The 896,200-nt window shown below is 49.2% G+C and overlaps 326 protein-coding genes, 23 non-coding genes and 3 pseudogenes across 349 annotated transcripts, besides 2 other annotated features; 185 read left to right on the forward strand and 167 right to left on the reverse strand.

Annotated features, from left to right (window-relative positions):
* Positions 1 to 469: 469 nt before the first annotated feature.
* Positions 470 to 937, reverse strand: YALI1_B08374g (uncharacterized protein; the record flags this gene model as incomplete). The annotated part of the gene is made up of 2 exons (XM_068282005.1): positions 470 to 833; positions 879 to 937. 2 exons carry the CDS (start codon positions 935 to 937, stop codon positions 470 to 472), a joined length of 423 nt encoding a protein of 140 aa, XP_068138106.1.
* A 2,643-nt stretch (positions 938 to 3,580) lies between these two features.
* YALI1_B08401g (uncharacterized protein) lies at positions 3,581 to 5,143 on the forward strand (the record flags this gene model as incomplete). The annotated part of the gene is made up of 1 exon (XM_500564.3): positions 3,581 to 5,143. One exon carries the CDS (start codon positions 3,581 to 3,583, stop codon positions 5,141 to 5,143), a length of 1,563 nt encoding a protein of 520 aa, XP_500564.3.
* A 124-nt stretch (positions 5,144 to 5,267) lies between these two features.
* Positions 5,268 to 7,256, reverse strand: YALI1_B08438g (uncharacterized protein; the record flags this gene model as incomplete). The annotated part of the gene is made up of 1 exon (XM_500565.3): positions 5,268 to 7,256. The coding sequence occupies one exon, from the start codon at positions 7,254 to 7,256 to the stop codon at positions 5,268 to 5,270; it is 1,989 nt and encodes a 662-aa protein (XP_500565.3).
* Positions 7,257 to 7,904: 648 nt separating this feature from the next.
* On the reverse strand, positions 7,905 to 9,542 carry YALI1_B08461g (uncharacterized protein; the record flags this gene model as incomplete). The annotated part of the gene is made up of 1 exon (XM_500566.2): positions 7,905 to 9,542. The coding sequence occupies one exon, from the start codon at positions 9,540 to 9,542 to the stop codon at positions 7,905 to 7,907; it is 1,638 nt and encodes a 545-aa protein (XP_500566.2).
* Positions 9,543 to 12,795: 3,253 nt separating this feature from the next.
* YALI1_B08493g (uncharacterized protein) lies at positions 12,796 to 13,941 on the forward strand (the record flags this gene model as incomplete). The annotated part of the gene is made up of 1 exon (XM_500567.4): positions 12,796 to 13,941. One exon carries the CDS (start codon positions 12,796 to 12,798, stop codon positions 13,939 to 13,941), a length of 1,146 nt encoding a protein of 381 aa, XP_500567.4.
* Positions 13,942 to 14,694: 753 nt separating this feature from the next.
* YALI1_B08531g (uncharacterized protein) lies at positions 14,695 to 16,524 on the reverse strand (the record flags this gene model as incomplete). The annotated part of the gene is made up of 1 exon (XM_500569.3): positions 14,695 to 16,524. The coding sequence occupies one exon, from the start codon at positions 16,522 to 16,524 to the stop codon at positions 14,695 to 14,697; it is 1,830 nt and encodes a 609-aa protein (XP_500569.2).
* Positions 16,525 to 17,490: 966 nt separating this feature from the next.
* YALI1_B08540g (uncharacterized protein) lies at positions 17,491 to 20,652 on the forward strand (the record flags this gene model as incomplete). Its single annotated transcript, XM_500570.3, has 1 exon — positions 17,491 to 20,652. The coding sequence occupies one exon, from the start codon at positions 17,491 to 17,493 to the stop codon at positions 20,650 to 20,652; it is 3,162 nt and encodes a 1,053-aa protein (XP_500570.3).
* Positions 20,653 to 20,743: 91 nt separating this feature from the next.
* Positions 20,744 to 21,080, reverse strand: YALI1_B08575g (uncharacterized protein; the record flags this gene model as incomplete). Its single annotated transcript, XM_068282006.1, has 2 exons — positions 20,744 to 20,935; positions 20,979 to 21,080. 2 exons carry the CDS (start codon positions 21,078 to 21,080, stop codon positions 20,744 to 20,746), a joined length of 294 nt encoding a protein of 97 aa, XP_068138107.1.
* A 63-nt stretch (positions 21,081 to 21,143) lies between these two features.
* On the reverse strand, positions 21,144 to 21,437 carry YALI1_B08580g (uncharacterized protein; the record flags this gene model as incomplete). Its single annotated transcript, XM_500571.3, has 1 exon — positions 21,144 to 21,437. One exon carries the CDS (start codon positions 21,435 to 21,437, stop codon positions 21,144 to 21,146), a length of 294 nt encoding a protein of 97 aa, XP_500571.1.
* Positions 21,438 to 22,284: 847 nt separating this feature from the next.
* On the forward strand, positions 22,285 to 22,760 carry YALI1_B08588g (uncharacterized protein; the record flags this gene model as incomplete). Its single annotated transcript, XM_068282007.1, has 2 exons — positions 22,285 to 22,374; positions 22,425 to 22,760. 2 exons carry the CDS (start codon positions 22,285 to 22,287, stop codon positions 22,758 to 22,760), a joined length of 426 nt encoding a protein of 141 aa, XP_068138108.1.
* Positions 22,761 to 24,580: 1,820 nt separating this feature from the next.
* YALI1_B08616g (uncharacterized protein) lies at positions 24,581 to 25,072 on the reverse strand (the record flags this gene model as incomplete). Its single annotated transcript, XM_500572.3, has 1 exon — positions 24,581 to 25,072. One exon carries the CDS (start codon positions 25,070 to 25,072, stop codon positions 24,581 to 24,583), a length of 492 nt encoding a protein of 163 aa, XP_500572.3.
* Positions 25,073 to 26,133: 1,061 nt separating this feature from the next.
* YALI1_B08627g (mitochondrial 37S ribosomal protein uS13m) lies at positions 26,134 to 27,244 on the forward strand (the record flags this gene model as incomplete). Its single annotated transcript, XM_500573.3, has 2 exons — positions 26,134 to 26,184; positions 26,825 to 27,244. 2 exons carry the CDS (start codon positions 26,134 to 26,136, stop codon positions 27,242 to 27,244), a joined length of 471 nt encoding a protein of 156 aa, XP_500573.3.
* A 1,175-nt stretch (positions 27,245 to 28,419) lies between these two features.
* YALI1_B08650g (uncharacterized protein) lies at positions 28,420 to 31,185 on the forward strand (the record flags this gene model as incomplete). The annotated part of the gene is made up of 1 exon (XM_500574.3): positions 28,420 to 31,185. The coding sequence occupies one exon, from the start codon at positions 28,420 to 28,422 to the stop codon at positions 31,183 to 31,185; it is 2,766 nt and encodes a 921-aa protein (XP_500574.1).
* Positions 31,186 to 31,361: 176 nt separating this feature from the next.
* On the reverse strand, positions 31,362 to 31,450 carry YALI1_B08680r. The gene has a single exon. It is a non-coding gene; the product is annotated as a tRNA-Arg (tRNA).
* A 702-nt stretch (positions 31,451 to 32,152) lies between these two features.
* YALI1_B08699g (uncharacterized protein) lies at positions 32,153 to 33,355 on the reverse strand (the record flags this gene model as incomplete). Its single annotated transcript, XM_500575.3, has 1 exon — positions 32,153 to 33,355. One exon carries the CDS (start codon positions 33,353 to 33,355, stop codon positions 32,153 to 32,155), a length of 1,203 nt encoding a protein of 400 aa, XP_500575.3.
* A 1,475-nt stretch (positions 33,356 to 34,830) lies between these two features.
* Positions 34,831 to 35,610, reverse strand: YALI1_B08721g (uncharacterized protein; the record flags this gene model as incomplete). The annotated part of the gene is made up of 1 exon (XM_500576.3): positions 34,831 to 35,610. One exon carries the CDS (start codon positions 35,608 to 35,610, stop codon positions 34,831 to 34,833), a length of 780 nt encoding a protein of 259 aa, XP_500576.1.
* Positions 35,611 to 37,557: 1,947 nt separating this feature from the next.
* On the reverse strand, positions 37,558 to 39,246 carry YALI1_B08758g (uncharacterized protein; the record flags this gene model as incomplete). The annotated part of the gene is made up of 1 exon (XM_500577.3): positions 37,558 to 39,246. One exon carries the CDS (start codon positions 39,244 to 39,246, stop codon positions 37,558 to 37,560), a length of 1,689 nt encoding a protein of 562 aa, XP_500577.1.
* Positions 39,247 to 41,793: 2,547 nt separating this feature from the next.
* YALI1_B08783g (uncharacterized protein) lies at positions 41,794 to 42,948 on the forward strand (the record flags this gene model as incomplete). The annotated part of the gene is made up of 1 exon (XM_500578.1): positions 41,794 to 42,948. The coding sequence occupies one exon, from the start codon at positions 41,794 to 41,796 to the stop codon at positions 42,946 to 42,948; it is 1,155 nt and encodes a 384-aa protein (XP_500578.1).
* Positions 42,949 to 43,608: 660 nt separating this feature from the next.
* Positions 43,609 to 44,802, forward strand: YALI1_B08801g (uncharacterized protein; the record flags this gene model as incomplete). The annotated part of the gene is made up of 1 exon (XM_500579.3): positions 43,609 to 44,802. One exon carries the CDS (start codon positions 43,609 to 43,611, stop codon positions 44,800 to 44,802), a length of 1,194 nt encoding a protein of 397 aa, XP_500579.3.
* A 399-nt stretch (positions 44,803 to 45,201) lies between these two features.
* On the forward strand, positions 45,202 to 46,500 carry YALI1_B08817g (uncharacterized protein; the record flags this gene model as incomplete). Its single annotated transcript, XM_500580.3, has 1 exon — positions 45,202 to 46,500. The coding sequence occupies one exon, from the start codon at positions 45,202 to 45,204 to the stop codon at positions 46,498 to 46,500; it is 1,299 nt and encodes a 432-aa protein (XP_500580.3).
* A 23-nt stretch (positions 46,501 to 46,523) lies between these two features.
* YALI1_B08831g (uncharacterized protein) lies at positions 46,524 to 47,123 on the forward strand (the record flags this gene model as incomplete). The annotated part of the gene is made up of 1 exon (XM_068282008.1): positions 46,524 to 47,123. The coding sequence occupies one exon, from the start codon at positions 46,524 to 46,526 to the stop codon at positions 47,121 to 47,123; it is 600 nt and encodes a 199-aa protein (XP_068138109.1).
* Positions 47,124 to 47,283: 160 nt separating this feature from the next.
* YALI1_B08851g (uncharacterized protein) lies at positions 47,284 to 48,543 on the reverse strand (the record flags this gene model as incomplete). The annotated part of the gene is made up of 1 exon (XM_500582.3): positions 47,284 to 48,543. One exon carries the CDS (start codon positions 48,541 to 48,543, stop codon positions 47,284 to 47,286), a length of 1,260 nt encoding a protein of 419 aa, XP_500582.3.
* Positions 48,544 to 49,878: 1,335 nt separating this feature from the next.
* YALI1_B08868g (uncharacterized protein) lies at positions 49,879 to 50,383 on the reverse strand (the record flags this gene model as incomplete). The annotated part of the gene is made up of 2 exons (XM_068282009.1): positions 49,879 to 50,278; positions 50,361 to 50,383. The coding sequence occupies 2 exons, from the start codon at positions 50,381 to 50,383 to the stop codon at positions 49,879 to 49,881; spliced, it is 423 nt and encodes a 140-aa protein (XP_068138110.1).
* A 1,058-nt stretch (positions 50,384 to 51,441) lies between these two features.
* Positions 51,442 to 52,611, reverse strand: YALI1_B08885g (uncharacterized protein; the record flags this gene model as incomplete). The annotated part of the gene is made up of 2 exons (XM_500583.3): positions 51,442 to 51,954; positions 52,594 to 52,611. 2 exons carry the CDS (start codon positions 52,609 to 52,611, stop codon positions 51,442 to 51,444), a joined length of 531 nt encoding a protein of 176 aa, XP_500583.1.
* Positions 52,612 to 53,250: 639 nt separating this feature from the next.
* On the forward strand, positions 53,251 to 55,590 carry YALI1_B08898g (uncharacterized protein; the record flags this gene model as incomplete). Its single annotated transcript, XM_500584.3, has 1 exon — positions 53,251 to 55,590. One exon carries the CDS (start codon positions 53,251 to 53,253, stop codon positions 55,588 to 55,590), a length of 2,340 nt encoding a protein of 779 aa, XP_500584.3.
* Positions 55,591 to 56,265: 675 nt separating this feature from the next.
* On the reverse strand, positions 56,266 to 61,146 carry YALI1_B08975g (uncharacterized protein; the record flags this gene model as incomplete). Its single annotated transcript, XM_500585.3, has 2 exons — positions 56,266 to 60,921; positions 60,979 to 61,146. The coding sequence occupies 2 exons, from the start codon at positions 61,144 to 61,146 to the stop codon at positions 56,266 to 56,268; spliced, it is 4,824 nt and encodes a 1,607-aa protein (XP_500585.3).
* A 168-nt stretch (positions 61,147 to 61,314) lies between these two features.
* On the forward strand, positions 61,315 to 63,264 carry YALI1_B08978g (uncharacterized protein; the record flags this gene model as incomplete). Its single annotated transcript, XM_500586.3, has 1 exon — positions 61,315 to 63,264. One exon carries the CDS (start codon positions 61,315 to 61,317, stop codon positions 63,262 to 63,264), a length of 1,950 nt encoding a protein of 649 aa, XP_500586.3.
* A 425-nt stretch (positions 63,265 to 63,689) lies between these two features.
* YALI1_B09002g (uncharacterized protein) lies at positions 63,690 to 65,078 on the forward strand (the record flags this gene model as incomplete). The annotated part of the gene is made up of 1 exon (XM_068282010.1): positions 63,690 to 65,078. The coding sequence occupies one exon, from the start codon at positions 63,690 to 63,692 to the stop codon at positions 65,076 to 65,078; it is 1,389 nt and encodes a 462-aa protein (XP_068138111.1).
* Positions 65,079 to 65,203: 125 nt separating this feature from the next.
* Positions 65,204 to 65,935, reverse strand: YALI1_B09025g (uncharacterized protein; the record flags this gene model as incomplete). The annotated part of the gene is made up of 1 exon (XM_500588.3): positions 65,204 to 65,935. One exon carries the CDS (start codon positions 65,933 to 65,935, stop codon positions 65,204 to 65,206), a length of 732 nt encoding a protein of 243 aa, XP_500588.1.
* A 1,957-nt stretch (positions 65,936 to 67,892) lies between these two features.
* YALI1_B09044g (uncharacterized protein) lies at positions 67,893 to 69,332 on the forward strand (the record flags this gene model as incomplete). The annotated part of the gene is made up of 1 exon (XM_500589.3): positions 67,893 to 69,332. One exon carries the CDS (start codon positions 67,893 to 67,895, stop codon positions 69,330 to 69,332), a length of 1,440 nt encoding a protein of 479 aa, XP_500589.3.
* Positions 69,333 to 69,749: 417 nt separating this feature from the next.
* YALI1_B09072g (uncharacterized protein) lies at positions 69,750 to 70,688 on the reverse strand (the record flags this gene model as incomplete). The annotated part of the gene is made up of 1 exon (XM_068282011.1): positions 69,750 to 70,688. One exon carries the CDS (start codon positions 70,686 to 70,688, stop codon positions 69,750 to 69,752), a length of 939 nt encoding a protein of 312 aa, XP_068138112.1.
* Positions 70,689 to 72,495: 1,807 nt separating this feature from the next.
* YALI1_B09090g (uncharacterized protein) lies at positions 72,496 to 73,107 on the forward strand (the record flags this gene model as incomplete). The annotated part of the gene is made up of 1 exon (XM_500591.3): positions 72,496 to 73,107. The coding sequence occupies one exon, from the start codon at positions 72,496 to 72,498 to the stop codon at positions 73,105 to 73,107; it is 612 nt and encodes a 203-aa protein (XP_500591.1).
* A 2,056-nt stretch (positions 73,108 to 75,163) lies between these two features.
* On the forward strand, positions 75,164 to 75,775 carry YALI1_B09117g (uncharacterized protein; the record flags this gene model as incomplete). The annotated part of the gene is made up of 1 exon (XM_500592.1): positions 75,164 to 75,775. One exon carries the CDS (start codon positions 75,164 to 75,166, stop codon positions 75,773 to 75,775), a length of 612 nt encoding a protein of 203 aa, XP_500592.1.
* Positions 75,776 to 76,650: 875 nt separating this feature from the next.
* Positions 76,651 to 77,175, forward strand: YALI1_B09132g (uncharacterized protein; the record flags this gene model as incomplete). The annotated part of the gene is made up of 1 exon (XM_500593.3): positions 76,651 to 77,175. One exon carries the CDS (start codon positions 76,651 to 76,653, stop codon positions 77,173 to 77,175), a length of 525 nt encoding a protein of 174 aa, XP_500593.1.
* Positions 77,176 to 77,891: 716 nt separating this feature from the next.
* Positions 77,892 to 78,584, forward strand: YALI1_B09144g (uncharacterized protein; the record flags this gene model as incomplete). Its single annotated transcript, XM_068282012.1, has 1 exon — positions 77,892 to 78,584. One exon carries the CDS (start codon positions 77,892 to 77,894, stop codon positions 78,582 to 78,584), a length of 693 nt encoding a protein of 230 aa, XP_068138113.1.
* Positions 78,585 to 79,601: 1,017 nt separating this feature from the next.
* YALI1_B09161g (uncharacterized protein) lies at positions 79,602 to 80,843 on the forward strand (the record flags this gene model as incomplete). Its single annotated transcript, XM_002142972.3, has 1 exon — positions 79,602 to 80,843. The coding sequence occupies one exon, from the start codon at positions 79,602 to 79,604 to the stop codon at positions 80,841 to 80,843; it is 1,242 nt and encodes a 413-aa protein (XP_002143008.3).
* A 300-nt stretch (positions 80,844 to 81,143) lies between these two features.
* On the reverse strand, positions 81,144 to 81,605 carry YALI1_B09181g (uncharacterized protein; the record flags this gene model as incomplete). Its single annotated transcript, XM_068282013.1, has 1 exon — positions 81,144 to 81,605. One exon carries the CDS (start codon positions 81,603 to 81,605, stop codon positions 81,144 to 81,146), a length of 462 nt encoding a protein of 153 aa, XP_068138114.1.
* Positions 81,606 to 84,588: 2,983 nt separating this feature from the next.
* YALI1_B09211g (uncharacterized protein) lies at positions 84,589 to 85,602 on the forward strand (the record flags this gene model as incomplete). Its single annotated transcript, XM_500595.3, has 1 exon — positions 84,589 to 85,602. The coding sequence occupies one exon, from the start codon at positions 84,589 to 84,591 to the stop codon at positions 85,600 to 85,602; it is 1,014 nt and encodes a 337-aa protein (XP_500595.3).
* A 1,517-nt stretch (positions 85,603 to 87,119) lies between these two features.
* On the reverse strand, positions 87,120 to 87,238 carry YALI1_B09238r. Its single transcript, XR_002432072.3, has one exon. It is a non-coding gene; the product is annotated as a 5S ribosomal RNA (ribosomal RNA).
* A 7-nt stretch (positions 87,239 to 87,245) lies between these two features.
* On the reverse strand, positions 87,246 to 87,317 carry YALI1_B09239r. The gene has a single exon. It is a non-coding gene; the product is annotated as a tRNA-Thr (tRNA).
* Positions 87,318 to 88,329: 1,012 nt separating this feature from the next.
* Positions 88,330 to 89,247, reverse strand: YALI1_B09258g (uncharacterized protein; the record flags this gene model as incomplete). Its single annotated transcript, XM_500596.3, has 1 exon — positions 88,330 to 89,247. One exon carries the CDS (start codon positions 89,245 to 89,247, stop codon positions 88,330 to 88,332), a length of 918 nt encoding a protein of 305 aa, XP_500596.3.
* An 858-nt stretch (positions 89,248 to 90,105) lies between these two features.
* On the forward strand, positions 90,106 to 90,553 carry YALI1_B09266g (uncharacterized protein; the record flags this gene model as incomplete). Its single annotated transcript, XM_002142973.3, has 2 exons — positions 90,106 to 90,118; positions 90,186 to 90,553. The coding sequence occupies 2 exons, from the start codon at positions 90,106 to 90,108 to the stop codon at positions 90,551 to 90,553; spliced, it is 381 nt and encodes a 126-aa protein (XP_002143009.1).
* Positions 90,554 to 91,110: 557 nt separating this feature from the next.
* On the reverse strand, positions 91,111 to 92,113 carry YALI1_B09279g (uncharacterized protein; the record flags this gene model as incomplete). Its single annotated transcript, XM_500597.4, has 4 exons — positions 91,111 to 91,413; positions 91,672 to 91,736; positions 91,992 to 92,018; positions 92,095 to 92,113. 4 exons carry the CDS (start codon positions 92,111 to 92,113, stop codon positions 91,111 to 91,113), a joined length of 414 nt encoding a protein of 137 aa, XP_500597.2.
* A 1,260-nt stretch (positions 92,114 to 93,373) lies between these two features.
* Positions 93,374 to 94,126, forward strand: YALI1_B09299g (uncharacterized protein; the record flags this gene model as incomplete). Its single annotated transcript, XM_500598.3, has 1 exon — positions 93,374 to 94,126. One exon carries the CDS (start codon positions 93,374 to 93,376, stop codon positions 94,124 to 94,126), a length of 753 nt encoding a protein of 250 aa, XP_500598.3.
* A 309-nt stretch (positions 94,127 to 94,435) lies between these two features.
* YALI1_B09310g (uncharacterized protein) lies at positions 94,436 to 94,926 on the forward strand (the record flags this gene model as incomplete). The annotated part of the gene is made up of 2 exons (XM_500599.3): positions 94,436 to 94,565; positions 94,691 to 94,926. The coding sequence occupies 2 exons, from the start codon at positions 94,436 to 94,438 to the stop codon at positions 94,924 to 94,926; spliced, it is 366 nt and encodes a 121-aa protein (XP_500599.1).
* Positions 94,927 to 94,979: 53 nt separating this feature from the next.
* YALI1_B09316g (uncharacterized protein) lies at positions 94,980 to 95,266 on the reverse strand (the record flags this gene model as incomplete). The annotated part of the gene is made up of 2 exons (XM_068282014.1): positions 94,980 to 95,068; positions 95,116 to 95,266. The coding sequence occupies 2 exons, from the start codon at positions 95,264 to 95,266 to the stop codon at positions 94,980 to 94,982; spliced, it is 240 nt and encodes a 79-aa protein (XP_068138115.1).
* Positions 95,267 to 95,273: 7 nt separating this feature from the next.
* YALI1_B09320g (uncharacterized protein) lies at positions 95,274 to 95,734 on the reverse strand (the record flags this gene model as incomplete). Its single annotated transcript, XM_068282015.1, has 2 exons — positions 95,274 to 95,440; positions 95,503 to 95,734. The coding sequence occupies 2 exons, from the start codon at positions 95,732 to 95,734 to the stop codon at positions 95,274 to 95,276; spliced, it is 399 nt and encodes a 132-aa protein (XP_068138116.1).
* A 54-nt stretch (positions 95,735 to 95,788) lies between these two features.
* YALI1_B09333g (uncharacterized protein) lies at positions 95,789 to 96,817 on the reverse strand (the record flags this gene model as incomplete). The annotated part of the gene is made up of 1 exon (XM_500601.3): positions 95,789 to 96,817. The coding sequence occupies one exon, from the start codon at positions 96,815 to 96,817 to the stop codon at positions 95,789 to 95,791; it is 1,029 nt and encodes a 342-aa protein (XP_500601.3).
* A 613-nt stretch (positions 96,818 to 97,430) lies between these two features.
* YALI1_B09340r lies at positions 97,431 to 97,518 on the reverse strand. Its single transcript has one exon. It is a non-coding gene; the product is annotated as a tRNA-Gln (tRNA).
* A 1,833-nt stretch (positions 97,519 to 99,351) lies between these two features.
* YALI1_B09367g (uncharacterized protein) lies at positions 99,352 to 100,212 on the reverse strand (the record flags this gene model as incomplete). Its single annotated transcript, XM_500602.3, has 1 exon — positions 99,352 to 100,212. The coding sequence occupies one exon, from the start codon at positions 100,210 to 100,212 to the stop codon at positions 99,352 to 99,354; it is 861 nt and encodes a 286-aa protein (XP_500602.1).
* Positions 100,213 to 106,070: 5,858 nt separating this feature from the next.
* On the forward strand, positions 106,071 to 106,622 carry YALI1_B09426g (uncharacterized protein; the record flags this gene model as incomplete). Its single annotated transcript, XM_068282016.1, has 1 exon — positions 106,071 to 106,622. The coding sequence occupies one exon, from the start codon at positions 106,071 to 106,073 to the stop codon at positions 106,620 to 106,622; it is 552 nt and encodes a 183-aa protein (XP_068138117.1).
* A 324-nt stretch (positions 106,623 to 106,946) lies between these two features.
* YALI1_B09448g (uncharacterized protein) lies at positions 106,947 to 108,311 on the reverse strand (the record flags this gene model as incomplete). The annotated part of the gene is made up of 1 exon (XM_500603.3): positions 106,947 to 108,311. The coding sequence occupies one exon, from the start codon at positions 108,309 to 108,311 to the stop codon at positions 106,947 to 106,949; it is 1,365 nt and encodes a 454-aa protein (XP_500603.1).
* A 2,450-nt stretch (positions 108,312 to 110,761) lies between these two features.
* Positions 110,762 to 111,295, reverse strand: YALI1_B09476g (uncharacterized protein; the record flags this gene model as incomplete). The annotated part of the gene is made up of 2 exons (XM_068282017.1): positions 110,762 to 111,027; positions 111,070 to 111,295. 2 exons carry the CDS (start codon positions 111,293 to 111,295, stop codon positions 110,762 to 110,764), a joined length of 492 nt encoding a protein of 163 aa, XP_068138118.1.
* Positions 111,296 to 113,168: 1,873 nt separating this feature from the next.
* YALI1_B09497g (uncharacterized protein) lies at positions 113,169 to 114,311 on the forward strand (the record flags this gene model as incomplete). The annotated part of the gene is made up of 1 exon (XM_500604.3): positions 113,169 to 114,311. One exon carries the CDS (start codon positions 113,169 to 113,171, stop codon positions 114,309 to 114,311), a length of 1,143 nt encoding a protein of 380 aa, XP_500604.2.
* A 397-nt stretch (positions 114,312 to 114,708) lies between these two features.
* On the reverse strand, positions 114,709 to 115,266 carry YALI1_B09518g (uncharacterized protein; the record flags this gene model as incomplete). Its single annotated transcript, XM_068282018.1, has 1 exon — positions 114,709 to 115,266. One exon carries the CDS (start codon positions 115,264 to 115,266, stop codon positions 114,709 to 114,711), a length of 558 nt encoding a protein of 185 aa, XP_068138119.1.
* Positions 115,267 to 119,654: 4,388 nt separating this feature from the next.
* YALI1_B09568g (uncharacterized protein) lies at positions 119,655 to 120,224 on the reverse strand (the record flags this gene model as incomplete). The annotated part of the gene is made up of 1 exon (XM_500605.3): positions 119,655 to 120,224. The coding sequence occupies one exon, from the start codon at positions 120,222 to 120,224 to the stop codon at positions 119,655 to 119,657; it is 570 nt and encodes a 189-aa protein (XP_500605.1).
* Positions 120,225 to 121,235: 1,011 nt separating this feature from the next.
* YALI1_B09580g (uncharacterized protein) lies at positions 121,236 to 121,567 on the reverse strand (the record flags this gene model as incomplete). The annotated part of the gene is made up of 2 exons (XM_068282019.1): positions 121,236 to 121,421; positions 121,466 to 121,567. 2 exons carry the CDS (start codon positions 121,565 to 121,567, stop codon positions 121,236 to 121,238), a joined length of 288 nt encoding a protein of 95 aa, XP_068138120.1.
* Positions 121,568 to 122,088: 521 nt separating this feature from the next.
* On the reverse strand, positions 122,089 to 122,556 carry YALI1_B09591g (uncharacterized protein; the record flags this gene model as incomplete). The annotated part of the gene is made up of 1 exon (XM_068282020.1): positions 122,089 to 122,556. One exon carries the CDS (start codon positions 122,554 to 122,556, stop codon positions 122,089 to 122,091), a length of 468 nt encoding a protein of 155 aa, XP_068138121.1.
* A 102-nt stretch (positions 122,557 to 122,658) lies between these two features.
* YALI1_B09592g (uncharacterized protein) lies at positions 122,659 to 124,470 on the forward strand (the record flags this gene model as incomplete). The annotated part of the gene is made up of 1 exon (XM_500606.3): positions 122,659 to 124,470. One exon carries the CDS (start codon positions 122,659 to 122,661, stop codon positions 124,468 to 124,470), a length of 1,812 nt encoding a protein of 603 aa, XP_500606.2.
* A 6,163-nt stretch (positions 124,471 to 130,633) lies between these two features.
* Positions 130,634 to 130,727, forward strand: YALI1_B09672r. The gene has a single exon. It is a non-coding gene; the product is annotated as a tRNA-His (tRNA).
* Positions 130,728 to 131,893: 1,166 nt separating this feature from the next.
* YALI1_B09708g (uncharacterized protein) lies at positions 131,894 to 134,317 on the reverse strand (the record flags this gene model as incomplete). The annotated part of the gene is made up of 1 exon (XM_500607.3): positions 131,894 to 134,317. One exon carries the CDS (start codon positions 134,315 to 134,317, stop codon positions 131,894 to 131,896), a length of 2,424 nt encoding a protein of 807 aa, XP_500607.3.
* A 2,292-nt stretch (positions 134,318 to 136,609) lies between these two features.
* On the reverse strand, positions 136,610 to 145,188 carry YALI1_B09807g (uncharacterized protein; the record flags this gene model as incomplete). Its single annotated transcript, XM_066094208.2, has 3 exons — positions 136,610 to 144,208; positions 144,409 to 144,558; positions 145,141 to 145,188. The coding sequence occupies 3 exons, from the start codon at positions 145,186 to 145,188 to the stop codon at positions 136,610 to 136,612; spliced, it is 7,797 nt and encodes a 2,598-aa protein (XP_065950280.1).
* Positions 145,189 to 147,190: 2,002 nt separating this feature from the next.
* Positions 147,191 to 150,078, forward strand: YALI1_B09837g (uncharacterized protein; the record flags this gene model as incomplete). Its single annotated transcript, XM_066094165.2, has 2 exons — positions 147,191 to 147,437; positions 147,980 to 150,078. The coding sequence occupies 2 exons, from the start codon at positions 147,191 to 147,193 to the stop codon at positions 150,076 to 150,078; spliced, it is 2,346 nt and encodes a 781-aa protein (XP_065950237.2).
* Positions 150,079 to 150,601: 523 nt separating this feature from the next.
* Positions 150,602 to 151,099, forward strand: YALI1_B09871g (uncharacterized protein; the record flags this gene model as incomplete). The annotated part of the gene is made up of 1 exon (XM_068282021.1): positions 150,602 to 151,099. One exon carries the CDS (start codon positions 150,602 to 150,604, stop codon positions 151,097 to 151,099), a length of 498 nt encoding a protein of 165 aa, XP_068138122.1.
* Positions 151,100 to 152,867: 1,768 nt separating this feature from the next.
* Positions 152,868 to 155,525, forward strand: YALI1_B09894g (uncharacterized protein; the record flags this gene model as incomplete). Its single annotated transcript, XM_500610.3, has 1 exon — positions 152,868 to 155,525. One exon carries the CDS (start codon positions 152,868 to 152,870, stop codon positions 155,523 to 155,525), a length of 2,658 nt encoding a protein of 885 aa, XP_500610.3.
* A 630-nt stretch (positions 155,526 to 156,155) lies between these two features.
* YALI1_B09929g (uncharacterized protein) lies at positions 156,156 to 156,453 on the reverse strand (the record flags this gene model as incomplete). Its single annotated transcript, XM_068282022.1, has 2 exons — positions 156,156 to 156,344; positions 156,388 to 156,453. The coding sequence occupies 2 exons, from the start codon at positions 156,451 to 156,453 to the stop codon at positions 156,156 to 156,158; spliced, it is 255 nt and encodes an 84-aa protein (XP_068138123.1).
* An 87-nt stretch (positions 156,454 to 156,540) lies between these two features.
* Positions 156,541 to 156,849, forward strand: YALI1_B09931g (uncharacterized protein; the record flags this gene model as incomplete). The annotated part of the gene is made up of 2 exons (XM_068282023.1): positions 156,541 to 156,550; positions 156,599 to 156,849. The coding sequence occupies 2 exons, from the start codon at positions 156,541 to 156,543 to the stop codon at positions 156,847 to 156,849; spliced, it is 261 nt and encodes an 86-aa protein (XP_068138124.1).
* A 2,346-nt stretch (positions 156,850 to 159,195) lies between these two features.
* Positions 159,196 to 159,549, forward strand: YALI1_B09957g (uncharacterized protein; the record flags this gene model as incomplete). Its single annotated transcript, XM_068282024.1, has 2 exons — positions 159,196 to 159,347; positions 159,396 to 159,549. The coding sequence occupies 2 exons, from the start codon at positions 159,196 to 159,198 to the stop codon at positions 159,547 to 159,549; spliced, it is 306 nt and encodes a 101-aa protein (XP_068138125.1).
* Positions 159,550 to 161,912: 2,363 nt separating this feature from the next.
* On the reverse strand, positions 161,913 to 162,800 carry YALI1_B09993g (uncharacterized protein; the record flags this gene model as incomplete). The annotated part of the gene is made up of 1 exon (XM_500611.3): positions 161,913 to 162,800. One exon carries the CDS (start codon positions 162,798 to 162,800, stop codon positions 161,913 to 161,915), a length of 888 nt encoding a protein of 295 aa, XP_500611.2.
* Positions 162,801 to 162,817: 17 nt separating this feature from the next.
* On the forward strand, positions 162,818 to 163,069 carry YALI1_B09994g (uncharacterized protein; the record flags this gene model as incomplete). Its single annotated transcript, XM_068282025.1, has 2 exons — positions 162,818 to 162,965; positions 163,011 to 163,069. 2 exons carry the CDS (start codon positions 162,818 to 162,820, stop codon positions 163,067 to 163,069), a joined length of 207 nt encoding a protein of 68 aa, XP_068138126.1.
* A 3,599-nt stretch (positions 163,070 to 166,668) lies between these two features.
* On the forward strand, positions 166,669 to 170,241 carry YALI1_B10032g (uncharacterized protein; the record flags this gene model as incomplete). The annotated part of the gene is made up of 1 exon (XM_500612.3): positions 166,669 to 170,241. One exon carries the CDS (start codon positions 166,669 to 166,671, stop codon positions 170,239 to 170,241), a length of 3,573 nt encoding a protein of 1,190 aa, XP_500612.3.
* Positions 170,242 to 172,889: 2,648 nt separating this feature from the next.
* YALI1_B10094g (uncharacterized protein) lies at positions 172,890 to 174,053 on the forward strand (the record flags this gene model as incomplete). The annotated part of the gene is made up of 1 exon (XM_500613.4): positions 172,890 to 174,053. One exon carries the CDS (start codon positions 172,890 to 172,892, stop codon positions 174,051 to 174,053), a length of 1,164 nt encoding a protein of 387 aa, XP_500613.3.
* A 1,284-nt stretch (positions 174,054 to 175,337) lies between these two features.
* Positions 175,338 to 175,832, forward strand: YALI1_B10119g (uncharacterized protein; the record flags this gene model as incomplete). The annotated part of the gene is made up of 1 exon (XM_068282026.1): positions 175,338 to 175,832. The coding sequence occupies one exon, from the start codon at positions 175,338 to 175,340 to the stop codon at positions 175,830 to 175,832; it is 495 nt and encodes a 164-aa protein (XP_068138127.1).
* Positions 175,833 to 176,514: 682 nt separating this feature from the next.
* On the forward strand, positions 176,515 to 177,717 carry YALI1_B10130g (uncharacterized protein; the record flags this gene model as incomplete). Its single annotated transcript, XM_500614.3, has 1 exon — positions 176,515 to 177,717. The coding sequence occupies one exon, from the start codon at positions 176,515 to 176,517 to the stop codon at positions 177,715 to 177,717; it is 1,203 nt and encodes a 400-aa protein (XP_500614.1).
* Positions 177,718 to 177,923: 206 nt separating this feature from the next.
* On the forward strand, positions 177,924 to 180,356 carry YALI1_B10145g (uncharacterized protein; the record flags this gene model as incomplete). The annotated part of the gene is made up of 1 exon (XM_500615.3): positions 177,924 to 180,356. One exon carries the CDS (start codon positions 177,924 to 177,926, stop codon positions 180,354 to 180,356), a length of 2,433 nt encoding a protein of 810 aa, XP_500615.3.
* Positions 180,357 to 180,428: 72 nt separating this feature from the next.
* YALI1_B10170g (uncharacterized protein) lies at positions 180,429 to 180,701 on the forward strand (the record flags this gene model as incomplete). Its single annotated transcript, XM_068282027.1, has 2 exons — positions 180,429 to 180,579; positions 180,625 to 180,701. 2 exons carry the CDS (start codon positions 180,429 to 180,431, stop codon positions 180,699 to 180,701), a joined length of 228 nt encoding a protein of 75 aa, XP_068138128.1.
* Positions 180,702 to 180,915: 214 nt separating this feature from the next.
* YALI1_B10182g (uncharacterized protein) lies at positions 180,916 to 181,656 on the reverse strand (the record flags this gene model as incomplete). The annotated part of the gene is made up of 1 exon (XM_500616.3): positions 180,916 to 181,656. One exon carries the CDS (start codon positions 181,654 to 181,656, stop codon positions 180,916 to 180,918), a length of 741 nt encoding a protein of 246 aa, XP_500616.3.
* A 306-nt stretch (positions 181,657 to 181,962) lies between these two features.
* Positions 181,963 to 182,792, forward strand: YALI1_B10185g (uncharacterized protein; the record flags this gene model as incomplete). The annotated part of the gene is made up of 2 exons (XM_068282028.1): positions 181,963 to 181,986; positions 182,265 to 182,792. 2 exons carry the CDS (start codon positions 181,963 to 181,965, stop codon positions 182,790 to 182,792), a joined length of 552 nt encoding a protein of 183 aa, XP_068138129.1.
* A 1,323-nt stretch (positions 182,793 to 184,115) lies between these two features.
* Positions 184,116 to 184,274, reverse strand: YALI1_B10208g (Compare to YALI0B07733g, Misc non-coding, no similarity; annotated as a pseudogene).
* Positions 184,275 to 186,596: 2,322 nt separating this feature from the next.
* YALI1_B10231g (uncharacterized protein) lies at positions 186,597 to 188,393 on the forward strand (the record flags this gene model as incomplete). Its single annotated transcript, XM_500618.3, has 1 exon — positions 186,597 to 188,393. One exon carries the CDS (start codon positions 186,597 to 186,599, stop codon positions 188,391 to 188,393), a length of 1,797 nt encoding a protein of 598 aa, XP_500618.3.
* Positions 188,394 to 189,437: 1,044 nt separating this feature from the next.
* On the reverse strand, positions 189,438 to 191,782 carry YALI1_B10263g (uncharacterized protein; the record flags this gene model as incomplete). The annotated part of the gene is made up of 6 exons (XM_068282029.1): positions 189,438 to 189,739; positions 189,963 to 190,220; positions 190,361 to 190,466; positions 190,810 to 190,916; positions 191,024 to 191,589; positions 191,700 to 191,782. 6 exons carry the CDS (start codon positions 191,780 to 191,782, stop codon positions 189,438 to 189,440), a joined length of 1,422 nt encoding a protein of 473 aa, XP_068138130.1.
* A 454-nt stretch (positions 191,783 to 192,236) lies between these two features.
* Positions 192,237 to 194,960, forward strand: YALI1_B10288g (uncharacterized protein; the record flags this gene model as incomplete). Its single annotated transcript, XM_068282030.1, has 6 exons — positions 192,237 to 192,394; positions 192,744 to 192,896; positions 192,997 to 193,302; positions 193,389 to 193,963; positions 194,029 to 194,302; positions 194,804 to 194,960. 6 exons carry the CDS (start codon positions 192,237 to 192,239, stop codon positions 194,958 to 194,960), a joined length of 1,623 nt encoding a protein of 540 aa, XP_068138131.1.
* Positions 194,961 to 199,348: 4,388 nt separating this feature from the next.
* On the forward strand, positions 199,349 to 202,231 carry YALI1_B10359g (uncharacterized protein; the record flags this gene model as incomplete). The annotated part of the gene is made up of 1 exon (XM_500621.3): positions 199,349 to 202,231. The coding sequence occupies one exon, from the start codon at positions 199,349 to 199,351 to the stop codon at positions 202,229 to 202,231; it is 2,883 nt and encodes a 960-aa protein (XP_500621.3).
* Positions 202,232 to 204,575: 2,344 nt separating this feature from the next.
* YALI1_B10411g (Compare to YALI0B07920g, Misc non-coding, some similarities with NCU00472.1 Neurospora crassa NCU00472.1 hypothetical protein) lies at positions 204,576 to 204,761 on the forward strand (annotated as a pseudogene).
* A 1,152-nt stretch (positions 204,762 to 205,913) lies between these two features.
* Positions 205,914 to 207,083, forward strand: YALI1_B10424g (uncharacterized protein; the record flags this gene model as incomplete). Its single annotated transcript, XM_068282031.1, has 3 exons — positions 205,914 to 206,173; positions 206,237 to 206,535; positions 206,683 to 207,083. The coding sequence occupies 3 exons, from the start codon at positions 205,914 to 205,916 to the stop codon at positions 207,081 to 207,083; spliced, it is 960 nt and encodes a 319-aa protein (XP_068138132.1).
* Positions 207,084 to 207,160: 77 nt separating this feature from the next.
* On the forward strand, positions 207,161 to 207,926 carry YALI1_B10437g (uncharacterized protein; the record flags this gene model as incomplete). Its single annotated transcript, XM_068282032.1, has 2 exons — positions 207,161 to 207,313; positions 207,366 to 207,926. The coding sequence occupies 2 exons, from the start codon at positions 207,161 to 207,163 to the stop codon at positions 207,924 to 207,926; spliced, it is 714 nt and encodes a 237-aa protein (XP_068138133.1).
* Positions 207,927 to 208,383: 457 nt separating this feature from the next.
* Positions 208,384 to 208,926, forward strand: YALI1_B10449g (uncharacterized protein; the record flags this gene model as incomplete). The annotated part of the gene is made up of 1 exon (XM_500623.3): positions 208,384 to 208,926. The coding sequence occupies one exon, from the start codon at positions 208,384 to 208,386 to the stop codon at positions 208,924 to 208,926; it is 543 nt and encodes a 180-aa protein (XP_500623.3).
* Positions 208,927 to 209,797: 871 nt separating this feature from the next.
* On the forward strand, positions 209,798 to 211,423 carry YALI1_B10463g (uncharacterized protein; the record flags this gene model as incomplete). Its single annotated transcript, XM_068282033.1, has 1 exon — positions 209,798 to 211,423. The coding sequence occupies one exon, from the start codon at positions 209,798 to 209,800 to the stop codon at positions 211,421 to 211,423; it is 1,626 nt and encodes a 541-aa protein (XP_068138134.1).
* A 3,495-nt stretch (positions 211,424 to 214,918) lies between these two features.
* Positions 214,919 to 215,959, reverse strand: YALI1_B10525g (uncharacterized protein; the record flags this gene model as incomplete). The annotated part of the gene is made up of 1 exon (XM_500625.3): positions 214,919 to 215,959. The coding sequence occupies one exon, from the start codon at positions 215,957 to 215,959 to the stop codon at positions 214,919 to 214,921; it is 1,041 nt and encodes a 346-aa protein (XP_500625.3).
* Positions 215,960 to 217,588: 1,629 nt separating this feature from the next.
* Positions 217,589 to 218,698, reverse strand: YALI1_B10552g (mitochondrial 54S ribosomal protein bL28m; the record flags this gene model as incomplete). The annotated part of the gene is made up of 1 exon (XM_500626.3): positions 217,589 to 218,698. The coding sequence occupies one exon, from the start codon at positions 218,696 to 218,698 to the stop codon at positions 217,589 to 217,591; it is 1,110 nt and encodes a 369-aa protein (XP_500626.3).
* A 360-nt stretch (positions 218,699 to 219,058) lies between these two features.
* Positions 219,059 to 221,698, reverse strand: YALI1_B10582g (uncharacterized protein; the record flags this gene model as incomplete). The annotated part of the gene is made up of 1 exon (XM_500627.3): positions 219,059 to 221,698. One exon carries the CDS (start codon positions 221,696 to 221,698, stop codon positions 219,059 to 219,061), a length of 2,640 nt encoding a protein of 879 aa, XP_500627.3.
* A 1,726-nt stretch (positions 221,699 to 223,424) lies between these two features.
* YALI1_B10607g (uncharacterized protein) lies at positions 223,425 to 224,147 on the reverse strand (the record flags this gene model as incomplete). The annotated part of the gene is made up of 1 exon (XM_500628.3): positions 223,425 to 224,147. The coding sequence occupies one exon, from the start codon at positions 224,145 to 224,147 to the stop codon at positions 223,425 to 223,427; it is 723 nt and encodes a 240-aa protein (XP_500628.1).
* A 2,775-nt stretch (positions 224,148 to 226,922) lies between these two features.
* Positions 226,923 to 227,690, forward strand: YALI1_B10635g (uncharacterized protein; the record flags this gene model as incomplete). The annotated part of the gene is made up of 1 exon (XM_500629.3): positions 226,923 to 227,690. One exon carries the CDS (start codon positions 226,923 to 226,925, stop codon positions 227,688 to 227,690), a length of 768 nt encoding a protein of 255 aa, XP_500629.1.
* Positions 227,691 to 237,836: 10,146 nt separating this feature from the next.
* On the reverse strand, positions 237,837 to 238,730 carry YALI1_B10751g (uncharacterized protein; the record flags this gene model as incomplete). The annotated part of the gene is made up of 2 exons (XM_068282034.1): positions 237,837 to 238,547; positions 238,641 to 238,730. The coding sequence occupies 2 exons, from the start codon at positions 238,728 to 238,730 to the stop codon at positions 237,837 to 237,839; spliced, it is 801 nt and encodes a 266-aa protein (XP_068138135.1).
* Positions 238,731 to 239,169: 439 nt separating this feature from the next.
* On the forward strand, positions 239,170 to 239,496 carry YALI1_B10757g (uncharacterized protein; the record flags this gene model as incomplete). Its single annotated transcript, XM_068282035.1, has 2 exons — positions 239,170 to 239,253; positions 239,317 to 239,496. 2 exons carry the CDS (start codon positions 239,170 to 239,172, stop codon positions 239,494 to 239,496), a joined length of 264 nt encoding a protein of 87 aa, XP_068138136.1.
* A 193-nt stretch (positions 239,497 to 239,689) lies between these two features.
* Positions 239,690 to 240,033, forward strand: YALI1_B10762g (uncharacterized protein; the record flags this gene model as incomplete). The annotated part of the gene is made up of 2 exons (XM_068282036.1): positions 239,690 to 239,841; positions 239,913 to 240,033. 2 exons carry the CDS (start codon positions 239,690 to 239,692, stop codon positions 240,031 to 240,033), a joined length of 273 nt encoding a protein of 90 aa, XP_068138137.1.
* Positions 240,034 to 240,056: 23 nt separating this feature from the next.
* Positions 240,057 to 240,885, reverse strand: YALI1_B10773g (uncharacterized protein; the record flags this gene model as incomplete). The annotated part of the gene is made up of 2 exons (XM_068282037.1): positions 240,057 to 240,783; positions 240,830 to 240,885. The coding sequence occupies 2 exons, from the start codon at positions 240,883 to 240,885 to the stop codon at positions 240,057 to 240,059; spliced, it is 783 nt and encodes a 260-aa protein (XP_068138138.1).
* A 91-nt stretch (positions 240,886 to 240,976) lies between these two features.
* YALI1_B10780g (uncharacterized protein) lies at positions 240,977 to 241,432 on the reverse strand (the record flags this gene model as incomplete). Its single annotated transcript, XM_068282038.1, has 1 exon — positions 240,977 to 241,432. The coding sequence occupies one exon, from the start codon at positions 241,430 to 241,432 to the stop codon at positions 240,977 to 240,979; it is 456 nt and encodes a 151-aa protein (XP_068138139.1).
* Positions 241,433 to 241,475: 43 nt separating this feature from the next.
* On the reverse strand, positions 241,476 to 242,083 carry YALI1_B10782g (uncharacterized protein; the record flags this gene model as incomplete). Its single annotated transcript, XM_068282039.1, has 2 exons — positions 241,476 to 241,659; positions 241,713 to 242,083. The coding sequence occupies 2 exons, from the start codon at positions 242,081 to 242,083 to the stop codon at positions 241,476 to 241,478; spliced, it is 555 nt and encodes a 184-aa protein (XP_068138140.1).
* Positions 242,084 to 243,030: 947 nt separating this feature from the next.
* Positions 243,031 to 244,749, reverse strand: YALI1_B10813g (uncharacterized protein; the record flags this gene model as incomplete). Its single annotated transcript, XM_500630.3, has 1 exon — positions 243,031 to 244,749. One exon carries the CDS (start codon positions 244,747 to 244,749, stop codon positions 243,031 to 243,033), a length of 1,719 nt encoding a protein of 572 aa, XP_500630.1.
* A 7,828-nt stretch (positions 244,750 to 252,577) lies between these two features.
* Positions 252,578 to 253,813, forward strand: YALI1_B10891g (uncharacterized protein; the record flags this gene model as incomplete). The annotated part of the gene is made up of 1 exon (XM_500631.1): positions 252,578 to 253,813. One exon carries the CDS (start codon positions 252,578 to 252,580, stop codon positions 253,811 to 253,813), a length of 1,236 nt encoding a protein of 411 aa, XP_500631.1.
* A 2,705-nt stretch (positions 253,814 to 256,518) lies between these two features.
* Positions 256,519 to 257,081, reverse strand: YALI1_B10933g (uncharacterized protein; the record flags this gene model as incomplete). The annotated part of the gene is made up of 3 exons (XM_068282040.1): positions 256,519 to 256,794; positions 256,841 to 256,993; positions 257,037 to 257,081. 3 exons carry the CDS (start codon positions 257,079 to 257,081, stop codon positions 256,519 to 256,521), a joined length of 474 nt encoding a protein of 157 aa, XP_068138141.1.
* A 693-nt stretch (positions 257,082 to 257,774) lies between these two features.
* Positions 257,775 to 258,039, forward strand: YALI1_B10943g (uncharacterized protein; the record flags this gene model as incomplete). Its single annotated transcript, XM_068282041.1, has 2 exons — positions 257,775 to 257,848; positions 257,895 to 258,039. The coding sequence occupies 2 exons, from the start codon at positions 257,775 to 257,777 to the stop codon at positions 258,037 to 258,039; spliced, it is 219 nt and encodes a 72-aa protein (XP_068138142.1).
* A 2,658-nt stretch (positions 258,040 to 260,697) lies between these two features.
* YALI1_B10990g (uncharacterized protein) lies at positions 260,698 to 262,485 on the reverse strand (the record flags this gene model as incomplete). The annotated part of the gene is made up of 1 exon (XM_500632.3): positions 260,698 to 262,485. The coding sequence occupies one exon, from the start codon at positions 262,483 to 262,485 to the stop codon at positions 260,698 to 260,700; it is 1,788 nt and encodes a 595-aa protein (XP_500632.1).
* Positions 262,486 to 266,913: 4,428 nt separating this feature from the next.
* On the forward strand, positions 266,914 to 267,201 carry YALI1_B11034g (uncharacterized protein; the record flags this gene model as incomplete). Its single annotated transcript, XM_068282042.1, has 2 exons — positions 266,914 to 266,952; positions 267,010 to 267,201. The coding sequence occupies 2 exons, from the start codon at positions 266,914 to 266,916 to the stop codon at positions 267,199 to 267,201; spliced, it is 231 nt and encodes a 76-aa protein (XP_068138143.1).
* A 4,595-nt stretch (positions 267,202 to 271,796) lies between these two features.
* On the forward strand, positions 271,797 to 273,983 carry YALI1_B11083g (uncharacterized protein; the record flags this gene model as incomplete). Its single annotated transcript, XM_500633.3, has 1 exon — positions 271,797 to 273,983. The coding sequence occupies one exon, from the start codon at positions 271,797 to 271,799 to the stop codon at positions 273,981 to 273,983; it is 2,187 nt and encodes a 728-aa protein (XP_500633.3).
* Positions 273,984 to 274,535: 552 nt separating this feature from the next.
* YALI1_B11111g (uncharacterized protein) lies at positions 274,536 to 275,128 on the forward strand (the record flags this gene model as incomplete). Its single annotated transcript, XM_068282043.1, has 3 exons — positions 274,536 to 274,645; positions 274,699 to 274,918; positions 274,979 to 275,128. The coding sequence occupies 3 exons, from the start codon at positions 274,536 to 274,538 to the stop codon at positions 275,126 to 275,128; spliced, it is 480 nt and encodes a 159-aa protein (XP_068138144.1).
* Positions 275,129 to 275,496: 368 nt separating this feature from the next.
* YALI1_B11120g (uncharacterized protein) lies at positions 275,497 to 275,944 on the forward strand (the record flags this gene model as incomplete). Its single annotated transcript, XM_068282044.1, has 2 exons — positions 275,497 to 275,499; positions 275,555 to 275,944. 2 exons carry the CDS (start codon positions 275,497 to 275,499, stop codon positions 275,942 to 275,944), a joined length of 393 nt encoding a protein of 130 aa, XP_068138145.1.
* A 629-nt stretch (positions 275,945 to 276,573) lies between these two features.
* On the forward strand, positions 276,574 to 279,174 carry YALI1_B11131g (uncharacterized protein; the record flags this gene model as incomplete). Its single annotated transcript, XM_500634.4, has 1 exon — positions 276,574 to 279,174. One exon carries the CDS (start codon positions 276,574 to 276,576, stop codon positions 279,172 to 279,174), a length of 2,601 nt encoding a protein of 866 aa, XP_500634.4.
* A 477-nt stretch (positions 279,175 to 279,651) lies between these two features.
* On the reverse strand, positions 279,652 to 280,212 carry YALI1_B11167g (uncharacterized protein; the record flags this gene model as incomplete). Its single annotated transcript, XM_500635.3, has 1 exon — positions 279,652 to 280,212. The coding sequence occupies one exon, from the start codon at positions 280,210 to 280,212 to the stop codon at positions 279,652 to 279,654; it is 561 nt and encodes a 186-aa protein (XP_500635.3).
* A 1,600-nt stretch (positions 280,213 to 281,812) lies between these two features.
* YALI1_B11183g (uncharacterized protein) lies at positions 281,813 to 282,256 on the forward strand (the record flags this gene model as incomplete). Its single annotated transcript, XM_500636.3, has 1 exon — positions 281,813 to 282,256. One exon carries the CDS (start codon positions 281,813 to 281,815, stop codon positions 282,254 to 282,256), a length of 444 nt encoding a protein of 147 aa, XP_500636.2.
* Positions 282,257 to 283,493: 1,237 nt separating this feature from the next.
* On the forward strand, positions 283,494 to 297,710 carry YALI1_B11200g (uncharacterized protein; the record flags this gene model as incomplete). The annotated part of the gene is made up of 1 exon (XM_500637.3): positions 283,494 to 297,710. One exon carries the CDS (start codon positions 283,494 to 283,496, stop codon positions 297,708 to 297,710), a length of 14,217 nt encoding a protein of 4,738 aa, XP_500637.3.
* A 1,648-nt stretch (positions 297,711 to 299,358) lies between these two features.
* On the forward strand, positions 299,359 to 299,477 carry YALI1_B11359r. Its single transcript, XR_002432073.3, has one exon. It is a non-coding gene; the product is annotated as a 5S ribosomal RNA (ribosomal RNA).
* Positions 299,478 to 301,083: 1,606 nt separating this feature from the next.
* Positions 301,084 to 302,223, reverse strand: YALI1_B11388g (uncharacterized protein; the record flags this gene model as incomplete). Its single annotated transcript, XM_500638.3, has 1 exon — positions 301,084 to 302,223. The coding sequence occupies one exon, from the start codon at positions 302,221 to 302,223 to the stop codon at positions 301,084 to 301,086; it is 1,140 nt and encodes a 379-aa protein (XP_500638.3).
* A 487-nt stretch (positions 302,224 to 302,710) lies between these two features.
* YALI1_B11398g (uncharacterized protein) lies at positions 302,711 to 303,226 on the reverse strand (the record flags this gene model as incomplete). The annotated part of the gene is made up of 1 exon (XM_500639.3): positions 302,711 to 303,226. The coding sequence occupies one exon, from the start codon at positions 303,224 to 303,226 to the stop codon at positions 302,711 to 302,713; it is 516 nt and encodes a 171-aa protein (XP_500639.3).
* A 448-nt stretch (positions 303,227 to 303,674) lies between these two features.
* On the forward strand, positions 303,675 to 304,784 carry YALI1_B11402g (uncharacterized protein; the record flags this gene model as incomplete). Its single annotated transcript, XM_500640.3, has 1 exon — positions 303,675 to 304,784. The coding sequence occupies one exon, from the start codon at positions 303,675 to 303,677 to the stop codon at positions 304,782 to 304,784; it is 1,110 nt and encodes a 369-aa protein (XP_500640.3).
* A 229-nt stretch (positions 304,785 to 305,013) lies between these two features.
* Positions 305,014 to 305,568, forward strand: YALI1_B11415g (uncharacterized protein; the record flags this gene model as incomplete). The annotated part of the gene is made up of 1 exon (XM_068282045.1): positions 305,014 to 305,568. The coding sequence occupies one exon, from the start codon at positions 305,014 to 305,016 to the stop codon at positions 305,566 to 305,568; it is 555 nt and encodes a 184-aa protein (XP_068138146.1).
* A 1,068-nt stretch (positions 305,569 to 306,636) lies between these two features.
* YALI1_B11448g (uncharacterized protein) lies at positions 306,637 to 308,280 on the reverse strand (the record flags this gene model as incomplete). Its single annotated transcript, XM_500642.3, has 1 exon — positions 306,637 to 308,280. One exon carries the CDS (start codon positions 308,278 to 308,280, stop codon positions 306,637 to 306,639), a length of 1,644 nt encoding a protein of 547 aa, XP_500642.3.
* A 1,915-nt stretch (positions 308,281 to 310,195) lies between these two features.
* On the reverse strand, positions 310,196 to 311,827 carry YALI1_B11484g (uncharacterized protein; the record flags this gene model as incomplete). Its single annotated transcript, XM_500643.3, has 1 exon — positions 310,196 to 311,827. The coding sequence occupies one exon, from the start codon at positions 311,825 to 311,827 to the stop codon at positions 310,196 to 310,198; it is 1,632 nt and encodes a 543-aa protein (XP_500643.1).
* A 1,113-nt stretch (positions 311,828 to 312,940) lies between these two features.
* Positions 312,941 to 313,801, forward strand: YALI1_B11495g (uncharacterized protein; the record flags this gene model as incomplete). Its single annotated transcript, XM_500644.3, has 1 exon — positions 312,941 to 313,801. One exon carries the CDS (start codon positions 312,941 to 312,943, stop codon positions 313,799 to 313,801), a length of 861 nt encoding a protein of 286 aa, XP_500644.3.
* A 710-nt stretch (positions 313,802 to 314,511) lies between these two features.
* YALI1_B11519g (uncharacterized protein) lies at positions 314,512 to 315,411 on the reverse strand (the record flags this gene model as incomplete). Its single annotated transcript, XM_500645.3, has 1 exon — positions 314,512 to 315,411. One exon carries the CDS (start codon positions 315,409 to 315,411, stop codon positions 314,512 to 314,514), a length of 900 nt encoding a protein of 299 aa, XP_500645.3.
* A 1,224-nt stretch (positions 315,412 to 316,635) lies between these two features.
* On the forward strand, positions 316,636 to 318,236 carry YALI1_B11532g (uncharacterized protein; the record flags this gene model as incomplete). Its single annotated transcript, XM_500646.3, has 2 exons — positions 316,636 to 316,741; positions 317,164 to 318,236. 2 exons carry the CDS (start codon positions 316,636 to 316,638, stop codon positions 318,234 to 318,236), a joined length of 1,179 nt encoding a protein of 392 aa, XP_500646.1.
* Positions 318,237 to 321,020: 2,784 nt separating this feature from the next.
* On the reverse strand, positions 321,021 to 321,291 carry YALI1_B11577g (uncharacterized protein; the record flags this gene model as incomplete). Its single annotated transcript, XM_068282046.1, has 2 exons — positions 321,021 to 321,196; positions 321,240 to 321,291. 2 exons carry the CDS (start codon positions 321,289 to 321,291, stop codon positions 321,021 to 321,023), a joined length of 228 nt encoding a protein of 75 aa, XP_068138147.1.
* An 841-nt stretch (positions 321,292 to 322,132) lies between these two features.
* On the reverse strand, positions 322,133 to 322,504 carry YALI1_B11588g (uncharacterized protein; the record flags this gene model as incomplete). Its single annotated transcript, XM_068282047.1, has 2 exons — positions 322,133 to 322,312; positions 322,370 to 322,504. The coding sequence occupies 2 exons, from the start codon at positions 322,502 to 322,504 to the stop codon at positions 322,133 to 322,135; spliced, it is 315 nt and encodes a 104-aa protein (XP_068138148.1).
* A 42-nt stretch (positions 322,505 to 322,546) lies between these two features.
* YALI1_B11593g (uncharacterized protein) lies at positions 322,547 to 322,814 on the reverse strand (the record flags this gene model as incomplete). Its single annotated transcript, XM_068282048.1, has 2 exons — positions 322,547 to 322,742; positions 322,807 to 322,814. The coding sequence occupies 2 exons, from the start codon at positions 322,812 to 322,814 to the stop codon at positions 322,547 to 322,549; spliced, it is 204 nt and encodes a 67-aa protein (XP_068138149.1).
* Positions 322,815 to 324,168: 1,354 nt separating this feature from the next.
* YALI1_B11607g (uncharacterized protein) lies at positions 324,169 to 325,491 on the forward strand (the record flags this gene model as incomplete). Its single annotated transcript, XM_500647.3, has 1 exon — positions 324,169 to 325,491. The coding sequence occupies one exon, from the start codon at positions 324,169 to 324,171 to the stop codon at positions 325,489 to 325,491; it is 1,323 nt and encodes a 440-aa protein (XP_500647.2).
* Positions 325,492 to 325,963: 472 nt separating this feature from the next.
* YALI1_B11625g (uncharacterized protein) lies at positions 325,964 to 326,584 on the forward strand (the record flags this gene model as incomplete). The annotated part of the gene is made up of 1 exon (XM_068282049.1): positions 325,964 to 326,584. One exon carries the CDS (start codon positions 325,964 to 325,966, stop codon positions 326,582 to 326,584), a length of 621 nt encoding a protein of 206 aa, XP_068138150.1.
* A 713-nt stretch (positions 326,585 to 327,297) lies between these two features.
* On the reverse strand, positions 327,298 to 327,393 carry YALI1_B11639r. Its single transcript has one exon. It is a non-coding gene; the product is annotated as a tRNA-Ser (tRNA).
* Positions 327,394 to 328,313: 920 nt separating this feature from the next.
* Positions 328,314 to 329,786, forward strand: YALI1_B11648g (uncharacterized protein; the record flags this gene model as incomplete). The annotated part of the gene is made up of 1 exon (XM_500648.3): positions 328,314 to 329,786. The coding sequence occupies one exon, from the start codon at positions 328,314 to 328,316 to the stop codon at positions 329,784 to 329,786; it is 1,473 nt and encodes a 490-aa protein (XP_500648.3).
* Positions 329,787 to 330,061: 275 nt separating this feature from the next.
* On the forward strand, positions 330,062 to 330,142 carry YALI1_B11666r. Its single transcript has one exon. It is a non-coding gene; the product is annotated as a tRNA-Glu (tRNA).
* Positions 330,143 to 330,665: 523 nt separating this feature from the next.
* YALI1_B11681g (uncharacterized protein) lies at positions 330,666 to 331,535 on the reverse strand (the record flags this gene model as incomplete). The annotated part of the gene is made up of 1 exon (XM_500649.1): positions 330,666 to 331,535. The coding sequence occupies one exon, from the start codon at positions 331,533 to 331,535 to the stop codon at positions 330,666 to 330,668; it is 870 nt and encodes a 289-aa protein (XP_500649.1).
* Positions 331,536 to 333,890: 2,355 nt separating this feature from the next.
* On the reverse strand, positions 333,891 to 334,940 carry YALI1_B11715g (uncharacterized protein; the record flags this gene model as incomplete). The annotated part of the gene is made up of 1 exon (XM_500650.3): positions 333,891 to 334,940. The coding sequence occupies one exon, from the start codon at positions 334,938 to 334,940 to the stop codon at positions 333,891 to 333,893; it is 1,050 nt and encodes a 349-aa protein (XP_500650.1).
* Positions 334,941 to 335,376: 436 nt separating this feature from the next.
* Positions 335,377 to 335,666, forward strand: YALI1_B11719g (uncharacterized protein; the record flags this gene model as incomplete). Its single annotated transcript, XM_068282050.1, has 2 exons — positions 335,377 to 335,505; positions 335,550 to 335,666. The coding sequence occupies 2 exons, from the start codon at positions 335,377 to 335,379 to the stop codon at positions 335,664 to 335,666; spliced, it is 246 nt and encodes an 81-aa protein (XP_068138151.1).
* Positions 335,667 to 336,216: 550 nt separating this feature from the next.
* On the reverse strand, positions 336,217 to 336,618 carry YALI1_B11729g (uncharacterized protein; the record flags this gene model as incomplete). Its single annotated transcript, XM_068282051.1, has 2 exons — positions 336,217 to 336,388; positions 336,431 to 336,618. 2 exons carry the CDS (start codon positions 336,616 to 336,618, stop codon positions 336,217 to 336,219), a joined length of 360 nt encoding a protein of 119 aa, XP_068138152.1.
* A 2,658-nt stretch (positions 336,619 to 339,276) lies between these two features.
* On the reverse strand, positions 339,277 to 340,650 carry YALI1_B11759g (uncharacterized protein; the record flags this gene model as incomplete). Its single annotated transcript, XM_500651.3, has 2 exons — positions 339,277 to 339,418; positions 339,464 to 340,650. 2 exons carry the CDS (start codon positions 340,648 to 340,650, stop codon positions 339,277 to 339,279), a joined length of 1,329 nt encoding a protein of 442 aa, XP_500651.3.
* Positions 340,651 to 341,616: 966 nt separating this feature from the next.
* YALI1_B11781g (uncharacterized protein) lies at positions 341,617 to 342,096 on the forward strand (the record flags this gene model as incomplete). Its single annotated transcript, XM_068282052.1, has 1 exon — positions 341,617 to 342,096. The coding sequence occupies one exon, from the start codon at positions 341,617 to 341,619 to the stop codon at positions 342,094 to 342,096; it is 480 nt and encodes a 159-aa protein (XP_068138153.1).
* An 18-nt stretch (positions 342,097 to 342,114) lies between these two features.
* YALI1_B11788g (Compare to YALI0B08748g, Misc non-coding, similar to Saccharomyces cerevisiae RPS29B (YDL061C) and RPS29A (YLR388W); ancestral locus Anc_4.245, highly similar to uniprot|P41057 Saccharomyces cerevisiae YLR388w YS29A ribosomal protein S29) lies at positions 342,115 to 342,285 on the reverse strand (annotated as a pseudogene).
* Positions 342,286 to 342,917: 632 nt separating this feature from the next.
* YALI1_B11794g (uncharacterized protein) lies at positions 342,918 to 345,062 on the forward strand (the record flags this gene model as incomplete). Its single annotated transcript, XM_500653.3, has 1 exon — positions 342,918 to 345,062. One exon carries the CDS (start codon positions 342,918 to 342,920, stop codon positions 345,060 to 345,062), a length of 2,145 nt encoding a protein of 714 aa, XP_500653.3.
* A 656-nt stretch (positions 345,063 to 345,718) lies between these two features.
* Positions 345,719 to 348,742, reverse strand: YALI1_B11853g (uncharacterized protein; the record flags this gene model as incomplete). The annotated part of the gene is made up of 1 exon (XM_500654.3): positions 345,719 to 348,742. One exon carries the CDS (start codon positions 348,740 to 348,742, stop codon positions 345,719 to 345,721), a length of 3,024 nt encoding a protein of 1,007 aa, XP_500654.1.
* A 2,489-nt stretch (positions 348,743 to 351,231) lies between these two features.
* Positions 351,232 to 352,902, forward strand: YALI1_B11878g (uncharacterized protein; the record flags this gene model as incomplete). Its single annotated transcript, XM_068282053.1, has 2 exons — positions 351,232 to 351,423; positions 351,745 to 352,902. The coding sequence occupies 2 exons, from the start codon at positions 351,232 to 351,234 to the stop codon at positions 352,900 to 352,902; spliced, it is 1,350 nt and encodes a 449-aa protein (XP_068138154.1).
* A 1,564-nt stretch (positions 352,903 to 354,466) lies between these two features.
* Positions 354,467 to 355,033, reverse strand: YALI1_B11916g (uncharacterized protein; the record flags this gene model as incomplete). The annotated part of the gene is made up of 1 exon (XM_500657.3): positions 354,467 to 355,033. The coding sequence occupies one exon, from the start codon at positions 355,031 to 355,033 to the stop codon at positions 354,467 to 354,469; it is 567 nt and encodes a 188-aa protein (XP_500657.1).
* A 1,826-nt stretch (positions 355,034 to 356,859) lies between these two features.
* On the forward strand, positions 356,860 to 357,719 carry YALI1_B11934g (60S ribosomal protein eL18; the record flags this gene model as incomplete). The annotated part of the gene is made up of 2 exons (XM_500658.3): positions 356,860 to 356,971; positions 357,271 to 357,719. 2 exons carry the CDS (start codon positions 356,860 to 356,862, stop codon positions 357,717 to 357,719), a joined length of 561 nt encoding a protein of 186 aa, XP_500658.1.
* Positions 357,720 to 358,940: 1,221 nt separating this feature from the next.
* YALI1_B11960g (uncharacterized protein) lies at positions 358,941 to 359,453 on the reverse strand (the record flags this gene model as incomplete). Its single annotated transcript, XM_500660.3, has 1 exon — positions 358,941 to 359,453. The coding sequence occupies one exon, from the start codon at positions 359,451 to 359,453 to the stop codon at positions 358,941 to 358,943; it is 513 nt and encodes a 170-aa protein (XP_500660.1).
* A 1,770-nt stretch (positions 359,454 to 361,223) lies between these two features.
* YALI1_B11978g (uncharacterized protein) lies at positions 361,224 to 361,666 on the reverse strand (the record flags this gene model as incomplete). Its single annotated transcript, XM_068282054.1, has 2 exons — positions 361,224 to 361,234; positions 361,414 to 361,666. 2 exons carry the CDS (start codon positions 361,664 to 361,666, stop codon positions 361,224 to 361,226), a joined length of 264 nt encoding a protein of 87 aa, XP_068138155.1.
* Positions 361,667 to 361,724: 58 nt separating this feature from the next.
* Positions 361,725 to 362,591, forward strand: YALI1_B11983g (uncharacterized protein; the record flags this gene model as incomplete). The annotated part of the gene is made up of 1 exon (XM_500661.3): positions 361,725 to 362,591. The coding sequence occupies one exon, from the start codon at positions 361,725 to 361,727 to the stop codon at positions 362,589 to 362,591; it is 867 nt and encodes a 288-aa protein (XP_500661.3).
* A 1,911-nt stretch (positions 362,592 to 364,502) lies between these two features.
* Positions 364,503 to 365,876, forward strand: YALI1_B12010g (uncharacterized protein; the record flags this gene model as incomplete). The annotated part of the gene is made up of 1 exon (XM_500662.3): positions 364,503 to 365,876. The coding sequence occupies one exon, from the start codon at positions 364,503 to 364,505 to the stop codon at positions 365,874 to 365,876; it is 1,374 nt and encodes a 457-aa protein (XP_500662.3).
* Positions 365,877 to 367,076: 1,200 nt separating this feature from the next.
* YALI1_B12042g (uncharacterized protein) lies at positions 367,077 to 367,749 on the reverse strand (the record flags this gene model as incomplete). Its single annotated transcript, XM_500663.3, has 2 exons — positions 367,077 to 367,648; positions 367,707 to 367,749. The coding sequence occupies 2 exons, from the start codon at positions 367,747 to 367,749 to the stop codon at positions 367,077 to 367,079; spliced, it is 615 nt and encodes a 204-aa protein (XP_500663.1).
* A 1,412-nt stretch (positions 367,750 to 369,161) lies between these two features.
* YALI1_B12057g (uncharacterized protein) lies at positions 369,162 to 369,791 on the forward strand (the record flags this gene model as incomplete). The annotated part of the gene is made up of 1 exon (XM_500664.3): positions 369,162 to 369,791. One exon carries the CDS (start codon positions 369,162 to 369,164, stop codon positions 369,789 to 369,791), a length of 630 nt encoding a protein of 209 aa, XP_500664.1.
* Positions 369,792 to 373,582: 3,791 nt separating this feature from the next.
* On the forward strand, positions 373,583 to 376,906 carry YALI1_B12101g (uncharacterized protein; the record flags this gene model as incomplete). The annotated part of the gene is made up of 1 exon (XM_500665.3): positions 373,583 to 376,906. One exon carries the CDS (start codon positions 373,583 to 373,585, stop codon positions 376,904 to 376,906), a length of 3,324 nt encoding a protein of 1,107 aa, XP_500665.3.
* A 1,609-nt stretch (positions 376,907 to 378,515) lies between these two features.
* Positions 378,516 to 378,830, forward strand: YALI1_B12150g (uncharacterized protein; the record flags this gene model as incomplete). The annotated part of the gene is made up of 3 exons (XM_068282055.1): positions 378,516 to 378,522; positions 378,565 to 378,631; positions 378,674 to 378,830. The coding sequence occupies 3 exons, from the start codon at positions 378,516 to 378,518 to the stop codon at positions 378,828 to 378,830; spliced, it is 231 nt and encodes a 76-aa protein (XP_068138156.1).
* Positions 378,831 to 378,894: 64 nt separating this feature from the next.
* Positions 378,895 to 379,527, forward strand: YALI1_B12154g (uncharacterized protein; the record flags this gene model as incomplete). Its single annotated transcript, XM_500666.3, has 1 exon — positions 378,895 to 379,527. One exon carries the CDS (start codon positions 378,895 to 378,897, stop codon positions 379,525 to 379,527), a length of 633 nt encoding a protein of 210 aa, XP_500666.1.
* Positions 379,528 to 379,763: 236 nt separating this feature from the next.
* On the reverse strand, positions 379,764 to 382,997 carry YALI1_B12195g (uncharacterized protein; the record flags this gene model as incomplete). The annotated part of the gene is made up of 1 exon (XM_500667.3): positions 379,764 to 382,997. The coding sequence occupies one exon, from the start codon at positions 382,995 to 382,997 to the stop codon at positions 379,764 to 379,766; it is 3,234 nt and encodes a 1,077-aa protein (XP_500667.1).
* A 903-nt stretch (positions 382,998 to 383,900) lies between these two features.
* YALI1_B12204g (mitochondrial 54S ribosomal protein mL58) lies at positions 383,901 to 384,437 on the forward strand (the record flags this gene model as incomplete). The annotated part of the gene is made up of 1 exon (XM_500668.3): positions 383,901 to 384,437. One exon carries the CDS (start codon positions 383,901 to 383,903, stop codon positions 384,435 to 384,437), a length of 537 nt encoding a protein of 178 aa, XP_500668.1.
* Positions 384,438 to 385,586: 1,149 nt separating this feature from the next.
* Positions 385,587 to 385,658, forward strand: YALI1_B12221r. Its single transcript has one exon. It is a non-coding gene; the product is annotated as a tRNA-Thr (tRNA).
* A 553-nt stretch (positions 385,659 to 386,211) lies between these two features.
* Positions 386,212 to 386,331, forward strand: YALI1_B12227r. The gene has a single exon (XR_002432074.3). It is a non-coding gene; the product is annotated as a 5S ribosomal RNA (ribosomal RNA).
* A 171-nt stretch (positions 386,332 to 386,502) lies between these two features.
* YALI1_B12243g (uncharacterized protein) lies at positions 386,503 to 387,801 on the reverse strand (the record flags this gene model as incomplete). Its single annotated transcript, XM_500669.3, has 1 exon — positions 386,503 to 387,801. One exon carries the CDS (start codon positions 387,799 to 387,801, stop codon positions 386,503 to 386,505), a length of 1,299 nt encoding a protein of 432 aa, XP_500669.2.
* A 631-nt stretch (positions 387,802 to 388,432) lies between these two features.
* On the reverse strand, positions 388,433 to 390,160 carry YALI1_B12267g (uncharacterized protein; the record flags this gene model as incomplete). Its single annotated transcript, XM_500670.3, has 1 exon — positions 388,433 to 390,160. The coding sequence occupies one exon, from the start codon at positions 390,158 to 390,160 to the stop codon at positions 388,433 to 388,435; it is 1,728 nt and encodes a 575-aa protein (XP_500670.3).
* A 1,412-nt stretch (positions 390,161 to 391,572) lies between these two features.
* YALI1_B12295g (uncharacterized protein) lies at positions 391,573 to 392,952 on the reverse strand (the record flags this gene model as incomplete). Its single annotated transcript, XM_500671.4, has 1 exon — positions 391,573 to 392,952. The coding sequence occupies one exon, from the start codon at positions 392,950 to 392,952 to the stop codon at positions 391,573 to 391,575; it is 1,380 nt and encodes a 459-aa protein (XP_500671.2).
* A 1,840-nt stretch (positions 392,953 to 394,792) lies between these two features.
* Positions 394,793 to 396,278, forward strand: YALI1_B12313g (uncharacterized protein; the record flags this gene model as incomplete). The annotated part of the gene is made up of 2 exons (XM_068282056.1): positions 394,793 to 394,988; positions 396,196 to 396,278. 2 exons carry the CDS (start codon positions 394,793 to 394,795, stop codon positions 396,276 to 396,278), a joined length of 279 nt encoding a protein of 92 aa, XP_068138157.1.
* YALI1_B12320r lies at positions 395,354 to 395,440 on the reverse strand. Its single transcript has one exon. It is a non-coding gene; the product is annotated as a tRNA-Asp (tRNA).
* A 30-nt stretch (positions 396,279 to 396,308) lies between the features above and the next one.
* On the reverse strand, positions 396,309 to 397,214 carry YALI1_B12337g (uncharacterized protein; the record flags this gene model as incomplete). Its single annotated transcript, XM_500672.3, has 1 exon — positions 396,309 to 397,214. The coding sequence occupies one exon, from the start codon at positions 397,212 to 397,214 to the stop codon at positions 396,309 to 396,311; it is 906 nt and encodes a 301-aa protein (XP_500672.1).
* Positions 397,215 to 399,558: 2,344 nt separating this feature from the next.
* YALI1_B12375g (uncharacterized protein) lies at positions 399,559 to 400,980 on the reverse strand (the record flags this gene model as incomplete). The annotated part of the gene is made up of 1 exon (XM_500673.3): positions 399,559 to 400,980. One exon carries the CDS (start codon positions 400,978 to 400,980, stop codon positions 399,559 to 399,561), a length of 1,422 nt encoding a protein of 473 aa, XP_500673.3.
* A 930-nt stretch (positions 400,981 to 401,910) lies between these two features.
* Positions 401,911 to 402,210, forward strand: YALI1_B12384g (uncharacterized protein; the record flags this gene model as incomplete). The annotated part of the gene is made up of 2 exons (XM_068282057.1): positions 401,911 to 401,919; positions 401,965 to 402,210. The coding sequence occupies 2 exons, from the start codon at positions 401,911 to 401,913 to the stop codon at positions 402,208 to 402,210; spliced, it is 255 nt and encodes an 84-aa protein (XP_068138158.1).
* A 2,122-nt stretch (positions 402,211 to 404,332) lies between these two features.
* YALI1_B12409g (uncharacterized protein) lies at positions 404,333 to 405,535 on the forward strand (the record flags this gene model as incomplete). The annotated part of the gene is made up of 1 exon (XM_500674.4): positions 404,333 to 405,535. One exon carries the CDS (start codon positions 404,333 to 404,335, stop codon positions 405,533 to 405,535), a length of 1,203 nt encoding a protein of 400 aa, XP_500674.2.
* A 636-nt stretch (positions 405,536 to 406,171) lies between these two features.
* YALI1_B12427g (uncharacterized protein) lies at positions 406,172 to 407,047 on the forward strand (the record flags this gene model as incomplete). Its single annotated transcript, XM_002142974.3, has 1 exon — positions 406,172 to 407,047. One exon carries the CDS (start codon positions 406,172 to 406,174, stop codon positions 407,045 to 407,047), a length of 876 nt encoding a protein of 291 aa, XP_002143010.1.
* Positions 407,048 to 407,391: 344 nt separating this feature from the next.
* On the reverse strand, positions 407,392 to 407,942 carry YALI1_B12443g (uncharacterized protein; the record flags this gene model as incomplete). Its single annotated transcript, XM_500675.3, has 2 exons — positions 407,392 to 407,781; positions 407,853 to 407,942. 2 exons carry the CDS (start codon positions 407,940 to 407,942, stop codon positions 407,392 to 407,394), a joined length of 480 nt encoding a protein of 159 aa, XP_500675.1.
* A 587-nt stretch (positions 407,943 to 408,529) lies between these two features.
* YALI1_B12451g (uncharacterized protein) lies at positions 408,530 to 409,614 on the forward strand (the record flags this gene model as incomplete). Its single annotated transcript, XM_500676.3, has 2 exons — positions 408,530 to 408,954; positions 409,194 to 409,614. The coding sequence occupies 2 exons, from the start codon at positions 408,530 to 408,532 to the stop codon at positions 409,612 to 409,614; spliced, it is 846 nt and encodes a 281-aa protein (XP_500676.1).
* A 2,738-nt stretch (positions 409,615 to 412,352) lies between these two features.
* Positions 412,353 to 413,468, forward strand: YALI1_B12489g (uncharacterized protein; the record flags this gene model as incomplete). The annotated part of the gene is made up of 1 exon (XM_500677.3): positions 412,353 to 413,468. The coding sequence occupies one exon, from the start codon at positions 412,353 to 412,355 to the stop codon at positions 413,466 to 413,468; it is 1,116 nt and encodes a 371-aa protein (XP_500677.3).
* Positions 413,469 to 416,364: 2,896 nt separating this feature from the next.
* YALI1_B12529g (uncharacterized protein) lies at positions 416,365 to 426,018 on the forward strand (the record flags this gene model as incomplete). Its single annotated transcript, XM_500678.3, has 1 exon — positions 416,365 to 426,018. The coding sequence occupies one exon, from the start codon at positions 416,365 to 416,367 to the stop codon at positions 426,016 to 426,018; it is 9,654 nt and encodes a 3,217-aa protein (XP_500678.3).
* A 332-nt stretch (positions 426,019 to 426,350) lies between these two features.
* YALI1_B12630r lies at positions 426,351 to 426,422 on the reverse strand. The gene has a single exon. It is a non-coding gene; the product is annotated as a tRNA-Glu (tRNA).
* A 343-nt stretch (positions 426,423 to 426,765) lies between these two features.
* YALI1_B12633g (uncharacterized protein) lies at positions 426,766 to 428,967 on the forward strand (the record flags this gene model as incomplete). The annotated part of the gene is made up of 1 exon (XM_500679.3): positions 426,766 to 428,967. One exon carries the CDS (start codon positions 426,766 to 426,768, stop codon positions 428,965 to 428,967), a length of 2,202 nt encoding a protein of 733 aa, XP_500679.2.
* A 128-nt stretch (positions 428,968 to 429,095) lies between these two features.
* Positions 429,096 to 431,204, reverse strand: YALI1_B12677g (uncharacterized protein; the record flags this gene model as incomplete). The annotated part of the gene is made up of 1 exon (XM_500680.3): positions 429,096 to 431,204. One exon carries the CDS (start codon positions 431,202 to 431,204, stop codon positions 429,096 to 429,098), a length of 2,109 nt encoding a protein of 702 aa, XP_500680.3.
* Positions 431,205 to 432,548: 1,344 nt separating this feature from the next.
* YALI1_B12691g (uncharacterized protein) lies at positions 432,549 to 433,544 on the forward strand (the record flags this gene model as incomplete). The annotated part of the gene is made up of 1 exon (XM_500681.3): positions 432,549 to 433,544. One exon carries the CDS (start codon positions 432,549 to 432,551, stop codon positions 433,542 to 433,544), a length of 996 nt encoding a protein of 331 aa, XP_500681.1.
* A 1,356-nt stretch (positions 433,545 to 434,900) lies between these two features.
* YALI1_B12714g (uncharacterized protein) lies at positions 434,901 to 436,012 on the forward strand (the record flags this gene model as incomplete). Its single annotated transcript, XM_068282058.1, has 3 exons — positions 434,901 to 434,957; positions 435,018 to 435,131; positions 435,152 to 436,012. The coding sequence occupies 3 exons, from the start codon at positions 434,901 to 434,903 to the stop codon at positions 436,010 to 436,012; spliced, it is 1,032 nt and encodes a 343-aa protein (XP_068138159.1).
* A 305-nt stretch (positions 436,013 to 436,317) lies between these two features.
* Positions 436,318 to 437,709, reverse strand: YALI1_B12742g (uncharacterized protein; the record flags this gene model as incomplete). The annotated part of the gene is made up of 1 exon (XM_500682.3): positions 436,318 to 437,709. One exon carries the CDS (start codon positions 437,707 to 437,709, stop codon positions 436,318 to 436,320), a length of 1,392 nt encoding a protein of 463 aa, XP_500682.3.
* Positions 437,710 to 439,894: 2,185 nt separating this feature from the next.
* On the reverse strand, positions 439,895 to 441,583 carry YALI1_B12781g (uncharacterized protein; the record flags this gene model as incomplete). The annotated part of the gene is made up of 1 exon (XM_500683.3): positions 439,895 to 441,583. The coding sequence occupies one exon, from the start codon at positions 441,581 to 441,583 to the stop codon at positions 439,895 to 439,897; it is 1,689 nt and encodes a 562-aa protein (XP_500683.1).
* Positions 441,584 to 446,051: 4,468 nt separating this feature from the next.
* YALI1_B12847g (uncharacterized protein) lies at positions 446,052 to 448,154 on the reverse strand (the record flags this gene model as incomplete). Its single annotated transcript, XM_500684.3, has 1 exon — positions 446,052 to 448,154. One exon carries the CDS (start codon positions 448,152 to 448,154, stop codon positions 446,052 to 446,054), a length of 2,103 nt encoding a protein of 700 aa, XP_500684.1.
* A 2,113-nt stretch (positions 448,155 to 450,267) lies between these two features.
* On the reverse strand, positions 450,268 to 450,843 carry YALI1_B12874g (uncharacterized protein; the record flags this gene model as incomplete). Its single annotated transcript, XM_068282059.1, has 1 exon — positions 450,268 to 450,843. One exon carries the CDS (start codon positions 450,841 to 450,843, stop codon positions 450,268 to 450,270), a length of 576 nt encoding a protein of 191 aa, XP_068138160.1.
* Positions 450,844 to 455,170: 4,327 nt separating this feature from the next.
* YALI1_B12917g (uncharacterized protein) lies at positions 455,171 to 457,171 on the forward strand (the record flags this gene model as incomplete). Its single annotated transcript, XM_500686.3, has 1 exon — positions 455,171 to 457,171. The coding sequence occupies one exon, from the start codon at positions 455,171 to 455,173 to the stop codon at positions 457,169 to 457,171; it is 2,001 nt and encodes a 666-aa protein (XP_500686.3).
* Positions 457,172 to 458,539: 1,368 nt separating this feature from the next.
* YALI1_B12966g (uncharacterized protein) lies at positions 458,540 to 460,048 on the reverse strand (the record flags this gene model as incomplete). The annotated part of the gene is made up of 1 exon (XM_500687.3): positions 458,540 to 460,048. One exon carries the CDS (start codon positions 460,046 to 460,048, stop codon positions 458,540 to 458,542), a length of 1,509 nt encoding a protein of 502 aa, XP_500687.1.
* Positions 460,049 to 460,505: 457 nt separating this feature from the next.
* On the forward strand, positions 460,506 to 461,243 carry YALI1_B12970g (uncharacterized protein; the record flags this gene model as incomplete). The annotated part of the gene is made up of 1 exon (XM_068282060.1): positions 460,506 to 461,243. One exon carries the CDS (start codon positions 460,506 to 460,508, stop codon positions 461,241 to 461,243), a length of 738 nt encoding a protein of 245 aa, XP_068138161.1.
* Positions 461,244 to 462,760: 1,517 nt separating this feature from the next.
* On the forward strand, positions 462,761 to 464,479 carry YALI1_B12993g (uncharacterized protein; the record flags this gene model as incomplete). The annotated part of the gene is made up of 1 exon (XM_500688.1): positions 462,761 to 464,479. One exon carries the CDS (start codon positions 462,761 to 462,763, stop codon positions 464,477 to 464,479), a length of 1,719 nt encoding a protein of 572 aa, XP_500688.1.
* A 1,449-nt stretch (positions 464,480 to 465,928) lies between these two features.
* Positions 465,929 to 467,596, reverse strand: YALI1_B13041g (uncharacterized protein; the record flags this gene model as incomplete). The annotated part of the gene is made up of 1 exon (XM_500689.3): positions 465,929 to 467,596. The coding sequence occupies one exon, from the start codon at positions 467,594 to 467,596 to the stop codon at positions 465,929 to 465,931; it is 1,668 nt and encodes a 555-aa protein (XP_500689.3).
* A 1,324-nt stretch (positions 467,597 to 468,920) lies between these two features.
* Positions 468,921 to 469,193: a sequence feature (Compare to YALI0B09691t, LTRyl1; YALI1_B13057t).
* A 1,197-nt stretch (positions 469,194 to 470,390) lies between these two features.
* On the forward strand, positions 470,391 to 472,649 carry YALI1_B13069g (uncharacterized protein; the record flags this gene model as incomplete). The annotated part of the gene is made up of 1 exon (XM_500690.3): positions 470,391 to 472,649. One exon carries the CDS (start codon positions 470,391 to 470,393, stop codon positions 472,647 to 472,649), a length of 2,259 nt encoding a protein of 752 aa, XP_500690.3.
* Positions 472,650 to 472,890: 241 nt separating this feature from the next.
* YALI1_B13112g (uncharacterized protein) lies at positions 472,891 to 474,699 on the reverse strand (the record flags this gene model as incomplete). Its single annotated transcript, XM_500691.3, has 1 exon — positions 472,891 to 474,699. The coding sequence occupies one exon, from the start codon at positions 474,697 to 474,699 to the stop codon at positions 472,891 to 472,893; it is 1,809 nt and encodes a 602-aa protein (XP_500691.3).
* Positions 474,700 to 475,217: 518 nt separating this feature from the next.
* On the reverse strand, positions 475,218 to 475,688 carry YALI1_B13122g (uncharacterized protein; the record flags this gene model as incomplete). The annotated part of the gene is made up of 1 exon (XM_500692.2): positions 475,218 to 475,688. The coding sequence occupies one exon, from the start codon at positions 475,686 to 475,688 to the stop codon at positions 475,218 to 475,220; it is 471 nt and encodes a 156-aa protein (XP_500692.2).
* An 868-nt stretch (positions 475,689 to 476,556) lies between these two features.
* YALI1_B13137g (ribosome biogenesis protein RLP24) lies at positions 476,557 to 477,123 on the reverse strand (the record flags this gene model as incomplete). The annotated part of the gene is made up of 1 exon (XM_500693.3): positions 476,557 to 477,123. The coding sequence occupies one exon, from the start codon at positions 477,121 to 477,123 to the stop codon at positions 476,557 to 476,559; it is 567 nt and encodes a 188-aa protein (XP_500693.1).
* A 1,172-nt stretch (positions 477,124 to 478,295) lies between these two features.
* On the forward strand, positions 478,296 to 478,381 carry YALI1_B13148r. Its single transcript has one exon. It is a non-coding gene; the product is annotated as a tRNA-Asp (tRNA).
* A 103-nt stretch (positions 478,382 to 478,484) lies between these two features.
* Positions 478,485 to 479,708, forward strand: YALI1_B13150g (uncharacterized protein; the record flags this gene model as incomplete). The annotated part of the gene is made up of 1 exon (XM_500694.3): positions 478,485 to 479,708. One exon carries the CDS (start codon positions 478,485 to 478,487, stop codon positions 479,706 to 479,708), a length of 1,224 nt encoding a protein of 407 aa, XP_500694.1.
* A 367-nt stretch (positions 479,709 to 480,075) lies between these two features.
* Positions 480,076 to 481,371, reverse strand: YALI1_B13179g (uncharacterized protein; the record flags this gene model as incomplete). Its single annotated transcript, XM_500695.2, has 1 exon — positions 480,076 to 481,371. One exon carries the CDS (start codon positions 481,369 to 481,371, stop codon positions 480,076 to 480,078), a length of 1,296 nt encoding a protein of 431 aa, XP_500695.2.
* An 8,030-nt stretch (positions 481,372 to 489,401) lies between these two features.
* Positions 489,402 to 492,212, forward strand: YALI1_B13259g (uncharacterized protein; the record flags this gene model as incomplete). Its single annotated transcript, XM_068282061.1, has 1 exon — positions 489,402 to 492,212. The coding sequence occupies one exon, from the start codon at positions 489,402 to 489,404 to the stop codon at positions 492,210 to 492,212; it is 2,811 nt and encodes a 936-aa protein (XP_068138162.1).
* Positions 492,213 to 492,503: 291 nt separating this feature from the next.
* On the forward strand, positions 492,504 to 494,000 carry YALI1_B13290g (uncharacterized protein; the record flags this gene model as incomplete). Its single annotated transcript, XM_500697.1, has 1 exon — positions 492,504 to 494,000. The coding sequence occupies one exon, from the start codon at positions 492,504 to 492,506 to the stop codon at positions 493,998 to 494,000; it is 1,497 nt and encodes a 498-aa protein (XP_500697.1).
* Positions 494,001 to 494,087: 87 nt separating this feature from the next.
* Positions 494,088 to 494,173, reverse strand: YALI1_B13307r. The gene has a single exon. It is a non-coding gene; the product is annotated as a tRNA-Pro (tRNA).
* A 467-nt stretch (positions 494,174 to 494,640) lies between these two features.
* YALI1_B13328g (uncharacterized protein) lies at positions 494,641 to 496,290 on the reverse strand (the record flags this gene model as incomplete). Its single annotated transcript, XM_500698.3, has 1 exon — positions 494,641 to 496,290. The coding sequence occupies one exon, from the start codon at positions 496,288 to 496,290 to the stop codon at positions 494,641 to 494,643; it is 1,650 nt and encodes a 549-aa protein (XP_500698.3).
* Positions 496,291 to 498,992: 2,702 nt separating this feature from the next.
* Positions 498,993 to 501,365, forward strand: YALI1_B13355g (uncharacterized protein; the record flags this gene model as incomplete). Its single annotated transcript, XM_068282062.1, has 2 exons — positions 498,993 to 499,025; positions 499,224 to 501,365. The coding sequence occupies 2 exons, from the start codon at positions 498,993 to 498,995 to the stop codon at positions 501,363 to 501,365; spliced, it is 2,175 nt and encodes a 724-aa protein (XP_068138163.1).
* Positions 501,366 to 502,307: 942 nt separating this feature from the next.
* YALI1_B13388r lies at positions 502,308 to 502,429 on the forward strand. Its single transcript, XR_002432075.3, has one exon. It is a non-coding gene; the product is annotated as a 5S ribosomal RNA (ribosomal RNA).
* A 1,167-nt stretch (positions 502,430 to 503,596) lies between these two features.
* On the forward strand, positions 503,597 to 504,081 carry YALI1_B13401g (uncharacterized protein; the record flags this gene model as incomplete). Its single annotated transcript, XM_068282063.1, has 2 exons — positions 503,597 to 503,781; positions 503,850 to 504,081. 2 exons carry the CDS (start codon positions 503,597 to 503,599, stop codon positions 504,079 to 504,081), a joined length of 417 nt encoding a protein of 138 aa, XP_068138164.1.
* Positions 504,082 to 504,317: 236 nt separating this feature from the next.
* On the reverse strand, positions 504,318 to 504,730 carry YALI1_B13411g (uncharacterized protein; the record flags this gene model as incomplete). The annotated part of the gene is made up of 2 exons (XM_068282064.1): positions 504,318 to 504,581; positions 504,641 to 504,730. 2 exons carry the CDS (start codon positions 504,728 to 504,730, stop codon positions 504,318 to 504,320), a joined length of 354 nt encoding a protein of 117 aa, XP_068138165.1.
* Positions 504,731 to 507,323: 2,593 nt separating this feature from the next.
* On the forward strand, positions 507,324 to 511,164 carry YALI1_B13439g (uncharacterized protein; the record flags this gene model as incomplete). The annotated part of the gene is made up of 2 exons (XM_500699.3): positions 507,324 to 507,849; positions 508,301 to 511,164. 2 exons carry the CDS (start codon positions 507,324 to 507,326, stop codon positions 511,162 to 511,164), a joined length of 3,390 nt encoding a protein of 1,129 aa, XP_500699.3.
* Positions 511,165 to 511,738: 574 nt separating this feature from the next.
* Positions 511,739 to 512,773, forward strand: YALI1_B13483g (uncharacterized protein; the record flags this gene model as incomplete). The annotated part of the gene is made up of 1 exon (XM_500700.1): positions 511,739 to 512,773. One exon carries the CDS (start codon positions 511,739 to 511,741, stop codon positions 512,771 to 512,773), a length of 1,035 nt encoding a protein of 344 aa, XP_500700.1.
* Positions 512,774 to 517,077: 4,304 nt separating this feature from the next.
* Positions 517,078 to 518,772, forward strand: YALI1_B13536g (uncharacterized protein; the record flags this gene model as incomplete). The annotated part of the gene is made up of 1 exon (XM_500701.3): positions 517,078 to 518,772. One exon carries the CDS (start codon positions 517,078 to 517,080, stop codon positions 518,770 to 518,772), a length of 1,695 nt encoding a protein of 564 aa, XP_500701.1.
* Positions 518,773 to 519,108: 336 nt separating this feature from the next.
* Positions 519,109 to 521,727, forward strand: YALI1_B13556g (uncharacterized protein; the record flags this gene model as incomplete). The annotated part of the gene is made up of 1 exon (XM_500702.3): positions 519,109 to 521,727. One exon carries the CDS (start codon positions 519,109 to 519,111, stop codon positions 521,725 to 521,727), a length of 2,619 nt encoding a protein of 872 aa, XP_500702.3.
* A 340-nt stretch (positions 521,728 to 522,067) lies between these two features.
* Positions 522,068 to 523,993, forward strand: YALI1_B13586g (uncharacterized protein; the record flags this gene model as incomplete). Its single annotated transcript, XM_500703.1, has 1 exon — positions 522,068 to 523,993. The coding sequence occupies one exon, from the start codon at positions 522,068 to 522,070 to the stop codon at positions 523,991 to 523,993; it is 1,926 nt and encodes a 641-aa protein (XP_500703.1).
* Positions 523,994 to 524,825: 832 nt separating this feature from the next.
* Positions 524,826 to 526,163, forward strand: YALI1_B13614g (uncharacterized protein; the record flags this gene model as incomplete). Its single annotated transcript, XM_500704.3, has 1 exon — positions 524,826 to 526,163. The coding sequence occupies one exon, from the start codon at positions 524,826 to 524,828 to the stop codon at positions 526,161 to 526,163; it is 1,338 nt and encodes a 445-aa protein (XP_500704.3).
* Positions 526,164 to 527,525: 1,362 nt separating this feature from the next.
* YALI1_B13641g (uncharacterized protein) lies at positions 527,526 to 528,428 on the forward strand (the record flags this gene model as incomplete). Its single annotated transcript, XM_500705.3, has 1 exon — positions 527,526 to 528,428. The coding sequence occupies one exon, from the start codon at positions 527,526 to 527,528 to the stop codon at positions 528,426 to 528,428; it is 903 nt and encodes a 300-aa protein (XP_500705.3).
* A 1,242-nt stretch (positions 528,429 to 529,670) lies between these two features.
* YALI1_B13662g (uncharacterized protein) lies at positions 529,671 to 530,327 on the forward strand (the record flags this gene model as incomplete). Its single annotated transcript, XM_500706.3, has 1 exon — positions 529,671 to 530,327. The coding sequence occupies one exon, from the start codon at positions 529,671 to 529,673 to the stop codon at positions 530,325 to 530,327; it is 657 nt and encodes a 218-aa protein (XP_500706.1).
* A 1,744-nt stretch (positions 530,328 to 532,071) lies between these two features.
* On the reverse strand, positions 532,072 to 533,331 carry YALI1_B13699g (uncharacterized protein; the record flags this gene model as incomplete). Its single annotated transcript, XM_500707.3, has 1 exon — positions 532,072 to 533,331. One exon carries the CDS (start codon positions 533,329 to 533,331, stop codon positions 532,072 to 532,074), a length of 1,260 nt encoding a protein of 419 aa, XP_500707.1.
* A 2,409-nt stretch (positions 533,332 to 535,740) lies between these two features.
* YALI1_B13723g (uncharacterized protein) lies at positions 535,741 to 536,769 on the forward strand (the record flags this gene model as incomplete). Its single annotated transcript, XM_500708.3, has 1 exon — positions 535,741 to 536,769. One exon carries the CDS (start codon positions 535,741 to 535,743, stop codon positions 536,767 to 536,769), a length of 1,029 nt encoding a protein of 342 aa, XP_500708.3.
* A 398-nt stretch (positions 536,770 to 537,167) lies between these two features.
* YALI1_B13737g (uncharacterized protein) lies at positions 537,168 to 540,092 on the forward strand (the record flags this gene model as incomplete). Its single annotated transcript, XM_500709.3, has 1 exon — positions 537,168 to 540,092. One exon carries the CDS (start codon positions 537,168 to 537,170, stop codon positions 540,090 to 540,092), a length of 2,925 nt encoding a protein of 974 aa, XP_500709.3.
* A 1,171-nt stretch (positions 540,093 to 541,263) lies between these two features.
* Positions 541,264 to 543,435, reverse strand: YALI1_B13800g (uncharacterized protein; the record flags this gene model as incomplete). Its single annotated transcript, XM_500710.3, has 1 exon — positions 541,264 to 543,435. One exon carries the CDS (start codon positions 543,433 to 543,435, stop codon positions 541,264 to 541,266), a length of 2,172 nt encoding a protein of 723 aa, XP_500710.3.
* A 2,800-nt stretch (positions 543,436 to 546,235) lies between these two features.
* YALI1_B13828g (uncharacterized protein) lies at positions 546,236 to 550,448 on the forward strand (the record flags this gene model as incomplete). Its single annotated transcript, XM_500711.3, has 3 exons — positions 546,236 to 546,313; positions 546,367 to 546,421; positions 546,478 to 550,448. The coding sequence occupies 3 exons, from the start codon at positions 546,236 to 546,238 to the stop codon at positions 550,446 to 550,448; spliced, it is 4,104 nt and encodes a 1,367-aa protein (XP_500711.1).
* A 376-nt stretch (positions 550,449 to 550,824) lies between these two features.
* On the reverse strand, positions 550,825 to 552,099 carry YALI1_B13886g (uncharacterized protein; the record flags this gene model as incomplete). Its single annotated transcript, XM_500712.3, has 1 exon — positions 550,825 to 552,099. One exon carries the CDS (start codon positions 552,097 to 552,099, stop codon positions 550,825 to 550,827), a length of 1,275 nt encoding a protein of 424 aa, XP_500712.3.
* Positions 552,100 to 552,275: 176 nt separating this feature from the next.
* Positions 552,276 to 552,770, forward strand: YALI1_B13888g (uncharacterized protein; the record flags this gene model as incomplete). Its single annotated transcript, XM_068282065.1, has 1 exon — positions 552,276 to 552,770. One exon carries the CDS (start codon positions 552,276 to 552,278, stop codon positions 552,768 to 552,770), a length of 495 nt encoding a protein of 164 aa, XP_068138166.1.
* Positions 552,771 to 553,062: 292 nt separating this feature from the next.
* On the reverse strand, positions 553,063 to 554,937 carry YALI1_B13915g (uncharacterized protein; the record flags this gene model as incomplete). Its single annotated transcript, XM_500714.3, has 1 exon — positions 553,063 to 554,937. One exon carries the CDS (start codon positions 554,935 to 554,937, stop codon positions 553,063 to 553,065), a length of 1,875 nt encoding a protein of 624 aa, XP_500714.3.
* Positions 554,938 to 555,124: 187 nt separating this feature from the next.
* Positions 555,125 to 555,757, forward strand: YALI1_B13917g (uncharacterized protein; the record flags this gene model as incomplete). The annotated part of the gene is made up of 2 exons (XM_500715.4): positions 555,125 to 555,158; positions 555,222 to 555,757. The coding sequence occupies 2 exons, from the start codon at positions 555,125 to 555,127 to the stop codon at positions 555,755 to 555,757; spliced, it is 570 nt and encodes a 189-aa protein (XP_500715.2).
* A 593-nt stretch (positions 555,758 to 556,350) lies between these two features.
* On the reverse strand, positions 556,351 to 558,234 carry YALI1_B13948g (uncharacterized protein; the record flags this gene model as incomplete). Its single annotated transcript, XM_500716.2, has 1 exon — positions 556,351 to 558,234. One exon carries the CDS (start codon positions 558,232 to 558,234, stop codon positions 556,351 to 556,353), a length of 1,884 nt encoding a protein of 627 aa, XP_500716.2.
* Positions 558,235 to 560,743: 2,509 nt separating this feature from the next.
* Positions 560,744 to 562,594, forward strand: YALI1_B13973g (uncharacterized protein; the record flags this gene model as incomplete). The annotated part of the gene is made up of 1 exon (XM_500717.3): positions 560,744 to 562,594. One exon carries the CDS (start codon positions 560,744 to 560,746, stop codon positions 562,592 to 562,594), a length of 1,851 nt encoding a protein of 616 aa, XP_500717.1.
* A 350-nt stretch (positions 562,595 to 562,944) lies between these two features.
* On the reverse strand, positions 562,945 to 564,738 carry YALI1_B14013g (uncharacterized protein; the record flags this gene model as incomplete). Its single annotated transcript, XM_500718.3, has 1 exon — positions 562,945 to 564,738. One exon carries the CDS (start codon positions 564,736 to 564,738, stop codon positions 562,945 to 562,947), a length of 1,794 nt encoding a protein of 597 aa, XP_500718.3.
* Positions 564,739 to 567,826: 3,088 nt separating this feature from the next.
* Positions 567,827 to 569,202, forward strand: YALI1_B14044g (uncharacterized protein; the record flags this gene model as incomplete). The annotated part of the gene is made up of 2 exons (XM_500719.3): positions 567,827 to 567,907; positions 568,243 to 569,202. The coding sequence occupies 2 exons, from the start codon at positions 567,827 to 567,829 to the stop codon at positions 569,200 to 569,202; spliced, it is 1,041 nt and encodes a 346-aa protein (XP_500719.3).
* A 694-nt stretch (positions 569,203 to 569,896) lies between these two features.
* Positions 569,897 to 573,775, forward strand: YALI1_B14064g (uncharacterized protein; the record flags this gene model as incomplete). The annotated part of the gene is made up of 1 exon (XM_500720.3): positions 569,897 to 573,775. One exon carries the CDS (start codon positions 569,897 to 569,899, stop codon positions 573,773 to 573,775), a length of 3,879 nt encoding a protein of 1,292 aa, XP_500720.3.
* A 1,796-nt stretch (positions 573,776 to 575,571) lies between these two features.
* YALI1_B14121g (uncharacterized protein) lies at positions 575,572 to 576,144 on the forward strand (the record flags this gene model as incomplete). Its single annotated transcript, XM_500721.3, has 1 exon — positions 575,572 to 576,144. One exon carries the CDS (start codon positions 575,572 to 575,574, stop codon positions 576,142 to 576,144), a length of 573 nt encoding a protein of 190 aa, XP_500721.3.
* Positions 576,145 to 577,086: 942 nt separating this feature from the next.
* Positions 577,087 to 578,181, reverse strand: YALI1_B14147g (uncharacterized protein; the record flags this gene model as incomplete). Its single annotated transcript, XM_500722.2, has 1 exon — positions 577,087 to 578,181. One exon carries the CDS (start codon positions 578,179 to 578,181, stop codon positions 577,087 to 577,089), a length of 1,095 nt encoding a protein of 364 aa, XP_500722.2.
* Positions 578,182 to 578,483: 302 nt separating this feature from the next.
* Positions 578,484 to 580,199, forward strand: YALI1_B14150g (mitochondrial 37S ribosomal protein uS4m; the record flags this gene model as incomplete). Its single annotated transcript, XM_500723.3, has 1 exon — positions 578,484 to 580,199. The coding sequence occupies one exon, from the start codon at positions 578,484 to 578,486 to the stop codon at positions 580,197 to 580,199; it is 1,716 nt and encodes a 571-aa protein (XP_500723.1).
* A 360-nt stretch (positions 580,200 to 580,559) lies between these two features.
* YALI1_B14187g (uncharacterized protein) lies at positions 580,560 to 582,225 on the reverse strand (the record flags this gene model as incomplete). The annotated part of the gene is made up of 2 exons (XM_500724.3): positions 580,560 to 582,120; positions 582,170 to 582,225. 2 exons carry the CDS (start codon positions 582,223 to 582,225, stop codon positions 580,560 to 580,562), a joined length of 1,617 nt encoding a protein of 538 aa, XP_500724.3.
* A 637-nt stretch (positions 582,226 to 582,862) lies between these two features.
* Positions 582,863 to 585,037, forward strand: YALI1_B14194g (uncharacterized protein; the record flags this gene model as incomplete). The annotated part of the gene is made up of 1 exon (XM_500725.1): positions 582,863 to 585,037. One exon carries the CDS (start codon positions 582,863 to 582,865, stop codon positions 585,035 to 585,037), a length of 2,175 nt encoding a protein of 724 aa, XP_500725.1.
* Positions 585,038 to 585,213: 176 nt separating this feature from the next.
* YALI1_B14236g (uncharacterized protein) lies at positions 585,214 to 587,043 on the reverse strand (the record flags this gene model as incomplete). Its single annotated transcript, XM_500726.3, has 1 exon — positions 585,214 to 587,043. The coding sequence occupies one exon, from the start codon at positions 587,041 to 587,043 to the stop codon at positions 585,214 to 585,216; it is 1,830 nt and encodes a 609-aa protein (XP_500726.1).
* Positions 587,044 to 587,219: 176 nt separating this feature from the next.
* On the forward strand, positions 587,220 to 588,695 carry YALI1_B14238g (uncharacterized protein; the record flags this gene model as incomplete). Its single annotated transcript, XM_500727.3, has 1 exon — positions 587,220 to 588,695. The coding sequence occupies one exon, from the start codon at positions 587,220 to 587,222 to the stop codon at positions 588,693 to 588,695; it is 1,476 nt and encodes a 491-aa protein (XP_500727.2).
* A 52-nt stretch (positions 588,696 to 588,747) lies between these two features.
* On the reverse strand, positions 588,748 to 590,250 carry YALI1_B14268g (uncharacterized protein; the record flags this gene model as incomplete). The annotated part of the gene is made up of 1 exon (XM_500728.3): positions 588,748 to 590,250. The coding sequence occupies one exon, from the start codon at positions 590,248 to 590,250 to the stop codon at positions 588,748 to 588,750; it is 1,503 nt and encodes a 500-aa protein (XP_500728.3).
* A 515-nt stretch (positions 590,251 to 590,765) lies between these two features.
* YALI1_B14292g (uncharacterized protein) lies at positions 590,766 to 592,700 on the reverse strand (the record flags this gene model as incomplete). The annotated part of the gene is made up of 1 exon (XM_500729.3): positions 590,766 to 592,700. The coding sequence occupies one exon, from the start codon at positions 592,698 to 592,700 to the stop codon at positions 590,766 to 590,768; it is 1,935 nt and encodes a 644-aa protein (XP_500729.3).
* Positions 592,701 to 594,266: 1,566 nt separating this feature from the next.
* On the forward strand, positions 594,267 to 595,202 carry YALI1_B14308g (uncharacterized protein; the record flags this gene model as incomplete). Its single annotated transcript, XM_068282066.1, has 1 exon — positions 594,267 to 595,202. The coding sequence occupies one exon, from the start codon at positions 594,267 to 594,269 to the stop codon at positions 595,200 to 595,202; it is 936 nt and encodes a 311-aa protein (XP_068138167.1).
* Positions 595,203 to 595,740: 538 nt separating this feature from the next.
* YALI1_B14324r lies at positions 595,741 to 595,821 on the reverse strand. Its single transcript has one exon. It is a non-coding gene; the product is annotated as a tRNA-Gly (tRNA).
* A 123-nt stretch (positions 595,822 to 595,944) lies between these two features.
* On the forward strand, positions 595,945 to 598,002 carry YALI1_B14325g (uncharacterized protein; the record flags this gene model as incomplete). Its single annotated transcript, XM_500730.4, has 1 exon — positions 595,945 to 598,002. The coding sequence occupies one exon, from the start codon at positions 595,945 to 595,947 to the stop codon at positions 598,000 to 598,002; it is 2,058 nt and encodes a 685-aa protein (XP_500730.4).
* A 1,012-nt stretch (positions 598,003 to 599,014) lies between these two features.
* YALI1_B14355g (uncharacterized protein) lies at positions 599,015 to 600,577 on the forward strand (the record flags this gene model as incomplete). The annotated part of the gene is made up of 1 exon (XM_500731.2): positions 599,015 to 600,577. One exon carries the CDS (start codon positions 599,015 to 599,017, stop codon positions 600,575 to 600,577), a length of 1,563 nt encoding a protein of 520 aa, XP_500731.2.
* A 255-nt stretch (positions 600,578 to 600,832) lies between these two features.
* YALI1_B14382g (uncharacterized protein) lies at positions 600,833 to 602,393 on the reverse strand (the record flags this gene model as incomplete). The annotated part of the gene is made up of 3 exons (XM_500732.3): positions 600,833 to 601,639; positions 601,936 to 601,972; positions 602,302 to 602,393. The coding sequence occupies 3 exons, from the start codon at positions 602,391 to 602,393 to the stop codon at positions 600,833 to 600,835; spliced, it is 936 nt and encodes a 311-aa protein (XP_500732.1).
* A 1,938-nt stretch (positions 602,394 to 604,331) lies between these two features.
* YALI1_B14418g (uncharacterized protein) lies at positions 604,332 to 605,677 on the reverse strand (the record flags this gene model as incomplete). Its single annotated transcript, XM_500733.3, has 2 exons — positions 604,332 to 605,236; positions 605,632 to 605,677. 2 exons carry the CDS (start codon positions 605,675 to 605,677, stop codon positions 604,332 to 604,334), a joined length of 951 nt encoding a protein of 316 aa, XP_500733.1.
* A 958-nt stretch (positions 605,678 to 606,635) lies between these two features.
* YALI1_B14441g (uncharacterized protein) lies at positions 606,636 to 607,939 on the reverse strand (the record flags this gene model as incomplete). The annotated part of the gene is made up of 2 exons (XM_500734.3): positions 606,636 to 607,587; positions 607,917 to 607,939. The coding sequence occupies 2 exons, from the start codon at positions 607,937 to 607,939 to the stop codon at positions 606,636 to 606,638; spliced, it is 975 nt and encodes a 324-aa protein (XP_500734.1).
* A 1,735-nt stretch (positions 607,940 to 609,674) lies between these two features.
* Positions 609,675 to 612,710, reverse strand: YALI1_B14492g (uncharacterized protein; the record flags this gene model as incomplete). Its single annotated transcript, XM_500735.1, has 1 exon — positions 609,675 to 612,710. The coding sequence occupies one exon, from the start codon at positions 612,708 to 612,710 to the stop codon at positions 609,675 to 609,677; it is 3,036 nt and encodes a 1,011-aa protein (XP_500735.1).
* A 1,571-nt stretch (positions 612,711 to 614,281) lies between these two features.
* On the reverse strand, positions 614,282 to 614,572 carry YALI1_B14510g (uncharacterized protein; the record flags this gene model as incomplete). The annotated part of the gene is made up of 2 exons (XM_068282067.1): positions 614,282 to 614,512; positions 614,561 to 614,572. The coding sequence occupies 2 exons, from the start codon at positions 614,570 to 614,572 to the stop codon at positions 614,282 to 614,284; spliced, it is 243 nt and encodes an 80-aa protein (XP_068138168.1).
* A 42-nt stretch (positions 614,573 to 614,614) lies between these two features.
* Positions 614,615 to 615,169, reverse strand: YALI1_B14517g (uncharacterized protein; the record flags this gene model as incomplete). Its single annotated transcript, XM_002142976.1, has 1 exon — positions 614,615 to 615,169. One exon carries the CDS (start codon positions 615,167 to 615,169, stop codon positions 614,615 to 614,617), a length of 555 nt encoding a protein of 184 aa, XP_002143012.1.
* Positions 615,170 to 617,825: 2,656 nt separating this feature from the next.
* Positions 617,826 to 619,943, forward strand: YALI1_B14544g (uncharacterized protein; the record flags this gene model as incomplete). The annotated part of the gene is made up of 1 exon (XM_500736.3): positions 617,826 to 619,943. The coding sequence occupies one exon, from the start codon at positions 617,826 to 617,828 to the stop codon at positions 619,941 to 619,943; it is 2,118 nt and encodes a 705-aa protein (XP_500736.1).
* A 457-nt stretch (positions 619,944 to 620,400) lies between these two features.
* On the forward strand, positions 620,401 to 620,474 carry YALI1_B14569r. The gene has a single exon. It is a non-coding gene; the product is annotated as a tRNA-Val (tRNA).
* A 317-nt stretch (positions 620,475 to 620,791) lies between these two features.
* Positions 620,792 to 623,221, forward strand: YALI1_B14573g (uncharacterized protein; the record flags this gene model as incomplete). Its single annotated transcript, XM_500737.3, has 1 exon — positions 620,792 to 623,221. The coding sequence occupies one exon, from the start codon at positions 620,792 to 620,794 to the stop codon at positions 623,219 to 623,221; it is 2,430 nt and encodes an 809-aa protein (XP_500737.3).
* A 210-nt stretch (positions 623,222 to 623,431) lies between these two features.
* YALI1_B14600g (uncharacterized protein) lies at positions 623,432 to 624,318 on the forward strand (the record flags this gene model as incomplete). Its single annotated transcript, XM_066094177.2, has 2 exons — positions 623,432 to 623,464; positions 623,542 to 624,318. The coding sequence occupies 2 exons, from the start codon at positions 623,432 to 623,434 to the stop codon at positions 624,316 to 624,318; spliced, it is 810 nt and encodes a 269-aa protein (XP_065950249.1).
* Positions 624,319 to 624,979: 661 nt separating this feature from the next.
* Positions 624,980 to 626,374, forward strand: YALI1_B14615g (uncharacterized protein; the record flags this gene model as incomplete). The annotated part of the gene is made up of 1 exon (XM_500739.3): positions 624,980 to 626,374. The coding sequence occupies one exon, from the start codon at positions 624,980 to 624,982 to the stop codon at positions 626,372 to 626,374; it is 1,395 nt and encodes a 464-aa protein (XP_500739.1).
* A 195-nt stretch (positions 626,375 to 626,569) lies between these two features.
* YALI1_B14645g (uncharacterized protein) lies at positions 626,570 to 627,970 on the reverse strand (the record flags this gene model as incomplete). Its single annotated transcript, XM_500740.3, has 1 exon — positions 626,570 to 627,970. One exon carries the CDS (start codon positions 627,968 to 627,970, stop codon positions 626,570 to 626,572), a length of 1,401 nt encoding a protein of 466 aa, XP_500740.3.
* A 1,285-nt stretch (positions 627,971 to 629,255) lies between these two features.
* Positions 629,256 to 629,984, forward strand: YALI1_B14658g (uncharacterized protein; the record flags this gene model as incomplete). The annotated part of the gene is made up of 1 exon (XM_500741.2): positions 629,256 to 629,984. The coding sequence occupies one exon, from the start codon at positions 629,256 to 629,258 to the stop codon at positions 629,982 to 629,984; it is 729 nt and encodes a 242-aa protein (XP_500741.2).
* Positions 629,985 to 630,418: 434 nt separating this feature from the next.
* Positions 630,419 to 631,441, reverse strand: YALI1_B14680g (mitochondrial 54S ribosomal protein uL29m; the record flags this gene model as incomplete). The annotated part of the gene is made up of 1 exon (XM_500742.3): positions 630,419 to 631,441. One exon carries the CDS (start codon positions 631,439 to 631,441, stop codon positions 630,419 to 630,421), a length of 1,023 nt encoding a protein of 340 aa, XP_500742.3.
* Positions 631,442 to 632,044: 603 nt separating this feature from the next.
* On the forward strand, positions 632,045 to 632,483 carry YALI1_B14686g (uncharacterized protein; the record flags this gene model as incomplete). Its single annotated transcript, XM_500743.3, has 2 exons — positions 632,045 to 632,161; positions 632,316 to 632,483. 2 exons carry the CDS (start codon positions 632,045 to 632,047, stop codon positions 632,481 to 632,483), a joined length of 285 nt encoding a protein of 94 aa, XP_500743.1.
* Positions 632,484 to 632,834: 351 nt separating this feature from the next.
* On the reverse strand, positions 632,835 to 637,225 carry YALI1_B14733g (uncharacterized protein; the record flags this gene model as incomplete). Its single annotated transcript, XM_500744.1, has 2 exons — positions 632,835 to 636,813; positions 636,921 to 637,225. The coding sequence occupies 2 exons, from the start codon at positions 637,223 to 637,225 to the stop codon at positions 632,835 to 632,837; spliced, it is 4,284 nt and encodes a 1,427-aa protein (XP_500744.1).
* A 1,396-nt stretch (positions 637,226 to 638,621) lies between these two features.
* On the forward strand, positions 638,622 to 640,877 carry YALI1_B14752g (uncharacterized protein; the record flags this gene model as incomplete). The annotated part of the gene is made up of 1 exon (XM_500745.3): positions 638,622 to 640,877. One exon carries the CDS (start codon positions 638,622 to 638,624, stop codon positions 640,875 to 640,877), a length of 2,256 nt encoding a protein of 751 aa, XP_500745.3.
* A 131-nt stretch (positions 640,878 to 641,008) lies between these two features.
* Positions 641,009 to 642,802, reverse strand: YALI1_B14793g (uncharacterized protein; the record flags this gene model as incomplete). The annotated part of the gene is made up of 1 exon (XM_500746.3): positions 641,009 to 642,802. One exon carries the CDS (start codon positions 642,800 to 642,802, stop codon positions 641,009 to 641,011), a length of 1,794 nt encoding a protein of 597 aa, XP_500746.3.
* Positions 642,803 to 643,490: 688 nt separating this feature from the next.
* YALI1_B14801r lies at positions 643,491 to 643,563 on the reverse strand. Its single transcript has one exon. It is a non-coding gene; the product is annotated as a tRNA-Arg (tRNA).
* A 271-nt stretch (positions 643,564 to 643,834) lies between these two features.
* Positions 643,835 to 644,296, forward strand: YALI1_B14804g (uncharacterized protein; the record flags this gene model as incomplete). Its single annotated transcript, XM_500747.4, has 1 exon — positions 643,835 to 644,296. The coding sequence occupies one exon, from the start codon at positions 643,835 to 643,837 to the stop codon at positions 644,294 to 644,296; it is 462 nt and encodes a 153-aa protein (XP_500747.2).
* A 1,802-nt stretch (positions 644,297 to 646,098) lies between these two features.
* YALI1_B14826g (uncharacterized protein) lies at positions 646,099 to 647,684 on the forward strand (the record flags this gene model as incomplete). Its single annotated transcript, XM_002142977.3, has 3 exons — positions 646,099 to 646,162; positions 646,236 to 646,277; positions 646,357 to 647,684. The coding sequence occupies 3 exons, from the start codon at positions 646,099 to 646,101 to the stop codon at positions 647,682 to 647,684; spliced, it is 1,434 nt and encodes a 477-aa protein (XP_002143013.1).
* Positions 647,685 to 647,835: 151 nt separating this feature from the next.
* YALI1_B14844g (uncharacterized protein) lies at positions 647,836 to 648,675 on the forward strand (the record flags this gene model as incomplete). Its single annotated transcript, XM_500748.3, has 1 exon — positions 647,836 to 648,675. The coding sequence occupies one exon, from the start codon at positions 647,836 to 647,838 to the stop codon at positions 648,673 to 648,675; it is 840 nt and encodes a 279-aa protein (XP_500748.3).
* Positions 648,676 to 648,762: 87 nt separating this feature from the next.
* YALI1_B14882g (uncharacterized protein) lies at positions 648,763 to 652,680 on the reverse strand (the record flags this gene model as incomplete). The annotated part of the gene is made up of 2 exons (XM_500749.3): positions 648,763 to 651,652; positions 651,737 to 652,680. 2 exons carry the CDS (start codon positions 652,678 to 652,680, stop codon positions 648,763 to 648,765), a joined length of 3,834 nt encoding a protein of 1,277 aa, XP_500749.3.
* Positions 652,681 to 655,847: 3,167 nt separating this feature from the next.
* Positions 655,848 to 657,266, forward strand: YALI1_B14924g (uncharacterized protein; the record flags this gene model as incomplete). Its single annotated transcript, XM_500751.3, has 1 exon — positions 655,848 to 657,266. The coding sequence occupies one exon, from the start codon at positions 655,848 to 655,850 to the stop codon at positions 657,264 to 657,266; it is 1,419 nt and encodes a 472-aa protein (XP_500751.3).
* A 1,050-nt stretch (positions 657,267 to 658,316) lies between these two features.
* Positions 658,317 to 658,895, forward strand: YALI1_B14948g (uncharacterized protein; the record flags this gene model as incomplete). The annotated part of the gene is made up of 1 exon (XM_500752.3): positions 658,317 to 658,895. One exon carries the CDS (start codon positions 658,317 to 658,319, stop codon positions 658,893 to 658,895), a length of 579 nt encoding a protein of 192 aa, XP_500752.2.
* Positions 658,896 to 659,315: 420 nt separating this feature from the next.
* On the reverse strand, positions 659,316 to 659,852 carry YALI1_B14959g (uncharacterized protein; the record flags this gene model as incomplete). Its single annotated transcript, XM_066094205.2, has 2 exons — positions 659,316 to 659,396; positions 659,619 to 659,852. 2 exons carry the CDS (start codon positions 659,850 to 659,852, stop codon positions 659,316 to 659,318), a joined length of 315 nt encoding a protein of 104 aa, XP_065950277.1.
* Positions 659,853 to 661,256: 1,404 nt separating this feature from the next.
* YALI1_B14978g (uncharacterized protein) lies at positions 661,257 to 662,333 on the forward strand (the record flags this gene model as incomplete). The annotated part of the gene is made up of 1 exon (XM_500753.1): positions 661,257 to 662,333. One exon carries the CDS (start codon positions 661,257 to 661,259, stop codon positions 662,331 to 662,333), a length of 1,077 nt encoding a protein of 358 aa, XP_500753.1.
* Positions 662,334 to 662,744: 411 nt separating this feature from the next.
* On the forward strand, positions 662,745 to 663,009 carry YALI1_B14993g (60S ribosomal protein eL38; the record flags this gene model as incomplete). The annotated part of the gene is made up of 2 exons (XM_500754.4): positions 662,745 to 662,750; positions 662,800 to 663,009. The coding sequence occupies 2 exons, from the start codon at positions 662,745 to 662,747 to the stop codon at positions 663,007 to 663,009; spliced, it is 216 nt and encodes a 71-aa protein (XP_500754.2).
* Positions 663,010 to 663,577: 568 nt separating this feature from the next.
* YALI1_B15015g (uncharacterized protein) lies at positions 663,578 to 664,927 on the reverse strand (the record flags this gene model as incomplete). Its single annotated transcript, XM_500755.3, has 1 exon — positions 663,578 to 664,927. One exon carries the CDS (start codon positions 664,925 to 664,927, stop codon positions 663,578 to 663,580), a length of 1,350 nt encoding a protein of 449 aa, XP_500755.1.
* A 1,966-nt stretch (positions 664,928 to 666,893) lies between these two features.
* YALI1_B15036g (uncharacterized protein) lies at positions 666,894 to 667,229 on the reverse strand (the record flags this gene model as incomplete). The annotated part of the gene is made up of 2 exons (XM_068282068.1): positions 666,894 to 667,110; positions 667,153 to 667,229. 2 exons carry the CDS (start codon positions 667,227 to 667,229, stop codon positions 666,894 to 666,896), a joined length of 294 nt encoding a protein of 97 aa, XP_068138169.1.
* Positions 667,230 to 667,328: 99 nt separating this feature from the next.
* On the reverse strand, positions 667,329 to 670,664 carry YALI1_B15072g (uncharacterized protein; the record flags this gene model as incomplete). The annotated part of the gene is made up of 1 exon (XM_500756.3): positions 667,329 to 670,664. The coding sequence occupies one exon, from the start codon at positions 670,662 to 670,664 to the stop codon at positions 667,329 to 667,331; it is 3,336 nt and encodes a 1,111-aa protein (XP_500756.1).
* Positions 670,665 to 671,961: 1,297 nt separating this feature from the next.
* On the reverse strand, positions 671,962 to 672,621 carry YALI1_B15092g (uncharacterized protein; the record flags this gene model as incomplete). Its single annotated transcript, XM_500757.3, has 1 exon — positions 671,962 to 672,621. One exon carries the CDS (start codon positions 672,619 to 672,621, stop codon positions 671,962 to 671,964), a length of 660 nt encoding a protein of 219 aa, XP_500757.1.
* Positions 672,622 to 674,392: 1,771 nt separating this feature from the next.
* On the forward strand, positions 674,393 to 675,832 carry YALI1_B15109g (uncharacterized protein; the record flags this gene model as incomplete). The annotated part of the gene is made up of 1 exon (XM_500758.3): positions 674,393 to 675,832. The coding sequence occupies one exon, from the start codon at positions 674,393 to 674,395 to the stop codon at positions 675,830 to 675,832; it is 1,440 nt and encodes a 479-aa protein (XP_500758.2).
* A 282-nt stretch (positions 675,833 to 676,114) lies between these two features.
* YALI1_B15151g (uncharacterized protein) lies at positions 676,115 to 678,535 on the reverse strand (the record flags this gene model as incomplete). The annotated part of the gene is made up of 1 exon (XM_500759.4): positions 676,115 to 678,535. One exon carries the CDS (start codon positions 678,533 to 678,535, stop codon positions 676,115 to 676,117), a length of 2,421 nt encoding a protein of 806 aa, XP_500759.2.
* A 2,259-nt stretch (positions 678,536 to 680,794) lies between these two features.
* Positions 680,795 to 681,445, reverse strand: YALI1_B15180g (uncharacterized protein; the record flags this gene model as incomplete). The annotated part of the gene is made up of 1 exon (XM_500760.3): positions 680,795 to 681,445. The coding sequence occupies one exon, from the start codon at positions 681,443 to 681,445 to the stop codon at positions 680,795 to 680,797; it is 651 nt and encodes a 216-aa protein (XP_500760.3).
* Positions 681,446 to 682,670: 1,225 nt separating this feature from the next.
* Positions 682,671 to 686,921, forward strand: YALI1_B15192g (uncharacterized protein; the record flags this gene model as incomplete). The annotated part of the gene is made up of 1 exon (XM_500761.3): positions 682,671 to 686,921. One exon carries the CDS (start codon positions 682,671 to 682,673, stop codon positions 686,919 to 686,921), a length of 4,251 nt encoding a protein of 1,416 aa, XP_500761.3.
* Positions 686,922 to 687,186: 265 nt separating this feature from the next.
* On the forward strand, positions 687,187 to 688,692 carry YALI1_B15237g (uncharacterized protein; the record flags this gene model as incomplete). Its single annotated transcript, XM_500762.3, has 1 exon — positions 687,187 to 688,692. One exon carries the CDS (start codon positions 687,187 to 687,189, stop codon positions 688,690 to 688,692), a length of 1,506 nt encoding a protein of 501 aa, XP_500762.3.
* A 2,290-nt stretch (positions 688,693 to 690,982) lies between these two features.
* On the forward strand, positions 690,983 to 692,758 carry YALI1_B15275g (uncharacterized protein; the record flags this gene model as incomplete). Its single annotated transcript, XM_500763.3, has 1 exon — positions 690,983 to 692,758. One exon carries the CDS (start codon positions 690,983 to 690,985, stop codon positions 692,756 to 692,758), a length of 1,776 nt encoding a protein of 591 aa, XP_500763.3.
* A 716-nt stretch (positions 692,759 to 693,474) lies between these two features.
* YALI1_B15301g (uncharacterized protein) lies at positions 693,475 to 693,740 on the reverse strand (the record flags this gene model as incomplete). Its single annotated transcript, XM_068282069.1, has 2 exons — positions 693,475 to 693,534; positions 693,582 to 693,740. The coding sequence occupies 2 exons, from the start codon at positions 693,738 to 693,740 to the stop codon at positions 693,475 to 693,477; spliced, it is 219 nt and encodes a 72-aa protein (XP_068138170.1).
* A 134-nt stretch (positions 693,741 to 693,874) lies between these two features.
* Positions 693,875 to 694,216, reverse strand: YALI1_B15307g (uncharacterized protein; the record flags this gene model as incomplete). The annotated part of the gene is made up of 1 exon (XM_500764.2): positions 693,875 to 694,216. The coding sequence occupies one exon, from the start codon at positions 694,214 to 694,216 to the stop codon at positions 693,875 to 693,877; it is 342 nt and encodes a 113-aa protein (XP_500764.2).
* Positions 694,217 to 694,495: 279 nt separating this feature from the next.
* On the forward strand, positions 694,496 to 697,537 carry YALI1_B15310g (uncharacterized protein; the record flags this gene model as incomplete). The annotated part of the gene is made up of 1 exon (XM_500765.3): positions 694,496 to 697,537. One exon carries the CDS (start codon positions 694,496 to 694,498, stop codon positions 697,535 to 697,537), a length of 3,042 nt encoding a protein of 1,013 aa, XP_500765.3.
* A 502-nt stretch (positions 697,538 to 698,039) lies between these two features.
* On the forward strand, positions 698,040 to 699,388 carry YALI1_B15346g (uncharacterized protein; the record flags this gene model as incomplete). Its single annotated transcript, XM_500766.3, has 2 exons — positions 698,040 to 698,833; positions 699,076 to 699,388. 2 exons carry the CDS (start codon positions 698,040 to 698,042, stop codon positions 699,386 to 699,388), a joined length of 1,107 nt encoding a protein of 368 aa, XP_500766.2.
* A 2,086-nt stretch (positions 699,389 to 701,474) lies between these two features.
* YALI1_B15380g (uncharacterized protein) lies at positions 701,475 to 704,183 on the forward strand (the record flags this gene model as incomplete). The annotated part of the gene is made up of 1 exon (XM_500767.3): positions 701,475 to 704,183. The coding sequence occupies one exon, from the start codon at positions 701,475 to 701,477 to the stop codon at positions 704,181 to 704,183; it is 2,709 nt and encodes a 902-aa protein (XP_500767.3).
* A 653-nt stretch (positions 704,184 to 704,836) lies between these two features.
* On the reverse strand, positions 704,837 to 705,478 carry YALI1_B15420g (uncharacterized protein; the record flags this gene model as incomplete). Its single annotated transcript, XM_068282070.1, has 1 exon — positions 704,837 to 705,478. The coding sequence occupies one exon, from the start codon at positions 705,476 to 705,478 to the stop codon at positions 704,837 to 704,839; it is 642 nt and encodes a 213-aa protein (XP_068138171.1).
* A 233-nt stretch (positions 705,479 to 705,711) lies between these two features.
* YALI1_B15440g (uncharacterized protein) lies at positions 705,712 to 707,436 on the reverse strand (the record flags this gene model as incomplete). Its single annotated transcript, XM_066094204.2, has 1 exon — positions 705,712 to 707,436. The coding sequence occupies one exon, from the start codon at positions 707,434 to 707,436 to the stop codon at positions 705,712 to 705,714; it is 1,725 nt and encodes a 574-aa protein (XP_065950276.2).
* Positions 707,437 to 708,994: 1,558 nt separating this feature from the next.
* On the reverse strand, positions 708,995 to 709,474 carry YALI1_B15460g (uncharacterized protein; the record flags this gene model as incomplete). The annotated part of the gene is made up of 1 exon (XM_068282071.1): positions 708,995 to 709,474. One exon carries the CDS (start codon positions 709,472 to 709,474, stop codon positions 708,995 to 708,997), a length of 480 nt encoding a protein of 159 aa, XP_068138172.1.
* A 940-nt stretch (positions 709,475 to 710,414) lies between these two features.
* On the reverse strand, positions 710,415 to 710,951 carry YALI1_B15475g (uncharacterized protein; the record flags this gene model as incomplete). The annotated part of the gene is made up of 1 exon (XM_500768.4): positions 710,415 to 710,951. The coding sequence occupies one exon, from the start codon at positions 710,949 to 710,951 to the stop codon at positions 710,415 to 710,417; it is 537 nt and encodes a 178-aa protein (XP_500768.4).
* Positions 710,952 to 711,685: 734 nt separating this feature from the next.
* Positions 711,686 to 713,038, forward strand: YALI1_B15482g (uncharacterized protein; the record flags this gene model as incomplete). Its single annotated transcript, XM_500769.1, has 1 exon — positions 711,686 to 713,038. One exon carries the CDS (start codon positions 711,686 to 711,688, stop codon positions 713,036 to 713,038), a length of 1,353 nt encoding a protein of 450 aa, XP_500769.1.
* A 454-nt stretch (positions 713,039 to 713,492) lies between these two features.
* Positions 713,493 to 714,353, reverse strand: YALI1_B15509g (uncharacterized protein; the record flags this gene model as incomplete). Its single annotated transcript, XM_500770.3, has 1 exon — positions 713,493 to 714,353. The coding sequence occupies one exon, from the start codon at positions 714,351 to 714,353 to the stop codon at positions 713,493 to 713,495; it is 861 nt and encodes a 286-aa protein (XP_500770.1).
* Positions 714,354 to 715,541: 1,188 nt separating this feature from the next.
* On the forward strand, positions 715,542 to 718,025 carry YALI1_B15521g (uncharacterized protein; the record flags this gene model as incomplete). Its single annotated transcript, XM_500771.3, has 1 exon — positions 715,542 to 718,025. The coding sequence occupies one exon, from the start codon at positions 715,542 to 715,544 to the stop codon at positions 718,023 to 718,025; it is 2,484 nt and encodes an 827-aa protein (XP_500771.1).
* A 661-nt stretch (positions 718,026 to 718,686) lies between these two features.
* YALI1_B15560g (uncharacterized protein) lies at positions 718,687 to 719,421 on the reverse strand (the record flags this gene model as incomplete). The annotated part of the gene is made up of 1 exon (XM_500772.3): positions 718,687 to 719,421. One exon carries the CDS (start codon positions 719,419 to 719,421, stop codon positions 718,687 to 718,689), a length of 735 nt encoding a protein of 244 aa, XP_500772.1.
* A 1,302-nt stretch (positions 719,422 to 720,723) lies between these two features.
* On the reverse strand, positions 720,724 to 722,175 carry YALI1_B15587g (uncharacterized protein; the record flags this gene model as incomplete). The annotated part of the gene is made up of 1 exon (XM_500773.1): positions 720,724 to 722,175. The coding sequence occupies one exon, from the start codon at positions 722,173 to 722,175 to the stop codon at positions 720,724 to 720,726; it is 1,452 nt and encodes a 483-aa protein (XP_500773.1).
* A 541-nt stretch (positions 722,176 to 722,716) lies between these two features.
* YALI1_B15592g (uncharacterized protein) lies at positions 722,717 to 723,754 on the forward strand (the record flags this gene model as incomplete). Its single annotated transcript, XM_500774.1, has 1 exon — positions 722,717 to 723,754. The coding sequence occupies one exon, from the start codon at positions 722,717 to 722,719 to the stop codon at positions 723,752 to 723,754; it is 1,038 nt and encodes a 345-aa protein (XP_500774.1).
* A 210-nt stretch (positions 723,755 to 723,964) lies between these two features.
* Positions 723,965 to 725,860, reverse strand: YALI1_B15624g (uncharacterized protein; the record flags this gene model as incomplete). The annotated part of the gene is made up of 1 exon (XM_500775.2): positions 723,965 to 725,860. The coding sequence occupies one exon, from the start codon at positions 725,858 to 725,860 to the stop codon at positions 723,965 to 723,967; it is 1,896 nt and encodes a 631-aa protein (XP_500775.2).
* Positions 725,861 to 726,036: 176 nt separating this feature from the next.
* On the forward strand, positions 726,037 to 726,120 carry YALI1_B15626r. Its single transcript has one exon. It is a non-coding gene; the product is annotated as a tRNA-Tyr (tRNA).
* Positions 726,121 to 726,564: 444 nt separating this feature from the next.
* Positions 726,565 to 728,994, reverse strand: YALI1_B15655g (uncharacterized protein; the record flags this gene model as incomplete). Its single annotated transcript, XM_500776.3, has 1 exon — positions 726,565 to 728,994. The coding sequence occupies one exon, from the start codon at positions 728,992 to 728,994 to the stop codon at positions 726,565 to 726,567; it is 2,430 nt and encodes an 809-aa protein (XP_500776.3).
* Positions 728,995 to 730,491: 1,497 nt separating this feature from the next.
* YALI1_B15670g (uncharacterized protein) lies at positions 730,492 to 731,541 on the forward strand (the record flags this gene model as incomplete). Its single annotated transcript, XM_500777.3, has 1 exon — positions 730,492 to 731,541. One exon carries the CDS (start codon positions 730,492 to 730,494, stop codon positions 731,539 to 731,541), a length of 1,050 nt encoding a protein of 349 aa, XP_500777.1.
* A 1,134-nt stretch (positions 731,542 to 732,675) lies between these two features.
* Positions 732,676 to 733,536, forward strand: YALI1_B15692g (ribosome biogenesis protein BRX1; the record flags this gene model as incomplete). Its single annotated transcript, XM_500778.3, has 1 exon — positions 732,676 to 733,536. One exon carries the CDS (start codon positions 732,676 to 732,678, stop codon positions 733,534 to 733,536), a length of 861 nt encoding a protein of 286 aa, XP_500778.1.
* An 8-nt stretch (positions 733,537 to 733,544) lies between these two features.
* On the reverse strand, positions 733,545 to 733,901 carry YALI1_B15703g (uncharacterized protein; the record flags this gene model as incomplete). The annotated part of the gene is made up of 2 exons (XM_068282072.1): positions 733,545 to 733,777; positions 733,820 to 733,901. 2 exons carry the CDS (start codon positions 733,899 to 733,901, stop codon positions 733,545 to 733,547), a joined length of 315 nt encoding a protein of 104 aa, XP_068138173.1.
* A 176-nt stretch (positions 733,902 to 734,077) lies between these two features.
* On the forward strand, positions 734,078 to 736,414 carry YALI1_B15706g (uncharacterized protein; the record flags this gene model as incomplete). Its single annotated transcript, XM_068282073.1, has 1 exon — positions 734,078 to 736,414. The coding sequence occupies one exon, from the start codon at positions 734,078 to 734,080 to the stop codon at positions 736,412 to 736,414; it is 2,337 nt and encodes a 778-aa protein (XP_068138174.1).
* Positions 736,415 to 736,612: 198 nt separating this feature from the next.
* Positions 736,613 to 737,350, reverse strand: YALI1_B15733g (uncharacterized protein; the record flags this gene model as incomplete). The annotated part of the gene is made up of 2 exons (XM_002142978.3): positions 736,613 to 736,777; positions 737,303 to 737,350. 2 exons carry the CDS (start codon positions 737,348 to 737,350, stop codon positions 736,613 to 736,615), a joined length of 213 nt encoding a protein of 70 aa, XP_002143014.1.
* Positions 737,351 to 737,686: 336 nt separating this feature from the next.
* Positions 737,687 to 740,104, forward strand: YALI1_B15742g (uncharacterized protein; the record flags this gene model as incomplete). Its single annotated transcript, XM_500780.3, has 1 exon — positions 737,687 to 740,104. One exon carries the CDS (start codon positions 737,687 to 737,689, stop codon positions 740,102 to 740,104), a length of 2,418 nt encoding a protein of 805 aa, XP_500780.3.
* An 811-nt stretch (positions 740,105 to 740,915) lies between these two features.
* YALI1_B15792g (uncharacterized protein) lies at positions 740,916 to 742,709 on the reverse strand (the record flags this gene model as incomplete). The annotated part of the gene is made up of 1 exon (XM_500781.3): positions 740,916 to 742,709. The coding sequence occupies one exon, from the start codon at positions 742,707 to 742,709 to the stop codon at positions 740,916 to 740,918; it is 1,794 nt and encodes a 597-aa protein (XP_500781.1).
* Positions 742,710 to 745,996: 3,287 nt separating this feature from the next.
* Positions 745,997 to 748,693, reverse strand: YALI1_B15852g (uncharacterized protein; the record flags this gene model as incomplete). Its single annotated transcript, XM_500782.1, has 1 exon — positions 745,997 to 748,693. One exon carries the CDS (start codon positions 748,691 to 748,693, stop codon positions 745,997 to 745,999), a length of 2,697 nt encoding a protein of 898 aa, XP_500782.1.
* Positions 748,694 to 749,225: 532 nt separating this feature from the next.
* Positions 749,226 to 749,313, reverse strand: YALI1_B15858r. The gene has a single exon. It is a non-coding gene; the product is annotated as a tRNA-Asp (tRNA).
* A 1,609-nt stretch (positions 749,314 to 750,922) lies between these two features.
* On the reverse strand, positions 750,923 to 752,131 carry YALI1_B15887g (uncharacterized protein; the record flags this gene model as incomplete). Its single annotated transcript, XM_500783.3, has 1 exon — positions 750,923 to 752,131. One exon carries the CDS (start codon positions 752,129 to 752,131, stop codon positions 750,923 to 750,925), a length of 1,209 nt encoding a protein of 402 aa, XP_500783.3.
* Positions 752,132 to 752,584: 453 nt separating this feature from the next.
* On the reverse strand, positions 752,585 to 754,009 carry YALI1_B15905g (uncharacterized protein; the record flags this gene model as incomplete). Its single annotated transcript, XM_500784.3, has 1 exon — positions 752,585 to 754,009. One exon carries the CDS (start codon positions 754,007 to 754,009, stop codon positions 752,585 to 752,587), a length of 1,425 nt encoding a protein of 474 aa, XP_500784.1.
* A 1,238-nt stretch (positions 754,010 to 755,247) lies between these two features.
* YALI1_B15928g (uncharacterized protein) lies at positions 755,248 to 756,225 on the reverse strand (the record flags this gene model as incomplete). The annotated part of the gene is made up of 1 exon (XM_500785.3): positions 755,248 to 756,225. The coding sequence occupies one exon, from the start codon at positions 756,223 to 756,225 to the stop codon at positions 755,248 to 755,250; it is 978 nt and encodes a 325-aa protein (XP_500785.1).
* A 1,552-nt stretch (positions 756,226 to 757,777) lies between these two features.
* YALI1_B15943g (uncharacterized protein) lies at positions 757,778 to 759,322 on the forward strand (the record flags this gene model as incomplete). The annotated part of the gene is made up of 1 exon (XM_500786.3): positions 757,778 to 759,322. The coding sequence occupies one exon, from the start codon at positions 757,778 to 757,780 to the stop codon at positions 759,320 to 759,322; it is 1,545 nt and encodes a 514-aa protein (XP_500786.2).
* Positions 759,323 to 759,536: 214 nt separating this feature from the next.
* Positions 759,537 to 759,961, reverse strand: YALI1_B15964g (uncharacterized protein; the record flags this gene model as incomplete). The annotated part of the gene is made up of 2 exons (XM_002142979.3): positions 759,537 to 759,860; positions 759,920 to 759,961. The coding sequence occupies 2 exons, from the start codon at positions 759,959 to 759,961 to the stop codon at positions 759,537 to 759,539; spliced, it is 366 nt and encodes a 121-aa protein (XP_002143015.3).
* A 482-nt stretch (positions 759,962 to 760,443) lies between these two features.
* On the reverse strand, positions 760,444 to 762,270 carry YALI1_B15988g (uncharacterized protein; the record flags this gene model as incomplete). Its single annotated transcript, XM_500787.3, has 1 exon — positions 760,444 to 762,270. One exon carries the CDS (start codon positions 762,268 to 762,270, stop codon positions 760,444 to 760,446), a length of 1,827 nt encoding a protein of 608 aa, XP_500787.3.
* A 785-nt stretch (positions 762,271 to 763,055) lies between these two features.
* YALI1_B15996g (uncharacterized protein) lies at positions 763,056 to 763,514 on the forward strand (the record flags this gene model as incomplete). Its single annotated transcript, XM_500788.3, has 1 exon — positions 763,056 to 763,514. One exon carries the CDS (start codon positions 763,056 to 763,058, stop codon positions 763,512 to 763,514), a length of 459 nt encoding a protein of 152 aa, XP_500788.1.
* A 2,116-nt stretch (positions 763,515 to 765,630) lies between these two features.
* Positions 765,631 to 769,545, forward strand: YALI1_B16022g (uncharacterized protein; the record flags this gene model as incomplete). The annotated part of the gene is made up of 1 exon (XM_500789.3): positions 765,631 to 769,545. One exon carries the CDS (start codon positions 765,631 to 765,633, stop codon positions 769,543 to 769,545), a length of 3,915 nt encoding a protein of 1,304 aa, XP_500789.1.
* Positions 769,546 to 770,257: 712 nt separating this feature from the next.
* Positions 770,258 to 771,418, forward strand: YALI1_B16068g (uncharacterized protein; the record flags this gene model as incomplete). The annotated part of the gene is made up of 1 exon (XM_500790.1): positions 770,258 to 771,418. One exon carries the CDS (start codon positions 770,258 to 770,260, stop codon positions 771,416 to 771,418), a length of 1,161 nt encoding a protein of 386 aa, XP_500790.1.
* Positions 771,419 to 771,562: 144 nt separating this feature from the next.
* Positions 771,563 to 772,357, reverse strand: YALI1_B16087g (uncharacterized protein; the record flags this gene model as incomplete). The annotated part of the gene is made up of 2 exons (XM_068282074.1): positions 771,563 to 772,209; positions 772,333 to 772,357. The coding sequence occupies 2 exons, from the start codon at positions 772,355 to 772,357 to the stop codon at positions 771,563 to 771,565; spliced, it is 672 nt and encodes a 223-aa protein (XP_068138175.1).
* Positions 772,358 to 774,506: 2,149 nt separating this feature from the next.
* Positions 774,507 to 776,993, forward strand: YALI1_B16110g (uncharacterized protein; the record flags this gene model as incomplete). The annotated part of the gene is made up of 1 exon (XM_500793.3): positions 774,507 to 776,993. The coding sequence occupies one exon, from the start codon at positions 774,507 to 774,509 to the stop codon at positions 776,991 to 776,993; it is 2,487 nt and encodes an 828-aa protein (XP_500793.1).
* Positions 776,994 to 777,363: 370 nt separating this feature from the next.
* YALI1_B16158g (uncharacterized protein) lies at positions 777,364 to 779,316 on the reverse strand (the record flags this gene model as incomplete). The annotated part of the gene is made up of 1 exon (XM_500794.4): positions 777,364 to 779,316. The coding sequence occupies one exon, from the start codon at positions 779,314 to 779,316 to the stop codon at positions 777,364 to 777,366; it is 1,953 nt and encodes a 650-aa protein (XP_500794.4).
* Positions 779,317 to 781,283: 1,967 nt separating this feature from the next.
* On the reverse strand, positions 781,284 to 782,819 carry YALI1_B16194g (uncharacterized protein; the record flags this gene model as incomplete). The annotated part of the gene is made up of 1 exon (XM_500795.3): positions 781,284 to 782,819. One exon carries the CDS (start codon positions 782,817 to 782,819, stop codon positions 781,284 to 781,286), a length of 1,536 nt encoding a protein of 511 aa, XP_500795.1.
* A 771-nt stretch (positions 782,820 to 783,590) lies between these two features.
* YALI1_B16239g (uncharacterized protein) lies at positions 783,591 to 787,400 on the reverse strand (the record flags this gene model as incomplete). Its single annotated transcript, XM_500796.3, has 1 exon — positions 783,591 to 787,400. The coding sequence occupies one exon, from the start codon at positions 787,398 to 787,400 to the stop codon at positions 783,591 to 783,593; it is 3,810 nt and encodes a 1,269-aa protein (XP_500796.1).
* Positions 787,401 to 788,540: 1,140 nt separating this feature from the next.
* YALI1_B16255g (uncharacterized protein) lies at positions 788,541 to 788,993 on the reverse strand (the record flags this gene model as incomplete). Its single annotated transcript, XM_068282075.1, has 1 exon — positions 788,541 to 788,993. One exon carries the CDS (start codon positions 788,991 to 788,993, stop codon positions 788,541 to 788,543), a length of 453 nt encoding a protein of 150 aa, XP_068138176.1.
* A 2,130-nt stretch (positions 788,994 to 791,123) lies between these two features.
* YALI1_B16277g (uncharacterized protein) lies at positions 791,124 to 792,340 on the forward strand (the record flags this gene model as incomplete). Its single annotated transcript, XM_500797.1, has 2 exons — positions 791,124 to 791,200; positions 791,671 to 792,340. The coding sequence occupies 2 exons, from the start codon at positions 791,124 to 791,126 to the stop codon at positions 792,338 to 792,340; spliced, it is 747 nt and encodes a 248-aa protein (XP_500797.1).
* A 1,043-nt stretch (positions 792,341 to 793,383) lies between these two features.
* Positions 793,384 to 794,397, reverse strand: YALI1_B16309g (uncharacterized protein; the record flags this gene model as incomplete). Its single annotated transcript, XM_500798.3, has 1 exon — positions 793,384 to 794,397. One exon carries the CDS (start codon positions 794,395 to 794,397, stop codon positions 793,384 to 793,386), a length of 1,014 nt encoding a protein of 337 aa, XP_500798.1.
* Positions 794,398 to 795,295: 898 nt separating this feature from the next.
* Positions 795,296 to 798,043, forward strand: YALI1_B16318g (uncharacterized protein; the record flags this gene model as incomplete). Its single annotated transcript, XM_500799.3, has 1 exon — positions 795,296 to 798,043. One exon carries the CDS (start codon positions 795,296 to 795,298, stop codon positions 798,041 to 798,043), a length of 2,748 nt encoding a protein of 915 aa, XP_500799.3.
* A 1,854-nt stretch (positions 798,044 to 799,897) lies between these two features.
* On the reverse strand, positions 799,898 to 800,998 carry YALI1_B16375g (uncharacterized protein; the record flags this gene model as incomplete). The annotated part of the gene is made up of 1 exon (XM_500800.1): positions 799,898 to 800,998. The coding sequence occupies one exon, from the start codon at positions 800,996 to 800,998 to the stop codon at positions 799,898 to 799,900; it is 1,101 nt and encodes a 366-aa protein (XP_500800.1).
* A 1,812-nt stretch (positions 800,999 to 802,810) lies between these two features.
* YALI1_B16410g (uncharacterized protein) lies at positions 802,811 to 804,502 on the reverse strand (the record flags this gene model as incomplete). Its single annotated transcript, XM_500801.2, has 1 exon — positions 802,811 to 804,502. One exon carries the CDS (start codon positions 804,500 to 804,502, stop codon positions 802,811 to 802,813), a length of 1,692 nt encoding a protein of 563 aa, XP_500801.2.
* An 829-nt stretch (positions 804,503 to 805,331) lies between these two features.
* On the forward strand, positions 805,332 to 806,942 carry YALI1_B16419g (uncharacterized protein; the record flags this gene model as incomplete). Its single annotated transcript, XM_500802.3, has 1 exon — positions 805,332 to 806,942. One exon carries the CDS (start codon positions 805,332 to 805,334, stop codon positions 806,940 to 806,942), a length of 1,611 nt encoding a protein of 536 aa, XP_500802.1.
* A 1,134-nt stretch (positions 806,943 to 808,076) lies between these two features.
* YALI1_B16446g (uncharacterized protein) lies at positions 808,077 to 809,471 on the forward strand (the record flags this gene model as incomplete). Its single annotated transcript, XM_500803.3, has 1 exon — positions 808,077 to 809,471. One exon carries the CDS (start codon positions 808,077 to 808,079, stop codon positions 809,469 to 809,471), a length of 1,395 nt encoding a protein of 464 aa, XP_500803.3.
* Positions 809,472 to 811,138: 1,667 nt separating this feature from the next.
* On the forward strand, positions 811,139 to 812,152 carry YALI1_B16477g (uncharacterized protein; the record flags this gene model as incomplete). Its single annotated transcript, XM_500804.3, has 1 exon — positions 811,139 to 812,152. The coding sequence occupies one exon, from the start codon at positions 811,139 to 811,141 to the stop codon at positions 812,150 to 812,152; it is 1,014 nt and encodes a 337-aa protein (XP_500804.1).
* Positions 812,153 to 813,851: 1,699 nt separating this feature from the next.
* YALI1_B16504g (uncharacterized protein) lies at positions 813,852 to 815,480 on the forward strand (the record flags this gene model as incomplete). Its single annotated transcript, XM_500805.1, has 2 exons — positions 813,852 to 813,909; positions 814,372 to 815,480. 2 exons carry the CDS (start codon positions 813,852 to 813,854, stop codon positions 815,478 to 815,480), a joined length of 1,167 nt encoding a protein of 388 aa, XP_500805.1.
* A 1,364-nt stretch (positions 815,481 to 816,844) lies between these two features.
* YALI1_B16544g (elongation factor 1 gamma domain-containing protein) lies at positions 816,845 to 818,343 on the reverse strand (the record flags this gene model as incomplete). Its single annotated transcript, XM_500806.3, has 3 exons — positions 816,845 to 817,851; positions 818,019 to 818,187; positions 818,314 to 818,343. 3 exons carry the CDS (start codon positions 818,341 to 818,343, stop codon positions 816,845 to 816,847), a joined length of 1,206 nt encoding a protein of 401 aa, XP_500806.1.
* A 1,563-nt stretch (positions 818,344 to 819,906) lies between these two features.
* On the reverse strand, positions 819,907 to 820,264 carry YALI1_B16566g (uncharacterized protein; the record flags this gene model as incomplete). The annotated part of the gene is made up of 2 exons (XM_068282076.1): positions 819,907 to 820,096; positions 820,143 to 820,264. The coding sequence occupies 2 exons, from the start codon at positions 820,262 to 820,264 to the stop codon at positions 819,907 to 819,909; spliced, it is 312 nt and encodes a 103-aa protein (XP_068138177.1).
* Positions 820,265 to 820,356: 92 nt separating this feature from the next.
* On the reverse strand, positions 820,357 to 820,786 carry YALI1_B16572g (uncharacterized protein; the record flags this gene model as incomplete). Its single annotated transcript, XM_068282077.1, has 2 exons — positions 820,357 to 820,691; positions 820,744 to 820,786. 2 exons carry the CDS (start codon positions 820,784 to 820,786, stop codon positions 820,357 to 820,359), a joined length of 378 nt encoding a protein of 125 aa, XP_068138178.1.
* A 117-nt stretch (positions 820,787 to 820,903) lies between these two features.
* On the reverse strand, positions 820,904 to 821,776 carry YALI1_B16578g (uncharacterized protein; the record flags this gene model as incomplete). The annotated part of the gene is made up of 3 exons (XM_068282078.1): positions 820,904 to 821,304; positions 821,351 to 821,612; positions 821,681 to 821,776. 3 exons carry the CDS (start codon positions 821,774 to 821,776, stop codon positions 820,904 to 820,906), a joined length of 759 nt encoding a protein of 252 aa, XP_068138179.1.
* A 57-nt stretch (positions 821,777 to 821,833) lies between these two features.
* YALI1_B16584g (uncharacterized protein) lies at positions 821,834 to 824,353 on the forward strand (the record flags this gene model as incomplete). Its single annotated transcript, XM_500807.3, has 1 exon — positions 821,834 to 824,353. One exon carries the CDS (start codon positions 821,834 to 821,836, stop codon positions 824,351 to 824,353), a length of 2,520 nt encoding a protein of 839 aa, XP_500807.3.
* A 3,648-nt stretch (positions 824,354 to 828,001) lies between these two features.
* YALI1_B16645g (uncharacterized protein) lies at positions 828,002 to 829,531 on the forward strand (the record flags this gene model as incomplete). The annotated part of the gene is made up of 1 exon (XM_500808.3): positions 828,002 to 829,531. One exon carries the CDS (start codon positions 828,002 to 828,004, stop codon positions 829,529 to 829,531), a length of 1,530 nt encoding a protein of 509 aa, XP_500808.3.
* A 990-nt stretch (positions 829,532 to 830,521) lies between these two features.
* On the reverse strand, positions 830,522 to 832,183 carry YALI1_B16687g (uncharacterized protein; the record flags this gene model as incomplete). Its single annotated transcript, XM_500809.3, has 1 exon — positions 830,522 to 832,183. One exon carries the CDS (start codon positions 832,181 to 832,183, stop codon positions 830,522 to 830,524), a length of 1,662 nt encoding a protein of 553 aa, XP_500809.1.
* Positions 832,184 to 833,017: 834 nt separating this feature from the next.
* On the reverse strand, positions 833,018 to 833,122 carry YALI1_B16697r. Its single transcript has one exon. It is a non-coding gene; the product is annotated as a tRNA-Leu (tRNA).
* Positions 833,123 to 833,990: 868 nt separating this feature from the next.
* YALI1_B16705g (uncharacterized protein) lies at positions 833,991 to 837,056 on the forward strand (the record flags this gene model as incomplete). Its single annotated transcript, XM_068282079.1, has 1 exon — positions 833,991 to 837,056. One exon carries the CDS (start codon positions 833,991 to 833,993, stop codon positions 837,054 to 837,056), a length of 3,066 nt encoding a protein of 1,021 aa, XP_068138180.1.
* Positions 836,941 to 840,363, forward strand: YALI1_B16735g (uncharacterized protein; the record flags this gene model as incomplete). The annotated part of the gene is made up of 1 exon (XM_066094179.2): positions 836,941 to 840,363. The coding sequence occupies one exon, from the start codon at positions 836,941 to 836,943 to the stop codon at positions 840,361 to 840,363; it is 3,423 nt and encodes a 1,140-aa protein (XP_065950251.2).
* A 2,969-nt stretch (positions 840,364 to 843,332) lies between these two features.
* Positions 843,333 to 844,232, reverse strand: YALI1_B16808g (uncharacterized protein; the record flags this gene model as incomplete). The annotated part of the gene is made up of 1 exon (XM_068282080.1): positions 843,333 to 844,232. One exon carries the CDS (start codon positions 844,230 to 844,232, stop codon positions 843,333 to 843,335), a length of 900 nt encoding a protein of 299 aa, XP_068138181.1.
* Positions 844,233 to 849,769: 5,537 nt separating this feature from the next.
* YALI1_B16863g (uncharacterized protein) lies at positions 849,770 to 852,757 on the forward strand (the record flags this gene model as incomplete). Its single annotated transcript, XM_500812.3, has 1 exon — positions 849,770 to 852,757. The coding sequence occupies one exon, from the start codon at positions 849,770 to 849,772 to the stop codon at positions 852,755 to 852,757; it is 2,988 nt and encodes a 995-aa protein (XP_500812.3).
* Positions 852,758 to 855,642: 2,885 nt separating this feature from the next.
* Positions 855,643 to 856,326, forward strand: YALI1_B16922g (uncharacterized protein; the record flags this gene model as incomplete). The annotated part of the gene is made up of 1 exon (XM_500813.3): positions 855,643 to 856,326. One exon carries the CDS (start codon positions 855,643 to 855,645, stop codon positions 856,324 to 856,326), a length of 684 nt encoding a protein of 227 aa, XP_500813.3.
* A 1,506-nt stretch (positions 856,327 to 857,832) lies between these two features.
* Positions 857,833 to 859,326, forward strand: YALI1_B16944g (uncharacterized protein; the record flags this gene model as incomplete). Its single annotated transcript, XM_500814.3, has 1 exon — positions 857,833 to 859,326. One exon carries the CDS (start codon positions 857,833 to 857,835, stop codon positions 859,324 to 859,326), a length of 1,494 nt encoding a protein of 497 aa, XP_500814.3.
* A 928-nt stretch (positions 859,327 to 860,254) lies between these two features.
* Positions 860,255 to 860,968, forward strand: YALI1_B16968g (ribosomal protein P1; the record flags this gene model as incomplete). The annotated part of the gene is made up of 2 exons (XM_500815.3): positions 860,255 to 860,371; positions 860,747 to 860,968. The coding sequence occupies 2 exons, from the start codon at positions 860,255 to 860,257 to the stop codon at positions 860,966 to 860,968; spliced, it is 339 nt and encodes a 112-aa protein (XP_500815.2).
* Positions 860,969 to 862,466: 1,498 nt separating this feature from the next.
* On the reverse strand, positions 862,467 to 863,411 carry YALI1_B16996g (60S ribosomal protein eL13; the record flags this gene model as incomplete). Its single annotated transcript, XM_500816.4, has 2 exons — positions 862,467 to 863,086; positions 863,408 to 863,411. The coding sequence occupies 2 exons, from the start codon at positions 863,409 to 863,411 to the stop codon at positions 862,467 to 862,469; spliced, it is 624 nt and encodes a 207-aa protein (XP_500816.2).
* Positions 863,412 to 864,243: 832 nt separating this feature from the next.
* YALI1_B17008g (40S ribosomal protein uS9) lies at positions 864,244 to 865,181 on the forward strand (the record flags this gene model as incomplete). Its single annotated transcript, XM_500817.4, has 2 exons — positions 864,244 to 864,261; positions 864,774 to 865,181. 2 exons carry the CDS (start codon positions 864,244 to 864,246, stop codon positions 865,179 to 865,181), a joined length of 426 nt encoding a protein of 141 aa, XP_500817.2.
* A 972-nt stretch (positions 865,182 to 866,153) lies between these two features.
* YALI1_B17039g (uncharacterized protein) lies at positions 866,154 to 867,365 on the reverse strand (the record flags this gene model as incomplete). Its single annotated transcript, XM_500818.3, has 1 exon — positions 866,154 to 867,365. One exon carries the CDS (start codon positions 867,363 to 867,365, stop codon positions 866,154 to 866,156), a length of 1,212 nt encoding a protein of 403 aa, XP_500818.3.
* Positions 867,366 to 868,516: 1,151 nt separating this feature from the next.
* YALI1_B17050g (uncharacterized protein) lies at positions 868,517 to 871,858 on the forward strand (the record flags this gene model as incomplete). Its single annotated transcript, XM_500819.3, has 1 exon — positions 868,517 to 871,858. The coding sequence occupies one exon, from the start codon at positions 868,517 to 868,519 to the stop codon at positions 871,856 to 871,858; it is 3,342 nt and encodes a 1,113-aa protein (XP_500819.3).
* A 186-nt stretch (positions 871,859 to 872,044) lies between these two features.
* On the reverse strand, positions 872,045 to 874,003 carry YALI1_B17105g (uncharacterized protein; the record flags this gene model as incomplete). The annotated part of the gene is made up of 1 exon (XM_500820.3): positions 872,045 to 874,003. The coding sequence occupies one exon, from the start codon at positions 874,001 to 874,003 to the stop codon at positions 872,045 to 872,047; it is 1,959 nt and encodes a 652-aa protein (XP_500820.3).
* A 628-nt stretch (positions 874,004 to 874,631) lies between these two features.
* On the forward strand, positions 874,632 to 875,747 carry YALI1_B17112g (uncharacterized protein; the record flags this gene model as incomplete). Its single annotated transcript, XM_500821.3, has 1 exon — positions 874,632 to 875,747. The coding sequence occupies one exon, from the start codon at positions 874,632 to 874,634 to the stop codon at positions 875,745 to 875,747; it is 1,116 nt and encodes a 371-aa protein (XP_500821.3).
* A 471-nt stretch (positions 875,748 to 876,218) lies between these two features.
* Positions 876,219 to 876,665, reverse strand: YALI1_B17132g (uncharacterized protein; the record flags this gene model as incomplete). Its single annotated transcript, XM_500822.3, has 1 exon — positions 876,219 to 876,665. One exon carries the CDS (start codon positions 876,663 to 876,665, stop codon positions 876,219 to 876,221), a length of 447 nt encoding a protein of 148 aa, XP_500822.1.
* A 2,352-nt stretch (positions 876,666 to 879,017) lies between these two features.
* YALI1_B17155g (uncharacterized protein) lies at positions 879,018 to 883,518 on the forward strand (the record flags this gene model as incomplete). Its single annotated transcript, XM_500823.3, has 2 exons — positions 879,018 to 879,606; positions 879,689 to 883,518. 2 exons carry the CDS (start codon positions 879,018 to 879,020, stop codon positions 883,516 to 883,518), a joined length of 4,419 nt encoding a protein of 1,472 aa, XP_500823.3.
* A 1,059-nt stretch (positions 883,519 to 884,577) lies between these two features.
* Positions 884,578 to 884,850: a sequence feature (Compare to YALI0B13002t, LTRyl1; YALI1_B17214t).
* Positions 884,851 to 884,902: 52 nt separating this feature from the next.
* YALI1_B17214g (uncharacterized protein) lies at positions 884,903 to 885,385 on the forward strand (the record flags this gene model as incomplete). The annotated part of the gene is made up of 1 exon (XM_068282081.1): positions 884,903 to 885,385. One exon carries the CDS (start codon positions 884,903 to 884,905, stop codon positions 885,383 to 885,385), a length of 483 nt encoding a protein of 160 aa, XP_068138182.1.
* A 910-nt stretch (positions 885,386 to 886,295) lies between these two features.
* Positions 886,296 to 886,367, forward strand: YALI1_B17228r. The gene has a single exon. It is a non-coding gene; the product is annotated as a tRNA-Gly (tRNA).
* Positions 886,368 to 886,372: 5 nt separating this feature from the next.
* On the forward strand, positions 886,373 to 886,497 carry YALI1_B17229r. Its single transcript, XR_002432076.3, has one exon. It is a non-coding gene; the product is annotated as a 5S ribosomal RNA (ribosomal RNA).
* A 946-nt stretch (positions 886,498 to 887,443) lies between these two features.
* On the reverse strand, positions 887,444 to 889,603 carry YALI1_B17261g (uncharacterized protein; the record flags this gene model as incomplete). Its single annotated transcript, XM_500824.3, has 1 exon — positions 887,444 to 889,603. The coding sequence occupies one exon, from the start codon at positions 889,601 to 889,603 to the stop codon at positions 887,444 to 887,446; it is 2,160 nt and encodes a 719-aa protein (XP_500824.1).
* A 2,338-nt stretch (positions 889,604 to 891,941) lies between these two features.
* On the forward strand, positions 891,942 to 892,294 carry YALI1_B17285g (uncharacterized protein; the record flags this gene model as incomplete). The annotated part of the gene is made up of 2 exons (XM_068282082.1): positions 891,942 to 891,974; positions 892,022 to 892,294. 2 exons carry the CDS (start codon positions 891,942 to 891,944, stop codon positions 892,292 to 892,294), a joined length of 306 nt encoding a protein of 101 aa, XP_068138183.1.
* A 244-nt stretch (positions 892,295 to 892,538) lies between these two features.
* Positions 892,539 to 892,932, reverse strand: YALI1_B17292g (uncharacterized protein; the record flags this gene model as incomplete). The annotated part of the gene is made up of 2 exons (XM_068282083.1): positions 892,539 to 892,631; positions 892,711 to 892,932. 2 exons carry the CDS (start codon positions 892,930 to 892,932, stop codon positions 892,539 to 892,541), a joined length of 315 nt encoding a protein of 104 aa, XP_068138184.1.
* Positions 892,933 to 893,400: 468 nt separating this feature from the next.
* Positions 893,401 to 893,901, forward strand: YALI1_B17299t (uncharacterized protein; the record flags this gene model as incomplete). Its single annotated transcript, XM_068282084.1, has 1 exon — positions 893,401 to 893,901. One exon carries the CDS (start codon positions 893,401 to 893,403, stop codon positions 893,899 to 893,901), a length of 501 nt encoding a protein of 166 aa, XP_068138185.1.
* Positions 893,902 to 896,200: the final 2,299 nt, after the last annotated feature.

Consider the following 896,200-nt stretch of genomic DNA (forward strand, 5'->3'; position numbering starts at 1 on the left):
GGGCGGGTACTGAGTTTGCGTCTAAGTGGGACGCTTATTTGCGGTTACAGGGACATTAACAGTAGTTTTAGAGACCAATTAAGTGAGAAATCCGACTGAAATTTACACAGTGGGTACATGATGATGTCGAGACTCTTCACATCAATTTTCAACCCGATATTTCGCCTATTCGAATCACTACCTCCACCCCAGTTGGGTACTCCACCTGAAAATAGCGTTAAACCCAGTTCGCCCGTTTGAGAAGGTGTTGATTTCTCATACTCCACAGATACCCCACAAAATCCGCAATTTTGGTCGAAATGGAAAAAAAAGTTGATATTATGAACCGTCTTGCTCCGGTGATTCCAATGGTATTAATAACAGCCAGACTTTCAGTACAAACATGACCAGATACTCGTCGCCAAACTCTACCTATTTATAGCCCGTGCCGTACAGTACATCCTGTCTCGTCCCTGCAACATCTATGAGCTCACCAATATGGACATGTCTCAGCTCTAGCATCATTTAAGACGCGTGGAATCCTCAGAGTCTGCTCTCTTGCAGATATGCTCAAATGCGTTGGACAGAACAACACGACAGGGTAGCCCAGGTACACGTTCGCACCCATTATTCGTCCAGTACAGACGAACAGATGGTTGACTACATGGTGGGACTGTATCCGGAGCTGGATCGCGAGACCGTGAGAATGCATGTTCGATTCTGGGTCGTTTACTACCGTCAAAAGGCGTGATCTATCATCATTGGGGGAAGTTGAGGGAGGAGGCATTCGTGGGCCACTGCTGGAACGAGATCTGAGTCCGGTCAAAAGGACGAGACCGAACAAATCATCATCTCTGGGGTAGAAAGAAGAGCTATTCCAAGCATATTCTGAAGTTCACTGAGCTGAAATTGCCCTAACAGTGGACGTGAGAGGGGAGGAGCAGGAGCAGGAGGACATTGGCTGATTGATTAGGTCAGAAGAACTCAAATTCGGACATATTCTGTGAATGTATATATGAAAACTTGATGCACGTTTTTGTTTTTGTATTTCTACCAACTGTACTTGTACAGTTAAGCCCGTTGAAGTGTTCGTCTTGGTTCAAGATCTGGGGTTTACAACTTTTCAGAGACCGAAAAACCCAGCAGAAACCTGGTCGTAACGGGTAATAAACGTCATCTAGGCGAAACCATACACATCTCCCGTGCCTGATACAAACGTTGCCTTGGTTTGTTCTTCTTCTCAAGAGAGAGGAGCCATGGCAGAAGCCCTGGAGTAGCAGCAAAGACTTTGCTGTACGTACAGTACCGCTCGTTTCTGGACTGCCTCAACCAACACAACAGAGAAACGTGCCAATAAAGTTGCTGGTAAATTGCTACAGTACCCAGCATCCTCGTTGCTTTTTCTACGTCTAAGTTAATCATCTAGTCTAATTATAACACGAATACGTGGGGAGCCGTTTATGGCAGTTCGTTTACCTTTCTGGAGATTAGAGATAGGAGGTATAAGTGGGGACTTATGGGAGTTGCCCATACTAGAAGGATGCACCTGGAATGCGTATTAGTTGGACCGCCCTTGTGTCTCCCGTTCTTTCCTCTTTGTTTTGGACATAACTCTGAGTTCCGATGTCGGAGATTGGCCAGGTGGAGTGAATTCAAATGTGTCGCCAGCAAAATTCCACGAACGCGGGACTGATATACAATGGTGTTCGACGATTGCTTCCATCCCCTGCTTTGAGCAATGTTACATGAACCTCTAGAAGCCAGCCGTTGAGTTGTCGGGTGATATGGCGCTATGTAGTTGCGTACAGTGTGTACATACAGTTGAGAAATACGAACTCCTCCCCGAAGAGGTGTTTCCCGAAGAGGAGTTTCCCGAAGAGGAGTTTCCCGAAGAGGTGTTTGATCAGTTAGTTGACCTTGGTGTGCAAACAAGGGATTCTTAGTCATGTCTTAGGCAATGTCCAATTACCGGTACTCTGACAGTATCTGCTACGCCAATCAATCGGTAGGGTCCCTTGAGACATTCCACGTTTGCATTCCACACACTGACTGTTCCAAAAATACATTGCAGAGAAAACTTTTCAATGTGAAAGATGTAGAATAAGTGTTAAGAATAGAATACAGAGGCATCTGGAGAATTACACGAATCCCTAGTAGTCATGTGTCGGTACTCACTCGCTGTAGCTACTGTCGACGGAACTAATCGATTTTTGAGCCATGTAGAACACGACAAAGTTACCATTCTTAGTGTTTCCGTCTTCGCCATCATTTTCAAGCTAAATAAAAGTACTACAATGTGTTTGCGTGGTTTTTTTCTGGGTTCTCTGGGAGCGCTGTACCGTGTGCTGTAGTCGAAAATAGAACACTTGATGACCTGAGAAGATGTTATAATTAGAAGGCGACTTGTTAATGGAGTATTTATAGCGTCAAAGAGTGTTAAATTTGTTTTTGGACGTATGATGACGCCTCTGAGTACATCGACTTTCTCGAAACGCTGGTGTGACAGATACAGTTCTAACTCACAAGTTCAACAGAACGCCAGAGAATGAGAGAGTACCCAGGGTGCCCAGAAGAGTTGACTAAAATGAGAAATATGAGTTTCAGTGAGTGTTTTTGAAGTCTTTAGGGGAGTCAGAGCGACGTGCTACGAGTCATGGCTATGGGTTGGGTTGGTTGAGAACAAGAATGGGTATTGCGGAAGTCAGAGGTGTGTTGGGGACATATGGAGTTGATTGAATGTTGTATTTTGGTGCTGGAAATGTTTTCAGTGACTCAGCATCTTCCTTTCGCCTCTCAAAGACTCCAGAGACCGACATATATACGGCGCCTAAATGACGGCTTGTTTCTGAGCAACTAAGAACTACTGGGAGATGCTGAGAGAGGTGGAAACTTCAGCTTCGGTTTCTGAAGCCCCAATTAAATATCCAACACCACTCACTGGTTGCTTTCAGCCTGTCTTCCCTCGTTTCATTTCTCCCTCCTCCACTTGACAATTTCAATCACGTCCGTCAACTATCTCTCCAAGTAACGCTATTTGTTAGTTAAGCCAAACAACCCAACCACAGACGTTTCTGTCTCTTGAAGAACGGCCTAAATCGTGCATATGTTGCGACCAGGGCGTAGCCCCGGTCGCAGCCCTTCCACTTAACTCTTCCACCAAGTGTCTAATTGCCACCAGTGTGCCATTTGCACCCTACGACATTATCTGTTGGAACCTAAAACGATGCGGATAAAAAAGTGTGACCGAGACGAATACATGTCCTGTAGTTCCGCGTAGAATGTCCTAAACGAGCGAACCGAGGGATATATAGCACAGATACCTGCGCTACTCGGGCCTCTTTCATTGTCGAAATCTAGACTTTCACTAACCCCATACAGCTCGGAACCAGTTTGTTGATGCACGTTCCTGCACCCCATTGTTATCACCACTATCAGAATTATGACAACACACCAAGAGAGTTGACAACAACATAACATAAACACAGACAGGTGCTGTGGACAAGAAACGGCACTAACTACATATACACACAAAACAACCCCGAGCGATCCATCTACCATAAGCCCGACTCGTCTCTTTGCATCTCACACATATCACATCTTAATGAACGGCTCACCATTAGCGAATCCCCCCACGACGACAACAGGTCGAACTACGAGTCCAGTGGTTCAGCCACAGACACGGACCCAAATAACGACACAGACACAATTGCCCAGCCAATCCACTCATCACTACCCCTCATTGGGCTATTTCAAACGACCAGGGGTGACGATTCTTGTCACTTCGCTGTTCTTTTTCTACCTCGGCTACGGTGTGTTGCAGCTGACAGGACCTGATGCATTTCTCATTGCTGTGTGTCGACGCACCCTTAACGATGGCAGTCTCACGGAATACGCCTCTGCGTGCCAAACGGACGCAATCCACACCAAAGTTGCGACCATGGGAGGACGACTACGAACTGCAGGATCCTTGGTAGGGTTGCTGGTCAAAATTCACATCTACAAGCTCTCAGACCGCTACGGACGCAAGCCGGTCATCGTCATGTCAATGGTGGCAGTTCTGTTCGCCTACTTGCTCCAATGGGGGTTCGTCACTTACGCTCTGTCGGTGCCTCTGTTCCTATGGATCATCCCCAACATTGTCTTCTGCACCCACTTTCTCATGGATTTCTTTCTCATCTACCTTGCTGACGCAGCCTCTGCCAGTAAAGGGAAGCGCAACCTGCAGGAGCTGGCTACCGATGTCTCCTTCTTCTACGCCTTCATTCTGTTTCTGGGCGCACTGATTGGCCCCATGCTAGCCAACACCGTGGTTGCAACCAACGCCGCCGGATCGTCGTTTGCTGAAATGAGCAAGCTGGGACTAATGCTTGTCTTTGCTGGTGTGTGCTGTGTCGTTGTGATCCTTCCTGAATCAACGACGCTCGAATCACGGGACAGAGCTACTGTGAAGTGGGATGCGGAGTGGAGCGTCTTGAAATGGGACGAGCGACTCATCTACGTGTTCAATTTTGTGGCACCAATCTCGAAAGTGCTTCGTCTGGCTCCTTCTCCACAGGATAAACGGAAGAACTCCTTCCTGCTGGCCTACCTGGCTCTCTTTGGTCTGTATGGAACATCTCAGTACACTGGTTTTCTGTTCTACAAACGCCAATGGAACTGGGGCATGCAGGAGATTACCATTCTCAACGTGGAAGTTACAATCATTCTAATTGTGTCCCAAATCTTCCTAGGACCTCTGTTTGTCAACACGGCGGAAAAATTGCTGAATAACACCACTTCTTCCACTCCTGTGGCTATCCTTGGATGCAAGCTTCAGGCAGTTCTGACTTTTGTGGTTGGCTTTTTTCAGCTGTTGTTTGCATCTCAGACCATCGGAACACTGGCTGCCATTCTCTCAGGTCTTTCGGGTACCTTCATCTCGTCCACCATTGCTCTTCAGATGGGTCTTGGACCGCCCGAGAACATGTCTGTTATCATGGGAGGTATTGGTGTAGCGCGGAGTCTGGTGGCTGTTCCCAGTGAGATGATTTTGGCGGTACTGTTTGTGACCACTATCTCCGCACCCAGAATTTACCAGGCTGCCCTTATGGCTGTCGATGCTGTCAGTTTGGTTCTGCTTGGTGCTGCGTCCAGAGAAAATACCGGCAGTATTATGTTGCCATAGAGTAGAGGCAACAATGTATATAGTCATAGAGGGTCGCATCTATACAAGCAAGCGTTACTTTCTACTAAATAATGCTTCTATTAATGTATCCTATGTAAGTATTTGTTGTACATGACCGTTGTTTTTAGACCACAGTCAACCGCTCCAAAAACCGCGTCAAGTCGTTCTTATCCACCTCAATCACCGCCATTTCAAACATGTCCATCTTGTATCTCGTATGCACATCTTCTGCGGCCTTCGCAAACCGCTGAGTAAACTGGTTGAATACAAATCGGTCATCCTCCAGGTCCTCTTCCATGACAAAATGGTAATCTCGGGCCTGTCGAGGGTTCATGCCCAACACCATGTAGTTTCCAGTACTCTTGTCCAAAGAGGCCAGCACCAGTGGAGGAGAATACTTCTTTTTGTGGGCCTCGGCCTTTGTCTGGGCAATCCAGATACCCAGTCGACACAATGCCAGGGGGTTTCTGAACAGGGCCAGATCGGGTCCCTCCTTCACCACAGCCACCAAGTAGTCCGACACGGGCCGAATCTGGCCCTTTTCAATCAATGCAGTAGTAGTTCGAGCCACAGCTTGTTGTAGCAGCTTGGCCTTGCTGATTCCAAGCAACAGTGTATCCACATCTTCCAACGAGTCCCAGGCGCTCCAAAAGTTGGCTATCCAGAACTGGTCTCGTTGCGATTCGTCACGATAGTCTTGGTCGACTGTGAGCAGAATGCCCTCCTTAATATGATCCAATCCCGCGGGTGATTTGTCCATTCCTAGCTGCAAAATAACACCAGCAGCATCCACACAATCTCCAGCTGTCAGAGAGCCCTTGTATCCAAACTTTCGCACCACTCCGGGTCGCAGAAGATCCTCCAGATCGGCCACCTTGGCCGCCTTTTCGATTCGTTTGTTGAGACCCTGCTTGACGCTCACCTTCAAATGGATCCAGCCCTCTCGAGCCTCTGTCAATGAAACACCCATGATGGCCAGCATCTTCTGAAAGTTCTGACGGCCCTTTTCCGTCCACAGTTTCATCTTGGCCCAAATGTAATCCGTGTGGAACATGGAGTCGTAAATGTTCCAATGTCGAAGCACAAACAGCGAGTAGTCGGTTTCGAGTTTGAGAGACGTGACCAGCTCCTTTTCTGACACGGGGGCCTCAGAGTTTGCATTCTGGGCCATCTGGGCGGCTGCTTCTTCGTTGCCGACTCGATTTACTTCATCTGCAAGCATGGGAAACGAGTCCTGGAATACTTGCGGGTATTGACTGTCCAGAGAAGATGTTCCCACGACAGCTAACCATAAGCGAGTGATTGACGTTTCACCAATAAGCGACATGAGAGTGTAGAGCATGCAAGAGGCTGGGGAGGACTGAGAGGTGCCTTGCTGGTAGTAGGCTCTGATCTTGTCTTCAAAGTCGTCTTTTTGTTTCTTCGCCGACAGAAGTTGGGAATGCAGTTTCTTGGCGTCAGGCAGGTCTTCAGAGTTGGACCGTTTCGAAGGAAGTAGAGTGTCCACTAGATCACCACCATCGGAGTCAGAATCATTGTCGTCGACAGTATTGGTGTGGTGACCATTTCTCTTATGAATTTGCTGGTCGTCATCGTCGTCGTCATCGTCACCCTCATCTTCCAGATCACTCAGAGCGTCCAGCTCTTCGGCACTCATGTCGTTCAGCCAGTTGTATGCCACCAACAATTCCCCTCGCTCTTCCAAATTGCCCCGTCCGTCGTCAAAGCACACAATCTTGGAATCCAAAATGTTATCCAAGTGCCAGGGCCGGTTTCCGTCCACAATGTAAATCTTTTTGAGCTCCATCTCCTCGTCGTCCCCCCTCAACAGTTCCCCCACATCCTGAGTGGCACCGAACCCAATGAAGAAAACGTTGAGAATCTCGGGGTCCAGAGCCCGGTACTTGCGAATCATCTCCTCGTAGCCCGTCACCGGCACCGTCTTGTGGGGGATCAACTGGGCTCGCAGCAGATCAGAAAACATTCGAGCTCCACACAGAGCGTCCACATTGAGACACGACACAAACACCACCAGCTTGCACGTCATGTGAGCAATACTGGTCTTGCACAGCGCCCGATACGTCTCTTCAAACTGGTCTGGTTGGATGATCATGGTGTGTCGTTGTCAGTCGTCACTCACTTTGATTCGGTGTGGTGGAAAGACGCGTCAAGGTAAAGTTACGCGTGTGCAGACCGGTAATTAGAGGTTAGGGTACTGCAAAGAAAGTGCAGTCGGTGTGGTCACGTGAGGGTGTATATCTATGTGTGTGTATGTGTGTGTGTCCTGGTCACGTGATCGAAAAGGCGAGGGCGGAAACTGGCCCATAACGTGTCTCACAATCACTACAAGTAGATCAGGGGTGGAAACAAGTATGGATTTTAGTAGAGTTGGTGAAAAAAAATTGGTTTGTATGTAGGTATGTTTGTAGAGGTGTTTGTAGAGGGGTTGTAAGAAATATAAAAAGTGGATGTTGTAGAGAACGTGTTGGGGATTATTTCAATGATTTCTCCTTTGTAATTTGAGGTTCCTAAGTATCCACTATAGGCGTATGTATACTTTTACCTGTTACCGTACATTCTCTGGTTTGATGATAAGGTTTGTTAAATAAATGCCTTTAGTATTTGTTAAATCAATGGGATAAACTGTTGACACTAAACTAAGTCCCAACTAAATATTGTGGAGTACAATACAACACATTATTCAACAATTCAGACCAGTGCTCGTGTCGCTGACACCTGGTTACATTATTAATTACTGCTATTACAATTGAGGGGGAGGGGCGTCGACGTTAGCACTGGCTATCTTGGGCTCCTCTTCATTGGATTCGACGGCCTCGACCATCTCCTCCGAGTGTTTCTCGTCTTCGGGAAGGGCGCCAGGAACGTGGTCAGGCACCCAGTTTGCGGTTCTCCAGGCAGGAACTCGGGCGGCCCACATCATATCAATCTCTTCGAGGGTCTTGCCCTTGGTTTCGGGGAAGAGGACAAAGACGTGGATGGTCATGACGATACAGAAGACTCCAAAGATGATGTAGGTCTTCCAGTTGATGTTCTTGAAGGCCGAGGGCACGAATAGAGCGAGAGCAAAGTTGAAGATCCAGTTGGCAGAGGCGGTTACACCGGCAGCCACAGCTCGCTGCTTCAGAGGGAACAGCTCGGAGCAGTACAGCCAGATACCGGGGCCCCAGGTAGGCGCAAAGGTGGCCACAAACAGGTACGAGCACGCAATGACTCCCTTTTGGGCAGGCTTGTGAGTGGGCTCAATGACAATGGTTGTGAATGCGTCTCCGTCGAGTCCACCGGGGATCTGAGTTCCGTACACTGCAAGGATACCAGCGACGGCAAACAGCCAGATCATCATGACGATTGATCCGAACAGCAGCAGGGGTCGTCGTCCCACTCGGTCAATGAACAGAAGAGCGGGGATGGTCATGATCATGTTGATGACGTACTGGATAGACGAGGCCACCAGGTTGGCGTTTCCAGTGTATCCAGCCATGGTGAAAATCAGCACAATGTAATACATCATGACGTTCATGCCGGTGAGCTGCTGCCAGATCTGGGCCCAGATACCCACCATTGTTCGGTTGATGGAGTCCTTTTGGAACAGGTGCCAGAATCGCAGGTTTTTGGTCTCATGCTCGATTCGGACTGCTTCTCGGATCTCTTCAATCTCTAACAAAATGTCTTCTTCGGTGCCGTAGCCTCCCTGGTGGATGGCTCGAAGCACTCGCACGGACTCGTCCCAGTTGTCCTGCTTGGCTAGCCATCGCGGAGACTCTTCCAGGAACAAACAACCGAGAGACATGAGCAGACCGGGGATGATCTGCAGACCCCAGGCGACTCTGAATCCGGCGACTCCGTGGATGTTACTGAGACCGAAGGAAATGTAGAACATGATGAGGATACCCCAGGTAACGGCCCATTGGAAGAGACCGACAAGCCGACCTCGAATCTTCTTGGGAGACAGCTCGGAGATGTAGACGGGGATAACCGAGGAGCCCAGACCGATACCAAGGCCGGAAATGAGTCGACCGGCGATCAATTGGCCCTTGTTTTGGGCTGAGGACTGGATGGCAGCTCCAACCACCCACCAAAAGGAAGCAAAGTGGATGGCGAAACGTCGACCAAGTCGGTCGGAAATCCAGCCGGCCACCAGAGACGACAGGAAGGATCCACCGGCCATTGAGGCAGTGATACCGCCCTGCTGGATGGAGGTGGGGTACCCAAAGTACTCCTTGTAGGGTTTGGTGTCGACAAAGGCAGAAACAGACGAGATATCAAAGCCGAAAAGCAGACCACCCATGGTGGCCACGGCCGCAGTTAAGTAAGGATTGTGGAGTTTGGGGAACCGGTGCTGTAAGGCTCCCACCTGGTTAATTTGAGCGTTTCCAATCATTTTTTGGGGGGTGGGGGTGGACCGTGAGTCCGTTGACTTGTTATTTATACTGTTTCATTTAGCGCGTGAGACAAGCTATCTGCAGAGCGAAGGGGGTCTTTTAGACGGGTTATAGTCACTTGTAGGGTACTTATAGGGTACAGTACTTGTACTTGTAGTATGGGTCGAAACTACCAGGTGGTCTTGGGTGGGTGGTCCAGGACGGTCCAGGACGGTCCTGATGGTCATGGGAGGTATCCCATTTGCCGAATCGCCAGGTTGCACAATTGACACCGAAAGTTGCCAGATACACCTCTGTCTTCGGCCCCGACAAGCGGCTGAACACCTGATACATGTCACGGCACTACCGACTCTTTTGTCTTCCCCGCAGAGTTCTAGTCTACTACTTGTAGGAGGAGCCAAGATGCCAAGCATGTCAGAAAAATACGAGATTTCGGGGCGTTCGCAGGCTGTGGATATGGCATATCACATGAATGAATGTCTGCTGCGATAGCAATTGGTCCCTGTTGGTGTTTCCGCGGGCTGGTATTCTCAATCACGGTGTTGACAAGGTCGCACGGCAACTACTTGTTTGGATTTGGTTTGCATTAAACGTACCCGGTCTCCAAGTTTCACGCCATTGGGGGAGACTGTTGGTCGAAAACAAAAAGAAATGGCTAGATTCACCTCATCTGGGGGAACCAAATCATAGCTTTAAAATTTGAATCTGTTGGCAGTTTCCACGGGTACTACTGCCTCCCCCAAAATCGAAAACTAGCGTTAGGCTATGTGGGGCTACGATACCTTGTTAGGAGCTTGAAATGGGCTAAAAAGGAGCGTGGAAAACATAAAAAAACGAGCTTTGAATGGGAAAAGAGTCAGGGGGGTGGCTGTTAACAAAAGCGTGACATTTCCCGAGCCTTGGTCACGTGTAGAGTTGGATTTTCCACGCTATTTTTGGGTCCATGTTACCTACAGGTTCAACCCTTGGCCTTCTCAACACGGTCTCAGATGACCTATACGTATGTACGTGTATTGTACCGACGAGCTAGTGCGAGACTGAGGGGCTACATTCTTCTCCACTTTTTGGCCCGTTTGTTTTTCCGGGTTTGTCCAGACGTGATTTGGGCGCTTCACGGGGGAAGTGGGTCTGAATGTGCTCTGCGATTGTGGGTATGGGCCTGATAAGAATACAAAGACGGTTCTCGAGCAGTTCACAAAGTAGTAAACTGCGTGCGTGCATCAGTAGCCGTGTCGCTTCCGGGGTATGGGGTCTAGACGGGGTCGACTATATGAAGCCGCTAGAAGTGCGTCATACGGCACTATTTTTCCGGGGTAGGAGAGTGAGACAGAGGATTGAGTGTGAGAAGTGAGATGGAGGTGGGATTGTGACCGAGTTTCAAGGTCTTTTTTGGTCGAGACGTTGCTGTTATTGGATTTATCAAAGTGCTAAAAGGTGCCGAATTTCCGGCTACAACGAACCAGGTGGAGTGGTTCTGGTCTGGTGCCCAAAAGACTGGTTCATTCGTGTGGTCTGATATATGGCTCCACGTTGAGTAAATCGTCGAGTAGCCGAACTGCTTCTGTCCTCAAAAGCCATAGACGCGGCTCTATCCATTGACACAACCAAGTCTCACATCCAGGCATGTCTCAGGCCTAACTCAGTAGAAGCAGACTCAGTGACTTTTCTGAGACTTGCAAATAATATGGGGGAGGACGTTCTCTCTCCATATTCCACATTCTGGAGCCTAGTTCCCCGAGTCGGCCTGGAGACTAGCTGGAAAAACTACCGAGGAACACTAGTTGGTCTCCAGCGGGTTTAGCACCGCGGAAAGCAGTTTTTCCCAGCTGCCAAGTCTGAGACATGCCCTAGCTACTGTACTGTAGATCGATGGTTCCGACAAAAATGCCGTTTGAACGTTGAGCATGTGGAAATTTGGGACATCTCCGACTTGATTGCAACGAGGTGAAGCACTGGAATCTTACAAGTAGATCTACAGTACCAGCACGCATTCAAAACAAGATACGGAACCAATAAAAACCCTTGGACTTGTACAAGTACAAGTAGGATAAACTCCCCAGCAGTATCCCCGCTTCTGTGCCTGCTATTGACCCCTCCATTTTGGTCACGTCACCTTTTACTGTCCGACATGACACCAACATCGTCTGGTTGGTTTGCACGATCTAAATGAGACATGTATGGAAACGACGACAGACCTGAAATTGTTGAAAAGAATTCAAAAGACTCTTACAGTACTTACACAAGTATACGACACCCCAGACTCATAGTTGGTGAAATATTCAAGTCGACTTACCTTGTATAGCTATCAGAGCATCTCCCTGTATATGTCTCCCTATGTACAACGTTCTATCCCCGCCACCCCCTCAAACCACCAATAATGGTCTGACAACCAAACAAAGTAGACCGGAATAATCACCTTTTCTAGAGCTTCAAAATGATTCCATGCTAGCGTCGGAAAATACTCCCAGAAACGTGGGCATGTGCCAATCGCGCACTCTACCAATATGTACAGAATGTATGTACTGTACTCATTGCTCGGTCCATCTCGGAATCTCCCAGCCGGTGATTTCTAAGCTTGCTCGGGTGCACCTCCCGGATCAACCGGTCCGGCTAGGTTTTGCAATGGGACCGATTCTGGTCATGTGACTACGGATTACGTAAGCCCTAGAGGTGGCCGCCGCAGTACAGTATGTACGGTAGCTACAAGAACACAACTTTTTGCCTGTCAACGTTCCACAACATTCCATCCTTCTGATGCACACGTGACCCACCCAGAGACCGACAGGCGTCACCGTCACCATCACGTCATCACGTGACTCTGACAAACCCAGGCAAACTCTACGGGAGTATGTCCGTCGCCTCACTTTGTTATGTCCGTTTTGGTGCATGATTTGTAAGGTTGGAGAGCAAGCAGTATCAGTTGATTTTTAGTGATAGTTACTAAAATAAGGTTTAAATTGTACTCTTCGAAATGCACCATTGAGGTGAATACAATCATGTCTTTTTTTGTGTCAATAAGTCCGTTTTTCGAGGCGTCAGTAGCAAGTGCGATCCAACGGCTTCTGCAGCCGAAACTTTATTTATAGGAACGAATTTGTAAACCTGCTTTGAGGTGCATATTTAATGCATCTTTGACGCAAGCTTGGGCATCAGGCGTTATGAAGATGGTGATATATAACTTGGTTGATTGTCGATGGAGAAGAGACAGACAATAGAGACAACTTCCTCAGACACTCAAAGACACACAGCCATATGTCAACTGTCAACCTTTTCAAGCCCATCAAGATCGGAGCCACCCAGCTCCAGAACCGAGTTGTTATGGCTCCTTTGACTCGAACTCGAGCTCAAAAGAACATTCCTTCCGATCTTGCTGTCGAGTACTACAAGCAGCGAGGATCATCTCCCGGAACTCTTCTGATTTCCGAGGCCACTTACATCCATCCTTCTTCTGGCGGAGGAGGATTCGGTGCGGAGACAGTTCCCGGTATCTGGAACGATTCTGCCATTGTTGCTGGATGGAAGAAGGTGATTGATGGTGTCCATTCTGAAGGCTCCAAGATGTACATTCAGCTGTGGGACATTGGCCGAGTTGCCGACTACGAAATTCTGTCCAAGAACGGCTACGATCTCACCGGTCCTTCTGCCATTGCCCAGGCCGGTGATGAGGAGGGCGCCAAGCATGTTCGAGCTCTGACCATCCCCGAGATCAAGCAGAAGGTCCAGCGATACGTCGATGCTGCAAAGGCTGCTCTGGAGGCCGGTGCCGATGGTGTTGAGGTCCACTCTGCCAACGGTTACCTGCCCGATCAGTTCATCCACTGGAACTCCAACCACCGAACCGACGAGTACGGAGGATCCATTGAGAACCGAGCTCGATTCACTCTCGAGATTATTGACGCTGTTTCTGCCGCCATTGGCGCTGACCGAGTTGGCGTTCGATTTTCTCCCTGGACCACTTTCCAGGACATGGAGGTGAGCGAGGAGAAGACTCTTCCCCAGTTCAAGTACCTGTTTGAGCAGCTGGAGAAGCGAGGAGTCGAGGACGCGTCCAAGCGACTTTCCTACATCCACGTCATCGAGCCCCGAGCCAACGGTATCTTCGACATGACTCCCGAGCCCTGGCAATCCAACGAGCCCTTCCGAAAGATCTGGACCGGCAACCTCATTCGAGTTTTCAACCGACAGCTTGCTATTGACACCGCCCAGGAGGACGACAAGACTCTGATTGCCTTTGGCCGACGGTTCATTGCCAACCCCGATCTTGTCTACCGACTCGAGAAGGATCTTCCTCTCACCAAATGGGACCGAGACACCTTCTACGTCCCTGGACCCAAGGGATACACTGACTACCCCTTCTATAAGGACCAGCAGGAGCAGGATCAGGAGCTGAAGCAGTAAATTAGATTCACAGAGACTGTGATTATATAGATTTAAAGCATTATAGAGCCAATAGGAATGTCGAGCGGTTATACGTTTGACCATCAATAATGTCAGTGAAAAGAGAATTAAGCAGAAAATACTATAGCATCAATGGCAATAATTTTGTCACTTGATGCCACACCAACTTGTCTACTGTACAGTACTGTACTGTACTCCTACAAGTAGTTTCGCAAACCATTCCATTCATGTAGTTATCTAACACAATCAACTAAAAGTTCAACTAAATCTATCTAAGTAATCTTGGGTTAGTTGAGAAAAGCTTTGATTTCGTCTCTTGTCGCTAAATCAGAAATTTCGTGTCTCTGCAATAATTGACATTAAGAAATGTAGATAAAGGATATTGAAAAAAGCTCATCAGATGATTCTATCTCCAACGCAAATAATACTCACGGTTGATGCTGCTGTTGCCAGAAATAAAATTTGCGTCGGAAACAGAATTTTTATAGTGACGTGAAAAGTTACCCTGTCAAGCCATGTAAGTTTCAGTACGACGGGGAGAGTGCTGTGATGGCGGATTACTAATGGTACGACTCGGTATTGGATCCGGCGTTGTTTCTCTGAGCAGATCATCGCCATTCTGACAAGTTTCTTTGGGCCCCCAGTTTTTCCCATTTTTGGCTTTCATTTAATCTAAGCGAGTATTTGGGCCTACTTTGAGAGAGACAAGTTGGTTTTCAAAGCTCAGACTGAAGGTATTGTATATCGCGGGAACTAGTCCTCATGGTCGTCCTCCACACCGTTCTCAGCCAGAATTCTCTCTCTGGTTAGATGGGAATCTTTGTGATGCATGCACCAGGCCTGAAACTGACCCTGGTTGAAGCCCACAAAACACAGGGCTTGATCGGGCTTACCATAATGACGAGAGACAGCTGTAACGGTGCCTTCAACTAGATCCACAACGTCCAGACCTCTGGCCGTCATTCCAACGAGAAATTGGGCCGCATCCCGTGACTTGGAGCCCTGTGAGCATCTGTTTTCCATCAGCTCAGTGTCTGTGATGATTCGGTCTGCTCTATAATACACCTTACCAGGCGTGCTTAGATCGATGAAGGTAGGAACGAGGCACTTCATCTCTCGTAGATTCAGCCAGACAATTCCATTGTAGCAAGCCACTGGAGCCGCCGACGTGGAGCTTGTGTACTTGACCAGGCTTTGGTTCGCAATGTTAGCCAAGTGGTACCCATCCGTCTGTTTTGAAACAGACACATCTCCAGCGTCGTATGCCGAATACGGCTCCAAGATGGTGAGCGCATGGCCATAATGCGGCTTATCACGGGACATGATGAGACACCCCCCACCATGAAGATGAACATAGACAGTAGAACGACCCAGGTGGAATGATATATCCAAAATGATTCGTTGTCTGAACACAAACGAGGGGATGGTGATTTCCACACCCTGGAGCTTGATCACGGTTTCCTCAGAGTTCTGCGAAACAAATTCATATTCTTCTGGGTGTTGTCGAGACTGCAAGGTCCAGGGGTCCATGAGGAATTCGTCTCCTGCCGGTCCAGAAAGAATGTGCATGTGCTCGCACACCAAGCTCTCACATGCTGAACTGTCGGTCATGGAGGTAAATGTGGGAGGCAGCTTCTTGCCAAACTTAAGCTTCTTACCGACCACAGTCTTCTTGGGCCGACCATTTGATGTTGCCTCCACGTTGTCGATTCTGTCATTTTCAACCCACTTTTCACTTTCCAAGCGTCTAACGAATACCAAAGCCACATCCTGCCATGTCTTGAGATCCCCATCTCCAGGGACCATCCAGGGGTTTCTATTGTTCATCTTGGACTTCAAGAAAGAGTCGAGATGCTGGAAAATTGAATACCACTGCGTGTTGACCTCTCTCAGAGCGACGCACGTTTCAACGTCCGCAAACGAGTAAATGAACGATACAATCTCCGATGGGATGTGACGCTTCAGAGGCGGTCTAGACACAGCCGGATCCAACTGAACCCCGAGGTTCGTCTTATGAGTCACTTTGATATGCTCTCCATATGTGCTGAGGACCGTATCATACCACCACTCCTTTAGCTCCTCCTCCTGACCCGCCATCATCTCGTGTAGACAAGTCTGCACAAAAGACCCGTTGATGTCGTCCCAGATCCTAGTGAGCTGCTCCTGCTTCTTTGCTAATATGTTCATACGCTCAAACATGGCGTCAATGATTATACTGAGATCTCGGCTGACAGCGCCATACGCCTTGGTGGCATAATCTATGCGGACTTGCAAGGAGAACTCTTCAATGTCGTCATGGTATCGTTCAAGGCTCCTGTACATGTTGTCTTTTGTGGGCTGGATGAATTCGAGAGCTTCAAGGAACGTGCCTTGCAACATCTCCATTGCCAGAAGACAATCTTGTCTGTACGCTGGGACTGGCAACTTGGGTTTCATAGTCTTCAACAACTTCTTCAGCGTTTTGCAATAGAACTTGTAGTCTTCGAGAAAGGCGTTGCATGCGAAGAACAAGACCTTCCAGTCCTCTCCAACCTGATTGAGCAGCTCCGGGTCTTTGATATCTCTGGCTCTAGTGGTATCCATGGTGATGAAACAAGTTGATAGAAGTGTGATCGGGAACTTTTGAGTTTCACCTCCTCCACGAGATCCAGTCGTGGCAAGTACAATCAGTGGTGAATGATTAAAGATGGCAAAATGGTTTGCGCGAGTGTCGCACCCAGGGCAGTTACTTTACGAATACTCTTGGTGACGAGGATGGGAATTCCGATTGAGGTCAGCGGCGGCACTACAACGTTAAGAACAGAACACTCAATAAAAACATCAAAACACAAAGAAAAACACCACAAAATTAATATCAGAAGAGAGAGGAGAAGAATACAAGCATTTATATACCATGAAAGTGCCATTTAATGGAAACAATGAGCCATTACTGAACAGATACTCCAAACGACTAAGAAAAACTGAGAATTAAGGTTGTCCAAATTTCGAAATTTCGAATTTCAAAATTTCAAATTTCAAGTTACCCCTAAAACGATTTTGGAATCTCTCAAAAAAAGAGAACACACCATCATCAGTATCCAAATCACGTGATATATATATATATATATATATTATATATATAATATATATATATATATATATATATTATTATTATTCAGTCCGGCATATCCAAAAGTCACGTGAGCTGCACCTCCTCCTGCTATCCTCGTATCATGCGACAAGGTTTCGGTCACGAATCCCATTTACGCTCAACTCTATTCGCGTCGCGTCCAAAACTTGTTTATTACCATCTTTCAGCGTCGACACAACATTCGAAGCACGATTCGGGCGACTTTTCAGCAAAACAAAGGGCGCCATCGGACTCGTCATTCTGCGGAGATTACAACAGCTGCGGAGATCACGACATCTGCGGAGATTACGACCACTGCGGAGACTACGACAGTGCCATTTGTTTCACGTTAGCACCAAGAGTAACACGACAATAATCACAAACCAATAGTCACAAACACGACAGTGGCGCGCTAACTCTCACTACTACTACATTCGACCATGGAAGAAGTAGATCGACTCGTCACCGCGAGTATTACATCGATTGTGTCTGCTCTTGGAGGTTGCGATTTGGCCTCCGAAGACGCATCATACGTGCTGGGAGAAGAGGCCCTGGCCTGTCTCAAGGACGTCAAGCAGTGGTTGCGGGCGTTCGACGAGAAGTTGGGCCGATCCGACGTGGCCAAATGCATTGCCAGCACCACTCTTGTGGTCAGCGACATCCCCTCGATTCTGTCCACTTGGAACACACAAAGCGAAGCTGGCCAGGCGTCCACAAAGATGGACAGAGTGGCTCTGGCGTGTCTGGAGATTCTCGTTCCTCTTCTTTGGCCCATAGAGATAAATGACGAGACACCGGACAACGTGGTTGCATCAGCTGATCTGCTCAGACAGGCCCAGATCAGATACAAGCGCGCTCTTCTTGGCCACCCCAGCAAGAGCATTTTGAAGGCGGTCGTTCGACTTTGTATCCCTTCAGTGGCCAAATCCAAGGCGGACCGAGACCAAAGAGACATTGGAATCATGAAGCTGGTTGTGTTCTTCATTCGAAACATGCTGGCCATTGATCCCATGGAAGCAAACGGAAAGACCGACGATATCAACCGATCTGCTACCCTGGAGGCATTTGAGAACCAGGGAGTACTCGATCTCATGCTAACCTTAGGATCCTGCACCGGCTACGACATTGTTGGAGTCGATCTGCCTCTGCTGGACTCCCTTTACCAGATGGTCAAGGGGTTGGATGTTGTCGAAATCTTTGAAACCTCGCCCAATGAGCCCGACAACCAGCTCAAGAACCTTCTGGACACCGAGAGACGCAACAAGCCGGTGGGCTCATCCCGACATTCACGATTCGCATCTACCATGACAGTCCTGCACAACGGTTCGAAAATCAGCGTGACAGGACCTACAGCGTCCATTGAGAAGAGTTTGGAGAAGTTTGACAAGTCCAAGCAGCCCGGAAGACGGCTCACAAAACCCACTACAGGTGTCTGGGAAGTGCCTGTGTTTGTCGGCCATTCTGCTAAGCGCTACATTCGTGTTTTCTCCGAGCTATTCAACGACTCTGCATTCAACCCTCTCATGCAGACCGTGCGAAAGGCTTTGGAGCAGGAAGACGATATTGGCCCTGCTTTTAAGCATTATCTGGTTGTGCTCAAGTGGTTCCTGGGAGTCGAAATGCACAGAAAGACGCCAGATTTCGGTCTCATTGCCTCTGTCGTGAACCAGGAAGCATTCATTATTATCATGCGGTCCATTCGTCAGGGAGTCCAGGCCAAAAACTGGACCATGGTGAAAACTGCCATGGATTCATTCAAAACCACGCTGGTTGTGGTAAACCTGATGTCTGACGAGGAGGTGGCGTCAAACATCAAGGCCAGGCTGTTCTACGAAGAGGAGTATTTAACAATGCTGGCCGATCTTACCAGACGGTGGGCGCTGCCGTTGACCTTCCTACAATCGGCAGTGGACATGACGCATACCCTGATCAAGACTCTGGAGAGCTTCACCAAGGCCAATACCACTCTCTATGTTCGCCGACGGCGTCTCAGGGCACAAAAGAAGGCAGATGACACTGGCAACGTGGAGGATTTGGAGAGCCTACCTGGGGAGGAGCACGAGTCTGCGATTGAGTCTCGGGAACGAAAGTTCAACTTCTCGAGTTTTGAGAGCCGGTACTTCCACGAGGATACATTCACAACATACCGAATGGTCTTGTCCTCGTTCCAGCAGCTGGACAACTGCTATCTTGGCTGGTGTCTCAAGTTTCTGGACCGGGCCTTCAACAAGCGCAAATGCCGAGTCATGTTGTTTCGACTGGACTATTTGCAGTTGTTTCGAACCATGGTGAAGGAGCTGAACAGCAGTAACCCCTGGCGCAAGCCGTTCGAGCACTTTTTCAAAAAGTACATGCGTCAAATGATCCCCATGATGAAAGAGCGTCCATGTCTGATGGTGGAGGTAATCTTTGCCAAGATCCCGGGAACTCTCCATTACCTCGAGAGCGGTGAAGAAAAGCCTGTTAGGGAGTTGAAGGAAAGAACCTCCAAGTTTGTCTACGAGTTCACCGAGGGAGATGACATTCCTGAAGAGCGCAAGGTGTGCATTCTTGTGGCCTCACTACTGGATGAGGAAAAGAAGCAGCTGGTGGAGTGGTTCATTGATGAGCTGGATTCTCTGCTGAGGGCGCGAACGGGTGATACTCAGGTTCTGAATCCTCCCAAGGCCACTGACGAGCTCAATGTTCCCAAGAGCATTGATGAGGACGACAAGTTCCGACTGTTGATGGAGCTTGTGGGATTCACTCTGAGCCGGATTCCCAAGTCTTCTGTTGGTTGCAAAACTCTCTGTTCTCTTCCTGGGGAGGTCTCCCGGGCTGACATCGAGCGTGCTACTGGTTGGTTAAAGCAGTGGTACTCTACTCCTGTAGACTTTGAGCCCTTTAACATGATCAAGCGAGTGAGACGAGATGATAAGGAGAGAAGAGGTGCTGGAGGGGACAAGGAGGGTAGTCAGGATGCCGAGGAAGATGACGAGCTGCCACTGTTCCTCGCGTCTGACTCTGAGGACGACATTGAGAACATCAACGACGAGATGTTTGCTCCTGTCCCCAAAGAGAAGCAGCAGAAGACTAAACAGAAGCTCAAGAGAAAGGGCACCTCCAAATCTACCCGGGAACGCGAGAAGCAAAGGGATTACACTGCGAAGACTACCATTGACATCCCAATGTCGTACAAGTCTGCTGATTTCATCGGTGCTTCGGACGATGACTCAGACGACGAGCGAGACCGCAAGTTCTTTGAGAAGGAAAACGAGCTGCGAGAAGAGCTTCGAAAGGCAGAACCGACAATCAATCTTGAAGAGAAGGTCGATAAGGCGTTCAAGCGACAGTACGCTTATGTGTCTGATGGAGAGGAGGAGCCTCTGTCTGAAACGGAGTCCCACAAGCAGTATAGGGAGAAGGTGGACGAGGATAGGGATGATCTAAGTCATATGGCTGAGAGGGAGAACCGGCAGTATGACTTTGGTGACGAGGGCCATGACTCCGACAATCTGGAGATCATTGACGATGACAGCAAGAGTCCTGTGGCTGCTGAGGGAACCACTTCTTCTCAACCAATTAGAAAGAGAAGAATCGTGGATGATTCGGACGATGAGTAGAGGAAATATATTGTATTTAATTGTATTTGCATATACCACAACTACCACGGTCTAGAAATCCAGCATGTACTCTTTAGAAATGCATATAAATTTACAGTCCTCCTGGATCATCAATCCAACACCCTTTCCCTTTTGAAGTGGTCCCTAGTGACTGGTAGTCTGACAGAAGTCTTGGTTCAAGCGGCCGCGTTATTTTGTGTGGTTCGTTTGTTGATGACGATCCAGATGGCTCGACTCCCAGGTGACAACGGGTCTCCAAATTCATGCTCAATCCAACAGGGCACTCCATCAGTCATTCTGGGCACTCAGAGAATCACACATCAGACAAGTTGATTGTACAGCAAGGCGTCACTTTGATGAGATCCTCCCTCCTTATAGGGGTGTCTTGATGTGACCCTACCTCCTTCTAATTGTACATCTGAGCCCATGAGAAGACCAATTATCCTTGCCAGTACTCCAATATCATGTCGTCTCTCTCTTCATGTCCTCCACTACCGATTGCCTCTCGTATCGCCCAACTCCTCACCTCTGACCTCACCCCATTGTATCGAGCCGTCTAGCTCCAGATCCGTCTCTCCTACACATGCTATACAGTCGCCTCGCAGCATGTATAGACCCAAATCCACCACTTCGGTCGGCTCATCTGGAGTGATGACTCTCTCTCGAGTGTTGGACAAGATGACGTTGGTAGCCTGGTCGTAGCCCTGCAGGATTCCCAAAATCAGCCGGCCGTCCGTCGTGATCACCGTCACGGGCTTGTTGATGTATCCACTCAGAGCTGACATGGATGGAGTGGTAAGTACTTGTGCAGACAAGTTGTGTGATGGTGAACAAACTCTGGTGGAGTGCGTCGGTCATGTGCTGACTAAGCGGAGGTAATAAAACAAGCCGATATGAGGCGACCAAAGGGTGGATGGGGGAACAGTCTGTCTGTTGTTTGTTTAGGTAGTGGTAAAACGTATTGACAGAGATTTCGTTGCAGCAGATTAGGCATTTAGGGTTGTTGATAATAGTTGATATATTAACTAATTACTCAAGCCTGCTACTTGAGGTTCTATAGTAATCGTTTAAATTAGTGTTGCGATAGTTAAGAATGATGAGGGTTTTTTGTTAGACCTTCAGTATTAAGAGGAGCTTGAATGAGAACATTTGTGAACTTTGGTGGTGTCTGTATCACCGTGCTAAATGAACAGAGAAATGAATATCTTTGATGATTTTCTCTGTTGTCACGGAAAACATCACCAGACTCGATCTCATCAGAACACATTCTCTGTACTATACTGGATAGTTGTGGTAAAAAGTCATGTTGGTTGTCGAGAATCTGTCAGACAATCCAGAAGCGATATATATTGGTCCTTCCAATTCGCGGAGTAGTACAGTACATTGTAGACCACTTTAATGTAGACCATTCTATCACCTAGGGGTTTATGATAGGGACCAAGGTCTTCATAGTCTGACTTGGAGCTGAGAAGTTGGAAAACAAGACATACTCCTCAATTCAGTACTGATCAATGGTTCATCCACATTTGACAAGCGCACAAGATTTGATCAATACCCTTCTCTCTTAGCTGTGAGTTCAGACTAATGCTGTTAAGACGGCTCCCTTGTTTTAGTCTGACGAATTAGTCAATAATGTTTGGAAACCTCGGGTTCCATGTCATTTGGGGAGCACCAATTGTTGTTGCAAATGAAGTTAATGATGTATTCACACCTGTAGTGGACGTTATCGATGTGAAGATCCACACATATGATTCTACCAATTGACAGGATAGAGTGGCTGGTTTGGTGGTCGTTCGGAAAAACAGCTTTATGAAGCTTCGATAGGAGAGGCCGCCCTGCTTCCTTTGGAGCCGGCTGCTATCAGTTCTTCTTCCCTGGACGCGCCTTTCCCTCAGCTCCAGAGTATGTTATTGATCACTAGGGAGCTGGTTCCAGTGAGGGACCTTCAGCACCTTCTGCACCAGGACAATTCATTGCTGGCGTGGTTGCCACATCTTCCGACAAGCATGATATCGAGCTGCTTCGTCTCCAGGGACTTTCTTCCCACCCGTACGTGGATGAGGATCACGTCCCGCAATACAAGGAGGGGAAAGCTCCTGAGGAGGTAGTTGTCATGCAACTGAATGAGCTCGCCAGTGTTCCTCTTATTGAAGGCGAGATTGAGGAAGTGGATGAAGGGGGCTTCTTTGATGCGTCTAGTGAGTTCTCAGGGTCCTGAACCACGTCGTCTGCTATGGGACCCCTTAAAACTTTCCAATAGTTGTTGTCAGACGACTGTCATCCGAACAACCAGAGAATTATGACCGTGTCCACTTTCACCACTTTTCATAGAGGGTTTGACTGTTGAGTGGGGTTGTTGGCGGTCAACGAGAGCTTAGTACATTTAGTCTAGGGTGTTGTTCTCGTTCAGATGCCATACTCATTACAGTTGAAGTACAAGTGTCCGTCAACTGTCTGCCAAGTGTCCGTCAAGTGTCCGTCAAATGCCCGTCAAATGCCCGTTCGTATCAGTACGAGTTCAGTACGAGTTCTGTACAGTAATGTACTCAGAGTATTGGTCAAAGCGATTCTGAACGTATGCGGAAGACGATACATACGTCCAGATGGTAGAATTCAAAGGTTTTCGCCATGGTATGAAAAAAAAGGGGATATCCTGTTCGAAATATCTCTTTGGTGAAGTGTGAGTGGTGAAAAGACGGGAAAAAACTGAAATGAAATTTTGGTTATCGCGACATATCGCCAACTCTAAATATACGATAACGGTGAATGGCCAAATGCTGGGATTGTTGGCTATTGAAGGGTTAAACGCAAGGGATACAGTCGAAAGCTTTGGTGTTTCAACGAAATGTGTCACATGACAAACTTGCTGTTCTTTTTGAACCAGTTTGCGCAGTTTTCCATCTCATGGCGGATTATTCAGCAATTTCCGCTACATGACAACCTCACCCTACCATAACTCCTAGCAGGGATAGTGTAGAGATGAAAGCCTAGCAGAAGAATCCCGTGAATATCGTGTATAGCATCGCTGCTATGTCCTTGTAGACCTTAGGCCAGACCTTTACTGCCATTGCTACAGTAAGTGCAGTATGTACAGTACATACAATACATCCGGTTCAACTACTCTTGTCCTGATGACGTCCCATCTCCACAAGGCCAGTAAACACTGTTGAGTCCCTGTTGAAGGACCTCTTTTCTTAATCATCTTGTCAATAATCCCACAAATTGTCGTTGGATTCAACAAGACCAAAGTTCAACCTGAGTACTGCTCATCTATACATATTCTCGGATCCTGAAGTCTTTCCTAGTTAGTGCCGGCGACTGTCACCCTTCTATCATACGGCATCACTCTCATCGCCATCTACTGGTATTCTATACTGATCCAGCTGTTGAAAAGTTCCTGGCTCAGATAATAGCTAGCTTCAGTCATGACTCGGACCAAGATACCTCAACATCCGCCATTTGATGGTTGACTGTCTGGGGATTTGGTTCTTCTGGATCAGGGGCGATGAACGACAGTCTGGTCATCATCAGATGCCTCCACCACAGCCTAGGATTCCATATCGTCAACCTGAACGGAGACTCCAAGTGTCTGACTTCCGCTTTTTCTTCTCTCGAAGACAATGTTTCATTCCATGACCTCAGTGTCATCTCTACATCGACCTACTGGAGCCGAATGTTGCGTGCGTGCTTTCCATTGCTCCGGCACTGCCTCGTAGACTTGCACGTTCACCTCTTCAAGTCCCTTCCACTCAACGATGGCTACAAGTAGCTGGTCTATCTATAACTCATATATTACCATCACGTGAGTGGGCTGTAGCGTTCTGTACATATTTTAGCACGGAGCATTGTGATCATCAGTGCTTTACGTGAGCGTAACATGTGACCCACTTTCTGTGAAAAAAATGATTTGTCACACTCACGGTCCATCTCACCGTTTTTTCTGGCTCAACACGGCGCCCAGAACAGCAGCTCCCACCGCAATGACTCCTCCCACAATAGCAATTCCAATCATGCCCTCCTTGGCCAGCTTGTCCTCGATGATCTGACGCAGCTTGGCGCTCTGGGGGTCATCGGGCTCGATCTGCAGCAACAGGTCGCAGTATTTCCGAGCATCTGTGTATTCGCCAAGCTTGTAGGAGCCGATGGCAAGGTAGTAGAGGCACTCTCGACGTCGAGAGGGCGTGTCCTTGTACACCTGGGCCAGGATCTGCACTCCCAGCTGCTGGTCCTCGACCTTTCGAGACTTGATCAGACCCCAGGCATAGTTGAAGCGGGTCTGCACCGAGACAAAGTCGCCCTCGTTGTTGTACTGTTGAGAAAGAACGTAGAGCTCTTCGTCCGAGAGCGGAGACTCGATATCGACGAGGTCTGTGTTAGAACGGAAGTGGCTGCAGTCCGGGGAGTTGGGGGTAGGTGTCATGTGACAGGGTTGTTGGAGGTAGATCCAACGGAGTAGAGCAAGCAGGTAAGGAGTTCTAAAAACTGGTATCAATGAGATGTAGAAAGTGCAGTAACGTATCGACGGTCTCAGTTGCGTCTTTGGCCATGGTTTGTAGAGGACCACTGTAGGCAGCGCCGATTCAACCAGCACCAATGTAAAGTCAACACTGATTGAATCAACACCGAATACTATATGAACCTCCGCCACGCCGCCTCCACTGCCTCAGAGAATATCCTTGAAAACAACTAAATTGACCACTCAAAATTTGGAACCAACACGTCATAGACAAGTCCAACCAACCGCTCCACTCCATCACTTTCACCCACCAATCGGCGCAAACATGGGTATCTCAGGACTCATCTCAGCTGTCGTTTCAGCTGTCGTCTCAGTTGTCGTTCCAAATCGCTTGTCACCCTAACCCCTCAAACACCCTCCCCTCGCCTCAATTCCCTAACCCGGCTCTCCATCAATACTCACTGGGCAAATAGTCCTCCTTCTTCATGGTTGTGTATGGCGGATAGTACATGTGTGCGGGATCGAATATGTAGGGTTGCTGCAGTGGCGAGTCACGTGAGCGAACTTTAACGAAAATTAAACGGAGTCACAAAACCGGCACACAAAGAGCCTTCAGAATGTTTGATAACTCGGTCGCAGGTCGATATCACTAGACTAGGGACCAGGCATTATCCGCCCCCGTGGCGCTAACGAGCTTAGTCATCACGGAGTTAGCATAAAACCTTATTTCGATATGTGCAACCTTATCGTTGTTGGCCAATGAGAGTGCTGTTTTTTAAAAACCGCAATACCGCTTCCCGGCAGAGTGACCAGAGAGCACGTGTGTTGAGCGTTCTGATGAACACAAAAACCGCGTTCAAACGGCGGTATTTCCCTCCCCACTTCCTACATCTCAGGGTTAGGGTAGGGTTAGGGCGGATGCAGAACCTGTACTATATCAAAAGTCTGGGATAGGGTTTGTTCTTGTGGGAGGTCCTGACTAAGCGCAAATTTCACACACATCACCAAACACACATACAGCAAAAATGGTGGTTCATATTATGGGAAAGCGGTTCCAGAACACCTGGAAGGTTTCTGTGAGTATTTCACGGGTGACATGGAGCGGGTGATGACTTGTTCGGAAAAGATGGAGCCACAAATGACCGAGAACGCGATGGATCAAACTGTGAGATTTTGTCATGTGGACATGTTGAGCTGATAAGAGCTTAGGCGGATGGGAGAAGGACGGGAGAGTGACTAATGATGGGGTTTCGGCGGCGACAAGTGATTTACCGACTTTCAGCTTTCGCAAGTAGGTGAGAGAGAAGAACTGGTGTGATGATATGAACGTCACACATCCGACATGTACGTGACACGGGCTTGTGCAAACGGCAGTATTGACAATTGAGGACGGTTTACAAGGTGTTCCGAGACTCAAACTGTCGTTTAGTCTTGTTTTCGAGACTTTTGGCCCAAAAGAGAGTGATACCATCAACCAACAAATAACGTGTACCCAGGATACGTACATGGACGAAAAAGAGTGGATAGACGGCCTATCTACATCTAAGATCTGGTATTCAGCGCAGGTTAAGACCGATGAACACTGATTTTTCCAACCAAAAGCATCAGATCTTACACCTTACATGTCGACACCCACCATCCTTCCCGAGTGGCGGATTCCACCTGCTTTCTTCAGTTTTGCTCTATTCTCCCCTGCCTCGTGACATACTAACTCAGTACGGACTGTCTCAGCAAGTGTTCGGCGTGGGTCCGTTCCAGGCCAAGCGGCTATGTGCCAAGATTGGCCTGTATCCTGGCATGCGAATGGGCGAGCTCACCCAGGGCGACATCATGGCAATTGTCAAGGAGCTGTCAACCAATGTGACCATCGAGTCCGACCTGGCCAAGAAGATCAACGCCGACATTGAGCGAAAGCGAAAGACCGGCTCGTACGTCGGTCGACGACACGTCATGGGTATGCCCGTCAAGGGCCAGAAGACTCGAACCAACGGAAAGAACGCCCGACGGTTCAACCGAGTGCCCCGACGACACTTTGGCTCCGTTTCCGAAGCTCTCGGCTCACTGGCCAACGAGTACAAGGCTGCCCCTGGAGCCGAGGCCAAGGGCATCATGGGATTCCTATCCAAGTTTTGGTAATGTATATAGTCTGACCGAGGTTAAAAAATGAAATGTTTGAACGCAAGCGACAAAGTTCCACACTGGTGGCACCGTCAGATAGTCGTCTACGAGGCGATGTCAAGTTACAGGTTTGTCGTATGTCAATCCAACAAAAGTGTAAACTACTGTAGACTCCCAACTAAAATGTTAACTAGACTCAAGTACTAAATCTCCAAATGTCAAGTAATTAAACATAAGTTTGTCGCAACTAACAAACAAGGGTGTAACACCAATAAAAAATCATACGACGTGTTTTTGAAACCACCTGCCTCGCTTTTCTCTACTAGTCCAACCACAGTTTGTGTTTTTCCACGATTCTTGTCATCGCCTTGCTTTTTTTTTGCTGTTTTTTGCTTTTTTTTTTTTTTTTTTTTTTTTTGTGCGGCTCTGAAAAAATTAAGCTCCGTCGTAACGTCAGACTAAAACGACCTTTGATCCACCCACCCCACAAGACAACGCAGCTTTCGGCTAAGCCATTACAACAGCATACAACTTGCCCTAGAAGAGTCCGATTTGTCTGGAAAATTTTAAAAAACATTTGTGAAGCCCACATGACTACTCAGTTCAATTTTCAAACCGAAAATCCCCAAACCGCGTCTTCTAGATCACGATGGTTCTTTTCGTCAGATCCAACCTAATCAAAACATAGTCCCCAAGTACAACGAAAACCAAAGAAAAAACACGGTAGTTCGAACACGACATGAGGAAAAAGCATAGGGGAAGTCACGTGATCACGTCTCTGGTCTGGTTTATTACTAAGCAGATCTTTCACTCCGCGCACTCTTTTGCATTTCTCTTTTCACCAAGCACCATTTGCATGCACATCATCGTCAACTGTCAACCTCCCTGCATGAACCTTGAGAGTGTGCAAGCAAGTAGCTACCCCCTTCTTGCCAGTATGGTCACGTGAAACGGTCAGTTTGAAAGCAATTGAGAAAACGACAAGAGTTTTGGGGGTGGTCACGTGATGTGTCCATTCGCTGTCCCCGTTTCGGTGCTCTTTTTCTTCTTCTCGCACTCCGTTTATTGCCGCTGCTACATCTCCAACCCCTACCCAGATCTACACGTAGCAACTTTATTAGTTAACACGTCTAAAAAGACAATTGTTGTGCCAGTTGGTTACTTGACAAGCTCACCAGTTCTCCCCACACACGATGAAAACGACGTTAGTAGCGCTGCTGTTGCTGGCTCTGTTTGTGGCCAGCTGCGAGGCGGTGACGCGAGGAGCGTTCAAGACGTGCGACCAAAACTCGTTCTGCAAGCGAAACCGACACTATGCCGACCAGGTGGCCCATCTCCAGAGCTTCTCCAACCCCTACGAGGTCACCAAGGTGTCAATTGGCAAGGGCGAGGCGTCTGTGTCGATCGTCAAGTCCGTGCCCAAGGCCAAGTCCGTGCCCCTGTCTCTCAAGCTGTCTGTGCTGGCGTCTGGAGGCGTGCGAGTGACTCTGGATGAGCCCAACCGGGCCAAGATCAACAACGTGGTCTCCAGCAAACGATACGACGCCTCCCACTGGGCCTTCAATGGCGAGCCCGCCATCGACACCAGCGCCCAGATTACCGACTACGAACACACCATCGAGGCTATCTACGGCGACAAGACCAAGGCCGTGCTCAACAAAAAGACCCTGCAGCTGGATGTCTACAGAAACGACAAACTGGAGGTGTCTGTCAACAAGCGACATTTGCTAAACATGGAACATCTTCGATCCGAGTCCGACAACGACAAGCATCTCAGCTCGTATGAAATCGCCGACGGCATGTTTAAGGAGGAGTTTGGAGGCCATCCCGACTCCAAACCCAAGGGACCCGAGTCTGTGGCCCTTGATTTCGAGTTCCCCGGCTACAACCACGTGTACGGAATCCCCGAGCATGCCGACCGGCTGTCTCTGCGGTCTACTCGAGGCCGGAGCGAGGGTGACCATACCGAGCCCTACCGACTCTACAATGTTGATATTCTAGAATACGAGACCGACTCACCCATGCCCATGTACGGAGCTATTCCTTTTCTGCAGGCCCGGAAACCGGGCTCTTCCGCTGGTGTTTTTTGGGTCAATGCTGCTGACACATACATTGACATTCAGAAGGAGGCTTCTCACACAGACACCCACTGGATCTCCGAGTCCGGCACTCTTGATTTTATTGTGTTTGTTGGCAAGACCCCCGAAGACATTGTTACTCAGTACGGCAGCATCACTGGCTTCACCACCCTTCCCCCCATTTCTGCTACTGCCTACCACCAGTGCCGATGGAACTACAACACCCAGGACGACGTTCTGGAGGTGCACGCCAACTTTGACAAGTACGACATTCCCTACGACACCATTTGGCTAGATGTGGAGTACACCCAGGCCAAAAAGTACTTCACCTGGAACAGAGATGTGTTCCCCGACCCTGGATACATGCTTGGCCAGCTTGACAAGACCTGTCGAAAGTTGACTGTCATCATTGACCCCCACATCAAGCTCGAGGAGGGTTACAAGGTCTACGACGCACTCAAACAGAAGGGTTTGTACGTGAAATCCAACTCTGGAGACGCCTATGAGGGAGACTGCTGGCCCGGCAAGTCTGTGTGGATCGACACTACGAACCCCGCTGCTGCCGAGTTCTGGAAGTCGATGCACGCCAAGGAGCCCCAGGGAATTGCTGCCGAGGCCGACAATATGTTCTTCTGGAACGATATGAACGAGCCCTCAGTTTTCAACGGTCCTGAGACCTCCATTCTGCGAGATACTGTCCATTACGGTGGCTACGAGAACCGAGACGTGCACAACGCCTTTGGTATGTCAATGATCAACGCCACCTTCGCTGCTCTGACTGCTCGAAACCCCGCCGTTCGGCCTTTCATTCTCACCCGGTCTTTCTTCTCTGGAACCCAGCGAACTGCCGCTATGTGGACTGGTGACAACGAGGCTTCGTGGGAATACCTTCAGATTGCCACCCCCATGGTTCTCACGCAAAACGTAGCTGGTATGCCTTTTGCTGGAGCTGATGTTGGTGGTTTCTTTGGTAACCCTGCTCCTGAGCTTCTTACTCGATGGTACCAAGCCGGACTCTTCTACCCCTTTTTCCGAGCCCATGCCCACATTGATACCAAGCGGCGAGAGCCCTGGCTGGCAGAAGAGGAGCACATTGATTATCTTCGAAACGCCATCCGTCTGCGGTATCAGTTGCTGCCCTCTATCTACACTGCGTTCCGACAAGCGTCCGTTTCTGGAGCTCCCATTCTCAAGCCTCTCTTCTACGTGGCCCCTAACAACCCCGACGCCTATGCCCGTGACGACTCTTTCTTTGTTGGAAACACTGGTCTTCTTGTGCACCCTGTTGTTCATGAGGGCGCTACTTCTGTCAACATGTTCATTCCCGATGAGGAGGTGTACTACGACTTCCACTCGTCTCAGCTAGTACATAAGAAGAATGACAAGGGTTTCGAGCTCGAGTACAAGGCCAACATTGACACTATTCCAATTCTGCAGCGAGGAGGCCACATTTACGCTCGACGAGACCGAATCCGACGGTCTTCCGAGCTCATGCTCATGGATCCCGTGACATTGGTGGTGAACGCCAACTCAATGTGGGATGCTGAGGGAGAGCTGTACCTCGATGATGGAAAGGGATACGGCTACAAGAACGGCGACTTCATCCACATGAAGTTCAACTTTGACGGCCAGGTGCTAAAGGCCTCGTCTCTCAACCCCGACCCCAAGTCCTTTGATTTTGTGCACAAGGCCATTGATATCCCCATTGAGAAGATCATTGTCAACTCGCCGGAGATGCTCACGGTTGGATGCACCGTACGACAGGCAGGGCGGGACTGGAACCCCAAGTACGAGACCAAGCAGATTGGTGCTACTCACCAGACCATTATTCATAACCCAGGTCTGGCTGTTGGTCTCCCTTGGGCCATGTCCTTCTCTTAAACGAGGGAGGTAAAACGAACCATTTGAACAAAGCGAAAATGCGTATATAGGAATAGAAATTGGTGTATTGATTTGTTCGGAGTACAAAATTAGATCATTGGGGTTGTTTTTTTGAACCAAAAAGTGAAGTTTTTTCAAAAAATTGAAAATTTTACTCATTAAATAAATGTTAAAAAAGAGGACGACAGGACTCGAACCCGCAGCCTTTGGAGGACGTCGTTCAGAAGAACCGAAATCCAATGCGCTACCATTACGCCACGTCCTCGTGCGATGGTTACTCAAAAATTCGTTAAAACAATATAATCCCGAGAATGTTAAAAACCGGCCATTTTTACTCTATTCACGTAATTGATTATACCAAGATATTTTTCAAACGTATATTTATCCTTTTGATTCATTTTCATTTCGACATATCCAAAACTCTGTCTGCAGGCGGTTCCAAAAGTTGCTTTTTTACAAGGCAGGCATGTCTCAAGTGCGACAACATACTGATATGGGAGAATGAATCGTATCAGAGAGGTATGGTGTAATCTTGGTTCACTATAAATCAACTTCTTCACCAATTCAGTCTTCTTACCTTCCTGCTGACTCAGTGCGAGCGCGCCGTAGTGGGCATAGCTGTGGGCATCGTCATCGTTGTGGACATTGTCTTTTTCTCCATAGCTGTTATGACTCTGTTGTTATTATATTCGGCTTGAAACCAACGAAAGAAAGAACAAGGAGCAAGAGGTCGAAAATGACGCCGCTCTCTTCTCTCACCTCTTTCAAACAGGACGTTGAGCCACTTGGACATCCTCCACCCGTTCACATGAGTGATATCTCTCCGCCTGAATATACTGTTTCAGGATAATTTGAATGAGGTAATTGATCATGTACCTAGAGAAATTGTTATTACTGGCTTGGAATCTTGTAACATGTAACTCGTTTTTATATTTATATTGCTGTATGGGGGTGGGATTTGTTTGGCTCACCTTTTGGGCTTGAACAGCCGTGACACTTTGGTGAGAAACTTGCGATCTTGTTCAGTGGTTTGGAAAGAGCCTCCTTCTGATTTCCTTGTTGTTATATTTCTGACAAAGATCTCCATTTCGGAGATTTCAGAAGGGCCACCATTATCGGGATCATACGGAGTGACGGCGGAGCAGATGTTGAGGTCAGAGGACGAGGCTAAAAAGCCATTGGTTGACATGTTTCCGTTGCTGGCATCCTGCATGGAGATATCGGAGGCGGTCTTGTCTTCTTTGTTGGGCACCCGGGGTGGAGTTCTGGGGTTGGAGAAAAGAGCATTGGAGATGTTTGAGTCACGAGGTCGGCAGGCCGAGTTGCTTGGTGAAGAAATGGGATCTTCAAATCTGTGTGGAGATTCCAATGAAGTGAATGAATGGATGGGGTCATCTTGTTCAGAAGGGTAGTGTCGAAATGTCCCTCCCGAGGCGCCAGAGGCGTCACTGAAACGAGACCGGTAGGTCAGGTCGGGATTCTGAGGCACTACCGGAGTGTCTATACCGTCAAGTTGTTGAAGGAAGCAACCCAGGTTGTTCTGGATCAACTCCAGGAGCTGTTGCTGGTACATTTTCATTTCCATGACCAGTTCTCCTCGCAGAATTTGTGTTTCAGAAGCCACGGTTTGCACTGAATTCATGATTTGCGAGAGCATTGGAGCGGGCGTGGATTCACCTGATTGTATATTTTCATTGTTGCAAGAGGAGTACAATGTCTGTTGTTCTCCTAGTGCCTGCTGTTGTTCTTTCAGCAGAGCTGCTCCAAACGAGTTCAGTTGGTCGTGAAAGACGCGATCCAGTCGGGCCTGCTGTTTTTCAAACTGAGTCTCGACTGCGGACTCCACCATATGCACCAATTTCTGTTCGAAATTGGCTCTCTCGGTCTCTTGCTGTTCGCGATACGAAACCATGAGCTCCGTCTGTTTCTCGAGATACATCATGTTGGACGATAGGGCCGAGACTGCCACCATATTGTCGCCCTTGAGGGAGTTCAGGCCGCTGATAAGTTGGTCCAAGCGGCCATTCAGAGCTTCGATCTGAGTCTCGACCGTTCCGCTTGTGCCTCCACATTGCACTTTGAGCGTGACGGTGTTTGTGTGTAGGGCGTCATCGTAAAACTCCGAGGTCGCTGCTGTCGAGGGAGAATTGTTGGACATGACAGAAGACATGTTGAGATATCAGCGGGTTTTTGTGATGGAGCAAAGTAATGTAGCTGGTGGGAAGATGTGTGATATTGTAGATGTTTACGCTATTGTCTTCTTTTCTTCACACTGTTATGTTGCGTGCGAGCTCTCGTCTTGACGGGTCGTGTAAACAACCGGTGGCCAATTGGACTCTGAAGAGAAGAAGGGAGTTGATAAGTCGTATACAGAGGCTGCATTGACATGTTTTTTGGAGGAATATGACGCGTATTTGGCTGCTGTTGGTGGTGTGGGTCCTAGTGTCGATCTCAAGTAGCCTTCAACAAATTATCTCCTTTAAAGCTAACAAACTTAGTGGGTTAATAATGGGGATTTGGGAGTGAGTAGAAATTGATAGAATCGAACATATATAGAGAATGGAGGGTTATTATTTGAATTTGTGACCTTTTAAAAGAAAAATTGAAGAGATTATCATCATCTTGGACTTCTGAGCATCTCCAAACAAGTCGATGAAGGCACACCCAGTACATACTGTACCTACAGACTCCATTGAAACTCCACTTGAGACATTCGCCAGCAATTACAGTAGATAATGGCTCTTTTTTGATGCGTGGATCACGGATGACGACAACACGAGCTCAGTTCATACATCATTGGTTTCTCCGGAGTGTCCAATCCCGAATACCAGGGGGTAATGCGTCGTGTGGTCGCCTAAACTGGGAAATAGTTGCTCAATTGTAGTTTCTGTTGGCCACAGATGGGACCATTCCATTTCGACTATCATTTTGGACACTTTTATCGACTTTCTGAGACCCACAAGATCCTGGTCGACTTTCAGCAGCAGGAATCAGGAATGATCTGTCCGTACACACCAACACTGGCGAACTCGACAAGGATTCCCCTTAAGTACACTTTCCAGAAGTAAATCCCAAGTTTCTCTTGCCAGCTGCTCCCTACTCGGTACAGATTTACCCTCAATTAGCGACCGCATTGGTTTTTTTTTTTTCTGGATTGTTTTTTCTTTTCTTAATCACCCTTTTTTCATTGTAGTGTCTCAAAGCGGCTCATTTCATCGCTAAAGCTCTAGTTTTTGAACTGTGGCATCTTAGGCCCCGCAATTACCAACAGGACAATTCTTTTCTTCTCAAAAACGGAGTTCTATGGATGTTTACCTCCTCTTTTTCCGGAGCATATAAACTTTTTCGCCCACGTGAAGATAGAACCCTGTGTGCATATTTCATGCTGATTTGAAACACGAACCATCTTGATGAAACACAACACAACACAACACAACACACAACGTGACCAATACACTGCCCAAATATGGCTATTCAAAATGCTTTATTAAAGATGTTGGCGTCCTTGTTCTTCTCTCTATCTCTGCTTATCTCTCTGTCTCATCGTTGGCCAATAAATAGTTAGTATCGTTCGTTCGCTCGTTCGCTCGTTCGCCCGTTCACCCGTTCGCCCGTTCACTCGTTCGTTCGCTCGTTCAGTCCTTTCTAGACAGTCTCTCTCAGACTGACTCCAAACGCCACGTCCTTGAGACAATTGTGCAGCGCCTCGATCTGGATGAAATGCGAGACTCCGGCGTCTTCCATGACGCGTTGGCGCTTGTCAAGCGCGATTTTGAGCGCGTCACGGGCCGCGTCGGACCACTCCAGCGGTGCGTATCGCTCCATGACCGTTTCTGAGGGCGACAACATGGGTGTTTTCAGGTGGCCCCTGGGGCCGCGTTTGTGGGTGGTGGTGGGGTGGTTTGGGACGGGCTTGGTCGGCAGAACGGGCTTGAGCGCCTGGACGGTGAACTCAGACGACTGGGACTTGGGACTGTCGAGAATGGGAAGACCGGCGTACTTTGGTAGACACTGACAGCCCTCCACATCAGTGTCGGAGTCACATATGCTGTTGTTGGTCTCGTAGTCGCTTTCGCTGTCGTCTGAGTCGGACCAGGCCGACATGGGGTTGCCCGTGGGCGTTTTGGAGGGCCGAATGGCGGACTTGTTGACTCTCAGGGGCTGGACCTTCATGGACGACGGCATGAGTCGGAATCGACGCTGGGAATTGTTGGCCGCCGCAGTATTGAAACTGTCGGAGCACTGGAGTGGCTTGAAAGTGAAGTCGAAGAGCTCCGCAGTGTCCACCAGTCCCCGGTACTCCCGCCCCGGTTCGTTCTGGAGATTAACGCTGCCGGACTGCGAACTTCGCCACGAGTCTCTCCAAGAGTCCCTCGAGCTGGACGAGTCAAAGCTGGCCTGGGGTTCAAATGGAGAGGCCAACATGACCGGAGATGTTTGGTTGGTGGTTCCAAGCCCATGCTAGGGGACGGGAGCACCTGGCTATATATGCAAAGCTCCCGGACACGTGAACAGTGCAAGGCTGAGATGCTACTCTGGAACGTTCAACTTGCGTCCCCCATGCAATCTAGCAACAAGGGGGTGACGATCGGAAGCGGTATAACTTGTGTTGATCCTAGTTTGAGGCGTCGGATCGTCACCAGAGGGCGCTGTGGAGGCCACAGCAGATGCAGACTGGGCGTGTTCCAGCTCTTTGCGATCATCTGGCTATCACATTGTCATTCAAAAGTGCCTTCAGACTCGCTAATCATCAGCTAATCATAGTGAAAGGAGATTGAACACTACCACTGCCCTAATTTTCCGCACCCGAAAGTGCCCCTGAATCCCCCTGTCTGTTTTTCCACAACTTGCAACACCACCTCAGCACGCTTTCGACCGCCCCTGCGTAGCTACTACCGGTAAACCGCTCGTATCGACCCTCGAAAAAACACGGGAGTCTCCCTCCTGTCAACTCTGTTGCTCTTTGGCGTTTGGTTTGTCAGGTGCCCGAGAGTCATACCTATAGCTTTCTGGTCCCTCAAAACACGCTAAGATGGATGATCGCGGAGATCGGAAAAACGCGACATGGGCGCCTTGGGGTATTTGTCAGCTGGTGAATTGCTGCGGCGAGCCTCTGCCAAATCACCTCCCACAAAAAAAAAAGCCCTTATTGCGCCTTTCCGCTGGCTCTTGCCCTCGTGAAATGACACATGAACAATGCATCCCCCCCTTGCTACTGCGGAAGCGAAAAGTATCGGTTTCAAACAAAAAAATGAGACATGCAAAAAATATATAAAATATATACAGTCAAGACACGTGCAAGAATGTGTTGAGAAATAGTATGTACTGGAAATATTATTTAGCCGTCTTTCAGCGCCGTGACATTATGAAAGGTGCGCCAAGTTGTTAACGCCGAAACGCCAACCGCCAACCGCATGGATACCGTACGAGAACTGTACTACTTGCGCAGTACAATACGGGATTGGTATGGTATGATAGTCCCGTGGCCAATACTCCACGCCACGGCGGTACAAGTACAATACAATATACCTCTTTTACACTCTCAAGACCTTGGACTAAAAAGGAATGGCTTCCAGAGATCATCATTGAAATGCCGGACGCAGACCCCCCTACAGAAACCACGCGTGCACATGTGAATAATGCATGTGTCCAGACGTGGAGAATGACGACAGCATGGCAAAAGGAGTTTATGTGTGCGAATGTCCTGAACGGGTTTTCCATGTTCTTTCGGATCATTTCAGCGGTCCTCCAAGGGGCACTATCAAGAATCGAACTCCGACTCGAGACTTCATACTAAGAATAGATTTTAAAACAAAAACAGAAAAATTGAAGAAAAATTTTTAAAAAAAAAAAATTAAAAAAAAAATAGATGGCCAATTTATCACTGCTACAAAACAGCTACGTGAAATCAAAGCATATTTCGGGGCTCCTCGCGTCCGTGGCTATCACGTGACTTTTTCGCCGCCCAAAAGGAACCCATCTCCGCCTGTCAATCCCCACCACTGAAGGAACAATCCCCGACTGCAAGGTTCGCTTAGCAAACCTTATTTTGTGTTTTTTTTTATTTTTTATTTTTTATTTTTTATTTTTTTATTTTTTTATTTTTTTATTTTCATCTTTGCTTTCAAACATCTTGAAAACCCCGTCATGACAGAAATTGTTGATGAAACCGTCGCTGGGAGCTCTTGAGAGTCTTTTCAATGCTCCTTCAACTTATAAACTTGCTGACATCTCTGTGGCATCATTTACCCGCGCTATTTTAGTTCAACTACAATGTAACTAATATCCCAACTAACACACTCGGAAAAACCAATTATTCCAGTAATAATGATTAATAAATAATGTACAAATAAATACCCGAAACAATGCGAATCAGGGCTCGACAAGAGCAGGATTAAAATGTCGTGTGGGAGGATCCTCATTGGGACTCACGTGATTATGGCGGGGGTCGTTAGTAGTGTCGTCGTTCGGAGGAGTGTTGACCGGAGTGCCCAAGGCAGGGTACTGAAAAGTGCGTTCCGGCGACCGAACAGCCAGATACGCGGTATCTCCAGACACTCCGGACGAGCCGGTGTTTGGTCGGTTGAATTGCAGTTGGGGAGGAAGAAACCGCATGATTGTAGCTCTCACCTTGTCTTCTTCATAGACATAGGCGTTGGGATTGTAGGTCACAGGGTGTGAGTTTGTCTGGGACACTGGATGAGAGGCAGCTTGATGCAGTGTGTTTTCGGTGCTTGTTGAACTCTCAGACACTGCTTTACCTCCTCCGGTGACGTATCCGAGTCCGTTGAAGGTCTGGTTCTCTTCGGGGAACACTCGTCGGCCTAGAATCGCTCCTTCTTCTTCCTCGGTCGCCTGCTCGTCGATACGGTCCATCCACATCCACAAGAGTACCACACAGGCGGACTCGGCAGCCACCCGAACATACCACATCCACCGGGTGTCGTCTGGAAGAGCCAGATCGGTAATGAAGGCAGCAAACGGGACCAGAGAAAGAGCATGCACAAGAATGCCGAGTGGAAGAGTCACGGACGAATAGGCCGTGGTCACGTGACCAACACCAAAGGCGAAGAGCGCGCATGCGAACAGCACCGACACTGCGGTTTCCAGGAGATAGGCTGCCACCGTCACCGACGTCAGGGCCTCGTTATCCTGCACGCTGTCCACGGGAACAAACACGTAGATGGCCCATAGGGTTTTTGCTCCCACTGCAAGACCGGTTCCTCCCCACATGGCGACTCTTCGTTCGTTGATTCTGTCGGAGAATGCTCTCAGCAGACATTCCAATTCTGCGGCGTAGATGATCACTCCAGACATGTAATGCACGATTGCCACGGCCATGGAGCCTCTACCAATGATGTCGTCGCTTCCGGTGATTCCTGACAGGGCGTCGACCACTCCTCCGGCGTCCAGTATTCCTCGGTAGAAGTCTTTTCTTGTTGCTGAGACCATAATGCCAAACGCCACTGTCAGGGTTGCTGCGGCTGCTGTGATTGAAATGAGCATGATCCACGATCGCACGTGCATTTGAGACCAGGCCACGAGTGTCAGAATCCACACCACTGCCACACAGCTGGCTGCTACCAGGGAGATGATCACCACGCTCTGTTCAAACGGTTCTTGCCACGGCGCGGGGCCTTGGTGGGTGATCCATTTGGGCATTTGGGTGCTTGGGTCGATGCTCTGCAGCGCGTCAGTGTCTCCATCTTCTCCTTCCTCCGATTCGAACCGGTGATTGGGGTCTGGGCCCGGGTTTCGGTCTGCCAGCACTCTGGCGTCGAGAAACAAAGCAAAAATGTATGGTGCTCGTTGTTTGCGAAACTGCGTGAGATCCAGTATTGGCGCCCCGTCCTCGCACCGAGGTGTGTACAGCATCAGTCCCGAGACGTGCTCTTCGCCCGTATCCAAGCTCAGCGGGAACTCGCCCTGCAAAATGTGCCCTTCGATAAGCCACGGTCGACACTCGGGAAAATGCACCTGTGGCGGGGCTGCTCGAAAGTGTTTGTTTGCGTCTGCTCCCGATAGGCAGAGGAGCAGAGCCGCAATGGGCCAGAATATCATGTTGACCTAGCCGCGTCGGATGTGTGTGCTGGGGTTGTGTGTGGTGCAACTGGGAGTGAGATGATGTGGGAGTGCCAAGACGCCAAGAAACGGGCCAAATTATGCTTACCCTTTCTGCCCTAACCCACTGCGGCAATAGGTCGTGGCAGAGGGGTGTGGGTGTGATGCGGGTACTGGTGTGGCTATTGGCTGCCGTTGGTCGATTTCCGGCCTTTGCCGTGTTTTTTCCGCCATTTTCGCCCGTTTTATCGCCCTTCGCGACCCCTTCACATTTACTCGCGCAATGCACAAAGTACCTTTCAGATGCACCCAGGCGAAATGTGGAGAGAAAGACAGCACTTGTGGTTCGTTTTCAGCCCAATCTCCGACTAGGTCCAGCGAGGCTGAAATGAGACAGAGACGAGGTCGCCTGCAACGTCGCCTCCCTCCTATCATGGCTCCTGGTCGCCGTTGCTACATGCTACGTTGTGCTGTGGGTCCCCGTTTGTTTTTTGAAGCCAAACATGGGGGGGACCACACAAGGAGCCGGAAAAAAAAAACACGAGCCAAAAATGCGTGGAAGAAGGGCACAGGCAGGGCAAAAAGTGAATTTTGGGCAAAGAGAAAAAAGGCGGACAACTAAGGATTGAGGGTCGAGTTTCTGGAAAAGGAAAATACGACGGGAAAAAATAATTAATAAATAAAAAATGAAAAAATAACCAAATGAACGGCGAATCTCGTCAACGGGACAATACAATACAATACAGTATGTACAGCACTAGTGCAGCCTCATGTCTGGGCATTGCATGTCATTACAGACAAAGCAATCGACAGAGAGCTGGAAATAGGATGTAAAAATGGGCTAAAAATGGGCTAAAAATGGGCTAAAATGGATTAAATGGGTTAAATGGGCTAAAAATTGCGTTAGTATAGGTTCGTTGGGTGTGATACTGTAGGGTAACTGAGTTGGATGAAGAAAAATAAATGAATGAAAAACATGAATAAAAAAGTGAATTAAAAAAATGAATTAAAAAAGTTAAATAAAAAGTAATAAAGTTGAATAAAAAAGTGAATAAAAAAGTAAAAAAAAAAAAGTAAATAAAAAGTGAAATAAAAAAGTGAATAAAAAACATGAATAAAAGAAAAAGGTGTATAAAAAATGAATAAAAAACATTGTTAACGTACAACTCTACAACGATGACACTGGTACAGAGAGAAGTTGCTCAATTTTTTGTGGAATATCACCTGTAAAGACCAGATCTGGAACAATTCCGTAGAGGAATGTTCTCTGAGGTTTCATGTCGACTCCTTTTTTCAAGTATATTACTTATCTTGGCGGTACATTACTTAGATTATGGCAGCACAAACACTGTATTAGAACAGCAGCTATTGTAGCAGCTATTATTGCACTAATATCAATCTGATACTAACATCAATCTGATAAAACTCGAGGTGCGTCACGTGACTCTTCTAGCTCTGATGACGCCATGTTCCTCCGTCCACCCTCCGTACGTATGTACTCCTCCTTGGCATGTTTTGCAGCATTTTGACTGCTCGCCAAAGAATGATGAATAATCAACTGCTACAGAACAGAGACGACGGATGGAGGGGAAAAAATTGAACAAAAGAAAGGGGAAAAAAAGGGAAAAAAAAGAAAAAAGACGCACGCAGGGTTATTTGAGTGTCACGTGATAGTAATCAAAACGTATTAATAATCAAACGAACTCATTGTCCATAATCCAACCTTGCTTGCTAATCAATCTCTGGACCTTCCTCCCCAGCCATGTTCATCTCCATGTGGCTGTTTTTCCATGTTGGTTCACGCCACGTACGTATTTTGCTTGTTTCTATTTAATAGAGTTTCGAGGGCAGTTTCGGGTGAAATTCGTCTGATTTGACATGTTATGGTGGATATATCGTCTTCAAATTTATATCATGAGATAATCTGGGTTGTTCAAATTGCCAGACCGAAAATCACGTCTTTTGGAACACTTTTAAATCTCCAAAATGGCTTCATTAATTCGAATCGGTCCAACTTTATTTTCCAAAACTGGAACCGGTTGAAATTTGATTGATCTGGGGTAGCAGAAGGAGTGGAGATAACTACTGTACTAATATCGCATAAATAGAAGATGCAATTGATTTTATTTCATTTGTGTTATTCATCTACCTCTTATTAATCACAATCACATGACCTACCCACGTGACAATCGAGACCCTGTCATGCTGCTGCTGAAGTTGTAGGAAGTTGTAGGAAGAGGCAGTGCATACGCGACAGTTTTTTGTACCTGCAATTTTAGTTATTTTAGCGGGGTGTGGGATATATCACGTGTACCATTTTGACGCCAGCGTAATGTGGTGGAGTGACACATAACTTGTCGTGCCTGGAATCGCGTCTCGTGAATATATAAACCCGCGCTCTCCCTAATCTCTTTTCACCGCCCTCCCAGACCCACTCCTCACCACTCTCTCTGTCTCTGTCAGACGCAATAAAGTTGAGCTCGAGTGACGTGGGATGCACCTCTTGGTCTCAACTCCATCTACTGACACAGAACCCTACAGCACGCCATGGTAGACGATAAATACATTGGACTGGCGCTGGCCATCTCGTCGTCGCTGGCCATTGGCACGTCGTTCATCATCACCAAGAAGGGTCTCATGGATGCCTCCTCCCGACACTCGGCCGACGCCGGCGACTCGTTTGCCTATCTGAAAAACCCCATCTGGTGGGCCGGCATGATCACCATGGCGGTCGGCGAGATAGCCAACTTCGCGGCCTACACGTTTGCGCCGGCGATTCTTGTCACGCCGCTGGGCGCGCTTTCCGTCATCATTGGAGCTGTTCTGGCGTCGTTTTTCCTCAAGGAAAAACTCGGCATTCTGGGCTCTCTGGGCTGCGCCATCTGCCTGATCGGCTCGGTCATCATCGTGCTCCATGCGCCAGCCGACAAGGACGTTCAGACCGTCGACGAGATTCTCAACTACGCCGTGCAGCCCGGGTTTCTCATGTATATTTGCGCCGTGGCCGCGTTCGCCGGATTCATGATCTACAAGGTGGCCCCACGACTGGGACGAGTCAACCCCATGATCTACATTTCCATCTGCTCATCGGTGGGCTCCATCTCGGTCATGAGTATAAAGGCGTTTGGAATCGCCCTCAAGCTGTCGCTGGGCGGCAACAACCAGTTCACCCACCCATCCACCTACGTGTTCCTCATCGTCGTGGCGGTGTGCATCGTCACCCAGATGAACTACTTCAACAAGGCCCTCGACCAATTTGACACCAACATTGTCAACCCTCTGTACTACGTCACTTTCACCACCTGCACTCTGGCGGCTTCGTTCATTCTGTTCCAGGGGTTCAACACCAGCTCCGCCGTCGACGTGATTTCGCTCATTTGTGGCTTTCTCATCATCTTCACCGGAGTCTATTTGTTGAATATCTCCAAGACGGACCCCGATGGATCCAACCTCATGCCCGGCCGGGCTCTGGATGGCATTCCCATGGACAATGGCGTGGCGTCGCTGCAGACCCGACGGTCGGCCCAGTTTGCCCGAAACTCGCTGCATCGACGGTCCGATTCGCTCAGACAGCATGAGGTGCGGCTCGTCAACGACTACGACGAGGAGCAGTCGCTGGGCATGACGCGGCTGGATGATCTGGACGACGAGGACGACGGCTTTGATATTTCCGACGAGAGGGAGTTGTTGAGACGGCACTAGTCAGGCGCCGTGGACAACAACGTGGTGGTAGTCAGCCCGCCAGCCAGCCGGGCACAAACGCACATACTCTTGTGTTCTGGCGACGGGGCATAAAAACGGATTCTTTCCCCCATTTATTCATATAACATTAGGATCTCGGGCTGAAACAAATTTGGATCTCGGCTGGAACAATTTGGACCCAGGACCAAGGACCCAGGACCCAGGACCTCATTGGGCTGAACGCCCTCATTTATATATATATTTACCTGCACAGCGTAGGAGTAAGCCCTACCCTGTTTTCTCGACAGAGTTGAAATTCATGCTGTAGTATCGTAGGTATGGTACATACTCTACAGGTGACTATCATTGGTGGGGTTTTGATGGTGGTGATATCTCGAGATATCTCGTTCCGAAGACCCCCAAGTGCCACTTTTTGGTGCTTCTTTTCTAGAATATTCTCCTTTTGTTTCTTCTTGAAAATCTTACCAATTTCTGATTACCAATACTTCCACTCCTAATCTGAGTTTATGCACCCTCCTGCAACCGCCACTCATTATCGTGTTGATCTGACACAAAACGGAGCCCACACAACCGTCTAACACTTATAAAGCTCCCCACACGCCCACCGTCTCTGTCACTCACTCATTTGCCACCCCGCCACCCATTTACCGCCCATTTAACATGCAAATCTTTGTGACAACGCCATCTGAAAACGTGTTTGGACTAGAGGTCGCCGCAGATATGGCCTACGAGGACCTGCTGGCTTTTGTAGAGATGGAGGCGTCCGTGCCGTCCAAGGACATCATTCTGAGTCTCAACGGCAACCCCATTGTCGACACAGACCCCAAGGCGACGATTGGGTCTCTTGGAGTCACCGACAACTCCATGCTTCTTCTCACCACCAAACGAGTGGCTCCCAATCCCTCCACGTCCGCCCAGCCCGCCATTCCCACACTGGACTTCTCGTCAATCCAGATTCCCGGACTGCCCGCGGCTCAGCGGGTTGATCCCCGCGCCGAGCAGATCCGAACGCAGATTCTGGAGCGAGCAGACTCGCTGGATCAGCTGAAACTCAGCAACCCCGAGCTTGCCGAGCACGTGCACGACTCACAAAAGTTCTCCGACGCCTTCACCAAGCTGCAGAACGAGCTGCGGGCCAAGGAAGTCGAGCGCAAGAAGGAGCTGCAGCGGCTCTACGCCGACCCCGACAATGAAGACAACCAGAAACGAATCATGGAGATCATTCGACAGGAAAACGTGGAGGAGTCGTACCAGAACGCCATGGAACACCACCCGGAGATGTTTATTCGAACAGACATGCTGTACATCAATTGCCGTATCAACGGACACGATGTCAAGGCGTTTGTGGACACCGGAGCCCAGATGACGATTCTGTCGGAGGAGTTTTGCGAAAAGGTCGGCCTGTCGCACATGCTGGATGTCAAGTTTGCCGGTGTGGCGCGAGGAGTGGGTTCGGGCAAGATTCTGGGCCGCGTACACTCTGTGCCTCTTCAGATCGGTTCCTCGTTCTTCCCCGCCTCCGTTTCGGTCATTGAAGGCGACCAGCTCCAATTCATTCTGGGGCTCGACATGCTCAAGCGATTCAAGGCCAACGTCAACTTGCGGACCAACCAGCTGGAGATTGGGGAGGAAAAGGCCACCTTCTTGGGCGAGAAGGATCTTCCCGACGAGTTTGGCAAGCTGGGCCAGGAGAAGGAAAAGAAACAGGACCATGGGTCTGCCGGAGACGCGTTCAAGGATGAAGATATTGTCAATCTCATGTCTCTGGGTTATTCCAGGGAAAAGGTTGTGGTTGCTCTCAAGCAGACTGACGGCGATGTGGAGTTGGCTGCTTCTTTGTTGTTTTCTCAGTGAGCTCTAGGGAGCTTGTGAATGAGAGTACATATGTGGATGTATTATATTGTATTCGTATGGATTGTAAAAAATAAAAAATAAAAAAATCACCGAAAAGAGGAAAACAGAAAAAATCTAGTAAACAATAGTTAGGCTTCACTAAGCGAGATGCACGTCATTAGTTAGACTTTCATCAAGGCATACTGTATGTATATTTATTTTTACTTTCTCACTTTTTTTTTTCGTACATTTGTCATCAATAACATACCACCACCTTCAATATTATCGCTACCGACCCACAAATTAGTCAGCATAAAGAGCACATTTGAAGGAGTCCGCAACCTGAAAATCTCGTGATTTCACCTACCAATGCACCAGATCTAAAGCAAAAACAAAAATCCAAACTTTGCCTGTCCTACCATGCGGCCGACGTTAGTGAGACCTGATCTGGGGGAGATCCACGACCGATTCGAGCTGGGAATTGAAGGAGCATCCAGTTGCCCGGGCGAGCGACCGTGTCCACGACGAATGCGTGTTTTGAAACGTCTGGTATTGACGACTTATGAGCAGTTGATGGACATGAGTGACGACAACGTGACCCATTCCGACTGGGCCTGGAGCATGCGGATGGTGGTTGAGACGTGTTTACGGGAGATTATGCAACTGGGTCTGATGCGTACCATCTACGACCTGGTGTTTTCGCTCCATTGTGGCTGTATGGGGGCTCCCGTGACGCGAGGGCGCCTTGACAAGTACTCGACCAAGTATGGCAGCTACCAGACCACGTTCAAGGATGCCTATGAGATCACGTGCGACTATTTCCGGCTGTATCGACTTGATGAGAAGAAACTGAAGGCGTTTTGTGCCCAGCATGATCAGGATACCGCTCTGGAGATTGTGTTGGCAGCCATTGGGGGGGAGAAACCGCCAATGGTCGATGAGGAGGCTCGCGAGACCGTGAGGGAGATTCGAAACAGCATCTGGAAGAGCGCGAGAGAGACGTATTTCAAGCTCAAGAACGACGGGCGCGAAACGTATGATTTGGACGTTGTTTTCGACAATGAAGAGCCGCCGTTTCCAAACCACGTTTTCATGAGTTTGGCGAGCCATTTTTTCGCGGACCATGGTTGGTTGCCTGTTGGTGACAATGTGGGCATATTCAAGGACCAGAATATGACTCTTAAGGCTCGCCGAACCGCGTCTCCGGACCTGTTGGATCGTTTGGGGGTCATGTTTAACCACCATGGCATTGTTCTGCCGGCTTGGCTGTCATCTTGGACGGGTCTGCCTGAGTCTGCTCGGCGGGCCCTTCCCGAAACCATGTGGATGTCTGATTCGGGGCGATTCAGCATGGCTGTTTACAAGCCTGCGTTCGAACGGGAGAAGCTGTTGATCGACATGTTTCCTGCCGCCCGGAATCTGCCCGCTTCTGTTCTTTTGCGGGTGTCGTTGTTTATGCACCAGACCAACGCGCTCAACTCCAACGTGCTGCTTCATATGGAGGACTACTTCCGGACTCGGACGGAGGGGCGGTATCAGGGTATGCCGGAAAAGGACCCCCGTGGAGGCAATATCCGAGTCGATCTAGACACATGTTTCAGAGAAATGGTGGCCTGTAACTTTGGCTTCGACAAAGTCATCAAAGACGGCCAAATGCCGGGATTCGAGAGCTTTCAAAAAACAGGGAAAATCACCGGACTTCCGTTTTCCAGTCGCTGATTGACCAGTTCCACGACGCCAGCATGTTTTGTTTCCTGAGAGAGCTCCTCACCACCTACAACCCCGAGCACGTCAACAAGGGACCCTTTTTGCAGGCGTGTGTGGATTATGCCAACAAACACGACCCGGAGATCTGGCATGATGGAGATGATGATTGGACCTTGTGGCTGGTCACCAACATGATCCATCCGTTGATCGTATGCGAAAAGCCACTGTTTGCGAGTTTTGGCCAACTGGATAAGACCGAAATCTGTGTGGAAGGAAAGACTTTCAAAGTGACTGCCAAGGGCTCCGTTTGTTACGCCTATAACCGTTGCGGAAAGGGCATGTACGCTGTGGGTTACCTATGTGAGGCTGGGGCGGTGAATCTGATGAGCCATGACACGTTTCTACGTCTTCGAGGAGCCTCCGTGAGGCGAGATCACGACCATTCGTTGCTGGAAATGCCGCTGTTGAAAACTGAAATCTCCATGGGAGGAGAAGAAAAGGTGTTTTGGAAGGGTCAAGAGATTGGCCGAGTCGATCTGCGTTATTGGCATGAACGACTGGGTCATATCAGTGGGGCTACAATGAAGAACTACCAAAAGGTGATCAAGGGTCTCCCTCCGTATTTTTGGTGGTAATTACGACGATTTGTATTATTATTGTTATTTATTTATTTATTTATTCTGCACTATTACCAAACCGCAGCCTTTGTGAGAGAAAAAAAGATAGTTTTATCCATTTTATTCATTTTTATTCATTTTTATTCATTTTTACACAGTTATTGCTCACTACACATACTCAAAATGTCGTCATTCTCTTATCAAGATAAATATTAGTTAGAATACAATGCCTCAAAAACGAGGGTGGTAGAAATGCAAACATCGAGCAAGACCAACAACGGGTGTTCTGTAGACAATCTCCGATTCGCCGCGTTACATGTTGGTGTTGAAAAACATGGAAATGTCGTTCATCGGCTGCTGCTGCTGCTGCTGCGGCTGCTGTTGCTGCGGCTGTTGCTGGGGTTGTTGCTGGGGTTGTTGCTGGGGGTGAGGCTGTCCCCCCATCATGTTCATTCCTCCCACAGACGGCATCCGGAAACCCGCTGTTGCCTGCTGCTGCCTGCTGCTGCTGCTGCTGCTGCTGCTGGTTGGACATCATCATCGGATTCATGCCCATATCCGGTCCCTGACCGCCCTGGTTCTGCTGGCCGCCCTGGTTCTGCTGACCCTGACCGAGCATCTGGTTCATCATCGGAGGTGAATGCTGGGGCATCGACTGCTGCTGGGGACCCTGGCCCTGACCCGGGGGTTGCTGTCGCACCTGGGGCTGTCCTGGACCCATTCCCTGCTGGCCCTGGACTTGGGCCATGGGTTTCTGGTCGGGAAACATCTGTTTGAGTCGCTGGTACAACTGGCCCAGAAACGGCGCGCAGTCGGGAGGAGTCAGAATCGACGGCGCTGAAAGAGCCATGTCGATATTGAGCGCCGGCGTCTTGCCCAGCCGCTCCGCCGACGACGCCATGTACAACAGGTTGCACTGCAGACGCTGTAGCACCGAACGGTAGGCCTCGGGATCCGGATTGGGCTGTTGGCCCTGGGCGATGGGCGGATGAAACGACGACGTTCCAATGGCACACTTGATCAGCTCCTTGTTGATTTCTGTCATGATATTGAACCGCTGACGCGCCACCTGGTGCATTCGAGCCATTTGCTGGGGGTTGAGAGTGGTGGGAGGTCCCTGGCTCTGTTGGGTCTGTTGGGTCTGTTGGGATCGAGGAAGACCGCCCATTTGTTGTCCTTGCTGGCCCTGTTGGCCCTGTTGACCCATGTGGAAGTTCATTTGCGGAGACATGCCCATACCTTGTTGCCCCATTCCCTGTTGCTGTTGAGGCTGTTGAGGCTGCTGCTGCGGCTGGCCGGGATTCATCATCTGCCCCTGCCCGTAGCCCTGGCTCTGGTTGCCGGGCTGATAGCCAATGTTCATGTTCATGGCGTTGAGGTCAATGCCGGAACTCATCAAGAGTTGTGATGGAGAAGACTCAAAGTCTAAGAGGTCCATTTTTGCAAACAGGCACGTGTGCGGGTGAGGGGGGTCACGTGATATAACTGCCAACGGGGGGACGCGGATGTGTGCGGGAACCGGGCAAACCGTACACAGATGGGTGAGGCAACTAGTTGGGCTTTCATTAGTCTCATTTATTAGTTTCCGCTCATAATCTGTGTGTCAGTTGGAGGCAATTAGGGGATCTGGAATGAGGAATCAGGAATCAGGAGTGAGGGAAGTCTGAGGAATCTGGGGAAAGTAGATATGAGTGAAAAAAATGGGGATATATACATGTATTAGTCGTTGTTTTTACCTTGAAGCAATTTGATTCATTGTTTTTTTTTATTTTATTATTTTATTTTTTTATTTTTTTTTTGATTATATATTTATTAATTTATTTTTCAGTTGTCATTCCATGGCGCACATTTTCGGAATCCGCATTGGGTGGGTGTAAAAAAATTAAAATTAAAATTAAAATCAAAAAAATTAACCACTATGGGGCGTGAGTTTGATTCTCGCGGGTGTCAAATTTGGGGATAATTCCTAATGGTGGCAACTGGAGTACGGAATACCGGGAATATCGCCAGGAATACCGAAATATCGGAGAGTTTGAATTATATCTAATATTTCTTAATGTCTGAAAAGTGTGGTTTTGTTGTTGTTTGTTGTTTTGTTGTTGGTTGTTTGTAGTTGTTAGTTGTACTTGTCGTTGTTTCTTTATTTTATTTTTATTTTTATTTTATTTTCTGACGAAATTCAAGCCCACACTTCAAAACTACGTAGGTCCACAACGAGTTAACATATAGATCCAATTGTTGCTCGCAATCAAATGGTTCTGAGTCTTTTCAACAGCGGTTGGTTTTCCTTCATTTTAATGGCTCAAAAATGGCTACTTGTATTGTATGGGGTGTACAAGTATTGTACTTGGAGACAAATTTACAGGATCTAAATCACGTTCCTATGTTAGTCAAACTCGGTCTGAACTCGAAACGATCCGAAAAAAAAACCAAATGAGTTACAAGTACAAGCACAAAGGGTCCCGAAGAGTGGAATAATCAAGAAAATTGACTGCTACCACCCCATTAACTGGTGAGGGACTCCAGTCTCCACCTTTCTTCAACCAGATCAAGGGACATCTCTGGCGCTCTGGAATCGCCTACAGCAAAAAGACCACAACACCATCATAATCATGCTCCATGAGGTCGGTGAGATGTTCAGCAAGCTCAGAAACCTCTTCTAACTCTGTCTGAACCACTTGCACTTGGTCCAACAGACTGTCGAGCTGAACTGAGTATGTGCTTTGAGTGCTGGAAGGATTGACGACTTGGAGGCTTCCGCGTCTCCAGACATTTACTTGTTGTTGGTAGCAGGCAAGGCCGTTTCCTGTGCCGCATCGTTCTCTGGAGACACAGCTGGAGATTGTCCTTTCTGTGAGTCGATCGCGGATGTCATTGAGTCGATACCTGAGTGCCGAGAGTATATATGAGGAGCGAGTGGATTGAAAAGTCGGTTATTTGATAGAGACCAGACCTGGACCGTTATTGCTTGACAGCATGGCCACAAAGTCGTATCACCGGGCTCGGTCGACCAATTGAGACCAAATTCTGGTATCAAATCGGACCTGAAACCACTAAAGAGACCACGGACCTGAGACCAACCTGAACCGAAGGAGTCATTCCTCCGATGATCACAGAGCCCCAGTGTGAGAATTGTGGTCAGTATTGACACAATAACGTGGTACCAGATTGGTCTTTAGATCTTGGTGAGAAAGGGATCAGATTTGGAGTTGTATGGTGGTTGCTCGACCGATATCTGTAGAATAAACACGGCACCTTTGAACACCCATGAACGACATGTGTAGTTCAACAAGAGTTGTACCGTAGTCGGTGCTAAAAATCTCTGATACAATTCTTGTATCCGAGCTCACATGTGCGGCGGACTTGTACCGTATTATCCCCAGCACTGATGTTCAGCTATTTTTCAAACTAATTTTTCGACTAATTTCAATCGATACCAAAAAAAAATAAAAATAAAAATAAAAATAAAAATAAAAATAAAAATAAAAATAAAAAAAAAAAAAAAAAATAAAAATAAAAATAAAAATAAAAATAAAAATTCAAACAAAAATGGCTATGAGGGCTATAGGGACAAAAATGGTTTGGAAACATCCCGGCTGGTCTAATACTGGACTCGTACAGTTCTTTTTCCGCATTTCCGACCAGATCTCCAAATCCAACCAGGGCACAGATCGGAAGAGCGGTTCAGCATATATATTAATTATATATATATATTTGAGTTAATTGATCCATATTGAGGAATCCACTTTCTAACACCCGAAACGCTCATCTCGATCGGTATCAAACCACGAGAATGATTTTGTTGCTGCCAAACACACACGTGACCAAGAGTATCATTTTGGCACAGTACTGTACTGTACCATGTTTGCGACCATCACATTTTCATCCAACCTCCTGCTGATGGCACTAACCCCGAATTACTTGTGCCCCTGTTTTTCACACTCTACATAAAAAATAAAAAATAAAATAAAAAACAATTAAAACAAATAAAAAACCGCTATCCCATCTACTGAGTTCCGAATACCTCCATTGCGGTTACAATCGTTGAAATGTTCTCCGAGATCCAATTGCAGCCACCAAAATCACTCAGTTGACGGATCTGGACTACTCCAACATTATACAACCCCACTCCTACAAACGGCGTTCCAGACACTCGAATCGACGTTTCCGCTAGTCTATAGCTCTAACGCCGAACGCGCCAGCCACACTCATCAGATATGAGACCGCTGGCTCGCTACGCTCATCAGCTCGCTCACTACGCTCATCAGCTCGCTCACTACGCTCATCAGCTCGCTCACTCGCTCGCTTCGTATATTCATGATATTCGTCAAACGTCTTACATAAGAACGACAGAGCCAAACTTCTCGTTGTAGCCGGGAACGGACCATCGGCCCTTCTTGACCATCTCCTCGATCTTCTTCTCGAGATCGGGTCGGGCCTTGAACACGTCGTCAACAGAGAGCTGGTCGAAGGGTCGAGCAGACTCAATGTTCTCCAGGGTCTTCTGCAGATCGCCAATCTCCTGGTTGACCTTGCCCTCGGTGGCCTTGGCATCCTCAATGGCCTTGGCCTCAAAGGCGTCGATGGTCTTGAGCTGCTTGGACACGTCGTAGGTCACGGGCTTGAACGACTTGAAGTGCTGCTCAATCTCGTCCACAACCTTCTGGTTCTTAAGCACCTTTCGGTAGTGGGCAAAGTCCACGGTAGTGGGCTGGTTCTGCAGCTCGTAGGCGTTCTTCTTGGCCTCCTCGTGTCGCTTTCGGAAAGCCTGGAGGGAAGACACGGTGGCGCCGGTCAGGCCCAGGGAAGAGACAATCTTTCCCCAGTCAACCTTGACGGCAGAGGATCGCTGAGTTAGCACGGGAGCGGGAGAGTTCTATACCATTGCCAGATCATTGATCATTGGTCATTGGTCATTGGTTGACCACGAGGCATGGACAATGTACCACGGTCAATGTGATATCGGTCGAAAATCGGAGCAAAAGCAAGAGCTTTGAAGCAAAAAGCGGAGCAAATAGAGCTGTTATGTTGATGTCGCAGGTCGTCTGTTTTGTGTCCATTTTGTCGACTGTTTTGTGTCCATTTTGTGACTGGTTTTGTGTTCCAATCTGTGTCTGTGTCTGTTTTTGTGTCTATCGCAACTCGTTGTATCCACCTCTCTTAACCCCATCACCATTACATCTCTATCCCCACACTGACACGTCATCATCGACACAGACTGGTGAAAACGTCAACAATCGCTCAATGCCAATTGGCAACTCAATCCATCCCACTTCTCATTGCCGATTGTCCTCTTGTCGACAACTCCGCTGTTGTTGTGTTGTTCTTGTAGTGTTTGTGTCCACACATTTTACTCTTGCTCCGAGATTTTGGGCTCATCACACTGACCAAGTCATATTTTCCCGGGTCTCGTTTTTTTCTGGAGCCCCCAATTCGGCCCATCATGACAACCTCATCCTTCTTCATCTCCCTTTTCGTCGGTACTCACGGCAGCAGCAACAGACATGGTGATTGTAGTTGTGTGTTGTGTGTATCACGTAGTGAGAGAATTGAAAGTGGATTTTTCTGAAACGTGGTGGTGGGCCAATCAGAGACCCGCGCCGATTGGGAAGTTAGGGTATGGGTTGGGGCTAGGGTTTAGAAAACCCGAGGGTTGGGGTATTGGGGGGAGATTGGAATTTAGGGTTAGGGGAATACTCTAAGCGGGAAAAGGGCTGTCAGGGTTAGGGCGGGGCCGAAAATCTGATCCAGGGTTAGGGAATGTGTAAACTGGCATTCAAGACACCATATGTACACACAGGTTAGGGTTATGCTACCATGCGGCACGACATGTGGAGATAGAAGTCGGGTAGAATTGGCGATTCCCAAATTGGAAAGGTTGTTTTTGTCAGGATTGACGTAAATCAGTGCAATATTGTTTGATTGCATTTTTATTTTAGCCAGATTTTATTTATATTATTTATATTATTTATATAATTTTTATTATCATTTTATTATCTATAATTATTTACATTTCTCTAATTTAAATTGAATTAATTGAATTATTTCCCTTGTCTCAAAGTTTAGTGAAAATAGCTGTGATATGTAAAAGTGATTTTAGTGATTTTTTTGGGCTGATTCCACACGACATTCACGCCCCGATTTGATGAGTGCAAAAGCGTCGAAAGCCGCAGACAAGGACAAACGAGCGTCGTCGGCGTGCGAGCGGTGTCGCAAGCGGCATGCCCGGTGTTCCGGCGGCGACCCTTGTGTCACCTGTGCCAAGTTGAAGGCTCCCTGTGTCTATCCTGAGGCGGAGAAGAAGATTGTTGTTTCGTTGAAGTATTGGAAAAAGTTGCAGGATGAGATTCAGCAGTTGAAGGAGGACAAGCGGGCGGCAGAGCGAGGAGTGTCGGAGGGGTTTGTGGACGGAGTGGTGGACGGAGCAGTGGAATCTGCTGGGGGGACTCGAGGGGAGACTCCAGGAGTAGTTTTGGGCGTTTCAGGACTTGCAGGGCTTTCGGGAGGTTCGGGTATTTCAGGTATTTCAGGTATTTCGGGTACTTCAGGACTTTCAGCGCTGTCAGGAGGACTTGAAACACCAGGAACTCCTTTGGGGGGTCTAGACCCTCGAGCTAAACGAGCCAGAATCAACAGTCCGGGTGGCTCTATGGAGTCTCCGAGCGCCGGAGGTGCATCTCCAATCAACAAGGTGACGGTTTCGTCTCTTTGTTCCGAAGGAGATCATCTAATCAACCCGATTCGCGACCAGAAAAGCGAGCTGACCAGCACCCGAAACGGCCAGCAGCTCTTTTCAGGCTCTTCGTCAACGTCGCGGTTTGGACAGGAGGTGGCATGTATGCTCAGAGACACCAAAACCGGCGCCAACGAGTCTTTGGATATGGGTCTGTTCACATATCGGGGAATTCGGCTGACTAAAACGGGTCCTTTGACTCTGATGCTCAAGTGCACGGAATGCAACAACAGCGACTATCGCGACGACATTGTCATCACGATGCCGGCCCGCGACGACGCTCTTCGATTTTTGGTGCAATTTCAGACCCATTTGGGCCACTGTTACTACTTTTGCAACGAGTTGTGGACCCGGAACAAAATCCACGAAATTTACGCGTTTCTGGACACCCTTCAGAACCACCAGACCACCACTCTCTCGCGCCATGAGGCGTCCTGGTATTGCCAGATTCTGCTCATTTCCGCCATTGGTGAAATGTACGGAGCTCCTCGAGAAGAGCGGCAAAATATGGCCGATGATCCTCCGGGAGGCGAAAACTTTCGAAATGGAGCCAACGCCCTGTCGCTACTGTATGGAAAGGAACTCATGGGTGATTCGTGCACTAAGCTGATCGAACTGCTGCTCTGTTACTCGTTTTATCTGCAGGTTTTGGACTTTTCGACCTCCTCAGCCGTTTATATCGGCATGGCGATGAGAACAGCGGTATTGTGTGGTCTTCATGTCGATGCCAGCAAAGATTCCCTGTCCCGTGAAGAGCTGGAGCATCGACGACGACTGTGGTGGACCACGTACATTCTCGAGTTGTACTCGTGTTCCAAACAGGGCATTCCTCCGTCGTTAAATCTGGAATCGGTCGCGACGGGTCTTCCGGAGTCGCTGCCCGAGTTTTACGACGCTCTGTACATCAATTCGTTCATCGAGGTGGCCCGTCTGGGCTGCTTGGTGCTCGATTCGCTGTACCATCACCACAATGACAACAAGAACATTCTACCGGCACTGAACGCGGTGATTGAAAAGCTGTTTGAATGGCGAAACAACATTCCCGACCGGCTCAAGGTGGACTATTCGCAGTCTCCGCTCATTGTCTCCCGACCGGTCGTCAACATTCACTCGGAGTATTTTCAATGCATCAACCTGTCGGTTCGACCCCTGCTGATTCATTTTGTTCAACGACGAATCGCCTCCTTGTCTTCTGAGGGAAAACTCATTGAACTGTCTCTGTCGAAATTCTCTCCCTCCATTCGACGATTGCTAAACGCGTCGTTCCAGGCCTCCGTCTGCTCCATTTCAGCAATCAGCTCGCTACTGGACACCGGGTTTCTGGCAGTCCAAGGATACATGGACCGGGAGTACGTTTTTGTGTCTGCTGCGACCCTGGTTCTGTTCGGAGCCGCGTTCGGGTCCCATGACTCCATCGACTCGCACATTGAGACAGCTATTCGCATCATGACTGCCATGCATCATGCCGGGAACAAGCCCGCTTCTCTGCGGCTCGAGCAATTGGTTTCTCTGCGTGACGCCATGCGACTGGAATGCCGAACGCCCCAGAACCTCACTCCGCAGTCTGCTCCTGCCGCCCCACCTCACCATCACCAGGACGACTTTGCCCAGTACTCCAGCTCCATGTATGACAACAATCTGTTTACGCAGTCGGACATTCCGGAGCTGTCGGCCGACAATGCTCTGGATCGCGAGCTGTTTGACGATCTCAGTCAGCATCCCGTTTGGATGGGAGAGTGGGTTATGAGTTAGGCTGGGGACGACTAGGTCATCATTATTTATTCACAAATTAATCAAATGAACCATTTGCCATGATTTGTCACTGGCAAGGTCAACAATGTGCGAGTCGGCGGGGTTGCAAATCAGCTGGAGTGCCAGTTAGAGATACCCGTGACGGTCTCCGGACTCTCTCATGATGCCAAAGACGCATCTGAGCTTTCGACTCTGCCACCTCATGTCCTCAACTACGAGACCAACACTTACTCAAACAAGATGCAACTGGAACATCGAGTATCCTGAGAGTCCAGTTTGCATTCGTTGGAATGGGGTCATGAAGACCATGGTGTGCGGTGACTCAATCGCAAACAGCACCCCAGCAAGCAGTACGTGGTCTTTCTGAAACCAAATGGTACTGATCAAGCTGTCTTGTAGATCAGTACTCATTCGGAATTCTATCCCTCGACTGGACGCATTGCTACAGGCACTTGTAGGAGGTTCCATTTCAGTGTAAAACAGTCACTGTTCACCGAACACCTACTCGCTAACCGGGAAAATGGATTTCATATAATCAAATCAATACATAGCCACTCGACCTCTACCTGTCCCCACTGGTGTATAAGTGGGGCATCTACACCGACTTGGATCTATCCACAGAAGTGATTGTAACATTACCAGCTATCAAGACATATCCGTCTATCTATTACAAACCTATACCACCTCCTTCTGTCGCGCCAAATAACGGGGGAAATCCTGGTTGGTCCAGGCCAGCAGCTTCTGCCGGTCCTTGAACGTGACGCCGTATCGCGCGGCGGTGGCCTGGCTCCATTTAGCCATCTCTCCGTCCAACACCTCGTTCCATGCAAGTCCTCCGTGTCGCAACACCAGCATCATGGAGCCCTCTCCGGTCTTCTGAATGGACCAAACCAGCTTCATGACACTCTCCTTGATGTGTCTGGACACGGTGGGAGACGCACAGGCACTCATGAGCTGCTCCAGAAAGTTGCTCTTTAGCAGCAGACGCACATCTTCCGTGGTCTTGACTCCGTTGATGAACGTCACCAGACCCCACGACAGCTTTCGGAAAAAGTCCTTGTTGGTGTCTGTGAAGAGCCGCGTGGCAATGGGGATCATGCCGGCAAAAATCTTGGGACCAGCAAGAATGATGCCCACAATGTTGTCGTACATGACGCTACCTGCTGCTGCCACTCCTCGAATAATGTACGCCATCTGGATGGCCACAATGCACGGCAGTCGCTCAAACGACTCCTCCGCCATGAGATAAAGGCATTTTCGCACCATAATCTTCACCAGACCCTTGAAGGGAGCCTTGTTTTCGGGGAGATCGCAGCAGTACGAAATCGCCTCAAGCAGAGACTTGCAGTAGATCAGAGTGGAGACCGAGTACGAGCTCATGGAGGCAATCACGAACCCAAGATAGTGATTCTCTACCAGAGCCCGAATGTCTAGTTGGCCGTCCTTTCTGATTCGCTGAGCAATCACACCCATCAGGAAAGACGAGTCGTAGACCGCGTCAGTCTTTTCAACACGGTAGTCGTGCTGTTGCCGGGCACTCAGCTTGTTCCACTGGTCAACATTGTGCTGGAAGTTCTTTTCGCCGGGGTTGAAGTTGTTAATGGAGGCCAGAATCGTGGGCGCAGCCAGAGTCACCTCAATATCGTTGCCGATGATGTTGAATACCCGCATGTCTCGAACATCTCCAATGGTGGCCCACGAGAAGACAAACTGTGTCCAGTTGTAAGTTCCGGAAGACTCCATGCTCTGCAAAACAGACAGCAGAATTTGGTCGGGCAGAGTGTTGAGAGCCTCGTAGAGACGCAGAACACCGTTGACGACCGAGGTGTTGGAGTTCTTGCGATCAAACAGGTACAGCTGTTGCACAATGGTGGCAGTAAGGACTTGAGAAGTAAAATCTCCAGCAGTTCTGTTCAGCAGCAGAACATTCCCGTCGCTGTTAAGAACCATCTGAAGCAGTTTGGAGTACTCAATTTGCTTGGTGGCACAACTGACGAGCGAATGAACCAGTCGAATGCAAACGGGGTCGTGAAACCATCGAGAAACAAGAGCTTCGAGCAAAGCATTGATGGATTTCGCCGACACCTGGGTCCAAAAATCAATCTCCTTGGAAACAGCAATCTCGTCCAGACACTTCGCCACCTCCAGAGCACTGGCATAAATCACAGGTTCCGTGGTCTCCATCAGATGCTTGGTCAGATTGATGATACCCTTGGACAGGTACTTGGTGAGCTGTTCTCCAGGACCCAGCTTGGCCACGAGCTTTCCAACATTTTGGGTGTATCCGTGGGTCTTGGGAGCAGACGTCAGAGCTGTAACAATGGCAACTGCCTCGTCAGAAAACACGGTTGACGAACACAGAACAAGAACCCGGGCAAAAATGTCCACATTGTCCAGATTCTTGGAAGTGGTGAGATACTTGGTCATCGTCTTGGACACATAATCAACCTCCTCTTCGTCCTCAGGAACACCGACCAAAAGAACCAGGCGAGCGAGATGCTCAGGCTCAAACTTCCTGAGACCCTTCGACACGTACTTGGCCAGAGTCTTCTGGGCTTGGGGCATCTTTGCCAGAGCGGTGACCACAGGCAGCAGCTCGTGCACCTTGTAGCATGACTTGAGAATGCTTTCAATCTTGTCGTGGTCCAGCTTTTCCAACGCTGACGAGTTATCCAACAAAATTTTCTCCAGGGTATTGGAATTTTGGGGACACTGTTTTCGTACGTACTTTTCGAGCTCCACCAGCTCATCGGTGGATAGGAAGCCGCCAGAAACTCCAGCCAGCACCTCCAGACCGCCGGAAATGTCCTTCTTTTTCTTCATGAGAAGCTTGACGTACTCCAGAGCCTGGCCAGCGGTAAAAGTCCATGCCAGATGCTGCAGAAAGACATTCTTGTAGGCCGAGTCCTGTTTGAGCAGGTCGGAGATGTATCCAGAAAACGCCGTCTGGAAATCGGGCTTGATATCGGGCACTTCTTCGTAGACACTCTTGATCAGATGCGAGTAAAAGGGAATCAGAGAGTCATCGAAATTGTCGGTGAAAAACTCGGGCGATGCAAGATAGTTTCGAAGAGTGGGAGTCACCATGGCCGCCATCTTCAGTTTGATTCCGTAGCTTGCCACGTCGCTCTTTTTGAAGCTCTTGGACCGATAAGTCAACGCAGCCACGTCCAGGGGGGTCTCGGGTAAAGCGGAAGACTCGGCAAGCACTTGTTTATCTTCCAAAGCGAGAGCCAGGTCAAAATACGTTAGATTTCGCTTCTCGAGCTCTTTGGGAGACTCATTGTTCCAAAAGAGCTTGTTCGACTTTTCGGTGAGCGGCTTAGAGGCACTGAGAAGGGAGGAATCCAGCTCAAACTGTTCACACAGTCCCGCCATGACCTTCCACGACTCTCCCGCAATGCAGGCGTCTCGGAAAATCTTCTGGAGCCACGTTTTAGCCAAATGCCGCTTATCCTCGGGCACAAACTTGACCTGCTCGGCAAGAACCGTGATGAACGGCGAGATTACGACCGAGTTGGGGTCAAGCTGTTGCTTCTTGCATACCTCGGATATGAGATCGAGATACTTGAAGGGCTGGGTCATGAATCGTCCCACGCAGTTGTCAATGAGATCTAGAACCGCGTCCACATTGGCCGGGTCGTCTCGAACCAGGTCCATCGAGTTGACCAGCACATCCAGCGTCGAAATGGAAAGCTGGTTCTGAAACAACATGGTGGGGAGAGTGGTTTCAGTCAGAGAAGCAGCCACGGATTGTCGAACAGTTTTCACGTCGGTGGTACATAGCTTGAGAAGCGTGGAAAAAAGTGAATGTCCCGAAGCCGTCTTCTTCCACCACAGACCCGTCATTGACAGCTTTCCCTCGAGATTCATGGTGTGCTGGAACTCTGCAATCGACAGTCCAGAAGCAGTAATGTTTTCCAAAAGACTCGCGGGCAGAGTAGCCTTAGGCAGTACCTCGGGGAACAAGTCTCCAAACTGCGAGCACAGGAAAACGAGGTTGTATCGCAGCAGGCCGGCTTCCTTCTCGGTATTCAGAGCTGTAAAAATCGTCTGAACGTTCACAAACCGAGTCAGAAACTCCTCTCGGAACTGTGACGCACCAGTTTCCCACCCAGGCTGCTCGTTGAGAAACTGCTGCACCTGCTGGTACTTTTTGAGCACGAGATTGAGGATCTGGGCCGTAAATTGGCGAATCAGAGGTGTTTCTGAAGCCAGACCCTTGGTGAGATTGTTGGTAGCAAGAGCAGTGGGGAGCACGCTCTCCATGATTGTGTTGACAGGAGGACAATCTCGGTCTTTGGCTCTTCTCTCGACAATGGAAGGGATAGGCAACTGAAGGAACTTCGAAAAGAAGGCCACCAGACCCACCCAGTTGGTGGTCAACTTGGGGTCGAACGACAGCCAGTGCTCGTTCTTCATCACCTGCTCCACAATCTCCGGAGCGTTCTCCAGGAACCGCAGCGCAATTCTCTGGCAAGGCATATTTTCCCAGGGCTTAATGTTGGCTTTGAGCACCATCAGTAGAGCACTGTTTCGGTAGTCCAGCACGTTGACCTTGAATTTTCGCATGTCTTCTTCGGAAATGTGCAGACCGGCCTTGGACACATTTTCTCGAAGACCGTGTTTTTCTTCTCGAAGCACATCCACCCACCAAGCGTCACAGGGATAGAGAATACCCTTTTCTGCGTCGGATCCGAGTTGCAGAAGGAACTCTTCAGCCACCGTGGCAGAACCGTCTGCTCGATAGAGTCTCTGGGAAATGAGACCCATGGACCATTCGTTGAAGAGCATTCGCTTGGAGGTCTTGGAGACGCCCTCGTCGTTCAAAATGTGTTCCCTCAACATATCCAGCTGGTAGGACAGAAACTTGCATGAGTCTGTGTTCATGTGTCGGAACCACTGGACTCTCAGACGTCGGCGGTTCACCATGATGTCCGTTTTGGTCAGCGAAGACGCGTTGGAGATCCACGTGCACAGAAACTTGATCATGGCTTCTCGAATGGAGCGGTTCTTGGCGTCTTTACCCCGTGGCGGCTCCAGGGCCGGATACTTGTGAGGTTCGGCTGAGGGGAACTCACTCAGTAGATCGGTCGAAAAGTAGCCTCTCTGGAAACCCACAATGGCCGTGAGCATCTTGATCATTCCCATTGCCACGGCCTTGTCATGTGACGACGACGCCTTGACCACGTAGCTGATGTGGTTGTCCATAATCATCTTGACGAACTCCAATCCCTTGACGGCAAACACAGGGTTGTCCAGCGCCTCGATCAGATCGGCAATAGCCGCCGACGCGGCCGCAAACTTGGGTCGTTCTTCCCGCACGCCAATCTGTGTTAGTTGATGGTCCTAATCGTGTCTAAAATGCCTGCCTCTTGTCGTACTCACCACATTGGCCCAATAGTGCAGCACCTGGTTGTGGAATCCCTTGCGCACAAACTCCTCCAGAGAAGACGAGTCGCTTGTCTCCAGGTAGTTGTCGAGCACCGTTGTCAGAATGTCGACCAGGTTATTGTCACGTCCGCCATCTTCTTTCACCGTTGGTCGTTTGCTCATGGTCGTGGTGGGGTGGTTGTGTGTTAGGTAGATGATATCTGCACTATTTTTTTTTGGTTTGGATTTTTTTGAAATTACCTTTTGAAGAAGGTTTATGCATGTTAGTTAAACCTCCATCACCAACTCCACATTGCCCAGACACTCCTTAACCCGATACAAGAACACGAAATGGACCGATTGAGCCACCTATATACGTGTCTGGAGGCCGAAAAGGCAGCAGATGTGGCGAGTATGAGCTCGCTGACCTCGTCTTTGACGCCCAAACAGCTGGCATCCAGAGGTCTGGCGATCGTCAATCTGACTCTGGCGTCGCTACGAACGGGCTTTGGTGGCAAACTGGTGGCCACGTTGGAACCGGACGTGTCGATTTCGCCGGAAATTACAGGCGGAAACGATATTCGAACCGGAGATCTCATCAAAATCATCAAGAACAAGACTAGCAAGGACGACAAGGCCGTGGAGGCGGTGGTACTCAAATCGACAAAGGCCAAGATCGAGGTGGCTCTCGATGAGAACTTCGACGCTACAGATAGTCTGGATGGAGTACGACTACATGTGGTGAAACTGGCCAACAATGCCACCTACCGACGAATGGAGTTTGCCCTCAAGGACATGTTGAGGATGAAGGAACAGGAAATGTCCGACCTCATGCGTGTTTGTGTTGATAAGGAGACGATTTCCGACCACAAGGACGACCCCAACCTCCAGTTGTACAACACAGCTCTCAACCCTTCGCAGGTGGAGGCCGTCCAGCACAGCGTTGGATCAGCACAGGTGACGGTGGTCCATGGCCCTCCTGGAACCGGAAAGACGCATACTTTGGTGGAGATCATCCGGCAGCTGGTTCAGAAAAAGGGCCAACGAGTTCTGGTTTGTGGTCCCTCCAACATCTCGGTAGACACTTTACTTGAGCGTTTGCATCCTCATTTCAACGGCAACCAATTGCTTCGAATCGGTCACCCTGCCCGTCTTCTGGAAGCCAATCTGCAACACTCCTTGGATATTGTTTCAAAAACCTGCGACAGTGGGCAGATTGTGAAGGACGTGCAGGTGAATATTGACCAGCAGCTCCGAAAGATTTCAAAGACGAAATCGGGCCGCGAAAAGTATGCGATGTACAAGGAGATTGGCATGCTGCGAAAGGAGTTCAAGGAGCGGCAGAAGAAAGTGGTCGCTGATCTTCTGCTTCAAGCCAAAGTTGTCTGCGCCACTCTACATGGTACCGGAGACTCTTGTCTTAAGGACGTGCAGTTTGATACGATCATCATTGACGAGATTTCGCAGTCTCTAGAGCCTCAATGTTGGATTCCCATTTCTCGCTACCCTTCGGCTCAGAAGCTCATTATCGCCGGAGACAACCAGCAGCTTCCTCCCACGGTCAAGTGTGAGCAGTCCAAGATCAAGAAACAGCTGGAGTTGACCTTGTTTGACCATTTGGTGGGCAACTACGACAATATCAGGCGGTTGCTAAAGGTACAGTATCGAATGCATGACGCCATTATGCAGTTTCCGTCACAAGAACTGTACGGAGGACAACTTGTGGCCCATTCTTCGGTGGCACGGCACACTCTGGCAGATCTACCACATGTTACAGAGGACTATGAGACCACCACGCCAGTTGTGTGGATTGATACACAAGGAGACGACTTTTACGAGCAGGAGGATGAGTCGGGAAAGCTGAATCCTTCTCGGTTGAACGACTCGGAGGCGTATCTGGTTCGTCGACACGTTGGAAAGCTGCTTGATCTGGGTGTTTTGGAGTCTGAAATCGGTGTGATTACTCCCTATTCTGCCCAGGCATCTCTCATTCGGTCTTTGATTCATCCCACCAACCCTGCGGTTGAGGTCGCTACGGTTGACTCGTTCCAGGGGCGAGAGAAGGAGGCGGTCATTCTGTCTCTAGTGCGGTCCAACGAGAACCACGAGATTGGCTTCTTAGGCGAGTATAGACGTCTGAACGTTGCCATGACCCGGCCTCGAAGACATCTCTGTGTGGTGGGCAACATGGAGACTCTGGCTCGAGGAAGTGACTTTACCCAGGCCTGGGCCAAGCATGGAGAGGACAATGATGATATCGAGTTCCCCAGTCTCGACGAGGTGATTGAGCTTCAGCAGTAGATGGGATTGGTTGCATGTGTATAGACTGAAGCTCGTACGGACTGTACAATACTGGGCTGTTCTTGAACACTTGGACTACTTGGACTCCAGTGTGTACATACTCGAACTTTACTTGGACTGTCCAGTACATACTTGAACAATACTTGGACTGTCCAGTAAATACTCAACTGTACTTGAACTACTTAAACTAGAATCACCAGTGCATGGATAAGGTGAAGGGTATGCCCCAAATGAAACATGCAGCATTATCTCCAGATGGTAACATTCCGTCTTTACGAAAAATAGGTACATATAATTGGGTCATGTGGGTGAGTAGGACGAGGCAATATATATATATATATATATATATTACATGAGAGGGTGGCCGCACAAGAGGTGACATAGACACACACGATTACCAACACAAACACACACCGACACAAACCATGGCCAGAGAAACTCGAAACCATCTTCTGGAATCGACCAACGGGCCCAAGAGTTGCGACACAAGAACAGACACCGAGAATGATGACGATTGTGGCATGAAATCCGGTGACTCGAACTCTGACACGAATCGTGATGGCACCAGATCTGGCGACAGCAGTGGCAGTCGTGAGGATGGTGAGTTGTTTTGCCGTTATGGTTCTACAAGTGCACATCCTACTAACACAGTCTCAAATGAGTGTGCTGAGGTTGAGGTTGAATCTCGGGTTGATGAAATTACCGTTGATGATATTGAAGCTCATGTGGCTGATGGTGTCGCTGGAACTATCACCTCTGGTGTTTCAGCTACAGATGGCGTCGTCTACGTGACATCTGATCCCGATGACAAAGATGTCATTCGGATCGAAGTTAACTCTGGTGACTCAGTCGTGTCGACAGAGGCTCGGATTGATGAGTCTTCTGGGCCCGCGGTGGTCGAGTCTTCTGAACCCCAGATCGAGTCTCCTGAGCGTCAGGTGGCCGAGTTTTCTGAACCCCAGGTTGAGTCTTCTGAGCGTCAGGTTGAGTCTTCTAGACTCCAGGTCGAGTCTTCTGAACCCCAGGTCGAAACTTCTAAACCCCAGATCGAGTTTTCTGAACCCCAGGTCGAGTCTGACGAGCCCTCTACCTCAGCTAAAGCTCTAACACCCAAGACCCCCTCTGACTCGCCTGAGCCTGCGACTGCTTCTGGGTCATCTGCGGAGTCAGTAGACGCTTTTGGTTCCGTTGCTGTTTCGAAGTCGGCTTCAGACACTGCTGAGTCGGAGACTGCTGCGGTGGAGACTGTTGACCCTACTGAGTTGGTCGCTGAAGCATCCAACGCGGCTCCGTCTAAGCATTCTGATCCGGCTGGCCCGGCTGGCCCGGCTTGCCCAGCAAAGCCCACTACCCCTGTCAATGAAGCCGAGTCACCTGCTGTCAAAACTGAAGCCCTGAAGTTTGATGACAAGGCCGACTCAGATGACGACCATGGATCACCTCAAGGCACCACGACCTCTGTGGAGTGTGGCAACTCTGCGATTGACGAGTCGGCCGCATCTTCAGACTCATCTGATAATGAATCGTTCCATGATGCGTCTGACGAGCAGGACTCATACGACCGGCCGCTCGAGGAGGCCGAGGAGATCAGCATCAAGCTTGAGTCTGAGTACGACACTCCCATGACCACTCCTGAGGACGGGTATGAGTATGTTAAGCCGCCGTATGCCCTCAAACGGTCTGCTAGTGTGCCTACACGTGGAAAGTTGGACAGAAAAAAGCGGGCTGTGGCTTTCTCTAGCGACGATGGTCGTCTCCCCACCAGACTGCTCATTATTGCCATGCATGGGAAGATGGTTCGGAGACGCAACTGAGAAAAAAAATGAGTTGCTGCTAAGTGCTGAATAATTTGAATAAAAAGATGGTGTTGAACAGCGGGGGTGTCCATAGAATGTGGAATGTGTGTACGAAATCTTGTCTATCAATTGCTATGTTTCAGTTACTTGGTAATGGTGGAGATGGTTCCGTCGGCGTTTCCAAAGTACGCTACGTCCGCGTTAGTGAAGAGGCCGGTCTCAACGACGCCCAACAGCAGCTTGATCTTGATGTGCAGGTCCTTGACGGCGTCGGGTTGGATCTCGCCAAAGTAGGCGTCGACAATGAAGTTGCCATTGTCGGTGATGATGGGGCCCGCCTTTCCGGGAGAGCCGGGTCGCAGCACCGCGGACTGGGCGCCCATCTTCTTGAGATCAGCAATTACCTTGTTGTAGGCGTCGGGCACCACCTCAATGGGGATACCCTGGATCCACACGGTGCCCAGAGCCTTGGACTGTTTTCGGTAGTCGGCCACCACGACAAACTTGCGGGCACACTCGGCGACAATCTTTTCCTGGAAGAGGCATGCTCCTCCGCCCTTGATGCAGTTGAGCTGAGGGTCGGTCTCGTCGGCGCCGTCAAACGCCACGTCCAGATCTCCGTTGGAGTACTGGTCGATGCATCCCAGTCGCAACCCGGCGTTCTGGATCAGCTGCTTGCTCTGGAAACCCGTAGAAATGAACACGGTGTCCTTGGTGAGCTCCTTGGGCAACGACGCAATCTTCTCGGCAACGTAGACCACGGTGGATCCTGAGCCAATGCCCACGACCTTGGCGTCCTTGGGGTAGTGTTGCTCCACGGCCTGGTGGGCGGCGATTCGCTTGGCCTGCTCAAGAGGAGGCAGTTCGGAGGACATTGTGTGTATGTTGGCGCTTCGTAGAGCTGGGGGCGTGAAGTGGAGTCGGTGGAACGGTCGCAAAAGAAGCCGGGAAAACACTTTGAAAGGTTGGTTGGAGATAGTGGGCAGTATATGCAGGTTGACAGTTACTGTGCATTTTTAAGGTTGGCTTGCAGGGTGCATGTTCATAGAGGGTGCGAGAGACGGGGGGGTTAGTAATCAGATCAGTAGAGTTGAGGCGATTGAATTTGCGCAACGGCGTGTGGCTTTTCAATTATATCTCTCAGTTGCTGGATGACTAAGACGACACAACGGGTGATTACTAAGATACGGGGCGGAAAGTAGTCCATTCGCCAAAGGCATGGCTGCGGCGGGAAAAACAGGAGCAATATGCATGACAAATTTTCGGATACTCTCGGAAATGAAAAAATGATGAAAATGGGAAAAATGGAAGGAGGATAGGTGCTGAGTTGACTGAGAGGTTGACATGATTGAGAGGTTGACATCGTGGTCATCGTAGAAGCTCTTCTGCTGACCTAATACAAGTGTTTGGGAGACCTTAGATGCTTAGTTTCTTTGTTTTCTGTACAATAACCGCTAATTAGTTGTACCTACTATAATTATCCATGGCCATCGGTTATTGGCCGAAATATCCAAGTTGTGTGAAAAATAAACACACCATTAGAGAGCTCTCAGCCAGACAAATCCAATGGTGTAATTTTTTCAGCGATAGTCGTACTTATAGTCAACTTAGAGTCGTATTCGTACTATCTCATATAACAAATAGCCTGAGCATCCAGATCCACATCTTCAAACCATTCAAATCACGGATATTCCAATGGATTCTGGGTAAAAACTTACTCCGCTGAGTACCAATTGCCCCACTGGGCAATTTTTCAATCATTCGACATATTTTTGCGCCTCCCTTGCCTGTCTCTCTTGTCTCAGTCAACAATGCTCAATATCTCGCTAAGCGTTCGGTTGAGTCTAATGTGGGGTTGCACCATACCGTCAGAGTCGGGAAGCCGTGAGTGAGCTGCATGGGCGCGGGGCGCGGGGCCATCAGGATCTGTCACGTGACCGAGGTCCGTCACGTGACCGAAATTTCGGCTGATGGTGGGTCACGTGGCCACATCTTCTGCTTGGAACAAGCCCTGGGTCTGGAAAACTGTATCAGGCCTCCTGCCTCTATCAGCACATGGGTCGCCTTCTGTCAAATCTATCCGATTTGTGAGGGGCTGGAAGTGCATTGGTTGTGCTCGTTTTTGTGGTATTGTTTCTGTCTCCAGTAGACCGCAGTTCAGAAAGAGAATGTTTCCATGTTTCCATGTTTCCAGGTTTCCATGTTTCCAGGTTTCCATGTTTCCATGTTTCCATGTTTCCATGTTTCCATGTTTCAATGTTTCCATTTTTCAATGTTTCCATTTTTCAATGTTTCAGGACAATATTGTATGGCGAATTTAAATATGTTAAGGTTCCGTGTACCTCAGTAAATTTTTTGTATGTTTTTTTATGTTTTTTTACCAAGTGCTCAAGTGTACGGGGAAAGTATTTGATGGTTTGGGGTGAATATCAGCTATTTATCTCAATCGTCTGCGCTTCCGTCCAAAAAATCGAAACCGGGGCATCAAAACTGGCTATTCTACAGACCTTTCTTTCCCCATTAGCTTTACTTCATCAGTTCAACTAACGTCCCAAGTAGAGTGGAGTTTTGATCTCCATCTGATAAGCGACAAGGGTCCTGTAGAAGCGGTTGCAAAGGCGATATTGGACTTGGAAACACCTCCAGAATCTTTGTAGAGTCGATTTTTGTCCCTTTCTGATTTCAAACCTCCGTTTACGTCCCCGCAAAGTGCGGTCGGATCGGCCTCTGTTTACGTGCTGGAACAAATAAAGTTGAGTGGAAAATCAAAGACACCAACATTCGCGATTCAGCTCCCCCACAGTCCACCACCAGTGCCCGCCCCGCCCCGAAATGTCCGCGGAAGATCTCAAGAACCAAGGCAACAAAGCCCTGCTTTCGGGCCACTACAACGACGCCGTGGATCTGTACACGCAGGCCATCGAGCTGAACCCCCAGTCTGCCGTCTACTATGCCAACCGGGCCCAGGCCCACATCAAGAACGAGGCGTACGGTGTGGCTATCGAGGACTCGTCCAAGGCCATCGAACTGGATCCTACCTACATCAAGGCTTATTTTCGTCGGGCTGTGTCCAACACCGCCATCATCAAGCACAAGGACGCCCTGGTGGACTTCAAGAAGGTTGTTCAGCTGGCTCCGGGCGATAATGCGGCCAAACAGCGACTCAACGAGTGCCAGAAGCTCGTTCGAAAGGCCGCGTTTGCGCTGGCCATCGCTGTGGAGGAGGGCCCGGCTCTGTCCGAGCAGATCGACCTGGACGTGGTCAAGATCGACAACAATTACGACGGAGTTAAAATCGACGACGGATACGACGAAAATGACAAGCCCGTCTTCACGGTGACGCAAAAGTTCATCGACGATCTGGTCGAGCGGTTCAAAAACGGCAAACTGCTGCATCTCAGATACGTCTACGCCATTGTGGTCGGCGCCATCAAGCTGTTCAAGGAGGAGCCCACCATGGTCGAGACTCCCGTTCCCGAGGGAACCACCACCACCGTGTGCGGAGACACCCACGGGCAGTTCTTTGATCTGCTGGAAATTTTCAAGCTCAACGGCTGGCCTTCCGCCACCCACAGATATGTGTTCAACGGCGACTTTGTGGACCGAGGGTCGTGGTCGGCAGAAATTGCCATTCTGCTGTACGCTCTCAAGCTGCTGAACCCGTCGTTCATCTACCTGAACCGGGGCAACCACGAGACTGACGACATGAACGCCGTCTACGGCTTTGAGGGCGAAATCAAGCATAAATACAACGAACGGACCTTCAAGCTCTTTTCAGAGTCCTTTTCGGCTCTGCCTCTGGCCCATCTCATTGGAGGCGCCTACTTTGTTGTTCATGGCGGTCTCTTCTCCAAGGACGGCGTCACTCTGGACGACATTCGAGCATACTCACGATTTTCGCGAAAACAGCCTGGCAACTCCGGTCTTATGATGGAGATGCTGTGGACCGACCCGCAGCCCGAAAACGGCCGGTCGCCGTCCCAGAGAGGAGTGGGTATCCGTTTCGGACCCGACGTGACCGAGGCCTTCTGCAAGGAGAACGGGCTGAAGGGAGTTCTGCGATCCCACGAGGTGCGAATGGGAGGCTACGAGGTGGAGCATAACGGCAAGCTGGTGACGGTCTTCTCGGCCCCCAACTACTGCGATTCCCAGGGCAACAAGGGCGCCTACATCAACATTGGACATGATCTGGAGATGCAGTTTAACGTCTTTGATGCCCAACCTCATCCCGATGTCAAGCCCATGGCTTACAGCAACCGGCTCATGGGTTAACGGATTTGGAAACTAGTGGCCGAAGGTCACGAGTGGACAACAAGCCGTTCGAAAGTTGACGTTTGAAACTAGACGTTTGAAGCTACAAGTAGAGGTTTGAACTAGACGTTCGAAAGTAGACGTTTGACGTTCGACGCTCGACGCTCGACGCTCGACGCTCGCGTGGCATTCTCGTGAAATAAAATATATGTATTTGTAGACTCATTACTTAGGATCATCTAATGGTCCATCAGATCATCTCATACTTGTTCTTTGATAATTCTTGCACCAACATATCGCCGTGACTTTCTGATTCATCTGGCATCGCCCATAACTTGCCGCCCAACCACCTTTACTACTACTGCCTCTAAAAATTACCCAATCCGTTACTATAAATAGGTGTTTCACACGTTTCTACTAGACCATGTTCCACGTTTGTTAATATCGAGGCGACCTGGATCTGTGGTTGTTCTCGCGAGACCTGTCCCGACTGCGCCTACTCTCTGAGGACCTCCTCTCTGAGGACCTCCTCTCTGAGTACCCCCTTTCTCTAGACCTCTCCCTGCTCCTCCCTGGCCGGGTGTCGTCCTCTCTGTCTCCATCCGCCCCATCACTTTCGTCTCGGTTCACGTCAGCCCGTCTCCTTTTCTTCCTTCGCTTGGTCACAGACTGCTTATCGTAGTCCTCATCCTCGTCGTATCCCGTTCCCACCTGTTCGGCTCCAGAAAGCCCGGAAATCGACAACCCTGCCGCCGCCTGGTCGTGGCCCTGGTTGTAGATTGACGTGAGGGCGTAGATCTTGTTGCGGGCTTCCGCCTGGTCCTTGTGGTGGCGCACAATCTTGTCCACCACCGAAGAAAACTTGACATTGTGTGTGGAAGAGGTGCTGGGCTGGATCTCCTTCAACTTTTCCGGAGGCGGTCGCATATCGAAACGAGTCACCCGACCGGTCCGTGAGCCCGTGCTCGACACACTTCCGTCCCTGGAACCTGTGTATCTGTCTCGGTAGTCCCGGTCTCTGTAGTCTCTATCTCTGTAGTCTCTATCTCTGTAGTCTCTATCTCTGTAGTCTCTGTCTCTGTAGTCTCTATCTCTGTGATCTCTGTCGCATGTGTGCCTGTTCTCATCACGCTCCAACTCCTCTTTGATGAACCGGTCGAGGATCTCAAACTTCCTGGTGGCTCGCTCGCGCTCCTGACGCTTCAAATGGCCGTTGTGCGAGTCCACGCCGGCCACGACCCGCGTCAGAAAGTGCCGGTTGGGTCGGTTTCTGGGGCCACTGTCGCGGGAGCCCCGGGTGAGTGAATGTCCATGGCTCAGCCGGCTGGCCGGGTTGGCTTCTCTCAAGAGAGCCTGTCGAATCTCTTGGTCGCTCATGTGTTTTTGTGTAACCGGGATATCTAGACATCAAGTCCTGGTGGCGGGAAAATATACGACAACGGCGTCGGGCCGGTGTGCAAAATGGTGGCAGAGATACCAACCCTATCTGAGTGGGGCCTTGAGTGAAAAATGCAGATATATGCGGAAAAATGCGGAAAAATGCGGAAAAAAGGGGGGAAATGAGGGGGAAAAAAACAACAATAAAATATACATGGATGATAACTTGTCCTGAGTTGCCTCCTGTGGGAAAATCAGCCCCCAAAGAGCCCCAAAGTTGTCCATCTGATGTCGCCCCAAAGTCCCTAAACTCAGCCCATAACTCAAACCAAAACCAAAACCAAAACCAAAAAAAAATCCCCCATAATTCATAATTCAACTACAGTAGCTACAAGTAGTATGGCAGATGTATAAAAGCCAGTGAAAGTCCATGTCATTACTAAGACTTATCCACACATCTTGTAGCCACCAATGACCAGCTTCAACGCCTTCGTCGTCTACATTCTCGTCTTTTACTCCGTTTTACTGACGATAATTTATCGGACTTGTGAGCGAGAAACGGTCCGAAGACAGGGATATCCTCGCTCTAAGGCCCATTGGTTAGATGCAAGTAGTTGGGGTGGTTGGACTCAATGTGCTGATTAATCACTGACGATACGCCGTCTTCAAGTATCGTGTGTACTTTACTTGACTGTTCTTGACTGTTCTTGACTGTTCTTGACTGTTCTTGACTGTTCTTGACTGTTCTTGACTTTACTTGACTTTACTTGACTTTACTTGACTTTACTTGACTTTACTTGACTTTACTTGACTTTACTTGACTTTACTTGACTGTACTTGACTGTACTTGACTGCATTTCCACCAACTAATTTATTAGTGTATTTATCACCAGTCCTACTTGTACCGTATGTACAGTAGTTAAGTATACCGTGCCTATTTGGTGTATTATTAATGATAATAAAATATATAACTAGAGCCAACCCATACCTATCCCATACAGGTTATGACTAAATATTCTGCCATCTCGCAGCGCTGTCATCTACTGTATATACTTGTACTCGTACTCGACTCTATGCAACTCTACTCAACTCGACGCGACGACTCGACTCTACCACACTATATGACTAAGCAGGTTGAGAGCAAATGAGACACGTGATATTAGGGTATGCCAAATCGGGACAGATGCGGCAAGCGTCTGCATTAATCGCATTAATGTTGCCATTTATGATACAGGGCCATCGAGGTTGTTCAGAGCGATTGAGGGCTTATTAAGCCGATCTAGGGTGCTAAGCGGGGATCACGTGCAAGATCGAGACGCCTGTCAAACGGCGGATACGAGATTTAGCCCCGTTTTCGTGTGTCAACAGTGACAAACCGGGGTTATGGGTTTCTTGGTGTCGACTAATCTGTTTGTAATGAAGTTTAAATTAGCGAGGAAGCCGTTGGAAGGCGAATGTTGAGGGGGCTCAATGGGGCCCAAATACTTATATTTCGGGCGCAAAAAAGCCGTTATAGGGCCAATTGAGGTATTTTGATGACATTTCCGTTGTCAAAATCCCCTTGGATCGGTCCTAACCCGCCTTTGGCCTATCCCCCCGCGGCTGGCCCCCGCCTTCGTCACTCAGCTCTGACTCCGCAGCTCACATGTATGCTAATCCTTGACACTGCACTCTGGTACAACCATCGAGTTTAACCCACCGTCGCTGCCAGAGACTATATAAGAGCCCGCTGCCCACTCCGGTTTGCACCCCACACACCACACTAACTCCACAACCACTAAACACAAACACCAACACAAAAGACAAAATGGCCGGACCCCGAATCGCAATCGTCTACTACTCCATGTACGGTCACATCCGACAGCTGGCAGTTGCTATGCAGAAGGCCATTGTCGAGGCCGGAGGACACGCCGACCTGTTCCAGGTCCCCGAGACTCTCCCCGAGGAGGTGCTCGCCAAGATGGGCGCTCCCCCCAAGTCCGAGGACCCCGTTGCCTCCACCGCCACCCTGGAGGAGTACGACGCCTTCCTGTTTGGCATCCCCACCCGATTCGGAAACTTCCCCGCCCAGTGGAAGGCCTTCTGGGACCGAACCGGAGGCCTCTGGGCCAAGGGCTCGCTCCAGGGCAAGTACGCCGGCGTCTTTGTCTCCACCGGAACCCCCGGCGGAGGACAGGAGGTCACCGCCCTCAACTCTCTCTCCACCCTCGCCCACCACGGAATCATCTACGTGCCTCTGGGCTACAAGAACACCTTTGCCCAGGTGACCAACCTCGAGGAGGTCCACGGAGGCTCTCCCTGGGGAGCCGGCACCTTTGCTGGTCCTGACGGCTCCCGACAGCCCACTCCCCTGGAGCTCGAGGTTGCCCAGATCCAGGGCCGAGAGTTCTATCTCACTGTCAAGAAGGCCTTCAACTAGGATACGAGTATGTTGTAATGATTTATTGCCTGGCGACTATGCGTAGCATAGTTTGTCATGCGCTGAAATGACACACGTGTATATTGTAGTGTATGTTGTGCTGTAGATGGAGTGACTGAGTAGAAGATTCATGGTCAAAACCGCACTACAGTAGGTATTATGAGTAGTAGCAACAATTAACTACCCTGAGACAGAGTCTGAGACGAGAGTTCAGAGTCTCGTAGCAATTCATTCATCTGGACACATCTCGTGTTATTGTGGTATATTGAAGGAGATATGGGTACGATATCGGTGATCAATGTCTTCCCCTTCTTCATCTTCAGGGTGTTCAACGGGCAGGAATGTCGACGACTCGACTCTCTCAAAGTAGATGGGTTTAGTAGTCATGTCTTCTCGTTGATGCTGTGTTCATCTGGGCTCATTATAGTCACTAGGGCTAACTTCTCTTCCGCTGCTTAGGACTCTTTAGAATCGGCAAATTTCAGCTGAGGGATCTGAAAATAGGCCAGAACATTGATTCTGCATGGGAGAATCCGATTCTGAACTCCTTTTCTCAGGGTTTCCTCTCTATCAGAAGTTGTATGATAAGTACTGTATTACAGATGCTCGTCTGGCAAAAGAGCATTGGTCGAAAGTCATGTCCAATTTAGTGCCGAGTAGTTTCCACAAAAGTCTTTGTTGGAGACCTAAGTGTTTCCGATTCGATCAGCTTCGTCATTCGACCTTTCTCTGGAGTCATGAGGAGTTCCTATTGAGTGGATAGTACACTCTGTGATTCTGTTAGTTGAAGATTGTGCTATAATAGTGTACACAGCCGTAGTTCCACACACAAGCGGAACTGTACCAATGATGGAGGGCCGGTTGTTTGTGGGGGATGACTACTTGGCATCACCAGGTGCCACGCACGGCCTTTGCTGTTTGACAGAAAAGATGACCAAGCACTCCAACGCCATGCTTACCAAGCCCTTCATCTCAGCGGAGAATCGAACGGCGTTAGCGTAAAGAAGGGTCTCCGCAGGGGTATGGAACGGCGTTAGCTTCGATTGTGCCTGTAATCTGTGTCGAACCATAGCAGACCTGCTTTAGACTGAGTTTGTCTATACTTCCAGGCAGCCGTCGAACTATGAGCTGCTTCATCGGTGTATGTTGGAGTCGATCTCGTCCATTGATTGAACCTGGAAATCCCTCACGATGGATTCTTCGATGAGCATCTATGAAAACTTCCACCAAACGCCCATCAAACGTCCATCAAACGTCCACCACACTCCCACCAAACGCCATAAAACGCCCATAAAACGCCCATCAAACGCCAAACGTCTTGGGAAGGCCTCCAAGCTCGGGCGCAGCATCTATTATTACCAATCATACAGAAGGTTCAATACAAAAGAAGGAAGAAATAAGATGTGACACTACTTTGCAGCCCGAGATGGAACTTTCCTGTAGCTTTCTTGCTGCAGTTTCCCATTCACCATGCTTGCGCAATCATCGTACAGTATCATCGTATAGTACAGCTGGTCCATTAACTTCATAGATGGTGGACCTATTGATTTATTGATGTCCTGGTTGGAGGACCCTTGTTGTTGAGTCACATGTTACAGCTCAGTTGCTACGACGTTTCCTATGGAACGAGTACGAGTACTGTACGCATATGAGTATGTACAGTCGCTACCAGTACATTCTCCTCCTGTCAATAAAATCACAAAAAAATAAATCAGCCCTTTTAAACCCCCTCTTTGAGATTCCGCCGTCAAAATGGCGGAATAATCGCCGCAACACACACGTACTGGGCCCCTTTTGGTTCTCTAATTAAGCCCTCGCGTAATTAGTAATTAATCTTTTTCGACAAGCGAATACGGAGCATCTCAACTCCCCAAGCCGGACTTAATGCACGATGAGATTAGAAATGAAGAGGCTGCCACTACTGCTTTGGGGAATGGGAACGGGGAGAGAAGCACAATACGTGGTTTCTGCTTCGTAAAAGAAATTATATAAGACGATTGGACCCCACGAGGTATTGCCATTCCACTCTCAACCCACCCTAGACACTTTGCACTAAATGACCGGACCCCGAATCGCAATCATCTACTACTCCCTGTACGGTCATATCCGACAGCTGGCTGTGGCCATGCAAAAGGCCATTGTCGAGGCTGGAGGACAAGCCGACCTCTTCCAGGTCCCCGAGACTCTCACTGAAGAGGTTCTGACCAAGATGGGAGCTCCCCCCAAATCCGGCGATCCCATTGCGACCAACCAAGTCCTACAAGAATACGATGCCTTCCTGTTTGGCATCCCTACCCGATTTGGAACCTTTCCTACCCAATGGAGAGCCTTCTGGGACTATACTATGGGTCTTTGGGCCCAGAGAGCCCTTCATGGCAAGTACGCTGGCCTGTTTGTCTCCACCGGAACCCCCGGCGGAGGACAGGAAGTCACCGCCCTTAACGCCATGTCCACCCTGGCCCATCATGGCATCATCTACGTGCCCCTGGGTTACAAACATACCTTTACCCAAGTGACCAATCTCGATGAGGTCCACGGAGGCTCTCCCTGGGGAGCAGGTACTTTTGCGGGTCCCGATGCTTCGCGTCAACCCTCTGCTCTGGAGCTCGATGTTGCTCAGATCCAGGGCCGGGAGTTCTATCTCACAGTTAAGAAGGCTTTCAATTAGGATAGTTGATTATAAGTAATGTTTATTGCCGACAGGCGCTGGAGAGAAGGTGAGCCTGTATCGAGTTAACTACTTCTAGTGTAGATGTTATCAGGGTTAAATCATATGTAACACACATTATTTACTTGCATCTCACATTCTAGGGGTTATTCTGATTCCTTGGGGAAGTTGACTCTTGGAGGAGTATCGGCTCAGCAGCCTTGGAGTATTCGTGGAGCCATCTGAACGCGACAGTGTAGGGTTCAAATTCGGTAGACTTGACTGAGATACTACAGCTACGCACTGGAAGGAGTCCTCAAAAACCCTGAACTGTCTCTGATGATCCTGTCCAGTACTTAATCGACGCAATGACAGGCATGATTGGGAACCGATTGAGTGCTGCTGCGTCGGCATGACTGGAAACCGACTGGAAATGAAAAGACGTTAGATGTAGAACGATCTTAGCGGTTCTTATACTATATCTGATGATACTACACGACCCGCAAAAAAAGACGCTGCCACTTGCCACATTCCGTCACCCTTGGTAAAAAGACGCTAGATTGTCACCTGTGTGCACTGCATTTTTTATCTCGTATTCGCTAGCGATTTTCTCGGACTAGCGAATACGAGCACACGTTATACATACATACATACAGTGCACAAGAGAACAAACAAAAGGAGCCGGGAAGTTCAAGAACACGTATATAACGGTTGGTCATGTGACCCTCTTCGACTACCACCAAACTTCCATCCTATGCCTTACCACATGACTCCCCCTCCCCCCCTCTTTCGTGTAAGATTTCCGTCCAAATCTTGCTGGCTGGTTTGGGAAGAAGCCAAACATCGCCAAGTTGCAACTCCTGTGCTAGTGACGGCGTAACAACAAGAAATTTACAATGTCGATTGCATGTTACGTTTTTGCGGTACTGGCGCCCGTGTTTGTGCTGCTCAACGGCTTCTCACTCCATGAAGCCATCAAACACCCGACTTTTGGCGTCTACTCTGCCACCACCCCTCTGCTACTTTCGGCTGCGTTATTTGCTACGCTTCCAGAACTCACACGATCCGCCCGACCAACCTCGGCTCCGGTATCGTCGATACTGCTGCCACTCTGCTACCTCGGACTGGCTCTCAATCTCGCCGCGACCCTCACCTGGACCTACAGACACTACCAGCTGCGACAGATCATAGTCCGAAACCACTATGATGCCCACTACGACAAGGTGATTGAAAGATGCGGGAAGAGCGCCGGCCAGGTGGCGTTTGTACACAGCTGCGAAGATGGCATTGCCAAAATCAGATCGCCCCGGCTGTCGGTGCTCGGATGGCCCCACGTGACCCTCGTGGGCTATCTAGTCCTGGCCGTCTTTTTCCTGTGCCCCTCCCATATCACCAAGTCTAGCACCACTGGTTTGGAGTAGAAGGGAAGGCGAAAGTGGATGTTGGTCACTTGATACCCAGCTAGTTGACACGAGCATCATCATCATCATCATCCTTCAGTCATTTATATATACCGTGTGAAGACCCACGGTGCCAGACCTACAGTAGAGTCGTCTGGAGTGGCCTACAAGTGGTCACGTGACAAGTAACGTGACCAGCGAGAGAGAAAGAAAGAAAGAAGATATAAACCACGTGACCTAGTAACGTCAAATAACAAATGCATACGCTAACAGATTTCATTTTTGAGCTACACTGTCCAGCCAAGCAACCATGCCAACACTACACCGCTACCATACACTAATACATTAACTACTTTGATAATTGTTCGGCAATTCGGCATTTCGGCAGCCCGTCTATCATCCATTAAATAAATCATGCTCTGTTATGCAAAACCGGTGCTTGTGACGGGGCTGGTTGTTGTCGTATCAGGTTGTCGTATTATGCCCATTGTGTCGATATCCTGTCGTTATCCTGTCGTTATCCTGTCGGTATCCTGTCGTTATCCTGTCGTTATCCTGTTGTTATCCTGTCGTTATCCCGTCGTTATCCAGTCGTTATCCAGTCGTTATCCTGTCGTTATCCTGTCGATATCCTGTGTCGACATCCTATCTCGATAACCTAGCTATGAGATTTAGAGCATGGCTGTATTGGTATTGTAGTTGAATAGCCAAGCAAGTTCAATAAGCGCGGGATAGCCATGGAACATGGAGAGCGCAGCCACGGATACTCTCAATCAGTACTCTCAGTCAAGCTCCCCTCAACTGCCTTTACTCACAACGACCTTGTAAGGGAACGGACTAGTCTCAACCGTGGTGATGGGCGGAATATGATCCTTGTTGGCGTTCACGTCAGCTGCCATGGCCATGAGAATGCTCTGCAGCTGTTGCTGGACCAGACCCCGCATCTTTTCCGTCTCCACATCACTGCGACAGGTCACGGCCTGGATGCGCACTCTCCATTGCTCCCACAGCTTGTCGTCGTTTTTGCCAAACCAGGTGCTTTTTTTTGTCCGTTTTTCGAAAAACTGCACCGTCATGTCCGTCTCTCCAACCACCACCCCCGGTACCGAGCCCACCGGTGCCACCTCAGTCTGTTTGGCTTGGGGCAGCTCTGCTGGGCACGTGGGAAGCTCCAGGTCGGCGCGCTCGCCGTTCTCCAGCGACCTGGACAGCAACGATGCGTTTTCGTCCAGCAACTGCGCCAGCTCCTGGTTCTCCTTGGCCGTGCCCAGCAACGGGTGCGGATATGTGATGTTGAGCAGCTCGCGCGAGTCTGGAGTCACCGACCCGAACAACCGATGGAAAAGAATCGAAGAAAGAAGCGCTGTGTTAGTAGGTGGCGCTTTGTCAGACAGTCACACGTGATCACTCACCCTCGGCCAGCGGCTTGAGCAGCTTTTTGTCCGCCACTATCGAGTACTGGAATTCCATTCTGTGTAGAGTGTGGCGTGGATGGACAGATGCATGTAGCATGCACGCAGCTAATATGAACTGTGTGTGTGATGAAGAGGATGAACCGCAGTCGACTGGTGAAGGGAAGAAGCAAAGAGACGACCGTGGATGGGAGGTCACGTGCCCACGTCATTCTGGTCCAATGACTCATCTCGGGAGCGCAGCGCTGCGGCGGTTCTGGATCACGTGACACGTCATTTGATTAGTCACTCCACTCAACATTCTGTCCACAATCTAGCCCTAGTAGTAGCTATTATTAGCGTTGTTGTGCGTAAATTAAATGTATTGAAAATATAAAAAAGTAGATTAATTTGACAATTTGGGATGTAAAATGAAGAAGAAAAATTGTGTAGAAATCACAGACAAGTGAGCACATGAAGACAGTAAAGGGAATAATAATGGTGGTGCCCCGGGGGGTTCCAGTCACGTGACCTAGCCCATTTGCGGACGGCGCGGACCGTCTCCATGACCGCCATGTGTTTTACTTTGCGGGAGGCTTCATTAGCCTGTCTTAATGGTCTAATGAGATGGAGATGATGTCTAGTGCGAGAGGGGGAGGGCGTCACGTGATCAGCTCCAGACAGACGTTTTTCCATGAACGACAAACCTGAGAAGGTTGGAATTGGGCTTTGGTTTTTATTGGTACGGGTACAGGTCATACGAGCTGACTAATGTCGATTGGTTCTTGTCAACTAACTGTCAAGTAAAAGTCAAGTAATATTTAGTGTATCTCAAAAACGTCAATATGGGGTATTTTTGAGCGGGAAAAAAGCATAAATCTATATTTCACATCTTTTTAATTCATTTTACGTCGTCAATTTCACCTCTATTCCTCTCAGGACACTGACAACTCCCCCATCTCCATTTTTCACCTCGGAACTCTATTTTTCCCACCTTTGCAATCGCACTACTCCATCGACATTTTGTTTTCCAACACAGAGCAGCACAGTGTGGACATGAGCGAGAAAAAAGGCCGACGAGTGATTGTTGATTCCGATGAGGAGGAGGACGTGGGAGTGCCCCAGGCGTCGACTCTCGAGGACGACGTTTTTGGCGATGACGACAATACAAACGACAAGAGTGGAGCCAAGGAGGACAACGAAGACGGTGAAAAGAACGATGATGGTGAAGAAGACGAGGACGATGAGGACGACAAGCCATCGAAAACGGTGGCTGCCGACGACTCCGAGTCGGATCTGTCGGACATCGAGAACGACAATCTGTTTGGAGACGCTCCTGACACCCGATCTACAGCTGAGCGTCTGGCGGACGAAAACGAGGACGAGTTCGAGGAGATTGAGCAGCAGGAGCTGGAGATTGCGCTGCCGCGGTTTCCGCCGGCCATCAAGCCCAACGAGAAGCTGTTTCTGAGCCGAGTTCCGGCGTTTCTGCAGATTGATCCGCATCCGTTCGACTCGTCGGAGTTCCTGAAATCCGCCGAGGAGGGAAACAAGGATGCAGACACGTCCAAGTCGCTGCGACTCAAGACGCAGGCCGAAAACACTCTGCGGTGGAAGTACGGCAAGGGAGGAGACGGGTCCACGGTCACCAAGGAGTCTAACGCGCGGTTTGTCAAGTGGAGCGACGGGTCTCTGTCTTTGCAGCTTGGCGAAGAGTTATTTGACGTGATTCGAAAGCCCGTGGAGGACACGTCGCTGGCGCTGTCACACCCCGAGCAGGAGGTTCTGCAGACGTCTGGAGTTCTGTCCGAGAACTTCTCCTACGTTCCTACTTCCACCAAGTCGCTCACCCACAAGCGGCTTACAGAGGCGCTGGCCAAGCGAACGCTCAAGTCCGCAGCGGTGTCGTCGTGGGACACCACCGATGACCCCGACAAGGTACAGCGAGAGGCCGAGAAGGCCGAGAACATGGCCAACGCTGCGCGCCGAAAGCTGGAGAGCAAACGACGGCAGGCCGAGGAGGATTTCGGCAAGACGGCGGCCGATGCCATGGCGGAGGACGAGGAGATGGAGCACAACTACGAGTCGCGAAACGCCTACGAGGAGGATGACTTTGTGGTGGACGACGACGAGGAGGAGGACGATGAGGAGGAGGAGAGAGCTAAGCGACTGCAGAAACTCAAGTCGGACGGCGCAAAGCTGTACAAGAACCGAAGGGATCTGGATGAGGATGATGAGGATGAAGAGGAGGTGGGAGTGAAGAAGCGGCGGGTTATTGATAGTGATGATGATGAGTAGGAGGGAGATGGAGGGAGATAGAGGAACAGATTCAAGCTGGACCGCGTTTTCCAGATGGACTGGTTGGATCAGTCATTCGTCTACTGAGATCAGTCACGTGGTCAGAGTCAAAGACCGGCTCCTCTACGACAGACTCCTTTACGGCAGACTCCTTTACGACAGACTCCTTTACGACAGACTCCTCTACGACAGACTCCTCTACGACAGACTCCTCTACGATAAACGGCACGCCCTATGGATGGGTGGATGGATGTAAATTAATGATATTGTATGTATATTAGTACTGCTGGCATCCGGGACTTATGCTGATATACTGTAGACTGGAGGATTAGGCTGAAGGTACCGGTACTGGTAGGGTGGGTTATTAGCCAGGTTCATAATGAATAATACCGAATACGGGAACCCACAGCCAGTCGATGGGTGATATCGGTACGAGAACAAGAACAGAGCTGTACAATTCGTAATATTCAATGACAGCGCAACTGGGCGACAGAGACAGGATGCGAGGACGCTCGTACTCGTATTGTATATATTATTCGACCTGCTTTTGCCTCGGTAATCACCAATAGTTGTACAAGTACTCCTGGTAATACCGTACATACAGTACATACTGGCGGATATCCGAAAATATCCGGAAATATTGCGAATGTGGCTGGACAGGGTGTGTTGGTCTCGTATAGCAGTTGGATTAATCACTTGATTAGTTGATTCATTGACTTTTGGAGGGTGTACGAGTGTCCGTCTTTCTCCGAAGATCTTCATGGCGCCCACTCTCCGTCTTCATAACAGATAGTTATAGGCCGTGACCAATGCCCACTGTTGTTCATTGTGGCCCACTCTGACAAGAGCTGTACAAAGGTTACACGGTAGGAGGTGTAGATATTTGGATACGGCCGCTAAGTGAGACATGATGTGGCCGGATGGTGGTGGGTGGTGGGTGAACGGGGATGAGTGACGTCATGGCTGAACATGGGTGCGGGTTCCACCAGTACAGTGCAGTACAAGTATAGCCTAGACCATGTCTTGTATTGGTATTCGTACTACAAGTACAGTACATACAGTAGTGAAGAACAGTCCATCATACAACTCCACTCCATCATTCAATGCCATCATCTAATGTCATCATCCACTCCGATACCGTCTGTTTCATCTGCACTGTCTTCATTCCTCTGACCTGAAACATTGGGTCGGGTCCTTGCACCGAGTTCAGGCAAGGCCTCTTTGGTAGCCGTCTTTGGTAGCCGTCGTTGGACTCTATACTACATTGATCAACGGCGCACTGCCCAACTCTGGCTGGCCAATGGCTCCGCCTCCAATCTGGGTCCACTTCTCCTGGATTATCGCACCTTATCCAACACTTTATCCAACGGTCTGGCATCGCCCACCTTTGACCCTCTTACAGAGTTGACGGGTGGAGTGGAGGATCTGGCCGTTGGCGGGCGATACGAGATAAGGTGGTCCAGTGAGAGGCAGGGAGGAGGAGGAGATGAAGGAGAGATGGAAGGAGATGGAAGGAGATGGAAGAAGATGGAAGGAGATGGAAGAAGATGGAAGGAGATGGAAGGAGATGGACTGGTTGATGGGAGCCAGGTGACATTGCGTCATTTGCGATTGTCATCTACAAGGCGATTGTCCGGAACCTCCAGAACTTGGAACCCTCAGAGCATCCAAAAGCTTCGAAAACTCATAACTCGAACTCCAAACAACTCCAAACTTCGAAAAAACGCCTCTGATGCTTGCAGCAATTGCTCAGACTTGATTTTGGTTGGATTTCGGCCTGGATTTCGGCCTGGATTTCGGCCTTGATTTGGTTTATTTGGTTTATGTGGTTTGGTTTAGTTTAGTTTGCTTTCGGTTGCTGTTTGGTTCGCCAGTGAACCCTCACGGAGTAGAATCGAAGCCGGTCGCAACACTTGCGCACATCCACTGGCTGTCTCGCAGCTTCGCCGGGCCACTTTGGCCACTGGAGCGTGGAGCTGGGTTCAGGACCCTTTTTCCGGGCCAGAGATGAAAGATAAGGGTAAACATTATAGCGCTGGGAACGTAATCAACAGGGACATACGGAAAGGGAGCCAACAAGTGGGCGTGGTGGATGACAAGTGCTAGTGCAAGTACGAACACGAGTACAGTACGGGTACGAGTATAATCGCCACCACTTTCACAAGCCAAAGGTCTCACATCTGGTCTCACAATGTGTTTGAATATCTCGTTGAGACCTTGCCAAGGGTGCGGGCGTTTTTGGCGCGTTTTTTTTTTATTTTATTTTTCCCATCCATATTGTGAGACACTGCTCATTCCGCATTTGGTCCGTGTTGTAACCCAAGACAGACAACATAACGAGACAACAGCTTGCAGAGCCACTCTCTCTCTTTCTCTCTTTCTCTCTTTCTCTCTTTCTTTCTCTCTCTCTTTCTCTCTTTCTCTCTTTCTTTTTCCCTGTTTTTTCCTCTTTTTCTTTCTTTTTCTTGTTCTTTTTTTTCTTGTTCTTTATTTTCTTGTTCTTTTTTATCTGCAGGGACTGTTTCTGCAAGGGGTGGATGAGACATAATAACGGTTGGCTGAGTGGAGGGGTAATGGAGGGGTATAGTGGGGGCGGATTTATGGCGGCAGATCAACTGGATGAGAAAATATTGTCGATTTTCGCCTCAATTATCCGCCCACGGTGGCTTTTTGCCCCCGGTTTATTGACCTCCTTACAGCAAATAGCTCCCTTTACACTCCCGCACAAACCATGCGTCTTTGGCTATTATTCCCAACATGTTTTTATACATTTGTTATAGCATTATATACGCATTCACTTTTTAACGCCGCCACTTTATACGCATTTTTTATACGCATTTTTTATACGCAATTTTATTCGCATTTTTATACGCATTCACTTGTGACGTCACCAACTGCTCCCTTTCACGGCCGTGTACTACTTGTAAGAAGTCGCACAAATGCAAGTCGCACAAGTGGCGTATATGATGTGAGATAGCAGACGATACACCCACTGGTGCGGTCCTCGTACCAAATGTGAACGCCATGGAGGCCAAAAGTGGCACACAACCAGAAACAAGGACACAAACGTGGTGAAAGAAGCCAATTGGCCTGATCCCGGGGCGCAATCCGATCCCCGACACCGATCCACGCGGTGTAGGTTAGCAACACTGGCTCCATGGCAGCAGCTCGCCTACCCAACCCTGGTCGTTCACTTTTGGCCCTTGTCACCATGTGTGCTTACATTTGCTAAAGGTAAACCGTATGATTCGGCTATCAGATAACACCAGCAGACGAAGGGGTGGGAGAGCGGGCCCAAGCGTGGCGTTGCCACGGGAATAGGAGAGAGAGCGGCAAAAAGAGCGGCCACCAAAGAGTCTTTTTCAAACACTGGTCCGGTGCCCACTTTTGGCATTGATACGGAGAACCAACAAGTGTGCGTCAGAAGGAGATTGTTGCCAAAAAAAACGCCCCGGAAACCAATCTGACTCAAGCGGTAGCTACACCTCATCGCCAACCGGCCTAGTCTCACCTAGACGATTGCTACTGGTCGGGAAAAAGCACACACAGTCCGATATGGTTGAGGGACATAAATGACCACCAGGGCCCTGTCGGACAAAAATGAACGCCGTCCGTCTCCCAAAACTCTCCAAACTCTGTCGCTCTACCTCCAATATGCCTCCAATGCTGCATTCTCAAACACTATACACCCTGACCAGATGGGAATCATGACGTCACAAACCGTAGTCCGAATCCGAGCAAGACCATGTTCCGGTCAGTATATAAACGGGGGCGAATCCTGTCCAAAATCCCCATCAAACAACACATCCAGATCACCCACAAACACACAATGACTTCTCTCGACTTTACTCTCAACAACGGCAAGACCATCCCTGCCATCGGTCTTGGAACCTGGAAGTCCACCACCGAGGAGGTGGCTGGCGCCGTCGAGTGCGCCCTCACCGAGGGAGGCTACCGACACATTGACACCGCCTTCAACTACCGAAACGAAGACGCCGTCGGACTCGGAATCAAGCGAGCCATGGAGAAGGGTGTCAAGCGAGAAGACATCTTCGTCACCACCAAGATCTGGGTCACCTACCACGACCGAGTCGAGGAGAACCTCGACATGTCTCTGGAGCGACTGGGTCTTGACTACGTCGACATGCTCCTCATCCACTGGCCCGTTCCCCTCAACCCTAACGGTAACGACCCCGTCTACCCCCTGCGACCCGATGGCTCTCGAGACATTGACGAGTCCGGCTCCCAGCCCAAGACCTGGAAGCAGATGGAGGCTGTTCTGAAGACCGGCAAGACCAAGTCTATCGGTGTCTCCAACTTCTCCATCCCTTACCTCGAGGAGCTGCTCAAGGAGGCCGAGGTTGTCCCCGCCGTCAACCAGGTCGAGCTCCACCCTCTGCTGCCCCAGCTCGAGCTCATGGAATTCTGCAAGAAGAACAACATTGTCATGACCGCCTTCTCTCCCTTTGGCTCTGTCGGTGGCCCTCTGCTCAAGAACGAGCTCGTCGTCTCTCTGGCCGACAAGTACAACACCTCTCCCGGAGGAATCCTCACCTCCTACCACATTGGTAACGGCACCGTGGTCATCCCCAAGTCTGTCACCAACTCTCGAATCGTCGAGAACGGAAAGTCCGCCGTCACCCTGTCCCAGGAGGACCTCAAGGCTCTGAACGACCTCCACAAGACCGAGGGTATCCACCGAACCTCCAAGCCCAAGTGGGGTGTTGACCTCGGATTCCCCGACTTTGACTTCTGCTAAACAGCTTGGTGAACCATATTTATAGACATAGACATAGAAGAGATTGATTGATTGATGAGACCAGTGAAAGTATGAGTAAGAGTACAGTGGCCGTAGCGGTAGATGTGTAACTCTGAGTACAAAGCTCGTAGCAGTAGATTGTAACTCCGGAGAAATTTGCCATCATTTTGATATCAAAAAGGACCTTCGGAGATAGCTGTCAAAAATATAATGAAAAATTAAAAAATTAAAAAACAAAAACAAAACAAAGAATTTTTTCCACCCTACAGCTTATCTCTTTGTTGATAAGGATTAAGGTTTTGGATATATTATTTTTAGTGGCGCTAAATCGGACCATGCAACAGACTGAAGTACAAAATACTGTAGAACGTTAGAGAAAAGCGCAGTGGCTGTACAAGTAGCGGTACGGGTACATAAATTTCATTTATTTAGTATATTTAAACGTTTTTGCTAGTAACTGTTAGTCAGCAACAGACTTGCCGACGCCGCTGTGTCGGGTCGCTGGTTCGAAGAGAGCTTGTATCGGTACAGCTCTTTAACGTTTTTATCCGTTACATAATCACTTTGGGGCACGTGATCCATGTTCTTAACCAACGAAGGTGCGATGGAGCAATGAATGGAAGGCCGGTAAGCCCACAATGTCGAATAACGGCCGACACTGTTGAATGAGCAGCTCTTGCAGATATAATTGCTCAGAGCGTACCAAGGGACTCCTAGTCAAGACTGTAGGAGAGCTCAGAGTAGCCTCCGTAGCCAAGGCATCGAGAGTACTGTACCTTTAGAAGGACACTGAGGTTCACCATGGGGGTGAGAAGAGATGGCCTTGGGAATATTAGAGTCGGACACGGTAATGGGTTATCTATGTCTCTCTTACTGTTTATCTCTGACTGTTCTGCATACAGTACTCTCATAGTCATAGATCCATCTCCATTCATTCCATATCTAACAGCTGAGACGGAAGGGGTTCGTAGAGGTTCGGTAGAGGTTCGGTAGAGGTTTGTTAGAGGTTCGTTGGATCATTTTGAAGTTGTCCAGTGACAATGCCAGCCGAGGCATTGACCAGGATTTACTCGTCTGGAGCCTCGGTTCGGCATGTTCCGCGAACCACGTTCCAAGACTACTTGTAGTCAGATGGCAGAAACAGAAGTTCCGGGACAATTGCGTGTTTCTTGTGGTATATGGGTTTCGCTACGCGTCATGAGAGGACTTGGTAGGGTTTGGTTATGAACTGGGGAAGACCGAGGAGTTCAGGAAGCGGAAGATGGATGTAGTTTGGACCGGTTTCTACTGTTTGCCGTCTCATTGCGCACCATTTAGTAAGGGCGAGGGTAGACCTGCTAAGTTGGCACAAGGCACGAAACATATGGCCAAGAACAAAAATTGAAATTATAAAAATATAAAAATATAAAAATATAAACAAAATATTAAAAAAATATTAAAAAAGAACACATGGCAAAAAACACATGGGCAAAAACACATGGCAAAAACAGCCCGATAACTACGCTCGTGGGCAAAAAGATTGCAGCACCTAGGATTCTCGTATGGTCTCCCACTACAATACTAACTAGGCTCTCTGGTGCTTGACTATGGCTGATCGAACGGGAAGCCGTATTTTCACCAGGATATGGCCGCAACCGAAGGAGTGCCTTCGACCAGATTTGAACTGATGATCTCAGCATTACTAGTGCTGCGCCTTACCACTTGGCCACGAAGGCAATTCGCTGGAAAGAAGGAAAACGTGGGTACTGCAATGTGAAATGTGGGAGAGAAAACCCGCGAAAACCCGCAAAAAACCACGTATCTTCGCTGTTTTGGCCTAGATCTGGGTCATACTGATCGGGTTTCACATATCAAAGTGTCCAATCCGGTCCTGGAGCGTCGCTACACTGTTTGGACAACACTAGATGCTGTCAGATCACGTGTATCGGTCCCCGAAGACGCGTTTGGCCGTAAAAAACAACTGCAGAGGTGTATCAAAGACGCGTCTGAAATGCACGTTGTTTGAGTTTGTCAAAAAATTAAACGAGAAGAAAGGGAGACATATGTAAATCATTTACCAGGTGTAAAGGTGGTTGATTGAAGAATGGGTAGTTATGAGTACCACTACAAGAATCTGGGTTACCTAACATACCACACGGCAGGATACACTAGTTCTTCACCGTATACTTGTATACCGCACTTCCAGTGACACACTGTCACTATACTTATACTGCACTTAGACTCGGGGGATCTGGTCAACTAACACCTACACGTAATAGTGAACGATTGAAATGTCTGACGTAATGTATTAACAAATTGATGCTCTTTCATAATACCTTAACAAATTGACCCTCTTCCAACTAAATACAACAATATCGTGTACAAATGCACCTGAACGACAGACGCAAGGAGAGGCGGCACCAGTACTAGTACAGCGCCTGTACCGCCATGCCAGAGATATAGAATTCAATATGAAATGGAAATCGAGTCCTGCTGAAGACCCTAACAAGCCATGAGAGACACACTCGACTCTGTCTAGCACAGTACAGTCTACCAATAAAACAATCATGTCCCCATACCACATCCAAGCAGGGATAACACGTTGCCTACGCACACAAACAAACACTCTCTCGATGAGATACGGTCTCCTCCTACCTGCATATCCACACCTTTGCCAGACTATCTAACCAACACCCCTACCCTCCACGCGGTATATAATGAAACATGTTAGAAATCTATATCCATATCCTACTCGGACTCGTCATCCTGGTCCTCTGAGTTCTCCTCAGACTCGGGCTTTCCCTCAGACTCGGCCTCAGACTCGTCGACAAACTCCTCGGAGTCAGACTCCTCCTCCTTTGTCTGCTTCTCGTCAGCAGTTCTCTTAATCTCCATCTGGGGCTCCCCAGAGTCATCAGAGTCATCGTCGTCGCTGTCGTCGTCGTCGTCGTCGTCTTCTTCATCTTCTTCATCATCATCACTCTCCTCCTCCTCAACCTTGGCCTTCTTGGGGGCCTTTTCCAAAAACTCGTCGTCCTCGTCGTCCCCCTTGACCTCCTCATCGGCGCCAGCCTCACGCTTCTTCTTGCTCTTCTTGGTGGTGGCAACCTGCTCGGCCCGCTCGAGATCCACGTCCAGCTCGCCGTTTTTGATCTGCTCGGCAAACTCCGCCCGCATCTTCTCACGCTGCTTGGACGACTCGGCAGTCTCATCCACAGCACCATTGGGATACAGAGAAATGTACTTGATGTCGTTGGGGAAATGGATCGTGTAGGCCAGGTCGGCCATGTACTTGACCACCAGAGCCTCGGCGTCCTTCTTCTTGGCATCCGAATCGGCCTGCTCCACCAGCTTGCGAGCCTGCTTGACCTTTCGCGACGCCTTTTGCCGCTCAAAGAACCTAATCATCCGGTACTTTTCAACGTTCTTCTTGTTCTTTCGGTCGCCAATAATGTCCTCGGCCTGCACCTTGTACGCCGCCACCGCCCGCTCCAGCTCGATTCGCTTCTGCTCGTCCATAGGAACCGGCCGCTTGAGCACCCGCTCCAGGTCTCTGATTCGCTTCATGATACGCGTCAGACCGTCGCCTGTCTTGGCTCCGCCCACCTCTCGCGGTCCTCGTCGCTTTCGGTTGTTTGTGTATCGTCTTTGTGTCGGAGGGGCCATGTTGTGCGCGGAACTCTGGTGCAACTTCAGTGCCCTACAAAAATATCCTTGTACAGTTCCCAGTGCATGCAAATATTTTAAGGTTTGGGACCAATGGAGATAACGGAGTTAGCCCTTCATATCCGGACATTCCATGCAGACACACGCCTGTCCGGTGGCCAGGGGAACTCGAAAATGCAATACTATTATAGAAAAGCCTCGAAGACTCAGGGGTGCATCAACGAGGCGGCAGATGAGATGTTTGATCGGGGCGAATCCGCCATCTTGCCAACCATGGAGATATCTACCTCCTTATTAGCCATACTACGACTCAGCAATTTTGCAAGTTTCACTCAGGCTAATTACTACTACAAGTAGTAGGTACAAGTACATAGTTCACCGCACCCGCACTGAACTGTTAGGATTCCAGCTCTCCCACTCGTGGTAATTAGTTCCAATCCCACGGCCGCCAAACTGACTCAGACTCGAACTCAGACGCCACTAGACGTGGAATTAGACCGGGTCTAGAGGATAGAGCAGAGACATGGTTGGAGCAAGGAGGAAGACCCGTACATGTCAAAACAGAGTAGCAACCAGAACGAAAGACGGAGGGAGGAGGGTCCACGTGGGGGGGGGGGCGCGGGCGCGGCGCGGGGGGAAGACGTCACGTCTCGTCACGTGTCTACGACCCCCCCCTCCTCCAATTAATCACACCACAAACCCAAACCAATCCATCTTGTCTCCTTACTTGTTCACTCCCCCCCCAAGGTTACCCTACCGCCAGATCACGCACGTCCAAGTGTACATATCTGTAGCTGCTCCTAACACGACATCTCATCTTATACTCACTACCAAACAACACACACAACACACGAAAACATGTCTTGGCAAGGTGAGCAGCTAACGGCACGCTGAGCGGGCGCAATTCGCTTCCCCCCCCCACAGCAACACTAACACAGCTTACGTTGACAACCTGGTTGGATCTGGCAAGGTCGATAAGGCCGCCATTTTCTCCCGAGCCGGTGACTCCGTCTGGTGCACCACCTCGGGCTTCTCCGTGGCCCCCGCCGAGGTCTTGGAGCTGGCCAAGGGCTTCGACGACCCCTCTCCTCTGCAGGCTGGCGGTCTGCACATTGCTGGCCAGAAGTACTTCCTTCTGCGAGCCGACGACCGATCCATCTACGGAAAGCACGAGCAGTCCGGCATTATCGCCGTGCGAACCGGCCAGGCCATCATTGTGGGCCACTACCCCGAGGGCGTGCAGCCCGGAGAGGCCACCAAGGTCGTTGAGGCTCTGGGAGATTATCTCATCAATGCTAACTATTAGTGAATGATATTGAATGATTGGAAGTGACGACTGACGACATGTGGAGGGTGGGACATGCGAGCGGGAGGACAGGCGACAGTTGCAATTGAACCTGCAGAAATGATCCAGACTCCATACAGTTGACATCTGGTCCCGCTTGTCCTCTTCACGTCACGTGTCCTTTGTAGGAGAGGTGACGTTGTAGTCACTGTATTACAGTACATACAGTGCAATACAGGTACAATTGTACTGGTACTTGTAACTAACAGTACCGTGTAATGTAATTGCTGGTCGTAGCACACCGGCCCCCTTCACGTGACCATCTCCGTTTCCAATGCTCTTCCCCATCCGCGTAGTGCTCGATTGCCACTGCGCAAGGTAGTAATTAACTCAATTGGCGATGACGAGATCAGCAACGGAATTTGGAGAGGGTAATATGGAGATAATATCTACGTCATAATAAGAGATCCAAGGCAAACGACACCGGCCTCTACGAACAAGCACCATATCTATACATCTATGCAACTACTTGACCTGGATCCACCCAATACCCCGTATACCGAGTCCGGTATGGCAACTTAGACGGGGAGAATTCGGACTCCAGCAAGTCGGTCAATGACGGGAGCCACGGCGGGGTGGCGGAGAATAGGCCCAATGACGGGCATGGACCGTAGAAACGCGACAATGACGGCGAAAAAGTCGCCAAATAGCGCCAGAATGCCCACCAGCTCGATAGCAAAGCCAATGAAGGGCCGTTTGATGAGAATGAGGAAAATTCCCAGCCCAAACGCTATCGATCCTCGCAGCTTCTGGCGTCTCGCAAAGAACGCCAGCGTTTTCTGGGGTCCGATCAGCAGGGTGATTCCGATCAGAAAGAGAATCTGGGTTAGTCATGGGTGTAGAGGATGGGGGAGCTTGTCTCTACAGTAGCGCATGGTAACTGGAGATCCAGAGATGGGATCCAGAGTGTGAGAGCCAGATCCAGCTTGAGAGTGTCAAGAGTATTTGGAGATCAAGAGCTAGAGACTACCTGGATCCACAGAGCTGGAGATCCAGAACTTGTCTCAAGATGACCCGGTCCATAGCTTGAATCGGCACTCTCAGCATGGATCACTGTAACCAAAATCCACTATACTTACGTTTCCAAACGCCATAAGAGCGGAATCGAAGAAGGTCATGATTCCCAGAAAGATGAAGAAGATGCCTTTGTTAGTGTATTCAAAACGGTGTGGAGATCACGTTGTATATCGACTGACGAATGTGTCGTAGATCGAGTGAGTCGTAGATCGAGTGTCCCAACATAGGTCGAGTGCTTCAGTCGTAGATTGTGTGTCTGTGTGCGTGTTATGGTTCCATCCCTTTTCCAGTCTCATATCTCGTATCTCGCCCGCGTCACACGTTTCTGTCGTTTCACTGCACCGCGTAACGCGTCTCATCACCTCATCACCTCATCACTCACCTCCAGCCGTGAAGGCCGCGCCATATTCTGTGTTAATTCCTGTTCGAGTCGCCTCGATGCACCACCGGCACCGTCCATCCTCCCCGTCCTTCGGCATACTCACTTTGCATGTCGCTGAACATTGTGTTGGTGGTATTTTTTTCTGGTGCCAAAATGTGTGAGATAAGATCACAAGTCCAAAATTCAAAAAGTCGGGTGGGATGACAGTGCGCACCAGCGTCAGGCGATGATGGTTCCCGGTGACACAATGCACGTGGTAATGGGCAAATAAAGGAGAAGATGTGGGAGAAGAAGGTGGCAGAAGGTCACAGGAGATATATATGACGTGTCACAAGCACAGCTACAGCTACAGTACCAACTACAGTATGTACGTATCGTGCAAGCATCGTATAACGATCATCATACTCTCCCACAGTGTATAAATAGCACGACTCTTGCACAGCCTTACCCCCATCAATTATCATTACAAGCTACTGTGAGGTCCACCTGCCAGACGTTGTTCAAGCTTAAAAGCCGTCTGTCAAGTGGATCATTGCGAGCGCGAATGTGAGAGAGTGGGCGGATGTGTACCGTGTTTCGAGCTTTTTTAGTCGCGAAGGACCCGGAAGGGAATGAGAGAGGAAGGGAATGAGAGGGGGAGGGATGGGAAACACACACAAATGGATTTAATTGGTATATTTTGGTTGGATTGGGTGGATTTGGGTGGGTGTGTGACAACCTGTGATGGTCAGACCATGCCTGAGCTGTTGATAGGGGATGGCATGTAGAGTGAAAAATGAAAAATGAAAATGAAAAATGAAAATGAAAAATGAAAATGAAAAATGAAAATGAAAAATGAAAATGAAAAATGAAAAATGAAAAATGAAAAATGAAAAAAAAAATTGAAAAAAAAATAATAAAAAAAGAAAGAAAAAGTGAGAGATATATATATAATGAAAAAAACACCAACGTCAAGATGGAGAAGTGTTGAACCACCGGTACTGTACTTTACTGTACTTGTTGGATAGACACCTCGCATCACACCCAATCCAGAAAGACCCTCAAGAGTCTGAAGTCTGCTGTTTCTGTTCATCTCTTTTCCTGAATGGCTGACCGTAGATCCTACACATACTTAACAATATTACTTAACAGTAGCATTAGTATCCCAACTAATTATTAATAACTTCAACACGCTGAATATATCGGCGATAAAATAGCCGAAAGGGCCGATTTGCCCGCAAAACATCACAAAAACCATCTCAGGCGGCCATTACTCTCTTTGTCTCTTGATTTTCCTACCATTATACACCCACAAGCATTGTACGATACCGTACTCGTACTGCAGTTAGTGCCCATCCATTGCGCATCATGTCTTTTCCATCACACTCATTCAACCAACCATAATGACTCCACCCATGAATCCGGATATGGACAAGATTCTCCTGTTTGGAGACTCAATTACGCAGTACTCAAGCGACCAGGATCTCACCTTTGCACTCGCCCCGGCCCTTCAACATCTGTACCAGCGCAAAATGGACATTCTCGTCAGAGGATACTCGGGCTACAACACGGACCAGGCGGTCCAGTTTTTCCACCACATTTTGGAGCATGAAAAGGGAATCAAGCTGGTGGTGATTTTCTTCGGGTCCAACGACAGCGCCACCAACGAACAACATGTTCCTCTCGACCGATACAAGGCCAATCTGGAGAAGCTGGCTCAGCAGGCGGTGGACCGCGGTATCAAGGTGATCCTCACGGGTCCCGCGCCCCACGACGAACTGGCTCGAAGAGAAATGTTCAAGGACGAGCCGGGCGTGAACCCGCGGTCGTCACAGCTGCAAAAGAGGTACTCCGAAGCCGCCTGTGAGGTGGCTCTCAAGATGGGTCTTCCTAGCACTAATCTGTGGCACGCTTTTGCTACCGACGCTGGATGGGAGCCCGGAATGCCGTTTCCCAGCACCGTTGAAGGGGAGGGTAACGAGCACGAAACCTCAGTGACCAAGTATCTCAAGGACGGCCTGCATTTTGCCGGACCTGGATACAAGGTGTGGTACGATGAGTTGGTCAAGGTGATTGGGGAGCGGTACCCGGGGCTGAGCGCGGAGAATCTACCCATGGTGATGCCTTTGTGGAGGGAGTTTTACGGCACTAGTTGAACAACTTGGTTCGAACAAGCGATATTTATACTGGATAGACGTTGACAGTGGCACCACAAAGGTATACTGAATATAGATGTTAACGACGGTAGACAGAAGACCTTGATGATAGAACTGATGATGTGGGATGGTCAATTAGATGTCGAGAATATCGAAAATCGGTTTTTTTCGCCCTTTTGACATTTATCGGAATATTCCAAAAATACTCCAAAAATCAACTTAAATTCCTCCGTGATTGGGTTCGAGATGCACTACAAGTAGTGAAATACTGACGTGTCTCTACACCACCACCCGGTACCACACTCCAACATGCGACCAACAGTGATTTTGACATGTGCGGCGGCCGCGCACGCCCAGATTTTCGGCAACTTTTTCAACCAGATGCTCAAGAAGGAGTTTGCCGTCGAGGAGTCCTGGCACAACCAGGAGTATCACAAGGGTGAGTAGCTGAATGGAGTGAGAGTGGAGTGACCGCTGGGAAGAGCCAGGTTACCTATCAGATGGCCGTACAAACATAACCCAGACATGGCGGCTTGGTAATCAATCCATCATCTACTAACCCAGTCTCGTGTGATAACGGCCACGTATGCCCCGATACCCTCACATGCGTCAACTCGCCACTGGAGTGCCCGTGCCAGTTCCCCGCGTCGGAAATCAAGTGCGTGTATCCCGACAAGTCCGGCTACGTGTGCATCTCCAAGCCTGGCGACGGCTACGACGGATCTGACGCCTCCTCCAAGGCCGAGGACGGCAAGAGAGATTGTGCGTGGGTCAACAAGGCCTTTCGAGGAGAGCTCTAGTGTATTATAGAATAGAATGTATTTATAGAGAGATTGTGGGAGCGATTGTAAGTCTAGGAGGTAGTATGAATACGATACTGCGATGTCTTGGACGTTTCACCTACATTGATATGGACTGACAAATGTACAGCAGGAGTTATGACTTCAGCTCACAAATCGATGCCAACTATTCTCTACACGCCGTAATACATGTCCTGAAACCATCCCCAACAAGTGATATGTACATGAATAAATATTCGCCTGTAAACCACAGTCTAGATCGAGATCGATAAATCCGTTCTAGAGGGGTGGATGTAAGAGATCTCCGTGGATAAGGAACTATTGAGCTGAAGAAGTCCATACATATGTCAACGGTGACGATATACTGGAGGAAAAGAGATGATATGACGAAGGAACTGTTGCTTCTGGTTGAAACTAATGGTTACTTGTTCGATCTCCGTGGATTCCAATTCAGGATCTCTGGCTCCATCTTCTAAAGTACAGACTTGAAATTGGTGGCGCTTGTGGGTCTTTGCTGATTGGCGTCACGCCTGCGAGATTCAATGGGCAGTGACCAAGACCTTGGGTCTGTTCAACGGCATTGTTGCTGGTGGGGACAAGCACGGTTCTGGTGTGAATGTTGCTGGTGGAGTTTCTGGTGAAGAATGTTGCTGGTGAAGTTGCTGGTGAAGTTGCTGGTGAAGTTTCTGGTGAAGTTTCTGGTGAGGTTTCTGGTGAAGTTTCTGGTGAAGTTTCTGGTGAAGTTTCTGGTGAAGTTTCTGGTGAGGTTTCTGGTGAAGTTTCTGGTGAAGTCTCTGGTGAAGAACATTCTGAGAGTTCCGGCATATCCGTTCAAATCTCACTCTGTCACCCGCCACCGCCGCTAGTCCCGATTCCTCGAGGGAATCCACCGCCTATACACCACCTCTCGCACCTTGAACTGCTTCAACACCTCCACCAGCTTGGCATCATCGACAACGCCCTCGACCTTTGGCACATCCACAAAACAAAAGACAGTGGTCTTCTTGACTCCGCCAATGACTCGACACAGGTTCGACTGCCACCAAAAGTCGGGCATGGGCTCGTCCTTAGGCATCACCTTGATGCAGAACTCGGCATGGGTGAACGGAGGACCCTTCTTGTACAGCAGAAAGTCGGCTCCAAACTTGATGCCCGACCGAACGCACCAACCTAGCGATCGGTAGTGGTGGTAGACGGCGTAATAGGTCAGAAACCGAGGGTCCTTGCGGGTGAACTCGTCAACCATGGCCTTCACATCCATGTCGCCGACCTTGAGTCCAAACGCCATGTGAAGAAACAGCGCCTCCACGTCCATGAGCTGTAGAAACTCGATATCCACGAGGTTGCCCAGCGAATCCACCACCTCGTCGTCTTCCGTTCGTTTCTCCATTTCGTAAGACTTGGCGAGAAACGCGTCCCGATCAAACTCCGGACGAACAGGCTTGTCGTCTTCATTCTTGTCAGCCACCGCCAGACCCCGATCAATGTCCTGGCGTCTCTTGAGCTCCTCCTCCTCGGCCTTGGCTCGCTCGGCTTTGAAATGCTGCCGCTGCTCTCGTCGGAACTGAGTCACCTCTTCAGGGGCATACACCCCCTCCTCCACATGGAGACCCAGACGTCTCTTGGTTCGAATGTCCCACGAGGGCTCGGACCGAGACAAGATGCCCTTGCCAAAGAAGCCCATCTTCCACAGACCCTCGCGAGCGTCTCCAACGGCCCGAACTACACCATCAACATACTCGGCGGTATACTCTGGGCTTGTATTGCCGGCAAAGATCCATCTACAGAGAAAATACAACACCGAGATGGGATTGTGTATCACCGGTGGCACGACATCCACCACATACGGGTATGGATGGGGGTATAACGCGTTCAAGTTTTGTTTTTTCATTACACAAATTGGCGCTGTGCGAGCTCAACGACGGCGGACTTTGGTTAGTAAGGCGGAAAAAAAGGCAACAAGGGCAGAATCACAAAAATCAGATACCGTTGTAGTCTATAAGAAATCACTCTCAGGAGTTCAAGAAAGGTTTTCGATATCATCATGTCAAGAGGAAGAGCATTGTGCGCGCGACTGTGTGCTGTGCGCTGTGCGCTGTGCGCTCTCCCTGTTTGTGTCGGTTGGTACTCACCAATGGGCTCTGTGGTTATGACGACAAGGGGTGGATTTTTTCTGCTTTATAACTACCCACCGCGGTTACCCGGGGGTTGGGAGTTCTGAAATATGTGTGTAAGACTGGTGTTTACTATGGGGTAGGGAGGGGGTGTATAGGGCACGATAGGGTGGGCATTTTTGGAATTTTGAAATTGGAGACGGTAGCAAACGGCAAGGAGAACTTGGGTTTCAAAAATCACGTCTTGAGCTTCACAGGATCATGTTTTTCAGATGGGGTGTTAGTTGGCACTCTATAGTCTTAGCTCATAACCTATAACAAGTATGTATGATTGACATACAAGACGCCTGGAGCTCTCGAACGGGCCAAAAAAGAAGCCGACAAAAAGATAGGTCGTACCCGGACTCGAACCGGGGTTACTGGAAGTTAGCTGAGCTTTCGTCAGAATCCAAGGTGATAACCACTACACTATACAACCGAAAGTTGGGGCAAGGTTCGATAGGGGAGTTTTTGAGAAGGAAGGGAGAAAATTAAATCATATTTAGAATAAAAAAATCATAAAAAAGAATAAAAAAACATCCCATTTTAGGGAAGATTAGGAGGCGAAGGAGGAATACCGGAGTTTCAGCTTGATTTTTGACGGCGAGTAGTGCTAGATAAGACTTTATCTGGTCAGATTTGAACGTCTCTGATGTGTATTGATATGGGTCCATGGACTTGAATTAATTACTTGAGCATCAGTAAATAGACTCAATTGAGATGTGTCAGTCAAGTAAAGGCAACAAAAGTGTTTTCTAGTAATATGTATCTAGAATGATATTATTTTGTATAAAACTACAATTAATTTCTTAAATAAGTATATAGAGTGGATTTAGAGAGTTTTAACCTGATTATTAATGTATTAAACTACTAAAAAGAGTACTTTTACAAGTACGTATTCGGATTTTTTCAATTTCTTAACTAAACTTAAGTAGTATATTGATATCTTCAACTCGCCTAATAAACAACTCATACAAAGTCTTGAAGTTTCTGGGAAGTCATAATGATTCCAAAAATCTATTGGGACGTTATATAACCCCTCAACCTCCCGTTATAGACATTCTAATGCAACCCTGTTGGTCTAAATATGCCTGTATGTCGGCATCTAACCCCGAAGGCACCGATGGGATCTTGGGAGCCCGCTAATAGTGGTAATATTGCTCAATTGTCGCCACAAACCAGTTCAATTGACTCCAAATAGCCTGTGTGATTTGATTTCAGGTCGAAAAACACAAGATAGTTACCAGAATATCGAAGTAGCGAGCGCCTTCCAAGTTCTCCAATATGGCGAGCAACGAAACTTGACACGAGGAGCCCGGGCTCTGATACAGCTAGTTGGTCTATCAAAACACATGCTTGAGAACATGTGTGGGCAGCGCTGAAGAAGCTGGAGTCCTTGAACCTGACAGAGGAGATCCATACTCGGATCAGACGAGCGATACTTGGATCAGACAGACGATAGTCGGGTCAGACGGACGAGATCCATACTGGAATCCAACAAGAGAAAGCCACAATCCCAGAGTCCACTTGGGCAGCTTCTTGAAGTGTAGTCTTACTGGGCTGATAGCACCGACTCCAGATTATGGCAACGAATCCAGGTTGAAACCAGATTCAGAAAGCGATATTCAGACTAAGAGATTCTAGTCAAGAAACTCCGAGAAGATGAAAACTGATGGAGACAATCCGCGGTCTGTTTGGAATGTGCCAGGAAGAGTTGATGATGGCCATATTTCAGCTCGAAAATGCACATAGAATATAGAATCACTCTATCCATGGCAATGACCAGAAAGAGTGACTGAAGCCACGGGATTTTTAGTTGAGAAGATCTTGTATCGCAGACAGTCGATTGATTCTAGACAGTCGATTGTCAACTTCCACGAGTGCACGGGTCATGACTCAACTGTAGTACATACTATATTCAAACAGTAGTACAACATCAGAAGCCCTCTTCCAAGACATGAACTCGTATCTGATTTGTGAACTCGTTAATTGTTCAGAAGTTGTCTTCAGAAACCACTCCTAATTGCACATCAATTATATCAAAGCAGACTTCTTGCGTCTTCATAACTACAAGAGAAGTCGTACGTAGTCCACAACTACAAGAGAGTCGTACGTAGTCCCGGAGCATCTCATCTCATCAGATTCATTCATTCATCACATAGCAGCAAGTGTATATTTTAATTCCAGCTAGTTTGAATTGCACAGCGTCGCTCATAAGCATGAGCTGTGTTCAACCATGGCTCCGCTAATTCTGTCGATACTCGCAACGCCGTTAAACAGCACTCACCTTGGCGGTCTTGCTCACATCATCGTAGGCATCGAACCGTCGCTGAGTACCAACAGGGATGTTCTGTCGAGCTGCCGCCAACTCTTCAGGCTCAAGCTCAGCGTAAACCACGGTCTCGTCGACGTCGGCCTCGGCAATAATCTTGCCCAGAGGATCGGACACAAGCGAGTGGCCAAAGGCGTGGTAGCCCGAGTTGAGGTCCTGGGCGGGGGAGCACGCAATGACGTACAGCTGGTTGTCGACGGCTCGGGCTCGGGCAAGCAGATGCCAGTGCAGCGGGCCGGTGGTGGTATTGAAAGCGCCGGGGTAGATCATGGCAAAGGCGCCCTTTCGAGCGGCGGTGGCCGCCACCTCGGGGAACCGGATATCGTAGCAGATGCCCAGGCCGATCTTGCCGTAGCCCTCCATATCGAACAGGGTGATTTTGTCGCCACCGGTCAGGGTCTCGCTTTCCTTGAAGGTGATTTTTCCGGGCACGTCAATGTCGAACAGGTGCAGTTTTCGGTGCTTGCTGATAATGTCGCCGGAGGGAGAGAAGGCCACCGACGTGTTGTAGACCTTGCCAGCGTCGGACTCCGGGTATGAGCCTCCTACCAGGAATAGGTTGTGTTTCTTGGCCAGATCCGACAGAGCCGAGGTGGTTTCGCCATCCGGGATCTTCTCGGCGTATTTGGGGAAGGCCGACACGGCGTAGGGCGAGTTGAAGCATTCGGGGAGGACCACCAGCTTGGCTCCGTTTTTCGCCGCCTCCGCCACCTTGGTGGTCACCTTGGCAATGTTAGCCGCCTTGTCGGCTCCGGCGGCAAACTGGATCAGTGCGACTTTCAGAGACTGCTTGAGAGACATGTTTACAGAGGTTGTAGTAGTTGGTGAAGAAGAGAGAGAGAGTGCGGTGGAGATGTAAGATAAGGTGTGGGGTGGTGTGGTTAGGGTTGGACGGAACGGGGGTCAATTGGCTTGTGAGCGGCTGAAAGACGGCGCAAAAGGTGTTGTAGGGTTAGTAATAGACGGTTTAAACGCTTGGTTTCCCAATTGACCGTTTTTACGGCCCGAAAAGCTGGTTGAACCCTTCCTCGCGCGGCTCTTGTCTGGGTATAGACGGCTCTTGAACTCAGTTGTGGCTTGCAGAAGGGGGTGATTAAGGGCAAAGGGCGCAGAGTGGGGGCGAGTGGGGGCGAGAGTGGGGGCGAAGCCGATAGTCGGAGATTCATTGCAAAATTCATTACTTAGAAGATGGTTGATGTTGGAGTCGATTTGGGAGAATGAGGGGCAGTTCTGAAGTGCTACTGTGTGTTCAATATAAGTAGTTCCTTAACAGAAATTTGTACTGTAGTTAAAAAGTGAATAAGAAGGATGAAAACTCCCAACAGTATATCGACTATACTTGGGACGCTTAACAAATAAGCCAACTGGGGGGGAGGGGAGTTTATGTCCACCCACAATATGGCAATGACAGGTGGATATCAATGTAATTCCATAGTTATTGGTGTATTTGTAATTCACGAGTCGGGGGGAATTCATTGGTATTACCAACATTCCAATATGATATATATTAGTACTTTTTAGTGAATGGATCCTTGGGAATGCTGTTCAGACTTACCATTCTCAACTTGAACGGAGAATGAATCTCCAGAACCTCACCAAGTACAGTACCAAAACAGGACCATTGTAAAGACTTTAGCAATGTATAGTTTCAAAACGCGCATTGTACGAGCCTTGCGTCGCCTTCTACGGTTTATTTCGAGGGATTTATAAGTTTTTCTCGAAATCGCGGCTGATATGAGAGACGTCGACAATGCAGTAGTATTCCGGTTCAACGAGATATAGAAAAGTAGCCGGGACAAAAAGTGACTTCCACAGTACTGTAAAGTACTTTTTCCATCCTGGTTTCTCTGGTTTTTCAACTCCTCTTGGCCAATTGAGCTCTTCTCAGCTGTAAGAAGCTGCATTCTCTTTTCACCACAAGATAGACTGGTCCCCGGAGACCTAGACAGGGCAGAATTGGAGGAACAAGTGACCATTTTCGTAAGAAAATTCTGACAATGGAGCTAAACTCTCTCCGACCAAGAGTATTTCGAAGTCCCGGTGTCTCTACTACGTACGAAAAGTGGAGTGCACTGAGCAGAACGGGTAGGAACTCCTGCAGATTCTCGGACTACGACCTAGAACCCATCATAAACATCCAAGGAACTTCTGAAACCCATTATAAACATCCCAGGAGCTTCTGAAACCCATCATAAACATCCAAGGAACTTCTGAAACCCATCCTAAACATCCAAGGAACTTCTTAGGGCTCTAGAATGTTCAATTTCCCGATGATTAGACAGGTTTGTCGATATCATTGAAGAGAATCAGGGTCTGGAGCGAAGGGTCCCACTTCTCAAGGAAAAGGCGAAAACTGATAAGAAAAACTACTTTGAACAGGGGAACAAGATGGAAAAGTCAACTGAAGCCATCGTTAGAGCTGGTGCCAGGACCTCCAGTCTCATGGTCGCCAAGAACCAATTTTCGGAGAACTTTTTGGAGAGCTGGAGCCCACCGGCGGCGCTAGTGGAGTTTTCCATTGGTAGAGTACCCAAAAGGGAGAGTTTCCGAACCCCGCTAATGTAGTCAGCGCCATGGACAGATCTGCCACCGAGGGAGTCAGTAGGTCGCCTGAAACACCGATCAGGACAAGTGATTCACCTGCAACTCGGTCTGACTCGGCCCTATTCGTGTCGCAAGATGGGTCTTTGTGCTCTTCAGCAAGCCTCTTTTCGGAGTCTGTTTTGTTTGGAGCAGAGGTCGGGTCTGTTTACGACTATCAGTCTTCTTGCGAGGCTACTGGACTCTCAGACTAAAACACTGAAGAGCACAAGAACAAGTTAATTGAGCCCCACTCCCTCACGGGACCTGGTTCGTGTTCCTGTCCTTCATGAAACACGCGTTCAAAGACTCGACAAGAACCTTCGTTAGACCTCTCCAGACTCGTTTCTCGTCACCTCCAAGACAGACAACACCTACAGTACAGTACAGTACATACAGTACTGTACACTGTACTTGGATGCTCTCAAGATAATGGCCCCTCCAAAGAGAACATTGTAGCTAACAGAAGATCAACTAGTTGTACGATGGAATAAGAAGACCTGGAGAGCACTATTCGGGAGCTGCTTGATATTGACAGTGGTCAAGTCCGAAGTCATCTCATTTGAGCCAATGAAGAGCTGGAACTGGAGGCTGCGACCCAGGAACTTGTGTTATCGAAGAAGAGGTTCTTCGGCCCGAGTCTGGACACGTTATTGGCGGTATTCCAGGCTGAAAAGGGTGTGTCTTGAGCTCCAGAAGAAGCTCAACAAAAGTCAGAAGTCTCTGAGAGAGAGGAATACGAACTGAAAAGACGAACTGCAGACGAACTGCAGACTCGCTTCCCAGCAACAAGAGAGTGGTTCCAGAGCGGAGACTTCATAAGAAGCAGGCCATTGTATTGAAACCACAACAAGATCCTGAACAATGGATTTGTCAGAAGTGACTCGGTCCAAGCTGACCTTTGCAATCTCGGTGCTGAAATCTACACCTCTCGATTCGATAAAACAGTGGCTGCGGCGGCCATCTCGACTATCATCAACCAGATGAGCTGTCCCACAGGGTTTATCAATGAAGAAGTTCAAGTCCATTCTGACAAGCAACAGTTGATAGTTGGAGAGTATGGCAATCACGTTGATCGAATGAGTCCAGTACAGTACAGTACATACAGTACATACAGTACATACAGTAGCTGGTTCTGAAAGCTCATAGAGCAGCAAGAGTACACGAGCAGTTGATTAATACACTCAGTTGACATTGAAGAACATTCAAGTTTCAGAGAAACACTTTTTTCGTGTTTCATTGCCTCATTTGAAGCTTTTTTGTGGTTCAGAAAATAGGCAAACTGCGATTTGGAGCGTAAAAACAAAACCCAACTAAATAGTCATTCATTTTAAACAAATATCCCAACAATTTGAAAGAGTTTACTTGATTAAAGGGCACCTCAATAGATCTGGTTTTTTTTTTTTTTTGAGGAAAAAATGAGTCAAAAAGAATACGAGCTTTACAAAAACACAAAAAATGAAGAGTACAAGTAATGATACTTCTTTTATTTATGTCATTTCCAACTCCCTTTCCTCATTTTGTGAGACTGACTGCGGGATAGCTCAGAAATCTCCCCAGAAATAAAACCGAGTGTTTTTGAAGCAGTAACGAAAAGATCCAAAGAGAAGAAGTTGATTTATTGCAAGTGATATTCATATTAAAACTTTCTGATAAGAGGAGATTCATGAATGAAAGGACTCTCAACCTCCTTTCTGAGTTATTGGTTGCCAGTGGAAGCCCCGAACCAGAGCTCTCACTCAGAATCGAAAATGAATAAGGAGGATGATGACGATAATGGGGATACCGAGCAGCAAATGAGCAGATACTAATGAAATGGGCAGATAGTAAAGATTTCCAAGTATTTATTTGCCGACAAACCCTCCCTTCTTTGAGTGTCTTTCTTTAGCTCTATGTTGGCATGTGTATGAGAGCCATGGCCCACCAACGTGAGTCGACAAGGAAGACATTAGCAGACTCCGGTAGTTGAAAAAACTGTACAAAGACTTCTCAAATAAATGGGTGAGTGGAAAAACTTCTGCCTGCAACCGATTTCGTGAATCTCTGCGGCCCAGAACTAACTTGTACTGCACTTGCTGTACTGTGTGTGCTAGTCGTTGACTCCCTTGAAGAAGTTTGAAAACAGCAGAGCAATCTCTAGAGGACAATCGTGAAGCGCAATCATGTTATATAGACCCTGGTCGAATGAACATGACAGTCACCCCTGGTCCGATGCCCGCCAAGCCAGAAAGAAGACCCAGGCTGGCTAGCTGCCAGTCAGATTGTCAACCTATCCAAACATGAACTCTTCAGGGTGAACCTCCGAGTCATTCGTTGTACAAGTAACCCAGTATAGCTGTAGTTTTCGAGTTTGGGCATGGTTATGGGTAGGCAGTAATGTTCCAAGACCGTCATATATGGTGTACTCATATAGTTTTTCCGTGGCAGAGGAGTTCACAAAGAGATTCGATAATGGAGCTGTCCAGCTCTAAGGGTACTCTTCAGTTTCTGCTCTTCTCCACGGATCGTCATTGACTCTCGCGCAATCATATGCTGAGTGCAGGTACATTCCTGAACTGTTCAGAGCGGTGAGAGCCGTGAGGACCACGAATAGTAGACAACTGAGGTCTTAACAGTTCACCAACAGTTCCAAGTTCTATTCAAGAACAAGTCCTCAGCTAACATCAACTGCGTATACTCCAGTACATACTACATAATGCCAATCACTTGACATTCCGAAAGCAGCAATGGAAGTGAAATCAGTGGTTCTGAAGCGGATTTCACAGTTGATCTTTTTCAAAGAAGAAGCCCAGTCAACGACATTCAAATGGGAACAGAAGAAGACGACGTCTAGACAGCCAGTTCATGACTCTGAACTCAACAGCAGTCGTTCCTGCACATTCAACCCGCACAAGAACTCCGTTTGGAGAAAGGACTTATCGGGGTCTCGAGACGCTTCGTGGGGGACCTGGGGTGTCTATTCTCAAAGACCGTTTCGAATACAATTATTCGGTTCAAGTGAGTGAATCTGACGGTGATGGATTCCTGTGGAAGGCCAAAAGGAACCACATCTTTTTTGTTGACAGAGAGAAGGTTGATCGCAGCTCCAGAAAGTGGAACTTGACACCCTACGTTTTCACCGTCGTCAACGTCGTCAACTGGACTGGCAGGGGCGACTTTTTCAGAGCCGTGGAGTCTTGTCAAATGCGAGATTCTCGGAAAGATCAAGAGCTTTCTCAACTGGCCCATGTCTCTCAGCAATTGAATAAGTCAGGGCAGTGATGGAGACAGCTAAACAGCTTTTCGAGCGTCGGAAAGATATTTGAAGAACTTTCAAGGCCGTCAACCTGGCCAGAAACTGAGTCAGACAAGCAAAGACAACCACCAAGGCGGTATTCGGCAGGGAAACTGAACGAGACGATGAAGGGGGAAGCGTGTCTTTCCGCGGAAGTGGCTGCTTCGTGGCTTCTTTAGGGACAGAAGAACGAGTACTTGCGAGGCAGAAAAAGGGATTTCGAGCAGAAATCAGCCACTACACCACTACAACCACCAAGATGAAGGTCCTTCTCGTTCTCTACTCTGAAGTCCGTCCCCAAATAATCCCAAATTGCCACTTTTTGTCGCATATTTGTAGAATCACTTGTTTGACATACGAACAGCCCCTTCTGAAACTACGGGCATGGAACCAGGGTCGAACGACTCCATGTCTAGCCTCTCCGGTTCCCCAAGGATCAGAACGAAACCCCATGTCTCTGAATTACTACCTCAGGTGCTGGAAGGTCGCTTGAGCCAGGAAGACGCAGGTCTCGTGAACTGGAGAGTACGGTACGCACCCTTGGAGTCTGCCCACACCCACAGACATTTCGGGACCCACATATGTGGCATGCGACATCTCGGCCAAGTTCTGGCTAGCTAGCACCAAAGAGTAGCGATTTCAAAAACATCTCATCCCTCGACTACACGACCATCCTCATCACCGATCTCACTGCCTCTATCACCAGTAGTAGCACCAGTGGTGAGAAGTGAAAGGTGTTTTGGAGACAAAAGAGGGCTTTTGAGAAGCACTGGTAGAGAAACAGAACTCCACAGACGACTTGACTATGGCAAATCCAAGCTCGCTTTTCTGTCCTGGGCCGTCCAAAACTGCAAAACAAGCGGAGGTTCTCGAATCTCGAATCATGGGCAAGAAGACTCGAGAACAGGTTGAGAACTTGAGCATTGAACTTGCACAGCTCCCAAAGACCAGAAAGGCACCTCAACAAAACAGAGAGAGCATCTTCTGTTGGAAGAGTCTCGACGGAATGACCAGACAAAACCTGAGTGACCGATTGACAAGATTGGAGAAGGAAAAGAACAACCTCGGGACCTGGAAAACATACAAAGACTCCATGCCGTTCCAAGAGACCGACTGTGGGTTTCTGTTACTCAAGGGGATCCGAATCCATCCGGAGGGACCTTTCGGAATCGTAGTGGCAAAGAGAGCAATGGTGGAGATCGTTAGAGGAATGATGGAGATTTTCAGAGCAATGATGAAAATCTTCAGAACAATGATGGAGATTGTCAGAGCAATGGAGAGCCCTGTGGTACTCGTTGATGACGATTTCCCAGACATGGAAGACAGGCAGATCATGATATGTAGTGAAGGTAACTAGTTGGAGTCAGTTGAATGAAATAATAGTCACAAAAAAGGTGTTTGTACCGATAGTTGACCAGATATAGATCGTACTTGAATTCTGTGCAACTGCGTCATTCATTGGGATCAAATTCAGACGAGTTCAGTTTTTTTTCTTCTCTATCAGAAGCTCAACAAAAACTACAAACAAACCCAATAATTATCCCAACTATTACTTAAAATAAACAACTCCTAACTACCCCCGGTTAGAAACCCAGCCTTCTACTCATATTAATCACTGTCGGAGGTGATATCATGAAAATCATTTTATTCCTAACCACATTTTACCAATGCCACTGTCCATTTACTCCCCCAAAGGCTCCAACGCCTTGTATTCCTCAACGACACCATTGACCACCTCGCGGGCCTCGTCAAACTCGCCAAGTCCATCGCTGAACATTTCCTCCTTTCTATACTGATCCAAGAACGCGTGTCTTCGATACAACTTGTCAAACTGGTCCATGGTTCGCTTGAACACAGATGTGATAGATGTGTGGTTAGCCAGAGACAGACCCGAAACACGCGACTTGGACGTGGGAATGTATGGAGACCGTCTGGTAAGAGAAATCTGCAGAGAGGCAGGAGTGGAGGGAATGAACGGCGCGAGGTTTCGTTCTCGGATTCGTAACAGAGCCTTGTGGACATCTGTAGGGTCAATATCTTCGCCCTGAATGATATTAAGCAGAGCAACGTATCGAGACTGTCTAGAAACAGAGCCAGATACCATTCTGTTCTTGGGCTGTAGTAGTCGTCTCATGATATCAAGGACTGTGGTCTTTCGGACAGCAAAAGACCCTCCAGAAGGATTGGCGTCCAAAACGTCGGCTGAAAACGGAGTGTAGGCCGTAGACAGGAAATGCAGTCGAGGAAAGGGCACCAGAGACGCCAAAATACACGCCAGATCATTGTGCATGTATCCTGGGTATCTCAATGTGCTTGTAGAGGCGCTCATGACGCTTGCCACCAGCTGGTTCGTCTGATCAAAGGTCGGCGATTGCACTCTCAGAGCCTCCGCCGTAATGTTTCCCAGCGCTCCATTGTCCAAAACCACCACCGAGTCTGCATACTCAGCCAGTCGTCTCAGAGTCAGCATACTGTTATAGGGCTGCACAACCACGTCGGAGACCTGGGACGAGCTCGGGAACACGCTATACGTCTGAATCAGTTTTTTGGGGTACCGGTCGTGGATCTGTTCCAGCAGAAACGAGCCCATTCCGCTACCTGTTCCTCCTGCGATACTGTGGAGCAGCATGAACCCTTCCAACGAGTCCGATCCGTCTGCTTCTCGATCCAGCATGTCTAACAATGTGTCTGCCATCTTGGCTGCCGCCGAATAGCCACAGGCGAAAATGTTGCCTGCTCCAGAGCCGTCGGCGCTCATGTACACGTTTTCGGGGTTGTAGATTCGCGCATAAGGGGACTCCAGAGCGGTGGAGTTGATGACACGTGGCTCCAAGTCCAGTAGCAGCGTTCGAGGAACATAGCGAGTGTCATCAGCTTGGTAGAAGAAGACCTCTTTGCGGTCTACCACGTTAGTGGAGGTGTTGGTAGTCGGAGAAAACGTGCCGTCCGGCGAAATGCCGTGCTCGCGGCACAATTGCTCCCAAAAACGCGCGCCAATCTGGTTGCCGCACTGGCCTGCCTGGATGGTAATGATTTCCCGTGGCATCTGAGTGTCTGAGACGAGTTTGGGGCCGTGATGTGAAGTGATAAGACAAGTGGTGCGTGTACTTTTAAACTTTACGCTGATACAACTTTATGGGGAAATATAGGAGAGAAGTAGGGGGCATTGTGAAGAGTGATGAGAGACGTTTACGAGAAAAGTGACTAGTTTGAGATCATATTTCGGGTGTATTATACATTCTGTAAAAATCCCCCAAGCTCTAGCTATAAAACTGACCATTCTAGAGAAGGATATGTTTGTTGACTAAAGTGAAGTAAATATAGGTTATTTTGTTGGATGGTTAGTTTGGATTGGAGAAATTATGTCAACTTTACAAATACTACTCGGACCGGGACAAAAATTGTACTGTGAGTAAACCAGACCCTTTTGAATCTAATAAAACACTTTTCTTTTTATGTCGAACCTCTCCTTGTCGTTATCCTGACTTCATCACGCGATGGCGATGTTTGCATCATCCTAAGGTGGAGTAGTCACCAACTTCATCAGTAATGGTCTTGAGAGGTTGATTTTTGTACCACGAGAATCAGTGCATCTTTCTGATTCAAACGGTATCATTATTTTTGTCACACGCTGGATATCAAGCCTTTCGTGTGTGTGTTCCGGCACTACTTACCTACTACGGTTACAACACCACAGTCTAGCGAACTAGGTATAAACCTCACGCGATAAGTGTTCGATGAGTGCTTGTGCCTATTAATGTCCTGTTCCCCTGCGTCAATTTTCCCCTTGACGATTTGCCCAACTTTTTCCCTCTGCAAAACACATACAACCCTGGATTAGACAGTATAATCAAGTCTCACAATCGCGAAACCACTTTGACCCCGTTTAGGAGTGGCACGTGACCTTGACACAAGTGTACGTGATCTACACGAGTGTGTCTGTTTCCGGTATCTCTTCTTTTGGACGTCTTTTGCACTGATTTGCACCCTTTGGCAAGGAGTCTATTCTACATGCGAGGGATCTTCCGAATGTTCAGAGAGGTGACGTAATTGGGCAAGTAGAGAGGATTGGAGGGTAGTAGAGTAGAGAGTATTGGTTGGTAATGTGGGGGATAGAGGTAGCGAGGTGTATTACTACTATCTTTGAGCACCAAGGAGGTACCCTGTCGCCAGACACAGTTTTGCCTGTACTGTACTGATGTGCTTGTACAAAGTGTTTTGTCTCGGGTGTATGCCGACCAAGATAGATCTACAGGTGCAGACGAGGATCTACGCACAAGCCTGAAGAACCTCTCTTCACCCCTTGGCTCGATCGTGGGCGAGGCCGGAAGTTAGGTTGCTGGGGAGGTGCGTGAGAGCAGCAGCTCATGACGTCATGAAAACAGAGGATATGAAAGTTTCTGCGGTAGACATGAAGTCTGAGGGTTGTAGTTCTGAGGGGGCAGTGGATTAGCGAGGGAGTGCCGAAGAGTGGGTGGCTGATGACGTCGTTTTTTGGCCCTTTTTAGCATCATTTATTGCTGCTCTTCAACGGGGACCAAAATCCGAACCCAGAACCACGAATATTGCAGCTACAAAACCAAAATGCAGGCCAATCAATGCAGCAGATGCACTTTGATCGGATTACGGACTCGGCCTTCTCTTCAGGTCTTCCAAACACGCACGTATACGGGGACTTTTACATGCACCGGTTACGAGCATGTACCCGAACCTCCCACGCAAACCTACAGGGTCCGTACGTTCACTTTCTTGCCCTACATGTTGGCACCGGTGCGAGTGTGTTTTGGCAGTGCAGTTACTTGTATCTGGAGAGAGCTGGGTTGCGTCGTGGCTGCGAGGCTGCGAGGCTGCGCTAAGGAGCCTCCGACTCAGAACCCGGCACACCTTTCAGGCAACCGTGGGTGTGTAGGATCCGTACTTTTCGGGAAGACGCATAAGTGGTCGGCATCTGTCATCTATTACTGCTCGCATCTTGCTATAGAGATCGAAGTAGGGTTGACTAAGGTTCGTTTTCCTACTGCAGTAGCAACATCGGAGTCCTTCCGATCGCGCACATCGTATTGTTCATACGGCGGTTTGAACAAATCGAGTTGCCCGTGTGCATTCCAGCACCGGAGTTTTTCCGGCGGCGGTTCGTATTGTCTTCAATGAAATGCTTTTCCCAACTCGTCATCATCCACAAAGGTGGAGTGAAGATGCGTGCGATCGGTACGCTTGAAACATGGGGACGCGACGTCGCGGCGTGGGATTTGGAGGCCTTGGAGGGATGTTTGTGGGCGGAAATGGACTGAAAAAATCAGATATCAAGACTGTCCAGACGCTGTAGAACTCGTCTTGACCCTCTAGACCATCTATAACATTGCTATAGGTGCTCATCTAGGGCTCGGTTGCTCGACAACGTTTGGCACTAGCGCCAAGGTTTAATACCAGTTATTAGGGCTCGCGGGAACTTGTACAGCCACATGTGGATCAGTGTTGGGGGGCGTGGACTGGTATCTAGAAGATAGTGGGAGTCAGGGTCTGCAAGGGAGGGACAAGGGCTTGTTTAGGGCTTCGATCGGGCAGATTTGGGGTGCAACAAGGGTCGGGGATCAATCTGGGGGTGTGTAGACCTCCAATTGAGGTCTCTCTGGAGGTATAGAGAGCTGTAGAGAGCTGTAGAAGTGACGGAAGGGTCAGGAGAAGGGCTGAGAGCACCGATTTCAAGTCTGACGGCTCCAGCGAGGGCTCAGCGGAGTTCTTCCGGCCATCACTGTCCCTTGCTAAATCATAAATATCTTATACAAACTAGGGCTGGGGATAACAACGGCGGTATGAAGGTCGTTGATTATTTGAGACAGGACCCAGGCCGCCGTTTCCACACTTAGGGCAACGGATCGGGGCGTGTGGTGGTTTTGTTCCACGTATTGGTCCACACAATGATCTTCTTCGATTCCAGATACTGCATGTAGGGTATCGGAAGTTGTCAGAGTTCACACTAACGACGATACAAGTTGGATACTGTAGTGAAGACTTGATTGTTTCGTACATCAGGGAGTCCCACACCTGTTTTCTCTCCTGGGTAAAGTACGACGGGTCCCATACTTGTCTTCTCTCCGCAACGGTGAAACTAATGACTTCAACACACGTGCGTTCGTTAGCTGTCACTTCACAGCATCAATTTTTCATCTCCCGCAGACTGTCATCACAGCATCAAGTTTTCATCTCCCACAGTGCTACTTTTGGTGCGCTTTCCAAGGCTGATAGCGTGGGGGTGTGGGGGTCATAGAAGAAGGAGGACAGTAGATACAGAGATAGAGAGTGAGAGACGGGGAGGAGGACAAAGAGTGAAACACGTGCAAGAGGAACACTTGTTGTTGGAAATTTCAAAGTACCATTCTCTGTTTGAACTCTGTCGGTGGCACTCCAGGGCTCGGTAGACCAACCCTATAGCTGCAGGGTTTCGCAACCACCTCCATGGGCGATGGTGAGCAAGCGAAAACTGGCTTTTTGTTGCACATGCAAGTGGACGCCATTTGAGATGCAAACAGATGGAGATGATCATAGAAGCTAGACTCTAGGGTTGCGCTAGGTCGATTCCGGTCCCTGATTGCGCTATCGGTTTGTCCGTCTCATCTGCTCTGATTCGGTTGCAGTTCTATAGCGTCGTTTGTCATTCTTCCTACGGTATAGCGTCCCTGTACCGCTCACATGTGTTCTGTGCAGAGTCGAAGCAGGAGCCAAGTGCTTGTCGCAGCAGATTCGCCCTCCAGAGAGTTGAACCATTCTCACAAACCCGTCCAGGGTCACGAACCCGTCCAGCCCGTCCCAAAGACCACGTGCAGGCCCCACTCGAGACCACAAAGAGGTTCGGCTAGTGCAACCGCCTGGCTGCGGCTCCGAATAGATTATTCAGCAGCGGTCGCAGCCAGTAGTAGCTCGGAAGGCACGTATTTCGGGGTGCGGCGCGCAAATGTTTGGGTTTGGGTGTCTGGAGGTGATAAGAGAGCTGGGGACGCGGTTGGTGGACGGACCATTCCCGCAAACGGGACGTTCGATATACTGTTCGACGGGAAAACAAGTCCTGGCGATAGTGGTTTTTTCAGATTTCCGATACCGGCTCTCCTTCACCGAATACCCTACCCCCTCCTGCCGCCCTAAAAGCCGCACTACTCTCTCCACACTTCCGCCGCCTGGGAGAAGAATATCCTCAGCCGCAAGGTCGAGAAGCGAGTGGAGACGGTCACAGGTCGCAGTCACGCCAGCAGCTCTCTGCTTCGATACAGCTTCCGCGCGGCTATCCGGGGCGACAATACGGCGTTCTCGTACAAGTACCTGAGGCATGTGCACCTCCTCCTCCACTCAATCGTACCGTCCTTGTACTGTTCTCATGCCACTTTCCCTGTCCCGTCGCCGATGGCGTGTTGTCTGAAGACCAAACCCAGACACCATCGATCGGGCCCTGCCTGCGACTACTCGTACAACCATCAGCCTGAACTGTGTGAGAAGTGACAAGTGAGACTGGGCGGTAGGGAGGCGGTACGAGGGTGGAGATTTGGACCACTTGAAGCGGGTTGTACATATCTCCATATCTCCATATCTCCAATCCCGTTCTATTTTCCTCGTGCGTTTCTCCTCAGTTGCTACAGTAATTCCGTGCCTGAATAATGATTTGTCGGCATTTTCCAATTTTTTAATTTTCCAATTTTCAATTTTCTAATTTTCTAATTTTCTAATTTTCTAATTTTCATTTTCTAATTTTCATTTTCTAATTTTCATTCTCTAATTTTCATTTTCTAATTTTCTAATTTTTTTCCCTCTTCTCAACTCCGGTTTCCGACAGAGCACATATCTACAGCACCAGCACAAAGTTGGAGTTAACTCCGGCCGCCGGCAATGATTGGAGGATAGCGGCGATGCATGGATGCGTCTGGAAATGAACTTGGCATCTGTCAGCAGCAACATTCAGGCACATTGCCGGAAGTCCGGATTTGAGGTGATGACGAACATGAGAAGGAAGCAGAATCAGAACCAAGTTGACCTTGAGACCCATAACATAACACACCACCAGAACCAAGTTGACGCCCATAGCGCACCACCGACAAACTCTCTCAACCCTCTCAACCCTCTGAACCCTCCACCTGATCGAAGTTTACAAATTGCGTTCGACAGCCACTTTTCGTTTTGTGCTATTGACCAAAAAACACAAAACCAACAGCGCAAACCACTAGAGTTTGGTGCGACTAGCTCCTGCTCCTCTAGCTCTTGCTCAAACCCAACTCCCGTCCGCTTTGCGTTTTTTAGCCCTCTGCGTGTGCAAACTAGCTCTGGCTCCTCTCGGCTTTACCCACTTATATATCGAGGGTCCCCTCCCCCAAATGGCTTCTCGATATCAACCTCCATCATCATTCTCCACAACCATTCTTCCACGCCTCACAAGATGAACTCCTCCATCGCCTCCGCCTCCATGGCCGAAACCTACTTCCTTGCCTCCAAGGCCCGACATAAGCTGACCAAGGAGGCCTCTCGACCCGATCTCCACCTGCGCCAGCTGGTGTCGCACGCCAACCTGGTGGATCTTCTCATGGACGAACTGGCCGAGCGACGGGCCAAGGGCAAGGTCAACCACTCCGCCCCTCAGAACAAGAACATTGTCTCCTCCGACGAGTTGACCCAGGCCATCAACATGTCTTCCTCCACCCCATCGCACATTATGGAGGAGGACGAGAGCGACAACGAGTACGAGCAGGTCTCGACTCCCAACTACACCTACCAGGCATACGAAAGCATCGAGGAGGTCGATGATGACGAAGACGACGAGGATGAGGAGGTCGAGACCGACTCCGAGTCTGCCTCCACCACCACCTGTTTCTACAACACCACCAACTCTAGTGTTGACGACCTCCAGGCCCCACAACTCTACTACTCCTCTTCCAGCGACGAGGAGGACGATCTTGAGCATCACAACACTGTCGCCGAGTCCGACTCCCAGACCCTGCACAAGTCGGGGCCTTTTCAGGTTTCCGAACTTCCCCTTGCATCCGAGTCTCCCATCATTGTCGCATAACTTTTCGTCGCATTATTTATTTATAGATTAATTTTTACCATGGTATCACTGAGAGTGTAGAGTGAGTAGAGTAGACATTTGAGCACCACCAGAACAGCAAGCGTTAGCACCGGACTTCAAGGACTTCAAGGACTTCCAGAACTACCAGAACTGCCACCAACACCTCCATCGTCTCCATCGCCTCCATCACCCCCCACATTCACTTCATACAGTGTGTTTCACGTTATGTTTATTAATATACGGGGAAAAGAAAAAGTCAAGAGACTGAGTCTTGAGACTGAGCCCGACTGAGCCGGACTGGGTCTTGAGGGTCCAGACCGTCAACCGCGCGTCGTACCTCATTCAGACTTGTACTCGTCAACCGCGCGCCAGACGCATTTATGCCATCTCGGGGATATTAATGGCCCCTTGCTGGGACGTGTTTTATGCGCCAAGTGGTGGTGTTTTTGACTTCCGAGATATTGAGATATTGGCACTTGTGGGGTTGGGGATGGCAAGGGATGGAGATGGAAGGGATGGGGATGGGTTTTTTTGGGCTTTTCAGCGTCTGGAAATGAGAGGGGTAAATGACAACTCTTTGCTGACTTTTTCTGGGCTGACAAATCAGTGAGTGGTTGTTCTGTAACCCGTAGTCAGTCGTAGTAGTGCGGTAAGATGCTGGTACAGGAGGTCTATAGCCATACACAATTCGCTGTACTACTATTATTATTGTATATTGGTGTAAAATTGCAAAATTACAAGAAAAATAGCTAGAATCAACCAAGAAATTGAATACCACTGCTCTTGTACTCATATTTGTACTCCGACACTTGTCCATACTCGAAATGAATTTTGGCAATATTATCAATCTGGCCAAACTTCCACTATCGTCGAATCCAAACACAACGCGACCGGACAAGGAGACCATGAGCAGGACCATGAGCAGGACCATGAGCAGGACCATGAGCAGGACCATCGAGCTGGTCTAGAGTCGTCATTGTCTTTATGTCAGCGTCTGTATTGCTACTAGTACCGCCAACATCTTAGTCATCCCAACTAATGCACTCAGTCCAAGGACTGAAAAAACTGCAGTCACGCCGTGGACTGGAAAACTGCAGTCACCCTGGGCTGAAAAACTGCAGTCACGCCCTGCCATCTGTCTCACAGCCGCGAAGTGTTAGGTTTCCTTTACCTAGGGCTTCGGCTACAGAGTTGGCGATAGCCTTTGGGTGAGGCCATGGGCGGTACATAATACAGTACGAGTTATACGGTGCAAAAAAAAACACCCCCCATACACACGGTGAGAAGAGCTTTGGGAGAAGAGTGCTCTAGAGTGCTCTGGGGCGCCCAAGAGCACTAGTGGACACTAACGCAGACTATCACACGACCGTTTTTTCCTTGGGCCGGGTTTATGGTCCGTTAACGACTCCACGATGCGATGCATACGTGTGCCAGCGGTTGACCCACGTTTTCAGGCCGTCAGGTTACGCCACAGCCCACCTCGCTTATATTAGTTGTTGAAGAGAATAAGAGACTAAGTGGTTGCGTCGGTCAAAGCATAACTGGGGTGTTTTTTTCTTCCGTTTCCTGGGTGTCGGCAAGGTGAAAAAGCCGCGCCTAAGAGAGTTTGGACTAGCGAGGGTGGGATTTTGGGCGGCGTGGAAAACGGCGTTGCGGAAGAGATTTCAAAGAACTGACTAATGCGTTCGATGGAGAAGACGTGGGAGATTCGATTGACGGACTACTGGTCCAAAAGTTGCCGTTTTGCTACTGTTTGTGGGCTGTTTTGCCGACTTCTTCTTATCATTCCATCCCACAAACGCAAACCTTGCCCGGATGATACCTAATCCATCCCTAGGTGGTGGTGGTAATTGTTTTTTTTGGGGGCGAAGAATGGCCCTGGGGCCACGGTCGATGGCCGCTTGTCGACTGTCGATTGAGTGCGTCAACAGAGACAGCAGAAACCAAAGATAGGGCTCAATACGGGTCTCGGAGACGGCTGCAGACGGTCTACAACGCTGTTACATTGGAATCTCGATTGCAAAAAGACGCTAATGCACCTCCTGGCACCTCTTAGTGTCCCGTTGTCGTTATGTGTCAACCCAAAAAAGGACAATAAGACGGCACAACAACCATGGGCTGTTTGTCAGAGTTGGGGTGGTCAAATGGCGGTCCAACTATCGCCTGTTCGTCAGAAAATGGCACTCCAACTATCGCGCATCTACTTGTAGTTGTAGGCAGCCAAATGCACATCATGTCAAAGCCGACAAAGGAATAACTGCCGTTCCTGGAGACCCCTCACTCTTCCCCTCACCATTGGTTTTTTCCACCTTTCTTTTGCGCATTTGTTTTTCCACTTTTTTTCTTTCAACGTACCCTCAACTTCAACCATCTCCCAAGTAATACCCTAAGTTAGTTGACAATTTAATGAAACTTTGTCATTTCGCAACCTTAACATTGGAGGCAAGGCGCAAGCAAAAGAAAGCTCTGAGGGATAATCCATACAGAGAATGCAAAAAGAAATGTCCGCCATATACGTGTCGGATCGAATCCTGTACCTGGAGCCCAATGGTTAATGTCATTGCTTAATTATACGACGTCTGGAGGCCTGCAAACACAAGATGGTCCCACTGGCACGAGAAGGGCACACCATATCGAGTGACACTGATGATTGAACCCCTTCTCCCGGTCACGTGGACTCCCGGAACAGTTCCGAAATGAGTCAACAAGTCTCTCGCTTGCTTCAGGACCAGCAGCCGAACTGTAGCCGTGCCTGGTAGAAGTGAAAGTTGCAGCTCACACGCAACGAACAAATACATTGCCAAAGCGTCAAAAATCATAGATGCTGTGCCAAGGAATATTTGGTTGGCGATTGCATCGGGTATTTCTAGACGCTGTCTATCGACTGCTCAACTCCGTGGAATTGGGGGACGGAGATGGTACAGTAGGAGGTTGTTGTTGCTGCCATCACATTTTACTGATTCAATGAAATTAGCGCTACTGAGTACGTGTGGTTGTAATAATGACGTCGTTATGGTCTTTGACATCACTAAACTCACTCCAGCTTCCCATGTGAAATATTTGTTTTTTTTTTTTTTAATTTAATTTTTTTTAATTTTTTTTTTAATTTTTAATTTGTTTTAATTTTTAATTTAATTTTCTTCATTTTATCGCTCCCCTTGAATCTTGAATATTTTCACGGAAAATAAGCAGGGGTTTCATATATACCGATGAATTAATGCAGTCGGTATTTCGACTTATCTGATTAATCCGATCAATTCGATTTAATCCGAATAATCCGAATAATCCGAATAATCCGAAAAAAATCGATTTAATTCAAATAATACAAATAATCCACATAATCCTTCCTCTCGTCCCCATTTCCCCCCTCAACCCCCAACTTCCAAATTCAAGTTGCTTCTTGCTCACGTATTTCACGGCCTAGGGTTGCGGAACACCACCGAATTAAATTTGTAGATCATTCCCGGATTCACCTCCGACACTTCAGATCGAACATCCCCCAAATAAAACATCCCCTAACCCCAAAACTTTATGCTTTTATGAAAACGTTAATACTCTATGAAACCTTAACCCAAAGTTTAGCGAAATCTAGCGTGCTTGGCATGCTGGCAAATCCGGTTGTCTATGTCACGTGACAACAAAAAGCAAATTATCTTGGCATTTTCGCGCGCATTTTCCGGACTTTTAATTTATTTTAATGTTTTTTAATGTTTTAATTTCTTAATGTTTTTTTTGGGGACCTACAATAATGGCTGTCTTTGCTTCAAACGTCTCGGGGATGATGAGTCTTTGCAATAATTTGACAGTGTCTTTGGATGCTACAGATTTGGAGATTTCTGGAGGAAAAAAACAAGCTGAAAACGCTACGGAAACGCAACGAAATCAATTGAACGGGATAATTCCGGAGCAATATTCGGAATTAAGCAATGCACGATCCCCAGAGCAGATTTCCAACGGTCGCGTATGCAGAGCAATGTCTCACGGGTAGCTACCTGGACTAAGTCCGGAGTTAAGACATGAGGGAGAGTTTTCGAGATTGTGGGGTGAACAGGGATTTTAGCAAGAAGTTTACGAGACACGAGCAGAGTGAATGGAGAATAGAATTCGTCCACGATGGGCCGGTAGCAGAATCGTACGTTGCCATCGGAGTGCAGCTGGGATCGAGCAAGATGGGTTTTCCGTGGATCTGAGCGTTTCTCGGAGATATCCTTTTGCTTCTCCTAGACAAGCCATCTTACAAGCACCATACCCCATGTTTTAGTCCAGTCTCAGTTGGTACAAGTGGAGTTTTAACCCTCCTAGCCGTATGGAGATAGCTGGAGTTAGCCACGGAGCAGTACATACAGTAAGGGGAGGAGAGAGGGAGACAGGGAGAGTGTGAGATGCAGGGTCCACAACGTCGGAGAGAGGTCAAAAGGGAGAGCATTTGGGCGGCATTGGTCGAGTTTACATCACATGAACAACTTCCAATACAAATCGAGTGAGTGTGTCTGGTTTCACGAGACCGTAATCAGCAGACATGGAGTCGGATTTGGGTCGGATTTGGGTCGCAAATTGTGTCAGAATAGAGGACGAAATTGGTGCCGGATATAAGATAGTGTCGTACTAGAACCATTAGCCGCTTGGAGGGGACTTATGGAGACTTGATCAATCTACTTTTCGGAAACAGATTGTCAAACAGCTTCATACTTGTCTTGTGAAGTATAGATTCACTCCAAGGAAAACAAGTTGTTAGTAACATAGATATGAGTAAGCAGAATGGCTTTAGTAGATCCAATCTAACGGCAGAAGACTCGATTTGAACTCCATACACCCATCGAGCCGTTCATTTATACTCCAATCTACAACTAGTTAGTCTGGCTAATTGACAATGGTTAAGACATATTTTCTAGACATAACTAGTACCAATCTGAAGCCCCAGGCGCGTAGATTCTGAATCTTGCATCCTTCTACCGGTAGCGTGGTCACCGAGAAAATGGTGGCGGTTCTCGTGTTTCAGCCTAAGATCAGTAAACAAACAAATTAGAACACCGTCAATAAAGAAGATACCACTTGGATGCTTTTACAAGACACTTCTGGCACAGTTGTTCTCTACAAGATGAAATCTCAATCCATACGGAGCACCATGCCGTGGAGTTGAGAGTCAACCCGATCAACATGTACAAATATGTGACTGTGTTGTGTTTAAACCACAAGTCACCTAGTCTACCTCATCACCAATCCATCCTTTCCTTACATACTTGCTTGCTGTATCCTTTTGCGTTAGCAGTCCGAGCAGAAGCTCTGGTACTGTGTCATGTGACACCTTGACGTCGGTCAAGTGTGGTCACGCCTTGGTTGCACCTATTTGTAGGTCTTCTTACCAATATCAAATGGCAGGTATCTGTACTTAATCATGTGCTGGATCTGCTTCTTCATGGTCAGCGAAAAGAGAATGAAGAAGTAGATGAGCAGAATGGGCCAGAAGACGGGAATGTCAAACGCCGGAATGAAGGAGCACACGAGCGAAATGACAGTGGCCCGGGTCGCAGAGTGCCAGAACTTGAACTCGGGCAACCGTCGAATGAAGGGCTTGAACTCTTCCGACGACGACGAGGCCTCAGGCTCCTCGGTTGGTAATTGGCCCTCCTCAGCGTCCTCCATCTCCAGATCGCTTTTCAGAGAAGGATCAAACTTGGGCTGCAAAAAGGCCAGAAACAGATTGAGCAGGTAGATGCCCAGCGTGTAGCAGACCACGTACCAGCCCTGTGCCATGATGATCCGCACCATGAACAGCGTTAGCAACACGCCAAACGCCACCCATCGGTTCATTTTGTGAGGCACACACTTGTCGACGTAGTGCTGGTACACCTGCAGCGCGCGTCGGAAACGCACCGAGACAATGTCTAGTGGCGAGGAGCTTGGTTCGTCCATTTTTTGTGTGACTGTAGATGTGGTGTGGAGATGGGCTATCTCTGTACAGATAAAATAACTTTGACGTGTCGTGATCTAGGTTTGGGTGGCATGTTGTGGGCGCGTGTGTTCGATTCCGGAGGGTGTCCATTTTGTGACTTTTGCGAAAGTGGGTGAAATTGCAATTTGGCGGTATCAAAATGTTTGTCTGAGCGTGAAAAACACAAATATCACATTACGAGAAGGCAAAAATAGACCACTCACATCTTACACGGACCCCCACAACCCCCCAATCTGGCTGCAACGTGGCGGATAAATAGGTTAATAGTGTTGGAGCTCAAACGGCTGGAGAAAATGTCCGCTTTTGGAGGGTAGGGTTAGGGCAGAGCGACCGGGGGTTGCCCGGGAAATATCCTGTGAAATGGCACACGACGGTAATGTTTCAATTTTTCTGTGTCGATGTTCCACCAGCGCCTGTTTGTGTGATGGGAAGCGGTGTGGTGGTATCTGAAACAAGGTTTTCGGTTAACTTGGTGACGGAAAAAAAATGGGTGGTTGTTTGTGGGTGTTTTGGGGGGTGAATTGTACAAGAATTTGGACAATATAATATTGTCATGATAATGTAGCGTTTCTTAAGAATGTAGCGTTTTTCAGCTATTCAATTGAAGCATTTTTGAGTGAGATGGGGGAGATGGGGGAGATGGGGAGATGTGATGTTTCTGTTCCGATTGTCCCAACTAAGACGTACACTTTTAGTTAGGTTTTACTTGACAGACAGACAGAACAACTACGACACACAGCAACGACACACAGCAACGACACACAGCAACGACACACAGCAACGACACACAGCAACGACACACAGCAACGACACACATTTTCGCCACCCGAATTGAAAAACTGGAATTTGAAGCCAGAACCGGCCCAAGCAGTCTATCGTCTAGTCTCTCGGCCTTGGTGTGCAATTGGCCGACATTCTGTCTCCATCACGTGTTTCAAACAAGGTTTCGGGGTTGCTCCAGACGTTGAAAATTACAGTTGGTGACTCAGTATCGTACATTGTGGAAATGTGGAGTATCGTACGAGTGCGGTTTCCAAAGGCGTGAGTGAGTGGCGAACGGCGATTACAAAGCAATTGTCCACGAGAAGTGGTGGTCTCCTTGCTCTCAAACCTGGGCCTTCAAGCCGGCAAGGCCGCGTCACGGAGTTCGACTTGCTCTCTAGTCCAATTTTGAAGTAATTTCATGTTCCGAACTTGCGACTGCGACTTGGAGGAACTTTCGGCGGGTTTTCGGAGGAACGGAAAAAGCCCAGCCTCGAATAGTCCACTGGACCCGCTTCTCTGGCCAATGGGAAGACAGCATTTGACATGACTCACAATTTGAACGCTTAGTCTGTGTTCGGAACCAAAGTCGGAATCTTCCGTGAATACCAAATACCTGCCACACAAATGGCAGAGTCATACGCAGGCATGTGGCTGTTTTTCCGAGCCAGCAGAAGCTCAGTCGATAGCCGGCAGCCAGCAATCGGATTCTGTCTATCACTCTCGTCGTCTCTCCGGCTATTGGTCTGCAGGAACATGTTTTCTGCCGGAGACTTGCAGTCCTGAATCGCTGCGATGTCGGAACCGAGGGCCATGATGGTGGTTGGACGCAGTAGCTGGGGGGTTTTCTGGACAGAGATATCGCAAAAGCGGCCCCAGATCCGAGTTCCTCGCCCAAATCTAGCCCCCGGGGGTCTTTTTCCGGCCGAAAACAGCCCTGTTGTCGACCCGGAGTGAGTCAAGGTCTGGGGTTTTATATATATATATATATATATATTTTATTATTTTATATTTCTATATATTATATTCTATATTTTATGTTATATATTTTTATTTTATGTATTAATTTTTTTGAGAGAGCCAACGTGCGGCTGTTTTTACCCCAGAAATAGACCGAGGAGAACAACCCACAGCGGAAGCCAGACCGGCGAAAAACGGCCGGCGGCAGGAAAAAACACAAAAAAACATAAAAAACAAAAAAAACATAAAAACCAAACGGTCACGTGACACAGAGCCTTTCCTCTCCCCCGCGCTGGGGTTTGTGGAGGTGTTCAGGCCGCGATTCGGCCGACTTTTGGCCTCGGTTTGCCACTGGTTCAACATCACATGATTTCCCCAAGTGTGGAAAAGCCTGGAAGTCCGGACTCGACCCGAGTTTATTTTTTTCACTGCAAAACCCTGAGAGAGGACGGAGCACACACATGCTGGACGAAAAAGACAGACAGAAAAACAACAGACACAAACAGCAGCGACACAAAAACAAGAGCCCCGTATAAATAAAAAGGCGGGCTTCCGCCACATCCGCCACATCCGCCACCTCCGCAGCTCATTCTCCTTCCGCCGATACCGCACTCTGCACAGTCGACTGCACTAACCACGCCTTGCTCATGTACCGGGACAATAGAGTTTGCGATGACACATTTTCATATATATATACCACAGTCTTTTCTGGCACCTGTCGTGACCGACCCCCGAAAGACAACCGCACATCACACTATGCCCTACCTGGCCGATCCCTCCACCAAATACAAGCCGTTCCCCCCGATCAATCTGCCCAACCGGCAGTGGCCGTCGAAAACGCTGCAGAAGCCCCCGCGGTGGCTGTCGACGGACCTGCGGGACGGCAACCAGTCGCTGCCGGATCCCATGACCATGGCGGAGAAGAAGGAGTACTTCCAGAAGATTGTCGACATTGGCTACAAGGAGATCGAGGTGGCGTTCCCGTCCGCCTCGCAGGTGGACTTTGACTTCACCCGCTTTGCCTGCGACACCGCCCCCGAAGACGTGTGGATCCAGGTGCTGGCTCCGTGCCGAGAGGATCTCATCACCCGAACCGTCGAGTCCGTCAAGGGCGCCAACAAGGCCATCATCCACATCTACCTCGCCACCTCCAAGTGCTTCCGGGACATTGTCTTCAACCATTCGCGAGAAGAGGCCCTGGCCAAGGCCGTGGCATGCGCCAAGCACGTGCGAGCCCTGACCAAGGACTCGGACGACCCCGAGTGCAAAAAGACCACCTGGGGTTTTGAGTTCTCCCCCGAGACCTTCTCCGACACCGACGTGGACTACGCCATTGAGGTCTGTGAGGCCGTGAAGGCCGCCTGGGGCCCCTCCGAGGAGAACCCCATCATTTTCAACCTCCCCGCCACCGTCGAAATGGCCACCCCCAACATCTACGCCGACCAGATTGAGTACTTTGCCACCAACATTTCCGAGCGGGAGAAGATTTGCATTTCTCTGCACCCCCACAACGACCGAGGTTGTGCCGTGGCTGCTGCCGAGCTGGGCCAGATGGCCGGAGCCGACCGAGTCGAGGGCTGTCTGTTTGGCAACGGCGAGCGAACCGGAAACGTCGACCTCGTCACTCTGGGTCTGAATTTGTACACCCAGGGCGTGCATCCCAAGATTGACTTCTCCGACATCACCTCGATCATCGACATTGTGGAGCGATGCAACAAGATCCCCGTGCACCCCCGAGCTCCCTACGGCGGCCAGCTGGTGGTGTGTGCCTTCTCCGGCTCTCACCAGGACGCCATCAAGAAGGGCTTTGCTCGAATCGAAGACGTCAAGGATGAGGTGGCCGAGGGCAAGCGACAGTGGCAGATCCCCTACCTGCCTCTTGACCCCAAGGACATTGGCCGAACCTACGAGGCAGTCATTCGAGTCAATTCGCAGTCCGGCAAGGGAGGAGCCGCCTGGATCATTCTGCGATCTCTGGAGCTCGATCTGCCCCGAGGCCTGCAGGTTGCCTTCTCCAAGGTGGTCCAGAAGGAGGCCGAGGTGGTTGGACAGGAGCTGTCTGCCCAGCAGTTGGTGGATCTCTTTGAGCGAGAGTACGGCGTGTTTGAGGAGCAGCAGGGCAAGTACCAGCTGGACGACTTTGAGGTGACCAACAAGTCCAAGGAGGAGCGAGAGCTGACCGGAGCTCTGACCGTCGAGGGCAAGCGAGTCGAGCTCAAGGGTACCGGTAACGGTCCCATTTCGTCCTTCCTGGATGCCATCAAGAACGCCTTTGGCTACAACCTCGAGGTTCTCAACTACCACGAGCACTCCATTGGTAAGGGTTCCAAGACCAAGGCTGCTACTTACATTGAGCTGGCCTATGAGGAGGACGGCAAGACTTCCAAGCGATGGGGTGTTGGTATTGACGAGGATGTTTCCCAGGCTTCTATTCATGCTATTCTGTCTGCCATGAACGCCATTAGCGAGTCCTACAAGAAATAAGCTGGAAGCGATTTGGCTTTGACATGAACCGTTGTCGATTCCCAGTCTGAGTCTGGGCGGATCGCAACTCCACCTCGAAAGCGAGTAGAAAAATTATTTAATGTAGCATAATTGATTATTGAGATGACAAGGAGCTGGAACCTGGATAATTGAAGGGGATCACGTGGTAACAAGAGTTGCTTTATTCAGATTTTTCTTTATTCAGGTTTTTTTTTCAATCTGGTGAATCAGAAAGCACCGTATGACTTACTAATTTCTACTTGAATTTACTTGGGTTTAGTTAAGCAGAAAACCATGAAGACTTGTTAGTCATCAACGAGTGGGATTTTCTGGACTATTATTTCCAAGAGTAATAAGACAGTCACGGGGTCTTCGATAAACCACGTCTCACCACTACAGCTCTAGTTCTACCGCCTCATACAGTCTCTTAACTCTCGCCCCATCTATCAGCCAGTCTAACCCTCTTGGAAGTGTCCGTGGGGGAGTTCCAAGGCAACAACCTTGATATAGAAGCCCCTCAGGTGGATATTTAGACGTACAGTAGATTTTCAGAGCGTGTCTCTCGTCTTTGTTGCACTTTTAACTGTGTCATATCTTTTCAAAAAAAAAGTGGGGTGCAGCTCATACGACATCTCAGACTTTGATCTGAGTCAAACTGAGGGAGTACCAGTTGATTACAGTATACAAAATGGCTGGGAAGTGTTGGAAATACAAGTGCTAACGTTCTGTGTGTTGATTCCAAACTGTCCAAGTATTGTCCACTTCACGGATGGACTGAATTGAACACAACGGTTCCAGACGATGAATAATCTCGCCAGGTGACCTGCGTAACCTTGAGCTCAGTGTGACTACAGCCCTGTATGGCTGATCTGGTGAGCTTGCGTGTCTCAGTCATCTCATGATCACTGTCTACGTAGCTCAAAGTTGACTTTGTTCCCCAGGTTTTAGACTGTAGATGTCTTACCGGGAAATGTCGGTTGAGAAATGCTACAGAAAAGGTGGGAACCCGGGGACTTGAGAAACGGATTCTACTGGCCGAGAGCATCATTTTCATATAGATATTATTGCAACACCTTCAAACCTGACAATTCCGTATTCGTTTGATGATGCTCAGGCACAGGCTGAATTGCTACCGATCCAACACTGACCCAGACTCAAATCTTGACCCTATACAGCCACCTCGAGACTCAGAGCTGTTGGACTACCTTTTTGGGCTCCCGTAAAGCGGGGTTAGTGTCACCTGGAGTAGTCCCACTATGTAAAGACTAGACAGCCTAGTGTGCGACTACTGTAGACAATGGTGGAGTAGCTCGAGCCGTGCAAGTATGGGGAAGAAAAGAAGTGTGATGGTGACTCCGAAAGGCCTGGTAGATATTCCCGGAAAAGGCACCCAATGCACGCTGGCCAGAAACATCAACGCTTCTCCGACATGGTGCAGTTATTTTTTTCGATACTGCATACATGTCATCCAACTGCACCAACAACTCCTTGTTCAACACGCAAACCCTCGAGAAACGCGTGAGACCGCCTGAAACCTCCCTCCGGGGCTTCTCCATTTGACACAGTCGACTCAAGTCCGAGAAACCCTCTCTTTGTGTGGTTATCACGGTCTAGGTTAACCGTAGCTGCATACGCGAGACTAGTTGTAGCGTGGACCCAGAAGGAGTCACAAGGGAGATATCAACACCGGGAGTTGACCAAATTGTCGAAGATACACACATCGTTATACAAACCAAATTCTAGCTCCACAGCTGTACCGGTTCCGCTGTAAAAACACCTTTTCTCCAACCTCAAAGTTTCATCCCACCTATATCCGACAATGTCTTACTCCACACACATAGTCAAGTAAGGGGCACACGAGTGCTTGTCCCATACGAGCTGCCACGCGGGGGAGCCAGGGAGATGCCATTTTTCCGGTCGTAGCAGCGGCTCAGATAATACCTTGTTCTATTTCTCATCAAGTCACCGTCGAGCTCATCAAAGTTCCATTTGGGGAAAAGAGAAAAATGACGACATGTACCAACCTGAGACGGATCGTCTACTTATATGGGCCCATATAATGAGCGGAAGAAACGGATCGATATAAGCAGTCACGTGACATGAACCTTTCCCCGGCGGCGTGGATTCGGGTACCGCTATGTGAGATCTCTTGGTTCTGATTATCTGTTGCTAACTCCGGTAATTCACAAGTGCTAAATAATACCACGGGAGTCGTAAACCTGCACTTCTCAGAGGCACCCCTCAACGTCCTTTCTGCATCGTCCCATTTGCATCGTAAGATGATAGTCCTCTACTAAACCCTCGAAATCGTATTCTTAATCGAAAGGAATCGTCTGAGCAAAAGAATGTGAGACAGGTTGAATATGGGACCATGTTTTGGAGATGGGGTAGTGTCCACCAGTATGTTTGATTTCAGCACATGTCCCGAGGTTCAGGGACTACAATACATACATATCGGAGTTAACAGTTTCTGTTTACGATCAGGCACAAGATGTATATTGACTAGCCCCTTACTACTACACAGACAATACCTCGTTGGAGTGAACTTTCGCATAAGTTTACAGTACGAGTATCACGAGTGAGAGTACAAGCGCGAGTAGCCGTAATTCTACAGTGTTTGTAGGGCTTCTCTCACGAGAGGCTGAATGACAAGTGTACTTGTACTTTAGCGATACCGGTAGAGGAGCTATTAATCTGGATTTGACCCTGGAGTTGGTCGGGATCTTGGCTCTTGGTATAAATATATAATCATTGTTCCTGTCTATACCCCAAATCTGACATTCTATACATGACAATATCTCAACAATATAGCATAGTCCCGTCTATTAGACCCTCTGGTGAGTCGGAGGGGGACCGGAGACTGCACAATCTGCCCAATCTGCACCAACGGGGCTGTATGGTTTGTGAAAGGTTCGATCCACGCGGTCGGCTCCCGTGCGAAAAAACTTTTCCTCTTCGCGCTTCACAGCGCCCCTTGCAAAAGTTGCAAAAAAAAGTTGCAAAAAAAAGTTGCAAAAAAAAGTTGCAAAAAAAAGTTGCATGTCCTCCAATGAGCGGGTCGATGCGTCTAATCTGGCACGTGGCTGCATGTCCATGCACATGTATGCACGTTTCTGCATACATGATATTGTTCTACCTCCATTGTTATGCACTCGGAGCTTAGATTATGGTCTGGGAATTTTCGGGCACGGATTTTTGGGGAGGTGTAGAAAATGCGGAAGGGGAGCTGAGAGCGCGAAAAGTGGGGATAATATTGGTGAGATTCAGATAAACATTTTGAAATTTCCCTCGTGAGAATCTGACGATCCAGTAAAAAGATATAAAATGTTTGCTACTTTCCAGATTGAGCGCATAAACACCAACTCTGTCGCTTTGGTCAGCTCATGACGAGCTATTGTCTGGATGATTACTGTTTAGATTCAATTTAAACGACTATTGTTCGGTGTGTTAAGCGTAGGTTTTGTTCCTGGTCATCAGTTGGACGGGCAGTGGTGACAGAAAACCCCAATTAATTCGGAAAAAAGACAGAAACAGGACTAGTCCCTTCGGACAACCAATCGCAACAAGTTGGTACCCGAAAACCGCCCCCAAACCCCCCCAAAAGCCTCTGTAGCTCGGCTCAATGCACTGCCTCCGATCGACAATCTACAGACCCACCAATAAGTATAATAGACACAACTTTCGGCACAGTCAGATGCACCGTAATGCTCCCAGATAGCCCACTAGCATTGCCCCACCCGGGTCTCGGAGATGTAGGTTTCAAGAGACGAATCAGGCGCAAGTTTCTCGCTATAAGATCTACATGAATGGTAGGGCATCGCGAAGGCATGTGATAAGGAGTACAAAGTTCCGCTAGTGCGTGGTGAAGCTTCTAGAATGGGCTGTTTGACGACGATAACCACGGGAGATCTGTTCCATGGCCGAGGAGAGGTAGTTGGAGAGCAAAAGACGTGTGATTAGTAAAATATTTGAGCGAAAAACATTTGTTAATCTACCACCGGGGGACTCTGGAATCAATAGTGACCCCCACAATACCAAAAGTGGGGGTCATCGTCAACCATCACTGCACTGCTTGTTTTAGACATACAAAGAACACGTGTACTGGTCTAGAACATTGGAGTTGTTGTCTTTTTTGTGTCATTGTCGTCCATTGTTTGTCCATTGTCGTCCGTTGTTCATCCATTGTTCATCCGTTGTGAATTGTTCATGCATTGTTGTCCATTGTTCATCCCACAAAGATACCTATTTGGACCAGATAGAGCTAAATGAGTTAGACAACTGACCCTTTAGGCCTATTAAAGTCTATCGGGGACTCTACGAGTCCAACAAGAGTTTTTTGGGGTTTTTTTTGATGCTTTTTGACACTGTACTTTGATGGGTTCTCACCATGATTTGTTGATGCACCCTTGACTCTCCAAAATGAGCTGTTGAAGAACGGCAGTCGTCGAGATTCTTCCGATACAATCCAATTTTCCACTCCCCATCCCCCAAATCTCCTCCCAACCCCCACCCTTGCAAGGCTGCTTCATAAATCGTCGCTATCATAACCTCGTTCCTATTACCCACCGTCCCTGAGAGTAGACGTGACGGAAGAAGCCCGTGATAAAAGGAGCTGTGCGGAAGATGAATCCATTGTCCCGAGCGGAACTTTGTCCAACAAAATGGACTAGGTTGACCTCCCATTGTTGAAAGTACGGACAAAACACGAGCTCGCTATGAATGTTCTCGAAACGCAACTTACCGACACGAACAAGCCGTTGACAAACAAACAAAGACCATTGAAATAATGGAGCCACACATACTATTGAATCTATCAACTTTCGGGACGTGTGAATCCTTCCAAACGCGTCTTAGAGATGCTTCACAAAGCACTTCACCTTGGGCAAACAACAAGTGTGGAAACTGAACGCAAGTCTGGTGCAAATATGAATTAGTTGGAATAGAAATGACGAGAAATTCACGAAAAATCCAACGACACAAGTATCAAGCATGCAGCGTAGATATTGGCTCGATTACAAGTAAAATTCTACTTTAGCAAATGTAAAGCCAGGTCAGTACAAAAGGAGTAATATACGGGGAATATGAAAATCATAACCCCTCTCGTTGATCCCCGGATTCCTCTAAATGTCAGTGAGATCGGCCATTCTTCTGTTTTCGTCACTTTTCCGCAGCTAAGACACAATCTCGCTTACCTACAGAACCCGGGTGGGAATGTAATAGCAGGAGGGAGAGGGGAGGAAGGGCAGCAGTCGTATTGTAGCCGAAGTGGAAGCCACATTGTGTTTGCTTTTTTTAGCCAGCCACTCTAGTTTTGTCAAAAAGCAAACTCCTAATTGAATGTTTCCGATGTTGGTATAGGTACATAGTTGACGGACACTTTCCAGGATCGTTTAGAACTGTAGTAGCTATTGGAGAGACTTGATAAACGGATACAGACACGGGTGGAGAGTATTTCTGGACAATCACAACATGTTGAAACTCCCTAGTTGTTGAGTAGCTTGAGATATAGTGACAAATGCTGTCATTTGGCGTAAAATGTCGCCAGAATACGAAAGAGAGATCTGGGGGGTTTAAAAAAGAATTAGAGTGTTTCAGAAGCATCAATAAATGGGGTATTATCTACATTTAGAAACTTTGGAGTATTTCTACAGCCCATTAAAGGTATACATACGGCTCAATGTGAACGTGGCTAACTCGAGATTGAGAAACGATGGATAAATGGAGAGTTGAAAACCTCACAATGATTAGTTTCATATTATAATTGTGGAAATATATCTTTTGAAATCACGTGATTTGTAAAAGTTGTGCACGTTAATGAACATTGACGGAAAACTATAGAAAATGTGTCTAGAATGACGATTATTTGTTCAGTTGAAATGGAGGAGTTTGTAGAAAGATGTAAATGACTGGCGAGTGTTATTTTAATAATTAAATTTCAAAATCGGGCTGTTTTTCAACCATTTAGCTCTGGTTTATTATCTGCCAGAGTTCATATAGTAAATGCCAATGTCCGAACGCAAAGGGGAGCTGTGAGGATACATAAAGTGGGGAATGAATAAATAACGGAACATCTCATCAGATATGAATATTTTTTTGTAAGTTTTTCTGGTGAAGAATCTCTCTTTCACCCTCTTATATACTATCTCACCCTCTGACGTCTACAGCCATCATAGTATAGTGGTTAGTACACCACGTTGTGGAGATTGTGTCATCACAACAAGACCGTGGAAACCTCAGTTCGATTCTGGGTGATGGCAGAACCCCGAGTTCTCTTTTTTGTTTTCGTCTGTCGTCTCTCTCTCCGTCTGGTTGGTATCAATGCGTTTATGTTACTAAGATAACGGCAAATATTCTGTTGAATCTGAAGAGAAGTTGAAAAGATATACGACAGACATTTTATAAGAGTCGCAAGGAACACAACACCGTTTCAATGTTTCCAATAACTTGGATATTCCTTCTTTTGTATACATTTCTGGCGAACAGGGAGTGTGAAATTGTGGACGATTGCGGGAGAGTTGGGGAGGAACTTGGAAGGAATGATCCGTGGAGCTGGGTACTTATGATCAATTTCCTTGAGTATCTTCGAATCTGTCATGTGCTGACTTGAAGAGGTTCAAACTAATCTCATTTGAACATCGGTATACGACAGTACTGAAATGTACCGTATGGTATATATTAGTCCTCATTACTGGCGACAGAACCGCTATCACTCAAGAAATGATGACTAAAGCAGGTTAAATATCTTTTTATGAAAGAATCTCTTTGATCAGATATATATTGACTGAACTAGTGGCGTTTTGTTCCGTGCTCTGGGTATCTACATCGGATCACCAGTTGGGGAGGATATCGACATTGCAAAACCAACCGATTGATTTTACTAACTTGATTTACTAACTTGATGACGCTTACTAAGTCGATTTGAGAAGAGATCAACATGGTCTGAGCAATATTGATGGAGTTGGATACAGAATCAGAATCCGAAACATCTCTGGTGATAAATAGTGATATAGAGACCACGCTTCACGAGAACCACACTAGAGCTTTGTAGAGAGATTGTTCGTACCCAGCGACTTGAAACACTTCACAATGATTATTCATAACGGTATCTATTCTAATATATATGATATGCTTCAGTTCTCCCTGGTTACAGTACCGGTTGCAATACTTCACGAGTATTTACGTACCAACAGACCCACCATCCTCACCCCCTCCTTCAAAAACAGTACTATTGTTGAGGTGTGATATTCTTCTTGTCATAGGAGAGCCTTGACGACTCAACTACTACAGCTTGTCCATGTCTCCCAGGACGTGCACGGTAACATGCTCGTGCTTCGAACAACCTCGAATTCACATTCGCGAACCCACGCTCGCGCACGTTTCTCTCACTCGCGCCAGTAACTCGTGCCCATCTCCTTCGCGCACGCTAGTGAGAAATGTATTGGAACACAAAACTCACCTCGTCAAACTCCTCCTCCTGCCGCAGCAACAGATCCTCAATCTTCCCCATGGTTCCCTTGTAGTAATGGTTCCACGTGGTGGCGTCTCCATACAGCATGGCAGGAGCCCTCTGGTACTGCTTCCCTCCACGGCATCGTTTACACTCATACATATCGTGGGTGTTGCAAGGGGTGGCGTCATCGTACGAAAACAGCTCCCGCAAGTTGGACATGGAATAGTGCCGCTCCACGTCCTGCACCTCGTCAACCACACAGGTCGACAGGGACTGCTTCATGGACTGCCGCTGGAAAATCTTCTCCTCAATCGTGCCAGTAGCAATCAGACGGTAGACGAAACAGTCCTTCTTCTGGCCATCTCTCCATACTCGAGCGAGAGCCTGCTGATCTGCGGCAGGGTTCCAATCTGGATCCATCAAAATCAGACGGTTAGCTCCAATTAGATTCAAACCGCAACCTCCGGCCTTGGAAGAGAGCAGGAAAATGAACTCTTGGCCCTCGGGGTCGTTGAATTGAGTCACCAACTTGGCTCGTTTGTTGATGTTCATGGTTCCATCAAGACGAAGACACCCATACCGTCTCTGACGACACATTTTTTCAATCAAATCGAGAGTGGCCGTGTAATTTGAAATGATGACAATCTTGTCGTTGGTTTCAGCATTGATTGACCGCAACATCCGCTCGAGAATGAGAAACTTGGCGGAGAAATGCGGATAAATGTCGCGATCACGCGACCCTCGTTCGTCTGGCGGCGCATAATCGTCTGGAAACACCTTTCTGCATCCCTCAATTTCGTCCGGCAGCTTCAGCAGATCTGGATGATTGCACAGCTTTTTGAGGATACCAATGGCATTCAAAGTGGTGGTTCCTTCACTGCTCTTTTCACCCTTCAACAAAGATCTGGCCTCCTTGGACGTTCGAAATTGCACATAGAGCGACTTTTGGAACGGTGCGAGATTGCAGAAGACAACATGTTCGTATTTGACTGGCAGATACTTGCTCAGAATGTCGTTGGTACGTCTGATGATAAGAGGAGAGACAATAGAGGCCATTTCCAGCAGTTTCGCCTCGGCCTTCTCCACATCTTTATCCGTACCATCGGCATCTCTGCCCTTGAGAATGGGAATCTCGTAGTTCTTTCGAAACTCGCCTTTGGTGCCTAGCAGGCCAGGATTGGAAAAGTTCAGCAGCGAAAAGTACTCCAAAAGATCGTTCTGGATCGGAGTACCTGAGAGAATGACTCGACGCTTCACATTGAGCTGATTGAGCGCGGTAAATGTCTGAGAATCGCCATTTTTCAGTTTATGACCCTCGTCAGCAAGTAAAAGACCCACCTCAGAGTCGGCAATGGCACCCACCTGGCGTCGTAGTGTATCATATGAGATGATGAGCACCGGTCGTGTGACTTTGCGGCCCTCAGCCTCGGCCCACTGTCTCAGACCAGCCGTCAACTCAGCCGGTTTCTGAGACCCATCCACGGCATAAGGAACAACGACTCCCTCCCCGAGCCACTTGACAAACTCGGCGGCCCAGTTTCGCACCAGAGAACTGGGGCAAACTACAATGGCCTTGGAAATCGTGCCCTTGCCCTGGGGACTCTGTTTCAGCAACGTCCACAACAGCGCAATGCACTGAAGAGTCTTGCCCAGACCCATTTCGTCAGCCATGATGCACCCATGGGCCTTGGGGTTGATGAGGCCGGTGGTGGCGCGGTACAGAAATTTGACTCCTTCGACCTGGTGTGGTCTGAGGATTTTGGCGAGCTTGGGATCAATTACAACTGGCACTTCCGGATACTCTTTGGGCTTTTGTTTATCTCTGGGGGAGATTCCGAGGATTTCTGCGAGCGTGAGTTTCTTGGGTATTGTTCTCATCTCCTCCACCGTCTCCACATCTGTCTCCGACTGCGACAGGGTCATTTCGGTGGCGGTCTGGATATCCTCTTCGGTGACGGCATCTTTTACTCCGTCGACGGTAGGGTCGTACAGAACAATAGCAAACTCTCCCGCGGGGTCGTGCAGCGGTCGGGGCACAAAATCCACCGGTTTGCGCATCCCCAGCGCCGGAAAAGATTCCACAAAGTCGTCATTTCGGTTTTTGAACGGCACTCGGAAGTTTTGGTTCAGGACCGCCAATGGATCACGGCGAACGACAGCACCTCCGCCACGTTTCTCGGGGTCGTCAGATCGGTACACTGGCGCATCCGGATCGCCTTCCGTGTAGTTGACGGCCGTTCTGGCGCGTCTGGACGGCTGCCAGTTGGAGTTGTAGCTGGAGCCAGACGACGGCGCCGGGCGCTTGAACGGCTTATGTAATACATCCATGGGGTCCCTGGGGCGTTCTGCCGGCAATCCGTGCTCGCGAATCTGACTGGGAGCCTTGTTTCGTCTCATTTTGTAGTTGGGTGGCAACGGTGGAGAAGTAGAGAGTGTTGTGTGGATCAGGATACATATTTGACGCGCAAGGTTTGGGTAAATTAACAGACGCGTGGGACGCGGGGGACGCGACGGACGCGACGGACGCGATTTTGCGTGATTACTGTGATGTTAGCGATGAAAACGGACTGTGAACGTGATTCAACAAAACTTGGTTGTACAAGGATTTACGTAAGTCGTCAAATAGTAGTTTTTAAACGGCACGAAACCGTGACCCCTAAACCCAAGCAAAACACCTTACAAAAACGCTCCAAAAACACCAATATCGGTCACATTAGAAATATAAAAGAGTCAATGACTTCTCCAACGGGCTCAAAACAGGTTATTCCATACAAAATTCTTGGTATCTTGCCTCCATCGTCCTCATTTTCATTCCATCAGAACGTACAGTTGTGTCTGTATGTACGTATGGGCACTGAACTGAAATTGAGCCTCATTTGGAACAGAAAATTGTCACAGATTTGTGTGTAAAACGTCATCCAGTTATGAGAAGTATTTTGAACTTTTCCGATTCCTCTCAGATTTCCTCTCCGATGTATACAACATGATTTGTGGTGCAGTTTGCCATGTTAATTGATATTCCACCTTTGCCACACTCACCAACTAATTCTAAGTAAATGAGGTTGATATTAGAACGACATTACATGACCCCTAAACTATCCTTAACTATATCTAAGTAAATCTAGCACCTTGGAGAGATGGAATAATTCAAACCTGAGCATTGTAGTACAGTGAGTCAACATTCTATTTGGATTCATTTATATCTACAACGCATTCTAGCGGATTTCCTCAACTAATCTCCCGTATTCAGTTGTCTTGTAGATAGGCAGAAACCAATGAATAAAAAGGGTGATTCTGGTTGAGTACATCAAAACATAGAATTCTACGAGTAGGACCCGTATCCTATGTTTCTTTCATCAAAACATAGAATCCTACAAGTAGGAACCGTATCCTACTTGTTTTTCAACTGGAAAATGTCCAAGCAGTCAGTAGACAATCACGTCTCTGTTTGGGGTCTGGCAAGGGAAAGTCATCTAGTCTGGGTATAGGAAGATGGGACGATAGGAAGAAGCAAACGGCGAAGTTTCTTGGCCAATTGAGACAAGCAGAATCAGGTTTACGGAGTTGAAATAGTGAAATATAACGACTCAATGACGCACTTGTATCTGAGACTGTTACGGATATGCGGTACTCGTACTTAAACAAGTGACGGAATGATGAATATACTTATTAATATCCCCTTTTGACTGTTCAGCGAATCCTTTATAGCATGGTCTATTTATCTTGGTTCAAACTGTTTGATATAAGATATGATCTTCTCATAATGATCTGTCGTAGATGATGGTTGCACACTGAGAGGTCTGTTGACTGAGGAAAGGTCTTGAGCAGACATCTGACGGACGCTCAGCATAACCCAAGACATTGTTTTCCTCGACAGCGTTTTCCTCGACAGCGTTTTCCTCGACAGCGTTTCCCTCGACAGCGTTCCTCCTCACATCTTGACAAGCACCCCGTTGTCTACATCCGAAATGCCAAAGTCGTGCATGTGTGTTGCATCTGCGAGCACGTTAAATGTACAAGCATGTACGTATCATGCAGCAACATCTAACTGCAAGTACTGTAGCTACTTGAAGAATGACTTGATTTTGTGCCACCTTCTTCTTCTCTTACACAAACCACCAAAATCAAAGAAAACAGAAGAAAAAAACACAATACACGACCACTAACACACAGATAAACCTACACCACAAACAGGTGGACACACGCGGCGCACCGCACACCCGGATCACGACCGTGCCGGCTACACTTTGCATTTTACACAAAACGGAAGCAGGATACCACGACGAGGGCTCTGTACGGACTCTGACTCAAGTGTCGATGTGGAAGGGAGAACCGCACTGGCGGAGTCGACGTGTACCATGCGAAGCTGTATTAGTCATCACGAGCCGCAAGACTGTGGGTGGTGTGGTGTTGCATTGTGCCACCGAAATGGTTCTGTCTATCTGTCGCGCCATTTGTGGCTGTCAACAATCAGCCTCTCCGTAGCTCCACCATATTGACTATAAAATGACACTTCGTTTCATCGACAACCTCAATTCCCCCTCCATCACAGTGAGTATGCACTCATGATAACCACCACGACTCCTCTCACGACACATATCGTCATTCGAGTTCATATACTAACCCCAGTCTATCACCTACATCCACACACGCTACGTCCAGCTCAGCTACCATAAAAATACAATTCCATCAATAATACTTGTGGGGTTGCAGCGATTTGACGCTCTTTGCCGCCACGTGACGGAAAGTGCGGTAATCCTTGTCCTTGGGATTGAACTCCGCACATGCCGTGACGCAATCCAGCTCGGCCTCCCGGAGGCCCGCCTCCAACGTCTCGCGTCCTCGCGCCACCTGCTCGGAAATGTCAGGAATCGAAAACACCTTGCACACCACCTCCGTTACCACCGTCAACAGCGCCACGTTGAGCGTGGCCGAGCAGTGCGACGCCAGCTTTGGTCGCACGTCTGAGTACACCTGGATGAACTTCGTGGGCGCATCTGAGGCGGCGGTACTCAACACACCAAGGTACCGCATCTCCATCACCTCGTCGTCCTCACAGGTCTTGAACAACTGAGCTCCAAGAGCCAGAACGAATACTGTGGACGGGTGTGGGGACCGAATGTACGTCCACAGCGCATCGGGGCATTTGTACGACGTCATGGTCGGTTCAGTGTCGCTGTATCCAGCCAACCAGTAGTACGACCGCAACTTGGATCGAGATCGCGAACACAGATGCAAGAAGAAGAGGTAGCACAAGTGCGGCGGCGTAGTGGCCATGTAATCGTCGTCCTGGAAGTCAAACTCGGACCGCGGCGTCTTGGCGTACGTTTTGGCAGACACCTCGAGTAGAGTCTCGAGCACTGTCAGCGTTCTCGGCCGTGTCACACTCTTCTGCATGCCTCGCAGAATCGTGGCACACACGGCGGTCTCAAAGAACTCGCGGCTCATCTTGATGCCACATAGCGCGTCAAACTCGGCCCACGAGGTGTCATTCTCGATCGCCGGCATGAGCAGATCAGCCAGAGAGCCGTTCAGAAAGTCACCATATTTGTCCAAGCTCTTGACAACAGCATCCAACAGACCCATGGCAGCGTTGAACACCTCAGTGGTCTCGCTGGATCGCACACAGGCAATGGCGATCCAGAAGAGCCGGTCCACATAGATGGATGAGCGAGGGTCGAGGCCGCTGACCATCTTGGTGAGACACGAGATGGCACACACGGCCATGTCTCTGGCCAGCTCTGGATCCTCGATGGTCATCTGCTTTACCAACAGCTCCACCACTCGTCTCACCATGTCGTCCTCAACCTCCGTCTTGGCCAGACATCCCAGCAAAACCAGGGCCCGGCCCTGGACAGCCGGCGAGTCGTTGAAGGCTGCACGGGCGACAAAGGTTATCCACCGCGTTCGCCACATATTCGCCTGGTCCTTGTCGCCAACCGTATCCAACAGATCGAGCAGAATCGAGCAGCATGACTCGAGATAGTCGACGTTGGCAACGATAGAGTTATCCATGTCCGTGGATGACGACGCCGAGTAGTTGTCGGCGTGCAGGCCAAACAGCAGACGCGTCTTGGGCTCGTTGATCTGACTCAGCAGCGCCTGCAGCTTGGGGCTCTCACCGAACGAGTGCGCCGTGTTCACCATGAGATGGTACAGTGACTGGCGGAATTGCAGCGAGCCTGAGTCAACGAAGATGGAAACGATGAAACACACGTCGGCCAGATACTCAGTGGCAAGCATGGGAGCGTTAAAGAAAATTTCCCGGCACACTCGCAGAAGAATACCCAGCTCGTCCCAGTTGGGATGCTTGGACAGCTTCTTATGTGATGCTGACAGAGCCACCTCGGCAATGGCACGTGTGGCCACGACAATCCTGCCACACAGCGAGATTGACGGGAACGTGGTCAATAGTGAAACCATGTTTTCAATCTTGCTCTTGTCAGCCGAGTGGCCCTGGCCCTGCCAAAAGGTAACACGAGACACAATCTCGCTAACGAGCACTCCAGCCAGCTCGTCCTCTGAGCACAGCACCTTCCAGACCTGGTGCACAAAACAATGGTAGTTGGACGGGTTGCGGTATGTGATGTCGCAGAACTGGCCAATGAGACGCGCCGTCTTCTCGTAGCCATTGTGCTCGGTCAGAAACACGTACTCGTAGATATTTCTGATCCAGGGGCTCGCGTACGCAATCACCTCCTGGCGCTTTGAGTCGGACACGGACTCAAACGCCGTGAAAAAGTCGCTCAGAAAGTCATACGTCATTTCCGGACGGGTGATGGAGATTTCCTCGGATAAGAACGCTGCCAGTTGCAGCGAGAGATGAGGAACTCCAAGACCTTCGCATGGCATGAGATTCTGACCAAAATCGAGGGCAAACGACGATTGAAGGAGACACAGAAGACGGTAGGCCGTTGTTCGAATGCTGTTGTCGTCAGACACCAGCGATCGCAGACCAATGTTCAGCAGAGCTGGGATGACATCCTCCGGTCGGACAATCAACTTGTTGAAGTCTGTTTCAGGCTCTGCGGCAACATGTTCTCTAGCGCGGACTTCGTTGATAGTTCTCACGATCTCGCTCTTTCGAGGAGATAGGAACCGCAGCTCGCCACCGCTGTATACGACGACGAAGCCTTCCTCGGTCTCAATGACGACGGACACTGTAGAGATCAGAATACTGTCCACCGTTCTCAAGGGGGCATCGGGGAAAGGGTACGCAAGGTCGGCAGCCATAATCCGGATGAAATCCTCGCCGACCTTGAAATCAACGTTGCGGAATGGGGGCTGGCCAGGCACAGTCACCACTAGCTGGCTCTCGGCGCCCTCCATGCCTGCAGGCATCACTTGCCGCACACGGTATTCGTACCCTCCCTCCTTGAGCTGCGCTACGGTGTACGGCAACAGCGACAAGGAGGTAATGTCGAACGTGTCCTCAATGTTGCTGGGGTCTAGGAACCTCCAGGGGATCTTGTCGGGGTTGAGAAACTCCACTGCTCGAAACACCTCCTTGGTGTGTCTGAATCTGTCTCCAAAGCCTACAGAGCAGTTGAGAAAGTACAGAGCAATGCAGTTGCTGAGCATCTTGGCAGGCGCCATCTTGGCAATTGACCGGAACACGGTGTGGTCAAAGTAGTTCTTGTCGGTATAAAACGTGGCGTCCACAACCACAGCAAACTTTTGCTCCCACAGCTTGAGCGCCACTTGATAGAATCGATAAAGCAGGTACTCCGTGTCCATGGTGTTGGGGTCATGCATGCGGCAGTTGACCACAATCACAGGAATACCGTCCTTCCGCACAGCCATGTGCACCACCTGGGACTTTTGGGTGGCCACAGAGACGTCTCTGTGCATGTTCTTATGGATGAACTGCCGGATAGGAGCCTCATCATCAGAGGCTGCAGTCACCGAGTAGAATGCCTTGGGTTTCTTCATGGTGCTGAGCAGGATAGTCAGGTTCTTACTCTTCTGGGCTACACTGTCGTCGTCAGTCACGTGATCGGTTTGCAGATGAGACCGGAGCAGCTTCTTGTAACGCTTGTCCAACGCAATCCGGTGGTAAATGTCTTCCCAGTGGTTGTACAGAAACTTGTGCAGCCCGAGCTGGGAGGTGTACAGGTCGGCTGAGACAACGGGGTCAGGGGTCTCGTCGCGGGCGAGAATGACACCCGGTGACGATGAAATGTCACGCAGAAAGCCGCTCACAATGCCCGTCTGGGAATCCAGGAAGTCACGTGAAATACCGTCCATCTGCACACGGGCACACGTGCCGTTCGCCATGTTTTGGAGCAGCTTGGCGAGCTGCAGACATTCCTTCCGAGTCTCACCAGTGAGCTTGGCAGTGACTAAACCTTCACTTTCTGGTGATACAATTGCAGGGCAAAAGAATCGGAGAAAGATGAAGGCACCAACTGCACTGGTAGGAGAAGATTTGAACCTGGCCTCAAAAACCGTCCAGATAGTGTGACAGATAGACTTCAGTTGAGGGGGGACGAGAGAGAGAGTTTTGGGAAATGAAGACACAAGCAGAGAAATGGCCTGCCCGAACGAGGTACTCATGTCACGTGCAGAGTCGACGGACCCTCGAGGCGAGAAGTTATCATCAGGAACACGTGATCCAGCTGACAAACGAGAGCCCACAGAGCCCATAGATGCCACACTCGCCGAGTCAGTCACAGACATGCCACTCACGTCACGAGAGAGGTCAGAGACGTCACGTGACAACACTCCTCGCAGAGTCTCGCGCAGGTAACCCTCTCCCACCCTTTTGGCGTACTTGCTGAGCATTCTCGTCGCCACACAGTTCCGTCTCAGCACCTCTGGGGCACTAGGGGCAGCCTGAATCTCGCGAGAAATCACCTGCTGCACCAGCTCCAGACTTCTGGGACCTGCCAAGTCCAGTAGAAGCTCACTAAGATTATCAGTCTCTGTGCCCGGACATCCCTCACAAATGAGATACGTAATGTCCATGTTAGTCATGACAAAAGCCACCAATTTTTCATACTGCTGCTCGTCAGACAGCACCTCCGGAACCTGGATCTTGCTGCCCACCATCTTGGTGAACACCTCCAGGAATGCCAGCCGAAGACGTGTGTCCTTGTGCAAGCCCAGAGGCAATGCAAACTTGAGTCCCACGTCAGCGTTGGAAGAAATCAAGTTGGACAGGGCCAGAATTGTCTTCTCGCGAATCGCACTCACCTTGTCCTTGGAAAAGGCTACTCCAGGGCTCATGTAGACTGTATGGTCGGGCGAGAACTTGTCGATCGTCTTGAGCAGCATGTTGAAGTGCATCGCAAAGGCTGCAATCTTAGACGATACGCCCCCGTCGGCTTCTACGGACTCTTCAGATGTTTCCAACTCGAGAGAATCCAGAGAAAGAGCCATGGCGGTGATGGAAGCGACCGCAAGGTCAATCTTCTGACGATGGAGATGGGTGGTGGGCGTCTTGATGTGCTCTGAAGACGGCTCTACAGTTTCCAGAGCCACCGACCGGAACCATTGCGACAGAATTGTCACCATGGAGGTTCGATAGACGGCATTGTGTCGAATATTCAAGCCCTCCTGCAGCTTGGCAATTGTCTGGGCTAACATGGACACCCGCAGCTTCAGTTTGATCACGTGACTGTCAGAGTCCGAGTAAGACTCGAGGTGTTTGGCGATACGAAGCGTCAGTGCTCCAAGATCAACGTTGATATAAAATTCCTCGGCATTGACTCGGGAGAGCACCGACTTCACAAAGGCTGCAACCTGCTCGGGCAGCAGCAGATTGTCGGATTTGCGCGTCACGTGGTCGTTGATGAGATGGTCGAGCTCGGAGAACACGTGATGGTAGGCGAGGGGCGACGCATCAATCGCCAGTACTTCACACGCAGTCTCTCTGATCAAGGCGCTCGGTGACACCATGAATCCCACCATGGTCTGCAGAAACTCGTACACATGGTCTCGGATGATTTGCACGGCAGGGTTGTCTGCAAACTGGGAGCTTGTGGATCGCACAAAACAGCCCGACAGCGATGCCAGAAAGCCCGAGTAGTTTCTCCATTGGTTGATGAGTCCATCTCGGGTGATTTCTGCGTCGGAAAGATGGCCAAAAATGGTGTTCAGCCGGCTCCACCGCTTTTCAATCTCTTTCCAAACCGACGTAATCGACTCAGAAGGGTAGTCGATTCGCTGGAGGTACTTTCTGAGCCGTTTCTGGAGTGCAGCAGGGCCAGTGAGCGCGTAAATCTGCTGGCAGAGGTCAGAGTAGACGGTGAAGTTCTTGGCAATGGTGAAACTCGTCGCGTCCGGGTTTGCCAGGAAAAAGTTGACGTTTTCGGTCAGAGACGTCTCCTTGACAACGATGCATAGACACCGTAGCGCCATTACATTGAGCTTCATGTCTGGAGACGCCAGTGCCATGAGAATGACCACCTCTGCGGCTCGAGAGGTTGCCAATCGAGACTCAGGCGACTCGATCGTGATGCCTTCCGAGTTCTCGCTCTTGAGATACTCGTACTGCTCGGCCATGTAGCATCGAGCGTCGAGGTAGCCCTCCAGCTTAGAGAAGAGAATGCGCCGCTTGATGAGAGTCAGCGACTCGACCCGTACGTTCGGGTTTACAATCTTCTCACATAGTACCCGGATCATCATACCAATAGAGCGGTACATTTTGACCACGTCGTCCGACTGCGTAGACTCGAGGTTCCGAGGGTCCAGCAGTTTGGATGCAAAGGCGGATGCGTCACGTGACAGCGTCAGGTCCTCGCTCAACATGGCATTCACAATCGGAAGAATAATGTTGGAGCCTTGCTGGAAGAGGTACGACTGCTGGAGGCCTGGATCGTGCGACTCAAACGACTGGTCAAAAAAGGTGAACGAGTCACGAAGAATAGACGCCAGGCTGAGCCGCTCACGCTCCTGGTCAGGCGTAGGAGTTGGTGAAGTCTCCAGAACAGCATGTCGGATACTCTTTTGGGTCACCATCTGAACGAGCTGCTCGTAAGCATCCTGGAAAGCAGGAGTGTCGAGTGGCGATCCATGGACTCCAGAACAAGACTTGGAAATACCATGGACGACATTTTGAAGGTACCGAGGGTGCGCATTCTTGGCGGTGATCATGGGGAGCACGTCACGAGAGATGGCGCCCTGGTTCAAATGCAGGTACGACGCCACAAACCCGCTCTGCACATCGTCGAAGTCTTGCACAAACGAAATCTTATGCCCGCTGGAAAACAGCACATTGTAAAGGTCCGGGTACACCTTTTGTGCAAAGGAAATCACTGGCGACTCTCGATTGTACTGCCAGATGAGCTGGGCACACGACACAATCTCGGACACACACGTGACGGCTATCGAGAAGGCCTTCCCAGTTGAGTTGAGGCTATTTTTGAGATGCCGCAGGAACGCCATCTCAGTGGTCCCGCTATCCAACCCCTTTTTGTAGTTATAGGATTGGAACGACGAGGGCACCAGTAGTATCAAGGTGGTCAGAAACTTGTAAGTCGAGGGCCGCATGTTGCCTTGGTTCTGCTGGTTGCTAAGCGTGTAGATGTAATTGAAGAAGCCCTGGGCCTCGATGGACGCGAGGTGGTCAATCTCGTCGATCCGAGCCAAGTCACGTGCATGTGTCACCATCCAGTGTTTGATGGACTTGCGCAAAAAGCCGAGGGCCAGTTGCTGGCACTTGGGGCGCCGGATGTGTGGGATCAAACTCCAAAAGTCCTTGAGAACGGGCAGTAGCGTGTCGCGGTCGAGAAAAAGCAGCGAGGCCAGCTCGGTGAGCTCGTAGTCTGTATTGTCGTCCTCTCCTGGCAGTTTGAGAAGTGCCAGTTTCGAACGTGTCAGAGCATACACCTCGTCCCAGTTTGTGGCACAGAGGAACCGAATTGCCCGGTTACAGTTGTACTCGATTTCGGTTAGCAACGACGGGTTTCGAATGTTTTTCGCGCTAATCAACTCGTCAATGTTCTGGATCTTGGGCTTGATGGTGATGATGAGCCCCAGCGTGCGCTTGACGAGGTTGGGGTTGATTTTGGGAGGGCGTGTGGAAAAGTACCGCTCCTTGTCCGATGGGGTGTAGCCGCCAGACTGGTCAGCCGACTCGGCGTAGAGACTCGCGTTGGTTTCGTCGTCGTCGGTGGTTGTGAACGGCTCGGCCGCGGGGGCGACGCCGACCTGTTTCATCTCGGAGACGCCATATTCCACAGCTTCCCAATGAGCGTCGATAAAGTCGGTCAGGAGACGGAGAATGACGACAAGGGAGCGGAGCTGGGCCGGTGAACGGGCCTCGACCGGCGTATTTCGGTCGTTCTGAGTTAGTACGGGGCCAGGCAGTGGGTTGTGCAGATCATAGGTCTGAGTGGATGCAACGGACGGTAACTAGAGGTGTTTGCCAAAGACTCACACTGCAGTCAGGATAAGTCGGTGGCATCGGATATGACATGAGAAAAGTCGAGGTGATGACCAATTGCTTCATTCGTACCTCCTGGTTCCTGATTCCTGATACTCACACAAATGACTCCATCCAGGAGCTGTAAAAAGCCAAAGAGATTTTCGCTGAAGGGGCCGTAGCGGCAGGCAGACATCATGGTTTTGCGGATGCATTGGAAGACGTCGTTGGATTCGGTTTCGATGATGGTCGCGTTGGTTGTGTGGGGGAGCTGTGTTAGTAACGAAGGTGGAAACGCAGGCCATGGGTCTGGGCGTCAACGGGGAAGGCTGTCTGAGCCGACAACCATAAAACTGTCGACGGAGATGAGCTGATAACAGATGGGGTTGGATGGGAGAGTGGGCAGCTGACGGAGTATTGCAACAGGAGCAGTGTGGACGTTATGAACATTGGATCTGTCTGCACAGACGTGGGAACCGCCATTGAGAACTCTTCACCGAGCACCTCACTGAGCACCCCACCGAGCACCCCACCGAGCACTTCACCGAGCACCTCGCCGAGCACCTCAACGCAGGTCCTGATGGCGATTTACAAACGGCACCGACAAAACGGAAACGGTGAAATTGTGACGCCACAACACCCCCCAAAAGCCATGAAAAAGACGCAATTGAGCTGTAAGCTGTTCGATGTATCCGTGTCGACCCATCTGCCACACATGTCGACCACCCCACACGAGACAACCCAATAGTGCAATAGTGCTCTAGTGCAATAGTGGTTCCCCCCGGTCCCGCCCATCATGTCATCATTTCCTCGACGACCATGCTCGGGCTCGTTTCGCTCTCTCTATACTCACCACGTGGCTCAATCTGGCCAGAACCGTCGGCACCAACGAATACGACATGGTGTTGTTGTGTGTGGAGGTTGTCTAAACTAGTCCGAGTGAGTCGCTTGGCTGTGTTTGCGTCGGTGTAACTGAGTCTGTCTTTGTGTAACAAGTGTCTGTGTACCAAGTGTCTGCGTAACAAGTGTTTGTGACGGATGTTTGCCAGTGTTAGCGGGGTTCGACGTCTGTGTCCCACAAATATGTGTGATAACAAAGGTCAAGATGTGGACCCCCAGAATCATGCAATGTGGTGAACCGAGATGGCTCCCAACGAAGTTTATATTTGAGTTGAGATATGAAGGGTGGGGGGGGTCAAAAAAACGAGACGCAGATAAAAGTAGAAAGGAGAGAAAATTGCTTGGATCTGAAAACACCGGGAGAATCGGACGAGTCACATGATCAGATTACCCTTGTCGGTGTCTCTTTACGGCCCGAATTGGCCGTTTTAACCTCCCCCCAAATCCTCCCCCTTCCCCTAACTCGTCCCACACAATTAGCTCGTCTATATATTAGCGCCCAGAAATGTGACGTTGAAAGACGTTGGACGGTTGAAACGTTGAACCACATGATGGGTCGACATGACGTGACGTGAAAGGAGGCGGGGAGAGAGAGCCAGCTCTACGCAGAAAGAGATGTACAAGTCTGGACAAGGCGGTATGAAGGCGGTATGAAGGCCGTGGCTAAGTTTTAGCCACTTCTACACCCGGCGGGAATGGCGGGTTGGGTGAATCCGATTCGACCAGAACAGCCCCAATATTGCAGATATAGACGATCCGACAGTGCCATTAGACTCGTCTCGCCCAGAGCTACATTTTGATACCGGTTTCATCCCCTCTTCTCCACCTTCTCCACCCCAATTTCAGCCTTATTGGGCAAATGCGGCTAACAGGAAAAAAGGCGAGACTCTGGGGTAATTTTTTTGACAATGGAAATTAAATTTTTGTCATGTGACCGGACGGAGCAGTTTGACAGAGGGAGGCTCCAGAAAGTGCAAGGTTGACGGGAAAGAAAATCGGAAAACGGGAGTGGCTTTGTTGGACGTGTTGTACCGCCAGTACTAAATTTCCGGACTATTTGTCTCTTTTCTGTCATTTTAAACCGTATTGATCGCCACCGTTTTTTTGTTCATCATCTTCAAGTAACCTTGTTTGTAGTCCAAGTATCGAACCCCAGAATTCGAGTTAGTTGGAGAGATGGAGGTTTGAGGATGATTTAATGCTTGTAGCGGTGCTTGGCGACTACGGAAATACTTTCGAGAACTTTTTCCGCTCAATTATGACTTTTACAACTCGAGTTAGAAGTCGTCCAACTTGCAATTCTCCAATTTAGTGTACATATCTACACTTAAAACAGCAATTACAATATATCAAACTAAACCTCCTGATGAGCTCTATCTCCTGGACGTATTTATAGTGATATATCTTTAAAATTGGTGTGGATTAGTCAGGGTCATTTAATCGAAAATATCGATTGAAGACGTACTACTGGAACTGCCCTGAACCGACTGGTTGAGTAAGTATAACACTATCGTTATTTTTCATTTTTTTCTCTTTGCTATATTTGTTTTTTTCTGTTTGTTTTTTTTATTTTTTTATTTTTTATTTTTTATTTTTATTTTTTATTTTTTATATTTATATTTATATATTTTATATATTTTATATATTTTATTCTATTTTTTAAATTATATTTATATTTATTTATATTTATTTTATATTTATAATTAATTTTAGTTCCTTGCTGCCTTGGATCATGTTTAATCCACCAACCACGAAAACCGACCCAAAATGGACCAGGAACAAAATATCAAAAAGGAGAAAGAAGGAAACATATCACGTGACTGGGATGATTCCAACGATATCATAATCATTCCCATATCTCCTCTCCATCATCCCCCAGCTCCCGCCGATGCCCTCGATTTAAACTTTCAGGTGCATCTTACCATTTGATTTGATTTACTTGTCACCTTCCTTTTGCCATACTACCATCACCACAACGAGAAGTACCCCAAACGTCCCTAAAAATGGTACACTACGACGATGATATGGATATAGGATCTGACATGGATCCCGAAGAGGAGGAGAAGCTGGACGACGCGCTCAAGGAGGTGCTGCAGTCGGTGCCGGGGTGTTCGGTCGACAAGCAGACCATCAAGGACATGTTGTGGGACTCGTACTATGACGTGGACGCTGCCATTGCCTACTGTGTTGATAAGACTGCCAAGGCGCAGAAGGTGGAACAGATGAAGAAGGAGCAGATTGACAAGAAGAGTGAGTATGGGCTATCTACGGACTTTTTGAGAGTGCCAGAAACTGCAGATGTGTTGCCACTAGGCGTGACTACCAACATTGGATGACATGTGTTATATATGGGAGGACAGGGATTTGGTGAATGGGCTGGTTTATTACTGGTCACTGGATCTATCAATCTGCTCGTCAGTTCAGAAGTGGGTGTGATGTCTAATGTTCTGTCGTCTATCGGCCATGGCATGTTGGGGGGAAGGGGTCGTTGGGGAGTGTGATCAGCGTATCCAAGCTGTGACGTGGCCTGATGGTGATCTTGTGGTGACATGTGGAGGTTGCAGTTTTGCTTAACTACACTGATCATGTTACTTGGCACATCACCCTACTATGAGACCACACAGACAGCAACGATTCAAATGACTTTATCCTTGAAGTCAGCTTCTATGACAGTAGGTCTATAGTCTTCCCACCGCCACCCCACCAGCGACGACTACAACTGGATCTCCGACCCGGCCTATCCGTCTGTCTGTCTTAGTTGTAGTCTGCTTCCAGAACCCAAACTAAGACAGATGAAGATGCGATTGCCGCAGAGAGACCGACCGGAGCGGCCAAGGGCGCCGGCAAATTGTCAGCCCTCAGAGGCTCGTCCAAACTGGCTTCTTTGAGAGGGAACAAGTCGTCTTCTTTGGATTCTCTGAAGAAAAGCGTGTCACCAGAACCCGAATCCCCCGGATCTGCGGAGTCCACTGCCTCCCCACCGCTCTCCAAACTCGCCAAACTCCGCCAGTCTCGTCTCAACAACCTCAAGAGTGGCTCGTCGTCCGAGTCTTCTGCTCTGGAGGCCCTGAAGAGCCGAGATCGAGGAGCTAGTAAGCTGGCAAGGATGGGTAGACGAACTGAGGCGGCATCAGTCGCAGCTTTAGAGAACGCAGGAGCGGCGGCAACCACCAAGGACTCGGCGGATCACGTGAAGGAACGAGTGAACAACACGACCCCCAAACCCGCCCCGCTGGTCGATTACACCTTTCCTAGCCGTGCTGCCGTGGCGACCCCCTTTGGCAATCTTCTCACATCCCCCATTCCCTTCACGCACCGCCCCGCTAACCCCACAGTGCGCGCCAAGGCCGCCGAGAGCGCCAAAGCCAGCGCAAAGAGCTTTGCGGGCCCGTCACCCGATGACATTGTTCTAGCTAAACAGCAGCAGGCCAAAATCGGTGCCCTGACATCGAATCTCGGCAATCTTAACATTGCCCAGACTCCCGCCGCCAAGACAGACTTTTCCAAATGGAAGCCCAAGATTCAGCCCCAGGACTCCGCCGTGACGGCAATCACCCCATCTCTCAACGCCGTGGCGGTTGGTCACGTGGATGCCGGCAAGTCCACGCTTCTCGGCCGTCTACTGCACGACACGGGCGTTGTTTCGAGCCACCAGGTTGAAAAGCTGGCGAAATCCGCGTCTGAAATCGGCAAAAAGTCCTTTTCGTACGCGTGGCTCATGGACCAGACCGACGAGGAGCGAGAAAACGGAGTCACGGTGGATATTTCTGTTCGGGAGTTTTCCTACGAGTCTCGTGAATACTTTATTCTGGACGCGCCAGGCCATTACAACTTTGTTCCCAACATGATTGCTGGCGCGTCTCAGGCCGACGTCGCCATCGTGGTGCTGGACTCCCTGGCCGACGCGTTTGAACGTGGGTTTTTCGCCGACGGTCAGACCAAGGAGCATGCTCTCTTGTGCAGGGCCATGGGCGTTAATCATGTGATTATTGCTGTGAACAAGATGGACCAGCTTAAATTTGATCAGACGCGATTCGACGAGATTTCCGATCAGATGGGCTTGTTTCTGTCAAAGATTGGGTACTCGGATGTCCAGTTTGTTCCTTGCTCTGGATTTACCGGTGCCAACATTGTAAAAAAACAGGACATTTCCTGGTATCATGATAAGACGATCATGGCGACGCTTCAGGGCATCCCCAGTGCTGTCAGCAGTGACGAAAATGCCCTGAAACTGGACATTTTCAACGTCAAGTCGTCGTTTGGAGGAGTGACGGTGTCGGGACGACTTTTTGCTGGCATGGTTCAGATTGACCAGCCAGTGGTTATTTCTCCCGGAAACCAGGTTGCGATTGTGCGTAATATCGGCGTGGATCTGGGCTCTAGAAACTTCGCCAAGGCTGGTGAAAATGTGAATCTTTCGCTGGAAGCTGTTGACGGCTGTGATTTGGAGCTGATCAAAGCGGGCGACATTTTGGCACAGTATTCCGACCCTGTGAGGCGTGGAAACAAGTTCCGAGCACGGGTGACTCTGTTTGACGTGGACCTTCCTGTTCTGAAGGGTACTCAGTGCGATTTCTACCGGTCTCGAGTCTCTTCTGTGGCTGTGTTTTCCAAGCTGTATTCCTTATTGGATAAGCAGGGTAACACCATCAAGGAGAAACCTCGGTTTGTGGACAAGGGCCAGACGGCGTTTGTGGAGCTCATCTTGTCGGACAATATTGCTCTGGAGCTCGAAAAGGAGAACAAGCATCTGTCGCGGTTTGTTTTGCGACGAGATGGAAAGACAATTGGATTTGGCAGTGTGGTCAAGGTGGCGAGGAACCCGGTGGACACTAGTCAGGTGGAGAAGATTCAGATTGGAGAGGATTTGGATGAGGATGAGGAGGATTAGATTAGCGGGACAAGTTAGCAAGGCGCCAGTCTTGTTGAGCAGGTCTACCAAGTCCGATATTGGGTCATGCCAGGAGTGTCATATTCCATGCGTGTTGTATCAAGTCTGGTTCTCTTCACCTACTAAGTCTAGTTCTCCTGGAGTTTGCAGCATTGGGCAGAACAGACTGATCTGCCTCATTTGATACACTACAACTAATCCGATCAAGTCCGATTCAGTCCGATCCAGTCCGATCCACTTGAGACTCCAGCAAGATACAATATATAGATAATTGAATGATTCACCTAGCAGCATCTGTAGGGCAGTGAATGTCGAAGATGCTGTACAGTATGTACGGGAGTACTGAGTGCGAACGACAGGCCGAGTCAAATACACGAGAGTGAGTATTTCTGGGGAGATGAGGCCGAAGTAAGGAGGTGGAGGTGCGGAGGTGGAGGTGCGGAGGTGGAGAGAGCGGAGGTGGAAAGAGCGGAGGTGGAGAGAGCGGAGGTGGAGATGAAGAGCAGCAGTCTTTGTTGGGATCATGTCTACAAGTAGTGATTGTCGACTTACCCAGTCACCCACTATGAGGCCATCTGAGCCAGACTCTTTTTCAGGGACTCGTCAGAACGGCAGGCTGACCAATTCATGCCTCGAGGCAACGGCAGATTCCAATTTTCTGACAGAGCGGAATTGGATCCATTGGTTCAATCTCGGAGCGTTTCAAAACACAACTGGTGTGGCTAATATAAGTCATAGACCATACTCGCGCCGTGCCAACCTTTGTACAGCCCGAATGAGTCGTCTGAATGAACCGCCAGCCCCTCCAGACCTTCACATTGAGCCTGTTACTCTAAAGTTTGGCATTTCTAACACGGGAGAGATGCGAGTGGAGCAGACTTTGACTGCTATGATCTTCGTGGTGCTCTCAGGTCGTCGTGGAGTCTTTCTGGGAGGTTTCAATTCATTATTGAGTGATCTAACTTGTTCTGGAGCATTTGGCACTCCTTCTGGGTTGTTCAAAATGATGCAAGTCTCCTGAAGTCGTCATTGGACATTCTGCAGTTGTCTAGACCCGTTCTAGAGTCTCCGGGTGGCCCGGGACTGGCCCTGCTCTAACTCTACAAGTAGTAGTCACTCTGGTCTCTCACCGACTCTAAACGTGGTGAAAAACTTGAGGTGCACAATGGAGAGCTGGGACAGTCGCTGACAGAATAGAGCCTGAGTGGATCTTCCCTCAGCCAAAGTTCCGTGGAGTGCGGCGCCAGACCCTACTGCAAATAGGGCTCAGAGCAGCCATGTCTGATGACTCAGACCACATTATCCAAATGCCAGAGACGGCCCAAGATATCCCGACCCCAGTCTTTCAATTAACCCTTCTTATTCCACCCGTATTCGTGCGGCCGAATTTCCCTCCAACTGGCCACGATTTCCATTTCTTATGTGCGAGGGTTTTCTTCCATATTTTTATTATTATTATTATTATTTATTATTATTATTATTCTATATTTAAATATTACTTCAAATAAGTATTATCAATATTATTTTATTATTATTTTATTCCTTTTCCCATTTTTTCATTTTCTATTTTAATAAAAATTTTTATTTATTTATTTATTTAAAAAAATCACACCCGACGACACTACAATAAATATCACCGACAACCCAACAGTAAAAACATTTCACCATTAAATACAGGAAATTAAGCCATCCATTCTCTATCAACACATCATCTGCTCCATCTTTTATCCCTTTTTCAAGCAACAACACCTCCACACCGCCGTTCACCAGATTAACTCGTACCCAGTTCACCATTATGCACGTGGGTGGATACGACGCGCCGCACATGAGTAATGGGGCAATACGCCACGTAAGCGCAAAATAAGATTGCCTAGTTACCCGGGGGGCCGTTGCAGTGGAAATAAAAATTGAGTTTGACCACCAGGGCAGGGGCAGGACGATAGTTGCGTAGAGGGTAATAAGATAAGACCAATGTGGCTGGTCACGTGACCCAACTCGAGCGGAATAAAATTATCGGGCCAGGGGTCGTTAGGATAAGTGTTATGTATTACATAATCTTCACTATCCTACTCATTTCCCACAACCCTAACCCTCCCAGGCACACCCTGTTTTCCCCGTTCCCCCAACTCAAATAAGGTTTTTCCGAGCCCGAAGTCTAAAAAGCCTCAACCACCACCCCCCCCGACCGACCAATCCAAAACCTAGCCCTAACCCTAATTCTAACCCTACTCCACCTCCTCCCTGCCCTGCTGCATTCAAACATCACCACTTGTTTTGGGCGACTTTTTACGACATCCCAATTCTGCCCGAACCCTTTGTTGGTGCGAAAGTGATTGTTTTGACGGTAAATTGCTGCTAGCTGCCGCCTTAGCGCCACCCCCGATTTTTCCGGCTCTCGATTCGACCTCGTGACACAGACAGCGAACAACGGACATAAAAGCCTGCGACACAAACGGCGCAAGAGACACAAAAACACAAGGCATTTTTTCGGACGCCGAATTCAAACGACCGCCACAAACGAGACACACACACACGCACACACGTGATTTTCGAGTCTGGATATCGCTCGCCTCTGTCACGTGATTGGTTGATTTTGGTGATTTTTTGGCTGACCGATTTTCGACAATTTTTGGTTGACGACTTGTTACTACTTTTGACGACTTCGACAAGGGCTTACTTTTTGGCAAGGACATTTCTCGTTGACGATTGATATTGACGAGATTGTTGATTGTGATTGCTGACTACTATTACGGTATTGCTGACTACTCCGACTACTCATTACTCTGACCATGACCCAACTACAAAAACTACAAACGGCGTCGATCGACACCTGGCTGGCGGTGGGCTCGCTGGCAGAGCTGCTCAACGAGTCGGAACGCGCCATCAACGCCTACGAGGCAGCGCTCTCCTACAACCCCTGCTCCATTCCCGCTCTGACCGCCATCGCCAACCTGTACCGGTCGATGGAACACTTCCCCAAGGCGGTGGAGTACTACCAGAACATCATCTCGCTGAGCTCGGACTCGGGCGAGACCCACGGCTCGCTGGGCCACTGTTATCTGATGATGGACGACCTGCACAAGGCCTACTCCGCCTACCAGCAGGCCCTGTACCATCTGCGGGACCCCAAGGACCCCAAGCTGTGGTACGGCATCGGCATTCTGTACGACCGGTACGGCTCGCTGGAGTACGCCGAAGAGGCGTTTTCGCAGGTGATGGAAATGGACCCGCACTTTGAGAAGGCCAACGAAATCTACTTCCGGCTTGGCATCATCTACAAGCAGCAGGCCAAGTACTCGCAGAGCCTCGACTGCTTCCGGTACATTCTGCACAACCCGCCTCGACCGCTGACCGAAATCGACATTTGGTTCCAGATTGGCCATGTCCATGAGCAGCAGAAGGACTTCCAGTTGGCGCGAGAAGCTTACGACCGCGTGCTGGTGGAAAACCCCAACCACGCTAAGGTTCTACAGCAACTCGGCTGGCTCCACCACCAGCAATCGTCCACCTTTGCCAACCAGGATGTGGCTATCAACTATCTGCTCAAGTCGCTGGACGCAGATCCCCTGGAGGCCCAGTCGTGGTATCTACTGGGCCGGTGCTACATGGCGCAGCAAAAGTACAACAAGGCGTACGAGGCCTATCAACGGGCCGTTTACCGCGACGGGCGCAACCCCACCTTTTGGTGCTCCATTGGCGTGCTCTATTACCAGATCAACCAGTACCGCGACGCTCTGGACGCCTACTCCCGCGCCATCCGCCTCAATCCCTACATTTCCGAGGTTTGGTACGATCTCGGCACGCTCTACGAGAGCTGCAACAACCAAGTCAACGACGCCATCGACGCCTATCAGAAGGCCGCCGAGCTGGACCCCCACAATCCCCACATCCAAGAGCGGTTGTTGCAGTTGCGATCGGGCCAGGGCCACAATGGCGCCGCCCCCGCCGGTCCTCCTCGACCCCAGGACGTCAATCCCCAGAGCTACAGCCATCACGGTCCTCCTGGCTGGGACGATGCCGCTGGAGGAGCCGCTGGAGCCAACGCTGCTGCCGGAGGAGCTGCCGGAGGAGCTGCCGGAACTCCTCAGGCTCCTCCTGGACTTGGACCTCCAGGACTGGCTCCCGGCGGGCCTCCCGGCGGGCTTTCCAACGCCTCTGGTCTTGGATCTGGGGCTCCTCCTCCTCTGGCAGCCTCTTCTGCGCCGCTGCCTCCTCCTAACGGTCTTCCGGCTGCTCAGACTGCGCCCAACACCGCCCAGACCGCCGCTCCCACGCCTCCGCAACCCGCTGCCGCTCTCCCACAGCTCGCCGGAATCTCCGAGATCCAGCAGCGCGTCTTGCCACAGATTGACTACGCCGAAAACGGCCACGGTCACCAGGGAGGCGAGAAGCGACCCGGCGAATGGGAGGACGAGCGCCGTTTCAAGCGCGTGGATGTTAATGGCGCCGCCACGCCCGCCAGCGGCAATAACACCCCCAATCTTGCTCCGGGTGGCCAGGCTAATGCCGTTGAGCGTGATATCGGCTCTTCGGGCGCTGGTTCGGGTGTTCCTGGAGCTCCCGGTGCTCCCGGTGCGCCTCCGGCCGCTCCTCCGGCTGTTGCCAACGCCGCCAATGCCGCTGGAACCACGCCTCTGCCTCCGCCCCCACCCACGGTGCCGCCGCCCGCGCCCCAGCACGTGCCGACGACCCAAGAGCTGCCACCAGTGCAGGACACGCCGACTCCCGCAGCGGTTGAGCCCAAGAAGGAGGAGCCGGACGTGCCCGTTGCGGTGCCTATTTCCGCGCCTGTTTCTGCGCCCGTTGCGGCGCCCACTGCCGCCGCCGCTGCCGCCGTGCCTCCTGCCGCGCCTCCTAGTGCACTTGCGCAGGCTCAGGAGCCAGAGAAGCCCGACGTTCAATCTGACGTTAAGTCTGACGCGAACGAGGTTAGCGACGTGAAGCCGGTTCAACCAGTGACGGCTCCTGTTTCGGCCGCATCTACGCCCAGCATTGCTCCTGCTCCTGGCCCAGCCGTTGCGAGTAGTGGCAATAGCGCTGGTAGCACCGGAAGCAATGCTAACAATGCTAACGTTGCTAACAGTGGCGCCACTGCCAACAACGGTGCTCCCGGTTCTGGTTCTGCTCCTGGTTCTGGTGCCCCCGCTGCCCCCGCTGCCTCCGCTGCTCCAGCACCTGCTCCTGCTCCTACTCCTGCTCCCGCCCCCTCCTCTCCTCCGCCGGAAGCGCCCCTGCGAAAGGTGGTAGAGGAGGAGGACTACGACGATGACGACGACGAGCCTAAAAAGGAGGACGCCAAGGTCGAGACCGCTACTGAGTCCGCCGCTCCCGCTGCTGCTGCTGCTGCTGCTCCGGCTCCGTCTGCTGCTGCTGCTCCGGCTCCAGCTGAGTCCAAGGATGACGACAAGAAGAATGAGGCCAAGGAGGAAAAATCCGAGGACAAGTAACTGTATTAGTAATGTAGATTAAGTGTATGATAGTTAAGAGCGGACTCGATCCATCTTGGTATATTCTGATGTGCTTGTGCTGAATGGAAATGACATGTTGATGGCGTTATGTCAGAAGAGTGTCCTGTGTAGCCATGTTGTAGCCATACTTGTCAAACGGGTCAAGAGGGGTCAAGAGCGGCCTCTTTGGAGTAGATATGTGAGCAAACAACCAACTGGAACCATCATCTTGAACGTTTTATAAGTGTTGTATCGGTTACTTATCCTTCTGGCGGTGAATGGGTGTTTGGTTAACATCGGACTGAGTGGATCTTTATTTGGCTGAGTGTCCGTTTTTCAGTGTACACAAGCACCAGAGCTGAATGGGTATGATATGTTGATTACGTTACTATCCTGTACAAGTTCTTGTTGTCTTCCTTGATTCTCTCACACTTGTCTCTGAGTCGCTGAGATGTGAGTCGGAGTAGGCAATAGATGTAGCAAAGTGGGTGTGAACTTCAACATGTCTCTACATCTACATCTCTACATCTACACAGTACCCGTCTTACAAAACCTGTGACAGCAGGTCTCGGTCTGCTCTTGATCATACAAGAATCATATATCCATGTAGGAGGCGTCTCGTGAACATTTTTATACAAAAATTGTCAACAAGTGCGGTGTTGTTTCGTCGTCATTCATGAATTGTTTCGCACAAGACTTTGTCCTAATCGGAGGGATGGGTTCAGTGAAGCACTCCGTTTGTTCACGTTGTACTTTGGAATTCTCCTGTTCTGTGGAGTCTGATTCTGTTTGCACAAGTTTAGTTGAAGGAAAACACCACTGGAGTGCCAATTCGGGTTTCCAGAAATGGTAGATGGAAGACAAGTAGATCAAGTGGAGTGGAAAGGAGCCTGTTGGACAATTGAGTGACTAGAATGTGCCATTTCATATCATGATTTGAAGTAATCGAGGTTTTTCTCAGATTTGTAATGACACATTTACTTAGGTTTTAGTTGGACTGCAAGATCTCCTGACGATGAAATCTTGTCCAGTTAAAGAGTTGCTTCTGGAGCCCATTGAGCAAGTCCGTTAAGTCAGTCCATTCGTCCAGGTCTACGAGAAAGGTTCATCTAGTGCGACACTTCCGTTATCAAACACAGCAATATTTCTCCCCTTTTCTGACGATTTTCACCCAAAAAAGGGGAGAAATCATGAGGAAGCAGATACCGAGACCGAGTTCTCAACCAGACCGAGTTCCGACACAGACATGGAGCTCTCGATCAGTATTGACTGCCTAGATGTCATTCGGAAACTCATCTTGTTCAGCAGTCGGATTCACCGGTGATACCTGAAAGGACAGAGGAAGGACGACTCCGCGACTCCGTAAACACGTTTCGGTGACAACATGGTTTCAACTCGCCTGGAACGTCATGGGGGGGGAGGGTCCTGGTAGTGTCACGTGATTCAATTCATTTCCCTCATGTGAGGAATGGTTCCACTGAGTCATATTGCGGCTCAGGATTTTTCGCGGACTTTCCAAGACTTTGCCGACTTTCAGATCTGAAAAGTCGCTGGAAATCGCTGTGGATCTAGTGACTTGTAACCGCTTCTCAGCCCGTGGATATCGGAATAAGGGACCCTCGCGCATGTCCTTCTGGTCGTCAATTTTGGGCTCAAGAAATGACATCTCAAGAGAGCCGTCTATGCCATGACAAGTGCCTGGGGCAGCAGGTTGAAGACTGTTCCTTCATACGAAGAGCTCTCCATCTCCAAATGATAACTGTCGGAGTCAGTCAGTCACCGATCTGCAGTATCAACCTAGCTGTGAGTTGACACCGACGACAGTTGAACCAATTCAATCTGGTCATTTAGCAAAAGTCAAGTGGAACTGATGGAACCGAACTGATGGCTGTCTCCGACTTCACATCCAAATGTTACGAGATTCGAAATCTCGCAACTGTTGTCGTTCAATTTTTTAGAAAGTTGCAATGGTGTACCTTGCTGTTAGCTAACGGCAATATCCACCAACTTGTACGATCCTCAGAATTCACCTCCAAATAAGCCCCAGAGATGCGAGTTTGAAACTGTGCTTTCAAACCCTGATTAGCGACAACACTAAGCACCCAAATCTCAGATCATCACTGGCACTTTTACCAGCAAAACACCCAACAACTGTCACCAGAGCTATTGAAGAAGCGTCTGGGTTCGATTCCACTTCGAGAGTTATTTGTGTCCCTGATTTTGCTCAGCGTGTCCGAACGTGATCAGAACGTGATCAGAACGGGACCAGAACGGGACCAGAACGGGACCAGAATCGCCACCAGAATCGCCACCAGAATCGCCACCAGAAGTCACCGACTGACTCCGTTGTCATCGTTCTTCACCCAAGTTAGACCATCAACTCACTTATCACCATCTCGCTCTGTGGTAACTGACTAGTTTTCGGTTTGGTTAATTGCAGGTTGTTGAGTAATCGCCAGCTCATTCTCACCCATGCCCTCACGAAACTATCATCTCGCTCACCTATCGTTATGCTCGGTCGATACTATTGCACTCTGTGCAAGACACGGATTCCAGACAAAGACATGCGCACGCACTACTACCAATGCGCGGGCTACTTGACCCAGTACACCGGCCAGGGCCGCCGGAGATTCATTGACTGGTTGCTGACCCAAAAACAAGACTGGGACGATTATGGATGTGATGATAGGGGGTATTATCTCAAGGTTGATGTGGGGCGGAAGGCAGAGGTGGAGAAGAAGTCAAGTGGAGGTCGATGAGATGGACCTCCATGAACGCCATAAACTCTCCACATGGTGACATGTTCATCGCAGTACTGAATATGTCCAGTGATCATGTCAATTCAGTCATGTGACTTCTGTTTCTTCACCACTGATTGTCGCTTGATCAAACACATTCTGATCAGATGCCTCATCTTTTGTGGCTACATTTTTTCCACCGTTTGAGGCTGTTTTCGGAAAAAACATATAAACACCCGGCCACCCCTCCCATTACAGACGATAACATGCCAACCCTCGTCTACTTTTGCGTGCACTGCAAAACCAAAGTGCCGCAACACCGCCTCCAGAGACACGTGGACGAGTGTATGGCACGCCTGCAACTGCCACGAACCCACAGACCGCCCCAGGCAGACACCCACGTGAAAGATCTCCCGCCAATGTTCCGCAAGCTCACGTATCGGTTGAATTCCCTCTTTCAGAATAGTCGGTTGAAGAGATGATGTGATATAAGTTGAAGAGAAGCCATGAACTTGTTTAACCATCTCCACGGCATGAGGTGCTCTCACCGCCTTTGAAACAGTATAGAGTGCTCGAACCACCTCGAAACGGCACCAACATAGTTGTGAGGTTTTTGACGAGTCCGATGGTGGTGTCAAAACTGCTGTACACACAGCTTTCCGACAGCTTTCCGAATATGCGTGTGTCAGAACAGGATCTCTTCGAAATTAGAGATGGAGCCGGAAACAAAGAGCCTAGGGACAGAGAGGATTCAATGTGTAATAGACGATGGGCCATTACTCGTAATATGCCCTGTTTGAAGGCATCCTCGAAGCTCTGATAGGGCTGGTGTTGGTGACATCAGTGCAGTCTGATATTTTGACTCGTTATCCAGAGTTTAAATATCAGATAACACTCCATACACAACACCATCTTCTCACAACTACAGTAAGATGACATGCGGCTCATTCCAGACTGTCACATTGCGCGCGCGAGTTGGGTGTGGCAAGACTGAATTGACGTTGTCGATCGGTGAAGTTGGCTGGACATTTGCTGGGCGATTTGTGACCCAAAGATCAGCACGGCCTAAAGATCGGACACAGACGTACGAGCACACCGACTGGTTGGGGTCACGTTCGTACTGACTGGCGAGGCAGCTGAGCTATGGCTGTGTGCCTGGATCTGTGGCTCTGGCTCTGATATGGGACACGGTGGCTTTGTGGTATTCTCTACTGCGCATTGTGCTCTCTTTTGTTGCTCTCTATTTTCAGTCAATTGGTCATGTGATTCCGAAGCCTCCGATTTAGAGACGGAATTTGGACATTGGGTGGGGCAAAAAAAGACTATAAATACAATCAATGCCGCGCTTCATTGTCCATAGACAAGCAAAACCTGTGTGCGGACGACCCAAGCTTGATGATTGGTTGATGGAGCTCGATGGGGCTCGTCTTTGCCAGAAAAAGACCTCGCGACCGCCGCATTGGTGCCTACACACCAATATAGCCTCTGGTGAGAGGGCCTCTGATGAGAGGATTGCAATGCGAGTAAGAGTATTTAACAACCGGCAAAGAACGTTGCGAACAACACTCTACCGTCCTTACCTCAATTTTATCTCACAATGACAGAAACAGAATGGAAGTGCGACCAGTGCAAAACCGTCTTTTTCGCGTCTGAACATCTGGTTCACAGAGTGGTCTGCAACGGCATTCCCTATGTGCTGAAACCTCCAAACAAAGACAAGGACCAAGAGCCCGAGATGATTCTGATCTCCCAGCGAAGACGCAGAAGCAGTCTGTTCAAGATCATGAATGATCCCTAGCCAGAACTTGAACATGCGTCTTTCCCCGATACCATAGGTAGGATAACAGATCATACTCACATGCATGACTTAATGCAATCGGAACTCAAGGAAGGAGTTCTTAGACAGGGTCCGTACAAGAACAGTATGTACGATAGGTGTACAGTATGTACGCTACGCATATGATAAGTCCCATATCACTGTACAAGTATGATCGATTTATCATATAAATAGCCCGATTCCGCCTTTGAGCCCAGCCCGGCAAGGCGCTTAACACAACCGTCTTTCTAAGCTGTAATCGTTTCTAGCGTGGATATGAGACAAGTTGGGTGCAACATTTCAGGGGCAGTAATTTAAAGCGATGAGACTATTAAACCTTGAAGTGGACATTTTTGGCAGAATCACACGTAATGACAACGAAGACGATAGCAAAGTATTCTCGTGGCTTTTGTCAGTGTTTTGACATCTATAAAGTGGTATTTTCTGAGTGGTAGATCGATATGTGATTTCTATAACATCATAGACCAGCCTCAAATCTCTGCACCACAAATGCACCTGTATGCGCCTGTATGCACCTGTATACACCTTCATGCGTATTGGTACTTGTTCATCTATGCCTCAAATATAATTCCATCATGAGCCCCAGGAGACATAAATACGTGGAAACAAGTCCGTAAAGTGTCAAAAATGTCACATACAGACCCTAAAACGCTCTATTACTGCACAGACTGCAAAGAGTACATTTTCAAGGATTTCCTGGCCTTCCATGAGGGCTACTGTGGAGGCTCCATGATCATTTACAAAGATGGGACCATGTTCAACAAGTGATTTGGTAGGCGACGAGTAAGGCAAGAGCGGATACCTGATCTCGACAACGTTTGCGGGCTTGGAGTAGATCGTCACCTGGTCTGGAGAGTAATTCAGCCGGTCTGGAGCTAATCCAGGCGGTCTCGTACGGGGAATCAACTCGGCCGATGTACAACAATGATATAAGATAATGATATGAGGATATGTCCAAGAGAGACTGACGTTTGTAGAATAAAAGAATACAGAATCTTTGTCGTCCTTCACTGTCTAAATCTCTTCACTGCCTGTATCTAAGGCTTCTCAGAACGAGGTTGGTTATAAAGCTGCAAATATCACCTGAAGGCTTGAGGAAGCACTGGATATATCAACGACTATTAGTTGAACAAGGATGATGGTTCGCGTACAGTAGCTGTGAAAGCTGCATATGTCGGTGTAATGGGCTTGCATAAATCAATGTACAATGTACATGTACATTTTCCATCTCTATGCACATGCAACCATGTGTCAAATGTGCATCATTTGTCTTTATGCGTGGTGTGCATATATAAGACCTGGATTATGCATTCCCGAACATTAATCATACTATCTCGCGATGGGCAACAATAGCAGATAACACAGATAGTGGTTAATAGTAGCGCAAGAAGGACGTGAAGTAGTCAAATTAATAGTTGAATTCAAAACGAGTGTTTTTGTGTTAGTCGTTTTAACTCGGCTTCAAATATGGCTTGATTCGGAATGAGTTTCCCGGAATCCCGTGTTAGTGTTTTAGAGACTCCTCCTTCATACACACTTAGAATTGGCTAGTTGAACTGTTTAATTATTTTTGTTGAGGTTTTGTTGGAAATCTCCACTAGTGAGTAACGCTCCACTGACAAATATCTACTACTTCCACCATCTGAATCAAACGAGTGAATAAATAACCTATATAACCTTTATGGCATTTCCAGAATGCCGAGAATGTTGAATGAGATATTGTACAGGGTACACTAAAGTGTACAAACGATCTGAATGTTCAGTTCGTTACCGCAGCTTGTGCAGTGTACAGCTGGATAGGACCCAGCGTCCTTAGATTCTATGTCCCTCCTGATGACCATGGGGCTGGTAAGGATCAGGAACATAGCCGATGAACGGCTGCTTCTCTTCGGTCACAACCTTGACTCGGTCTGTGTTTCCGCAGCAAATGGCAAAGAACCAGCCGAAACACGCCCAGGCAGCGGCCACAGCCGCGCCCCACGTGATGCCGTACATTTTCGTGTTGAGCGAGCCCCGGATGCCAAACTCGCTCAGGTTGTTGTTGAACGCGTCTCGCACAATCATGTACGTTCCGGTGGATATACCCGAAGACACCAGCAGCAGCAGAAACGTCAGGAGAGCCAAAGTGGCGACGCAGCAGGTGGTACCTCGGGAATAGAAGGTGAACCAGCCCAGCACAAACGTCAGGAAGGCGAAAATCGTGCCGACGAGGTAGCACACAAACATGGCCTTGGAGGCGCCGGCCAGAATGTCCAGATACTTCTTCACGTCCTCGGGCATGACGGCAGAGAGCTCGCTGGTCAGCGAAGGGCCCTGGGACAGACTTTCGCTTAGAATCTCCTCCGGGTTGAACCAGTACATGGCTTTGGGCTTGTCACAGAAGGTGTAGTTCATGAGGTTTTCGTTGTTGGGGTCGGGCTTCTTGGCGGTGCAGTAGTTCCACAGGCCCGAGGTGTAAAAGTCGGAGATGCCGACCTCGTGGGCGATGGAGTTGACGGTGGACGACACGTCGACGCCGTTAATGTCCGGAACCACTGACGACACAGACAGGTTTGTCGTGTCGATTCTCAGAAAGTAGAGGTCGTTGATGGGGGCGGAATTGGATGTGGAGCCTACCATGACAAAGATGGCCAGTACCAGTGCCGCCAGCGACCCCAGCATTGGGATAGCCATGATGCAGCATGTTCTTCCTGCTCCCATTGTGTGAGTGTGTGTTGATGTTGGTGTTGGTGTTGATTGGGGTTGGTGTCACGATTTGTGGAAACGTGGTTTCGATCACAAAAAGAACTGGCGTTAATGTGCGGCTCGTGTCTCGATCACTGGTTTATGTCAAACAGAGCGGGCTCGCGTTGATTTGGGTAGGTTGTTGATGTAGCTGTTTTGTGTAGTCGGTCTGTGTCACTACTAAAGTCGGTTTGTGTCTGCTGTTTGCGTTTGTGTCACTTGTCTGGGCAGAAATATCCGTTTGAGTAACTGTCAGAGTCGATGATGTCTGGAGTAGTTTTATTACAGACAGCCAGCCAGCTATATAACTCTACAGTCGAAATTTTAAGCTTTTCCACCAGACCTATTTTTGGAACATCAAATTAGGAAACAAAGAAACAATGCCGTACAACGGATATAGGATGCTCTAAACAACAGATATTGATATGATGAAATGCACTAAAATAATCCCTGCCGTTTCAAAAATATACTCATACCTTTAGATTTTCAATCGCCCCACTAGATCAAAAGTTGAAGACATTTTTCCATACTTCACACCAGTTGCAGTGAGTTTTGGTGTATCTGGTCTCAAATGTGTTCGAAAAACGCCGAAAATTGGCTACTTTCAAAATGTTGAAACATTAAACGACTCTCCTGACTGTATTGTTTCTTCATATCCCCTCATAATCCCCCCCAAAAACCTCTCCCCCTTCCACAATCTCACATCTCGCTCCCCCCAAATTTCTCCCACGCGAAACCTTATCTACATGCATGACGCGCATACAATACGCACAATGCGGTAACATGCAGTAACTGGGGGCGATGCGGGTGGCAGTGTCTGGGGCTGAGACCAACGCCGCTCAGATGACCGGGAAAATACCACCGGGTCACGTGGTAGGGCGTCTGGAAACACGTGCTAGAGTCATTGTGCCACGTGACAATCCGTTTATCTTGCAACTGATCCGTCTTTCTTTGGGTTCTCTTTCAAACTGAACTGTGGCTTTATCTCAAATTCGTATCTCTCAAATTCCGAGTTAAAAAAGTTTCACCAAATTCGAGAAGGAAAAAAGCCAGAGAAAAACGGGGTAAAAAGGAACCCAGCGAAAGGATATACATGACACGTGACTCTCAGATCTGTCTCTCCCTCTTGGATGGCCATAATCTCTCTTCATATCATCTACATTACCTCCAATCACCTCCAATTATGCTATGTCTTACTCACCAATCCAATATAGTCCCATTAAAATATGCTGTAATGCGCTAACGTGTTGTGTGGCGTCGTTGATGTGTATATCTCCGTGAAATATTTCTTTTGGAGACTCAGATTGTGTAAGGAACAATATGTGAGTGTTAAAACTAATGATTTACTACTTTCCGAAGTGTTCTGATTTAATCTATATTTCTGGAGTAATTTCTCGCTCCAGATATAGGGTAATACGGTTAAACACGAGTAATTGATAAACATCTATAAGTATTGATTTTATAGAGGGTTAAATGGTATAATTATGAAGCCCAGATTTTAAGCTCTTTAATGGTGTTTTTAAAAGGAGTGTGATTCTTTATTTCACATTTTCTTGACCACTTTTTTGCATGTTGTTGTTGTTTTATTTTATTTTATTTTTTCCACATTCCAACCAAATTCAACCAAACGGCTGCTTAAGACAAAACAAAGCATACACCAGATGAAACACCAGGAGCCACGCCCATGTGTGTCTGTTTATTAGTCAGCCTCGCAATTTTTGTGTATTTTTCATGTATCACGTGACTATAAAACATTTTGCACAGCGATTTCTGTCACTGTCACTCCTCTTCCTTCATAACCTGTCGGCAGTCCCTTGTCTCAGTTTATTTATGGAACAATGTAAGGTCTCATCGTTAGCCTCCCTCTCAGCCACCCAGCCACTCAGCCTCGCATTTCTATTTCGGGAAGGGGGCGTGGAAGATGAGATTGCGCATGGAATGTCTGTGTTCCGCCTTGTTGGTAGTATTTGGAGTTTTTGGGCGCATTTGAATTATTTTGAAATTAATTTTGGAAATTTTGGGAATTATTCTGGAAAATCGGAAAATTGGAAAAAATCGGAACAAATTGGTGAGCAGTAATAGGAAGTCAGAAGAAGAGGATTGAGTGACCAATGAAATTAGAGAACATGGCTCAATCGTTATTCATAGTTCCTAAACCCTTCTGCAACCTCGTATCTCTCAGTTAGTCTCCTAGATTAGCTACGACATTGGCTGAGACCTGAAACTCGTGATATGCACTAAAAAAGTGGCTGAGTAGACCACTAATGTCTACAAGTTGGATTTGTGAGTGTTTTGGGGCTATGTTAAGGCTCATTCGAGGCTTAGATGAGTGTACGAGGACTCTGATATGAACAATGGTTGGAATCAGTTCAGTCTGCCACACAGGAAAAGCAAATTCCGTCTAAAACAGGATGGTGAAAGAATCAAGAGCTATAATTGACCAATGGGAGGGGTGTATGTTGACCATGTGCCTTTGAGGGTCAAATCGAGTCATAATCTGTGTTCCTAGAGAAGCTGGTTTGGGTGGTTCCATATACGTTGACGGATTAGACGATGTAAATGGAGTCAGGTTGAGATTGGAAAATTCACGTGACAGAGACTCAAGTTGCGAAAAGAGGTGAAGCCCGGACCGTTCATATATCTATCACCATTTCTGTCTGTGTTCTATTGACAGTTGGTTCATATCCTAAGATGGGTTACTAATCAGTATCTAAAATACGCAGGAGAAATACTATGTGAACATGGACTTTACCATTCGATAAATCCTACGGGGAAAATTAATTTGACACCAATAAATAGCCATTTCAACCACTTTTCTCAATCCCACCCCTACTATTTTTATTAACAAAAAAGCCAACTAATTTCCCATAACTTCACTAATTCCAACTAAGTTGCTCCCTGTCATACCCAACCTGTCAACTCGCCTAGCGACGTTCAACGGCCCATCGCGCACGCATGCACTCTGCTATCATCAGAAACAAGCCCCAAGTGTTCTAGAACAAGTGATATCATCTCCCTATTGTGTTCCACAAACGTTGCACATCTCACCCAACAGTACGACTCAACAATACCATTAGTGGAGGTCCCCAAAACGACCCTGGCAGTCGACGCGTCCCAAATAGACACTAAAACCGCGGTCCAAACCAAAGAAACCATCTCATACGACTTTTGCAGCCCCTGCGATCGCAGTTGGACCTATAAGTAGGAGGTGACGGATTCGGACTGACTGTATATGGAGACTTTTGTTGCGCGGAAAAACAACATCCACAATAGATTATGTAAGCATAAACATGTACTTGTACGAGCGATACATTAGTCGGTCGGAATCTTCGAATTCGCCTCTGCTCTCATGGAAGTTGTTTTTTTTATCAGTCAAAAAGTGTTTTTTTCTTTGTTTTTTTTTCTTTGGTTTTTTTTTTTTTTTTTTTTTTTCTACTTTTTTTCTACTTTTTTTTTCGTGTCTTATTTTTTTTGGTGCCTTTATTTTATTGCTACTATGCTGTACAGTATCGCGGCTGGTGTAGAAAGTTAGTGTGAAATTAGATTTGTCGCCTTTTCATAACATTCGAGTTCCTGGACGCAATTTCCACCCAAATTACGAAATACTCGGGGAAGAAGGATATCACGTGACCAAAAACATTTGTGTTTTTCCCGATTGCAAATCGGGCGACTTTTGCGCATTCTGGGGTTGGTCCGGTCAGTTCCCATCCGCGTCTGCACGCTATACAGTGTCTTTGTTGGGGCTTTTCCCGTTTCGGCAAAGTCATCATTTTACGTCCTTTTAGTGCTACAGATATGTATACTTGTATCTGGGCTTTTGCAGCGTCTTCTTCTCCACACACAGATGCACAGACACACTGCCAGCCAGGATTCGGCCTATCATATCCGCACCAACCCGCTGAATATCGTCATGGGCGACGGCCGTGATTTGGTCATGCCTCGGAAGCATTTGTACGAGTCTTTTGACAGTTACACCAACGGAGTAGCGGATAGACAGGAGCAGGATCGGAAACAGACACAGAAGCAGGAGCGGAAGCCGGAGCTGAAGCAGACACAGAAGCAGGAGCGGAAGCCGGAGCTGAAGCAGAAGCAGACACAGAAGCAACCGAGTGGTCACAGCAACAGCAACAGCAACAACCACGACCACAACAATAACAATAACAAGTCCTCACACATCACCACCCACGACTTGTCAGACATCTTGTCCATGCCTCACAACGAGCACAACAACCACAACAATCTCAATGACTCAGACTCCGTGTCGGACGCCGGGTCGGACTCGGCAGACTCGTCGTTCACCTTCGACTCGTCGTACTCGAAACGCACCCGCCCCTTTTCCGCCATCTGCGTCTCGAAATCAGTCACGTCCGCACTCACCACAAGCAACGTGCCGGCGCCCGAAAAGGCCGAGTTCGTGGCCGAAACGCCCGACGTGCCCACCCGGTCTGTGCTACGCCCCAAGTCAGAGGTCCTCGACGCCGCAGAAGCCAACTCGCTGGTGTCCAAGTTCTCGCAGTTTTCCGAAAATCGACACTTCGGAGAACCCTGCGGTGGAGACACAAAGCCGGCCGTGTCGGCTACGCAGTTCGAAAAACGTCTGCTAGCCCAGGAAGCGCACATGATGGAGTCCCATGGATCGCTCGAGTCGTCTCGAGAACCGTCGCCAGAGGGAACTGGAGCTGCCCGAGACATGGCCGCTGAAATCGCCTCCTTGTCCATTTCCAACGGAACTTGCAAGGTTCTGCCCAAGGTTGCGTCCAACACCTCGCTTGAATCACGCGACCTCTCCGTCAACCCCTTCTCTGATCTCACCAAACGCGTTTACCATCTCAAGCCTGTAGGCCGTACTCTCGACCCGAACTCCCCCACCAGAGAGGCCTTCTTTGATGACGAGGAAGTGGAGGAGGGGAAGACCTTGGATGGTGCCGGAGTGGAGGGTGACACGCCACAGACCTCAGGCAGTGACTTTGAGGGAAGTGTCGAAGATGAATGTGAGGAGGAGGGTGTCGACTCGGATGACACAACTACCAGGAGTGTTACAGTCGAGGTAGTCGACAAGAACAACTTTGCTGACGACTCTGTTATCGGCAATGAATCGGTCGCGGACTCCCTGCATCTCCCTCTCGAGCTCGACTCCAATCCCCTAGACTTTTCCGGATTCGGACTTTCCCGGAAGAACACAATCACGTCTTCCGGCGGCTCGTTGTCATCGTGTCGGCCCAGCGAGTCGTCTGGCGCGTTCAAGAAGCTCAAGAACGCCCGCAGCAAGTTTGGGTCGATGAAAAAGAGCGACCTCGAGCAGCAGAAGCGACTAGCCGAGCAGAAGGAGTGTGAGTGGAGGGCTCAGGAGGAGCAAAGGGTGCAGCAGGCTTGGGAGCGACAGCAGAGACGTCTTGCGCAGACCACTATGCCTGTGTCTGTATTCGAGAGCGACAGTTCTGTTGGCGGAACTCCTGCCCTTGACTCTGCTTCAGACGCTGCTTCCGTCACCAGTGGCAACTCAGAAGCCACCTCTTTCCATTCGGCTGCTACGGGTTCGCTGAACTCGACACATACACTCGACCCCAACGCCCGAGCAGCTGTGCTGTCGCCTCCTACTCCCCCTTCTCCCATCGAAGAGTCCTTCGACATGCACATTATGCAACAACTTACTCAGATGCCCACCCCTGAGTTCAACCGCATGATGGAGTCTCCCACGTTAAGTGGAAATGTGGCCAGTGAGTCGACCACCGCTAGAGTGGCTCCAGTGGCAGCAGTTGCTCCTGTGGTTCCCGCTGTAGTTGAGCGACCCATTTCTCGAGACTCTGCTTCCACAGCTGTTTCCACGCACTCTGCGGCAGCACCAACTACCTCCACAGCTGTTTCCAGCGCCTCAAAGACGTCTGCTACTTCTGGAGCTTCCAAGACGTCTGCAACGGAGGCTAGCGCCTCAGCGGCTCCAGTAGTAGCTCCCATCGACAGACACGATAGAGGCCGCCTGTTCATGGCTATTCGTGGTATCAAGGACATCCGTCTTCCCATCGATCACACTCGGCACCCCAAGTTCTCTCTTACCCTCGACAACGGCATCCAATGTGTCACCACCGAGCCCATGGACCTCCGTTCGTCGGCCAAGATTGAGCAGGAGTTTGAGCTTATTGTCGGCGACGATTTGGAGTTGGTGTTCACGCTCAAGGCAGGTATGGATCCGATTGTGCGGTCCATGCTGGAGGTGGACGAAAACGAGACTAACGAGGGTGATTCACGCGAGGAGAGCAAGGAGCGCAAGTCACGCGATAAGCAGGACAAGAGCAAGCCTCTCAAGAGCGCACTCAAGTCTCGTGACTCGTCGCCGGTGAAGCAGCAAGAAACTGTTTCTCCCACCCGAGGCATGTCTTCCTCTGCTACAACTGCTCCGTCAACTCCCACCAAAAAGCTGTCCAAGGGCAAGTCGTTCAAGGCCCTGTTTTCTCCCCGGAAACGAAAGCAGCAGCCAGCCGTGGAGGTGGTGGCTGAAGAGCCAGAAGAGACTGTTGCCGAGCCGGTGAAGAAGCATGTGACTCACGCTCCTGAGCCGAAGAAGCGGGATACGAAGTCGACAAAGGGGTCGTCCAAGGACGGTCCTACGCACATTCGCCACCCAGATCTCTGGGACCACATTGTCTCCTCCACTGGCTCGTTTGCGCGCTGCTACATTGTGGAGTCGCAGTACGAATCCGAGATTTTTGGCCGGTCCAGAACGTACTCGATTCCACTGTACAACGAGTGGGGCCAGGAGAAGGTCGAGAGCCGCGACTCACGTGACCGCAAGACCCACACATGGAAGCGTCAGGAGCCATACCGAATCGGGTGTCTTGAGATCACTCTGATGTACATTCCCCGGGTGTCTCGGTATGACAGGCTCCCCAGCAGCATGCAGGCGTGCCATGACGAGCTTGCCGCAGCGAAAAAGTGCCAGGAGATGCACATGGAGGGTTTCCTGAGCCAGGAGGGCGGCGATTGTGCGTACTGGCGACGACGATGGTTCCGGCTGGACGGTCACGTGCTCCGGGGTTTCCATGAGGATACCCTGAAGGAGCGGTGCGTGTTTGATCTGAGCCACGTGACTGACATTGTTGAGCTCGGCAATCCCAAGTCACGTGCGTCCAAATCCAGTCACGTGCACTCTGGGCTGGTCGGGGGCTATGTTCTTGTTGAGGGTGCGTTTAGAGTCACTTTTGCCGACAACACCTTTGTGAACTTTTATGCTGAAAACGATGCCGAGAAGGCCAAGTGGGTCAGTATTCTGTCTGTGGCCATGCAGCACGTGCCCGGCAAGAATATTACGTGGACGGATCTTGTTTTCCAGCAGCATAAGATGGAGGCCGAGAACTCGGCCAAGATTGCCCAGGGGTGGAATGTTGAGAGGAGTGGCTTCAGTGAGGGAAGTGGGCTCTGAAAGAGTTGACGAGATTGTGGGCGAGCAGTACCGGTACGCGGAGAGACGCGACTTATGGGCCCATGAGCCAGGAGTTTTGTATTTTATTCTAATGTATGTTATTTATGTACCCGAGATTGACTATAGATGGTGATTTGTGGCGATTGTATATTAAGTGGTGTGTTTCCTTTGAATTATTCAAGTACTAAGAAAATTATGAATAATTAATAATAAAATAAATGAAAATAAAAAAAAAAATAAAAATAAATGAAAATAAATTGAAAATAAATGAAAATAAATGAAAATAGATAAAATAAAAATAAATCAAAATAAATCAAAAATAAATCAAAAATACATACATGCCAAATATTGTGGGGAAACGTAGATTCAACATACCGGAAAAAGTCCTCTGGTGATTACGATTTGGACGGTATACTTTTTGCCTCGATTTTTGCCAGTGATATCGTCGTTAAATAGTTCTGCCATGGTGAACTCAGAAGATGTCCCTAATCGACGTTGATTCTATGGAGAATGACATTAAAACTACATTTATCTCTCCTAGGATATCTTCTGATTATGTCCTGCTTTTGTACCCCAATGAACACTACATTTCCCCAAATTATGGACATCTGTTTGTTCTACAAGTAGGTCCAGCGCTATTCATGAGATGTGATAATCTCAGAATTTTGGATTAGAAGAGAGAAACAAGTTCTGGAAGAGGAACTACAATGTAGTGAAGGAGTTAATACCAAGCGATATGATGAGATGTTTTGGTTACTTTTCAAGACCGTGAAAGGGGTTTTATGATGAGAGGTTTTGGTTACTTTTCAAGACCGTGAAAGGAGTTTGTAGACTGCTTATCAAGTATCTGAGAAGTGATCCTATCTCCATGTTTTGTGCGAATAGAGGTAGGAAAATAGCACCAATGGAATTTTATCAGAATTGGAACCGATCTGTGTATCTTAGATCCTCTCTTGCTATCACCATAAGTCATTGTAGACTCAATTCCAGCTGTGTGTCTTGGTTCGGGTTCCAGGACAAGCATGATATCTCAGGGTTTATTTTACAAATAGGAGGGATTATAATATCAATGGACTCATTTATCTGTTCATTCAATAGTATACATTGTGAATACGTCAATTGGCCCGTTATTGTTGAATAAAATGAACTTTTTATGTTCTCCAACAACCGCTTTGCACTACAACATATCTATATTCGGGGATTCTGTATTGCAAAAAGTTACAGAGACATTCTAATCCGAGTAAGTCAGCAATTTCAAACACAAGGGTGAAGTATCTGTCATCATGCGCTTCAGAAAAAGTCCATTTATAGCCGTGTATCCATATGGGGTGGCTTTCAGATAGTTGCTATAATGGAGTGTACTATTCCAAAGACGGAGATCCCCGCATTCCACACCAAGAGGCTAAGAATAGACACGCTAATGTGAGAGAATGCATGCCACGCGTTGCCGAGATGGTTTTACCCCGGAACCCCAGGATGTTGTGCTCATATCAGCTGTGAACACCTCCACGAGTAGATGTCGATGTTTCTGGACATCGGGAACGCCGAACGCCTCCGGGACTTTGATTTGGCGGTAATATCAGTTGCAGAAATATATTAATAGAAACCCCGAGTATCCTTTCCCCACCCTTGCACACTAGCGACTACTAGTACATGTTGGGGGTGCAGTAGATACTGGCAAGAAACGCAATACGAGGTTTGACGTATTATACGGGACAAATACGAGCGGTAGAGTTCAAATATCGGTTTAATCAGTCCATTATTTCATTCTGCCACATCTGTCTTACCTCGTGTGTTCTTCGTCTCCGCTCACCGTCAATACACCTGTCCATCTGCGCGCAGGGACTATAAATAAGTGGGAACTAAGGTGGATAGCGTGTACTCGCCAATAATGGCCCAATAATAGCCCAATAGTTGCCCTATAGCGGTCCAATAAACACCTACTAAGAAGCCTCATGGCTGTGTAGGGTCGACTAAACGCTTGGATAGAAAATATGGACTAAAAAAGGCTGCTAGACGAAACTAATGTAAACACACTACTCTGAAAAGTTCACGAATGAGGTCAATTCAAACCCGCCCCTTTTATTATGATAAAGATACCTAAGCAGTTGTCATTCAGGATATATATATCTACTGTACAGTACCGGTTCAGTCGACTCATATCCAGCTGTTGTACTTCTTTCTCCTCCGGCTACTGCAGCATACTACTCACCAGCCGGGGATTGAAAGCCGGCCAAAAAAAGAGACTAGTAGTCTAAGTCGGTGTTTATACATTTCTTCAACAGATTGAAATGTGAGAGATTTACGCCGAATAACGCAAGTAACCGATTGGCGTCATCCTCATATCGACATCCGATAGAGCTACCCGGAGCACCGCGTGATTATACAGTACTCGTACATAACTCAGTACAGCATGTACAGTGTAGCAATACCAAACGGAACTTCTTCTCCATCAACTCACCTCCATCAACTGGTAGTTTCCACAAAACTTGTCGCGGAACCTCTGGCCCCGTGCCGATACCCCTCCTACCGTTTCCCAAAGTCCACGTCCTTGTCTGTCCGATCTAGAAACCACTAGCCAAACACCCCCAGGCAACCACCCTTGTTTCAAGACTAGGCTGGGAATGTAGGGTCCTATATAACCCCATATGGCCCTACTCTCTCCCCTCCTCAACTCCAACTCTCGACACTCGCTCACCATGAAACTCTCCAACATCTTGCTACTCACCCAGCTGTCTGGCGCCTACGCTTACGAGCTGCGAAATGCCGCCGTCATCAACATTCTCAAGACCGCCATCTCCAATGGTGTGGTTGAGGCTCGAAGCTCCGGCATTGGTAAGGACCAGGCCTCCGCCGAAATCGCCTCCTTCGTGCCCCTGCTGATGGACGACATTCTGCTGCCCATCTTCGACGAGGCTGTTGACCACGTGCTCGGCGAGGCCTTCACCGCCGAGAACTTCCCCCCCTTCATCTCCCACGTGGAGCAAGCTCTTGCAGATTACGAAAAGTCGCCCGCTTTCTCGTCAGCCACCTCTCTGCTCTCGCTCGTCCGAACCCATTACGACTACCACAAGGCTGTCCAACTCGCCTCGGCCTCCATGGACGGTTATTACAACCTGCTCAAGGGCGCCATTCTGCCCATCACTGGCGAGCCTGGCCCCTCCAAGGCCATTGTCGAGGGTCTTTTTGCCGTCACCCGGCTCATTTGCCAGCTGCAGCTCACTGACGGCTCCGTCTGCGACCCCTATGCTTCCGAGCAGATCCAGACCTCTGCTGCTGAGACCCCCGTAGAGTCCTCTTCCGAGGCCTCCGCCACTTCCGCAGCTGAGCCTGTCAGCACCGAGGCTGCTGCCGAGTCTTCCGCCGCTCCAGTCTCTTCCGGTGCCGCCCCCGTCTCTTCCGGTGCCGCCCCCGTCTCTTCCGGCGCTGCCCCCGTGTCGTCTGCTCCCGCTCCCGTCTCTTCCGGCGCTGCCCCCGTGTCGTCTGCTCCCGCCCCCATCTCTTCTGGTGCCGCCCCCGTGTCGTCTGGCTCTGTTTCCGTCGCTGGCAACGCCACTTCGGTCGCCTTCACCAACTCCACCGCTCCCTACGTGACCTCCACCGTCACTCAGACCGCCACCAACTGTATCAACGGCGACTGCATCACTGCCACTATCACCGTCACCACTTGCGTCCCCGAGAACGCCAAGTCGACCGTCATCAAGACTGTCTGCCCCAAGTGCGAGGGCCGAACCGTCACCATCACCGTCCCCTGTGAAGATGAAGAGACCCCCGCCCCCAAGCCTGCTTCCCGCGCCTTGCCCCAAGCCTGACGAAGAAGCCCTCTCCCAAGCTTGCCCCGCTCCCGCCCCCAAGCCCGATGAGAAGCCCGCTCCCAAGTCCGAGAAGCCCGCTGCTTCCCCTGCTCCCAAGTCCGAGAAGCCTGCTGTTTCCCCTGCTCCCAAGGCTGCTTCCCCCTCCGCCAAGCCCGCTCCCGCCCCTGCTCCCAAGTCCGAGAAGCCCGCTGCTTCTCCCGCTCCCAAGGCCGCTGCTTCTCCCGCTCCCAAGGCCGCTCCTGCTCCTGCTGTTGCTCCCAAGCCTGCTCAGTCCAAGCCTGCCCAGGCTTCTCCTACCCCCGCTCAGGCCAACGGAGGCAACACTTGGGCCGTTTCCACTGCCGCTGGAATCGCCGCCATTGCTGCCCTTCTCGTGTAGAGCCTCCTGTATTAGTAACAAGTAATAATTCTCAATCTTTGACGTGACCAAACACTGTCTACAATGCTCCCTCAAACGTATCATCACTGTATCAATCCTGGTAGGACGTACTCACACGTAGCTATCACACCCAAGTCATCAGGTGTGCTTTTTCCGTATCACATGGTGTCAAATGTATCTCCAGGTGGGTATCTTATAGCCCCACACACTGAATTAGGGCACTGGAAGAAACAAGTTGAATGTATCAGTGGGTATCTCGGTCACGTCAGTGGGATATCAGTGGGGTATCTCTGCTATAGCTCTCGTAGCAGTGTCTTCTCGTCTATGTTTTGCTCGTCTTGTCATTGATGCTGTGCTGTGGGAAGAGTGAGTGGTAATAGGATGAGTTCTTGCAGACAACACAGAACAGAATACAACAGAGTAGCCTGAGAAGAAGAGAGACACAACGGCGAGACCGCTGGACTTTGTATATCCATTAACCCGATCAACACACCTGTTGTGTAACGCAACACAGGCGCACGTCCGCCAGACGGCAGAACCACCATGAATCACCGTCACCATCAGCAGCAAAAAGCAAAGACCCCAGAAACCAGATCCATCCAACCAGCAACGTTGGTCCATCTGATAACATTGAAACTAAAACCGAATCAAACACAGACGTTCATTTCTGATCAACGTAAATCCCCTGGAAAACCTACGTGCAAAAACCCGTGCGGATCGACAGAGCCCAATGGTAGAAAGAAGAGCTGTCGATATGGGTATGCACAGTACCAAAAGGATTGCAATCAACAGACGGACACAATCATATAGGTCAAGACGCTCCCCAGTTGCTCTGGTGCCTGTTTCCACATTCTTTACTTAAGCAGTGGAATAAGGAGTGGCAATAAAGTCTCAGACTGTTAATGTATCGTCAAATGTCCACGGGCATAAGCTGTTTTTCAGTTTACCACACCTCTTGTTCTGGTCGAGGTTCATGTCTCGGAAGCATGTTAGTAGATTTACGACGATTAACGAGCTGCCAAGAGGTCGACATCGCCGTGGATTCTGGGGGAGCTGGAGGGATGAAAGTTGAATGGCTGGGCTCGCTCATTCCAGCGGTTGTTCCGGAGTCCCGATTGGAGCCATTTCGCGTCAATTATCTGAAATGCAGAGTTTCCTGTGCTGCTGAATTTCAACCGAAATTTCACGAAAATTTCACGGAAAAAAAAAACAGAAAACAAAAGCAAGAAAAAAACCATGAGCGCCCCCACACACAACAAGACCAGGATAAAACCATCTCCAGACCCGCAATGAGGTCCGAAAACAGGAAAAAATCAACTCACATAGGCAGACTCGTCAATCACGTGACCAAAAAATCCACCTCAATGGCCCGTTTTCGCCCCAAAAACCAGCGCTGACCCAAGCCAAGCACACAAGCACACAACTCACACAACTCACACAAGCACACCAACAGACAATCGTACACCCGCACAAGACGTTTCTTTTTTTGTGTCTCAGAGCTAATTTTGTTTCATCTGATGAGCCTATTCTGCGAGTGTCGTGGCCGTCCCCATCCATGACCGAGGAGGAGGATGCCACGTGACCGGATATTTTCTTCCTGTTTCAGGGAAAACGGGGGTTCTGTTCCAAAGGGTCTCCTTAATGGTATGGTAGCTCCTGGCACCCCGCCATGTGGGTGTACAGCCCACCTTGTTTTGGTGTGGTAATGAAACCTTGTTTTATCCACACAAGGATCTCGCAGTTGCAGCAGACACAGACACACCCAAAAGTGACCGAGCTGCACCACACAGGAAAAAAAGCGATACAAATCAGGGCAAGCACCGGTATTTATATTGCGGCAGTTACACAGACGGAGTAGTTGCATAATACGACACAGACACAGACACACACAGAACAAAAAAGCTGTTGTGGCACAAACACAAGTGACACAAAACCAACGACACAGACACGGACACAGACACGGACACAGACACGGACCGACACGGACAGTCACAGACAGTGCACAAACACATACCGAGACAGAAACAAAAAGTCTTCATTTCGTCAACTCAACTCGACTCAACTCTCGCCACTGTCATCATGGACTTTCTCTACTCTTCGACATGTCTACATCCCGTGGGAGAGTTCAAGGGCCAACTCAACGGACTAATGGTGCCCAAGTACACTGAAGCGGACGCCGAGGAGTGGTACCGGTGGATCATGGCCAACAAGGACGCCCAGGCCCTCATCTACACAGACTCGTCGATTGGCGTGGAGCAGGGTCGACTGGTGCGGGATCTGTACCGGCAGTTTGACCCGCGACCCATGATCATCCGACGACTGGATCAGGACGCCATCGAGGTGGCCCAAATACAAAAGTCTCGCGTCATGGGATGCGACGGGTTGGTATTTCCACACTCTGCAAATATCTCCGACCTGGCCGACGAGGTCCGAGACTCGGGTCTCCATATTCTCAGAGACGGGTTCTCCTACGAAGGCGAGAAGGTAAGTGTCAACCTGGTAACGGACAAAAACACCGGCCACTCCGAAAAGACAAGCCCGACTCCGGAGACGTGCCCCAACCCTAGCACGTGTCCCACCCATAGCAGTCCCACGGCCCCTGTGGCTCCGCCGGCGCATCCTACTAACGCCAATATCGCCAGTCCCGAGACTGCCGGCCCCGTCGTTAAGATCTGCGGCCTGCGCACCCTTGAGGCTGCTGTCGTGGCCATGGAAAGCGGTGCCGACATGTTGGGTATGATTCTCGTTCCTGGACGAGCCCGGACAGTCAATTTTGACGTTGCACGGGAGATTGCCGCTGTGGTGCGTTCAGGCAAGTATAGAAACGCACATAGTGGTAAGCGGCCGTTATTGGTCGGCGTATTCCGCAACCAGCCGTTACCATACATTCTGTCATGTGTTGCGGACCTCAATCTCGACATTGTGCAGCTGCATGGCGACGAGCCGCTCGACTGGTGCAGACAGATTCCTGTGTCTGTAATCAAGCGTGTGTCTCCTGGAAAGCGGGACTTCCGACAGTCGCTGGTGGCCGGATACCAGTCGTTTTCGCTTCTGGACAGCGAGGTGGGTGGAGAAGGACAGCTGGTGGACTGGACCAGTGCGGAAAAGTGGTACGACAACCACGTGCGGTTTATTTTGGCCGGCGGGCTGACTCCGGAAAATGTGGCGCAGGCCGTCCAGGTCAAGGGTGTCATTGGAGTGGACGTCTCTGGAGGCGTGGAGACCGACGGGGAAAAGGATCTCGACAAAATCAGGCTGTTTGTCAAAAACGCCAGGGGGTAAACAGCGGCGGATGTGGCGCTACCCGGATGGTAGGATCCGGATGTAATCTAATGTAAATAGCCATGTATATATTGTGTATCGGGGACGGTTTGAAGATGGGAGACACTCCGTTTGCAGTCTGGGGGAAAGTCTAGCGCGTATTTTGAAGTTTAATTATGATCCTTAAGAAGAGCAGTGGATGACGGGTGGTAGTGGAGCCAGAGAAGATGAGGACAGTTCCAGATGACTTTGCAGATACTCTACTTGTAGAGACTCGATTACTGTCTTTCTTTCATTTTGTCTCTTTTTTTTTGGAACGAAAAATTGCCACATTTGTGGATGTACTTTTTTTCGGCTACACTGTACAAGCACGATTAAGTTCCAACATGCAGTTCTCGGGAGAGGGTCTTTTTTTCCACTCGCCGTTTAATTCGCCCAAAAAACACATGTTTTCATCGAGCAAAGGGCTGTTTAGGGGCCACCCATGTCCGTCGATAGCCGCAGGCCAGTTTTGTCGTCTTTTGTGCTGTCCATTTGACCATCCGGAGCGTGTCAAGAGGGAGTCCGAAAATGGCTCTGATTCGGCCGAGATGGTGAAGAGAAGGAAGCTAGAAGTCGGCCAAGGGGTGGCTCGGGTGGCTGGAGATTCGAGCGGTGGAAAGCTGGAGCTTCCAGGAGCCCGGCAAGCTTTGAACCAGCGAGATCGGCCCGAAATTGAGGGAGTTGGAGCGAGTCCAAAAACTGAGGGAGGCCGAGCAGAAGGAGCTGAGAAGAAGGAGTTTGCTTCATCGCAGTCAAGTCAAAAGGAACAACAAGAGACACCTCACGCCAGTGCTACACCTCAAGCCAGTGTTTCACCCCAAACCTCAGCTCCACCTCAACATGTTTCGTCATCAGTATCCGAGGATGTTCTGAAACAGGGGAAGAACGGAATTACATCAAAGTCGGAAAAAAGCTCGGTGAAACAGCCCGGATCACGCGACATATATCAACCGTCTTCATCACGTGAGCCCCCTGTATCGTCAATTGACACACGTACGTCGTCCAGCCCAAAAAGTGCTCTGGAGGCGGTCATGACTACATCTGCATCTCCCTCTCAGTCGCGGGATGGATCTAGGAACACATCTGCATCTCCGTCCTCGTCCCGTGACGCCGAGCATCTCATGCCCACCACCATCTTCCCCTGTCCTGCCACGGTTCCTCAGCGAATTGCGTATCTCAAGGCGATTCATTCTGCTCTTACAGACAAGCGAAAACTCAAGTTTCCGAAACGAGCTGCGATATTGGAGGAGTTGGCTGCGGCTAAACGCAGCGCAGGCAACTATATGGTCTATACCAACGAGTGCCGTGTGCTGGTGAAGAGCATCAAAGACGGCTCTTGGAGGGGCGGAAAAGCAGGTGGTACAAAGACGGACAGTAAGACTTCAGGCCACATTACCAGTTCGATCAGCAATCAACTGGACATGCTTGCTTCCAAAACAAAACCTCTGTTGGCTCAAAATGGATATCCCGTGAATCCTGACCCCCTGAAATCAGGTCTGCCTTCCAACATTGGTATCCAGCACTGTGACCGGTGCGACAAGGCGTTCGATGTGCCCAAAGTAGACAACTATGGCAGTTGCAAGTATCATTGGGCACGTGCGCGCATGGGAGGCAACTCAACCATGCCTGAAAAGTTTTACCCTTGCTGTAATCAGCCGGTGGGGATGTCTGAGGGTTGCGAGGAGGCTCCTCGACATGTTTACAAACTTCATGATTTGAATGATTTGGCCTTTGTGATTCCCTTCAGAACGGTGTCTACCAGCGAGTCATTAGATACATCTACATCTACATCCACATCTACCTCTGCAACTACCTCAGCTCCTTCTGCTAAAAGCACGAAAACAGCATCGAGACCCGCTAGCACCCCAACCAAAAGTCTCACATCGTCGCTAGACCTGGAAAAGTCTAGACAACCCTTCAATAAGGCCCGTCGACCAAGAACCATCTTCAACGGCCCTGCTGTAAATCAACGAGAGCCAGACATTACTCTGGAGACCATGAAGAGAGGGATCGGCGAGTCCCGTGGCCAAGCTGATTCTCAGGAACGTTCTTCTGAGCCACGTGAGCGCTCTGCTAGGGTACGTGAGCAGCCTTCTGGGTCATGTGACCAAGCCGGCTCTCTGCAGACCTCTGTCGTGGCTGTCGACTGCGAAATGCTGTATACTTCTCTTGGAATGGAGCTTTGTCGGGTCACGTGCATCGACTACCATGGCAAGAAGACACTTGACCGAGTAGTTAGACCGACAGGACGCATTCTTGACTACAACACGCGATTTTCCGGTATTTCCGATATCAACGAACCTATCATCACGGAAAGCGGCGAGAAAGGAGACAGTATTTCGTTTGAAGAGGCGCATAGACTGATTCTCAAGCTGATCAATAAGCAGACGATTCTGGTTGGTCACGGATTGGAAAATGATCTAATTGCCATGCGTCTTATTCACGACAGAATTATCGATACATCTATTCTTTACCCTGATTTCAATCCCAGGTATAAGACCGCCCTGAAGACGTTGGCTCTGAAATATCTCAAGAGAACCATTCAGACCGGCGAGCATGACTCCATGGAGGACGCTCTAGCTGCTCTGGATGTGGTCAAGTGTCACTTGAAGGGCTGACCAGGAGTTGACTTGCCGGACGGGTAGAGCCGAGAGAGAGAGAGAGAGAGAGAGAGAGAGAGAGAGAGAGCGATGGAATGTGCCCAGTACAGCCATCTAACCCACTCCTCACAGCTCTTCTCTTGCAAATGTTGTGTTCCTCCAGTGGCACCAAACAAACATGAACGCAGAATCTCAATGATGCTATCGATAACAGTCCTACAGCTATCTGATCGAGAAACTGGTCTGACCGAGAAACTTCAATAGCCGTGCTCATAATTCCCTAGAGTGTTTAGTCGCCATCTATCTCAAACGGAAGCGCGAGACCATCAAAAGTCTTCAATTACTCATAAAATAGAGATATGATCATATGAGTATTAGCCCGATATTAGCCATAACCTATTTCGGAGTGCTCATCTAATTGAGCAATGTCACATGATAAGTCACGTGATGGCCACACGCGGCCGAATCACCTATAACAACACACAACCCACTTCTCTAGTCATAATAAATACATTCTTCTCATTACACAGACCTGCCATGTGAGGTATCCAATGCTCTCAGTCCACTTGGGTTCTGGCTATCTGCAAAGCCTCAGAATCTCGTCCATCTTGCTCTCGATCCTTAGAAGACGACTTTCAACTCGGTCCATTCTGTCCAACTTTTCTTCAAGTCGCTCAAACTGACTCAACTTTTCTTCCATACGCTGATTCTGTAACAGCAACTGTTGAATCATGTGAGAAGGCCCATCCTCACGAGAATCTTCCTCCCACGTGACATTCTTGGCCTTGGCAGCGCCACTTCCAACGTGACTCGTCACCCTCCGTCGCTTAGTAATCGTATCGTCCTCCTCGTACCCCCCTCCGTCCCTGTATCCTCCCATGGGCATATCCAGCGGCATCCCCGAGCGGAACTTGAAGGCGCTGGAGGGGGCGTCACGACACGTCAACGTCGAGGCTGTGGACGGGTCACGTGACAGGGCCGAGTCGCGTGTGGTGTCACGTGTACTGTAGGCTGTTCTTCCGCCGTCTCTGGCCATGATCTCATGCAGTGTGTTCATCTGACTGTTGACTCTTTGGGCGCTGGTGCTGGTTGAGGGCGTGAATCCCGCTGCACCACGTGTTCGGCGGTTGCTTCCCAGTCTGTTGACACTGATGGCCGCTCTTGGAGTCGCTGGGGGTGGTTGGACTACTCTGGTGGCTGATCTGGAGGGAGATTGTCGTTGTGGAGAGCCCAGGCCCTTCGGTTCGAGTCTATGGGGCGTTCCGAGCGTCGCATGGCGCCCCAATTGTGGGTAATATGGTCGCGACGGGGTTGCCATGGGGTTGTGGAAGTGTCAGAAATGATTGAGAAGTGTGGAACGGAGCTGTAGTGATTTAATTAAATCAGATTGGGTATTACCCGATACGGACAGAGTAAACATGTTATCAAGGTTAAGGTTGGTATTGGGGGTTCGATTCCAGGCTGGGTAGGAATTCGCCGTGGAGGACTGAAGAGTGGCAGTCTGGATCAGTGTAGGGAGGGAGAGGAGGAATCCCCTGTTGAAAATTTGGTGTTTTAGTTAAGAGATGTTCTTTTACTGGGATTTTACTTGGATTATTGTTGAAACTGATTTTGTCTCCATAAGATGATTATTTCAGTTGACAAATTAGTTGACAGGTACTTGAACTGTAGTTGTAGTCAACATCCAAACCCCTCCAGTTGCACTCACACCTTCCGGTTGCACTCATACAAATAATCGCCATATGTAAACTTGGATTATCGCCCATCTGATGAATCCAGGTGCATTTGGTGCGAAAAAAACCCCGCTCCGGACTCGTCTTCTGCGTCCCCCTTGTCGTCTTCTGCGTCCCCCTTGTCGTCTCCTGGCTCCCCCATCTGACCTTCAGGTAGCATGACAAGGTCGGAATCCGTCTATCTGAGCCCCAGTCCTTGAGTGCTGCCGTTAACAGCATCCAAGTGAACATCACATCACTTGAGGAGCCATCTTGTCTCGTCCCCACGCCTACTTCTCAGTCTCAACAAGACGAGCCTCACAATACAAACACATGGGGGTTAACAGGTTCCCAAAGACGAGACGGACTTGGAGTCGAACCACGTCTGGATTTCGTCGATCATCTCGTGGTGGTTTGTGTCCATCTGCTGACACTTGGTGGAGTTGAGTACAAGGGCAACTCTTCCTTTACCATTGGCCACGGGACCCAGCTGCCCGGTGCAGAGGGTCCCAGATTCCGTTGCCGACCCGTGTCACCGAAACTCGTCGCCCGACATATTCCACGAACCTTCTGTTTCTGCTGGAAAGAGCCACGCAGGAAAGAGCCACGAGACAGAGCTTCTCAAGCCGCTGATCCGGTACCTATTTTCTCTGTTGACCATGACTCAGAAAATGAGGAGTATCTTGACATGGAGAAGCCTTCTACCAGTGATGAGAACGATTTTACTGGCTTTCCGGCTTGATCTCAAACAATACATTCAACTCAATTGCCGCAAACTATCACACTAACACTAACAATGACGCTAATCAAGTGTACTTAAACGGGGCCACATCCACTCGTCTCGCCACCTCTAGGGGTGGATCGGATAGTCATGTTCTTTTCTCCCTCGAGGTCCCTGCACAGAGCTCTGCGAGTCCTCGGCTATCGCAGTCTCTGTACAGCGCTTTTCTTTACTACGGGCTGTGTCAGCAGCCGCAGTATCTCTACCTAACGTGACTACGAGTTGGAACAAGCGAGTTGGAGTGAATGAGTTGGAGAAAATGAGTTGGAGCGAACGAGTTGGCGCTCGAGTTGGAACAAACGAGTCGGCGCTCGAGTTGGAGCGAACGAGTTGGCGCTCGAGTTGGAACAAACGAGTTGAAACAAACGAGTTGAAACAAGAACGAATTGGCTGTCCTGAAGAGACGAAATGCGACTAGGTCGAAACACTCCGGGGTGTAGGCAGCCACTAGTCGTGACTTTGAGTACTAATGGATTGCGAATGAGACATTAGCGGTACGAGAATGTACTGTAGCTACCAGGTATGCTAATACGAGTCTCTTAACTATCAGATTGACGAGTAATACTCTCAATCATCAGATGGCTAACCATACCTTGGACTAGGTCGAGCCATGAGCCTGTTTTTGAGCTCCAGAGCTGTGATAGTAGGTTGGCGGAGACTTTGATGACTGGAGATACTCCGATATATAACTGTGGAAGATGTGTCTGGACGTTTGTTTGGTTGGTTGGGTTTACTTGAACTCTACTAAACTAATTAGTTTAGACATTTTTAGTCAAAGCACAGTAAGAAAAAACAATATGTACTATTCAGTATGTACGAATGTACGGACCTCCTCCATGTGGAGAGACACCTGATTACAGACAGAACTCAGTCATCTGTACTATCAAGTATTAACCATCTCCTAATCTTGTCGAGTAAAGGATTTATCAAGGATGATGGTAAGTGATGGCCAATGTTGGCAAGACGTAAGAGTCCTGCAAATGATTCCAACAGTCGGTACCCGGACCGTAGTTTTGAATATATAAATATCATTAATATAGTTGTACAGATACTGTAGCAGAGTCCATCCCCCATCATCGTCCTCTACCCTCTTCCTACTTCTTACGCTTGTTCAAGGCATTCAGAACAAGAGAGTCCCACCTGGATTTCATTTTAATATTTGAATGTTGAGTTTTTCGTTCTCAGCCCGCAACTGGGCGTTTTCAGCTCCCAGATTTCTCGTCGTCGCCTCGTTATGCTCCGTTAACTCCGTTCGTAGCTTAGTACCGAGACTCTGCGACGACGCTAGAACGCATCTGGGCATTCCGTTCCAGTGTCTTGAGGTGCACTTTCTGCCGCAATACCGTCTGTTGCAAGTCCTCCGTCTCCGACATGTGGCATGCCGAATTCAAACTCCTCCAGCGCCTGTTGCAGTTGCAATAGCTGTGTTGATGTCTGGGGCATCGTCGGGTCATTTTGTACCAAATTGCTCCACTGCTCCAGTCCTCCTGGTTGATTACCGTCGGATCATCGAGCTTCGAGGCCACAAAGGTCTCATATCTGAGTTTTACCAGGCAACTACACTACCTCCTAGGCTCGGCATGTACTTTTCAGAAGTCGTTGGTCGCATCTCTCTGGACTTTTTCTACTCAACCCCCTTTGTCGTCGCTACCTGTAACCAAGCTCCTTCTAAATGACGACGGCGTTGGTGGTTGTGACAGCAAATGCGGGTCCACTCTGGGCGAGAGAGGTGATTTCTAATGCCCAGACAGCGCTGGTATGCAGCAGGTCTCCTGTAAATCCTCATACAGAGCTCTCTATAAACACCAACCCCGACCTGAACTTGCCCCCTAGCTGTCCTGATGAGACGACCCCGAGACAAGCGTCGGAACACTGCTAACTGTAGTGTAGACAGCCACTGGTTCGAAACATATCCCCGATATGATGTAGTGCAGGAGGATGCATACGCGAGGCACGATTATGCGCCAAGTAGGAGGGTGTATATAGAATGGCAATATCGATTGTAGGCGCTGAAAAATGACTATATCGGTTCAGTCTCACCGTCAAGCTCGACCTTCACTGTATCACTCAAATATACTGGAGTTATCCGTGATATAAGTTTTCTTGGTCATGTCTTCTTGATCATCAATAGTCATACTGGACTCATGAACAGTCGTCGCAGCAGGTTGCGAAGATCCTTGTACTTGTACCAGCAGTATCAATCGGGCGGGTCTATCACCCATCGACACCAACACCCATACTTCGACACCAACACCCATACTCCGACGACAACCCCCCACGCAACTACTCATGATACTTATTTACCCGCTTTAACGACACCCTGACGAACACTGAACCAAGCTCGAGTTTGGATATGATTGATTAATTTACTTCTCGGTCACTTTACTAATAATCGATCCACGACCGCGACAAGAGCAAGATGACGCGAACCGGGCTTACTGCTTGTAGGTATATATCTGGAATGAAAGAGGACAAAGAATAACGCTGACTAACGCTGACTAAGAGAATTTTCCAATCTGGAATTTGGTGACATTTTCTGTTCATTGGCATATCCGAGGAAGAAAAACCCACTGAATTGTGCAAGGGGTTTTTATAACCGTTGTAAAATGGTGAAAAATATATAAAAAAAATTAAAAAAATTACAAAAAAAATATAAAAAATACAAATAAAATATAAAAATACAAATAAAATATAAAAAAATACACTTTCATGAACATCTGTCACAACATGTAGACGTGATTCCCTTCCCTTCCAATTCGCCGGTTGTAGTTTTTTTCACGTGACCTGCTTGCTCTTGAACCCCCCAAGTTCCTCTTGTTCCGCCTCTTCCGTGTGGCTTATTTTCACGTGAGATGAGATTATGTGAGTCACTGTTTTTTTTTGTTTTTTTTTTGCTGACTGAAAACCGGGGTAAGCTGCGATAAGCAAAGTCTATTTAGCTAAGCTACAGTGACTGGTTGGCGCAAAAAAAAAAAAAAAAGGAAAAACAAAGAACAAAAACAAGAAGAAAAAAAACCTTGGAACCGTCGATAGGTGCTTAGTAACCGTCAAATCCTGGGAACCGTCGAATCTTGGGAACCGTTGAAAATCCGTCAGTCTTTCAAACCTCACTCCGTCGATCTCTCACTCACTCTTCACTCTCACTCTTCATCTTACTCAGATCTACGTTTTACTTGAAGTACAACTTTTGGTGCCGACGAGCTGTGGGTTTCATTTTTGGACCAGACGACTCGGAATCGGCTGGAGATCCCGATTACACGTTTGCAATGTGTTTCTGGGCCGTTTTAGCACCGATAACTGGCCGATAGTTGCCAGACATGTGCAAGTTGAAGAACCTTTTTTCAGCAACTCAAAATACAGTTCAACCGTCGTCCCTAAGTAATTAGTGGAGGGTAGTTTAAATCATTTTCCGGGGGTACGAGCAGCGAAAATACGCTAAAAAGTGGCGAAACATGGAGGGGGGTTCATGTTTTTTGCGGGGAAAAAAAAAACAGCCAAGAATTACAAACGTCCCCCCCCGACGTGCAAAAACCACCAAGACGCCCATTGTCGGCAAGCTGGTGGCTGACTCGGTTCTGCACGCCATATGCACCGTCCATGACGTGCTAGAGTGTGAATTGAAGGGATGGAGATAGCCAAAAAAAAGGGGAGTATCGTTTATATCTATATATAATTTGATGGTCCCAATATAGTGTAGTAGACACACAGTAAACATCTCACTTTCACTCACTCTCTCTCTCTCTCTCTCTCCCTCCCCCGCACACCATGTCAATCATTCACAAATCGCCGGTGCCGGACGTGCAACTGTTCTACGGCTCGTGGCCGGATCTGATGCGAACGTCGCCACACGCCCACAACGACTCCAAACCGGTGGTGTTCGACTTTGACACCAAGCAGCAGCTGACGTGGAAACAGGTGTGGCAGCTGAGTGCGCGGCTCCGGGCCCAGCTGTACCACAAGTACGGCATCGGTAAGCCCGGCGCTCTGGCCCCGTTCCACAACGACCCCTCTCTCGGCGACGTGGTCATCTTCTACACGCCCAACACTTACAGCTCGTTGCCCTACCACCTGGCTCTTCACGATCTGGGCGCCACCATTTCGCCCGCCAGCACCTCGTACGACGTGAAGGACATATGCCACCAGATTGTCACCACCGACGCGGTCGTGGTGGTGGCTGCGGCCGAAAAAAGCGAAATTGCCCGCGAGGCGGTCCAGCTATCGGGCAGAGACGTGAGGGTCGTGGTCATGGAAGACCTCATCAACAATGCGCCCACCGTTGCGCAAAACGACATTGACTCAGCCCCGCACGTGTCCCTGTCCCGGGACCAGGCGCGGGCCAAAATCGCCTACCTGGGAATGTCTTCAGGCACGTCCGGCGGACTGCCCAAGGCGGTCCGTCTGACCCACTTCAACGTCACCTCCAACTGTCTCCAGGTCTCCGCCGCCGCCCCCAACCTCGCCCAGAACGTGGTCGCCAGCGCCGTCATCCCCACCACCCACATCTACGGCCTCACCATGTTTCTGTCGGTGCTTCCCTACAACGGCTCGGTGGTGATCCATCACAAGCAATTCAACTTGAGAGATCTGCTGGAGGCGCAAAAAACATACAAGGTGAGCCTGTGGATTCTGGTGCCGCCCGTCATCGTCCAGCTCGCCAAAAACCCCATGGTTGACGAGTACCTGGACTCTATTAGAGCCCATGTGCGGTGCATTGTGTCTGGAGCCGCTCCTCTGGGTGGAAATGTCGTGGATCAGGTCTCTGTTCGTCTTACAGGCAACAAGGAAGGCATTCTGCCCAACGGAGACAAGCTGGTCATTCACCAGGCCTATGGCTTGACCGAGTCGTCCCCGATCGTCGGCATGCTCGACCCCCTGTCTGACCACATTGATGTCATGACCGTGGGCTGTCTCATGCCCAACACTGAGGCCCGAATCGTGGACGAAGAAGGAAATGATCAGCCCGCGGTCCACGTGACCGACACCCGAGGTATTGGCGCCGCTGTGAAGCGGGGCGAAAAGATTCCCTCCGGAGAACTATGGATTCGAGGTCCCCAGATCATGGACGGATACCACAAGAACCCCGAGTCGTCACGTGAGTCGCTGGAGCCCAGCACCGAGACGTACGGTCTGCAGCACTTCCAGGACCGGTGGCTGCGGACTGGAGACGTGGCTGTCATTGACACCTTTGGCCGTGTCATGGTTGTGGATCGAACCAAGGAGCTCATCAAGTCCATGTCTCGACAGGTGGCTCCGGCTGAGCTCGAGGCTCTTCTTCTGAACCATCCTTCGGTGAACGATGTGGCTGTGGTTGGCGTTCACAACGACGATAATGGCACAGAGTCTGCGCGGGCGTTTGTAGTGCTTCAACCGGGCGACGCATGTGATCCCACCACCATAAAGCACTGGATGGACCAGCAGGTGCCGAGTTACAAGCGGCTGTATGGCGGCATTGTGGTCATTGATACTGTGCCCAAGAATGCCAGTGGCAAGATTTTGCGAAGATTGTTGAGACAGCGGAGAGATGATAGGGTGTGGGGGTTGGCCAAGGTGGCGAAGCTGTAACCTACGAGTGGTTGAGTTGGACACTAGCCATGTATTGAGTGACGCTTGTGGTATATAACCTCAGGCTCACAACCTCATGACCTACTTCTGCTGGCCAGAATTACATAGATATAGATAAAAGTTTTGATTGAACCGAGTGATGAGTGAGTCGTTCAGCGTATCTAAAATATGCTATCGTAGTGGTACTATACTGAAGAGAACAGTTTGATATCAGTGTCACGTGTGTGGGAATATCACGTGACTTTATGGATTCGGGAGATCTGAGAGATCCTTTTGGTGCCATCAAAGATAGATGGATTTTTGGTTGAGTATCCGCCATTTTCAAGTAAAGTTCAAGTAAAATGAGAAGTAAAAAGAGAGATAATAGTTGATAGGGCATAACAGAGGAGCTGGACAATGAAATCACATAGAAATAACTGTCTGGAGGCCAGGGGAGCATCATAGGCATCACGTGACCTCAATTAAAAAGTCCACACAGACTTTATACCACTGCCAAGTCAACTTTGTGTCGATTTTACAAGGTCTTGCTGATCAGGAGTTAGCTCCTTGGGGTTGGGCAAGGTTGCGACAGGGAGTGGTTGGAGATGGTTTGGAGGTTATCTGGAGCGCCGTGAGAAGTTGCTTTTTTTGGTTTCTTGTTTTAGGAGGGTTTGGATGACTCAATTGAGTCGATTGACTCCATCCGGCGATGTTTGGAGTTGATGTTCGGTAAGTTTTCTTGCAGCTGGTTATACCGTTGTCTCCTTTCTCCGTGGAACTTTTTGTCCAGGCTCGTATTTGGTCCAATGTCTCAGTCCGCCCACCAGTAGCGTCTTCAAATGACTCAAATGATTCAAATGACTCGTGGTCCAGTGACGATCGACACGGATACGGACATTCAGGTTTGCCGAGAGTCATCCAAGACGAGGCATCCAGCCGCTGATGTCGGAGGTATAGTTAGGGTCGGGGACGAAGAAAGCACTAACGACAAGTATGACAGAATCAACTAAGGATTAGTTTGGTGACCGGGGTAGCACCTGGGTGGTTACAGTAGAGCAAGTTCAATCATCTAACCATCTGACAGAGACTGAGATTGGACAGAATGTTCATTAGGAGCAGTTCAACTCTGTTGACGAAACGGTAAGGGTGTGCGCCTTTCAGTTCACGGGTCCGCTCGGAGCTATCCCGCTGAATCTGAATGAGAGCAGCGCCGAGACCTTCGAAGGAGGCATCAATGTAGAGGATGGTCTCGAGATCAGGGTCAAAGGCCGCCAGAGACAGATTAGCCTTGATAGCGTCCTTGAGAGCGCGGAAAGCTTTCTCGCAGGCGTCGGAACAGACAAAGGGCACGTCCTTCTTGGTATGTTCTTTGATGGAAGCACAAGTGGCCGCATAATTGGGAATATGGGCACTAAGATAGTTGGTGAGGCCAAGGAACCGACGACAGTCGGAATCACACTTGGGTGTGGGTACGTTTCGACCCAGGAGGGGTCGAACTCGATACCGCGAGGGGTTTTATGGAATCTCAGAATACGAGGCTCCTCACGGGCAACGTTGGCCTTGGACCTTTTGCCTGGAGGCCGTACTCACGTAGCTTGGACAGGACACGACGAATATGGTCCATGTGTTCTTCCCAAGTATTGGAGTATACGATGATGTCATCGAGATAGACCATGACGAATTCATCAAGATACTCTTCAAGAACAGAGTCCATGCATTTCTGGAGGTGAGCAGGGGCCTGGGCGATGCCCTGGGGCATGCAGTTCCAGGCGTGGTTGGAAAAGTGAGTGGTAATGGGGTGGTAGACCACCAGTAGGCGCCGCCCAGTAGGGTCCAGCGGTTTGGTCGCTGAGAAGGCTCGGGAAGTCTCAATGATGGTAGTAGGCTCAAGGAGACCGTCCTCAACAAGAGAGTCGACAAGAGCCTTCTCCGTCGCCGGGCCACGCCTTCTAAATGGTAACCACGAACCTTTTTCAAGTGCTCTGCACCATCGAGTGGCACAAGATCAAAGGGGGGCTGCTTCACGGGCTTAGGGTACTTGCGTCCGCCAAGCATGAAAACGTCAGAGAACTCATTGAGTAGGTTCTGGACGTCCTGTTCGGCGCTAGGGGGCGCACCGGACCTTCCTGAATATCCACGACATGGATATCAGTAGACAAGAGGGCGATACAAATGCCCTTACTGGTGGTAGCCTCAATTCCGAGAAACACATGATTCGTGGACTCGCGGACCACATTAAATTCCCAGTCCTGAAGGACCTGGCGACCGACAGTGACCGAGAGGCCGACAGAGCCGACAACTGTGAGAGAGCCGGACTGATCTGCAGTACCAATGGTTTCGGAGCGTGTCTTCATAAGATGGGAGAGACCATTTAAACGAATGGAAAGTAGTGGAGCGGGAAGAGGGTCGACTACGAGGGTCGACTACGAGGGTCGACTACGAGGGCACCGAGGTAGTTGCCAGAGGCGGAAGCACTCTGGTTATCTGTTAAAATATGTGCGTCAGCACCTTTAAGCGGGGGCTTGTCCTTACCAGACTTTTTCGCTGCGGTATTGCCAGCATTGTTGTTACTGGAACTTCCCCGAAGAGGTTTTCTTGGGCCGCTCGACATCATAAGAGCCCGACAGGAGCCTCTCATTAAAAAAGGTGACGATGGTGGACATTAGAGGTGACGGGCGCGGGGACAAGAAACGACAGATCAGCGACAGGGGCCGCAGCACCAGTGTCAGCCAGGGCGAAGGTGTCACGGATTGGAGCATCGAGAGTGTACAGGGCCGAGGAGGTTAACGACAGATTGGGGAAGGTCCGATGGATACGGGCGAGGGCGACACGGAAGCTTGACTCGTAGACGGGGCCTGCAGCCGACTCGATGTCGAGAAGCAGGATTCGATACACGTCCTTGAGGTTAGCTGAATCATAGGGGGGAGGGCTCCACGAGAAGAAGTAACGGGAAATCTCCTCGTGATCCACGTGAACAAAGAGGAGGGCACGAGCAAGATTATAGAACTCGGTGCGCAACTCGTTCCAGGAGTTGGGGCGCAGGCTACCCAGGGCGGGACGCATGACAGGTGGGACCAGCTTACAGAGTGTAGAGACGGAGTAGCGGGCCTGATTGGTTTCGTCCTCATTACCAAGTTCGCGGGTAGCCAGGTGCTTGAACCGACCGAAAAACACGCTAGCGGGCATGAGTACGGCGTCGGGCTTGGAGGGGAGGGTCCTCGAGTAGGGTCTTGTTGAGGGCCTTCGTGATAGTCGGTGGGACGGTCGGTGGAACAACAGGGGTGACGGCAGGAGCGGAAACCACGCCGGTGCTCACATTGAACTGACGGAATGACATCAGTGAGGGTCACGGTCGAGTCACGCTCGGGTACAGCCGTATGAAACGCATTGAAACGTTCCACGTCATCCATAGTTGAAGAGGGTTGAGAGTGGGTGGCAGTAGAGACAGGGGGGAGATACGGAAGCTGGCGAGCGTCGCGTACGGCGCGAGTGGTCTCGAGGGGGTTAGCGTTAGTCAAAAGGGCTTACATGTCACCATGTAAGAGTGTGCGGAGTACACGGTGAGTATATGTTTGGATCAAGTTCATCAGTCGACATAATGTATATATAAGAAGGTTACTAGGATAACACGTATATGGCTGGTATTCCGCCGAGCTCAAGGGGCACTCTCACAAAACCTTGGACCCTTTCTCGAGGTGATATTGACCCCAATGAGTCGTCCACAAGTAGGTTACACTCTCGGGTCGACTCAATTGTCCATGAGAGTTTGCAGTATCGACAAATGGTGGTTGTAGTTGGTCGTCGAAATGAACCAGAAACGGAGATAAAGAGAGGGAGATGAGCAGTATTCTCGCTACCATCAACATGTCCACAACTTCAGAGTCAGATAGTGTTGAAGTTGACCCCAAAAATGACCCTAATGACCCCAAAAATGCCCCTAATGGCCCCAAAAATGACCTCAAAATTGATGCCCAACTTGATGCCCATCTCGATGCCCAACTAGACCGCACACACGACGGCAAGTGACACTGACGATGACTTTGTCGAGATCTCTGACGCCAGTGGGCTCGATCCGGAGATTCTTTTCAAGGACTCAGACGGCGAAGTTTTGAAGGTTTTGTCGGGCTGTTATGGGGCATCCGATAATGCATCTACCCTCTCTGATAATGCATCTCCCACCCCCGATAATGCATGTACCACATCAGATTATGCATATACCTCCGATAACGCATCTACCACCTCGGATATCGCACCCCCAGACTTGTGAGACACAAAAAGCTCCCTTAACCCGACTGGTGGCCCGAATCTTGACCCCACCCACCAAAACTCACTCCTACTCCGATATGGGGCAACAATCTTCCACTGGTGGAGCCCCTACCCCGATGTTCGAGCGGTGACAGACCCCTATGACGACGACACCAAATTGTGTCTAACGTGGCGAGTGTGGGTCCTGGGCACGATATGGGTCGGTCTGGGGGCGTTTGTGACCCAGTTCTTCGAGCTGCCATCGTTCTGGGAGCCCCAGTGTGCCAACTGCTCATGTACTCCTCAGGACGTCTAGTACAGTACTGTCTGCCGGATTGGGGATTCAGCTTTCGAGGACACAGATACACGTTGAATCCAGGCGAATGGTCGACCAAGAACAACTGCTGGCCACCATCATGCTCAATTGCGCCGGCGGAACGCCCTACGTGGCCCAAAACATCCTCGTCCAGTACATGCCCATGTTTTACAACCAGAGGTGGGCTGGGGGCTTTGGATACGGGTTTCTGGTGATTCTGGTGACCCAATTCATGGGATTTGGCTTCTCGGGACTGCTTCGGCGCGTCGGAGCGTATCCTGTGACTGCCATGTGGCCCACTGTTCTCCCTACTCTTGCCGTCAACAAGGTGCTTCTAGCTCCTGGCAGAAAGGGCGAAAACATCAACGGGTGGACCATTTCGAGATAAAATTTCTATTTCGTCGTTTTCCTAGCCTCTTTTGTCTACTTTTCGATTCCCAATTACCTGTGGACAGCGACCTCGACGTGGAATTGGCTCACGTGGGTAGCCCCCCAAAACGCCCATTTGGCCTAGTCACGGGCTCAATCTCTGGAATGGGATTCAACCCGGTGCCGACATTTGACTGGAACGTGATCACTGGCATTATCGAGCCGATTTTGATCTCGTTCCACTCCGCGCTTAACCAGTATCTGGGAATGTTTCTCTCCGGGCTGGTCACCCTAGCCGTCTACGACTGCAACTCCAAATGGACCCGATGGATCCCCATCAACGACAACTCGCTGTTCGACAACACCGGCAGACCATTTGACGTGAAGCTCATCCTCACCAACTACCAGTTTGACGATACAAAATACAGACAGTACTCTCCGCCGTACTTCTCCGCCGCCAGTCTGGTCCTCTACGGCGCCAACTTTGCCCTCTACCCCATGGCCTTCGTCTACTCAATTCTATGCCACTGGCGGGAAATGGGGACCGCAATTGGAGAAACCTGGGACACATTTCGACCCCCGCATCCATCCAACTACGAGGGGCTGGACGATCCGTTCTGTCGAATCCAGAAAAAACACCCCGACGTGCCAGACTGGTGGGGTATTACTCCATTCTGCTCATCATAATTGACCTCTCAATCGCTCTGGTTGAACACTGGCCCACAGACACGCCGGTGTGGATCATTTTTCTGTGCCTGGGCATGTGCTGCGCGTTTCTACTGCTCTTTTGCATCTTCTACTCCATGTCTGGAGTCATGCTGAATCTCAACGTGCTAGGCGAGCTCTTCGTGGGCTACGCTCTGCCGGGCAAGCTCCAGGCCCTCAGCACAGCCAAGGCGCTGATGATGACGATTGCCGAACAGGCTATGAACTTCGCCCAGGACCAGAAGCAGACCCACTACGCCCATCTGCCCCCTCGAAGCATCTTCGGGATCCAACTGTGGGGGCCACTCTGGTCAACGTACTGGTCTGTCTGGGGGTCCTTCAGTTCCAGATGCACCACACTCGCGATATCTGCACAAAAGAGAACCCCATGAAGTTCTCCTGTCCAAATGAGACCTCGCTGTTCTCCGCCTCGGTCATCTGAGGAGTCATAGGCCCCCCACAAATCTTCAACCACCAATATCCGGTACTCAAATGGATGTTTCTGCTCGGAGCTGGGCGGGCAGTGGTCTTCTGGACTCTACAGTTTGGAATTCCGACATACCTGCTCAAAAAACACCCCCAAAATGCCAAACAAATCCTCAAATAACAACGAATCGCTACTCAAGCAAACCCCCTGACTTTCTGCTCGGGAATGCTCTTCAGGTCCCCCAGAAACCTCTCCTACTTCATGGGGATGGTATACATTGCCGCCATATTCAATTAGTACTTGCTGACCCGATTCCAGACCTGGTGGAGAAAATACAACGGCATGAATGGACACCGGAGTCGCTCTCAGCGGCATCGTCATATTCTTTACGGTCCAATACAACGACCACGCGCTCAATTGGTGGGGCAACTCCGTGTCGTACGCCGGAATGGACGGTCAGGGAGTCTCAACTCCACAGTTGCCCGAGAATGGCTATTTTGGTCCTGGTCCTGGTCAGTTTCCATAGCCAATAGTGAACTTTTGTACAAGGTAATATTTGTCCGAGTACAGTACAGTAAGTGGAGTAATGTCCTGAGTCACGTGATAAAACAAGAGTGTTCGTCAACATCTCATCATATGATCAACGTCAAGAGTTCAAGCACATCACGTGATCAACCTATCTGCCTGCCACCCAACTGAATACTCTTTTCCGGTCCATCGATCCCAGTTTCATATTCGCTCGAGTATATGTAGACTGCAATACGCAAGTCACGTGGTTTAATGATATTACACAACAAGTCACGTGGTCAAATGATATCATACAACTAATCACGTGACCAAGTGACTTTATAGAACTAATCACATGACCTGGTTTAGTCCCACCAACGACCCGACCTGGGTTTTTGACAGATACGGAAAAATACTTCTCCACTGGGGGCTGAAACAACAGAGACTTTCAAAGAGTTGACCAAAACAATATGTTCGTTTAGTTCATGAAAAGTAGCAACTCTCCAAAGTCCAAAGCTATCTTGAGTGCTCTGGTATTGACATCTTCATGCTCCTTTAAGTACTCGCTCGTAGTAAACAGTCAAGTTCAGTGAGTTTCAAATGGTGCCCAATAAGTTGGAATCAACTGAAAAAGTATTTTAAACCCTTTCTTATACATTCCAGACTACTTGTGTCTCAAATTTGCGTGTTTTTTGTTTTGTTTTATTTGTTTTGTATTCTTTCGAATCTTCTCAGAATGACTTCAACTTTTGCAGTAATGACAGGATTGGAATGATTCAAACTGGTAACAGATATTACAATATCTATAAATAATACCATGAACTGATTCCCGTCGTTAGATGCCTCCAATATTCTCAAATTGACACCCTTCTGCCCCACGCCCTTCTGCCCTCAGGACACCAACCTAACTCCGCCAATAATGGTCTAATCACAATCGACTCTTTTGATTCCGCTATTAAAACTCCTACAAACAACTTTTATCATACTAGCCACCCTTCATTTCTTCGGCAATAGAGTAATTCGGATCCTTGAAACTTGTAATCTACATCAAAGTGCTCTCGAACACTACTGTGGTCGTCGTGTGATGATCTTCTTCGAGTCACGTAATTCACTCACGCGAAACGAGTCCATGAGATGTATCTTACTTGTGGTAAAAGTACTAGACTCACGTGACCTTCACATATCTCGGCTGTTCAGTGGGTTGTTCTTGTACATACTGGAGTAGGGATGTCCTTAGAGAAGCGTCTTCAGAATTGTGTATAAAGTGGTAAAATAGCAATGAAGGCTGAATCGGACACGCCCAAGCGATAACGACAATTCAGTGGTAATCACCTCCAGCTGATCCGACAGTGACCATCACCACTCACTGACTACACCGCCCTGCACTTCAGCTACGCGGCCTTAGTACCTCGTAAATCAGCGCTGACAATGGTCCATAAAACTGTCGTGAATGTCATGATAACTTCATGGACAAGTTCCAGAGACGCGGGAGATACTTTTAACCAACCTCCATGGTGCTACTGGATCATTTTTTGTCAAGTATTTTTCTCACAAATATATTCAAATTTCAACAAACTTCAACAAAGTATGTGGTACAATCAAAGCATCACAATTCGGTCAAAAAAGATTATATTTAAAATAAAAAGGCATGATCCTACTTCTCCAGTCCATTTCAATGGGTTTTCACTTTTTTTTCTAGAAAATCTTCCTTCTTGCTCCATTTGAAGACCCCCCAAAACACCACCCCCAGCCGTGCGGCTCGGAAATGATTTAGAGTTTTCGGTGTTACTTTTTTTTTTTTTTTTTTTTTTTTTTCTTTTCCGATATATAGGAACACTGACAACCTGCAAAGTGAGGGCAAGGCTTCAGTCTCGGTGATGACGTAGTAAACGACACAAAAAACTTATACAATACTTGTATTACCCTATACTATTGTACTTGAATTACCCAATAGTACCGCACTTGATCATTAGTTGGTATGTTGACAAAAATCTAACTGCAAGCATCATTCGACTCGACCGCCATTACTACCCCAGGGAGAAGTGAAAAGGAAAACTAATTGCATAGGTTTTCTTCACACAGCTTGCTTTATCAATTCTCAAGTACATTTTTTCTTTTATATTCTTCAATGGTTGCATGAGTGAAGTTCAGTGGTACAGTACTCCAAAGCCAGCTACATACTGTGCATCACTGGTACACTGGTGGTACGTGATACTTGTAGCCCACTTTCAGTTAAATAATCAGCAATCAAATCTTTTCAAGTACATGTTTGGTAGATTCACGCTTAGGTAGAGTCACGTGACTGGATTTTGGTCTCCCTTCAAGTGATGATAAGTAACCTGATAAACGAACTGACAAACGTCCTCAACATGCTTACTGGGGATACTCCAATCAACCTGAGTAACAGAAACAAGAACAATGGTCTTGTAGCACACAGATGGACCTCGTTTCGAGTCCATTCACGTGAAATCTTACAACTGTGAACAGTGTCTTGAGCATGTCAGTCTCTAGAAATCCACCTGTAATTTGCCTGAAACACCCACCCACTGGCGCGGTTGTTGAGCTACTCGTAGCAGAAACCACGTGACAGGCCCCCCTTCACGTGAGTATATTCGAAGTCAACTTTCTCGAAATCGGCTATCCCGGTCCGATTCCGTCTGCGTCTCGAAACTGACGTGGATGGACCCATTCTTGAGATTTGGGGTATGTCGATGACTAAGCCATTCGAACAGGTGTATAAGTCACGTGTGGATTTGTCATAGAATTGGTAGTGTTTCGGATCATCTGTCAGTTTTATTTGGCCGTTTTTGTCACAAAAGCCATCATCAAGCTGTAGAATTCCGTTGCAGAGAGTATTAGGGAACAGTACAAGAGTCACTAGGCCGTGGAATGTCGTGGAATGTCGTAGAGTGTCATGGAATGTCATGTGGAAGTGTGGATTCTTGTTTTCATCGACTGGATGGACTTGACTTGTTAGCCAACAGCGCCGTTTGCGGGGAGTGCGAGTGAGTATGGAATAACAGGACCATGGTGTTGAAGTAGGCGGACAAGGGGACCGTCTCTGCTATATTAGACATTACGATTTTAATGGGAGTCACTCTACATAAAGCCCAGGGACACTGACGAAGTCCAGATTCTGCTGGAAACATGGACATGGACGGGCTGCGGACTCGTTCACTTGATTCCTCAGTCAGATACACATCTCTGACGTAAAATTGGGAGTTCCAGACAACCCCAGACTAGTTGTACTTCTAAGCTGGAGAATTTGGAGCTCTAGAGTCGTCATTTTCAGCTCTAGAGTCGTCATTTTCTGCTCTAGAGTCGTCATTTTCAGCTCTAGAGTCGTCATTTTCAGCTCTAGAGTCGTCATTGTCAGCTCTTGTCGTCATTGTCAGCTCTTGTCGTCATTATCAGCTCTAGAGTCGTCAGTAGTTTGGAGCTGCTCTGTACAACATGTGGTCAGATCGATAGCTCACCCCTCAACACTCGTAATCTCCCACTGCGTCACTATCTTCCCTCTAACAGCCCACTTGGTCAGCCGCGCGCCAGCCCTTGCTCCTATCTCTGCTATCTGGTGCCGTGTATGGCTGCTAAATAGTTTGCTAGGCTATTGCGGGTGAGTAATGGTATAGTACTGAAGTGAATAGTATTGACTACGACCGCCCTTTTTAACCACTGAACAGCCACACAAGTCGACCATCTCCACAAGACGACTCGCTACACCCCATAGAACTCCCCCATCGCCTTCCAGAACACACCACAAAACGGCCACCACCACCCACAGGCAACTAGCGGATTAACCCAAATACCCCACAAGAGATGGGCCCAAAGATAACGCTTAGATAAGAGAAAAGTCTGTTATGTCCATGGTACTGTACGTGCAGTCTCTTCGTCTCTTCGTCTCTTCTGTCCAACAAACATGTCCAATCAACATGTCTGACATAACGTCACCTCAATGTACGGTTTTCATATCCCCCAACCGTCTCCTTTGTACCATCTGCCCACAAACTCCAGAACTGACCAGAGTTATTCGTGTATTGACTTTGATGTGATTGTGTAGGCCATCTATGGAGGGCGGAATAGACAAATGGATCTGTATTGACCAACATCGTACTACTACCTTTGTACGAGTGCTCGTATTTTCCTATCGGTACGGCACCAAAGCCAGATGGTATCTGTAAGCGTTCACAAAGGTCCAAAGGTCAACGCAAAAACACAACAAAAAAAAAAAAAAGGTTTAGCGAGAAAAACGGTTGATGGGCTTGGCACTTGGCGTTCTTGGCGATTTGGACTGGTGGGGGAGGTGGAACGATAGATACAAAATGAGGAACGTCAACCGTATGTACAAAGGACTTCTTTCCCCATCCCGCACTCCCTCAAGTCGACTTATCTGTGAACTTTCAAACGATGGCGATAAGCAAAGTGAAAGGGGGTGTGGGTTTCATGATAGTGTTTCTCGGAGCGTTTTCAGCATGCATGAGTGGAGAGGTTGATATTGGTCTTTATCTGGCTGATTCTTCGTCTGATTTGGGCTTCTTCGTGTGTATATATATATCCATTTCTCCGGTTGACTGCACTCATTCATCACACCCCCCTACCATGCTCCGATTAAAACTGTTTGGAAAAGAAAAATCGTCCGAGGAGGAGGTGGAGACGGAGATTGGTGAGGTTTTGGACGTCTCGGACGTGCCGGAGATCTCTGAAATCCCCCCCGATGTAACTGAGTACGTTGCTCAGCAGCTGGGTACTCCTCCAAACGACGTGGACGGCTCATATCCCGCAGACGTTCTGTTTATGGCGGAGAAATTTCTGCTCATGTCCGAGAATGAGGCGATTGAAATTTGCACCCGCAACCTCAAGTATCATGAGTTTGACCCCAACTTCCGCGACTCGCATAAGGACTTGTTGGCGGAGTTGTTGAAGTCGTTCAACGGTTCCGGCGATCCCGATGAGGCCGCCTCAGACGAGAAAGACGAGAAAGACGAGAAAGACGACCTGGACCCGATTCAAAAATCCATGTTGCTTCGTTTCTGGGCTACTTTGTTCCACTGGTGGTCTCCGTACCCCGAAGTTCGCGCGGTGACAGACCCGTTTGACGACGACAGCCAGACGTGTTTGACCTGGCGGGTGTTGCTGCTGGGCACCATCTGGGTCGGAGTTGGCGCGTTTGTCAACCAGTTTTTCGATCCCCGACTGCCTGCAATCACCCTATCGGCTTCCGTTTGCCAACTACTGCTCTATCCCTCCGGACGATTGTTGCAATACTGTCTGCCGGACTGGGGGTTTTCCATTCGGGGCCACAGGTTCACACTGAACCCTGGCGAATGGTCGCAAAAGGAGCAACTTCTGGCCACGGTAATGGTCAATTGCGCCAACGGAACCCCCTACGTTGCTGAAAACATCTTCATTCAATACATGCCCATGTTCTACAACCAGAAATGGGCTGGAGGGTTCGGCTACGGCTTTTTGCTCATGCTGGTGACCCAGTTCATGGGATTTGGACTCGCTGGACTGCTCAGAAGAGTGGGAGTGTACCCGGTGATGGCAATGTGGCCCAGCATTCTGCCGACTCTGGCGGTCAACAAGGCTTTACTGGCCCCCAATCGAAAAGAATCAATCAACGGATGGACCATCACCCGATACCATTTCTTCTTTCTCGTTTTTCTAGCCTCCTTCCTTTACTTTTGGATCCCCAACTACCTGTGGACCGCCATTTCCACCTGGAACTGGATGACCTGGATCGCGCCCAATAACGCCGATCTGGCCATCGTCACGGGCTCCATCAGCGGAATGGGATACAACCCAATCCCCACCTTTGACTGGAATATGATGAACATGCTCATTTCGCCCATTCTCACCCCGCTCTACTCCTCCATGAACCAGTATGTGGGCATGTTCGTGTCCGGACTCTTCATTCTGGCGGTGTTCTACACCAACAACAACTACACCAAATGGCTGCCCATCAACGATAACACCCTGTACGACAACACGGGAAACCCGTTCGACGTGACCAAGATTCTGACCAACTTCATTTTCGATGAATCCAAGTACAAAAAATACTCTCCGCCGTACTACTCGGCGGCTAACCTGGTGCTTTACGGCGCCTTCTTCGCCCTCTACCCCATGGCGTTTGTCTACTCGGTTCTGTGCTACTGGAAACAGATGGGCATCGCTCTGAGAGACACGTGGCTGTCGCTGCGGTACATCCACCGGTCCAACTATGAGGGTTTGGACGACGCCTTTTCGCGGATCCAGAAAAAACACAAGGAAGTGCCCGATTGGTGGTTCTATGCCATTCTGCTCATCATGTTTGGACTGTCCATTGCACTGGTCGAACATTGGCCCACAGACACGCCGGTGTGGGTCATTGTGCTGTGTCTGGGAATGTGTCTTGTTTTCCTGCTGCCCTTCACGATTTTCTACTCCATTTCCGGAGTTCTTCTGACCCTCAACGTGCTGGGTGAACTGATCATCGGCTATGCTCTGCCGGGCAAGTTTCAGGCCCTCAATACCACCAAGGCCCTCATGGTCCAGATTGCCGACCAGGCCATGAACTACACCACCGACCAGAAAACGACCCATTACGCCCACCTGCCTCCCCGCAGCATCTTTATGATCCAGCTGTGGGCCACTCTGGTCAACGGACTGGTCTGCCTGGGGGTTTTGCAGTTCCAAATGTTCAGCGTCAAGGAGATTTGCACCAAACACAACTCCATGAAGTTCTCCTGCCCTAACGAAAACACCCTGTTCTCCGCCTCGGTCATCTGGGGAGTCATTGGCCCCAAGCGAATCTTCGACCACCAGTATCCGGTGCTCAAATGGATGTTTCTGCTGGGGGCAGGAGTCGGGCTGCTTTTCTGGGCCTTCCAGTACGGTCTTCCCATGGTGTTGGTCAAGAGATACCCCGCCAGCATCAAAAAGATCCTCCGGTATCAGCGAATCGTCTCCAAGGCCCATCCGCTCATTCTGTGCAGCGCCATGCTCAGCTGGGCCCCTTACAACCTCAGTTATATGACTGGAGGCTTCTATCTCGCCATTCTCTTCAACTGGTACCTGAAAACCCGCTACCTGGAGTGGTGGAGAAAGTACGCCTATGTTTTCTCGTCGGGAATGGACACCGGAGTGGCTCTCAGCGCCATCGTCATCTTTTTTGCCGTGGAGTACAACGACTATGGTCTGAGTTGGTGGGGCAACAATGTCTCCAGTGCCGGAGTCGATGGCCAGGGTATTCCCATTCCTCCACTGCCGGATGTTGGCTATTTTGGTCCTGGTCCGGATCATTATCCGTGAGACATTCTGTGTTTATCTAGTTATTGTATTTCTTCTTAGTATGTACCGTACTGTATAGACAGCTATTATCAGTACATGACTTCAATATCAGCAGTAGCAATGACTCCTACATCTACAAGTTGACCAACTGGAGCCTCTAGAAATCAAGCCTCGACTTGGTGATTCATACGTGATAAATATGTGAACATGATGACTCCTGAACTCGTGAATTGATTTCTGAATCACTCTGACCTCCGACACACGAAACTACCGGGCAAATGGAATTCCCTGACCTCTCATACACACCAAAATGACCCACTGCTACCATAGCTCATTCAAAGACTCTAAAATGCTCAATAACTGCTGTAACCAGCTCAATTGTGTACTCTGCTCTTCATGAGACGAGCATGTATCTATCGTAACTCCATCAAGTAACGGAGTCCCGTAGCAGAGTCCTGAATACGGGTCTTGTCGTTCCGGGGGCCGCGGAACCTCCAAGTCGTACCACTTGCAACATTTCGTCATTTCGCTTCTCTCCCGTAAATGTATCGACTGTAGACAGGTACAGCATAGGCAGGTAGAACCCGTTGCTGACGCAGGAGTCGTCCAAGATTGAGATCTGAACTTGCAGGTCATGTTCTTCTGAAGATGGCGGACTACAGTATGTACTTGTAGCTACTCACATGGCTATCCAATCAGTTCAGCTGACACACTCTCAAACGCATGCTGGGGAGAGTAAGTGCAAGTTTGTATGCCGCGACACCGATAAACCAGACTCTTCTTTATCAGAGAGACTCATCAGAGGAGTCTCCGCACCCTGGACCGACTTCAGCTGAGTAGTTTTTGGGCCTCAGAATGGAAACTAGTGGTTTGTCACTCTCGTCGAGGTTTTTCCAGTCAACAGTTACTCACTAGTCCAATGGCTCTTTGATCTCAGCGGAAGACAACCAGATGGCCAATTCACTACAAATAAATACAAAAACTTCATCAATTGTCTCCATTATTATCAAGGATTCCACTGATTATTATATTGTTTTATTAATCACCTCGTATCATACAAAAACACCCAGATGTTTCTATCTTGTTTGGACATGGTGTGACTGGATCCATTCAGTTTAGAACTATTATACAGTGAAAAATACTATAAGAAGTACACCAATCTACTCCCTATATCGTCTTTATTCCATCTATATACTAATATTTACCACATGTCATAACAATATGCTGATATATTTGCACTGAGCTCTCGCATCAGGCGGTATCGGTCTCGTAGGTGGATTTACCATCACAAACGGAACCAAGTCTCCGTTCAGCGAGGATTAATCTGTCTAAATATAACTAAATTCTTTAAACACCAAAGTCTTTGGATATTTTTGTGTTTAATGACTTTGATCGACTTGACTGCAATCGATCCGGTTCTTTTTTTTTTTCGGTTCTAGTTAGTCTTACTTGAGCCGCTTTACCTGTATTACTGTAGCTTTAAGTATTAGACCAACTAATTAGAATGACGGATTGCGACTAATATGCAGATAATCAGATATAATTGCAAGTTATATAAAAGAATTGTGAACAGGCCATATATCAGTTAGTTTTGGTGTCTTCCCCCTTTCGCATCATAGATATTGAACCCTCAGCAGACTTTTTTTTCAACAAGTTCCAACAAACATCTCAACTAAAAAAGTGGACAGGCACAATACTTGGCAGTACAACGAGTGGTCAGTTTGAAGTGCTCTAGGCACTATTTGGGCACTATTTTTGGCAAAATCAGACCATTTCAAGAACAAATATCTACTGACGACTTTCTATCTCCCTGGTATGTCTTCGTGGACCCAAGTGGTGTTAAAACCTGAAATTTACCAGAGTCCTCTGGGGCCAAAGTGGAAAATGTGAAGATAGGTAGTCGATCTAGCACTACCGACAAAGCCAACAAAGAGCGCCAACATGCTTCAAATGAAACAACTCTTTCTCTAGCGAACATTCACATCTCTACAGAGACCTTGATCGGCCTACATACGGGGATGAGTTATCATTCAATGTAAACTGCTCATGGTATTATTTGCAACGTCTCAGAATAGCTGTCTAACTGCTGTCTCTTTGGGACAAACTCACCCGCCATCTTTTAATTCCCTGTCATCCATATAATGGCATTGATACGTTATCTCCAAAGCCAACTTGGAGTTTGGAAAACGCAAGCGGTTTGAAGATGTGGGGGATATTTTCAGATAAAAAAGATAAAAAAGCGACCAGAAGAGTCCTAGAGCAGATACGGTGTCACTTTAACTCTTTTAGGGTCACATGAACCCTCATACGAGTCGACTCGGTGATGGATAATCCCCACCATCAGATGGACGACTGGATGGATAAAATGGAGATGATCCAAGGCGAAATCCAGGACAGAGTGGTGGAATTGCAGCGGTTACAAGAATCCAGGGTCAACAAACACAGCAGCAAAGTCAAAGTGAAGAAGGGACACCTGGTAGTATCCCATCGTAAGACTTACTGCAACAAGGGCGAAGATTCCAAGACGTGTATTTCGGACCCTACCGGCTAGAAGAACAAGTCGGAGACAAGGCATTCAAGACTGCGCGCTTCTTCCCGAGTTGAGACGCCATCTAACAATCAATGTGGAATTCTTGCGAACGGGACGTGCATCTTATCGACCCACCAGTACACGAGGTTCGACAACTAGCCAACCAGGACTCTATTAAGAGGTTTGTGGGGTTCGACGATGAACGTGACGAAGCACCATGTACATGGGAAGGCTACCATTCCCAACTAGCGACACTGGTTCCCAAACACGTGTTGTAAAATATGGACAAAAACCGATTCGTACAACTGATGGAGGACTGGGGATGATGGTAAGCATTTCACAAGCACGTCAAACTGGAAGAGAGACAGCAGAAGTAGTAACATTCAAATAGACGCCTTTCCCAATCACATGTCTTTTCTATCATTTGGTAACAGCAATTGTTAGCCTTGAAGCAATATTTGCACGGAGGTGAAAGTAATACCAGGCGATTCGGGGCTCTTCGCTCCAGTAACCTTTCCCTTCTCTCTCCACGACACCATCTACAGAATGTCTACAAGAACAAATATGACAAACATATACAAGATGTTTTAAAGTAGCTTACCTGCGAGAGAGAGCGACAATTGTATACCGTCTCATTAACGATCCATGTTAGCCACAATTTCGAAATCTCATCAATAGAATATGTACAGTACATACTGTAGGTACATGTAGCTCCATGTTTGAGCACGGCACCAGGCAAGAGCGCTCCGATATGCATTATCGAGTTCTTCATTCCTGAGGAACGGCACGCAAGGTTCCTAGTCCGAGCAGCCCATGATACTAAGTCGCTAAATCGCCAAAGTCGCTAAATCGGTGATCGACAAACTCGTTTTTTCGAAATTGATGATTTAGAATCGTCCAAGAACACCCTATACTTATCTGTGATTCGCAAATTAACCAGGAAACGCGAAAGTCCTTCCTAAACAACATGGTCTCGAGCCGTGCCAACTCTCATCGATTTTAGCGGGGCCGTACTCGCATATCACATGCGTACTATGCTTTAGCGATGTGCATGGAACATGCCATGTGCATGTAGATTAACTTTAATTTGTTTATCTCCAAATATGCAGAAGGGATACGGGCTCCCCAGGGCGCCGTGAGAATGACCATCATAGAGATTGTCATCACATATATATGGGGGTTGTATTTGCCTCCATTCGATTACCATTCGATTATCGCACCGGAAATGTCTACAGAGACGCTCCCTTTGAAAAGAAGCAGCCGGAGTTTGGAGCGGTTGGAGCCGAAACCGAGATCGGAGAGGTTACCGATGCTACAAGTAGCGACACTGAGGCAACTGCTGAGGAGTTCGACTACGTTGCCAAGGAACACGGGACTCCTCCAAACATCATTGATGGTACGTACTCGGCCGAAGTTGTGTTTATGGCCGACAAGTTCGCCCAGATGACCCAAGAAGAGGCCGTTATCATTTGCACCAGAGGAGTTTAGTACCACAGCCACGACCCCAAATTCAACGCCTGTTTCATGGACACGCTCAAGGGGCTCTTGGACTCTGGTGAAGAGAGCGAGAAGAATGACGAAGAAAACGAAGAAGACTTGGGGGCGGATCCTGCCCAACGGTCGAAGCAATTGCGATATTGGGCCACTCTGTTGCACTGGTGGTCTCCGTACCCCGAGGTTCGTGCTGTGACCGATCCTTTTGACGACGAAAACCAGTGTGCACTTACCTGGCGAGCCGTTCTTCTGGGAATCATCTGGGTCGGGGTGACTTCGTTTGTCAACATGTTTTTTCGACGTCCGATACCCGGGTATCACTCTGACTCCCTCCGTGTGTCAGGTATTGCTATATTACGCTGGACTACTGTTGCAATACTGTCTGCCGGACTGGGGATTCTCCATTACAGGCCACAGGTTCACACTGAACTCCGGAAAATGGTCCCAGAAAGAACAACTGCTGGCCACCGTCATGGTCAATTGCGCCAATTGAGGCCCTATATTCCGCTGAGAACATTTTTTAATGCAACATTTCATTTGTCTCTTTTCTACAACCCGAAATGGTCGGGAGGGTTCGGCTACGGCTTTTTGCTCATGCTGGTGACCCAATTCATGGGGTTTGGACTGGGGGGAATTCTCCGTCGAGTTGCAGTCTACCCGGTCATGTCAATGTGCCCAACCATTCTGCCGACTCTGGCGGTGTTCTACACCAACAACTACACCACGTGGCTGCCCATCAACGATAACAGACTGTATGACAACTCGGGAAACGTCTACGACGTGACCAAAATCCTCACCAACTATCTGTTTGACGAGCAGAAATACCAAAACTACTCCCCTCCTGAATAGACCGCCGCCAACCTCCTTCTTTACGGAGCACTTCCCCAGCTACCCCATGGTGTTTGTTTACACCTGCCGGGAAAACCATGTGGACGGCACTTAAAGACACGGCGCTGGCCCTGAGATATCTCCACCGGTCCAACCATGAGGGCCTGGGAGGTCCCTTCTCTCGAATGCAAAAGAAACACAAGGAGGTGCCCGACTGGTGGTTCTACTGCATTCTACTCGCCACCTTTGGGGTTTCCATGGCTGTGGTCGAGCATTGGATACGCTCTTCCAGGCTCATTCCAGGCCCTCGGCGCCACCAAGGCTCTGGTTGTTCAGGTGGCAGACCAGGCCATGATCTACACCACCGACCAGAAAACCACCCACTACGCGCACATCCTGCCTCCCCGGAGCATTTGTCTGATCCAACTGTGGGCCACGCTGGTCAATGGGCTGGTTTGTCTCGGAGTCATGCAATTCCAGTTCTCCATCAACGACATTTGCACCAAACACAACGCCATGAAGTTCTCCTGTCCCAACGAAACCACTCTGTTCTCCGCCTCCATCATTTGGGGGCTGGTTGGACCCAAGCGAATCTTTGACCACCAATACCCGGTTCTCAAGTGGATGTTTCTGCGGGGAGCTGGGGTCGGGTTTGTCTTTTGGGCAGTCCAATTTGCAATTCCGCAACTGCTGCTGCTGAACAGGTACCCCCACAAGACGAAGCAGATTCTCAGGTACCAGCGAATCGTGACCAAGGCCCATCCTCTGATCATCGTCAACGGGTTTTTGGGCTGGACTCCCTACAACCTGACCAAATGGTCATCACGGTATACGTGGCCCTGGGGTTCAACTGGTTCATCATGAAGCGGTTCCTGGCTTGGTGAGAAAGTACGCCTACGTTTTCTCCGCAGGCATGGACACAGGAGTCGCTCTCAGCGCCATCATCATCTTTTTTGCAGTCCAGTACCACGACAGACCCCTCAGCTGGTGGGCAACAACGTTTCCACCGCCGGAAGGGACGGCTCCACCATTCCTCCACCTCCTCTTCCGGATGTCGGGTACTTCGGTCCTGGTCCTGGTAATTATTCTTAGTAATCACAATGTGTTATTGTAATCAACTCCAAGTAGCCTGTACAGAGATGGACACACCCAAATCACCATACTTCAAGCACCCGCAAGAGTCAACTAAACCCAACTATCAGGAAGTGGGATCCAACTAAACCTAACTATGACCTAGTTATATCTAACTAAACCCAGCCACTGACCATTTAAGTTCAGAGGACCCCGCAATTCAGATCCAGACTCCACAGCATCACCTCACATGCTCCGACTCAACTCTGTCGCCCGACAACTCCGTCCCTTCTCCACCTCCTCGCCCGCCATGCAATTCTTTCTCGTCCAGGTCGCCGACAAGCCCGGTATGCTCGAAAAGCGAATGTCTCTGCGACCCGCCCATCTGGAGGCTCTGCAGAACAAGTCTGCCGGCAACAACTTCATCATTTGCGGCGGAGGCGTTGCCGACAAGCATCCTGGCGCCGGCGAAACCCCCCAGGTGACTGGGTCCACGCTGATTGTGCAGACTGACGACCGTGACAGCATTGTGGAGAAGCTCAAGGGAGACGTGTACGCCAAGGAGGGCGTTTGGGATTTGACCAATGTCAAGATTCAGGCCGTGAGTATGAGCGTTCAGCAAGGGGACTGTCGAGGTAGTCTGACAGTCCTATGGCCAAGTGGCGCAGCTGCTGGGACTGCTACGTCGGTGGTGATGGTGATGGTGATGTTCAGCGATGTGCTGTCACTTGCGGCGTGGCTAGTGCGGATCTGGCACTGTGCGGTAGATCCTGGTCGAACGTTGGGCTGGTGACCACACTCTGTCATCTCTTGATAGCAATTGACTGGTTGTGATTGGTTGGTTGATTGACTTGATTGACCCAGATACCAGACACCCAGATTGAAACTGAGATGGAATCTTGAAAGATCAAAAAGATCCTCGTGGACCATTACCCTTCACCACCGCCTACAACCATTACCCTTCCACCACCACCCACCGTACTCAAGCAACCTCCCCCCCTGACTATACTAACCCAGATGTTCATGCCCCCCTTCTACTTTAACCGACTGCTGGACTAGCCTAGCCGTCTGACATAGTGAATCTATCTCTAGAACTGCGCAGTAAATCAGAGCCGCCGGTATACATGTGACCTAGATCCTGGACTCGGCATGCTAAAACTGCTCATATGGTCATTTGAAAAACACCATGGGAAAACTGCCGTCAAGCCGACCACAACCATGTATTGTATATCCCGATCAGCTGGTCCTGATGCTCAACAAGTCGCCCAACCACCTCCAGCAACTACATTGCGCTGCAGTACGTACAGTAGAGAATGGGAGATATTCGATAAGATCAACAAAACACTCATTTACAAATCTATCTATCTTCGCGGCTCGGCCTGTCCTCCAACATCAACCGAATCACTTGAACGCACATCAACATCTACCATCTCATCCCCTGGCTCACATTCACTAAGCCCGATTTCATCAATGGCAATTTCATAGTGATACGTGTCCAGATATTCATCCGCGATTCATAGGCGCGAAAGCGCATTGGACAAACGCCCAACCTGGCCAAAGTCCATCTTGGACAGCGCCTCGTACCGCTCGACGGGTCGGACCTTGTTCAACTCACTCAGCGGCAGCTGCTGGTAGCCGCCGTTTCTGTACACTCCAAAGTTTCGATGGTCCCAGGGCTCCAGGCCATACGCCAGCCGCAAAAAGTGGCTCTGGAACAGCCGAGACAGCTTGTCGCCGTGCTCGTTGAACTTGGTCGAGTTGAACATGTACAGCACGTCGACGGCGTGGTGGGCCCGCTGGTCGGGGTTGTGGGGGTTGGGCTCATCGACGGCCAGACGGTAAACTCGAGAAGTGGAGCCGTTGTTTCGGGCCTCCTCCATCTTCTTGAACAGCAGATGGTTAAAGTAATTGAAGGTGGCGTCAGTCTTGAGATCGAGACACGCAGACTTGATATCGCCACCCTCCTTGATGCCGTAAAGCTCGGAAATCTCCTTACCCACGGGCGACTTGGCCACCTTTGCCAACAGCTCCTCGTCGTCCTGCGCGTTGACTGGCAGGAAATACAGCATGCCCTCGTCCTTGCAATCGGAGATGATGAGCTTGTCGAGCCAGTCAGGAGTCAGATGCTGCTTCCATCCGGGCTCGAAAAAGTCGCCGTCGTCGCAAGTCATGCACACAGCCACATTGAGCTTGATCTGGGCGTCGAGCAGCTCCTTATCGGACAGAGAAGCAAGGTCGGCCACTTCCTTGCCAGTGACCTTGGCCACCTTCTCCTCCAAACGAGCATGCCACTTGGGAGGCTGAGGAGTGATGGTCTCGAGAGTGCCACTCATCATGACGGCATTTCGGAACAACTTTCGGCCGTTCATGGAGTCCTTGATGAGCATGTTATGGACTGCTACAGAGCCGGCAGACTCACCGGTCAATGTCACGTTCAAAGGATCGCCTCCAAAGTCCTGAATGTGGCGGTTGACCCACTGGCAGCCCGTGTACTGATCCCACGTGCCCCAGTTGCCCTTGCCGTTCTTGGTGAGGAAGCCCGCGAGACCCAGTCGGTACTCGATACACACGTGCACAATCGGCTTGCCTACTCGCACCGACTCTGCCACCAGGAACTGGGGCTCATAGATGAGGTTGTAGATACTGCCCTCAATATTGGAGCCGCCGTGGATCCACACAACAGTGGGCAGCCGGGCGTTGGCAGACACGCCCTTCGGTCGCGTCACAATCAGGTTGTCGCACAGCAGACCGTCCTGGTACGTGTCCACATTGACTTTCTCCCAGAGGTCGTCTGGCACGGAGAAGAAGTTGAATGGGGTGCGGGGTTGGGGGCACACGGGACCGACCTTGGTGGCGTCGATCTCCGCGCCGTTCCAATCGTTCTTGAGCACGGGCTTCTCAAACTTGCCAGGAATGTCGGCGTATCGGATGTTGAGAAACTGCTCAACAGCGCCGTTCTGAACGGTGTTGCCGACAATCGAGGCGTTGAGCGAGGGGAGTTCGAGAGGCATGGCGACTGGGGAAAGACCGTCTATTGGGGTAGTGTCGTTTGGTGTGGTGTCGATTGGTGTGTCTATTGGTTTGCGTCTGTGAGACTCGCTGGGCGGATTGCAAGTCGATTCGAGTTGTTTCTGGGCCGTTTTCGCGCGCGTGGTATTTGTTTAACTCGTCACAAAAAATGGAGAGGAAGTCAACTTCTTTCTCTATCTTTTATTTCGGTGCGTTTTTCGGTTTATGCAGCTGCATGCATGCATGCGTGTGGGGTGCATGTGGAATCGGGGGTGAAATAGATGCTCCATTTTGAAGGGTTTTGGGGGGAAATGTAGGAGATGAGAGAGGTTCAGTGGACTCCTTGGAACTAGGAGAATTGAATCCCACTTTAATATCCGCTATAGGACCGTTTTTCGGCAACTTGCGTCCGTCTGACCGCAATCTCTCGGCTAATCATTAAAGTTGGAGATTTCATGGAGAAAAATGAGATCCGATTCAGATGACGTAAATGAGAGACATTCTGGGGTTTGAAGTTGATCAGATATGTCTCCACAACGGCAGCAATTATAGCTAACGTTTTTTTCACAGTTTTCAGCGTCAAAAATGACGATTCTGAAGTACTTAGACTCTTAAAACCCCTGTTCTGTTTCCAACATGTAAATCTCCTCTCATGGAATAAAGAATACTCAAAAGTGCCCGTTATTGGTCTCAATCCAATTTTCTCGTAGTATAATGTGTCATTGGACCTATTTCCAGTCTTTATCGTCTTCCTATCAAGCGATAGCAAAGACCACAAGACATGCGTCGAAAATCGCATATCGGCAATCACCCCAATTCCCATCGGATTTTGATGAATTTACTTCAGTAGAAATATACCACCCCAATTAACACATTCCAAGTTCCAGCGAGGCTCTTCAACCTCTGTAACTTCTTCCATACTACAATTACTCCAACCATAGACCTCAACCACATCCTACTCCCTGTAACTCGTCCAATAATGATCAGATTACGTCGGGGAGTTCTTGCTCGTTTTCATATTGACTTTTTTCGCCGATTTTCTTGTATATATCAACTACAACTCACTCATAATGACGCCATTTATGTATATTTCTATAACCGATATATTTAATGTTTGTTAGTAATCAAAATTAGAAACAAATGTGAAAAATACAGACTCGATCTCTGCTGGAACAACGGAGACTTGTGGAGACCAATTTTTTTCCTCATATCAACCCCAACCCCTTTGCCCACTCCATTTACTTGCCTAACCCTGAAATACTTGATCCTAAACCGCAATTCACAACCTCGGCTCATCCTTACCCCACACAAATAAAGTCGGCCGAAAAACCGTTAAAACCGATGCATCTGAACAGGGTTAGGGTACTAGAGGCAGGTTCCGGAGACATTTCGGAGGGGTGAAAGCGATATGTCATGTGACCAAAACGACGATCTAAATGGCTGCTGGTCATGTGATTTCGTTTCATGGGTCATGTGATTTCGTTTGGTCCGTAACGTGACTTTTTGGGCGATAGTCAGAATATGAATTCAAAGAACTGAAACATGCTAGAGAGCGATTGCTTGAGTCCCGTGATATCTTATTCGGGGACTGGGGGTGGAATTTGTCAAAGTTTTGTGGGCAGAATGGAGTCATTTGCCGGGGGTATCGATAACATTGTGTAGACCACTCCGGAGTTCTCTGGGAGATCAGACGCGGGAATGTGAGTCGGACTGAAGCCTTGCCGTCGCAGGTGCATCTACCGCTGAGTGTGGAAATGCGACTCTCGAAGCCATGTATCGCAGACGAAGACGGGAGTCTGTTTCAGTGTCGCCATGGCAGATGAGAGTGGGTGTATGTCTCCAAGTCGCCACGATCAGAGACGAGGACACAGTCGTGAGAACAACAGATATATGCACTGATTTGCTACTAGCAGAGACAAAGACACAATCATGAGAAGGACTCAGAGTCTGTCTTCGCGTAAACACCAACACCTACAGCTCACGCCCACCAATGTAGTCACACAAGAGACCTGACCGTTGTCGTGTCTGTATCCCGCTCTGTGCCTGTGTTTGAAACGATAGCACCAGAGAACAACATCTGTGTTAGTTGGGTCTTCAAACGACATCTGAATCAATCTGGTGCCCCAAGAACTGCATTTGAGAGCCAGCACAGTACCCTTGATATCAAGTGACCATGTTGCACTACCAGCACCTCCTCGGAAAGACTTCGGCGGCATCCTGTCACCGTTGTATGATATATCAGTGCAACTTCCGGTATGAGTTATGCATTGTAACGCTGCCGAGTGTTGCATTCCCGCGAACCGGGCGGTTGTCGGCGATTAGATCTTGCTATGAGGGACAATGTTGCATTGAGATCTTGTTGCAACACGTGTTAATGCACGGACGTTTACGGTACCAACACTAGTACTGTACTACAGTAGTGACTATTGATACCGCCATTTGATACTGCGTATGTACTGGATACATGCAATTGGTTTCTACTCCTTACACCGTCACCGATCTTAGCCTGGTCAGATGGGCAACTACTATAGCCCGAAGCACGCCTTATATTATTCGTGGGCAGCTATTGTCAGGCCAGGTAACAAGGACTCGTTTTATTTGTTCTATTTGTTCTATTTGTTCTATTTGTTTTATCTATTTTATTTTATTTGTTTTATTTGTTTTATTTGTTTCTTTATGTTTTATTAATTTTTCTTCACTTATCGAGGCCTCTTGTGCATGTGCATATGGTCAGGCCTGGAACAAAGCCGCTATGATAGTTCGCCGAATGTCTTAACTCCATTGGGTCTCCGGAATAATACAGTGAAAACTAGTGAAATAAATAATAAAATAGGTCACCAAGATGCGTGGACTTGCATGGAGGTGCTTGAAAGGTGTAGGCGCAGCGAACAATGCCGATGCAGTAAGGACGGAGCCGAAAAGAGACCTACAGGTGGAGGACATGGGACATGGGACATGGGTGTTGCTTGTTGAAAATAGGAGCTAGTACGGATAAGAATACGGTGCTTATCGGTCGGTCTTTGTTGCTGTTATCCGGTCATTTCTTTGTCTATCCTGTTGTCCTACTTCAAAATGTATAATATAGGATATGTGAGTTGAATAGGGAGAGGATGTGGAAAGCATTTTTTTGTTTTTTGGCAAAAAAAACAATCAAACCAAACATCGAATTCCACAATAACGGAAGAACCTTGCTGGTCAAAGGACGGAGGTTCGCCTGTTTCTGAAGAGTGTTTGTTTTCTGTGATTTTTCTAGACATTTCGGTTGTACCTGCGCTGGAAAATAACTGGCCGGCAAGAAGGAGGAGTTTGCATTCAGAGAAAGGTGTTATCGCCCCAACTTGGCGATTTTTGAAGGCTTTCCAACATAGCACCTGCGCTTGTCTGGTCTGATCTGTCTCGTTCTCGAATAGCAAATAATTACAAGGGTAAACGAATGCGACGGTTAGCGAACACGAGAGCTTCAGTAAACGAATACGAGACCCCATTTAAGCGAATACGAGCACGCCTTTCAAACTCTGCTTGCGAAGCGAATACGACAACTCCATTGAATCGACCACGTGGATTTCAGAACAAACAAACAAACACGTGGAACTCGTCTAGGCAATTCTGCAAAATGGTCTTTAAAACAAATGAATCCTGATAAGTGGATATCTTTCAAGAAACGTGACAAACTACCGCTAGAACTTACAACTATTCATAAGGCTATCAAGAATTGGCACAGATGACAGCTCCATTTAGCCTCATTCAATCCCTTTCATTCAGCTCCAAACACTTCTTCAATCAGCTCGTGATTCCGATTTCGCAGCCTCGTACTGCTTGGTAAAGTCCACAATCGACTGCTCGAGCCCAATCCACTGCAAATCCAGCAACTGGCGGGTATTGGAGTTGTCGTAGTTAAAGTACTGGGCGGCGACTCGGGGTCCGTTCCCGGGAGTACCTTCCGCAATTGTGCCTCGAATGTCGGAAAAGTTCTTGTTGAGAATATCAACCAAGTCCTGGGCCGCAAACTTGCCGTTGCACAGGAGCAGCCGCTTGTCGTCGAGCTTGGAGTCGATAGCCAACGTATGGGCCCGGGCCACGTTTCGCACGTCAACCCACAAAAACGCAAAGTCTCCCGGCGTGTCTCCAGGCTTGGTGTCCAGAGCCAGGCTGTTGATGACGTCGCTGGACGTGTTGAGCGCCTTGGGGTCGATTTTGGTCGCATGGGGTCCAAACACCGCCGCAGGGTTGACTGTAGTCAGCGAAAAGCGCGGCTTGGTGCTCTCGACGAACTTCCACGCCTCCTGCTCGGCAAATGTCTTGGAGGCTACGTAGGCCAGTTCGGCGTTGTTTGACTCAGCAGCCTGGTCCCACGTGACGGGGTTCCATGTAGCCTCCGTTGCCACGTAGCTGGGGTCCTTGTTTCTGAACGGGTCGAGCATGGAGGCCACCGAGGATGTCAGCACCACCTTGTGCACGTTGTGGCCGGCGTCTTGGGTTACCTGGAGCACCGAACGGGTGCCCTCGAGCGCCGGCTCCAGCAGGTCTTTGACCACGTCCTCGGAGTTGTAGAAAAACGGCGATGCCGTGTGCATCACAACCGCAATTTCGGGGTGTGAGGCAAAAATCGCCTTGAGCTCGTCCTGGCTTCGAACATCGGAAAGCGTGGCAAAAGTCAGCTTGCCGGACTTGTGGGCTTCAGGAAACGCCTCCTGGAGCTTGGAGGCCTTGCTGAGCTGGCGCACGGTGCCCAAGACCTTGTGCCCGTGATTCAGGAGATCTGCAATGACCTGACCAGCAATAAACCCGGTGGCTCCGGTGACGAGAATGGTTGACATGATGGCGACTACGACGGGGAGGTGTCCATGGCGCGGCTTTTATACTTGCAGAGTTTCCTGAAGCAGATGTCTCAAAAGTGGTGGTGAAAAGGTTATGTTAATTTTGGGGAAGAAAGGCTCCTTGTACGATCTTTTTGGGGTCAACGACGCAAGAAGTGATTAGTGGCATTTCCGGGAGAGGTGATTTGGTCCAGACAATAGAACGAAACCTGCCACTTTTAATTGAGTCTGTAGAGACAATTGGGAGCGTTTCTGGAGTCATCAAACACTAGTGCACTCTCATATTAGATCCATCTCCACCATACCAGGCGGCTGAAAGGGAGTCTAAACTCTAAGCGGGTGGAGAAAAGGGTGAGACACTGGCTGCTCGAGAACGGTGAACTTTGAGAGAAAGTACTCTGTGGCTGTGTATACGTTACCGCCTCCTCCTACCTTTTTCCGCTTTTTCCGCCCTTACAATTGACTTTAACGTCACAAATCATCGTATTGGTCTGCAGATGGTGTGCATATCGGTGCATGTAACGTGCAGGTGCATAAGTGACACAGACACAGACATCCAGACGGAGTATATATAAAAAAAAGACTCGTTCTTGTGACCCTTACTCATACATAAACGAGACACCGACACCCGACACCGAACCCCGACACCGACACCGACACCGACACCCGACACCCAACACCCGACACACATACCACCCGTACGACATCTCATCCATGACAACTCCCCTTCCCTGATTTTCTATGTCGTCTTCACAGTCACAAAAAAATTCATAAACCCCAACTGTACGTACTCGATTAAATGCCATTACATTACTAACTGAAGCCTTACACGAGTTCTGTAGTCACCCTCACCAGACACAGACACAAGCACCACTCAGACCCTGGTCTAACTTAATGGTGTTACACTGGCTGCGATGGCTGTGAAGCTGGCCCTGATGTTGTCGTGAGAGTGGCTACCATGAGTTGTAGAGTCGCGCCACGGCTGCTATTGACTATCAATTACCAGCCGTTCTACGATCGGACACTCGAACTACGTCTTTGTGTTCCGCATCGCGCATGCCTCGCATCCCTCATACCTCTACTCAGTCACACGGATCCGAAACACAACCCCATGTCGTGGGTTCCGTACGATCCCCAACTCACAGCGTCGAACGTGAAAGAGAAAGGCTCCCAGGGTGGCAGCTGGTTTGTCATCAGTGTCAGAAGAGTCCATTAGGTCACGTGATCCCCTTATCTAGCAGGTGAGATTAGCTCGCTGGACCAAGCGCTACTTCAGCTCCTGCTCTACGTTTGTGCTGTAAATCACTGTCCCATTGCAATAATTGCGGTGTTGTAAGACCTACTCTCTCCTTTACGCGAACTTGCCTTGGAGGCGGGTCCAAATTGACCTTGGAAAAGGGCGCGGGTCTACCTGGTCTTAGCTGCCAGTGGCCACGTCCTTTCTGACGGTTACACATGGGCACTACTAATCATTACAGCCAATAGTATCATCTGTTGCAATTGGCCATCTCTGGCTGGTCTTTCTTATTTCACGGATTCCCATTTTGGTATGTGGCTAGCTGCTTGGTTCAGTTTCAGCTGCTTACAGGTCATTCGCGTGGCTCATGACCCATGCGCCCTATGTACATCTTACTTTGACAGAGTCTGGCCGGTCTGTCGGGCCTGCTTGAACATGTCAACGGCCGAGTTTTTGTTTCGCAGCACGCCGCCAAACAGCACGTACTCGGAAACGTCCACCTTAGCGTCTCTGAGGGAGTTGAAAAACTTGACAGCACTCCATCCGGCAGTCTTCTGGTTGAAGAAGCCCCGGGCCATGGGCTGGTGGCCCTCCTTCATCTGCTGGTAGCATTGCACAGCGTACAGGTGATCAGCGAGAGTGGCCTTTTTGGCAATGAGGTCGCCCTGCTTGCCGTCCAGCTTCACCATACCCCACGAGTGCTTCCATACGCCCTGGGGGGTCTGCACGGGCTGGAACTCCTTGTCCTGGTAGTAGTTTCTGGCGGAGAGAATCTTGTGTCGCAGGTTCCAGCCAAACACGCCAATCTCCTTGATTCGCAGAGGAGTGTCCTTGGTGAGGTATGCATCGAGACCGCCCTCGCGTCGGATGGTGGAGAGGACTCGGGGCACGGTTGTGATACGCACATTCTTGCCGAGCGCCTCGCTGGGCAGCGTCGTCTTCTGGGCGTTGGGCTTCCACTTTCGGAGCGTCTTGTTTCGGAACTCGGACGACCGGTAGCCGTTACCGAGTGTTCGGCCGCCAAACAGCGCCCGGTCACCTCGCTTGAATACGAAAGACACGCCGTAAGGGTAAGGAGGGTACTTGGACTTTCTGTTGGGGATAACGACCTTGAAGTCGCTCTTCTTGTCGCCGACAGCAGGCTGGTTTCGGGGGTTCAGGTACAGGTCCTGGTTGAAGGCCTTTCGTCGGGTCACATGTTTGAACGATCGGGTGGCGCACGCCGAGGTGGTAGAGAACGCCCGCGAGCCAGACACGCTGAGCTGGGCCAGGTGGTTTGTCAGAGACAGCATGGTGTGTGGTGATGGAGAGATCTGTGGTGAGTTTGTGAGTTGTGATTTGAAAATTTCAAATGTGCAGCGGTTGTGAGTTCGATTCGGGTGGGGGTAGAAGAAAAGTAAGTGGATTTGAAGGATAACGTTTGGGAAGTTGGAGATCCGGTGTTCGATTCCGGGTGGCACGGCGGTTCGATTCCAGATGGGGTGGAATTCTGACTGGACCATTTCCTGGCCACCTGAAAGTTCATTGTCCCAACCAGAGTCCAAAACAGTTTGGTGTGACACATCCCGTGCGTTACAATCAACTAACAATAGTATTAACTCCGTCTATATCCTTAATTATGTGTTTTCGAGTGATGCGAACTGTTCCAAATGACTTGAGCGCAGAGGAGTTGCTCGTCACTCCAGACCCAGCACAGACACAACTATAGCTGTGTCGCAACAATTGCAAGTCTGTACGACGTCGTTTACGGAGGTTGCAATACGGAGCCCGTGGTATGGTGCTGATGATCAATCATTAGCCTCACCTAACTGAGCTCGCAATCTCTCTCTTCGCTCGTGATCACGCCCTCACTGCGCTCGTGATCAATGCTGCGGCCCAATCTTCAAACCCCGGCCATTTTTCCTCGGCTGGTTGACACTCATTGGGGCAGTGGCGTACGTCTTGCCAGAGCCGCCCGCTAACAAGGGAGTGTTCACCCCTGCCTCCTGTCGGAGCACATCAGTCCTGCTCTTTGGTTTCGGCTTGGTGACCACGACGGGAGTGCTGGCGGCGCGCTCCTCGTCGGGCTCTCGAGACTTGCCAAGAAACACCCACAGCAAACAACTGAGAATGGCAAAAAACGCCACGAGCCCGATAATGATTCCGATGAAAATCGCCACGGGGGTCCTCAGATGGTCGTGTGACGGGAACCACGGGTTGTCGGGAATGATCCACGACGGCGATAGCGGCCGGTCGATGGCGAAGACAGTGGCATTGTTAGACGCAATGCCGCGGTTCAGGATTCGGGCCTCTCGGTCAATGCCCTGGAAAATCGACACCATGAGCAGCTTCTCGGAAAATTTTTTCGCGACCAGAGAAACGCCATTCTTGAGCGTCGAGGCACTGCCTCCTGATGACAGTGTGTTGTTCTGGATCACGTGCAGTTTCATGTAGTCGCTCAAGTCCGGAGAGTGGACAGAAATGTTCTCGGCAGCCATGGAGTCCTCTGACGGAACCAAAAACGAGTACCCCAAGGCGGGATCCAGGGTGTAGGACAGGTTGGAGACTTGCAGGAGCTCCAAAAAGTCCGAGTTGGTGGTCTCAATGAGATTCGAAACGGTCACGTCCAACGCCGAGGGGATAAAGACATTCTCGACTGTGTGCACGACGCCAGAATTGAACAGAACGTCGTACTCGAGGGTGTTGACGCGGTAGAGATCGCCGCCGACGGACACAAAATCGTTCTTGCCGTCATGGACCCACGACAAGGACACATTCTGTGACTTGTCGTAAGTCGGGAGCTTGGTCTGGGGCGAATCGGAATAAAACGGGTTGTGGAAAATCAGCGAGTCAAAAAGCAGCGTCAGGGCCGTCTTGTTGCTGGACAGATACTCCGTCGTGATGCCCAGATCGTCCCACGCCGTGGTTGTTGGCAGAATCACTGTCCAGCCGGCGTAGTTGAGCGGCAACTTCAACCGCCCAAGCTCGTTCAGATAAAAGAGCGACCGCGAAGTGTGGAAAATGGGCGCCACCGACGATGCCAACCCGCTGGGAGGTTCCATCTCCTCGTCAATCAGGTAGATGGACGAGTTGCCGACGACAAAGAGATTAGTGTCGTACTTTGGCGATGATACGATCCGCCGATCGTTGATGACATACTCGTCGGCAACCTCGTCGTACGACAGCTTGATCCGCTGCGACCGGTAGCCAATCTTCTTGGACTTCATTTTCGTGTCAACCAGAAGATGTGCCTTGTGCTTAAACAGATCACGTGAGAGGATGAGTTCCGACTGGGTAAAGTGGTAGGCGCCACCTTCGGAGTAGAGTCCGCTGGACGAGGGTCGCAGATCAGATTCGAGGGAGGCGAGAAGGGAGGGCACCAAGGCGGTTTGTTCGTCGCGGGAGAGGGATGCTTGGTGGTGAGAGAGGAGGTAGGAGAGATCGCGTGACCGGGACCGGGAGTCGGAGTCACGGGGGAACTCACGTGATTCACCCATCGCGCTCGGCTTCTCCATCGGAGCAAACACCGTCTGCTCGCCCCCCTTGCCCTCTATCAACTCCCCCAGCCCTGCCAGCCGTAACAACGCCACAAACCGGTCCAGCCCCAGCCCCTGGAGCGCCATGCGGGGTGTGAACACCAGCAGCTCGTCGCGTGACAGCAAGCTGTCGTAAACATGGATGAGACCGTTCTGGCACGGAATATTGCTTTGAAGCGGCGCCCATGTGCTGTTGACGGTGAGCAGATCAGAAAACGAGTACACCGTGCCGTCACGTGCGGTGTACTCGCGGCTCGGGAGTGGGATGGGTTTGCCATCACGTGACCCGTAGACGAGCTCGTCGACGATAAAGTGGTTCACGATATGCTCGAGGTCCTTTCTACCGTCGGTGCACGTGAGATACGCGTCCATGAGCGGCGTAAACATGCGCATGGCGGCATTTGATGGCGCTAACAATGTCATGTTGCTGAGATCGCCGAGTCGGGCCTTGTTGGCGAGCTTGGCAAAGTGCGACAGTCGGGGGATTTTGCCAATCTCCTTCTGCCAAGTGGAGGGCAGCTCCAGCACGCTATCGAGCACCTGGACTATGCCACGCTGGCGCCCTGCGAGGAGATCCGTTTCAACGACGGCGACGCCGTTGACGGCCATGGTCTCCTTCTTGTGGGAGACGACTACGTCTACGGGCACGTGGTCCAGGGCAGTGAGGTAGACGTGGGAGCCGTCAGTGGAGTTTTCGAACGTGGCGGAGCCGTTCAAAATGTGGTAGAGCAGCAGCTCGCGTGTGACCTGGCCACCAAACTGGGCAAAGGCGCCATTGTCGGGCGCCACTAGGGTGATGTTTCGCTGGGTGTTGAGAAACGGAATCAGTTGGTGGCGCTGGAGGTGACGCAGGAGGATGGAGAACTGGCCCGTCTCCGCCAGCACATCGACGATGGTGCGGCTTTCGGGGGGGATTTGGCCGAGCGCGAGGGTGAGGAGCGACAGCAGTGGCAGCAGCATGCTGAGTGGGGATGATATGAGTAGCATGTTGTGGTTGTATGTGACAAAAATGAAGTGGTTGGTATAACAGAGTGAAGTTGCGGGTTACAATGGCAATGTCGAGGTCGGCAAATATATCACTGCTTATCCTCTTGTTGTGTGCTTATCACTAGCTACGTTAGTATGACCGAATCAAAGTACTCCAACCCAGGGACGGCGAAAGTACCAAACTCCTCGATCTGTCTACAACACCAATGGTACTGTACTCACCAGATCAACGTGTTGTCGATGTCCTTTATCGATTGTCGATTGTCGAGTCGTCGTATTGCCGAGCCGTCAAATTGTCAAATTGTCGAATTGTCGAATGTCGAATCGTCGTATTTACTTGCTTTTGTGGCCCAGTGAGTCTGTTTGTGTCACGAGCTTTGGTGGCCGAAAAACACAAACACGAAGAAAAGGGGCGGACGAGGGCGAGGGCGAGGGTGTGGCGACGACGGCGGGTGAGTCAGCAGCGTCAAGGGTGAATCACGTGACTAGCTCGCTCTGTAATTTCGGAGTTGCTTTTTATTTTTTATTTTTGGCGGGCGGCTCGTAATATGTGCGTTTTGCAGCAAAGGAGTTGTTGCAGAAGATGTCGATAATGTCCCTGGTCAAGTCGGAGACGCAAGAGGGACGACGCAGATGCACGTTGTGAAGTTTACTATTTAGAGTTTGTGGTTAAAAGGTTATTTGGGAGATTATGCAGATGAAAATTTGAGAAAATGGATTAATAAAAATAAAAAAAATGGACGATAAAATAAAGGGCAAAAATCCGTAAGCAGGTCAATTGGAAACAGCTTGGGGGAAGATATAATTCGACTTTTATTAGTATGAGAGCAAGTCGCTGAATATGTCCAATATCCGTTAGCGCTTTTTTTTTTTAGTAATTATTATAATAAAATACAACTAGAACAAAAAATATGGGTTGGGATTTCTGTTGAATCAGAAAAGATGGAAAATGGACAAAAATGGGGCAATAAATAATAAATCTTGATTGAAACAAAAGTTGATGCAATTAATAATACCATTGAAGCCTTCAATTTCTTACAAACAATAGAGAAAACCCGGAATCGAACCCGCGACTTTAAATGCACCACCTGGCACCGAGGGGAGGCTGAGCTTGAAATAATTTAATTAATGGAATCAAACCGGTCCATGAGGTCACGTGAACCCTACCCTAACCCCACAATTGCACACACCCAATCTCACATCCCCCGTGTACCTCGCTAATGCCTATGCAAAGACCGTACAACTCTACAGTGTCGGGGACTTGGGGAAAAAGGTCCTGACTAATCAATGTTACTGGTCGCTTACTAAAATTTCAACAATAAATTCACACAATGTACTTGACGGAACCGGGAGTAGCATAAGCTAGGCGGAGAGTTACAGGGTAACGAATCGGTTCATTATAAATATTTCACCGTGCCGTGATCAGAGGGGGAGGGGCAGATCACGTGGGTGCGCACGCTGACAATCGAGAAGAAGTCAAACACAGGGGAAAAATCACGTGACTGACGATATTGGCCACGTGAGTAACACACACAAGGAAAAACGACGGGCGGAAAGTTGGTTTGTGGGGGATTGGGGGAAAAACATAACATATGAAAAGGGCGGGTCACGTGAGAAGTCATGTGACACGGAGTTGATTGGCGGAAACTGGGTAGAGAGAAGGGAGGTGACAAATCTGAGTAATTTGATTAATCTGACTAATCTGACGGATTAAGAAATCACGTGACTACTCCACCTTTCCCTCGAGTCCCAGAAACCACCAGAAACCGACAGCGCCGACAATGCCACCCAAAACAAGCTTGTCGTTGGTGGAAAAGTCGTGGTCACCAGTCTCGGACGAGTGGTCGCCGGCAAACGACCGGACCACGTGACCGGACGCGTAGTGGATCTCCTGGGGCTGCTTACTGTGCAGCTCGTCCTCGGCCACTGACTCAGCAACCTTTCGGTCATTAGTAATCGCGTGGGATCCGTATCGGGCCACCTCGCCGTAAGCATCGGGCGAAGTAGGAATCTTGATTCGGGGCGCATCGGCGGGCATACCGGTGTGAGGCAGCTTGCAAAAGTCGATGGTGGAGGTATCTCCCTGGGCCAGGGTAGGGGCCGAAGATGTAATCAGCCGGACACGGGTTAGGGTAGCTGTGGCGCCGGCAGCGGTTGCGGTCTGGGCGGGGGCAGCGACGGGGTTAGGAGTCGAGACAACGGCCCGCTTACTAACAGTGGAAAAGTCATGTGACGCGAGTCGTTCGATTAGGTCAGCCTTTCGGCCACCCAATCGCAGTCCCCGTCGTCGGCACTCGTCCTTGAGAGAAGCAACTTTCATGGACGAATACTGGGTAGGGGTTGAGGACAGCAGAGGGCTAGGGTTGGTTTTGGGGGTCGATTGGTGGATGCCCCGGGCCAGGGGAGAGGCCAGGGGACTCCGGTTAAGGGTTCGGGCGATTCGTAGCATTGTGGTGATGAGGGTTGTGGGTTGTGATAGGAAGTTGGTTGGAACTCCAGGTAGGGTTGGATGAATCAGGGCAAGGGTTGCAATCAGTTCGGGCTCGGGTTAGGGCAGGTCGATAATATCGCGCAATGGTTATTATTTGTTGTTACCGTGCAATTGTCGTGGGAAGAAAAGTCGGTTCAGTCATTTGTTTATATTGCATGTTGGAAGGGAGCAATAAAGTTACCCTATTTGTTGTGATTGGCCCTGGAATGTGAAACCCTTATCCATTATTAGGATGAAGAAACTAACCCTAGTCCTAATGGATATATTGAGATCCCTACCCTAATCCTATCATGTCCCTTGAGCTTCAACGTGGCATAATCGCGACCTAACCTTGCTCCCGAGCAACAATCTGACGCCGGGTTGTCCTCGACTAATCACGTGACCACTCGGATAGGCGGATACACGCAATTACACGCGTCACGTGCTGTAGTATGGGGATACAGTGTAATTAATGGGGGTTTTGAAATAAAGTTTGTCAAGGAAACACTCGGAAATAGTCGTCAGCGAAGGAGAGGAGATGGGTGGGAGTATTCAGAAGGGTTAGGGAATTGTGGTGGTTTTATTTGGTCTTCGTTAGGGCTAGGTTTGAACTCCTTCGATATTTTTTTTTGTAATTTTCTCGATGACTAATTGTCTGAGAGTCATGTGGTCTAGTCAATTGAGTCCGTCACGTGAGGCGCTACAGATTGGTATATAATATTGTCAAGTTATTCCGGCCGGAGACGGATCAGGGGGATATTAATGGGGTGATTATCATGCAGGGGAATATGGGGTGATATTGATAGAAGGCGCGGGTCATGGAAAAGAGGCCACGTGATATGTCATGTGACAGGGGGTAGTGTGGATGTCGGGTGTGTGGCATGGCAACCGTGATGTATGTACATAACGAAGTGTGTTGTTCCACAGCATGAACTGTTGCTACAACATCTGTCACCACGACTTCAACTGAATCGGCTGAACTGTTGAGATGACGCTGCAATTTTGGATCTATAAACCGGAGTCAGGGAGTCGATTGGTAGTATCCTTGTCTCGACTAAATGTTCACTTCGTTCTTAATAGTCGACTTAGTCGACTTTTCAATCTGATCTCTTCCTGACAACTAAACTGTCAAGTATAATTGGAGAGATGGTTGAATTTGGGGTTGATATTACTTGATGTGAATGTGGATGAATACCAGCGAAGGGTGCGATTTCTACAGGATTTGATCTCTGCATCACATTTAGAGCCTTCGATTTACTCACCAGTTGACATCTGGAGGTGTTTGGAGGTGTTTGGAGGTGTTTGGAAGTGTTTGGAAGTGTTTGGAAGTGTTTGGAAGTGTTTGGAAGTGTTTGGAAGTGTTTGGAAATGTTTAGGGATTTCACAATAGGATTCATCTATATTATGTTTGGGCAGTTTTCGACTGATTAATGTTGTCCGGAGTTTTTCCCCAAAGTTGGATGACTAATCTCCAACTTCTTTCGAGTCTGCATGTCTAATGATGATTCCAAAGACTCTGATCATCTCCTCTGTTTAGTTGACATTACTTGGACGTTCAGAGTTTAGATAGACATCCACTTGACCATTCAGCTCCCCAACAGTATCTCCAAGTTGGTCAATATCAAGCCAGAAACCTCTTTTGAACTTTTATCTTCTCCATTTCTATTTCCTGCACTCACGTGACCCACCCCTTATGACCCGATAATATTCCCCCTTTCCATATACACAACCGCAAATCGAACCCCGTGACCCCACCATTAGCTCAACACAAATTGCCTCGACTTTCTTATTTCACGAAAATGAGACAGAACGAAATACTTCCATGAGATTCCTCAAAATTGACGGTAAAAATCAGATAAAATCACCGCAAATTCCAACTCACGTGACTATTTTCTGCGACCCTTTCCCCAATATTTAGAAAAAAATTATGCCTCCCAAAAAATCCTTGTCAAAAAGAATTACGCCATCGACGCCACAAAATCGTAATCGAAATTAACCTCACCAGTCTCGACTATTGTTCAAGCATGTGTTTAATTGAACTTTGTTGCGGGGGAGGGGGGCTCGCCACTTAACGCGGTCACGTGTTTTTAATAAGGGAAAAATACGCATAAATCTGGGTCACGTGAGCAGAATTTGTAGCGATTTCCCCCTGATTTCTCCTGATTTTTCCCGTGCATTTATTCCCGAACAGCTGTCAATTTTTTATGTTTTTTTATTTTTTTTTCCAAACGTCCCAAAACCGCCGTCACGTGAAATGATTCAAATCGCCGGGTGGGTTGCGAAATATATTTCAAATAAAGTTGACCCGGGTTCGAGCCCGGATTATGGTGACTTTAGCGGACCCCTCGAGGGCTGTCATGTGATCACCGAAGATATCCACGTGACCTGCAGGTTCACGCGGTTCTGGCGATATATTTTTTGTCTCCTTTAGGCCACTTTTGGCTCCTCAAAATTGGCTTTGAAAACCTCCGATAAACTCGGTTCTGGGATTTTAGACCGGTTTTTTGAGTGGCATTTTTCTCGGCGGATTTTAATACCACCGGAAAATAGACTACATCAATGGACTCGGAATCTCCCAACGAGTTGATTGACATATCATAAAGCCTATTTGCACCCATATTTGCGCCACCATGACCAATCTTGCACCTTCCTCCAGATTGCGAATTTGTAAGCCACAAAAAGAGGTATAAGTAGTGCGGAGGGCGCCCCCCGGGAGTTCCAGCAACCAACCAACCATCTGCCAGGCCATTAGTCATGTCTATCTCTGTGTCGACGTCGCAACTGGACCACTACAACGCGCTGCTGAGTCAGCTGGAGCCGCAACAGATCATTCAATGGGCGGTGCTCACCTTCCCCAACTTGTTCCAGACCACGGCGTTTGGACTCACGGGATTAGTCAGCACTGACATGATCAGCAAGCTGGAGCAGTCACGTGGCGGCCACGCTGTCGATCTTATTTTTCTCGACACCCTGTACCATTTCGACGAAACGCTGCAGCTGGTCGACCGGGTCCAGGCCAAGTACCCATCGGCGAAAATCCACAGATTCCGACCCGAGGGCTTCGAGTCGCGTGCGGAGTTTGAAAAGGTGTATGGCGATTCCCTTTTCGACACAAACGACGATCTCTATGATTATCTGGTCAAGGTAGAGCCTTCTCAGCGGGCCTACAAGGAGCTGGATGTTGTTGCTGTTCTGACCGGGCGTCGCAAGTCCCAGGGAGACGCACGTGACTCTCTAAAGATTGTGGAGATTGAAGCCGAGACCAATCTCATCAAAATCAACCCTCTTGCCAACTGGTCGTTTGCCCAGGTCAAGAATTATATCGATTCCAACGACGTGCCTTACAACTCCTTGTTGGATAAGGGGTACCGATCTGTGGGCGATTTTCACTCAACTGTGCCGGTCAAGGAGGGCGAAAATGAGCGAGCCGGACGATGGAAGGGTAAACAGAAGACTGAGTGTGGCATTCATCAGCAGAAACGATTTGCTCAGTTCTCGGGGGTCAATGTTCGGGCTATTTAATTTATTGCATTTTTAACAAACTGAATGAGTAACGAAGATGTAGTCTGCGAGTGAACTTGTCGGCGCGACAAGGACGTAGTCCGAGCTGCGAATGGACTTATTGAGTACGTTGTCCGAGATATGTAGTACGAGCTGAGAATGGACTTCCGAGTACGTCGTCTGAGACCTCGGACAGCAAGCGTAGTATTAGTTGTATAATGCTTTACTATGTACCACTATACTACCAATATTTAGTCTAGTACAACAACGAAAATGACACCGGAAAAGCAGAGATATTAGAAGAATCCTGGGGACTCTACGAAGGCAATGATCAACTCTGTGAGTTCACACGGCCCTTTCCGGGGGAGTTGAGGCGTCTCGTATCACGAAGTTTAGTTTGGGAAAATATTGTGGGGTTGTATCGAAAGGAGATATAGATATGTACAATAATTATATGAGCAGAATTCTTGTAGATGGGGGAACAATTTGGCGAACTCCAGGATTTGATAAAGTCATTTCCGGGAGATTTATGAGGAGTTGACAAACGAGTCCACTGTAAAAAAAGTAGTGCGCTAATCTCATGGAGAAAAGACAGAGATATCATCAATACCAGAAGACATAGAGATACAATTTATACCACAAGAATCCTTGTACTCAGAGGAGCAATTTGGTAAATCGCAGAGGTTCACAGGATTATTTCTGGAGGAGTCACCTCAGCTATGTGTGTGCTGTGTGGGAGGGGATGCTGAATGATTACTAAGGAAGCTGAACGAACATGTAGATACAGATTAATGTCTGAATTGAGTGAGCTGAATTGAGTCTACAATATGTCTGTGCGTTTTGAAAAACAGTGGTGAAGTAGGGAAGCTGACAGGTTCATTTTTGAAACCTCCAGACCAATTCTATGTCCCGAGTTTTACAGAAAAAAGACCACGACAATGAATGGCATCAAATATTACTCTCCGCGTCCAAAAAACTGCCTGGAGAACTCTTATTGCTCCTGAGAACATTTCCGAAGTCATGGTCAGACCGCCGACTGACAATAAATGATGGAACAGCAAAAGGAAGAGGAAGATAAATAGTGTATGGTTCCTCCCACTCTAACAACTTTTTAGTGAACTCTGGAATTCCATTGGATCACTTCTGAAAAAGTTATGACGATACTTGTGTTTCCCTGTCTCCAGCATGTGCGTATTGCTGATTCTGTAGGGAGGAGATAGGAAGATGAACTGTATACCGAAATATATACAGAAAAAATCCATCATTTTAATGTCCATCTGGTCAGCTCATAAGATCGTCTCCGCGAGAGTTGGGGGTCATCTTGGCAGTACTGAGTCTTCACTTTCAGTGGTAGGTGAAAAATCGTTGACTGGAGATGAAGCTAGAACAAGTCCATTCAGTGCCCCTGTGGTCCGACAAATGTAATGTTCAACTCTTGATTTTTTTTTTGGATCTTTCTAGACCGAGGAGAGTAACTTCTTGCATCTTGGCATGCACCGCGCAGAGATGGTTCAACCTCAAACTCGATATCAATGCCAATATCCCCTGACAGGTGTGAATTTGATAAATCGCACCTAACACTTTCATTATGCGGTACCTACTTATACAAGTAGGTCCATACTGTTCTCAATTGCATGGAATGAATCAAAACTGGATATAATCCGTAGCTGTACTAGTGGAACAAACAATGAGTCTGTTTGCGAAGCTCCAGAGTGAGAATTTCAATATAGTGTAAAAAGTTCCAATAGACCAATTCCGCTAACGTCGACAATGCGTACACCGCTGTAATCGTCCTGTTTCAAAAAGACCTCCCAAGTGTCCATGAACTGTACGTCAGAGTGTTTCAAAAAAACCGTTGAGACAACATGCCAGAGTGTTTCAGGAGAAAGTGCCAGTGGGTGGCAATCGTACCAATCACAAGTAGAGATACCGTAGTGTGACTGTGAGTGTGCGATAATGAGGGTAAGGATTTGGGAAGCGCATCTCTGCTTGAGCGAGAATGTGGGTGTGCTGATTACTTAGTCTTTTTAGTCTGAGTCGTTATAAATCTGTCTTGAGTATCTGAGAGTCGTTTTCCACGTCCCCCACCACTCAACCACCTTCCACAGACAACTCCGGGCTCTGGGCCATCGTACGGAGACCATTGGCTGGACGACTGGAGAGGAAGGTTGAATGAGGAAGTTATCAAAGTGAACATCCTTCAACAACGGACATATAACCTGGCAAAAGCAGAATCGACCCAAGCGACTAGACTTGGTTACGGCGAGCAGACAATGCCAGAGCAAGACGGCCCATGTGACATGTCCCGGCGAATAATTCCATCTTCGGCCTTACCAGCGGTGCAACTCGACGGAAAATGATTGGGCCTTTTGAGGCGATGGTGTCTGTGTCGTTTGGGAGAACTGGGCGCGGCTGGTAGGTGTGGTGCCGAGAAGCGAGGTGCAACGAGTGGCTTTATCGGGGTGTGTGACGGAGTTGTTGTCAAGATCTATAGTGGGAAGGGCTTCACTGGATATGTGTCTCACTGGGTATGGGTATCACACCGGTTATGTATATCACACGAAATCTGTGTTAGTGGGCATTGGGGTATCTGTGTTTGTGTTACGCAAAGGCAAGAGAGTGGGGCATGCGCAGGGTGAGTGAGAAGCTCCTGAGACGTTCTGAGACGAATCTTGTAACAGGGAATCTTGTGTCAGAGATGTAACAGGGCAACAGTTGTGTCAGCCATTAGCTACGTCACCGGCACTGCCACGGTCGGCGTGGAGTATTTGATGGTGAAACACTCGAACAACGTGCTCGTATCTGTGAAAGTATCCTGTGAAAGTGTCGTGTAAGAGAAAGAGATGAAGAGGAGCGAAAAAGGTCTATCAGCAGCTCCTTCGAGGAATGTGCGTTTTCCGTCTCAACCACTTGGGTCACGTGAGCTCGTTGGAAACGTGTCTAGAGATGAGACAGGCGTCGTTAACCCTTGTAAATGTGGTGTTTCTATTTGTTTTTGTTTTGTTTTTTATTTTTTTACTCTTTTATCACTCTTTTCTTTTTTTTTAATTTTTTTTAATTCTCCTGTTTATCTCTTATTTATCTCTTAGTTAAACTCTCTTCCAATTACTTGGAATTAGTTAGAACAAAACGCCCACTGAACAACTCAACAAGTGATCTAGAGCTGCCAGAAATTTAAAAAGTATATTGAACTGTTCATCACGAAAAAAACATTTGAAACCAGATAACTTCTGGCTATTCATTTTACACAATGTCCACAGCTATTTACGTTCTCCGAATTCCGACTTCTCAAATCTGCTTAGACTTTGTTGAGTATTACAAAACAATACCACTTTAAGTGGCCTCCGTCTTCACAAAAGTTCAACTAACTTTCAAATAATTTAATAAACATATATTTGATTGGTCTAATAAAAAAAGTATTGTTATTATAAAAATATATAGAAAAACGTATTATGTTATTATAAAAATATAAGAAAAAAAAAAAAAAAGGAACCTCCAACGGCTAATCCTATTGGTCACGTGACCCGACTCCCCGTTGAAGTCCTGCCTTGTCAATCCACGCTGAGCAAGACGAGTATGTACGTAGTGATTCGACCCGACCAGAACAGCAAGGAGTGCTGTGTTCAGTTCTGTCACGTGATCTAATTATTTGTGGAACAAGCTCTGTGGAGTGGACATTTGTACTAATTTTTTATCACGTGATATTGCCAAACAATGCCCGAACGGCACCATGTCCCGCACTGCTCCCCCTCGTCACAGTCATAACCTGTACTGACTTTGCGCCTCAGCTCCCCCTCACGTGATCAACTCTACTGACACAATGTAGTTTTATTTCTGTCTCTGACCTTCTCGGCTAGACGCTCCTCGTTTCTTCACAACCGTCTCATTCCCCACGGTCATGGTCGTTTCTTTTTGCTGGAGTCGAATGGAAAAAGTTCCACGGAGTTTCCGGAACTCTAGGAGGTCATGTGATTGTTGGAATGAGTCGGACGGACTTTCTAGTGACTACTACAAGTAGGGTGATTTGTGTGACCACTAGAATCCTGAGAAAGTGCGAGTTCGTACTATGCGACTACTGTACTCGTCGATGAGTAAAGGAGTTAGTATGGACTGTCACTGGACCAACCACGTGACTAGTCATGTGACTGTCAACACTGACATCTTCATGACACGTTTTAAACGACAAAAAGCAACTCCAACCAACTCAACTCACCTCAACCCAGCCAACTCCTGCCTTTGGGGTGAGTCGTATTGAGTCGCGCGCAACTCAGCTGGAAAACACAAAGAGTGGACAGCGGCGGAGGAGTGAAAAAAGAAATGGTAAATTCTATGAAAATACAATCGTCACAAGAGACAAAGACGGATTATTCCGGTCATTATCGTTCATAGTCGTTCATTGTCCGTCATAGTCGTTCATTGTCTGTCATTGTCCAAACTCTACCATCTGGGGTGATAAGCCCGTCGGAGGGGTCGCAGGAACTGGCATGAACTAACATGAACAATAATGCCATCTATAGGACCCATTTATGGGCTATTTAGACTGATAGCCAGGTACAGGCTGGTTTTTGGGTCGGTGGAAGCTCCTAGAGAAGGGACCGCATGGAGACGAAATAGAATTGTCCTCAACTTTACGAGTAGAGTGGATGGAGAAAAACGGACTTGACTAGGAGATGTGAGGCATCTGCTTCTTCTGCCTGGTATTTTTTTTAAAATAATATTCCTTCGTGTTTCCAAAACTCGAAGTACTTTTTTATGCTTTCATTTTCCCACCAACCAGTTAACAAAGTTTCCCAACTTAGTTGATATTTAGTTAAGCCTCTGGTCCTACCCAGCGTCACATAGCGCGCTTTACAGCGGTTGGACAGCCGATCGGACGCCAACACATGCTTTTCTGGGTCGATATTACCGTTTAGACCGCTTGCCGCTCTTTTTTCCATCAGCCGACCTTATTTTGAGACGGACAACATCCATTTGCAACTAGCGTGTCACCGGCCTCCAAACCGGTCTAAACTTCAACCTACAAGCTGCATTGGAATCTCCGACCACGGTTTATTCACAGTCCAAAGTTTGGAGTCGTTTTGGCCATTTTTGAATTTCACCTTTTAATCGTTTATTCATACATGGCGGCGGGACGCGGCGGGAGATACCGGGAAGCGGTTCCAGGAGGGACACCAATAGTTCCACGGAATTCCTCTTGGCCAAAAGCACCTAAAACTAGCACCGATATCACTTTTATCAAGTTACTCGCCGTTGGAAGGCTGAGTTATATTCCAAATACACCTTGGAATGGCACTAGTGGGACTCTGAGTTCAATAGGAGCTTAGTTATGAACCGTGTGGCGCATTAGGTGGGTCACCAAGGGTCACGGCGTGGATTGGTGGGCATTCCCCTCTTTCGCAGTGCCATCTTTGTTGTTTTGCGGACCCGAAATATGCCAGTATTGTGCGAACTCGTCTTCCACCACAATAAACGGAAATGGAGCCCCACAAAGCTATAAATCATAGCAATATATTGCACCAGTTGTTGCGCATGCATTTCTCAAGTTCCTGCCCACTTTTGGAACCCCCTTAGATGGTCTATATCTGCAGGACCCCGTGCCCTTATCAGGTCCGATAGCCGTGCCAATAATAATGTCTGGCTGGAACCAAGACCCAAAAAGAAACCGCTGGGGACGCAAATGACGTGTTTACAGCGTCTCAATTTCCCTGAGACACTCTAAGATGGTTTATCCGGCGATCTGGAAAAGAAATGTTGGCCATTGGGCCGTCCGGAACGGGCTAGGCTGGCGATGAGAGTTCTAACAGAAGTTAACCCGGTCTAAGACGGTCTAAGACGGATTAGACCTGTTCTTAAATGTGGTAGAGATACTTGGATTAGAGCTGAAGTTGCTATGTTAAACGGGATGTATGATATGCTCGGATTTTTTATTGCGTCAAGATGCAGTAAACGAGGATGATATTGGTATCTCTGAGTTGACAATGTTGTTTCTGGGCAGGTTTACTTGTGTTTGATACTTGTCAAGTGCGAATTGACCGACTTTTGGGGGAGATGGACTGACATTCTTGTATTCTGAGAATGAACACGGGGTAGTTCCTAGAGTCGGATAAAAGAGGTCTAGGAGTATCATAAGCGCTTAAGGGGGATGACGGAGACGTCACAAATTGTAATTTCAGAGTCTCAGAGTCATTTGAACACTATTCAGGAAAATATGGGGTATTTTTCTGAACATGAGATATATCAATTTCGGAATGATCCTATAATCTCAGAGACAAGAGGAGTTGACCATTGTGTTTCTGGACGTTGTTTTACCCTAAAAATGGTCTCTATCAATCCCACATGGCCCCTCTTCATCCATTCTTACTCTACCCCTTTCATCTCAGATACAATTTAATATGCATCGTATTCTGGGAGCTAGAGACTTGCTTTTTTTGCCAGGCCTTTTCTCCAGTCTTGGTCTTCATCTCATGAAACATAAGCGAAGTTTGCAACTGATTTACATGTCACCGGCAGCTGTGATGGTATGGGCAGGAACCTTGGAATAGGTAGAGTGCTATACGAAGACTTGATGGCAAATCAAAGGTAACAAGGAAGACAGATATTGAACAAGAGCAGATTTTAAGAGCTGTATATCTCGTGAATGATTGATTTGAGGTCATTATTCGAGTTCCAACTGGCTCGTTTACCGCTTTGTTAGAGGCAATAGCTAACGCGGGAGTACCATGATATCATCTCCCAGATTACCTCCATCTCGTTCTTCGGGCAATTATATCGCTTGAAATCAATGTCGGAGGTTTTTTCGGAGGTTCTAAATCCCCAATTTGACTCCCGCTTCGTTTCCCACTCCCGTATATCGTATGATAGTCGGTATATACACCCACATAGGTTTCATGTTAAAATCCACACTATTGAGACTCCAACCTGTCCCAGGCAAGGCTGACAAACCCCAGATATAAGCATGAGTCACTTAGTGTATGAAGATGATCATCGTATGACTTTCATCCCCGCAGCATGTTCAAGGAACTTTTTGTTATTGGTCGTGGTATGTTGGAGACTTCGGGGTATTACCAAGTGGTGGATATCGTACGATTCTAACGGAGATAGTTGTCCAGGTGACAGGAGAGTCGAAGATACGACAATTCCAAAAGAATCGGCATGTATCAACGTCGGGAAACGGTTACATACAACCAGGAATATGATCTTAACCTGATCAGAACCTGGTCAGAATCTGGTCAGAACCCACCGCCAGGTCAGAAACGTATTCAATTCGAATGCTGATTTATCCAGAATACTTGACTGACTCCCACAATCATATTCCTGTTTATGGGATCAAATTCCGACCAAATTCCGTTACTTTCATGCGCTTGACTCTGAGATGGAACATTTCCTTGACTTCCGTTTCAATCATGGAAACAAAATGAATATACCACTGCATTTTAATTGTTCAGACGACCTTTCTGAATCCAAAAACAATCGGTTTTGGTTACTTTTAAGCCATTCCAGTTCTATGGCTTGCCCTTCTCACCCAGTTCCGAACCTCTTATAGTACACTGTACAGTACCTAGCTTTAGATTGTAATCGACCGATGTCATCAAAGTGTGCATCATCGTTCCCCATTCACATGATTAATCATGTGATCTTTCCGTTTCTTCCAGGGCACGTGATTTACCACCCCTCCTCCCTCGCTCCCTCGCTCCCAGGGAGCCCTCTAACTAGGATCTGATTTCATAAACTGGATCTATGACTTCTGAAAGCCGCCAATAAAACCCCGCCAAGGGCCATCAAGTCTATCAATGAAAAATCTGAACCATTTCCGTTAACTCCGAGACTCATCCAAAGTCCATCTGGAGGCATAGATAAACACCAAGGTGTCTTCTGTCTTGGTATTGAAAACTTGTTTATCTTGGCACTTTGAAGTTTGCCAAGAGCCAGAAAATGGCATTGAACGAGTATTAGACTGACAGGGGGCCGCCCTGCATTTTATTGAAGGTTCTTGGATGTATTATTGGAGGAACCCGTGGGACCCAACTTCTCTGTTATAGACATGGAAAAAAGAGAGGAGAAGAGACGTGAGGAGAAGGCGGGGAGTAGGTTTTAGTGATCATTAACTGTCTTAGATTGATTGTGCAAAATTTCAGAACTCAATGCCTCTTCTGAGATATACTGGATCGATGAATATGTTGAGTGCACTGTTATTGTGATAAATGTGTATCCAACAAAAGAGATATAGATTCGATACACAATCAAAATACTTTTAATAACGGCCAGATACGTTATTATCAATTGGTGTTAATTTATTTCCTTCTGCGGATTCTACAAGTGGATCTCTTCTTTGTTCAATCTCTGAGAATCCACCTCTTTTCAAACAGAAGCGTGGGAATATTAATGAAAACAGTTGATTGTTCAATTTAACACCATTCCAGTAATTGTTTACGTTATTTTCAACTCCTCGACGATTCTATATTGACCTCAAATGACAATCTCCAACCCATACCCTTCAATACATAGTCAGAGGCAACTCCCGAAGACGACTATTGAGAGGTATTCAAATGCCAAAATCAACGTGCTAGACTTCCATCTATCTACCTGCCCAAGTCGTAGCTTCTCTGACTAGCCCCCTCTTCTGCCGGACTCCACTTCATAATTCTCCAGTTGGCGTAAAACTGTGTCTCCAAATTGGTCAATAATTCATTTGTGATCATTTCAGCAGTTATAATAGCATTTGAAGAGCCATACTATTCCCCCAAAACAACCATTTGCTCTTTAGGACTTTCTATTCTCCTTGCATTCTGGTTACTCTTGGCTGAATGAAAAATACTCCTCCAACTCCATCAATTGAGATCGGATTTTGAACCGGGAACTTTTGACGTCATTCGAGCGATGTCTACTGTTCCAATCTCAGAATTTACAACTCCACCTTCCTCTATCCCCTAGATATATTGTATTCTCTTCCCCTCTTCACTCTCCTCGCTCACTGGACATAGTTCGGTCAATTCTATAGATAGAGATAAACAGATTTTTTTCGCATGGCTCGTTCAATTCTATATAAATAGATAAACAGATACTTTTCGGGGCATCTTTAGACCATTTAAATTCATTGTCCAACTTCCTGTCTCTTTCTCCTCACATTTATTTTCCATATTTAAACCGTATTATTATTGGTGTGATTGCCTGTTGTGTCTGCCGCCTTTGATGAATTTCATGGAGGTCCCGTTTATGATATGATCTCTCTGATGTCATAGAATCTTTCTGACGTATTCTCTTCTTTTTTTTGTTTTTATTTTTTTAAAATTTTAAATATTTTAATTTAATTTAATTTTAATTTAAATTAATTTAATTCCATTTAATTTAATTTAATTCCTTTAATTCAATTTTAATTCCATTATTTCACCTACTGCACGCCCGTATTCCGTGCGTCCATCGGTGCATTTCTTTGTCCTTGATTTCAAATTCAGAATCAAATTCAGTCTCAGGAAAACATGGCTGGGCCGTCGGATTACCCGAAATGAAGGAAGAAAAAACGGTAAATTAGAATAAAAAATTCAAATAAAATCAAATAAAATCAAATAAAATCAAATAAAATCAAATAAAATCAAATAAAATCAGATAAAATCACCACACTCTTCAAAAAAACTAACCCAATCCAATCCTAACCACAATAAATTGCCTTGTCACAATCATGCACACTTTTTGCGGCTCCAATGTCTCTGCTCGCCTCTACTTCCCACAGCCGTGTGCGGATAAGTAATTATTTTAAATTTTTTATTAATTTTCAAGCGAGAAGTTAAAAAATAGACTCACTAGACCCTAACCGAACCTAAAAACAAAAACAAAAACAAAAATAGAAATAGAATAAAGTATAATGGATTTGTCGAAACGAAACGCCGAAAAAGATTTCGGTAATCCAATAACCAACTCTGGTTCAGAGCCCGGAAAATTCAGAAATCATAGAACCCGTCGTATTCGTCACATGATCCCCGCTCCTCCCCGCTCCTCCCCACCCCCACTGAGTCTCTTTCACAAGCTCCTGCAATTTGCTCTCTGCTGGCGCCATATCGAGCATGCGCCAGGTATGCACGCCAAGCCTTGGCACTGCCGTAAAAAACAGCAACTTTGACTCGAGCCCAGTCGCTATCACTTCAGCTCTATCTATCTATCGCAGTTGCTAGCTTACAACTTGATGTACTGCTCAACCTCCTTCTTAGAGCAAACGTACAGGGTCTCACAATCGCTGTTGAAACCGTTGAAGGTGGTGGAGGCTGCCACGGTGTAGGCACCAAAGGAAGTGAAGTACATCCAGTCACCGACATCGAGAAGAACAGGTAGCTGGCACGACTTAGAAATGCAGTCGATACCGTCGCAGGTGGGGCCCCACACAGAAACGTCTTGCGAGGACTTCTGCTTCTGGTATCGCTCACCGTACATGAACTTGCCCTGGTAGGTCAGAACCTTGGGCACGGGCTCCTGGTGGTCAAACAGAATGCAGTTCATGTTTCCGTAGACACCGTCGTTGAGGTAGAGCATGGCCTTGTTCTGGTTCTCAATGATTCGTCGAGCAATCACATGAGAGGCAATGGTGAAGGCCTCGGACACAAAGAACCGGCCGGGCTCAGCCATGAGGTTAACTCCGCTCTCCTCTGGGAAGTACTTGTCAAGAGCGTCCCCCAGAACGGCAGCAGAGGACTCAAAGGAATCGTCCGAGAAGCCTCCGCCGACATCCAGAGTGTTGAGGTGCATGCCAATGGCAGCTCCCTGGTCAAACACCCGCTTAGCGTTTCGCACAGCGTCCAGGAAGGCGTTGGGGTCTCCAGCGCCGGATCCCACATGGAAAGACACACCGGCCACGTTCAGACCGAGATCCTTAGCAAGCTGGAGCAGCGACTGGGTGTTCTCCAGAGCAGCTTATCAGTGTGTCACAATCGGTCAGGTTGAGTCAGGGTGTGGAGCAGAGTGAGGAGAGGTGTGAAAAATGACCGGAAAAGACCTTTCCAGAACCCGAACATTGGCAATGGGGTATTCAATCGAAAGCTCTACATGTCTAGAATGCGATTTCAAAGTCCCCATTCTGTTCCGATCACCTTTAAGCCCTCTCAATCAGTTCGCTTCGTCCTTCACCAAATAACCCACCACCACTCTGCTCTGCACTGCAATGCACTGTTTGTCAAGAATACCCTCTTGTTTGTCGAACATAGGCCGGCCCTTGTATAGTGATACATTGATAGTCGCCTTGTCTGCGCATCTTGTTTGTGCATGCACAATACTCCAAAGCCTGTATCTATCAATGTCCTGGACACTATAGAGACTCGCACCATGTCCATCACCGGATTGGGATTCGATCCATTGCGTCGTCGATGCGTCTCGCAAGGCGTCACGTCATGTGACTGGGCGGGGAGAGACTTGTAGCAGGACTGTTTTGTGACTGGAGCAGAGATTGTCATGTGACTGGAGCATAGTGTCATGTGACTGGAGTAGAGATTGTCATGAGACTGGAGCAGATACTGTCATGTGCGGACCAGATACTGTCATGTGCGGACCAGATACTGCTGTGCGGACCAGAGACTGTCATGTGCGGACCAGAGACTGTCATGTGACTGGATCAGAGACTTGACTAGGACTAGGGACTCGACCGTACCTCGATGACTAATACGAGATCAATGACTCCCGTATAGAACTCTTACCTGCATCCACTCCACCCCATACCCCCAATCCGTCTGGCTGCTTACTGATCTTGTCTCACTTTGATGCCCCACATTCTAACTTTGCAGAAGGTCAGGGGGTAATTGGCACCGTTAGAAAGCCCTGGGTTAGGCAGTTACTATTCTGTCGTTAGCGAGCTTTTTGCGCCTCCACCCGATCCTCCGGGTCCATGTGAAAAACTTCTTGTCTCGAGGTCACTGGGGTAATAGTTGAACCTTATTTTCGTTCCGCCATTCAGTATTGCGGGATATTTCTACCACGGAAATGGACTTGTTTGGCGGTAGATAATCGGACTATTGGAGTGAGATATTCGTCGAAAGAAAACAATGGAAACATCGAATCATCGACTCATCGAAATTACCAATGATCGAAAGCTTCAGACACTCCAAACCATCTTCTCAGCTTGTTTCGACCCCCAACCAACTCTCCAACTAATTAAAGCCACTACTTCACCAATACTTATCATAAGATCGGCTAGGTTCAACTGAACTGTTACTGCAACCTCCGACTACAGTAGAGTCGGTCGGACCCAGCCTCGTCTGGGTCGAGTGTTCTAGAGCCGCATTTGAAACCCCGAGAGTCAAATGAGTCGGATACGGCTTCTGAAGTTTGGCTGCTTCAAGCGATTGATAGGCGCGCTGTAGACACACCTTTTCCGAAACCAGAGTGAGTGGGGATTCACCGGGCAGCCATTTATGACGGTGTTATCAATAGCTGGGGGGACAGGGACAAACAATGTGGATCATGTGAATCTCCTGGATCCGGGCTCTTTGGCGCCGTGATACTTTGTCGTAAACGACACCCCACAGCTCCGGGCGTATACTGGAATCTTGTTCGACGGACTGTTGGCGCTGAGAGAAGAATTTCCTGTTGAATTTCACATCGGAAGCATCGTCGGCTTTGACTCCACAAGATGAAAAGAAAATATTCGCCAGTCGTCGCCCACAAGTTGTTGTTGTGGGCGTTTTTGGGTTTGAGATATCGTCTCACCAAAGTGTTCACAAATGTCCGATCGCCAGGACACGGAGGAGGGGAATGGGCCGTTTCCAAGTGAGCTGATGGGGTCTGCAGTATACGGCACCTCCGGAGGAACATGTTGAGTTGCTTGAATAGTAGGAAGCAGTCACGTGCCGGGGAATCTGGGACCACCACCGAGTTCGCCGTGGCCAATATAGTCAGATGATGGAGTTCACCGGTGGTAAATTCTGCGCTCATGGCGCGCTGTTTCTTTGTTCCTGACCTGGCATTCAAAACCGCTGAAACGCGGAAACGCGGAATACATATATCCCGGGGCTTATGGTGAATAAAGCGGTTTAGCATGGTTTCAGACACCGACACACCCAACAGACCAACAGACCCTCGACCAACCGTCGGGCCACTCACGTGACCAAGCTTGACCGCCGTATGTCCATTCCAGAGTCTAGAATTCACGGAGGCCGTCGAAGCCACGTATAAAGGTGCGGCACGACTGTCTCAGCTCATCGTACTCATTACTTTTGCCAGCGGAGCCTGGAGACGCCATCCAGGGCTCCTAACCTAAACGTTTCCGGTCCATGTCGACGAGGAGGTGGTCGTAGGGAGTTGCAGAAATGGACTTGGAGTTTCCACGAGTGTCAGGAGTGATTCTGTGCCTTCCTAAATCGTCGCTTTTGGGGCATTTGCCACCGTTGGTCCTCAAACATCCTGGAAATGGCCTTGAAATGCCCATTAAGGTGAAAAATAAAAAAGCAGTGATGCTCGGGCACTGTCACGCGCGGTCTCTTGCAGTGATCGCCGTCACCCCCCCCTTTTTTTCCTGTGGCTGCCCAAACCTCGCTAAGAACATTTCGCATATACATGTCGGCAGCGGCGTTTGCTTTTTGTCTCTGTACGGAGCACCAGCGGCAACCTAATCGATCTGTCTTGGTGATGCCGCACGTCGTAGACGCGCCCAACGCCGTTCCTCGCTGAGCTATACGTGGTCTGGAGGAGATGAGAGTTTGGGGTCGTAGTGACGGAGAGAAACGCCCAGGGTATCGAGCAGTGGCTCCGGAAATATCTTTGTTGGCTCGTTGCATTCCCCAGACCATTCTGCGTCGAATGGTGAGCTCAGCAGCGCGATCCAACAACTATTCACCCCGACCTAGGTGACCCCCACGAACCGGGGCGACTCCACCTACCAGAACGATCAAACATGCAGAGAATGAAAGCCAATCGTCTGTCGAGCATGCAAGAGGGCGAAACAGGTATCAAAGTCTCACCCGCAGAGCCAAATACGCTCCTCGGAACCCGTTTGTGTAACCCTGAAAAGTGGTTTCTGTGGCAACGGGGCCAAGCGGGTTAGGGGGAACTCACAGAGTGCTGGGGGACATGGGAGAGGTATCGCTGCGATTGGCTCGATAGGGGGAATGTGGAGGTGGCATTTGTTTTGTGATAGACGGAACATTGTGAAAGTTGTGTTGATTCTTGTTCGTGGCAACCAGTAGCGGAAGGACAACTAGTGTGGTGTAATAAAAGGACAAAAGAACCATGCGAGGAAGGCTGCAGGGTAATGTTGGTTCGGAGAATATGTCGGTGGCTTCGGATTTGTTGTTTGTGAAAGATGTGTTTCCGTTGAGTGAGAATCTGTCGGGTTGTAGAAGAAGAATAGGTGGCATATAAAGAGTGGTGTTATAAATTGGAAAAGTTGATGAAATCGACATTGACGATTTCGGGTGAGATGATGAGAGCCGATGAGACATTGAAAAACCACATTGTTCGGCTACGACTTGATTTATCGGTGTTTTCGAAGGAGTTCTGATTTCATTTTGTTTACCGTGCCAACTAGCTGAGAGAAGTTAGTTGGCGAAGGTCAAGTAATTGAATATGTCTGTAGGGGCGGCAATTATGAACATATTGAAGTGAAAATTGAACCAGAAACAGTTAAAAGGTGAAAGAATAAAATGTAGCAGTTCAAACCAATAGAAACCCCCCCCAAAGACGTCCTAGAGGTCTCCCCAATTGTCATCATGGGGGAGGGGAGGGATTGGTCCTGCATTGAGTTGGGATCACCAAACTGAGGAGACGCAGATAACCGGCGATACATAAACGCTAGATTGGATCTGAAAACGTCAAGTTATTCTCCGTACTCACATTACCGTGTATGCGAAGTTTGGGGTCATTTCAGTGTGTTTAGACCGTTTTTTAGGCACCATTCCCCCTACCTCTAGCGTCGTGCTAAAAGTGATGACCCCAGCACAGCAATAATGACGCTAGAAATGACGCTAGAGAGATGAAACTCGAGCAGAGTCTCAAAAGAACCGTGAGAAGTGAATAAAACCAACTTGGTTCATTTCTGACCCCGTACTTCCCTTTGAGAGAGTGTCAAGAAAAGTTCCAAAAAGTGATGAAAAATAAGAAACTCTAATTAATATATATTTTCGTCATTTTATCGGGATTGAAAGATGAGGTTGGGCGACGATAGAGAAATATTAGAGAGAACACAGGAGTGTCATTCGATTCAGAATGGCCAGTTTACCAAGTGTGCCGATTGGAATCCGTAAATTCCTACAAGCAGCTCCACAAGGTGCAATTTAGATGCCGGAGGAGAGTTGCAACACCATTCGATACAACGGGCTGGATTCATCATCAAGAATATATTTATATCCGTCTGTCTAACAGACCTTTTATGTATTGGTTGTGGTTACGTTTAGTTGCCGAAGAAGCCCTGGGACTCCAGCAGGAGAATGATCTGGTGAACAATGGTTCGGACCTGTGTCTGGGAAGCATCCACGACCAGATCAGCATTGCTGGGCACCTCGTACTCGTCATCGACACCGGTGAAGCCCTTGATCTCACCCCGCTTGGCGGCAGCAAACCGACCCTTTCGGTCGGTAGCCTCGCAGTACTCCAGAGGAGTGTTGACATGGACCAGGAAGAAGTTGCCGCCCTGCTCAACAGTCTCTCGGGCCTCCTTTCGGCCAGCCTCATGGGGAGCAATGGGAGCGGCAATGACGGCGGATCCGGCTCGGGTGAGCTCGGCAGCCACAAAGGCAATTCGCTGCACGTTCTTGTGTCGGTCTTCTCGCGAGAATCCGAGCTCAGCAGACAGCTCAGATCGCACCGTCTCGCCAAGAAGCAGGGTGGTGGTTCGGCCGGCCTGCTGGTTCAGAGACACCTGCAGCGCTCGGGCAATGGCGTCCTTGCCGGAGTTGTAGTGGCCAGTGAGGAAAATGGTGAAGCCCTGCTTGGCTCGAGGAGGATGGGACTCTCGCAGCACCTTGACAACCTCGGGGTAGGAGAACCACTCGGGGATGGGCAGACCAAACTTGAGTCGCTTTCGCAGCTCGGTTCCGGAAATGTCCAGGGTCTTGGTTCCCTCGGGAACTTCATCCTTGGGCATGTACTCGTCCGAGTCGGGCAGGTAGGTCATCATCTGGAAAGGCACCACCTCGATTCCCAGCTCGTCCTTGTACTTCTCCACGAGCTTCTGGGCATCGTAAGGGCCGTAGAACTCCTCGCCCTTGGAGTTTTTGCCGGGACCAGCATGGTCTCGGCCCACAATGAAGTGAGTGGCTCCGTAGTTCTTTCGGATAATGGCGTGCCACATGGCCTCTCGGTCACCTCCCATTCGCATGGCCAGGGGCAGCAGACCCAGCAGAGCCATTCCGTTGGGGTACCGGGGCAGCAGGGCCTGGTAGACTCGCACTCGGGTAAAGTGGTCAATGTCTCCGGGCTTGGTGAGACCAACCACGGGGTGGATCAGCACGTTGGCCTGTCGCGATCGAGCAGCCCGCACCGTCAGCTCTCGGTGGGCTCGATGCATGGGGTTACGGGTCTGGAAAGCCACCACCTTGTTCCAGCCCAGCTTGCCAAACTCCTGACGCAGCTCTGCGGGAGTGTACCGCAGACCGACGTAGTCGTAGTGGTTAAGCTTGTTGATAGCCTGGATCTTACCGCCCACGTAGAACTCCTTGGCGGTGTTGTACAGGTACTTGACGGCAGGGTGCTCGGGGTCGCCTCGGAAGACTTTCTTGGCCTCCACAGCCTTGTCGGGACGGTAGATGTCGTCGACAGTGATGATTGCAAGAGGAGAGTCGTCTCGGAAGTCCCGCAGAGTGTATCGGCCCCCAGCCTTGAGCTTGAGCTCGTCAATGTCCTCCTGGGACACATCCAGAGTGATGGGCATGGAGAACAGAGCGCCGTCGGCCAGACGCAGATCGTTGACAACGCCATTGTAATCCTTCTCGTTCATGAAGCCCTCCAGAGGAGAGAAGCCGCCGGAGAGAATCAGCTCCAGATCACAGAGCTGACGCTCCGACAGCAGAATGGAGGCAAGAGTCTCCGACTCCTTGAGAAGCTCGCCCCGAATGGGCTGATCTCGAGATAAAAGGTCCTTGAGGACACCGCCATGAGGAGTGTTTGCCATTGTCGAAAAATATCAAAAAAAAAATTTCCCCGTCTTGATTAGCTTTGAAAAAAGGGTGGTTGGTTCTTTATAACTGGTTCAAAAGCCACAGAACTTAAAAGACCCTGACGTAATTGACATGTACGTGTTGCTTGTGGCGTGGAGAAGACCAACCACAGTGAAGACAAGCTTGCTGTGGCGTTGAAACTGATCAAGTTGTCTCGTTTTTTTCTTCTTGTGTTCTGGGCCAAGCATTCGACCAGTTTAAACACCACGTTTTAGGGATAACGTGACCAACGACAAAATGTACATACTCCGTCTTCTGCCAGATTCCAGCCGTCACGTGAGATAAAGCACATGAAGACAGCGATTGCGCCACCACGGGGGTTAGAGTTCCCGGGTTAGGGCGCAGAACCATGTCAGGGACCGTCTGATTGGCCCGACGACCCCCTGTGGCTTGTTCCAGCCACTACGGCAGTGAAACGCACATTGGCCACCATTGCGGCATCGTAGAAACCGCAGAAAAACATAGAGATGGAATTGAACACGTCACAAACGGATTTCCGGGGCGGTTTTTGCGGTCACGTGACCGCATCCATGTCGTCTGGGTGTTTTTTTGCGTCTCGACTTGGGTCTTTTGGGAGGGTCATCGATATATTATTGAAACTCAAAATGTGAATTATTTTTCAAATTTCAAATTTCAAATTTCACTCCTGTGGCGGTGCCAAGAGTTCGATTCCCGGCCGCGACGCCGTGTATTCGTCATTTTGGCAAGGGTGTGGCACATTTGTTCGGGGGTCTCGAGAACTGCGGGGCTGGAAATACCATCAGAAATGCCGGCACAGTCGACAGTGACGCCAGGGGCTCCTCACAGATGTGACTCAGGGATTTATAGAGTTGGGCTGGGGTGGAAAAACTAAGACGGGGGTTTTTGGGGGTTCCCGGAGGCAGAATGCGATAGGGAGAATTGGAGACGACAGAGGGGAACAACAGGAGTTGATTAAACGTTCAATAATGAAAATCTGACAAAAATTGACCCTGTTGGAGCGACTTCTGTGGGGAAATTAGGTCCATTCGGAAATGAAATTTTGACTTTCTGGGGAAAGGCAGATTCGTGGCTTGGGAGGTGTAGAAGACATAAAAGAGGGTCTAGAATGGCGAGAAGGAGAGAATTCTGACTAAAATTGTGGCTGGCTCGAGAATGGAAGGTGGAGAAGAGCTTTTTTTCGGTTCGGCTGTGTAATGGGATTGCTGATATTCGAGAAGACGTCGCAGAAACAAACTACAAGTACGAGAGTGTTCGGGAGGGCGCGCGAGGTGGTTCTTTTGGTACTGTACCCCACAAGACTTATAAAGGGCCTTCGAGTTTGGTATATGTTCGCTGGTATGTCTGTGGCTCTGGTGTAAGTAGAGCTGGTTGTACCTCGGTTCATATGCAGGGAAGGGTCCCTTATCTCGGCCAATACTGATTTTGTAGACATGGGAGTTGGTTGGGGATGATAATGGTGATCAGAAGATGTTATAACAAGTCTTCTTTCTGAATTTCAGTCCAATTGAGTGCGTATTTATGGCCCTGTATCTTCTACTTCTACTTGACTTTACTTGGAATTACAAAGTATAGCTGAACTAAGTAGTTAGGAAGTACCATGGAATGAAAATCGATGTAGACACATTCAGGATTCAAAAAAACTATATATGGGAACTCAGAATGTGCTGGGGACTCAATTTATTAGCTCCATTTTAATCCACAGCACGTCCTCTATCTCTATACCTCTAGATGTCATTCTATCTCAATCAGTCTGCCAGGATCTATACCGCTCTATAGAGCTCCAGAGATATCTCAAGATTCTGCGGAGTTGACAAGTGTGTTCTACAGGGTCGTTGATGCGGTTTTGTCAACTTTATGGTTCTTCCAGCTCTTCTGAGAGTTCAATAAAGAGGTACTGCAACCGCAGTAGGTCCACATTGATATTTTGTAGAAGTGGGTAGACGTACCAGAGGAGAAGAGCAGTACGTGTTGTAACCAACTTGCTGAAGGGATAATATGGGTAACTTCCGATCTCTCTGTCGATTCTGCCGTCGTAGTAAACATGTTTTTTGAATCTCAACGTTTGAGACATATACATCGAAAAAAGTTCGGATCTCGAGTCTGAGTGAAAGGAGTAGTTGATTCCTGATGAGAAGAGATGTTAGTTCAAGTCAATTAACCCCTTGGAACCACCAGTGTGCAAGTACTGAATATGAAAGAAGATGGTAAGGAATGGACCGTCTTGGCTGCTTGCAAAGAGAAGGAAAAAGCAGCTAGATCTCACACAGTTTTGATATGATGCATGGTTCGGCCGAAAGCCAGTATGTAGGGATCCGGCCGTCATAAATACTGACTCTCGGCTCAGAACGAGAACCCCAAGCCAACAGGAAACAGGACCTGCAGTTGCTGTTGGCTGTGGGTGTTTTGGTGCCGTGTCCACATTGGCTGGAGTGATTCAGAACTTGATTCCTAGCACGAGAGGGATACTTGAAGCTCGAGGAACCACAGGAAGATGCTTTGATGACTCGTCTGGCGAACGGGAAACACTCTTGAGACTCTGGAGCATTTCCTGTCGTGAAGGGGAGGCTTTAACGACAGAACCTGAACCTCCGATGGTTCCGGAAAGATCGGAGGAGGAGTCCAAGGGCTCGAGGAGGGACAAAAAGCCCTCGCATTCGAAGTTCCGAGCCCGAAGGAGTAAGGATCCGACAACGCCAGTCTGATTGGACCATTACCGAGAACAATAAATCGCTGGCAGAGCAACAGATGGTCGTTGGCGGTACCCAATGTCCTGAGAGTCGAATCAACTTGACCAAGAAACGCCGATATCGCCAGTCAGCAGTCAATTGCGTCGATCCGAGTCCTTGACGGTGGCAGGAGTTGAAAAGTCTGACAAAGTTCCGTCTAGAGTCAGGAATCCCCTCAGAGTCAGGAATCCCGTCAAGAGTCAGGAATCCCGTCAAGAGTCAGAAATCCCGTCAAGAGTCAGAAATCCCGTCAAGAGTCAAGTCTCCAACGGCCAAAGTCTGAAAATCGACTCCAACCGTCAGTCAGACAATCAAAGCGGAAACATCGGGCTGTAAACAGCTTCAGCTCGGTGTATGGGAAGAGCTGAACAAACCGAAACCCCGTCTAGACTCAGCAAGACGATACAGTCGCTCCAGTACTCCTTCAATGCGTACTATCGACCTCATATCTTGGTTAGTTCGAAATCTGACAGAATCATCAGACTCACATTCACTAGATACAGAAGTTGGCCGGCACCAGCCGAAGGTGGCTCCAAACGACTCTCTGAAACTTCAATGATAACGCATACAGAATCCATTTCTTTTCGGACAGTCCATTTCTTTTCGGACAGTCCACTTCTTTTCGGACAGTCCACTTCTGAGCTGGTGGTGTCGGAATCGGGGTGGCAGATCGGATGGTGTCTCGGTGATATCCAGCTTTTGCTACAGATATGCCACAGACTCCAAGTGTAGACTGCCGGAGTCGCACGGCCTCGGGGTTTCCAACGGCGCTGTTTTCGAGTCGTTTGCTCCAATATTGAGGAACTAGGTATGGATGTTGAGACACTTGGTGTCGAGGGATATCACCAGATGTTAGTAGAAAGCCCCTCCAAGAATGCACATTCCAAAAACACTGAGAGGGAACAATGCATACTGTTTTCGAGAGCATGGCTAAAAGAGTCGGAAGTCGATATCATTAAACGGGTTCAACCATCTCGATCATACCGTCAATCTCTGTTACCCCGGGGTAGCGTCGTATCAGTGGTAGTGATACCACTACTGTGCTCTGATGGACAACGTTCTCCAGCCAGTCCCTCTCACTGAGTGTCAGAGTGTCTTGTTCAGGTGAATCCTGCAAGATGATCTACATGTAGCCATGGACACTGATCCAGGCGTCCTAGGACCGTTCGTCATGAACAGCTCGGTCGTCTAATGACCTGTATCTGTCTCCATGTCTCAGAGGCGACGGAATTGGAGATGCATTGTCTTCTGACTAGATGAACGCGACATCATCGTCAAGATCCGTCAAAGTCGACCAAATGTTCGCTACGCCCTTCCCCGAGCTACTCGACAAGATCAATGAAGTATGACCCTTCTGAACTGCGTCCTAGGCCTTTCTGCATCGAGCCTGCTCCAATATCGTGGGAAATTTGATTCGACAGCAGCTTCTGGAGTGCTTGTTTCATTTCAAAGGAAGTCTCTGCTCAGACCTATGGACATCTGACTACGAACGAAGCAGCTTCTGGGTCGAGACAGTTTGATCTACAAGTAGTTGCACTGAGCCCAGTCGTTTGAACACACCTCCAACTGCCAATCTCACAACCACGTGAGCAAGGTCCAAGATCAAGAGTGGAAGACCCACGTCCACAGCAAGAGCAACCTCGCCTGATATTCGCTCGTTTTAAAGCCCAAGCCAACCTCGAGACGACCCTAACCCACAACATGTCCAACCCATCTACGCACGCCCAAGAGATAGTCACTTATGTCTGAATCTTACTTTCCGAGGGTCTGCACGAGAGACGAGATGGGCAAAAGGAAGCAGATGGGCAAACCTAACCCTGGCAAACAGAAACCGTATCATAATCTGTGCGTCGTGACTGCCTATTGCGTCTCATATCCCAACCCTACCGCCCAGAGTGGCAATTCCCATATTTCGAGCAAGCCACAGTATGCAGTTTTGTGATTTTCAAACAGACTTTTTCAGGGTGGGGGTGGTTAACCGGATTTGTTTGGGAAGTTGATACCATTTTTTTGGATTAATTAAATTCGAATAATTGATAATTGGATTAATTAAATTCGAATAATTGGTAATTGGATTAATTAAATTCGAATAAATGATAATTCGACAATTGATAATTCGATAATTCACTAATAATAATTCAATAATTAATAAATCGATTATTATTTCAACAAACCGCTCTCCACCGCCCACACCGTTTCAGATTGACAACTGACAACAACCACCTCGAGAGCAACCCCTCTGCACGATGGATCACACAGGATTGCTTATTTGAATTTCATATCAGTACAAGGACCAGTGTCGTACTATTGTGATTAAATGTCTGGGATCGGTGCCAAGAGTTGTGCCATACTTTTCGTTGCGGATTCGTCTTTGGATTTTCATTTCATCGTTTTAGGTACCAGCACCGTGCACCACCTTTCCATGACGGTATTAAATCTTTTCTTTTGTCGTATTGCAGCCGAGCAGGTACGATAAGGAGATCGGGGGAAGGCCCAGCGACCGCCGGCAGGGGCAGTGCTGCAGTTTTGGGGCGGTTTGGTTCAGTCTCTCTCGAGACATTGGTTTTTACGCCGCGTGGGAGCAGCCACTTGGAGTCTCTCGGGTCATGCTGTAGACGTACACTCAGACCCCGTTTCCGCACACCACCCGAACAACCCTAAGACGGCTTTTGCTCTTGAAGTTTAGAGAGGGGTGATGAGACGGACCGTTCGACGACGATAAGTAAACATTGCCAATGGTGAATAAGGTGGGTTTTATTGGAATTTAGAGGGTGAAGAAAAGAGGGTGAAAACAAACAAAAGGGGACCAAATCCCAGTAGTGGAGTTGAAATAAACGCCGATTGCTCGTCCTACATGAGGCCCTTGTTTGTCTCCATCAGACGCTTGCTCAACCCCAAATGAAACGCTTGTTCATCATCCCTCCACGCCGTCGCCTATCATCTTTGTGTATTATCAGATTTCTTTTTGAAGGCTCGCTTATCGTATAAGCTCTCGGCTGTCTTTTCCACGCGTCGAAACAATGAAATGGATGGACGTCTCTCACCGTCAACGTGAGCTCGCAGACGTGGTCGTGCTCTCCCGCCTCCAACAGCCCCCGCCAAGAGACCGTGTGTAGAGCTTGGGTGGCCAGACGCTCCGTAGCGTGCGATTCGGGGGTTTAGCGCCGGACACGATACGGCTGTGGGGGTCACAAGAGTAAAGAGCGATAGACTTGGAGGACGAGAGCGAGACGACAAGTCCGAAAGCGAAGAGGCGTTGGTTGGGCCACAGTTTTGTGGTTTTGTGGTTTTGTGGTTTTGTGGTTTTGTTGTTTTTGGTTTTTGGTTTTTGATTTTCCATTTATTTGATTTTCCTACTATTTTCCTACTATTTTTGATTTATTTTTGATTTTCATTTTCTTTCTTTATTTCCCCTTCTTTAACATTTGCGCTCTCCATTTTTCGTCGTCACTCTCCTATCTCCAAGCTCTGACACACACGTATTCTAGATGGTACGGCTTTGCATAAGCGAGAACCTACGTGGGAGAAAAATACCACCCAGTTCTAAGCGGGGGGTTAGGGCAAGTTGTGGGAGCGAGACACCCGCCGAAAAAAAATCGGGGCGAATACGGCCATCGATTATGTTTGAAATGTCCTGTAGAGACGCATCTGAGCCGTTATTCGAGGGGTCTAAGTAGCTGACATTTCGATCCCGTGCAGGATGCATTCTCTAGGGTCGGATTTTTTTTATTTTTTTATTTTTTATTTTTTTATTTTTATTTTACTTTTATCTTTGTTTTTGTTTTTATTTTTGTTTTTGTTTTTATTTTTATTTAATTATTTTTTATTTTCTGCTTGTTATACTGTGATTTCTATTTCTATTTTGATTTCTGATTTTTCAATTTTATATTCCGGAGATACGGAGTTATCGGACCCTGACAGATTGCTTCGGTGCATGGACTGTATGCACGTTGTGGTGTCTAGACAGTGGCAGTAATTAATTAATACAAAGTCGAGGGGATGGGAGAGTGGTCGGGAGGTCGGGAGGTCGAGTTCTGGACTTTGTGTGAAAAGGTGGAAAGCGGAAGTAGGACATGATTGGAGGTGATTGGAGATGATGGGATGTGAAATTAGGAGAAAAAGGGAGAAAAAAACAATAAAAAGGAGAAAAAGACAATAAAAAGGAGAAAAAGACAATAAAAAGGAGAAAAAAGACCATAAAGACAGCAAAAAACAGTAAATAACGACAACTACGGAGAATCACAAAGGATGTGGTCATCAAGTGAGATGGTGAGTGCGAATATAAATGTGAGTGTCTATGGTACGAGTTGGTGCCAGTTACTGTCTGAATTCAAGGCACTGGCAAAAAACCCATTCACCCGCTCATCCTCTGACGAAACGCCATTCACCAACTTCATTCACCACTCCAAAACCTCAACGTTAACTCCGAGCTCGCTTTGCTCGCTCTTAGGTTGAAAACTTTTGTTGGATTCTTTTTGCACTTTTCGTTTTGCCCATTTTTCGTTTTGCACTTTTCCAAAGCCTATATAAATGGTTGGACTCGCCCTAAGGTTAGAGTGGGAGTGCAGGCTCCCTTTTTCATTTCGAGCTTATGTGCATTTGGCCTTTGTGTCAAGTTCAGAAGCATTCGTTCCCAACTTAGCCCGCTCACCCAGTATATATACCTGCGCCAGCGAACCACACCGTCAACGATCAGTCAGTACGTCATTGAGTGCACCCAGCAGCAGCGTCAGACCAGCAGCAGTGTCAGCCAACAGCCCAGACCACCAGCAACAACATTGACAGTGACATTGACAGTGACAGTTTCAGTTACAGTGACAGCTACAGTGATACAGACAGTTACACCATCGCTCCATTGACACTACTGTTTGAATAGTTCACCATCAACTTCTCCAAAGGCATAGCTTCGATTTGCCACCGATTGCGACATTCTGATTACATTGTTTGTGACAAGTGGACAACCAGACACCCATCGCAGCACTCCACTAACACCTCCGCCACAACCACCACAACCACCACAACCACCACAACAAGACTCTTCGTCTCAACTCGTCTTCGACTAATCTTACTCACAATGGTAGTCATCGAAGGAATCAAATACGCATGCGAACGATGCATCCGCGGCCACCGAGTGTCGTCGTGCACACACACCCAACAGCCGTTGATCCGGATCAAGCCCAAGGGACGACCCGCTACCCAGTGTCTGCATTGTCGAGAGGCCCGCAAAAACAAGGCACTCCACGTCAAGTGCAAATGTGGCTCCTCGTCCAGTAAACACGCCGCCACCTGCCCCTGCTACTCGGGCGGAGGCTGCATCTGCACCAACAAACACCCCCAGGTGCTGCCTCCCAACTCCACCACCACTGGCGCCAACGGCTGCATCGTTATCAACAAGGCCGTCCTCGACGAGGGCTCCCAGCAGCAGGCCCAGCAGGCTCAGCAGCAGTCGCAGTCTCAGCAGGCCCAGCAGCAGCAGCAGCAGCCCCAGCCCCAGGCTTCTCCCATCCTGCAACAGCCCCAGATGCCCACACCCGTGCACACTACTAACGTGACCACACCTCCCGTGGCCACGCCGACACACTCGCACCGGGCCCTGTCGACCACACCATCGTTATCTCCTCAACCACAATCGCCCCACTCACCGGAGAGCGCCCTCAAGTCGGTCAACTTCTTGGGCCGAACAAACTCGTCGTCATCCCTGTCGTCGTTGCACTCGGGCCGAAACAAGAACCGGATCGAAAAGGTGCGACCTTCGCATAACTCGCTGAGTGCCGCCTCCCAGCTGGCCAACTCGCCGTCATCGCCGTTCTACGCCGTGACGCCACCCGCCTGGGTCGACTCCCCCACCCTGGTGCCTACCGGTGCCCTCGACGCCTCGTACCTCCAGATCCTCAACGATGACCTTTCGTCGCCGCTGCTGGACTCGGACGTGTTCTCGTCGCTTGACATGGAGCCCGTGGCGCATTCCAACAACAACCACGGAGGCATCCCTACCGGCGGCTCTCGTGCCCTCGCATCTACAGACATTAACTTTGACCGGTTCGAGTCCACCTCGCCGTCGTCGATTCTGTCGTCGTGGAACCTTTGGGGTGGTGTCGGTGGCAGTGATGCGCCCGAGATGAGCGTGGCTGCCAACCCGTCGGCATCGGCATCGGCCTCCAGCATCCAGACCCCTCCCAGCAGCAACGCCACGCCGGAGTGGGTCCAGGGCCAGCAACAGCCTTGCTCGGTGTCCCCGGCAGACGTCATGCTGCCTTTCAAGAGGGATGATCAGGAGAGCGTGTTTTTGACGGAGCCGTTGTATCTTTAGAACAACTAGAGAGATACCAACCGCCAATTTCGCCACTAACACCTGCACCCGCACTCACCCAGCTCTCCTGTCTAGCTAGCTTCTGCATTATTTATACATACATTCAATGATTTGTTTTTAACCCCACCTCATTTTTGTTCTTGTCACGTTTCCGTGATCTAGAATCTGATGCTTGATTTCTTTGAAAGACGGTATTTGGATTACAGATGTCGGTTTCTCTTTTTTTTTTTTTTTTTTTTTTTTTTTTTTTTTTCTCATTATTCATAATTTAGTTTTCTTTTGGTTTTCCCCTTTTTTATTCTCTTTTTTCTTTTTTTTTGTGCATATTTCATTTTACTCGGTTCATCATCTCAGCATCTTCTACTGTACTGTTTGTCTTATTTATTTTTGCATCTGTGATTCCACCACCGTCGTCTGCTCTGTAGTGTACAATGGCTTACGTAATTGTGACCCCGAGACGTTCGATTTCGGGTCTTTTCTTCTCTTCTATATAGGTCCAACAAAAGCGGCGATAATTTTGTGCCAATAAACGACTTTCAAATCAGAATCATTTTCTTTTTTAATTTTTTTAATTTTTTAATTTTTTTAATTTTTTTTTCTATCAAAAAAATCCGATTCCTTTAATCATACTTTTTTTTTATTTTTTTAAAATTTTTAAATGGAAAAAATTATGCAGGTTGCAGACCCGCCTGAGTATGTACAAGTATGTGGGTATGTGCCGAGACACGGAGCGTCTGTCTACACAAAGAAGGAGTGCATGGAGACACACGGTAGCAGATTGCTCCGTTACAGGCGGCAGCAGTGGGATTTGTCATCGTTTGTTTGGAGCAAAAAACTTGTCCATCAAGTGTCATGTTTGGTTGGATCTTACCCCAACTCTGGATCGCGAGCTCCAAATCAGACACCGGTTTGACGACTGCGCTCGTGATGCTTGTGCGAATCTTGCGGTGCCGATTTTAACGGTCTAGCGCCGCCCCCACGTCCTACAAGTCCCACCTCGGCATGTCTGCCTTGTCAATGTAACCGTTGCACCATCTGAGACTACTGTATCGGCACTGTAGAGAGATACATAGCAAGAGATTCAACGGTCGATGTGACCCTGGGCTGGGCCGAGGCTGGCTGGGTTGGTGGTGGTTCTCTAGCCGTATTACCACTCCAGCGACGGCTGGCCGGAGGAACTACGGACATCATGTCCGATCACTCTCACCCTCACTACCACCGCCTACTCAGCGGATATAGCTTAATTTTCCGCCAGCGACGGAAGGAATCGTCTGGATCACGTGATCCAGCCCCTCTCCACACGATCCGATGTCACCGATGGATCCGCCGTGTCCGGATTTCTTGCGGGTGCGTTTTTCAGCGTCCGGTCGGCTCTACAGCTCTCTACAGCTGTCCACGTGCTTGGTGCAGCGAGAGGAGACAGTAGGGTCAGACAAACGAGGCCCTCAGAGGTCGAAACATGACGCTCATTTGGGCTGTAGAGGTTAGATTTTCGAGCGGAGAAGGTCAATCTGAAGCCTGGCACGCCATGAGTTCAAAGGTGGTCTTATTTTCCCATCAAACCGACCACATCTTCCTCTAACGGCCGCTATGTCCGGTCCCCCAAATAACCCCAATTTTATTTTGTTTTTTCTGTCATTCAGCAAAATCTGTACCCTGACGTAGCCGTGGAGCTCACACACGGACGTTAGATACAGCTGTGCATGGTGACCAGTGGTAGTCCGTCTTTGTGACCCACTGGTACGCCCGACTCCACACTGTTTGGGTTTGGCACTAGGTTCCAGCGGATACGGATCGGAGAATATAATCCGAGGGGGGCCAGGGGGCGGCAGGGGCGGCTGGGGGCGCGGCAGGAAGCAGGTCTCCGATTTCGGATTTTGAAAGATTGGGGGGTATCACGTGATTGCGAGGAGCATTTCTGCGGTGTCGGATTTCCAATCTGACGTTTAGTCAGCGAGTTGGGTCCTGTGACAGTGGCAGTAGGCGCGCCGCACAACCACCATCTTTCTGTTCCGATGCGGGTGTCGATTTTGGGTCAAGCGTCAGTCCATGCACGATTTTTTCGGGTTTACGGGATTTTGTTTTGGGGCTCCTGGGGGCGATTTTGTGGGTGGAAACGGACTGCGAAAGCGCCAGGCTGTTCTCCGAGGCCTGCGGCGCATTTTCCGAGTCTTCCGCGCGCGATCGGACCGCTATTCGTCCAGTTGGCGACAACATTAGACAAAAACTCATATCCCTTATTAGCCCAACCGTTGGCGGACAAAGCAAACCCAAAGGCCAAAATGCAGTCCAAGATACATGATCCAGTTGTGTCAGGACAAAGCACAAAAAAACAAAAGAGAGAGGCAATCGGAGAAGATGATGACGGACGGCTGTGGAGCATGGTCGCTCGTACACTGTCGGAGAGTATCCGCTGAGAGACTACCTGCTCGGAGACTTATTTTGTGTTTCCAGCACAGTCAGAGCCGGTCACCGTGCGTCATGCCTGCAGGAGTCGAAGGGATGGGGAGGGGATGAGATTCGGGCTGAGATTGGGGTTGATTTATCGGTTGAACGTGTTTGGTTATCTCCGTGTTCCGCTATCTCCAATTGGTGCTGTGTTAGTTGGTTACTAATCGCTACCTACTGTTTAGTGCACTTAGTTGCCTTGTCGGAGAGAGTCAAACTTCCGGCTGTTGACATACTACCGGCTCTGTCTATCGAATTCAATTGCGGTTTGGCCTGCACAGAGTCAGACAAGCCACTGCCGCCAGGAGTGTCATGAGCCCCTTGCAGGACTGGAGGTAGAGATCGGAGGTCAGAGGTCGGTCGGACCAAAGTCTGAGCCAGAAGTCTGAGTCAGAGTCAGAGTCAGAGTCAGAGTCAGAGTCAGTGTCAGAGATCTCGTCTCGGTCTGGACTGTTGGGCTGTTGGAGCGGTGGACTGTTGGAGTGGTGACTGTTGGAGCGCTGGGCTGTTCTGTGGTGACTGTTGGAGTGATACTCTTACTCACTCTCTCACCCACTCTCACCCTCACTCACATTAAACCCCACCTACTCTAGTATTTCTAGCCGCTGAGCCGCTTGGTTCACCTGCCGATTCACCGCTTGGTTCACCTGCTGATTCACCGCTTGGTTCACCTGTCGAACTCGCCGCTTGGTTCACACTCCGCGCTTCACACTCCGCGCTTGGTTCACTGGTCTAGCTTCGAGCTTCGCTACTCTTACTCATGCACTTGCCTCACTCTCACTCTTACTCTTCGAGCCGTCTGACTTGACAATAAAAACATGGTTCAGCTCTGCCAGCTGATGGCGCACTCTCTACAGCGCTGGCCGGCTTTTACAACCGCACGGCTTGTACTGAAATGGCACTAGCTACTTGTAGTCTGGTGCGACTCGAATAGTACCAAAAGCTGGCTCCATCTCCACCAACTGAGTCATGGAAAGACCTCCGAGCGCACGTGACTAGTCATGTGACCAACACCACCCCGACCGGACCCCCCAACCGCCCGACTGCCCGAAACTCCGACACTGACCCGTATTCAAATAACCGTACACCACGTACTGTACAAGGGATCGTCTGAAACAGGCAAATTCTGGCCCGGCTAGACTCGAGGCGCGCCGTTTGGCCCTTAGGGCCGATCACGTGACCCGGAACATGGCCGACAAGCAAGATTTAACAGCCGATGCGATGATTGAAGATGTCTTGTTTTTGTTATCGACAGCAGACCAAACTGTACAACCAACCAGTGGATGTGAACTTTTTATCGCTGCATCAGAGACAGTGAGAGCTGCGATAGGCGGCCTGGCCAGCGGTCAAAGAGGCATCTGGCCATTTTTCAGTGTCTTTTCCAAGTCCGTGAAACGAGCTGGGGCTCTCCCTGATATTCCGTGTGCCTGGTAGACGCATAGGGGACAGAAGGGTTTCTAGAATCTCCAATACGTCCCGTAATTAACAAGAGATCAAGTTTGGGGGTCTGTGAATGGTTGACCTTGCTGTTTCTAAACGGGTGGGTTCAATACCGTCGTTTTGGTTCTTTTGCCGACCCTTGTACAAGTACTGCACTGGTATCAGACCAGTAATCTGAACAAGACACCATCAGAAGTACCCCCTCAGCTATACGAACTTCTCCACGGGGTTCTAAAGGTCACGTGACACACACACACACACACACACACACGGACACACCACCTGTCCCCCCTTCCTCCTCCACTAAAACTCAGCCCATTATCTTCCCCTCTGGCTGACACTCTAAGCCCGATATACTGTGTCTGCACAGCTCAAATAAACGAGAAACTAAAGACCAGCAATCTTTGGCGCCTCGTGCGGGTCGTGTGGGCTCGTTTTGCACTCTATTTTCTGTTTACTCATTGTGCTAGTAGCGGCGCGGAGGACGATCCCGGGGATGTTGGAGTTTTGGTGTTCCACGAAAGCCCAACTCGAGTCCCTCAGGGGGGGGAGGGAAGGGTGTTTGGGTCACGTGTCCCATACAAAAGGGGCGACAAGAGGCCCGTATTTGAATTTCCCGGGTCTAGGACTTGTTGGTCCATTTCTGGGCATTTGGAAGATTTTTTATTTTATTTTTGACCCCCCAAAAAAGGACAAGCTCCAGGGTTCAACTGGTTTGTCGTTTATTTACCAAGTTTGAAAAAGTGGGGGAAAATACACAGATGGCGGAGGAGAATTTTGTAAAATCTGGAAAAACCACGGAAAACATCCAGTTACGTGACTGGAATTGTTCCGCATTTTCCCGGAGTTTGCAAAAATTCATTGCCCTTTTCTCCGTCTCTCTCTCAGTAACTCACAGCATGCAGTAGTGTGTGTGTATGATTTGCCCGATGTGCATGGAGATGCATTAAGGGATGGAAGTAATTATTATTGTGTTTGGATTGTGTTCGCCAGTGTCAACTGATGACATTAGAATTGGTGCTAGTGAGATGGGCATTGGCCAACGGGGTTAGGTCACGTGACGGGGATCAGTGGGGAGTGTGTGTGGAGTTTTTGGGGTGAATTAATCGAGTCTGGAGGTAGTTTGGTGGTTCTTGGTAGTTTGGTGGTTCTTGGTAGTTTGGTGGTTCTTGATAGTTTGGTGGTACTTGGTACTTTAGTTGGATGTTACCTTTTTTTGTATTTTTTATAATAACATTGTCAAGTAATTCTGCCTGTTTCAAGTATAGCCAAGTATCTATGGTCAACGAAATCAAAGTACGTCAGAAGAGTTTTATGGCTATATACACTAATTTCGAGTTTATAATCGGATTATACCGACGACGGCGAGTACTCCAACGTTTCCCACTTGTCAACGGCTCTCTCCATACGTCTGTTGATGTCTCTGTTGGTCTGCTGATGTGCAACCTCCATAGTTGCCATTTCAGGCGTGTACGAACACATTCCAACCACCTGGTGTTGATCAAAACACTTTAATGGACCTTCCCCCCTGATTTTCCAACCTTCAATGGTTCTTCTCATCACTAATACTATGAATTCTGGACCTGTTTCCATTTATAACCTCCAAGCGCGCAGTCAATACAGCACTACGGTAGCCGAGGTGTTATGATGATGGTCATAAAATCCATAAATGACGTTCAAATATACCGTTGCTCGCTACAGTTTGCCTACATTACCGCCACACAAGCTCGGACAGCCTCGCTAAGGCAATCTGTTGCTAGACTGAAGGTTGCGAGACACACCCAATCGGCGGTCCATTGGCGGTTTACAGGGGATCTTTTGTCCGTTATTATCGATGTCTGCTCCTAGATCTTGCTACTTGCCCTCGAAGAGCTACAGACCGAGTCAGACCTGCGAGAGTCAACTTCCAAAGCGCAATGGAGTTGTAGAGCGACTCTGACGGAGATAGAGAGACACCAGGCTGGGCCGCAGATGCCTCTCTGACCCGGAAGAGGTAATGAATGTCTCTGTTTGACTAGAGAGCCGTCTGGTGAGTTTCCATTGACCGAGACACATCTCACCGCCAAACCAGAGCCCTGCTTGTATCAGCCTCGCCCAGATACGATACTGGATCCTGTTATGAGACCTTTCTCCTAAGCTAAGCCCAAGCAGACTTCAAGAATGAACATGAACTTGAGCCAGGGAGGGCCAAAGAGAAAGATATGCCGACACTCTTCCAATTTCGATAATATGCAGCCCAAAAACCAGGGTCTGGGCTGACATCTCGGTCCAACTTCTGATACAGAAGCGCAATGAAGACGAAATTACCACCAATGATAGCAGCCAAACGCTCCAAACCCATTCGTGTACTCCACATTCCAATAGCTCCTCTACAACTCTCTACAACTCTCTAAAAGTAGTGCTGTCATCCATCTGAGCAACCAACGTCAACGAGTCAACGAACAGACGCACCAGAAACATCGGTGACTCTCAGTCAATGTCTACACACACCCCTCACTCCCCCTGATCAACACTCCACCGAAATTCAACCCTTATCTCTGCTCGCTTTAATCACTCTAAAACCTCACATGCATTGAAGCCCTACAACTGAAACATCTCTGGACCCGTAACCTCCGCACCTGTGGACCCATCAAGCTGAATATTGAACCTGTCATTTTGAGCCACTATAGTGTCCACCACACCAACTTACACCCGCCCCACCTCCTCTAGCCACCATTCTATCGTCATATCCTCCCCGCAAGCTAAAGTAATAACGCAACACTAATCAGCCGTACAGTGTACTTGTACCTGAACCATACTGGAGACTGTTGTAGACACTTACAGTAGCAAAAAAGACTTAATCTCATACACTTAATACTATGTACGAGTTCCTGAACTCCTCGATATAGTCGAGTTCCTCAGTATGCCCAAGATGCCTCAGTAATCCACAGGAACACAACATTGAGGTCCTGTGTACCCGTAGACCATCCATCGACTCATCCACGAGAATAGCCAACTTACTGCCTCTTCAACGGACTCGGTCGCATGACCCGATCCACCTCCCATGCACTCTTGGTATTCGGCGTGTGGAACGACGAAAACTGATTGTTCCTCATGGGAGTCTGAGGAGCAGCAGAAGACGAGGGCCGCGAAACCGAGGCTGACACGTGACCAAAAGACGGCCCGGGACCAGTCAGATGACCCTGACCAACATTGTGATGCAGCACGTGACCTCGGCCTATACTGCTAGACACAGGGACCCCAACCCGTCCGCCTCTCCTACCGCCAAGAACCACAGGAGTATCGGGCGCTATGGGTCTGGACATTGTACGCTGAGACTCCACCGCCGGGACAGACTGCTCATAATCTGAAGCACGTGACTCGTCTCGGAGATACAGATTAAGACGCTCATCTGTGATTTCAAGGGCGGACTTTTGGTCATTGGACTGGAGAGCCAGAAGACGAATGAGATACTCCAGCAGAGAAATGGAGACCCGTGACTCTGAGTCGATGGACAAGCCGTCCAGCTGCTGCGAGAGCGACGTCACGTGGTGGTGGTCACGTGCGCCCTCGTACTTGGAAAAGTCGCGCGACCGCAGAAAGTCTCGAGGATTGTCATAGTCACGTGGCGGACCACCGCCCTCCCGTTTCACAGGCGACTCAAATACACGTGACTTGCCGGGGGTGTCCTCGGTGACGCTCATATCAAACGAGTTGTCAACATCATACTCCTCAAACTCCTCGGACTCCTCCTCTTCCTCCACGTCACGTGACCAGCTCTCGATTGCCAGCCACGTGACTTTTTCCTCCGGGTCTTCCTCATCCTTGTGCCCATCTTCCTCTTCTTCCTTTTCCAAATCGGCCTCGTTAATTTTGACTACCAGGACTGGACTTTTGGAGTCTTCGATTTCCAACAGCTTTCCAGAGGCTGAGAAAAACAAACGGGTGATTTTGGACACATCAATGGTGCTGACTCGCGGCTGGTCATCGTGGTAACGGCCGTCGTTGAAGTTTTCCTCTAGTTTCAGGTAGTAGGAGTACTTTTTGTTGGTCTGGAAGAGCGACAGTGTTGCTCTGGCCATGTCTTCTTTCCATGCTATTTGTGTCGACGAGGAGAAGGTTGTGTATGTGGTAATTGAGAAGGTGGGTCCTATTTGGATGTCGTGGTGAGACAGGTCTGCGGTATTTGAGCGACCGGTCTGGGCTGGTTCAGTGTTATTTAAATCCGGTTTCAAAGTAGGAATGGATCCCAGGGCGCTGGAATTTGCGGCACGTGATACATCTCTCCGGGTGTCCCATTCTCTTTCGGCTTGTCTGACGTAATCCATTGCCTGCAATAGTCTCGCTGGAGACACGTTACTGGGCAGGTCTGAGCTCAGACAGGCGCCGGAGGTGGTCAAGGCGAGCTGAATCAGCGGAATTGCCTCTTCGACCCGTTTCAGCAGCAGATCCATCGCTTCCGTGACCCTCGCCACCGACACAGAAGCGTCCTCCATGCTCTGGTCCATGTCTTGTTGGAACTCCACAATGTCGTTCTTGAGCTCGCGGGTCAGCGCCACCGTAGTGCTCAACGAGGTATTTCCTCGGGCTGAGATCAGCTGGATCAGATCAATTGCCGGCGAGATGATGAGAATCTTGGTTTCCAGCCGCTGTCGTGTCTTTTCCAGTCCCTTGCGGTCCTCTGGCGGAACTTTTTCCATAAACTTTTTGACCGTCTTCACGGCGTAATGGGTGGCCAGCGAGTAGCCGCCACGGGTGGCAAACGAGACTGCCGTGGCGCCCGCCTGAGCAAGTAGCCATTCCATGTTGTGAATGAAAATCGCAGGTGGCGGAACAAGTACCAAACGAACAGTACTGGGAGAGGTTCTGTGTGTTTTTGGTGTGAGGCAAAGTAATATTAGGTTGTTATCAGGGGAATAGGGGAAGATGGAAGGGTACGATAATGGGTGTTTTGGGCGGTGCAATTGGGATTTGGAGAAATAAAAATGCTCTCCAGAAGTCAAGAATCGCAGTAGTGTTTTCCCCTTGTTTTTTCAAGCATTATAACGCGCTCTAAAATGTACCGTGTTTACGCGAGCCTTTGGTGTTCTGAAGTACCAGTTGAAATACTTAGTTGACGTTTGTTCAATGTTGTTGGGAGGAGTATTAATGTTTATATAAAATAAAAAAGTTATAAAAAAAATATATATTAAAATATATATAAAAAAGTATAAAAAAGTATAAAGAAAAAATATTGAAAAAAAAATAGATTTATTAAAAAAAAATTGAAAAAATCATAAAAAAGGGCGCGTCTGGACATGGTTTTTGTGTAAGAAAGTCGCAGTTTTTTTCAACGACAACAATTGAGTTGATTAAAATCGTCCACTGTCGGTTTTCCGGTAATTTGAGGTCCATTAGGACGTCCTGTTTTGCTACTCGTCGTGCTAAAAACCAAATACCAAGGTTCATGGTATCGCCGAAAATTCGAAATATGAAGTTTAGAGTTTTTGAAATGTTTGGTGCAGATTCTGGTGCTGATTTTGGCCCCCATAATGGAGGTTGTCAGTACTTTTATGTGTTGAAAAGATATCGCAAGCTATAATAACTCCTCTGGTAAACTCATTGGAGTTTTCAGAATTGTTTTAGCTGTTCTATTAATCGAGATAATCGAGTTTTCGAGAGGAGATGTGCATTGTAGCCTGGAATGACTCGGGATATTCATATCAGAATATCAGCTCTAGTCACAAAAGAGTATTTTGATTCCCACGTTTCTATATCTACTCCAGAAAGTATTTCTTCTTGTCAAACATCCATATGAGTTGACTTGACCTACTTGTAGCTTCGAATCCAAACGTTGGTCTCTTCATGTTTAGTTGGTTTTTAGTAACATTCCCAAGTATCGTCATTTGGATTTTAACAAAAGTTGGAAAGGTTTTTAGAGACGTGGCCATGTGCTTGAGTATGCTCCCATCAGAACATAAACGACTCTCACCGGGTTTGAACGAATGAGGTTTCTGAGTCTGAGAGCCGCTGAGTTGGTGAGTTGTTGGTGAGTTCCTGTCAATGGTCATTTGGCCTGAATTTTCTCTTCTCTTCTATCACATCCACTTATCTGGGATCCTCTATCACGTCCAAGACTTACACTTGCTGACTACTCCAGATAGTGCCAATTGAAGTGCTTGGTTTGCTCCATGTCTCTGACAGAACAACTAAACCTCCAACCGCCTGAAACTATCAACAGGTTTCAGCTTGTTGTTCATAGAGATGGCGCCGTGTTCATTGCTCGGCACCAGAGAACAAAGTCCACAGACAGAGTCCAGCTGCCGGCTTGTTTGACTCTTGGCCACGGCTTGGGCTTCCTTGGCACGCAATCAAACATCAAACAGCAAGATTTACACGAGCTCTATGTTCAATACACCTGGTGAACATTCCTTTTTTCAACCGGTTCAGCCAAGCACGACCAAGACCCGGATAATAGCAGCAGACAAAGAAATAGATGGGCCACCTACCTGTGGAGACAAGAGAAAAGAATCAGGCAATAGTCTTATCCGACTCAAGCTAGGTATGCAGTCATATCGGCGGTCCTCTGCAGTCTTATCTGCAGTAATATCTTAACCGTTGGATTGTGAGACAGGAGGAGTCTTGAGTGCATGGACGAGCATGGAGCAGATCAATGCGGTATCTTGGACAAGTGCAAGTTGGAGCTCTCTCAAAGCTGCTGCTCTCTGAGCTGCTCCATCTTTTCCCCCACCCGTTGCTCCACTTGGACCTACACTGTCTGCAATCAACTACAACAACTTGTCTCAACGTTGGCCCCACATGTATCATAACAACCCGGCTACGACAGTAACGGCGTATAAGTTGACTTTACGAGCATCCCGTTAAACCCTGCATAGCAACCGAACCGAAAACGACGATTCCAGCAATAGATTACACGCCAGCCAAGCGGGATAGTCTCCGAACCAAAAGCTGGATACAATTCCTGGCCGGTACAAAAAATTCATCTTGGCTATTCTAAGTTGCCACGGTTATGTACCAGCTTTTCCGTGCATGTCAAAGTTTTCTGGAACGAGCATGTATAGATGGGGGACTGACTGCCAAGGGCCAGACCACCACCACCATGTCCGGGAAAAGGGCAAAGGACAAGGCGAAAAGCCCCCTGGTTTCTGTATTATTCTAACACTTGTTCTCCCTGCCTTCAGGAACCCCCTGGACCTGTCAAAAGTGACATATGTGTCACACTAATGGCCCTACCGGGAGCACTCTACTGGGGATAAACGTTCATGTGCATGTGAGACAGGGAGTTGTCAAGACCGCGCTAGAGCACGTCCGGGAAAATATTCTGATGCCAGAGCTGGCTTAATCGAAAGCCCACTTTGCCACGATTCCGCCGGTACCATAAACGCCGCCATTTGGCGCTCCCCGACCACCGCTAGAGCCGACATGTTAGTCGCCCCACTGGCAGTAAAATTCAATCTCCGAGCAATGTCGATGCCAAGTCTCCACTAAAACTCTATTGTCCTAGCAATGTCTTGGCTAAGTTTGGAGGCAACAACTTGTGGGCAGGAACAAACATCGGTGGAGTGGAAAAAGGGCTAAATGGGGTACAGTGCCTTTTTTTGTGCCCGTGCCAGACGCGCAACTGCGCAACCCCCAGTGCAACAATTGATCGCCAGATCGATCTACAGCGAAAACTGGCACGTCAGACATGATCCAATCGAGTCTGGGACCAGCACGGATCATCTACTGCGCGTGTGGGATCCTAGCAATGTTCCCTGTCTGGGATTTCCCGTGTGGACACCAATTCTGTACAGTGTACTTGCACTTGAGACAGCCAAGAGAGGCGCAAAAGATGAACCCTGGATTTGGACTTACCCTTGCACTTCCTACCATGATAGAGGAAGTCTGGCGTTCAGTTTTTGTCGCAAAAACAGTTGGAAAACAAGAAACTAACACCACTTGCTCTTTTGCTATTATTGCTATAGACACTTGGCGGTCTCAGCACTATACAAGTCATCTATAGTGTCCACCTGTTGGTCGGCCCGAATCGAAGCATTTTCATAAGACACGAGCGGGAGTCGTGGAATCTCCTCAACTCAACTCTACTTGGATCAAACTTGACAATACGAGTTTTAGGAGGGGTTTGGATGACTAATTGGCTCTCGTTGGTGGCGATAGTCTTAGTCAGCTGTTCGTACTGTGATGTATGGACGTTCTGGCGTCCTGGGAACGTCCTGAGAACGTTAGGATCGGTGGGTCTGGACAGATTCTGGCTGTTGTTTACGCCTACAACACTTTTACATTATTCTCAGCCTAATTACTCCTGCCGACAACAGCCCCGAAGCCTGTACCGGTTCAGGAACGACTCTCGTGCTGGATAAAAGGACTCGAAGTACTTCCCCCACTCGCTCTGAGCATTTATCGTGCCCTGGCATCTCCTACTACTCCGTATATCAGCTGTTGGGGCAAATGACAGAAGATAAATCTCGCTCAAATCACCACTTCTCTGTATTATTCCACCGCTCGTACCCTACTCCTACTGTACCACGTCTCCACTGGTGCGCCATTTCTTTTTCCTGTCCCAAACCCCCGCTGATTGTCACACTATTGACTAAACCACATGATAATTGTCACCAAAGTGATGATAAAATCATTCCAAACTCGGCTGTTTTACTCGCAATCACGTGGCACGGGTATGACACGAGTTAACTCTCTGTTTTCTGATTACGTACTCTTAAGGTCGGGTCCGTGGGAAGTGCAGAAATCATCTGAATGGAATAAAAATGGTACTGATGAGGTCCTCTGACATGGGGCTTTCGAATGGTGTAGTCCCCGTCTCCATATCTTGTCGCTACACCAATCTCGTACCACATGAGCCGCGGAAAAGCAACCCGAGCTTCAGAGTAGCTTTCCAGAATGCAAGAGTATCAGTTAATTGCACCACTTGCCCCGAATTGCTCTATATTTGCAAAAAAAGAGACATCAACGTCCTCGTGAGATACAATGACCCGTTGTATTCAAGTCGGAGCGCTCATATATGACCCCTGGTAACGTATCGGGGCCGTGCAAGTAGATGGACTTTCAGATCAACTGAGCCTATGCTGGACGACCCAATTGGGTCTATCAACTCCGATCTTGTCTTGCTCACGTGCACAAGGGTAGCGAGCAACTGTCGTTCACCTTCATACCGCCTGACTATGCGGTTATACGGTTAGGCGTGATGGTTAATACGACGGTACGGCTTGAGAGGTAGTATGATAGTGGTACGATATGAGTGGGGTAATGTAAGTGTGGTGAGTGGCAGTTGATACGGTTGATTGGGGTTAATTGGGGTTAATTGGGGTTAATAGGGGTTCACATGGCGGAACAGGGCCCTACTGCTGAACAAGATCTCTAACGACCCCAAGTTCGCGGAACAGCGATCTACTAGTGCTGTACCCACCTCACCCCACAACGAACTCCACTGTGTGGATAGCCTTCTACCACTACACACAAGCGAGGTTGCTGGTTGTACGACGATTCCAATAGCCTTGGTATACTAGTGCGATCGGACTTGTTCCTTGTAAGTGGTAATCATGTCCAGTGGCAGCGTCTTGTGTGTGCGTCTTGTGTCTGTCTGTATGCGTGTCTCCGTTTCATTAAAAATCTTATCAAGATATTTGTCATTCTTTGTTCAGACATAATACGTGATTGCAAGGTTAATGGCGGCACGTTTTTGGTGATCAGATCATGTTCTGACAAGTGTATGACGGGGAGACGGTTCTGGGGACCACGGTATGGTCAACTGTAGGGGTGGTCGGTTCGGAGCGGCGAAAAAGTGGCAAATGAGCCCGGAAAAACGCCTCTAATCAGCCCAGACAGCCCTGCCAGGGCTCCCCGGCATCCTCTCACCCTCCCACCAAGCTCAGACACATCATTCAACCTACTGTACGACTGGACCGGAACTCTGACCAAACGTCAGTAGACAAAAGCCAGTTAATTAGACTTGCACCAACTATATTTTAGCGAAACGCTAACCTTGACTAAACTGCCAAGTAAACCATAAGTATACAGAAAGCCTATTCCCGATATCTCCGAACCACGGAGACAGTAGTGGCAGAGCCGTACACAGGGTGAGGAACCAGACGGTTAGGGTTGGAGCGGGCGCCGATCACGGTATCGTCACACGTCCCATACTGTGCGACGGCGGAGGAAGCCAAGCCCCCGGGCCTCTTGGCAGAACCCGTGGTTTAAATGGCTACAAGCCGTCCTGAGAGATGAGTGTGGGGCTTGGCGGCGGATCCGTCAGTCCACTGGGTTGCTCGGAGATAGCTAGTGGGAAGATCGGATATTGGTTTGGCTGATGTTTCGGTGGTGGATTTGCTTCTTCCGACTGCAAAAAGGAATTGCACTGTACCCAGCATGCCAATATGGGACAAGAACAATACCAAGAACTCTGACGGCGTGTGACAATGAAAAAAATGTTAGGTTGACAAAGTCGCCTGTTGGCTGAGCCACCATCCCACGTCGGATCTCTACTGCGAGCAACTCTATCGTGTGTGTTTCTTGTATACACCTTTTCTCAAACACCCCCAAACGCTACTCCATCTATGGTGTCTCCCCTGCCAACTCTATAAGCGAGGTTGGACACGGTTCTACGGCAGAGTTTGGCGCTCCAGATCGGGAATAATACGCCAGCTCCCGCATTGCCCCCAAACATTGGCCATTTTGCCCAGTCTTGCTTTTTGATACGGTCTTTTGTGAGTACTCTATGTAGTGTACTGGATGCCGAGGGGAACTTGTAGGAACTTGGACCTTAGGAGGGACTGTGGACATTAGACGACGCCAAATCTCTAGCTATTGCAGGTGCTAATGAAGCAAACTGGGCTTGTGTGCTCTTTGGTCAAGTCCGTGGTCTATAGCTGTGTCTCGATCAAGATCGTCATAGGTCTCATTATGAAGCGAGGTGGGCTAGGTACTTGGGCGATATCTGTAGTACTTAGCCGATGCAACATATCGAGACTGAAACAAGCCCAGAATGAAGGAGTTGGTTTTGGACAGTGGCGGCCCCAGCGGTTCCTGGACAATGTATACTCCTCCGTCCACCCTCGGGGGGACACACACACAACCAAGAAAGTGAATTCAAACAGAAACAGAGATTCATTTCGCACTAGACCGAAAATGGAGTGTTTCTTTGGCATAATGGGAGTGGTGGATCCTGTATTATCTCTAGTCCGTGGTTATTTTCACTAGAACGACACAGCCACATGATGGACAAACATTATCACGAAGCATGGCCAATCTTCTCCGGGAAGTGATGTCATAACACAGGGCTACATTGGTGGCGTCGGAGATTGAGGACTAGTCCGCGAGGATGGTGGGAGGAGGGCAAATGTGCCCGTGGTGTTTTGGTTCCTTCTACAGTGCTTTGTTAATGGCTTCAGAATGGTCGCGTTTTTTCTCAACTATTTACTCGGCATATATCAACTATTAGTTGGCACTTTAGTTAAGACAGGGAAGGTTGCGGGTTCGAATCCCGGTAGTGCGTCAATAAAGAATGTTGCTGTTTTCTTGGAACAGCTTCCGAAGAGTCGATGTGTGTTTTAAAGTGAATTTTCCTGTTAAAGGGTCTTGATAGAGCTGAGAATGAATCTCAAATTGCTCTGGTCGTGTCTAACTATCGACTGACAATGGAGACCATAGGTCTCAGCGGAGCCATGAGCTCTGTGGAGCCAGAGGATTCTTCAAGACGTCCACAACCGTCCACCAACGTCTACAACCGTCCACCACCGTCTACAACCGTCTACAACTGTCCAAAATCCGTCTAATAGTATACGATTCACGACAGACATTGAGAGCTATTCGGGAGTAGTTTTGTCTCGTCTGTCCAGTGACTAATGGAACCGACAAAACGCTGAATGACAGAAAAGGAGCCGGAAGGAGACGTTTGGACTTTAGAAACAACAGCTACAACTCGTTTATTAGCCCCGTTTCCTACTTTTCTTAGTAATGAGACAGTTGCGACCACACAAGTCCACTCTAGTATGCTAAACACTCGAACTTCAAGCAAAGCCAAGAGTACAGCTCGACGAGTTTTCAAACTGACACAGATGTGTATATCAGAGGCTGGTTTGTGGATTGTCCACAATTCAGTTCTCTGACCCTTCTACCAAGGGTATTCCTACTCCGGAACCAACAATACAGCAATACCAGTAGAACCAGTAGTACCAGAGGATGGGGAACAAGTAATGGCATTGTATCAGCAAAGGTGGACTCAAGAGAATAGTGAGAATTGATAATTTCACTCTACTCGTTAATATCGACAAGTCTCGGCCTGAGCTGGACGTGAATCATTCCGAACTGGAGGAGTAGAGGTCCAGGACATGGTTTCCGTACAATGAGGGTCTCCCACGGTCCATATTCTGGAGTAATTGCAAGTTTAGGCCAAATCGGATCCATTAAAACCCTGGCAAAAGTGATGGGTGTACTCTGAACTCCATCTTATGCGTTTCAGCCTACTACTGTGGATCAGGCGAGGTTCATGTATCGAAAAGTCGGGATTTAATAGATATATAAAGTCACCGAGTTGATAGATATCTGAAATAAAACCTTTCAAGCTGTTTCTGCCATTACTTGGGTGAAAAAATTGTACCCAACTCCCTTCCACTTCACGTAAGTATTCCCCAACTAAAAACTAACAGGAAGTCCCCGCGTTGTCTGATTCAGATCATATAAAACAGGATAGTAGTTATTGGTTGCACATATTTCTTATGGTCCAGGCTATCCCCTTCACTTTCAAGCCATATTATATAATTTCTTCAGTGATATCTCCACTGATCCTTTCAGAATATATTACTTTACAATTCAACAAAGTTTGAACAAGGTCTAACAAATGCCCAACTAAACAATCACAATGCACAAGATCCAATCCAACTGCACAATTACTACACCCATATGTGCAAATGTGTTACATCTATGATCTAAATTCACTTCTTATTCACGAGTGCTCACTCCCCTATCGTTCACGTGATCCCACTCCTCATTTCTGTAAAACATGGAACGTAGACAATAATATGAAATGTCCATCTTTTTAACCGGAAAAGATATGGGAATTCAGAAACTTCCAATCAATTCCCCGTCAGTCATTTGATCTATCTTTCAACTCCCCAACCCTCCAGCTTTTCTCTGTCATAAATTATAAGTTGCCAAAAATTCACCCCAGTACAGAAATCAGACCACATCTTCCCCAGCTCGCTCAAAATCCAATCTATATTGAAACCGAGACCTTGAATCGATTCTTACTTCGTCATTCACTCACAATACCAGCTCTCATAATCCCCCTTGGGGTATGTAAATGAGTTCCATTACAATACTCAGAGGGATAAACAACATACATGTCTCTATCACCCACCAGAGATACCCAGAGAGTATCCAAACAGTACCATTCGAGTCTCAGGGCCTCATTCTCTCAACTGCTATCTTTTTATTCCATAGAATCTCTCAAATCACTCCAAATCACCCCAAATCCAACCCTCCTCAAAAATGACTACAAAACCACCCTAGCTTCTCCTGTGGATGACCCTTGACAAATCTGGAACAATAACTCGAATCCCTATACTAAAATTACTCATTTATTCAACTTGCCAGTCCCCTATCATTTCTCAAAAGCCCACAAATCGCTGACTCATCGCCATCATCATTCAAAACAAAACATCTTCCCGACTTTTCCTGTAAAAATCCCACAACAAATCGCAAAACAGAACTGAATTTGTCATACAATTCTCGCCCATCTTCACCCTGGTTCCTCACTCAAAACCAACATATATCTCCCTTTGAAAACACACCAAATCAGTGTGTCCAGGTAGCACAGCTACAGCACAGCACAGCACAGCACAGTACACACGGCAGTTACTTACGTAATGCACCCAAAAGGACACCACGAATGTCACACCGTGTCAATTGTCACGTGTCAACGGACCCGACCCAAAAAAACAAACCGCGTCCGCTTCCCCATCGACCCTCCACCTACCTCCATCTTCTCCCCCACACTCCCCAGGGCTAGGGTTAAAATTTTCACCCTGAGTTAAGGTTTGCACTTTGAAAAACCACCCAGCATAATTTTGAGAATCACCACGCAACACTCACCACGACACACACAATGAGTGATCAATTCAACCAGGACTTTGCCAACAAGGCCAACATCAACGAGGGCCAGGGCCAGGGTCAGGGCCAGGGCCAGGGCTACGCTCCTCAGCAGTTTGTGCCCGGTCAGTCGTTTGTGCCCGGCCAGGCGTTTGTTCCCGGCCAGTCTTTTGCTCCCCAGGGCGGCTACGACCAGTACGGCGGCCAGCAGGGCGGCTACCAGGGCGGCTACCAGGGTGGCTACCAGGGCAACAACTACAACCAGGGCTACCAGGGCTACCAGGGCCGAGGCGGCTATTCCGGTCGAGGTCGGGGCGGCTACCGAGGAGGATACCAGGGTGGCTACAACAACTACAACCAGTACGACAATCAGTACGGCAACTACGGCGGCTACGACAACCAGTACGGAGGGGGCTATGACCAGCCTGAGGAGCCCCAGGAGAAGACTCTCACGCTGGAGGAGTACCAGAAGCAGAAACAGGAGGCTCTCAACAAGCTCAAGAAGCCCGCTGCCAAGTCTGGCGGAGCCCTCAAGATTGGAGGCGACAAACCCAAGTCTTCCGGAGGAGCCCTCAAGATTGGAGGAGACAAGCCCAAGACTTCGGGCGGCGCTCTCAAGATTGGAGGAGACAAGCCCGCCGAGAAGAAGACCGGAGGAGTTCTCAAGATTGGCGGAGACAAGGACAAGAAGGAAGAGTCCCCTGCCCCTGCTGCCGAGAAGAAGGAGTCCACTCCTGTTGCCGAGAAGAAGGAGGCTACCCCCGCTCCTGCCTCTAAGGAGTCTACTCCGGCCCCTGAGAAGAAGGAGTCCACTCCCGCTAAGGACGACTCTGCCGCCAACGCTGCCTCTGCTGACGCCCTGATCGCCGCCCAGAACGCCGAGATCGACCAGGAAACCATCAAGGAAATGTTTGGCGAGACCAAGGACCACATGTCCATCATTTTCATGGGCCACGTCGATGTCGGCAAATCCACTCTGGGAGGCCAGATCCTCTACCTCACCGGCACCGTCAACAAGCGAACTATTGAGAAGATGGAGAAGGAGGCTGCCGACGCCGGACGACCCGGCTGGTACCTGTCTTGGGTTATGGACATCAACAAGGAGGAGCGAGCCGAGGGAAAGACCGTCGAGGTGGGCCGGTCGTACTTTGAGACCGACAAGCGACGATACACTCTGCTCGACGCCCCCGGCCACAAGATGTACGTGCCCTCCATGATTGGAGGAGCCGCTCAGGCCGATGCCGGTATTCTCGTCATCTCTGCCCGAAAGGGAGAGTACGAGACCGGCTTCGAGCGAGACGGTCAGACCCGAGAGCACGCCATGCTGGCCAAGACCCAGGGTATCAACAAGCTGGTGATTGCCATTAACAAGATGGACGACTCGACCGTCAACTGGTCCAAGGAGCGATACGACGAGTGTATCAGCAAGCTGAAGCTCTACCTCAAGGGTCTGGGCTACTCGGACAAGACGGAGATCACCTTTATGCCCGTGTCCGGTTTCACCGGCGCTAACGTCAAGGAGCGAGTCTCCAAGGAGGTGTGCCCCTGGTACGACGGCCCCTCTCTGCTGGAGCTGCTTGACTCGTTTGAGCTCGAGCGGAACCTCACCGGCCCCTTCATGCTCCCCATTTCCAACAAGGAGAAGAACCTGGGTACCATTGTGGAGGGTAAGATCGAGGTTGGCACCGTCAAGAAGGGCGACAACCTGGTCGTCATGCCCTCTAAGGTCCCCGTCGAGGTCACCACCCTTTACAAGGAGACCGAGCAGGAGGTTGGCGGCGCGTCTGTTGGAGAGCAGATCCGACTCAAGGTCAAGGGCATTGAAGAGGAGGAGGTTCAGATTGGACAGGTTCTCTGTTCTGCCGCCCAACCCGTTGCTGCCGTCACCGTCTTTGAGGCCCAGATTGCCATCACCGAGCTCAAATCGATTCTGTCGACCGGTTTCTCTTGTGTGATGCACATCCATACCGCTGCTGAGGAGGTCACCTTTACTGCTCTGCTGCACAAGCTGGAGAAGGGTACCAACCGAAAGTCCAAGAAGCCCCCGGCTTTTGCCAAGAAGGGCATGAAGATCATTGCCCGGCTCGAGACCCAGAACCCCGTCTGTATGGACGAGTTTAGCAAGACTCCCCAGCTGGGTCGGTTCACTCTGCGAGACCAGGGTCAGAGTATCGCCATTGGTCGAGTTACCAAGCTGTTGTAAGCAGCTCATCTGCGAGCGTGACGAGCCGCCGCTGCCCGTAGGTTTTTCGTGCCAGCGGTCCAATAAGGAAGAATGTAAAAATTGTGTTAGTAATGAATGTTACTGTTTTAGGAGGTTACTGTTATCAGATGGATCTGTGTAGAGTAGAATAGGCCATGGCTGGAGGCATCCAGGGTCACGTTCAGCAGTTTCAGACAAGTAAGGTGCTGTACTTCTTGATGACCCTTCATGTCCCAGGCCAACATGAATTCGGGTCATAGCGGGAGCTTTTGTACCACAAAACGTTGAATTAATGACACCAATGGAATCAGGAGGCGATTCTGAACACATTGATATGTTATTTTTATCTGGAAAGCGTCTCTCCTTGGTTGTACGTTCCTTCTGTTTCCATTGACAAATGCACCTATAGGTGGGAATTTTGTGTGGTGAGAGGGTGCGATAATGGTATAAAAGGAATCAGGGCAAGATTCTGAACAGATGGGTCAACTGTTTGCTATCTCTTACAATACTATTATTGAACTATTTCGTTAAAACTGTCCATTATACCTAGACATGCGACAGTTTTTACCTAGTGGAGTCCGCGAGTCGCTCAAACCCCCAGAAGACTTACAGTACCATGTTTCTGGATTCCAGGCCGTGGTTGTATTCAACTACTCCACTCTGTCACCCACTTGACTGGCGTTTCAATCTATTGATGAGACAGTCCCCACTGCAGACAACTGACGGACATTTTTGGAACAGTATGTCAACAGATGTGGGTCCAACTTGAAGTCACGTTGTTTACTCCGAGTCCCGGGACCAACTACAGCCATTCTAACATCAACCAAGGGTTCCCTTGTGCTCCTATACAGCAACACAACCGACCGACTCTGGACCAAGCCACTGTTTCACTTATAGCTCTGTCTGCTACAAGTTCAATATGTCAGGTTGGCCAAGTTGCGATCAAAAAGATACATTTCAGACGCCCAAGAAGCCGCTAACGCGCTTTAAGACAGGCCCAAATACCCGACTATCGTTTCCCCGAGAAATGTTTTAGCAGTTTAAGGGTCGTGAGACACGAGCTTGGCTATGGAACAAACACACGGGCTACAAGGAGACATGTAGGCTCTGTAGTGTGCATTATAGCCACTTGGAATGAGCGATAGCCACTTGGTTGTCTCTAGTGCGAGCTATAGCGAGCTATAGCGATTTGGTGTGGGTCTACACTCGCTACCAGCGCCGCAGTAGTTTGTTCTTAGCGGATTAGTGTGGATCCAATGCGTCAAACAGAGTCAAACAAGACCACTTTGGAGCACCATGGAGCAGCGTCAATATAACTCCTGGTGGTCTTCCTTGTACCCCAGAGTTTAGCAAGACCCCAGGTCCAATAGTGTAGTTGGTGGGGTGCAGTAGTTGTGTAGTAGGACTCGGGTTTAGCAGTGTTGGCCTTGGGCTTGACATCTGTAAGGGAAAGTGCGCCATCTGGGCTGGCTTGCGGATGCAGTACTCAACTCGTGCTGCTAGTGTCAGTCAGATGGTCAGAGCTCACCAGATGACAGGGTGCTCTAGATACTTGATTGGGCAGTTTGGAGCAGTCTGAACAGGTCTGGCGGTCTGGAGAAGCCCAGAATCGCACCTGGGATTCAGCATACCGTGCAAGTTCTGGATGCACCAATACGAGACCTCAGGCGTCATTCCAGCGTTCCTTCTTGAGTCAGTCCCTTGCTGAGACTTGTTTCACAGCCCTATCTCGAGTCTCGAAAGTGTCTCGTCCCGGAAGTGTCTCGTCTCGAAGGTATCTCGTCTCGAAAAGACCTCAGTCTTATCATCATCTCCAGTCTTTCACCGTCGAAAACGCCATTTCACACCCTCCACCCATCCTTCATCCATCCTTCACTCATCACATGACCGACGATCAGCTCCAAAACGGCAACTCGGTTGCCTCTTTTGCCCACCAAATGTGCTGTAGACAGCAACTGTAGATAGGCCGTCAAGGTTGCTCTTGCGTCATCACTGAAAGGTCACTCAGACTTCATGCGTAATTCTCCACCACTCTTTTTTTTAAAGAGACAACAGAACCTCCCCCCTTCAACCCACCGTGCCACCACCCACAAGGGCACGTGACTAGACCGAAAATTGGCGGCGTTTCTTCTTCCGTAACACCTCCTCCCCCCTCCACCCTCTCTCCCAGCACGTGACTTGACGACCAGACCCCAGCTCGCTCCTTAGTCATCCTCCCCTCCAGTCCCCATATCGCAGTGCAGGATGCATGCATGTTGCGATATATATAACTTAAAGTGCAGTGAGCTTGTAAACAGCGCCTGTCAGAGCTCCCCGGAGCCTCCAACAATCAGGGGGAAAAGACCGCGTATTTATACACGAGTGGTGAGGTGACACAAACAGCGCCGTTGCGCGGTCCCCCACACACAACCCCTGACTTACCCTATCGTCACTCACACACAAACAAACAAAGGCGCATTTCTTTTCCCGTCTCCCAAACAGCAACCAAACCTATTTGGTGTCAAACTTGGCTCACATCTCTCTCTCACCCCACATTGCACACCACAGGCACACATCGGCTCCCGGCGTATATATATATCAATATATAACCATGAGCGGCTTCCGTCAAAAGTTCTTCAAACGCAAGAGCGAGCTTCCCACCGCACAGCCCGCCACCCCCACTGCCACATCCCCTATACCAGCTCCCACGCCCGCCGCCGCAGTCGACGACGTTCCCGCTCTTCCATCGCAGGCCCCCCAATTGAACGTTCCCGAGCCCATTTCGCCGTCCGTGTCTCCCGGCGCCACCAACACCATGTCCCAGACCGTTGGCGACATCCACCGCGACTTTGCGCCCGCCCAGAGAGGCAACAACCTCGAGGGCGCCACTCTCACTTCGTCGTCCCAGCAGCCCGACTTTAAGGGCGACGAGTACATTTACTCCGATGGCGGGCCGTCCGCCGTGCCAAGCTCTTCCACTGGAGCTGGCGCTGGAGCTGGAGCTGGAGCTGGAGCTGGCGCTGGAGCCGGTCCCTCTGGCTTGGCTGGCTCCTCTGGACCCACCGCAGGAGGTCTGTCTTCTGGAGCTGGAGCCGGCGCTGGAGCAGGCGCTGCCGCCGGCGCGGGTTCTCGATCGGCTCAGCCCACTCATGCTCTGGACGCCCCCACAGACCCCACTCAGCTCCTCATCGCCCGTCTCGACAACTGGAGAGCCACCGTGGCATTCTTGATCGAGTACATTAACATTGCCTCGTCGCAGCAGAAGCACCAGGTCGGCTACCTCGAGAAGACCCGCAAGGCCCTTTCTGAGGTGCCCCGCTTCGACGGCGGAGTCTCCTCCGAGCCTGGAACCCCCTCGACCCCTACCCAGCAGCACGGCTTCCAGCAGTCGCTCCGAGGCGGCCTCCCCAACCGAAGCAACGCCCAGACCGCCAAAAACAATCCCACCCCCACCGGCGTGCACCAGGCCAATCCCGAGGCCATTGGCGTGACTCCCGCGCTATCCAACATAGCCACCCGACTGGACACCCTCATTAACCTCGCCACACAGTCTGAGCAGAACCTCAAGACTTCCGTGCTGCCGTCGTTGGAGGAGCTCGAGGACGAGATTGAGAAGCACATCAAGACTCTCAAGCACTCGACCCTCAAGCAGTCACAAGAGGTCGAAAAGGTGCGAAGCAAGACCCACCGTTCCATCGAGACCTTGGGTCAGTCGACCGCCGGCTTCACAGGCCTGCAGCAGTCGGCCAAGCACGACCCTTACGTGCTCAAGCGAGCCACTCTGGCCCAGGTCGGTGACCAGCTCAACCGTGAGAACGCTCTGTCCGACTCGCTGCTGTCTGTGCAGAACAACATCAAGTCGTTCGAGCGACACATTGTGCAGGTGATCCAGCGTGCCGTCCAGCTGTCGTCGGAGATCCTCTCTGGCTACTTTGCCAACGCCCACGACTCATACGTGTCCTTTTCCGAGCGGTTTGCCGCTATTCCCGAGGACTTTGAGTGGGACGAGTTTGCCCAGCGGGAGAAGCACCAGCTGGTCGACCCCCAGAAGGCCAAGCGGTCGTTGGACTCGGTCACTTTCCCCAACTCGGACAACCCCGCCGCCCAACCTCTGGTGTCTGGTATCTTGCAGCGAAAGGAGGGCCACATTGTCAAGAACTACACCTCGGGCTTCTACGTGCTTACCCGATCGGGTTTCCTGCACGGCTATGCCTCTGAGGATCCTCTGATTGAGCCTAACCCCAACTTCTCGCTCTACGTTCCTGACTCTACCATTGGTCCTCTTCCTCCTCGAGGAGGAGACCTCAAGCTCAAAATCAAGGGCAAGGACACGTCTTCCACCATTCCCACCAAGAAGACCATTACTCTCAAGGCTGCCACCTACCAGGAGCTGCAGCTGTGGTACGACGCCTTCCTCAAGGTCAGCGGAGGAAAGACCAACTTTTCCTCTGCCGACTTTGAGGACGAGCCTGAGGAGCACGCTGCTGGTCTCGGAGCTGCTGGCGCTGCAGGTGCCGCAGGTGCCGGGGCTGGCGCTGGGGCTGGAGCCGCTGGAGCTGCCGGTCAATACGCTGAACAGCCCGGTGCTTCTGCCGCTCAGTACGCTGAGCCTGCTACCGGTGCTGCTGGTGCCGTTCCTGCTTCCGCTGCCCAATACGCTGAGCCCGCTACCTCTGCTGCTCCTGCTGCTCAGCAGTATGAGCCCACTCAGCAGTTTGAGCCCTCTCAGCAGTCATATGAGCCTCAGTACGAGCCCACCGCTGGCTCTTCCGTGCCCGGTGGTGCTGCTGCTGCCGGTGCCGCCTCTGGCGGTGCTGCTGCTGCTGGTATTGCCCCTGTGTCTTCTGGAGTGCACACCATTCCCGAGGAGGAGGATGCCGGAGCCGGATTCGACGGCACCCACCGGGCTGAGTACACGCCTGAGCCCGTTGATCCCGGCTTCAACGCCCCCGCTGGCGGCTCTGCGCAGCTCCAGGATGGCCAGGTGACTGACCATGGAGCTCTGCAGGGCAAATACGGCGACGTTGAGGACGTCACCCAGGGTCTGCAGCATTCTTCATTGGACCCCGGCCGTGCTCCTCTGGCTCCCGGAGCTTCTGCTCCTCTTGAGGGTGGCTCGCATCTGGATCCCGGTCGAGTTGGTTCTCCTGCTCTTTCCACCGACGCTGTCCAGGGTTCGCTTCCTGGCACTCCTGGCCCTGGCCAGTTTTAATTGCACAAAGCAAGGAAATCGAAACGGATCTTGCAATAGTGCCTCCATGTTACCATCACGTTGGGACACTCACTAAGAATCTCCCGAGGGAGAGTTGTATTTTGTTTAATCATGTTACGTAGTCATTAATAGCCTTTCGGGCGGTATTTCTGGTGATAGATTTCTAGTGGTAGTAGTTGCTGTAAAGGGTTGGACTTGCTGGAGACTACGAATGTAGTGTTCCTTCGTAAGCTCATTGCGAGTCTTTCAATGTAGTTCATTATTGTTACATTATCTATATGGCAAAGTGCGAGAGAAGTACAGGTATCTCATTCTAGTGAACGACAGCAGTTAGTCGTGGGAGTGGTTTGGGAGCTTGTAGGTGTGTAGAACTCTCGTGAGTGGCTGGATCCTAGCACAAGTTCGATGGTACTGTGGTTGGTTGGCTTCCAGGGGTCAGGCCGTAATACAGGTACTCAGTTTGCCCTTGGGTTCTTCTCACAGTCCACTCTTCAATCTCTCATTGTAGCCTTTGATGGCTCTTTTGAACTCGCTCCAGTTGACACCGTAGCTCTCGTCGACCAGGTTGAACATGACCCCCAGGCTTCTCTCCACGTCTTTATTCCGTCGTTCGTCGTCGAAAAAGATCATCTTGTTGAAATCCACCTTGGTTTTCTTGTTGAGCTTTTTGAAATGGTTGATTTTCGTTCCCTGGCCCCATTCCAGTGCGTCAAAGTAGTTGAGCACCGGCTCTCCGTCGATTTTGATCGTCTTGAGAATGCTCTTGGCCACGTCGGGGGTGGCCGTTCGCGACGCAGCCAGAATCTTGACATTCTTCTCGCGCAGATGTTTCAGAATCTCGGGCACGTCTCTGTACAGACTCAGCACGTAACCGCTGCGATCTTCCACCTGAAGGTCGCTGGTTCCCCGTTTGATGGGAGGACTGAGATGCGTGTCGCACCAGCAGGGCCACAGCGTGTAGTCCAGGTCGAACACCACCGCGTCGGGGTACTCCAGCGACTCAAGATCGATGGAGGAGGTGTCAGTGGCGTTTCTCATGGGTCTGGGGTTGCAGCTGTACAAGAGTGAGATGAGTGTTGCTACTACCAGTAGTGGATACAAGTAGAGATTGCGAATTGCGAAATCGTCAGTTGATGGTCTAGAACTGTCAGTGGCGACAAAGGGACAACGGTGCAAGTTCTTGTAGAAAGTTCGATCCAAAATGCCGAAGTAGATGTCAAAAAAGTCGATCAACAAGATCCACCTGCATGTGCGATGCGATCGATGAGCAAGGGAGATGGCGGAATAGGGCGAGTTGAGCGCTGAGTAAGGAGGGGAGTGGAGGTGTGGATGGTGTTTGAGGGTGGATTTGATGCTTTTGATGGGGGTTTTTTTTGTCGTTCTCGGACAATTCTGGATGGTGCTAAAGATGGTGTGAGTGCAAGTTCAAGTTCAAGTTCAAGTTCAAGTTCAAGTACCTTGTACTGTAGGTCATGTGCACTCAGATTGGCCTGTATAAGAAATGAGGAATCAGTTTATTTTGGTCAAATGATACCCGATTTGGACAAGAGTTGTATTTAATGATTCAGAGCGATCCGCTGACGACCTTCATGTGGCTTTTACTTGCACAAGAACGACATTTCACCCCGTTTGAGAGACCTTTTGCCGATGGTTACTTTCTCACCCAAAGTTTCAGTTTCCATGGCTTCCGGTCGTTTCACCCAGATTTTACGATACAGAATGGACCCCGAAGTTGGCGGAGTCCATATTGATCATATTTTGTTTATTGTAATTTTGTTCAATAGAAGAAGCCGGTAGTGATCCCGAAAGAGGCTCAAAAGAAATTCTTCTATTTTACCCGTGTTTTAATAATTCATTTTCGATTTTCATTCACCCAAGCTCAACCTGCATACACGTACAGCACGCACATCGTGGACAGTACAACACCAAAGGACTCTACAAGATACAATGGCTCAGGTGAAACTGGTGTCGATAATCAGCAGGGAGGTAAGTGTGTGGAGAGGAGGAGGGAGGAGGAGGAGGAGGAGGAGGGGACGAGGGGCGGCTCGACGGTAGGGTAATGCCTCCCGCAAACAGAATGTTCTGAAAGAGAGACAACAGAACAACCAACGACAGCGACACAGTATGAGATGATCCACGGGTAAGGGACGGTCCCGGGTATTACATGGTTTGTGAAGTGACTGGATTGGTTTGAAATGCGCCGGATTATTGGCAATTTACGCTGGAGAATGTCAAACCATCCACATGACTACAATTTATGTGGCAACTGAGGATAGGATAAGAAGACTGAGGGGCGGGAAGCTCAAGTGGTGCCACATAGGTCGGTGTGTGTTGAGATTGCCTGAATGCATCACTGGAGTCATCCCATTATAGTCCTACGGCTAGACAGAGATGGTTCGTTGGACTCACTACCTGTGTTCCTTTCCTTCCGGCGCGTCCTTGACTCTTCTTTCAATTTCAATTTGGAATCTATCATAGCTGCTACACACCCTATCGTGAATTTGGACTGGCTGTCACACACCCTCGCGTGAATTCTGGAGAAACAGCGTGGTTCGTGTATCAAGCAAGCTGCTATCTCATTCAACGTCTGTCGCTGAAAGAGCATTGTCTGACGTCGAAGAGACAAGGTGTCCAAGTCATGTTTGGTGATGGACTGTCGCGATGCTGTCGTACAAGCTCCTTTCTTCTTCTAACACAGAACACCCCTCTGTTCATCGGAATCTATCCCGGTGAAGGCGAAACCACCACACAGCTCGAGTACGACTACTCGTCACTAGCATACATGGCTCTGGACTATCTGGGCCAGCAGCAGAACGAAAACGCCGGCACCGTGTCTCTTCTATACGTGCACAAGCTGGCGGTGTACGGTATGCTCACCAACACGGCCAATAAGATTGTGATTGGCTGCGAGGCCCAGGAGGGCTCCGAGAGCATTGAGCAGTTTGCCAAGCAGGTGCTCAAGGTGCTGGTGGCGTACAAGAGCAATCCATTCTACGATGAGACCGAGACTAGCATTGATAGTCAGGGGTTTAGAAAGGAGATGGCCAAGGTGGTGGACAAGTGGAATAAGGGAGAGGCATAGAAAGCGAAGAGTAGCCCAGCAGCTCTTCTGAGCAGACACCAGCGAGAAAAAGCTATCGACATGCTGCTTGGCACGGACCTACAGGTGCTTTCATCTTAACACGTCTTCACTTTTTTTTCTGACGTCCACAGTTGGGTTGAATAAGGTAATGAATTAGTTGAAACCCCAAGTAAATGGTGAGTAAACGCGCAGTAAAAGAAGCTGCATCTAAGGCGTGTCAAGACGTTGATCCGGTGGCAAATAGGCACGTTTTTTGCTTAGTAAGCGATGATCAGGGGATAGTCTCGAGAAACAGATGGTTCAAGGGGGTTATCGAGTGTCAGCACTTGTAGATGAAGTGAGTCACGGAAATTGAATGTGCAGTACTTACTGTAGCTATAAGTAATATCCACAATTACTCTCCCTATAGTTGGACATTCTTGAAGTGTGGTAAAGTCGATCAATATGGCTGTTTTTTTTTTGTCAGCAGAAAACAATAAATATCACCAGGCCAATTGGTGCCAAAGACACCGTTACTACTGTTTCTACACCCTCAAATCTGTTGTATTTTTTCTCCAGATTTTGAAATAAAAAATAAAAAATAAAAAATAAAAAATAAAAAATAAAAAATAAGCTCGGGGTGCATTGCGATGGAAAAAAATATTGGTGCATGAACTTATATTTTTTTGCAGACCAGTGCTTGATCGTGTAACGACTTTTCAGCAGATCTTGATATTGTTGATTTTGGAGCTTTTGGAATTGTGAGTGGGGCGAGACGTCGAGAGCAGCGACTGGAGATTATCCGGCGGACAAAACTAACCCAGAATCTGACACATACATACAGACCCGCCAGCTTCATTCGATTTACCTGTCTTGCAAGACGGAGACCTAGCAGCGACATTACGCTTCAAGTGAGTATGGTGGCGAGCGGGATCTTGGATCTTGGATATTTGAGATTGGAGATTGGAGATTAGATATTGGAGCGATTCTAACACAGATTGCGATTACGACATTGCCCTACGACTACAGGTTCATACATACGATAAACGATACAAAATGGTTGCATCCGGTGACAAGAGTGAGTATCGAGAGAGAGGAGGAGCAAGTAGGGAGAGGAAGGGAGAAAGAGGCAAACACAACTTACAAACAACTGAATAAATGCAAACGACACCAGGTTGTCAGTTGGCCGTGTTACTATGTTGTGTTGTGACGGTGAGCATGGACCATGTCAGCCATGTTTCAAGTGTGACACTTGGAGATGGATGAAAGGTCATTTGAAGCATTGAGTATTGATTTACTTGTCCAAACTGGTGCCATCGTGTCTGTCAACAACATGTGCCACTTGATCCCGGCGGAGGTGACTCTCCTGTTGCCCGATCCCCACTACCGTTGCGTTACTAACCCAGTCACCACATCAATCCCTACTGATTACCAAAACCACACCCTCACGCAATTATCCACCACCGCTTTAACCACACCAATTCTGCCCTCATGCCCCCAAATCGCCCCCGATCTGGTGGCGCGGTGGATCACAAGCGCCAGTAGTGGCGATGACGCCGTTCTCGTGCTCACTGCTCTCGCGCGTGATGTTGCTGTGTGCCCGGGTATCCAGACCCTCTGCTCTCATTTCGTCTCAAAGATGGGCTTCATGGAGATGCTCAAGGTGCCCCAGAGTGAGACACAGACAGAGGCCATTCTGCTCGCCTTCTACCGCCTCGTCTCGTTTGATAGAGAGACGTACGGCGGTCTGGTGGACAAGGAGGTGGTGAGCGGACTAATGTCCTTTGACATGGCCAAGCAGCTGCTGTACAAGGTGTTTGAAATGACCAAATGCGACGCAGAGCTCGAGTACAGAGAGAGCGAGCGCGTGCTGGCTCTGGCACGTGACCTGCTGCCTACCACACACATTCACATCCCCGTTTCGGAGCTCAACTCTCTCAACACTCCTATTGGTTCTTCTTTGATTCCTCGACTTGGAGGACCCTCTCCCGTGGCTTCTGACTACGTGGAGACCGACACGAGTGTTGAAATCATGAATGAGCTGGGCCAGGCGCTCTCCACCAGTGCGCCCATTCTTCTGAGCGGCCCCTCGGGCTCGGGAAAGACCTTCTATGTGAACGAGATTGCCCGCAACCTGTCCAAGCTGGACAACATGGTGCGAATCCATCTCGGCGATCAGACAGACTCCAAGCTGCTGATTGGAGCGTACACCACCGGCTCCAAACCGGGGTCTTTCGAGTGGAGAGACGGTGTACTGACTACAGCCATCAAGGAAGGACGATGGGTACTTGTGGAGGACATTGACCGAGCCCCCACCGATGTGGTTTCGGTTCTATTGTCTCTACTGGAGAAGCGAGAACTCGTCATTCCCTCGAGAGACGAGGTGATCAAGGCCCACGCTGGCTTCCGACTGGTGGGAACCATGCGAAAGAAGATCGGGGCTCACACAAACGAGATTATCGGCTTGCGACTATGGCAGCAGGTGGAGCTCCCGGAGCTGCAGCCCGAGGAGATTGTCACCATCATCAAGGAGCGATACCACGTGATTTCCGCCATGGCCGAGTCCTTCCAAGACACGTTTGCGGCCATTGTCGCTCTGTACGGCTCATCCAGTTTTGTTTCTCTGACGAAATCTGCCGTTTCTCGAGTGGTTTCCCTGAACGACCTAATCAAACTGTGCAACCGAGTGAGTGCCATGATCTTGAGACTCGGATACACGTCTCCAAATGACCCTCTGCCCAACCACGTGTACGAGTTCATCTTTCTGGAGGCTCTGGATTGCTTTGCCGGCTTTCTGAGCAACTCGGACGCCCGAAACAAGGCTGCCCATGTGATTGGAGAGTGTCTGGGCATGTCTGCTCCCAAGGTAGATGTTCTCCTTGGCCGAGTTCCTGCCTACCAGGATAGCAGCGACAGCCTGGAGGTGGGACGAAGCCTGCTGACTAAACAAGTCACTGGCCAGAAGAAGAAGAGCAACAGTCTGTTTGCCAACACCAACCACGCGTCCAAGCTGATGGAGCAGATTTGCGTGGCCATTTCTTCCACCGAGCCGCTTCTTTTGGTTGGAGAAACTGGTACCGGTAAGACCACTGTGGTTCAGAACGTGGCTTCTCTGATGAACAAGAAACTCACCGTTGTCAACGTGTCTCAGCAGACTGAGGCCGGCGATCTTCTGGGTGGATTTAAGCCCGTCGACGTGTCTATGATTGCGGTTCCGTTGATGGATGAGTTCCAGGAGGTGTTTTCGGCCACCTTTTCTGCAAAGAAGAACGTGGAGTTCATGAAGCTGTTGACCCGGGCCTTTAACATCCGCCACTGGAAGAACTGCATTCGGCTGTGGAAGGAGGCGGTCAAGCTGTCTGCTGGACGGCTGAAGGAATCCGAGAGCGGTAAGCGGCGCAAGCTGACCGACAAGGAAACCGTGTCACTGCAGGCTCAGTGGGACCAGTTCCAGAGCAATCTCCTGGCGTTCGAGATCCAGTACAAGCAGATCCAGTCGTCGTTTGTGTTCCAGTTCATCGAGGGATCCATTGTCCAGGCCGTGCGAAAGGGCGAGTGGGTGTTGCTCGATGAGATCAACCTGGCGTCTCCCGACACTCTGGAGGCCATTTCTGATCTTCTGTCCGAGCCCCGAACACTTCTCTTGTCCGAAAAGGGAGACGCAGAGACCATTGTGGCTCATCCAGACTTCAGAATGTTTGCATGCATGAATCCGGCTACCGATGTCGGTAAACGAGACCTGCCTCTGGGTCTCCGGTCGCGGTTCACAGAGCTCTACGTGTCTTCTCCCGACGAGAACTTTGATGACTTGCTCAAGATCATCGACCGGTACATTGGCCACTTATGTGTGTCGGACTCCACTATTGGCATCCACAACGACGTGGCGGACTTGTACTTAACAGCCAAGAAACTGTCTGCCGAGAACAAGATTGTGGACGGAGCGGGCCAGAAGCCCCATTTCTCCATTCGAACGCTGTCCAGAACACTGGTCTACGTGTCGCAGATTGCGCATCTGTTTGGACCCCGAGGGTTGCGTCGGTCGCTGTACGAGGGCTTCTGCATGTCTTTCCTGACTCTGCTGGATGCCGACTCCGAGGCTACTCTCCATGAAGTCATCAAGAAGTACACTGTCAACAAGCTCAAGGACCAAAAGTCGATCATGACACAGAAAACCAAGGCCCCCAGCGACAAACATGTTGCTTTCGAGCATTACTGGCTGGAGCCGGGACCGCTGACTCCCTACGACGACGAGAAGTACGTTATGACGCCGTTTGTGACCAAGAACCTGCTCAATCTGGTCCGAGCCACGTCCGGAAAGTCCTCTGTGCTTATCCAGGGTCCCACTTCTGCTGGAAAAACGTCCATGATCCGGTACCTTGCTCAGAAAACCGGTCACGAGTTTGTGCGTATCAACAACCACGAACACACGGACTTGCAGGAATACCTGGGCACATACGTGGCTGATTCCGAGGGCAAGCTCAAGTTCAAGGAGGGAGTTCTGGTGCAGGCTCTGCGACGAGGAGCTTGGATTGTTCTTGACGAGCTGAATTTGGCGCCCACCGACGTGCTGGAGGCCCTCAACCGACTTCTGGACGACAACCGGGAGCTTCTCATTCCCGAGACTCAGGAGGTGGTCCGTCCCCATCCCCAGTTTCGGCTGTTTGCTACCCAGAACCCTCCCGGACTGTATGGTGGTCGAAAACAGTTGTCTCGAGCTTTCCGAAACCGTTTCTTGGAGCTTCATTTCGGCGATATTCCCGAGACCGAGCTGGAGCACATTCTGCATAAACGAGCGCTCATTGCTCCGTCCCAGGCTGCCAAGATTGTCAACGTTTACCGGGAGCTTTCGCTGGTGCGACAGGCTTCGCGAGTCTTTGAACAGAATGCGTTTGCGACTCTTCGAGACCTGTTCCGATGGGCTGGCCGAAACTGCGACAACAACGAGGAGCTGGCCATGAACGGATTCTTGCTACTTGGTGAACGAGTGCGAAACCCAGAGGAGAGAGAGGTGGTCAAACGGGCCATCGAAAAGGTCATGAAGGTGAAACTCGACGAGCGACAGCTGTACGACCACGTGACTGTTCCTGGAGTGGACGCCAATTCTTCTGTGGTGATGACCAATGGTCTGCGACGGCTGGTCTATCTTGTCCAGGAAGCTATCAAGCACAAGGAGCCCATTCTTCTGGTGGGTGAGACTGGATGTGGTAAGACCACCGTTTGTCAGCTGCTTGCCGAGGCACGTGACAAGGAGCTGCACATTGTCAACGCTCATCAGAACATGGAGACTGGCGACATTATTGGTTCTTTCCGACCTGTTCGAAATCGGTCTGATCTGGAGAGCCGTTTCAGAGATGCCTTGTTGGAGGCTCTGGGAGACGAAGACACCGCGGGTCTTTCTAACTCCGAACTTGACGTCAAGTATCTCAGTTTACTCAAGAAGGATCCCGAATCTTTCCCCGAGGAGATCAAGCAGGCTGTCGTCACTTCGCGGGCGGCCCAAAAGACGCTCTTCACGTGGTCGGACGGTTCTCTTATTCAGGCTCTCAAGCAGGGCGACTTCTTCCTTCTCGATGAGATTTCTCTGGCCGACGACTCGGTTCTGGAACGTCTCAACTCAGTCCTTGAGCCTGAGCGAACCCTACTGCTTGCTGAAAAGGGCTCCGACGCGTCTGAGGCGTCCGTCACTGCGCTCCCCGATTTCCAATTCTTCGCTACCATGAACCCTGGTGGAGACTACGGTAAGAAGGAGCTGTCTCTGGCTCTGCGAAACCGATTCACAGAGATCTGGGTACCCTCTATGGAGGACTTTTCCGACGTGGAGACGATTGTCGGCTCGAGACTCGGCGACGACAAAAAGTATCTGTCCAAGGTGGTCACCGAGTTCTCCAAGTGGTTTGCCATCAAATACAGCGGCTCCACAACCTCGGGAATCATCTCTCTGCGAAACCTGCTTGCTTGGACCGAGTTCATCAACAAGTTTGAAGGTTCCCATGAAGTGGCTCTGCTGCATGGAGCTCTTATGGTCTTCGTCGATGCTCTTGGTACTGGTCAGACTTCGTATTTGACCAATTTGGAGGCCGAGAAGAGAGAGTGTATTGGAAAGCTGCAGTCGTTGATCTCTATAAAAAAGAAGCCTCAACTCCTGGCCATCTACGACCAGGTTCCTGAGATTGAGGACACTTGTGACGAGTTGAAGATTGGCCATTTTGGCGTGGAGAAGGAGTCTGACGGCTCCTCCACCGCTGTTGAGAAGGCAACGTTCAACTTGAGTGCCCCTACTACTCGGCTGAACGCAATGAGAGTCCTTCGTTCTCTACAAGTCCCCAAGCCCATCCTTCTGGAGGGCTCGCCTGGTGTTGGAAAGACCTCTCTCATCACGTCCATCGCTCAGTTACTTGGAAAGCCGCTCACTCGAATCAATTTGTCTGAACAGACCGATTTGATCGATCTGTTCGGCTCTGACGCGCCTGCGGAGGACTCCGAAGCCGGCACCTTTGTCTGGAGAGACGCCCCGTTCCTGCGAGCCATGCAGGCCGGAGAATGGGTGCTGCTGGACGAAATGAATCTGGCATCCCAGTCGGTTTTGGAAGGTCTCAACGCCTGTCTAGATCACCGAGGACAGACTTACATTCCCGAGCTGGACAAGTTCTTCACCTGTGCTCCGGGATTCACCGTGTTCGCGGCTCAGAACCCCCAGCACCAGGGCGGAGGACGAAAGGGTCTGCCAAAGTCGTTCCTCAACCGATTCACCGTCGTCTATGTGGACGCGCTGGACAAAGAAGACTTGTTCCAGATTGCCCAATACCTCTACCCCAAGGTAAACGACTCGGAACGCATGATCCAGTTCATTAGTCAGCTGGACAAGGACGTGCAGTCGGGTAAATTCGGAGCCAAGGGAGCACCCTGGGAATTCAACATGAGAGACACGATGCGGTGGATGTCTCTTGTGTCACGTGACCAAAACGCCAACCCTGGCGCGTTTCTGAATCTCATTGCTGGAGATCGATTCAGAACCGTGACTGACAGACAGCAGCTGGAGGAGCTGTACAAGACCGTGTTTGATGGCCGAGACTCGCAGGCACGTGACTACTGCGTGACTGTGCAGTCTTCGTCTGAAATCCGTTGCGGACGTGCCTCTCTCGCCCGTGACCAACTCATTCAGCCGTCGTACTCCTCTTCTCCGCTGTCCTTCTTGCACTGCAACTCGTCCCCCTCAGAGACTCTGATTCGGGCCATCAACCATTCGTGGCCCGTGATTCTGGCGGGACCTTCTTGTTCCGGAAAGACCTCGTTGATCCGGCTCATGGCCTGTGTTGCCGGAGCTACTCTTGATGAGATTGCTCTCAACGCCGACGTGGACTCTGTCGACTTGGTGGGAGGCTACGAGCAGGTGGACAACCGGCAGAAGCGCGAACAGATTGACAAGAAGATAGGTCACGTGTTTGCCGAGTGGGCCCGACGGGAGCTGTCGCGTGACAACGAGGAGGGCCTGACCAAGGCTCTGGCCCAAAAGGCCGATACTTCCATGGACCAGGATCTCCAGACTCAGATTAGTCATCTTTATGACGAGCTTGACGCCCTGAGCAAGTCCAAGAGCGCCTCTGACGCCGTGTCGTTCCAGTGGATCGATGGTATTCTTGTCAATGCTGTGGCTCGGGGTCATTGGCTGGTGCTGGACAACGCAAACCTGTGTTCAGCCTCAGTTCTGGACCGACTCAACTCGCTGCTGGAGCCCAATGGAACCCTTATTCTCAACGAGAGCGCGCTAGAAGACGGTTCCCCTCGAGTCATCACTCCTCACAAGAACTTCCGAATCTTCCTGACCGTGAACCCCAAGTATGGAGAACTGTCTCGAGCGATGCGAAACCGAGCGGTGGAAATCTTTGTCGACGAGCTGGACGTGAGAATGTCCGAATTCGACCGCGTGCGAATCGCAGAGACGGCCGATGGAGCCCCCGTGCAGCAGTCCCATGTCCTGACATGGAGACAGGCCGTGAGCGGCGTGGTTGGCAACAACGTGACCGAACCCGAAGATTACGTGGTCGCCGCGACGGCTCTCAAGTACCTGTCGTGGCCACTGGCCTTGTCTGACTTTGCCGGGTTGGTTTCGTCGTCGGATGCGCCCGCTAAGGCCAAGCAAGTCGCCAGTCACGTGATGAGCCTCTGCGCTGAAATCGGAGTCGATCGATTCGTGTCTCTACTCAAGCAGACGCCCGACTACGATCACGTGACCCCCGTGGACGCCTTCCTGGACCCTTGTTTGGATCCTGATCTTGTCAAGCTTGGTGAGTTGTCGCCCATTTTGGCTCTCATGGTCCGGTTTTCGAACACAACCAACAAGCTGTCTACTGCCTCTTCCAACGGCGAAAACAACAAGGCCAGCTCGCTGACCTATCTTGAAAAGTCCGCGGCTGCTGTTGCTGGACGGCGTATGAAGGACGCTGCTGCTCCTGGTCTGTACCAGTTGCTTGTTGGAGCGGTGGAAGTTGTCGAGAAGGTGCTGGAGGGTGTTTTGGCAGGAGCCAACGTTGAGGATGGCGTTTTCACCCACCTTTTGTCTCTCCTCACTCTCACCGACCAAATCTACATCAACACCAGTGTGCAGTCTCCCGTGGAGTCGCAGTTCCACGTGTATGCCGACTGGTTTGAGGAGTGGATTCGGGAGTCGCGTGGAATCGAACTGACGCCCCTCACAAGGGCCCTGGCTCTGTTTGATTCGCAAATCTCTCTTTCTCGAGGACTGGTCATGCGGCACATTTGGGAAATTCTATGTCCTTCTGTTCCCTCCACTCTGCCTGGATGGTTGAAGTTCGAGAAGGTGGCTGCTCTGTGCGAGCGGTTCGACCGCATTTGTGCTCAGATGCCTGTGTCCTCGCTGGAGACGGTTCTCACGGTCAAGTCTCAGTTTGCGGGCTTCTTGGCTGCCGTTGGAGACGACGATATCACCGAAGAGTTCTTCGACACTCTGGTGAAGACTGTGGACTCCATGGATGCGACTGAGGTAAAGGCTGAGGGAGAAGACGAGGTGGAGCAGGTTACCAAGACCCGGAACCATGCCTACATTGCTCTTTTCTCCGATCTGGCGACCGCTTTCGAGCTGTCCGGCATTTCCCACGCCAACATTTCGTTCTACGCCTGTCTCCCCACCCAGGAAGAGTCTCTGCTCGAAAAACTCACCAAGCACGGCAATGGCTACGAGCTCACTTCTCCTGACCATCTTGCTGGAGAGTACATTTCTGCCGCCCAGAGCTTTGGAAACACCAAGAACGGCGCGGTGGAGCAGTCTAGAACGGACTACGCCTACGTCGGCAAGCTCCTGGCAGCAGACAACACTGCCATTCTGGCTGAAAAGCTGCCGAACTTTGTTTCTGTGCTCACTGCAACTCTCAGCGACTTAGAGGAGGTAGGTAACGCCGTATCTGGAGTTGCCGAGGGTGCTCTGGAACAGTGTATGAGTGGGATGAAGCACGTGCCGGCCTTGCTATCCGAGAGAACCGTCTCCTCTGTCGGAACTGCCTACATTGCCGTCTTCAAGGCCGCTCTGGACATGTACGTGCCCAACCTGCCTTATGATCCTGCTATCAAGGAGTACGTGGACTACGATATGCAAACCCGAGTCGATAACCTGCACCGAGCCAGCCACAATGTCGACCAGAAGATGAAGCAGATCTTCTTTGGCACCGATGTCGAAGAATATTCCTCCGAAACAGCCTTGTTCAAGCCCCGGGTCTACAGAGACTCGTCCACCTCGATCGACCTCATGATCAGAGAGTGGAACCAGTTCATGGTGGTGCTGGACCAGACGGTGGAAAAGGTGAGCCATGCGACGGCAGAGTCACGTGACACCTTGCTCCAGGAGCTGGATCTGTTCCAGAAGAACACCCAGCAGTTTCTGGTTCGTCTCAAGGCGTCTTATCCCCGGTACACCGACCTATGCTCCATTCTGGACCGCTTTGTTTCCGGTTTCAGACTCGGAGTGTACATGATGCAGAGTGCTCTGGACTCGGACCCTGTTGCCGAGTGGACTACCGATGCTCTGACTCTCTCTTCCTCCGTGGCTCTCTCCTCCACCCTCGACAATCTCGTCAAGTACTGCAAGGACAAGTCTGTGGAGGATTTGAGCGTGGAGAAGACGCTGTCGTTTGTCATGGACGTGGTCTCCAAGCAGGGCAACAGCGACACCGCCCTTGTGGCCTACTGTTGTACCACAGTCTTTGCTAGATGGACTCTCAGACGGCTGCGAATGGAGGAACAGGCGGCCATTGAATCGTCTGGTTTCTCGACCAACCTGGACGAAACAGCCGAGGAGGAGTTTGCCAAGCTGTTCCCCGACTACGAGATCAAGCTCGACGACGCCGGCAACGTGATCAAACCCAAGGTGACTAAGCAGGACGTGGATTATTCGCACTGGCTCAAGTCGTACGAGCGGGTGTTTGGCGGCGTCGAGGAGCCCATGTCCCATGTTATTCTCAAGGGTGCCGCCCTCGCTACGCACGGTAAGGTCGGTCACGTGATGCCTTCGCTGCTGCAGGCGCACGTGACTGTTCTGGAGACGGACTGCATCGATGTTGCAGAGGCTTCCCCCAGTTTCGACTTTTACCGACAACATTCGGCTGCGGAGACGCAAAAGTGCGTCAATGTCGCCACCAAACTGCTCAAGTTCGTCAACGGCCTGCTGGCCAAGTGGCCCGAGCATGACACTCTCCAGCAGATTGCTTTCCAATGCAACGAACTGCTGTCGTTCTCGGTGGTGACTCCCGTGGCCCGGCTATTGGCCAAGGTTGAGCAGATCTACACGTTTTTGCACGAGTGGGAGAAGCTGGCGTCACGTGACGTGTCTGTGCGCGAGTACATTGACATTTTCACCACTCTGATTGTCTCTTGGCGACGTTTGGAGCTTGCCATGTGGCCCAAGCTGTTTGACTTTGAGGAGGAGGCTCAGAAGGACGGACTTGGACAGTGGTGGTTCAATGTCTACGAGGCCGTGGTTGTTGTGTGCAGAGACAACTCTGAGTTATCACGTGACGATATCACTCAGCTGGTCCAGACTCTGAATCTGTTCCTGTCTCAGTCCACCATTGGGCAGTACAGTTTCCGACTGGAGCTTCTGGACGCTGTTCTGAAGCACATTGGCTCCATGGAGCCCTCCACGTCTGTCAACCAGGTAACGGTCGCTCTCAAGGCCTTCCTGGTGTACTACAAGATGTTTGTTCCGTCCATTACTGCCCATGTTGCTGCCCGAAAGAAGAGTCTGCAGAAGGACATCCAAGAGGTGATTTTGCTGGCCTCCTGGAAGGACACCAACGTGCATGCTCTCAAGGAGAGTGCCCGAAAGTCGCACAGAAAGCTGTTCAAGGTGGTCAAGAAGTACCGAACTCTTCTTTGCGAGCCTGTCAAGTCTGTTCTTGAGGGCGGTATGCAGGATGACGGTGTGACCAGCTCTGTTGTGGCTGTTTCTGCTCCTTCTGTAGCGGACTTGTCTCATCTTCTGGGTCTGTACACGCCTACATTTGTCCCTGACGTTCAGAAGACTCTGTCTATTCTGTCCAAGCGAATCTCCAACCTGGACCAGATTGAGTCTGTGAGTCTCATGGACATTGTGTCTGACATTCTGGACGAATCCGCTCGACTCAAGAAGGCCACACCCAATCACGTGACCGAGGACAACAAGAAAGAGATTGGTGCGTTGCGGGTGGAGAAGCAGCGTTTCCTGTCTGAAACTCTCAAGGAGCTTCGAGCCCATGGCTTCAAGGGCCGAATCACACAGGAGACCCTGGAGTCTCAGGCGTCGCTTTCTTCGGTGCTTGGAAACCTTGTGGTGAGCTCCAAGCGTGACCAGTCGTACTTTATGCGACTGATTGACTCCTTTTCCAAGCTCCGGTCCGCCTGTGCCAACCCCTCGGGAGATGTGCCTCTGCAGGACATTTTTGTGGGAGCTGCCATGGCCGAGAACATTTTGCGAATGTGCATTAAGGAGAACAATGTGATTGGCGAAGTGGAAAACAATGCCAAGGACATGTCTGACGTTGGCAAGCAGCTGAAGACAGTTTCTTCGGACGTTTCTCTGTCGTTTGTTGACGGTGACTCGGTGGTGAGATTCCTGACCAATCTCAAGTCGGTCATCAATGTCATCATCGACTCTGCTAGCAACATGCTCCGTCTCGACTCCAAGCTCGGCTCTGGAGTTGCTCAGATCACCACTCTGTGCAATGACTTTGAGGCCAAGTTTGTGACTCTACTGCACTCTTTCAACGCCGTCAAGCACTTGATGGACTGGAAGAAGCCCACCAGCGAGACTACGAAGCTGGTCGAGGAGATGCATAACACTGTGCAGGTGTTCCAGAGCAAGTTGGAGAAGGTGACTGGCGTGAACGGCTGTTTCCAATTTGCCTCCACGCTGGTCAGGTCGTTTGTCAACCTTGAGTATGTGACTGGAGACCAACTCACTGCCGATGACTCGGAATCCTTTGCTGCCGTCGACCGACTGTGCAAAACCATTCTGGTCTCTGTCCAGGGAGTCATCAAGCGGGTTGCTGAAGATGTGGGCGAAGATGACGAGTCTGAAGTCATTTCGTTCGCGCGTGACTACCAGCTGCTTATGAATCTGGCCCAGTTGCTGCATTCTGACCGAATTCTCTCTCAGACGCGTGACACGATTGCCTCTGTGTCCCACACGGCGGCTGGATCCGCTGCTCTCGGCGTGCTGCGAGCGTATATTCAGCAGTACGTGTACATGTGCGAGCTTGTGTGTTCCAAGGCCTCTGCTCAGTTTGCCGATCTGACCAAGGGAGGCTTTTTGCTGTGCAAGGCTCTGTACAACCTGGCCACCAACGGCTTCTGCTCTCCCGAAGAGGAGCAGGATCAGGAGCAGGACAGCAACGCTACGGCTTCTGGCACTGGTCTTGGAGACGGTTCTGGCGCCCAGGATCATTCCGGCGATGTGGGTGAAGACGAGAACCTGGATGATTACATGGAGCAGGAGAACGAGGACCAGGAGGACAAGGATGACGATGAGGACGACGATGCCGTGTCTGTTGAGGGTGACATGGCTGGCAAGAGTGAGAATGCCAAGGATGAGGAAGAGGGAGAGGACAAGGATGGCGAGGAGGAGGAGGAGGAGGAGGAGATTGACGATGAGACCGGCAACTTGGACGATTTAGATCCGAACGCCATGGACGATAAGATGTGGAACGACGACGAGGAGGTTCAAGATGAGAAGGAGAAGGATGGAGACGTGGATGGTGACGATAAGGATGATGGAGGAGAAGAGGGCAAGCAAGATGACGGAAAGCAGCAAGGCGAAGAGGGAGAGGCTGAGACCAAGGAGGGTGAGGGTGAAGATGAGGGAGAGCAGGAGGAGAATGAAGGCGATGGAGATGAGGGAGAGCAGGAGAAGGAGGAGGACGACTCTGATGGTGAGTCTGTGGATGCGCAGGAGGACGACGTCCGAAACAAGCAAGAAGGCGACGAATTGGACCCTCATCTGGACGAGTCGGAAGTGCTTGAGTTGCCCGAGGACATGAATCTGGACGGCATGGATGAAGACAAGGAGGAGGGAGAAGATGAGTTTGACGATGGTCTTGACAAGGACATGTCTGATGAGGAGGGTGATGGTGACGAGGACGTTGAGATGGAGGATGAAGACCTGAATGCTGGTGAGGAGGAGCCCGAGGAAGGCGCCGACGAGGAGGAAGTTGATGAAGGCGCTGGAGAGGTCAATGAGGACGTGGAGGACGCCGACGAGAAGAATCCCGAGGAGATGGACAATGTCAAGGAGGACGCCATGGAGGAGGAGAAGATGGATGTGGACCAGGATGACAACGAGACTGGTAAACAAAACGAGGATGCTCCTGAGCTTGAGATGGAGGGTCTCCATGGCCAAGATGACGCTGGAGACCAGGAGGAGAACGACGAGAGTGCTGTGAAGCAAGAGACTGGCGAGAAGGGGTCCGGTCAGGATGCCGACTCCAAGGAGGAGGAGGAGGATGTTGGAGGGGGTGGAGAGGCTGGAGCCAAGGAGGAGGACCAGGACGAGGACCAGGACGAGGACCAGGACGACAAGACCAAAGAAGGCCAGGAGGACGACGCTGAAGACAGCCGAGTTGACCAAATGAAGCAACTTGGCGACGCGCTCAAGGAGTTTCACAAGAAGAAGGAGGAGATCAAAAACTCTAACAACGACTCCGCCCAGGATGATGTGGATTCGGCCAACGTGGATCCTCAGGAGTTTGAGCATGTCGACGGCCCCGACTCCAAGCACGACACGCAGGCCATGGGTGCTGCTGACCGAGACGTCAAGCAGGACATTGACGACGACATGGCCATGGAAGATGAGCAGGAGGAGGTCAAGCCTGAGAGAAGAAATGAGGTGAAACAGGAGGAGGGAGAGGAGCCTGAGGAGGACGCTGAGGAGGCTGATGAGGATGGAGGTGCGCCCGAGGGAGCTGCTAGCAAGACAGCAGTTGAAGGCGAGGCTGAATCCGACGATGAGGAGGCCGAGAGCAAGGTTCAGGGCGAGATGATGGAGGTTGACTCTGATGAGGAGGAGCTGGAGGAAGTGGAGGAGGATATTGAGGACCTGTCGATTGACGAGAGTGCCATGTCTCTCTCTGAGTCTCGTGACAAGTGGAAGACGTACCAGTCGTCCGTTGCGGACTTGGCCACCACTCTCTGTGAGCAGCTGCGTCTGATTCTTGAGCCTACTCTCGCTACCAAGATGCGGGGTGATTTCAAGACCGGAAAGCGGCTCAACATGAAGCGGATCATCCCGTACATTGCTTCGTCGTTCAAGAAGGACAAGATTTGGATGCGTCGAACCAAGCCCTCCAAGCGTCAGTACCAGATTATGATTTCGGTCGACGACTCCAAGTCCATGAACGAGTCGCCCCAGTGTGTGGAGCTGGCTTTCCAGTCGATTGCACTCATCTCCAAGGCGCTGACCCAGCTCGAGTCGGGCCAGTTGGCGGTGATGAAGTTTGGCCAGGACGCCCAGCTCGTGCATCCGTTTGAAAAGACCTTTTCCGACGAGTCTGGCGGCGAGCTGGTGAGCAAGTTTTCCTTTGCCCAGGACCAGACCAACGTGCAGAAACTGGTGCAGAATTCGATCGATATCTTCCAGCAGCAGAAGCTGGGAGGTGCCGAGCTGTGGCAGCTGCAGATTATCATTTCCGATGGTATCTGCGAGAACCACGAGGTGCTGCGGCAGCTGGTGCGCCACGCCCGAGAACTCAAGATCATGCTTGTGTTTGTGGTGATTGACGCGCTGGCGGCAGCCTCGGGATCTTCGTCCATCACTGACATCAAACAGGCCAAGTACATTTCTCAAGATGACGGCCAAATGGTGCTCAAGATGGAGAAGTACCTCGACACGTTCCCTTTCGAGTTCTACGTCATTGTCAGAGACATTAAGGAGTTGCCTTCAGTGCTGTCTTCTGTTCTCAGACAGTTTTACTCGGAGGTTGCGGAGATGAGTTAACCGAAGAGCGAGGACCATAGGAGGAGCATAGAGGAGGATTTATGAGAAGGATGTTAATTGTGTATGAATTAATTATTAATTATGTCAATTTAATAGTGTGTGGTTGTAGAGAATTATGGTGGTTGGTGCTAGTGGAGATTTTGTTGAAGTCTAACACGGCATTTACCGCTAGTTAGAATCGAGAGACTCCTAGTTGATCTTCTGCACAACAAGTAGTAAAAGAAATGAGATACGTACTTGGCATTCATATTACACATCACATACAACTCTTTTGGTCTGGAGAAATCTCCCTCGAGTCCCCGAAAGATTTTGGAAGTTATTCTGTCATATTCTGGACCATTACTGATCGTGTTTATAAACGCATGAAATTGAATAAGTATTCACAGTATATTTAGTTAAGATATCAAGTACTAGGAGAAAAGTTTCCACAACTCCATTAATAGTAGGTTTTTCGAAAATAAAACTTGATATTCCTGTTCCAAATGACAATCTAAAAAGACTGGTGAAAAAAAGAGACGAAAATACATCAAATATCCCCATTTGAAGACCCCCCAAAACTGAACCCCCAGCGGTGCGGCTCGGAAATAGATTAGAGTTTGGTCACGTGATGAGTTTTTGTTTTTTGTTTTTTTGTTTTTTTTTGTTTTTGTTTTTTTCCAAGGCTTGGAAGTTTGTCAAGTAAAGTCAAGTAATTGATATCACTATGTTTTGACGATAATCGTGATATGTTGAGATTTTGTGAGAGAGGTAGGGATTTTTGACATATTGATTTACTTATTTAGCTGTCCTCTACAGCTTGGTATATAGCATTTTATTACAGCATGTCAGTAACATCCAGTTAGAACCCCCAGCTGGCTTTTCTCTTCAACTAATCCCAAGTAATGATTCGCAGCACTGTAAAATGTTATAGTCAGGTCGAATGTATTGAGAAAAAGAAGGGAGAAGAAGCAAACAAATTCACATGATATAACGTCCAGATACGCTGACTACATAGGACGAATATTTATAGGAAATTGATACTTTTTACTTCTTTTTGTCTCTTTATAATGTCCTCAAACACGGTTGAACCTCCAGTTGGGCTCACTTTTTTCAGCTAGTGACGGGATTGACAGCTACTTGGAGAACGCAGTATATCCCAGGTACTTTGGAGCACCAATTTCTTGTTGGTTAATTCGACGCGACACACCATTGTCTTAATTGGAGCAATAACAGACGGCTGTTTCACTATACAATGATTTGGTTGTATGTATGTAGTTGATTGTCCAAATAGTGATACTGGTGAGACAATAATACCCTCAATCACACCCTCAAGAAATCAGAGACTTGATATCAAAGTCCTCCATCACAATCTCCTGGTATCTCTGATCTTCCTGGGTCAGTAATCCCATATTAATCTGCTGAATACCACCCAATACACTTCACACTAACTCTTACAAATGCTCTCGCTACAACACTATCAATACACCCCATTGAAGACTTCCCACAAATAGACACAGTTCATCATCGCATTCTAGTCCATTTATTTCTCCCTTCTTCTCTCTTTCCCACCAAAAAATCCCTCTCTGTCGCCTCTGGGGAACTCGATTAAACATTTCTTCACATGACATTTTTGGTCCGATATAACGGTCCAACACAACCCCAGCCCAACGGTTGCGGCCATATCCTGGTGAAAATACGGCTTCCCGTCCGATCAGCCATAGTCAAGCACCAGAGAGCCCAGTTAGTATTGTAGTGGGAGACCATACGAGAATCCTGGGTGCCGCAATCTTTTTGCTCCACTCGTAGGCGTAAGAAGTGTCGAGAGCCGTGCTCTTTTGTGACCTGGTACGCCATTGTGCGTAATTTCGTTACACCATTCTTCTCCAAGTATCGTTACACCATTCTTCTCTATATTTTTGTTCTTTTCTCAGTCTAGTTGAAGGTATCTGTTAGGTCCATCGTTCATGGTGATAATATGGACAACCGAATCTCATAAAAAACTGGCTTTGGGCAGAAAGAAAGCTCTGTTGTCTGAATATGTCGTCACCAAGAATCACATGAGCTCACTTTTGTTGAAATTTCATATCTGTAGCGGACGTACCGTTCAGATAGACATTTGCTTATATTTGTTAAATTCTCTTAGTTTTAGTTACACTTTTGTTGACGATTTCGCGGTAAAACTAGATTCTGCATTGTCCCTCCTAACCCCCTTCCAATGACACTATAAAGATTCCAAGACTTGCAATAGACTCCCCTCATCCGCTCTACATTACAAATCTGCCGTTACTTTTCCTTTTACCTCCATTTATGGTCTAGTTTGGCATCGTAAGATGTACCTATAAACAAAGGGCTACTTTGCGGTACAATTGATCTTCTAAAAGTCTCATAACCCTGAACAACAGTTGTGAACAGCTTTAATGTCTTGCTACAATCACCTTACACTCCTTCTCCAATCCCCAAGTTGGTCATAACTGCCCATAACGAGTCTTTGTCTCCATCACTCTCCACGGACTACGAGCTGTATTTGTAGGGAAGATTTGTGAACAATGGAGTCAATGTTCCAACTCTAGGTGTTTTATTCGTCCTGTCGTTTAGTTTTGTCACTTAATCGCACCAGGCTAGTGCCTCTGGAGCGAGTGTACCCGTGGAGCGAATAGCAGTACGGTCAAGTCATAAATAGACATGTGTAGAAGTACCATTCTTGTCAATATCGGCAGTGGGACTTGATCCGAGCATTCCAAAGACACAGATTAATCACCCGCTCGACTTTCTCACTGTCAAATATCCACTGTCAATGCCTCAGGACCGTATCCCTAGCACCGTATTGGCTTCTAAGACGACGCTTCCACGGGTCTAAAACGATCCCCACCCCTGTATAATTTCTCCGACACATGAAGAGCACTTCTGACAGGGTTCCAGGGGTATTTGGCGAAGATAAAGCTGCATTTTGGCTAGAGATATGTCCTGTTGGTATCTTGAACGTGGGTTTGAAGTCTTCCAGAACCAACACAAGGGTATATACTGGCCCGAAAAGAAACCAGTGGTTCTCATTTCTCTTTCAAGTCCAACAAACTCTCCGATCATGTGCAAGATAACAGCAAATAGCGCTAACAGACGCCACTAGTGCGGTTGACTTATGCACCCCCTCTTAGCCGCACCTTGGGGGAGCTGTGGATTGAAATGGGTACCAACGACCGAGTTCATTCGAGTCGGCGTCTTGTGTATACCGTTTAAAAACACAATTTGAACGTCCTGGCTATCTCTCCACCCATCTCCTTCATCAGCAGTCTCATCAGCTACATAACATCTGTCCATATCTCTTGTCTCATCTTTGCATCACGAGTTTAGTTTCTGTCTTCGATAATATTTCAATTACAATGCATCTGATCGCTATTTACACCCTTCTCCTATGGTTTCTAGTGTTGGTCCTTACACCTCTCCTTTGGTTGAACACACTTCGCCTCGTATAAATGCTCAACTTCCTCAGCTTGCCGGTGAGAAACTCGTCGACTCCGTAGTCGAACCGTCGGACCATCTGCAACGGCCATTCGGCGTATTTTTTCAACTCCTCCGGCAAATAGTCCACAATCTCGTATACCGTATCCACAGTTCGATCTGCCCACCAAAACATCTGGTGGAACAGATGCGTGTAGGCGCAGTAGTAGGAGATGAGTAAAAGTGCATAGGGGTTCAATTCACGTCTCAATTGGAGAAATCCGTCGCGCCAGTAGCTGCACCACGCCCCCGTATGGCCCACAGAGTGCAGTTTTGTGTCAAGATGGAACAGATGCAAAAGCGAGTAGATTTCGCAGGAGAGCGTGAACTTGAGGGTGCGCTTGTCGAATTCAGAGTACGCGGTCGACTGGTCCACGAGCTTGACTATCCCCCACAGGTCTTCTTCTCGGGGCAGCAAAATTCTCCCCGCATCGGACGGAGGAAAGAAGGGGGCCTGTACTGGCTGTACAATCCCCAGAATGGGGTCTGCGGAGATTGCCATCATGTTTCTGGTCACTTGGAAGAGGTCTGCACCGCCGTCAAAATTCACCAGCGGCATCAGAGGTCCCATACTGATGGCTATAATGTATATTATGACTGAGGTGGTCAGAACACCGGGGTAGGTGGGAGGCGAGAGGTTCAGGAGCTCCTTTTTGTGCTGTATAAGCAGCAAGATGAACTCCGACAGCAATTGGGTCATGGCGCGGTCTGACAGCATGTTTGGCTTGGGCTTGTGGACAGTACTGTTTGTCGAAATGTAGTCTGTGGATTTGCGCACGTGACGGAGATGTACACTGGCAAAGACCAGGCATGCCTGTTTGAGTGCCGGGCTCTGAGAGATGAGTCCGGGTGTGTTTTTCAGCCACTGGCTCACGTCTTTTCCACTGGCTTCACACAGAACAGGAACGCTTTCCAAGTAGTAGAAGCGGAGCAATTCGAGCTGTGTGAAGTCGAGGCCGAGCAACAGCGCCATGCTGGTGTTGGTTATGGCCATACTCTGGGGCGTTTCGTTGTCGTTTTCGTCGTCACTGGAAAACATGTTGATAGAGACAAGCTAGGAGAGAGTTGGCGTGATATCACGAGGTGGGCTGGAAGAGCAGAGTCTAGCTTGTCTAAGAGATAACCGGTAGTCATGTCCTGTTCTACGGTATACAAAACGGGGGTACCAACACCTACACTTCAGGGTGTGTACTTCAGGTCTGAAATGTATTCCTAGACACGACTGCTGCTGTCCGTCAATCGTCAATCTCCAGCTTGCAAACATGTTCAACTAGTGAGCTACTGTAGTGCTTGGGCTAGCTTGAGGGCACAGTAGAGGAGCGAGTGTTTCGGTGGCCAGAGGGAGAATTGAGATAAAAGAAAAGTCGAGAGATCAGACAACAGATCTGCAGCCACAGCTTCAGTCATGTCACAATTTCGCTTATCTTACCTGACTCCGTCGTAATTCCGTCGTGATTCTGTCGTATGATTTGGTTCCTTGTTCGAGGGTCGGATATAAAGGGCCGATATTATCAACTAAGACTGCTCTACTCAACCTCATCCACCAACACTAGGGCCGGAAAGTCGTCCAGCTTCTGACACGGCACAAAAATATCCTGGGCAATGCCTCCAGTGGCATTGAGAGGCACGCCCCGAACCACAAACCACACAAACATGTCTTCGGAGAACCCTGTCTTCTGCATGCGGGCGTCGTTTTCGGGGTCGAACTTCGCCGTGGGCATAAACACCGCCAGCTCCTTGGCGAAGTTCTCCGCCACCAGTTTCCAGTCCTCCATATCGGCGTAGGTTTCAGAAATGCAATTGCCATACACCAGCGTGGACTTGTCAAAGTGCACTAGCGAGTTGTCCTCGAGGAACTTTTTGGTGACTTTGCGCGCATCCTTGAGCTCGGGCTGGCTGGGGTCGTCGTGTCGCTCGGCAGACACGTAGGAGTCGAAATTGAGAGGCATTGGAGAGTCGGGCGCGAAGGAGAGGAAAAAAAAGGGGGAAAAATGGAAAAAAAAATTGTCAGTGCAAATGTAATGTTCAAACATGCACGACATGCATGCATGTGCATCTGATCTGCACTGGCGGTGGGTAGCGAGGCCGAAGAGAGACCAGATAATGCCATATGGAGGTCCGTTTGTAGCAAATTGGGACCGGATTGGGGTACTTGGGGTTGGATTTGGTTTACTTTGTCGAAATGCTCTAAGCTATGATGAAAGCGGGTTCGGAGGGTTGGTCTAGTCAAGCAACTGTTCGGGATCGTTTCTAGACACGCAACTGTTCGGGATCGTTTCTAGAACGTTCCAAAAGGGATATAGACAAACGGTGTAGACGGATTGTCTATATTCTTGTTGGCAGCTTCAAAACGAATCTATCACCATCGCTTCTCCATCTCTGTAGCGTTTTCTGTACAGACCCTTTCGTCCCTCCCACAATCTTTCACAACAAATTTAGTTACAGTAAATAAATAACCCTACACAATGGTGCCTGACAACTTACATCACCATGACTCTGACGGCAGCTACAGACAAAGAAACGGGCCCGGCGGTGGTCGTTCAGGACGGCCGGCTGTTGCTCTCGGATGTCACCACCGCGATTACGGCTCCCTCAGACATTCTGGTCAAGGTGGATCACTCGGCTCAGAACCCGGTTGACGTGAAACTGTTCGATTCCGGAGCTCTGCCTGGAGGAGCACAAACAGGCATCGACTTCACCGGCATCGTTTACGAGATTGGCGACAGCGTCCGGGATCGCGAGCTGGTTGGCAAACGAATAGCAGGAGTGGTGAAGAAGGGTCATGGCAGCTTTTCGGACTGGACTATTGCTGTTGACGGGTACTATTTCGACATTCCGGCCAACGTGCGACCCGACGAGGCGTCCACGTTGGGCGTGGGGTGCATCACCGCGGTTCTGGGCTTGTTCTTGAAGCTCAACCTCGTGTTTCGGGACTCGGGACCGAACGACACTGACAACTTGTCTTCTAAGCGCTCAGGAGCATGTAGAGGAAAGGCGCCGATTGTGCTCGTGTGGGGCGGGAACACGTCTGTGGGAAGATATACTATCCAACTGGCTACTCTGGCTGGCTACGATGTCATCACAACCTCTTCCATGAGCCCAGCAAAGGAGCTGCGAAGTCTGGGGGCCAAACGGACGTACTTTTATCAGGAGACCGACGTCATCAACCAGATTCGCGACGAAAATGGCGAATTGGAGCTCATTTTCGACTGCATTGGGTCCAAGGAGACGGAGCAACAGTGCATTGAAGCTGCTGGAGACGGCCAGACGCAATATACGACCGTCAGGGCCAGTTGCACTGGCGAGGGGTTCCCCAAGAACATGTCTGTGTCTTCCATTAATGCCTTTGACATCTACAAGCCCGGTTCTCCAGACTTGGAGGTTTGCCAGGAGTATGCTCCAAAGGTAGGAGAGTGGCTGAGGGAGGGAAAGTTGGTTCCCAATGTGACTCTGATTCTCGGAGGTCTCGATCAGGTGGCTGAGGGTTTTCAGCTGTACAGAGACGGAATTCTGGCTGGTCAGAAGCTCGTTTACGAGAACGAGCGGACCCGAAAGTCCCAGATTGGCAAGATTCTTGGTGGGGACGTTGTTGAGTTGTAAGTTACGATGGCGACGAGGAAACAATGGAAACTCGGCGATGGAAACTCGGCGATGGAAACTCGGCGATGGAAACTCGACGAAGAGCAGATGTCTATTGATTCATTTATATAGCTTCTAGTCGTCAGCTAGACTTGTTGTGGGCGTTATCACATCTCTTTCAACGTCCATAACTCCAACTATCGTATTTAATCAATTACCTCGTCAAGTCTTAATCCCTCCGCTTGTCCACATGCCTGAGCTTTTTCGTGATGAACGCTACCAAAAACACCGCGATTACCAACATGGCGCCGTAGCTCAAGTAGGGGAACTGCTGGCTGGGCACCTCAAAGTCCGTGTCTCCAACTCGGGGGTAGTTCCGAGAGTCCGGCGAGATTATGGGCTCATTATCCAGTCGTTGGTCCTTGGCGTGGATAATGCCTCCCGGGGTACCCTCAGACTCGTAGAACCGCAACGTCTCGGTTCCGTCCAGATGCACCGAGATTCCAAAAAGGTGCTTGTTGGGATAACTCTCCAAGTTGACTTTTCTCAGGGCCTTCTCCTGGGCGGCCGAAATGAACTTGAACCGGTACACGAGCTGCTGGAAGAGCTCGAGGTCATGTTGGGTTTTCTGGAGCTCGCCGAGCTGGTAGAAGTACCAGCGGCCCACCCGCATGAGCATGCTCTTGGCGTCGATATCCTTGTACTTTCGGAGCTCCGAAATGTTGATTACCAGAGGTTCTGTCATTTGCAGAGAGGTGTGTCGGGGTGCCCGTTGTCTGCACCTTGTGCGCCGTATAGCATTTAGAGTGCAGCATAGACGCACTTTATTTCGTATTGGCGCATTGTGATGTCATCAAAAAAATACATCGGGATCTTCCATGAGGAATGTGCTGTTCAGTTGGGCTGAAACAAGCGGGCTGCAGTAGTTTTTGTATACGGTAGTCAAAATCTACTGTTCGTGGTGCCTCTTAGAGCTCCAAAGTGTTATTGATATACCTCAATAGGCACTACTTTTAGGTGACTACAGTAGCTACAGCTACAGTAGGTACCGAGATATCACCATTGGGGCAAGCCATAATTGACAATTAAAACCCATCTCCATGTAACTTGCTCCTTATGGCAGCGATTGGCCCTCTGTATATCAATGATAGAAGGCTGCAGATGTCTTTTGTGGGCGGGTAATGATGGACCTGTTGTATCACATAGACTTCATTAAGACAGAATGTCAAGACTTCTTTCAGGACACACCAAGTGGATATCAACGTTCGTTGTTTTGTAACGAATCGCGGTCTTGGCAATGTTGTCCATATGGCTCACTATCAGAGTCTCGAAACCTCCAAAGTAGCCAAATCAGAGCTAGAAGAACCACAGTAACGGGTGTATACCCGTCAAGAGTCCCTCTCACTTAGTTCAGGCAATCAGAGACTCAAACTTAGGGGAAAAGGCCGTTGGTCGGGTCAGACGTGTCACTGACCTCCTATTCACGGCTGTGGTGGTACATCCAGGACTCGGTTCGCTCCCCTGCTACTGACACCGGCAGAAACACCTTTTTTCGATACTCGTTGTACTTGACACTGTTGAACTGACACACGGTAGGAGGTCGAGAGTTCACTGACGGTTTGACCACCCAGATGAACGGGTACAGATCGTATTTCGTTATGAGCAACTCCTTGAGTTTGTGAGAGTATCAATGGTGAGCGTGTTGGGCCTCCAGGTATTGATGAGGATGAGGTCCCTGTTAAGTATATGGAAAGGATTGTTAGCATATTACTTGGCCTAATGTTTGGATAAACGACAGGGGGACACTGGTCTCACTCATACCATTCCGTACTAACTAATAATACAATAAATACACAAGAATCTATCCTTCTCCCTAATGACTCGCTCCGTTGTCGATGCTCTCCTGCACAAACCTCCAGTAGATCTTCTTGGAGGAGTTTCGCATCTGTTTGCCCCACTTGATGAAAATGAACATGGTGACACAGCAGCCAAAGGAGACTCCAGCGGCCTCTCCGAAACACTTTTTGAGACCCTCGTTCATGAACCACGGCGTGATTCCGTACGACAGACCGAAACTCATGAGGTTTCGGATGAGAATGACCACCACCATGGAATCGGAGGCAATCTCTCGATAACTGTCCACGGCATAGTTGAGGGCGCAAATGGAGGTGAGAGTTCCCAGACCTTTGACTAGCCCCATTCCTAGCACAATGGGGAACCAGTGGATACCTTCTGCCGCTCCAATTCCCCACAGAATGAGAGCTGGAGGACACAGAATGAGGTAGGCCAACAGCACCCACAGTCGATGTTCGGGTTCGGAAATACCGCCGTTTCGCTTGGCGAGTTTCATTCGCAGCAGATCAGACATGTATCCTCCGTAAAAGGAGGCCAGAAACACAATCACACACGGCGAAATGTAACATAGGCCGACCATGGACGCCTTGAAGTTGTAGGGAGGGTTGGAGAGCACATACGAGGTGGTAGCGTTGCAAATGTTGAAGCAAATGAGACCTGTTCCGCAGAGAAACCCAGAGTAGACGATGACGGGGAATCGCACAAAAATAATGAACGGTCGTTTGATCATGGTCCATAGCATCATGGGTTTCGGTTCGTCCAAAAGCGCCAGTTTCTGCACAAAGGTTTTCTTTTCATACACAATTCCGGAAGGAGCTGTGTTTTCCAGATCCATGTCACGTGGTTTGTCGGAGTCCCGTGGCATAGATGAATGTGAATCATTCTCAAAGGTGGGCTCGTTCTCGTCGTCGTAAGCTGGGGACTTTTCAGTAAAGGAGGCTTGCTCGGTTTCAGATGTCTCCTCCACACTAGGCATGTACTTTGCTCTGGGGAAGTTGGTCTCTTCAAAGAAGAAGAAGAGGAAAACAAATGCCACGCCGTCAAAAATAACTCCCCAGTACAGCACCCATTTCCAGTTCATTCCCTGGGTGATGAAACCTGCCACTACAGGAGCAATATTTGATGCAAACATGAGGGCAAAGCCATAGACGCCCATCCAGCGGCCTCGCTCGTGTTCAAACCACACGTCAGCCACCGTGACTTCACCCAGCGACTCGACAGAGGCTCCCAAAAACCCCTGGACGATTTTGGAGCCGATCCACTGGCCTGAAGAAGTCACATTGGGAGCCCACAGCTGAATGAGAGCGGTTCCTAGCACTGAAACCAGGTATACGGGTCGTTTGCCAAACTGCTGAGAAAGAGGTTGCGAGATAATACAACCAAGGCCAAAGAACAAAAACATGTAGCCTGTTCCCTGGTTGAGAGTCGCCAGAGGGAGGCCTGTGCTATGAGAGATGGGGGTGAGAACCGAGTAGATGGAGGCAGAGGGGACAGCCACAGCAACGGTATACGTGACCATGCAGAACATGCTGAGTAGTTTACGTCTGTAGGACCAGTTGAGAGGATCATCGGGGTGACATGAGGGAGTAGGGTGGAGAACAATGTCAGATTGCGAGCTGTCCACGAGAGGAATGGTGCCTGGAATGGCTTCGTAGTCGAGCATTGCGATAAGTAGCGGACAAAGAGTTACTTGTAGTTGAAAAGTTTCAGTCTGCTGAAGAACCAAGTTGGTCTGTTGATCGCTGTTGGAGGCGTGTAGAGCTCTTGATTAGCCGTTTGAAGTCGGTTCTCAGCCGCTGATGCTGTTCTAGATGGGATCCAGTATCTCCAGTTGACCGTGACTCTCCCCTTCCAGTGCAAGAGCTTCTTTATATACCGATACGGACGTCCTACGTGAGACAAGGATAAAGACGATCCCAAAGACTATCCAGACAATCTTTTCATCCGGCTCGCTCTGAGAGAACGACGATTAGGTTTAATGGCGAAGAGATAGCGACGAGGAAGGCAGGGAGATAGGGGATCCGACACACGGTATTTTGGGGGCAAATATCACATATTTCTTCGCGGGAAGTTCACAAAAGGAATTATAAAGCTCCCAAGAACCCGTGTGACTTGCAAAATCCCCATTAGCAACCAACACGAGCCTCTTTTTTGGGAATCCGGCCGCATGCATATAGTTAAAGTGCGGCTGCATGATAAGAGACCATGGTGGGGTCGACGATGGTATGAAAGGCAGTAAATCGGACATAATTTGGCGCTGTAAAGACAGAAATCAGATTAAATGGGTGATATGTTCGAATTTTTCAAGTCGACACTCCTCTCAGAACCATCCTTCCGCCAGTTTAGTCCGCTCAAAATCAGCCCCCAAAACCATATCCCCCAACCCTACCCAATGAGGAAGGTGTTTCCTAAGCGACCCCCAAACAATCGACTTTGCCAATGTATCCTAATGTAATGTAAGATAGACACCCGGCGAAATGAATCGCCCTTGTACGGAGATAGGCCTGCATGACAAGGGGTGCTCTGAACGCCACATCCACAAGTACGTGTCCGTCGTAACTACGGTACAAGTAGCATGATTCTTCGCGGAATCCGAAACCCTATGTTCTTCGATTGTGGATGAGACAAGTCCTCTCAGTAGCCGTGTCCTGGTTGTTTTCAAGTGTTGTTACCCCCCTTCGGAGCCGATTCAGCCTTACATCGACGTGACCCTCCGCTGTACAACCAGCTCTCGATGATTGCTAGATACATCCCTTTCTGTTATTCCCTCACGGCCACCCACCGTGCACTGTGGCTTGTAACTGAGCGCTACGCCCGCTACGCCCACTTACGCCTCAGGCTGTAAGAGAAAGCGACCACGGCATCTGCTGCTTAAAAACTCTTCATGGCGCTACAACCAAGCCACAGTTCGGAGAGTGAGTCCATAGTGAGAACAAGTGGGCGTAGCTGGAACCGGCAATTGGCGAAATGGCGCCGGCAGTATTCACAGTAATCCATCTAGATATCAAGCAGACTCGAAAAAGACATTATCAAACAGTTTACAGACTCATCGTGAACATCTACAGCCACCGCCACCACCTATACACTCTTTAGCCTCCGCCCACCAGGAGCCACGGAGCCACTGAGCAGATTGGGTGCAGAATAGAGTGGCTGAGAGAGACGGCCATATGTATGGAATGTCTCAATTGGATACTTGTAGAGCAAAGTGGTTCGAGCACGAGTACTTGCTGTGCCGAAGAAGTTTGCATGGTCTGAGTACTGGCAGCTCATGAGCACTATATATACGTCTCAGTGCACAGTACATACGACAGTATCATCCGAGTACAGTAGTACAAGTAGTAGCTACCTCTCACTAGAGTATCATCTCGCTCTATAATGTAGATTGCGTTAGCTCTTGAGACATAGGGTAGAGCAGATATTGTTCATACTTGACTGGGTACTGTACTGACTAATCAGACCCTGGTGGATACAATCCCTACGATTGTCTCCGTCATAATTACTAGTTATACAATTCATTAAATAAATAGGTGCAGTCAAGCAGAGTCAGTACTGTAGCATTCTAAGCCGTCGCCATCCATCTAAGCGGCAATCTCCGTGTTGGTCTCGCTCCACATGTCATCAAACAGATTGTCCTTGGCCGACACGGAAAAGTCGGCATAGGGCTGCGGCTGGTTGATGGAAATGGTGTCCTTGGTAGCAAGAACCAGAACCTCGAAAAAGCTCTGCACCGCAGCCTTTCGGCCCTTGCCGGCAATCATCTCCGAGAATTGCACCTTGTCATTGTCGCCGGACATTTGTCGCCGCAGAGTCTGCGCGGTGGCAATTGTGCTCTTGGCAATACCGTCCACGGTACCAGTCACAAGCAGATCCTCCTCTTCGTCAGCAGCAGCTGCCGCAATCTCATCCACAGTCTCGGTGTTGTCCATGACAATATCGTCGGGAATATCAAAATCCATGGGTAGATCGGCATGCTGGTCAGCAACCTCCTGCTCCACTTCCTCAAAGCCTCGCTTTCCATTGGGAGAAGCGGCGGGAGTCATGACCTGCTCCTCGTCGTCGCCGTCTCGCACCTCTCGGCTAGAGAGAGTCTTTCGGATAGTCTCGGGGTCCACCAGGGCCATAATGTCGGCGCTCAGGTCGTTGAACAAGTTGACTTCCTTCTCAAACGCCTCAAGTTGGGGGTGCTCGTAGATGATACCGTCCCGGTTTCGACGCTGCTGCTGCACAAAGTCCTGATCAAGCTGGGTCTCGTCGTCAAACTTGGCTCGCTTGCCTCGGGCGGCCCGTCGCTTTCGAGGGGCAGGCACAGAGGGCTCGGGAATGTTGCCGGCCAGCGCATCAGCCATGTTAATAGTAGGCTCCTCTAGAGTGAGGCCGTCCTCCTCTTCGAGCAGCACGTCGTCAGCGGGTTCGATCGGCGACATGGGCAAATCGAGCTGCTCGGATGCCTGCTGCGCCGCCAGCTCCTCCTCCAGGTTATCGGCGCCGAGGTCCAGACCCAGGTCCAGGCCGTCATCGAGGTTGGCAAGTTCATCGTCGTCACCTCGAGGAATCTCGATCGACTGGTTGGCAGCCTCCTCGCCAGCGGGCTCGTCCAGGTTCAGCTCGCCGTCCAGGTCGAGTCCCAGATCGAGGTCCAGGTCGTCACCCAGATCGGCCAGTTCATCCTCCTCGTCGGCTCGACCGATTTCGATCGACATGTCATGCTGCGGTAGAGTAATATCGGTGGCGTTTGACACGAGGTTGGCGTTACTGACGGGCATAAACTCGTCGAGGCCGAGGTTCAATCCGGGGAGATTGAGGCCAGGGATAACAGGTGCAGGGGGCAGCGCGAGATCCAGGTCGGTGATAGCATTACCGAGAGTGAGCGCCGCGGAGGCCTTGGAGGTGTTTTTGCCACCGCTAGAGACGGTGGGCAAATCGACGTTGCCTGGCTTGAAGGTCATTTTGATCTTGGTGACGGTGTGGGAACAGTCGTCAAGAAGGTATCCAGTCTGTCGGCCGTAGATTCGAACGACTCCCAGAAGAAGCTGGCCTGACAGCCGCAGCGCCATGGGCACCTTTTTTTCGCTGTCGACAATAGCCTTGACAGACTTGGGGATGTCTGTGTTGAGCAGGTCGCTTCGCTTCAGCTTCTTTTCGAGGTTGGCAGCAAGCCAGACCTGGGCCAGGGGACCTCTATCGGTGAGCAATTGTTCGGAAAAGAACATTGTGTATAGATGTGTGTGTCGTGGGGTTTTTGCGCTTGTGCGACGTGTGAGTGTTTGTGTAACTTGAGGGTCCAAGCGAGTGCAAACTTGTAGGCGCGTTTCGTGTCGCGTGTAGTGTGTGCGTCTAGGATGTCACGGAGAGCGTGTGTCTTGGTTGCGCTGTATAAATACCGGTGGCGAATCCTGTTTTCGGTCAGTCTGTGTTGGCGGCTGGCGGTGAGTCTGCGTCGGTGTCGAAGGACGAGATAGGGACTAATGGTGATGAGGACAAGAGGTGGTTGTGTGGTTAGTCTGGCAGAAGAAAGAGGCGGGTAATTTTGGGGGGGCTGGTTGTAAGACTACATTCCAACCGGAAAGTTTATTTATTTGTTTGGACGGCAATTTCGGTAGGGTAACTGACGGAGGAAAGTAAGCCAAAGGTGGTATAGGAGGTGATTTTCGGCGATTTTGAAGAGACAGAAGTGTTTTAAATCGCCATTTGGGCCCTAAGACGACTTTTTAGTGTTTAAATCCCTTAATTATTGCCATTTTGATACCCCATCCTTCATCACCCAAACATGTTCCTTATTAATTTGCGTGTGGAAATTTAATAAATGAGGGCTGGTAGGACATGCACTTTGGGCAGCTGAGATTGACAGAAAAACTAACGGTGAAGCAGCCTTGTGGGCAGAGTTGAGCATGCGGCTGGAGTTGTACCGAGTGTGAGGTTTTGGGCCTTTTGGAGAGAGCATGGGCTACTGTAAGACAAGTATGTCAGTTCCAGTGAAGACAGTTATTAGTTATAAATACTTGGAATTACTTTGGATTACTTCAAGATTCATGAGAATTACTTGGGAAAATGAACGTTTTAGTTGGCGTTCTTGCTTTGTTTAGTTTAGTTTGTTAAGATATTGACTATTATACTTGACCCTTTGTTGGTAACACTCTACCCTGTCATACACCCTTGCACCTCTCGGGAACCCAAAAACCACTTTTCTCGCTTCAAATTATCCCCCTAATCACCAGAAACATACTCAATCATCCCCTAGATGCTCTTATGGCATTCTTGCAAAAAATCCACCACCATGCATTAAGTTCATTATCGCGAAGTCGCGTCTCTCATAATTACAACACATGGGAAGAGGAATCGAACGCAAAGATTTCGCTATCGACTGGATTCTGGAACACTACTGCGAGCGGTACTTGATTCGTCCCGATGAAAAGTCGCTGCGGGGCCTCAGACCACTGGTGGAACAACACCTAAGATCGATAGGGGGGTACCACAAGGCCGGGATCAATGTGCTTCGATTCTGTCTTATCACGCGCAATTTGTTAAGTGCGGACCGCAGTACGAGGTTTCAAGGCTACATTAACGACATTGATGCAATTCTCAAGGGTATGGCGCTACAGCTGGAGTATTGGTTGGACGCAGCTCCTCACCTGGCAGTCTCTGATCCAGACAAGATCATGGCCACTGTAAGAGCCGAGAGCCGCTCAATCATGGTTTTGGTAGCACGAGAGTGTTTCTTTGTGACCGTGGATCGAGACGCCTTTTCAACGGACGATTTGGAGCAACTGAAGGCTCAGTACAAGGAACACCGGCAGTGGTATGATGAAGACGATACAAAACATTTCGGAATGTACCTGGATCTGCTTTCCGAGAGCAGCAACGAGAGTGCCCATCAGCTGGTCAGAACCGCCAACGTCATCTCCCACAGTCTCCAGGAAGCAGCTCAGAATGATCGACCTGTATGGAGAAGATTGTCTGAGTTCACAGACTATCTCACGGGCCATATTAGAGCGATACGATGCTCGTTCACTGTTTATAGGCAACATGCAGCCGAAGGAATGAAACCTGGAATGTCTGCGCTCGCGATAGCAAGTAGACTGTCTGTTCTAAAGGAGGAGAGGAGGAGAGAGAGGAAGCTGGAGAAGTTGGAGAAGATGAAGGAGAAGAAGAGCAATGGTAACGGTAACGGTAAGAAAAAGCTCTAGGAGTGGAGGACGATATTTATAATATTTATTCAAAGAAAAACGAGGCAATGAAGTCACAAGTATTACTGTACTGTAGTAGGCCTTCTCACCATCGTTCAAGAGGTGGTTATACCGTCAATAGAGCAGATAATGGCATGAACGAGCTACCAACCGAGTCGCTGAGCTTTTATTGTACTTTTTACTGTGTACAAAAGAGTATTTGTCAGGCAAACTCTTACTACAACACATTGTAGGTGCTATGATGTTATATCTACACACTCCCTGCCACTCGAAACGGTCTCGACCTCTCTCTTCCACCTTTCACTGGGACTCTGCAAGGAGCATGTTCCTATACCTTTGGCCACTCGAACTGGTGCTTGTACCCATAGCACTTAACACTCGCTAGTAGCACCTATTCTTCAATTACATCTTCGCGCTTCACACCGTCTACCGTAAATATCCATAATGCATCTATCTATACGTTACCTATTAGAAGTTATCTTTTAGATGAGGATGTCGTTCTAGCACAAGTAGAGCAGACCAGCAGGGGGAGTAACCTTTGCTAGCTCCTATCCTTGTTATCATTGTCAGCACTCTGTCAGGAATGCTCTCTGTGAGGGTGTGTATCCAATATGAAGGCGCTGGTTCTCAGATCCAAAACCAGATCCAAAACCATGATTGGTACAGGGAATGATCACTTCACTGTGCTCTTGGACTCTTGGGCTCTTAGATTACTTCTCGTATCGGTCGTTCTCAGCACTCAACAAGGCCTTCCAATTTCCCTTGTTTCGCATCTCCTCGTCCTCCTTCAGCGCCTTGTCAATCATCTCAGTCACCTTGAGCGCCTCCTGGAATGCCTTTTCACACAGCTCGACTATTCGGTAGCCCTCGATCGACACTCCACTGGGTTTGCTAATCTGGCAAATGTCTCTGTTTTTGTTGATTGTGATTGTGATTTCGGCATTCTGAACCTGTCTCTCGATGGCAGTGCAGTCCAAAACACACTCCACCTTTTCAACTTCGTTGGTCTCGTCGTTCTTGAGCTCAAACAGGCCGTAGGTTACAGAAACAGGTAGATGAAGCACACTCAGAGCCACGGGATGGCGTTCCTCCATGTCACACACGGTCACAGCTCCGCCATCCACATCCACGTCGGGCTTCTTGAAATGGTACAGACCTGCCATAACAGCGGCACAAGTGGCGTCTACAAGTCCGCCATCAAAGTCCAGGTAGTGCACGTCCGCCCGAATCTCCCAGCACTTCTTGCCTGCCACAATACACAGGGACTCGAGATCCAGAGCTCCGCTTCGACGCACAGCCTTCTCCACCACCTGCGAAATCATGATCTCCTGCTCGCTCTGGTGGTTGTTTTCGAATATCGGGGATGCCATCGACCCGATATCCGTGTGCACGACAAAGATGCCCTCGAAGGGCCGTCGCTCGTTCGGCTTTGTGATTTCTGCCGAGATACGAACCACCACCTTGGTTTTTCCCATGGTGAGTTCCACATGGCCAAACTGCGACCCGAATGTCACCTCCATGGGGCGCTGCTCCTCCATGCTGCGTCCGTCGAGTCGCTTGCTGACCTTGAGCGCCTCCGTCAGGAATTTTCTGTCGTTGATTGAAATCATGGTGTGTGAGGATCGGAGTGAACAAAAATATTTGGGTTTATGCGGGCAGCAAGAAAGTCGGCAGTTCGTTTGGTTTCTGGTGTTTATCACGATTTTATTTATACCAAGATAATACCATCTGAGGGTCGATTTCGGCTCATTCGATTTATAATGATTTTTCTCGATTAAAAACGGCCTTTCCAAAAAAAGAAGGATAAATAAAAAATAAAAAATAAAAATAAAAAAAAGAATTTCACTCCCAGGACTCGCCTCCAACTTTTCATGATCTCGAGCTTAAGCAATGAAGGAGCCTCTGAGACGGAGTGAACGACCAGACTATAAGTAGGTATCGTTGAAGGAGACAGGTCAGAGTACGATATCATGGGTCTTTCTATGCTTAGTGAGACTCTTAGCAAGCACAAAAACATTAGAAAAGAGCGATTCTAGAGTGGTTGTAGACATGAATATAGTACGAGACCGTACAAGGTACTCTCACTCATACTTGTATCACACTCACTCTCACGCTCACACCTTTCGGGTTCATCATGTACAATTACTGTACAGTGTCTCATGCTCGCTCCGTTCGTTCAAATCGCATTCACACTCGTCATCGCACCTCAACAGCTGTCCATCAAATGTCCATGCAAGTAATTCTATTACCAATCGATGTTACCCTGTAGAGGGTAGTTGAGAGTTCCAAGGATGTACAGGTACGGCCGCCTACCTGATTATTCCGTTTGTTGACGAATTTTCTCCTGGTTATTCCGTCTACTTGGCAGTGTTTCCTTGATTCTTCTGTTTTTTCGTAATTGTTCCGCTTTTTTCTCTCATTGATCCATGATCCGACATTTATTCCACCAACAAACAAAAAAAAAAAAAACAGCCAAACACTATTGGTACACGTCGCCGTCGCTGAGGCTGGTCGCTCCTCGCTTTCTCCGGGTAGCTCGTTCCCATCGGCTCAAACTTTAACGAGATCGCATCATTCTGCTGGAGCTGTTGGGGAGGCAGTGTGCTTTGTGCTGTGATGATGTAGGCTTAATTCAGAGGAGGAGCGGGGGAGGGTACGTCTATATATACCTGGACTCTGTCTCTTTTGTGTCTTTATCCCACCACAGCTTCACCCACCACAAAGCCGATCATCGTCGTGTTCCCTCTCTCTCACTCACGTCACACACCACGAATACTTATACCGTTAAACTCACTTTGCACACGCATCCTCTTCACCAACACAACACCAACAAGATGGAGCCCGTCTACATTGTTTCTACTGCTCGAACCCCCATTGGTTCTTTTCTGAGCTCGCTGAGCGGCCAGACCTACGTGGATCTGGGAGCCCATGCCGTGAAGGGTGAGTACCACAGGATGCACATGATGAAACACGACTCTGAACAGTGACTCCGAACGAGTGACACAGGAACGGCACCGAACGAGCAGTACAAACACAGCGCGACGAACAACTGTTGCTCAACTTGCTTCACGATACTGTGACTTCACCGAAACGGCTGATGGCTGTGATAAGATGACAGATGTGCTACTTGGCACAATCGCGACCAAGACCACTGGTGATGTCGTTGGTCGACTGATCCCAATGGCCATGTTGCGGCTGTCGTTGTAGTGTATTTGTATCGACCGATCGCGAATTCGCTAGTGTTGATGATTCATCGCGGCATAGGCAGTCACTCCCCATCTGCTAGCCAATGTGATCAAGTCGTCCGCTCGTGACACCCGTGCCTTGGACACTTGCGTCCCTCGCTCCCATTACTAACCCAGCCGCACTCGCCAAGACCGACATCAAGCCCGACCAGGTCGACGAGATCATCTTCGGTAACGTTCTCTCCGCCGGCGTCGGACAGGCCCCTGCTCGACAGGTTGCCCTCAAGGCTGGTCTCCCTGACACCATTGTCGCTACCACCGTCAACAAGGTCTGTGCCTCCGGTATGAAGGCCATCATCCAGGGTGCCCAGGCCATCATGACCGGATCTGCCGACATTGTCATTGCTGGCGGTGCCGAGTCCATGTCCAACGTGCCCCACTACGTGCAGGCCCGTGTCGCTAACAAGTACGGCAACGGCTCTCTGGTCGACGGTATCCAGCGAGACGGTCTGTTTGACGCCTACGATGGCCAGGCCATGGGTGTGGCCGCTGAGGTCTGTGCTGACACCCACTCCATCTCCCGAGAGGAGCAGGACGAGTTTGCCATTGGCTCTTACAAGAAGACCCAGGCTGCCTATGCCGCCGGCAAGTTTAAGGACGAGATTGCCCCCATTGAGCTGCCCGGCTTCCGAGGCAAGCCTGGTGTCGTTGTCTCCGAGGACGAGGAGTACAAGAACCTCAACGAGGACAAGCTCAAGTCTGCCCGAACTGTTTTTAAGAAGGACGGTACCGTGACTGCCCCCAACGCCTCCCCTATCAACGACGGTGGAGCTGCCGTCATTCTGGCCTCTGCTGCCAAGGTCAAGGAGCTTGGTCTTAAGCCCCTGCTCAAGATTGTCTCTTGGGGCGAGGCTGCCAACGAGCCCGTCAAGTTCACCACTGCTCCCGCTCTGGCCGTCCCCGTTGCCCTCAAGCGAGCTGGTCTCGAGGCCAAGGACATTGACTTTTACGAGTTCAACGAGGCCTTCTCTGTTGTTGGTATCGCCAACACCAAGCTGCTTGGTCTGGACTCCAGCAAGGTCAACGTCTACGGAGGTGCTGTTGCCATTGGTCACCCTCTGGGCTGCTCTGGTGCCCGAGTCATTGTCACTCTCAACTCTGTTCTGCACCAGGAAGGCGGCAAGTACGGATGTGCTGCCATCTGCAACGGTGGTGGTGGCGCTTCCTCTATCATTGTTGAGAAGTGTTAGGACGTGGGGAAGCAGGTTGAGAAGCCTATGCTTTGATTAGGATAGTGCAAGAGGAAAAATGATGGTTTTGCTGACAGATGCAGACGTCTTTCATAATGGCTTCGTCGAAGTGCTCCATTGTACACCTGTGGACCCATGTATATAGTTTGATCGATCATGTGAAATGGGGGTGAGGGAGTGGTGGAGTGTGGGTGTAGATGAAGGGAGCGGGCGTATCCTTAGTGGAGGCGAATGTGACAGCTTTCTTTCAGGTAGAGTCTAGTCTGATTACTCATCGCCTTGCAGTATCGTCTTGTATGCAGTCACCATGTGTTCTACCTTGGGCATGTACACTGCGGGCCATGTTGGAGCGAGAGCCAGTATTTTTACAGCGCGAGGCCATGTACAGTGTCAGTAGGGATATTGTATATGTAAGGGGTTGTCTCTGTCTCCATTGTATGTCTACAGTGTCTGCGAGGCCCGTTTTTCGTTAGACCAGGGCTGACAGGGTCGACAGGGTCGGGTAGCCCTAGGGATGGTCGTAAGTTTCACCTATAGTCATCGTCATAGAGGATCTTGTACTGTCACATGTCGAGATTATGATCAACGGTCTTGATCGGCTTCTATGGCCATCTGCCGTTTGTATTTGGGCTGGTACGATGTGGTTGTGTACATCTACAGTGGAAGTGAGTGTACTGTAGCTCCAATACGAGCAGTTTGAGATGGGCCAACAGAGGGTACAATAGTCCGCACATCATGGTTCTAGGATATGTGGTGATGTGCCGCTCTAATTCTCGTCATTTATTTCAGTCTGCCGCATCCGTTGGCCCCTACATGGTGCCCCTGTTCCCCTTACTTGACGACAATGTGGTTCTACGTGAGGCATGTGCTGGAGATAATATATGCCCGATTCGGGAGCCAGCCTTGGTGATCCTACGTTGGAGACGCACACTCACGGCGGGTTTAGCTCTCTCGTATATTATTCGATTGGCTCGAGAGTCGTATTCGTCACGGCCTGCAGACGGGGCTGTGGGAGGCTGGTAGAGTCAGGAGTTAGGAGTGGTAAGGGGGTAGATGCATCGATGGTTGGCTGTATGTACGTACGGCTTCAGCCGTGTTCTGTCTGTGGGACAGACCTCGGAGTTGGGCTCTTACCACTGCTGCTGCTGGTTGGTACTCACTGCTATCGTTGCTTCTTCCACTGACACATTCTCTGCAGCCAGCGCCTCTATTTTCTGGAGCTCATTATTATTATTTCCAGCTCCATATTCCACCACCCCTCCAAGTCGAAGCCAATCGATCTACTGCTGGATCGACACGATCGGCACAGGGCTAAATGATCGTCATTCCACCTGCTCGACAGAGTAGATAGCGTGTTTCAGAGCCGTTTGATGTCGCCGCAGACTTGCACCATGTGAAAGGTGTGAACCTGCTGCTTTGGGAAACAGCTTCTTGTGCGGCACGGATGACCCCTGTTCCTAGACCGTTTGCCCAGGGCCAAAACATAGATGGTACCTATGAGCATTTGTTTTGATGACCCGTTTTAACCTGAGACATGCGACATGCTCCTGCTAAAACGCTGTATGACGCTTCTCAAGATTTACCCCTGTCTGTACGCACCTAAGAGACGTGTTGTGAGAGCATCGAGATGCAAACATCGGCCTAACGGTGCATAGCAGCAAGTATTCACACCCAGTCTGGAGCTCTACTCGTACAGAGTAAATTCAACCTCCTGGACCACTAGCCAACAGCCCAGCTTTACCAAATGTTTTTAGCACGACTAAGCAGGATTTAGCTGTTCTGCCCAACTTTCAACAGCTTTGGCCAAGACTTTTAGCAGCTTCATCAAGGATTTAGCAGCTCTGTGCAGGATATAGCAGCTCCGTCCAGGATTTAGCAGCTCCGTCCAGTTTTTAGCAGCTTTACCCAGGTTTTAGCCCTCTTTTAGACCCCTATTTTTGGTCCAATTATTTTCCTCGCCCCTTAAACTTTTCAGGTCCTTGTTTGGCCATCGAGTCATACCCGTATGTCCACAAGTGCCCTAGGCCCGCTTTCTTTGTTTGCTCTTTGTCTCCAGCTGTGACTAACCCCAACCCCGAGACGATAGCCGATGCTATACAGATTCACTCCTGGGAATCTGAGAGTCTATCTGGAGATATGTTTTTTTTTGTTTTTTGGGGGGGGTTTTCGAGAGTATCTTTATGTTGCGTACGTGCTTCCTGGGAGGGCACAAATGACGCCATATCTGGGCCCTGAAAACGGAGATATTACATCATCGCGGGCCTGCGGGAGCCCGGGCCGACCGCACCAATAATTATAATTATTTCTGAGAGCCGTCAACTCTCAGAAACAAGACCTTTTATCCCTGTCCTGCAACGATGGTTTCTCATGTGGATGGCCGTGCATGCATCACTGTATAGTCTGAACCTTGGATGGGGGGTTGTTGGTTGATTAGAAACAAATTATATCAACAGGAAATTGGCCAAAAATTATATATTGGCATTTTTTGTGATCTTAGTTTGATTAATCAGTTGGTCTGTCTGTGGGGGTCGGCATACTGATACTGACTTGGCTGATGAATCAGTCTTTGTTCAAAGTGTAGATGTTGATTGATTTACCACTAGTTTTATTGGTTCAACTTGTCCAAGTCGGTATTCGCACATCCACTGTCTCCTACCCTACAGTACGTACTCGTACCGCGCTGCCAATAATTACCTCCTACAACTTTACCATGCACCACACCATGAATACATGCTGAGGTTCACCCTGGCATGGCCGATAATATATTATGACAGTGGTCACAGGCTATTGTCCCGTACATTCTTCCGTCGAATACTGTACAGTGCCGGCTACTCGTATTGGCGGTACAGCAGCAGCGGAATAATACTTTTGACGAGATAGACAACAGAGAGACTCAATCAGTGTTTGATTAGATAGCCGGAGGCATGTGTGATTCTGGGCTGATCGCGGGAAGAATCCAGCTTCTATCTGCTCATATCCATCGTCATACTGTACTTGTGTTACAGCTGTCAGTGTCAGGGTTGTTCAGTAGCGGGAGCCCTTCTGTCAGTGTCATTCGAATAGTCTCCGCCAAATAGGCAGGGTCTGTTGTGCTACAGAACTTGTAGGTGTTACTTTGTCCGCGAGAGACATTCAAGGGTGGTTAGCGCGACGTGGACAGGCGCGCTAAGCTGCGATAGTGTGTTGGGTGCTTTGCCGGACCATCACCGCGCCTCCCAGCTGCTGGTTGATCGCCAATATGGCTTGTAACTTCTTCAAAGGTGGAGTGCATGCAGGACTGAAATTAATTGGAAAATACGGCGGAAAATACTCCAGAAAAATACGCTGGCGGGCCAGAAAAACGATCCCTTGCTTGAACGGGCAATAATATCGACAATACGCGTCGAAAATCGACTGATTACTCTTCCCCTTCTGTCTCATGACCTGTTTTCCGGATTTTATGGCTCCACTGTGACGTCACCGCTTGCACTGGCACGTCGGTACATACAATGACCCCCCAGATTGCACCAAGCAAACGACTTTATTCTACACCATAGACCCTGGAACCCCCGCCAACGCCCCGTGACGGCTGGGTCATGTGGCATGTGCTAGTTCCATCTCTGTCACCTTGGGCTGGCCCGCTTCGCGGGGATGCATGGATCAGCGGTCGCATCTACATGGGCCGTGGTCGCAAAAAGAAACGACTTGAGCCAGGTGGAGGATGAAAAGAGGGTACGACGAGAGTTTGAATGAGGGTTAGTGGACCATGGCTGTCTCTTGGCTGTTTTTTGTGGCAGGCATCATGGGCTGGCTGATTATATAAGATCGTCGTGCTGTCTGATAACACCGCCGGGCAGTTGTCTAATTACAGTAATTAGGTGCATGGCACACGATCCACAGTTGATGATTAGGAGCTACTACATTGTAGTGGCCACGATCATAGCCCACCATCTATAGATGGCACTATTACTCCTTTTGGAAGGTGGATGATGGGTAGACGTTGAGCTGTCGATAAATGACTCGTCGCAAAAGATCAGCTTGTAATAGCAGGTTGTAGGACAATTGCCACGCAACGGCAACAACCCAATACGCCTTATCTAGCACGCCTGAAGCCTGCATTCAAGCCGTTCAGTGCTTTAGCTAGAGTACGATACTGAAGGTTGCACTGGGCCTCCCAAGTTGGGGCTGCAAACCGTAGTTACAGTACATACAATAGATGTAATGGATTCCACCTCTATTATAGTGATAGGATTGAGACAGGGCATGTCGTCAAGAACACAATGTGACATTAACAAGGCGCCGGTCACACCCAAACGGCCAACGGCCTACTATCACATGTTTGTTGAGCACTGTTGAGCGTCTCCCCGCTCCTCCCCCGCTCTACGCAAGTAGCGTGCAAGTGCAAGCGCAAGCACAAGTATATGCATCTCGCGGACGTGTGATAAAGTGACTGAATGACCGAAGCTTTGTGTGTCATGTGTCTGTCGAGTCTGTGACAGGCAGGTAGGGCTGAAGGAGATGACGTGCCTAAGGGCTGTGATTCGCCCGAGCGAGCAGCTGCATTCTGGGTCTCGTATCCGCTGGGAGAAACGCTCGCATTCCGACGCCGCCGATGAGCTCTACAGACTCACATTCTCAAGCTCAAACGCTCGGGGGAACACTCAAAAGTGAGACCTTGATCCAGTGACTGAGACTGTATGTAGGTGAGAAGAGAGACTGCGGGACTGATGGGCGTGTGTACGGTGCCAGTTAGGTTGGGCACTTTAAAGTAGGTTTGCCAAATTAGGCTCTCTCAATTTTTCGGTTTCCCGCTTTTTCTTTTCCCTCTGGCCCGTAACCCCCTTTAATTACATGTGCATTTTAGGGGGCTTGTCGCTGCACTCTCCCAGATAATATTATTACGGAATGCGAAAATCGCATGATGTTGGATAAGTGAGCATCGGGAAGCAGCAAATCTCCAGTTGGCGGACGACCTGTACGAGCCGTCGTGTACCAGCTCAGGTACAGTTCTTTGCGGTGGCGTTGTTTGGGCATATATACATATATACAGTGTGCTTTCAGGTACCTGGGTGAGGCACACGAGAGGGGCTAATGGCTTATAGTGTGGCAAAATGTCAGATTCAAGACCGACTATCAACGTGGATGTGCATGGCTCAAAACCCTCGTTACGGCACATTTCCCCCGGGGTAAAGAGACCGCCAAAACACGATGCAGCCACAAGGCGAATCTCGCTGCGCGGGATACGTGCTCCAGGCCGTCCCGGTGCATTGTTTTGGTCCTTGTGGTGCTGGGTGTTTGCCTATTTTTGCCCATATTCGTCTCTTTTTGCGTATTTTGGTATTTTGTACATTCACCGGTGAAATATTTTTTATTTTTTTCTTACTCGAGCCTCAGGGAGCCGATATTATTTGGCCATGACGATCTGCAGAGTGCTGCCGTCAGTGTTAAATTGACGGTGGGAGATTGGCAAAAAAGGAAAAAGACAAGCGGGCGAACAAAAGGCCCTGAAATTGCCAAAAAAAAAAAAAAAATTGAGCCAAAAAAAAAAAAAGGGGGAGAAGGCCCGTCGATACGCACAAGGAAATGACAATATCAACGGGGGGAGGGCTCTTGTACATAGACGAGAGACCGACAAAAAACGGCAGGAAACAGGCGGAATCAATTCGGGGACACTCGAACCCCCTTGGTGATCTCCCGTGGTCCCGTTTCCCCGGGCCCCTAGCCCTTCCACACCCGGCCTAAAGGTCTAGCGTGCTGCTCAAGACCGGTTTCACATCCCAACGGTCGTCTCTCCATGTACCATGCACTCTGGTCCACTGTACACGGGGAATCTGAGTTAGACTTCTCGCTTTTTTGAAAGGCCCTTGTCATACCCCCTAGACTTAGCGCCGATTAGCGTTTTCGGGTGCAAGACCCATGGGGGGCGACTACCACCTTCTTTTTGGTCATATATATGGAGACGACCGGTCGGAAGAGTGCGTGCAACAGATACCTCGACCCGAATCGACACAGACCCTCTCTCAGCATGCACAAACTCAACGCCCGACTCGGAAACCTCCGGCTGGAAGAGGTGATCGGAACTGGAGCCTATGGCACCGTCTACAGAGCCACTGACATTTACTCGAGCAAACGATACGCAGTCAAGGTGGTTGGCAAGCGCTCGCAACTGAACGACTGCCGCGGCCAGGTCATCAACGCCCACAAGCTGTCTCTCCAACAGGTTTCTCTGGCGGCCCTCAACCACAACGCATCCCACATCTACCGAGAAATCGCCCTCCATAACCATGTCCAGGTCCACCCCTACATTCTGTCGCTGTACGCCGTCTACGAGGCCAGCGACTGTCTCTACATTGTTCTGGAGCACTGCGAGGACGACCTCTTCACCGCTATTGTCGACCGGGGCATGTTCCAGACCTACGCCCCCAGTGCCAAGATCATCCTGCTCCAACTGCTCGAGGCCGTCCTCTACACCCACAACAAGGGCGTCTTCCACTGCGATCTTAAGCCAGAAAATATTCTCGTGGCCGAGGGAGGCACTTGCATTCGGCTGGCAGACTTTGGCCTGGCCTCACGATCCGGACAACAGGTGTCCCAGTGCGGTTCGTCCTTCTACATGTCTCCCGAGCGACAGACCAAGCGCCACAGCTCCTTGTCCGTGCAGCAGATCAATGCCGGAAACGCTGCCGCCGATATCTGGAGCCTGGGAGTTATTGCCATCAATCTCTTTTGTGGCAGAAACCCCTGGAAACGGGCCCACGTCTCGGACGAGGCCTACCGCCAGTACCTCAAGGACCCGTCGTTCCTGCAGCAGATCCTGCCTGTTAGCGATGAGTTTGCCGGCATTCTCAACCGCATCTTCACCGCCGATGTCAAGTCGAGAATCAGCCTCACCCAGCTCCGAGAACAGATCAAGAACTGCGACATGTTTGTACTTGGACAGGACACTGAGGAGAGGCCTGCAACCTCTGCCATTCCTACATACACCAAGGCGCCTATTCCTCCCACGTCTCCCGTGTCTCTGCTCCCTGCTCCTTCTCTCAAATCAAACCTGTCACCTCTCAGTCACACCTCCAGTGTATCGCCTCTCAGCCACACGTCGTCCATCTTCTCGACGCCCTACACTCCCGACGTATCCCCAACGGCCGTGTCGGATCGAGGCGTCAAGCGTCGACGCAGCGAGGAGAACGAGCCGTTCCACTTTTCGCTCAACCATACCAGCGACGTGGACCGGTTCGACTTTGGCATGAGCGACCCCCGAGCCCGACTGTTCGCCTAAACCAACGGACCAACTAATTGCATATCCCCCCACCCAAAATGCTCTACTAACAAATCAGCTAATGTACATATTTATAGATAATGATAATGACTAACCGTATGAACGAGGCAGTAGCGGACGATATCTGTACTTGAACGATAGTAGGAGTCCATCTCGGCTCATGGCTTGCTACTCTTTACGAGCCGTTAGCTCCATCGATCGGTGGAATAGTGGGCCTCGTCCAACAAGAGACTTCCACACCTTGTCGTATCGTATTAAGGAGACCGATATATGCCGATCTTATCGAACAAGAACCGGTACGTACATACTGTACAGCAGTACAAGCACTCTAGAGTCTCGGATCCTGGTCAAAATAAAGAGACACACGGTGAGAAATTAATTCCCGAATATCCCGGAATACGCAATACGACCACAATCGACGACTCTGGCAATATTAAATCGTCTTTAGGACTCATTCCGAACGCCGTATCGCATGTCCCAAGATGGGATATACTCGGAACCGTACGGGAGACTCTACTCGTGGTTGGCCAAAGTCATTTCTCGTCTACCTTTGGCTAGTGGGAAAAATTTGCAACTCCGGGGAGACGAGGGTGTGCGATGGAGTGGAGGGGTATCAAACGGCTCTCTTATTGGTGTCTTGGGTCGTCTCTGTCTTGTTCGGTACGTGATGCGCTATGATCATACCGGTAGGGCCGGTAGGGTACGCACAGTACTCGTACTGTTACCGAAGACCGTTATTCATGCATTGTGCAAGTATCAATCTCGAGTACAAGCACGTTTTTCCCAACAATGCTACGCTCTTCCCTCCTATCCACCTACTTGTACCTCCTCCCTGTCCATCGTCCATCTCCCTCCTCATGTCATGCCTCCATCTCCCGCACGCCGAGACGTGAGTCGCGCCGACTCTGAAACATGTCCCGTAGCTCGTCGTATGGATGCCCATCCATATGTTCCACATGGCCCTGTTACAAGTCATGGTGGCACGCTGTACGGATCCCATGATGTCACAGCTTCACATGTCCACGCTGTAAGCTCGCCAATCCCCCGCTTCTCTTCGGGGTGTGAAAAAAGTGGCCTGTTGCCGGGGAAATAATCTAAACGAGAAGGATGCAACCACAGTGAGACAAGTGAGACAAATGAGTGTCAGTGGCCGGTCCCGAGAGTTAGACTTGAGACATGAACGGTGCAAACGTAGTCAGCGTCCCCGAGGTGGCATCTGACAGGGGTAGCCCGGTCTCTGTGCTCCAAACAAACACAATCACACTTAGGCAGGGACACTGAGACAGCTGTATAGTGGGCGGCTGTCGTGTAGCGGGACCGGAGCTGTCTTGTATCAGATTCACGAGCTACTTGTTTCACGTTCACCCCAGACCAGAGACATGGCAGCTACTGCAGTTACGTCACACCTGGGCGTCATTGGGAGCAGCACCATCACAGCTACTTTACTAACTGCGGACACTAAGCCTGTGGCTAATACCCGTACTTGTACCCAAAATGCGCCCGCACACACGCGAACGCCGAGCACTTCCATGACTGTATCTGTGTCCCTATCTAGACATTTCGTCTTACTAATGGTGCTTGTTATGGTGGCTGTTCAGGTCACTGGTTCGAGACTCCCGTGCCCCTCACTCGTGCAGGGGCAGATCTAACTGTAATTTCAACCTTCTTTCTGTTGGGAGTCACCTCCTAAACCCAATCCCACATGTCAACATGCTGTGCATACCACCGGAATGTCGACCTGTTTTGGTTGTCCGAGACATTTGGAACTGGTGAGCTTTCGGAGCGGCAAAAAGCTCAAAAATAAACCGTCACAGACAGGATTCGAACCTGCGCGGGCAAAACCCACTGCCTGACAGCTATTAGAATAGCAGGGCAACGCCTTAACCACTCGGCCACTGGGACAGGTGTGCCTAGGGCAAAGAGATGGATAGAGATTGGGCAGATGGTTTAGTAAGCTTCGTCCTGAAAATGAATCATTAGAATAAAAAAAACAAAAAAATATCCTCGGTCTGATCCTCGATCTACTTACGGTGTACCACAGTACTTGTACTGTACCGGTATGTCCTAGATCCATCTACTACTCTATCAACTGTTTTCGACACATGTATTCCGGGATAGGTGTTAGGCTAATGAGATCCCACTCTTGTAAATAGATGTACATCTTGGTACATACCATTCCCATGCCACAAGAACGGTACATACTGTACTGTATGTACTCGTACTCGTACTTTAACGCATCTCCGATGTTGGAGCGTGATTCAGGTTGTGTGACATCGATGAGGAGGAGATAATTTGAACAGAGGGTGGTTCAGACTGGACTCGCATTGAAAAATACCGATATTATCACTTGAATGGTCACCTTAGTCTGTCATGAAGAGTGTTGCTATATGAGATCTCAGACTAATTTGTCAACATCAAGAAGACCTAGTTAGGGTGTACGTAAGACTATACTGAAGAGATATGTACCAACAAAATGATATTGGGGGTATTCAAAAGTAATATATTTACACCAACACCCATATACAATCTTACATCCACCCTCCTATATCTCCTCTGATCTTCCAAGTAGGATCAAAGTGAGTCGATCCATTCCATCAACACGAAAACCGGTTGCAAAAGATCGGGGACTTTGAATCTGCATTTCAATTGCATTCTGTAATCAATCAAACAAGTCCTCTCCTTCTTACCACCTCTATTCGGCTCATTCCATGGACCTTTCATTTTCGTCGTCCGCAGATAAGCTTCAGATGCATGTGTCATGTATACAGAATTTTTATCAGTGATTTTTTTTCAGATCAACCGATCATCACAACGCACCAAAAATGAGCGACGAGGCTTCGAAATCGCTGCTGAAATTCTTTGACGACAACGAGTGCTGGATCCACCCCGAGGTCGAGATTCGCACCTCCAAGCTTGGAGGCACAGGAGTGTTTGCCAAGAAGGATCTCGACGCCGGCGACATTGTTCTCAAGGTGCCCAAGAGCGCCTGCCTGTCTCCTCGAACCTGTGGCATTGCCAATCTTTTGGACGAGCACGATCTGGATAATATTGCCGGTCTTCTTGTGGCTTTCCTCTACGAGCGGTCTCTAGGTGACCAGAGTCCATGGCACGAGTTCTTTGAGTCTCTCAAGCCCGTGATTGCCGATGTGCCTGAGATCCCCAAGTTCTGGTCCAACGACGAGGACCGGGCTCTTCTGAGCGGCACGGAGGTTGAGGAGATTGGCGGCCTGGAGACCGGGGAAGACGAGGAGGTGTACCAGGAGTTGATTGTGCCTTTCTTTGAAGACAATGGTAAGCTCATCAACTTGGAGTGCCCCTCGTTTGACGAGTTCAAGAAGCTCGTGGTGGTTATTGCATCGCGGGCCTTTGAGGTTGACCAGTTCCGCGAGCTGTGTCTGGTGCCTGGCGCCTGTCTCTTCAACCACTCGGACGACCCCGATCTGCATTTCCAGACCGACTTTGGCGTCTGTCCTGTTTGTGGAGATGTCTACTGCGACCACGACGTTGAAGAGCAAGAGCATGAGCACAGCGGAAGCTGCTGTTCCGGCGGAGACCACCATCATGGGCATGACGACGAGGAAGACGATTGGTCTGACGAGTCGGTAGATGGAGATGACGACGAGGAGAGAGAAGAGGAGATGGAAGAGGTTGAAAGTGGTGATGAAGACGAGGAGATGGAGGACGGCGAAACCGAGGAGGATGAGGAGGAAGGAGACGAGCATGATGAAGATGAGGAGGAGGAAGACTCTGAAATCTGTGACATGCAGCTGCAGAATGATATCAAGGCCGGAAAGGAAATCTTCAACACGTATGGAGACCTGCCAAACTCCATGTTGCTGGCCCGGTACGGTTTTGCCATCTGGAACAACTCGCAGGAAGTCATTTCTCTGTGGAAAGAAGCCATGGCCTACGCCAAGAAGGCTGGACGAATGGACCGGCTCAAGATGCTGCGGAAACGGGACCCCGAGCTGTCGGAAAAGGTGTTTGTGGCCTACTCGGACGGCGATGTGAACAAAATTGAGTGGGGACCTTGTGTCAACGCCATGCTCACTCTGCTGCTCATGACCGACCAGGAGTACAAGAAGAAGGTGTGTTCTCGACGTCTGGACAAGGATATCAACAAGGCCAAGAAGCTGTTGTTAAATGCTCGACTCAAAAGGTACGAGGATGGAGGTATGACTTCGGAGGAGTACAAAAAGGTGCTGCCCAAGGTAGAGGGAACCAAGAAGGCTGCCATTGTCATTCGAGGTACTGAGAAGAAGGTCATTGAGACCGCTCTCAAGACGCTGAAGTAGTTTGGATGGGTATTATAGGGGATGCATTGGTCTGAATGATACAGACGAGTTGATAATAATGAAAAGTGCATGGTACAGTAAACAGTAGATGAAAAGGCAAATCGATACTTGTACCAGAACAAGTCTGGAAAGTAATAGAAGGGCAACACAGGTATAAAACATGCAAGAATCGTATCAAAGGTGCCAGAACGATACCTTTCTAGCCTGGTTACTCCGGTCTTTTGTCAGCACCTTTCTAAACCAGTAGTCCCTGTCAAAATCGGAACTTCATCCAATCCGATATAGTGTAGGGGCTATCACATCACGCTCTCAAGTTGAGAACCGTGGAGACCGGGGTTCGATTCCCCGTATCGGAGTGTATAGTGTCGTCTAGACGTATTCTTTTTGCTGTGTTGCTAACCACATATCTTCAAAAGTTGTGATGATTTATGTAATCGGAACTTTGAGAACTGTTCTTAATTTTCGGATATGGAGGTTTGAGAAGATGGCAGCAGTTGTCAGAGGTATGTTCTTGTTATCGTGCGACTTTCAGAGTCGTTATAAGAGTATTCGTGACTCTGTGGTGTAAGTAATGAGGGTAGTGCTAGAAGAGGACATAGTACATAGGCAAAGTCGGTGAAGACTTGTAATATTGACTTGAAATTTGATATTTATACCAATCGACCCTCTTCAGATCTATTTGTACTTTTCAGAATTGAGATCTGATCATTATTGGTCATGTTAGGATGCCCTACTCCAAGCCAACAGGCAAAGATGAATCCACTAGAGACTATTAAATCTACAAACATTCGGCTAATCATGACATAAATATATTGTTAAATGGTGCTAAACAGTGTGAGTGAGTTAATGAGAGAACTTTCAATGGTTAGAGGTGAGTCTTTAGTTGCGGAACAGCGACAGTCGTCGTCCTAACTTCTTCAAGTTACCCTGGCTCTGTCTGGTCTTGACTCTCGAGAACTGGCCGTATCCGTCCTCGTCAAAGGCGTCGTATCGGTCCGTGACGCCCTCCGTGTTATATCTTCCCCGGTCTTCTTCTCGCGAGTGGTATGTGGTCAGGTTGTCTGTGTCGTCGGCCAAAGGATTGTCACCGTAGCTGTGGTGATGGGACACTGGGGGGGGAGGAGGAGCCTTCTTGGTGGCCAAAAAGTCCAGGTAGTTGGGGTCGAAGAGCTCCTGTTGGCTCATGTGTTCCGAGTGGCTGGTTTCGGGCTTTTCTTCAGGTAGCGAGTCGGCCCAGGGGTTATTGGAGTTTCTGGACGCGTTGGTGCCCGATCTGTGGCGGGTGGAAGGCGTGAAGTTGAAGGAGCCGGTGCTATGGGATCTGGTTTTGGGGGGGTCGTAAGCGGGAGCGCTATTATTGATGGAGTAGACGGAGGAACTTCTGGAGTTGTCGTAGTGAGACGAGCTGTAGGTATCTGCTCTCTTCATGGCCGGCTTGGAAGCCTTGGAAGCCTTGGAAGCGGTTCGTCCGTTGCCTTCCCGTGCTCGATCAAAGCCTGGCTCGTATTCCAGAAAGTACGAGGTGGAAGGCGGCTTAAGAGGTGATCTCTTGGGACTGGAGGGGGACTTGGAGGGGGACTTGGGTGTAGTGGTTCGGTCGTGGTAGCCATAGTCGTCATCCAGAGAGGTGGCCGAGTGGTTGTATTCGTCGTTATGGAGCTTGACGGCGGAGGGGCGTCGCTTGATGTACTTGGAGGTGACCTTTCGGTACTCCAGCTGGTTCTGGATCTTGCCCAGGATTGAGGTCATAGTGAGTGAGTGAGTGGGGGGGGGGCAATGGTGAACGAAGTTGACCTACTTGTAGTATGAACGACAGACGCTGAGGTTCGAAAAAGAAGACAACTGCAGACGCTGCGCTTTAGTACTAGTCGCCCTCAAGGCTAACCCGCTATACCTCGGAGGCGAAGACGGCCCATTACAGTTAGGGTGCGAGACAGGATGCAGATGCTGTATTTTTATTTTTTTTCTTGGGAAGCTCAGAGTGAGGTATATTGAGTGGATATCAGAGACATGGATGGCCGAAAGAAGGACAGAATCCGGTGAAATCAACTGGTGGAATGAAGTTCTTGCTGATGAGGTGGTTACCCCGCTCCTCGCAACCCCACAGGGGCTACGACCAACCTCTGTTGGCCAGGGTAAACTTTTCCGAGAAATGATACTAAGCTCTGCCAAGATTAGTCTCGGAGCCAAACCGAGGAGGCCCAGAGGAGACCAGCACTTTACGGGCCTTGGCCATGCACCAAAAAGTGTGCCAGTGTGCGGTACAGAGGCACAGCTCACGCTCACATACCAGCCAAGACCGGGAGCTATACGCGACGGGCCTTTTCGGACTATTTGACGGGCTTCATAGCACCGATTCCGACTCTGTAGATGCATGAGCGGTGAATGGAGCTTCGACATTCACTTATAGTACATTCCAAGTAGCCCCTTTGAGTCTCTTGCTACGCTACAGTCAGTCTTCCTACAGGCTCCCCACCGAGCCTCATCTGTGACGAAATCTGGCCGACATCAACAGCGAGAGTTTGGAGAGTTTGTCGCTGCCAACCTTTAACGGCTCGGAAATAATACCCGGAATCCGGGCAAAGAATCTCGAAAGTCGGAAATGAAAGCCGTTGGTGGATCACATGATTGCCGAAAGACGGTATACACGATGTACACTGACGGCCTTGTACAGTGACTAACGGTCTCCAGGAGTAATACCGTAGCACCACAGCTACTGCACCCCCACACTAACACTGAGCTTCACTCGGTGGATGGAATCGCGTGGCACTCAGCCGTGGTCTTACTCCCGTTCTCAAGCTCATTCTCAACACTGTAAATACATTACACCCCGACTTGTACACAGCCTTGTAGCCCGACCAAAACCAGCCCGAAGATTAATTAGGTTGTGGGGTGATCATGAGATCAGAACATGAGGGTGTTTACGAGTGATGTAGAGGTTGTCGATGGTGTCTGATGGTTGATGGTTGATGGTTATCTGGGTGTCCTGTCTGATAATTTCAACTGCAATGCCCTTCTGGGCCTACGCCTCCAAAACACGGTTAAAACACCCTTTTCGGTCCTAGAAACGCGGTATTTGGATATGGTACTCGTAGACGCCATATCTACCTCCCTGCAAACCCCCAACTCCCCATCTCTATTACTCGTGGTATTTCAGGTCATCGTTTAAATATAGAACCGCAAGGCACAGTGAACCTTCAGTCGAAAGTATAGTATAGAAACTGCCAGACTGATAATTACAAATACAAGTGCAGAAACACAAGACAGGACGCCCATTCCAAGACCTGGCGCTTGAGATGGTCCAAACCATGTCTTCATGGTATCGTTTTGATCGCTGCGAGCTCCAGAGTACTATTATATATTCGAACCCCCATAAAATCCACACCATCTTCAACCATGCCCACTGGTAAAAACCATCCACACACTACAAATGCTATTTCTATTCCTGCTCCCCATTCTCCAATCTCAACGTTACACCTCTCTGAGTTATTTACGTCACTTGCGATCAGGCACTACAAGTAGTACATACACTTGTAGCTGTGAGTAGATGAGACTGTGATTCCCTTTCTATAAAGCAAGCCGGCGGTTGCTTGCATTTAGTTGTATTTCACACCATGTCTGTAGTCTGACAGAAGACTATGAAAAGATAACCGCTCAGGCGGTTGTCGCCGGAACCAGCGAACAACAATCAATCAAATCTATTCGCTGTATATATGCAAAGAATATGTATAACCATGTTTGCGCGCCAAATGTGCCACTGGTCGACCGTTTCTAGAATAGAGTGCGTAAGACAGCCAAGGTGGAGGTGGTGCTGGAACAGGTACAAATAAAGAAGAATGCCAAGTCGTCATTAGAAGAAATGTGAATACGATGATGCGAGCAAGCGACAGGGGGCGTCTGACTCAGATGGAGAGGCTGCATTAGAGTGAGAACATCATCTCGTTTATCTCTCTTCCGTGCGTGTCACTCTATCTGGCCCACCCAAAAGCTCAAATGCTATGATTGGCGGCGCGTAGGTTCGTGTTAGGCTGGGTATATGTACGCCGGAACCGTGCCTTTCCTCTTAAGAAGGTCGTTTTTTCCTCCTTTTCCTTCTTCCTACTTTTACGCCTGCGATCTGTTGGCCTCCTTGACGGGGAGCGCAGATTCGGCGCCAGAGTTGTCGCTCTTTCGGTCGAGCTCCAGCTTGGCGTACCAGGCTCCTCCCAGCAGCGTCACAAGAATGCCCATCATGTTGAGCGGGGTGACGGTGAGGTTGAAGAAAAAGATGGCCAGCACAATGGTGAGGATCTGCTTCACGTTGGCGGCCACGGTCATGGTCAGCGCGCCCGTCTTCTTGTTGGTGGTGAAGGAGACAATGTTCAGGCCAAACGCAATGATGCCGTTGAGCAGCAGATGCAGCATCAGCTTCTGGCTGTACTCAAACTCAATCTCCGTGTAGTCGATGCCTCCGAGGAACGACAGCGGGCCCGAGGTGGCAGAGGCAGTGGCACCAACCACGTCCTCGGGGCTCGAGAGCCGAAGACCCAGCACGTCCAGCTCGCCGGCCAGGTAGGCGTAGACGAGGGTCTGGACAAATGCAAGAGGTGACATACGGTAGAGCAGCTCGAGAGGGGAGAGTCTGAACCGGCCGGTCTGGATACGGTTAGTGACCACGGTCTTGACGGCCGCGAGAACGGCGCCCAGAATGGTGAGAATGAAGCCCATGGCGGTGAAGTAGTAATCTCCTGCAGTGGCGAATCCGACGCCGGCACACACGAGAACCAGAGACAGGTAGGTGAGTACCGTGTACGAGTGTCGCAGGAAGACCACGTTGATGAGCATGGCGAAGAAGGGGGTGGTTGCCCGGACCACCTGGTGGAAGGGCACGGTGACCATCTGCAGCGACACGTTGGAGATGGCAATGTTGATGGTGTAGAGGATGGAGAAGAGAATGAGGGTGGTGTTCTCCTGATCGGATAGCCGGGTCAGTTTAAAGACGCCTCTCCAGTGTAAGAGCGCGCAACCCAGAGTGCCACACAGGGTGTGGATGCCGGTGAGGGTGTACGGGAAGGGGAAGGATCCGAGGACCGCCTTGTTGAAGAGCGTGAGGGCCAGGTTGAAGAAAAAGTAGAGCCCCAGCCAGGTGCATTGTGTTCGCAGTGTTTCTGTCATGGTTGGGTGTCCTTGTGTGGTGATGGGTTATGTCGTCAGGATTGTCGTCACGGTTGTCGTCACGGTTGTCGTCAGGGGTGTCCGCAATGTTTCTGGTGTTGTGTCGTGTAAGATGACGTGTTGGACTGGTGTGATATCCTTCAGGTTAACGAATGACTTGTTGACTGGTGATGCTGTCCTTGTATGATACTTGCACTTGGTTGCGTGACTGATAAGACAAGATTGGTGCTAGTGATAAGCCGGGGAAGTTGGAGGTGGGTGTGATGTCGGTGGAGCGCTGCCAGACGGGAGATGTGCTAGGAGCGAGAAGCGTGAGGGAGAGAGAAAGAGGGAGGGCGAAAGTGGTTGTGTTTGGTGATGTTGAGAAAAGGGCACTTGGCGCTGCAGCTGCCATGCTTTCTTGTGGTGAAACAGTCGGAGGGATAGTTTAGGCTATATGCTGGTGGAGCTTAATGCCATCACGCGAGAAATGAAAATTGAAGGAGGTTTTGGGCAGGTGAGTTGGGCAAGTTTTGGGCAGGTTTTGGGCAGGTTTTGGGCAGGTTTTGGGCAGGTTTTGGCGGTGGTGATTCGAGCTGTTTCAAACCTGCGAAAATAGATCGATTGTAGATATTTGTCTGCCCCATTGCCTGTCTAGATGTCCAACTGTCCAACTGCTGCACGGCAGATTTTGCACACTCACAAGAAACAAAAAAAAAAAAAAAAAACCAGACTTGTGGTGCGTGAATGCATTTGAGGTGACAACAAGGGAGCGGTAGAAAGACGTCAAAAATAGCCCAGACAAGGCACCAAAAGGGGGGTGGAGACTTTTATCTGCGGCTACAATAGTACGCGCGCATCCAGGGGCTACGCGTTGGTGGTGGTCGATATGGGTGTCACAACCAGATGGACAATGTGTATCACCAATATCAAAAATGGCAAGCTATATTTACTCCATTTCCCCATTTGGCTCCACCCGGCTGAGTCGCTCCGAACTCTAGTTGCCCCAGATGTGCGGTTTTACGTAGGCTTTTTGGGTCACCACTTTTGCCGGCTCTGCAATAGGCAAGCTCAAAATAATAGTCTCTTTAGGTTGAGGGTGGAGAGGGATGACAGCGGTCGAAAACTGCAGCGGGTAGCGCGTAGCGGGGGGCTTGGGTTGGAAGGGGGCAACTTGCACTCAACTGGCGGGGGCCTGGCGAGTATCTCCGTCTGTCTAAATCTGCGTCCGGTCCTCTCCATCGGGCCCCGGTCCTCCCCATCGGGCCCCGGTCCTCCCTAACGGCCAACTCTACGGTCAATAAACACGGGGCAATGTTAACGTTGCAAGCAAGGGATGGTGTAGAGCTACTGCGGCCGTTAGTGGGCTACTTGGACTAGTTTGGTTACTAACTGGGTGAGCCCGGTCCCCGATAATACGCCAACGACAACGGTGACGACGACAACGACGATAACGAAGACTCTCTTCCCTCTCCGCCTCTCAGATACACTCCAACGACGATCAGCAGCACGTTTGTCGTGTGCTGCCAAGCCTCCAGACGCTAGAAAGAGTGGAGATTATTGGATGTTTTTGATAAGCCGACTTTGGTGGTTTGGTGGTTTGGCGGTTTGGAGGTTTGGCGGTTTGGAGGTTTGGCGGTTTGGGGCGTGGATTTTGGGGAAATGCCAAAGATGCGACCGCAGAAGCCTGCCTGGGCATGTCGTACCTAGAATCGTATTCCCGTGCCTGAAAGATGTGTTGTATTGTAGTGTCGTGTCGTAGTGTCTATTGTGCAAATGTTTGTCTAGCATTCCACACAAGGTTCGGATATCCATTGTCCCATGCACAGCATTATGTTATAAAAAAAGCACTAATTTTATTTTTTTCCAACGTTCACTGGAAGTGACCAGACAGGCAAGGAGATAGTGGAAAAGTGACAAAAGACAGTGACAGCCAAGTACAGCAAAGCACAGCAAAGTGACATCATGAGCAACTGCGAGGCGACATGGAGCAACTGTTGGCAACGCACTGTTGGCAACGCACTGTTGGCAACGCATTGTGGCTACGCATTGTGGCTACGCATTGTTGGCAACTGTGGCCACTGTTGGGAGCAACTGTAGGCAACGCAACCTCTACACCAACTGCTTGTACAATACCAGTACGCCAAGATCAATCGCCATGGGCTGACTCCGGCCTTGCCCACCGTGGTGCAGAAGGCATCGACATTGGTCCGCTGTCATACGTCATTGCGCGGCTGTTCCGAACGGCCTGCCCTGAGAGCGATACAGTAGTACGACTGCCGTCAAATAGCCGAGACCTGGCACCTGGTTAGCCCAGCTCAGTCCGCACACCGCACACTCCATTTACGCCGCTTCCTCTGGCCACAAGTAACTTATCCAAAATAACTCATCCAAAATAACTCTCCTTGTTGCTCTCCCTCCCCTCCCTGTCTCATTCGCTTGGGTTTCCATGCTCTCGTATAAAGCGTATTCTGTCTCTCTCGGTGGGTCTAATTTAGGAGACTTCACCAACCGAGTCCACTGACTAAGATGCCACCGAGCCACAATGCCACCGAGCCACCAAGCCCCAATGCCAGAATGCCACCCGAGGTACAGATGCGTTGCAGACACGTTTCTTCGTCTCCGCCAATGTGTGCGGAATGTGCCGTACATATCTCCTCTGCGCCATTGTCATCATTGTTAGAATTGTCATCATTGTTAGACCGGCAGAATTGTACCTACAATATGGTAGGGTTCACGGCAATTACTGCAGTGACCACCCCAAGGTTGCCATTGTGGAGCAGGTGGAGCCGGCAGGGTAAGCTCCAGCGTCGCTTTCAGAGCCGATCTAGCCCATTTTGAACATGTTACGGCCGTCCAAGACCCACAAGGAGCTGTCCAAGCCACTCAAACTCCCTCTCCCATCCACCCAACTTGTACTCGTACGGTGCTTCTCCCACTTTACTTCTCACTCAACATTCCCAAAAGAAAGAAAAAAAAAAATTTGGAATGCATAGCATACTCCGTCGGAAAGTCTGATGTCGGCTCCCGCCCCCTTTCCGGCCGGTCAGCGAGTCGGCCTCCGAGATACAAAAGAATGACAACTGACAGATCACGTGTCTTGTCGCGGTTCTGGTTTGTCGCGGTTCTGGTTTGTCGCGGTTCTGGTTTGTCCTGATCTGGTCTTGTCGCAGAAGCAATAGCTGCTATACTACACCCTTCTTTTAACGTCATCCCTCGTATCTCATCCAACACTACCTCCTCCAACGTTACACTGCCGAGTCTTGCACCTACTCTCAAGGACCCACCGCGTATCACCACCGCCGATCAGGGGGCAGCCGATAAGACGTTGGGGACACCGTCTGCCGGCATAGCCCAGGCCGTATCGATGAGGTGGATCTGAGACGGGGGTATTCAATGTTTCGTATGTCGATGCAGTACGAGACCGATATTGGTAAACCGTGGATGGTGTATTCGTACAGTACCGGCCATCTTTCAAGTACAGTACATACTTGTACTGTGCTCGTGCCCATACAGCACTTCATCGCACTGTATCGTACAGTATGAATGTCGGATCGGAACCCGATCCACCTCATCGCCCCGAACTGGAATAATTAAACCCTCGCACCCCCGCTGAGACAGAAAAAGAAATTCGTGCTGCCGAAATTGGTCCACCATACGAGGTTGCTACAACACAATAAGCGAGCCAGTGAGCGCTATTTCGGGAGAACCGCGGGGTTGCACCAGGTCATGTGATCTCATCTTCCATGATTCGGTACCGTCACGTGAGTTTTGGCGAAACTCAACTCCCCAATATGGCGTCTATATGGACATGCTAAATGGAGGAGAGATAGGAAGAATACCACATATGGTGCATTACTTGTAGTAGGTAAAGAAAGCTCAAGTAAAGACGGACGCCACCATACAGCACACGGGGGTCAAGAGGCGTCACATACCCCAACAATAAGACACCAGCCGGTCCAAGACCTCCCACGTTCCCCTTGTTAAATCTTTAACAAAATCAAACTATAATGTCAAGTAAATTACAAGATATGCACCACGTCACCCCATTCGATCTTTGAAGATTCCACAGATTCCACTGACATCAGAACACAAGCAGTAGGTCTATTTTCAATGAGATTGGCAATAACACAATTATTGTACCGTACCGTCGCCACTAGTCCCGAGTGGCCACCTTCCATGAGATACCCCATTGTCTTCAAAGAGATCACCTTCAGATGTATCGTCACAACATCACAGGTAACTGAAACAACGCTCAACCGCCTCACACACATACAAATACCCGGCGGTCGCTCCCATATCGGACTCATTACGCCACTACGTCCCACTGTTCGTTCTGTCATCAATAAAAATGCTATTACAATGCTATAAGGTCATCAAGACGTCTATGCCAATCCCTCGCAAACTGTGCGAACCGTTGCAAACGGCTGCAACCAACACCATGAAAGACTCGTACATACTCTGTATGTATCCTATGCTCCAGCTCGAACTCGTAAGCACTCGCTTCGCGCGTACTCTGCGGCTCGTTCGCTTACTGCAGCAACTCGTCTCGGTAATGCTTCTGGAAGTTGTTTCGTCGCAACTCCCATGCATCCTTCCTGTTGGCAACCCGCTTCTCCTCCTTCCAAATCTTCTTCTGCTCTCTGAAAGCAGCAGGGTCTCTGACATCGGGCCGTCGAATGTCCACAGCATTGACAGTGGCTTGGCCGTCTCGAGGCTCGGGCTTGAGAGACTGTTTGTAGTACCGGGCCATGGATCTGTGTCCGATTCGTGCACCGGAGGGCAGAGCCAGCTGGGTGCCGGTCTCGTCGGTATAGAGCATTCCGTCGTCGTACTCGTCGTCGGAGTTGATCTCCTCATCGTCATCCTCCCAGTCCTCATCGTCGTTGGCCACGGCATCAGAAACAGGCAACTTCTTATCATAGGACGAGGTGAAGTCGTAAAAATCTCCCAGCTCGAGCTTCTCGTCCTCAGACTCATAGGGAATTCGCACGTGGCCCTTCATGAGCATGTGCTGTCTCACAGACTCGAGCGATCGGCCCACAAAAGAGCACGACAGACACTCAAAGCCGAGACCGACCTTCTGGCCCAGGTAGGACATGAGCCCGGCGAGATCGGTAAGATACTTCTGCTCGGGAATGTACAGAGAGTACTTTTTGGTCATGTGCTCAACGTTGGCTTCCACGGAGTCGTTATGCACGCCGCACACCACACAGTCCGTGTTGGGGATGGCTCGTCGCAGTGCCAGCTTGTTGATGGTATCTGTGTCGAGATGCTTGACGCTCTGCAGGGTCTCTTCATCGAGATTAAGGTGCTTGAGCTTTGTGTTGAGGTCTTCAGATAGGGAAGAAGACACATCCGAAGACTCGTCTCCGTTTGTGGCAGTCTCGTGGATGGCATCGCCCTCAGTGGGAGTATCAACGCCCGAGCCGTAGCCCAGAGAAAACTCAGACGCCTGGGACTCGGTGGGGGATGAGGGTCGCACGACTCGTCGGGCCATCCGCTCCTGGTACTTCATCTCCTTCTTTGTGATCTGCTTCTGTCGTCGCTCGGGAACAGCCTCGGACTGCTGGAGCACCTTGGACGCAAACACGTTGGCAGCGATGGGCAGCAGACCGGCCACCTTTCGCTTGAGATTGTATCTGTGCCAGTCCGTCTTCATGTGTTCACGCTGCGTTTCCGAGTTGGGAAACTGCTGAACACACGTGTTGCATGTGTATGTTGTTGACATGGTCGTTGAAGTATTTCTGTCTTGTCGTAAAAAAATTGTGTTGGTGGAACACTGCTAAGTCATGAGAAGATAGCCAAGTCTATATAAGAGATACCATGCAAAAAATTCAGAGTATCTAAACCTAGTTGCAAACCTTATGCAAGTATGATCGCAAGTGTGATTCTGGAGCAACCAAGATATGAGGGGGATAGCGCGGACTTGTCAACACAAGAGTGATACCAGAGTGACCGTCTCGCCTCTCCGAGTCGATCGGTGGTTTCAGATTGTTCTTAGCTTCCCCACACACCGAAATGTACCTGAGCCACTCTCTCCGCCTTGATCTACGTCTCACCCATCTTCTAGATGATTCCTAACAGCATAGAAACTGCAAGTGTGACTAGAAAAGAGCATCGGAGACGGCTGAAGTCCATGGTGAGTTCCGAATGGACTCTATGGGATCGATAGAGTTGTTGATACTAGTATTTCAAACGGAGTGTGGCTGAAACATCCCATATGCACGGCTGGAAGGTGGGATACAGTGGAGGGAGGGAGGGGGAGCGAGGTGTTGGCTATCTGAGCGTTTACTCCTGCTACTGTCCACTCTGAAGATCTACAGCCAGATGCTACAGTATAAAGGCTGTATGTAGTTTCGCTGTCTGCTTTTTGTATGCGCAAATACCGATATGTACTTGTAGAAAACATTCTAGCCCGAATCCAAGTCCGTGATATCAACGGAAATCAAAAGATTTCAAGCGATAATGACCCTTTGACCTATCAGGCAACCGCCAAATCATTTACAGTGTCTACCGGTATTCTGTTCTACAGTTTCTATCCTCTCCATTGCTTCTCTATCCACTACTTGTAGATCCCTCCACCACTACTCGGACGAACAGAGCTTCCAGATGGAACAAGAAGGAAACACGGACTTTTTACCAAGAATGAAGCACTCTATTCAAGAAAGAAACACTCCGTTTAAAGGTCTTGGAGATGCTAAAGCTCCTATGTACGGAGTATGTACTTGTACGCTTCTTCACGCCAGTCTTAAGTCGAGATAATACTTGTACCAGTCCGCCCAGCCAAAATCCCGCCTCAAGCACCGGCTACAAATGTGCAAGTAGTCTGACAACTGCCCGGTATGATGTCCGTCTCTCCATCATCTCCGTCACCGTCAAACCCCCAGCACTTCCCCAGTGGTCCTGCCGCTTCGAAAGAAGTACTAGTAATGTACGTACAGCAGGAGATCCCGTGATGCAGACTAGGATACGAATACGAGTATGTACATCTCTTGTACTGGGCTTGTATATACACAGAAAGGTACAAGTACAAGTAGCATCAAGTTGCCACATGAAGCACCTTTCTACAGTCGGTCTACAGTCTACAGTCATCGTCGGCTACGCTCAGGATTCGCTCAGTGACATAGATCTACTACGCTCGTCGACTAGTCGAAGAATAATTCATTTTTATTGATAAATACTCATGAGAGACTTATCGGAACTTGGTGAAACCAATGTCAGCAGCCTTCTCTCGGAAGGACTGTCGGCAGAGGTTGAGGCCGTACTTTCGGATAACAGCGTTCTGGTTGTTGGTGATTCGACACTTTCGACCGCCCTTACCGTAGTGTCGGGGGTGGGAGAACCAAATGTTTTCGTGAGCCATCTTAGTTAGTAAATGTGTGTGTTTGAATCTGGTGTTTTACGATGAAGCCAGCGGATCGGAAATCAACCACCTTCATATAGAGAAGGAACCGGCAGATTTTTGCAGTCAGAGTTCCGGTGGCAAATGGTGGCAAATGCGGGACTCAGACATTGGTGGGGGACACACACACGAATCATGTCATGATGCTGTTCACGACCAACGACAAAATTCACACAATCCCACCAGCCATGCCCGTGTTGACCTCGTCGTTCCGGCAGCAAATTCCCGAACGCTCGTTCATCGTCGTTTCGTCGGTTTTCACCTCGCGTTCCCTCAATCCCTATCGCTTTCAGTACCCACCTTGAATATCTGTCGTGGTTTTGGTGTCAAAGAGAAGTTTCAGAAAATCGATAAATGCTCCCAGCAGGACTGCAAACTCTGCGTTGGGAAATTCACGTGACTAGGGTTTAAAAAAGTAGGGTTAATTGAGAAGTTGTGGGTTCGATTCCCAACGGTGGCCATTGTCGTCAGTTCGATTCCAGGCACCGTCAAAACTGCCATAAAATAAACTTCTAAAGCTTAAAAATATTCGTGCATGTGCAGCCAAAATTTCGACCCTCTATTCTTCACATACGACGACATTGGATAACGAAATGCACTCACATCGATCCAGTAAAAAGTCGCAGAAGCCATTCAAGTCCAAGCATGCGTCCAAGGGCTCGATCAAGGCGTTGAACAAGGGCAAGATCGAAAAGGCGTCTGCCGGAAACAAGGCAGTCAAGACTATGGGCAAATGGGACCGGCGGAATCAGAAGGACCAGATTCGGGCTGCCAAAATGGTCGAACTGGCAACGGACCGTAAGCTGTTTGACGGCAAGAGCGGTGCCCCCAAGATTGTCACTGTTGTGGGCATGAGCGAGGACGTTGACGTGAATGGGCTGGTGTGCAAGATGATGGGTCTTGAATCTCTGCAGTCCAAAATCAGCACACACGAAGTCGAGCGATTCAAGCAGAAGTTCACGGTGATCACCCCGTCGTTGGACAACTTTCTGGAGGTTTTGGACGCTGCCCGAATCGCCGATTTTGTCATCCTGGCCTTCTCTCCTGTCGCTGCCTTTAACGACTCGGAGTACATTCTCAAGTGTGTTGCTGAGCAGGGAGTGAGTAATGTCATCTCTGTAGTCACAGAGACCGGAATGCTCACCGACAAGAAGCGCGTCGAGCGAATCGACGAGATCAAGACCTTTTCCGACTACTTTTTCCCCCAGGACAAGATTTTCGATATTGAGAACGCCACCGACTGTGCCAACCTGGTGCGAAACATTGCGCAGAAATTCCCCAAGGGTGTCAACTGGCGTGATCAGCGTGCTTTTGTGCTGGCTGATAACGTCCAGGAGGTTGACGGCCAGGTGTGCGTTTCAGGCGTTGTTCGAGGCAAGGGTTTCAATCTTCTGAGAACTGTTCATCTTCCCGGATACGGCGATTTCAAGATCGCCAAAGCTGAGGTGTTGAAGCATGGACAGGCCGAGTTGGTCATTCCCGGTGAGGACGTTTTGGCCAAGAATGACGGTGACGATGAAGATATGGACATGGAGGAGGATGACGTCATGGAAGAAGAAGAAGAAATCCAAGACCAGCAACTGGGCGTAAAAGTCGACGGGCATCATTACTTCCCTGACACGGCGCGAGAAGCCATGCAGGAAAAGTACGCCAAGCGCCGAGTCCCCAAGGGCACGTCTGAGCAGCAGGCCAAGTGGCTCATTGACGAGACTCTCATCAACTCTGACGACGAGTTTGAGGATGAGCAGATGGAGGAAGATGAAGTTGATATGGATGCTGAAGATGGCGCTCACGTTGAATTTGACATGGACGAGGAAACACGTCAGTTGGAGGAATACAAGAGCCTCCGAGAAGAGCTCGATTTCCCTGATGAAGTCGAACTCAAGCCTGGCGAGTCAGCCAAGGAGAGATTCGCAAAGTACCGAGGAATGAAGTCGCTTCGAAACTGGGATGCCTCTCAGGATGACTACCCCGAGGAGTACAAGAATTGCGTCACCTTCAACTACAACGCCATGAAGAACCGGGTTCTCAAGGACTCCACAGACCTGCAGCCAGGACAATACGTCAAGCTTTACATTGAGGCTCCCGTCAGCATTGTGTCCGAGGCCCAGGAACACGCAGACTCGCCGTTTGTTGTCTACGGACTGCACAAGTACGAGTCGGACCAGGCCGTGTGTCATGTGACTATGAACCCCTGTTTTGACCAGGAAGAGACAGCTCCCATCAAGTCTAAGGACGAGCTCATTTTGCAGCTTGGACCTCGACGACTGGTTGTAAACCCTCTCTACGGAACCGAGTCTACCATTGCCAAGTTTGACCGGTTCTTGACCCGGCCCTGTATGGCCACATACATTGGACCTGCCACCTTTGGCAATGTTCCTGCCCTGTGGTTCCGAAAGTCGGAAAACGGCGCGATGGAGCTAGTTGGAACCGGCTCGTTCGATTCCACCGACCCCCGCAAGATGCTCATCAAACGGGCCGTGCTCACCGGCCATCCCTTCAAGATCCACAAGAAGCTCGTCACCATCAGATACATGTTTTTCAACCCCGAAGACATCAACTGGTTCAAGGCCGTGCCGCTCTTTACCAAGATGGGCCGATCGGGCTTTATCAAAATGTCTCTAGGTACTCATGGATACATGAAGGCTACTTTCGACCAGCATCTTAACGGAATGGACACCGTCGCTATGGCTCTATACAAGAGAGTGTGGCCAAAGGTTGCCAGAGAGTTGGAGTAGACAATTATTAAATGCATTAACAGTTCAATTAGCAGTCCAGTTGCTCGTAGAGAGTTGAACGGCCACTACTGCACACTCAGCACTGTAGCATTCAGGTACATGCCCTGGTAGAGGGATAGAGATAGGATGAAGGGTAGTTTTCATGGGGTGATTTATGGAGTTTTTCAAGATGAGCACAACCATCTTTACACCCAGTCAGTACTCTGAAAGCTGGATTGTTCAAGTACAATCACCCAAGTAAAAAACCATGGTTGGGTTTTCAGAAAATGTCAAAAAAATGTCACATTTGGCCATGTTCTCGACTCAAGAAAGGGATTCAGGACACAAAAAGTAATCTAGTACTGATTTTATACCCACCAGTGTTCTTCTCATGTCTCTGGCATGCCTGGAAGTTGTGGATTGAGCCCCAGTACAACTTCTGGCATAACTAATTTCCAACTAAATTTAATGAAGGTTGATTGCAAATTACCAGTAGTAAAAAAAAAACAAACCAAAAAACAAACAAACAACAGTATGAATACCCAATACACATTCGAGAGAAACAGCGCTCCACTCACGCCTGTCGGAGCAATTGTTTTTCACGTACTCGCTACCAGTAGTTATACCTTTGTTCAATTGCAGTTATTATCTATACATTTTCATCCAAACATCTTTCTCTACAACTCATCATGCTCAGCCTTCTTGTCCTCAACCGACGCAGTCTTGGGGGCCTGCTGCTTGAGGTTGTAGATGCTGATGTCAATGGTCTTCTCGGCGTTCTTGAGCATGTTCTCCAGCGCAGCAATCTGCCGCTTCTGGTTTCGCTCAGCCACCTCGGCCACCTTGGCAATCCGCTCCTGTCGCTCGGCAATGTTGGCCCTCATCTTCTCAAGGGCGGCAGGATCGGGAGACTCGTCCTGGGCCAGAACCTGCTGCAGGAAACCAATAGAGTCCATCAGCTGGTCGGCAGGAGAAGCCTGGTCCTCAAACGCCTCCTCGGAGAACTTGTGGAAGGTCTGGGGGTCGATGCCAAGCATTCGGAACATGTCGTCCTCATCCTTGGGAGGAGTTCCGAGCTCGGTCAGCTTGTCGGACAGCCGCTGGATGGTTCGGGTGATTCCGGCAATCGCAGTAACGTCCAGACCGGGAGCAGAGGGAGCCTCGCCGCCGTTAAGCTCGTTGAGCATGTCCTGCAGGCCCATGAGGGTCTCGAGGTGGCCGGAAAGATCAGCAGAGTCGGAAGAGTCGCCGCCTTCAGCAGCTCGCTTCATCTCCCGCTCAATATCCTCCTCACTGGGCACATCGTTGCCACTCTCCCGGGCGAGCTGGGCAATGTTCTTGATAAGATCGTTGGCATCCTTAAGCTGATCAAGCACGTCCTCCTCGGCCTGGCTAGCAGCCTTGCCGGCAGCCTTCTTGGCCTTCTTGGCCTTCTTGCCAGCAGCATCAGCAGCTCCCTTGGCAGCATCTGCGGCCTCGCCGGCCTTGACACCGGCAGCAGCAGCAGCCTGGTCCACAAACTCGCCGGCAGCAGAAGCAGCAGCAGTAGCCTTATCGGCAATAGCCTCACCGGCAGTCTTGAAAAAGTCCTCCAGGGGCTGCACCACAGAGAGCTTCTCAGTGAGCTCCTGGATGCCTGCAGTGAGACCGTCTTCCTCGAACCACGCAGCAGCGTCCTCAATCTTCTTCTTGATGTCGGCAACCTTGTCCTGGTCAACGGCGTCCTCAATCAGATGCTTGATGTGATAAATGGTGGACTCAAGCTTGTTGGCGGCGTCGGAGGTAGCGAGTCGCTCGGCGTCCTTTCGAGCGAGCGATCGCAGGTGTCCGGAAATCTTGAGCTTAGCAGCAGAGGTTAGAGGCTTGGTGCCGACGAACCGAGTCTTGTGGGGGACGTACCGGGAGGTATCGACCTTCTTGGAGGCCTTCTTGGAGTCCTTGGAGTCCTTGGAGTCCTTGGCAGCCTTAGCGTCGCCCTCAACTGTCTCACCCTCGACAACCTCCTCTTCAACAACGACATCCTCCACGGGGTCATCCACGGTGACCTCAGCATCAGCCTCGGCATCGCCGCCCTTGCACACAACCTTGGCCTTACCGACCTTGATGGTGCCAGAAAGAGTCAGGTCAAAGGGCACGTGCAACTCAGCGGACTTCTCGCAATTGAGCTCCTTCTTGATGGCGTCCATATCCCGCACATCAAGTCGCACAAACGAATCACCGTCCTCAAGCAGGTACAGGTTGGCGTTGCCAATCTCGGAGATGTCGAGCTTGGACACCACACTCTCGCCCTGGGCAGCGCCCTTGGAGAAGACGTTGGCCTTTTCGGACCGCAGAATCTCGTCCTTGGCGCCAAGAACGTCGAGCCGCAGATCAAACTCGTGGGGGGTTCTGTCAATCACCTTGATGTCTCGCGACTTGAAGATGGAGGAGATACCGACACCTCGAAGCAGAGAACCGAGCACAATGGACTCATCAGTGTTGACATTCTTGGAAATGGGTACGTCGCCAAGCAGCTCCTTGAGCTTCTCCTGGATGACGGGGGTTCTGGTGACACCACCGGTCAGGATCACAGACTTCACGTCCTTGAGAGCCACGGGGGAGTCGGCAAAGCCAGCGAGCGCCTTCTCGAGGGGTCCGTTGAGTCGGGTCGAAATCTTCTCAATGCTCCTGACATAGTCATCTCGGGTGACAGTGGTCTTGAAGTCAATACCGTTGTGCACGGCCTCAATGGACACAGACACCTCCTGGTTGGCCGACAGAATGGCCTTGGCCCGCTCGGCCTCCTTCCACAGCTTGGCAGCGGCCTTGACGTCTCGAATGAAGGTCTGCAACTGCACCTTGTCCTTGTTCTGTTCCATGAAAGAGGCGGCGAGAATCTTGACCATCATGTTGGTCATGTCTTGGCCGGCGAGAGCCTCGTCGTATCCCACACCCTCAATGTCGATGACGGGGGTTCCGTTAACGTCCTGGACGGAGAAGAGGGTGGCGGAGGCGGAGCCAGCACCCATGTCGTAGACCACGTGGTACTCCTTTTCGTCGGTGAATTTTCGGGTGGACACGTAGTTGACGGCGGTGGCGGTTCCATCAGAGACGAGAGCAATGAGCTTGAGGCCGGCGAGATCGACGGCATCAGCAAGGGCGAGACGCTGGGAGTGGGTGAAATGGGGAGGAACGGTCATGACCACGTCCTTGACGGTGTCAGTGTTGGACTTGGATTGGGTCTTGAGCATGTCGTCAGCTCGAGACTTGATATCACTGATCTGCATGGCCAGCAGCTCCTCTGCGGACCACTCTGAGTCCTTGACCTGGAACGCAATGGCCGACCGCGACGAGTTGGATGGAACGGCCATGCACGCGGGTCGCATCTGTGTGTACTCCTTGTAGTTGGGGTTGTCGAGCTTGGGCCGTCCGCCCAGCAGTCGCTTGTGGTAGAGAACCACGTCGCTAGGGAACCGGGGCTCCATCAGCACCGCGGGCGAGCCGTAGACCCGCTCGAGTCCAAACTTGGAGTCGGCCTTGCCCTTGAAGCCGATCGCAGAGGGCTGCTTTCGTTTCGAGTCCTGGGTCAGCACAATCTCAAAGTTGATTCCGGGCGACAGCAGGGCTGCTTTTGTGTACTCCTGGCCGTAGTCGATGGCCAGCACCGCCGCGAGGGCCGTGGCGACCATGGCCGCCAGCTGGATGATGTGGGCGACTTTCATTGTTTGTCGTGATGGTGAGGAGGAAGAGTGTGATGTGTGAAGAGGTGCGCAAAGTACGCCCGCGACACGTAGCCTATCTTTAGAGTTGGGGGAGGGTGTGGGTGCGAGAGGCGGGGTGGTTTGTAGCAGGGGCAGCGGATATCGCAGAGACTAGCGGGTTGCACAGAAATGATCTCTTTCCCGAGATGTATCCAAAGGTCTATCGCGAATCGTGACAATTCTCGCAATGGACACTCTGGATCAACCCACCCTCCGATCACCACCACACCTCACTACTGCTAAACCACAACCTAATTACCTATCGGTCTCTACCGAAGGTGGGTCAAGAGGTGGCAAGTGCAGTGGCAAAAGGTGGCGAGAAATCCATACACTACACGTAGAGACTCCGAGCCGAATCAACGGACACGTGTCGACAAGTGACACTGATTCAAACCACTGAGCCAGACGGAGCGTACCCTCGTCATTCCGACCCTGTCTTACCAGGACATGGTGTGCCAGCTACCTGATCCATACTGTAACTACAAGTAGCTACTACGAGACTTGTACTCGCGCCGTAGCCATGGTCACACTAAAGCCTCGGCTACTGTAACAAGGGTGTGGGGTCTGGACAGAGACGCGTGTTATGGATTTTTTCAGTCGATTCGTGCCAGCAGATGCGTTCCCATTGTCTCCCACAACCGTTCTCAACCGTTTTCAACCGTTTTCCAGGGTTTGCTGTCAGCTATACCCCGACTACAGTCTCTGACAGTATGATGACAGTGCAGAAGCTTAGCCCGAGGAGTGGTTATGGGTTGACTTCAGTTAGCGTGTGTAAGTACATACTGTAGCGCACAATGGCTATACAGGGGTAGTTTGGTTTTCCGAAACTTGATTGGCTCATTGGAAGATCAGTTTCTGGTGCTCTTGCTACCAGTACGAGTAGGTGCGACTGGGGGCGAGTAGATACGACCAAGGTACGAGCAGAGATACTCTTTCTTGCTGTCCATGCTCCTAAAACTGACAGTCAGTAGAGCGTAATGGCAATGGAGTTTCCCGGTCTAGGGTCGATGAAGGGCGATAAAAAACATACCACGCGATTCAGAATTCTCGTCTGATTCTGATGATGCTGTGAAGGACGCTTCATGGTGTTTTTTTTTGTCCAATTGTCCGCAAAGCGGAGTTTCTCCAAAGCCTGGACTCCGAAAGCCTGGACTCCAAAAGCCTTTTTTCCAAGCCTGATTTGGCGGAGATGGGGGCTTGGTTCCTTAACGATTCAATACGCTCTACTAACGATGCGAGATGGAGTAGTACCGGTACTGTACTCGTAATTTACTGATATGTACTCCTACTTGTCGACCCGGAGCTTCAAACTGCAGTTTCCAAATGGAGTTAGCAGATCAGGAGGGAAGGCAGAACATGTGAATACTGTTCGTACTGTAGCTGTAGTACATAAAGTACAGTAGCAATTCTTCCCTACGTATCGTGGAACATACAGTACCCTCGAACTCGATTGCTACACTGCCACAGACTCAGATCGCGGAAAGTCCAATAAATGGTGCTCTATTACAGGCGATATCTTGCTACAAGGACCGGTGGATCGGCGCAGTTGCCTCCCACAGGCGCAAAACGTGCTGCCAGAACGGGACCAATCTGGGCCGAAAGGGAAGCTGTCAAGGGGTAATTCAAAAGTGAATCTATAGCATTGCGCAATGACAAGGCAATAAAGGGCCAAAACGAAAATAATAAAAAAACAAAACAAGTAGATAGCACCTCTTCAGACTACCAACCATCTTACTATGTAGCTACAGTACTTGTACAAGGACTTGTAGACAGGAGATACACGGAAACGTGCAATTGTTGATCGACGCAAACCATTGATTGCGGCCAAATCACTCCAGTAATGAGACCGGCTACTTGTAGATCAGATACCAATTAATTACCGTACAAGTATCGTTAGGTACATACTGTATTCGTAGTAATCATGTCAATGTCATACACTCACTGTCATGCACCTGCACCTTCACCTGCATCAGGAACAGGCGAGATGGGATACATGGAGATACATATATTTGCATGAGCGGCCAGGACCGCGGAGAGAGAGCTTGCTAAGAAGCAATTCGAACGGAGTTGGCAACAATCAAACGAGGCCAATTCTGTTAAAAAAACAAACAAACCACCCACGCCCCCCTTGGGACCCTCCTCACGTGACTCGCCACTAACGTCCGACCAAGCCTCCTGTCCACTCGCGCATCACGCGCTGAGACAATATATCCACTTTGGGTAAGTGCAAAGCTGTTTTTTTTTGAGGGGAGGTGAGGAAACTAGGGCGTTCAGATGTCGACAGTGCAACATTAAATCAATAGCCCTGTTAACGAGCACGAAGACAATCAAATCCGTTAGTCCACACCACACGCCCACATACATACCGTTTGGGGGTGCCTGCAACGTCCACAATAGGACGATTGTATACCTTTTTGGTATTTGCATTTGTGTCACCTCCAGTGAAGAAAATGGAGGGCGTGGGAGTGTGGAGAGAGGGCCCCGGGTTGTGCTACACAAAGACGACGTTTGGAAGCAGTGTCCGGAGAATATATAAGGGTGACGTTTCGCACATTAGGTGTGGTGGCGGTACAGTAGTGGTGTGTGTGTGTGTGTGTGTGTGTCGTTGCCTCAGTCACTCGCCCACTTGCTCACCTGTACTTGTCAGTAGCTTGTTGGTTGGTTTCGCGCTTGCGCCCTTTGATCGCGTACCCAATAAGGCTCACCTGCATTTGCGCCAATTCTAAACTGTGGAGGCAAAAAGGCTAACCTTCGGCATGACACTACAGGAATCTGCAACAGGCTAGATATCGGGACAAGACCAGATACGTCTTTGACCTCGTTTCCCCGTCAAAAATTGCATGTCCGACAACGAGAAGCTGGCCGCGGCGATGCGCACGCGCCTCAACTTCGCCATGGTCAAGGTCCAGAAGGGCTGGGAGGACCGGTCCATTGACCAGATAGAGGAGGCGACTAACCACCAGGACCAGGCCAAGGACAAGATACACACACACACAGACAAGAAGGGCGCACAGATACAGACACAGTCACAGACACAGTCACAGACGCAGTCACAGACACAGACAGACAAGAAGGGCGCACACACACAACCCCCCCGCAAGACCCACGCACGCAGCGACATCTCCGCCGCAGCAATAGGTCGCACGGTGGGGGGCACAAGTCCGGTCAAGGAGCAGGCGGCTTCATCTTCTGCTGGAGTGCGTTCGGCAGACTCGTCTCCAAGGGTCTCACAGGCCTCATTTGCAGTGCCGCAGACGGCCAGTACCGGCCTGGGACTGTCAATACCGACCTCTCCGACGCCACGAAGGCGGCCCTCCAAGCGGGGACACCGACGCTCGACCTCGGACATTCTACACAACTCCACTGGTGGAGTGTCCGGCGTCTTCAAGGTCGACAAGCCCCAGGAGAGGGCGTGGGGCACTCCGGCGCAGCCAAAGCAGTCACCCCAGAAGTACCACGCCCAGATTCAGCACAGCTACCCGCCCAACTCTTACCCGCCAAACACCTACCCTCAGAACACTTACTACCCCCCTCCTCCCCCACCACAACAGCATAGTGGTATCCACTACCCTCCACAGCACTACCCTCCTCCTCCTCCGCCGCCTCCCCCGCCACAAGATCACGGATCTCCTACAGTCACACCTTCAGGCATGGTGCACCACTCCCCACCGCACGCCTTGGGCCAGGCCTTCCAACCCCAGCCTCCACAGCCGTCCCCCCAACATCAAAGACAGTACAATTACACCCACGCCCCGCCCTACGGATCGCCACCTCAATACAGTCACCAGTCGCACTCGCCAACACGCCCGTCACCGCTGCATGGACCGCCACAGACGCCTCCGACGTCCAATCCCACGTCAGCATCGGGAACCAGACCCACGCTGGCGCCTCTACACGTGTCGCTGCCGCCGATATCCACGTCCATCAACTCGCCAACGTCTGCGCCTGACAGAGTCACCCTGCCGCCCATGCGTGCTATCTACGAGCCGGTGATGCCGTATGGGGACGTTACGAGTCCCCGAGCGCATCTTCCCTCTCCCGCGCCTCATTCACCGGGCCAGAGAGAGGTCGATGACGATGCTGCAGAGTCGTTGATGTATTTCAGCTCTCCGAGAAGGTAACCGATCTGGTTAGGTGGTTGGGCGGTATTTGCCATCAGTCATCATGATTACGTTTTGATTACGATTACTAACAAGCTAACCGGACTAGGTGCTGACTCGAGACTGAGACATACTATAAGCGTCTATAAGCGTGGTTCTCTAGCGTGGCCTAAGAGCATCATGATCCATAAGCATTATATTTATACTTTAGATGTAGAAGACGGCAGTCTTATGATGAGCTTTTTGTGCTGTAATCAAGAAATGGTGGCAACATGTTCTTTTGTCCCCGTCTCTCGTCGCTTCTTCTTCATGCTGGTGGCAGTATCTCCCATGTGCTGCCTGTACAGATGTGAAACAGAGGCCCACTTTCAGAACAAAGACTGAAACAGATTTGCCTCTTATGGAAAGACCCTTTATTATCGCTTGTCGAAATTAATATCTCTTTTTATTATCGCTAACGTTTGCTTCTTAATTCTAGAAGGTCTCCTGAGCGTTTGAGATTACTAATCAGATGTAGTTGGGCAGATATGGATGAGCTCATTACAGCTGACCACCGAGTAGAGTAATAGGAAGCTGGCCTACTCGCAATTGCACTCGTACTTGTGTGCAAGATCTAGGCCTCACCCCTTAGAATGTCGAGTAATATGTCAACTATTGAGAGTTAAATTTGGTAGATTTTGTTCCTGTGTTTGGCTTATCACGACAACAGGTTACCAGAGGCTGATTGAGCTGAGAAATGAACCAAGTATTCAGAAGGAGAACAAAATAACCGGTTCCCAATTTTTGGAGCAATTGGAGCCTTTCTGGGGACGATCTGATGTGGTATGTTGTAGGCTATAGATCAAGTGTTAGTTGGGAACTAGTTGGGGGTTAGTTTAGAACAGGCAAAACTAGCAGTTTCTCCAACTCTCCTTTTTTTCCTCACAAAGGTCGGGGGTTTTCTCCACATTATATCCAGCAGACAGACAAGGTGGATGGTATCGTTTTTACGGTGCGCCCACATCTTTCTGAAGAGCAGGTGATACGTTGTTCTCTTCGATTTTGCTGAGGAGTTCGGGCATGTATACATGGAAGAGAAGACTACATGTTCCTGAGATGTACAGAAGCTTCAAGACAAGTAATAATCGACCTATGAAAGACACAAGAATTGCTATCATTAACGATTGATCTCAATTGATCCAGAAGAGTTCTCAGGCCTTCACTTCTTTAGCTGTACGCGGAGCTATAGACAATCTACAGGAACTGTCATGACAAGTTACAATTGGAAAACAAGTAGATCCATCGGCTCAGAATCAAACAGAGATCCCAATTGCGGTTTCAAACCAGCTTTGATGATACACGTACAATCTTTGGAGATATCTACTCTTGAGTACATACAAGTAGCACCCTATCAGGTTATACAAACGTGGAAGTCAGAGACAAGTGTACCTACAACACAAGTCGATGATTTCTTGTCCAAAACAAAAACGGATGCCGCAGTGATATTCGCCCCAGCCCAGACATTCCGCTGATATCTTCCGATTTTGTTCACCCCCCAAAAAAATTCCACCCATTCTCAAGATTGACATTCATTTCATACCATCACCTACTTGTTTTCCGCTCGCTCCGCCTCCTCACGCTCCTTCTTACGTCGGTTTACGTCCCAGTTGTGCACACGGGCAATGTTCACCTCAACGGTGGTGATGTTTTCTCTCAGAAACAGCACATCTTCCTCGGCGGTGTCGTAGCCTCTCTTGGCACCCTCCAACCGCTCACTCAGCAGCTGCTTGGCCTCGGCAACATCGTACTCCAGCATCACGTTGGCGCCCAGCCACAGATAGACAGACTGAATGCCGCTCGCCTCGATCTTGGCTTCTGTGTACAGCGTGTCGTTGAGCTCGTAGTTGGTCACCACGTCTTCGCCGGCCGAACCCTTGAGCTGCAGAAACTCCACCATCTCCAGCGACTTTTGGATGTCCGGAATCTTCTCCTTGAGCCCGGCCTGCCGCTGTAAAGTCGTCATTTCCATATACTTGTACTTTTGCAGCATTTCCTGGAATTTGTCGAGCGATTCCTTGACGCCCGACTTGCTCACAAACTCGGCCACATTGTCGACGAAGGGGGCCCGGGGAATGCCGCGGGGGTTTGTGTCAGGTTCAGAGGACGCAGACATTGTGTGTGAGTGATTGTGTAACTGGAGTGATCTGTAGTGTGCGATCTGTGATGTGGTGATCTGCAGGCGGAAGTTTAGGGAGTTGGTGCAGTCAGTTTGAAGAGTAGTTCCACAAGTCACAATTTTGTATGAAAATGGGCTATGATTATTACACCATTGGAATAGCTGCAAATTTACTGATGGAAAGATACATGTTCCACAACATTTTTCTTGCGAAAACAACCATAGAGGACAACAAAGCACCGCCCTAACTCATGTACTAAGTGTGTATACCTTTACTTGAACTTAGTTAAGATACTTAGTTAGACGTTACGACGACATTACCCACATCCTCAAGCGTTCTATGGTGACTGGAAAATACCAAAAGATCAAAGAAAACCAGAAAAGAAAACTGTTTTTCATTGACCTGAAAAAAATCCAATCAAGTAATGTGAGAATTTCAATCTCTTCTGTTCTGCACCAGTACAATAAATCAAACCGTCAAAACCTGTCCAACTGAGAAGATAACTGAATCAGAAACAGTTAATTTACTCATATAATTGCAACCTATAAAAAAATCTGTGATTAATATCCATGCACTCCCCCAATATTGCGATATTTGGATCCGCTCGTTCCTCAGTGCAGACGCGCTGAGTGTTGAAAAGACACCAAAGAAGACACCAAAGAAGACACCAAAGAAGGACTTTGCCAGAAACCCGTTGAGATTGCTCAGTTAACAAATTGTTGGTGAGTTCATTTACTATCGGATCAACATTGGTTGTTTTTTTGATAAAGAACCACGAGGACTTCATGGAGTAAACATCATTTGCTGACTAAAGTATACATTCAAGTTAGATGGAGTCCTCCAGCAAAATAGATTGTAAGGAGACATTTGTTAGTTGCCACGTGACGGATGGAATGGTTATTATTCAAAATCTCTGATCGGGTGATTACCCGTGGTGATAGAAGTGGTGTGTGTAGTTGTCACTTCAAAGTGAAAACTCCAAGATAGAATCCGAAATTGGGCTCGGAAAGAGGAAGAGAAATCCCTGGATGAACTCAGCAGAGGGTTTTAACCGCAATTATCTTCTTTCACTTCTCTCCACCGTGTCTCTTCAGCCACTTGTAGACATGTCTCCATTCCAACTACACCTCAACCAATATCCTAACGATCTCAATCTTTTTGTTAATCAGAATCATTCCAGCCACCCCAACAAATTACTTGACCTGACAACCAAATCCGAAACGGAGAAAATAAATCCTCAAATCACAAAATCATATAACACAAAACCACCAAAAACCCCATTGCTTTTCCTAATCCGTCTTTTACCCCTTGCTACCTCTTCGAGATGACTTTGGAGCTTGCCCAATTTTTTTTTATGTTAGTCTAAACCCTAAAAATAAACACCTTGCCAAATTGGGATTTCCGAATAGCCGTCAGTTTAGCCAAAGTGAGTGCAGCAAATAGATGCACCACTTCGAATCGAACCGACGGTGATTAACAAACTCAAATAAGGTTTTGATTATTAATTTTGTCATTTTTTTTAGGGTAAAAAGGAACAATGACAGTAAACGATATTATGGCATATCGAGACCCAGAGTGATATAACCAATTTCTCTGCGATATTCCTAGACCCTCAAATAACCCACAACATCCCCTCTACGCCCATTCTCACATGACTTTCACAACATGTTGGAGGAGGGTCCCAATTTCGCCAATCTGGTTAAGGTTTGTCCCAATTTGTAATTCACGTGACGTGACTGCTCTTTCAAATTTTCAGTTGGGACTCCTCCCAAGTATCTTAATTTCTCTCTGCAGTCTCTTCATCTTCGACAAATCATTCACCATGGGAAAAGACTCTTTCACCAAGAAGCACCAGAAGCATTCTAACCGAACTGCTCCCAAGTCCGAGAACGTCTACCTGACCCTCCTGGTCAAGCTGTACCGATTCCTGGCCCGTGAGTGCGAGTGAGGACGTGTTATTAATGACATTGTCCAAGCACAGAAATGTGCGGAGCGTGAGCACTACGGAGAGGTTGAGAGTGGGTCTATGCATGTGCTGTGCGGTGGCATCTACCGTACTATTACAAGTATGGTACTTGTGTATGGCACAGTTGCGTTGCCCGAACTCCCTCGACATGCCACGTAGAGTGGTGCCAGAATCAAGACCCATCTTGTTTTGGGATTCTATTGATACGGCATCACAGTCGAATTTTGACATTCGGCCTTTTATTTCGTTTTCTTTTTACTAACTCAGGACGAACTGACTCCAAGTTCAACAAGCGGGTTCTCAAGGGTCTTTTCCTCTCCAAGGTCAACCGACCCCCCGTCTCCACTGGCAAGATTGTCGAGAACCTCAAGGTCAAGGGCAATGCTGACAAGATCGTTGTTGTTGTCGGCACCGTGACTGACGATCCCCGACTCGTCGAGTTCCCCAAGACCACCGTCGCTGCCCTCCGATTCACCGGCACTGCCCGAGCTCGAATCGTCAAGGCTGGCGGTGAGGCCCTCACTCTTGATCAGCTTGCTGTCCGAGCCCCTACCGGCGAGAACACTCTGATGCTGCGAGGCTCCCGAAACGCCCGACAGGCTGTTCGACACTTTGGCTTCGGTCCCCACAAGAACAAGGCTCCCCGAGTTCTGTCCAAGGGCCGAAAGTTCGAGCGAGCTCGAGGTCGAAGACGATCTCGAGGTTTCAAGGTCTAAGCAATTGGACTTTGAACAAGATCAACATAAAAAATGTATATTTAAGCATACCATATTTGAAATAGCGAGTCCAATGGCGTAGGAAGAATGTACAGACTTGCAGAGAGTGCTGACACCAAGTACAAGTACATTAGACCTCTAGTGCTGGTTTCCAGTATGGTCGGAACTCTTGAGCTGTCTACGCCTGTGGTGGATGTGCCAGTAGATCCACATCAAATAGAAAACTCGATTCACATTTGTCTATAGTTCTTGGCTGAAGTCGTAGTACAGTGCAAGTACCTGTACACGTACGAGTATCATTGGATCCCCTACAAGTACTTGTATGTACCGTACCGCTCGTAAACTACAGTACTTGCAAATCTGACCAGAATCAAAGGTTTTCTTTTGATTCTGCCTCGCTTCATCTCCATATTTTCATCTCCATATCTTTATTTCCATCTCTTCATCTAGTGCCTCCAGTTATGTTCCATGAATAGAGCATGTATACGACGTTATAAAAAGCACCGAAAAAGCCACAAAAGTGTCAGAATCAAATGGGGAGTTGAAATATTCCACATTTGGAGGTATTATATTATAATCGACAAGTCTACGAGGTCTCAATGGCACTATACAACGTTTCAGTCCCACTACTTGTACAGTAGGTAGTGCATTGGGTCTTGTAATTATCATAAACGAAGCCCTTCAAGTAAAAGGTGAGAAACGACAGTCCCACTTTTAGACGGGGATTGTTTCACCATTCGAAAGAAACGAAAATTCTGTCCAGTTTGATCCCACCACAACTTGTCTAAGTGGAGTTTGGTTTTGATTCACTCTGTCATGGTATTTGCTCAAGTGTCGTCATGGAGAGTAGTCCATATCTCCAGATGTTTGTACTACAAGTGGTGGATATTTATGTGGTGGATATAAAATATGTCGACGGACTTAGGCAAAGACGGCGGATACGGAACTGCTTTTCCCATTTTTATCGCTGGTCACACAGCAGGGAGATAGTATAAAACTCGGACGATGTAGACAGAGCACACCAAGAGGTCAGTCAAATGGCACCTGTGACCAGTACTTACCGTGCCGAGCCGTCTACAGTCAACCACTCAGTCATTCAGTGGTGTTTATTCAGAGGGTTATATACGTTATGGTTGGGAAGAAGTCGTTCGGTGGCAGTCACTCGGGGAAACAGCGTTCGGTCGAAGTCATTCGGGAAGAGCGTTAGGTAGACTACTGCATTCACTTGGGAATGGTCTTGAGCAGCCCTCCGGTAAGAGTAGCTCCGTAAAAGGTCATGGCTCCGAAAGCGATCAGGTTGACCAGCACCGAGGCTCCATGGACCTTGGCAAACTCCTTGTTGATGGCCTTGAGCTCGGCCGACGCCTTGGGGTCCTTGTGGTGGGACAACCCCTCCTTGTCGAGCTGGGCCTTTCGCTGGGCCATGACCCGTCGGTTAGCGGGGCCCAGAATCAGCGTGTTGAGCAGACCGCCCACCAGACAGATGCCCAGCGGCCAGTAGAAGGCGGGGCCAGCCACAAATGGTGGCGTCAATAGCAGAATGCCTGAGGCCAGCGCCTGGAACGCAAAGTAGCCCGGGAACAACTTGGCCTGGAGATTGGAAAAGTGCTCATGGGGCAGAGCTCGGTAGGCCATTATGCCATTGTAGAAGGACTGGTAGGCCGTGGCTCCGAAGAGCAGCGAGTAGGTCCAGAGATGGTAAGGTGCGACTGTGGCGAGAATTGATGCGACCATGACGGCGGAATAATGCGTGTGAGTGTGGGTGAGTACAGAGACAAGAAGTGAGAATATGGTACCACGATTATGTTGACTCAAACTCTGTTGCGGAGGCGGGGGCTTGAAAGAAATGGTGGAGGAAAAAAGGGAAATAAAATTGATATAAAGGCGAAAATTGTGTTAGTGACTCAATTGAGACGAGAGAAAAAAACGATTTTTTTTCTAGTCTTCATAAAAGATACTGGCGGAACAACAGTGGTTCTGGGTCCAGTGGCAAAAAATAAGTTGTACGAATACTGGTACCCGACGTGCATGTGAACAAAGAGAATCGAATTATCTGATTGTGCTTAGTCATATTTGCACAGGTGGAGCTGAGATAGTGGACCGAAGGGTTGAGGGTATTTTTGGAGTTTCATGTTCAAGTACGAGTGCAGTACAGTACAGCATATTTGAGCTGGGCGGGGATAATAAAGTGATAAAGATATAGTACTTGCAGAGAGAGACTCAACCAACTACAAAAAGTGTAGAGTAGCTCCGAGAATAAGTGAGATTGGCCACGAGTATTGATTTCGTATCAAAACGAAGTTATTAATACCCTTTCTCTAACCGTACAGGAACCCACGTTCGGATTCTCAGATTACTTAGTCCCTTAACAAACTTCAAACTAATGTGGTTTGGTGGAGCTCATAAATGCGAGTGGAGCAACAACAAAACGTCATTTCTTCTTCAACACTCCGAGTCGAATTACAGTAACATCAGCTATATTTTACGTACAAGAATTATATGAACTCAACTCTCTTAAAAGTCGAACTAACAAACAGACCCAACATCTTACAGTAATAGTAGAGGTTGACATGAGTTCATCCTTGGATCAGAATTTACGAACATGTTATTTAGTTTTTTAAAGGAGAACAGACCATTGGATTCAGAATTCTCGGCATATCGTTGATCGACAAGTCTGCTTCTCAAAGTTGATTTTCAATATTCCTACTGACTACCCTACGGGCGATGAGAGTGATTGTGTGAATGGTCTTTTTTTTTTTTTTTTTTTTTTTTTTTTCTCTTCTCCGAGCAACGGGTCAGTTTTTATACCTTCCGTATTTAGTTCATTAATTCAATTTCTGACTGCAATCACGGGAAGTTGGATCGGACCAAATTAGGCCAAACCAGAGCAACTGAATCGTTTTAGGCGATTGGGTTGAATTGAAATCAGTCGAAGCACTCTCATGAACCCGATATATGTCCTACTATTCCGCCTCAGACACAGGCATCAGCAATCATAAGTGGAAGTTATAGGGTGGGACAGCGGTGGGTGGACGTGGCTGTTAGAACAGTCAAGTACATTGAAATGAAGACATGTGGCTCAATTGGTGTGAACAGAGACGACATTTGGCCCATTGAAATTGGTTTTAGGACCGTAGTCCATACTCACTCGCATCTCCGGCCACATTTCGTATCGTCTCTTCTGCCTTGATCATGCATCTTTGAGACATTGAGGTGAGATCGGATGAGCAATGCGGGATTGTAAGAGGATGGATTTGGAAGGGGAGGGATTTCCAAGGGGAAGGAAAAGGGGGTTTGACAAGATTGAGCTCCAAAGGGAGGGAAATTTGGAAGAAAAACCAATAAAACCGTGTCACCTGATTCGGTCAGTCTGAATCGTGCGCTCCAGGTCTAAATTTTCATACAAGCCACATTTTTGGGTAGTTATTTGTCACAGTGATGACATTAGCAACTGGTGTCGCAGAGATTTTAGCGATCACCGGTGGTCACCTTGACGTTTCTATTTCAGGCCACATCTGTGTTCTTAGCAATGGCTGTGTTTGGATGATATTTTATCGTATTTTTTTTTTCTTTCTTTTTTTTCTCTTTCTTTTTCTTCTTTCTCAATAGTAATAACTGTTGGCTCTGCAATTATTAATTACTAATTGCTCGTGCATACCGTCTACCGCACTAAGCACCACCAGCTTCTACCCACTCGAATTAGACAGCAATTGTTTCCTTCGGATTCGCCACAAATCCACATCGTCCGCAAACTCGAAATACGCCTTGACATGACCCAAGCACGATAGCGACAGAGTTCCTTTGCTGTCGAGCTTAGCCGCCGGACCTCTGCTGCCGAACTTGAGCCTCTTGTCGACAGTCTTCGGAGCAAGTGTAATTGGGTTTGCACGTTTCTGGGAGTGGCGGGGACAGGAGAACGAGCCCAGCTTGCGCAATTGACGAGACATGGAAACGGCGAAAGTTGCAATCAACAAGAAATAACGAGACCATAACGTAAGTGCCTTTATGTTGCCCAATATCTCCACCCAAACACGCCCCAGAGCCTGCCCTTCTCCTGCCCTCTTCTATCCCCCACACTCAAACTCAATTGGCTGGGAGTTTATAAGAAGCAAGCCACTGCTCCCCGTTCGCCAGACTCAGACTCACATTTGTACCGACATTTGTATTCACCTCTCACACACAATGCTCGCCCGAAACACTCTTCGACAGACCATTCGAAAGGCCCAGCCCATGGCCGGCCGAACCCTGACCACCGCCGTTCTGCCCAAGCTGGACTACGACTTTGGCGCCCTGGAGCCCTTTGTGGCCGGCCAGATCAACGAGATCCACTACACCAAGCACCACCAGACCTACGTCAACTCGTTCAACGCCGCCTCCGAGCAGCTGGCCTCCGCCGAGAAGGACGGAGACCTCAAGAAGATTGTCGAGCTGCAGAACCTGATCAACTTCCACGGCGGAGGACACATCAACCACTCTCTGTGGTGGAAGAACCTGGCTCCCAAGGGCCAGGGTGGAGGCGAGCTGCCTTCTCCCGACTCGCCTCTCGGCAAGGCCATCAAGGAGCAGTGGGGAGACGCCAACAAGCTGATCGAAACCACCAACGCTGCTCTCGCCGGTGTCCAGGGCTCCGGATGGGCCTGGATCGTCAAGAACAAGCTCACCGGTGACATCGAGGTCATCACCAAGCAGAACCAGGACCCCGTGGCCGGCAACCACATCCCTCTCGTCGGTATCGACGCCTGGGAGCACGCCTACTACCTCCAGTACAAGAACGTCAAGGCTGACTACTTCAAGGCCATCTGGAACGTCATCAACTGGCAGGAGGCTGAGAAGCGATTCCTCGGTGAGGCCAAGTTTGTCAACGGCCAGTAAATTCAATGATATTTACAGACGACCCTCTAAGATGGTCGTCGCTTGAACAGATATACGAGTGATTGAGCTCCGTAGGTCTTCTTTCGTGTCCGAAACGAGTAACAAGGCTTGTAATTGTAGATTGTAGCACTGTAACTACTTAACTGACTCAATTGAGTAAGTACGACATTTCTTTTTGTCATAGAGTCATTTATAATGTCTCATTTGGCTCGGCAAGATTTCGGAACGACACAGTAGATGATGTTGCTTAGTAATAGAAACTGGCTGTGGTTGAGTTGAGTGAGTGCGGCGTAGACTTGGTTCACGTGTTACGGACTGGGAGAAGTATTACGGAGAGGTCTACTGAAGTTCTGGCGCTGTTACACATGATGTTATAGATACTAACGCCAACCCAAGTAAAGTTAAGTAATATTTACTGTAGTAGTAACTCATAAGAATGACACCAACAGGGGATTTGTGTATATTATTATAGAAAAAGTGTATGGTGAGATATATTATTTAACACAGAATTGTATTCTCCTGATATAAATCGGTATGTTTTTGGTATTTATGTACTGTTTGATTTCGTGTTTCTAGATGAAACTTCTTTCAACAAAATTTCAACTAATGGTGAGATATTGGAGGTTGGCGTCGTGACAACCAATAACATGAGGAGATATTATATTCTTTCAAGTACTTGGATGAGTAGATGAAGGGCTATAATTAACCAGTGTGACTAAATAAATCCACGTCTTAATGTCCCTTTGGTTCTTAGTTTGACTGCTTAGCTCTTCTACTCTTCAGCTATCCTCGTGATGCTGCAATCTGGCACAATACATACATTATAGAATAGTAGAATAGTAGATTAGATATACTGTCAAGGAATTAAAGAAAACATTCCTTCAGCTGTTGATCTAGGTCCATGTTCAAGGAAACAACCGTTAAAGAAAAGGGTGGGTGAGATGTACAGCATTTCACCCACAATATATACAATGAGTGCTACAACGCACAACGTCAACAATGAGTCAGACAGAGGTTGAAAGTTAACAGATGATTCAGAGTCTGGAATAATTACTGATATCTGATAATTTGGGTGACTCAGGGATCTCGGTATGGTTCTGAGTACTTTGATTCTGGGTGCGTTATGCCCACTACTCCGTTCTCAAGGCCTGGATTGTCCCCGTACAAATGCTCAGAGTGACCAAATCAAGACGGACACTTGAAAAAAGCCTTCCATTAGACATATACTAACCCGTGATATTTGCCATTAGTCTGCCCGAGTCCCCTCAATCGAAATGTGCTAATAGGGACTAGTTTCGCGGACTAGTTTCGGCAGCTAGTCGGAGATGGGACGTCATTTGGAGATGGGAATGATTTGGAGTATTTCGTATGATTTGGGAGTGGGTTGATGACGATTTACGAGCTTTATTCAATCCCGTTGGCTCAGAATGAGAATCTGATAGACTCTTTGACTCGCTGATCATGGTTCAGTATTAGTCATAGGGTTGTTAGTTTTTAGTTGGAAGATTAGTTTAGATCTTGACACACTATGAACACTTTGACGGCACTTTGATGGCGCTATAGCGGGCCGATCATGTCACCAGGGCGTTACTTGGAGCTGGAATTCAGTCTGAGTGGTGTTTGAGACCCATAGTAGTGACATTTTTTACCTCCAAATCATCTCCATCAACATTTTTTCCAGATCAATATGTCGTACAAGGTGGGGTTTGCGTGCATCCTACAATATGAGCCCTTTGTCTTGCGATAACGGACCTGTTTTCGTCATGGACAAATGACACATAAGGAGTCACATGGCTACTTATCTCCACCCCCTCTTTATTCCATACTTGGAGTGGAGTCATTGCCGACTGACTCATACTGTTCAGCCGATCTCCACTCTCGCACCGCACTAAGTTCAGGTGCATAAAGTTGATGATATCTGAAAAAGTGCACGTTACACCACAACCACAAGTACGATACAGTGCAAGCATGTCTGACCCCGTTGAAAACGTTGCTGAACAGCTCCAGGACACTTCCATCGCCCCCTCCGCCGCCTCCAAGGCCGTGGAGCAGAACATCACTCCCTGGGACGTGGAAGGAGCCGTGGACGAGTCGGGCAAACAGCAGGCCATCGACTACGACAAGTTGATCCAGCAGTTTGGCACGCGCAAGATCACCGAAGAGACTCTGGCTCGGTTCAAGGAGGTGACGGGCCACGAACCCCATATTTTTCTCAAGCGAGGCGTGTTTTTCTCCGAGCGAGATCTCACCAAGATTCTGGACCGATACGAGCAGGGCAAGCCCTTCTTTCTGTACACGGGCCGAGGCCCCTCGTCGGACAGTATGCATTTGGGCCACATGACCCCGTTCGTCTTCACCAAGTGGCTGCAGGACGTGTTTGATGTGCCCCTGGTGATTGAGCTGACGGACGACGAAAAGTTTCTGTTCAAGCCCAAACTCAAGATTGAGGACGTCAAGAAGTTTGCCGTTGAGAACGCCAAGGACATTATCGCCTGCGGGTTCGACATGAACAAGACCTTCATCTTCTCGGATCTGCAGTACATGGGAGGTCCCTTCTACGAGAATGTCGTGCGGGTGTCTCGTCAGATCACCACATCCACCGCCAAGGCCGTGTTCGGCTTCCAGGACTCGGATTGCATCGGAAAGGTGCATTTCGCCTCCATCCAGATTGCCACGGCTTTCTCCAACTCCTTCCCCACGATTTTTGGTGACAAAAAGGACATCCCCTGTCTGATCCCCTGTGCCATCGACCAGGATCCTTACTTCCGAGTATGTCGAGATGTGGCGTCCAAGCTCAAGTACCCCAAGCCATCGCTGATCCACGCCAAGTTCTTCCCAGCTCTGCAGGGATCCACCACCAAGATGTCGGCCTCCGACGACACATCGGCCATCTTCATGACCGACACGGCCAACCAGATCAAGAAGAAGATCAACAAGTACGCATTTTCCGGCGGTCGAACCACCCTGGCCGAGCAGCAGGAGTTTGGAGGCGACCCCGACGTGGATGTTGCCTACCAGTACCTCACCTTCTTCCTGGAGGACGACTCCGAGCTCGAGAAGCTGTATGCCGACTACAAGAGCGGAGCTCTGATGACTGGCGATCTTAAGAAGCGGTGCATTGAAGTGCTGCAGGGCTTTGTGGCCGAGTTCCAGGCCAACCGGGCCAAGGCTACCGACGAGGTTGTCAAGGAGTTCATGAACCCCAACCGGGAGTTCAAGTGGGGCGAGGTGGAGCGACGGGTGCCTGTGAAGGAGGTTGTTAAGGAGAAGAAGGAGACCAAATAATGCGAGTGTTGATCAAGCGCACGATGAGTAGATGTTGCTGCACCTACGATTTGCTTGCGTTTTTTGGCATTTTGATAGTATAATAATATGGATTGAATAATGTGTAGAAAGGGCGATATTGTGTGGATTCGTGCAAGTTTGAGTCAGTGTAAGACTGTGTAGAAGAGTACTCGTACTCGCACCCGTACTCAATGGGGTCGTCTGGAGAGTTGACGACTTTTTATTCTACGCGAAAGTGTGAGAGAAAAAAACCAATACTGTCAGTGGAACCCGTTTGAAAACATATTTATGGATAAAAGAGACTGGCTGGAATCAGCGCAACCAGGACTTTCACACGATACCCACAACGATGGATTTGATCCTTTGAGACTCGGAAAAGGTGATGCGAAAAGGTGTAAAACAAAGAAGGGACCATTCACCGAACGAAAAGGAGATGGCCACCGATGAGTCCACTTCGACACAGCCGAAAACAACATCTACACGGAGATTGGTTCTGTCAGTGAGATGTTCGGTGGTACAGTCAGACCCAAGTTATACCACTTATCGACTCTTCAAGCCTCCCAAGAACGACACTTGAGGGAATCAGTTATTTTGAAAGGGGGCAGCTGAGACAATAGAAGTGTATCTGTTCACCGACTCAAGAGTAGTTCGCCGACTCGTTCACCAACTTAACAACAGTCCAGATCAGTCGTCTGACACCATGATCTCCCCAACCACTTACCATGTCTAGAATATACAACCTGTATACTAGTCAAGTTACGGCTCAGACAATCAACCAAGGTATCCACTCTAGATAGTCACCTCTGAGACTGTCTTCATATCCCCCTCTCTCTGTATGAAGAGGTACCTGCACTGATAGACTGCCTTCGTACACTGCTCCACGTTAGATCAGGGAGAAAGGCAACCTCATGCTCGCACTATTGTCAGATCAAGATCATGATAAGTACTGGTTACTCACCGAGACCGGCGCTGTTACACTTCAGCTCCATCATAGAGTAACACACAGCCACCTCACACCAACTGCCTAACAGTCGATCCAAATCATTAATCATGCATTTTTTAAATGTACATTCTCCCGTTCAGGGCCTCCCCGTCTCCAAACCGTCATACTAGGAGACTGTAACACGCTCAGACAAACTCAGACAAGAGGTGATCGTCGTCTTGGTATTTCTCACATCTAAACACTCGGAATCCTCGAGTTTACTGCTGCTCGATGTACTTCACCAGAGCATCAATAGTGATTGCCTTAATTCCATGAGTCTTTGCAAACTCCAAACAATCATCGGTTCGAGCCATGAGCCCGTCCTCGTCCCGGACAATCTCACAAATCACTCCGGCGGCAGGCTGGCCGGTCAACTTGCACAGATCAACCGCAGCCTCGGTGTGTCCTCGTCGGGCAAGAACTCCTCCGTCCACGGCTCTCAGAGGAACCACATGACCAGGTCGCATGAATGAGGCGGCAGTTGTGTTCTTGTCGGCAAGACATCGAGCGGTCAGAGCCCGGTCATGGGCACTGATTCCGGTCGTGGTGCCCTCAATAGCGTCACAGGTGACCGTGTAGGCAGTTCCATGTCGATCTGTCCGGTTCTCCACCATGTAGGGGAGCTCGTACTTGTTTGCGAGCTCGTTGGACAGAGGCACGCACACAAAGCCGGACGAGTGGCGGATCAGAAACGCCATCTTCTCAGTCGTGGTCTGGGCAGCGGCAATAATCAGATCACCTTCGTTTTCTCGGGACTCATCGTCCATCACAACGAGGAATTCGCCGTTTTCTGTGTCAGCGCCAGCTCACATGAGCAACAAATCTTCTCGTCCTCGCTCAATACTCACTAAACGCCTCGAGGGCTTCGGGAATGGCGGAAAACTGGCTCATTGTGGTGTGTGTGTGTGTGTGTGTGGAGGTGGTGTCGAGCTGTCGAGCTGCAGCAGGAGATCGTGATTCAGATATTCTGGGAGTGAATGAATGTATGCACTTTTCAGAATTAGGTTTGTGGTGGAAACGGCGATATCTGCTGTTTGTGAGCGTTTGAACCGGTAGCTGGCTTCTGTGTCAGGAGTACAAGTCGATGTTTGTACGTTTCAACTTTTTGGACGGTCGGATTTGCCCGGAAGCTCATCCTCTTATATACCTCAGATCAGGTTCCCATGTGCCATTTCACCACCCAAACCTTGTTTATAATCCCCGTACTTGGAGCGGAGGGGTGGAGGAGGGCCCCAAAGCAGAACTGCGAAAGAGGATAGGACGGTGAATGTTACTCGAACGCAATCGCCAGAGAAATATGGGTATTCTCCAGGTTTTTTTGTCCGAAAATCCCTATTTTCCATCCTGTTAGACTCTTGTCACGGCGGATAAATTGACACCCCGAAAGACGTTGTGAAAGAGAGTTTTTAGTCGCCGCTTATGAGTGAGTCAAGTTGGAGGATCAGGGAAATTGAATGTGGCTCTGTCTCAAGCCATAGTCACGATAGACGAGGTGAACTATTTACCAAAATGCCAACCCCCCATTGAGGCCCATTCTATCATCAATTCGTCGGGTGTTGTGGCCATTTTCTCGGAATTTTGGCCAAATTTCCCCCTTGTAATTCCAGCATATTCCACTCCACTCCGCATAATCACGGATCGCTCGCTCTGGACTGGCACTCATGGTAAGCAGTGACTAACGGTTACCGAAAGTTAGTCGCCCTCGTGACTAAGAAGACCCCAGAGGAGTAGAAAAAGATGACTGAAAGGAAACGAGCGAAGTGAGAGAGGACGATCACGTGAGATGAGACCAATGGTCACGTGACCAAGAGCAGCGCTGTTGTTCGTCTGCTGCCTCGGCCCCTTTCCTTCTGAAACGGGTACACTCTACAACCACTGTGTGAGTACAACTACATACTGTAATTAGCTACAAAAAAATATGCCCCTTACACATGACGGCTCTCAGAACTGCGGTTGAGGAAGTCACGTGACCCAACCCCGGACTAATCACATGATCACATTGGGGTGAATCATCAGACCACACTTGCATGGCTGCTTTGGTGCCCCCTTGTCTATGTACATCCGTTCCATGTTCGGATCATGTAGGTCGGTAATCGAACCATGTTATCCCGAGTGTGGAGCGGAAGATGGGAAAAAGACGGGAGCAGTGGTTCGAAGGTAACCCACCTTTTTCTGGCCGTGCCAAATTATATCCGTCTCTATAGTTTGGTCATAACCTGAATTAAGTTGCCACTGATTATGCACCCCCAACTTCAACAAACAGGTTCGATACATCGCAGACTTGATCACACAACTTTTCGAGCATGAACAGACTATTTGGAGGCGGCAGCAAGGCACCCAAGCCCACTCTCAACGACGCCGTGGACTCGATCGACGGCCGGATGGCGTCGCTGGACGTGTCTCTGTCCAAGCTCAACTCGGAGCTGTCGGCCTACCAACAGAAAATGTCCAAAATGCGAGACGGCCCCGGAAAGAACGCCATGAAGCAAAAGGCGCTCAAGGTGCTCAAACAGCGCAAGCAGATCGAGGCGCAGAAGGACCAGTTGCAGTCACAAAGCTGGAACATGCAGCAGGCGCAGATGACGACCGAGAACCTCAAGAACGTCATGGTTACCGTGGATGTCATGAAACAGACCAACAAGGATCTAAAGAAGCAGTACGGCAAGATCAACATTGACAAGATTGAAGATCTGCAGGATGAAATGGCGGACTTGTTGGACATTTCTTCCGAGATCCAGGAGACCATGTCCAGGAATTATAATGTTCCGGATGACGTGTCTGAGAGTGAGCTGGACGCGGAGCTGGAGGCTCTGGGCGAGGAGCTCGAGTTTGAGGCCAACGAGGGCGAGTCTGTGCCTAGTTATTTAGAGGAACAGGTACCTCAGTTTGTGGATGAGCCTGTGGAGGAGAGTCATAAGGTAGCGGCTAGCTGAACGAACAAACAGTCCAAACTTTGGACAAACGAGCAGAGCGAGTTTTCACAACGTGAGTGAGGGGGTGGACAATGGGGAATGAACTAGTGTGAAGTATCGGTGAATCAGTTTGTGAGGAAAGATTTCAAGTGATTGGACCAGAGTTGAGGAGGGTAGTGGGATACGGAAGCCAAATCATGAACACCAATTCTGATCATCATCATTTCAGTGTCTGTTCTCAGTCTCTTGGACTTTCTCAGTGTCAGTGTCAGTCTCCTCTCAGACTCTTCTCAGTCCCGATCTCTCTACAAATGCTGACAAGAGGTATATAGCATAATATTATGATACGGATTAATGGGAACGGTGCGATGAGTTGGTCTGAGAAGTCAGATGGGTGAGGGCTGAGTTGGTGCAATGTGTTTAACAATGAGATCAAGCAGAATGAATATGGCTATCCAGACCAGCCCAAAATTCCATGGTTGAACGCTATGAAGTTAACTAGAGATCACGATGTTCGGTCACTAATCAGATCAGAAGACAATGAAAGCTGAACTCATAAGGGGCGACGTGCGACAGACATGGATCACGCGGACTGACACGGGTCAGGTGCGATTGACACATGGATCACGTGCGTCCACAATCGTTGGTGTACTCCGCCGACCCTGCACAGCACAGATGAACAACCAGCATCGAGCGAGCTACTTGTAGATAGGGAATACGGCCGGTGCCCGTGACATAATATGACTATGTTTGGTCAGTTAATCAACTGTAGCCGGTATTATATCGCGTACAAGGGCCACAGCCAGCAATTTCCAGTCTAGTATCATTCTAAGACACGAGGGCTGTGAAACAGTTACTTCTAGGGTAGCAGGCTGGGCGGCATTACTGCCAACACACAAGTTCCAAGACACAGGTGAGGCAGAGCGAGCATTGTGCATCAATGGGCTTTGTTCAGGAGAAACAGTGGCTTGTTGAGACAGCCCTAGGCTTCCTGTATGTACAGGACGGTATGTTCATGAGCTGTTGCGGAGGGAGACTCCATCTACACTCGCTCATGACTAAGCACGTATCGGTAGTGTATGTGCCTGAACTCGCTCACCGACGCCTGGCAGGCGAGGAGCAGGTACATACGGCCCATCTTTCGCGCTTTCGCTGCATCTTTCCTTCTGAGACAGTCCGAGTTTGAGTCTGTCGAGACGAGGGTTGGCGTGTGAGTTTGTCCAGTGAGTTTTTGCCGGAGACTCAATCCGATAGAGTATGTACTGTACTGAAGACGTGTTGAACAGCTAAGGTGATGTTTGTACCGATTGGGCGGGGTTTTCGCCGACCGATTGCCTGGTTGCCTGGTAGTCTGGCTGCTGGTCATTCATTCACTACGTGTAGATCAGCTCCACCATTGTGGCAGCCGCAGATCCGAGCTTTTGGTCGGAAAAAAGAAACGGTGGATGGGAATGTTAGCTATCTGATAATTCAAGTAGATGACAGGGTTTCTTTTTTGCGGGTCTCCGTTTCTTTTTCGTTTCGTTGGAGATAAGCGAGGTGGGGAGCATCAGAGCAAGCGTGTCCGATACGAGACGATACTGTAGACGGACGGGTCCGAATTGTGTCGGCTGAAACTGGGTTTGTCGGCTGAAACTGATCTACGGTGCGTACGAAAAGAGAAGATGCAGCGAGAATTGAGTGAGAGGGGAGAGCGGCTGCTGGTTGGACCTAAAGTAGCTCTGGTTGTAGCTCGTTTTTAGCCCTTTTATAGCTCTCACTAACGCTAGCTGTTTCACCAGTGGCCGTGTACCTTGGACAATCAGCCCACAAAACGTGTACCCTTGCCGTCCACGGACTCTTACTACCCAGTTTGTCCTCCAGACTCAACCTACTATAGTCCGTTGAGCATGTCGTCGAGCAAGTATATAGAGTTGGTCTAGAAAACTCTTGCTAACCATAACCGACGGTTCCAGCCAGCCAGCCATGATGCGACAGTCTTGGTTTGAAGGTATTAATGCGAGCGGAGGCTATCATACGTGTCATTCCACGTCCACGTGTGTCAATGTGCAAGGGTGGTGTGGTAGTTGAGCGCGAGTTGGCAAACACTAGTAGGTGTCGCGGTCAATATCAGACCTGGTGCGATGGCGGTCTTACTCTGTCTCCTGCAGGACCACATGTCACGGTGCATGACGACTTGCCAGGAAGATGAGCTGCGAGTCTTAGACCGAAGTCGGCGATTTGTACTGGCACTCGTAGCAGACTAAGAGCCGATCTTGTTACGAATAGCAGGTGCCTGATTGTGCGATCCAACTACTTGTAGATTGATGTTAAAGTAGTGGAAAGACTCAGACTACAGTATCGTACCGTGCCAGACTGACGGACGATGTGACCGTTGTTCTGACGACATGATGAAACCCTCATTCTTGGTCGCAGCATGCGTCGCAGGTGGACACTTTTGCGCTCACACTCTGAACTCATCTTTGCCTTCTCTAGTCAGTCACTCACTCGCACGGCTCACCTAACCCAGAACAGACTAGCTCGAAAAAGAAAGGACAAGCACACTAGCCCAGGAGTTCCGTGGCGCGTGAATTGGTGGGAAATTGCGTGGGGAGATTGCGGGAGAAGGCGATTATCGGCCACGCCAACCCGCTCCCAATCCTGCACGCCCGTGATAGCCGTCTTTCGGCCTCCTGCAACCCCCAACGCTCCCCCAATAAGCTCTCTGCTCAGCCGCCGCCAGAGCGCTTGACCCAACTTGGAGGGGAGGCTTAGAGTTGCCGCGAGCGTGAAAATTTAGCGAGCCGGAGCCCAAAACGCCAAGGGCCATTTTTTCAGGGCCGAAGGGCGTCTTGGTCTAACGCCTGGTACACGTCCAAACCCGAGACATGGCCCAAGATGCGGCCAATCACACGGTGTGGACACGTGCCAGGCCATCTGCTTGCGTCGCCGAACACCAGTGCTCAGTGTCTCAGTTGCAGGAGCTCCCCCCAGCCTTTCAGATCAGCATGGCTGGAGCGATCTGCGAAACGAAAAACGAAGGTTTTTTTTTTTTTTTTTTTTTTTTTTCGACCGTAAATGCTGGAAAAACCAGGGCTTCCCGCAAAATAGGGGGATCGACTGAATAGTACTACAGTAGTGGGACAGTAGCACACACTCCACGCTCCCGACACCTCCATATTACCGTGGCTCTTACTTATGTCCCGCACTTAGCCCCTATTATTTTAACCCCTGAATCAAAACATGCCGCCGTGCCAGTATAGGAATGGATGGAGATGGACGGGGAGGAGAGGACAAATGACCTTGCCACATACATAGTGTGTACACACGCACGCAAGTGGCATAAACGACAGCAAAAAAAACACATCCGGCCTGCCCGACATGTTGTCGCTACCCATAATATCCTCCTTATTATCGCCCTGGTCCACACTAACCGCCAAATATTGCCTTCTGCATCTCGTCCATTGGACCAGCCCTTAATGGCAAGTCGAAGTTTAGGTTTTGGGCTGGGGGCAGATATAACGACGACGAGTGGAGATATCCAAAAACAGAAAGCGGGGATCAACTCTCCACATGTTCACAAACAAATCGCCGTCTTCAAATCCGCGCCTGGTCCGTTCAAACACCTTCAATCTGACATGATACTCCATCTCAGGAACGTTGGAACCTAAGACCAAACTTTGACTCTAAACTCTAGCCGGCCTGCCAAAACCTACTATGACCATACATGCAACAGTCCAAAGTGTAATAGTGAAAAAAGACCTGACAGGGCCTTGTGGTAGTAGTAAAACAGTTGGGATACAAGACAGTCTCTCTACCTCATACACCACACTATGACGACACAGCGGCTCTGGATGGCGCTACTCACGCTGCTGGCGTGCGTGTGCTCGTTCGTCCAGGCAGACGACAATCTCCATTCCACAGGAGCCTACCCCTGCTCCGATCAAGACAGCCCGCTCAGTGTCTCCAACTTCTCATTCATCTTCGACCGTAACAGCGGCAACGTGACCTACAACGTGTCGGGCCATTCCAACATAGAGGTCTCGCTGGAGGCACACATCACCGTGGTGGCATACGGCCAGCAGGTTCTGGACCAGTCGGTCAACCTGTGCGAGGAGGGAGTGACCGAACTGTGTCCTATCCGACCAGGACCGGTCCAGGCCTCAGCCATGTATGCCGTGCCCGAAAAATACACGCGAGGAATCGCCACCATTGCATACAAAATCCCCGATCTGGAGGGACTCATTACCATCCAGCTGTATAACGCCGACACGGGCGAGAACCTGGGCTGTTTCCGGACTGAAATCTCAAACGGAAACAGTACGCAAACAGATTCAGTCAAATACGTGACCATGGGAATCATTGCCGCAGCTTTGGCAGCCGCAGCAGCATCTTCTGCCCGGAGGGAGGAGGAGGGAGCTGGAGGAGCCGGTTCTGGAGGGCGGAGGAAGCGGGGAGGAGGAACCGGCGCTGCCGCAGGTGCACACGGAGCTGCCCCGGCCGCCGCACAGGGCCCTGCAGGTGGATTCCACGCGCCAGGGTTCGTGGAACTGTTCAATTCCGTCCAGGGAATCGCCACGGCGGGAATGATGTCTGTGAACTACCCGTCCGTGTACTCGTCCTTCTCGCAAAACGTCGGATGGAGCGTGGGCATCATTTCGTGGGACGGACTGCAACACCAGATTGACGAGTTCCGAAATAGTACAGGTGGAAACCTCAAAAAGAGCTCGCTAACTCAGCTCAAACAGGCTACGCTCATCCGACAGAACCAGACCAATGGAGCCATGTATGGAGGCAGTCTGATGAACAACGAGACCATCACCGAACGAATGGTGCAGCTGTTCACCCGAGAGGACACTAACGGCACAGATACAAACGGCACCGCAACTTTTTCCATGGGCATGGGAGGAGGAGGACACACGCCAACATCTAATGGAGAACCTCAAAAAACTGGCGTTTCTCTGGTTCAGGGCTTGAAGGCATACGTCGAGGAGTTGTCCATTCCGTCCACAAACACCTTCATGACAGTTCTCGTCTGGTTCTGCATCATTATGGCTGCCGCTATCACGCTCATTATGACCGTCAAGCTGGCTCTGGAAGTCTACTGTCGATGGTACAAGCCATTGGGCAAGGATCTCGAAAACTTCCGACGACGGTACTGGATTCATCTGGGCTCAACCATTGTGCGAGTCGTGCTTGTTTTGTACGGCCTGGGAGTGCTCTATTGTTGCTTCCAGTTCAAACAGAACGATTCTTGGGCTGCTACTGTTCTTGCTGCCATCACTCTAGCACTCATGACCCTCACTTTGCTTGCGTTAACAGCGCGTATCTTCTTCCTGGCACTTTACGCGTCACGTGAAAAGGGTGGACTTGAGTACTTGTTCTCACACAAGCCCTGGATCAGAAAATACGGTCTCTTTTACGACCAGTTTCAAGTCAAGTACTGGTGGTGTTTTGTGGTATTTATTGCCGCCAGTTTTGGCAGAAACGCCTTCCTGGCTCTTGGATACGGCCACGGCATGGTGCAGGTGGTCGGCCAGCTGGTGATTGACTGTATCGTCTTTATCTTTGTGTGCTGGGTGAAACCGTTCAATACCAAGATGGGCAACTGGATCAACATTGCCATTGCCGTGATTCGAATCATCTCCATGGTTCTCATTCTGACGTTTACCGTGGAGTTGAATCTGACAAAAATATCTACCACCGGCACAGGACTCGCGCTGATTATTGTTCAGGCAATTCTTTTCTGTTCCCTCACGATTCTCATCTTTGCCAACTTTATCTACGGCTTTGTCATCACCAGAAAGCTGAAGAAGAAGAAAAAGCTGGAGATGGCTGCGGCTCTGGAGCGAGAGCGAGGCGCCAACGAGATTGATCTGGGTCTGGACCATTCCCTGCACGGTTCTGGAACAGACAGTCTTTCTGGCACGCGACAGGTGGACGAGAAGCATCCCTACGACGCCTACGATACGAGTGTGTCCAACGAGGACGAGCGGCTGTACCATCGGGATATTGAGTCGTCGTACGAAGACGGCACCAATTTTGAGATTGTACAGCCTGGTAGCCGAGACTCGCAGCAGCGAGAGAGCTACAACAGTAACGGCAACGTTGAGAGACACTCTACTACGCTGTCCCGTCTGTCCAGACTGTCACAGCTTTCTTCTGCTCATGGGGAGACTGAGTTCTACAAGGACAGAAGCACTACTCCTTCCAATGCCCTGGATCACCACCAACAGATGACTGGAGTTGCTGGAACTGGAGCTGGAGTGTTTGGAGGAGACGCGATTGCCGACTCGTACAACGTTCATCGAGGTCCTCTGTTTGCTGACCCTCGATACTCAAATTCCCAGACGTCTTTCAGTTCCTCAGGTTCTCAGCACGTGTCTCGATTCACAGAGGCACTTAACGACAGTGACGATAGCGACGAAGGACGGGGACTGGGCCGGTATGTGGCACCTCTGACTACCAAGAACCAGTTTGTCTCGCGGGGTGCTTCCACAGGTGCTCCTCTGACCCCCGACACCCCCGAAAACGCCCAGTTTGGCGGTTATGCTGGCGCCACTCCTCGAGCCCCTTCTTCTGGCTACTCTGGCGTTTCTGATCGACCCAAGTCACGCCTATCGACGCTCTCTGGCTTTTCAGGAGTGTCTAGAGTCGACGGCACTCCCGTGGGCCCTCCTCCTGGACATTCTCGAGGCAAGTCTTCCATGTCGGACAACTTTTTTGATACTCACGACGACTTCCAAGACTACTCTCTGCCGTCCAACAAGCGGTACTCGGATTTGAGGTTCTCAACAACCACCTCCGACTACCGCAACTCTGGTCGGTCGTCCGACGTGCCCTCTGACCTGGGCTCTCAGGCTGGCTCGCACCACTCGCGACTTCTGGACGACCCTGCGGTCTTTGGACGGCCTCTCAGCGGTGAAGACTCGGAGTTGGATCCCGCAGCAGACATTACTATCACTCCCGGATCTGCAGGACGCTTTACCACGGCTCCACCCGCCGTTCCCGTGCCCCATGCTCCTCATCATGGACATCACGATACCTCGCTGGTCGACGACTTTTCGTTCCTTGAAGACAGACAGGACGACGAGGGCTTTTCGTGGGAACAAGACATTAACCGAGGCTCGGTCACTCACGAGCGACAGTTTATGTGACCTTTGTATTTATAGCATTAATTATTTATCATTAGAAAAGACATGAGAGGGTGTGAAGCAGTCTTAGAAGGAAACTGGAATTGCAGAAGGGAAGTGGAATGTAGAAGGAATATGGAACTCTAGAAGGAACTGTGAATTGCAAGGTGGACACTGATTTATGACGTCACAGCACAATCACGCCCGCCTCACATTATGCCTAAGACGATTACTCATAGACGGAGAGTGAGTGTCGTTCTGGTGGATACTGCAGTGGGTAGAATGTATTCAAGTCGGTGGTAGCACACAACAATATGTCATCTCTTCTCATATCATATATTTTTACCTGTTTGATTAGTTTTTTTCTCTTGCTCTACGGTGTCGGATTTACTTGTATGTTACTGAGTAGCTACTTGCTTGTCACTGAGTCTCTCCGTCGTCGTGCGCACCAATGTCGATCAGATTGATGGTCATGCAGTACACTAAAACTTTTGTGACTGCTCATCTCCTTCGGCCCGGTGACAGGACGTTGGTGAAGCGAATTTCCATGTCTTTGATTATTATTCCATTGAGACACTCGGAGTACGGTACAAGCTCGTTATAACTGTGTTGCCGGGGTTACACATTACTCCCAGGACTCAGGAATACACAACAGACCGCCATGAACCATACTGCAGGGTGTAGATAATAGGGGTAGATAAAGCCGCCAACGTCGATAATAATGGGTCAGACGTGACAGTATCCAAGTCTACCGAAGCGTTTTTCTTTGAAGTGTCAATGTGGAATCACCAGACATTCCACAAGTACCGGTTCAACTACGGTACAGTATTGTAGGTACAATATGTAGTTGTAGTTGTCCTCGCCATCCCACTTTCATGTCTCACCATGACGTTTATCCGTCCTCAACAAGAGCCCCCTGTCAGTGTCAGGGTACAGTACAGTAATTGACGGATGGAGCTAATCGTACACTTTGACGTTGACACAATGGTGCAACTACGATACCGGTACGAGCACCGGAAGAGGACTGCACAAGTACTTGTACGAGAATGGTATCGATAGCATCACGCAAGAGGTCGAATGGAGCTGTGAGCAACGAATATCAGATTATGAGCATTATGACATCTGCTGATGACACATGTCCGTAGATGAAAACCTATCGTCTCCTCTATACCAGTATTTAGCAGGTACTGTGCAGTACATATTCGTCCCACCTTGCTCTGTCGTATACCGATTTACCCAATCCATGTGCTGTGCCTACCCGAAGCTAAAAGCCCCACAAGGAATGCAGAGATTTGCTTTTTGAAAGTGGACCGCTTCTGGCGGGGCTACTTCTGGCAAGTGTGATGCGCGCTGGATTTGCAGACCGCGTCAGTTCTGCATTCCAATGCGAACAATGGGAGCGGATTCGTGCGGCTTTTGGCAGCTATTTGGTGCTCGTGGGGCAATGGAGTCATCTAGTCACCTGGATCAGGTTTCCGACCCCCACTTCCCCTCTACTCCCCCACCTCCCCGCTCGCTAAACCCATGTCTCACCCGCAGACTGTTATTATACTCTCACTTAGAGTCTGCGTTAAGTTTACAGGGAGTATGGAGATGTGTGTTGATGGTGAGACTGGCTCCAGCTTAAGAGAGCATGCACAGTTTCTTCCTTCTTCACAGACTTCAACAGACATAACAACGAGACTCGTCCGCTTGTTGGCCTGACCTCTTGTCAATACCGCCTCTCAACATCGTCTCTTACAACCTTGGGTCAGCAGATCTAGTCAGACCACCCAGCTGATCACAACACAGGCAGTTCTACCACCGCAAGCAGCCGGTCAAACGACCTTGTACAAGTCATTCACCAACCCTGTCGCACAACTGCAAACAACCCACAGCTATATCGTATACTGCAGTTCCCAAACCGACGTTCCAGACACCTTGGTTTCCCTATTCTTCCCGCTGTTGAATTGGTCCAACTATTCTTTCACTGCAAAACCGGTTCAACTATCTTGTAAACTGTCGTCGCCCCAATGCTCCCCCCAGTCGACCTCTTCTCTCTTACACCAACCATATCCAGCATATGGAAACTCGAACCCGACTACTCTCGGTTCCAACACCTGCGACTGCCGCTCTTCGTCAAGAAAACGGACCCCATCCAGGTTAAATACGCCCGCGCAGCCGAGTGGTCCTATGCGGTCGACCTGGCCCTCAGTCCGTACCAACCCACATGCGCAGAAGCAGTGGCCGACTTCATCATCAAGGTCATAGGCATGGAGTACTCGTTTTCTGTGCTAAAAAAATGGGCCCAGTTCCGCGAGGAGACGCTCCGAGAACGGGCGGACTATGCGCCTGTCTCAAAACAAGCAGTATTCACGGAATCGGACGGAGAATCGCTCGATCTCAAGGAGTACGGAAACGTTCCCTATAACATTGTGATGGAATTGGTGTTTGGAGACGACTGGCGATCAGCAGCCCAATACCACGTGTTCCGGGTGTCGCCCGACGAGTTTAGTAACGACCAGGAGTGGGCCAATTGTGTCACCAAGCTTGGTCGAATGGTGGATCAGACATTCGACATTGATTCCCTGTTGCTGGGCTGGAAACAGCCATGGACAGACTCTTGGACTTGTCACGTGACCCAAAACACGTGTTTCCTCGCGTGACCATCGTTTTTGCACTCGCTCATACTAACATTCTTTTACATAATATCTGCATTTTTTTATACCTACGAGTGGTGCGAGAGTATATGATGTACTTCAATGAGAGCCGAATTTTCTTTGACATGTTTAAATATGGATGCAGTTGCTACTGTATACATGAAGCGGTGTGTAGATTCGTTTAGGGCTTGTCAGTGTAGAAAAAAAGTCCAAAAATCAAAGCACCGCAGCAACTGTTGCACTCAGAACCCCTTCCGCTTCCTAAACATCCCTGGTCCCTTCTTCTCCTCCTTTTTCACCTCCTTTTTCACCTCCTTCTCTTCCTGTCTCTTACTATCCACCTCCAGTAGTCTCTCCAGTCCCGCTCTCTTTCTCGAAAAGTCCACCTTTCCAGTTCGGTCTTTAAGCACGTAAAAGCACGATCCAAACTCGGCCAACCACGCCGGATCCACAGACGTCACGCACGACATGTACTCTTTGGATGTGAGAATCAGCTCGTGGTAGACGACAAACGCAGGCAAGTAGCCCAGGCCGTACAGCGCCGAAGTAGGATGCAACTGGGTGCTAACGAGCGTTCGTAAGTTACGGTAACTGCCTAGTCCGTGCACTCTGGCAGCCTGGTGGAAGAACCCTGCGCAGATGCACTTCCTGAGTAGATCCCAATCGGTGCCACAGCTGTCAATGTGCATCTTGTTGGTGGTCATGATCTGTTCCAACTGTTCCCGTACCTCGTGAGCCTTCTCGAGCGCTTTAGCGTGTAAAAAGTGCTTGGCACACCACACGGGGCTTTTCTTGTTGTGCAGCCACTGTGTGTAGACGTGAAGAAGCGTCAGGTGGTCCGATTCAGGCACAAAAAACTTTTCACGGGCAGAATCAGCCTCCTGTTGACGCTCGGGAGGGCGGTAGAAGACTGTGGGAACACACAGCATGGCCACAACTGAGAGCATCTCTTTGGAACAGCCGTAGTCGACAGACTTGATGAGAATCTTTCCCAGACAAGGGTCCATGGGGAATTGGGACATCTTCATACCGAGCTGGGTGATGTTTCCAAGGTTGTCGACTGCTCCCAGCGACCACAGCTCGTAAAGAGACGCCATGATTGTATCCTTTGGAGGAGGGTCCATGAAGGCAAACTTCATGAGATCGGTAACACCCACAGACTTGAGAAGTAGCAGAGTGTTGGCGAGATTAGTTCTTTGGATCTCGGGGATTGCCGTGGGATACATTTCCTCCCTCTCGGCGTGCTCCGTGTATAATCTGTAAGCGGTTCCCTTGGCTGTTCGGCCTGCTCGTCCACTTCTCTGCACGGCTTGAGCTACAGAGATGGGAGCGACTTGCAGCGAGTCCATGCCAGTTTTGGGTGAGTACACCTTGAGTTTCGAGTATCCTGCATCCACCACAAACGTGATTCCATCGACTGTGAGGGATGTTTCGGCAATATTCGTAGCAACAATGCACTTCCTCACGCCTGGAGGAGCCTTGTTGAAGATTTTGTTTTGCAAGTCCGCAGGCATTTGAGAGAAGATAGGCAGAATCATGAGAGGGGCAGGGTTATCGAGATCCTTTTGAAGTCGCTCCTCCAGAACCTCGCAGGTCACAGTGATATCCTCCTGACCGGTCATGAAGACAAGAATGTCGCCTGTAGATACTTCTGAAGACACATGGATAGAGAGCACCTTTTTGACTGCGGCAGCCACATAGTCATCCACAGGAGCTCGCTCGTGGTGAACAGACACTGGATAAGTTCGTCCGGGAATGGTGAAGGTAGGAGCGCCTCCAAAGAAGTCGGAAAAGCGTTTCGAGTTCATGGTAGCCGAGGTGACAATCAACTTGAGATCTCTTCTTTTGGCCAGAATGGTTCGAAACAGACCCAGAAGAATATCCGTGTTCAGAGCACGTTCGTGGGCTTCATCCATAATGACACACGAGTAGTTATCCAACGTAGGATCAGTTAGAGTCTCTCTTAGCAGAATACCATCCGTCAAATACTTGATCTTTGTAGCTGGAGACGTGTGGTCTTCGAAACGAATGGCGTATCCGACTTCCTGGCCCACTCGCACCTCCATTTCTTGACTCACACGCTGAGCCACACTCATTGCAGCAACTCGACGCGGTTGTGTACATCCGATCATGCCTCGTTCGGCGTACCCGGCTTCGTAGAGGTACTGGGTGAGCTGGGTTGTTTTTCCGGAGCCCGTTTCTCCAATGACGATAGTTACCTGGTTTGATTGGATGACCTGGAGGAGGGGGTCTCGCACTGCAAATGCTGGTAGCAGGGTTCGAGCTTCCTTGGGTGTCAGGGGTTTGCTTTCAACCTCAGGGTCTTCTTTGACTTCAGTTTTTACTTCAATCAACTTTTCTTTCTTCACCTCAGCTTTCGTCTCCTCCGCCTTCTTCTCATCCACCAAACCCAACACCGTTCCTTGCGTAGACGACGCGTCTTTGACCTGTTTGGCTCGTTCTCTCAACTGTCTCCTGTCCTTCACCAGCTGGCTACCTCGTTTCGCAAGAATAGCCAGATCAGATTGCACATCTCTGACTGCAGAAACGGGATCTTTCTGGCGCGTAAACACTTGCTGGCCATCCAGAAACGGCGGGATCAGATTGTTAACACTGATGTGGATAGCATTGTCAACTTCATCCATCGCATCATACTGCTGAGCTTCTCCAGACATGACACCTCCTCCAGACATCTGATTTTGTTCCCACAAGTCGTTCTCGCGCATCTTGTTACCCTTGCGCGAAAGCACGCTCTTGAGTTTCGATTCTGTACGTTCTTCGAGGGCAACTTGGTCGTTCCAGTCATCCTCCTGATGTCCCATTTCGTCATTCATGTACCATTCTCGGTCAAGTTCGATTTCTTCTTGGGATTGGTAGCGGCGACCAGAATCGCCCTTTGCGCCTCTTGAGTCTCCTCCTCTGGTATCTCTCCGCTTGATATCTTTTGGTGTTATATCACTCTCCCGCAAGGAACCATCCACATTGTAAATCGACTGAGACACCTCAGGTTTCGTGTCCACGCGCTTCTCGCGCTCCACAACAACCTCGTCGTTGCCGTCTTCCAGTCGACTCCGTTTAAAGACTTCTTTATCTCCCTTTTGCCTCCTTCTGGCCCTGATCTCATCCAGCTTCTTCTGGGCAGCACTGGAGATCTTCTTAGACTTGGTGGACCCCAATTTCTCATCTTCCTCCACCTCCAGCTCGATTCGAGCCCGCTTGACAGGCTGCGGAGCTGTGACGGGGGCCGCTGAAGGCACAGGTATGCTGGTCGGACGCTTCTTCAGCTCCTCCACCTCAGACCAGATTTTGACGAGGAACTCGGGCCGAAACTTGCCAAAGGCGGAGCACGAAGACACAAAGGCATCCTGCGATTGCGTCTCTGCCAGTTTGAAGACGATATTTGTCATTTTTTCGTTGGCAGACTTGCCCAGCTCATCCGACAGACGAAGAGACAGTGTGCTCTTGTACGTGTCCATTGGTGCGGTCTGGGAATTGAATTTGGAGTGAGTGGTAGATGGTTGCGGTTAGATGTCGAGACTTGATCGTTTTTCACAGTTTTCACACCGCCTGCCCTCCTCCTCAAGTGATGAGTAGCTGTAGGATAGTACCTTGAACTATGTCTGGAATATTTCCACACTGCATGAATCCTGTACCTTGTATTAAGTTAGTAAGCGACGGGAAGAGGTGAATGATGGAACGAAGAGATTGTCATAGTCATGAGTAGTGACGACAAGAGGAAGGATTTCGCGGCATCAACCAAACAAACAAATAGTAATTGATTTCACTTTTCAGAAATTAATTATATCCAAAATTGCGGAAACTCGTGACAACATCGTATCAACAAGACACACGGTTCATGCTGCACCAACAGAACACCATTGATACACATGCTGAGAGCGAGATTTTTCAGTCATGTGACCTTCCAGGAGATATTTGTCCGTTTATCACACGAGTTACCCCCACCCCCCCAAAAAAAACCACCTCAAACACTTACTCAACATCATCTATAGTGGTCTCATATACATGTACGAGTACAGTACTCAAAACTTTATTCACACTTTTGTTAGGTATATAGACACACGACTGAAGCACGTGACGAGACAGCGGGAGGTGTCAAAAAGAGGTGCTTGGAGTGATATCAGAGACAAGAAAAAAGAGATAATTATCACCACTGACCTGGAATAATTGATTCTGATCCTCGCTTCTCCTCTTGCTCCCCACAGTCCACACATAATCAGGTCCCTTCTCTCTCTCCACCCTAACCCCATTGCCTCATTGAGACCTCCCAATGGACTCTTGTATGGTGAAAATTTCAGTCTCATGCAAAAGGTGAAAATACAACTCACTCGTTCAACATACCACCACACCACATACACAAAATGATCCGACATTTCTCCACCTCGGCTCGACGACTGGCGGCCAAGACCCCCCGGCCAATCACTCCCTTCCCCACAAAATACTCTTCGCCCGCTTCGGCCTACAAGAACCCCTACATTATCCCTCCCGGAGTCCACCATCACCCCGCTCCAGCCGCCCCTTCGGCCATCCACACTCCCTATGTGTTTCTGCCCGATTCGGACCCCCGAAAGGCCCTGCTGGCCAAATCTGCATCAGTCGATACCACCAACATGCCGACCTTCCGCAAGGGCAAGGCCCAGTACCACATCACCGAGGCCGACATCAAGGAGATGCGACGACTGCACGAGAGCGATCCCGAGGTGTGGACCCGAGCTGCTCTCATGGAGAAGTTTGGCGTGAGCGGCTACTTTGCCGGATCGATTGTGCAGGCCTCGGCTCAGCGAGTCAAGTCCATGAACAACGAGCTGGCCAAGATCAAGACTAACTGGAGCCAGCGACGAGCAGACGCTCGACTGGAGAGAGAGAAGCGAAAGGCGTATTGGTACAACGACGCTTAGAGAAGGAGAAAAAAAAACCCCTGTACATAGAGGAGTGTATATAGTAGCGCCAGGCGCAATTTATGATCATTTAACGAAGGCACGAGGGAACGAACGAAATGTGCAAAGTAGTGTACGCGCTGCTTAGTGACGAGTCACGCGACAGAGTGTAAGAGAGGATCGTTGTATTTGATGATGATAAAGTACTGTAGATGTACACTGAATTGACTGTGGTTGTTCTGTCGATCCAGTGCGACTGGGTACACATACCATTCTAGACTTGTTAGATTGCCCTGTTGAAGCTGTTATACAGCCTGTGCTGTACAAGTGCGAGCGAGCTATTCATTAGAGAGATAAGTGAGTCTGAATTTTCATAAAACTGATTAGATAGCCAGTTACTGGAACAAAAGAGCTAATCCGCTTCGAATATGATTGAGTAGTCCTATGAAAGGTGGAAGTATTGTAGTCCTCAGGCGGCTGAGTAACAAAGAGAAATACAACTCGGGTGATAATTGATAGGATGTTGCAGATCTGATGGTGCAGTTACACTCTTGAAGCTGCTACGTTAAGTTAATCCATCCACTTCACTTGTAGTATCTCCCCCTCCTTATGCACTTGTACTTTACAGAAAAGTAACATACCGTCATAAGAATATCTTGCAAATGTTTTCTGCTGTTTCCGACAGTGTCAAAGGACGATAATCTTTGAGTACTGTACCTACTATATTGTACGTTACAAGAGTCAGTCTGCTGTCTTGTGACAGTCTCTTGAGACAGTTACAGCTCAAGTCATTCACAGTCGATACTAAACAATGAATCAATCTGGCAAATGTATCAAGAGCCTCTTAAAGATATTGTCCAGTCGTAAGCGAACAAACATGGGAATGTCTTCGTTGTTTCTTGCCCAATAATAACCCCTTCTCACTGAATGAAATACTAGGTGTCTAAACGTCATAATGATGGGAATTTGCTGTTAAATCTGTGTGTAACAATACCGAAGCTGGATCCCTCCTCTTTTTTTTCAGCAGTGTCCATCAGTGACCATCGCAGTGATCCAACACAACGATCCCACTACCGCTCGGCACTTCTACAGCTAATATTGGCGTTCAACATCTATTAGTCATCATATATCACCTTTGCCAGTCCACTTTTTCTTTCTTCCAAAAAACCTGCCTTCGTGGCCAAGTGGTAAGGCGCAGCACTAGTAATGCTGAGATCATCAGTTCAAATCTGGTCGAAGGCAAATTTTTTTTCTATCCCGCCACGATGGACAGTATTACACAGGAACACTCTTCCAGCTTGCCCTCGTGGAAGATACAGCATTGCCTTAGTCTGAACCGGCTTCCTCGGGACATTCATAATTTTTCTATCATTACTTGTAGCTCTTTTTTTGCTTGGACGTGGTTGTTGAATAGTTCGCGGGCACTTAAAGACCTGAAGGTATGGATACATCTGGGGTTGTCATTAAAACAACGGAGAATCATGAGAACTCGTACATACTCTTTTTACCAAGTCTCTACTGTACAATTCCCCAGCCCTCATCTCATCTCCAAGACTACTGTAAATTGTCAACAGACTCAGGCTAAAGCCGGACTACGTACATACTAGACTCAGTGAACACCATCAAGACTACATATCCGCAAATATCTCTTTCCAAACTTCCCACAAACAAACTGACTTCACCATTGTGTTATACACGCTCAATTGAACGCATTTATCTTTTATCTGTCCTAAAATACCCATCTATTGCTTTCAAAAACATATGGCCAGTTGTAGTAGCTCAACGCACCCCCGAACTCAACGGCCATATCCTGGTGAAAATACGGCTTCCCGTCCGATTCAGCCATAGTCAAGCACCAGAGAGCCCAGTTAGTATTGTAGTGGGAGACCATACGAGAATCCTGGGTGCTGCAATCTTTTTGTCCGCGAACGTACGTACGTTGGCTGTAGTTTTTTCCGCGATGTAAGGAGGATGTTTACTCTGTCTTTCCTCAACGCTACAACTTGGATGTGCTCTAGACTTCTGTCTGCTAGACCCTGCAAGTACCAGTCTGTCTTCTAAAATACATCTATCTATACTAATCTACCTACTCCTTATGCTCCTTTTCCCACTGAACACCGACAAACTCCTCGGCGTATCCCACATTGTTCTTGTCCAACTCGGGCAGATTGTCTTCAGGATCCACACACACCATGATGGTTCCCCACTCCATACCGTTGATAATGTCGTCGGAGACCTGGGAAATGGCGTTGGGCATGACCTGGAACTCAAATGCCTTCTTGTCAGACTTGATGAGCTCTGTCACCTCCTTGGACACCTCGTCGTCGGCGTAGTACAGGGGCTGGCCCTTGAATTCGTACCGCACCACCTGCTCGGGGTTGTGTTCCACAATGTCCGAGAACCGGTGGAAGTGCTTGTCCACGTTGACAAGCTTCTCGTATTCCTTGTCGATGACGGCCTCGGCGGTTTCGTCAGTGGTTTCGCCGTCGTCAGCCTCCGTTTCAATCTTGATGCCCTGGGGCAGCTCTCGTTGCGACTCGGGAGTCAGGTACTCCTGTTCGGTGTATAAATAGTGTCCGTGCTGGAACTTGGGGCAACTCACGTCCCGCTTGTAGTCAAATTCCGCCAGTTGTGTCTTTTGTAGCGAAGAAATGAGTTCGTCGGTGGGAGAAGGGGGAGATGGGGATACCTCCTGGGCTTCTTCAGATAGCTTCTGAACCTCTTCAGCACCAGTAACCGCCTGGTTCTCCGCCTTCTTGGCAAAGGGATTGTCGGCCTTTGCAAAGGGATTGTCACCCTTGGCGGCAAAAGGGTTTGCACTGGCAAATGGATTGCTGCCCTTTTCGCCAACCAGATTGCTGCCGATATTGCTCATGGCCTCCTTCTTTTTGGCCCGCGCCTCGTCCTTCTCCTTCTGCTGTTGCTCCTCGATTTTCTTGAGCTCCGCGTCCCGTTTCTTCTCTCGAACCTCCCGCTCAGGGTCCCGTCGAATGGACCGCAGAGCACGCACCGATCCGGGCTTTCTTCGACATCCAGGCTCGGGGCAGCTGAACACGTACATGACACGGTCGTAGTACTTGTCTTCCAGAGTTGAGTACGCCTGCAGTAGCATGGGCATTTGTTTGTGGCAGCTGAGACACTTCATGAGCTCCTGAGGAGCGGGCGATTCGGGATGCAACCAGATGGGTTGACCACCGAGCCGGGTGTCCAGAGGAGACGCGGGGATGTCGTCCGAGTCGGGCTCGTCCACGAACCCCAGATATGTGCTTGTTTCGTAATCGCTGTCGAATTCAAAGTCGCTATCGCTGTCCATGGTGTGCTGTGGATGTATAACTAGACCTTGGGAAATGCAATGCTGAAATATTTTTATAAGCTCCGCGTGCATGCAGTGGCGGCGAGTGAGATGGGGAAATATAGATGGCGTAGTTGGTGACTGACGCGACTGGATTTTTGCGCGCAAACTTATCCACTCGTTTTATTTGTACGGGTGAAAAAATATGTCCCAAAATTCCCAGGATGACTTCCCTATCCACAGTTTCTCGTGCTGATAAGACATCTCATTAAACGCTTGTTAGACTCTGATAGCTGTATAGAGCTGTGAGCATGATACAGTGCCAGACGAACAGGAGAAAAAACAAAACACTTGTCTGTATTTATGGGGAAAGGAATCATTTCAGACTTGTTTCAAAGCTGCCATTGGTTTGGCTGCACTCTTTTTCGAAGGTTTTTCTAAAAAATCGTCTCCACAGTTCGTCTATACACATCCCGTTCATCTTGTCCATGTACAAGTATGTACAACAGAGGTTGATGTCCTCGTATCATACTTGTACTTGTACTTGTACAGTAAGCACCTGTGTCTGTGCTGTACTGGCGTAAACTCCCCTCGTTCCTATCCTGTACACACACCAAACATCCTACAAGTACCACCCCACGACCACCTTTACCACTCTATCTTCATACGATATTACTATAAATAATGCAATAAATAATCCTTCTGGTAATTCCCTCTTCGGGCTCTACTGAAACCTCACAGCTAAGCGAAACCGCACGCGTCTATCACTGCCGGCGCTCTGAGACCGGCTTCGTCGCATACTACTCTCGGGCTCGGACTGCGAGCCCACCGATTGTCGCCGAGAAGAGAACGGCAGCGAATTGGACCGTCGATGTGCGATTTCACCCGACTGAGGGAACATAGCCACGTCAGGTTCGGGGTCAGAAACATAAGCAGCTCTATCAGCAGCAGCTCGTCCCCCACGTGACCGTCCACGCCTTCCCCCCTCCTCTAGACATTCAAGAGAGCGGCTTCTTCGCCGGTTGTAGTCCCGTCGCTCGTAGTCGATGGACGAGGCTGGTGACACGGGATACTCGTAGGGAGACGGCGACCGCGTGAACGGAATCACAAGCGTGTCTTCGATCGGCAGCACCTGGGGCGACTCAGGCGACTCTCCCGGCTCGGAGGAAGATTGAGAGTCGACAGTGTCGGCTGCAAACGATACTGATCCGAAACTCACGTGACCAGAGGGTGATTCCTCCGATGGCAACGAACGGTTCGAGTCGCTGTCTATTGAAGCGCTGCTGTGGAACTCAGTGGCTCGTTCTTCTGCAGCTGCAACACTAGGAGTTGCATCGTCTGGGAACTCAAAGTGGACAGTTTGTCGGGTTGCGGTGTCAGCCAGTTGTTGACTAAGTAAAGGAACGGTCTCTGGCATCAGGGCAGGTACCTGTTGTTCGCTTATAGTCACTCTTGGCGATGTGAGATCCCCCAAGTGGGCGTCTGGAGGATGGTCGAGAAACGAAGGGGTGGGGAGTGTGCTTGAAACAGGTCCATAATGCGAATCTTGAGCGTCAAAGTCGCGCATTCGGCGTTCAGTTTCGAGACGCTCAAAGTCGGCTTCCAAACGGGCCAGCCGTGAGCTGCTGCTAAGGTTGGCAGGGTCTTCGAGTGTATCCAAAGGAGTGCTGCTTCTGAGCGGAGTGGTAGCTCGTGAGTCGCTAACGTGAGTCAGATGGCCCTGTTCGCTCAAGTGATCGCTCACCTGCTGCTCCTCGCTGCCTGACCGGCTCAGGTAAGCGGCTTCCTGCGCGCTCACCATGCCCTGCCTGTACATGTCCGCCACCTCGGCCGAGAGAGTCCCTCCAGGCACAAACTCGGACAGTTCTGACATGAGGTGTGTTTCAGAGATTTGTGGCAGCGGCGGCGGCGACCTGTGTGAGCTCACGTTGATGCGTCTGAGCAGCTCAGCCGCCGTCGATCTGTTATTGTCGATTTCCGAGTCCAGTTCTCGGGACGACGACGTCGAGGACACTCTGAAGGCGTTTCTGCGCCGCAGCGGCAGAGTCAGCAGTGTTCGTCGTCGCGGCCGCGGCATCTGCTGCGAGTATTGTTGTTGGTCGTCTTCGTCTTCCTCATTGTCCCACATTCTCCATGGTTGAAGTACGGAAGATGGTGTAAACAGGTTATCGCCCGAAGATTCGTCCAGACGAGGAAGGGCGCGTGTAAACGACTGCAGAGAAGCTGCAAACGGTCGCACGTCGTCCTCCTCGCTCGTCTCGCTATCGCTGCTCATGTCTGTGGCCCACAAGGCAAGTCTGGGGGCTGAGGGCACTGGGGGAGCCGCGGACGAGGACGCCACATCGTCCTTGAACGCCATGTCGTCCGTGTCGGACATCTCCAGGTCTGTTTCGCCGTCCAGCCGCCGTCGTTTGCGCTCGGGACCGTCTAGGGCACATATAGGGAGACCCATGCTGTGTGTCGAGAGTCGAGAGTGTCAAGAGATGTTGGGATGTTATGTGTGAGACAGGTGCAGTAGAGTGATGCAAGACTACTTGTAGGTTAGTTAGGAGCGATATAGAGGGGCAGAGTAGGGGCCGTTCTGGCGTGTTGGAGAATTTCTGAAGAGACAGAAATGTTTGGTTTGCAACGGAGATTCGGTTACAACTTGTTCTACTTGTTTCAGACCACTACATGTCGTCTTGGACCCTTCCCAGTCACTCTTTTTAAGCTCCTCCAAAATGGCAAAAATACTGCTGGCGTCAAAAGTGCATTATTACTGTACAGTACTGTAGGCAAGATTATGGGATATGGGGTGGCTGGGGTGAAAGGACAAGAAAATAACCAAGGGGACCCTTGATTTTGGAGCACGGGGTGATTTTTGGACTACGAAAAAAGGCATGTTTTTCTTCGGGTCAAGGGTCTACATCTCGCCAGCAACACTCCGCTCCCCATCTTCGATTCTTCCCTGCTCCGATCTACAGGCCGCTTTCAGACTTTTCCCCGTTGTCAGAAGCAGAATACGATGGGCCATGTGCAGATAGATCTGCAAGAATGTTATGTGGGGGAGTGTAAGACGTAAACGGGAAGAGCTGTAGACCCTTGAAAGTACCGGATAAACAGGGAAAATTGGGGCGTGGTCAATATAGAGATGCAATATAAGTTTTTGGTGTAAAATGGAATAAAAAAATGCTATCAAATTACTACAGCCTGTGTACAGTGAGTACGAGTAAGTGATGTAGGGGAGTGTAGGTTGAAGGTCTAGACCCATGAACAATAAGGGAAGTATATGGGGGCTATGTGAGATAATAGCGCGCGATAGAGAAAATGAAAAACACAATACTGCTCCATGGACTAAAGTATTGTAGGTTTTTAGTCCAGGGTATGTTTGTGTGTGATCTTGGTGATGTACTGGCGGAGTTCAAGTGTTTATCATGCTGGAAGGTGTTGCCTAAGATGTAAACCAGAATACTTACAATAGGTATAGACGTGCGTAATATAGACAAGTGGGTGTTCAAATGGATGCTATTTTTGGATCCACTAATCTCCAAGAATCAAGAATATGTAAAAATATCGAGACTCTGTCATACAAAAAGATCCATTATGGTCCTTCTAGGTTGGGCCATACTAGATCTCCAGGGAAGTCATAGAGCATCTGAACATACAACATAGGTGCCCTTTTTCGTTAAAAATTGATATTTCTCCGATCCAGTATAAGTAATTCACCTTACGACGAACCCACTAACTACCGTACTGAATCAATATACACAACTACAGTTACATCCGATAAGTTTCTAATCAATATGTTAAACAAACGACGGGAGTCGTAGCAGTTAGTCGCATCTTTATAAGTAGAGCATGTCTTCAAGAAATGACGCAGTCCGATTAGATGAAGAGAGCCACAGCTCCGACAACAGCAGCTCCCAGAGAAACACCAGCGGCAGCGGCACCGTTGGCCTGGCCAGAGGAGACAGTGGCGGAGGCGGAAGGAGCAGCAGAGCCAGTAATGGAGGGGGAGACAACAGTGCTGTTACCACCGGTGGAGTTGTTGTTGGCAGCTCGGTTGAAGAAAGTAGCAGCAGAGCCGGTTCCGTTCACGTCGGAAGCATCGGCAAAGACCTCGAGCAGAGCAGGCAGAATTCGGGCACCACCAGCACCAGTAGCATTGAGCTGGGGTCGGCCAACACCAAGAGACTTGTCGGAGAAGAAGCCAGGGGCAGAGAAGTTGTTGTACTGGTTGGTGGTGTCGAACTCGGCGACGGGGATGTTGAGGTCATCGGCAATGAACTTGAAGACGTTAGCGTCGACATCTCCTCGGCCGAGATGGGGAAGCTCCCAGTTGGCCTCGCAGGTGGCAATGTTGGAGTAGTGGTTGTAGTAGGTGTGGTCGGTGGTGCCCTTGAGGTGCTCGGGGATGGCGCCTCCAAGAAGAATGGCCAGAATGGTGTTCTTCTTGGAGTAGGTGTCGTTCTCGTCAAAGGTAAGGATGATGAGGTTGTTCTTCATGAACTCCTCGTTGTTGAGGAGGGGCTCGAGCCAGCCTCGGGCCCACTTGCCGGCAAACTCGATATCAGTATCATGGGCATCGTTGGTCATGTTAGGAGTGATGAAGGCCCACTGGGGAAGGGCGTTAGCAGCCACGTCCTTGTCGAACTCGGTGAAGTTCTTGATGTTGGCCAGACGGTTGGGGTAGTTGGTGACGGTCTCGTAGAAGACCAGGGGATTGTGCTTTCGCACGTAGGCGTCAGCGTAGTCGGACTGTCGCGAGAAGTTGTAGCCGGTGAAGCCGGTGTAAGGCTGGTCCTCCTGGTATTCACCCCAGGAGATGTCCTTGGTCTCCAGCAGATCGGCCACGGTGGGGACAGACTCGGGGAGGAGTCGGTAGGAGTTGTCGTAGGATCCAAAGTAAGAACCACCGACAGCAGCCACGTAGTTGGGGGATGAGGGATGGGTCTGGGCCCAGTAGTTGGTCAGAGTGATGCCCTGGGTCATGAACCACTGCATGTCAGCCTGCTCAGAGGCCTTGTCGTAGTCGGTGTTCTCCAGCCAGATCTGGTAGAACTTGTCAAAGGCCTTGCCGGGAACCACCTGCTTGCCAGCAAAGGAGTTGGTGGGGGCCTTTGCGGCATCAGCAACGATGGTCGCAAGAGGAGGGTCGTACTTGGACCAGGTGGGTCGGTTTCCGTACAGGGCCTGGGTATCCAGGGAGGGAGACTGGGCGGTGACCAGGGAGGCCAGAGCGGCAATAACGAGTGTGAGCTGCATCAAGAGAATAGATACTGTAGGGACTTGAGGAGATCGCTTTAACGAGGTATCATCATAGGGTACCGAGGGTATCTTTATACGACGGGCTACTTGTGGGGAGAGACAGAGTCAAAGGTCTGGGTAGAGCCGCGTGTCGAAATTAGTACGCTGGACACCACGTTTCGTGTAATTGCCCTGACATCATTGGCCAGCCTCCAGATATTCACCACATAACCCTTCTTGGCATGTCTCTTAGGTTGGGGGGATGGTTTGTTAGTCCAAAGGCTGTAGAGGGCAGAGTTAGCTCTAAATGAAGGGCACAAGATTAAAAGTTGGGAGGACCAACACGCGAGGCTGACGTCGCAGACGTGAGTTTGGGAGAGTACTGGGTGCGAACGTTTTCAATTTCGATTTGGTTCTCCAACTCGCCTCATCCGGGGTTGGTTTGTTTTCGCCTCGCTCGTTTCGCTTCTCAAAGTCGCATCTTCGTCTGGCATGCACCCACCAATACCGAGACGCTTGGCAGGACACGTTTCTCTTGGCGGAGCTTCCAGGGCAAAGCGGAGTTTTATAGAGGACGAAACGTGGGCCAGAAACGACAAAAGGGGTTAATCAGAGCGTCAGGCGGTAGATCAACGCACTACGCGTGGCGTCAAGTGTTTCAGATCCGCACACAGCGATTGACGTGCCTGAGATGGAGGTACAGGCACTTGGACGGAGCTCGTACTCGTACCGGTACGTCTACCAATACATCCATGGTGCAAACGAATACGAAGCACATGCTAACAATAGGTCCCGGTCCTGAGTGCTACGGTAATTGTACGAGTACCCGTGAAGTACCTGTATAGTACGTAGCCAACCACCAACTGTGCCCCGCTCAAGCCAAAACGTGTTTCTCATTCAAAACATGGCTCTTTTGAGTTGGTCGCCTACAGTCGGGTTTTGAACCTACATGAGGAAGAATATAGACAAACAAGCAGACGACAAACGGATATGACAGGCCCAAAAAAAGGGACCCCAGCTGTCTCTGACCGACGATGGGCGACTACACTCCAGTGTCTCACGACGCATGGTATATATCCTGTCATTGTTCGATCCCAACACTTCGGGGAGATCAGTCGTTCGTGTCTTCTCTCGTATTTCGCATTCACCAACAAAGTTGCGATAGTCTGCGGAGGATGCAGTCTAGACAACAAGCACTTGCGCCAAAACGGGCTGGAAAGGAAAAGTCGGGTCTAGCACGCGCAATGTTACGCTGGTTCCGCCACGAGCGTGCAGAGCGTGCCATGCTGTGCTATAATAAGGGCAATGTTCTATCTATGGGAAATGTTCTATCTTATGGGAAATGTGCTATCATTGGTTTGTCGTTCTACAAGCCATACTGTGATGTCCATGTCTTGAACATGACCATACTGCAACTCTGTTCTAGAAGCACGTAACTTGTACGGTAGTAAGTCTCATTTGGTGTACATTTGGCGACACTCTGAGACTGATTGACCGAGGCATTAAATGATCGTCAGTTTTACCGGTCCATAGTGCAAGTGATGTAATAAGCCCAACAATGATAATAGCCTGAACTTGTCCACTCGTGACGTCGCAGACAGAAGCATGACACAGCCAAGAGACGTCACAGGTCGCGTCTGGCGCAGACCAAGCTGTCTCCAAGGCTGATCCGAGTCCCTTCCAAGAGCTGCTTCCAAGAGCTAACGTGGCTCTGGGCAATGGTGGACCAAATGGGATGGGGTGAGTGCGACACCAAGTTGATATTTCAAGTCAACTGATGGAGCTAACAAATGCCAACTAACTTAAAACGATCGATCATCAGAATTCAACCAACCATGTCAACAAAACCAAAGTAACCATGCTAACAAGCTTGGGATATTTCGGAAAGAACCAATTCGGAAAATTTTCAACCAAAATACAATATAATAGAATGTCGAAGGAGCCCAGTTACAACATCGAACTTCGGTGTATAGCGTCGACGTCGTATGAGGTGGCCTCTCACTTTTCTCTCGCCGTTCTTTTCCCCTCCAGTTACCCATTTTGTGGGCAGTGCAGTGAATAGAAGGCTTACGAATGTGAGGAAAAAGACTTGGATCGGACTTGTCCATGGTTATATACTGCGACAAGTTCGACAGGGTAACTGGTGTATAATAGGGACTGCATTAGGGTTAGAGTGGTTGGGGGTTCGATTCCAGCGGAGGTATGTTTTTTTAGAACTGGACTCGATTGAGAAGGGAATCTGTACATCATGAAAACATACAGTAACAGCTACAGTCAGGACGTAAAATGCTCAGCGTAGTTATGAACCACAAAAAAAACTACAAAAAATCAACCTTCTCGTCTAGAAGTATCATCATACAGCAAAGTCATGTGACTGAAAAGTTCTAACATTCCCCTTCAAACTGGACAAAAAAAGATACTCCGCAACGGAGAATTGAACTCCGGTCCCCCGCGTGCTGGTATTATACCTGACAGGCGGAAATTCTAGCCACTAAACTATTGCGGATGAGTTTTTTTCTGAAAAATTGAGAATTCCTATTCCTCACGAGGTTTGACTTACAATAACGCGAATGAATAGAATAAAAATAAATAAAAAACGCGAATGTTGTGAAAATAACTACAGTGAAGTAAATTCAGGTCCATTTGATGTACAGACACCCGACTTAAGACTGATCGGACCCCAACTGTTGCAGTTGTGAGCCTCCCACAAAGTTGCGAAGCGTAGTGTGTATGACGGAGTCAGATCAGCTGATTATCCCAGGATAGGAATGACAAATGAGCGGGTTCAATGAGACCATAGATTGAAACATGAACGGTTAAACAACTGAGCGTTTCCCCTAAGAATGGGTTCACTTTGAGTCGAAGGGATGTCATGCTTGATAGGAAGCGGAATCAGCTAAAACTGAACTACGGTACTTTAACTAAAACATTATAAGCCCTTGAGCTCAATACTGCACATCTACATAACAAGAGAAAAACACGACTAACGGTGCCCATGGCACTAGACCAAATAATGGCTTTCCGACAGTGTCGTATTCACCATTCTCCTTAGTTGCATTGTTGAGGTGAGGTGAGTTGCTCATACAGTGTATGATGCGCCAGATCTGTACCATAGGAGCAACGTTATCAACGCACCCTAAGTTTCCCACTACTGTACTTGCCTGTACAGTAAATTTATATCGCAGTATTGTGGCTTTTCAATTAATCTATTTCTTAAACTGTACGTACCGTAGAGCTACAGATCACTCGCAAACAGGCCAGTTGCTGTCCAGTGTTGGCCATTCAGCCACTCACTTTTTTCCGTACTGTACGCATTTCATTCATTCATTCTTGTCCATTCATGACCGGGCTGCCATGCATTTTCGTCACTCTATCTATTTGTCAAGCTTCAGTCCGTCCAGCTTATCCAGCTCCTTCTCGGTCTTGGTCATCTTCAGGTTGGTAAGAGGCTTGAGGCCGGGAGAGGCCGAGGGCGAGGTCTCCATGGAGGAGGCGGCCGATCGCACCAGCTCGGTGTCATCAGAGGCTCCGTACTTGAGATCATGATGTCGGTTACCCTTGACGTATTTTCGCAGCTCCCGTCGAATATCGTTGAAGTCGTCATAGGGAATGTAAGGGATTTTGTTAGTTTGGCAGTACTGCTCGAGCTTGAGGCCTCGTCGGGCGAACAGCACGTCAGAGTGCTTAGCGGCAGGCAGATCAGACACTCCATCACCAATGAAGATGATGATGGGGTTGACCTCTTCTGTGGCGTCCTTGAACTCCTGCAGCGACACGGACTTGTCGTGGCCGAGATCGGAATCGGGGTGTCTCCACAGAGGGGTCCACTTGGAGCCGTCGGCGGCAATGATGGCGTCATTGGAGACAATGTTGATTTCGGCGGACTTTTCCTTGCCTATGCTTTCGTCGAGCGCCACTCGCAGAAGGGGTCTGATGCCGGCGGAGATGACGGAAAACGGAATGTGGTGTCGCTGGACGTATTTGAGGAACTCTGTGAAGCCGGGGTCCATGGTGAGGTCTTTTTCGAGCTGCTTGAAGCCCTGCTCGAGGGTCACATCCTTGAGCGAGCCCCACAGCAGCTCCGAGGCGCCCTTGAAGGTTCGCTCGCCCGTGAAGATGGACTCGTCCAGCTCGGCTCGTCGCTCGGGGCCGCATCCAAACTTGTCAAATAGCACGTGGCCGGTATCCTGGAGGAAAATGGTGCCGTCAAAGTCGGAGAAGATGGCGAGGGGCCGCTGCTCGGGGATGTGTGCTTTTTCAATCTTGTCGGAGAGAGACATTGCGTGGGAGGATCAGTAGGAATACAGAATACAAAAGAAGGGTGGTGTGGGAATCCACGACTTTAAATATCCCCGACGATGAAGGTGTGGTATGAATAGAGTTGGACACACCGCAACCAGCAACGTCTGAGCGGTCTACGTCTGAGCTGTGGGCAAAAAAAGTTGTTCCGGCGAGTGGGGAAGACCACGGGTATTTATAGCCACAACTGCCGTGAGAGAGGTCACAACACGCGCCAAGTAACACATCTCCCCCCAGATGCGCTACAATGTCCAAAAATTCCGCCTCGAATCCACCTCCACAACGCATGACGTAATGAGCAATACCAGAGCAACTGGACTCCAGGAAGCTGCAGCTAAGTCGCCCAACAGAGTTTATTAGCCTAGGTATGGGCGGAGTCTAATGTAACGAGGAGTGTGTGTTTAGGTGGTGGTTTAGATGAGGCAACTGGATTTTGGCTGGACAAGTGCATTTTTCACAGGTAATTGAGACCACCGCCGCTTACTCCATGCCCCTATCTCTTTGCCATCTCCCGTTAGCGTCGCATCCCTTGTCCCGTCCGATCTTGCTATAAGCTTAGCCATACCAGAGGGTTGACAAAGTGTACCACTGGGTAGATCGTCAGTAGTCAGTCGCACATTGATACTCCCGTAGCGCCAAAAGGTCCCCTATGACGTAATCCCGGGCCACGCACGCACGCACAACTCTCGCATAATGAGGTACAGGTGTCGCTTGTGCATAGTTCATTTCGGGTTCTCAGTTCATTGTCCGAATTTTGGTGTCTCCAAACGCAATTTAGATAAGGCGTGCGTGGGTCTGGGGAGATTGCAACGGTACAAGCCAGAAGCCCAAACAGGGGTCTGATTTGGATACCGACAAGCCCATTGGAACCGCCTCGACTGGAGCTTTCCAATTATATGCATGGCCTGTCTGCATCTCCATTGTGGGTCTTTCTAGAAGGCTCCATCCACTCTCGTATCTATACGCAATGCCCAAATGCAAACCATACAAAGCCGTGAAACATGGCATGTCTGGCACTGAAATTAGACCGTGTCCTTCAACTGTATGACATCTACCACATCCCAGCACCGACTCGTACCGTGACTTCGGTAGTGCTCTTATCGCGAACAAAGAAACACGCACCACGGACGTTAAGTGTCTCGGGTCATTTCCGACCTTTGGCCGGTGAGACAGCTGTCAGTCTGGCGATGGTGGCCACCAGCCCCACACGTGACATGTGACACTGAAAGCAGGTTGGGATATATATATGCTCGTCCAGCTCCTCCTCCTGCTTCCTCTTTTCTCTCCCAATCGCATACTCTCTTTCTTTTCACCACGTTGCCGGGGTCACATTACTTTTAGCTACTGTATGTGCGTCTCCTGCCGGGTGGCGTGCTGCCCCACACGACTCTGGTCACTCTCTCTCTCTCTGTCTCTCCGGCATCAAACTTCGCAACATGGGCCGTGATAATAGGGATCGACAAACCTTGTGCGAAGATACGAGACGGTGGGGAAACAAACAGGCTTACTGAGGCGCGTGATCATCGTGGGGAGGACACGGGGCTTGTGGAGTGTGGAGTTGGTTGGGTCTGAGACACGGAGGGATTTCAACTCTTTGGGTTTACCCTGAAGTGCACCAGACTAATGTCCCCTTGGCACTGTGCGACAAATTTAGGTTGGTGGTTCATGAGGGGTACAGCATCTACAGCAGACAAGAGAAAAAGTGACTCTAGAATATTTCTTGGACGTTTGATTGGTGGGTTCGGAGCGGATAGTAGAAGGATGATGAAGGGATGATGGAAATGCTGCAGTCGAAAGTTATACTGGTCCTGAAATGGTGGAGCTTGGCAAGTCTGTCTGGACGGTAACGTTGTGGAATTCTAAACCATCTCACGATCCAGTCTTTTGAAACTTGCCGGACTTCTGTCTTCATCTTGGTATCTCTCACTTTGTGCGGGCGTCAGTCCTTCTCCGAGCAGCTCTGAAGCAAGAGCTCTCCATGCGAACAATCCAGTCTATTCTCTACTAAAGGCAGCTGGTGCAGCATCATCTTGGACGGCGGCTGGTGATGTGATCTTCTGCAGAGATGGAGATGGCTTCTATGGAAGGCGAAAAACAGGGAACAGATAGCTCGCGAGTAAATGAGCTGTTTCTCTGGAAAGTACATGCGAGGCTCAGTTCATGGCTCCGTCTTTTCCTTTTCTGTGCCTCTTACCTTACAAGTTCACTGGTGCTACGCCTTTTCTGACCAACTATGGTTCTGTTGTTGCCCTTGTCTAATAGTATCAGCCAATGATACATCACGATGATAAAGCACTTCTCACACTCAAATACTTCGGTATCCTATTAACTAGTGCTTCTTCTACCACCGCTGCTATTATGTGAGGAAAGGGAGTCGATGGACTGTCGGGTTTTCTCTGCTGACGAAGACAAGTCTTGCGGCTGATGGACGTTGTGGGCCAGACCGACAGCGTCAATTTCCTTGCTCTTATCGTAGATATGACCAAGCTTGCCGCTTCGGAACAGCGGATACTTGTCCAGCCAGTCCCAAAAGTCTTCTCTGTCGGGAATATAGAATCTCAGGTCGATTCGGAACAGCAAAAACAGAGCGTTCACAATGCACTCGAGGGCCCCAAAGGTGGCGTACAGAGTGTAGTTCTGGAACACGGGCGAGTTGCCAACTTGTCTGACCTTGAAAAACTCGTCTGTGAAAAGAGACACGGTTCTGCACACGGTGATAGTTGTAAGAACGCAAGAAGTGAAACAAATCAAAAGCGCACACACGGTGGGGTTGTTGTTGAGGTCTGAGATGACTCGGACTGGATTTCGTCTTTCGGAATCGACAAAACGGGCAAACAAAGTGTTGTTGTTGGAGGCTCCATGCCTCTCGTCTTCCTCCAGAGACCGTTTCGTGAACGTCTTGTACTTGGGCTTTTCGGGGTAATAAAAGATTCCGAAACTGGTGATCCAGAACGGAGAGGTAGTCTGTCTTAGATTCTTGGCCCGTTTCGCCTTGAATCCAGGAAACTCATGACCAACAGCCCCCACAGGAATTATATAAGCTGCCAGAACCATCGCCAAACCTCCTAGAGCCCACAGAATACAAATGATTCCCATGGCCTTAGCCACATTGCGACACATTTGGTAGTGCTTGGGTCCCATAAAGTACAGGTATGGCAGAGCTTGACCCAGAATGGCGCCCACTACCACTCCAATGATCAGACAGTAGAAGACTGTCATAACCACATGGAACCAGGACGAGTTGCCCGTCTCCGGGTGCCGTTTGGTGAAGACTCGATGGCCCAGAACTGTGTTGCAGAAATTGAGGTAGAAGGACGTGCCTATAGGCAGACAGACGGAGAAGACTGCTACCAAATACTGGATGGTGTAGTCACACCATTTGAGACGAAGACCAAAACCAATAGCACACACGAGATTGTAACAGGCGTTGCACCCAGTCAACAGAAACAGATGGCGATGGTATAGATTGTAGAGGAAGATGAGTCCATTGCACACACAGAAGACGCAGTGGAGCACAATGAAGAGAATGCAAGGGGCTCTGTCTTGATCTGGGTTGGGAACTCCGCCAAAAATGGCCATTTGCGATCCAATCACCATGTCAATCAGATACTGGCCAATTCGAATGTTTCCAAGCAGTTCTGTAACCATTTTCAGCAGTGGTCGTAGTCCTGTGCCGGTCGCTGCTCCTTTTGGAATTGGCAAAGCCGCTAGAATTCCATCCTGATACGAGATATCTGGAATCACCATTTTGTTGAGTTTTCTGACGCCATGGACGGGTCTACAGCCATATATATTATCATATATCCAGCCGTGTGTTCACCCATGTCCAACTCGCTTACACTAGTGGCTAGTGCAGCGAGGTGGGGTTTGCAATAGTCGATTTATGATGGATATGGTGATTATTGGACAGGGAGCAGGTAGAGAGAACAAGGGGGAGGGGATCTTGATTCAGAGCGGGCGTTTGTCTCTCTCCCGAAGTTTCCTTTTCACGTCTTCTCTGCACATCCCAATTTCACGTCGGGCTAGAATATCGCCTTAGGGGATATGTAGTGTGCTTGAGTCGGGTTTGAAATACCTGTATAGGTACAATTAGACTGGATATCGACTGTAGATACATATTGTCACTGTGGAATGATATGGTGTATACAGATGTTGTAGAACCTGCTTATAAAGAACGGAGCAAAGATGCCCACAGGGATACAGACTTTCTCATTCTTCTCCAGTAGTCAATAAAACGCCCAGAACTTTCCCTCTCAGTCGTTTAAAGCTCCCTTGTGTCGCCGGCACTAACCCCCGCTTCCACACGGTGCTAAGACCACGCTAAAGGTCACCACCCAGTGAGGTTCAGGTCGTGGCTACAGTGTGAGGTTTTTTAGTCTTGTTTTCCTGTGACTGTACATTTGACATCTGATATAGATATATATGATGATTGACACCCTCATATGGGATATACACTGTACAACACTTGCGAGTTTTTGTATCGTAGACTCATGTAGTAGGGTACCAACGGAATAGAAGGAGTGGAATCCAAGAAGAGTTGAAGGCGTCCTACTCGGAGTCACTTATGGAGCTGCCACATGTCTTGTTTGTCTTTTATAGCCTGTACTGTCTACATCTAGAGCGTCTAGTTCAACGTGCAAAGCGACTGGGCATATTGGGGTGAGTGGGTGATATTGAATGGCCAAGGTACTAGCATAATGGGCACATCGCATCAATATGTATATATAAGAGACACTGTCTTCACTTTCTTTCTTTCCCTTCCTCTCACTGCCCCACTTGCATCGACTACCAGATATGGCAATTGGTGGTCGTTTCCATTATAACTCAGCAGGCACTAGCTACACTACTATGTACAGTAGGAAGCCTCTTCCCCGCAGAAGGAGGAGAAGTTGGGTTGGCAACACGTGGCTGACAGGGAGATGCCGTTTCTCTGGCTGTTTGTGGGCTTCCGTACTTGTGGGATTCCCTCCTTGGTGACATGTGTAGAAGTGGAAGGACATGTTGCGGTTTAACCTACTTCATGGAGGAAGGAATACGATACAACACCTCTTGGGAAGCGCCCATTGAGACTGAGACATCAAGGTGGGGCCTCTTATTTCAGCTCTTGAAGTAGTGGAGGAAATGACTGAGTCGGATGACGGTGTTGAATGTGACAGTGGGACAGTACTGTGGTGAAATCGCTCATGGAGTAGGGCTTGGTAAAGCTAAGTAAAGCTAAGTAAGTTTTCTATCAAGGTCAAGTAGCGACATCAACTAAGACCAACAAGAATGGTGATAGTGGGAGACGTTTGCTCAAAAAGGGCACGGTACTCTCGCAACCAGGCACATCCATGGCAATGCTGCACACAAGCAGAAACATAGTTCCAGCCGGAAAAGTAACCCTCGCAACTAACTGCAATACATGCTTAAATCCATCCGATGAGAAGATGGACCTTGTGTCACTTTTGATCCACTTTTTGGGCTCTTTTGATGTTTGCTTGTTTGGCCAGTATTGAGCACCCCATAGGACAATATAGAGCCCAGAATTGGGAAAAAAAAAACTACAAAAAAGAAAAAACACCAAATCAACACGTGACTTTAGTTGAACCCATAAACTGACTCATAACCTGTATCGGCAGTTTCTATTTCTCTCTACCATCTCATTCATCACAATTGACTTTTCTGGCAACAAATGAAAGTCAGAGCTCGGCAGAGTTTGCACTGCCTCTTTTCTCTGCGGATATCATGTCGGGAAGGCCTATAGGGTCAATGAGTGAATGGACGGAGTATTTGGAGTGAAAAATTACCGTCCATAGAGCAGTTACCCTGTTACAATCACCGCAGCTCCTTCCACATTGTCTCTTTCACGCCGAGATTGTCATTCTTGCAACTGTCGTACTACGGTACTTTCTCCAAATTCGGACTCCTATCAATTGACTTGGAGACAGTAAGCCCGGGTTTCAAGTTAATAACGCGATTTGATACGCGCTTGATCGGGTCCACGCAGCAATTGGCAGAGGGCGATTTTGGCGTAGCAATTGTACACACGCCGAAAAGTGCACATCCATACAGCAACCAGTGTTTGGAGACCTCTGGTGGCACACGTCTCCACAATGGTGTCTCGCCAAGACCAGACCAAGACCAGCCGCAGTGCCAGATGCAGTCGGTGCAGCAGTACGAAACCGGCTGCAGCTAAAAATTTGTGGGGACGGATTTTTGTAGACTTCGGAATGGAGATGTAAGTCGGTGGAAAATCCCGGAAATTGGAGATTTGAAACACAATCTGGTCGGTCGTCATGTTGCTCCATCTACCATCGCTTATCATGCAGTTGCAGCATCAATAACAATGTCTATCCGAGTTCTGACTCTTCGACCCTTGCCTGTTTGGGACCATGGCTGCAGCAACAATAAACAAACTCTGAGGTTATGATGACGGAGGTATACAAGTGAATGTAACGCGCTGGGGAGTAGAGATGGCGGAAAAAGAAGGCCATTGATAGGTTCTACCACCCAGATTACATAACATTACTCTCTTTCCGACCTTTTTCACCAACCCCAGCGGCTTCTATGTCCTCATCTCCCTCAAACTCTCTGCACCGCCCCTCCCACCCCGTTTGACAGCTGGACTAGCCCGTAAAAGAAGATGAGGGGGGCCTGACATTGGACAATCGTCGACGCCCGCTATCTTACGTCTGTACTACCAGGTTAAAACAAAACATCTGTCACTTGACCGGTTTAGATGCTTCATTAGACGCATTATATCATAGCACTAGTGGGGTCTAGCTGCACTGCCGAAATCAGGGGTAATCCATATAACCAGCGATATAGAGCCGGTAGAGAGCTGAAAACCCGCACAGGCGTAAACACAGGCTCTGAAAAGGCACCTGCCAAAGCTGGTACTTTTCTCTGCTCACCTTGCTCACCAAATCCCCCCCTCCTCGTCCTCCCCTATTAATATCCTCCACATGCCTAACGCGCGGGATATAAGCTTAATTCTAAGCGGGTTTTATTTGTGATATTATCTGCGATTGGATTTCAAACCTCGACGACAACTGAACGAACCGTTTTTTGGCCTCTTTTTTTTGCCTTTGAACCAAACTCCGCGCCAGTTTTCATCGCAATGCCTTCCGAATCCACCCCTCTCATTGGCCGACGGCTCCAGCCCTCGGACCACACCTACGTGCAAAAGGTGCGCATCGTGCTGGGCTCGTCATATGTCAATATTCTGCTGATTTTCGTGCCCCTCGGCCTGCTCTCCGGAATTCTCGGATGGGGCGCCACCTGGACCTTCTCTCTCAACTTCCTCGCCATTGTCCCCCTTGCCGCCCTGCTGTCGTTTGCTACTGAAGAGCTGTCTGCCAAGGTCGGCCAGACTCTCGGAGGTCTGCTCAATGCCACCTTTGGAAACGCCGTCGAGCTCATTGTATCCGTGATCGCCCTCTACCAGGGCCAGATCCGAATTGTCCAGGCCTCCATGCTTGGATCCATTCTGTCCAACATGCTGCTGGTGCTGGGATGCTGCTTCGTTGCCGGAGGATGGGGACGAGTCCAGCAGAAGTTCAACATGACCGTGGCCCAGACCATGTCCTCTCTTCTCGCCCTCGGAGTCACCTCGCTGCTTATCCCCGCTGCCTTCCACGCCTCTCTGCCCAACTCTGGAAAGCCCGGAGAGGATACCGACCCTTCGGTTGTCGACCCCACCCTAGCTGTGTCTCGAGGAACCTCCATCGTCATTCTCTCCATCTACACTCTTTTCCTCTACTTTCAGCTCGGATCCCACAGCGGTCTGTTTGAGGACGCTGAGAGCGAGGCCGTTGACGCTACCGAGGGAGAGGACGAGCACGAGGGCTCCACCCTGACTCCCTGGGAGTCAATCTTTGCCCTGGTTGTCATCACCGTAATGGTCTCTTTCTGCGCCGACTACCTCGTCGAGTCCATCGACGACATTGTGGCTTCTTCCGGACTCTCCAAGACCTTCATCGGTCTGATTCTGCTGCCCATTGTCGGTAACGCCGCCGAGCACGTGACTGCCGTGGTTGTGGCTATCAAGGATAAGATGGATCTGGCTATCGGAGTGGCTATCGGCTCCTCTCTGCAGATTGCCCTTTTCCTCACCCCCTTCCTGGTCATTCTCGGCTGGATCATCGACCAGCCCATGTCTCTGTACTTCTCCACCTTTGAGACTGCCGTCCTCTTCGTCGGAGTCTTTGTCTGCAACTACCTGCTGCAGGACGGAGAGTCCAACTGGCTTGAGGGAGTCATGTTGCTCGGCACCTACTTTATTGCCGCCATTGCCTTCTTCTACTATCCCTCGGATATGTAAGAGGACAGGAATGCCTCTATGTAAATTACGCAGTGAAGTAATAGACATTATACTTAATGAGCCTGGAGCATTCGCAAATGGACTCATTTTTGAAGTCCCTTGTATTAGCTGTCCGAACCAGGAATGTGATTCAATGGTATAACAATGTCCGTGATGACTGGCTTCTACAGGTAAGGTTATGATTTCGCCTTGGAGTCTGAGAAGATGCAAGACTAGACTGTGACTACTAGACTCTGACAAGATATTGTGTAACATGAATGATATATTTAGTGACATTGGGGACCGTTTCAGAGCTCTCGGATTTCAAATACCTCTTCTGTAGCGCATTCTAGCTATTATAATATTGACTCCTTTTACTTAGCTTTACTTTAACTATAATCTTAAGAGTTCAACTAATTTCAAGTAATTTAAAGAACTGGGCTATCGAGTCAATATGAGTATATACTCAAGGTATGGAAGAATTAATTACATCAATTCACTTGGATCAAAATTCTAACCCCCTTGAACTTATGAAACACTAACCAATCCACTACCTTTACCTTCTCCGTTCCATCTTTGACCACCACTATACACCACGATAAAGTTGCACCATGCATATCAAGACCGTTTTTTTTTGAAAGTGTATTCTCACCAAAAATGCACCCTTCGCTACTCCTGCCCCGGATTCTCGCGTTGAAGGACAGCTCGGCGTTCACGGTGATTATTGATAGCGTGGAACAGTCAGCATCTCGCTTGATCAGCGAATTCCTCCACCACGCACCTGAATCAACCAATGTTCTGTACGTCAACTACGAGACATTGACGGTTGATAAACGGGTCAACCACGAGATTTCGGGACACGAAAAGGTCGCCGAGCTCAAGCAAAAGATTGTCCAGCTGACGGGGACGTCCCAGACTCTCATCATCTTCGACACCCTGGCTTTCATTCCAGAACAAGAGCTGTTCCAGCTGCTCTTCAGTTTGATCAGCAAGCATACAACAGTCGTTTGCGTCTACCACGGCGATATCCGGTCGAAAAGTGACTCTTCGAGCTCCTGTTACCCCTCGACTCTGTCGCTTCTCAACTACTTTGCCACCAGTATTCTTACTGTTGGTCCTCTGAGCAGACCAGACGTCATGCCTCATGTTTTGGAACAACACAGTAACCGGATTTCGGCCTGGGACATCCCTATGGGCTGCAATTCGCCGAAATTTGAGGTGCAGCTGGATTACAGACGCAAATCGGGACGCTCGGTCATTGCTACATACACTGTAGACAACTCGTCTCATGCAGTAGCCATTGCCCCTAACAAGGCGCAGCAGCAAGAAAACGAGGCAGATCTGCTCAAGGATCTGACCACGTTTAACCTGACAACTTCCACTCGAAACCAGCAGGCCAAGGATAAGGTGGAACTGCCGTTTCTGGAGAGTCAAAAGTACGGAGATGGAGGAGTCCAAGGAGGAGCCATTGTTTACCAGTACGAAAAGGACGATGATTACGACGAAGAAGATCCTTATGAAGATCCCTTCTAAGGGAAAAGTTATTTATTGCACTGTATCATGTTAATATACATTTATCGCAGTTGGTGTTGTGTGTGAAGTATTTCACCAACTACAATCACAAGAATTGCACCAGAATAGTGTGCGGTTTTACAAGAACACCACAGGGTCGAATGGGGACCTACTGATAGCCGTGCCGAGTACAGTACAAGTCATAAATCGTATTAATGTCTATCACATCAATGGTGCCATTGTAGATAGTGACAGGATGTAACTCACAGTGGGTAGCTCTCGTAGCAATACGGCCTCGGCGTTCGGAATAGCCACAGTCGTGCTATACACTCCCATGGCTAACACACCCTCCACTCGTCTGGTTGCTACTTCAATTGGTCGAGCAAAAACTGCAGCGCTCGGAACGCAAACTCCTCCATGTTCTGAGCTCGGTCGTTACTGCCTGTCGAAAAAGTCATGCTCTTGGATCCACTGGGTCCGACCACAGCCACAAACCCGGTTCCCACGGCGTCTCCAGTCGGGCCGGCCCATCCGGTCTCGGAAAGAGCATAGGTGGAGCCCAGCTCAATCTTGAGGTTTCGCGCCAGTCTCAAAGCCACACTTTCACTGGGGCCCGTGTACTGATCAATGTCGGTCTGGGACCAGCCTGAAAGCTTGAGTCGCGACTTGAGCGAGTACACCAGAGTTCCTCCTGTGAAGTACTTGGAGGCTCCAGGGATAGCCACCAGATAGGACGAGATGAGTCCTCCACATGCCTGTGTTAGTAAGAAAGAGCCGGTTGATTGTGTCGTTTGAAGTCGGTTATTGAGCCGTTTATTCCACTCACCGCCTCTGAGACCGCCAAGGTGTGTCCCTTTTCGGTCAGCAGCGCCGAAATCTCGTCCAGCAAAAGTTGTACCCGTTCGGAAATGAACATTGAAATATCGTGGTGTGATAAAGTTGGCGAGTGCTGTGCATGATGATTTGTAAGGCTGGTGGAAGATGAGGGTGTCTCCTGGAAGGTGTTGGAGGGCGGCTACGGAGATTCTAAAGAGTGCAACATGTTTTAAAAGCAGATATTTAGGGGTATTTGGCCTTTAGATCAGAATAATGCATACCATCGGAGCTATGGGCTTGGTACCACTCCTTTTTTTTTTTTTCTGCATATACATTCATTTAATTATTTTCTGCTACTTCTCTAAACATTTAGTTAGGGTTATTCACTCCATTACTTCAGCTAGAAGTACCGTACTTGTAGTTAGGCTTTCCTGATACGGAGGAGGAAGTGTGTGATTATGTCATCCTTTAGACATGCTAGCGAGTATCTGAAAACTTTGCTCTATTCACAGCAAAAATCTAACCAACTTCCTCACACAATATTAACCCGCCAGACTCCTACAACGCCGTCAATTCCAACCCCCCCCAAACATTCGCCACTCCCGCCAAACCCTATTTTCCACCACCTCACAAGCTCACGACACGAGACACTAATCCACACATCCACACATTTACACATCACACACAATGGCGACTACCACCGACATTCTTTTTTTCAAGGCCGGCCAGGCGGACTTTGACGAGGAAACTTCAATTGTGACCCCCCGACGGGGCCAGGGTCGGATTGTCGTGACACAGCCCAGTGACAGCGAGGAGTTAATATCGTTTGTGTGGGAGCCTCGAGGCACGGCCGGTGGCGAGAAGGTCGAGGTGTACCCATTTGCTGGAGACGCCACCTTCCAGCATGTCCCTGCATGCAAGACTGGCCGAGTGTTCAAGCTGCAGTTTGAGTCGTCTGGCGAGAAACTCTTCTACTGGGCCCAGAACCCCACCGACAGCGAAAACGTGTGGGAGCTGAGCAAGGAGGACAAGCGGGTTCTCAACACAATGCAGGCAATTCTGGAGGAGCAGGCTGATGACGCTGAGGAGAACGCGGAAGACGTGGATATGCAGTGAGTAGTATAATATATGGATGAATGGTAGTACAGAAGGAGGACCGCGAGAGCAAGGAAAACGATTGACATGGTTCCAACAATACAGATCAATTTTGGATGATTTTTGAGCAGTTTTGTGTCTCCAATACACGAGATGAGCAACAATCTATTCGCTCGTCCTGCAATGATTGGGTTCACCCGGACGTTTGGCCTTGGTTTCCATCATAAACCGAGTCGTTTCGTTTGTACTAACCCAGGGACGCCGAACCCAAATCTGCCCCTGCAGTCAACCCCACTGTGCCGGATCTGGCTTCTATGATGAGAAACATCCAGGTGCCCCAGAGCCAGTCCCAGAGCCACCAGGCCGTGCCGGTCATGAACATTGGCTCTGTAGTGAGTCAGAACATGATGGCCGAGCACATCAGATCGCTGGACGACCAGGAAGTGGATCGCCTGTGCTTGTTGCTACCCGACGTGATTCCCAAGACCCGAGAGTCGCTCATCGGCGTGGTTCAGTCGCCCCAGTTTGCTCAGGGCATGAACACCTTTGATTCGGCTCTAAGAGAGGGCGCTGCTAGTATTATTGCCAGAGAACTAGGCCAGGAGTATCTTGGAGAGGGCGTTGAGGGGTATCTGGAGAGTGCCAGAAAGGCTGCCAAGAAGGAGGAGGACAAATGAACCAGCGCGTAGCAGTGGTCTATTTGGTCTATCTGTCTAACCGAACTCTAGTCTTTCAGCAATGGTCTGTGTAAGGAGTCTACGTGGGGCTAGTGAAGGCAGCAACTTGTGAAGGCCCATGTTCGTCAGGCCCAGTACAATCCATTGACGATATACTTGAATGAATGATATCAATGGCTTAAGGATGAGCACCAACGCCCCGAGCGTGAGCGACTCGGCTCTGTTGCGTACATTCGAGTATGTAGCAACGCGGACAACCGAAACGATAGATGACATCCCTGTCTTGTAGTCTCTGGCACGTTTCGAGGAGCTTTGCATTCCATTGGATAGTTTGTTATCAGTACGTTCGGTACGGTACAATATGTACTACATACCACACTTGGTTCAGACAAGGACTGTTTGTATTGGTAACGAGCTATAGACAAACAATTAGATGCATCACCAGTTTAGTGCTTTAGCACGAGTAGGTACCTGTACTGTACTCGTGCTGTACTCGTACTGGAGAATGTAGGTTCACGGATGTCGTTGATCCTAGCCGCTTACACGGTCAAGTCCGACACTTTTGTCCGATAATGTCTGCATCCGGCGTTGAGAGCTCATTAGCGTGTTCCAGAAGGAAAAGTCAACTGGTGTATTCTGTCAGAGAGCACACGTACTCGTAGAGATGTGTGTGCAATACAAGTCAAGTGGCTTACTGGTCAGTCTACACTCTCCAAACAGTCGACATTGACCGACTAAACACAAGCATCCCCCACTCAGGTACGGTTCCCCTCACAAGTGCCCACTTTTATAGACCGTTGGAAGTATCCGTGGAGCTGGGTCTTCTTGGCAGACAATGCATAGACGAGGTATGGCTGACAGGAGCGTAGAATGGCAAGACGAGCACGAGCACGAGTGACAAGGGACGGGCAGGAGTGACAGTCGACAGCGACAGTGACAGCCGCTTGCGAGGGTAACAGCTGGGTCGTCGGAGGTCGTCATCCGGACAGCGCAGACATAGTCTGGACCAGCCATGTCCTTGAACGGACCATCTAATCAAAGTCACCAAGCACCAATAAGAAGACGGTCAACCACCCTGTCGATAGTGATAGAGTAGTGACAAAGAGTGAACTAAATCTACAGTAACCATCTTTTTTACCTCACGTACTAACTCATACCCCACAAAGCTAATCTCCAACGTTTCCCCCCTCCACCGAGTGCATCTCTCTGTTCATACCCGGCCCTACAAACACAGAATTTGCTTCAAGTGGCTTCATGCTGGAACCTTGGTACCCCACACTTTGGCCTGTTTGGCACTAGTGTGACAGTGCAGATCTGATATCATTTGACAGGTGACCTACCACGGTCTCTATTCTCGCCTTTCCATGGGTCTACCCCTCCATCAACGGCGCCATTCAGGAACAAGGGGTAACGGCTTACGCATGGGGAGGACAGGCTCATAGTTAGCCTACTTGTTTAGCAGCCCTTGTCCAGATAATACGGAGCAAAAAGGAGACGAGAAACGGCTCAGAACAAGCGGGTCGGGTAGACGAAAAGAAGCTCAATGGTCGACTCCAGACAAAGACTCGCATCTCGTACATTTACCTCCGCCATGCATTATTGCCCACCTACTCCCTCCCGCAGTACCACCATGCACCATCCCCCACCCTGCCTCGACTCTTGACTGGATCCACATGGATTTACATGCAAAGTACGATACTGTGGTGTTATGAATGGCTTTCGGGCTCGATGCCACAAGGCCAATGGGGGTTTCGACATGTGTCAGACGGCGGAGATCCACACTAGCTACTTGTAGTTAACCCATGGAAAGTGCATCTTTAGCCGGAGACGCAAGACGGCACATTCATGCACAACTACACACTACAAACACACCGTACAAGTGCGGACCCGGGCTCGAGTACAAGAACTCAGTCATGCAAACACCATCTGCCTTTATTCTCCGACAAGGCTCCGATCATAAATGCAATTTATGCATCCACATACACACGTACACCTGACGCCGCTGTGTAAACGCGTGTGATCGCGAGCGAGTAACGTCCACCAGTCTTCTGGGAGCCCCTTTCCTCCAAAAGGCCTGACATTGACGCTTTAAAAAAGTTGACATCTGAAACAAGCAGCCGTTGCCGGGGGTCTCATTGGTATAAGACAGGATACCGTTGATTCACCGGTCATGGTTCACAGATCGGAAGAGCGGTTCAGCAGGCCCCCCCCGCAGAGATGCAACCTCCACCTAAGGAATATCAAGACAAAAGACTCAAGCACAAGTTGAAGCATGGCACAAGCTCCAGCCCACATGCCAAGGTTCACAGGTGGATATATTGACTGGACCTACATTCTTTGTCTGCGTGACAGTTTCGAGAATGTGAAGATACCCAAAGTGCGGTGATTATGATGCTGGCAGGGCCTCCCAGGGTCTGTTTCAAATCGCTACAACCACATGGCTGGATTATCTACTCATTGCAGATCAGGAACACTTTCTGTTGGCTCCCGCGTGCAGATATTATCATCTAACTAGTAGCTAAAGTCGCGCTAGCGCCTCTCTAGCACAGTCATGCACGTTTAGATCTGTTCGGGTCATGTCAGGTATACCTGTTTATTGGTATATTGAGGGGATTACCAGTTGAACAAGCATGACGGCTGTGGCGGTAGATACACAAAGAGAACGACTTCTATAAGAGGGACTATTCTTGCCCTCTGGGTCATCATCAAGCAGCAGCTTTCCACCCTTCTCTCTCCCAATGGTATCCCTCTCTGCTCGAATCAAAGACTTTTTTTCGGTCCTCCTCCTCGGAGCTGCAACCATCACTCCCTCCACACAGACCGCAGGCGTGTCTCAAGGGTTCTATGATTTTGCTCGGGACTTTGCCCATCTGTCCAACATTGCCTACTGTGTCAATGCTCCCATCACTCCACTGAACCCGGACTTCACCTGTGGCAACTCGTGCAAGCACTTTCCGGAAATTGAGCTTGTGAAGACATTTGGAGGCAACTTCTTCAAGACCTCCATTACGGGCTACCTGGCTGTCGATCATGTCAAGAAGGAGAAGTACGTTGTCTTCCGAGGAACCTTTTCGCTGGCAGACGCGATCACGGACATGCAGTTCCAGCTGTCTCCTTTCCTGGTCGATGTGCCTGCCCTGAACACTTTCTCAGCTAATGACACCACCGCAGAGGCCCAGACGCACTGTGAGGGCTGCAAAATTCACGACGGCTTCTCCAAGGCCTTTACCGAGACCTGGGGTAACATTGGTGAGGATCTGCAGAAACACCTGGACGCTAACCCGGACTACCAGCTGTACGTGACTGGCCATTCTCTGGGAGCTGCTATGGCCCTTCTTGGAGCTACTTCCATCAAGCTCAAGGGCTACGATCCCATTCTCATCAACTACGGACAGCCCCGAGTCGGAAACAAGCCCTTCGCTGAGTTCATTAACAAGTTGTGGTTTGGAGAAGGCAACGGTCTGGAAATCACCCCCGAGAGAAAGCTGTACCGAATGACCCACTGGAACGACATCTTTGTTGGCCTGCCCAACTGGGAGGGATACACCCACTCTAACGGTGAAGTATACATCAACAACCGGTTCATCAACCCTCCTCTCAAGGATGTCATCTCTTGTGCTGGAGGCGAAAACTCGAAGTGCTACCGATCCTCGTTCAGCCTGCTGTCCCAGATCAATCTGCTCCAAAACCACCTGGCTTACATTGATTACATTGGATACTGCGCTCTGAACATTGGTCGACGAGAGCTTGCCGATCAGGAACATTACACTGGTCCTTATTACTATGGTCATCGATCTGAGGAGGACTTTAAGAAGTTGGGCTTGGAGCTATCCACCCCACAAGTTGAGAACTGAACGAGTTGACATGCCTGCACTACTCAACAACTAACTACTTGTAGTCGTCACTTTACTATTATCTAGCTGTAATTGTATATTAATATATCTAACGAATATAACAGACGGCTATAGAGTACAACCTTCATCATACAACTCATGACTGAGTTCATTTCCCGACTAATGAGACTGACAAATGTTGGGCTTGGAGGGTTGTTGGGCTTGGAGGACTGTTGGGATTGGAGGACTGTTGGGCTCGAAGAGGTTGATGTGTTTTCTCCTCACGAGAAGTCGAGATATTATTCCACCTCGAGTTATGCCTCCAGGGCAGACTGTAATATCAGAAGCTATCCATACTATAGATGTCATGTTAGTCTAGCAGGCAAAATAAGTACAAATTCCGATTCAGAAAACTGGGAGCTTCTGAATGCTACCAAAAATGTCAACATTTCCACCCAAAACTACCCAGTTTGAGAACGTATCTTGAAAACTGGCCGAATAGTTGGGATGCACCATGTAATTTTTTTTTCTTTTCAGTTGACATGTTAGTTGGGAGCGATTGCACCTTCCAACAACACACTACAGAAGCCATCATTGGTATATAGTATAGAGTAAAACACGTGACCATCTAGCACTCCTACAGTCTCTTGTAATTGCGTGACTACTTGTACCAAATTTCTTCCACATGTCTGAATCTTGTACTTGTAGAGTCAGTCCACTTTGGAGGTTCCATCCATCTGTCGTCGTTACTGGGGCAACCTCCTAACCCTACGTCCGCATTTGTCTCCCAACAAACTCAGGGTTATGAAGGTGGACTTTTGAGGGCGTTATTTTCACGTGACTGAACGTGTTTTAATGGGGCAGAAAGGGGCTAGATGAGACACCCGGATCAATGTTACTGGGCAACATATGTCCTCAATTTGATCAGCCAATCATTTTGCACCACGTAGCCATTAGTTTCTGCTGTTCATTTCGCTTGTCGTATTTCACCCGCAGTTCCAAGTTAACCTCTGCGTTTAGTTGGTAGTACCTATTTCTTAACCTCTATAGGCGAGAGACTATAATACATTCTACGATGGACAACCGCCAGCACTTCACGATGAGCGAGAGTAGACACAGTAGCAAGCGTAAAAGGCGGCCGAGGCCACCGAGAGAACAGCGTAGCAGGGCGCGTAGTCACCACAGGGGTATTTTTATTATTTTATTATTTTATATAATAACCCTAGGTAAAGTTTGTTAAGGATTAGTTGGGTTAGCTGGAATCAGTGGGGTGCTGATTCTGGCAGTGGAAAACACCAGAGACTGGAGTGGCGTTTTCCCGATGAACGAACAAACACGCGAAGCTATGTGGACCAACATACAACACGGACTGAACCAGGTTTTTTTATGATTTTTTTACTGGAAATAGGTACGTGCCAAGTTTGGACAATGACACACTAAACGTGTTTAATTAGTAATATTCGTTGTAAGCGTTACATTCATTTCAAAGGTTATTCTTTCACGGCAAAAGTTATAATTAATGAATGTATATGCAGAAAAAAAAAAAAAAAATACTGTAGCATTAGCAAGGTGTTTAGGGGGTGTCGTTGCAAGTAGGGAGGGAGGGGAAAGGTAGTCTTTAGTCGATTAGTTCCTTTTGTGTAACTCCAAATGAGCATATATATGTCGATTTCTTGTAGGTGTTGCCCGCCTCTCGCTACTTGTACCGGTAGTTGCTCTGGGTGTACTTATATCCGGGCTCGTTAGCCCAACCCAAATCTCTCCTGATTTCTCCTGAAAGCTTGTTACGCCAAAACGCGTGAGACTGCTGCACTCTTTCAAACATCACCACACTACAACAGCGGAAGTATACAACGACTTGAGAGCACTAGGATGTGAGTATCGGCGGGAATTTGGGTGTGCAGGGGCTGGTGGAGGAATTGGATCGGGATTTTGAGCGAAAACCGGACTGAAACGCGGTTGTGTGGAGGGGCTTGATGGGGCCTGGGTCGAAGTAGTAGGTCCTGTTGTGAAGTTCGGCATTGATTCCATTGCGACAAGTCAATCCCAAAACAGACTCACTACCCGCAGCAGTTCTGACCCCGGCTCTTCGGACTGGATAGGGCCTGTTTTCTGGTCTATTCATCTGTCTGGTTGGTGTGATCAGAACATGACCTTAGTAAAATCCAGACTGAAGCAGCCAGATACAAGTCGGCTCAAAAATTGGACCCCGTGGCCCTAGCAATCAATCTATCGGATAACCCACGCCGCACTGCGTGCTTGGCTCTCTACCGTACTAACCCAGGGACGACCCAACATCCTTTGTGGAATCAATACTGAATGAGGGAAGCAGGAAACTGCGGACCTTCTATTCAGACGGCCAGTCCTTGTCGGCCACGCTGGAGTCCATGAAACAGATGCGAACAGAGCTCCAGGACAGTGGCAACAAGCTGACCCCCGAGCAGGAGGAACGTCTCCAGCACTATGCAAAGCTCGTGGAGGAGACTGGCCAGACCCAGGTGGTAGCCAGTGGAGTTCAGGTGAGTAGAGAAGGAGTGGATGGATCTGCAACGAACTACAACGCAGTTGTCGTGTGTGGTTTGTCGGAGAGAGGATTCAAGGAGAAGGACCAACTGCAGGCTACCGAGATGTGGATCAAGGTGCACATGTCTCTCATCAGCAGGCTGTTGGGATGGTAGTCTCGAACTACCTCCTATTACTCCACTATGCGAGGTATCACAGAGAACGATGGCACAACATTCACAGTACAGCAGTGTCTGCACTTCTACAGCAATTGCAAGGGATCATCTTTCACTGTCATATGCCGTTATGGCATATTGGGACCTATCGTTCGTTTACATCGTCAATTGTGGTGGAGTGCTCCCATGCCTGAGTGCTGTTGTCAGTTATTGTGAAGTTCATTTCGATTACTATCACAATGAGCCATACTTGTTATTACGGTTTGAAGTGTCCAGCATACTGTTGCTTTACAACTTGTCGTGATTGCTACAGCGTGTTGTCCACCCCATCTATCAATCGTTACCGAATACATCATACACTCGTCGGGTCAATTCCAAACCTTCGGCCTGTCTTTTCCATTCCGTTGCTAACACAGAAAAAAGCCATCAAATCAGAACACATGCAGTTCGCCACCGGACTCGGCGAGCATCTCCTCGTCGAATGCCGAAAACTGCAAGGCAAGCTAAACGAAAAGGAGGAGGCCCTTAACGCGCAGTCCGAAGAGCTGGACCGGGCGAAAACCCAGCAGAAAGCCATCGAGGCCAAACTCGCCAAGTTGTCTCAATCTGAGGACCGCTTCAAGGAGGAAAACTGGAACCTGGAGCTCAAGGTCACCGAGCTTAAGTCGCAGCTGTCCAACACGACCGAGCGGGTCAAGAAGCAGGCTGTGGAGTCCGGCCGAGTGGCCGACGCCCGAGCCACCGACACAGACACCATTGAGGAGCTGCAGTACCGGGAGCAGGAACTCAAAAGCGAACTGGAGCAGTCCAAGGCTCGGTTCGAGTCTGAGCGGTCCGACTGGGAACGTCAGAGCGAGTCTCTCCATGAAGATCTGCAACAGTACCAGCGACGGGTGGCTGAGTTTGAAGAGGCAGAGAAGACCCGAGGACGAGAATCCCATGTGCCCGTGCCCATGACTCCCTCCCCTGAAGATGAGCTTTCCAGCGACTCTGATAGATCTCCTTCTGTGTCTCCTACTCGAGGAATGACTCGAAGCACTTCTCGAAACGCTGCTTTGGAGGCTGAAACCTTGCGAGTATCGTTCACTCATCTCATGAAACAGCTGCAAACAGCCAAAAACAACATTTTCAAGGAGAAACACGTTTCTGCCGGCCTCAAGCGCGACCTTGCAGAGGCTCTGAAGAGCGCAGAGAAGGTCGAGAAGCTGACGAGCCACAAGCGGCCTGCCTTTGGCGCGGGCCGACGCCCCACGTCGCGAGTTCTGGAGGAGAACGACGAGTGGGAGGATCTGGACGCAGGAATTACTTCTGAATACGTGTCAGCACTGGACACGGCCCAATCGACCGAAGACGACTACATGACGGGTGTGGAGACGCTGGACGGCGATAGTGGAGCCGAAGATACTGAGACGGAAGACGTTGTGCAGGATCTCAATCCCCGAATGCTTTCCATGGAGTCTGAGCTTGCTGGGGAGGAGTCTGATTCAGACTTTGACGGTGACGATGCTGGAAACTCCACTTTCCTCAAAAAGACTCGATCTACTGCCTCTGTGGGCACAGTTGTGGGCGCGAACACAGCCCGACGAGCCCCTTCGTCTTCTCTGGCGCAAGAATTCATGTCTGAAGAAGACGTGGAGAAGTACGCGGAGATGTATGGATTGGTGGTGGTGGCTCAAGAGGAGTACGACAGTCTGGTTGAAAGGGCCGAGAAAGAGGAAACCGTTTCTGAGGACTCTATCGCTGCTGCTGCTGCCACATTTGGACTCGCTGTCATCTCTGCGGACAAACTCGCTGCTCTACAAGCTCCTCCTACTCTGGAGTCTCTCCAGCTGCAGGGTAAGGAGGTGCAGTGTACAGTGCTTCCCACGGACGAGTACGCCCATCTCACCGAGTGCGTCAATGCCCCTGGCCTCGAATACATCAAGGAGAAGGTGCCTAGCAGTCACGTCCTGCTGTCCAAGGATGAACATGATGCCTTGTTGATTCCTTCGGTGGAAGACATCGAGAAGAAGTTGCCTGATAGTCACGTATTGCTATCGAAGGATACCCATAAGGAATTGCTCAACCCTACCAAGGAATACGTTCAGACCAAGTTCCCCGATCACGTGTTGCTTACGAAGGATGTGCACGAGGAACTCTCGACCCCTTCTGTCGCTTCTCTCGAGAAGAAGATCCCCACGTCTCACGTTCTTTTGACAAAGGAAGCACATGATGAGCTGACCAATCCTAACGAGGAGCACGTGCGCGCCAAGTTCCCTGATCACGTACTTCTGTCCAAGGCTGACCACGATACCCTTACCAAGCCTGGTCTGGAGGAAGTCAAGAAACACGTTCCTAATACGCATGTTCTATTGACAAAGGAGGAACACGTCGCTTTGGAGCAGCCTTCTGTTGAATATGTGGCCAAGAAGCTCCCTAATCACGTGATCATTTCGAAGGAGGAGCACTCTGCTCTCGCTGAGCCCACCATTGAACAGGTTCAGAGCAAACTTACAGGTCATGTGATCCTAACCAAGGAGGCCCACGCCGCTTTGGAGCAGCCCACTGTGGAGGATGTCGCTGAGAAGCTACCTGGTCACGTGATACTGTCTAAGGAGGAGCACCAAGAGTTGGTAGAACCGTCTGTGGAAGACGTTCAGAAGAAGCTCCCTGACCACGTAATTATCACCAAGGAAACTCATAGCAGTCTCGTGACCCCTTCCCTCGACACAATCAAATCGCACGTTGGAAACTACAACTACCACGCGATTCCTGCTGCCGATTACGAATCGCTGGTTGCATCTGCAGAGTCTCCTTCTCTCGAGCACATTAAGGAGAAAGTGGTGAGCCACGGTCACGTGGTTGTCGACGAGAAGGAGTATTCCAGCCTCTGTCAGCCCACTATCGACGTGCTTAAATCACATGCTTCTTCCCATGATCATGTGATTGTCCCCCAGTCAGAGTACACCATTCTGACCCAGTCGGCCGAGTCGCCTACTTTGGATCTCATCAAGCAGCAGATTGGAAAACACGACCACGTGGTTCTGCACCAGGACGAGTTTGTCAAGCTCTCGTCCCCTGACCTTTCTCTGCTCAAGGAGAAGGTTGGATCCCATGGACATGTGATTGTGGAGGAGGAGGAATTTGAGCGGTTGATGAAGCCGACTGTAGAGGACATGAGGGAGAAGAGCGTTGCTCTTGGTCATGTGTTAATCGCAAAGGATGAATTTGATCAATTGAGCAAGACTGCCACCGAGCCTTCCCTGTTACACATTAAGGGTAAGGCCAGTGCCCTTGGTCACGTGGTTGTGCCTGAGGACGAGTTTTCTAAGCTGACTAAGCCCTCTGTCGAGGACGTCAAGGCTCGCGCTGCGGAGCACAATCATGTGATCATCCCCAAGGAGGCGTTCTCCAAGCTCACCACTGCCGCCACCAGCCCGTCTCTCGAACATATTAAGGAGAAGGTTGGTGCTCACAGTCACGTTGTCATTTCCGAGGACGACCACGCTGCTCTTAAGGCTCCCACCCTCGATCAGCTGAGTCAGCACGCGGAAAGACACGATTCCAAGATTGTTCCCACCTCTGAGCTCGTTGAACTCACCCGAAAGAGCTCCAAACCGACCCCCGAGGAGCTATCGATGCGTGCTAAGACTCTCGGTCTCGTGGCTGTTCCGTTCACTGAGTTCGAGGCTCTTAAACGAGCTGCTGAGCCTCCTACTTACGAGCAGCTTGGTGACTACGCCAAGGAAAGTGGTCACGTGGTGGTCGACCAGAAGGAGTACGAGTCTCTGTCGTCTACTGTGTCATCCCCGTCGGTCGACTTCCTTACCAAGCAGGCTGCAGCTTCTGGCATGACTTTGGTTGCTCAGGACGAGTACGACAGCCTGTTGGAAACTGTGGGTGAGCCATCCCGTGATTTTATCGCCCAGCACGCCAAGTCACATGATCTGGTTGTTCTGGACTCAAAGTCTCACGCTGAACTGGTACGAAAGAGCCAGAAACCATCGGAAGACGAACTCCACTCGCATGCCAAGACGCTGGGCTTTTCGGCGATCGGAGCAGCAGCTCTGGCATCACTAACAGCGCTGGCGAACAACCCTAGTCGTGATCATGTGACCTCAAAGGCCAAGGACCTCGGCTTGGTTGCTATTGATCGCGACGATCACGCTGAGCTTGTGCGACAGACCACCAAGCCCACAGCTGCTGAAATTGCTGCCCTGGCAGCTGGTGCTGGTCTCGTCACGGTGGATAAAAAGGAATGGAAGAACCTTGAAGACGCTGACCACGTGACTGAGCTTGCTTCTGGCCTAGGACTTGCAGCGGTACCGAAGCAGGAGTATAAGGAGTTGCTGAGGAAGAGCTCCAAGCCCACAGAAGAGGAGGTCTCAGGATTTGCACGTGCCAAGGGCCTGGAGGTGGTCAGCAAACAGGACAAGACGTTATTGGAGGATCCCCTCAAATTTGCCGAAGCCAGAGGTGGACATTTTGTGGTTGGTGATGAGTTTGAGAGGCTGAGTAAGCCCTCAGTTGAGGATATTGCGTCGCGTGCTAAGGAATTGGGTCACATCTTCGTGGCCCAGAGCGAGTTTGATAAGTTGGCCAAGCCATCGGTTGCGGACCTAGAAACTCACGCCAAATCACATGGTCATGTGATTATTCCAGTTGACACTCATAAGGCTTTGGTTGCTGCTGAGGTCGAATCCAAACGAGATTTGACTGCAGATGAACTCCATAGCCACGCCAAGAAGCTAGATCTGGTGGCTATCACACATCTAGAGCACGAGCTTCTGGCTGCTCCTACGCTGGACTCTGTCAAGCAGCATGCCACTCGTCTTGGTCACGTTACTGTGCCCTCCGAGGAGTATCACAGCATGTCTGCTGAAGCCAACAAGCCTATCAACCGGGAGTTTGTTGAGTCTGTTGCTCCAGGCTTAGGTTTGGCTGTGTTGTCTAAGAAGGAGTTAACTGAGTTGAAGGAGCCCGATTTGGACACACTTTCGGCCCGTGCTAGAGCCCTGGATTCGGTTGTGTTGTCTAAAACTGACCTTGAGAAATTGGAGCACCCTTCCATTGATGTTCTCAAGGCCGAGGCATCTTCCAAGGGCTTTTCTGTGGTTGATTCAGCCGAATATGAGTCTCTTGTAACTCCTTCTGAGCAGCAGCTTCTTACTCAGGCTGCTAGACTTGGTTTGGTCACCGTCACTGAGAAGGAGTATGAGCTGTTGAAGGCTCCAAACAAGGAACAACTGTCGAAGTTCGCTGAGAAGCACGGTCATGTGCTGGTGCCCGAGGACGAGCATAAGGAACTTGTTTCCCGGCCCACAGAGTTCACCCCCTCTCTGGACGACCTACACACCCACTCCAAGGCTGCCAACATGGTGCTCCTCACTCCTGACGAGCACGAAGCCCTCACTCGACCGGCAGAGAAAGACGTGCGACGTCATGCTGTGTCGCATGGTCTGGGAGTTCTCGCCTTGGCTGACCTTGCAGCTCTCAATTCCAAGGCCAACTCGCCTAGCAAAGAGCACGTGATTGAGCATGCCTCGAAACACGGCCTAGTAGCAACGGATCAGAAGGATTACAATGTCCTGGTCCGAAAGGCGTCGGAGCCATCTAAGGATGAAGTCATCGATGCTGCATCCAACCTCGGTCTGTCTGTGATTTCTTCTGAGGAGTTGGAGGCTCTGGAGAGAAAGGTGACACAGCCCTCAATTGCTGAAGTCACTGCCTCAGCTGCTGTCCTCTCTCTGGCGGTAATCCCCGAGTCCGAACTTGGAGAGCTCAGAAAGTCGGCCGAGGAGCCTTCTAGAGATACGTTAGAAAAAACGGCGAAGAGCCTGGGTCTGGTTGTGGTCGAGAAGAAGACCCATAAGGATCTCGTGCGAAGGGGTGCTGAGCCTACGTTGGCTGAGCTCAAGGAGGGTGCCAATGGTCATGGTCATGTGATGATCCCGGAATCTGAGCACGTCAAGCTGTCAGCTCCACTAACAACCGAGGACATCGAGTCACGTGCTCGAAATCTCGGCCTGGTGGCTGTTGTCCAGTCCGATTATGATGAGCTCAAGCGGCAGGCCGAGTACCCCAGCGAGGCCGAGCTCGAGGCACGTGCCAAGACTCTGGGAGTGACTCTGGTGCCCGACGATGATCTGGCGCAGCTCAGACAGGCACAATATGATGTCTATGCTAAGGCCCATCAGATGACATTGGTGAAGGATGCGGAACTTGCTGAGTTGAAGGAGAATCAGTATGAGACTTATGCCAAGACAAACGGACTGGTCTTTGTTCCCCAGGTGGAGTTGAATGAGTTAAAGGACAACCACCACGAGACTTACACTTCTAATAAGGGTCTTGTGATGGTTCCAGGAGAAGAGTTGTCTGAGCTCAAGAACAGTCACTACGAGACTTACGCCAAGAGCAAGGATCTCGTTATGGTGCCTTCCAAGGAACTCTTTTCGCTGCGAAACTTCGAGAACGTGCCATTTGACACTCTTGAGACTCATGCCAAGAGCCATGGTCACGTGATGGTTCCGTCTAAGACTCTGGATGATCTCAAGGCCAATTCTGTCGAGGAGTACACCAAAAAGAACGGGTTGTCTCTTGTCAATGCCGGCGAGCTTGCTGAGCTGCAATCACGTGCAGATAACCCGTCCCGTGAGCTTTTGCAGCAGCATGTTGGGAATGCCGGCCTTGTTGCGTTGTCAGAAGAAGAACATCAGAAGTTGTTGGCTCCTTCTATTGAGGAGGTGAGTAAGCATGCCGAGAAGCATGGCCATCATGTGGTTTCAGCTGACGAGCTTGCTACTCTCAAGTCATCACAGATCAACAAGGACACTGTGGCTGCATTCGCTTCTGCCTCTGGCTTATCTCTCATTGCAGTTGGGGAACTCGAACAGCTGCGTCGAAAGGTGTATCACCCGACTGTGGCCGAAGTCCAAACCTCAGCCAAGAGTGTGGGTCTTGTTCCTCTGACCAAGGACGAGTACAACCAGATTTTATCTGAGAATGATGTGCTTTCGGATTCTGGCGATGTCGGAAACACCTCTGTCTCCTCCATCACGTCGTCAAAGCGCCTTTCCTCCGTACTCGAAAAGCGAAACCATTTCGAGGATCTTATCAAGGAAGAGAAGTCGCAAAAGCAGCGGGAGAAGATCATGGACTCGGTTAAGACGCTGGGCTTCATTCCTGTGTCTTCTGAGGAGTACAAGCGGCTCGTGGACAACCAGAAGGAATATGCCCCTACCAAGGGCGATGTGTTCAAGTCCGCGAAGGAGTTTGGACTGGTGGCTATTCCTCAGGAAGAGTACAAGGGTATTCTGAAGAAGGCCGCTCCGTTGACCAAGGAGCGTGTTGTTGCTGATGCTGCTTCGTTGGGACTGGTTGTGTCTGAAGAGAGTAAGAAGGATGTTTCTGGCGCTAGACGAGGCAGCAGAACATCCGTCTCCCTCGAGAACGTGCCTCACGTGGCTACCAAGGAGGAGGTGGCAGCTCAGGCTGCCGAGCTTGGGCTGGAGGCCGTTCCTGTGACGTACATCACGCAACTCAAGCGCATTGCCGAAGCTCCTGAGGAAGAAGATGTGCGGGAGATGGCATCCAAATGTGGTCTTGTGGTGATGAGTGAGGAAGAGGTCAAGAGGGCCAATACAGTCCAAAAGGAGCTGTCTGCTGCCCAGCAGGCAGCCCTAGAGGCTCAGAACGAGTTGTCTGAGGCTAGACACTCGTTGTCAGAGACTCAGGCCCTCGCCCAGAGCCACGAGAAATCCTTGGCTATGGCTCGATCGCCTGATCTCCAACAGGTAGCTGTTCTGGCAGCTGCCCACGGCTGTGTCACCGTCAACAAGAGCGAGTTTGAGCAAATGTCGGCGTTTGTGACAGCCAAGCAAGAGGAGGACGCCAAGCCGAGGGAAGTGCCCAAGGAGAAGCACTCTCTTGAGTCTCTCGGCGCCATTGCAGCTGGTCTGGGACTGGCTGTTGTGCCGTTTGCTCATAAGGATAGAGTGAAGGAGGTTCCTGTGGAGAAGGAGGTGGTCCGAGAGGTGCCTGTGACCAAGGAGGTTGAGGTCATCAAGGAGGTGCCTGTGGAGGTTGTCCGGGAAGTGGAAGTGGTTAAGGAGGTGCCTGTTGAAGTCATCAGAGAAGTCGAGGTCATTCGAGAAGTCGAAGTTCCCGTTGAAGTCATCAAGGAGGTGATCAAGGAGGTCCCCGTTGAAGTCATCAAGGAGGTGGTCAAGGAGGTCCCCGTGGAAGTGGTGCGAGAAGTCGAAGTGTCTAGAGACCTCCCTACTACGTTCCAGGAAGCTACTCCTTCTGTCGACTTCCATACTCAGGCCAAACAACTCGGATTCACGCCTGTGCCGCACGCTGAGTATCATTCCTTGGCCAATCCTTCAGACGAGGAGATCCGCGAACGGGCCAAGGCGCGCGGTTTTGTTGCTGTTCCGTTCGGACAGTACTCGGAGCTGCAGATCAAGGCTCATCGGCAGTCTGTGCATGACGAGGCGGGTGAATCACGTGATTTGCAGCGTGGCGAGACAGTGTCGCCCAACTCTGCACGTGACTCGAGTATTCCCCTCACCGCAGCCGAAATCGAGCACAAGGCTTCCACTCTCGGCCTGGTCACTCTCTCCGTTGATAAGTACAAGGAGCTGGAGCGTCTGGCTGCCCAGCGACCCGAGCCTGTTGTCGTGAAACCCGATCTGTCCAAACAGGACATTGAGAGCCATGCCAAGACGCACGGACTGGTTACGCTACCCTCAGCGACCTACACCAAGCTCGTGGCTGGCCAGAACCCCTCAGCCAACCAAGTGAGGGATTTGGCTGCGAGATACGGATTGGTTGTGCTGACGTCCAATGAGATGGCTCGTCTGCAGCAGCAGCGAGAGACTCAACCCGTTGCTCAGAGCTATCAGTCGGTTGCTTCTCACGCTACTTCTCCTCGACCGGTGCCCGAGAGCTCGTCTACTCGATCGTCTGTCTACAGCTCTCTCCCCATCGCTGCTGCAAAGGAGGCCATTGAGATGCATTCTCCTCGAGGCTCCATGTCTCGAGACTCGTCAGTGGCGTCCCATTTGTCGCGGTACTCCGATGCGCAGAGCCATATACAGACCGCCCAAACGGCGCATGTAGTTGTACCTGCTCAGACCGCTCAACCTACAGCTCCTGGGCTGATGGGACCCCCCGCAATGACTTCCAGTTTCACTCGGCAGTCGGTACCCGCATCCAGCTCGTTCCGAAGAGCTGTCTACGAGTCTCCTCAAAGCCAACACGCCACCCAGCAGCCACAGACTCCCCAGAGAGGCATGACGGAGTCCCCGTCGTCTCTGCTCATGTCGAACGCTACCATCGCGTCCAACGCGTCGTTCAACGACAAGAACATGATTGCGGTGGTCACCCAGACCATGATTGGCGAGTACCTGTTCAAGTATACGCGGCGGTTTGGCTCTGTGTCGGGTATCTCTGAAAACAGACACCAGCGCTACTTCTGGGTCCATCCGTACACCCTGACGTTGTACTGGTCTGTGGAGAACCCGTCAGCCGACGTCAAGGCTGGAAAGGTCAAGTCTGTGCCCATCACGTCGGTCGTGTCCGAGGAAGACGATAACCCCCTGCCTCCCGGGCTGTTCCACAAGAGCCTATTGATTGGAACTCCTGACAGAGTCATCAAGGTCACGTGCCCCACCCGTCAGCGACATAACATCTGGTACTCTTCGCTGAGATACCTGTTGACCCGGTCGCCTGACTTTCTGCTGGACGACGGAGAGGCCAATTCTGCGTCGGGGGATGAGTTGACTGCAGACGCACGGCTGGACATGGAAAGACACAAGACGGTCACGGCGGCATACCCCAGAAGGGATTCGTCGTTGAGAGCCATACCCCAGGTGAAGACACTGAGACGATCTTCGTTCAGGAGGAATTAGGTGGACTTTGGAGGACAACACTGAAGGAAGTAAAGAAAGGAGGATTATTGTTTAATTGATTAATTGTATGTTTTGTTGATGCAAAGGATGTAATATTGTACAGTGTGCTGTAAATGTAGATACTTACTGTTCCCGCTGTTTAATATGTAGTACTGGTAGTCTACACTGTTCATCTTGCGACATCTCACTGAATCACGTACAGTTAGAAAAGGTAATACAGCACAACCAAGAGTCGATGATACGACCAAGGAAAACCGAAGACGATCCATCAGACTCACAGAAGTCGCATCAAAAATCAAACCTCAGCACTCGCAGTAGCAAAAAAATAAATCCTCCGATACCGGGAATCGAACCCGGGTTCTCCGCGTGAAAGGCGGAAGTGATAACCCCTACACTATATCGGATGTTAACCGCTCGACTATTCGGCCAGCGTTCCAAAAAAATGTAGAGAATCTTTAAGAGCTGGAGTTGGGGTCACGTGATCAAGAAAAAAGTTAATTATGAAGATATCTAAATGCAGGTTTTAGTCCAATATACCAATTATAAACGTATCCTGGGTGATTCGGGTTCTTTATTCTAACATCATGAGCTTTTTGGATCAATTTAGCAATCAATTATGGCTACAGAGCTCATCTAATTCTGACAGGGTTAGGGCTGGAGAAATGATGGTGCATGAACTTGCATCTGATCTGACTTACTATCTTACTATACTCTGCTTTATCAGTACGTTCTTTTACTAACCGGAGCATGTTACGAGCGGCTCCAATACGAGTATTGGCTGTGCCTACGAGGCCGTTGATGTTCAACTTCAGCAGGGGCTTCTGTGTCACTTCGACGGCACTGGGGTTTCGAGGCAGAGGATCTTCCTCGAGTAACAAGGGCAAGAGAAAGAGTCAAGACAAGAATGCGCCTGGGATGAAGAAGAATCGCCAGGGGCAGAAGCAGTACCTGGAGAAGAGTGCGGCAGAGGGCGGAGACCACTTTCTGTACTCTCCTGAACAAGATATGAAGGCGGCAACGGAGGAAGTTCGACAGCAGAAAAAGGAGGGTATTCAGGGAAAGAACTTGGCAATGAAGCGTGCTAAGCTATATAAGCCAGCTCCTGATGACAAGGGGGCCATGTTTAAGGATAGAATTGCTCAGATGACTCCTGAAGAGAAGTTGACGAAGCAGGTATATCTTCCCTTCGGAGGAGAAGAACATCCCCGAGCATGCAGTATACTTCGCGACGTTGAGGAGATGACTCAGCTCCATCTGGAGGCCGAGAAGCATGCGGACGACTACGTTTCGGTTCTGAGAGACCTGGTAGCTCAGGCTACGGTGGCCAAACACTATGTGAATGATGGACAGACCGTTACCTTCTTCAACACCATGAATTTGCTTAGAGTCGCGCTGGCGGATTTAGGCTACGTGGTTCGAACCCCCGAGTTCAAGCATCCCGCCATGCCCGAGTACAAGAAGCATCCTCCTTTTATTCTTGCCCAGCCTAAGAATACCGATCCTAGAAAACCCACAGTCCTGGTTCACGCTCATTACGATACTGTTGGTGTCAGTGAGTCTGGCTGGGCGCATGCGCCCCACCAGATGGGCCGGAAGGATGGTATTCTCACGGGCCGAGGAGTCGCGACCAAAAGTGTCGTTGCTGCATGGATAGCTGCTTTGACCAATATGGCACGTGCTAACATCCCCAGCAGCGTCAATGTCAAATTCTGTTTTGATCCCATGGGCGAGCTGGGCAGTGGATCGCTCGATGCGTGTCTCACCAAGGAAAACACGGGTTTCTTTACGAATATCTCGGCTGTTGTTGTTTGTCAAGGCCAGTGGATGACTGACAAACAGCCCAACATTGTCTATGGACAACGAGGAGTGCACAACTACTACCTGAACATCAAGGGGGGAGAGAAACGGCTAGATGCCGGCCACTACGGCGGACTTGTGCGTGAACCCATGATTGAGCTCATGCATCTCATGTCCAACCTTACCGCTCTGGATCAAACTGAACTGCTTCCTCGAGTAGCAGACTCCAGAGGAGTCCGACATGTTGCCGACGTTTGCGAAGAAGAAGCAAAGCTGATTAGCGACCTGGACGTGACCACAGACCATCTCAAGCAGATGCTTGGTGTTTCTGGACTCAACACCAACGACAAAATCAAAGCCATTCAGCAGATCTGGAGAGAACCGTCTATATCCATCACCAGCATCAAGAGCGGCTTTGAGCCGGAAGAGGAGTATCAGACAACAATCCCCAAGCACGCCACTGCCCGTTTCTCCATCAGAACTGTGCCCAACATGGACATGACGTCAATGGATATTCTGGTGGAGCACTACTTTGCTACCCTGCACAAGTCCATGAACACACACACAGAACTGTCCATCAGATGTCTGTCACGGTATCCCTGGTGGCTGTCTACTCGTGACCATTGGAACTACGACACTGCCCAAAAGGCGCTAAAGTCTGTGTGGAAAGTGAAACCCGACTTGACTCGGGAAGGAGGAACTTCACCTGCTGCTGCACTGTTTGAGAAACACCTGAGAACAAACGTCCTCTGCCTGCCTATCGGAAAACCCAGTGACCAGCCTCGAACAGTCTACGAGAACTTTGATGAAGTCCATTACATCAACGCAATCAAGACTTTCTGTTCCTACATGTACTTTGCTGGAGAAATGGCCAGTTCCTCGGACAAGTTCATCACTTCAGACACAGCCAAAGGCCTGAGGCCCAAGCGGGTGAACAAGAATAAAAAGATCAAAAGTAAGATGGGACACTTGATTCCCACCAAGCCTGGGGACACTCCCGACTCTGACTTGCCTCAGCAATCCTCTCCCAAAGAACCGCAACTGCTTTCCATCGTCTTCAGAGATCACGTGTCCAACAAGAATCGAAAGCGAAACATCCGCAATGTCAAGCTCGATGTTGAGGAACGTGAGAACGACGTCACCCCAAAATAAACCCTGTACATATGTAAATAGTTTACTGATTCAATAAATAATAGAACGACCAACTCATAAGATCTTCAGCATCTACAATACTGGTATTTCAACGGGCACTACACGTACCAATAAATAGCTATAAATAATCATCCTCTCCATGCAAACAACTCGAGAGTCTCTTTGGTCCAGGGACCGTTCTCGGAGATGGTGAGCTTTGAAGAAGGCGTGGATGCAGTGGAAGTTTGTCTAGTAGTTGTTCGTGAGGCGGCTCTTGAAGCTGTATTGATCGAGCCTCGTTTAGCAAAAGGGACCGAGAAAGGTTTGTCCAAGAAACTTGAACATTTGGATGGGGGTTGGGCCTGAGGCTCGTCTGAGGCCTCCTTGATCATGGATGTAGTGCCAATGGATTTGTAATCTGTGGTTGCCTGGCTATCATTGTGCCTCTTTGCTTGGCCCTGGGTATGACTTTTGTTTGTAGCACTCTCTTTTGTGGGGCTTTGGGAATGTGTCGCTTTCGTGGTAGTGTGGCTCTGTGTGTCAAGCACCTTCGTAGGGCTCTCGATGTCGCTATCGTGAAGTGTGTGCGTTTGCACTTCTTCAACAGGTGCCACCTTCCTGATGCCATCTTCCTCATCATTGTCCAGGTTTCCTAAATCACTCCAGGCACTGAAGTGTTGAGCATCTGCCACCTTGTCACTGTCCAGTTTATCACTATCAACACGAGTAGTATCGTTGGGAGAGCTAACCGACGGATATAAGGAGGAAGACTGAATTGGAGATAGGACAGGGGAACTCATGATGTCGTTGTCTTGATATCTATGACGAGACGCAATGGGTGATAAAACAGGAGATAAAATAGGAGAACTCATGTCTCTGTCATTGAAATGAGAAACGACGGGTGATCTCATATGTCTGTCTTTGAAAGGAGACATAAGGCCAGCTTCCGTGTTCCACTCCTCCTCCTCGTCAGAAACCAAATCAATAACTTCTGTGGTTCTTGCAAACGAGTCCATGCCTTCGTATCCATCAGAGTCGTCGATGGTTATGTGCAGCTGGGACAGTATGTCAATATCCGCATCGAAATTGCGAGTTCGAGGGACAACAAAGACGGGGGATAGAGGCTCGTCTTTTACTTGGAACGTGGGTGACAAGGGTTCAGGTTTGACATTGACTTCGATATCATCAAAGTCAGGGTAGTCGTTGACAGAAGTGCAGCCATGGCTAGGCTCCGGATTCAGTTCCGAGTAGTCTTGGAGCTCTGGAAAGTTGTCGTCCAAGTCATCCAAAGACGGACTTCTCCTCTGGATATCAATGGCCGAACAAGTGAGAACTTCTCTGACTGTCAATTCCGCTTCATTCGGTGGAGGAGCCATACCTGCTCGTCGTGCGCGGACCATGACGGACTCAATTGGAGGAGCGGGCTCGGTGTTAAGGAAGGTGTCTCTGGCAGAAGACTGGTAGGGTCTTTTGAACGGAGCCAGAGGGTTGGGAGCTGCCGAGACGAGAGGAGCGGCAGCTGGCTGAGCCTGGATACGCGCTCTGATGGGCGACGAGGTTGGGGATCGCACGGGAGTAGTTTCAACCACTTTTCCGTCATCCTCAGACGTGTAGCATTGAGTAGGCGTGTGGGGGGAGCTATGGTTTCGGAGGTGTGAAACCGTTGTTTGTAGAGGTGTGCGGGTTTGTGTAGTTGACTGGCTAAATGGAGGACTTGCCTGTGCTACAGCGCCTTCAGTTGCCGTTCTAGGCGCCCTAAATGGAACCTCGTTAACCTGCTCAAGAACAAGTCTCGTGGGTCCTAATGTGCCTGTGGTCCTTGTAGTGGTCTTCACAGGAGTTGCCAGACTTAGTTTGAGCCTCTTGGACACATTGGACAGCTGTTTGGTCGTCTCGGTCACATGTGGCAAGATTGTCTGTTGTAACACTCGCGGAGTGGGGGGTGCATTACTGCCTAGACCTGTGTTCTGTTCGCGGGTATAAATACCTGAGATGTCCCTTGTAGTCGTCTTTGTCAGATCCTCGAGACTGATGAGATGGTTGTCAATCTGGAGCTCTTCTCCTATCTCCAGCACCCTCCCACGGCCCAGAAACGTGCTGTCGATCTTGTGATTTGAGTCGTCATAGAGCACCAGCAAGTTGTTGAAGTGGTGGAACTTGGCGGAGCCGTCGTGCCATTTTTTCTGCTTCTGTCGCACCTGTGGGGTGTATAGAACCACGTACTCGTCCACTTTGCCCTCCACGGGAATGCGCGACATGTTGGAGGGGACTTGTGGATGGTGTAGGTTCACGAATAAGTCGCGTATACCTCTTTAACATTACGCGTAGAGTGTGAAATGGTGGGGGTTGGGTTAGGAGAACATCTACTGGTGTAGGTTTAAACGTTTGAATTGTGTTAAAGGAAGGATTTAAATCAGTGAAAAGGGGTCATATTGACGCTTGCAGGGCTTTTTCCGCATTTTCACCATTTTATTTGATTTTCTCTGAGGTTTTTGCAATATCAAGTATAGAGTTCAGGATCTACTACGATTCTGCATCAACTATTTATCAACTATTTGTACTCAATTATGAATTAAAATAAACTGATGCATGTCTAGCTAGACCACATAAGTACAATACTGTACCGGCGGTAGAAGACATATTTGCGAAGAAATAATTATCCCATTCAGGTCTAAGAACAAATCTCCGCAGACTCATACGATATTCACCCCAATTGCTAACAAAATAAGCCAGTAAATGTCTTCAGTTGTGATTACAGCTACTGGTTTGATATCATTTGATATACTGATACAGTATGTATTCTTCCACTCTAAAACTGAACCGAAACGCCTTGTTTCCACAGTAACATCTTAGCTCTCCATGACAGTACACACCGTAACGACGGAATAGAGAATCAAGCCTACAATATTCGTTGGTGAATCTATCTGATCATTTGTTCACGTGACTCCAGTGGCAACTTCGAGCACCAGTATCGTATGTTTGGGGTCTACTCGTGCACTCGTGGTTCCAAAAAAAGTATCGTTTCGTACCTACAGTATGTACAAGTAAATCATGCATGAAGGGTTGATCTGATCCGATCTGAGTGGCGGTGGCAAAGTGGCAAAAACTGTAGTTGACGAGGTGAAGGAGAGAGAATTCCGAGTCGGAGTGACAGTTGGCGGTTCCTCGGGGATTTTTATATACTCTTATGAGATTACTTGAGAGTACTTGAGATTACTCGTCTGTAGCCACTACTCCAATCATTGCTGCGATATACATTTCATGTGTGAGCTCTCTTCGTAGGAACAGCACACCCAACAGTTATGTTGAGTGCATACTCCTACAACGCACAATGGGTTGTTTGGGCGATGGCGATGGGAATTATGGACTGTTGGTTCCATTACAGTAGCTGGAGAGAGTGTCGAAATGTCGACAAAGAGGCTACAGTCCAGGCAATTGCATTTATACCTCTTTTGAGAGTCTTACTTTAGCCAAGGTCTAACTCGATCCATAAGCGTTAAGGTGACGGAAATTAGGTTCGCCCAGCATGAGTGCAACTATCACCACAGCACATAACATTGTCCAAAAGCCCGTTTCAACAACAGCATCTTCTCAAACACAACATGCTCTCCAACACCTCGAATCGAGCGGTGCGACACAGCGTCCGCGTCGCGCATAATGCTTTGCGACACTCCTCACGGCTCTCCTTCTTCCAGCAGAAACAGCTGCCCATGAACACAATTGTGCGGTTCGTGCCCCAGCAACAGGCGTGGATCGTGGAGCGAATGGGCAAGTTCAACCGGATTCTGGACCCCGGTCTCGCTGTGCTCATTCCGTTCCTGGACAAGATCCAGTACGTGCAGAGCCTGAAGGAGACGGCCGTGGAGGTGGGTTCCCAGAGTGCAATCACCAGTGATAACGTGACCCTGGAGATGGATGGCATTCTGTACATCCGAGTGTACGACGCATACAAGGCGTCATACGGTGTGGAGGATGCCGAGTATGCCATCACACAGCTGGCCCAGACCACCATGCGATCCGAGATTGGCCAGATGACCCTGGATCATGTTCTGCGAGAACGACAGTCGCTCAACACCAACATCACCACCGCCATCAACGAGGCCGCCAAGGACTGGGGCGTCACCTGCCTGCGGTACGAGATCCGAGACATCCATCCTCCTCGAACCGTGCTTGACGCCATGCACAAACAGGTGTCTGCCGAGCGAACCAAACGAGCCGAGATTCTCGAATCCGAGGGAAAGCGACAGGAGCAGATCAACCGCGCCGAGGGAGAGTCCGAGGCCATCCGAATGCGTGCTCAGGCAACTGCTGACGGTATTCGGTTTGTTGCCGAGGCCATCAACAACACCAAGGGCGGAGCTGACGCCGTTTCTCTGTCTGTGGCCGAGAAGTACGTCGACGCCTTTGGAAAGCTGGCCAAGGAGAGTAACACCGTGGTTGTCCCTGCCCAGCTGTCCGATATGGGCGGCTTCATTGCCTCCGGCATGGGCATTTACAACCAGGTCACCAAGCAGGGTCTCAAGGGCAAGGCCGAAAAGGAGGCCACAGACAAGGCCGCTGCTGACCGGGAGGCCGCCAAGGTCGCTGAGCACGCCTAATGTATATACTTGAACTGAACATATGACAACTGAGCCAGCCAGGCGAGCGATCCAAACGCCTGAACCGACTTTGGAATAGTTGGTGTAGTAAGAGTGAGATGGGAAGTAGTTGGACCTAATGGAGTGAGTTTCGGATCTTCAATACATCTTTACTGATCTGAGATTATTGTACTCAGGTATATGTACACACTTGTAGCTTGAAGAGCCGGAGATGATGATGACTGTCGTGGCCTAGATAGCTCTTGCGGTAATGGACTCTAGTAGGGGCCGATGTTGAGACGATTAAGGCTCCAAAATGAAACTCTTCTCTTAGTGGCTTCTCTTCACGGTCAGATCTATACAAGAGTGACGTCAGTACGAGTCCTGTGTCGACGAATCACAACTTCCTCTTGACATATTTGAGAGCTTGTGACACCTCTGTAACAGTCTGTAAAAGAGATTGCCTTGAGGTAGTCTAGCAAGCTCGAGTATTTTATACTGTAACACACAACAGCACTCGTAAACTTCGTTTGTCACTTCTCGGATACACCTCAATTCGTGTACGGTTTGTGCATCTACTCAGCCTGTACAATATTTCTTGGTTGACACTTGACACAAGCAAACAAAAACAATTCCTTTTGTCCTTTAGACAACAGTTTGGCGCATTTCTGTCTGTTTTTGTCTCCACATCTGGTGCTATTGTCGCCACAGCTGATGCTATTGCCACCATATAGCTATCATCTATAGCAACTGACTGTACATACATACGTAGGTTGTTCCACCGTAGCTACATTCCGTAAAACTGTGAAAGTGACTAAATAGAGCATCACTTTTCCTGTCCGATGTACCCTTGTGATAAATTCCGCACTTTTTTCCATTCCTCCAATGTCTCTGTCGGTGTCCGAATCCACTTTTTTGGTTGTACGTATTGTCAGAAAGCTTCTCTGCCTACAGGCTGCAATGATGTTGATCGCTTACAAATAAGCGAGCAGGGAGACGGATAGATGGTACTTGCTGTCACGTTTGAAGCAGGGGAAAAAATCAATTTGGCAATAGAATCACTCCATCTAACTATGTGTACCAAAAAAAAAAAATATACCACTTTATCTTAGCCCACTGTGCGTTGCAAAGGCATCCATTCGGTTGGTATTTTGCTTCCCTTCCATCTCCAGTTTAAACGTTCAAACGGCTTCTACACAAGACAAAGAAACGGCTGCATGTTGCAAACCCAATCACGATGCATTTTCGAGTGATCCCTCAATTCGCGATTTGTAATTGACATATGGAAGTGAGCGCAAATCAAATGAATACAACGAATCCTGAATGATATAAATAGTCAACTTGTCGGTCACTAACGGCCAACAAACCACCATCACCATGGCCAACCTCTTCAAACCCATCAAAATCGGAGCTCTTCAGCTGCAGAACAGAATCGTACTGTCTCCCCTGACTTGAGTTCGAGCCGACCCCGGCTATATCCCCTCCAAACTCCAGGAGGAGTACTATAGCCAACGATATGCTGCCCCAGGCACTCTGCTCACCACCGAAGCCACCTACATTTCCCCCGGATCGGCTGGAGCTCCTCTTCCCGGAGATGGTATTGTCCCGGTATCTGGAATGAAGAACAGAAGGTCGGCTGGAAGCGCGTATTTGATAAAGTGCACGCCAACGACTCCAAGATATTCCTGCAGCTCTGGGACATTGGCCGAGTGGCCTGGGCTGCCAAACTGAAGGAACTGGGCGATTATGTTCCCCTGGGTCCCTCTGCTGTGCCTCAGGAGGGAGACGAGCAGGCAGTGGGACATCTGCGAGCTCTTACTCCTGACGAAATCAAAGAGAAGATCCAACTGTACGCCCAGGCTGCCAAAAACGCCATTGAGGCGGGTGCTGACGGAGGGGAGATCCATGGAGCTACCGGCTATCTGCCGGACTCTTTCCTTCGAAGCAAGTCCAACCTGCGAACCGACGGGTACGGAGGAAGTGTCGAGAACCGATCTCGTTTTATTCTGGAGCTAGTTGATGCTGTCTCGGCCGCCGTGGGACCTGAACGAACCGCTCTACGACTCTCTCCCTGGTCCACTTTCCAGGACATCTTTGTGGACCGCAGCGAGACCCCCGAACAGTTTACTCATCTGATTGGAGAGCTCCAAAAGCGGGCCGACAACGGAAAAGAGCTCGCTTACCTCCATCTGGTTGAAGCCCGAGGAGACTTCCGAGACAACACCTTTCCCGAGTGGCAGGATAACGAGCAATTCCGAGACATCTGGAAGGGTAATCTCATCAGAGCCGGTGGATACACACGAGAAACTGCCATCAAGGACGCCGACAAGGCCAATAACACTCTCATCTCGTTTGGCCGACACTTCCTTGCCAATCCTGATCTCGTTGAGAAGTTCAAGAACGACTATCCACTCAACAAGTATGACCGAAACACCTTCTACGTTCCGGGAGCGAAGGGTTACATTGACTATCCTACTGATGCTGTCTAAGGTGATCAAGTAATTTGTTACAAATATCGAGACATGTATTTACATGCGTATTCAACAGCAACGTGCGCGTATGAAGACTAGTATCGCATGGATACTTGTAGAATTGGTGTAGAATTGTAACTGTTTCAAACGTAATAAATTACAGGCTCATTGCAAAATCGTATATCACACTACATTCGCCAATCAATCCAAGTTAGTCTATTTTTCCTCCTTTCTTTTCAAACGTCCCCTTTGTGCTCAGCTTCTACCACTGCCCCTAATGGTTCAACCATTCATTTGCTGACGGCTCGATCTTCACCTTCCATTTACTTTGCCTCTCTTCCCTTCTTCCACTTGTAGTACTCAGACAGTCTCTTCTCAGCATACTCTGCGTAGTCAAAGTCAATCTCCGAAATAGTGGCCTGGATAATGGCCCAGATGCCCCAGTAGAAACCAGGCATGCCCCACCAGGTTGCAATCTCGGTGATGAGTGAGTCCACGGCCTGCTCCGTCACCTTAGTAGGCTCGGACTTGCCCTCAAAGTACGCCAGAGACTCGAGATACTGAGCAGCCCATGTTCGCATCACGGGGTTGGAGGTGGACGGCTCGGGAATGAGCTCAACCACACAGTCAAAGCCCTGCCACTCCATGAAATGGTTGGCGAGGTCAAATGCTCGGGGAGTGGGAATGGAGTACTCATAGTCAATGAAGGAGGTGAGAGTGGATGGAGCAAATCCGTCTACCGCAGGCTTGGCAGGGTCAGTCATCTTTTCTCTCTTTACGTGACCAATGTTTTCCTCCGTAAACGCAGCTTGGGACCCAGTGAGAGGCTTCTGGTGACTCTTGCCATGGCCCTTGAGTTCCGCTGGGGTCCAGTTCTCAGGAACAATGATGTTTCCGCTGAGCAAGTCGCAATGACCCACGACAATAGGGCCTCCCTGATTCGAGATGGTCTTTTTGATCCACGCCAACTCGTTGGTCACGTCCTCAACCCGCTTCTTCTGGGCATCGGTCTCCCGAGGAAGAACGTTGATCCATTCCTCCAGCAGCTCGTAGATGTCCCGTGACGACGTGCTCTGTTCGCTGGGCTTTTCCAGGGCCTTGAGGCGCGTCATTTCGCTCTCGATGGCCTTCTTGTCGAGTTTGTGGTGCCATTCGGCCAGTCGGCTAGCTACTCCGCTCATAATTTCAGGACGGCTCAGATCCGTGTATTCCACGGCCTTTCCGGGAATGTACTCGTAGATGAGTGCGTTAGAAAGTCGAGCGTAAAGCGTGGGGGCTAGGCCATGGGAATGAAGATGAAGATGGGTGGCCAGCTCTCGATCTCTGTCGATTATGGTGCTTGTGCCGTTGCCGTAAGCCCGCACAAGCACGTGATCTCGACCGCCGTCCTTGCTGGGGTTCGGGTAGCTCACCAGCAACAGCATGTTTGTGATACCACCCTTGAGCTGAGCGATTTCAACACGGGGGTCGTTGGCCGAAAACACACACTGTGGGAAGATTTTGTGGATGATTCGTCGCACGTCCACAAAGTCACGGGGATTGACCGTGTCTTCGGGCATGACGTGGTGGTGTGTGAGGAGCTTGCCTTCGTCTTCGAGCGAGGTTGCTGACGACGGCACGTTGGAGGACGTTGAGAGGTCTTCTTCGTTTTCCGAGTCCGATCGGATTTCCAGCGACTCGTCCGGAAGGAACATTGGGTATGTTGGTTGCGACATGTGTGGATATGGACGCTCGGTGTCGCTATGCTTGTGGTGGTAGTGTTGGTTGCGTGCAAATGTCGTGATGCACTTGCGTCGTGTCAAAGTGACTAGAGAGATAGTACTTTGTTTCGAATGGTGACCTCAAGTGGTTTGTGTCGCTACTATCGTTCTGTTATGTCGCTTCTATCTGTGTCACCCTCCCTGGATATCGCAGGGAAATGCTGATGTTGATACTGATACTGAACAGTAAGATGTATCGTGCAAGTACAAGTAGTGTGTTGGTCAAGCGTGCGCAAGTTTCACTTTGACGTCAGAGTTTGGGAGGGGTGGAACCGAGGTGACGTGGAGGACTGTAGGGGGGGTACAAGTTGGGGGAAACTGGGGGGTTCTGAGATGGAGAAATATATAGAAAACACGTGACAATCAGAGTCGAGGTGGAAACCCAGCTATTTTCTCCCCACAAGACCCAACCAAACACCCCTCTGGTCCACCATCTCGCCCAATCTACAAAGTTACAGTTTAGTTAGCTACAGGACCTTCACTTGTACGAGTAATTAGTGAGATACAAGTATGAATATGGACCGAAGACGTTGAACTTGGACGCCATACATACAGTCTAGAGAGGAGGGTAGTATTGCAAGCTTCCTGTGGATAAAACACGACAACAAACTGACCGTGTTTGTGTCCAATAATCGTCTCGAGCTACCATCTTTGCTCGCCTTCTCCCCGCCTCACTACTACTTGGGCTAACCCACCGTCAACCAACCAAATGGCTTTGCATATGATAACGATTGGGGAAGTTTACCGAGTAAAAACATAGGCCGGAAAAATGCGGGAAACAGGCAAATCGAAATATATTCGCGGACGGTCGCATTGATACGGTCACATGACCACCGCCCCACCGACCGCCCGCCCGGGGGCCTGACTAATCGTCCATCAAACGCGAACCCCGCACTATGGCTGTCAAGTCCAGTCCAGGGCCATCAGATTGTCTCACTAACGCACGCCACGCGACCACTCCCGATCGGGACGGTAGGGTAACTGCGCACAGCCTGCTTATGTAAGATTGAGTTACCCGGACGACGAGTTTTGGGATGACTCCAACTAACTTTTCGGGTTACCCGGACGTGATACCCTAACACCATAAAGTTATCTTCTTATCAGTTACCCGGCTCGAAAGGCAGAGTCTGCTTCAGGACATGAAACCCAAACAGGTGTGGTGGAGTGCCGTATGATAAGTTAAAAGGTAGAGTCTAGGGGTTACATTGAACCTATTCAACAGAGAGATTGACCATGGGTTAGGGGCGGTTCTTGTAGTGGTGTTAGTAATCACGGTGTTATTACTAATTGTGCGTTTGCTATGTGCTCATTGTGTTTCCGTTACTGTAGCTACTTACAAGTACAGTACATGATTAAAAACGTCGTATTGACTAAAATTTGTGCACCAGCGTCTGGCATGTATGTACAATCGCTTCTGCAGCTATTTAATTATAGTTGAGCTAAGAAGTCTAACTAAGTAGTTTGTTTTACAAGTGTTGTTTTCCGTCTTTTTTTTTATCTTTTTTGGGAACAAGTTGATGTGACCAAATGGCTTCAGATAAATCTTGAAAAGCTGACGATCACACCAAGATGGGTTCATGTATCTTCTTTTGGGGCCCGGTTGGTGTTCTCCGACTTTCATCGATCACTCATCACCTTCTCCTGTCTCACTATGGAATGTACCTCGGCAGCTATTCGGCAAAGATCGACAGTCTAGGTTAGACTAACGCAGCAGAAAAGTAGTCGTTTGGACACACCAAAGCTGATGGGCAACCTTGTTGTATCCGTCGACTACCGGTGACGTCATAAAAATAGGCCCCTAGCGTCTTCCTATAGCTATAGATTGAGTCCTTTTTGTCGTCTTGCTCATGGGTCATGGGCGATATAAGCTTATCTGCCTCGGTGCACGGTGAACATGCTTAGATAAGACGGTTGGGCTTTGGACGAGTGACACCATGTTCTTCTCTGATTCTTCCTGGATCGAATATTTTATAGAAAACTGTGTTGATTGTACCGGTTCTTGTACAGTAGCACAGACTCGAGATCTACACACTATCTACAGGCAGTGATTCCAACAATAAATAAATAACTTATGAAATGAGACGTTTGAGACTTGTGCTCGTTAAAACGTACTTTTGTGGAGCCTGAGCGGTTACTCCGCTTAGGCAATCCAAAACCAGACCTTTTCGAGCCAGTTTCTGGGGAGTCGCTCGGGGAACATGTCCTCGACCTCCTGGGCCTCCTTGAGACCGGTGGTGATATCAATCTCATCAATGGGTCGAGCAAAGGGAGTCTTGAAACCAGCTCGCTTGTAGATGTATCGATGTCCCACGTAGATGGCAGCAAACAGAGGCAGGGTGATGTAGGCGGCAACAAAGTCAGAGCCGGTGAAAGAGCCTCCCACAAATACGGTGAAGCCGTTAGTGATACACATGAGCGCGACGAGGCACAGTACGAACCAGGTTGACCAGGGCTGGAAGGGCGTCTTGAAGGGCAGCACGTCAAAGGTGCCATGGTTGAACCAGATGGCCTTTCGGAATCGGATCATGGCGGTCAGCACACACAGCCATGCGAGGAAACCCGAGATGGTGGAGATGTTAGACAGCCAGGTGAAGGCCTCCGACGAGCCAGACGAAACGTTGAGGAAAGCCAGACAGCCGACGGCAGCAGTGGCAGCCACACACAGGTAGGGGACACCGTTGGGGGTGCATCGCTTGAAGACGGCCGGAGCCTCTCCGTGGCACGCCAGAGAGTACATGGTTCTTGAGCCAGCATAGAGGAAGGAGTTTCCGGCAGACCAGGCCGAAGTCAGAATCACGGCGTTGATGATATGGTTGAGCACGGGGATTCCGGCGTTCTGGATACCAATGACGAAGGGAGAGGCTGCGGCGTCTTCTCCTCCAGAGTTGACGGCTCCCAGAAGTCGGGGGTCGTTTCCAGACACAATAACACCAATGACCAGAGATCCCAGCACGTAGAAGGCAATGAGTCGGTAGGCGAATCGCTTGGTGGCCTTGGGAATGTTTCGACGAGGAGCCTCGGTTTCTCCGGCAGAGATTGTGACGAGCTCAGGAGACAGAATGAAGGAGAATCCGGATCGGATCAGCGCGTTCCAGAACCCGCAGAATCGACCAGAATCGCCCTTGACAATGTACTCCTTGAAGGCGTCGTGTTTCCAGTATCGGAAGCCGAGTCGGTCGTGGGTGGGAGCTCCGCCAAAGAAGATGACGATACCAACAATGATGAGACCGATGATGCCGAGAATCTTGATACTGGCAAACCAGAACTCACATTCTCCGAAGACGGAGACGGCGATGATGTTAAGAATGACAATCGACACGAGGAAAATGGTGATCCACACCGCCACGGGCACCTTGTCTGTCCAGTACTCAACCACAATGGAGGCTGCGGTGACTTCTGAGGCCACCAGAATGGCATAAGCATACCAGTAGTTCCAGCCACAGGCAAACGCCAGAGAGTCGTCGACAAACCGGTTGACGTACATGGGGGGAGCGGCGCCGGCCAGAGGCAGATAGGTGGTCATTTCTCCGAGAGCGTTCATGACAACGTAGATGACAAAGGACATGATAATGTAGGCGATGAAGATGGAGGCAGGGCCCGAGTTACTGAGCATGGCTCCGGAACCAACAAACAGACCGGTTCCAATACATCCTCCGAGGGCAATTAGCTGCACGTGACGCGACTTGAGCGCTCGTTTGGTGGTGTGGCCTCCCTCCTTTTGGGCCTCGTGATCCTCAAACGACGCGCTCTGAGTGGAGCTGAGCGACTCGTTTGGCAGATCGACGATTGAGCCGCTGTATTCAGTTTTTTCAATGGTGGACTTGTCCATGGTGGAAGATGGAGATGGTGGGAAGAGATCGGGACCTCTAGACGGTCTTCCTCTTATATAAGAACCGACTTGATTATCTCCACATGCAGAGACCAAAGGCCAAAAGGTTTAACTTTGTGGAGAAGAAAATGTTATGAGAGGTAAAATATCGAAAAGTGGACGGTGACAAAGCGCAAGCGAGTGTGCTGAAGCGCAAAAAACACAAAATCCCCGAGCTGGAACAAACGACGGCCGCGTCGCTTCAAATGCCGCCACGGCAAGTGGTCAGGTGTCCACCGACAGCCAGCAGGAAGGGATACGTCATGTTCAAACGCCCGTATTTTGTCATTGTTAGCCTTCCTACCTCCATATGACTAAGACGGGCTATCTACGTTCCATATCTCCAAACCAAAAGCCTGATAGCCAGTGAACAAGTTCATTGGTTATAGTAACCATTAGCGATCGAGCTACAATACACCTTTTTACCAGTACAGTACTTGTAGATAGATCTGGAGCTCCCCCAGAACTGCCCCGTTTTCTGTCACCTCACCGCCAATTACCGGCCTGCTCTTGGCGAGGCTTGCTTAGCTGCCCAGTCTCTCGCGCTCACCGCCCAGCTTGTATGTAGGACATCGGTGGGTCTCAAAAAGTTTTCGGCATGGTGGCCTTCCGCAACGTCAGCTTGCATGAGCGGGTAAAAAGTGGGAAATGCGGGCATTTTTCGAGCGGAGAAAAGGAAAATCGAATAAACCGGGCTGGACAAATCGATTGGACTACTCCTTGAGACCCCAACTGTCTTCTTATTGCTTCATCGTCTCATCTCAAAAGTCGAACCATACAAGCTCAAGGTTTGCACTTTATTCGCTTCTCCAAAATGGAAAGTGAAAGAGAGACTAAAAAAGGATGAATTTGTATGCGAAAAAAAAACTGCAAAAGGAGGCCAAAGGAGAGACACCCGAAAACAAACACAAATGGGCTCATGATAAAACCCAGATAAACACTGAAAGATAGTGCTGAGCCGTCTGACTCGTTGTCACCCACGGCAAACCGTCTTTTCAGGCACCGAGTCCAAATTAACAGCATGCTTATCAGCACAGCCTACAAGACAGACACACACTATAATACCCACTATCTAGACTCTCGCTGTGGCATGCCTGCAACAAGGGCTACGGAACAAGGGCCACCAGTGGTCGGAAAAATTCATGCAAGCTAAGACTCCCCGATGCACCTTTCAAACGGCGGTAGGAGGTGGCGATGAGCAGAGAGGGAGAAAACGGAGAGAAGGGGTACGGTAGATGCGTGGTGCGTGCTACGTGGTGCGAGGTGCGCGGCTATGCTAGAGTTCCTGGTGGTGAAGCGGCTGACCGAACGCCTACGAGCGTTGTTCAGTCGGGCTGGGTCGGAAGGGAACGGATAGTAAAAGTCTTGTCTAAAGCACGCATACCAAGCCTCATTAGTGAGGATTTTTCGGGTCTTAGCCTGGATCTCGTGTGACTGTGCACGGTGACACCTGTCAATGTAACCTTGGAGGTGCTACGAACAAGTGCTGGTACAAGTACTCGTACCTGCCAGGTGAGATACCGGAGGATTGCACGCCGATGTTGAGATAGCTACGAGTTACCCATACCAGACGTCTCATGACAAATGTATACACCAAACTGTAGATTGCAACCCCAGAGTCCGCTCAAACTCGCCCAACTCGAACTTGCTTTTCTCGCTGTGTGCACCCGAATCTGGAGAGCTGGCGACACAGAGTTTCAGGAGAAGTGGACCGGCTGCAGTTGAAGACGTGCAAGAGCACGCGATGCCAAATGGTGGCTCTGCTGGATACCCCGGAGGTTGTAGTTTAGAGCAGAATCTGGGGATGTGGGGTAAGAGGCTGTATTGTGCCACCATCTATGAGACGGCTGTATGTTCGACTTCCTCCTCTCCGGCTTGTAGGTATTTTGTTTCACTTGACCTTCTAGAAGCCACAGTTTATCCGTATACGAGGAGCAGAGCTTTACCCCGTAGCCGGCACGATAACAAGACACACCCGACAAGACTGTCAAGGCGGCTGAACCTGAACCACGACCGTCTTCAAGGACTCCGGCCCCATCCCGACTTCCGACTTGTTGCTCAGTCAGAGCACAGACTCCAGCCGATTATCCCCCCAACGTTAACGCCTGCACCACGCCACATCCTGTGCCTGTAGTATCCGTGTCTTCCGATGCAGTAGGCGCTACCGAGGGCGATAGAGTGGCAAGAGTTGGCATGACGGAACAGGCAGCATTGACGGTAACTCCAATGGTACAGAGAGGAGGATGAGAGTGGAGCGCCCACAGGTCTTTAGCGACTAGCTCGGACGGATCATTGTCTACACGTGGCTCCGGTACCGTATTTTTGCAAGTACATGGACCTCTGTCAATGCCTGATAGTTGTTCATTCTCACCACCAGTGTTTAGATCGACACCCTTAACGTTGTCCCCCTCGGGCTTGCTGTCTATGAGTGCCCGCTATGTACACACCCTGTTGAGTTTGATCCTGGTGGCACTCTATCTGTGCAACACACGACAGCTATCGTACATGACTTGTAGCACACACTCGCTCCGGACTGCTCCTTCTCCAGCCCTTGTTTTTTGCTCATGTACGGCTCTCCGGGGTAATGACGTAAGGGAGTGCTAAAGGCAAGCAAAGTATGAACCGTAACCCTCGAGCCATACAAAGACGCGTCCCCCATGCACCTCCCAGACAAAACATGGGGTAGAGAGAACAAGTTTCTTCATTCTATTTCAGGCGGGGAAGCTTGAGACAATACCTGTAGTCGTGCAAGTGGCTTAGGGCTCTCTTCTGTTCTTGTTTTTAGACTGTGAAGTCAAGCTTGTATCGTGCCCTCTAGGTTGAACTGAGACATGGCTTCCGAAGATACTTGCCCAGGGTATGTTCAATATGTAACTCGCAAGAGCCATGGACATAAGTAACCGTCGCAAATTCCTTTTTATGTCACTAATCGATGGCTGTGGGGTATTTGTGCTCAGCTCAAGCATGTTTCCCCAGTTTCACAACGGGTGCCAAGCGAGCGAAGCCCAGTGTCTGCGGGTGAATCTCTTGGTCGGCTCGGTATAGTCGAAAGTTGGACTTGTCTAGAGATGACGTTGGCAAGTCACACCGGAGAGAGTGTGGTATTCAGGTTCTTGGTAAATTTGAGATGGATATTGTCTACACAACGCCATCCCTTAGTGTCAGCATACAGATTACATCGCAATGGGATGTGATAATATGGTCAATATGGACCTACTCTGTCACTTATGCTAGCTTATCCGAACTGAAACCAGCTACCTACTGTCTTAGCCCTGCTACCCCAAGTGGAACTAGAAACCGAGCTTGAAGTATAGATATTGAGTGCAACTTCATGAGTTGCAGGTGCAAGAAGTTGACCTGAAGAATATAGATGAGTGAAGCCACACAGCCTCTTCCCCTTGTTTTCTTCTGAAATGATCATTACATACAGGCATCCGTACAAGTTCAAGATACTATACCCAGGAACACTAATACAAGTTCAGGTCTCCTGTCGAAACCAGGGCAGATACTGTTAATGCTCAATATGGTGAATTCCAGCACTTTTATAGTCGTCCCCTCCCCCGCCTCACTACTGATCTTCAACTGTTTACTTACCCCCAAACTATCATTGTGCTTTCAGCCTCCGAACTACAATGGAACATGCTATAGGCCCCAGCGATAACCACTTCACTGCTCACTTGTAACACCTCAAATCAGTATACATTTGATATTTGTTTTTCTCTCTGGCCTTCCCCGCATCGAAAACTACCGTAGTGGTACCCTCCTAGGTAGACTAGACTAGTGGCTAGTGTCTAACTGATTACTGGGCTTCGCTGTACTCAACGGAGTATGACATAGCGAGGTGGAGATTCTAGAATGACAATAGAAAGGGTTTTTGAACTTGTGCTGTTGACAGCAATAAATATGAGCTAGTTATCGCAACTATTCAGTGCAAGGTAGTAGAAATACTTCCTACTCTACAAATACTACGCACCAGGAACGAACTACAAGTACAACCATTACATATTCTAGATCTTCAAAGGAAGTGTATGACAAGTATCTAGAGCCCCTTTGTTACTTCCTCGTCAAACACTCTCAGGGTTTCTTACGAAAAAACGTCGGGCAAAACAAGCCAACATATCAGCATGTACAGTATGTTCATACAAATACAGGTACAGTTTTCGAAACAAGCCATTTCAACCCATTACCCCTGTCTAATATATGTCTATCACGTGATTCTACTGACATTAGACGAGTTCCAGGCGTTATGACTACGATTCTAGGGCTCTCCAAGTTCGTTGGAGATGCTAGAGATTTGAAGAGGTCGGGTGTTCGAACTACAGTGTACGTACACATCTGTACATATCCTCATATTCATTCACTCATATTTACAAACCCATACATCCATATAATACACTATCCTTCCTCTATCTCCCTCACTCCTCTTGCTCTACAAATGAACGGTCAACAGATCATTTTGGGAAAAGGGCTTGTTGCAGTTGGGACACTTTCGCAACCGCGCATCCAGCCGGTCCTGTGCACACTGGTGACAAAAGACGTGTCCACAGACCTTGAGGGCAGTGTCTTTCCAGTTTTTCGAACACAGGGAACACATTGCAATAGACCGCAGCTCGTCAATTTCATCAGAAGAGCCTCCAAAAGAAGACAACTCGATCTGCTTGGTCAGTTTGGCATTATCCAGAGCCAGTTTTCGAGCTCTATGCTCTCCAACCGACAGCTTTGTGCCCTGCTGCTTCATTTCCTCCTTGAGCGTCGTCAGGTACTTTTGAGCGCCGTTCAACATGTGCGTTTTTTCGGCCACCTGGCTAGTCAGACGCTTGGCGGCTTCCTGTTGCTTTGCATGAAGAGAAACGTACTCCGATAACGTCTTCTCGAGCACGTCAATCTTGGCGCGCGTCTTGGCATCCACCTCCTGGAGCTGGTTGACTAGCTCACTAGACTTGACCATCTGCGCCTTGAGCTTGGCGTTCTCGGCACCCAGCGCGTCCTTGTGTCGCATGGCCGCAAAGTACTTTTCATCGGCCTTGGCCTTCTCTGCAAGCAACTTAGTTAACCTGCTTTCACGGTCTGCCACGTCCAAAGCCTTGTTTTCGGCCATCTTCTGCGCAGACACAAACGCAGCCTCCATTCCGGGGATCTCGGCCATTAGACTCTGATTAGTCAGCGTCAGGACCGTCACCTCCTTCTTGAGCTCTTCCAGCGACTTTCCCTCGACATTGCTGGACATGTTAACTCCTTCGTTTCCCTCTTTTCTCCACCGCTGAACCTCAGACTCCAAAGTGCCAATTCGCAGCTTGTACACCTCGCCTAATTCTTTCAGTGACTCAATCGTCTTAAGTTTGTCCGCTTCAGTGGCCTTTTTCTGGCTCAAGTCTGCCAGAATCTCGTCTCTGGCTGTTCTGATTCGCACAAGATCGGTTTCGGCCCGTGACAGCTGCGAACGGAGCTCAGACTCGCGTTTTTCAAACTCCCGCTTGATAGTCGACCGGTATTGTTGTCTGTTTTCGTCGAGGGCCATTTTTTCAGCTGAAATGGCGTCACGGGATTTTTCCAGCGCCAAAATCTGCCCTGTTTTATCGCTCAGCTGCTCCTTTGCAGCCTTAAATGCTCCAGAGTGATCCAGGAGGTCGGATTCGGACAGATCCGCCATTTTCGCATTGAACAGACTAGCCTCGTGCTCCAGAGCAGCAATTTTCGCGTCCAGTTCTTTCATTTGTTCCTCCTGGACTTGTATGGTTTCTCTCAGGGCCTTAGTATCTCCGGTATCTTTGGTATCTGGGGAATCTTCAGTTTCCTTCTTTTCCTCCATTTGTGCAGTCTTTTGGTCGCCATTCTCCTCCGCCTTCTCTTCGACATCTTCGCCCTCAATCAACTTCACGGTGGGCGACTTGTACCTATCCAGCTTCTTGGCTGCTGCTAGGTACTGGTTTTTCATGGTCTGGGCCTCATGTTCGAGATCTTGGATCTTCCGGACCAGCAGATGACGCTGCTCGGCCATATCCGTGTATCCCGCACTGAGACGCGACACTTCCGTCTTGTCCTGCTTGGAGATCTTGTCCCCAATGAGATCAAGAAGGGTGGAGAAGTGACTCGAGATAGAGGCACTTTTTTCCTCCAGCTCCAGGTCCGTAGCCAATCCGGTAGGTCCAGGTGCAACCTCCACTTCGTCTTCATCACCGGCGTCTCTCTCTGTGTCTTCCTCCTTCTTCACATCTTCAGTCTTGACCTTTGATTTCTCAAACTCATATTTGCCCACCACCAAGGCCAACCGATCGGCTACCTTGTCCCACCACGTGCCCAGGCGAACGACGCGCTCCTCCAGCTCCCGCTCCTTTTCGCCTTGCGTCTCCAGCTGCTTTTCCAGAGTCTCTTTTTCACGTCGATAGGTTTCCATGGCCCGGAAAATGGCCTCTTTCTGGAACTCGGCCACGTCTTCCAGCGACACCGGGCGAGCCGCAACACGGGCCCGCTTGCTGTCGCCGCCGGAAGAAGCGCCCAAACTTGCGCTTTCAGCGTTGCGTTTGTCCTCCATTGTTCAATAGACTGCAAAAGTTGATAGTGTGACGACAGGAAGTGATGAAGGTTTGAACCCGAGGGCGTAGGGTTAGGGGATATTTGGTGCTGGTTGGTGGTGATGAGCACAGTGTCTGTGGCAAAGAGGGATTATATATATATGGTGAATGTGGGGCAGATCATGTCTAGTGTCGTATTGTAGATAATTATACGGGTGTGCTCAGAATTAGGTCTTGCGTGGAGGTTGTAAAAAGCAGCTACAGGTGACTATGAGTACTAGTTATTGATGACTAATGAAAATGAAGTAGATTTGACTGAGTGAATCTGTAGAGAATCTGTTGAAGAGTCTGTTTATTGCACTTTTATTCGTTTCTCGTGACTCTCAAGTATCTAATGATAAAGAGGCAATCGTTGTATGCTTCAGGGCTCTCTGTCAAAGACATGGTTTCGGTGTGGATTCTATAGCTGGGGAACTGAGTTGTTCTCTAAGTGCAAGTACCTTCAACCACCTGCTACTTTTGGCAGTTTTGTTCTTATCATGAAACCAGTATGTCCATGTTCTAACACTCCACAGTGTGTTACGTAAGTATAGGAAGAGTACCAGTGTAATGCCGTGCTCTATACTCGAATGGCTTCTACTGCGGCTTCATCTGCCGTCTGAACTAGTATACAATCTTTCCAATTCATTCAACTACCCCATTATCTCAAGTTTCAGACTGATAACAGTTGGCAGTACAGTAGATGATTTGAAAGACATCTATAGACGACTTCTCATCAAGTACCCTCAATCAAGAAATGAAGATCAAGGTAACATCAAGAGCTTCTCCTTCCATACGACCCAGTTATCTCCCCATTTGGTTCGAACTCCAGATATACCACACCTACCACAAAAGTGCTCCATGAATCACCATGAGCCCATTAACCACCACTCACACAACCACCACAATTAACCACTCACACCTTGTTCAATCCTCTCAATCCAACTTGTCATATGCTTCACACCATTAGTCTAAGAGTATATATACACATCCTGGAAGGTACGGTACGGGAACATACCATACTGTACAAGCGAGTACAAGTAACACCCTCCTTATCTATCCCACGTCCCGTCAACATGACAAACACAAACAGCCTCATTTATATATACACAGCGATCGATTCTAGTTTGTGTTTTTCCCACCCAGTTTCCCACCCAGTTTCCCGCTTTACTCCAAGTACAGTAGCTCCGAGTCGGCCCTACATTCGAGTCCCACTCTCACCAAGTTGCTCTTTTGCCGCTCAAGTTACCCTGTCTTTACCCTAACCCTAAAGTGCTTCCCCTCGCATATCCCTTTGCTGACACAATTGCGACGGCGGCCCTAACCGAAATCAGCACCGACCTTTTTCTGTTTTTTTTGGAAAATAAGTCACGTGGAAATACCCCGGGGGCGAGGATCTTGCGTAGGTCACGTGATGCATATATCCCATCCCGTGTCACGTGACCTCTCGTTCGTTTTTCACGTGACCAGGGACACAAAAAAAAAGAATAAAAAACAAACATTCGTTGAGCCCACGCGACCGGGCTGGCCTGCCATTTGGGGGCTAGGGTTGCGCCCAGAAAAGTGGCCCATTCCATTTAGGCAGGGTTAGGGCTGCGTCTGTCTGTTTTGGGCTGGCTGGGTGGCTGGAAGGATAGTGTTGCATGGAAAGAAATGGAGAAGGATTTTTTGACATTGTTGGGGGCGGAAAAATCCCGGAAAAAATCGGAAAAAATTGGATGAAATTTGGATAATTCTTTTTAAAGTCTTTTTGTTCCAATGACACGTCCATATTCTCTATAACGCCTTTTTTCGTCGGTTTTAATGGCATACTCTATGTTCTGTCGATGCGTCAAAACCTATTCGGCATTTTCCTTTTGTGGTTTTTTTTTCCACCAAAAAAGTATAACGCGAAACTAATATATATCCCTGTCTTTCCTCGGCCATGTCGCCGTCTCAAGATTCGATCGGTCTCTCCCTTCGTCAGTCACCAACATGTACGCAATGAACCATGGCTCGATGCACAACTCGCGAAAGCGACGAAGTGAAGAGGATCACTATTCACAGAGTGCCGTGACCTCTCCTCCATTGAACCATGCCACCTCGAATGCCTCTTTACACTCTAATTTTGGCGACCAGATGATGGACGTGGATATGAGCGGTGGATACACGTCCATGGGCGATATGGAGCTCACTTCGCCTGCCCACTCGCCTGCCCACTCGCCTGCCCCCGAGTGTGCCAACAGAAACAAGCGGTTCCAGCAGCAACCTGTGGATGGGTATGCCCATGCTGTGACCATGCAGCATTTGCGAAATGCCGCTGAGCGGGGTACACGACAGGAGCCTTGTGCTGCCAACGGGTTTACTCCTTCTCCTGCGGGGCTTGTGGAGGGTCTCAACTGCCAGCAGTGTGACAAGGATCTTGCCCAGGACGACATCTATTATTACGACAACTACACGTGCATTTCGTGTTCGTCCATTGTGTGTCGACGGTGCTCCATCTCGAGTATTTACCGGACGGATTTGTATTGTTTGGGGTGCTATTCGCATGGTTGTTAGGTGCGGAGCGGGATTGAGCGGAGCGAGCGACGGTTTTTTGCAGCGATATTCAGCAATCTCGAGTGTGCGCTGTCTAGAACAATGCTGTTGATTATGTCGAGGTACATCGGTTCCATGTTTCGTCGGTTCCATGTTTCGTCGGTTCCAGCTTTGCTCGGTTCCAGGCTTTCCTCGGTCCCAATGTGCTACTGTGAAAGAGCTTGGATGGTTGAATGATTTGGTGATTGCTATCTGCTTTGGAAGATGGGGGCGAGTCTACGGGGTTGTTGCCAATACTTTTGTCAAAACCCACCAAGAGTCTCGTCAGTCTGAGACATGTTTCCCCTTTGAGGAGGTTGTCTGAGACCTGAGCGGAAAAGGAAAGATGTGTACAACATGTAGTATATTAATTTATTTATTATTAACGAGATATTGAGGTGGACTGGTTGGTATAACGAGAAAGGGAGCACGGTCTTATACAGTAGTCTGCTGAATTGCAAGTACAAGTACCGGTACTGTCTCTGGAAGAATGAGTCGGCTATCGTACGAGCATCTACTTTACCCATTCACTTCTCTACGGTTGGATGTTCATTCAAGTTTTCCTTGTCCATATCCGTTTACAACCAGAACCAGACACTGTGCACGCGACATGATATGAGAGTTGAAGCAGCTTGTGTCATTAGAAATTGAAGTGGGCAGTAAAGCGAACAATACTTACTTGCAAGTGCGAGTACGATAGATAGTTCCTCATGGTCATTCTTGATGATTCTCTGGAGTCCAACATGAGCATTTAGGGTAACTACTTACAATGAAGATGAGAAAACATTCTTCTTACAAGTACGATACTGTCAGCGCTGCTTCCGACCAACATAATCGACCCCTGGAAATCTTGAGCGTCTCCCATAGCTCAATTATCTCATGAACGGAGCCCAAATATGAAGGCCAACGAATCCTTCTCTCTCCGACTCACCCATTTCGGACTCTGAACTCCTCGCCCTTGTTTGGATCTCCTCATTCCAATGCCCAAAAATCACCTAACGCACATTCCTGAAGAACCGCCCCAAAATCCCCCCTCAAACCTCCATGTGACGGCATTGGAACGCTCCGGCTCCTCTTGATACACACAAACGCCCCTCGTCCTAATCCAGCAACGCTTCCTCTGAGTTTGGCACAAGCAACCACGCACCCTCCACCTCTCCCCCATTCTGAAACATTCCCTGCGTAGATTATGTCATGGTTGCACCAATTAAGCAGTCCCAGTGAAGTCAGAAGACGCCAGACGAGAGTGAGTGGTAACGGCAGGAGATGGACTATACGTATTGGGGGAGGCACAGATGCTTGTAGAAACTCCTATGTGTGTGTTTGTTTCTCGTTCTTACCAAAAATCTCAGAGAAACTCCGTTTTGGTCATATCTCGTCCAATAGTTGAGTTATCTAAACTTCAAGCTTACCATTCGAATCCTTAGATTCCTGCAAACTTTTTGGTACCATACACCAAGACTCTCGGATGAACCATCATCCAATAGAAGTTATGTCAAGCCCTCTCTCTGCTGCGACCCACCAACACCTCTGTCGTCCGCTTAAAGTTGGCTTTTCTGAGCAAGGTCTAAATACTGTACAAGTAGACTGAGTGGATAAAAGATTTTCCGCAGATTATTGCCGTTGAATGACACACAAATACGTTTATTGAGCTTCCCTATTGAGTGATTCTCGATTGGAACGACGCCATGGGTTTTTGTTGGGTTTTTGAGCGTTTTGGCGATTCTTTATAGATTTTTATTTTTTTTTTATTTTTTTTTATTTCTTTTTTATTTATTATTTTTTTTATTTTATTTTTTATTTTTTTCTCCATCTTTTCGATTTTGCCGAATTTTAAATAAAAATTAAAAAATTGAAATTGGAATTTAAAAAAATAAATCCTGGAATCCTAGATACATGCCTTCTAATTCCCTCCATATCCTCCAGGTAGTACATGTCCAACCCCCTTCGCACCTCCCCTTCCTCCCCAAACGCCGTACATTAAAATGACACTAATTCAGCCTCGCCAAATACAACTCATGTATGCATAAGTTATCGACGACTCCTTCCCGTTTCACCGCCATCTGAAACAAAACCGCTCCAGTTATGCACAATTGGAGTGCTAGCACTTGCACGGTATATATAGTACCGGTGCGACACTCGTACGACTTCTCCGTCCAACACACAAACAGTCAATCTCCATAAAGGATCTATCATACATTCCAATCAATGTTGGTTATTTTAAGTGCCCCAGTATAAGTAGCCATAAGTTGGCTATATTAACTGTCAGTGCTGGTACTTGTACAGTTGACATCATCGCAATGTTCTGGACCCACTTTGAGACAACTGTATAGAGGAGGCTGTGACATAGTACACTGGTACGATACTCGTACCAGTGCAGTAACTACAAGTACCGTTATTTGTACTTGTACTCACCATTCCACTGCCAAATTCTACTGATATTTATCAATATCATCTATTGTCACCCTTCCAGACTCGTCTAATATCACCACCACTAATCCCACCTATGACGTCGTTCTGCACCCCACACTGCTGCATTGCCGAGAGGCTGAGCAGAGCAACGTGGTATGGCAGTGCAGAACAAGAGCCACGTGAGCCAACAATGCCCAAACAACAACGACTGTCTCGTCACATGACCGGCCGTTTCGTCCAACAGCTCCAGGTGTGTGCACTGCTATGGACACTCCCCATACAGATGCAATCCTCCGTGATCGTCGTTCCGAGCCGATAAAGGTGGCTGGATTAGATTTGGTTTGTTAGTCAGGAAAAGAGGGGATAAGAGGACAGAATGTAGGAGGGCAAGAGCTCCGGCGGACGTAAACGTATTTTGGTTTGTCGTCACTCGGCCATTGCTTGTTCACGGTTGTGCAAGTGCTTTTATAATCAATGGGGGGCTTCGACTGTGGCTGGTTCGGCTGCTTGCTGTATACAAGTATCATCCGGTAAATACAGTGTGTGCGCATGAGCGTACAGTGTGGTGGGGGCGGTTGGGGATGTGTATATCTGGGCCCAGCAACAGCCCAACTTCAGGGTAGGAGAGATTTGCGGGCTCCTGTTGTGCTCGTCTTGTCGTCCATCCCCTATTGCCCTCATCCTTAGGTCTCCTAGTGCGGGATTTAAGGTGTGTTGTTCCGCAGCGCAGAGGGTTATTTTACTCTAGCTCACATGCTGGTGCGTGCGTATTTTTGAATTGTCTTCAGCGGAGATAGCAGGTGGACGAGTGACGAAATCGACCCTGGCCTTATAACGACTTTGGCAGACCCAGACGACTTTGGCAGACCAAGCAACACACAACTACTCATACACACACAACCCCGACATGTCGAGAAACTACGAAAAGCTCGTCAAGGTGAGTGACACAGATAGAGGTGGACTAGAGACCCCGACAGTGGCAAACGGACTGTGACGGCTGTGACGACGCACGGGGAAGCATTGTTGGACGGTTGGATGGCATTGGCCTTTTGGACGGCACCCACCGTTTGGATGACACCCACCGTTTGGTTTCCTCACAGTTGTCCGCTTGTGTCCTTGCACTATCACCACCACGGCGAATGGCTATATCTCGTCGAGAATGCTGTAGTTGTGATTGTGGTTGAAGGATGCATTCGACTCTACCGTGGGACATGCCTTCTGACGTCCACGAACAATACTAACTCAGGGAGCGACTAAACTAAAGGTGAGTGAATGAAAGAGATACAACGAGGAGATGGAAGAACTGACTGGCGTCTGAATGAACCACTGCGGTGGTCTCGGCGTACTGAGCGCAACAAACCAGACTGTGTTTTCACTTCAACGCCGACTGTCTTAGTGAGCATGGGTGGCTGGCTGAATAGACAGAAAGAATTCACCAATCTGTCAAGGAGCTCATACTTCTCTACAGCGACGTTGAATTCTCCTGTGGACTATTCGGGCCAGTCGAGTTTGCATTGTTTCCAATACTCTCAGTTGAGACAATTAGCTGTGACTTAATCAAAGAACTGCGTCAGTTCTGGGCTGTGCAAGTCTCATCAGGAGGAATGAAATGAAGTCCAGCAAGTTTCCCGAGACGAATGTGGCATGACTGAAACACTGATATATGGCGTGTCCAAACCACATGCATTGATATCATATGACATGGAGACAGCTCAATGAAGTTGAATGTGGTTACCTGTGCATGCTACCTGTTGCTGTGCATATTAGCTTGTTCATGCTGAGTTCTTCGTATCAGCTTCCCTATGTCACTTTGTTCAGCTGCGCCGCAGCTTATCGTGCCTCCAGCTTGCTTTGGGGTATTGCTCTGCCTCCGTCTTGAGGATGATATTGTCCCGTAGCTCCCAGGTCCACAGCTGATGCTGTTCGCTGCTCCTTACTACCGTTACTAACCCAGTTGGCTCCCCCTAAAGCCAAATACGTGGAGCCGCTTCTAGCCGGTCTCCGACATACGGATGACTTGCGATCCATTATGAGCTGCATTTCGCGGCGACTAGACGACTCCGCATACTCGGTGGTGTTCAAGTCGCATATTCTGCTGCACATTATGATCCGAGAAGGTCCCCCCAACTCGGTACTCAAGTACCTCAAACGACACCCCAACATGCTCGATTGCCAAGGTATTCGACGACAACGAGGCGGAGGGCTTGATGGTGGCTCTGAGGCATCCGTTGAGGGTCTTCTTCGCTACAACAACTATCTCCAAGTGCGAGCGTTGCGATTTGACGAACAAAAGGGCGACTACGTAAGACCCAAGTATCTCCACCGAGATGACGATCTCAAATTTCTGTCTGTTGAGAAGGGCCTGCTCAAGGAGTGCCAGTCAATTCTCGACCAGCTTCTGGCCCTGCTCAAGTGCCGATACTACGAAGAGGAACTGAACGAAGACACTCTTCTGACGGCGTTCCGTCTGCTGGTGGAAGATGTACTCGTGCTCTACGAAACGCTCAACCAGGGCGTCATCAACGTGCTGGAGCACTACTTTGAAATGTCGCGATACGATGCCGAAAAGGCGCTCAAAATCTACCAAAAGTTTGTCAAAATCACGTCGCAGGTGGTGTCATACCTCAAGACCGCCAAGCAGATGGAGTACGCTACCAAGATCCATGTACCCAACATCAAGCACGCGCCTACCTCGCTGGCAGACTCGTTGGAGGACTATCTGAACGACCCCGACTTTGATCTCATTCGACGACAGTATCTGGCTGAGAAGGAGGCCCGGGAGACCGAGAAGCGAGGAAATGGCTACAGAAAGTCGTCTGATGCCACTGTTCGTGGCAGCGGAGTAGACCGAACTGCTTCCCAGCGACGTTCTGTGTCCCAGCCCTCTCCCTCAGAGGCCGCCGCTGCTCAGCAGATTCAACAGCAGGCTCTACAGCAGCAGCAACAGCAGTATCAGCAGCAGCAGTTCCAGCAGCCCACTCAGATGCAGCAGCCCTTGGTGGACCTGTTTGGACCTTCCGGAATCCAGATGCAGGAGACCAGTATACAGATGGACACCCAGGCAGCGATTTTGCAGCAGCAGCAGCAGCAGGCCCAACAACAGGCCGCTCTCCAGCAACAACAAGCCCAGCAGCAGGCTATGGCTCAACAGCAGGCTCAGCAGCAGGCTCAGCAACAGGCTATGGCTCAGCAGCAGGCTCAACAGCAGGCTCTGGCCCAGCAACAAGCCCAGCAGCAGGCTCAGCAGCAGGCTCAGCAGCAGGCTCAACAACAGCAACAGCAGCAGTTTGGCCACAACCCCTGGGGTCCTCCACAGCAGCCTCAGCAGCAGATGTTCCAGCAACAGCCTCAGCAGCAACAGCAGAACACAATCATCCCCGTTCAGCAGCAGCAGCCCTTGTTGCAACAGCAGACTACTGGTTCCAACCCCTTCAGAAAGTCCATGCTCCAGCAGCCCATGCAGCAACAGCCCATGCAGCAACAGCCCATGCATCAACAGCCCATGCAGCAACAACCGATGCAGCAGCAGAACATGCAGCAGCAGCACACTGGAGGCCACAACCCGTTCGGATCGCTGTCTAGAGCGCCCTCCACCTCGTCCACTCTCTACTCTATTTCTGAACCCACTACGACGCCGACGTCTCCTGCTATGACTGCCCCTAACGCCTCTGTGGCTGCTTCTCCGGCCTCTGTGGCTTCGTCCTCGGCCTCCATGCCTGCCGGTCATCTCATTCAGCAGACCACAGGCACCAACCCGTTTGCATCTGGCGGCATGGCCGTGTCTCAGGCTCCCATGATGCAGCAGAACAACGGTTTTGGCCAGCAGCAGCAGCAGCCTCTGGTTCAGCAGCTGACGCAACAGACTACCGGATATAACCCCTTCCGAAAGTCCATGGCCCAGCAGCAGTTTCAGACGCCCATGTACAACCCTTCGTTTGGTGGCCTGGAGCAGCTGCAGACCAACCCCGTGTTCCCTCAGACCCAGCATGCCCAGCAGCAACAGCAGCAGCAGCAACAGTTTGGTTTCTAGACAGATGAGGCTAGAGGAGGATTTTAATGATGGTTTATGAAGTAACAAGCCAGCAACCTGGTGTAATGAAGTATGAACAGAGGATGAGTGGACCGCGCTGTATGAGCAAAGCGACAGCAAAGCGAATGCAGTGACGATGTAGTCTTTGTAATAGTATTAACCAATATGCTATACGTGTATAATATCGGTACGAGTGCTGGTAATTGTAGTGCTAGCAATTACTGTAGCGACAATATGCTGGTTGACTGGTTGACGCGTTTGGTCTCGTCATTGCCCCTCACCAAGCAAGTATTACTATCATTTTCCACATAGTAATACTTGTCTAGCAGTCCTCCATACGGCAACTTATATCTCCTGTCGTGCCATGATGGTTTTTTTGTTTTTTTTTCTTTTTTTTTCTTTTTTTTCTCTTCGAGTAGCATTTTTCTGTTCAATCCCGGCACCGTTGAGTGCATTATTTAGGCTCCAGTTCTCAAGGTGTAATTAAGGTTGTCGGCTATAAACTTCTTATCAGTCACATGACGCATTAACCCTATCTCGAATTTATCCGGCTCCGAAAAACTACTCTGGGACCATACGATCTATTAACCCCGCGGACATCAGATGATGGCATGCATGCAAAGGTCATGTGTCTGGGCTGGTTGTGGGGTGGTACTGACCCCAGATTAGACCATTTTCTTTGTTCGGAATTGTGGATTCGACCCTGCGACCAAATGCCTCAATTGAGAGAGCAGTTGAGTGGTAGCAAGCGGGATTACTCTAGAAAGTGTTACACTCTCGAGATTGGATGGTATTCAAAGACGACTGTGGACGGTTTCAAATGTTATCGAATAACTACATGTAGGTTGCTAACTATCTGCTCGTCTAAGACCCGATATCAATGTCCATCGTCGTAATCGGAAGCTACTGCCTGGGGATGTGGCTTATTAGATATGTAAGCCTAGGTCTTCACCTTCAGTGACCGATAGTTACCTGTTGGATTATCTACATCTCCTCTCTAGAATTCATCTTGATGAGATCTTCATATGCCTGAGGTTATCGGGTGAAACCAGATGCACAATGGTTACAGCATCTTCATCTACCGCATGTCAGATTGTGTCTACTGTAGTTCCGCCAGTATTTGTACAGATACCGGCACGATACTTGCAAGTACTCCAATAAATATGCCCGAGTTAGGTTTCCTCGACCCTTGATTGAACAGTCTCGCCATGCTTCTCTATTTCTACTCGTACTACTACTCATGCTCTACTTCTCTGCGTCTTTATCATTCTAATTTCATTAATGCTAATGCTAATAAATAAGTCGCGAACGTATCCACGATTCCTCCTCTCTCATATACAGATTCCAATGCAATGCAGGGCCAGGCGTTTACTTCACCAGTCGCTTGGCAAGCTCGGTGGCACACTGGAAAGCAACAGTCATGCCGCCATCGGAAAGAGTGTCGCCGTTCTCCTCCATTCGTCGCACCAGGTAGTCCTTGGTCTCGTTAACGGGACCCCAAGGCACGTACTTGAGCACCTTGTAGCCTCGGTGAGCGAGCTCCTCACCCAGATCCTCAGCCATGCCCATGAGCTGGGCGAAGATGACCTTGTCCTGGGACTCGAGCTGCTCGGGAGTGAGGTCAGCAGACAGTCTGTGGGCAGCCAGAGCCATGGAGCACTCGTTGTGGGAAGCGACAATCAGCTTACCAACAGCAGAGTGGTGGGTGCCGGACTGGATATCGGGGATGATGCCGTCGAGGCACAGAGCCACGCCTCGGTTGTAAGAAATGTCAGAGTCCTCCTTGGTTCGGTGAATAGTGGTCCATCGGTCGGGCTCGGAGTGGATGTAGGCTCCTCGCACCAGCTTCATGCCGATCTGGTATCCGTTGGCAGCGGCGTGAGAAATGTCGTCCTGCAGCTGAATAATGGAGTCCTGGAGGTACATCTGGATGGTGCCAATCACGGGGACGGCTCCGTTGACGTTGAACTCCTGCATCATGGCTCGCTGGGCAGCGTAGACACCGGGCTGGAGAACCTTCTTCTCGGCGTCAAAAACAATTCCAACCTTGCCCTCACCGTTCTCGGCAGCGTGTCGGCAGATCTTTCGGCACACGGCGAGGTACTGCTTCCACTGCTCGGCGTACTCGGGCTTGTCGTGGTTTCGGAGAATGGCGGTGGCGTTCTTCATCAGACCGGTGGGCTTGAGAGCCACAAAGCCGGTGATGGACTTGCCGGTCTTCTTCTCGGACTCGTGAGCGTACTTGACCAGGACATTGTCAATGGACTCGATGATGGAATCAACGGCAGAGTCCATCAGAGCGTTGGCAGAGTCTCCTCCCTCGGCGTCCTCAACGGAGTAGGACAGCATCATGTTGCCAAAGCCTCGATCCAGCAGCTTCTTGCCGGTCTCGACGACCTCAGCGTGGTTGGCGCCGCCGCAGTACAGCGAGTAGACAATGGCCTTGATGAGCGCGTTGGGGGTGTAGGGCATGAGCTTGGTGCACAGCTTGATGAGAGTGGGGTGGGAAGTTGCTGCCGAAGTGAGCATGAGAGCAACCACGTCCGAGGTCTTCATGGAAGAGAGGTACATGGGAGGGTGGTTCTCGGGGAGCAGACGGGCCTCGTGGGAGTCGGAAGATCGGTCCTCGGCGGATGCAATATCGCCTCCAAAGGGGGAGGGCGAGAGGGTGGACAGGTTGTGATGGCCGGGACCGGTCACGGGAGAGCCTCCAGGCAGGTTTCCGAGCTGCTGCATGGTCTGGGGCACATCGGCCTTGGACAGGGGAGCAGGAGGGTTGTTGGTCGCCAGGGGCTGGTTGGACTTGAGCGAGGTGGAAATAAGCCGGGTGGAGGCCTTTAGGGTTGGCAATCGGCGCAAGTATGCAGGTCGGAACATGTCAGTAGAGTTTGTGTAACAAGAGATAACGACGCTGTCGAAATGATAAGAGCAAGACTTGTGTGTGTGTGTGTGTGTGTCTGTGCTCCTTGTGTGGTATCTTCGAGCTGCGAGTGTAGCTGGAGATGGGTGGCTTAGTAGCTGGAGTTGTAGTAGTGGTAGGGGCGGGAGGTGGTATGAGATGTGGTAGTGAGACAGGCCAGAGGCACTATTATCTCTCTTGTATCTGTGTTGTGTTGTGTAGGTGTTGTTGGGTGTGAGTTGAGATTTGATTTCCGGAGGAGGGCGCTCCTATATATAATCTGTCTGGTTCCACACGGCTTTGGCTATCTTCTTGCACGTCGGAATCCGCAGGTCAGTAGGCCGCTGTTGTATTCCCATTTTTGGGTAAAGTCAAAGGCTGCTCCTGCTATCTTGAGTTATCTCAGCGAGGAAACTCACGGCGGAAACCTAACGCATGGGTCATGAGGGACCACTTTGTGATAAAAGTTTGATAGCGACGGAGTTTGGGCTGACGGCGGAAAAAGAAGAAAGCGAAGAGAGACGCGAAGCTGTCTTCGTGGGGGGCGAGCAAGCAAGAAGGCGAGTAGCAAGAGAGCCCAGAGAAGAGCACAGTGGAGATCGAGAGACCGCGGACATGGCAAGGACAAGGACAAGAACAGCAGGCGAGTCAAACCGGTTAGCATTATACCCGCTGCGGAACCCAACCATCCCCACATCCACATGGCATGGTGCCGCGTGCTATTTCCCTCCCACTCCCTGTATTATCCGCTGTGGGTGGGTCGTATATACGGCTTTTGACGGATGTCAGATCCGGTGCGGATTTCCAACTAGTCTCCCAAGTAGCACGCGTTCCACTTGGCGGTTTACTTACCGGCCGCGCCGTTGGGAGAAAAACAAAAGTTTTATGCTTGGCCGCACGGCACCTGACCTCTGTATCTCTGTATGTACTGTACCCCCCAAAGGCATGAAATGGCGATGTTATGTTGGGGCTGGGTGCCGCAGCTATTGTAGTGGACTTGACGCGGTTGGTAGCGGTCTTAACGCGGTAAAGCGGCTGTGTAGTGCGCTCTACAGGCCGCTCCACTGTCAAGGGCTTTCACGTGGTTCAGGCCAGCTCCAACAACAACTTTACATAGACCGTCAGGCGTTTCAGAAATACAACTCTTCTCTTTTTGCAAACAGCCTTATTTGACCTACCTTTGACTACAAGGTCTAATCTCTCTTGCGCTTTTGTCTGGCTCAAGTTTTTCAATCCGCTGGTTGACGCAGCTGCACACGACCAGGCACCACCTTCCAATCATGTGTCTTTTGTATATGCACTTTTTTTCTTTTGCGCCCGTCTCAGCTTGTGTTTTTTTCCGGGGTAACACCCTGACGGAGGTTCGCTCATTCCTTCCACAGATAGTCACCTGGTAGCCGCACACCTCGCCAAACCTAGAAGGTTACAAGCCGTCTTTCCGGCGTTATCGGGAGCGCAGAGCAAGACAAAGACGAGACGACAAGCGACGAGAAGGGAGAAAAGCACGAAAATCGTAAGAGAAAACGACAGCCATGAGTGTCGTGCTCATACGGTGAAAATCAGGAACATGTCGAGCATCTTGCATGACGTGCAGGACGTAAAATAACGATTCCTAACCTACCACCTACTTGTAGCTAGTCTATGGAGTGTAACATGGCAAGATGTAGCGTAGTGTCGACGGACATATACATGTTGGCTACAGGTAGCTAACGGATAACAGGCCATCGATTGAGGGCGTCGGGAGCCACGGCCTTGCTACCGCAGCCCCGAGGTCGACCCAATATCTCCCTTGCTCTCTTCCAATAGAGACTTTGCAAATCCGGCTCTTTGAGGGACTTGTGCAGCGAACAGGGCAAGGCTGGCTCAGGTACGTCCGGCGGAAGATGGAGTGGTTGAGTAGGTTGCTGTTCGTACATACGCAAACTTGATTGGATCTTCAGTTACCGCTCCTAGACCACAACTCCAACACTCAATGTCTATGGCTCGTCTTGTCGTATAGAACATCTGTGGAATGTCTCGACTTGCAAACCAGATACACTTTGATGTGACACCCGGAGTGTCTCGGAATAACTCTGACCTGGGCACCAGCCAAAGAGCGCTGTGCAAAGCGGGCACCAAAGACAGCCTATTGAAAAAGAGCCCTTGAGCTTGAGTCAGAGTATGGCGCAATGTCGAGAGTGGAAGAGAGCAGTGCGAAAAAGCAAGGCTCAAGAGCCATCGGATGTCCCCACAATTGTCTCCACAGATCGTGCCCACAGCCGGGTGCGACGCGTTGACACGCACCCCGGAGTCGCGTGCAGCGTATTAAAAGCCTTTCTGCACGAGTTGCTGCACCGGACGTTAAATCACAGTCGGTTTGTATACATCGTCTTCTCCTACTGAGGTGGTTCGCAAACCTTGTTTGGTATCGCCGTTGACTTCCAAACTCTGTTTGAAACCTTAACTGCTTGGGAGAAACCAGAGTTTGTCGCTAATGCATGCCGTCTGAGGACGACATGTTGGGAGGGTTGAAAAGGGAAGGTGACAGCACCACATTAGATGGGACCAAAAAAATCGAAATCAGGGCTGCACCCTCAAACTCAATTGCACCACCTTGCATTGCGGAGTAAGACGGGCGCCTGTTTCTTCTTAAGACACCTGTCCGCAACTAAACTGAACCTTTCTTACCCACTTACAACTAACACACCACGATGCTCCGATCCGTTTCGAAATTCAGAGCTCCCCTCGCCCGATCTTGTCGATCCTTCACCACCATTGGAGTGCCTGGTACCCCAGGAAACGGTACCTTCTCCATCCCTGAAATCAAGAACGAGCCCGTCCGAGACTTTGAGCCGGGATCCAAGGACCGCCAGGGCGTCCTCAACTCCCTGAAGACAATCAAGGAGTCTGTGCACGAGATCCCCGTCGTCATTGCCGGCCGAAAGTACTGGTCCGAGAAGACCGGATCCCAGTACAACCCCTACGACAAGAAGGAGATCGCCAAGGTGTCCCAGGCCACCCCCGAGGACGTGACCTTCGCCATCGAGACCGCCATGGGCGCCAAGAAGGAATGGGCCAACGCCTCCTTCGCCGACCGAGCCGCCGTCTTCCTCAAGGCCGCTGAGCTCATCGCTGGCAAGTATCGATACGACATGCTTGCTGCCACCATGATTGGCCAGGGCAAGAACGTGTACCAGGCCGAGATCGACACCACCTGCGAGCTGGCCGACTTCCTGCGATTCAACGTTAAGTACGCCCAGGAGCTCTACCAGGTCCAACCCGCCGAGAACTCGCCCGGCGTGTGGAACCGAGCTGAGTACCGAGCCCTCGACGGTTTCGTCTACGCCGTCACCCCCTTCAACTTCACCGCTATCGCTGCCAACCTGGTTGGTGCCCCCGCCCTCATGGGTAACACTGTCGTGTGGAAGCCCTCTGCCGCCGCCGTGCTCTCCAACTACTACCTCTACCAGATTCTGATTGAGGCCGGTCTGCCCGAGGGAGTCGTCTCCTTTGTGCCTGGTAACGCCCAGGAGGTGACCAAGACCGTTCTTGGCTCCGAGGACTTTGCTTCTCTGCACTTCACCGGCTCTACTGGTGTCTTCCAGACTCTTAACCAGGAGATTGCTGCCCACCTGCCCGAGTACAACTCCTACCCCCGAATTGTTGGTGAGACTGGAGGAAAGAACTACCATCTCATTCACCCTACTGCCGACCTGTCCCACGCTGTCAAGTCCACCGTCCGAGGTGCCTTTGAGTACCAGGGCCAGAAGTGCTCTGCCTGCTCCCGAGCCTACGTCCCCGAGAACATGTGGGAGGACTTCAAGAAGGAGATCCAGGCCGAAGTCAAGAACGTGACCGTCGGTGATGCCACCACCCCCGAGGGCTTTGCATCTTTTGCCGGTCCCGTCATTCATCAGCAGTCCTTTGACAAGCTCAAGGGTGTCATCGATGCTGCCAAGAAGGACGACTCTCTCGAGCTGGTCGCCGGAGGCAAGTACGACGACTCCAAGGGCTTCTACGTCGAGCCCACCATCTACGTGACCCGGGATCCCGATCACCCCAACCTCAAGACCGAGTTCTTCGGCCCCATTCTCACCGTCTGCCTGTACGACGAGGTCAAGTTCCTCGAGACCTGCGAGGTTGTCGACAAGACCACCAAGTACGGACTCACCGGCGCCATCTTCGCCTCCGACCGATACGTCATCTCCCAGGCTTCCGAGCGACTGCGATACTCCGCTGGAAACTTCTACATCAACGACAAGTGCACTGGTGCCGTTGTTGGCCAGCAGTGGTTCGGAGGAGGCCGACAGTCCGGAACCAACGACAAGGCTGGTTCCGGCAACATTCTGTCTCGATTTGTTTCTATCCGAAACATCAAGGAGAACTTCCGAGAGACCGACAACATCCTCTACCCTTCCAACTACAACTAAGAGGTTGAAGAAGAACAAGGAGATGGGTTATTTAAGTCTGATTAATCAGCGTTATTTAAACGTGCAGAGCACAATGTGATTTAAAATGATATTATCTGGATAGTTGTAGCTACAGGTACGAGTACAACCCGATACATGCAGTACTACGAGTGCTCATCCCCGAGGAAGGATATGGAACTATAAGTGGATCAAGGCGTTTTAGGGTTAGGGTGTTTGTAAATGGCGGCGTGTGCTTGGCTTCTGCAGGTTAGGGAAGGGTTTGGGTTGATTTCCCGACGCAGAATAGGTTACGGTTAGGGGTTGATTACAGGCGGCATTTCTTAAAATCGTCATATTGCAGTCATCTCGTTTTCCTGGATTTTACGAGTAGGCTGTTTAGGGTTTCGATTGTGGGCTGTGTTGATGGGTGGTTAGTGTTGGAACCTTAAAGTACACTCTGATTTGACGATAACGATAGAGTTTAGTTGCTCATCGATCAAACATGAGATACCGCAAACAAGGGACAGCAGAATGGTAGAGAAGCATTTGGTGGTGAAAAAGGGAAAATGGAGAGAGAAGAGATGAAACGAAGAAAGTTCAAGTGGAATTCTGCGGCGAGATGATGTTGTTGAGAACCGGAAAGATGAATCAGAACGAAGATCCATGAGGCTCTATATGGTAGCTGTTTGGGATGTCTAAGATGGTGTGTGGAAGCGGACTGAAAAGCGGCGAATAATGGAGATTGAAGGTCATAAATACAATCACGAGACGTATCCCGCTGCTCCCCGTCATATAAAATAATCCACCCCCCTCAAAACACCTACTTGTACAATCCTCCTACTCTCTGTTGATACATGTTATCTCTGCAACCCTATTGGTGGATAACCCATGAGACATCTCTCCAACACGTAATATGCAGGCTGTAGGAGCGATGAGTGCAAGTGCAGATGGACAATGAACAATGGCTCTGATTCGCAAGGGTCCCTTCTCGATGGCCCCATTGCGTTGGGTTTAACCCTATCGCGGCTTGTCATAGGTCCGGTCCTTATCTGTCTCGGAATGCATGCGGACGATGAGATGGACAAAGGAAGAAGGGAAGACAAGAAAGATGAAACTAAAGGAGAAAGACGGACCCGTAACAGCCACCTGAGTCACCAACTACGGCCGTTCCACGCTACACCACTACAAACGACAACAACACATGTCTATAATCTATTATACATCAGCTGGTGTCTTGGGATATATCAGCTGTCCAGCAGTGCTGGAAGGCTACACTGTAACACGAGTGCTTGTTCTTGTAGTAAGGTCACCACGTTGTTTTAGCTCTCAGTAATCACCAGATATCTCGCTGTGGGTTTCCTTTGGGGTGTGGTTTTTGTGTTTTCGTGGATGTAGAGTTGGAAGAGGAACTCTGATAGACCCATTATGAGGTCAAACCCAGTAAGTGCCGTCGTCCCAACCCTGTGATTGTCAATTGAGATCAATCTCTTCGGCAGACAGGTCTGCATTGATCCGGAACGGCTTGTTTCTCCAGAAAACCTGCTGACCAAGCATGGCCATGGTCCAGATGGGCAGGGCTAAGGACTCTCTGAGTAGCCAGACGGAGATCCAGTGGAGCGCGAAACGCGACTCGAAGGGCCCATTTACGTTCTTGCCCTTGCCCAGCAGACTAGGGGTGTTGAGCTGATGCTTGTTGGTGTAGAACCGCTTGGCAAAGTAGGGAATGGTCTGGTTCGGCTTGGGGCGGTCCAGGTTGCTGAAACTGAGCAGGTTGTGGAAATGGAAGTAGTCAGACAGACACCACAGAGCCATATGGATGAAGAAGAAGGGCCAGGAGAAATAGCCGCCCTTGAAGATGAGCGAGTAGCCCACTGAGCCGATGATTCCACAAAGAATGGACTCAGTGGTGGGTTCCAGCAGAGTGGCGGCCAGAACCATGAACTTTCTGACTCGCAGCCAACGAACTCGTCGCTGGACATAGCCTGCCAGAGTCACTTTGGCCAGGGGTTGCACGACCGAGTCACTGGTCATGGCCGTTCGTCCACCCTCTCCCCACAGAGCCTCAGCGATCATATTGTCTTCAGCAATATACTTTGCAAACTGCTGCAGACCCGTGTTCTCTTCTGTATCGTGGGTAGGCGAGTTTGACCGCGAATGAGGCGTCGTGGAGTGCACTGCCGACGACGAGATGGTCTGAGACTCGGCAGTAGGAGGCGAGATTGCCAGCGATTCGGGATTGCCACCCACAGCCGGCTGCACGACCTTGGCAGCGCTCATGGCTGCCCATTGCGTGAAGGGGTTGAATGTGCTGGGATTGAAGCTCTTGGCAGCCTTGTTGAGCGAGCTTCGACGGTACATGTTGGACTTGCCCATGACGCAGGGAGCCAGAGCGGCCCAATTGATGGCCGTGTAGAACTTGGAGTGGGCTGTGAGCATGAACATTTCGTCGAGCTCGGCTCCCACGCCATCGTCAATGGCCACACAGACAGGCAGGTGGTGGACGAGTTCCACGGTGCGGTTTTCGATGAATTTGTCAACGGATCGGGCCATGGCAGATCGGGTGACCCACACGTTGGCGTCTAGAACCCAGACAATGTCGTACTTGGCCCGCTGGTACGCCTTGACCAGATTGTTGACCTTGGGGTTGGGTCCATAGTGGGCTGATCCGACCAGAAGACGGGCATCCACATTGGGGTAGCGCGCAATGAGCTGTTCTACAATGGGGATGGCTGGATCATCGGCCATCTCCACGGCGAAGATGATCTCAAATAGAGGGTAATCCTGCTCAAACGCAGCCATCAGACACGTTTCCATTTCGGGATCAATGCCCTTGAGCGGACGCAAAATGGACACGCCCGGAGGATTGGTCATTGAGGGGGACCGTGGAGCATCGGCCACCGTGTTGCGTTTGTACACCAACGTGATTCCAACCGTGCTGAGAAAAATGATGAGACAGTACCACACCAGACAGATCCATCCTGTGATAGTGCCAGCTGTCGACGTTGCTGAAGAGAGCGCTGGTGTGTGAGTTGGTAATGCGTATGTGTCACTTGTTGTTGGGGAGGCCGACGCTATAGCGGTCGCCGTGGCTGTAGCTATTGCCGTAGCTGTCGAGACGACTATCGATTTGATGTCCATGTGTCTTGGGGAAGGCGCTGGATCACGTGAGAAGCGAACGAGAGGCGATCAAGAAGCAAAGGGGAGAAAGAAGACTTGATTCAAAGTGTGTTCATGCCAGCTCCACTCCAGGCAGTCGTGTTTGCGTCCTGTTTTTGCGTCCTGAAAAAAAAAAAAAATAACTTCCTAAACACGTTGAGTTACAGTTCACATGCAAAGTGGGTGGCTAATGAATTCCGGGAAAGTGAGAAAGAGTGGAGTCGTAGAAGAAACTGTTGAAAGGGATTAGAAAAATGGAAGGTCACGTGACGTATACACAGGCGGCAGCGATATTATTTCAGCTCTTTCCAGTTCAAAATTCGTTTGGTTACCGTTCCAGTGGGCTCTGCCATATCACCCTTCCAACCGTTCCGTACTGGTAGTATTACTATCACGAGGCACTATGTACGGACGTACAGGAACATGCTCTCTGTGGAGCTACAGTACAAGTAGCTACTGTACGACCAATGAGGCAGGCAAGTACGCATTTTTTTTTAAGACCACTATTTAAGCTGGTACAACTTCTCCGATGTGACGGCAAAAGTGGTGTATATATATAGGTGTTTGCAGCCGTCTCTCTCACCTTTACACACAGCTTACTACACCACAATGTAGTCGATATCCCACCGCCTTGGTACCACCTTTCCCGGACATAGCACTGCCCAGACGTATCACGTTGGTACCGTTCTCAGGCACGTTAATCGCGCAGGGTGAAGGGGCGATATTATGACAGGGAGGCTTGGTACGATGGGGGTGGGAGGCGGGGGAAGTAAGCGAGACAGGCATCGAGAGCTGTACGGGGTGTGTGGATTATGTAATCAATAATGGTGGTGGAACTGCGACTGAGGAGTACATATTGTGGTTGAGAAAGAGAATCGTAGCATGGTGAGAAGTAGTCATGCAAGGAGATGTCGGACGTGTGTTTGGTGATGGTCACGTGATAAGTAAGACCAGGGTCTACAGTTACTGGTACTGTACTACTTGTAGTACTGTACGTGTATGTACTGTTCACAGTTGTTCTTTCCTTTCAACTCACGCAGTCTTGAACACGCAGGATGCAGCTAAGTGTCAGAAAAGAGATTTTTAGTAGAGATTTTGAAAGTATATATGAATATATATATACGATATTGTAATCTACAATATATATATATATATATATTATGCTAACTAATTAAAAGAGTATCAAAAGATTCAAGAGATCAAGGGAGGTAGAATGATGCCATGATTATACAACTTCGGTGAATTGCGGGTGATTTATAATAATGAGGGTTGAGTCGAGATCGATATATTGTAGTCATGATGTTTCTATTGAAGATCATAAGTATTATTGATGTGATATAGTTAATTAACAACTTACAACCCACTTCTAGGGACACGGCGTTCCGATAGTAGCACACACCAGAAGGGTGTGTGCTTGCTCATTCACCAGAAAAGAGATTCTAGATCAGTGGATAAAACTATCTACAGGATGGACATCTCGTCTACGACCCAGCTGATTCCTCTCATTACTATGTGGTGACATCTCATCATTATGTGAGGAATTAGCCAGGTATTACCCCACCGGGTATTACCTTCAACAGTACGGGAGATTATATTCTATATTTCAGGGATCTACAGTAAGTACGGAAAGATTATATGTTTTCAAAAACGAGGTCAATATTTCACTTTTGTCCTTCTAGTCAATTTTAGTTGGGATTTTACTCAGGGTTTTAGTTGACATTCAGTAGAAGCAGAGCGAGAATCGCACTGTACAATACATTGAAGATCGATAAAAAAGCAGAGATATACAAGTAGAAAGAGATATACAATGCAGAAAAAAAAAACAACAAGTGGAAACATTCCCCAACGCCATATACCCCTAAAAACACTCTCTAACAACCCCATGATATCCCTACTCGTACTTGACGGGAGTTATCAGCCTCCCTCATGCACCTACGGTTCAGTTCCAGAAATATTGTCAGAAAAAGACTCGCAAATCCATCACCTCACGTCTGTCCCTCACTTCGGTGGTTATCTGACTCCACGTTTCAAGCAGCCAACCGTATTCCGTCAATCTATAGCTTTCTAACGGGGTGTTCCTATAGAAACGGCCAACTCCTATTGCTACAAGATGGGCATATCAGTAGCCACTCATAGGTCATTAGAGGGTTCACCGTACAGTACGAGTAGTTCGCTCCATTGAAGCACGACACCGGCACTGGTACTAGTACCGGTAGGTAAAGCTGTTATAGCCACACCTCTTCGTCTCAGCACCACAAGGGACGCATACTTCTGTCGCTCATGACTCGTACTCGTACTGTCTACAGTAATACACTCAGCCACTCATAAGTGGGGTCTATGGCAGTCTTCAATATCTGTTGATGACCTTGGATTTTTGCCGTTCAAGTCTCCAGCTACAGACATGTTCCTTACCACTCAGATTATGGACTTTTCTTCCCCCAAAACCCCCCCGAACCCCCCCACAAAACCAGCACCTCCACTCTTCTCTGGCGCTCGCCCAAGCCGCTTTTAGACTTTCGGGCAAGTTGGAAATTCCGGCAGGGCCGTAGGACGCTATCTTGCGTGCGTCCTAGCGGCACGTCACAAGAGACGCCGATGATAACGAGACGTGATCGCGAGGTGGATGACAGGATGATGGATTGACGGGCGACACGTACCCAAGTTACACAACCGACGACACAGACAAAAGACAATAGTTGCGCAAACACAAGCACCCAGACGACCACAAACAACAGAGACAAGACTGCTACCAAAGGTCACGCACGGTTGGATCACCATGAAACGAAAAATGGAGGAAGATATACCTACGCCGACCGAGCCACCGTCAGCCAAACAGCCGCGACAATCAATGGCGCGCTCGGTGTCGGCGTGTGTTCGGTGCAGAAAACGAAAGTCGAAATGTGACCAAAAGTTCCCGTCGTGTTCACGGTGTCTGGCGGCGGGAGTGGTGTGTATGGGGCTGGACGCGGCCACCAAACGCGAGATTCCTCGAAGCTACGTGTCGCATTTGGAGTCGCGTATAGCGGCGCTGGAGGGCAAGTTGGACGACGCCGGAATCGATTACTCCGATCTAGATACCCCTGCTGCTTCTGTCCCCATCCCCAAGCCGATCCAAACAACAGGAACAGCTACCACGCCAACCACGTCTTCGACAGCTACCCACGAAGACGGCAAAAACACAGCGCCTGTGGCAGATCTCATGGAAAATGTTGAAAAGGCGTCACGTGCCAGCCACTCTAGCACAGGACAGGATCTGTCGTTTGCAAAACTGCTGTTGACGGCCGTCAAGCTCAGAGCAAAGACAAAAAGCGACAGAACCACGCCGACAACGACCCAGACCCAATACGAGGCATGTAAGACGTTGCCGAGCAAAAGGGACGCCGAAAAACGCCTCTCGCAGTACTTTTGCCAGGCCAATTCTCAGATTCCCATTTTCCACCGCGAACTGTTCATCAAAAACTACTTTGTGCCAATTTATGGCCCCTTCAGTCCAGGAATCAGTTTGGCTTCAGACTATACGACTGTTGAAGTCGATGCTGGTGAAGCTCAGCCAGTAGAACAGCCAATAATCACGTCAGATACACCCCAGATTCCACTCTACTTTCTGTTCATCGTGTTTGGATGCGCAACGAGCGTGCACCAACAACTGTACCCCGCGGGAGTGAGTGAATCGTACCACCAAGCAGCCATGGAACATATAGACTCTGCGTTTGCCAGTGCTAATCGTCTGGAAGCGCTACAAGCCATGCTGGTGCTCTGTCTCTTCTCCATCATGCGTCCCACCGTTCCAGGAGTCTGGTACACTCTTAGTATGGCCCTGAGACTGTGCATAGATCTGGGCTTGCACATTGAGACTTCCAACAACCGAGTGACCGACGGGTTCGACCTCGATATGCGAAGACGGCTCTTTTGGTGCACGTATATGCTTGATCGGCAAATCTGTGTCTACCTAGGCCGCCCCTTTGGCATTCCCGAAGACTCGATCCGAGTGCCCTTCTTCTCCGAGCTCGACGATTCGCTCATTGTGCCTCGAAACAACGTCGATTACTCGCTTATGACGTCGCCAGGCGGTATCAAGTCGTATAAGTACATTTCTCTGGCTTTTGCAAGGGTCAGACAGATCCAGGCCGAGATCCAACGCATGATGTTTGAGTTCACCGAGATTCCACGACGGTTTGCGACGTTTGCAGACTGGTTTCAGGACGTGTGTACCCGGCTGGACGAGTGGATGGACTCGTGTCCAAACACAAACTTGCAGACCAACTGCGGTTTCACCACCACGTTTTTTGCACTCAATTACCACCAATCGCGTCTCCTGTTGTATGGAGTGGGCCCCAAGAACCCTTCTCCTTCAGCTTACTCTCTGGAATGTGTGCTAGAGGCTAGCAAGGGCATCATGACCAAGTACCACAGTCTACACCAGATCATGTCTATCAACTACACGTGGGTGGCTGTTCACAACCTGTTTATTGCCGGTACATGCTTTCTTTATGCCGTGTATAACTCGTTGGTGTCTGGCCAGCAGCTAATTAGCAGAGAAGACTACGAAACGGTGTCTAAACAGTGTGTGGTGGTTCTGGATTCGCTGATTGGCCGATGTAATGCTGCTCAGGTGTGCCATGACACCTTTGAGCTCCTCTCTGCAGCAGTATTCAAAATGTGCTTCAAGGGAGGCAGTGTGCTTCGCAAAGTGAGCAAAGATGGACTAGTGGAAGTGATCCAAAACCACGACAAGCGGTTCAGCCACCTGGGAGCGCTGGTGGAACAGGTTCCCGACAACTGGAACGACGATAGAAGGAAAAAACACCAAAAGCCTGTGGAGGTGCCTGTGCCTGACCTTGACGACTTTTTCAAGGAGGCTCAAAACCCGCCCAATATGGAGATGACGGCGTCTCTGGAGGAGCCTCTGCCGTATGCATACTCGGGAGAAGTCTCGCCACAGCAGGAGGACTTATACTCGCTCATGAGTGAGGTTCCTCTGGGAAGTATCTGGGATCAGTATTTTAAGGAGGGCGCAGGAGGAGGTCCTAGGTAGTGTATAGAATATTTATAACGAGCATGAGCTAAGCAAATGTCCACGAGCGATTGTGAATGAAGACTGGGTGGGTTTTTGTATCTATTATAAATATAAGTACAAACAATGCACATTTCAGAACCTCATAACAGAAGGTTCTACGCGCTACCCAGTTACGAGTAATTTACTGGTTATTTCGAACATCTTCCACCCAAGGTGTCTGAGATTCGAATTTCCTACAGTATAGCACCAACCGAGTATATCATCTTTGTCCTTCCATCTGTTGCAACACCTCGTGATGCATGTCCCTAATCTCCTCTGCGCCCATGATTCTCGCCTGGAAATTGTAGTCGACGAAGCCGGCAAAGACCTCAATGTGGTTCTGCCGTTGCCAGTCACGGGGAGTCACAATATCGGTCACAATTCCAGAGGCCAAATCGATAACGTGCAGACCTGAGATGAGGCCCGTCTTTCCTAGGACAAATTGGGTGGAGTTCCGCGATACACTGCCTTGTCGAGTTTGCAATGAGGTCAGCCCGGTGATGGCACTGTCGGCTCGATAGTACACCCGGTCCGGAGACGCGAGGTCCACAAAGGTAGGAACTACAAACTGTCTCGAAGGAACTCCCTTCTTCCACCAAATGAGACCGTTGTAGGATGCGACGGGGCTTGAGTCTTGTGAAACTGCCGCATAATCTACCATTTGCCGTGTTTCCAAGTTGGCTAACCAGAATTGGCGCCGATCAGTCTGTCTCCATTCCCGGAGTGTTTCTGTTGTTACAAGAACACCACCCATTTCTCTTGGCTCTTCACTTGTTCCGTGAAAGTAGAAACCGTGATCAAAGTGAGGCTTGTCTCGAGGAACTGCGTAAACCTGACCTGTATTCAGGTACAGGGCCACGAACGACTCGGTAATGGTCAGAGGTTCGAATTCGAGAAAGTCCTGGGACTTGATGGAGGGTGGAAGGGTCACCTCGAGATCCCTGCACTTGATGACTGTTTTGTCGTGATCCTCAGCCACCACTACAGGGAACACTTCGTGTTCGAGACTCTCTAGCGTCAATTGACTCCTCACATAGGTATGTTCATCGCCACCCACTTTTATGGACTCGGTTAAGATATCTCCCGAGTTGTCCGTCAAGCCCGTGAAGTTGCTGGGCAGGGGTTCATCACCTTTGATTTCGAGTCCTATGACAGTTCTGCGTTCCTCCTTCTTTGCAGACACGTCAATGTCGTCTACGGACTCTGCCGACTGCCATGATCGGAGACGAGCAACAAACACCAACACACAATCTGTCCATGAGTTGAAGTCATCCACGGGTTCGGTCCACGGGTTCCGAGCCTTCATCTGGGCTCGGAAATCGACCTCTTGGAACGCGGTGTACCATGCTGAGCTGACTTCCCGAAGACTGACACATGTTTCTAGGTCGGCAGCTTCATAGATCAATCTCATGATTTCCTGGGGAAGATAGGAGCCGATGCTTGCGGTGCTTTCAGGTCTGGTGGCATCTGAAGAGGTCATGCAGATCGGCCTTACCGTTCTGTCCAGTACCACGTGGTTTCCAAATGGTGCCAGATGGTCTTCCCAAAACTGCCGGCGACCAGCTTCGTTCTCACAGCCGCGCATGATTTTCAACAGACCGGTTTGCAACATGATTTGTTCCTGCTGGGCGAATCCTGTTGCATTTTGGTTAATGAGATCCCACTTGAGTTTGACCTGAACTAGCTCCGTCTCTTCCCCGTAGGCAGCAAGTACCTGGCTCATCTTATCCAGCACGGAAAGATGCTCTTGCAGTTTATCCAGCATGGCGTTTCGACTAGCCCTTTCTGTGTCCCGTATGTAATCGTAGCCTGTCCTGAGCTGAAGGGCCCGATCACAGCATTCCGCATACGTAGCGCTTGGACAGAAGGGAATCTCCGCGATCAGCCCCTTCATGGACTTGTTGAATTTCTCCATGCTTGCCATTAGGTCAATGAGCAGCTGCTCTTCATGCTCGGCCCTGTGTCTTCCGAGAGTAGAGATGAGATCCAACACGTTAGCTCGGGTTTCACTGGCATCTGGGGTATCCATAGTGTGTGTATAAGGACGAGTGAGATGACGATAAACCTTGGGAGAAGTGAGTTGCGAGATTGGTGACAATACAGATTGCAAAAATCGAACAACAGGATGAGTGTGAGACAACAGGAGACTACAGTACAAAGATGGGTCAAACTACAACGACTCACTTGAGCTGACACGCTCATGACAATAAATATATTCAATGCAAGTTAGTAAATGTCGGGATTCATCGTATCAGAGATTGTAATGAACAATGACAGACACGACTGGGGTGCTGGATCAAATGGTGAGAATACTGCGTTCACGCGACATATCACGCAGTCACAGTCAGTTGTCCGAGCGACGTGATCACCCAGTAGCTCGAGTCGCTCAGTGAATGGAGAGGACAAGACACAGTCACTTTAGGTCACTGTAGCAGTTGCGGAGTCTCGAACATAGCTCAATTAGCTAAGACAACCCGTGTTCATGAAAAATATGGACAATTTGACCGCGCACGTAGGTTGAGTTGTGAGACCCGGAAATCGGGACCCTCAACTTTCCTGTCCCAATCTGAGGGCCTCCTGTCTAACCAGTTTGAGCATGACATCTGCCTGCTGCGGCGAGATTCCCATTTGGCTCAGCACGTTCACCGCCACGACATCAATGTTGACATACGAGGGTGGCAATCCGTAGTCCTCTTCATTGTCCACCACCATGTGTCTAGGGATCACAATGTACACCATGATCATGGTTCCTTCCATGAGATGTTCGTGCAGACCGCTCTTAGCCATGCTCAGGGTCACCACTGCCTCGGGACGTTTGTCTTCGATGCCCTGGCGCAGCTTTTGGGCCTTCATCAACGCGTGCAGCTCTGGCACCTCCTTGAGCCGTAGAGTGTCGAATTCATGCGACTGAACAACGCCGAAAACGCGCACCGAGTCGCGGAAAATGTCGCGTCTGTCGCCCGTCGTTTTCCCGGCCACCAGACGAGCCAGCCGGGTCACTGATGTTGTCTGTGACATGGGGTGAAGAAGAGTGGAGGATTAGGTTCGATGTTGAAAAGATGAGGGAGGTGGTAGAATGGCATGCAGAGGAGGGAGGAAGATGGAATTTCAACGGGGGGATATTCCAGGAATCGCAACCATGTTGAAGGTGAGTATATTCAAATCGAAAGAAAACTGAGCAAGATTGAACAGCTATGATGTAGATATACTGCAACCTTAACAAGTATCATAAACTACAGTATGTACTGTACTGTAGAAGAGAAGGGGGGTTTCTATCATGGCATGATGAGACTTGAAAAAGAGTAAAAATGGTATCGAATGATAGCCCAAGACAAGATGGGTACGCGCAACCTATTATTGTGGCTCTATAATGAATGTTGAGATGTTGAGATGTAAGTCCGGTTTTCTTGAGTCCCGAGACCCAGAAGAAACGGCAATTGGGGTATAAAGACTTGATCGACTCCAAAGACACATAGACAGTGAACAGAACCACCTCTACTATCCTCTCATCTCACGATTAGTAGCATCAAAGTCTCCCTAACCATTATACAAGACTACATGTACTGTAAACTACAAGTACATAAAACGCTCCGATGTTTGCTTCAAAAAGGAGTATTTTCCCTTCGTTCATGCTGTGTTCTACGGTAGTCGTCCGCAGGGAACAGTGAGTTCACGAAGACACACTCGGTCTTCGCTCAATGCACACTAGTACCGCGTTTGCACGCTCTCCTCTCAGGTCGATTCACAAGTGCGCTCTCAATAGAACCACATGTCGTTCTTCAAACCCGATGTTCGTTCGGTAAATAATCTATTAGTCATAATAACAAGACACATCGGCTTGCCAACATCCCCATGCAATAACTTAATATTCTCTGGTGCGTTTTCTTCAAGCTCGCATCTTTCGCTTGCTCTTGGACTTGAGCGCAATCTCGACCTTCTCCCGCTCCTCCTCGGACTCCTCCTCCTCGGACACCTCCATCTCGGACATGTCTTCGTCGTCGTCGTCCTCGCCGGCCTCCTGCATTCGTCGGAGCTCCACCTCTCGCTCTCGCAGCAGCTCGGGGTGAGCCTCGACCAGTTTTCGGTCCTCCTCCAGCTGGGCGGCCTTGTTGCCCCGCATTCGGTTCTTGTAGAAGGCCCGCTCTCGCTTGAGCCGGATCTCCTCCACCTTCTCCATGGCCTCCAGAGTCTTCTCCACGAGGTCTCGGTTGTATCGCACGGGCACGTCTCGTCGGGCAGAGAAGGCCAGGGTGGAATCCACCACCATCTCCTTGCCAGCAGCCTTTCGGAACGCCTTGGTCCATCGCAGCTTTCGGGGGTTTCGCTTCATCTTGAAGTTCTTGTGGCACTTGGATCGGCAGAAACGAAACTCCTTGGAGTCGTTACGCACGAACATGATTCCCTTACCGGGATACACTGGCGACGAGCAGAAATGACAGTTGTACACTCGCATTTTGTGGTTGTGCGGTTGTGAGGTTGTGTATGATGATGAACGAAATCTTCCGCATGCACTCTATGTCAAAAATATTTATTTGAGTTTGAAAATTCTGCACGTCCAAAGTCTGTGGCGAGAGTAAGCGAACAGGGATAATGTGTTGTATATGAGAGGTACAATGAGTGTGACATGCTCATTGAAATATCCACGTGATAAATCTCAGTCAATTTCCGTTTTGCCTATTTTGTCGATTTTTATCGGATTTTATCGGATTTTATCTCATTTAATCCAAATAAATCCAAATAAATGCAGTCCCGCTATAAGCTCACCGCTTACTAAGAACAAGGCGGCTTGGAACGAACGAGTTGATCGAAAAGCGTCTTATGGAGTCTACAAATAGAGAGCAGATTTAGAGAGGTGTCAATGGCTCTTAAAAACGCATTGCGGCTAGAATTGAGCACTCCTGATGACCCGTACTTCACATATTTGACTTGCTCAAAAGAATGAATCAGAGGCATCTTGTCTACTTGTACTAATACTTGCTATGAACAAGAGTCTTTAAATTGTAAACGAGGTACTTGTACTTGTGCTTGTGTGATGTTTCTGAACTGATAAATACACTCTCGTGATCTCATCATCAACACACAGAAGATTCTGCTGCTGAAGAGTATACATCCCTATGGTCAAACAGTGGATACAAGAAAGGGACCTTTTAAGAGCATAATGAGACGAATCGTCATTGAATAGTCAACAAACCAATTGGGTAAACCTCAAATCGTTATTCATTGAAGTTTTTAGGCCTCCATTACCTCATTTATGTGTCTTACCTCGTTCACTTGCGCTAGTTGTTTAGAATTTTGATCCTCCACAGCTCAGACATGATTTTTATTGAACATGTAGTTCATTTATATGCTTTATTCACATAATTAAATGTTCCTGTACATTTATATATCTTCTAGTAGTCCTTTATCTCGAGTCATACTTCTATCTACTGTATATGGAGTTTTCACTGGAAACTTATAGACATCATAACACCCTCATATTTGGATTTAAAAGCCTGAATATTTCGGATTCTGAATAATTAATAGACAAAAAGGGTTTTACTATCACTAAAACCCCTAAAACCAGCCAAATTTCTCTTTTTTTACATCTTTTGCAACATATTATTTTAACGACTTTTTACTCCATCTTCCGCAATAGTTTAGTGGCTAGAATTTCCGCCTGTCAGGTTTACACCAGCACGCGGGGGACCGGAGTTCAATTCTCCGTTGCGGAGTACTTTTTTACCAGTCAAATATCCCCATACCCTAACCCTAAACCAACATGCACCTCCTACCGCCAGAAATATCTGCCTGCTATTACTCAAAATCACAACCACCATGCTTCTCGTTTTGAACACGGCGAGGCGGGGTCTCTTGGCCTCGCCCGGCAAGTCGCTGGTTCAGCAGCATCTGCGACCGCTTTCGATGCTTGTGAATCGGCCCATTTCTCGAGCTCCAGCTGTCCCTGTTCTTATGGCTGTTCGAGGCAAAAAGACCGACTCTGATCTGCCCCGAGATATCGATCCTATTGACCCTCGAAGCAACTCGTTGCGATCTCGAATCCCATCTTTCCCTCTCGGTAAGGAGGCCCAGCCGACCATCATTCCCAAACCCGACACTCCTGTGGTCGGCCCTCGGCTCTCTTTCACTGAAATGATGCTGATCCTGAAAAACAAAAAGGAGCCCGAGTTGCTGTACGAAGCCGAGCCCCACCGTCTCTACTTTGTCATTTGTTTCTGTGGCTCGTTTGTGCTGGCTTTGTACGGAATCATGTTTGGAGAGAACCTGCTGAGTGCTGCCTACATGGACTGGAAGATGAACCCCACCGACGAGCCATTTGTGCACCAGATGTTCAAGTTTGGACTGAGATCTGCTGTGCCCATTGCCTTTACCTCCATTTTCCTCTTCATGTCCTACGTTCTTGCTCGTTTCCCTGGCAGACTGATCCGACGTCTGTACTACCTTCCTGGCACCTACATGAAGGGTGTTCCCGAGCACATGCAGGGCGTGGATCACATTCGGTTTGTGACCCACCCCTATCTTCCTGGTAGACCCTCTCCCGTCTACACAGTGAACCTCAACCAGCTGCGATGTGGAGAGAGGACAACCATTTTCACCAAGGACGGTTTCTACGGTACCGCCTCCAAGTCATCCTTCTTCTTCTTCATCTGGGAAGGCAAGAGTTGGGTTCCCTGGGTGGTCGATCGATCCGGCTGGTTCTGGGGCGACGGACGAGTATGGGATGTACTGTTTGGAAAGAAATCCATCAAGGAGGCCGAAAAGGGTCTGTCTGAGGACGACAAGATCAAACAGCACTGGCGAATCCAGGACGCCGCCAAGGCCGAGCGAAAGCTCAAGGAGGGCAAGTCCTTCTATATCAACGAGTACAAGCGCGGCTTTGAGCGCGACTTCAACACCCTCAAGGCTAACACCGTCGGGCTTGTGGAGGACATTAAGGAGAAGCGAAAGGAGGACAAAAAGAAGGCGCTTGAAGAGCCCCAGACAAAGTTGACCTGGCAACAGAAGCATAAGCAGAAGTTGAAGAACAAGAAGAAGCAATAATCTTGTTGTGTATATAGTAACTGATTAACCGAAGAGCACGAGGGGAGCGAAGATCATGAGGCGTAGCAAATCATCCTTACCCAACGCACTTGTAGCACGAGCTAAGGGAATGCTCTGTAAAATTGAAAACGAATACCCTTACTACGAATGTATCATGTAAGAACAATACTACATACATACTGTACATATGTAGTTGACCTGAATTACTGAGTTACAGTCATACCATCAAGGAACGCTACAATAAGAGCACCCCTTAGCAAATGCTCTTCACCACCATTCACATGTTTACCCTACCTATATATATCCTTCGTTATACTGTATAGCACACTCTATGTGCTGTATCATCTTATGCTCGACATTGTCTCTCCTACTCCTCCACAGTCAAATGATACTCCAGTCTGTTCAAGAAAAGCTTGGCTCGCTTCTCGGCACCGGGGACCTTGTCGTTGACTGTTACATCGACCTGCACAGTGTTGGAAGGCACCTGGACAGCAGCCTTTCGGGGCTTTCGGTCCGACAGAATGTCATACAGGTCGGCCCCATTGGAGAGAGCCCGCTTTGTGGACTTGGGGTAGATGACGTTCACGTCGTAGAACTTGGTGCCCTTGGCGGGGCCGATGATAGCCTCAAAGTCGGGGTCCACGTTGGCGGATCGGCGGGGCTTTGCGAGCTCCACGGCGTCGTATTTGGCCAGCTTGATGGCCTGCTTGACGATTCGCTGCAGCTCGAGCTGGTCCTCGGGCTCAAAGTGGGCCACATCGAGGAACGAGGTGAAGATGACAGGCTCGGGAGCAGCCTTGGTAGCAGGAGCAGCAGCATCTCCAGCCTTGGCAGCCCCAGTGGGAGCAGCAGCATCGCTCTTCTTGGCGGGCTTGATGTTGGACAAGTCGAGATGGGATCGCTTGTTAATCTCGTCGGCAACAGCGCCAGGAGAGCCCTCAGGGACCTTTCCGAGGTAGGCGAGAATGTCGCCCTTGAGAAGCCGGCCGTGGGGACCGGTGGCCTTGATCTTGGCAAAGGCGTCCTCCTTGGAGATGCCATTGGCCACAAGAAGCGAGGACACCGAAGGGAGAAGGGTCTGTGCGGGGTTAGCGGGGGCAGAGTAGCCGGATGATGAGGGAGCAGAAGACGATTCGGTCTTGGGAGCCTCCTTGGGGGTAGAAGGAGCCTTAGGGGCAGGGGCCTTAGCCTCCTCCTTAGGGGCCTCCTTGACCTCCTCCTTGGCCTCCTCCTTGGGAGCAGGCTTGCCGTCCGACTCGACAGGAGCAGGAATATCAATGGTTTTGATGTCATCTCCGGGCTCAGCAATCACAGCAATGGTGTCTCCGACCTGAATGTCCTTGTCACCGTCCTTCTTGTAGATCTTGGCCATGACTCCATCGTCAGCAGCCTCGACGTCGATCTGGGCCTTGTCGGTTTCGATCTCAAGGATGACATCACCAGCTGAAAACTCGTCGCCCTCCTTGACCTTCCACGACACAATGCCTCCCTCGGTCATGGTGGGACTCATGGCTGGCATGGCAAAGTTGCTGGCCTGATAGAGGCGAGGGGTGGTGTGGAGCACTGGGTTAGTAAAATGACGGCTGTGGGTCCGATCGGACAACAACGGAACCAATACACGGAAACGACTAGCCGCAGCTAGGTCAGGAAAGGATAATAGCATGTGTAAACCTCACAGTTTAACACACAGCAAAGTCCCGGTTCAGCGTCTCAGATATGATTAAATGCCGAAATTCAAGAGCCAGAAGAAAAAACCGAAGAGAGCAGAGTAATGTCACTTGTACCACTCAATTGCAAGTATTTCACAAGAGGACAGAAGTGGAATGGGTGTAATTTGTTCCATATTAGTGGAAGTCATCAGGGGTGGATCAGAGATCAGATCGGAGAGTGACGACATCGAGAAACACGGAACCTGTGCAACGGTCGATATTCACTGGCACAAAATGTCAACCCTCAAATCACCCTCATAATAACACCATCTGTATCAACCATCATAGATGTCTCAATGTAGACTCAACCCGTCAGATATTGAATGTGGATACCCATAACCCCAAGAAGATGCACTTGCCGACAAGAGAATCAAAAATCACCACAACAAACCAAACCGATCAATCAACCTCATCTAACGCACTCCCTTTTCTCTTGTCCTCACCCATCTCCATTCTGCATTGCTGATCTCCTTCAGTGTCCAATATCTGCGTACTGTATGCAACGAATAGCAACAAATGGCAACAGTGTAGTAGAGAAACGAAAGCTGTTGGAAACGAGACGGCCTGCTCGCAATCACACGGCCACGTGAACCACAATCTACTCTGTATCTCCGTCTCCTCCTTCTGTGTCTCCTTCTTCGACTCCCGCCCAGCATCACACATGTCACTAATAATGCACTCAAGGGGAGCAATTGAACGGCAGTCACGATGTGGAAAACATCCATCTGTATGTGACTCGTCGCTGCCAGCAATACTCACGTCGGGCCCGGGGAATAACTCTCAACAGTCGGTTCATTGTGTGCCTCAAAGGTGTCGTTATTACGTTCGGACAACTGACGTTGGTCTCGACATTCTGTTGGGACGGAAAAACAACGCACCCTAACCCTCGACTAATTTTCCGGTCTAGCATCTTGTTGGGAGTGGGGGTCGAAAGAGATTTATTTGATGATTTATTATAAAAAAAATTAAAAAAATGAGACTTGAAGAATTGAAGAAATTAGCAAGCTGGACCACCGATCAAAGGAGAAGATCAAGTATGATAGAACAGACTTAACAAAGAAGCTGTGGACCAATGAGTAGCTACAAGGTTCTTCCACTGTTACTGGTGCATGCTGTGTGACATCTACATGCGTGTGACAACTGCTCAATATGAAAAAATAAAAATTTGAAAAGTTTTGAAAAAAAAAAAAAAAAAAAAAAAAAAAAAAAGAAAAACTTGCGGCAGAATAACGACGATTTTGCCGCTAAAGAGTTGCTTGGAAAGATCAGGCTTGTTGAATCAACTCACCAAATCGGCCTATGTAGCCTGGAATTGATTCACACTTGTGGGACTTCCCGACATACGTACTGGTAGTATGTCTATGTATAGCCCCTGAGAAACGACAGCGCTTGTCTCTGACACTTTTATTTCGAAAATTCGAGGTAAATGATACAAGAAACCAATTCGAAATCGCAAGCTGATTAAATGATACTATTATGTCTACCCTTGCTACTGCCGAATGCCTCAAGATGTGGACTTTGGGTCGGTCCTTAGTGTGAGCATCATATATAACACTATATTCACTGTTTATCGGACTAATACAAGCACTGGCAGTACAAACTGAGAATCATTGCCCAATTTTTCTCCTCAAGTATCCCTCCCATATCAATAACGAGGACTACAAGTATTCCTGATCTTCACTTCCCTATCCAACATTGCTGAAGTTTGACACTCCACTTGAGTGACCGCAAAAACTCATTGTAGTCCTGAATACTATTTAATACAACTTGATATCGTATTATCTACCAAATCGAGAACCCCCCATCTCAATGCGAGCTCCACAACAATCACACGAAGGACATCTACTTGTAGCTCAAATCGACACAAGCACAATTAACGACAACACTCTCTGTAGTACTCTATCCAGAAGTTCAGCTTTGGAATATACCATTATAATTAGAGCCAGGTCACCCAATTGTCTTACATTTCCTTTGGCATACCTTCCTACTGGATCCCTGAGGGCAGATTCTCGTATTGTCCAGTGTCCTACAAGATGATGGAAGGGCCATGAAGAACATTTTTCTCAAAGGGGAACTCGAAAAACTTCTGGAATCGAATATGATTGGATCCCTCGAGATGACTACTTTTCCCCTGCCTTTATTCTACGAGTTTGACAAGAAAGTGAGAGTGACTGCCAGCCTTCCAAACAAAGGAAGCGTATATTGGAACCCGGTGGCTAATACGAACATTGTGGCTTCACCAAAACGAATTATGATAGACAGTTATTGAAGGCTGTGATCTTTTATTCCATATTTGACACTCTGCTTGTACTTGTACTTGTTCAAGTTGCTTCCCCAAGTTAAGAGTGCTACTTTAGGATCATATACCCTTCTCAGAGTTGAAAAACTCCGCGGAATTCTTCAGGGGGGAGATTTTAACCGTATAGACATTGAAATGCGGGTATTTGTACTTGTTTTATTGTGCCAGATTTGGCCTTTTTCTAGTACAAGTACTTGTACTCGCACAAGAGATCTGATACTCCGCTTACCTTTCAAGTACACACTCACGGATCTCCGAAAATACTGTCTCAATTACACCTGCAAGCCCAGACAATACCAAGTCTCTACAGCTCCATACTGACCCGGGGACGGCTCCAATAGGCAACCTGATTTTCCCGACTTGCCGAGCTACGTCATCCTATTTTGGAAGGTCCATAAGCTCATTTTGTTTGGATCAAGGGTCCTTGGTGTACAGTCTAAGCATTGTTCGAACTAGTGGGAGTTTTCAAGGCTACAAAGCTCGTTATTCGGTAGAGGAGACTTATTGAGTAAGCAGGTATGTCAGATCGCGTCCCTCCTGCCAGAACTGCGGCCACCCCTGTCTCCCGCACACCTGTCTTAGTAGTAGTTGTACTAGCCCAGTTTTACTTACGTCATTCCAGAAGCGACAATTTGCATCTCGGGCACACTAAAATTTGTCTAGTAGGAGACACAATCCAAAGTCAACATCGGTAGAATCTGGCCCGTCTGTCTATTCGGACATAAACAAACATGGAGGTCCGCATGTTGCAGTGAAGACACACGGGGTCTCAATAGCCGCCGTGCCCGTGTTTCTATAGTGTTCAGACCTATAGTTTGGAGGGGAGGTGAGCTATAGTCCGGCAGAAACAAACAGCCAAGCGGTATGGACCGGACCTAGGTTACACCGCATGTTGACTCCCCTGCAACTTTTCAACCTTAGTTGAACAATACGAGCTTGGAGATCTTGAGAATGACGGATCGGTAGTTAATGTCTCACCTTAGCTCCCCGGGATGATGCCGTTTATCCATGCATCCAGTCTTTTCAGCTTGCTCTGCCCGTCCGCTCTGCGATTCCCAACTTTTGTTCCTGGCTATTGATGCTACGCTCGGTTATTTTTACAGCATTAGTGATTTCTCCTCATCACGATTGAGCATTAAAATCCTTTTCAATTCCCCAAAAAACCCTAGTAGATAATTGTGGGCAAGCGCGCTTTTAGACCACTGGGCCGGGGTAACTCAGGGAATGCCGAAAAGGGTCCTAAAAGTGGGCTCGTATTCTCCAATAAGCCCGTGGACTTAGCGATAGGGTCGCCATCAAGTGAGACATGAGCACGGAGAGGCGAATATTATACCGGCTGATCTACGACATCCGAACGAAACAAGGCTGGGTCAGAATATTGCTTGAAGATGAACTGAAACACCCGCAATAAAGGGGTTCTTAAATGGGACATTTTGCAAGCGTTCCTGGTTAAAAAAGGCGCCTTCAAATCCGCTTGGTCGCGTTAATTCACGTTTTCCTTTGTTCTTTAGCCCATAACTGCGCTCCGAGATTACAATGGGTTAGCAGGCTGCTATTTCACTCGCGTTTGCACCATGATGAATGGTTCATTCTCTGGTTCCTAAGCTAGTTTAGCGTGAGGATCTATATACCGGAAGCAGAGAAGTAGCAATTGCTGCCTTGGACCTCATGTTGTAAGTCATCAATGTATCAACAACAACAACAAGAACAAAATTTCACAGAAGTCCGAGTGCTCGTTCCGTAAATACATATGATATCTAGTTCATCGTTGGGGAACACCACAGTAAGACGTAGAAGTACGAGTACCGTACTTGTAGTTTGTAGCTTGATCTGCCAGGGTTCAAAACAATAGAAAGGGAGTTCAAGAGACAAAAATAAGCCCAGACCCGAGTGTGTTGAGATCCTCAGAACCCCATATTGTCTCAGATAATAGTCCATACCAAACCGGTACCCTATATTCCTCTCTGGGAACTCCTACACGCACATCGGCTAAAGCTCAAGGGTACAATACGCGACACTTGTTCGCTCCGACCTCTCTAGGGACTAAAGGAAACCTACAGTACTGTAACTAATAAATGCTACATGCGGTCACCAGACTCGGAATCATGAGTTAGTGACATCCGGGACCCCACCTCCCACTTTTTGGTAACCCTGAGTGCCTTCTGTTGTTGTCGAAAGGTAAGATGTTTGCAATAAAACATCTACATTTCCAATCCTTTCCATTTGAGCTTTATATAATTGCATTACTTGTATGGTCCTACTAATAACCATTAGATCTCCTTCGTGCTACCGTCGAACCATAAGGAAACCCATCCTGCCTGACCTTCCCCCAACTCTCCGACGTCCAGCTTAACCATACGTTGAATTTATCGGCCAGTGTGGAAGCAACCAGTCCTTTGTATGGCCCCTGTGTCTTTTATTTTGGCACGAGGCTTGTGAAATTCTGCTTTTGGAAACGCAAAGAGAACCAATTAATCTGCACCGCCACGAACAATGTAATGGTTCGGTAAATATATAAACACCCAGGGTGACCTCGGACTCATCTTCCGACGTCAACATCGACACTGACTCTAAAAGTAAGTACTTCCTCATGGCAGACCAGCCCAGGTCTTTCACCTCCTCCTACTGCAAACATATTGGACATCGCTAACATAGATGCAATTGTCTTTGCTGCTTGCTTTGGCACCCCTGGTGGGTGCCTTGCCCCAACAGCAGCCCATGGCCTGTGTTCCCTCTTCGACTCTTTCTAGAGACACCTGTTTTCAAATCTGTGACGACTTCGTGTCCTTTGGTGACGCACCCGAAGAAGTGAGTATTACTGTTTTCGTCCAAGTCCTCATGCACATCATTGCAGATTTTAAGCTTGCAGCTCGTATTGCTTTCAGTGACATGCAGCTTATGTGCACTCTATGTCTTAACCTACTTGTGTTTGCGATCTTCCCACTTACTGCACACGTCACTACCACAATACTTGTACAACACAAATGCGCGTCCATACACCTTTTGACGACACAAACAGTGTCACAAACAGCGTGCTGTATGACTAAACCGCAATGTCACCAACCACACAGATGTAGGTCACACAAACACATCCCTTATGACACCCCAGCTATCACGACTAACACAGTGCCTGCAATGCCTCTCCGTATTCGATCTTGACAATCGAAACGCGGTCCACGCTGCGCTCGAGCACCGACATCTACCATTTGCTCCCAATGTCCCCGTCTGTGGGGCACCCAGGCCCACCATCACTGCTGGCCCCCTACGTGCCCAGCTCCACAAGCGCGAAGTTATCACTACTTCCGCCTACTGCACTGTCCCCACAACTCCTGACAAGGATGCCTGTGAGGCCATCTGCAAGGATGTCATTCGGGACTTTGGTCTATGTCTTGACGGGGCAGCCTGTATCTGCGATCGAGTGCTGAAGATTTCCGAACGAGTCAATTTATGTCTCGGTTGCTCAGATCAGTTTGATATGAGCTACCTTAACGTCTACGAGAATATCAAGTTGCCTCTTCAGAACTGCATGAAACCTACGACAGCATCATCCGTTTGTGGCCAGACCACGATCGACAACGAAAGCTCCTGTGCCCCTCCCACCGCCTCAGCAACTGCTTGCAGAATTCCCAACCCCCAGAATCAGAACAATGTCCAGTGTCAGCAACCTTGTTTGAACGTGATTGCTGAACTCGACTTGTGCGCAACCGGCGATTCTGGCTGCATTTGCAATGCCTTCAACAGAAATGAGGTCAAGTTGAGAAACTGTTTGCTTTGCGACGCCCTCTTCAATTACAGCAGCAGTGAAGTGGGTACCCCAATCACCGAGATGAAGCGTCGACTGTATGACCGAATGGATGTCTGCGGAAGATCAGTCGACAGCCAGGAGCAATGCGAGTACGCAGAGGTTCCCGGCGAGTGTGTTCACGTGGACCCTCCTGTCCCCGAGCCATCCCCTGATGTCTCTTCGGCCGAGCCTTCACCCTCTCCTGTTACCTCTGAAGGCAATGACAACGGTTCGCCTTCTATCTCAGAGGGTAATGTCTACTGCGCTGTTCCCACAACCCCTGACAAGGATGCCTGTGAAGCCATCTGCAAGGATGTCATTCGGGACTTTGGTCTATGTCTTGACGGGGCAACCTGTATCTGCGATCGAGTGCTGAAGATTCCCGAGCGAGTCAACTTGTGTCTCGGTTGCTCAGATCAGTTTGATATGAACTACCTCAATGTCTACGAGAACATCAAGTTGCCTCTTCAGAACTGTATGAAACCTACGACAGCATCATCCGTTTGTGGACAGACTACAATCAACAGCGAAAGTTCTTGTGCTCCGCCAACCTCCACAGCTACTGCTTGCAGAATTCCCAACCCCCAGAATCAGAACAATGTCCAGTGTCAGCAACCTTGCTTGAACGTGATTGCTGAACTCGACTTGTGCGCAACCGGCGATTCTGGCTGCATTTGCAATACCTTCAACAGAAATGAGGTCAAGTTGAGAAACTGTTTGCTTTGCGACGCCCTCTTCAATTACAGCAGCAGCGAAGTGGGCACGCCAATCACCGAGATGAAGCGTCGACTGTATGACCGAATGGATGTCTGCGGAAGATCAGTCGACAGCCAGGAGCAATGCGAGTACGCAGAGGTTCCCGGCGAGTGTGTTCACGTGGACCCTCCTGCCCCCGAGCCATCCCCTGATGTCTCTTCGGCCCAGCTTTCACCCTCTCCTGTTACCTCTGATGGCAATGACAACGGCTCGCCTACCACTTCCCAGGTTCTCGCCTACTGCACTGTTCCCACAACTCCTGACAAGGATGCCTGTGAGGCCATCTGTAAGGATGTCATTAGAGACTTTGGTCTATGTCTTGAGGGGGCAGCCTGTATCTGTGATCGAGTGCTGAAGATTCCCGAGCGAGTCAACTTGTGTCTCGGTTGCTCAGATCAGTTTGATATGAACTACCTCAATGTCTACGAGAACATCAAGTTGCCTCTTCAGAACTGTATGAAACCTACGACAGCATCATCCGTTTGTGGACAGACTACAATCAACAGCGAAAGTTCCTGTGCTCCGCCAACCTCCACAGCTACTGCTTGCAGAATTCCCAACCCCCAGAATCAGAACAATGTCCAGTGTCAGCAACCTTGCCTGAACGTGATTGCTGAACTCGACTTGTGCGCAACCGGCGATTCTGGCTGCATTTGCAATGCCTTCAACAGAAATGAGGTCAAGTTGAGAAACTGTTTGCTTTGCGACGCCCTCTTCAATTACAGCAGCAGTGAAGTGGGTACTCCAATCACCGAGATGAAGCGTCGACTGTATGACCGAATGGATGTCTGCGGAAGATCAGTCGACAGCCAGGAAGCAATGCGAGTACGCAGAGGTTCCCCGGCGAGTGTGTTCACGTTGGACCCTCCTGTCCCGAGCCATCCCCTGATGTCTCTTCGGCCGAGCCTTCACCCTCTCCTGTTACCTCTGAAGACAACGACAATGGCTTCCCTTCTACCACTCAAGGCAACTCTCAAACTACAAGTAGCCCTATTCCAGACAACGATGAGGGAACAGGCTCGGGAGATGAAGATGAGAGCTCAACCGGAGCACTTTCTTCTGTTTTCCTCTGAAAGACAATTAACAATGGCCTCTCCTTCTACCCTCCCAGGGTATCTCTGAAACTAGCCATTACTACCGACCAAATGGCAGTGGGCACACCCACTTCTGTTTCTTCTGAAGACAACAACAATGGCTCCCCTTCTACCTCTCAGGGTATCTCTGAAACTAGCCATACCACCGACAATGGCAGTGGCACACCCACTTCTGTTTCTTCTGAAGACAACAACAATGGCTCCCCTTCTACCTCTCAGGGTATCTCTGAAACTAGCCATACCACCGACAATGGCAGTGGCACACCCACTTCTGTTTCTTCTGAAGACAACAACAATGGCTCCCCTTCTACCTCTCAGGGTATCTCTGAAACTAGCCATACCACCGACAATGGCAGTGGCACACCCACTTCTGTTTCTTCTGAAGACAACAACAATGGCTCCCCTTCTCCCTCTCAGGGTATCTCTGAAACTAGCCATACCACCGACAATGGCAGTGGCACACCCACTTCTGTTTCTTCTGAAGACAACAACAATGGCTCCCCTTCTACCTCTCAGGGTATCTCTGAAACTAGCCATACCACCGACAATGGCAGTGGCACACCCACTTCTGTTTCTTCCGAGGACAATGACAATGGCTCCCCTACCACCACCCAAGGCAACTCTCAAACTACAAGTAGCCTTACTCCCGACAATGATGAGGGAACAGGCTCGGGAGATGAAGATGAGAGCTCAACCGGAGCACTTTCTTCTGTTTCCTCTGAAGACAATAACAATGGCTCTCCTTCTACCTCCCAGGGTATCTCTGAAACTAGCCATACTACCGACAATGGCAGTGGAAAACCCACTTCTGTTTCTTCTGAGGACAATGACAATGGCTCCCCTACCACCACCCAAGGCAACTCTCAAACTACAAGTAGCCTTACTCCCGACAATGATGAGGGAACAGGCTCGGGAGATGAAAATGACAGCTCAAACGGTGGCGACAATGGTTCCAACGGAGGTTCCAACGGTGGTTCCAACGACGGTTCTAACGGCGATGGCTCTGGTGGAGGCGCCGATGGTGGATCTGATAATGGTTCTAACGACGGTTCCAACGGCGACGGCTCTGATGGAGGTGCCGATGGTGGATCTGATAATGGTTCTAACGACGGTTCTAACGGCGATGGCTCTGATGGAGGCGCCGATGGTGGATCTGATAATGGTTCCAACGACGGTTCCAACGGCGACGGCTCTGATGGAGGCGCCGATGGCGGATCTGATAATGGTTCCAATGGAGGTTCTAACGGCGATAACTCTGACGGAAGCTCCAACGGAGGATCCAACGGTAATGGCACTGATGACGGTTCGAGCGGTGGTTCAGACGGAGGATCCGACAGCGACGGATCCAATGGAGGTTCTAATGGTGGCGGATCTGACGGAGGGTCTACCGGCGATGGTTCCAACGGAGACGGCTCTAGCGGAGACACTGGTGCAGGATCCGGTGGCGAAGAAGGCGGCGACGGATCTAACGGAGGATCTAGTGGCGACGGTTCCAATGGAGACTCCAACGGCGATGGATCTAGCGGCGACGGATCTAGCGGCGATGGATCCAATGGAGGAGGCTCCAACGATGATGGATCCAATGGAGGTTCCGATGGCGGTTCTAATGGCGGTTCCAACGACGACGGTTCCAATGGAGGCTCCAATGGCGATGGATCGAACGGAGATGATTCCAATGGCGGTTCTAATGGCGGTTCCAACGGCGACGATTCCAATGGATCTAACGGCGACGGTTCCAACAGCGACGGCACCAATGGAGATGATTCCAATGGCGGTTCCAACGGCGACGGTTCCAACGGATCTAACGGAGACGGTTCCAACGGCGACGGCACCAATGGAGGCTCCAACGGCGACGGTTCAAACGGGGACTCCAGCGGAGGTACCAATGGTGGATCTGGTCAAGGATCTGGTGGCGAAGAAGGAGGCAATGGATCTGGCAATGATTCTAATGGTGGCACCACGGGAGGTTCCAATGGCTCCGGTGATTCTTCTGGAGGCTCTACAGGATCTGACGACTCAGGCTCAGGCTCAGGCTCAGGCTCGGGCTCTAGTGATTCTGGCTCTGGTGGATCAGGCTCAGGCTCAGGCTCTAGTGGTTCTGGTTCAGACGGATCAGGCTCAGGCGACTCAGGCTCTGGCTCAGGCGACTCAGGCTCAGGCTCTAATGGATCAGGCTCTGGCGACTCAGGCTCAGGCTCAGGCTCGGGCTCTAGTGATTCCGGCTCTGGTGGATCAGGCTCAGGCTCAGGCTCTGGCTCAGGCGACTCAGGCTCAGGCTCTAATGGATCTGGCTCTGGCGACTCAGGCTCAGGCTCAGGCTCGGGCTCTAGTGATTCCGGCTCTGGTGGATCAGGCTCAGGCTCAGGCTCCAGTGGTTCTGGCTCTGGTGGATCTGGCTCTGGTGGATCAGGCTCAGGCTCGAGCTCTAGTGATTCCGGCTCTGGTGGATCAGGCGACTCAGGCTCAGGCTCTAATGGATCTGGCTCTGGCGACTCAGGCTCAGGCTCAGGCTCTAGTGATTCCGGCTCTGGTGGATCAGGCTCAGGCTCAGGTTCTAGTGGTTCTGGCTCTGGTGGATCAGGCTCAGGCTCCGGCTCTAGTGGTTCTGGCTCTGGCGGATCAGGCTCAGGCACAGACTCGGGCTTTGGCTCTGGCGGATCAGGCTCTGGCGGATCAGGAGGCTCTTCAAGTGGATCTAGCGGATCAGGCTCAGGTTCAGGCTCCGGCTCTGGATCTGATGCAGGTAGAAACCCTAACCAAGCTGGCGCAAATGCATCTGGCGTCGCTCAGGCCAACACTGCCACCACCTATACCGTTTCCTTCGGTCTCCTTGGTCTTGTGGGCATTGCTGCCTGCTTCTAGTCATCTGTGTGGATATTATGATACCTTTTAGTTGTTAATCGAATACTTGTATTTACGTACTACGTACTTGTACTGTAGCTGAAGCTGTATCTTCGTATACTTCGCCGATATTATTCTATGTGGTAGTAAAGTACAGTCATATGTACTGTAGCCCAGAGATTGAACTAATTTATAGAGAGCTCCCAGAGAGAGAGTAATTTTTACTTATCAAACTCTAATTACTGCAGTGCACTTCGCACCACCTAACTTTTGGCAGGATTGATATATACACAACAGGTACATATTTACACCATGAACAGAAGACGAAGTCGGTCACCCAAGCGACGAGAGGGCGGGTCGCTTCGGTCACGTGATGACAACCGCGAGTACGACCAACACCGGGATCGGCGGAGTCGGTACCCTTCAGCAGTTGAAGATCGAGAGCGGCAACGGTCCACGCGAGACAACGAGCGTACACAAACACAGCCGCAACGAGGGGGTCAGAGACGAGACTCGCAGCCAGACCATGAGTACGGCGACGAGGCCCAGAGTCGCAAGTGGATAGAAGGAGAGGGGGCATTTTTGTTGAAACAGAAGCGGATGGGATCCATTCTTCGTATCAACCAGGGTCGTGCATCTTCGGTGGATCTGTTCAATTTGATTCTCATGATTTTGGAGCGCGACAGTCCCGCAAATAGGAATTATCCTACGTACAGCATTCACGATCAGGAGATGATGGAGGGACGGGAGGCCCAGATTCCTTCTGTGGAGACTCTTTTGGACGGCTTGAAGACCTCGGATCAGACCCAGTTGTCCGAGATGGCCAAGATTGATCCCGAGAATGCGTCGTACTGGGGATCAGCTCTCCAGTCGGCGTCCAACAGAGACTCTCAGGATTCTAGTAAACTGAGTGTGGTGAGAGACGACATTGAAAAAGTGCTGGGAGGTAAGAACAGAGAGCAGTTGGCAGATCTGGAGGCTCGGATGCAAAAAATGATAGATTCGGGAGCCGCACCCAACCGGGAGTTCTTCCAGGATCTTGTGGCGCATTCTAAGGATCGAAGAATGCGGTTGGTGCTGGATGAGAAGCGATCCGAGGCAATTGAGACCAGATACAAGCAGCTGTGTAAGGAGGCTGGAACCACGCCGCAGACTCCGTTCACCGAAGAGCTGTACGTCAAGGCTGTTGAGCAATACAATGTTGAATGGGACAAGAGAAAGCCCCAACAGAAGTCTGCTGCTTCCGAGAAGACTCCAGCTGCTCCTGACTTCCAAAACGCCGTTGACGACGGAATGGCTGACGGTCTGTTGCCCCAGATCACAGACGCCGACGGTGTTATCGACCTTTCCAAGGGTATCACTGATGAGAGTTCGCGAGATACTGAAGAGGCCGAGCTGTACCAACAAAGTGATGAGATCAAGGTGGACAAGAAGACTCGTCCCCGGTTCCACAACCGAGTTGTTCTTGGATTCGACTGGAACAAGTACAACCAGACGCATTACGACTCCAACAACCTGCCTCCTAAAACCGTGCAGGGTTACAAGTTCAACATCTTCTACCCCGAGCTACCCGAAGGCAAGACTCCTTCATACCAGGTCATCAAGATGAAGAACGAAGACATCACAAAACAGCGGGAGACCTGTCTGCTAAAATTCACAGCTCCAGCTCCATATGCAGACTTAACATTTCGCGTTGTGGATCGAACATGGGATTATGCTGCTCGAGGAGACGGCAAATACAACTCCAGCTACCATAATGGTGTTCTGCAACTTCATTTCCGGTTCAAGAAGGACTTCTATAAAAAGTAATTGTATTTATTGGCTTATACTGGAGTAATGAGAGTGTAGAATAAAAAAAAAAAGAAACATTTAAAAGTTCTAAAAGACAAAAAAGTAGGGCCCAACCGGGAATTGAACCCGGGACCTCTCGCAAATTGCCTAGGACACCCTAAGCGAGAATTATACCACTAAACCATCGGGCCACCGATATTTAGCATATTAGAGAGCGATCTCATTAGTTAGCGTCGTCGGATTACGTCATCTGTAATGAATCATTAGAATAAAAAATAAACTGATGATTCAGAAGTGTATGATTTATTGAACCCCAATAACCCGGCTTACAAAAAACATCTAGAGAATTGATGGAAGGACTACCTGTTGTCCTTCCATCAACAAAAAGGTTCTAATTGAGCTTACCATTTCACTACTTGTAGGACACTCACGCAAACAGTATGTAGTGTTTCAAATTGTAGCTACAATATGTAGGAGTATTCCAAGAGCTGCATAGTACTGTACTCTTCCGGGTTGGTCATTTTCACCGATGGCTTGTGATACAGTTCTTGTACAGCGCTCAATTCATACACACGTCGATTAATTACTGAATGGATAAATAGGGTCTTGACTAGACTGTGATGTCTTTACAAGAAGATGTCGACAGGGCCTAGACTCGTTAGTTGCGACTAAAGAACCGCTTCCACCGTCTCTGTGAGTACGTACTTCCCGCAGAAGTGCCTGTATCGGAGTATCCGACGGCCAGGCCCATGGAGGAAGTGGAAGCATGTGGAGAAGAAGGAACGGTAGAGGGAGTGAAGGAGAGACATACCTTTGAATCATTTTCGAGCGGGGAGAAAATCTCAGACCAGTCTGAAGAGTCTGAGGAAGCAGACTTTAAAAAGGCAATGCCCACATTATCGTCGTAGTCTACATCTCTCGTCAGATTGAGTTGGGGAGGTCTCATTTTGCGAAGCGACACCTTGGGGGATGGTTCGCATTCAGGGTCATTAAAACACTCCAGCAATTCGTCGGAGTCTCTGGGCGACTTTGGAGGTGTTGAAGTGATGACGAACGTTGGACTTCCGGTTGTGGTTGTAGCAGAACTTGCGGAGCTCGAATCTTGGTCTGTTCCGTTGCTATTGGTATCGTCAGACTCCTGGGTCAGGTACCCAGTAATAGTTCGGTCAGACAGCTTGGCGTTGAATATCGGGAAGGCCTGCGCTTCTTCCTCATCACTGTCGGACTGCTCTATGAATCTGGACACGTTTTGGGCCACTGTTTCCGAGAAATCAAACGAGATATTCTTTCTATGAGAAAGCAGGGAGCTGGATCTCGCCGAATACACCGACTTGGGTGGTGATAGAGACACACTTGATGGTTCCTGGAGACCTACAGAAGCTGGATTGCGCTGAAACTGTCGGTGGGAGATGTTGGAGATGATCTGGGTCGATTTAGCGGACTTGGGAGATCCGTTCACGGACTCTGCAAGAGACTCTGGAGGGGAATTGGGGAGGGGTACGGCTCTAGAGAGCTGCTCAGACCTCAACCACGACTCAATTGTCTTTGTCAGCGTCTCGTCAATCTGGGGAACGCTCATATTGAGGTACCGCGAGGTTTGAGAGGTGACATTGAGAGCCACAAAGTTTTTGTATATCAGAAGCCCATGAGCAGCTTCTGGGAGGGATAGCGACGTGAAGACAGACAAAATGGTGGCAAGTCCATCGCTGAGGAGCGAAAAGAGGACAGACAAGTCACGTGACAAGACGGGATACAGCACTTGTGGACAGGGTGCGATCTTGAGAATCGTGTTGGTCATGTCCAGTAAAGTGGACAACATCTCAACGTATTTAGGCGGCAGGGCGTCTGGTGACTTTTTATTCATGAGAGTATCGAGCGTGATGCTCTTATTGTCGAGTTTTTGCCTCAGAAAATCGGTTCCAAACCTCTCCTGGAGACTCAGACGCATTCGAAGGTATGCAAAGTACGGCACAAACAGCTGGGCTGTGGTTTTATCGGAGATTGCTAGCGGTTTGTCTTCATTCTTGGGATCCAGGGGCGTATGATCGAGCATTCCAGTCTTTCTCTGAATGTCCACCTGCTTGATGAAGTTGATGGGTCCGTCATTGAAGAGCATGTGAAGGATGATGAAGCATCTGGCGTAATTGGCGGTGGTAAAGGTCAAAACCACCCCTCGAGTGCACATGTCTCGAATGAAGTACGCATTGTCGGGTCTGGAGGAGACTAACGTTTGCAGCTGCTTGTAGTCATCCTGGGGTATTGGGTCCAGGAGCTTGCCTCGGGCCACTCTTCGTATCAGTCTGCCCATGGTGCGCTGTTCTTTCTTTCTTTCTTTTTTGCAAAACGGCGGGCGATGCAAGCGAGAAACCCACGTCTATATGACTTGTACGCGTCTACAGGCGGGGAGCACGTCCCAAACCAGAGAGGAGTCTGTCGCCCATAATAGTTCGGTTTAGGTGCAAACCTCCGCGCCGTTAGATCTGAGACCGCATGAAGGACGCGGCTGCCACCAAGGGTAATTAATAGGGGTAGAGATGAGAGACAAGCACGCTTTTGTCGCGAATGCCGCTTGTTCGGCAGGGGAGTTTTGGGTCTGACAAATCTCCCTCCTTTTTCCAGGAGTTTTTGCTTTGATTTTCTCTCCAATTGGGGACCCGGTCACCCGATCCACCAGAGCGTCAAACCGGCCCAGCCAATAGTATTGCAATCAAACTGAAATTATCATGTCCACTGCACTGAGACAAGCGGCAGGGTTTGACACGCCGCTACTGTGCTACTTGTACGATACACGGGCGACCTGGGGTCGATAATATGACCGCCAATGGGGTAATGCACCGAACTAGAGTAGCCATGCATGTTTCTTCGTTTCAGCCTGGGAACAGGAGCTGCGTTTAGTGGTAATAATAGTTGACATTTCTGGTCGAGAGAATGAAAGGCACCCACCCAAACATGAGCTGACACTCGCCAGCCCGAGCCTCGCTGCTGTAATATCCCTTTATTTTGCATGCCGGTGTACATACTGTACGAGTACATGCAAACCCCTGAACGCTGAATGTCGTTTCTTCGCCATGGAGTCTCCCCTATTATTTTCGACTGAACGCTGCTGAAACTCATCTTGCTGTAACACCACCGTGTGTTTTGAGGGTTTCACCCATGTCGATCAGACAGCCAAAGCGTGTGGAAACAGGTTAGACGGAGCGAAGCAGCCAGCCGTTCCAAAACCCACGTCTTGCACGCCCTGGCATGCAATTTCTGTCACCTGTCAACGTGTCTGGAAGCAGGGCCCCTCTTTTACATGCTCCCGAGACTCCACGTGCAGTTGAGAATGTACAAGTGAAACGGTGAAACGGTGAAGAGGTCCTTGATGATGAGTAAGCGGTGCGATGATGAGCGTCTGCTCAATTTGAAGACTGACTGGCCAACTCACTTCCTAGATGGACTATATAAACATTGTCTTGTACGACGTGGTATGCTCATACTGTACTCGTACTCGTACTCGTACTATGTTTTTAGTATTATGGCCTACTTGTAGTCTTGACAGTGGCGCTAATCTCAGGTCATTAATCAAACTGGAAGTTGAGGACGAGACGTCCAATTTCGACATAAACAACTGGCAGTGGTGGGCTGAAGACCGTTCTTTCGATTTCTGTTTCAATCAGGACTCAATGGGGTTACCCGATTTGTTTCGTATTATTTCGTATTCCGTGCACTTGGTGGCATCATGCATTGGTGACGGGACCTGACCTGAAATATGCAGCTATAAATAGGCATAAACAAGGGCTCCAGTTAAACGACTGATTTCGAAATGTTGAAAATAATGCAGTATTTGCGCGACCGAATTTGAGCACTTTTATGTAACAAAGAGACTGGCGCGAGTAATTGGAAAAATAATGCATTAATTGAAATATTGGAGAAATTTGGTAACATTTGGAATATTACAAATTGCTTGTGAATATAAAGTTTAAGCGAAATATTGGAGAACATAGGAAGCATTTGGATATTACCTGTGTTTGGGAATATAGTGTATTAATCGCAATAATCGAGAAAACTCAAGAATAACACGATCAAACACACTACAGAAACAAAACCTGTCCACCAAAAAAAAAAACTACCCAAGACTCCATGAAGAAAACGATGACATGACACTTACTTGTACTAAAGACACCTCATAGACCCTTCTAGAACTCCCGGTACGTTTTTAGTGCGCATTGTCAAGTGCACAGTAGCTTATGTACCTACTGTAGATACTGTACAGTCAGCTGTAGTCATGGATGCAAAGACATGAGTAAGAAGGAATTATACCCGGTTTGCCACGTTCAAATACGACACTACACAGGCGTATAGCGGACGGTCTAGCTTGCACCTCACCTCACTTGTTAATCAAGCCACTTGTAAACCCCTCACACTAGTCTGTTGAAGTCTCAGCTCTCTCTCCACAGTGTAGCGCTGAGTAATAGTGTTGTGCGAGTGAGACTGATGTTCATCATTGCGCAGACAAGTGTCACCGAGGCCGTCAAAAGGACTGGAAAGATGGAGGTGGAATCATGTGTTCAGATAGTTTTTCACACTTGATTCGTGTATTGTTTGTTCATATCAGATTCCGTGAAGTTATAGTATGGACTGTACGTACGCAGATGCCTCGTACTGGTTAACAGCCCACTATATCAAACCGCGATAATCCCCATCCGAACCAAAGTTCGCTATCGGGGCCTATCTCACAGGAGAGCAACGGTGGCGCGGAATCGCTGCCCGATAGAGTGTATCCATTGAGTATTCGTCATCTCGACCACTATTGCGAACTGTGGCGTTTTCAACGGCGCTGGTTAGGGTTTGGGGGAGGCTATTCAAAGTGGTTGGGTCATGTGACCTGGGTGGGCGGAGATAGTGGAGGTGTCTTGTTCGAGGGCAACCGGGCAGGCGGTGGCGGAGGGGATATCTGGGACACAAACAGACGACCTTTCTAACGAGTTCTGGTACTAATTTCCCCAAATTATTGCTCTCAAAGCCCTCATGATTCCTCCTACTCATTCCTCTTTACCACCCGCTTGCCCCGAATCGCCCTGATTAGACGCAAAGCCAAACCTTGGAGGTCAAGTGGTGTACTAATCGCACACACTCACAGCACACCACAGTGTTCCACCGACCCTCTTGAGCACCCTCCGAGACGATATTTCTTTTTGTGTTCCCAGTTCCGAGTGGCGACAAGTGACACAAACAGAAACCACAGACTACATAAGTGAGGCTACCCACCCAACAAGCAGTCTCCCCTCACTCGTCCTTCCACCGTCTCATTCAGCACAGGACAAACACAAACACAAACGCTCCAAGCCACAGACCGATCCGATGAAGAGCGAAGCGCGTGGAGAGCCACACCCCAACGGCAGTGGCGACGGCGCTGACACGGCCAGTGTCGCACCCACAAAAACATCACAGCCCCCCTCCGCACACCCTTCGTCGATCCTGACACAGTACATGAAGAACTTCCAGGGAAACCTGTCTCCCGACATGAAGGACATGCGACGATACTGCTACCGGCACCATCCGGACCTCAGTTGCTCCCGCGAGTCCGACGAAGAGTGCATGGCCCAGATCCAACGGTCTATGGACGAGCTGCCCGTCAAGGACAGAGAGGGCATCAGCCACTGCTGGAGCATTTTCTCAGCGTCCAACCCTCGCCAGCGCTCGCTCATTCTGCAGGGCATTCTCACACAATGCTGTTTCCCCCAGCTGTCGCAGGTAAGCTCGATTCTCAAGGACCTCATTCGAATCGACTTCATCTCGGCGCTCCCCACAGAGGTGGCCTTCAAAATTCTGTGCTACCTCGACACGGCATCTCTTTGTCGAGCCGCGCAGGTCAGCAAGCGATGGAAAATGCTCGCAGACGACGACGTGGTCTGGTACCGTATGTGTGAGCAACACATTGACAAAAAATGCACAAAGTGCGGCTGGGGCCTGCCGCTGCTGGACAAGAAGCGCCTGCAGCAGAGCAAACGGTCCATTGAACTGCGGGCCAAGAACTTCAACCCCAAGGTCGACACCCAAGGACAAAAGGTGGAGGACAAGGAAGACCAAACCCCACAAGAAAAGGTGGAGGACCTGACAGGGGAAAAGCCATCTTCCTCGTCAGACGTCCAATGCGGACACAAGCGAAAGAGAGAAGACGACAATGTGGCCATGGCTGCACCCAAAACATCCAAGACGCGACCCTGGAAGGAGGTCTATGGAGAACGATACATGGTGGAGCGCAACTGGCGTACCGGCAAGTACTCGGTACGTAAATTTTCCGGCCACAAGCTCGCCATCATGTGCCTGCAGTTCAACCACCAATTCCTCATTACTGGTTCCTACGACACCACTGTCAAGGTGTGGTGTGTTGAGACTGGTCGGCTGATCCGAACCCTCGAGGGTCATCGTCTGGGAGTCCGGGCTCTCATGTTCGACGACACCAAACTCATCACGGGATCTCTGGACCACACTATTCGAATCTGGAACTACCGAACAGGTCAGTGTGTGTGTACCTTCCGAGGTCACGAGAACAAGGTTCTTGCGGTTGATTTCAACGATTCATTGATTGTCTCTGGTTCCGCAGACAAGACCGTCAAGGTGTGGAACTTTGAAACCAAGAGCTGCTTCACTCTGCGGGGCCACACTGACTACGTCAACGACGTTAAAATCCACAGCGCGTCGGGCCTGCTTTTTTCGGCCTCTGACGACAACACTGTTCGAGTGTGGGACTTGGAGACCAAGCGGTGTCTGCGGGTGTTTGGTCACCAGAACACCGGTGGACACGTGCACCACATTCAGTCCGTCATTCCGTTGACTCTCGACCATCTGGAGGACGTTGATCATTTGGATGCCGATGAGAGTGCCATTGATGACGCTGATGCCAGTGTTGTTGATGAGGCCGACAATGGTCACGAAAGTGCAATTGACGACTCTACCGATGGTCCTGATCTTGCTATTGCTGATGGAGAGATTGCTGTCCAGCGAAACTCCTTCTCCGTTGGCCAAGTGTCTCAATGCGACATTTTCCCTGAGCCCAAGACTCCCCTGGCTCGAAAGCACTACCCCACACACATGTTGACGGGATCCCTCGACAACACCATCAAGCTATGGGACATCAAGACCGGCAAGTGCGTTCGCACTCTGTTTGGTCATGCTGAGGGAGTGTGGTCGATTGCTGCAGATCATTTCCGAGTGATTTCGGCGTCGCACGACAAGACTGTCAAAGTCTGGGAGCTGCATTCTGGTAGGTACATGCACACGTTTGGTGGCTACCGCGAGGCTGTCACCTGTGTGGCCATGAGCGACTGCAAGTTTGTCATGGGCTGCGAGGACGGTGTTGCCCGTCTGTACAATTTTGACATGCCTTCCAGAGCGTAAAAAAATGAGAGGAGAGCGAGACAGAGATCGAGAGAGAGGTCGAGCAGGGATCGAGACAGAGATCGAGACAGAGATCGAGACAGAGATTGAGAACAGAGAAACGACGATGACTTATTTATTAATACCCCCATAGAGATAATTGAAAAAAAAAACTTGATTGAAGTGCACCAATAGTGACGTGACATGCCTGTGTAGGAATCATGAACTGAGAAACGCCAGGGCAAGCGGTGGGTCCTACTATGGCTTTGTCTCTTGCCTCTTTCAATTGCAACTTCAACACTTCCATAGCTTCTGTGACGGTGGACAGTGGACGAGGGTGTAGACTTGATTTGTATGGCTGTGTTGCCATGGACGTAGAAACAGTGACGGCGAAAGGTGTGTTGGATAATTACTCTACAGACACGAGTGATATATAAGTATCTGGTGCCTGTACAAATGCTATAGGATGGCGTGGCTTTCATTGCGTGAATCTATTGTATCATCGATATGGAAGTTCAAGACTGCCTATCTTCAAAGAATATGTAGCAAGCGTATCTGAAAATACTGACATGTATAACAGTGGCTGAATAGTGGTAGTTCAGAGTATCCGCCAACTGAATAGCGACTTAGATATAGCTCTAGATCTTACTGGCGATGACTTTTGAGGTCCTGGTTTGTTCAGAAGGATAAGAACAAAAAGGGAGAGATACAAGTGAGGAAGGAAGTGGCAAGAGAGATGGGATTGGCAAAAGAGGGAGTTGCTAGAAGCCCTTTACAATAAGGCTTCATATGTAGGTCTGTATACAACAACTCTGGACTTCACACCGGGTTGGCGACGAAGCACTACGAGATTATGGTGAACGGAAAGCTACAAGACGCTTACTGTTCAAGAAGCTGATTCTTTGATTTTTGGATCATGAGACTCAGAGCTCGGGTGAAGAGAACTCACACTCTGCTCCGTCCAGTTGCGGGCCCATATCCTGGTGAAAATACGGCTTCCCGTCCGATCAGCCATTAGTCAAGCACCAGAGAGCCCAGTTAGTATTGTAGTGGGAGACCATACGAGAATCCTGGGTGCTGCAATTGTCATTGCTTCTACGGATATTTTTTTTTCTTTCTTTACAGTCCCGTATGTTCTTTTCATGTTTTGTCTCCAACCTTCGTCCTAGTCATCATGAGATGTAGAACCACAATGAGCTTATTGTGAGAAAGAGGGGGTATTGGGGAGTTGATTAGGTGGTTGTATCGGTCACTGAGGTCCCATTTTTCTACTATCCAGGATTTTATTGACCCTGCTTTGTTATGTCAACTCGTATTTCTCAGTGCAGAGTTGCTGTGTGTGTTTATAGACAGATGAGCTTTGTGTGAGAATGGGGGGTTGATTATTGTACTAGATAGTTTCCAAAAACGTCATTGTAGACGTTCCAAAAGCCTGAGACCACAAGAGGGTCCCCAAATCCTTTCATACCGTTCTCCTGTTCAACAGCAACCGCAATCATAGATGTCCAAGTATCAGAGCTATAGCAAAAGTCAGATACTCGCGCAGAAGATACTAGTGACGTAATTGCGGCGCTTCAGAAGCGCAAGTACACTACCTAGTTTAGAAAGAAGATATCTCTCCGAGCCGCTGATCTCAAACACAAACTTCTCATCTCTGGCGTTACTGAACGACAGGGCTTCTTCGGAGTAAACAGGATCGTATCCAGCCCACCAGCTGGGCATGGGTCGTTCAAAGAGGAAACTGAGGAATTTGCTTCCCTTTTCCAAAAACGATTGCCTCCGAATAGCTCCGATAATATGAGGTTAGTGCTCATCAGAATCATACAAGCGGTTGTATGAGTAACGGGTCACCTACAATCTCAACTGTCCCCTTACCTGTCCATGGACACATGATTCCGACAGCCACAGCGCCTAACGATACGTGATAGAGCGTGATGATGGGCACCTTTATTAGCCTGCCACTATCTACAGGTGCTCGTACTACAGTCCGATCTCGAATGGGGTACAAAGGTTGCTACAAGAATGTGGAGCGTAGTGGTAGACAGTTGGAGATTGAGTATGATTACATAAGCACATAGAAAGGCACGGAATTTATCAATCTCCGTGTCTCGTGTCGCATGACTGTTCCTATGACCGGCGCACAAGCCTCCTCACATGGAAGATCGTCCAGGGGTGTCAGACCTTAAAAAAACGCGTCCGAAAATTCAAATGAATTAATGACAGGGATTGATGCATAGAACGAGGAGGGGTAAATGTGCAAAGTTCTCGGAATACGGTCTGACAGCAGGTGTGGATTTCTTGTGGATTTATGTGATTTTCTCTCGTTCTGTAATCCTTTATTTTGTGCTGTTTGGCTAGCTTCCTTGCGTCATTTAACCGATGGAATGGCGTGTGCGGTTTGTACTGCTATAGAAAAATATAGAAGCGGCCGTTTTCGGTAAAGGAGGTTAAGAAACGAGCCTCACCTTGACGTTGGGTTCAACAGAGGTGAAACCTGTGTTTAAGACCATCAGACTTTGTCGGCTTAGTGTCATATTTCGCATTTTTTTCAGTTGGCATTTTTTCGCCATGTCCACGATTTTCCGGCATAATTTTGTTTCCGCAGGCCCTGAGTCATCGCCAAGCCCAAGTGATATTCATGTCCTGTGATGTGGTAGCAACCTATAGCAAAGTAAAACGGCAATTAGCAAAAGAAAAGACTGCGGGCTCGTATTCAATACATTCCTGTCGAGTGTAACTTTGGTGCGTGAAAAAAATGGACGCAATACCGCACCTGGGATGACAGAACAATGTCTCGTCAGTGTCGTTTCCACCTGCATGACAATCTACAATAGACAGATTTCAGGTAGCTCCGATTTCCCTATAATACACTAGCGAGGCACGCGGTTGGGATTTATTTTTGTGGCAGCCATGGACCCAACAGCTCATCAGACTACAAGTACGTTTCAAACCCGCTTTCGGCCGCCACTGACGTCACGCAAAGTTTTTCAAGGGTTTGGTTATCTGTGAGAAGGTGTCAGAAAGTGTCAGATTTAGTGCGGGAAAAAAGTGAAGAGCGGCGTAGGGAAAAAATCCGAAAATAATACGACAAATGCTGGGCACAGCAATTTCTTCACAGTGCTGAAGGGGTATAGAATCGGTCGTCTTTTGCGGTGGATTTTCCTCCGATATTTCCACCTCTAATTCAAAATACAAAGTGGAAAGCTCGAGGGTAAAGAAGCCCGTCACGTCTGCAGACTCTTTCAGATGAAAGCCGATGGTTTCTTTTTGCGCTGCTCAAGCGCCGGTAGTGCGACGTCGCAGAGCACGAGCCCTAAAGCTCGCAGCAGTGACGGTTCAGTTTCCCTTCTGGCTCTGAGACTTTTCCAAACTGAGACTCGACTCATGTCTCAAACTCGAGGCCTGGAACCCACAAGTGGTTCTGGGGTCGATAAAAAACACGCACCCCGAGCCACCGAATCTGTTGAGTGCTTTGTGTACCCTCCCCCTCAGACCCTGCCTGTAAACAGTACCACCAAGGAGTCTGGTTAGCTCGTTTTTGGAGGCGCTAATGCATTCTATCGTCAATAGCACGACCCACGAGGCTCCACACCTCGCCAACCACATCTCACGAGCGGCGACGGCCTGCAACCACCTGCAATGCGCTCGGAAAAATCCCATGGGGAAAATCAACAAGACTCCAGTCGTAGAGCTCTGCAATGCGGGAATCCACCTTTTTTTTCCGTTCACAAGTTCCTGTACAACCAAACGGGGTCGTGTACATGCTCTACCCCATAATACACGGTAGTTTGATCCCGAACTAGCCGGCGTTTGTTTCCAAAGACCCCTCTCTTTTATTTTCCGTCTCCACAACCACACAGCGCTCCGCTATCATCAATATATGGAGGCCTGGAAAGGCGACTCAGGTCCTCCGATTACGGATTAAATTCGGATAAACAACTGGGGGGTGGAGCATAGACCATGCAGTGGAAAAAACCTACTTGAAAAAAAAAGTGCGTCCAGCTGCATACTGTGGCATACTGTGGCAAGACATGCACAGAACGCACTGTAAGGTAACCACTATTTCCAACTTTTTCAAACCCACACACAAAGCACTGTAGACACACACTATGTTGTTGGCACGTAGACGGATAATATTTTGCCCGCGCCATTCCGTATCCGATATCCTGTCACTAGTACAATAAAGAAAGGTACCACTGTCTCAGAAGATGAGCAGATTGCTTTGAAACTCCCGACATTGAAGCTTTTCTGAAATGAAAGCCAAGAACATGGACCTGTTCCAGATTCCGTTCGTTCAACTTGCAGTCATTGGTATTCGTAGACAGCTACAGATCTGGCCGCCGTGTATCATTTTGCGGTTGGTTTCGTCAGAAATGGCCTATTTGGGCGATAAAACCCTAACCCCGGAGCCTAAATTTGTCCGGTGGTCAATTGTGCGGAAAAATAAATTATGAGGTAAGCGATCTTGGCGATCTTGGCAAAAGATTGAAAATAAAGAGAAAATTTGGGGCTTGATGTTTTGCGCGTGATACGGCTGGGGACCGCCCCATCTTGCGCTGCTTCCAAACTGGCCCGATACGTCGTTCTATTGTGACGTCGACTTTAGAAGCAAATATGCATGGTTAGCGTGTTGAGACATGCAAATTAATGCAGAGTGATTTAGAGTTCAGATAGCGAAAAGTAGGTTTGGATTTTATGAAGGCTAATAGTCTAAGGCGGCGGAGGGCCGAACCCTCACAAACTTCGAGAGAGGGCTCAATCCTGAGATAGTTAAGCAGTACTTGAGATGTAAGGGGGAAGCGGTGGGGTTGGAAGTTGTCCCCACGAAAGCGAGCTTAGTGTTTGCGGGAGTATTTTCGGTGGGCGCCGGAAGGGGGGGGTGGTGGGAAGCACGGCCTAAAGTGGACTACTCCAACATGTATTTGGGTGTTGCTGGATTTGGTGAGGGGAAGCCAGTGCAGTGGAACATGAGAGCTATCATTGTAGGGAGCTGCAAAAAACAGGCGTTTTGCCACTTGGGGCATTTCCACACAGCTGTGCAGGCGTGCCTCGAGGACCGTATTGGCGCTGCAACGGTTTTGTGGGCATTTTTTTCGCCCTTTTGGCCCCAACCGGCACGCTCCGACCGTACATGTTCATATCCGACAACTGACTAAGACAAAATAAGGTTGTACGGTTTTGAAAATGCTCGTATCCTGCACATGGGCAATGGCACCACCTTTGGATGGAGCGTGCGACGGCAGGGAGCAAAAAAAAAAAGTGCTCTCAAAAGCCCAAGACGGCAGGCGCACGGTTGTGGAGGGTCCGATATGTCCGACGTATTGCAGAGTCGCACTTGGTTGTACCTTTTTCTTTTTCTTTACGTCAAGAGGTCACCATCCCATCGCGGTTCGCCATTGGCACGTGGCTGATAAGGTGGGCCAATTTTCCCATGTACAGTATCATGTAGAGGTACAAGTACGGTTCAACGTTTAGTGTGGAGTGTGTCTCGTATTTGGGTAGTGGGTTAGAGGTGGAAATTAAGAAGATGGGGCGACAACGATATCTCGTATGGTGATTCCGGGGGCATTTTTCCGGTTTTTGCCAGTCTTTGCCAGCCTCGGTACCCTTTTGCGATTGCCTTGCCTTCAACTGTTCCACAAACGGGCCATTGTGCGCTTAAGTCCGGTTCCAAAACGGAACAATCAGGCACTACGTTGTAGTCGTCAGATCCTGGGAGGCAGGATATATACTAGCTCACGACCATGGATACTGATTGTAGAGTAGATAGTCGCCACCCTAATTGACCACCACCAAATCACTTCACCGACATCAACGTCCATACCAACCAGCACCAATACCCGCGCCAATACCAGCACCAACATAACCAGTGCGATACACCAACACCAACACCAACACACCTTACTCCTACATCACCTACAACTACTTGTACTGTACTCTTACTGTACTCTTACTGTACTCTCACTCTACAACACCAGCATGCCATACATTCCTCCTGGAAGACAGCGATCGTCGTCTCTGCCATTTTTGCACGCCATCCCCCGGTGGCTGTCGATGGACGAGGCGGAAGAACGAGAGCAGCAACAGTCTGAAAATACCCGCAAGAACGCCCGCAGTTTTGCGGCGTCGCTGTTCCGCCGACACAAAAGCGAGTCGAGTGCCGACAACGCCGACAGCACTGACAACAGCCCCGGCCCAGCCTCTGTCTCGTCATGTTCGTCTTCTTCTACATCAGACCATTCAGATAACCTACTTAGCGCCGCTAACCCCGACATGAGTGACGCGACCCTGTGCACTCCCAGTGCAAGTGATGGTGCAAGTGAAGATGCAAGTGCGGCGCTGGGCCGCGGTAATGGAGCTACCGACACCACCGTTGCTACCGAGGGACAGGCCCACGATAATTTCGGTGGCGATGGCGACAAGGACTCTGCCATGCCACGTGATTCACCAGAAACGCACCCCATCATGGAGGGACGACTTCGGAGTCTTTTCCGGAATAGAGTTGGTGAGTTTTCCGTCGGACAATTTTTTTTGGGACCGGATTTTGGCACTGATTTGATGGATATTGGGACAAATTTTCAACAGTTGAACCTGACTGTTGAGCATGAGGGGAAGACTCAAAGATAACGCGTATGAAACAGGGAGTCTCGAGAGTGGATACGGAGGGAGCATGAGGTTTGGATAGATAAGCAGTCTAGAGAAGGAAGGCGTGAGGGGAAATGAAGTTGTTCACTTTTCATCAGTGGGACTTTTATTTCTTGTCCACAACAACTTCTGATCTTTACACCAATATTTTGTCCTTTTCCTATCTCTTCGCTCGTCCTGCGTTTTGCTGCATTTTTTTTTCTCTCTTCTCTCGCTCTCATGATCCTTGTCTTTTTCATTTTGCGTTCTTCTAGCTTTGCGTTTTTCCGTGTCTCCGCCCCTTGCCACGATCACTAGATCACTAACTCCAGATAAAAGCAACTCATGCAGCACTTCGTGGCCAAATGCTGGTCATGCACCGCAAACAAAGACAAGGTTTGAACAAGCACAAGAGTTAATTGCAAGAAAAGTTAATTTGGGTAAAGACGAAATAGACACAGGTGCTGAGCAAAAGACACAAAACCAAGTGGATTCCTCGCACCCTTCCGTCTCATCTCATCCCAACTCTTCTTGTTCGCCACTCTCAAACGACAACAAGTCTGCAACAACTCACGACAAGCATAGCTCCGCCAACAGCCCGGACAACGACATGGTAGCTCTCACATCCACTACCATCACCGGCGAGCCTGCGTCACAGTTGCACAAAACCACCGTCACCACACAACCTGCCACATCCAGTGCCACAAACACAAACACGGCTGCTATCGACATTAATGGCTCTGCTAAACGCGCATCCGATGAGATCGATCCTCTGGACACCGGGCTGGGGCTCTCCAAGTCTCCCAGCTCGTCTTCACTTGGCTCTCTGTCGTCGCTCAGCTCCCTGGCTTCTCTGAGCTCGCTCACTAACGGTACGGGCCCTATTTCCTCCACCCTCAGTCAGCTCAGAAAGCCCGCATCGACCGCAACAGCCACATCTACCTCTAACAACACCCCCCAGCATACTAACGAAAAGGTCCCCAGCAACAAAACCATCACATCTGCCGCAAAGACCACCATCACAGCACCCTCCCTCGACAAGGAAGGCCCCATTGTGTTCGACTCAGCGGCCCTCAGCGACTCGGACTCGGAGGCCAAGACCCCTGCTGCTACTGCTGCCGCCTCGGCCAAGTCAGCCGCGTCTCGACGAGCCGAACGACCCTCACTGACGCGAACCACTTCGTCGCCAGGCTTGGAGAAACGCGACTTTGTGCCTCCCATCAACACCGCTCCTGAGACCCCCGCACCCGACTCTCCTGTGACCGAAACCATGGTTCTCACACGTGCAGGCTCTTCTGAGGACGTGCCCTCGACCGTCTTCTCTTGCCCCGACTCTCTCACCTCGCCTGAGCGACGGTCCTCAATTCTCACACAGCTGCAGATGCCTGTGTCGCCCTCAATCATCCGAAAGAAGTCTGGCGAGCTGGTCAAGTCTTCGCTTAAGCTGTCGTCGCTAGTGCGAAACAAGTCTATGCCTGAGTCGTCCATGAAGAGCGCCGCGGCTCAGGCCATCAAAAACGTGCATTTCGACCAGAAGCTGGAGCATGTGCGACACTTCCTCAACTCTGACCGTCCTCAGGCCGTGGCCGACGGTTCTGTGAAGCCTCGACCCCACCACCACAACCACAACGGTGTGGGTACTTTCCAATGGCGAGATGACGACTCGTCTTCGGACGAGGACGACCTCCGAAAGGGCTACGATAAGTACATTGCCCGGACCGAGTGGTCGCTGTCGACCCCCAACTTCCCTGCTGTTCCTGGCCCCAAGCCCCACTCTGGTGAGCCGGACCCCATGGTGTACCTGGAAAACCTATTTCTATCTGCCGACAAGAACAACCTGGTGGGCCATGTGGCAGTCAAGAATATTGCATTTGAGAAGCAGGTGAACGTGCGGTACTCGCTGGACTACTGGCAGACGGTGTCTCAGGTGGACGCGACCTATAACGATGACGCCCGCAAGAAGCTCAAGGATATGGGCTACGACCGATTCACCTTCTCTATCAACATGAACTTGTTGCCTCAGCACATTCTGACCCAGAAGCCCATGCATCTGTGTGTCCGGTACACTGCCAACGGCACCGAGTATTGGGACAACAACGGGTTCCAGAACTTCCAACTAGATTTCAAGCGGGTGCCCAAGCCCCAACGAGGCCCTGGCCGGTTCCATAACCGATCCAAGACGGAGTATGGTGTTGGCTGGACACCCAAGTACTCCAAGGCCTCCTCTTCACCTGAAAAGGCCGACAAGAATGAGAACGCGAAGCCCAGCAAGGAGCAGGAGCAGAGGGAGAACTCGAACGAGTCCTTCCTCGGCGACTTTGAGTACAAGGTGGCATCCCCCAAGGCATTTTCTGCCCGACGGTCTTCGGTCGACGACTCCATTCCCCTCAAATCCAAGACCAAGTCCAAGTTTCTGACCCCTCAGCGACGAAACACGGAAGACCAGCGAAACCTGTTTTCTCGCTACGATTTCGGTAACTCATTCCGACAAAAGACGCCCGAGCGACCCTCTGCCAAGGTTGCTTCCTCCGCCAACAGCAAGCCCAAGGCCAACGCCTCGTCCGAGGCCCCCTCCAAAATTGTGCCTGCCTCTTCTTCCAGCGGCTCTTCCGACGAGTCGAGCCAAGACTCTTCTAACCAGTCTTCATCCAACAGCTCCCCTCCCACCACGGCTGGTACCGGTGTTGGTGGAGCTGGTGAAATGGAGAGCGCGGAGATGAAGAAAGCGCCCAGCATTGGCAACTTGGCTGCAGTCATGACTGGCGGAGTCAAGCCTGAAGTCGACTCGCCCTCTTACCAGGAGATGATTAACAAGTACTGTTTCTTTGGCTCTGCTCCCAAGACGGAGGAGCCCGAACACTACTTTGTTCCCGGCCACGCGCACAGTGGCTCCATCAGCAGCACCTCGTCGACTTCGTCTGAAGACTCCATTTTAGGCATGCGGCCCCAGCAGCCCTCTTATGTGCAATCCAAAATGTCGTCCTTTTCCTCGGCCCTGAGCTCTGCCTGGCCTTGGAACGGCAACGGGAGTGGCGCCTCGAGCACCGCCACGACTCCCACCGGAGGTGAGTACGTCGGCCCCACCACGCTAGATGGTAGCCTGCGTTCTCCCACCCCCACTCTTGGTTCCAGCCCCACCGGCAGCTGTCTGGAATCGTCCTCGCCTGTTGGCTGGGCCAAGGGTGTTGAAGTATAGAAAGCTCCACTGATGTAAGGTATTTATTGTTTGCATGAACTTCCGAGAGCTGTAGCATCCAGTACAAGTGCTGTTATCATTAATTTAGTTAGGTTTAGTTGAAAATATTTTGCAGGTTGTAAGTTTCGTATAATTTAGAGATATCAAGAAGAGTAGACTAGATCCGAACTCTGATGCCAGCCACAGAACGAGAAATACTGGCTGGAATGGCATTGATATTGGTATCAGAATGATATTTCAGCGGTGTAGAATATGATGGAGTTTCTTTGATTCACGTGGGGTCAAAATTGAAGGTGTTAGGACGATTTTCGTCGATTACGTAATGTGGATGAGTGAGTCTCAACGCGGCAGTTTCGGAAATATGGTAACTATGACTAATCCCAGTGACATAATCTAGGCTGGAGTCTCATCATCTACTAAAAAAAGCCCACTTTTTCTCTCCTTCAGTCGAATCGTATGATGTAGAACTGAGAAATTAAGGTTCGCGAGTCGGCCGAGATTGTGCAGTCCACTGTTGGCGTGCATCTCATATATATGCAGTCATTCTCATCACTACAATCACATCCAATTTGACATGAATCGACTCCAGATTTTGAAGGGCAAGATATTCCAGGCCCCAATGGCTGGTGCGACGAATCCTGCGTTTGTGGCCAAGAGCAGCAATCTGGGATTTGTGGGCAATCTCGGGTGTGGATACATGATGCCGTCTAAGATCAGTGAGGGCATTGAGGAGATCAAGAAGGAGACAAGCAAGCCGTTTGGAATCAATTTGTTTGTAACAAAGGGGGTTCCTGACTATGAGTCGGTGGTTTCCTCGGACAAGAGCATTTTGAAGGCCATTGAGACAGTCTATGCTTCTGCAGATGTGTCTTTCAGTGCTCCTTCGTATCCGTCCTGTGTTCCTCCTTTTGACAAGCAGCTCGAGGCAGTGTTGCAAAACCCGCCTCCCATTGTCTCCTTTACTTTTGGAATCATCTCTGCGGATCAGGTGGAGCAGTTGCATGCCAAAAACATTATTGTTATTGGCACAGCTACAAACAGAGAAGAGGCTGTTTCCTGGAAGCAGGCTGGGGCTGATGCCGTTGTTCTGCAGGGCCGAGAGGCTGGTGGTCATCGAGGAACGTGGATTGGGCCTGAAAAAGATAGTTTGTTCAAGCTGGACGAGTTGATTGAGGCCACCAAGGACGTGGACATTCCTATTATTCCTGCTGGAGGAGTTGCTACTATTCAGAGAGCCAAAGTTCTTCAACAGAACCCCCGAGTGCTTGCGGTCACTGTAGGAACCGCCCTGCTCATGTCCCACGAGTCTCCTCTCTGTGCGGCTCACAAGAAGCATTTTGTTGAGCTGTCTCAGCCGTCTCAGGTCGCCAACACTTTCGCCTTCTCTGGCAAGATGGCCAAGGGTGCCAGAAACGGCGTGTTTGACGAGCTGGAGAACAAGTACTATCCTTATCCGATTCAGCATTACTTGACAAGTGGTCTACGAGCTGAGGCTGCCAAGCAGCAGAAGACAGACTATTTGGCAATGTGGTGCGGAGATGGAGTGGTTGAGAGAAGTGAGTTGAAATCTCTGGAGGAGTTGGCCAAGGAGTTTGAAGTAGAGAAGTAGTTGAACAGATATATGTTAGTTCGAACCCACGGTGTCTTCTGTACAATGGAAGTCAGCTTGTACATACTTAGTGTATAGTGCCATCATGAATGAATGCCACTGGGTGAATGGCTAGCTTTAGCTCAAAAGAATGATACAGTACCATGACATATAGAGCAATAGATAGGTCTTAGACCGCGATTTTTACATCGTTTTACGTCGGCAACGAGCTGTTAACTTCAACTAGTGTTTCTTTCCCTGTATATGGACATTAATGCTATGAGTGTCAAAAAGCTACCATTCCAACCGAGACTTGGCTGCACGTCGTAAAACACCTCATTTGACCCATTCAAGCCAGTCTGCACTTCCTATTTCAGCCCTCAGGAGCTGTTTCACGGACTTACCGAGGGTGGTATGGTTTGAACCTCTTCGAGTATAGTTTGAGGCACAGAATGGTAACCGCTACCTCGACTTTTTGTACTTGGCAAAGGTATTTCTGTCTCAAGATTGCTCGCGTCTCACATGCCTTCCCCGGAATGAAATGCCATCCAATGTCTTCTGTACGCCAGGGGTGCGAGAGTATACGAGTGATTTACGAGTGTCTGAGATGGTACGTGAGAGACGCCGAGTAGTTATCTCGCAATGTGGAGTTATCAACGGACTCTGGTGACAGTTAGCACCTCTCTGAACATGTTTGCAACTTTTTCACTTCATAAAAGCCTAGATTGCTACCCTCACACTCCAACCCCAGAATGTCTAAATAGACCTAGGTACGGACTATCAATAGGTCGGCTAGCATCATCTATAGCCCGGCTATTAAGAGCAAAGATGTGATGCGCTTGATAAGCAGTCGGCGGTAAAGACTTGTCCACCACAAGTCCAAAGAACGACCTTGCGCAGACCCACAGACCCACAGACCCCACTTTACGGAATGCACCTTGAGCGTGTCTGAGACATGTCTTGCTACTTGAGCGACATGTAAGCGCTTTGGAAGCGGCAACATCTAAAGTCTGTGTTAATCCGATACATGTGATTCCCGGTCGCGTCTCGGACACCACATATGTGAGCTACAAGTACTCGTACAAGTTCAAATGTCTCATTTCCCCACACCTTCCTGCTCTACGTTGATGAAAATGTCTCAGAGGGCTGGAAGGTCGCACCGGCTGCAGACTTGTCCACCTCCAATCTATCTATCCCCATCATGTCTCCATCATGTCCCCATTAATCTCCCACAGCAACCTCTGTCCGGACATTGTAGTATCTACGTCGTACATCCGTCGCCATAATTTCTTGTTTCAACTTTGTGCCTATCTATCGCCTCCATCACACGGCCAACTATCATCTAACTAACTTCTCCACATATACTTAACCTACAGACCAAACTCTAAAAACAGTGGTACATGACATGAACCCTACCAAAAGTCTAAACGTCTTCCTTGCTAATTGTAACTTTACTGTATCATCGACGATCGAATAATGAGCACAAGAGCCCAACTATGATGCGGGTGGCCAAAAGATACCCCTTATACACAATCGCTCTGTTTAATAAGCATATTTCGCCGCTTACGAGGCTAAAAAACGCGTAAAAGCGGGATGCATGGCTCACTTTAACCCCCCCGGATAATCTTGGCGTCTCCGAAAATCGCGGCAGGCCCAAAATGTGGTTTCCGCGCCGTGCAGCAAACCTGTGTGAACCGCACATGCCAGAAACTTTTTTCATAATGTCACGTCCAGGTGATTAGGTTAGGGTTAGGGCAGGCTGAATGCGTAGCAGAGTCTAGAAGCAGGGTTTCGAAGGTTAAGGTTTTAATTAACTTTGTGTTACTAAGCCGCATAATAGTTGTACAGGAGAAAAAATATTTTTTTGGTTAGGTTTTGTTGGGTTTTGTTGATGACTGAGTGTGTGAACTTGAAGGGTGGCTCGGGAATGTAGTAAGGGGTGGTCACGTGGTGCGATCACGTGATGGGAGAAGTGTTGGTTTGGATGAGTGAGTAGCTGATTTCAAACTAAACTGACCTGTATACGAGATATTTTCAAGTAATTAGTAAGGTGTCTTGCGTGGGTTAGTTGGCTGTTGAGCTACAGTAACTATATCTAATCAATAATACTTATGATCTTCAATACGAACTGGTAGGTCTTGTGTAAAGTCGGAGAGCATGATAAAGCTCAGATATGGGGAACCAATCACCAAAGAGAACACTAGTTTTGTATGGCTGATTTTGAAAACAAATAAATCATAGTATGTACTTCTATTGACTCACTTCCCTCTCTCTCGGTGTGGGTGTATAGCTTAGTATATATGTCTTAGTATATATGTATGTACTGTATGTATTGATGCCAGATTGTACAATGAGAACTCCACGAGAAAACTAGCACCTCTGGGGTCGGCTTAGGGAATCTACAATAACGACCAGAGATGGTAGTAGGGAATTGCGAGGTTGGTAGTACTGTACGGTTTTGGGGAGGGAGTGCGGGCGAAGATGGTGGTGAGTAGTAGACGTGGGCGTCTCAAACAAGTTAACGATTGGACTTTCTACTGGATAACCAGGTATTGAATTCCAAGAATTCCATTGTGAACAGCTGGGGGTCGCCAGTATTGGTTTTTGAGCTGTTGTGGGCTCCTACGATTCCATCGAATTGATTGTTGATGAAGAGAGACGTTGGAAAACTTGACAATCATATATATCTTGAAGTCGTCTGTATATGTTACTTTAGTAGCAGATAAAGGGTAATGAAAGGATTCGTTGTGAGTATCAATGGTAGGAGTATTGTACTTAAAGCACTTCATGATCCCCTACAGTTTATCCAAATGTATCCATTATGTATGTACTATAACAGTAAAGATACCAGTTGTTTTGTTTGGCTGGGCCGATTTTTTGTTCATACCTGATCCTTCACCACATTAATCTCAATTGAAACTTGTTTTCACGACTTTATACACAATGGATGAGGGTCTTCGGTAAGGTATCAGCGATATATCTGCCTGGTTCAGTGTACATGCCGTGTAGACACTACGAACTCCATGTACATACATGTCATTTATCGCTGCTTCCTATTTCGATTCTACACTCACGAACAAGAACATTCTGGACCTCCTGATTGGTGTCCGGGGAACCACCCTGGGAAGAGCTGGACTAACCATTGAGGTAGATGGAGCCATACAGTTACTGGTGAGAACTGGTGATATAACTAGAAGAGCTTCACGGTCCTACTACGCCAGCACTGGTCCTCGTTCAGTGCACCTGCTGTAAGTCTAGAGCCACTTGTACTTCTCACCTTGACCAATAAGGGAACTCGAGATGACTAACCACAGTCGTAAGATTAATTGCCCGTCTGATGATTGTCAGCGTATCAGTGAATACTTCTTTAGCTGCCTCAAAAGCAATTTTCAGAATAGTGAGTCTGTCTTATCATGGGCTATAAGTACTTGAGGAGGATTAGATGACTAGCAGACAGTTACAACTAGTATACAAATATTGTATAGCGGAAGATCTGTGACACCAAATGAGAATCTTTTGAATAACTGATACATTTTATATAACGAATACATTAGCGACTTCCGCATCACTTGCTAGGGATGTTTCGACACCGTAACCCCAATCAATGGAGATTAGGATAGAACACAATATCAGACCAGGGAAATCCACTTACTGAGTGGAATCACCACCACGAAACAGAACAAGTTCTCTCCAGTCAGCAGAATCATCATCCCACAATAGCAGACCACTGGAATTGCGACACACTACAATGCGATCCACTAGAATAGCGCGCCACCACAACAGTGAATAACTCTTCAACCAGGAGCCATCAAGAAGACAACCAATCGACCTCCCTACACCCCAAACCCGAGCTGAGCCTTTATATTATCATCACACCCGTCACGTGACTCAACAATCACCGAGTCAAGGTCCGTCGCCGTGTGAAGTCACGTGACCAACCTTCTTTCGCATCCCGCGCCTCGCCAATGACTAAGCTATACATGGATTATGCAAGGTTGACTCAACTTATTTTTGCTGTTGATTTCCAGAATGTTCTATTTGGGATTTTGGAAAATTTGAAAGGGCCATAAGGGGGGGAAACAGTCTGAAAATATCGTTGAAATGTGATTGCAGCGGTTAATTCACCTCTACCGCTTCTTATTGTCTTTTCAGCCACGCCAAAACCCCCAACTCCAAGGGTTACCCTACTGCATATGCAGATCGAAGCAAATCAAAATTATTTCCAAGTACATATACTCTTGATTGTGCAGCACCAGAGAGACGGTACAACAATACGATAACAAATCGACAAATCGTCACCAAGCCTTCAATCTACAAAAATCAACATGGCTGACTACGACGGAACCATTACCAAGCTAATTCCCAAACACACAGCTCCCAAGATTCTGTGCTGTCACTGTGGCAATGCCATGGTGATGCGAAACGACAGCACATCTGGAGAGGCTGGTAAGATCAATCTGGGAGTGGCCAAGAACTCGGGAGCCGCTCTGTGCGACGACTGTATCATGGCCCAGATCGACATTACTGAAAACATTCCCAAGAGCGCCGCCGAAAACATTCTGACCATTTGCAAGAATTGCGCCAAGGTCAGCTGTCCTCCTGGCCGGGCGTGGATCATTGCGCCCCAGGAAAGCAGAGAACGTCTGGCTCTGTGTCTGAAGAAGATCAAGGGTCTGACATCTTCGGAGGTACGGCTTGTGGACGCACAGTTTCTGTGGACCGAGCCTCACAGCAGGCGTAACAAGGTCAAGGTGACTGTTCGAGGCGAGTCCCCTCAATTCCCCAACATTACTGTCCAGCAGGATTGTGTCGTGGAATTCACAGAGGGAAGTGGCCAGTGTCCCGACTGTGCCAAGAGTTTCACAGCCAACAAGTGGACGGCACAGGTGCAGGTGCGACAAAAGGTGGACCATAAGAAGACTTTTTTCTACCTTGAACAGCTCATTCTCAAGTCACGAATGGACGACGAGTGTATCTCCATCGAGGAGGCAAGAGAGGGTCTCAACTTTCTGTTTGCCTCCAAGCATGCTGCTGCTCGGTTTTCCGAGTTTGTCGGCTCAGTGGTGCCCTGCAGAATCAAGCAGTCTGAAGAGCTGGTGAGTACAGATACTCATACCGGCCACTCCACCTTCAAGTTTACTTTCTCCATCGACATTGTTCCCATCTGTCGAGAAGACCTGATTGTGTTGAGCAAAAAGCAGGCCACTCAGATTGGTCTGTACAAATCCCGAGTGGTTCTGTGCTACAAGATCGGATCGACCATTCATTTGATCGACCCCAACTCGCTGCGAACTGCTGATGTCACTCAGCAGCAATTCTTCCGGGACCCCTTCACTCCTGTGGTCACCTCTACTAGCGGAGGAAAGTCGTTGACTAAGTTCATGGTTCTGGACTGTGAGATCATTCTGGATCCCTCCGTGGACGTGACCGAATCCTTTTCGCATGTCTCTGCCAAGCACAAGCTTGCAGAGGTGACGTTGGCTCGAGAGTCCGATCTCGGCGTCAACGACCAGCAGTATGTCATTCGAACACACATTGGCGCCATTCTGCAGCCTGGAGACACCGCTCTAGGATACTTTATGGGTAACACAAACGTCAACCACGATGAGTGGGAGAGCATTCCCGAAGAGCAGCGTCCCGATGTTGTCTTGGTGAAGAAGTACTACGGCGAGAAGAAGAAATCTAAGAAGAGCCGAAACTGGAAGCTGCGACGAATGGCCACCGAGTATAACGAGGCCGACGACAACCAGAAGAACGCCCATCCTTCTGCACCTGGAGGAGCCGAGTACGAGGAGTTCCTCAACGAGCTGGAGCAGGATCCCGAGCTCCGAGGCCAGATTGACATGTACGCCAAGGATGTTGAGAACGGTACTGAAGAAGGAGATGAGGATGGAGACGAGGATGGAGATGAGGATGACGGAGACTACGATGATGAGCTGGACGTCAAGCTGGACGAGCTCAAATTGGAGGACATGGATGAGGAGCATGTGGTTGAGGAAGAGGAGGTCAAGGAGGAGTAAGAAAAGAGGAAACGGTGACGCACATTGGGGGTGTATAGATAATTGCATTTATTTATAATTGTTTGTACAAGTACTTGTAGACAACTGACTTTGATTGGTCGCTCTTTATTGAAGAAGATGTTGAGCTCATAATATGTTGGTGTAACAGTTTTGACGTAGTTTAAGCACATGTACTGGTGGGATTGAGGTTTGTTGCGACAACTCTGTGTCATTTAGCACCATTATTCTCTCTTCTCAAGTCACTCCCATACCTCTACTCGCACTTTGACATGGTCGTCTCCCTCATCTCATTTTTAGCTCAGTAATTATGCATATGTTGTCCTGCACTCCACCACCATGGCTCTTGTCTCGAGCAACTTCGGCATTGCTCTTTTCACGCTCCTCGGGTCGCTGGCGATATGGTTGTCTTTTGCGCGATATCAGCTGGACGTAGACACGTGTGTGGTGCCACGAATGTGGGTGGCCTATTCTCCAATTGAGGGGCTTACAACTGAGCATTCTCGACTGGCTGAAAAGTACTCCTTGTACCTGGTGAAATCGACGCCCTACGACATTCCGCTGCCGGTTCGACCCTCGGGTGTGCCTGTTTTGTTTGTGCCGGGAAACGCCGGCAGTTATAGACAGATTCGATCGATATCCGACACTTGTCGAGAACTGAACGAACAGTATGGCGGCTCTGAAATCGACTTTTTTGCGCTGGATTTCAACGAGGCATACTCGGCACTGCATGGCCGCACGCTTCTGGACCAAGCAGAATACCTGAACGACGCTATCAACTACATTTTGCAAATGTACAGAGATAACGGAAAGGATGTGTCTTCTGTGATGCTTCTAGGACACTCTATGGGAGGAGTGGTATCTAGACTGGCCATCAGTTTGGACAACTACAAGCCTGGAACTGTCACCACCATTTTTACCTTGGCTTCTCCCCATCTCGTTCCCCCAGCTACCTTTGATGGAGACATTCAAAAAGTGTACAACCGAATGAACGACTTCTGGCGGTCAAACTACGCTGATTCGGACAACAACTCGCTGAGTGACATGACTGTGCTTTCCATCGCTGGCGGAAAACGAGATACCATGGTGCCAAGTGACTACATTAGCTTGGATTCCGTTGTACCTTCTTCCCATGGACTATCGACTTTTTCCAACTCGATCAACCGTGTGTGGACAGGCATTGATCACGATGCAATGATGTGGTGTCATCAACTGCGACGCCAGATTGCCATTGCTCTTATGAACGTGATTGATCGGGATGTGAATGGTAGAATGGAGGTGTTTCGAAAGGTGTTTAGTGGCACGCAGACACTTTCAGATGCAGAGGAAGACTTTGAGGATGTGGAGGTGACTCCCGTGAAACATGGACTACACCAGAAACTAGAATCAGGCTGGTATTATGGGGAAAACGTCCAGGTTATGACGACACATACGGTAAACCAGGAGTCTGCTTTTGAAAGCTACGAAATGTCTTCTGGATCTCTTCTCAGAGCTTTCGAATGTCGCTCCAAGTCTGGATCTTCGTTCAAAGGATGCAGAAAGATCTTCCCTTTGCTTGTCCCTGGAAGCAATGACGCTGTTATTGCCTTCGCTGAAACTGAACATTACCTTCTTTTGGATGTTTCTTCTTCTTCAGACTGGATCTCCATCGATCAGGTGTCTCAGAAGAGCGCTAGCTTCGACTTTGTCACCGGAGCTACAATCTCCACTTCCAATACCATCTCCACTGATATTTCCTTCCCCAAATTGACTTCTGGACTCGTTTCTTACAAGGTCAGTGTCTCGAAGGGAGTGCAGCTTGTTCGACAATACGTTCAACAAAATTCTAGTCGAGTATACGACTCTAAGTACCTTGTGCCTCACAACGGGGTAGTTGACGTATCGTTCCATGGAGATGTCCCCTTTGTTCCTTATTTTCAGTCATCTCCTCTTCATCTACAGGTCTTTGGAGGGGGTCATGTGACTATCCGGGTGGACTGGATCGGTTCTCTGGGTAACCTATTTATGCGGTATCGCATTCTCTTCATTTCTCTTCCTTCTGCTATCTTGTATGCAATCTTTTTGGTACAGTTCCATGCAGGTACTGCCAGGTTTCTGTCTCTTCGACAAAGTACAAGTATCTTTATTAACCGTTACCTACTTACTTCATGCTTGGCTGGGTCTGGTATTGCCTATTTGACGGGACTTTCACAAGTCAGAGACTTTCTACATCTCATTCAGATCCCTATTACCAAGACCTTTGCCGTTGACCCTTCATACACTAAGAACGACTTGTTTTTAGGACTCAGCGGAGTCTCTGGGACAGTTCTGGCACCTATCTTCACTGTCTTCTCCACCGGTATGGTTGTTTTGATCACAGAACTGGTCATGGGATTGACTTCTCTTCTGTCCTTCTGTTTCAAAAGCACTACAACTGCCCAGTCAGAGTCAGAATCAGGCGACCCTATCAGCGATCTTTTACACAAGAGAACTGTTTTTGTGGCTGTCATTTCTGTTCTGGTTCTGCTGTTCTTTCCCTACCAGCTGGCCTTTACTCTGGCCACTGTGGCTCTTCTGGTGATGACTGCGTACTTCAAGTCCAACAAAGCTCCGCAGGAACAATCATTCAACAACTACATTTCCACCATCTGTGTTCTCATGACTTGGACATGTATCATAAATGCTCCTGTGCTGGCAGTCTGGATTCAGGGCATTGTTGTTCAGCGATCAATGACCTTTTCTTCCCATCACAACCTCGTTTCCATTCTCCCCACACTGCTGTTTGTGGAAAACCTATCCTTCAGGCGTATTCCCAGTGGTTCTTCCATCACTTCTCTCTTGTTGGCATACACCAGTCTGCACTGTTTGTTCTATGGAATGATGCAGGCATTCATGATCCACCATGGATTCAACCTGTTGGCCACCTGGCTCCTTTGCATGTCCTACAAAAAGGTCTTTTTCAAGTCCAAGCATGAGTAACCAAATCGATGAAACAAGTGGAGTGCGAAGAGGGTGACTATAAGTAGTGAGTGCAGTAGCTACTTTAGTGAGCTGGGAGCCTTGGGTCTAAAAGTGGCAAGTAAAAGAGTCTTAGACGGGTGTAAACGTATGATAAGTTCTATAACCAGTTCAATTTCCTGTAACTATTCGGTATCCCTATAATTCCACAAATATATGTCATATTCCTCTCCCCATATTGCCCTTCGCTTACATAATCATCCGATTAAACTCTGAGTTTATTTGAAAAAAATCCTGTGGGTGCATGATCAAGTTTTCAGTTTGGACTTTTTATACCACAATTCACTAAAAGCACAGCACAATGTCTGGAATTCCCACGATTGTGACGTTGGACGAGCCGCTGAGCGTGTTGGCCGTGCCCGATTCTGAGCTCAAGAAGCAGGCTCTTGCCAAGGTCAAGGAGGCGCTGGACCCTCTCTCAGAGCAGTACTCGGTGCTTGATCAGATTCATGTTCAGGATATGGATGCTGAGATGGTCTGGGCTCAGGCCAAGATGGTTATCGATGGCGTTTGTGATAAGATGATTGGCGAGGTGTTTCCCAAGTACGGCAAGATCCAGCCCGACAGCGAGCAAGAAGATGAGGAAGAGGAGAGTGACGACGAGAGCCAGTATGAGAGCGCTCAGGAGGAGGTTCCTGGAGAGGAGGTTGTTGGCGAGGAGGAGGATGAGGGAGTTGACGTCTTTGACGATGGCGACGAGGACGACGAGGACGATACTGAGGAGGACAACGAAGGCAGCGATGTTGATATGGACATGGATAATCTTGTTGATGATTATGAAGATGAGGAAGAAAAGGAAGACGACGACGAGGAAGAGGAGGAGGAGGAGGAGGAGGAAGACGATTCTGGAGGGGAAGAAAAGCCCGATAAATTCGGTCTCAATGATGGCTTCTTCGATATCGACAAGTTCAACAAGCAGATCATGGCCATGGAGGCTGACAACTTTGGAGAAGACGGACCCGACTTTGATTGGAACAAAGAGCTCGGCGAGCAGAGCGACGACTCGGTCGACGATATCAAGTACGACGACTTTTTCGGCAAGGCCAAGTTTGACAAGAAGCTGCAGTACGAGCAGCGGGTTGCCAAGCGACAAAAGCTTGCCGAACAGGCTCTGGAGAACAAGGATGAGGAGTCTGACGATGAGTCTGACAACGAGGCCGGTTCTGACGACAACGAAGCTGACTTCGACATGGAGGGATCTGGGGACGAAAACGAATACGAGGACATGATCAACTCTGTTAAGAAGGATCTGTTCGAGGAAGATATTGCCGAAGACACCCCCGAGCATCTGTCGACGTTTGAGAAACAGCAACGGGAAATCATGAAGCAGATTGCCCAGTACGAGAAGGAAAACGTGGGCGAAAAGAAGTGGACCCTTAAGGGAGAGGCTCGAGCAGCCCAGCGAACTAAGGACTCGCTGCTGGAGGAGGATCTGGACTTTGAGCGGGGAGCTAAACCTGTTCCGGTCATGACCCAGGCCGTCACCGAGTCGCTGGAAGACATGATCAAGGCCCGAATCAAGAGCGGCCAGTTTGATGACCTTCCGCGACGTTTCTTTGACGACCTGCCTCAGTTCAAGAAGAGCAAGCTCATCGAGGTCTCTGAGCAAAAGTCGCAAAAGTCTCTGGCTGATCTGTACGAGGCTGAGGCTATGGGAGAGACCGAACCATCGACGACGAACGAGCCCCCTAACGAAATGCGAGACGCTGCCCATCGAGAAATCGAAGACCTATACGCCGACGTTGCCTACACCCTCGATTCTCTGTCATCTTGGACCTACAAGCCCAAACCCACTAAATCCATCCAGATTGTCACCAACGCTCCTGCCATCTCCATGGAGGAGGCCCAGCCCCAGGCTCTGGCCCAGGAGGAACAGCTGGCTCCCCAGGAGGTTTACAAGCCCGAGGTTGCCGATAAGAGAGAGCGACTGGCTGGCTCGACTGGCCTTCCTCAGACCAAGGCTGAGATGACCCGAGAAGAGCGAAAGCGAGCCAAGAAGAAGGAGAAGATTGCCCGAGGAAAGCAGTTGGCAGAGAAGGAGGAGCGACAGCGATCTCTTGCGGTGCATTCCAAGGAGGGCGATGCCAAGGGCTCCAAGGCCCAGGTCATGGAGACTCTGAAGCAGGGTAATGTTACGGTGATTGGAAAGAGAGGCGAGAAGAGAGGACTAGATGGAAAGCTGAAGAGGGATCAGAAAGCCAAGGATGGTTACAGTCTGAAACTGTGATCGAAGCGAACAAAAAGTCCAGTTACAAATTATATAATTGATAGAGCATGTTTATTGAATGGCTGTAGGTAGAAGAGTTACGTATTTTTGAATATGGGTAATTACAAGAGCATACACAGCTGATGACGACCAACCTTGCCCTTGGAGTTTCCAATACTATGAAACACAGGTTATTCCCTGGAGTTTACACACCAGCCACGATCGATGTTCTAGTATGAAACCATTCTGTCGTGTGTCTAACACTCTTCGTCTATCAACGCCCGAGACAAGCTGAAACACAGACGACCTCGTTGAACGCACCCCATTTACACGCTTCCAAAGCCGATTCAGAGATCTACTTGGGATTTTTGGTGCTCCGGTTACCCGTTGCTGTCCGTGTATCGGTTTACTGTTTCTTACCCATCTCATCCCTTCAGGCAAGTCCAACGGGACCCCTGCTTATGTCCGACTACTTCCGACGATAGAGCAGCAAGAGTAAGGATATGGGGTTGTTGTACGACGGGAATGTTGCGTAGCTATTTTCAGGGGGTGTAAGGTGGTGCAAGGGGTCGAGGGACGACCCTCCGAGACAACTATTGTTGCACATTCAATTACCGGAAACAGAAAGTACAGGAACAGGCACACCATTCCAATCACCCTGCAACAAGGCGATTGCAGATACCCCCTTTCTTCCATTTCGAGCTTTCCAGATCCCTTCAAGTCCTCTCTGACCAAAGAGGTAAGCGGACCTTACCGAAAGATATCCTGTTACTGCCTAGGGGGACCACCACACCTTCATTATATAAATGAGCCGTCTTCCAGAGTCTTCATTCACCATCCACTTCTGTCACTAATGAAACTGTCCAACCCCACCCTTATCGCCATTCTGGGCACCCTGGTGTCTGCTGCTCCCGTCGACGTGGAGGTAGAGTCCCCCGAGTCTCGGTACTCCAACTACGCCTACCCTTCCTCGGACTACCACTACTCCATGGAGGCTGCCAATGAGAACCACCCCACTCTCCACCACCGACAGATCTACCAGCGAAACGGCCATCTGTACGTTGGAGGTAACCCCCAGGGGTACTCTGAGGATGGTCAGCCCGCCGACTGGCCCTGGAACCCTGCCCACAAGGATCTCAAGGTTGCCAACCAGAACCGACCGTTCGTGGTTTTCATCGACTCCCAGGGCAACCTGAACGCCGAGAACGACGATGATTCCGAGCAATACCACATCACGATCGATCCCTCCACCTCGGCGATGCGAATCAACGTTGGCGACTCGCCCAGCCATACTTCGGACCGACATTGGGGTGTGGATCGAACCTTCAACCAGATGTCCACTGCCCGACGTAACTTCAAGACGGACCAGTCGGACGCCATTGCCTATGCCTGTGTCATCAACCGAAGCCCCGACCAGCGATGGCAGGCAGCCCGAAACCCCACCTACGATCAGAAGTACGAGGACATTCAGTCTGAGGAATCTGAGGCCGAGGTCGGTGATGCCACCAAGGAGTTCAGCTACACAGAGACCAACAAGAAGCAGATCTGGTACAAGGAGACGGACGTTGATTCTCCTCCCTCAGACACTAAATACACTCCTCCTCAGTATTCTGCGCCTCCTAACAACGAGTACAAGACTCGGCCAGCCGTGGACCCCGAGTACCAGTTGTACATGTCGCCCGATACTCGATTTGCCTGTCCCAACGGCGAGCGAGCCATCACCGTCCAGCTCCAGGGTCGGGACCAGACCGGCCACTCAATTCGAAACCCCTTTAGCCTTGTTGCCGATCGATCTTCTTCTCAGCTCGACGGCATGGTTGTCACGGTTGATCGAGATGGCCAGACATGGCTCCAGAACACCTCCACTGCCAAGAGACGAGCTTTGTCCGCCAACATTGCTTTCCACGGTCAGCTGGTCGACGTCAACGAGAACAAGTTCATGTACGCTCACCCCGATAACCAGGCTCTGCGACTGGGTCAGGCCCATAACGTTGCCCAAGGCGCTGTTGCGTTTGGCGTGACTTCCAACGACTCTGGAAACGTGCTCATGATGAACGACTCCGAGCGTGCTTTTGTGTGTCTGTCCAACCCCGATGCCCAGGGCTTCAAGCTCTTCTGGGGCAAAATTGACCAGGTGGTGTGTGCCGGAGGCGCTCCTACCGCCGTTCGACTGGTGGCCAAGTACGAGTAATCTGGTGCGAGTAGATTAATACTCTGATGTTTCGATTCCTGGGAGTTTTTCTGTGACAACAATATCGGTTTTTATCCCCTTTAGTTTAATGTGATTTGTAGTATGATAAGTGGAAGGAGATGGTGGAGGGAGAATGGGTGTGGAGTGCACTGGAATAGATGCTACCTTGTAGTAGCAGAGTTGTCATTGACGAAAGAATGAGTAGACGGTTAGAACGTATGGGTAGTCATTTGTATCACTCAGTATCATGTCCCATGTCCTTTGGTGGTATCCCTTTGTTATTGATGATATTTTAGTGAGTGGTGTGTAAGAAAGTATCAGTTCTGAGGCTCCACTTCGAGTTACAGTATCTACAAGCATTTTGTTGAACAATAGTTGAAGAAAGTGGAGCTAACAAGTCTCCCTAAAATAGTAATATTTCATATTTTTATCACTTTAATCGGTACTTGAAGATCTATTAATCACCGCGAAAAACAAATAAATACAGATATATCCCCTCAGTTGTTCGACTTTACCAGAAATCGATTTCGACAATGCCCAACTTCCCATCAGACTTCTCTTTTGTTGAAACTTACTTGGCCAGTTATCTGTCCATAACAGTTTTAAACTAGTCACTCAACACTTTCTGAATCCTTTCTGAACCACATTTATCGACCAGATGTGTGTATGAAACCGGTATAAAACTACAGCACCACGATACAGATATACGAACCACCCACTTACCATTCCCTACTTGCGCCCACGCCAACCATCTCCATGCACAAGTCAGCTGCTACATGTTTCAAGTACCTCTGACGTCATGTCAACTCTAAGCAGAGGGGTGAGTGAAACATGGGGTGACTGGAGGGGATGGTGGACGTGATCTGAAGCTGAATTGGACTCGAGGAGTACTTCCAAATGTGCTCGAATGCCCGTAACCTACCTACATTCCAGCAGCTACAATGTCGCTCCACCTGCTATTTCAATCTCTATAAAACTTCCTTGTTGATACTTGCACTCGTCCACTTGCCACTATACACCCCTTTCAAACTTAGTCGTCTTTGAGTGCATTTTTGAAAGGTGCCTAAATCCACGAAAAAAGGCGTTTGAGAGCTGATTGCCGGGAAATTTAAACATTTCGTGTCATACATTTGATTCGCAAATACTCCATCCCTCTATCATCTCTATTACCCCGTCCAAACCTCCCCCTTTTCCCGTCGTCAAGGCCATTTTTAAACATGCATTGAACCCTACAGAGTGCAGGAACCATGCTTATCCGAGCACACACACAGCAATATTGTACAACCATGTGGATGTACAGGTATAAGTATATATAGATGTATATATATAGATGAAGATCCTCCGAAACTCTTCTTCAACACCATGCTTTTCACCAATCTCGTCCTCGCAGCTCTGGCGGTTGCTGCTCCTGTTGCCCAGACAGCAGACTCAACCGCAGATATCTCTAAACAGCCCAAGTACAAGTACCCCGAGTCCGACTTCTACTTCAATCTGATTTCCGACGATGGGCAAGTCACCGTCAACTCGAGTGGCCTGACACTGGGATACACCGGCAAGGACACTTCGGCCTCTGGAAACGAGTTCAACATTGATGACGACGGGTTCCTCAACTACAACAACAAGGAGTACGTCTACAGCGGCCACATTGCATTCGACCATACCAACAAGGCCGTTCTGGTGCCTGGAAAGGGTAATCCTGACAACAAGAGCGACTCTTCCCCCTTTTCTGTCAACGACGCCTTTGGAAAGAACCTCCTAGCCTTCGACTCTTACCCCGTAGCCTGGGGATGTCCTGGCTTCAACGGCACCTATGATATCTACAGATACGGTTGCGGCAGTAACTGTCCAAAGAACGAAAAGGGAGACGACAAGGGTATCGCCAAGCCTCTGTTTGTGAACGAGCTGCCCGGATACTCGTACCGAAGGCCCTTTGCTCTCGAGAGCCAGGACATGTTGCAGCTTGCTGTGGTAGATGATGGTATCGAGGCGCAACATGGAAACTTCTCCAAATGGAACCTGGCTTACAATGGTCAACTGGTGGAGCTTGGAAGCAGTCGATTCGTCAAGGTCGACGACCAGGGAAAGTTCACTCTGACTGCTCCTAACGATATTGGAGCTGCTTCTACCGGTTTCATGAAAGTCGGAGATAAGTTGATGTACAACACCAACGATGGCTTCCACCTGGAGACCATTGGTGACCAGCTGTATTCTGTTTATGCTGACGGAGACGACCATCTCAAGATCGTGGAGATTCTGAGACACTAATCGAGTGAAACATCAGCATATCCACTCTGTTCTCTGAGCCGTTGCTCTATTCGCTTCTAAAGTGATTCACTGACTACAGTAATCACTTCCCAATTTACGATACCTAGGATTTATTAAATACAAACTGCATTAAATGGCCAACTGATACCTGTGGATTCGATTTTGTTAGTATTGGTAAAGGGCATGTATATCTTCAAGTATTGGTGATGTAGTTACGTACCCGTGCTTGTATTTGTGTTTGTACTTGATTTATTGGAGGGAATTACAATACTTACTCTCCAGCTATTAAATATGTGATACTCGTATATATTGCCTGTCCGTATTTTGGCGGGATCATCATGTTGACGATAGACCTGGAGTTATGCAGATCAATGTGGCTTGTAAGGATATGTCCAACCTGGCATATTTGGCAGGAAAAAAGCCTGTGTGTTGCAACCGGTGTATTCTCCCCATCTTTCTGATCAAATGGATATGCCGGAATAACCATTTTTCCAGCTGAAAGACTACAGAGACCTTTCTCTCCTTCATTGTAGCCAATAATCTGCACCTAAATCATAAGCTATAGGAAAGAGGACCTCAAACTCGGAATAGTTGTGTGAACACCACATTATCTGATTAAATAAATCAACTGTCCCATGTGTCAATACCGCATCCCTATCCTCCATATACCACCACCTGTCCCCTAGCCGAGTTTAGACACGTCCTGTTTTTCCGAACTTGACCGTTAATGTCTCAAAGGAGTTAGATCCAACTTAATTTCTGCCATGAGGGAGATACCACCAAGGAGAGTAGCATTGTACTCATGCTGTGTGGCAGCAACAGATAAGCGGCATTTGCTACGGTTGACTTTAGTGCGCCCCCTGCTTTTGTCCAACTCGGCCGATAGCTGTTTGCTATTGCTCCGCCCATGCATAAGTCTACAAGCACCGTACGAGTAGTTAGTACGTGTGTTCGGGTTCGTGTTGAACTGAAGTTCGCTACCCTGCAATTGCGTGGCGTGTGACATGTGTACAAGGTCCGTCGGGGTCATTTTGATCACATGACCTATGCGCAAATGGCATTCACTACTACATGCTTGCATCCATCTTCCACAATCCCACCATTGGTTAACACGTTCGAAGCGAGTTATTTTGCGTTTCTCGCTTACCTGTGAAAGTTTACCAGAGTGTATATCAATGTGTATATAAATATCCGAAGGGTGTGTGTAAGGAAGGATTGTAACCTTACGCCCCGACAAGTACAATGCATCTGGTGGTCAAGGCTCTCGTGGCGGCGTTTCTGGTGGTCAATGCCAAGAACATCACCTTTTCGTGGCACATTCGCTTCTTCTACTACTTTTACCGGTACTGTGTGCTTCCCAAATGGCTGGGGTACGGTGTCAAGGATAAGCCCGCGTCTCCGTTTGCAGAGCGGCGATATGACACGCGGTGCACGCTGATGGAGTGCGACATCAACGTACACAAGAGCAACTCGACCTATTTTGCCGATCTGGACATTGCTCGAAGTGATCTCATGATCTGGCTGCTCAACAAGTTCCTGCGAGACACCCACAAGGCCAACGGACGATGGGCCTATGTTCCGGTGGGCTCTGTATACTGTAACTTCAAGAAGGAGATCAAGCCGCTGCAAAGGTACACAATTGTGTCGCGAGTTCTGGGCTGGAACCAGAAGTGGCTGATTGTGGAGTCTCGGTTTGAGATTGGATCCAAGAAGAGCCCGGTCGTGGCTGCCACTGCGCTGACCAAGTACGTGGTCAAGGACAAGAGAAAGACCATTCCTCCTTCCGAGGCGTTCAAGATGACTGGATTCAGTGAAGGTCAGTGTGCTGAGGGCCTCGTGCGGTTTGAGAAGATGCAGAGCTTTATGGATGTGGAGGCGATCGAGGTTCAGGGAGAGTAATGCTTCAACCAAACGGGGACTCCGAAGGATGTTTGGATGGTATGGAACCCCTTTTCAAAGACAAACCCGAGTTCCGCTGGACTTATCAGACTGTCAGCGTTGTCATTATCATGGCATTAGACTGACGACTGTAGGTCCCTACCACTCTCCAACAACCCCCGACTAGACAGTGATGAGACCAATGCCGTGTATAAATGCACTGGTTTAAGGACATGTACTTCATAACATATAGAGAAGAGATGACTTAGAAGTGAGCTGTCCAAGGTCGCATGCGACACCAGTAATGAATTGGACTGGATCTGTCGGTGGAGGACCACCCAGTAGATAGCGTGTTTGATCTGTAGGTGCTCTCCTAGTCTGAACTAATAAAAGGTGTTTCGGAAGAAGGTATTGGAACAGAGTCTGGTGTTGAAAATTCGTTTATAATCCCGATATTGAAATACTTGGACTTGAATATTACATTTTTCATTTGTTTCAAATGTTCCGTCCAGGTGCAGATAATGTGAGCTCAGCATGAATTGTGGCACTGTAGCCAGTTTGTTGTTCATGTCGTTGTTTCGACATTTCAGTTCATTTATTCGACTTTTTCACTTTTTCAAGTCTGCTAAATATTCAAAATTCTACTCGCCAAAAATCGACTCGTTAAAAATCGACTCGTTAAAAATCGACTCGTCAAAAATCGGCTAGTTCAAAAGTCGGTTGTTCTACATATCGCCAATGTGCACTCTGCTCTCCAGCTACAGTACAAATATCAATATAAAAGTCCATGGGAAGTCTGATCACGTGACTCCATATGGATTATTTCTGAGAATCTACCGATTCCCTCGTTTTGCCGGTCTCAAACTCTCCCTGGCTGCGCTTCTCTACGGCACGATAAAGATGGCTCCAGTTGGTTGTAACCTCGGCAGGAGGAGATCGGCAAAGCTGAAGATGATTGATGCATGTGGCGTTTTTGAAGGAACTACCGGCAGGGTTTGTTGGTGTTAATGTGAACACAGCTTTTTTTTTGCTTAATAAGATCTCCAAACACGTTCAAAAAACACCCACTAGTTAAAAGCTCAGTTGGACTACCTATTGTTCCTTCTAATATACAGTAGACTGCTCGTACAGTAGTCTCTCTAATCGATCGGTGTCTCAATGTCTCACCGTTACCGGATACGCTTATGGTCGATTGAATTGCCAATGGAATTATCGGTGGAAATTCATGGAAAACCGGTTTCGGCGAGCTCGAAATACACCCCGCTATCGTACAAGTCGAACGAATATCAGGCGCCCAGACAGATCGATTCAAGTAGGGAGAAGAGTGGAACAACTTGTAAAGAATGACTGATGGTGACGCTCGGGCCCAGGCTAGCACTGACCATCAAATCCATCTTATCGATCTGCTTGAATCTACAAGTAGGAGGGTTGGAGTGATTAAGTGAAACTTCTTTAACGGCTCTATGCCAGTTCTATTGATATCCGAAACATCAGTATGAAGGTCTGATAAGGGTGACTTCTTCCCACAGATTCGTATCAGTACGAGTACGAGTACCGGTACTTGTAACAGTATTGATACTAAAGGGAAACTACAACGGTTGTCAGCGTAATGTGACTTCGCCCATGAACGCAGACACGCAGTGCCGAGTGCGGTGATATCGCCTACTCGTTACGTCCATGGACTACACAACCCCTCGGCTTCGCTTGGCTTAGCCTCGGGCTCGGTGCTGTTCAGTTAAAACACAATCAAATAACATTTCTAGCTCTACTTTTTAGAAGGCAGGCCGTCAGGAGCAACTCCGACTCCATTGACGTTTCTAAACATCTGAATGCCTTCCTTACCTTCAACAAACTGGCAGGTTCGGGCGACAGTGTAAAGAGACTTGATGAAGTTGGTGTCGTCGTGTCGGTAGTGCTTGCCCATGACCTTCTTGATCTTCTCAGTGGCGATTCGGGCGTTGTAGAAGGGAATTCGAGACACGTAGTGGTGCAGAACGTGGGTCTCGATGATGTCATGGAAGCAGAAGGAGCCGATGAAGCCAAACTCTCGGTCGATGGTGGCGGCGGCTCCTCGGGTGAAGTTCCACTGGTCGGCGTGGTAGTGGGGCAGAGTGGGGTCGGTGTGCTGCAGGTAGGTGATGGCCACGAGCCAGTGGTTGACCCACAGGTAGGGGATCAGGTAGTAGAGGGTGACGGAAGCCAGGCCCCATCGGTTGATGGAGTATGCGATGACGGACATGGTGATACCAATACCGACGTTAGAGATCCAGATGTTGAACCAGTCCTTCTTCTCAAACAGCGGGGCGTTGGGGTTGAAGTGGTTGACAGCCCATTTGTTGAGCTTGGGGTACTTCTGTCCGGTAACGTTAGACAGCAGATACAGAGGCCATCCAAACACCTGCTGGGTGATGAGGCCGTAGAGGGTCATGAGGGGAGCGTCCTCAGCAAGCTCAGACCAGTCATGGGCGCCTCGGTTCTCCATAAACTCCTTTCGGTCCTTGGGCACAAACACCATATCACGGGTGAGGTGACCAGTGGACTTGTGGTGCATGGAGTGGGTCAGCTTCCAGGCGTAGTAAGGGACCAGCATGGAGGAGTGCAGAACCCATCCGGTGACGTTGTTGACGGTGTTAGAGTCGGAGAAAGCAGAGTGGCCACACTCGTGGGCAAGAACCCACAGACCGGTGCCAAACAGACCCTGGACAATGGAGTACATGGCCCAGGCCACAGCTCGGCCGGAAGCCGAGGGAATAAGAGGCAGGTACGCGTAGGCCATGTAGGCAAAAACGGCGATAAAGAAGCAGTCTCGGGCCACGTACGAGTAGGACTTAACGTAGGACCGCTTGTAGCACTCCTGGGGAATGGCATCCAGAATATCCTTGATAGAGTAGTCTGGAGGAGTGAACTCGTTGCCAAAGGTGTCGTAGACGGGCTCGGACACCTTCTCAATGGGCTTAATGAAGGCCGTGGGGGGCTGCACGGCCACCTTGCCGGTGCCGGTGTTGGTCTGCGTGGTCGAATCCATTTCTATGGTCGGTCTGTTGGAATACGAGAAAGGGACTCAGGATGCCGACCGGTATATATTTCAATGTCTTACCTCGAGTTTAAACCCACTAGGCTTTTTTTTTTCTCCCTGTCAATCCACCAACCTTTTTGGCCTGGCGTGACTGACTTGGGGACAAGCAAAAGCTGAGGGTAAACAGAGGCACACCCGAGGTTATATGTTGAGGGCCAATGTCAAATTTTCCTCCTAATCCTGAGAGCCCCTCTAACACCAGCACGCATCTACCTCTTGTATATAACTACGGGCCCCGCCTCTCCTAACCGCCACTTTAACACGCTCGTACTCCTCGTCTGTTACCACCTGAAAAACGCATAATGCGCATGTGCGGATTGGCCAAGAGAGCTCCGAACGGAACCGCCCGGGGTATACTGCTGCTCTCAGCGTGGATAGTGTGGAGGGACCACGTCTCAACCGTGACATGGGTCGACTTATGGCGGGGGGGAGAGTGAAAGAACCAGTTACACGTGCACGTGAAGAGGGGAAGACCTTGGACGTGTTCACGTGACTACGTCGGTTCTACATGAATCCAACGTCTCTTATTTCGTCATGTGCTACTACATGACCCCCATTGGCACGACTCTCTCTCTGTGCTGCCACTACTTGACGACTATGTCCGCTTGTTGACTCGTTGAACAGGTGTCCGATGAATAGCATGGCTTCTCAACAGGCCATGCTTAAAGTTAGAGTTGGGAGATGTCGTTCCGAACCTTGTGGGCGGCGGTGTGGAAAGATAGAGAGTACAAGACAACCAAACTCTTGGAGCCTTTGGCTCGTAAAGAGAGCTCTTCCGGTCCATCGACGAAGAAACGCAGCGTTGAAAGACTGCCAGAAGCGGCAGTCACCGCCGTATCTGAGACATTGATCGTACACACTCTTGCACAAGGGCTATGCTTAACTACTTGTACGGGTACAATGGTTCTGGAACATACAACACAATGGGCAACTTGATACTTGTATAGTTACAAGCACGGTCCCATTGTAACATGTGTCTCATTTGTTGGGTGAAATGAACTGAGGATGAGATGATGTGTTATTGCTCCTGATGTTTGGGGAGGGGAGGAATATGGGACTGTTGGAGCCACGCAACAGGTGGAAATACAGCTCCTCACTTCCTATATATAGTACGAGTGTCCTCGCACACTCTCCCAGTCTCTCGTCACACCCCTCAGAGTCCACTCTTCCGCTCTACTACACCTCCCTTCATCCACTTACAGTAAACTTCGTTCTCGTTATCGCGGGGACCTGATCAAACTCTGTTAAAACTTTTTCCCGAGCCTAAAAAAAAGGAGATGGAGGCTCGCAACATGTGACAACAGCGCAAGTCCAAGAGCAAGGCAGTTGAATCAAGTCCTGTGTCATTATTCGATTGATTTCGCGCTTATTATTTCACCATCGTCACCGCTCTATCGCACGCCACTAACACGTGACTATCACCCTTGCTCCTCTCCTATACGTGGTTGTTGGGAAAAAGATGCCGATGAGCAGACAATGCAGTCACCATGCGGTCCGAGATTTGGTCTGCCTGCCTGCCGCCGAAACAACCGCCCGCTACAGGAACGGAACAGTCCGTGCACTTGCCTCATAACTTCTCCCGTCCGTTTCCGTGCTCCAACGGTCTAACGGCTTTAACGGATATGAAGGTACCAGAGGCCATATCCCTCACTTTTAGAGTTGCACTTAGAGTCGTTGGTTGGACTAACCGAGTTGGACTCGAGCTAAGGATGCATGGTGGTAATTGTTTGGTTGTGTTGAGATGACACGAATCGTACTGTGCCCGAATGGTACAGGCTTGTTTCAGCGAGTTCTAGACAGGAGATTGGTGGATATTTTGCGAGCGCTGAGTGTTTTCTGCCTCAAAATAGAAACCCAAATGTCCGCGTTGAAGAGACGGTTGGAATGGTATCATTCATATTTCTTTTGCGTGAATTTGCAGAAGTAGAAACGAAAGGGAAAAAAAAAAAAAAAATGATAGTTGGTTAGTATAGATTTGCACACTGGTGTACGTTTTGAGATACGTGGCATGAAAAGATACTACGTACATGTACAATACAGCTTGGTTGGTATATTTATATAGGTACTGGTGCCGCTACTTGTTTGTCACTCCAGTTCTCTAGTAGTACTCGCACTTGTACTTGCTTGTACTTGTACCTGTACTTGTACATACTATAAGTCCCACTAAGGTCTGTTCTGTATACTCCTATGTTACTCAACCTTGTCTTTACATATCAACTGCTCCAACATCCACAGAGATACCTGACTCGAAATATATACAGAAAGATAACGTGCGGTGCCAGTTTCAGACGCTAGTGATACTCCACTTTCAACAACTAGCACTACGATTCCCGATACCAATCCGATACCAATCCGACCATGATGAAAGCAGCTTTCACAACAGGATACGGTGGTCCTGAGAAGATCGAGTACGCTGAGGATCTGCCAAAACCCCAGCTTGCCGACGAAGACCACGTCATGATCAAAGTAGCAGCTGCCTCGCTGAATCCCATTGACGGTGTTCGAAACAGGGGCTATCTGCGGTTCTTAGTGTCCGACAAGCACCCTCATATCTTCGGGTACGACGTGGCAGGCGTTGTTGAGGATGCGGGCCCTAAGGCAGACGGGTTCAGCGTGGGTGACAGAGTCTACAGTCGGATCCCACTTGGCCCTCAAGGTACTGTGGCGGAATATGTGAGTGTCAAGGGAGAGTTTGTATCACTTGCACCTTCAAACGTGTCTCTTTCCGACGCCAGCAGTTTCCCTCTGGTGGGTTTGGCTGTGGTACAGGCTTTTCGAGCTGGCAACCTGAAGAATGGCCAGACCATCTTCATCTCAAAAGGTGCTGGTGGAGTCGGCACTTTTGCGATCCAGCTGGCCAAACATGTGTATGGCTGCCACGTCATCACAACAGCCACCGAGGACAAGGCGCAGCTACTGCGGGACCTGGGCGCAGACGTTGTGATTGACTACACAAAGGTGAATTTTCGCCAGGTGGTCAAGAACGTGGACTTCAGCTTCGACGTGTCCAACGAGCCTTATGCCCACGCCGCCATCACGAAGCGAGGGGGCTACGTGGTTGCTCTGAGAGGTATTCCGTCTCCTGAAGCTATTCACGACACGTTCAACTATGAGGTTCCGTTTGTGCTCGCCAAGGCGCTCAAGGTAGTGAATGTTACTGCATACGCCATTCGACGGCTATATGGAGTGCAATATCATGCTTTCTCGGGTCGACCTTCCGGAGCCGATCTGGCTGAAATCAAGGAGTACATCGAGAAAGGCCAGATCAAGCCCGTTATTGATACCATGTTTGATATTCGCAATGCCCGACAGGCCATGGAGAAGGTGGAGGGTGGTCATTCCACCGGCAAAGTCGTTGTGAGGGTTGATACTAGTGTTGACATGTAGCTTTATCACAATATAGGGGTCAATAGATATGCATTAAAGACTGTCAGGTTTGAGTATACTATAATAACACTTCAAATGCCCTATCACCCCTGAAAATCCATCTCCTACCAGTAGCTACAAGTAGACGGTGCCTGTGAGATGCATGTGTGTACATATTGTAGCTTAGGACCTCTCAAAAAGAAAGTAAATAGGACGGGTAAAGGGATGAAAAAATATGGAATCAATTTACGCCAATATATTCAATATATCAATGTAAAAAAACCAAACACTCGTCATACTAATATACCCCATAACAGAGACCCTCTTCTTCGCCCTCCAAACTCTAATGATATAAACACGAATTCCATTTAGCGTTTTATGACGCGACATGAAATTTCAACTATACACCATTGAGCACCATGAAAAGGGTCTCTCAGAAGGTTCTGAGACGGGTCAACGTGTTATCACGTGGCATTCACGTGACGCGGACCTCTCGACAGCAACCGTACACTCCTCACCAGGCCTGGCCCACGAGTTCGGAGATTGTGGCCTTCAAGACTGGCAAGGCCGCTCGCAAGAAGTTCCAGACAACCTCGGAGACGATAGAGTTGGTAGAACTCGAATCGACGGTTTTGGAAGATGACAATGTAACTGGTCTTCCGCCTTCAAAGGGTCTCAGTGAGGTGTCGCCGTCGGATGTGGTTTCTGGTGTGTTTTCGGTGATGAGCCAGTATCCGGACAGCGTTGTTTTGACACAGGTGGGCTCATTTTACGAATTTTATGGCTCTCATGCGGACAAATGGGGCTCGGAACTGCATCTGAAGGTGGGAAAGAAGACCTACAACAAGGGCAAGCTCACTAGCATGACTGGGTTCCCTCTGACACAGCTGGCCAAGTACCTGAAGATTCTGGTTGAGACGTACCAGCAGAAGGTGGTGATATGTGAGCAGGTTGAAACAGATGATTCCAGCACAAGTTTGATGTTTTCAAGACCTGTGACTCGTATCTACACCCCAGGAACGCTTATTGATGAGGACTTCCTACCTACAAACAGATACAACTACCTGATGAGCATTTGGATTGCTCCCGAGTCGATAAGACGCCCCGATGAGACCAAAGACGTGGCTGAAACTCCCGTAGGAATCTGCTGGCTGGATGTTTCGCTGGGAACGTGTTCTGTGTCCCGATCTAGTCTTGGAAATCTTGCATCTGATATTGCGCGCATCAAACCCCAGGAGATTGTCATGGAAAAACGAATGAAGGAACTGGAGCTTGAGAACGGCGAGTTTTACCCCGAGTTGGTGGAGTTGCGGTCGGCTCCTCTGTCATACTCTCAGCCAGCTACTTCTACTACCGATTTCGAGTTCGAGCCGTTTTTCCGGGTTCCAAAAGCTTACATTAATGACACTCTCACCCAAATTGATAGTCATGCTCTCAAGGCCCTTGCTATGGCTTTGGAGTACTCGAAATCGCATTTCCCGCTTGGAACTCTCACTTTCGATCCTCCCAATGTCGAGCTGTCGACCGAACATATTATGAAGATTGACTCGAGAAGTATCGAGGCTCTGGAGCTGTTCAAGACCATGAGAGACGCTCGAACCAAGGGTTCCTTGCTGTCTACCCTCAACGGAACGAAAACGGATGCTGGAACACGGTGTCTGACAGAGTGGCTATCAGCTCCTTTGAACCACAAGCAAGAGATTGAGAGACGACTGGACTCAGTGGAGACATTCAAAACACGTAATCCGCTGTCGTTGTCACTATCGGCTCAAATGGCCCAGGTCAAAGACATTCTTCGAATTGCCAACATGTTTGCCATTAACAGAGGTAAGCCTTACCAGCTGCTCGAGTTTGCAGACAGCTGTTTGCTTGTAAACGATATGTATCATCGATTACAAACCGAACACGCGAAATCTGCTCTTCCAGAGTCGCTACTTGAGCAAATGGAACGTCTGAAACAGGTTCCTATGGATTTAGTCGAGACTATTTATTCTACCATTGAACGGAGAGATGTGGACACGTCATTGTCGGAAAGTTCTGGATCTGGAGAAGAATCTGAGTCTTCTGAGTTCTCTTTCGGACAGCTGGAGTGTGAGATTCGTCCTGAGGCATCCCCCAAGATGACAAAGCTGTGCAAGACTCTGGACAAACTGCATAACAAAAAGACACAGCTTCAGGAGGACATTGTGGAGGAGATGACGAAGCTGTTCCCTAAGTTTCGGTCATCCAGACGCAAGGTGGAGCTCAAGGTGAATGTTATGGGCCCGGTGGTATCAATCTCTGGACGTCCCAATAACATGCCTGACCAGTTCATGGGCTGTGAAGTTACCAAACGAAAGTCTTTGTGTTCGTTTGTGTTTCCTGAGTGGGTCAAACTGGCTCAGAATATGGACGATGTCCATGTCAAGATCAGACAGGAGGCCAAAACGATATTGGACGGGCTGATGGAGAATATCAAGGACAAGCATCAGGATATCCGAGCTGTAGGCGCGTCTTTAGCCTACATTGACACTGTCATTTCCCTGGCTAATCTAGCAAATGAATTCAACATGGTTCGACCGACTACTGTCGAATCAGGGCCCACTGAGATTGTCGACGGACGTCATTTGACTGTTCAACATTCGTTGAGGGTAGGAGGAACGCAGTTTGTGTCCAATACGTGCCGCCTGGACCCCGAAGATCAATATGTGTGGGTTGTCAGTGGCCCCAACATGGGCGGAAAATCGACTTTTCTGCGTCAGAACGCCATAATCGTGCTGCTGGCTCAAATGGGCTCGTTTGTGCCTGCGAAATCGGCTCAGATTGGTTTGGTGGACCGACTATTTGTGCGAGCTGGTGTGGCCGACGACCTGTTCCGAAACAAGTCGTCCTTCATGGTGGAGATGATTGAGACTTCTGTCATCTTGCGTCAAGCAGGACCCAAATCTATGGTTATCCTGGACGAAGTAGGACGAGGAACATCCTTCAGAGATGGTATTGCTGTCGCATACGCTACGCTGGATTACCTGTACCGTTTTTCCAAGTCCAGAGTTCTGTTTGCGACCCATTTTGCTAACGAGATCACAAATTTGTTCCCTGACAACTACGACACTTCCGGAATTGCATACTACATGTCTGAAGTGCTTGAAAAGGAGGACTACTCCAGCAAGAATCTGCTAGCAGTAGACCCTTTCCAGCGGACAGCTCACAGTCTGTACTCTCTGACCCTAGAGGGAGTGCAGTTCACCAGACGAATTGTACCGGGTATCAGCCAGGACTCGCATGGAATCCAGATTGCCCAAGCTGCGGGGTTTCCCAAGGAGGCCGTGGAAAGTGCATTGGAGGTGGTGGCCAAATCCAAGTAGGAAGAGATATATATAGGTAAGGGCTTCTGCATTCAGCGATACGCTGCATACTTGTACTTTGAACATTGTATCGTGACATTGTATTTACTTGTACTTTCTGTATCAGTTGTACAAGGGTATGACAGCTCCAACATGACGATACGAAAAAAAACATAACCAAAAGCTACAATTGGCAGGTAAAAACGAATAAGACAGCAGTTTGACGCTTCGAAATCATATCTTTCTTCTCGTTTCTGGAAATTCTTCAGAAACCAGCATTCTTCGCTCAACTTCGGACTCTGCATGCCCACCCAAAGTAGCTCCCACAAATGAATGTAACATTGGACCAAATTTGGCCAAAATTATTCTGAAAATTGCAACGTCTTTGTTATTTGTACAAGTACAAGTAGGACAAGCAAATCCAACAGTTGCAACCGTTCCCCTACTTCGAAAACATCTATCGAAATACCTAGATCCTGTTTTTTTTTTTTTTTCTGCATATACATTCATTTAATTATAACTTTGCCGTGAAAGAATAACCTTTGAAATGAATGTACGCTTACACGAATATTACTAATTAAACACGTTTAGTGTCATGGTCCAGTAAAAATGTGCGGCAGAAGGATTTCCACAATAAAAACCTATAGCTACAAGTATGTACTTGTAACACCGATAAGAGCCATGAATGACACATATTGATACCAACAACTAAGCCATTGTGGGGGCACGTTCATTGGTAATGCTACAATGAAAGTAAATTCGTTATATTGACACAGTTGATACTATTCTTCTACAAACCACTAACTGCACGCTAGCGCACACTAGTCCACTTTTTTATATCAGGCCTGTAGGGAGATACGCGGAAACACCACCAGGGGTTGCAGAATTGCAATGACAGTCGGAAAGAATGGTGTGGTTCACTGTTTGCGTCGAACAATTAAACGTCAAATGCCTACTTGTACGATACGAACGAGATACAGGCCTCACCAACCACGATGATCCTTTAAGCACCATTGTCAACTAGCGCGTGGACTAGAATGAAGGGGGTGAAAGATTCTGGTGTGTTTTTTCAAGCAATCTCATTGATTCAAAGGGGTGGCAGTGTCCTATGGTATAGTACGAGTACCAGTGAAACGGCTAGACCTCACGAACTACAAGTGGTCTAAAGTATACATTAAATTAAATAGTATCCCTAGGAATAGGGTCTGGGGTTATTTCTATCCTGGTGACCTTGACCCTGGTCATTATGCCGGTTGTTGCTGTTGTTTGGAGGGGGGAACATGGCTGCCTGCTGCATCTGGAGCTGCTGGAGCTGCCACTGTTGCATCTGCTGCTGAGACATGCCCTGAGACATGGCCTGCTGCTGCTGCTGTTGTTGCATCTGCGCAAAGTGCTGTTGCATCTGCAGCATCTGGTCTGGGGCCATAAACGGCATTCCAGGTGGCATCATAGGCATGCCGGGCATTGGAGGCATACCGGGCAAGGGAGACATACCGGGCATGGGAGGCATAGGTGGCATGCCCATGCCCATGCCCATCCCCGGGAAACTCATTCCTCCAGGCATTAGTGGATACATTTGATTGTTATTGTTCTGGTTGTTGCTGTTACTGTATCCACTGCCATGGTTGTTGTTGTGGTATCGGCTGTCGCTGTTGTAGTTGTTACCTCCTCCCTGCCTGTTATCCGTTCGTTCCTTGTACCGGTCGTTCCTCTGTCTCTTGACCTCCTTGGGAGCGTCCTCGTTCTCCCCTCCATCAGCTCGCTTCTTGGCCTTCTTCTTCTTCTTTCGAGCAGACTTGACCTCCATCTCGGCCTGGTCATCGGAAAACTCCTGCTCCTCCTCGGGTACCTCCTCGTCGTAGTTATTGGACGCATCTGAGCCCTTAATGCTCTTGATTCGATCTGTATACAGAAAGTTGGCGTGTCCAGCAACATAGTAGATGGGAGACCCGACCTTTTCCTTCAGGGCAGCAGCCTCTTCATCCGAGCTGACCCGCACAGAGTAAAAGGGCATCTTGACAAGTCCAAAGGTCTCAAACAGAACTCCCACAATGGTCTTGTCTTCGAAACAGAAGATTGTGTCGTCTCCAAGAACCCGGAACTCCCCAGAGACGGTGGCCTTGATCACAGCTGTTCTGTTGGTCACCGACTGGAGGGTTCCCACATGCTCAATGGCAGTCTTTTCGCTGATGGCGAATCCCTCGGGGAGCTGGGGGATGGGTTCATCAATCTGCTCGTTGGCAGTCTTGAGAGGTCCAGTAGAATCCTCCTCCTCCTCGCCAGCCACATTGGTCTCTTCAGGGTCTCCATCCGACTCGGAATCAGAGTCATCTGACGAAGAATCATCTGACGAAGAGTCTGACGACGAATCAGAAGCCTCAGCAGCCTCCTCAGCCAGAGCGCGATCAATAGCATCTCCAGTGTCAACAACTATGTCTCCAGGTTGTTCCTTCCTCTCAGTATCAGGATCAATCTTGCCTTCAGATTCGCCCTTCGTTTCACCGTCGGTAGCCGTTTTCACATCAGCCATGTTCACATCAGCCGCAGGTCCTCCAAGATCAGCCGATGTAGAGGCAATGGTTTCTCCATCAGTAGCTATATTCACGTTAGCAGGCTCAAGATTCCCTTCAGCAGGTCCTCCGAGATCAGCAGAAGTTGAAGCCAACGTCTCTCCATCAGTGACTGACTTAACCGTACCAGCAGAGTCCGCAACTCCACCTAAATCAGCTGACGTCTCAGCAGTAATTTCTCCATCAATTGCTGTCTTAATCTGGGCGGGTTCAACCATGATCTCGGCGACAGGCTCAACGGTCTGAGCAGATTCTTCAGGACCAAGATTGGCAGAAGATGCAGCGATAGTTTCTCCATCTGCAGCAGTCTTGATGTCTTTTGCAGGCTCTGAGTTGATCTCATCAGAAGGACCCCCCAAGTCAGCATAGGTCACAGCCATGGTCTCTCCGTTGGCCATGGTTCTGACCTCGTTCTGAGGAGGATCCAAATTAGCCATGTTGGTCTGGGTCGTCTCTCCATTGGCGATAGGTCGGCTGTCAGCAGCAGGATCACCAAGATTACTTGCAGGCTCATTAGCATCAACAGCCATGACATCCACCTGAGCAGCTTCAGAGCCAGCATCCATCACAGCAGGCTCCATTATAGGCAGCTGGGAGGCAGCAGAAGTAGCGATAGAAGCAGTCTGCTGATGATCAACTTCATCAACAGCTGCTAATTGGACTGTGTCGGGAGAAGGCTCTTCAGTAGCCAAATGCGGAGATGCCGCTTGCGCCGGAGCTTCAGGAACGCCAATCGGAGGCAATGTCGTGGCGTCCACGTTGGCGGGATCTAAATTCGATCCAGTTTCGCTCATTTTGGTCAGGCTTGTGTATGTGGATTCACGCCTGAATTTTTTGGTATGCAGACTGCCTAATTTTTTTTGTTCTGCCTGAATTTTCTGCACGTCGATGCATGATTAGGGTTGGGGTTGGCCGAAGGGGGAGATACTTGTAGGTGACGTCATAAGGCTCTAGCTGGTTGTGATTTTGCCATTCGCCAATCAAAACGTCTTGGCGACACGGAATGTGGAGAATCCGTGACGTGTTTGCAGCTACTGTTTCCGTTTGGTGGGGTGTGGGTGTAGACCGTGCAAGCTAATTATAGTGTCGGAAAGGATGGAAGGAATTATGGAAGGGTAGGAATAAGAGCTACAGTATGTAGGCTACTGTACGATACGATCTTGCTTGTTCTGTGGAGACTGTGGGGAGGGCTAATATTGTGCCTGTGCGTGATTCGCGCCCTTGTAAGTCTGGAAGATGATACAGGGTGAGACATTCAACAGTCAACGTCTTCGTACAGTATGTTTTGAATGTTGTGGAGAGCTGTTGTTACTGTTGTTGACATGCCATGGGGGTACAAGCAGTTATGAGTAAGAAGGTATGAGTACAAGCAGTTATGAGTAGAAGCAACTACGAGTAGGTACTCATACACATCCACGTACTGGTGCCAGATCTGTTACCATCTGAATACAGCTGGCAGCGTTATCATAATGCGGCAGCTCACGTGGCTCTGGTACGTACGATACACATAGGTTGTAAACAATCGGCATAGAGTTGGATATCATGAAACACGTTGCAATTGTACTTGTACTGTACTTGTACTTGTTGCGCGGAGCCCACTTTTCCCATCTTTCATTTGCCAGCTATTTTTGACTCACGATGAAACAGCCAAGGAGAGACAGCGCTACCAGGACCGCCTACTGGAGCAACACAATGGGGATCAGTGCACACGTACGATAGTTGCGTTGACACCACAGACAATTGCCAGGTCACACACCATCCAAGAGTGATTGTACCACCAACCCAGCTCCTAATCAACCATTGGTTGTATTGCTTGTACTACCCCGCGTCAACAGTGCAGATCGGGCTATTGGTGGTGACGGGGACGACGGCTGTAAGACGTACGGAACACGTCATTGAGACAAAGACACACCTGTCACCGGATGTGGACGAGGAGGGGACGAGAATCGGGCGATTTAAACCGGGATCTAGACATTTTAGATGGGGTTCCGTGGACTATCGTGTGTATTGGTACCATGTACTTTTATGTACATTGTCTGGAAGTGCTGCTCGTAAAATCGTAAAATGTATACAGCGGCGGTTCTATGACGTAGTCCATCGAGCATCTTAAAATAGCAGCCGTGGGTGGGCGTGAGTGGCTGCATGAACAGGTGTGAGCAGCACGGACTTGTGCCTTTATGATGTGACTTATTCGTGTGTGTACGAGCGCCAGTACAGTACTTGTGCTTGGAGTGCTACACTTCGGGTTGCATCGCGCGGTTGGCCTCGTATGGGCAAGTATACGAGCTCACAATCAACTTACCATTGACGTTCATTTGTAGTGTTCATTTGCAGCGTCCACCCTTCAGGCTGTCCATTCATCCACTTTGGGAGCACTGTAATGTACGTGCGAGTTTGGACGACGTTCTGGTACGTGCTGGTACAGCCAGAGACTAACGTTGAGCGTAAGGAGCTATAGAATCGGTAGAGTTGGGATCCACGGTAGGAGGTGGCCGGACCCGTCGTCGAAATAAAACCTCCACAGTACTACGGTAGCGCCCCCATATTATCCCACTGTGCTGCCGCCAGACTCTCTCGCTTGTCCTTTAAACTCCAAATAGGGGCCTACACGGTGGAATTAAGGGGAAAGGGGTAAGGCGCTGATCCTCGAGTTTATCGTTTTTGGACCTTGTTGACGCGTGGGAGGGTCCGAATTCGACTGTGTGAGCGGCTGGCGGCCCCTTGGTGTTAACCGGACTGGTCTGTAGATCACTTAAAGTGGAAGAGATACGAGCCTTAGGTGGCCCAGCATAGAGTACTTATATCACATACGAGTCGAGTATGTACAGTACTCGTACAGTAGTGTATGGTGGTGGCATCAGTGCCAGTGTGGACGATACTATGCTCGCACCAAACACCGCATCACCCTCTACAAGAGATTAAAAAAAAAAAAAAAAGGCGTCGAACAATGACACTTATCGGTGCCAAACGATCTTTAGTAGCAGCTGTACATTGCTATGCACGCGTCCGGTCTATTTCGGTTTCTCCAGTGCAGTTGGAGCGCGCGCATATCATGGCATATCCAGAGGAGAGGCTGAGTCTGAGAGGGAGGAGTGTAAGTGGAGACGAGGCGTCGTTGGTTGTAGATGGCGCTGGAAACCGGCCCCCATGGCGTCCCATGGTCCTTCTCCAATGCCCCGCGTCCCCTCATCCTCCCCCACCCCCCTGGTTCGTCCCGTAACAGTTCTGGGCTACGGGTCTAAGCGTCTGAGACAGAGGCGTCTTTTTAGGCTTCACTCCAATTGGTTCCACTTAGGCTTCTGACATTTACAGTTAAGCCTTTGGGCTACACAGTACACCATTTTTACGCTTTGGCTCCTGCTCACTAAAGGCACATCCGACGTGTGCATCTCCGAACATACTCGCAGCGACAGACATCACCATCACCACACGGAGTACCAAGGCGACGAACAGACTGTGAAGAGACTGGTTTCTAGCAGCCAGATATCTGATCGCAACGAAAAAAACAACAGCAACAACAACGACAGCGGCAACGACTCGAGCTCGGTCACACACGAAAGCTTCTTCATACCATTTTCAGAGGCAGTTGCAAACATGGATTCGCCCGAGTCCATCGTGTCCTCTCTGGACCCAGAAGACAACGAGGTCCACTTTTGCAAAAAGTGCTCCAAGGTGAGTCACCACTGGATTTCCACACGTCTGAGCCCAACGGCCTGCTAACACAGATACTAGAAGAAGGAAGAGCCTACGAGCTAGGAGGAAACAGATGGCATGTTGAATGTGAGTATTCCACAACAAACGGAGACATCATCACCAAAGTAAGGCATCTAACATAGGCTTCCGATGTTCGTCATGTGACTCGCTACTTGACGGAGACACCAACTTGCTGGTGCTCGGAAACGGGTCGCTGATCTGCGCCAATTGCTCCTACCACTGCTACGGCTGCGGCAAAAAAATCGATGATCTGGCGATTCTCACCGGCGACCAGGCATTTTGCTCGTCGTGCTTCTGCTGTCGCAACTGCAAAAAGAAGATTGAAGACCTGCGCTACGCCCGCACGTCCCAGGGAATCTTCTGTATGACCTGCCACGAGGCGTTACTGGCCAAGAAACGTAAACAAAAGGCCGCCCGTCGCGAACGCGAAGCCCGCGAGCGAGAGGCCCTAATGAACCCCTCCCACCGCGACTCGGTCGACTCAAAGCATTCGGACTACACCATCCCCATCACGGCGCCCCAGCTACACAGAACAGGCACCGACGAGTCTGTGCGGTCACACAGGCACTCGTTCCGACCATCCATACAGCGCAACAACTCGTCGTTCAAGGACAAGGACCTGCCTCAACTGCCTCCCAAAGACAATTCCTCTTCACCTGTTCCCACCGTTGCTGGCGCAAACATTTCGCGCGACTCGACGCCTTTCGAAAACACATCTCATAACAACATGAAGGAGGAGACTCGACCACCACCAAAACCGCGACAGGATTCGCTTCAAAACCTCCACAATCTCAAAAACACCACATCACAAGAGTCTATGCGGCACCAGTCATATATCCAGGAGATTCCTCTAGGTCTGGGCGACTTGGAGGAGTCCGAGAAACGACTGTCGGCCATCTCAAACTCCACTATGCCGTTTTTGACGCCCACTTCTGGAGGCTCAGACAAAGACCAATCGCCACAGTTCGAGGACGCAGTTCGAGCCCAACCTGGTCACGAACCTCTGGTGGACAGCTCCTCTGCCGTTTCCACACCTCCTTCGACCCACCACTACTCGCCCCGACACTCGCTCAGAGACGACATGCATACACAAAAGTCGTCTTCTGTGGCTAAACAACCCACCGAGAGCGACAAGGAAAACCAGTCCCCCATTGGTGAGGGCGAGGGATTCATCAGTATTGGATCCGAGGGTATTCATAGCAAAGAGAAGGAGTCCAAGGAGGGAACTGTTGTTGAATGTCAACACGAGGAGTCCGAGACAACCGACCCTTCTCGAGAGACGTCTTCAGAAGCTACCGTCTCCAGCTCTGTCGCCTCGTCCCCGTCTCCTCAGCGCGACGAGGTTGAGAGCAACGTTTCTACCAGATCCACCGACTCGGGCATCACCGTCACGCCCAAGATATCGCCCACGAAGGCGCCCCAGGGTGCTTCTGCCACTCCCCAGAATCAGCACCTGCAACCTGAAGAGGAGGAGCGAAGTCGCCATAGGGCTCTGTCACACGCTCTGCACGGCACTCTTATGCCCACTGCACAGCAGCAGCATCAGCAGCAGACGCCGCAGATGTGGCAGGGAGAGGTCCCTGAACGGTCTCATCGACGAGGCCAGTCTCCCCGACCTTCCGGAGAGCACACTCGAGGCAGCCTTGACTCGGGAAGCAGCGGTAACACAAACAAGAACCTGACTCCCGAACCCTCCAAGCACGGCGTAGCTGCCCCCTTCTCTCCCTTGTCTCCTCGACACGACGCTCATACAAACTCGGCCAACAGGTCCCAGCAGATTGTGCTGGACGACGGCGAGGAGATTGACGCGGCGCTCTATGCTAACAACAACTATGACTCGCCGGTGCCACATACCCCTCAGAAGCGAGATCGTCTGGGCTCTTCGTCGAGCACACATTCTCGGGCAGGCAGCGTGTTCCACAAGAATGTCGGCAATGCAACTCCAGGAACCCCCGGTCGAACTGCCGCAAACGCTGCTCCTAACCATTCCATGGTGACTCCCTCTCGATCCTCTCCCTGGCATCGAAGAACGGACTCCAATGGAGGAGCCAACAAGGACCGGCTCAAGACGCCTGACATTTCGCTGCCCATCCTGCAGGCTTCTTCTGCCATTGATTTTGACTCCGAGCTGACCGGCATGATCTCCAACCCACTGCCGTTCAATCAGGGCCACCACCAGAGCCAGCACTCGCCTCTGCAGAAAACTATAACTTCGCCTACGTCGTCTCTGGGCCACCAGAGAAGCATTTCAGATTCGCATCAGTCGCCGCGGTACCCGCCCTCTGCTGACCGACGACCTAGTGTTTCGGACGACGCTTCGGTCACCACTGCACTGCGAAACGAGCTGGTTGCTGCTCAAAAACGCATTGCTGAGCTGGAACGACAGCTTCAATCAGGCCCTTCGCAGCCCGCAACTTCTGCAGCTGACGACGACTCTACTTTGTCGGAGAAGCGAAAGACTATTGCGGTTCTGCACGCCCAGGGAGAAGTTGCGCGACGAGAGCTGGCGTCTCTCAAGGAGGCCAAGGGCCATGACGACCCTCAGGCCATGATTGAGGAGTTTACCGCCCAAATGGCGATTCTAAAGACGCAGCTGCAGGACGAGATTGCCACCCTGTCTGTGGCAAAGGAGGCACTGGCTGTGGAAGTGGAGGATCTGAGCCGGCGAAAGAAGGAGGCTTGTGAAGAGATGACGATTCTCAACGTCAAGAATTCCCAGCTGACTGACCTCAATAATGAGCTCACCAACAACCTCATTGACAAGTACCATCCCACGCATGGCTCCGCGATGATGAACAGCACCAGCGCGAGCAAGTCTGCCGGTGGAAACCTTTTCGGATTCAAGAAGGATTCTAACAGATCGACTCCTCCTGTTCCTGCTCCTGCTCCCGCTCCTCGAGAGGAAGGGGGACTCAGCCACATTGGCAACCTCATTGTGCAGGCTTACCATCCTGATGAGTACACCAACGGTCCTCCCGGCAGCTCTGTGGAGCGGGTTCCTGTCACGTCTGGTTCTGCTTCTTCTTCTTCAAACCACCTACCTGCTGGTGGACATACTCCTGCGGTGACAAATCTGGACGACCACGAGGAGCCTACTGTGACTGTCCTTGAGGCTGGCCAAGTGGTGGACACGAAGCGAGACCGACAAACGGCTCGACGGTTCTGGAAGCGACCCAAGGCTGCCGTTACCAAGGGTGCCGTCAAGGGCTTCACCAAGGTGTTTGAGCAGCCTCATACCAGCGAGCACCCTGCCGTAACCAACCTGGAGCCCTCAGCTCTGTCTCCCTCGTCGTCGGGTCAGCACGAGAGCGGTGGCCTGTCCCACTCAACCTCGGTTAACACGGGTCTGAACATTTCGTTTCCGTCTGGCAAACCAACGAAAACTAGAAACGGCTGGTTCAAGGGCGGAAGCAGTGGAAACAACAGCTCCAACACCACCAACACTGCTACTATTGCACAGAGTGCCTCCGGTGCGGTAAGTTCTCCTCCTGACTCCGAAGTCAGCAGTCTGCTCAAGGTGTCCATCACCCGACGATGTCAGATTGAGGGCAACAAGGTGCCAGCCATTGTGACCAAGTGCATTGAGGAGGTGGAGCGACGAGGCATGCTTCAGGAGGGTATCTACAGGAAGTCTGGTGCCCGAACACAGATTGAGCAGATTGAAGCTCGGTTCGAACATTACGACGAGCGGGCCAACTACGAGGAGATTCTCAGCGGCGACATCAATGGAGTAGCTTCTGCTCTCAAGCAGTACCTGCGGTATTTGCCTGATCCCCTCATTTCTGCCTCTAGCTATGACGCCTTCATCCAGGTGTCTAGTGTTCATCAGGATAACAAAGTGAAGGTGGAAAAGATGCGGGAGGTGTTACAAAAGCTGCCTACAGCTCATTCGCTATGTCTGGCTCGACTATGCACACATCTCAACCGGGTGACTCAACATGCCGAGACCAATCTGATGAGCAACAAGAACCTGGCCATGGTGTTTGCCCCAACTTTAGCACGGGCCACGTCCGGCGAACGGGAAATCGCCGACGTGCATCACAAGAGTGATTCAACGTTGTTCATGATTGAGCATTTCAAGGAGTTGTTTTAGCTATGATCAGTGTGTAGCGTATAGGCAGGTCCTTGTATTTATATAACGGATTACATAATTATGGAACAGCTTGTGATCAAGCAAACTAATGAGCGCGGGAGTATATTATCTAGCTGGAGGACCTGATGGAACGAGTCACCATATTCAGCAAACACAACCAATGCTGCGGACATTTCTATTGTCGATACTTGTGAAGAGCTACTCAACTTGTTAGTAAGGCTACAGGCATCGATTAACTAATACAGCAAAGGCTCGTCTGTATTGTAGAGTCGTCTACGTATCAGAAATATGTGTAATTACTGCACCAATCGGGTAGCCTCTACTGTCTTGTGCAATATACAATAAATTAGTTATGATACGAAAGCCCCTTCCTGGCTTAGAGCGTAAACTCATCGAGAATATCCTGTTTGGAAGCTCGTTTAGGAAAAGTGAAGCTGTCAGTGTCTCTAATAGTGATGATGCATCCGTAACAAAGGTTGGGTACTGGCAGATGTCTATCCGCATCACCCGTCTTTTCCTGGGATTTTTCCATATGCGCCTTTTTACTTAGCTCCTCCTCTTCTTCTGTTTCGGGGGCAGCAGGCTCATTGACGGTGATGTTTGTGAGCCATGCAAGCGACTGGTTAGGGTCAACTGGGGATGCACAGATGAGGCAGGGAGTGAGTCCTTGTTTGGCAGCATTAGGGTCATCCAATTTGGCAGCGGTTCTCACGACTGTCGATGCAATAGAGGGGAAGTTTGTCTGGATATTTTCAAAGTATTGGTGCATGAGCTGATCTATCGACAGGTTCTTGGTCACCTGCGAGGGCTTTGAGACGGTGTCGACAGCGAGATCAGACACGTTTCTGAACGAGTTGTAAAAGGGAATCTCGTAGGAAAGCACATCGTTAAGAGGATGGATTTCGGGGAGACCAGAAATGGAGTCCTTGGGGTTCTTATGTTCGAGCACCTGTGCGTGAATTCGGTTTCCTCGCCCCTTGATTGTCAGACTGAGAGTTAGTTCTGCCAACCGGGTAGCATTGTGTCCCCATGCTACGGTTGTAGGAAGGGATTCATTTTGCTTCTTAGCTTCTTCAATGATGAGATGGCGTTGGAGCACAGAAATGATGTCTTCTCGAGCAGATTTTGTGCCGATACACGAAAGCAGCTGCTGCACAGAGGTGGGTTCCTCGGATATACCGGACACGAACGAGGTGTAATCTCTGTTGTGTTTAAGAGTGACAGAAGAAGCGCCCTCAAAAGCCTTTGAAAGCGGAATGCAGGTAAATTTGGCATGTGCGAACCGTTTCTCCAGCTCGCTGATGATCTGATTGGGCTCCTTTTCCAGTGGATCAGCTTCAGAACAGTCGATGAACACGGCGTTGAGAGTGAAGCCTGCAGCGTTTTCATACGTCTTGGCCTGTTCTTCCAGCTGGGCGTGCGCCATGTCGAGCAAAGCCAGTGACGACTGACCAAACGAGATTGGCACCAGAATGTTAATAGCTGGAGGAAGTACACAGCCTGGTCGTGCAAACAACACCTTGCATCCCTCCATGGCCTTTCTCTGTTTCTGCTGAATAAAGGTGATGAAACAAGGCTGGCAAAAGTTTGCCTGGCGCGTTTTGATCGCCGTTGGACCGTCGCATCTTCGGCAGGTGGACTCGGCGGACATGATAAATACTTTGACGTTGGTTTGAGGTTCAAGTGTGGTTCATCCAACGATTCGGAATCATATTGGGAAATTTCATCTTGTGCATCCCAGACGCACAACAGAGTTTGTTGCCTCCATACCAACCCTTGCCCGCTATCTACAGTGGATTCTCTCTCAATACCCTCGATATCAAGACAATGGCGGACAAAAGCAATTCGGAAGACAACAAACCCAAGTTCATGAAGAACGAGGATGGCACTCCCATGACCCAAGAACAGCTGCGTCAAAAGTACGGCGTGGACTTCACCAAGGAGGGTCGGGACGGAAAACTCAAGTACGGACCCGACGACCCCACTGCCATGTCCAACCGGGTGCAGTTTCTGGCCAAGGCCGACTCACAGTACTACGATCCATGTGCCGAGGCCTCCAAAATGTCGCTCAACTGCCTGGAGCGAAACAACTACAAGAAGGCCATGTGCGAGGAGTACTTTCAGATTTACCGGGACTGCAAGAAGATGTGGGTGAGTAATAAAAAGCAAAGTGGCGAAATTTTTGAAACGGAGAATATAACTAACCCAGCTGGCGCAGCGACGGAAGGACAAGAAGAGTGGTTTCCTCTGGTAGACCAGTACCTGTATATATTGTTATTAACGTGGAATGTCTGTGTACCATATGAAGCGTACATGGTGTAGGTGGACGTAGATGGATGATCTACCACGTGGAGAGATGATCAGGATGGTTGAAAATGATGTTTGATCAGGATTAGAGAGAATCACGTCTCGCATCTGCTCAGATTGAATATCATGTGTCCGCTAAACTTCACAAGGGTCTCTCGATGTAATACCGCACAAAGCCCAGGCCCTTGCCCAGATCATAGGAAGATCACATATAACCATTACTGTAAGGATATTTCTATACGAGTCATTTACTGCGTAATATATCCATTCTTTCATAGACTCTAAGCCCCGTTTTTGGACTTAGCGATTAGAAACTTCCCATGGAATCATCGCTATCCAGCTCCCCCCCAGCTTCCCGAAGAGCTCCCTGAACGACCCGTCGTGCACTATCTTTAGCCGGAGTGAACTGCAACCGCGAAGTGTCGAATTTGATGGTCACTGGAGGCGACAGATCCGGGGGCTGAAACGATTCACCGGAATCGTTGAATGAAAGCATGTCGTATTTGGCAGAGGGGGGAGCAGTTGTACTTTTAGCAGCAGCCCCAAAAATATCTTTATTGGGACTGCCGAATCCCACAAGATTCTCTGTCCGTTGCTGTAGTCGTTCTCTGTCCATTCTCAGAGCAAGAGGGGTCTTTGCAAACGGAGTGTGGCCGGACTTGTAGTCGAAGTCAGCCGGGGCTGGGGAGTCGGCACGTTCCTTGTCTTTGCGAGCAGCACGTTCCGGAGATCGCTCTCGTGTAGCCGAAGGAGGGTTCTGCCCGGCTTCCGTTGGTTTGTTAGTATTGTGTTGTTGGTTGTCCCATTGGATCATGTGAGTTGTCAGTTGTGGGGGACTCAGCATGTCCGAATCGTCATCACTAAACTGGTCAAGTTTGTAGCGCGAGGCTGCTGACGGCTTTTTTGGCGTAAAGAGCTTGGTTCTTGCTGGTGTTGATGCTGCGTCCATTTTCTTTGGGTGAAACGGCGAGTACGATCCCGATGACTTCGTGACAGCGGAAAGTGGCTGTTTACCCTTGGCGGGACTCATTTCAATATGGTACTCCTTGTCATTGATTCTCTGGCGCATAACTGATTGTGTTTCTGTCGGAGGGGTATCTGATTTAGATCGTGTGTGGTGACGAGCAGAAGAAGACGGTCCTCCAGGTTTCCAATTCATCGAAGAGAGCTTTGGTGGTGATGGGAGATCAAAAGAGTCATCGAGATCCACGTTCATGTACCATGGTTGCGAGGAAGAGGGTGTTGCCTTTGAAGCGCTCTTACTGCCTCCTCCTGCTTCTGTAGATGCATATGCTGATTTCGTTATGAAGGATGGCTTGAAGTTAAAACCTGTCTTGGAAGAGGAAGAAGGACCCGCCTCTTCGTTGTCAGACTGTTGGAAGTTACCTCTTTTGGCCGCCCGTGCCAACTCATGGTCGTACTTTTTAGACGCGCTTTCCAGGGCATGTTTCAAGTATGCAGGCTGATCTGTAGCTCTTTCGGGAGTCTTTTCCAGGCTGTAATCCGGTTGGGGGATCTTTGAGCGTTTTCCAGACGACGCATGACGGTCTTTTCTTGGCGTTGATGTCACTGAGCGTCTGCGAGGAGTGATTTTGTCTTTGTTGTTGGCGTCAGGAGTGTTTCGGTCCATGGAAACGTCCATACTCTCGTCATCCAGCTCCGACAAGAGATTGCTGTAATTCATCTGATTATTGTTGTTGTTGTCGTTGTCTTTGATGATCTCTCTCTCCCCTAGTTCCACCACACTGTCCATATTGTTGGTGATGCTTTGCAACATGGACGCCTCTGTTTCGTACGAATCCTGTTTGAGAGGCACCTTTTCTGTCATGGACGGATCCTCGACAGTATGAGCCTCATCTCCGACGTCTTCGTCGTGAGTTGTGAACTTCACACAGGCCGCCTTTTCCAGAAAATCCATCCAGAAATGGCCTCCCTTATCCCACACCTTGCCGCTTCCTCGGTTGTACTGCTCCAGAGCAGGTAGAATGCCATGTTCCACGGCCCGGTTGCAGCGCGTGATGTTGCGGTCAATGTCCTGGAGCGCCCGCGTGATGGCCTGTTCCAGTTGTTCCAGTTCTGTGGCCATAGTCGAGGGGTAGGAGAACAGGTTGTGGTTCCCAAATAATTTGTGTTGTGAGCGCGACGCGTATTGCACTGCAACTTTAAACTGTACTGTACTCATAATAGTGTGTTGTGGGATGGGAGCATGTAAGTGGTGATAATTGCACACCCTAAACGACACCTAGACGATACCTGAACAATACAACACCCACACTAAGGACGGTAGAAACGGACGGCACGGAAAACGAGACGGACGAAACAAGCCCCACACAGAGACAGCATAGACATACACGGCACAGATAACAGCAATGATCTACTCCTTTTGGATTTTCGACAGACACAGTGAGTATCTGAAATGATAACTACATGACCTACCCGCCCTACCCTCTACCAGCACTAACACAGGTGAATGCATATACACCAAGGAATGGAGCGAACAGCCGACATATGGACCGACCAGCAACCATTCTCACAACGCCAGCATCTCATCCAACCACAGCTTTGGATCGGCCCAGGGCAGCGTGGGGTCTTCTCGACGAGCATCTCGAATCGAAGGCATTCCGTCGGTCAACACATCGATCCACCCGGTGGCAAAACGGAACCGTGAGGACGACGCCAAACTGATTTTCGGCGCTGTCTTTTCGCTCAGAAACATGGCAACCAAGTGGGCCGGCGAAAATGGCACGGACTCGTTTGTCAGCTTCAAGACTAACAAATACAAGCTGCACTACTTTGAGACACCCACTAACCTGAAAATGGTGCTGCTGACGGATCCCTCACGGCCGAGCTTGCGAGACGCTCTCCATGACATTTACGTCAATCTGTTTGTGGAGTACGTTATTAAGAATGCCCTTTCGCCCCAGGAGTTTTCCTCGACAAACCCCATCGACAACGACCTCTTTAACAACGGCGTGGATACGTACATCAAGGGCCTCGCATAGATATAGACAATAGATGATGGTTATGGTAGGGATTATCGTGATACAACGGAGGTTACAATCGTCTGTCAATGGCAACTACTGTACTACCTCAGAATGTGAAAGCTTTAAATACTACAACGGGGTGATGGCGGTATCTGGAACGAACAACGCCCAACCAGGGCTCTCTCAGAATCCATCTCCTTATACATCTGCTATGTGCTCTAGATGCTTACTGCCATTGTAGCTACCACTCGTACTACCGTAGGACAATGGAGTGGCGTCTTCAAGTACAGCCCGCTTTGTCCGTTCCATGACCGCACAACAGCGTGTCTGCCCGCTCTCTTGAAGACTGTCCGGTTGTCTATTTATACGCTAACACTCACCCGTTTTTCATTACACTGAGAGTGAGCAGTAAACGAGACACTCATAATCTCTCTGAACAAGGGAGACTATGGATCCTATACATGCTCACACAGTACAGACAGTTCTTGATATAACATGCTTAGATCACTAACTACAGTCGCGTTCGTGTGTGGTTCTCGTGAATTTGCTCGCGAACCGCGCTAAACTAAATCATAACATCATCATTATTTTACTTGAACTTTTAACCGCATCTAAAGCTTGGCCTTGGGCTCGGCAAGCTCGGTCTCGAAAGCAATCTTCATGTCCTCAGCAGCCTCGGTCAGGAAGTATCGCATCTTTTCAGAGCCAAGCTTCTTGGAGACACAGTTAACCTGCAGAGAGTTGGAGTTGATCATGTAAGCAAGACCAAAGCCGTCATCAATGACCTGGGACCAGCCGTAGCCGTTGAAGTAGTCAGAAGACAGCTGGGAAGTGGACAGGTACCAGTTGCAAGAGTAGCCGTACATCTTGTCCTGGAAGATCTGGGGGACCTTCTCGCCCTCCTTGAGGCACTTCTTGAGGCCAAACAGGTGTCGGTCAACACCCTTACCAGCAGAAGCGTCGCCAATGTACTTGACGTGGGCGTTGAAGGCAGCTCGGGCAGCAGCAACCTTCTCAGCGTTAGTAGCGGTGTCAGAGGTGAAAGCCTTGCAGAAGGCAACAGCCTCGTCGGAGACGGATCGGCAAGTCTCGGTTCGGCCTTGCTGGAATCGTCGAACAGCGGCAGACTCGTAGGTGGGCTTGTTCTTACCAAACATCTTGAAGTAAGCCAGCTGGATGATCATCTGCATGAAAGCATCGGGAGAGGCCTTGAACTTCTTGATGAGGTTCTTGCCGTAGCCGTGGTACTGGAAGACGGCGAGCTCGTGCTCACCAATGACGCTGGCAAAGTCGGCCTCGGACTTCTTGATGCCCTGCTCAATCTCGGAGTTGAGGTTAAACTTGACCTCCTCGGGGGCAGCCAGACCTCCTCGGTTGGAGGTGGAGAACTCGACCTTGTCGTTGAACATGACGTCGCAGACGTAATCGTTGAGTCGGTGAGTAGGGGTACCGTCCATCATGGAGTGCTCACCCATGAAACCGGAAGTGGCGTTGTCGTTGACAATGAACTGAAGGGGCTTATCGTACCATCGGTTCTGGCCGTCACCGTGCCAGTAGGCATGGGCTCGCTCCTCGTTAGTGACAGGGGCAGCCTTGTCAAGACAGATGAGGAAAGAAGAGGCCTCAACGGCGGTGAGAGCGGCCTCGTTGCCGTTCTTGAGGAGGACCTCTCGATAGTCGGTCCAGACGTCTCGGTTCTCGGAGGTGAAGGCACCGACAGCGGGGGCCTTGCCGGCGGCGTCAGCAGTGTCGATGACCTTCTGCAGCTGCTGCTCGAGCTCGGCGGTGGTCAGGGTCTTGCCGTCGACCTCGTGGTGGACCTTGTAGAATCGGTTGTTTCGCATGGCGATGAAGTACTTGTGGTCCTTGGCGTCCCACTTCTTGGGGTAGTCAGCAGGCCGGGCAGCAATTCGGGTGCAGTTGAACATGTACTGAAGCGAGTCCATGCAGATGGGGAGCTTCTTCATGTAATCGGGCTCGAGGGTGCCGTTGTCGACCTGAGCCTTGAAGGTGAGGGTGGCAGTGGCGATGGCAGCGGCTCGCTTGGCGGGGGTCTTTCGTCGAGGATCGTCCTTGTGAGAGTAGAAGTAGGACACGTAGGGCACGACAGGCTCTCGGTAAGTGAGGTAGGCGGCGTCGTTCCACCACTCGTAGATCCAGTTCTTGACCTTGGGGTCGGCAGCACGGGCCTCCAGTCGCTTCTGCAGTTCCTGGCCAGCTCCTCCGGGAGCAACAAACTCTCGGACGGCCTTCTCGGTGGCCTCAAACTCCTGCTGGGAGGCAACGGGTCGCACAGACTTGAGGTACTTGGCGGCAGTCTCCTCGAGGGTAGGGACGGGGAGCTTGGGGAGAGACTCCTGGTATCGGAGCATAGGACCCTTGGACTTGTCCTCAACGTAGCCCTCGGGGAGAGCGTTGGAACGGGTGGCAGACATGGTGAAAGCGCGGGTAGACGTGAGTCGAGCGTTGGACATGAGTCGGACGGATCTGAGCATGTTCACGTTTAACGTGTAAAGGAGAAAGGACGCACTCTCCTTCTTATAGTGTTTCTGTAGCACGTGTGGGGAGCCGAGGTTAGGATTAGGGTTCGGATTTGAGTCGGTGGTTGTGGTTGCTGGAGGGATATAAATTATCTGCAAAAGCCGTGTATGGGAATTGGTTCAATGGACCCAATTGCTGGGCTTTTAATTGTCTACAATTGTCTCTTCTTAGTCGGATTGCCCACTGACTCTCCACTTAACTCGTCATCCTCTGGCGCACCTACTCCACGTCATGCATCCAAACAATCTGCAGCTGGAATTATAGTATTTCACCTCAAACCGATGTTATCTCCGAGAAGATGGGGGCGTGTGTTTGGGGGTCAACGGCCGCGCAATGGGCGGATTTTAAGCCGCCAATATGCAATTACGCCATCCATCTCTCTTGTTCCGTCTTTTTGTTGTCTCCACAGCTCTTATTTGTCCACCTATCTAGACATGACTAATGCCGCGGTCCCCACATGAAAATTAGTACAGCCCTTTTTCTTATAGACCGAAAGCCAAAATGGACGGTAAAAACAATCTTCGCTGAAAGTAGCCTTAGCTGGGGTAAACCGAGGATGGTGACTGTGGCTCCGAATGCAGTCAGCCTTTCCCAGGCAAAAGACGATATATGTGCCGATACCCCGCGTTTGCACCGGCTGCAGCAGCTTTCGGAGCTCGTACGCGGGCTTCGGGTCTTATAAAGACAAACCACCGACACCTCTCCGAGCTCAACAGATCAACGTCCGACCTTTCGGGACTTTCCGGGGTGCAGAAAACAATACGGGGAGGTCCCGGTACCTGGCAATGTACATACACAGGTAAGTACTGAATAAGCTGGTGTATAAGCGTGGTATATTGTTGGACATGCCGCTACAGCGGGCATGTCACTATCAAATTGCATGCCTCGGTATATAACTGGGACCCAGCGTCTGTATCACGGCCGTTACTGCAGATCTCTTCATTCTGCACAAGCTTTCGGTTCCCCAGAGTTCCATGTGAATTTTCAGAGTTTAACGTGCCCGCAGTTGCTGTGCCAAACACTGTCAATTACCGGGCGACTGATAGGGTCCCGTGCTGAAAAGGAAAAACTGGTTAGTGAGCGTCGTAATCAACGTGCTAAAATCCCCAGCTGCCAACGTCATCGTGATTGTTTAGGATTTAGTCTCCAACCTGGAACTCGTTGGTCCAGTGACCCCAGGCACAGCACGGTAGCTTGTAACTATGGTGGTGACCATTGCTTCATGTGCTCTACTCAAAGTGCGGGAAATGGACGAGGCAATGAAGAGGGCATTGGACACCTATAATGGACGTTTGGAGAGGCAAAAAATAGCCACTAGTGCTTGGAATTACAAGTATCTGGTAGTCGGAATAGATTTATGGAAAAATCTCGGTCAAATTATTGTGGAAATACCCTTTTACCAGTACCATGTCTGATGCTCGCGATTCGGTATGGTAATTTACGGGGTTAACCTCAAACACCAAACCGTATAACCATGATGAAGATAAGAGGTGGGTGATTGTAGAGTACCTATACAGGACTAAGAAAGGACGCTCAAACGCCCATTTTATGTACCTTTTTTGAACAAAATGTGCTGGATTTCATCCACATATCAAGCCATCTATCATTCCCATATTATGTCTCACGCTGTCTCGTATTCGTCCGTTCCACCGGGGCGGTTACAGGTGTGTAAATTATTACTGGCAGTCCGTTTAGCCGAGCACTGTATGCAGAAAGTCAGGCACAGCACACACTGACATTTCCACCTTGGTGAGCGAGCGTTTGAAACTCACGTGATCTTCACGTGACCACTATCTTGTCTTCTTTTCTTTTCTTTTCCGGGGACGCATTCAGCCGGCCAACGGTGAAGATCTAGAACTGTAGTGGTTTCGGGGTACGGCAAATCGCTCATTGGAAGGAGGCAGGTACAGCGCCAGGACGAGCGTGGTGAAGGCCAATTGAGCGCTCATGTGTAGCGGATTGAGCAGTTCACAACGTGAAAGTCACATGACCTACTCGCCACAGGTGTACGTTCATCTTGGTCAGCCATATACAATGCACTATGACGTCTTGGTTTGCCATGAACCCGGCGCCGGATCATTTGACTTAGACTCGCTAATAGCTTGTAATACTTAACGGGTCATGTGACGTAGTAGTGCGAATTTTAGGGTGTCTCTAAGTTGGTGGGAAATCAACATATTGGAGGCGTGAAAAAGAGAATCGAATCTGCAGGCTCAGCTTTATACTATCAGCCCCCAATGTGGCCTCTTTTATATCCAATATCGGTTCCAAGCAATGGCCATCTGCCATGTTCTAAAGTTTTCCATCTTTCAACTGGGTGAATTTTAGACCAAACAGAGTTTCAAGACCAGTACAACTTTTAGAGCTTTTTGCCTTGCGTACAATTGGAAGAAGCTCTCTCTTTTGACAACAGCAAACACAGTCTTGTTCTACTGTACCAACACAGCACAACTGAGAGAAAAAATGAGTGAAAGCAGCTGGAACCGACTGGTCTCGTGGGCCGCTGACAACCGAAAGACCATTCTTGTGGCGTCTGCCATTGCTGCCGTTGCCACCGCTGGATCCTTCTATGTGGTTTCCCAGCAGCAAATGAGCCCCAAGAAGGACTCGTCTTCCAAGAACAAGAAAAAGAAGAAGGCTAAGAAGGCCAAGAAGGATGCCTCTTCTACCGAGGAGTCTTCCGCCAAGAAGGCTGATCTGCCCGAAAAGTCCATTGCCGGCATTCCTCTGACCCGATCCGAGCCTCAGTACCCCGATGTCCAGGACTGGGAGAAGGTGAAGGAGCTGTCCGAATCCGAGCGAAAGGAGCTCGCTAACTCGTTCAAGGCCGCCGGAAACGCCCTGTACGCCAAGAAGGAGCACACCAAGGCCGCCGAGCTCTACACCAAGGCTCTGGACTGCTACATTGACCCCATCTTCTACTCCAACCGATCCGCCTGCTACTTTGCCCTGGAGGACTACCAGAAGGTCGTGGACGACACAACTGCCGCCATCAAGCTGCGACCCGACTACTTCAAGTGTTTCCGACGACGAGGAACCGCCCAGGAGAAGCTCGAGAATTACTACGACGCAGCTGTCGACATCACCGCCTCTTGCGTGCTCGAGAACTTTGGCGACACCTCCATGAACGACATGGTCGACCGACTGATGCGACTCAACGCTGCCCAGGTGGCCCAGGAGGAGTACAAGGACCGACCCAAGGTACTGCCCTCCCAGCAGTTTGTCAAGACCTACCTTGGCTCTTTCCGACCCCGAAAGATGCCCAAGGACCTCAAGAAGGACACTGACCACGAGGCCGAGCAGGAGCTGGTTCTTGCCCTCGATCTGATTGAGAAGGGCACTTACGACTCGTACACAAAGGCCCTCGAGCACCTCGACAAGGCCATTGCCGGCACCGATCTGCAGAACCTTTTCCCCACCCTAAAGGCTCTGGCTCTCGAGTACCGAGCCATCTTCAACTTCCTTATGAACAAGATTGACGAGGCCAAGGCCGATATTGACCTGTCTCTGCAGCTGTCTGCCACTGTTCAAGCCTACATCACTCGATCCTCCATCCACCTCGACACCGGAGATAAGGCTGCCTCCCAGAAGGACATTGAGCTTGCCCTGGCTCTCAACGCTGAGGACCCCGACTGCTACCACCACCAGGGCCAGCTGTACTTCCTGTCCGAGGAGTTTGACAAGGCCATTGAGTGTTACAACAAGTCTCTGGAGCTGGACGACACTTTTGTGCCGTCGCTCATCTTCAAGGCCAACTCCCACCTTAAGAAGGGTGAGCGAGTGGGCCAGTCCAACCCCATCGAGACCCGACACCTCGTCGACGCCTGCTTCGAGGTCTTCGAGGAGGGTGCTAAGAAGTTCCCCAAGAACGCTGATCTGTGGAACTACTACGCCGAGGCTCTTCTGTCTACCCAAAAGTACTCCGAGTCGCTGCGATACCTCGACAAGGCCATTGCTCTCGAGAAGGAGCAGAACCCCACCTCCATGAGCGTGCTGCCTCTGGTCTCCAAGGCTCTGGTTATCTTCCAGACTCAGAAGGACTTCGACACCTCCGTCGACCTCTGTAAGCAGGCTCTCGTGATCGACGATCGATCCGAAGTTGCCATCGGAACCCTGGCCCAGCTGTACCTGTCTGCCGGCAAGCACGACGAGGCCATGAAGATGTTCAAGAAAAACGCCGAGTACGCTCGAAGCGAGGAGGAGCTGGTGCAGAACCTCGTCTTCCTGGTGGCCTCCAAGATCCAGACCACCCTGCAGACCGATCTCCCCGTGGTCTACAAGAAGCTCAAGGAGATTACTCCCCCTCAGGCTTAGACAAAGTGTATATAGCAAAGATGGGTCGAATGGCCTGTCTAATACGAGTATGACTATTGGAACAAAAGAGTGAGCGTAGGTAGTCAAAACTGTGTCACGGTGGCTACAGTATTTGTACTGACAATCAAATGTGTAATACAAGTGATGGGGATATCGTAATACTGTAACAGCGTGGTCTCTGGCGCGACTTGTTTAGTGGGTCAACTCCTAATCATCAAAAATGTCACGAGAATTGTATCTCACTTACACAGACTTGCAGTATGTGCAGTACTGTCGTGTCACACACTACATACGCCGTATATGTTAGTCATAAATTATTGAATATGTAGCTGCCAGTACTTGATTAATAGTTAAATCGGTCGAGTGGAGGCCTCCACGAACTTCTTGAACATTTTGGTGGTGTTCTGATTGAATTTCTTTTTATCAAAGTCAGCCATAATGGCCTTGGAGAACTTGGACGGTTCTTTTTTCTTCTTGCCCGGCATGGGGGTGGCTGGAGATTCGGGTTTACCTTTGTCTTTGGGTTCCTTTTCCTTCTCCGGAGGCAAGGGAGTCAGGGAAACGGCCAGAATGGTGTCTCGTTTGATGAGCTTGTCCCAGAACTGGCCCATGATGAAATAGTTGTTTGTTTCATCAAATACTTGGAAGCACTCCTTTTGCCAATGTTTGGCCTTGTACGGGAAAGTCAAGATCATGAGATTCTTGAACTCCTTGAACGTCTTGATACTGTCGACGGGGATCTTGTAGCCATAGTCCTTTTCTTCTTCGGCACCGTGAATGATGACGGTGAGGAAAGCAGGCGTGTTGGCAACAGGAGGTGCAACGGGAGTAGCTGCCTTCCTTTCAGCCTCTTCCCTGGCCTTTTTTTGTTTGATCGTCTCGTCTTTGATCTCCTTTTCAATCCTAATGGCCTCTTCGTATCCCTTGACAATAGCGTCTCCAACGACAGCAGGAACATCGTGGTCTCGCATCATCTGAAATAGATCCTGGTAGTACTGGGCAGCCAGGGACTCAAATGCTGGCTCTGTCTCCACGGGAATGTCAGAAGCAGCAGGTTCGTCTGCTTTCTTGGCCCAAGGAAAGTACTCCCCCCATCCTGCTGGTTTGGGCGTTCCAGGTGTTTCAGGCTTCTTTGGTGGAACCAAACGAATGCCTCGCTCGCCAAGAAGAGCTGCCTGCTTGACCTTTTGGTTGCGGAGCTCCACCTTGGCCTGTACACGTCGCAGAAATTCCGCCTCGTACTTTCGCTGAGCTGTGTCTGTGGACTCAGAAGAAGCAGCCGAACTGACTGTAGTGGGAGCAGAGGAGTTGACAGAGGTGGATCTAGATGAGCGGCTCGTGCGCTCCTGCTGCTGAGCCTTCTTCAATGCCACGCTCTCTTCCAACACAGAAATGAGCTTCCCCACCGCCGGACTTTCGTACAGCTCGATATCTGTCTGCGACAAGGAGCTAGGGCGGAGAGAGGGGGTGGTAGAGGCTCGCCTGGGCGGGTCAGGTTTTGCAGATTTCGCCGATCTCGCCGATTTAGCAGATTTGGAAGACTTTGAACTTTTACTCGAGTTTCTGCGTCGTAACGAAGAGCCTTCAACGGTGGATTGTATCTGCACTGGAACGTAGTCTTGAGGGAAGGGGCCTGATCGAGGGTCAAAGTATCCTTCTGCTTGTGGAGACAGAGGCATTTGAGTCGGAGACAATTGAGTATGTGCCATCTGACTATGTACTTGCGACATGTGGTGCATCTGTTGCATCTTTTGCATTTGAGCCATACTTGGGGAACCTATAAAGGACCGGGGAACGGCTTGGTGAGGAGAGTAGGTTCCAGGAGGAGGGTATCCTTGAGGTATTCCTTGAGACGCTCCTTGGGGTACTCCTTGAGGTGGTCCGTGAGAAGAAGATCCGTATCCATAGACAGGAACAGACATTCTTCCTGTAGGAGAAAGTGGAGATGGGGGTAAGCGGGAAGAATGGACTTGCGAATGGTGGGTTGGATTCATGGGCTGTACCAGATCGGGATCATGGCCTATATAACTGACATCTGGGTCTCTTTTGGCGGGTGCAGCGTTCCTGTATTGTTTGAGAACCTCCGGAGAGATGGCTGCATAGGCTTCCCCAGAGGGGGCTTTGTATGTAAAGCTGTGGCCCATCAAAGCAGTGAACGCAGCAAGCTGGCTTTGAGGGTATGGCTAACACTAGTGAGCAGTGAGAGAGTTGGCACTGAGTCGGTTGATTGCAAGGCTGTCTATTATAACAGTGCTATAAGCCAAGACTGTACTTGTAACTTATGAGCAGTAACCTATGAGTGGTGTATGCTGACCGTGTGTGTATCGGGTGTGTGATCTGAGTCGAACGCCTGTTGAAAATGAGAGCTTGAGAGGATCTTTGGGTCTGTCGCTGAGTGTCTGTCGTTTCAATGTCTCTCCGGTGCCGTGCAACCTCTTCTTATAACCACTGTATAACCACTGACTATAATAATGTGTATCGTGTTGTATCGGTTTGACGTGCACGAAGCTGGGGGAAAGTGTGCTCGACCCACCTGTCAGTCGGTGCTTTATACAGCCTGGACAGCGTAGGTGTGAAATGCCAGTCGTGAAATAAAATAATCGGATGGCCCGGTTTAATATCGGGTGATTTCTGGGGGGGCCGAGTTGAAGAGGATGTCGAGTGTGCTGGGCCTGCGCGGGCTGACTGGCGAGTAGGGAAGGATGGGAGGGTACCTGGTGCGACTGTAGTCGCTGATTCCCGCGGTTGGCACGTCAAACAAGCGGATACCACCTCTTTGACGGTTTTATTTGTCTAATTTGTCTTTTCCTACGCGACGACAACTTTGCCCGTCGGACGGCAGATTATTATATCGTGCATGATTGACAAGACAAGGGCCTGAAAAAGTGGCGACGCACAAGGGGACAAAACGCCATACTGATGGAAGGGTTTGGGGAGCCACAAACCGAGCCCCAAACCAGTCAAGTCAAAGGCCCCGGTCCGTTACAGACGACCGGTTGCTCTCGAAAGACTTTCCACACCTTTTCCTTTGCGCTCCGCACAGCTCATGTTAGTCCAGAACTCGTTTCGTCAGCTTGATCCCAGTGGTACGGAAATCGCGAGTTAGGTTTAATTACTTTGGATGTTGTATAATGTGACGGAAGCGGTGTTCCTGGACAAGACAAGGACAGCGAACAGAGACAGGGATGGAGGACCAAACCTGGCGCAAGCGTGTTCAATCTGAAAAAAGTCACATGACCGTTCGTTGAGCCTCATCTCTGATCTCAAGACCGTCTCGTTTGATAGCTATAGCAAGCACCTGACCGCGCTTGTGGCCCGCCAAGGACTACAACTATGCCTCCAATCTGCCGGGTCCCTGACCTAAGAGGCGCGTACAGAGTTTAGGGCTGCGTCATGTGGAGAGCCCCGGCTTGCAGAGAGGAGGTGTGATTGTTGAGATAAGAGATCAGGGTTGCAAGAGATGAGTGACAGTCCAGGTCGCTCCGGGCACGGAGTCAGTGTGCACCGCTCTCACAAATGGTGCTTGCAGCTTTCTTAGCACTATTTCCACTTTTAAAATGATCTACGGTAGCGCTCAATCTCGGTCTAAAGACTGCCCGTTTCAACAGCTTCCGTCTACTGTACATGTACTTGTAGTGGCGTTGTGCTAAGAGACATAGTACAGACTGCTATAGACTGCTTTTTTATATATAATCACGACTAATTTTTGAAGCTGAAGCGCTGCAGTCAGACAGAAGAGACATCTACAATACAAGACAATACAGATAAACGTCTCCGAACGGTGCACTTGCACGATATGATATGATACAGTGGCGCAGCCAAACAAGACGTGTCGGGTTAATATTACAGTGGCTACAGTGGTTACAGTGGTTACAGTGGTACAGCGGCTACAGTGGTTACAGCGGCTACAGTATCAACAGTATCTACAGTACAGCCTCTACAGGATGTTTTCTCCCTTGTGGCTACTTGTATATCAAGAGTAGGTTAAAAAACATGTACCTATAGCTATTGTAAAATATTGCCAGTCTAGATGTATTACCCCTTGTAGGACACTCGTGTCGCACGTACATCGTACATCCATCGTAGACCGGAACAAAAGACAGCCTCCATTGAGTTATAGGGCAACACGAGTCGCAGTTACTGAATCGTTCGAAATTTTAATATATTTGTATGTAAGAAAGTGGATATTTTTCCACCGTTGGATCTTTCTTATTGTATCGTTTCATTGGACAGGTTTTCGCGCTCCTCCTTAATTCTGGAACCGTTTATGTATGTATTCCTCGAGGTCCGTCTATAGCCCTGACACTACTTTTTTTTTATTTTTTTATTATTCTTTTTATGATTTTAAAAACTTAATGGAGCTATCTACTTTGAGGGATTAGTTGAACAATTACACCGTGAGTTACTTGAGTATTTGAAACTTGGTACCGTCCTGCTAATAGGCCACCAGGAGATGCTTCGTCAATCGCAACATCCGGTCCAAAGCGTCAGAGACAGCGATTTGAGATTTGAGAACTTCACTCTCTTCTCTAACTCCCTTTCCACCCCCTTTTTTATTCTCTTTAAAATCGCAAGTCCACATTGAAGACCATGAATAAATACTGTACGAGTATGAATACAAGTAGATGCGGTACGAGTATGAATAAGTAGATGCGATACGAGTATGGGTAAGTACAGTACGATACGAGTATGGATATTTGCATCCGTTCAATACAAGTACGATACCAGACCTCGTATTCGCATTCGTATGTATGTCCATCACCTCCCTTCCCCAATTGCTTTAATTGAAGCCATATCTCATCACCGAAGCGGATCGCAGCAGTTTCAAAAACGACTTGCTTCTATCCTTGAACATAATTGTTTGGTACAATCGCACCTTCTGGCTTCAATCCTCCCTCCCTCTCACAGAGCGTATCTTGGCCACTCGCAGGGTCAAAGCTTAGTGTGCATGTCCAGCACTGGTAGCTCGTCCTCCAAGACCAGCAAACTCAATCAGACATTGCTGGCAATTTAAAGACAAATGACTAGCCGCCAGACAAGCGGATTCTGTTCCAGGTAGACACAGGGTCGGGTGGGGGGTGAGCTGGTCACGTGACCCAAATACCCACTTTTCGTTGCCCTCAGTCTTGCTTCCAATCCCTCCCGTTAAACGCCCGGCCAACCTAAACCTCGGACCAAGTTCGGCAGTGGAAGGAGCTTATGTGAGCACTGTGTGGAGAGCAGGAAGCCTATATGCGAAGCCTATATATAAACGTTCCGGGTCTTTTTCCTTCCACCTCTCTAGCACGAGAAACAGTCCACCACAGAACAGAAGTGAGTATGGTGATGGGTCAATTGGTGCCAAACCAGTGTCACAAGGCGAATGCACCTCCAATTCGACCGGCTCCACCCCCACAGAGCTTTTCCCCACGGCGTTAGTGCTCTTTAGCGCCAATGTCTTAGAACACAAGCTGTCCAGGTCACGACACTGGCGGCCTAGCTGTGGGGGGTAAGAAGAGTTAAGGCAGCAAGAAATCTGAGCCCGAAGAATTGGCCCAAAGCCAGAAAGAAGACACAGGCTGTATGCACACGCACAGACGGAGACCGAGTCGGATACCCCACTTCCCCACAAGCACCCCACACTACAACGACATACATTACTAACACAGATGCTCCGAACCATCCGATCTTCCTCTCGACTTGGCGTCCGAGCCATGTCTACCGCTGCCACCCGACGAGCTGCCCAGATTGGCTTCCACACCCGAGTCCCCACTGTCGTCACCAAGGCCCCCACCCTCCGAATGCAGACCACCCCTTTCTCTTCCTCTGCTCCCGCCCAGACCTTTGGTGACAAGAAGTACGAGCACATCCTGACCTCCACCCCCGTCCCCAAGGTCGCTCTCGTCACCCTCAACCGGCCCAAGGCCCTCAACGCCCTGTGCACTCCTCTCATTAAGGAGCTGAACGAGGCTCTCCAGGCTGCTGATGCCGACCCCACCATTGGCGCCATCGTTCTCACCGGATCCGAGAAGTCCTTTGCTGCCGGCGCCGACATCAAGGAGATGAAGGACAAGACCGTCACTTCCGTGCTCAACGAGAACTTCATCGAGGAGTGGGGCAACATGGCCAACATCAAGAAACCCATCATTGCTGCCGTCAACGGCTTTGCCCTCGGTGGTGGATGCGAGCTTGCCATGATGGCCGACATCATCTACGCCGGCGCCAAGGCCAAGTTTGGCCAGCCCGAGATCAAGCTTGGTGTCATTCCCGGAGCTGGAGGAACCCAGCGACTCACCCGAGCCATTGGCCTCTACCGAGCTAACCACTACATTCTTACCGGAGAGATGTTCACTGCTCAGCAGGCTGCTGACTGGGGTCTGGCCGCCAAGGTCTACGAGCCCGCCCAGCTCGTTGACGAGTCCGTCAAGGCTGCTGCTCAGATCGCCTCTTACGGCCAGTTGGCTGTCCAGGCCGCCAAGGCTTCTGTCCACCAGTCCGCTGAGGTCGGTCTCCGAGCCGGTCTCGAGTTTGAGCGAGTCCGATTCCACGGTCTCTTTGGCACCCACGACCAGAAGGAGGGCATGGCTGCTTTTGCCGAGAAGCGAGAGCCCAACTTCAAGAACGAGTAAGTTATAGTACAAGTATGAATGATGAACAATGATTTAAACTGAGCGTGGGCTGAATGAATAACCTGAACGGACCGAAAGTCTGTGGATCTGTTGGTCTTCAATTTTAATGAGTCTTCTGTTGCAACATTGCAACAGCCTTTGGAATGTGACAGTTCTCCCCAGTAAGCTCAAGTAGAAAGTGTGCATGCATCGATCTGTGGGTGCTGTACATACTTGTACATCTCAAGTGGCATATATAAATGACACTCGCGCACTCATTCTCGTACAGTACATAAATCTTGTTATTGTATTTCAGTTGTGCTCTACATTTAATATCACCGTTTCCTCTTTCATGTTTCAGGGAGCCCTATTTTTATTTTTTTCTGCCCTAGTTTTCATCGCCAGACCACTTTCTTAACAAAATGTGCAGTCCAGTTTAGAGTAATCCAAGCTCATGATAAGTTTCACTGATAGGCCGTGTAATCGTACAGTACAAGTACAGTAGAGGGTCGAATTGAAGACATTTTTCGGTGCCGTTTTTCACAACCCATCCAAACAAATTAGATCATTAGTACTCCCTATTTGCAGTGTAAATTGTACGTGCCAGCTAAGCTAACAGTAGGCCTGGTTCGTATACAACTCTCACACCTTATGCACGTCACTCCCAAACACACATCATCATCTACAAGCACTCTTGAGATACGCTCACCTCACCATGGACAATTATCCCGAGGACTATGTGGCCCATTTAACGCCGCTGGTGGGTCTTTTGGGTCTGACTCCGTTCTCCGATGACGTAGCCGACAAATTTGCCTCCTTGAAAATCGACACCTCCGACAGTGGAGCTCCCAACAGTGCCACTACTCAGGGAGAAGTGCTCAATCGGTTTCTGCCGCCAGTTTGCGACAATGTCAAGGCTCAGGCGTTGTGCGAAAATCTCCTGGGCGGCTTTGAAAGTAAGTCGCAGGGGTACCCGTTGATTTGGAATGGTAATAACGCTGTTCGTGCCTCTCGAAAGATGATCCCTCACTTCCTGCATCTCAAGCCCATTGCCAACGACTTCATTTTGCCTAAAAGTAAGTCCAACAAGACAGATTTGGCCAGTGCCAGCAACACGCCGAGTATCGGCTCCGAGGGCTTTGAAATCAACATCCAACAGCATGGCCATTCGCCCTTGTCTCCCTTGAACTCGGACTCGGACCTGTTCCCTGACGGAATCATTTCGCCAGAGTGGCTCAAGAAGTATACGCAGCATCTACCATCGACAGTTGTGTCCTTTTATTCGCTGACGCCAGATACAGTCAAAAACATGTCTCTGGAGGCTCTGAGTCAGGACATTCTGGCCCTCAAAAGCCAGCTCAGTGTACGCGACCTGCGACCAGTGGTGGTCATGGTCGTAGACGACTACTCGCCAGCAGCTCAAACAGCCGTCAATGAGGCCATCAACCAGCTGAGAAAACAAACGGGACTTAACAAGACTACTCTGACTGCTGTTTCGATTGGGGCTACACAGAAGGAACTTGATACCCTGTGTGAAACAGTGTGCCAAACGGCCTGGGCTAACGCCAATGAATTCTACAACAATGTGGCCAAGCGAATCCGACGAAAGCTCACCAGAAACTCGTCTTCCATTCCTTCACTCAAGTCTCAACAAGCAGGAGGACAGTCGCTGGACGACCAACTGCTCCAGCTCACAGATACACTGCCCCTAACACACATGGGATGGGTGGTGCGATACTCGTACAAGCTAGCATGCCTGACGGAGTTCCGACAGGACGTGGAAACTGCTACAAAGGCGTACGAAACAGCATACGAGGCCCTGGTGGAGTGCTTTGACAACATCTGGCCACGACCTGAAGCTGTCCAGAACGGATCTACGTCTTCAATGGCTGCTACTGTGTCTATTACTCCCTCGGGAGATCCCCTAGGACGTACTCTACGGTGGGAACAGGCTCGTGGGCTGCTGGATACTATCGCTTTCAAGATCGCCAAGCTCTACTTGTACTACGGAAACCCTTCAACTGCTACTCGAAAGTTTCGATTGCATCTTGAGACAGTCAAAAACATGGCTGCGGAAAAACTGGGTTACAAATCTGCGATTGAGTACGCACAAACACCTGCCTATTTGGGCTGGATGGCTCTCCAGACTGCAGGCATGGCAGAGATCGTGTCCAAATCAGCCTTTTTCAAAACAGATTCGCCGTTTGCTGCTACTTCTGGACCTGGCTTGACCCCCACAGCAGCTGCCACTCTTCCTAGAGCCGGCTTTCTGTATCTAGAGGCCATCGACTACATTGAGCGACGCCAAAAGCTGGAGGATGAGGCGTTCGACGACCCGTCGCGTGACCCGTATCCCCCGGAGTCGACTGAGTCTGAAGGGGGCATGTTGACTCGTCGGGCTGAGCCGTCCGTTCTTGCTGATCTATACCAGCGTGTGATTGCCGACTTCTCTCGAAAGACAGGAGGTGGAGGAACACGAAACCTTGCAGTTGCACATCTTCGTCTGGGTCAATTGCTGTCTTCTGTTGAAGAGCTTCAGACTGCTGGTGCCATTCTAGCCAAGTCATCATGGCCTTCGTTGCTCAAACAGTGTCTTCTTGCACTCTGTGAACAGTACCGAGAAGCCCAGGATGTCAAGGCTGCTCTTGCTTGTGCTGTGTATCTCACCAGTGACAAGTTTGGCAGCAATGATTCTGAGCGAGTGCCCTTCGACTGCCATATCAATACTCTTTGCAAGGGTTTGAGCGGAGTGGCCACTACTGACTTCACGGCAGCTAACATGGGTATTGGAGCTGTCAGCTACGTACCCTTCAAGGCTAATTTTTGCTTTGAGCAGTCCGAGTTCCATCTCAAGGTTCCTGGGCGATGTCAGCTGACTTTTACGTCGCAGCTTCATCGAGTCGTTTCCCAGGTGACCCTCTCCACTCTATGGTTGCAGCTGTCTGGTACTCTCCATCCTGTCTGTATCGAGCATGATGAGACTTCCTTGGCCGACGGAGCTATTGCCAACCTTGCTACCCCCTCAGTAGAGACTCGAAACGGCTCCAAGGTGATTGTTTACAAGGCAAATCTGACCTTCACTGGCGCTACCAAGCGGTTCCAGATGACCATTTCACCTGAGACCCTTGGAGAGGCGTACTGCACGGGATGCATTGTTTCGTTTGCCGGTTTCCGAATCGAGGTGCCGCTACAGATTGAACGGTCTGCACGGGCTGTTGAATGGTTCTTCAAGAAGGACGGCGTGGTGCGATCCAGGGCCCTGGTGTCCACTGAGAGCCATCATATGGTTCGTACTCTGCCTCGGCCCGCTCAGTTAAAGACAGAGTTGCAACTTCCTACTGCTCTGCTGTTTGGAGAAACTGTTTCTGGAGCTCTAGTTGTCACCAACAACGAGTCTGGGCCTATTTCCATGAGTCTCGCTTGCAAGGTGGCCTGGAATGTGAGAGATGGAACAGACAAGAACCTTCCTGAAGACTCTCCAGTGCTTACCTGGGATGAAGAGGGCGATAAGGAGATTGAATCAATGGAGAGTGCCACTTTTAAGTTCTCTCTTAAAGTTCCTAATTCCAAGATCTCCGGTCCTGCAGGCTCTGTCCCTGCTGCTGTTGTCAACCTCCAGTTCTCTTCCATATATAATCTAGGTGATCCTGACTCGCCGATCCGGTTCAACAAGGGGTACACCCGTCAGCTTCACCGACCCTTGGTGGTTGGCTTCTCTGTGTCACCTGCTGTTCATCCTGACGACTGGCCCAGTTTCTTTGTTCCTGCTGAAGGTGACGAGAAATCACCCTCTCCAATCATCAAGAAGCGATGGAGAGTGGATGCCCGTATCACACATTATGCCCAGGGCCATGCTGAGTCAGATGAGATTCCTCTGGAACTTGTCTCCGCCAAACTCATGTTTGTGTCCAAGAGCGACCATTCTGTGTGTGAAGTTGTGAAGGAACCTTGTTCTGAGCTAGGAGACCCTCTGACTGGTGCCCTGGTGTCTCGTTCCGACTCAGGGCATGGTTCTTTCTTGTCCACTTGTCAGTTTGACACATATCGAGAAGATCTGGAGGTGCGAAGTGTCACCGTGGAGGCTGTTCTTCAGATCCGATGGAAGCGACACGGTGCCGAACTGCAAGAGTCCTTTGAGTATGACGCCAACCCTCTTCGTCTGACCTTGCCTATTCTGGAACCTCGATGTATCGCCCATCTTCCCAACGGCTCCGTTTCTCGAGGAGAGTCATTCCAGATGGACTACTACATTGAGAATGCGACTGCTCATGTTCTGACCTTCATGATGACTTTGGGAGACGCTACTGCACCAGTGGCTGCCACTGGTATGATTCCTCCCAAGGACACGCCTGCGGATTTCCTATATGACGGTCCCCGCAAGTTTTCCTTGCGTCTACTGCCGTTCTCCCGACGGCTCATTTCAGCCCAACTGGTGCATCAAGAGAACCCCAACGCTGGTCTTGGTCTGACGTGGTTCAAACTGCCCAATATCAAGGTGTACGACCCCGTGTATAGAAAGACGTTGAGTGTATTGTCTGGGGATCGTCAGATTCGGGCTGATGCCAGAACCTATGAGACGTATCTGAGGATGTGAGAACGGAGGAGGGTTTAAGGCTATAGAAATGAATAACGATTGATGATTATGGTGGTGTTTACAAACGGGTTAGAGCGAGTGTACCACAAGTACAAGTGCAAGTGAGTACTTGTACTCAGTAGTCAGGGTGTTATGGCCTCCACTGCTGGGTGCATGCATTATCTATGCTTCTATTCAGAGTAGAGATCAACGTGATTTAGGAGTCCGACAGTATCGAGCATTGAATGGGAGTGATTTTAAACGGTTCGAGAACGCACTTGGGGCTTGCGTTTGTTCAAAGGGAACCATGTAATCTCGTTGGACGATATGTTGTCTTACTGGTTCAGATTTGAAACAGTTGCCAATACACCTGATTCTTATATCTTTTATCTTCTTGAATGATCGGAAGGGCATATCTACCCGACTGGTAAATACAGTATTTGTAAATGGATTATCCGCCGATAGCAATCAGAATAATCACAAGTTCTGAGGCTATGTCTGGACTTGTTGATAAGTCCGAGAATAGATTAAGCAGTTACTTTTTCTGGCTGTCTACAAGTAGACAACTTTGAGCGTTGTTTTCGTATTCGTCCCGAGCTCCTACTCGAAGCTCCACAGTAGCTCGCAAAGCAGGGACTCTAGCCAAGACATCTGAGACAGCGTGTATTACGTGACGGGACCATAAGGCGAGAGCCACTTGGTCTACCAGTATGTAAGCCGCTGCATGGCCCACTCTTGCGATACTACTTGTAGTAGCAACAGTACAACTACTCAGTGAGATGAGCTAATGGAAGAGTACAAGCACGTTAGAGATACGGACAACCATCAGACACGCAATGATGAAGCTGGAAGAACACACACAGCATTACAGGTACAATCCATAAGGTCCCGTATTTCCACTTGTACCCCTGAATATACCATAACCATGGGGTTCTTCCAGCATTCAAATATCGCAGTGCAGCCACGGAAACCGCTTTGGGAAGCCGCGTGCGGCTATTGGCTGTGTAGGTGGGTGTAGACACTGTGTCTCTGGGCCAGTAGAGTATATATAAATTAGCCAAGGTGTATTGCACTGTAACTACAAGCAAGTACAGTAGGTACTTATAGGAGGCATCAGAGCAGATAACAGAGCTGCAGAAACTCGTCGGTTGAGAAGAAAAAAAATCAGAACTTGCGTCACGTGATCCAGATTAAATGTCGCTAAACACGCCGGCCCCCTCCCCCTCTCTCAGGCACGTGTTCTGGTGTCTGTCTGTGATGCACACGTTGCTCAAGGTGGCTTGCTAGAGTTGCAGAGTTGCAGTGATGTGAGTGGTGCCCTTAAAAAAACAAAGTCAACTCCAATACGGAGTCTGTGGAGAAGACAGTTGTAGAGAGACGTGTACTTCCTGTTTAGGTAGTTAAGGCGAATGGTGGTCTGCATTCACGAAGTGGACACTTCCAATAGTTATAGCGCAAAGGGATCATGAAACAATCGTGCCAAAAAGATGCTCCTCCGCGGGCTCCATTTCATTGTCCCCTTTAGACGACACGGCTAGACCTCCCCACATATGGTCTAGCGTTGGCAATCGTCATAGTACATGAGAGGTGTCCAAAGTCTATTGTCGCCTTTTTTTGTGCCCTTTTTTTGCCCTCTTTTGCCCAGATGGTCGAGAGTTTAGGTCGATTAGAGGAGATGGGAAATAGCGGTGGGTGGACCTACAATTCGATTGAACAGAAGCAGAATAGATGGCAAAAAGGCAGTAAACAACTTGCCGGATACAGACGGGTGTTATATGTAGCAATTGGTTTTTCTACTACCGAAAATAGCAGCACATATGCCCAATTGTTCAATCCGCCCTGACCCCACCGCAAGATTTGGAAGTGCAAAGAAGCTGTCGGAAGTGTCGGAAAAAAAGTCAAATTTCGCCCATGCCTCACAGACCTTATATACTCTAGGCCCGCCACAACCAGACGCAATGTTCCGGACCCTATCACTTACAGCTAGAAGCCTTCGATCTAGCCCTCTCAAGTCCCCTCTCTTACTCACCAACACACGCGCCTTCCACGCCTCTATCACAAACATGGGTGTCACAGTTAAGCAGCTCCAGCCCGGCGACGGCAAGACCTACCCCAAGAAGGGAGATGCCGTCACCATCCACTACGTGGGCACTCTGGAGAACGGCCAGAAGTTTGACTCTTCTCGAGATCGAGGCGAGCCCTTCAAGACCACCATTGGTGTCGGCGATGTCATCCGAGGATGGGACGAGGGTGTCCCCAAGCTCTCTCTCGGCGAGCGATCCGTGCTCACCATCTCCGGTGACTACGGCTACGGCGAGCGAGGTTTCCCCGGCCTCATCCCCCCCAACGCCACTCTTGTCTTTGACGTTGAGCTCCTCGGTATCAACTAAATTGGCAGACCATGATGAATGATGGACGACCATCCCCAGTCGTGTCACACTATGTAAAGTAACAGATGTAATTAGCTATGAGGAGTCACGTGACCCAGCGACCTTTGGAGATGGCCAGCAAGTGCCGTTACGGTACCATTAGCTCCAATTGACCACACAGACCCTTCGTTCAACATCCATTGCACTGCCCGGACACCCACCACTGTAAAAACACAGGCTAGACTCCACATGACGTCAACGTGCACCATACTTGTACCAAAACATGCACTCATTTCAAACATTGGCAGCTATTATGGGACCATACTGGCAAGGAGATGCGCTGTAAGATGCGTAGCTGTGGTGCCTGCAACGGGTTTGTTCGTCCGCTCTGTGGGCTATATGCTTGAACCCCGTACCGAGTAATTACACTGCTTAGGCTTAGTAATGTATGAGTACAATGCACTCGCTGGCGTTCGGTAATTTCGTACTGGAACGAGACAGTTACTCCATCTTAATCTGACACCTCCTCGGCTACCGGCACTGTACCAGTACCGCGGAGATTTGACAGGTGTCAGCCCGAGGAAATTAGACAGTCGCTAAGGATGGCTAATTGCTTCTGGCTAGTCGAAAAAATCAAGGGCGTGTGCTACAGTATTTTAGGACCAGCATGTTGTGGTGGTTGGCTTCCGATGTCCTGTGTCATGTATACACGAATGTACACACATACAGTAACCGCAATTACACTACGATTTTGTTTACTTTACCAGTTACGGTAAACATACCAAGTCTCTCTTCGTGAGTAAAAGCAGTAGAAGCTCTTCTGTACCATCCCAACTACTAAAAGTACAGATCTTCTACAGCTAGCCCAGCTATCCAAGCTCATGTTTATGTCATTAGTAAGCATTATATATGGTATCTTGTACTCGTACATTCCTCCCCCCCTTCAATCTCAAACACACCTCATCACTTCTTTCTCCTGGTGCTGCGCCGAGGAGCAGGTTTCTTCACCCCACCAGACGACTTTTTCGGCGTCGGCGTCTCTTCTCGTTCTGTAGCTGTATCTTCGGGTTCCGTTGTCGCCTTCCGTCTCGTCGACCGTCTCGGAGCGGAGGAAGCACGGGTGCTGGGCGACGACTTTTTGTCGCGAACAGTCTTGCCCTTTGAGGTCCCTCGGCCACGAACAGCTGCTGCAGTGGCTGCTCGCGTTCTTCGTTGGCGGCCTGTTTGTGCGTCCGAGTCAGACTGTGATTCCGAACCGGATTCACTCTCCGATTCTCCAGATTCTTCTCCTTCTCCTTCCTCCTCCGATTTTTCAGCTTCCTCGGGCTCTGCACTACCCTCCATGGTGTCGTGCTCTTCTTCTCCTCCGTTCTCCTCCCGTTCCTGCTGCTCTCCCTCCACCTTGATCTTGGTTTCCGCCAGTTTCATCTCCTCGTCGTCCAGTTCATCCAGATCACTGGACTCGTCGTCATCGTCAGCAAGGCCCTTCTTTTCATCCCCAGCTGTGGGTCCGTCTTCCAAGACAGACTGCTCGCGCGACATGGCTGGACTAGACTGTTCACTGGCAACCGCAGTAGCCTGCTCAATCTGCAGAAACCCATAATCGCGGAACGGCAGCACGAACTCCTTCATCTGCGACCGCTTTGCGATCCCTTCAATCGCAGCCTCGTCATCCTCATCCTCGTCCATGTCCGAATCCTGGTTGTCGGCCACGTACTCCAGTTCGTCTAGTCCATCCAGGTCGTACAGAGTGCCCAGCTTGTCCCACACGTCCTGGTGAGAGAACACAGGCGCGTCCTTCGGCGATTCGGAAAAATAGTAGTTCAGCGAAGCCGACAGAGAAATCATGCGGAAATGTTTGTGGATGCCCACGGGCTTGAACTTGCACAGCGAGTTGAACAGCACTGTCTCGCTCTCTATGGACCATGGAGAAGAGTCTGTTCCGGCATCACCTTGTCCGTTACTCTCAACTTCTGCTCCGTCCACTGCTTGTGTCGATGTGTCGTCTGTATCTTCCCTTTTCACCATCCCCGTCTCATCTTCCTCTTTTTTCTTCATGATGCAATGTCGTTAGTATGGTACAGTTGTGATTGTAGATGGTGCTCCGGCTCTACGGTTCGTGTGCTACCTCTCAACCTCCTGCACGTTGACCTTGTGCTTGGTGGTGTAGCGAGTGTTTACATTGTCTGTAGCACTTTCAACTAACTTCCAACTAACCCCCAACTAACATTTACACATCACCAAACTCTCTTAAGATTGGGACTTTTGTCACCTCTCATTTACTCCCACCTACACCTCAGTTACCCTACCGTGCATCTGAGTGAAAAATTCAATCACAAGATATACATCACCACCCCAAAATGCCCCATAAAGCGAAAAACCTCTTCTCTCTGGCTCGAGGTAAGGTGCGAGCCTCATGGAACCCCCGCAACCTGTACAACTTGTACAAGAAGACGGACTTTCTGCGGGATGAAAAGACGCTTTTCCAGAAGAAGTGGGCCTCCAAGCGAGAGCTGCGAGCCTATCATGGAGAACACATTCGAGAGGGTACCTTGACCACTCAGATCCCCAAGAAGCTGCAGGGTGTGGTTCTGCCTCTGGGAGACGACGTGACCTCCGAAGGAATCATGGCTAACCGATTCGACGATCAGATGCTGGAGTTTGATGCCGAGGGCAACAAAAAGCTCAAGACGCCGTTTGCCATGCAGACGTTTGTGCATCTGGAGAAGCGACTGGACTTTGCCGTGTTCCGGTCCATGTTTGCCGCATCCATTCGACAGGCCGGCCAGTTTATTCGACAGGGCAATGTGACTGTCAATGGAGTCAAGATCAAGCATGCCTCCTACACCCTCAAGCCCGGAGATCTCATCTCAGTCAAGCCCGAGAAGGTCCTCTTTGCTGCCGGTAAGGCCAAGCCTTCCGTTGAGGAGGCTGTCAAGATCGACAACCGACAGATCAAAAAGTACAACCAGTACATCAAAAAGTGCAACGATGATCCTGAGAAGATGTGGAACGTGCGTCTCGACAAGATCAAGAAGCGAGAGGCTGGAAAGCTGATGGACCCCAAGACGCAGATGCAGCTTCAGAAGGCCAACGAGGTGGCCTTCCAGGCCATGCTGGCCCGTCTCCGAGAGCTGTGCTCCGCTGCCATCTTCGAGGATCTCATCACTGGCCGAGACGAGTTTCTTAAGACCCAGACTGACGATACCAAGGTTCTGGGTGAGAAGCTACTCAAGCTAATTGACCAGCAGTTCCCTGCCAACGGTGCGGACCCGGTCGCTCCCACTGCTGAGGGTTTCCTAACCCCCGAGGCCGTCATTGAGCTTCTCAACGAGCGATCCACCAAGCTGGCCCAGGAGGCTGAGACAAAGGCTGAGGCCGCGGTAGAGGGCTCTGCTGAGCAAAAGAAGGCCGAGACCGTGCGCTCCAATGCCAATCATCTTATTGAGCAGCGAAACAAGAACATGGCGGGCATCGGCTCCAAGAAGCTGGAGTTTGCTATCCATCCCAAGGACATCAACCACGTCTCGTCCATCGAGAGCCCTCATACGAAGAACATTGTGTCCAGCTGTCTAATTTCGCGAAAAGCCGAGTTTGCCGGAGTCGAGGAGCGAAAGGTGGTCTACGCCGCCCGATGCCTCATCCAGGAAATGAAGACCAACGTGGCTGACTCTATCCACGACAGCTACAATGAGCATCAGCAAAAGCTGCTGAATCCCTCTGTCCAGGACACCGAGGTCAACCCCCGATGGCTGCAGCTGCTAGGACCTCTGCGAGAGAAGATTGATGCTGCCGAAGCCGCTGAAAACGAGGCCGAGGTCGCCCAGGAGTTCCCCTGGCAGAAGAAGCATCTGTACGGCCGACAGGATATCTCTAAGCCCTACTTTACACCCTGGAGATTCCGACCCTTCATTTCTCCTTCGGTTATCTACCCCCACCACATTGAGGTTGACTTCACTACCTGCTCCGCCGTCTACCTGCGAGACCCTGTTGCCCGACCCGGAATGTCGGAGGTCATTTCTCCCTTCCCTCTGATCAACCACGAGTTTGCCAACTTATACTACATTAAGAAGTAGTTTGTATATACTGTATTAGCATTGAAAGCGAAATTTGAATACTGTAGAGACCGGTCTCAACTGTTGTACATACTATAGTATGTACAGTATGTACTTGTATAAAATGTGCAATTACTGTAGCACTACTTGTATTAATATGGATAGATGAATACGGAAAGCATAGTAACGTCAATGTCCATCATATTCGTCTTTATCACATTCCACGACATTCGTAGTATGTACTGTATGTACTTGTGTTGTAACAAATATGATTTCGGAAATACAGTATATATATGACAGTTACTTGTGCCGTACTTTTTGTAGCGATACTGTTGGTATACATACTGTATCCTACATCTTTCGTATCAATGTTATTAAATATTAACCACTGCTGTGATCAACAACAGAGGTGACGAGCTTGCCGTTGACAATCTTGTGGATGAGCTGCTCGGGAACAGGCACTTCCTCATAGTCTCCATCGTCGGTGGGGATGTTGATGTTTAAGGAAGTGGTCTGCGAAGTATACACCTCAGCACCAATGCTCTCCTTGGACAGATAGATCTGTCCTCCGTCACTCTGGTCAATAGTGACCATGGGGGTAACACCAGTCACCTGGATGGCGTAGTCCTTGCATCGAATCACGTCAACTCCAGAAACCAGGTTCTCCACCAGAAGACCAAGCTTCTTACAGTTGTTGAGAGACACAGCCGACACCTTGCCCTTGATCTGCACCGTTGAGTTGTTGCAGTTCTCGATCATGACACCCTGGTTCATCTCGCCCTCGATGACAATGTTCTGGTCGCCCTCGTAGTTCTCAACAAACCATTTCGTGTCAAGCAGCTCGGTCTTGGCGGGTCGCTGCTTGGGGGCAGGGGCAGCAGGAGTGGCCTTAGACAAAGATCCGGGCTTTTTGGGAGGAAGAGGTCGAGCTGCCTTTCCGGAGGCGCCAACAGGGTCCTGTTTTCGCAGATCGGGGTTTTTGTGGGTCATTTCGCTCTTGTCGACCTTTCGCAGACCAGCAGTGACAGCCTCGCCCTTGGACAGGTCAGCAAACACTGCACCCATACCACCAGAAGGAGCAGCAGGAGCAGCAGAGTCTGTCTCGTAGATGCTAGCAGGAGGAGGAGGAGGGGGAGGAGGAGGAGGAGGGCCTCCTCCTGTGGCAGGAGCTCCACCGGGAGCGGGGACAGCAGTGGGAGCAGCGACAGACTTGGATTGAGTCTTTAGAGCCTCCTCAACAGGGATACCTCCAACCTTCCAGGTGGGACCGGTGGTGTGGAACTCCTTGACGTAGGCTTGGAGAGCGTCGGCGATGCCGTTGAAACCCTTGACCCATTCCACATGCTTGGGGTCCACGCTCTTGAAGTCCTTGAGCACCCGGTTGGAGTAGAACTGAGCGGAGTCCTTGAAGTCGCCAATGAGAGGAAGAGGCAGGTCTGAGGCGACCCATCCGACCAGGGGAGCTCCCTCGGCCACGGTGGCCAGATGAGACGACACCTTGGGGTCTCTGGTCTTTTCACGGATGTTCATGATGGACTCCACGTTGGAGGAGATGGGCTTGACAAGCTCAGCAAAGGCGGAAGAGGTGGGTTCAGGCTTCTTGGCGACAGCAGCGACAGCCAAGAAGTCTCGCTGGGCATCGAAGGCCTTCTTGAAAGCCTCGGCCTGCTCGCCAATGGTGGCATCGAGCTGCTTGGAGGTAGCGACAAAGGGGTCAACGTGGGTCTTGATGAGAGCATCAAACTCGGAGATCCACTTGGGCAGGTCGGCATCGGCTGCAGCAGAAGAAGTGGCGGCAGCGGGAGCAGCGGGAGCAGCAGAGGATCGGGAGGGCGCATCAACGCCAGCCTTGGTCGCTGCAGCGTTCTGGGGACCTCGCTCGTCAACATGCGCCTTTTGAGCGGAGGTCAGGTCTTCAAGACGAGACGTGGCGGCTTCGAGACTGGGTTAGTGGGTGACTTGGAGGGTTCATTTCGTGTCAATTGACTCACCGCTTCAAGAGCGTCACGACATTGTAGCCCTGGATGGTCTGAGGGTCTGCTGGCATTGTGTAGTGTGTTGTGCAGAGGGATGATGCTCCTGGTTGTACGATACTGTAAACGTGCTTCGCTGGAAGGTAACTGAGTTTGGCTGTGTCTGTAATTGAGTTGGATTGTATCAGCTGTGGGAGTGTGGGAATGAATGGGGAGGTGGTCCAAGCGTTCATGACGTTTTTCAAGTCTACACATTCTTGTCTGGGGTTGAAATAGCTGTTCAATCGGATGTATTGCCCCTATGAGGCATTTCTGTCGGTGGTGGTGTGTTTAGAGTAGCGTAGGTAAGGTTACTTGGATGAGTTACTTGATTACTTACTGTAATTGGTTAGATGTGAAGGGTGTGGGTCAGGGGTGCGAGAGGTGCTGCGTGGTCAAACAGTTGATGTCCAGAGTCAGAATACGATTGAGGGTGTTTTTTTTTTCATCGGGTATGGAAATTGTCCAAACCGACTTCTACATGTCCATCTCCTGCATAGCTCCTTTAACACTCCATCATCTCTCTTTCTCAACACCTCACCAACTACAACTGCACATGGCACTGCACTGCATGTTGGGACTGTGCAGACAATTCCAGTGCATATGGTAATGTAGCGATCTACTACATACTGTAGTATTGAAGATAAAACACCACAGTACTACTACATCACAATGCACAAACTGACAGACATTGAATGGCGGCCACAGCCGAACGTGCCATTCGAGTGGAGCGCTGGATCCACCATCGCCATCGATTTTGGAACCCACATGACCCGAGCGGGATACACTGACACCAACGGACCCAACCTCGTGTTTCCCACGTTGACAGGAAAGTACCGAGAACGAAAAAGCGCTGGTCCTGGACTGGCAGGCGCCACCACGGTGGGATATGACAACTTCATTGAGCCGTCGACCCGGCTGTCGGCCCGATCGCCCTACGATGGAGCTCTGGTGTCTAATTGGACAGTGGCTGAGGAGGTTCTGGACTACACATTTGCCAAGCTGCGCGTAGGCAGCGACGGGTGTGTGGACAATCACATTATCATGAACGAGCTCATGTCTTCACCTGCTGCCCAGCGGCGAAATTTGCAGCAGGTGCTGTTTGAGGGCTACGGAGTGAGGTCAGTAGCTCTCGGGGTCGACGCTCTATTTTCGTACTACGCCAACGACGGAAAGACTGGCTTGGTTTTGTCAGTCGGAAATGAGGCCACTCACATCATTCCTGTCATTGATGGTATTGCTCAGCGAGAACTGACAAAGCGAATCACTTGGGGAGGACGGACAGCCTCGGCCTTTCTGGCCCAGCTTCTACAGCTCAAGTACCCCACTTTCCCGCTCAAGCTGTCGGCGACGCAGACCACCAAAATCCTCGAGAATCACTGCTACGTGTCAGACGGATACAAGGAGGAACTGGATGGCTTTTTGGATATGGATGGTTTGGAAAAACGAGAACGCGTGATCCAGGCACCGTACATTGAGACCGTCAAGGCCGAAAAGAGCGCCGAGGAGCTGGAACGAATCGCAGAGCGTCGCAAAGAGAGCGGTCGACGACTGCAAGAGCAGGCTGCTGCGAAAAGAGCCGAGAAGCTGGCTGAACGGGAAAATGACCTGCAGTATTATAGGCAGCAGGCGCAGATTCTGGAGGATCTGGGCGACGACAGACAGGGCAAGCGGGAGGCGCGAAGAATCCTCGACTCGGAGGGATTCAAGGACGTTAAGTCCATGAACAAGAAGATTGCCGAGCTGGAGAGAACAATTCGAAAGAGTCTCAACCAGGATGTGGAGGAAGAGGAGGTCGTTCCCGAGTTTCCTCTCGCAGATGTCCCCGACGAAGAGCTCACCCCCTTGCAAATCAAGGAAAAGCGACATCAGCGGCTTCTGAGAGCCAATTACGAGGCTCGAATCAGGGCCAAGGAAGAAAAGGAGGCTGAAAAGGCACGTATTGAGGAGGAGAAACGTAAGGACGAAGAGTGGCGAATCACGGATCTGGCCGGATGGGTTGAGGACAAGCGAGAGAAGCGAAACGCGATTCTGGCCCGCCAAAAGGAACGGGCCAAGATGCAGAAGGAACTTCGAAACCGAAAATCCATGGCCTCCAAAATGCGAATGAAGAACATTGCGTCTTTGGCTGCAGATACTCGTGCTACTAAACGAGCACGACCCGGCGCTGGTATCGATGACGATCCCGATGATACCTTTGGAGCGGATGATCAGGACTGGTCCATTTACAATGATATTGCCAACCAGAGCGACAGTGAAGAGGAGGAGAACGAGCGAGCTGCTCTGGCTGAGCTTGAGGCCAATCTTCTCGAGTTTGACGACGAGTTCACAGAGGAGAATCTTCTCGAGAGCCAGACCGACTGGAAGTCGTCATTGCTGCACATGTTCCTCCACGGACCCACGGAGTACAACCCCGAAAGCCAAGAACAGCAGAACCAGCTGCATCTTAATGTGGAGCGAATCCGGGTGCCTGAGGTGCTGTTCCAGCCCACCATTGCCGGTATTGATCAGGCTGGTGTTGCTGAGGTGTGTGGAGACATTTTGACCAAGCGGTTTCCTTCGGAAACAGCCTCCGTCATGCTCAAGGACGTGTTTGTCACTGGTGGATACTCTCAGGTGCCCAACTTTGATGCTCGTCTGACTGCTGAGCTGCGTTCTCTGTTGCCAGCTGGTTCTCCTCTACAGGTTCGAAGTGCCGCTCATCCTGAGACTGATGCATGGATGGGTATGGCCAAGTGGTCCAAGACGGACGACTACAAGAACTCTCGGGTCACGCGGGCCATGTATGAGGAAATGGGTCCAGATTATATCAAGGAGCATGCTTTTGGCAACTCTTCCTATTTGTAGTTTTATAATTTATGATTTATGACAGAACACAATACACAGTACTGTATATGAGCACATACCGCACTTGTAGATGTAGCTACTACTTGGAAACATATAACACCCAGTCCGCAGGGAGCAGTTTACGCCACTCTACACTCTTAATTAATATACCGTTAAAATAATGATTTCTATATACTTTACTCGTCCTTGGTAGCCACCTTCTTGTCCTTGGGCTTGCCGGGCAGAGGCTTGATACCCTTTCGTCTGAGCTGGGATCGTCGGGCAGAGTCGATGATGGCGGAATCCTCCTCGTTGTCGAAGGCAGCGAAATCGTCGTTGATGAGACGCTCCTCCTCCTCCTCGGCTCGGGCAGCCTCCTCCTTTTCTCGGGCACCGGCCTTGGTCTTGTCCTGAGGCGATGGTGCAATTTTCTGGAACTTGGCCACGTAGAAGCCGTCAACGTTGTAAGTGTGAGGGTAGTATCGTCTGGTGAGCTTGAGTTTGGGCGAGAAGGTCTTTCCTCGGAATGAGGTGAACCCCTCCTTTCCAATCTCCAGACCGGTCTCCACCAGTCGCACATTGGGTCGCTTTCGAAGAGCGTAATCAACTACAGCCTCGTTTTCCTCCACCATGACGGAACACGTCGAGTAGACAATGACACCGCCAGTGGCGGAGTTGGCGTCGACGGAGTCAATAGCGGAAAGAAGAAGCTGCTTCTGCAGATGCGGGAGTTGGATGAAGTCCTTCTCGGATCGGTTGGTCTTAACAGCCTGGTCCTTTGAGATGACTCCAGTACCAGAACAGGGGGCATCCAGCAGGATTCGGTCGAAGCCTCCAATCACCTTGGGGAACTCTCGGGCGTCATAGTTGCAGACCACGGTGTTCTTACAACCCAGACGGTGGATGTTAGCAATCAGAGACTTGATTCGGGGCTTGGAAACATCGTTGGCGAAAACCATACCTGTGTTCTTCATCAGAGCAGAGATGTAGGTGGTCTTTCCTCCGGGAGAAGCTGCCATGTCGAGCACTCGCTCGCCCTCCTGGGGGTCCATTGCCATGACGGGCAGGAAAGAAGAGGCAGCCTGCAAAATGTAGTGACCACACAGGTACTCAGGGGTTGCTCCAATGGGCACGGCAGAGTCGAAAATCTGCAGTCCAACCTTGGTCCACTTTCCAATGGGCTGCAGGTTGACACCTCGGTTGACCAAAGACTGGGCAAGGTCTCGTCGTCGAGTCTTGAGGGTGTTTGCTCGAATGGTGACGGGTCGGGGCACCTCGTTGGCCTCAAAGAACTCGATAGCCTCAGAAGGAGTGAACAGATTGAACAGCTTCTCGGCAAGGTACTCGTTGTAGCCGTAGTAGGAGCAGATATCCTTGAGCAGCTGTGTGGTGTAGTCGTTTCGGGACTTGCCCTCCTCGGCCAGACCCTTGAAGTCCTCCAGAACCTTGACGATTTCCAGAATTCGGGTTCGAACAACATGCAGATCCGGAGGCAGTTGGGCCTCGGCGGCAGCAGCCTCTGCGGTAGGCAGAATCTGTGCTCGGGGGTTCTGGTGCTGCTTCATGAGCTCCATCAGCTCTTCCTCCGCCATCTCTTCGTCGGACTCTTCCTCGTCGTCTAGCCGTCGAGACATAGCCTCCATGTTGGCGGCGTTGAGCTCGTCCTCATCACCCTCGTCATCAGAGAACATAGGCTTGTGGTGGGTCTCGTCATCAGAGTCGTACACCTCATCATCAGAGCCATCCTCAATATCAAACTCATCGTTGTCCATCTCCTCATCATCAGAGTCATCGAACAGAGTCATCTTCTCCCGGACAACATCGTCATCCTCCTCCTCGGGGAGCTCCTCTTCAGCCTCCTCAACAGGCAGCTGAGGGATCTCCTTCACCTTTTTAGTCTTTCGATCGGGCTTAGTTACCTTGAAATCCTTCTTGTTTTTCTTGTCTTTTCGCACGGGAGCGGGTCCCTGGGTCTGCTCCTCCAGAGTAGGTGGAACTCCCTGCTTGTTCTTGGCTCGTCGACCCATTGTGTAGTGTAGTGTGTAGTGAGTAGTGAGCTAGATGGGCTCTGATTTCTGGGTGCATGTAGTCCTAAAAAAATTCAAACTCTACTCCCAAATTTTTCGACTAAAAAAGCTAATCCTGCAGCACATCTAACGGGCCAATATCACACCTTCCTACATTTACTGAAAATACGCCTACCATGGACGTTGAAATGAAAGACGCGGCTCAGCAGCAGGAGCCCGTTTCTGCGAGACAGACACAGGTGCACCGAAAGAGCTCCAAGCCCGAGTCGCCACCCTTCATCTTCGACAACCCTCGAATTCAGCCCAACACTTACTGCATGGTCAAGTTGCCGTCGGAAAACTTCCGAGTGGTCAAGCTGATTCCCAACCAGACCATTTCTATTGGCAAATTCGGCTCGTTTCAGGTCAACGACATCCTAGGACTGCCCTACGGTTACACGTTTGAAATCCAGGAAGACAAACGACTGCGGATCATCCAGGAGGGAGTGGACGACCATGACTACGTAGTGGGAGCCAAGGGAGCGCTGCTGGAACCCGAGGAGACCAACCAGACGCTTATTGACACTTCTGAGTCACAGACTCTGTCAATGGCCGAGATTGAGGAGATGAAGAAACAGAAAACGCTGTCAGGAAAGGACATCATCGACCATGTTATCAAGGGCCACAACGAGTTCCACAAGAAGACCGCCTTCTCCAAGGAGAAATATTTGCGAAGAAAAGAGCAAAAGTACCTGCGACGGTTCACTCCCCAGCCTATGTGTTCGTCCCTGCTGCTCGATTTCTACCTCGAGAAGGATTACAAGAAGGTGCTGGACATGAGCCAAGAGATGCTGGCCCTTCTGCTGAGTATGGCTAATGTTCGACCTGGAGGCAAGTATTTGGTTGTTGATGAGACTACTGGTGTTCTTACCGCGGCGCTTATGGAGCGAATGGCTGGAGAGGGCCTTATTGTCGTTGCCCACGAGAACGAGCACCCCAACCTCGACGCTCTCAAGTACCTGTCCATGCCCACAGAGCTCCAGGATCGAATGATCAAAAGCATAAACTGGCTGCAATTCTTTGAGCCCGAGGGCGAGGAGGAGGTGCCTGAGAAGACCCCCGAACAGATTGCGTCCATGAAGCCTCGAAACCGAGGAGCATATTTCCGAAAGCGAAACCGGTGGCTGGAGCTTCAGAATGTCAACGATCTGGTGGCCAACCAGGGCTTCGACGGCCTCATTGTGGCTTCTACTTTGCATCCCGCCTCTATTGTGGACCGAACATTGCACGCAATCGGAGGCTCTCGACCTGTGGTTGTCTACTCCGAGTACAAGGAGGTGGTCACCGAGGTGTCACAGCTCATGCTCAAGGACCTGCGGGTTCTTGCTCCCTCTATCTGGGAATCTCGAGTTCGAAAGTACCAGACAATTCTCGGCCGAATGCATCCCAGCATGACCTCGAGAGGCGGAGGAGGATACCTTGTGCATGGAACCCGAGTTTTCCCTAACGAGGAGGTCAATGCCACCCAGGTGCGAAACAGAAAGAGAAAGCGAGAGGATGGCGATAAAACTAAGTCTTCGGAAACTGAGGGCAAGTCGGAGGAGTCCGTGGAACCTGATACCGAGCAATCGGCCGAGCCTGAAGCCAAACTAGAGACTGATGCTGACGCCTAATTATTTAGACGGCCATAGCTTTATATTAATGTATTATAAACTTGAAGTACGATCATCTTTTGGCCCGCTTGTGGGACTCCAGAGGGAAGGGGTCATCCTTGTTCCAAGAGAATTTCGAACCTGGATGGTGGGACCTCAGATGTGAATCACCAGGAGTAGCATACATGTTCTCTCTGAGGGAACCACCGGGGACGGCGTAGTCGTTCCAGAAACGTCCTCGCTTCTGTAATTCGGGAATAAGCAAGTCCACAATATCAATGTAAGTGCCAGGGACAATAGCAGACTGCATGTTGAAGCCGTCGATGTCTCCAACTTCAATCCACTCTTCCATACGGTCAGCAACAGTGGTAGGGGATCCAATGACAATGTCGGATCGTCCACCAAGTGCCAGTTCCTCAGCAACACGAGCCTTGTTCCACAGGGCATCGGGAGTTTTACTGGAATCGGCCCATTGAGAGATAGCTTTGCTGATGGCGACATTGTCCACCTTCCTGAGATCCTCGTCGTCGTCGTAGATTCCAAGATCCATTCCGAACCACCCTCCAAATAAAACAAGAGCTCCCTCACGATCGATGTAAGAGAAGTACTCGTCATACTTGGCCTTGGCTTCCTCGTCAGTCTCTGCTACGCACACAAACATGGAGGGAATGAACTTCAACGATTGGGGATCGCGGCCGTAGTTAGCAGCAGTTTTTCTAATGTCATCAACAGAAGATCTGACGTACTCGGGTGAAGGAGCCTGCAAGAAGATGGCCTCGGCATGCTTGGCTGCAAAGTCCCGTCCAGCTTTGGACATACCTGCCTGGTACAGGAATGGTGTTCTCTGGACTGATGGTGAGCAGATATGAGGTCCAGGAACATTGAAGTATTTTTCATTATGGTCAATGTATCGGACAAGAGTAGGCTCGGCAAAGGTGTTGGATTCAATGTCAGCCTTGATGGCATCTTCCCTCCAGGAGGACTCCCACAGCTTGTAGCAGACGTCCATGAATTCATTGGCAATGGCATATCGTTCATCATGAGGAGTTTGAAGATCATTACCATGATTCTTTGCTCCACTCTCCAGGAAAGAAGTGACAATGTTCCACCCAACTCGTCCTTTTGATATATGGTCAACAGTGGAGTACCTTCGGGCCAGAGCAAATGGAACATCATAAGTAGTGGAGGCGGTAATAGCAAACCCCAGAGACTTGGTGACCATTGTCAACGCAGGCACGAGGTAAAGGGGATCGTTGATGGGATATTGGGTGCCAGCTTTGATTCCAGGGTCCTTACTTCCCTTGTAGACGTCATAGACGCCTCCAATGTCGACGATGAACAGGGCATGGAACTTACCTCTTTCAAGGACCTGTGCAAGCTCGACCCAGTACTCAATGTCATTGAAATTCTTGCCCTTGTGTCCAGGGTGTCTCCATAGTCCCTGATTCACATTAGTAGGCGCGTTGGCGGTCAGTGCGTTCAAGATGAGCTTCTTCTTCATCTTAGGATGCTCTGGTACTCGTTCGGGAATGGGAACTTTCCCATTCTCAACGCCTTTCCAGGTAGCGATATCCATTTCCAATGACTTTCGGATGTGCCTGTTGTTGATTTGTTGAGAGGTGGTGACTCAAGCAGGAGAGTCATGCGAGTCATTTTCGGTTATTTGAGTCATTTGGACATTGAGTTGTGCATGTCAGAAGTGGACTGCTTGAGACATGGGCGCAGGAGTGTTTTTTTATTGTGTCTTCATTCTTGTAAATGGAGCAGTACGGTACGAGCAGTTATATAATGGTTGTCTTGATAATGTTTTGTTTTGTTTGCCTTCTTTCAAGGTGAAAAAGTACGGTACTACTGAACGATATCTTATCTTTACACTACTACTTCTTGATACACTATGCGGAAGGAGGAAATGACGTATGCAAGACATTCATTCCCTCCTTCCACTATGTACTCCTCCCGAAACTAATTGAGCAGCTTGGTTCCAAGAGACACTCACAACTACAAGTACAACGATACCCATATTTGTGATGGACAACACCATCACAGCACGAATACATTAATCTCACATATATTGTTTATAAACAGTTAGAGCTACGATAAAGCAACGAGAGCCAGAATTCCAGCAAGTAGTGCGCCGACCGAGATGACCAACTTTGAGCCTGAGTTGGCCTGGGCAACTGGCTTGGGCTCAGCAGATCCTCCGTTTGAAGGCTTATCAGCAGCGCCGGTGTTGGTGGGCTTGTTGGATGAGTCGTTTGATGATCCGGGCTTGTTTGGAGAGCTATCGTTATCAGACTTCTTAGGGGTTTCAGACTTCTTAGGGGTTTCAGAGTTGTCAGTCTTGTCAGTTTTCTTGGTCTTGTCAGTTTTCTCAGTCTTGTCAGTTTTCTCAGTCTTGTCAGTTTTCTCAGTCTTGTCAGTCATATCAGAAGAACCAGACTCATGGGTCTTATCGGCCTTCTCAGCCTCTTCTGTCTCCTCTGTCTTCCCGGTTTTGTCTGTCTTCTCAGTCTTCGTTGTCTTGTCAGATTCGCCCGCCTTGTCAGACTTGTCCGCCTTGTCAGATTTGTCCGCCTTGTCAGGCTTGGAAGACTTCTCGTCCTGTGAAGCGTCAGTGGTCTCACGAGCACAAGGAACGGTGATTTCCACGGTCTTCCCCTCGCACTTAGGACAAACAGTCTTGATAACAGTGGAAGGGGCGTTCTTGGGAACAACTGTAACGATTGTCAGAGTGGGTGTTATGCACCGTCCCTCGGTGTCACATTGAGTCACGGTCAATGTGAGGCTAGAGTTAACAAGAGCGGTAGCAGGACTCTCTACACTGCTGTTGGTATTATTAGTCACTGTGGGAGTAGGCGGCTCAGAGGACCCAAAAACAGTGCCGTTCGTAACACCAGCAGCACTAGAGATGGACGCTGAAGAAGGTGCAGAGGTGGGAGCGACAGTCTCCGGAGTACCGGAAGAGGAGACACCAGAGGTCTGAGGGCTAGTATCGTCAGTGTTAGCGCTTGCAGAGACAGGTGTGTCAGAAGATACAGAAGCCTCCCCGGAAGCCAGACCAGAGGCACTAGACAGGGGGGACTCGGCAGTAATAGGTTCTTCGGAGGCAAGTCCAGATGCAACGGGATCTTCAGACTTGACAGTAGTAACGGGCTTAGACGACCCAATGGGAGTAATGGGCTCTTCGGGGGCAAGTCCCGATGCAACGTTGTCTTCAGACTTGGTAGTCGTAATGGGTGTAGGGGACTCGACAGGAGTAACATCCTTAGAGGACACCACGGGGGCATTAGACTCGCTGGTCGACGCGGGCACAACGGGCTCACTGGTCGAAACTGGGACTTCAGACTCGATGGTCGGAGTAGAAACAACAAGTTCGCTGCTCGGAGTAGAAACAGCAGGCTCGCTGCTCGAAGTAGAAACAGCAGGCTCGCTGGTTGAAGCAGGAACAACAGGATCCTCGGTCTTGTATGGGTCGCAAACAGATCCATCAGTAAGCTGGAGCGTACAGATCAAACCAGTGACAGCAAAGAGTCCATCATCAATGGCCTTGGATGCGGCGGGGTTGGTTGAGATAGAAAGCACCGCAGCCTTCAGGATGTTCCAACCGTCGGCCGACTTCGCTAGCGTAATACTGGCCTGGTTTACTGCTTCGTGGTAATCGTAATGCGGCAGATACTCTGAGAGAAGTGAAGTAGCAGAGGTGAAGTCGGGGCTTTGCTCATATTTTTCGAGGGCAGCAATAACACTGCTGATCCAGTCAGGGAACTTCTGTTCAAATGTGGGAGAAAGAAGAATATCAACGGCATTGTCGAACAGAGGAAGCAGGTCATCATTCATGATGAGAGGAACAAATTCATTAATTTCCGAGCTTGCCTGTGCCTCGGGGATATCTTGGTGTCGACCATTAATCACACCCGAAATAATGGCATCCTTGATGGGATTGATCAGGGCACCCCATCTGAGGACGTAGGCAGTTGCCAGGGTAGAGGAGGCGACCGAGAAAATGGCAATTGATGATAGCTTCATTGTTGAACGAGCGTGGCAGTCTGCCTCCCTTCCGGGCACACTCGATACTCTTATATATTACCGTATGATGTAAACCGTGTGATGTAAACATTGACATTCATTATGATCTAGTGGCTAGCTAGTGGCTGGTCACAGAAATGTAGGAGCGGCATGTTGCAGATAAAGAACGAGTACCCCTAATGATGTATCGCTTTTTAAAAGTCGCTACTGGCGGTGAGGGTTCGCAAAAGATAATGAAGTTGTGAAAGCCTTCTCTACGCTTAATCTACAAGGCTTTGTAAATCATGGGGCCAACTTGGTTCACGGCGACATTTGAATAACAACCGATCACTCTCTTTAACAGTCTGGAGCCGTTCGGACAGATTTATTGGAGTATGAGTGAGTCCAAACATACCCCACAGCCTTTTTTAGTGCCTCCAGAAAAGCTTTGTCCTCCCTTGTACGTAGATGGTGCAAAGAGGACTCTGTTATTTACGTACTGTCGGCTACTATCACCGACTCGAGGAGGCCTAAGCTTCCGACGAAAATGGCCACTACGGAGGTCAAGATATCGAATAACAACCAGGCCGTCCATAGGTTGAAAGGAAACATCTTTAGATAAATATTCCCCGGTGATCTGGTGAAGAGAATCCTCATGTTGTATGTGTGCATCCACATTACATACCAGTACAAGTAATAGATATAAAAGAGCATTCTTTATCAACAGCTATTGCAATAACAAGTCGCCCCGCTCTTCCCATTGAAAATACAATGGTGGGCAGACAAAGGCTTTCCGGTGGTGCGATTTCTCAATATACTGTACTGTAACATATACGGGACCTGATGGTTCACTCATGTATCCATCTATCTACTGTAATCTTTGTAGAAGGTGTTTAGATCCTAGGTCCACAATATGCCGATTGTGGGCGCAGTAAAGAACTGGGCTATCGGACTGTACTTGTGGAACCCATCTTTCAGTACTGTAGCTATAATAGTGCCTCTCCTTCAAGAATTAATAGATGCTGAGAGACAAACAGTGGATACTCGGGAATGTAGCTACCTCGTTGAGCTAGGCTACTTGTAGTCAGGGAATGTTGGCCCTATGCTTTGTTGAGCCAACGAGTGTTTTACTGTGCTGAAAAGCAGCTAAAAATCGAACTACGACAATACAATGGCCGAGGTCTGCTTTCGGGGTCCGATACGCGAAATAAATGCGTTAGAGCGCGTACAGCGCGAGGGGCACATAAGCGAGATGGAGTCTTGCGTCATGGTACCCTACAAGTAGGCACGTTGTCTTTGTCTGCATTTTGGTTCTCAACACACCAGAGCGCGCGTGACGATAGCCCCGCGTTTTTTCTTGTCATAGGATACGGTGACACAACATAACGATATATTGTATCTGTAAACACAGCACAAGTAAACAGTGGAATGGTGAACATAAGTCGATTTTTCGACAAATACTACAGTATGTACTTGTACGTTGCGTCCCAAACTTCAGATAGGTTGAAACCTTATTCCTGATCACATCACTTGATAAGTACTTGTAAACATACGGTTCCCATATTGGTGTCACAATTGAGACCGCACATGAACAGCAAAGTGTCGACAATACTGCCGCCCGAGATCCTTCTGATTGTTCTTGAACACGTACCCCTGAAAGATGTTGCGAATTTCGCCGCCGTTTGCCACACATTTCGTCGAGTGGCAGACTCCTATCTAAATACCTCCGATGCCCTCTCCTTATACCCATGGCTCACAGTTCCAACGAACAGCACATTACTTTCGCTAGTGAGGTATATTACCGACCCGGAGTTACCCCGCCAGCGCAAAAGGTTGAAAGCAGCCGAGCTCCTCGCAGATCAGCTTAGACAGGACATGAGGAGTGATACCAATATCCATGGCCATGACGTCACCAGAGTGGGCGATTATGAGGTTCATAAGTTTGAGGACGAGTCCTTCAAATTACCGCTACTGGTGGATGGGTTCCTTCACATCTACTGGCCTGGAGAAGTGTGTAAGACCAAGGATGGCTCTTGGGTAGTTCAAATACATATAAAGAAAGTGCAGTGGGATGGGCTCATCCCTGCAAGCACCCTTAACTTGAACACGAACAACAAGAGAGTCATCAGAGGCGAATCAATACTTATTCACACTCGAACTGCCACCCAAATACCATGTGGTACGATCTTCTGCTATGAGACCCTCATGCAATGCAGCACAGAAAGCGAGCACATCGTTTTCTTTGTCACGGACCTAGGCGGGCCAGAAGATCGCGTGAATGAACTGTTCTACGGGGATTTCCAAACACGCAAGATTGTCAAACTATGTCAGACAAAGAGCCACGCCATCCATTGTCCTAGTCGTCGTGGGGGACGTCGTTTCTTGCTTAGAAACCGGCACATCTGGATGCTAGCTTGCGATCCAGGGGGAGAGCTCCGAGTTTCGCAACTAGACCTTTTCAAGACGGAGAGCTGGATTTTTACTGAAGGCCGGATCGGTATGGGATACCCCTTCTCCCCGTGAGCGCGATGGAGGTTTCCACCACATCTGTCATTCATACCTCAGGTAACAACATGTCACAAATTACAATAACGGACTTCTCCCTCCCGGGCTCCGCTAATTGGACTCACACTACAAGTACAGTACTATCTCTTCATGAAAGACGTCCGCTGATTAGACATGCACAAGTGTCGTCGGGAGGCCTAACGCTAACACCATGTGAATCCCGACCATAATGGTGAAAGGGGTTCCACTTGTGGCTCCGCAGTATGTAAATAACGGGATCTACAAATAATTAATTGTATGATGTCGAAGAAAAACACCAGTCGGCTTCTTGCTTGTTCAATATGATGCCCGTAAACTATGAGAACTTGTAGTCTGATAGCCTTGACACCAGCCTGATGAGATATCTTCGTATTTTCATCGGAACAGCAGCATGGTCACAGGTTGTCTACAACTACAAGTAGATAGACATTTAATAAAAAAAAAAAAAAGTATTACTGCTGTAACGAGGGAGTATTCGTCATTTGAATGTCAGGCTAATACAGAAACCGAAAAATTTTGAGCTGTAGGGGAATTGAACCCCTGGCACCTGCTTACAACTGAATGGAAGGCAGATATGTTACCACTACACCAACAGCCCTGCTCACGCTTACTCAAAAAACTAAACTTTCAATTTGTCCAATAGTGACCAAAGTCACGTGATGCAAAAAATAATGCAAAAATCTATCATCTTGGGAATTTTGGACTGACATTCTGGGTGAGTATGGGAGGAAAAAGGAAAGAAAAAGATACTATTAGAAGTCTATACGTCCTTCAATTACATCCTATGGAACCCCTTTCAATTCATTTTCTGTGTAGCATGTATCGGTGCTCTCATTTCGACCTCCTTCACGAAATGTTCAAGGATAAACTTCCAGACGCACTAACAATTATCTTCATCACTTCACAAAACATGGAAGAATCGATATCGTTGGAGGAGACAAACAGACACCGAATCTCTTTGGGACTTAAGCCCATCCCGATCCCTGGTGCTCCTATCAAGCGACAGCCTGCCCCTGAAGCCTCAGGCGAGGTTTCTGAGGAGGCACGAACTCGTCTGCGACAATCACTTGGTCTGGCCCAGGAAACCAAAAGTCGAGACCAGGTTGAGTACGAGAACTGGCAGGAGAAGCAGAAGGAAATCACAGAGAGCCATCGACAGAGTGAGATCGAGGCCCGGCTTGCGGCGGCTGCTGAGCGACGAGCGAAACGAAAACGGCTGGCTGGGAGTGGACTTGGAGAAGATGGAGATGATACCATGTCATTCTTGAAGAATATTAAGAAGAAGCCCAAGATTGCGATCCAGCTTGAAGACGATGTGGAGGATGTGGATTATACTTCAAAGGATCTCGGAGGTATGAAGGTGGGCCATTCCCTGGAGGAGTTTCAAAATGGAGGAGGCGACGATATTATTCTTACCCTCAAGGATACCGATGTGCTGGACGAAGATGGTGAGGACATTTTGGAGAGCGCACAGTTGAATGAGGGTTCGAAACAAAAGGCTTCTGATCAGCTACGAAAGGGAGTGCAACGTACCGCTTACGACGAGAGTGGGAAAGTTGGAGAGGAACAGAAGGATGACTTCTTTGTTCTTGGGGAAGGAGGAGTCATTAAGGGTGTCTCCACAGAGTCCGACGCTATTAAGAAGAGCAAGCTCAAGGAGAAAGAGAGGACAAAGGTGTCATTTTCGTTTCTCAACGACGAGGACGAAGATGAACTTCCTACGTCTGATTACAAGAAGGTGAAGAAGAGTAAAAGCAAGGGCAAGAAGAGCAGGGAGGGTTCTCGACGGGTCAAGCTTGAGTCCGAGGAGCCCGAGGATGACAAGCGACACCTTACTAACAACGTGAGCAAGAAGCTCAGTCAGCAGGAGATTGACAATATGCTTCGTGACGACGATGAGGAGTTTCGGCTAGCCATGCGAAAGAATCTTATGAAATCTCAGAGAAACAGAAAGAAGCTCACTCCAGAACAGCTGGCTGAGCAGCTTGCAGCAGATCGGGACGAGGAAATGGAAGTTAAGCAAGAAGAGGACGACCAAGGATTGGTGCTTAACGAGACAACTGACTTTTTGACTACTCTGCGAAAGGCCCAGGAGGCCAAGGAAGAGGAGGAAGAAGGTATGATGGTTGAAGAGATTGAGGTCAAGCCTGAGCCTACAGAGGCTTCTGTGGAGACCGCAACGAAGGAGGATGAGGAGGAAGAAATGAAGGAGCCAGATACCGTGGACGATCCTCTGAACGAGGAAGATATTGGTACAGGCGCTGGCGATGTTCTGAAGATGCTCAGATCTCGAGGAATCATCAAGAATGTGTCCAAGGAAGAGCGTGAAAAACAGAAGGCTTTGCGAGAACAGCGAGAATGGCGAAAGCGTGAAGAGAGAGAGAACCTGTTGCGGGAGATCAGACTTCGGGAGGAGCGAGAGCAGTTGGAGGAGGAGGGTGTCTACGAAGGTCTTACTCGGCAAGAGCGAGAGGAAATCGAGTCCGAAGAAGAACGCATTCGACTTCAAGAGGAGGCCAAGGCAGCTCAGAAGCGGTTCGAGAACTACGAGCCCGAAATCAATTTGCAATACTACGATGATATGGGCCAGAAGCTGGACAGCAAGGGTGCTTACAAGTATCTGTCGCACCAGTTCCATGGAAAAGGACCTGGTAAGGGCAGTGTTGAGCGAAGTCTCAAGAAGGCCGAGGAGGCTCGTAACCAGGAGCGATTGGCACATGAAAGAACCCAAGGGCCCAGCAACAGCAACAGAACGTCGGCTGGTACTCGAATTGCTTAAATAGAGAGAATCCACTCCGTTCATGATTTATTCGTATGACCGCCAGAATATTTATATTTAGATTCGTATGCAACGTGTGTATAATAATAGACGGTTCTTTGTCCGGCTACAAGTAGCGTGGTGGTGCGCATGTATTCGTACTCGTACTTACACAGTAGAGCAGATTTAGAATCATGCGCTTCAGTAATAGGGGGAAGAGGCACCGCCATAGAAGGAGGGCTAATAGCAAAATAACAAGCGAGACTCGATAATTATGAGAAGTCTGTATGATTTGGCAATCACTCTACATGGTATAATGGCATATATGTATGTTACACTGGAGGATCGGCACTTCAACAATACGTATGTTTGGCCTGTACCTGCAGTTGGGCCAGGCACACACATGGGCGTGTGTACGTGGACTTCCATTTTTTTTGTTTTACTGTAGTGACAGGTAAGATACTGTTGGAACCATATGTTGACTTTTTTTTTTTCTCCTGCTGCTGCTGAGTGTGCGTGTCAAATGTGCCCTTGTGTTACGTGACGTGACCCTAACGGGCAAATGACGGTCTTCCTTCGTCCAATAATGAAGCGATAACAGAAATGTAACGATAAAACGTGAGTTGGGCCAACTACTTGTAGTCCCTGGACTTCACGACCAGTTTCAGCCGCTCCAGGGCGTGTCCGCAAACGGTCAACATCCAATGTCTCAATGTCTCAATGTCTCACGAACATTGAAGACAAAATAGACGTACTTGTGCTCGACGTGAGCTGAGCTGAAGATAGGCTACTTGTCGTGGATCACTGTAAGTACGAGTATGCCATAGGGGCACGTGGCTCGGATCCAAGACGGTTTCTAGGGTTCCACACCATCGAAACTGCCATTTTTCAACACGTCACCATCTATATATCCTATGGAAGAGACGTCATATGCATATGCTTAGTGCGTCCTTGTAGAAAAGTTGATATTAGGTTTTTGGCTACTTGTAGGTTGAAGAGATGTCAGCAACACTGCTCCAAACAACAACGCAGCATGCCTTCGGTCGAAGAAATGTCGTCTAACACGGGGCAAGGCCCCGGCATCGCATCTCCAGCTCCCCTAACCAATGGCCACACCTCTCAGCCTTCAAACACTCACCAGGACGCGCCTGTTCGTCCCACGCTTGAGAACGGACGTTCCTACATCAACCTGGACAATCTCAGTAAAGAGAAGCATTTGCGCACAGGCTCGTCGTCCACAATCCAGGAGGAGGAGCCCAGCACGCGAGCCCGTCGGTCTGCAAGCACCTCCAAGCCGCCACTGCTTGTGAACCAAAACCAGATCCAAAATCACCAACATCAACAGAGCCAGTACAACCCTCAGTACCAGCCTCCAAGAGTTGCCACGCCCAAAAGAACGCCGCTGTTCGACTCAGGACAGTCATACTCACAGAGATTTCATAACAGATCGTCGTCATTTTCCGTCAGAAGTGCCAGAGCGCGCTCTCTGTCGGCGTCATCGCAAGAAGCACTCAAACACCTGGCACCTCCGGTCTCCGTGCCCCTGGTAGTGTGCTGTCTCATGTGGTACTTATCGTCAGCCATGAGCAACACCCTGGGAAAAGCCATTCTCACCAAATTCGGTTACCCCGTCACCCTATCACAGATCCAGTTTTTGGTCGCAGTGTGCTGCGGAGCTACTACAATCCAGCTGTCGCAAATGTCCCCTAAATTCCGACAGGCACTTCCCCCCGGAATGGTGGGACCACAGGGACTCATTTTTCCTCCCACAAGAGATATGCTCAAGACCACTGCGCCCATGGGCTGTTTTCAGCTCTCGGGCCATATCCTTAGCCATATGGCTACTGGCATGATCCCCGTGTCCTTGGTCCACACCATCAAAGCTCTGTCGCCTCTCTTCACTGTGGCTGCATACAGACTATTGTTTAACGTCCAGTACTCGCCTTCCACATACCTTTCTCTGATTCCTCTGGTGACTGGAGTCATTCTCACCTGCTCAACGTCCTTCCGCGCTCAGTTCATGGGCATTATCTACGCTCTGCTGGCGGCTCTGGTGTTTGTTTCGCAAAACATGTTTTCTAAGAAATTGCTTACGTCCGGAACCACTGCTGGCCCTGGAGGTCCTGCTTCCGCTACCCACACCCGGAAGCTTGACAAACTCAACATCCTGTGCTACTGCACCGCATTGGCCTTCCTCTTCACCTCGCCTCTGTGGTTCTTCTCCGAGGGCTGGACGCTCCTCAAGCTCTTCTTCCGAGGAGAGGCTCTCGTCAAGGACGACTCGTCTCTGTTCGTGCTTATGATCCAGCTGCTGCTCAACGGAGTAGTGCATTTCGCCCAGAACCTTCTTGCATTCCAGGTTCTCTCCATGGTATCGCCCGTGACCTACTCTGTGGCGTCGCTACTCAAGCGAATCGTTGTCATTGTCTGGGCCATCATCTGGTTCGGCCAGTCCGTGTCTGGAATTCAGGGCTTCGGCATCTTCTTGACTTTCACCGGTCTCTACCTCTATGACCGATGTGGAGGAGATAAGAAGAAGGGTGGACAGGGCAGTTCAGTAGACGGCACCGAGAAGGACGCCCAGCTGCCCAAGTAACATTAGTACGACCAAGTACAAAATTTATGCGCATTCGCAAATTGCATATGGCACCTTCAAATCTAATAGATGTATTAATTATAGCTGTATAGTATATGAAGTGGCGATTTACTAATACTGTACATAACGCATACACGTTTCTTTATCATTTAAATATATTAGCGGCTGAGCTCTATGTCTCGCTCTAGTCGTGTTGTTAATTTTCAGCGTCACCACGCTTCATTTTTTGTGCCGTTGTCTAAGGGGAATCACGGACTAGTGCTTACCAACAGGTCGCTCACCAGTAACCTTGGCAACCCAATCCTTGGCAATGTCTCCGAGACCGACCATGCAAACGGTCTGCCAGATACCCAGACCGATTCGGGGGGTCACACCTCGATATAGTCCCTTAATACCGTTCTGCTGGTAGATATACTTGAACGCAGTCCATACCGACAGGTTCTTGGGCCGGTTAGGATCCACGGTCTTGGACTGCATCTCGACTCGAATGACCTCGATGGGCTGGTTCCATGCGGACAGACCACCACCAACGGTGGAGGCAGCAATCTTCTCAAAGGCGTTCAGAGGCCGGTCGTCGTTCTTGGTGATCTTTCGAATACCCTCCTCGGCGAGTCGGGAGAAACCAAATCGAGAACCCCAGTTAGTCATCTGTCGGATGGCCACGGCGTTGACACCCTTGTTGATACCTCGGATACCTTCCTTTCGGAAGATCTCCTTGAACACCTGGATGGAGCTAGGAGGAGTGACTCCAGAAGCAGCCTGTTTGGACCGCGTGATCTCGACGGTCTTCATACAGGTGCAGAAACCCATGGTCAGGTAAGCCTGGACCAGACCACCGGAAATGCCTCCAGTGATACCGGCGGCAAAGTTGCCCATGCCAAAGCTCTTCTTGGAGATATACTCAGCCTCGGAAGAGACAAACAGCAGAACAGCACCCTTGGTGGAGGCCTCGATCCATGCCCAAGGAATGAGACCCTGGTAGAATCCAAAGATTCCTCCTCGAGACCAGACTCGGCCGATGGCCTGCATCATGGTGTCGCCACGGTTGGCGGCCATTGTGGTCTGTGTTAGCAATCATTGACGTGGGATTGAACCTCGGTTTTCGGGTGTTCGCAGACCCGAGTTCTTGACGATCATCGGCCATTGTTCGGTTTCGTGTGCATGAGTTGAACACCGGGACGGCCGATTTCGGCCGACAGCTTGCATGCTTCCTGCAGAGCCCATCTTCGGGGGTGTGCGATGACGCACTCGAAAGCTGGGGTATTATTATCGTGGTGCAGCAGCAAATTACCTCGGCATGAGTCAGAGGGTGTGTGTTTGCTCCGTTGGTTCTGTGTGTCGATAGTAGTAATACTCACCTTGACCACCTCAAGAGGCTGTCCTAAAGTAGTGACCCTAGAGTTAGTAAATGTGAATAGCGGGGTTGGGGCAAGTTGAAGCGCACTAGCGTCAATGCTCGCGAGTGTGGGTCCTCCCATGCCACTACTGGGCGCGTGCATCTCCCGTCGTCCTGAGCTACAAGAGCAAAGAGCGCGACAAACACCTTGCGATGCCAAGACAGACGCATTGTGCTCGATGGGGGGTGTTAACACACACAAAGCCGGCATTCCAACAATGCCACGAAAAGCGGCGGCCTTCGCAAAGCCGGTATTTGTGACTCCGGCCTTGTAGCGAGTATGTTGCCTCCCACCATCTGTGTCTATGATGTTCATTTAAGTACTCACTCAAACATGTTGAGACCGGCTCCCAGCAGAATGTTGCTGAAGCTGACGGGCTTCTTCTGGATTTCGCCTTGGTTGAGGTTAGCAGCACCCATTGTGTTAGTCGTAGTGTGTCGGAGGAGAGGGAAATGGCGAGTGCAGGGAGAGAGTCCGGTATATATACTTCCTTATACACCAATGGACAACACACAGGGTTTTGACAGTATCAGATCCCAAAGTTTGGGCTTGAAGTTTAAGTGGTTGATTAGAGTACGTGGGCGTGTAGGGTGGAGGGTAGATGACTGTTGATGATTAGGGGACGCTGTGTTGAGGCGGTTTGTTTGGAGTCCTGGGATGTGGGCTGTGTGAGGAGAAGGAGGGGTTGAGGCGACGAGACTGCTGTAGTCCACATGACATTGCTTTTTTATGTTGGAAGCAGCATTTCAGAGATGTTTGATGCACCTCCATTTCGGCCTCATTAGTGACGGGCTAACCACACTACAAGTAGCCCCATTGAGCTTATACACAGTGGTCAGGGACAATGTCACTCAAAATAGAGAGAGATGAAGACCGGGTCCTTGTCTGGCAACAATAACCACCTCAGTTTTTCCGTGACAGTTGTTGAGGCTGGGCCCAACGAACCTTCGACGGGAGAGTATGCGTGTCGTAACTTTCGTCTAGCTCGCCAGACTCGTGTCTGCGGGGCTTCTCAACGATATTGAGCTAGTGAGGCCACATCGCTGTTGAGCATAGAGGGGAAGCATGACTCATGTGGGAGGTTCGGTAACAAGACTTGATGGCAGATGGTAAGGAACCAACCCATCAGCTAGAAGCTATACAAGTCACTCAATTGCACCAAAACTACCCTCCTTGCTCCCCACCCAACCTAAGATGCGAGAGATACGCTCTTCCTTGTACAGTATGTACTCGTACCGTAGATTGCCCTCAGCCAACGTGCTTGTGTTTTATCCTCGTATAACCTGGGAATGCATAAAGGAGGGGTAAAACGGCCCTAGTCACGTGCATGCACTTGAGAATGGTGTCATTGTCGCATCTCCAACACCCCTTTTTTCATAGCTATCTTACAAGATACAATTCTTTTATTACCCACCCAGGGACAATCGTAGATAATAAAATACTACATTAGCTTAATCTGTTGTCAAAGAAGGATAAAGTGAACCGTTGGGGTGGGTATGGCGGAATAACTAGGGACTAAAAACAATTTTCGACTAAACCCATCGACGCTAAATCATGACTACAGTACAATACTTGTGCTTATATTTGCACTGTCTGAGTTGCTATTAGTGGAACTGTCATTGGTTCGTTTCAGACAGCTCTCTAAGCCCTTCCTTCACGGGTTCCTACATTGATTACACTCAGGGCCGTTACATGACAATGAGACATTTCAATGACGGAAAGTTCTGACCCACGTTGGAAGATGAAGCCCACTCAAAAAGAAAGCATTAGCGAGAGTAACATCCTGAAGTTTTTTTTGTTGTTTTATTTTGGTTATCTACCCATATCGTCCTACGTGTACAGGTATATTCACACTATCTTTACAAGTAGCTAGTAGAGCTGCAAACATGCCCTTCTCAATCTATAATTGCCCACCTCATCATGATCCTAAGAAGGGATGTCCCTCATACAATTTAACTGTAAAACAAATGCTCTTACGCACGGCTATGCTTCTTACTGTATATACAACTCACTCATACTCGCACGGCTGTATCCATAATAGAATACAAGCCTGTCAGCTCAGTCTCAAGGTACGATACTGTACTGTCCCATTGTAGCTTCTATACAAAAGTATCCAAGTAAAGACACGCGTCTGACACATGCACTAGTTGTACTCATGCTGTCGAGACACCATGGAGAATGGCTACCGTACAAGCTTGGCCAGTAATCGTATCGGCACCACTACAATCGACGATACAATTTGCAGTACATGCCATGCCTACACTCCACGCAACCACTAATATGCCATGTAATCATTATAGAATCCTTCTCAAGTGTAATATCAATCTCGTTCATAGACCTTTCTCCTCCGTCTCCAATTATGCTCTAGTGGACATCATGAGCCCCGGACCTGCAGCAGCGTTATATCCACTCTTCATGTTGGTTCCCACGTCAAAGTAGGCGTGGTCGGCAGCCCGCTTGGCCGAGATTCGGCATGCAGGATCGTATGCCAGCAGATGCTCCAGCAGATCGAGACCCTCGTGATCCAATGGAGTCACTGTTCGACCAATGTCTTTGCGGCTCCACTGGGGGAATGTGGGCTTGTAGTCGGGAAGAGCTGTCACGCCGGGCCAGGTCTCCTCGGTGGGGGTGCCCAGCAGTCTGAAAATCTTGAAGATCTCGTCAATCTCCGAGTCTCCGGGGAACAGGGGCTTTCGGGTCACCATCTCGGCAAAGATACAGCCAATGGACCACATGTCCACACCAGTGGAGTATTGTCGACCTCCCAGAAGAATCTCAGGAGCTCGGTACCAAAGTGTGACAACCTCGTGGGTATAGGTTCTGAGAGGCACACCAAAGGCCCGGGCCAGACCAAAGTCGGCCAGCTTGAGGTTACCCTCCCGGTCGATGAGCAGGTTCTGGGGCTTGAGATCCCGATGCAGGATTCTGTGTGCGTGGCAGTATCGGGTTCCCAAAATGAGCTGGTTCATGAACTTCTTGACCATGTCGGCGCCGAGACCTACGCCGGGCGAAATGCTCTCCATGTACTTTTTGAGATCCAGGTCGAGGAACTCAAACACCAGGTAGAGCTTGTGTGAGTCGGAGTGGACAATGTTGTAGAGCGACACAATGTTGTCGTTTCGCATTTCCTTGAGCAGTGAGATTTCTCGAATGGCTGTGGAAGGCACTCCCTCGTCCTCGGCTTCCAGTCGGATCTTCTTCAAGGCCACCAAACGGTTATTGTTGAGAGTATCTCGTGCCTTGTATACCACTCCGTATGTTCCTGAGTTAGTACGAATAGATGCGGTGCTGTGGATTTTTCAGAACTGCTCGTGTAGACACGCGCCGTAACGTGTCATGAAGTTCTTCCTTGTATCTCGTCATGTGTGGGTCTTGTAGAGCTCACAGGCGCTTTTGCGATGCTCGAGGTAACGGGATGATGTAGACCTACACGAATACACCGTACTGTCCCAGAGTCATATCAACGCTCAACACCATGTGCCACACAACTAAGGTCTTCATCATCACACCCAAGTTCCTCCACAGCCTCTTCACAAGTCAACAAACACTCCAACCACACATCATACTGACAGCAGTGGCCGTAAACAAACCGCTCCAGTTGTACATCTCTGCGATCCCAAACAAGCATGCAACCGCTCCCGATACCCAAATACTCACCCTCTCCCACTTTCTCCAGCTTCTGGTAATGATTTAAGTCGACCATGGGTATCTGATAATGCTGCGTCACTTAACAATTTGCCATGTTGCAAACGTTTTGGTTTTGATGCACCCATCCCTTGCCCGTTGCGGGGGCAACCACTCCTCCCAACCCAAACCCAAACACTCAATCGGACACGGTCTCCTCCCAATAGGGAACCCAGCAACAACGCGTCATGTAAAAAGCTTGGTGTCTCCCTCCCAACTGAACCACGCTAACGCTCAAAACGTGAGCTGCCACATGCGGCTGCTAATTACAGTATTATGACACGGCTGTCCTTAGGATAAAAGAAACCAAGCGTGCGAGTGTACAAGTCATACTACTTATACTTATACTGTTACAGCCGAGTAAATAAGTGTATCACGCGATACAATTACGCCTGCGTATGGTGTCATGTGACTGCAAAAATCACATGATGTTATCATCATATGACCACGCGTCCCTCTTCACCTGTTTTCTATTGTTTGGTCGTTTACTGCGCTGTTTCATGCATGCTATAGCGTGGGTCTGAGATGTCAACCGCGAGACAAGGCCGCCAACAGGCAGGCACATGTACAATACGGTAAAGAGACCTAAACGCAGACTCCTACTTGTAGTGTGGCCAAAGAAAAAGCACTGCGCCTGTCTTCTGAGATCAGCCTACTTACTTACCCCTTGATCTTCGTATTCAAAGAAGATGATCAAGATGATCTTCGCGTTTTTTTGACTTCCAGATCAAAGGTCCATGGAACAGGAAGCGCGACCTAGTAGACTGAGGACGTGAAAAAGCTGTGATACTGATGTTCTCGAAGACTCCCTACAAGTTTTGTGCTGATTATTATCAACAGCGAGTCCACTCTACTACTCGTGCGTTCTACGGTACGTACCTTACTACAAGGATGTACTGGTATATTACTCATCTAATTATACTGTACACTCCATAGATATCCACCTATTACTGATTAAATATTACATAACACCCAGACTAGTTCTTGTTGGCAGCGTTGGCTACAGGGATACCGACACCCAGACCAACGGCGAGAGCCACAATGATGAAACAAATGAGCAGACACCACCACTTCTTCTTTCGGTAGGCTCGGGCCTTGATGACGGCCTTGTTGGTGTGCCCGAGACCCTGCTCGATATCTGTCTGCACGCCCTGGGTCTGGTTGTCAATGTGCTGCACAGGGGCCTCCTGCTCGGCCACAAGCAACTCCATGTCGTGGAACAGCTGGGCCAGCTCCGACATGGTCTGCTCGATCTTCTGGATCTCCTTGTGTCGGTTCTGAACCTCGGAAAGGGCCGTCTGAGCCTGTCCTCGTCGGTTGGACGTCATCAATGCTTGGGAGAAAATCTGCTCGCCCTGGGCGTCGTCAATGGCGGAACGCACCTCGGCGTCAGTGGCCTCGGGGCGCACAATTCGGTATTGCCGCTCAGCCCGCTCTCGGTATCGCTGTCGGAACGTGGCCTCGACGGTCTGGTACCGCTGGATGGAGTTCATGAATTGCCGCTTGAGGTTCTCGGCCTGTGTCTTTTTGGTAGAGTCTCTGGTGGATCGCGATTGCAGGGACTTGATCCGGTCCTTGAGAGACTGCGACAGAGAGGAGGTCTCGTCAACCAGCGACTCAATCTGCTCCCGTGTGTAGGCTTCCTGCTCCTCGCTAATTTCGTTGAGCGACCGCTTGTGCAGCGACTCGATGCTGTCAATGTTCTGGTCGTATTGCAGAATGCTCTTCTTGATTTCATCTACCTCCTCGAAAAAGTCCATCATGTCGCCCTGGGGGGCATTTGTTCGGCCATATGCGGGGGGTTCGTTGGTGGAGGTGGGGTTGAAGGACGTCTTGGAGTCCATGCCGTAGGGGTTGGACCCCACCGCGTCCATCTCGTACGAGTTGGCGCCCGCGGGGTTCGAGTAGGGGTTGTTTCCTGGCGCGTCGCTGCGTTAGTCGGGTCTCTAAGACAAGTGTCGTGTCACTTCTTGGGTTATCGGTGCACTGTATTGTGACACGTCTGATCGGGAGCTCAATACTGGAGTTGATAGCATTCTGGCTGTAGCACATGGATGACTCGTCAGAATTCACATCTCTTAAAGAAATAGTCGTCTGAACTGTCATCCAAGCATGTTCATTGGTCCTTCACCACCAATGTGCCCCTGTCTGTGTCGCGACCGACATACCCCTGACTGAGCGACGAGGTGTTGGAGCACTTGTTCGGGGACTGGAGCGCCTACCACGCACCCCCCCTCAGTTCGTCGTTGGATACTCACCCGTACTGGTTGTAATTGGACATGTTGGTGGTTGTGTGCAAGCGGTTGTGGCAAAGAAGACGTCTTGTACTTGTGGAAACAAGACCTGGCTTAGCAAACTTTTTTGGCTTGTACTTAGCAGCGACACAGTTAAACCCAAACACTGGCAAAGCCCGAACTCTAATACACCTGTTTGGGAGGGCTAAAAAAAAGGCCAGGAGGTCTTGTTCAATGCGTGTCTCCTATCGTTCCATTGAGCCAGCCCCTGCCACATGGCTGATCAAGGGGTGGGTTGACGTCCACAACAGAGAGGGATAGGATGGGAACAGGGATACAAGCAAATGCTAGCAGGATATTAATTGGATCAGAACATCTATAGATATTGGCCGGCTCATCCAACCCTAGCTCCCGTGATAACGGGCTAAAAATATCTCCACTTTGCCTGCCTGATGCGCTTCGCCTCGTAAACTCGTACTTGCCCTCTTGGTAAACGGTTGCACCCAGCTGTGTCGTCCTCCCATGGGGTATATAGTATACAGTAAAGAGTAAATCAATGCTACAAAGGATATGCACAAGAGAGTTTTGTTCTATAAATACTCCTACTTGTACCTTATACTGTATATAGAGCGAAAGCACACGACTGACAGCCAGAAGTAGCCCACGATAGCCCATATGACCATCAAACCGTCCAGCTTCACCTTCCGCTCCGACGAATAGTATGTACCACCCTTCTCATCTCGTCATCCTCATCCCACTATACGTCACTCTGCACTCGGCCTGCACACTGTGCAAACCACATGCGCAGCCCCTACATGAATCGGCTTAAAAACGCTTTTTTCGCAAGGCTGTTCTTCTCACTGTACTGTATGATGTCCGACTAATGCTGTGGAGTAAACACGTTGCCATATATAGCCACGGCCGATTAGGTAAGGTCGATCCGTTCTAGATATTCCTTGGCCCTCGCTGTACGGCGAGAGCCTTCGTACTGGTAAACTATCATGGACCTTCCAAATCTCGGCATAGGACAGTCTAGAGCAGCAATTAGAACAATGTAACTACAAGTACCGGTATGAGTACAGTAGTACTTGTAGTAGCCTTCTGGAGCTCGCGATGCTACAAGTAGTACAGTAACAATAGCCTAGTCTCACTATAACGATGCAATAGCACATTCGGTCTATTGCCAGGTATAGATGCTCGAGCCGAGACCCTCGCCTTAATAGTATGTACTTATCACATACAGACACCGGATCATCGGTGAAATCGTATTTACAGCAGTGACGATGGTAATCAGAATCTCTACGACATTGCCCAGTATACAGTACACTCTGGATCAAGTGCTTCTTCACTTAGTCTGTCACAGTAATAACTATTAGAGTAAGTCTTTCCCCATCTTAGCTTCTCATCAAGAACAGGAAATGCTGTATAGGGGGGTTTGCAACCATGCTTAAGTCTTATCATTCAGATTTGTTTTGATCAATACGATATTAGACCCCCTGCTTTCGTCTAACACCCGATAAATCCTCGATATCTTGTACACTGTAGCCCATCCACGAACTACAAGTGGTAGACCCATGCGATAATATCTTTGGTTCTAGAAGCAATGGTTCTAGAAGCAATGATTCTAGAAGCAACTTGGTCCACGCTACTCGTAGCCTTAAGAAGAAATATGGGTACATGTATACCGGCGCACGCTGTTGTACACTTCCATCTACTGCAAGCCCTGTCAAAAATTTAAATCCTATTTGTTTACTTGCATGAATACATCGCTGAATAACACAACTAGTATCGGTTATCGTAGCCCTGGTTACCCTGGTTGTAGTAGCCCTGGCCACCCTGGTAACCCTGGCCACCCTGGCTGCCCTGGTCGGCCTGGTCGGCCTGGTAGCCTTGGTTGTAGTCCTGGCCCATCTCTCGCTGGCCGTACTGCTGGGTCTGTCCGTAGCCCTGTCCCTGGTTGTATCCCTGGCTCTGCCCGTGACTGGCTTGGTTGCCGTACTGGTTGGAGGAACCGTAGTTGGAAGACTGGTTTGATTCGTACTGGCTGCCCTGGTTTCCGCCGTAAGTCTGCTGCTGGCTTCCGGGGTAAGAAGACTGTTGAGAGCCGCTGCCGTAGTTTGAGGTCTGCTGGTTAGAGCCACCATATGAAGACTGCTGGTTGGATCCACCGTAAGAAGGCTGCTGGTAGGTAGACTGCTGGTTGAAGTTGCTGTGACCTGAAGACTGTTGGTTGGAACCGTAGTTTGACTGAGAGTCGTACTCGTTGGAGTTCTTTCGGCCATGGTGTTTTCCTGAGTTCGACTGAGAACCGTACTGGTTGGAAGAACCGTAATTAGACTGAGACGCTCCGTGCTGGTTGGACTGAGAAGATCCGTACTCATTGGAGTTCTTTCGGCCATGGTGTTTTCCAGAGTTCGACTGAGAACCGTACTGGTTGGAGGAAGAACCGTAGTTAGACTGGTTGCTGTACTTGTTGTCATCGTATTTGGACGACTGAGAACCGTACTTGTTGGAAGACTGGCTGCCGTAATTGTCGGATCCATACTTGTTATCAGAGCTGTGTTGGTTGGGCCGATTGTTGGGACCAGATCCATACTTGTTGTCAGCCTGATTGTGGAGACCGTGCTGAGACTGGTTGCTTCCAGAACCGTAGTTGGAGCTCTGCTGGTTGGAACCATAGTTTGACTGGCTGCTCGATCCGTATTTGGATTGCTTGTTGTCATGCTTGTCGTATCCAGAGTTGGTGTTGTTGCCACCGTACATCCCACCCTGGTTTGAAGTTCCAGAGTTGTAAGAACCTTGGTTGCCCTGGTTGCCCTGGTTGCCCTGGTTACCCTGGCTACCCTGGTTATAGGAGCCTCCTCCTCCACTCTGCCAGGAATCACTTTGACCAGTGGTGTAGGACTGCTTACCAAACTTGCCGGCCATGAAAGCAGACAGGTTGGCAGATCCAGAGGCATGAGAGCAGCCGCTGTGATCACCCTGGTCGTGCTTTTTACCGCCAGTGTTGTTGGCGCCGTTTAGAACACCGTCAGGGGACAGGCCGTTCAGAACGACTTGCTTCTTCGCGCCAAGGTTGTTGATCCACTCCTTCACAGTCTCTTTCATCTGCTGTTGCAGAGGAGTTCGGCACATGGATGGGTGGTGCATGACCTCCATCATGGTGTTGGTGACCGAGTTGGGGTCGATGGATTTATCGGACCAGGCGTCAACCACAAGAGGAACAACGTGTTTGACGATAACAGCAGCAACCTTTCCAGCAGGCTCGTTAAGATACAAGGAGAAATGGTCCTTTGAGAGCTGAGAGTGAGTGGGATCGGTAGCTCGAGGGTTCTTCCACACCTCGATCTGATCATCACCAGAAGTAACCTTTCCAGCACCAGCATGAAGACCCTTGGTAACGGCAGCGATCATGGGCTTGACGATGGGCGAAATGAGTCCGAAAACAAACAGAGACATAGTCTCGGAGATCTTCTCAGTTAGGGAAGACAGACCGGGAATGCTGTCGAATACCTTCTCAAGACCGTACATAATGGCGTCTCGGAACTTGAGCAGAGGCAGAATTCGTCGCTCAATCTTCTTGACGTCAATCTTGGAAAGATCGGGGGTCGAGATCTTCATCTTGTTCTGCATGTTGAGCTTCTGGAAGTCGCCGGACAGCTGGTTGGGGTCGTCGCTGAAGTCTCGAGAAGAACCAGTGTAGCTGCTGGCGTAGTCAGGACCGGCCTCAAAACCGCCGTACAGATCTCGAGTATCAGTCTGCATATCTCGCTCGTAGTTGTCGATCATGTCGGCTATTTCGACACCAGACATCTCACGCTGGCCACCGGAGAAGTCGGGGATGTTGGGCAGCTTGATGGGCAGCTTTCGAAGGTAACCCTTAAGCATCTCGGTTACCTTAGAGTCAGCAGCTGCAGCCACATGGTTGTTGACATCTTCAATCTCAACCTCGGAAAGAGAATCGTTGGCAGCTCCAATCAGAGAGTGAACGAAATCGAGACCGCCAAAGGTTCCGGTAATCAGAGGGTAGACCCGGTTTCCATGAAGGTTGATCTGGGTGTCTCGTCCGACATGGGGGAAGACGTTAAATCCCATCTCCATGAGCACCAGCTCGCAGTAGTTGGAATGGGCGGGGAAGTCTTCGAGGGTGTGCAGAGCCTGTCCCAGCAAACGCAGAGCCTCGTACTGGTTCTCAGAGCCTCCCTGTCGTCCCAGAGCAATACACTTGTGGATCGAGTCTCGCACGTAGACGGAAGACGTGGGCCAGTTGCCTCGCTCGTTGCAAATGTAGTTTTTCATGCCGGTTTCGGGGTCGATTTCCAGCTCGATGGGCTGCACGGGGCCTCTGAGACGCCGGTCGAGACGTGGAGCATCTTCGCCTTCTCCGTAGCCCTTGGGGTTATCGATATGCTCGTCGGCTCTGTAGGTACCAAGACGCTCTTCAGTAACCTGGAACTCGCCGGTTCCGTAGCCAAACTCCATGATACCCAGGATCCAGACAATAGCAGTCAGCAGCTCGGAGGTGAGACCCTGCTTGAGAGTAGCAATATCGATGGCCTGAGAGTAGTCTCGCAACCAGTTACCAAAGTAGACCCGCTTGATGGCCATCTTATCGAACTTCTTGCCGCCTCGCAACTTGGACAACAGACCGCCTCCAGCTGTCATGGCCAGCATGGCCAGCGTGTCTTCGATGTCTCCATGACGGAAGTTCTGGCCTTCGATTTTCGAGATGGAGGGGATGTTTCCAGCTCCAAAGGCATGTGCAAACGAGGCACACAGCAGTAGAACCAGAACAAATAGTAAAAAGTTGTTTCCCATTGTTGTTGGTTTGGTAAGTTAACAGTATAAGCAGTGCATGTGTCAAGTTTTGGTGTCACTACAAGTAGCAGCCCCCCTCATGATTAGGTTTGGCTCAGCCGCGTTCATGCGTTGGTGGGCCACACGATAAAAGTAAGTGTGGGTTTTAAGTCGGATTTAGGCTGTGTTTAGGCTGCTTCTCCTGAAATTGTTTATCAGTGGCACGGGAGCGGGGAGTGGGGGTGATACCTGGTATTGTTTGAATGAAAATGTGCAGTCACGTGATATTCGTGTTCAGGTTCCTACGTCCCTAGCTGGGTACATTCAACTGTAACTGTCTAGGAGGTCGACGTGCGTGACACGTGTGCCATATTATTTGAATTTTCATCACAACTCTAAGCGGAGTGTTTGGTAAGAGGGCTGTACTGGGCAATGAGGATGGAACTTCATGGTGTGATATATATATGGGTTTGTGTCATAAGTTGCTACAAGCGTGCTGTGAGCAGTCACTTGCGAGTGCTTGTACAAGTATTTTCGGACTTGCGTGTTTTGGTTGATCCCCTATAGGCAGTCTGTTCAAGTGTCTCAATTGTTTCGTAAGAATTCCATTTCGACTTTTACAAAACCTGAAGGACATGATGGCCGACATCCGATGATAAATTGATTTGATTATGAACCGAGTTGATGAAGTGCTTGCTGAAGTACAAGTAGAAAAACAGTTTGTGAATACACTTGTACAAGTTCGTTTTATCTTACAAGTACCTCAGACGTTTCTGTCCGGCTAATCCAGACAACATGTCTTTGCAGTCTGACAAATGAAAGTCGTGATATCCTGACGAGCGGTGCAATAGCAGCTATAAGAACTTCGAAGCGTGAAACACCCTGTCGGCCTCGTTCTAGGCATTGAGCCTGGTTGTCATTTCCTTTAGTGCACAACGAACCCACCCACTGTTGTTGACTGAAAAACCCAAGGCGATGGTTGTTTCGATGGATCACTGAGTCATGACAAAAATGACATCACAACATGTGATGAACACATCAGACAACGTGGATAGCCACAAAAATGCCTGATGGTGTATCAAGGACACCCTGGCACACAGTGAAGTTATCAAGAGTCCATGGTGTGGTTTCACAGCTCCAGTCGCTTCCACAACGAAGAGTCACAGGTTATGGTTGCCAACGCTGTTTATGCTGTCTGTGGTGATCTGCCCCATCAGCTAGCTCCTTCAATGCTAGAAGAAATCGATTATCATGGTGACACATCGGCTTCAGCACAAGTGTTGACAAGTGTTGCCTTCCTTGGGGTCCAGATTTGGCCTGTCTCAAAGAGAAGAGTACAAAGACATGCCATAGCCACTCCGGCAGGCGATGGACTAGTTGAGTCCGGAACAGACGTACATTTAGTGTAACCAATCACGTCTTTCTCTTTCTGACATCTTCTACCACCATAATACCCTCATTTCCAACAAGATGCCCTGGACAATGATACATCTACTACTGTAGTTATAATAACTAAGCCGAATACTTGTACTTGAGATGCCACCTATCGCAAATAAGTCTACCCTTGCCTTTGAGTAGTGTATGTACAAATATCATCTATTCAGCTTCACCATGGATTCCATAACTCCGATGGTGGCTACCATTGACAACATCCAGTAACGCTGAACCCGATAACCGCGGTCGTTCAGTCCGACCAAGACTCTTGGCATGGCACCATTAATCTCTCGACCATTGCTCTTTGTCCCCACAAGGGTTCTCGATGCAGGACCGTCCAGCCCCCCACCACGTACCAGTACTTTGTACACTACATGTGGACATGACACCTGTGTAACGTACGTACATACATATGCAATGTTTCAAGTAATTTGCACTTTAGGTAGCATGTAGTTCCCGCCGCTCGAGTGCCATCAGAGTTGCTGTTGAGCTCAGGTATTGTAATGATCACAGCAACGGTCCATCTCATCTTTGTGTGCCCTGTACACGGCCATAACGGCCTGAGCGTCTTCCACAGAAGAGTGTTCTCCTGACTGAATGGACAAACCAATTCCGCGAGCAAGATACTTTAGTTTCTGAGGTCGATCTCTTCGTAAAAAAGGTCGGTGATCCTGGCTGTCTCGCAACGAGTACTTCTTCCAGTTGATCTGCAGAACTAGCAGGTCGTGCTTGATGGAATGGCCAACCAAGACCTTACCGTCAATAAGTTTGACCACGGCGAGTCGGGCAGCATTGAACTCAACTCCCTCCTGAACCAGCTCCGGGGTAATACCGCTCACCTCAGTTCGGTAGTCGACAACAGGCCGTGGTCCCTGCACAAACACATCCAGCAGCACGGAGCCAAAGTAATCGACTAGTGAGACTCGAGCAAGCTGGTCGTGGGCCCCCTCCGGACCCACTCCCACAAATTCACAGTCTATTGCCACGTACAACTGGGCGTCATATGGAGCAGCTGAAGCGTCTTGTGCTGACACGGTGAGACTCATTGGATTGGATAATAAACGCAGGGTATCAAGCAAGTGAAAAAGCAACAAAATCAAGATATTGGACACACGCAGTCTCACACAGGACGTTGTATCGGGATTCTTTTGTTCAAAGCGCGCCTCACCTTTCTTTCTAGTTCTCGTGGGACTGTAAGAAACCAAGCCAACATTAAGATTAAAGTCGCTTGTACAACTAAAACCGGAAACCAAGGTTTATTTTACGTTCCAACTTACTTCTGCAGTGAAGCCAATATTGCTCCCCTACACACCTCTTCACGTGACCATACAGCCCTGATGAACATGATCTTCGAACAGTGTCGCATGCTGCTGCGGTTTTGGGTCATGTGCGTTGGCACGAGACCGTGTACTGCCCAAATTAAATCCATGGCACCTGTTGATCTCGTTTCATTCCACCTTTTTAGCCAGATAATTCTAACCGTGATTTATACTGAAGGCCATCAACCCCAGCTAAGAGTCATTTCGCTACACGCCACGTCTTGGCAACTAGCTTATTCGAGTCTGAAAATTTTATATACATGTCTTACTCATATATGGCGCTAAAGTGATCAAAATAATCAGCTCGGATCAAGCTCTGATTCTCAGAACCTACAAGTACAGTAGTCGTGTTAGCCTAGAAGTGGATCCCTGTCGTGAATAGACGATGAGAGCAATGGAGCAGCCTTCAATTGGTCTGTGGCGATTGATATCACAGGAACTCTTGTTGCAATTCCTCTCGCTGTACAACCGGGGACTACCTGCACCAAATGCGTGGACGGGTGCCCCTCCTTCTACAGCCCATGCATGAGAAGGAATTTTGCTGAAGATTATCTCGTCCGAGTGAGACTGCTTTGCTTTCGGAGAGTTTTGTCCGGGTCGGTGGTGGTGATAATCACACTCAACGGGGCTAAGGTCGGGGAAAACACGTCAGCATTCGTCTTTCAATGTATCCCCGAAATTGATTATCGTGATAATCTAACCTAGCATCCAATATACTCATGGTATACGACAGGAAAGAGCCAAAGAAGCGGAATCCGGATACCATCGCTCTATCTGATCACGTACTATCGTACCCTACCACATGCCTTGCCATCATGGCAGCCGTGTGTGGTTATCTGTCTACAGCATCTAGAGTTCGAGGGTCCAGCAGCCGTCAGCACGAGCACTATATCTGTATCTAAGTCCAATTGTGATACTTTTCATCGCCGCCGGGAGGCAATACGACCGCCAAGCAGGTCAACCTTTGGGATTCTCAGCAAGCCAAGAGGGCCAAGTTGGATAAGAAAATCCTCGCTGACCGGCAAGTCTCAGTGCTTTAGCCGACCGTCCAATGCCCACGGCTCAAGCCGGCTGGCTGTGTCCTCATTTCCGTCTTTGTTTGCTCTTCTTTGTGTGTCGTAGCCAGTGTTTAGCCGTGCATATTGAAGAGCGTCTTTCTTTGTCGCGTGAAGATCAGATTTTTTTCACACTGATACAGGGGACTGGGGACGTCTCATAGACCGACTTATTTGCTCATTTGGTGATTTGCCGGTTTTTTTTTAACCTAACAATAAATTTCAAAACTAAATCCAATCAAATTGGGCCCAAGGAAGACACGGACTACACCAAAATTCGCCCCAATGCCCTCGTCTGATCAACCCGAGGGAAGATCAGATAAAAATTTCTCGACTAAGCAACCCAAACTGAGAACAACGGCACAACTCTATTGGAGCCAAACTTTGATACACCCTTAGTCTTGGCGGAGAGAAACTAGCCCGGCGGTGGTATACGAGTAGGAGCCAATGATTGGCAGCGACCGAGTGTCGAAAAATCAAAAGTGTAGTGAAAACGAAAAAAAAAGGAATACGCGGGACAAGAAGAAAAATAGAATTGGATCTTAGCTCTTTGAATTTGCGCGTCCCAATCAATAGGGGAGGAACTCGGTTAATGAGTTGCGTCACCGCGTTAATTTTGGGAGAGATGATGAGTATCAGATCATTTGGGGTTTCCATCTTTCGGCGTTTCGGCGTTTGACTAGTCGATGGTTTGGACGTGAAATGAGCTCGGGGAGTGTAGAATATGTATCTCTCAGAAGATCTTTTCGATATCTTTCTATTATCGTTCCACCTTCTCCATCTCTCTTGAGAAACACATTCTCAAGCGACATATTCCAGGCACATGGTTTCGCCAAGACTCCCTGAGTCGGGAGTGAGCCCCGAAAAATATTGGCTCCAGGTACAGCACAGGCACAGTATGCACAGCGACTCCCTTGAGGAGAGATGCAGTTGCTGTCAATTTGGGCAGATTAGAAACCCGGGACCGCGATAAATGTGCTCAAATAAGAGCATTTTGGCGATGGTGCCAGGTTTCGAGATTCAGGAGGTCCTAGGGCCAGAGGTTGCGGATCTCAACAGGACCCCCAAGCTAGCCCATATCTCACTTCTCTCTGATCAGATAAATCCCCCTTGTTCTCCAAAAGAAAGACCAGCACAAGGTTAACCTGTAGAGGTAAGCTGCAAGCTTGTTGTATCAAAAAAATCAGGACGATCGTTGTCTGATTTTTCTCATTGTGGGAATGCAAAATCAAAATAATCAATCAGAAAAATCAATCGGCATGAGCGTAGCATAAATACCGTCGTAGTCCCCGAGTCCTGATAATCAAGATCCAAGATCAAGCCGATCAATGAAGTTCACATCTCTTCTTCTGCTGGCTGCGGCCACTGAGGCAGCAAGAGACACTCTGGCCAACGCTGGCTACCATGTCAACTCTGCCTGTAACAGTCTGACCAACCAGGTCACTTGGGATGTGGGAAAGACGGGCCGAGGTATGACCTACATCAAGTACTGCAAGTACCAGCCTTGGCTCGGCACCTACACCCACTGTGTTGAGCAGTTTGAGGAGCACGAGCATGTCCAAGACCAGGCCTTTGATTTCCTCATCAAGAACTGCGACAATGTCGATGTTCACTTTACCCATGAGGACTTGCGAGGCTTCGCTGCTAATGCCACTCCCTACATCAACCACGATGCTAACTTCACGGCCATCAACAGAGCTCCTGTGGAGTTCAACCACTCCGCCTACAGTCTGTCCTACAGATCTGGTAAGGAGTTCAAATGGCAACTGGACTCCGGCACCTACTTTGGAGCCGGTCTGGTCGCCTGGTTCGCCCTCGTCATTCTCATTGGAGCCGTCATCAACTTTGTCTACAAGGCTTTCCCCCAGACTATCTTTGGCCTGACCCAGAGACCCGTCAAGACTTTCCGACAGTGGTTTTCTCTGCCCGCTACCTTTGGACACAAGCACTCCTCCCCCATGGACTTTAAGATCATCCAGATGGCTACTCCTACTCGAGTCCAGTCTTTCGTGGTCTTTGTCTATATCGCCTTGAACATCATCTTCATGTGCATCTGCTACGATCTCTTCACCCCCAACAGTTCTTTCAAGACCAAGTCCGACCAGCTCGCCCGATATGTTTCTGATCGATCTGGAATCATGGCCTTCACCCAGCTGCCTCTCATTTTCTTGTTCGCAGGTCGAAACAACATCATGATGTGGATCACTGGCTGGTCCTTTGACACCTTCAATGTCTACCACCGATGGGTGTCTCGAATGATGACTATCCACGCAATCATCCACTCTGTCGGTTACACCGTCATTGGTGCTCGACGAGGTGCCCTCAAGATCTACTACTCTCGAACCTACTGGCGATGGGGTGTTGTCGCTACCATCCTGTGCTCTTTCATCTGCATCCAGTCCATCTACTTCCTGCGACACCGATGGTACGATGCCTTCCTCTTCATCCACATTGTCTTTGCCGTCATGTTCGTGGTAGGCTGCTGGTGGCACTGTGAGGACCTCGGATGGATGCAGTGGGTTTACGCTTCCATTGCCCTGTGGTGCTTCGACCGACTTATGCGGCTTGTCAGAATGGCTTGGAGTGGTAAGTCCTCAGGAGTGGCACAGATTGTTGGCCGAGAGGCTCGAATCGTCCGAATCGAGGTCGACTACTCCCAGCGATGGAAATTCTTCCCTGGTGCCCACGTCTACCTTCACTGTCTCAAGGGCACCCGAAAGCCCTGGGAGTCTCACCCCTTCACCATCTACCAGTCTCCCGAGGCTGTGGCTGGCAACAAGATCACCTTCCTGATCAAGTGTTACGACGGTATGACCAACTCTCTCTTCAACTATCTTGACAAAAATGGCAAGTGCACCCTTCCCGTGCTCATGGACGGTCCCTACGGCTCTCAGCATCCCGTCCACAAGTACGACACTTCCATCCTTGTGGCTGGAGGTATCGGTATCACTGCTACCTACGCCTACGCCATGGACTCCATCCAGCGAGGCCTCAAGCAGCACATTGTCTTCATCTGGGTTGTTTCTGATGACGAGTACCTCAAGTGGTTCTCCCAAGAGCTTGCCTACCTGCAGACTGCCGAGAACATTGAGGTTCGATTGTACTTGACTCGACAACACTCTCGAAACGGAGGAACCACCACCATGTCCGAGAAGAATGTTGGAGTCCAGGAGACCATCATCAACACTTCTTCATCTGATGAGGCCTCCGACAAGGCTTCCGATGTTCAGTCTCTTTCCTCCATGGGCTCCGTTCAAGTCAACTACGGCTCTCGACCTGATCTCTGCGCTGAGATCCCCAATATTGTGTCCCAGGCGGCTGGAACCACCTCGGTCATGGTTTGTGGCCCTCCCGTCATGAACGACGACACTAGAAAGGCCGTCGCTCTGTCTCTTGATTTCACCAACAAGCGAGTCGACTACTTTGAGGAGGCCTTCGCTTGGTAATCACGAGATTCACACCCCCAAAATCAAAACGTTCTCGCAAGAGATACTAATTTATATAACGAGTAATGATATTTCTTCAAGAATATTACCCAGTATGTACAGTAAACTTATAACTAAGTTGTTTTCTGGCTCTTATTTAATTCTGGGGAAGCGGTTTTTTTATTGTTTTTTTTTATTGTTTTTTATTGTTTTTTTATTGTTTTTTTATTATTTTTTATTGTTTTTTATTTATTATTTATTTATTTATTTATTATTTATTTTGGTTTTTATTCTAATGATTCATTACACATGCTATATACCTACAATTAATAAGCCGGGTTATTGGCGTTCAATAAATCATACACTTCTGAATCATTGCGGTGTGCGCTGCGAGGATTTTTTTTCTAAAGATTCATTAGCGATTACATAATACGAAGTCACATAGTATCATATATCTTTCTAAATTTTTCAAATTCCTGGTTTCTTGGTCTAGTTGGTCATGGCATCTGCTTAACACGCAGAACGTCGGCAGTTCGATCCTGCCAGAAATCACTTTTTGTACACATCGCGTGCTTTTCTTTTTATTCTCTGGAACAGCCTGTAATCTTTTAACAACCTCTTTTGCACCTCCTATGGTGACGCCACCTGTCGTTGATAGCTACAGGGACAAGTAGAGTACAAATCACCCAACGACTTTTTTTCCTGCTTTTTACACCCTTTATCCATATTTGAGGAAAAACCTACACAGTAGACTAATTACTTAACTCAATACTTATCAACCTAGCTACTCGATTAGCTTCACATGAGACATGCAGTGAGACAGCGAGATAACCGTTCTTGCATACAGTAATACAACGCCACCATCGACCATGGCTAAAAGAAAACGAGCCTGCCTAGGCGTGCGCCCAACCGACACACACACAAGATTTGTGGTCCGAAACGTGGCCTATCTGCTCTCAATGTGTCCATCAGAAGATCTGCCACCTCACCTTGCTCGTATCAGAGACACACCTTACGACTATGCTGCCCCGCTACTGGAATGGAAGGATGTGCATGTTTTTTTGAGCTCTCAAGACGGCGTGACAGACGAATTAGTAGGCATGGTTAAGAAATGTCACGAGATACTCTCTGATGCCAACGAGTCTCTCTTCATTCCTCATGTTTACAACGGCAACGGTCTTGACTCCGAAGGAGGACTAGGTCCTTACCACATGTGGCTTGGACGCCGCCATTTGACGTTGGAGGACTACGGAATGGCGCTGGAGAACGATCAGTACAGCTTTGGAGAAGGGTATCCGAACTTCAGCAGCCTCGAGCTCATTCAGAAGAATCACACTGGGCAGTTCCCTGAGGAGGAGATTGGCTACAATTGCATGAACCTGTGGTACTTGCGCCTCCTGGACAACCCTCTCTCTCCTTTATTTCTTCATGTGAAGGCTCTGCTGAGATATGACGAGTTCCCTGATAATTGGTGGCACGTGAACTTCCAAGACCGCAAATCGGCTATCAAGAACGACAAGGCTGCCGCACTAGTACGGAGAATGATTTCGGCAACCGAACTGGCCAACGGACTTGTCACTCTCACCGAGCTACGAAGTGGTTACTTCTTCGGTGTTAAGACCCCTCCTGACCTTTTGCCTGATGATCATCCTGTCTACCAGGGACAGTTTGACGACTTTGTGCTTGGCCATCGTCACTTGACACGCCGTCATCGCCAGGAATACATGAAAAGTTGGGGTCAATACATCTCTCCTCGATTACAGAAGCTGTTAGGATTCAAGGCGAGAGAAGGAAAACCACTGAGAGACACGAGAGGTGTCAAGCATGCCCAGAAACAGCTGTTCGGAAAGGGGTCTATTAGAGAGAACATAGCCAGGCGTGAGCTATCCGGAAGTAATCAGCACAATCGTCTGTTTAAAGCCTCTTTCCTGCCAAATCCCATTGGTAAGGTAATCCAGAGTGAAGAATCTCGAACATACTGCGGTGCTTACTCATCGGATGGTTCTCGGTATCTCACAATAAATCAAGACTCGGTAGCCACTTTGTATCACGTTGATACGGACGGCGTCCCCTCTTATCTCTCGGCAACCATTCCTCTTCATTCAAACTCTTGGACCATCACTGACTGTGCATTTGCCAATACATGCAACAAATGGGCTGCAGTAGCATTTGATGGCTGTTTGTACATTTCAGGAGATATGGATGAAGATGAGGAAGACTGCGACTTTGAGGAAGTGAACACTTATGGCCACGCAGCCGCATTTTCGGTTAAGTGGAGTTCTGACGATCGACTTATGTTACTTGGAAGGTCCGCACGGCTTGGATATACCGTCATTGATTCAGAAACTGGAAAATACATGTATCGAAGAAAGAGTTTATCCGACATGAATGAAGCCACTTGGGCAACAGGGTCCGATAACGTGTTTTTTGGAGCAATGGACAGCGGGACGCTTGACCAGTTCGATCTACGCCTCAAGGACTCACATATTCGATCATTTGTGGGTCATTTGAGTGGTCTTACATCGTGTGATGTGCATTCAGATGGTGTACATGTTCTGACAACGGCCAAAGATGGAAGATCCAAGCTTTGGGATGTTCGAAAAGCATCTCTGCAGCGAAACGGAGAGTATGTCTCCCGTTCAGAGTTCAACCAGTACCGCATCAGATCCGATTACAGAGAAACACTTAGTTACCTTCCACCCAGTATGGAAGATCATCCTCTTGATGAAAGTGTGGTGACTTACTCCGGAGCCTTCGTTGTCAAGAGTCTAGTCCGGTCTCGTTTCAGCCCCTGTGGAGGGTACGTGGCTAGTGGTTCAGCAGATGGAATAGTGCGTGTTTGGAAGCTCGATGGAACCCTAGCAACGTGCTTGAATAGTCACCAATCTCTGAAGACTGCTACAGACAGGTACCTTGATCCTGCCCTGATTGGTGCGCGTGCTTCTTTATCTTCTCTTATCCGTGATGTTCAGTGGCATCCCAAGTCCAATGCCTTGGCAGCTTCAATGTTCATCAGCAGTCCCGACGATGGGCTTGCACTTAGAGAACGCCTTGATAATTTACATGGAGTATCTGTGGGCGGGGCTTTCACTTGGCAGACCTTTCAGCCTCAGCAATGTGGAGCAACAGTTGTGCACTCTGTGGGAACGGATATGGGACTGTTCCGGACCGAGAAGGACAAAATGAGTCTGAAGCCATACATATACGAGTGTCCTGAGTATTTTAAAACGGAGGAGCGTGTCAGAGGTGACTCTGGATATTCTTTATCAGAGCGGTGGTATGAGGTACATGGCAGCTAGACCATTAACAATTCATTAAGTATTTATTCTGACTAGTGTCAACTATTGCACTTATGGTAAAGAAAATTCGAAGTAAGTTTAGAAGATGTCCCAATTACTGTAACGTTCTCTTATGCACACTCCCACCCACCACCACAACAGAGTTCAATATCGATTCAAACCCATCATCACTTTTACCAGCCCAAAACACGACCCCGACACTCAAGCAAGATGGCAGCAGGAGCCTCTCTGAAGCGGATCAAGGTAAGTATTGACAGCAAAATGTCGAAACATCACGTCATGAGAACCCCCTCTACCCATGCCCGCTTTTGCTAACCCAGAACATTGCAATCTCGCGACCCATTCTCTATGGAAACACGGCGACGCCACTGACGGAGGAGGAGAAGGCAAATCCTGCTGTCTCGCCCGATCACACGCACAGCTGGACGATCTTCGTGCGGTCACCCGTGCTGGATATGAAGTCTGATGCGGCGTCTATATCACGTGTCAAAAACAAACTGGCAGTTGCAACTAACAAGAAGGAGGCAAGTCCAACACCCGAAACCAACCACGAGCTTGGATTCATCAAAAAGGTGGTTTTCAAGCTCCACGACACGTACGCCAACTCCACTCGAACGATAGAAGAGCCTCCCTTTGAGGTAACGGAAACAGGGTGGGGAGAGTTCGAAATCAGCATCCGGATCTTCTTCCCCACGGAAATGGGAGAGAAGAACATTCTACTGTACCACCATCTCAAGCTGCATCCCTACAAGAAGGACAATATTCCTGCTCAAATCGGAGCACCAGGAGGAGCCCCTAACGCCAATGAGGATGAGGAGAACACGAATGTCCCGCAACCAGTTGACTCATACGTGTACGACGAGCTGGTGTTCAACGAACCGTCAGAACAGATGTTCGAACTGCTCACATCTAGGCCTGGCGCTCTGCTGCCGGCAAAGTCGGATCCCAACGATCCCAGTAAGTCGTACTCGTTGCAAACAGAGGCCGAGGAGCTGGACCGACTCACCGCGGGTCTGGAAACGGTGTACCAGCAGGTGCAGAAGACCAAGGAGTATATTCTTCAGCTGGAGAAGGAAAAAGAGACTCTGTCGCAATAGCACGACAGCAGGTTGTATAGTATAATATGTGATTTATTGAACGAGAGGAGATTATGAGCTGGTTGGTGAATGTACGTTGAGACAATATGGGGTTATAGCTGCCGTCATACCTAATCGGACTACAAATTATATTGAAGTCCTACATCAATGCGACCAAAGACAGAAGCACCTGTACTGGATGTACTGTACTTATGTACTGTAATACAGTATTTAACACCTTTTCTCGTCACTAAGAGCTTTAGTAGTTAACTCGCTACTTGTAGTATTTCCCAATCTCAGATATTAGCGCCAAAGTCTCAGATCCGGGATTGATAGGCCATTACTCCGTATTTTCCAAAAGCGGTATTAAATGGAAATGGTGGGGCTCGAACTGCAGCTCTCACTGACACACATGTCCTGATGAACGAAGGAGGTGGATGGTAAGATGTGTGGAGGACGTGATAAATTGAACTGTTTGATGACAATGATTCAAATGTGACACCGATGCAACATTTCTCAATCGACCATCGATACTTGCTCCTTATAATAGTATTATGAAAGCGCCACCACTACAGCCCACGAATGTGTCATTTTTCGGTAATGCTCAATTAAAGTTCACAAGTCCCAGACGCGCACACCACCATCTACAGTCGAGTCTCCACCACCCACGACATACACATCAATGGTCCAGTACAGAGACGAAAACATCCTGGTGGTGAGCATTGGGTCCAAGACTACCCAGGCGCAGTTTGGGCTGGCTGAGAGCTTGACCCAGGCCCAGGCCAAGGTTCCTTCTGTTATCTACAGAGTGCCCAATCCTGACGGCTCCAACAAGCCGTTCTTTTCGAGCACTGGAGATGAAGCCAACGCCGTTTGGCCGCTCAAGGAGGGCAAGATTGTCGACCTGCCAGCCTTTGAGTACCTGCTGCAGTTGATTACCCAGACGATGCAGAAGACCAAGCCCGAAATTCCTCTGGCCGGCTCTGCTTTGTTTCTGGTGTCGTCTACCTTGTGGACCCGTCTGCAGCTGGAGCACGTGACTCAGTACGTGTTTGAAGAGATGAACTTCCCTGCGTTCGCCGCCATCCCCGAGGCCGTGTGTCTCACCTACGCTTACAACTCGCCCGACGCATTTATCATTGACGTCGGAGAGGACATGACCACTCTGACGCCCATGACGGACTTCACCATCGTCGAACCCGCCCAGATCGTCATCCCCATGGGTGCCAGTAGCGTCAAGAAGAAACTTGCGGCCAAGCTGCCCGAACTCACACCTGCCCAGATTGAAGCACTGCTCAAGTCTGATATCTACGAGGTGCTGCACAAGGATGCCAAGAACTTGTGGTCGGCCATGAACCAGCCCGACGCCCCTGATAGAGACGAGGAGACGTCAATCGACGTGGCCGCCATTGTGGCATCTGGAAAAACACGAGAGATCCTTGCCGAGCGGGAAAAGAACAAGAAGAAGGAAACAGAGATCCCCAACTCGGAAAAGAACACAAACACCTTTGTGGACGACGATGGAGTGGAACACACGGTTGGCCAGGAGCGATTCCACGGCACTGAGGAGCTGATCGAGGCCATCACCGAAGAGACCGACTTGTCCATTTCGTTTGTGGACGAATTCTCCAAGCGGCAGCCCATCTGGAACAATATCATCATCGCTGGCGGCATTTCTGGTATCCACGGATTCAAGGAGGCCATCATGGCGTCGCTGACCAACAAGTTCCTGGTTGCCCGACAGTCCACCTATTCGGAGCTGCCCTCCAATTTCAACACCAGTGGACGAAACACCCCCACGGTCGGAGGAGCCACCACAGGCGGCGCAACGCCCATCAACCCTCTGTACAGCCAGGCGCTGCAGACACAGATTGGCCATGGCCAGGCACCGACGTCCATGCGGCTGGCCAAGATGTCTGAGTATTTCAGCGAGTGGAAGAGCTCCAAGCTGGAGCGAGCCGCATTCCTTGGTGCCCAGATTGGTGCCAAGCAGATTTTCGGCACTAACATCGAGGGTGCCTACATTTCGCGACAAGAGTATAATGAGGTGGGTCCCGTGTCCGTGTGGGATATTTAACACTAACGGATGTCATGTAAAGTGAAGGAATGTAAAGTAATAATTGGATAGGAATAATACAAGTAGCTACAATGGTAGGGTTGATACGAGTACAAGTACTTGTACCACAGATTGTTTCGCAGTAATAACTATCGTGTAGAATTCATATTACTGTATGTGCATGGTGTAAATAAATAAGGGCTGGCGAGGAGTAGATCACATTTTAGCCTCTACTTCTTCATCCTGTCTGATTTTATCAGGATTAGATTCCGACTCGAAAATAAAGTCGCTTGTATGTGTGCCTGTCGTGTTAGTATCTACTGCGGTACTTGTAACGGCGGATTTGTCCTTTCCTGCTGGAGGTGAAGATACTGGAGCAGCAGTGATGGCCGGCATAGCTTTTTCGAGGTCGTTACTAGACTTGGAGTTGACTGTTATGTCATCAAACTCGTTTTCAGGCTCCTTTCCTTCGTCTCCAATCCACCGTTTGAAAATGGGGACCAGCAACTGAGCAGTGAGAATCTGCTCTCCCTGAAAGAGGGTCAGAGGGATTGAGACGCGACCTACAAGAGAACTACCTGATCCGTATTGTGCGTTGATGAGGGGGACACCCAGAGCGACTGTCTTTGCTGCTCCGCAGAGCATGATAGCGACGGTGTTTCTCTTGTTGAAGTAAAAACCCGAAATGAACCGATGAAGCAGTTTGTAGGGTCTGGAGGAAACCTCTGTGGGTGGATGGGGTGCTAGAAGTCTGGGAATTGGTGATCTAGCACAGGCAAAGCAAATGACGGTGAACAACAGGTAGATGCCAATGTTGAAGAACGGAACCATGATCATGGTGGCTTTGGGCACAGACTCAAACGCGTTGTCGTAGAAGGAAGTTGAGAAGGTGGCCCATATGAGCAGCAGAAGACAAAAAGTTCCAAGCTTGGCCAGTTTGAACTTGGTGACTACCCATTTGGTCTTTGTGGGGAACACGTTCTGTACTACCTGTCCCACGAACAGAGGCACGAAGAGCGACAAACCAAGCTGTTTCATGACTCGTCGGTAAAGTTCCGTCATAGACGAGTCCTTCGCGGGGTTACCAAACCCGAAACCCGTCGAGTCAGAAAGATAGAGCTGCAGAAGAGCAGGAGAAACGAATGCACCCATGACATTTCCAATAGTGACTTCCAACAACGACAGCGAGTCGTTTCCCCCGGCATTTCTAGTCATGACGACGTTAGACGACACCGTTGTGGGTGTGCAACCGCAAATAATCATGCCCACAAGCACGTATTTATCGATTCGTGGATCGTCAGCCGCGTAGATAGCCTTAACGAAACCAAACATGAGAGCAGGTGTGACCAGAAATGATAGCCCTTGTGTTATTAAGTGTGCTCGCCAGTTGCCCAGCTCCTTGAGCAGGGTTCTAGAGGGCATGCTGAGCCCCGAAATGAGGAAAATAGCGGCTACTGCCAGATACTCGATGGTAATATCTGACCGGATCATACCTCCTGATCTCGCGTAGTTCGGGGCGGCATATGCGATGGCAACCGCTACTCCCATGCCTATAATGAACCACTGTGAGATCAAGAAGTTTATGACCTTCATCAACTTGTCGACAAGTTTTCCCATTCTGTTCCGGTCGGCCTTGTATCGGAGTTTTGTTGAGTATGCGCGTAGAAGAGAGTTGAAGAGCAAGTAGTTGGAGAGCCGCCGTCAGTGTTTCTGTGTTTCTGTGTCTCTGTGTGTCTCTGAAATAGAAATAATAAAGCTCTGGGCAGTCGTGTATGTTCTTGCAAGAGTTATACCATACCGAACGGATGGATCTACATTTTAATAGTCATGCTGCTTTGTGCCTGTTGTGCATAAATGCTGCAAATGTAAATTCGCTACAGTTGTACTAGCCTGTGTGGGAGACCAGGCAAATGTGTTGCAATAAGTGTGATGAAGTGAAACCAAGTTACTATATGAACTTACAAGGTCACATATCGCAGTATCGACTCTGTTCCTCATATAAGCTGTTCTCAAATTCGCTATAATACTTCTTATGCATCAATGCCGGGGTAAAACCCCAGCCGACACGGCTCCTGAACTTTGAGCAAGCCGCAACGGAGTTAAGACTGGCGGTTGAACCTTGGCTCGTTACCAGGAGATGACTGACTGCCATCGACAGAGACAGTGACATTTTATGACGGTAGTGCATACCTTTGGTTGTGACGAACTACTTGCAGAAACTACTTGTAGAACTTGACAACTTATGTGACCTCCTTATTGAGAGAGTGATTCTCTACCACTCACCTCCATCAGCGAGCTCTCGTTTAAAGTGCAAACTGTACCCCCACTATAAATGGCACCTTATACGAGGTTGGTGGCAGGTACAGTATTTGCGCTTCTCACGAAAGAGAGGTTGACGGGGTGCAAATGGCCAGAGGGCACAGTATATCCGACAAAATCTTGACACGGGAATACTGTTCAAAGTTTGCTGAAGAATGTTGGTTGTATTCTTAAGCAACTTTCCAACTATGAGAAAGTCATAGTTGAAAGTCTAGTAAAGATACTAGTAATGTGGGGGTTCAAAATATGCAGAAAAAAAAAAAAACTTCTATCCCGGCACTGATAAAGAATATGACAAAGAAAAATCCAACAGGCTAGGTAGAATTCGTTTTATAGTCATTAAATATTACCAAGTTCCAGATTATAGCTCTAAGATCCCGAGATTAGTGCACACTCATTCTTTCTCAAATTGCAGATGTACTAAGAAAGTACATACTGTAAAGTTATGGCAAGTGATCCGTTTAGGGAGTGTTTTACCAGAACATACCCCATTGTTCGGATGTCACAGCACATACGTGTTCTGGCTTTCTGCGCAATGTAAGCATCCGAAGGTGATAATTTCTATCCATCTTTCCTCGTTATCATGTCTTCTCTACAACATCGGTATCACTCTCTGGCCGCCAGCATTCACTCACTCCAGGAAATTTCATTCCCAGTTTTAAACCATCGCCATGCATATGGAACATTGAACACACCACACTGCACAGACCCACGAACGACACATTCTTTCAACAGCATGGGCTTTCAGGATTGGTTTGCGCAAAAGTCGCGCAAGTGGGCGGCACTGCGCCAGAAACCGGCTATGAGATTGTTCATCTGGTCAACATGGATCCCTGTGGCAATATGTTTTCTGGACCACGCCTACTTTCTCGGCCATATCAGCGGCAACAGCATGACCCCTGCTCTGAACCCCGACTCAAATCTTGGCAAGCGTGACATTGTGCTGTTGCAGAAATTCCTAATCAAACAGCCCGGTTACCTCAAGGTCGGAGACGTGGTGCTGCTGCGAAACCCCATGGATCCGGATAAGTTTTTGTGCAAGCGGATTCTTGGAGTGGGAGGCGACGAGATTGTGACCCGCCACCCGTACCCGCAAAAGACGTGCTTTGTGCCCTTTAACCACGTGTGGGTCGAGGGCGACAACATCCATTCGTTCGACTCCAACAACTTCGGTCCAGTGTCACTCGGTCTCATGCATGGCAAGTGTCCCAAGGTGCTGTGGCCATTTAACCGTTTTGGAGCTATTCCTGACGGAGGACGAGAGGCCCGGAAGGAAAAGTTGGGGTATGTTGATGATGTTGTTGAGGGCTAACTGCGGAGAGCGTAACGAGCCGTGGTTAGAAGCGACAAGCTCCATTGCAATCCTCTACCACTCAGAGACTGTATATATTTGCATTTGACGATTTGATGACTAATTTCAGTAAGTCATGATGAACCAATACTTGCGTAGGGTACTTTTGGACAGACAATACTGTAATGTACTGTAATGTACTCGTAGTGGAGATGGTTTCGATCTACAAGTACATACTGTAATGGAGGTTGAGGTAACCGTAGTTACATCCTCTTCCATGAAAGGCTTTGTACGCTCAGACAGGCTACACAGCATTCTCATCAGCCGTAACACTCATGAATTGTACACTATCGTCAGTAGTACAGTTGTACCCATATACAACATTTACTCCCACTCATACACACTACCCACTATCTGTTATCATATCGTTACTATATACATGACTCTTATATACATCACTCCTTGGGGAGCTTGTTAAGGAACTGGGCAGGAATGTTCTCCAGAATGTCCTGCTCGGACAGATCCAACTTTTTGTTCTTCAGAGCCTCCTCAAACACGGCGGCGGCGCCCATCTTCTCCTCCACAAGATGTTGCAGCACCCGGATGGCGTTCCAGGGAGCCACGGGCAGAGGGTTGGACTCTCGGTACTGTTTGATGTAGCTGAGGGCCTCGGCGACTCCCTCGGTGGTGTCATTAGCCAGGAACATGAGGTACTGCTCAAAAATGTCTCGCTTGGGCTGGTGCACAAAGCCGTGGTTGGCAATGGGATTGCCGTTCTCGTCGGTGGCTCCGCTGTATCGCTCGTACTTGAGCTTGGCACCGTACTTGACGGCCTCGATAATCTTCTCGTCCACCTGCACGCCAGCGTTGGCTCGGGGGTCGGTGGAGAAGCCGTAGTAGGCGACAAGGTGTCGCTCGAGCTCCAGAGACAGCTCGCTGTCGTAGACGGCGTCAGCAGTGACGTACTTTTCGTCAAATTCGGCGTTGGCCTGGGCTCGCACCTCGGGAAGCACCTGCTGGACCTCCTCAAACGCTCTGTATCGCTCGGCCAGTACGTGTCGAATGTTGACCATGGTTTCGCCGACTCGGTCATGCTCGCTTCTGTAACCACCGTTCTGGTTCTCAAAGTGCATTCGGGTGGTGACTCGTTCCTCCTTCAGAAGAATGTTTCGCTCCTTGAGACACACGTACCACAGAGCATGGAGATCCTCAAACGACTTTCGTCGCAGCTCGGCCACACTCCAGGGTCGCGTGCTGCTGTCAAAGCTCCGCTGATCCCGTACAATTTTCTTGTCCTTGCAAAAAAACTGCCACAGAGGATGCGAATCGGGTACCTCGATATTGTCCAGAGCAGGCGCAATAGGGGCCTTGAGCTCCAGCTTTTTGACAAACTCGTTGCCGGTCACGGAGCCGGGCAGCGGCTTGGGCCACTTCTTACGACCCTGTCGAACAGCCGATGTGTGTAGCGATCGGATCATGGTTGTGTATGTTCTGTTGGATACAGTCGTCAGTTGAAAAAATCGCTTGGGAATCTGGAACTTTATTCTCCCACAGGATTTCACCTCCCAAATTTCGCTCGGTAGGTGCTAGCAGAATAGGGTTTCATGTCATGTGACGCGTGTAGAGAGGATCAGTAATAGAAATGGTCTTCAGGGCACCTAATTGTTCATTAAAAAGATGTCAAGTCCTTAACATCTGACTTCTTTCAATGTCAGGACTTCCAAAACATGATGGTCCCTCTTCCTTGTGATGTTCGGCACCATATTCTCTCTCTACTGGTACAGTATGTAGTTATACCCACTCACATTTCTACCCACTACTAGTGCTATACTTACAGTCACCTGAAACGGTGTTGACGCTATATAGACCGACCACCATGCGACATACTAGACACCTATTAAGAGATCAGTTACACTAACGACATCCCCTGTTGCAACCACTACCTCCTATCATACCAATACCACATCGTCTTCTGCACATCCAGCTGCCACCTCTACACTCCTCCCAACCTACCCTAACCCCATACTCTCACCATCTCAGACACTAATCAGCATCTATCGACAGACACACCACACATCACAATGACCGACGTCGACACTTCAGGCGGCTCTGAGCCCCTTGATCTCATTGGTCTTTCTCTCAACGAGAACGTTTTCGTCAAGCTCCGTGGAGGACGAGAGCTTTATGGACTTTTGCATGTGAGTAGCAATGTGAAGGACAATGAGAAGATGGCAGGCAAGTCAAGATCGGTATGAATCGGATACATATCCACTGAACATGATACATGTGTAAATGTAATGTCTGTTGCTGTCCGCTAATGACCTGTCCTAGTCCATTCTGTTACTAACCCAGGCCTACGATATCCACTGCAGTATGGTGCTTGGAAACGTAGAGGAAACAGTCTTCGAGTACGTGGAGGGCAGTCCAAAACTGGAGGCCCGAAAGAAGAAGAGCGAAATGCTTTTTGTTCGAGGAGACTCGGTCATTCTGGTCACCTCTAACCCCCCGAAGCGACCTTAGGGCATGTATTATAGTAATGGATGGTTTGAATAGTGCAAGCTTGTGAGCGCCGTAACCTGGCTAGAGGACGTCTGGAAACAGGCGCCCCTAGGTGTATTCGCATGAAATTGCGGTGTAAGGATTGTGACAATATACAGGTTCTGCATAGATCGTCCTATTCTGAGTAGAACATCAAGGTCGCTACCGTTGTCTATAGAATTTCAAAAATGGTTAACAGAGTCAGGATCACAAATACTTTTACTTGCAATTACAAATAGGAGAAATGTCAACTACGCCAGCATTCACCTCACGATTTATGACAGTATATCTATTTATACAAGCTATTTTATATACGATGAACGATGAACCTCCCTAAATACTATTTCGCCGGGCAATGGTTCTCTTATGTTTGGTCTTAACATTCTCCATTCCAGGGATAGCAGGAAACTTGCCATCCTCTCGCAACTCGGTCAGGAACTTGTGGCCGTACTTGTTACCTACCCTATAGATGTCAAGGAATTTGGCGAAGTCAAGAGTAGCAAAATCGTCAATGGGGGGACGCATGTAGATGACGCCAGGGGTGTGCTTAGCCTTCTCAAGAGCACCCACTGATGATACGTATGCCAACCGAGCCTGAATTTCTGCCAGGTTGGGAACATTAGGATGTCGACCAAAGGGATTCCATCGGTTCCACATGACCCATGCACCAGACAAGGAGTCACCGTAGTTCATGGGAGTGGTATCGTCGATAGATCCGACATCTACGGCAAATACCACGGAGGCTCCCTGAGCCTTCATCTCCGAAACAGGCAGGTTATCAACATAACCTCCATCCAACAACATAGATCCATTGTCTGTCAAAGGAGGAAGAAGACCAGCAAGAGACATACTTGCTCGAATGTATCTCCACGCATATCCAGATGTGTGGATCTCCATTCTAGAATGAGTAATGTTTGTCGTGTTAGTGAAGTATCGGAGCCAGAAGTCTTCGATACGGGAGTCGCCAAAAGCTTTCCAGATTCCTCGGTTGAACTCGTGACCAGTGGTGTATGAGGTGGCAGGATAGGTCAGATCCAAAGCCATACGCCAAAGAGAAGATACTCGTCCAGAGAACTTCTTGGCTCGTCCATAGATGGGCACCAGATCGTATTCTTTGGCATAGAGCCCCCCTATGAAGGAACCGATGGAAGTACCTCCCACGAAATCAATAGGAATACCAGAGTCTTCGAGAGCCTTGATAATTCCAATATGGGAAATACCTCGAGCTCCTCCTCCGCCAAGAACAAGTCCAATAGCTTGTCCAGAGAGGATTCTGGCAAGTCGATTGAAGTCGTCCTTGTTGGCCGAAGACGTGCTATAGATGTTAGCCTTGGGGCGGTACATGGAACGGAACTCTTCTTGGATCGTTTGGACCTTGTTTTTGAGGTTCGCGAGGGTTCCTGTTCGCTTCATCTTTCGGATACTGGCCAGGACATCAGCTTCATGACGAGGAAGATCCATCTGAACGTGATGATGGGTGTGAACCCACACTCGAGGCTTCAACCACGCACTAGTGAGTCCAGGAGGAACGTATCGTTCAGGGTGAATGAGAACCATCTCGGTTCTGGCAGTGGTTCGCATCTTCACCAGCACACGTTCGTACTCACCAATGTCAGGCTCGGAACGAGCGTCAGCGACAAGCAGAACACAATCAGCCTGAGAAATGCAAGTATGGGTCCATGAGGAACCAGGAGGGGTATCTGCAACATACAAAACAGTCTGGTACCGGTCCTCAATGTCATCAAGGAAACCAGACAGCTTCAACTTACCAAGAGGGTTGAAAGCATGTCTGCCCATATGGTTAAGCACAGAAGCATGGTTCAAGTGACACGCTTCTCGTCCCACCGCCTGCATACCGTTGTAAAGTCGTCGTCCAAACTCACTCACATCAACATCCTGAGAGATGGGAACAACAGCGATAGTCAAGTAACTATCATGGTGGGCAGCCATATCAAAGGTGTGCATTCGTCGGGGAATCGGAGCGGAGTCTTCCATTAGAGTACGGACTCGTGAAGCCACAATTCGGGAGATCTCAAAGGTGATACTGGGGTAGTGGAGGGCCAAAGACTCAAACAGAGCTCTGGGAATTTTGGCCAGCTCAGCATCTCGAATGGCAACGAGAGTAGAGGGACGTCTGGTAAGTGTTAACACCTCCAGCTCGCCAACAGACTCGCCCTTTCCATATTCTCCGATACTGGTGAGATTCTTTCGATGACTCTTTCCATCCTTCGCATCACCAGATTCACCTCCCACAATACCGGAGTCGCCCTTAGTTTCAGCCACAGAACGCACTCGGCCGTTCAAGACAATGTAGATGGCATCCGCTTCCTGACCCTCCTTGTAGATTTTCTGTCCAGCTCGAACCTGTACCCACTCCATAGCGAAATCAAGATGCAGTAAAAGACGAGACAGTACCTTAGTCAGAGACTTTGCCATGGTTAGATGGACCATGGGGTACTTGTCAGACATGCGCTCGATTGCGGCTCGAGGAAGGAAGCCGGCATAGACGTCTGTTCGGGCGCGCAGATCGGCGAAGGATCGGTGTCCGAGAATAGAGCCAATATATCCACCAACCCCACCAGGCTGAACAGTGTATAGATCATGGTAAATCTTGTGATGATCTGTGTATCCGACCTCAAGAACACCATCAATCAGGTAGTACAATCCAGGAGTGGGGTCATCCTGCTTGATGAGGAGAGAGTCTTTCTTGAACAAAACAACGTCCATGTACTGGGCTACATCGTTTCGGATTGTATCAAAGGGGGCAGCCATAAGTGAGTCTTCGTCTACACTGGAAGTAGAGGTTTCAGATCGAGCGTAGAACGAATTCTGGGACCGCTCAGAAGGTAGACCGACGCCAAAGTGAGATGCCCCCAGAGAATCTTGACCAGTTCGTCGGCTTCGGAGTTCCTCCCCTAGAGATCCACTGCTTCCTCCAGTGGTGGCTCCCGTGAACATAGGGGAGGCTGTATTGGACATAGTCTTCACGGCCATGATGGAAGACTGAATGGAATCACGGTCGATTCCAAGGACCTTGAAAATAGCTTCCACAAGGGCCGTACGCAAGGCAGTGTCCTCGTTTTCATCATCGTTTCCACTGAAGGACAGGTTCTGAATACTAGCCTTGTGCTTCACACTGGATAGTTCAAACACAGGCCGTCCCTGTCGTGACAAAGGCACATTGGTCAGCAGATCGCCGGGATTCATGTGATCCCCAACTGCTTCCAACGAGTCCAAACTTACCATTCGACTCTGACTGTTGAGATGACCCTGGTTGTTGAGCTGCACAGAGAATCTCTGACGTCTGCTGCCTTTGCCCTTGTTCTTCTTGTTGAGAGTAACGGTGTACTTTTTGGGACGGCCACCCATCTGAGAAGCATCGTACACCTGGTTCAGCTTCTTGACAGCTCCTTCCCGGAGATACCCAGGGAGTTCATTTCGGGCATGACTGTTTAGATTCACTTCGGTTTGAAAGATTTCAGGGGTCAAGCCAAAGTAATGATGACCAGTCTGGAATGTAACTCGCTGGAAACGAGTTAGAATTACCTGAACAATATGAGCAGTGGCCTGGGGAAACTTTTTGGTGATTCGTCGGAACGCAGCAGCTGGGATGATGGCGATGGTTGAATCAGTAGCTGCTCTGACTGTCACTGATAGTTTGGCAGCAGGCTTCTCAGACAATCGGGGCTCTCCAAACTGAGGTTCTCCCTTCTGAAGATCGTCAGAGCCGTCAGAAGACAAAGACATGTTGGGGACATCGGAGGCGGACGTCATGGGCGAGTTGACAGCACTGTCGAAATTCTTATGAAGCTGCAGATCGTCAGTGAACAGAGAAAGAATGTTAAACAGCGAAGTAAGGGGAGCTCCATTTTTTATCTCGGAAAGCAGGGTGTATCGTTCTCCGTTGAACATGATTGAGTCTTCCTTTCTCGAGTCAGGCACGCTAGTTGGGTTTTGCACAAAACTGGATTGTTTGGCAAAGACCTGTACAGTTCCTTCCACCACAACTGAGAAGCCCTGTTCATCATCTAGAGGCACCATTTCGTCGGCAGAGAGTTTCCACGTCTGCATATGGCGTGTAAGCTCGTGGAACACGGGTCTTTCCAGGTATCCAAAGATCTTAACGGCTGACAGAAACTCGTCAAAGTAGTTAGCGAAGCCCGTCTTTTCGTCCTCGTTGTCGGACTCGTCGTACATGTCGATCTCGGGCTCCTGTCGAGGCTGTTCCTGGGGAAGACGGGAGTACACGGTCAGATACTTGTATCGTACCACCGCGACCACCACGGTGACCAAGGCAATCAGAATGAGTAGTCTGTGTTAGTATGAGAGAACGCATTGAACGACGTGAACCGCTCGTATGAGAAAAACAAGGGCTTGTGTAAATAGGGCGTAGGTTTTCTATGATCTGGAAGTACTTACAAAGAAGAAAACTGAAGAGAAATGTTGATGGTTCTACCTAGCAGCCCTAGAACGTAGGTAGGAATACCATAGCAGACCCATCCAATAAGTCGCAGAAACCACAAGCCAAAAGCCCATGCCAAATATGACAATGACGTATGTGCCGCATAGGCACTTCGGGCTAGAGCATTGCTTATGACTGCTGTTGGAGTAGCTTGTTCTGTTGCAACGGCTTCAGCTGTGTCCACTACCAGTGAGGTAGCGGTTTCCACAGCTTCCACGACGTCGACCAGAACACTTGTCGAAGAGACATGCAAAGAGTCCATAGTGCAGAAACGAGATGAACCGGCTGGAGAAGTTGACGATGTTGCAATGGCGTGTGCTGAAGTGCTTAGTGTCGTTGCGTTGCTATTATTTAATGCACACCATGTAGCTAATCCAAGGGAACTTAATCATGGGGTACATGTGAGAAGTGAGTGTCCCGCAGGGATGGCCTGAGAGCAGTGCGAAGTCATCAGATCTTTATGTATATATTACGTAAGAGAGTGCACGTATGAATACTTCAACCAATTCCCAATACACTGTGATCTATCGTACTCTTCTCACGCCATTTACCATTACCTCGTCATATTTCTGCGCCGCAGCTGGTGTATGTATGTAAGGGTTAAAAGAGTGCATTGTAGAACAGCAGCAAGAATACGGGCGTTGACCCGATTTAGTTGCTGAAAACTTGCATGTTGATCTATATCTCGAAGCACAACTACTCACTACTCTTCAAACGATGCATTTTTCACTCTAATATCCTTATAAGAACGTTTTTGCCTATCTAATTACAATGCCGCCGCCCGCGCCAATGACATCCACAACAATTAAATTGGGTCACAATAAAATGTGCAGGAGCCCAAAAGTCTATGCCGAACAACAGCCTCGGAGTACAGCTGCAAAAGCACATCAAGTCTGAATACACGAGCACAAGTACAAGTACCAATCTTTGGATGTTAGGCGGTATATACACGGGAACTAGTACAAGTACCGGTACAGTACTGTACTTCCAATGTGCTCAAGAGTTGATGATTAATGCTAGATGTCGTAATCAAGGAATTTTAACAAAATTAAACTTAAACTAATGTAAGTGCAAGTGCCGTGTAAACTAAACCACGGTTTTATACTTGACGTATTACAGTAGTCAACAACAGAATTTACTGTCGCTAAATCAAAAAAATTATAAATTATATTGAAAAAAAACATCAACTAGCTACAAGTAGTAGTTGGTTGTACGAGTACTGTACACACTCCATATTCAGTTTTGAAGATGGTATAGTAATTAACAACAAAGTGTACAGGATAAATGCCTCTCAAGTATTGGAAACTCCATTCCAACTATCAATTTTTTGGGATGATTATGTCTTCTGTATGGATGTTCTCAAATGCCGGACTCCATGATTTCGGTGAGAATGCATATCGGCTATATGTGTAGACTTGCCAGGAAGACTTACTGTAGAGTAGCTACTCCGTAGTTGTAGATGTAATGTCATAGAAACATCTTATTTGAAACCACAAGCTGCGCTCTCCACCCACAGCTCGCAGTTGTCCCCACAATTATCTTTCCCTGTCCACACTAAACTCCATTTGGCTTATCTCCTTTGGGATCGCGGTACATCGCCACTGGGCCAGCCTGCATGAAGAGAAAATAAATTGAAGTCCTAAACTCTCACGCTCAACATGTGGCGAACCAGCATCCAAAGCCGCCAAATAATAGCGAAATTACCGACAAGGACGTCGTTGACGCCGCTAACACTCACACGCCACTACCAGACGCCTTCAAACGGTCCCCAGCGCTCTTTCAAGCCGGGATCGAGACCTAAGAACGCCTCTCGACCCAAGAATGACTATCGACCATCCAAACACACAAAGGGTCCCCAGCCCAAGCCCAGAAACTCCCCTCGGTCAAAAGACAAGACAGCTCAGAGATCCAAGCTGCCGTTGAACGGTCCTCTGAAACTGAATCTCCAAACACCAGAAATCCACCTCACTGTCGACCACACCAAGGCCAAGACATGGTCCGATCTCAAGGTGCCTACCAACATTGCTAGTGAAATAAGCAAAGCCATTGAAAGCGCAGTCGAGCCAGAATATGCGCAAAAGCAGTTCCTGTCGATCGTCAACTCAGACATCTCGCTAGTCTGGAATTCACTGCCGGGATGTGGAGTGTCTACCGCCCTGGACATTGCTCTGCTGTCCAAACCAGAACGGATCAACGTGCGCAACGCAACAAACCCCAGGGACTACGGAGTCAACCATCTGCTAATTGTGTCCTCAGAGCTCGCGGGAAAGCAACACCTTAAAAGACTTCTAGAGATCAGCAAAGCAAACACAAGAAACGGGGAGGATAAGGCCAAGACTGAGGGTTACATGGCCCAGCTGCTTTATAGAGCTTCTCCAGAGGCTGAAAAAGAACAGCTCGCGTTGCTCAGGAAGGCTCCCAGTCCCCAGGTACTCATTACAACTCCGACGCGGCTCATGGATATTCTACAGTCGGACTTCAGAGACCGCCTGAACCTCAAGCAACTGTCCTCCATCTTTGTTGATGACGCTGACGTGCTTTTGCCCCAGGAGAAATTCATTCTCAAGACAAAGACCCAAAAGATCAACAATCATACCAAGCCCATCATTGAACTGGGCGATTACATTGCATCTCTTAGAAACGGATACATGAGATCCGAGCTCCTAGAATTTCCACCTCTACAAATTGTGTGGGCTGGTGCTACTCTGAAATCGTTTCACAAACGCCTCTTGACATCTCTGGGCTGGAGTGAAGGCAGACCAGTCGTTGACATTGGCCTTACTCATCACAACCTGGTCAAGGCTCCCTATAGTGTCACTTCTCCTGATGTGGATGTTAGAATTGTGTCCAAACCCACACGCAAATCTCCTTGCACTAACGTCGTCCTTCCTCCTATTAACTTAGGGCTTGCTATGGAGGAACTTCAGGATGTTCTAAGTATATCTAGAGACCGAGGAGAGTACCTGAAGATGAAGTTTGCTGCTATCCGTGATTTTTACAACGATAGATATACTCAAGTGATGCGAAAGCGGTTCTACAACAAGCAGCTTTTCTTGGACAAGTCTTATTTTGAAGCTGCTTCAGATCTTATTCGGAGCAGACCCAAAGAGCGTGCTTTGGTTCTCACTACTCAGTCTTTCAAGGCTGACAAGTACAAGGACGCCTTTGCTGAGGTTGGAATCAACGCAGCTCATGTGGCTGACCTGGATCCTTCTCGAATGGACGATTTCTGTCAGACATTCTTTTCTACTCCCATCGATCCTTCCAACGACGCTACCCAGGATATGCCCGAGGCTATTGTTTGCAACCTGCGACAGTTCAAGGGTATTCAGCTTCCTGGGCTAAGTAACGTGATTGTTCTTGGATGGGAGTCTCTGGAGGAAGAGTCTGATTTTGCATTGATTGCCAACATGTGCAACACCAAGGAAAGTATCAAGGCTCGTAACGACGACGAGTACAAGGCCACGGCACGGGGGCAAATGAGCGTCATTCTTGATTCCGAGGATAGCCACGATGAGGTGCTGCTTGAGAGAATTGCATACACTGTTGCCAAGGCTGGCGTTGAGTTAGATGAGACCGACGTAGTTGTCAGGGCTGCCGAGAATATGAAGGGCAAGAAGATGGAGAAACAACTATCGGAGGAACCAAAGAAGCCCAAGAGGTTGGGTAAGAAAAAGGCTGCTATCGCAGAGAGGAAAGCTGCCAGAGAGGCTACTGCCAAGGCCAAGGAGAGTGGAGTTGGAGGGGGTGATATTGCATCTGAGTCATCTGACACTATGGACTCCAAGCCTGAACTGTCCAACGTTACGGGCCCTACATCTGAGTCCCAGACTAGGTCTGACTCTACAGACCCTACAAGTACTTCTGAGAGCTCATCTGGATCAGAACCATCGCAACAGAAACAATCAGCTTAGTTTTAACAGCTAAGCAACATGTACATATTTGAATATATATATATATATATATATATATTATATAAACGATTAGTTAAGGGTACTGTACCCGTATGTACCTGTTTCGTAACGATCCTTTTGTAAGTATGGTATTATCTAGACTGAGATCTAGACAATCTTTTGGGAGACCGGTTGTACCTCCTTGGGGTAAGCGATCGCGAACGGCTTCTGTATCTTCTTCGATGCTGAGCTTGTCTGGGACTTGAATGAGAGCTGTTAGTCTCCCCGTAGGATCTTGCAGCTCTTCGAGATCGAGATCGACTGTGAGACCTGTCTCGACTGTAAGATCGTCCGCGACTACCCTCTCTGTACGACCCATCACGACTGTACGACCGACTGTACGATCTGTCGCGGTCGTATGACCGGTCTCCATCTCTGTAGCTGTTTCGGCTGTATGATCTGTCGCAACTGTAAGATCGCCCTCGGCTATAAGATCTGCCTCGACTTGTATCACGGCGCAAACTTCTGCTCTTTTCACTCTTGTCTCCCTTCTCGCCCCGTGAAACCCACCCAGTATCGTAGCTCTTCTTCTTTGTTTCTTCCCTGGGATATTGTTTGAAGTCTGCTCGCTTTTCCTTCTTGTAAAGCGTGACACTGATGACCTCATGATCAATCTGGCTACCGTTCATCCTGTAAACGGCCTCACTCGCGTCATCCTTGTTGTAGAAAGTGACCATGAAGTTATTCTCAGAACCCTTGTCAGATCTCTCGTACTGGTTGGCTCGTCGTCGGAATCTGTAACTGAGCTCCATAGCATCGACGTTTCTAACAGCTCCAATCCTTTCAAAAATTTCCCGGACGTGAGCATGAGTTGCTGAATTAGGGAGGTTTGTAGCAATCACGCTGCAGGATTCTTTTCCTTCCCCCTCCTCTTCGCTGCCATCATGTGTCCTAGACTCTTCACCAGAGTTATGTTTGACCTCCGTGCGGCTAACACTCCTCCTGTTCCCATGTGAATCCTGAGACCATTCAGACACTGTTGTGGTAGATGAGTTCTCGCCACGTTCTCGAGACCTAGACTTCGTTTTATTTCTCCCGTCTTTGCCTTCTCCGTTGATATCGACAGATCCTTCATATCCTCGGTTTCGCTCTCTAGATCTGTTCCGTTGGCGATCTCGACTTCCTTCTCTACTTCTGGAACGAGACCTCGATGCTTCTCGCTCGTCGCACCTCTCGTATCCATACGAGGATTCGTCAACGGTTTTACCATTGTCCACGTCCTCAGGAGTAATGTCTTTGTCACAGCCGTCCAGGTTCTTAACGTTTCCGTTACTGTCTTTCTCATACTCGAGAGTGTTAGAGTCATTCGAACATCCATCTGGCGACATGGATACTCTTACTCGCTCGCGAGAATGAGATTGCTCGTCTTTCCGCTGGGTTCCATCCTTTGTTGTTGAAGTGGCTCCGGAACGATCTGTCGAACTTTTCGTCTGCTGATTGTTGCTGACCGAACGGCTGTGGTACCGGTCCCGTGAGATATGTTGGCGAACCTCCTTGCCATCGACGATTTTGATCACTGTACGACGCTCATGCTCCTCTCCCTTGTGTGATCTAGAACGAGACTTGGAATGCGAATGTTCCCGGGACTTTGTCCGGGAAGCGGACGCCTGCCGATCCCTCCTTCGCCCTCGATCCTCTTCAGAGTCCTCCTCATCTTCTTCTTCCTCCTCTTCCTCAACCTCTTCATCAGAACTCTTCATGAGTTCTTGATCCTTCTCTTGGTCTTCAATGTCTCCTCCTTCAGCTTCGGTTGTCGCGTCGAATACGGCTTCGCTGCTTTCTCCGCTCTCCGTCTTCTGTAAGATGTCGTTGTTGTCCCTCTTCTGTTTCTTCGGCGGTCTCTGTTCATCCTCTCGGACAGTGTCGGAACCCGTCGTGTTGCTCATGGTGTTGTCGCTGGCTGGTCACGCTGCTCACACCGAACCAATACTCCCTTTCTCTCTTCTCCGACGACAAAGTCTGTTCATACGGTATTACCGCCCTTCTGCACCCACAAATTCTATCAGTGATAAGATGATACAACTACTCAACGCTCCATCCCAGCCTTAATCCTGCAGTGAGCTCAGTTTACAGCACGTACTTGTAGTATGTTCAAGTACGGGTACGAGGACAGTACGTGCAAGTAGCTACGGCAGATCTTTGTGAATGAGCCCATCTTACAATCCACCTAACTAGTCTAGAGTATACTGTAACAAAGAAATTAAGCGGCGTGCGTATGCAACAAGCCTGTTATACAGCGGCAAACACAGCCTGCAAGTAAATCTCATACTTGTGCTTCCTTTATACGGCGGCACACTTACTGTAGTTTGAGATCAGTATATATATATGTATAAAACATAAAACATAAAACATCCATCGTAGGACCGACTCTAAAAAAGCACTACTTGTAGTAATTTCACGGCGATGGCTCCCTTTCTCCCTATTTACATTGGCTTCCTGAGAGCTGCCTTTAGAAACAGAGTTGTGCAGACAAAAAAGTAAATACTGTACTGTACCTGTAGGTACAATGAATTGACCACTTCACAGGGTTTATACTGGAAGTATGGAGAGCAAAAAATTTAGGTTTTATACAAGCACCCGGGGTGGGACTCGAACCCACAATCTTTGGATTAGAAGTCCAACGCGTTAACCATTGCGCTACTCGGGCGGAAGGCTAAATTTTTGCCAGTTTGAAATTCTAAGATCAGTTGTTTGCTGTGTTAAGGTTTAGGGTAATATTCCTATTTGGGATCATTTTTAGATATTTCTAGATTCACCAAGACATGTTCTTGATTCACAACAACTGCCTTGAACAACATCAAACAGCATAGACACTGTCAAGGGATTACTTATATTGGAATATTGTTTTCATTGCACAACGGCGCTTGGCATAAACGACTTCTGAACCCCTGAACTTATCGCATTTCATTCCACACAACATGAACACCAGCAACGGCCCAACTCAACAGCAGGTAACCCACACAGTCACCAACACAGAGAGCTTCCTGCGACAGTTTTTCAAGGCTCTCGACGATCATAGACAAAACCTGCCACAATTTCTCAGACCCGACACGGCGATTGTTTGGAACGGAACTCCAATTGCTGGTCGTGACGCTTTTCTGGGCATCTACGCTCAGATGCCCGCAACTGTAACCCACGATATGTTCGGTTTCGATTGCCACGGCGTCAATGGAGGAACCATTATCAATGCTACTGGTCGAGTTAGAATGACTAACGAGCGCGGTAAGGATCCCCATGGCTTCAGCTTCACCGGCATGGTTAGACCTGATGAGACTCAGCCTCCTAGTGCCAGCCAGACCTCAGTTCCCCAGTACCTCGTTTCCTTTTCTTATCGAATTGTTCACCGACCCGAGGACTCTCAGGTTGAGTACCCTCAGTAGGTGCGTAACCAGGAAAATGTGAATAGTATGATGTATGAGATAGAAACGTTAAGACGCCTAAATTGAGAGTTCTGTGCTGGAGGTAGTCTTGCTAGAGCAACAAAGATATCATGGAGAGTACACCACTGAGAATGTGTGCATGGGTTGGAAATATATAGCTTACTTTCGGTAGTAATTGAGACATCAACAAGACGAGAGTGCACAGCGTCCGATCGTTACATTGTGTGTCTTTTAAGAATTTCGATGAACGACCATATCTTTCAGCTCGAGGGATGTTTTCTCACAACAACCATAAGATATCTGATACTCCTGCACACACAAGTAGTTATCATTGACGTCGTAGAGCCTACTATACAAGCACTGATGGAGGCGTAAGCTTGCCTTTTATTGTGAACACTCTTTTTCGACATAATTTTCAGAGGGTGATTCTACGGTTTCCATAGTTGTACTTCCACCACCGTTACAGTACGAGTAGTCTTCACTTTAACTCGACGGGTGTGGAGTTTTGGGGCACTTTGTTCCTATCAATCTGCCCCCTTGGTCAACTGATTTCAATGATAGGCTCTGATAAAGAACATCTCGCCTCTAACATTCAGGAAGTGGCCCGACTTCACTCGACAAAATACCCATGCTTCCAGATTTTCCCAAACAAGGCTAATTTCCACATCCAAATTCGCTTAGAGAATCCGGCGCGGTACTGTAACTTCAACTTTGATAGGTTTCAGTTGGGTAAGGTGATCGAACTTCTCTTCGTTAAAATAAGTCAACGCCTTCTGTAAACAGAGCCAGGATATGTAGCGTCTTGGCTGGATGTGGTATACCAGGTATCTTGAGCTGTGCGTAAGACAGCAACATAACGCCGAGTAATATGCACTAGCTGATGCATGGACCATAAACAGGTCAAAACACACTACAAGTACAAGTACAAGTACAGTAGTAGTATCCCAGCATGTACCCTGTGCCACGGCTTGCGAAGTCAAAAGCCATGATCTAGAACCGTTACAGTACGATACGTACAATACAATCACCCTAAGGCATCTATCGTATAATCGTATAATACATATATCCGAGCACGCCAAACAACGAGTGCAATGGTAGACAGATGGAGTATATTAAGTCGAACGGGTCTCGAAGAGCTGAAGAGGCGGATCAAGAGCACTGGCCCGCCTGGACTGGCCCGCCTGGGAAGCTGCCATTGAACGTTCCGCAAAAACCCGCTCCCAAAGCCACCCTCCTTTTTCACATTTCTCGTCCGCTTCCAACTGTTTTGACTCAAACTCTGTGGGTTAGACGGAAACCAATCCGACCCAAAAAAGTTGAAAAACTGAATCCAAACTGGTGATTTTTAAGTGGGGTACCAAGAGAGACATGGATAGTAAAAGGACTTCAGAAACGGCATCCGGGCAAAAAAAACTATGCTTTCCAGGTATCATTTTGGTCCTATGGAAGTCACAAGCCTGTGTATACGCCCCCCTTCCTCACTGCACTCCTCGATGACCCCGTTTCCGGCACATCTTTATTCTCGCACTTAAACGCGCATATTCGCACACCCTAATAACCCTGACTACAGTACACACGGACTTAGTGGGGGGGACTAACTTCAGCATAGAGACAATCACGCGAAACGCACTCAAAACACACATTCACGCCCAACCCATTGGAAAATACGGAGAAAAGAACAAGGACCAGCTGACTAAACCCTACAGTAGTTGAGTCTCTCCCATCCGCCGATCCCAGCACGCACTACTTCCACTTCAGCCATCCCATCCACTCAAAGACCCCCGGAGACCCCTCCTCCTCCCATGTCAAACCGCGATCTCTTGCCCCAGTTGGCAAGCTTGGGGGCAAATGGACTGATAGTGCCTGGTGAGTAGCTTGCGACACGTTTTCCTCGACTCGACATGACGATAATAAAAGACATCAACATACTAATCCGCAGCCACCAAATTCAAACAGTCTCGGACTTGCGCTTCTCTCTTTGGTGGGTATTGGAAGACATTTACAACTACTAACGTGCAATGACTGTACAAAACACTCGCTTTAGAGCCATACTGACACAGAAACGCGCCCAGAAAAGATAGAAATCGCATACGAGAACATCTTGTTCGCCGAGCCGTCCGAAAAAGACGAAACCTCCATCAAAATCAGCTATGGAGACGTGTCTAAAACTTCTTGCATTCCGAAAACCGTCGTAGCAGCTTTCGATGGAGGAGACCCCGCTGCCGTGGCCGATGAAATTATGCAGAAGGCCTACGGAGCAGCCAAGCCGAAAAAACGGTTCCTGATCCTCGTCAATCCCAATGGAGGAACTGGACACGCAGCAAGAGTGTTCAAGTACGCCTCTGAACCTCTTCTCCGGGCAGCAAACTGTTCCTTGAACGTTGTGGAAACTACTCACCGGTACCATGCCCAGGAGATTGGTGCAGAAATTCCTATGGACAAATACGATGCTATCATGTGTTGTTCTGGAGACGGTATCCCACACGAGGTCATCAATGGTATGGCCTCCCGTCCCGAAGACGGAGCCCAGCTGCTGCAATCCGTGGCTATCTGTCAGCTGCCCTGTGGATCGGGAAACTCGCTGTCGTGGTCGCTAAATGGCACTTCTTCTGCGTCTATCGCAACATTGAAAATGATCAAGGGAAGAGCCATTCCCGTGGACTATATGGCTGTAACCCAGGGCGACAAGCGCGTCGTTTCGTTCCTCTCGCAGGCGTGGGGACTGGTGGCGGACCTGGACCTTGGAACTGAGCATCTGCGATGGATGGGAGGAGCACGGTTCACAGTCGGAGCTATTGCACGAATCATCAACCGAAAAGCCTACCCGTGTGAAATAGCAGTCAAAGTACACACCCGAGATGTACGCGAGCTCAGCAAACACTACCAAAAATACATTGTGGACCGAGTGGATCCTCTCAGTAGTGAGGAGATTGCCAAGCTCGACCCCAACGTGTTTGCTTCGCTCAAATATGGCTCTGTCAACGACCCGATTCCTTCTGACTGGGAAGTCTCGACATCCAAGGAAATGGCAAACTTCTATACCGGTAAGATGCCCTGGGTGTCTGCGGACTCTTTGGCATTCCCTGCTGCCATCCCTCATGATGGCCTTATCGACGTCATGACATGGGACGGCAAGGTTGGTCGAAGTGACGCTGTCAATCTGCTGGTTGCCTCGGAAACTGGCCGTCATATCGACCTGCCCGTTGCGGGATACATGAAAATCGAGGCATTCCGAATCACGCCTATTGGAAAGTCGGACTATATTAGTATTGACGGAGAGAGCTTTCCCATTGAGCCATACCAGGTCGAAGTTCTCCCCAGAGCAGGGCTCTATCTGGCCCACGAGGGCACATATATTCGATCTGGCTTCCCCTTCAAGAAGTATTAGTGCATTAACATGTTGAAAACGCTCTCACATATGTATATATAATCATACTGAAACAATCAGGGTTTGCTTACAGAGTGGCTGCAAATGGGGTACATTCCAACGGATGTTTTAATTACTGCATAGACTGTATAATCATCACATAACTGATTCAATGAATCAATGTGTATATTTTCTTTTGTCGTCTGCGTATGTACAGTGTACACCCATTCGGTGTATGATCTGCGCAACTTCTCCGTATTATGCATCATCAATTCAGAGTTCACGCATCCCGGTATCTCGTGATTTCATACAACCACGAGTACAGTACCGGTATTTGTACTTGTGCAACATGCCCAGTGGACGGAAATTTGAGCTCAACGAGGCAGAAATAGCAAAATCGAAGAAGCTGAATCATGTGCCCCACAATGAGCATTACGACAAGATGATTTCGGCCATGGGATACCATGAGTACGAGCCGCAGCTAGTCCAGGCTAGACACAACATCCACGTGACACAAAAGAAATACAACGACTACTTTCCAGAGGATATTACTCCTGAGCAATTGCGCAATGACAGAGCTGTCATGTTGGAGAATATGGTCGGTCATGTCGGCAAAAACCCTCATATTGAAGCACCCGTCTACTTTGACTATGGTTGCAACTTTTCATGTGGCCAAGACTTCGTTGCTAGCTACAACTGTGTGTTTCTAGACTGCGCTCTCATCACTATCGGCGACCGTGTCGTGATGGGACCCGGTGTGAAACTCATTACAGCAACCCACGACGTGGAAGTACAAACTAGAAGGGACGGGATAGAGTATGCTTCTCCCATCACTATCGGAGACGACTGTTGGCTGGGATCAGCGGTTCAGGTCATGCCAGGAGTCACTATAGGTAAGGGTTGCACTATATCAGCAGGGTCTGTGGTCACGAGAGACATTCCCCCCTTCTCTGTAGCGGTGGGAGCTCCAGCAAAGGTCACCAGGACTCTGAAGAATCCTGATTCCAGCTGAAGATTTCACACTATAAACTGTACGCATCCCACTACAAACATCAAACCAATGAGCTATACCATATTAAACATGCAATAACTTATACATTCAGTTGTTTCCTCCATTGGTTCCGTTTCCATTTGCACTTTCCTCGCCAGTACCGTTAACTGTCTGAGCGACAGAGGCAATTTGACCATCCAGCTTCTCATAAGCATCTTGTAGCTGGGCAATACGTTCAACATCCAGCTGGTTGGAATGCAACGCCCGCAACAGCATGGGTTGGTTGTGAGCAACAACCTTGTTGTACGTCTCATCTCCTCCCCTGCCGGCCAGGAAAGCAAACACCTTGTCTTGAACGCTTCTTTCAACAACAAGTGACGTGTCTTCAGGATACACGTTCTTAGTGATACACCGTCTCAGAGCCGCAGAGGCCTGATGCAGAAGAACTTGCTCGATTTTTGTGACTTCAAGATCAAGGAACTTGGACTTCTGGTCCTCGATCTTGGTGAGAATATCAAGGACGTTCTTAGATGGGGTAGTCCCTTCAACAGGCTTGGCTACTGGTAGAGCAGCAAGCTTGTCGAGCTCAAATGGGAACCGGCTCACTCGCATGTAGAGACTCACAAACGAACGTATCAGGGCATCCAAAAGAGTCGTATACACCTCCCCAGTGCGATGGTCCCACAACGGAGGTCGGAACTCCAAAACGAGTCGGTATAAATCTTCCACTGATAGAAAACTTTCATGGTCCTTGACAGCAGTCTGAAGCGCATTATCGCGAGCATCGCCACTCTCCCAGGTAGGGTGGACAACAACTTCAGCCAGGGCTCGAGCAGCAAACAGGAGGAAAGGAATGAGATCGAGAGTAACAGGGCACAAGTTTCGAGACTCGTCAAGAAGACCGGAGATGTCACCAATAGACTTGATGGTTCGTCCGATAGGATCCCATCTATACCTTTCCTTATAACCGTTACTGTTGCTGTAATAGCAGGTCAGGAAGTTGATAGTCGCGATAGAGCCAGCCCAGTTGCAGGAAGCCACCACAAACGATGGAAACTTCTGATCCAGGGTCAGGGTGTTTCCAGCAGAGAAAGCGGAAATCATGTAGGACAACATGAGAGGCACAATGCCGCCCAAGGAGCCGCTCTTGAGAGTTTTCCATTCCTCTTCGGAGAAAGACTCAGGAATTTGCACAGAGTTGAATCTCTCGTCAACCTTGGCAAAGAGCATTTGTTCCAGCTCGTCTGCCACTCCTTTGGCAGCGGCACTTCCAGGGGGGGGCGCCGTCTTGGTTCCAGTTGCAACATCAATGGCATTCTGAACAGCCTTGATCTTCTCTTCAGCTGCCCGCTTCGTATCATCATCATGGTCCACGTCGCTTCCAGAGTCTTCGTCTTCGTCCTCATCTTCATCGGGAGTGATCCCCTCTTCCCACTCCACCTCATCTGTCCAATTCTGCATGGAAGTGTCGTCATCAGACTGGACATAATCATGCAGCAGCACCTCGCTGAAGAGATGACCTCGGCGGTCAGAGAATCGCGCCTGTCCATAATCAGCACCCATATCGTGAGCACACAGGTTATGAGACTTGTCAGGAGCACCGCCAAACACCCCCATGTACGAGTTGACGTCTTTGTTTGTAGCCTTGCCACGTCGGTTGTACCGGTCATGGTAGCAGATACCAAATTTGGCTCGCAAAAAGTACTCATCCTCCTCAGAAGACACGTCTCCCTCGTACGCCACGTATCGCTTGAATCCGAAGTCGTCGTCATCCTCGCCATCAGCCTCATCGTGAGCAGCCTCACGGGACACATCTTCGTCATCAGTATGAACCGGAGAGTACACTGTCAAATGACTATCTGGAGCGAGGCCTAGTGCAGCAGAATATGCTGCGTTGGTTGGTGGCTCAGGTAGCTCAGCCATAGGGGGAACGGTCTTGTCTTCGGTCTTCTGGGCTTTTCTGCCAGCCTTAGTATCGTCCACATCGGCCTCGTAGCCATCAGTGTCGAGTTTGGGAGATTCCTTCTTGGGAGATGTCTTATGGGGCTGGGGCGTAGATTTTTCAGTTTCAGGCAGTGGTGTGGCAGATTCACGAACGGATCGAGGAGCTGATTCGTCAACTTTAGGCATCTCGGCGATATCCTTGGCAGGCGAGTTAGCAGGCTTAATCTGGTCAAGAATCTTGGCAGCCTCGACAACCTGCTTGACAGCCTTCTCGGTAATCGCATCATCGGACTTCATCTGCGAGGCCAACACATGATCCACATGCTTGTTGACCCGAGCAGCCATAGCCGAGCTGTTGTTTGCCCGCTTCTCCCGACGCTCTCGCGCCAGCTTCAGAGCATGCTCCGTCGCTGAAATCACTTCCTGGCTCACCTGTTCCACCGTCTTGCCCTCCAAACGCCCCTTACGCAGCATATCCTCAATTTCTTCGTCAGTAGGAGGCTGAGGATCATCTGCTTCGCGAGGTATTAGCCCCTCGGTCTTCGTCAGAATGCCGTCCATGGCCTGCATCTGAAGATCCGGAAGAGCAGTCTCAATCATGGGCTTGGAAGCCTCTGCCCACACCCTCCACGCCTCTGCTAGATCCTGGAACTCGCTGAGTGTCTCCTTGAGCTCCGCATTATACGCCACAACGTCACTCATCATAACGTTCATGAGTTCCGTCTTGTTCTTCGTCTGTTCATGCTCCAATTCTAGGTACTTGAAGTCACGCTTGGAAGATTCGTGCTCCTGAACCAGAGATTCGATTGTGGCACTGGAAAGCGCTTTATAGTCCGTAAAGTTGGACTCGATGGTCTGGATTCGTTCATCAACCTTGGAAAGGCTATCCAGTGCCTCTGAGGCCATTCGCCATCCAGCTCGAGACAACTCTCGGTACTTTTTGACCTTCATGATCTGAACCGCAGTTTCAGATGATCGTGCCTTCAGCAGTTTCTCGAAATGCTCCTCTCGCAGCTTGTATTGCGATAAGAATGCCTTGAAATGCTCTCTCATGCTATGTTAATAAATTGTTTGATACCTGACATCGCCAAAATCTCCCCAATTGAGTCAGCCTCTCTCCCAGAACCTCTATACTCACAATTCCTTTGTATTGTTTTCCAACGTCAACCTCGGATCGGGCTGATAGACAGCCTCCACGTCCTTCGACAGTAGTTGCGGTCCTCGTTTCCGCTCAAATTCCTCTACCTTTAGCGATAACCTAGAGACATTTGCTTCCAGGGCATGCAACTGCTGCTCAGCATAGCGACGTGCTTCAATCATTTGAGACATGTATGGTTTGAACATGAGAAATGCCTGGGCCACCTGTTTGGGGTCTTTCGGTTGTGGCTGTGCAGATAATTGTGGTGATGATGATTGCTGTTGTGTAGACGCTTCTTTAGCCAAAACCTCCACTCCAGATGCAGATAGGGCTTCGATCATGCTGTCGAGCGAGGGTCCTGTAGCCTCTTTCTCTCCGTTTGTGTTGTCGTTCCCATTTTTACCGTTTGAGTAGTCCAAAATGGTCTGCGCAATCTTGCCGTAGTCTTGAGTTGCGCTATCGACTATCTGGGGCGCGTCTTCGATGGGATTCGTGCTGCCCTCAACCAGAGAGCGTGTGTACTGATAGAGCAGTCCCTGCGCCGATGCCCATTTTGTGAACTTGTCGGAGAGCGTGGAGATGAGTGTGGTCTGGCCCGTTGGCGTCCAGATTGGGTTTTCGTGCTCGCACAGCTCATTGAAAATAGGGATCAACGAATCTACGTGTTCCGCTGCACGGTCATCCTCGCAGCCTGTAATGACCACCAGTGAAACGTGTGCGAGGGAAGCCGCTTGAGTCCGTTGTTGGGGCGACTTCTTCAGCTTGCGTTCAAGAATAGCCATAAAAGCCGCCATGGCCGTTTGGAGCTGCTTCAGACACTCCGGGGTGTTGTCTGCTTCATTGGCTTGGTTTTTGGCAGATTTTGGGGTGGATCCTGTGGCCTTACTGTTTTTACCAGTCTTCTTTTTCTTGCCTCCTTGGGCCTTACCTTTGTTTGCTGCCATGGTGTGTGAGCATAGTCGTGTAGGACCGATGTGTGTGTGTTGTGTAGGGTCTTGATCTGACTAGACCCAAGTGGTGATATGCCAGGTCGTGGTGGGTGAGTAGTTGAGATTCGTGGATACAGACAATGAGTGTTGGAGGGTGTGTGTATGTCTGGTGATGTGATCGCGGAGGTACTGTATCTACTGTTTGTTGCGCGTGCGTAAGAAGTCGACGTGGTATAAGTGACACTGTTAAAGTAGTAGCTTCGGTTCCAAAACTCTGGCTTCGTCTTCTGTATCTGTGGGCTCTAAAAAGTTTATGTGAGCCTCAAGATGAGGCGTGCAGGGTAACTTAGTAAGCGTCGATTAGGAGGTGACATGCAATACCTGATGAATGGAACCTGTGGTTATACTCTAGCTACGATGATGTGAAAAAAAATGAAGAAAAAAATGATGAAAAAAAAATGAAAAAAATGAGAAAAAAAATGAGAAAAAAAATGAGAAAAAAAAAAAGACTACAGAATAAACAACAGAGCTTCAATGATCTTACTGTAGATACTCAGACTCTACTCACGCTTGCAACCCACAACTACTGTCTGTACTGGTTGCTCTGTGTGACCTTCCAGTAAGTACATCCACATTATTTTGTTGATATGATAATTTAATATGTGAAAGTTGGAACAATTACTCGCACCGGTACAGTACTTGTACTTGTATCGGCACATAGGACTGTTTAAGCTTGTTTTCCTGGTCTCACCTCTACGTGATAGCATTTGACTCGATGGAGGTGATACTGTGGTTTCTTACCAGTGCAAGTACAGTACCGACAGTGTGTATTTACTCCACTACAATGTACTTCCTTAGACCATACCTGCACTCACTCGCCAATCACAACTTTCATTTCGATCACGTGTGGCGCCCAACCAGCTGACTTGGGTACACACTCTTACTGCAACGTCCTTTGGTTCTCTTCTTGCAACTCGAACACAAATTCGATGCACTGTAGCTCTCATACCTGTCTTCCAGATGATGGTTCAGATCATAATTCAAACGAGCCCACACTCAATGTATTTGGGACAGTCTCATAGTGTGGAACAGAACGCAATCCAGCCGATGTCGTTTCCCATCTTGTCCGTGTCGATCGGCCTGTTTGATCTCGTTGGTGTCTCGCTTGGTGGGACATAAGCTGGACATGAACTGTACTGTGTTAGTTGGTGCACGTTCTAACCGACTCTGAGTATCTCTCTGATTTCTTTTGAGCGCTGGTGCAGTTTGGACACGTGCCCCAGGCTGTAATATAATCACCCTCCATACAAAAGACATATACCTGGTAACACTCATTGTCTTCCAGTCGATACAGTAATCATATATTTACTGTATGTACTTTCGCGACGTTGTCCCACTAAAAATTGTGCTGTGCTCGAAGGGGTATCGTACTGGTATGTACATACGGTAGTTGTACTGAAATTTGTATGAAATTGGTGTAATTAACTATTACCCCGGTGGCCGCGAAACTTCCTTCAAGTCTGTGTACTGTATTACAGTATCTACAGTCTTTTTGCTACAGGTACTGAAAACTTCGCTTCTTCTTCGCATGTCCTCTTTCCGGTCACTGCGTAGATGAGCTGGTCGAGTCCGGAAACATCTTTTGACAGAGACCCAGACGTCCACAGTCCACCTGGTTTTCTGCTTCTGCGTCTGTCAGTATGAATCAATGTCTCACATCATGAGCATCTTCCCTCTCTTGGGCAATAAGATTGACGTCAATATGCGTTCGGTTGGAGGAGGAAGAAAGTGGAGATGGGGTACGTATTTGTACTGTATTGGAATGCACGTGTTTCCAAAATACAGCTTCCATTCACAACACATACGTACGTGATGCAAATATTTCCAGCATCCTACAGGTGTAACACACCCTGAGCGTGTTCTGATAGCCACTGGAGGATCTACAAGTACGGTGCATACCGTACCCTCCCATACACTCGATCCCAGCTTAAACCTCTCGAAAAGTTAGGCTCAGGAAAGGCACAGCTCAGGAACGACAAAAGCGAGCCGTTTATCTGATGCTGGAGAGATGGAGGTGAACTGGGCGATTGAGAAGTCGATGGAATGAGCGAAAGATACCTGTATGATAAGCAGGCATTAATTGGCTGTATAACTGCTTTTTTTGCTGCGAACAGTCAGGCAAGCCAGAAACACACATCCAGATGGCCCATGATAAGACATGGTTTGTGTGCATAAAGAAACGGCGGCAGCGAGTGATGGCGAATGGTTATCGCAGAAAAACGGCAGGGACGGGAAACACAAGTCACAACAGCGGTTGGATTGCATTTGTGGCAAATACTGTCTCGTTTTCAGATATCACGTGACATTTGCAATTCTTTTATTTCCTTTTTATCCCATTCCACACCCGATCTACACTCAACTCTCGCTAACAGTATCCTCAGTTTGATTCGGCTTAACTCGGAGATGCGTGTTTGGACAGGGGGCTTGGCAACACAGCAGGATGTACAGCCATGTTTGCTTTACCCCGCAAAGTGTGCCTTTTGTTTATGTCTAGCGGTTACCCCTTATCAAGATATCTGGTAGCTATCTGTTTGTTTTTTCTAGTCCCTTCCATCGATACCCAATTTCAAGTTTGATCACTCCATCTCGTCTTTCATTTGAGTCGTCCCTACTTGTAGATTGGCCTTTCTGCTCTCGCTACGGTGCACGTTTTTATCTCCTCAAGCTGAACCCTAACTTAATGGAGTTAATGGTACATCTTGAGAGTGATTCACGGAAGGGGCTTTGACCTGTTATTCGAGCTGGTTTTTTTTTACGAAATGATTCTGTAGTATTGATTCTCTTGTTTCCGTATGGTCCGGGACAGAATCTGTATTCGCCATATTTTTCATATATCTCGCGGCTCTCTAATGAGACATCACATCTCTTAAACTCTAATCTACAGTAGGTTATGGTTCTGTACTTGTACATAAAGATACATAAGACGGGATGTTCGCTCTTGAGGTTCGGCAGTTTGAAACGAGTGGGAATAAAAACAGCATCAATTTTAACGAAGCGTGCAACAACCACAACAGCTCTCTACTCACTCAACTCACGACCCACAGTCACTCTTGCATCACCCCCTGAAAAAGACATTCACGACACAGCTACATTAACTCACCTAACAAACCACCACTGCAACTATGGCAAAAGCACCTACAAGTAGAAGAAGAAGCGTGGCTCGAGACCAGGATTTCCTCGTCCGTGGAGACGAGTCTCGAGCTGCTAAGGCTTCTGGCGTTTCTAGATCGCCTGAATCTCGGCCCGAACATCTCGACATTAAAATCTCTACCGATGACTCTACAGCTTTGGAGGCACTGTTCGACGAAAAACTCGAGACCAGCCTGCTGCTCAAGTTCGACACCTTTCTCAAGGGTCTGGAGTCGCGCATGGATGTGCTCGAGGACTTTTCCGCTAACAAGGCCTCTCAAATCGACGAGAGCATCCACAACGCAGTACTTGCATTTGAACAAATCAAGGAGAAGGTGTTGACGAAGACGACCGACCAGAAGAAGAAGATGGAGCAGTTTATGCATGTGATAGAAAACAACTTCAACGACTTTGCTGACTGGGACACAGACTCGTGGGACACCGAGTCCTGGACTTCGCAATTCAGCGAGGTCCAGAAGCATCTAGAACAACGGCTGGTGGAAATCGAGGAGGCTGTCAAGCAGGGAGCTGACGAGCTTTTACACAAGGCCACTCAGGCTGCTCTGGAAGCCGCTAAGAAGGGACTTATTACCATCAACGAGCTCCCCGAGGTTCATCGAGACAACCCATACATCATCCGAGGCTACCGGTTCTATGGAAAGTACTCAGATTGTGCAAAGTCTGTGGTCACTCTGCATAACGAGACGTGCAACATCTGGACCCATCTCGGAGGTTTCTTTGTCATGCTCTTTCTCGCCTTCTTCCATTACCCGAAGACTGTCAGCTGGGAGAAGTCGTCGTTGATGGACAACATGTGCATGATTGTCTTCCTTGTGGCTGCCATGAAGTGCCTGGTCTGTTCATCTATCTGGCACACGTTCAACTCCATCTGCTGGATTGAGCACAGAAAGAAGTTTGCGTGTGTGGACTACACTGGCATCACTGTTCTCATTTGCGCTTCGATTCTTACCACCGAGTACACCGCCTTCTACTGCAACCCAACTATGCAGACTGTGTACATGACTCTGACTGCTTTCTTCGGCATCACCGGTGTTTTCCTGTCTTGGGACCCCAAATTTGATGACCCCAAGAACCGGCACTGGCGAATTCTCTTTTTCGTCTCCTTTGCCGTTGCTGGAGCTACCTCGTTCATCCACAACACCCTGCTCCATGGTGTGTCCAACACTCTGGCCTTCTACCTGCCTGTTGTTCCTTCTCTGGCCTCGTACGCTGCTGGAGTAATCTTCTACTCTTTCCTCATTCCTGAACGATGGTGTCCTGGCGGAGTGTTTGACTACTTTGGCATGAGCCACAACCTCTGGCACATTTTTGTTTTCGGTGGCATCTTTTACCACTACACTGCCACTGTCAAATTGCTTGAGACTGCCCATTCTTACGCCTGCGTGGCTTAACATATAGACAGTGTATCGAACACCATGTAACATCTAACATATTTATATTATCATGAACGAGTGACTTATGTACAAGTACCGGTACCTGTACTGTAGAAGCAGGGTGCCATTGTAGTAAGAGATTGACGTAGGTGTCAAGAGCGCAACAATAATATTATTGGCACGTACAGTAACGAAACAATGACATCGCATGTCATAATAGGTTTCAAGTAGCTACGAGCACTGTAGCCAGACACTACTTGTACTACTTGTAGTAATCTGTTCAAATGAAACTTGCGAGCGAGTTGCTCCTTCTTTTGGGCCTCGGTCAAATTGGACGGTTTCTTTCATCGGCTTTGGCCATGCAGTTGTAATATGGTTGTTTCTTTCTTTTTATTCTAATGATTATGGTCCATTATGGCACAGTCCATGATCAGCTTGTGGCAGAACTTGCAGAGGAAGAGATGTACATACTGTAGCCTAAGGGTTGGCAGGTTCATTTGGTGCAGACATGTGTTGAGTGTACTGTATGTTCGTCGAGGTGAGGGTGGCTGGGGAGGTGGAAGTGCATAAATTATCTGTATTTCTGGACACGGACTTTGGACCTGTATTTTCTGGGCTTAACACAGGGCGAGCGTGCGCATTTTGGGGTCATACATGTCTTGTCGGGGAACAAGGTGGGTTTAAAAAGAGTACTTTCTATTTCTGTCAGTCAATCTTGGCAGAAACTGGGGCCATACCATAAGTACTTGTACTCATTAATTTCGTCTGTCTATTGCTTTCATATCCAACTCCAAAGATCCCATATTCTATGCGCCCTCCAATATCGCCTAAATAGGCAGCCCATATCGTGTCTGCTTGCATTGTACAAGTATACTTTATTGTATGACGCGAAAACTACAAGTGAACCATCATTAGTGAGCAGAGATTCCACGGAAAAAATGACACGGGAAAGCATTTCATAAGACTATGGGTCTGGGAATATAATGGACCCCTCAATCTCGTCCCAAACAGTCACTCTTCATATGCATTTCATAATGTGGGTACCTGATAACACATCTCAACAAATGTATGCTCTTACAAAAAAGACACTCTTATAATGAAGCGCTTGGGCTCTTATTCCTTCCTCAGTTAGTACTCGTTTGTCAATTCAACTCCTCACTTCTCAAGATGTTCTCTATCAGCCCCATCTCCAACCTTTTCGCTGGTCTGTCCTCAGAAGACTTCGCCGAGCGATACACCCACTACAACGAAATGGAGAATAATGAGACGATGACTGGCGTTGTTGCAATACTCAAGAAGGAACTCCACAATGACGCCCACAAGGTGTTCCTGCCCGAGAACGAACTCAAGACCATTGCTCTGTCTGAGTTTGCAACCTACAGTGTAATTGAAGAGGACGAAGAGTACCCTGTCTTTGTCGAGACTCAGAAGCCCCTCAAGTTCTATCCAGAAATCTCCACCGAACTATGGGACGAGATTTGTCAACGCCAAGAGGAGGCTACAGGTGTCAGTGCCGAGATTTCCGGTATCAACTTCGACTATGGAGCCACCTCCACTTACTGTGTCCCTATTCATGGACCTGCTGTGGTTCTGAAGTTCGAGACAGTGGTTGAGCTGCTCCTGCTCCTGTTTCTCAATAATAACTAGACACTTGGGTACAAATAGAGACATGTTAGTCAGTCTGCCAGTGTTGCACGCATTGGAAGATGGCAAGAGATATTTATAGTGATTCATAACGTATACATTGTACAGTATGTACTTGTAGCGATTAAATCAATTAATAAATTTCATTTGGTTGTGATAGCTGATATCTCTGAAATTGGTGTGTCCAGATCAGATCAACTCATTGTGCAGTCTGTAGTGCAAGTAACCCCAACGACCTTTAAGAGATAATTACCCTTGATTACTACAGCACAGTGCTTGTCCCCTCGTGATCTTCGGTTCTTTCTTCCCGTTCACTCCTCTTGGATCATATTTTCATTTTAATATACGTAACCAGATGCAGATCTGACCAACTCAAATCCACAGCTGTCTATGGCTAAAAGTACAGCGTCAAGAGATGGAAATCTAGACTGCGATTTTCTGGAGCTGGGCAATGAGCGCTTTGAGCTCCTCGTCGGTGGACTCTTCAGAGGGAGTGATATATCGCTGTGTTAGTTAGGTTTCATATTAGATGCATGACCTGTAAGCGAGCAACAAGCGCCAGGCCAGCAGAAACAAGGAGTGAGATAGTGACCGGTAGTATCCAATGAGCAGTTGACAATATTCTTGAGTATCTGGTCATATACTTCAATGGCCTTTTAGTTATCGTGTCGATTGCTGCGCAGTCACGTATGGATCCTATTGGATCTTTCTGGACACAATACTCACCTTGTTGAGGTAGACGTTGATGTCGACTCGCGACCACTCCTCCAGCGGAGCCTTGGGATCCTCGGAGGTATCAATCTTTGCGTCCTTGACCTTTTTCGAGGGCTTCTTGGTCACCTTAGGTGTGGACTTGTTATCGAGGGAGGCTGTGGGCAGAAACAGGGCTGCGGTTCCTGCAATGACGACGGCTGCAGTAAACACGTAGAAGAAGTTTCGTGAGATGTTAGATCGGCTCATTTTGTGGGTTTGTGTCGGGGGCAGTTGGTGGTCGACAGTGACGATGTACTAATCAATGTACTTAGTAACCAAATTCAAATGGTCGTTATTGGCTACATATACAGAGTTTCCCGTTTGAAAATTCACATGAGTTGGGACTCGTGCAGAGTGTGGCGTATGGTGGCGCGTTAGACATGTCTGCGATGACGTGCTTGCGTGTGGTGTGGTTTGTTCTTGTGCAAGAACTTTTTCCAAAGAGAAGCACAACACATACTCATAGACAAGAACCGCTGTACGTATGTACTGAACCGCTCTGTTCACAAGCTCAGTCAGTCCACTGCGTTTCAATTGCCTGTTTTAAGGCTATCACGAAGACAGTTCGGGTGGGTCGAGTCACATGATACTTTTTTTTTTTTTTGAACGAACCAGTCCATTGTGAAGTTACCGTATGTACTTGTAAGTACGATATGTACTTGTAAGTACGATATGTACTCGTAAGTACGATATACTCATACGTACGTGAATTATCGTATCGCACTTGTGACAGACAATTAACCTTGTGGCGGGCCCACAAGCCGAACCACACGGATATTGAACTCCGCCCGTAAACCTCATACTGTACTAAAATTAGGATCTGAGATCATGCCAATTGGCTATGATAAACGATGACAAAACGGGGCCAATTCTTGGACATTCAGTACACGCTTGAATACCAATATAATGTCTCGTACTTGTACCTCACGGCTGTCAATATGGCAGCTTCTCTTCTTTACTCCGCTTTTCTTTTCCCAATATCTCTTTCTCGTCTGAGACAAAATCGCATGAGCTAAAACACTCCTTGGAACTTCTGTTCAGTCTTCTCCACATGTATTACGTATTGCAAAAGTTCGTTCTAAGAATAGGCCAGTGGAGGAAAATGACAGGTGACAGATACTGCACAGGACTAGAGTCGTTGGGTAGTGAGGCAGCCGAGGTTTAAAATATGAAAATTGCAAATGAAAGCTCCCAACACTCATTTTGACACCCTGTTAATACCGTGTTTTATCATCACCGACTTCACCATCACCTCCTCGTCCCACAAGCTCCCCGCTGATCACTGAAATATAGGGTTGACCTTGTACATCTTTGCCTTGAAAGTTGAACATACAAGTGTGTATTGGAGCGGTTGAACAGGAGATGTAAAGGCCGTTAAAGGCTTCCAAATAAGCACTAATCTTTGGTGAACTCTCCATCTCCTAATACTTCCCAAAATCGTCTTCTTGTATCCTCAATCCATCGGCACAAGCCCCCACCCCTCAACAGAGTTGACATGCATCAGCTTGTCCCCTGCGCTGCAGTATACGTACTCAAAATAGCTACAAGCTATAATAGCCAATATACCAGAACCACCAAACCTCACCACCACCTCCGCTCTAACGACACCTAATGCAACCGGTACGACAAGCGGCAGGCCATGAGGGCGCGTTAGAGGACGAGTCACGTGACATTTTCGTCAAGCGCGCGCTTCCCAAGGAAATTGCATTCTACCAACATGTTCAGGCTGGCGTCTCTCGCATTCCCGAGGGCCTGGATGACGAGGCCTACGAGCAGCATCCGGACGCCCCTACGGCTGACCTTGCCGGCGTGATTCCCGTTTTCATGGGCACACTGATGGAGCATGAGTCGGCGGCGGGCGATGCAGGAGGAGACGGGTCGTCTTTGAGTTACGAGGATATCAAACAGCGATTGAACAAGAATGGACAGGGGATTGAATTAGTGACGGAGTCGTCTACTCAACACAACCTACTTGCATCGTTATCGAAACCAGAGACCCACTCCGTTGGACGGGGCCAGGAAGCTCCGCTACACCCCTCAAATGCCTCCATTGTTCTGGAGAACCTCACCAAGGGGTTCATTAAGCCCTCCGTCGTGGATATCAAGCTAGGAGCCATTCTGTGGGACGATGAGGCGACCCCGGAGAAGCAGGAGCGAATGAGAAAAGTCAGCGAAACTACAACGTCAGGGTCTTTGCATATGAGAGTGGCCGGAATGCAGATATATGCTGGAAAAGAGGCTGCTAAGGAGCCTGGAGATCCGGAAAGAGGCATTGTGCCATCTGACTCGGGATACATTGAGTATGGCAAAAAGTACGGTCGGTCATTGACAGATGGGGACATATCGTCATGTCTCAACAAGAACATGTTCCCTGTCAGCCATCTTGGCTACGACCGTGCCTCGGCACTTATCTCCGTCATCATTCAGGAATTGCTTTACATTCGACGGGTCTTCCGCCGCATTGAAATGCGAATGCATTCGGCTTCTGTTCTAATCATCTACGAGTCTGACTTGCAGGCGTTTGATGACCGGCTTAATAATCAAGGAGAGGAAGAGGTTGGACCTCTGTACCAGGCTAAGATTGTAGACTTTGCACACACATCGCTTACGCCTGGAAGAGGTCCCGATCTGGACTCCATCGAGGGTCTCTCCAAGCTCATTTCTATCATGAAGGGATGGGAAATGTAAGTGTTGCCCAAAATAACTATACTAATGCATTATTATAGCATCGACTTGAAAAGGTACAGGGTTCTGGGCGATTGTGTGATGTATGGAGGCACCGAGATGAATGAGAGGCCAATGGTCACAGTCACACTGGCACCCATAGCTGACGTTGGAACGCGTGACCAACTTAGAACAATTACCCAAAAAAATGATGGGAAAATCCGTAAGGTTGCTTCAGAGTCTGTAAAGTATTAATATTATCAAACAGGAAATACAAGTAAGTACTGTATGTACCGTACATGTACTTGTAGCCAAACTCGACCTCCACTCAGCGTTCTCGCTTGTTACCCTACACACAGAACTCTATGCGCATCAAACCTGCAAGCTCGTATTAATCATTAGACGAGCTCTGGTTTTCAACAATACTCCCCCAAAATGGCTGTGAGTATTAGCACTACAAAGCAGTGTCGACACGCGGAAACTAACCCAGCAAACCCTCACTAGCATCAAGGACTTTCTGGCCACCTGCAGCCGGGATGACGTCGAGAGCGTCACCGTCAAGTACTCGGCTAACGACACCAAATTCAAGATCCGATGCCCTCGAATGCTCTATACTCTGACCGTTGATGATCGGACCAAGGCCGACAAGATTGTCCAGTCCCTGCCTTCTTCTATCAAGATCATCAAGATCGGTAAGTAAGAGGTTCCGCCGCTCATTTGATAATTAATTCAGCATTTTCCATCCATTATCCAGAGGAGGCGGTGGCAGGTTGCGGTATCTGATGGGGTACCGGTATGTACAGCATGTATTGTGCATTGTATACTACACCAAAATCAAATCAATGGAAGTGATCTACTCGTGGTAGCTAAAGTGTCTGTGCACAGGTACTGTAGCTGTGCTGACTTCCTCAGCAAGGAGGAGAACCTGGATGTGTGTTTGCATGCTCAGTACAGTAGAAGTAGTTAACAGTTCTGCATCCCCCAGTGGTCTCCTATGCATTATGCATCAACAGTACAAGTAATTGGATCTAATTCAAGCAACAGAATGAATGTGACTTGTTCTCTTGTCACCGTAGCTATTGATGCTTTTGAAGAATACAACACCTATGAACGCACAGTATTGTAATACGTAGAGCTCCCAAACAGTCACACAATTGGCAGCCTTCTCACCCCACAACTTTTAATCAATTAATCCACAAACAAAAACACTTTTATTATGCTGTAGTCGCTATCACCTTCAGCTCTATCTATCTATCGCAGTTGCTAGCTTACAACTTGATGTACTGCTCAACCTCCTTCTTAGAGCAAACGTACAGGGTCTCACAATCGCTGTTGAAACCGTTGAAGGTGGTGGAGGCTGCCACGGTGTAGGCACCAAAGGAAGTGAAGTACATCCAGTCACCGACATCGAGAAGAACAGGTAGCTGGCACGACTTAGAAATGCAGTCGATACCGTCGCAGGTGGGGCCCCACACAGAAACGTCTTGCGAGGACTTCTGCTTCTGGTATCGCTCACCGTACATGAACTTGCCCTGGTAGGTCAGAACCTTGGGCACGGGCTCCTGGTGGTCAAACAGAATGCAGTTCATGTTTCCGTAGACACCGTCGTTGAGGTAGAGCATGGCCTTGTTCTGGTTCTCAATGATTCGTCGAGCAATCACATGAGAGGCAATGGTGAAGGCCTCGGACACAAAGAACCGGCCGGGCTCAGCCATGAGGTTAACTCCGCTCTCCTCTGGGAAGTACTTGTCAAGAGCGTCCCCCAGAACGGCAGCAGAGGACTCAAAGGAATCGTCCGAGAAGCCTCCGCCGACATCCAGAGTGTTGAGGTGCATGCCAATGGCAGCTCCCTGGTCAAACACCCGCTTAGCGTTTCGCACAGCGTCCAGGAAGGCGTTGGGGTCTCCAGCGCCGGATCCCACATGGAAAGACACACCGGCCACGTTCAGACCGAGATCCTTAGCAAGCTGGAGCAGCGACTGGGTGTTCTCCAGAGCAGCGCCGTACTTGACAGAAAACTGACACAGAGACTGGGAGTCGTCGGTGACAATTCGGAGGAACAGCTTGGCGGTAGGGTGGTACTTTGCACACTTGTAGAGCTCCTCGGCGTTGTCAAACACCATCTTCTCCACGCCCACAGAGGAGGCGTATCGAATGTAGGACGCCACCTTGCAGGGATGCGCGTAGATGATTCGGTCCTGGGAGACACCGAGGTCCAGAATTGTCTGGATCTCGTTTCGGGAGGCGCAGTCGAAACCGGTGCCGAGGGCTGCGAGAAGCTGGAGAACCTTGGGGTCACCGTTACACTTCATGGCGTAGAAGGGGGTGACTCGGGGAAGGCAGTTACTCCATCGCATGAACTGCGAGTAGACGATTCCGAGGTCAGCCACGAAGAAGGAGTCTTCGGATCCAGGAGAGCAGGTCTCGAGATCGATAGCCTCGATTCGGGTCTTCATGGCGTTAGCAATGAGCTTCTCGGACTCAGAGAGGCCTTGGTCAATAGAAGCAGAGACCTCATCCACAAAAGAAGCAGGGTAGCTCAGAGTGGGGCACGGTCGTGTGCCGAGAAAGGATGAGTCGGCCTGGACGGGCTCGGGGCCAAGGATGTGAGGGGCCATCACTGTTTGCGTAACTTGGGGGAAGTTAGAACTTGAGGGGGTTACTTATGGTAAGTAAAATAGACCTGTCGAGAGCCGACAAATCTGTCTTGGAAATCACCGCAAAATGACGATTGTTTTGTGTGCGTAGCGCAGTGGCCGTAGACTCTGTTTTGTTGAGAAAAATAGAGGCAACGGTACTCGTACTTATAGTGGTAAGCGTGAGTGTGTTTTGGGGTGAAGTCAAGATAAGTTGCGAAAAGAAACTGCTGACAGCGCTGTATGTGTACAATTTGGGGTATGACTCGCCCTCTGACACTTTTTAGAACTCTAACCCTATCTGCAATCATTTTTTTTATTGCCCTCCCAGAGCAAACTCAACCTCCATTTTGCTTTGAGGTCCTATTAGCCATATGAGTGGCCCTTGCTGTTACACGGTTGGGTGAGACACAGCCCAGGTTGCGGTTTCAACTGTGGCTGTGAAGGGCTATAGTAGTGCTATCATGACGAAAGTAGCTTTAAAGTATTGCACGAGCTGAGAGGAGTAGGATGGTATGCTTTTTATCTCTCAACTTTCAACTTCTTCCTACTCGGAATTCGTTCTAAAATCTTCCATATAATTATTTTCGCGACTTCCACTTGCCATTACAGTTTGGGAGCACCTTTTTTGAACTTGTCCAGGTAAATGAATAATGGTCGTTGAAGTACGGGACTAGTTTGACCTATCTGCCTCGGTGGTGGAATTCGATCAACATTATCCTTGTATCTCTAGCACCAATAATAGGCAAGATAATCGCCAATATCACGCCCTGTACGGAGCATTCTCACGGTTTAGCTTCCAAGGGTCAATCAACAAGCATGTTTACTTAGATTGTAAGATGGCAAGTCCAAGAGCGGAATGAAGCCCCAGAAGGCATCCATAAGACCCCAGCAGCCAACCACATGCCGCAAGTGTAAGTTTGTCCCCTCATCGTGTTTTGCACAGCACTGATATTTCCTGATATTTCCTGATATTGTTCAAATCTCTACAGCCGCATCGTGATACATGAATTAGGCAATATATGCTCAGTGCTCACACGAGTGCCTGGCTAATGCGGACTATCTTCGGAGTCGCAGTTTAACGACCTGGGGCACAGTAGCGGCGCATATGAGGGTTGCTGTTTCCCAGTCAGCGGCAGCAAGGTATTTGTGACATGTTTTCTTCCCCATTTTTGCCCATTTTTTCCTTCTGTTCGTTTCGTCCCAACACAGGTGGGCAAGTCTTCGACCCTACGTCAAATATGCGAGTAACCAGAGAAATATAGGAAAATTTTGCAGGAGGGGAAATAATTTATAGAAAATCAGAAGAATTGCCGAGTATTAAATTCGTTGGAGGGATCGAGAAAACTGGGCAATAAATATCTCTCCCGCCTCCACCTTGTTCGCTCCACCCTTACTCATCATTCTAGGGCCCTCCTTTGGCGCCCGCGGTGGGCATGTATCTCATGTAAAGACAGGAGCGACACCTTGGGCAATGTAACAAAAGCAAGTAAAGTTCGGGGCTCATCTAAGTACGAGTATGACGTCAGAGGACAGCACGCCCCAATCTCATGGTGGAAGCTTGCAATAGTGGAGAAAATTAATTTTCACATTCATATGACACAGAAGATCATCGATAACGCCACTTCCCCGCCTCTCCACCCTACAGGTACCTTTCAGAGGCCCTTCTGTTTACCCCTTCACGCTCCTCAAACTCCAACCTAAAGCACCTCTCCAACCTTCGCGTGTTACTGTAGGAACCTTGACGTTGGGACTTGCTGGACTTGGAGATACCCTACGGACTCTGGGATACTCAAGCAATTTGTTTTGACCGTGCCCCAATCGGGTCTGTTGGGACACAGCCCGCCTCATTGCGTGCTTGAGAGAATAACGTGATTGGGCATCGTATCAAGATCATACAAGACCTTCTCAAGTCAGATGATGGCAACATGTTACAGACCATACCCTGTCAGACAAACATGGAGCCCCTGATGCTATACAGTGCCCATCTACTGTTAATATCCAGCAAATGCGTGCTACAGTAGAGGCAGAAGCTCTCACTCTTCCAAGTCGGGAAATGAAGCATCGTACCTAAATTGTGAGCCAGATGATCAATGGAGCCTAAGAGCCGTATTATGAGTACATTCTCGTACAATGTACCTGAGCTGGAGGATTCTGCTAGGAAGCTGAACGAGTGGGCACTGTCTATACCTTGAGTTTGATATCACGGTGGTGAATTCCAGTCATTAGACTGTCGCCGTAAACAGACCAGCTTGAAAGACACAACAGGCAACCAACCACACATGGAGTGGTTATACTAGTACATAGGGCAAGATGAGTGTTACTTGTACACAATTCTCTAGAAGAATAAATGATTATAATGCAAATTATAGATGTCAATGCGCTAACCGAAAATGTTCGCATCCTTCTCTGGCATTCTTCGGGCGGAAGACAGTCTCCAAGAATCCTGATCCTGAGCGTACCGATCATAAAGGGGCACAATCTTCTTGGACTTTTTCTCTTTGGATAGCTTGCTAGTGTCTGCAAAGCTGAAGAATGTGGGAGCAGCCCAGGGCAGCCACTTGGCGTCAATAGAAGTCACACAATGCATATACTCCTTGGAAGTCAACAATAGAGTATGATAGATGACATACTGAGAAGGTTTAGAAAAGAGCGCAGAAGAGGGATGCATAAAAACAGGTGTTCGTTCAATAAGCGTCTTGTAGCCCTGCTGGGGATCTTTCTCGGCAGAATTCTTGAAGTATCCCGAACATAGAACCTTGCGAACGATATCAGTAGACGCTCCACATGATGAAATTCGGTGCTTGTATCGTCCCATGATTGACACCAGTTGGTTACGGACATCCTGCGCTCTTCGCATGGATCTGTCTTGAATGAAGTTCTCATTGGTCCACATTTTGGAGCAGTTGTTTCGTTTCCATGCATTGTAGACATTGAGCATCGTCAGATGGTCACCTGTGGGGTCCATGAACTTCTTCCGCTTAGCATCAGCCTTTTCGGCCATGTTCTTGGGCCGGAAGAAGACACTCTGAACAGAAAGCATAGCCACAATGGTCAGAATCTCCTCAGCACAGTTGTGATCAACAGAGTTGAGTAAAACCTTCGCCATGGCAGGCTCCATAGGAAAGTCGGCCATGTTTCGACCCAACTTAGTCAGCAGACCTTCTCCGTCAATAGCGGAAAGATGGTGGAGATCGTTGAGAGCAGACAGCAGCGTGTTGTGAGGAGGAGGGTCCATAAAGTCGAAATTCAACAGATCGTTGATACCCATGGCCTTCAACATGAGAATAGTGTGACTCAGGTTCTGTCTCTGAATCTCAGGGACAGTGTTGGTAAGCATCTCATTGTGGAACGAGTTCTCAGTGTACAATCTGTAGCACTTACCGGGACCTGTTCGACCAGCTCGACCAGCTCTCTGGGTAGCCTGAGCTTGGGAAATGGGTGCAATCTGAAGAGAGTCCATGCCCAGTTTTGAGTCGTAAGCGTTAATCTTGACGAACCCAGGATCAACCACATAGTAGACTCCATCGATGGTAATGGAGGTTTCGGCGATATTTGTAGCAAGAACAACCTTTCGAGATCCAGGTGGAGCAGGATCGAAGATACGAGACTGCATTTCGGAGGGAAGTGACGAGTACACTGGCAGAATGATCAACGGGCCAGCGACAGACTCAATCTTCTTGGATCGTTCATAGAGAATCTCACATGCACTGTCAATCTCTTCTTGGCCAGTAAGGAAGACAAGAATGTCTCCAGGGTCTTGGGTCACGTGAATATCCATCACAGTATCAATAGCGGCCTCCAGGTAGTCGGCTTCAGGCTCCTTGGCAAAGTGCTCCTCAACAGGGAACGTTCTTCCAGGGATAGTGATGATAGGTGCTCCATCAAAATACGAAGAAAATTTCTCTGCATTAAGAGTGGCAGAAGTGATGACTAGTCTGAGGTCGGGACGCCGCTTTGCTGCCTTCTTGAGCAGTGCAAACAAAATATCTGTCGCAATAGTACGTTCATGGGCCTCATCCAACATCAGAACGCTGTACTGGTCCATATCAGGGTCAACTAGAGCCTCTCGCTGAAGCATACCATCCGTCATATACTTGATCTTTGTCTGGGGGCACGTCCAATCTTCAAATCGGATCAGGTATCCAACTTCCTTTCCTACCTTACACCCCACCTCTTCAGCAACACGCTTTGCAACAGAAACAGCTGCAACTCGACGGGGCTGAGTACATCCAATTCGCTTGTTTTTGGCGAAACCGGCTTCATAGAGGTACTGGGTGATTTGTGTGGTCTTTCCGGATCCTGTTTCTCCAACCACAATGATGATCTGGTTATCTCGAATGGCATTAATCAGGTCCTGTCTGAACTCATAGACAGGAAGAGACCTTCGAACTTCGGCAATAGACATGCTATCTCGCTGTCGGTTGCCATATGCTGTATTTTTTGTACCAATAGTGGCTTGCTTCCATTCCGGATCTGCAGCTCCATACTTGTGGTGGGCAAGAGGATCTGACGCGACATCGAGAGAGTTTCTGCTATCACGAGTCTCAGATGCAGCATCCTGACTAAGCAGATCCTCGGCCTTCTCTTTCTGTTTCTTCTCTCTTCGCTCCTTTGCACTCACTGCACTGTTGATGGCAGCTCTATTGAGAGATCCATCTGGCGCCTTAACCACACGCACAGGTGACAATTCCAAGCTTTGGAAGGTTTGTCCAGCAAGAAAGGGCGGTTCGATTTCTTTGACTTCAATCTCAACATCCTCCTCCACTCCAACCGTAGCTTCTTGTTGTAGCGACTCAATATCCTCGTCCAGATCAGGGTAGTCTGCTGCATTAACCACACCCGATGCAATCAGCTGACGAATCTCCCATCTCTCAGGAGAAGTGAGACGAGTTCGTTTCTTGACTGGTTGTTCATCCTGTTTCTGGTATCTTCGTCCCCTTTCTTCACTTCCTCCATCTCTACCTCTTGAACGCTCGACACGCTCCATTACCTGCCCTGTCTGTTGATCAACGTCATTGAGAGACAGGCCGATTTTCCTTCCATCAATCTTGCACACCTTGACGTATACAACGTCTCCCACACTGACCACGTCTGAGGGATGATCCACCCGATTCGCTGCCAACACAGAGACGTGTACCAGACCGTCGGTTTTGTTTTTCAACCCAGACAGAGTCACGAATGCACCGAAAGAAGTCAGGTTCTTGACACGTCCCTTGTATACCTTGTTGATAATGGGTTCCAAGTCAAGCTCTCCTTGATCTGGACTCAGACTTCGTCGTTTCGAACGGTCTCGACGATCTGATCTATCTCTGTACTCCCTGTCTCGCTCTTCATTCCTTGGTTTGGTGACCTCCTCAGGTCCCATATCGCTCTTGATAGGGGCTGTATCCTTCATGGTCAGAACAGACAGCTTCTCAGAAGGTTCCTCCTTCTTCACTGTGGGCTCCTCCTTGACGGGGGCAGGCATGGAGTTGCCTCTGTATTTCGGATGCAGATCACTGATAAGCTGGCGCATACGATCCACAAACGAGTCTGGGAAATCGCCACCAACAGCTTTTAGTTTAGTTGCAAAATCATCTCTGTCTCCCTTGGATTCCTCGTACATACCCAGAACAAATTCAGCTAGCGTCTTGTCATTAATGCCGGTGTAATTATTGATTTCCTGGGTTAGAGTTGAAACCAGGGCGATGATTTCGAGCTGCTCTAGCTCATCCATGGTCGTCGTTGTATGCTGATTGTAGATTTCGATTATGAAGAAGAGTGTTGAACTGCATGCATGTTTCTAGAACCTTAAATAAGCTTCCACTCCAAACCGAGTTATATTGCTAAAGTATAGAATCAAGTAAATGACGTGAAATTGTGAGACTTGTACTTCGGGTGAAGGGAACTCATCTCCATACGAGTCGTCACTGAGAGCTGTAATTAATACATCACACATTACCTGAGGCTCATCAACGATACTCAATTCCATTGTCGCATATCTGTCTCATGAAAAACCCCATGGAATCCTCTAGAACACATGCTGTTGCTCTCTACCTACAATACAGTAAACACCAAGTTCGTCATCCCCACATCTTCTCGCTGATACACAGCCAACCCCTCTTTTCATGATACTTGTTGGATGCGACGCGGTGCACAGCTGTAGGCGACTGATCAGACACACACCCATCTTCTTTGTCTACTAATGATATATTTATAACAGCCCTGGTTATTACTACCGTTTCAGTCTTTTGGGACGCAGTCACAGTAACCACCCTTTGAGCCTCACCAGAAGGAAGCACATAATAATAGCAAGAGACTGTAAGACGTACGATACGATACTCGAAAGCACCATTTCAATAACTGAGCTGAAATTTACAACCACAGAGCCACAAGCAAACCTCATATACGCCCTGGACCAGTCTATCGCAATCCCCGTCAGTACCGAGATCGCATTCTCTCTCTCTGAGGAGAACGTGACACACAAATCAACAGCAACTAGCATAACCAAAGAACTTGGATGCGCAATTGAACAACTGGAAACAAACAACTATACAGTAGTTGTTACTGCACCATCATTGTTCACTGCATCATCAGCATTACTAACCACCAGCAACCACACACCATACTTCTCTCGTCATGATCGTTGTTGACCCATATTATTGCCAGCACCATAACAGATTTTTTACCCGCGAGGAACTCGAAGAACACCAGAAGGCATGCAATGGACCATACTTCATGTCCAAGGAATTCCGGCGGCCTCCGGAGGTTGGAACGCCTTAACTAACAGATACATAGCTGCCCAGACTGTCGCCGACACATACTGCAGTACAGTACCTGTACTTGTAACATAGTGCACGTCATCAGTTTCTACTGCTGTTACCGTCTTAACATAAAAATATAATAGTTATAATCTACCAATTGCGATCTTGTAGGAAGCTCAATGCTCAGCACAAACCGCCAGTTTCTCAATGACCTCGTCCATTCATTTAGATGCGCTCATTGATCCCGCTATGCTCAATCAACAATACTGATTAAGCAGCGATCTCTCCCTGCTGGACCTCCAGCTCCTCAGTCACCTCAGCTTCTGGGTACTCGTCGGGGTAGACCAGAGCAGAGACGTCTCGAATGCCATCCTTGTCCACGACCTTGACGTAGACGCCCTTGAAATCCACGGGCAGACGGGTCTGCAGCTCCTTGATGCACATTCTCATGAGGACCACTCCCTCCTCCTGGGTCATACCCTCCTTCCAGTGTCGGTCCAGTAGCGACATTGTGTAATAAGCGGCGTAGCCGTGAGCGGCATAAGGCAACTCCACGTTGGAGGCTAGGTAATCGATGAGATTGAGGGTGGGCTTTTCAGTCTTGGGATCAAATCCGGCAATCAGGACGTTGACCTGATAGGGCTTTCGTGATCGCAGGGCCTTAGCCAGCTGGTTTCGAGTGAAGGAGGCGACGGCAGAAGGAGACAGCTCAATGTCGTGTCGGATGCCGTACAGTCGAGTGTTGGCCATGATGTACTCGGCAAACTGGACTGTGTCTCCTGCCTCTCCGGTGTAGGCCATCAGAGTGTTGGGGTTGAGTTCTCTGGTCTTGTCGTCACCGACCTTGATGACGGAAATACCTCGGGTGGCAGCCTTGGAAGTGGCAACCAGCACTCCGCCCTTGATTCGCAGTCCCAGAACGATATCCATCTTGTGATTGTGTAGTGTGGTGTTGGATGGGTCTCAGAGAGTCAGTAGTGATGCAGATACACAAGGTGGCAAGGTTAGGTGGCGTCACGTGCAGGTGGCGGTTATGAAGTGCTATTGGTACCAGTACTTAGTCCAATGGGATGGAATGACCGGGTCTGATCAATGATTAATGATAAGGGCAAAAGATTGATTGACGATAGTTGTTTGAGATGGAGACACTTGCTTGGAGTCGTGTGTCTTTGTTGTCGTTGGGTGTGCTGATTAGTAAGCTGATTTGAGTGGTACCAGGCTGATTGTAGGGGTTATGCTGAAGCGATTGCAATAACACATTTGAGGTGAAACTAGTCCACCTATTAGTTCATATCAATGATTTCTTGTCTGTCTATAATGACATCCAATGACAAGTTTAGCTAGCTGCTGTAATTAATTGAGGTGTTCTACTTTTCGGAGAACAAAATGTCTCCATTGTTCCCAATTACATTCATAACAAATTGGATAACTAAAGAATGGAGTTAGTTGAACATTATTTGGGGTTGAACAGTTGGTCAAATAGTGGAAAAGGAAATAAAAGGGCAGGTTTTCAATGCTTACAGGTATTTTGGTTTCATTTTCTGTCTTAATCATGTACGGTATGGCTATGTTCAAAGCCACAGGGCACTTTTGTTGCAAATCTCGATTCAAACAATATTTCGCGCAACTGACGTCAAAGGGGATATATAAACGAGAAACAAAAACGAGAAGCTACACGGGGAGTAAAGGGACGCGAAGATGGGGATTGAAAATTTCAGTGATCACTCGTCATATCTCTGTCGATGCCATCACTCACGTTATGCCGATGATACCGTATGTACAGTGGGTACTGTAGCTGGCGTCATGCGTCATGGATAGCTACCTCATTATTCCCTCCGTCATGTCCGAACAGTCGCTGTAAGAGACATTTGTGTGGCAGAGATCGATGTGATACCTTCAACACGAGCTCGAGGAGCTTGTAGGTTGTATAACGAGCTCCAGTGTCGAAGTTGCAATGTGAACAGGGCAAGGAGTTACATAGACCACTGTACAGAACCACACGATGCTATTAAAGAAAGTAGCATCTTTGGCAAGCTCACTCATAGAATTATACAACTATCTGTAACCATCTATTGTTTTTATTCATGCTTACACTATCAGAGGGAGAATAGTGCAACACTTGACACTGACAAACCATACAGACTCATGCAGAGTGAACATCTGCAAGGCTCTCTGAGAATATAGGATTGGATGAACCTCACAGATATAGACACAGTAGGGAAGAGAACAGTCAAGCATCTTACCGTACAAATAGGACTGGCAATTAACCAAACCTGCATCCCTCTCATTTAGTCTCAGTGGAACATTCACAGTATTGTTTTCATGCGATCACTCTCAGCCAGCATCCACTCGTCGCAGTCCCCTATGCCTAATAGAAGGAAATATCCTTGGAAAAGTCCATCTTTTACAGACAACGGTAGCTTTATAATAAATATAACCGTTTTAGTAAGTAGTATATGTATATATCAGCAATATCTTTTTGATCCTCAATGTACAGTATGATGGATATCTCCCCATGTCTTATTTGTCATTTATAATACCCCCCAACTCTAATCACGTCTTTCGCAACGCGTGGAGTTAAATTGATTCCCAACTTGGAGAGACGCGTTTAGCATCGTACTGCACCTTCATTTTTTTTGTCCTCTACAGTTGACATCTCAAATCGGCACACCTACCCCACGCAACATATACTACAGCTCAAATGACAGTATCCGAGCCCTCTTCGCCCGTATCGACCGCGGAGCCCCCAACTGACATCACTGTGCCACCTTCATCTTCTCCACGACTTCCACAGCAGGGGCTGTATGATGCTATCATGAACGATGTCATGGAACAAATTGAGGAGCCTCTTCCTGAGATTCCAGAGACGCGACAACCCGAGACTTCGGTTAGCGCCCCCGAGGTTGATTTTGAGGGCCTCGGACTCTTTTACTCGCGTTTCTTTCCCTTCAAGACGCTTCATCGATGGCTCAACCACTCTCCCCGAAATGGACGAGACTTTGCTTATCGAGAGTTTGCCTTCACTCTGAGAAACGGTGCGTATCTGCGATTCAACTCATTCGCGGAGGAGCGTGAATTCAAGTCTCGAGTCGACGATCTTGTTCCTGAGCGATTCGAGATCGGAGCGGTCTACTCACATTCGCCCAAGGACCGAAAGAAGTTGCGAAAGGACGTGTTTAAGCCTGTCTCTAAGGAGCTCGTCTTCGATATTGATATGGACGATTACGACAAATTCCGAACGTGTTGTTCTGGAGCATCCGTCTGCAACAAGTGCTGGAGATACGTGCAGGTAGCCGTTAAGATGGTCAACTCTGCTCTCAAGGAGGATTTCGGATACAAACACATTATGTGGGTATTTTCGGGCCGACGAGGAGCCCATGCGTGGGTCAGCGACAAGAAGGCTCGTGATCTTAACGACAGACAGCGTTCTACAGTTGTTTCCTACATTGCTGCATTTGGAGACGCTACAGACAAGAGTGCTGCCGGCAACTCGAGTCTTCGACGTCCCCTGCATCCCCATCTTCAGCGGTGTCTTGATATCGCCACCACCGTATTCAACGAGGTTGTCCTGCAGACCCAGGACCCTTGGGCCAATGAGGAGGGCTCCAAATTCCTGCTGGCGTTCATTCCGGACGAAAAGCTGAGAAGAGCCCTGGCTGAGAAATGGAAGAAGAACGGAGACTCTGCTAGCTCGGCAGACAAGTGGAGCGATATCGACAAGGTGGCTTCCTCGGGAGTATCTGCGAACCTGGATACCAAGAGGCTCGTCGAGGCCAAACAAAACGTGATTCTAACTGTTTTCATGCCAAAGCTCGATGGAGCCGTGTCTCGAGGAACAGGCCATCTTCTGAAATCGCCCTTTTGCATCCACCCAAAGACCTCCAACGTCTGTGTGCCCATGGACGTCGACAGCCACACTCATGAGTTGTTGTTCACCCCAGAGGATTGTCCTAAACTGCAGGAGATTATTGACGACTTCAACAATTACGAGGGAGATGCTCAAGGTACTGTTTCCAAGCACGCTTCTGATAAGACTCGACTCAAGCCCTTCGTCGAGGTGTTTGATAACTTTGTGGAACCGCTCTTGAAGGAGGAAATTGAGCGAGTCAAGGCTGCCAACGTGGGTTCGATGGAGTTTTAGACAAGGAAACATGATGAAAATGAACGTTTAATATATTTAATGGTGTTTTTGACCACACGTGTAGAACTTCCAAACATCCAGACAACAGTTTATACTGTAAATGCATATAGTATATTATCGTAGCTTACATATGCGAGTACATCATACTGTAACTGTTTCATTCCATTATACAGTACATCCAACACATGTACTCGTACTTATACAGACCCGTGGTACTGTAGCTACTGCTCCGCTCTTTTAATACACAATAAATATTAGCTAACCGATAGATACCACATCTACTTACATAACCACACAACAAGGCTCAGCCAGATTGGAATAGAAAGTATCAAGAAATCCTCCAAACTCGGGCTGGTGGTCTAGTACAGTGATTTCAATCTTCTGACGGCCTGCTTGGTTGTGGCTCCAAAACAGCTGGTTTCGTGCAGTCTTCCACGATCCAGTTGAAACTGTCACCGACAAAAAGTTGGTGGGGAAGACAAACTGAGGAATGGCAATGATGGTCTCCTGGTTAGAACCAGCAGCCTCAATCTCCAAAATGTAGTGTCTTTTGATGAGCTCATAGCTCGTAGCTGCGAGAGTACCGCCAATAGCAATCGGATACGGACGGGCAAAGGCCTCGACCGCACGGACTCCCTTCTGGCTTACAGGGGGCAGCTCATCCTCCTCGTGAGGGTCCTTTCCTCGATTGAAGAAGTGAAGAGGGTTATGAGGATGGGGCAGATGAAGACGGTTGTGGCCATCCACATTGGCATGGGCAGTCGTGTCCGTGCCCTCCGCTTCATCTGGTTTGGGCGTGGGAGTTTGTTGAGAAGGAGAAGAATCGGTTTCCGACTTGTCGCCGACGAAATCACACAGACTAGGAGCAGGGGACACAAATGGAGTGCAGTCCTGGTGGTCATGCTGGGGTTGCTGCAGAATCGACAATCGGTCCTTGTTGGGGTTGTCGTCGCTCAGAGGACTCCTACTCCAGAAAGCGAAGTCCTCTCCGTTCCACTCATCGCCCCATTTGTGGTTGTTATGCACTGTGTAACACCACATGGTCACGTTGATGTCGGCCTGGTCAACGGCATTCATGTTGGCGTCTAGTGCCTTGAGCTGGGACGAGTAGTCGCCATTGGAGTATGCGGACTTGTCATCCATGTCGAAGGGCATACCAGTCTCGGTCATTACCATGGGAATGGGACCCATATTGTCCAGACCCTCCTTCTTCATCTCCTGGAGCTGTTGAGCGAGACACTTGCGCACAGCAGAAGGTCCAATCTTGAGAGCAAATGCAGGGTGCGAATATCGTCCTCGCAGAATACCCAAAACGTCGACATTCCACGTACACCATCGCTTCAACATCAGAGTGAGACCGTCGTAGAAATGAGGCGCGTAAAGGACCCGTCGATCCATGCAGGTCTTATCATCCTTGATGAGAGGAGGAATTCGCATGACGGGGGGCTGACACAGCAAAAACACCTTATCACACACCTCTCTTCGCATCGTCTGAAAGTATAGAGCCCAGTGGTCCTTGAAGTACAGATTGACGAATCCATCTTCTCCGTCGTTCTTTGTGCCCTTGACGTTAACTACGTCTCCATGTGTGTTGACGGTAAAGTAGTCTGGCCGCAGCAGTTTCTTCTCTGCCGGGTCCCAGACTCCATGCTGTGCCCAAACACACTCTCCAAGCACCCACCCGGGATCTCGCTTCCAGCCGTACCGGGTGTCGTCGTAGTCGTCGAGCTTGGGGTCGATCCATGCTCGAACTCCTTCGGGGTCCAGAACTCGAGTTCCCTTCTTTTTGGGACCAAAGTTGGAGAACTCAAACTCGTCCACCTCAACTTGCATGCCCATTCCGAGTTGGAAACTCTGGAAAGGTGTAGGATGAGGACCCAGCTTCAGAGGCTGCTCGTCAGGCAGAATAGCCAGGTTAGGATGGCCAATCAAACCGACAGACGGCTCGTTCAGAGACTCCAGACCAATAATGCAAGTGTTCCACAGCTCGGGGGCACGTGCCTTGACACGTTTGTAGAAGAAAACCATGGCATTGATGAAGTGGTTGGTCAGGAAGTCCTGAATGTTGATGCCATTGATGATGCACTTTGGGGCGTAGTCCCGACCGCCGTAGAAGAGTGTAAACATGACAAAACATGCCAGTCGGGTATAGTTTGTGGCCCAGATCATTTTCGGGAACTCTGAGGGTTTTGGCTCCCATGTGTTGTGGACCAAAGCGGCCCAAGTCTTGCTCATTGTACGGGGATTAAGACCAGCGGCATACAGCGTCCACATGGGGGCACCACTACCTCCGGTGTGTCTTGACCACACATCTTGGTGAGGGTCCATAATGACGTAGAAGCCGTATGAGTCACATAGACGCAAGACCTCGATGGTGAAGTCGACGAAGTCCTCGTCGTACTTGCCCGGGCCCTCGTGTTCGATAGCCTCCCAAGTGTAGATATATCTGATGGTGTTGAAGCCCCACGACTTGATACGCTGGAGGTGTTCGTGTGCGTCCTTGAGATGGAACGGTCGCCCGATGAAGCGGGCATTGTCTCCGTCCCAGAAATCTTCGGACGACTTCTGATGGGTGGGAAGATAAGGATCTGAGGGCATTTTTGCGTCCGATGCCATGTTAATGCCTCGCAGGTTGATTTGACGGTGGCGTTCATCCCGCAGGATACCCTCCGAGTCGATGACCAGTTGTTTAGCACGAGTCATAATGTGTCTGATGAAGAAGAGATTATAGGGTCTTGCCAATATGCTGGGCGTTCGTAATATGGTTGTGAGAAGAGGTGAGTCAGAGAGGGCGAGATTTGGTTCAGTTCAGCAAGTTTGGGTCTCCTCCGTCGTCGCGTATGATATGTCGTGTGAGTGCTCTTTGTATGTAACGGGAGATGAGGCTGATGTAGGTTGAAGGCAGACGGGAAGAGTGTGCTTTCAGTACTCAAAGCGGTTCAGAGCAGTCAGGTGCTTGTGACTTTGTCAGGAATGCTGTAGTTTTTGTACCGCTACTCAGTTAGCAGGGCTTGTGGGCGTGTGGAGGAAGATGGGCCGTGTAGGAAAGAAGGCAGATGGCATGAACCATGTAGGGCTGAAGATAGTTCAAGAGCCGCTGCAGGGTAAAGTGAGAGCAAGTGAGGAGTATAGGCAGACCTGTGGGGTGTTTGGTAGCAAGCGAAGGCTGAAATGTAGTTTTGGAGGGTCTCGAAAACCCGGTCTAGTCAGCCGCAGGCACTGCTACATCACCTGTTATCTCCTATGCTAGTAATTATATGCCACCACAACGACCTCCGCTAAAGTTTTGCTAGCCCGAACCTAAGTAATAATATTGCAAAGAGCGGTTGCACGAGAAACGAAAAAGATCGACACGAGTAAAATAAGCAACTCATTGAGAGACAGGACAGACAAGGAGGCAACCACAGCAAGACTACTTATATGCACGCTACCTGAGTTTCCGGATGTTATTTAACCCCAACATGCGTCTCACCCCCTCCCTCAAACTCCGACTTATTGGTCGCTTCCGTCCCACTTGTATCAGCAGAGAAACACCCCACACAAGTCTGTTTGAATTATCTTGCGTTGCTCTGCGCCAACTTTATCTGCGGGGCTGGAGAATCGGTTGATGAATGATTCGGCATGTTAGGGATGGGATATCGTATACTGTGGTTTTTCCGCGGGTGCTACTAACAGTGACGTTACGTATACCATATGCTTGAGTGGGCTCTCATGACCCTGGACCGCGCCTAGTATTTCTTTACGATCACCTAAAAATGACCTGATCTCAACTATGAGTGATATCTGCACGAACAACGTGACTATTGCACCAAACTCACTCTTTCAAGAATTGGTGGGTGTAAGGCTATTTGTTGAAAGTACGATCCACAAATGACTCGCTTGTTGACGAAAAAGAAATGCCCGTATTACGGAAAAAGAAATACATGCAGAGACAACAACTACGACCCCGCTTCTAGAATGAAAATACCATGCGAGGCTCGCCATGCAGCACCACACCTGACCTTCCAAACCCCGCAAGGCAGAAGATTTACGACCCGAAATAGACAACTGACAGATATTACCCAGCCGTATCTACGATGCTGTACAAGTTCTTCTTCTGTGATATACCGGAACAATTCGACTTAGTTGAACTCCGCCAAGAAATTGACAAAATCGTAAAAGTCGGTTAGAAGATGATCCGTATCGGCTCTCGGCTTGTTTGGAACACGAAACGGCAACTTGAACTTGAAATGTCACTTCAAGAGATTCAGAAAAAGACACAAACAGTTGAATTACACATATTGGCTGTTACCGAGCCATATCTGAATGTTACAGGCTGAAATAACCCGTTTTCAAGACTCCAGACCGTTATCTAAAACCGTTCTTCTTTTTAACCTAGGTATTGTAAGTCTGAAATAAGGTTGAGTGTAGATCGGAGTTTTGGAAAATTCCAAGGTTGTGATAACTTGATCAGAACAAAATTTTAATGCGATTAAAAAGAATATCCAGGATATGTAAGACCTTTGTGGATACTATGAAGCTTTAAATCTCAACGTCCGACTCACATTGCCCTGATAAAGACATTATCTCATTACCAAGTAAAAACCCTAAACTTGTTGAGGACATGATGCAGGAGCCGCATGCACCATTAAAATTACGAGCAAAAAGCATGTATACGAGATGTGTAGAGCTCAAACTGATGACTAATGGATCATACAGGAGCGCGGTGTGATGAACGTAGTAATCAAGGTCAGATCGACCACAGATACATGGGGTCCTTAGTGGTGAAGGTTTGTGATGATTATAGATGCTTACATAACCTCTGAGTAAGAAGCACGGAGGTCGGATGTCGTTCATCATTGGTACTCGTACCCAGACTCGTACGGTAGGCTGTTAAATATTGTAAAAAATCAGATCAGGGAATAAATAAATTAATAGCTATGGAGAAAGGGAGACTGCTTCTACAGTATGCTTGCAATCTGGCTAAACTAGAATGCCGTGGTACTCGGCTCTGGGGTACTTTTCGGCCAACTGAGGCCACTGCACGAGGAAACGGTCGCAGAACGGCAGCAGGATGAGCCCACTGAGGCTGAGACGATTCACTCTAGCAAGAGACTCGACGTAGATGATTCGTGTATCAATGAGAGCCATGAATCTCAGCAGAAAGGCTGCGTAGCACAGCATGACACAGGTGGCAGGGCCGTTACACACAATGACGTGAGGCTTGTGTTTGTGCACGAGTTTAACAGCCACAGCGAACGATACGGCAGACGTGATCACACTGGACGGATAGGATTGACCCACTTTTCTCGCTCGAGGAATGTTTTCGAGAACCATTGTCTTGATGTCTGTTTTGGTGGTGCTCTCCAGCACCTTGACTTTCTCAAGTGAATCCACGTCTCCCGAGGACGACACGTAGACTCGCTTTGCGTAGCTTTGGAGCTTGAGGGTCTTGAGCATCCGCAACATCTCACCAGTATGGCCCCCTGATCCCATCATGACCATGAGTTTTGGATTTGAGTGTTTCGGTCTGTATAGGAATCCGAATCGGTTCGATGCTGGCAACACAAACAGAAGCCGTAACAGTAGTAGTACCAATATGGCCGAGGCGGCTATGAGTATCGTGGTGACCATGCTGAGGGTTCTTGTGTTTATTTGTGTTGGAGAGAAACGGGTCTGTTGTGTGTCGAGAGATCGATAGTGGCCGTATGTGCTTAGTGACCGTGCTTGTATTATTGAACAAGTAGCGTCACTCAATGGATGTTGTGTTCTTGGTATCCGTCGTGGGTGTCGTGTGAGAACTGTCGCGATTTAACGCCAGTTGGCAGAACAACACTGCATACCAGCACGACCGTTTCGAAACCTTGTTGAAGTAAAGAACTTGCATACTTGGGGATTAATTAAGCGAGAGGGGTTACGTACTGCCGTTGGGAGTGGGTCAGAGATTGTTGGTGGTGAAACTGTAGGGAGTGGGGTGAGTGTACATCCGTTACAGTACTCTTAGACATGCTGTAACAACGAACTCAAGAAACAGAGGGGAATGCAGAGAGGGGTTGTTGAGTAAAACCCCTCAATAACGGAGAGTGCACATCGATTGAGACATGACGTGTATGATAGATGCATCTTCAATGAAATATCTCGTAATTCGTACCGTATGTACAAGTGCTGTACTCGTACCTCTGATGGTCTCCCACCGAAGGCATATCTCAAGAAAAAAGGCTCACACCATTCTCTACAGGGGGACAAGCAGGGGCTCTAAGTACAAGTACAGAAGTACAGTACAATACATACTGTAGCTGTGAATTGGGGTCCTTGACTGACAAGATGGTAGGTCCCAGAATTGGTATATTCTACTGGTGCAATACGAGTAGTACGAGTACAGTAACACATAATTGAAGAAGCGTAGCATCAATTTTATATGTAATAATTACTGGAGTGCCAGCCACGTGTTCCTTGCACATTAGACAGTTCCAATTTTGTTCGCTGGCAGATGCACAGTGTCGATATAATAGTGTATTAGGTCAATGGAGTCCACCAAACTTCTAGAGTAACATGTCTTCACAATTTGACACGAGAACACTATCACCAGATAAACAAGTACGATCCCAATACTCTAGATGTGCCACTAGTGCGGCTTCAAAGTGGCTTAATAATACTACAGTACTGCCCTACACTGTACGATATACCACTCTGGCCAAAAACCTGCCCTCCAATGTTTTCTTCACACCCCCCATATCTACAGTAAACTTCACCTAAACGAAACTCAATTAGTTGATGCCCAACTCCCACAACAGCCCAGACGCGTCCCAGTATACTTCATAAACACTTCATTAACACACGAGATATTCGACCAGCAACCATGGCGGAGGTAACCGTGAAAGACCCGGCTTACGGAGGCCAAGAACTGACCATTTCAAGCCTGCTGTTTTCGCCCTACTCCTTTTTCGTCACCATAGACGTGCCCAAACGCAAGGCCGTCATGGCTCTGATTAGCAAAGGAGGGGGAACAATCGTTTCCAGACCGTCAAACACCACGCCAATCGACTACTGGCTCGTTCCCGATTACTTCGAAGGAAACACACGTCTTGGAGCCAAGCGCGTCTCCATTGTCTTGGACAGTGCAAGACAGGGACAGTTTCCCCCATTACGCGACTCTGGAGGCGAAGATTACTACTCGCCGTTCGCCAAGACCAAGAAAGCGCGAACCGAGTATACCGACGGAGAAGTGCGGTTCCTTACAGCTTATATCGACATGCACGTTGGAAAGCCACCTCTGGGTAAGTCAGATCTCAGATATCTGTTCGAACTTATGAACCACAAACATACCGAAGAGAGTATCAGATCGAAACTCAAACAGCTGGAAAAGTTCCCAGTGAATCTGGAACGGACGAAGCCGGTGAGCTACCAGGCTCCTGTTGTTGAGAACGACCTCGTCGCGAAGAAGACAACTGAAACACCTATTCCAGGTACTCGCTTTCCTGATGTTCTTCTAAATTCGATCCCTGCAGCCAAGAGAACCTCAGCGGACACGGTGCTGGCGACTCCAGTTCCGGTTAAACCGCTTGCTATGTCTACGCAATTACCCGATACAACTATGGAAGTGCCAGATACACCAATACCTTCTAAAAATACGCATGGTAAGACGAAACAGGGAAACACCCAGGTGCCTGGTACACCTGAGACGAAGAAAGGGACGTTTATTTCACCCCAAAAGTTATCGCCGAAGTCGGCTCAATCGTCTCAGTCATCTAATCAAGTTCCTGACACGCCTGCCAAGTCAGAGCAGCCCGCTCCTGCAACAGAAGCGGCTCAGAACGCTACTACCGTCGGTTTACACAAAAATCCTGCAATCACAGAGGTCCCAGCTACTCCTGCTGGTCCAGATATACAGGTCGAGGACTCTACTACGGCTACCCAGTCTTCAAAGCGCAGCAAGAGCCCGTCCAAAAGCCCTTCCAGGGCGTCCGAGTCGCCGTCAGCTTCCAGCAAGCAGCTAACACTTCCTTTCCAGAGCATTTCTGGGCCAATCTCTTCCACAGCCAGTTCATCTGACTCTGAACCGCTGGTCATGAGATTCTCACCGAAAAAGAACCGGAAGAAGACCAAAGAACCACTCTACGCACAGGCTCAGTCTGTGGACAACTCTTCTACTCCCTCTTCCACTCGCTTCACATCGTCTCAGATGGTGCCTGACTCCCAACAGTCAATGTCAAGCACTCCCCTCAAGTTTGACACTACAGCAAGAGACTCCAGTGGGATCACCGAAAGCCAGATTTACTCTGCTGCGTTGACTGTTCCCCCTGGATCTTCTGAGTTGACCGTGGATGAAAGTAGCGGCAGTTTGGAACACATAGCAACAGTTCGACTGTCATCAGTGTCACGGGAGTCCAAGTGGTCACGTGACTCATCCATGTCTGTGGATTCCAACGGCTTGGATATTTATTCACAAGGCTCGCAAGTCAGCCAGGCAGGACGACGGACACGTGCTTCTCGATCTCTAGCCGCGAGTGATCTTCCTCCTCCTGCTGTTCAGACTGGAAGCTGTGTGCTTTTCCCGCGCAAATTTATCACCAAGTACTCTCATCATCCCATTCGTGGTGTGTTCTACGGCATTGAGAAAGTGAGTAGCCAACAGACTGACACTTCTCAGGGGGCGACACGGCAAATTGAAATGACTCAGGTGGAGGCACGGCAGATGGTGAGAGTGGAGGATGAAGGGGTTGTTGCTAAGGCGATTTCTTCGCAATCGTCTTCTTCTTTTGCCGAGGACAGTCATCTCTTCGTGCAAGAAGATAGCGATGGGGCTGAGAAGGAGGAGAAGGAAAAGGAGAAGGAGGGTGACAGTGATGAGGAAGAAGGGGAGGCGAATGAGATGGAGGAAGGCGATGGACAGAAGGGTGATGATGAGGAGGAGGAAGAAATCGTGCAGGTTCTCGATACTCAAGAGAACCATATTCTCAGAGACGCCCAGCTTACTGCTGACAGCTACGACGACGTTTCATCGGTGCCTGACAGTCAGGCGAGTGTGATTAAACGGCCCAGTGCTTTCAGAGAGTCCCCGGTTCCCGCCAAGCGGCGTTATCTGGACTCTTCGTTAGATTTGGATGTTTCGGTGCCTTCTCTCCCTTCGATAAATAACATCAGGGCTCGATTGAAGGAATTATCGGACAGAGTTTCCAGTGAGGGTCATAGAGAGGACGTTATTGGCTCCCAGGCTGAAAAGCGGGTTTCCTGGTCTTCTCTGGGTAGACAGGTTGCTGTTTTGGAGCTCGACAGTGACGGTGACGTTGTGGAGGAGAGTTTCATTGAGGGGCAGGTGGAAGGGATAAAAGAGGTGGAGGAGGTGGAGGCTGAGGAGGTGGAGGACGAATCTCCGAAGGATGACGATGTGGATGAGGCAGCTGCGGAAGAACATGTTGACATGCCCAAAGAGCATGCCAGTATTATTTATGAGGATGCCCAACGTCGACCATCCAGTTCTCAGCTGGATGAATCTTTAGGCTTGGTGTCACAGAGGGACGTGGTGGTTGTTGAAGAGCTGGAGGTGGAGGCGGAAGAGGAACAGGAGATCGCGTCAGATGGGTCCAAAAAAGAGTCCGAGGACCCCATGCAGCCCGCAGAGCTGCCCCGGTCAGATTCCGCTCCCCAAATCTCTGAGATTCATTTCGACGCTGTCGACAGATTCCAGTCTTTGCTGCCCAACGACGTGATCGATGAGCTCTTGGAGAGTTACGAGCCGGAAGAAGAGTATCCCTCGGAGAAGTTCCAGGTTCTCGCTGTTCCCATTCGAAAAGACCTTACGAGTGTTGATCTGGACCCTTCGTTCTCTGTTCTTGACTTCCCCTTCGAGGAAATCTCATTCGATGATATCAGAGATGACCTGGACTATGGAGAAGAAGAGGGCCTGTCTCAAAAAGAGCCTATGATCGATAGTTCTGGTATCCGCCCTGCTGTGGAATGCGTGGGTCTGTTTCTGCAGAGTGGTGTTGAAGAATATCTGTGTTCAATTCAAGGCCACAATCCTAGTGTTTCTGCTGTCTTTGTCATTGCTCTTTGCATGAGTCGTCAAGTCACGGAACACACCACTTTGGAGGAGGTTGAGAAAATGGACTTTCGGTTCCCTCGTCATGTCAAGTTCTTTTCTCCAAAGGACGATCAAGTGATTGCTAACTACACTTCAAAGGGACCTTCCGACGAGGGTAAGTTTTCCACGCTAAAAAGGCGACATTTCATCGATGACATTCTTAGACGAAGCGAATACTTGAAGGCAGTATCACTTGCTTTGGAAACAGAGGAGACTGGTGCCGAGGGCGAGAATGAAGGTGAGGTCCTCGCTGGTAGCTCTGCTGATCGTTCTGACCGCATTCCCCAAGATGTTAAGATGGAGCTATTCGATGTATTTGAAGTGCCTCGCGACTACAATCCACCCGCCCATCGTTCACCTGAACCAAGCAGCCAGGCATACAAGATTGACAGCAGTACTACAGAGCCTTCTCTGGAAGAACGAAGATTAGCCATGGAGGAGAAGATTCGACAGCTGCGTGCGAAGAAGAAGGCCAAGAAGGCTCGACGGGAGAAGCGCGAGTCCCTGCGTTTTGAGAAGGAGTCACCTGAAGTCAAGGAGGATGGGCAGCCCAAGAAGAAACGTCGAAGAAAGGACGACAAGGAGGATAAGGAGGACGACAAGGAGAAGAAGAAGCGTCGAAAGTCCAAGAAGTCTGAGAAGGCTGTGGCTACGGTCGAATCCGAGGTGGTGGGTTTGGTGGCCGAGTCTCCTGATCTCGTTGAGAAGGGGTTTTCTCAACCACTAGTCACGGAGACACCGAAACGTAAATCTGGGCGGCCCAAGGACGAATCTGTACCCTCACAGCGGGCTCTTGAGCGCCACACGAAACCCAGGACTCGAGCGACGACAGACACCGAAACAGTAATCCCTGAAACGCCCCAAACTGCGCCTACCCCTAAGAGACGAGGCCGACCATCTCATCCAGCTGCCGGACGGGCCATTTCTCAATCTCCTGTGTCTGAAGCAACTACCCTCACCAGGAGAAGGTCAGGTCGGCCTAAGAAGACGGCTAACAAAGAAGGACACGCAGGATTGCTTCAGTGACCATATTTATTTTGTGCATTATTATAGACGTTGTAGATACTATTTTTGTAATCATAGATGTTTTATGTCAGGATCTGTAGTGTGTCTGCTTCTCATAAAGGTTACACCGGATTACGTAACCACTCGTAATTGTACGTACTGTATGTTACGTTGACTTACATAAACCTTCTCCCAAACTCATAATCTCTGTCGAAAATTCCAAAGTGCATGATAACGCAGAAAAATCATCCCCACACAACACAAGAAGTGCAGGACGACAATTGCCATGAATTCCGAATCGCAGGCCTCCGAGCCGGTCGAAACGGCCTCGTCAGCCGACAAGCCCACGGATGTGCCCACTCCAATGCCTGCTGCTGTCCCTACCACTACCGATGGGTCAGCTTCAGAAGCCACCACCGAAACCCAGCCCGCGACATCAGAAGCTGCAGCAGCGACCACAAGCACCACAGAAACACCAGCGCCAGCACCAGTAACAACTGAGACTGGGGAGGTACCAGCTGCCCAGTCTGAAACCACATCTACAGCCGCCTCTGCTGCCCCTGCTGTCGCGGATAAGGACACGCCGTCTACAGAACAGAAGAACTCATCGCCCGCTCGCATGTCTTTGTCTTTTATCCAGGGTGACGAGCCCAAAAAACCCGAAGCTAACGACCCAGCGCCATCGGAGGATGCCACGCCAGCCACCAGCGTCCCCGAAGCTCCTACTGTGGCGCCCAATGCCGCCGCCAATGCTGCTGCTGCCAGTGCGGAGACTACTCTTGCATCAGCTGAACCAGTGACTTCAGAACCCACCGTGTCTGCGCAGGAGTCTACCGCCGCTGCTGTCTCACCTAGCGTCACTGCTCCTGTTGACAACGCTGATGCTGCTACTGTCGCCGCCGACGACGCTGACGCTCCTGGTATCAACCCCAAGGAGCCCAAATCACTACAGAAACATGCTCACCCCACCCCCACCCCACCCTCACAAACACACCACCACCATCACCACCATCACAGATCGTTCAGAAACCTGAAATCGAAACAAGATGTCAACAACAAGGACGTGTACTCTTTTGTTAAGGCCACCCCATTCCCCAAAACCGATCTGGGAGTGCTCGAGTACACCACTAATCTGGACACGTGCCTTCAGGGAGTTCTTCTTCCTAACCTGCAGCTCCACGTCGACTGTACTATTCAAGTATTGATCCCGCGAAAACATCTGCGAAAGGAATCAAACATACTCGTGCAGAGAAGAGAAATCTGGGGAACAGACATCTACACAGATGACTCGGATATTGTGTCTGTTTTGTATCACACGGGTGTCCTCCCAACCAGGGCCCAGGTAGACGCATTCTACAGCACTCTACGTGCCCAGGAAGAAGGTGATGCTGACGACACCACAGACGGACATCTTGAGGATGAGCATCCCGTGACTGTTGGACCCAACTCGCATCTCGTGACATCAACTTCTGACAACGAGCAGATTTATGGAGACTGTCTCGTTACGCTCAGAGCTCTTCCCAAGCTGACAGAGTACACTGGCTGCTACAGAAACGGAATCAACTCCCGGTCTTGGAAGCATCATGATGGAGGCTCCTACGCCATTCAAAAGGTTGAATTCCTGAAACATGACCAGGCTGAATACGTGCTAAGACGTAACAAGCGATCAAGACTCAACACCTGGTCCGATCAGCAAAAGTGGGCTGAGTGGAGTTCTCACAAGGAGGTTGTGTTGGACTTTAAGGACGACCAAAAGGGCAAGAAGGCTACTGTTGAGAGTCTGATGTCGTAGTTATCCAGAGATCGTTGCTAACACAAGGGCACTACGAGCCCCATGATCTAGCTAGCTATGGACTCATCACTTGGACAATCACTGCATCATGTCATCGGTCGTGTCTACGTCCGCTATAACCGCTCTATGGGAGCTCAAAGGGTTTCTCATCCGCAATGCGTACTGTTTACGAGGAATCGGTACTCGGTGCTTGTTACATGTGTGGTGCGATCAATGGAGGCGTGGCGCGTGGAACATTTTAACAGGCTTCGAAGACGTGTTCCAATCTTGTTTCCTCTCCGCTTGTATTTTATATCACTATAGATCAATGAAATGTATATTAACCATGGTTGTCTGCGTCGTACTGGTGGAGGTAGGGAGGTCCGAGATCATGGTACCATCATCCAGCTGGTAATTTCAGCTGTCATCCAGGGGCTTGGATGCGTTGGAATATCGTCTGTATTATTTGCACATTTTTTTTTTTCACGAATTCTAAAAGACTGTAAATTTTCGTTTTTTCCCGTTTGTTTGCTTGTCGGGAATACATCCATTTTCGGTGCCACCGCGGGCCTAGAGGTACTGTATAATACACAACTTCAAACGAGGGTACTACAAGTACTTCGTTGTAGTATTTTCGTCGGTTTGTCATGATCTATTTTGTTCTTCCAGGAATGTCTCTTACCATACACTCCTTCTGTTGGTATATCGTCATGTTACACACGGGATTTCTACAAAGATTAAGCGCAATTATCGCAAAAGCCGACCGATCGACACCAGACGCCAGCGCTTTGAAGGCCGAATGCAGCAGAAATGATGGACTCGGCTACAATGTAGTGACCCGGCTGACCTCGTTAGTTTGTCATCATTAGTTAGTGTGTTTGTTAGTCAGACTTATTGTGATTTAGTCATTATTTAGATTGGCATATCTGGCTTAGACTGGCAACGCTGTGCAATATTTTGCTTTGGGCTGTAATGCCCACAAGACCTACCAGACGCAAACCAGCAGTCAGACAATGCACGTATCGCTCAACGATGCACGATCATCTGTGAAACATGTTGGAAAGTGTTTGCAACAAGGAGTACAGAGAGCAGGTGATATTCACCAATGAACGTATGGTACGAGTACTTGTACGTACGGTTAATATTAGTAGCTACCGGACACAAGCAGCAATCCTGACCTTCAGACTCTCGGTGTATGTGCGGTGTTGGGACCTACAAGTAGGGATATAGTGTGTGTATAAAAATAGCTCACAGTAATAGGGGTGGTCTTGTGTTCTATGAAACTGGGCTAACTCTGGAAGATCAGACTTGAGTACAGTATTGAAATTGTGGCCAAAAGAAGACCTTCTGTTGAGTTTTGTCAGCACCTTCGTATTTTCTTTTGGCCATTATTTCCATTGGTCTCTGGCTACAGACGTGTGGGGAAACAGACATCATCCCAATTTAGAAATGCTAAACAGCCGACCTACAAGTGTACGATGCGCGGCTTGTATACATTTCAGGCGCAAGTATAGAGCTGATATGGTAATGTAATTGTAGGGGCTAGGGCCGCCGACCATCAATTGTTGCATACAAGGCAGATGTGTTTCGTACAGCTACCTGTACTTTTTCCTCATCGGTGAGCACACCTCACATCCCCCAGATCAGGTGTCTCTTTCTTTGTTGTCTCACAGTGTTGACAAGATGCTACAAGTACAACCATCTTATCGCGTTGTTAAATGTCGTGGTTCCTTTTTTACGCTCACTGTAAGTTCTCTTTTCAAAGCCTGCAGGGGACCTATAACAGAGTAACGTGAGTGTGCTGCTTGTATAAGAACAAACCAGCTTTCCCCACAACCAGAGTAGTAGTGACGTGGCGTCAGGAGGACAAGCGCTGGTCCCAATCCGCGGAGAGACCATGCTACCCCTCTATAGATCAGCTCGCAAGCTTCTTTTCTATCGTTTCTCTGACATCGTTTCTTTTTTCCCCTTTTACTTGCCCTGCCTTTTTCGCCTTTTCCTTTTCGCCGGTGCATTTTTACCTTCGAAATAAGATTTCACTCTTAACCTTGTTGTGTTCCCTCACCACTTCACTTCCATTTCAACTGCGTTTTGCACCATCAACTTCATCAACAAACAGCTTCTTCTACAGCCTGAGTGACGTCTGCTCTGGTTGTGTAGCTACACGACTGCTTGATTAAACACATTTGCCCACGACGTACACCTCTCCCTGGCCCACACGACGATAAAGCAACGTCCGACCGGTTACACCACAATTTCGCTACACACCCACCCGATTCACATCAGATAAACCCAGCTCTCCAGCCCGAAAATGGCCTCATTTCTGGGACCCTACTACTACTCGGATCCTCGCAACCAGGGCCCACCAGGATTCTCCTCAAGGGGAGCATATGCCCGAAATTATATGGCCATGACGGGACACCGACCCGGCCAGTCCATGCCCAGATTCACTCCTTACACCTCATCTGACGAGTCTGACGATGGCCACGTTGTCGTACGTAAGAAAACAAAGCCGCGACGAAAGACACAAACACCGACTCCGCAAGCAACAACAGTGGCGCCCATGGATCTGGATAAAGAAGTGGTATTAACTGCCGAGCCCGTGGTGTCTCCTAGCGACTCTTCGACCAACAAAGTACCGACAAAGGGCCGGCTTAAGCGATATTTTTCCCGTCAGTTTTCCGAGCTCAAGAAGGAGTTCAACGGTCCCCTGACAGCTTCCGTGTCGTCCACCACGCTCGACAACGTGGACGAACTGCGAACGGTACAGTCGTCGACCATCGCCTCCGTGAACCCACCGACGCAACCCTCCGGGTGTCAGCCTCACCAACTGCCACCACCTACGTCCATGAGGCACTCAAAGTCTGTGGGAGATTTGCATCTGCACCTGCCGCCGCTGGCCACAAAAGAAGAGCAAGGTTCTGCAGCTCCTCTTGCATATGAAAACCAAAGCGGGCGAACCTTGTTGCCTACTTCTGTGGACCCAAGCAAAAAACCCAAGCAAAAGGCAACCCAGGCATCGTCCCCCGACGCACACCGCCCCATGATTCAGATGGGCGACAAGGGTCCTTCGGCCGCGCGCGACATGGCTTCGCTCGGCTTTTCCGCCCACTCGTCGCCCTCCAAGACGCCCGCTAAAAAGTTGTCTTCGTCGACCCCGACATCTGCCGCTCCCTCCTCTCTCAACCAGACTAACAAAAGTCCCAAGTCTACCATGCAAAGACTGGAGGAAAAATTTGCGTCGTGGTTCTCCAGCAAAAAATCGACCAAAGCAGGTTCAGCGCGAAAGGGAGCCGGTGTGGACAAGAAGAAAATCATCCCCACGAAGTCGTCGTCGTCGTCCGTGTCCTCCACCCTGTTACTGGACTCGTCGTCGTCCAACGAAAACCCCAAGAAGCCCAAGAAGAAACGCGTGGACTTTGTGCTTGTCCACAAACAAGTGGAGTCACTGTTCCACGACAAGAAGCCTGCTCCTCTGAAATCCGGGTCGTGGTCTTTTGCTCGTCTGCGTGAGAACATGAGCACGTCGGAAATCACCCCCGCACCGGACTCGGGCGCAGACCGGTCTTTGAGCGCGGCTCTCAGCGGAATTACGGGCCCCGGAACCGGTGGCGCTGGTCCTACTGGAACAGTAGGAGCTCCCCAACTCCCTCCCCTCTCTCTCGGCACCTCCCCCTCTATCAACACTAATAACTCGACTAACAACATCAACACTTTGCATAAGGCCACGACCTCCATCACGTCGGATCCGGCCACTCTGTTCCCCGAGTCAGACATGACCTCGGAGGACGAAGAAGCCCACTGGAACGAGGGATACCGACTGTGGAAGGAACGACGGGCTGCCTGGCTTACACCCCATCCTGAGACTCTTCAGGAACAGAAGGAAAAGGAGGAGGGTGGCAACAACGCCGAAGCTGAAAGCAGCGATACTGTCCGATTCGAGGATATCCCTGAAGAGGGCTACCCCATGGTTTACGAACGACTGGTTGACAAGACCAAGACTCTCAAAAAGCCGCTTAATCTTGCATTTGTGCTCAAGGTAATGAAGGCCGGATGGGTGGCCACTGGCCAGTGGCCCAATAGCTAGTTGGATTTGCATGGTCATTTGCATAGGAGTCCTGGTATTGAACTGCATACATACATTTTATATAATTTAATAATTTATTTGACGAGCGATGAGCAGAGTAACATGGAGGTTTGCATACTTCAACGCTTTCCTGTGTCTTTGAAGGTACGGCTGAATCACGCGGCTTGGATGGTGTAAAAAGCAAGTCCAAGTCTCGAACCGCCAATATTAGCCAAGTACAGAAGAATCATGGTCCGTCTGAAAGGTGATTAGACTTGGTGCTTGTACGGAACTACTTTTAGTGCGATCAAATGATAAACTGGCGTTACTGCATAAGTAGGTTAATGTACTCTGTCTGTCAATACCTGTAGAAAGTATGTACTCGTACAAGTACGGTATTTATTTTGTATTGGACAAGTACCGGTACTCGTACTGAGACAGAAGGTACCCATACATTCAAGTGTCGTATGTACTGCGCGACTATACGATGTACAGAAAATACATACTGTAACTGTACAGTGTGTGGTTGTTATTATTACATCTATTGTATAAATGAGGGTCCACACCACGTTCCTATAACAACGAAGACTTTGCACGAGCGTCTGTATCTCGCCCCTGTGTTTTGTCCAAGTGGATAACTTCGAAAAGTTGGAGCTGAAGTTCATTGGAGCGACACTGATCAAAATAGTGTAGATTGGCCCACGTATTCCCCTTTAGTGAAGCAGTGTTGGCGATCGTTAATTATCCTGTATGTCGCTCGCTCCTTTCAGATATACCTGCGGAACAGCTTCAGAAGACTTCAAGAAAAGCTCAAGTGCCAGCTCCACACCGCATTCCCCTAGACGGGTAGAGAGCTAAATGTAGACTTCCTCGGATGTCTGTGTAGATTTATCGACCCTTGACACGGAATACTCGAAGACAGTTGAACTGAAGTAGAGCCTAGACAGTAGAATCGAAGATGTGGCTGGGGCTTGTGTACTGCCTGCGTAATCCCATTTGTCATTACGGAGACTGTCGAAGGTATACCACGATTCAGACGTGACGGTCACATGTGATGGTGGTATTTGGATCTTAGAGATATCAGACAGGCAAGAATGACAAGGATAGCGGAATCACCCCAAGATAACAACCTCCAATTTACAATTGGTTCTGCCTTCTGATCTGAATCGTCTTCTCGATCATTCTGATGTTCGCGTCAACCATCTCAGCCCAGTTCTGGACGTCGCCGGTTTCTCTGAGTTTGGTGTCGCCGTTGTTCGCTACTGTTTGAAGCTGCTTGTTGAGTTTGGTCAGCTTTTCAGTGGACTCTTCCAGATGTTGAGCCTGGTTGGTGATATTCTTGTGATTCGTGTGAATCAGAGCAATGGATTGTAGCAGAGGCTTTTCAAGAGCTTCGGGCGCAGTTTTCAATGTTGTAACAAGATTCGCGTGGGCGTCATGAATTGTCTCGAGCTTTTGTTGTTTCGTCTTCTTGTTCATGATGTGAGGTGGTGTTCGTGGTCTCGCCCCCTTACTCCTGTCAATAATTTACACCACCACGCATACGTATCTCAACCTTAAGTGCGCCCAGCCATAGTGCAGCTTCCAGGCACTGTAGTGTGAAACTGCATTCCCCATCTATACAACATTTCTCGGGAGCCGTCAGTGCTCACGATATTAAAACCCATTCGACACAAACACAAGCTAGGCCCATTGTTCAACTACACGCGTCTATTCTCCAATCGCCCCACACTCATTTTCACGGGATAGTTGTCCATCATGACATCGGCATTCAACCCAGTACATGTACTGAACCTCGGAGAGTCCAAGGAGGCTGCGGAGAACGATGAGATACACAAACAAGTGCGGGAACTGGCCAAAGGCTCCAAAATCACATGCATCAGCTCTTTCGGCGACAAATTGCTGGTAGGTCTGCAGTCAGGAGTGCTACTGTCTTGTTTGGTGACCGACCCTCACGCTCAGGATGGCTTTTCCATCACAAAAGTTGACTCAATTAATCTGAATGGAGCAGTGACCCAGATTGAGGTCATCAGAGACACCCGCAGCTTAATTGTCCTGGCTGGATCGCTCATTTATGTTGTTTCCATCGGATCTCTCAGCATAGAGGAGACACTGCAGAAATCAAAGGGAGCTTCGCGGTTTGCATCCATCTCTGAGGTCGACGCCACTCATGAGATCCGAAACTTCTCAGATTCCGACGACCGAGTCGATGACGACTCGCCCAGTGTCATTTCTCGTCTGGCTATTCCCATCAAAAGACGTTTATTGGTGTACACATGGATCGACACTGAGTTCTCGTCTTTCAGAGAACACACTCTCCCCGATAAGGCACGGGCTGTGACCTTCCTCAACACGCACTCTCTGGTGTGCATGCTGCCTTCAGAGACTCTGGTAGCGGAACTCTCACGATACGCAGACACAGTCAAATTTATAGAGGCTGCACCACCTACGAATCTGCAGGCCTACCATGGAACTCAAGAGGCTGCTGGATACATGTCATATATCGGCTTGTCCCGTTCCCCTCGGCCTAAGGCAGTGCGGCTGTCTGATGATTTGGCATTGCTGGTTCGAGACACTACTTCAGCATACCTGGACGAAACTGGACGTCTGGTGCCCTCTTACGGCGGAATATCCGATGATATGGTACTTGCCGAGCACCCCCCACATGCCGGTCGTAACAAACACCGACATGATCATTCTCACCAGCTGTGTTTCAACTACACCAACAAGCTCAATTGGAAGATTGCTCCCGCGGCTGTTGGAATTGTGCACCCGTACCTATTGGTAGCTCTTCCATCTCACGTGGAAGTCCGAAACCCATACACCACTACTCTTATTCAGCAGATCACTATCCCCGATATTCAGCACATAAGTCACAACAGAAAGATCAGCTACATTGCCACCGGAACTAGGGTGATTCGGCTGTTCTCTACCGACTACATTTCTGTCATCGACAATATAATCGAGATGGGCTTCCTTGATGAGGGTATCTCTCTCATGTCCAAGATTGACCAGGTTCTACTAGAAACGGGTAATGAGACTGAAGGAGGAGAGGAGGGCAAGAGCTTGAAGGAACGGAAACTGAGAGAACTCATTATTCTCAAAGCCACCAGCCTTTATGAGAATGGTGATATCGAGGACTCCATGTCGCTTTTCTCGGAAGTAAGTGCTCCTCCGGAGCTTGTTCTAGAACTGAGTAAAGGGTTGCTGCAAGATGACGAAGATGCTGGCGATGTGGATCACCACGAGGATGAAGTCAATGGAGAGGAGGAAACCCAAGCAGATGACACCCACAAAGAAACAGGCGAGGGTAAAAATCATACCAACGGTTCCGGAAAGAATAATGAAGAAGACTCCATGTCTCCTGGGGCACCTTCTATCACTCTTTCGTCTCGTGACACCGCATCTATTCACACGGCTAACCGGCCTTCGCCTGCACTTACCAGTCTTCTTGTGTTTCTGACTGACACTCGAAGAAAGCTGACCCGGATCACGACTTCTCAGGAGAAGATTTACTACCGAGGTGTCGAACTTTCCAACGATATTTACGGTAATGCAGAGCAAGCTATGGCTCTTGTTGACACATCCCTTCTCCAGTGTTATATTCGAGTCTCTCCTGGTCTTATTGGCCCTCTTCTCCGTGTCAAGAACTATTGTGATCCTACTGTGGTGAAGACGGAGTTGTCCAAATTATCCAAATGGAAGGAACTGATCGACTTCTACTATGGAAAGGGTCTTCACAAAGATGCTTTGGAGCTGCTGGTTGAGTTAAAGGGCAAGAATCATGAGTTCACGTCTGAGTCCATCATCTCGTACCTCCAAAAGCTCGATGCACATAACATCGACCTCATTTTGGAGTTCTCAAAGGTGCCTATTGAGGAGGATATTGAAAATGGACGAGAGCTATTTTTAGAGGATACGGACCAGGCTACCAGTTTGCCTCGAAATAAAGTGGTTGCGTTCCTGAAGGACGTCTCTTCTCTTTTAGCAATTGAGTATCTCGAGGATCTTGCCTACAAGAAGCACGACGATACTGTTCGCTTCCACAACGATCTGGCACTGTTGTACATTCGTGAAATTGAGAAGTCAGACGATGCTTCTGACAAGGAGAAGTTCTCCCGAAAGCTGCTCAAATTTCTCGGCAGATCTACTCACTATCGACCCCAGACTGTCTACTCTGCTGTTCCAAAGAAGATGTTCGAGCAACGAGCTGTGCTTCTTTCCAAGATGGATCAGGAGCATGATGCTCTGGTAATCTACGTCTATGACATGGACAGTCCTATGAAGGCACAGAACCATGCATCTGACTTGTATGGAAAGGACCCTGTCAAGGGTCTGGAGTCGCTGCATGAACTTCTGGATATTCTGCTGACTCCTCCCAGGAAGGGGCCCAAGCCCAACATTGAGGCGGCGCTCAAGCTTCTGAGTTCCCAGGGCTCTCGAATGGACCCTGCCAAGGTTCTGAATCTGCTGAGTGACGATGTCAAGATCTCAGAGATCTACCCATTCCTGTGTTCACAGATTCGTAACACCACTGCTACCGCTAACCAGCTAAGACTGCGAACCTCGTTGGAGAAGGTGTATGCAGTCAGCGTCGAGGAGGAGTATCTCGAGACTCGTGCGCAAAGCGTCCGAGTAACTGACTCTCGTATGTGTCGGATTTGTCTAAAACGACTTGGCCACAGTGTTGTTAGTGTGTTCCCTGATTTGACTGTGGTTCACTATGGGTGTGCCAACGCTTACCAGGATATCCTGGATCGAAAGAGGGCCCGTCCTTTGACGGTTGGTACTCTGAATTAAATAGCATATCATTGTATTGTGTTCACTGTTTTTGTTGGTCATTGGCAGGTTTGTACATAACATCTCGACTGAGTGACAGTGATGATGTTTACATTCGGACCATATAAGAGCAGTTATTCATTAATGCGACATTATTTAACGTGTATATTCCAAGTTGATAGTATTTGCTTTGATGTCTTTTGCACTGGACGGCTCTTGCGGGTTGGCCCACTCTGTGACAGACGACTCGACACAAGCGCATCTTCTCCTAAGGACATAAAATGCGAGGTACACAAGGGACATTTATTAAAAAAATCTGATGAAACAACTCCTCTAAACAAGTTCCGCCACTTGGGACTCCTCGGCTTCTTTCAAAGTCTTGACGACAAACTTCCTCTCCTTACCCCACCTATCACCCTCCGTTGCAGCTATATTAGGTTTGGATTATTAAAAAAACCAGCCTCGGCCGAGTGACTGAACATCGCAACTCAACCTCCTCTTTCATACCACACTACGACACAAAATGGCTATGCATCGAGTGGCTCCGGATATCCCCCTATGGGTGGGATCGATCTACTCCCTTTCTGCTCACATTTCCTTCGAGAAGTACAACATCAACCATATCATCTCCATGGTCAGAGGCGAGCTGCCTGGAAACCAGATCCAGGGATACACTCACTTGCACGTGGAGATGGATGACGACGAAGAGGAGAACATCATGCAATACTTCCCCGAGACCAACAAGTTTATCGAGGACGCCTGTGGCGAATGGATGACTAAAGTGGCCGAATCGGGCAAGTACAAGAACTACCCTGAGAATGTCGAATCCGTGCATCTCGAGTACCCGCATAACCCCGATCCTCCGGGAGTGCTGGTTCATTGCATGGCCGGTATCTCGCGATCTTCTACTATCGTCATCGCTTACTTGATGAAGAAGCTGGGTCTCACTGCTGAGCAGGGACTGGCTCTTGTTAAGAAAGGACGAAAGATCGCCAACCCTAACCCTTCCTTCGTGGAGCAGCTCAAGATCTACGAGCAATGTGGATACGAGATTGACGACTCCAAGCCCCTATACCGTCAATGGATCCTCAAAAAGGACTCTGAGGGTATTCCTAACATTGGATCTACACCCAAGTTCAAGTACAGATCGGAGACTGAGGGGCTGACCTCCAGAGGCCAGGGCTTCTCGGCTGATTTCAGACGTCAGATCAGACCCAAGATGAACCAGTCTGGTGCTGTCGAGGATGCCACCGAGGCAACTCCTGAACAGACTGCTCCTTCAATGAAGACCTCTCTCCTGAGATGTCGAATGTGTCGGTGAGTATGAGGTAACCGGTATGCTATGAGTGGATGGATATCCATAGTATGCCAAAGTTGATGTGATGGTGAGATGTCTATTTTCCACGTTTTCTCTTGATCTGCCGTCTCTCGACGTACATCTTGTCTAACCATGGAGACAAGATTGTTTACTTTACACGTCTCATTATTTATTCCTATTTTTTTCCTTTTCTTTTTTCATCTGCCCCCTCTTCTATTCCCTTACTAACCCAAGTCTCTAGACAAATCCTTGCCTCTTCTAACGCGTTTATTGTCCACGAACCCAAGTCCCCCATGCCCAAACAACAGTCGTCTCGAAACGGTATTGGAGCCAATGCATCAATCGCTCCCCAGTGCATGCAATACTATGTAGAGCCCATCGAGTGGATGCGAGATGAGCTCGAAAAGGGCGCACTTGATGGAAAGCTCAACTGTCCCAAATGTAAGGCCAAACTGGGCTCTTACAAGTGGCAGGGAAGCAAGTGTTCCTGCGGTAAATGGTGCACACCCGCCATCGAGTTGACCAGGTCCAAGGTCGATGAGATGTTGAGCTAGGTATGTAGCCCAGTCTCCCCATATAGAGTGTACAATAGACTATTTGAATATTATGATGGCGTTTCATGAGCACCGAATACTTAAGCACTGGAGACTATCTCTACCACTTAGACCATGAGATGCTACGCTGAGATGCATCGATCCACGTCAGAGCCGTGTATTCCCTACATCTGTTTAATAAGGAGCGGCTCAGAATTAGAAGTTCTCACATACTTGTCCATAGCTATAATACTAGTCCTTCACATCACGTGTCTTCTGCGCTTCCAATTTCGAAGCAAGGGTGAGGTCGGTTGGTTAAGTACCAATTCTTGACAAAGCTATTTGTGGGCGAACGAAGTTTCTAAGAACTCCTTCATTGACCCTTAATCTGGTATGGCTTCTGGTCTTGAGATCTCTAGGTTGAAACTTCCCAGCTGCTTGCAAATAAGCTGGATACACCAGTAGAGAGGCTTCATCTGTGTTGTGAGGCACCCTCCAGACAAACCAGTGTAAAATGTTTTCTCTAAATGTATTCATTACTAGTATAATTACATCTCAGCCCTAACTCGACTCAACTATTTCACTTTATGACGTCGTCTTGTATACCGCTCTTCTTTGCTTGCGTACTGAAATTGTCTAATGAGATTGCCCCAATAGGCAAGAGATGAATCCATAACAGGTTGTTTTTTTAATGAAGCCCTTTAATGTGAAATTGTCCACACCTTTCTCTTCCACCTCATCACCATGTGACTACCGATTCTTCTACTCGGGCTGCTGTTTTCGCACTCGTCTTCAATAAGGTCGGGAGAAGCTTGCTCACTCAGAGCTGATTTCGCTGGTTTGGAGCAGCTACCTAGATAGAAAGTCGGCTCTCGATGATGTCGTCAAGAGAGATGAGCTCCAATCAAACCCGTAACCTCACTATTGTCACGTTCAAGAAGGAGGTATTAACTGAGGCGAAACTGAACCATGTGAAAGCCCTCTTGAGCACAGACTCGCCAATCCAGAACTTGTACGACATTGGTAGGTTGAAAAAGGATCCGGAGTTGTCGGTTATGTTGGATCTTGAACTTCATCTCCATGTGCTCAACCGTCAACGTGCATCAACATGATGGAATGGTACGTGGTGAGGCTAGAGTGATGGAACAGCTACAGAAGTTCAAAAATGCAATGGCCACTCTTCCAATTCCACTTGGTATCTGTCCAGGATCTCCCATAACTCTCCCGGATCGGGCTACACCGCCTCTCGTGATGCTAGCTACCTACCAATATCTACATCATTGACAGCGGAGTACGAATAACCTACAATCACTTCTCGGGCGAGAAAGATGGGGAGCTAACTTCTACAACAATATTAATGAAGACGAGTACAGCCACTGAACAGGGGTGATGGGAGTTTTTGCTCTACTCTCTCGAGAGGCACATATTATCGGCGTCAAGGTTCTTAGAAAAAACAATAAGTACAGGCTCGTTGGCTGGTATCATTACAAGGCTATAATGGGCCCTCAGCCATGCTTCTCAGTCTCCTGTGAAGTCCAACATTAGCATGTCCTTTCGGTTCCGTATTAGCTCCAACCGACCATTACCCCTAGACCATCTTTCTTTCGGCTGGGTCCTTACTCAGAATAAAGGAAGACTTCAGGTGAAAAACATCACTCCCATCTTCCTTGCCTGTAACATGTATTTCTAAGATTATAGATCTCTTAGATGGATATATCGCGTCTCCCGAATTGTAGCACTGCTCCTCACTATCTGTCTGTTACAGCTTCCATGAACTTTGATCTAAACTGGTTTCATGTATCTCCACTATCAGACCAGCCTGAACTTAAGTCTAACCAACTGTAGGTGCTGTGATACAAGCCCAAGTGTCTTTCAGTCACGACGAGCGCCATAGCAAATAACAACGAATTCAAGAGCAACTGCGCGACCACACTCTCTCGAACAAATTACCCTGTCTACATCACACTTCTGATGTCTCTTCTACATCCAGTCTGCACCAAAAAAATTATAGTTGGCGCCGTGTCTCTCAACTTTCGAAAGCCGAAGTGCATATTCATACCTGCTTTAGTAACACACCTAAACTTGTTTCCTTCACATCAACCCCACAATGGCTAGAGATACTCTCCCTTCCAGCCTCAAGCCCACCAACTACAACCTCAGCGTCTACGATATTGACATCGACCAGTTCCTGTTCAAGGGACGAGTCGTCATCAAGTTCGACGTCAATGAGGCTACCAAGTCCATCGACCTCAACGCCAAGGACCTCAAGCTCGACAGCGTGGAGGTCAAGGCCGACGTCACCAAGACCGAGGTCGCAATCAACGTGGATTCCATTGACTATAACGAGAAGAATGACACCGTTGCCATTGCTCTCAAGTCCGAGATCCCCGCCAACGCCACTTCTGTTACTGCTACCATCCTGTATTCCGGCGTCATTCAGCAGAACATGTCCGGTTTCTACAAGTCCTCCTACAAGGATCCCGAGGGCAACGACAAGATTCAGCTGTCCACACAGTTCGAGGCCACTGATGCCCGAGCCGCCTTCCCTTGCATGGATGAGCCCAACCTCAAGGCAACCTTCGATGTCTCCATCACTGTACCTGAAGCCTGGGAGGTTATCTCCAACATGCCTGTGGTCGCCTCTAAGGCCCCCACCGACGGAAAGAAGGGTGCCACCAAGGGCCCCTCCAAGGGCCCCTCCAAGGGTCCCTCCAAGGGTCCCGCTGATGGAGCCGACGCTGCGACCAAGACCGTCACCTTCGACACCACCCCCAAGATGTCCACCTACCTGCTGGCCTGGGCCTGTGGTGAATTTGAGTACGTGGAGGACTTTACCGAGCGATCATACAACGGCCGAAAGCTGCCTGTCCGAGTCTACACCACCAAGGGTCTTAAGGAGCAGGGCCTGTTTGCTCTAGACGTGACCAAGAAAGTCATTGATCTCTTCTCCGACGTGTTTGAGATCGACTACATGCTGCCCAAGATGGACCTGCTGGCATGCCATGAGTTCTCTCACGGCGCAATGGAGAACTGGGGTCTCATTACCTACCGAACCACTGCCGTTCTGTTTGACGAGAAGACTTCTGCTGCCGCCTACAAGCAGCGTGTTGCCTACGTTGTTGCCCACGAGGTTGCCCATCAGTGGTTTGGCGATCTCGTTACAATGGACTGGTGGGACGAGCTGTGGCTCAACGAAGGTTTCGCCACCTGGGTTGGATGGTACGCTGTTGACCGACTCTTCCCCGACTGGCACGTCTTCACTGCCTTCGTGGCTGAGAACATGGAGGACGCTTTGCAGCTGGACTCTGTGCGAGCCTCTCACCCTATTGAGGTTCCTGTGACCTCTGCCAAGGATATTGACCAGATCTTCGATGCCATCTCTTACCTTAAGGGAGCTTCCACCATTCGAATGCTTGGCAACACTCTTGGTGTTGACACCTTCCTCAAGGGTGTTGCTGCTTATCTGAAGAAGCATTCCTACGGTAACGCTCATACCGCCGATCTGTGGTCCGCGATTTCGGAGGTCTCTGGCCGAGACGTCAACTCCCTGATGGAGTCATGGATCAAGAAGATTGGTTACCCTGTCATCACCGTCACCGAGAATGAGGGCTCCACTGCCACTCTCAAGCAGAACCGGTTCCTCACTACCGGCGATGCTAAGCCTGATGAGGATGAAACTCTTTGGTGGGTCCCTCTTGAGGTTTCCTCTGCAGGCCCTGGCGAAGAGGCCACCGGTAACTCCGACTCTTTCGATGTCCGTGAGACTTCCATCTCTGGTGTTGCCCACAACGGCTTCTTCAAGCTGAACCGAAACCGAACTGGTTTCTACCGATGCAACTACTCTGTTGCTCGATTGGAGTCTTTCGGCCAGCATCTCGACAAGCTGTCTTCTGAGGACCGAGTTGGTATCATCTCTGACGCTCTGGCCACCTCCATTGCTGGCTACGCTTCCACTGTTGGCCTTCTGTCCTTCATCTCTCAGCTTTCCGGTGAAGACGACCCTGTGGTGTGGACATCCATTCTTGACGCCATGGCGACAATCCGATCGGCTTGGTTCGAGCAGTCTGAGGAGACCCAAAAGGCTATTGACGCCTTTACTGCCAAGCTGATCGAGCCCATCACCTCTAAGATTGGTCTTGAGTTCACTAACAAGGACAACTTCCTTGACTCCCAGCTGCGAACCCGACTCCTGGGCACTGCTGCTGGTCTTGGTGTTGATGCTGTCTCTTCTCACCTCACCTCCCTGTTCGACAAGTGGGCAGCCGGAGACAAGACTGCCATCCATCCCTCCATTCGAATCCCCGTCTTCCGAGCCGCAGTTTCGCAGTCTGACGACTCCAAGTCTGCAGCTGCCTTTGATGCACTACTCAAGGAGCTCGAGGACCCCTCTTCTGTCGACTCTATTGAGATTGTTCTCTCTTCTCTTGGTGCCGTTCAGTCTCCTGCTCTGATCAAGAAGTCTGTCGATATGCTTCTGACTATTGCTCCCATGAACCTACATTTCCTCGGTGGCTCTCTTGTCAACAACAAGAAGGCTCGATGGGCCCAGTGGGAGTTCATCAAGGCCAACTGGGACCATGGAGTTGTTTCCAAGCTTGGAGCCAACATGGTTGTTCTTGAAAGATACCTCAAGCTGTCCCTTCGACAGTTTGCTTCTCAGAAGGCTCTTGACGACGTGGAAGAGTTCTTTGTCGGCAAGGACCTCGACGGTTTCGACCGATCTCTTGGCCAGGCCAAGGACTTTATCAAGTCTCGAGCTGCCTGGGTTCAGCGAGATGGCTCTGTTGTTGGCGAGTGGCTTGCCAAGCAGCAGTAAGGGCCGCGTGTACCTTATTTAATATATTGATGATTGTATGGAACGTATAGATAGTGTATATTGGTGTTATCCAAATTGTGTACAGTAGTAGTTACATAACCAAACCAATATATATTAATACATAAAAAAAGTTAGCCAGTTGCCGATCACCTAAGAGTATCGACGTCGTCTTTGTCCTCGCCATCCGTAGATGATGTTAATCTTGATCCATTCGAGGAAGGCAAGGATCCACGACTTGAAGAAGATGAGAATCAGCAGACCTCCGACCACAGGAACAGTGGAGTACCAGTAGTAAGAGACTCCATGGTTGTGGATTTCAGGGAACTCGTCGAAGTTCATACCAAAGATACCCGAGATGACAGTCATGGGCTGCAGAATAACAGTGATGAAAGAAATGATTGTCAGCAGGTCATTAGACTTTGATGTGATCGTATTGAAGATTAGATCCGTCATGTTCTTAGTTCCAGCTCGCATGATATCGAGATCTTCAGTGAAGATCTGCGAATGATCAGCAACATCAGCAAGGTAGACTTTTGCGAGCTCAGAAACCATGCCAGAACTGGGTGTAGAATTGACCGAAGGGACGTGGGAACCGTTGGCGTGGAAGCCACGCAGAGAGTTGACAACCGTGGTGATAGGGGCGATAGTTGATCTCAGCATGCACAGATCACTCTTCTCCAAACTCCATCCACATTCTTGAGCTTCATGGTGTGGAAGTAGAACCGCATGAACCAGGGCAGAGTTTCCGAGTAGATGAAGGTGACGGGCTCGGAAGAAGGGTTGGTGAAGGCGGTTCGAACACCTCCTCGTTGTTGTCCGTGGCCAGAGAAAGACCGCTGGGCAAACACAGGAGGAGACGACACAGGGGACACATGGGTGGCGTTATCGGACGACAGAATGATGTCCAGAGAGTCAGTGTTAGCCAAAGACAGTGTAGGATAGGTGTCCAGAATCTCACCGTCCTCACCAGACTTGCTCTGCAGCTTCCATCCGTCAGGGACGTCCAGGTTGACGGAGCCCTGTCCGATTCTACAGGCTCCCTCAATAGGCCGCCCGAAGATCTCCCGGATACTCCAGGACACCTCGGTAGGGTCACCGAGAGGGAAACAGATGTAGTCGTTAGCATAGGGCTTGGAGGTGTCACATCTGAAGTCGGTTCCGTAAAGAGGTACGGGGATAGGGTGCTTGTTTCGTCTTAATTGACGAGGAACATCGACCACGGCATCTACAGTCTGCTTGAGCACCATCTTGCAGGCTTCCTCATCGGTGCATTCTCGATGAACGTCAATGGCCATACCTTGCCACTGGGAGTCGAAGATCTTGTGTCCGTCAAGAAGAGAAGAGATTCCAGCCTTACCCTTGCAAGGGAGCAGTCGAATGAAAGGAGTGAGGTTTTCGGTGCAGACAGGTTCAGCAGGAAGCGCGCCCGAGAACAGGTATGCTGTGGTTTCGTTCGCTCCGTTGGAACCTGTGGATGATTGTTTAAAGGTGAACTGAGGCTCCACTGTGTGGGCCGAGTCAATGAAGTTCAGCGAGGCGCAGAAAAGTCCAGACAGCGAGTTGACCAGTCCGAACCACTTCTTCTTGGCTTCCTGTTTGGATGAGGCCTCGATCCAGGCCCAAGCCTCGATTCCTGTTCCGCCAGCAAACGCTCCATTGTGTGGGAGAACGCCCCATTCTTCGGCGTCCCAAAATCCCTGGGCAAACCGCAAGTGGATTTCGCGCGCGTCGCTCTGGGTGATGATCTGTGAGAGAATTCCAACAGGTGCAGGTTCTGAGAGAGCCCTAAAGACGGCTTTTGAAGCACCTTACTCTCATAATCGGCCATCTTATTCTGGTAGGTAATGATGATGGGGATGATGAGATCGACAATTCCATCAAGAATGGCCTGTAGAAGCATGGAGGCGTCACACGACTCTCGCAGAATTGTAGAAGACGATGAAATACGTGCGAGAATTCGTCGCTCGACATCAGCAGCAGAGTGTTCGAAAAAAGAAATCACAGTGCCTTCCTCGCCATTAGTTCCCTTCACCAAAAAGATACTGACCTGTTCCATACCCACAGTTCGCTTCTGGGCAGACAGAGGACGTTTGGAGTTTAGGTAGGCGGTTCGCTTGGCCGAAGAGATAGGTGTATGCCACTCGTACATGGTCTCCATGGCGACATTGGCAATTTCTGCAGACAAAGAGTCCGGTTCGAACTCGTATGTGGGGTCTGTTCGGGGTCTGTAGCCTCGGTTCTTGACTTGGGACTTGTTGTTGGACGCCATGGAAGCAGTGGTCGATGTGCGACTGAGCTTCAGGTTGTCCTTCATTTCCACTAGACCGTTGGAATCCCAGAATCGTCTGAAGCCACCTCTCTTGGATCTTCGAGAGGGGTCAAATGCGATCAGTTTATGCAGAGGAACGACACAAAAGATCTGGTTGGGATAAGGATCGATCTTTGTCCGTTGGGGAATATCCACCATATCTTCCAGAGCCAGACGATGCAAGTTGTACTTCTCGGCAATGCAAGAAATGGCCTCGTAGGACAGACCGTTGACGTTGATCCATCGGACTTTACTCCAAGAGGGTTTCTCATCCAAGAGCTGCTCAAACTTATCCGTCTCTTTGTTTCGATGCACCTCTCCGTGGATCACCTTATATCGATCCGCTGAGTAATCGACGATGGTCACGGCTGATCCAAGAGATCGCTGCAAAGTATCTGACAGCAGAGGGTTCAGACCAGGCTCGTGTCCACGCGAGGGTTTGCTGTGGACCGACTTTCGTCGCACTGAGGGCGATTTTGAACCGATTTTGGGTCGGAAAGACGAGGCTGACGAGTAAGTTCGACCCCGAGGCTCCTCGATCTGCAAACCAGGTGAATTTTCGCTTCCTGGGCTAGTGAGCATGATTCCAGGAATACCAGCATCGTCAGAGGTGTCCTGGGCCTCGAGATCTTTCTCAAAGGAGACTGGAGAGATGGGAGACACATTGCTGGGAGATCTGGGTCGGATGTTGCTGATTGCAGAAGGAGAAACACTCAGAGGGGGGGCTTCAGCGGTGGCGAAAGAAGGGGTTCGAGGTCGCGCTCGTCCAAAGGACAGAAATCGTGATCGAGTTCCTTCTTCAGCGGCGTCCCCTTCCTCCTCCTCATCGTCCTCAGAATCAAAGACCAGAGCAGACTCGTTGTTGTCGGTGTCCTCCAGAAAGACCTTGGGCAGCTTGGGGTGCTCAGGGTCTTCCGAATCAAACACGTGGGTGGAGAAGGTCATGGCGGTACCAGTAGTGGTGATTTGTTTCGTTTTTTTTGTCGGCTTTGTTTCTTGTCGATTAGGCACTGCAAAAAGTACGCTTGTTTAAGGCGATAGCAAGATTTCCATGGGTGAGGTGTTTGGTGCTTGTGTGTGTTAGCCGATTGAGCAGCGACGGCGCACGTTATAAGTAGTTGGAGTTGGTCGACCGAGAAGGTTTTGGTGCGGTCGTGATTTTGGTACCGTAGGTAATCTTTTTCTCGTTTTGCCTGTTCTAATTTTTAATTCTGGTGGGGCGTTAATTCCTTGTCCAGCGCTTGCATCCACTTTCAGACCTGTTAAACGTTGCCAAGCGCTATTATCGAAGTTTATCGAAGTCAAACAATGTGGGTCTCTTGGAAGTTTGCAGGTGATAATAGAGACTAATATTGCTCATATCGACGGGTTGAAACTAATTGAAATACCCTACAAACGGGGATTATTGTACAGAACTAGTATTATCACTTTGTGGCAACGATTACTCGTCGTAGACCCCTCATCAACCCAGAGCCGTGCCGAAGTCAAAGCCAATTCCGCAGACAGTTTCTGCAACGAAATATAGCTCTTGGGAGTTTTCTATTGGTGGGTCAAATTCTGAGGTGTCAAGTTGCGGCACTAGGCGAGACGTTCTGCGGTAGATGAAGACGTGATATATCTTAGATTGGTCTGTTTTATCGCTAGTAGGCTTTCCCTTCAGTTAGCTGTTGATTTTGCCTATTTTATTCGCTCGCAAACGTCCATGCCTCTCTACGTTTGCAGTCTTCCCTCACAGAAAGTGTGTTGGTTCGCAATAGTGCCAACTTAAGCGGGCTGAACGTTCTGCATACACGTATGTATGAACATGCTAACGATGATGTCATGTAAAGAATACGGGATGTTCGCTATATTCTTGTGGAGTTTTTTCGATTCTGTTTCATCCCCCTTTGCTTCTGTCACATACGTACTCCCATTTTGTCCCATTTACATTCAATATTCCCGTCTTGGCTTTGCCGAAAGCCAACTCTATCACACCGGCAGAGCCATTTGCCAGGTGTTGCGAAATTACGCATGATGAAGATGTCCTGAAAGAGACCGTAAAGTTGGGAGAAATCGAGACGACGACGGTGAAAATTTTGTAAGTGATAAATCTCGTTGATTCGTACAATAAATAGTCTTGCTCTATGATCCGCATACAAGTACGAGCACGTACTGTAAAATTCTTTCCGTTGGCCTATGCAAAACTTTGACCGTTAGGGTCTATCAACTCTACCCTCGCCTGGATGGTATTTCCGTGTTGACAAAGAGGAAGCATTCTCGTCTCCTTCCACCCTCGGTTGTACACACTGGCGCATCGTATCTGCTGTAGCAAAGTTAGTAGCGGCTTGGCTTGCCTATCCACCATCGTGTCTTTTTTCTCTCGCGGCTACTGTACAAGTACGATACTGTACTTCGCAACTCTTTCAGGGCGCTAGTATAAAATGAAAGTTGTGGACGCTATAAATATTGTATCGTAGTCTAGAGCGGTACTTTTACCGCCTCGAATTGCTATGAACGCATGTCACTATTGCGACAAGCTCATAGCAACGCCTCCAAGTTCAGTCCCGATATTACAACCTGTGCCTTGTACAGTAGTCATATCATGCAAGTCTTGAATCACAGAGTGGGATAGGGAGTAAAGTGCAGCTACAAGTAGATCGGCATGGGGAGCGAAGATTTTAACCCCAGTGGTTATTGGTGCTCTCTTCCGCGCTCTGAAGCTTCGGCTTGCAAGTGACATACTTTTGCAAGGCCAGTGGGGGTCCCTATCTGTCGTCCGAACCAAATGGAGTCTACAGATTGAAATTAGCAATAAGCATGGAAAATTTTGATGGTCAGTCACCAGGCTTCTACTTGTAGTACAGTGCATACAATAGGTCAATATTGAGTGCTTATGACGGACCGTTGCTCGATTAGTTATTCCTTGTGGCCCAACCACCGTCCCACCAATATCGAAGCCATGTTGACTTGGCATAATATGGAGCAGCTCAGTCTCCAACACCATGCCTAGAGCAATGAGGGGATATACTTACTTTGTACAACAATTGCTAAGTCGTACCGGTACATAACCGACAAAAATATTCTACTCTCGTCTTCTTCGCTCAAACTTATCGTTACAGCTCACAGTAGTTCCACTCTACAGTAAATCTTCTACTTGCAACGTATTGAGCATGGAGCGTAATTGAGGAACATGTCAGTACAGAATATCGTTCGGTGTCTCTTGTACTAGTTGTTGTCTTTTGGTGTTACCAGCTTATTGTTGTTTCTTTTACTTACCTGGATACGACCCTCTTCCCCATCCCTTTCTCGGACTTTACTTGCAGCGTCTCTCTATGAATACCATCGCACGGCTTTTCTTCCGAATGTAACCCTACAAGCTCACCTCGATCACCCCTCTTGCACCGAAGACTTTATGCTCAATTCTCAAATCCTAGGACGTCGCTTTCCACGCCACTTACACACACCATCTAGATTTATTTCAGCCCTTCTTAGCTTCCCTGCATGACCGTTGTCTTGGCACGTTGCCCAGATGAGACAATAGAAGATGAGTGTGTATGGGGAAGTCTATAGAATTTTTTCAGTCAGTTGACTTACGCGGTTGTCTTGCAATGGGCCAAGCTGTGTCGATAAACCTCTTACTTACTGACTCTTGTCTCCTATGAAACTCACTCCTACGTAAAGCCATTTATGGGGCGGGACTGGTGTAAGTTGCGCCAGGATCATGCAGTCTGGACCAGGGAGTTGAGTGTGGTTTTTTTTAATGCTTCCACCTCTATAATAGTTCTGGCTGTCGTTCAAGTACGAGTTCCTTTGTTCCCAGTTGCAGTTCAGCAGCTGACAGATGTGTGGGCATTGGTCATTATTGATCATTGTAAGCTTGGTATGCTTGCATTCACGCATCTTTTTCTTTTTTTTTCTGCATCTTTCTTTAACGAATACCTCTTTTACTCAACTAAAATCTCGAGAAACTCAACTAGCTCCTTCTGGCCCTCTCTCACTCGCTTTCCTCCTCTTGCCTTGGCTTCAGGACTAGTGTAGAACAAAGGGATCTTCAGCTCCTCAAAACGCCTGTAGATGTAATCGTACATGTTTGTCAGCGTCTTGTGGGCATGTGCATGGAATGCCTTTTCGGCTTCCTCCCTCGTGGGTGGCTTCTTGTTTTTGGATCCCCCCCCTCCTCCTCCGATTCCTACTGATGCTAGGATGTTGTCGACTTTCTCAAAGTCACGTTTCTGGGCCTCTATTTTCGCATCGATCTCATTGTATTCCTTCTCGAGCTGGGCCAGTCGTCTCTGCTGCTCTATCATCAGCCGTTTCACCTCAGTCAGAAACTCAGGCCGTTTCGTGAGTTCATGGACTGTGTATTTGAGAGCATCGGCATAGGTGGTGATTTTCAGTGGGTCCTTCTGAGTAAAGAAAGGCGTACTGTTTGCAGGTTGCACACGCGACAACTCGGCCAGCAGGTTAGTCAGATCAGACATGTCAAGGAGTCATTGAAATGTGGTGATAGAGCAGTGTAACTTGGCCTACTGTAGCGCCTGCATCTCTGAAGCGTCCTCCCTTCAGAACCTTACCCAAGGAAATACACGCGCAGAGAAGACAAGTAAGCATCTCGTTGTCAGTGTGCAGTGTTACGAAACAACTTCCGGTACTGTAGTGTACATACTGTACTTGTACAAGTAGGATCTTATTTTGTATCCAATGCGAGCTCTCTAGTGTCTCCGTTTGGTGGCATATAAAAGTACGAGTACTTAAAATCTCTTCGGTGCGGTCTCATAGTACCCACATTGGCATATCTCCAGGGACTGCTGCAATTTACATTGAAGCAATTGAGTCAATGATATCACACAGCGAGCTACGATGATATCAATGCAATCATTCTTGAACCTATCCCTTATGCCCTCCTCATAATCTCTCTTAGTCAGGATCTCCCAACCCGGACACTGCCACATTCCCAAGCCCAAAGATGAAAAACGATAATCCGTGTAGAAAACAGCACACTCATCCAACGTGTAGGCCCCCTCATATTTAGTCAAAGAACAACACCAAAGACACCGCAGGCCCCTCTTTATTAATTCCACCAACATTCACTTTTCCATCTCCTCGCACCACCCAACTACGCTCTCTCCAAAGTGTGCATCACGTGATTCAAAATTACCTCCACGTCAAAACTCACACGTATCACCACATTCACTACAACACCACACAGCACACAATGGCGTCGGCAATTTTCTTCCTGGACCTCAAGGGAAAGCCTCTGTTATCGCGAAACTACCGCGGCGACATCCCTATGTCGGCTGTCGACAAGTTCCCCATGCTGCTTCTGCAGGCCGAGGAGGAGTCACCTGTCGTCCCTCCGTGTTTCACCCATGAGGGAGTCAACTACCTGTACATTACCCACAACAACCTGTACCTGCTGGCTCTGACGAAGCGCAACACTAATGCCGCCGAGATTCTGCTGTTTTTGCATCGGGTCGTCCAGGTGCTGACAGAATACTTCAAGGGTCTAGAGGAGGAGTCAATCAGAGACAACTTTGTGCTCATCTACGAGCTGTTGGACGAGCTGATGGACTACGGTTTCCCACAGACCACCGACACAAAGATCCTCAAGGAGTACATCACCCAAAAGTCCCACATTCTCGAAATCGCCATGGAAATCGCCCAGGTGCCAAAAGAGCAACCAAGACCCCCTATGGCTGTCACGAACGCCGTGTCTTGGCGTTCCGAAGGCATCAAGTACCGAAAGAACGAGGCATTTTTGGATGTTGTTGAGGCTGTCAACTTGCTGATGTCTCCTTCGGGCCAGGTTCTGCGTTCTGAGGTTCTCGGCTCTGTCCAGATGAAATGTTACCTCTCTGGTATGCCTGAACTGCGACTGGGACTTAACGACAAGGTGCTGTTTGACCATGTGAGCAACACCGGTGCTGGGGGAGGCGGATCGGGCGGATCTGCTCGTGCATCTCGAGGAAAGAGCATCGAGATGGAGGACGTCAAGTTCCACCAGTGTGTGCGACTTTCGCGATTTGAGAACGATAGAACTATTTCGTTCATCCCTCCGGATGGCCAGTTTGAGCTCATGAGCTACCGCCTCAACACCACCGTCAAGCCGCTGATTTGGGTTGACTGCAAGATCAACAAGTACTCCAACACGCGTATTGAGATTCTGGCTAAGGCCCGTGGCCAATTCAAGAAGCGATCGACGGCCAACAACGTCGAAATCCACATTCCTGTTCCCGAAGATGCCGATTCGCCTAAGCTGGCTGCTACCGCAGGTTCCATCAAGTGGCACCCTGAGAAGGCATGTGTCACGTGGAAGATCAAGCAGTTTGGAGGAGGACGAGAATTCTCCATGCGAGCGGAGTTGGGTCTTCCCTCCGTTCAGGACGCTGATGAGCAGGCTAAGAGCAAGAGACCCATCCAAGTCAAGTTCTCCATTCCTTACTTTACTACCTCGGGTATTCAGGTTCGATATCTGAAGATTGTCGAGCCGAAGCTGCAGTACACTTCTTACCCTTGGGTTCGATACATTACCACTAGTGGAGAGGACTACACCATACGATTGGCATAAACGTGACAAGTGCTGCATGAGGGAAGACAGCTCTCCGGTTGTTTTCAACTACGAAGTAAAGCAAGCAGGGATAACAAAGTATGGGCATGGGTGTCCGTACTACTTGTACCAGGAGGATTGATGGTGTGTAAAGTATGGGCATGCTTAGCTATTTTGCAAATTACATACTACTTGGTAGAGGATAGCAACGCATATCGGTGACGTTAGTATGTATTTTATGACTGTATGCTGATGGAGCTGCAAAGGTACACTACGATATTAGAGAATATATAGTAATCATTGTAATTATTGCAAAAGAGTAGATTTTATACACTGCTCAGAACCCTCTAATCACTGCAATTCAGTATTGAAACGGACGATAACTACAGTACAGTACTCACATCTTACATCGTTCAATACTCCATCATCCATTCGTTCGATACTATATACATCCCCTTTTTTGTAGACAATCCCCTTAGACAATTTCGAGAGGGTCCTTGTCGGTCTGAGAGATGATGACCTCAACCTCCCCGTCGTGCTGGTTCTTGAGCTCCTTGGTCAGCAGAGTCTGGAAAGTCTTGAGGTAGCCTCTCTCGGTGTTGGAGTGACCGCAGACAATGGCAGAGGTACCGTTTTCAATGAGACCTAGGGCCTCGTGGTGGCCAAGCTCGCCAGTGAAATGCACGTCTGCATCAACACCTCGCAGAACAGAGGCTCCAGAACCTGCACAGACGGCCACGGAAGAGATCTTAGCCTCAGGGTTCTCGTGCTTTTCGGTAAGGGCAACCTGGACATGTTTGAGTCCCAGACCGGTCTTAACTCGCTTCAGCAGCTCGGAGAAGGTAATGGGTTCCTTGAGACGCACCACTCGGCCCATGCCAGCACCCTCCTGTCCCTGGACGCCATCTACGGGCTGGCAGACCTCCCGGGAGGCCTCGTTCTCCTTTCCGAGAGAGACTACGTCGATCAGGAAGTCATTGACACCTCCAACGGCAGCGTCAACGGCAGTATGGGGGCAGTAGACAGAGATGCCAGCCCGGGCAAGTCGCAGCAGAGATCGCTGCTGGGAGTCCGACTGGGTGATAGACTTGAGGCCTCGGAAAATAAAAGGGTGATAGGCCATAACAACTCCGGAGTTGTTTCGGATAGCCTCGTCGACAACAGAGGTTGTCAGATCGATGGTGAGCAGCACATTGAGCTTCTCCTTCTCAGGTTCGGTGTCCAGAGGGCATTCCAGTAGTAGGCCGGTGTTGTCCCAAGAGGAGTCTGCGAGAGCTCGAGGGTAGAGCTTCTGAATAGAGGAAACAATGGTTTTGACGGCACGCTTGGAAGACATGGTTGTGATGAAAGATTAAGACAGACAGAGGAAGACCTGCTTGAGCAATCGCCGCCTATGCAGTGTGAGCGTAAGTGAATCAGGGTTCATGGGGAACCAGATTGATGAGTAAAAGGTGTGGAAGTGTACTACAAGTACTAGCTAATTAAAGAGGTGGATGGGCGTTTAAATAGATTGATTGTGTAGATAGAATGCGAAGGGAAAGTTATTGCCTTTGTTTTGTTTTGTTTTGCAACTTATTTGCTAATGCAAAACATATGGGAGTCACCTTCAACCATCGATAACAAACTAGTTCAACGTCACTTGACAATGACAGTTATGGAACAAAAGATGCTGAATAGACGTGCCTCGCATCAACTTCTTGCAATAAGTCAATGTGAAGCAGCTCTTTCAAACCACAATGAGAAGAACATCTTCCAAGCGTACCGCATTCTTGTACAGTACGTATTTTGTAGCTCTCGCTGAGCGTACAAGTATGTGTACTGTACACACTGGTGATGTGATGAATTCTTCGTGCTCTGATACCAAAGTGACTCAGACATCAAGATTCTGACTCAAATTGGAACGACCAGCCATAAGGGCTACAGTAACAGTACCACGATTATATAAAAAGATGTTGGACTTCTCTGACACCCCTTGTTCAAAGCAAAAGCTCCAAGAAGTTCTTAAAAAGCCCGGGTTCCTCTAGACACCGAGAAATCACTTGAAAGTTATTTTCAACGGTTGGCCACGCGAACTGGCTGCAGCTTCCTTCGTCTCTACCAGAACGGTAGCTCCTCCGGCCTCCACATCCAACGTTTCCCACCTATCCAGTCAGTACTGTCTATAGTGGTGTCATGGTTAAAGAAGAAGTAAGATGGAACATGAAAGCCCTTTTATAGTGTTGGAAAATCTTCCAAACTTTAAAAAGCCCTAACTCCTCCCAGCTTGCATATTGGAATCAGCGTGCAGGTAACTGTGTTCAGACTGGAGTGTACACTGGTCGACAGTGGCGAAACAACGTATTCATACCCCATTGACACTGATTCACAGGCTACACAGACAGACGAAATAAAGCAGCAAGTTTCACACAGAGACCAATTTCACATCTTCATACACTAAAAATTACATCACTAATTGCATTCTCAAGCATCATCAACATCACATAACAGCAACCCCAACAGCACCCACCACTTAACAACATCCACAATGCTCAGATCCAAGCGAGACGCTTCTAAACGTCGGTTTGACGACGTCAATCTCGACAGTGACTCCTTCTCCGACTCCAACGATTCATATTCCGACGATGAGACATACGAGAAGGTGCCTCAGACCCGTCTTAAGATCAAAATGAAGGAACAGGACCCTGGAGATGCCACATCAGGTCTCGATACCAAGGTGCATTCGACCTATTCGGAGATCCCTGACGACTACGTGCCCGACAGTGTATCCAACATCTTCGGTAAGCACGACTTCTCATACCTCAAGCTGAAGCCAGACCATGCCGCTCGACCCTTGTGGATTAACCCCGAGGACGGTAGAATCATTCTGGAATCCTTTTCGCCACTTGCAGAGCAGGCTCAGGACTTCCTGGTGACCATTGCAGAACCCATCTCTCGTCCCTCGCACATTCATGAATACAGAATCACCACTTACTCTCTGTACGCGGCTGTCTCAGTGGGTCTGGAGACTTCTGACATCATTTCCGTTCTCAACCGACTGTCCAAGGTCCCAGTCCCCAAGAGTATCATCAACTTCATCCACTCATGTACAAAGTCTTATGGTAAGGTCAAGTTGGTTCTGAAACATAATCGATACTTTGTGGAATCTTCACAGGCAGACGTCTTGCAGATGCTGCTCAAGGACCCTGTTATCGGTGCTCTGCGTCTGGAGGCTTCGGAACAGTCCACCACAGGCTCCGGTCTTGTTACTGAGTCGGCACCTAAGATGGGCGATCTTAAGATTCCCGGTACAGAGAAGCCCAAGGAAGAGGAAGGTAAGGATGGAGAAAGGGACGGTGAGAAGAAGGCTGACGAAGACGCTGAGGATATCTTCTCTCATGTTGTTGGTATTGAGAACGATGATGATGACGATCTGGACGCTGTTCACTCGTTCGAGATTGCACCTGACTCAGTCGAAACTGTGAAGAAGCGATGTCAGGAGATTGACTACCCTGTGTTGGAAGAGTATGATTTCCGAAATGATCATGGTAACCCCGATCTGGATATCGACCTCAAGTCGTCCACCCAGATTCGACCCTATCAGGAGAAGTCGCTGTCTAAAATGTTTGGTAATGGACGAGCCCGTTCTGGTATCATTGTCTTGCCATGTGGAGCCGGCAAGACTCTGGTCGGTATCACAGCTGCTTGCACCATCCGAAAGTCCGTTATTGTGCTTTGCACCTCCTCCGTATCCGTCATGCAGTGGAGACAGCAGTTTCTGCAGTGGTGTACTATTCAGCCTGAGAACGTGGCTGTGTTCACTTCCGAGAGCAAGGAGAAGTTCTCTGGTGATGCTGGTCTCGTTGTGTCTACTTACTCAATGGTAGCCAACACCCGGAACCGATCCCATGACTCGCAGAAGATGATGGACTTCTTGCAGTCTCGAGAGTGGGGTTTTATCATTCTGGATGAGGTTCACGTCGTGCCCGCCGCCATGTTCCGAAAGGTCGTTACTAACATTGCCGCACACGCAAAGCTGGGTCTTACTGCAACCCTGGTGCGAGAAGATGACAAGATTGACGACCTGAATTTCTTGATTGGCCCCAAGCTGTACGAGGCCAACTGGATGGACTTGGCCCAGAAGGGTCATATCGCCAACGTTCAGTGTGCCGAAGTGTGGTGCCCCATGACCTCAGAGTTTTACCAGGAGTACCTCAAGGAGAACGCTCGAAAGCGAATGCTACTCTACATTATGAATCCCTCCAAATTTCAGGCTGCCCAGTTTCTCATCAACTACCACGAAAAACGAGGTGACAAGATCATTGTCTTCTCTGATAACGTCCATGCTCTCAAGGCTTATGCACTCAAGCTTGGAAAGTTCTTCATTTTCGGTGGCACTCCCCAACAGGAGCGAATGAAAATTCTGAAGAACTTCCAGTACAATGACCAGGTCAACACCATTTTCTTGTCCAAGGTCGGAGATACTTCCATCGATTTGCCCGAGGCTACATGTCTGATTCAAATCTCGTCGCATTACGGCTCTCGACGTCAGGAGGCTCAGCGTCTGGGTCGTATTCTGCGAGCCAAGCGACGTAACGATGAGGGTTTCAATGCCTTCTTTTACTCGCTAGTGTCCAAGGATACCCAGGAGATGTATTACTCAACTAAAAGACAGGCCTTCCTGGTCGATCAGGGTTATGCGTTCAAGGTGATTACACATCTGCATGGAATGGAGAATCTGCCCGATCTGGCTTATGCTTCTGCTCGTGAGCGACGAGAGCTGCTGCAGGAGGTGTTGTTACAGAACGAGGACGCTGCCACTCTCGAAGAAGGAGACAACGCAGATTCGTTTGTGGGCCGAGGTTCTTCCAACAAGCGAGGCAGTGCCAAGCGAACCACCGGTTCTCTGGCATCGCTGGCTGGTGGAGAAGATATGGCATACATTGAGACCAACAAGAACCGAAACAAGGATCTGCGAAAGCCTTCCAAGCAGAGTGCATTTGTCAAGAAGCTGTACTCCGGAAAGAGATAGGGGTTCTACTTGTAGCATATATAAATAATTGATAGACATAACATTGAGAAGGTTGATATACTGTGGCGAATATTACAAAACTGACGAGATACAAGTTCAGGTAACTTAAAGATTCATTAAGAGGGTTGACAATAAATAGATGGAAGCTTCTCTCTGAGCGAGATCGAAACGTCGGTTGCACTTGAGTCGATGAGGGGCGAACTCTTCATATGTGATGATAATCTTTGCACGTTTGGCAGTAGACGTACTTGGTCTATTAGAGGTGTAAAGCTAGGGTCTGCGCCCGGTAACGCTGCATGATATATAAATATGAAGTTTCGTGGCCTCATGGTTACTTGGTTACCATGAGCCGTAGTCGCCCTCTGGTATTCTTTGTCTTTTGCTGTTGTTTCCTTATCCATGTGTGTCCCATCGTGTTCGTATGTACCTGCATGCTATGTACAATATTTTGCGATACGATCAAGACTGAGTTTGTTCACAAGCTGTATAGATGTCAAAATACTCTTCTAGTAACTTCAAGTAATTTCGTACAGTATGGTACGGCACTTACGCTGGACGCATCTTCGCCATTACCTGTGCAATTACTTTGTATCGTACACAACCCAGCCGGGATCTTGTTTGGTATGTAACAGTTAGTATCTAATGTATTGTGAATGTATGTTTATGGAGTATTCACGTCGTGGTATTCATACAGGGAAGGGGCTGAAGGGTCAACTACAACCACATTTTCTCCCTCGGAAGAAGTCCGTTCGTCGGCAAAATCGTAGTCGGACGAAATATCGGATGCCGAAGAGCCCCATGTGCTTTCCCCATGACTGTTGGCTGAATAACTGAGCGATGGCTGCTCTGAAACAATGGAGGCAGGACGTGCCCCTGCACGCTGCTGTCCATGGCCATGCCCATACGTCTGACGTGGGTATCCTCGTCTATTTTGTGTTACCGAACCACTGGTGTCTGATGACTGGCTCGAGCTGCTCCAATATTGCTGAGTGTCCGATTGTGGCGGTTCCGGCATGTGAAACGAGTTGTAGGAGTTGCTGGGGTCGCTGGAGCCCACCGTCTTGTCCGAGCCTATGCTTGTGCCTCTCTTGTTGCGTCTTCTGAATGACATTTCAATCTCCTCGGTGTAGTCGTCCTTGTGTGGCTCCTCTGATCCGACAGCCGAATGCAAATGCACTTGTGATTGAGAGGTATGTGTCTGGGTCTGTGTCGCTTGATCTGAATCTGAGTGCCCTCCATCCCGATCATATGAGGCTGGCACGGCAGAAGCTCGCTTGCGAAGCCGTCTCTCCATGAGCTTGTGCTCCACGTAATCGCAGATCACATCGCGCTCCTTGTACGCAAGTGCGCCCGCCGAACATACTGCGGCGGCCACAATAATTAGCGGCACTATCATGGGTGGAATGGTGGTCGTTGGAGCCTGGGTAGGAGGTCTGCCTGTCAAAGATGATGTGGATACGCCAGTGCTTTATCTGTCCGATTAAGCTTCGAAACCTGGGAGGGTGAACACACCTTGAAGTAGTTCGAGAGGGAGGCTCATAAGAGAGATTTGGGGGTGTTGACATACTGTAGGGACTCTATTTTGTCACCGAATTGGTAGCTTGCCACAAAAAGTGCTCTTTTGCCTTCCAATCGGTCCCCAATACCACTCAAACAGAATTCTATAACCACTCTAACTACACTTCCCCCCTCTTCCACTGTCGTACGCCCATGTCCCCATCTGTCAAGCTTCTGTACGACTGAAAGTTAATGCCGAATGCTAATCTTTGGTGGCTTTACTATCATGGTACATACAGTAGAACCCCAACTGAATTGTTTTACTCGAAGATGCTGTAAGTATTCTGCATAGACAGCGCTTCTCACTATTGAAATGTTCCAGAAAAAACAATGAATTATTACAATCTTGCTTTCTGTCATGTGATCTAGCTTAATAACACATCATCGCTATCCTCGTCTTGCTCGTTCCTCTCATCTGTCTATTTATAGCTGGCCTGCAGACGCATGTATTTGCCACCTTCGTGGATCATGTTAATCATGTCCTTTAGCCGCATGAAAAAGGGCGCAATAGGCAATCTACAGCTTACCATGGCGTGGAATGTACGAACAGAGTGGGGTCTGTGACGTGTTAGTTCCTTTCTATGGGTTGTCAAGGTTCCATCCAGTGACTGAAGGTACGGTGCGGTACGTGCCATACTCGGGAGACATTCGACTTTGCATATATAGTAGACTGATGTTAGTGACGATTATGAAAGGGTGTGTAAACGGTATTAATACAAGTACAAATGGAAGTGGGATGCATAGGACCAAATCATCACTGTTTGTGTATCGGCGGTTTCAAAAACTTCACAGTCATGTATTACAGTACTTCGCTACTCTGACTGGCTGAGTCACCTCTCAGGGTAATAATACAGTTGGCTTGAACGAAGTATAGAACTACAAAGTATCGTACAGTATGTACATGCTGTGTACATACTGTACATTCGATTCACTCCAAGATTGTTCGGAACAACACTTGTCTCGTATGTCCGTAGCAACTACAATGCATTGGTTACTATTCCGAATCAACGTCAATATCGTACACGTGTATTCTCTATATCTAACAGCATACACTTGGTCGCCAACCGACGATGTATAATTATAAAATGCTGGTGTGGCCGGCTGACATACAATAATAAGTTAGTAGCAGTCAGACGTCCTTTTAGTCGGTGAACTTGTAACTGCCGGAAGACATGGTGATGGATCCTCCCTTGTAAGCACCCTTCTTCATCTTGTTCTTGCCCTTGGTGAAATCCTTTCCTCGGACCTTCATCAGCTTGTCGTTGGCCATTTCACCCCAAGTTCCGGCGGCGCCCTTGTATGTGTTGTCCATGAGAGACTGGTCCTCGAAGGAGATCTTAGTTCGATCGATTCGAGAGAAGAACTTTCGTCCCCCCTCCTCCTCGAAAGTTGCCTCCACGTAGCTGTTGTCCACAGGGGAGTCAGTCTTGGGCTTTTTGATAACCAGAGACTCCACCTCAATCTCCTCCGCCTTTCGCTTCTTGGCAGGAGGCTGCTCCTCCTCATCAGAAGAATCAGAGTCAGAGTCCGACGAAGAAGACGAGTCAGAGTCAGAGGAGTCAGAGTCCGACGAGGAAGAAGAGTCGGAGTCGGAGGAAGAATCCGAATCGGAAGACGAAGAGTCGGAGTCGGAGGAAGAATCCGAATCGGAAGACGAAGAGTCCGAATCAGAAGACGAGTCCGAATCAGAAGAATCAGAAGAATCAGAAGAATCAGAAGAATCAGAAGAATCAGAAGAATCAGAGGAATCAGAGGAATCAGAGGAAGCATCCTTCATCTCAACATCCTTCGCATCTTCCTTCTTGGTCTCTTTCTTGGTCTCTTTCTTGGTCTCTTTCTTGGTCTCTTTCTTGGTCTCCTTCTCGTCATCAGAGTCGGAGTCAGAATCGGAGTCAGAATCAGAATCAGAATCGGAGTCAGAGTCAGAATCAGAACTGGATGAGTCAGAGTCAGAATCGGAGTCAGAGCTGGAGGAGTCAGAGTCAGAATCGGAGTCAGAGCTGGAGGAGTCAGAGCTGGAGGAGTCAGAGTCAGAGTCAGAATCGGAGTCAGAATCGGAAGACTCAGAAGAACCGGAATCAGAAGACTCCTCCTTCTTGGCCTCCTTCTTGGCCTCCTTCTTGGCCTCCTTCTTGTCCTCCTTGACCTCCTTGACCTCCTTAGTCTCTTTTTTCTCGTTCTCGTCCGCGGAATCGGAGTCAGAATCAGAATCAGAATCAGAATCGGAGTCAGAAGACGAGGAGGAAGAGTCGCTATCCGAGTCAGAATCGGAGTCGGAAGATGAAGACTCGTTCTCTTCCTTGGTCTCCTCCTTCTTCACAGGCTTCTCATCCTCAGAGTCAGAGTCAGAGTCAGAGTCACTGGAATCAGAGTCGCTCGAATCAGAAGAGTCGGAGGAATCTGAACCGCTGGAGTCAGAGTCGCTAGAGTCAGAATCAGAGTCCGAAGAATCATCACTGGAAGTAGACTCATCACTGGAGGTGGATGCTCCGCTCTCAGAGGCGGGCTCAGTAGCCTTGACGGCCTTCTTGGAGTCCTTTTTGTCGGCCTTCTTGATCTTGGAAATGTCCTTTGTGGCGGATTTGCTACCCATGGTGTGTATCGTTGAGCTGTGTAAATGTATGAAAAGAACTGTTATCTGCACCTTCAAATTTTTTTCCAGTCTCGCATATTTTTTTTCAGCCTCAAAACTCAAAACTCAGATAAGCTCACGTGCGCACCTCAACGGCAATCAACTTCACTTAGACTCGTACCCATATGTACTTACAGCTATTATGGGGTCGCTGAACTCAGCTTGCCTTTCCTTCCTTCACAACACATTCCACACACCAGCTCTAGTCGAACCACAGAAACTGAGAGACATCCTCAGATTGCTCGCACAGAACTATAGATAGTATCACTGATATTACTCACAACTGATACCATCAAGATTTGATACCGAAAACTTCATTACACAAAGCGCCACACTTCTGACACAGATACACCCACATCACATACAACAGACCACAACAGCACCACTGTCACGGATACTCAACAGATAGATACCTTTACAGATACCAACGCCGACAGAGCCACCTTTACAGATTACCCTCTTAAGTCGATACCAATCACCTCATACTGCTACTGCTTCAAACATGGAAATTGCTGTGGCTGGTACTCTAATTGCATGCGGTGTCGTGTCGCTAGCCATGGGTGGTGTCAGTGTGCACAAGGCATACAAGTCATCCAGAGAACACAACGCAGCGTACATCATCCCGCTGTCAGTGCGCGCAAACACATATCATATCCACACTGACCCGGCTGCACCGATGCAGAAGGTGATCATCTCGGACGAATGGGATGTCCCCATCTACACACTTGAACGAGAATCTCGTCACGCAAAGCACTGGAGCCTCTTGTGTTTCGATGACCGAGTCCAGGTGGCGTCTCTTAGCACTGCATCGTTGGGGTCGAGGTTCTGCATCCGTGATGAAACTCGTGACCTCCAGAAGGTGGTGTGCAAGAAACGTCAGTATGGTCGCTATTACGAATTTTCTCTCCGTAAGACCAACATTCCCCGTCCATCTAACTCGGACCCTCTGCCGTCATACGATGAATGTGGAGTTCTGAACCCTACGCTGTTTGCCCAGGTTGGTGGTGGTGAGGTTGATGACTCTGATTTCGATCTTGATACCCCACAGGTCTGGCAGTCACGCAACCCATTCAACACCCCATCTGCTGACCCGATGCGTGCTGCGGCCTACTCTGCCCCAAGCCCTGCGATAGCAGTTGGAGAGATCACGGCTCCTTACACAAACTCAGATCCCATGTACCAATGGAACTCGACTACCAAATTTCTTGAGAAATGCACCAACCTCGATGCTGGCATCCATGAAACTCGCGAGCGGATTGCTTTTGTAAACATGAAGAACCCCAAGCGATTGCGGTTCGACATTACCATTGACGAGACCAAGATCCACCGGGACATAGCCATCATGACTGCTCTGTCGTGCGTCATGGGCGCATGGAAGTCTGAGCGGCCGCCTAAGCCTGTCAAGAGCAGCTCCGAATTCCCCCCTCTGCAACAGCGACTGAATAACGTCCAAGAATATGTGTCTTCCAAGGTTCGTGGCCAGCCGTCAATCGCCGAGCAGTTGAGTGAGGAGTCCTCTACAGTCCCTGCTGCCGCGTGAGACTTGCATTTGCATCTCCCAGTTATCCCACAACAGGGAATCTATATAGACACTGTGCATGTTATTTAATGTTTTATTGTGGACCAAAGACCACGTGGGTGTGTACGTACGCGTGCCTCTTGTAACTACGTAACCGCTAATAAATATAAATCACCATATAATACATATAAATACATTTACACACGAGCAAATGCCGCGTGTAATATCACCTTAGTTGTGGTCTCCTCGAATCTCCTCCTCCACGTTAGCACGAACAAACATCTCGAAGTCCTGGAGTTTGGTCTGCACCATAGCCTTGAAAGCCACCATGACTTCAGCCTGCTTGAGAATATCCTGTGACAGGCGTTCTCGGGCCTGCTGGACTTCCACAGAGAGCTTGTTACGTTCATGCTCTGCGTCCTGGAGTCGCACCTGGAGACCCTTGAGTTGTGATTGAGCAAGAGCAGTTTCACTCTGAGCCTGGACAAACTGGTTTTCCAGTCGCTCCGTGTTTTGGGAGTTTTCGTTCTCGTTCATGGAAGCGGAGTCTTCGAGGGCGTTTCTGGTTTCTCGAAGGCGTCGAGATTTGGCTTCCAGCTCACCAATGTGTCGTTTCTGTGAAACGAGCTTCTCCTGGTTGGTCTCAATCTCCTCTTGCAGTCTCAGAGCCTCTTCCTGGAGGGCCTTGACCTTGGAAGTGACCATGTTGCAGATTCTCACAATTTCAGGTCGAATCTGGTTACGAGGATCAACTCCACCCAGGATCACAGAAGGGTGGCGTCCCAGGTTCTCCTCGGAGAGAGGTTCACGCAGATCAATCAAATAGACTGATTCTGGGATCTCGGGCAAGTCATTGTCTGATGCCACCCAGGCATTGTAGGACAGAACAGACGATGTATACTCCTTGATGACACGATCAAGAGCATCAAAGACTGCCAGGGCAGTAGACTCCTTGTTTGACACAACCTGACGTCCCTCATCGATTATCTCATCAAGTGAGTTCAACGCCTTCTGTTGACGCTCCATATCCAAATGCAGCTTGTCCAGCTCGGCGGGAGATAGACCCTGGTCTTGGATTGTTTGTTGCAGTTTCAGCTTTTGACGGCTGAGAGACTCCACCTCGCTCGTCACATTGTCTTCTTCTGCTGTCGCCTGGGACATCTGAGAAGCGTATCGGGCATTGTGTTCTTTTCGAGCATCCACAAATGCACCCAACTTGACGATATCGTCGGCCAGGTTCTTCCCTAGTAGTTTCGCCTCCTCAATCTTGCCCCATTTGGCTTCCAGACGTGACAGTTCCTCATCCAATTCATCGTCTTCGCCCTCTGGTAGCGGGTTTTGAGCTCTCTGTTCGGCAAGAATCTCCTGGAACTCGGCGTTCTCTTCAGCGAGACAGAGCTCTGCATCAGGACGGGCAAATCTGTCATCGCCTTGTAAATAGGCAAAGTACGACTCACGTGCGTGTCTGTTGAAGATTTCGTCTACCAACGACGGACCATCATCTCCTGAGTAGTCATGATTGTGATACTTCTCTATCGTCGTGTTGAGTTCCACCATCCAATGCAGCATGCCTAAAAAGTAGGCCCATGATTGGCCTCCCACGGCAACAATTTGTGATTTCGTGATGCTATCGAGCCACGGGTATTTGGCTGCCCGTAGCACCGCGTGAACCTCGTTTTCGATGCTCTTGTGGAACGGGTATCCAGGATCGATGCGTCGGAAGATCCACTCGAACATAGTTTTGAAATCCTTTTGAGTGGGGTTGCTGAGCGTCCGCTGGTTCAGTGGGTGGCGGGTTTCCTGCTCAAAGTGGTTCGTGACCAGATACTCATAGATCTGCTGTGAGATTTGCTGTTGGTAGTGTCGGTCGCGCACTGGACGTGGATCACGCGTGTGCATGGGCGCCATGGGAGTTTGTGGTACGAGCCCAAATGATGATTGTCGTGGATTACGCCCAAACGCCATGCTTCGTCGTGAGCTCCTCATGAGCTCAGATACTGCTGGGGTAGCAGGTTCACGTTGTGGTGGCGGGTTGTTTCGCTGCGGCAGACCTGCCATAGATGGCCTAGACGCCGACGACGTGCCCGGCATCATGGACAGCCGTTTTTTGTGCGCCGAGGCGTTCATTGGGATAGTATGACGCGCTGCTTGTGGTGTGTGGTGAGTGGTGAGAACTGGGTTTGTTTATATCTACGGTGTTGTGCATAACGTATGAACCTTAATCAGGAAACAAAAAAAATTGGACTATGAATTTGAGGAGATGTTGGTGGGAGCTCACCCAAATCAGGGCGTCCAAAAAAAATTTAGCCCGACGTGGGGCTTCAATCCCCAGCCCTGACATTGCTTCGATTAAGAGTCTCATGCTCCTCCGATTAAGCTATCCAGGCAGTTGTTAGATCCGAGGATGTAGGGTGCAAGAGGGTATTAAAGAAGTGTAAATACGCCCCTCCCTAAAATCACAAAAAACATGTTTATCCGGTCTAGAGGAGGATTGGGGGGAAACCGCGAGCACTATTGCCATATGCTCTTCTGAAATCCTCAATACGAGTCCGATGTGCGGGTTTAACATTGTTTACTGGCACGAAGTAGCTGTATTTCCTTAGACTGACCTTTTATGTGACTACTTGTAGTTTGTTGCAAGTACTTGTAATCTTGAAAGGTTTCAATGTTCTATGTCTTCAAAAATTCTCCTTGTCCCCTCTCAGAATTGGTATGTACGATACAGTATGTACTGCATGTCCTGCAGTCTCATGTGTCGCCATAATCAACTTATTGACTACTGTTTATCAAAAAATGTAATTAAATGTCGTATATATGAACGTCCAGTGAAATTAGCACCCGGCTCTCACTCCAGTCATCACCTTATCTCGGCTAGAATGAATACCCTCAATCACATCCTCAAACCGCTCCGGAGCCATCTTGACCTTATTAAGGGCCCAGTCTCCAAGCAGTTCAATGTCCTGTTCACGCGCCTTGGATCGCAGATTCTTCACCTCGCCAGCGTTCTTCTTGACGTGGTCAAGCACGGCATTAACTTGTTTGTAAGTGCTATCCAGGCCACTCTTGTCACATTTGAGTCTATTAGCCCGGACACCAGTCAAGTACCTCTTCACAGAGGTAGCAGTCTCGACTACTGTAAAGGCCACATGCACATACGACCAGTCACGAGATTCCATATCAGCAAGGGGATGGTTAGTCAGCAGCTCCTGCAGCTTAGTAAATCGCTCGCCGTTCAGCTTGTCGCGAGCTAGCTCGGCACACCGCAGAGTCACATTCAACTGCCACTCCTCTGCCTCCGTCAAATCATGAGCCTCGCGCATAACATGTGTGAGCTCTTCCAGCAGCGATCCAAACTCGGCAACACCAAGCTTCTGCTGAATCTGCCAGTTGAGAGTGAATGCTCTGGTCCAAGTCTCCTCCTGCTTGGGGCCAGCAGTGAAACGGTCACCGTAAGACTTGTCGCTCGACTTGTTCACTGACCACATGATCTTGTTGTCTCTCTGGTCCATCAGGGTGTGGGTGGGTTGAGGCTTTGCTCCTATGGGCTGTCTCGCGTACTCGCTCATCCTGAGCTGCTCCAGAACCAGTAGAGCACGTGACTGGGAGAAGTCGAGTCTCTTCTTGAATTCCACAAACCCTCCAATCTTTGAGAAGGTGCTCTGGTTGTATGCGTGTTTGATGAGCATGGGAGACTCATGGTCATTCTCGGAGTAGAGGGTGAGGGCCTTGGACACTAGTTTAGATGAAAGGGGGAACATAGTGGACACTCGCGACAGAAGGAAGTGAGAATTTACATCGTGCTGGATAGTCTTGATGGACAAACTGACGTAGTGAGGCTCGGCTGAGGGGAAAAGACCAAGAATAAGGTACAATCTGGTCAGCCAAAGGCGCACATAGAATTGATGCTGGTCACGGGAAATCGCATGCTCAAGAAGAATGATGGCCTTGCTCACGTTGATAGAAGCACGTGACTTGGCGTACTCCTCTAGCAGAGAGCAGGTTGCAATCAACAAAAAGTCGTCTCCAACGTGATACTCTTTGGGGTCCTTTTTAGTGAGCAGAAACTCAGTTTGCTGGTAGAGAGTGATCTGCTTGTCCACGAAGGTCACGTGATCAGATTTATCACAACTGACCAGAAACTTCAACTTCTCCACGTTGACTCTGATGATAGCTTCCTTGAGGGTGGTGATCTTGGGCTCCTCAGTGTAACCAATCATTTTCAGAACAGTGTCTGTATCCGTGTTTTCGACGTAGTCCTTAAGATCATCATAAGCACAGAGCTTGGAACCCATCATAGCAAAATAGTTCTGGACGGAGGTGGTAATATCCAGCCTCAGTTGGTGATTCAGCTCAACAGCAGCCAACAAGCTGTTTCGTGTCTTTTTGTTCTTCTCGATGACCTCCTCAACCTCTTCCTTTCTCTCGCTCTTAAGACCACCTTCGATCAGAGTCTTCCAGTGAGCCCAATCGTCCAGATCCTGGTCCACCACCACTTTCTTGGAGTGGTCAAACAGCGCACTCCATTGCTCTGACTCCTTCAAATACTCTCGTAGCATAATTGTGAGCTCCAAGTTATTCCAGAAGAATGCGTCCTTTTGAAGGGTCTCAATTGCTTCGGTTTTTTTACCCTGAGCCCACAGAAGCTTCGCATAGACATAGACCTCTTCTGCAGAGACGAAGGGTCGCTGTTGTTCGCACATTCTGGTGCTCAGCATTGAGATGATGGCCTTCTCCTTGTCTGGGATGGATCCCTCCTCCAGAGCAACCAGTCCACTGTAGACGGCCCAGAACACAGATCGGCGGCTCTTTTCGGTCTTGCTGAGTGCCATAGCTGCTCGCTGCTGTCCATAGGTGTTTCCGGAGTCCACCATAGCCCACAACCACGTCTCTAGAGTCGAAGCAGCTGGGTTCTTCTTAGCATAGCCCTCGAAAAGCGGAAGAAGTCGATCTGGGCGGTCTAGCCGGGTGAAAACGTTGCTGAGCATCATGACTGTTCGCTGATCTGAGGGATCAGTCGCAAGAAGGTCCTCTGCCTCCTTGAGAGCCTCTTCCTTGTTTCCAGACAGCACGCTCACCAGAGCATTTAGAGCCCCATAGTAGGTGTTTTTGGGCGCTTTTTTCTGAGCCTTGGCAATTAGGGCACGGGCTTGCTTGAATGTGCCGGCCTCAATCGCCTCCCAGATGCTCTTATCTCGAGTCGACATGTTGTATGGAAGATCCTTGGATAAGTTGCATGTTGATTTAGGTGGTTTGATATGCATGTGTGTGAAGTGTTGTGTGTTCGAATTCCAGAAGAGTGTTTTTATTACAACGACTAATTTATGGAACAAGATTGAGCCGTGATGTTTCAACTTTTACAATACTCACATGTGCAAGTAGAAGTACAAGTACAACATTTGGAAGTCTTGATTTATTGGATTGTTGGTTTGTTTTTTTCAGATGAAAAGCTGTCTTTCGGAAACATGTGTTGTCTCCAAGTTTCATATACTCGTATGGTTACACTATTTAGATGCCATATCTAGGTTGACCCAAAACATACGAAGCCACACCTGAATCTCTTCCAATCGTTCAGAAGTAGAACGACCGGCTCTTAATCTCGACGATTATGCCACAATTGATCTGACTCAGTGCTTCATTATCTACGACTGTTCCTGCTGTACATTTCAGAACACATTAGTCTGATGCACTGATAAGCACGTTGCTCTTCGGAGTCTTCTCGGTGCTGTGACAGGTACTGAATCCCTTGTTTGCGACATTACATTGCAAGTGACATTTGCTTAGATCAATATGTTCAAACGGGATCCTAGGATATGTCTTCCCATCATCATACCAAGTGAACACGGATTACGCGAGACGGGGCCGCCGGCATTGGTAACACCGTTGCTGAGATAACGAGCAAACTAGTTCATGATAAGTCGCTCATAACTACATACCGTACAGTAGTCGGGATCCACAATAACTACTGACATGCAACTCTGCGTGCTACTAGTCGTGCACTAATTAGTGTGAAATGTGATTCTCGATAACAAAGCACAGGCCCACTTTTACGTCAGATCACAAATGTGGGGTACAACAAGCGAAAAGACATCACAAGAAGAGTCGATTTATTTATTATTATCCTGTTAAGGTTTCTCTGCTCTTACAGAAGTTGTTCTCCATGTGAGTCGTGCTCGCTCTGTATCTATACATGACACACCACCCTGACCACACATGTAACGCTTCTTAGGGTAGTCTCGTTGAAGAAACCGAGAGTCATAGGACCAACATGTGAGAACATCAATTGACCCCATTTTGCGACTCGGTACTTCTGTTGGAGGCTTGTACAAGCACGAAAGGGGCCTGACACTTGACACAATTACTGTATATGGTTAGGATCACACTGATGCACGACACTGTCATTTAAGCACAAAATCGAGTGGGCATTGCCTCCCTCATGATTTCCTTTCAAGAATAGTTGAATATATCGGGGTTTTTTCTTCTTTGAACATTTCCAGGATGATTGAAGAGCTCTTACTTGGAATAACACACTTACCAGGACAGAGGGCAGTGTACAATAGCATACATGATAATGGTTCGTGACACCTTCGAGAGATCTAACTGCAACGGTGAATTAGCTACAGTTCTCCTTATGATTGCATTAGCGTAGTAACAGTCAACTTGGCAGACCTGGCCCGAACCGAACTTCCTCCGACCCGCACTGTCAAGTATAAATACATCGATGTAAGTGGTCCTTACAACTCAACTCACCTACAACTACAATGGTTCTATCTACAGTCATTGGAGAATGGTTCTCCAGAGTTCTTTTTGGAACCGTTGCTCCTTCTCCCCTTACAGCCACTGCCCCCATCTCTCAGGACTTTTACGACACTGCCCTGACTTTCTCCCACCTCTCCAATGTTGCCTACTGTATCAATACTCCATTGGAGTCTTTGAAATCTGACTTCTCTTGCGGAGTAGCATGCTCTCACTTTCCTAACATGGAGCTGGTCGAAGTGTTTGGAGGTGAGTTTTTCGAAACCTCCATCACCGGATTTCTTTCTATTGACCATGTCAAGAAAGAGAAGTATGTGGTTTACCGAGGAACCTACGACATCGGAGACGTCTACACCGACATCCAACTGTCCCAAAGCCCCTTTCTCGTCACTCCTTCTGCCCTAGGATCGACTGCAAACCTCTGCGAGGGATGCACTATTCACGACGGCTGGAACAAGGCTTACAATGAGACCATGGGCATTATTGGAGACAAGCTGGCTGATCACGTTAACAGCAACCCTGACTATCGATTGGTTGTTACTGGTCATTCTCTGGGTGCTGCTATTGCGGTACTTTCTGCTACAAGTCTCAAGGTGAACGGTCAGGATCCCTATCTTTACACCTATGGTCAGCCTCGTATTGGAAACGCCAACTTTGCCAATTTTGTCTCCAAGCAGTGGTTTGGCGAAGGAGATGGTCTCAGCATGGATTCTGATAGACGTTACTTCCGACTGACTCACTGGAACGATCTGTTTGTAGGATTCCCCGCTTTCAAGGACTATGTCCACTCTGTGGGAGAAATCTACATTGATTACTTCACTGTCCAGCCTCCTCTGAACAAGGTCTTCTCTTGTGCCGGTCCCGAGAGTATGAGCTGTTACAGAAAGGACTTTAACGCTCTTGCTCGGTTAGACATTGTCAAGAACCACCTGGCCTACTTTGACTGGATCTCTTTATGCACTCTCAATATTGGACGTCGAGATCTGGAGAGAGGGCGCAAGTTTGAAGGTACTTGGCTCTACGGAGGTCTTGCCAACGGTTCCACCATCTTTTAGAAGGTAGAAGAGAGTGACTGGGGATGATCTTTGACCACCAGCTTCCATATTTGAATGACCCTCTTTCAATCTGTATAAATTACTGTAGACTATGATAATATCTTTTGACAATCGTGTAGAAGTACAGGTCGAGAGAATGGACAGTTGCACATATTAAATTTCCTATTCTATAGATGCCACAATTGTATTACTGTAGGTCTTTTGTTTCTCAATATTTCCAGAGTGGTTTGCTGGACTGAGGGTCGCATCGCTCTTGTTTCAATGATTTTATTGTGTTGTATTATTAGGGGGGTGGGTGTGAAGAACGCGGAAACTGACATGACCAACAGGTGATAGAACAGACAAGTTTCCAGAAAAGCTGGTTTTATTCTACTTCACGTAGTCCCCTTCTACAGTATCATTGTGGATTCTGTGGAACCATAGGCACCAAAGGAGTATCTGAAAGTAAACAGAAACGATTGAGGGCATGTTAATGAATATACTTGAGACTAAACATAGATTCACATGTGCTAGTACCGGTATATAAGACAAATACCTTCTTTTTTTGCACCTAGGATATACTGTACTTGTATGAGCAGGGTACCTGGACATACATCGTCCCCAACCCAACTCTGGTGTTCCGACTAGACTCGATATGAGTCTTGAAATTTGAGCGAGCACGCTGCGCAGACATTGGGTATGATGGATGAAAAGAGCGCTTCGTTTGTGCAATTGACCAGGGATGCTTGTTGCTGAATCATCTCATGATTTTAATCAAAATTTGTAGTTACAAATACTTGAACTTGTACTTGTAGAGTAAATGTTCAGTTCTTTTGATAACTGTAGCTAACATACATGCTGACTGCTGTGCTTTCAAATTCAGCACAATTGCACACCTCCAGGTGGCAAAATGAGCGCTAAAGTTGAATAATTGAAGTATAGCCAATGAAAGACCAGCTTACAAAAGAATAGAAGTCTTTTTCTTGCATATATTCAAAATCTACCCTTGTACCAAAATGAAGGATTCATCACCAAGTTTCAAGACACACTTCAAGGATTTTGAGTTTAACCCTAAAAAATATTTCTGCATGAATCGTGAAAATAAAATCCCAATCAGTATAGCATCACACACACAACACACACACTACACACACAATGTCGACACTATACAAGACCTTGAGCGGCGAGAGCTCTAAGCCCGAGAAGACCGAGAAGAAGGACGATGGAGTGACCAACAAGCAGCGAGTGCTGATCATCACTTCTCGAGGAGTGACCTTCCGACAAAGACATCTCATCAGCGATCTCCAGACCATGCTTCCCCATGGTCGAAAGGAGTCCAAGCTCGACACCAAGTCCAAGTTGTACCAACTCAACGAGATTGCTGAGATGTACAACTGCAACAACATTCTGTACTTTGAGGCCCGAAAGCATATGGATCTGTACATGTGGATGGCCAAGGCTCCCAACGGTCCCACCGCCAAGTTCCACATCCAGAACCTGCATACCATGGACGAGCTCAACTTCACCGGCAACTGTCTGCGAGGATCTCGACCTATTCTGTCCTTCGACAGCAGCTTTGACGACACCCCTCACAATGCCGTGATCAAGGAGATGCTGACGCAGACCTTTGGTGTCCCCAAGGGTGCCAGAAAGTCCAAGCCCTTCTTCGACCACGTCTTCACCTTTTCGCTGGTGGACAACAAGGTCTGGTTCCGAAACTACCAGATCCAGGAGACTGTCAACGAAGAAAACCCCCGAGAGACCGACATTTCTCTGGTTGAGATTGGTCCCCGATTTGTCATGACTCTCATCACCATGCTTGAGGGCTCTTTTGGAGGCCCCGTAATTTTCGAGAACAAGCAGTATGTGTCCCCTAACACTGTCCGATCGCAGATGAAGCAGCAGGCCGCTGAGCAGGCCGCCAGCCGAGCCGAGGCTGCCTTCAAGCGAAAGGTCAAGGTCAGAGATGCTGTTATTGCTGCTGACCCTCTCGCTGACTCTGTGATTTTCAAGTAAGCCAATGGCTAGAAGTGCAAGATTGAGCGGGTATTAGAGAGCAGCAGCATAGCTCGAGCGAAGGATACTGATAATAGAGTCGACTGGCTGTACGGACCGACTAGGAAAAGGTACATTAATAGATATGATGAATTTGATTGATAGACAGTAGAGGAGTACCAACTCTTACTTGTAGCAGCTTTGGCTATATGGCTTGTTACTGGTACTGGGAATGGCTGTATTGTTCTGTGGAGTGTTACAGCTAGAATGGTAGATACAGGGAAGACTCGTCAGATATGAAGACTCACAATTGATGTTGCTGCATCGTATATCCTCACTACAGTACATCCATACATGTCACTTGAGAAGTCGTGTTTACGATACATCGACATGTGTGCGTAACTAACCGTCGAACAAGCGTAAGATAAAGACACAAAAGGCACACTGTAAATAAAGCAGAGGCACTTAGGCCGTGCCACCATTTAATATATAAACGTCCGCCAATACGACCAGACTCACATATACAACCTAGATACAACAGATACATCATTGAGACAATCGAATGGCCACTCGACCTGTCACGTCAACACGAAACATTGCTCTCGGGTTTCTCGAAAAAGAGCTGGAAGAACACAAACAGCAGCTGTCGACCCAGAGGAGAGAGCTCGACATACGATTGAAACCTCTTAGAGACGAGAAGAACGAAGTTGTTAATGAGATCAAGAGTGCTCACAGCCTCCTTGACGGTCTTCAAGCCAAATTGAAGGACTTCGAAGACTTAGACAAGCGATTGAATGAACAGATCAAGGAGGAAGAGAAGAAATTCGAAGATGAGTTTGAGGGTCTGATGGCTAGGATTACGGGTCTCAAGGCTGCCCTCACTGAGCTAGGGAGTGTAAGACAATCTGTGGAGGTGAAGAAGGAAAAGGGTGTGATTGAGTTGGGTAGTGGAGGGGATGAGGGGTTGGAAGATGTCGTGAGTCGGGTCACAGAAGGGGTATCTGTAAACTCGATGTCAGAAGTGTCCTCCGGTGAAGTGCCTTCTACTGTTGATGTATTTGCACCTCCAGTTGATGTTGCTACTGACGCTGCTACATCGCATACACTGTCATCATCTATAGGTAACGGTCCTTGTGAGAAGCCAGCTGCCACAACCGCTATCTCTAAAACTGTTTCTAAAGAGAAAATTGCTGTCGCAAAGATCTCTCCTGAAACAGGTCTCTCATCTTCCGAGCATGCTTCCCAAATCCTTTCTCGCATCTTGATTCCTAAACTGCCTTCTTTTGAGAAGCGCAAAGGTTCAAATGGAACTGCGAAGCCCCAAGTAGAACGGCTCAAACGGAGAAAGCCAAGTTTTGCGGAAGAGGTGGCTGTTTTGATCAAACCGGTGCCCAAAACATGTCCCAAGCCCAAGAAAACTCCAGGATCGAAGACTAAGGGAAGGGGAAGAGAGCCACTGGCAGTGTTGACAAATGAGAATCCCAACAGCTACGCCAAACAATTGGGCTCCCGTCGCAAAGAACACAGAAGCGAAGACTCAGATGCCAGTTGGAATGAGGAAGGAGTTTCCATTAACGCCAGTGATAGTGATTCGGAGGATCAATCTCCTAATGGTCGACGACAAGGTTGTCGATCGCGAGAGATTGACTGCGAGAGCGATCTCACAAGTGAACTAATTGGAGAATTCAATGAGTTGGTGGGAGATGGGAGTGGGAAGTTCGATAGGAAGAGGACAAGTGCAAATGGTACAGAAGAGAAGGGCAGCAACAAGAAGAGCAAGCATGTGAGCGGGAGAGCAGACATGGGTCAAGGTGTTGAAGATGGAAAGGCTGATTACGAATATTCCAACATGGACACATCCATTGACGAGTTGTTCTTCGAGAAGCCTGCTCTTAATGAGATGACTAATGATGAGGCTAACCCGCCAGATGAGTACAATTCTTTTGAGGTACCAGTAGAACCAGCTAATGACATTAGCTCTGCCATTGCACCGAAGCCAGGGTCTACAGCGAAGTCAAAGTCTGCGGTGGAGGCCACTCATTCGTCTCACCCACCTACCAATATGAAGACTGAGATGGAAGATGTGGCTGTAAACTCTCCAACACCTTGGGAGCCCGGTAAGAGTTCGGATTGCCTGGCTCCCATGTCGCCTACCTCATCTTCCCCACCTCTCAAGCTACCTGGACCCCAAGAGCTTGACCTAGCCAGCTCTCCTGGAGTCCTTGAGTCCCAGAACGCTCAACACGACAGAGAAGGCTTATCCGAAAGGAAGAGTTCGTATAATCAATTGTCCCCCTCAAAACTTTCACCCCAGCCACCTACAGGTCCTCGCGCCCTCAGGCCTTGTTCAGCCTTGGAGGAATCTTTCCCGCGGCCAATTACTGGAACACCTACCGGTCCTCGAGATCAGGGCTCTTTACTGGGCGTTCAGGATTTCGATTCGCCCAAAGGGCTTCAAAAAGGGAGCCAAGCTCACCAAGGCGACAGGCGTGATGAAGAATACAGCAATATGTATGGCAAACAACACGCCTGTCAACCAGACCCTTACGACAGACACGATTATCGGGGGAGGGATATCACCTGGGATATCCTCAGATACAACCCACAACTCTGGGCGCATCTGCACAGTGTCAGGCAGCTCAGAGGGCTTGTGTTTTACCACGGCAGATACACTTTGATCAGGTGTATATATGGCTATCCCGAGAGGAAGTGTCATGATGCATTTGAGACCCTGCGAGATCTGCGGATGCACATGTTCACTGTCCACTGCATTAAGACGTATGTGTGTCTCCTATGCAAATCAGCTTATGGTAGGAAGTGTGATCTATGGGGCCATTGTAAGAAGTTCCACGATGGCCTTATGGGTAAGTACTGGCGTGGGCATTCCAACCATGTCTGATGTTAGCTATACACTACATGTAAGGTAACGTAAGTAAATGTATTAAACGGGGCTGAATCGTTAGTGTTTATGAGGTGTTTGATGCTACAACAGAAAGACTACAGTTTTGCTTTGTTCCTACCTTGCACTGCGTGAACTCAGGGTCAGGCACTCGCTCGATTTAATCATAATCTAATCATCACATTGAAAAAGACATATCTACTTCTTCTCAGCAGCCTCCTGCTCCTTGAGGAAGTTGGCAATGAACTTCTCCTCGTCGGAAGAGCCGGCCTGGATGGCGGGGGCAGCGGGCTTCTCAGCCTTCTTGCCAGAAGAAGCAATCACGATACCACCGACGACAGAGACGATAGTTCCGATAGCGAGCTGAGTTAGTATTGAACGGGTAGCTTGTGTGTTGGTTTGTAGTGGGAACAAATAGCTTAGTTGGATGACTTGTAATGGTCATTTGAGGCACATTCCGATAGTAACACTTCGACGTTTGAGGCATGGACGTCACACAGGATAGCTTGAGCAGAACCAAGACAATCAGACAAGGCCAAAACGAAGTATCCACAAGGATACAGCAATCGCATCCATTCCGCAATTAACATATGCCTTGCTTCTCATGTTACTTCCCTCACCTTGCTCTCAATCAGATGGCCACGATGTGACCCGAGCACCACACAAAACCTCTATCCACGAGAGCATCCTTGTCAATTGTCTTCCCAAACATCATCCCTGTGTTCTTATAGCAAAAACATCATCCCTCCATAGCTCTAGTTTCCTCAATTTCCTCCGTCATGTTGTCTAATGTCCTCATCACATCCTCCTCTTAGTAAACCTGACGATGAACACCAGGACAATTCTTTGCCAGGGCAATGCCCTCGTAAACACCCCTCAAACACTCACCTGATGGGGGTAGACAGTCTTTCCGAGAATGTGGTATGCGGCACCCATTGTTGATTTTTGGTTGTTAAGGTCGTGATGTGAATAGGTGTCTTTTTTGAATTTGTCGGGAGCCAGGCTACGCAGTGTAATTGGCTGGAAAGTTGTGCTGCAGTATTGGGACCGGACCAGTATGTACGCTACACTGTTGCGACTTTAAGCTCCCCCACATACATGCAGCATGTACACTCCAGAGCGATATACTCTATTGTGCGGGCATAGGGAGGGGGATCTAACACACGACGCGACACTTTCACAAGCCGTTTGTTCAACACAGGCACGACTTTTTCACACTCGCAGAGTTACTCCGATCCCAACAGTACTAATTCCGTTCTTTTCCGACCCGAAATGAGTCTGTTACAAGACCCAGACTACCTCATCACACATCTTCGGGCCAAGTATGTCGATTCCATTCACGATTCAGTCGCGCCAGCATTGGTCAAGCCCGTCCCAGGATACCTTCGACACGACCATTCAAAGGATTGGCAAAATGAGTCGCTTACGATTCTTCTGAAGGCTGAATCTCCGCCTGTAGCTTCATCGTCACTCAACGAGAAAGCTCTGGCATATAGACGACAGAAGTTGAGGCTTGACGACATGAGCGATGAGGACGAAGATGAAATGGCAGACGACGAGAATCACACTAATGGAGGAGTCATCAGACTGAAACGACGAAACACACAGAAACGAGCCTCAGGGGTGCCTCTAGCTCAGAGTTATATGGACTCCAGCGATACCTACAAGCAACAGGACATTATGGCAAGTGGAGGGTTCTCTGGTCAATACGACGACTCAAACTCGTCAGGAGACGACGATGATTTTGACGAAGAGGAAAGTGAAGACGAAGCAGGAGGTTCAGGCGTATTGGATGTGCATCAACTGACTCCCAGAATTGATGACCATCATAGCAGCGACTCCAGCATCATGTCTTCGTCAGAAGATGACGAGGAGATCATTGTTGTTCCATCCATGACATTCGACGAAGGCACTTCTCTTTCTGGGGATGCATATGCTGCTATATCCTCTGCTAATGTGGACTCGGAGCTCGATCCTCAAAGCAGTTATATCTATCCTACCGACGAACAAGGGCTCGTGGTGGATTCAGATGACTCCGACGAACACCTGGAGATGCCCATTTCAAAGACAAACACAAAATCGTCCATGCCCAGAGCCACATCTACTGCTTCTGTGACCACTGCAGGCTCTTCATTGTCCAAGACTGCCAATTCCAACACCTCATGGCTGTCTCAGCGACGTGAACCACAGCGGCAAACTTCTGTTGATGTCATCCCTGAGCCACAGAGTCTCAAGAATCGTCGCCGAATGAGCGGGGTGGTTCCACCCAGACCAAGAAGTAACACTACCGCTTCTCTCCCTGCAGAATCAACCCAAAAGGTCGATACCAAATTGTTCGAGAAGGACTTTAGCCGTCTACAACTCGTTACTGAACGGCAACATACCAGTTTGCTGTCCAGCCAAATCCAGGACAGGTCTTCTACTCTCGACAACCCCCTCGACGAATATATGAGTGCTTCTGGAAAGGCCACCAAAAAGCCTCTCAACATCTACATGTATATGCCAAGCAGTGCGTGTCCCGATACTCCCTGGGAGGTCTCTCTTCTTCCGGATGTGACTGTCAGCCACGCTATTGGTTTTGCACTATACAAATACTCTCTGAACCACCTTGAGCCGGCTCTTACACCAGCCCAGTGTGACGCCAACCTGTGGAACTGTTACATGGTCGAAGATGGAGAAGTGGATGAAGATATCGTGCTTGATCGAACTACAGAGCTCAGCCGCTACGGAGAAGAGTTTGCTCTGGTTGAAGCCACTCCCAGTGAATACATTGAAAACAAGAAACGCACGCCCAACAAGTTTGGTGTGCAGGCTAAGACAGAGGCTTCTCCAGGCGCCACTGGGGGCGTCCCTGTTCCTATTCCTCCAACTATGATCATTGATGATGATTCAACCACTGCTCTTCCGACCACTATCGAGAGGGAGACTGTTCGGCTTCGAATCCATCTCGAGTCCACGAATACCGTCACACTCAACGTCGATAGAGGCAGTTATCTTGCCGAAGTGCTTGAAACCATCTGCAAACGACGAAGCTGCGATACTTCCCTTTACACTCTTGCTCTCTTTGGTACCAAGATCATTGCACCGGGAGACCGAACTGTGGAGGCACTGCAGGGACACCATGAATTGGAACTGCTGCAGAAGAAGTATGTATCACAATCAGTGGGATATATCTACCCTCCCAAATCTCAAAATCCAGCTGCCCCGATTATTCCTCGAGGCTCCGCAGCTCTGTTTACACACACTGGGTCAGTGGCCGGAGGAGCTCTTGGAAAGCTGTCTGGAAAGTCGCTCAAGCACGCCCCTCAAAACTTTCTACTTGGCCCATCTTCTCCTTCAGACGATCTAGGTTCTGATGCGTACCAAAAGTACCAGGTCTGGAGACGTCAACCCATGTCGTTCATTAGTAAGCATGAAAAGGTGCTTGCATTCGATGGAGAATACATCCACATCATGCCGTCAGACGACAAAACCAAATTTGAAACGTCCAAAACGTCTTCGTTTCACGTGGGCCGTATCATCAAGTGCAAGCAGTCCCGAAAGGTGCCTTCAAACTTCAAAATTGTCGTCAACAAGCCCTCTGGGCCAAAGCGATACGATCTGGAGGCCGTTTCCGTAGCACAGTGTGTGGAAATCGTCACCAAGATCAGACACAGATGCTCTGCTTATGTCAAGTCCCGAAACGGCTAGTTATTTATTATGTATTATGAATGTATGATATACACGCAAGGAGTAATCCAAGTGTGTGACTGAAACGAAGAGGGGTGTGTGTAGTATGCGATATGGAGTCACCACGATAACTGTCGTCAAGATGGCTAGAAGTCGTGCTGAATGAGTAAGTACCATCACACACTCTACAAGTAAGAGTACTTGAAGTTATGAATAGTTAGTTGTGCATCGAGTATCATATTTGTAGATACAGTACCTGTAATTTAGCGCCAATAAGACAATGTTAGACTACTGTAGCATCAAGAACAATGCCAAAAGCATGTCGATGTCCTACTGTAACTCTGCTGTCAACCTACGAGATGGCTAGAGGCATCTGTCAAGTATCATTCGCAACTACTTTTAGCTAACGCGTATAGCACTTGCCTATTATAGATGTCTTCGATGTCGTTATTAGAAGCAGCCCATGCAGAAGTAACTTGGATGGCCTCGACATCACCAATCTGAACACAAGTAACCGTGGCTGCATAATCTAAAGGCAACACCATTCCATGACTGGCCACAATTTTACCAGAAACAAGTCCCACCAAGGTCCTTCTGCAGTTACTACTGTACTGTACATACTGTACATACTGTCTCATACCTGTACATACGTCAGTTTTAGAAGTGTTGTGAAGCCAGCCATGTTGTACATGATTGTGATTGCAGACCATTAGACATGTACTGGCAAGCAATGTAAAGACAGATACAAAACCAATCACTACTGCTCGTACGAAACACACTCAACTCAATGAATGAAGATGTTTAAATAATGCTAGGTTGAACTATAAATAATCTACCACTTGAGCCAAGTGCCGCTCTCCTTCTTGGAGTGCTTTGCGGTGGTCTTGGGCACCATGAGAGTGTCTTTGGAGAGTCCCATTTGCGAGAGCTCGTCCCGAAGATCCTCAATCTGCTGCTTGGCAAGAGCTTCGTTGGTCTTGCTCTCAGCCAGCTGCATCATGAGATCTTCGTATGAAAGTGCAGAAGAAGAAGCTTCTCCGAACTGGCTCTTGAGCATGTCCAAAGAGCCATCTTCGGCGGCGACGCCCTTGATGTAGGCTCCAACCACCTCTCTGTCCTTCTTTCGCTCCTGCTTCTCCTGCTCCAGTTCCTTTCGCAGTTGCTGAAGCTCCAGTTCAAGAGCAGCAACCGCAGCCTCCGTCTTACCAGCAGTAGGAGACATGTCGAATGACGACACAGAGGATGCATAGTCCACCTGGGACATGATTTCGGTGTCGACCGACACCATGGAGGCTCCGGAGCCGGACACGGACCGTGTTGAACGGTCGGAATTAGTCGAGACAGAAGCTGACCGGTCGCCAGGGACTCGGAGCGACGACAGAGACCAGCCCTGCGAAAAGAACCGCTTGGGAGATCTGCTCTTAGGCAGCGGGGTCACGTCCTTCATCTCCTTGGCGAGATCCTTAACCCGTCGTCGCTCCTCAAGCATGGTCTCATACTCATGCTCCAGCTGGGTGAGGACGTCGGGAGATCCTAGATGAGCGCTGGTGATGTCACTAGCAAGTAGATCCCCGTCCCCTCCGTAGACGTCCCACAGACGTCGTCCCAGTAGGTGCTGCAGCACGTCCTCTTCCTCGGTCATGTTAAGAATGTTGTACTTGTTTCGCTTGAGAATGGCCATAGCGGTTCGCATGAGCGTTTCAGTCACGCCCTCAAGGAACATCAGGTCGTAGATACGTACCAGCATAGGCAGAGGGCAGGTGACAGCGAACAGTGACATGAACCATTGAGAAGCGTAGATAGTGTTGATATTGAGCGACTTGAGATGGGCATGGATCTCAGGCAGCTGCTGCTCCAACAGGCTCTCAAATTGGAACATTTTGAGATGCAGGCCGGCCATGTCGGCTGCGAACATGGACCGCAGGTCATAGTTTTCCAGCAACTTGACTAGCACACAGAACGCGTCGCAATCATCCATGTGCAGCAGCAGAGGTCCCACCAGGAACGTCAGGCCCTGGCAGTAGCCCACCTGCATGTCATAGGCCGAGTAGGCACGTAGCACCTTACCCATCATGATTTGGCCCTTACCTTCCTGTTCTCGAAACAAGTCGATTTCGGGGAATGTTCGGTGCAGGTCTCGGCCAATTATCTTGACGTAGGGGGTCCACTCGTTGGCCAGCGAGTCGTAGAGGTACTTGAGAGATGCAATGTCCTCGCTGGAACCACAGTCGCCTCCAGAAGTGTAGGCCATGGACTTCCAGATGTCTCCTCTGAGAGCAGGAGGCACACCCCCTCTCACCATGTCGCACGAGTAGTGGGGGATTCGAGTGGCGCAGTCGTTAAAGGATACCATAGCGGCCGACCAGAACGACAGGTCCTTCTGGGACACAGGCGACGAGGATATGCCGGGAATGGCGCTCTCGTATGTGTTGACCTGATGCTCCAGCTGGTCCAGGGGAATGGTACAGATGTCGTCAGGCGCAGACAGCGAGGCTCGGGGCGACGATTGTCGAGAGTTTTGCTGTTTCTCTAGTCTGGCGAGGAGCAGTTGAGACGAGTCGGGGTGGGCCGAAGTCACCAACTTGGCCTCGATTTCAAACAGAGAAGTCCAGTCGATGTGTTCCATTTGTGTAATTGAAGTTGTCGTGTGTGTAATTGCAGTGTAATTGAAGTGTCTGTGCTCGTTCGTGTAAATAATAAAGGAATGTAGTGACAGTGTCGTGACCTCGTCGTATGATGTCGTTAGTTTGTCGTTTGAGTAAGGAGTGGCTAGTGGTAAGGAATGTGACGCAACCAGTGCGTGTGTCTGATGATAAGGAGTGTGGTAGCGGTGAGGCTGAAAGGAGAGTGTAGCGTTTTCGGCTGTAGCGTTAAACGGGCTGTTTTTAGTAGAACTGAGTAACTTCTGTCAAAAAAAGGAGCGTGTGTAGGAGAAGAGGAGTATTAGGACCCTGCCAAAACCTTGTCATGCCCTATTGTTTGGGTATGCTGCAGTGCAACTTAGTGGGGCGGCTGAGTTAATTTTTTAGGAAAACGGTTCTAAAAGCAGCAATAATGGAGCTAGGGCTGATGTGAGGACATCTTTGGAATTCTTGAGTCATAGAGATAATGATGGTATGCCGTTTGCTACAATCGAGAACACAGAAGGTCGTATTTAAGCGTGTTCAATTAACTTATTCTGTAACAAGTGGATACGCATTGAACTCTGTTTCGGAAGGAATGTAAAACGAAAAGTGGAGCAAAATCCGCAGTATAGACACTATTCAAGTTCTGAAAAATTGAATCATGGCGTATTTACTAATTCCAGAAGTATTCCGATACTCAGAACATCAAAATACCTACCGTAATAGCTCATATAATCACCATCGCGTGCCGCATTCCAATCAAACTTTGCCCTTCTTAACTTCCAACCATGTGTTGCTTCAGAAGTTTACATGGCTGCCACCCTCAGGTCATCTGGACGACATGACGGTGCTAGGGCTCTCGTCGGTTTTTGTGCCAACGGTTGGTGAGGCCTTACTATTGATTTTTATATTAGACTGCGTGACGACGATGGTAATGTCGCGTTCCCAATCACTTTTCACCACGCAGCAACTCCTCTGTCACATGTACAAGTACAAATGTCCTGGTCACACATTCCGCCGATCAGGGATGCAGCCAGTCATAACGATCACTACTGTAATAGCTTAATGGTAGTTGCAGCTGCTACTTAGCTTCTCCGTGGGCTACTGAAGCCAGCTGATTAACTTTTGGTTAGCTCCAACTATCCGCCCCTGTTTTATTATAACGCCTTTTCATGAACGCTACTGGCCACGGACAAAGAGAAGCTTGTGGGGAAGGTGCGTCTAAGGAGGTCTATTACGTCATTGGTGTGGAACGTGGTGTAGCAGGATATAGTGAGTGACCACCGCCAGATGCGAGAAATTTCCCGTGGGTTTCTTCCACCCATCCAATATACATGTGTATCATTTACCCCGTTGATAACACAATATATCTCTCAGTATCAAAGTCCACCAGCCCATGCTCCTCCACCCTTCTATATAAAGTTTAAGAACTGTACAAGGGGGAAATACCGATGCCCGCTTCTATCAGTTGTCGTAGTGAAGCTACAACTTCCGTATTCGACCAGAAGATAGTTAGTGACACTGGGTCTAATATTATGTCGTTTTCTTCCGTTGCTTCCGAGGTGTTCCTGTCACCACGGTCCTGAAATCTGATCATCAGTTGTTTCAGGACCCGAACTTAAAAAACAGCAAATCTCAGGAGGCTGAAATGTCCATGCCAAAAAAAGGAGACGCAAACATTGTGCAGGTAATACACCCAGTACAGAACAGACCATAAAAAAAGCGTGAAATAACAGAGCGCAAAAATGAGTTCACCGATGTTTGCCTAGCCGAGAGATCCGCGTCAGTTTTCAAGACAAGGTATCCACTTTAGCCCACTAGCCGATACGTCACTATGGCTGTCAAAAGTGACATTGGCGATTTTAGCGTACATTTTAGCAATATTGGCCAACGTCCAACAGGCAGCCATTGAAGGTGGTGCTCATATAGTATGGACGCAAACTGAGGGTATCTGGCGAGTCCCCTGAAAGTGGGGATTAAAACGATTTCTTCAGATATTATCTACCAGTACTGTAACACGTGTCCGGAGGAAATGAGTGGCATAATTTGAGGACCTCACATTGATGCATTCTCTAATTATTGGTACATACTTGTAGGTACTGTCATGGATGAGCACTTGTAAGATAGTTACAATAGCGATATTATTGTCCTCCAAGCAACATCATGGGACAACGAAGATGGACATCAACCTACCCACGCCACCACCGCCCCTGGGGGAGCTCTACTCCTGCGCTCCAACGTAGGAACCCTCTTAAACAGCGCGTGAGATCGGGACATATGTCTCACGTGGATCTGCACCTCTCACATGCAAAACATCGTCTTCTACACAGCAGACATGTATGCCCGGAAAAGTCGATACGACTACGAGTACAGTTTGGTAGGTCTCTTCTGGGTATTCGGGTGTTCGTCTATATGTACTGTGGGCTGTGTTTTGAAGACTGAAACAGACTACTTGTAACTATGTTGGGCACGCGAGCGGAATCGAGTCGGATCGAGAGCTGTATTTAACGTCTGTCAGAGAAGAATTGGAGACATCTTACATAGTGCAATCACCAGCTCTCGACAAGACGATTCCAACCATACTGAGATCAGCTGCGTTTTCCCTTCGTCATATGCTCCTGGCCTCGTGTTGTGGGCCCCCTCGACTGTAGAGTTTCGAGATCTGTACATACCATAGTGTAGCTCACGCTCTGTCTTCAGTGATCCTAAACACTGCTAAAAATAGCAAGATTCACAAACCAAGTTTTTCCCAAGGTCGCACGAGTCGTGTTTCAAGTACAGCTTCTTTTTGCGCCTGCCCTTTACATACCAAGATGCTCCTCTGAGCTCAAGCACAGCCCATACGCGGGTTCGCGGTTTAGTAGAAGACTCACATGCTTAGGCGTGTTTCTGTTAGCGGGAATGTGCACGAGGAGCAGAAATGTGGACAGGTTCGGAACTAGTTATGTGTAAATGGCGGCAGAATTTGAGTATGAGCCGCTCTCAACAGATGGGTGTTGAGGTGATAAGCTAAGTATATAAAACGTGTTAACGTACAGCAAGTACATGTACATACTATACGTGCCAGAAGAGGTCTTATTATAAGATGAAACATCAACAGTGGTTTTTGACCTGTTGGGAAAGTTTTGGGGAATATTGGTTTGGCAACTTCCTCGAGAATTATCTGCCTCCTTTCTGAAACTCATATGATACATTGATCTAGTGAATATATACATTATCTATGGGTACACAGTAGCAATTCTGTGGTGTCGTGAAGCTCACTTGGGCATGAGCTACAAGTACATGCCGCTTAATCATCTCTCTGTCTGTTGCCCAAGAAATGCGGGGCAATCTCCTGCAACCATGCAAGATCAATAGGAGACACTGTTCGAGCATATCCTTTGGTGGTAAACACGTACTCGACGTACATGATGGCGTCAATCTTCTTTCCAAACATCATGGACGACGGGTGAATGGCAATCTTATGTCCTCCGTTAACAGTTCTGTACTGTCTATCAGATGATCCCAAGGCAGTGTTGTTAATAAAACCAGCCAGGAAGATCTTGATGATAGTAGAGAAGTCAGCCTTGTCATCGTCATTCTCAGACAAGTCACACACCTTCTCAAGGTAGCCTCTTAGTTGCTGTCTGATTTGCAGCACGTTCTTCAGACTCTTCTGGTTCACAGCAATCTCCTTGCACAGCAGAGTGCGGTCCTTAGAGTCCTTCATGGACATGTACATTCGGATCAGACCATGAAGAAGAGCTAGATCTCCGTGCTTCAGAGCCTGGGGGAATAAGTTTCGTCGCTTCTCGTTCACCTCATCTCGCACCTCAGCATGAGGGTTCATGAGCAGGTTCTCGACAGACAGACAGGCAACAATGTCAATGACGTTCTGAGCAACACCAGACTGACATCCATGGATGAGAACACCAGCCAAATGTGGTGTCACAGGCAGAACGGCCATCTTGTGGCCGAGATCTGTGATCTTTCCATTGTCATCGAGAGCCTTCAGTGCGTACAGCTTGAGCAGAGCCGACGAAATAGCCTGTTTGCTAGGCTTCTGGATCCAGGGGAATCGGTGCACCTTGTCAACACCAGCCTTCTTAAGCATGAGAAGTGCACTAGCCACATCGCATCTAAGAATCTCAGGTTCGGTTTGAGGGGCGAGGTTGGAGTAGTCCGACTCAGGCAGCAGTCTGAAACACTTTCCGGGCGCCTCTCGACCAGCTCGTCCCATTCGTTGCTGAGCTGACGACTGCGAAATTGGGGTAGTCAACAGAGTGTCGAGTCCAAGCTCCGGTTTCCACACCTTAACCTTCCGTAGACCAGTATCGAGCACATAACGCACTCCGGAGATGGTTAGCGATGTCTCGGCGATATTTGTGGAGAAAATGACCTTTCGCTGGTTTGGCTTGACGGGCTTGAATACAGCCTGCTGCTTAATAGGAGACAGAGACGCGTACAAAGGAAGGGGAACCATCAGAGGTACCTTCTTGGACACCTTGTCGGCGACTTCGTTGATAACATCGACACATTTGTCAATTTCCTCCTGACCAGCTAAGAAGACCAGAATATCTCCAGACAGTTCCGAGCTGTTGAGCTGGACCACACTCTGACACACTGTATCAACGATATCGTCAGCTCCAGTCGGCAGATAGAACCGCTCAACGGGATACTGTTTGCCCTCGACCAGCAGAATGGGACAGCCATCAAAGAAGTTGGCAAATCGCTCAGCATCAAGTGTAGCAGACATGACCACGACTCTCAGATTGTCTCGTTTCTGGACCAGGTTTTTGAGAAATCCAAGAAGAAGATCTGTCAGAACTGTACGCTCGTGTGCCTCATCAAGAATAACCGTTGAGTACTTGCTCAGATCATTGTCTAGCATGAGTTCTCGAAGCAACATACCATCGGTGAGGTACTTGATCTTAGTGCTTGGGCTACTCTGGTTTTGGAAACGCACGGTGTAACCGACCTCCTTTCCAAGAGTGCAACCGTACTCCTCGGAGACTCGCTTAGCCAGCGAAATGGCAGCAACTCGTCTGGGCTGAGTAATAGCGATCTTTTCATCAGGAGAAGACTCCAGCAGAAACTGGGGCAGCTGAGTAGACTTACCGGAACCAGTTTCTCCGATCAGGACGGTTACTTTGTTGGAAAGCACGTGCTCCATGAGCTCATGGCGCGACTTGTAGATTTGCAGAGTCTTTCGAGTCTCCAGCAGCTTCAAAGCTAGCTTCTTACGATCACCAAAAGAAGCAGGAGCGGAGTCGTCAGAATCAGATTCATCCGAATCTGAGTAGAAGTTCACGATTTTGGCAGATCCATTAGTGCCGGTCTTTGATGCGTTTTTCGACTTCTTGGAATCCTTCTTGGACTCAGCCCGTTTCTTCTCCCATGCTTCTTCATCATCCTCCTCCAGATCGTCTTGCAACAGTCGCTTGAGCTCCAGAGCTCGCTTTTCCTCGACAGTCATACCGCTATCTGACTCTGAACTGTTAGATTCTGCGTCACTGTCGTCCGAGTCGTCGCTGTCATCCTGAGATTCAGCATCGTCGAAATCGCCATCCTCCTCTTCAGAAGAGAGCTCCTCAACAGGAACCATGCTCTCGTCCTCGGACGAAGAGGCTCCAGAGTCAGAATCACTGTCGTCAACGACATCGTCCACAGAGACAGATTGCTTCTCAACAGGATGTCCCTTGTTCCCATTCAGCTTCTTTCCGCCAACCTCCTCCAGCTTACTCTTCTTGGTCCTAATCTCCTCCTCAGGCTCCTTAGTCAATCGACGCTTCAAACCGTACTCTCTCTTGGCACCGCTAAGTCGTCGCAATGCCAAATTATTCCTCTTGGCCTGTGGAAACACAATAGATCGCTTGTTTCCAGGCTTGGACACTTTGTGGGCCATGAGGGCGTTTTTAGCCGCGTTAGAAGAGATGGCGGGTTTAGGTGACCCAACAGGAGCCTCAGAGCCATCATCTCCAAATTTCTTGTGAGCTTTGGGCGGCATTGGTCGTTTGGAACTTGTGTAGTGGGAGATCCAGAAAGTATCAGATTATGCGTCTGTTCACTTTGGAAAAAATATATCGAATCTTTTTAGGGTTCATGCAAGATTTATGGTGGGTAGGAAGGACGTTTTAGACGGTGACAGTAAGGGTGTGAAACTGAAGTTATGAGTTATATGTGATTGAGTTGTATTAATGAGGTCTTAAATCGAGTTTCCTGGTTCTGAGGCCATTGTAAGTGTACTGTTTTAGGTGTTATTGAGCGACTTCTAGTTGATTAACTATACATGCATAATTGGGAATTTGTTAGGTGTGTCTAAGTAAGGAAGTGGGTGTGTGTGGTGTGTGTTTATGTATGGAGGGGTACCGCTACAGTAATTACATCAAAAAGTAAATTCATAGAAACTGCAGAGTAGAGAGATGATAGCAGGAAAGCTCAGTGGACCAACACCAAGGTCACTTACATAAGTCACAGAGCCCAACATCTAAAAAGGACAAATATAACTATTCGATCTTCATTAGGATGACAAAAAGATTCTCCGCAACGGAGAATTGAACTCCGGTCCCCCGCGTGCTGAATGTACATTCTGACAGGCGGAAATTCTAGCCACTAAACTATTGCGGAATGGTACATCCTGTAAGAGATCAAATCGACTCATAAGGTGTTCTAGGATTAGTCATCGATTAGAAAATTAAAAAAATTAAATAAAAGATTAGAATAAAAAAACGAGTGATCTCTTACTAGAGAAATAGTGAGACGTCCTAAAGGACGTCTGGAGAATGTCATGTGCCTCCCACGTGACCTTAAGGGGCTACCCGGATGTTAGGGGTTACCCTGTGATGAAGGGGTATATGTAGGATGTTACGCTGTATTTTAATGGATCAAGTTAATTGCCAACAACTTCCGGAGTACAAGTGGTACTCCGTAGCAGACCAACGGGGACCACTGGTCTGAGTTGAACTGCTGACTAAACCGGATCTGGTTTCTGACACATCCCAAGCCCTCAGTAGGTCCTTACAGGAAACGAAGTTGAAGATTTCGGAGCGAATGGGATAGGTGATGACTAATTGAATAAGGGGAATGAATCGAAAAAGATGTAGTCAGCCTTGCTCTTTAGGGGTGGGGGAAAACGATACTGATGTGACCAAAAAATATGACCCGCGAGCCTATCAAAGTCATAACATGGACACGAACGTCTCTCACACTTCCATTTTTTCATCGTTGAGGTGTCGTACCTTCAGCAAACAGAACGAGACCGGAAAACTGCCACTAGACGCATGGTATAACTTATTCACTCAGATCAATTAAGCCAGTAAATACTTATGCTACCTCTGTCATAGTCATCAGAATGTACTTGTCCAAGCTGGGCAGAATAAAAATCTCTCGAGATGTACTTCTGATCCGTAGTAATTGGGGAGGTTCATTTCCTAATTGTGCAAGTTCACGTGCAGAAGTGACATGGCGAATCGCCAATGAGGCGTATTTTGATGCCAATACTGGGTCATCAAACGAAGAGTAGAGAATGGAGGCGGCAGAGGGGGAAGAGGTACTGCCATTAACGGAATCGGAGGTCATGTTATGAGACTCAGAAAGCTCGATGAGAAGCGAATTAGTTACGTTAGTGTCTGTTGGCAGCAATTCCTCCAGCTGTCTCCGTATCGTCTCTACTGTCGTCATTGTTTTGATGAGATGATGAATGTGAGTCTGTCTGTGAATTGAGTAGTGTGAATCTGTCAAGGCGTAGATGCAGCGCGTCACCTGAGCTGATGTATAACGCGGAATAAAAAACTTGGGGTTGTCGTGGCGTAAGATGAGTTCTTGCGGTTACAAGTACTGTACCTGTACAATAGCGCACTGGATCAGATGTTGGGTTGGCTTGTTTAGGTTAAAGCGATGAATGTGATCTCAGAAGTACATACAGTACAGTACATACTGTACTTGTAAACTGTAATCGCGGATACGAAGTTGGTGTCAAAAAGAGATGAAGGATGGGGTGCACATAAAGATGGTATGTAGCAGCTACTTGTAGTCTCTATGTGCATCTTGTGTCAGATCTACAGAAGTCCTCATCTGATCACACTTAACAATTCCAAGCACGTCAAGTAATAGTTGGGAGTTTACATGACCCTCTACATAGGTGTAAGAAGGATGAACTCTGGTCGTGTAAGATTCTCTACAAGTACAAATAGCTACAAGTACCATAAGCGTGTGATTTAATAAATATATGCAGTATTCAATCTTCGTACACTGACTCAATGAAGTCGGCGGTATCGGCAAACTCTGAGTCTGGAAGGGTCTCAAGTAGCTTCTTACTCTGGGCTACAGCCTCTGGATCCAGGCTTCCTTGTTTCATGACACGCCGTAAAGTCTGTGGACTGGGACAATCCACCAGCCCTGACAAGCTGAGGTTATCAGTTACCTCAACCGTAAGCGGCTCTTCACTGAGGTCGCTTCTCTTTTTGACGTGTGGGACCTTGGATGCTAGGAATCGCTTCCGAACAGCAATGTTGGTGGGTCCATGCAACTTACCAATGACAGTGAGGTCGTTGTCAATGAGATTAAGGTCGTGGGTTTCCGTCCAAATACCCGAAATTGGGACACTCACGTCTCCGTAGGTTTTCATGAACTTCAGGGCTGGTTGAGAAAGTCCCGAAGACCTGTAGAATGCTTCGTGGACTAGTTTAGCAGGAAGGTAATCAAGCAGCTTGTACATGACCTGTTTTCCGTTTTCCCCCTTGTTGATGATGTTTTCGATAACCTTCCACGTTTCCGCGTCCACCACCCGCTTCTCCACAAATTTGTACAGGCTCATTACACCCGAAGCGTAGTATTCCGGGAACGCCTTAGCGAGCCAGTCATCGTACAGCCTCTCGTACTCCTCAAAAAATGCAGCAGCTTCTCTTGCTTTCATATAGAACTGCGGATCAAATCTGTTTTTGGCAAACTTCTCCAGATACGGCATCGACATGTGAGGGTAATTGTCACACAGTTGGGCCATGACGTCATCAATGGCATAATCGAGTTCCCTGGTGCTGGTTCTCTTACCTGGAAGGAGCGAGTACCATCTAATAATGTCGAAATCCATACCTGTCAGAATCGGAAACTGGTTGATTTCGACTGGAGTGGCCGGCTTTTCCATCGGAGCATCAGGGTACCATTTGGGATACGCCTTTGAAATGACGGCAATTTTGGAATCAATGAATTCTCCAACTCGATCTAAATCTCTCAAGCGACTGGGAAGCTTTTGTGACCTTCTGCTGTTACCTCTGTGGTCTACCCAAGCAGACCACTCTTCAATGCTGCGATGAGGCATGACACTGTTGATTGTATTACCTGCTGCGCCTCCCATGCGGAGAAACGCGAGAAGGTCCTCCTCTTCGGGCAATAGCTGTGGCTTGCCGCGCTCCTCCTGCTCGGTATCGGACAGTAGAGACGTCTCCATGGTACCTGACCAGTTGATGGTGAAGAGTATGTACAGTAAGAGGCATATTGGAGACGAACTTTATTGAACAGGGAGTGAAAGAAGTTATTGTATAAGTAGCAGCTACAGTAGAACGAGGGCCTTTACTATAGGTTGCAGTAGAACGGAGTTGGAAGCAAATGAAAAATGATTCTGAGGTTGAAAAAAACCAATATTACAGTAACATGTGCTCGTTCTGTAGTACATACGCGTGTTTTATCTTCATTGTTTGTGAGTTCGAATGGCACGATAATGAAACAGGAAGTGGCATACAAACGATCACTACAAGGACACGCAAACTTGTTCATGGCTACAAGTACGTCATATTAATTAATGTGTTCGGATAGATATACCATATCTCATTCTAAGATTAATAAAACTCATCATCTAATAACCACCCAGCACAGACATGACTAGTGGGCCCAGTTTGTCTATTTACACTTTTTGGGGAATATCAACAGTCTCCTGTTGAACATGTTCAGATTCATCGCTGCTGCTGCTCAAGGTAGAGTCCACCTCAACAGTGGTCTTCTTGGCAGTTCCGACTCCAGCAATACCTCGTTCCTGGTTCTCACCAAGCCACGGCTTGTTGTGTTCATTCTGAACAGTACCAGGCAGCATGAAGTAGACAACCTGGCCAATGATGATGAAGACGAATCCAACAGGGTACAACCAGAAAACGGTGTATCCAAAGACCTTGATACCGATCAGCAGACCCCAGAAGTTGTTGGTAAGGATACCAATGTTGTAGAAGGCAGCGGAGGACATTCGGAACAAAATAGGGGCGGTGGTGTAGATAACAAACATGACCAGGGTGAAACCTGCAAACCAGCCTCCCATTTCTCCGGACCACTGTGCATCACGCATATCCTTTCTGTCGAAAATAGCACATTGGACACCGTTGATGAACATGGCCCAGAATCCCAATTGTCCGACAACTTCGTAGAGAGGTCGCTCTGACACAAGGAACTCCTCAAAAGTGTTGGAGATACCGTAGCAAGAGGCACCAATAATGACAAAGATATCACCCTTGACCATATCCTTGGCCTTGTAGTCCTTATCCGTTAGCACATCAGAAACGACGACAAGAACCAGACCAGCAATACACACAAAGATACCCACAAGCTGGGCCCATCGGTATCTGACCTTGAGAAAAAAGAAGGACAGAATGCAGACCATGACGACGGCCCAACAGTTGAGCAGCTGAGCAGACAGCAGGTTTGTGTATGCAAAAGCCTTGACGATAAAGTAGTTACCCTGGACGTCGGCAAAGGCCAAGATGAAGAATCTCCAACCGTCTCGAATCAGTAGTTTGAACCACTTGTTCCAGCCGTATCTGTAGATGGTGTAGGGAGTGAACACCACGTTCAGCAGGCAGTAGTTGACAAACGACTGAAAGGCAGGAACAGACACTCCACCGTTAGCCAGCTTGGAAGAGAAGGTGTTTGTGGCGACAAGACACAGAGCAAGAATCTGGCCGTGAATGAAAATGATCCAGAAGTGTTTTTCCCACAGGAAATCAAACAAGTGGTGTCGTTTCTTCTTCTCTCCAGATTCTGTGTCGGTGGTACCCTCCTCTTCTTCCTCCTGGACGGTGGGTCGCGTTCCGGACGGAGAGAGCACAGAGTCGACCTCTCGGACGTTCTGGCCGAGGTAGTCGTTGTTCTCGTCGTCAGTCTGGCCCAGGTAGGAAGGGGGAGCCGGGGAATCAGGAACCGACTTCACAGAGTGCTCTTCGGGCTGAATACCGCCCAAAACATCGAAAACGGAGTCGCTTCCATGCTTATGGATCGCAGACTCGTCCTCAACAAAGATCTCGGACTGCGGCTCCTCTCTAACGGTGATGTTGTCCTTAGACATGTTGGATGCTGGCTGGGGTGGTTATTAGTAAGCGAATAAAAGGCGACCGTTGCGGAATAATAGCGCTGGCAAGAGTTCTAGTATGCAAAACACGAAAGTAGAACACTTGAAAGGTCAATCGTGTTTATTGTGGTTACCGTAGGTCGGTTGATGAAGTGTTGCAAGAAGAGGAAAAAAAATCATGGAAAAAAGTATAGATCCTTAATTAAAGTGTGCCTTGTGCTCCCAAAGGGAGTGCCGTGGGAAGACAGACGGGAGCGCTTATTTAATGTCCCAACCAATATAAGCGATACTGTGCGCAATCCATGTATAGACCACGAGGGCTACGGGTACGAGTATTGCAAGTAGATCATACGACTTTCTTACAGGAGGCATTCAAGGCCATTTACAAACAATTTCAAGAGTATCTGTAGCGCTACTGGTACTATTCGCCATTCGCCAAGTGTCACACACCTTCGGTTGACGTTAATGAGACAAAAGACAAAGGCTTTTCACTCAAGGTTGGGAGAGAGAAACGTGGTTGTGGGAAGAAGTTGGACGGTCTATGAGCTGTTCCACACTGATGGGATCAGCCAGGCTGAAGATTCATCTACGAAGCAGCAGTGGTTGCATGGATCCCTGGTATTGCGTGAAGCTGTATCTGAATGGGCTGCTTCATCTACGTACACACTAAGGCATATTGTCGTCCTGTCACAGTAACCGTCGACGTTGACATTTGAGGGTCAGATCTGGTTGTGTCTAAGACTTTCTAAAAATCGTTTCCACCATTAGCTACTGTTCTCCTACTTGTAGCATGAGCTTGTGCTTATGTATTTTTAGTGCCGTGGGTCGTACACCACTGGAGAAACTGTGGGGTAATCGCAGAGAAAAGTCATAGATTGTTGTTACAACAGTTGACATGGAGGTCTGTCATTATCCGAACCTCCTATTGAGACTAAATATGGAGATGTCTTTAGATCAGATGTTTCTAAGAGATCCAAGCGTTTGGTTTCGGCTACTCCAGAAGGGTCCAATAACCATCCCGTAAATGCTACCAGACAGAGAGGTATTATTAACTCAACAAAACGGAGATCTTCTTAATGGATACTAGAACACCTCGCGGTTCTGGTATAACCACTCCTCATCCATCTCAACTATTCCATATGATTTACAATTACGCTATTTCGCTCAATACATACGCGCGAGTGGTGACCATGATGGTTGTCCACTTTCTTGGACAATCGACTTCAGTCAATCGTCTATTCTTCAACCTTGGCCTTCTTGGCCTCCTTCTCCTTGATTTCCTCTTGTCGGATGACCTTGTTGTTGATCAGACGCAGCAGGTTTCGCAGCAACATGGAGATGGTCACCTTGCCAATAGAGGGCACGTAGAGGGCAGCCCGCTCCTTGACGGAGGGGTCAAAGTTCTTCTCTGAGGAGAAGTTGATGCACACGGCTCCGTATCGAACCCACTCGGTGGGGAACTTGTAGCTGGCGGAAGGAACTCCGGTGATGATGACGTCAGAGACAGCAGCACACTTTTGAATATCCATATCCTTGACGTCCTCGACGTTGTGTCGCTTGAGAGACAGACCCTCGCCTCGAGTGAATTTCTGGATGCCGGTGATGTCGCACGAGTAGACAATGGCTCCATCGTTGGCCAGCAGAGCAGCCAAAGGTCGGCCGACAATCTCGGATCGGTTGACGACCGTCACAGTCTTGCCGTACAGCCTGTTTCCGTAGGGAAGAACAGCGTTGTAGACACCCAGGTGCTCGAGAATCTTGACAATTGCCAGAGGAGTACATGGCAGAATGGACTTCTGCCGGTCCTCAGGAGCATCCAAAAACCGCACATTGTGGTACAGGTTCTTGATGAAGATGTGGGACAGACCCTCCACATCCTTGTCGGGCGACATGAGCTGCTGAATGTACGAATCCTGGCCGGGTCCAAATACGGGAAAGTACACCATCATACCGTCGACCTCATCGTCATTGTTGGCAGTCACAATGGCCTCCTCCAGATCCTCCTTGTCCAGCACCCGCAAGTCGTACTCAAAGCCCAGGCTCTCGGATGTCTTGCCGGTCCAATCTGCGTACATCTTGGCGGCGGGATCATTGTTGGCCAGAAATCCTACCAGCCTGGGCTTTCGGCCCAGCTGAGACACTCCGTTTTCCACCTCCTCGGTGAAGGGCTTAGCGATGGTCGACGCCAGAATAGTCTTGCAAGGAAGGGACATTGTCGGTCAAGAGACGGGTAGGTGGTGGATGTTGTTGTTGAAACACAGAGAGAAGACTCTAAGAAAAGAAGAAGAGAAAAAAAAGAGCAAAGTCGGTCAAAAGTCGGGTCCTGTAAGCTGGGTAAGCGATATGCACCATATCCGCATCCCTCCAGGAAATTTATATATTAAGCTCATGCGTTATGCACAGGTTGGACCCGGGTCCTGTGGCTATTGGCGGCTTCCTTCGGTGAGATATACAGATATATGTTTGAAAGCTGACACATGTGTGAAATGTAAGTGGAGCCTGAGACTGGTGAGACACGATGGAGTATCCCCGCTGGTACACCTACAACTAACGATACCTAGCTACTCTATCAGTGCCAGATGCACATAATTCATGTCTCAAAATTGGGCTCAATTCTTCCGCTTTCCGTTCTTTGTTCGATGCCAAAACCCCCGTATCAAACACCGAAATGAGGTTGAAAATTATCCGGGACCTACTGATGTAACCCAGGTCTGGGTCGTGATTATATCTACAATACACACATGCTAAGTACAACAGTATTTCTGCATCTTCGCTCTTCTTTTTTTTGCTCCACTGTTGTGAGCTTATTACTACTTTACTTCTCTTCTCAACAAGATGTTAACTAAAGGGTGTCTTCTCTAGGAGCTCATATCGATAATCAAGTACTATAAATACAGCCTAATGAAGTCACCAGACAGTTATTATAGTAACAACTAGAAACGGACATCATGAGACTTTCCACTCGCACAAGACTCTGGTTGGTACTTACAGACAGTCATTCAGATGAAGGTACTGTAAACCCTATTTATGCCATATCGAAACCGACAGGCTTCAAAATCCCCTCAGGTTTCCAGAAAGAAACCCTTAGTTGTCGGGATAAATGAGGTGTCACATAGGTGGGCGGTGGTACTATTACAATAGTGTTGTCTTGTTCGTTACAACCTATTTCCACTCCAGATTTTTATCACCACAGGTTATGAGCATTGATCACAGGTTATGATCTACAAACTTCACTACAGAGATGTTTCCAGGAAAAGACGCTGGGCCTTCCCCGATCAAGGCACCACTTGCAACTAACCCCCTCCTCCCCCACTTCCCTGCGCTACCTCCTCTTTCAGCCCTGCGCCCTTATCCAAACTCAATATTAGGCATGCTCAGCTCAACACGACAGCAATACATGGAAACATAACATACGACCACAACACACCACCAGATCGTTTCAGCCGACGATAACAACACGTTGAGAATTATTCGACTTTCTCACTCAATACTAACTTACACCCATATTCAACGGGGTTGCAAAGCGCCTAAAAAAGCCGTCTCATCATGCCTAAACAGGTGAGTAGATCGACCACAATATCACAATACCTAGGATGGCGGCTGGTCATGAAGAAGGACTTCGGGATGAAACTGCGTCACAAGAGGAACAGACTGTGGTATTATTGAGTGCTGGCGAATATCGAGCATTATTTGTGGAATTTCTCACCCTACGGGTCTGAACATGTCATCCTTGATGAACTTGATATTGGAGATGACACTGAAAACATGTTTCAATACGCCCTTTCACTAGACATGGTGCGACTCACAAGCTCGCTATGCCCGCATGTACTAACTCAGGAAATGGTCCAACTGGACGGCTCGGAATACATGTTTGGAGAACACGGTGGCCGAGGAACCACAGCACCCACTTTTTTCAAACGCCTCACCAGCTACGGATCCAAGACACACAAACATGACGACGTCAAGGTCGTAGGAGCATCTTACTCACACGCTGACAACATGAAGAAGAACAAAAAGAAGTCCAGCAAAGACAAGGAAGAAGATCCCTCCCGACGAAGCGGTTCATACACCGACCTGGATGACGACTGGGACGCCAACGTCGACAACGGATTACGCAACACCCAGGCTGTCAAATGTGTGGAAAATAAGGTCGAGGGATCTGAACGTCCCGACCTGATAAAACGATCCAGCAAAGACGTGTACCCTTCGATTCGACAGATTTCCGCCAGCAATATCAAGTCGCAGGTGTTTGGCATTCTCCACGACCCCTCTAACTCACTCAATGCCGTTCGGGGAGAATCAGACCTCTCTGTCAACTCCACACTGAGCAAGAGCGCCCCTACAGACTCCATCAAGCTGGGCAAGTTCAAAACTGTGCTTGCTGCTCCCAATGTGGATATTGGTGAGCTTAAAAAACTGGCGTGGAGTGGAATTCCCCTCGAACTCAGACCGTTGTCGTGGCAACTGCTGCTGGGATACCTGCCCACAAACTCCGATCGACGAGTCGATACCCTTGCCCGAAAACGACAGGAATACAAGGACGGAGTTGAGCATGTTTTCCACAAAGTCGCTCTTGATCAGGCCATGTGGCATCAGATTGAGATTGATGTGCCACGTACAAACCCCCACCTGAAGCTGTACGGCTTCCCTGCAACACAGAGATCGCTCGAACGTATCCTGTATCTTTGGGCTGTTCGTCACCCTGCCAGTGGTTATGTCCAGGGTATCAACGATCTGGTAACGCCTTTCTTCCAAACATTCTTGTCTGCATATATCGATGAAGATGTCGAGTCGTGTGATCCGGCCCAGTTGCCACGAGAAGTCATGGATGTCGTTGAAGCAGACTCATTCTGGTGTCTCTCCAAGCTGCTAGAAGGTATCCAAGACAACTACGTACATGCGCAACCCGGTATCCAACGGCAGGTGGCTGGTTTGCGAGACCTGACGTCTCGAATCGACGCCAAGCTCGCTAAACATCTTGAATCTGAGCAGGTGGAGTTCATGCAGTTCTCCTTCCGGTGGATGAACTGTCTGCTGATGCGAGAGCTGTCTGTCAAAAACACAATCCGAATGTGGGACACATACATGGCTGAGGGCCCCAACGGTTTCTCAGAGTTTCACGTTTACGTATGTGCAACATTTCTGGTGAGATGGTCGGCTAAGCTGATTCACATGGAGTTCCAGGACATTATGATCTTCCTTCAGAGCTTACCTACCAAGGACTGGGGTGAGGGAGAAATCGAGCTACTATTGAGTGAAGCCTTCATGTGGCAGAGTCTGTTCAAAAACGCCTCAGCACACTTGAGATAGAAGGGTAGAAGGGTAGAGTTTGGGTAGAGTACAAATAATTAATGAATAATGACACACTGAAGCCGGGTAGCGTGTATTAAACGAGCTCACATGTCTAGATAGCCTGGATGTACTTTAGTTACGCCAACACTCGTTACACAGACTCCCAAACAATATACAAACACACCCAAGTCTACGGTATGTACATTGTTTATTCATAGATTATAATAAATATTTATACGGAAGAGTGGATCCAAGCAATAGAAACCAGCACATCGACCTTATCATTGGACCACTTGTAGTTCCAAACTCCGTCCTTTTCTGTGTTCCAGAAACCGCCAGTGCTAGACTTGATGCCTGGTCTGTGATCTGTCACCTCCACTAGCGTGCTGTGAACCAGAAACTTGTATCCCTTGGACTCATCCTTGAGTGCGTCGAGGATCTTGGCGATGATCTGGCTGTTCCACTTGGACGTGTCGTTGTGGCTGTATCCCTCTGTGGCCACTACAGATGAAGCGGCACTGTCGATAATCTCAGTGAGCTTAGACTGAGGCAGGGGCTGTGTTAGTATGTTTGTGACATGTATCACGTGACCCAGTTACTTCCTTCCATACTCACCATGTTGCCGTGGAGTTGTTCATGGTTGTTGGTCTTGCTCATGGTGACGTGTTGTGTGTGTGCGTGAGATGCTGCGGGAGTGATTTTGGGTTATCGTGAGTTTGAGGGTGTTTTGTACAAGGGAAAGCGGAGCTGTAGAGGTTTTTATGACTGGAAAGTGTAAAGGATTAGATCAAATCGAGCCAATTGAGGTCAGAGAAGTTCCCTGATGCTGTTATATTTTTCCTGCCATCCCTCTATAATATGTCGATGTGTATCATGTGGCGACCTACAATAAGTTCCAAGCATGTACATACCCATGTGTATAAGTACGTACGATATTACGAGTACGATACCGGTAGCTACAGTATGTACATACGAGTACACTACAAGGCTTGGTAAGCATAGGGCATGCATTGGTACTGTAGATGCGTACAGTACATTCCGAACCTGTAAGACACGACACTTTCCCAAGACTGACAATCTCTACTTAGCTAGTCAAAATCAAATCATACCTTGATCGTGTCTATATGCTTGTTTATTGCTTACTCGCTAACAACAACCTCCATCAGCTTACCACAGTCATAACTGTCTCCAGTAACAGTGTCCACAATCTTGACACCCTCCAAAGAGAATATACCAACTGAAAGAGCCACCATTGTTATATCGGTCTCATAACACTCGTGAGGAGATAGAGGGCCCAGTTTGATGTCGTTGGCAAGAGCCAGAATACCTGTAGGTTCCAGCGAACCAGCATTATGTGCAGCTTTCAATGCCTGTCTATTGACAACAGGGATGATGTCTCCAGCGAGAACATGGGTGTCAATGTATCTCTCCTTGGGCTGTACGTACATGGCCATCCGTCGCACAGAACCCGATTTGTTGACCACAAAGACTCGCCACTTGAAGGATTCTCCAACCTTGACTGATGAGGTTCCAGAGAAGGAGATGACCATACCTGCTAGAGACCGGTTCGTTCGAGGGACATTGACAGTTATGGAAGAGGTGTTTCCCTTGAGATAGGGCTGCGAGACCAGAGAAGGGGGCATGTTCTTGCTTCCGTTACTGATACTGGCAGAGTTACTTCTGAGCAGTGAAGCTCCAGGAGGAGAAGCTATGCTGAAGTCAACTTGGGTGTTCCATGAAGTGGTCACTCGAGGGTTAGCCTTGGCGTCCTTTTCAATAACGGCCTCAGAGTCTAGACAGATTGAAATGGGTCTCTTGCCAGAGTGCTGCATACCGCTCTTAGTCATGTTTTCCGAGTCTGTCAACTTGTAAGCCATGACGAACGAATCTCCGGGCGAAAATTTGAGGGGCAGGTTGACCTGACCGAAAGATGCACAATCGCACGATGGCAGAGACACGGATATTTTGTGGATCCATGTTTCAAGCTCACCATTGCATTCCAGCTCCAGAGACACAATCAAAGCGTTGTCTACACCTGCAGACTTGGTGGTTCTCAGTCGGAGATTGATGCAGGGAATTATTGAGATTTCCACCATTGCGTAGAGGTTAAGCAGGTCGTGAGATTGCAGAGCTTCGATTGAAAGACCTCTAGCATGTCCAGAGCGAGGCAAAGACGGGTTGGAGTTTTTCATAGGAGGTGATTTTGCCGATTTAGTGGCTTCATCATCGCCCACCATTCTCGAATGAGGAATGCTGATACCATCTTGAAGCGTTTCGAAGATGTTTTGTTCAACAGCGTACCCGAATGGCTTGAGAATCTCTTGGCTAGCGTCCTTGGCCGTCGAGGTCGATGCACTTGTATCTTTGGGGGCCTCTGCCTCGGGGACTAGAGTACTGTTGATTGTGAGTTTGATTTTGGCCTGTTGGAGTCTGCTTCGTGGGTGCTCCAGCAATGCATGGGATTTCCACACACAGCAGAAATGCTCCTCCTTGTCCTCGCCCAGAAACACAATATCTTCCGCTTTGACGATTCCCGAATAGAGCAGAAATGACCGAGCTCTGGGCTCGGGTTTCGTCTCGTTTCCGGTCACATGTGTCTCTACTTCCAGAGACAGATGTTCAACTGCCTCTTTGAATGCTTCTAGCGATTGAGGTCCCGAGTGTTCGAGTAGCGGTGGCGATCCCGTAGGTATGTCCAGATGGGTCTGTTTGGGCGCCTCGGTTGCCCTTGGGCTCCGTACCATGACGTATATGGGGAGGTTTTCATCATAAAAGGTGATAGTTCGTTTCTCACAGCCTTTCAGGTTCTCGAGAATATCGTCGCCATCAATGTCGTGTGCGGGCACGTGCACTGTTGCCGCGGCCGTGTTGAGCGCATTCGACAGGTTTTCGCGTGACATATAGTCGATTATGTGATGCGTTGACACACGTCTATCGGGATTAATGTGAACACGATGTTCATGCATGTCGGCTATTAGTGTTCAGGAGAGACGAGAGGATCAGAGGGGAGATGATTTGGGTGGTGAGAGTTGAGAGTGCGTGTTAAGAAAGATTTTACGTGCTGTTTATCCAGTGACACTAAGCTCTTTTGCTTATATTTCGATCGGGACAATATCACTCAAGTAAGCTGTCCAGTTGTCCTGATCTAGTTGTCAATCTCCTGTTGTTCTTTTATTTAGTTCAACCTTACTTACAACAAATTGTTGATTTTAGTTAGGGTAAAATCTAGAGCACGCGTATCGTACCAGTACGTCCCAGTAGATTGATCCACACGTCACATGAAGTAGCTGAGCTGACCAACCAATCCCCCACAGCTTACTACCCCAAGCGCACGTGACTCACGTTGCTGCTGCATCCGCAACCTCTGGATCAGCCTCCACTTCTCAACTCTGCCTTCACTGCCCTCGACGGTCACGCTTGCATGTCAACTGCAAAAGCCAATTACACCTCGATTCCACACGATTCCACACTATTCTAGAGCTTGATCAGTCGGGTTATATATAAGCGAGATGACTCCCTGAATTTCCTCCTCTCAATTACTATCTCTTATTACACACAGTTAGCGTTTGCATCCCCGGCTACTGTAATACCCCCGCACCGAGTCTACCACCATCCACACTAACCACCACCATTAGATCAGGGTAACTCTAGAAGGTTCCATTGCTCACACGAACGTCAAAAACGCAGTCGACTAAAACCCACTCTACTTCTCACACCACACACCTTTTAAACCACACATTCACAACTAAACATGTCTGACGATTGGGAATCCAAAACTGTTATTGGCTCTCGAGCCCGAGTTGGCGGAGGAGGTCCTCGAGCCACTGTCGCTAAGACCCAGGCAGAAATCAACGCTGCCATGCGATCCGGTAACGTTCTGTCTACTGACAAGAAGTACGCTTCTGCCAACTCCAAGGACGGAGGAGACGGACAGCGATTGACCAAGATTGACCGATCTGACGATATCATTGCCCCTCCTAAGGTTGAGGCTTCTGTTGGTAAGGCCATCATCAAGGGCCGATCCGAAAAGGGTCTGACCCAGAAGGAGCTTGCCGTCAAGATCAACGAGAAGCCCCAGGTGGTCAACGACTACGAGTCTGGACGAGCCCAGCCCAACCAGCAGGTTCTCAGCAAGATGGAGCGAGTCCTTGGTATCAAGCTTCGAGGTAAGGACATTGGTCTTCCTCTTGGCCCCAAGGGAAAGAAATAGAGAATGATATTTATGCATACTGATTGCGAACATGCGAGCCATGTTTGAGCGTAGACAGGGATAAACATGGTGTAGATGATACCACCAGTCGTTGCATAGAACTGCTCACATCAGTCCTAGCGCTGTGACACCAATTAGCCGTAATTACCTAATGTCAAGCTCTGGGTGAAGGTGAAATTTCGGGAAATGCTGTCTTGGTAGTCCAAGGAAATCACCCAGTAGTGGAACTGCAGTAAATATATATATTGATGGTGATACTTGTACTTGTACTGGTACTTGTAATAAAAAAATAAAAAAATAAAAAAACACAAACCCCTTCTGTTGGCAGTCCGGTCATCTCATGACCGTCTTGCTTCCTATGGTTGTGCATAGGGAGCAAGTTGTCCAACTGATGATGAGTTGCAACTCTGCGTACAGTACATACTGTACACACCATGTAATTTCACTTTATAGACGTCGACTGGCCAGTAGACCAGCTGTTGACTAAATCCACGTATCCGTTTTCTCTACAAGTATCACACATCCACGGAAAGTTCCGATAACTGCGATAACAAAGTCTGATTGGCACGTCTCGACGCCAGGTTACCCCATCTGGCGTTTCTTGGCGCACACGGAAATGAAACTAATTGTGACTCTGAGTTGAATATTACGGGTCGGAAGATGGGTCATGTTCCGAAGGTGGATCCGTGACATGAGGTAGTAACAAAGAAGTTCAGCAATGTGCTGGATGTTGCGAAAGTCGTGCCTCGAGGCACTATAGGAAAGATAGCCGCATGAGCCTCTTCACTCTCTCCAACGTCTAATTTTCACTCCCCTTGCCACCCGTTTAACTTTCATAACCCCTTTACGAAAACAAGCCACTCAACGCTGCTTGACCTGTCTGGCAAACTGCCCTGCCACCAGACAACCTTTCGCATTCCAGTATGAGTAGAGTATACAGTAGCTACCTACTTGTAATTGTAAGTACAAGTACGATACCTTGTTCGGTGCCCGTAGTTGTAGTGTAACGTAGCATTTACTCAAGTAATCTTCAAAGGGCATGAGTGGAGGACGAGATTGAATACGGCTTGTAACTAATTTCGTCTACTTGCTGTACTCTCTCAAGTCGTTTGCATCGCGTATCTCTGAAATCTAACACTTATCGTCTTTTGTTTGGAACTCCTTGAGCCGTGCATCATGTCTTGCTGCTGCATCTTCGTCTGCACTGATGACCGAGCGGTTGTATCAGTCCTACCGGGTGCCCACCAACGCGTAAAATTTAGATTAGGCAAGGTAAGCGAGTGACCACTGTATGTTGAGTATCATACTCCTACCGGTACGAGTACAGGTTACTAGGGTGCTATGTTGGGGGGGGTTACCCAGCCTGAAGGCACCATGATGTCAAACGAAGAGCCACCTCTCATCCATATCTTGGCTGTTGACTGTGCCACTCGTGTGCCTCAGCTTCTCTTGTTCTGCCTGTCTTCTTTATTATGACGTCTCTCTTTTTTTGCACTTTTGCCACCTGCAACCGCCGCTCGTATTACTCTAATACCGTTTGACTACAAGCCCATATTCTACAAGTAGGTTGGCTATTTTAAAATTCCAACGTGATGATCGTGTAGCGATGCGACTATGACTGGGAGGGAGGCTAATCTGCAACCGCGTGTTTGTCGGGCACAGATTATACGTTTGGTTGACTTAGCCGCTTGTCATGGCCTCTTGAAACTGATGTAAATCACCACAATTACAATCCCGCACATGCGGCTACACCTGCCAAGCTCACTGGGGTGGAGATGCATCAGGAGCAATGTGGGGGTATATAGTCCAATTGTTTGTGTTGTATCGCAGGCCCCCAGAAGTGCACCAATCTACAATGTAGGGCAGACAAGGTGGTAAAAAGTAGTAACCAGTTCTCTTAGTCTCTTACCCATTGCCCCTCTAATCTTACACTTCGTTTACAGCTCCATTATGGGTCATTTTGGTCACCCTCCTTTAAAATTCGAGATGCATAAAAACTAGGCTCGGAAAATTCGTTAGGTTCCGAAGATGCCGTGGTTGCAAGAGTATATCTAACGTGTGTTTCGTCGCGTCTGAACGGTCATTTTTTTCTTCATTTTCACCACGAAAAGACATAATGGGGCTGTTCAGCAAAAAGGCGGGGCCCGAATCGGACCCCGAGAAGAACGAAACGGTCGTCCGCACAGAGTCCAGCTCCAACTCGGAAAAGAGTAAGACTCAACAGACCAAGGAGGAGGAAGAGGAGAGTGAAGAAGAGCAGTATGCTGGCCTCGACGAAACGAAAAAGGACATCCTCAAGCGACAAGTACGAACGCCAGACACGGTCGTCACCTTTATGACCCTGTTCCGATACGCAGACAAGTTTGATTTCTTTCTCATCATGGTGGGTTTGGTCATGGCAGCAGCCGCAGGTGTGTGTCTACCCATTTTCACCATCATTTTCGGCTCAATGACCAACGAATTCACCAACTTCTTTGTCTATGGAGCCTCCAAGGAGCACTTTCAGAGCAGAATCAATCACTTTGCTCTGTACTTCGTTTATCTGGCTGTGGCTACCTTTGGAACAACTGCCATCAAAACTTACATTACAGTCGAGCGAGGAGAGCGTCTGACTGCCCGAATTCGAGCAAACTACCTCAAGGCCATTCTGCGACAAAATATTGGCTATTTCGATAAACTGGGAGCTGGAGAGGTGACCAACCGAATCACCAGTGACACCAACCTCATCCAGGAGGGTATCTCCGAGAAGCTGGGCCTCATTGTTTCTGCCATTGCCTCTTTCATCACTGCCCTCGTGATCGGTTTCATCAAGCAGGCCAAACTTACCGGTATCATGTTGTCCACTGTTTTTGCTCTGGCCCTGTCGATGGGTATCTGTTCAACCTTCTTGGTCAAGTACACCAAACTTGCTCTTGAAGACGACTCTGCCTGCTCCAGCATCGCCGAGGAGGCCTTCTCGTCCATTCGAAACATCGTGGCTTTTGGTTCTCAGTCTCGAATGGTTGAGAAGTACAATGTCCCTCTTGCCTCTTCTCTCCACAACTACCTGCGAAAGAACATTTCTCTGGCTGTCATGGTAGGCTGTCTTTGGTCTCTCATCTACATCAAGTACGCCCTTGCCCTGTGGGAGGGTTCTCGTCTTGTTGCGTGGGGTGAGACCCAGGTTGGTAATGTGACCACCGTTCTCATGGCCCTCATGATCGGAGCCTTTGAGCTGGGAGGAGTTGCTCCCAACCTCGAGTCTGTGGGAGTGGCTATTGCTTCTGGAAAGAAGATTTTCGGTACCATTGACCGTGTGCCAGAGATCGACACCCAGGAAGAGGGAGAAAAGATCCCCGACATCAAGGGCCACATTGTGTTTGACAACGTCGACTTCCGATACCCTTCTCGACCCAAGGTGCAGATTCTAGAGGACTTTAACTTGGAGGTTTTGCCTGGCCAGACCGTCGCTCTCGTTGGCGCTTCCGGATCTGGAAAGTCCACTCTCATTGGTCTTCTGGAGCGATTCTACCAGCCTCTGAGCGGTTTGATCACTATTGATGGCTACAATCTTTTGGACCTCGATGTCAAGTGGCTTCGACAACACATTTCTCTTGTGTCTCAGGAGCCCACTCTGTTCAACTGTACGATTTACGAGAATATCACCTTCGGTCTTATTGGTACTCAGTGGGAACATGCCGACGATGAGAAGAAGATGGAGCTTGTGGAGCATGCCTGTAGACAGGCTAACGCTTGGGACTTTATTCAGCTGCTGACTGACGGCATTAACACCAATGTTGGAGAGTCCGGCATGCTCCTCTCAGGAGGTCAAAAGCAGCGAATCGCTATTGCTCGAGCCATCATTTCCAACCCTCCCATTCTTCTGCTCGATGAGGCCACTTCTGCTCTCGACACAAAGTCCGAGGGTATTGTGCAGGAAGCCCTTGATAAGGCGTCTGAGAACCGAACTACCATTGTCATCGCCCACCGTCTGTCGACCATCAAGAATGCTTCCAAGATTGTCGTTATGTCCAAGGGCGAGATCATCGAGCAAGGCACACACGCTGAGCTACTGGCCAAACAGGGCATGTACTATGGTCTTGTTGACGCTCAGAAGCTGACGGAGGCCCGTCCAGGTCAGAAGAGTTCCTCTGATGGAGAAGATGCGCCTCTGCTTATTCAGGAGGACGACATGAAGATTGGCAAGTCCACCACCAACAAGTCCCTATCTTCCCAGATTCTTGCAAACAAGGAGAAGCCTGATCGTGACAAACATCTGTCTATTGCAGGTATGGTCAAGCTGCTAGCTAAGTACAACAGAAACGAACGACCCTTCCTCTACGTTGGCTCATTTGCTGCTCTCATCAACGGTGCCGGTTATCCTGCTCTGGCGCTTCTGTTCGCTTCTGCCATGCAGGCCTTCATGGTCAGCCCCGACATGTACCACTGGATGCGATCCGAGATGAACAAGTACTCTGGTTTCCTGTTCATGGTCGGAATGATCGAGCTCATGGCCTACTTTGTGCAAATCTACTGTCTGGGTTGGTGTTCTGAGCACCTCGTTCGAAATATCCGCCACTCTGTCTTCTCCCATCTGCTCCGAATGGACGTTGCATTCCACGATGAAGACGACAACACCACCGGTTCGCTTACCTCAACTCTGTCCAAGGATGCCCAGTATGTCCAGGGTCTTGGAGGAGCCACCTTTGGCCAGATTCTCTCGTCTCTGTGTACCATTGTAATTGGTGTCATCATTGCCATCTGCTACACATGGCGTCTGGGATTGGTGTGTACCGCATGTGTGCCTCTTATTATCGCTGCCGGTTTCTTCCGATTCTGGATTCTCACCCATCTAAACCTGCGAGGAAAGAAGGTCTACGAGCAGTCTGCTTCTTACGCTTGTGAGGCGACGACATCCATTCGAACAGTCGTCACTCTCACTCGTGAGGACTATGTTTACAACGACTACCTTCACAAAGTCGAGTCCCAAGTTGCCGACTCCGCTCGTGCTAACATCTACTCTGCCACTCTGTTTGCAGCCTCTCAGTCGCTCAACCTGCTCATTTCCGCTCTCGGTTTCTGGTATGGATCCACACTAATGAAGGATGGCATCATCGACACCAACAAGTTCTTTGTGGCCTTTGTTTCCGTTGTCTTCGGCTGTCAGTCTGCCGGTTCCATCTTCTCGTTCACTCCCGATATGGGCAAGGCCAAGACTGCCACCCAGAACATTGCCAACATGCTGGCTGTTCTCCCCGAGCTCGATGTTGACTCCACTGAGGGAATCATCCTGGACCACGATAACGTTCGAGGAGATATCTCTTTTGAGGACGTTCGATTCCGGTACCCTACTCGTCCCCAGGTGCCTATTCTGCGAGGTCTCAACCTGAACATCAAGAAGGGCCAGTACGTTGCTCTTGTCGGTTCTTCCGGATGCGGTAAGTCCACCACCATTGCGCTCATTGAGCGGTTCTACGACGTTCTTTCTGGCGCTGTCAAGCTCGATGGAGTCGATATCAGAGACATCAACATCAACTCGTACAGATCTTGCATTTCTCTGGTGCAGCAGGAGCCTGTTCTCTTCTCTGGAACTGTCCGAGAGAACATTCTGCTGGGATCTCTTCGAGATGACGTGACTGAGGAGGAGATGATTGAGGCTGCCGAGATGGCCAATATCCACTCTTTTGTCATGTCTCTGCCTGATGGCTACGACACCTACTGTGGTTCCAAGGGCTCTCTCCTGTCAGGAGGTCAGAAGCAGCGAGTCGCTATTGCTCGAGCTCTGATTCGAAACCCCAAGATTCTACTATTGGATGAGGCCACTTCTGCATTGGACTCCGAGTCTGAGAAGATTGTTCAGGCTGCTCTTGACCAGGCTGCTAAGGGTCGAACCACTATTGCTGTGGCTCATCGTTTGTCCACCATTCAGAACGCAGACATTATTTACGTGTTCGAGGAGGGACGGGTGCTCGAGTCCGGTACTCACCAGGAGCTGCTGGCCAACAAGTCCAAGTACTACGAGTTGGTCAAGTTGCAGGCTTTGGAGGGCTAATGCATGGAGGAAAAGGGACGTAGAGGATGCGAATGTGTTATTAATGGTTTTAATATGTACTGTATATACTAACTAATTGACTGAAATGGTATTGGTTTTGTTATTGTAGTATTTGCTATTGTTGTAGCTTTTGCGATGATACACTTGTAATAAGTCTGAAATTAGTAAAGTATGTACACTTGTCACCGACACTGTACTTGTACAAGTTATAAGTACAAGGGATTCGCACGGATAAAACCAATAAAATACTTGTACTTGTATTGTACCAACATACTCAAGCCTCGAGCACAACCTCGAACGAGCTACAAGTAGTTATCTTTGTGTAGTATCCCGCTACAGCATGTACAGTATGTTGTACAGTACATATTTCTCGTAACCATCGTAACCCCTTGATATTTGGATGTGTCCCAAGTGGTCGCTTATGCAGGGTGTCTGCCTTGTCCAGTCACCAGAACTCAATCGGATCCAGTGTTTGCGACTGGTCGAGGGGTGAATTTGGAGAATATATGAGACCAATGTACTAATCGAGTGCAATTGGAATCATTTTTCTTACTCAACTTCTTATGATCACCCCCCAAAATTGTATTGGTACCCACCGTTACTAATAGAGTTTCTGGTAAGTGAAGTTTGTTGTGATTTTTGATCCGTGTATAATCCAAACCAGAGCCTCTCTCACAGCTCACTCTGCTTACACACCCCAGCTACAACTACAATGACGAAATTCTCGCTTGTTGGAAAGGCCCTCAAGGTCGATGACTACGATGAGATGAAGCGACATCTCCGCGACATCACCGACGAAACCACAGAGGTGTACTTTGGAGGCAACACTTTCGGCATCGACGCTTGCAAGGCCATCGCTGACTCCATTAAGGATAAGCAGAACATCACCAAGGTGTCCTTCGACGACATTTTCACCGGCCGACTCAAGGACGAGATCCCCAAGTCCATGGAGCACATCTGTGAGGCAGTTCTGACCCTCAAGAACGCCACCACTGTGGACTTTTCCGACAACGCCTTCGGTATCACCACCGTTGATCCCCTGGCTGATTTCCTCGGAAAGCACGTGCCCCTGCAGCACCTGTATCTGACCAACAACGGTTTCGGTCCCGCTGCCGGTACCAAGATCGGAGAGGCTCTGGAGCGTCTGGCTGCGGCCAAGAAGGAGGCTAAGTCCGATATCAAGCTGGAGACCGTCATCTGCGGCCGAAACCGACTTGAGAACGGCTCCATGGAGTCTTGGGCCAAGTACCTCGCCACCCACGGCTCCGTCAAGAACCTGCAGCTCAAGCAGAACGGTATCAGACAGGATGGTATTGTTGCTCTGCTGGAGAAGGGTCTGTCCAAGTGCCCCAAGCTGGAGATTCTCGATCTGCAGGACAACACCTTTACCAAGAAAGGTGCCAAGGCTCTGACCAAGGTCTACTCTCAGTGGCCCGAACTGGTCGAGCTGGGTATTTCCGACTGTCTGCTTTCCGGCAAGGGATCTGTTGCCCTTGGTGAGGCTCTCCGAGACGGTAAGCCCCTCGAGAAGCTTGAGACCCTGCGACTCCAGTACAACGAGATCAACCTCGATGGTGCGGAGGCTCTCTACGAGGCCCTGGAGAAGAACCTGCCTGCCATCAAGTTGCTGGAGCTTAATGGTAACTGCTTCCCTGAGGATGAGGACGTGATTGAGAAGATCACCAAGCTGTTCGACTCTCGAGGACACGGTGAGCTCGATGAGCTTGACGAGATGGAGGAGCCTGACTCTGAGGAAGACGAGGATGACAGCGATGAGGAGGAGGAAGACGAGGAGGACAAGTCGGAAAAGAAGGATGACAAGACCGTTGACGATCTTGCCGATGAGCTGGAGAAGAAGGCTCACATCAACTAGATAGCATCATTGTCAATATAGTGTTGTCAATAATATTTATCAAAAACATTCAAGTAAGGTATACCAGAGTTTACTGTAGTCATCGTATACCATTTCATTGATTCATTAACATATTTATCTGTTTTTACATGCAGTTAGTTAGTATCACTTATCCTTCTCCTTGAGCTTGCCATCATCCATGATTGATCCAGACTGCTTGTAGGCCTTTCTGATACTCTTATCCTTGTGGACCCATGTGTTTTCCAGCCACTTCTGAATACCACGTCTGTGGCGCGGCAGCCGACGATACTGTTCTCGGTGTATGTGAACATGAACCGTTTCCACTTGAGTCAACAGAGTATCTATGTTTCCAGGATTACATAGAATCTTATCTTTCTTGTCAGTATACGAGATGGTGGCGTCGTAGATGTAACTAAGAGCCTGGCCCTTATTCAGTCCCAATATGAAGTCTGCAAAGCTGCTGTGGCGAGGGTAGAGTACATGAGTGAGTTCAGGTGCAAAACACGCTCTGCAGAGCTCTCTATGTCGTCTGATAAGTTGTGGGGTTGCCACCGAGACTTCTGGGAACAGCACCAGACAGTAAGGGTTGATTAGCTTGGCTAGTTCTTTCTCAAGGTCGGCTGCTGATTCGAACATCCAGTTTTCGTCAAGTCGGTAGAAGGGCAGAATCTTGCTGAGGCTAAAGAGAGAAAAGATGTGTTTCCAGGACAGGAATGCAAGGTGCGACTTGGCGCAATGCTGGTTGTTGATTAGTGCGTAGATCATATAGTCGTATCTTGATAGATGATTACCTGTGTTAGTATTTCGTGTCTCGTCGACCACATCATAGGTATCTCACTGATTATCAGCATGTTTCCCTCGGGTATCATTTTGTCGCCGTGCATCTTGATCTTGAAGTTGACCACCTGACCCACCGAGAACATCGTCCACGACCACCATCTTCGAGCCAACATAGCTCTGTAGTGCTTGAGGTTGGGTGATCGGCTAAGACACAGGAGGTAGAGCCATAGGTCCATGACCGAGCCGATAGTGAACATGACCACCAGGATGGTCACCAGCAGGTATTTTCTGGTTTCCAGTTTCATCGATGAAATTATATTGTGTCGGTATCTCTCTTGAAGTGGTGTGAGGTGATGTGGAATAGAATGGTGGTGGGTTGAGGGGTGTTAAAGAAGTGTGGTGAGAGGAGCCGAAAGAAGACGCAACCTGAGACCGAGACCAAGAATCCAATCATTGTGACGAGAGCATCGGGTTGCGTCTAGTGTTGAATGAGTCCTGGATATACATCGTTTATATAATACGTCAGATCAATTAATATCAACACGTATTACATGCCCTTACATCCAACATGTCGTGTATTATCGCATCTGTCTTATCTCCAGGCAGTATCGAAGCACAGTGAACCTTGATTATGGAATACAGTAGCTATGAGTACTCTAGACAAATGGGCTAACCATTAGGGAAACATATCTAGCAGTATACTGTAAATGGTTGAAATGGAATGATTTGACTCTGCTTCTTTTCTTGTCACCCTCACGACACCCACTCGTTCACGTTTATTCGCACTACTGCAGTGACACTCATTGTCTCATCGGAGATCCTCCTGGATGGCCAAGATCGGTCCGAGTGTTACGCATTACTGGCCTCTGTCTTCCTTATGAAGAGACGAACATCGATTTTGAACTAGCTCGATACTCATCTATCTCCCGAACTTGTCAATATCGTTGTAGATTATATCGATCAACATCCTGCGATGCTTTGTCAGCGCGAGCAGGTCTGGACATCTCCGGAACTGTGACCGGAGCCCAGGTGCTACAAGTTTGAGCTAGAAACATATTTGTAGAACCCATTTACAGAACAGGCATTTGAATACATACGATGTCTAATCCCAGGAGTCGGATTCATTTCCAGATTTCAAGACGCGGACGCGACCGAGTTCTGAAGGTACTGGAAGAGACCCAACGGATGGTGCTGACGAATATTGATATTCAACAGAGACCCACGGGTGATGGCGGAAAAAGGGAACTTCTAAAGGCAAGACCCTAATCATAGACTCTATACTCAGATGGTTTCCTTACTCCATACTCAGATGATGGTCCTTTGTACTTGTAGATTCCATAGTTGCTGACACGTGAACGAGTGACGATCGGTCACGTTCAAGCACTCGTCTGATTTTACTAGAGATAGTATCTGAGGTTTCCATAAGCCGCGGATGTATTATGGTTGTTGATAGATATGTGAGTACACTGTAATGTTTATTGTCGATGGTGGATGTGAACAAACTGGCCCTAAGTTACTGTAAGACCGTAAGAGAGCCATGTCTCGATACAATAGCAAAGATGGAATTAAAAAAAAAATGGTTTTAAAGATATAAGGCTGTTGTCTCATTGTACCACGGTCTTTTCCATGATGATAAATACTACTGCCTACAGAGCTGTTTAGACATCTCTTCGGCTGAGAATGTCGTGAGATTTTCAGAGCCAACAAATGAAATAGTTAAGGAAAAGAATTGGTATTAAAGTACTGTATATACCATATCTGCAATTCTAGATTACGATGGTTATCTTCACTTTTTAGGGGTCTGAAAGAGTCAACTTGTGCCAACCAAGAAAGTTGTAGACTCGTTTGAGGTTGACACGGGGATAAATTAGTGACAGAATGTAGAGACAGAAATGAAAATAGACGTAGTTAAATGAAACCTATGGATTTGCTAGAAATGTTTGACGTCTCCTGTTCAATTATATCGATATATCGAGTCGGACCCTTGGAAGGTTGCAGTTCGAGATAAGCTGACTAAGCTTATATCAGAATATCTGTATTCTTATTGCTTTGGAGCAGTAGCCATCTTGAGGGTTTCCCTCTGAGGATATCTAATCCTCAGCAAACCACTGGTACCATTATGTACCTGTTTTCTTATCCTTTGTGTAATAGCTACAGTACTTACAGTAGCTACAGTACATACTTGGACAATTCACTTCCCTCCACAATTCCATATTGTAGACAAAATAAGCTTTCAGCGAACACCTTAACTTTAAAATTTCTAGTATCTTGCAGATGCAGGTGAGGAAAATTTCCCACACACCACAGAATGTCTCGACTGATTGTGAAAAACCTGCCGCCTTACCTCGATGAGGCTGGCCTGAAGAAACACTTTTCCACCGTCAAGGATCCCAAGTCTGCTGGCTTTGCCCCTTCCGATATCACTGATGTCAAGGTGGTGAGAGCTCGAGACGGCAAGACCAGACGGTTCGGATTCGTTGGTTTCCGATCCGACGAGACTGCCGAGGCTGCCGTCAAGTATTTTGACACATCTTTCATCAACTCTACCAAGATCTCCGTGGCTGTTGCCATGACTTTCACAGACCCCAATGTTCCTCTGTCTTCAAGAGAGCGAAAGCGGCAGGCTGCTCAGAGAGCTCGAGAGGACGCTGAGGACGACCGGGAGGCCAAGAAGGCCCGGTATCTCGAGAAGCCTATGACCATTGACGACATTAATGGTTTGGGCAACGCCTCCGATCCTCGACTGGCTGACTATCTGGATGCCATGCAGGTTCGATCTAACGCTAAGACCTGGGCCAACAACGATGCTGGAGCTGTTGCCAACGAGCCTCAGGTGATCCAGTCTACTGCTTCTGATGATGAGTATGACGAGTTTACCGGCAAGGGTGACGACGAGATAGACGAGGACGAGGACGAGGAAGAGGAGAGTGAGAACAAGAAGGATGACGACAATGAGGAGGCCGAGGAGGACGAGGAAGATCCGGTTATTGAAGACGGACTTGCTGCTGATCCTGGCGTTTCAGATATGGACTGGTTGCGACAACGACAAACACGAATCAAGGAGGGGGAACCCGAGGAGGACCGTGAAAACAGACACACCGAGTCCAAGAGCGAGGGCAAGAAAGGAAAAGGCAATGCTCCCAAGGCTGCTACTCCTGTTGATGAGGAGCCCTCTGAGGACCCTACCATTGTGAGCATTAGAAAAACTGGACGTCTGTTCTTGCGAAACCTGCTCTATACAGCCAAAGAGGAGGATTTCCGACAGCTGTTTTCGCAGTACGGAGAGTTGGAGGAGGTTCATCTACCCATCAACACCAAGACTGGCCAGTGCAAGGGATTCGCACACGTGCAGTTTGAGGACCCCGAAAACGCCATCGCAGCGTACGAGGCCCAGGATGGAAAGATTTTCCAGGGCCGACTTTTGCATATCCTACCCGGAAAGCCCAAGAAGGACTACAACCGACTGGACGAGCACGATCTCAAAAACCTGCCTCTCAAGAAGCAGCAGGAGCTGAAGCGAAAGGCCGAGGCTGCCAAACAGCAGTTCTCTTGGAATTCGCTGTACATGAACCAGGACGCCGTCATGGAGAGTGTGGCCAAGAGTATGGGTATCAAGAAGTCCGAATTGATCGACCCAGACTCCAGTGATGCTGCTGTCAAGCAGGCTTTGGCTGAGGCCACTGTTATTGGAGATGTCAAGTCGTACTTTGAGAAGATGGGCGTTGATCTGGCTTCCTTTGACAACAAGGATAGAGATGATCGAGTCATTCTTGTCAAGAACTTCCCCTTTGGAACCACCCAGCCTGAGATTGCTGAGATGTTTTCTGAATACGGAGATCTCTATAAGGTGATGATGCCTCCAGCTGGAACTATTGCTATTGTCATTTTCAAGCACATTCCCGACGCTCGAGCTGCGTTTGCCAAGCTGGCTTTCCGAAGGTTCAAGACTAGCATTCTGTACCTGGAGAAGGGTCCCAAGAACCTGCTTCCTAACGAGAAGATGGAGAGTGATGAGGTTGAGCATGTTAAACAAGACAAGATTGTTACTATCGAGGACAAGCTGTCTGCTTCTGACGTTATGGACACTGGTTCTAACGATGAAAGACCTGCTACTGCTTCTACTTCTGTATTTGTCAAGAACTTGAACTTCAAGACCACCTCCCGTGTTCTCACCGACGCCTTCAAGGCTCTGGACGGTTTCCTGGTTGCTCAGGTCAAGATGAAGCCTGACTCTAAGAACAAGGGAAAGTTCCTGTCCATGGGTTTCGGTTTCGTCGAGTTCTCCTCCAAGGAGGCTGCTGAGATTGCCCAGAAGGCCATGGATGGTCATGTGCTTGATGGCCATAAGCTGCAGCTCAAGATCTCCAACCGTGGCCAGGACGAGGAGACCACAGAGACCAAGAAGGCTATCGATTCCAAGATCCTCATCAAGAATTTGCCGTTCGAGGCTACCAAGAAGGATGTTCAGAAGCTGTTTGGTGCTTTTGGTTCTCTCAAGACTGTCCGAGTGCCCAAGAAGTTCAACTCCGAGTCTCGAGGTTTCGCCTTTGCCGAGTACGTGTCTGCCAAGGAGGCTGAGCATGCCATGTCTGCTCTGCAGGGCACCCATCTGCTCGGCCGACGTCTTGTTCTTCAGTACGCTCAGGCCGATGCTTCTAACGCTGAGGAGGAGATTGAGCGAATGCAGGCTACTGTTTCCAAGCAGGCTGCTCAGCGGTCTTTTGCTGACATGAAGCTGGCAGGTGAAGGTAAGCGACGAGTCGACCTTGAGGGAGAGGACGAAGAGGAGTTTTAGATACATAACATAATGATAGACTGATTTGGATAGTTCAGTTGAGCGTATTGGTAGGTGTTCGGTAACCATGACTGCAAGAAAGGTCGCCTATGTTTAAGGGGGGGACAGCGGAGTCACGGAATCATGACTTATATATTGTCCTCTAATTTATCCCTTTCTTAAGCACCATCTATAATACAGCTGTGCTTATACTGTAACATGGTGCTGACCTCCAAGGTTCCCATCTTCCAAGGTATACAAGTAGAGCGAATCCCAGTTACTGTAAGTTACAAAGCTATAATACAAAAACAGATACCATTCGAGATACAACAAAATATTTGAAAAGATACGAAAATAGGATACCACGAGAATCTAAACAGATACACCCCGTTTAGATCCAGATCTCCTTGGTGATGTTCATTCGCTTCTGGCACTCAAACACAGCAGGAACGGTACCAGACGAAAAGTAGCAGTACATGTTCTTGATGTACTCGGGGTCGCTTCCATCAGGAACAAAGGGACTCTCTCGGTACTCATACTTGAGGTAGTCCTCTCTGCCTGTATCGTTGCTGATAATGTACTGGATAGCGTTGTGCCAAAAAGTGGCGTTGAGAGGAGCTTCTCGAGGCCACTTCTGATCAGGATCATAGACATCTCGGGCAGAGTACTCAAAGATCCACTCGAGCTCCTCATCAGGAGTTCGGGGAGGGTATGTGACTCGAGTAAAGGAGCCGTTGTTCGCAATCTCAGGCTTGTCCATATCAAACTCGAATGTCTTGTGGAGTTGGGCATAATAATTGATGGACTCCATGATTTCAAATGTATCACTGTCAACCTCGTAGTATCTCCACGAGGGGTTGTAGTTGTGCAGAGGAGTGACTGACTGCGAGATCCATCCCACGGTCAGAGCGTTATCGATGGAGTTATCGGTGCCGTTTCCAGCGTAGTACACGTTGAACTGGTCCTCGTGGGTGTGTCCAAAAAATAGAGCGGCAATGGTATGTGGAGCAAATCGGTCAACGATCTGCCGGAACACCTCGGTAGCGTGAGGGAGGGCGTTGGTGGTACTTCCCCCGGTGGGAACGTGGGCGATGATCCAGACCTTCTGGGCGTTCTTCTCAGCCTCTATCAGCTGGTCAACCATCCACTTCATCATTCCAGAAGTGTCGGGAGAGGTGGTGTTCCAGTAGTTGTAATAGTTGGCGTTGTACCAGAAGTTTGAGTCCATTGAGATAACCCGCAGTCCTCGCTTGGTTGTCACTCCGAAAGCTCCGTATGTGTGTACAGCCTCCGCCTGAGTTGCCTCATCGATCCAACCATAGTCCTTCCACAGAGAGGCGGACAGTTGGGCGTTCCACACAAACTCTCCGAGGAAACCAGAAGCATTCTGGGCTTGCTGAGCATAAGGGAAGGTGTCATGGTTGCCGAAAGTGGAGTAGATGGGGAGGTCACCGAGGAATCGTTTCATCTGGTAGTAAACGTCCTCCTCAGATTTGATGACGTTGGCCAGAGACAGCCAATCGTCCAGATCATGAGATACCATGTCTCCAGTGAAGATACCAAACTCGAATGACTTATTGGCTCCTATGGTAGCCACGGACCTAAGAGAGTCTTCGAGAAGAACTTGGGGTATGTCACACTCATAAGAGCCAAACTTCTGAGCTGGGAGAACGACATCAGTGAAGTTGGCCTTTCGAGCGTCATTGTTGTAGACAGGCTCAACGCAGCACATGTAAGAAGTACAGTTGGACTCACTACCAATCTGGTATCGCAGGTCAACATGGAAATCAGAAAGATGAACAACGTTGAATCTGTCGCCCTTGGACTTGGCAAGTCGATCCTCCAGATCAGCGGGCTTCTCGGGCCACCATCCGGTGAGGTTGAAGACAGGAGTGGCAGGTCGAGGACAAGCCTTCTTGACCTGGTAGTGGCAGATGTACTCTCCGTCGGTTCCGTAGGGATCAATGAGCTGTAGAACGTTGGCAATGTGGCCAGCCTTAGCTTCAACACCAAAATTTCGCCCCTGATAGACGTTGGTGCAAACGGCCTGCCACTTGTACTTCTTACACAGCTCTTGGAGAATCTCAGGAATGACTCGGTCGTCTTCAATGGCAATGGTCTTTCCCAGAGCTAGAGCACCCATGCACTTGGCGCAGGAGTCGAGTCGGGTGGAGTTGTACAGATTCTCAATCTCCTGAATGGCGTGCTTGACAAGATAGTCCTTTCCCGAGAACTTGGTGGGAGGTCCGAGAGGCTGCATAGCAGCCAGGGCAACGGTGGCCCATGTGAGCAGCGTGAAAAGGACGTTCATTGTTGGATGGCTTGTTGATTCGACATTCACCATGGCTTTTATACCCGGTATTTGTACAAATCTCCGCCTGCCAAGACGCCAAGAGATGGTGTCTCACTGCGTCGTGCATATAGCGCTTGGCTACTGATGGTGAAACCTCCTGCTCAAGGAGACGAATTGGAGGAAAAGTTCGTTGTTCGAAGGTCAATTGAAGAGTTGAAACTTCTGGTACTCCCCTTGTATCATGTGTCTGTCATTACTGAGATACCACTCTACTCATGCAAATACCAATCCCATCAATCTTCTCACGCCCGTTTCCGAACTCACGACAACGCTCTCCGCGGAAAAGTGGATCCTGTGTCAGCCGCCAACTGCCGCCCCGTTTCTTTTGTCACTGTGTGCCGTGCCTCTCTGTCAACTCTCAGCCAGTCAATGGACATCGTGAACGCTAAGTTAACCAGAAAACGTGCTCTTTGAGTTAGACTACAGGCTCAAACACGTAGGTAATCTGGCAGATACAAGGACAGCAAGGTGCGTATGCTTGTTCATTTGGCACCAAGAACTGAATCTAGTTTTCTGTGATGGTTGAGCGTGTTCTACATTTTCAGACGTACTGTATTTCCCATCATTTCTTCTCTGAGCTCATCCAACCTGAATATCGACAGGTACCGCCGGTACCTGCACTCGGCATAACATTAGTGTGCAGATCCACTTAGAGTAGCTACAGTAGTCTGGGAGGAGAAGAGCTACTGATGTTGAGCAGTTTCATAGCCAGTGTAGATTAGACTAGTGGTCAACCGGAATCGTGCCGAACCGTATCTAAATCACCCTCTTCCCTTATATTATGCTTGTCTCCGAGGCTGAACTACATTCCAAAGCCATTCAACTCTCTCCACAAATGCACTCGTATTCGTCGATCTGTCTATCCATTTCCCGGTCGGAATGATTGAAAAGAGGAGCGGATTTAATACCATTCATGCCAATAGATACACACGTGTTTATACGTAGATTACATAAGTACTGAATACACATCAATGGCACTAGCTACAACAGTATCGTACTATTACTGGCAGCCCTCTGTGCATGTGCCATTACTGTACGACTATTACAACCCCACATTTCTGTTCAAGAAGACATGAAATTATTGCAACAATACAAAGTACAGTTTCAAGTGAGATATCTGGACACGACAGCAGGATCATGAGTGACAAAATTTGCATATAGTTGGTGCTTGGCTCATATACACTGTGCAGTAGCACCGACACTACTGTCAGACATGATAAGGCTAAGGAGGCTGCTGTCAAGGCGTTGGCACTTCCAAATTCAGGTACTGTACCTACTGTAGAACGAGGTCGGTCTAAGGTTCTGTAATTAGGACTCCGTAACAGGTACGTCAAAACTTAGCTAACGTCATTCAAGAGTGTTTTTTCAAGAGTGTAGATGATAAATCAGATTTACAGTAAGTGAAGGAACCCCGCAAGGAAGGTGTCATCAGGAGGTCCATCAATAAAAGAATGTCTGATTTGGTTTGTTTGACGAAGAAAAATCTTCATGATTCTTGTCGATATGTGTTGGTGAATTTGCCCGTACAAGTACGAGTACTGTACGTACAGGTGTATTTGTATCACACCATGGAGGACCAATTCAGCAGTGATAAGAAAAAAACAAAAAAAAAGGAAGAAAAAAAAAAGACAGGAAACAAAGGCAATAACAACAACAGCAATATAATGTAATTGTACTTGTACCCGAGTGCCTGTTTTAGTTGCCCCGAACTTGTGCCTGTCACTTCCGGTAATGAACTATTAACCTAGCGTTGTTTGTACTTGTACTTGAGTTGTACCACGCGACGTGCACTCTTGTAGCTACAGTAGTTACAGTATAGATCGAGCACATAGGATAACTCATTTACGAAGTCAACCTGTTCCACTCTATCACAATATTACAAGTAGCCTACTGACACACCCTCTCCTCTATATCTACAATTACCTATACGTACATGATGCAAAAACCCCTGGGGTGCCTTAGGCGCTCTGGGGGTTGTTATTAATCTGGATCTTGTTGTCCTGGCCACCAGAGACAATACCCAGGTTTTGTTTCCAGTCCACGCCAAACACGGCATTGTTCTCTGTCAGAGTCTCTCGGTGGATCACGTGCAGAGACTTGGTGGTTCGAACATCCCATATTCGGACAGTTCCATCGTGAGATCCTGAAGCCAGCAGGAAGGGGTTGGATTCGGGTCCTCGCGACAGCGACGACACGAAGTTGGTGTGGCCCACCAGCTTGGCCTGAGTTGCCACCTGTGCAGTTACTCGGGGGTCGTGCAGGGTAATGTGACGGGCTGAAGAGCCGCAGGCAATGAGACCCTGGGGCAGGGTGCAAAGGGAAAGAAGCGAAAAGGAGGTGGATCGGGTATCGACCGAAGGATCGGGGGATCCGGCGTTGCTCTGGACAGCCTCGGCGGTGGCGAGATCCCAGGTTTTGATGGTGTGATCCAGAGACACAGAGTAGGCGACTGTGGGGTCGGAATGATGGAATGCGACGGCCGAAACGGCGGCGGAGTGGCCGCCCATGACTGCCAGAGGACCTCGCTGACGAGCAGCTCCCAGACCGGTGGCTCCAGAGCCGGAGTTGGCGAGCTTTCGTCGCTTCTGTGCAGAAGTGGAAGTCAGACCGCCAGCGGCAGCGGTATGGGGCTCAATTGCCGGCATGTCATTGTAGTCGGTAGACCACAGACCCACGGATCCGTCTGCGGAGGCGGAGATGATCTTTCCGGTCTTGGCGTGAACAGCAAGATCGTTGATGGGTGCGGTATGTCCATGTAGAGCTGCCATAGGGGTCACGGTAGAGGCGGCTGGAAGCTCATCGAGCATCTCCTCATCACTGTCCTCCTCACTGTCGTAGTTGAGCTCCTTCTTGCCCACCTGTCCAGGTTCCTTTCGTCGGTACTTCTTTCCGTCGGGGTTCCATAGGTACAAAAGTCGGTCGGAACCTCCAGAAACGAGCTGGTCATTAGAGATCCATCGCACAGCCTTGGCGGCGGAGTTGTGGCCCACAAGCTGGCCGGTCACATGACCCGAGTGGTCCCACAGACGCACGACTCCGTCGTAAGATCCCGAGGCGATGACGGGTTTCAGATCGCCAGTCCACCGGGCGTTGATATCGACAGCAGCGACCCAGTCGGGGTTGGAGAAAGAGGCCAGAAATGATGGAGGCAGCACAGATCGAATGTACTCGATCGACAGACTGACTTCGGAAGACAAACCGTTGTCAGCAAGGAAAGACTCCAGGGAGGCTCCTGGTCGTAGAAGCACCGAGGAAGAAGAGGCAGACTCCTCGTCGAGAATCGAAGCTCCTCCATCGCCGGCAGTAGCCTTCACAATGAGGAAATCAAGAGGAACAGGAGTCTCAGTGTCCAGCAGCTGGTTGACGATTTCAGACAGACCCAGACGCTTGAGGGAAGTAGGGACCATGACGGGAGGCAGGGGAGCCTCGGGCTGCAGGGTCTCGTCCCGGGTCACGAAGACCACCTTGACCGACTGCGATTCTTGGTTGGTCATCTCGGTAAAGTTGTGTGATGGGTTGTGTGTGGTGATAATAACGGTATGGTGATTTGTTTTGCCAGCTGCATTATTTTTTTTCCTGTATGCCGAGTTTAAATTTGTAGCCGTGGTTGGGAGGAGACATGGGCCTGGGAGGGTCTGAGGTTGGATCCAGAGAGGAGAGAGGGGAAGTGTTGTAATGTTGTAGTTGCTGTTGTGTTCTTAGTGTGAGGGGCAAAGTCGACGCTACCCAACCCTTTGTGTGCCTCAACCCCTGTTTGGAGCTCTTAATCACTACTCAATATTTTACACAGTACACACTCCATACAGTACAAGCATTCGTAGATAGCAAACTTTGAAGCAGAGATGAGTTGCGTCTTGATAATTACTGATCAGACGTTGATAGAGTGTAGGTAGCACAGTAGAAGGGATATATGGAAGGGCTTATAAATCACCCTAATCATAATAATTGGACAGTCGATCTTATTAAATTGTTCGTTCATCGCATCCCTTAGCCCTGCCAGTATGATCCCCGACGTCGCTTCAGCGTCACTCTACCAAACCCATCTGACACTTTTACAGTTCCAGGGTCCATCCCGAGACCGATGCCTGGGACACTGTACTGTGGACACTAAACTTACTGTAACTGAGACCTTGACAGTGAGATACAAAGATGGACTTTAAAAAACAGTAGTTTCTCATTTAAATGATCATAATACAATAAATTAATTAGATGATACAATTATACAGGCGTTCGCGTTTGCACAGACTTCTTCCGCTTGTTCGTGTTCATGCAGCCTGGGCCTGGGCTTGATGAATGGGAACCTCCCGGTCGGACCACCCATTCATCTGACGAAGAGCTGACTCTACCAGACTGTTGGGCTCAAATGAACAGGTGTCCTTGAGTGGCTGGCCTCGGTGAACAGGGTACTGCTTGAACCATAGCTTGGCAACTGCTCCACGGCAGTGGACACCCACAGTCTCAGCCACAGACTCAACGGCAGAGACCTGGTCGGGGAACAGACCAAACGCCTTGATGACCATATAACCAATAGCCATGAGCAGCACAGGCAGCCAGAAGGCAAATAACATGCGATCGTTAGCCATGGATCGTCGCTGTCGTCTCCAGGCCTCTACCAGCTGCTCCTCGTCCTCCACAATGGGGGCTAGTGGGGAGGGCACCACAGCGGCAGCCGCAGAAGTGGACGCAACTGCTGAAGATGAGGCTCCAACAGGCCCAGACGAGTTCTCGGCAGCAGAAGCAGCGGCCATCTGCACAACCTTCTTGTCGTGGACAACCCCATGGCCAGGGAAGATTTCTTCGTAGGCAGGGGGAGCACCGGCTCCGTTTGCATCTCGAGATCGAGACCGGGTGGCCTCATCGGCAGACGAGTTCTTCAGGTATCGCCACATTCGCGAGATGGACGAATGAGACCGGCCTCGACCGGCACCGCCGGAAGGGGCATGTGCAGAAATGGTTCGGTCGGACTCGTCTCCCGAAGACGTGATGGGATGGTCCGAAAGAGGCGATCTTGTGGATCTGACTGAAGGAGGAGCTCCAGAAGACCGCTTGTTGGGCACAGTAGCTCGCTTGGGTCTGTAAATGTAAGCCAGAACATCGTCCCAAGATGCCATGCTGAGAGTACGGTCAAAGTACCGTGAAAAGGACTTGTTCTCAGTGGAAGTGTCAGATCTCACGTGATCCGAGTCATTGGAAGACACCACGTCGGGTACATTGCTACTGACGATTCCGGCAGCCACACGGGCCTCCACAGCCTGGTCTTCGGCCTCAATGTGTCGCACAAGTCGCTCTTCCTCCTCAGAGAGAGGAGATTCCACAGACTTGGCCTTGGCGTGCTTTCTAACAGACATGAAGAGCGCGTCTGAGTCATCGTCTGAGTCCTCATCTGAATCGTCGTCAAAGTCTCCATCCTCCTCATCTCGCTCGTCCCACTCGTCTTCAGCGTCAAACTGAGAAGTCGATGATCGAATGGAGCACGTGGACGGAATATGCGACAGGTTGGAAATCATTCCATGGTCATAGAAACCGTACTCACGCGAATCCTGGATGGATGCAATGGAAGCCAGAGTGGAAGAAGATGAAGATCGACGCTGACGATGGTAATCGGGAGTATACGACGTCTGAACGGCCATAGGCATGCCCTGAGGACCGACCAGAAGATCGAGAATGTGAGGACAAGCAACATCAAACACGGTTTCGCCAATTCGGTTACGTTTGTAGGGGTCAGCGTTGCACCGAAGTAGTTTCTTGGCAATCTTTCGACGGCCAAAGAGAGCAGCGAAATGAAGAGGAGTGAATCCACCATTGTCGGAAACATCCACACGAGCTCCTCGAGCCACAAGAGCCACCAGAACACGCGAGTAACCCAGAATACTGGCCAGATGAACCATGGTCTGTCCCTCGGCGTTGGTGAGTTGCCAGTTGGCAATTCGGCCTCCAGGAATGTCTGTGAGAGCCAGACATCGCAGAACCACATCTTCGTGGTCTGTGGGAGGCGATACGGGTTGAACCGAACTGTCTGCAGCAGCACTTTCCATTCCAACGTCTCCGTTAGACATGTTCCCGCCTGCCATGGCGCCTTGTGCGCCCGCAACGCCTCCATTGTTGCCCACGATTCGCATGGCAATGTTTCGGGCGTCTTCCAGCCGTCCGTTCATCTTGAGACCCACAACCTGGAGCGCCAACTCAATCAACTGGCCGTCTGTGTCGTCAAAATAGGTAAAAATCTGAGGCTTGTCGAGCACAAAACCTTCGAAAGACACCACAACGGGACCCACGATGGTCGAAGGCGGCAGATGGGTCACGATGGTCGAATCAGACCAGCAGTGGGTGCCCACGGCCTTGTTGTCACCGAAAACAGCCACCAGATTGGACTTGAAGCCAGATCCAAGCAGGGTTACTTCAATGCCGCCTCGAATGGAACCCTGCGAGGGGATGATTCGCTTGATGACGGGCAGGTTTTCGTCTGCGGGGTTGTTCATGTTGTGAGCAGCCAGATTAGTGGCGCTACCCGAAGCACTGGCCACAGTCATGTTCGACATGCCACCAACCATTTCGGGAATGCTGGTAATGGAAGCCTGTCTATCCATGCCTCGCACGTTCATCATGCCGCTCCAATCGCTGATGGAAGAGCCGTCTCGTCGTCGTTTAGAACCATAGTTGGAGTAATGAGAATGGTCCGAGGTGAACTCCGACGAAGAGTCTTCCATGGAAGTAGGCGATAGAGGAAGCGAGTTTCGAGGACGATAGCTCGTCGACGAAGATGCAGCGGGGGTAGGAACCTGGGTGGGGGGTTGTGAAGAGCCAGCGGTGGCAGGAGCAGTGGCTGTAGTCGGCATGGCAACCGCGTCTCCCACAACCTTGTGGTCGTCAGTGATCATGACGGTCGTTCCACTCTGGCCCACACCCACAATCTGGCCTCCCTCGTCTCTAAGACAAAAGAGGATTCGAAATCCCTTTTTCTCCCCGTGGTGTCTACAGTAGCAAGCCAGACGCAGGGGCAGAACCAGCTGCTTGGCGGTAACTGTAGTGCCGGACTCGGGGATGTATACTCGCCGTTCCACATCCTTGAACTCAAGCACCTCGGAGCAGTTGAAGACAGCCAGACGTCGTTGACGAGTCTCGACCCACGACAGCTCCTCCGACTCGTCAAAGAGTTTCTTTCGACAGGCTCGCTTCTGTTCTCGTTTGATGCATCTAGAACACAAATTGACGGGCTTGCTGGGGTTCTGCTCGCCCACAATGTATACTTCCAAGGAGAGACACGAGTCTGGAATGTGGCCCTGCTTGAGCTGGAACTTGGGACGCGAAATGGTGTCTGTCGGAAGTCGAACGGACTGCTGTGGAGGCGGAGGGTAGATTGATAATGCACATTTGATTTGGGTCTCCACACGTGATTTTCCGGGCATGGAATGGACATGTATCTGGTATTGGTACGGAGTTTCCGAGTTGGTCAGCAAATTGCTCCATAGCGATGGGTCGAAAGATGAATACTCCACGTCCTCGGGGTACTTGTTGAGTTGTCGTGAGTACTTTCGTCCGTACGGTAGGTCTCCTGCTGCCCTGGTGTATGCCTTTGTGATTATGCTATCGACTCCTGTCGACTGATGTGGCTGTTGTTGTTGCTGCTGTGGTTGAGCCTTCTGGGACTGTTGATGCAAAGATTGGAGCTGAGAGGGCTGGTTGTGGTTCATGTGATGCTGCTGTTGAGGGGTCATGGACTGTTGCTGTTGGGGGTTCATGGGAGTGCCCATGGACGGTGTGTAGTAGTCCTCCTGCTTGACGACGCTGTTCATGTTGTGACTACCGTTGATGTGGTTCATGTTTGTATCCATGAGACCCATCATGTCAGGGCCTGCTCCCACGCCGCCAAAAACAGGGTCGCTAAATGGGCTGGTCTGGACGTCCATCTGCGCACCCACGGCGCCATTTGTTCCGAAACCAAAACCCTCGTCCCACGTTTCCTTCTTGACAAAGTCATCTCCGTCGTTGTGGAGCATGTCGTCGATGGGGAACTCGAAATCGTCCATCACCAGTTCTCCCGTGTAGTCAAAGTCGATTTCCTTGTCTTTAGCCATCTGTGTTAGGTCCTGGTGCTGGAGGGGGTATGTTCACGTCATGTGTATCTACTGGAACTCACTGTCAGCGTCGAAATCCACCGAGTTTCAGTCGTTTTCAGGTGTGTAACTCGTTGTCTCCTACAACTGGGCCTGAGCTTCCTTTATTATAGTGAATTCTACCTCCAACCCAACATGATAAAATAAGCTTTGTACAGAACCCAACGTGCACATCACTTTTTTAACCTTACGTCTCCAAGTCCGCTCTCCCAACGCGACTTGTTGAGGTCACGTGCATGTGGGGTGGTGATATGTTACACTGGATGGATCGGCTTGGATGGTATTTGGTTGGGGAATGCAAGGTACGAGAAACAGAACACTACCAAGGAACAAAAAAATCCCCACATCTCTTTAAAGCTGCTTCAGATCGCCATTTTATTCATATTCGCCACCCGGCTCCCCCACAGGTTCTATATTGAGCTAGAATAACGAAAGCTAATGCCGAGGCCTAAACCCCAGTCCAGTCCTAACTGTCTGGGGTCCCAAACACTGTCTCTCCCTGCCTCCCTGCCATTATTAACTGTAAGTGCGACAGTGTTGACTACTCTTGGTAGTTCTCGCGTCCTTTTGGGCAAGTGGGTGGTGGTTCCAGTGCCTCTCCAGGCCTTGGTCTTCGGGCCGTACTTGTACAGTACATTCTATGCTTGCGCTGTTTGATATATGTACTCGTACAAGTATGTACTTGGCACTATCGTGCGAGGAACGATACTGTAGATACAACACTGGAACGTGCACCTCCGTATATTCGTGAACTGCGCGGTGCATCCCCAATATGGCCTCGAAAAGGTTGCGTTAGTGCGATTCTAGCTTACCGTTCCGGAACGGTCGTTGATGGTTTCATTGGCACCATTAAGACACTGCTAATGTGACGTCCGCTGCTGTCGCAGTCTCACTGACTTCAGCGACCTGTGAGGTTGAATATTGATTGAGTTCCATCTCATTTGGCTGAAGAGCGCTCACTTGCTCCAACGTGGTGGCGATGGGAATAATGGAACATACACCGAAGCTGACCATAATGTCAGATATAGCGTGGGGAGTGTCTTGATCCCATAGGCTGTCAGAGGGGCTATTTCCGGACCAGTGCTACTTTTTTTTTCCTGGCTATAAACAGCCTTTGGTATTGTTACTGGTCCTGCGATACAAGGACCAGCAATGAATGGTATTGTACGATCGATACGTACAATACGAGTACAGTGTACTCACCACCCACGTGATGCTCCCCGCTACAACAACAGCTGTAGGAACACTATTGAGAGGGGACCCATTGTTGAATCCGGACAAGAGGGTAGAGTTTGGTTCATGGGGGGAATCATGGGGGGATGCTTTTCCCAACAAATAGAGTCCTGAAGAGATTGATAACGGAAACATCACGATGGAAAATGTGTGGTTTCGCGAGTCTTGCGGAAGCGGTTTAATGGAATCTCTACAAATATCTGCTAGTCGACTTGTCGTCCGAGAAATGGCCCTAACCCCCCCCTCCTCAACAAGACATCGTTTAGACCGGCTTTGCGGCACACAATGTGATAGGGTTCGCCGCACCCAGATAAATCTCATCGCTTGCCGTGCAGTATCATGTCACATTCACTGATGTGGGCTGACCAAACTGAGTGCTTGGAAAGTGTGCAGGAAAAGTAACAAAGTGCAAGTAGAAAATACAGAAAAAGGCGTGGGAAACACCATCACTGAGCCTTGCCAGTTTGTTTTATCAATACTAAGGTTATTAGCTGGCATGTGATTGTCATTGGAATGGACACTAGCAATACTGAATGTGGGGCTGGGACCGCGTGAGTTGACATGAAGTGTTACTACGTACAGTACTTGTACAAGTAGGGGTTGGTTGGTATTGTGGGGTATCGTTGGTATCGTGCCACCAGGCGTTATGATGGACACTAAAAGTACGTACGAAGGGGGATCTGAACGGCCATATTTCGGTCGCCCTATATAATCAGTGACTACAGTATGTACTGTAACATCGTTCGCCGAGTTCAGAACCACGATCGCACACATCAGTTCAATCCCCGCTCCCTCCCCAATGCTGTACAAAATATTTGCTTCTTCTAAACTCGATCCGCCGATCAGCCTGTTCACCGTACACCTGGTTCGATCTGTGGATCCCCACGCAACAAACGAGGCACTAGCCGTAGTCAGACTGGCTATTGAGGATGCCTTTCACCCGCCACTATCAGCGGATACAGTATTTAGATCTACCAGCCCTTCAGACTCGTTAAAAAAAGCTGCTGCTATATTTGGAGCTACTTGCCCAAGGACTCGCCAGCGGCCTGCCTTTTCACAAGCCTCACAAGATAGCCTTGTTGGGTTGAGTGTACACATGCAAATAATGGGCGATTAAGCGAGGCAAAAGTCACTTGTGTTGCTGACTCACCGATCGGGTGGCATTTCTATCAAGTACGAGTACCAATGTACGATTTGTACACACGCCGTACCGTACCCACATTGATATCAAGCTGGATAGACCACCCCAACATTAGCTCCAGAAGATGCAGAACACAGATTGTAGCAGTCTCTAGCGGGATGTTCGCAGTCTTAAGTTCGACAAGGGGCCCTCTTATCGATCGCGAGGACCTCGCTACGAGTAGCTGTACAACGCTTTTCGAGTCCTAACTCACACCATCATGTTTCCAGCGATTTCTCTCCTCTCGATCCCTGCTGAATAACTTTAAGCTGTATCAGGTCATGACACTCTATTTTGGGGACAATTTCTGAAGAGTTCTACTGTAGTAATTAACGATATGAGGACAAGACCACGCCTGCAAGTTCCCCACCAAATCTCCGTCTCACTGGACAAGGCCACAGGTCGCGATACACAGCAACCTCAGTTGCGCGTTCACCGTACGAGTATATAATGATATCGAAATCCCCCGGCTTCTTCAACACACACACACAGGCAGCCCGATTCCCTGAGTTCAGTTAGTATGGACGCAGTATATATTTTTTATTTTGTATTACAACATGTGCCATGCAAGCTGTCTTCGATCTGCTCATCGGTTTCCAGTTCAAAGGTGTCTGACTTTTTCGGGCGCATTGTAAATTTCAGAACAGCCCCAAACCTTTTTCAACCATTCTATTCTCACTCAGGCATGGCACCATACAATGGCGGGATGCACTTTGGTTTTTGTACTCATATTTGTAATGTGAGGCTGCTTCCTTAACTGTGTCGTCGTTGAACGGCATCACTGCCCTTGGAGTGTGTAGAGGTAGGGTTCGGCAAGAAGGTTAAACGAGAGCACCATACAAGCAGAGTTCAAAAAACAGGCAGAAAACGGTCCGAATGCGTTTCTGTGTCCATACAGGCGATCCTAGCTGCACTCGAAGAGCCATTGATGAAAGGGTCAGAAACACACACAATGATATCGAGCATCTATCATACATGTACCCATACTGGTTCAATAATCATACTGGTACGGTACTCATTCTTGTGTAATAGCTGTAAAGTATGTTGCAATAAAAGGTTTGCTGCCACGATGGAAAAACTCTGTTTGGTTGCTAAACTTCCTCTCTGAGCACTTATACACCTTCTAAACTTGTGGATAGTCCACTGTCCTTGTTTCACACCAGTTGTGTCGTCCTGACTTGACACACGAGCACACACAGACACAGACACAGACACAGACACAGACACATACACAGACACACGCAACTTGTCACAAAAAAAAAAGACATACCATGGCACGCAGGACACTGTACGTGACCGGTTTTGCACCCGAAATCAGCGCCCGGGAGCTTGCCTATGAATTCGAGGAGTGAGTATTGTTCCGCTTTTCCCCCTTTTTTTTTTCTTTTGCCCTCTCTGTTCTTTTTCATCCATGTTTTTTCTTTTGCTGTTCCATCTGTTGTTGTTTTTTTACCTGCTCTTCTCGCCGTCACTCATGGACTTGTTTCCATCGCTCTTCCTGCCGTTTTTTTATACACCTTCGCTTCTAAGCAAAAACATCAGTCTCACTTTCTCCTCCTTTCTTCCAGCTTTCTTCACTCTCATTCCGAGAGCACTCCCCTGCTCGTCCCTCCAATAATGATTGTCTTTACTCGGTCTTTCACTCCATTTATACACTGTCACGTCACAACGTCGGTGAAGCAGTGTATTTTCACGACACACTTGGAATGGTGCCTCCTTTCCCAACTCTCAAGCCAGTGGTAGAAACCTCCTCCTACCACCGGTGGCTTCCCCCTACTTCAACATGATTTACAACCCTTCTATGCAGAACTAACACAGAATCGGAAACATATTTCGATGCGACGTGATCTCGCCTGCTCGATCGGGGCGACAGCACGGGTACGCGTTTGTTGAGTTTGAAAACGCCCGCGACGCCGAGTACGCCTACAGAGACATGCATAACCTGAGAATCGCCTCTGGTGACATATTGCATATCGAGTGGGCCAAGACGCCTCTGCGGGAAACCCGACGACGACGACGCTCCCTTGACCGAGGCTCTGCCAAGCGACGAAGCCGAATGAGCAACGGCAACAGCGACCGATCACGATCACGATCGCTAAGCCCCGAGCGACGACGATCACGAAGCCCCGAACGACGACGATCACGAAGCCCCGAACGACGACAGTCACAAAGCCCGGACGGAGGCCGATCGCGAAGCCCCGAGCGAGGCCGATCTCGACGAAACGAACGCAGAGACTTTTCCGAAAGTCCGGAGCGAAAACCCGGCTCGAACGTGTGTGATAATGAAGACGGGGAGCGCACCGAGAGCCGCTTTGATCAGACGTCGTCGCAACATGACCCGTCGCAGCACGACTCCACGCACACGCCCAACGAGTCGGATGCTACCATGGTTGGTAGTGGCCACAATAGCGTGGATGGCAAGGATAGTGCTGAGGCAGAGACGGCACCGTATAATTGCGGAGACGAGCCCCAGCTCGAGGCCGAGTAATTTATCGCACCCTGTGCACTGTATATTAGACAAGAGCGTTGTAGTGAAACAAAACATTGTAGCTCCGTGACCTAGAGTGTGCTTGTACTGTAGTTTAATCATGAACCAATGAACGAGTGAGCAAGGGAGTGGTTTCGACGAACTGCACGTGGCGAACAATCGAACAGAGTCACCAGTGTACGGAATCACCCGGCATATTGAACATCTTGATATGGGGATCGTTATGAAGAAGCATCGGAGGCCATTCGTAACGGAGAGAGTTGTTTAGTCAACTAACAGACCACATAAAGCGACCCAGTGGGTTTCTGGGTGCGTTAGTACGTGTGCGAGAGTCCTGCTGGTCAAGGGTGAATTAGAGATACCACGTTCTACTATATATCTTAAGATCTTCACGGCTAACAGAATTGATCATTCGCACTCTACAAGGATCGGCTGCTTCTCTCTAGGTCCAGTTCTGAACGAGGCCAGGGCGTGAGTACGAAGTGTAGATGTGTTTGAAGTTATGCATTACATCTCTATGATCTTGATACGATTCACAAGTTTGTTATTCCTACTAGTTTGTCCAAGTAAGGAACTGTACATAAGGCAGCCATAGATACCATGGGTACGCTTGTGAAATCTAGGAGTAGCTAGTCAGTGAAAGCCGAACGAGCCCACAAGTTACTTGCATCCACAGGGTATTTATTGAGAGTAGAATTACGTATGTCAATCTGGAAAAAGTCTCGAACTTGATTACTGTACTTGTAGTTTGCAGTGTTCCTTTCCAAGCTTACATGACACATCTATCCTTGGTGTACTTGTATATACGAGTGGGACTCCATAGCTGCAATAGACGATTAAGCGGGTAACTAATGTCCGTCGAGTATAGGGATCCGTCTTTGTACTGTATGCTCTTCTGATTCTACTGTACCAGTGCATACACTACTTCATCATAACAATGCTTTGTAGCTCAGATATCTTGTATTCGTACTGGTTACACACAGTGCATTCGTGATTCCTTGGTAAAACACCTGTATACACCAACAAAATTCATTTCAAACTCGCTAGATCTTCACAATCACCTTTCCCATGGACTTGTTGCTTTCGAGATACTTGTGAGAAGCAACGATATCCTCAGTGGTGAAGTTGAACAGCTTGTCAACAAAAGTGTCAATCTTTCCTTCAAGGATGAGAGGGACAACATGAGATACAAAGAAGTCTCTAAGCTTCTCCTGGTAGGCAAGATCTCGTGATCTTAGAGTGGTTCCTTGGACAACAAGTCGCTTGTAGATGATGAGACCGATGGGGACATCGCCCTTGACGATGGGACCGCTCATAGCTCCCATGAGAACGATCCGGGCGTCCTTGGCGGCGATCTCGAGGTTTCTCACAAAGTACGTCTGGCCCACGGGGTCGATGATGACATTGACACCTTCTCCCTTTGAAGCGTCATAGTGCTTGCTAATCACTTCCTTGAAGTCTTCGTTGTGATAATTGATAGGCACAACTGTAACACCAAACTTGTTGCCCAACTTCTTGACAAACTCACACTTCTCGTCTGAGCCGACTGTGGTAAAGATCTTGGACGCTCCGAGACTGGCAGCCAGCTGGATCACAGCAATACCGACGGAGGAGGCTCCAGCATGGAAAAGAACAGAGTCCCCCTTCTGGAACTTACCAACGGTGGTAAGTACCTGGATGCCTGTGAACCACACTTCAGGCAGACCGGCTGCCACCTCCATACTGAGATCATCAGGCACCTTGATTAGAGTCTCTTCAGCAGCCACCACATACTCCGCATAGGCTCCTCCGTACACCAGACCAAAGACCTTATCCCCCACGGCGAATTTATCGGACTCGGACTTTTCAATTGTACCTGAGAACTCGACTCCAAGAGTCTTAGGAGCCTGAGGAGGAAGAGGGTAGTTTCCAAGCCGCTGAAGAAGGTCCATTCGGTTAAGACCGAAGTACTCTGTCTTGACAAGCAACTGACCGTTCTGGGGGTTTGGAGTGGGCCCTTCTCCAATGTAGAGGTTTTCCGCGGGGCCCTTGTCATCCTTGACTTGTACTGACTTCATTTCTGTGTTGTTTTCCGCTGCAATTGACGTCAACGGAGGTTTATATAAAATGGCGGGGTGCTACACACACTTGCTTCATACACGCACGCCAAGTTCATTTGTAAGCGTGCAGCAGAAACTTAGTGTTGGTGGGGGGATGAAGACTGTATCGATGGAGTTAGCACTAATCGCGAAATGATATCGGTCTTTGTGAAATGAGCGAAACAACGCATTTTCAGCATGACTGTCTAGTTATTTTGTTTCGTATCATCTTCTCCGCATTCCAAACGAACTCTCCACGGCAACTGACAGTGCCAAGTCGACTAAACAAGTTGTTGAGGATTGACGTGTACCAGGGCTGGCTCAGGCATGTCGTCATTCTAATATCGATATCCTACCAGTATGTACTTCTTCTACTTGTAGGAGAGTGTGAAGTTCTGAATTTTAATCAGCACTGGTGATATACCAGTATGTACAATTGGTGTCATGACCTTATGAGTAAAAAAAACGAGCTCGAAGGTTCTGTTCTTTTTTCTCTCTTCCTACAGTAACTACTTGTACTCGCAATGGTACCGTAATACTGTAGCTAGAAGCACCGTACGAGTAAGTACACTCGATTACAGCCCGCAGCCTATTTTGAAAGGGATGTATTTTATCATAACAAGTGGTGGAGCAACAGGAAAGGGCAACAGGAAAGTACTTCTACTATACACATGTATGTACATACTGTACCACTGTGGTAATTTCAATTAATTCAATGAGTTACAACAGTTCCTACTCCACAAAAATTAAAACTGCTAACCCATTCTGATATATGCATCACGCAAGATCTGGTAACCGTACAATTACTGTAAATGGCATCGACCTACCGTAAATCAGTTCCACCTTGACATCACACAACTACTTGTAGTCAGTGTTAATGCACCATATCCAACCCAATACCCCTAATATTTGTATAGCGCGGCTACGAGTAACCCTTACTTGTAGTTCAAACCAAGCGTGCCTGGATAGTGCATGTTGGGAGACTGTGTTTCCGCAGCTGCTTAGTAGCCCGCCGTTTTCAGTTCGCCACGGTCACGTGGACAAAATCAACTTCGGTGCATGTTACATGCTGTGCAGCCCAGACCTGAAACCACGTCACCATCACACCATGTCAAAAGACTCATTTGCGGATCTGTGGACGCCCAAAACCGGCAAGGATGCGGCGTCCAAGCTATCGCTGGCTGAACGTCAAAAACAAGAGGCTGCTAAGAAAGCTGAGCAGGCCAAACAATGGTCTGGTCTGGACTACCTGGGCGGAGGCATTGGAGGGGGCAGTACGGGCTCCAGTGGACTCGTGAGAGGACCTATTTCGAGCACGAACACAGGCTCATCGAGCTTGAGTGCAAACAATACCTCTCGACCTACTGACCTTCTTGCTGCCGGCCCCACAGCCTCTGCACGAGCCAAGGCAGGTAACCTGACTGCCGACAACACGGGCTCCAGTAACCCGTTCATGCCTACTTTCAAGATCATCGAGGACGAGCGATTCGAGCAGAAAGTGCCTGTTCCCAAGGACCCTTTTGATCTAATGGATCTCGGCATGTCTGCTCCACTGGGTAACAACACCACCCAGACCACCTCAAATACGTCTCAGAAGAACAACACAATCGAAGAGGAAGATGATCCATTTGCTGTTTTCAATCAACCGGTCAAGAAGGACCCCGAGCCTGAACGACAGCACGAAAGAAAACCCGAACGACAGCCCAAGCCTCGATCAAGAGCCGAGCTCCAGCCTAAACCTGCGTACAAGCCCGAGAGAACATCAACTCCTGGAGGAGACAAGGCTGTAGCAGAACTCGTAGATATGGGGTTTTCTACAGACCAGGCTTCTGCAGCTCTGGCTCTTACTCCTACCGGAAAGGAGGTCGCCATGGCCATTGACATTATCATGAAACAGGCCCATGCAGCCGCCAAGGGAGAAACTTACGTGCCTCCTTCCGCCCAGAAGAAGCAGGAACAGCACCGTCAGTCGCGACAAGCTCGTCCGACTACACGTGACGAACCCACCGACGAGTGGGAGCGGCAGTCCAGAATGCAAGACTCGTCTTCTAGCAGATCCAGCCGGTCCAGGGATCCGTTCGGAGGAGAGAACGAAGACATGTTTTCTGACGCATCCAAGGTCGCTTCCCAGCTGGGAGCACAGTTTATGTCTAAGGCTGGCTCTCTGTGGTCCGTGGGGCGAAAGAACCTCGCTAAGGCCGTGGAGAACTACCAGGGAGGAAGCCGGGGTACTAATGCTGCCGATGGATCTCCTGCTTGGATGAAGGATGCCAAACAGTACGAGGAGGACCGAGGATTCAAAGACTCATACCAGCCTATGGGCGAGTCGTTCAAGGATTCTGATGATAGCGACGATGACGACCACGGTGAGGAGGAACACGTTAGACCTCCTCCTAGACAGTCAAGACCCCCTCCTAGGGAGACCAGACAGGCTCCCAGACAGACTCCTCCACCTTCGAATGGAAAATTCAAATTCAATGATGACGAAGAAACCATCGCTCCTCGACGAAGACGTCCTGAACCTAAAGAGACCCCTACTTCTGTAGCTAAGGAGACTCCCGAGCAAGCGCCTGCTCTCGTTGGAGATCTCTGGGATGCTCCTGCTCCTACTGCGCCTGCCCAGAAAATCGCTACCTCGTCTGCCCCTAACGGCGGCGCGTCTCTTATTGGTTCTACTTCTTCCTCTTCCGCTGCCTCTATCAATCGACCCCATGTGGCCGTCTCTTCCATGGCTATGGAGATGGTCTCTGATGGACGAGAGAAGGGCGCTGAGGCCGTGAAGCAGGGCTCTTACGATATTGCTCTGGAACACTACAACCAGGCACTTGCCAACGTGCCCTCTCCTCATACTCTGCGAGCCCTTCTGCTGTCCAACCGTGCTTTCTGTCACCTTAAGGCTGGAGATGCCAAGGCTGCCATTGTTGACTCTGAGGAGGGCATCACCATCATCGGACCCAGTCTTGGTGTTGGGGAGGAGGTTGAGCCTGGCAAGTCTCTTCAGGAGATTTGGTCCAAGTTGGTGATGCGGAAGGCTGAGGGTCTGGAGCATCAGGAGAAGCATCAACAGGCCCTGGACCAATGGACGTTGCTGGTGAGCAAGGGATTCACCACGAAGCTTGTCATGGATGGTAAGCGACGATGCCAGATGATTTTAACCCCCAAGTCTGCTCCTAAGACTGCTCCTAAGACTGCAAAGCCTGCTGTTAGACCTACTGCCAAGCCTGCGTCGTCTGCACCCACTCCAGCAGGCAAGTACGAGAACCTTGATCGTGTACGGGCCAGCCATGCCAAGATCGCCAAGGAAGAGGCCGAGAAAGCTGCTCTGGGCGATGTCGTTGCTGTCAAGATTGAGACGTGGCGATCCGGCAACGAGGACAACCTGCGTGCGCTTCTGGCCACCCTGGACACTGTTCTGTGGCCCGAGGTGGGATGGAAAAAGATCACCGTGGCTGATTTGGTGGTCAACAAAAAGGTGAAAATCAACTACATGAAGGCTGTGGCCAAGACTCATCCCGACAAGATATCGGCAGATACTCCTACCGAGAAGAAGATGATTGCCAATGGAGTCTTCATCACGTTAAACAAGGCGTGGGATAGCTTCAAGGTGCAAAACAACATGTCTTAATGAGCACCGAGATATAAGCGCCACCACTGCTCTTGCATTATAATTCCGAAACGGATAATACATGTACAGCCGAGGCAAGTTGTCCAGGCTTTCAATGGTCTCGATGTACGTCGTAGTTGATGCGCGTAGTCTGTACATACAAGTACAGGCTGTATACCTGCCGTAGACTTGCCGTTCATTGCTATTAATATTCGGAATTAACGCAGTTAGGGATACAATCCGCCAACAAGGTGAACACTTATACATATAACACGTTGGAATAGGGTTGATGCAGGTTGTGTAAAAGTACTAAATAAACGATCAGCTACTTGTAGGATGCCGTAGGTTGACGGCTTCTCTGGTACGACAGTGTGTGTACCTTGGCAGAGAGGTACACAGAGTATGGACTGGTAGGCTCTTGCTTGCTACAAATGGGAATATACACCACCTATAAATGAAGTGCTGTCGCCAACAAGATACTGCGATATTGCTTAACTCAAGGTCTCATGGCTATTTATGTGGCGTCTACTTCCCTCTTAGGCTTGACAGACGACGGGACGGAGAAAATCCCGATAGTTGCAAACAAAAACATGTGGCCCTTAAGGCATACTCAGGAAGGTATAAGGGAGGGTGTTTAGGAGTTTGATAAACCGTCGATCTAATGAAATGGCCCAAAGAGGTGAATCTAGAGTAGGTGGTATGTACTCGTACTGTACTTGTACATACTGTGCCGTGCGCCTTCTGTCTCATAGTCTCGAGAGCATAATAATGCTAGGGTATCTACCGTGCTGTACTCGTAGCGGGGGAGACGTTGTGGGTCATTGAAACGATTCGGACTTGAAGTTGATAGAATGGAGAGAAGCTCTTGGTATCCCGAATTAATTATTCACATGGCTCTCTTGAGCCATTCGTTGATAAGCACAGCCACTTGTTTCGGTCCATCCACCTCATTTAAGCCTTCGCTTAACTCTAACTGCGATGAGGTACATCATAAGAGCGGATGTTTCGCTGCATAGCGGCTTTTCAGCTTGCGGGATTAGGGAATTTTCCTCTGGGTGAAACAAAATGGTCACGCCGCAGCTCAGGCGCTGCATCGGAATGTCGGCCATAAATTGAACCAAAATTCCGTTCGTTCATCACTTCATGCAGGTTTGTTGCATTTGACAGATAACGGTTCTAACCGAGATGAGATGATGGAACTAATGGGAGCGTTCTAGGACGATATGGAGACAACCAGAGATCAGATAAAACCAACTACATGCCCCCGGTCAACGGCTCATCTATAATACACATCCTATTACACAGTACCTTGTACTTGTACGGACGCCTTTAGATTGAGGACGCATAAATTTATAGTTCCATCTATAACACACATGTACAGTCCGCATGTGTGTAAAGTGAAAGAAACGGGAAGCCAATCAGTGAAGACGAAGAGAGAAATTGAGCACTCTCTTACGACATAAGGTCTTGCCTGGATCCCCACCCTCCTGCTGGACTACCCCTAAACCACTCACTACAAGTACGAGTAGCGTATCTCCTCCAAACTCAGAAGACCTAATAGAGTTGCATTGCTGTGGCGGCCGACAATCTTCATCTCTTCAGACCATTCAAAGGGACAAGCCAGCCTTACTGGAAATAAAGTCTCCGACGAGGCCTGGGGATTCAAGCTCTGGCACGTACTTCTACACCTCTTTGTGTTCACATGTACGGTTCTGTGGTGTGCTTCTTACCAAGAGAAACTACAAGAATTGTAGATATCCCTAGGTGTGTCGATGATTGTGGCATTGGTTGCCTGATACAATGCAACAGTAAATAAGAGAAAAGGAGAACATAATTCAAAAATGCATTGCTAGTTAGCGATAAATATTGTGGGCACTATTGGTCGAGGAAGTGGGCCTCCACTCCAGCAGACTCTTCGTACTGGCATGCAGACACTATGGTCTTACCGAACGTCTTACCAACCCACATTTCAGTTGCTCCAGTAGCCACCTTTCCCAGTAGATCTCCAGTATCGGTCGACCAGATGCAGATTCCCGTGTCGGAGGCGGTGATGGTGGTTTTGTCGGATGTGCTCAGAACCTGACCTCCAGTTTGAAGCAGCTCTTCGTGAGAGATAATTTTTAGCAACTCAGCAGATCCACAGTCCCAAATGAACAAGCAACCGTTGGATCCAACACAGGCGAGTTCGTTGCCCATTTCGTCGAGCTTGAAACTCATTTGGCCGGTCAGAGTATGCTGAAGAGACCCGTCTCGCAGGTCCCAGATTTTGACAATGTTGTTTTGATCACCCGTTATGAGTCTCATGTTTTTGGAATCCAGAGCAATGTCTTTGACGGCCGCTTTGTGGCCTGTGAGTACGTATTTCTGCTTCTCTGAGCGAGTCTCCCATATTCTGACAGTCATATCTGAAGATCCAGATACCACAAACTTGTTGTCTGCTCTCAGTACAGTAACTGTCTCAGAGTGTCCATTTTCCAGTGGAGTGGAGATGAATTGCCCCTTGTTGTTCTCCTTTCCTAGTCTGACAGTGGTATCTGTAGATCCCGAGACCACGCTTCCGTTGTCAATCATCTTAACACAAGTGACTTCTCCAGTGTGTCCTATGACCACCTTGGGTTTAATATCGGGCAAAGGGACAGGCAGCGAGGTGGCCAGCTGGTCAACGTTGCTGTGGTCGCATTCGGCAAAGTAAATGTTGATGTTGGTGTCCTTGGAGCCCGTTACACACACATTTTCAATCAGGTCAAGGCAGGTGACAGGCTGGGTATGGCCCTGGAGATTAGTCATGAGCTTTCCAGTTTTCGAGTGGAACGCGCTCACGATGTTGCTGTTCTCCAGCGAGACGCACATATGGGCGTCGTTGAAGACGACGTCGCGAACCACGAATCGGGGACGCAGTGGGATGAAAATGTGAGGATGCGACGTCGGGGTGTATTTGGCGGCCTCCTCGTCATTGGGTCGGGCACGGTGGCGCATTTGGGGTTGTGAAGAGTAGACAATGTTGGATGGGATGTGGAATCATAAAATACAAACTGCAGAGCTTTTGTTTTGTGTTTTTTTCTCTTCATCTGACTATGAGCTGAGTTGGCCAGGAAGGTCGGGTTGAGATTTAAGACGCTTAAGCTTTAGTCGTGCAGTGCAGAATGGAAGGGAAAAAACCCAAGAGAAGCTCAGCGGGAGAAGGGTTCCTTCAGCGAAGCAGACGCCAGGCAGGACAAAAAGAAGGGACAAAACAGGCCCTAAAAGTTTGGGGAAAACCTTGGGGGAGGAAAATTAATCGCCCAGACTGAAACTGCCCCGGGAAGAGTGAAAACATGTCAGACATCAGCCCATAATTGGTTTCTCTCAAGGAGAGGGGATGAGATGAGGAGTCCTGATTTATGTACACGCAAGGCTGGTACTGTACTCGCTCGTACCTGGTGTGCTTACTTGGCAAACAAGCTCATGGACAGCTTCCCATTGTATGTACAGTCCATACGATACTGAAATGTACAGTACTGGTATTGTATTTGTACTGTACATCCAGTACCAGTTCACGCACTGAAAACTCCAGAAACCTGTTGGGCTTACATGGCTCTATAACGGCCGTTGGGCACGGCCAACAAGACTGCTGCTTATCGTATCCGAGAGCACACATAACAACAGGGCACAGATCTACAGACAGAGGAGCAGCAGATATTTAGCGTACAGGTGCAGTACGTATTGCTTGGAGGCAAATCAGGAGCGTCTCATTCACTATCTCACCCCCAAATTCCTCTTCTCTGTTCTCCAATAGAGTTCTTCTTCAGCCGCGTGTACTGTTACTGTAACTCGTACCGGCAGGTACGAACATGTCCCAGTCGAGGGGAAGGGACAAAAAAACCAGTCAGCAAAATGGTGCATAGAACGCACACTTTTGCACGCAAGCATACAATAAAAGTCACCACTACTGTTTTTCCTTGGCCACTCAGTATGTACACGATCCGCAATAGCTATATATACCGTATAGTCTTTTTTCGAGTAAGAACCGTCTCAATATGAGGTTCAATTGCGAGAAAGGATGGTGTTTAGGCTCTTGGCTTTTGTCCGACTGAAAAACAAAAAGCTGGCAATGCACAATTTCAACGTATAAGTAATGACTCAAAATGCGATACATGAAACGTAACAAACCAGCGCACAACCCACAAGGAGGTCACGTGACTCACAGTGTTTGCCACGCGCAAAAATCTTGAGTTCAAGCTTTTTCAAGTCCCATGATCTGTACCATCTGCATATCCCATGCATGAGATCGATAACACAACGGTTGGGACACTTTGTGGGCAGTGTCAAGCACACAATCGGCATGACTGGGTTATTTTTGATACGCATCTTTTTAGCAATGTTCGTTTACAGTATGTGATTGATTGGTGCTTTCCTCTTTTGGTTACTCCTTATAAATCACGCTCTCTCAATCTCCACAACAGTCTTTCATAAAATCTTAATTTCCACGATTGGATTTCACATGAAGCCCTAAAAACCAAGGCCTGACCATTGAGATCTCAATTGATAAGCATTGTTTGATGACGGGTGTTTCTTTTAAATGTGATGCTTAATCTATACAGCTGCCCTGTCTAACGATGAGTTCAGTATTGCTACCCCTTGCGAGTATCTCGTGAGTTTACGTTCAACGGGATCTCTCTTGGAATTGCATTTACCCTCAGCTTATGTAATGTAATATACTACAAGTACACGAAAAAACAAGAGTTCAATAACAAGTTTGTTCTGATAACTATATAACATCAAAGTTGTCACAGATAGCTCCTGTTCTATTCATCCCCTCAATGCAATATCATACTCTTTCAGAGCATGGTGGATGGATGTCTTGACCGAAGCCATGGCACCTACGGCCAACTTGTGCTGCTGTTCATCTTTTACCTCGCCGACAGCAGCATCAATTCGCTTGATGCACTTGGCTAAACTGTTAGCCATGGAGCTGCACTCAGCAGAACCCTCCTGGAAGTTGTGCCAAAAGTGACGAAGAAATTCAATGGTCGTAGTGTGAACAACGAGAAGGTCATTGAGTACCTTGGGATCCATTAGACTCTCCTGTACAGTCTCCCACGAGCCTTTTTGTTGGTTCACAGCACCCTGGACATTGCCCCAAGCCTGTGCATAGTCAGCAGAGTAGTCATCATGAACTAGAGACGCCAGTGACACAGGATTGTCATACTGAGAATGCACATACTCCTTACATGCCTCTGCATCCAATGGAGTCATATCCACGTCTCCATCACTGTCCTTCTTGTTGCCATTGGTATCGCTCTGTCTGACCTGCAAAGGAACATACTCCGCACCAGTCTCTCCCTGTAGATCAGCTAATGCAAGCGTTCCGTACTCCTTCTCGGCCAAGGGAGCTTCTGACTTTTGTGCCAGCCGTTCAGACAGTCGGTTGATGCTCTTTATGACACTTACCACATCTCTCCCCGACGATCCTGCTCTCATGGTCATGTCTGGCCGGTTTCCAAACGACTCTGAGCCTGCCTGAGAGTCGTTACCGCCGATGTCGACAAACCGATGCACCTTATCGGGCATTCCGGCGGCCAGTGCAGCCTCCTTATCGTACTCATCATCCAGGTATCTATCCATGAGTGGATCTGTTGGATCCTTGTGTGTGATTCTCTCTCCTCGAAGCTTCTTGAACAATCGAGATTGGAAAAATCGGGCCCAAAAATCAGACTCCTTGAGTCTGGGAACATTGTCGTCGTAGGCTGTCTGCACCACGGGATATTGGTCAAACATATCTTTGACCTTTTCAGGTGTAAGTTGCACATTGACTGTGTTATCTGAACCAGTAGTGGGTTTGATTGTAGACAAGACATTGTAAGGACCCTTCTTCTGGTTACTGGTCAATGCAAAGGCTCGCAGAAGATGCACTCGAATGCTCCAGAACTCCTCAGGCTTAAGTCCTCCGTGGATCACTGTAGCTGCAAACACCTTACCCAGCTCCTTACTCTCTTTGAGGAGAGTCTGTTGCAGCTGAAAGTCCGCCAACAGACTCTTATCGTCCATGGCCACCTTCTTCTCTTCCTTTTTCGGTGGTGGAGTCGCTGTGGCGGGTGTAGATGAGCCATCTCCTGTTGCTGAAGGAGGTGGGTTGGAGGCCTCTCTTCTAGCTCTGGAAACTAATCCTTGAAGCACGTCTCGACACTCAATCATGGTACCTCGATTGGAAAAGGCAAATGTCGAGGGATCATCGCCAGCGACGATTTTGAGCATGATTTTGGCCGAGTTTTCGGGTGTGGCCTGCAAGTTGGTGACATTGGCCAGGTTGACATTGATGGGTGCTCGATCTCCACTAACGGGCGTCCACTCCAGCTTCTTGGTCTCTGCACTGATACTCAGCACGCCCAGCACCTTCTTGTTGGTCGCCTGAAACGTGTGTGACATGGTGATTGTATCTGAATTAGGTGTACTTGTAGTGGGATTGTAGATGTTGATATGGGAGTTTGGAGCGTCATGCATGTCAAGTGTAAGTTAAGTGCGAAATGAACTAAAAGCTATCAGAGTTACTTCAAGCCCAACCAATGTACAGTATTAGGTTATTACATATACAGCAAAAAGTTATAATTTAAATGAATGTATATATGCAGAAAAAATATATAATATAATATAAAAGAACTACTGTAATGGTATGTATAATGGGGGTAAAAAGGGGAAGATTCGAGTATGAGAATCGGTGCAATGGACAATAATACCATGTACTGTAGTAATCATGGCAAAAGCTACTGTACCCCCATCGCACTTTAACCATCTTTTTTTATGGACAGACCTGATGGATGTTTATTCGGAAGCTCACAGGAAGACTGCTGGTAAGAATCTTCTTACAAGTACAGTAGCATACTGACATCACTTACGGATAAGAAGAAAAATAAACTGCTCTACTCTCCATTCTCTATCTTCAGAACCACCAACTAAAAACCTCTTGTCAGATCACCCAAACACCCACCCCTATCTTCTCCAATCCCTCCCACCAAGCCACAACTCATAATGTCTATATAGATCACACCTTGGAGCTGGACTACTGTAAAGAGATACAGCAAACATTAGCGATCATGAGTGCCGCCAAAGTGAGGAAAATAACACACAAATATAACATTTATACATATCCAGCTGAACTCCCCGCATGTATCTAATTGTCCCCAGAAACACCACCCTTGGTCCACGTGCATGATGCCCATCCCAACCAACTGTTTGTCCGCCCTAACCCTATGAAAAATTGACTATCAAATAATTTTAACCACAAGCGGGCAAATCCATATACATCTACTGTTACCAACACAGAACACACAACATGTCCACTGTCATCGGTATCGCTTTTGGAAACACCAACTCCTCCATCGCCTACGAGAAGGACGGCAAGGTCGAGGTTATTGCCAACCCCGACGGAGATCGATTTATCCCCTCCACCGTCTCCTATGTCGGCTCTGATGAGTACTCTGGTCTCGAGGCCAAGGCCCAGCTGATTCGAAACGCCGCCAACACCGTCACCAACTTCCGAGACTACCTCGGCAAGCCTTTTTCCAACATTGACGCTTCTGCTGCTAAGGCTTCTTCCAAGCCCACTGATGGAGGCTCGGCTGTTGCCTACAAGCTGGAGCGAGGCAATGGAGAGGAGGCTGTTTCTGTTGATGAGATTGCCGTCCGACACCTTACCAAGCTGCAGGAGGCCGCCAAGGACTACATTGGAAAGCCCATTGACGGAATTGTCATTGCTGTCCCCACCGATTTCGACGAGGCCACCACCAAGGCCGTTGTCAAGGCTTGTGAGGGTGCCAAGATGCCTGTTCTGCAGGTCATCTCCGAGCCCGCTGCTGCCCTGCTCGCCTCCGATGCTGGTAATGCCGAGATCTCTTCTGGCGACCGAGTTTCTCTGGTCCTCGATCTCGGTGGAATCCGATCCGATGCCGCTGTTATTGCTACCCGAGGTGGTGTCTACACCACCCTGGCCACTCACCACGCCTTTGGTCTCGGTGGTAACAAGCTCGATGATGCTCTCGTTAACTACTTCGCCAAGGAATTCGAGAAGAAGCACAAGCTGAACCCTCTGGAGGACAAGCGAGGTGTCGCCAAGCTCGTCCACGAGTCTGAGGCTGTTAAGAAGACCCTCTCTAACACTTCTTCTGCCACTTTCGCTATCGAGTCTCTCGCCGGTGGCATTGACTACCACGGAACCGTCAACCGACTGCGATTCGAGCTTGTTGCCAAGGCTATCTTCGCCGAGTTCAACACCTTTGCTCTTGAGGCTGTCAAGAAGGCCGGTCTTGATCCCCTTGATGTTGATGAGGTTCTCCTTGTCGGAGGAACCGCCAACATCCCCAAGATTGCCAAGCTGCTGTCTTCGTCTTTCGAAAACGCCACTGTCGTTGCCCCCGCTGTTGAGTCCAAGGCTGTTGAGCCCGCTGAGCTCGTTGCCCGAGGTGCCGCCATCCAGGCCGCTCTTGTTGCTGATTTTGACGAGTCCGAGATCGCCGATTCCACCCAGGCCGTTGTCACTGTTGCCCCCCACACCACTGCCCCCATTGGTGTCAAGCTCGCTGACGGCTCTCTCAAGGTGATCATCCCCCAGGATACCCCTCTGCCTGTCAAGAAGTCCGTTGTGCTCCCCGCCAAGGGCTCTTTCTTCGCCCAGATCTACGAGGGCAAGCACTCCATTGACGAGAAGGAGGTGACCCCCACCAACGACGACGATGACTCCGACTTTGACGACGAGCCTTACACTGAGCGAACCAAGAAGGTCGAGGGTACTCACCTCCTCGGCGAGCTTGGTCTTGATGGCATCACCGGAGACAAGGTCGAGGTCATTGTTAACATCACCCGGGAGCTCAAGCTCGAGATTTCCGCCCGGGAGATCGGAGGAGCCGGTGTTGTCCGAGGTGTTGCCGGAACCGCCAAGTTGGAGTAAGCATAGATAAAATAGAGATTGTTATTGATGGAAAGAAAGCAACTGTAGCATGGAGCAAGGTGTGTGGTATGAGGCTGCTGAGATAGGTAGGCGTGGATATCTTCAAAAGGTGCATCGATACGTGTAAAACATTGTGATTAATCAGGAATAGTATGTTTGACTGAGAGACATGTTGTAGAGAACTGTAGTGGTGTATATAAGCTACCTCAAGAGCTGAGGGTAGATAGATTCATTAGCCATTAGATTGGTTGCTGCAACATGAATATGGTGTCAATGTACGAATAACACTTACAAATACTTTCTCTTAAGATCAAGCTCATCCTATCTACTAAGATCCTGACGAGGACAGGCAAGTCCTGTTGTAATGTATCAGTAGAACACACCTTCGCGGTATAATGTTCCATCATTCAGTAGTAGGCATTACTTTTGTCTTTGATCTCAGCATTGATGGTCTCACTGATCATGGATGTGAGTTCCCTAGCACAGTATCTTTCTTCCGATCATCTCGAGCAGGTCAGGGCTACAGTACATGCTGCGGAAGAGGGAGGAGGGTGTTCTGGGAATATGCATCATAGCGTCAAATAATAGTCAACTAAATCGTGGCAACGGATAAATGATTGAAACTCCACGAAGAAACCTCATTACCTCAGGGATTTCCGCGACAATCATATTGCAATTAAAAAAAATTCAGCTCTTCTAGCATTCATGTCACGTGCCACAAACTCCAATATCAGATCAGGAGCGACCAAATCAACCCCGCCTGACTTTGCTTACATAATGAACTGTAAATGAAGTGGATGAAATTTGAGAGGGTGTATATAATGGGATTGAGATGTTCGATTTTGAAAATTGGAAAAGGGGGATAACTTATTTCGGGTATAAAGCACTTACAGCATTGAAATTGTTTCCATCTATCCTATCACCACCTCTCTACATTGTAGCACCTAGACTACGGGTTCACGGCATTAAGCTTCCACGAAACACCACCCCATAGCTAAGATTTCTATACCTTACATGACACAGCATCAGACAAGACGACAGTGATTCCTCGAGACACGACAGCACTTTTCAACAGCACATCGACACATAACTCAACTTCACGCCATCACTACATCGACATTGCAATCCACGGCGATGCGAGCAAACTTCATACAGCCCCAGCAAGTCCATCAGGGATTTGTGAACGGCAATGCCGGCCCCGACCCAAGGATGGGCATGATGGGACAGGCAGGAGGCGCCCAGGGTGTCAACGGCATGATGCGATCGACCGCGACACAGAACCAGGGTGGCCAGCAGGCACAAAACAGCACTCCTGTTCGATCTGCACAACAGCCCGGCCAGCAGCAGCAACAGCAACAACAGCCCAACTCGGGCCAACGTCCTGGATCTGCACTCGGTCTCAACTCCACGCCTGGTCAGCAGACCGGCGGACAGCAGCAGGGCTTCCCAGGAATGGTTAACCCACTTCCCATGGGTATGCGTAACCCGATGATGATGGGTCAGCAGGGTGGAGTCTCTGGTGGTCGACGAGGCCCTGGGGGAGCAGGAGGACCCCCAATGATGGGAGCCGCACAGATGCAGCATCTTTCACAGCAGCAACAGCAGCAGCAGCATCCGGCTCCCGTCCGTGAGGTATGGGGATTCAACCTGGAGGAGGAAATGGCGCGGGTCAGAGAGGTGTCTGAACGGGCTCGGTATGTGTCTCTGGAGTGTAAGTTCCCGGGCATTGTGGCCCGTCCCATTGGCCAATTCCGTTCCACAAACGAGTACCACTACCAGACTCTGCGTGCCAACGTGGATCTGCTCAAGGTCATCCAGGTGGGACTGTCGTTCTCGGACGACTCTGTAGCCCCTCCCGTCACCTGGCAGTTCAACTTCCGGTTCGACGAAACCCAGGACATGTGTTCTGAAGACATTAAAGATCTGCTGAAGCAGAGCGGAGTGGACTTTGTGCGGCACCAGCAGCATGGAATCGACGCCTTCAACTTTGGCGAGCTGCTCATTTCGTCCGGACTGGTCCTGGACGACGGCATCGAGTGGATCACCTTCCATGCCGGCTACGATCTGGGCTACGTGCTCGGAATTATGCTCAACAAGGAGCTTCCTGCCGAGGAACAACAATTCCTGGCCCAGGTACGACGATACTTCCCCCGAGTGTGGGATCTCAAGAACGCAGTAAAAAACAGCGGCCTTACAATCAGATCCAACTCGCTGTCATCTCTGGCCGAAGACCTGCGGGTCCGAGACCAGGAAGTGACCAATAACCAAGCCGGAGCCGACGCCAAGCTCGCTGCCGAGTGCTTCTTTGAAATGCGACGTTACCTAGGCGACCAGATGGCGCTGGAGATGGCCAACAAGTTGTGCGGTCTCAGTGAGCTTCATCCTGAACAGCTGATGCTGTTGGAGGAAGATGAAGACGCCCCTGGAGAGGATCTCACCGAAGTGCCCGTGCCCACGGTCCAGAAGCCCAAGGAGAAGCAGGATGGAGTCAACGTGTTCCAATTCTCCAAGATGGGAGGGGGCAAGTAATATGAGGAGGACAGCTGCGTTGCGTTAGACATGGTGTTTGCATGTATACAGCAGAGCGCTTTGTACAATAATGATATGATGAGCCACGGACAGACAACCAAACAGGGCTGACTGTGCCCCTGTATGAGTTTCGCTCGCGACTGGCATGAATATGAGGATGAGGGAGTTAGTAGTTAAGAGCATTTTTTAGATACAGAGGGAATGTCGTAGGATGATTTGGCGACAATAATCATGTAGTGTACGAGTATACACAGTATGTACTTGTAGGTACTGTACCAGTACTTGTAGCAGGAGCGTTTCATGGTAACTGAGAAAGCGTACAAATCGTAAGTGTGCTTTTATAGGTATGTGGATGAACAAGAGCAGAGAGTGTTAGCAGTCGGTGTTTTTCAAACAGAGTACAGTATGAATAGTATGTACCAGGCAGCTATATAGAATACAATGTAGCTAAAACGTCTAGTATAAAAGTTCTGTCTAGACCCTGCCCTTGCTATTACTGTAATGGGGTGGTTTGGTGTGACAGTCTACAACTTAAGAGATCTTGCCGGAGCACGTTCCTTCTCTGATACACCAGAGATCACTCACCTTCCCATCAACATCCATCTACTCTACGTCGTTTTGACGGGCCGTTGTCTACGAAGATAGCTCCATGTATACGATTTATTCTTCTTGGCGTGATCGCTAGAGGCGTTTTTTGGGGTGTAAGATCACCATACTTGAGCCTTTATAGCTATCATGAGGGCTCACAATCAAATGAAACATTTTACACGAGGGATTGTTTGTCTCGTTCTCTACAGTTATTCGATCATCCCCACTGTCTGATGAGCTTCCGACATCGTTGGATTACCTCTGACCATCACTGCAACCTCGTGTGTGGGCGTACATTTAAGAAGCCAGTCTGTCTGTAGCCTCTGGAAGGTTTCATAAACCCGGTGTTCGATAGAGTCCATTAATAGAGAAAGGTTGACATGAAATAGGACACGTCACAGGGACGATGTAGGACTGGTCAATATTTCTCTTGTTGTGTCACGTGACAATACACTGTCTAAGACTTCGTATATGACCTGTTCTCTTCCCCGAAACTAACTTCCTGTACCTGGTGTCCGCGTTGCTTAGCCGTGTTTTCGCCATATGCCGACAAGCTGCAACGTGCTTCATAAAAATGAGTTTTCTACTTCAGAGCTGGAGCAAGACAGGCTATTTGTAGTGGAGAGGAGACATGGATCTTTAAATAGAGTAGATTTAGAGGTCAAAGCTAGACGCGTGAAAACAGAGCAACTGAGACGTTGCCACGCCTAATACTTGGATCCTTCAACATAGTGAACCTCTTCACGAATCTGCAAAAACAGACTGCTTCCAACAACGCCGAACTATAACTGACATTCTTTGATTGTAGCGTGGTTTAGTGAGATACGCCCAGAGTAACGGAGAAATGACTAAATCAATAGTGGTATTTGGCTACGAAATAAACGCCAGGCTGTTGACTAAATAAAACAATAACACATCTCCGTGCACCAACAGACATCACAGTTCCCACCACCATAGCCTACCTCCCATAAAATAAGCTTTGTCCACGTCGAGAGTGAATTTCAGGCATATGGTTCAGGACACACACATAACAACTACGTGATATACACACCTCTTCACACGACACATACTCATTCAAGATGCGTTCGGCTCGACGGTATCTGCTTGTGCTTCTACCGGTAGTCGCTCTGCTGTATGTGCTGAGCACCTACTTCCGCGGCACGCCCGTTGAAAAACCCGTGGCTCGAAACATGGCCGGAAATCACATTGTCAAGTACAATATGAACAAGCTGCAGGCGTCGTCGCAGGCGGCTAGCCACAGCGAGAAGGTGCTGATTCTCACTCCTCTGGCTCGTTTCTACGACGAGTACTGGGAGAACCTTGTGGCTCTGAGCTACCCTCACGACCTCATCGAGCTGGGCTTCATTGTTCCTCGAAGCAAGGAGGGCCAACAGGCGCTGGAGAAGCTCGATCGAGCTGTCGCGAAGACCCAGAAGGGCAAGGACAAGTTTTCTAAGGTGACCATTCTGCGACAGGAGGCTGAGGACGCTTTGGCTTCACATTCGGAAAAGGACCGACACGCGATGTCTGTGCAGAAGGCCCGGCGAAGTGCCATGTCTCTGGCTCGAAACTCACTGTTCCTGTCCACCATTGGCCCCGACACTGCATGGATTCTGTGGCTGGACTCGGACGTGGTGGAGACCCCCCATACCCTCATCCAGGACATGACCAAACATGACAAGGACGTTCTGGTGGCTAATTGCTATCAGCGATACACCAACGACCAGGGCAAGCCCGACGTGCGGCCCTACGACTACAACTCGTGGGTCGAGTCGCAACAGGGCATCAAGATGGCCGAGTCCATGTCCCCTGACGACATCATTCTCGAGGGCTACGGAGAAATGGCCACCTACCGACTGCTCATGGCCAAGATCTACAACGCCGATGGAGACATTCACGAGGAAATTGCCCTCGACGGTGTCGGAGGAACCGCTCTGCTGGTTAAGTCCGAGGTGCACCGTGATGGAGCCATGTTTCCTCCTTTCCCCTTTTACAACCTCATCGAGACAGAGGGTTTTGCCAAGATGGCCAAGCGACTTGGCTACAAGCCTTACGGTCTTCCCAACTATCTCGTCTACCATTACAATGAGTAGACGGATTTTGTATAACTATAGAAGGAGATGTAGCGTAAGTTGACCAAAGTGATTTAACACTGACATATCATGGCATTTTATGCTGGTACAACATTCGTATGATTGAATCAAGGAGAGTATCCGATTAGTAATCTACAGTAGTAGTTCGTATATAGTAGACTGAGACACGAGTGGTTTTCTGATTGAATGCTTGTTTCCTGAGCACGCCTGCTTAAGTACGATGCATACAGTACATGTACGACACACGGCTGTATGTTGCAACTGAAAGCATTGTACATCTACGACTGCTGTACTCGTACTTGCAGACCAGACTCTCTAACTGATTATACTGTAGTTATGGCAAGCCCGAAACAACTTGAATTAGTCAGTGTAAATACGTGATATACTAATATCTGTAAAGCAAGTACTTATAACTATCCCCTCCTACAGTACGAGTATGATTTATCCGAACACATGTCGTACGATACTGTACTACGATAGTATGAACATCCGTAGGTGCGTTACATTATATCACTACCAACCCTATGAACTAACGGTGTATGCAGGGGGTGGATTGTGCTGTCTCGAGTCTGCAGAGATTGCCATTATTATCCGTTGGATCGTTCTATCCAAATGGGAAGCTGCAGCCACCAGACCGGAAACGGACTTTTTATCGAAATCCATGTGTGACTGGGGGTATGACTGGTTGAACTTACCTCACTGATGGACTGATACACTCAATCGATCTCTTTGTATCGTATGTACAGTATGTAGTCTAGTGTCTGCTACAACTAGAGCAGCGATAGATACTCAAGATACTCTAAGAATGCAATTAGTGATGCTTGATCAGCCGGCTAATGATCGTGGGATGAGACCATTTGATCAGTTCTACAGTGTCATCCGTAGTTCCGCCTTGTCTATGATCTGCGGTTGCGCGCTCCACCTGAAACTTAGGCTTCCCAATCCGCCCTATTGTTTCCCAAAGAGGACACACTTAATTACTCCGGATGGCGTTATGGGACAGATGTCGTCTCGCCCTTTGTACCAAACGGTAGTAGCTAATGGGACATTTATGGCTTGTTTGCTCTTTTCTTCGATTGTGGAAAATTAGGCATGTACAAGTAGTAAGCTCCTCCTCGTGCACCCCTTCCGCACTCTGTCCGGCGTTGTTCTAACCGCCCCTTTGGGCTAATTGGGGTAATTAGCTGCCGGAATCGCGCACCTTCTCACATTAGCTGGACCACAGACAGAGAGATACGCAACCAGAGAACGTGTACCGCTAACAATCGCGACTGAGTTTCGAACAACTTAGCCAAGGGGATTTTGGGCTGGGGGAGCTCTTTTTATATCTACGTGTCTAGCCGCCCGTTTGCGCTGTATCGTTAACACACAGGTACGTAAAGTACATACATCCCCTCGCTATGTACTTCCAGTGAGCCGCAAAATCGCTCGGAAACAGAAGCCCCATATGAGGGCCACGTATTCACACGCTTATGCCACCATAATATATAGAAGAGGGCGGTAATCCAGACGCTCAGCTTTAGCATTCGTACTGTGCGTCCTCCCACTTGTGCCAGAGCCCATCTATCTACCACACTTGCACACTCACACACTCACACACACACACACCATCACATCCACGTCACATGCCGTGCGTACATTTGTGCACACCTAAATTATACCCCAGCATATTTCACACTCCCCACACTATACACACGCCATGGTGGACGAAGAAGATGACTCCCGGCTCAGCTCGAGCAAGGGAGACAAGAACAAGAGTGAGTACTAGCTTTGGTGGACACGGCAACTCGAGACAGCCGAAACCTGAGCCTCATACCCCACTCACAAGACACAAAGAGTCACACTATCAACATTATCAGTAAGGGGAGAGCACACGACATGACAACGGTAAAGAAATGATTAGGAGCCAGTTGGAAGAAGTCAGGAATGATTACAAGAAGGCAAAACTGGTAGATAGACTCGATTTGAGAACACACGCGACAGCTATCCATCACAGGACCTATAACTGGGCTGTCTGGAGATAACTCCGGCTCGGCCGAACCAGCTCGGTATCTCTCGGCTGAGGTTCAGCGTTACAACACATCAATCTCGACAACCAAAATCAACATTGGTTCGTCTAATGCCGCATCCCTGACAACCTCTGGTACCCCTTTTGATTAACCGCATCTCTTACCTCGATCTATCCCATCAGCCTCATAATGTAACACGCGCTAACACAGACCTATCCCATGTGCCGTGCAAGTTCTTCCGACAAGGAGCCTGCCAGGCCGGTGACTCGTGTGTCTTCTCGCACTCAGTAGAGACATCGCTCCAGCAGGCACCGTGCAAGTACTTCCAGAAGGGCACGTGCAAGTTTGGAGTGAAATGCGCCCTCGCCCACATTTTGCCCGATGGCCGAGTTCTCAACCCGCGATCGCAAAACTACCGTGATGGCTCTCGTCGAAGACGCTCCTCCATGCACCAAAATGCCCAGAACAATGCAGCACCCGGAGGCCCCTCCTCCGGTCCAGTCAACGTGCCTCCTCAGGTGCCTTCGCCACTGCCCGAAGACAACCCCACCAGATCGCTGTACTCAGTCTATGTGAACGAAGAACAGACTGTGGGCTCCCCTGGCAATCATCTGCTGGTGGGCACGCCCACTACAAAGACGGAACGAACCACCTCCATCTGGTCGGAACACCATGTGTCGTCGCGACTCAACTCCTTCAATGAGTCCAAGCCCTCTCTTGGCCCTATTGGAAAGAGTGGTCCTGGAAACGATTGTGCTATCGATGACGACGATGAGGCCGATGCAGCGGCAGTGGAGGACGATGATGCGGGCGAGTACATTGAAGAGGACTTTTTCCCCTCGTCGTTGTCGGATCTGCTGACGCCACAGGAACGAAAGCGGAGAGGATCTCGTCCGTCTTCGTCCAACCTGCCCCGACCCATCGGCCTGACCATGGCCGCCAACGCGCAGCAGGCCCGCACTAATTCCGTTTCACACGCCAGTCACACTAACGGCAATTCCATCCCGCTAGCCACCTCATTGGGCACATCTCTGGGCTCTAACATCTGGTCTCCCCCTGGTGAGGGCTCGCCTCGGTTCGGCTCCTTCTTCCAGCAGTACTACGGCCGAGAAAACGGAGCCAAGCCACCTGTGGCCATGTCTCCTGGTGGCTCTTCCCTCAAGAATATGTCGAATCTGGCGGCATATCTGCCTGGACAGAACTCGTCACATGTAGACGTTCCTGGACACGTACCTGAGGAGGATGAGCCCATTGATGGCGACAAGCAGGCCAAGAAGGACTTTTACGATGATGATACTCAATTCTTCATGGATCAGTAAACACGGTCCGTTTTCCGTCCGGTCTCCCCCCCCCCCCCCCCCCCGGGCTCTCAAAACATACACAGAAAAGAAACGAAGAAAAGGCTGCCCCGTGTGTTCCATAACCCAACCGCAGGTCGACCGTCCCCAAAAAGCGTCAGCTACCAAAAGATGTAAATCACTACAACCAAAAAATGAATGTTATGACAGATTTAGAAGAGATTAGATTGCTGTATGAGTTGAAGAGCAGGATACATGTGCCTTCTAGATAGAGGTGTATGATCTTGGTTAGGAGTATGAGTACAAGCTCGGTAGTAACTGACTACGCAATGCCAATTTGAGACCTGTTTCATGGCGATTAATTAATATTAACGCGATTGATAAATATTAACGCGATTAATTAATATTAAAAAGTAACCACCTTTTGCCCACCTTTTGTCAACCAATGCTCTACTGTAGGCGATGGAATGAAGCGAAACAACTGTACAAATTGCATTCAAAATGGAGGAGCTACTTGAACTAGTACTTGTATTTACTGTAGTTACTTAACAAACGTTCAGATTTTAAAATAATAATAAATCAGCTATAAATAAAGGACTCGACAGGTCTATCAAGGATCTTGAGTTAGTGTTGATTCAAAAGAACGAACGAATTTCAAACTGAAGTTTCAGAGTAAAAATTATATTCATCGGGTCCCGGAGGACGCTAACATTAGAGATGCCAGAAAAAATGCAATTTGGATCATCATTGTAAGCGTGTAGGGTGTGGTACTCACTGTTTGCTGTTGTGTGTGAAGGAAAGGAGAGCCTAAGCAGATTTTTTATATGCTATGCGTAGTGCTGAGCACGGGTGCAGGATTGGGTAGGGTAATTGGGGTTAATGGGACTTGCTGGTAATGACGACGAACTTTATTTGTTCGGATTGCATGACAGGGTATCTTAACTGTTGTTAGAATATTGGTTGTATATATACTTACTGGATTAACGAGATCATTTTACTTGGACACTTCTTGGAAATCATGGATCAACAAGTTGTCAAGGTAATATGTTTCATCATGGCATTATGCATTAAACTAATAAGCAATTATATATATTGTACAGGGGATGAGAGTCCCATACTGTGTACACACATTCTGGCAGGGATCAAAGCTGATTTACTGTAGTAGTAGACTCATCATATTCACAAAAAACATACATAGGGTATGTATGTATTGTACTGTATACAACAAGAACGGTGCAAAGAAGGTGGGACATGCAATTACAGTAACCCATTACTCCCCATTCAACCATTGCTACACTTCCTCTTTCAATTTACAATCATTCATTTAATGTACACGGTAATCAAATGTCAATCCTAGACTACACAATAAATTACTTGGTTTGCACTTATTTAAGAACAGCACCGTCGACAATCTCCTTGGACTCGCCAGAGGCAGTGACGACAGGCTTATCCCAAGCCCACATGTTGTCGACAAACTCCTTGTCCTCGGGGTTGGAGGGGTCGAGCTTGACGAAGTCGTAAGACTCCCAATCGGGGGCAACGTCGAAGGCAGCAACGTGGTCCTGGCCTCGGATCATGAAGGCACCGATAATACCATTGTCGTTGTTGGTTCCGTAAACGACGGAGGTACCGAACATGTACTTGGTGGAGGCAGACAGTCGGTTGACAAAGCCACCAATGAGGTTGGTGGACATGAAGGTGAGGGTCAGCTCATCGTCGTACTTGTACTTAACCTTCCAGAGGGAGTAGTCCTCGGGGTCGTAGTGCTCCCAGAACCAGGGGATGGCCTTCTCTCGGGTATCCTCGTTGGAGTAGACTCGCTTCCAGTTGTCAATGGGCTCCTTGGCGGGGCCGAGGGCGGCAAGAGGATGGGCAGCCTTCTTAGGGGCAGCCTCCTCAGCGGGAGCAGGGGCCTTGGGGGCAGCCTCCTTCTTGGCCTCCTTCTTAGGCTCCTCCTTCTTGGGGGCGACGTACTTGACTCGCTCCTCACAGAGGTTAAAGTCGGTGCCAGAGTAGATGGGGTTGGCAGCGACGGTGGTGAACCATCGGGTGGTAGCGGGGTAGGCAGCTCGCCACTTGGCGTCAAAGAGGTTAGCAAATCCAAGAGACATCAGGCCGACAGCGGCGATATCAGCGTAAGTGACAGACTCGCCGACAAGGTAGGTGTTCTTGGTGAGGTGGGCCTCAAAGGTAGCCTTGACGGTCTGGTCGAGCTTGTCAGAGAGAGCATCGACAGCCTTCTTGTTGTAAGGAAGGTAGCCCTTGAGAGGGCCGAAAACGTTCCAGGTGGCATCCGCAATATCGGAGTTGGTAAAAGAGACCCACTGGAGAACCTCAGCCTCCTCGTCCTTGTTCTTTCCGCAAAGAGGGTGGTTGGGGATCTGGGAGAGGACTATGCGGTTAGTATAATTGTATGGTATGGATCAATGCGGGTTGCAATGAGAGTAAATGTCAGGTACCATTTCTCAACACGAAAGTTATTTAGACAGGGATAACTGTTTAAAAAAAATGTTTCATCATTTTGCAAGGGAGGGGTTGTTGTTTGGGGGAAATACTCACGCCAGTAGGAGACGGCAACGAACTCGTGGATGGGAGTGCCGTTGGCGGTCAGGAGGGCAGGGACCTTCTTGAGAGGGAAGAGCTTCTCGAACTCGGCGTCCTTGGGGACAACCTCAACATCGAGCTTGAAGTGCTTGATGAGGGCCTTGATAGAAGTGTATCGGGGGGTCTGTCGTTAGTAGGTGGCATGAGGACGGCATGCAACAGAAACAAGATCCGTGATCTGTGCGGTTTGTGTGCTTGATCTGAGGAGAAACCAAAGGAATATACTCAATCAAGGAGACAATTGACTCACCTGGAGGTCGTAGATCTTGGCGATAGACATTGTTTGTGTTTGGACTGCGATCAGTGAAGAAAAGAAGAGGAAAAATTGTGCAAGAAATTTTGCTTTCAAGACTTGGCTGATGCAGCAGGGTAACTCTGGGACACAGACCTATGTTTGTGGTTAAACTCAATGCACGTGGTACGTGCGTGGAGCGCTTACCCATCCAAGGGTGTGGACATGGAACCGACGGTCCGTGGAGTTGTGTAATGTCATTTTGGCGACTCTTGAAGCAAGGCTATAAAAAAATTGTGTGGCTTGAGTCTTATCGAGCTCGGTCACTACAAGAGTTAATCTTCCTGTCTCAGGCAGACAGGTCAGGCAGGGTTACTTTTGGGTGTGCTGTAACTCACTGTATGGCCGTTAGTGCGCATAGACGTTGTACATACTGGACCGAATTGTAGCGTGCTCAATAGGGCCAATAAAGCTATTGTAGCTCAATGTTGAGGTCGTGGTCGAATTGAATTATTCGCCACTATTGGTCTAATTTATTGTAGGGTGGGTTATACCATACCCCATAGCATGAAATGTCCAGTTATCCAGGCCCAATTTTTCTGTGCATATTTTCGATTCAAAGTTGGCCCAATTTTTTCCGGTCATACAGTTCAATTTGTCACAAAGCGTACTGTACTTACAGCGATGATCCCGCCATTAACACTGACCGTTCGCAGCATACATTAGATAGCGGGTACAGCACATACCTGTACGAGTACAGTACGAGTACGAGTATGTACTATTGTACTATGTTACCCGACCATGCTTTGTATGATACCGTACATACTGGATTCGACATACTGCAAGTGCTTACCATCATCACATAACAAGGACATCCGCATCTGCTCAACGGGCTTTTATTATTTTTGGTTATACTGTAAAAGAGGAGGTTGATCTGGGAGGAAGAACTGAGATCAACATTTTTGCATATTAACCAGATTACGCCATATACGAGATGCATCCTAATTGTCCCTCCAAGCTCCCCTCTAAGATTCCTCTACGCTCCCACATGTGCTGACGACTGGACCAATGGTCCTGTCGTATGGTTTCTCTGGAAACACAGTCACGAGTAGCCTGGTTTGGGACCATGTCATGAGGCTTATTTCCACATGGGGACTGATTTCGAGCTAGTCGTGTGTGAATGGCTCTGTCTCGTTTGTTTTTCGTCATTACCGAGTGTGTCTCCATCCCGTATGTCTCATCCCTATCAACACTTCTCGATGCTTCAGTTGTCTACTCTTCTATACGATACTATACATACGCTCTACCGTTGGAACTGCTCACTCCCACCCAACAAAAGTGCCTACAATCCTGCTGTAACTAACGCTTCCTGTCCACCTGATAATGTTACAATATTAAGTTGCATTCAAAGCCAAATCAGAAGGAGCGGAAACCAAGCCGGGTTACAGTCCCATCGTACAAGACCTGTATCCAGACTCACCACAGAAGGCAGCTGTCACAACTCACACACCCAGCATTTTTCATCTCTGACTGCCAACTAACCACACGCTCGGTGCCATCTTTGAGAGCATCCCTACGGCTTTTCTACATCTGAAACCCCAGCCTCTGTTTTTACACCCTCGAACAGCCGCATGCTATAACCAACCCAGGCTCCAAACATGGGTTCTTCAGCCCTCCGGAGCGAGACAACAGTGAGTATTTTTGCGTGTACAAGATTGTGGTCTCAGTTTGGTTGCTCGTGAGGTATTTGCGGCTCTTCTTCAGCCTTATGGAGCCTTTCGCAGGGCTGAAATTAACCCAACTGAGAGCTCCCTTCCTGAAACGGTGGTACCTGTAGTTGAGATGACTGAAAATAAAAAAAGACGGTGAGCGAATGGCACAGCTTGACTCTTACTGCGCTTTTCACGGCATCAAAAAAATTCAGGAGTCCTTTTTGCCCCATTTTCCTACCCATAAGACTTAGTGTCATCAGGTCCCGACTGACTGGCTCTTGCACCGTGCACTCTCAATGCACTTTTACTTTCACTTCTCTTCTCACTCTTCTACCCCACACACCACACATCAGAATGTCCACCAAAAGATAACTAACCAGCGATAAAAACGGCCACACCGCTCAGTGTGTGCTGCCCAAAGTGAGTCTACAACCCCCGTGTGTTTTCGTCCCCTCTCCACCATTCTCTGATGTAACTGGAACCTGGCAATTTTACCTACAAAGGTGGCCAAATCGGAGCGAGAAAAAGTACCGCAAAAGTGATGGAATTCCTGCTTGCTTTGACATGGCAGAGTCCCCACAATCCGGTGGACTTGGCTTTGTGCCAATTCGCACCGCTGGCGTCTCCTTGGGGTACTGTCTGGGGGTCCCGGTATGGGCACCCGGTCAGTGTGGCGCTGAGGGACTCACGTTTCGGTCACGAGCACCTCTTCGACTCCACAGTGGCCCCGAGACACTCAGTACGACGCACTCCTGAGGTCCTGTGCCCGACTGGCCCATTTCCGACCTCTTGACTTCCACCTGATCAACCCACCACACTGGCGCTATTTCCACCCATCCTCAGAACGCTGGCCGAATTGGGAGCGCCGGGTTAGGGCTTTGGGTTTGACGAGGGGACTACGAGTATGAGTATGGGATGCCAAACTGCCAGATAATATCTGGGATTTTGGTGTGTGCTGGGAGTTTCGTTAGAGTTTGTTCGTTGGGAGGAAGTAAAAGCCTATTCTGGGTCGGGAAACCAAACACACCACACCCCCCTTGCAACTCTTTGTGGAGGCTGCTGTCAATCAACATTACACACACACACACACACGAGACACACGGCACACTGTGCACGACATAACACAACACAACACCGACGACGGCAACGACACCAAGTGGGCACCACACAACAACATCGTTACCGACATCTGAGAAAGACGACTTGCACAGACAACGACCCACTGAGCATTGAAATCTCACCCGCGGCGAACTATTTGATTTTATTTGCGCCAACAGCCTTGTTACGAACCAGCTGACTGACGTTCGATTGCGACACGTAACCCCCTTCGGTGGCAAATTAACCCCCTCTTTTTGGCTTTACGACCAGCTCTCCTGTGCTTAGACTCGGGCAGGTTCTGACGTAACAAGTCCCAACAATCATATACCCTAGCCCTAGATTTCCTATTGCGGGGTAAGAGTTGTCCCAGTGGCAACAACGGGCCAATAAGGAGCGGCGACGAAATGTGCAAATTTTTCTAGGCGGATTATCACCAGAAATTATCGACGAGACTGCGAGGAGGAGGAGTGGAGCGGACGAAAAAACGACAGCAAGCAAGAGCAGACACTACTGTAAGACACCGGCCCTGACCAGACCTCTTTTCAGCGCTCTTTTTGCCCCCATTTTCGGCCTACTTTCCCTGCTCTTTTATTTTTAAAACTTCGCAGACACCGTGACACGCGCATTTTTTTACAGGGGAGGATTAACAGGGCGACACTAAAAAAAGACATCACCAACAACACACACAGCAACCACGCTTAAAGCGTTCCCATACGACTCCACCAAGAATGGCCAAGGCAGCCAAGGCGGCCGGTTCGTCGGCACGCTTCCGCCAGCGGAAAATCAGCGTCAAGCAGACGCTGGCGGTACTCAAGCAGTCTGACATCCCAGACCTTGAGGAGGAGCAGCAGCGCGAGCTGCAACAGATTGAGACGGGAGTGGAGAAGGGCGAGGAGGAGGAGCACCATCTGCAGGCGGCCATCAACTCATCGATAGCCCAGAGCACCGGCGCAAAGGTGGAGAAAATCTACATTCCCACCCCAGATGCGTCGCAGGTGTGGAAGGAGTATGACCGGTTCTACTCTTCGTCGTTTCATGAGCCCGCCAGTTACATCCGGACGAGTGTGACGGTCGAAGAGACCTCCGGATGTCTCTACAACATGGATGATGAAGATGCAGAGTTTCTCAAGACGTGCAAGCCGCCAATATCGGAAGACGACTTCGAGGAGGTGATGCACAGATTCGAGGTGACCATCAGCGAAAAACAACCGTTTGTGTCCATCGACGTGTCGAACCTTCTGTCGTTTGAGGAGATGGCCCAGCACATTGAAGATGGTATTCGGCAGGTTCAGGAGGACCCAACGTCGCCGGAATACATTTTGGCGCAGTTGCAGTCTTCTCTAGGCATCACTGTGAATGGTACTAAGGGTAAGAATGAGGGTAAGGCGTTTCTGGCAACGTTCAAGAAGATCGGCGCTGTCATCTATCCACACTGGCGAGCACGCAAGGTGGAACGCAAAGGCCAGTCCATTGTGCCCCACCTAAAATTTGAGGATCATGAGAAGGACGACAGTGACCCATATGTGTGTTTCCGACGCCGAGAGTTGCGGCAGGTGCGAAAGACTCGTCGTACGGACGTGTTGAGCATCGAGCGACTACGGCGCATGCAGGCAGAGATGGAAACCGCCAAGCAGCTGGTGGAGATGGTTGCCACGCGAGAATTTACTCGCAAGGCTGCTCTCAAGGCTGAATGGGATGTGTTCGAGGACAGATGCGCCATCAAGACTCTCAAGCGAGAGTTGGGCATCAAAGGTGAGGATGAGGATCTGGTGGCTCAAAAGAAGCGAAAGGTGGAGCCCAAGAAGGAGGAAAAAGCGGAGAAGGCATCTACTCCTGTTCGAGGAGGCAAGGCCGCTGGCTCTGCTGCTTCTGCCCAGGCCGCTGCTGCACAGGCTGCTGCTGCAGGCTCGGGTTCGCCTTCCGTGTCTTCCACACATGTGCCACCAAATGTGTCCATTCCACCGTCCAAGATCCCCAACATGGACCTCATCACTATTGCCCAAGTTGTGCGAGACAAGGACGAGGCGATTGCAAAGGCGGTGCGCGAGAAGCTACGACTTCGAGCAGATGCAGACCGCGACTGGCACAATCTCACAAACTCGGGCTACATTCCTTACTGCGAGTACTTGAACGCTGAGGTATCTTCTTCTGGTGAGCCTCCTGTGCCTCAGTACTCGTCTATCAATGAGATGGCTTACTTTGAGAAGCACAACGCCAGCCACCGGTACACCACCAAGAGCGACTTCAACAAGGATCTCGCCAGTATGGTTGGCAACAAGCCCTTTGCAGATGCTCAGGTGTATGGTGCTATTGTGGGAGATGATGGGGAGTTGCGATTATCAGATGCAACATCTACTTCGTCACCTGTGGACCGTGTTATTCCCCGGTCTTCTTTTATGTCCATGCGAAAGCGTGTTGGTCGAGGAGGACGGATGTGGATGGACCGGCGAGGCCTGCAGCGCAACACTGTGCTCAAGCCCAGCAGTCTGGCCAAAAACTCCCTGGACGACACTGCCGAGAGTGAGGCAGACGAGGTTGCCATGGAGCGACTGGCAGACCGGCAAAAGTACGATCGAGAGACAGAGCCGACGCGGCAAATGTCCAGCTACGACAAGGACCCGTCTCAGCTGAATGGCATTTCGTCGGACACACAGTCAATTCGGTTTGGCTCCATGCTGCTGTCCAAGGCCTACGAGAACTACCGCGAGGTGTTCCAGCAGCGCCAGCAGCAGTTGATGATGCTACAGCAGCAGATTCTTCAGCAGCAGCAACAGCAACAGATGCGAAACCGGCAACAATCTCACCCCCCGGGCGACCCAGGGGCCGGTCTAGGAGGTGGTCAAGGAGCCGGAGGAGGAGCTGGCGGCAGTCGCAACAACAGTCCTGCTCCCGGTACTAATGGCCCTCAGTCCAAGATGCACAATGCCGCTCCCATGGGCTACAACAAGCAAGGTATGACGCCCAGCCAACATCAACAATATCAACAGATGCAGCAACAACAACAGCAGCAGCAACAGCAGCAACAACAGCGTAAAATGGGAGTCGCTCCTATGAATGCAGCTTCCGCGGCTGCAGCGATGGCCGCTCAACCTCGGCGATCTAGTGGCAGTCCTGATGGTCAACGATTCAACGGACTGCCCAACGGAGGGGCCATGGCCAATGGGGTTCTTCCGAATGGCATGAGTCAGCGGATGATGCCTGGAGGAGACATGAAGCAGAAATCTGAGTTGGCAAAGGTGGATGCGTAAAGAGAAGACTGTATATAGTAATGATGATTTATGAGCACCCATGGTGTATTCTTATTTGATATTGTAGTGGATTTACTGGTGAGGCGAGCATGTGCTGTATCACTGTATGCACATGTCCTGGAGATTTGGTTTCATTGTACTTGTATTTCGACCGGGGAGCATTGTGTTTGAAGTTAGGGGGGGGTTTTATTGTATTGTGGCAGCTGCTGATAACGACGACATTTGTAATCTGTCAACTTTGTTATCAATCTGCACTGTGACTGCAATATGACAGACGTGCAGGGCAAGCTTTGTGTTGATGTCACTCACTCTGGTTTGAATTTGATTGAAGAGATATCGAAAAACGCATATCTGAGCCGACTTGATTTGGCGATTCGTTTTATGTATTGAACTATAGAGACCGCTAATTATGAGCCAAGATGCTTGTTTCAGATTCCACCCTGCCTTGATTTGGGGCTATTTTGGCAAGGGTAGAGTGGTCGTACAAGTACTTGTACTCGTAGTCTAATGTAAGGTGTTCTACCTGTAGCTAAGTACTTATACTAGCTATTGCGTAATGGCTCGATGTGATTAGATCTCGCTAATACAACTACATTCGTACATCATCACTGTATGTATCGTGCCGGACTGTTTTAGACCGCTCCATTGACTTCACCTTGTTCACAAAATAGCGCTGTTTGACGCACGCTACGGGACGATACTAAGCTATTGTATGTCTACATACCCGAGTTTGGTGCCAGTAGGCCCCTCTGCTTGTCTTTGTCGCCGTTAGTGCATCTGCTCATCAGCTCAACAGTCTACCGTGTCTATCATGTATCAGTCATGGTATTGTGCAACGTCTTTCTCAAATGAGCTTTCGAGAGCAGCGAGTAGGGGAAACAAGCTCAAGAAAGGTTCACTACAGATTTGCTCACAGAGCGTCTTCTTTCTTCGACAGGTGCTTGTGCTCTCCAGCGGAGATTTACTTAGTCTGGCCTTACTTTCTGTAGCTTTTGCATGTAGAAATAAATCACATGTTTTTTTCTGTCGTTCCGTCAAGGTCAATGTGTCTGACAGCTGTCGTATCACAGGGTTTAGTATGAAATTTCCGAAAGAGGGAAATACGAGACTGACGATATATGCCACCGCCTACGCTGTCTACAGTATGTGTACACCGTTTCAGCGAGCCCGACCGTGCCCGGCAGGTGAGCCCGGTCAAAAGCAACGATCTATGCTGCAAAAAGAAATCATGTCTCAGGCCTACTTATGTGGGTATGAGCATGAGCATGAGAGCCGGTATTCGAGTAGGTACAAGTACGTATTCGTACAAGTAGCTACGGTACATCGGCAGATCGGAGTGCGAGGAAAGTAACTCGTAATTAAAACTCTCATTGAAGGAGGGAAGGGGGCTTGGTGTCAGCTATCTACAGATGATCACTTGGTTTCTAATGACAGTTGATGCCATCGCACTTCTACGGTACAGTTGTAAGAACAAGTACCCGGCACCTACGGAAATATTCATCAGCTGTCTTATTTGTGCTTCAAACAATGGCTGCTTTTGGTTGTCCAGTTGGTTGCTACATTGCCCAGGTACCAGTGCGCGTCTCGCAATAGAAAGGACGGGTAGTCTTTTCCTCCGACTGGCAACCTGACGATCTGTCTTGGCCGCTGGGTCTGGAATGTGTCTTGCGTGCCTTCTTTTTCTTCTTTTTCTTCCGTTACCTTGACTCTAATTGCTGGTTAAGTAGAGTAAAGCCAAACGTCTCTTGGCCCTGCTGCACGAGTGGTGCACCAGTGCTAGTCCTTCTTTCCATGGAATGTAGTTACCCTTGTAAATCACTTGAAGAGATCAGACGCACAGGGATCATCCGACAGGTAGCCGGGGAACGCTTCGTCAGATGAGATACTTGTAGGTCTCACCACAGGGGTAAGCACATCACTTTGGTGGTCAAGAGACAACGTTATTGGGCTGGCCGGCAGTCAGGGGTACATGAAACAAGTGACACCCAGACGGCATGTGCAGAATGTGCGTGGAGTGGTATATACGAGTGGTGAAGGGACCCCCCACGGTTTGACATGACTTGGGGTGGGCAAGCCACAGACAGGTGCTGCTGATCTGGGACTCCGTAGTTGGAGTTGGAAAGCTCAGCTGCGTGTCGCAGTAAAACACGGCTAATGGCGGCGCACGGTTGCTCGGAGAATCTTGCTCAATAAAGGAACAGTGTCTGACGATCCTTTTAGATGATCTTCAGCCTACGCATACAGGCACACCACAGAGCTAAGAGCTTGCCCCCCGTCCGTGGACATGTGAAACAGGGGGTTTGGTTGGCCCACAGCATACATTAACTCCCAGTAGACTAAATGGATAAAGCTACAAGTAGGTATCGTAGCAGGCCAAGGCTTGCATAATGAAAGAAGAGTTTGCTTTTTCCACTGCAGGTATCCGAGCCCACTAGGGGCGATACTACAGTAGTGGGCAGTGGGTGACTTTGAGTCTAAGAACCGACTCCTTTGCCCATTGTGGAGCCGTTTGAAGAGCCACAAGTCTCTGTCAGTGTCTGTCCATGTAACACTTGGCTGACATGATTCACAGTGACTTTCTACGAAGCCCAACTTCACTTGTGGAAAACGCAAAAGCAGTATGATACATTATGTATTTGCAACTATTTGTACAGTGCGTATCGGAGTTGGACAAAAGCGAATGGATGGAAGTGAAAATAATGCCCACAACAACAACTGAGAGTGTCTCATTTAAGACTCCACTTGTTTAGACGCACCACCTGCGCTAAGTATATGCCCGTCACCTGCCTATTTTCCCAAGCACCAGACTTGTCTCACACTACTACAAGTACTGTCTCAAATACCACACACTACGGTAGTCGGAGCAACAGGAACCCCAAATCGCGGAACTGTCACGGTGCTGGTAACGTGAAAATTATGTCATGTTGATCGTAGCGAATTGAGACCACACATTGTATGTAGTGAGCCACGCCTGTAGTCATCTTCGCGTCCCCATTGTCACTATTTGCAGCCCAATATTTGTTTTTCTTGGTCGCAAATACTTCCCTTATTCCCACTAAATCCTTAGCCGTAGACTGGCTCAGTATCGTCTATGTAAGTCGCCGGTCTAGACAAAGACGCGCACGCAAAAGCTCTTGTTTATGTCTCGCCGTTTGCCTTTTCGTTTGACTGGTTGCGCAAGGTGTAATTTGAGACAGAATGGTATACGAGCACGAGAGACTGGCCCTTTGAGACTCACTCTCTGAGATACCGGTATTTGTGGCCACGGCGGAGTGTCCAGAAACAGTTTTATACGCTCGGGCAAAGGTCTCATATACGTGTACAGGGTGGAGTGCCTGCGACAAAAGACAAAAAGGAAATATAATAAAGACCTGCAGACAATGACGAGCGCCTACAGCTGGTTTCAGGATATATATTGGAGTCAGAGGGCGGTAAAAGGATGGTTTCGGCCGGTAACGAAGATAGACACGCCTAATCTTCGTTTAGCCACTCATTGTGCCCAAAATTTCGCCTTTTACCACGCTCTCACTCGCTCTTCAACTTCCCCAACTGCCACAACCCCCCATTCCAACCCGCCATTCCGCACTTGCATCCCACACTTTTTGTTAATCTTAGATTTTAGCCTTCCCTTGTTGGGACCATGCGTATATGAGGCCAGTGACTACTTTTTCCCACACCAAAAACCAAAAGTCCAAACTCAGTCAAACACTGATCTGGTCCGACACTGTCCACCAAGTCGCTTCCAACGACGAGCAGAGTGTAGGAGATTGTGACACAGACACACAAGCAGTTACCGATACAAAAGCACTGACACACACGCCCACATCTACAGTTACAACCGCCAATACCACAACATCCCCTCCCCCACTACATCCATCTCCACACAAGACAGCAGTCCGCAACATGTCCAACATTTCGCGTGTCCTCAACGACGAGCCAGCCGACGATGCGAAGGTCGAAACCCAGACGCCCAAACTCGCCCCAATTACCTCGCCAAAACACAAACTGGCCTCCCCCTACTCAAATCCATCCCTCAGTAAGAGCGACTCTAGTCTAGACAAGACGCAGAAAGAACACGACGCAGGAGGAGTCACCACGACAGCTACCGCGACAGCAAAAACAGCAGCAACAACAACAACAATAACAACAACAGGTACACAGAATCAGAACCACAATCCGACACTGCCTGCCACAAACGACAGCTCAACGCTTAAACGAACCCTTTCTTCCTCGTCGTTGTCTCCAGCTCTCTCCTCGCCTTCCAACCTCAGATTCAAGCGAAAGAAGGTGCCCTCTGACATCCGCATCTACCCACTTTCCAAGACAGGCCCTCCGCCCGTCAACTCCGCGCCCCCAACCATCAGAGGATTTTCGGCTGCAGAGACACAGCCGCCTCTCCGAACCCCAGTGCATGCCCCCAACTCGGCTAACTCGTCTTCCGGCGGATCGTCTGAAAATACGCCCCACACGGCCCACTCCAACAGCGGAAACAACGCCGTCAATGACTCGGGACTGCCCTCGGCCGTGGGAACAGGCGCAGGAGCTAACAAAATGTACTACGTGCACCCCAACGGAGTACAGAACCCCAATGCCATCAGGTACTACAATCTGCAGCTCCAGGCCAACATGGGCATCCCGCCTCCCCCCGGCTCTCAACCACCGGGATCTGCATCGGGCCTTCCTCCTTACCCTGGTGATGCTCGTAATCAGATCCCCATGGTGTCGCCCCTCAACTCTGCGCATCCCGGTGGCTCCCTGCATCCCGGGTCGCATGGACCCCATACAGGTGTGCCTCCAGGATCGGCCACGGGCCTCATGACGCCACAGCCCCACCCGCACTCGCAAAAGCCATCGCCATACTCCAAGGTGCAAGTGGAAGACATTTACGAGGGTCCAAATGGTCCTGGGGTGGGTATCAAGACATATCACTTCCCCCATTATGTGGAGCTACAAGCCTCTTCGCCATATGCATCTTCGTTTAAGAAGGCGGGTGCTCTTCCTGGGGGAACCACAACCGGCGCGCAGCCCCAGACTACACCTTTGGGCCACCGGGGCGTCAATGGACGTTCGTCTGCCCCCCGTGCAGAGTCAGAAATGGACGGTTCTGAGTCCAACGGCGATAAGAAGGAACGTTTCCTCAAGTTGTGTGGAGAAATGTGGGATCTTCTAAAGAATTGATCTGATGGGTCCATCCAAACCCCATCTGACTCACCCAAAACATCAGCAGTCATTACTGCGTGTATATTTATTGTATGTACAAGTAACAGATAATTTCGCATATCGAATTCTTTCTTTCCTGCTTTAAAATCATTTAGTCGCTCACTCCATTGCCCAGGTATCCCCCGTGTTTGGTTGCACTGTGACTCTGGCGATTGAGTTGGGGGATAGGTGCATGAGATGTTACATTGGAGAGCAATTGTAGCCGGTGGGTGTGCAGGTGAGCAGACAGAGAAATATAAGCACAAACAAGCGAAGAGAACAAAGCCATCGTCGGTGTGTCGAATGGGGGAACTGGCGAAATTTTATATCGGACTTCTTTTGTGCCAGCTCCCATGTCCATCTATTTTTTGACCCACCTGGCACACCCCTGAAATATGCAGGCTAAAAGAGACAGAAGGAAATTCCGACAGAGGGTCTAATAGTGTGTTAGGCCGAATATGGACGTATGGGGGGGCTAGTGGACAGTTAAACTGTCTTTTCCGGTCGCAGACCGCATTATTGTCATGAGCTACGGGTATTTAATTGGAGCTGAGGCCGCTGTAATACCAGAAACGGTAATTTTTACATGCACGTTAATACAGATAGGGATGCATGAGGCTGTCGTTTAGGGAAATAGATGAGGCAAAGGTTAGATAGCCAAGAATGAAAAGAAAAGAAAGAAAAAAATTACTAGAGACCTTACAATACAATATCAATATACTTGCAGTGCGTACTTGTACATGGGTGGACCACCGACCCGCCTGACCAGATAATATCCGTGTCTGCAATGCAGGTGCCCCGTTTCTATTGACGGGTCCCAACTCGATTATCTATGTTCTCTGTTTGTGTGGGGAAGTGGTGAAATCATGTGGTGATATTGTCGGTAACATAATGAATTTGATGTAAGTTCCCCAGCTCTTTTTGATTCAATTGGTCGAGTCAATTTCATTGTCTCGTCGCCTGGGTCTCCTAATCCAGCCACTTGCTCATGTACGGACCATCAAGGAAGTAGCCCAGCTTGGCGTAATAGTTTCGCACTCCCACACCGGAAATGACAGAAATCTTCTTGGAGCCGTGCTCTTCACGAGCAATGCGCTCAGCCTCCTCCATCAGCAGCGTACCAAAACCTTGGTGCTGGAACTTTCGAGGGTCTCGGTTGTGCAGAGGCACGGCAGAACCATAGACATGCAACTCTCGAACCAGAGAAGTCTTCTGGCCAGTCAGCTCCGGTCGGTAGGTGGTCTTTTCGGAACACAGTCGCAATCGAAGCAGACCAATGAGGATGTCCTGCTCGGGATCTTCGTAGGATAAGAAAGTCTCCCATCCCCCGTTGGCTGTATAGTCTCGGCGGATTAGTTCCACCTGGTCAGGTCGAACTCGATGATGCACCTCCTGTATACCTACCTCTCGAGTTCGAATATCTCGACACTTTGTTCCGAAGTCCTTCATTCGTGCCAGCGCCAGTTCTCGTAGATTTCCGTTCTCCACACCAGCTGTCACCAACGGCATAGGGATATCTCTCTGCACTCGGTAGATTCGGGTCCACGGCGGGACCAATGCAAGAATTCGAGCCACCAGATCAATCAGAGCGTTGGCATTATAGGACTTGTACCGACCAGTCTTCCACAGCTCGTATAGACCAGTACCTCGGATTACCAGAGTGGGATATAGCTTGAGACCGTCAGTTCGGAAATCGGGCGACGAAAAGTACTCCCGGAATTGGTCGAGGTCTCGCTCCATGCCCACATTTGGAAGATCGGGCATCATGTGCGAAACCACCTTGTATCCAGCGTCCTTGGCCAATGCAAAGGTGTGGCAGACAGCCTTGACGGTGTGTCCTCGGTTAGAGTCTCGAGCAACATCCTCGTACACACTCTGGACTCCAATTTCCAGACGCGTGCAGCCGTATCTCAACATGTCCGACAGATGTGTTTCAGTGCAGTAATCAGGACGTGTTTCGATGGTGATGCCGACACACTTTGTGTTAGAATGCTGAGCCAGACGAACAGCTTCATCCACGTCCTCCGCATGAACTCCAGATAGAGCGTTGTGTAGCTGTGAAATAAATCCCTCTCTATATTCCTTGTCCAGAGACATGAAAGTTCCTCCCATGATAATGTACTCCACCTTGTCGACAGAGTGACCCAGAGATCGCAGCTGGTCCACTCGACCTCGTGCCTGCTCATAGGGATCGTATCGAGCTCTGATAGCTCTCATGGACGTGGGTTCGTATCCAGTATAACTCTGAGTTGAGTATTCAAAGTCGGAATCGGGACCTCCGGGGCAATAGACGCAAATGTTACCAGTGTAAGCGATATGAGGACATCTGTGAGGCTTGCACATGACAGCCACCACTGCAATACCGGACGCAGTTCGAACAGGCTTGGCTTGTAGTTTTGGTAGCAGGTATTTCTTGTATTGATCGGGAATGGAGCCGATAATGTCTGTCAGACGAGGTTGGGAGGCCAGCTTGTATTGCTTAGCATACTTGGTCACCAGAGCGTTGAGGTTGATATCTTTGGTGGATCCGTTGGACAGCGATCCAACGAGTTCCAGCGCGATATCAGTGCACGCAGATAGAAATCTCTCGTGCTCAGGAGCAAGTTGCTTGCCCTTGTTTTTGTGAGCCATCTTGCTGTGTCTTGTTGTGTGGTTTGTGATTTTTTTGGACGTCTAAACTTCGAATTTTTCTATCATGCATGTCCAACCTAAATTAATTTACTGTGTTACTGTGTAAGTTCAGGTTTGAAGTTGGGGTAAGCTGAAACTGCTTTTGACTTAGTGGTCGAAGTTTGGAGGTAGTCGGACATGGTCTTGAGCGATATATATACTGTAGTTGGAAACACTGCCTGTATAAAATCCATTACTCTGAAACAAATAATCACGTGATTGTCGTCTTGTACCGTAAGTGTCAGCTTCTTACTTATACATTAGCTATTGAAGATCGTACGTATTATTGATTAACGACTTACAACTCACTTCTAGGGACACCACGTTCCGATAGTAGCACACACCAGAAGGAGATTCTAGATCAATGGATAACACTATCTACAGAATGGACATCTCGTCTACGACCAAGCTGGTTCCTCTCATCACTATGTGAGGAATTGACCAGGTATTACCCTACCGGGTATTACCTTCAACAATAGCTATAGGGTCTACTGCACTCACTTCCTAAGCACACAGTTGACCGCCTTAGGCAAGTACATATATGACTCGTTTGACTGTCACACCGTACAACTAGCAAATTGAGACAGTTATTAGCACGAGTGATGACCTTGCACTTTGTTTATTTGACTGATCGAACTGTATCATTCCCTCATCGTACATTTCGGTTTCCGTCACGTGATCAGAACTCTATTGAACCCTGTAGCCCAAAAGCAGGTTGTTTGCATTGTACGAACATGTATGGATAAGTCGCAATCAGGCAGGCAAAAAGAATAAGGGCATGACGGCCAGCAAAAATGAGAGCTGGGAGATTCGAACTCCCGCATCTTTCGATACCAGGGAATTTATATTTAAGCGTGTTACACCTAAACCTGGCGCCTTAGACCGCTCGGCCAAACTCCCGAATACTGGCCTAAAGTGAGGTGGGCCTGGAGCAGGAATGCGATGATTACTAAGCGTATTGAATAATACGTATGGAATGCATTCGTTGGAGTCGTTCTGATAGTATCTCCAGTCTATTTAATCCGATTTTCGTAGTATACATTCAACAGCTCACGAATCATATCCCACAGATAAAGTTATCAGGGTGTGAAAGGAGATGATGACGTGAGCGTGTAAATAGCCGTTATGAGGCGTATGTTTCTGGTCTCGAGGAATGGTTATAAGAGGTGGCCAGAGAAACAAAAGTTACAAACTTTTCGTGTATTAATAAGCACTTACATCTTTAGTCAACCTCCTATACTTGCACAATATCACACCATACCATGTTCGAATCTCAAACTCTACTGTAGACGCCCCCGTTCCACGTGAGTAAACATGCGCTCATGAACGGGCGTGGTGATGAGACGATCTTACCTGTGTAGTATAGAAGTAATGACGACAAAAGCTGTGCAAAATACACACGGGTAGTCTTAATATACATGGGAGCAGTCATCCCACACTTTTTTCTCACTCTGTCTCTATTATATGCCATTAACTCGGCTGTAGTAGACTCTCATACTTGTCCCTACCAAATCCACCACTCCCCACAGCACCCAGCACACATGCACTCGCATTGCTAACCTTGGTGACGTTGATCAAAGTTGGCCAAACGCTACGTCACACACAGTACACGCATACGACATTATTTTCGTCCACTCGAATCAATCTCACCGAGTACGCAAGGTTCTTTTGATTGAGGTCGTCAATTAGGTGAGTTTGGGCGGTTTTGCGATCCTTGCGGAGTTTTCAGCACATGGTGATCGCATCCACAACATTTCACTAACACAGTATGGCTAAAAAGAATAACAAGAAAAGCAAGGCCAAGGCCAAGAAGGCGGCTCCTTCGGTGGCCGTGCCCGCGACCAACGTAGCCTCTTCGGTTGCCGCTGATCCCGCTGCTGTGGAGACCGCTTCTTCCACTTCAGCATCACTCAGTGTGCCCGAGAGCGCCGCAGCCACAGAGACAACAGCTTCGACATCGCCAACCTCGCCCGTGACCAATGTTTCGCCGTTGGCTGAGGCCATAGCTGGAGATGAAGGATCTGGTTCAATCCCAGATGATGAGGAGGACATTGACGAGGAGGAGGAGACTGGCACCGAAGAGTCTGCAGAAGCCGAGGCTGAACCCGAATCGCCAGAAGGAACAACCCCGGTGCTTACTGTGCAGCCCAACGCCCTGGCTGCCGAGCCCACAGTCGAGACAGTAGACGTCGTTGTTCCTGTTCCTGTTGAGCCTGAGGAGGATGAGCAGGAGTCTGAGGTTAAGGCAGAGATCGATCCGGTGGTTGCGGAGATCGAGCAGCCCGAGCCCCCTATGGCTTCGGACAAAGACTTCTTCTCCACTTTGTCCAAGGAGGAGGATGGAGAGGAGGATGTGAAAGAGGTTGCTACCAGTACTACCACTGATGTTGCAACCCCTGTTGCCACTGCCACGCCTTCCATTACACAGGTTGAGAAGCATCTGGAAAGCCGGTTCATGGGGAATCCTGTGGTGGAGAATGAGAAGAAACACAAGGAGGATGAAATCCGCGAAGTGGAGGACCAGCTGACCGAGCGGCTGATGCGAGATCCTGTTGTTGAGGGCATTAAGCGGGAACGAGCCGAGGAAAGCGCCCAGGTCGAGGAGAAGCTGGAAAAGCGATTCATGGAGGACCCTGTGGTTGAGCAGATCAAGCAGGAGCAAGCCGATGAATATCGTAAGGTCCGGGATCAGCTAGAGACCGGATCGGAGGAGCCCAACGACGATTTCTTCGCCAACTTAGGGTCTGAGGAGGCTAAGCTTCAGGCCAAGGACACCGAGCCCGATACAAAGCATGAAGACGATTTCTTTTCAACTCTTGGAGGTAGCTCAGATGAAACCGGTAAGAAGACTGTCGCTGAGACACAGTCTGAGCCCGAAACCAAGACCATTGAGACCGCTAAGGCTGAGGAGGCTAAGCCTATCGAAACCAAGACCGAGCCTGTTGCTGAAGACGACTTTTTCTCTGGTCTAGGCAAGTCTGAACAAGAGCAAGGGTTTGTTCCTGAGCATACCACTGCTGCTTCCACTACAACCAAGGAAGAGGACGACTTCATGGCATCTCTGGCCCAGCCCCAAAACCCCGAGCAGACAGACCCCCTTCCTCAGGATGACTTTTTCAGTCAGCTTGCAGAGGAAAATGTGCAGTCTGTGTCTGCTGAGCCTGAGCACAAGTCCCCTGTGGCCGCTCCTGCTGCCACGAAGGCTGCTGCTGCTGAGGATGACTTCTTCAGCCAACTTGGGAAGTCTCCTGAAAAGTCTGTTCCTGCTGCTGCTACGTCTGATGATGCCCCCCGAAGAAGACACAAGGTGCAGCCCAGTGGAGCTGACTTTTTCGACCAGCTTGGAGTAAGCGAGACTGAGGCTCCTCCTGCCCTACACGAGCCTCCACAGCCGAAGCCCATCACCCTGTCCCTCGACGAAGACGACGATCTGCTTCTGACGGACGAGGATGACCAGGCCGAGGTGCTGGCTGAGGCAGGCAAGCCCAACCCTCCTGTCCAGTCATTTGCATTTTTGGAAGACGACGATCTGCTGGAGAGCGACCAGGACTTCCTGGAGACGGACGACGAGGACGAGGAACCTATGGCTGCCCAGACTGGCGGCGACTTCCGAGCTAACCAACAGCACCAGAACACTTATTTTCCCAGTGTGCCTGTTGCCCCCGTCTCCACAAGCAGATATAGTACACCCACTGTGCCCTCTGTGTCTCAGTTTGGAGGTTACGGAGCTGCTCAGTCCACTCCTAATATGTACCAGCCTGTTTCTTCACAGTCTACCCCCTCTGCTGCTGCTCCTGGAGCTGGCAAACGTGTTGACAAGAACAAGTCGGACGCTTTTGATTTCCCCACAGGTATGATTCCCAAGGTTGTCAAGAAGGCACGGTCGCAGCAGCAGCTTCCCCAGGCCCATGGTGCGCCTGGTGTTACCCCCGGTCTGATGCCTGCGTTTGGAGCTGCTCCGGGTGCTCCTCCTACACCTGGAGTTCCCCCCATGGGTCCTCCTGTTGCACGACCTGCTAGTAACCCCTATGCTCCTGCTCCTGTCCAGCCGCCTACTACGGCTCCTAAGAAGAACTTCTTCGAGGAGCTGCCACCCATTCCCGTCAAGCCTATTTCTCGGCAGCCGAGCTACGCTCTGTCTCCTCCTCGGGCTCCTTTTGCTCAGGAGGCTTCTCAGCAACCTCGACGAGTCAGTGATGGCTACGGAATGCCTTCTCACGGTGGCCCTCATTCAGGTGTCCATTCTGCGCCTGTTTCACACCATAACAGTGTTTCTGGACCCCCAGCTGCTGCTCCCCATAACCCCTATGCTCCTCCCAGTGGTCCCTCAGCTGTCCCTCCCAAAACGAGCTCTCCTTATGCTCACCCTCCAGCTGCAGTGCCTCCTAAAACGAGTTCACCCTACGCTCCTCCTCCTCCAGCAGTACCCCCTAAGAGTAGCTCGCCCTATGCTCCTCCACCCGTGAGTCATTCGGCACCTCCTGCTGGTGGACCTCCTGCTGGACCTCCTCGAGGAACTTCTCGTGGCGTTCCTGTTCCTCAGCCTCAGCCTCCTGTTGCTGCCGCTGCTGCTGCTGCTGCCTGCTGCTGCTGCTGCTGCTGGAACAGCTTCGGGCCCCCCTCCTGCTGGACCTCCACGGGTGTCGTCTCGAAATGCCTATGCTCCTCCTCGGGGAGCTCCTCCTCGAGGCACTACTCCTCCTGTAGTTGCTCCGGCTATGGCTTACTCGCCCAACGTTTCTCCCAAGCGAGTCATCCAGCAGCCTCAGACACAGTCTCCTCGACGATATTCAGAGTTCAAGGACATTGGCCAAAAGTCTACAGTTTCGGATGAGGCGCTTCGAAAGAGACAGTTCCCCATTTTCCGATGGAGCAATTCCAAGAACGCCACTTGTCTGATTGCACCTCAAATTGGCTACGCCACTGCTGTCAGCCAGACCTCGGTTCGTCTGTTGGACGTGAGCAAGGTTGTGTCCACTGGTGAAGATATTACGCGATTCCCTGGGCCCCTGTTCACTCCTAACAAGGGCCCTGTCAAGTCCAAGAAGAAGGAGCTGGAGAAGTGGGTGGCTGACCACGTGAACCTGCTGGACTCGCAGAATGCCGATGCTGATCGGGTTCTGCTGTGGAAGTTGGTTCGTGTGTATCTGGCCAATGATGGAGTCATCAACTCTGCTCAGGTTCGAGCTTTCCTGACTCCTCATTTCGAGCAGAGTGCTACCGGTGACGGTTCTGCCTTCACGTCTGCCATGGACCTCTCGTCATCGTCATTTGTGCCTCAACAGGGAGACAATGGCCCTTCTTTCTCTGGTTCAGACGCCAACCATGTGCTTCGACATCTTCAGAGCGGATCTAAGGACGCAGCCATTCGACATTGTATGGATCGACGTCTTTGGGGCCATTCTATGCTGATTGCCAGCACTATGGGCCCCGAGAAGTGGAAGGATGTGGTGTCTGAGTTCATCAAGGACGATGTTCGACCTTTGTACAAGCCCACTCTTCAGTTCCTGTACTCTTCGTTTGGCGGTGTGATCCCTTCATCCGAGGCGTACGGTGACTGGAAGGAGACGGTTTCTTACCTCTTGTCCAACGCCAAGGACGATGGTAGCGACTTGTCTTCTCTCGTTTCGCTTGGAGACGATCTTGTGCAGAAGGGGTATGTTGCAGCTGGCCATTTCTGCTATGTAGTTTCGCGGGCTCCTTTGACAGACAAGATCACCCTCCTGGGCTCCGAGGGTCGAGATCTCGACGCCATCTTATTGTCTGAGACCTACGAGTTTGCTCTGGGTCTCAAGACCAATGTTGCGATTCCCCAGATGCAGCTATACAAGTTGGTCCATGCCGAGGTATTGGCTGATCTGGGCAATGTTGCTCAGGCCCAGCGGTACGCCGAGTATCTCAACCAGGCTCTCAAGAGCTTCACCGACAAGTCCTCCATCATTCAGCCTGCTTACATCAGCCGGCTGATTGCGTTGTCAGATCGAGTGTCGTCCACTCCTGGTGCCACCACCGGTTCGTGGTTCTCTCGGCCCAAGCTGGACAAGGTGCTTGGTCATCTCGACAAGAGTCTGTCTAAGTTTGTGGCGGGTGAGGAGGCCAACGTTGCTGGCGCCTCTTCTGCAAGTGACACAGTGTTCAGCCAGATTGCAGCCACCCCCGGCATTTCTCGAACCACCTCCGTGGTGGATCTGAGTCAGCAGTCTGCTGTGACTCCTGGTTACCAACAGCACCAGCCTTATGGAGTTCCTCCCACTCGAGCTTCCACAGGTAACATTCTGCGGCCTCAGGGCGGGTCTGGACCCTATGATTCGCGGCCCAGCTTGCCTCGGTCGTCGTCTGCCATGGATGCGGGTCCTTCGGGCTATGGATACGAGCGAGCTCCCTCTGTTGCCTCTGTGCATTCTGTGCAGTCTGACTACCCTCGAGTTATGTCACCCATCGACGTTGGTGGCGTGAGTGGCGGTAACAGCGCTTATGCTCCCGTTGGTGGAGCTGGTATCTATCCTCTTCCTGCCGGTGGCTCTAGTGCTGCCAACGCATATGCTCCCGGTGCGGGTGGCAATGCAAATGCTCCCCCTTCTGGAGCTACCGCTAATGCCTACACTCCTGGTGCAACTCCCTCTGGCCCCTCTCCTTACGCTCCTCCCTCTGGAAACGTGTACGCCCCTCCCTCTGCTCCCTCTGCTTCTGGTGCTTCTCCCTATGCACCCAGCGCCTCATCTTTCTCTCCTCGTCAGCCTGCTTACGGTCGATCTTACGCCAGCACGCCTGAGCATCACATCGAGGAGGAGGAGGAGACTGAGGCTGTGGATCAGGAGCAGGAGCCTGCGGCTGACTACTCTCACCTTGAGAACGAGAATGAGCGATATGAGCAAAAGTCTGAACCTGAACCTGAACCGATGGCACACCCTCCTCCTGCTCAGAAGGCCCCTCCTGCGGCTCCTCCAGCCCAGCAAGCGCCTGCTCAGAAGGCTGGTCAGAAGCCTCCCGCTCGAAAGGTGGCGCCTCCCCCCAAGCCTTCTGTCAAGTCTGTCTACAACCCCTACGACCCGGGCTCTCCCGCAAAAGAAAAGAAGTCTTCAGCGGCAGCATCCAACAAGTATGCGCCAGCTAACAGCGCCTACTCGCCTGGTAACTCTTCTGCCCCTGCTCCCACTGCCAATAAGGAGCCTGAGCCTGCAACCACGTCTGAGGCCTACGGCTACGGCTACGGAGGTGGTTATGGAGGCTATGACCCATACTCTGGTTATCCGGCTGCTGAAGAAGAGGGCGCCGAGCCTACCGAGACGGAGGTGGAGAACGAGAAGGCCGGTGAGGCGGAGGCTGCTGCGGCTGACTACCCTGACTATGGAGTTCCCTCGTACGGCTACCAGTCTCAGGCTGCAGACGATGCTGGAGACTACGGTGACGATGAGGGTGCGATTTACACTCCTGCAGCCGTCACTCTGCCTCCCATTAGCAACCTTCCTCCGGTACCTCTTCCAGGTTTGGAACCTGCTACTTCCGCTGCTCCCCCTGCCTCTCGGTACTCAGCTCCTACCGCTGCTGCTGAGGAAGAGGACGACGACGACTTTGGCGTGGGTAACAAGAAGCCCGTTGCCAAGAAGGAGGAGAAGAAGGCGGAGGAGAAGGAAGAGCCCAAGGACGGAGGAAAGAAGGGTTGGTTTGGAGGCTGGTTCAAGAAGGGCGAACAGCAGCCTGCAGACGACAAGAAGGTGTACAAGGCTAAGCTTGGAGAGAAAAGTAACTTCTACTACTCGGAAGAGCACAAGCGGTGGATCAATGGTGATCTGCCGATTGAGGACCAGATCAAGGGAGCTGGAGGACCTCCTCCTCCCCCCAAGGCCAAGAAGCCTGCTGGTCCCCCTGCTGGTGGCACTCCTCCCCCTCCTTCTGGAGGTGCTCCTCCGGTCGGTGCTTCTCGTGGGGCCACTCCTCCTGTGGCCACCCCTCCCGCTGCTGATACTCCTCCGGTTCCCGGAGCAGGTGGCGCTCCTCGACCGGCTGCCACGGGCGCTCCTCGACCCAAGGTGGTTGATCCTCTCGAGGGCTTCCTCACCGGTGGACCTCCTACCGGCGCTCCTAGAAAGGGTGCTCGAAAGAGTGCAAAGAGTCGATATGTAGATATTATGAACAACTAGTTAATGAATGATCATGTTTTGATGTGTGAAGAGTAGACACGAGATGTAAGGCGGCTCCTCCTGAGTTTTGAGTGACTTGGCGCAGTTTTGTGATTCCGTGATTTGGGTTGTTATTTGCAACGAGATGTATGTTTCACGTACACACTCTCTCTTTTGAGTACTCGTAGCGTGGTGGGTGAAGGTTGTTGATTTGGTTCAGTCTGCCAACAGTATTGCAAATATGTTGGAAAATATTAAAATAAACAAAAAAAGGGAGAGTGATGTCAAACACAATGGGAGAATGGCGTATCACAGTGTTCTGCTGTGTAATCATGTAGCAGACAGTGTGGTCTATCAATAGCTTCCCACCCACTTTAATTCAATCACGGTAGTTCTGCTCCACTAATTACTCACTTGGACGGAGCGGGCATTGTGTGTAGGGTACCATACGTTACATAACTGTAAATTAAAATAAATGTATATGCAGGAAAATATATGTATATATTATATATATATATATATATATAATATAAAACGAAGTCCTGTTTAATAGCTCTGTCTTGGGACATATATAATATATATATATATTATATAAACGGAGTCTGTTTATAGCTCTGTCTGGGACGCACCAAGTTGGATACGAGTATGTACTGGTGCGAAAATTAGTTGAATAGACCAATTAGACAAGTTCTATGGCTTCCCAGGTTGTATCTGGAGGGGAAGCTATAGCTGTGGTTCGTATTATTGCATAGTAGTTCAAAGTGAAGTTTCTTGGGCAGAGGGTATTATTCTGTTCCTTAAGGCTTGTGATTACTGTCTGGTGAATTGATGACTAAGACTCGATCGTAGGCATAAATACTGCTATATCTCGACTGCTTGTAGCTATCCAGGGTGTAGATCGTGACGTTCCAATAGTGTGAAGACATTAGCTCTTTGAGTGCAGTGTCACAGAAGAGGATATGGACTACTATAGGTTATTGTACAGTAGTAGCTACCAAGTACAGAAATTAGGAACTATGGAACATTTAGGATCTATAAGTACTATATTGCGACGTACTTTGGAGGTATCGTATGTATTGTGCAAGACTTAACTTGAGAGTTCTGAAATCAGACATTGGTCCCAGGACCCGGTTTGAAACATTTAGTTGAGAATACAGGGTCTAGACAGAACCACTGACGATTTGAAGCCATCTTTCAGAGTCGTTCAATGATTAGCTATAGTACTTGCATTCTCAATTATCATATGCGTCACATTACACACATAAACAGCTTACTTATAACCCTGCCCCGATCATTTCGGTTTCTTCGGTCTCCACAGTGCCTGGCTATCACTTTCTCGGCACTACAACCAAATCCTGGTGCCCACCACCAAGCCTATGCATGGCAGGATAGATCGACAGCCATTGGATCAGTTTTATGTATGATGTAACCTACGGAGGAGCCAACGGTCTGGATCAGGTTTGTTTGGAGACTTCCAGTCCGACGTCGGCCGGACAATGAGTCGACTCTTGGCACCGTACACTCCATCCAATGGCTCTCGAGCATGCACGGCCATCTTTTGATCTGATAACTGCAGTGCCAAGACTGATGAAAAAGATTACCTGAACCATGTACGACGAGTATGCAAGAGAAAGAGGATATTTGGAAGCAAGCAGAGTCATGTAAGAGTCCAACAGCTAAAGTGGTGTGTGTGTTGCACTGTGCTACCTCTCTATAGTACGATAAAGTGCTCGTTTTGTGATTTTCACGCCTAGCCCGTTTTTTCTAGCGTGCTGATATAGCGTCTTCGATGGATGTAACTTGTTTTGTTTGGTCAAAAGTCATTGTTCAATGTAATGCAACCCCAAAGGCTATGTGAAACTATACAACATCAGTAATAGCAGCAGAGAGCGAGTAGCGATGGTAGGTAGATGCTGTTGAGCAGTATTCCAATATGTGCTCGTAAGCCACAGTCAAACATTTGTATATATGCACGAAGCGCAAAAGTCAAAGGCAAAAGAAGAAAAGTCAGACTCTCGGTAATTATAGTTGAAGGACCGACATGGAATCCATAGACTGAAATTTACAGGTCTTACACTTGAGCAATAGAGTAAAAACGCAATTGAAGGAGGCACTGAGTTATGATCGAGGAAATAATATTCGGAGAAGAAGGTCAAGGAGGTACTTGTGGTTATCTCTCAGCCACATAACTCACACCCCTAGATATCACTCACGCGGCACCTTCCCTACTTCCCCGCAGACTGCTCACTAAACTCTACACCCCAAACTCACATGGAATGGCCTCGAAACACCACAGGTTACAGTAGATCAAGGTTTAGAGCTTGACGGAGGCTGAGTTTGCTGAGCGGTGTGCGCGAACTACAGGGTGAAAAAGCGACAATAACAAGGAGATGATGGAGTAATTATGTACACATTATGGTGATGTATCCAATCTCGTTACATTCAAATCAATGTAGTTGCATAACAATAGAAGCGCTTCCGTATATACTAACACATCCCCTATTTGCAATGTACAAATTTTACCCATACCCACTAATGGTTATCTCCTATCTCCTCCAACACCACCACAAGGTTAACCTCGCGGGTGAAAAATGGAAGCTCATTTCATTCCAGGACACAAGTGTCTTTGAATAACGTCTTAGTGGATCTGTCTGTTCAGCCACAACTACATTACAAGTAAAGCTATCCAATAGGTAAATAGGTAATCATCATCATTCATTCATTTATATACCGACTTAGGCCAGTGTTTTTTGTGTGTTTCGTCTCCTCTAACAAATCTATCTCTCTCAATAAATAAACTGCCCGTTCCTTGCACCTCTCCAAGTCGGTCTCTAGCCAGTCGCTGCTGTCCTGTGTATAAAAAATGGTGGACGCGCGCCATATGCTGAGACTCTGATCGAGAAGAATGCCGTACTGATGGCGTTAATAAATAAGGGATTCCATTCACTCCAATCCCCCAAACAGGTTGCTGACGCTCGACTCATAGTGAGCTAGATCAGCAATAAAGTCGTGCTGGGCAGGCTGCTTGTTGTCTTCAAACAGGGTGAAGTCATCCGACAGTCCATGCAGTCCAAGCTCGTCGTCAACGGGCTCGTCCTTGATGAAAATGAAATCTTGTGCCGACGCTGCTGGTCAGTAGTTGCGACAGTCATCACTGCTGGATGACGCGCCCGGTCCACAAGATAATCAGTTTCGTCGCAGGACAGAGTCGACGATGGCGAGCCTGAGCCAGTGCTCTCAGCTAGTTCGGGGGGGGAGGAGGACTCCGTGTGGAGGAGAAAGTTTGTAGAGTCGACTTCCTCGGTCTTCACAATAGGAGAGTCGGGGACGACGGTCTCATTATCGTGGTTGAAGAGGGTGGGCGCGCTGGCGAGACCCATGGGCTGGGAAGGAGCCGCGGTGGGCATCTCCAACTTGGGGGCCATAGACACATCGCTCATGTCGGGGACATCAACGCCGGCCAAAGCTCCGGAAGACTTGGCCATGTTGACGAGCGACGAGAGCTGCTGCAGCTTGGCCACCAGCGAGTAGTGTTGTTCCATGAGGTGCATGTTGGTCTTCTTGGACTCAGTCACCTGGTGGTGTAGATCGTTGTTTTCGGACGACAACTCCGAGCACTTCTTCTCCAGGTCCTCCAAATGTCGTCGCTTCTTCTCTCGAGACGCATGTGCCGCCTGCCGGTTTCGCATGATCCGCTCGATGCGTCTCTGCTCCTTTTCGTTCTCTGTCTTAGCTCTCTTTCGAGGGGGAAGAGCACCAGCAGGAAGGGGCAGAGTGAGATCCTTCTTTCGCTTGTCTCCAGACTCGGGAGAGCCAGGAGAATCAGCTGTCAGGGGAGATCCCAGGTCCTCGGGGGTGGGAGTAAAGGACTCTTCTCGCTTGATAGACATGGTGGTTAGGCAATGGCAAATACGAGTGGCAAAGAAACTAGGGGGAGTGACAGGAGTAGTGTCGTGGAGAGTCGTGGAAAGTGTCGGGGTATGATGTCGGAGATCAGGTTGACCAAGATTGACTGGTGGTCGGGTGGTCTGAGTTGTTTTGGTGTACTAGTCTGTGTAACGACTTGTCTGATTAGATAGGAAAAGGCGTCTCCAGCTATATATATATCGCTACGGTCCTGCGCCTACCTCTATGCGAGCATGGTTGCCCCATTTCTTTGTTTGGCCTGCAAGTGCCAAACACAAAAGCGTAAATAAAAAGCGTAATTCCGCCAGGTCTATTTTAGGTGTCTGGAGGATATAGAGGGTGAGAGCACGTGTTTGGGTGCGGGATGAGTGTCGGTGGCAAACCGTGTATGCTATGGAGACAATGATATAGAGTGCCATGCGGCATATATTTCGGTTATCGACTAGTCATCTTTTTTTGCCACATACACTACCCCCATGGGCTGTCGTTTGATGTGTTATTTTAACTAGGTCACCTTGCCACACTCAAAGACGGGTAACCCTTAGACCGGGTAATTGCATTGATACGCGTAGAAGGACCGTCGATCGATAAGAGTGGTGGAGGCAATGATAATTGCGCAGTTGAGCGCTCCACTGAGTAACTGTCAATGATTTGTAAAAACGCCCGGGCTAATCCCAAGAGGTTCTTGTCCAGCTAATCTCTCCCCCAACGCTCCAGCATCCGCTCATATCATTTTCTGGGCTAGCTCAGCTCCCCTTCTATAATGGTCCACTGGCCATGGTTATAGCGCACATTTTGCACATTGGCACCTTGGTACAATGAGGGCCGTCTGAGCTCTCCGAAAGCGTCACTCCCACAACCCTGATCTGCCGCGTTAGCCTTTGCCCCCATGTGCTCTTCACGTGGGTTGTGCGTGAGGGGTTTACACACTGTGCGATGATATAGAAGAGTGGAATGAGGGTGGATAAGAGGGTACGAGTAGACGATACAGAAAGTCGCATAAGTAATGAACCGGTGGCCTCGTAGTAACGATATGCAACAGCTCACCTTTCGATTCATCGTCCCCAGATAATATATAACAAACTCTATCGAACTGGAACATGCCGTAGAGCGACTTGTGTGGATAGTGAGATACAAGTACCAGCACCTAATTACGATACGATTGAAGTTGAAACGAAACAGTCAACGTCGAAAGCGACTGTGTAAAGAGACTTGACACAAACAATGGAATAATATCGGAGTTAGCGAGGTGAGCTCCAAGTACGATACGATCCATGAGTGCAAACAATGGGGAAGGTACATACGTCAGATGGATCCGGAAGGTGTGCTACATTGTATGGCAGTGGCACGACACACAGTTGATCCACGCCCAGCTGAACTTCCTCTGGGTTATGGGGCACCGCCTTGGTTCACCATCGCCCCCTTCAAACTCAACCCCTACGCGTGATATGGTTGCTGTCTCGGCTCTAACGTTCCAGGTGGGAGACACTCGCGTCGTAGACTTCAGAGTTGGTTCAGACGCGGAGTTGAAGCAGAAGGAGACGGCCAGGCAGTTTCGAAGCAACAGCAGACGACAGTCTTCGATGCTGCTTGGCATGACCCGTGCAGGGGTGAGTGGAATTAGAGAGTCTGAACGACTCTGAGAGAAGCCAAGATCGGCCTTTTTTCTGTAAGGGTTCATGAGATGTACGGTGGGTGGTTGTTTTGTATCCTCACTAAGAGGCGTTGATCTTGTGATGGTATGGATGGAGACAACATGGAGTCGTCAATCAAACAACATCCTGTCATTCCACCTCCCTAAAATGTCATCTCCATGGCACGACCTCTCGCTTCGAAGCGGCCCTTGTCTCGAATGCGAGGGAGGCCGTTTTACGTTAGCCTACTATGGAAAAAGCATATCGTATCGTCGAGTAAGGACCGTGTTGTAATGGAGCAATGGTCATATAGATATCTCCGGTTTCTGTAGACGTGGAAGACTGTGCTTCCATGGTCATTTTGAGCCAATTTCCGTCTTCATGGGATTACTCTGACCGGTTTTTATCGACACTCCACCTTCCCTAGAACTCACCCCAAAGTCAAAAATGCATATTAAATACTAGACGTCGATATTCATGTCTCACGCCATTGTGCAATGGATAGATTCGGGAAGAAAAGTGCTGTAAAAATTAAGTGATAATTTGGACTGGAAAGCATGGGCTAGATCATTGGGGGGTTGGTACGCCATTGTATGGTAGTTGGTCCCAAATACTAGCTCCTCGCTACAGTAATACCTCAGGTCCACATTCTACGCTGTAGCATGCTTGTGAGGGGAACAGGGGATCGCTGAAAAATTGTAATGCAAAAATACGACCTTGGATGCACCACGGAATGAGTGAGCAAAAAAAATGAGCAGAAGCCGCACAGCTTCGAGTATTTACTGTGGACCACGGAGAGCTCGAGTGGCCCCAGGAAAATGGCTGAATTTGACTGGCCAGTTTGACACCCGTCAGTCTGTTGTGACAGCTAATTGCCTCTACGGGCGGCACCCTGGGTGATCATTCCATCTGCCAAGCATGCTGCTTCCGTGCAGATAATTAAAAGCTCCATTGTCCAGATTAAAACAAACCTCCGTGTTTGACGTCTCGGTGGCTCTCAGGGAGTCACGGACGAGGACAATGCGGAGATACCTTGAGAGTCACGTGGGAATGTCCAAGCAGCCTTGTTACAGAAACCACGTTTGAGTCCGTACAGTCCGTTTCGGTTATGTGTGTTGCTGCTGTAGTGTGTGACCGCATCCGGTGTATCAGCTACCCTATAATTAGATACTTGTTGAACTTGTGATGTCACATATGCTACTGTGGTGCTGTGGGTGTGGTTGTGCCGCCCATGTTGACACCAATGAGCCCTTCTGAACCGGTAGCTACCGTCTTACTTGTCTATCTTTATCCGCAGATATTCAGCCGCTATTAGTGAAGCCCCCTATTACAATAGCTACTCCTATCTTATCCCTTTTCTGAAACCCTACCTTTCCCGTGCTCTCGTTTCATACCTGCAGTCCGACGCCCTGCCTTGTACTTTGGAGAAGTGAGACACACTGCAACAGGCATTGTTGTCTCGGATGGCGTATAGCCTGCCAGTCAGCCAGTGGGAGCGCGTGTCTTTCGCGGCTGACGAGAGTGAGAGAACTTGGATCACACGAGAATGGTGCGAGTAAGATTGCACGTATTGACATGAGTCTTGCTCAACAATGGTCATAGACCTCCTTCTTAGCAGTAACGTGCGGCAAAGTGATATGCACGAGGTCAATGTTGGCTTTATTAATAGCTCAGCATTATGGCAGTTGTTTGGTGTGTTTATATCGACCCTCAGTACAAGTATGTGCTCACAGAGCTGATACGAGTCGGGTGGGTGACAATGTGATGAGTACAACCACTTGTAGGTAACTTGTGATCGTACGTGTCTATATACCCATTTCAGGTCCACCTCCACCCACAGAGCTGCCATATCATCCACGCTGCTACAAAAAACACTATCGACGCCTTCTCATAACCTCACATTCCATAGCCACCCTTAACCGCTGCTCTCAGATCTCCACCAACTTTGTTACCGCAGCTGGCATTTTACCCTACCTGTAGTGCCCTAACCCGAGAAGACACCCTAACCATACTCGAGCACTGTAGATCCGTGCTACATGCACACATCACGTGGGTGCGGAGGTCACGTGCCCGTCGGACATTTAGGCCGTTGCTATGACCATCGTATACGAGACTATTAACAGGGGTGAGCGTTAAGGTGCAGTTGGTATAAGAGCGAGCATGAGGTAAACAAGAGCGATAAACATGGATACACACCAGAGAGATAAGCATTCACGGAGACACGGCGGCGAGCAGCTACAGTAACGGTAAGTCGACGACGTACCAAAAACATTGCAAGCAGCACCAAACACGTCGCCATACCCACACAAGATCTTACAGCGTGCTACAAGTAGCCCAGACCCGTACCTGTGCTCTCGTTGGGCACTAAAAGCAGTAAACGACAAACACCAGAGACGCTAATTAACCAGCTTCAAATACAGGCACTGTAGGCATAGCAGGTCATTAGTATGACCACTTGTACGGCGACTACCTGTACTCGTACAAGTATGTACAGCATAGTAGCTATTGAGCACGGTACGACACAACCTGCATATCAGTTTCACCGATCCACTCCCTGGACGCGTCTGAGACAAACACGTCAAATATTATTTCCACAGAATGTTTCCCCAGTCCCTCACAAACAACAGAGCTACTTATATGTACTGGTACTCATACTCTAGACCCTGTACGGGTAATCCAAACTTCACGTGGTTACGATACTCCCGAGATCTATGAACCTTGACGACGGAGTATACATGGCAACAACAGATGAAGAAGAGTAGGATATACAGACAGATGGCGACGTAAAGCTACATTCCAGACACCTCAAGAGATATAGCGTATGGTCAGCACCAACACAGATTCCTAATAGTGGTTATCGTACTTCCTCATCACCTGTGACGACATCACTTCATCAGAAAATAAGCTCCCGTGTCGATCTTTAAAGACTAACCATAACAACACTCACTTCCCCATGCGATACTCCCAACAGGCCCTGTCGACGATAGTGAGGAAATCAGTGGACAGATGTTGAGAGCATGTCTGGTGTACTATTCACTTATATGCACGAACTCCACATTCCACCCAGCTGAACATGTACAGAAATGGTGCATGTGTGCGTCTGCCTGCAGACTCGGGAGGTGGTTTTCAGTCACGGTTACAGGCCTCTTCATTCCCCCTTGAGACAAACATTTGCTTTTACTGCCCTGAAACAGTTATGCTATGATTGACATGAAATCTCATGGCTTCAGCTGGGTTTGGTTTTCCTTAGTGCCATCTTTCTTTTCTTGTCAGCAGCACATAAGGTTTGGTGGTAACCGCAGTAACCCCATTTCGGGCCAATTCAAAACAAGACCACGAAAACAGACACGAGTGGAGTTGAACGTGTCGTAGTACTGTTAAAGCGAATATGAGGTGGTATTCGGGGTAGAAATCAGCATAAATATTGACTGAACTACTTAAAATACCAAAAAAACCCTCCAAAATGCCTATTAAATGGTACTATCCCCTCAGGCCATCTTTGGGAGTCACAACAAACAAGCAAATAGAGTTTCGCAAAGACCAGTAAGCAAAAAAGTATACCACTGCAATTATTGAGCTACCCACACTAAGTCGAATCGGTCTCAAGTCTCGTTCTCCATTGCACCCACCTGCTGACTTGTCAGTAATTCATTCATTCATTGCTCTGGACTGATTAAACAAACACCGACAGCTTGAAACGACAGGCCACATTCAACTGATACGACATTCTTCTTCTACTCACGATAGAGAACGGTACAGTAGACAACTGACACTGACAGCTTCCTATTGGAGTAAGGTGAACACACGTTTACGACAGAAATTCGATATTGCAAGACATCCAAACCGCCAGCTCGACACTGCATCGCTACTTCACTACAACTTCTTCTATGGACACGAAACGAAGCCTTTCAGGGGCTCCCCCCAGTCCTCGCAAATGGACACAAAAGCGGGTCAAGACGGACTCATTACTTGAAGACAGTCGCCTGTTCAGACCCACTTCGCCGCTCAAGTGGCACAGAAAGAAGGCTGGAATCCGCCCAAAGATTTCTGCTCCTCTGGAGGCTGCCAACACAAAATTTTATACCCCTGCTGGCAGCCCCCGAACCGACGCCGGTGGGTTTGCATACAACGTGGAGTTGCCTCATTCATTTACCTTCAACCACTCCAGCATCTTCCACGAGCACCTTTCGGACTCTGATAAGTCTCGGGAGGAGAAGGAGAGAGTCTTCAATGTCTCTGTTGACTCCTTTTCTAAGAGCATGGAGATGCTGAAGCAGACGGGTACTGCCTCCAGCAGTCGACTGAATCTGTCAATGCGGCCGCTGGCTCCTCTCGCATTGTCTTCTGTCCCCCCTCTTGATATTCCTCATGAGCTGATGCAGCACAACCGCGAGAGCCCCTCGGACGACGAGTTTCATGACACCAGAACGTCATTCCGACACAGTATGGTATCTCTTCATGGCCTCACCGACATTAACAACGAGATCAACGACATCAATGCGCAGATTCAGGACATTAATCAACAAATTCGGGGCATTGGAGAGGTGGATAATATTGTCACAGTCTCGGCAATTGCACCAGTTGAACAGATGGTGACTGCCAAGATGGACACCACTCCTGACAGTGTCAACACAGAAAATATTCTCGACGAGTTGTCTTCTCTACAGCATGAGGATGAGGAGGATGCGGAGGAGGGCGAGGGTGAGGATGAGCAGGTCGTGGAGCAGAGTTCAGAGAGTGCTGCCGCAGCTGCTGAGGAGGAGGACGACTCATTACGGCCTCTGGAGTACGATCTAGGCAATGGACCCAAAGCTTCAATGCCACGATTCCCCACTTCTTCGACGTTGGGTACTCTCGTTGATGACTCTGATAAGCAGAAGACTGTCACTGCTGCAGCGGCAGCAAACATTGCATCTCCCCGATCGTTCGCAACTTCAGCTTCTGCTCGGACTCTGTTTGCTGATCGGTTCATTGATCCCGAAAGCATCAGAGACAGCATTCGGGTTGTGGATATTAGTGTTCGAGATGATGATGAGGAGGAGGACCCGAGGGAGGAAGAAGGACGCCACGAGGGACAACCGCACCAACAGGAGCAGGAGGAACCAGAGACCAGTAACGACGACTCGTCTTCTGCTCTCAACTCTTCTTCTGTCATCGCATCTACCCCCATCGAGCTTTCTCATGCTAATCTCCCCACTAACCTTTTCCGAACCCACCAAGACCGATCCAAGTACACCGAGTCTGGTATCCTTGACAACCGCGTGTCTCTCATTTCCACTGGAGACAAGTATCCTCTCGATATCGACAATGTTTCACCTGTCAGAGGAGTTGATGAGCCTTCTTTTTCTCTCCGAGATGTTCCCATCGAGACTTCTCATCGAGACGACTATGTCTTTGAGCAGATGAAGCAGGAAGAGGATGGACTTGAGGGTGGGCTTGCACCCGCCGTTTCGTCGACTTCTCGACCCATTTCCTCGGTTTCGACCCACTCCTCCTCTCTTGCTGGCACTGCTTCCTCCACAGACTCTCTTGGCATCCATTTCGCACCCCCAGACTTGCTGTCTCAGCCTCTGGGCTTCAAGATGGTGTCCAACGACATGGGTGGCTGCTCATCTTCGGATGATTCAGCTGTTCATCATACCAACGAGGCCACCGAACGAGCCATTCCCTTGGGTAATTTTGCCAACAGCTCGTTTGCGGAGCTCAATTCTGGCGACTACCAGTTCCCAGACATTGAGGTGGATGAACCCCAAGAGCCCCAAATGAGCCAGGTCGCTCCTGAGACTCCAATGTCGGTCCATTCTCAGCAGTTCTCGTATCCTCCTTCGTTGTCATACTCTCCCGCCTCCATGGAAGAGCCAATCATGCATCCCCCTCGTTCATATGTTCCGTTTGTGTTTCGATCTCGAGAGCTCGACGAGAAGGACCAGGGTCTGTATGCGCAGAATAACACAGTTTTTGTTAATAACGCCTTCATTCCCTTCTATCCTTCCCCCGAGAATTCTCCTCAGTTCCCCAACATCAACTCGTTCCCCGAGGTGAGAGGAGTCTCTAACAAGGAGCCTCCCAAAGAGTATCTTGAGTTGAAGGCTGAGCGAGATAAGGAGATTGCCCGTCTGACTCGCGAGTTTGAAGAGCGAGACAAACAGCTTCTGGCTAAGGGAGTTGGTAAGGACACTAGCCCAGATGTGTTCAATATTCCTGCCACTCCTGCTCCTCTCCGAGTTCGAAAGCAACGAAAGGACAGACCCATCAGTGATCGACCTCTCAGTGAGGTTCCTCAGATCCCCAAGCGATCTGCTTCTCGACGGTCCTCTAAGCGGTCTTCCTTGATCCCCTCTTCAGAGACTTATCATACTGATTTGGATGCTATTGAGCCTCTTCCCATGATTGATGCTTCTCGCATCGAGCCGGAGGTTGAGGTTGAGGAGAAACAGGCCGAGGTTCTTTCCCCTTCTCTGTCGCAACAGCGACAGGCTTCCGCTGGTTCTACAGGTACTGTCATTCGACATCCTCTTCAGAACCAATTCCCTTCCCTTCCAGACAACCAGATGTTGTTTATGACCCGAACTGGTCAGAAGCAAAACTTTGGCAAGATCCAGCCCCTCAAGAGCAACCCAGGAGGCACACATTTGTACGATCTTGAAGCCCAGAAAGAGAACAACATGTGTCGAGACTCGATTTCGCTGTTGATGCTGTTTCTGTTCTTCTTCATGCCTCCTCTTTGGCTGGCTATGGGTCTTGGATACCTAGATTCGGTAGCAGGAGAGGTCAAGCAGTCTCACAAGAAGGCGGCGTTGGCGTTAGGAGGAACCATGATGGTGGCTGTGGTTGTTGGCATATCGGTAGGATTAGGAGTTGGTCTGACGAGGTAGTAGTGGTTGCTGGCGTTTTAACGAGACGTTAGCCGTGGCTTTTGTCACATCTTTGCTGATAATTCAGCCGTGATCTTCATATTCCTATGATCACATCTTCCCTTGCTGTTCATTCAGCCGTGATCGCTTCTGATCTCATTGTTCCCACGACTACTACACAAGACACAAGACTGCTGTTCATGCAGCCGTGGCTGTCACACCATGGCAGCTGCATTGGAACTACCGGTTGCATTCTACCACAATACAAGACGACACTTACTTACATTTAGTCCATCAGTCATTACTGAGCATTTAGCATAATACCAATTTATTTATGATCTTAACGAATATGAGTATCATCGATGATGTACTGTAGTTATACGAGCACTTGTATTGTACATACACTGTTCAAGGATTAGACGGCATGACATATGGTAAATGAAATAATAAGCCATGAAGTTGTATATGTAGACGTAGGTAGTGTTCGGAGACATACATATAATACATAGACCGGTATGTACAGTATGTAGTATATAACTAATTGTAGTCTTACAAGCACGTACCAGTGTCAGCCGCATGTACTTCCGGCGAGAATATGTATTTGGACTGTATCTCAGAAGACTACAAGGGATTGGAAGAACAAACAAAACGCACAGTAAGGCATCTGATGATATATATCATGTGATCAGGCATCAGAACAAGAATCTCCACAGTGGGGTTTCTGAGACATGAGACATATGACGTCGGACTGCTTCGATCGAGGCACCCAGACGAAGGGTCCCTGTAACCCTTTTACACGCCGCACAGACCATTGCTGTTCGATCGCATGACAGGGACAGTATAATCTACTCTTACTACTTGTAGTATGTGTTGTAAAATTGTGTCTGTTACCACGTGCAAAATGTTTCTCAAAGCCAAGTTTCATGTGACAAGCTCCAGAAAGGATCTAATACGGAGATGTAGAGAGATACACGAAAGCACGGGCATGGGTTTGTTTGTACGGCAGGGGCATTACTAATAGTGCCACATGATGTATTAATAATCATATGGTCGTGTGGTCGTTTGGCTAGACTCCTATTCCGCAATGTGACCCCTCCGGATATGCCGGATGACGAAAACTGGGGTAGACAGTCTGACAAAGCGGAGAGTCCATTGCTCATGCAGCTCCGGTTTGTCCCGTGAGGTTCCGACAAGGGAATGCATGCATTTTCGGAAGTGGCGGCCGAGAAGATAGCGACAAAGAGAAAGACCACGAGACTGTATTGATATTCATTGTGTGGGTTATTATCTGGACAGTATTTCCGTGCGTGTGCCCACCGAGTTGACCAATCAGATCACTACATCTGGGTGGGGGTCGTGGGAGGTTGGGAGAGTTTTTTCGTGGGGGTCACTCTGTCGTTCATGTGCTTCACCACATGGTGGATAGACACCGGATGAACTTTGGCGAATATACTGTACGTTAGGGAGGTGTGTCAGTAGGAAAGACATGTTGCAGGGCTAGTGTATAGCAGTCATCTAAGATAGAGAGGCTGAAAGTGAGGCTGAGACAGCAATAACAGCTACCGTGTTGATCTCTTGGGTATTTGTAATCAGCACGGTCTCCCATTCACTGTATGGTCGTGACAGTATTACAGCTGTACGCTCTTTATTATCGGAGCCAAAACCAGCTCATCCGTGTGAGGGAAATTGTATACAACCACATACATAGGATGTTTGACGCTGAGCTCCGATTGGGAGGCTGCCACAATGGGCGGGCCGTAATTGAATTACGCCTTGTCGGCTTCTGTCAAGCGCATAGTGGCTCCAAGCGAGAGGTATTTCTCTGGCCAAAAGCACTGCAAAATCCTGCAAAAAGCACTGCAATGCGGGCTTTGAAAAGCGAGACCTACTGTAGTGGGTCTGTTTAGGCCGTGTGAAGCAATACGACACTGGTAACGGGACTATGATATCGCCAACGGGGTTGTAATAAAGGTGTCGTGGATGGTTCCCCACTATTGGTCGCGTTGCCCATTTCCCCCTCACCGAGACCGTATGGTTTAATCTGAGGTTGTCGATCCTGGACGACGACATCCGGGTGCCATGCGGCGAGAATAAACTGGGAGAAGAGCGCAAAATGGAAGTGAAAAAAGAAGCACATTTTTTTAAGACCACTTGACCAGGAAATATAGACAAAAAACTACGTAGAAAAACTATAGTTGCACACAAATATACTGGTTGGTTCACCCCCGAGCTCCCACCGTCAATTACACTGTCCTTATTATCCCCTATCAATGTCTATCCGTGTAACGTTACACTGCAGTTGATGAACATTGACATTCAGGGACAAGATAGCCCACTGAAGAAAGCACCCAGTGAGAGCAGAGAAAGAGAGAGAGGCAGTGTAAAGCGAATATCGATTTTCCGGACATTCGCCTCACGAGCCGGAAGTATTCATCCGGGGGAACAAGCAGTCCCGCTTCAGACACGTTACCCCGTAATTACTGAATCTCTTTTCCCCATCTATGTTGGTACCCCTCCCCCTCATTAATCACGTTCCATTGAGCTCGAATAACTACAATGCTGCTGCTGACTGACTCAAAGGTTATCCTTTTTTTTTGTTTCCCTTTCTTAGTGGCTCTAGACCGGTACATAATCGTGCTTTGGGTTTCAACTGTCATGGCTTTGGAGGTAAATCGAAAAAGTGGCCAAGTGTAGGGGCGCAGTTTTTGGGGCATCTTGTGTGGGGAAGGGTGGATTTTATTATATTAATCAATTCACTGGAGTTAGGGCTTCTGAAGAATCTGGTTATTTTCCCAGCACTACCACAGTTGGCTCAATAATATGCATCTTCAAATATCTCTCACTCGGCACCCTGCAAGGGACAAAGCCGTTTTTTAGCTTTTCAAGGCGATGTGAAATTCGGTTTGATGAAAGAAGCGGCACGTATATATATCCAGGTGGTCTGGCTGGGTCAGGACCATCACCAAATACAAACCTCCACAACTATGCTAATGTCATACGCCACAGCACGCACTCTCCCGTACGCCTTTCCGAAGGCCGAGCACCACCATATCGAACACATTGAACACATTGAACACATTGAACACATTGAACATTTTGAACGCAATGACCATCAACACATTGAGCACATCGAGCACATCGAGCACATTGACAACACTCACGACATTGGGTACGAAGTGGAATATGTCGAATTTGCTGAAGAGGTATCTGAGATCTCTCTCTCTGATTCTGAAACGGAACGCTCTTCGGTATGTTCTATGCCAGAGACGTGTGCCACTTCTGTTTCCGATCTCGACGACGATTACATGAGCGCAGAGACCGTGGCTGAACTGGCTAACAACAAGAACAAGCTTGTGGTTGTTATCGATAGCGCCGTATACGATCTGAGCGACTACAAGGCACAAAACGGACTAGTGCAAATGGTGCTGAAGTCTCTGAATGGCACAGACGCTTCGTGGCAGTTCTGGAGAATGAACACCCGACAGCAATGGGAGGAGATTCAGAAGTTTCGAATCGGAGTGTCAACAGGAGTCCCCACCAAGTACAGCCCGCCTCGAGAGCGCTTCTTCTCTCTAAGAAGAGTCTACTGATCATTTTTTTGACAGGTGTGGAGAAGACGGACAGGACGAGGAGAAGCATTAGACGAACTGGAGTCGTCACACTAACATATTTATAGCATGCATTACCAATCACACATAACCAAGAGGCAGTAGGCTAAGTATTCCAGTAGGTGCCTGTCGGGAGTAGTCGGAGGTTTAGGGGGGATGTACTGTACAAGTATCAGTACTCTCAGTCGAAAGTATGGCTACAATAGTTGATAAACAGCTCACAGAATGTAATTATGCCAGCTAAATATACCAACTATCAAAAGACTGTGCTTTGTAATGCTCATAATTATACTTGGGGGTCTTAAGTACACACATTTATTGCCTGTTGTCTCTACACGGCAACCCAAGTGAAACATGTTTCAGTGACAACGGCGAGCAAAGAACGGCTTTACAGCAAAGCAATCATAAAGGGGAGTTTGCGACACATAACAGACTCACCAAAATGAGTGTGGAAGCCTCACAGACGTCCAATGCGACATTACTTACTGAGCCATATTAGCTAGTCCTAAATATGATTGGGGTGAGAGGAGAAATAATGTGTGTACAGGTATGCTCACTTGAGTAAGGGAACTACAACCACGGCCCATCCGTGCTCAGCCACTTGTTCACGATAACTGCGCAGGCAACATATGCTCATACCCCTCCCCCACTTCACATGAAAAACCGGTGTCAGTGTCCTGGCAAAAGTTAGCCTCGGCGACCAGGGTCGCCTGCCTACCGATGTTATGCAGCAGGTTATCATTGTTATCGGTGTTATCGGTGTTATCGGGACTATCTGCGGTCACGGGCATATGTGTGGCCGATATTCCGACAGTGCACCAGCTTGCGAGCCGCGGCTTTTTCGGCTAGCGCAATTTATGGGGCTTTTCCTTTTAGAGCCCTTCCATGTGGTTTGACACCTTTGCAACCGCCGTTGTCCTTGCACCAGTAGCCGTTTTTGTCCATTCGAAATAGACTATGAGAGAGCGAGGCATTGGGAGAGTCAAGGCAATGGAGGGGGGAGCCGTTTCGTCGAGGACTGAGCTATGTACTGTAGCACCTCAACAGAAGTACGAGAACATAACATACTTAGAATGTTGGTACAATATACAGAACACTGCTACAGGAAACACCCATTATATATAACTTTTTTTCTTTTGGTAGATACACAGATATCACACAGAGACAGACACTCACAACGTTTGCACCCAATAACTTGCTCCGCCAACATGACAACACATGTCAAATGCATAGTATGATTGGTAACATGAGTGTAGAAACGAATACAACTACCGGTAGAGGTCTGTTGATGACAAAAAAATATATATTTACAGGCAAACCACATCGCAAATACCTTTTAGTCTGGTTACTATCACGTCCAAAACAGCCTCCAAGACTCGCTACACCCCCACCCCGCACGTGACCCTAACCCAAGATAAGCGCGCAACCAAACCTACACACCAGACTAAATATCGGACTCTCAAGACTCGTCTACACAGTCACTCTACCATGGGAAACGTTCCGGGAAAAGAACAGCAGGTGCGCAACGCACGGTCCGTTTCTGAGGACTACCACCGCGAAGGCCAGGTCAGATCCAAGAGGCCCTCTGCGCCTCGAGAAAAAAAGCGGGAGCCAAGAGTCTTTGTAGACCCCAATGAACAAGTGGATGGTGGCTATCTGGTGCCTCAGGGAGTCTACACCGGACCACAGGATTTCGACATTCTTGTTGTCAAGAGCCTGATGACTAGTCGCAAGCTTGCACCGTTTTTCAAGGGTCTACAGGACTATGAGGAGGAATGGACTGATCATCAACTTATGGCTGCCATTAGGGGCTTTCCTATCCCCAGTGCAGCATCAGAATCGCCTACAACCGAATCTACAGACACAAAAGACGCTTCAGCTTCCACCTCAACCCCTCACGCAATTTCCACACCTTCACATCTGTCGCCACCTACAGCTCCTCCTCAGGTGGCCATCTCGCCTCCCCGACACACTTTGTCATCGAACAACCCGTTCAGAGACCCGTTGGAGCATATGTCGCATCTGAGAATCGATCTGGACAACACCACGTTTTCCCAGAGCGCCCCAACACCGTCGTGGATGCGTTCCGGAGAACCCGATCAGGAGGACGGGGACGAACTCATAAACCCAGGCATTCTACAGTCCCCACCAAGCAGGGAGGCTCCCAAGCCACCACCCTCACGACAACGGGCCAAAACGCTCACCAACAAAGAGCCCCCGCTTATGGTCAAAATCTACAGAGACCCCATCGAGTGTCCCATTTGTTTTCTGTACTACCCAAACTCGCTCAACATGACCCGATGCTGTGCCCAGCCCATTTGCTCCGAGTGTTTTGTGCAAATGAAGCGAGCTGAACCTCATCCTCGACATGACGAGCCTGAACCTGACACGTTGCTGGGACAGCTGGATCTCATCTCCGAGCCCACAGCCTGTCCCTACTGTGCTATGTCCGACTTTGGAGTAGTGTATTCGCCTCGACACGGCCCCGGAGCCAAGGCTGCAGGAGCCAACAGTGCTGATGCCGCTGCAGCCAAAGGGAACGGTGACGAGTCTGCTATTGATGATTCGGGAGACTCATCAGACGGCATTGACACCACCAACATGGACGATGTGGCTGACAAGCTAATGCACATGTCCGGTGCAAAGCGTCGATCGTCCATCAGTGTCACCAACCCCAACGTCGTGACCGTTGATCGTGTGCGACCCGACTGGTCAAAGACGCTGGCTGCTGCTCGAGCTAGAGCTGCACGAAAGGCTGCTACTGCCAACGCTCTTCATGCCACGGCTTTTGTGGAAGGAGGCAATGGGGAGGTGGCTGGATCATCTAGATCATCGCGACGAACCCGCCAAAACCACGAACAACGGCAGGCTGCCCGTGCTCAGGAGTTGGAGCAGATCATGCTCTCAGAGGCTATGCGTCTAAGTATGCTGGAGAGCCAAGAGGCGGAAGAGAAGCGCTCCAGGGAGCAGGAGAGCAAGTAGGAAGCAAGAGTCAGGTAAAAGCGTTTGAAAAAGTCTGCCACCAAGAGCAACTTTTCCACAACCAACGAATAGATATTTATATGCATAGCGTCGAGAGTTGTAGAGAGGGTTGTAGACAGACACTAGCAGTGGAAATAAGCCAATTGCGTGTATGAGATGGTATCTGAAGGCACGATACATTATCCAATTATACAGTATTAACACATTACAATACAGTATGAGTAGCTACAATGTACGACGATACAGCTACTGTAGATGAGTTTAATGTTTATTGTAGCTACTTAGACCTTTCTATTAGCAGACAGTATCCAGTTGAGCTATGTAACCAAAAGGATTCTGCCTCGTCATATATCCTCAATACCGGATAAGTAGCAACCTGGCAATCAGGGGCCTACTACGTCGCCAAGGATCTACACTCTAGCCGCCGTAATTAATGCACTGCAGGGTCTGCAGAATGTCTTGTCTCAATTTGTGGTGCCTGCTTGAAGTGGGGTCGTATGTATATGGTACCTTGAGGGGAGATAACGTGAGACAGAAGAGTGGAAGGCGGTCTATAAGACAATTCTATCGGCTTTAAAACAATCATTGAGCAATGACAATATTTGATTTAACATCTACAGTTCCCTTGGGAGGCTCATTTTCTCCTCTAAGGATAAATAATCAATGTATATTAATTGGTATGGTTAGAATACCCCATCTCTGGTGGTTTCGAATCTCACACCCAATATTCCACAGCTCTACTCCTCTTAAAAAACCCCTTTTTCATGGTGTATTTCCCAGCCAACTTTAAAATTTAGGCACACGTGACTATCATCCCAATTTGGAAAACACGTCACACAAGGTTTTTCGAGCCCACTCCGGTGCAGCCCACAGTTTGGCGATTTCACCAGAGCTTCGAATTTTACGAACATATACACAACAAACGAAAATGTCTGCTGACGCTCTTGTTTCTTACGCTGCCCTGATTCTGGCCGACGCTGAGGTCGAGATCTCTTCCGACAAGCTCATTGCTATCACCAAGGCCGCTGGCTCTCCCGTTGAGCAGGTGAGTGAAGGATTTTGAGGTGGATTTTGAGGTGGAATTTACGACATGAATTTGAGACGCAACGACAAAAATGAGTGGAAAGGTGGAGCTCCTTTACGACGGATTTGGAGCTCGATCTGTGGTTATTTGGGCATTGATCTGCTGTGGGTTGTGTTGGTTGTGTTTTAAGACGTGGTTCTGGTATGAAGGGTGATCTCTTATACAAGACTTCTGATATGACATGACATAACACGATGCACAGCTGAGAGATTAACTGAAGAACTGCGTAACTACTTCGATAACCACAAAGGCATCACACCTGCTGTCCAATGTCATGAGTACCGTCTCTAGGATGTTTCTGGTAACACCATTCCCCCGAACAACTACTAACCCCAGGTCTGGGCTGATGTCTTCGCCAAGGCTCTTGCCGGCAAGGACCTCAAGGAGATCCTCTTCAACATTGGTGCCTCTGGCCCCCGCCGCCGCCGCCCCCTGCCGCTGCTGCCGCTGGCTCTGCCGATGCCCCCGCTGCCGAGGAGGCTGAGGAGGAGAAGGACGAGTCCGATGACGACATGGGCTTCGGTCTCTTTGACTAAGCGCCTTTTTCATGAATTGTAATGGAAAAGAAAAAATAAGTTAATGTATATTATCTTGGGTGATAAACGAACGAAGCACGAGCGTAGCGACTGCTTTGAGAGTGTACCGAGTGTCTATCTTTAGATCTGAATTGCTGTAGCCGGACGAGCAGACCGGTGTATACAAGTGCGTAGTGAGATACTGACGCAACGGGGTGTGAGTGTCACTGACTCGTACAATCAGTTTGTTTCCAGTGTCAAGGGTTGAGTGCTCGTGTGATGTTCTGTGGTGTTACGTTGTGCAGTGTCTAGCAGATAATTTAACCAAACTACAAGACGAACTCTTTCAAATAGCCCACATATTGTAGAGATACCGATACGTACTGTGCATATCGTGCTGTAGCTACTGTATGTATCGTACTTGTACGTTCCTGTACAATGGTCTCTTATTCAAGCATGTAGTTCAACCTCATGAGGCACCTCGGAAATATAGAGCAGCGAGACTATAAGCTACCCGTCCAGAGATTTCTATCAACTCCAACAATCGACCCCACCTTCTGACTCTCAACAGTAGCTTCTCTGGCTCTCGCCAGAGAACCGATGATGCCTCCGAAACTGTCGAACCGCTCGACATCAAACAGGACACACCACTGCCAATCCGACATTTCATGTTCCCGTCACCCAGACCACCATGGCTTATCCTGTTGCCACTGAAGGTAAGATATGAAGTGACTGAGACTGGACTTGTCACTGACGAGACTGTCACTGACAAGACTGTCACTGTATCAAACAAGTCGACGAAAAGGGATATTACGCCTCTAAAATGTTGCTTCCTCTTCTAGTGGAGTAGGATCAGAGAGATTATGTCTAGGTTATATATATCCACCCTTCAATCTCTCTTGTTCACTTGCATTAGGGCTGTAGGCCACGGGTATTGTTCCGATGAGTAGAAGTATGAGTATATACTGAAGAATAACATAGCGTACAAACTGATAATTGTACTTGTACTTCAGCAAGTATAACAGCAACAATGTCCGCAATACAGAATATTATTATGTAAGTCTTATAAAACCCTCCAACACATTTATCGGAAATATTCATTCTGCCACTTCATGGTCCACCAGGAACGACAGCTTCGCCACTCCCATCAGAGCATGCATATCGGAGAGAAAAAATTGCCGTTTGCGACGAGACAGGCAACAGACGAGGAACTGACGACCAACCAAAACATTATTCAGTACACTGGAGTGAATGTGACTACTGTACAATGTAGTCATGAATGGAGTCTGTTACTACAATTCAGCTTCAAGTTGTGAGAACAATATCGTATGTACTACTTCTAGTCAAGCAGCTTCAGCATTGTTATCTCAGCAAACTTGAACTTGGTCCATCACATTATTATTCGAATTTTAGTCATTTTGATTACTTTACACTCTACGTCTGCTCCCATCTGTATGCCCACTCTCTTGCTTCGCTTCGCAAGTGGATGGCTCACTGACGGTCTGTCCATAAGTAAATACATTTTTAAATCGCCAACCTGCTTATTTCTTCTTCTCGGCCTCGGCGTCAGCGGCGTCCTTGGCTCGCTTGGCTCGGATTCCGGCGTATCGCTGGGTGGATCGGGCCATTCGGAGGGTTCTGTATGCGTTCTGCTCCTTGGCCTCGGCAGAGATGGCTCGGGGCTCGGACTCGGCAGCCTGCTGGACAATGGGGAAGGTAGCAGAGGTGGAGAGGACCTGGACGGCGGACTTGGCCTCGTTGGTCTCACCCTTCTTGAGCTTTCGGGGGAAGACAATCAGCTTGGACTGGTACTCCTTGAGTCGCAGAACGTTGGCCTCAAGACCCTCAACGGATCGGTTCTGTCGTCGGTGGTCAACGGCAATACCAATGGTTCGAGCGTAGTCTCGGGGGATACCGGCAGCCTTGAGCTCCTCAAGAGAGAAACCTCGGCCAGCTCGGACCTTTCGGTTGTATCGGATAGTGGGGGCTCGGACAATAGGTCGGAGAAGATCCAGAGGTCGGGGAGCGATAGCAGCGGCCTTCTTGGTTCGTGCAAGTCGTCGAGAAGACTTCTTGCCGGGCTGGTCAAAGTGGGTCTTGACCCGCTCCTGCCAGTTCTTTCGGAAATGGTTCTTGACGAGGGGGTAGTTCTTACCGATAGCTGATGTTAGTAAAGAGTGGGCGAGATTAACGAGTCGACACGCTAACGTGAAGAACTCGCAGTGAACATTTGTCTAAGCGACTCTGTGCACTTGATACATGAATTCCGGAGAAGAGAATAGGCGTGAAGGGCTTGGGGATGTGAAAACACTTTGCAAAGCATTTTCACCGAATTGAAGCCACTCTGATGACGAATGGTCCGTATTTCCTTCTCTTCACATATTCCCCTCCACTTCTTCTTCTCCTTCGTTCACGGGTAGCAAGTCTGGTACAGGTCGTAATCCTTCAGCTATCCACCATAGCAGCATCCTGTTTCACATACCCATTTTTGTCGAGTGTCGTTATCGTAGAGAAATCGAAGACTGTGAGTAAAACGAAAAGAGTCTTTCCCAACGCTAGAGTTTTTCGGCCCAATCGGGAAAATAGCAGTCACTGCACGTGACTTTGGGACAAACAGAACGGGAAAGTTTGGTTACGTAAGGCACATTACTGGTCACTGGAAAATACCGACGGTGGTCAGCATTTGGTTGGTCGGGTGATGGAATTAATCCATTATCCAATAAACATCTTACCCATGGCCCTAAATTAAGCTATGCTCTCTTCGTTGAAGCGGAATACAAATATCAACATCCATTACAGTAGGTTCTGACTTGTGCGGCCGTCATGAACTCTGCAATTTGTAGCGAGTCATGTGACTCGAGGTGATGATTAATAAGCGACAGACATCTGTTCCAATCTCTTAATACCTGAATCCAGCTCAATGACGTTTCCAATATTTATTGTAGTTACAACTCCGTCCAAGCTGAAAAGATACATACCTTATTTGACACTGTATACAGTATGACCAGAATTCCACCTTATTTGGCAACTGTTTATCTCGTCAATGAGTATACTCTTATTTTTTTTATAATACCAGTCCCGCACAGTAATTTTAGTGTATTTACACAGACATTTACTACCAAGTCGCTGTTGTGGGTGGCATGGTCACATGACCGACCTTCCCATTCCTCCCATCTGGGTCACATGATATGACTGCCTTTTTTGACTTTCTTCCCGATTGGGATGTGCTCCCACGCAGTGCGTGGCCCGCGACCCACACACTTTGCAGTTTACCTTCGTCTTGAAAATTTCGAAAAGTTGCAAACACACACAACGACAATGTCCGCTTCCGTTCAGGTGGGTAGAGAGGGATACTGTGGGAGGATTCACACCAGGATGCGAGAGACGGTTTGGTGAATGTTGGAGGGCGAGATGGCGTGCTATTCGAGATGGAGGAGGTGATTTGATTGGGCGAAATTAGACGACTTTTGATGTGCAGTTTGAGAGTGTGGAGACGTGACATTTCAAATGTCCTGGACACAGCCTTGTTATTGTCATTTTCAATCGTCGTTCATTTCGTCATCAATTTGGCGTCCTTTATCATGAAGTCGCATTTTTGACTGCTCAGATTGTTTGAAACTCATCTCCAAAAATTGTGCAGTGTTTGGTGTGGTTCAGAGTGTGTTGTACTGTGAACTGCTGTGTTCGATTCTGCAATGCAGCGCTGTGTGCATGTCGGTCGACACATGGGCGACGAAACCATTGATCAAACCACTTGAATATGCTGTTCACTCAGATGCGCATCCTCTAGTTGATAGGACAATCGACAAGTAGAACCTACGGTCGCTCATTACAATATACTAACCCAGACCTTTGGAAAGAAAAAGACCGCCACCGCCGTTGCCCACGTCAAGGCCGGCAAGGGCCTGATCAAGCTCAACGGTACCCCCATTACCCTCATTGAGCCCGCTGTCCTCCGAATGAAGGTCTACGAGCCTCTCCTCGTTGTTGGCCTCGACAAGTTCGCCAACGTTGACATCCGAATCAAGGTCAACGGTGGTGGACACGTTTCTCAGATCTACGCCATCCGACAGGCCATTGCCAAGGGTCTTGTTGCTTTCCACCAGAAGTTCGTTGACGAGCAGTCCAAGAACGAGCTCAAGAAGGCCTTCACCCAGTTCGACCGAACCCTCCTCATCGCCGACCCCCGACGAATGGAGCCCAAGAAGTTTGGTGGACCCGGTGCCCGAGCCCGATACCAGAAGTCTTACCGATAAGTTGGATTTTGGTCGGTTGTTTATAAAATTAAAAGCATGTTTTAGCGATGACAGCCTTTGGGCATTTGAGCGTAGCGAGAATCTGGCGGCGACTGTGGACCATTCTCACCGTAATTCATCAGTACAGACTTATAATTAAAACCATAGCGAAGCGAGCATGAGATAGCATTTATCAATAGCAGGTCGAAGAATAGAAGTATCGGAGACGTCCTAAATCCGAGCATTGCCTACAACAACAGTAGACACACAACCACTCGCTCAGATCAGCGAGAAATGAGACTGACAGTCCGATCAATAGAACATCCTTGATGCTTGTACCAATCATAATGAAGCAATCTGAAGACTACTTAATGTGATTCACATTCATGATAATCACACAGTTTGTCATTAAGCACTGGCTGACAGCGTTCGGTCACATCTGCCCCAATGAGCATCTCAAATACAAGTACTTTCAACCTGATTGGGTGCACTCAAGACATGACTTGTTCGAGGAATATCGGCCATTTCGGGATGTGGACCAATTAGTTCAACATCGTACCTACTCATACACAGTATAACATCTCTGATTTCCCACTGGACCCAACCTATTGTATATGAAAAGTACAACCTCGCGTAGCTAATAAGAGCGCGCGTCTCGAGAGAAACTGGTGGAAATTATATAGCACAAGTACAAGTACTGGTATTGTACCAGTTTATGGCGGTCCAATTATTCAGATTAATAGATCAGGTTGTCTCACCATATAAATCCCTCTCAGCTTGCAATCTTTGTATTATTGCTTGATTTTACACTATCTTTTTTGACCACACATAGGCACGTTTCTTTCCAGAGTTCGTCAAAAGAATCTACAGTTGTACAAATACTTATACTCGCACTGCAATCTTACCAAAGTAGCAAATCAATCTATAAGTGCTTGTACTATCATATCCTAGTAAATATAAATACATACCCAAATGTGTTCCCGAGCTACCCTGCTAGCGCTTCACCTTTTTGGATCTCGTTCTATGTACGCGAACACTTCCCAGATCTTCGAGTCCGATTTTTCGTTTCATTTCAACCGATTTGGGCGCGTCCACTTCCACAAACTCTTCAGACACATCAGTTTTGAGCTCCTCCACCATCTCCTCCAACTTAACACCATTCCCTTCAATCTTGACCTGGATTTTGACACTCTCCTCCAGCTTAACACCCTCGAGACCCTCCAAAGCCTCTTTCTTGGCCTTCATCTTCTCCTCCCACTTGGGGTCCTTGAAGTCGCTCAACTGGGCTGCAAAAAGCACACAGTGAGCCCAACCTGCATACGGACCCCATTTCTCACGGAAGAACTCTTGGACTTGAGCATACGCCTTGGGAGTCATAGTTTTGGCACTCCTGGCAACTCCATAGTCTTTCTGGGCAATCTGCCACACATGTGTGTCCACAGGAACAGTGTCATGCTTATCTAGACTGAAAAGACACACACAGTCGGCCACCTTGGGTCCCACCCCAAGAAACTCCATGATAGAACTCTTGGCCTCGTCAAAAGAAGCATCTCGAAGTTCATGCAGGAATTGCTCCCCTCCAGGCTTGGTAAGAAGCATTTCTGCAGTCTTACTAATGTATTTAGCCCGGTAACCAAGGCCCAACTCCCGCAAAATCGGTTCTGTGTCTGCCAACTTGTCGGGGCTTGGGAAAGAGTGGATTTTGAGATCGTCCAGCGTAGCCACGTGATCCCCAAAGGTGATAGTCATCTTCTGCACCAGCTGACTTATACGCTTAACGTTGTTGTTACTAGAACAAATGAACGAACAGAGGTTTTCCCAGGGATCCTGACGCAAGACACGGATACCAAGATATTTGATACTCTTGTTCTTGAAGTGGTCATCTCGTGACGACCAGTCTTCATACAACTTGATGGTATCAGTGGATATGTTGAAGTAGTCATTGAGAATGGCGGCTGTATCACGTGACTTAACAGGCTTACCTTTGTCGCTCACCTCGGCCCACATTGTATCATCGTCCTTTTGGTTGAGCACGATTCCTCTCCCTTCCATGCCAATTATCCAGTAATTGTTGTTGGGGTGTTCGATTTTCGTCCATCGAAACGACTGACCGCATTTGAGCAGAATTTCGAGATTGGCGTCAGTCTTCGCGAGCCCGAGGCGGTTCCAGGGCAGCTTTTGAAGTGTTTTCTCCGAGACACTCATGGTTGATGTTAGGTATCGTACTTGTAGAGAGTCGAGATATTGGAACGAAGATGATTAGGTTTGGGTGGATGTTTGGTACTTGTGTGAGGATTCTAGAAGGTAGATAAGTACATGTGATGTAGATTGTGTGAAATATGAAGTTGTGTTATTTAGGCGAGTTGATTCCAGTTTTCAGATTTTCAAACTGAGTACTTTTGGAGAAGATAAATGAGACAGGGTGAACGAAGGGGTAATTATGGGTTTGGGTTTCCAATTTGAGGTGAAAGTGATTTTTAAAAATTTAAAAATTGAAAAATTGAAAAATTGAAAAATTTGAAAATTCGTTTAAAAATCGAATAAAAAATGGAGACAATCAGGAGAGTGTTAGAAGGTCTTATTGCGACGGTTATATTGGTTCAAGAAACATACAAGCTATTTATAAGTGGAAATGAAGGTAAATACTCCTAGAATTACAGGGTTAAGATGCACCCACATGGATCGAGCGGTATATGAAGGAAAATATCAAGGGGAAATAGAGGGAAATGACATGAATAATACGGGAAATTTTAATGTCGTCAATGAACCAATAGATTAGATTAGGGAATAGTTATCTCAGTATACTGTACATAATAATATTTGTACTACAAGTATCATATGCCTATAACTACTGTAGCTAGTAGCGGTATGAGTACACTGAGGGTTTCATTGGTGGTGGTTACAGTTGCGTAGATATACTCCAATAATTCTGTCAAATGTCACTCAAATTGAAATCCGAAAAGTGACAACTGCTCGTTATAAACCAGGTAATAACCATCATCTTTAATTACAATATCTTACAAAATCTGCGAACTATTCTTCTTTTACTCAGTGGCGAAATATCACCTCTTTCGGCGAGATAAGGTTTCACGCGTTAGGTCTAAGTACAGCAGTCTACGCGCCTCTGTACGCACCCCATCCACTTTTTTCACTCGTTCAAGAAATCCAGATACGCACAAAGAGAGAACCTTCGCAGTCACCACGCGTCCAAGTAGTTCTCTCTGTGTCTCACTTTTGCATCGGTCACCATTCTGCGACTAGTATCTTTCGGCTCATCGTCGGCGTGTTTTCGTTTCTCAAACTACCACAAAACAGCGTCGACGGTGTCAGGATCGTTACACAAACACAAACGCACCATGACCATGTCAAGCGACCACAGTTTGGATGACATTATGGGCAGCATAGTTGTGGGGCGTCGCAAACTGTCGATATCTGACTTTGAAGATGACTTTGATATCGACGAGATTACACAGAATGCCATTTCCAGTGCAACTAAAAGATCCAAAAGCACATCAGCGGTGCCCCAGAACTCTGCAGTTTTATTGCCACCCGAGTTCTCACTCTCCTCGACGTTTGAGGATGACATCGATGCAGTCATGGCAGAGATACGGGTTCAAAAGCCAGCGAAGAAGCACAATTCGACACAGGCGACAAGAGTAACCCATGACATACCCTTCCAGGAGCCTGAGAGACGCCCACAGCCCGTTCTTGAGGCTTCTGACATATCTAAGGATATCTCAGATATGGACGATATCCTGGCTGATATTGAGATTCAACCAACGGCAAAGCTCCGGAGAGTCAAGAAGGCATCTCAATCGTCTCCCTCGCTCTCTCAGCAGATTGATGATATGATGAACCAGAAAAAGCTGAATGTGGACTCTCACAAGCCTGCTTCAGCACATAAACAAACCAGTTCACCTGGTGTACCTGTATTTCTCAAGCACTCACAACAACCACTACTACAGCTACAGCATCCGCGCAGAGCAGATCTGTCTTCATCCATGGTTCAGTCTGGTGTTTTGGAAGACCCGTTCTGTGATGAGATCAACTCATCTCCTCCGCTTCAAGCTCTCGACAGCTCACCGTATTTCTCTCAGAAGACTTCTGGAAACCTTTTGAATCTACCGAATCTGCCAGCATTTGATTTCTCATCGCAGACGTTGCAGAGATCAAAGTCTGACAGTCTCAAGTTCAACAAGAAGCTGATAAGCTCGTTCGACCTCGAGGGCGATCTGAGTGATACAAAGTATGGGGTTTGCGATTTGGAGAGTGCGGGGCGGCCGCAGCAACTTAGGTCAGAGAGTGCGAGACGACAACAGTCTCGTGAAGCTGGACAAGTTATGTCAAGCGTGTCACATGAGACAAATGACAAGCCACTTTCGTCTCTCCCGCCCCATTCCTCTCCATCGCGTGAACGCTCCCTGTCCACTCCCACCGAACTTCTGAATTACAACGCAAGTGATGTCAAGCCAACCAGTACTCCTCTTGCATCTTCTCAAATCGAGTGGGAACCATCGTCACGTGAGTTATGCGGCTACGATGTGCACACGCTCAATCTCCGTCAAAAGGCCAAGCTTAAGGAGTACGGTCGGTTGTCTCCCGGGGATTTAAGAGACACGCGAGTCAAGCGGTTCAAGTCAGCTGGAGAAGCTGAACCTAGAGAACAGCAACCTGATGGTGACTCTGCAGTGGCGGGAGTATCCAAGAACGGGTTTGCTAACTCTCCTCGCAAGAACGAAAGCCGACGCGCTAAGTCTGAGTCGGCACCAAAGGTACTGCAGCAGCTCGACTTTTTCAACAAGTCGAACCGACCCCAGTTAGATGCTGGGCTCAAGAGCAAAGGACCCAGGAAGAGCATCCAGTCGCGTCTGTACACCACCACTACCCACAACACGCTTGTTGATGTGGATGGAGAGGAGGACGGGTTGATGACAGTCCAGGTGGCGTCTCTATCGGCCGAGCAACAGGCTATCCATGATCTGGTTATTAACGGCGAGACCAATATCTTCTTCACAGGTGCTGCTGGAACGGGAAAGTCAGTCCTGTTACGTCAGATCATTGCCAGTTTGCGTCGCAAGTACAAAAAGTCGCTTGACAAGGTGGCTGTGACTGCTTCTACTGGACTGGCTGCTTGTAACGTTCAAGGAACGACGTTGCACAGTTTTGCGGGCTGTGGGTTGGCCCGAGAAGACGTGGATTCGCTTTGTAAGCGAATCAGGCGGAATAAGAAGGCTCGCGATCGATGGAAGAACGTGTCTGTACTTGTTATTGATGAGATTTCCATGGTTGACGCTCGTTTTTTCGACAAACTCGAGCAGATTGCGCAGAAACTGCGCCGAAACAAGCGTCCCTTTGGAGGTATTCAGCTGATTGTCACAGGTGACTTTTACCAGCTTCCTCCCGTACCCGACACTAACAAGGATCGTTTCCGGGGCTCTTACGGTGGCAACAAGACTAACACCGGTATGGTTGATTCTCGGTCTGCTGTCAACAGCGATCCCGAAGCTCTTTTCGCGTTCGAGGCCGAATCTTGGTCCACGGTAATCGACAGCACTTTTCTGTTGACCAAAGTGTTCCGACAGAAGGATCCTGTCTTTGCCAATATGTTGAATCAACTCCGTACCCAGTCGCTAGACCAAGCTTCTCTCGACGGCTTTCTGTCTCTCTCTCGTCCCCTATCAGTCCCAGATGGTATCATTCCCACAGAGCTGTTCCCTACCCGTCGTGAAGTCGACCGGTCCAACTTCTCCAAGTTGTCCACTCTAGGGGGCAAGACTCACACGTTCGATGCTCTGGAAACCGGATCTGCCGAGCGGGAGTTTAGAGACAAGTTGCTAGAGAACATCATGGTACCCAAGAAGCTGACTCTCAAAGCCGGTGCCCAGGTTATGATGCTGAAGAACATGGACCCCAACCTCGTCAACGGATCCATTGGTGTGGTTGTCGGGTTCATGTCTCCTCACAACTTCATCGCAGCTGAGAACGCTGCCGACCTCGATATTATTCGAGAGAAGCCTTCAAAGCGGCCCAACATCTACGATGTTTCCAACGAATCTGAGCTGAATCAATTGAACCAGCTCATCGAGACAGGTAAAGTTGTTGGGGAGTCTTCCCAGGCGTCTGAAGAGTCGGCTTTCTTCTCGTCTCCTGCTCAAGGAGACTCAGACTGTGTGTTTGAGCGTCTCAAGGCTTTTCCCGAGGACGCCGATAACGCAACATTTCTTAAACGCAAGCTAGAACGTCGAAAGCAGCTGGAGGACCTGGCCAAGACAAACTTGGCCGCAATGAACGGGGCTGTCTACCCCGTGGTGCGTTTCAGACGCATGGATCACACCTTCCGAAACGTGCTACTTCATCCAGAGACGTTTTCCGTAGAGAACATTGAAGGAGAAGTGCTCGCTTCTCGAACACAGATCCCATTGATTCTGGCCTGGGCCTTGTCAATCCATAAAGCCCAGGGTCAGACTCTCCAGTATGTCAAAGTGGACCTGGCCAAGACATTTGAGAGAGGCCAGGCATACGTGGCACTCAGTCGAGCCACGTCCAAGGAGGGACTCCAGGTTCTCAACTTCCTACCTGAGAAGGTGAAGACCCATCCGAAGGTGGTGGAGTTCTACAAGACGCTAACCACGTACGAGGACGACGAGCCGCATGAGGTGCAGCAAGAAAATGTCCAGCCCATGAGAGCTGTGGGGTAGAAGAGGGAAGTTGATAGATAATGTATTTGTATTTATTTCATAGAACGGTGGGTGATGTATACACAGCGAGTAGAACTTCTAAGTCTGAGTCGTAATTAGGATGTATAAGTTATTTACTGTACAATATGTACCGATACTGAGTGTATCTGCTTTTCCAGAGCTTGAGCCTCTGCCTTGTTCTTACTGCTACTCCTTGTTAGCACCAATAGCCCATCCCAGACCACTGACCAACATGCTGCTGAGTTGGTCTCTTTTACGTCCAGCTTCCCGAGACACATCAGCCAACACTACCGAAGGCTGAACCACCGACTCACGTGACTCAGGCAGGCTCACCATCATTTCCTCCACGTCTCTCCAAGCATGCAGAACAGCTGATAGGTGTTCTGGTGGACACTTGGCCAGAGCTGTGGACAGTGTCTCGAGTTTGAGGGCCACTAACTCGTCCATGTCACGTGACGGACTGACGTACTTGCCCACCTGGAAGTATGCAGTCCAAGGCAACTCATGGGCGGCACACAGTTTCTGCGCAGTGTCGAAATCGTCATGAACCAGAGCAGCGGTCACGGCCTGTGTGTAAATGCGAGTCTCGATGTCAGCGTCCGAGATGGACTCAGACTTGTCCAGACCATCCAATAGCTGTCTGGTCACGTGGATGAGCTTCGGACAGTTCTTGTAAGCATCCGGGTTGAGATCCAGAACGCGATCCATCACCTGAAGAGCATCGTGGTTGCGAATATCAACAGGACGGGTCAGAGTGCCGGGCTTGAGGGTTAGAGAGTAGTTAGACAGCGTGTTTGTGGCCTCCAAAAGACACTGGGCCACCTTGAACTGGTGTTTGGTACGTGTATTGGTGTCAGCCATACCCAAAACAAGCTTGGCACTCTTCATGCTTCCTCGAGTGTGGTTACCATTGGTAGCAGCATCATAGAAAGTGTAAAACTGAGCCAGAATGGCCTTTTCAACAAACTCGGAATCAACGAGACCACCCAAAATATACGTGGTCTTGGCAATTTCAAATTGAGAGGCTCCCAGCAATGCTTCAAACACCTTCTGATTAACCTGGGAATCGGAAAGAGTGCTGAAAACAGTCTTCAGCGACACGAGAACCTCTGTGGCAGTAATGAAGGTCTGCCACTGGTCAGAGGTACGCTTTAACCAGTCCTCAGCAAACACAAAGTCATCCAGAAGATCCACTTGAACTTCCTCCCCAGAAGTAGTCACCTTATTAGCCCGTTGAAGGGTGATAGATGGAATAGCAGGTTCCAACAACCGGCAGGTCTCAACAAGCTGCTTCGTGAAATGGCTGGTCAAATGACTAGCTCCAGTAACCGCAGGAGACTCTGTGATCAGAGCAAGAGCATCCCATTGAGTATCGTTAGCTTCAAAAGAGTTCTTCAACACGATCTGAATGAAAGCATCTCGCTCGGACTCGGGGAAAGTCACGTTATGCGCCAAAGTAGCTAAAAGAGGTGTATTGGATTGTGTCACGTGACTCACAAAATCTCGGAAGACAGCCCAGCAGTTTTTGTAAGCAACGTAAGGCTCCAACACAAGCTGCAAGTCGTCCTCAGCAGAGGGCGTTCTCAGATGCGAGCCCAGAAGTTCAATCACGTGGGAAGGATCTCCGTTCTCCAGCTCATCAATTGTCAACCCAGGGTTGATACCATGTAGACGCGTGTAGTTGATGAGCACCTGGGGTACGCCTGCCACCCAATCAACTTCCTCCGAGTTGTTGTGGTAACCACTCTGCAGGATCAGCTGCTCCATCAACTGCGTATCATGTGATACCTTGAACACGAGTCGGATTCGTTCCTCCAGAAAGTTGTGCACAGGTTTGGGTACCACTGAATCGAGGTATGCCAGCAGCTTTTGTTCTCGAGACTTGATCACGAGTTCTGGAATGAATCCCTCATCTCCAACCACACTACCCGTATCTTGTCCCTTGTCCAATTGCCCCTTTCCCACCTTGTTGACGAGCCCCATGTATTCCTTTGGATCCAGCAATTCTGGAGTGAGAACCAGAAGAATGTGCAAAATGTCTTCCTTTTGAGAGGCGCAGAAGGCTGGAGAGCTCGCCAGAAGCGTCTCAAGAGCGTGTATTTGCGCACTGGCTGTGAGTTTTGCTGTTTCGAGAAACAGAGACATGATTGCTATTGTAGTGCGTAGCGTGGAGTGATGCGTTGTGTCGTGTTACATGTAATGGAGTTATGCATGCTGAATTTTGGGGTTAGGGTCGGAGCGGCGTGGTGTGGGTAGTCAATGGAACTTGGTACTCGTACTTGTAGGGGAGAGGTGAGATTATAAATTAACGAGGGAAAGTACCAAGAAACCGAATTAAGGGGTATGGGGCTATTATTATGGATTATATTGAAATTTGAGGAAGTTCTATAAGTTTGATTTCGACAGGAGGTATTTGTTGAAGTTTAGTTAGGAAGTCAAGTATCAGGATGACTAAGATGTGTCTTTGATTCGATTCCCACTTATGACTGTATTTTCTTACATACAATGTGATCAGACCTGTTCTCGCTACGAGGACCAGAATAGTATCAATGAGAAGTTTATCAATGAGGATCGACCTTTGTTTCCTTATAGAATAATTCAGCTTCCTTAATAGTTGTATACCCCCCAAAACAACCACAACCACCTGCTATCCATCCTCTCCCCTTACGCCTTCCACCTACAGTACGTGTAACTCTAATACATGCAGGTGAAAAGCTACTCTTAAATTTCAACTACTGTATCTCGACAACGGCACAACTCTTTTTCCCCAAAGATGGCTATCGGAATCACAGAAAAGATCACACAGATCCAGGAGGAGCTGGCTCGGACGCAGAAAAACAAGGCAACCGAGTACCACGTTGGTCTGCTCAAGGGTAAGCTCGCTCGATATCGACAACAGCTTCTGGAGCCTGCTCCTGGAAGTTCGACTTCCAAGGGAGAAGGATTCGAGGTCAGCAAGTCTGGACATGCCCGAGTGGCTCTTATTGGCTTCCCCTCTGTTGGAAAGTCGTCACTGCTCGGCAAAATCACAAACACAAAGTCGGAGATTGCTGCTTACGCCTTCACTACCCTGACGTCAGTTCCTGGTGTGCTGGAGTACAATGGAGCCGAGATCCAGATTCTCGATCTGCCCGGTATTATTCAGGGTGCTTCCGAGGGTAAGGGTCGAGGTCGACAGGTTGTTTCGACCGCTAAAACTGCCGACCTGGTGCTCATGGTTCTGGATGCTACCAAGCCTGAGGAGCAGCGTGCTATTCTCGAGCGAGAACTCGAGTCTGTGGGCATCCGACTTAACAAGGAGCCGCCCAACATTTATTTCAAGATTAAAAAGACAGGAGGCGTCAAATTTTCTTATACCAACCCGCCCAAGTACCTCTCGGAGAAGATGGTGATGCACTTGCTCAAGGACTACAAGATCCACAACGCCGACGTGCTGATCCGAGATGAAAACGTGACGGTCGAGGATATGATCGACGTGATCCACGCCGACCACAGATCCTACATCAAGTGTCTATACTGCTACAACAAGTGTGACGCTGTGTCTCTGGAGGAGGTCGACCGGCTTGCTCACATGCCTGACACCGTGGTCATTTCTGCATCCATGGAGCTGGGTCTCGATGATCTGACGGAACGAATCTGGGCCGACCTCGCCATGCTACGAATCTACACAAAACGAAAGGGAGAGCTTCCGGACTTCGCTGAACCCACCGTGGTTAGATCCACTCACAACACTATCGAGGATGTCTGTGACACTATTCACAGAGACATGAAGAACAAGTTCAAGTACGCGTTGGTGTGGGGTGTGTCGGCCAAGCACTCGCCGCAGAAATGTGGTCTTTCGCACAAGATTGGAGACGAAGATGTGGTGTGTATTTTCACCAAAACGTAGAGTGCTTCGAACTCTCTGATGGCAGGTGTCAGAGGAGACAAGTAGATGATAATATAAACATGAAATACGCATGCAGACCGTACTGGTGGCTTCTGGTAGTTCATATTGGTATTGATGCCTGGTTGACTAAGACTGATCCGTGACATGGAACTTTCCAGAATACTCGCGAGCACAGAAACGCAATCTATAACAACAGCAGACTCGAAAGACTGCAATAAATACACCCTGGGCCATTACACGCAAACTAAATGTGTCGACCTCACAATGATATGTTCTCTTCTACACACTATTCAAATCCATCAATCTCATTAGCAACGGACAACCGTACTGGCGTCCGCCGTTCCTATATACATCCTTCTTATTGCCCTTTGCAATGATGCTCCGCAGTTACTGGTGGTTAAAGCCGTTGTGAGTCAGCATCACAAGGGGAAACACACCTGTAACACACAACATTTGCTTCGATCATGTTGTTTATTTGAGTCCTCCCCGCTTCTCAAGAACAGACTTAGCCTCGTTGATCTTGGTGGCAACGTAGGGAGATCCGCCTCGATCGGGATGGTTCAGCAACATGATCTTTCGGTGCTGGCCCTTGAGCTTGTTCATGGTCAGACCGGCGTCTCGAAGAGACAGAATTTGCAGAGCCTCGGAGGGACCCATTTTGTTCTCAAACCCGCCCTTGAAGAACTGGCCTCGAGCGCCGGCAGCAGGACGCTTGAAAACAGCGCCCAGAGCATACAGACCGACCAGAGTGGCGGCAGTGGCCTGGACAGGGTGCTCGGCAAAGTAGTCGAAAATCTGCTCGTCGATGCCCTTCTTGGGGCCCTCGGGGACCTGGGGGGCCTCGATCTGGGGAGCGACGCCGGTCTCGGAGTCCATCAGAGGCTCCGACTGCAGAGGTTGGACGGGGGTAGTGCTCATGGTTGTGTAGTGTGCTGTGGTGAGTGGTGATGTCAGACTCAATTTTTCACCACCAAAATATACTTTGAGTTTCGAATTTGGGTGGTTGGTTTTGGCAGCATGCAGAAGACACAGGGAAGACTTTGGGGGACGATGTAGGTGTGCTAAGGGAATTTAGAACATACCAGTGTGCTTCTATAAACGAGAAGAGTACGATAATGATACCACATTTTCCCTTTAGGAGCTATCACACGTCCCCGTGTAAAGTGATCGAGTATAACTAAATACCGAGGTTAAAATGAGGTAAGCTTTGCGGATCTCAACTTCGGGATGCTCATAAGACGTTTAATAGTAGATCTATTTGGAATAAATTTTCACAGATAATATATTGGAAGTGTGTTGTTTCTGTCAGAACAATTTTTACCCAAAATGACACCCAATTTAGTTGAGTATAAGTAACCCCCAAAATCTCTCCCCATAACAATCCTAAACTCTAATACATAGAGATGGCGAATGAATGGGTTTTTCCAGCAATCATATAGGTGTCTATGGGATCTATTAATTGGCTCTGATTATTTAAAGCTGATAAATATACCCACATCCATTCTAGAACGGTGTTTTCTTTCTTGTGTCATTAGAATCCCCCACAAAACCTGTCCCGCAGTATCTCCGAACGCCCTTATTAAGCGGGGTTGAGTTTTGTGTGTGTGCAGGGAAAGGGTTGATCATACTGGAGAGTCGTGAGGACGATATAAACGAAGAGATGTCCCAATTTCCTGAGCCGGTGACTTAGTACGAGATCTAAGATGTACCTGATCTTGGTAAGTTGACCACAGCTGAATGTACTGGAGCTTATAGAGGTAGCTAGAGCTTGTAGTGTAGCTACTAGAATATCACCAGTGCACTGTAGATCGCGCACAATCTATTACAGTAGACTATAAGTTGATGGACATGCTACAGTATCATTGATTTACGAGCTTGGTCTAACTACAGGCACGAGTATTGTAGTTACACCAGTGACCAAACCACAGGCTAATTGCCATTCTGGTGCATCCAGTTAGTGGTACCGGCGATAAAAGTAGTGGCAAGAGTCGAGTTCGTTACAAGTTGGCATCCTGATGATAACATCAAGTGTTGTACATATTAGCATCGATTTCTGTAGCTACATCAAGAAAAATGGGCACTAAGGCACTGGGGGAACTGATGTTACAACATGGTATGAGAATATGATACTGTATATGTGATTATCAGATGAGCTATCTTCTAACACCATAGATCCCTTCTCTGTGCTGTGGTACATGTATGGGACCACAGTCCCTAATTCCCATCGCCACACCAGTATGTACACAGACGTATGGCCTGTAGCATCTTCAATCTCACTCGACCTTTTCAAGTACCCCCGTATGCACCATCATTTGCCGTCGCGACCTTCGTGACAATTCCTCCGGTATGTATATTCTATACTCGTCTGTGATGTCTTTGTCCTCATCAAATGTCATAGTGGCATGTAACATGTTATCCAGGCAGGGTATGCTTTTGGGGTTACGAAGCTACTTTGGACCCTTTTTATACACGGCACTCCAACGTAGAATAGGAAATAGGGGATATTGGCCTGTACTTGTAGTGTTTTTTTTTTTTTTTTTTTTTTTTTTTTTTTTCAGATTATATCAGATATTGTTTCCCATCAGATTCTTCCTCTCTATGAATTTTACCGAATTTCGCCATGTTTCTTGTCCCTTGTTTGATTTGTTTCACAATTAAGCTCATTTTTGCTCGTTTAAATTCAAATTCGCTTAATATGTTCCTTGTTGTCAGCTCGTATCGAGATATACTAGCTGAGAATGTGCTGAGCGGCTTTGAACGTGGCGCCACTTACTATACGCATTGCAAGACATAGAACCATTCCCGTAATAAAAATTCCCTGGGAGCGTACACAAACGCCTCACGTGACTTTTCCGCACTTTTGCGCTCCTCAAAACATACGGCAGCATTGAATTTTGTGTTTAATTTTAATGTACCTTCACTGTTCTGCACGGCGCAGGTGGAGGCGCGGTTAGTAGATTATGTACACTTGTCGTTTTTGACCATTATTGCACGTAAAATGACTATCCGGGAGTATTATGAGGCATTACAAATCGACTAAACCAGTAAAAACGCCCCCAGATGACATTCATGACATTCATGACACTCTAACACCTTTCCCCAGCTTGCGTAAATATATGCAATTATAGTTAAGCTTCATGGGGTGCTGCAGTGTCGAATCACGCATACTGTTAAAGGTGATGAGCAATCCCACAAACGAGTCTCTCACTTTCCTCTCGTCATTGTAAAGCAATTGTTTTTAGAAGCCGACTTCTCTTCCTAAAAAACAGCATGGAAAGCACACCACCAGATTACACTGGTCTGGATCCCACCATTGATGCAGAAATCAGGTCAATAGCAGAATCCGTCCATAAAGATAGGGTCGACGATTACGACACGGAAAAGGGCACTGTGGGGAACGAAAAGCTGCTCAGATCCGACACTGTCCAGCCTAACCTTGACGTCAATCCTTACATCGACAACTCGGACCCCCAACTCGATCCGTTATCTGACGAGTTCAACGCTCGTAAATGGATCAAGACCGTTTTGGGATTGAAGCAGCGGTTTGGAGCAACCAAGCATATCACAGCGGGTGTGTCATTCAAGAACCTGGCCGCTTATGGTTATGGAGGTGGCTCGCAGTACCAGAAGACTTTCTCTAACTCCGTTTTGGCGATTGGCCCGATGATCATGGAGCTGTTTGGAGGTAACAAGGGCACCAAGGTGCAGATTCTAAGACACTTTGACGGTCTGGTGAGAGCAGGAGAGACCTGTGTGGTACTAGGAAGACCAGGATCGGGATGTACGACATTCCTGAAGTCTGTGGCTTGTGAAACATATGGCTTTCACATTGAGGATAAGACAGAATGGAATTATCAGGGTGAGTACGAACATCTTACGCAGTCCTTTGTGAGGTTTTCATCAGTATACATTTTCTCTGTCGACATTTTTTACTAACATAGGCGTCCCAAGAAAGGTAATGACTAAAAACGCCCGGGGAGAAATCGTCTACAACGCAGAAGTGGATGTCCATTTCCCCCATCTGACAGTCGGAGACACTCTCTTGTTTGCAGCTCTCGCTCGAACACCCCACAATCGTCTGGAGGGAGTATCACGTGAACAGTTTGCCAAACATACGCGAGACGTTACTATGGCAACCCTCGGTCTCACGCATACTATGGATACCAAAGTTGGCAACGATTTCGTGCGTGGTGTCTCTGGAGGAGAGCGTAAGCGAGTATCTATTGCCGAGTCTGTCGTCTGTGGAGCTCCTCTCCAGTGCTGGGATAATAGTACACGTGGGCTGGATGCAGCCAATGCCACCGAGTTCATTCGGTCTCTTCGTCTGTCAGCCGAGATGATGGGCTCTTCAATGTTTGTTTCTCTTTATCAGGCATCTCAAGAGGCGTACGACTTGTTCGACAAGGTCTGTGTTTTGTACGAGGGACGACAAATATACTTCGGACTCGCAAAGGAGGCGAAGCAGTTTTTCCTTGATCTTGGCTTCGAGTGTGCAGACCGTCAGACTACGGGTGATTTCCTCACGTCGCTAACCAACCCCATTGAGCGAATAATTCAGCCCGGGTGGGAGAACAAGGTGCCTCGAACTCCTGACGACTTCGAAAAGTGCTGGATGGAGTCACAGGCTCGTCAGAAGCTCCTACAAGAGATTGAGGAGTTTAACACCGAGTTCCAGCTGGGTGGAGAGTCTCAGGATCACTTCATGGAGCTGCGAAAGGAGTCACAGGCTAGACACACTCGTGTCAAGTCTCCGTATACGATATCATGGCCCATGCAGACCAGATTGTGTCTCTGGCGTGGCTTTCTGCGTATCAAAGGAGACATGTCAACAGATATTTCCATTGTGGTTGGAAACTTCATCATGGCCCTGGTTCTGTCTTCCATGTTCTATAACATGCAGCAGACCACAGACACATTTTTCTCTCGAGGAGCTCTTCTCTTTTTCGCTATTCTGCTCAACGCCTTCTCTTCGGTCCTGGAAATTTTATCGCTTTACGAACAACGTCCGATTGTGGAGAAACAAACGCGGTATGCATTATACCATCCATTTACTGAAGCCTTGGCGTCCATTCTGACCACATTCCCTACTAAAATCCTTACGCTCCTGGCTGTCAATCTGACTCTGTACTTCATGACGTACCTGAGACGTGAACCAGGTCCATTTTTCATCTTCTTCCTCTTCTCGCTTCTGTGTACACTTGCGATGTCCATGATCTTCCGGTGCATGGCTGCCATCACCAAAACTCTCGAGCAAGCCTTAGCTCCTGCATCAGTCATCATCTTGGCGCTTGTCATTTACACTGGTTTCTCGCTTCCCATCACTTACATGCACGGATGGGCTCGGTGGATCAACTGGTTGAACCCAGTCGCTTATGGATTCGAGGCTGTAATGGTGAACGAGTTCCGAAATCGAGACTACGGGTGTGCTTCATACGTCCCTACGGGAGGAGAATACGACCAGATTGATCTCCAGTACAAGTCGTGTTCCGTTGTTGGCTCTGTACCTGCCGAATCGTCGGTCAACGGCGACCGATTTCTGGGTCTCGCGTACCAGTACTACAATGCTCATCTGTGGCGAAACATGGGAATCCTGTTCGGTTTTATATTCTTCTTTGGCTTCTGCTACCTGGTCGCGGTAGAATATATTCAGGGCGCCAAGTCCAAAGGCGAGGTGCTCGTGTTCCGGAAGTCATACCTCAAGAAGATCAAGAAACATGCTGCCAACGACGAGGAGGCTGGTGCGATGATGGCTGGTGAGAAGAGCGAGGAGCCTGCATCCGAAGACTCCTCCATTAACATCCAGGCCCAAAAGGGAATATTCCAGTGGAAGGATGTTTGCTATGACACCAAAGTCAAGGATGGAGAACGACGACTTCTGGACCATGTTGATGGTTGGGTCAAGCCAGGCACTCTGACAGCTCTGATGGGTGCTTCAGGTGCAGGTAAGACTACCCTGCTCGATGTTTTGGCTGACCGAAAAGCGACAGGTGTTATTACTGGCGACATGTTGGTCAATGGAGAACCCAGAGACGAATCTTTCCAACGAAAGACTGGTTATGTTCAACAGCAGGATATTCACACGTCTACTGCTACCGTACGCGAGTCCCTCGAGTTCTCTGCTCTGCTTCGACAGCCGTCCAGCATCTCAGTCAAGGACAAACTTGCTTACGTAGATGAGGTTATTCGAATTCTTGAGATGGAGGCTTATGCTGAGGCTATTGTTGGTGTTCCAGGCGAGGGTCTCAACGTTGAGCAGCGAAAGCGTCTAACGATTGGAGTAGAGCTGGCTGCCAAGCCTGAGCTGCTGTTGTTTCTGGACGAACCTACATCTGGTCTTGATTCTCAGACTGCTTGGTCTATTATTAAACTACTCAAGAAACTGGCTGCAAATGGACAGGCTATTTTGTGCACCATCCATCAGCCCTCTGCTATCCTCTTCCAGGAGTTTGATCGACTTTTGTTCCTAGCCTCCGGAGGTCGAACCGTCTACTACGGCGATATTGGCCCTGAGTCTACCATATTGACAAGCTACTTTGAGAGAAACGGAGCTGACCCTTGTCCCAAGGAAGGTAACCCTGCAGAGTGGATGCTAGAAGTGATTGGAGCTGCTCCTGGATCTACTGCCAAGAGAGACTGGCCTGTGGTCTGGAATGAGTCGTCTGAACGAGCTGCCAAACGGGCAGAACTCGATGAGATGGCCCAGACCGTCGAGAGAACACAGACCAACAACACTGAGAGAGACGCGTCCGGCTACTCCGACTCGGACCAGTTCGCAGTAGGTCAATGGACTCAGTTCAAGATTGTCACCAAACGACTATATCAGCGATTCTGGAGAACTCCATCTTACCTGTGGTCCAAGATTTTTTTGTGTACCGCCTCTGCCATCTTTATTGGTTTCTCCTTCTTCAAGGCACCTTCTGATATCCAGGGTATGCAGAACAAAATGTTCTCCTTCTTCATGCTGTTCCTGATCTTCAACACTGTTGTGGAGCAGATCATTCCTCAGTTTGACCAGATGCGAGAGCAATACGAAGCACGAGAACGGTCGTCCAAGACATACTCGTGGCAAGTGTTCATGGCATCCAATATGGTAGTCGAGCTGTCTTGGCAATTCCTCATGGGTGTAATTGTCTTCTTCTGTTTCTACTACCCTGTGGGATTCCAGTGGACAGCTGAGCACAACAATTCTGTCCACGAACGAGGGGCTCTTTTCTTCCTCTACGTTCTTTTGCTCTTCCTTTACAACTCCACATTTGCCCACATGATGATTGCGGGTATTGGTAACAAGGACACTGCTGCCAATATTGGTAACTTGTTGTTTTCTCTCATGTTGCTGTTCTGTGGTGTTCTGGCCACCAAAGAGCAGATGCCTGGCTTCTGGATCTTCATGTACAGAGTTTCGCCTCTTACCTACTTTGTTGGAGGAATGCTGGCAACAGGTATTGGACGAGCCCCGGTAACGTGCTCTGGAAACGAAATCGTCAGATTCCAAACATTCCCTGGAAAATCGTGTGGGGAGTATATGCAGGGGTTCATTCAGGCTCTAGGCGATAATGGGGGTTATCTGTTGAATCCTGCAGCCAATGAGTTGTGTGAGTATTGCCCCATGAAGTCTTCAGATACGTATCTGAGTATGGTTGATGTCTCCTATACCCAACGATGGAGAAACTGGGGTATTATCTGGGCGTACCCTGTATTCAATGTGGCCATGGCCTTCCTGCTCTACTACGTTTGCCGAGTTCCCAAGAAGAGCAAAGCTCAGAAGGCTTGACTGGATTACAGTACTACGTAGACATAGCATTAATAGTATGTTTTGGTAATATCTGTAAGTGGTCGGCCAATGTAAAGCTACAACGATACAGAAAACTCAACTCGCTACGATCGTAATATCGGAGGGGACTATTTAGTAGTTACATGTTTCAACACCGAATGGGTTCCTTCTCTTCTCAAAATTAGATAAGCCCTTGGTATTTTACTCGTGGGATTCTCAGCTCAAACACCCAATCAGAAGCTGTTGTCAGTGTGCAACAGCGTCTCTTAGCCGTTAGGGCTCATGCGGTAGAGGTGTGATTACCAATATACACTCAAACTGATCGCTAGTCTTCGTTAAATGAGACAGACCTGCTTGTTTGTCTGATTCTGATGAAAACAGTTGGACACATGGAGTTCATTAGTCTGGTCGAGCTCATTTGAGTTCTGGGTAGATGACTGGTGGCCAAAAAGTGCATATAATATGTATGCAACATGCATACCAGCAGATACGATGCATGATACATTGCATGATACGAACAATGGAGTTGGAGATGGGCATTTGTGAAACCAGAACGGGGTTATATTACTGGATATGAAGGTTCAAAAACCTTATATTATCTTGAAAAAAAGCTATAGACCTATTATTGACGCCAGCAGCTATGTTTTCCGCTCTTTTCACAAGGAGACATCCTTGCATATATGAAAACTCTAATTTAGTCACACTGAAAAAATCGGTTTAGTACGGTACGAAGAACACTGACGTATTATGGGGCACTATTAAAACGATAGGGTGTGATAGCCAAATAAAACAAGAGGATAACTACAATCATGGTTGTACGCTCTTCTGAAATCCCGAACCCGAGTCCGTTGTGCGGGTTTAACATTGTTGATAGGCCTTGAAGGTGTTGAAATGAATTTGAAATCCCTGGACATATAAAGAAATTCTTTCGAATACACAATGTATCATCATCAGAATAAAAGAAAGACATAAAATTGAAGTAAGATGCCCTTGTACTACAAGTACGAAAAGTGTTCGAGTGTTTTTTTGTCTTTTTCTTATTAAAAAACCCCCCAACAATGTTGAAGGTAATACCCGGTGGGGTAATACCTGGCTAATTCCTCACATAATGATGAGATGTCACCACATAGTGATGAGAGGAATCAGCTGGGTCGTAGACTAGATGTCCATCCTGTAGATAGTTTTATCCACTGATCTAGAATCTCTTTTCTGGTGAATGAGCAAGCACACACCCTTCTGGTGTGTGCTACTATCGGAACGTCGTGTCCCTAGAAGTGGGTTGTAAGTTGTTAATTAACTATATCACATCAATAATACTTATGATCTTCAATAAACAAACCCCGGAGCCGACAAGCCTGGCTACTTGTAGCTTAATCGGTAGAGTATGAGACTCACATACAAAGGTATTTCAAGGCTGAGGTGTTCAATTATTTATTTGGTATTTCATTTGTCATTTATGATATTTACTCTTGCAGTTCGTCAGGTCAAGCCACATGTGAGCACCTCTACAGTATATATAAGTGTCAGTACAGTATATATAAGTGCCAGTACAGTATATACTTATACATACATACTACTGTATAGATACAAGTACAGTATGTACAATACAACTACTACTGTAGCTACTGTTACAGTACAGATTACCTACAAGTACAGTATGTACATACTAATATACACACTGTGCACCAAAGTGCCATTACCTGTCTTTATCAAAAGCATCAAATCAATAAAACCAAGTACAAGTACAGTATGTACTACTGTAGCCTACTCTGATGAACAGGATCCAAAAAAACATGTGACCCGGATCATGGAAACGTCAACTACATTCATGCACAGTATGTACTCCCATGAGATCAGAAGTCAGTAACCCAACGGATCGGGCAAGTGAAAGAATAGCCCCTCTTTTGATACTTCGAAACGGCGGTACGGTAATGCGATATTGTATCTATGTACAAAACAGCAGTACTCCCGAAACATTGGACCAGGTCACAAACAAAAAGGATTCCATAGCAATACGTCAGTAACAGGGCTATACGTTTAACCTAAGACAACAGCAGCGCCAAAAGCAATACATTGACCTCAGACCACGAAGTGGACTTGAAACCGGAAAAGAAATTCTACAGATTTAACCCTTGAAACAGTGCCAAGTCAGTGGGTGCTGTCTGACACTTGTCAGTTGTCCTCGAACGCTATAGAAGGCGAATTACAGTAGTCCCTAGCAGATCTCAATGGAGACGCAGACAAAGGACAGGACGCAGATAGGAAGACCTGACAGCTGATAAAATACGGTAGACTATGATATTTGGGGAAGGCAAGTGGGTACTACAGTGTCCCCCAGCGTCCATTCGCAATCTCGCAAAATAATATGGCAGTCACAGAATAAACTAGTAAGTTATAGCCGAAACATCGGCCAGTTAGAACACTGCCCCATTGCCAAGCGCAACTGAGCAGAAAGAGGCAATTACAAGAACAAGTATAATGTTCTCTGAGATGACAAGGTTCTTTAGGCGGCATTTGAAACGAAACAATAATAGCAATTTTTTTTTAAATTTTTAATGATTCATTACAGCTATATACTGTACCTAGTAAGCCGGGTTATTGACGTTCAATAAATCATACACTTCTGAATCTTGGCGATGTGCGCTGCGGGGCGCTGTCGGTTGGTTATACCTACAAGTAGTATGTGTTTTTTTTATTTTTTTATTCTAATGATTCATGTGATGACTAATCCTAGGACACCTTATGTTTCGATTTGATATCTTGAAAATATAAAAAACGCGCCGATGGTTTAGTGGTAAAATCCATCGTTGCCATCGATGGGCCCCCCGTTTCGATTCCGGGTCGGCGCCAGTTTGGTTACGGCCCATATTCCTGGTGAAAAATACGGCTTCCCGTCCGATCAGGCCATAGGTCAAGCACCAGAGAGCCTAGGTTAGTATTGTAGTGGGAGACCATACGAGAATCCTGGGTGCTGTAATCTTTTTTCCAATCGCTGATTTCTCTGACATGTTTTTACAGTAGTTTGACACACTCGGTTTCCTGAACGAACACCTATGCTTATCCTTTGTTCTTGTGATAATTTTATTCCGCTGTATGCAGTCTAATTTAGCGCCATCGCAAAATACACTACCACAGGGCACCTCTGCAAACGAGTTGTTTCTGAACTGATGAAAGTGCTCGAAAACTCGGACTTTGAAGTCGCTCGTCTTCGGCTGTTCACCTACAGCTCAACAATAGGTTTAATGTACGTCCATGGTGTCCTGCTTGGCTCTGCACACTCTAACCTTGACAGTCTTACCAAGGGATTTGTCATGATGACTAGACTTGACACACGTAATAGGACAGGAAAACAAGTGCTACATTGCTTGTGAGCAAATTGGGGCGGAGTAATCTGAGACGATCTTTGTTCTCTCTGCGCCCCTTATTGTACGATGCGTTTCCTTACTCCACAGATGAAACGTGGATCCTTTCTGTCTCCTACATCCCAAAAACACGTTAGACGGTCACTCTAAAACCCTGGAAGTCGAAGCTATAAGCATACGTTTGGTTTGACGGGTAGTTATACATTAGACACTGCAGACCTAGTCCCTGGTACCTGACGTGAGGGGTACCGTAGATTTGCTTTCCTTTTTTCCGATGGTTGCTGTTTGCTTTTTCAGTCCCTGACAGCAGTTTCACGTTAACTTAGCTGCGTATAACAATTAGTGTACACTGTACTTGTACCAGCCCCACTAGTATTGGAGGTTATTGAAAATTGCCCTTCTGGGGGAGTCAACACGGGTAGTACTAAGTCCACGCCCGTTTTCAAACACCATGGTTAATTCCACACCCTTGGTGGAGAGTGAAGTTACCTACAATACAGCAGCTTCTACAAGTCACATCTATCAATTTCACTCTAATTTATAAATAATGATCTAAATACCGACTACCAAGAGAAAGCCTCCTCAAAGTAGTCAACTCGCTCGGTGGTGGAGTTCAAGTTGTCTCTGACGGCCAGTCGAACGTCATCAGAAAAGGCAGGAGGGCCACAGACGACAATAGCGGTGGAGCCTCCCTGAGAAGCCACACTGTTGGGGACATGGGTGAGCATATCTGGTCGGTAACCGTAGGAAATGTGTAGACGGTTGGTAGCTGTGGCGGCTGAAGAGAGACGGGAGCGAGTCTTCGCTCGCTCGACAACTCCATCTTTCTCGGTCACAACTCCATTGTCCACCATACTCTCACTATCACTGATACTGGAGGAGGGTGAAGTCTCGAGCTGCTGCTTCTGGGTAGAGAAGTAGATTTCCACTCGGACTCGAGGGTCGTTGAGAAGGTAATCGAGCTCTGGGGAAAAGTATTCGAGAGCCTGGTCGGACCGGAGAACCCAGCAAACAGTGATGCTCTTGGCAGAAGACTTGAGCAGCGAGGAGGCACACAGGTAAATAGCTGTGACACCAATACCTCCAGCAATGAGAATGGACGAGTCGTACTTGTCCACAGGCATCTTAGAGCCATATGGACCCTCCACAAGAACACGGGTGTCCAGAGTACCAGCCTCCAGAGTACGCTTGTAGAGAGTTTCGGTCATTCCCTTCTGAGCCTTGACCATCAGGGTGATGGATCCGTCCTTCTCGGCCTGAGGAGACTGAAAGACAGTGAATGGATGCGACTCCCAAAATTTTCGGTTGCTCAGCACATACAGGAAGATGTACTGACCAGGCTTAGGGGTCCATCTGCCAGAATGTCGGATTTCCAAACGCATGATTCGCTCATTTGTGTCGACGACCGTAATCTTCGCTCGAGAGTTGATGCCAGAGTAGAAGATTCGGGCGATTCGAGCAGCTCGATCAAAAGACCATACTGCAATAACGGCATAGATGAACTCATGGTAGCCGACGAACTCGGTATGATTGTAGATGGCATAGACAAAGACAATGGCGAGACAGAGATGGATGATGAGGAAGACTTCGTAAAATCTGTGGCGGATAGCAGAGATGGCAAAAAGAATCATGAACGACGCACTGATGACAGCCATGACTCCACAGTAGAACCAATGCCGCTTGTAAGCAGCAGGAAGAGAATCTCCAACAGCAACAGTGAATGTGACACCATGAGAGATAGCTAGAGCGACCATGCCTCGACCAATCCATCGGTGGTATACGTTGAAGGTGTCGAAAGACCAGCCAGTTAGCCACATGAGAAAGTTGTTTCTTCCAGCAAACAGAAAGATGAGAGGAGTCTGGGATACAGCCATGATTCCGAGCCTTACGGCAAGGTAAGATCTGAGCTGAGCGGTGTGTGAGTTCCCCTCTGTAGGGGTCTCGAACTTGTATCCAACACAGGGGAAGATGAAGATTAGACACCAGTATCCAACGACGGTGAGAGATTGCACTCGAGTAGGAAGACAACCAGCCAGCCAACCCTGGGCGTGCTTGTGGCCAAAAAGAGCCGACATGGTCACGTTACGCCGCAAGGTGTTGATGTGCAAACCAGTCATCTTCAGAAGAACAGGGAAGAACAGCTTTCGGAACATATGGGAGATTGTACCAAAGAGAAGAATGAGAGCCCAGTAGCCCAGAAGACCTGATGCAAGCCACAGACCCTTGTCAGAGGCAAGTTCGGAGATGTTAGTGGTGGCGAGTGTGCCCTCATAGGTCTCCTCGTCCACAATCACGGGTTTGGTGTACAGAGGTGAAGGGGGAGCCTTAGGGTCCTGGGAGGCTGGCTCAGGAATCTGAACCGGCTGTGAGTCCTTGGCGGAGGTAAGGAGTTCGAGAACCTGCTGCTTGTCGGGTCGTGGCTCGCCCACAAACTTGCACATGACCAGCACACGTTCCTTGAACTGTTTTTGCAGCTTCTTCATGTTGCCGTTGTAAGCCTTGTCCATGCACAGCAGCACGGACTGTAAGAAGGGCTTAGTGTTGCAAAACTCGTGGAAGAATGCGTATTGCGACTCGTAGTAGTTAGCCTCGATGCCAAAGTTGTAATTCTGGGCAACGGTGAAGCAGGCGGTGGCCTTGTAGGCGTCATGGTCGCGAGGTTTCGTCTGAGAGACCGAAGCCGAGGCTCCAGCCACCAGTGTGAAGAGAGTTGAGATTTTCATTTGTCTGTACCGAATAACATGATTGTACGAGTCCGACTATATATACCATGGATTGAACTTCAACCATTGATTTTCCGTTTGCGTCATCGGCGGCGTTTCTTTTTTGCCTTTCTTTGTGCGTGCGTCGTATGTAGGTACCAACAGATGTGACGTCTAATCGCAGCATAGCCAATTGTTCTTGGCGGATAGTAGAGGGAGGGCGAAAAAGCAAAGACCACAGGAACGCATGGGGCCATTGGTTGGATGGAAAATATTGTTCCACATGCAGAGGCTGTGTTCTTCTGTGCGTCTCGAGAGGGCAGTGTAGAACCCATGAACATTCATTTTCGGCACTAGAGGGTGTGCCTGAACAGTTTTCAGTTAAGCACAGAATGCTGGGTGCAAGTAGGTTGGGCTGAGTAAGATCGTCCATAGAGTGACAGCGTACAAGGCATGATTTAGCAAGTTGGTGACATTGCCCCTATGTCTGTCATTCGGCTCCCAGTAGTGTTGGGCTGGTTGACGTTAGGTGTGCCCATGTCACGTGTCTCAAGCACGATGAATGGCCACCATGAAGCGCTCTCAAGCTCTTCTCCACCTGCGCGTCAACCGCAGTCGGTCTGTGTACGCCAGTTATGCGCCGATCGACGTGTTTCTTCTGTATGGAATTCTCCACATAATGTTGGTGAGCAATTTAGTCACCTTTGGTAAGCTGGAAGTGAGTGGATGGGTGAGACACCCAAAATAGATGTGCACCAGGAAGAGCGAGCGACACGTAATACGAAAATAGAGACACGAAAATCCAATTTTTGTGCTACCGCTTATTTGGCAGTAGCGACAGTGCTCAGCTACGCTCCACTGCACCCACACGCCTAGCGCGGTAGTATAAGAGACGTTGGGTTCGAACTCTGACTTCAGGGTTCGAACCAGACGTGATTCAGGGTCCCTTAAGGTGTGACATTTCTTGGAGGTTTTGTGCGGGCGCTAACAAGATAAGGATGGCCCGTCTAAGTTACTAAACAGGCTAGTGGATGCGAACTTGAGGTTGCTTTTTTGTATCGCATTTTGGTGTTCACTGTCCCCTTATCACCGTGGATTATCGATTTCTCCTGACTACAGGATCTCCAGCGGGATCATCTCACACGCCGATCATGACAAATGATTGTAAAGCAAAACAAGGAATGGAAGACAGAGATGCGATGGGCATGCGGGGTTTAGTTCAGCACGTGAAGAAACAAGGACAGGAAGAAGCCCCCCTAATTGAAATCCAAAGCCCGTCCAATGTGCCAATGTGACAATGTTACATGGCCCACTTTTGGCCCTTTACCTAACCACCACCCAGCACAGCTTCTCACAACTTCAGCTTTTACCTCACGCTTCCTTAGCGTGTCTCACGCAGATTGGAATGTACTGAATGATAAGGGCGTGCAAAGTGATATCGTCGTAAACTGTTAGTCGCTGTAAACATATGCCTGTCCCGTACAAGTAGTTACCAAGTGGAGATGTCTCATTCCCCATCACTGTTTCTTGCGCCCAAAGTGCGAAACTGCCAAGACAGATGGATCTCTGGACAGCAATCCCACTCAAAACGTGGTCTGCGAGCTACAGTAGGGCGGATCAAACCAACTGAAACCTCGTACTGGGCCACAAATGAGCACTCAATGATCATGGGCAACTCAGCCGTGCAAACGACTACGTACAGCCCTGAGAATAGCACGTTTTCAGAAAAGCCCAATTGTGGCTTCAGGGGTTTATACTGGCACTCATAACTGACTGCTTTACATCATAATTGGTATTGGACTAAATACCAGACCCTCCAAAATATACGCACGAGCCCCTGTATTATTGCTGTTCCAGGGGGTATGTACAAACAAACATCGTGCCATACAATTATGTAATTATATACAGTACAAGAAGAATGCTGTTATGTTGGACAACCACTTATACACATGGTGCAAACGTCTCTTTGAAGCTACTGTATGTACTGTAATTACAATGGTTCTCTCGTTCAGTACAAGTACTACTACAAGTATACCTCTGGGCCATATATAATCATCTACAACTCATACAGTACATATCTTGAAGATCAATCACGGGCTGTGCCAAGGTAGCACAATTAGTTCCTGTAGTAAAACACATCCATCACTATGATTCAGCCATCACAAACTCTGGCTGCTCGGTGGCATTTAATGAGACCATTCGTGTGTCCGGCTAGGACTCCCTGATCCGTCCAGTTCCTCTTATCTTGCTGATACGGGACAATAAGATAACTTTTGGACAGTAGATTTAGCAGCTATTAGAGCTTTCGAACGGAGCAGTTGCATAATTATTTGCTTGTGATAATGTCGGCTGCTAGATAATGCACTGTATCGACGGAGTAACGACTCTGACAGTCTGATAGCACGATATCAATCCACTGTTCTCTGTACAGTCTACGAGTGGGGATCGGTAACAATCCTACCAGTAGGTACAGTATGTACTTGCACACTGGGTGTAATTAGAGAGCGGCTGCGAACTCACTTATCTCGGTTTTCCGATGCTAAGCCTCTCCCTAGAGTACATACTGTAACTCTCCGGAAGGTCAGTGGGTCTACTTGCACATCTAAATACAGGGTACACCACCAGAGTCGCACACCATGTGTACAACTCTGGACGCTCATTCAAGATCCGCATCATGTGTTTCAAGCCTGGCCTGTGACGGAGCACTTATAGTCGGCCTCAGACATGTGTCAGCCGTTGTCCGTCAAGACAAGCGTCCAGCACATTGAGCAACGGGGTTGCTCCGTCGGCGTCTCAAGCAGCTCCACAGGCCAGAATGTGTCCGAACATCCCTCCTTGTGTGTTTTCCGGATCGGTTTCGGCTTCACGCGGAACAAAAAGGCAGACTCGTCTGCCCAGGGCGACTGGGTGAGTATCGAGAAAGGCTCCAACGCCAGCTAGGGAGGTGGCACGTCGATCACGCGGTGGATTTGATGTCGTAACAACATCTGGAGGTCGTTGGAAGACAGAAGGGATGCTTGTGCGCTGCCAGAAGCCCAGTCTTAGAGCTCTCAGACGTTTATCTCTGAAAAGAGAATGTAACTGTATGGCACAGAACCGCCGGAACGAAGACAATGGAATTACATGACAGCACACATTGACCACCCTCCGTCTCCACATACAAACGAGCCACCCGCCACCGGGTCGTGTACGTATGTTGACCGACAATGTACCTGACTACTCCCAGACTCATACCCTCCGAAAAGGGCTGGTTTTTCGCACTCAAGCGGCATTGATGTCATATCTCGACTCGGAACGCCTCCTGGATTTCCCATGCACGCGTCACAACGACCCAGACGCGTCCACGCCATTATCGAGACACAAGGAGGACTCTCAAACGACTCAGGCTGGCCATTGACCCGATCCTCAGTCTCGGGGTTAGTCAGGGTTAGTGGCCCCGCTTACGGGACCGAGGGGTCACCGGAGTAAAAAGTGTGAGGGATGCTTGTTGCGACAGATCAGTTTTAATCATTGCTGGTGTGAAGAAGGGAATGTATTGTAGTCTTAGGTTGAGGTTATGTGAGCTGAGTTATGGGTTACCCGGAAGTAAGTCTAAAGCGCACGTTGTGGAGATAGCGAGATACGTGACGTATGTACAGTACATACTGGTGGAGCATGGGACCACTTACTCTAGAGAACTTCATGTTTCACAAGACCTCGTCTCCCGACTTGCCAAACTTCCCACACACCACTTTGCACGAACCGAAAAAATGTGGACTCAACGAAGGGACTACGGGGGGCATCTCTGACGACATGGGTCTTGCAGGAAGGGGTAATGCATGACCCTTCGAAAAACAACTACATCGCCCGGACGCCAACAAAGCCACAAGTTTCTTCACCTCATGGCGGATATCTCGACTTCCGCTCGTGAAATGGGAGATACCCCTGAACGACCACGTTTTCACCAAAGAAGAATCCAGGGATGCGGGGCTTCTGTGATAAGGCCCATCATTCAAGGATCTGCACGGAGCATAATCTTCTGCCAAAGTGCGAAGTTCTTCTTTTCCATGTTGACCAGGATGAAGATTTTCCGTCAGTGGGACTCTCTAAAGGACTGGATCTTTACCGAGTCCGAAATGTGGAGTACTTCCCCTTTTTCCCAGGGCATTTGGAACAGTGACGCCCCCCGCGAAAACATCAAACAAGTCAAGACACCGGCAAATATCTGCGGGAATTGGCCTTATGGGATCTGGAAGATGGAAGAGATTCCCTCCGGTACTCAGGGGGGACGACCCGCCACCCTGGGACATGTCCAAAAAAGGGTTTGCTTCAATTCCTGAAGGAAGCCCCAGATGTGTTTTTTACGATGGACAACCGCCAGCACCTTCACGATGAGCGAGAGTAGAACACAGTAGCAAGCGTAAAAGGCGGGCCGAGGCCCACCGAGAGGAACAGCGTAGCAGGGCGCGTTAGTCAACCACAGGGGACCGCAGAACCAAACCAATGACGAAGAAGAAGAACCACACAAGGAGAAGTTTTCAAAAGGCAATGGCAAATGAAGAGGGCAATGGAAGGATTGAAGATTAAGAGAACTGGAGGACTGGAGTGGCGTTTTCCCGATGAACGAAAAAAACACCGCGAAAGCTATGTGGGGACCCAACATACAACACGGACTTGAACCAGGTTTTTTTATGATTTTTTTATACGGGAAATAGGAGGTTCGACCCAATTCTATCTCTCTTTTTTTTTGTCCTGCTTTTTTTTTTGTTCAACCTTTTGTTCAGTCAGCTCTTTTCAGTCCAACTTTTTTTTTTTGGTGTTAAGTTATAATTAAATGAATGTATATGCAGAAAAAAAAAAAAACTGTACAAGTATTTGTACTTGTAATATATTATGACAGCTGCTGTCTTTTGACGAGGTATGGAAGACACCAATGCTTTATTTGGAGAGGTTCCTCTGCTAGTGCTGCTTGGTGGTAGTGATTACTGTAAGGTGGAGTGGTTCTTACAGTTTGAAGTATGAGAGATTCTCCGTGCAGGCTAAGGGGTGGTTTTCTTTATATTTTTATATATTAGATGATTGTAAATACCAATGGGTACACTGGAGAATCTTCGGACATGGGATTTTGAGATCTAACTGCTCTGATGGGACCCCGACGCCACCCTGAAATGTCAAGCTATAGTTGCTTGATTCGGAGACATGGGAGTAGAAGACAGGGGAGTAAAAGTGTGGTTATACCAATTTGAAGGTCTTTTAGGTGATCACAAACAAATTATCAGGAGGGAAATATTGAGAATATTAAGTGCTCACTAATTTCTATGGACATCTGGTTAGTAATAGTTGGCCTCCTTCCAGATATCGTAACAATCAACTTTGCAGAGGGCCATCTGGAGTACAGAGGGAGGTGTATGTAATAACGTATACATCAGGTTCGATAAGAAGACTACAAGTATAGTACAGTACTGTACTCTGGCTATCTGGGTCAACAAGTACCAAGCAAATGGAATCAACAGTATCTCAATTCTTTCTACAGCTGGCCAACGTCGAACTCCACATTATATGATGTAAGAGTACAGTATGTACAGTACGTACTGTACTTGTACCAGGAGAGACAACGAAAAGAATTTATCATACATAATCCTGTATAGCGGACATGTTCTCTCTTCTTGATGTTCAAGACTCCAACAACTATCCGACTCCTTTGCACTGGCCAGCATCGTAGTATCAGTACTCCATGAACCAAGTCTCTGTAGTTGTGGTCTCCAAGTGGTAAGACTGTGCCTTTCAATTGTCAGTTAAAATATGTCCCACACGCTTTCACTTTGTCACCGCTCCTACCCCATTGCAAGATAAGTTGTATCGGACAATGTACAGCACACGAAAGCAGCTCACGCTCGTCCATAACCACCATGAGCAGCATCTCGTCACCATGAGAAACGCTCAGCCCACTGTGGCTTAAGAAGTATAATAAGTTCTTGATCTAATGAATACGGTAGAATCTCCAGCAAGCTCCAAGTGCTCTGGTGGGGTCATACCGGGCTATGTAAGGCTGAGTCTTGAAACCATAGAGAACGAGAGTCTTGGCAAGAAGTCAGCAACTGTTATGAAACGATTCTGGAGCAGTGCAGTGGTGGATCCGGATCGGTTTGCCACCGCTGTCAGATTCTGGACCTTCCCTATGGGGTTTGAGAGTGTGGGGTGGAAGAATAGGGGAGTGCTCATAGACGCACAAGGGCTGCCAGTATCGCCAATGTCTTCGTAGACAAAGACCGCCAGTATACAAAACATATCCGCCACCATTTGTCAGAGCCTACTCGGTCGATTTTACATATGTCCATCACGAAACACCTGATCAACACCCAGTCAAAGAGTCGACTCAACTAAAGTCCAACCAACACGTGGTCCATACGACATACTATGTCTCGGAACGATAGTTCGTACTGGTTAAAGCCACGGCAGTAAACTCATGGTTTCACGTGAGTGGAAAGCACCGCAAACCCAAAGCCCTGAGATGAAGTTGGTTTCAGACGGAGTGAGACAGAGCCAAACCTAGGCCTGTGATTTCGGCAACCTTGCAGCTATGCTGGCATGCAGTCATAGTGGAGACACCATAAGACTGCTAGAGGGCTCAAACTTTTT

This window comes from Yarrowia lipolytica, chromosome 1B (genome assembly GCF_001761485.1).
Source record: "Yarrowia lipolytica chromosome 1B, complete sequence".
In the NCBI taxonomy this organism is placed as follows: Eukaryota; Fungi; Ascomycota; class Dipodascomycetes; order Dipodascales; genus Yarrowia; species Yarrowia lipolytica.